The sequence below is a fragment of the Pongo abelii genome, chromosome 19 (genome assembly GCF_028885655.2).
Source record: "Pongo abelii isolate AG06213 chromosome 19, NHGRI_mPonAbe1-v2.0_pri, whole genome shotgun sequence".
NCBI classification, from domain to species: domain Eukaryota; kingdom Metazoa; phylum Chordata; class Mammalia; order Primates; family Hominidae; genus Pongo; species Pongo abelii.
This window is the reverse complement of record NC_072004.2, coordinates 77,224,434-78,316,113: the sequence shown is the minus strand read 5'-3', so window position 1 is coordinate 78,316,113 and position 1,091,680 is coordinate 77,224,434. Positions and strand designations below refer to the sequence as shown.

Here is a 1,091,680-nt window from a genome sequence, read left to right as displayed (position 1 = left end):
AGCATATGATTAAAAGGGCATCTCAAATTAATAGAAGTATAGAATATTTAATAATTCATACTGAGGGAAATGATTAACTATTCTGGGAAAAATTAAGTTAGTGTCTCCCATCAGAATTTTTACCACATACATTTCAGAACATTTTAAAGTAGTATAAAAACACACCACAGGCCGGGCACGGTGGCTCATGCCTGTAATCACAGCGCTTTGGGAGGCCGAGGCAGGCGGATCACGAGGTAGGGAGATCGAGACCACGGTGAAACCTCGTCTCTACTAAAAATACAAAAAATTAGCCGGGCGTGGTGGTGGGCGCCTATAGTCCCAGCTACTCAGGAGGCTGAGGCAGGAGAATGGCGTGAACCCGGGAGGCAGAGCTTGCAGTGAGCTGAGATCGCGCCACTGCACTGCACTCCAGCCTGGGTGACAGAGCGAGACTCCGTCTCAAAAAAAAAACAGGAAATACAGATTTAACCACATACAATTTTTATTTCTTCTTTTTTTTTTTTTTCTTTGAGACAGAGTCTCACTCTGTCGCCCAGGCTGGAGTGCAGTGGCACAATCTCGGCTCACTGCAACCTCCACCTCCTGGGTTCAAGCAGTTCTCCTGTCTCAACCTCCTGAGTACCTGGGACTACAGGCGCACACCACCACACCCGGCTAATTTTTGTATTTTTAGTAGAGACGAGGTTTTACCATATTGGTCAGTCTTGCCTCGAACTCCTGACCTCAGGTGATCCACCTGCCTCGGCCTCCCAAAGTGCTGGGATTACAGGCATGAGCCACTGCTCCCAGCCTAAAATTTTAACTTCTATCTTTCAAAAAATGACAACATTTAAAAGGCAATAATAAATTATACAAAAAAAGTGACAATTATGATAGAGAAAAAGTTAACAACCTTAATGTTTAAAGCATTTTTACAAATCAATGACAAAATCACTGAAGTCTCAATTTAAAAAGTGAGCAAAGGACACAAACAGACAAATTGTGGAATAAGAATACAAATGTTAATATTCATATTTTAAAGTACAAACTTACTGATAATTGATAATTGCAAATTAAAATACATGCTTTTAATTCAAATTTGATGGTTTAAATTTGGTTAAGATTTTACCAGGCAATATATGCATACTGGTATGCTTGTATATGGAATGGCAAAGTGTTAGAACTATTCTAGAAAGCTAGCTGGCAATGACTTCATCCAGTAATTCCACCCACAGAAATTAATCCTAAACAAATAATCAGAGTTTATTGCATAAAATCAAGCAAAAAATTAAAAATAATATAATGATCATAACTGGAAAAATAACTAAATATATGATGGCAGATTCAGTATATATATAGATGTATTAGATTTTTTTGAGACAGGTTCTTGCTGTGTCATCCAGGCTGGAGTGCAGTGGCGCAATCATGGCTCACTGCAGCCTCAACCTCCTGAGCTCAGGTGATCCTCCCACCTCAGCTTCCTGAGTAGCTGGGACTACAGGTACATGCCACCCTGCCCAGCTAAATTTTTAAAAATTTTTTGTAGAGATGAGGTCTCCCTATGCTACCCAGGCTGATCTTGAATTCCTAGGCTCAAGTGATCCTCCTGCCTTAGCCTCCCAAAGTGCTGGGATTACAGGCATGTATTCTCATACTGTTATAAAAATACTACCCGAGACTGGGTAATTTATTATAAGGAGAAGAGATTTAATTGACTCACAGTTCCACATGGCCGTGGAAGCCTCAGGAAACTTACAAGCATGGCGGAAGGGGATGGGGAGCAAGGACCTTCTTCACGTGACAGCAGGAGAGAGAAAAGTGAGGAGCAAAGAGGGAAGAGCCCCTTATAAAACCATCAGATCTCGTGAGAACTCATTCACTATCACAAGAAAAGCCTGGGGAAAACTGCCCCCATGATCCAATCACCTCCCGCCTGGTCCCTCACTCGACTTGTAGAGATTATGGAGATTACAATTTGAAATGAGATTTGAGGGGAGGACACCGAGTCAAACCATATCAAGGCATGAACCACCATGCCCAGCCTAAATATAATATTATATGGTTCTTAAAGTTATGCTTCCAAAGAAAATTTAATGATATAAAACTATTTCAATATAATAGAAAAGGTTTAAAAGGCAAGATACAAAATTACATACAATAGAATTTCAGAGGCTGGGTGCGGTGACTCAAGCCCATAATCCCAGTACTTTGGGAGGCTGAGGTGGGTGGCCCACCCCAGGTCAGGAGTTCAAGATCAGTCTGGCCAACATGGTGGAAGCCTGCCTCTACTAAAAATACAAAAATTAGCCGGACTTGGTGGTGGGCGCCTGTAATCCCAGCTACTTAGGAGGCTGAGACAGGAGAATCGCTTGAACCTGGGAGGCAGAGGTTGCAGTGAGCCGGGATCATGTCACTGCACTCCAGGCTGGGCGACAGAGCAAGACTCTGTCTCAAAAAAAAAAAAAAAAGAAAAGAATAACCAAAAAGAAGAATTTCAATTTCATACAAAGTAAAAATAAGCTAAAATATTAACAGTGATTTTCTCTGAATAGTGGGATTAGGATGATCTTAATTTTTTTCTTTAAAAATTTCCTGTTTATTCCAGTAAACATTAATTACATTTATAATGAGGATTAAAAAGCTTTTTCTTTTTTTTTAGTGAAATAGTATGAATTTAGTGAAATAGTGTTAGTCTGTTTGGGCTGCTATAACAAAAGATTGTAGATGAGGTAGCTTGTAAGCAACAGACCTTTATTTCTCACAGTTCTGGAGGCTGGGAAGTCTAAGATCAAAGTACTGGAAGATTCCCTGTCTGATGAAGCCCCACTTTCTCTAGACAGCTGTCTTCTCACTTTAACCTCACATGGCAGAAGGGATGGTGGGTTTCTCTGAGACCTCTTTTGTAAGGGCACTCATCCCACTCGTGAAGGGTCTTCCCTCATGACCTTATCACCTTCCAAAGGCTCCAACCCCCTAATTCCATTACCTTGGAGGTGAGGATTTCAATATATAAATTTGGAGGAAACATAAAAATTCAGATCATAGCAAAAAGGGTTCATGAAAACTCATTTTCTACCACTAACGCCAGCACAAAAATAGTGCTATTTCTTATGGAATCAATCAATTAAAAGGCATTTATTATGCCAACCACTGTGTTATATGCTACTAAGAGCAAAAAAAAAAAAAAAAAAAGTAAGTCCACATTCTCTGGCACCAATTAGCTAACAATCCAGATGAATAACATCTCTTGGGTCTCTATTTTATGTATGCATATTTGATGAGAACTACCCAAACAAGCAAGCCCCCAGAATCCCCCAGAAAATGAATTTGTCACTAATGTTATGGATGCCATAGTCTTGCTCCCATTATTGTAAATCTCAGAATTCTTATCTTAATCATCACTCCCTCCTGACTGTTAAGCCCCTGTTGTACCCTTCTCGTTTTTTTCTGTTGTTTGACATCAATTCTCTCTACTCCCTCCAGACAGCTCTCTAGCCACACTATTCCCAAATACGTACATATATATAATTATATGAGCAATCATCAAACTGTGAAGGGGCTGAGACTTCCTCATACTTGTAAGCAAGTTAGTCTGTTACAGTTTCAGGGATGCTGGCAGAGGACACAAGACTCCTGGGTTGGAGACAACAGACTTTATTACTCATGACACGTTAGCTTTCATGAGCTTAGTGATTGCATCAGTTCCTTTAGCATCTGAAGTCTCACAGGAGTAACACTGAGGGGTTCTGGTGGATGCTCTGCACAAAGTGGAGTTTCATCAAAGCTGAGGAGCCTTGAGCTTAGGGAACACAAATTTTCTGTAATGGGCTGCAAGCAAACCTACCCAACCTTTGTCCTGGAGGGAGACAGTATATTATTATACTCAACAGTAAACAAGTCTCCAGCAGGAGATTCAAACTCTATCTTCCAAGGCTCTTGACTATACAAATATCTTTGAAAAGACAGTCTGGGACAACTATCTGTGCCTCTGCTCACAAGACAGACAGAAACATGGGAGACCCACAGGGAATTATCTCACAGCACCTTTCCCAACATTTTTTGGTAACTTGCATTTTGATACAATTTTAAACTTACAGAAAAGTTGCAAGAATAATGCAAGGAACTCGCTTATACCCTTGTGTTTGCCAATTACATTTTGCCCCATTTGCTTCTCTCTCCTTCTTCCTCTTTCTCCCTTTCCTCCCTCTCTCTGACTGTATTTGTGCAATATGTCCTCACTATTAGATTCAGGTTCTGCATTTTTGGCAGAATGCCACTGAAGTGATGCTGTGCCCTTGTCAGTGCATTGTATCATGACACACATGATGGAGGTTTGTCCCAATGTTGGTGATGTTACATTTGATCACATGGTTATAGTGGTGTCTGCCCAGTTTCTCCACTGTAGAGTCATATTTTTCTCTTTGTAATTAATATGTAATTTATTAGGAGATATTTTGAGACTATGTAAATATGCTATTCCCCATCAAAAATTCACCCACAAGTTTTAACATCCATTGATGATTATCTAACTCCACCATTCCTTCTATACTATTGGTTGGCTTGCTACTATAAAGAAGAGCTTTCTCTTCTCCCTATTTATTTATTCCTTTATTTACATCAGTATCAACTCATAGAGCCTTATTTTATTGAATAGATTATAACCTATTAGTATTATTATTTATTATGATGCTCAAATTGTCCCATATTTGGCCACTGGGAGCTCTTTCAAGCACTCTCTGGTGTACAAGATGTTCCAGGCTCATTTGTATATTCCTTATTCAAGCCCTAGAGTCAGTCTTTTCTCCAGTGGTTGGTTCCTTTTGGTGGAAAATAGTATTTGGAAACGAAGATCTTAGCTCTAAATGTGCTCATGGCCTCTGGCATGTATTGTTTATAGGCTCTTACAGCAAACACACACGTGCTTGCACACGTATACATAAAATCATGAGTTCATATTGATGTTTCCAGTGTGAAATTCCGAACCAACACTGCAGGGTGCATCTTTTCCATATTAATTCTGCCCTCTATAGTGAGAAACCTGGATCCCATTATCCTGAATATCTTTACTCATTTACAATACATAGAAAAAAGTTTCAGAATTTCTGATCAGTACCACTGTGAAAAGCAAACCTTCAAAATTGTTTCTTTTATAAGGTAAAATTTATATGCAGTGAAATACACAAATCTTAACTACACAATTCAATGAGTTTTGAAAAATGTACACATCTATGAGATTTAGAACACTTCCATCATCTTGGAAAGTTCCAGTATGTCTCTTCCCAGTCCATCCTATTGCCTTTCAGATTACTACCTTCTCATTTTTGCACCATAGATTATTTGTGCATGTTTTAGAGTTTCACATAAATGGACCCATATAATATATAGTCTTTTGTGTCAGGCTTATGTGCCCAGAATGTGTGAAAGATGCATCCGTGGTTTTGCATATATCAGTAATTTGTTCCATTTTATTGTTCAGTGTTCTTCCATTGCATGAATATACCAAAGTATTAAAAACCCATTCTCCTATTGATGGATAATTGGACTGTGCTATGATTTCAATGTCCCGTTCAAAATTCATTTTGAAATGTAATTGCCATTGTGATGGTATTAAGAAGTGGGACTGTTAAGAGGTGATTAGGCCATGAGGGCAGAGGTTGGACATGATGGATTAATGCCATTATCTCAGGAGTAGGTTCGTTATCACAAGAGTGGGTTGCTACAAAAGTGAGTTTAGCCCTCTCTTGCTCGCTTGCTCTCTTTCCCTTCTGCTTTCTGCCATAGGATGATGGAGCACAAAGGCCCTTGTCAGATACTGGCACCATGCTCTGGGATTTCTCAGCCTCCAGAATCATGAGCCAAATAAATTTCTGTTCATAATCAATTACCCAGTCTCAGGTATTCTATTAGAGCAGCATAAAACAGACTAAGAGTCTGGTTCCAGCTCTTGGCTATTAGGAATAAAGCTGCTATAAATATCCTTGTGCAAGACTTTTGTGGACATACACTTTCATTTCTGTTGGGCAAATACCTAGGTGTGGAATTGGAAACTAAGGCCATAGGGCAGGTGCACGTTCAAATTTATGAGAAACTACTACTGTTTTCCAAAGTGGTTGTACCATTTCACACTTCTATCAATAATGTATGAGAGTTCAGTTGCTTCTGCAGGAGCAGAAAATCTCTACCCCTATCCTCTTAGGGTCCCTGTTGGGTCCGAGAATTAAACTGACTTAAGATGGATGAACAGGAGAAAGGCATACTAAAAGTTTTATGTGGCAGGCACAGGAGTCCTCAGAAAGAAACAAAGACCTGAGGAAGAAGTTAGAGTCAGTTACTTATCTACTGAATTGGACAATAGTTAGTTGTGAAGAAGCAACTAAATTATGTGGGGACGCTTAAATGATAAGTTATTTTGACAAGGTCTGTACAGAATTCTCTTGGTCTCTACTTCTTGTCCTTGAAGATAAGGTTGTTGCCTCTTCTTCTAGAATAGGGAGGGCATCTTCACATAGGAATTTCATCTTCTGCTTTTAAGAAACAGCATGAAGGTCAAAGTGATTTTTTTTTTTGCATCAGCTATTTTTCAAGTGCCTTTAGCTTAAATAGTTAATATGCCAGGGTAATATATTTTTAAGTCTTTCACTCCATATCCTTGCCAAAATTTTGTGTTTATAATTTTAGCCATCCTAGTAGTTGTGTAGAGATAGCCTGCTGTGGTTCTAATTTGTGTTTCCCTGATAATTAATGATGTTGAACACTTTAAAAAATATGCTTATGGCCATCTGGATGGCTTCCTTTTGGAAGTGTCTGTTCAAATCTTTTAAAGATTTTTTTTAAAAAACAGCTTTATTGAGATATAATTCAATTACCACACAATTCACCCATTTAAAGTGTACACTTCAATGGCTTTTGGTATATTCACAGAGTTGTACATCCATTGTTAGAATCAGCGTTGGAACATTTTCATCACTCCAAAAGAAACCCTGTACTCCATAGCCATTGCCCCACAAACACTTCATCATCCTTACCCCTAAGCAACCATAATTCTACTTTCTGTCTCTATATACTTGCCCATTCTGGACATTTCAAAAAATATAATCATACAGTATGTGGTCCTTTGTGGCTGGCTTCTTTCATTTAGCATAAAGTTTCCAAGGTTCATCCAGATTGTAATATGTATCAGCATTTAATTTCTTTCTTGCCAAATATTTAATTAAATGGATATTTTATTTATCCATTCATCAATGGAAATTTTGGTTTCCACTTGGTTTTATGAATAATGCTACTATTAATGTTCATGTACTCTTTTGTGTGTACATATGTTATCATTTCTCTGTGTATATACCTAGAGCAGAATTGCTGGATCGTATGATAACTCTGTTTAGTTGTTTGAGGAACTGAAAGATTGTTTTCCAAAGTGGCTGCACCATTTTACATTCCTACCAGCAGTGTACAAGCGTTCCGATTTCTCCACATCATTGCCAACTACCGACACTTGTTATTATGTCTTTTTTATTATAATCACCACCCGTCTGGTGGGTGTCAAGTGGCATCTTACTGTGATTTTGATTTGCATTTTTCTGATGGATGTTTCTTCCTTCAAATCTTTAGTCTATTTTTAAAAATTGGGTTGCTTGTCTTTCGATTAATGAGCTTCAGTTTCCTCATCTATAAATTGGTGGTAATAATAACTGTGTAGCAGGGTTGTTGTGAGGATTAAATGTAATTAAATGTTAGTGACTTGTGGTTAGGAATCAGGCTTTCACTCATTACCATGGCCAGGGATGTCGGTCTTCTTTCCTGCCTCCAGCCAACCTTAGTAGGGTTAGTGTGATCTCAAAAGGCATGAGGTTTGGCGTTAGATTCCAGGTAGGAATTTTGGCTTTACTACTTAAAAACTTGTAATCTCAGGCAAGTTATTTAATGTCTCTGAGCCTCAAAGGTAAGGATACCTTACCTCTACCACACTAGACTAATGTGCAGATTAAATCACATGGCTTCTGTTTAGTTCTTACCACATCAACTAGCAGATTGGAGATATTCAGTATAAACTGTTTTTGCTACAAATGTTTCTTATATATGAGCGACCTCAGAAACCATGAGTAAACAGGGGAATTGGTATAACGCAGATGTCATGTTGGTTCCTATGCACTTTTTTCCCCCAGCATGTAAATGTTTTGAAGCCAGGAGCCAGCTTTCTCACAAAACTACCTCTTTAATAAGAGGAAACCTTAGCACTCTATGAAGGCCTTAAGAAAAAGCTGAGAATACACACAGCTGCCTTCTTTAGCTGCAGGGACTGACTGATTTAGTGACTTGGGAACCACTATGTTGTTCTCTTGTCAAGCTTTCTGGAAAAACTGAGGGTGCTGTTGAAGAAACAGTGAAAACGTTTCTCTTTGTATTAGAAGGATGGGTTAGCGAAGAACACCGCTCTTTAAATCAAATGTTTAATTTTGATAAAACTGGTCCCTATTAGAAGCAAATGCCCTCCAGGGCCTATATCTCAAAGCAGCAGGAGGAGCCCTAGGGTTCAAGGCTGGGATGCAGTGTGCAAATGTTTGTGAAAGCTGAGGCTTACTGGGGTAATGTTTCATTAGTTTTGACATTGTTTTTGTGAGTGTTCCGGTTACAGTTGCATAGTTTTTTTGTTGTTGTTTTTGTTTTTTGTTTTGTTTTTGAGACAGGGCCTTGCTCTGTCGTCCAGGCTGAAGTGTAGTGGCGCAATCACAGCTCACTGCAGCTTCAACCTCCCCTGGCTCAAGCAATCTTCCTGTCTTAGCCTCCTGGGTAGCTGGGACTACAAGTGTGTGCCACCATGCCTGGCTAATTGTGTGTGTGTGTGTGTGTGTGTGTGTGTGTGTAGACAGGGTCTCACTATGTTGCCCAGGCTGGTCTTGAACTCCTGGGCCCAAGCAATCTTCTGGCCTCACCCTCCCAAGGTGCTGGGATTATAGGCGTAAGCCACTGCACCCAGCCAGGTGTTGAGTAGACTGTCCCAACCCTATTTTTTTTCCCACCAACCCTGTTATTTTGGGGCTTGTGGCCATTTTTAGACCATGGAAGCTTTTCAGTAACATACAGATGGTGTTATAGCGAGACATCTATATACATTCCATTTCTCTCTAATGTTTTTTACATACTGTAAAAAATCCAAGCGATCATTATGAGAGTATAATATGTAGATACAAGTAGAATAATGAAAACGATGGTTCACATTGATTGTGTACTCTTTCCACATGTTAACTCATTTGATTGTCACAGCAGTCCTCTGAACTAAAGGCTATTACACCCATTTTCTGAATGTGGAAACTGACATCTATCTGTAAGTAACATGAGTAAATTGAGCTTATGTAACACAGCCAAGGGCACACAGCTAGAAAGCGGTGGAGTGAGAATTAAAACCTGTGCTTTTTCTATGATTTAAATTCATACGTCATATTGTTTTGTCATTTAAAAAATATGAATGGGATTATACTTCCATTGTTTCTTTAATGTAACAGGGCTATGCCTTGGTAGAATGCCTAAGTAAAGGAAAGCTGTTAGTAATTCACAGCTATTTACATTTCATAAGTCTCATGTTTCATTCCAAGAAATCAGGCTCATCAATTGTTTGCATTCGGTAACATCTTAATTATACAAATAATTAGCCTTGAGACTAGACATGAACATGAAAGTATAATGAATAGTTTTGCTAATTGCTCTGTTCTGTTAAGGACAGTCATTGGTCTGTAGCATTAACAGTTCCCACATTCAGCTTACTAAATTTTCCTAACTTTCACTTTGGCAAAAGGTCTAAATTAGGGATAACAGATTTCCTCTCTCATGCCTTTTCTAACCCATTGATCATGACTGCTGGGAGCACTGTGTTGAGAAGCTCCTGGGGCCTTCTCTGTTGAGTCTGTGCCATTAGTGAGAGAGTACAGGTTGGCAGCAGATGAGCCAGGTATTTGCCAACTCTGGCCTGAATGTTGAGAAGAGAACTTACCCCAACCTCAGAAGTTTTGGCATCATATTTTCTGCTCCCTCTAACAATCCTACAAATATGCTGTGTTCTGTTGGTAAGGGGGGTGGGTACAAAAGTGAGACGTGGATTCTGTTTGAATAAAAAAGGCATAAATGGCCTTATACAAAGTAAAACATGTGAAGTGCCCTGACAGTAACAGATACCAGGACAGAAGGGATCAGAGGCGGCAAAGGATTATTTATAGGAACAGGAAGGCAGGGGCAGAGATGGGGCAGAGAATGAATCCAGGGCTCCTTTTGAGGTGGGTCTCAAAAGATAGACAGACATGGGGGTGGCAGTGAGGTGAAGTGAGCAGGGCTCAGCTTTTTTCCCATTTTTGGGCAGATGATGAATCACCTGCTGTAGCAAGAAAGAAGGAAATGTGCAACAGGAGCGTGTGCAAGGGAAGAGCTTAATGTGGCTGGAATGTCAGAAAATAAAGGAAGGAAAAGTTGAGAAACAAGGGCAGGCCCAGGCTGTGAAGGGCCTGGGAACACCAGATTAGGAATGTTCTAGAACAATGTTTCTAAAGGTGTGTCCACAGGATGTTCAGGGTTGTTATATAACAAAAGGATCCTGTTGGACCCTGGTGTTAACTACATTTGAGAAACATTAAATTAAAAACAATGAAACAGATTTCCATACCTCAGGAGTTGGCAGAGTGTTTAAAATGCATGCTGTACACATTCAGAGCTAATGTACACTGTGAATCCCCAAGAAGGACCTGTAGTTTGCAAAAATCCCAAACACAGTCATCACAGAAATGTTTTCCTTGGAGCACTCATGAGCTGAGCATTGTGCAGGAGCTTTATGAAGGTGATGGCCATCTACTGGTGTGAACCCACAACCAGCATTAGCTGCTAATGGACCAAATGACTGATCTAGGAACCTGTGTTATTGTTGCAGGAATAGGGAGAGAATCGTTTGCCCCAAAGAAAGCATCAAACCCTTTTTCCCTGTTTCCACCCTGGTTCATTATCATAAGGATCTGTCTTCAGCTGCTGACCCTGTGCTCCCTTTTCAGCCATGGCCAGTTGTCCTGCTCTTTCTCCAGAGCTCAGTTCCCACCCTGATAAAACCTTGCCTTCCTTTCAGGCTTCTAGTGGTGCCCTGTTTCGAATCTCCCATCTGTCATCCTGGCTCCCAGACGTGCTGCCTGATGCCCCTTGACCCCTCCCCAGCCCGCCTGGACTCCTTCTTCGCCACTGCTCTGACCTCCACATACTTTGAGTGCTTTTGGTCCTCCTGGTAAACCTCACAATGTCCCATCTCAAGCCACTCAGAACCCCAGTGTGACCGTGGCTCCAGCTCCTGCCACTTCTCCAGAGACAAAGGCACCTGTGTCTATCTTCTGAGAAGCTGGGCTCATACATGCCTGATAAACATCCTCCTGCCACATTTCCAGGTTGTGGTGGTTTCCAGGTGAGTTTCCATAAATCTGCTTGGGAGTGATGAGAAAGTTGCTTCTATATTTGACATGATTTAATTATCCCCTGTGGAAGGAAAAAATTTTAGCAATGACATGTTTAGAGCCGCACTTCCAAAGAGCTTCAGTCAACTGGGTAAAATTGGGTGGGATCACACAACAATTTAGGAGTGTAATCTCTAGGCTTTTAGATGTCTGTTCAACAAGAAGCCGACTGTGAGGCCAGGTGTGGTGGCTCACACCTGTAATCCCAGCACTTTGGGGGCCCGAGGCAGGTGGATCATTTGAGGTCAGAAGTTCAAGACCAGCCTGGCCAACATGGCGAAACCCCGTCTCTATTAAAAATACAGAAATTAGCTGGGCATGGTGGTGCACAGCTGTAATGACAGCTACTCCGGAGGGTGAGGCAGGAGAATCACTTGAACCCAGGAAGCAGAGGTTGCAGTGAGCCGAGATCGTGCCACTGCACTCCAGCCTGGACGACCAAGTGAGTGAGACTCTGTCTAAAAAAAACCGAAAAACAAAAAACAAACAAAAAAATACAGACAGAAGCCAACTGGTGAGGTGAAATGAGGTTGGGTGAGTGGGCACAACTTTGGCAGATAAACTTCAATGGGAAATAAGAGTGACAAGGAGAAAAAGTACAAACTATAGAGGACGAGCTGCTGCCACTATGAACCAACCATTGTGACCCAGGAAAGGGACTTGGACTCATCGCAGAGTGCTCAGGAAAGTGCTCTAGCACCCAAAGGCGAACCAAGTTTGGGAAATTGTTAGAAAGAATAAGGGGGCGGGGCAGGGGGGCTTTGTAGGGCAAGAAAACATCACCTTACCTTTGTTTCTTTTGTTTTGTTTTTTGAGACGGAGTCTTGTACTGTCGCCCAGGCTGGAGTGCAGTGGCACAATCTCGGCTCACTGCAACCTCTGCCTCCCGGGTTCAAGCAATTCTCCTGTCTCAGCCTCCCCAGTAGCTGGGACTACAGGTGCCTGCCACCACACTCGGCTGACCTTTGTTTCTAACACAGACTGGAATGTGCAGTTCTGGCTGACACATTTCAAGAAAGAAAGCAGGGAGTTCACAAAGCATTTCAAGTGACTAACGGGCTGGATGGGCTTCTGTATGAGGTCAGAGTAAAGGCTGGAGGTTGACAGGATACACTGCAGTTTCAAGAATTATGAAAAGTACAGATAATGTGAAAATAGACCAAACCCCAGCTTATTAGAATGAAGACGCTGCATGGTCTCACTTATATACGGAAGCTAAAAAAAGTTGATCTCACAGAAGTAAAAAGTAGAACAGAGAATACTAGAGGACAGGAAGGGGAGGAGGAAGGGAGGGGTAGGGAGAGATTTGATAAAGGATACAAAATCACAGCTAGATAGGAGGAGTAAGTTCTATTGTTCTACATCATTGTAAGATGGTATAGTTAACAATAATATATTATACAGTTTCAAATAGGGAGAGGGAGGATACTGAATGTTACCAACACAGAGAAATGATAAATGTTTGAGATTATGAATATGCTAATTACCCTGATCTGATCATTATACATCATGTGTATCAAAACATCACTAGCTACCCCATGAATATGAACAACTATTATTTGTCAATTTAAATAATTTTTTTAAAGAAGAGGTTTCTTGAGATTTTCTCAAGATTTCAAGCAAGTTAAAATTGGTTGCTAAATGTATGGAACTCATTACCCCCCAAGAGGTAGAATAGGCTAAAAACAGAAATAGCTTCAAAAATCACTTACATAACGTGATGGCTGGCACTAGCATATCATACTGAGGGAAATCTGTTTCCGATGGGATAAGGGAGGACAGTTCTTCCTAATACACAGCCCTTAGCCTCACTGTCAGCATCAGTGAAGATTTGGGGTTGGACGACGCACGACAGCTTTACTTAAAAAAAACCAAGCAGGCCAGGTGCAATGACTCACGCCTGTAATCCCAGCACTTTGGGAAGCCAAGGTGGGCAGATCACTTGAGGTCAGGAGTTTGAGACCAACCTGACCAACATGGTAAAACCCCGTCTCTACTAAAAATACAAAAAAAAGGCCGGGCACGGTGGCTCACGCCTGTAATCCCAGCACTTTGGGAGGGTGAGGAGGGAGGATCATGAGGGCAGGAGATCGAAACCGTCCTGGCTAACACGGTGAAACCCCATCTCTACTAAAAATACAAAAAATTAGCCAGGCGTGTGGCGGGCACCTGTAGTCCCAGCTACTCGGGAGGCTGAGGCAGGAGAATTGGTTGAACCCAGGAGGCAGAGGTTGAAGTGAGCAGAGATCACGCCACTGCACTCCAGCCTGGGTGACAGAGCGAGACTCCATCTCAAAAAAAAAAAAAAATTAGCCAGGCGTGGTGGCAGTCGCCTGTAATCCCAGCTACTCAGGAGGCTGAGGCAGGAGAATCGCTTGAACCCAGGAGGTGGAGGTTGCAGTGAGCTGAGACTGCACCACTGCACTCTAGCATGGCAACAGAGTGTGACTCTATCTCAAAAGAAAAAAAAAAGGAAGATTGTTTATATGAATATGTATGTTATCAGTTATCAGATGCCTACCTAATATTAGGCACCAGGCTAGGCACTTTTATATACATTATCTTTGATCTTTACATAGTACTAAACGATATAATAATAACCCCACTTCACAGATGAGAAAGTGAAGCTCAGCCAAGTCACTTGCTCGAGTTCACACACAGCCAGTAAATGAGGAGCTGGACTTGAAACCTGTGCCCAGGCTGGAGCGCAATGGCATGATCACGGCTCACTGCAGCCTGGACTTCCTGGGCTCAGGTGATTCTCCCACCTCAGCCTCCTAAGTTACTGGGACTACAGGTGTGTGCCACCACGCCCGGCTAATTTTTTGCATTTTCAGTAGAGTCGAGGTTTCGTCATGTTGCCCAGGCTGGTCTCAAACTCTTGGACTCAAGCAATCCACTTGCCTTGGCCTCCCAAAGTGCCGCATTCAACAGGCATGAGCCATCAGGCCTGGCCATGTGCATACTCTATTATTATTATTATTATTATTACTGAGACAGCGTCTTGCTCTGTCACCCAGGCTGGAGTGCAGTGGCACGATCTTGGCTCACTGCAACCTCCACCTCCCAGTTTCAAGTGATTCTGCTCCCTCAGCCTCCTGAGTAGCTGGGATTACAGGCATCTGCCACCACACCCAGCTAATTTTTGTATTTTTGGTACAGATGGGGTTTCGCCATGTTGGCCAGGCTGGTCTCGAACTCCTGACCTCAGGTGATCCACCCACCTATGCCTCCCAAAGTGCTGGGATTACAGGCATGAGCCACTGCACCTGGCCTGCATACTCTTGATCAATGCAATACTGCCTCTCATCTCACCTGTTTCTTGGGTTTTTCTGTCCCTCATGCCTAAATTTAGTCTAAGTCTACCAGCCAAAATTCCAAAAATGGTGCTTTTGTCCTTTGCTCGTTGCTGAATAAACAGACCTCAGTCATTTATAGGACCAGTACATTTGTTCATATTCCTCAAAAGTCCAAAGTACCCAGCAATAGAGAGGGGGAAGCTGGGTTCCTGAGGCTGAAACAAGAAGGAAAATGGGAGGAGCTAATATTGAGGGCCCAATAGGGATCGGGCATTTCACGCGTTCTGCCATGTAATTCTCATAATACTCACTTAGATTCCCATTCTAGAGTTGAGAAGACCGAGTCTCAGAGAGATTATGTGAAATACCTAAGAACCCATAGTGCACAGACAGCAGACCCAGAATGTGAAGCTGGATCTGTCTCATGCCAAAGTCCCTGGAAGCCAGGACAGAGCATTCCAACTCTGCTCTCCATCCTTCTAGGAAGGTCGGCTTACGAGTTCCTTCCATTGCCACAACTCCAAAGGGTGCTCTGCCCAACACTTTTGCTGGTAGGGGCCCAGGAGTTCCTTGCTATACAGAAATTTTGGTTGGAATGATATCTGTTGAATGGGTTTTGATCTGTCCCACCCTTTACCTTGTGAAAATTTTTCCTCGTCAGCTGTCATGCTAGCTTTTTTTTTAACAACACAGATATTCTGATTTCTCTAACTTGGGATTTCTCCACTTTGGGGTATTGACATCAGGGGCAAGATACTTCTCTGTTGTTGGGGGCCGCACTTTGCATTGTAGGATATTTAGCAACATCCCTGGGTCTCTGCCCACTAGACAGATATTGGTAACATCCCCCTCCCCCATCAGTTGTGACAACCAAAAATGTCTGCAGGCCTTGCCAAAGGTCACCTGGGGGGCAAAATCACCTTTAGTTTAAAACCACTGCTGTAACAGTAGGGGGGCTGCTGCATGATCTTTGTGCCCTTGTACCTAAAACTCAACAAGCCAATTCACCCCACCCCGGCCTCCCCAACCCCCTAAGGAATGGAAGCCGAGGAGAGATGACACCTGTGGGTGGAGTCTGGATTTTCTGGTTTGGGAAGGGATGTAACACACAGATTGCTGGCCCTGTACTTACTTGATGCCCCCACGAGACGTTAAAAATGTAGAGCTTTCCATGTGCAGATGGCTCGAGCTGCTTAATTACCAACCGAAAGCATGCTAACATTTTCCTCTCTCTCTCCTTGCCTAAAACAGCCCGCCAGGAGCAGCAGAGGCTTTAACAACAGGGAGCAGTTGCCCTTTCTGCATCCTTATCACACACTAATTATTTTATTCTAAAGAGACAAAGTAGAGAGAATGTAACATATGATTCTGATGACAAACACTTTCTTTAAAAAAAAAACTGTCGGCTTTTTCTAGTGACTAGAGCATAGGAGCTGGTTGCTAAGCAACTGGGAAACGGCAGACTCCTGTACTGGCCATGCTGGTTTCGGAAATGAGCCATAAAAGGAATTCCCCAGTGAGAAGGGATCCCATACCATTGCCTGGTTGCCATGGACACCATACATAAGTGATGGATCCTGGGTTACAGGCCCTGCTTAAGAAAAATATGTTGCCTCTGTTTAAGGCTTGAATGGTATGAGGATGGTATAGAAGCCCTCTTCCCCTGCATTATCCATGGGGGCATGTCCCGGTCCCTTCCCCATGGGCTTCCCCCAGAGAGGTCTGAATCTAAGTGGCGGAGACATTCCATCCAATTTCAGCTCTGCTTTTATTTAATGTGTTCCAGGCTTTGCTGGAGTTGGAAAGGAGTCTGCAATCTGGAAAGCAAATTTTTAAGCAAGAAAAGATGCTTCGGGTGGCAGACAGGCTGTCTGTCTATCATCCACCCCTGTTTGGGGGCCACACAGAGCCAAGATCAGGCACAAGGGCAACTCTCTATGTTCACGCGTTCTATTGGAGTTTTGCAAAACAAGAGAGATTAGCAGAGAAAAAGACAATAGCCGTGACTCCAAGATGAAATTGGCATGTCATGCAGAGCAAGGCACACAATAAGCCATTGCAATTCTGTCAGAAATTAGAAACAGACTTCAGATAATAGGAGTGAAAAATGTGAGGCAAATATAAAGATATGGAACTTAAAATACGAAGTACAGGTTTCACCAGGCTTCCTATGGGAAACAGAACAGGACAGATACGCCTTAACATCATTGACCCTATCCTATGAGTAGGACACTTGAGACACTAGACTCCAACCCTACGTGTCATGAGGATACGGGGGCCCAAAGAATGACAGTACTTTGCTCAAGGCCATAGAAGACAAAATGTTGCTGAATGGTGGTTCATAGAGGACAATTCTGCGTTTTATTTTATTTTTTATTTTTGGAGATGGAGTCTCACTCATGCTGTCACCTAGGCTGGAGTGCAGTGGCACAATCTCACCTCACTGCAACCTCTGCCTCCTGGGTTCAAGCGATTCTCCTGCCTCAGCCTCCCGAGTAGCTGCAATTACAGGTGCCTGCCACCACGCCCAGCTAATTTTTTGTATTTTTAGTAGAGACAGGGTTTCATCATATTGATCAGGCTGGTCTCGAACTCCTGACCTCATGATCCACCCACCTCAGCCTCCCAAGGTGCTGGGATTACAAATGTGAGCCACCGTGCCTGGCCCGATTCTGCCTTTTAAATATCACTACACAACAAATGACCCCAAAACTTAGCAGCTTAAAACAGCAAACATTTATTATCTCACAGTTTCTGTGGGTCGGGAATCCAGGTGCCTCTTAGCTAGGTGCCTCTGACTTGGGTGTCGGAAGGGCCACAGCATCCCAAGGCTCCTCTGGGCAGCCCTGTGCCTGTGGCTGCTGGTGGGCCTCAGATCCTCCCTGGCTGTTGGCTGGAGACTTCAGTTCCTTGCTCTGTTGCTCTCTCAGTCGGAGAGTTTACAACAACATGGCAGCTGGCTTTCCTCAGAGGCAAAAAGCAGCCAAGACAGAAACTGCAATCTTTTAAAATCTAAGCTAAAAGTGACATCCCATCATTTTTGCTATACTTGTCGAGTCACTAGGTGCAGCCCACACTGAAGGGGAGTGGATTCCATGGGGGCATGAGAACATGAAAGCCAGGAGGGGGGACCACATCAGTGGCCATCCCAGAAGCTGCCAGCTGCAGCAGGCAAGTGCACTTCCAGGATAAAAACCACGAAGGGAAGAGGTCAGGGATGGAGGTTGAGTTCCTTGGGCATGGAAGGTGGGAGAAGGCAGTGTATGGGGGCCTAGGAAGGGGCAGCTAAGGGATGCAAAAGGGAGAAGAGAAGGGAGGAAAGATAAATGTGAGAAGGAAATAGTAGCAGAGAAGAAAGAGAACCTGGTAGCGTGGGAACAGGAAAATGGCTGGGGGTGGAAATTGGGGAGTTGGGATGAAAGACATAAATTGTAAGAAAACAGAGGCAATAGGAAAGGGAATGAGAAATGAATAGGAGGTGTAAGAAGGTATAAAGACCAGTGAGAGGAGTAGGAATAGGGGGAGAAAGAGAGCCAGAAGCAAGAAGCAAAGAGCATAAGCAGACAGTGCAAGAGAATGGGGAGAAAATTGTTAGTGAGGGGCAAGCTGGGTGGAAAGTGATGATAGGAAAACTCTATAGGAGAGACGGAGAAATGCGAGCTATTTTAGGGCTGGGGGCGAAGGTGGCAACTGGATAAAAATGACAATAATAAGAAGGATTTTTTGAGTACTAAGAATTTCATGTGTTACCTCATTTAGTCTTCATCAGCAGCCAACACAAAACTAAAATAGTATTTTAGAGATGAAGACATTGAATTTTAAAAGGATTAAGTACCTGCCTGAGGCTGTGCAACCAGAATGTGGCTGCAGGTGTATGGAAGCAAGGCCAGGCATCTTCTTGCCAGGCAACCAGGCTCAACCCATAAAGTCAGGTTGGCCAAGACAAAGGGGACTGCACAGTGGGGCGGTTTACTCCCTTATCCTAACCATACATGGATGTCAGCTCCTGTCTCATCTGCCACACCCTGAACCCCTGAGTCCTAGCACAGATTAGGAAGGATAGATTCCTCACCTGTGGCAGCAAGCTCATCAGAGCATGAAGGCCAGGGTGAGTGCCTCAGTTTATCACATGGACCCACATATTAAAATATCTCTGCTATACCGTGTAATGGTTTCTTCATGTCTGCATTGCTCAGAGCCAGGAGGGCACTTGTTCTTCAAATCCCCTACAGTGCCTTGCACTGCCTTAAGCAGGTATTTAAAAAATAAAAAACTTTGTGAAACCAAACATTTGCTTCTACCAAATTCAATGAGAAATGCTGCTGCAGCGAAGTGGAAAAGTCTGGCTCTGTCCCCCAGGCTCAGTCCTTCAGTTGCTGTTGAACTCTCGGTAAATTATCTAACCACACTAGAATGCAATATTCTTACTAGTAAAACAAGTTGGCTAAATGATCTTTAAAGTTTTTTCTAGCTCTGAAATGTCACAAATTACATAGCCAGGGCAAGAATTAGAAGTCAAAATGGAAATGGTCAATGGATCTGATACGGATGCAGGCTACCATTTAGGCAGACCTGATATACAACTGTTCTGGGTTCCATGTTGCCCAGATGCCAATTCATTAATATGGATCTCAAGAGAGGTTCAGCTCAACTCTCTTGTGGCATCTGTGTGCAACAGAGACTCCATGAGCTTAATTTTCTTCATCACCAAGATCCCTTTCCGATGCTATGTTAGGAATCTAGAGAGACTTAAAAACTCTCAAAGCAATAGGAGCTCGAGTAGGGCATGATTGGTTCAGCTGCCAGAGTGCCATTAGGGATAAATAGAGCAGCGGGACTCACTGGGGACAAGAAGATCCAGAACTTCCAAGAGATGTTGATGGAATTAAGATAGCTGGATTGAATCACACTTTCAGTTGTGAGTGTGTTTGGAGGTGGTGCCTAGGAATAAAAGACACAGCTCAGAGTTATACCATCTGAGGGCGAGGGAGCTGGGGTATTTATATACCAACTCCCTCAGTCATTGGTTGAGGGCTGCTCAGGGGTGAGGGTGGGTGGTCATTTCTCAGCACTTCTGCCTTCTGCATGGGCAGAGACTACCAAAACTCAAGAAAGCTATCAGGGGAAGATATATAAGTGCTGGCAGTTGGAAGCCAATCCAGTATGTGCTGAAATGTAGAGGCTGAGAGGCTGTGGGCAGGACACCAGCAACATCTGCTGCACTTAGCTCCCTGGAGCACGTGAGAGGAAGCCGACTCTCTGTTGCTCCTGAGAATCACTACCAGCTTTTATTGGTAAATGTCTTCTACGTGCATTTTCTACAAACCAAAAAAGAAAGAAAGAAAGAAAGAAAAATCACTTTTAGAGACTTGTCATTAGGGAAATGAAGTATTTTCCCTCAAAAACAGGCATCACATACCCGCATTTGGCCCCTGCCCACTTGGGCACTTTACAGATGGTTTCCCTGCCACACCACAGTCCATGAGGTACCCAGGGATATGTAGACACTTTCAAAAAGCATCTAAGGGGCGAGCCTATGCCAAACATGAGAATCCACTGCTGGTGGTTTAAAGACCATATTGAAAATAAAGGCTGTACATGTTAGCATCTATATCCTCTATCCACTGAAAATGATGGGTGGAGACATTTTGAAAAGGCTTTTTATTAATCTATTTACTGTGGTCACTGGCTCCATTTCCTCATATTTCTACATAAAGAAATATTTTGAGGGAAAACACGTCACTTTTCTAATAAGTCTTTACAACCCTTTTTAGGTTTGCAGAAAATGCACATAGAAGACAACGTGTGTCTTATGCACAGTAAAATGCTGGTGGTGATTCTCAGGAGCAATGGAGAGCTGACTTCTTCTCACATGCTCCGGGGAGCTAAGGGTAGCAGATGTTGCTGGTGTCCTGGCCACAGCCTCCCAGCCTCTACATTTCAGCATATTCTGGCTTGGCTTCCAACTATCAGCACTTAACATCTCTGCCTGAGAGCTTTCTTGGGTTTTGGTAGTCCCTGCCCATGTAGAAGGCAGAAGTGCTGGGAAATGGCCACTCACTTCCACCCCTGAGCAGCCCTCGACTAATGACTGAAGGAGTTGGTATATAAATACCCCAGCTCCCTCACTCTTAGGTGGTATAACTCTGAGGTGTGTCTTCTATGCTGCCTCCCAGGGATCCTTGGCAGGATTTAGCCCCACTTACCCACAGTAGTAACCTACTTGATGTTGTATCTCTTATTGATGTCCTTCCCTTCCGTGTACCACTTCCTCACATCCCACTGGTGTTTCCTGACATTACTCGCAAGTAAACCATTTGCACTTAAACTCTTACCTCAGGGTGTGCTATGGGGGAACTCAAACTTCTACTAGGGCAATGGGAAGGAACAGAGAAAATAATTGTTATTTAAAGAAGGATTTATGTAAGCAATGTATTCCCATGGTGCATTTCAAAATTTATTTATAGCTCATTACCTTCCTTTACAAAAATGCTGCGGGATAGATTAGGTAAGAAGTGCTGCCAACTAAAGGCCAGTTAGAAATGAAGATAAAACGGCTGGGCGCAGTGGCTCACGCCTGTAATCCCAGCACTTTGGGAGGCCGGGGCGGGTGGATCATGAGGTCAGCAGATCGAGACCATCTCAGCTAACATGGTGAAACCCCGTCTCTACTAAAAATACAAAAAATTAGCCAGATGGGGTGGCAGGCGCCTATATCCCAGCTACTCGGGAAGCTGAGGCAGGAGAATGGGGTGAACCCAGGAGGTGGAGTTTGCAGTGAGCCGAGATTGCGCCACTGCACTCCAGCCTGGGTGACAGAGCGAGACTCTGTCTCAAAAAAAAAAAAAAAAAAAAAGAAAAGAAAGAAAGAAAGAAATGAAGATAAAACATCTCTGAAATGGTCACGAAGGCTACTAAGAACATTGGATTGATGTACAAAAATTCTGTTGACTTATGACTTCCCTTTGTTGTGAGCAATGCAACATACCTTTAGTAATAACCATTTGCAGCATCTCTTGAGACCCATGTCCATGTAGTCACCTGGAAATAACATATGACAGGGGACAGGGCCTCTTCAGAGCAGACGATGCTGTGGCTTGGTAGTGCCCACAGTGGATCGTCTGGTTGCCTCCAAGCAGCATCTGGCCCCAAGACTGCCCAAGTGCAGACGAATGGGGGATAGAGGAGCATAGATGTTGTAACTTGAAGGGCAACTGAAGAGGAAGCAGCTTACAGCATGTGGGCTCAATTTTCCCAGAAAAGCTTTATAATATAACTGTCAAAATTGACACTATGAACCCAAATTATAAGATAATTGCATTCGGTCCCAAATTCAACACAATAAAGGTTATTTGCTCTCATGCCTTAGCAACCATCTCATAGAGGAGAGAAAAATACCATACAAAAACAAAATGTAAACTCGCAAAGCAGTAATAAAACCAGCACACAACTATTCATTTCAAGTCTATTTTGAAAAGCCTTTGATAATACCAGTAATTCCCCGTAAAGCTTCTATTCTCTTGCCACAATTCCCTTCTGGAGATAGAAAAAGGTTTTGCTTTTCTACAGCCATTCCTTTTAGGGAGATAAAGTCTAAAGTCCACTTTATTTCCCAATTTTAATGTTTGTCATTCTTTAAAAAGAAAGAGAGAGAGAAAGAAATCCCTGATCACCTATATCCAGCTAAGCCTCCCATATAGGTAGGGCTTAGTGGCAATATTAACGTGAATCTTCCTTGTCTTGCACCACAAAATTCATTTAGTGGTCTTAACAAGGTGCTTAAGCTAGCCCGAGAGCCTTGTCCAAAAGATGCTGAAACATTCCACTAAAAAATAGAAAATTCAACCAACAGTCCACCCATTTCCAGATATTCTGATGCTTCATAGCACGCAGGCTGGGTGTTGGCCCTTGATGTCCTGGCTGAGCAGTTCCTCCAGGTGCCACTGGCAGGCCTACCCTACAACAGAGGCCATGAGGAAGGGGCTTGGGGTACCTTTGGTTGCAAGAACAGAAATCTACTTAGACAAGTTCAAGTATGAGGAGGATGGTGGACTCCAAGGAACCTCGTGGACTCCAAGGAAAAGCTGAGCGATCAGGCCTCAGGAAGAGTGGGAACCAGCAGCTGTCACTCTTGGGGAGGGATGTGGTAGAGAAAAGAGACAGAAACACCTAGAAGGGTGTGCATGCATGGGCAATGATTAGACTCTTTGATATAGGAAGACAAACAGGAAAATATAGAAGAGGAATAGAAGGTGGGGAAAGAAGTACGATAATAGGAATCAAAGAGACATAGAAGAGATGCATAACCTGAGGAGTCGTGGCATGTCATCACAATGGCTTCAGCCAGCAGTCAGCAGCTCACCAGTGCTAGGCATTGGCTGTCCCTGACGTAGAACCAACCTGCATAATACACAGAGGTTGCAAATACCAAGCCCTTCTGATTTACTCGAATTGGTCATTCTGGTTTACATGGAATTATGGACTATTTTCAAAAAGACAAAGTTGTATTGGTTGACAGGATGTGCATGGTCTCAATGAAGATCTTGATGAAAAAGTCTGGGTGACTTTTTATACTTCAGCTTTGACAGAAATAATTCATAATTGTATTTTGGGGGCTTGGATGTGGACATCAGTTTGTTTCACTAGGTTTATTTTTACATTTGTGGTAGACATTCTTTGTCCCAAGATATATGACTTAAACTTTAATAAACTCATTCTGAAATTCCACTTCAATTTTTATCTGAAATGTTTCTTCAGTATGCATGACTTTTGGCCAGGCGCGGTGGCTCACACCTGTAATCCCAGCACTTTGGGAGGCCAAGGCAGGTGGATCACTTGAGACCAGGAGTTCAAGACCAGCCTAGCCAATATGATAAAACCTCATCTCTACCAAAAGCACAAAAATTAGCCAGGCATGGTGGCAGGTGCCTGTAATCCCAGCTACTTGGGAGGCTGAGGCATGAGAATCACTTGAACCCAGGAGGCAGAGGTCACAGTGAGCTGAGATTGTGCCACTGCATTCCAGCCTGGGCAAGAGTGAGACTCCATCTCAAAAAAAAAAAAAAAAATATATATATATATATATATATATATAGATACACACACACACGTGTGTATCTATCTATACACACGTATATACGTATATACACATGTATATACGTATATACGTGTGTATATATATTTTAATATATGTCTATATATGTATACATATATGTATGATTTATACATATTCATACATATATATGTATGATTTTTGTTTTGTTTTGTTTTTCAAAGACAAAGTCTCATTCTGTTGCCAGGCTGGAGTGCAGAGGTGTTATCATGACTCACTGCAGCCTCAACCTCCTGGGCTCCAGCAATTCTCCTCCTTCAGTTCCCAAGTAGCTGGGACTACAGGTACATGCCACTATGCCCAGCTAATTAAAAAATTTTTTGTAGAGATGTGGTCTCACTGTATTAACTAGGCTGGTCTTGGACTCCTGAACTCAAATGATCCTCCCCACTTGACCTCCCAGAGCACTGGGATTATAGGTGTGAGCCACCATGCCCAGCCTGTATGATGTTAAAGGCACTCTGCTAAGCACTTAACATAGATACACAGTTGAATAAGACACAGCTCTGTCTTCATGGAGCTTGTAAATTGAAAGTGGAGGGGATGGGTGGAAGACAAATTAGACATAATAGACATATACATCAGTAACCGTAAAGCAATAAAGACTATTATCTATGTCAAAGCAGGCTGTTCTTGAACCTTTCCCACCTCTCTGAATGGAACCCTTGACTCCCTCCTCTTCCACATCCCCCCAGTCTCCTTCTATCTAAGTCCTGTCCTTTCCTCCTACCCATTCTATACCCTTACAGCCTCGTCAGATCCTTCTGTAGCAGGTGATCTCTTTGGAACCTCTCCAGTCTTTGTTCTCTCCAGTATGTTGGAAGTTATTACTAGAGACCGAATATACCTTCACAACACCCTGACTCTCCTAGCCCAGTGGAAATTGCTCAGGGAGATCCTGAACTGTGGGAATTTGCTGGAACTAATGGGCACCTGGCCTCCTTTTCCAGAGGGGGAAAGGTAACTCTGATGGGCTTTCCAACCTTTCATTCCCTCTCTTGCCTTCCTGTCCACAGCTGCCTCTCAAAATCCAGGTGGGGGACTGCCCCACACCACCCAGGTGTTGACAGGATCTCGTGTCTTTAGCACTTCCTCCAGCAGCCCTGTCTTGGGAGGGAGGCTGAGCCAGGTGACGGGAGATGCTCCGTGGCTGGCCACATGGGAGGGTGTGTTGTCCTAGAAACCCTGTCCCTGGAGGTAGATTTGGGTACAAAAGTTTCTGCCCCCATTCCCTCTGCCCTGATTCCAGGAGTGGCAGGGATTGAATCTCAGCATTTTCTAGTCTGCCTGTTATCAGTATCAATGCTTTCCCGTAACTCAAAGGTCCTCACCAGACACCTCTGGCCTGCAGCCCCAGTGCCATGGGGTAGTGATAAACCCTTATTGCCTTCAGCCTACAGACCCTGGCCAAAAGCTTCTGATTCTTATCAGAGGCTGAAGGACAGGTTTTACCAGAAGTTCCTATCCCCCAGATTGAAAAACAAGTTCATCCACTCCTTTACTCCACACGCTGGAGTTCTATCCTATTCTTGAGAAAAGGTCAAGCACCCCACCTCCACAATGACTCTGGAACTCACAGTGGGGTCCCAATGTGGATGCTGGTCTCTACAGTGATTTTTTTTTTTTTTTGTGAGACTGAATCTCACTCTGTCACCCAGGCTGGAGTGCAGTGGTGTGATCTCGGCTCACTGCAACCTCTGCCTCCTGGGTTCAAGCACCTAAAGTGATTCTGACCAGCTGTGACAGTGTGCCTGGGACTGAAGGGTTTCCTGGGACTTGAGATTTTCAGTGCTAAAAGTAGGAAAGCCCCAAGCAAACTGAGACGAGTTGATCCTACGACCTAGAACAGATCCCTGGACCTTGTAAACCAGTTACCCACCCTCCATGGGACCTACAGCTTTGCAAAAGCCTAAAAGGGGACAAAAAAACAGTGGGATCTGGAACAGCAGGCTGCAGCTGTCCTTTGCCTTATTCAGAACTTTTGCTGTGTTCAGAACTGTCGTGTGCACATAGGATAGTCTTTGCTCCCCTAAACTTGGATGGGAATGAGCGAGGAGGAACAGGAACCACTGGCATCCAAAAAGAGGCTGTGGCTGCATCTCTGGGCCGCGTTTTATTTTTCTGGAATCCTTAGTGGCACAGTATCTAAAGAGAGATCATGCATGTGCTCTGGGACCCTTAACTGTTTTAAAACCTCTATCTTGGCTGGGCGCAGTGGCTCATGCCGGTAATCCCAGCACTGTGGGAGGCCAAGGTGGGTGGATCACCTGAGGTCAGGAGTTCGAGACCAGCCTGGCCAACATGGTGAAACCCCATCTCTACTAAAAATACAAAATCAGCCAGGTGTGGTGGTGCATGCCTGTAATCTCAGCTACTTGGGAAGCTGAAGCAGGAGAATCGCTTGAACCTGGGAGGTGGAGGTTACAGTGAGCCGAGACCACGCCATTGCACTCCAGCCTGGGCAACAAGAGCGAAACTCCATCACAAAAAAACAAACAAACAAACACACAAAAAACCCTCTATCTCTATGTAGAGTGGCCCTAGAATATGCCCTGATTTGGATCAAATCATTGGGCTTGCCTCCTCTGGGGAGATGTGAGTTTCCTCTGTCTTAGAAGCCTCTGCTGTGTAAGTATCCACAGGATTTGTGGTCAAGAGATCTGATCTTTAATCTTTTTAAAGATCTCTGTGATTGATTCATGGAAAAACACTTAATTTCTCAGCTCTACAGCTGTAAAATTGATTGAACTAAGCTTTTGTGATTAAGATTTCTTCTGGCTTTGTGGTTCATCTCTTTCCCTCTACACACACACACACACACACACACACACACACACACACACACACACACACCATATTCCACTGTATTTCAGGCCATTAACTCTCAGTGCCATACCAAGCCATATTGGAACCTGAGGCCAAAAGAAAAAATTAGTAATGCGAGTCCTCTCTTTATTTAAAATGTTCACATTTTGTTCATCGTGGGTTTTTTTTTTTTTTTTGCATTAACTCAGATTTTTAAAATATTTCATTAAAATGTTCCTCTTAATCTCCAGACATAGAAAAAGACTCTGAAGTCCCTGGATATGGTGGCTGCCAACATTATGAAATACAGTGTGGTGAGCTGGAACACGAGGTCCTTGTTGACATTGAATTACTGAAGAAAACTCCCCTATCTCCGGCCACTATGCGGCCTGCAAAGCATAAAATATGTACTATCTGGCACTTTACAGAAAAAGTTTGCTAACCTCTTATGCCAAGCAATTCTGAGTCAAATTTCCTGTTACTTGCAACCATAAAAATTCTAAGTATTACACTCCCCTGAACTCTGGCAGCACCAAAGTACTTGATGATACTCAAAGAGGAAACGTATGATAAGGGCCCCAATCAATTTATTCATGCTGTTTCCTTGGCCCAAAATGCAACACCCTCCATGTGACTATACAGTTGCCCCTCAGTATCCAGCAGGCATTAGTTTCACAACCCCCCACAGATACCATAATCCACATATGCTCAAGTCCATTCTGTAAAATGGTATAGTACTCACATATAACCTATGCACGCCCTCCCATGTACTTTAAATCATCCTTAGGTCACTAAAGTATCTAATATGATGTAAATGCTATGTAAATAGTTGCTATACTGTACTGCTTTCTTATTTGTATTTTTTTTTTTAGATAGAGTCTCGCTCTTGTCGCCCAGGCTAGAGTACGATGGCGCAATCTCAACTCACTGCAACCTCTGCCTCCTAGGTTCAAGCAATTCTCCTGCCCCAGTTTCCTGAGTAGCTGAGATTACAGGTGCCCGCAACCATGCCTGGCTAATTTTTGTATTTTTAGTAGAGACGGGGCTTCACCATGTTGGCCAGGCTGGTCTTGACCTCCTGACCTCAGGTGATCCGCCTGCCTCGACCTCCCAAAGTGTTGGGATTACAGACGTGAGCCACTGTGCCTGGCCTTATTTGTATTATTTGTTCTTGTTGGGTTTTTTCCTGAATATTTTTGGTCTGCAGTACTGAACTTTTGGAGTCCCCTTAAGTTGTGTAGCTCATTGGCCTCACCCTAGTTCCAGCCCTGTTAACCTTCCTCTGCATCTGGGTGAGTTGCTTGATGACAGAAGGAGGGAAAACACAGACAGAAAGAAGAGACTAAATACCAGCCACTTTATAAGATCCCCTGGGGCTAGCCATAATGGTTATTTTATTTTATTTATTTATTTATTTATTTTTCTTTTGAGATGGAGTCTCGCTCTGTCACCAGGCTGGAGTGCAGTGGTGTGATCTCGGCTCACTGCAACCTCCGCCTCCCAGATTCAAGCAATTCCCCTGCCTCAGCCTCCTGAGTAGCTGGGCTTACAGGTGCCCGCCACTGCGCCCTGCTAATTTTTTTATTTTAGTAGAGACAAGTTTTCACCATGTTGGTCAGGGTGGTCTTGATTTCCTGACCTCGTGATCCACCCACCTCAGCCTCCCAAAGTGCTAGGATTACAAGTGTGAGCCACGGCGCCTGGCCCATAATGGTTATTTTATGAACAGCAACCTACCTATAATTTCTAGTTGCTTCTGTCATGTTTGTTTTGCTTCCCCAGGACTAAAAACTCTTTGGGTATGGGTATAGGGATCCTCACATCTGGTTTTTTCTCGTTTTTTTCTAATCCTACTCTCCACACACCAAGTGCCCAGCACAGAGCTGTGCACTAAATTACTAGAATGAAATGGCGGAGTGCACACTGAATTCCAGAGTTCACACCAACCCTTCTCTTGACCTTTCAGAAGACAACTATTTATCATTTAAAACATTGGTTTTTATTTGTTTATATTTTTAAATTTATTATTATTATTATTATTTTGGAGACAGAGTCTCACTGCGTCACCCAGGCTGGGGAGCAATGGTGTATCACAGCTCACTGCAGCCTCCACCTCCTGGGCTCGAGCAATCCTCCCATCTCAGCCTCCTGAGTAGCTGGAACTACAGGCATGCACCACCACATCTGGACAATTTTAAAAAGTTTTCCTAGGGACAAGGTCTCATTATATTCCCCAGGCTGGTCCCATACTCCTGGGCCCAAGTGATTCTCCCGCCTCAGCCTCCTAAAGTGCTAGGATTACAGGCGTGAGCCACTGTGCCTGGCCTTAAAACCTTGTTTTTGTTTGTTTTTTTGAGGTGGAGTCTCGCCCTCTCACCCAGGCTGGAGTGCAATGGGGCGATCTCAGCTCACTGCAACCTTCGCCTCCCAGGTTCAAGCGATTCTCCTGCCTCGGTCCCCTAAGCAGCTGGGATTACAGGTGTGCACCACCACACTCAGCTAATTTTTGTATTTTTTTAAAGTAGAGACAGGGTTTCACCATGTTGGCCAGGCTGGTCTCAAACTCCTGACCTCAAGTGATCCACCCACCTTGGCCTCCCAAAGTGCTGTGATTACAGGCATGAGCCGCTGTGCCCGGCCAAAACATTGTGGGTTTTTTTGTTTGTTTGTTTTTGTGACAGTCTCGCTCTGTCACCCAGGCTGGAGTTCAGTGGTGCAATCTCGGCTCACTGCAACCTCCGCCTCCTGGGTTCAAGCAATTCTCCTGCCTCAGCCTCCCGAGTAGCTGGGACTACAGGTATGCGCCACCATACCCAGCTAATTTTTGTATTATTAGTAGAGACGAGGTTTTACCATGTTGACCAGGCTGGTCTCCAACTCTGTGATCCACTTGCCTCAGCCTCCCAAAGTGCTGGGATTACAGGTGTGAGCCACCGCGCCTGGCCCAAAACGTTATTTTTTAAAGTTAAGAAAATAAAAACACAACCAGCTTGAAAACCAGAAAACAAAAAACAGTTATTTTGGTAAAATGTTACCAGACAATAAAAAAGAAATTCAGGTTTCATTTCTTGCGTTTTCCTCTCAGAGTCAAAAAGAGCAGGAAGAGTTAAGACTTAGACAAATGAGCCTCCTGGGACCCAGAAGATTTCAGAACCTCCCTACCCTGAGGAGGACCACATGCCAGACTCACCCATTCCTTGACCTAACAAACCAAAGGCTGTGGGCAACCTGCTGCCTTGCAGTGGGACCTGCAGGTCATCTTCAAATTGTACTAAGCTGTGCTCGGGAGGAGCAGAGGGCATGGAACTGAAGCATTCTTCCTGATAAGGCTGCATTAGAGGACATCACAAAAAAATGCGTTGCTTTCAACGAGTGCATTAATAAAGACATAGCTATGAAATGGATTTGTGCTGAAGCCCTTCCTGGCAAGCATTTATCAAATAAATAAGCAAGAATTGGTGTTCAGGGCCAGGCACAGTGTCTCATGCCTGTAATCCCAGCATTTTGGGAGTCCAAGGCAGGCGAATCACTCGAGGTCAGGAGTTTGAGACCAGCCTGGCCAACATGACAAAAATCTGTCTCTACTAAAAATACAAAAATTAGCTGGGTGCGATGGCACGCACCTGTAATCCCAGCTACTTGGGAGAATTGCTTAAACCCAGGAGGTGGAGGTGGCTCACTGCACTCCAGCCTGGGCGACAGAGTGAGACTCTGTCTTAAAATAAATAAATAAATAAATAAATAAATAAATAATTTAAAAAAAGAAAAGAACTGGTATTTGGGTGCTATAGTTCAGGAAAGACCCGGACAGGATTGTCTTCTTTGGCCACTAACTGGCTGTGTGCCCTTGGACAAATCATTCACCCTCTCTGTACTTCTTTTTCTTCATCTGTAAAAGAGGCTATGGATGAGATCACTGCTACAGTCTCTTCTACCTCTGATGTTACATAGAAGGTGCTGTATGAAAAGGGTGGGGGGAAGTTTTGTTTGCTGAACCTTCCCTCCTGCTGTCTTTGTGCCCTACTGGGCTTTTTTCGCAGAAAATGTCAAATTCTTAATCAGTAGGTTTCAAAACGTGAAGCCTCCAAAGCTTTACTGTACATCTGGGAAGAATGAAGTTTTACCTTTTAAAGCAGAGAAATGGAGTTTGCTTAGGATTCTAACTGAAGCAAGTCACACCCCCACAGAAATGAAATGGAAGCATGAAAGATTGTGAAAATCTGGGACTCTGCACAAGCAAAGAACAAGTACTGTGTTGGTATTTTTAAAAAAAGATTTTCATTTCATATGCAACACCTTTGTGCTTCCTTTATGTATTTCTCCCTCTCTTTTCCAGCTCTACAATGAGCTATTTTAAGACTATGTTTTCCTGCTATACAGTACTCCTGTTCAGATAGGCAATTTAATTGTCATCAGACTTTTTCTTAGTCTTTCAAGACCTTTTGTTATGGTGAAATAATTTTAGGCACACCAAGCACAAATCCATTAAATACTTTCCTTATTTCACTAATGAACTATTGTGGGTGGTGAAAATTAATTTTATTCCACTCACATATCTGTTAAATTTTTAAAGGTGAAAAATGAAGGCTGCAAATAACTGAAGTCGAATGAGAGACTCCTCTTAAAACATTGTCTGTTGTTTCATTTGTGCCGAGATGTGTCAAAAAAATCTAAAAAAATAGTTCACAAAATGAAAAGGGTTCAACATGTCCAATCTCAGGATTGAATATTGCAAAACTTTTTACGGGCTGGATATGCTTAGGAATTGAAAGTCCCCTCTGTTGATGGATTTGAAGAGAGTTTTCTGAGTGGGTGTGTTTAAGCTCATCCCCATGGGCAGATCAGATATTAGCACACTTGTTTAAAGCCTGGTAGTGATGATACGAAGGTCCTGGATTGACCTGCTATACAACTCAGCCATTGTTGCTCCACATCACGGCTCAGGCTCTAGCCCTAACACCTCTATGCCATTTTACTTTATTTTATTATTTTTATTTTTTTGAGACAGCGTCTTACTCTGTCACCAAGGCTGGAGTGCAGTGGAGCAATCTCAGCTCACTGCAACCTCTGCCTCCCGGGTTCAAGCGATTCTTGCACCTCAGCCTCCTGAGTAGCTGGTTTACAGGCATCTGCCACCATACCTATGTAGGTAATTTTTGTAGTTTTAGTAGAGACAGCGTTTCACCATGTTGGCCAGGCTGGTCTTGAACTCCTGACCTCAAATGATCCACCTGCCTTGGCCTCCCAAAGTGTTGGGATTACAGGCGTGAGGCACTGCGCCCAGCCTCTCTGCCATTTTAAACATTTCTATCAAAGGCCACAAAGGAGAAGGGCAGAGGATGTGGAGGGAGTCAGGCAAATCCTTCCCCAAAGCATGGAAAGGGTCTCCAAGCCCAGGTTGTACTAACTGAGGACCAGGAACGCCACTTTGACAAGCGGGGGCAATACATTACAATCACGACAGGTCAGACCCATTAACTCTGCTTGAAAGGTATTTGGAAAACAGAAATTATCTCCATCACATGGGGGAAGTTGAGGGAGGACGTGCCTTCAGAAAAAAAGGGCAACCACCTCAGCTCAAAAGACAAAGTTCTCTTCTGGGAGACAGACCCAGTGCCACAAGGCAAGAAGGGTCAGAGTCCTGTCCCTGAAGATAAATGTCTCCAGAACGAAGGAGGACCTTGATAAATGTGCAGTTGGAATAGACTGTTAAGTGCTTCCTTATTTATAATCTGTCCCTTTCAGAGCCAACTCAGATTCATGTCAGTGCCTTAGGTAGAAGCAGCAGCTTGCCGATTTTTCTTCAGTCAGATTTAATTCCAATTTCGGCTTCTAAATGTGTGCCACCTGCTCCAAGGGCTTCCATGAGCCTGCGCTTTAACCCTCTACTCTTTTTTCCTTTATCTCTTCTTCCTGACTCCTTTTGTCTTTTTTTTTTTTTTTTTAGATGGAGTCTCGCTCTGTCACCCAGGCTGGAGTGCAGTGGCACCATCTCAGCTCACTGTAACCTCTGCCTCCTGGGTTCAAGTGATCTTCCAGCCTCAGCCTCCCAAGTAGCTGGCCCCAACTCCATCAACTGGTCCTCCTGTTTTGGCCTCCCAAAGTTCTGGGATTACAGGCATGAGCCACCATGCACAGCTCTCCTTCTTTCTTTCTAAACCCAAATAGCAGGTTGCTGAGAAGGCACACTGAATAAGTAAAAAGAATCCAGTCTCAAATAAAACAGACCAAAAAAAAAAAATTCCCCAAATTCGTGTTTTGTGGCCCTGAAGTAATTACTAAAAAGAATCTGGTGGAGTTCACACTGATTCTGAGTTTAAGGTTTAACGACGTAACCAGTGACAGCTCAAAAAAATAAATGAATAAAAGGGGAATGATAAGGCAGTTGTCTTTTTTTTCAGTCTGTAAAACTAATTGTTTCATTGTGCTTCCATACACACACTCACACGTACAATCAATCTGATGCCTTCTTTTTTTATATTAAATGGCAGTGAGCCATGCAAGACTACAGAGAATTATAAGCAGAGACTGCCTTAAAAAAAAAACCTCCTCCAGTGACAGTAAATTGGATAAATGCTATTTTTAGATGAAATATATCTAACTGATGTCCAGATGTGATTCTACCACACGAAGAGAAAAACAAATCTATCTAAAGCGCTGAACTGTACTTGAAAACATTTTTTAAATTTTCTGGTAATAATGACTTATAATGGAAAGACTGAGAGGTTTGGAACTGACCAACAGCCTCTGCAGAGGGTCCCTCCGGAGCAACATCAGCACACATGGCTCCAATATGTAGATGATCCTGAGGTTTGCATTTCTGATTTAATTGTTACTAACTCTTGGGGATTGCAACTTGCAGTATATTTTCACATGAGCATAGGGAATAAAGCAGGAAGGTATTAGTCCATTCTCATACCGCTATAAAGAATGACCTGAGACTGGGTAATTTAGGAAGAGATTGAATTGACTCACAGTTCTGCAGGCTTAACAGGAAGTTTGACTGGAAGGCCTCAGGAAACTTACAATCGTGGTGGAAAGCGAAGGAGAAGCAAGCACCTTCTTTACAGGGTAGCAGAAGACAGAGCGAGCAAACGGGGAAGACTTTTAAACCATTAGATTTCATGAGAACTCACTCACTATCACGAGAACAGCCAGAGGGAATTCTGCCCCTCCTCCAATTTGACGTGAGATTTGGGTGGGGACACAAATCCAAACCATATCAAAGAAGAACGGGTATCATGACTTCTGTGCTAAGCCAGTGGGTTACAGAACTGATATGGTTCAGCTATGTCCCCACCCAGAATTGCATCTTCAATTGTAATCCTTATAATCCCCATCATCCTGTGTTGAGGGGGTGACCAGGTGGAGGTAATTGAATCATGGGGGCCGGTTCCTCCATGCTCTTCTCATGGTAGTGAGTGGGTTCTCATGAGACCTAGTGGTTTTACAAGGGGCTCTTCTCCCTTCGCTCAGCACTTCTACTTCCTGCCACCTTGTGAAGAAAGTGCCTTGCGTCCCCTTTGCCTTGTGCTGTGACTGTAAGTTTCCTGGGGCCTCCGCAGCCATTTGGAATTGTGAACCAATTAAACCTCTTTTTTTTTTTTTTTTTTTTAATAAATTACCCAGTCTCAGGCAGTTCTTACAGCAGTGTGAAAATGGACAAATACAAGAACTTTTATTTATTCATGTATTTTGAGACAGAGTCTTGCTCTGTCGCCCAGGCTGGAGTGCAGTGGTGCAATCTTGGCTCACTGCAACCTCTGCCTCCCAGGTTCAAGCAATTCTCCTGCCTCAGCCTCCTGAGTAGCTGGGACTACAGGTGCACGCCACCATGCCTGGCTAATTTTTGTATTTTTAGTAGAGACAGGGTTTCACCAAGAACTTTTAGATGGTGGATATTACCAGGTCATCTGCTTGTCTGAATGATACTGTTTCTGCTCCAGACATTCTTTGAAATCCTTCCACTCATTCACTCAACAAACATTGGTCAAGCACTTACAACTTTTCAAGTTCTCTTTTTGTGCTGAGCATAAAGTGATGAGCAGAACAAACACAGCCCCTGCCCTCATGCTTACAGTCTAGTGGAATTTCTTTTGGAGCCCAGTTTGCAAATTACAAAAGAAAATCCATTTTATTACTTTAGTGACACGAATAGTGGTGTTGTGTTTGATCACAGACTTAATCACTGAGCCCTTCCCTGAACAATGTCTGGCCATTTAAAAAAAGTCAATCCCTGAAATATAGTTACTGAAGATAATCAAAATATAATGTGATACAGGATCTAAGAGAAGAGTTGTGAAGAAATTATTGGGCAATTATATCCTCACCTAAATAAAGGCATGGCCTGTCGGAGTGACTGTTTCTGGAGTTTATGTTCCTACCTGGGAATAAGGATATCCCACCCAGGAATTGCAACCAGGTGGCAGGGAGGAAGCAGGGGTGAGAGGAGTGGCAGGGAACTAGATGGAACAAGCCCAATCCAAGTCCAGGCAGGTGATAAAAGCCCTCAGTAGAAGAGGGAATGGCACTCTTATGGGGAAGTGAGACCTCAAATGAGTGTAGCTTCAGAAGAGTTGAGCCCAGAAGGTTGGATAATCTTAGCCAAGCTATGTAAGAGAATCTATCCAAAAACCAGATGGAGAAGAGTGGGAACTAGGCCTGCAAGCTGGGCACCAAACCTCAAGAGAATGGAAACATCCAAGTTACCCAAAAGAACCTGTCTGTTAGCAACTGGATAGGTTAGCTAGCCTCTCCAAGGGCCAGGGAAAGAAGGGGCCAGGCCGCATGTCTTCATGGTGCCTTGAAGCCTTGGGCACTTCTGCTTTTAGTCGGAGTAGCCACAGCTACTTTATTTTTATTTTTATTTTTTTGAGACAGAGTCCAACTCTGTCCTCCAGGCTGGAGTGCAGTGGCACAATCTCAGCTCACTGCAGCCTCTACCTCCCAGGTTAAAGCGATTCTTCTGCCTTAGCCTCCTCAGTAGCTGGGATTACAGGCACGTGCCATCGCACCTGGCTAATTTTTGTATTTTTAGTAGAGACAGGTTTCCCCACGTTGGCCAGGCTGGTCTCGAACTCCTGACCTCAAGTGATCCCCCAGCCTTGGCCTCCCAAAGTGCCAGGATTACAGTCACGAGCCACCGCACCCAGCCGCCACCACTACTTTAAAATCTTCAAGACTACAGATGACATACTGTCTAGATGTCCCCTTCTTTGTCCCAAGAAGAGGATGAAGAAGGCAATTGATACCCATGTACTCATTATGGACAGTCAAAAAAGAGTTAAGCTAGAACAGGGACTAATGACTTTATTTGACATTATTTCATAATCATTTCTCAAATATCCAGTAGCCATTTGAAGATGCATGAATATGAAAAGGGATCTTTTCATATATACTCTTCTGTAGTTTAAATTGAGTTTTTGTTTTTTTGTTTTTTTTCAGCCCTAGAGATGATTTGCAGGTAGCCCTACAAACTCTTCTACTCTAAGTCATTCACAAATGGCCACCCTGGACAGAAGTTTCATTACAACCTGGAGTGTATAGGCATGAATAGAGGTGATCAAACTGATGAAAACATTGGGCTTGCAACACTGGGTTCACCCACATTCTATAACTGACAAGGCTAGCCGGAGCTCCTCAAGCTGCCGCATCAGGATAGTCTTTTAAACCTAGCAGGTTAGAAATATACTAACCATGTGGCTCCTCGAGGCCTTGGGTGCTCCTCCCTTGGGGAACTCTCTGGAATTACTCCCCAACACCTGGCTTTAGACCAGTGGTTTTCAAACCTGGGAATCCACAGAACTCTGGGGGTCCCTCAGGGTCCATGGAATGGCCTGGTGGGTGGGGCCCAGACTTCCCCCTCTGCATACATAACTGCTCCTTCTTTTATTTTGTTAAGTTGGTTTTCTATAAAAATCCATTCAAAAGTTTCTTTCATAAAACAAACAGGTCAGAGGAAGTTCTATTATACATGCATTTTTAAAGATTGGAAAGCACCGTTCTAGACCAGGAGTCAGCAGTCACTCTAGCCATATGTGGGATGATCAGGGTGAGACAGTGGAGTAAGCAAATTCCTCCCACGGCTTATTTAACACAAGGCATATAGACAAGAAAGAAGAAAACATGGGAAATAGGAAGGTGGAAAAAGAAAGTCAGAGAAAGAAAAGGATCAGTGGCTGCAGTCATGATTTGGGGGCCTTTCGCCCCAGAAAATGCACACATGCATCTAATATCATGCAACTGAATGATCTGAGAGAATCCATGGATGATGAGGAATCCTCTCCTCTAGGGGCCCAGGTTGGAAACCATGGGAAGGCATCCATTCGTCCACAGAAAAGAGCCCTATTTGCCCCATTAGTGACATAGAGCTCCGTGCCTATTGAAAAGGAAAAGTCTGACTTCTTGAATTTTTTTTTTTTTTTTTGAGACAGAGTCTCGCTCTGTCGCCAGGCTGGAGTGCAGTGGCGCAATCTCAGCTCACTGCAACCTCCGCCTCCCGGGTTCAAGCGATTCTCCTGCCTCAGCCTCCCGAGTAGCTGGGACTACAGGTGCAAGCCACCATGCCCAGCTAATTTTTGTATTTTTAGTGGAGACGGGGTTTCACTATGTTGGCCAGGATGGTCTCAATCTCTCGACCTTGTGATCTGCCTGCTGTCATGTTACTAGTTCCCCTTGAAAGCACAAACAATTCAGGCTTTTGCTGGAGACATTCAAAATCATCTGATTACTGGCCAGGCGTGGTGGCTCATGCCTGTAATCCCAGCACTTTGGGAGGCCAAGCACCAGGATCGCTTGAGGCCAGGAACCCGAGACCAGCCTGGCCAACATGTTGAAACACCGTCTCTACTAAAAATAGAAAAATTAGCTGGGCGTGGTGGTGTGTACCTGTAATCCCAGCTACTTAGGAGGCTGAGCGGGGAGAATCTCTTGAACCGGGGAGGCAGAGATTGCAGTGAGCCGAGATTGCGCCACTGCACTCCAGCCTGGGCAACAGAGCAAGACTCTGTCTCAAAAAAAAAAAAAAAATCTGGTCATTTTTGTGTTCCTAACTCCGAGCAAAGCCCTCCTGGTGTCATCCTGAAGCTTCTGACACACACTTATGTCTTGATTGTTGCTGACACTGACACTTGTGAGCAGCCTTCTATTTAGAATCTTAAGACTTAGTCATCTACCAGGTGTCTTAACCCTGGCATACTTGACCATTTCCCAAAATAACCACTGCCTTTCTGGCCATCCATCCTTTCAAGCACTAACAAAGTAGTGTTTAATGCCAGCACAGGCTTTTCCCTTTAAGTACCAGCCTCACAGATCTAGCAGCTTACCACATCACCAGTTATAGAATCCAAAGACTTAAGGCCAGGCATGGTAGCTCATGCCTGTAATCCTAGCATTTTGGGAAGGCCAAGGCAGGAAGATCGCTTGAGGCCAGGAGTTCAAGACCAGCCTGGGCAACATAGTGAAACCCTGTGTGTACAAAAATAAAAAAATTAGCTGCACTTGGTAGAGCACACCTGTAGTCCCAGCTACTTGGGAGGCTGAGGCAAAAGAATTGCTTGAGCCCAGGAGTTCGAGGCTGCAGTGAGCTATGATCTTGCCACTGCACTCCAGCCTGGGCAACAGAGCAAGACTGTCTCTAAAAACAAACAAAAAAATTGGGCCGGGTGCAATGGCTCATGCTTGTAATCCCAACACTTTGGGAGGCCAAGGCGGGTGGATCACAAGGTCAGGAGTTCGAGACCAGCCTGGCCAACATGGTAAAACCCTGTCTCTACTAAAATATGAAAATTAGCTGGGACCGGGCACGATGGCTCATGCCTGTAATCCCAGGACTTTGGGAGGCCAAGACAGGTGGATCATGAGGTCAGGAGATCAAGACAATCCTGGCTAACATGGTGAAACCCCATCTCTACTAAAAATACAAAAAATTAGCCGGGCGTGGTGGCACATGCCTGTAGTCCCAGCTACTCGGGAAGCTGAGGCAAGAGAATCGCTTGAACCCGGGAGGCAGAGGTTGCAGTGAGCTGAGATCGCGCCACTGCACTTTAGCCTGGGGGACAGAGCAAGACTCCATCTCAAAGAAAAAAGAAATAGCTGGGCATGGTGGCGGGCGCCTGTAATCCCAGCTACGCTGGAGGCTGAGGCAGGAGAATCGCTTGAAACCAGAAGGCAGAGGTTGCAATGAGCCGAGATCACGCCACTGCACTCCAGCCTGGGCAACAAGAGCGAAACTCTGTCTCAAAAAAACAAAAAATCAAAAACCCCAAAGACATGTTAAACTCAATATACCTGAAACTGGACTCTTCTTTCCTCCTGATCCATTCTTCTATCTGTCTATCTGCACTCACCACCATACACACAGTTGCTTCAGACAAAGTTCTCTGGGTTTTTTCCTTCTTTCTCCTTGACAGTTGCATCCAACAGGTGTTAGGTCTTAATGATTTCCACGTCCTTCATAGCTAAATGCTTTAGTTCAGGTCGTCTTCATCTGCCTTCCAGATTACTACAACAATTTGCTAATTGGCTTACCTAATTTCACTTTTAACCCTCCACCCTGGCCCTCGATTTGCTGCCCATAACCTATCAAAATTACAAATCTGACCTTGTAACAACTTCTACTTAAAATCCTTCAGTAGATGCCCTTTGCCTTCAAAATACAACCAAACTTCTTAGCGTGGGATTTAATGCTCATCATAAGCTGTCCTTGTGTCTCTCTACGCTTGCCCCAGGCCAACACCCGCAGCTCAGGCCCAGCACACCACGTGCTATGCCCCCCTTGGACCCCCTTCTTCTTTTTGTTGCCACCTCCTCATCTTTCAAAAATATATTGGATGTTTACACCAGCACTTCTTTAGTGCCCTTCACAGATACTATCTTTTTTTTTTTTTTTTTGAGACAGAGTCTCGCTCTGTCACCGAGGCTGGAGTGCAGTGGTGCAATCTTGGCTCTCTGCAACCTCCACCTCCTGGGTTCAAGCAATTCTCCTGCATCAGCCTCCCCAGTAACTGGGATTACAGGCACCCGCCACAACGCCTGGCTAATTTTTGTATTTTCAGTAGGGATGGGGTTTCATCATGTTGGCCAGGCTGGTCTCAAACTCCCGACCTTGGGTAATCCACCAGCCTCTGCCTCCCGAAGTGTTGGGATTACAGGCGTGAACCATCATGCCCAGCCACAGATATGATCAGTTCTAATTCTCCCAGCAATCCCGTAGGACTTGCAGAAGCTCATAAGTTTGCCCAAGTTCACACAGGGAGTGAGTAGCTAGACTCAAATTTGGGCTTGCCTAACATCAGTGCTTACATGCTTTCCATGAAGCTGAGACACCTCACTTTGGAACTTCACTCAGATGTCCTCCTCTGTCAGGGGCCTCCCCCGGCCCCGCATCTCACCTACTTATGTGGCATCCAGCCTGGAATTAACTCTAACAGCCTCGGGTACCACATGGCCGTGCAAGTGTCTGTCTGTATCTGTCACAGGCTGTGAGCAGGCAAACATCAGTCCTTTGAATTGTCTAAGTAAAACCTGTTCACAGATGTTAAAGTTCCAGTAATATATAAAGCTAGAAATAGACCTCTACCCGCCGGCCACCTTCTTAGAGTAACCAATGTTAACCCACTTCTTGTGTGACCTTCCAGAAATTTTTATGACTATGAAAGTAGAGGTACATATATCCTTTTACCCTCATGGATGGGCTTATTTTATACATACTTTCCTGCAACTTTTCCCCTTAAGATGGCATGTTAGATATTTTTCTGCGTGAACATATGTAAATCTACTTTTTTGCATAAAAAACCCATATATATTATTTTCACAACACATATACATGAAAAACTTACTGTTTTAAGATTAGAAAGTCAATCCGAGGCTGGGTGCGGTGGCTCACGCCTGTAATCCCAGCACTTTAGGAGGCTGAGATGGGAGGATCACTTGAGGTCAGGAGGCGGAGGTTGCAATGAGCCGAAATCATGCCACTGCACTCCAGCCTGGGTGACAGAGTGAGACCCTGTCTAAAAAAAAAAAAAGTCAATCTGGAAAAAATTTAGCTATATACTGTTTGTAAGAGAAACACCTAAAACATAATAACACGATGCAGAATGATTAAAAGTCAAGGGATTCATTGAATCAAATGAGAATATATGTCCCCCCGCCCCCACTCTCTCTCTCTCTCTGTGCATATTGAAGTAAATAAGTGGGGGAGAAGGGAAAGTTCTGCTTTACAGAAGAAAGCCAGCTGATAAATATAGAAGGAATGACAGATGTAGAAAATTGCCAACTTGGCAACCATGACGGTATTAAATGATTCAGGCAAGAATCATAAAGTCTTCCTAAAACTAGAGGGTAAAAATTTGAGGAGTAATGGGATATTTACAATTGTCTCAAAATATCACTCCACAAGAAAGATAATGAATTTATAATTGCAAAGAGACAAATAATTACTTTGCAATAAAGGTACTTGACAGCCACCACCTTAACTGAGTGATCTAAATGCCACAATGAATGGAAGCTGTCATCCGATATGATGTGTGGGGAAGGACACCGCGTTATTTCTGGGTATTTCTGTCAGAAGGCATAAGTGGAATCTCGTTGTGAAGAAACCTCAGACCAACCCAAATCGAGGAACGTTCTTCAAAATAACCAGCCAGACCCTTAAAAATGTCAAGTTAATGAAGGACGAGGAAAACACTGAGGAAGCATTTCAGATTAAAGGGAGAAGTGACAACAGTGCATGACCCACAATTCAGGACTTTCTTTTGCTATTAAGGATGCCACTGGGACAAAGCCCAGTGACCTTTCAAAATTACAAATCTGATCTTGTAACCATTTCTACTTAGAATCCTTCAATAGATGCCCTTTGCCTGCAAAATACAAACCAAACTCCTTAGCATGGAATCCAGCATTTCTCATCAGCTGTCCCACCTGTATGTTCTTCAGCATCTCTAAGAGATAGATTGTTTGTTGTTGTTTTGTTAACATTGGCATAATTTCATACCAGGCTGGATGTGGGAGCCACAGGAGACTCAGATGAAGCCTGTATAACAGCCGCCCCCACCATCTACGGTGTTAAGCCCATGCCTTTTTTTTTTTTTTTTTTTTTTTGAGACAGAGTCTTGCTCTGTTGCCCATGCTGGAGTGCAGTGGCACGATCTTGGCTCACTGCAAGCTCCGCCTGCCGGGTTCACACCATTCTCCTGCCTCAGCCTCCCCAGTAGCTGGGACCACAGGCACTGGCCACCACACCCAGCTAATTTTTTTGTATTTTTAGTAGGGACGAGGTTTCACCATGTTGGCCAGTTGGTCTCAAACTTCTGACATTGTGATCTGCCTGCCTTGGCCTCCCTAAGTGCTGGGATTACAGGTGTGAGCCACCACGCCTGACCCTGGGCCATGCCTTTTTGAGTGAGCCTCCCTACCGCTGGGAGAGTCCTTGCTGCAGACCAGCTGAAATCTGGACTCTAAGGATACAGGACATTTCCATCACCATAAGGATCCCCCATGTTACCCTCTTATGACCGTGTCTACTTCCCTCCCATTCCTCACTCCTTAACCCCTGGCAACCATGAGTCTATTTCTATAATTTTGTCATTTCAGGAATGTCATGTAAATAAAATTATACAGTAGATAGACTTCTGGGATTGACTTTATTATTCACTCAGCATAATCCTCTCAAGAGTCATCCAGGGGTGGTTGTGTTTATCAATCGTTCGTTCCTTTTTATTGCTCAGAAGTATTCTAGAAGGACCATCGTTTGTTTCACTGTTCACCTACTGAAGGACATCTGGGTGTCCAGTTTTTACTATAATGAATACAAGTAGGGTTAGCATTCATGTACAGGTTTTTGTGTGAATATACTCTTCATTTTGGGGAAATAAATGTCCAAGAGTGCAACTGCTGGATTGTATGGTAGTTGCATGTTTAATTTTTTTTTTTTTTTTTTTTTTTTTTTGAGATGGAGTCTCCCTCTGTTGCCCAGGCTGGAGTGCAGTGGTGCAATCTTAGCTTACTGCAAACTTCACCTTCCCGGTTCAAGCGATTCTCCTGCCTCAGCCTCTGGGGTAGCTGGGATTATAGGCATGTACCACCATACCCAGCTAATTTTTGTATTTTTAGTAGCGATGGGGTTTCACTGTGTTGGCCAGGCTGGTCTTGAACTCCTGACCTCAGGTGATCCACCAACCTCAGCCTCCCAAGGTGCTGGGATTACGGGCGTGAGCCACTATGCTTGGCTGCATGTTTAATTTTTTTTTTTTTTTTTTTTAATTTGAGACAGAGTCTCGCCTTGTTGCCCAGGCTGGAATGCAGCGGCACAATCTCAGCTCACTGCAACCTCTCCTCCCAGGTTCAAGGGATTCTCCTGCCTCAGCCTCCCGAGTAGCTGGGATTACAGGCATCTGCCACCATGCCCAGCTAATTTTTTTTGTATTTTTAGTAGAGATGAGGTTTTACCATGTTGGCCAGGCTGGTCTTAAACTCCTGACCTCTCAGGATCCACCCGCCTCAGCCTCCCAAAGTGCTGGGATTACAAGCGTGAGCCACCGTGCCCAGCCTGCATGTTTAATTTTTAAAGAAATTGGCAAACTGTTTTCCAGAGTGGCTGTACCATTTTACATTTCCACCAGCAATGTATGAGTGATCCAGCGTCCTTGCTAGCATCTGGTGTTTTCACTGTTTTGCATTTTAGCTACTCTGATAGGCATGTAGTGGTATCTCACTGTGGTCTTAATTTGCATTTCCCTAATGGCTAATGATATTAAACATCTTTTCATGTGTTTATTTGCCATCTGTATTATCTTCTTCATGTCTTTTCTCTACCTTCTAATTGGATTTTTGCTTTTTTTACTGTTGAGTTTTGAGAGTTCTTTATATATTCCAATACTAATCCTTTGTCAGATACGTAGCTTACAAATATTTTCTCTGCAGAAATATGCACATAACTTGTCTTTTTATCCTCTTTAAAAAAAAACTTTTATGTTAGGTTCGGGGGTACATGTGTAGGTTGGTTATATAGGTAAACTCATGTCACAGAGGCTTGTTGTACTGATTATTTTGTCACCCAGGTATTAAGCCTAGTACCTACAGTTATTTTTCTGCTCCTTCCCCTCCTCCCACCCTCCACCCTTCACCCTCAAGTAGACCCCAGTGTCTGTTGTTCCCATCTTTGTGTTCATAAGTTCTCATCATTTAGCTCCCCAACTTATAAGTGAGACCATGTGATATTTGGTTTTCCGTTCCTGCATTAGTTTGCTAAGGATAATAGCGCCCACCTCCATCCATGTTCCCGCAAAAGACATGATTTTGTTCTTTTTTACGGTGGTATAGTATTCCATGGTGTATATGTATCACATTTGCTGTATCCAATCTGTCATTGATGGGCATTTAGGTTGATTCCATGTATTTGCTATTTTGAATAGTGCCGCAATGAACATTCATATGCATGTGTCTTTTTTTTTTTCTTTTTTTTTTTTTTGAGACAGATTCTCGCTCTGTGGCCCAGGCTGGAGTGCAGTGGTGCGATCTCGGCTCGCTGCAACCTCTGCCTCCCAGGTTCACGCCATTCATCTGCCTCAGCCTCCCGAGTAGCTGGGACTACAGGCGCCCGCCACCACACCCAGGTAATTTTTTGTATTTTTAGTAGAGACGGGGTTTCACTGTGTTAGCCAGGATGGTCTCGATCTCCTGACCTCGTGATCTGCCCGCCTCGGCCTCCCAAAGTGCTAGGATCACAGGTGTAAGCCACTGCGCCTGTCCTCGCCTGTGTCTTTATGGTAGAATGATTTATATTTCTCTGGATATATACCCAGTAATGGGATTGTTGGGTTGAATGGTAGTTCTGCTTTTAGCTCTTTAAGGAATTGCCATACTGCTTTACACAATGGTTGAACTAACACTCTCACCAACAGTGTATGTGTTCCCTTTTCTCTCCAACCTCACCAGCATCTGTTACTTTTTGACTTTTTAATAATAGCCATTCTGACTGGTGTAAGATGGTATCTCATTTTGGTTTTGATTTGCATTTCTCTAACGATCAGCGATACTGAGCTTTTTTCATATGCTTGTTGGCTGCAGGTATGTCTTCTTTTGAACATTGTCTGTTCATATCCTTTGCCTACTTTTTAATGAGGTTGTTTTGTTCTTGTAAATTTGTTTAAATTCCTTATAGATGCTGGATATTGGACCTTTGTCAGATGCATGGATTGCAAATATCTTATCCCATTCTGTAGGTTGTCTGTTAACTCTGTTGATAGTTTCTTTTGCTGTGCAGAAGCTGTTAAGTTTAATTAGATCCCATTTGTCAAGTTCTGCTTTTGTTGTGATTGCTTTTGATGTCTTTGTCATGAAATCTTTGCCAGTTCCTATGTCCAGGATGGTATTGCCTAGGTAGTCTTCCAGGGTTTTTATAATTTTGGGTTTTACATTTAAGTCTTTAATTCATCTTAAAGTTGGATTAAAGACTTTGATTTTTGTACGTGGTATAAAGAAGGGGTTCAGCTTCAATCTTCTGCCTATGGCTAGCTAGTTATCCCAGCATCATTTATTGAATAGGGTGCTTTTATCCTCTTAATGAGGTCTTTTCAGAGAAAATTTTTTTATTTTGATGACATCAAGTATATCAATTTTTCCTCTTCTGGATCACATTTGTGGGTCAAATCTAAAATCTCTTTGCATAAGCTTAGATTCCAAATATTTTCTCCTATTTTTTCTAAACAATCTTATAGTTTTACATTTCCCATTTAAGTTCACAATCTTTTGAGTTAATTTTTGTATAAGATGTGTGAGTTAGGTCAATTTCCTTTTTTTTTTTTTCACCTATGAATATCCAGTTGCTCCAACACCATTTGTTGAAAAGACTATCTTTCCCGTATTGAACTGTTCTTACATCTTGGTCAAAAATCCACTGGACATATCTGTAGGGGTCTATTTCTAGATTCTTTAATCTATTACATTAATATATGTGTCTAATGTGTCTCTCTCTTCGCCAACACTACACAGTCTTGATTACTGTAGCTTCAGAGTAAGCCTTGAAATTGGGTAGACTGATTACTCCCCCATTACTCTTCTTATTCAAAATTGTTTTAGCTTTTCTTTTTAAAAATTTCTAATGATCACTTTTATTTAGAAGCCCTGCATCTCTTTGTTTTGATCAAAAGTCACATAGCCTTACATCAGCATATTTTTAAAAAATTCTACCTAAAAGATAGTTCTATTTTTAAAATAACAAATAAATATATAGTTAGCTTGGAGAGACCTGGGGTAACCAACGTGGTCTAACAACTTTCATGATTATTTCTCTGCAAATGCTCTGCTGCTGCCATCGGAGTCCGTATGCTTCCTCTTGCAGAGGCCAACAGTTCTTCAATCTCAGCATTTAATTTGTGTATTACCCATTCCATTGCTTCTCAGCCTTGCCATCAGTCCTTCAAGGTAACTGCTGAGGCTGACTCCTTTCACGGTGATCGTGGCTTCTTGAGTCAAAATAGTTTTTTTCTGTGTCCCGAGGATGTGGCTTTTCTGTAAGTCTCTCATCTACTGAAAACTTATTTGTAAATGAAATGTTAGTAGATTTAAGTTCCATTGTTTTCTCTACATGATCAACTACAGAATGTTCTTGTACATATGTTTTGGTTCTTGCTGCACCAATAAGAGACTTCACAATGGAAGCAGCCCCCTCTCTGTGCTGAGAAGGGATCCAGAGGGATCTATATGTCTGTCCAACACATCAACTCCAACCACACTCAGGCTCATAGAGTTAGGGTATTTCTGCATTGCAACTGTTGTAACAATTTCCCACAGGTGGTCAAAGACGTGTGCCAAAGTCCATAGCTTCATGGTGCTGGCAGCCTGTGGTGCTAGGGGACAATGAGGCAAAGAGGCTACACCTGCCCCTGACCCACCCCAAGAATCCCAGCCAGCCACACAGTGACAGGCACCGTTGAGCCTGATGCAAGGGATGTCCCAACGCACTGCCTCATGCCCTATCCCAGCCCAGGTTTTGCCCCTTAGCTTTTTGTTTGGACTTTCCATATAAACTCCAGAATAATCTTGTCTACAGCTACCAAAAGATCTTGCTGAGTTTTTAATGGGAATTACATTAAACCACTATATCCATCTGGGGAGAACTGATATCTTTACTATGTTGAGTCTCCAATCCATCAACGTGGACTATTATTCCCTTTATTTAGATCTTGTTATTTTTCATCACATTACATAGTTTACAGCATACATGTCCTGTACTTGTCTTGTTAGATTTACACCTATTTCATATTTTTGAGTGATTGTTAATATTACATTTTTAATTTAGATGTCCACGTGTTCATTGCCAGTTTGTAGAAATATAATTTTTTTCATATGTTCATCTCATGTCATGCAACCTTGTTGATCTCACTTATTGGTTCCATGAGATTTTTTTTTTTTTTTTTGGCAGATTCTTCTGGATTTTTGATGTGGTCAATTACATCATCTGCAAATGGGGATAGTTTTATTTCTTTCTTCCCAAACTGTATGCCATTTACTTTCTTTTCTTACCTTATTGCACTGGCTAGAACTTCCAGCACTATGTTCAATAAAAGTGATAAAAGCAGATGTCCTTTCCGTGTTCCCAACTTTAGGGGGAAAGCTTCAGTCTTTCATGATTAAGTAAAATGTTAGCTGTAGGCCTTAAATCTGTAGGTCTTAAATCTGTGATTTTATTTTTTGTTTTCTGTTTGTTCTATTTTTTCATATAGATGCTCTTTATCAAGTAAGGTGGTCTCTCTCTAATCCTGTTTTTCTGGGAGTTTTTTATCATGAATAACTGTTGAATTTTGTTAAATGCTTTTTCTGAATCTATTGATATTATTACGTGATCTTTCTTCTTTAGCCTGTTAATATAGTGGAGGTCATTGACTGATTTTTGAATGATGAACCAGCCTTGCATCCCTGAAAAAAACTCTGCTTAGTCTTAGTGTATGCATTTTTTACAATATAGCTGAATTCTACTTGCTAATATTTTATTAAGGAATTTTGTATCTATATTCACTAATGATTTTGGTCTGTAGCTTTCTTTTCTGTGTTGTCTTTGTCTGGTTTTGGTATTAAGGTAATATTGGCATTATAAAATGAATTGGGAAGTGCCCGCTCCTCTTGTATTTTCTGAAAGAGATAATGTAGAATTGGTTTAATTTTGAGACAGGGTCTTGCTCTGTTACCCAGGTTGGAGTGCAGTGGTGCGACCTTAGCTCACTGCAACCTCTGCCTCCCCAGTTCAGGTGATTCTTCTGTTTCAGCCTCCTGAGTAGCTGGGACCACAGGCTCATGCCACCATGCCCGGCTAATTTTATATATGTATATTTTGTAAAGATGTGGTTTTGCCATGTTGCCCAGGCTGTTCTTGAACTCTTGGGCTCAAGTGATCCGCCTGCCTCAGCCTTTCAAAGTGCTGGGAGTACAGGCATGAGCCACTGCACCCAGGCAAGAATTGGTTTACTAATTCCTTAAGTGTTTGGTAGAAATCTCCAGTGAAACAACTTGGGCCTGGAGATTTCTTTTTAGGGAGTTTTAAAATTATAAGTTCAATTTCTTTTTAGTTATAGGGTTACTCAAATTATCTATTTCCTATTTGATGAGTTGTGGTACTTTGTGTTTTTCCAGGAATTGGTCCATTTCATCTAGATTGTCATATTTATAATATTTAGAGTTGTTCGTAGTATTCCCTTATTATCCTTTTGATGTCTGCAGTGTCTATAACGATTTCACCTATTTCCTTCCTGATATTGACAATTTGTGTGTTTCTTTCTTACTTTGTCAGTCTTGCTAGAGGTTTGTCAATTTTATTGATCTTTTCAAAAAATCAGATCTTTGGTTAATTGATTTTTCCATTTGTGTGTGTGTTCAATGTCATTGATTTTTGTTCATTATTATTTTCTTCTCACTTTGGATTTATTTTGCTCATCTTTTACTATGTTCTTACAGGGGGATCATAGATTGATTTTGGACTTTTCCTCTTTTCTAACATATGCATTTAGTGCTACGTATTTCCTTCTCGGTATTACTTTGGCTGTGTCCCACAAATTTTGACACATGGTATGTTTATTTTCACCCAGTTCAATGTATTTTTTAATTTCCCTTGAGATCTCTTTTTTGACTCCTTTGTTATTTAGATGTGTGTTCTTTAGTTTGAAGATTTTCCTGTTATCTTTCTCCAATTTTAACTGGATATGCGTATGTCTCCTTTCAGTTCTATCAGTTTTACTTCATGTATTTTGCAGCTCTGTTGTTTGGTGCAAACACATTTAAGATTGCTATGTCTTTTTGGTAGATTGAGCCTTTTACATTATATAATGGCCCTCTCTGTCTCTGGAAATTTTCTTTGCTCTGAAGTCTGCTTTATCTGATATTAATACAGCCACCCCTGCTTTCTTTTGATTAATGTTTGCATGACATATTTTTCTATCCTTTTGCTTTTAACCTGCCTATATTGTTATATTTGAAGTGAGTTTCTCGTAGACAGTATACAGTTGGGCTGTGTTTTAAAATCCACTCTGCCAATCTCTCTCTTTTAAAGTTGACGTGCTTCTACCACTTACATTTAATGTAATTAAATGTTACATTTAAATGATATGTTAGGCCTTAAATCTCTGATTTTATTTTTCCTTTCTGTTTGTTCTATTTTTCATTCCTCTGTTTTCTTTCTTCTGACTTCCTGTGGGTTACTCATACTTCTGTTAAAATTTCATTTTGATTTATCTACAGCATTTTGGATAACTTTTGAAAAGCTTTGCATAGCTTTTTAGGTAGTGCTGTAGGTATTACATTATATATACATAACCCATTATAGTCTACTGGTGTCATTATTTTGCCAGTTTAAATGAAATATAGAAATTGTGTTTCCCTTTAAATCCTGTTGCCCTCCACTATTTATAATACAATTGTCTTAATATTTCCTCTGCATACTTTTAGAACCATATAAAACATGTCATTTTTACTTCAACTATTAAATATATTTTTAAAAAACTGAAAAATAGGCTGGGCACAGTGGCTCACGCCTGTAATCCCAGCACTGTGGGAGGCTGAGGCAGGCAGATCACTTGAGGTCAGGAGTTCGAGACCAGCCTGACCAACATGGTGAAACCCCATCTGTACTAAAAATACAAAAATTAGCCTGGCATGGTGGTGGGTGCCTGTAATCCCAGCTACTTGGGAGGCTGAGGCAGGGAGAATTGCTTGAATTCGGGAGGCAGAGGTTGCAGTGAGCCAAGATTGTGCCATTGCACTTCAGCCTGGGTGACAGAGCAAGACTCCATCTCAAAACAAAACAAAACAAAACAAAAACTGAAGAATAGAAGGAAAAACTATTGTGTTTACTCTCCCCCTTTTTTGCTTATTGTGTTCTTTCTGATGCTCCAAGTTTTCTTCTTTTATCACTTCCTTTTCTGATGCTCCAAATTTCCCTCTTCTGTTTTTTCATTTGTTTAGAGAACTTCCTTCAGCCATTCTTTTAGAGTAATTCTGCTGGTGAAAAATTTAGTTTTTCTTCATCTGAGAACATCTTGGTTTCCTTTTCATTTCTGAAGAATATTTTTACTAACTATAGGATTCTGGATTGACAGTTCTTTTCTTTCAGCGCTTGAAAAACACTGTACCACTTACTTATGGTCCCCATGGTTTCTGATAAGAAATCCACTGTCATTCAAATAGGTTTTTTCCCTGGGTGGTTGTTTTTTTTTTTTTTCCCCTGGCTGCTTTTAAGATTTTTCTCTTGGTCTCTGGGTTTCAGAAGTTTCATTATAATGTGTCTTGGTATAGATTTATTTGGCCTTTGTCTTCTTTGAGGTTTGCCCATCTTCTTGTCGCTTACCAAATTTGAGACGTTTTCAGCCATTATTCCTTTGGGTACTTTGTTGTTAAGATTGAGTAATTTTTATTATTCTATCTTCCTTTCACTGATTTTTTTCTCTGTTCCCTCTCTATCCTGGTATTATGTCCAACCACTGACTTTTTTATTTCAGTTATTGTGTTTAAGTTTTAAAATTTTCATTTGGTTCATCTTTATATATTATATTTGTTTCCTGAGGCTTTCTACTTTCTAATTTGTTTCAAGTGTGTTCAGAATTGCTTTTGAAGCATTTTTGTAATGGCTGCTTTGACATCTTTGTCATATAATTCTAATATCTCTGTCATCTTGACATTGGCATTTATTAATTGGCTTTTCTTCATTTCATTTGAGAACTTCCTGGCTCTTGGTATGATTAGTGATTTTCAGTTGAAACTTGGACATTTTTGGGCCAGGCACAGTGGCACATACCTGTAACTCCAGCACTTTGGGAGGCCGAGGCACACGTATCACCTGAGGTCGGGAGTTCGCAACCACCCTGACCACCATGGAGAAACCCCGTCTCTACTAAAAATACAAAAAATTAGCCAGGTGCGGTGATGCATACCTGTAATCCCAGCTGCTTGGGAAGCTGAGGTAGGAGAATCACTTGAACTCGGGAGGCGGAGGTTGCGGTGAGCCGAGATTGTATCAGCCTGGGCAACAATAGCAAAACTCCGCATCACCAAAAAATAATAATAATAAAATAAAATAAGAAACTTGGACATTTTTATAAGGCTATTAATTTTATGTTAATTCTGTATTTTAGCTGGCTTTTTTTTACATTACTCCAGCAGAGGAGGAAAGACACCATCCCATTACTGCCAGGTGGAGGTAGAAGACTAGGTTCACTCAGCCTCTGTTGGCATCTTAGTTACACTTCTCATTATGGCTGGGCAGATGTTGGCATTCTGGCTCCCCAGGTGGTTTCCACTGACACTGAGATGGGGGTTGCCTTATTACCACTGGATGATGGTAAAAGTCTAGACTCTCTGCTAGTCCTTCTCTGATACCACTGAGCAGGAATGAAGAGGAGCACTTCATTACTGCCTTTTGAGGGTGTTAGTGTAGGCTTCCCACATGGTCTCCACTGATACCATGGGGGCCAGGTGGAGAGTGGACTGATTATTGACTCTCTACTTGGCCTTCTCTGACACAACCCTGGTGGGTGAAGTGCCTCATTATAACCTCGTAAGGGTGGAATTGTAGGCTCCCCACTCAGCCTTTGTTGGCATGGGTGGGGGCCAAAGCATTTGCTGTGGTGTTTGGCTGAGTAGAGCAGCTATTGTCTGTATTAGTCTTCTCAGGCTGCTACAATAAAATATAGACTGGTGGCTTCAACAACAGACATTTATGTTTCCCAGTTTCGGAAGTTGGGGAGTCTAAGATCAAGGTGCTAACCAATTTGGTTCCTGGCAAGGGCTCTCTTTCTGGGTTGTAGATGATCAGCTTCTTACTGTGTCTTCACATGGCAGAGAGAATGATCTCTCTCCCCTCCTCTTTTTTTTTTTTTTTTTTCTTTTTTTTTTTGACAGGGTCTCATTCTGTCTCCCAGGCTGGAGTGCAGCGGGCCAAAATCTTGGCTCACTGTAACCTTCACCTCCTGTGTTCAAGCGATTCTCATGCCTCAACCTCACGAGTAGCTGGGATTACAGATGTGCACCACCACGCCCGGCTAATTTTTGTATTTTCTGGTAGAGATGGGGGTCTCACCATGTTGGCCAGGCTGGTCTTGAACTCCTGACCTCAAGTGATCTTCCCACCTCGGCCTCCCAAAGTGCTGGGATTAGAGATGTGCACCACTGCACCCAACCCCACCATTCTTCTTATAAAGCTGCTGATTCCATCATGAGGGCCTTATTCTCATTACTTCATCTAACCCTAATTATCTCCCAAAGGCCCCATCTCCAAATACAATTACACTGGGAGTTAAGGCTTCGACATGAATTTTGGGGAGACACAATGCAATCCATAGCAATGTTTGAAACTTTTCTATCTTGCTAGGCTGCCCCTTCCATGGTTCTTTGGCTAAAGACAGCAGGCTTTGGTTGGGCTTTTTTGACTACTCCTGTTGGCATTTCCAGGTTGCTACCTTTTTCAACTCCAAGTCTGGTGTGTATGAGTCAAAAATAAAAACAAAGTCACTGCAATGTTGTTCTTCAGGTCCTGCAATCCATAGACGTTCTGCCCTCCTTTTTTTCCCCACCTTTCAGAGTCTTCTCATGTTTGTTTAATATATAATATTCAGGGTTTTAGGTTGTACTTAATGGAAGGAATAGGGAAAAGTACATCTACCAGAAGGAAAGAAAATATGCTTTTTCTTTCTAGGAGAAAAAGGAAAAAGTTTGGGGTACTATATGTTTGTCTATATAGACAAATATATCATAAACCCATTACTAGGCATTATCTACCTATTATTTGCCATTAAGAGACATTTAGGGCCAGGCACAGTGGCTGACACCTGTAATCCCAGCACTTTAGGAGGCTGCGGCAGGAGGATTGCTTGAGCCCAGGAGTTCAAGACCAATCTGGGCAACATAGACTCTATCTCTACAAAAATTTTAAAGTTAGCTGGGTGTGGTGGTGCACGCCTGTCATCCCAGCTACTCAGGAGGCTGAAGTGGAAGTATCACTTGAGCCCAGGAGTTTGAGGCTGTAGTGAGCCATGATTATGCCACTGCACTCCAGAAAAAAAAAGAGAGAGACATTCATTGGCACATACACTGTACTTAATATATTTACACACAGACATACATACACGTACAAAGTATTTCTTTAAAAATAAAAATTATAGGCCGGGCGCAGTGGCTCTTGCCTGTAATCCCAGCACTTTGGGCAGCTGAGGCAGGCAGATCACGAGGTCAGGAGATTGAGACCATCCTGGCCAACCTAGTGAAACCCTGTCTCTCCTAAAAAAAAAAAAAAAAAAAAAAATTAGCTGGGCGTGGTGGTGTGTGCCTGTAATCCCAGCTACTCAGGAGGCTGAGGCAGGAGAATCATTTGAACCAAGGAGTCGAAGGTTGCAGTGAGCCGAGATTGCACCACTGCACTCCAGCCTGGCAACACAGTGAGACTCCGTCTCAAAAAATAACTAACTAAATAAATAAATAAAAATAAATGAAAATTATATTCTCTCAAAAATCACCAGGAAAAAATATGTAAACAAAATGGGCTCTTCCTAATGAATTAGAACACCAAGTTCAATGCATTATATATCTTATGTGTCTTCCAAACCCCTTTTTGCAGAAAAGTAAATTAACATTACACATTTGTAAAATTCAAATTTCTAATTCTAATTGATTTTACTGAGGCCTGAACTAAAGAGTAGTACAGGCTATCCTTGTTTGCTTTAGGCCAGTAGTTCTCAAAGTATGGTCCATGGGCCTTGATCGTATGTCCGCAAAATTAAAACTATTTTCACAATAATACTAAGATGTCTTTTGCCTTTCCTTTGTATTAAAATTTTGCACTGATGTTACACAAACAACGATGTGTTTGTTGTGATGTTACACAATTTGCACTGATATTACACAAACAACAATGTGATGTTACACAAACACTGATGTTTCAGCATGCATCAGGGCAGTGGCACCAAACAGTCGTAGTGTGAAAGATCCAGTGATTGAAGAAAATGGAAAGACAAGCCACATATTTTCTCTGCAGATCGGGAGAAAATATTTGCAAAACACTCATCTGATAAAGAAAAAAAATATAACAAGGCAGGAGGATTTCTTGGGGCCAGAACTTTGAGACCAGTCTGGGCAACACAGTAAGACTCATCTTTACTGAAAAATTTAAAAATAAAAATAAAATAAAAATTAGCAAGGCATGGTAGTGCACATCTATAGTCCTAGATACTCAGGAGGCTAAGGCAGAAGGATAGTTTGAGCCTAGGAGTTCACAGCTGCAGTGAGCTATGATTGCACCACTGCACTGCAGCCTGGGCAACAGAGACTGTCTCAAAAAAGAAAAGAAAAGAAAAACAATTAAAAAGCACACTTACCTGATAAAAGACCAGTATCCAATATAAACAAAGAACTCTTAAAACCTTAAAACTCAGCAGTACCAAACAACCGAATTTTAAAAATGGGCAGAGTTGAAAAGCTACCTCCCCCAAGAAAATATAGATGGTAGGCTGGACACGGTGGCTCACGCCTGTAATCCCAGCACTTTGGGAGGCCAAGGTGGGCGGATCACTTGAGGTCAGGAGTTCAAGACCAGCCTGGCCAACACGGTGAAACCCTGTCTGTACTAAAAATAAAAATTAGCCCTGTGTGGTGGCACGCACCTGTAGTCCCAGCTACTTGGGAGGCTGAGGCAGAAGAATCACTTGAACCTGGGAGGCGGAGGTTGCAGTGAGCTGAGATTGTGCCATTGCACTCCAGCCTAGGCAACAGAGTGAGACCCTGTCTCAAAAAAAAAAAAAAAGAAAGAAAAGAAAGAAAGAAAATATACACAGGGCAAATAAACATGAAAAGATGCTCAGCATCATATGTCACTGGAGAATCGCAAATTAAAACAACAATGAGATAATACTATACTCATATTAGAATGGCTAAAATCCAAAAAACTATTAATACCTAATGCTGGCAAAGATGTGGGGCAATAGAAACTCTCATTCATTGCTAGTGGGGATGCAAAATAGTGCAGCCACTTTTGAAGACAGTTTGGCAGTTTACATTTCTTATAAAGCTAAATGTATTCTTACCATCTGACCCAGCAATCATACTCCTAGGGATTTACCAAAAAGAGTTGAAAACTTAGCCCACGCGAAAATCTGCACACAAATGTTTATAGTAACTTTATTCATAATTGCCAAAACTAGAAGCAGCCAAGATATTTTTCAAAAGGTGAGTGAATAAACTGTAGTATATTCATACAGTGGAATAGTCAGTGATCAAAATTAATGAGCATTCAATCCACAAAAAGGAACATTAAATGCATATTGTTTAGTGAAAGAAGTCCATCTGAAAAGTCTATGTGTTGTATGATTCCAATTACAGCTGACCCCCCTGGAACAACACAGGGGGGTAGGTGTGCAGTTGAAAATCTGTGTATAACTTTTAAGTCCCCAATAACGTTAACTACTAATCGTCTAGTGTTGACCAGAAGCCCTACTGGTAACATAAGCAGTCAATTAACATGTATTTTCTATGATATATATATATCATAGAAAATACATGTTAATTGAAGCTAAGGCAGAAGGATTGCTTGAGCCCGGAAGGTTGAGGCTATAGTGAGACAAGACTGTACAACTGCACTCCAGCCTCAGCAACAGAGTTAGACCCTGTCTTTTAAAAAATAAGAAAAAAGAAAATCACAAGGAACAGAAAATATATTTACTATTTATTAAGTGGAACTGTATCATCACAAGGTTTTTATCCTTGGCCTAGAGGATAGTACATACCTGCAGTCCCAGCTACTCAGGAGGCTGAGGTGGAAGAATTCCTTGATCCCAGGGGTTTGAGGCTGCAGTGAGCTACGATCATGCCACTGCACTCCAGCCTGGGCAACATAGCAGGACTTCCACCTTTAAAAAAATGAATAAATAAAATAAAGGTCTTTATCCTTGTCTTCACATTGTGTAGGCTGAGAAGGAAGAGGAAGAAGAGGGTTGGTCTTACTGTCTCAAGGGTTGCAGGGGCAGAAGAGGTAGAGGAAGTAGGAGCGGTGACAGGAGAGGCAAGCACATTCGGTGTAACTTTCACTGAAAAAAATCTTGGCCAGGTGCAGTGGCTCACGCCTGTAATCCCAGCACTTTGGGAGGCCGAGACGGGCGGATCACCTGAGGTCAGGAGTTCAAGATCAGCCTGGCCAACATGGTGAAACCCCATCTCCACTAAAAATATTAGCTGGGCATGGTGGCATGCCTGTAGTTCCAGCTACTCGGGAGGCTGAGGCAGAAGAATCACTTGAACTCAGGATGCGGAGGTTGCAGTGAGCCAAGATCACGCCACTGCACTCCAGCCTGGAGACAGAGCGAGACTCCTCCTCAAAACAAAAAAAATCTCATGAAAGAGGACCTGTGCAGTTAAAACCCCTGCTGTTTAAAGGTCAAGTGTATATGATGTTCTAGAAAAGGCAACCTATAAAGATAGTCGAAAGATCAGTGGTTGCCAAGGGTTCAGGGGAAGAAGAGAAGGGCTGAATAGGAGGAGCACAGGGAGGGTTTAGGGCAGTAAAATTATTCTATATGTTACTATAATAGTGGACACATGTCATTATACATTTGTCCAAACCCATGGAACTGTATATCACAAATAATCCTAATGTAAACTATGAGCTTTAGTTTAATAATCATGTACAGTATTATTGATTCATCAATTGTTAACAAATGTGCCACATTAATGCAAGATGTTAATATAGGAAAATGTGACGAAAGGGGGCACGTAAGAACCCTCCAAATGGTCTCATTTTCTTTAAACCTAAAACTGCTCTACAAAAAAATAAAATCTATTAGTTAAAAAAAAAAAAAAAAGTCCACTGAAAGGGTTTTAATTTCCACATTGCAACTAACCTTTAAGAAACTACCAATTATTGCTGGGCATGGTGGCTCACACCCATAATCCCAGCACTTTGGATTGAGGCAGGTGGATCATCTGAGGTCTGGAGTTTGAGACCAGCCTGGCCAACATGGTGAAACCTTGCCTCTGCTTTAAAAAAGCATAAAAGAAAATAAAATAAGAAAGAAAGGAAAAAAAGAAAAATTAGCCAGGAGTGGTGGCGCATTCCTGTAATCCAGCTACTTGGGAGGCTGAGGCATAAGAATCACTTGAACCATTGCACTCCAGCTAGGGTGATAGAGGGAAACTCTGTCCAAAAAAAAAACAGAAAAAAAAAGAGAAATGTTTATTTTGGCTGGGAGTGGTGGCTCACACCAGTAATCCCAGCACTTTGGGAGGCTGAGGCAGGTGGACCACTTGAGGTCAGGAGTTCAAGACCAGCCTGGCCAACATGGCAAAACCCCATCTCTACTAAAAATACAAAATTTATCTGGGCGTGATGGTGCACATCTGTAGTCACAGCTACTCGGGAGGCTGAAGCAGGAGAATCACTTGAACCTGGGAGACGGAAGTTGCAGTGACCTGAGATCCTACCACTGTACTCCAGCCTAGGTGACAGAGCAAGACTTCATCTCAAAAGAAAAAAAAATCTACCACTTGTCAAGTTTTGGTCTAGGATCAAAGCAGAATATCCATAATTATTTGAAAAGGCTGTTAAAATATTCCCTTTTACAACTACATATCTGTGTAGGGGCAGGTTTTTTTCATATATTTCAACCAAAGCAACATATTACAGCAGACTGAAGAAGCAGATATGAGACTCCAGCTGTCTTCTAAAGTCAAACAGAATCCAAAACAATCACTCTCTTCTTATTAAACTTTTTTTTTGCTACAGAAAATAGTTATTTTTCATTAAAAATGGTATTTATGTTAGCATATAATGATTTATTGGTTTGGGGTTTTTTTGTTTGTTTGTTTGTTTTTTGAGACAGGTCTCACTCTGTCACTCAGGCCGGATCGCAGTGGTGTGATCACAGCTCACTGCAGCCTCGACCCCTCAAGCTCAGGTTTTCCTCCCACCTCAGCCTCCTGAGTAGTGGGACCACAGAGGCATGCCAAGACACCCGGCTAATTTTTTTTTTTGAGACCGAGTCTCACTCTGTCGCCCAGGCTGGAGTGCAGTGGCATGATCTCTGCTCACTGCAAGCTCCACCTCCCAGGTTCACGCCATTCTCCTGCCTCAGCCTCCTGAGTAGCTGGGACTACAGGCGCCCGCCACCACGCCCGGCTAATTTTTTGTATTTTTAGTAGAGACAGAGTTTCACCATGTTAGTCAGGATGGTCTCGATCTCCTGACCTCATGATCCACCCGCCTCGGCCTCCCAAAGTGCTGTGATTACAGGCGTGAACCACCGTGCCCGGCCAACACCTGACTAATTTTAAAAAATTTTTTGTAGAGACGAGATTTCGCCATGTTGCCCAGGCTGGTCTCAAATTCCTAGGCTCAAGTGATCCTCCCACCTCGGCCTCCTAAAGTGCTGGGATTACAGGAATGAGCCACCACCGTGCCTGGCCCTATTGTTATTTTTAAACAGATAAATAAATAAGCATTTTTAAATGTCTCAGTTCTAATTTCTTATGCAGTAAGTATTGATAACTATAATCACACAAACAAAAGCTCTTTGGGGTCTTCGAATAACGGTGTTCATGAGATGCAAAAGTTTGAGAATCACTGCCCTCAGCCTATGTGGTCTGCTTAAACTTTAATTTTTAGGCTATTTTCTGGACCTTTTAACAAGTGATATACTTATAGCAACTACCTCTAATAGTTACAGAGAAGCTGCCAATATTCAGAAAGTGGCCATCAGTGGTCTGGGTGTATGCAAAAAATATGTATGCTAAGCATATCTTTATTCAAGCATGAATTTGGAATTTGTTCAATTTTCATTCTCCCGTTATCTTCCTTTAAAATGAAACATTCCAAAGAATATAATAAAACATGAAGGTAAATAAAAAAACAGTGCAAGTCAAATTTATAGTGTGGGAACATAAGGCTTGCTATTACAGCTTTTAATGGCAGATAGTTTACAATAAACATTGGGCTTAGCCTGGTAGAAAATAGTCACAGACAGGAGGTAATTACTTGTCCATCTCCAAGCATCAGAAACTAGGGAGTCCCTCCAGTTGAATAACGCAGATCTGCCAACTGTCACTCATTTGGACTAACGCCTTTTTTGTTGTTTTAATTAAATTGGGGGGTAGCGGGGGAAGAACAGAAGATAAACCTCCCTCTGAATGCGCTAAAATTCCATGGATGGATAAATCCACGACCCATCCTTCTACACGGTCTTTATTAGTCTTGAGTAAATCACATAGACTCCCATAAATAGAGTCACTGAGGGAGCAGAATGTATATGTGCTGGAAAAGGCTGGGTGCCAGCAAATCTGAATGTTACAGTGAGAGTTCTAGAAACAGCGAGAGAAAAGCAGCTAGATCCCCATGCAGATAACCAGGATATAAATGGACCTTTCAATGAGCCTTGCATCATCACATATGAAGTAATAAATACACCCAAACAGAGATAAAAACAGGAAGAGCAAAATTATGCATAAATTCTGTCGTTAAGATATGTGGGCAGCATGGCCCAAAATAGAAACCAAGCAGCTTTCCAGAGACTTGAAGGTTTTAGATAAAATATAATCGCTGTAATTATCATTTAATCCTGTTCCCTCAAGCTTTTGTCAGAAACTGTTACCTGCCTCTGGTTATTTGGGGACAGTGGAGCTTCTCACAGAAATATACTTGAAACTGATTCTCACAAGCACACAATCTAAGTTTTTTACACGTAAAAAAAGGAACTGTGGCAAAAATCAAGGTTATGTATGTGTAGGGAGAATAACTAAAATATAAATGACATGCATATTTTCTGTTAATCTCTTAAATGCTTCACAAATAACTTACATTTATATTTGCTTTATAAATACTTCCAATTAAAGGGTAAATTAGCATCAACTCTTAAATCATTATCTAAGCATTCTGCTGTTATTATTAATACCTTAGATTAGTTCAGATCAAGGACTCTCACTCTATGTACTTATCCAAGGGTGTTTTCTTAAAATGAAGAATGTGGGTGAGAGTAATTTTGCTTTTTATTTGCAATATCATTTCATTGGCTAAGAGGTTGCCCCAGTGCTACAATGTAAGCTTCCGTCTCATTTTGCAGTGAATGAAAACATTTTTCCTTACATAGTTGTGTATAGCAGAACTAGTATCTATCCCATGGTGATGCTAGTAAGCCTGACTCACATCTTCAAAAAGAACTTTGAAATAAATTATATGGATCTTACGAACTGTAATAATCTTTAATTTCAACTTCATTATGAAAATTTATGGCTGGGAGTCGTGGAATTGTGCCCATACTTTGGGAAGCGGAGGTGGGTGGATCACTGGAGCCCAGGAGTTCGAAACCAGCCTGGGTAGCCTGGTGAAACCCTATCTTTAAAAAAAAAAAATACAAAAATTGGCCGGGTGTGGTGGTGCATGCCTGCAGTCTCAGCTACTCGGGAGCTGAGGTGGGAGGATCACCTGAGCTCGACTGGGGAGGTCGAGGCTGCAGAGAGCCATGATGGTGCCACTGTACTCCAGCCTGGGTGACAGAGTGAGACCCTGTCTCAAAAAAAAAAAAAAAAAAAAAAAATTTCATCACAAGTGCCACACCCAAAAGAAATAGTAAAGTGGAAAGTGAGAAAATGAGTAACATTTAAAAGGGGAACAGAGGTGGGACTTCTGAATTACTTTTCCTTCTGGTACCAATGTTCACTGTCATCAGTTTCACAATGTCTAAGGCAAGGTAAGGAAGGTTGAGTATCCCTTATCTGAAATGCTTGGGATCAGAAGTGTTTCGAATTTCAGATTTTTTTCAGATTTGGGAATATGTCTGTATACATAATGAGCTATCTTGAGAATGGAATTAAGTCTCAACACGAAATTCATTTATGTTTCATATACACCTTAGTCACATACCCTGAAGGTAATTTTATTCAATATTTTTAATGATTCTGTTCATGGAACAATGTTTTGACTGAACCCATCACATGAGGTCGAGTGTGGAACGTTCCCCTTGTGGTGTCATGTTGGCGCTCAAAAAGTTTTGGATTTTGGGCCGGGCGCGGTGGCTCACGCCTGTAATCCCAGCACTTTGGGAGGCCGAGGCGGGCGGATCACGAGGCCAGGAGATCAAGACCATCCTGGCTAACACGGTGAAAACCCCGTCTCTGCTAAAAATACAAAAAAATTAGCCGGGCGTGGTGGCGGGCTCCTGTAGTCCCAGCTACTCCAGAGGCTGAGGCAGGAGAATGGCGTGAACCTGGGAGGCGGAGCTTGCAGTGAGCTGAGATCGCGCCACAGCACTCCAGCCTGGGCGACAGAGCGAGACTCCGTCTCAAAAAAAGAAAAAAAAAAAGTTTCGGATTTTGAATTTTTGGATTAGGGATGCTCAACCTACATGATGGTATTAGGCCAACATTTTAGAAACCAGTAAAACTCAATATTGAATATGATGAAGTCATATTCCTTGGCGGTGTATGTCTGTAATCCCAGCTACTCGGGAGGCTGAAACGGGAGGATGGCTTGAGCCCAGGAGGTTAAGGCTATAGTGATCTGTGCGTCACTGCCCTTCAGCCTGGGCGACAGAATGAGACCATCTGGAAAAAAAAAAAAAAAAGTCTTGGACTTATCTAAAAGATGTACTCTGAAGCCTCACAAGCAGAATATAGCTCACGAGTGGGTTTTATTTGACTCTCACAGTGTTTTTCTAAAAATCAAACTAATTGCCAGCATTCACAAAACAGGGTTTTTCACAAAAACCAAAACAAACAAAAACCCGAATTTGCGACTTCTTTGAGAAACTGGAAGGACTGGACTTGCATTGCATCCTCCCCGCATGGCTAGGAGGAGCTTGGGCCAGAGCCCCTACCCAACCCACCTTACTCACATGCATTACCTGCTCCTCACTCAGATATATCTGAGTGTGAGACCCTGTTAATGGGTCACTCTGGCTTAGGCTGTGCATCAATGAGACTCATCAGACTCAAGTGTTTGCTTCTTTGGGGCCCATCCCTGTACCCACTAATTAAACTCTATATTCAGTATAGGGTGTCAGGTCCCAATTGGGTCTAAAATGGGAGGCATTTACAGCCATGGTCCCAGACCAGAATCACTTCAATGTTTTCAATGATCTGAAGATTTTCTTGGCAAGTAAGGGTTCAGAGAAGTTTGCTGAAGTTTTTGTCTAAGCTAGGTTAAGCAGAGGAATGTGTCTCAATTCAAAATGAGAGCAACTCTGGGGTTAAGCAAGAGAATGACCCACGATGAAGGTATTATGGAAATGTCCTCTGTGTGAGCTGGGTAGAGAAGAATATCTGGATTCCGGGCTTCACTCTGCCTCTAACAAGCTGTAAGATGAGTCACTGACCTCAGTTAGCCCCTGTCTCTTCACCTATAAGATGAAAGGGATGTTTCTGCATTTAGAGCCCAGCCCCTACATTAGAATCACCTAGCGGACGTCTAAAAATGTTGATACTTAGACCCCTCCCTAGGCCAATTGAATCTGATTCATTGCAATGAGGGTCCAGGACACAAGTTAACAAGATCTCCAAGGTCCCTTCCCATCCTGCACTTCTGTGGTCTCAGTGACTTGGGAGCAGATGCCAGAATAGCCATTAACTCTGTTAATTTCTCCTGTATGTCAGATTACCCCCAAAGAACATTCATTTCACACACACACACACACACACACACAAATGGAAGTGTGGTCATTGTTTTTCATTTTCTGTCTTTTTCTTCTTAATTTTTGAGACAGGGTTTCACTCTGTTGTCCAGGCTGGAGTATAGTGGTGCAGTCAGAGCTCACTGCAGCCTCACCCTCTCAGACTCAAGCCATCCTCCCGTCTCAGCCTCCCACGTAGCTGGAACCATCTCTACTAAAAGTACAAAAATTAGCTGAGCATGGTGGCACACACCTGTAATCCCAGCTATTTGGGAGGCTGAGGTAGGAGAATTGCTTTAGCCTGGGAGGCAGAGGTTGCAGTGAGCTGACATCGTGCCACTGCACTCCAGCCTGGGTGGCAAGACTCTGTCTCAAAAAAAAAAAAAAAAAATGTTGGCCGGGCATGGTGGCTCAAGCCTGTAATCCTAGCCCTTTGGGAGGCCGGGACAGGTGGATTGTCCGAGCTCAGGAGTTTGAGACCACTCTGGGCAACATGGTGAAACTCTGTCTCTACTAAAATACAAAAAATCAGCCGGGCGTGGTGGCGGGTGCCTGTAATCCCAGCTACTTGGGAGGCTGAGGTAGGAGAATTGCTTGAACCCAGGAGGTAGAGGTTGCAGTGAGCCAAGATCATGCCACTGCACTCCAACCTGGGTGACAGAGCAAGACTCCGTCTCCACTAAAAAAAAAAAAAAAAAGTTTTAATTAGCTGGGCAAGATGGCATGCACCTGTAGTCCAGAGGCTGAGGCAGGAGGACTGCTTGATCCTAGGAGTCCCAGACCAGCCTGGGAAACCTAGCGAGACCCCATCTCTACAATAAATAAAAATAAAAATAAATCACTGAGTGTGGTGGTGCACAGGCCTGTAGTCCCAACTATTCAAGAGGCTAAGGTGGGAGGATGGCTTGAGCGCAGGAGTTCAAGGTTGATTGAGCCATGATTGCATCACGGTACTCTAGCCTGAGCAATGAGTGAGGCTCTGACTCTAAAAATAAAAAATATTCATTACATGTTGAAACGACAATGTTTTAATTTAGTGGGTTTAGTAAAATATATTATTAAAATGAATTTCACCCATTTCTTTTTACTTTTCTAAATATTATTCGTAGGAAATTTGAAATTACTTATATGACTCATATTTCTATTAGATAGTGCTAAAAGGTGTCCACTTTCTGAAACTCTTTTTTTTTTTTTTTTTTTGAGACAGAGTCTCGCTCTGTCGCCCAGGCTGGAGTGCAGTGGCGCAATCTCGGCTCACCGCGAGCTCTGCTTCCTGGGTGATTCAAGTGATTCTCATGCCTTCCAAGTAGCTGGAATTACAGGTGAGCACCACCCCATGCCCAGCTAATTTTTGTATTTTTGATAGATACAGGGTGTCACCATGTTGGCCAGGCTGGCCTTGAACTCCCGACTTCAAGTGATCTGCTTGCCTCGGCCTCCCAAAGTGCTGGGGTTACAGGCATAAGCCACTGTGCCTGGCCTCTGAGTCTTTAATTGAAGACTGTAGTTTGTTGTTTGCTTGTTTGTTTTTTTAGACAGCTTCTCATAATGAACTAAGTTGAGGGTCTGAAAAACATCCAATTGCCAGTCTTTACTGCACAGGGCACTGACTGGAACTATACAAACCTGATGGTTGGGGAAACAAATGCGGTACTTTCTGTGAATATGACGTTTTTGTACTGAAATATGGTCCGTGGGAGAATCCTCGTGGAACGCTATGACTGGGAATGAGGTGGAGGTTCCTAGTCAGTTCCTCCTGCTTTCTATCTCACGTTAGAGGCAGAATTTCAATGTATGTGTCACACCAGTTCTGCCCTCATGCAGGAAACATACGAGTGGTAAACCATGAACCAAAATAGTGAGTGCATTTAAAAGAGACATTTAAACGTCCAGTCCCATTCACTGCAACTTTGTTTTGCTTTTGCTTTCTTTCTTGCTCTGTCACCCAGGCTAGAGTGTGTGGCACCATCTCAGCTTACTGCAACCTCCTGGGCTCAAGTGATTGTCCTGCCTCTGCCTCCCAAGTAGCTGGGATTACAGGCATGCGCCACCATTCCCAGCTAATTTCTGTATTTTTAGTAGAGATAGGGGGTTTCTCCATTTTGGCCAAGCTGGTCTTGAACTCCTGACCTCAAGTGATCCACCCGCCTTGACCTCCCAAAGTGCTGGGATTACAGGCGTGAGCCACCGTGCCTGGCCGCAACTTTGTTTTTCATGACTTGTCTCTCCCAGACTTCAAAGCAGTTGTTGCTGCAGTCTTGTGCTATTTCTAGCCAAAAGGTCTGAGACTAGCAGTTATCGGCCCTCGTCCTGCCTTAGCATATAGCCGCAATAGTGGGCAGGGAAGGGAAAACATGTAAGGCTGGGTGCTTGGAAGTAGGGCCAGCTTAAAGTACAGAAAAAGTGGGCAACCATCCAGAAAATGTGCACTCGGGTGTAGGAGCCTCCAACATGCTATGAAGCTCTCCTGCTGAGCTGGCGAAAGCTCTTTTAGCTTGAGGCTTCCAGGCACACGTGCCCAGGTGTACCCTGTATGAGCCATTTATACCATAGTGTGAATACTTTTCAGATCAATTTGATTCAATAAATATTGATTATGCGTAGCTGCCCTAAGCAGATTTTGAAAAGGCTGTTGGGAGCCTCCTTCCAGACAGGGAGGGAAAGGGCGCAGACAGGAAGGCTGGGAGAGCTGACAACAAACGTCATCTAGCTCAAGGTCTAGCCAGTGTTTGGTGCTGCTGAGAAATGCTTCCTCTCAGAGGGAACTGACGCACCAGCACGCACCACTGAATGGGGCCTCCAGCAATTCTTGGAGGCCTTTCACCATCTCTCACTGTGAGAACCTTCCTTTTCCTCTCCTTCATCTCCCCTGTGCACCCCCCCCACCACCCAGCCCCACACCTACCTCTACTGCTCTATTACTCTATGGCCTTGTTTACTTTCCTTCCTCCCCACTAGCACAAAGACCGAATATTATTCCTCTGTGAATGCACAGAACCTCGAACAGTACTTAGCACTTAAGTGCTTGATCAGCGTTTGATGAATGAATACATGATTTTGCCTTCCTATCTCATGCAGCACGGGGAGCCTAGCATCCCCACCACCGTGGCATTTGGGGTGAAGGAGGTTGCAAACACCTGCATCAAACTGTGCCTGCATTTTTCAACGCTGGACACAACATTTTGAAACAAAGTTGAAGGGGAAGAGGCATAGGACAGGTCAGGGCATGCGGTATTAGCACACCCGTTCATACGCTGCCAAAATGTTGCTCTACCCTTTCCCAAGCACCCCTGTTACTGTTTAACCCAACCTCAGTAGCTTTCTAAGAGAAAGACCATAATAATGACTTGATCTGCATTAAAATAAAGAGCAAAGTATGTCAAAACTTTTTCCCACAATCATAGGGCTATCACACTTTTTAACAAACTAAACCTCCACCATATCCCAGCATTCGTGATATACTGCAAGTAAGTGCCTGGCACTCAGAAAGCTCAAGGTTCCAGCAACAGTTGTGTGGCCTTGGATAAGGAACACAGGGAGACCCTTTGTCCTCTTGTTTCTTCAGTGTATTAAAGGGAGATAGTGGTATATTCAAAGGGCATGAAAAAAGCTTAACATGAGTCTGCATGGAGCTCTTTGAAATGCATGAAGGGCACTACAGTGGATAAATTCAACACTTGTCCTAGTGTTCACTCAGAACCCTTGCCCGGACATTTATAAAATCCCTCTGTGGACGTGTACACACACACACACACACACACACACACACACGCATGCACACACGCACATACACAAATATGTCTAAAAGTGCTTAATTGCTTTTAAAATTTTTAAGTAAATACATTGTAATGATTATAAGGCCTCTGTACAATGTATCTAAGGCAAGCCTGCCAGGATAAGAGCTATTTGAGACACTAAATCACATCATTGAAAGAATAGCAATGAGGCAATTGATGAAATATTGCATTAGCAGTGGCCTCTGGCCCCATGTGATGCCAACCAAATGCTTTCTCCTCTCTTTGTAATTTAATCATTTTTCAATTAAATTAATTTCTTAAAATCACTCAGATAAGCCGCCTGTATTAAACACACACACACACACACACACAACTTCAGGTGTAGGTGAAATAAAGGACACTCTGCAATCACAATCACTGTGTTGTGATTCTGCTCCATTCTGGAAATGAATGATATCCCGTTTCCTTTTTTCTATATCTGACGAGAATTTTGCATAACTTCTTCCTGCTACAGTGTGAAGTCAAAGACCCCCAAATACCCCCAAGACAGAGACCCAGTCACCACAATATAAAACTATGAAAGTACAGCCATGAGAGGCCCATAGCATGTTTGCTGGACAGACTGACTGGTTATTTTTAAAAGTTTACTTTAATACAAATGAACTGGCTGGGAAGGTGGCTTTGTAAAGGGAGCAACTCAGAAGAGTGCTAACAAGCCCGCCCCGCACGTCTGTGCTCAGGCTTGCTGGGAGAGCTTACTCCACACACATCCAGGAATTTGTTTGAGGACAGAGCGTGGTTAGGTCATGTTTTAAGAATGTTCTCTCATTATCCTGACTCAGAGGGCGCCGTGAGCCACAGAAGGGACGTTGCACAGTGATACCTTCTGTTCTGTCTGGTTTTCAAGAACCGCCTCACTGTACTGATGGCTGGAGACTGATGTCGCTCGAGGTTAACTCCTGCACGTCTTCTTTTTTACAGGGCTAGAGGAACAGCCCTTTTTCCTGTTGACATTTTTCAAACTTTGTAACCTAGGGGTTAGGCTTGTTAAGGGAGGGGAGGAGAGTGTCTAGGAGCAGTGACTGGAAACAGAGAAGAGACTACATGGAAGCAGAAGACAGAACCAATTCAAAAGTCTATAAAACCAGCCAAGAAATCTGTTCGGGAAAATGGAAACCTAAGCGCTGTGGTTTGGCAAGGAACTTTGACTCTTAATGAGAAAGGCAGAGAGAAGAGAAGGAGAAGAAGGATGGAGAGGGGAGGGGAAAGGAGAGAAGAGGAAGGAGAGGCGGAGATCAAAAGAGAAAGAAAAGAGAGGGGAGTAAAAGGAGCAAGACCCAGGATGCAACAAAGATACATCAGTAAGGGGCATTATGAGGATTGCATTGGAACAAGAGGCTGGAAATTAAAAATCAGGATATGAGGCCAGGTGGGGTGGCTCACGCCTGTAATCCCAGCACTTTGGGAGGCTGAGATGGGCGGATCACCTGAGGTCAGCAGCCTGACGAATATGATGAAACCCTGTCTCTACTAAAAATACAAAAATTAGCCAGGCATGGTGGCATGCACCTGTAATCCCAGCTACTTGGGAAGCTGAGGCAAGAGAATCACTTGAATCCTGGAGGTGGAGGTTGCAGTGAGCCAGATCGTGCCCATTGTACTCCAGCCTGGGCGACAAGAGCGAAACTCAGCATCAGAAAAAAAAAAAAAAAAAAAAAAATCAGGCTATGCTACTCAACATGGAACATCTGGTCATGTGTGTGTTCCGGAACTGGGGAAAATTTCTTTGATAATTCATATTTGATCATGTCTCATGCTGATGGACAAGCTCTTGCTTGAGTGACATTTTGACGTTTCATCAAAGGCTGTAGTAGGGATCACGAGGTCATAACTCCCAATTCTAGTGGGGAACTTTCTCTTTCTCATATGCTCCAGGCGATATGGCAGATGCACACACACGCATGCGCATATACATGTATGCACACACATACGCACAGAGGAATACACAGACACTTTAAAGCCATTCCATGGCTTTCCATTGTACTTAGAATAAAACCCAACTCCAATTCTCACAACCTCACCAGGCTTCCCTCACAATAGTCTTCCAGCCACACCTTAAGCTTTCTTGAATCCCCCGAGCTTTCTCTCACCTTACAATCATCTCAGTCCTGTTTTCTCCACCCCTGGAGGCTGGCTCCTCTTCATCCTTCAGGTCTCACACAGAGAGGTCATCTTTGACCATCTGTGTAAATAGGGTCTCCCTGCGCCTCCCAATATTCTCTGTTGTGGCACTCTATTAGTGTCCTGGCACTCATTAGCATTTGTCAGTCAGTGTATATTTATTTTTTAATTTTTTTAATTTTTAATTTTTGTGGGTACATAGTAGGTGTATATATTTATAGGGTACATGAAATGTTTTGAACAGGCATGCAATGTGTAATAATCACATCGTGGAGAATGGCATATCCAGCCCCTCGAGCATTTATCCCTTGTGTTACAAACAATCTAGTTATACTCTTTTAGTTATTTTTATTTATTTATTTATTTGAGACAGAGTCTTGCTCTGTCTCCCAGGCTGCAGTGCAGTGGCGTGATCTCAGCTCACTGCAAGCTCCGCCTCCCGGGTCATGCCATTCTCCTGCCTCAGCCTCCTGAGTAGCTGGGACTACTGGCGCCCGCCACCACGCCCAGCTAATTTTTTGTATTTTTAGTAGAGACGGGTTTTCACCATGTTAGCCAGGATGGTCTCGATCTCCTGACCTCGTGATCCACCCGCCTCGGCCTCCCAAAGCGCTGGGATTATAGGCATAAGCCACCACGCCCAGCCCTCTTTTAGTTATTTTTAAATGTACAATTAAGTTATTATTGACTATAGTCACCTTGTTGTGCTATCAGATGGTAGGTCTTATTCTTTCTATTTTTTGTACCCATTAACATGATCCTCCTTCCTTCCCCCCCCTCCCCACTATCCTTCCCAGCCTCTGGTAACCATCCTTCTACTCTTAATGTCCATGAGTTCAATTGTTTTGATTTTTAGATCCCACAAATATGTGAGAACATGCAATGTTTGTCTTTCTGTGCCTGGCTTATTTCACTTAACATGATCTCCAGTTCCATCCATGTTGCTGAAAATGACAGAACCTTATTCTTTTTTTATGGCTGAATAGCACTCCATTGTGTATATGTACCACATTTTCTTTATTTATTCATCTGTTGATAGACACTTAGATTGCTCCCAAATCTTAGCTATTGTCAGAGGCCTGGCACAGTGGCTCACACCTGTAATCCCAACACTTTGGGAGGCCGAGGCAGGTGGATCCCTAAAGGCCAGGAGTTCGAGACCAGCCTAGCCAACATGGTGAAACCCCGTGTCTACTAAAAATACAAAAATTAGCCAAGTGTGGTGGTGCGTGCCTGTAATCCTAGGTACTCAGGAGGCTAGGGCACGAGAATTGCTTGAACCCAGGAGGCAGAGGTTGCAGTGAGCCGAGATTGTGCCACTGCACTCCAGCCTGGCTGACGGAGTAAGGCTCTCTCACAAAACAAAGCGAAAAAAATCCTAGCTATTGTGAACAGTGGTGCAATAAACATGGGAGTGCACATATCTCTTCAATTTACTGATTTCCTTTCTTTTGGATATATACCCAGCAGTGGGATTGCTGGATCATATGTCCTATTTTTAGTTTTTTGAGGAATCTCCAAACTGTTCTCCACAGTGGTTATACTAATTTACATTCCCACCAAAGTGTATGGGGGTCCCCTTTTCTCTACTAAAAATACAAAATTAGGGGGGCATAGTGGGGCATGCCTGTAATCCCACCTACTTGGGAGGCTAAGGCAGAAGAATTGCTTGAACCCGGGAGGCAGAGTTTGCAGTGAGGTGAGATTGCACCATTGCACTCCAGCCTGGGCAACAGAGTGAGACTGTCTCAAAAAAAACAAACAAACAAAAACAAAAACAAAATGTCATGGAGTAGCGTCCACTTCCTGAAGGTTCAGAAGTTGCTCAGTGCTTACGTTCCTTTGCCCTCTTGATGAGATGGATTTTTTTTTTTTTTTGACTCGAGTGTTTATCTGTCCAGAAGCATATTTAATGCTCATGTGGGATTCTTGACACTGACATCGCTTTCTGAAGCCTGAGTCTTGCCCACAGCTCGATGATCAGTCCACAAATCAAACTCTTGGCCAAATATGCATAGCTCGAGTTTATCCAGAGTCCAAACAAATCAGATACTCCTTCTGGACAGAAGTCAAATTCTTCCTTTTGGTAAGAATTTTTCAGAAATGCAAAAAAGCAGTATGTTTTATGTTCTCAAAGTTCCTATAATCACATCCAATCTTGCATCAGATGCATCAACGGCCATAATGAAGGGTTTGAAAAGTCTGAAGCTTCCAAAACAGATAAATAAATCAAAGCCCATTTGAACTTTTGAGAAATATGTCAGTACTATAGGATCCAAAAACTTTAATGAGTTTTCCTCCTCTTTGTAAAACAGCACAATAGATCAGCTACAGTTACAAGTGAGGAAAACTCTAAGGGATCTCCCAGAGGACACGCTTTTTTAAAAAAATTGTATTAATTATAGGGAATTTGCCAGTCTCTAATGGAGTCTACTTTATTCTACCAAAGAATTGGATCTCAAATATCTGCCCTATGAAAGCCCAACAGACATTACTAAATTTCACACAGTTCATGGATGGCTGCAAGCCCTAAACTGGATACGCTCTCAGTTTCATGAAATTAGATGATCTCTAACAAAAATCAGAGATGAGATAATAAAATGTCACTTTCTGAAATTCAGCATTAAAAATAATCAATATAAAATTAACCACAAAGCTATCAGTAGCATTTTAAAGAAGTAACAGCTTTTATTTATTTATTATTATTATTTTTTGAGACAGAGTCTCACTCTGTCACCCAGGCTGGAGTGCAACGGCACAATCTCGGCTCACTGCCACCCCCACCTCCCGAATTCAAGCAATTCTCCCTGCCTCAGCCTCCCGAGTAGCTGAGACTATAGGCGCCCGCCACCACACCCAGCTAATTTTTGTATTTTTAGTAGAAACAGGGTTTCACCATGTTGGCCAGGCTGGCCTTGAACTCCTGAACTCAAATGATCCGCCCGCCTCGGCCTCCCAAAGTGCTGGGATTACAGGTGTGAGCCACTGTGCCCGGCCAAAGTAACAGCTTTTAGAGATGCTTTATAAATGCATGGGTGATGTACTTTAGGGTGTCTCATCTCAGCAAGGAGAATGAAATCTATGTACATGATGTAAGCAATAATGATAGCTACCATTTGTTGAGCAGCTACTGTGTCAAGCACAATGCCAGAAACTTTACATACACTATTTCATTAATCCTCATGACAATCCATTGAGAAGGCTCTGATTATTCCCATTTTTAACTACAGGGATCTCGAAATTCAAAGGGTGATGAGAATTGTTCGCTATGATACAATAAATCCCACTGCTAGGATTTTAACCCAGGTCTTCTCAACTCCAATCTATGCTGTTAATGGCATAAGAGAAATGGTCCCTTGAAGTTCAGCAAAACGGCAGTTACCTGAGAGAAAGATGTGGTAAAAGTCTCCAAAAACTTTGAGGTAAATAATCCAAATCAGTCATCCAGACTGAAATGTCCTTTGAGGGGAGGAAGGTCATTCCTTAAGGCCTCCTCAATCTGCTAGATGTATCCCTTAAGAACAGGCCGAGCGCAGTGGCTGACGCCTGTAATCCTAGCACTTTGGGAGGCGGAGGCGGGTGGATCACCTGAGGTCAGGAGTTCGAGACCAGCCTGGCCAACATGGTGAAACCCCATCTCTACTAAAAATACAAAAATTAGCCAGGCATGGTGGCAGGCACCTGTAATCCCAGCTACTCAGGAAGCTGAGGCAGGAGAATGGCTTGAACCTGGGGTTGGAGGTTGCAGTGAGCCGAGATGGCGCCATCGTACTCCAGCCTGGGCTAAAGAGCAAGAGGCTGTTTCGAAAAAAAAAAAAAAAAAAAAAAGGGACATTCAATTCCCTTTAATGTAATTTAATATTCACCAAACCTTTAGATCTTTAATTTGATCTCCTAGGAATGCCTTTCCACCAGGAGGAAGTACCTCAAGCACATGACCAGGGTCAGCCTGCCAGCTTTATTCTCTGAGATAAAATAATAACTTGGTCAGGTGGATAACAAATGGTCTCTTCTGAGTGGGGTTATTAAGAACCAATTTCTAAAGAGGTCAGTTCTGAATTAAATAAAGTGAGTTTTCTGATCCTACAAATCAAGGACCAAATCCTGGGTCTTCAATAACCTCCATCGGAATATGTACATATTTGTGTGTGTGTGTGTGTGTGTGTGTATGTGTACTAATTCTCCCAGTCTGTGAACATGGGATGTCTTTGGACATCTCACAGGACATCCCATGTTTATAGACTAGAAGAGTTAATATTGTGAAAATGATCATATTACCAAAAGTGATCTATAGAATCAATGCAATTGCTATCAAAACACCAATGACATTCTCACAGAAATAGAAAAAACAATACTAAAATTCATACGGAACTACAAAAGACCCCAATAGCCAAAGCAATCCTGTGCAAAAAGAACAAAGCTGGAGGCATCACACTACCTGACTTCAAAATATACTTCAAGGCTATAGTAACCAAAGCACATGGTACTGGCATAAAAAGAGACACATAGACCAACAGAATAGAACAGAAAACCCAGAAATAAATCTACGTATTTACAGCCAACTGATTTTCAACAAAGGTACCAAGAATATACATTGTGGAAAGGACAGTCTCTTCAATAAATGGTGCTAGAAAAACTGGTTACTTACATGCAGAAGAATGAAACTAGAGCCCTATCTCACACCATATACAAAAATAAACTCAAGATGGATTAAAGACTTAAGTCTAAGACCTGAAGCTGTGAAACTACTAGAAGAAAACATAGAGGAAACACTTGAAGCCATTGGTCTTGGCAAAGATTTTATGAATATACCTCAAAAGCACAGGCAACAAAAATAAGAATAGACAAATGGGATTATATCAAACTAAAAACGTTCTGTGCAGCAAAGGAAACAATCAGCAGGGTGAAGATACAACCTGAAGAATGAGAGAACCTGGGATGCGGCAGTTGGCAGTGAGCCAAGATCGCGCCATAACACTCCAGCCTGGGTGACAGACTCTGGCTCAAAAAAAATAAAAATAAAAATAAATAAAAATATTTAAATATTTATGGTTAACACTCGCATGCAATAAAATCTTAAGATACGCCTTATAAAGCAAAGCTACCAATTATTGAGTGCTATGTGCCAAGCAGATGTGAAATGCTTTGCTTGTCCTCTCTCATTTAATTCGCACAGCAATCTTTTGAGATAGATAGTATTATTTTAATAGATCTTGAAGTGGAAGGAGACAAATCTGGGTACAGGAAGTACCAAGGTGCTTTTCTTAGTAGTGGGCAACATCAAGTTACTGGAGATGGAAAGCCCTGTTTTTGAGCCCTGGTTCTGGTACTTACCGTATGTTCTGGTCATGTCCCTTACCTTCAACAAGGTGAGAACCTGGGCTTCAACTTCCTCCTCTGTTATTTTTATTTGAGGTGGGTCCTCATGCCCACAGAACAAGCTCCCTACCTATCATTTCACTAACAGAGGAGGAAGTTGAACCTGGGCTTCAACTTCCTCCTCTGTTATTTTTATTTGAGGTGGGTCCTCATGCCAACAGAACAAGCTCCCTACCTATCATTTCACTATTATAGTTTCAACCCAGTGTGCGCATCCAACCTTATTTTTTTTTATTTTTTTTTTTTGAGATGGAGTTTCTTGTCGCCCAGGCTGGAGTGCAACCTCCGCCTCCTGGGTTCAAGCAATTCTCCTGCCTCAGCTTCCTGAGTAGCTGGGATTACAGGTGCCCACCACCATGCCTGGCTAATTTTTATATTTTTAGTTGAGATGGGGTTTCACCATGTTGGCCAGGCTGGTCTCGAACTCCTGACCTCAGGTGATCCCCCGCCTCGGCCTCCCAAAGTGCTGGGATTACAAGCGTGAGCCACCATGCCTGGCCCAAAGCACATCCTTTTGAAAGGCAAAAACCATGAGGCAAGTTCTTAGGTTACATCCTTATCAGTTAATACTTCAATTATCAGTTAATGCTTTACTAAGGAATACTTGACAATCAGCTGAGAACAAGAACAGAATATGGATTGAGCCACTAGGGATGAAAAGATCCTAGGGGCTGCTGGAGGACCAGTGAAGCTCAGATGGGAAAGTGCCCAGTGGAAAGACTTCAGCTAAGTACATTTGTCTAGACTCTGCCCAGCTCAGGATATGTCTTTGAAGCTGGTGTGAAGGCAAGGAAAAATGTTCAGTGTGTAACACATAGTCCCATCTGGCTGAAATATGAGTGAAGAAGTGATGAAGGAGAAAAACCAAGAAAGGAAACGGTGGGGGAGGGCACAGGGAAAGTCATAGTGACGAGTTTGGACTTCATTCCACAGGCAGTGAGGAACCTTTCAGGGCTTTTTAAGCAGGGCCAGCAACATTAGACGTAGGCTGCTTATAGGATGGGGGAAATGGTGGAGATAGGGTGTGGAGGACAGGGGCCCAGGGTGTGGCCAGAAGGCCCTCAGAATAATCCATGGAGCCCAAAACTAGGTCATGGAGCCCAAAACTAGAGTGATGGTGATAAGAATAGAAAGAAGAAGAATGTGACGCTGCCAAGGACTTGGCACCAACTGAATGGGGGGAAGGGGAGGTGTTGAGAAGACGGTCAAACCACAGACACCTAGGGATTCCGGGCACTGATGAATGTTCCAAGAATTTCTATTCTTCCTTTACCTTACTCTCCACCCAATCAAAAATACCCTAACTTGACATCAGTTGACAAGTTGAGAGCCTAAATATGCAAAGTAAATAGGGGAGTCATCTTTGCCCATGAGAACCACAGACAGAAATCAACCTGGCAAGGCTGGGTAAGGTGGCTCACGCCTGTAATCCCAGCACTTTCGGAGGCCCAGGCGGGCGGATCACTTGAGGTCAGGAGTTCGAGACCAGCCTGGCCAACATGGAGAAACCCCGTCTCTACTAAAAAAAAAAATACAAAATCTAGCCGGGTGTGGTGGCGCATGCCTGTAATCCCAGCTACTCGGAAGGCTGAAGCACGAAAATCGCTTGAACCCGGGAGGCAGAGGTTGCAGTGAGCCAAGATCGCGCCACTGCACTGTTCCAGCCTGGGCTACAGAGCGAGACTCTGTCTAAAAAAAAAAAAGAAGAAAAGAAAAGAAAAAGAAAAAAAGAAAGAAAGAAAGAAATCAACCTGGCAGAGAGAAGGTGAGGGTAGTAGCGGTTCTGGTGCCCTTGCTCCAAAGCTGTGGGGCCTGGTCTAGGCCTCTAAGCACCTCTCTCCTTGGAAAGGGGGTGAAGACGACTGATTACGAAGAGGCCTGGGCTCTAGTCTCGGTTCTGCCACTGACTGGGTGCCTCGCTTCATCGCTTATTTCTTCTTTTTCATGTTGGACCAGAGCATTCCAGATGTCCTCTGCAGAGGTCGAACTCCAGGACTGCAGTATCTTTCCCTCTTCGCATGTACCGCTTTTCATATTCCCTGATTCCATTAAAAATATTTTCCTCTCTCGTTTTCTAATTTCATTTTTTATGAAGCACAGCACCCTTTCAGGGAAGGGAGCGGAGGCCTGGATATCTGGGTCTGGGCTTGGGCATCCAGACAAAGCCAACCGCCTCCTCCTTGGGCATCTCTTCTCTGCCCACCAGCGTGGCTCTGCCTCCCCGACTGCAGCCCGCCTCGTTCCCACGGCAACCGGCGGGCGCCCATGCCTGGCTTGGGACCCTGGGGCCACAGCCCCGCCCCGCCCCGCCCCCCGCCCCGCGCTCTCCGCAGCCGCACCTGGTCGCGCGGGGGCGGGGAGGCGCGGTTGCTAGGGAAACCGGAGGACGCTCGGTAGCCGCCCCCACCGCCTCCGCCCCAGGCAAGGCCGGCCGGCGCCGCGGAAAGCAGCCTCGGGGAAGGAGGAGAAAGAGGGGCAGGTGTAGGGAGGGAAGAAGCAAAAGGAGGAGGAGGAAGAGGAGCTCAGGGCCGTCGCCGCGCGATTAATGGGCGGCTCCTGCGCCCTGGACCTGCCCGTCCGCCCAGCCCCTCGACCCCTTTAGCCCCGGCAGGGGAGGAAGGGCAGACCCCCAGGTAACGGCCCCCTCGCCCCCGCCGCTCCGCTCCAGTTCTCCCAGGATGAGGGACAACCTTCCCTTTCGACTTCCAAGATTCTGGAGGGAAACCGGGCCTGACATCCGGTGGCCTGGCCGTCCCCTCCCCTCGGCTGACCCCAGCCCCAGCTATTTTCTGTCTCAAAGGGACAGGTTTGAGGGAGACCGTGAACCTTTGCTCACTGGCAGCCGCCCGCACCCACATTCTTTCCTGCAGACGCCCCTGGTCAGAAAAGGTATACACAGACCATGGCCCATTGGGCTTCTGAGTGCGAAATGGTGGATATTGGTTTTATTTTTGAGAAGGAGTCTCGCTCTGTCTCCCAGGTTGGAGTGCAGTGGTGCAGTCACGGCTCACTGCAGCCTCGACCTCCCAGGCTCAAGCGATCCTCCCGCCTCAGCCTCCCGGTGGTAGCTGGGACCACAGGCCAACACCATGGCTGGCTAATGTTTTAAATTATTTGTAAAGAAGGGGTCTCGTTATGTTTCCCTGGCTGGATATTGTTATTAATGATGGCACTGAATTGCTTGTCAAACCTGTGACGTTTCCTCCCCCGAAGTTTCCCAATTACACGTTGAGTTTCTCCTCTCTTCCGGGCTTGGTGGTCGAAATGTGACCACCTATCTCTCCTAGTTTCACAGTAAAATGAAGAGTCACCGCCAAAAACATAAGAAGGGGGTCCAAAAACATGGAGGGGGTCTGTTCCCCACCCTCCACCCCGCCCCCAACTCTTAAGCCAAATTGGCTGGAAGAGTTGAAAGATCTCCTTACCTTTCCCAACCAATTCCCCCTTTTTCTCTGCAGTCACGGTATTCTTAAATTGGGCCCAAGTCGTAAACTTTGTTGCTTATACTCAAGACATGTTTATAAGCTAAGACTTCAAAATGCAAAGTTTTTTTTTAGAGCTAAGATTTAAACAAATCCTATAATGTTTGACGTTACAAATTAATCAATTGGGGAAAAGGTTGAATAAGGTCTCCTGAAATCCTTCCCCAATCACCTAATTGTGGAAAGGGAGTAATTTTTGAGCCTGATTGTCCGGCATTAACAATAGCCATTTAGATTTTGTTTCAAAGCAACCTTCCGTCTAAGAAGGAGGTTAAATTGTTTACATTTTCCTTTATTGCTTAAAGGAATATTAACTTTAGTGATGTCTTTCTCCTATGAGAACATGGTAAGAAACCAATAAGATTTTGATTGTTAATAAGAATAGGCTCCTTCAAATCAGTTCTTTTGACAAATGTGGTCATAAAACAGAAGGGTGGTATGTATGCATGACTTTTTAGAGCACTGAAAAACATTCTGCAATCAAATTCTGTTCCCCTCAGTCAGGAACACTTGGTTGGAATTCACTGGAAAGTTACACTACAGAAGAATGTGTATGTCACAAAATTCTTAGAATATTCCCCATTAAAATTTCACAGATATGTAGAATTTTGAGGCCAAGAATTAACTTGCCCTTGCTTTCAGCAAGGCAGGACCCCCTCCTTCCTTCTCCACCTGCCTCCAACTCCCTCCTCCTTTCTCTCTCCCTACTTAATATGGCTTCTTATGTTGATTTCTAAAGCACAGATTTGGCACAAGACATTATCACCAGAAAGACTTAAAACAGAAGTGTGCGTAACCATGAGTGGATTTTAAATTAAGAAGCAGTTCAAAGGTGAGCGATAGAAGAGAATACAGAGTGCTATTTTAGAAACATGCGCCTTGCTCACATTTTATTATCACCCCCACCCCAACCCTCTGTGTTTGCTGGGGAAAAATTCTTGGCTTCAAGTGGCCATCTGGTTGAGTAGGCCCACAAAGCTGAGATCCATGAATTAAGCATTATCTCATGTACTTTTATTTCCATACTGTTATTTCTGTTTCTTGTTCATCCTGGTCAGTTTTTCAAACTGACTGAGTGCGGTATGAAGTTCAAGCAAACACAGAGAATGTTTGCTTAAACTGAGGTAACCCACCATCTTCTTGGTCTAACACTAATACCCTGTTTTCTTGGTTTCCGTAATATTTGTTTAATCTCATAAAGACTTGATGTATTTAAATAAAAAATTACATGTGGCACCACGATGTTTCTAAATATTGTAAAATACATGTAATAGAGAGTTTATGGGAAGGAAGAGAGACTTTTGTAGGCAATTTTATTTTTATTATTTTATTATTTATATTTTTTTATTTTTGAGGGGATGGAGTCTCCCTCTGTCGCCCAGGCTGGAGTGCAGTGGTGCGATCTTGGCTCACTGCAACCTCCGCCTTCCAGGTTCGAGTGATTCTCCTGTCTCAGCCTCCCAAGTAGCTGGGACTACAGGAGCGCACCACCACGCCCGGCAAATTTTTGTGTTTTTAGTAGAGATGGGGTTTGGCCATGTTGGCCAGGCCGATCTCGAACTCCTGACCTCAAGTGATCCACCCACCTCGGCCTCTGTAAGTGCTGGGATTACAGGCATTTTAAAGTCCTTTATTTGGTAGGTGATTGTGAAGTCAGAGGTAACTTAGCAAGTAATTCAAAGGGTGCTACTTCCTACCTATTTAGACAAAGTTATTTCATGCCTCTTGACTTAGAAGCCTCCTTAAATTAACCCTGCTCTAAAGCCGTGATAGATTAACCGGCTTTCTATATTAACTTTGGCAACCAAAATGTATCATCCAAGTGGACTCTGGGATGCTCCCCTTTAGTGACCATTAACATATTTTTATTATGAGTCTTTATGGTCTCTGCCTGATTAAGACTCAGACAGACTTCTCTTTCCCACAGTAGCAGCAGGAGCTTATCCTTCTGCCTGTTTTAACACCATCGTTTTCTGAAAAGAGTGCAAAGGTAACTTCATTCCATGCAGGTTCACATTCAGATGAAAAGCTAAAAGTGATCTTTTAAAACATAGTCCCATAAGTAATAATTAAAATGCTCAAGACAAAATGTAGGTTTTGTGTGTAGACTGGAAATACACATTGGATTGTAGTTTCAGATTCTGACTGTCAAAAGATCAACTTTCCATGCTCCAGAGAAAATAGCCCCCAAGAGACAAGCACAAGTTTTCCCCATTGTTCAAGGCCAGATGATAAACCGTGTGAGATTTCATAACTACCAGACCAGACGCTGGGTCACCATGAGTCAGGGGCAGCCTGACTCTGCCAATATCTACACAACTGAATAAACAGGAGGAGGGAGGGAATGCCGCAGAACGTATACACCTGAAGGTAGAGATGTCGCCTGTCCCATCCTGATGTATCCCCAGAGCCTAGCAGCCCTTGTCACACAGCAGTTGTAAAAAATGTGTATATGTGTGTGTGTAGAAATAAATGAAAGAGCTTCAGTAGAAAACAAGCAGGAATAGTGTAGGGGCTTTGATGACCCCATAGATGAGGGGTCGTTATTAACAGTGCTATTTTATCCCTTTGTGAGCTTAGATATCTTGGCCATAAATTTGGGCCATGCCAGTCAAAGCCAAACTTCTTGAAAGCATGATCTCCACGCCTTTGCCTCCCATTTACGCAACCTTCTGCAGCCCTCCCAGCCCCGTCACTCCACTGAATGCTCTCACCAAGGTTATTAATAGCCTTCTTTTTGAAACCCTCTCTTCTGGGCATCTCTGAAATGGCACCCACCTGGTTTCTTCCTGCCTTTCTGGCTTTTTCTTTTTTTTTTTTTTTTGCGTTTCTCTTCAGCGGCTTGTTCTCTAAATATTCGTGTTCTTCACGAGGTTTTGTCCTGTGTCCTCTTTCTCTTTTCGTTTCCATTCTTCCTTCAACTTCAGTTATCACAGAATCCCAGCAATGCCCAAATCTGTACCTCTCCGGTGAGCTGCAGAGCCCCGCGTCTGACAGCGCACTTGACATCTCCATTTGCCGCACCCCAGACACTTCCGACGCCATGCTGTCTCCTCACAAAGCAGCTCCTCCTGTGTTTTCTGAAGGGAATGCTGGCACCAACCCACTGGCTGCTCAAGCCAGTAACCTAGGCATCCCTGAGACTTCCACCCCTGGTCCATTCATATAATCGCAAGCCCTGATGACTTTCTGTCCTGAGCGTCTCTTTAATCCCTTGGTTAACAGTGTGTGCACTGGAGTGGGACTCTCTGGGTTCATATCCCAACTCTTCCACTCACTAGCTCTGTAACTTTAGGCAAGCTACTTCATCCCTTCGGCCCTCAGTTTCTTCACCTGCAAAATAGAGATCTAGTGCTGGCCTCACCGCGTTGTTGAGAAGATTGAATGAATTAATTGATGTAACTGCTTAGAACAAGGCCTATCCCTTCCAGAGGGTCGTTAAAGAGTAACTGTGGGCCCGGCGCAGTGGCTTATGCCTGTAATCCCAGCACTTTGGGAGGCCAAGGTGGGCAGATCACCTGAGGTCAGGAGCTCAAGATCAGTCTGGCCAATATGGTAAAACCCCGTCTCTACTAATAAAAAATTAGCCAGGTGTGGTGGCACGTGCCTGTAATCCCAGCTACTTGGGAGGCTGAAGCAGAATTGCTGGAACCTGGGAGGCGGAGGTTGTGGTGAGCTGAGATAGCCCCACTCCACTCCAGCCTGGGCAACAGAGCAGGACTCCATCTCAAAAAAGAAAAAAAAAAGGGTAGCTATGATCCCCTCTCCCTCCCCATTGTCCTCCTCCTCCTCCTCCTTTTTCTCTTCACTGTTGCTACCCAATGCTGGTTGCCATCTTATCACATCTAGATTACTATGAAATATTCCCAATGGTCTTCCCACTTCTGTTTTTTACTCTACCACCATCACCCCCACCCCATCCATTCTCATACTGCAACTGGAGGGATCTTTTTAAAATACAATTTTTTTTATATATATATACAGACAGGGTCTTGCTCTGTTGCCCAGGTTAGAGTGCAGTGGCATGACCATGGCTCATTGCAGCCTCTAACTCCTGGGCTCAAGCAATCCTCCCACCTCAGCCTCCTGAGTAGGTAGGACTATAGGCATGCATCACAATACCTGGCTAATTTTCAATTTTTTTAAATAGAAAAGGTCTTGCTATATTGCCAAGGCCGGTCTCAAACTCCTGGGCTCAAGTGATTCACCTCGGGAGGCATGAGCCACTGTACCCAGTGAGTTACAATCAAACCACTACACTCCAGCCTGGATGGCAGAGCAAGATCCTGTCTCTAAGAAAAAGAATTAACAAATAAATAAAAACACAAATTTAATCATTTACTCCCCAGATTGGAACCTTTCAGTAGTTTCCTATGACTCTTTGAATCCTGACCTTCAAGGCCCCATGGGAGCTGGCCCCTGCCTCCCCTGCAGCCCTTCTGGGGCTGTTCCTTCCTCATCTCTGCTCCAGCTGCACTGCTCCCCTCCCGTCTGCCTCATCTGCACCTGCCCCTTCATGCCTGAAGCCTCTGCACCTGCTGTCCTCTCTGTCCCACTTCTCAGCTAGCTCACTCTGTCAAACCCAGTGTCATTGCCTAAGGAAAACCTTGCCTGACCCCTCCAGACCAGGTTATGCCCTCCCGTAATAACATTCTCAAAGAGCCCCATAGTTCTGCTCCAAAGGGCCTATCATAGTTAGGATTCACTTGCTCAAAGTCAGTCTCGCACCCTGGATTATAAGCAACACAGGCCAGGCGCGGTGGCTCACATCTGTAATGCCAGCACTTCGGGAGGCTGAGTTGAGTGAATCACCTGAGGTCAGGAACTCGAGACCAGCCCGGCCGACATGATGAAACCCTGTCTCTACTAAAAATACAAAAATTAGCCAGGCATGGTGGCAGGTGCCTGTAATCCCAGCTACTAGGGAGGCTGAGGCAAGAGAATCGCTTGAACCCGGGAGGCAGAGGTTGCAGTGAGCTGAGACTGGCAATTGCACTCCAGCCTGAGCAATAAACACAAAACTCCGTCTCAAAAAAAAAGAAGAAAAAAAAAAAAAAGCAAAGGTGAGGGTCGTGTCTGCTTTGCTGCTTGCTATACTCCAGTGCCCAGCACAGTGCGTGGATGGGAATAAGGGTGCAATCATTGTTGCATAAATGAATTTAAGTAACCAGGGGCCTGTAACCTTGGTCACTGCTATTTAGCTAGGCTCTCAGGTTTTCCTTTTTGTCATGCTCTAGAACCGAATCAGGTGTCTGTCAATCTAACTCCCTCTGAGTAACCAGGACAGGATCACTGAAGTGCCTGATGAAGGTGGCTGCATTATTTATGCCTGGAACAGGAGGACTGTAAGGGCATTAACAGCAACACAAGAAGTCCCTTCAGCTTGAAAGGAGCATCTGTGCCTTTCAAATAAGGGAAATTAGATGAATACACAAATAAAAGCAATTAGATGAAAATAAATCCAAATACGGCATCACGACAAAGAACTCTATCACAGCACATTTGTTTATCTTTTCTGTGCAGGTCAGGGATTAGGAATCATGTTGCGTGACGCAAAGGACAGGCAGAAGTTCTTCAGCGATGTTCAGTATCTGCGGGACATGCAGCATAAGGTGGACTCTGAGTATCAGGTAACTACAGAAAGCAAGAATGGTCTTCTGCCTTCTCTTCCAGTATTTAGAGAGAATTCAGAATGCAGCATCAACGTATGACAAGCAGTAAAAGTTTTCTAAAATCCCAAACCCACCGATTAGGTATGTAACTAGCGAAAGCCACTTCACCTCTCTGTTTCCTCGTCTGTAAAAAAAAAACGGGGATAGCTGGGCACGGTGGCTCACGCCTGTAATCCCAGCACTTTGGGAGGCCGAGGCGGGCGGATCTTGAGGTCAGGAGATCGAGACCATCCTGGCTAACACAGTGAAACTGTGTCTATACCAAAAATACAAAAAATTAGCCAGGTGTGGTGGCACCGTAGTCCCAGCTACTCGGGAGGCTGAGGCAGGAGAATTGCTTGAACCTGGGAGGCAGAGGTTGCAGTAAGCAGAGATTGTGCCACTGCACTTTAGCCTGGGCAACACAGCGAGACTCTTCCGTCTCAAAAACAAACAAAAAAACAAGGATAATGGTCTTATCCACTTCTAGTATTATCATGAAAATGAAATGAAATAAACACTGTAAAAGTACTTCCCTCAGTGTTCGGCCTGGAGCCCTCGTCCACCAAGGGCTTAAATTTGACAAACCAACTGAGAAGGAAAGAAAACATGAAAGAGTTAACTGGGTCGCCCTACCATTCGTAAAATAACACGCCCTTCTGTTGTCATCCCCACCAGAAGAAAGGTGGTTTGCACATTTTACAATGAGCTAACTGCTGGTCCCCCTAGTTACAGTGTTTACATGCAAAACCAAAACACACAGGGAGCCTGAGGAATCCTGAGGTTGCAGTCACCCGGAGCTGGCATAGGACAAACTTGCCAGACTAGGTTGTGGGATCCTGGGAGCAGGTAGAAAGTGTCAGTCATCCCACCGGAGGTGGGACCTCAGCCCTCGCCAATCAGGAAGGCATGTCCTCAGCCTGGGCTGAGGATTGAAAAGCGCTCTTTCCCTGAGGAAAACACAGAACTGCTGTTATCAGGTTTTTCCCCTTCTTAGCAATTTCAAATATAACTAAAGCTCCCAGGTCACCAAGGAAACCAGACCTATCTCAGTAACCTGATTTCACCTGTATAATACAGCTTAGCTTTGGGGCTGGAAACAGAGTCAGCAATTTCCTCCCACAACGTGCCAACCCACGTATAAGAAGACTAGAAAATCGAGGGCATTTCTGCAAAATAAATAAGAACGTAAACATCCACACTGGTCGCCCTGGGAGTCTAACTGCTTTTCACAAAGATGCCTCTGCCACCCGGCTCCTGTTTGAAATTGTCTCCAGAACAGGCACATAGGAAAAAATCAGTCTTATAGTTTTATGGTCCGTGTTGAAGAAAATCACACAACTGTGTGGCTTTGAGCCATTGCCGTTTTATTTTCTAATCTCCATTGGGCTTTTAACACTGGCTTTTCATTCATTCATTCAGCCAATATCTATTTGGTGCCTACTATGTGCTGAACAAAGCCTCTGTTCTCCTGGAGTTCTTATTCTAGGATTAAGGGGGGAAAGGACTTACACAAGTAGAAATGTGTAAGGGAGTTTCAGTTACTGATAAATACAATGAGGAAAATAAAACAGGTTAAGGGGTTGGAGGCGGTGCTCCGTTAGAAGCAGGGGAGGTCTCTTTGAGGAAGTGACACTTGACCGTTGAGGTGAATTATGGGAAAGATCCCACCAGAGCTTCCCAATTGGAAGGAAAGCCAGTGCAAAGGCCCTGAGGCAGGAACCAGCCTGGATGAAACCAAAAGTAGCCAAAGGGACTGGAACACATGAACCCAGGGAAAGTGCCGAAGTGTCACACTGGGTCTCACAGAACATAGCTTGGCATTTAGGTTTTATTCTTTTTCTTTTCTTTTTTTTTTTTTTTTTTTTGAGACAGAGTTTTGCTTTTGTTGCCCAGGCTGGAGTGCAGTGGCACGATCTCGGCTCACCGCAACCTCTGCCTCCCGGGTTCAAGCGATTCTCCTGCTTCCACATCCCAAGTAGCTGGGATTCAGGCATGTGCCAACACACCTGGCTAATTTTGTATTTTTAGTAGAGACGGGGTTTCTCCATGTTGGTCAGGCTGGTCTCAAACTCCCGACCTCAGGTGATCCGCCCGCCTCGGCCTCCCAAAGTGCTGGGATCACATGCATAAGCCACCGTGCCTGGCCCAATTTTATTCTTATCACTGTGAGAATTATTGGATGGTTTAAGTGGGGGAATAGTATGATCTGATTTATGTTGTATTAAGGGTCGCTCTGGCTGCGGTTTGGGGAAAGGACTAGAAGGGGCAAGAGAAGAAGCAGGAAAACTTGTAAGGAAACTATGATAGAAATTCGGAGAGAGATTCTGGTGACTTGGCCCGGGGTGGTAGGAGTGGAGGTGGTGAGAAGTGGCCCGGCCCAGGAAATAGAAGCAGAACAGACATCTTGCTGATAGATGGAGAGGCGGAGTGAGGGAAAGAAAAGAATGAAGGATGACTCACGTCAACACATTTACTTGTCCATCAGCTCCCTCTGTTATCATCACGATTTTAAACCTTTTCACTCTTTTCAAACCTCCAACCTCCATAGTTTCAACAAAGAACCCCCTGCCCGGTTTCACACACTCACATGAAACAAAATGAAGACCCCAAGGCCGGCAGGTGAGAACCCACTCAGCCTCCTCCCATTCGCTCCAGGCTACACACCATCTAGTCCTCACATCTTGGAGGATGAAGTGACCCTCTTCCTGCTGGTATGCAGCCTGAGATCCTGATTTGAGGCCCTCTGCTCTCCAGCCCCTGCCATCCACAGGCCTCTCATTGGTAGCTTTGACATTTCCTTTCTTGTTGGTTCAGTCCAACGAACGTGCTTAAGTCTCTCCCATCTTAAGAACAAAAGAGCAAAGCTTTCTGTAGACATCGTGTCCTTCTCTAGCTGCAGCGCTGGCTTCTTCCTGCCTCATCCCAGATGTCCCCAAACAGCCAGCTCCATTTCTGTCTCTGCTTCCTGCCCTCCCATGGATTCCCTGGCCTGCTTCAGCCCGACCATCACCTGCCCTCCCCTCCCCTCCCCTCCCCTCCCTCCCCTCCCCTCCTCTCCCCTCCCCTGAAACTCTTCTGCTAATGTCAGTAACCAAATTCACCGGGCTTCTTCTCAGTCTTTATTTTCTGCAGTCTTAACTACCTTTGACATTATTACTCCTTTCTTCTCGAACATGACTCTTTGGCTTTCTTTCTTTTTTTTTTTTTTTTAATGTTTCCCAGGCTGGTCTCGAACTCCTGGCCTCAGGTGATCTTCCTGTCTCAGCCTCCCAAAGTGCTGGGATTATAGGCATGAGCCTCCACGCCCAGCCTCCTCTGGCTCTCTGACATCACACTGTCTTGATTTTCTTCCTGTTTCTCTCACATTTTTCTCCATTTTCTTTTCTATGTACTCTTCATCTCCCTGGATCTCGAATGTTAATTTCCCTAGGGTTCCGTTCTCAGCCCAATTTTTTTCTAGTTCACAAGGTCACTGTGACTCATCTCATCCTCTGCTATGGTTCAACCACACTTTATACTAAGACTTGTAATCCTGGGTCTCCCCAGAGCATCAGAGTCATATGTGTGTTTCCCAGTTGCCTGTGTCTACCTGGATGTCACACAGACATCTGAAATCAAATGTGTCCATGGTTGTACCCCCATGTCCATCCCCCTGCTGCCCCTCCTATGGTCTAAGCCTTCCCTGTCTCTTCCTCTCCCTCCTCATCCCCATCCCACCAGTTACCAAGTCCTGCCAAGTGTACCTAAGAACTCACGCACTTGTGCCTTCCTTATTACCCTGTTGCCACCCCATGGTTCCAACTTCCCTAATTTCTGTCCAAGACCATTATAATATCCTTATAACTGGCCTTCTAGCCTCCAGTCCTGCCATCTGTCAGACCGTTTCCTTGAAACCTATCTAAAATGTAAATGTGGCGATACCATTGGAATATAGGATACTCCTCTGTGCTTTCCCTCACTTAAAGGCAGGCCCAAGACTCAGAACCTAAGCAAAACCAACCTACACTTCACCACTTTGCCAACGTCTTCTTCCCCCTTCTTCACCTTGCTCCCCTGGGCAAAGGTGGTGAGGATCATAGTTTTAATTCAGAACTAAAGGGAATCTCTGTGCTCATACACATAGTAGCCGTTTTTAAAAACAACTTTACTGGCCAGGTGCGATGGCTCACGCCTGTAATCCCAGCACTTCGGGAGGCCAAGGCAGGCAGATCACAAGGTCAGGAGTTCAAGACCAGCCTGGCCAACATGGTGAAACCCCATCTCTACTAAAAATACAATTAGCTGGGCGTGGTGTCAGGTGCCTATAATCCTAGCTACTCAGGAGGCTGAGGTAGGAGAATCGCTTGAACCCGGGAGGCAGAGGTTACAGTGAGCCGAGATAGTGCCACTGCACTCCAGCCTGGGCAACAAGAGTGAAACTCGGTCTCAAAAAAAAAAAAAAATTATGTATCATAAAATTCAACCTGTTTTAAGTGTACAATTTAAAGACTTTTAGTAAATTTACCAAGTTTGCAGTCATAACTATCATAACTTTAGAATATTTCCACCACTCTAGTACTGCAGCACTCTTTTCATGCTTCCTGCACAGAGCTTATGAAACTGCATTGCAAATTGTCTTTTTTTCTCTCTCTTTTTTTTGAGACATGGTCTTGCTCTGTTGTCCAGGTGGGGGTGCAGTGGTTGCCCAGGTCGGGGTGCAGTGGTACAATCACAACTGACTGCAGCCTCAACCTCCCAGCCTCAAGTTATCCTCCCACCTCAGCCTCCTGAGTGGCTGGAACCACAAGCATGTGCTACCACACCCAGCTAAATTTTTTGTATTTTTATAGAGACACGGGGGTCTCACCATGTTGGCCAGGCTGGTATCGAACTCCTGGGCTCAAGTGATCCACCCACCTTGGCCTCTCAAAGTGCTGGGATTACAGGCGTGAGCCACCGCACCCGGCTGCACGTTGCCTTTTGTGTGACATCCTCTCAACCTGGACCACGACTTCTTAAGGGCAGGGGCTGAGTCTCCCTCTTCAATGTTGAACCAATTGCCTTGACATTCGTGAAAGCCTGTGTTGCCTAACTTGGCTACCAACTAAGCTTGTCAGACTTAGAGCCAGCTGACTTGTGACTATTCCTAAAAGTCAAATCCACTCTCATTGAGCATTTTCAAAACCACTTACCACAAGGTCTGCAAAAAATAAATTTGGTTGTCTTTAAGATGTTCTAAATATCATTGAAGTAAGTAAATGGCAACCCACAGTAACTACTTTGCAGGGAGCAGCAAATTTTTTTTGTTATATTATTAATCTACCCCTTGCCTTGTTCCAGAAAGAATTTAAAGTAGTGGTTTAAGAATCAATTGCATGATGTAGGCCGGGCGCAGTGGCTCATGCCTGTAATCCCAGCACTTTGGGAGGCAGAGGCGGGTAGATCATTTGAGGCCTGGAGTTTGAGATCAGCCTGGCTAAATGTCTCTACTAAAAATACAGAAATTAGCCGGGTGTGGTGGTGCTCACCCCTAATCCAGCTACTCGGGAGGGTGAGGCAGGAGAATAGCTTGAACTCAGGAGGCGGAGGTTGCATGATGTTAGTGACCCCTCAGTAACTCAGCTCATAGACAGCCCATGTGTATTTAGATAATTTGCTATGGTTAACTTTGTGGTGGGTGGGTATTGGCACTCTGGATCATCAATGAGTTTGGCCAGTTACTTCCTATGGAAATCCCAGCTTTCACTCCAGGTCCAGTGTGACCAGGGATTCCCCATTTCAGGGCATACAAATAGTGTAAGACGTAATAACTAGACACGAATCCCAAATCATATGCATTTGGCACGTGTCCCTTCCTGTACTCGACTCACCTTTAATGAACTGGCTCCAATTGAAGGCTTTAGAAACCTCTTGCGTAAACCATTCCTGCTACAGCCTAAAATATGCTAAGTGTTGGTACGCACCAAATTCTCAGTGCCTTTCCAGGTCTGTGTGCTAGCAGCAAGAGAGGAGGGCTAACCTCACCCTGAGTTATTTTGATACTACTCCTTTCAGTGGTTGGGTGGGACCCTTTTGAGAAAACAAGAGGAAATAAACATCTATTTGGCATATTGCATGCTATTTCAGAATCTGGTAACTAGTATATAATTATATGCCATCTCAGAATTTGGCTCTATTGCTTCAAGGATTTTCATGCTGCCTAGCTTTTTTTTTTTTTTTTTTTTTTTTTTTGATCAAATGTGTTTATGTAACTGGAGGCAGAATTTAGCCATTAATGTCCACTGGAAAGCTGAAGGCAAAGATTACACTTGGCATTTCAGAGTGATTTTCTATAATCTGTTAAATGTGTTCAAATTGGTTTCATTTCATGTCACTTATTCATCTTGATTCTTTCAAGTGCAAATCAACTAAATATCTCAATATACATGTGTTCAAGGACACGATAGGTGACTTTATAGCGGGTGGTGAGGGTTTGGAGTTGTCCACTCAGGGAGCCGGAATGGGGATAAATCAACTTTTCTTCCCTTAGGGACGTAGGTGAGGGATTCTCCTCCTGGCTCACCTTTGAGGTATGTGTTGCTCTACTCTTCACAGCCAAAACAGGAAAAAAAAACTAGCTGGAGGGGAATACCATCTCAAACTGTTTTTATGCCTTTGATTTCTTGACCTCTTAAAATTAATGAACTTTAATAATGTCACCGAGGACAATTAAAACACCAAACTCTGGGGTATGCAAGTCAGATCACAAGAACAACAACAAAAAGGAAGCAACTGAAGGAAGTGGCAACTCCCACTTCTCAAAGTTCGTCCTGAGATAGAGGAACAGATGCCATTCTGGCTGGAGATGTGAAGTCGGGTCGTGGTTCTGATGGCTTTATACCGGAATTATGCGGCTGGGACGTGTTCCTGGGGCACATGGCTTCTGAAGTCACATAATGACTGGAGGGATCAGATTGATAATGAAAAAAACAAAAGGAACTTTGAGCACAACTGTGGACTCAGAGAGCTGCAATGTCGAAGAGAAGCGGCTTCATTGTGACCCTGAATGACTGAGAGCAGGAGCTGCTCAGTTGGCTGGCTGGGGTTTAGGAAACAGACCTCTACTTACAGGGCAGAAAAACAAGGATGAACCTCAGGACTAGACAGAAAGATTCTCTCTTCTTCTGCGACCAGCATCAGAGTCATATGCTTTGGCAAAGGCTGACTTTAGAAATAGTTATAGAAGCAAACCAGGAAATGGGATTGAGAACAGCAATTAAAAGGCTGTGACAGCTGCTGATGGTGATGGAAGTGGCAGTGGTGGTGGAGGTGGCAGTGGTAATGGTGGGGAGGTGAGATGGGTGGTGGGGGTTTGGTGGTGATGTGGTGGTGGTGGTGGAGGTGGTGGTGGTGGTGGTGGTTGTGGTGATGGTGGTGATGTTTGTGGTGGTGGTGGTGGTGGAGGTGGTGGTGGTGGTGGTGATGGTTGTGGTGATGGTGATGTTTGTGGTGGTGGTGGTGATGGAGGTGGTGGTGGTGATTGTTTTGGTGGTGGTGATGGAGGTGGTGGTGGTGGTTGATGGAGGTGGTGGTGGCGGCGGTGGTTGTGGTGGTGGTGGAGGTGGTGGTGGTTATGGAGATGTGACGGAGGTGGTAGTGATGGTGGTGGTGGTGGCGATGATGGAGGTGGTGGTGGTGGTGATGGAGGTGGTGGTGTTGGTTGGTGGATGTAGTGGTGGTTGTGGTTGATAGAGGTGGTGGTGGTGGTGATGATGGAGGTGGTGGTTGATGGATGTGGTGGTGGTGGTTGATGGACGTGGTGGTGGTGATGGAGGTGGTTGTGGTGCTAGTGATGGAGGTGGTGGTGGTGATGGAGGTGTTGGTGGTGGTTGATGGAGGTGGTGGTGATGGTTGTGGTGGTTGTGATGGAGGTGCTGGTGGTGATGGTGGTCGTGGTTGATGGAGGTGGTGGTGGTGATGGAGGTGATGGTGGTGGTGGTAATGGTTGTGGTGGTGGTGATGGAGGTGGTGGTGGTTGATGGAGGTGATGGCGGTGGTGATGGTTGTGGTGGTGATGGAGGTGGTGGTGGCAGTGGAGGTGGTGGTGGTGATGGTGGTGGAGGTGGTGGTGGTGCTGGTGATGGAGGTGGTGGTGGTGGTTGATGGAGGTGGTGGTGGGTGGTGGTGATGGTGGTGGTGGTGATGGAGGTGGTGCTGGTGATGGAGGTGGTGGTTGATGAAGGTGGTGGTGGTGATGGTTGTGGTGGTGGTGATGGAGGTAGTGGTGGTGGTGGTGGTAATGGAGGTGGTGGTGGTGATGGAGGTAGTGGTGGTGGTGGTAATGATGGAGGTGGTGGTGGTGATGGAGGTGGTGGTGGTGGTGGTGATGGTTGTGGTGGTGGTGATGGTTGTGGTGGTGGTGATGGTTGTGGTGGTAGTTCATGGAGGTGGTGGTGGTGGGTGGTGATGGTTGTGGTGGTGATGGAGGTGGTGGTGGCGGTGGAGGTGGTGGTGACAGTTGTGGTGGTGATGGTTGTGGTGGTGGTGATGGAGGTGATGGAGGTGGTGGTGATGGTTGTGGTGGTGATGGAGGTGGTGGTGGTGCTGGTGGTGGTAATGGTTGTGGTGGTGATGGTTGTGGTGGTGATGGAGGTGATGGAGGTGGTGGTGATGGAGGTGGTGGTGGTGGTGGTGGTGGAGGTGGTGGTGATGGTGGAGGTGGTGGTGATGGTTGTGGTGGTGGTGATGGTTGTGGTGGTAGTTGATGGAGGTGGTGGTGGTGGGTGGTGATGGTTGTGGTGGTGATCGAGGTGGTGGTGGTGATGGAGGTGGTGGTGGTGGTGGTTGATGAAGGTGGTGGTGGTGATGGTTGTAGTGGTAGTGATGGAGGTGGTGGTGGTAGTGATGGAGGTGATGGTGGTGATGGTTGTGGTGGTAGTGATGGAGGTGATGGTGGTGGTGATGGAGGTAGTGGTGGTGATGATTGTGGTGGTGGTGGTGAGGGAGGTGGTGGTGGTGGTTGATGGTTGTGGTGGTGATGGTTGTGGTGGTGGTGATGGAGGCGGTGGTGGTTGATGGAGGCGGTGGTGGTGGGTGGTGATGGTTGTGGTGGTAATGGAGGTGGTGGTGGTGGTGGTGATGGAGGTGGTGGTGATGATGGAGGTGGTGGTGGTGGTGGAGATGGAGGTGGTGGTGGTGATGGAGGTGGTGGTGGTGGAGATGGAGGTGGTGGTGATGATGGAGGTGGTGGTGGTGGTGTTGGTGGAGGTGGTGGTGGTGATGCTGATGGAGGTGGTGGTGGTGATGGTGATGGAGGTGGTGGTGGTGGTGATGATGGAGGTGGTGGTGGTGGTGGTGGTGGAGGTGGTGGTGATGATGGAGGTGGTGGTGGTGATGGTGATGGAGGTGGTGGTGATGATGGAGGTGGTGGTGGTGGTGATGGAGGTGGTGGTGGTGATGGAGGTGGTGGTGGTGGTGGAGGTGGTGGTGGTGGTGGAGATGGAGGTGGTGGTGGAGATGGAGGTGGTGGTGGTGGTGGTGATGGAGGTGGTGGTGATGATGGAGGTGGTGATGGTGATGGAGGTGGTGGTGGTGATGGAGGTGGTGGTGGTGGTGGAGATGGAGGTGGTGGTGGTGATGGAGGTGGTGGTGGTGGTGGAGGTGGTGGTGGTGATGGTGATGGAGGTGGTGGTGATGATGGAGGTGGTGATGGTGATGGAGGTGGTGGTGGTGATGGAGGTGGTGGTGGTGGTGATGATGGAGGTGGTGGTGGTGGTGGAGGTGGTGGTGATGATGGAGGTGGTGGTGGTGATGGTGATGGAGGTGGTGGTGATGATGGAGGTGGTGGTGGTGGAGATGGAGGTGGTGGTGGTGATGGTGATGGAGGTGGTGGTGATGATGGAGGTGGTGCTGGTGGTGGAGATGGAGGTGGTGGTGATGTTGGAGGTGGTGGTGGTGGTGGTGATGGAGGTGGTGGTGGAGATGGTGGTGGTGGTGATGATGGAGGTGGTGGTGGTGGTGGAGGTGGTGGTGGTGATGGTGATGGAGGTGGTGGTGGTGATGATGGAGGTGGTGATGGTGATGGAGGTGGTGGTGGTGATGGAGGTGGTGGTGGTGGTGGTGATGGAGGTGGTGGTGGTGATGGAGGTGGTGGTGGTGGTGATGATGGAGGTGGTGGTGGTGGTGGTGGAGGTGGTGGTGATGATGGAGGTGGTGGTGGTGATGGTGATGGAGGTGGTGGTGATGATGGAGGTAGTGGTGGTGGTGGTGATGGAGGTGGTGGTGATGATGGAGGTGGTGGTGGTGGTGGTGGAGATGGAGATGGTGGTGGTGATGGTGATGGAGGTGGTGGTGATGATGGAGGTGGTGGTGGTGGTGGAGATGGAGGTGGTGGTGGTGGTGATGGAGGTGGTGGTGATGATGGTGGCGGTGGTGGTGGTGATGATGGAAATGGTAGTCGTGGTGGTGGTGGTGATGGTGATGGAGGTGGTGGTGATGGAGGTGGTGGTGGTGGTGATGGTGATGATGGTGGTGGTGATGATGGTGGTAGTGGTGGTGATGATGGAAATGGTAGTCATGGTGGTGGTGGTGATGGTGATGGAGGTGGTGGTGATGATGGTGGTGGTGGTGGAGATGGAGGTGGTGGTGGTGGTGATGGAGATGGTGATGGAAATGGTAGTCATGGAGGTGGTGGTGGTGATGATGGTGGTGGTGGTGATGGAGATGGTGGTGGTGGTGGTGATGGAGATGGTGGTGGTGATGGTGATGGAGGTGGTGGTGGTGGAGATGGAGGTGGTGGTGATGGTGGAGGTGGTGGTGGAGTTGGAGGTGGTGGTGGTGGTGGTGATGGAGATGGTGATGGAAATGGTAGTCATGGTGGTGGTGGTGATGGTGATGGTGGTGGTGGTGATGGTGATGGAGGTGGTGGTGGTGATGGTGATGGAGGTGGTGGTGATGGTGGTGGTGGTGGTGGTGATGATGGAAATGGTAGTCGTGCTGGTGGTGGTGATGGTGATGGAGGTGGTGGTGATGATGGTGGTGGTGATGATGGTGGTGGTGGTGATGGAGATGGAGGTGGTGGTGGTGATGGAGATGATGGTGGTGGTGGTGATGGAGATGGTGATGGAAATGGTAGTCGTGGTGGTGGTGGTGATGGTGATGGAGGTGGTGGTGATGGTGGTGGTGGTGGTGGTGGTGATGATGGAAATGGTAGTCGTGGTGGTGGTGGTGATAGTGATGGAGGTGGTGGTGATGATGGTGGTGGTGATGATGGTGGTGGTGGTGGTGGTGATGATGGAAATGGTAGTCATGGTGGTGGTGGTGATGGTGATGGAGGTGGTGGTGATGATGGTGGTGGTGGTGGAGATGGAGGTGGTGGTGGTGGTGATGGAGATGGTGATGGAAATGGTAGTCATGGAGGTGGTGGTGGTGATGATGGTGGTGGTGGTGATGGAGATGGTGGTGGTGGTGGTGATGGAGATGGTGGTGGTGATGGTGATGGAGGTGGTGGTGATGGAGGTGGTGGTGGTGGAGATGGAGGTGGTGGTGATGATGGAGGTGGTGGAGGTGGTGGTGGAGATGGAGGTGGTGGTGGTGGTGATGGAGATGGTGATGGAAATGGTAGTCGTGGTGGTGGTGGTGATGGTGGTGGTGGTGGTGGTGATGGAGGTGGTGGTGGTGGAGATGGAGGTGGTGGTGGAGATGGAGGTGGTGGTGGTGGTGATGGAGATGGTGATGGAAATGGTAGTCGTGGTGGTGGTGGTGATGGTGATGGAGGTGGTGGTGATGATGGTGGTGGTGATGATGGTGGTGGTGGTGGTGGTGATGATGGAAATGGTAGTCATGGTGGTGGTGGTGATGGTGATGGTGGTGGTAGGCACCTTTGATTGAACACTCCCCAAGGGCCAGCCATTATTAACATATCACCAACTGTATGCCTCATTGATGTTAACATATCAACAATCTGCAACCTCCTCTTACAGATGAGGAAAGCAAGAATCAATGGCATTATTCAGCTCGCCCAAGGTCACTATGTTAGAAAGTGGCAGAGCTGGGGATTGTCGTGTTTACCAGGATTGAGTTACAGTGAGTCACAAAACCCACGTCATCCCCACAGACATTGATGCACATTCTGCATTTTGCCCCCACAGTGGTACCTTCTGTACAGAAGGCAGCCCAACTACGTATGCTGTAGTCAGGGGGATGCACTAGGAGGGTGGGGGTCAACACCAATAGAGGAGGGAAGGAAAAAGCCCTGATCTCCCCAGAAGGAAGAAATAAAAAGTTACCCAAAGCCTTCAATTTCAAGACTGCCCTCGGCCAGTTTTGCCACATGATCAGAGACTTATTTATAGCCATCCGAATCCTGACACGTGCAATTGAAAGGGGAGAATGTTCTTAAAGTCCAGGATAAGGGAAGCCGCTGGTGGTTATGAATTACAAATCCATTCCTCTCCTGACCCATGGATTCCGTCCTCCCCTGCCCAGTCACCTTAGGCTCCCCCCGCCCACCCCGCACAAAACAACATCAACAGCTGACAAAAAATCATTTACAATTACAAATACAAAGAAAACCAGCCCTTGCAGGGAATAAGGCAAAGGTTCTTTCTGCTTCTACGACTGTAAGTCTGGATATTTGCTCTGCCCCTGTGTTCCTTCTCAGCAAAGCTATAACTTTGAGAGGATTAATGTTTGATTTACACAGAAAGATTGCTTGGCTCTGTCAAGATAAAAGTTTAAGTACCTGCCTTGCCACTGGTTTGTTCTGCTCCTCTGTAAGAAGAGGAACAAGGAACTAGAGGGAAAAAATTTTTTTTTCAACTTTGCAAACCAATCTATTCTTCCTCCCCTTTTGGTAAAGAAATATTTAAGTCGTATGCATTCTTGGAGAGAATTTTCAAAAAACACTCAGCCCACAAGAATTCTGTTCATCCCACAAAATCTGCCTTGGTCCTGGTGCATTTGCTAACACTGCCTCCTCCACTTTCAGCCCATCAGCATTTTCTTCTTTTGCCTTTAATACCAGTAGGTCAGGATGGCACAGACATCTGCCCCTTTCGGAAACAACACTCCACGCCAGTGCTCTTTCCAAACACAAGCTCCCATTTGAAGTCCTTGTAAAAGGATTGGAACAACAAAGGCACACGTTTAGCTGAACTTCGTTACACTCTCCAGCCAACTCCCTTTAGGGATTACCTGGGTTTCTCTATGATTGGGTGTTTTTTGTTTGTTTTGTTTAACTTATTTATTATGGTTACTGCCTAGTGTTCTTTGGTTTTTCTTGCTTAAATTATTAAACCAAACAGCGTCCAGTGTTTATTATGACGACTTACTATCTATGTGACATAGTTTTTGAAAAGAAGATTAACTGTGGGACAGGACGTTGTCCCTTCCCAAGCAAGTTGGAGTGAAGCTGCATCTTTCTCCCCAGAATCTAGGATTCTGCTTCCTGCAGGTGACCACTTGGCTGCTGTGATGAGCCCGGAGGCTAGGGTGTCACCTGCAATTCAGACATAAAGCACGGTGTGAATAACTGTCCCAATTCCAAGGAGTAAATGTTTTGTTAGTATCGGGTCATTTCTATTCTTAACCTTACAGCATAATGTTAGGCTTACTCATGGCGTGAAATTCTGGTAAGTCCTACTGCATCACGGAAGGAGATGCCTTTTCTAACAGAGGGCGTGAAACGTGCTGAAGAAATCTTTCCTTTCTCAACCCAGCCAGGAAGGGCAGTTGTCAGGCCTACTTTAGAAACAATATTGTTGGTCTTTACTTCAAATTCATTTTCTATGACAGTGGATAATTTGGCCCTGGCAAGGCAAAGTTGAATTGGGCTACTGGATCTGCAAGTATAGAAACATTCCAAAAAAGTTTTACTGGGCCGGGTGCGGTGGCTCATGCCTGTAATCTCAGCACTTTGGGAGGCTGAAGCAGGCCGATCACCTGAGGTCAGGAGTTCAAGACCAGCCTGGCCAACATGGCAAAACCCTGTCTCTACTGAAAATACAAAAATTGGCCGGGCATGGTGGCACGCTCCTGTAACCCCGGCTACTTGGGAGGCTGAGGCAGGAGAATCGCTTGAACCGGGGGGTGGAGGTTGCAGTGAGCCAAGATCGTGCCACTGCACTGCAGCCTGGGTGACAGAGCGAGACTCCATCTTGGGGGGAAAAAAACTGTTTTACTATTTTGAGGTATTTAAAATCAGTTGAAACTTCCCATAGTACATGACATCGTCGGGTTTGTTCAGTCCTAGTACTGCAGGAGAAATATTTTGGTACCAGATTTTATTTTAATTTTGTTAAGAAACATGGGGAATTATTTTCATTGGTAATTTTATTTTTCTTATTTTGCACTTAGGGATTGATATTTTCCTCCAAAGCAAAAATGCGATTCAACTAAAATTATTATTATTAATTTTTTGAGATAGAATCTTGCTCTGTCACCCAGGCTGGAATGCAGTGGCACTATCTTGGCTCACTGCAACCTCTGCCTCCCAGGTTTAAGCAATTCTCGTGCCTCAGCCTCCTGTGTAGCTGGGATTACAGGCATGTGCCACCACAACTAATTTTTATATTTTTAGTAGAAACAGGGTTTCACTATGTTGGCCAGGCTGGTCTTGAACTCCTGGCCTCAAGTGATCAACCCGCCTCGGCCTCCCAAAGTGCTGGGATTACAGGCATGAGCCACTGGGCACCTGGCCGGCTGCAATTCAGCTAAAATTAAATGCTGGATGCTGGGGGATTCAAAGATAAGAAGTTGTCCTTACTCTCAGGGTTCTCAATGATCAGCAGGAGAAACAGGCTCAAAACCACAAACAACTACCTACAATAGGAAAAAAATATGTATAATTCAAGCTTAAATTAATATACATTGCAACTCTGACAATTAATTCGGCCTGGAGAAGAGAAGGCAGAGGAAACTAAAGAGAAGGCCACAGCAGCAGGCTCTTTAGTAGATCAGCTGGTTTTGCCAAGAGAGCTTCTAACAGAGGAGATTCCAAGTGCAGGAAACAGCACGTGCTCTGACGTTAACAATTCTCATCCCGCAACTGGAGTGTCATCTCCAGGGTCACCGTATAGTGAAGTTAGGAAGAGGGAGGGGCCGTGAAGAGAATGACCAGAAAGAGAAATTCACAAGGTGTAACAGGTGCTGCCCTCCTTGAGAAGGCAACAGTTGGGTACATTCTTGACAAAATGCCTCTCAGTATGTTTATTGTTTGAATTTATTAAAGCAATGGCTATTACGTCTGACCTAGCGTTTTAAGCAAAGGGAAGAGTGATACCTGGTCTTTATACTTGGTGAGAGGTATTTGATGAACACCTGGAGATGCATATCATTTATTTCATGCTCCTCACCATTGGAGTTAAGCATAAAGTTACACAAGCTTGCCATGGTCCTAAGACAAACATTTTGTTGTTGTTGTTCTTCAGGCTTGTCTGAGACGACAGGAATATAGAAGAGACCCAAATGAGAAGAAACGCGATCAGTTTTGGGGGCAAGAGACAAGTTTTGAGAGATCCCGGTTTTCTAGCAGGTCATCTTCCAAACAGGTATGAAGAATTCTGGGAGACAGTCTCCTGGGGCTGCTGGTGGTAGTGGTGGTGGTGGTGGTGTGTGTGTGTGTGTGCGCGCATGTGTGTGTGTGTGATGTAGGAAAAAGCCAACTCAAAAAGGAGATGTTGCAGATTCCCAAAGGTCAGGGCAGGGAGAGCCATGGGTAGGAAGGAGCCCAGGGCTGGGAACTCCCTTCCTGGGGACACCATCCCTGTGGCTCCCAGCTCTGCAGTCTTCACGCCTCACTATGGTTGGGCCTCACTCTTCTTTCCTGTAGGTAAAGGTCCTGACACAGATGGTCTATGAGACACCATCCAGATAAGAAACGCTGCAACTCTATAAGAGTTGGAGGCACTGGGCCTTCTCAAGCACAGCATCATCTCTGTGGCATATGGTCTAACTTGATGCAAGGTTGGGCCTAGTTTTTATTTCTGATGAAGGAGGAGAGTAAAATGTGGTAATAACTGTATCATTTAATAATTGGCAATTGTTTAAATTTTTTGCCTAGATTGATATAGCAATATGATGATAAAATATTTTTGCTTAAAAATGATATAACAATATGATGATAATAATAGTATCATGATAATAATAATTAAGCAGTTACCATTATTTCAGTGCTTGCAACATTCCAGGCACTATGCAAAGCACTTTATACATATTAGTTTATTTAATTCTCATAAATGTATATATCTATCTCCTCTCCTTGTCTATCTATCTATCTATCTATCTATCTATCTATTTATCTATGTATCTATCCATCTTTGCCCCACTTTACAGATGAGAAAACTGGGCCTTAGAGAAGTTACAAAACTTTACCTAAGAGTTCACAGCCAGTGTGTGGTAGAGATTCCATTCTAGGCAGTCTGACCCCAGAGAAGGTGCTCTGAATTGCTGAGCTCTATGATCATATTTCATGTTTAAGATCTTATCTAATTTTACTTACCCTATGTAAGAGCTCAATACCACAAGCTGTATTCAACACTGATCGTTAGCATGGTGAATTGATTTAAGATGAGTAATATGCGTTTTATGAATTCCTATTTAATATTTTATGCCTGAAATATACTCTAGAGGAGAGACTCCTTCTTTCCTATCAATGGCATGGATCCTGAGATAGATCCTGAATACGTGATATCAATCAAGTTCTTGTTGAGATTTCTTTTTTAATCTAGGATGTTCACACTGTGGTTATTTAATGTTCAAAGGACACCTTAAAAACATCAGTGATTGATGTTTATAGATGTAGATGTATCCCTGGGAGAGAGATATGCTCTCTATTAAGGAATATAAAATCATACAATAAAATATTTCACTTAGAGTCTGAAGGTGAAAGAGACTATCTCACAATATTGGCAGCACCAAGAACACGTTGCCTGGATCTTTTCCTGTTAGTCAAAGACTAAATATAATGCCTGCTGCTGATTAAACTTAAGGAGTGAGATTAATCCAAAAATTAAATCTAGTTTGACTAGAACAACATATTTTTAGCATTAAGATAAATTCTCACATTTTTACACTCAGAAATAAGATCAAGGACAGATAAGAAAATATAATTTAAGTCCAACAGTAGCATGTAGCAGTCTTCCCAGATGGAATTGCTAAACAAGTGGGCAGCTGGGTTCCTCTGCAGGGAACTTTAATGCAGAGGCTCATGTGCATAGTCACGGCCATTTTATGTGCAATACTCATGCATTTGGGATATGCAGGATTTGAAGTTTTATGTTCCTTTTCACACTTAAGCTTATGGAACAAGCTGGTGTCAGATTCCTATAGTTTTCTTCTTCCTGCTATACAAATTATGCATTCTTTAAACCATCATTGCAAAACACTCAGACCACTTCTGAAAAAGGCCATGGTTGTATACATAAAAGTAATTATGTGAAATAACTTCTATAATACAGTTTATATGGATCTTATTTCCCAATAATTTTATTATTCACCCCACCCAACACAGCATTTTTTAAAATTATACTTTAAGTTCTAGGGTACATGTGCACAACTTGCAGGTTTGTTACATAGGTATACATGTGCCACGTTGGTTTGCTGCACCCATTAACTTGTCATCTACATTAGGTATTTCTCCCAATGCTATCCCTCCCCCAGCCCCCCACCCCATGACATGCCCCAGTGTGTGATGTTCCCCACCCTGGGTCCATGTGTTCTCATTGTTCAATTCCCACCTATGAGTGAGAACATGTGGTGTTCGGTTTTCTGTCCTTGTGATAGTTTGCTGAGAATGATGGTTTCCAGCTTCATCCATGTCCCTGCAAAGGACATGAACTCATCCTTATTTATGGCTGCATAGTATTCCATGGTATATATGTGCCACATTTTCTTAATCCAGTCTATCATTGATGGACATTTGGGTTGGTTCCAAGTCTTTGCTATTGTGGATAGTGCCACAATAAACATACGTGTGTATGTGTCTTTATAGTAGCATGATTTATAATCCTTTGGGTATATACCCAGTAATGGGATCACTGGGTCAAATGGTATTTCTAGTTCTAGATCCTTGAGGAATTGCCACACTATCTTCAGTTCAACAATGGTTGAACTAATTTACACTCTCACCAACAGTGTAAAATTGTTCCTATTTCTCCACTTCCTCTCTAGCATCTGTTGTTTCCTGACATTTTAACGATTGCCATTCTAACTGGTGTGAGATGGTATCTCGTTGTGGTTTTGATTTGCATTTCTCTGATGACCAGTGATGATGAGCATTTTTTCATGTGTCTGTTGGCTGCATCGATGTCTTCTTTTGAAAAGTGTCTGTTCATATCCTTTGTCCACTTTTTGATGGCGTTGTTTGTTTTTTTCTGGTAGATTTGTTTAAGTTCTTTGTAGATTCTGGATATTAGCCGTTTGTCAGATGGATAGATGCAAAAATTTTCTCCCATTCTGTAGGTTGCCTGTTCACTCTAATGGTAGTTTCTTTTGCTGTGCAGAAGCTCTTTAGTTTAATTAGATCCCATTTATCAATTTTGGCTTTAGTTGCCATTGCTTTTGGTGTTTTAGTCATGAAGTCCTCGCCCATGCCTATGTCCTGAATGGTATTGCCTAGATTTTCTTCTAGGATTTTTATGGTTTTAGGTCTAACATTTAAGTCTTTAATCCATCTTGAATTAATTTTTATATAAGGTGTAAGGAAGGGATTCAGTTTCAGCTTTCTACATATGGCTAGTCAGTTTCCCCAGCACCATTTATTAAATAGGGAATCGTTTCCCCATTTCTTGTTTTTGTCAAGTTTGTCAAAGATCAGATGGTTGTAGATGTGTGGTGTTATTTCTGAGGCCTCTTTTCTGTTCCATTGGTCTATATATCTGTTTTGGTACCAGTACCATGCTGTTTTGGTTACTGTAGCCTTGTAGTATAGTTTGAAGTCAGGTAGCGTGATGCCTCCAGCTTTGTTCTTTTTGCTTAGGATTGTCTTGGCAATGAGGGCTCCTTTTTGGTTCCATATGAACTTTAAAGGAGTTTTTTCCAATTCTGTGAAGAAAATCATTGGTAGCTTGATGGCGATGGCATTGAATCTATAAATTACCTTGGGCAGTATGGCCAATTTTCATGACATTGATTCTTCCTATCCATGAGTATGGAATGTTCTTCCATTTGTTTTTGTCCTCTTTTATTTCGTTGAGCAGTGGTTTGTAGTTCTCCTTGAAGATGTCCTTCACATCCCTTGTAAGTTGGATTCCTAGGTATTTTATTCTCTTTGTAGCAATTGTGAATGGGAGTTCACTCATGATTTGGCTCTCTGTTTGTCTGTTATTGGTGCATAGGAATGCTTGTGATTTTTGCACATCGATTTTGTATCCTGAGACTTTGCTGAAGTTGCTTATCAGCTCAAGGAGATTTTGGGCTGAGATGATGGGGTTTTCTAAATATACAATCATGTCATCTGCAAACAGGGACAGTTTGACTTCCTCTTTTCCTAACTGAATACCCTTTATTTCTTTCTCTTCCCTGATTGCCCTGGCCAGAACTTCCAACACTATGTTCAATAAGAGTGGTGAGAGAGGGCATCCCTGTCTTGTGCCAGTTTTCAAAGGGAATGCTTCCAGTTTTTGCCCATTCAGTATGATATTGGCTGTGGGTTTGTCACAGATAGCTCTTATGATTTTGAGAGATGTTCCATCAATACCTAGTTTATTGAGAGTTTTTAGCATGAAAGGCTGTTGAATTTTGTCAAAGGCCTTTTTTGCATCTATTGAGATAATCATGTGGTTTTTGTCGTTGGTTCTGTTTATGTGATGGATTATGTTTATTGATTTGCGTATGTTGAACCAGCCTTGCATCCCAGGGATAAAGCCCACTTGATCGTGGTGGATAAGCTTTTTGATGTGCTGCTGGATTCGGTTTGCCAGTATTTTATTGAGGATTTTCACATCGATGTTCATCAGGGATACTGGTATAAAATTCTCTTTTTTTGTCGTGTCTCTGCCAGGCTTTGGTATCAGGATGATGTTGGCCTCATAAAATGAGTTAGGGAGGATTCCCTCTTTTTCTATTGATTGGAATAGTTTCAGAAGGAATGGTACCAGCTCCTCTTTGTACCTCCGGTAGAATTTGGCTGTGAATCCATCTGGTCCTGGACTTTTTTTACTTGGTAGGCTATTAATTATTGCTTCAATTTCAGAGCCTGTTGGTCTATTCAGAGATTCAACTTATTCCTGGTTTAATCTTGGGAGGGTATATGTGTCAAGGAATTTATCCATTTCTTCTGGATTTTCTAGTTTATTTGCATAGAGGTGTTTATAGTATTCTCTGATGGTAGTTTGTATTTCTGTGGGATCGGTGGTGATATCCCCTTTATCATTTTTTATTGCATCTATTTGATTCTTCTCTCTTTTCCTCTTTATTAGTCTTGTTAGCAGTCTACCAATTTTGTTGATCTTTTCTGAAAAACAGCTCCCGGATTCATTGATTTTTTGAAGGGTTTTTTGTATGTCTATCTCCTTCAGTTCTGCTCTGATTTTAGTTATTTCTTGCCTTCTGCTAGCTTTTCAATTTGTTTGCTCTTCCTTCTCTAGTTCTTTTAATTGTGATGTTAGGGTGTTGATTTTAGATCTTTCCTGCTTTCTCTTGTGGGCATTTAGTGCTATAAATTTCCCTCTACACACTGCTTTAAATGTGTCCCAGAGATTCTGGTATGGTGTGTCTTTGTTCTCATTGGTTTCAAAGAGCATCTTTATTTCTGCCTTCATTTCGTTATTTACCCAGTAGTCATTCAGGAGCAGCCAATACAACTTTTTTTTAAGAAAAACATAGTAAAATGCAAAAAAAAAAAAAAAAAAAAAAAAAAAAAAACTGGCAATTTTTCCTCTAAAATACGAGGACAGGATATTTTATGTTTGCACTATGACACTGTCCCTCCGTGTGTCAGAGAACAAGAAACATTGCTTACGTAATCTCAGTTTTCTCCAGATAATGATATCCCAAGTGTTTGAGCCCTGATTGTACAAGTGTCATCAAGGCCTCATCTTCTCTACCAAGAAAAGTGACACAATCAAAATTTTCCACAGTGAAATTCACCTCTGCTTTGCTCTCTGCGTTACAGATATTCTTTGGGGGATACTGGAGGATCTGCCCCTGGACACAAAAGCAGAGGAAGGGCGGGGTGAGAGGAAGTGTCACTGAATGCATCATTCTTAACAGCCATTCAACTTGTGCTCTCATAACGTCCATCCTGCCTGGCTCAATCCTTTGGGTTTTTCTTGATATGAATGAAGCCAGAGATCTTTTATGAGACTCAAACCAGATCCAGGAAATCTTCAACCCCCAAAATCATGGATTGGTTTGGAGATTCCCCTCCCAGATTTGAACCCCTACCCCAATTTTTATTGAAATACAGTTGTTTGGCCGGGTGCGGTGGCTCACGCCTGTAATCCCAGCACTTTGGGAGGCCAAGGCCGGCTATCACAAGGTCAGGAGTTTGAGACCAGCCTGGCCAATATGGTGAAACCCCATCTCTACTAAAAATACAAAAATTAACTGGGCGTGGTGGCATGCGCCTGTAGTCCCAGCTACTTGGGAGGCTAAGGCAGAAGAATAGCTTGAACCTGGGAGGCGGAGGTTGCAGTGAGCCGAGATCGCACCACTGTACTCCACTCTGGGCAACAGAGCGAGACTCTGTCTCCAAAAAAAAAAAAAAAAAATACAGTTGTTTGCAAACCTTCAGAGTATAGGCTGGCCATCCTGAGGGAATGCAGAACTTATTCAACCTCTTCCCACAGGGTCCACAACTCCAGGGAGGTCCCGGAGCTAGTCTCTCAGGGGAAGCTGTGAATAAGAAGGCTGTCATGTCTCAAAAGAGAACCAAGGCCAAACAGATCCAGTGTCCAGAGCTCAGTGTATTGAATGTTGCATCAGGCACTAGAGTTGCAAAAGATTCTCGGTCAATCAGAAAGGGGCAGGAGAATGATATATAGCTCGGTGAGATGATGTAAACCCAAACAAAGCCTTCCTCCCTAGGTGGAAATATCCCAAGTCATTTCCTCCTAGAGACTGCAGCATCTGAAAACTCAAAATAGCGTTTGCCTCTGATTTGTAAAGGCAGGTTCCTTCTCTGATTGAGTGGCTATTATGAAAGCGAATTGCTTAATCCATGGAAATTTTTCCACCGTTCAGTCACTATGTGCTTCTTACCACTACCAAATTTTGACACTTATATTGCAATTTTCATCACTTGTTCATTCCTTAACCCAGACTCCAATTGTCACAATTCTGATGAGCCTGGAACGAACAAGGCATTTAACATCAAATAATGGCTTCAGTGTCAAGGTATCCTTCCAGACAACTGCCTTGAGATGGGCAGATCCCCAGACACACAGTTAACCTGCTGGCTGCTTCATCCTGGCATAACCTCCTCACCACAACCAGTGGTTCTAACTGCTGGTTATGCAGCAGTTGGATTTCATCTAAGTCCAAGATGAAGCAACACCTATCAAGCCTGTGCTGAGAGGTTCTTTAGAGTGGTACTTCCTAAATACATTTACGTTCGTGGCTTGGCATAGTAGAAAGCATTTATGAAGGGCCAGCTCTGCCTCTCATTACAGTGTGAATTCAGGCAAACCACTTGCAAGCACTTCAGTTTCCTATCAAGGAGATACTTATTATGCATATCTCGTGGGATCATTGTGAAAACGAGGGAGACTCCTAAGTGGCACACTGACATTACAGTACGTTATAAACTGCCTTGGTGTCCAAATATACTTGCAAGTGATGCTCCAACAGGTATTGGTGGAGGAGAAGGTTCTGAGGCTTCTAGGATCCCTCAGCCCAGTCCCAGGCCACATTTTGAAAAGCCAACCTAATACGACAACTTAATTTTAGACCCTTTTCATAGTTACATACAACCCTGTGAACTGTTTCATCAGATTGGAATTTAACAGGGAAATAAATAGTGGCTCTGCATAACCCACTAGAAAGTGGGTAATTTAGTAGACTAAAAAGCAAAGAGACTTCTGGATATAAAGAGAAAGCAACGCCCCTCCTTCCCGGGCACCCGCGAGGCAGCTGCTGGCCCAGAGGAGCTTGCTGTGATTGACGGAGGCACGGAAAGAATTTTGTCCCCGCGAACCTTCACAGAGAGGGGACAGGAGCCCCGATTTCCCCATAGAAGATGATGAAAATGATTAATTGGCCCAGGACATGGTGAGCCGCAAGCTTCTAGAATGCAACACCTCACGGGCCCTTCTCATCTTTCCAAGATCCTGTATCCTCACTGGAAAGGACGTCGTTCCAAATGCACAAGCCTCAAGGACTGAGGACACGTTCTCACTGCATTCACTTCATTGGGAAGGAAGGCAGAGATCACTGTCAGTTTTTTAAGTGCACCATTTGCTCTGCTAATAAAAATAAAATTCTAGTCCTTTCACTGTTGGCAAACGAGCAGCTAAATATTTAGATTCCAGGTCACCAGGACTCAAGGTTACATCGGAAGGAGGCGTACGCAGTGAACCTGATACCGAGAAGCAGCTGGCGGTGCCCCAGGCCTGGCCCAGTGTGCTGTTCACATCAATGAAGTCACTTGACTGTACCAGCAAGCAAGGTGCGCCTCCAGAGGAAGGCTGTTACCCAACGTAAACACTGTAATTGTTTTGTTCATGAGAATCCACACGAATTTTAGAGATTAACATAAAAAATAAAGTCTTTTCAAGTAGCCTGCAATGGCTTAAAAAGTCAGAATGTCCAGCCATGCGTGAGAGCAGCAAAGGTCTAAAACTGTGCCTTTCAATACAGTGGCCACTAGGCACGTGTGGCAATTAAACTTTAAGTTTAAATTAATTAAAATTAAATGTACTGTGTAGATCCCTAGTGACACTAGCCACATGTTACACACTCAAGAGCACGTCTGGTCAGTGGCTGCCATATTATTTTTTGTTTTTTGGTTTTTTTTTTTTTTTTTAGACCGAGTCTCGCTCTGTCACCCAGGCTGGAGTGCAGTGGTGAGATCTCAGCTCACTGCCACCTCCACCTCCCAGGTTCAAACAATTCTCCTGCCTCAGCCTCCCGCATAGCTGGGATTACAGGCACCTGCCACCACGCCCGGCTAGTTTTTGTATTTTTAGTAGAGACAGGGTCTCGCCATGTTGGCCAGGCTGGTTTTGAACTACTGACCTCAGGTGATCCACCCGCCTCGGCCTCCCAAAGTGCTGGGATTACGGGTATAAGCCGCTGCACTCGGCCACCCAGCTGCCATATTGGACCATGCAGACCTAGGACACTTCCGTCACTACAGAAAGTTCTATGGCTCAGCACATCTCCAGATTATGGTCAAGCTCAAAAGCAAAACAAGACCCCATGAGCCAGGGAGGGGTTTTGTTTCCCAGAATCCAGCCCTGCATAATCCATAGCACAATGCTTTGCATACTGCGGCTCCTAGCAAATATTAGCTCTCGGGTGACTCAGCTGTCCGTGGAGGCTGGCTCGATTTGCATTTTTTGTTTTTCTATGACCTGGGTATATCTGCATGACTCCTTTCATTCCCTATTGATTCATCCTATCGTGTCCATGAAACCTTCAGCTTCTCCACTTTCAAACGGCTCTTGGGGAGACGTCCTCCCATTAGTCTGTCAATGTCAACCCACTGACACCCTTCACGGTGTCATGAAAGCAGCCACGGCTTAGGATGTGGCATATGCGTTCCATGAGTCATGCTTTTAATTTTCTCTAATTTCTGCTTGCCCATTGTCAGATTCCTTGTGGGTCGGGCCTCTCTTCTTTCTGGCCCCAGGCCTGTGTGCTGATGAGGCAGGTCGCGCATGCACACGCTGGTTCTAGCTGCCAGGCGGCCCCACCCTGGGAGGCTGTGAGTCACCCTTAACACCTGGCGTGGTGTTCTTCACAGCCGCCCTCTTGACTCTAGCTCAGATTCTGCGCCCTCGAGGTGCACTGGGTAAGAACGCAGCTTTGCACACGGCATCTGGAGCCTGAAATGCACGTCATGTAGAGAGAGAATGTGCAGCCCACGGTTTGACAGGTGCGGATCTGTGGGAATTTTCCTTTGAGTTTGTTTTCCATTTTAGCTGTTGCTCTGTTCACCGTGGCAGGTCCCACAAGCCCCTCAGGCTCACGGTGCTGAATACATCATCATCTCCCCTCAAATTGCTTCCTCTTCCTGAAGTTCTTATTTCTGCCTAAGCCAGAATCCTGGAAATTATCTTAGACTCTGCCTCCTCTTTCTTCTGCTCCTCCTCCTACTTCCAGCAATCAAACACTGAAGCCTGTCTCCTCTCCTCTCCCTCGAATCTGTCCACTTTTACCTGCCTTTGTAGGGCCCTCTCTTTTCTTGTCTGGATTTTTTTTTTTTTTTTTTTTGCGACAGAGTCCTGTTCTCTCACCCAGGCTGGAGTGCAGTGGCGTGATCCTCACCCTCACGAGTAGCTGGGACTACAGGCGTGCGCCATGATGCCCGGCTAATTTTGTATTTTTAGTAAAGACAGAGTTTCACCATATTAGCCAGGCTGGTCTTGAACTCCTGACCTCAGGTGATCCACCCGCCTCAGCCTCCCAAAGTGCTGGGATTTGTCTGGATTATTGTCATTTCCCTAATGATTTTGTCTTTACCTTTCCCCTTACAGGCAGTCTTCCAGGCTGCTATAAGAGAGAGAGATAGATCCCCTCTAGGATCAAATTGGATCATAACATTCCTTTATTAAACATTCTTCAGTGGTTTCCCATTGTCTTTGGGATCAAATTCAGACACCTTTGCAAGGTACCCAAGGCCCTTGTGTGCCTGACCCCTGCCTACCTCCCGAGTTCATCTGACCAGCCTCTGTGCACCCTCAACTCTGAGGGCACCTCCTCTGAAAAAAGTTTCTGGAGCTTCTCCTGGGGGTCAAGTGGTTTTGCTCATCCTTTCTTTGTATTCTTAGAACACCCTCTGGGCTCATGCCCACCATGGGGTACATCTTTCTGTCTGCCTCCTTCCTTAGGCTGGGAGCTAGTCAAAAGAGGAGGCACTGTTTGTGGTTATATTTCCAATGCCTAGCACATAATAAGAGCCCCATGCATATTTGATGACTGACAGTTGTGATGCAGGGCAGGTGAGCCCCAACCTTGGGACTTAGCCCAGGAGGGTTGTTGGCTTTGCCCAGGAAAGTATTCAAGGGGGAGCCGGTGGTGTTAGGCAGCAATTTTTATTGAAGTGGTGGTGCACAGCAGCAGCAGACGGACTGCTCCTTGTGGAGTAGGACTACCCTATAGGCATTGTGCCCAGAGTGGCAGCTCAGGGTCATTCTCAAGTCATATTTATACCTACTTTTTTTTTTTTTTTTGAGATGGAGTCTCACTTTGTTACCCAGGCTGGAGTGCAGTGGCAGGATCTCGGCTCACTGCAAGTGATTCAGGTTCGAGTGATTCTCATGCCTCAGCCTCCCAAATATCTGGGATTACAGGCACCCACCAACATGCCTGGCTAATTTTTTGTATTTTTAGTAGAGATGGGGTTTCACCATGTTGCTCAGGCTGGCCTCAAACTCCTGAGCTCAGGTGATCTGCCCACCTTGGCCTCCCAAAGTGCTAGGATTACAGGCATGAGCCACTTCGCCCAGGCTATACCTACTTTTAATAGCATGCGGATTATGCAGAAATTTCTAGGAAAAGGGTGGTAACTTCTGGGTCGTTAGGTCATTGCCATGTAAAGGAGTGGTAACTCCCAGGTGTTGCCATGGCAGTGGTAAACTGACATGGCACATTGGTGGGCAAGTCTTATGGAAAGCTGCTTCCAGCCCATCCCCGTTTTATCTAGTCCTCAGTTTGGTCCATTGTCTGAGCTCCACCTCTTACCTTGATTGCAAGAATGTTTTAGGAGTGTGCACCTATCAAAAGTTGTAACCATATCGCCATAATAGCCAGAATAGGGATCATTACCCTGGGCAAGAGAAGAAAGGGGATAATGTGACTTGGAGTGGAGAATGCTCCGTGACCTGGCTGGAAATGATTGACGGGAGAATGGTTTGGTAAGGCTGCCAATCTGCAGTGGCCATTTGGGCTAGAAGATTAGTCCGTTATGATCAGACCCTCTTGAAACCCCGGAACAAGTGGTGACCAGAGTAGCCAGCTAAATAAAGCCTTCTTTTCCTGGCATACCACTCTACAGAGGGACAGATGGCTTCTTTAAAACACCAGGTTCCTTTGGTCACGGGTAGGCACGGATGCAAAGGCATAAGAATGGCAGGATTGCAGCTCTGAGTAGACGGAGGAAACTCAGAACAGCCTGAAGTTGACCCAGGACTCACTTGTACATTATAAGGGAGGTCATCTTGTTGTGGTTGAAGATTCCGCCAGATAACTCACCAGACTGAACTGGCTATTTCTTTTATGATTAGGTTATAGAGTAATTGGAATACTGGTGTGCAAACCCCTCTGTAGGCAGACCAGGGTGCTGGAGATCTTCAGCAGCATTAATGGAGCAAACAAGTACTAGCTATCTTGGGCAAAGCCAGCAGCGCTTAATTTCTCCTTCGTTTCTGTGCTTCGTCTGAGTTCCTCTAGGTAATTTTAAAATAGGGCATGACATTAAAATGGGAGAACTGTCCGTTTGAATTGCGAATGCTTCCAGAAAGTTGTCCTGCCTTTTTCGACACATAAGTAAGACAGCCTCGTCCTTGCACCAGGGTGATCCTGCCATGTGGCCGGGTTGGTAGAAGCACCAATTGTTATCCCAGCTCAGTGAATTGTTGGTGCAGAGGATTGGTGACCTCTGACCCAAAGGGTTCCCTGTGTTGATTGGTCTTAGCAGCTCAGACATTGTGTGAGAGGAGATTATAATAAAATGTCTTTTTTTCCTTTGTAAGTAGCGCTATGTGTTTGTTTACTACATTTTCTTTAAATTCTCTATTTTGAAAAATGTTTCCAGTTTTTAAAACCAAAGTACTTATTAAAAACCATTTAAAGGCCAGCGCAGTGACTCATGCCTATAATCCCAGCACTTTGGGAGGCTAAGTTGGGAAGATCACTTGAGCCCAGGAGTTCAAGACCAGTCTGGGCAACATAGCAAGACCTCATCACTACAAAAAATTTAAAAATTAGCCTGTAATTCCAGCTACTTGGAAGGCTGAGGTGGGAGGATCACTTGAGCCCAGGAGTTCAAGGCTGCAGTGAGCTATGATCACACCACTGCACTCAGCTATGATCACACCAGTGCACTCAGCTATGATCATACCACTGCACTCAGCTATGATCACACCACTGCACTCCAGCCTGGGAGACAGAATGAGATCCTGTCTCTAAATAAATAAATAAATAATTGAAAAGACGTTTAAAATTCAAATATCAAAATTTTAAAAATTTTAAATTGCGAGACAAAATTAGTCAGGTTCATACCTGCATTCCATATATTTTATAGCATACAGCATTTCATCCTAAAACTCTTTTATTTTGTTTTTATATTGCTTTATTCATTCAGAAATTATAATACAATTATTGTCAATTAAAAATAAAATAAAATTTTAAAAATTTAAAAATAAAAAATAAGGAAACTAAAGTCACTTGTGTACAAGACACCGTGTTGGGTAATGAATAAGCCACGCCCCCCCCCTCGGATGGCTGACAGTGTTGGTAAACTAAGGCATATACAAATGTCTGTAGTTCAAAACAGTGTCTGATGAGCATAATAAAAAGGCTATGGGGGCCGGGCTTCTGCCTGTAATCCCAGCACTTTGGGAGACCCAGGTAGGCTGATCACCTGAGGTCGGGAGTTCAAGACCAGCCTGGGCAACACGGTGAAACCCCGTCTCTACTAAAAATACAAAAATAAGCTGGGCATGGTGGTGGGTGCCTGTAATCCCAGCTACTCGGGAGGCTAAAGCAGGAGAATTGCCTGAACCCAAGAGGCAGAGGTTGCAGTGAATGGAGATCACACCATTGCACTCCAGCCTGGGCGAGAGAGCGAGACTTCATCTCAAAAAAAAAAAAGACCAGGGGGAGACCTGGGAAAGCTTCATAGAGGATGCAGTTTTTTTGTTTGTTTTTGTTTTTTCTTTTTTGTGGAGATGGGAGTCTTGCTCTGTTGCCCAGGCTAGAGTGCAGTGGCAAGATCTCAGCTCACTGCAACCTCCGCCTCCCAGGTTCAAGTGATTCTCTTGCCTCAGGCTCCCGAGTAGCTGGGATTACAGGCACAAGCTACCACACCCGGCTAATTTTTGTATTTTTAGTAGAGGCAGGATTTCACCATCTTGGCCAGGCTGGTCTTGAACTCCTGACCTCGTGACCCACCCACCTCAGCCTCCCAAAGTGCTGAGATTACAGGCGTGAGCCACCACGCCCAGTCTTTGAGGATGCAGATTTTTAAGCTGGATCTTAAGTCACCGACAAGATTTGGGAATCTGGAGGTGGGGCTGGGGAGCTGTGGTAGAGAGGACGTTACAGGAGGAAGGAAGACCCTGAGTCAAGGAGGGGCAGGTCTGGGAAATGGTGAGCGGTGCATCCTCCCTTCAGCGCAGGAAATGCACCTCAGACTCCTTCTCAGAGCTCCCTCCCCTCCCTGCCGCAGTGAAGCTGGCTTTTCCTTGAGGCTGTCCTACTCCCGCTGCTGCTCCAGACCACTGCCCACCAGGCTCTGGTGGAAACACCGTCCACCGAGGCTTGTGCTGTTTCATTCTACCATCCTCTCCCCTTTGTCATTCCTGCCACTGTTAGTCCCCTGGCAGTGCAGACTTTGGCAGGCAGTTCAGTCTCTGTTCCCACAACATCTCCTGATCTCCCGCCACAATCCTTGACTCCAGCATCCTCCAGGCTAAGCCAGCCACATCCTGGCATCTCAGATCTCGAGTTCCTCAAGTGCCCTCCTCCGTCCCACTCTGCCACCCCCATCCCCAATAGCACATCCCAGGTGGCGTCATCACCCAAAAGAATTTCATCTCCAAAATCGCTGGATCATCACAGGTCTCCAGACCTTCCGGCTCTGCTGTTTAACCATTTCCGCAGTGACACTTCCTCCACCTCTGGGGAACCTCTCGCCCGTGGATTCCTCTTTCTTTGCCCTGTGATTGTCCCCTCCACACTGTCGTGTCCTCCCTACACAGCCTAGGTCCTGTGCTTGATAATTCTTAATAATTCTCTTGTCCTTTTGTCTTCTTTTACACTTGTCTGGTGAAATCCCACCCATCCATCATCTTCTACCTCATATCCAGGCCACCAGCCACTGCTGGAGAAAAGTCACTCAACTTTCAAAAGTGATGCCGCTGAAAGTCCACAGCCTCTGGAATTCCTCAGTGCTGCCCCTCTTCTCTGCTCCACGCTGTCTTCCTCCTCAAACCGTCTTCCTTCTCCCTAATCTTCACACCCTCCTCTCTTCCACCTCACGCCATAGTGTCCCTCAGCTGGAAACTTCCTGAGCTTACTGTTACTCCAGCCCCTGTCTCCCACCATCACCGCCCTCTCCACCTGTGCCTGGGATCCCGTGAGCCTGGGGCTCATCCCTTTCCCATCTGGATCCCCTGCTCTGTGCCAGAGCCTTCCCATCCACATTTAATCGTGATCTGAGATCTCTCGGCAAAAAAGAACAGAACAGCCCTTCCTTATCCCACATCCCCCTCCACTTATTTCTTCCCCTTCACAGCCAAAGTTCTAAAAAGAATTATTTACACTGACTGACTCCATTTCCCCACCTCCTACTCACTCCTCAGCCCACTCCAATCTGGCTTCCATGCTCATCATTCCACAGAAATGGCTCTTCAGCAAATGACTTCCCCGTCTCTGCACGCAGCGGGTCTCTTTCTGTCCTCACTGTGCTTGACCTCACCGCGGCTGTCCATTTGCTTGGCCACCAGCCCCTCCTGGACACACTGTCCTTCTGAGCTTCTGCAAAGCCACCTGCTCCTCCTAGTTTCCCCTTGTCTCCAGGGGCGGTTTCTCATTCTCCACTTCTCATCCTCCTCCACCCAGGCTCTGAACCCTGGGATTCCTCCAGGCTGGGCTCTCTTCTCATCTCTTCCTTGATGTTCTATCTCATTTTTGTGCTGCAAACCTCTTTGGCCACATGGTGAACTCCCTAGATCTCCTTCTCAGAATAATATTTTCAAAAACATAAAATGAGATACATGGGCTTTCAAAGGAACCCACTTTTATTGAAATAGTCATCAAAATATTTTTAGAAAGTTGTGATTGAGTAATATACATGCTTCTTTATTAGCACATTAAATAACAAGCAATGGGTGTAAAGGGTATTTTGAGACATCTGTAACCAATTTAATGAGATGTGAAAATATCTGTGATTTCTAATGGTGACAAAGATCACAGGTCCTGCTAATGCTGCTGTGGCTTGTCGCCTGCATTCATAGATGAAAAATATGCTTAGATTTCATTAGAGGTTGGAGAAAATAAAGATGTAATTTTTTTCCCATGCAAGTGAATGCCCTGCCCCCAAGAAACTCTGCTTCTTGAACATTTTAGCAGCCAAAGTCAAGATGTCAACTGCCAATGACTCCCAGGCCTGCATTTCCCACCCAGACCTCACCTTGATCCCCAAATCAGAATATTCAGCTGTTTACTCACTGTCTCACTCAGGCGTTTCAAAAGACACCTCAAGCCCAACAGGCCCATGCTAGAGGTCCCAGTGTGGCCCTTCCTTCTTCTTTTTGTGCATTGTAATTAGTCCATTTTCACATTGCCGATAAAGACATACCCAAGACTGGGTAATTCATAAAGAAAAAGAGGTTTAATGGACTCACAGTTCCACATGGCTGGGGAGGCCTCACAATCATGGCAGAAGGCGAAAGGCACATCTTACATGACGACAGACAAAGAGAGAACTTGTGCAGGGAAACTCCCCTTTATAAAACCATCAGATCTCATGAGACTTATTCACTATCACAAGAACAACACAGGAAAGACCCACCCCCATGATTTAATTACCTCCCACCGGGTCCCTCCCATGACACATGGGAATTGTGGGAGCTACAATTCAAGATGAGATTTGGGTGGGGACAGAGCCAAACCATATTATGCATCAGAATCAGACATTTGCTCTCCATCTCCCCCTGCACTGAATTTGTCACCGAGTCGAATTTTCCATTTCACTTCCTCAATACCTTTGAATCCATCTGGATCATCTTGTCTGCCATCATCTCATTGAGTTACTGCAGTGGCCTCCTAACCTGTCTTCACACTCACACTCCTGCTCCCAGATCCCATTTTCTATAACACAGGTAGAGAGATATTGACAAGCAGGCTGGGGGTGGTGGCTTGTGCCTGTAATCCCAGCACTTTGGGAGGCTGAGGCGGGTGGATCACGAGGTCAGGAGATCGAGACCATCCTGGCTAACACGATGAAACCTCGTCTCTACTAAAAATACAAAAAATTAGCCAGGCATGGTGGCGGGCGCCTGTAGTCCCAGCTACTAGGCAGGCTGAGGCAGGAGAATCACTTGAACCTGGGAGGCAGAGGTTGCAGTGAGCCAAGATCATGCCATTGCACTCTAGCCTGGTAGACAGAGTAAGACTCTGTCTCAAAAAAAAAAAAAAAAAAAAAAAAAAGTCAAAATACAGACCAGGTGCAGTGGCTCACACCTGTAATCCCAGCACTTTGGGAGGCCAAGGCAGGTGGATGACCTGAGGTCAGGAGTTTGAGACCAGCCTGACCAACATAGTGAAACCCCGTCTCTACTAAAAATACAAAAATTAGCTAGGTGTGGTGGTGCACGCCTGTAATCCCAGCTACTCAGGAGGCTGAGGCATGAGAATCGTTTGAATCCAGCAGGCCAAGGTTTCAGTGAGTCGAGATCGTGCACTGCACTCCAGCCTGAGCGACAGAGCAAGACTCTGTCTCAAAAAAAAAAAAAAGTCAAAATACAATAGATGTTGGCAAGGCTATGGAGAATAGGGAACACTTACATACTGTTGCTGGGAATGTAAATTAGTTTGGCCACTGTGGAAAGCAGTTTAGAGATTTCTCTAATTACTTAAAACAAAGCTTCCATTCAACCCAACAATTCCATTACTGGGTATATACCCAGAGGAAAATAGATCATTATACCAAAAAGACACATGCATATGTATGTTTATTGCCATGCTGTTCACAATAGCAAAGACATGGAATCAATGTAGGTGCCTATCAATGGTGGATTGGATAAAGAAGATGTAGTACATATACACTATGGAATACTACACAGTCATAAAAAAGAAAGAAACCATGTTCTTTGGAGCAATATGGATGGAGCTGGAGGCCATAGTCCTAAGGGAATTAACGCAGGAACAAAAACCCAAATACTACACGTTCTCACTTATAAGTGGGAGCTAAATATTGAGCACACATGGATATAAACAAGGGAACAACAGATACTGTGGACTACTAAGTGCACTAAGGAGGGGAATGTGGATTGAAAAACTATCTATTGGGTACTATGCTCATGACCTGGTGCAATATACCCATGTAACAAACCTGCATATGTACCCCCTGTATCTAAAACAAACGTTGAAAAAATTTTTTAAAAGCCAACTTGAATGAACTGCCACTCACCATTTTTGGCACAATTTGAGGAACAAAAAAAATTGAATAAAACATATTCTTGAGAATGCAATGATAATAAAAAGAAAAAAGAGAAAGGAGAAGGGGAAGAAAATACTTCTTTAGAGAAGAATGCTAGCTAATAATTGTAAAAGGAATGTGGAATTAGGCTGGGCGCGGTGGCTGACGCCTACAATCCCAGCACTTTGGGAAGCCGAGGTGGGGAGATCACTTGAGCTCAGGAGTTCGAGACCAGCCTGCCTAACATGGTGAAACCCTGTCTCTACTAAAAATACAAAAATTAGCCAGGCATGGAGGCATGCACTTGTAGTACGTGCTACTCAGAAGATTGAGGCACAAGAATTGAACCTGCGGGGCGGAGGTTACAGTAAGCCGAAATCACGCCACTGTACTTCAGCCTAGGTGACAGAGCGAGACTGTCTCAAACAAACAAACAAACAAAGAAATGTAGGATTAGAAAATCATCAATTTTGCTACCCCAACGTAATTATCAATATAGGCAAAGCACATTGAAACATGCTAAAATCACTGGGTAAAATACTACTTAGGGACAGGCTATTCAATCAGTGCCAAAGAATCATCCCACAGATTACCTGCTAGTTACAAAGGGAAAAAATGTACCTTTACATTGGAGAAATCTGGTGGTCACCACCTTATCCTATAGATCAAACACAGCATTTACCAATGTTGGGACAACCTAACAAGGCACCTGCTGATAGGATATTATAAAGAAGGACACCACACCACCTATAAAATAATCACACCCAAAACAATTGAACTGAATTTTATTATGAGGAGCAATCAAATTTAGAACGTAAGACATTCTATGAGACAGCTGGCTGGATTGCTTCAAAATGGGAAAAATCATTAAAAAGCCAAAAAGACCAGAGAATTGTTCTAGATTAAAAGACTAAAGAGACATTGTGCCTTGACTGAATCATTGATCAAATGTATACCCAAAAAGACATCTTGGGGACAATTGGGTTGGAATCTGCTCTGCGTATTAGAAAATATGATGGAATGATCAAATTTTCTTAGGTAAAATAATGGTATTGTGGCATTGCAGGAGAATGTCTGTTTTGATAGGAGGTGCCCGTTGAAGTATTTAGGGGTAAAGTATCTTGAAGTGTGGTCACTTTGAAAATGTTCAGAAAAAGACTATATATAAAAAGAGAACGCAAATTGCCAAGGTAAAGAATAAAGGGTGTGATTTGTACTATTCTTTCAATTTCTCCGTAGATTTGAAACTTTTCAAAATAAAGTTGAAAACAGTTCTAGAAAGGTATCTATTGCTGCAATGTATTGTTAAGTAAAACAGTATACATGGTACAATTCTTTTTTTTTTTTTTTTTTGAGATGGAGTTTTGCCCTGTCGCCCAGACTGGAGTGCAATGGCATGATCTTGGCTCACTGCAACCTCTGCCTCCCAGGTTCAAGTGACCTCTGCCTCCCAGGTTCAAGCGATTCTCCTGCCTCAGCCTCCCAAGTAGCTGGGACTACAGGTGCCCATGCCACCATGCTCGGCTAATTTTTGGTATCTTTAGTAAAGACAGGCTTTCACCATGTTGGCCAGGCTGGTCTCGAACTCCTGACCTCATGAGCCACCCACCTCTGCTTCCCAAAGTACTGGGATTACAGGCATGAGCCACCGCACCTGGCCCATATGAATGGTACAATTCTAGGTTAGGGTAATGTTAGCTGCTGTAAAAAAGGGACCAAGAATGCAGTGGCTCAGTCAACAAGATAAAAGTGTATCTTTTGCACATGTGACAGTCCTGGTGAGATGTGCAGGTCAGCAGGCAGCACTTCTCAGACTTTCAGGGACTCAGGCTGATGCTGGTTCTGCCGTCTTCAACATGTGACTTTCAAAGTTGTTGCTCTCCGGCTCACAGGAAGGTGATAGGCAGAGGTGCAGGGCCAGAGATTTTCTCTGTGGAGGCTGCACACATTGCTTCTGCTCATACTCCCCTGGGTGAGACCTTTCTCCTGAGTTGCAGTGGGGCAAGTAGGTGCAGGGGCTGAACGATTCAGTTCAAGATGGGCAACCACACATCCCGACTTCAACTCTTAGCAATTTAGAAAGGATTTTGGTAGAAAGGTAGTAGTCTCCATCAGTCATTAAAAAGTGTCTAAAAGAATACAGGGCCAGGCATTACAGGTGGCTCACACCTGTAATCCCAGCACTTTGGGAGGCAGAGGCAGGCAGATCACTTGAGGTCAGGAGTTCAAGACGAGTCTGGCCAACATGGCGATACTCCATCTCTACTAAAAATACAAAAATTAGCCAGGCGTGGTGGTGCATGCCTCTAATCCCAGCTACTTGGGAGGCTGAGGCAGGAGAATCACTTGAACCTGGGAGATGGAGGTTGCAGTGAGCCGAGATCATGCCACTGCACTCCAGCCTGGGCGACAGAGCAAGACTCCATCTCAAAAAAAAAAAAAAAAAAAAATACAGACCAACCAATTCAAAGCTTTTATTTCAAGGTTAATTGGTTTTTGAATGTTTTAAATACCTTTATGCTTGTCTTTGTTTTTCCATTCTGAGCATGCATTTCTTTTGTAATAAAGAAAAGAATTATGCTTTACAAAAATAAACCATTGAAACCACAAAGAGATTATTTCACTGGCAAATTTGCAGGATGTTTTATTTTCTCTCTCTAAAAGAAATATATAGCTAAATCGTAAATACTACTTTAAGCATTCTTCTACTCAGAAACCTTCAGTGGGACCCCACTCTCTATCACATTTGCTTGAATCTCAGGGCTCCCCACAATCTGGCCCACACCCTCCTCCTCACCCCATGCTCAAGCCACCTGCCTGGCTGTCCTAGAATCACGCCTGCTCTTTTCACTCCATCCATCCTGCAGCTCATGTGCTGCCTCCAGCCTAGCCAGACCCCACCCATTCTTCAAGTCCCCGCACACACCACCACCTTCCCTTGACCTTTCACCTTTTCCCAGGGGTTTTCCATGACATTTAGAATGGGTGCAACACAACGTATCCCTTGATTAAACATTGTTTTCCATTTTGCTGGTAAGGCATTAATCTTACCTCTCTCATTGTCAGCTTATTTCTGTATCCTTCACAGAGCCTAGCACGGTGTTAAAGACATAATAGGTGCACATGATACATCTCAATTGACTTCCATGTTTAATGACCTGTTATTCTGAGTAGGAAGCATTTTCATCGATGATCTCCATTTGATGGCCAAGCGCCCTGGTGTTGCTCAGATGCTCCTCTCAGCTAAAAGAATATGAATTCAAATAAAGGATGAAGGGGAAACACATTGTAGCAAAACCATATCTGAAAGACACCTACATCAAGGGCAATCTCAGTGTGCTATTAAACACCGCATTTTAGCGTTCTTTTTTTCTTTTTTTTTTGAGACGGAGTTTTGCTCTTGTTGCCCAGGCTGGAATGCAATGGTGCTATCTCAGCTCACTGCAACCTCCACCTCCCAGGTACAAGTGATTCTCCTGCCTCAGCCTCCGGAGTAGCTGGGATTACAGGCATGCACCACCATGCTCGGCTAATTTTGTATTTTTAGTAGAGACAGGGTTTCTCCATGTTGGTCGGGCTGGTCTTGAACTCCCGACCTCAGGTGATCTGCCTGCCTCAGTCTCCCAAAGTGCTGGGATTACAGGCGTGAGCCACTGTGCCCGGCCCCAATTATTTATTTATTTATTTATTTTGAGACAGGGTCTTGCTCTGTCACCCAGGCTGGAGTGCAGTGGCACAATCACAGCTCACTGCAGCCTCAACCTCCCAGGCTTGGGCAATCCTCCCGCCTCAGCCTCCTGAGTAGCTGGGAATACAAGTGCACACCACCACGCCTGGCTAATTTTTTTTATTTTTTGCAGAGACAAGGTCTCACTATGTTGCCCAGGCTGGTCTCAAACTCCTGGGCTCAAGTGCCTCAGCCTCCCACCGTGCTGGGATTACAGGCATGAGCTGCCATGCCCGGCTGCATTCCAGTTTTTTAAATCTATCAATTTCCTGGCCACATACTGCTTCCTTTTCATCTTCACACCACACAGAACCCTGCTCCTGCTACAGCCAGATAATGCTATACACAGGTGTCACTAGTATTTGGAAGCGGGGGAAAATGTGTGGTCACCAACCATGTAAACTGAATGGTGATTTCTGCAGCACACAAAGGATTGCCTGGCATCATAAGAAGTACCTAGCACATCCTGCTTGCCACGTCAGTAACTTGCAGTGCGAAGTTTCACTCTGGCCATTCCATAGTGGGCTGAATAGTAATCGCAAAGCAAGTAGACCCACATGCGTCTCCTTCAGAGGGCACCCCCGTAGTGATGGAATGTTATGAAGACTTAAATCACCGAGGCCACTCTCCAGCCAGGGCCGCAGGCTGGGTCATTTCAACTTGTTGGACTGAAAATCCGAGAGAAGACTGTAGACAGGAGGGTGTTCTCTGTGGAACTCGATGGTAGACAGGTGCCTGTGATATTTAGGCAATCTGGCAGCCCAGCTGACTCCAAAAGGCATCTTTTTTTTTTTTTTTGAGACAGAGTCCTGCTCTGTTGCCCAGGCTGGAGTGCAGTGGCACAATCTCAGCTCACTACAACCTCCGCTTCCCAGGTTCAAGCAATTCTCGTGCCTCAGCTTCCCAAGTAGCTGGAATTACAGGCGCACGCCATTACGCCTGGCTAATTTTTTTTGTATTTTCAGTGGAGATTGGGCTTCACCATGTTGGCCAGGCTGGTCTCGAACTCCTGGCCTCAAGTGATCCGCCTGCCTTGGTCTCCCAAAGTGCTGGGACTACAAGCGTGAACCACAGCGCCCGGCCTCCAAAAAGCATCTTCAGGCAAAATGGAGACCGAGGGCATGTAGTGCCTAGTCTTACCCAGCTCCACCTGGCAGCCACGTCTTCAGATAGGGGAGACAGATGAGAGTTAGCAGCAGTTTGATTCAGGTGGGTGGTGCCTGAGTCCAGAAAGACCCAAAAGCCTACTGATCCTCATTCTTTATTGTCCGAAGCTTTATTGTCAGAAGTACAATTCTGGCACACTCAAAATTGTCTTGAACACACGGGAGGGATTTTGCTGCTGTAAGAGTTTTTTTCTAGACAAGAGAAAGTTTTGCCTGCTTTGTGCTACCACAGCACTTTGTGCAGAACATATTTTATATGTCATGACTACGTAAAGGTAACCGTCCTATCTAGAATGCTATTTATACAAGCTGCCCTCAGTTCCCTAAGGTGGTTTTTGTGTTTGAGGCACAATTTGAGTGTGGGCTTTGGGGACAGTGCTCTGAAGGTGGCACACACAGTCCCTTGATCGACCTTCCCACGTTGTCACTGTTTAAAGGTTGAGGTTCACTGCCTTGATCACACTCTTTTATAATCTCACGAGACCAAGTTCATTTCAAATGTACTCAACACAGTTTGGCGCCAGCTTGACACTACTCTTTGCCTTTTCCCTCCCATCCACAGCAAGCTGTGCCCTGCACTATATCATAGATCCACTCAGCTCAGCCTCCATCACGTGACTCACAGCAAAGATAGGTTCGGTACACATCAATCAGAATTCAGTAGCACCTCTCGGGGAGGGAAGGAAGTGGCATATCAGTTAAGAACCATTTTCCCGGTTCTTGGAAAGGAGCCATCAGGCAATAGTTGGAAAATAACTTGAAGTCTTTTCTGTCCCCAACTGCCTTAGTCTCCTTCCTCTTCGGGTCATCTCTGTTCACTGTCGCCTTATCATTTCAGACACCATATTGTTAGGTCCTAGTTGTTAAGAATCGAATCATTCTCACATTTCCGAGGAGATTCATCCCCCTTCCCAACCCATGCGTTTTCACCTTCCAGGACGTCTACTTGAACCATGATGTCATTACCTCACTGCCCAATGCTACTTACCCAGTTAAGTTCCTTCTCTCCTCAGTGTGGGCCTTTCTGTGAACTTTTGAAAGCGCCTAGCCCTGGGCAGAGTGATAACTCTACTTTATTAGGCATGAGGCCAGTAGAGCAAGTTCGGGATCTTTGGAAAACCTTAAGTACAAAAATGATGATTCTCAAGAAAATACTGATTTCGTCAACTTATTTTAGTTAACACGGCTTTGTTAGAACTTTCATCAAATTCTCAGTAGAGAATGTGAAGTATACTTAAGTGTCACATAGGTTGGGTTTTGTTTTATTTTTTTTGTTTGTTTTTAATGTCGTGGGCTTTGATTTTTAAAGATAGAGCTGGCTTTCGTCCCCCAAAGGAATAGCAGTGTGCTGTTGCCTCCACCTCCAAGTGACATTTCAACTTGGGGACACATGAGGAAGGAATGAAAATTGTAATTATTTTTCAAAATTACAAGAGGAAAAGATGCAATTTAAAAATCAACTTTAAAATTAAAATTTTAATTATTATTGTTTGATTATCTCTAATGTTGTCAAATATTTGCCATTAGAGCTTTACTGTCTGAAAAACCATTGCACGATATTTTCTTAAAACTAGATAAATTTCAACTGGCCATTTATAAGATTGTCATACTATCATAGATTATATTCCCTGGAGAAGAAACCAAGAGTCCGGTGTGGAACTAACCCACGACTCCATTCATACCACCCTTTTGGAATAGGCGAAATCCAATAGGATTTTTCATTGGGGACTTTGACTTTAGTTTCAGCCACAGGTAGTAAATGTTCAGTAGTTAGCTAGTTAATTTTATAAATGGCTGAACATGAATTAATGGCTGATTATAAAAGCCAATACTTGCATGGCACTTACTGGGTTACAGGTATATGGTGCTGTTCTAAGTGCTATGCGTACATATATATATTATGTAATCCTCACAAAACCACCAAAAGGTGGATACTATTGTTCACAAATGAAATCTGAGATCCAGAGAAATGAACTAACCCAATATCACACAATTACTATGTGCAAGAGCTGGGATTCACTCCCGTGGAGCTGGGCTCCAGGGCCTTAAATACCACACTTTAGTGCCAGGATGATTTACTACAACTTCTCCCACTCAAGGACGATCCTCCCTGCGTGATACGATGGGTTTTCATGAAAGAGGATAGGCCGGGCACGGTGGCTCACGCCTGTAATCCCAGCACTTTAGGAGGCCAAGGCGGGCGGCTTGCCTGAGCTCAGGTGTTCGAGACCAGCCTGGGCAACACGGTGAAACCCCGTCTCTACTAAAATACAAAAAAATTAGCCAGGCATGGTGGCATGCGCCTGTAGTCCCAGCTACTCAGGAGGCTGAGGCCGGAGAATTGCTTGAACCGGGGAGGTCGAGGTTGCAGTGAACCGAGATCACGCTACTGCACTCCAGCCTGGGTGACAGAGCAAGACTCTGTCTCCAAAAAAAGAAAGAAAGAAAGAGGATAGATGGAAATGGCTGAGAACATAAGAGGACAGAATGAAGACCAAAAGGTGGACGTGATTTATTTAAGATTTCTCAATGAGGCAAGCAGGAAAAAAGTCCATTAACACATTTGTAAGTATTAGACTTCTTGCCATTGTACCTTCAGTTTATAGCTGATAAAACACCAACTTCTAGCTGCAGTTTCTAGACTCTTAATGATTACTACCTAGAAATAAGGTTGATTGAACCAGAGAAGGATGTATTCACAATGTAGGCTCACAATCCCGCAGGTAACAGGATGGTTTAATTGGCCAAGCTTTCACCTCTTCAGTGCACTAAAGGCTTGAGGTTTAATGAATGGATGGAGGAAGGATAAACATGGCTTAACAGCTCAACCAATAAAGGTCTCCTCCCTATTCACCACAGCCTGGGGCAAGCCAAGAATTCCGGCCCTGGCTGGGGGTAATGGAAATGGATCTGCTAAGATGAGCTGAGCGGACACCTGCTGCTGCTGCTGACACAGGTGTTTGTCGTCCTCGCCTGGGGCATTTTTCCTGCCTTTCTACTGGCTGGAAAGAAAGGGCTGATTTGCAGGGCCCTGTGGGAGTTGACTTAACCCACTGCAGTGAGCTGATTGTGTTGGGCAGTTTGTGGAAGAAATTCTCTCCGCTATTCATTGATGCTCTTCTTGGGACCCAATTCCAGGACTGTGACTTCCAGGACCCAATTACAGTGACATTCTTAGGTGTCATACTTAAAATGTGCCCACATTTTCTTTTCTGAGAATAGAGAACCTATCTCATGTTCAGAAATGACCTAATGTTCCAGCCAGGCACGGTGGCTCACGCCTATAATCCCAGAACTTTGGGAGGCTGAGACGGGTTGATCACCTAAGGTTAGGAGTTCGAGACCAGCCTGGCCAACATAATGAAACCCCGTCACTACTAAAAATACAAAAATTAGCCGGGCATGATGGTGGGTGCCTGTAATCCCAGCTACTCGGGAGGCTGAGGCAGGAGAATTGCTTGAACCCGAGAGGCGGAGGTTGCAGTGAGCCAAGATGGCACCATTGCACTCCAGCCTGGGCAATAAGAGTGAAACTTTGTCTCAAAAAAAAAAAAAAGAAAGAAAAGGAAAAAAGAAATGACCTAATGTTTCATCTTTGACATTTCAGAGTTATTTGCAAGGATTTCAATTAAATAGCAAAATCGAAAAGGAAAGGGGAGAACAGTCAGTTTGTTGTGTCTTGTGCTTTTCTGGTCCCTTTATCTGAGGGTGGTCTGTTTTCTGAAATTGTGCAGAGAAACAAGAATTATTTGTTTGAAGGCTGTATCCAAACTCTAAATTTAAAAGCGTGATTCATCATCTTGGAGCATAATGATCTGTCCACCTGTAGATTTATGTAGACTTCTTTACAGAAGACTGACAAGTAGATGACTTTTTTAGAATTTAGTTTGTCTTACATCACACCCAATAATTCAAAGCTACTCAGAGTATTTTCCTGAGTCAGGAGCCTGTGAAATGAAAATGCCACAACTGACAGGGAGAACGGTGAGCAAGATCAATACAAATCGCAACAGTTGGGGAGGTACCAGGGATGTTAATTTAGCATTCTATGTCTGCAAAAGACCACATTTTCACAGGACTTTCCAACACTGGACTAATGTGCAATGGAGGAGAGAGCTTAGTGCCCCCCCACCCCCACCCCGACGACCCCCCAGGGTCAGGGAAGGGGGAACCTAGTGATTTATTTGTCGCGGAATGGATAGCCTAGCAAGTCATACCAACACCAGGACCTAAAGCCATCAGGCTGTACTTAAATCACCTTTAAGACCAGGTTTCTGATATTTATATTGTTTTCATCCTTTCTTTCGTGTGTGTAAGTGTGGCCAAGTATAAAGCTGTTCCATGCCTGGATAATTTTTATTGCGTCTGCATGGCTGTGTTGAGATATTCTGACACAGCAGGAATCATGATTTGTCCATGCATAGATTTATACTGACTTCTTTATAGAAGAGTGACAAGGAGGGGACTTTTTAAAAGATTAGTCTGTCTCGTGTTGCACCTAGTAACGCAGAGTATTGAAACTGAGGTCTAATTTAATCTGCCTCCGTCACACTATCTACATTTCCTTTTCATTGTCAAGTATATGATTAACATAAGGAACATTTTTTCTTCTAGCCTGTCTCCAAAGTAGTTCAAATAACAAACAATAAGAAGTTTAAAAGCACATGCGCTATTTATCGGTCATCAAATTACTTAAGGGTCAGAAATGCATTCTTTTCATAACATTCTACAAAACACACTCACAGAAAAATGCATTCTTTCATAATGTTCTACAAAACAGACTCATTAACTCTGCCATTATTTCTAAGTTGCTCCGCCCAGTCCATCTGAATCTCTCTGGTGAACGGGCGTGTTGACCTGGCAGAAGACTCTAGGATTATTGCTGGAGAGGGTCACTGCATTTGCCTCGTTTCTGTTTTCTCTGCCTAACAAAGTTGACCTACTTGGCCACTGATACTCGGACGTATTTCATTTTTGGTAGAGTTCTAGTGAGGAGGATGCTCTAACTGAACCAAGATCATCTACCAAGATATCTGCATTTAAGTGTGACTCCAAACTTCCAGCAATTGACCAAACATCAGTCAAGCAGAAACATAAAAGTACCATGACTGTAAGGAAAGCAGAGACAGCGGACCCCAGTGAACCCTCTCCAGGTGAGTGGCTGGCTTATTGAAATTCATCAGATCTAAAATCCCGGTATTAAAAATAACAACAAAAAGCCGAGCGCGGTGGCTCACGCGTGTAATCCCAGCACTTTGAGAGGCTGAGGCCCGTGGATCACTTGAGGTCAGGAGTTTGAGACCAGCCTGGCCAACATGGCGAAACCCTGTCTCTACTAAAAATACAAAAATTAACCAGGTGTGGTGACACACGCCTGTAATCCCAGCTATTTGGGAGGCTGAGGCAGGAGAATCGCTTGAACCCGGGAGGCGGAGGTTGCAGTGAGCCAAGATGGCACCACTGCACTCCAGCCTGGGCAACAGAGCAAGACTCCGCCTCAAAAATAAATAAATAAATAAGTATAACAACAACAATCAAATTGATGGTATTGGTTAAACCTAGTGTTTTCTGAATGGCTAATTCAGGTTTTGAAAGGCCAGTGATCCCATGCAAACAGTAACATTAATTTCAGAGTAGAATATAAGGTCAAGGAGGCATGAATTGTGCAATGTAACTTTCTCCACCGCCCGCATTTTCTGCCCAGTCATTTGTGTGGCTTCCGCCTAGAGCTGCTGCCTTTTCATCTTCTTCACCCTTCTTGGCGATAAAGGCATTTGGCTCCAGGTATCAAGTTTTATGGCTCAAGCAAGAGCATAAAGAGAAGCTTTCAAATACATCTGAATAGCATAATTTATAGCCAAGAGAGAAAGTAATAAAGTTTTCCTGTTCTGGGTTTGTCCTCTCTGAGAGAAAAGGTGCTTGACAAATCCTCCCTTTTGTGCAATTTGGAAAAATAGTCACTCTTTAGCTGCCTTAGAGCAAAGACCGGTCTTTTGCCTGGGGCAGAAGTGATTTAATAGTATCCAGAAAGGGGCTAAAATTCACTGAAAATTTAATGTCTCTCAGGGTCATCTCCATCAAAGACAACAGCTATAAGACAAACTTGATTCCTCCAGGAACTGAGGTTTAAGTTGGAGTAACTAGGCAGAAAGGTCTAAGTTGAGTGGAAAGGATCCAGGCTAACTGCTGAAGAATTCGTCAATAGTGTGCAATTCATTAAAATCCAAATCACAGCTACTTTCCAATCCTAAATAGCTTCTGCGGTGCAACCACCCATCCAGTTAAGTCTTCATGCATTTTTGGAACATGGCAGCTTTCACTCAGATTAACCACCCACATTTTATTGCTTTAACGAAGTCAAAACCAAATTGACTTCTGAAATGATGTCCTCTCAGGCAAAGCCCCAACTCTTGCTTCTTATTTAATCAGGGGAAAGTATCATCACAGTTAATTTCTCATTTTAAAGACTTTTGACAGGAATTAGGCTTTTAATTCAGCTGTTTAAGGTTGAAATAGAGCAGGTAAGGTCATTCCACCAATATTTCAAAGTACAAGTTGTAATTTATTGAATTGAGGATGTTTTTAATGGCAAAAGTTTGAATTTCAGGGTTTTTTTGTTTTTTGTTGTTGTTGTTTTTGTTTGTTTGTTTCTGTTGAGACGGAGTCTCGCTCTGTTGCCCAGGCTGGAGTGCAGTGGCACGATCTCAGCTCACTGCAACCTCCGCCTCCCCGGTTCAAGCGATTTCCGGGTAATTTTTGTATTTTTAGTAGAGACAGGGTTTCACCATGTTGGCCAGGCTGGTCTCGAACTCCTGATCTCAAGGATCCGCCTGCCTCTGTCTCCCAAAGTGCTAGGATTACAGGCGTGAGCCACCGCGCCTGGCCTGAATTTAAGTTTAAATAATGCAACTCCATTTATGCAATATAATTTTTAGCCCTCTTGCTAAAATCAGGTGGTGGTTTGTATAGTGTGCTTTGTCATCGTGGAGAAAAATTATTAAAAGGAACCATTTAGATCCACCCAATGCTTTAGTTTGTCTAATTAATACAGATGTACTTCAGACTGAGCAAACTCTGTATGGAACTTACAGCACTGACAAAAAGGAGGAATTAATTCACTTAACATTCTTTAAAACATCAAATTTGAAGAATTACCAGACAAAAACACCAGGTTTCAGTGACAGAGCCAAGTTGGCAGAAAGATATCTATTTCATCAAATGAGGGATATTACTTGTAGTAAAAGCCTCTACAAACCGCCAGCTTCATCACTGCGTTCTGGCCCTAGACCACATCCAAGACCCATGCAGCCATGACCAGGGCTGTGGCCTGGCTGTCCCCAGGCAGAGCAGTCCTGGTGATGGATGGCAGTTGCTGCAGAAGTGGGATCAGTTGTGCAGTAATCTGGCTAAAAACAAAGCATCGATGTGTTAAGATCCATCCATTTTACATGTGTAGACTCACCCTCTGGGCTCCCTAATTAGCATAGCGAAATGAGAAGTGAGACATGGCAAGGATTTTAGCTGAGTCTGTTCAGGAAAAGTTGAGCTCGGTGGCAGTCATGACAGTTTTCTGCTGTTACAGAAAAATAGGATTTGGTACCTGAATTAGCTGGACACGTTGATCCAATTCACTAGTTAAATTCACAGTTCCTTGCTTTTCTCTGTAGAGAGATATTTCTCTAAAGCATTTTGGGGGTGATACAAAGTTGGCAGTAAGTCATCAAAACTTCTTCCATGTCAGACCTGAGATTCCGTACGAAATTGAAGCATCAAACACAGTGAAATTCCTTTGCAACATCTGCCTAATAGGCTACAGAAGTAGAATCTGGTATAACTTCCTGTGTTATACCCGACTTTTACTGAAAAAAATAATATAGCTGGGGAACATGGCTCGACTCACTGCAAATCTATGTAATGATAATCCATGTCATCAAAAAAGGGTTTTTCTTTGTATGTAATCTGCCATCTAGAACCTCCAAAACAACTATTTAAAATATAAGAACTATCAATGCCCTCTACAAACAGATTTGTAACTGAGAAGGCATCAGATTGCTCTTCATCCTGTTAGAAGGAATTCACGCATTTAAATTAAGTTTGTATAGTCCATGAAACTGCTTCTGGATGAGTGACTTGTGGTGGTCCTTGCTCTCTCCATGCAGTGGCGCGTGCAGTTTATGGGCAAGTGTTTTGAAGTCAAAATGTTTGCATTTGCATCTGGGCCCCATTTATTTGCTGTCTACCTTTGGTCAAGTAAAGCATCTCTGTGCCTCAGTTTCCTCATCTGTGCAATGCGGAGAAACAGATCCTGCCTGCTGGGATTGCTGTGAGAACTCAACGATAAAACATACGTCCAGCCTTTAGGACAGTCCCCGCCGCTGTGGCCACTCAATTAATTATCGCATTATCATTCCTAGTACATGAGAGCAGCAGATAATGAGATGGGACTAGGAAACTTTGTTTTCTTTGTCTTAAGGTTGTCCTCCCAAAACATCTTTTTTTCTTTACAAAAATCAGAGTTATATTTTATTGATTGACTGATTGATTGATTATCGAGATGGGGTCTTACTGTGTTGCCTAGGCTGAAGTGTACTGGTGCAATCATAGGTCACTGCAACCTCAAACTCCTGGGCTCAAGTGATCCTCTGACCCCAGCCTCCCAAGTAGCTGTGACTACAGGCACACACCACTATGCCTGGCTAATTTTTTACTTTTTTTGTTTTTGTTTTGTTTTGTTGTTGTTGTTGTTGTTGTTGTTTTGAGACAGAGTGTCGCTCTTGTTGCCCAGGCCGGAGTGCAATGGCACGACCTCGGCTCACGGCAACCTCCGCCTCCCGGGTTCAAGCAATTCTCCTGCCTCAGCCTCCCGAGTAGCTGGGACTACAGACATGCGCCACCATGCCCAGCTAATTTTGTATTTTTAGTAGAGACAGGGTTTCTCCATGTTGGTCAGGCTGGTCTTGAACTCCCGACCTCAGGTGATCCACCCGCCTTGGCCTCCCAAAGTACTGGGGTTACAGGCATGAGCCACCGCACCTGGCCATTTTTTTACTTTTTATGGAGACGAGGTCTTGCTTTGTTGCCCAGGCTGGTCTTGAACTCCTGGGCTCAAGTGATCCTCCCGCCTTGGCCTCCCAAAGTGCTAGGATTACAGACCTGAGCCACAGCACCCAGCCCAGAGTTGTATTTTTTAGACTCTCTAACATAAATGCAAGTACAAATACTTTTACAACACTCTGAGTTTCAAAGCAAAATGCCAAATGGAAAAAGATGAAGAGTGAGACAGCATTCACCAAGCCAGAGATAGGCTTTATCTCCAGAAAGACGTGGAAAATTCAGACAGTGAGTCAAGACCTGGAGAAATCCCACATCATGAACGCTGGTGTAGGGTGAGGTATGAGCCTAGTGGAGTTACATGTTCTTAGTTACATGTTCAGAATTGTATATATACCCTTGAGACCCAGTACAGCTAGCAGGCCCAGCGAGTGCAGAGGTACAGGGACATTTGGGGAGCTGCAGTGGCCTCCAAGGCCTGCCTGCTCTCAAGACCTCTCCCAGCCCCACCCTGAGTTGGAGAGGAGCCGCCTCTCCTTTCCAGGACACGAAGGGGCATCCAGAGGCCACTGTGCTGTGGGATTCTGGCACCTGGAGTCCTAACGAGCTCCCTACCCTAGGGCCAGACGTGTGGGAAGCAAGCGTCCCCTCTCCTGCCCTCTGCTCTCACCTGGAGCTTGGGCATGGTCCTCTGAGTTATGTGCCAGGAAGATAGATCTGGATGGAGTCCTGTGAACCTGCTTCCAAAATCTTGCCCTTTAAAGCAAAGCCAAGTGTTCTGAAATTCTCCTCACTTATTACTGGGTGCAGTGGTAGTCATTACTGGGTTCAGATTTGCAGGAGTAACAAGACTTTTCAGCCATAGAGTGGATTATTGTGAGGACAGGTTCTTGTAAAACTAAGAAAAAGCAGTGCATTCAGATGTTAAGAGACAAACATCGAAAATAACTGTGGTCTCTTTTGGATTGGGAAATATTTATTTGAAGAGCAGCCTGAAAGAGAAATTTGAGGGCAAATCCTAAATCCTCATAATTCACCTTGCAAATAAATTCTTCTGAAGATTTTCTCTGAAAGGCCAAGATTAATGGTTTTCGCGGCAAGTCCAACTGGTGTCCAGGAACTTTCCAAGCTATCTGCCAAGTTAGAAAAAAACTAAACAATTTAAGTGGATACTCCCACTTTTTAATAGAGAATCATAATTATCAGCCCAGTTATGATACATGCTCTCAAGACGGGGGCTCAGGGTTGTCGCAGAGCCCAGAATGAAGTCTTGGCTCCAAATCCTGGTGCTATCACTTTATAACCCCATAAATGTGAGCGGGCAACTTCTCTGAACTCAGTTTCCTCATCAGTAGAATGGAATCCTTGCCAGTCTCACCAGGTGGATAGGTGGGTGGAAACCCTGGATGTAGACCAGGCTTTAGGCAAAGGTTAATCCCCAGGCCTTCCTCTGCTTATGAACCCTGCTCCCAGCACCGCCAACTACTCCAGGGCTAGTGTCTCCATAAGAACACTGCTTGACCAAAGACACTTGTATTTGAGATGTAAGAGTGGTTAGAATTTGGCCAGGCGCAGTGGCTCATGCCTGTAATCCCAGCACTTTGGGAGGCCGAGGCAAGCGGATCACTTGAGGTTGGGAGTTTGAAACCAGCCTGGCCAACGTGGCGAAACCCCTGTCTCTATTAAAAATACAAAAATTAGCTGGGTGTGGTGGCATATGCCTGTAATCCCAGCTACTCGGGAAGCTGAGGTACGAGAATCGCTTGAACCCGGGAGGAGGAGGTTGCAGTGAGCCGAGATTGTGCCACTGCACTCCAGCCTGGGCGACAGAGTGAAACCATGTCTCGACAACAACAACAACAAAAGTGGTTATAATTTGATTATTAAAAATTTTAACGATTGGATCATCAGTGAAGTCATCCGTTTATCCAGTACGTATGGGGATGTTAGCAAATACATTCAACTGTCCCCCACGTCCCAGGGTGTATGATACCAGGGCGAATTGGTGTACTCATCCATCGCTCATTCATTCAGCACTTCATTTATGCATGTTTACCTGCCGGGTAATGGGGAACCAGAATACAAAACACACGGGGCCTGCCTTCCAGGGCTCCCAGCCTGGTGGGTGAGCAGGATTCCAATAAGGGCAGATAGTACAATGCACACCCTGAGCAAGGTAAGTTCTAAGAGCTTGTGGGCAGGGCCAGGTGGAGTGAAAATCCTGAAGAACAGGGGTTTAACCAGGTGAAGAGGGCAAGAAAGATGTGCCTGGCAGCAGCTACTGAGTGTGCAAAGGAACGGAGGAGAGGGAGCAAGGAAGACAGAGACAGACAGACATCGAGGAACTACTAATAATCTAGGGCTTTTGCCCCAAGTGTCCCCAGGCAAGTAGCAGAAACCATCATCTGAGAGCTTCTTAGAAATGCAGAACCTCAGGCCCCAATCCAGACTGACTGGCTCAGAACCTGCATTGAAGAAGATCTCAGGGATATTCCTATGTACATTTGAGTTTCAGAAGTTCTGGTTTAGGGCCAGGCGTGGTGGCTCACGCCTGTAATCCCAGCGCTTTGGGAGGCCAAGGTGGGTGGATCACTTGAGGTCAGGAGTTCGAGACCAGCCTGGTCAACATGGTGAAACCCCATCTCTACTAAAAATACAAAAATTAGCCAGATGTGGTGGTGCGCACCTGTCATCCCATCTACTCGGGAGGCTGAGGCAGGAGAATCGCTTGAACCCAGAAGGCAGAGGTTGCAGTGAGCTGAGATCACACGACTGCACTCCACACTCCAGCCTGGGCGACAGAGCAAAACTCCATCTCAAAAAAGAGAGAGAGAGAGAGAAGCTCTGGTTTCTGGTTTAGGGTCAGGCTACAAATTAGGAAATATAAAGTTGAGGCCCCACAGGTAGGCAAGGATCAGGCCTCCAAGGGCCTTAAATGACATGCTGGAGGCGATGGGGCATCAGTCCTGGAAGGGCTCTACATAGGAAAGTGATGCAATCAGATTGGATTTTTAAAAGCTGACTCTGGCTGCAGCATGGAGAAGGGCCAGCTGAGAGTGTGACGGTGGCCAGACACAGCCAAGAGACCAGACAAGCAGCAGTTGCAGGGGACTGGGGGAGAAATGAGAAGGGCTTGAGCGGGAGCAAAAGCAGAGGGAAGAGGGCCAGATGCAGTGGTTCACACCTGTAAGGAATCCTAGCACTTTGGGAGGCTGAGATGGGAGGATTGTTTGAGGCCAGGAGTTCAAGACCAGCCTGGTCAACATAGCAAGACCCCATCTCTATTTAAAAAAAAAAAAAAGAAAAAGCAGAGGGAATAGGAAGAGGGAGTGAGCTTGAGGGCCATTTAAGAAGTAAAGCTGGCAGAACTTGGTGACTTGGATGTAGGGATAAGGAAGAAAGAGGAATCAAAGAGAACTCAGGAATCTGGCCCAGGAAACTAGGCCAGTGGAGGTTGCCTCTGCCAAGGCTGAGGAAGCAAGGAGACTGTGGGTCCCCTTTTGTGGTGTTGTCTTTGAGGTGCAGGCAGGGCAGCCAGGTGGCAATGCCAGGAAGCACCTGGGGACCCAGGTCTCCTGCCCAACAGGGTACTCCCCTTCCTACCAGAGCACTTGCTGGTAGGACCCAAGGGCCTGCAGTGAGTAAGAGGTGGCTGAAATGGCAAGAATGTCGCTCCTGAAAGAGTGGATGGAGTAAGAAGAGAGATGCTGGGGGAACTTTGGGAGGTAACAATGGTAAAGAGAAGAATGAGTGAAGACAGCTAGAGAGAGAAAAATTATCCCGAGAAATAGGAGCCATTCCAGAGGCCATTTAGGAAGAAAGAAGTGGATAATATTTACTCGAATCCTCTGTAGCATGGCACTAAGGACTGAGACCCCTCCACGATAGGTAATGGTTTTCTTTTCTTCTTCTTCTTTTTTTTTTTTTTTTTTGAGATGGAGTCTTGCTCTGTCACCCAGGCTGGAGTGCAATAGCCCAATCTCAGCTCACTGCAACCTCCGCCTCCCGGGTTCAAGCGATTCTCCTGCCTCAGCCTCCCGAATAGCTGAGACTACAGGCATGTGCCACCAGGCCCAGCTAATTTTGTATTTTTAGTAGAGATGGGGTTTCTCCCTGTTGGCCAGGCTGGTATCGAACTCCTGACCTCAAGTAATCCACCCACTTCGGTCTCCCAAAGTGCTGGGATTACAGGCGTGAGCCACCGTGCCCAGCCTTAGGTGATAGTTTTCAACTGGATGGCTACAACTGTGGATTTTAGACTTGGAACTGATTTTAGCTGCAGCATCTCCCAAGCTTTTCTGACAATAAAAATCACCAGGGAGGTTATTCATAAAAATAAAAATTCCTGCTTCCTGTCCCTGACCCACAGCATCAGAATCTCCAGTAAAGGGGCCTGCGAAACTATTTTTGAACAAGAACAACAGGTGATTCTCGTCACCAGGGTTTGGGCAGCTGTCTCGGAGCCTTGCTTTTCCAAACATTAACATTCATGAGAAACACCTGGGGCTCTTGAGCAACTACAGATTCTGATTCAGAAGGTCTGGGTGGGCTGAGATCCTGCATTGCTAAGAAGTCCCAGGTGACATCGATGTGGCTGGTCTGTGAACCACTTTTGAAGGAGCAAGGCTAGGAAAAACACCCGTCTCATTTTGCAGGTGAGGAAACAGGTTCTGGGCAGGCAAGCCGTTGATTCAAGGTGACCCAGCTGGTTAGTGGCAAAGCTGTGATTTGTCAGGCATGAGGGGGTAGCTCTGACTCATGACTCCATCGGGCACCTGTATTCTGCCTCCAGTGAGGTTAGCAGTTTGAGCGTGAGGTTAGTGAACAGACCACCAGCTTCAACGAGACATCTCTCTTGTTTACCTGCTTTTCATCCAGCTTGATTTTTCTCCCTTCCCATGATCCCGCCGGGATCGCTCTCCTTTCTTTCTCTTTTCCCAAGCTTCCCCTCCACAGCAGAAAGGCCAGATCAGGGCATGACTACAGCCTGCTAGCGGTGGCAGCTGGAGGATCGAGGGAGAGAGCCTTACCCAAGTGAGACCCTGCGGGGCGCCATCTGTTGCTACCAGCACAGCTCATTAGGCTGGCAGTGGGAGACGAGAAAGGCCCCAGAGCTTCCACAAGGCAGCCTCAGGACATTCTCCGGGATCTTACGGGGAAAAGAACTTCCCGACATCTGTCAGGGACGCTGGAGACTGTTGGCTGGAACAGGGTGTGATGCTGGTGCCACTTCCCTTGGTTAACTCCTCAGTGATGCTGAGATCTAGGCCAGGTGCCTCCTGGGCAGGAGCCAGGCCTGCTGCTTCTATGATATTGGAGAACAATTTTTGAGTTTGGATTCATTTGCAGACGTCTGTATGTCCTTCCCCCCACCACCAGTGCTGCTTCCTGACTGCTCTTTTTCTTTTGTGCAGGTGGCAGCAGCAAGCACCCCCTGTTCTGTGTTGAATACACCCCTTACTGCTCCGTCTTCGCTTTCTCCCCTGTCCTGCAGCCCGATACCAATTACTGCTGCCTCCTCCTGCCACTAGTGCCACCTGCCTCCCCAGTGGCCCAGGAACCTCCCCACTGTCCTCTCCCTCTGGTTACCGTTCCCTCCTTCACAAGCACCGCTTCCGCCTCCCCGGACCCCGTGCCCGAGTCCCCGGCCGCGCTGTGCTACTTCCCCATCTCCTGCCCCACTCCGGCTGAGACCCCTGTGCTGTGCCTTCAGGGCCCCAGAAGGCCCAGTAGGATTTACCTCTTGTGGTAAGTCACCCTTGCAAGGCATACAGCACAGCGGAGTCAGGGAGACGGGACTTCGGGCTTCTGGAAGGCAGGTGGACAGGAGAGGGGCCAGAGGCAACGTCAAGAACAATACCAGGTGGTGTGTTCGGGGGAGCAGGAAGACGAGACAGTGTGGCCACTGCACTGGGGCTCCACCTTCTAGCGCCAAAGGAGCGAGCGACCAATAAAATCCCATCCTCTCCAGAGACTCATTTGATTTCTTACCTCCTGTAGCTGGCACGCTGTGCAATGTCACCCCCAGAAACCAAACAGGCTCTCCTAATGCGTCTGATCATACCCTTGGCTATGTGAACGTGCACACGCCGAGGCCGCCCTGAGCGGTGGCACCGGGGGCAGGCCGTTCTGAAGGCACACACTGGAACCGAAACCCATTCAGAACCACTCGGAGGAGAGACAAATGAAAGGGCTCAGCCGATGTTTACATTCCCTTTCCTGCCTACTTATTAGGCATCACATTTCCTAAAATCAAAAATCCCACCCCTGAGTTCCAAAATAAAACATATTTATGGTACATAATTAAGCTTTAATTAAGATCTCCTCTGGGTATGTGAGACAACACACATTTCTCACACACTCAATAGGCAAATAGACTCGAACTATTATTTGTGACTGCACAGAAAGCTGCCTATTACCCCAAGGCAACATTGGCTCCTGCGATTAAGCTGTAATTCTTCCCAGGATCCAAAGAAAGCACATTTTTTTTTTTCAAAGAGTTGTCTCTCCAGTGGGATCTTGGCACCTCCTAGGCACCAGGGATCCCAGTCAAGGTAACGTGGGGCGGGATAAGGGTTCCGGAACTGTATTTCCCTTTTATGCTTCCTTTTCGACTTTGTCTATCAAGAACTACCTGTGGATGACAAGTGATGGGAGGAGCCAAATGTGAACAGTTGAATGGACTTGGTTCTCAGTTGTCAGGGTCTTGTACAAATATGAGATTTCTACCTTTTTTCCCCCTTTCCTGGTCAAATTAAGAACTATTCAGTCGACAATCACAGTTTCCCAGCATTGTCAAGAGAACACAGGCAGATGCCTTTCATCTAAACAGCTGTTTGGTTTCTTTAAAACTGGAGGCATCACCTTGCTCAGATCCTGGAAGTAGGGGGGTCCGTATGTTGTCCAAAGCAAACCAAAGTCTTCCCAAAATTCACTGATAAACAGGATATTGAGTTACCTGGCGGTGAAACTCCTGAACACAAACCCCTTCCTTTTCTGTAAGGCAAAGGGCTTGTCCTGCTACCTGAAAAGGCAGGTAATTTCATCGCCCAGTGTAAATAGGACTTGGTCTTCCTGCAGATTATGAATCCATGACATGGTGAAGACCCATCCTAGCCCCCAAAGATCTGAAATTTGATTCACTTTTCATGTGAGTGAAGTGATGGGAACTTGGTATACAAATTGAGGGTTTGAAACTCTTTTTCTAGACAATGTCATGCTCTTGCCCAGGCTGGAGTGCAGTGGTGCAAACACAGCTCACTGTAGTCTCGACCTCCTGGGGCTCAAATGGTCCTCTTGCCTCAGCCTCCCATGTAGCCGGGACCATAGGGATGTGCCAGCACACCCAGCTAATTTTTTTTATTTCTTTTTTTGTAGAGACAGGAGTCTCACTTTGTTGCCCAGGCTGGTCTCAAACTCCTGGGCTCAAGTGATATTCCTGCCTCGGCCTCCCAAAGTGTTGGGGTTACAGACATGAGCCACCATGCCAGGCTGAATGTTAGAATCTCTTTTTGTTTGTTTGTTTTTGAGATGGAGCCTCGCACTGTCGCGCGGCCTGGAAGCTGGAGTGCAGTGGTGTGATCTCGGCTCACTGCAACCTCAGCCTCCCAGGTACAAGCAATTGTCCTGCCTCAGCCTCCGTAGTAGCTGGGATTACAGGCGCATGCCACCATGCCCAACTAATATTTTGTATTTTTAGTAGAGACAGGGTTTCACTATTTTGTCCAGGCTGGTCTCGAACTCCTGACCTCATGATCCACCCACCTTGGCCTCCCAAAGTGCTGGGATTACAGGCATGAGCCACCGTGCCTGGACCTAGAAACTGTTAAACCCATGTACACACGAACTGTGCAATCTAGGTCACCTCATGTGTGACTGCACTTACAGAGAAGAGAAAATATTTTGGAGAGTTTTGTTTTCCATGGAACCAAAAGGGTATCACAGGGAAGAAGTCAGCAGTGCAGCCAAATTAGATTATAATAATCTTTAAGGTCATGAGGCAACATCTTGCTCATCTTTGTGAACCCTCAAATCATAGCATAGCAAAGGCACACAGGTATTTGTTGAACAAATCATAATATAAAGAGTTGCTATTTGCCTTTTGGATTTTATAAAAGAAGGATTGAGGGAGAGAATCAACAAGAACTACACCGGAATGAAGGCTACTGAATAAGTTATTCCCAGCCTGTGAAGTCTGCATAACAATGAGTTTCTGGTCAAATTCAGTTGTCTCATGGGAATGACTTCAGATTTCCCATTATTATTCTCAGTAGTAGTGGTGGTAGTCTTTATGGTAGAAGCAGCAGCTACCATTATTAGCACCTAATGTGCACCAGTTAGGCCATTTATGTACATTTTTGCTAAACTTCACAGTAACAAGATGGACCATTTTGCAGTTGCAGAAACTGAGGTTAAAGTTGCCAAAGGTCAGAGGATCCTGCCTGCACTAATAGCGGCGATTTCTTCACTGCCAGGCCTAGTAAAACAATCTCCAGTTGTTCAGCTTTATTATTTTAGTTTGCTGAGAACTTGATTAGAGGACACATGGTAATGGTTTTAGCAATCATTTAAGAGATCTGATGCTTTGAAGAAAGCAGTTTTTTTGAACAAGAAAACAAATTAAATAACCTTTTATCTTAAGCCATCTTGGGCGTTCTGCACAACAAAAAAATGTGTTCTAGTTTTGAAGTTCCCCTGTAGTTTGGGCTGAATGCATCTTCTCAAGCCTCACAAATCATACTAATATTTGTCCTGCACGACAAGGCAATTAATACTTGTCCTGCACAGCAGTATGAGGCAACGTGTAGACTGGCTGAGAGACAATCCTCATTCTTAAGGAGCGTGCAGGCTAGTTGGAGAGAAAAGACATACTCATTAAGCAATTTTAGAATATTTAAACGCTAAAGGCCTTTTTTTAAAAACCCTGAAAGTAAGGGTTTTTTCCAAAGCAGAGTCAGAGCCGACTTGGTGGAATAAACTGGAAACAGACATCGGAGGACCTTCTGGCTCGTGCAGTCTGGGGAAGAAAGGTCCCATGAGCAGAAGCATCCCTCCCTGTGAAGGTGAATGCAGTGGCGGGGCTCGGTGGCCTCTGGGCAGTGTAAAGTTCTGCTGCCTGGGGTGTGTGGGAAATTTGAATATTCTGCTGGGATTCCTGCTGGAAAGCAAAGTGAAATTCTTATCCTCAGGACCTTGGGGCCAGGTCCTGACCTTCTAGACTTGGCCTGAGCCCCACGCCTACACCTTCCCTGGCCCTTCTTCTGTTTCTTCCTCTTCTCTCCATGAGGTGGAAAACAGGAGGCAGGACTTCTGAGAACTGAGGGGGCTGAGGTCTCAGGTGATAAGGGAGAAGCCTCTGTGTTTGAGGAATGCAATTTTGGCAGTGGGAAAATGCTTCCCTCCTTCCCTCAGTGATGGATCCCTTAGTGTAAAACACCTGATCCCTCTCTCTCTCTCTTTCTGTCTCTCACTCTCTCACCTTCCTCCTCTCACCCCCTTTTTGATCAGTGAAATCATGTCTAATCACCATCCTACATCATCCCAAGACTATCTTCTCATTTTCCAGAGAACTTTCACTCTCTCCTTTCACACCTACAACTTCTCTGGGCTCCACCAACTTGCCCCAAGTTGCTCCGACACCACCAGCAGCTTCCCTCTTCTAGTAAGTTCCCTGTGGGGCATGATCCTCTCTGTCTTGGCATACAGGACCCACTGCCATGCCCTCCTGGGGCCCGTCAGAAGTAAAGTAGACCTAGTCATTGTATTAAATTAGGTTTCATGGGCTCCCAGAAAGAACTTTAATTCCCTTCCTGAATCTGGAGGAAAACTATTCACACGACTACAACTTACACTCTGGAACATGAATCCAGTTGCCTCATGTGCCAAAAAAGGCTGTGCTTTCTCACACACAAGTCGGGGGCCTTCCCTGGCTTTATCCCTATGTTACCAGCTGGCTACATCTATTTGTGAAATTTCTAAACTGTCTAAAGAAGATGAGCCAGACAAATGATCTTGGGGAATTTCATCCAGATATTCACGATATAACTGTGCCTTGTAAACCCAAGAACTTGTAGAGATGCATGGAATATACTAGAACTTTTCCTCCACATTAACGTGCACTGACGCTAAATACATGTGAAGAGGAAACTCAAAACTGTATCAATTAGCAACCCAATTCAAAATGTGGATTAAAAAGAAAATGTTCATTGGAAACTAGGTCCACAATAGCACCCCAGCTATTGTCTTCCTGTGAATATCATCCCAACACAGTGGAGGGTAGGGGACAGGAAAGAGAAAGGCATACAGTTCTCAGATGCTTGCAACGTTTCTGTACAGGCGTGTTTGCTAATCAACCTGAGGATATAAATATGCAGGTATTATACAAAATATGTTGTGATTCAAACCTGGATGAGCACTTGGGAGGCAGGGCCATTGCGTGGCCCAACTGTAGAAGGCTCTTGACAGTGTTGCCAACAGGCACATCCTGACACCTATGGATTGGAACCTAGAAACTTCTTAGCAAGGCCAGGCGCAGTGGCTCATGCCTGTAATCCCAGCACTTTGGGAGGCCGAGGTGAGTGGATCACTTGAGGTCAGGACTTTGAGACCAGCATGGCCAACATGGTGAAACCCTGTCTCTACTAAAAATATGAAAATTAGCTGGGCATGGTGACAGGCACCTATAATCCCAGCTACTCAGGAGGCTGAGGCAGGAGAATCGCTTGCACCTAGGAGGCAGAGATTGCAGTGATCCAAGATCATGCCACTGCACTCCACTCTAGGCAACAAGAGCAAGACTCCACCTTAAAAAAAAAAAAAAAAAAGACAAAACTTATTAGCGAAAGGAAAGATCCCACCCTTTGGCCTCTGCATCGCAGGTGTCATGGGTGCTTATGAAGGAGGCTTTTTTTTTTTTTTTTTTGAGATGGAGTCTCACTCTGTTGCACAGGCTGGAGTGCAGTGGCACCATCTCGGCTCACTGCAAGCTCTGCCTCCCAGGTTCAAGCAATTCTCCTGCCTCAGCCTCTGGGACTACAGGCATGCGCCACCATGCCCAGCTAATTTTTATATTTTTGTAGAGATGGGGTTTCACCACGTTGGCCAGGCTGGTCTCAAACTCCTGACCTCAGGTGATCCTATGAAGGAGGCATTATTATTTCCATATAGCAGTTAGGGAAACTGAGGCTTGGAGAAGTGAAGTGATTTTCCCAAGCTCACATGGTTACATGAAACCAGATTTCAAATCCAGCTCTTCTATGACCTCCTGGGTCCTTTCTCTTGACTGCCCTTCCACCTAACCCCACCCCCAAACATTGCTGGGCCCTTTGAACATTCTTTATATGGAAGACATTTTCCTGTAAACAAAATAATTATTGAAAAGATTTTGCATCTTTCAGCAGACCAAGCACCAATGGTTTTATTAAGAAAGAGGAAGCCAAACCTGAGGAGATTTACAGTCAGCCCAGAATCGCACAGCCCAAGAGTGTCTGGGGACAGAAGCAGACAGAAACCGCAGTGGCCCGAAAAGGTGCCGATTCCCAGGGGAGCAGGTAAAGACCCGGGGCTCCCGCACCTTTGTCCTTGGAGAGGAGGACTGATTTTTGCTGTTACCCGGTGAATTCTTTATGGTTTTTAGATACTTGTACTTTTAAGTAAATGAGGTGCATGTACCTTAAAATGAAACAGCTTTAAAAGCAAATTGTATGGTCCTAGGGCTTTTGGGGATTTTTTTCCTCCAAGAGAGGCTGGTGGGAAAGGGAGAAGGTGGGGTGGGGGTGTATCTTTTTCTCTCCCATAACTCCATGAGTGTGACTGGTTTTGAGTGGACACCAGCTGTACAGCTGCTCCAGAGGGCATTTGGGTGGTGGATGGCAGGGGTTGGGGAAGGCAGAGAAGCGGATCTGCGGCTCTGGGGCATGTCCCACCTGGCAGTTGTTCCCACTTAGTTTCTGGGATGGGCAGGGTGTGTGTCTGTGGGTGACAGGCTGCTCACCTCCCACAGAGATCTTCTCCCCTCTGACCCAGGGCACTCAACTCAGCGAGATCACAATGTGTGAGAAAAACACAATATTGGAACGAATCTATGCTTTATTCCCAAACACTGGTTTGGTGTATCACCCCCTTGGAACTCATGGAAAGCAACACCTCACAGTCAACCTGGCCATGGACCCATTCTTTCTCTTAGGAAACCACTGAGCATCACATTGTGTCATGATCAATGAACACAGTTGCCTTTGTTTTATTTTTTTATTGTGTTTATTTATTTTGGGGTAGTCTCCCTCTGTTGCCCAGGCTGGAATGCAGTGGCACCATCTCGACTCACTGCAACCTCCACCTCCCAGATTCAAGCAATTCACATGCCTCAGCCTCCCAAGTAGCTGGGACCACAGGCACGCACCACCATGCCTGGCTAATTTTTTGTATTTTGGTAGAGATGGGGTTTCACCATGTTGGCCAGGCTGGTCTCAGACTCCTGGCCTCAAGTGATCTGCTTGCCTTGGCCTCCCAAATTGCTGGGATTACAGGCGTGAGCCACGGCACCCGGCCTGCCTTTGTTTTTAAATGTGATATAGATGGTGGTGGACATATATAAATATTGAAGAACGTGTTAATATTTTGATGGCTTGGAATCTGCATATATGAATCTGCAGCAAGGAGATGTCCACAGGGGTCCCAGTGATCAATGCCTTCTGCCGGGAAGGGCATGAGCTTTAAGGCAGCCTTCAGCTCTAATGCCAGCTCTTCCTCCTAGCAATGGCATCTTGGGTGCTAAAGTAGCCACTCTGGGCAACAGTTCCTTTATCTTAAAATAAGGATAATGAAATCTACGTCATTGCATTGTTATAATAACTAAGAAAAATAATACACTGACCAGCACCCAGCACAGAATAAGTCCACACAGTGGGCACTGAACTCTCTATAGTTTCTCTCCTGCCAACAACCCTTAATGAACTGTTGAATATTATTTGAAAGGTGAGGTTCACCAGGCAGGATGGCTCACCCCTGTAATCCCAGCACTATAGGAGGCGGAGGTGGGAGGCTCACTTGAGTCCAGGAGTTTGAGACCAGCCTGGCCAACATGGTGAAACCCCATATCTCAAAAAAAAAAAAAAAAAAAAAAAAAACACCTCAGGACATCGAGGCTGCAGTGCACTGTGAACATGCCACTGCACTCCAACCTGGGCAATGGAGTGAGACACTTTCTCAAAAGAAAGAAAGAACAAAGAAAGAAAAAAGGAAGGAAGGAAGGAGAAAGGTGACCGTCTCCATGTGTGAAATGCTCCTGGACCCATGGATGGGACTCATACAATTCTGTCTGCACCCAGGAGTCATCGCCCATCATCCTGTGATCTGATGAGAATTCATCCTAAAGTTCCATTATACCCATGACTCCTTATCTCCCCAAATTATTTCCTCACGAGTCTCCGTTTAGCTTCTTTTCTCACATTCTAAAGTGGTTTGCACAAAATGGAGTAGGAGCCAGGTATTTGAATTGTATCAGTGAAAGAGTTGAAGCAAATGTGACAGAGATAATATGCAGAAAGCTCTCACAAATCAATAAGAAAAACACAAATACCTAATAGAAAAATAGAGAAGGAGGCTGGGCATGGTGGCTCACACCTGTAATCCCAGCACTTTGGGAGGCTGAGGTAGGCAGATCATTTGAGGTCAGGAGTTCAAGACCAGCCTGGCCAACACGGTGAAACCCTATCTCTACAGAAAATACAAAAATTAGCTGGGCGTGGTGGCGCATGCCTGTAATCCTAGCTACTCGGGAGGCTGAGGCAAGAGAATCGCTTGAACCTGGGAGGTGGAGGTTGCAGTGAGCCAAGACTGGGCCCACTGCATTCCAGCCTGAGTGACACAGTGAGACTCCATCTCAAAAAAAAAGAGAAAAAAAAAAAACAGTTTCCAGGCTGGGTGCGGTGGCTCATGCCTGTAATCCCAGCACTCTGGGAGGCCGAGGCAGGTGGATCACGAGGTCAGGAGATCGAGACCATCCTGGCTAACATGGTGAAACCCCACCTCTACTAAAAATACAAAAAAAAAAAAAAATTAGCCGGGCGCGGTGGCGGACGCCTGTAGTCCCAGCTACTCAGGAGGCTGAGGCAGGAGAATGGCATGAACCCAGGAGGTGGAGCTTGCAGTGAGCCGAGATAGCACCACTGTAGTCCAACCTGGGTGACAGAGTGAGACTCTGTCTCAAAAAAAAAAAAAAAAAAATGAAATACAGGTGGCTAATAAACATTTTTTAAAATTCATCTGAAGACAGTATAGGTCATATTTTTTAAAAAGTTCAACCTCAGAAGGTAATAAATGTAAATCTACATGACGTAAATTTGGCCTACCAATTTGACTAAGGTTTTAAAAATGATACGTAATACTAGTAGTGAAACTAACAATGAACATTCCTGGGCACTGTTGTGTCTATGCTACTGACATGGATTGCCGGTGACAGTTATGAGAGAGACGCTTTCATAGCCTACCTGTTGGGTCATTTGGTAGAAACTCTCTGGAAAGGAATTTGGTAACGTGTCAAAGCCTCTTAGAAAGTTCATACCTTTTGACCTAGCAATTTCACTCCCATGGATCTAGTCTAAGAAAATATATAGTCAAAAATGTATGAGCAAGGATATTTATCACATTGTAATCACTGACAGTCAAACCTCAAAACAACCTATATACCCAACAATAGGGGAAGAGTTAACAAATTATAATATATACCTTTATACTATAATTAATATCATGTTCTTAAAGAATAACTAATGGCATGGCATAATGCTCATAATAAGATATTTAATTTCTTCACTTCAGTTTTGTTTGTTAAAAAATATCTCTTGATAAGAGAGCCCTGGGTTATAAATTCAAATGCTTTCAGGGAGCAGGTGGTTATAGCAGAACAGATGCATAATGGGTTATGGAGCCTGTGGTAAGCTACAATATACATGTTCCACCTAAAGGTAATAAATTCATTGTTAAAATACTGAGCCATGGCCAGGCACGGTGGGTCATGCCTGTAATCCCAACACTTTGGGAGGCCAAGGCAGGAGGATTGCTTGAAGTCAGAGGTTCGAGACCAGACTGGGCAACAAAGTGAGACCCCATCTCTAGAAAAAAAATTTAAAATTAGCCAGGTGTGGTGGCATGCACCTGTAGTCCCAGCTACTCAGGAGGCTGAGGCAGGAGGATTGTTTGAGCCTACAACTGTACTCCAGCCTGGGTGACAGAGCAAGACCCTGTTTCTAAAATTAAAAAAAAAAGAAAGAAAGAAGAAAAGAAGCTGAGCCAAAGCACAACTGCAGGATGAAAACAGCCCTGGGGTCTTGAGTATGCAACCCACTCTGAATTCCAGAACAATAGCAATGATCAGCCAAGTTTTGGATTATGGGGGATTTTTATTTTATTCTTCATCCTCTTCTATAGTTTCCAAATTTTCTCCAATGATGATAAACCACTTTTATAACCAGAGGGAAAAAAGTTAAAAGTGTGTGGCTGTTGGAATGTAGGAAACTATTGGTCAAGCACACCAAGAAGTCGAGACCAAAGGCATAGTCTTAGGGCAGACAGATGCTTGTTCTGGTTTCATTCTGTTGCCCTAGAACTCCTGGAGATGGCAGGCACTTCACTCACAGCTGGAGCCCAGGGCCTCAGAGAAGCATTTGCAGCATCTGCAGGGCCTGGTCTATGAATAGCACATCCCTGGCATACCAATGTGCCTGTCTATTCCCAGCCCTAGAGCTCCTGAAATCTGCTCTCTATTTGATAGACATAAAAAAAATAGGGTTAAAATAGCATAAATCGAGAATGGCACAGTCTGCCACCTTTAGGGGAAACACACACACACACACACACACACACACACACACACACATGCTGCAGAGAAGCTCTGATTGAATTTTTAAAGAGGAAGACCATTGTGACAAGGCAGGGGTGAAGATGCATGTTTCTGGAATCCGCAGGAGCCGCAACACCGCGCATACCCTGGGACTTCTCCTGTCCCCCGGGCCAGCATCACCCCGTGGCAACTCAGTGGCCTCTATGAGATGAGATAATGGCTCCCGTTGAGCTTCCAGTTTCTGTTTTTCAAAAGCGGCCCTTGCTGATTCTTTTGCCCATTGGGTGTTTCTCCTCATGGGGATGGGTCATGTGCGTCTAGGGAATGACCGGAAGGTTCCAGTTCCAGAGCTGTGAACTCACCTGAGGCCCTCCAACAAATTCAAAACAAAAAGTCATCAGCCAGCCGGGCACAGTGGCTCACACTTGTAATCCCAGCACTTTGGGAGGCTGAGGCAGGCAGATCACTTGAGGTCGGGAGTTGGAGACCAGCCTGACCAACATGAAGAAACCGTGTCTCTACTAAAAATACAAAATTAGCTGGGCGTGGTGGTGCATGCCTGTAATCCCAGCTACTCGGGAGGCTGAGGCAGGAGAATTGCTTTAACCCAGGAGGCGGAAGTTTCTGTGAGCTGAGATCGCACCATTGCACTCCAGCCTGGGCAAAAAGAGTGAAACTCTGTCTCAAAAATAAATAAATAAATAAAAAGTCATCAGCCAGAGCCTGCACTGCCAACTCCTCTAGATCCCTTTTCTATTTTATGTATTTATGTAATTTATTTTTAAGACAGAGTCTCACTCTGTTGCCCAGGCTGGAGTGCAATGGTACGATCTGGGCTCTCTGCAACCTCTGCCTCCCAGGTTCAAGCGATTCTCCTGCCTCAGTCTCCCAAATAGCTGGGATTACAGGTACACACCACAGCGCCTGGCTAATTTTTGTATTTTTAGTAGAGATGGGGTTTCACCATGTTGTCCAGGCTGGTCTTGAACTCCTGACCTTAAGTGATCTGCCCACCTCGGCCTTTCAAAGTGCTGGGATTACAGGCATGAGCCACTGCCCCCAGCTCCCTTTTCTATTTTAAAAAATTATCAGGAGAATTCAGTTGCTTACGTAGAAGCATTTGTTCCCAAAATGGGGGTCGGCCCAGTATGAAGTGGCCTCGCCACCAGCTCCAGCGCTGTAGTTCCACAGCCAGATGCTCAAAGCATCCTTGAATTGCTGCTGCATCTCTAACTGGGGTTTATAAAACCCAGGAGGGGCCTGAGAGGAGAACTTAACTGATTTCTAGAAGAGCTGATGAGTCAAGATTCATACTGCGTTGCTGAGTGTCCCATGCAGTTAACAATAACAGAAGCTGCCCGAGTGTTAGGACATTAGAGACTCACACTGGTGCCCCCCTGTGAGGAGCCTCAATTAAAGTGAGCCAGCATTGACTTGGCCCTTGGCGGTGCCCGATGCTCTGAGGATTTGCATTTCACCAGCCCGAGCTGTTATCAACACAGACCTTCCAGGGCCCGTGGAGTCCCGTCCACTCTACAGGGTGAACCGCTTTAGAAATGGAATGATAAAAAGAGCAGCATCTCATCAGATCCCACACAATAGCAGAGAAGAGAACAAAGCGGGGGGAGGCCGATGTCAGGAGGGAATAAAGGTAAGTGGCATCAGAGAAGTACTGTCAGTTTCCTTCTCACATCGAGAGGGTAAAAGACCCTCAACAGCACATACACACCACAACGAATTCAATGGATTCTCATTTTCACAAGGAAATTGGAAGGCCAGCCAGTTTCTTAAGGGCTAACACAGGGTGGTGGTTAAGAACACAAACCCTAGTATCGAGCAGGCGTGGGTTCAAATGTTCATTCTGTCACTTACTGGAAATAGGATCTTGGGCTAGTTATGTGACTGCCCTAAGCCTTGGTACCCTCAAGTTATAATGTCGTATGATTGTGTTACCTATTTCACAGGGTTGTGAGGCTTAAGTGTGTGTGTGTGTGTGTGTGTGAGAGAGAGAGAGTGTTAGCATGCTTCTGGCCAGTTCAGTGATTCTGTGTAGGAATTCATAGTAGGGACTCTAGGGCAGCCAGAAGTTACAGAATTGACCTGGGGCTAGTGACAAAGAGAAAATAACGATGTCATGAGAGATTTATAATTTTTATTTTCACTAAATAGTAAACATGACCAAAATCCCTAGTGTGCCCGGGTGCCAGCTCCTATAGCTTTCCTCCTGATCTGCCAAGACATGTTGTACTTCTCTTAAGTTCTTGTAAAGCTGTGTGGGAGGCAGGGTGTCATAAATGTACGTTGAATGAATGTGGATGAGAAAGGGCTGGTGGTTTGTGTAGAAGTCATTCCCAGAGTGGTGGTTTTCCCTTTCAGTATGTATGGAACCAAAGCCAGTATTTAGTGCGAGGTTTGCCCATCATCAACCCTGACTGGCTGGGGCTGGGCCAGTCTTCCGGGAGCTTCTGCAGAAAGAATCTGTATCCTCAGGGTCACCCTGTTTCCCTAGGACCACAGGGGTACAAAGGAGAATACGGGGCAGTAAAATGAAGCCTGCTGGGCTCTGCTCCTCTTGTACCTCGAGCCATTTTGACCGTGCCTATTTTCTTCTCTAGGTCTTGTCTGTTGCATTTAAAGGGCAATTTTGCGCTTGGTGCTAGAGGCCTTTCATCCGTGGGCCCTTTTACTGGAATGATAAATGTGTCTTTTCTCAATGCAGATCAAGTAGTTCAACAAGAAGGCCTAATGTGTAACACTAAGCTGAAGAGGGCAAATCGAGAGAGAAGAAACTTGGTCCCATCATCACAGCCAATGACTGAGAACCCTCCTGATAGAGCCAAAAAAGGAGACCCAAGTGCTCCTTCCCAGAGTGGGCTGCATCCAGCCCTGTCCCAGGCCTTCCAAGGAACAAATAGTCCTCAAGTATTGAGTGAGTTCTCGGGGCCACCACTCACACCCACCACCGTAGGAGGGCCAAGAAGGGCATCATTTAGGTTCCGAGATAAAGACTTCTGTTCCATTTTGTCATTGAACAGCAGAAGAGAAAGCGATGACACTGAAGGGGAAACCCAGGTTGAAGAATGTCTGTGGGTTGGTATGCACTCACCCCGTTCTCCTTCCCATCACAAAAGAAGTAGATTTGGGGGGACATCGACCCCTCAGGCCAAAAATAAAAATTTTGAAGAAAATGCTGAAAATTGTAGAGGTCATTCTTCAGGAAGAAGTGAGCCCAGTCATGGCTCATTGAGAATAAGCAATGCAATGGAGCCAGCAACAGAGCGGCCTTCTGCTGGGCAAAGGTTGTCCCAAGACCCCGGGCTGCCTGATAGGGAATCTGCTATAGAGAAGGACAGAGGTGGCAGTGAAAATGCGAAAAAGAGCCCCCTTTCGTGGGACACCAAATCCGAGCCCAGACAAGAGGATGGTGTCAATGCGGAAAATGCATGGAGTGATTGTATTTCTATGGAACATAGGCCTGGCACCCATGATTCTGAAGGATACTGGCAAGACTATTTAAGCAGTTCTCAAAATTCTCTTGACTACTTTCTTTCTGGCAGACCAACATCTCCAAGATCATCAGTGAATTCATCCTATAACCCTCCTGCATCATTCATGCATTCTCCTCTGAGCGATGATATTCCAGTAGACTTGTCAATGTCATCGACTTCAGTTCACAGCTCAGACTCAGAGGGAAACTCAAGGTTTCATGTTTGCCAACCACTGTCTCCCATTAGAAATAGGAATCCATTTGCCAGTGCCGAAAACCATAATTATTTCCCGGTAAACAGTGCACATGAATTTGCTGTCAGGGAAGCAGAAGATACTACTTTAACAAGCCAGCCTCAGGGGGCTCCATTATATACAGATCTCTTACTAAATCCACAGGGCAATTTGTCCTTAGTGGATTCTTCCAGCTCCTCTCCATCAAGAATGAACTCAGAAGGCCATTTGCATGTGTCTGGGTCTCTGCAAGAAAATATACCATTTACTTTCTTTGCAGTGTCTCATTTCCCACATCAAAATGATAATGGGAGCAGGATGGCAGCCTCTGGTTTCATAGATGAAAAGGAAACCAGTAAGATAAAGGCAGACCCTGAGAAACTCAAGAAGTTGCAAGAAAGGTGAGGACTTTTCATAATTATATATTTTTTCCACTTCCCCAAGGCCGAAATTAGCATTGCTTTCATTAGAGAGCCATGGAAATTTTAAGTCATAAATGGGTCCTTCCTTGACAATTTAGTGGTTGCTTATTTTGAGAAAATTGTCTCTGTTTTGTTGCTCTTAAAACATACGTATTTATAAAGAAAAGTCTGGTGTTCCTGATCCATTTCTTCTGTATTTCCCGAAGTGTTTTTTTCCTTGAATACCACACCCTCAAGGTAAGTCTGCTGGGTATAAGGATCTCTGACTGCTTCACAGGGCTTGTTCTTCTCTCCAGCAACGAAGAACCAAGATTTTTTAGGAAAAGGTTGCTATCTCCCTAGAGAATGAACCATTCCGCACTTGAAGTTCGCAGCTCTCCCTTACGGGACTTACCCCAAATCCAACCAACAGTTCTAGAATTCGAAACTTGCGAACTAAAAGACCGTTCTTAGTTACCATAGTTACCTCGGTTCTCTGAAGGGCCACGCTGGGGTAACCACTGCTTCTATTTTATGTGCTCTTTTTCATGCAAGAGAGAGAGAGAAATAAGATCTTTTCTGAATTGCCCTTTTCTTTGATCTTTCCTTTTTTGTGAGATGATTTGGGGATATTTCACAGCTATGAAATGTGATACGTTGTAAAGCCATCATTAAACACCATGTCAGGATTCTACCATTTCATTTATGAGAGGTGTTTACCATGCACTGATCTTGGCTTACTGATCTGGAAATTGATTCTTGGAATCTGAGCCCTCTTTGTGTATAGTAGCATGACTCATGTGGGCTGTGAATTAGAAATGTAAAAACGAGAGGAAAATGGAACATAGAATGCATACATGTTCCTATTAATAAATATCGTTTATCCAACTCCAGTAATGAAGTAACTTTCTAGTTACTTTTCTTTTCTTTTCCACATTAAGCTACCAGAAGACTGACCCACGGTTAAGGGGCAAGAGACCTTACACCCACCAATCCTCACCTCCCCAGAAATACAGCTTCAGACCTACTTGTCAGAAGTCTGAATTTCTACCATCCCAAAGTGATGCCCTTGAGCTAAAAATAATTTCTTTGAAAATGCATTCACTTCCAGGCACGGTCTTGCATTAAACAGCTATTATTCATGTACCTATTAATAGTTTATCCAGACACTCTCTTTTTTCTGTATATAATAAACTTTATGCTTTTCTTATTATTTCAAATTTGTTCCTTTTGGGAAATATTAAAAATACAGACTTAAAAGAAAAATCACCTGTAACCCTATCATCCAAAGATAAACAGTTAAAAACATTGTTTCTACTCTTTTATCTTTGCATATAAATGCAATTTTTAGTGAGTATCTGTTGATATTGTTTTATAATATGCCTTAATTTAATATCTAATCCTATGTCTCAATCACACTTTTTAAAAATTTCACCTCAGTTATCTTAATACATATAAATTTTTAAAGCGCACACATCACACACAAACCCAGACATCCCTGTGCCCACTGTCCAGCTAACAGAACATTCCTTACACACTGGAGCCCTCCTGAGCCCCTCACCCACCCTATCTTCTCATCATCCCACCATCAGCTCCCCACACCCACCCTGGCCACTCCTGTATTGTGTTTATCATCCTTTTGCATTTCGTTGTGTTGTGTTTTGGGGTTTTTTGCTTTGAGCTTTTGCCATATGTTTATATGTTTTTTGTTTTTTTCTTGAGACAGAGTCTTACTCTGTCTCCCAGGCTGGAGCACAGTGGCGTGATCATGACTTACTGCAACCTCCACCTCTAGGGTTCAAGCAATTCTTGTGCCTCAGCCTCCCATGTAGCTGGGATTACAGGCCCGCACCACCAGGCCCAGCGAATTTTTGTATTTTTAAGTAGAGGCAGGGTTTCGCCATGTTGGCCAGGCTGGTCTCGAACTCTTGATCTCAAGCAATCCACCTGCCTTGGCCTCCCAAAATCCTGGGTTACAGGCATGAGCCACCGACCCAGCCAGTTTTTCTAAACAATATGTTGTGTATATTTATGAACTCTGAGGAAGTGTTTGACTCTGTAGAAATAGAATCTCTATTCTTCTGTGACTTGCTTTTTCCTCTTACATCCTTAGTGAGATGCATCCTTATTGATATATTTGGCTTTAGTTTATTCTTTTCACACTACAAAGTATTCTCTCATATGGATATACCACAGTTTAGCCATTCTGTCAGTGGACATTCGGGTCCTTTATTGTTTTCTGCAAATGGCGCTGCATGAACATTCTTGTAAATGTCTCCTGGCTCATGTGGAAGAGTTTTCTGGGATCTTGTCTAGGAGTGGAAGAGCTGGGCTGGTAGGCTGGTGGGCTGGTGGGCTGGTGGGCTGGTGGTGAACACATTTTCTACTGTACTAAATAATGCCAATTTAGTGTCAAACCAATCATGTCTAATGTTATACATCCTTGACAACATTCGTATTGATTGGCTTTTTAAATTTGCCAGTTTGATGGGAATAAAATGATGTTGTAGCTTGAGTTTGCATTTTCATGACTTAATGAAGTTAGGCATTTTATATGCGCTTTTAAATATTAAATGACCATTTGTGTTTTCCATTCTGTGAAATATTGATGTCTTTATTTTTTTGTAGAGATGGGGTCTCACTACGTTGCCCAGGCTGGTCTCAAACTTTTGGCCTCAAGCAATCCTCCCACCTCAGCATCCCAAAGTGCTAGGATTACAAGCATGAGCCACTTTGCCTAGCCAAATATCTATGTCTTTTGCTCATTTTTCTTTTAGAGTATTTGTATTTTATTTTAAAATACCTTTATATCTCTGGCCTATTAATTTAATCTTTCAACAGTTGTGTGTTGGAAATATCTTTTCCCAATTTGTAGTTTGTCTAGTTTGTCTTTATGATGTCTTTTTTTTTTTTTTTTTTTTGAGACTGAGTCTCACTCTATTGCCCAGGCTGAAGTGCAGTGGCGTGATCTTAGCTCACTGCAACTTCTGCCTCCCGGGTTCAAGTGATTCTCCTGCCTCATCCTCCCCAGTAGCTGGGATTACAAGTGTGCACCACCACGCCCAGCTAATTTTTGTATTTTTATTAGAGACTGGGTTTCACCAGTTTGGCCAGGCTTGTCTCGAACTCCTGACCTCAAGCGATCAGCCCGCCTCGTACCCTCAAAGTGCTGGAATTACAGGCGTGAACCACCGTGCCCGGCCCCATCTTCTTTTTTGGATTGCAATTTGTATCTTGTCTTGCTTAAGAAATTCTTCTCTTAACCTGATATCATTATGCTATTCTTCCTATTTTCTTGTAAAATCTCTAGCTTTATATTTAGGATTTAATGTGAAATGGATTTGGACTTAAATGTGAAGTGGTTCTTAATATGTGATGTGAAGTAGGCTTTATTTTTTCTCACTTATGAATATGAAATATCCGAGTGTTTGGGATAGTTCCCTGTTGATCTGCACAGCCACCTCTCCTTTGGAACATGCCTCAACAGGCCCCAGTTTCAGGGCTCTCTATTCTGTTCCACTGGTCTTTTGTTGTCCTTCCCTAATCTAACACCATTCCGTCTTAATGCCTGCAGCTTTCATAACTTTTGATATGTGATGATGTAAGCCTCCTTCCCTACTTTTTTAAAGAGTCTTTGACTGTATACTTAAGAATCCACTTGTTGGGATTTTTACTGGAATTGCATTTAATCTATAGAATATTCTGGGAGAATTGACATCTTTGCGATATTGACATTTTCTTTGATAAACATGCTATATCTCTCCTTTTGTTTGTGTCTTCTTTAATGTCTTTCAGTATAGTTTTGTGGTTTTCTTCATAAAAGTCATTTAATTTATCACTTGGTTATTTGTTGTTATTTGCTATTGAAACAATATTTTAAATTCTAATTTTAACTCTTTGTTGCTAAGATATAGAAATCCAAATGACTATATGTTTTCTCTGTATTTTTGCCAACATACAAAATAATTTCAACTGTGAAAAATATTAGTAGTTTGATTTCTTTCTTTCCAAACCCTATGCTTTTTAATCCTTTTCTGATCTTACAGTGTTACGTCAATTTTTTTGAGGGCTGCTTATATTAAATGTGTCTATTATGATTTGATCAGTCTCCTTTTTTAGCACATCCATAACTAATTACTTAGAAAAACTTCCTAAATGTGTAACTGCTGATGAAAGGAATGCAAAGTCTTAAGGTTCTTAATGTATATTGTCAAATTGTGCTTCAGGAAAGTTCTACACGTTAGCGATCTCACCACCACCTTATGAGGGTCCTCTTTCTCCACACCCTTTCCAGTTCCAGGAATTTCTATGCTTTTTAATGTTTGTCATTAGTAATTCTTGGCTGGGCACAGTGGCTCACTCCTGTAATCCCAGCACTTTGGGAGGCCAAAGTGGGTGAATCACTTGAGGTCAGGAGTTTGAGACTAGTGCCTGGCCACCGTGATGAAACCCCATCTCTACTAAAAATACAAAAATTAGCAGGGCATGGTGGTGCACACCAGTAGTCACAGCTATTTGGGAGGCTGAAGTGGGAGAATCTCTTGAACCCAGGAGGCAGAGGTTGCAGTGAGCTGAGATGGCCCTACTGGACTCCAACCTGGGCAACAGAGCATGACTCTATCTCAAAAAAAAAAAAAAAAAAAAAAAAGTAATTCTTTGTCAAATATTTTACAGATACTTTTTTACTTTTCCCATTTTATTTACTTTACATTTTATGTATATATTTTTGATGTAGTGGAATTTTAACATTACTTACAATCAAATCTGTCAGTATTTTCCTGTGTCGCTTTCGCATTTGGTGCCATGCTTAGAAACTCCAATGCTCACTCAAGCATCCATAATTATTTTTGTCTAGTATCATTATATTCTCCTTTCATATATCATAGTGGTTAGAAACATGGGCTTTGCTGTCTTATGGTTCTAGATTTCATTCCTGATTCTACCAACTATGACCTCTATGATTCTGGCAGGTTCCTTCACTGCTTTTTGTTGTTGTTGTTGTTGTTGTTGTTTTGAGATGGAGTCTCGCTCTGTTGCCCAGGCTGGAGTCAGTGGCACGATCCTGGCTCACTGCAAGCTCCACCTCCCAGGTTCAAGTGATTCTCCTGCCTCAGCCTCCCGAGTAGCTGGGATTACAGCTGCCCACCACCATGCACGGCTAATTTTTGTATTCTTAGTAGAAACAGGGTTTCCCCATATTGGGCAGGCTGGTCTCGAACTCCTGACCCTGTGATCTGCCTGCCTCAGCCTCCCAAAGTGCTGGGATTATAGGCATGAGTCACCACACCCAGCCAAGTTCCTTCATTTCTAAAAACCTGTTTCTCAATCCAGAAAATAGAAATAACAATATATACTCCTCAAAGAACAGTGAAAACTAAATGAGGTTTTAAACATTTGTGTGTGTCATAGACTATCTAGCATACAGTAAGCGCTTAATACATGGTAGCTATACCTAAATTCATATGGAATATATTTTGGTGTATGGTACTAGATGAGGTTTTAAGGTCTTTTTAAAAATGTTTTTTCTGTTAATGCACAATCACTCTATCCTTTCCTTACTAATTTGAAATGCTTTCTTTGGCATACACTATCCTTATCAGTCTGTTTTCGGACTTTCACTTCTGTTCTAGTAATCTGCCTGAAATGCTCCATCAATTATACAAATTTATTGTTGATTTATGGTTTTGCTTTTGTTTTTTGGTATTTTTTGTTTGTTTGTTTTTGAGACGAAGTCTCACTCTGTTGCCCAGGCTGGAGTGCAGTGGTGCGATCTCGGCTCACTGCAACCTCCACCACTCAGGTTCAAGCGATTCTCCCGCCTCAGCCTCCTGGGTAGCTGGGATTACAGGCAGGCGCCATCTCACCCGGCTAATTTTTGCATTTTTAGTAGAGACGGGGTTTCACCATGTTGGTCAGGCTGGTCTCGAACCCCTGACTTCATGATCTGCCCGCCTTGGCCTCCCAAAGTGCTGGGATTACAGGCATGAGCCACTGCACCCGGCTGATTTATGGTTTTTTAAAAATATTTGAGGGCTGAGCATGATGGCTCATGCCATTAACCCCAGTGCTTTGAGAGGCCAAGGTGGGAGGATCACCTGGGGCCAGGAGTTCAAGACCAGTCTGGACAACATGGCAATACCCTGTCTCTACAAAAAATATATATATTCTCTGGGTGTAATGACACATGTCTATAGTCCCAGCTACTCTAGAGGCTGAGGCAGGAGTATCCCTTGAGCCCAGAGGGTCGAGTCTACAGTGAGCTGTGATCACTGCACTCCAGCCTGGGTGACAAAGTGAGACCCTGTCTCTAAAAATATATATATATTTATACATTTATATTTGTATATTTATACATATATATACACACATAGATTAAATATATTTTTATTATACTTATATATAATAAATATATATCATCTATATGAAAATATATATATAATCTCTCTTTGTTACCCTCTTTTCAAAATTTTTGATTGCCCATCCTAATTTAATTACATTGTGATCTCAGAAAATATGAACAGTATTTTTTGTGCCCTAATACATATTCAATACTTATAAATATGCTATGGCATTAGAAAAGGTTGTACATTCTCTCTTCTCTCTTTGTTGGCATACATATATAAAACACATATGTTAAAATCCTTCAGGCCAGGCACAGTGGCTCACACCTATAATCCCAGCACTTTGAGAGGCCACGGTGGGCAGATTCCTTGAGCTCAGGAATTCAAGACCGGCCTGGGCAACATGGCAAAAACCCATCTCTACAAAAAAAAAAAAAAAATAGCCGGGGGTGGTGGCATGTGCCTGTGGTCCCAGCTACTTGAGAGGCTGAGGTGGGAGGATCACTTGAGCCCAGGAGGGGGCAGAGGCTGCAGTGAGCCAAGATCTTGCCACTGCACTCCGGCCTGGACAACAGAGTGAGACCCTGTCTCAAAAACAAACAAAAAACCCTTCATACTTTATTCTTTTCCACTGAGTTTGTCAATTTCTGAAAGACATTGATTAAAATCCCTCACTATGATTTGGATTTGCCCATTCTCCTTTGCATGTATAAGAATTTTGCTTTCATTTAGTGCATTAAAGCTCATGGCTGATCGCTTCTTGGTGGATCAATCAATATCTAGCTTTAGACTTTTAGCCTGTATTATATTTTGTCTATTACTATTGTTTCACCTGGAATTTTTTATTTCGTTAATCACATTTTTTTAAATCCCCAGAAATCCTCCTTATCTCTTGTTGTTCCTTTTACATAGCAGCTGCCAATATTCTCTGAATCCTCCTGAGAATTACCTCCTCCCTTCGTTAAACAATTCATTTCCTCTAGAGTCAGCTGACTTATTTTCCTTGTCCCCTCTCATTCATGCTGGTGGTTTCCACATGTGACAGGTGGCCCCCAGTTGTTTTATGAAGGAAGGAATGGGTGGTTTAGTAGAGAGAGGTGGCCAGCACGCTGTCCCCGGCAATTGTGTGCTTTTTCTCCTCTGAGATCAAGTTTCCTGAATGGGAGGTTTTGTGTAATTGAATGTCATTCATGAACTTTTTGAAAAACTTTGACCTGTGGCCAGGCACAGTGGCTTACTCCCCACAGTCCCAGTACTTTGGGAGGCTGAGGCAGGATTGCTTGAGGCCGAAACTTTGAAACCAGTCCTGGCAACAAAGGAGACCCTGTTTCTAAGAAAAAAAGAAAATTAAAATTAGCTGGGCGTGGTGGCATGCACCTGTGGTCACAGCTACTTGGGAGGCTGGGGTGGGAGGATCAACTGAGCACAGGAGCTCGAGGTTGCAGTGAGCTATGATTGCCACTGGGCGACAGAGTGAGACCTGTCTCTAACAAGACAAAAAACTTTGACCTTTATGGAGAGTTCCCTTTCTTTGGAATACAATGACAGAATGTTCCCCTGGGAGAGGCACTATGCCACCTGCTGCCTGCATCACAGGGTATCTGAAAGCGGGCAGCAGCTGGTCCCCTCGTGCTGAAGCAGTTCTTGAGCTCGTACCCTCATAATTGCCCCATCCCCTGCACTGGTGCAGCCCAAGCCTGGAATTTCCCTGGGTCTGCCCTTCCCTTCTCGATGCTTCTGTGAGAATGCCTTGGGTTGCCATTTCCTTTCCTCTCATCAATATCATCATATCTTCATCGACTTTCCAAGAATTCCTCATTATTTCTGGCCTGCTTGTTTTCCAGCACTATTGTGGATTCATTCTATTTAATTTTCTTTTTTTGTCTTTTAAGAGATTTTTGTGGGAAAGGAGACTGATGGGGGTGCTTAGCCTGCTATCTTGAGCTAATCCTAAAAGCAGTCTCAATTCTATAAAACAGTATGTACACAAGAGTAATACCAGAGGCTAGTACACCAAGCTATATATTTTTTTCTTTTTTTTTTGAGACAAGGTCTCGCTGTGTTGCCCAGGCTGGGCTTGAACTCCTGAGCTCAAGCCATCCTCCTGCCTCGGCTTCCCAAAGTGCTAGGATTACAGGTGTGAGCCACTGCACCCGGCCAGACTCAACTATTAACAAGGAGTTACGTTGGGGTAATGATTTTATGCTTGATTCTCCTTTTTTTTTTTTCTGTGCTTTTCTATCTCTTCTTCACTTTTATTTGTTAAAAAAAATTTTTTTGCAAAGTAAGGTAGCCAGTGGATCCCCACCTATACCTTTGAGAAGATGGAGGACCTTAAGTTAAGAGTCAGATATTTATCAACCATAACAAATTCACCATAAAGCACTTCGTCCTCCTGTTGAGATCAGTGATCTTCAGACCTGCATGAGCATCTTAACGTTCAGGTTCCTGGGCCCCAGAGACTGAACCAGAACCTCTAAGGGTGGAGCCCAGGAATCTGTTTGTAAAATCTCTACCGGTGAACCCTATGGTCATTTATTTTCTACTGGAAACCACTGATTTAGAGCACTTGTTTCCAAATGCAAATCCCATGTAGTTGCCTAAATTAAAAATCTTCTAGGCCAGGTGTGGTGGCTTACGCCTGTAATCCCAGCACTTTTGAGAGACCAAGGCAGGCGGATCACCTGAGGTCAAGGGTTCGAGACCAGCCTGGCCAACATGGTGAAACCCTATCTCTACTAAAAATACAAAAATTAGCCAGGTGTGGTGGTGCACGCCTATAATCCCAGCTACTCGGGAGGCTGAGGCAGGAGAATCGCTTGAATCCGGCAGAGGTTGCAGTGAGCTGAGATCGAGCCACTGCACTCCAGCCTGGGTGACAGAGCGAGACTCCATCTCAAAACAAACAACAACAACAAAAAATAATCTTCCACCACTTTTCTGCCTACCTTCTCAAACTTGCGAGATCTCCCTCTAGTTTATCTTCACCAGTTGGAGCACTCACTCCCATGTACACGTGTTCTTCCTGATTACTTACGAAAATATGGAAATTATGTTGAAAAGTATTGAAGTTTGAATGTTGAAAATGTCTTTAAGTTATTGAGAATGTCCATAATGGAAAACTGTAATTCTGCTTCTTTACACTGAGCCACCCTTTCATGGCGGAAAAAGTCTTTCAAGAAATTGAGCATATATTTCTCCATCCAGAGCAATGTCCATTTCTTCCTCTTTCGATTTTAGTCTCTAGCCAGTTTCCTTTCCTTGACCAGATGACCCCCAGTCCCGTGAGGACTCTAAAGAAAAGAAAATAGCCTTAGGCTTCTTAAAACCTCCCACCATGAACATCAACCAGCTATTCTTCACTCACCATTTATTAGACACAAATATCTTTACTTACATTTTCATTAGTTCTTATCTTCATCAGATTCCAGACGCTTACATTCTGGGATGCTGACATCATTTGTTGGCATGTGTGGTGTTATTCGGGAGCTTGTGTCCAGGTTTATTGGTTCATCATCCACCTAAACCAACATCTAGTAAGTGAACTCTGTGCGCAACACCTTGCCAGACACTAGATGTACTTTACAGTTTGCAGAACAGGTTCCTCATTGTCACGCGTAGCCAGCCTGGCCACAGCCCTAGGAAGTAGGTGGCGGTGGTGTTATCACCATGACCCTCATCGTACGGATGAGGAAACAAGGTCTTGGGAAGATTAAGGAACTTATCCAAGGTCACACAACTCACAAGTTTCAGAGGCTGGCCTCAAACCCAGGCCCCCTGACCACGAATCCTATGCACTCACCAGTATGCCACCCCCACCAACTTCCTGGCAGGGAGAGGGGCTCCTGGCCTTGACTGCAGTTTGGAAATGATTCTGTAGCCATTTCCCTGTACCTCTTGATTTATGTTGGCAGTGCTGGTCCTCCATGGCAGCTCACACATACCGACAATTGCAAAGAAGCCTGTTACAAGAATTTGTGCCTCAGCCAGGCCCAGTGGCTCACACCTGTAATCCCAGCACTTTGGGAGGCCAAGGCATGTGGATCACTTCAGCCCAGGAGTTCAAGACCAGTCTGGGCAACATAGTGAGACTCCATCTCTACAAAATAATTTTTTAAATAGCCAGGTGTGGTGGCATGCACCTGTAATCCCAGCTACTTGGGAGGCTGAAGTGGGAGGATCACCAGAGCCTGAGGAGGTTGAGGCTGCAGTGGGCCAAGATTGTACCACTGCACTCTGGCCTGGGCAACGGAGTGAGACTCTGTTTCAAAAAAAAAGAGAGAATTTGTGCCTGTGTTATCAAAAATCATCTCAGTAGGGACAGAGGGGGCAGTGGGTGAGTGCCAGGAGCCCTATTCCTTCTCTGTCAATGCTCTGGGAACTGGTATTTGTAGAAACTGCAAATGTGTAGCCTCCTGGTCACGAGGGCTTGTTTTCCATTTAGTCTCCTGGAGGAGGACTCTGAGGAGGAGGGAGACTTGTGTCGCATCTGTCAGATAGCCGGGGGTTCCCCAAGCAACCCCCTCCTGGAGCCTTGCGGCTGTGTGGGAAGCCTGCAGTTTGTTCATCAAGAGTGCCTGAAAAAGTGGCTGAAAGTGAAAATAACATCAGGTAGGTGGGGAAGGAAGTGCAGTGAACGTGCCACGACATGTAATTAACATGAGGCACCACGGTGTGGGCCCCGGAGCCTTGTCATCAGCTCACTCTCCTCCGCAGAACAGCGACTCAGGGACACGTTGGCTGAGCTCCGGATCCTTGCTCATAAAAGCTGTCTTTAAACTATGGGAGGGAGTTGGGGTTTTTTTGTTTGTTTTTGTTTTGGTTTGTTTTTTGTTTTTTGTTTTTTGTTTTTATCTGAGAGAAGACTCCTGGGAACAAATGCTATTGAATTCTACCTCTGCTTGAGGCCTGAGCAGAGATACTAAGATCGCCTCTCAGGAGGAAGGAAATAGAAGTGGGTCAGCGGTGGAAGCTCAGCAGACACACAGTAGCCGTGCCCAGCTAGCAGACACCCAGCAAAATACTTCAGAAGGTCCCTCATGAGAGACCCCCAGCACACACATCCTACTTCCTTTTATTTGGGGGTCACCTAAGAGACTAAACAAAGCTGCCTTTTAGCAATAGGGATAAGAGCGCTGATGTGATTGTCTAGAACCATATTAGATAAAGAAATTTCCATGTGCTGATTTTGTCAGCTCCCTAGCATCTTATAACTGGGTGTGCAGCGCCTTCTCAACTCCCTGAGCAGGTTATAACCTAAATACAACCACATCGGTAGGTCAGCTGTAGTTTTCTGGGCAGAGAACAGAAGGTTTCTTTAAAGCATGAACAGGAATGAGATCAACTTTAACAAAAAAACAAACAAAGAAACGCATGGAACATCAGTGCAAAGAGCAACTTGATCAGAAAATAGCTGCGACTTCTTTCAGACACACCTCTCTGAAAACATATCACCCCATAGCCAGATCCTATTTCTCCCCTCTTCCATATCCTTCTCCTTAGCCGTCACTATCCAGGCTGCAGGGAGACTTAGAGCTTTACCCTGTCCCCATGAGATGTTGCCACGCCCCCTCACCAAGGACAGCACACCATGGAATCAGAGAATGAACACGTGGGGTAATCATATTACTGTGTCATCCATGGAGCCCGTTTTATGCCACTTCCCTAGCATAAGAAATGTAAGTCCACTGATCAAGATGCTTAAATGCATATCCGTATAACGAGCAAAGTATTCAGTCCTTCAGAGAGGGAAGAAACAAGTGGATTTTGGTTGCTAACAACTCTGCCATGCAATCCTTTATCTTCCTAGAAATTTGGGCCCATTAAACATCTAACACAGAAAAAGTTACCCATGAAACATGTCATGAAAATGCTGCTATGCTCATAAATGTCAGTGCTTGTATGGGTGTGTTCAGTAGGATTCTATCGGAAGACTGATGGGACATTCGGTAGGCTAAAGCGTTACTGAATGATGCTAAAAAAAAAAAAAAAAAAAAAAAAGTCAAGCGAACAAAATGCAGATAAGGGATTACTTCCTGTTCATCCTTGCCCTTTGAAAGTCTCTATTATTTACTGTTTCTTTATATCCCCAGTGGGGAAATAGAATGGGGGTATGAAACTGCACAAGCCCTATTTTTACCGAATACATGCAGGTAACTAATAGGTCTTTTATTTTCTAATGCATAAAATAAACACCAGTACATCATTAGTCAAAAGCCGCAACTAAGGGGGAAAAACTGTCTGGCAGAATGTTTGCTTAGACATAACAGCCCAGTTCTGCATCCTCCACTTTTGCACTGGGGAATAGGATAAAAATGCTGATCTAGAATGCCTGTTTTTGTAAAAACAGCAACAAAGGAAGCCTTCTCATATTTCTTTTCCCAGATGAGTCTGAGCTCAGGCTGATGAGCTGGCCCTGGGTACTACTGTAACTAGTACCCACACCTGGCCCCTCCCTCCCTCACTGTTCTCAGGTGGGAATGTTACCTGGGCAGGAGTAAAGGCAGATTTTTAAGCCATTGGTCGAGAATAGCTTCTGCCATCTATTTTCGTCCTCACTAATTTATTTACCTGGACCTGTGTTGGGTCTACAAGAAAAAAAAGAAAAAGCTGAATATTCACTCTTTTTACAAACACCTGTGTTGCAGACTCTTAGCCTCTGTGCAGCAATTCCAAGTTTATGAACCATCGTGTTTAGATTTAAATAGAAAGCAAGATCTGCTATTTAAAAGTCATGGGAATTTCACTTCTATGAAGCTTGCATAATAGATGACTACAAAGGAAATTTTTCAGCTCTCAGATTCAAGGTCATTTTCTACAGAAGATGGCTGGCTTTAAAGGAAGGTCACTGAAGCTCAGAATTCATAACACACACAGGTTCACTCCCCAAATATCACCTGTCCAAAGTGCTAACACAAACAGATCCATGGTTATACGTACATATAATTCTTTATCCAATTTAAGGAGCAGATCTTGGTGCCGTGAAGACCTGTGAGATGTGTAAGCAAGGCCTGCTGGTTGACCTGGGTGACTTTAACATGATTGAGTTCTACCAGAAGCACCAGCAATCTCAGGTAAGAAATGTGGCCACTCTGCCTCCCCAGGTTAAAGTATGTTAGAGGGGCAGGGCGAGAAGACATTCTCTTTCCCTGATCTAAGAAATGTAGAAGGTCTCTGCTGGCAGGAGTCTGACAATATCCATTTAGCTTACTTCTCTGAGAAGACCTGCCACTAAATTAGGGTGTTAGAGAGTAGAAAAGCCTTTTTTTTTTTTTTTTTTTTTTTTGAGACAGAGTCTCACTCTGTCGCCCAGGAGGGAATGCAGTGGCACAATCTCACTGCAAACTCTGCCTCCCAGGTTCAAACAATCCTCCCCCCTCAGTCTCCTGAGTAGCTGGGATTACAGGCGTGTGCCACCACGCCCACCTAATTTTTGTATTTTTAGTAGAGATGGGGTGTCTCCATGTTGGCCAGCCTGGTCTCGAACTCCTGACCTCAAGTAATCTGTCTGCCTCCACCTCCCAGAGTGCTACGATTACAGGCGTGAGCCACTGCACCTGGCCGAGAGTCGGAAGTCTTATTTGTCCTGGGTTGAGTTTGCCCTGCTGTTGGGGACAAAAGTAAGAAGCTTCAGTGGGCAACTGGACACAGAAAAATACCAAAAAATTCTGGCAAGCTCCACACCCACGCTTGCAGAAGTAATTTAATAACAAGAGAAAAAAAAAATCAGGGTCTTGGAGGAAATGGTCCCTAATTTAAATATCAAGTAACCCTGGGATAAGAAGAAACTGCTTTACCTACGGCTAATAAACATGAGGTAAATGCCTACTGGCTGATCTTTAACACTTAGTGAATTAACTCTCCTAGGGTATTTGGACTGCATTTCTAATATTGTAAAAAAGTTAGTTACCCTCAGGTGGGAAGTTGATTTGTGCCTGAGATAACAGTTAATCACCCAATTCTCAGGCAAACAGTCTTCCATTTAGAACTATTAGGTTGGTGCAAAAGTAATTGCAGTTTTGCCACTTTCATTGGCAATATCCACAATTACTTTTGCACCAACCTAATACTATTTTGTTCAATATAGAAGTCACAAGCCACTTGTGGCTAATGAACAGGTGGCTTGTTCTAATCAACATATCCTGTAAGTGTCACATACACACCGAATTTCAAAGACACAGTACCAAAAAAAAAAAAAAAGGGTAATATATCACCTGATTTTAAACACCAAGTTTCAAAGACTTAGTACACTTTCCATTTCAGTATGTAAAGAGTTTGAAGTTGTCACTTCATTTTAACAACAAGTAAAAAGCTTTAAAAAGTGCAAAATCAACAACCCTTCTTAGATCCATAAGAGAAGTGAAGTCACAGAGCAAATCACTGCCCCTAAAATTGGAAAGACAGGCAGATAGAATCACTAATCCCAGCACTTTGGGAGACCAAGGTGGGCGGATCACTTGAGGTCAGGAGTTTGAGACCAGCGTGGCCAACACAGCAAAACCCCATCTCTACTAAAAATACAAAAATTAGCCGGGCGTGGTGGCACATGCCTGTAATCTCAGCTACTCAGGAGGGTGAGGCTTGAGAATCGCTTGAACCTGGGAGGCGGAGGTTGCAGTGAGCCGAGATCTCACCACTGCACTCTAGCCTGGGCAACAGTGAGACTCCATCTCAAAAAAAAAAAAAAAATCACAACTTAACGGAGCAGAGACTCCTGAGCAGAAAGCTCTGTGGAAACCAGTGCTGGACAAGTAACCTTAAGCTGTAATTAATGAACTGCTGGAGGCTCAGTGTAGACAAGTCTGAGAGTCAAAAATTCCAGGGGGACCCTGTCATAAGGGTATCTATCCCCACACTTTGGTGAGTTTTCTATCCAGGAGTGCAACCAGGTGCTTACAGTGAATAGCAGAGAAAAATTCCTTCATGCTTTCAGCAGGGGGAGGGGGAAAGTAACCATTTTGGTATAAGCCAGAGCTTTCTGTTCTTCCTAACAAAGTTTGCCCTCAGGAGAAACTATTTAACCAGAGCCTAACCTTTGGAGGTTTTATCAGAGTGCCATACCTAACTGGAAGAAGGGAAATACTCAACTCCAGCCCTCTCTAGCGATGTTGTCCCACCTAAGGTGGGAGGGGGAGGATAGAGAAACTGAGAAGCACTTGTGAAGTTCACAGTCCAGAGGCACAAGCTCACTCAGACTGGGACCTAGAGTCTCAAAGGACTGTAGAATACTTCCCCTCTCCCCACACCTCACCACCACATGGCTAACAACCCATTTATAGCAGTTCCTTTTACCCAGTACAACATGTCTGGCTACCAAGAAAAAATTACAAGACATACTCAAAGGTGAAAAGCACAGTTTGAAGAGACAGAAAAAACACCAGAACTAGACTCAGATATGGCAGGGATGTTGGAATTACCAGACCAGGAATGTAAAACACTATGATTAATACGCTAAGGACTCTAACAGGTAAAGTAGACAGCACTTAAGAACAGATGGGCAGTGTACACAGAGGAATGGAAATTCTAAGAAACAAAAAGAAATGATAGAGATGAAAAACACTAACAAATGAAGAATGCCTTTGATGGGCTTATTAGTAGACTGGATACAGCTGAGGAAAGAATCTTTGAGTTGAGCATATCCCAATAGAAACTGCCCAAAATGGAAAAACAAAGAGAACAAAGATTGGAAAAAAAGAAAAGAAAACAGAGCAGGATATCCAAGAACTTGTGAGACAACTATCCAGAAAGTGTAATAGACACATCATGGGAATACCCAGAAGGAGAATAAAGAGAGAAAGGAACAGAGAAATATTTGAAGCAATAATGACTGAGAATTTCCCCCAAATTAATGTCAAACACCAAGTCACATATCCAGAAAGTTCAGAGAACACCAAACAAGATAAATGCCAAAAGCAAAACAAAACAAAACAAAACAAACAAAAAAACCCACCACCATGACACATCATATTTAAAATGGAAAAAAAAAATCAAAGATAAAGAAAAAATCCTGTAAGAGGCCAAAGGGGAAGAACACCTTCCCTAAAGAGGAGTAAAGATAAGAATGACATCTGACTTCCCAGAAAGCATGCAAGCAAGAAGACAGAGAAACAAAATATTTAAAGTGTTAAGAGAAAAAACTGGCCAACCTAGATTTCTGTACCCTGCAAAATTATCCTTCAAGAGCAAAGGAGAAATAAAGATTTTCTCAGGCAAATATTTAATGCCAAAAAAATCAAAAAAAAGTAAAAATTACATACAGAAATAATCATTTGAAAATATTAGGTTAATAAATTATATTGTTTAATTTCACCAGTTTCTTTTTACTTCTTTAATGTGGCTACTAGAAATTTTAAAATTACATCTGTGATTTGTGTTTGTACCTCTGAGTGTCTTCTATCGGATGGGGCTGATCTAGAAGGTGATTTCCACTTTATAAGCAGTCAATAAATATTTCCCAGACCTTTTTTTGGCCAAAGTTTTGACAGCTAAGTCAAAATGATTTGTGTGAGTCTAGGCAATTCTGCAGTTTCCTTGTTTAAAATTTTAAGGGTGTAGACCAAAGAACAAAATATTGACAAGAATGAAGGATATTTGAAGAGTTCAGTGAATAAGGGCATAATGCCACAGCAGCATTACAGAGGTTAGGCATCAGGAGGTTAGAGAAAGAAAAGGAAAAAAGAGAAGGGAGAGCAGGGGAGGGGAGAGGAGAAGGACTTCCTGAGAAATAGTGTTTTGAGGCCTGAAGGTCTCACATCACTGCATCATAACCACCAGGCACTAAGATCTGAGACGATAAACAAAGCGACTCACATTCCTGGACGCTGAGCATGTGGGAGGCGAAATATTGAAAGAAACCAGAACCTCTCAGTGCCTGAGGTCAGGTGCCAGCCAGGGCGCCGACAGGTTCATCTCAAGAAATAGATCATTTTGGGCAATGGAGCCTGCCAAATCTCCTAAGGAGGATGTGTTCACATGAGGACGGGTTGCCCAGAATACTATCTATCAGAGCAATCTACTCACACCACAAACACCGTGCAGCCCAGGGGAATGCCTTGTCTAGAAGAGACCCCTTTTGGCCCTAAGCCTTTCCACATGGTTCTCCCCTTGCCAAGCTGCTGCCACCATCTAATGTCCTTTATCAATGGTATTTATAGAACTGACCCAACAGCAGCACATTTTTCCATTTGTACTAAGATGTTTGCACTCATGTAGTCTGAGGCCGCATGTCCCACTGAAAAGCCTACCAGCTTTGATTAAGATCTCAATCTAAACCCTACTCTCTTCCCCAGAGTGGCCCCGTGACCTTGAGGAGACTATGGCAATTCTCTGCACCTCAGTTCTCTTATCTGTAGAAGGTGAGAGATGTTAACTCACACCTCACAGGTCTGGATGTAGGAAAAGACTCGAGTATATTACCTCATAGACAGAGTGTGTGCAGAGGAGGCTCCTGCATGAGAATTGTCAGATTACAGCCGCAGAGACGCTCAGCTAACTTGGCACTCGGGAGAGAAAGCTAAGTGCACCAATGACTGGCCTAGAGTCCATCAGTGAACTAACAAACCAGCCCCACTGGGTCACATCCATATCCTTGGCCCCACCGCACCCTCCGCGTTGAGATAACTGGCTACAAGCACCTTCTAGAAAGAACTATGACAGTAATTGTAACAGCCGGGATCTGGGTGGGAAGAGATGGTGGCACACTCAACGGGGGCAAGTGAAGAACGCAGAAGCGGGGAGGGAAATGTGGGCAGCAAAAGAAAGCAGCAAGGAACCAGGAGGCATCCTGGGACCAGCAGTGTGGCCAAGGTCATGAGCGCTGTAGCTAAGGATCAGCCACCAGCAGCCTGTGGCCTTCAGCAGAAGACAGCAACCACTGTCACACCACACCCAGCAGAGAGGGATTGGGGAAGAGACACCCAGCTTCTCCCTCCTCCGCCCTCGGGTCTCCTGCCGGGGCCTCCCATGGGCCAAACCCAACAGGAAGCCAGAGGGCAAGGGAGCCCGGCTGGGGAAAGCCATGAGGCCGGCCCCTGGGCGGCAGAGCAGGAGGGGCGTGGATCTGCAGGGGAGACAGAAAGCATCCAGCACCGTCACTGCTCCACGTGGACGCAGGAATGATTTTAAATTCGTTTCAGTGAGAACTTCACAAGCCATCAGAGCCTTTTGGAAATGCCCGCATTATCATCCCAGGTGGCAACTAGGCCACCAGGCCCGCCCTGTGCGGAGAGCCGGGTCATAGCATGGGCAGCTGCTGTCTGGCGGCGGCTGAGGGCTCACACCTCACTGCAGTCCCGACTGTCCCCATGACCTGCTGGGAATTCATAGTGCCTGTCTGCTCACTGCCTGAGCGAAACCCTAGGCCCTAGGGAGCCTGACTTGGGCTAATTCTGAAGCTCGCCATAGATAAAGACTGAAGCAACTGTTGTTGAACACAAAGATATCTACGATGTCACTGAACCTCAGCTCGTCCCCGAGGCGTGGTGAGCCCACTGAGGGGACAAGCCCTGCTGAGGAGGCTGCCAGCCTGGCCGTGGAGGTGACGTGGACACCTGTGCCTTGTGGGCCTGGTCCCTTCCCCTCGCTCCCAAACCTGGCTCACCCAGGCCTCCTGGCCACCCTCCTGCTGCTTGTCCTTGGCAAATGGGTTCCTTTCTGGAGAAGTGGCACCACTTCTAGACGTGTACAAATCTACACATGTACCAAAAAAGGGGCAAAACCAAAAGAAACCTAGAACTGGCTTCAGCTCAGCCTGGTTCTCACTTGACCTCAAACTAACTGACTGGTGAACTGTTTTTCTTATATATTTTCTCACTTAGAATTTTTTTTTTTTTTTTGCTTTTGTTTAATTACAAAAACCATACAAAAATTCCTTATAATTTACCACCCAAAATGATAACTTATAACATTTAGCTGCAGGTCTTCTTTTTTTCTATTAAAATGGTGATACACAGGCCCAACCCAGGTCTAACCCCAGCTCTGGGATAGGGCCAGGGTCCCTCTTGGGTTCAAGGGATCCTCCTGCCTCAGCCTCCTAAGTAGCTGGGTCCACAGGTGTGTGCCACCACACCCTGCTTTTTTTTTTTTTGAGAGATGGGGTCTGTCTCACTTTGTTGCCCAGGCTGGTCTCAAAATCTTGGGCTCAAGTGATCTTCCCACCTTGGCCTCCCAAAGTGCTAGGATTACAGGTGTGAGCCACCACACTCAGCCAGTTTAACTAACTTTTCAAATACTTATTGAGCACCTGCTGCCTGTGAGATACTGTGCTGAAAATGCTGCCGTACCCAAGACCCGCAAGGGGCTACCGACCAGCAGCGAAGACTGCAGCCAGCAATTCCTGCAGGTGGAAGTCAAAACGAGGACCGTGCAGGCCGCTGCGGGAACAGCTGCGGGACTCCGACTTGCTCTCTGAACCAGAGAAGGCCTTTCTGAAGAAGAGATGTTGAACAGCGGAAGGAAAGAGAGGAGCGGGGCCTTCTGTCCACTGGGCCTTGGGAGTAAAGTCTGTGGCATCTGGGATGGACGCCTCCCCTGGGACCTGAGCACAGATCAGGGCGTGTCCTCTACATGCCCGGTCAGCACTGTCGGTGGCCTTTGAGGGTGTGGAGGGGCTCCCGTCAGAGCACGTTTTCCTACCTTAGTTCTGTACTTCTGGTGGGAGCAGGGCAGATGCTGCTCACAGGCGCTAACAGGGCACTGAACTCGGATTATTCTAGTATGAGCCCCAAGGTCAAGGTCTGTTACCAGGCCTCAAGCAGCTAGATTAGGAACTCCTACAAGCATCTGGAGAGGGGATCATTAGACAAGAGCAGCTGTGGGGTCCCAGGGACCTGGCGGTTTCATCTTAGGTCTGTCAGGGCCTGTGGCAGTACAGCCCTCCTTTCCCCTGACTCTTTTGGTAGTGCTGTGTGTGAGGCAAGCCTACATTTGCTCCTGTCAGCGTTGGCTGTCGCCTGGAAGCAGGTTGCTGGTTGGGCACTTGGTTTTGGGGTGGAGGGCAGAACTCCTGGATAGCAGCATGCAGCGAGCCAAACAACATTCCAGCTTCCAAAATGGATGAGGTGAAAACAGGTTTAAGGAAAGCTTAGGTCACAGGTTACACACTCAAATACCACAGACGCCAGGCAGACAACAAATGATGGTAATCTTCTACGTATCCTGCCATTGGGCATGGTGGCATTTGTGGCAAAATGGAAAGTGCTCTCCCCAACTAAAGATGGTCATGCTCTTCTTTTCTGCCTTCCTTCTTGCTTCCTTCCATCCAACCGGAGCACATCCATAGGCCAGATTCAGCTTAGCAGCTACCAAGTGCTCATCCTTAGTTTAGATCAGTGGTTCTCAAAAATGGGTGGTCCCCAAACCAGTAGCGTTAGCTAGCATCATCTGGGAACTTGTTAGAAGTACACATTCTTGGGCCCACTCCAATCCAGCTGAATCAGAAATGCAGGGAGGAAAGGAGGAGCAGTGAGGCCGGGTGCGGTGGCTCACACCTGTAATTGCAACACTTTGAAAGGCCAAGGTGGGTGGATCACTTGAGGTCAGGAGTTCAAGACCAGCCTGGCCAAATGTGGTGAAACCCTGTTTCTACTAAAAATACAAAAATTAGCTGGGAGTGGTGGCACACACCTGTAATCCCAGCTACTCGGGAGGTTGAGGCAGGAGAATCGCTTACACCTGGGAGGCGGAGGTTGCAGTGAGCCGAGATCACACCATTGCACTCCAGCCTGGGCAACAGAGTGAGACTCTGTCTCAAAAAAAAGAGGAGAAGGGGGAGGGGAGGGGAGGGGACTGCTTAGCTACTGTGTTTGAAAAGGCCTGCTCAGTATTTCTGATGCCTGTTAAACCTGGAGCCACTAGATTCAAAAGTTGTGACTGAATGGGTCAGTGTCTGATCCATTACAATTATGCATTTTTTTCTCGTTGCTTCATCTGGGTATATATTTATAAAGCATGCACAGTACATCAAGCACTGGGCCAGGCACTAGCAGTCAGGAGCAAACAAGACAGATGCAGGCCTTGCCTTCACAGATCTTAACGCCCAGACAATTTATCTGGAATCCTGTCTTTAAATCTTACCTCTTGTAGGATGCATTTGTTTTGTGAGATCCCATATATTAGCTCAGTTTACTATCACACTTTGAGGAAACAGGCAGAACAGAGGTTACTTCTCCTCCATTACAAATTGAGTCCCTTTGGCCCTGCACAGTTAAAACTCTGCCTAAAGTCACAGTGTCTGGTGGCCCTACACTGCCCACCTTAGCCGGCAGTGCTTTCCAGGTAAGGTGCACTCCAGGGGCCCCTGCTCACTGCATTGGAACACACCCCTGCCATCCTTGCTCTGCCACACAGGAGAGTCTCAGTGGGCCTCGGGCTGTCATTGCTCCGAAGCACAGGCCTGGCCTGGCTCCATCTCAGCCAAGGAGACATGTCCTCAGACACACGCAGCCACCTAATCACCCTTATACCTAGGAGCACTCTTGAATATATTTGAAGACTTGATAGAATGTTCAGCCAGGCTGTCAGCTTCTTTAAGTGGAATATATTGAGAATTTCCATCAGTAGCAGGTCTCTTGGCCTAAATGAATATTAGCAAAATGGAGAAAACAGCTGGCAGGTGGGCTGAGATCTCCGGAGCCCTTTTGCGCTGTTTCACATGCCTTCTCTTTTTTAATGTCCCCGCCCCCTCCTATTAATGCCACCCTCATTCCCTTCAGTCTGGCACACAAAGGGAACTCCATGTGGGAGTCAAAGTGTGATGTGATTGGGACAAGGAAGGAGTGGATGGGCGGTAGCTCCAGTAAGCCCTGCTCCAAAACCTCGTTCATTTGGCCCTGGCCAGCCAAGTGCGGTGGAACTCTTTGAGTTAACAAATCCCTCCCACTTGTAGCTCAGGAGTATAAAAGCTGATTTGGAGTTGACTATCACACGCCTGCTCTGATTGGTGGGCTGAGCCCCTTTGTCGAGCATCACCAGCTCTGCAAAGGGCGCACATAAAGGAACCGAGCCGGCGAGATTGATGGCGCCGTGTGACAGGTTCCCTCCCACAGACCAGAGAAGAGACACAATCTGCTAGAAGTGACTTTTCAAATTATCTGCAGAAAACATTAGTGGATATTCTCCCATCTGCATGCCTCTGGGCCTTATTGAGTCATAAAAAGCAAATGATTTCCCTGAATGCTTTGACAAACCTGATAGTTCCAAGCCATTTTCTAGCTGATTGATTTGTCATTATGCATCCCGGTGTCTCGAGCATAAAAGCTGGCTGGCAAAGAGCACTGGTGAGAGAACCACTGGCAGCTTTTGCAGGAGGAAGCCGGGGACGAGGTAAACAAATAAGGGCCAAGGCTTTGTTGGTGAGGAGGAGCTAAAAGCCAGGTGAGGAAGGCTTCTCAGAAAAGGTGGTTGGCGAGACAGTCGGAGGCAGGCACAGACTCATGGGGAGGGCAGGAGGGGGCAATTAAAACAGAAAAAGTGGCTAGGCAGGGCTCATGCCTGTAATCCCAGCAATTTGGGAGGCCAAGGCAGGTGGATTACCTGAGGTCAGGAGTTCAAGACCAGCCTGGCCAACATGATGAAACCCATCTCTACTAAAAATACAAAAATTAGCTGGGCATGGTGGTGCACACCTGTAATCCCAGCTACTCGGGAGGCTGAGGCAGGAGAATTGCTTGAACCTGGGAGGCAGAGGTTGCAGTGAGCTGAGATCACGCCATTGCACTCCAGCCTGGGCAAGACTGTGTCTGTCTCAAAAATAAAATAAAATAAATAAAACAGAAATAGTGAAAACAAGCAACTTGTTCTCTACTTACTCTAGGCCAAGGTCAGCAGAGCACAAAAAACATGACCAAAGGCTAAAAATAGGAGGCTAACTGCCAAGGACAGAGGACTGGGGCCTTCGAAGATGGATCTGTAGAATGGTGGAGAGGCCTGCAGCAGTGATCTCAGGGCCAGCTGTCACCAAGATCCAGAGTTGGCCCCGATTCAGAAGGAAGAGCATATCAATCCTTGCTCAACTTCTGTGCCTTTTCTGGCAGCTGCTTGGTCCTGGGAGAGGTGGGTTCTGTGCCAACCTCCTGAGCTGCCCTGGATCTAATGAGAACGGGAAGATGTGGCACCCGCGCTGCTGCAGGAAGAAGGCAGATGAGACACTGAGTGCTCACTGTGTCATTCATGCCCACGCTTCGTTATCCTGGGCTGAAAGAGTCACAGATGCAACCTTTCCCAAGGGTGACAGAAGGGGCTATGTCCTCTGCTGGGGACTCTAGTCCCCGGGGGCTGGGTGGCTTCGTGAGCACTGCCTGGCCCATCCCAAGACCCCCACTCAAGGGAAAGATGGGGACTGAAAGGGCCTTCCCCTCCTTCCCCTATAGAGGGATAGGAGTAGTTGTTACTAATACCACTGATTTATGGAGGGTCTGTGAAAGGTCTAGAGTGAGCACAGCCACTCTTGGCAGCAAAGCCCAAGTGCTGAGGACAGAGAAGCCCAAGTGCCACGGCCAGCCAGACCATCACATCCTCCCTGTGTAGTGCCTGTTCTGAGCACCAGCGAGAAAAAAAACACAGCTCACTCCTCAAGAAAAAGCGGAAACGTTAACAAGTGCAAACGGTGGTATGCAAGATCAAGACGAATGCTTAGGGACTGGGGAGTGAAGGAATGATGGGGGCAAATGAGGCTCCTCAGGAAGCCTTTCACGAAGGGACATCTGTGACTGCTGAGAACGTTATGGACAAGGCCTGGTGCATCTCTGTTGTAGCACTCGACGCATCCAGCTTGTACTGGAGCTGTTTACGGATGAAGTTCTCTCCCCCACACCAGGTGATGGGTTCCCAGCAGGCAGTTCTGAGGCTTTTTGCCCTGTGTTCCCCACAACATCCAGCTCAAGGCTTTGCATATGTAACTGCTCAATAAATGTGGAATGGGATCGAGCCTGGAAAATGGAACTTTCTCAGAGCATCCTCCACTAGATAGTAAAAAATCCCAGCGGAGTGGCTGCCCTGGCCTCTACCCGGGACCTCCTCCTGCTCTGTCTTCTGGTCCCCAAGAGCAGGCCTTGCCTTGGAGCTTGGGCTCTTGTCCCAGTGCTTGTCACCTCTTAGCCTTGTTACTCTGCATCCCACAATTTAGACCATGACTATTTTACAGACGAGCTGAAGAGCTTTCTTTTCCATTTGTAGGCACAAAATGAGCTGATGAATTCAGGCTTGTACCTGGTGCTGCTGCTTCACCTCTATGAGCAGAGGTTTGCAGAACTCATGAGGCTCAACCACAACCGGGTGGAAAGAGACAGGGTAAGTCTGGCTGTGACCCAGAGCTTTCCGGTGGCAGCCCTGAAAACCTTGCAGTGCTGTTTATTAGATGTTGCAAGCTGTTGAGGTCCTCATGGTTGCTTGGGAGGATATGAGACTGTCATTGTTAGGACTAAGATTTAGCAGCTGCTAAGTGTATACACGGTGACCCCCTGGCTGAAAAGTAAATGACGATCATATAATTGCTTATTATTAAACAGGAGTAGTAATTAAATGGTCATCAATGGTCATATAAGTGAGTGAGCCTCTAGGGATATTTGCCCCCCCAAAAATAGAGGATAGCAAGGATGCAGGGGCTGGTTGTGTATTATGTGTGGGCACCCAAACATGGAGGACCTGCGAAAAAGAGGAACCTGGCTGGGTGTGATGGCTCATGCCTATAATCCCAGCGCTTTGGGAGGCCGAGGCTAGAGGATCACTTGAGGCCAGGAATTTGAGACCAGCCTGGGCAACACAGCGAGACCCCATCTCTACAAAAATGAAGATTTAAAAAAAAAAGAAAGAAAGAAAAAGAGGAAGCATATCTACCTGTTGAAAGAGACAGGCTGCCAAGAAACCAAGATGATGATGGTGGCACCATTTGTCATTAGAGAAGACAATATGTTTACCAGGAGTGATCATCTGTGGCTGCCCTTCCTTCAGCAGAAGTGGGGCTCTCTAGGAGGCCCCATGGTGTGGAGGGAGAAGCCTAGTCCTCCTCCTAACTGGAGCCTGGCCTTAACAAAGTCAACACAAATGAGGGAGTTGGACAGGTCCACCTCTGCGGTGTCTTAGTACACGTGGTCATTGTCAAATCAGCACCTTGTGCCCCTAGGGACTTCCTTCTTTGTCAAATGCCTCTCTGCGCCTGGCCAGGCAGGGACATTATGAGGACAGGTTACCGCCCTTACCCCTAAGGTCATGCCAGGGGCTGGTCTGCTGGCAGTGTTTTGGATCCCAGGATACCTCTTGAGCCTTGGCTCTTGACCTCTGGCTTGTCTCTTGACCTCTGCTTGTGTCAGAAGGTCATGACTGGAAAGTGAGCCAGTGTGGCAGTAGACAAGCCACAGATGGTGCCACGAGGCAGTTTTAATGACACTGCCACCCCATCCTGTACACCCTTCCTTCTCTTTATTTTCTTCTCTCCTCTCTTCCTCTCTCTCTCACTTTCTCCCCAGTCACTTCACATGGGCAAGAGACACCTGCCATATGTAATTCCACATGTAATTCCTTACATGGCTGCAGACCCTGTAAGACCATGGGCTGTTTCCATCCATTTAGAACCATCCCTATTTAAAATGCCAGGGCTGGGAGTGGTGGCTCACGCCTGTAATCCTAGCACTTTGGGAGGTCGAGCTGGGCGGATCACTTGAGGTCAGGAATTTAAGACCAACCTGGCCAACAGGGTGAAACCCTGTCTCTACTAAAATTACAAAAAAATTAGCTGGGTGTGGTGGCACACGCCTGTAATTCCAGCAGGAATCGGGAGGTTGAGGCAGGAGAATCGCTTGAACCCAGAAGACAGAGGTTGCAGTGAGCTGACATTGTGCCACTGCACTCCAGCCTGGGTGACAGAATGAGACTCCGTCTCAAAAAAAAGCTGGGTTCAAACTGTTAGTCATAAGAAACCTAGATTTTTTTTTTTCTGACTTACATTCTCTCCTTAGACCCTGAGCTCTCAATTAAGAAAACAGGCTGGGGCTCTGCCAAGATATCTCCTCAAGAATCTCACCCTCCTTTTGACCCAGGCCTGTCCTTCCTAAACTCTTCCATGGTTTTAATGCTGACATAAATTTCTCAGAGAAATACATTTTTAAAAAAAGAAAAGTACTAGAAGCAGGAAATGATCCTTTGTTAACATTTCTGTAACCTTATTTTCATGATTCCACATCTTTTTAATGAACTTTTTATTGCACATTGAACTTCAAAGCATCCGGGGTTGATATAGGTTACAGATGGCCCCAAGAGCAGTGAGCCAATGCAAGCAACATTAGCCACCAGGCTTGCAAAGCAAACATGACAAATGACAAACAGTACAACCCAATGGATGAAGACCAAAGCCCTAAAGCACTGCCTCTAAAGAAACTTCCAGTAAATCTGTCCTGGACTAGGAAGAAGTTGCAAGGAGCAAGCTGGGAACCAGAGCAAAAAGCAGCAGGAGGGACCAGGGACACTCTTCTCTTACCACAAGCTCACATTGAATTGGAGAAACCCTGAAATTGATCTCACCCACTTAGACCACCGAGCAATAACAGGTACAGATAACCAGTTAAGAGGCACCCAGGCCAGGTGCCATTGATGCTGCAGGGAGGCTGACACTGCAGTGAGCCATGATTGTGCCACCGCACTCCAGCCTGGGTGACAGAGTGAGACCCTGTTTAAAAAAAAAAAACAAAAAAAAGGCACCCAAATGAAAGTAGGAAACCAACTGGCTCTTGTTAAATTCACACTTCTTGATTTGCATCTCAGTAATTTCTTGTAGAAAACACTCAGAATCTGATGGTAACATTTAGCAAAAGAGAGGCACTAAGTTAGGAGAGAAGCCCTCCTTCCCTCTCCTTTATCTACCAGAACTGGAGAACTCACTCACATTGTGTTTCTTGGTTGTGTCTCATGAGGAGACCCAGTGACGGATGCCTGTTTTTTTTTTGTTTTGTTTTTTTGTTTTATTTTTTTGAGACAAGAGTCTTGCTCTGTCACCCAGGCTGGAGTGCAGTGGCGCAGTCTCAGCTCACTGCAACCTCTGCCTCCCGGGTTCCAGTGATTCTCCTGCCTCAGCCTCCTGAGTAGCTGGGATTATCGATGTATTGTGCCCAGCTAATTTGTGTATTTTTAGTAGAGACGGGGTTTCGCCGTGTTGGTCAGGCTGGTCTCAAACTCCTGACCTCAGGTGATCCAAAGTGCTGGGATTACAGGTGTGAGCCCCCACGCCCAGCTGACAAATGCCTGTTAATGGTGGTGATCATTTCTTATCCATTCATGCACTGCCCTGTACCACGTGCGGAGATAAGGATCAGGGAAAGAAGCTACTAGACACTAGACATGACGCCCTGATGTCCCTTTCCGTAAAGAGCTTGTGAAGGAGTTGAAAGAGGAGACACATATTTATAAAACCAGGAAATAACTGGAAAGTAGCACCTGTGCAAGAGAACTAGTGGACCCAGTGAATTCCTAGAGGCTGTGAAATTGACAATATAAGCTCTTCCCTGGCTAGGGCTTCCTGGGGTTTCCTGCAATCCCATAAACAATTGGTCTCCTTAGTGAAGTTGTGAGCTATTTGAATGCAAAGCCAGGCCTTCTATGCCTGTCTCTTATGATGCTGGGCACACAGTGAGTCACATCTGACTGCTGACCATGTCCCTGGCACTATGGATGCCAGGAACACTGAGTGTTTACTGACGTCCCAAATGATTTTGCCAGATAAGGAAGTGGCCCGCATGGGTTGGGGGCACTTATTAACAACTTGGGCACAGGAACCTTTATCTCTTTTATATCTCACAGGCCTCCGGTGCCTAGAAAATGCCTAGTACCTAATAGGTGCTTAGTAACGTTCTGATGCACAGTCAACCACTGAATCAGAACCTACTTTTTCCAGGAGGCGAGTCCTGAGTTATGTTTTAGAGAAAGTTGATAGTACAAAATTTGCAGAGAGAACAATATTCTAGGTAAAGGAATACTTCCAAGTTCAACATATATTTATTTACTCAAAGATTTTCTGTCTCTTTTTCAGACAGGGTCTCACTGTTGCCCAGGCTGGAGTGCACTGGCGGGATGACAGCTCATTGCAGCCTTGAATGCCTGGGCTGGAGTGATCCTCCCGCCTCAGCCTCCTGGGGAGCTGGGATGCGTCCACCACTACGCCTGGCTAATTTTTTATTTTTTGTAGAGATGGGGTCTTGCTAGTTTACCCAGGCTGGTCTTGAATTCCTGGTCTCAGGAAATCCTCCCACCTCAGCCGCTATTCAAAGACTTTTTGCGAACCTACTACGTACTAGCCTCTAAACTAGATTCTAGGAATACAAAGATGATTAAGACACTCCTTTCCCAGAAGAGACTCAGAGTCTAAGGAGAGAACACACATGTAACCAAGAGTATCCACAAATGTGCCTGTGTTGTAACAGAAGGTTGGGTCAGACGTGGGGAACACAGAGCAGTCGGATGAAATGGGCGCTGGCATTCTCGCCCCTCCTTCCACTCCTCCTCTAGGACAGACCTCTAGCTGGGCTCTTTGCGGACACGTGCCAATGCTTCTGAGGCCTTGCTTTTCATCCAATCAGATTGTCCCTTTTGCAGTCAGTGTTCCCACTTCTTTGGGAGCCTGGTGGCAAACCGGCTTCATTATTGCTCTCACCAATGGATCCACCGTGGGGATGATGTTGACCCAGAATCCTGAAGGGTTTGGGCAAGGGTAGGTGCGATGGGAGAGAGTATTCCATGCAGAGGGAAATGGAAACGCAGAGAGGCATGGAAAGACCTGCATGTTTGGGGAAAGTCAGGGAGGTGTGTGGCCAGGGAGGGTAGAGAATGAGCCTAAGGTGCAGGCAGGGAGCGGGGCGGGAAGGGTTTGTGAGCGGCTCTGGAGGCCATGGAACGGTTTCCAGCCTGGGATTGGCAGGCCAGGAGATGTGGGTTTCGGGAGGAGAACTTGGGCAGCCACATTGGAGGGGAAAGAAACCAGCCGGGAGGCTGCTGCAATGGCACGGGGTAATAAGGGGGCCCGCGTGGGAGCATCAGACATGGGAAGGACAGGGGTGGGTCCGGGGTGAGGGACAGGCTGGCGGAAGCACTGAATGCTCGCCTCTGCAAGTGGCCTGCAGGAAGCTGGCCTTTCCGGCCGTCGGGGAGCATCTCCAGAGAAGACAGGACTCACCAGCCTCACTTTACCCCACCTTCAAGGTGAAGCTAAACGGCCTTGCCTTCCCTTTCCTTCCGCTTCAGCCCCCACACGGAGCACTCCATTTGTCAGGGCCTGGTCCCCCATCCCCCGTGTCCTGGCTTCCTCCCATCCCAGGTCTTGTCTCTATCTGATTATTACAGCGATCTCCTGGAGGGAGGACCCTCCTCTGTCTTCTGCCCCAGGTGTGCCGTTAATGGTGGAAAACTTCAGGCTAGGTGCAGGGGAAGGCAGCCCAGGGCCTGGCCAGAGGGGCAGGTAGGATCTAGAAGCTATTCTCAAATCCCCGTTGGTTCATTCACGTGTGAGACTGGATGGACTGTGGCTACCCCCGTCCCCATCCACATCATTTCTACAAAACCGAAAGCTCTTCCCTCCAAGGACCAGATCAACCCAAAATATGGTAAGCCCAGGTTTGGTTCACAGTTACAAAAACTTCCCACTCACCAAGATGCAGTTTCCTGATGGAACAAGAGTTGATGAGATAGATACGATCAGCTGGCACAAAATCTAGAGGCAGGTGGAGGTTATCTCAGGAACCCAGAGAAAACAGAGGCAGTGGCTAGCCCAGTCCTGATGCATAATTTACCAGGTAACCAGGACCTGCTACTCTAGATGAAATTCCATCCTTCCCCTGTCCTCCCTCTCCTTGGGCACAGAAATGGTCCCAGGGACTAAAGCTGCCTCCACACTGGCCAGGCAGTTGCCTCAGTAACAGTGTCCAGCACCCCTTGTTTTGTCCCCCAGCCTGTCACAAAGCCCCTCTTCTTCCTGGGGAAGAGCACCAGGCCCTCTGCACCGGAGCCCACATCCTTGCAGCCTGGCACAATGGGCTCCCACGGAGTACACAGTGTTTCTTATTGTGGCACAAAATGCCATAAAGTCAGAACAAAGAGCGAGCCCAGGGCCTTGATGGGTCTGCTGCTTCCTGCCGGGCAGAGAATACAAGCGATTGTTTCAAAGCCAGTGGTGAGGCAAGTGGCCAATTAGCACGGCCTTCACCCCCACAGCCTGTAAATGTGATTCGGACCATTAGAATGGGATTCTGCTATTCAGATCAATTGCTCAAAGGAAGCGAGTCTGTTCTCACTGCCAGATTTAGAAGCCCGAGACAGCAAAGGTGACCCAGGTTATGGCTGCAGCTCTCGTTAGGATGAGGCTGAGCCCTGCCAATGCTTAGCACTCACCCAGCCCTCAGCACCTCTGCCCATTTTCCTGCCCCTTTAAGGTGGTGTAAGGGATTCCTAGAACGTTCCTGCAACTAGGAGGTTATACATCTGTTCACAATTGTATTGGAAAAAACAATTCATTTCTCGTTGTCTTCTTTCTTGTAGTTGTCAAGAAATTACCCACAACCCAGAACAGAGGAAAATGAAAGTAGGTTTTGGGGGCCAGTCCTGCCATTTTGAGGGTGTTTGCTAAATTCCTCTTTTTCTGTAACTGTGTGGAACCTAGTGCCATGGAAGGAAGGAATGACCACCACCCAGAGGCAAAAATAACCCCACAAAGCTTGGGAAAGTCAGCCGCAGCAAACAATCAGGAAGGCGAGGCCAAGTCCACTGGATGCAGAGCAGATAAGAATTTTAATTCATCCTGAACGCAAGGAAAAGCGCCAACAAAGGGAAGAGGTTATCTTCCGGCATGAGATAAGATTTGTTCCTTTTCCTTGCTGGGATTCTCCAGCGTCCAGCACTTGGAGAGTTTGGGGGTTGGTTTTTTTACTGCCAGGATTCCTCTAGGAAAACCCTCCCCAAGCCCTGGCAGGGGCTGTCTGGCCCTTACCTGAAGGGACCACATTCACTCATAAGCTAGTGGCCTTGGTGGATTTTGGGTCTGCTGAATTCAGAGGTTGAACAAAGCAAACAGGTCTCCCGAGAAAGGGCCCTCAAAGCGGGCAACACGGCTCTCTGCAAACAGGTTCGAGGAAAGTCTTCTCCCTGTTCCTTTTTCCATTTAAAAAAAAAAAAAACCGACTGGAGAAAAACGTGCTTAATAAAGCAGGCGGGCTCGAAGTCAGACTCGGGAAGAACTTCATTAGGAGGCAGAATCAACACCGCAGTGAATCCAGGGGTGTGTGACAACTGGGTCCCCACAGATTCTTCTAAGGGAAAATTTCACAACTGCCTGTCCCAAAAGCCGTTAGAACAGTGGCTCCCACATGGGCTTTGCCATCAGAATCACCCGGGAACTCACCAAAAACTCGGATTCCTGGGCCCCGCCCAGAGATTCCGCTTCAGGCGATGGGGTGGGGCCCTGGAATCGTGTTCACACGGGACCCAGGTGATCCTGACACAGCCGACCGCGGGGGTGCTTTTGAGGACCCCCAGTAGTCCTGCCTGGAAGGCGCGAACCAGCTCAAAGCTGCTCGGGGTGGGGCCCAGATTACGACCCTAGAGAAGCCAATTTATTATTCCGGGCACGCAGCCCTGCGAAGCCGAACTGACCATTTTCAGAGACCCAGGGAGGGCCCTGCCTTCCGCTCACAAAAGGAGCCCGGGAGTCCCAGCCCGGGCGCAACCGCGGGATCCGGCCGATCCCAGCGCCCCCTCGCGCGGCCACCCCCGACCCCGGCCTCGCCCCCCCGGGCCTCCAGCCTCCGCAGCCGGGAAGGACGCTGCGAGGTCTTTAAAAGACCTTTGTGTCGCAGGCGCACGCCGCACCTCCGGGGAAAACGCCCTGCGTCTCGGCCCCGCGGCTGCCCGCCGCCCCCCGCCCCGCGCGTCCCAGGCTCGGCCTCGGCGAGGGCCTCCCGCTCCGGAAGGGGCGCGACGGGGAGCCCGGCCTGGTTGCTGCGGCCCCGCGCTCCGTCCAGCCGCGGCCGGGAGGACAGGGCAGCAGGGTCCCGGCGCCGCGCCCAGGCGCCCCCTCCCCAGCCCCGCCCCGGAGACGCCTCGCTCTACCCCGTCCGGGGAAACCTGCGGCGACCGGGCGCGCCCGCGTCGCTTCCGCTGGGCAGGGGCGACCCCTAGTGCCCAGGGCGGGCCGCGCCGAGCAGGACCGAGCCTTTCCCCGCACACCCTGGAGCCTGGGCTTGGGGCACCCTGGCCTTGAGCCCAGGCCCCAGGGAAGACCGACGTCTCCGGAGGGCAGAAGAACATCCCTAGGGTGGTGGTCCAAAAAGAGTCTCCACGGGAGGCAGGGAACCTGCCGCCCTTCCCTGCTGCTCCGAGGCAAATGGTCCCACAGAGGGAGCGACCCCTACTCATTTGTCATCCTTCCTCCGGGAACTGGGACCCGCTCGAGGATCCACCCCATCACCAACCCTCCCCCGCCTCTCTCGGCCCCAGGGTGGAGACAGCCTGTTCTCCCCTGGAGGCCCAGGCCATCTCCACCTGCCCCCAGCTCTGCACACACCCCAGACACGGGTGGGTACAGCCGAGGCCAAGAAGAACCCAGCACAGAGGGACCATCCTGGGGTGCTGACCAGTTGCAGCCTTGGCCTGGCTTCCCGCCAGAGCCATTCTCAAGACAAGAGCCAGGGTAGCCAGTGGCAGAGCCATGGGCACCCAGCCTCCCCCATAGGCCACACTCCCTTGGTCCCCTGGCATCCTGGCATGACTCGCCTCTTTGGCAGCACTTTGTTAAAATGAGTTGCCAGAGGTGAGTCACAGCTGTGACCTGCTGCCCTAGCTCGGTTCAGATACACAGGAGGAAAAGAGGCAAAACATCAGGGCACACAAGGTAGCACAGAGAGGTGCCAGCCTCTTAGTGGCTGTGTGGTGCCCATGCCAGCCTGCTGACCAGGCCCCCCTCCCTTGCACGTGAGAACCAAAGCCTCACACAAATGCCACAAGTGAAACCGAGGTTAGGGCAGCTGGGGAGAGTCCCTGGGTGTGCGCAGGAGCCAGCACCAGGACAGCTGTTTCCCAGTGGCACAAATAACTTCCCAGTGTCACCAAGACAAGGGGTGGGGGGGTCGGTGGCGGGGGCAATACCTCCTGCAGATATGCAAACAGATGAGGACGGGGCAGGAACAGGGGCAAGAACGGGGGCGGGCATGAGTGCCCTTGGCCAAAGGCTGGGCCAGAGCACCTCCCCACACACCCAGTCAAGGCTACTGCCTTTTGGAGAAAGCGCAGGATGGACGAGGGGATGGGGGCAGCTCAGGGGCTTGGGCTTCCTTGGGTAGAACTGAGAGGGTGAGAGGGCCCAGGTAGGATTGAGGGGATGTCAGTTGCTCCTGCTCCGTGCAACAGTTTCTTCCACAACAGGCAGAAACTTTCTTTTCTTTTTTCTTTTTCTTTTTTAATTTTTGTTTTTGAGATGGAGTCTTGCTCTGTCACCCAGGCTAAAGTACAGTGGCACAATCTCGGCTCACTGCAACCTCTGCCTCCCAAGTTCAAGCAATTCTCCTGCCTCAACCTCCTAAGCAGCTGGGATTACAGACACCCGCCACCACCCCTGGCTAATTTTTTGTATTTTAAGTAGAGACGGGGTTTTACTATGTTGGCCAGGCTGGTCTTGAACTCCTGACTTCAAGTGATTCGCTCGCCTCGGCCTTCCAAAGCGCTGGGATTACAGGCGTGAGCCACCACGCCTGGCTTAAACTGTTTCTAAATTGTCAGAGAGCATTCGCTCAAGCCAAGGGGGAAAGAAACATATTGAGACAAGAGTTTCCCCGAGGAATAAAGGAGACCACCCACCCCCACCAACTCCACCTCCTCCACTGGGACTGCACTGCGTCCCAGTGCCTCTTGCTCTCCCTCCCCCCTTCCTATCACTTGTCCCTCTACGTGCAGCCACTGATTTCTGAAAGACTCCTGAAACACCTGGGTCCGTTCCCCTTCCCTGCCAAATTAGGAAGCGGGGGTTCAAGTGGGGCCTTACTCTGAGAGGAAGCAATGGTCCCCGCAGCTATTCAGCCTGAAAACAAGTGCTACACCAGGCTATGTGGGGACGTGGAGATGACCAAGATGCTGTCTTTGGGGGAAGCTGGTGTGGCTGAAACCCCAATGGGTCAGTCTGTGGATTCCCTGGCCCCAGACTGCAGGTCTCTTTTCCCCACACTGTTCCAGGCACTGTGGCCATATGGGTGGCTGGGCCTCAGGGCTGGAGTGGGAGAAGATGAAGCAGCAGTGCCATGCCCCCTGTAACAGACCCACAGTCTGCTGCGGCCCTCCAGCCTGAAACATCTTCTTGCCTTCCAGATTCGGAGTTGGGAGATGGAAATGAAGGCAGCATTTCTCAAAGCCGGGTCGTCTAGCAAGGAAGCCAACCGTGGAGCTCGGTGGAGACCTCTCCCGCCAGCCTTTCTTTCTACGTCCCCAAGTGCCTCCCTCCCTCCTCCTCTTTACTGAAACTGAAACCAAAGCGTTCACAGTTAGATTTTCACCTTGTGCCACTCTCTTTTGGGATCTGGCTTGAGCATCTATGGGCAGCCACAGCGACCAGTCTAGTCCCAGACAGCACAGGTCAAGCAGCCTGGGACTGTGGAGCCCCTGGCAGCCTGGCCTGGTACTGCCCCCTTAGCCCAGAAGCCCAAGAGGACCCAGAAGCCCTGCCAGGTCCAGTGGCCTGGGGTCCCACCGCTGAGAGCGCCTGCCAAGCCTCACTCCACCTTGAATGGACTCGAGCCATGTATTCATTCAGTAAACTGACTTTATTCTCCCAGCTTCGTTCATGTTTATTTCACTTGCCTTGGTTGAGGCCGAGGGTCTCAAGCTGGAGGGAGAGGGAAGCACATCTCACAGCCCCCACCTCACCTCTACTCCCTTGCTCCCACCATCACTGCGGATGCTACATCCTGGGCCCCCATGGGCTGGGGCAGGCTGGATGGTGGCTGCCCCTGTAGGTACCCACTTAGGACCCAATTGGGGTGTGGACTCCACACTTTTTTTCCTGATTGCGTCTTAGGGCCCAAAGACCAAGTCAGGACTTGGGGTGGAAGGTCAGAGGGTTAGTGAAAAAATTGTGTGTGCATGAGTGTGTTTGAGTACGTGTGTGTGTGTGTGAGAGAGAGAGAGAGAGAGAGAGAGAGAAACAAAGTTAAGCCAAAAAATAATAAAAGGGCTGGACATGGTGACTCACACCTGTAATCCCAGCACTTTGGGAAGCCGAGGAGGATGGATCACTTGAGGTCAGGAATTGGAGGCCACCCTGGCCAACATGGCAAAACCCTGTTTCTACTAAAAATACCAAAAAAAAATTAGCTGGTCGTGGTGGTGAACACCTGTAGTCCCAGCTACTTGGGAGGCTGAGGCATGAGAATCACTTTAACCCGTGCAGTGAGCTGAGATCGCGCCACTGCACTCCAGCCTGGGCAACAAAGCGAGACTCTATCTCAAAAATAAATAAATAAAAATAAAAGGGCCAGGTATGGTGGCTCATGCCTATAATCTCAGCACTTTGGAAGGCCAAGGCAGGTAGACCGCTTGAGCCCAGAAGTTTGAAATCAGCCTGGGCCATAGCGAGACCCTGTCTCTACAAAAAAATTAAAAAATTAGCCACATGTAGTGGCATACCCTCGTGGGCCCAGCTACTCGGGAGGCTGAGGTAGGAGGATCACACGAGCCTAGCGGGTCAAAGTTGCAGTGAGCCATGATCGCACCACTGCACTGCAGCCTTGTAGACAGGGCTGCAAGACCCTGTCACAAATAATAATAATAATAAAAGATGGAGGGGACAAACTATGGTACATGCAAAAACGTTATGCTAAGTGAGAAAAGCCAGACACCAAACACTACATAGTATATGATTCATTTTATACAATTTCTAGAAAAGGCAAAACTGGAGAGACAGCAAGCAGATCAGTAGTTGCTGGGGGCTGGGAAAGGAGCAGGGATTGACTGCAAATAGGGTCCAGGGGACTTTTGGGGGTGAGTGAGGTGTTATAAAGCTGCTTTGTGGCAATATTTACACAACTGGATAAATTTGCTAAAGCTCATTGCCTCTGTAGATTTTCTAAAAAATGGAGGGAGGGACAGAAAAAGGGCGGAGAGAGGAGGACGGGAGAGAAAAATGAAATGAGGAGGCGGCACTTCTCCCCCCTGCCTTTAAGACTTCTCAGACCAGGAGAGGCCCCTGCTTCCCCAACCCACCCTCTCCTGGGGGGTCTCAAAGGATGAGATTTTGTGGCAAAGGGGTGCCCTGAGCTGAATTAAGGAGTCAATAGGGTTTTAGGAAGGCCAGGCTTGACTCACCTGAAAATCTGGTCCCACTCTTCTGATATGTTCCAGTTAAAGTGATGCAACTTTTGAAAACCAGTAGGTTCGCCGGGCACAGTGGCTCACGCCTGTAATCCCAGTACTGGGAGGCGGAGGCGGGTGGATCACCTGAGGTCGGGAGTTCAAGACCAGCCTGACCAACATGGCGAAAACCTAACTCTACTAAATACAAAAAGAATTAGCCAGGCATGGTGGCACATGCCTATAAACCTAGCTACTTGGGAGGCTGAGGCAAGAGAATTGCTTGAACCCAGGAGGCGGAGGTTGCAGTGAGCCGAGATTGCGCCACTGCACTCCAGCTTGGGCAACACAGGGAAACTCCGTCTCAAAAAAAAAAAAAAAGAAAGAAAACCAGTAGTAGGTTCAACCAGGCAGCCTAGACTCAAGATCAAAGTTAAGAGCCATTCGAGTTGAAAACATCTCCATGATCTAAATAAAATTTCTAAAACCTCAGGTTCCTCCACTCACAAACATGGCCTCAAGCTCTATGAGAAAATGAGCCTTTTGAACTGAACTTTAAGGTTGACTAAAGATTTGTCCAGGATCCAGTACTGAGGAATGTATAAGAAGGGACAGTGCACATCTAAAAATAAGTTTTGTAGAGAGCAGAATGGAATTTGAGGTGGAGTGTAAACATCCTGACAGCTCGAATCCACAGTAGGATGTGACAGTGTTTGAGGCAGCTGAGGAGACCATCACAGGTTTACATCAGAAAATCAGGTTTTTGAAAACTGTACTCTTTTTTTTTTTTTGAGATGGAGTCTCGCTCTGTCACCAGGCTGGAGTGCAGTGGCATGATCTCAGCTCACTACAACCTCTGTCTCCTGGGTTCAAGCGATTCTCATGCCTCAGCCACTCGAGTAGCTGGGATTACAGGCATTCGCCACCATACCCAGCTAATTTTTGTGTTTTTAGTAGAGACAGGGTTTCACCATGTTGGCCAGGATGGTCTTGATCTCCTGACCTCATGATCCGCCCGCCTCAGCCTCCCAAAGTGCTGGGATTACAGGCGTGAGCCACAGCGCCCGGCCAAAACTGTACTCTCTCTACAGAAAACTGTTTCAGGGATTTACCCAACCAGGAATGCTTCCCATGAGGTCCAGGGTGGGGTAGACATTGAGGAGCTGGTGACTACCCACACTATCAATCTGATTTCCTGGCAGGAGTCTGCCTGCCATATGGGGCTTTTCATGGCTTGAGATTCCAAGAGGACAGCCTCATTTATTAAAAGGCAGTGATGAGGCCAGGTGCGGTGGCTCACACCTATAATCCTAGCACTTTGGGAGGCCGAGGTGGGCGGATCACTTGAGGTTAGGAGTTCATGACCAGCCTGGCCAACATGGTCAAACCTGGTCTCTACTAAAATTAAAAAAATAATTAGCCAAGCCTGGTGGAGGCTGCCTGTAATCTCAGCTACTCAGGAGGCTGACGCAGGAGAATCGCTGAAGCCCGGGAGGCAGTGAGCGGAGATCGCGCCACTGCACTCCAGCCTGGGTGACAGAGCAAGACTCCGTCTCAGAAAAATAAAAAATAAAAATAAATAATGCTAAAATATAAAATAAAGCATCCCCAATAGTATAAATGTCAAATATGTCAACCGAGCCCCACTTTATTTCTATGCATTGTACCCCACAGCCCAGGAGACCCGGGTGTCCCTCCGCCACTGCTTTGGGAAGGGAGGCCATGGAGGCTCAGAAGGAAAGAGGTCATTCTTAGCCCTCAAGTCTCAAAATAGCCCTAAAACTCTCCAGAGATGAGAGGTTGGGACAAAGTTCTTTAGTCCCCAGGCCTCACTACAAGATCTCGAGGGGGCTCTGTGCAGCCCTGTTGCCCACCCCACAACACGTTTTCCAGTGCAGGGAGGAGAGGTGGCATGGCAAGTTCTTCACCTTTGTGCCTTAGATTTCTCATCTGTAAAAGGGGGACAGCAGCACCTACCTTATGTTGTATTGGGAAGATTGAGTTAATACGTCTTAAGCAGTTAGAACAGGGTGTGTACATAGTAAATAATACATATTTTGTTATTATCATTGTCACGGAGGAATAGTGGGTCAGAGGCAGTGTTCTGAGCCCCCTGCAGCCCCAGTATGAGGAAAGACACCATCCAAGGTTCCCCAAGTCCCTGAGGGAGATGCAGAAGGGCAGGACACCCCTGCATAAGCCAGCGGGGACATAAATGACCGGGAACCAGAAGTCCCTCCCCCAGCTGTGGAACCTGGACGGTCCATAGGACCTCAGAGGCATCTGGAAATATAGGCGAAAATCCCAACTGCACTAGAAAACATTAACTGACCAGGATTTCCCTGAAATGGCTATAACTAAAGCTCTGCCATCAGCCGACGCAAGGAGACAGTTAAGGTTTTGCACTCCTCACTGTGTGGCCTTGAACCTCAGCATCCCCAGCGTGTCCACCTCCAGCAGGAAAGGCCTGCCCACCGCTCCTCCTCCTCCCCTTTCTCCAGCACTGGCATCCTGCCTGCTTGTCTGGACAAGGAAGGATTGAAATCTGCCCCTCAAATGGTGCTGGTTCTGGTGGGCGTGAAGCCCTCAGTCTTTTCCCGGGGCCTCTTGGCAGTCCCAGCCCCTACGATAAAGAAAATCAGGCCTGTCCTGAACATTTCAGTACTTTCATCTGGTGCTGGTTTTTCACAGCCCCCTTCATTTCCCTGCTGTCCTTTCCCCGCCCGTCCCACCTCCTGCCTGCCCCCACTCCCGCCTGCCTTCCTCTGGGCCCTCCCTCAAGACACAATTATTTGCCTTGTGCCTGCAATGGACTCAAGCCCTGGTGCTCGAGGCGGCTTGGCCGGGCTCAGGCGGCTCCATTCCAGGAGAGCCATGTGGTGTGGCTGGCGGCTCCTCGCCCCTGCAGCCTCCCAGGGCTGCCCACTGGGCCAGGCCAGCTCTGCCAGCACACCTTCGAGGAGGCCATCTCTGGCGCGACAAGAAGAGGTTGAGAGAATGATATTCTCTGGAGAGCGGCAGCATTCTCCCGTTCATTTACGGATCCAGGTGGCCAGAGCGGGGCGGGTTAACCCTGCAAGTGAAGGCTGGGCCTAGCCTCTGGCATACAGTGCTTATTGCCCAGGCCCTCCAGGATAGGCTTGGGGGCATCTGCCACCCAGCAAAGAGCCTGGTATGTAGAGGAGGTGCTTGATGTATTGAAATGAAATGAGCAGAAAGGAAGGAGACTGCCACCAGGGCTATCCTGAGCCAGAGGGCGAGTGGCCGGCGCCCAGAGCCTGCCTCCTGCCCCTTCAGAGAGGTACAGGAGCGTCCCTTAGTCATCTCTGGGCAGGCTTAGAACGAGGTCTAGGGGTAGCCTCCAGGCACCCGTGACGCTGTGTGAAATGCTTGCAGGTGGGTGCAGGGCCCTGGGGAGACTCGTCACCTGAGCAAGGCAGAGAGACGTGAGGACAGCAGGCACCAGCCACTGACGAGGGCAGCTCTGGCCACTTGGGTCCTCCGTCCCTCCGCTGCTCCCTCCTACCCCTCAAGCTAGTGACCCTGACCTCACCCCTTGACCTTTCTTCTCTCCCAAGGTTAGAGTCACTAGCGTCTGGTGGGGGCCTTTCCCCCAATGTTTCTTGTGGTATTGTGTCTGGAGTTGGTTCCTTCCAGTGGGTTCGTGGTCTCACTGACCTCAAGAATGAAGCCGCGGACCTTCATGGTGAGTGTTACAGCTCTTTTTGCTTTTTTTTTTTTTGAGACGGAGTCTCGCTCTGTCGCCCAGGTGCAGTGGCGCGATCTTGGCTCACCACAAGCTCTGCCTCCTGGGTTCATGCCATTCTTCTGCCTCAGCCTCCTGAGTAGCTGGGACTACAGGTGCCTGCCACCATGCCTGGCTAATTTTTTGTATTTTTAGTAGAGACAGGGTTTCACCACGTTAGCCAGGATGGTCTTGATCTCCTAACCTCATGATCTGCCCGTCTCAGCCTCCCAAAGTGCTGGGATTACAGGCGTGAGCCACTGCACCCGGCCTAGTGTTACAGCTCTTAAAGGTGGCACGGACCCGAAGAGTGAGGAGCAGCAGTAAGATTTATTGTGAAGAGTGAAAGAACAAAGCTTCCACAGTACGGAAGAGGACCCGAGTGGGTTGCTGCTGGGGGTGGGGTGGGTGGGGAGGACACAGCTTTTATTCCCTTATTTGTCCCCGCCCATGTCCTGCTGATTGGTCCATTTTACAGAGTGCTGATTGGTCCATTTTACAAACCTCTAGCCAGCTACAGAGTGCTGATTAGTGCATTTTTACAGAGCACTGATTGGTGCATTTTACAAACCTCTAGCTAGCTACAGAGCACCGATTGGTGCATTTTTACAGAGCACTGATTGGTGCGTTTTACAAACCTCTTGTAAGACAGAAAAGTTCTCCAAGTCCCCACTCAACCCAGGAAGTCCAGCTGGCTTCACCTCTCACTGTGGCCAGGTGGCAGGGCATTTAACTCACAAAGGGAGCTGTTTGGGCTGCAGGGCCAGACAACAACTCACTCCAGGGAGAACCTCCCACGAGACTGGGACTCCCTCCCCTGAGTGATTAGGCGCCTTCCAAGGGTCCTGCTGTTGCTGGGGCTGCACAGAGAGGATTGCTGGAGGGGGTCCCCCTGGGCTCCGCCGTAGTCCTGGACTCAGGCCAGCAGCTCATGGGCTCTCCCTAGGGCTCCTGTCTCAGGAAACGGCACCCCATTCACCCTGCAGTCCAGGCGGGAAGCTTGGAGTGCTTCCTGACTCCCACTGCCTTTCCCCAGGCAGATCCCATCCCCAGCAAGGGCATCCGCCATTCCTTCAATCCAATCTGGCGTTCATTTGCTTTCACAAAGAAACACTGGAAAGACAGGAAACTGACAGGGCAGGAGGGTATAGGCTGGAGGGCGACGGGCAGGGGCAGGACTTGCGCAACATCTGTCTTGGGATATCATTTAGGTTTGAACTGCGTGACTGCATTGTCTATTCACAAAAGTGGAAACTTATTTTAAATATCATGAACAGGGCAAAACACACGCACACACACACGCACGCACACACACGCACACACGCGCGCGCGCACACACACTCACACACAGAATCTGACCACTGCTGCAGTCCTGATCCCAACAAACCACCGTCTTGTTGTGCCTGAATTATTACAAGAGCGTCCGCACCAGCCTTTCTGCTTTCACTCCCCCGTTTCCCATCCATTGTCTATTTCTCATCTCCTAGCCAGAATGATCTTGTTAAAAGGTCAGCCCGATTAGCCATTCCCACTGACTTCCCCTATCCTGAAAATAATGCTACATTCTACCTCGCCTGCCTGCTGGTTCCCTAAAGCACCACGGACGCCCCCCTAGCCCTGGCCCAGATATTTGCATTACTCACTCCCCCACCTCCTTCAGGCTGCAGTCGATCTCACTCCCTCTAGTGAGACCCTCCCCAGACACACAGGCCACATTAGCAGCTTCCCCCTGACTCGCCCGATTGGCGTTGGTTAACCTTCCTTTGCTGGCATCTCCAGCTCAAATACCGGCTGAATGGACAAGCAGGTGAGTAAAGGTCCTGCCATCCATTCTGCCTTCTGTGGTTTCAGAGCCCAGGCTCCCTAAGGACACATGTGAACTTTCAGGCTGTTAGAGGGCAGGTATGATGGCTGCCTTGGAAGGACGGTGATGTGGAGCCCCCACCCAGGGCCGGCCTGGACACATCAAGAGCTCCCCTGGAGCCGCAGCCCAGAAACGGCAGTAACGCCTAGCGCTTGCAGAGCCCAGAGACACTGTTCTAAGTGCTCTGCACAGATGAGCTCCCTTGATCCTCACATATCCTTAAAACAACCCTAGGAGGTGGGTCCGGTTCTCCCCACTGTGCATGTTGAGAGGTGTGCTAAGTTGCCCAAGCTTGCACGGCTGGCTGCTCAGCAGCAGATGGCCTGGCTCCTGACTTCTCACCCACATTCAAGCCCCCAGGAACAGAGAGAGGGAGGCGCAGGCCCAGAGGGGTGAGCTCCTAAAGAAGATCGGGGGTGAGAGTGTCCCCTAGAGGCCCAGAGACAGACGCAAAATCGCCAGCTGCAGAAAACATCTGTGGTGCAAGCTCCAAAACAACAGTTATCTCCGAAGGGACAGATGTGAAGAAGCAGGCTCACCACAGGACAAGGCAGAACCTTCTCTTTCAAGCCTCTTAAAGGTGTTTTATTTGTTTGCTTTTCTTTTTTCCTTTTTTTTAAAAAACAATAATGGCACATTTTAAAAATCAACTACAGAGAAAAGGCCATGTCTTCGAGTCCATGTTCACATTGTCCCACGCTGTCACACCAGGATGGGCCGCATACTTCGTCCTGGCTGGGACTGTGGCCTCTTAGAAGGGTACTGGGCCACTCCAGGGATCAGGTGCTGCTCCTCCTGGAGCCACTAGAGGGTGGGAACTCCGGGCCCTCCCAGACTCCTGCTCCTCTGGGGCCCCCAGGACTCTGGCAACCCCTCCCCTTGCTCCAAACCGGAGCCAGGAGCTGGAGATGTTAGGGAACTTATTTTGGTCCCCACAGGGGACTCTTCCAGGGGCAGAGCCCTCCCCCGCCCGGCAGGAGATGACACCCCAGCCCAGCCCAGCTCCCACCCTGGGAGGTTGGGGTGTCTCTCCCCAGTCTTGTCTCCAGCCCAGCAGACACCACACCTGTGCCCTGGTTTTCAGGCCCAACCCGCCTAGGCCCCTCCTGCCAGGCCCCACAGCCACCCCAGCAGCAGGCACAGGAGTGATGGATGCTCAGCCCCCTCAGCTGACCCTCACCAGGAACAAGAGGGCTCCCCAATCCCCAGGGCCCGGCTCAGAAGGAAGGGGTGGGAGAGAAGGGGCGAGAGGGAGCAGGGTGAGGGGCACAGAGCTGAGGCTGCCAGGTGGGAAAAGAGACGCAACAGATCTGCCCAAGGGGACAGGGGAGGCTCCTCAGGCTCTGCAAAGAAGGGGGTCCTGGGGCGCGGATCAACAGGCCTGGGCCGGGGGCTCTGGGGAGAAAGAGGCTCTCGTTCCCCCTCCCATCCTACCTCTGGTTACTGTGGGGGCACAGGCCCAGGTGACAAGACCTCAGGCCCCCCCAGAAAGGGAAACGCCACGCTGCACTCAGCTGGGTCTCAGCCCAGCCCTTGTGGGAGGGTGGCACCCCACCAGCCCAGGCCCCGCCCAGCTCCGGCTCCCAACAGCGACTCCCAAGGGCACCCTTCCATAGGCCAACTGGACAGGCAGCTGGTGGGGGGCCAGACTGACCCAGGGCCCCAGCTCCCCAGCTCCTCCCGCCCTGGCCCTGCCCACGCGCCTGGCTCTATTCTTGCTGCTCATTCATTTCCATGTCTGACACCAAGATGTTCTTCTCAGTGGCCTCAGTGGGGCTGGAGCTGCTGCGGCTGTAGCGGGCACCCTCAAAGGCCCCGCGCTCGATGCTCTGGCGCCTCCGGTAAAGGATGAGGGCCGCGGTCAGCAAGGCCAGGAGCAGCAGCACCGCCATCAGCACCACCACCAGGGCCGCCGGGTTCTCTGGAAGCGCTGCCAAGGCGAGTGGGTGTGAAAGGCCAAGTGGGTGTTAGGCTCAGCAGTGCTTCCTGCCTGCCCACCTGTGGGCATTGCCTTTCACTCACCTGATGGGGAGAAGCTGCTCTGCTCAGCTGTGGGCAAGAGGAGGGGGCCAGTTAATAATAGCAGCGATCATCGTAATAATCACTTAAGTAAACATACAAAGCACACAGACCTGGGCCGGGAGGTCTGGGGAGAAAGAGGCTCTAGTTCCCCCTCCCATCCTACCTCTGGTTACTGTGGGGGCACAGGCCCAAGTGACAAGACTTCAGGTTCCCCCAGAAAAGGAAAACGCCATGCTGCACTCAGCTAGGTCTCAGCCCAGCCCTCGTGGGAGGCCTGGGTGTCAGCCCCTTCCCTAACTCACCTCATCTTCACTAGCTTCACTAGCACTCTAGGAGGTCGGGACTTTTTTTTTTTTTTTTTTGGAGACAGGGTCTTGCTCTGTTACCCAGGCTGGAATGCAGTGGTGCGATCTCGGCTCACTGCAGCCTCCACCTCCACGGTTCAAGCAATTCACATGTCTCAGCCTCCCAAGTAGCTGGGACTACAGGCATGTGCTACCACGCCCTGCTAATTTTTGTACTTTTTGGTAGAGACGGGATTTCACCATGTTGGCCAGGCTGGTCTTGAACCCCTGACCTCAAGTGATCCGCCCACCTCAGCCTCCCAAAGTGCTGAGATTACAGGCATGAGCCACCACATCAGTCTGGGACTACTATTATTCCCATTTTACATATGAGGAAACTGAGGCCACAGACTCTGCCCAAGGTCACACCATTGATAAGTGACATGGCCAGGACTTGAACTCTGTCCATGCCCTTGACTACTACAAAGTGACGGGGGGTTGCTGATCCCCGAGCCTTGTGGTCTAGTTTGGATGATAAGTTTCAGGTCCGGTCCATCCCACAGACTAATTTATCCCGGGGGTCCCAGCTGCCCACAGTCCGGTCTGTTCAGGCCTTCCCATCGGCTGTGCCCCCTGCAGTTGTGTAGCAGCCCCCAGCCCCAGCCCAGGACCAGTGGCACGGGATGGAAGGAGGCTGAGCGTGGGCCTGCCTGGCACTCACCACGAGGAAGCTTGCAGACGACACCCATGGTGATGTTGGTGCAAGCGCCGGGGCGCCATAGCCCGCTGTTGCTCTGAATCCAGTAGCAGCTGTTGTGGCTCAGCATGCTGGGGCCCAAGCCCGGGGGCCCCCAGTTAGAGTAGTTCACAGCTGTGTTGTCCTGCCAGACCAGGGTGCCTCCTGCGGGAAAGAAGGCGCTGAGGGGGCAGGGACAAGGTGGGGCAGGAATAGGTGGAGGAGAGCAGGCGTGTTCTAGAATCGACTCCCCGTCCCCCGACAAGCCCCAGGGCAAGGCTCAGGGCAGAGCGGAGGGCAGCCCCTTACAGCCTGAGGCCTGATCTCCCCACCCCACACACAGGGCACCCACCTTTGGGGTTGAAGTTCATGCCCAGCCAGGCGCCCCGACTCTGGCCCTCATAGCTCTGCAGGTGCTCCCAGACAAACACATTCTCCATCTCATCCAGAATAGATAGGACTGCCCCGCCCGCTGGACGCAAAGAAGGCCCACGTAAGGGCGGATGGGTCTCTGGAGGGGAAGAGCCCCCCAGAGCTGCCCCAGCCCTCTTCTCTGCAGCCTGAGTAGAGGATGGTGTGGAGTCTGTGGATTCACGTGTGTGTGTGTGTGTGTGTGCACGTGTGCAAGTGCGTGGGGGGGCAGCATATGCACATATAGTGTCATGTATGGTCTCTGCATGTCAGAACATGAGGGCATCTTGGGTAAGTGCTGCCTATGGGTAGAGAGCAGTGTGGGGATGTACTCATGGATCTGAGTGCCCACGGGAGGAGGTGCCACCTGCCCGCCATGTGTGGGCTCTGGCCTGGTCACCCACCTCTCTGGCAGCGCTGTCGCGCCTCCTTGTGGCCCAGCAGCAGCTCCATGTGGAAAGAATAGCAGTGCTCCCGGAAGGGGATCCACGCGGAGTCTGCCAGTCCCTGAGGACAGCTGCCATGGTAGCTTATTCTTCGGGGAGGAGGGGGCCCTGTGGGGGTACAGGATTAAGAAGTGGCTCAGCACCCTCCCCAGGGCCACCGACACCTTGCCTACGCCCCCGCCCTGGCAGGTGGGCACTCACCACTGCTAACCCCGCACACAGCCCCCTGCAGCTTGGTGTCACAGCTGGTGGTGCGCCAGGCCCCGTCCACATCCACGTAGGTACAGCCCCCCGGCTGCTGCGGCTCCCCGTCCTGCCAGCCCACGTAGTTCAGCGGCTCCTCTGAGACCCAGGAGTACCGCCGAGAGCCCTGGGCATGGGCGGGCATGGCGTGGGAGGAAGGGAATAGTCAGGATAGGGTGCAGATAAGGCGGGGGTCAGGGAGGGGCAGGGAGGGGAACCTGGGCAAGGCTGGGGCCCAGGGCAAAAGCGTCGGGAGCCCACCTCCTCGCCAGCCAGCCCGATCCAGAGCGGCGTGCGCAGCCCTCGGGCAGCCTGCGTGAGGAAGGCCTGGGTGTAGGGGTCGGGCACGTAGGCCAGGCTGGCATTGCGGCTCTCACACAGCAGGAGGGCATCGTGCCAGCGCAGCGGCTTCTGAAGCAGCCGGAAGGTGCCGTTGAGGTAGGAGAGCTCAGTGCCCGGGGCGGGGGGCAGCGCTGCTGGGGACGGGCTCAGGGAGGCGTCTACAGGGAAGGGGTCAGGGTTCAGGCTGGGCTCTGCTTCCCTCACCCCGTTCCCAGGCACAAGGCCAGGAGAAGGCCGGACACCAGGCAAAGACCAGGTCTCCACCAGGCTCGGCGCTTGGCCCAGACCAAGGCTTGGTAGGTGTCAGCCCTGTTGTTATTAATAATATGTGTTTGCTAACAAATGCACAGGGAGGCGAGGGCCTTGACCTCCTCCTACCCGAGGAACCTGGGGCAGAGGCCACCTACGCATGGAGCTGGAGGTGTCTTGGACCTGGAACCTCAGGGTCCTTGACACCACACGTGCCAGCACTTCATGCAGCCCAGCGTCTAGCCCTCCGCGCCGATCCAATGAGCCCTCCATACCCCCAAATCTTCCTCCTGAGACCCGTGGGTGCTACGGCTTTTCCATCTTATTGGCACCTTGCCGTTCTGCCCATCTGCTTCCCAAGCAGAGCCCCGCTCTGCCAGGGACCATGATCCCTTCCTCCTGGCATGGTCCCAGCATCCAGCCCGGTGCCAGGGCCCTGCTGGGGTTTCCCAGGTGACTGGTGACACATACCCGTGCCCTTCTGGCAGATGAAGCCATGGGTCTCCTCCGTGCAGCTCCGATCGTCCCAGCGGCCAGTGAATTGGGCTGAGGGGCTGTGCAGGACCACCGCACAGCTGGTCTGCGGGGAGGGAGCTGCTCAGGGGAGCCCCAGCAGCTGCCTCCCTGTGCTACTGTCCCCAAAAGGCTGCAATGTGAGCAAAGAGGCTGGAAGAAGGGAGACCCCGGGGCAAGGAGAGATGCTGGGGCAAAGGCAGCCCCACAGGCTTAGGGCAGCGGGGTGTGGAGGGGAACAGGGAGGGCATCCTCACCGGTTTGTTGCCACTGGGAGCAGGGCTAGGGCCAGAGGGCTCCCCAGGTGCCCAGTTGGCATACATCAGAGGCTCCTGCTCCACCCACTGGAAGTCCCTCTGTGAGGCATGGAGGCCAATCCAAAGGTCAAAGGTCACATTGGGCAGGCTGGCTGTGATGAATGCTATGGTCCCCAGAAGACAGTTGTGAGTGACTCTGCTATAGCTATTTGGGGGGACAGTGTCAGAGGATACTGGGGGCTCCCCATAGGCTGGCCCTACCTTGCTCTAAGGGGTTTGTGATGGTGACCAGCTGGGCCTCTTGCTGTTCACAGGAGAACTGTGCCTCTGACCACTTCACCCGGCTCTGGGGGTCCTGGCCCTGGACCTGAAAACACTGTGGGGCAGAGGTGGGAATGTAATGGCCAGCCCCACCTCCCCATCCACAAACCCAGAAAGGCCGCTGTGTGCCCCTCAGCAACAGGTCCTGGGGGGCCTTTGAGGGCTGGGAGAGAACAGTATCTGAGAACCAGGACAGCTGGGTCTCCTTGGCGCAGCCTCCAGCACCTCCCAGCTTGGCACTGCAGATTCACACACACCTGCCCACACTCCAGGGGATCTTTAAATGGGAGGATTTCTTTGGGCCATCAAAGGCTATGACAACAGTGCTTAGGCCAAGCACTAGGAAGATGGGGACAAGGATCTATCTTGCTTTCTGCTAAACACCCTTCCGAGTGTTGTCTGACATCCATTATCTTGCCCTTTGAACTTACATGATCATCTCTAGGACACTTTTTTTTTTTTTTTTTTTGAGACGGAGTCTCGCTCTGTCTCCCAGGCTGGAGTGCAGTGGCGCCATCTCCGCTCACTGCAAGCTCCACCTCCTGGGTTCACACCATTCTCCTGCCTCAGCCTCCTGAGTAGCTGGGACTGCAGGCGCCCACCACCACACCTGGCTAATTTTTTGCATTTTTAGTAGAGTCGGGGTTTCATCGCGCCCAGCCCTAGGACACTTTTATCTCTATTGTTGAATGATCTATTAGCAGCAGCTTCTAACTCTGTAATTTTACATTTCTCTTTTCCCACTTTCATTAGCTCCATAAGGTTTCCAAACAAACAAACAAACAAAACCCCTGGGTAGGAAATCTCTCATCAAGTGAAGACTCTTTCTTAGGAAAATGAATATCTAATGATTTTCTGCTCAGAGGCAGTGTGATGGAAAAATAAAGGGTGTTGGCCAGGCACGGTGGCTCACACCTGTAATCCCAGCACTTTGGGAGGCCAAGGCGGGGTGGATCACCTGAGGTCGGGAGTTCGAGACCAGCCTGACCAACATGGAGAAACCCCGTCTCTACTAAAAACATAAAATTAGCCAGGCATGGTGGCACATGCCTGTAATCCCAGCTACTTGGGAGGCTGAAGCAGGAGAATCACTTGAACCTAGGAGGCGGAGGTTGCAGTGAGCTGAGATCACACCATTGCACTCCAGCCTGGGCAACAAGAGCGAAACTCTGTCTCAAAAAAAAAAAAAAAAAAAAAAAGAAAAGAAAAAAAAGAGAAAAGAAAGGGTGTAGGGAAGCTTTGGAGTCATAAAGACAGGGGTGGGATTCAGGTAAGGGGGAGGTGTCAGATTCCAGCTCTGACAACCTTATGGCCTCAACTTACTCTTCTGTAAAGTGGTAATACAAAGCCTGTCTTTGGCGATCATTTTAAGGATTAAAGACAACAGTATATGACACAGTAGGCACTTAACCAGTGAGAGCTGTGACTATTAATAATTAGCTCCAGCACCATCCTTACTGATGCAGATGGCAGATTTGGGGTAAAAAATTGTAAGCCCAGAAATAATGCAGATTTTTGGAGGTCTGTCACAAAGTTCAAGGATTTGGTTTCACAGAAGTAGTTTCAGAGCCATGCTGAGGCCCAACTTAAATAACGAGTAGAATTCATCATAAATTTGGAAGCAGCAAAGTCACACCAGTACCAGCAAGAAGTGACAGCTAAAGGGAGAGGGTATTCAGCTCAGTCCAGCCGACATTCAGGGCATCCCTGCCACGTGCAAGTGTATTAAGGGGTATGGCAGGTGCTAGTGGCTCTGCCCTCCAGGAGCTTAAAGCTAGTGGAAGAGGCTGTCCCACAAACCAGGGGTCCCCAGCCTCTTAGGAGGTGAGTAGCGGGGCGACGGGGCATTACAGCCCGAGCTCCACCTCCTGTCGGATCAGCAGGGGCATTAGATTCTTTTTTGTTGTTGTTGTTGTTGAGATGGAGTCTTGCTTTGTTGCCCAGGCTGGAGTGCAATGGCGCAATCTCGGCTCACTGCAACCTCCGCCTCCCAGGTTCAAGTTATTCTCCTGCCTCAGCCTCCCGAGTAGCTGGGATTACAGGTGCCCACCACCACACCTGGCTAGTTTTTGTATTTTTAGTAGAGACAGGGTTTCACCATGTTGGCCAGGCTGGTTTCAAACTCCTGACCTCAGGTAATCTGCCCAGCTAGGCCTCCCAAAGTGCTGGGATTATAGGCGTGAGCCACCGTGCCCAGCCAAGATTCTCATAGGAGTGCGAACCCTACCGTGAACTACACATGCGAGGGATCTAGGTTGCATGCTCCTTATGAGAATCTAATGCCTGATGATCTGAGGTGGAACAGTTTCATCCCAAAACCATCCCTCCCCTCCCCCAGTACGTGGAAAAGCTGTCTTCCAAGAAACCAGTCCCTGGTGCCAAAAAGGTTGGGGACAGCTGCCATAAATGCTTTACCTACATCCAAATGCTATACAGACACAAAGAAGGGCACAGAACTAGTAAAGCAAGATGTGTGAGGGCAGGCAGTGAAGGAGTGAACACCCTAGCATACTTCCAGAGCTTTCCACAGGCCAGGCACAGTGGCGCACACCTGTAATCCTTGCCCTTTGGAAGGCCAAGGCAGGAGGATCGCTTGAGCCCAGAAGTTCAAAACCAGCCTGGACAACATGGCAAAACCCCATCTCTACAAAAAAAATAGAAAAATTAGCTGGGCATGGTGGCATGAGCCTGGAGTGCCAGCTACTCAGGAGGCTGAGGCAGGAGGATCACTTAAGCCCAGGAGGTCGAGGCTGCAGTAAGTAAGCCATGATGGTACCACCATACTCCAGCAGTTTTTGAGACAGAGCAAGACCCTGTCTCAAAAACAAAAACAAACAGAACTTTCCACAGGGCAGGAGAGTAACTGGTATCTTGACAATGATGATTAAGAATGGGACCTATTACATATATAAAATATATTCTGTTTAAAAAGTGGGTGGAAAAAGAACAAGTTTTTGGAAAAACTTTATAACATGAGAGATGCTCAAAATATGATACAGAGAAAGAAGAGTTGGGTAGGAAATTATATTATTTAGTATGAGCTCAATTCCATGGAAAAAGGCAGGAAGGAGAATAACAGATATTGATAGCTGTGATCTCTGGAGAGTGTTGGATGAGTTTTGGTTTCTCTTCTGCATTTTCCAAAGTTTTAATAATATACATGCCTTAATTTTTTAAGGTAGAAGAGGTGTAATTTGTTTTTTTGTGGTTTTTGTTTTGTTTTGAGAGAGAGTCTGAATCTCTCACCCAGGCTGGAGTGCAGTGGTGCGATCTCGGCTCACTGCAACCTCTGCCTCCCAGGTTCAAGCGATTCTGCTGCCTCAGCCTCCCGAGTAGGTGAGATTACAGGCATCCACCACCATGCCCAGATAATTTTTTGTATTTTTAGTAGAGACAGGGTTTTGCGATGTTGCCCTGGTTGGTCTTGAACTCCTGACCTCAGGTGATCCACCTGCCTCGGCCTCCCCAAGTGCTGGGATTACAGGCATGAGCCACTGTGCCTGGCCGTGTAATGTTCTTTTGAATATTCTGAGGAGGGCAGGAGATCCATGACACTAAGAGGCTGGCTGCCTTCCTGTGTATGACAAGGATTTGTGGATTATATTATTCAGTGTTAACTAATCTAATCTTCACAACAGGTCTAAGTGTTCTTAAAATGTCCTTCAAAGAAGCCATGGCTTGAGATTAATACCAATGACCCTGGCACATAACAAGGAAAATGACAACCTTCTCTTCCTGGTATGAACTCTTTGTCAATCGCTAGGTAAAAACAATGAAGGACTAATCAGGTCTAATAAATCAGCCTGTGCATGGAAAAATAACGACTGTGGGGAAGAAACTCACACTATGGAGGGGGTGTTGTAAAAACGTGTTGAGAAATGCATCCGTAGTGATTAATGTCAGTGCCCCAAGCTTTCCTACCTGCACACTCAAAACACTTGGAAAAAGAATTTTCTAGAAGGGTCTTGCTACATTGCCCAGGCTGGTCTCGAACTCCTGGCTTCAAGTGATCCTCCCAGTGCTCAGCCTCCCAGCCTACTAGCCAATTTTTAAACAAAAATGTTTGTTTAATTGGTAGAAGGACTAAAAATGGGGAGCATTATTTAGAAATGACGGATGAACTTTTTTCACTTCAATCTGTCTTCGTGAGGCATATTTAATCTATAGCCACCATGAAATGCATGTTTTGAAATAACTTGGATTTTCAACATGTTAGACCTGTGAGTCATGAGTCATAAAGTGTCAGACTAAGATTTTTTAAAAACATGAAGTACATGTAATCACATTGCTCTTATTAAAATTATTTAGACAAATTTTGTTGAACAACCTTCAACTTTCATGAACTACGCAAAATATGGAACCCTTCAGGAATTTGCATAGCACCTTGTGCAGGGCCACGCTAATCTTCTCTGTATTGTTTCACTTTTCGTACATGTGCTGCCGAAGTGAGCATATTAAACAATAATTATTATAGTTGATCTTTTTTTTTTTTTTTTTGGAGAAAGGGTCTCACTCCATTGCCCAGGCTGGTATACAGTGGCATGACCACAGCTCACTGAAGCCTCTACCTCCTGGGTTCAGGGGATCTTCCCACTTCCTACCTCCTGGGTAGCTGGGACTACAGGTGTGCACCATCACACCTGGTTAATTTTTCTATTTTTTGTAGACAAGGGGTCTCTCCATGTTGCCCAGACTGGTCTCGAACTCCTGGGCTCAAGTCATCCTCCTGCCTCAGCCTCCCAAAGTGCTGGGATTATAGGTGTGAGCCACCTCTCCCAGACAATTAATCACTTTTGAGTGAGCACAAAAAAATGTTTTCATATCACCAGTTAAAAAAAAAAAAAGTTTTTTTTTGTTGTTGTTTTTTTTGTTTGTTTGTTTATTTTTTTGAGACGGAGTTTCGCTTTTGTTGCCCAGGCTGGAGTGTAATGGCACAATCTTGACTCACCGCAACTTCCGCCTCCAGGGTTCAAGCAATTCTCCTGCCTCATCCTCCCGAGTAGCTGGGATTACAGGCATGTGCCACCACACTCGGCTAATTTTGTATTTTTAGTAGAGATGGGGTTTCTCCATGTTGGCCAGGCTGGTCTCGAACTCCTGATCTCAGGTGATTCACCCGCCTCAGCCTCCCAAAGTGCTGGGATTACAGGCGTGACCCACCACGCCCAGCCAAAAAAAATGTTTTAAACTTAAAAGTATTTAAAAATCTTTAGCTAATGGTTTATACACTTTTGGTTTTATACATATTTTACTATATATAATATTAGTCATATTAGTACAGAAGTAGGTTTTATTTACACACACATGTTATACATATATAAGTTAAATGTACACACGCATAGTTTGGTTATGTAAGCTCAATATTTTGTTTTACTAATAGGAGTTCATTATCAAAATCTTTGGCAATCAGGCCAGGCGCGGTGGCTCACATCTGTAATCCCAGCACTTTAGGAGGCCAAGGCAGGTGATCACCTGCATTCAGGTGTTCGAGACTAGCCTGGCCAACATGGTGAAACCCCATCTCTACTAAAAATACAAAAATTAGCCAGGCGTGGTGGCAGGTGCCTGTAATCCCAGCTACTCGGGAGGCTGAGGCAGGAGAATTGGTTGAATCCGGGAGGCAGAGGTTGCAGTGAGCCGAGATCGCGCCACTGCACTCCAGCCTGGGTGACAAGAGTGAAACTCCTTCTCAAAAAAAAAAAAAAAATCTTTGGCAATCACTGATCTAGAAAACTCACCAAATTATTTGGACAACCTTGCTTCCCGGAGGACTGGAAGGTGCTACTACACTGAGTCATTTTCCAAGGAGTCTGGCCCTGGTACTGGGGCCAGGTGAAAGAGAAGTTGGTGGGTACAGGCAAGAGGCCATGAGTTTGGTGCTGCCAAAAGGCCAGGACTCCTGAGGCTCAGCCTTTTCCTGTTCACGTCCTGTCCCCTGACTCCCTTGGGTGCCCCCTTGCCATCTCCTACCTTGTTGAGGAACTGGATCCAGCCAGAGGGGCAGCCCCCCAGGGCTGTAGTTGGCAGGTCTGGGGGCTGCGTTTCTTTGGTGATGTTGCTGCGCTTGCAGATGTAGGGCAAGGCTGTCAGGCACCTCTGGTCCCCCCAGTCCTCTGCGGAAAGGGGAGGGGAGGGCAGTCACCCTCAGGGCAGAGCAGGGCAGGACATGGCTGGCAGCACACTCAGCCTCATGCCCTGAGAGGAGGCTGGGCAGAGGCTCAGGGCCTGTGTCCAGCTCCGAACTCAAGTCTTCTGGACCATGGAGACAGGCCCACCCCTCGCTGAGTCTAGCCTTTATTGGGTTGTGGGAACAAAGAGAATGAGAAGAGACTGATGACATCTGCCCAGGCTCGCCCAACATCAACCCCTCTGCACAGCTGACTGCGCACTCTGCCCCCAGCTTGCCCTCACCTCGGCTGGCTGTCATGTACACGCACTTCTTGTCCTTGCCGACAGGCCGAGGTTTGCCTGGTGCCCAGGAGATGAAGTTTATAATGGAACCATCTGTCCATCTGCAATGGCATGGAGCAGAGGTAACTCCAGCACCAGCCTCGGGCTGGGCCTCCACTGGATGCAGCAATGAAGGCTGCAAGAATGGGGGCAGGGAAGGGCCCAGGTTCTGGGGTTTAGTGGCTGTAGGCTGAGGAGTGGGGCTACTAAGCTCAGGGCAGTCAGAGACTCAAGGACCTGGTGCCTCTAGATAAGGCCCCAGCTGTCCCTGGACACTTGCTGCTCCAGAAAAGAAGCCTGAGGACTCCAGGGCAGGAAGCCCAAGGGCAAAGACAAGCTCAAATTCTGATTCCCAGGTGCTCCTGGTCCTCCCTGCCTCAAGCCCCCCCATTGCATGGTAAGTAGGCACCAAATACAAAGAGGCCCCCGATCATCATATGTTCTGCCCACTTCCCAAGAGAGTCTTAGTCCTGATGAATGACACCAGACATAACAGGAGCTGCCATTATTTAGTAACTGATGGGCTGGATGCTGCGTAAGAACTTCACATATGTTATTTCTAATCTTCACAAAAATCTTACCAGGCAGGCCTCATATTCCCATTTTCAGATGAGAAAACCAAGGCCCAGAAAGGTGAAGTCGCTTGCTCAAGGCCACACAGCCAGCAAGGGGCAGGGCTGGATTTAAATGCAAGTCTGTCTCTGTGCTCCGTGTGTGGACAGCCAGCCCCCTTCCACATCTGCTGCCTGCCTGGGTTCCTACCTGAAGCGCCCATCGCTCTCAGACGTGTGCAGGCCGATCCACCAGTGCTGCTCCTGGGCCCGGGAGAACTGGAGAAGCCAGGCAGGCAGGTGTGGGTAGGCAGCCCCCTGCCCTCATCCCGGGCCTGCCCTCCCCCAGCCTGCAGCCCCCTGCTCCATCCAATGCCCACCTTCTGCAGGTTGTGGCCCAGGAAGTCTAGCTCCTCCTGGCTGTGCACGGAGGTCAGCTCGGCCTGGAACCACGTGCAGATGCGCTGCGCCTGCGCCCACGTGGAGTGGTGCTCAAAGAACTTGTACTCGGCCTCCTGGAAGCGCAGCCATTCCCGTCGGCCTGCAGGAGCAGCGCGGGCGTGGGAGCGGCGGCCAGGCCGAGGTTGCACGCCAGGCCCCGGAGGCGGGCGCGGCAGGGCCGGGGCAGAGCCAGGCGGCAGGAGGCGAGCCTGCAGGCACACCGGACCCAAGCAGGCACCGCGCCAGGCCCCAGGCCCCAGGCTTGCCTCGCCTCCCAGACGGAAGCAAACGGGGCTGCGGCTGCCTCCATCCGAGCCAACCCCGTCCCCCTTCTCTCGACCGGAACTCCTCATCCCCTCCGTTTCATTCAGGCCTCTCGGGCCTTACCGCAGAGTTGACGCCCCCTCCCACGCGATGGGTAGCGGGATGGGCTGGGGGGGCCTCACCTTGAGGGCTGTCGTCGGGCTCCCGCACATCCGTACCTAGAGGGACAAGGACAAAGACGTTGTGGGGAAAGGAGACCCTCCCTGGAATTCCTGGCCCCGCCACCCTTCGCTCCATCCCGCGTCCCCCAGCGCCACTCCAGCCAACCTCTGGGGATCTTGCAGATCCAGTCCAGCTGTGTGTCGCACTGCATGGCCACCCACTGCAGGGAGGCCAGGTCCAGCACCGCACAGCCCCGGATGTCGTCGTCGTCGTGCCGGCTCCGGTCGAAATTGTGGTAAGAGAACTGGAGGAGGCGGGTGGAGGGAAGAGAAACGTGAGGCGCAAGGTGCAGGCCGCCCCCATGCCCAGAATAGGTGAACAAGAGGCCTGGCCTGAGCTGGGAATTCTCACCCGGGGCCGGGTGACCCCTCTCGGACCTGCTTTCCGGAAGCCGGCTCCGACCAGGGACCCGGCCCCCAAGAAAACCCGCCCACCTCCAGGCCCCGCCTCAAACAGGCCCCGCCCACCAAGCTCCCCTCCTCACTGTCCCAAGTACCCCAGGCCCGCTCACCCCTACGCCGTCGCTCCAGCGCCAACTCTGACCCCCTCTGGGATCCCGACGGTTCAGGCCGATCCAGAACCAGTGCTGCTCGTGAATCTCGGGTTCTGATTCACTTCAGCACAACCCAGGAGTGGGGACGGAAGAGATGGGAAGTGAGAGGGGCAGGGACCCAAACGTGCCCCCCCGTCCCTTGCAGCTGCGACCGGGGCAGCCCCCAAGGCCTGGGGCCTCTCCATCTGGGGTTCACATTGACCCATCGATACACCGTTGAGGTCACTTCGGTAAAGTTCTCCCCCCAGACAGAGCTGGAGAGAGCTGGACTAAGCTGTCCACTCAAGGGGCAGTGGCCCCTCCCCTTCGTTTGGGTTCCTTTTGGGTGGGGGTGCCCTGACCAGCAAGTTTGTGCAGGCTTTTACTTTACGGAGTTTAGGAAGTTCAGATGAGGAGGTGGCAGGGATCTACAGCTCTGGAGTTAAATAAACCTGGATTCAAGTATCCGTTCACCCATGAACTTGGGCAAATAACCTCTCTATCAACCCACAAGGGTCAGGGGTTAACAGCTACTCCATAGGGTTGTCGGGAGGCTTGAGTGAGGACTATATGTTTAGTACAGTGCCTGGTACGTGGTGAGAAGTGATGACCATGAGCTATTGTAATTATGAGTCAAATAATGTAATCTCAATGTTTGCTGAGAGGAGAGATCCCTTCAATTAAGCTATCAGGAAGCCTGGATCCGTCTGGATTTTCCCAGTGCTAGGGGATTCCAGGTGCTGATGCTCAGAGCCCAGGACAGAGGTGGTGGTTCAGAGGGATACCCATGGGCAAATCCTCACAGCTGTGGCCTTTCTCCTCCTATCTCTCAGGAAAAACTGTTGATTGAGGAGTGTGGGTCATTGTGGGATGGTGTAAGGTGAGGGGAAACACTTGCCAGGACCAGCGTGTGGGAGATTTTGCAATGGGGTGGGGGGTACATATGTAAGTTTGTGGGTCTGTTGGAACATTGCTGGGGGGATGATGGTGAGCAATACACAGTCTCCTATGAGTGCATGGATCACACCAGCGTGTTCTTCCAAGACGCCAGGGCACCATGGCTACTTGAGTGAGGACAAGATGGTCCTGGCACCAGCAGCAGGTGCAGGCCTCCCTGGGGTCACCCACATTCTGCCATCCCCGCCCTCACCCAACAAAACCAAGGGTCTGTCGGCCATGCCTGCTCCTACATGTGTGCAGGTGCCCTCCTACCACGCCTCAGCCCAGCTCAGTACCCGAAGATCTTGTTGAGCATGTTGGCCACAAAGTGCTCCTCCTCGTAGCTGGCCAGGCTCAGCAGCTGGGCCCCCAGCTCCTGGCAGGCCCCCTGGGCCTGGACCCAGCTCTTCTTGTCCTGCAGCCGCTCTGAGCTGAACACCTGCAGGGGCAGAGTCCAGCTGTCTAAGCTGTCCCCACTGGCCTACCCCTCAGGGGGCACCTACTGCCTTTCCTACCATGGCAGAGGAGGGGGCTGGAGCCTTACTGGACAGGGGGCTCAGGCTAGCTAAGGACAATCCTGTTCATCTGCAGATGACGTCCGGGGAGGGGAGCTGGCACAGTCACCTCCTGGAGAGTGCCCCTGAGCCCCATCCCCTGACCAGCAGGGAGATCTGGGCTCTAATCCCAGCAGAGCCACAGCTTAACGTGGGTAAGTCCCTTCTTCTCCCTAGACTTCAGTTTCTGTGCATAATAAAAGACTTTGGACTCTGCCAGTGGCTCCCAAACCTAGCGTGGTTAAAAATACAGATTACCAGGCCCAATCCAGACCTAATGAATCTAAATCTCCATTGTGACAGCCTAGATTTTTATTTTTATTTATTTATTTATTTTTGAGGCAGAGTCTTGCTCTGTCACCCAGGCTGGAGTGCAGTGGCGCGATCTCGGCTCACTGCAAGCTCCGCCTCCTGGGTTCATGCCATTCTCCTGCCTCAGCCTCCTGAGTAGCTGGGACAACAGGTGCCCACCACCACGCCTGGCTAATTTTTTGTATTTTAGTAGAGACGGGGTTTCACCATGTTAGCCAGGATGGTCTCAATCTCCTGACCTCGTGATCCACCCGCCTCAGCCTCCCAAAGTGCTGGGATTACAGGTGTGAGGCACCGCGCCCGGCCAAGATTTTATTTTTATCAGGTTCCCCAAGCAACTCTGAAGAACATCTAGGCTGGCCCCAACATTTGGGAACCTCTGAAATCAATGATCTGTGGTTCCCTCAATTCCTCAAATGATTATTGAGCACCAGGCCTCCAGATTCCATGGACAAGTCTCACCAGAAATCACCCGTCTGCAGCCTGGTGTGTCTCTGGATTGTGGCTGGTCCCACTGGGACCTCCACCCAAACTGTCTCTTTGCTCCTGTCCTCCCCCTGCCCCCAACCTGCCCACAGGCTGCCCTACCTTATAGCAATACCGGAGTTTGGGGTCCGAGGCCCAGCCCTGGGGACAGGAGCCAGTGAGGCTGGGCGTGGGATCTGGCCCAGGTAGCTCCGGCGTCACTGGAGTGCCCAGGCTCTGCCGGCAGATGTAGCGGGCCCGGAACGAGGTACAGTTCTTCACCTCCCACAGCCCCATGGCACTGCCAGTGGCCAGGGCCACGCAGCCCCCACGGCTGTACCCTGAAGGAGAGGGAAGGGAGACCCAGGCTCTGAGAAGGATTCATAGTCCAGTCCTCTCTCACATCCCAGCAGGGAACCAGCATGGCCCTCACACTGGGAACCAGCTTGGCCACCTCTTCAGAGACATGCTCTCTGGGGCTGGAGCCAGGAGGAAGAAGGGAATAGAGGCAGAGCCCTGGCTCTAGGTTCACCCACTGTAAGGGCTCAGGCGAGCTGCTTAACCTCACTGAGCCTGCTTCATCATCTACCTCATCAGGTTATTGAAAGGGTTAGAAAGATAGTGAATGTGAAATGGTAATAATAGTAATAACAAGCACTTGTATTGCGCTCAGTATTCTAAACACATTTTTTAAATGAGTCCAGATAGAGAAGAGATTATTTGTTTCTTTTTTGTGAGCTCAGATAGAGAAGTCATCTAGACACTTTACACACATTAACTCTTTACACATATTAGCACTTTACACATATTTAAGACTCATGTCATCCCTGTGAGGAAAGGATCATTATTCCCATTGGACAGATGAGAAAACTGAGACTCAGAGGATGCACAGCTAATAGATGGCAGAGTCAGGATCGGAGCCAGGCAGTTTGGTTTCAGAGCTTGTGCTCATAGCCACTACACCACAGTGCACCAATGATCTGTTTATGGGGAAGCCCTGGGGCTCGGTGCCGGCAGGGCCAGTCCACCCCCGCCTCCCTCCTCGCTTCACCAAGGCAAGTCAAAGAAGGGGCTCACCAGGCTGGTCCCGGTTCCAGTGGGTGTACATGACTTCATCCCCACTGAGCCAGCGGAAGGAGCCGGTGCTGTTGAGGTCCTGCAGGGCCGTCCAGAAGTACTCGCCCTCCCAGTTGTAGATGAGGCTGCTAACGAAGGCCTGTTCGAACCTTCAGGAGACGGACTGGTCAGGGCAGGGATCTTCCCGCTTCCCAATCCCCCAGCCACAGGCCAGACGCCCTACCGCGGGAGCTCAGGTGCTGCCCCCGACCGATAACTTGCTCAAGAAAGCAGGGACCCCTGGGAGCCCTGCAGCTGATTTATGGAACCCTCAGCTGCCCCTTCTACTCTCTGCACCCCTTGCCTTGCTGAGAAGAAAGTAGAGAAAATCAGACACAACCAAGGCCTCTCTTTCTCAAGTATCCAGCCTGCACCTGTGCCTGCCCGGGCCCTGCCCTACACTGGGGTCACTTAACAAGTGAGAGTCATTCTTCTGACAAGATTTTAAAATGCCCTGGAGCCTACTGAGGTTCAAAGGACTCCAGGTCCCTCTGGGCATGATGGCAGGATGCTACCGCATTTGCTGGAGGGACCACATTAGGCCCAGACATGGGCAAGGGCTAGTCAGGGCACCCGCCCCTGCTGTACCTGTTGGTGATGGTGACCAGCTGAGAGCCATGGTCGGTGCACAGGCGCCGGGCCTCACTGTAGGTCACTTGGTCCTCTCCCAGCCAGTAGCAGGATGGGCTGTGCCATGTCCAACCCTGGCTCAAGAGTGGACAGAAGAGTGGTGTCTGTAGGGAGGATGACTCTCCACCCTCACCCATAAATCCTGCGGTGGGAGATGCCATCAGGGACATCACTGAATGTGCTCAGGACGGAGGGGACTGGTTTGAGTCCTGGGCTGTGTTCTGCACCTCGTTTCTCCACACTCCCCCTCCACCATCACCCACAGCTGTGGAAGCTGGGGTGGAGGCCCAGCCCCAGCGTGGCTGATCGGCAGGCTGCCAGCAACCGGCCAGTGACCTGGCTCAGGAAGATGAATGGCCCTTCAGGCTCCTCTCTTGGGCATTTAAACCAAGAGACACAGTGGGGAAATTACTGTTGGCTGGGAAACCACAGCTAAAAGCTGGGGAGAGCTGCCAGGACGGAGAGGGGATGGGCAGTCCTCAGGGGCCTGGCAAAGCTGGAGTTGGCGCAGGATGCTCCTGGCCCAGGGATGGCAGGAGGGGCTCAGAGACAAGACCCTGGCAGGCGAGGCTGGCAGGAGCCAAGGCAGAAGAGAAGCAGATGTGGTATGTGTGGTGGGGGCCTCATCTGCTGGCAGGGGCTGTGCTAAGACCCCTGGTGATCCTGGGCTGTTAACCATGGACCCTCAACACTCCCCACAAAAATTCCAGGCTGGCCTTGGTGCCAGAGAAGTTGGTAAATTCTCTCTACTCCTCCCTTCACCTCTTCGCAGCCATGACACAGCCCCTGGGCCAGGCACTGTCCTTGCCAGTCCACAGACTCCGCGGCTGGGCTCTGCTCTCCCCGCTGCTTCCTCCCCCATGGGGCCATGCCTGTTAGTGTTTCCTGCTCATTTTCTGGGGGAGGCTTTGGGGTCCAGGTGGGTGTGGTAGGGGCTTAATCCAAAGGAAAACAGAGTGAGGAGCCAGCCTGGCTGCAAGGGGCTGCTGGGAGGGGCCAAGGGCCAAGCAGTGTCTTTTAGAAGCAAGCTCCCTGCACCCATCACAGCATTTGCACCCCTGCTCCACTTCCTGGAGGAGGGAGAGGGTCTGTCACCTCCTCACACCCTCAGTCACTCACCCCCTACTCACTTATACAGCTTTCATTCCTTGACCCCCCCCACCAACCTCCCTGAACATCCTCTAGAAGCCCACTGGGGCTGGGAACACGAGGGGGAAGGTGCAGCCCCACCCTGAGTGGCCTCACTCCTCCAGGGGAGACAGACCAGCACACGCCCTGTGTCAGACGGCAGAGGAGGGGGAAGGCAGGACTGGGGGTGCACAGGGGCCACACTTCACTTCGGCAGCCACTGCTCGACATGACTAGGCTGGACTCTGAGGGGGCACTCGGGGGTAGACCAGCCCCCACCTCCCTGTTCTCTGCTGTCTCGAGGAAGTGGCTTCCCCCATGGGGAGGGACTCAGGACTGGGCTGGGGGTGGGGAGCTCTGCTTCCTCCCAACAGCGCCCACCCGTCCCATCCCATCCAGTATCACTCCTTCAAGAAAGGAGCAGTTTAGAGAGGTCAGGGAAGGGGCTGCCAGCGAGAGGGCAATGCCATGCGAGGCAGCAGGAGTTCATCCACTCCTCCCTCCCCTGGTAGCCCCTCTGACTGGTGGCCCCACTCAGGGCAGCTCCAGAAACACCCTCACCTTCCGGCAGCCATGGTCCTCCTCGGCGGCCCCCTGGCTCAGCTGGCCTGCCTTCTTGCAGATGGATGGCAAGGACTGGTTACAGGGACTGTCATTCCAGCGGCCTTCCTAGGGACACAGGGTGAGGAAGAATCTCAACCCCCACCTCTCCATAAATTTCCCAAATCCTTCTTGGAATCTGGTTCCTAGAGCTGGCCCTGTCTCTGACTTGCTGTGTGATTCTGACATCTCTGTGTCCCAGCTGTGCAATGGGGAAAGCAGGATGAACCCATAAGCCTCACAGGGTGGATGAGAGCACAAATAGTTCACGTGCAAACGCCTTGAAACTTAACAAGCATTGTCTAAATGGGAAAGGCGTCCTGGCCCGGCGCAGTGGCTCACACCTGTAATCCCAGCATTTTGGGAGGCCGAGGTGGGTGGATCACTTGAGGTCAGGAGTTCAAGACCAGCCTGGCCAACATGGTGAAACCCCAACTCTACTGAAAATACAAAAAGTTAGCCAGTCGTGGTGGCGCATGCCTGTAATCCCAGCTACTTGGGAGGCTCAGGCAGGAGAATCGCTTGAACCTAGGAGGCAGAGGTTCCAGTGAGCCAAGATCGTGCCATTGCACTCCAGCCTGGGCGACAGAGTGAAACTCCGTCTCAAAGAAAAAAAAAAAAAGGAAAGGCATCCTTTTACATTATTGTAACTGATGGCAGGATAGACAGCTTGGATTCCCGAGGCATCTAGCTAGTGCCTGCAGGGCCGGAGTGAGCAGAGGCCAGTGTGCCCAGACCAGAATTTCAGCTGATGAAGCTGAGGAGCAATTTAGGCCTCGGCCCCTGCTTCTGTCTTCGCCCTCCCCAGTATCCACAGGCCCCCAGCCAGCAGTATGTCTGCCTCTAAGCTCCATCCTGAGGGCAGGCATGTCTGTGTATCCTAGCACCCAGAAAAATGCCTGGCACATGGTAGATACTCAATACATAATTGTTTTAAAATTCTTAAATAGCATCCCCTAAGGCAAATGACTGCCACTACAGTCCCCAGCATTGTTTGCAGTATGTGACAGCAGAACATCCTGTCTGTCCCTAGGAAGGGTGGTCTGTGTCCCTATGGCTTTCTCCTTTTTATTTTATTTTATTTTTTTGAGACAGGGTCTTGCTCTGTCACCCAGGCTAGAGTGCAGTGGTGCAATCTCAGCTCACTGCAGCCTCCGCCTTCCAGGTTCAAGCGATTCTCTTGCCTCAGCCTCTCGAGTAGCTGGGATTACAGGCATCTGCCACCATGCCTGGCTAATTTTTGTATTTTTAGTAGAGATGGGGTTTCACCATGTTGGCCAGGCTGGTCTCGAACTCCTGACCTCAAGTGATCCGCCTGCCTCAGCCTCCCAACGTGCTGGGATTATAGGCATGAGCCACCACACTCAGCTGGCTTTGTCCCTTTTTAAAGGGTCTTTCATCTCTGCTTGAAGCCCTCCATCAATTCCTTCACTTACACCACATCTAAGCCCAAACCATGGCAAATTGTCATAAAACCCAACAATCTCTTGAGATGACAGGACCCTGGACTGGGTAGAGCACTGGAGGCGAGGACTGGCAGAGTGCAGCCCTGCTTGCAAAGTGTCTGCACATAATGTGGGTTCTGATGCCACCTTCTGGCAGGGAAGGGCAGCTGGGAGGGGACCAAGAATGCACCAAGAATGCCTAAGGTTTCACGAGAATTAACTCCTCTCATCTCCCCAGTGACCCTCTAGTAACTTGCCCAAGGTGACTTGGCTAGTTGGAGGTGGAGGTGGAGGTGGAATTCAAGCCCCGGCAGTCTCTCATGTGGAAGGGAAGGCATTGGTGGGGAAGAGGGGGACTGCTGAGAGGTAAGAGGTTCCAGGCAGGTTCTGATAGTAACTAGGATGTCCTTCAGCTGGGGTGGCACCTGGAGGTTGGGGGTGTATTTTGTGGCCCTGTGATAGGGAGAGGGAGATCTCACCGGGCCCCAGATGGTGACACAGTCCTCCAGACTGTCCCGGAAGTTGTTGGGCTCAAAGGGGTGCCAGTGGGTGAAGCTCACAAGGCTCCCGTCAGACCACTCAAAATTCATCTGCAGTTTCAAATCGTTGAGGCCGATCCACAGCTCCTCCACCTCTGGGGGTGCAGCAGGAGAGGAGGGGAGAGAAAACATTGACAGGTCAGCCTCAGCCACCAGTAGGGAGGAAAGAACATTCTCTGAGGCTTCTGGACAGGATGGGTGGGGCAGTGGGAGGCCCTGCCCTCCACCCAGACACGTGGGCGGGCAGCTCCTCACCTTGCTTGATCTGCTTGGTGATGAATTCCAGCTCTGCCATGCTGTGGATGCTGACCAGGTCGCCACCGCCCCGTAGACATGCCTTCTTGGACTCCTGCCAGCTGCGCTTCTCCGCCTGCAGGCGGTAGCAGTGGCCCTGGAAGGGCTGCCAGCTCGGCTCGCACTCCACCTTCACATTGGCCCACCTGTCTGCAGAGACCCATGAGGCTGCTGCTCAGGGACTGAGCCGCCCAGTCTGGGCACCAACCCACTGGGCTGACGTCAACACAGGCGAGGCCTCCAAGTCACCTTCTCTCCAAACTCTCCCAGATCAATCCCGGTCCCCACCACAGCTCTTGGAAATGCTAAAAAAAAAATAAAACTTTACAGGGCTGCTGGAGCCCCGGGGCACAGACCTAAGTTGTGGTGGCAGATTCCACCCAGGACAGAACAGTTCCTCTGGCTGTGGCTCTCAGAATACGATGGGTGGGCCAGGCATGGTGGCTCAGGCCTGTAATCCCAGCACTTTGGAAGGCTAAGGCTGGAGGATTGCTTGAGCCCAGTAGTTCAAGAACAGACTGGGCAACAAAGGGAAGATCCCATCTCTATAAAAAATAAAAAATTAGCCAGGCATGGTGATGTGCGCCTGTGGTCCCGCTACTCAGGAGGCTGAGGTGGGAGGATCACTTGACCCGGGGAGGTCAAGGCTGCAGTGAGCCATGATTGCACCACTGCACTCCAGCCTGGGCGACACAGCAAGACCTTATCTCAATCAATGCATCAATCAATCAATCAATAAACAATGGGTAGAAAGTCAGGACAAACCAGCCTCATAAGCCTCAGTTTCTCCCTCTGTAAATGGGGTTTCCTGCTATGAGATTCAAGCTTGGCTTATGGCCACCCTGCCTAGTAAATGGAACCACTGTTATTCTCTCAAATAACATTTATGGAGCACCCACTCTGTGCAGGTCTGGGCAGCCCAGGAGTGAGAAAATTGGGAAACGGGACCTTGAGCCACTAATGGGGCCCAGGCAGGCCCACCAGGAATCCGAGGTCTTGGTGGGTGGGCAGCCGAGAACATTAGGAGGTGCTCAAAGTCACTACAGATCGGCCCCATCCCCCAGCTAGGACTCCTTCTCCCCTCCTAACCCTGAACCCCAGGGCTGAGAAATCCACCCGTCCCAGGCCCTCCCTTGCCCCGACTTCCGTGCCTTTCAGGTTCACCTTCTAGGGGTTGGGGTCCGAGGGCAGCTGAAGCAAACAAGCCCTTACTTGGTCTTGGCAAGAGAAAACAGGACTTCACCAAACCACCCACAGTGTCAGGCTCGGGCAGGATTCTGCCTAGCCGGGCAGGAAAGCGCGCTCCCACTAGAACACGGCCTCAGACTGGGATTCCAGTGGTCCAGCCACACCTGCTCCTGGAGACCCGGCAAAGCTGGGCGGGCTGAGAGCCCGATTGGGCTCGCTCTCTGGCTCAGGACCTGTCAATCATCTCTTGTTAGCCAATGAGCTAAGACCTGAAGCTGCCGCCCCAGACAAGCGGATTTTAGTGGCTGCTGAGACCCGAGGGGCCTCAAGGACCGGAAGGGAGCTTGGGAAATGTGGATGCTTTGGGGACACGACGGCACCTGCCTTCGAAATGACAGGACTTAAGTGATGAGACCGGGAAAGCAGAGCCCGCCTAGAATATGCCTCGTGCAGAGAGATATGGGCTGGGCAGAGGGGCAGAAATCCGAGGCCTTAGATCTGTCTGCAGGTCTGGGAAGACCCAGAGGACAGAGGACTTGGTGAGGGGCCACAGATAAGCTAGGCATGCCCACACCCGGGCCTCCCAGCGGGCCCCTTCCTTCAGAAAGCTGTTTCTGGGAGGGCTAGACTAGGGCCCAAGGCTCTCTCCAGCTAGAGGTGGGGGTGCCCTAGATCGGGCTGCTGACGTTTCAAGCTTCTGCTCCTGGCCCCTTAGGGAATGGGAGATAAAGCAGTGGTCAACAGTTCTGAATCAGGCCGGAGCCGTGGCTCACGCCTGTAATTCCAGAACTTTGAGAGGCCGAGGCGGGTGAATCACTTGAACACAGGAGTTCGAGACCAGCCTGGGCAACATGGTGAAACCCCATCTCTAAAAATACAAAAAAATTAGGCAGGCGTGGTGGCACACTCATGCCTATAATCCCAGCTACTCGGGAGGCTGGGGCATGAGAATCGCTTGAACCTGGGGATGAGAATTGCTTGAACCCGGGAGGCGGAGGTTGCAGTGAGCAGAGATTGTGCCACTGCACTCCAGCCTGGGCGACAGAGCGAGACTCTGTTTCAAAAAATAAATAAATAAAAATAAAAAGCCCGGGTGCGGTGGCTCACGCCTGTAATCCCAGCACTTTGGGAGGCCGAGGTGGGCAGATCACCTGAGGTCAGGAGTTCAAGACCAGCCTGGCCAACATGGTGAAACCCCATCTCTACTAAAAATACAAAAGTTAGCCGGGAAGTAGTGATGCCTGCCTGTAATCCCAGCTACTCAGGAGGCTGAGGCATGAGAATCGCTTGAGCCTAGGAGGCGGAGGTTGTGGTGAACCGAGATCGCACCACTACACTCCAGCCTGGGTGACAGAGTGAGACCCTGTCTCAAAAAAACAAAAAACAAACAAACAAACAACAACAAAAAAAAACAGTCCTGAGTCGATCATTGGCAAGACTTCCATGATCAGGAGCAGAAGTTTTGCTCTGTAAGCTCTTTACTGTCTGTGGTTAGTGTTGTGTGTGTGTGTGTGTGTGTGTGTGTGTGTTGCCATGTTTTCTTTGTAAAAGTCTCCTCACCACCCCACAGCTTCCCAGGCAACTGCACAGCCCCTCTAACCTACACCATAGTAAACATCCACAGCCAACTACAGAAAAACTCCTTTGTGCCAGGCCAGATCTCCAGCCTTCCTCACAACAACCTTGCAAGGGGGGTGGTTTTATTCTCCATTTGCAATGAGGACTCTGCACCCCAGAGACTAAGCTGCTTGCCCACGGCCACACAGCAGTAAGGGGCAGAATCCCTAAAGCAGGCCCTGTCCATTGCCCCAACTCCTCCATGAGGCCCCTACAGCTGTCTCTATGATCACAAACGAGAAGCAGACACTCCCTGGCTTAAACACCTACAAAGGCTCCCCACAGCCTACCTGGCCCCACCCAAACTTGGCCCAGCAGCCAAGACCCTGCAGAGACTGGCTGCAACCTGCCTTTTCTTCACCATGCCCTTTAAGCCAGGGCTTCCCAAACTGTACCTGCACATGAATCATCTGAGGATCTTGTTAAATGCAGGTTCTGATTCAATTACTCTGGGGCAGGCCTGACTGTGCATTTCTAACAAGCCCTCCGGGGATGCTGTGCTGCTGGTTGGAGGACCATACTTGAAGTGGTTAGAATCTATACTCCACCCTAACTGCAACAGGCACCATCCATTTTTTTCTTTTTCTTTCTTTTTTCTTTTTTTTTTAAATTTCATTTATTATTAATTTTTTATTTTTTTGAGGCAGGGTCTCGTCTCACTCTGTTGCCCAGGTTGGAGTGCAGTGGTGCAAGCAAGGCTCACTGCAGCCTCAACCTTGCAGGCTCAAGCAATCCTCCCACCTCGACCTCCTTAGTAGACAGGCGTGCATCACCACACTCAGCTAATTTTAAAAAAATATTTTGCAGAGACAGGGTCTCACTATGTTGCCCAGGCTGGTCTCGAACTACTGAGCTCAAGCAATCCTCCTGCCTTGGCCTCCCAAAGTGCTAGGATTATAGATGTGAGCCACGGTGCCCTGCCATCACTCACCACCCCTTAAAGCTGCAGTGTATTTCTAGGCCTCCACACCTTTGCATATGCTGTTCCCTCTGCCAGGAATGCCCTTCCCCCACACCTCTTTATATCTTTTAAACTTACACTCAATTTGAAAGGCCCAAATCAAATGTTATTTCCATAAACCCCTCCTTAACTCTCAGAAGCTGAATCAGTTTCTTCTCTATGCTCCTCTAACACTGATCCGTATTTCTATAATCACTTATGCCCTGGGATAGTCTAATTGTGCATTGAGATGTCTTTCACCTCCAGCAGACTGTGGTCTCTACGAGGGAACAGTGGGTATTGCCAGCATTTAACACAGATCTCAGCACATGTTCCCCAAATGAATTAATGACATATTCCAATTTGCTCAGACTTTAACTGAACAATGAAATAAGAGTCAGAGGATCAGAGTCCCCTTGTGCTGTGGTGGTAACCGGAGGAGAGGCTGGGCCTGCCACGGCTCTGTGGCTGTGTCCCTGGCCCTGGGAGCCCCGTCCCACCCTGCGGCACAGTCCCTGGCTCACCTGGAGGGGTGGGCTCGGCCGTGGGTTCTGGGACGGTGTCCCTGGCCGTGGGTTCTGGGACGGTGTCCCTGGCCCTGGGAGCCCCTCCCCACCCTGCGGCACAGTCCCTGGCTCACCTGGAGGGGTGGGCTCGGCCGTGGCATTGGGCTTCTTCTTGCACACGTAGGGCAGCGCGATGCTGCAGTCGCGGTTCTGCCAGCCGCCCGAGGACTCAGTGCGGATCACTCCACAGTTCTCCTCACTGGGGTTGTCCGGCTGGTCTGTGGGGAGGGCAGGGCGCCAGCACCCCGGGAGAGAGAAGCTCACACCGTGGCTCCCGGGGCCCTGCTCAGAACCTCCTACCTCCCTCTGCTCCCTCGGAAGCCTGAGGCAGTTCGGGAAACCTGGTGCTCAGCTCCAGCTCCGCTCCAGACCACGGGGTCCTCCGCGCTTTCTACCCTGGGTGCACATCGCCTTGAACCTTCTACCCAGTAACCAGTACCAGCCCCGCCCCGGCCTCCCCGGCTAGGCTTTTGGGTGCGCTGGTGCCCGCTGCCCACAGGGTGGCTGAAGAGGTGAGTGGAGGCTGGCACCCAGTCCATATGCACCAAGACCTGCGACCTGGGGCAGCGCCACCCTACATGGGCTAGGGGGGCGCAGTCTGGGGAGGGGGGTGGAGGTCTGTGCTTCCCCTACCCACACTGCCCCTCTGCAGGAGGACATGAGGAGAGGAGTCCATGGGAGGCCAAGAGCCCGCGGGGCCCCTAGGCTGCCCTGCGCCCCCAAACTTGTGCCTCACCACTCTCCCAGTTGAGATACTTGAGGGGCGAGTTGTCCGACCACTGCCAGCCTCCGCTCGTGTCCAAGTCATTCAAGCCGATCCACAGGGTGGAGCTGTACCCAGTGAGGAGGCCTGACAGCAAGGAGGGACACTGAACAGGGGACCCCCAGCCCCAGCCTCCCGCCCTCCCCATCGCCTTCTCCCCAACCCACAAGTTGAAAGGGCCCGGGCCCTCCAGAGGCACGAGCAGGCGTCAGGCCCCGGCTCACCGTTGATGTAGGTCTGCTCGTGGATCTCCGTGATGCTCAGCAGATCCGCACCCTGCTGCTCGCAGCTGGCCCAGGCCTCCCTCCACGACAGCGTGGACTGGAAGTTAAACTGGTAGCAGCTGTCAGTCAGCTGGTCCTTGTCCCAGAAGGTCTCGCAGTCGTTACCTGCCACCACGACAGCCCTCTCCTTCAGGCCCCCTCCGGGGTCCCTCGGGAGGGGAGTGCAGACCCTCCCCGACCAAAAGGCTGCACCAGGTAGGGGAGGGGGCAGTATCTCACCCTGGGCCCCAGGGCCCCTCAGCACCAGCCTCCCTCCAGGAACACTGCCCCCGCCCCTACAGCTCCAACCGCTCTCACTCTTGATGGGGCAGAAGCCCCAACGCTCGTCTTTGCCGTAGTCCTGGGTGGTGGCACACCACAGGTGACCGTCTTCGCGGCCCGTGCTGGTACAGCCGTGGAACCACTGGTTGTCATATTTGAAGGGGATGGTGCACGGCTTTCCGTGAGAGTTCCCCTGGATGGTGTAGACCTCTGCAGGGGGTGGACAGGGGCCAGGCGCTTGGCATCTGGACACCAGAGGCTGCCATGCCCCTCGACCCTCAGGAGAAATCCCCTAAAACCCAGGGTGCTGGGTGTTTGCAGGGATCAGCAGAAGGTGGGAGAGGCAATGGCACCCCATACTGGCTTTAAGGCTCCTTCTGCTGTTGAGTCAGCCCAGGAACCAGAGAGAGGTCTTGCTGCACACCTCATAGGGCTGGGAAGGGGCTCCCTAGTACCCCTAATCCCATCCAAACTCCAGCTGGGCGAAGGGGCCTCCAAGTCATCCACAGAGGGCTGAGCCCGATGGAATCTCTGCTCAGCTACCCAGCCCATGGGCTCTGTGTCCCCACAAAGTTCTATCTTGGAACTCCGGAGGTCTCCCAGGAAAGGCCCCCCCAGGAAGGGGCTGTCCACCACAGGAGGCCAGCCCCTCACATGGCGACTCTGGTCCCTGTTCACCACATGCAAGACAGGCATTAAGACAACATGGGGGCTACAGTGGGGTTTCACCTGGAGAGTGGGCCTGGGGGAAGGGCATTTTCATTTAATTTTATGTTATATACTTGTATACTATTTGAAGACTTTATAAGCATGTATTTTGCAATTTTTACAAAAGTAAATGCTTTGAAGTTAATTTTTCTTTTTTCTTTTTTTTTTTTTTTTCTTTTTTGAGACAGAGTCTTGCTCTGTCACCCAGGCTGCAGTGCAGTGGCGCAATCTCAGCTCACTGCAACCTCTGCCTCCTGGGTTCAAGTGATTCTCCTTCCTCAGCCTCCCAAGTAGCTGGGACTATGATGGGCATGCTCCACCACACCTGGCTAATTTTTGTATTTTTAGTAGAGATGGGGTTTTTCCATGTTGGCCAGGCTGGTCTTGAACTCCTGACCTCAAGTGATCCACCCACCTTGGCCTCCCAAAGTGCTGGGATTACAGGCGTGAGCCACCACATCTGGCCGGAAGTTAATTTTCTTAATTATTAAAAAATGCTTCCTATTATAATTAAACATGTGACTGCCAAGGGTCCACAGAGGCCAAAGGCCTTGTCACCGGGAATCTGTCCCTCATGGCTCCAGTCCCCTGGACATCAGGGACCCTACCCTCCCGCCTGCAAGCCACCCCTCACCATGGTAGGGCAGAGCACATAGGTCCTCCTCGCTGCCATAGATGCGCCACTGGCCACTGCGGGTCTGGTCACCACGCTCAAGGGTGCCAGGCTTGGATATGTTGCTGGTGCGGGCTCCCAGGAGCAAGGACAGCTGGTCACCCAGTGTACGACAATGCCAGCGAAGATTCAGTGCCTCCCGGTCACACTCGTACATGCCCAGGGAGGCCGTGGTGTTGGTGCCTGGCCAGCCTGTGCCCAGGCACTGCATGGTACCCAGGTTGAAGAGCCGGTTTCGGGAGACCCACTTCCAGCGCTGGGCAGGGAGACTGGTATTGCAAGCCGGGGTGACTCTGACCTGCCCACCCTGGGCCTCCAGGCAGCCCTGCAGTCCATGACTGAAGATGAGGAAGACGTTGGGTTCTGGAAGGGAAGGCAGGACACGAAGGCATCACAGGGGCTCTCCTGGTTGGCCCTTGATGACCAGTGTGGCTGACAGGCACCTACCATGTGCCCAGTGCAGGATGGTGAGCCTTCCCTCATACGTTAAATCACTCGGTCCTCACTACCAACCCTCTGAGGTGGAAATGAGTGGCAGTGCTAAGCCCTTGTGCCCAGATGAGGCAGAGGCCTGCAGGACCACCTCTGTTCTAGCCTCTGCTCACCAGGAGGGAGGACTCAGTCCTCTGTACCACCCTCAAAAGCAAACCCAACTCCACCTGGCACGTCACCTGTATACTTTTCTGAAGATTTTATGAGGAGCAGTGGAGGCATTTACACCACACACCACGTTGCAACCTCAATCTCAATCTCTATTACATGGCATGGTTTTTCTGCCAAAATTCTTCTTTGATCCGGAGGCATTGTGTCTCACCCTTCCCCCTGCCCCTTGCACTGGTTCCATCCTTTCCTTCTTCTAGGATCTTCCCAGACCACTCATTCCACCCCTGAACTATTTCACGCCTTAATTTTTACGCAGCAATTTAATTCTTTGGTTTCCGCAACCTTTCCTCTTTCCACCTATCTCCTCGCTGAGCAGGCACCCTCTGTAGAAGTCATTGGGGAAATCCATCCTGCCCCCCCCACCACAGTACACCCACTTTACAGAGTAAGAAATGAAGCATCAATGCATAGAGACAGAAAGCAAATTAATGGTTGCCTGTGGGTGACGAGAAAGGGGAGTGGCTGCTAAAGGGCATGGTGCTTCTTTTGGGGATATGATGAAAATGTTCTAAAATTAGAGTGTCACGATAGTTGCACAACTCTGAATAAACTAAATTCCAATTAAATATATGTTTTAAATGGGTAAATTCTATATGTGAGTTATGTTTCAGTGAAGAAAAAGAAAGGAAGGAGCAAGGGAGGGTAGGAAGGAGGAAAGAGAAAGAAAGGAAGAAACTAAGGAGGAAGGAAGGAGGGAGGGATGGATGGTAGGAAGGAGGGAATGAGGGAGGGAGGGAGGGAAGGAAGGTAAGAAAAGACAGAATCTTAGAGACATGAAGTGACCTACTCCCAGTGTCACATGCCCAGTAAGCAAACTCAGATCTCTGTGACATCCATCACCTTCCTCTTGTTCCCTGACTGCCACTTATGTACACAACACACATACAGAGTGCATCCAATCTCCAAAGAACTTTTGCATCCACTAGCCACTAGCTCCCCAGGATACTTTTCATGTCTTGAAATGATGAATCCGACTGCTGGTGTTTATTTTCTTTTCTTTTTTTTCTTTCTTTTTTTTTTTTTTTTTTTTTTGGAGACAGATTATTGCTCTTGTTGCCCAGGCTGGAGTGCAATGGCGCGATCTCAGCTCACTGCAACCTCTGCCTCCTGGGTTCAAGCAATTCTGCCTCAGCCTCCTGAGTAGCTGGGGTTACAGGCATGCACCACCACACCTGGCTAATTTTTTTGTATTTTTAGTAGAGACGAGATTTCTCCATGTTGGTCAGGGTGGTCTCAAACTCTCAACCTCGGGTGATCCGCCCACCTCAGTCTCCCAAAGTGCTGGGATTACAGGCATGAGCCACTGAGCCCGGCAGCTAGTGTTTCAATTCTAGCTCTGCCACTGAATATGGGACTTGGGTAAAGTGCTTCACCTCTCTATGCTGTTTCCTCATGTTAAGACTCTGGTAACGATGAAATGAGATAATACATGTAAAGCATTTGGAACAGGGTCTGGCACAGTAAGAAGACTATAAATCAGCATTATGCTACGTTATTGGTAAAGAAATTGGCTGAGGGTGGTGAAGCAATTTGATGACAAGAGTCATAAGATTGTTAAGGGAAGGAGCTGAAATGTGGACCTTGTCTCCTGGGTCCAAATCTCAAGTTCTCTCTCTTCCCCCATGCTGATCTCATCATCCTTCTACAGTCCATTCTCCAAAGACAGTCAGAATAATCTTTTTTTTTTTTTTTTTTTTTTTTTTTTTTTGAGACAGAGTCCTGCTGTGTCGCCCAGGCTAGAGTGCAGTGGCACAGTCTCGGCTCACTGCAACCTCTGCCTCCCAGGTTCAAGCAATTCTCCTGTCTCAGGTTCCTGAGCAGCTGGGACTACAGGCACACGCCACCATGCCCAGCTAATTTTTTTGTATTTTCAGTACAGACAGTGTTTCTCCATGTTGCCCAGTCTTGTCTCGAACTCCTGAGCTCAGGGAATCTGCCCTCCTCAGACTCCCAAAGTGCTAGGATTATAGGCATGAGCCACTGCACCTGGCCTAGATTAATCTTTTAAAGATATAAATCAGTCCTAGAAAAAATTTAAAAATATTATTGGAGTGTTGAAGGTCATAGACAACAGTGATGAATTCAATGGCATAAGAACTTTTTTCCCAAAAAAAGATTTTTTTCATGGCAACATATAATGCCATCAGCAAGGTCAAAATTCAAATAAATGACAAAAATATATGTACCTTATTAGAGGCAAACAGTTAAGTCCGCAATATTAAAAGAGCTTCTGGCTGGTCCAAAGGTGGTGAGTTATCTCAACTGACTGTTCATAGTCAGTTACAGACCAAACTGTTTGTTCTCCTCTTTCCTCCTTTCTGACTTTACTAGGAAAGAAAGAAAGGAAGGAAGGAAGGAAGGAAAGAAAAAGAAAGAAAGAGAGAAAAGAAAAGAATCAAGAGCTTCTACCAAAAAAATAGATACATGAAATTTAAGGAAAGTATCAACAATGCAGTAGAAAATGAAGAAGAGATATGCATAGAAAGCAAAAGAAGAAAATGCAATTGCCTCTTAAATATTTGAAATGACAGCCTCACTCATAGTAAAAGGGAAAAAAAAAAAAACCAACAACAGAAGGCAGGTAAGTCTTCCTCCTGCTTGAATTACTTCAAAGATGATTCATCATTCTTCAAATAAGATTCAGCCTCTTACTATGAGCCACAATTTAACATGATCTGGTCCTGTCTAACGGCCTGATCTCAAATCTTGTTACTCCACCTTGCTCAAGTCCCTTTGACCTCCTTGTTCTTCCTTGAACAAGCCTGGCTGTTTCCTGCCTCTGGGCCTATGCATTATTTCCTCTACCTGGCATTTCACATTTCAAACAACAAAAAAGGGTAACATCTTTAGAGAGATCCTCCTGGCCTCCCAATCTTAAAGTGACCACAGTTACTCTCTATCATATCACTTGATTATAATGCTCTTCAGGGCATTTATTATCTGATGTTTTTTACCATCTGGGTTGTCTGTGCATCTGCATCTATTGACTGTTTTTTCTTTTGATTATGGGTCATCTCCTGCTGCCTACTATCTGCTAATTTTTATTATATGCTGGACATTGTGGATAATGTCATAAGGAGTCTGGACTTTTTTGTTGTATACTGAATGTCAGGGGTGATATCTTAAAGGGAATCTGGATTTAAAAAAAATCTTCTTCTAAAGAATGCTGGATTTTGTTATGGCAGGCAGTTAAATTACCAGTGGATTATCTTGCTCCTGTGGAGGTTTGGTTTTAAGCTTTGCTAGGGTGGGGTTGTTTGAGTTTTGCCTTTAGTCTTCAGATGTGGCTCTTAACTTTGGATTTAATCATAAGGTGAGGCCCTTCTGGGATTTCAAAAGAAAACCTTAGGTGATTACTAAGCCCCTCAAACTTGGTGGAACTTAAATTTTAAACTCTGTTTCCTCAGCACCAGGTAGCAACTGAAACCTCTGCCTCCCAGCTGCTGTTTCTTGCTGGGCTGCTTAGAGCCCTACCCTGCAAATGCACAGTTTAGGAGTCACCAAGGATTTAAGGAGAATCTGTAGAAGGAATTTCTATGGCTCCTTCCTTTCCAGGATTTTCCCTCTCAATGTTAGCCTTTCTAGTGGCCCCAAGCTCTAAGCAGTAAAACTTTCTGTGTGAGCTCCTCAAACCAGGTAGTGTGCTCAGGGAAAAGCTGGTTAAATGTGCCAGGTTTACTTTTTACTTTCAAGGATTTTTTCGTCTCTACCTCTGTCTGGTTTTAATTGCTGTCCAGTGCCTTCAAATCACCATAATCACCATATTTTATATTTTTCCCTTAGTCTATAAGCATTCTTGGCCAGAGAGTTAGACTGACACAAGCTACTCTGCCACTTCCAGAACCAGAACTTGCTATCTGACACGCTCTTGTTTTCTGTCTTCTCCACCACTGTATCTCCAGCACCTACAGTTCTGCCTGACACACAGTAATGCTTAAATACTGAAGGATCAAATGAACGTATGCATGAATGAACAAATTTCATGCCTAGATAATAATCACAAACAACCAGCCTATCTTTCTGCTCCTTGTTCCAACAGCCAGATTACTTTTCCTAAAACATAGTGCCCACAGCTCCTGTCACTGATGCTCAAAACACCACCATGGGAGTGTAGGTTGGGGCAGGGACCCTGTCCCTCTGTCCTCTAACAGCACTTTGATGGGGTTCCTCTCTGGGCAGGACAAAGTGAGCTTCCTAAAGTACCCCTAGGACAACTGCCACAGCTAATCTCTGGGTCCCCTGCCTTGAACCTGCTCCTTCCCTCCTGCCAGGAACTGAATGTGTCAACCTCCAAAAATTCATGTGCTGAAATCTTTTTTTTTTTTTTTTTTTTGATACAGAGTCTCGCTCTGTTGCCCCAGCTGGAGTGCAGTGGCGCGATCTCTGCTCACTGCTGCAACCTCCGCCTCCCGGGTTCAAGCGATTCTTCTGCCTCAGCAGCCTCCCAAGTAGCTGGAACTACAGGCCTGCGTCACCATGCTCAGCTAATTTTTGTATTTTTCGTACAGACGCAGTTTCACCATGTTGGCCAGGCTGGTCTCAAACTCCTGACCTCAGGTGAGCCTCCCACCTTGGCCTCCCAGAGTACTGGGATTACAAGAGTGAGCCACCACGCCCGGCCTGTGTTGAAATCTTAACCCCCCAGGGTGATGGCATTAGGATGTGAGGCCTTTGGGAGGTGCTTAGGTCATTAGGGAAGAGCCTTCATGAATAGGATGACTGTCCTAATAAAGGACACCCCAGAGAGACCCTCCCCTATTCCACCATGTGAGGGTACAGTGAGAAGATAGCTGTCCACGAGGAAGTGGCCCTCACCAGACATGAATCGGCAGGGACCTTGATCTTAGACTTCTCAGCCCCCAAAGCCATGAGAAATACATTTCTATTGTTTACAAGCCATCTGTTTATGGTATTGTGTTATAACAGCCCAAACAGACTAGGTCATCTTTCAGCCACCCACCAGAAACCATAAACCAGCTCCAGGACTTGATCCATGCCTGCCCAAGCTTCCTTTAAGGAGTAGGTATCTGGTTCTCAGAAACTCTACTCCAGGCAGTAGTAACAGAAAATGGCCTTGGCAGGAGGTAGTCAAAGGGGCCTGGGGCCAGAAAAGGAAAAAAATTATTGCTTGTTTTGTAGATGTTTCTCAGAGATAGGACTGGAAAACGAAGCCCAAAACTTCACATGAGCCCACAACAGCCCAAGAGGACGTTATCTTCCTCTCCTCCCCAGCCAGAAAATCCACAAGTGTGCTAAATCAATGCCAGGTGGGCTGTAGCAGTTGTAGCAAACGGTGAATGAAGGGTCCGAAAGAGGTCCAGGTTAGTCGGGAGGGGCTACTCCCAGGGTCAGGCCAACCTCCCCTCACTTGACAGAGGACACTGAAGCCCAGAAAGGGGACGGGATTAGAATGTCCAACAGAAGTACCTTTCAGGCCTCAGTTTCCTCCTTTGTCACATGAGGTACAGCTTTGAGGCCCCCTCCTCCCGCTGACATCCTAGGCTCTGGGTTCAAATCCACCCAACTTTCTGCTAGGTACATGGCATGTTCCAGGCAATGCTGGGACCACGAGGAAACTCGCAGCACCGTCCCTCCCCTTGCAGGATTTGTAATCCAGTTAGAGGAGAAATGCCGGGCATAAGAGCAAACAAGCCTTTAAAATCCCAGGTGTCTGGGGGCGTTGCAAGGAGCTCTGTGCCTCCCAAGGGCCGAGCGACTCCGCTGGGCAGAGATCTGAAGACTGCAATGTGGAGGAGGCACTGAAGAACGCAGGTCACATTTTCTCATTTGGCAGCAAAAGAGGACAAAGGCAACCTCTTGCATTTTCTCATTTGGCAGCAAATGAGAAAAGGCTGAGGAATCAGAAAGCCAAGGAGAGGCGTGCAGGAGCTCTGCAAAGCAAAGGAGAGGCTGAGGGGGTATTCCTGTAGGTGGATCCGGGGGGACTCTGCCAAGCCGGGGTCAGGGGGTTCTTGAGAGCATTTTCCACCCGAAGTGGTCGGTGGGCCTGGGCCCTCACTGAAAAGAGGCTCTTTCTCCAAGGCCTAGTGGAGGGGGAGTGCACGCTCAGGCTGGGCTGGAACTGCTGGGGAAAGAGAAAAGGCATCCTGAGAGCTGGCTCTGTGTTCTTTGTACCCGTGCTTCATCAAGCACATACAAAGCGGGTAGAGGGAGCTCAGACTGCAGAGGCCTGATGCCCCCCACCCCCATCCAGAGAGCGCCCCTCCAGCTTCACCCACCCCCCCAGCCTCATCCATATGCATGGGAGCATCAGGTGTCAGTGCAGGGAGCAAAAGTGCCCCCCACAGAAGGTGCAGGGCCCCTCACAAGGATCTTGGGATTCTCTTCCCCAAGGACAAAGACCACTTTCCTGCATTTTGTAGGCAATCAACCCATGCCTAGCACAGTGCTATGCATCAAGCTGTGGCTCAATATGTTCTTATTGAGTAAATGAAGAAATGAATGAAGCTAGGCAGGGAGCTGTGCACTGAGCACTGGCTGGGTGTGATTCATTCATTTATTCATTCATTCATCCAACAATGATGTATTGAGAATTTCATAGATGCCAGCAGGGCATTAGGCACTGAGGGTATTGTGAACAATATAGACATGATCCCAGCCCTTATCACCATATGGTCTGGCAGGGCGCTGGGCTCTACAATGAAGACATGGCAACGACAACAATCTGTGACCTCACTGAGCTGCCTTTATCTTCCCAGGAAACTTCCCATCCCCTTCTTGTTCTCCTTGTATCATGTACCTCTGGCTATGTGGATGTGTGGGTGGGCACAAGGCTCACTCTTGAGCTGATGACAGTGTCTATCCCCTTGGCCACAGTGATGGGGCACATAACTCAAACAGGGCTGATCAGAGAACTCCCCTGGAACACATAAAGCTTTCTCTTTTTATTAAGATTGCTAGGCTGGGGCTGCCAATGGCCATGCTTCCTATGATGAGGGGATAATATATAAAGAAAAGCAGAGTGAAACGGGACAAAGAGATGGAAAGAGAAGAAGTGAGTCCTAGAGAGGCTGGACGTCCTGTCCCTGAATCCCTGAGGCTCTTTCCTCCATTCTGTGAAACACTCAGGATCATCTGCAGCCAGCTGGGCTCCTGCATTCCCTTTTTTAATGAGCTTGTCTGCATTGGGTTTCTGTCCCATTCTCCTTATTTCCTGGCAGGCTACTGCTCTAGGACCTCCTCTGACCTGTCAGACCAGCCTCTTCGGTCGGCTGCAGCACCAAGGTCATGTCAGAGGAGGTGCCTGGAGGCTGGACCCTCAGCCCATTCTCCTAATCATCCTTCTGGCTGCTCCCTCGGGGGCTTTCTTATCCCATACAGATGATAATCATTTATGAAGCACTGTTAGGGAAATTAAAAATGAACCAGATGCTGGGCACAGTGGCTTACGCCTGTAATCCCTGCACTTTGAAAGGCTAAGGTGGGAAGATCGTTTGAGCCCAGGAGTTCAAGAAAAGCCTAGGCAACATGGCGAGATCCCGTCTCTACAAAAAAAATTTAAAAATTAACCAGGTTGTAGGCTGGGCATGGTGGCTCACACCTGTAATCCCAGCACTTTGGGAGGCCGAGGCAGGTGAATCACGAGGTCAGGAGTTTGAGACCAGCCTGGCCAACATGGTGAAATTCCATCTCTACTAAAAGTACAAAAATTAGCGGGGCATGGTGGCGCGCACCTGTAGTCCCAACCACTCAGGAGGCTGAGGCAGGAGAATCGCTTGAACCCAGGAGGCGGGGGTTGCAGTGAGCTGAGATTGCACCACTGTACCCCAACCTGGCAACAGAGTGATGCTCCGTCTCAAAAAAAAAATTAGCCAGGTGTGGTGGCATGTGACTGTGGTCCCAGCTACTCGGGAGGCTGAGGCAGGAGGACTAACTGAGCCCGGGAGTCTGAGGCAGTAGTGAGCTATAATCACGCCACTGCATTCAGCCTAGGAATCAAAAGAAGACATGGCCTCTGCCCTCATGCGTTTATAATGAAGCTGGAGAGGCTGAACTCATGAAGCAATCCATGGAAAAGTTTAAGCCTGCACGGTTGGGGGTGAAGGTGATAGATAGAAATGAACTTTCCAGATAAATGAAGTGTGATAGAAATATTTCTTTCTTTTTTTTCTTTTTTTTTTTTTTTTTTTTAAAGAGACAGAGTTTCACTCTGTTGTCCAGGCTGGAGTGCAGTGGCATGATCATAGCTCACTGCAGCCTTGAATTCCTGGGCTCAAGTGATCCTCCCACCTAAGCCCCCAGAGTAGCTGGGACTATAAGCATGCACCCCACCATGCCCAGCTAATTGCTTTTTGTTTGTTTGTTTTGAGACGGAGTCTCGCTCTGTTGCTCGTGCTAGAGTGCAGTGGCGCAATCTCGGCTCACTGCAAGCTCCTCCTCCCAGGTTCACGCCATTCTCCTGCCTCAGCCTCTCGAGTAGCTGGGACTACAGGCGCCGGTCACCACGCCCGGCTAATTTTTTGTATTTTTAGTAGAGACGGGGTTTCACCGTGTTAGCCAGGATGGTCTCGATCTCCTGATCTCGTGATCCGCCCACCTCGGCCTCCCAAAGTGTGTGTTTGTTTTTGAGACGGAGTCTGCTCTGTCGCCCAGCCTGGAGCGCAGTGGCGCGATCTCCGCTCACTGCAGGCTCCACCCCCTGCAGGCTCCGCCCCCTGGGTTCACGCCATTCTCCTGCCTCAGCCTCTCGAGTAGCTGGGACTACAGGCGCCCGCCACCACGCCCGGCTAATTTTTTTGTATTTATAGTAGAGACGGGGTTTCACCGTGTTAGCCAGGATGGTCTCAATCTCCTGACCTTGTGATCCGCCCACCTCGGCCTCCCAAAGTGCTGAGATTACAGGCGAGAGCCACCGCACCCAGCCGCAGCTAATTGTTTTTACTTTTTGTAGAGAGGGGGTCTTGCTTTGTTGCCCAGGCTGATCTTGAACTCCTGGCCCCAACCTCCTGATCCTCCTACCTTGGCCTTCCAAAGTGCAGGGTTTCTAGGTGTGAGCCACCGTGTCTAGTTTGATAGGAATATTTCTGATGTAGTCCACACTTCTTGCTTCTCAGACATCCAGGTCATCACCTGGGAAACATGCCTGTGCTCATGGGCAACTGGGTTTTAAAGCAATTTGCCCTACATTGAGTAACCCATTTCCTCCCTCCTTGTTGATGGTCACTGAGGCCTCGTCTCCCGTCCTGTCTGCTTCAAGGCACACAATGCTTTGGTGAAGTCGCGAGGCTGAGTGCAAAGGCTTGACAACAGTTTGTGTCTCTGGAGCAAAACCCTCAGCTGTTTCTGCAGTTTCCCCGGACTCAGCCCATCCACAGAGGCAGCCAGAGGTCTGACCTCAGATAAGACGGCTGCTCCCCACAAGACATCACAGATGAAGGAGGCAGATGAGAAGTTAATTCTAGCATGGTGCCTGGCATGCAGCGGACTCTCAACAAATATGTGTTGAATGAGAGGCATGTCACATAAAACCCTGAAAGGCACAAGCAGAGACAAGGACAAGGAAGGCATTCCAAGGACAAGGAAGGTGGTCCAAGCTGCCGAACCGCAGAAGCAAAGGCTGCAGGCAAGAACACAGGGCCCAGCGACCACCTGGCTTAGCTCCTGGAAAGCTGGGGGCTGGAGGACAGCTGGCCAGCCCTGGAGGGGACTCAGTTCCATCCCTGAGGGCATGCCAGGGTGGCCTCCAGCCTCTGAGCCTCTCTCCCTTCACTGCCCCTCCCCAGGCCACGCAGAAGCGAGGGGTCATACCAGGGAGAGCCAGAGGCCGCCTGAAAGGGCCGCCAGCCAAGAGGAGCAGCTGTTTTCAATGAGCTGCTTAACCTCGAGGCCAGGCCTGGAAATGTCCCTGAGTCAGCAGAAGCTGCCAGCCCCACCCTGCTAAGAGGCCAACCCTGGGGACCCAGCACCCCACCCTGCACCACCCCTGGCTAGAGACTGTGTCCACGTACATGCATGCACATTAGATCCTGGGCTGGACGAGGCGGGCATCGCTTCCATGGAGGACGGGGCGTTACATGATATCGAAGCCCAATACCTTGCCCAGCTGTGCAACATCCTCACCGATATCCTGAACTATGGCGGGTTTCCCTCTACCGGCCACCTTCCCCTTTTCACATCCTCCTCCCTCCTCCCCAACAGCCCCTCCATCCCAGCCAGGCCAAACTGCTTTCCTCCCACAGCTTAAAGCGCTTGTGCCTAAAACCTACACACACAGTCCCAGTGTTGCGCTGTTGCTGTCACAAGCCACCCTTTGTAGAGCAGTGGCGGGCTTCCCCCACCAGTCATTTCCAGAGATGCTTTTCTCCCCACTTCAAATCTCTGTGTTGCAGACTGTGATATCCTGTGTTCTAGGAAGACATTAAATCACACTCTGGCAGGGAATGGGTGGAGAGGTGGGACTGTCCCTCCACCTACTAAACACAGGCGGTGGTGGGGAAGGCGACTGTCACCTTTCCCGCGGTTTTGCTGATCCCCCCAGACCCCGCCCCGGGGGTGGGGGCGGGGGTGGGGGTAATGCGGGCTGGGTGGAAGCTAGCCCCGCCCCTGGGGTTCTCTGGGAAGGCAAATCCTCACCCGCGCTGGCCTTCTCCTTCGCAGTGTCATGGTGTTTGATCTCATCCCCTGCTGGCTTTTGTCTTAGACCAAAGCATCACAGTATTTTCGGCCAGTCCTCCCCCAGGCCCCCCTTGCCGGAGGAACTGGAGAGCGGCCGCGCTACAGCAAGCAGCAATCGCTCTCGCCTCCAACCTCTGCTCCGGGCAGGGCCCGGCCCTTTCCTCCCACTGGCTCTTCCTCACCGGGGGTCACCAGGCCTGGATCCCCAGAGTCGGAGCATCCCTGGGGCGGGCACACCTTGACCCCTTTCTCCTCCAACCCAGTGCCCGGGATCTGGGGCTCCCAGATCCACCTGCTCTTGGAGTTCCGAGTCTTCTCTGCCTCTGCTCCCCGAGGGGCACCCCTGCCCCCGCCACCGTGTGCCCCTCCCTCCACGCAGCACCCCTCCCCCTGCCACCGTGCACCCCCCCAAGCGGCGCCACTTCTTCCGTCACCGTGCGCCCCCTCTCCACTGGGCGCCCCTCCCTCCACCGCCGTGCGCCCCTCCCTCCACCGCCGTGCGCCCCTCAATCTGTGGCGCTTCCCGCTCCTCCGCCTCCCGCCCAGCTAGACAAATGCCCTGTCTGCGTGGCCGCTGCCCCCGGCGCCGTCTGCGAGCCCGCAGCCAAAATAAACAGCCCAAGAGCCACTTCCTTCCCCCTGGGGGGAACTTTCACAACGACGGCTGGCTCCAGTCGCGGCAGGAAGTGGCTTTCTGGGCCAACGATCCAACCTCATTGACCAGGCCGCTGAGGGCAGAATTCGGGAATGAGACCCGGAGCGCGGGGCGGAGGCAGAGCCTCGCCGTGGCCACGCGATCCCTTGTGCCCTCGCGGGGACCCCATCGCCGACAGCGGCCACCACTCCATAAAGCAGGTCCGGAAGGCCTCTGCCGAGCCACACCTGTTCATTTCTCCGTGCGGGGGTGTCGTGCGCCTGTCCCTTCTTAAAATCATGGACAGGTTAGGACTCCACGCCTGGTTGATTGAGGACGAACCAGTGAGTGACTGACTGACTGTATTAGGAGACATCCACACGAATTTGGGGGAAAGCATTTTTTTAAAATGTAGTTTTGACCAAGTGTCTACAAGGTGTGTGGGGTGGGGAGTAACCGAAAGCAGAAATATTACAGGTGCCCCTCCGGTTCATTGAAGAGTCAACAGAAATGAAGAAAATCTTTGGGCCTTTCTGTAATTTACAATTTTCCATAGTGAAAATTTATGTTTTCTGACTTAAAAAAAAAAATTAGATACTCCCCCACAAACAAAAGAAATGTGTAGAGAAATGTATTCAACCAGAATGATTAGTTCATGAGAAACTGAGGTTTAAAATATTAACAGTCAGGCAGGGCACGGTGGCTCACGCCTTTAATTCCAGCATTTTGGGAGGCCGAGGCAGGTGGATCACTTAAGGCCAGGAGTTTGAGACCAGCCTGGCCAACATGGTGAAACTCCATCTCTAAGAAAAATACAAAAATTAGCCGGGTATGGTGGCGGGTGTGGTGGTGTATGCCTGAGGAGACTGAGGCAGGAGAATTGCTTGAACCCGGGAGGAGGAGGTTACAGTGAGCCCAGATCGCACCACTGCACTCTAGCCTGGAGGACAGAGTGAAACTCGTCTCCATAAAAAAGGAAAAAAAAATTAACATTCAATTCAATTTCTTGGTAATGGTCTTTCAAGTGACACTTGACAAAAAAGGTAGAGATTCCCAACAACCTGCACTGGAGGTTTTCACTGGCCAAGCGCCCACTGAGGACCCAGGCTCTGCCCTTGGCTTCTCCATGCCCTGGACCTTTGCCTGGCATGAGTCTGAGCTTGTGAAAGATGTTTGTCAGCCAGGCGCGGTGGCTCACGCCTGTAATCCCAGCACTTTGGGAGGCCGAGGTGGGCGGATCACAAGGTCAAGAGATAGAGACCATTCTGGTCAACATGGTGAAACCCTGTCTCTACTAAAAGCACAAAAATTAGCTGGGCGTGGTGGCGCTCGCCTGTAGTCCCAGCTACTTGGGAGGCTGAGGCAGAAGAATTGCTTGAACCCAGGAGGCACAGGTTGCAATGAGCCGAGATCGCGCTACTGCACTCTAGCCTGGCGACAGAGCGAGGCCGTGTCTCAAAAAAAAAAAAAAAAAAAAAAAAAAGATGTTTGTCAAATGACAGAATGACTGTGAACGGAGGGATCTTAGAATTCATCTTGCCCATCCTTTAGAATGGGAAAACTGAACACAGAAAGGTTAAGTGACTTGTCCAGGGATGTCCAAGGAACCCGGACCGTGGCCTTTGTATTAGGTCTAAACCTCATAAGAGTCCTAAACAGCACTGTGCCAGTATTTGCTTCTCTAGGCAAACCATATCATTTACGTCAATACCGACAGTGAAATGGCAAGTTAGTGATCATTACACCAGCACCACAAGCATGAACCAGGCCTGCCCCCGGCAAACTGGGACCTGTGGTCACCCTGCGCTTGTAAAAAGAGATACAAAGAATACCAGGCATTAACCATGCGCGTCCAGGCACCAGACAGTGGGTTCCAAGGCTTTTCGTTAATCCTTATGACAACCCTCAGATGTAGGTAAAATTCTGATCTGCACTCGACAGATAAGGAAACTGAGGGATTAAATAACTGAGAGATTAACATCTTGATAACACAGTTAATAAGGGGAAGAGCTGGGAAGCATGCCAGGCAGACTTATTCCAGAGCTGACTCCAGCTAGCCTCCATATTTTAGGTGATAGCCCACAGGCAAGTTGTGTTTGGCTTCAGGGTGTGTGAGAGAGATTACACATAAAAATGTGGATTTCCAGTCGAGGCAGCATGCCTGCAGGGTGCCAGCCACAAGAGCTGGTGCAGCTGCCCACCTGGGAGGGGTGTGGGCTTGCCAGTTTGCCACAGTCTCCACCCATCCCTTTTGTACCCCCACCATACACACACACTGAAGTGGAATGAGAGTGGCCATATAGTATCATGCTTGTACCCTTGTTTTTCTGAGTGGCAAAGCATTTTTCAGTATCCTGGTGTCTATTAAGAATGATGGCCAAGCATGGTGGCTCATGCCTGTGATCCCAGCATTTTGGGAGGCTGAGGCAGGCACATCACTTGAGGCCAAGAGTTCAAGGCCAGCCTGGCCAACATGGTGAGACACTGTCTCTACTAAAAATACAAAACTTAGCCGGGTGTGGTGGCGGGTGCCTGTAGTCCCAGATACTCAGGAGGCTGAGGCAGGAGAATCACTTGAACCCCAGAGGCGGAGGTTGCAGTGAGCAGAGATAGTGCCACTCCAACCTCGGCGACAGAGCGACACTCTTGTCTAAAAAAAAAAAAAAAAGAATGACAAGACGGCTGCATCTATTTTGGTGGGGTGGGGTCTGCTGCCCTGCAGACATGATTGATGTCAAATGACACTGTGACACGCTGCATAGTAGACATGAGACACATTTGAAACACAGCACAATATGACTGAGAAATGAAGGCACGTTTCCTAATGAGCTGTTGCTCCACACATTGGCAATTCCCTGCCCTCCTGACGTGGCAACATTCAAGGATCACTTGTTTGGTTCTAAAAGCAAGGCACGGCACTCTTTTTGAGACAGAGTCTCTCTCTGTCACCCAGGCTGGAATGCAATGATGAAATCTCGGCTCAGTGCAGCCTCCACCTCCCGGGTTCAAGGGATTCTCCTGCCTCAGCCACCCAGGTAGCTGGGATTACAGGCGCCCACCACCATGCCTGGCTAATTTTTGTATTTTTAGTAGAGACGGGGTTTCGCCATGTTGGCCAGGTTGGTCTTGAACTGCTGACCTCAGGTGATCCATCCACCTCAGCCTCCCAAGGTGCTGGGATTATAGGCACGAGCCACCGCACCCAAATGGCACTCTTTAAAGTCAAGTGAATTTAGAATCGTTCTTGCCTGGGAACCTTCAAGATCTCCCTTTAAAATTCTAGACAAAGATTAAACACTTGCCAACTTCTGTGATGACAGATCAGCCGGGCCTTGCCCCCACCTCCAGGAGGCACTATGGTGGAGGGCTTGGGAGGGCAGCTCTAGAATGTGGACCTACCCAGGTTCACACCTCTGCTTGGACCCTTGGGCCCTGGGATTGGCTGCCTCACTTCCGTGAGCCTCGATTTGGGAAGGACATGAATAAGACCTATCTCCTGGGTTTCTGGGAGGACAAAGGGAGAGAAGTCTTCCTGTCCCTCTGTACCTGGGGAGCACGGAGTAATGGAAGACCATTACTGCTTTTGATATTTAAGCAAGAGCCTCTGCCCAGTTTTGGGCAGCGAGCTCAAGAATCTGTTTGTGTTTCACAGCGGAGGGCCTGGGAACCAGGCTTAGCAGACACTGCAATCTGGATAAGAAGAAACGATAAGAGGAAATACGGCCAAGGACTCCAGTGTGTAAGCTGCTCTTCAGAAGAATTAAAAGAAAAATAAACCCACGGTCCAGATGCAAAGTCCTCCCCCGACCCCAATTCCCATGGGTGCCCAGTCCCTTGCAACCACCATTTGTTTCTGTCTTTGAACTCTGGACCCCTCCTCAGGTCTCCCAGGAGGGAGAGGCAAGGAGAAGAGGAGGATGTGTCAGGGAAAAGTAGGGGGCTCTCTGGAAGGGCCAGGGCAGGGCAGATAGGGTGTGCACTCTTTCAGCCACATTCCGGTTCTGCAGAAATAAACTCCAAGGGCAGCTGTAAAGGGAAAATGAGGTCACTCACAACGCAGCTGGAAGGGAAAGTGTGGAAAGAGGTGGGGCAGCGCCCACACCCCTTGGCCTGGCAGACACTGGGACAGGAGGAGTTGGCCTGGGACCCTCGCCGGGACCCTTGCGCAGTCACGCAACCTCCGCCTCCCGGGTTCAAGTGATTCTCCTGTCTCAGCCTCCTGAGTAGCTGGGATTATAGGCGTGTGCCATCACACTCAGCTTATTTTTGTATTTTTAGTAGAGATGGGGTTTCGCCGTGTTGGCCAGGCTGGTCTTGAACTCCTGACCTCAAGTGATCCGCCCGCCTGGGCCTCTCAAAGTGCTGGGATAGCAGGCGTGAGCCACTACGCCCGGCCTGTTCGTCCCTCTCTAATATCAATTAAAAATTAATGGGGTGGTGAAGAGAACTCAGGCTCTAGATTCAAAGCTGGGTTTGAGTCCTGGTTCCTGAGCGAGTCACTTGACCCCTCCACTCTCAGTGTCCTCCTCTGGTCAGTGGAGAAAACACTCCTCCTGTCCACTGCGTAGACCAACCCCTGAGCACTTAGCAGGTACCACTGAGCAGGTACCTTGTGCTGCCTACTGGGTAGCTGGCAGGGCTGGCTGAGATCATGGATGGGAAGGTCTCACCTCACGGCTCCTCACAAAAGGAGCTCATGGGAGTAGTAGCCCCAGTGGGGCAAACTTTTTGCTGGAAAAATTGGCAGCATCTATCAAAAACCTTCAAAAGAACGAACACTTTGACCCCAGAATTCATTTCCTAGGAATTTAACTTAAGGAAAGAATTAAGAATGTATACAAAGATTTAGCTACACAGCATTATTTACAATAGCAATGATGGGGGAACAACTAATGTCCAACAATATAGTGTTGACTAAGTAAATGGAAATATATTCATCTAATGGAATACTGTGCACACAACAGAAAAGTATAAAGGGTATTTAGGCACAGAAGTTCACATTCTGTTGCTGACTTTGTTTCTAAAGCAAAAATGGTGGGGCGTGGCAGCTCATGCTTGTAATCTCAGCACTTCGGGAGGCCAAGGCGGGTGGATCACCTGAGGTCAGGAATTCGAGACCAGCCTGACCAACATAGTGAAACCCCTTCTCAACTAAAATTACAAAAAATTAACCAGGCATGGTGGCATGCCCCTGTAATCCCAGCTACTCAGGAGGCTGAGGCAGGAGAATCACTTGAACCCAGGAGGCAGAGGTTGCAGTGAGCCGACATCACGCCACTGCACTCCAGCATGGGCGAACGAGCAAGACTCTGTCTCAAAAAAAAAAAAAGCAAAAATGAATATACAGTATAACTTCATTTTTATTTTCTTTTATATCAAGAAATGTCTAGAAAGACGCTTTTGCATTCTTGTTCTTAAAGTTGGGTGTCCAAATCGCCTGGTGAGCTTATTTACAATGCCGTCGTGCGGGCCCTAGAGCAGGTCTACTGAATTAGAATCTTGGAGTGATGGAATATCTAGATTGTAAACAAGAGTCCCAAGCAATTCTGGGGTACACCAGGGTTCCAGAACAACTGTACATACCCAGGTGTTAATAGTGGTTATGACTGACTTATGAGATAGCTGTTGATTTTTATTTTCTTCTCTTTGTATTTTCTACAATTAATGTATTTGGTAATTAAAAAGAGACAGAATATATGTGTGCATCTGTCCTTTGTTTCAAACTTAACCCTGTGGGACTTGAACTCATATATGCAGAGTTCGACACTAAACCCAGCACATTTGGAGAGGGTGAGTAAACCAAACAAGATCCTCCTGGGAGAGGGTCCAGATGGATGAGACCAACCACCCAATCCTGGTGCCAAGGAGCAGACACTGCTGACAACAAAGAAGTGGGTAGGTACCTTCAGAGGCATCAAGTTGACATAGGTCAAGCCACCTTTTCACCCTGACTGGGATCCACATAAGACTTCAGGTCTGAGCAAGGAGTCCAGCGTGCTACAATGCACACAGTGACACTTCTATCAGTGACAATGAGAACTGACCTGCCCAGCATGGTGGCATCACACCTATAAACCCAGCACTTTGGGGCTGAGGTGGGAAGACTGCTTGAGCCCAGGAGTTCAAGACCAGCCTGGGCAACATAATGAGACCCTGCCTCTTAAAAAAAGAGAGAGAGGGACAGAGAAATCACCTAAATGTCCAATAGGGGAAAGTTATGGTCCACTCACACAACAGAACCCTATGTAGCCAATAGAAGTGTTGGGCAGAAATACATTGATGACATATTGCTGAATGAAAGAAGAACATTATGAAACAACATGAAAACATCTCTATAAAGTTTTATACAGGGAAAGCTGGGTGCGGTGGCTCAAGCCTATAATCCCAGCACTTTGGGAAGCTGAGGCAGGTGGATTGCTTGAGCTCAGGAGTTTGAGATCAGCCTGGGCAACATGGCAAAACCCCATCTCTACATAAAATACAGAAAAAAAAAATTAGCTGCGGTTGGTGGTGCACACCTGTGGTCCTGCTTACTCAGGAGTCTGAGAAGGGAGGATTGCTTGAGCCCAGAAGATTGAGGCTGCAGTGAGCCAAGATCATGCCACTGCACTCCAGCCTGGGCAACAGAGCAAGACTCCATCTCAAAAAAAAATATGTATATAATATATATATACACACACACACACATATAATATATATATAATGTGTCTATATATATACAGACACACAATATGTATATTATATATATATAATATGTGTGTGTATATATATAACATATACATATATATATTTGAGATGAATGTATATAATGTTTCTAGAGGACCATGCAAAGGAACCAGACCTGGATCGTGTTCCTTGCTCCTGTGATCCTGTCTCTTAGCCTCTAGGCTCAATTTCTTTATTTCTGAAATGGAGGAATGAGAAGGTTTAAAATATGGGCTATACGGAAATATCTGATGCTGACCCTGGCTTACTTTATGTAAATGTAAATTTACTTATTTTATGTAAATTTACTATTAGTAAATGATAATGGGGTCTCCCATTTCTCATTTGTTGCACAAAAAACATTATATGGAAACATTATAGTTTTTTAAAAGAAGGAAGCCTTCCAAAGGCCAATTCCCTAACTTACTGGCACCCTTCTGAGTTGCATTCGAGTCACGTACCAGGTACTGTCATTTCATGTTTATAAAATTTTGTGTCCTGTTGTTTTTCGAAAAGCAAACATGTATGACAGCGTTTGAGCCCTCCACCCCCGCCCCTTCCGTGAACACTCGGCTAAGTCACAAAGATAAAGAGGAGAAAACTCGCGGTAGCGGGCTATTAATGGAGAGAGCACCAGGTGGTTCCCTGCAGACACAGAACCAGCTCCAGCTGGTGCCCCTTGAGAGACTCTCCTGCAGAATCTCGGAAGCTGACCCTCGCCCACCAGCGGGAAGGAACCCTATGCCCTCACCTAAGTCCCAAATGAGGATCTGCCTGCTGCGCTGAAAAACACCACCTCGCAGGGAGGCTCTGACTGGCTGTGAGGAGTCACATGCTCATCCTCTGACCAATTACAGGACAGTACTGAGAACAGGACGCCAGTGGAGCTGGGGTCACGTGACTGATCACAGGCAAAGAATGCCCGTTGCCACTCCATGGCCCAAGATACCAACATGTTTATTTTTTATTTTTATTTTTTGTAAAGATGGGGTCTTGCTATGTTGCCCAAGGTGGTCTTCAACTCCTGGCCTCCCAAAGTGCTGGGATTACAGGCGTGAGCCACGGCATCCAGCATCCAGACATGTTTTTTTTATTTTTCCAGATGGAGTCTTTCTCTGTTGCCCAGGGTGGAGTGCAATGGCGTGATCTCGGCCCACTGCAACCTCCATCTTCTGGGTTCAAGCAATTCTCCTGCCTCAGCCTCTTAAGTAGCCGGGATTACAGGTGCCCATCACCACACCTGGCTAATTTTTGTATTTTTAGTAAAGACAGGGTTTCACAACGTTGGCCAGGCTGGTCTCAAACTCCTGACCTCAAGTGATCCACTTACCTCAGCCTCCCAAAGTGCTGTGATTACAGACAGGAGTCACCACACCCAGCCTCCAGACATGTTTAAAACAGAAAAATTTCATCTACAATCACCCCTGTTAAATAATATATTATGTAGTAGATAGCATAGTACAGTCTTTTAATTTTGCTATGATTTTTCTACCAATTTTATCTATACATCCAAAATATTTCTATTCATATATATACACACACGTAATACACGTATATATACATAAATATACATGCACATATCCAAACGCAAACATTTTTGGATCTTTTTTCACTTAACATTTTGGCAAAGGGATTTTTCTGTGTCCTTAAAAATATTCGTAAAAATCATCTTAATGGCTGTATATTATTCCATGATATAATAATATCACGTTTCATTTCATCATTTCCTAGCTATTACTTTAACTTACAAATAGAATTTCCTAATTATAATATTATGTTGAATATATTATTATATCAATCTTTCCTGGCACTGTTGCGAGAGGTGAAATTGTTTTGCTAGTGATTTTAAACATTTTCCATTGGCTTATTAGACACTGGCATTTCCTCTTGTTGAACTCCGTTCAGATCTTTTATAGTCTTATCTATTTTGATCTTAGTTGCCTTAAAACTATTGCACATTCCTGCGTTTTTCTCATGGTTTTATATGAGCTAGCTGCCATGTTTGTTACAGATCCCTTCCCTGTTTGTTGTTCTTTTTAAATTTTATTTGAAACCCTCCCTGGTTGCTAAGTACCCTTCTCCTACACTAAAGGTAACCACTCTCCTGACTGCAAACAGCACAGATGAGTTGTGTCTTTTATTTTGGTTGTTTTTTTTTTTTTTTGACAGAGTTTCACTCTTTGTCACCCAGGCTGGAGTGCAATGGTGTAATCTCAGCTCACTGCAACCTCCACCTCCCGGTTTCAAGTGATTCTCTTGCCTCAGCTTCCTGAGTAGCTGAGATTACAGGCACCTGCCACCATGCCCAGCTAATTTTTGTATTTTTAGTAGAGACGGGGTTTCATCATGCTGGCCAGGCTGGTCTCGAACTCCTGACCTCAGGTGATCCACCTGCCTTGGCCTCCCAAAGTGCTGGGATTACAGGCGAGAGCAACCACACCCAGCTATTTTGGTGTTTTCTATACATTGGGTCACATGGTATGAAGTAGCGTCTGGCTCAGTTTGTGAACTCCATCCATGCTGTGGCATGCAACTGGAGCTTGTTCATTCTCATCACTGTCTAATATTCAATTTTGTGAAGCTGCCACAGTTCATCCATTCTATCGTTGATGGGCATTTGGGTGGTTTTCAGTTTGGCACTAGTTTTTAGTTTTTGGCTATTATGAATAATGCTACTATGAACAACTTTGCTTTTTTAAGACTATGGTTAAAATTCCTTAGGTTATCTACTAAATACAAAGGGGAGGCCAGGCATGGTGGTTCATGCATGTAATCTCAGCACTTTGGGAGGCTGAGGCATGTGGATCACTTGAGCTCAGGGGTTCACAACCAGCCTGGCCAACATGGTGAAACTCCATCTCTACTAAAAATACAAAAATTAGCCGGGCATGGTGTCAGGCACCTGTAATCCCAGCTACTTGGGAGGATGAGGCAGAATAATTGCTTGAACCTGGGAGGTGGAGGTTGCAGTGAGCCGAGATCATGCTGCTGCACTCCAGCCTGGGTGACAGAGTGAGACTTCATCTCAGAAAAAGGGAAAAGGGACCTTTTTAGTGGAGAGATCTGGTAGACACCAGCTGAAACATGGTCAAAGTTAGCGTAAGAGAAAAAATTGACACTGGTGTGACAAAATGGAAGGACACAACATCACCCATGAGTTCCCGTTCCAAAAACGTTTAATATGAATCCAGGAACGAGTAAACAATCAGACAAATTTAGACTGTGGGATGTTTTACAAAACAACTGGCCTGGGACCCTCAAAAATGCAATGCTGATAAAAGACAACAAGGCCAAGCAACTATTCTAGATTAAAGGAGATTAAAAAGACATGACACCTAATTGAATTCTGAATTTTAAAACAGCTATAAAGGACATTATTGGGACAAATGGAGAAATCCTAACATGGACTGCATATGAGAAAAAAAATTGCATCCGCTCTATTTCTTGGGTGTGATTAGATATTATGGTTACATAGTAGCATGTCTTTGTTTTTAATTGTTACATGTTGAAGTATTTAGGTGTGAAATATCATGTCTACAACTAACTTTCAAAGTTTCACCAAACAGACCCACCACACACACACACACACACACACACACACACACAGAGAGATAAGCAAATGTGGCAAAATGTTAACAACTGGTGCTTCTAGGTGAAGAGTATATGGGTGCCCACTGTATTATTTTTTCAGTTTTTCCAGTGGTTTGAGAAAGAGTATTGTACCATATGCAGTCCTCTGGGATCTTTTCCCCCATTCAACATTATGTCTCTAATATTCACCCATGTTGTTGCAAATAGCTGGGGTCCATTCATTCACCTCTGTGTTACATTTCATTGTGTCTACTCTATAATTTATCCGTATCTCTTTCCAAGTACATTTTTGTTTTCGCTAATATAAACAGTGCTTCCAAGCTCTTTGCAAACCATCAATGCCCTTACAGACTTAGATCCTTCAGGAATGAGGTTAAGTTTTTATGGGGTAATACCAGAATCCCCTTTTCTTGGGGACCAATATGCCTGCAAAGCTGCTTCCTGTTGAGTCCTTCCTATTCAGCCAGGCTAGTTTGTCTGCGAGTCATTCTCTCCACTGTCAGACAGGTTCCTGTTCCTAGGTCTAAGGTTTTAGAGCAGTTGATTGCCTCCATCTTTCTTTTTTCTTTTCTTTTTTTTTTTTTTTTTTTTTTTTTTTGAGACAGAGTTTCGGTCTGTTGCCCAGGCTGCAGTGCAATGGCGCCATCTCAGCTCACTGCAACCTCCACCTTCCGGATCCACCCACCTCGGCCTCCCAAAGTGCTGGGATTACAGGCATGAGCCATCGCACCCAGCCCATCTTTCTCTTAATGAACTTAAAAATTGCACCCACAGGCCAGGCATGGTGACTTATGCCTGTAACTTCAGCACTTTGAGAGGCTGAGGTGGATCACTTGAGGCCAGGAATTTGAGACCAGCCTGGGCAACAGAGCAAGACCTTGTTTCTATTAAAAAAAAAAAAAAAAAAAAAAAAAAAAAATTAGGCCGGGCGTGGTGGCTCACGCCTGTAATCCCAGCACTTTGGGAGGCTGAGGCTGAGGCTGAGGCGGGCAGATCACGAGGTCAGGAGATCGAGACCATCCTGGCTAACACGGTGAAACCCTGTCTCTACTAAAAAAAAAAAAAAAAAAAAAATTAGCCGGGCGTGGTGGCGGGCGCCTGTAGTCCCAGCTACTCGGGAGGCTGAGGCAGGAGAATGGCGTGAACCTGGGAGGTGGAGCTTGCAGTGAGCCGAGATCGTGCCACTGCACTCCAGCCTGGGCGACAGAGCGAGACTCCATCTAAAAAAAAAAAAAAAAAATTAAATATTAGCCAGTGGTGGTGGTGTGCTTGCATTCTCACCTACTGGGGAGGCTGAGGGGGAAAGATCACTTCAACCCAGGAGGTCGAGGCTGCAGTGAATCCCACCATTGCACTCCAGCTTGTGCAACAGAGCGAGACAGTGTCTGAAAAAAAAAAATATATAAAACCAAAAGTGCACCTGCAAATGAAATCAGTGTACGTTTGAGATTATTTATGGCACTCTGTATTGGGAAGGGACTGCTTTCAAAATGCAAGCCTCAGGAAAGGAGGAATCATGCCTAGCCTGCTCACCACGGTGTTGGCAGCACCAAATACCATGCGTGGAACGTTTTCAATGTTCAGGAAAGAAAACAAAAACAAAGACACCAGTTAACTGAATGAATGAACAAAGACACCAGTTAACTGAATGAATAAATGGACAGGTGAATGTCAGGTATGCATCTTGTTTCCAGTATGTGCATATTAAATGTTGTAAGATTGTCTCACGGTCCTCAGAACTTTCCTTGTAAGAATCAGCTGGCCAGGCGTGGTGGCTCACACCTATAATCCCAGCACTTTGGGAGGCCAAGGCAGGCAGATCACCTGAGGTCAGGAGTTCGAGACCAGCCTGACCAACATGAAGAAACCCCCGTCTCTACTAAAAATACAAAAAAAAAAAAAAAAAAAAAATAGCTGGGCATGGTGGCAGGTGCCTGTAATCCCAGCTACTCGGGAGGCTGAGGCAGAAGAATTGCTTGAACCCAGGAGGCAGAGGTTGCAGTGAGCCAAGATCAAGCCATTGTACTCCAGCCTGGGCAACAAGTGCAAAACTCTGTCTCAAAAAAAAAGAATCATTAGCCATATATTTGTCACTTAAAGTTACGTAAATCATCCATCATGTGGTTTCCAATTTGTTTTGCTACTAAAGGCTGTGGCTCAAGCCTGTAGTCCCAACAACTCAGGAGGCTTAGGCGGGAGCATTGCTTAAGCCCAGGAGTTTGAGGCTGTAGTGAACTATGATTGTGCCACTGCACTCCAGCCCGGGTGACAGAGTGAGACCCAGTCTCTTAAAAACAATTCTAAGAACATTTTTTTATCTTTGAGATTAATATCTTATAAATTACCAAAAGTAAAATTATGACATCAAAGGATAGGAAGTCTTACATATCCAGTTTCTTACATATTGTCCGAAAGACTGAATCCTGAAAAACAGAACCAATTTACAGTCTCCCAGTCAGATATATTGGCTTCTTCACAGCTCCGCCAATACTAGCTTTTCTGTTTTTGCTAGTTTAAGTAGTTAAAGAAAGCTAATTTCCTTCATTTCCAGTGATCCTTGCACTTTGTTTGTTTATTTATTTAAGACAAAGTCTCACTCTGTTGCCTAGGCTGGAGTGCAGTGGCACAATCTCGGCTCACCACAACCTCTGCCTCCTGGGTTCAAGTGATTCTCCTGCCTCAGCCCCCTCCCCCACCCGAGTAGCTGGGATTACAGGAGTGTGCCACCATTTTTGTATTTTTAGTAGAGATGAGGTTTCACCATGTTGGCCAGGATGGTCTCAAAACTCCTGACCTCAGGTGATCCGCCCGCCTCGGCCTCCCAAAGTGCTGGGATTACAGGCGTGAGCCACTGCGCCTGGCCATCCTCATAACATTTAAAAGTAAAAATTCCTTTTCCTATTAGTGTGTTTTTTCTGGTGTGTCTCACATTAATTTCTTATAACAGTTTAAATGCACTTCTGGAATTTTTTTCTAGTACATTGGACTTTTTTCTGTTTATTTTAATTTAAAACCATATGTTTTTCATGCCTGTGGCATCACGTAAAATTCTAGAAAGGTAACTCTCATTGCCCTTCTATTTAAAAAAAAAAAAAAAATTCTTTGGAACACTTGTCTTTTTTCATTTTCAACAAATATTTACTAAATAATACCAAATGCCAGCCTCATAGTTGCTCACGCCTGTAATCCCAACACCTTGGGAGGCTGGGACAGGAGGAGCCCTTGAGCCCAGGAGTTCGAGACCAGCTTAGGCAACATAGGAAGACCCCCCCCCACACTACTAAAAATAGGAGCAACAAAATAGAGTGGTGGCGCCGCCTGTCGTCCCAGCTACTTGGGAAGCTAAGGCAGAAGAATCGCTTGAGCCCAGGAGGTCAAGGCTCCCGTGAGTGCCACTGCACTCCAGCCTGGGCAACACAGCAAGACCCTGTTTCAAACAAACAAACGAACAAAAACAAATGCCACCGTGGCCAAGGTACTGTGCTGGAACCTGTGCAGTGACAAAAAGGCCCTGCTCTGGAGGTGTTTGAGGGACGACAGCAGTAAAATGCTAGAGCAGCCATGGAGAGAAAGGCTTCTTCCAGCTGGGGGCAATCAGAAGGTCACAGGTGTGAGTTGGGACTCAGAGACAGCCCCCTGGGAAGCTGGTACTCGTGGCAGGGAAAAAAGCCTGAGCAGAGTCTGGGTTGGGCAGTACTGGGAGCTATGGGAACGGTAAGAAGCTCAGCTTGACCTGCACAAGTGCTGAGGCCGGGAATTCTTTTTCTTTTTCTTTTTCTTTTTTTTTTTTTTGAGACAGAGTCTTGCTCTTTTACCCAGGCTGGAGTGCAATGGCATCATCTCAGCTCACTGCAACCTCCACCTCCAGGGTTCAAGTGATTCTCCTGCCTCAGCCTCCCGAGCTGCTGGGATTACAAGCATGTGCCACCACGCCCAGCTAATTTTTGTATTTTCAGGAGAGACAGGGTTTCACCATGTTGGCCAGACTAGTCTCGAACCCCTGACCTCAAGTGATCCACCCGCCTCAGCCTCCCAAAGTGCTGGGATTACAGGCATGCACTACCATACCTGGCTGATTTTTGTATTTTTAGTAGAGGCAGGGTTTCACCATTTTGTATTTTTGTATTTTTAGTAGAGACGGGGGTTTTACCTGGCCAGGCTGGTCTTGAACTCCTGACTTCAGGTGATCTGCCTGCCTTGGCCTCCCAAAGTGCTGGGATTACAGGCATGAGTCACCGCGCCTGGCGGAAATTCTAAATTCAGAAAGTTTACATTGATTCAAGCTGCCCCTTAGCAGCGCTAACCTGGCAGCAATGCCAGCTCTGGACTGAGGGTGGAGGGGAAGACCCTAACGGAGGAAATTGTGGATGTAAATTATACCACAAAGGCGGGGGGAAGAGAGTTTTCAAAAGTGTCCATCGGTCCAGGTGCAGTGGTTTGTGTCTGTAATCCCAGCACTTTGGGAGGCCAAGGCAGAAGAATCGCATGAGCCCAGAAGTTCAAGGCCAGGCGTGGGCAACATAGTGAGACTGTGTCTTTAATTAAAAAACAACAACAGGCCGGGTGCTGTGGCTCACGCCTATAATCCCAGCACTTTGGGAGGCCGAGGCGGGCAGATCATGAGGTCAGGAGGTTGGGACCATCCTGGCTAACACGGTGAAACCCCGTCTCTACTAAAAATACAAAAACAAAATTAGCCAGGCGTGGTGGCGGGCGCCTGTAATCCCAGCTACTCAGGAGGCTGAGGTAGGAGAATGGTGTGAACCCGGGAGGTGGAGTTTGCAGTGAGCCGAGATCACGCCGCTGCACTCCAGCCTGGACGACAGAGCAAGACTCCGTCTAACAAAACAAACAAACAAACAAACAAAACAACAAAAAACCCCAGAAAACAGTCCATCGTGCGGAAGCAATTTTGTTTTGTTTGAACCGAGTACATCGTAACAATGAAATATTGAGCACCGTTAATAAGAATGAGGCAGCTTTGTAGACGATTGTGGCAAGATCTCTAAGAATACATAAAATAAAAATTATTTTGCAGAAGAGTTTAAAATATGGGCCTATTTGGGTAAAAGGAGTATTTATGTGTATGCCTATGCATTAAAAAAATCAGAAGATTACCCAGTGAACTACTACTAATCTTCACTGGGGAATCTTGGTTGGGAAGATTACCCATAGAATCTACTAGTGGTAGACTGCGGACTGTGCTAGTGTGTGATCAATGGAGGGGAGTGGACTTCACATTTTTTTGCACTTACTTGTGTATGGTTTGAATGTTTTCCACTGAGCATGCATTTTTACTTTTTTTGTTTGAGACAGGGTCTCACTCTGTTGCCCAGGATGTGCAGTGGTGCAATCATAGCTCACTGCAGCCTCCAACTCCTGGGCTCAAGTAATCCTCCTGCCTCAGCCTCCTGAGTAGCTGAGACTACAGGCACGCACCACTGTGCCCAGCTAATTAAAAAAAAAAAAATTGTAGACATGGGGTCTTGTTAAGTTGCCCCAGCTGGTCTCAAACTCCTGGTCTCAAGCAGTCTCTCCTCCCGTGGCCTCCAAACGCACTGGGATAATAGGCATGAGCCACCATGCCTGGCCCATTCTTACAATTGAGGCTAATGAACAGCATGCATGCTGCAAGGTGAGGCCTAAGAAAGGTCACTTAATTTAGTAATTAGGGAGCCTCATTAGTATGACCCTTGGGAGGCAGTCCCTCAGACAGTAGGCTAAAGGCAACTAGAGGCAAAAAGGGGAGAGGTATGCCCAACCATCCCAGTGTTCCCTCGTCTGTCTTGGTTTTATTCCAGAGTCCCAGGAAGCTCCTTATCCTTCCCTAAGTGAAGGTTAAATAGAGAAGTGTAAGGATGATGAGGAAGGTGATAAAGAGGATGGTGATAAATTGAGGGGCTTTAGGGGGTAGGACCATTGAGGGTGGGATTTTTTTTCTTTGGTATTTCAATTTACTTTCAGAAAAACTATGATTACTTTTTGGCACTTACAGTAGTTAGCAAAGTGTCACGAAGCAGTAATGCCTCTGATTGAGGCTATTTCTGAAAAAAAAAAAAAAAAAGAAAAAAGAAAAATAATAGTGAAGTAACGGGTTTAGACCTGCTTCAATTAAAAAAAAACAAAACAATGGGGCTGGGCATGGTGGTGCAGTTCTGTAATCCCAGCACTTGGGAGGCCAAGGCGGGTGGATCGCCTGTGGTCAGGAGTTCAAGACCATTCTGGCCAACATGGTAAAACCCCGTCTCCACTAAAAATACAAAAATTAGCTGGGCGTGGTGGCACATGCCTGTAGTTCCAGCTACTCAGGAAGCTGAGGCAAGAGAATTGCCTGAACTTGGAAGGTGGAAGTTGTGGTGAGCCAAGATTGTGCCATTGCACTCCAGCCTGGGTGACAGAGGGAGACTCCGTCTTTAAAAAAAAAAAAAAAGTGTCAGAGGGGTTCGAACCAGAGCAACTCCATCTTTAATAGGGGCTGGGTAAAACGAGGCTGGGAACTCCTGGGCTGCATTCCCAAGAGGTTAGGCATTCTAAGCCACAGGATGACATAAGAGGTCAGCACAAGACACAGGTCACAAAGACCTTGCCGAAAAAACAGCACGCAGTATAGAAGCCACCCAAATCCCACCAAAACTAAGAGGTGACAAAAGTGATCTCTGGGCCAGGCGTGGTGGCTCACGCCTGTAATCCCAGCACTTTGGGAGGCTGAGGCAGGCAGATCATGAAGTCAGGAGTTCAAGGCCAGCCTGGTCAACATGGTAAAATCCCATCTCTACTAAAAGTACAAACATTAGCCACGTTTGGTGCCACGTGCCTATAGTCCCAGCTACTTGGGAGGCTGAGGCAGGAGAATTGCTTGAACCTGGGAGGCAGAGGTTGCAGTGAGCCAAGACCACGCCATTGCACTCCAGCCTGGGCAACAGAGTGAGACTCCATCTCAAAAAAAAAAAAAGTGACTTGTGGTCATTCTCACTGCCCATTTTTTATACACTAATTATAATGCATTGGCATGCTAAAAGATACTCCTATCAGCGCCATGACCCTTTACAAATGTCATGGCAACGTCAAGAAGTTACCTTATAGGGTCTAAAAAAGGGAAGACTCCCTCAGTTCCGAGAATTGCCTACCCCTTTCCCGGAAAACTCATGAATAATCCACCCCTTGTTTAGCATATCATCAACAAGTAACAATTGTATAAGCAGCTGAGCCGTCCGTGCTACTCCTCTGCCTATGGAGTAGCCATTCTTTATTCCTTTACTTTCCTATTAAGCCTGCTTTCACTTTTCCCTATGGATTCGCCTCAAATTCTTTCTTGCGTGAGCACCCTCTCTTGGGGTCTGGATTGGACCCCCTTTCTGGTGACAGTTGTAGTTAGGATTTTTTTTGTTTGTTTTGAGACAGGGTCTCACTCTGTCACCCAAGCTGGAATGCAATGATGCAATTGTGGCTCACTATAGCCTCAACCTCCTGTGCTCAACTAATCCTCCCATCTCAGCCTCCCCAGTAGGTGGGACTACAGGCATGAGCCAGGACACCTGGCTAATTTTTTTTTTTTTTTCTGTAGTGACTGGGTTTCGTCATGTTGCCCAAGCTGGTCTTGAACTCCTGGGCTCAAGCAATCTTCCCTCCTGGGCCCCCAAAAGTGCTGGGATTACAGGCATGGGCCACTGTGTCCAGCAGGATTTTGTATATTGAAGACTGTGTTTTATATTTGGGAACCTTGATAGTCATATTTTCTCTTTTTTTTTTTTGAGACAGAGTCCCGCTCTGTTGCCCAGGCTGCAGTGCAGTGGCGTGATCTTGGCTCACTGCAACCTCCGCCTCCTGGGTTCAAGCAATTCTCCTACCTCAGCCTCCTGAGTAGCTGGGATTACAGGCGCCCCCACATCATACCTGGCTAAGTTTTTGTATTTTTAGTAGAGATGGGGTTTCACCGTGTTAGCCAGGATGGTCTCGATCTCCTGACTTCATGATCCACCCGCCTCGGCCTCCCAAAGTGCTGGGATTACAGGCGTGAGCCAACTCACCCAGCCTTTCTCTTAATAATAAAAATAGCAATAATTTAGTATTGTTTGCTAAGAAATTATTCTGTGCCCAGTAGTGTACCAGGCACATATCTCATACGTTCATGATCTCATTTGTATGTAATTCTTATAATACCTCCACAAGAGGTATTGATTTTTCCCATGTTATAAATGAAGACACTTGAGCCTGCCTGAGGTCACATAGCTGGTGAGTGGCATCAATCCTGGTCCCACCGATTCTGTCCCTATTTACATTTCCAGAGGACTGAGGTGGGGAAACACTGCCAGCCATGCCCACAATCCTGCCTCATCTACAGGAAGGAGGGGCCACTGCTCAGCCTTGCACCCAGCTGCCTTCAGGGAAGGCTGGGGAAGGCTGAGGAAGGCTGGCTATAGTGTTCCCTACATGTGCCCTCCTTAGGTGATCCCTGGGAAGGAGATAAACAGAGAGGCCACCCATCCAATCTGGGATTTGTCACTGTGGGCCATGTCTGTGTGCTTGTCTCTCGTCACCCCAGGTCAGCCCAAGAGGCAGGGACCAGGCTCCCTCAGTGTCCTCCCCAGGATCCTTGAGTCTCGAAGGAAGGGTCACTGGAAGGTGGAAGAGGGGAGGGGAGGCACACCAGGCAAAGGGATCGAGCGTGGGCACAGGCCTGGAGGTGGAGAAGGCTGGGGCAGGACAAGAGACCAGAGGCATGGGGGGCTGGGGAAACTAGGAAGAAGTTGGTCCTTCTTCTAAAACAAAAACCAGAGCTGCGGAGGGCAGAAGGCACAGTCAGAGAAAGAGAAATCAGGAGGAGGGGGAGGCTGAGGGGAGCAGAGTGCAGGTGGAAGGGTCTGCGCTGTGAGAGTGCAGAGCCAAGAGGCTGGTGCGGGGGCGGGAGCGGGGAGGGAAGGGGGGACGAGGGGCCAGGGGGAACTGCAAGAAGGGAATCAACTGGTGGAACTCCACAAGTGGCCACAGTGTGCAGCTGAGGGGTCAACCCAATCTGTTTCCTAAAGGGCTGCAGCTGGCGGACCCCAGCAGTCCCCCAGTGTCACAGGTGCCACTGGACAGCCCTCATCCAGCTGCCGTTTACTGGTACAACCCCTAGCTGAGTAGTGACGGATCTGCAGGGCCCAGAGTGAGCTCCAGGAGCGCGTCACCACCCCACTGGCCCACCCCACCCAGATTCACAGGACCCAGGCGTGGGAAAGCGGCCCCCTCCCATCTCACGTAGGCCTAAACAGGAAGACACGCTTCCTATCAGCAGTGCTCAGGCCTTCCAAGTCCAGGGACCCCCACTGGAGACATGGTGGCGAGGTCTCAAATAAAGAACAGGCCATGGCCATCTCTGCTTCGGCTCTGCAGGGACTCAGTAGACACCCACTGAAGGAATGAATGAATGAATGAATGAACAACCATGTGAATCCTTGACCTCAGGGAAGCTGGAGTGCCAGGCTGGGGCACCTTGAGTCACTCACTTATCAATGCCTTCTTGGAGGGGGTCCCTCAGAGATCCTGAGGACACTGCAGGCGGCTCGGTCCAGGCCTCCTGGACCCACAAGGAAGTGGGCGACCCAAGCGCCCAGACCGCTGAGATGTGACAGAGGGCTGCTCGCTCCACCCACCTCCTCAGGAGTCCTCCCGGTGGGACACATTGAGAGGTGTCCTAGAGGGCTTGGAGTTATGGGGGCAGGGAGAACACATAAGGCAGAATTTCCCAGGCTTTCCTAACACACACACACTGACAATGCTTCATGCGATGGAAACGCTGTATGGTACTGGAGCGTTCAGGCTCCGTAACCACTCCTGGGTTCGAATCTCACTGGTACCACCTTCTAGTGGTGTGGTGGCACAGCCTTGAGTGACTCCCTTAACATCTTTAACATTTTCACGCCAGGTGTGTGCAAGGGTGACACCTGCTCAGAGATGGGAGGTGCCGAAGAGCTACTGCCAGCACAGGACCCAGCACGGCGCCCATCACATGCACAGCACAGCTGTGGGTGCCATCGCTCCATCCCTCCGGGGGTATGGATGGTGCAACAGGACTCCTCCTTGATGCTTAAACTGATGAGGAACTCAAATCAATATCTGCCTGAGAACTGCATGGCACTTCTGAAATCATCTCATTGAGCCAAGTCACGGGCCCTACGTGCATCAGAAAGCCAGGATTTCTCCGGTGTGAAAAATGGGGGCCAAAACCCGGGGTTCTTCCTCCCCTCCACGTACTCTCACCTTGCCCAGGTGAACCCAGAAGAGAGCCAGGATCCCAGCACTAGCCACAGCTCGGCTGGGCACCTCCTGGGCCCTGATGGCTCACGGAGAGCCAGAGGGTTGGAACAAGGAAAACTGAGTTTTGCGTAGGGGAACAGTAAGAAGTTTCTGAACCCCACGACTCAGCAGAAGCTGGGCCGGAAGTGTAGGGAGCTGGTCTGGCTGACTCTGGTCAGAGCCCCAAGTACCCCATGCCTCCCTCCCTGTCCTTTAGGCAGCACCGACCTTCCCCACAGGAAGATTTCCTGAGATCTCTTCACCCCATGACCTTGAGACTTGATCCCTGGAGCTCCGAGAAGCCCCTTTCCCAGCAACTATCCCCTCATTTCTCTGCTCGGAAACCTCCAAGAGTCCCCTGGGGTTCCCCACAGCCAGCGTGCAGGTCCCTTCCCCATTCTGGCCTCCCAGGCACCTCTTTCACTCAACCTTCTCCCCGGCCCAGCCAGCAAGCTTCCACATCATCCCCAGAAGAGCCCAGCCCGGCGGCCCCTTCCTGCCTCTCTCCAGAAGCCTAGGCCACCCTTTGGCCCACATGGTCTCTCCTGCCTCCAATCTCCAGACGGGAAGCATCCACACTCCAGCCTTTCACTTACTAAGTGTGTGACCAATGCAAATGATCAGACCCCTCTTAGCCTTCATTTCCTCAACTGCAAAAATGGTCCAACAATAACCATCTCCTTGGGTTGTTATCAGAATGAAACGGGAACTTGCACATGAAGCGTTTAGCGTGGCTCTGGGCAGGCAGGCAACCCACCAACGGCATCCCGCCCCCTATGCAGTTCACTGTTCCACGTTTCATTCTCCCACAAGATTTTCTTTTTCCAGAGGATGCATCTTATACTCTTCTCTACCTTCCCTCCTCCCCAAGAACTTGGCTCAAGGCTGAGCAAACTGCATGCTCCAGAAATGCAGTAATATGGCAACCAACAAAGAGGACTCCTTCCAGTGACAGGCTCCGTGGGCCACTCCACCAAGGTGGAGAAAAGATGGATTCCACCATCACGCACCAAGAAGGCACTGCCGCCTCGCTGCCCCCGCCCCGTGCTCTGGGCACACAGGGCTCCCCCCATGGTGGTCAGGAAACTGCCCACATGCAGCCCCTGCCCTGCCTGGCATAAGCCTCGCCCCCAGCAGCACTGACCTGCCACACCCTACCTCCCACACGCATTTCCTGGGGCTATTTGGTCCCTGGTGCTGGTGAATTCCTCCCAACGACAACGTAATTCACCAGGTACTAGGGGCTGCCAGCTCTTCGGGCAAGGAATTTGGCCCAGAGGCTCTGAACAGGCTTCCCAGGGGAGGGACCAGTGGAATTTGGCAGGGCAGGGGCAAGCGCACTCTGGGCAGAGGGCACAGTTCCGAGGGAAGGAACCTGCAGCAGCTCCATCCTCCTCCTGCTCAGCTGCTGCTGGAAGACCTCACATTGCCTGCCACCCAGATCCAAGCCTCCTCAGGGTGTGGTCAACGCAGTGCCAACGGCAAGGGGACCCTCTGAGGCTACTCATCCCTGGACACAGCCCCAGGGAGGGCCAGGCACAGAGACCAAGAAGAGAAGGGACACTCCAGGTGTCCTTGTCCTCCCTGACCGGGCCTCTCACCAGGCACTTCCAGCCCCCTCTATGAAAAGCTCCAGGGGGAAAGGCCGAGTCAGCACTCTGGCCACAACTCTCTCCCAGGGCCTGGCTTTAAAGTGTGCTCTGGAGCTCTGGGAATGGCTATCCTCCCCACCCCTCCCCACTGCCTGCCTCCTGAGGCCCTGCGCAGAGAGGGCCTGTGAGGCCGCCCTGCAGTGGGTTAGGGGGTTACCCGGCCTGGTTTGTGTCTGTCCCACATTCAATGCCAGGTGGGCCCAGAATTGCCCCGGGGGGCTCTGGTTGCTGTGAATGTGGGTCACCGTGGCCCCCACCTTTCCCATCTGGCAGATACGTGTCTTGGGCCTACGTCATGCCAGGCCAACCCAGCAAGCACGGGCCAGGCTGGAGGCCCTAGACTCTCCAGGGGGCTGTCTGGTCCTTGCACAAAACTGCAGACACTACACGGACTGTCCCCATCCCCCAATTAAACAGCCAGCAGGACCAAGCTGGGCCGGGCGATTCCCGCGTTCACTCCAGACACCCCCACCCCCACTCCCCCAGGAAGTGGATCTTTCCTTTCAACTCTCAGATTCTTGGCGAGGGATCTGTCTGTCCCCACACTTCACTGTTACCCCTGAATAAGGAGCAGGAAGAGAATGGCACAGTTTTGGGGTTTTCTGATTTTTGTTTTGTTTTCTGTTGGTTGGGTTTTAAAACCTTTAGCAGCTCTTTTGCCGCTCAAGATCTGCCCCCTCTGGAGGGCCACGAGTGTGCCCAGAGCTGCCCACGCTACGCAACATCACAGCACGGCGGCGCCCAGCCTGTCGCTGCGTCCCGGCGGCAGGAGCCTCCTCACAGGGCTGCTGAGCTCACGCGTGGCGGATGCCGCGCGCCACAAGCCTCCTTGAAGACTAAGTGTGGAAAAGAAAATATCAACGCCCACGAGATGCAGGGGGAAGGTGGGGGAAACGAACCCTCGCGGATATTTGGAAAGCCGTTCTAACGCATCAGTCCTGGGGCAGAGCGAGGAGACCGGGCCCAGGAACTCCCGGACAGAGAGCCCTGGCTCCCCAGGCGCGCCCTGCAGGTCCCCTGCCGAGGACGGGCCGGCGCCGGGTGGTCCGGGAGCGCCGTGCGCGGGGGTCCTCAAGAGCCCACCCGCTTCCTCCTAGGCTGCTGGAGTCCCCCGGGCTCCCCTCCCCCGCCGCCCGCCACATCTGGTTCCACTCAGGTCCTCCCCCACCTCTAGGCGCGCTCCTCCTCCCCTCTCCTCCCCCGCTTTCAGAAAAGCGGAGACGAGTTTTAAAAACCCAGTCACACACACACGCACACACGCTTCTGGAGAAAAGAGGGGGGGAAAGGAGGGAAAAGTCGAGAGCGACCCGCGCCCCGGCGCTCCCCCCGCCCGGGCCCTGAAGTTGGCCAAGTTGGCAGCGCCTTACCCGGGAGGGCGGCGTCCCCAGGGGCGCCGGGACGGCCGAGGTGCAGGCCCCCGAGGAGCAGGACGCAGCACAGCAGGTGACGAGGCCAGGGCGCGGGGGCCGGCCGGCCGGGCCCCATCCCCGAGCGCGGCGTTCAGTGGACGCGGGGACCGAGGGTGCACGGGCGCAACGCGCGGTGGCAGCCCCGAGGCTGGGCTGTGATGACCGCCCGCAAGGGGCTCGCGTCCTCCTCCGGGTCGGGACGAAGTGATGCCTCCCGGGGAGGAGGAGGGAGGAGGCAGCCCGGGCGGAGGGAGGGCGGAGGGAGGAGCGCAGAACCGAGGAGGAGGGTTCGAGGGGTAGAGGGGAAGGGAAGTGGGCAGCGTGGGAGGGGAAGGGGAGGAGGCGCGGGGCTGGGGCGAGAGCGTCGGGAGGGAGAGAAAGGGGTGGCGGAAAGGAGGACACGCCGGGTCCAGGAGGACCCCAGCGTGCGCCCTTTCTCTTGCTGCTCTGTTTCCCAGTCTCTCCCCGCCTTCCCTCTCTTCTGTCCCGGCCAGGAGCCCCAGACGCTGCGTCACAACTCCCCCGCTGGCGCGGGCGGGGAAGCAACTGCAAAACTTTCCGCAAACTTCACGGCGTGGTGGGACCTGGGCTACGAGGTCCGGCCAGCCCGGGGCGGGGGCGTGCGACTGACCCAGGTGGCCAGACCCGGGCCGTCAGCATCCGCCCCACCATACCGCCTCTTTCTGCGGACGTCTCCAGCAGCCCAGCATCCCCTACCTCCATGCCGAGGAGGACCCCTCCCCCGGTCTGGTGGGGAAGGGGCGGAGCCCAGGGCCTGGCCACCAGGGCGAAGATTGGGGGAGGGGGAGGCAGAGCCCTTGTTACGTGTGCGGAGCGCAACAATTCTTGCACGTCTTGTTTTAGCATTTTCGTGACCCCTGTGTCAGTGTCCCCGGTGCAGGAGTGTAGCACTTTTGCTAGTTGGGGCTGCATCCAGAAACCTGGGGAAAATCTGTCCACTGGACGTCCCAGAAGACCGGCATCCTCACTCCCACCAACTGGACTGCTGGCCGGTAGCAAAAGACCAACTGGAAATTTCATAAAAGGTTAGACAATCCACAGTTACTCAGTGTTACGCAACAGGTCTCTGCAGCACAGAGCACAAACTGGGGAGTCAGGATGCTGGAGTCCAGCCCTGCCTCTCTGCGGATTCCCTGCCTGACCTTGGGAAAGCCTCTTGGGGTCTCGGGACATAGGGCAGGACTGAGACGTTGAGACCCCAAGTGCAAAGAAGACATTTCTCCTACCACGAGTAATCAAAAACACTATGAAACTGTAATATGGGCCGGGAGCGGTGGCTCACGCCTGTAATCGCACTTTGGGAGGCCGAGGAGATTGAGCCCAGAAGTTGAAGACCAGCCTGGGCAATGTAGGCAGATCCCATCTCATTTTGTTAATATAAATTTTTAAAATAATAATAAAACTGTAATATAAATTTTATTGTTTCCTATCTTGTCCACCTTGGTATGTTTTTTGGAAATAAATTCAATTTTTTTCCTTTTTATTCCTCCTATCTTGGGTAAATGTTTCCCCAATTCTGCAATGGGGGTGTTGGGCCAGAAATGCTCACTCGTCTCTTCCCATCTCTGCCAGGCTGAGGCTCTTGGTAAACAGTCCAGTGGTAACAGAGCCTCGAAGCAAGCCCCCACTGAAATCCCCTAGAGGCCCCTGGAAAGGGTCCCATTAGCCATCCTTTGGTTAGCAGCCAGACCAACAAAGCCCCTGCACTCCACGGCTAGCTTCAGCAGGTCCGACAGGGCCAGGTCCCTTCTGGTGGCTGTGGCTCCACTGCCCCTTGGGACATGTCTTCTTGGTGTGGCATGTTCTGGGATCTCAGTCCTCTGCACACAACAGGCCATGCTGGAGCTGCCTCAGAGGTCTCCCTCTTGGCCTTCCCTCTTGCACAATCCTGTAATCTCCGAAAGATTTGAGGATTTGCCGGCTAAGCTGCTCTCTTGCTCTCAGAACACAGGATACTCTTTCTTCTGAAACAGGGTTGGATTCCCCCTTCTCCAGCAGCTTGAGTAGGTTTCGGCGTTTCCTGCTGCCGGTCTTCCCCACCCTCCTACTATCAGTGGCAGGACAGAAGCCCACTCCTTGACATCACCACTGCAGAGCATGGGGCCAGAGGGTCCACCACTTGCCGGCACCAGGTCCCGCCATGCCCGGCACACAGGAAGTGTGCTCTCATCTCTTCACCCACCGGTTCAACAAGCACCGACTGCTAGCCCTGTGCTAGCTGCTAGGGAGAGATGGGCAAACACAGTTGCAGCCCTAGAGGAGCCTCATTTAGTGGGGAAAATAAACGTTTTGCCATATTCCAGGCAAAGAAGACACAAGGGCTGAGGAGCACGAAAGTGTGCTGCTCTCACAGGGACAGACGTTGGTTCAAGCCTCTAAGGCCCGGTTCTAGTCTCTGTCAAGGGTGAGACTTCCTCCTCCAGTGTGACGTGGTTCCACACCGTGTTCTGCTGTCTGAGACTTCCTCCTCCAGTGCGACATGGTTCCACACTGTGTTCCACTGACTTCTGCTGATGTCTGCAGCTACCAACTGCTTTTGATCTTGACTTTGGGGCAGAAAGCAGGGACACATCTGGGAGATTCTCCCTGTGGAGAATCCAGGCCAGTTCCCTACTGCATAAAGATCCTGTGCAGGCTCAGTTGTCAACAGAACATGGTCACAGTCTGTAGGAGTGTTGGGTGTTGTGAGCAGCACGGGGCTTTCGAGGAACCCCTCATCAACACCCAGACTTTCATCTGCTTCCAAAGAAGGGCCAGCGTCCTCTGTGCCCACAGCCTCCTCACCATTCCTGTGCCACAGTTGAACAGCCGTTTATTGAGGGCCAGTATGTGCCAGGCATCAGGCTAGATGCTGGAGACTTAGTGAGGTCTCTGACTTGTCCAGGGGATTTTTCCCAAGATGGTATTTGCTATCGTGGAACTGAAACTGAGAATGGTTCTCGCCTAGACACTAACCGGCAGCCAGCAACAGGTACTGAGGGTGATATGGTTTGGATCTGTGTCCCTGCCCAAATCTCATGTCAAATTGTAATCCCCAGTGTTGGAGGTGGGCCCTGGTGGGAGGTGATTGGATCGTGGGGGTGGATTTCTCATGAATGGTTTAGCACCATCGTCTTGATGCTGTTCTCATGACAGTGAGTGAGTTCTCACGAGAACTGGTCATTTAAAAGTGTGCAGCACCTCTCCACTCTCTGTCTCTCGCTCCTGCTCCAGCCATGTGAACTGCTGCATCCCTTCCGCCATGATTGTAAGTTTCCTGAGGTCTCCCTAGAAGCTGAGCAGATGCCAGCATCATGCTTCCTGTACAACCTGTGGAACCATGAGCAAATTAAACCTCTTTTCTCTATAATTACCCAGTCTCAGATATTTCTTTTTTTTTTTTTTTGAGACCAAGTCTCACTCCGTTGCCCAGGCTGGAGTGCAGTGGTGCAATCTCGGCTCACTGCAACCTCCACCTCCTAGGTCCAAGCGATTCTCCTCCCTCAGCCTCCTGAGTAGCTGGGATTACAGGCACGTGCCACCACGCCCGGCTAATTTTTTTATTTTTAGTAGAGAGGGGTTTCACCATGTTAGCCAGGCTGGTCTCGAACTCCTGACCTCAGGTGATCCACCCGCTTCAGCCTCCTAAAGTGCTGGGATTACAGGCGTGAGCCACCATGCCCGGCCGGGTCTCAGGTATTTCTTTATAGCAATGAGAGAATGGTCTAATCCTGTATTAGCATTACCCATTAGTAGACCCCCTGTGGGTCTGCTAATTTCATCAAAACCAGTTTACACCAGGTGTGGCGGTTCAGGTCTTGTAATCCCAGCTCTTTGGGAGGCCAAGGTGGGAGGATCACTTGAGGCCAGGAGTTAACAATCAGCCTGGGCAACGTAGCAAGACCACATTTCTACAAAAATTGTTTAAATTAGCTGGGCGTGGTCATGGTGATATGCACCTGTAGTCCTAGCTACTTGGGAGGCTAAGACAGGGGAAGTACTTGAGCCCAGGGATTTGAGACTGGAGTGAGCTATAATCACCACTGGACTCCAGCCTGAGTGACAGAGCGAGATCTTGTCTTTAATCAATCAGTCAATCAAACAGTTTAGTGGAAGGAGTATAGACTTTGGAGCCAGAGAAACCTGAGTTCAAATCCTGGCTTTGCCATTTCCCAGCTTTGTGACCTGCAGCAAGTTATTAATGCTTTAACTCTGAGCTCACAATAATTCTTACTTGTAAATGGGGCAACTTGAGATGTTTCCTACCTTGGGAGTTAAACGTTAAGTGTAAAGCAATGGCATGGCCCCTGGATGAATGGGGATGTTCAGGGAATGTGGTCTCCTCCATTTCCCATCTTCCTTTGCCATTTGGACATCAGGGTCCTTACCCTTCACCCTGCCTGTCTCTCCCCTACCCTCCCACCCTACCCTCCCACCCTACCCTGCCCATGAAATCTGCACAGATCAGTTTTATCGGATTGTAACATTGAGTTTTACTTTGCCTGGGAAAACAATACAACATCCCTGCATTTTCTGAACATCTCCATATTTAATTGTGTACAAAAATGGTACCCTAAAGTGTAAAGTAATCTAATTAGAAGCATGCTCACTTTGGCTAATAAATGTGTGTCCATAAACAGCTCAGCATGGGGCAGTGGGGTGAGTCCAGGCCTGAGGAGTGGAGGTGAGTGGGAGTTCCAGCTCTGCCATTCACTAGCCACATGTCCTCGAGCAAGTCACTTCCCTTCCCTGAGTCTCAGGTGCCCTGTGAGGTGTAAGTTTTGGTGTCATTACTCACTGTGCTTAGGGATCCTCTGGCATTACTGTCCTCTTCTCTGGTTCTGTGGCTCAGCAGCTTCTCCAGCCAGAGGGTTCCCAGGGGAGCAGAGCACCCCAGCAGGCCAGGTCTACAACAGAAGCTTAGGAAAGGAGAACTCAAGACAGGGAGGGAAAATGCAACTGGATGGCTAGGTAGGGTAGGAGGCTATAAAGAAAGACTTGGGCCGGGCGCGGTGGCTCACGCCTGTCATCCCAGCACTTTGGGAGGCTGAGACGGGCGGATCACGAGGTCAGGAGTTTGAGACCAGCCTGGCCAATATGGTAGAACCCCTTCTCTACTAAAAATACAAAAATTAGCCGGGTGTGGTGGCGGGCACCTGTAGTCCCAACTACTCAGGAGGCTGAGGCAGAAGAATCACTTGAACCTGGGAGGCAGAAGTTGCAGTGAGCTGAGATTGAGCCACTGTATTCTAGCCTGGGTGACAGAGCGAGACTCCATCTCAAAAAAAAAAAAAAAAAAAAAAAAAAACTTGGCCAGTCCTTGCCTGAGGCAACTAGAAAAGAGGCAGTGACCCCAAAGGGTTCTGTATGACCTGCCCCACCCTGCACCTTCTCCAAGCCAGGGAAGAGGACTGGCCAAATGTGGGACTGGCCCAAGTGGGTCTCACCCTCTCTTCTCCCTGGCTCCTGCATCTCAAATCCCTGGGGCTCCACTCAGGCAATCCACTCCAAGTCCATCTGGCTACACCCTCGTCTACACCATCAAGGATCCTAGAGGGGACTGGGCTAAAGAGGGAAGGAAGACGGCAGGCTCAGGATTCACAAAGACCCACAGTTCAAGATCTAGTTCAACCTCTTCCAAGGGTAACTTAAAGGAACTGTTTTTTTCCCACACCCACATGACTGGGGAACTTTATGGCTGGTCTGTCTTCTCTTGACTGGTCCACCCCAGCCCTCCTCACCATTCATCCAGCCACAGTTACAACCTGACAAATATTCTGCCCACTTTCTCTAGGTTCTTTCCCATCTCCCTTCTGTGGAGAACACCTAGAAGGGCTCCCCGATCCCAGGAAAGCCTCTGAGTTTATATCCACTCACTTCCAACCCAAGGCCTGTATTAGAAGAGGAATCCTTAGGCCAGGCACGGTGTCTCACGCCTGTAATCCCAGTACCTTGGGAGGCTGAAGCAGGTAGATCACATGAGGTCAGGAGTTTGAGACCAGCCTGGCCAACATGGTGAAACACCATCTGTACTAAAAATACAAAAAATTAGCCAGGTGTGGTGGCGGATGCCTATAATCTCAGCTACTCAGGAGACTGAGGCAGGAGGATCGCTTGAACCCAGGAGGCGGAGGATGCAGTGAGCCGAGATGGTGCCATTGCACTCCAGCCTGGGCAACAAGAGCGAAACCCTGTCTAAAAAAGAAGAGGGATCCTTTAAAGGACCCCAAATTCCAGCCTTTTCTCTACCAAGGGCTAAGAGATAGTTACCTCACAGTGTCTTCCAGGAAGCAGGAAGTACAGATTTCCTCTCCATGAGCCTAGGAATCTGGACATCGACTCTCACTTGGAGGAACCACCGTGAAAACATTGTGAGCTGCCAGCGGGGCCCTGGAGTAAGCTCAAAGCGGGAGGGCTCAGGACTGCGAACCCCAGCTGCAGCAAGGGTCACAAAGCCAATGCCTCTCAGATCCTCGCTGGCTCCTGTCTCCACTGGGGAGGCTTGAGCGGGTCAGGAGCAAGCTGACTAAGGGGAGCTCAGAGAGGGACAGAGGTTGCCCTGAGGCACTGGAGTAAGGAAAAGAGGGCACCACAGAGCTGAGCTGAAGAACCAGTTGTGCATGAGTGAGATGGTCTCCAGAACTTTCTACTGCCCTCCCCAGCTGGGGAGGCGAGGAGGAAAGGGAGTCACTGAGATGGAGCAGGATGCCACTTAGGGCTCTGCTGAGCCTCCTAAGCATGGAAATAAAGGAAAAGTCTTGAGTCCCTTTTAAATGACATCCCAGGCACTTAGCTAGCCTTAAAAAGTCAATGAAGCCGGACACAGTGGCTCACACCTGTAATCCCAACACTTTGGAAGGCTGAGGTGGGGTGATTACTTGAGGCCAGGAGTTGGAGACCAGCCTGAGCAACCTAGTGAGACCTGGTCTCTACAAAAATAAAATAGCAATCTGATAAATGTGAAGCTAAGTAACTATCGTTTCACAAGCAAGTCACTCACAAGGTGTTTTGATTCCCCACAGAAACTAAAAGATAACATCTTAACATATCTTCTTATGATGTTTCCACAAACCTCCACCAGATGGAAAATGCCTCTATTACTATACAGACCTTAGATAAGGGGGAGCTGGGGACTGAACTCTGACCACTGTTCTTTGCCACGAGCCAGACCAGTGTATACCCTCCATGTATTTCTTGGTTTAAAATTTTGCCTGCAGCTTCTGCTATCCTGAAATGTAATCCCATCTTTAAAAACTCTTGCTTGTAAGCCACCAGGGAGTTCTGGTCTTTATTTTATTATTATTATTTTTTTGCGACAGAGTCTTGCACTGTTGCCCAGGCTGGAGTGCAACGGGGCAATCTGGGCTCACTGCAACCTCCACCTCCCAGGTTCAGGCAATTCTCCTGCCTCAGCCTCCCAAGTAGCTGGGATTACAGGCATGTGCCACCACACCCAGCTAATTTTTGTATTTTTAGTAGAGACGGGGTTTCATCATGTTGGCCAGGCTGGTCTTGAACTCTTGACCTCAGGTGATCCACCTGCCTCAGCCTCCCAAAGTGCTGGGATTCCAGGCATGAGCCACTACGCCCGGCCTTAGGGAGTTCAGGTCTTAAGCGCTAGCTGCCTGTTCTCCTTGCTAGGCACCAAACAATAAATATGCTTTTTCCCACTGCAAATCTCAGCATCAGTGCCTGATTTTACTGCGATGGGCAAGCAGACCCCAGTTCAATTCGGTAACAGTATCACCCTGACTACTCTACAAGGGCCTCCCCTGACCTGGAACCGCAATGCCTCTGAGCCTGTCCCTGCACTGAGGACGAGGCCGAGCCAGGAGTCCAGGCCTCCTCTGAGCCACAGCTGTGGTTGGGCTGGCAGCTCTGCATCTTCACGATGTCACCCGAGATCCTCCGTGACCTTTCCCTCTGTCTCCCCAACTCAAGAAGGACAGGCAGGGGGAGGTTTCCTCTAGTCTCAGTACTTGAGCCTTCTAAGCAAGGCCCGGTCCCTGCCAACAGCCTTCTGTGGCTCTCACTGATCCTGGCCCAGCGGAAGGCCAGGCTTTGCAGATGCAGAGCCTCCCCTGATCCATCCCTTCCAGCTGAGGCCTCTGGCGGAATAGAGCCTGGACCAGAACAGGAGCCAGGAGGCTTCATCCAGCTGGCCCACCACCTCCACCCTGTCCCAGGAGGCTGGCCCCACCTCCCTCAGCGGAGCAGCGAGTAGGAGACAGGGGCACATGGGAGGCACTGCAATGTTTTCCAGCTGTTTAGTGGGTGGTGACCAGCATTTTCAAAGTGCAGTAAAACACTAAATGTCACAGCGCGTGGCACATGAGTTAAGCCCTATGCTGGGGGATATGTTCTGGTTGAGATGTTAAGATGTTAGTCTGCTCACCTGACTGAGGAACTGCATCTGACACACTGCCCGGAGCTCCTCTTGGGTCTCACACCTAAGTTCCCTCACCCCACCTGTCTGGCTCTACTTCCCCTTCAGAGGCACCGGCGTTCAGCCGGCTTCCCGGCTTCCCGAGGGGCAGCTCATGCTGCAACAACACGATACGGCGTTTGGAGCAAGGGAGAGATGCACGAGGCGCTGTAACAGCCCAGAGGAAGGCCGGAGGTGATGCCTAAGCTGAGTTCTCCAAGATGCTCAGGCGGCCAAAGCGATGGAACGGCACTGGCAGAGGGCGGGATGTGTGAGATCATAGGGGCCCTTCAGCGACACACATTGTTTGTGAAGCTTCTAAGGACCCTTTGCTGCTATGCTCCCCTCCTCACCCTAGTGAACTCTGCTCCTCTGTCAAGGCCCAGTGCCCTCTCTCCATCCCCAGGGTCTCATCTCACTTTTACGCAACTCCCCACCTCCCAGCTCCCACTCAGCTTCTCAGCTGTAAGCTTCCTTAAGGCAGGAGCCAAGCTGAGGGGCCTTTTTATCACCCACAAATCCTGGCCCAGTGCATGAACAGAAGGGCCCAACAGGTGTCCGAGTGGATGCAGGAAGTTCATAGATGCAGCAGTTGTAGCTCAGAGTGGGAGTGCCTGGCTCAAGGCCACACAGCAAGTTGTGGAGTTGTGGTGTGAGCGCAGTCCTCACTCAGGGCTGTACTATGACCTTGTTCTACGATGCCAAAGCTGGGCACTTTTGTCCAGCTGATGTGGCAGAGAATGCCGGAGGAGGGGTATTGGTGTGAAGGTTGTGAGGAGGGTTGAGAGGGTCGCAGATGCAAAGGAGCAAGGCCTTCCTGGATGTGCTGCCCTGCTCTTAGGGCATGTGAGCCAGGCTGAAGGGCTCATGTCTGACACTATGACAAGCCAAGGCCCCCACTAGGGGGACATCTATGTCTTCTGGACATCTCTCCTGGGGCCACTGTGACATGGAAGTGGCCACCAGCCTCACCCTCTGTTTTATCCCACAACCCCTTTATGCCTTACAGCAACCTTAAGGAAGCCAAGGCAGAGGGTCCCATTCTCACTTACCCAATTAGGACACTCCGGAGCAGGAAGATGCAGTTTCTAGGGGCAGGATAGGCTTATGGCTTCCTAATCTATGAGCGTGACAGGAGCAGAGAGGGCTTAGGGAATAGGCAGCACTGACATTCTGCGAAGCTATGCCTCCATTTTCCCATCTAAGTTCACTTCCAGCCCAGGACTGCAGAGCCAGTCTGCTGCCCACACTGGCTGGGTCTCCAAGTAGATTTCTTCTGAGGGCCATAAGCCATGAGGCAGGGGAGGGACAAAGTGAAGGGAGTCTGGGGGAGGGGAGCCGAAGTGCAGCCCTTACCCACAGCAGCCTCTGCCCAAAAGATGGCACTCATAGAATCCACCTTACCCAATGTTCAAGCCTGTAGGCCCTTCCTCCCCAGTCACTCCTGCTCCACCCACTGCTCGTACCAAACCTCTCTAGGCCTAAGTTTCCACTCGTAAAATCAGAGAGTGGCTGGGCGTAGTGCCACAATGCCTGTAATCCCAGCAATTCAGAAGGCTGAGGTGGAAGGATCACTTGAGTCCAGGAGTTCAACACCAGCCTGGGCAACATAACAAGAGCCTGCCTCCACAACAAAAAAAAAAAGGAAAAGAAGAAAAAAACCCATCAAGTTGCCCCTACCTTGCATATGCCTAGGTTGTGAAGCAACACAGCCGAGAAACTTCTTTGCAAAGCACAAGTGCTAGAGCCCCTTCTCTCTGCTATTGACCTCTGCTCCCTCTCCAAGCAGCTTTCAGGGTGAAAAGCCTTGGATGGCACATGGGGAAGCCACCACAGCTGCAGGCTGCTTGCAAGGCTGAGGATAGCACAGCTCTCTAGCTGGGCACTTCCCTCCACACCCAGGAGTCAGTCAGTCAGTCAGCCAGCTGCTCTCTGACCCCCTCACCACGGGGTCTCCTGCCCAGCGCCTCACACATGTACACACACACCCCTTTGCTGACTCCAGCCTGTCTCACACCCCTGCTGGGCTCCCCCAGCACAATAGCCCTCTTGTATTCCCTGCCCCCACCAGGTCCCAGACCTGCTCCCAGGCCTGCCTGTTTTCCCAGCCTCTGGCAGGTTCCCCCTACCCAACCACAGAACTCAACAGCAACCTGAGTCCCTAGCCACTCCCTGCCCCTTTAACCCTCCTCCTCTTCCTGCGACCTCTTCTCTCCCAGCTTTCCAAAGAGCTGCAGTCCAGCCCTGGCCCTCCTCACCCCTCCCTCATCCAGTGGGCCAGGGTGGAGTCATAAGCAGACCCAGGTCTTGGCCAGCTCCTCCTGCAGCCCTGGACCCCTCAGGTGAAAGGAAAATGTTATAAATAGTTGTTTTATATTTTAAGAGAAGGCCAAGGGTGAGAAGCTTTGCCCGAAGGAGTGAATGTATTCAGTGTATTGTTAGGTACTTGTGCAAGGGATATGTTGTAGGGGCCCTCCAGGTGCTCCCCATAAAGGCAACTATGTATGACATCATATGCTGTCAGACAGCCGACAGTGTTGGAGTTTTTTCCCAATGTAGAAAATAATAGTCCTGTCTTCCAAGTGGGTGAGTTCAGAAGAGGCCTGATAGCCACCCTCTCTAATGACCCCACCCTTATTGCAGTAGTTGGCTGGCAGGAAGGGTGGCAGGACTGGTACCCTTCAGTGTTCATCCTGCCTGGGAGTCAGGTAGCCTACAGCGGTGTTCTCAAACTGGAGCCTGCATCAGCAACACCTGGAGGATGAAACAGCCTGTTAGGCCCCTCCCCTTCTGTTTCGGACGCAGTGGGAATGGGTGGGACCTGAGAGTATGCATTTCTATAAGCTCCCGGGTGATGCTGACGCTGCTGGACACCTTTGTCCATAGAGATGCTTCTCCCAGGTTCAGCCAAAAGCAGTTTTGGAGCCAGGGGAAGAGGAGATTGCTGACCTTGTAAGATAGAGGTTGATACTGAACCTCAAGCCAAAGGGGCAGTCTCTTCAAAGGTGTGCATGTGGTGAGGAGAAGGCTCTGAACCTCACACTAGTGAACTTGGGGTTCCACTACTAGATCTTGTGATCTTTTTTTAAGCTGCATTTTTTGATTCCCCTCTTATGAGCAAGCCAGGCACTTTACATATCTTATCTCTACTCCTTACTCCCACAGTGCAAAGAGATATCCCTGAAGCTTGCAGAGGTGGGGTCTAAACCCAAACCTAATTTTAAAGTCTAGGCTCTTAACCTTTCTGTGATTCTGCCTTAAGAAATGAGGCAGATAGCTTCGGCAATGAGAATGATGGAGGCAAGGAAATAGAACCCTTTTTTAGATAGCTGACATGTTCAGGTCTGCCACAGAAGTGGGGACATACAGCTCTTCCTGGTGAGTCTCCATCTAAAGCTGCCCATCTCACACTGCACGAGCCCAGTTCCTTCCCTCCTGGGCCCTTACTCCTGGATTGCTGACTCCTGGATTGCCAGGCCTTCCCTGTCCTGTTCACTGCTGTATTCCCACCAACAAGCATCATTCCTGGCACACTTGAAGATACTAAAGGTGTTGCATGAATCAACACATTCCCACGCCTGCAATGCCCCGAGACTCAGCCTGTTGCCAGGATTCTCCCCATCTACACCCTAGGTGGTCAGGTCCCTGTGTGAAGCTGGAGAACTAGAGTCAAATCAAGAGGCTGGGAAATTTACTTCTTAAAACTTATTTTAATATCCTTCTTCCCTCCCCTACCCCATTGGGAAAAGGCTAAAACAATCTGGATGGGTTTAATTACAAATTAATACATACTGTCATTGTGTAAAGTAAATCAACATTGTGGCAACAAGGGACTATTCTTGGAAAAAGTGAAACCCATATTAACAAAATATGTCATGGAAGAACCCCACTTAGTGATTTCACTGGCTGCTTGAAAGACAGTCAATGGAAAGGTCAATGTTCTGCATGTTCTCTGGGGCTTGTCCATGCCTCGGAAGAAGGTCTTGCCCAGACTCAGCCAAGCCTAGTTAGCTCCAAACAGGCCCTAGACCAAAAAAGCAAGGGAAGAGGGCATCCTTTCAATAGGATAAGGGTAGAAAGGGCAGACTGACAGATAAAATCCTGCAGCTTCACTTAAAAGCCCACGGGGAAAAAGAAGGCAGGAAGTTACTGGGAAGGCTTAAAGAAAGACGCAGCATTTTTTCAACGTTAAAAAAAAGTTAAAAACTTAAAAAACAAACAAATCAACTGCAAGATCATTGGAGAAGAAGAAAAAAGGAATAGAACTTCATTGTTTTCAGTGAGTTTGAACACGGTCTCGGCTTCATCCATGTCTTCATTGTGCAGACACCATCCTCTCAGCACTGTGCTCAACCTGTGAGACCCTTTGCTTAGCAGCTTGAAGGAAATGTTTTTTTAAAAAAGGTACTATACACACATACATAAATGCACACGTTTATATGTGCATGTGTATATACATATAAATTGCAATAAAGTAGTTTTAGAAAGCTGGGGGTACCAAGGCCTCTGGGGTTGACTTCCTTGCATTCAGAATTCCACAGGACGATACCTACCCATGAACTTCTCTCCAATTTGAAACACTCCATCTTCCCTTAAGATCGCCTGATACTGAGGAGACTGAGGCAGGTCCACAAAACAAACGAAGGTCCTAGAAAATGTGTCATCAGTGACACTGTTCACATGTGAAAGGAACACTAGAGTCATGAGTTATTTGAGAGCTCTCTACTCTTTCTGACTCCCCCTCCCTGCCCAGACAACTCGCAGGCCGGAATACTACATCTTTAAATATTTCTGGCTAAGCCCTCGCCACATATGTCAGTAACATTCCAAGCTGGCGACCACATGTTCAGGCTCTGGCTCCCTCCCTCTCTACTGAGGAGTGCTCTGCTGTTTCAAGGGCACGGTGGGGCCACCCATCTCCCATTTCAGCTCCATCTTCAGTTGATCATACATCTCAGAAACAACCAAATTAAAAAAGAAAATTGGTGCCAAAAGAATGTTCATATTTGAAACACCTATTTCTCCTTGTTTTTTTTTTTTTCTGAGACAGAGTCTCGTTCTGTCGCCTAGGCTGGAGTGCAGTGGTGCCATCTCGGCTCACTGCAACCTCTGCCTCCTGGGTTCCAGAAATTCTCCTGCCTCAGCCTCCCGGGTAGCTGGGACTAGAGGCACACGCCACCACGCCAGGCTAATTTTTGTATTTTTAGTAGAGATGGGGTTTCACCATGTTGACCAGACTGATCTCGAACTCCCGACCTCGTGATCCACCCACCTTGGCCTCCCAAAGTGCTGGGATTACAGGCGTGAGCCACCAGGCTCAGACTGAAATATCTATTTCTTTTCAGATTATTTTTAAAATTCCATTTGACGAATCTTTTAAAGTGAGCTAGACAAAGTGTGTGTGTACATGCACACACAGACACACACCACCACACACCCACAAAATTCAGAGGCTTGGGGGGAAGGTTGTTTGCTGCCAAAAGATCTAACAGAAGAAAGCTTATGTGCTGATCAAGTTTTAATAACGTGGTTAACAAGAAATGTACACCATTTAGCAAGCACACAAAGACTATGGGTAGGAACTACTGATCCCTGGAGTGTCTGGCTCCCAAGCCCATTTTCTGCCTACCTTTGGCATAGCTTCATAGTTACTACATTCAGAGAATCCAAGAGGACTGCATGGACAGATGAACCTTTATTTAAAAAAATAGCACTTCAAATAAATTAAAAGGGACAACCGTCAAGTGTTCAAATTGTGAAGAAATAGTTGAAAACCTAGAGAGACTCCAAGCTGCAGTCTTCTAACCTCATTCTTTGTCCAATGGCAAAAACCCACACATCTCAGTACTCCCACTCAATTTTTTCCCTACTGAGATGAGGGAAGCAATTGCAAACAGGAGACCAGACGGAGGAGAAAGCTGCGTCTGACTGGAATGAACATTGCCACGTACTTGCTAATACGGGTTTCACTTTATGACCAAATGTATTCTTTCAAAAATAAAAAAGGGGAGAGGGAAGCTGCATGTTTTTAAAAATTGAAATTATTTAGGGATAAAACACTAACTCTAGTGCCTTTAACGGGCAATAGCAACTTTTTTCCTCCGAAGTCAAACACCATCCCCAGCTGAGCCTTTGTGCTACAAGCTTTTCAGGAGATGTTACCTAAACTTTATTAAAAGAAAAGAACAAGTTTAAATATAGACACTGGACTAGCCCAGTCTGTATTTTCAAGTCCACATTCTTCATCTGAAGCACTGCATCAGGGACCCCCCTGAGTCTGCATGTTTTCAAGTTCACAGTACATGGAACCAGTTTTTCTTTTTAATTTTTTCCTCACTCAGAGCAGCCACACACAGTGGCCGTTGACGCTGGAACCTCGGGTGGGGCCTTTTCCTACGAGGCCTGGCCGGAGCTGCCCAAGGTTTCTCCTCAATGAGAATTGATGCTGTCATGCTCTATGGATGGGAAAAAAAGCAAGAAAATAAAAGCACCTGGTACAGGTTTCATCAGATCCATTCGGATTCGCTATGTTCCAAACCCGCTGCTGAATGCCATTTGTCCACTTTGTGTGTGTTGAACAGTTTGTGGCCTTGGAGTCGGTCTCAATTAGAAGAACTGTTATTGGACGCCCCAGAGGTTGATGCAATAGCAGCTCCAGCAGGGCTACTCGTAGAGACTGACTTTCGGATGTGAGGCAACAAGTAGGGATCACAGGCCAGCTGCTGGACATCAATGCGGTCCTCCTTTCGGTAGGCCAAGCATCGTCGAATAAACGCCTGCAAAGGAGAGTTTCTTGAAGACAGAGGCAGATAGTCTTGGCACCCCCGGACGGAACCCTAAGGCTCTCTATCGGCTGCCAGGGCCCAGAGCAAATATCAACTAAAGAGAAGGGGCCTTCCCCAGAAATCACCAGGCAAACCCAAAGAACACAAGGGAAGGAGAAGCACCAACAGCAGTACCTCTCTGCTGCCACCGACCCCTTCTCAGACAGAAAAGGCCGAGCCATTACTGAAGGGAGGAAAAAGGAAGCACGACTTCTAAATACTCCTGCCCCCAAAGCGCTAAGACCAACAGAAAAAAAAAAAAATCTCTTTTTGTCTTCGCTGGTTTGGATGGGAACAATCTAACTTCATGGTCCTCCATCTACAAACCATGGCCTCATGTGAACTTCCTGAGGAAGCGAAAATTCTGTCACCATATGAAGTGTCAGGAGACACACAACGACTAACACTATGATGTGTCACAGGTTATAAAATTATTTCCCTATGTCGTAAAGGGAAACCTGAAAAGGACTTGCATCTGCAATTAACACTGTAGACCCAAAAATGCAGTGAGTGGGGTTGCACACGAATTCCAGTTGACTACCAATATGGAGGATATGCAGTTTTAGTTTCTGTAAGTCTTAGCATAAAGGCCTTTATATAGATTATCTGTCTTTTCCTGCTTGCTTTCTTCCTATTTTTTAGCTAGTTCTGTTTAATCAGTTTCAATGTAACTATTTTAAATAAATTAATTTTAAAAAACCTAAAACGTCATTATTACAGAAACTCGGTATTTTACATGAGGGTGACAATGATGTGATGTTTCGGTACAGATAGGTTCACTGGCTCTCTCAAATGGACTGCTCTGGCGGGGGATGTCGATGCGGAGGCTGTGCATGGGTACAGCAGGCAGTATAAGGGAACTGTATTCTTTCATTTTGCTATGAGCCTAAAACTGCTCTAAAAAGCAAAGTTGATTTGAAACAAAATCTACAACATGAATCAAGCTACTGATTTTTTGGTTTTCCCCCATGTTTGATAAACAAATTAATAATACAATGCCGATCCTGGTTTTTCAAAATTAAAGACTTACAGGTACTGGCTTGGTTAAAGCATTTGGAAGATAAAAACAATTCATAGAAATGAACATAATGATCACTGGCCTTTAAAAATGAGCCTTTCTAGGTGAAAGACAAGGAATTGGGGTTAAACAGGTTATCTTGGCTTAAATACTGGTCATACTGTTTTTTAAAACTTTTTTTAGAGACAAGATCTTGTTCTGTCACCCAGGCTGGAATGCACAGGCATGATCATAGCTCACTGTAGCCTCAAATTCCTGGGCTCAAGTGATCCTCTACCTCAGCCTCCTAAGTAGCTAGGACCAAAGACGTGCCCCACCACATCCAGCTACTTTTAAAATATTTTGTAGAAATGGGTCTCACTATGTTTCCCAAGCTGGTCTCAAACTTGTGGTCTCAAGCAATCCTGCCACCTCATCTTCCCATAGGATTACAGGTGTGAGCCATGGCACTCAGCCAAGTAAACTTCATTTACCTTGAATTTTCTCTGTAGCTGCCAGTGTCAGCTCTTAAAACAGCAATCAACTCACATAGTTGCCCTGATTAAAACCTGCAACTGCCTTCCCTCACACTTACCCTCACCCTCCTGCCTCTCTTACCACCTTCCCATCTGCTCTGTGGACCTGCAAAAAGCTCATTCTCACATCTGAGCTTCTCTCTGCTAAAACGCTTTCCCCCGCAGATCTACGGCTCCTGCAAATCATGGCTCCCACCTTCATACCATTCAATATACTGCTCAAACTGTCACTTCATCTTTGAGGCCTTCCCTAACCATGCCATCAAAAAAGAGGTTTCCACCTCCTCATCCCCCTACTCTGATTTATTTCTTCATAACATGTGTCACCATCTGAAATGTATCCACTTTTTGTTTTATTGTTTTTCTTGTAAGTGCAATATAAACTCCTTAAGGGTAGAGAACTGGTCTGCAGAGTTCACTGCTACATATTCGGTTCCATCTCCACTATCCGGAACAGTGTCTTAGTGTTTCATAGGCATTCAATAAATATTTGTTGTGGGAGGACAGGAAGAGAAGAGGGTAGGATTTGGAGAAACAGGGACACAGGAGATAATGCATGGAAACATTTGGAGATACTTCTGTATTCTTCATAACAAGTTCATCTAACAGACTCTAAAGTTTTGGAGACATTTGTTCACCTATTTATTGAATAAACACGAAAATTTGACAAAAGTTATATAAAGAAATAGTCTTGAAAAACCTGACAGATTAGGAGAATGAAACATCTACCAGACAACGTATTCAAGTCCCTCAGTATCGACTCTGGGTGGCAGCTGTGGCATGGTTAGTGAGAGCAGCTAGCTAGAGAATCTGCCAAGGGTTAGGTGCTACCAGTCCTCTTAAACCTCACAACCACTCTTCTCTTTTTCTTTTTTTGAGACAGGGTCTCACTGTGTTGCTGAGGCTGGAGTGCAGTGGCTATTCATAGGTATGATCATAGCACATTACAGGTGCACAGCACTGCACCTAGCTACAAACACCTTTTAAGGAAGATGTTTTTGTCTCTGTTTTTATGGATAACGAAAAGCAGCTTAAAAGGTTTAACTTGCCTAAAGTTACACAGCTACTACTGAGTGCAGAGCTGACACCAAAATTAGGTTAACCAGGCTTCAAAGCTGAGCCTCTCTCCAGCTCTCCCAGGACAGTCAGGAAATCAGCATTTGCCTTAGGGATGTGTTATAGGACTTCTCCCTTGCAGATTTGATTTCTTGGTTATGCAGTACTTAAAACTTTTGAACAATGGGGACAGGGAGCCATCAGTCAGGAATTATAAACAACTGCTAAAGATGTTAATTCTTACCCTGTGACATGGCAGCTAAACCACTTGGAAAAGAGGCTCTCTCCTAACCTATGTCACATAAGTGCACTGTGAGGGAACAGCAGAGATCAAACACCGAAAAAAGAGATTAGACTTGTAACTGGCTGGGCACAGTGGCTCACACCTGTAATTCTAGCACTTTGGAGGCCGAGGCAGGCGGATGGCTTGAGCCTAGGAGTTCGAGATCAGCCTGGGCAACATGGCGAAACCCCTTGTCTACAAAAAATACAAAAAAATTGCCAGGAATGGTGGTGCACACCTGTAGTCCCAGATTCTTGGGAGGCAGAGGGGGGAGGATCACCTGAGCCTGGGGAGGTTGAGGCTGTGGTGAGCCGTGATAGTGCCACTGCACTCCAGACAGGGTGACAGAGTGAGACTCTGTCTCAAACCAACAACAACAAAAGACTTATAACTGCTCACTTTGACTTTAAAAATGCTAAATGACCACAGCACCCAGTAGGGCTGGCTACCACTCATCTAAGTAGAACTGGTTAATAAATAGAGATAAATAAAATAGCAAGGAAAAAGTAGGCTGGCTACTAGAATCTTGGTTTACAGATGTGGCAAGGATGAGTGATTATTTATAGCTTCCTTTTCACCACTTCCCATTCCATGTTTCCTTTGCCCCGCTGAGTTTTTTACGCCCTCACCAACTGCAACAGAATTTACTGCTTACCATTCACTTGACATTTAACCCTATAATGTTGATATGGTTTGGCTGTGTCCCCACTCAAATCTCATCTTGAATCGTAGTTCCCATAATCCCATGTCATGGGAGGGACCTGGTGGGAGGTAACTGAATCATGGGGGTGGTTACCTAAGTTTCCTAAGGTCTCCCCAGCCATGCTGAGCTGAGTCAATTAAACCTCTTTCCTTTATAAATTACCCAGTCTTGGGTATATCTTTATTAGCAGCATGAGAACAGACTAATACAAATGCCTTAGTAATCTTATATAATTTCTCCTACATGGGCATTAGCTCCCCAAATTAATCATAATCCCTGAATACAGATGAAGCTGGGTATCTTTCATGACATCCACACACCTGTTCTCCCTCAATTGGAGTCTGCTCTCCCTCCCCTTCTGACTCTAGGGAGCCTTTCCAGATTAAAACACCCACCTATCAACATTCCTTCTACTGGAACTGGGGATGGGATGGTCAGGGTGTCAGCAATGTTCTTCTGTCAAGTGTTCTTAGGAACATTAATTCATGCCTATCCTAATATTTTTATTAACTGCTGAATTTCACACTGAAGAATCCATCCACTATTACCCAAAAAAGTAATACAGAAAGCAAAGCAGTCGTTTCTGTTGGCCAATGGGTCAAACAAAACTTACCTTTGCTTCAGGTGTTACTACTGGCTTTGGCGGGAACTGCACTTCAGTAGCTTTAAGAATCGTATTCTCTTGTAGGATGTCTTGCTGAGACTGGTTATGGCCAAAAGGCTGTCACATAAAAACAAACAAATAAGGTGGGCCTCTGATGAAAATTAAAGAGAAAACAATTCAATACCACAGGGAAGGAAAAGGATAAGACATCTTCTAATTTGAATTGCTGCAAGGAACTCTGGAGACAATCCCCTCTAGTTCTCTCACTTTATAGATAAAGGGGGTGAGAGCTCAGAGTGTATGTAACTTGCTCACAGTTCAACTACCAGGTCAAAGCAGAGTGGGGACCAGAAGCAGCATCTCCTATATCCTAATGCTCTGCTAAGCTTTGATCACACCAGAGAAAAGGGAGATCTAGAGCAGGACCCAGCAACCTCACCTGCTCTGAGGGATACATGCGGCCCTAAGAAATACACACCTGTGCCTCACGCCAACTCAAGAAACAGAAAAAGAGAAGGAAAGGAAGTCAAAACCAAGAGGGGGAAGGACAGAGTGGGAAAAAGAAAGAGTTGGAGTTACTTAATGGCTTCATCTATGCCGAGCTGCCATTTCCTTTGTCTTTTTTTTTTTCTTTTTTTTTGAGACGGAGTCTCGCTCTGTCGCCCAGACTAGAGTACAGTGGCACGATCTCAGCTCAGTGAAAGCTCCACCTCCCAGGTTCATGCCATTCTCCTGCCTCAGCCTCCCGAGTAGCTGGGACTACAGGCACCCGTCACCATGCCTGGCTAATTTTGTTGTTGTTGTTGTTGTTTTGGTAATTTTGGTAGAGACGGGGTTTCACCATGTTACTCAGGATGGTCTCGATCTCCTGACCCCGTGATCCACCTGCCTCGGCCTCCCAAAGTGCTGGGATTACAGGTGTGAGCCACCACGCCCGGCCACCGAGCTGCCATTTTCTAATAAACTCTTAAAAACAAGTTCAACTCAAGTCTCTCTATACTGGTTCTACTGAGATCTCTCTCAAACAGTTATTTCTAGATAATTTCTACTACTGTTACCAGCAGCAATTCAACATTGTCAGGGAATGTAAATAATAATTAAGCCTACTACCTCTGAATAGTTTCCCTGTTTTAGAGAAGTGAGATAGAAAAAAAAAGAAAGAAAGACCAAGGAGAAGCTAAAGAAGAAGGTATAATCTGAATTAAGAGCCTGGTCTGGGGAATGTAATCAAAATATTAAGAATTCAAAGGAGACACAGAACTCCCATCTGGCTTATACCCACAGCCTACTGGGAAACACTGAAACATACAAACACACAAAAACAGCAACAGGAACATAAATACACAAATGGATCCTAATATATACATTTATAAGGCATGTTCACAAGGAAAAACAAATATGACAGTTCATTAGGTGTAGTGTACCACTTGTTGAAATATGTCACCTTGATCAGAGGTAACAATGAATACGTCCTGACACCATCTCCCCAGTATAGAAATATAAAGCACGCTTTCATTAATAATAGGTTCAACTACTGGGATGGCTGGCGATAAAGATTCTGGGGATATTTTGAGTTTTGGTTCTTGGGGCCCCCAGGTTCTTGGGAAGATTGTATACTTTAATAAATAAACGATTTTTGTAAATCCCTATACATACTATCAGAATAAATACATGTTCCAGATCTAATTGAGAACAGCAAAAGTGCATGTTTTTAACAGCCCAGCAGAACTCATTAGGTGCCCTAGGGTTGAGGATTTCTGCTTACGAATAAGCTTGTATTAAGTCTGTATTTTCTTTAAACCACTCCTTTCAGGATTCTATTTTGTATAACCCAACAATTAACTCCAAGAGACTAATCCATACCAAGGCACTGTGTGTGTGTGTGCCACCCAAGAAAGAGATTAAGCTTCTCCATCAACCTTCTAACTTACCTTCCTTCCATAAAGACACTGATAGAAGATCACACCCACTGACCACACATCAACTTTATTTGAGATCTTTGGTGGTTCTTTCCCAACCACAAAACACTCTGGTGGTAAATACCTGGGACAAAAAAGAAATATAAATTATTAGAATAATGATCATATAAGTTTAAGACATGTACAAAAAGACAAAATAAAATATCTTGTTGAAAATAGAAATATCTTTTTTTTTTTTTTTTTTTTTGAGACAGGGTCTTGCTCTGTCACCCAGGCTGAGTACAGTGGCGTGATCACGGCTCGCTACAGCCTCAACCTCCCGAGCTCAGGTGGTTCCCCCACCTCAGCCTCCTAAGTAGCTGGGATTAAAGGCAGGCACCACCATGCCTGGGTAGTTTTTTAAAAAAATTTGTAGCAGTGGGGTCTCACTGTGTTGCCCAGGCTAGTCTCAAACTCCTGGACTCAAGTGATCCTCCCACCTCGACCTCCTAAAGTGCTGGGATTATAGGTGTGACCCACCACACCTGGCCAAAATATATGAATTTTAACAGTCAACTTAGATCTATATGGAGAGTCAATGGAAAGACACTCTAGGCGGGGTGTGGTAATCCCAGCACTTTGGGAGGACAAGGCCAGCAGATCGCTTGAACTCAAGAATTCGAGACCAGCCTGGGCAGCATGGCGAAACCCTATCTCTACTAAAAATACAAAAATTAGCTGGGCCTGGTAGCACAGCCCTGTAGCTCCAGCTACTTGGGAAGCTGAGGTGGGAGGATCACCTGAGCCTGGGGGAGGTTGACTGCAGTGAGCCAAGATCATGTCATTGCACTCCAGCAACAGAGTTAGACCCCCATCTCAAAGTAAGAAAAGACACTCTAACTTAGGGAGGCAGTAATGTCCCTATAGGGCATCAAAATACAGTTCTCAATTTCCTAAGAGTGGTAAATATTCTCACTAGTCCCACTTCACTCATGATCTCGGCTCACTGCAACCTCTGCCTCCCAGGTTCAAGCGATTCTCCTGCCTCAGCCACCCAAGTAGCTGGGAATACAGGCATGTGCCACCACGCTGGGCTAATTTTTTGTATTTTTAGTAGAGATAGAGTTTCACCGTGTTAGCCAGGATGGTCTCGATTTCCTGACCTCGTGATCCACCCACCTCAGCCTCCCAAAGTGCTGGGATTACAGGCGTGAGCCACTGTACCCGGCCAGTTCTTGATTTTTTAATATACATAACTTAAATATGATCTTGGATAAGTATAACCTTAATTCTAAAATGACAATTTAAATGTATTTATAACTTTTTTATGGCAGTGGCAGGGAAGAATAGGAGTTGTTGAACTCATCCAAATGCAGAAAAATAAGTTAGCAAGATTTTTTTTTTTTTTTGAGACAGAGTGTCGCTCCATTGCCAGGCTGGAGTGTAGTGGTGCGACCTCAGCTCACTGCAACCTCCGAATAAATGGGATTACAGGCGTGCATCACCACGCCCAGCTAATTTTTTTATTTTTAGTATACACGGGGTTTCACCATGTTGGCCAGGACGGTCTCGATTTCTTGACCTCATGATCCGCCCGCCTTGGCCTCCCAAAGTGCTGCAATTACAGGCATGAGCCACCACACCTGGCTAGCAAGATTTTTAGAATATAAAAAGCCCTGTCACTTGATTGTACATGTCTGGCAAATCCCTTTCTAGGTCTCAGTTTCTCCACCTGTAAGTGAATGAAATTAATTCTTCATCCAAATAATACTGAAAATAATAAGCATTCTAACTTACTATCAAGGATTTTGAGAGGAGAGTAAAAGACAGCTCTATGATACTAAACTGTGCTAAAAATATATATATATAGTTGTATATTCCATCACAATCAAAATCCCCATACAAAAAAACAATTATTCTCAAGGCATAGTCTATGGGTCACTTCTTTAAAATAAGTATTCAGCCAGGCGTGGTGGCTCACGCCTATATTCCCAGCACTTTGGGAGGCCGAGGCGGGTGGATCATCTGACATCAGGAGTTCAAGACTAGCCTGGCCAACATGGTGAAACCCCGTCTCTACTAAAAATACAAAAAAATTAGCTGGGCATGGTGGCGGGTGCCTGCAAACCCAGCTACTTGGGAGGCTGAGGCAGAAGAATCGCTTGAACTCAGGAGGCGGAGGCTGCAGTGAGTTGAGATCACACCATTGCACTCCAGCCCGGGCAACAAGAGTGAAACTCCGTCTCAAATAAATAAATAAATAAATAAATAATAAATGAAGTATTCCACGTAGAAGAATTCTGTAACCAGTAAATACTGCAAATAGTTACTTATAATTTGTTATACCCTTCAGGATTATTTTTATCTGACATACTGAGGATAGTGATTACGACAGTATTTCTACCAATTTGGAGACTCTTCAAACCTTCATAGAAACCTGTAACACTTAATCTTCTCAGAAGCCCTGTCTTAAATTATTAAAAATCTCAACTATAATCTAAAGTAGAAAGAACAGTAAAATGACCCCCTAAGTAAGCACCATCCAGCTTCAAGAATTATCAACATGTGGCCAATCTCCACCATTTCTCCCAACAGACTACTTTGAAGCAAAATCCCTAGCATCGCATAATTTTTATTTAAATTCTAATCACTGAATTTTTGTAGGTAAGCAACTACAGCAGTAACTATTTTAAATGCGAAAAAACTGTGCCTTAAAAAAAAAAAAGATCAAACACAAAGCTCAAATCCAAATTCCAATGAATTTATATAGCAGAGGTATAGACCTGTTTCCAGAATTTTCAGCAGCAGATATTTTTGTATCACTTAGTGACAGGAACACTAGCCCACAATAACCACCACAGTGAATAAACATTGTAAATGTAGCTTCTATTTTAAATCTATAATTTCAAAGTTTTAATTTAGGGACTGACTTTTTACTACAGGTACCATTTCCACAAGCAGAAGGAGCAACAGAAACCGGGGCATTGTGTCCATGGTGTTACTGGCAGGCTTCACGATGAGCACAGGGCTGATGCTGTGTTGTGCACACCATGCCCCTCTGCTTCCTCCTCTACCTCTGATTCCCAGACAGTCAGTACTCTCTGCTAAGGCCTAGGACCCTCCAGTTCCAAAGATAAAGTGATTTGACCACCTTCCCTAGGGTACAAATAACATGTGTTGCCCCTCCGTTGGTGCTATAGAGCCTTCTCTTGCAACTCTAGAAGCAAATCCCTCATCCCATTAAGCCATGAAGAGAGACTTGCATTTGGACTAAAAAAAAAATTGGGGGCCATTCTTTATATACACCAATATGTGGCTTATGTGACCACCTCAAAATGGAAGAGGAAGCTTTATTAACACACTTTTACAACCACAGAGTTAAAGGCCTGAGTTTCAGGTATCTTTTATGGTTCTAATGGCCAAAGGTAATAGTACGCAGAAATAGAAGCATAAAACTGGCAGGCAGAGCTAGCTTGGGTGGGGGTGGCTAGGGGAAGACAGGTGACAAGAGATGTGAAGAAATGTGCCTCAAAAACTTTTAGATCATGGCTAACAGACATGGATAAACTTCTGGTAAATTGTAGTCACTTTTTCCTGTATAGATTTCATATGCGCTATAGTTATGTTTCATCCTGATCTTCGTAACTCCCTACAGTCCAACATCCTCAGGCAACTCTTGAGACAAATCCCTTATCCCATTAACCCATGAAGAGAGACCCCATTAACCCATAAAGAGAGACCTGTATTTGGACGGAAAGATTTTGGGGCCATTCTTTATATACACCACATGAGCAACCTTGTTCTCTACTGACTTGCAAGGCCAACTCTGTACAAAAACATACATTTCAAATACCTGGACATATGTAAGCTCTCCTTCTTAAGGGTTTTCAAGAAAGGAAAGAAAAATTAAGACAAATTAATGTAAATACCAAGAGTCAAACTGCTGAAAAGACAGTAATGATTTGGGGAGAAAGTCTGCTTTGGTTTATAGCATTTTTGCCTAGCAGATAGCATACAGCAATTAATTCATTATCAACACTTCAGCATAGCAGAGCCACATCTCTATAGCCAACCTGGCAGAGCTCCTGGATACCTACCAATAAGTACCAGCACCTTGTGATGTTAGCTCCATGCCATCCACTGAATTGTAGCTATCATCATCCATGATCTTCGAAAGACCAAAATCTGTAATTTTTATCTCTCCACACGCTGTACCATTTACTAAAAGAATATTACCTAAAAAATAAAAACCTTCATGAATAAGCAGAGACTTACTGATTAAGAGAAAAACCCAAAGTAATAGCAGATAAGAAGGCGACAACTGAACTCAAACTCTTGCAAAATCAAACATCCAAATCCTGGGAATCAAGCAATCTGGACTCTGGATAGTCAGGGAGAGTCCTCAGCATCTGCTGAAACTTCTATTTTCCAAGAATCACCTGCTTAATGTGCCAAAACCACCACTATGATGAGCTCTGGAAATAAAAATAACTGGCCAAAGTAAAATATCCTTGTTCACTTGGTCAAAACTGACGGGAAACTTTCATCTGAACTTTCAGTGAGGATCTCTAAACTACCCTGTTTAGAACAGCACTTGGGGTGTGGGGGAGGAATCAAAGAAAACATGTAAGGAAACCAAAGCTAGCACCACAGCACCGCCTACAGCTCCCATTGCAGGAAAGTGTTGAATTCAGTTATGGAAAATTCATTCACAAAATAGCCATCTTTTAAAAAATTTCTTCATCATAATTAATGTTTTAGTCATCTGAATTGTATTAGAACATTAGAGAATAGTCAATGAGACGCAATATGCATCTACCAGAAGAGTAAAGCAAAGTTTACAATTTTGCAACACCAGAAGGTAAATGTGGACCATCTTCCTAATGCCCAAGCTAAGCTGTTAGAGTTGTCTATAGAACTATGCAGATTTCTAAAACACAGCTGAAGATAACAATAAAAAATAGAGGTAAGGACTCTAGCTGCCCTGTACTCTTTGCTGATGAACATCAAAGCTAGATAATAACCATACAAAAAGATGAAAAATTCTGCTTGAAATTTATTGAAATGGGAGGCATATAAGTAAAAATAAGTTATTAATTTGGGGGCTCTTATCAAAGAGACCTGAAGCAGAGGGACTGTTATGTAGTAGGAGTCATGGGAAAAAAACAAAACTGAACTTGCTGGAACAGTTCTTTCTTAATGAGACTTACATCATGAACTGCCCTGGCTCCAAAGATAAAGGTATTGTTTCTCCAGAGTATTTAATCCAACACACCCTCCTAACCCAGTGCTGCTTGGCCAGGACTCTTTTTTCCCACACCTACCCAGGCAATCAAAAGTCAGATGTTATTAGCCTTTCTTGGCTGCTGTGAAATTCTCTAACTTTATCAAATTAAAAGTCACTTATAAGACCAAAGAAAACCCACTAATACTGTCTCCTAAAAGGTAGACATACCTGGTTTGAGGTCATAGTGTATGATGGGAGGTTTTATTTCATTTAAGTACTTTAAAGCATTCACAATCTGCATGATAATGGACCGGGCCTCTTTCTCCGACATTAATTTGTGCTGTTTCAGGTAGAAGTCCAGATCATTTCCCTCACAGTATTCTAATACTGTACAAAACCTAAAGACAAATAAACCAACATTTAACCATGGAATAAGAGCAAGCAGATTAAGACTACCTAAATCAGTCCCACGTGAAAACTTCAGGTCATCAGCTTCTCACTCCTTTCTTCTTTGTTCCTTAAAATACTCTTCAATTGTTTATTCAGTATTAGCTGAGGGGTTTCTAGTAAGAAACTGCTTATTCTCTTCAAGAGTTTCCACACCTTCAATGTTGGAATCTGTTGTGCTCAAGTTCACCCATGGCAGACCTCTTCTTGAGTCTAGACTATAAGAATACTGATAAGAACTATAATGTATTTAAGCTAGGTATCTTCTTGGAAGGGGCTCCTTTACACACCCATGCCACACATCCACGTCTAAACAACCAGAATGTGATCAAGTACACAATTCTCTCTTCTTTTTTTTGAGACTCCGTCTCACTCTGCTGCCTAGGTTGGAGTGCAGTGGCACAATTTCAGCTAGGTACACAATTCGTACTGCAAACATTTTACATAGCCCTGAGTGCTGGCAATGAGGAAGAATCTAGAGTCTGCCCACGTCCCAAAAACTGACTGCATGCTACATCTTCTGACAGCTTGGCACAATACTGCACTATAATTTCTCTTAAACACAAGGTGTAAAAGAGCTTGTAAAGTATAGTATCTATGGTTCTAACAAATGTATGTGGGTTCTCTTCCTTCCCTTATGTCAATATGTCATACAGACCCAAACATAAAACCATATGCCATTGGTGGCATCACAGGTCATGTGTCTATCTTCCAAGGCATTATACTCTGAAGTAAGGTGTCCTGAACTGTTGGAATATCCCTGAGGGATGAATACGTTTTGAAGTTTTCTAAGTTGTGACAATGTGGGTGTATCAGTCAGGGTTTAGCCTGGAAAAAAAAACCACCTGAACATTTAAAACAGAGAGACTTTAATTCAGGGAAGTGATCATACAGATGATGGAAGAGCTGAGAAGACAAACTGGTCAGTGAGGCACCCTAGAGATCATCTACAGCAGGAAGCCATTAGCACCCTCAGGCAAGCAGGCCAGAAGGGAGGAGATAGTGAAACCAGAACCCAGGGTCACCAGGGGAAACTAGAATTGCGGGGAGGGAGGGGAGGTGGAGACCCCCTCCCATTTCTGCCTTCCCATTGGCTGAAACCAGCAGAACACCAATGGACACATGGGCCTGATAAACACAGCCTACAAGGGCTAACCCCCCGAAGATACAGAGCAGCAAAAGGGCGAGGAACAGAACTGAGAGCAAACAGGCTCAGGACTAGCACTATGGGCCACTGAGCAATTTGAGGCCTTCATAAAGCACTGCAATTGAATATGGACACACATGGTCCTGTGGACTCCACAAACTTGAACAATATCTTACGTATCTTATGAAACATAGCAGGGCATGCTAGCACCCTATTTGAAAACAAATGTCTGCTGTAATCCCAGCAATTTGGGAGGCAGAGATGGGTGGATCACTTGAGGCCAGGAGTTTGAGACCAGCCTGGCCAACATAGTGAAACTCTGTCTCTACTAAAAATACAAAAAATTGGCCAGGTATGGTGGTGCATGCCTGTAATCCCAGCTACTTGGGAGGCTGAGGCAGGAGAATTGCTTGAACCCATGAGGTGGAGGTTGCAGTGAGCCAAGATCATGCCACTGCACTACTGCCTGGGCAACAGAGCAAGACTCCATCTCAAATAAAATAAAATTAAAAAAAGAAATGTCTGAAATTTATAGATTCCTCTGATCTGAGATTCTGAAATCTGAAATATAGACTCATGCTCAATGGAATGATTCTTTGACCCAAATGCAAGTTGAAAATAAAGCTTCACTTTCAGCTGGGCGTGGTGGCTCAAGCCTGTAATGCCAGGACTTTGGGAGGCCCAGGCGGGCGGATCACAAGGTCAGGAGTTCAAGACCAGCCTGCCCAGCATGGTGAAACCCTGTCTCTACTAAAAATACAAAAATTAGCCAGGCATGGTGGCGTGCATCTGTAATCCTAGCTACGTGGGAGGTAGAAGAATCGCTTGAACCTGGGAGGTGGAGGTTGCAGTGAGCCAAGATTGCACCACTGCACTCCAGCCTGGGCAACAGAGCAAGACTCCATCTCAAAAAAAAAAGGAAAACAACCCAAAAAAAAGAAAGAAAAGAAAAGAAAGCCTCACTTTTAATACACAAACAATTCTCAGAAGATGTTCTAAAAATCATGGTCTGACTTATTTTTGGTGAAAATTCATCATACATACAATAGGAAGAACAAAGTAATCAACTCAAGAATAGTATAGAACCAACTCAATTTCTCACATTAGTTAAAAGTGTGTATACAATTCAAAACAGCAGATAATTTGAGCCTGATATTTATCTTTGAAATAGTTCTTGAACTTAATAGTTCAGAGGGGGGGGGTCTACCTAGTATTCAAGAAATTTACTCAAAGCAAAACAGTAATGTCATGCCCTGCCCCTTGTTTCCCAATCCTGCCCTCTAACTAGATCTTTTTAAAAAAATTCCACTCCACGTGAAACACACATGGCTAAGCTCAGTGCCAGGGTTACCCAAATGAGAAGAAGAAATCCCTGAGAGAATGGCCCAGGTCATGTTTCCAAAGGGAATTATAATCCTCTTTGGGGTTATTTCTAAATGTGAGGCAGCTGTCTGCACAGCCATCTCTGAGACTGTTGGCTAGAACAGACCAAAACTCCTAGAATTACCCTGGGAGGCTGAGGGAACCTGAAGTCTAGACCTAGGGTATATTCTGATTCAGTTCAGACTTCTACAGAGAAACATTTCCAAATGCTGAGATATATCCAGCTAAACTGCTGGATAAACCCAGAGGCACAGGAGCTTACCTATACCAAGTAACAAAATATAGCAATGCCCACAATTATTAACTATCTCAGACAAGTTATTTAAACTTCTCTGGTCCTCAAAATCCACCTATAAAATGAAAAGGCTGGACTCTGAGATCCCTTCCTATTCTAATATCCTATAAGCCTATGAGCCTGTATTTCAACATGTAGCACTGAGCCTTATCTTCATTAGTGCCACATTTCTTATCTCAGTCTAGGATAAAATCACACGGCTAGTACTTTTTAAAAAGGTCTGTCAATGTTCATAAGAGTCTCTGGGGTGAGCAGAAACTCTTGAACAGTCTACACTCACTAGTGCATGTCAGTGGCATGCTGGCACCAACTCATGCCAGTTTCCAAGAGCTGACTTAAATTTTCAAGAATTTTGTGAGCTGGTTATCAAACCGTTATAAACAAAATGTGGTATATCCACACAATGAAATATTATTTTGCCATAAAAAGGAATGAAGTACTGACACATGCTACAAGGATGAAACTTGACAACACCATGCTAAGTGAAAGAAGCCAGTAATAAAAGTCCACATACTATATGATTCCATGCATATGAGAGTCCAGAATAGGAAATCTATAGAGATAAAACAGACAGATTAGGGCTAGGGCAGAGGGATGGAATGGTGGAATAGATGAATAGTAGTAAAAGGTATGATGGGGTTTCTTTTGAGGTGGTGAAAAAATTCTAAAATTGGCTCTGGTGGTTGCATGTATCTATGAATATGCTACAAACCACTAAACTGTATATTTTACATGTGTGAATCATACAGTATGTGAATTATAATTAAGATGTTTAAAAAAAACAAAAATAAACAGGTGGTACATCAAAATTAGACACAGGAGGAATATCTACACCACAGAAACTGGCAAACACTATAAATTAGCCCTGTCTCTCTTCATACCAAGCTGGCTGTTAAACATTTATTGGCACACAAGTGCACATGTCCTTTGGCCTAGAGGTTTCTTGCTGATCCAAATCTGAATTTATGTTTGATCATTTGTCCACAAATTAATATATTTGGTTCCCTCAGAGGGTATGTCCTGGACCCAGAGTTCAGCTCTATTCCATGAACAATCAGCATTGCAAGAAAATAATATAACTGTTAAGGTAAAACAGCACAGCACTTACGAGTCAGTATCCAGTGAAAAGTAATCATACAGCTTAACTATTCTGGGATGATCCAGTTCTTTATGAATCCGGTATTCCCTACATGCATGCCTGTAAACAAAAGGGAAAATTAACAAGAAGGTATATTGGCCTGCCTTTTAGAACTCTTCAAAGATCCTCCTAAATATTCAATCATTCTCTATTGTCTCCACATGTTAATTCCATTCAGGTCCATCTGGTCCCTCATCTGACTTTTCTCTTTGCTTATCCTATTTTCTCCACTGGAATCTACCAAGCCATTGAGAAAATAATAGGTGCTCTGGTTGGGCGCAGTGGCTCACGCCTGTAATCCCAGCACTTTAGGAGGCCGCGGCGGGTGGATCACGAGGTCAAGAGATGGAGACCATCCTGGTCAACATGGAGAAACCCTGTCTCTACTAAAAATACAAAACTTAGCTGGGCGTAGTGGTGCGCCACTGTGGTCCCAGCTACTCGGGAGGCTGAGGCAGGAGTCACTTGAACCCAGGAGTTGGAGGTTGCAGTGAGCTGAGTTCACGCCACTGCACTCCAGCCTGGCAACAGAGCGAGACTCCATCTCCAAAAATAAAATAAAATAAAATAAAATAAAATAAAATAAAATAAAATAAAATAAAATAAAATAAAATAACAGGTGCTCAAATATTTGTTAAGTGAATGGATGTCAACCCTTTTCATCCCTTTCAAGTTCATTCTATGATAATCACACCTCTTTTCCACTTATACTCAAGTATCATAGATTTTAAAATAACAAGGACGGTTATTCTCCCCCCTCCTCTAAAGCTGATACATCATATCTGTAAATGTATATATGCTGGGGTAACATCAAAGGGGTCATTTTTAGCATATAAACCCCTTAGGTTAAAGGATTATCTGTTATATAAATCAATTAGCAGTACTTTGTATTTTTTGTTTTTAAATCCTTCTTCTTACAAAAACAATTTAAGTGCTATTAGCTTTACTTTATTCTAATAAAATATGAAATGTCAAATTATGGAACCCCAGTTTTCTTAGAATGGCAAATCTGATACAGTCATCCACTGCATAACAACCCTTCGGTCAATGATGCTAAGCCACACATATGACAGGGGTCCCATAAGAGTATAACAGAGCTTCCCATGAACTGAGGAAGAAAAAAAAAAAAGTACAACAGAGCTGAAAAATTCCCATCACCTGGTGACCCAGCAGTCATGATGTCACCACACAATGCATTACTCGTGCTTGTGGTGATGCTGGTGTAAACAAACCTACTGTGCTGCCAGCCATATTAAAGTCTAGCACATACAATTATCTACAGTTATAACACCTGATAATGACAACAAACGAATACATTATTGGTTTATGTGTTTACTATACAGCAGGCCCTTAAATAACATCATTTTGTTATAATACTGATTAAAAAAAAAAAAAAAAGGCCAGGTACAGTAGCTTACGCCTGTAATCCCAGGACTTTGGGAGGCCAAGACGGGTGGATCACCTGAGATCGGTGGATCACCTGAGGTCAGGAGTTTGAGACCAGCTTGACCCAACATGGTGAAACCCCATCTCTACTAAAAATACAAAAATTAGCTGGCCGTGGTGGTGGCCACCTGTAATCCCCACTACTCAAGAGGCTGAAGCAGGAGAATCACTTGAACCTGGAAGGCGGAGGCTGCAGTGAGGCGAGACTGTGCCATGGCACCCTAGCCTGGGTGATAAAGTTAGACTCCGTCTCAAAAAAAAAAAATCAATTCCAGGTCGGCACCACTGTCCATGTGGAGTCTGTGTGTTCTTCCCCTATCTGCGTGGGTTTTCTCAGGTTATTCTGCTTTCCTCCCACATCCCAAAGGCACATGCTTTGGGTTCACTGGCATACTCACATGGTGTGTGTGTGTGTGTGTGTGTGCATGCAACCGCCCTGCAATGGGATGGCATCCTGTCTAGGGTGGCTCCCACCTTGCCCCTGAGCTGCTGATACAGGCTCTGGCCAACCTCAACCCTGAGTGGGGAATGAGTGGGTAAATGTTACCTTGTTTCTATTAATCTTTCTTAAATGTATATAAAGCTCATATATATTTCAACGTTTAGTATTAGAAGTGTTTTAGTCTTTATTTAGAAGCTGGGTAATGTTTTTGTGACCAGGAATATGCCACAGGAACTTAACTCTTGTTTATGTCAATTAGCCTATGGTAAAATTGGTTTTGTTACAGCTTGTTTCCCTTAAAGTTGCAGTTTCCAAGAACCTATCACTGCTATTAAGTGAGGGCTTACTGTACTGCACTTTTTTTGTTTGTTTCTGAGATGGAGTCTCACTCTGTTGCCAAGGCTGGAGTGCAGTGGCGTGATCACAGCTCACTGTGGCCTTTGCCTTCCGGGTTCAAGCGATTCTCCTGCCTCAGCCTCCAAACTAGCTGGGATTACAGGCATATCCCAGCACGCCCAGCTAATTTTTGTATTTTTAGTAGAGAGGAGGTTTCACCATGTGGCCAGGTTGATCTTGAACTCCTGACTTCAAGTGATCCGCCTGCCATGGCCTCCCAAAGTGCTGGGATTACAGGCATGAGCCACGACACCTGGCCTGCACTGTACTTTTTAATTATTTAAATTTTAGAGACCAGGGGCGGTGGCTAACGGCTGTAATCCCAGCACTTTGGGAGGCTGAGGCAGGCGGATCACTTGAGGTCAGGAGTTTGAGGCCAGCCTGGCCACCATGGAGAAACTGCGTCTCTACTAAATATACAAAAAGCAGCAGGGAGCGGTGGTGTGCACCCGTAATCCCAGCTACTTGGGAGGCTGGGGGCAGGAGAGACGCTTGAACCCAGGAGGCAGAGGCTGAAGTAAGCTGAGATAACACCACTGCACTCCAGCCTGAGCGACAGAGCGAGACTCCATCTCAAAAAAATAAAAAAAATTTTAGAGTGTACCACTTCCACTTATTAAAAAAAAAAAAAATTAACTATAAAACAGCCTCAGGCGGGTCCTTCAGGGGGTATCCCAGGAGAAGGCATTGTTATCATGGGGGTGAAAGCTTCATGCATGTTATTGTCCCTGAAGAGCTTCCAGTGGGACAAGATGGAGATGGAAGAAAGTGATATTGATGGTCCTGACGCTGTGCAAGCCTAGGCTAATGCCTTAGTTCTTAACAAAAAATGTTTAAAAATAAAAAAAAATTTTAACAGAAAAAAGCTTATAGAATAAGGATACAAGGAAAGAAAATACTTTCATACAACTGTACAATGTGATTTTTTTAAGCTAAGTGTTATTATGAGAGTCGAAAAGTTTTTAAAAAAAGGCAGTTTCTACAGCAAAAAGGTTACAGTAAGTGAAGGTTAATTTATACTTGAAGAAAAATTTTTTAATAAACGTAGTATAGCCTCTGTGTACAGTGTTTATAAAGTCTACAGCAGTGTACAACAGTATCCTAGACTCTGACTCACCCAGAGCAACTTCCAGTTTTGCAAATTCTATTAATGGTACAGGTGTACCATTTTTATACTGTATATTTACTGTACCTTTTCTTTGCTTAGATATGCTTAGATACACAATTAGTAACACAACTGCCTATAGCAGGGGTCCCCAACACAGTACAGGTCCGTGCCTTGTTAGGAACTGGGCCACACAGCAGGAGTTGAGCAGTGGGTGAGTGAGCGAAGCTTCATCTGTGTTTACAGCTGCTCCCCATAGCTTGCACGACCGCCTGAGCTCCACGTCCTGTCAGATCAGCAGTGGCATAGATTCTCATAGGAGTGCAAACCCTACTGTGAACTACGCACACCAGGGATCTAGATTGTGTGCTCCTTACGAGAACCTAATGCCTGATGATCTGTCACTGTCTCCCATGACCACCAGATGGGACCGTTCAACTGCAGGAAAGCAAGCTCAGGGCTCCCACTGATGCTACATTATGGTAAGCTGTGTAATTAATTCAGTATATACTACAATGTAATACTAATAGAAATAAAGTACACCAGAAATGTAATGTGCTTGAATCATCCTGAAACCATCTCCCCCTGACCCCGGTCCATGGAAAAACTGTCTTCCACAAAACCGGTCACTGGTGCCAAAAAGGTTGGAAACCACTGGCCTACAGTATTCAGTACAGTAACATGCTATACAGGTGTGTAGCCTAGGAGCAATGGGCTATACCATACAGCCTAGGTATGTAGTAGGCTATACCATCTAAGCTTACATTAAGTACACTCTGTGATGTTTGCACAACAACAAAATCACCTAACGATAAATTTCGCAAAATGTAGCCCCATTGTTAAGCAACATATGACTAATATGATTAGCATTTTTAAGGTACTTTTCTAGTTTAAAATCATTTCATAAGGAACAAAAGTATACTGTATAGTCTGACATATTCATATTCTGAATTTTAGAAGAACAGAATATGCTTACACAATATAATTACCAATACTATTTTAAGAATGTAGCTCTGGCCGGGCGCAGTGGCTCATGCCTGTAATCCCAGCACTTTGGGAGGCTGAGGTGGGCAGATCACCTGAAGTCGGGAGTTCAAGACCAGCCTGACCAACATGGAGAAACCCTGTCTCTACTAAAAAAAAATACAAAATTAGCCGGGGTGGTGGTGCATGCCTGTAATCCCAGCTACTCAAGAGGCTGAGGCAGAGGAATCACTTGAACCCAGGAGGCGGAGGCTATGGTGAGCTGAGATTGCCCCATTGCACTCCAGCCTGGGCAACAAGAGCGAAACTCCGTCTTGGAAAAAAAAAAAAGAAAATGTAGTTCTTATTTACAAAGACAGTAACTGATATTTTAAGTAATTCAGCACTATTTGGCTTAGGACATTTTGTTATAAGGCTAGTTGGAAAAGACACACTTTCCGTAGTACGGTAAAATGAAACTAAAAAACAGTGATGTTTCAGAAACTGGTAAACTCCAGTATACCAAACATACAAAGAAAGCACTCAACTAAAGAAAAGCTGAGGAAAAAATTAAGGGAAGTGGGGAAGGGGAGAAATAGGAATCTAAAAGTAATTACATATATTTTTCCCCAATGGAAACTATTGGGGCTTAGTTTTCAAGCTGCCACTTTTGGCCATTTTGCCTCCCCTGATGCTTCATTTCATCATCTTTACGTTTTTCCAAAAAACGACTTGCCAGCACTGAGGCAGAGTGGTGTTAGAACACACACTGCCCTGGGAACACAGAGGCCTGGCTCCTTGCTGTGGCTCTGTGGCTCCACCTCTCTGAGCTTCAGTTTCGGCATCACAGGACTGGATGTTTTGAAGTGAGCTTGCTGCAGACACTCAGCAAATGTAGCTTTGGCCTCCCCAACCCTCAATTCCAAAGTAGCTCCACACTTTTTTTTTTTTTTTTAAATTACATATATTTAACAGTACAGTTTTACACAGAGTGCTAAGAGCACTTTTCTTCATATTTTACAGAAGGGCTAGAAACATACAGATTTTCTTTTTCTTTTCTTTTTTTAAGACAGTCTTGCTCTGTCACCCAGGCTGGGGTGCAGTGGTGCCATCTTGGCTCACTGCAACCTCCGCCTCCTGGGTTCAAGCGATTCTTCTGCCTCAGCCTCCCAAGTAGGTGGGATTACAGGTGCATGCCACCATGCCCAGCTAATTTTGTATTTTTAGTAGAGACCGGGTTTCACCATATTGGCCAGGCTGGTCTCAAACTCCTGACCTCATGATCCACCCACCTCGGCCTCCCAAAGTGCTGGGATCACAGGTATGGACCACTATGCCCTGCCCAGATTTTCTATTAGTAATCATACAATAGCACATCACCAAATCTAGCTCCTAAATAGGATGCATTACAATTTGTTTAGAATTTAAAGGCTTAAGGGCAATAAGCAGGAGAGGAAAAAGTATGTACATTTTTATTTTACAAAACTGACTAAAAAATACATTCAAGAAACAGTAAAGAGAATTTAATACCATCTTGTTGGGTGTGGTGGCTCATGCCTGTAATCCCAGCACTTTGGCGGGCTGAAGTAGGAAGACTGCTTGAGCCCAGGAGTTAAAGACCAGCCTGGGCAACACAGTGAGACCCTATCTCAAAAAGAATTTAATATGATCTCATGTGCCCTGAAGGAGGTGGCACCTGATTAAGAGGGGTAATCGCTATGTCCAAATAATCTCCTACACGGAGCTTCTGCAACTGCAGAGTCACAGAATCATCAGTCCCCTTTCTGCCAGCACACTTGCATTTTTAAATACATCAAGATTCCTTGTAATATTGCATTTGATAAAATAAGGGTGCTGCTGTTTTTGTTTTTGAGACGGAGTCTCGCTCTGTCGCCCAGGCTGGAGTACATACAGTGGTGTGATCTTGGCTCACCACAACCTCTGCCTCCTGGGTTCAAGCAATTCTCCTTCCTCGGCTTCCCGAGTAGCTGGGACTACATGTGCCTGCCACCACGCCTGGCTAACTTTTTTTGTATTTTTAGTAGAGACGGGGTTTCACCATGTTGGTCAGGCTGGTCTTGAACTCCTGACCTCAGGCAATCCACCCACCTCCGCCTCCCAAAGTGCTGGGATTACAGGCGTGAGCCACCGTGCCCAGCCGGTGCTGCTGTTTTTTGTTTTTTTGTTTTTTTTTTAAAAAAAAAAAAAAAAGGTTAAAGGCCAGGCACGGTGGCTCACGCCTGTAATCCCAGCACTTTGGGAGGCTGAGGCGGGTGGATCACGAGGTCAGGAGATAGAGACCATCCTGGCTAACACGGTGAAACCCTGTCTCTACTAAAAATACAAAAAAGTTAGCCAGGCTTGGTGGCAGGCACATGTAGTCCCAGCTACTCGGGAGGCTGAGGCAGGAGAATGGCGTGAACCCGGGAGGTGGAGCTTGCAGTGAGTGGAGATCGCGCCACTGCACTCCAGTCTGGGCGACAAAGTGAGACTCTGTCTCAAAAAATCAAAAAACAAACAAAAAAAAAGTTTAAAAATCTAAGGACTAAACAGATCACTGTTCTAAGTTATTTTTCACTCTAGCATGCTATAAATGTATAGCGCTCTACCCTTTTGTTTTAACTTCTTGATTTTGTGCATTTTACAGCAGAAACCAATTTCTCTTGTTGAGGTACAGAAAACACAGGAAACAAAAGGCGGCAAAAATTTCAGAATCAAAATGTCATTCGAAGTCCTCGCCAATTAAGGAATTTGTAGAGTGTCGCCGAACCTGTGCCCAGCTCTAAAACTGCATCTCTTACTTCATCAGCAAGGCAATGACTGAGCCATGTTCAACTTTCAACTTACAATCCAAGAGATCCAGGCACTACAGAGACTTTAATGAGAAACTGGAAGAAACTCATCTACCAAAATGTCTTTTACTCTAAGTTAATATATATTTAGATTTTTCAAAATGCTTACTTTTATCTTTAAAAAATTAGAACAGAGTATCATACAAAAGCATACTAACTCCGATACAAATTACTTCTGCAAATAATTTTATGTGAAATTTTTCCTACTGTAGAATTTTTAATATGTAATAACATATTGAGGGAGTTAAAGCAGTCAGTCGTAATACTAAATTTTTAAAATAAAATTTTTTAATAAAATTTCTGTTTTTATAATATAAAAGTAAAATACAATCAGTTTACTTTTTGTTTGCTTATCGTAGCAGGAGGAGAGGAATGAAGTGACAGAACAAAATTCAAAATACAACAAAACAAACACCTTTTATTTTCTTTTGAAATCTGCCTTCTTTTTTACCAGAATAAATGTCTTGATTCCAGATGGGACTGGGAAGTCATCCCCATGAAAGGAAAAGCAATTAACAGACCTTACTAGCAGGGTTATAGCACTTTCATATTTTATATGTCACAACACTGAAGTGTACTACTTTTTAGTTTAATACTGAATTTTTAAAGCACTCATCAATGTCCGTTATGTGCTTGATGTAAGTCTCCTTTTAGTTCAAAGCAGTTAATGACATTTTGTCAATTTGCCATTTTCTATAGCCTGAAATGCATGAGTATGATTTCATATCACTTAGAAAGCCAATTCTTTCAAAAGAAAGGTGGAGGTACTTAAGAATTGTCTCCTCAGTGCTGCTTCCTGATTGGAAAACGAAACAAAACAACAAAAAAGAACTCCCCCCAGCTGTCCAAGCAAGAATGGAGGTCACAAGAACTCACACACCCTCTCCCCAAGGTGTCTGCCAAATGGGAAATGCCCCCTCCTCAGATGAGCTCAGGCACCATGATCCCCCCTCTGATGAGGAAACAGAGTAGAAAGGCACCAATGCCAGCCTGGAACTTGAATGGAAAGAACTTAGACAAATAGGACCATCCCCTTCACATGCTCTCTGATTCTGTCTGGTAGAGACATATGTGAGAAAACACCCAATCCATACCCACCATGCCTCAGAGTGCTTGCCAACTGTTTGAAGGAGGGACAAGGCCCGGCTTCCACTCCTCACTGTTTCAAAAGGCTAGATGAGCAGAACGCCCACCTGCAGTTGCTGTGGTATCCAACACTAGAGCTCTCTGCAAGGTCAGCCAGAAACCTGGATACTGAGACTAGGCAAAATACATACACGTCTCAGCACAGGAACTATGTTCTCGAGGTTAACCAAGGTTGGTCCCTACAGGGCATTTTTACAGAGAAGCATGTACTGGTCCAACACCCTTAGGCATTCTTAGGGTCTCAATACAGTAGGGGCATTGCTCATTTATAACTGGTCAGAACAACATGTGCTTTCCTTCTCTGAAGTGCTCCTGGCACTCACTACTGTGTGCCACTCATCCCTACATATCAAGTGACTGGAATGTTCTTATAATAATGTAACTGCTCCTCAGGAGCATCTGGACTGCAGCTGCCTGTCACCTAAGAAACACACGCAGGGTGCCACAGGTCATCCTTTCTCCCTCTGCTAAGCCCTGTTGCTCTTAATGTAGCAGGAACCTTCCCTTCTCCAGTGCTGAGCACCACTGCCCATCTGTCTAGAACAGGAAGAACTTCTGGGTCCCTGATGAACAAGAGGTATAGAGCAAGAGTTGCCTTGGACCAAGCCAGAAGCCAACTAAAGAGCTACTTCAAAGACCACTGTTTTTCCCCTTCCAAATTATTATTTATAAAACAAACAAACAAAAAACACCAAAAAAAACCAAGACTGCTTTTATAGAAAGGAGGTGTTTGTTTTGTCAAAAAAGCCTGTCCCCTCCTTTCAAGGGCAGGACTTGTCTGATTCAATACTTGTACCAACAACAAGGAAACAAAACTAAGCCCAGTGGGGAACCTAATAGCAAATTAAGTCTGCATAGCCTCTAAAGCAAATGAGCCACGAACTCCAATGTTCAGAAGCTTGGGGGGATATAGGCAAAACTTGACATTAGTGGAACAAAGCAATTCACAGCTGTGCATATAATAACAATTCATTTTAAAGAAGCCCTCCCTCTCTACCCCACACCCCAAGTACAGATGAAGGCTGCCACTAGTACTATTCTATAGAGAAGCAAGCACAGAAAGCAGGACCCTGAAGACCAAGAACTTTGAGATGGGCAAACTGTGACAGGGAGGAGAACATAGCACAGAGAGGCTGAACAAGTCAAACAGGTGCCACCAAGACACACCAGGTGCCCCCAGTCTCTTCTAGAAGGAAATGACTGAAGTAGCAGAAACAGCCCACCAGCAGCTCCCTAGGGTCTAGTTTCTATAGACAAGCAACGATGATTTTTTTTTTTTTTTTTTTTTTTTTTTAAGATGGAGTCTCACACTCGCACCGTCACCCAGGCTGCAGTGCAGTGACGTGATCTCGGCTCACTGCAAGATCTGCCTCCCAGGTTCATGCCATTCTGCTACCTCAGCCTCCCGAGTAGCGGGGACTACAGGTGCCTGCCACCACGCCCAACTAATTTTTTGTATTTTTAGTAGAGACAGGGTTTCACCGCGTTAGCCAGGATGGTCTTGATCTCCTGACTTCGTGATCTGCCTGCCTCAGCCTCCCAAAGTGCTGGGATTACAGGCGTGAGCCACCATGCCCGGCCAGCAACAATGATTTCTAAGGCTTTATTTACTACAGCTATTTCTAGCCACAAAGGAAGGGAAGGTTAAGAGTACCTAGGGCTTTGGATTAAGGAAAGTCTGGATTTAAATACCAGCTCAGCCACTTCCTGTTACTCCAATTCTGTAAGCATCGGTTTCCTCGTCATAACACTGAGAATGTATTTATTCTCTTAGGGCAGTTATGAAGATTACATAAAACAAAACCAACAACAATGCATGTAAAGCTTGTAGCATAATGCTCAAACTACAGGTATTATCTAATTTTAAAAAGTCAGACACTCAAGTATCACTTACTTGTGGTAATTCTCCTTTTTCTCATCTCTCCAGTTTTTATTTAACTGGTGAATTTTCACAGCTACGTATCTTTGCTCTGTTAGATCAAATGCCTATAAAGAGAATAAATTATATACTGGGTAAATGTTAAGAAAAGTTACAGGTAACTGATGTGAAGCTTTAATTTAACATATAACACAATCAAAGTCCAAAATACATTATTAAATACATCACATACTTATATCAGTGTTGCAACCATCTTCTTGAAACTTGTGATTAGATAATTTAGAAGTCTCCAGACACACTGGCACCAAGGGGTTTAGAACATAACACCAGGCCAACACCACAAACAGAAAGATAGCCCCTGCCTTCAGAATCATTTCCCAACCATTCTCTTTCTGGACACCATCTATTCCCGTCTGGGACCCGTCTCCCTTAGGTTGTCTCTTGTCCTTCAGTTGACACTGGGACTTTACAAGCTTCAAACATCCTGCCACTTCTGAAATTCCAGGGACACACACTGCCTGCCTCTTGGAGAAAATAACCCCTCACAATATACTTCTTTGGTATGATTGTTTACAAAATAACCCTGTAATTTGGCATACTGTTTATTAAAATAAAAAGAGAAACAAGAACAAAAAACAGCCCTGCCTTTAGTCCCATCTCTGTATGCTGGGTAAATGAAAAGTGGTTTTGTTGTTGTTGTTGTTGTTGTTTTTGAGACGGAGTCTTGCTCTGTCGCCCAGGCTGGAGTGCGATCTCGGCTCACTGCAACCTCTGTCTCTCGGGTTCAAGTGATTCTCCTGCCTCGGCTTCCTGAGTAGCTGGGATTACAGGCATGCACCATCAAGCCCGGCTAATTTTTGTATTTTTAGTAGAGATGGGGTTTCACCATGTTGGTCAGATTGGTCTCCTGACCTCAGGTGATCCGCCCGCCTCGGTCTCCCAAAGTGCTGGGATTACAGGCGTGAGCCACTGCGCCTGGCCGAAAAGCGGTTTCTAATCCCAAAAATGGCTGAAGTTAGTCACACCAAGTCACTTCTCCAGCACTGTCCAGAGGCAGGAACCGGCTTTCCCCAATGGGCACCACTGCCAGCAAGTCCTGCATCAGCTAGGTAGTCCTTGCTATAGCACAGTGAAAAAGGTAACATGGATTTTTGAGGAAGCTGGGTGTAAATCATAATTTGATAAAGTAATCTTTCAATTCAATTGAAGATTTCCCTCCACACAAAAGAATTTATTGCACAGCTCCTTTAGAATAGTTTTTCTTAGTTTGTAAAGTTTAGATTAAAAGCTTACTACTTCAGTTTCAACACTGTTATCACCCATCTGCTAATTTCCACAAACATACAAATAGATGAAGGCAACAAGTGCAGAAAACAGTCCATAAATAGGGTGATCACTACTTTACAGATCTATCTAAACCTAAGTTTCTCTGGGTAAGCACTGCATGTAGAGAGAGCTGCTTATAAAATAGAGAAACTTCCATCATTTATACCAAATTAAAACCAGTATGTTTAAAGTATAAAAACCACTCACTTCAGACGTAATATCTTATTTCACAAAAATTGCAATATTTTTTATTTTTATTTTTTTATCTAGACAGGGCCTCAATGTGTTTGCCAGGCTGTTTTTGAACTCCTGGCCTCAAGTAATCTTCCCACCTTGGCCTCTCAAAGTATTGGGTTAGAGGCAGTAGAGGCCATGCCCTGCCAAAAATGGAAACTTTTGAACTTCTTTTTTTAAAGAATCTTCAGTCCATCCACAATCATGAATACCATTATGGCTTCACAGTAGAAAACCATTTCAAATAATTTTTAAAAACATTAAACAAGCCGGGTGCGGTGGCTCGCACCTGTAATCCCAGCACTTTGGGAGGCTGAGGCAGGTGGATCATGAGGTTGGGAGATCGAGACCATCCTGACTAACATGGTGAAACCCTGTCTCTACTAAAAAATATACAAAAAATTAGCCGGGCATGGTGGCGGGCACCTGTAGTCCCAGCTACTCGGGAGGCTGAGGCAGGAGAATGGCGTAAACCCAGGAGGTGGAGGTTGCAGTGAGCCGAGATAGCGCCACTGCGCTCTCCAGCCTGGGTGACAGAGCGAGATTCCATATCAAAAAAAAAAAAAGAAAAAAGAAAAAAACATTAAATACCACCCAATTTATAAGAGCACCAATGCTATTTTCAAGCATAATTTTCTCTAACTACTACAGTGTACTTCTAAATCCAAGACACTGTCACCTACCACTGACTTAAGAAAGGATTTTGGAGAGTAGAGAACAGCAAAAGAAAAACTACATTAAATGCACACATCACTGTAAGAAATATTTAGATTTCAGAAATAAAATGTGTGGGGCTGAGCGTGGTGGCTCACACCTGTAATCCCAGCACTTTGGGAGGCCGAGGCGGGCAGATCACGAGGTCAGGAATTTGAGACCAGCCTGGCCAACGTAGTAAAACCCCATCTCTACTAAAAAAATACAAAAATTATCCGGGTGTGGGGGCGGGCGCCTGTAATCCCAGCTACTCGGGAGGCTGAGCCAGGAGAATCACTTGAACCTGGGAGGCAGAGGTTGCAGCAGTGAGCCGAGATCATGCCATTACACTACAGCCTGGACGACAGAGTGAGACTCCGTCTCAAGAGAAAAAGAAATAAAATGTTTGAAGAAATACATTAGGAAAAAATAGGATGATCAAATTACTAAAAGTAACTGGGAGGCACCAAGAACCAATTTTGATGATTTAAAATTATATACACTTCTAGGTATATATCCAAAAGAATTGAAAGCAGAGTCTCACAGAGATAACTGGACACCCAAATTCAAAACAGCACTATAGGCTGGGTGCGGTGGCACGTGCCTATAATCCCAGCACTTTGGGAGGCAGAGGTGGGCGGATCATTTGAGGTCAGGAGTTCGAGACTAGCCTGGCCGACACAGTGAAATCCCGTCTCTACTAAAAATACAAAAAAATTAGCTGGGCGTGGTGGTGCACACCTGTAATCCTAGCTACTGGAAGAGGCTGAGGCAGGAGAATCACTTGAACTGGGGAGATGGAGGTTGCAGTGAGCCGACATTGCACCACTGCACTCCAGCCTGGGCAACGGAGTGAGACTCTATCTCAAAACAAACAAACAAACAAAACAAAAACAAAAACAACAGCACTACACACAGTAGGCGAGAGATGGAAGCAACCCAAGAGTCCATCGACAGAGGAGGATAAACAAAATGTGGTACATACAATAAAATATTAAGTGACCTTAAAAAGGAAGGCAATCCTGTCACATGCTATAGCATAGATGAACCTTGAGGACATTATGCTAAGTAAAATAAGCTGATTATAAAAAGACGTAGTATGATTCCACTTCTGTAAGAAATCTAAAAATAGTCAAATTCGGAGTAACAGAATGTAAAATGGATCCAAGGACGAGGAAGAGGGGGAAAGGAAAGTTGGTTAATGGCTACACAGTTTCAGTTTTGGAAGATGAGAAAAAGTTTGAGATCTATTTCACAAAAGTGTGAATGTACTTTACTGAACTACACACTTAAAAATGGTTAAGATGGTAAATTTTATATCTATCTTTTTACAATAAAAAATTACAAAGAAAATAAACTAAGCATTGACTTAAGAATGAACATAAATAAAAATGAAGAAAGCAGAAAGAAGGAATGAAAGCAGACATTAATGAAATAGAAAACTAACCAAATAGTTTTGATCAACAAAAAAGTTGATTCTTAGGAAAAAAAATTAATAACAACACTGACTAATCTCTAGCCTATCAATCAAGAAACACAAAAATAAAAATTTTACAAGAACAGAGAAGTAACTAAGATGTGGAAAATATTTTTTAAAAATCTAGGCCAAGCATGGTGGCTGTAATCCTAGCACTTTGGAAGACTGAGGGGTGAAGATCACTTCAGGCTAGGAGTTTGAGACCAGCTTAGGCAGCACAGTGAAACCTTGTCTCTATTAAAAAAGAAAAAAAATCTAAATGAAATAGATTTCCTAGAAAAATTAAATTACCAAAACTGACTTAAGAAGGGAGAGAAAATCTGAATATATCAATAGTTGTAGAAGAAATTGAAAACACAGCCAAATGTTTTCCACTAACTCAACATCTCCCAGGTGATTTTTCTTTTCTTTCTTTGTAGAGGCATGGTCTTGCTATGTTGCCCAGGTTGGTTTCAAACTCCTGGGCTCAAGTGATCCTCCTGCCTCGGCTCCCAGAGTGCTGGGATTATACACATGAGCCACAGAGTCTGTCCTGCCCAAGAAATTTTTATGAGTCAACTCTAACAAACTTTCAAGGAGCCACAATTCCCAAGTGATGAAAAGGGTTCCAGAGCATGGAAAAAAAGAGACTTCACAACTCTATCTAAGGAGCTAGGATAATTATGACATCAAATTTTGACAAAGCTCCTTGCATATAAAAGGTGACTATGGGCCAATCCTATTTATAAACACAGATTAAAAAATACAAATAAGATACTAGAAGCCAGGTGCAGTGGCTCATGCCTGTAACCCCAACATTTTGGGAAGCCAAGGTGTGATTACTTGAGCCCAAGAGTTCGAGACCAGCCTGGGCAACGTGATGAAACCCTGTCACTATAAAAAAAAATACAAAAATTAGCCAGGTATGGTGGTACACACCTGTAATCCCAGCACTTTGGGAGTACACTTGAGCTCTGGAGTGGGAGGTTGCAGTGAGCCGAGACTGCACTGCTGCACTCTAGCCTGGGTGTCAGAGTGAGACAATGTCTCCAAAAAAAAAAAAAGATACTAGAATATCAAAACCAGTACAGTAGTGCACTAATCGTAATATAGTTCTGGAGATGAACAGTGATGTAGTGATGTCAGTTGCACAACACTGTGAAAGTACTTAATGCCACTGAAACATATACTTAATAAAATCACAGCTGGGTGCAGTGGCTCACACCTGTAATCTCAGCACCCTGGGAGGCCAAGGCAGGAGGATTGCTTGAGCCCATAAGTTTCAGACCTGCCTGGGCAATGTAGCAAGACCCCGTCTCTACAAAAAATTTAAAAATTAGTGCACTGGGCCTGTAGTCCCAGCTACTCAAGAGGTTGAGGCAGGAGGCTTGCTTGTGCCCAGCAGTTTGAGGCTGCAATGAACTATGATGGTGCTACCTCACTCCAGCCTGGGCAATAGAGCAAGACCCTATCTCTAAAATAAATAAATAAATAAAACCACAATTTAAAAAAAATTAAAATAAGAAAACAGCAGAACTAGTTTTACCATTTTTATTTGCAATGAAAACTATTTTACTAAAAAGATTTCTCATATATAAATTCATATGAGCATAACATAAATCCTAACAGTGAAAGCTGTACTTCTGAAAAGGACAGCTTTGCAACAAAGACTACTTAATAAACAATTCTGTACTTTACAGACAGGTGCCAGAAACATGTAGAAAAATTAAACCCACGTGTAATGGATCTGTAGCTATATTTAAAACGTACTGAATCCCTCATTTGGTAAAAATCAACCTGGAAGCTCAGCAGCCTGTACTTCGCTAGCCCAACTGAAGCACTCTAAGCCAAGACACTCTTTCAGACTGCCAGTGCTAGTAAATGATTATTAGAACACTTCCAAAACAAAAAGCAGGTTTTCCAATTAAAAAAAACCTATTCTTATTGGAAATAGGTCTGACACATCTATTCTATAAAAGAAAGATAGCACATACTTTTTTCTAACAAATATGTGTGAGGCAGAAAGTACAGAACCAGAATAAAAATCATCATAATTCCACGACCCAGTATATTTCCTTCTTGCTTTTTAAATCTATAATTATTTATTTTTCAAACTTGAAAATGGCAATACTGTATTCTGCTTGGTCACTTAGGTTTACTGAAAGCTGTTTTCCCAAAGATACAGGTTTTTAAAGTTTTTGAATTTCAACCAATGGATATCAACCTACAATTATCAGTATTCTTAATGTTCTCCAAGTTGGTAAGAGCCGATAATTTAACCCCCAGTCTTTGTATCCAGTTCCTTATACTTACCTTGTAAACTTCACTGAAACCTCCTCTACCCAAAAGATGTAACAACAAATATCTGTCATTTAGCGTTGGATGATCTTTAAATCTGTGGAAACAGGGAACATGTAACACCCTGAGATCATGGACTACAGTCTTCCATGCTTGAAAAATTCCCAGAATATCTAACATATTATACATATAATTATAGCTGCTGTTGGTAGTTTAACAATCAACATCAACATGGCAAATACTGAGTATAAAGTTACATAGTTCAAAGAGGCAGCGTAATTACAATGAACAGCACTAGCTATAGAGCCACAGGACTTGGGTGCTGGTCTCAGTGTAGCTACACTAGACCTTTCTTGCTTCTCTTCCTTTTTTCTGCCCTGCTATACAACGAGGGAGGGTAGATTAGAGATTTTTAGATTGTGCTATTTGGCTCCTCCAAACTATTGAAGGGCCACATGTTCCCACCATTTCAAAACTACATACAGTAAAATTCCAAGACACTTGCTATTTCCTTAAAAACAGATTTGATTTTAAAGTGAGTCACATGTTCTATGTGCATTCATTATTCTCTCTTTAAGACAGATATAACTGTGTTCCCCATATTAGACTCTACCTTGGGTAGTTTCTTAATAATATGATAAAGAAATGACAAGTTCTGGCAAAAACAAATTTAAAAATATTTTTACCTAGTTCCTGATCTTAAACAATCTCACTATTAATTCTGAAATTACTTTACATGGATTTTAAGAAAGTAGGATGCCTATCTGGAGAGACATTACTGCATGGTGGTTTACATGAAAAAGATCCAAGTTGAACTCTTTGGTCACATTATTTATGGGTCCTTGGGCAAGTTAATTTAATTTCTCTAAGCTTGTTTTCTGATTAATGTATTAAAGATGACTGGGTTATCCTGCGGATTAAATGAGAGCACTAAGGGCACTTAGGACCAAGCCTGATACACAGAGAGCTCTCAGGAAGTGGTATCTGCTGTTGTCTGCCACTTTAACAGAAAGACAGGTCCAAAGCTCATATAAGCCAAACAAAAATATACAAGCTATGGCTTTATGAAAAAATGTTTCAGGGTCCAAAAAATATGGGGAAAAAACAGATTACTTATAAAAACCCCTTTCTACTTTCAACCTACTTTTCCCAGTTTCAATTCATCTACAATTAATGTACTGAACTTAAGAGTCTTACTTAAAATCTCAACACCTGAATAGCCCTTAAAGGTCATTCAGAAACCGAGTGTCATCTCAACCCAATACTCTCCACAACACCACACTGTGACCCATCTTCCCTTTCTTAAGGCTCTGTAGGGAAATATGAATATGCAACATATCTCAACCATTTACAATTACAAAGCCATATCGTTTTAGTAATCTTTACTCACGTAAAAATGCTATATGTATACACATATATACTTAATATATAAATTTAATACAATTGTATATTTAAACCAAGGCAAATCATAATTTTGTTCACAAAATTGTATTAGATGCTACAAAAGAGCTAAATACACTATGGAATCATTTATCTAACTTATATTAAGCAAACACATTATTCTAGACCATTCAATTCATATCATAAAATGCTTAGCAATCTCCAACCCAATATGCCCCCAAGTAGCTTACTGTGAATTATCTTCATTATGTATCCTTTTTAGTTCCCTGATATGTAGATTTCTAACCCTTTCTAGTCTCTCCAGCTCTGCCTGGATCTCTGCTTCCTCCTAAAGCGAAAAGGAAAGAAATAGCACAAAATAGGGGGAACTTTACCTTTTCGGGATCTTATTTCAAAAACAATAGCAGACATTTATCTTATGAAAGGCTAAAGGAAGGTGCTTTGCACTGAAAGATTTCTTTTTAAGGGATAAGAATTTTAATCATAAAAATGAGCCCATAGAAAATAATAAAATTCAAACCATACAGAGGAGTTCAGTGAGAAAAGTGAAAGTTCTCTACCCTCCTCCTCCCTCCTCTCCATGCCCACTCCTGAGATGTAACCACTATTAAGTTTCTTACATAAGTTTTCAGGAATGTTTTGTGCATATACATTTAGACATGGAAACATTTTTTACAAAAATCAGGTTATCTATCTGGTTCTCATCTTTAAGTATGGATTACACTTGGTGACTTAAGTTCTACTTATTTTTATTTCTTATTTTTTGAGACGGAGTTTCGCTGTTGTCACCCAGGCTGGAGTGCAATGGCACAATCTCGGTTCACTGCAACCTCTGCCTGCCAGGTCCAAGTGATTCTCCTGCCTCAGCCTCCCGAGTAGCTGGGATTACAGGTACATGCCACCACGCCCAGCTAATTTTTTATATTTTTAGTAGAGTCAGGGTTTCACCATGCTGGGCAGGCTGGTCTTGAATTCCTGACCTCAGGTGATCCACCCACCTCAGCCTCCCAAAGTGCTGGCATTACAGGTGTAAGCCACCATCCCCAGCAAGTTCTACTTATTTAACAAGCTCTGAGAACCCAGTGGGAAAACAGCATGAAAACTAATACGTGAAATAAAAAACAAAAGCACACATACCAAAAGCAGTTCAGTAAATCTTTACTGACCATTATCACCCATAAACAGCGTCGACCAATGTACGAGCAATGCATGGGCTTCTGAATTTTAAGAGCTGAGCAATCTACATCTAAGATATCTCAGTGAACATCATCAATAACAAATTCTATGTTATGTGCCTTTGTGTTTGAATAAGGTTCACGTAAGACTTTCTCTTTTTAGCTAGTTTAGGCAAGGAATAAGAGCTGCTATGTGATTTAAAATATGACAGGAGTCTTCACATCAATTTCAAAACCATCTGCTCTTGTTATATATCGAAATTTTACTCCAAGGAAAACCACTTGGGAAGCCTTGTGATGTGTACAGAATTATCTGCTGATAGATCACTAGGGGGAAAAACACTTTCATTGGGTTCCTGGAATTGACTTGAAAATGCAAAGATAGGCCAGGCATGGTGGCTCACACCTGTAAACTGTAATCCCAGCACTTTGGGAGGCCGAGGCAGGCAGATCACTTGAGGTCAGGAGTTCGAGACCAGCCTAGCCAACATGGTGAGACTCCCGTCTCTACTAAAAATACAAAAATTAGCTGGGTGTGGTGGCATGTGCCTGTAATCCCAGCTAGTCAGGAGGCTGAGACACGAGAATCGCTTGAGCCCGGGAGGTGGAGGTTGCAGTGAGCCAAGATCGTGCCACTGCACTCCAGCCTGGGAGACAGAGTGAGACTCCATCTAAAAAAAAAAAAAAAAGAAGAAACAAAATGGAAAAATATGAGTTCTACCATTAGGCTACAAGACATGACAGTGAAAGCAGTCACTGAAGCTTTCTGCTGCTATGTGCAGCTACTATTACATTCACCCAAATGACCAAATAGCTTCAACCCCAAATTTAAACTAGGTATCACATTTTTTCCAGGGAGATTTTCTCATTATACTTACCTTTTTAAGATGACCTAATCTGAGTTTGAAGATTTCTTCTTGTTCATGGTATTCTGCTAACGTTAACCTGAAAAACAGTGGTAAAAGTTTCAGTAAACTACTAGAAATCATAGTTTGCCTATCTAAAGAGAAATGCTCAAATATACTATAAGACATATTCAGTTTCAGTCTCAGTTAAAATGACTGAAAGATGGGTTATCTTGTAGTCCTCTGACAAGAGAAAACTTCTGTGATTTACCAGATGTGATGTGAGGGAAGAACTTCAAAGCCAGAAGTCTAATTTGCAAAACATAAAAAAAAAAAAAAAGTGAGCCATATCTTTATATTATTTTTGAAATGAGTTTTGTGCCATATATTACTAAGATAAAAACTCATTCAGAGACAGCCAAAAATTCTCTAAAAATTTTTTAGAGGGCAAAACAATAAGCCAATGGATTTGATTATTCTTGTTAACACTTACACCTTGATACTGTAATAACAAAGAGAAAGATATAGCAGCAAATTAGAGTCTAGGATTTAGAGTCTGAGGACTAGGGTTCAAAGCACTACTAAGCTACTGGCCATGTGACCTTGGGCAAGCAACTTTAACCTTTTTAACTCAGTTTCCTGAAATGCAGCAAGTGATAATACCTATCTGAGAAAGCGTGACTATTAAATGACAACGTATAAAGAATATTGAAAATGCTATTTAAATCAACTCTCAAAGGGCTGACTTGATGGGTAGTCATGTGTTTCATGTTCCAACTACTCCAACAGCATCCTTATATCTTAAGAATGAACAAGTGGCCGGGCTTGGTGGCTCACTGTAATCCCAGTACTCTGGGAAGCTGAGCAGGAAGGACTTGGAGCCAGGAGTTTGAGACCAGCCTGGGCAACAAAGCAACACTCTGTCTCTGTGAAAAAAAGAAGAAAGAAGCTGGGCATGGTGGCACATGCCTGTAGTCCCAGCTACTCAGGAGGCTGAGATGGAAGGATTGCTTGAGCCCAGGAGGTTGAGGCTATAGTGAGCTATAATCATGTCACTGCACTCCAGCCCAAGCAACAGAGCAAGGCTCTGTCTCTTAAAAAAAAGAAAGGAAGGAAGGGAGGGAGGGAGGGAGGGAGGAAAGAAAGAAAAAGAAAGAAAGAAAGAAAGAAAGAAAGAAAGAAAGAAAGAAAGAAAGAAAGAAAGAAAATAAAAGAAAAAAAGATTAACAAGTGAGAATTATTTTTTCTTCCATCTCTACCTTCTTCGCATTCTAGAAGCATATACAGATATTTAATATTTTTAGATATCACTGTTTAGATATATTCTAAATAGCAGAAGAAAGGGGAAATATCTATCCTATCAACCAGAACAGAGCCTTTGAGGTCTAACTCAAGAAAAAATAGAAAGAAGAAGAAACTCACCCACTAGGGCTATCTCTTTACAGATGCAGAAATACCTGTGTCTATTACTCCATTCCACACCAGCAAAAAACAGAAAAATAAAAAATGACGGCTAAGAATTCTCTGTCTGAAACAGGTTCGGGGCCAAGAAAGGATAATATGGCTCACTCCAAGACCCCAGAGGCCTACTTCTGGCTTCTGGTCAAAGTAAGAGCCAAGTCACAGATACTCTAATTAAAAACTGGACTGAAAGCCTTCCAGATCGGATTTTACACAGGACTCCAGATGGCAACTGCTTACACACTACTAGCCTAGATTGCATTCTAATTATTGTTCTGTGGCAAAGAAACAACCTATGCCTTCTTTATCACTCCTAAGCCAATGGTTTTGTGCATTAGCATTAAATAATTTTCAAATAATACTACAGGGAAAGTCCCTTCACAAAATAAACACAGGCGTCATGAAAGAAAACACTAGTCTGACTAATTAGCCTGGACAATCTTTCAAATTTGAGCCCCTACTTGGACTTGCTGAAAGGAAAATACTTTATATTTAAGACTCAATACTCTTCCCCTCTTCTCATTCTCATTATTGCACTTGACTAGTCTTTAAAATCAAGGGAAAAAAAGACTCTAGTTTTGTAACATTTGGGCTGGGTGCGGTAGCTCGCACGTGTAATCCCAGCACTTTGGGAGGCCGAGGAGGGTGGATCGTTTGAGGTCAGGAGTTCAAGACCAGCCTGGCCAACATGGAGAAACTCCATCTCTACTAAAAATACAAAAACTAGCTGGGCATGGTAGTGCACACCTGTAGTCCTGGCTACTCAGGAGGCTGAGGCAGGAGAAACGCTTGAACCTGGAAGACAGGTTTCAGTGAGCCGAGATAGCACCACTGCACTCTGGCCTGGGCGACGGAGTGAGACTTCGTCTCAAAAAAAAAAAACAAAAAAAAAATTTGGAGTTATACGAATGAAGATGTTTTCCAAGTTCATTATGCACATTTTTATCGCTATACTTAATGTAATTATTAGTTTATTCGTCTGTTCATCTCACCTAAGTAAACTGTGGGCTCCTAAGGCTGGGGCTGTATCCTTTAGCTCTGTATTCCCAGAAGAGGGCCTAGCATAAAATAAGCATTTAACATAGACTTACTAAACGAATATCAAGGAAAAGACTTCCCAAAACATCAGATATGTATGGGGTGAGGATTGGTGTTAAGCCATCTTTCTCACTGGAATGAAAGAAGATGCATTTCTAGGATGCCACAGACTTTTAACAATAATGTAATACAAGTATTATTATACCTGAAGTGGATTATGTGTTGTTTTTGTGAATATGAAAACATAAAACAAATGACATATTAGTTGATAAGTTATATATCTTTTATCTGCAGCTATCTTTGGACATGAAACTTACTTTCAGTTAAACAGAAAGGAAGAAAAGAATGGAGAAGGCAGGCATTTGTGCTTAGAATTTTCTACTCCTTCTACACATGGTAGCTATGTAAATATTGTTGAATGACAGAGAAAAAGATGACTGTACTGCAGTTTAAGATACTGGTGTTTTCCTTAGATTCCCAGAACAGGAAACAATTCTAATGAGATCAAGTTGTGGCTTATTGGGACAATGTCCTTTTCTAACATAACAGCTTTCTGGGGGGCTTATCTTAAGTTTGTGACTATTAACTAAGTGCTCTTTTGACCAGTAAAGAGCATTCTTCAGTCTGAAATAACAGCCAGGTAACTCCCATAAGATGATACTAGTGTACCACAACCTGGAGCCACATGTAAGTAATAATATCATTTCAGTACAATGACGTCTTATTTGTTAACCAGGAGTGGCCAAAAGTCATGATGTCAAGTGACATTACTTTTCCTTCTCATTCAAAATGCCCTAAAGAAAGAGCAGGTTTAAGAAAATCAATTAATTTTATATGGCATTTATATGAGTTGAGCAAATCCATTAATGTAACTGAAAAGAAGGTTTAAACCTGAGTGACCTCAAGAATTTAAAACTATTGCCGGTGGCAATCAACATTTGTATTTGGGGGCAGGGTGTGGTGTCTCAGCGTTCACGTCAATAAAGAACATACGTTTCATTTTCAGCTCCATTGGTCTTGCTTTTCCGCTGTTTCTGCTCATTGGTTGCAGGAGGGGCCTGACCCATGGCAGGAGGTTTCCGCTTGGCTAACATTTTCCGTTGTCTTTCTATCTCTTCCCTCTGTGAATTTATCCTTTCCTGTTGCCTAGAGATATAAAAGACATTGTACAAAGAAAGAAAGTCGAAAGTTTTACCACAGCTATGGAACACACACAATTTGTCACTTGTGTATCCAATTTCAGAAAAAATAAGCCCCTTTAAGTCAAGTAGAGATTTGATTTTAACTTCAGATTGGAAGGGCCAAATAATTGCTGATAGATGTTTTCTGGGAATTAGTCTGTGCTTTAAGACACTAGTTATTACTATTTTCAGAGTGGACAGGAAGGAACATATCAAATTTCTATTGTGACCTTATTTTCTGACTTAGAAGGAACAATTTTCTGATTCCTTTTTAACAGCTAAGGAAACAATTCTCTGATCTGAACCCATTAAAAGTAAAAATCGTATTTTAAAAGTTGTAAAATGTTCCAAGTTCTTTTTTATTTTTCTTTGGATGAAAGCTTCTCAGTTTTATGTAAAAAGATACCAAGTTTGTAGGATGCTAAAGAAATTAAACAAGATTTTATTTTTAGACCTATCCTTTATTCTAGTCTAAGGGAGCCATTACTACTCTACACGTCAACCCCGCCCACTGATACAGTGACACCTAGATTAAGTTTTTAAAAGAAAAATACATTCAGAGAAAGCACAATGAAGTCTTCCAACTAGTAAGAACTCCTTAGGGAATAGTATACAAAATGAATTAGTATAAAATATATTTTACAACTGCAGTTAATCTAACACCATTATCATTAGAGTATTTCCTAATAAGATGTCACATTTTTCTATGATTAACTAGTTTACAAATTAGGGACCAATAAAAACTCCATTGTAAAAAAAACAAACACTTTCTCTCATGTATCCTATCACCTAACAGATATTAAAGTTTACAAACTTGGCATATAAAAACATACAAAACTGGAGATTAACCATCTAACAGGCTAGTCTTTAAGTCACCCATTATAATTGACAATCAAATGATAGCTCCCTTCTCCTTCTCCCTTTACCGTGCTTTTCCGCTCATTCTCTTTTGTGGAACCAACCTTCATTTTTGTGGAATAATAAATCTTTTTTTTTTTTTGAGACAGAGCCTCACTCTGTTGCCTAGGCTGGGATGCAGTGGCACGATCTCAGCTCACTGCAAGCTCCACCTCCCAAGTTTAAGTGATTCTTGTGCCTCGGCCTCCCTAATAGCTGGGATTACAGGTGTGCGCCACCATGACCAGTTAATTTTTGTATTGTTTTAGTAGAGACAGGGTTTCATCATGTTGGCTAGGCTGGTGTCAAACTCTTGACTTCAAGTGATCCACCCGCCTCAGCCTCCCAAAGTGCTGGGATTACAGGCATGAGCCACCGCGCCCGGCAAAATCTAATTTTTTAAAACCTACACTCAAATGGAAGCTGCTCTACCCTCTTCCCTGAACATTGCTGTCAGATCTTTTCCAGATTCAGTACAGTATCTTTCGTGGAAGAACGACAAGCAGAAAACCAAGATTACCCTAAGGTAGATACCCACAATACAGTTCATTGGAACGTATCTAGAAGGGCAATGCTGTATGCAAAATTAACCTAATCAGAGTATTACAAAGAAACAGCCAGTCACTTGATAATACTATGCCCTTGGCTTCAAGATGAGCCAGGTCACTGATTAGACATCAATCGAACAGCAAAATGAAAATGATAATTCAAGAGTTTTCTGTTTGCCTGAAAATTCTTTTTGATTATCATTAGCTAGACCTCCTCATCCCTACTCACAGAACATATATAAGGTTGGCTTTCCATATCCATGGATTCAACCAACTGCAGATTGAAAATACACGGAAAAAAAAAGATGGCTGCATCGATACTGAATATGTACAAACTTTTTTCCTTATTATTCCATAAACAATATAGTATGACAATTATTTACATAGCATTTACATTTATTAGGTATTATAGGTAATCCAGAGGTGATTTAAAGTATATGGGAGGATATGCATAGGCTATATGCAAATACTACAGATTTTATATCAGGGACTTGAGCATCCATGGATTTTGGTATCTGAGGAAGGTCCTGGAACCAATTCCCCACAAGCGACAACTATATATATAATTCATGGCTTGAAAGAAATCTGGGTTGAGACACAGAATCCTTAAGTAAAATCACAATTTTTCTTCTGGAGAAAACATTTACCTTAACTGAACATGAATTTCCCAATTAAAAAACTATTAAACATCTTTAGCTCATTTCTACCCTTTTCAGGGGCCATGAATGTAAGACACTCTGAACTCCCTACAGATAAACATACAATATACAGTTTAAACTATAAACTACAGGAGCTTAGTGGAGTGCCACAACATTTTGTCTTTGAAGATTAACAATGTTTTGCAAAATTGAGATTTTAGCAATCATCTTTATCAAACATAAAAATAATCTATTATTTTCAAGGACAATTCATATGTTTAATCTCTTCAGATTCACCAAGAAATGATCCCCACAGCCATCATATATATAAACCATAACACAAGGGACACAGATTCCAAAACACCTTTAGGGAAATCCTAAACTGCACATTCTGAGAACGAAAGTTTGAACATGAAAGCTGATGCACCAAAGATCAATGTTATGTATTTTAAGGATTCCCATATCGATTCTTGATGTTCTTGAAACTGTTTAGCTATTTACATCGAAGAAGAAAAGAATAAAGAGGGTCTATCAGTGGTACTTCATTTAGATTTATTTTGGGAGCACAAAGGCTGGATTATGTCAAACTGTAACTTCTCACAGAACAGGAATCATGTCTTAGCAATCCGTATATCCCCCAGCATGCATTAACAGTGCCTTTCACAGAGTTGATCCTTAAATATTTCTTGTATAGCATCAATTTTAGAGAGTGCTCGCCCTTCATCACCCATAGCAAGAGGCTATTTCTTCTATATTTTACAGAAGTATTGAGGACCCAATAAATCCATCTCACTCAAATCTAAATAACTGTATTTACCAAGCCACTGCCTGCAAAAGAGAAACAAGACAATCAATCTTCTGCACCATTATGGGTTGTGTCCCCCAAAAGATATGTTAAAGTCGTTAGTACCTCAGGATATGACCTTATTTGGAAATAGGATGAATAAAGATATTACTAGTGAAGATGAGGTCATACTGGACACGATAGGACCTTAATCCAATATGACCCGTATCCTTATGAGAAGAGGAGACACAGAGACGCACAGGGAGAACACCATGTGAAGAGGAGAGAGAATGGAGTTATACTGCCGAAGCCCAACACCTGGGGCTGCCACACTGCTGAAGAGGCAAAGAAAAGATGTTCCCTAGAGGTTTGAGGAAGTATGGTCCTGCCCCACCTTGATTTCAGACTTTCAGACTCCTGAAGTGTGAGAGAATACATTTCTGTTACTTTAAACCACCCAGTTTATGGTATTTGTTACAGCATCCCAGGAACTGAATGCGGGCACCTTCAGCAGCAAAACTACATTTTACACTTCACCCATACAAGTAACTAGTAGTAAAGGTATTTTAAAAAATGTGGCCGGGCGCGGTGGCTCACACCTGTAATCCCGGCACTTTGGGAGGCCAAGGCGGGCGGATCACTTAGTTTGAGACCAGCCTGGCCAATATGGTGAAACCTCGTCTCTACTAAAAATACAAAAATTAGCCGGGAGTGGTGGTGTGTGCCTATAGTCCCAGCTACTCAGGAGGTTGAGGCAGGAGAATTGCTTGAACCCAGGAGGCAGAGGTTGCAGTGAGCCAAGATCGCGCCACTGCACTCTAGCCTGGGCAACAGAGCAATACTCCATCTCAAAAAAAAAAAAAAAAAAAAAAAAAAAAAGGCACGTATTTCCAGTCATTATTTTAACAAAATTATTTTAAATAATCTGTTATCTATTTCATCTCTGAGAGGTCTGAAACTTCAAAACTTCAAACAACATGTCAATATCCCAGATGGGTTGTTTTTTTTTTTTTGGAGACGAAGTCTCACTCTGTCATCCAGGCTGGAGTGCAGTGGCGTGATCTCAGCTCACTGCAACTTCCACCTCCCGGGTTCAAGCAATTCCCCTGTCTCAGTCTCCCGGGTAGCTGGGACTATGGGTGCACACCACCATGCCTGGCTAATTTTTGTATTTTTAGTAGAGAAGGGGTTTCACCATGTTGGCCAGGCTGGTCTCAAACTCCTGACCTCAGGATATGCACCCACCTCGACCTCCCAAACTGCTGGGATTACAGGCATGAGCCACCACAACCAGCCCAGATGAGATTTTTAAAGATTCCCAGGATTGAATATATTCTGTATAAACTGGGAGCTGTGAAATGGTATACGATACCTAAAGAAGATCTAATGTTTATAAAATCAACAAAATGAGTGAATTTGTTATGGATCATATGACTGAGAATCAGATGGTTTGATGTAAATTGCTTTAAAACGAATACTGGTTGGGAGGACGAGGTGGGTGGATCACTTGAGGTCAGGAGTTCAAGACCAGCCTGGCCAACATGGCAAAACCCCGTCTCTACTAAAAATACAAAAATTCATCAGGCATAGTGGTGGGCACCTGTAATCCCAGCTACTGAGGAGGCTGAGGCAGGAGAATCACTTGAACTCGGGAGGCAGAGGTTGCAGTGAGCCGAGATCGTGCCATTGCACTGCAGCCTGGGCAACAGAGTGAGGCTCCATCTCAAAATAAAATAAATGAAATGGACACTGGAACTTGTTACACTTCAGAATAAATACCTGGACTAGCATTACAATGTTGTAAACTTTAATTTCTTCCTCTAGTTATATGCATCTTAAATGATCACAATTCTGTACACAGGTCAAATCCCATTACCTTTTTTTTTTTTTTTTTGAGACAGGGTCTCGCTCTGTCACCCAGCTTGGAGTGCAGTGGCACAATCTTGGCTCACTGCAACCTCTGCCTCCCATGTTCAAGCAATTCTCCTGCCTCAGCCTCCTGAGTAGCTGGGATTACAGGCATGTGTCACCATGCCCAACTAATTTTTGTATTTTTGGTAAAGACAGGGTTTCATCATTTTGGCCAGGCTGGTCTCAAACTCCTGGCCTCAAGTGATCCGCCCATCTCAGCCTCCCAAAGTGCTGGGATTACAGGTGTGAGCCACCACATCTGGCCAAATCCCATTACTTTAATTTTGTTTACTTCAACATAAACAAAGTCTTAGTAAAGAATTTTTATTGCCTTGCCATGGACTGTTTGAGACTTCTTTAAACAAAAAGTGGTATACTGAATAACATTAACATTTAGTATTTAACATTACTTTCTCAGAACTATAAAATAAGCTACTTTTTCAAAAGATTCAAACATACTGTGGAAAGCAAAAATTACTAAACTGGTCAAAAAATATTACAAATCTGATATAATTTTCCTATTAGACAATGAATCTTCTGTTTTAGGAAATTAAAGATCACTCAAAAAACGAACCAGTGAACAAAAATAACAACAACAACAACAAAAAAACAGTGCTAAGGGTCTTATTGAGGCTATACTTGATTATCTGATTCATTTTTTAAATGCCTTTAGGTTTGTCTCTTCCCATAAAACCTAGTAATATTGTTAGTGTTCAGCTACTTCACCCGCCAAATTACTTCACATGTCTTGGAGTTTCTCATGTGCAGAATTGTGACCTCTGAGGTTATTAGATATAGCCTTTTACAACTAAAGAATTTCAATTTCTAAACTGATGGAAATTAATTTATTAAAGCAAAATTTCAGGAACTAAAATACCTATAATTAATAGACATCAGCCAGAAACAGCTTCCCAAGAGGAGACATAGATTTCTGGCCATTTATATGACTTAAAACGGTAAAACAGTGCTATCTACCTACAGTGAAGAGTCCTACTTAGGGATTTCATTACATAGTCTCACTTCCTCTGATCTGATGGCTCTATAGCAAAGTCATCATTTTGTACTCTACCATGCAGATTTCCAGACCCTCGTGGGCATCAAGCTGCTTTTAGAGTAAGAGATAAAATATTGCTACTATAAGCAGTAAGTTTAACCACTTCTTTTTGTTTTGTTTTGTTATGAGACAGGATCTGGCTCTGTCGCCCAGGCTGGAGGACAGTGGTACAATTCTAGGCTCACTGCATCACTCACCTCTGCCTCCTGGGCTCAAGTCATCCTCCCACCTCAATCTCCCAAGTAGCTGGGACCACAGGTGTGTGCCACCACACCCAGCTAATTTTTGTATATTTTGTAGAGACAGGGTTTCATCATGTTGCCCAGGCTGGTCTCGAACTCCTGGGCTCAACTGATCCACCCGCTTCGGCCTCCCAAAGTGCTGGGATTACAGGCAAGAGCCACTGTGCCCAGCCAAAAGCACTTCTTAAAACTAATTACATCTCTATACAAACTCCCCATCTTTCCTGAATCAAAGTCTAAAAAGACTGGTATCTAAATAGTAGCCACTGACAGGGCTGCTCAGAGTGACTACCACTACTAGAAGTCAGTGTAGGCATTAGGTGGCTTTGGCCACTATGTGGATCTTAAGTTTTATCTTCTTCTGATTCCATTTTAACAAATCTGGAAACTGGATGGTATGTCACTTCCAGGACAACTTGCATGTCTTGGCCAGGATGTTATAAACAGGTATCATACCTCCATGTAACTGCTGTTTACACTGCCCTGATACCTCTGCTATCACCAGCCACCTATGCTTAAGAGCGCAGAGTGAATGCTGCTCTGAATGTCTGGTGCCAGCCTAAGAAAAGTCTGTGCTTTCCTTCAAAGGTATTCTTTGACTTGAAAGCCTCTTCACACACCAAAATATACATACATGAGGAATAATCATGAAGCAAAAACATGCTTAATCTAAGTTGGAGGTTAATGTTTCACACATAAAACAAGGACTACTAATGTCTAATTCAGAGGTTAGTTTTAACAAATATTATAAATAGCATCAATATTTGTATTTTCTTTCAGGCATAAGTTTCTTATTTGTTTCATTATTACTCAAAAGTAGTCACATGCTTTCCAATTCACACTCAACAAGCTATTTCAGCAAAAAAACACAGGAAGGAAAGGCAGTCTATAGAACCTTCCAACTCATCATGACCTAGAGATTAAAAAAAAAAAAGAAGATACACCAAAAGGTACTGCAATCTGAAGCTATCTATATACATTTAAAGATCTAAGCTATGGTAGCTAGTCACACAGTTGGAATTTGAGGATTTTAAATGTTAATTCCCTCGTTGGAATAAATACCTGAATGTTTCAAATCAAAAGTTATGACAAAGACAATAAATGTTCAAGATTCCAAGCTGCAGACAGGCACACACAGTGGGGCTGGTCACCACTGCCTTCCAGGAAGTGACTCTCTGATGACTGGACACTGTCTCCTTAAATAATCCCAGGAACATGTCCTATAAAGTTCTTCAGTGGTTTTATTCTGCTTTATACCTAAACTTATCTCAGGAAATTCTTTCTCAGGTCTTTTCACATTTCATTTTTCTGTGGATCCAGAATAAATGCTCAATAGACTCTTAATGAAAATTCATTATATAATTAGAAAGATAGAAAGTCAAACCCTAGGTTTTTCTTCCTTAGCTTCAGCAATTCTGATTCTTTTAAGTTTTAATGCAGAACTCATTCTTTTTTTTTTTTTTTTTGAGACGGAGTCTTGCTCTGTCGCCCAGGCTGGAGTTCAGTGGTACGATCTCGGCTCACTGTAACCTCCACCTCCCGGGTTCAATCAGTTCTCTGCCTCAGCCTCCCAAGTAGCTGGGATTACAGGCGCATGCCACCACGCCTGGCTAATTTTTGTATTTCTAGTAGAGACAGGGTCTCACCATGTTGGCCAGGCTGGTCTTGAACTCCTGACCTCATGATCCACCCACCTCAGCCTCCCAAAGTGCTGGGATTACAGGTGTGAGCCACCGCACCTGGCCTGAACTCATTCTTTATTTATTTTCTGGAACTTATTTTGTATTCCTGATTTTACTTGTGTCGTTTTTTTTTCAGGACTTCACCTCATTCGATACATTTCTTTCCACATGTGGTGACTAAAAAACTAACTAAAAAGATGACTACCAATACTAGGATTATTAATGACTACAATTACAGAAAACCTAAAAAATCCAAACAAACTTTTCAATTCTCCATTTAATCGTAACAATTCACTTACTTGATAAGATTCTGAAAAGCATAACCATCTGTCCACTGTTCAGTAAATGAGGCTCCGTGTCGGACAGTAGTAAAGTGGCCCAGTCTCAAGCGGTCTTGCATGCTCTTATCTCTACATGCCATCTTCTCTTGTTTTGACTTAGGGGAAACAGACAAAAAAAGGAATTCAATACCAATTAGCATGGATAAAGACACTTCTTAGAAACTAAAACATTTAACATTATCAGGAAACATACTGTTGAAAATCATACACCTTCTCAGAACAGTCAGTAATGACTCCTTGGATGACTAACTATTCCTATTCAAACAAAGTAGACAAGATAGAATAATGAAACAACCACAGGTTCTTCATAGGTAAAGCTTTCCCAATCTGCCTATGGGTGTGTGGGGTTTTTTTGTTTGTTTGTTTGGTTTTTTGTTTGTTTTGTTTTTTTAAGACAGAGTCTTGCTCTATCGCCCAGACTGGAGTGCAGAGTCATGATCTCGGCTCACTACAACCTCTTCTTCCCGGGTTCAAGCGATTCTCCTGCCTCAGTCTCCTGAATATCTGGGACTACAGGTGCGCGCCACCACGCCTGGATAATTTTTTTTTTTTTTTTTTTTGAAACGAAGTCTCACTCTGTTGCCCAAGCTGGAGTGCAGTGGTGGGATCTTGGCTCACTGCAACCTCCACCTCCCGGCTTCAAGCGATTCTCCTGCCTCAGCCTCCCAAGTAGCTGGGACTACAGGCACGTGTCACCATGCCCAGCTAATTTTTGTATTTTTAGTAGAGATGAGGTTTCACTGTGTTGACCAGGCTGGTCTTGAACTCCTGACCTCCTGATTTGCCCGCCTCGGCCTCCCAAAGTGCTAAGATTACAGGCGTGAGCCACCACACCCGGCCAATTTTTGTATTTTTTAGTAGAGACTGGTTTCGCCATGTTGGCCACACTGGTCTTGAATTCCTGGCCTCAAGTGATCAGCCCACCTCTGCCTCCCAAAGTGCTGAGATTACAGGCCTAAGCTACTGCACCCAGCCTGCCTACGTGTTTTTAATCTTAGAGTTCAGCATCTCACATTTGGGCCACATAATACCTAGCTCTTAAGCTGTTTCCCTATTTTCTGTTTCTTCTCTATCTAATATTTTCTAGAGAACTGCTGCCAATTCATCTTCTCAGAACACCACTTTGCACACTTCCAGTTTGATGTTCCAAATTTTCCATGGCTCTTTGCTACCAAACTTTGGATCCAGACAAGAAAAACTCCTCAATGCACTAGAAGATTATTATCTGCCTCCCTGCAGAATTCTTACTCCAGAATACCTTATATACTCCTGATTCTTGAGAACATCATTCATTGAACCCAAGTTTATTTAAAACCAATTATACGTCATGAACTGTAAGAATGTTCAGTATAGGACATAGAAAAAAACTGGTGTTCACAGCCTAGAGAGAGGGGGAGTTATAACCACTAAATATATTAATTGGTAATTCTAAGTACAAACTGCCGTAAAGAATTCAAAGGAAAAGAATAAAGTACTGTGAGAGATGATACCATGGGATAAATGTCCTTGAGATGTCCTGTCTATTTCAACCAACAGGCAATTTATAGCTGCAGTTTTCCATGCCCAGAACACATTTTTCCTCTTCTTTATAGCTTTCTCCAATTAGTCCCCTGCCATTGATTTATTTTAGTGAATTTCTTTTCTTTTCTTTTAAGAGACAGGGTCTCACTCTGTTGCCCAGGCTGGAGTGCAGCAGTGCAATCACAGCTTACTACAGCCTCCAACTCCTGGCTCCAGTGATCCTCCCACCTCAGCCTCCTGAGTAGCTAGGACTACAGGTGTGTGCCACCACACCCAGCTAATTCTAGTGAATTCTTAATACGTGCACTGCTTATCTGAATAGGTTTCCTTATATATGTGAATGTGTCTTATTTGCCCACCCTCATGTAGACTGTTACCCCTCTGATGGCAGGAACTGTGTCTTTTGTTTCTTAGATTCAAGCAAGCTGTTCTATTATGAGAAATTCATTCTTTTTCTATTACTGAGTAGTATTCCACTGTATGACAATATAATAATTTGTATCTACATTCACTTGTTAACAGACACCTAGGATGTTTCCACTTTTTGGCTATGAATAAAATTCCCATGAATATTCTCATACAAGTACTTTTATGGACATTTGCTTTCTTCTGTTTTTAAAAATAAAGATGGTCTCGCTGTGCTGCCCAGGCTAGTCTCAAACTTCTGGGTTCAAGTGACCCTCCTCCCTGAGCCTCTCAAAGTACTGGGATTACAGGCGTGAGTCACCATGCCCGGCCAACATTTGCTTTGGGTAAACGCCAGGAGAGGAACTGCTGGATCACAGGATTTAGTATGTATTTATCTCAAATAGAAAAACTGTCCAAAAACCTTCTGAAGTAGCCATAATATTTTACATTTCTATTGGTGTAAGAAATCAGGCTGCCCCTCATCTTCACCAACCCTTGGATCTGTCAGGTTTTTTTTATTTCTAGTCATTCTACTGGGTATGTAGTACTATCTCACAGTGGTTTTACCTTGAGTTTTCCTGATGGATAATGACATTGAACATCTTTTCATGCTTGCCATTTGCGTATTTTTATACACTTTTTTTGTAAACTATCTGTTCAAGTCTCTTGCTCATTTTTAATGAGCTGTCTTTTTATGATTAAGTTATAAGAGTTTTAAAATTTTTAAAGTATTCAAACTCTATGAAAGATAACATTGCACTCTATGATTGCATTTTCATTTGTGTGTTTTTTTGCTTGTTTTTTGTTTTGAGACAGTCTCATTCTACTACCTAGGCTGGAGTGAAATGGCATGATCTCAGGCTCACTGCAATCTCCGCCTCCCGGATTCAAGTGATTCTCGTGCCTCAGCCTCCAGAGTAGCTAAGATTACAGGCGCACACCCCGACACTCAGCCAATTTTTGTATTTTTAGTAGAGATGGGGTTTCACCATGTTGGCCAGGCTGATCTCGAACTCTTGACCTCAAGTGATCCACCCTCGTTGGCCTCCCAAAGTGCTGGGATTACAGGCGTGAGCCACCACACCCAGTCCATTTATGCTTCTTTATACTGCATCACGGTGTAGCAGATACTCAATGAATACTCCCTATTTAGAAAGTCAATAAGTAGATACTATAATTTCAGTTATTTTGGAAACAAATTTAAATTTTGTTATGTACTACTCCTAGCAAATAGAAAGTTGTTTTCCTGTGAGAACTCAGAGACAGCATTATGTTTACTTTTTGTAGTATGCTATTTAGGGTTTAGTACAACTGGCTGAATCTATGCTGATTTCAGGAAGTATTCTAAACTTCAAAGAAATTATCTGGATTAGCATATATTTTATTTTTTCTCACTCTCAGAAAAAATTTTAAAAAGTGGTTTCTTTTCTATAAAGTTGATTAATGAGTCAAAGAATGAAACAAAATTTCCCCCAGTATCTTCGGCCTCAATAAAATAATCCATTTCACTTTTACTGAAAGACAGTGTTCCCTGTCTTTTTAACAACATTCCAAAGATTTCAGGAAAATAAATCCCCAGTATATCTCAAACCTCCAGTTTGTTCTTGTAATATTGTCATTAGGAAGTACTGCCTTCTTAAAACTTCTAAGAAATAGGCCGGGCACAGTGGTGAGCGCCTGTAATCCCAGCACTTTGGGAGGCCGAGACGGGTGGATCACTTGAGGTCAGAAGTTCAAGACCAGCCTGGCCAACATGGCAAAACCCCGCAATTCCTCAGGGATCTTGAACTAGAAATACCATTTGACCTAGCAATCCCATTACTGGGTATATACCCAAAGGATTATAAATCATGCTGCTATAAAGACACATGCACATGTATGTTTATTATGGCACTATTCACAATAGCAAAGACTTGGAACCAATCCAAATGTCCAACAATGATAGACTGGATTAAGAAAATGTGGCACATATATACCATGGAATACTATGCAGCCATAAAAAATGATGAGTTCATGTCCTTTGTAGGGACATGAATGAAGCTGGAAACCATCATTTTCAGCAAACTATTGCAAGGACAAAAAAACCAAACACCGCATGTTCTCACTCATAGGTGGGAATTGAACAATGAGAACACATGGACACAGGAAGGGGAACATCACCGGGGCCTGTTGTGGGGTGGGGGGAGTGGGGAGGCATAGCACCCAACGTTAAATGACGAGTTGAGCACACCAACATGGCACATGTATACATATGTAACTAACCTGCATGTTGTGCACATGTACCCTAAAACTTAAAGTATAATTAAAAAAAAAAAAAAAAAAATTGGCTGGGCATGGTGGCGCATGCCTGTAAACCCAGCTACTCAGGAGGCTGAGGCAGGAGAATCGCTTGAATCTGGGAGGCGAAGGCTACAGTGCGCTGAGATCATGCCACTGCACTCCAGCCTGGACGAGACTCAGCCTCAAAAAAAACAAACTTCTAATAGTTACTAATACCTATTAACAGAGATAAGTGATAATTAACCAATGAATATAATAAAGAGGACATCAGCCAATTAAGTAATCATATACAGGTATATGACAACTTTAATTTTTTAATGCACAAAGCATTAATTATCACATTATTATATACATAAGTTATTCTAAATGCCATCTCTGAAACAAAAATGCAACTATTGTTAATGATTCTAATAGTAATTGGATACTCACTTCAATTGATAGAATGAATATAAGAATTTAGGAGAGCAATACCCCAAATAAACTCAACTAGGACAAGCTGTCTCTGTTCAATATCACATTCAAAGCAATGCACAGCAACAAAGCATATCCCAAATTAACACTCTGGATGCTTGGTCTGGTGTCCATGCAAGGAAAAAATTCTAATTGTCAAATCATGTTCCTAAAAAGCTCTACTTTTAAATATTTTCATCTCAAGTAAGGAATAAGAAGCCACACAATGACACACATTGAGTATCTTGGGATACAGAGTTTAGACCAACATTATTCACTGACCTTTTCTATAAGGAGTTTCTTGCTCATTGTCACACATCTATTTAATCGTTCCTTGTATTTCTCTAGCATCTTTTGCTGTTCATCAATCTGCCGTCTCAAATCACAGTTGGCCTTCAATGAGAAAAAAATTTTTAATTAGCTCCAAGGAAGAAGATTAATGGAAAAGCAGTTTCTAGGGAGAGAGAAAAAAATCATTTCTATATGTTGTTTTATCAAAAGCAAAATTAAAGTTCAAACAGGTAACAAGTAACTATGTCTTAGAAAAAGTAAATAATTCATTCCTTTATTCTCTCATAACATACCATCTATTTGTAAATGATAAATTGAATTACTAACTTGGGCATGTTTTTCTACTGATCATATCTTGCTCCTGCCAATAACCAGTTACAGCTACTCTTGTAATCACAAACACCTAAGCTATCACAAAATAATAATTTTAAAAATGTTAAAGCTGGGAATCGTGGCTCATGCATGCAATCCTAGCACTTTGGGAGGCCGAGGCGGGCAGATGACTTGAGGTCAGGAGTTCAAGACCAGCCTGGCCTGCGTGGCCAAACCCCATCTCTACTAAATATAAAAAAATTGGCCACGCGTGGTGGCGGGAGCCTGTAATTCCAGCTACTCGGGAGGCTGAGGCGGGAGAATCGCTTGAACCCAAAGGCGAGGGTTGCAATGAGCCAAGATCAAGCCACTGCACTCCAGCCTAGGTGACAGAGTGAGACTTCATCTAAAAAAAAAAATAATAAAAAATAAAAAATAAACTACAATGAATGTTTAAAATACAGAGTGATTAAGCACATACAAAAAAATTACTGAATTTTATGTTTGCTTTGTTATTTTTCTAGTCGTATTTAAGAAAGATAAATTTGCATAAATGTTCCTCACCAGAGAAGCCAGGCACGCCCATGCCCACAAAAGACAGAACAAACAAACAAGGTCCTGATTCAAGAATGCCAGAATGTAAACATACAGCTAATTTAGCTGTGGTCAGAAGCCTACAGTGTGGACTAAAAACTTAAAGCCTCCTGCAATAACAGAGAAGGAAAGAACCACTAGCCCAAGGACGAATTTGACTTGCAAGTCCTGAATTTATTCCTTTTGTGTTAAAAAAAAAAAAAAAAAAAAAAAGATCTCAGCTCTTCTAGCAAATAATGTTACCTCATAAAAGCTCACTTAAATTATGAAAAAGAAAAACCTGTTATGTGTTTCTAAAATACTAAAAAGCACAAACAGAAGATATCACACGATACTCAATTTTTGAGACTTTGTAGCTTCATTAAAAATTTTTATCATTTTTTCTTTTGTATAATATAGTATCATTTTTAAAGTAACCCATGAGAAACAGCTTCTGTCTCCAAATGTTTCTCCTCTCCCCATCAGCATAATTTCTTCCTGTTAGTTTTTGTACAGAACCATATTATCAAAGGCAGAGTGTAACTACATTTGGGTAAGCGTGACTACCAAATTCATACTAAAGAATCTACGAAGCAAAGATCATTTAATGTTTATGGAAAACCCAGCCTACCCATAAGGTGAGTGTTCCCTTGAAATCTATAATCAAATGTATGAAATCAATCAACCTCTTGGCAGTTATTTAAAATTTTAAGAATTCTAAGTTTTTGTGGCTTCTGACACTAATGTCTTTGAGGAGTTCATGTTTTAAAGTAACAGCTGGTGGCTGGTGCGTGTGGCTCATGCCTATAATCCCAGCACTCTGGGAGGCCGACACAGGAGCATTGCTTGAGCCCAGGAGTTCAAGACCAGCCTTGGCAACATGGCAAAACCTTGTCTCTATAAAATTTTGAAAATTAGCCATGTGTGGCAGCATGCGCCTCTGATGCCAGCTGTTCGGGAGGCTGAAGATTGCTTGAGCCTGGGAGGTCGAGGCTGCAGTGAGCTGTGATTGCACCACAGCACTCCAGCCTGGGAGACAGAGCAAGACACTGTGTCCTTTTTTTTAAATTAAAAAAAAGGAAAAAAAAAGCAGCTGGCTAGTAGCCCCCAATGCAGCCATACCCAACATCTTACTAAAATAGCAAAATTCAATGAATGACATCTGAAAGAATATACAAGGCATGTAGTCTTTCCCTCACTGTCAATCCTCTAGATCTTCCAGAAGCACAAGTTCTAATCAACCTAAAAACAAGGCAGCTGCCCTCTGTGTCTTCCTTTTTTATTTATCTACTCCTTTAGTACTGCTCTACATACAAATAAAGACTGCAACAGTCCGAAGACGACGGAGTAGAAGGGGCAATGGTGAGTGAAGGAAACATATTGCTTCTTAGAAAACATAAGCAAACATTTTTAAAAAACTCCTAAAGCAGTACCAAGTTAGGATTCAAGTTTTTCTCATACTCTGCCATCTCAATCTTAAAGAGTCAAATGATGGAGAAAGGCACGCCCACAATTCTTTCTCAGTACAGCAGAGTTTCTCTGTACAAAACCCTGACAGATACTGGAATTTGGCAAGGAGCTTTTTACACCCACAAACCATTTCATTATAAATCTTCGATGGCAATTCAACCAGCACCCAAATGAATAAAAACAGGAATAAAAGCAACTCCATCCAAGTATACATATCTGAACAATGAAAAATACAACACAGTGCTGAGACTACATATGGGTCTCCTCATTCAAAGATGGAGAAAAGGAAATAAAAATAACAATAGTAAATAAAAACAAGAACAAAAAAAATAGGCCCAAGGAATACAGAAAATCAGCTTCAAAACAATAAATGATCACCCATAGAAATCAAAAGAACATTTTAGAATACTTCTTGTCATATTTCATAAAATGCAAAAAGACATGATATCTAGGCAATAGGAACCAAAAACCCTAGAGAATATACAGGATGGGGTAAGAAAGCATATTAGATGAGGGAAAAAAGCAGGGAAATTTAAAATGTAAATAATAGGCCTGGCACGGTGGCTCACATTTGTTATCCCAGCACTTTGGGAAGCCAAGGTAGGAGGACTGCTTGAGCCCAAGAGTTCAAGACCAGCCTGGGCAACATAGTGAGACCCTGTTCCTACAAAAAATAAAAAAATTAGCCAAGCACAGTGGCACATGCCTGTAGTCCCAGCTATTCAGGAGGCTGAAGTGAGAGGACTGCTTGAGCCTGGGAGATGAAGGCTGCAGTGAGCCATGACGGTGCCACTGCACCCAGCCTGGGCGACAGCAGGACACTGTCTCAAAAAATAAAAATGTAAACAATAAAATCAAAATTCACATGAGCTGCAGTAAATGCTAGAAATATATGGAAGACAGTGTTTAATGAGATTCAGAAGAAAGGGGCAATCATATTAAAATGAGACATAACATGTTAGAAATAAAGGAGAGAAATCAGAGATTCAAGCTAAGAATCAAGAAGAAACCAATATAAAGAGGGATAAAAGCATAGTTAGACATAAGCACACATTTTCCAAATAAAAATATATAAACCCACATATAGCTACACCCTGGGGTAATATTTAACAAATTATGGTGTTTGCTGCTTTGGTCATGAACCTCTTTGAAATACTAAATGCTTGAAAAACTGAAGGAGAAACAGAGAGAGAGAATGTGTGTTATATTTGAGAGGCAGAACGAACAGAACAAGGGGTTATGACACAAAAATCCTGCACACAGTGTTGTCTTTTCATGGGAGGGCAAAAGAGAGAATTCTCAGGTCTGCAAGGCAGAGAAAATTTAACACCGACAAATCCTTGCTGAAAAATAATCACTTAAAAATGTACCACCATCAACAGATAAAACAAAAACTATAAACAAAAAAAATACTGTTGATAAGCTTTGAAATCAGTTGAATAAACAAGTCTAACAATGACTACAAATTTGGTCATAAAGCTGCCTCTGCCTATACTCTATAGATAAGAACTTAGTATCATATATAGCAGTAAAAACGGTAATTTAATAATAATAATATAGGCCGAGCGCAGTGACTCACGCCTGTAATCCCAGCACTTTGGCAGACCAAGGTAGGCTGATCACTGCAGGTCAGGAGTTCGAGACCAGCATGGCCAATATGGCAAAAACCCATCTCTATTAAAAATACAAAAATTAGCCAGGCATTTTGGTGCATGCCTGTAATCCCAGCTACTTGGGAGGCAGAGGCAGGAGAATCACTTGAACCTGGGTGACAAAGTGAGACTCTGTCTCAAAAAATTAATTAATTAATTAATTAATAATATAAACAGCCAAATGTAGTGGCACATGCCTATAGTACCAGCTACTTGGGAGACCGAGGTGGGAGGATTACATCAGGCGGGGATTGGGGAGGGCACAGCTTGCAAGACTGCGCCACCACACTCCAGCCTGGGTGACAGAGTGAGATCCTGTCTCAAAATAAATATATAAAATTAATAATAATAGCCGGTTGCGGTGGCTCACGCCTGTAATCCCAGCACTTTGGGAGGCCGAGGTGGGTGAATCACGAGGTCAGGGGTTCAAGACCAGCCTGACCAACATGGTGAAACCCCGCCTCTACTAAAAATACAAAAATTAGCTGGGCGTGGTGGCGGGCGCCTGTAATCCCAGCTACTCAGGAGGCTGAGGCAGGAGAATTGCTTGACCCTGGGAGGCGGAGGTTGCAGTGAGCCGAGATCACGCCACTGCACTTCAGCCTGGGCAACAGAGCAAGACTCTGTCTCAAAAAAAAAAAAAAAATTAATAATAATATAAACACACCAGACTTTACTAATAAAGGCCAGACTTAGTTTAGCTATGTGCTGAATTCCAGGTTTTATGTAAAAAGGAGTCAAAATACACTATTTTACCCTATGTTTTTATTAAGTACAGAAATATAATACAAGTAAAAAAATTTTGGAGGTCAGATCATCATAAGTAAAGTGACTTTTATAATCTGTATTATTAAACATATATTCAAACAAAATTGTACCCAAAGCCTAATAAGAAAGACTGACAAAGGCAAGGCTGCCGATCCCCACCTTGCTGTGTCACAGTAGCCCTGGAGGTTTCAGGACCCTAAAGAGTCAGATTAACTACCACATTAGCACAAATAAGGATCAAACCTATACCTTCTAAATCACTAGAGAAGAGAAAAATGCTAGCCAATGTTATTCATAAATTAGTAACATTTATGTATATATCCATTTGTGTGTGTGTGTGTATATATATACATATATACACACACATATCTACTTCAAACAGCTCAAAATTACTGAAAAAAAAAATGAGCCAAATGTTTAATCCCAATTAATGGAATTATGAGTGACATATTTTTCTGTATTTTGTAAAGAGCATGTATAATTTTTTTTTTTTTTTTGAGGCAGGGTCTTGCTCTGTTGTCCAGGCTGGAGCGCAGCAGCGTGAACTTGGCTCACTGCAGCCTAGAGGTCCTGGGCTCAAGCATCTTCCCACCTCAGGCTCCCAGTAGCTGGGACCACAGACACACCACCATGCCTGGCAAATTTTGTATTCTTTTATAGAAATGGGGTCTTGCTGTGTCATGCATGCTGGTCTCGAACCCCTGATCTCAAGCAACCCTCCGGCCTCAGCCTCCCAAAGTGGCAGGTATGGGCCACCATGCCCGGTCCTTTTTACTTTCTTATTTTTTTCTTGAGATGAAGTATCACTCTGTTGCCCAGGCTGGAATGCAGTGGCACAATCTCGGCTCACTGCAACCTCCACCTCCCAGGCTCAAGCGATTCTCCTGTCTCAGCCTCCCAAGTAGCTGGGACTACAGCCGCTTGCCACCACACCAGGATAATGTTTTATATTTTTTTAGTAGAGACAGGGTTTCTTTTCACCATGTTGGCCAGGGTGGTCTCAAACTCCTGACCTCAAGTCATCCACCTGCCTTGGCCTCCCAAAGTGCTGGGATTACAGGTGTGAACCACCATGTCCGGCCCTTTTTACTCTTCAAAAATTATGAGTCAGTCATGCCAAATTGCATATTCAAAATATACTGATAAAGTATTTTCTAGTGGTATCTATTTAATTCCAGATGAAGCATTTTAAAGGTTTCCTTTGTAAGCACAAAAAAGTTTGGGTGAGTAGGTTATAAAAGGTACAAAAAGCAAAATGGGCTAAAAAGTCCTTTGAAATAGCTTATAAAATTCAACAATATTAAAATAACTTCTCTGGAATGGGAAAACAACACTTTATACTTATTCCCACAGTTCTAGATGAAATGTAACACTCCACATATCTATTTCTCCAATATAAATTCAATCACTAAAATACTACAGTATAAGATTTCCAATTTAAAGGTAGTGTTTAAGATGCAGGAACCTGGTTCCTACTCAGATTCCCTCAATTAAAGAAAAATACCCAAATGTTTATTATTTCATTGTTATTTGGCTATAGCAATTACTTCTATGATATGTACATAATATAACATATGGTGCTTGCTATAAAATCTCTTACCACATTTTAATACTTACTCTTAATAAATCATCTATTCTTCCCTCCTTCTTCTCTAAGTCAGAATTCTTACTGTTTTCTAGTGCAGATATTTTTTCTATCGTGAGGTCGGACTACAGAGACAAAGGTAAAACAAATTTAGGATTAGTCTCAACATGTTATATGTCATCACACTCTTCTCATTACCTTTCTCGGGGGAAAAAAAAAGCACTTGCTCACACAAATGGTCTAGAATCACATGGCTTAAGAAATGAAATCTGCTTGTCTCATCTAATTCTTCAAGTCCTCTGCTGGGTTCCTTATGTCCCACTACACCTACGCTTCAAACACATGTTAATTCTGGAATGAAATGTATGACTTCTCACTACTGTGCACTGAACAATGTAGAAACACGTTACCCCAGAAATGAAACTAACTTTGAATAGAAAAGGATCTCACAGGAGACTTGACACAACTCTCTAAGGAACAAATGCGCCATCTGGTGGAAACACAGAGCAATTAGAAGGGAAGAGAAGAAGCTACCTGAGTGCTCAACTATCTAACTGAACCGTACAAGAGCTGGTGATTTAGATAAAATTCAAATGTGCTCCAGGGAGTTGTATACCTCTTGAGATTTAAGAAACTCTCCTAGATTGCCAATGATCCTGTCTTGAAGGTAATATATACAGTATCAAAAGAGGCTTTAAGAAAACCCAGTATACTCAAAACTACAAAATGGAAGCTATAGCCACCATCCTTTGCAGATACAATCCTCAAATGTTCAGAAGACTCCCTAAATTAAAGAGTTTCTGAACACAATTTAAGGAGTAAACCATGCTGGTATCTCACATCTGAGAGAAGTTTAGCCAGGTATAAATAAATAAGCACGAAAAGGAATACATTAACTACTTTCATAAATTAGGGAATTAACATTTATTGAAAGCCTACTATAAGTACACTACTAATAAACATTTTGTATACACTGTCTGAGATCATGAGAATCAACCACATTTTCACAGATGATTTGTACTAAGAAAAACTGAGGCCCAGGCCAGAATCTGAACTTAGGCCACAATGCCAGAATCTGAACTTAGAGGCCTTCAAAGTGTAGGTACTTTTCTTCTGTGGAATACTATAGGAAAAAAAAAAGAAAGTGTGCACTTTCCTTAACATCATGCTTTAGCATAAGCATTTCTGCTACAATACACCAGAAGAGTAAAGAAAAGCCTCAAAAAGTTAAAGCACCTTCCAAAGGACTTTACCCATAATGCAAGTTGTGAATATAATACACACAAATAACGAGGTGGTCAGAGAAATACAGAGAAGTCAGAGAAGAATGACAGACTACACAGATTAGCCCTTATTCCTACACAGCAGGTATGCCCCTCAATTGATTATCGATCACCAACCTACCTGGGTCTGTCTGTGCTGGATGGAGATCTGTTTTTGGGAGCTGCAGGAATGCTCTGTGTTGCCAGATCCCGTAGATGAGGGACTGTTTTGCTGAGCCTACAATAAAGGTGCATTACCAATCACAGGAAAGTTTGGCATCTTTTTCCACAAACACTTGTATTAATGCAAACAACTCCATAATTTGTATCTCCACAATACAAACCCCTTCTTATGAAAGTGAGAAGTCAGGGCCCACGTGGCCAGGAAGAAAATAAAACAATTCAAATATGAGACAAACGGCTGGACACGGTGGTTTATACCAAGTTCCTGTAAACAGGTTTAAAGTATCAAATGCTTACAAATGAATTTTCAAAATATGAAAATTAGAGAAAACGAAGTTATTCCTGTAATAACTTGCCTTTTTCACTTGTATTTTCATATGCTTTAGTCAGAAAAGGCTAGTGAAGCATCCAATGCACAGGGGATGCACGTAAAGGACTGTGAACCACTATTCAGAATAGTCTCCTAAACACACAAACATTATCCATGAACACACAGTGGTCTAAAATCCAGGTTGATTTCTAATACTGTCACTTGCTGACTGGGCATTCTAAGGCATTTTAAATTTATATGGTTTAGGTTCCATAATATAATTAACCTATTCAGGTTAATTATATTATATTCTCAATAGTACTTTTTTTTTTTTTTTTTTTTTGAGACGGAGTCTCGCTCTGTCACCCAGGCTGGAATGCAGTGGCGCGATCTGGGCTCACTGCAAGCTCTGCCTCCCGGGTTCATGCTATTCTCCTGCCTCAGCCTCCCGAGTAGCTGGGACTACAGACGCCCACCACTATGCCTGGCTAATTTTTTGTATGTTTAGCGGAGACGCGGTTTCACTGTGTTAGCCAGGATGGTCTTGATCTCCTGACCTCGTGATCCGCCCACCTCGGCCTCCCAAAGTGCTGGGATTACAGGCGTGAGCCACCACGCCTAGCCTAATAGTACTTTTTAAAACAAGGTAAAACTGCAGCTAACAAAGTATGACCCATCACAGACATAAGTAGAAAATATTCAATATTCTGAGAATCATGGAATAGTAAAAATACAGTACTACTATCTCATCAGAGAATACAGCATTTCCACATGTGAATTTCTTCTGATACTTTCTACATATTCTTTTGACTACTGTTCTTACTCATTAACATATTAACAATGGTATAACCACCATCTACTGAACAAGTTACTGTAACCTAAATGTTTCACTGTCATTGTCACAGGTTAATTCTTACAAAATCCTATAAGGAGGCTGGGTCAGGTGGCTCACCTGTAATTCTAGCACTTTGGGAGGCTGAATCAGGTGGATCACTTGAGGCCAGAATTCTGCTTGAGATCAGCCTGGCCAACATGGCAAAACCCCATCTTACTAAAAATACAAAAATTAGCTAGGCATGGTGGTGCACACCTGTAATCCCAGCTACTAAGGAGGCTGAGGCAGGAGAATTGCTTGAGCCTGGGAGGCGGAGGTTGCAGTGAGACGAGATCACACCACTGCACTCCAGCCTGGGTGACAGAGCAAGACTCCGTCCTATAAGGTGGTTGTAATTATTAGTTCCATTTTACAGATAAATAAAATAAAAATCAGAGATATTAACTACCTATATGGGTTCACAGAGCTAGTAGGTGTGGTGACCAGAATAACTGCTCTCAATGACCACAGCAGACTGTTACCACCAGCCTATGAGCAAACTAGCACTTCCTACACACGATTTCATTGAAGGCTCATAGCAGCCTTATCAGATAGGCAGCATTATTAATGCCATTTTAATGTATCTATTCAATGACTACTTATTAAGTACTCCCTATGTCTAAGCACTGTGCTAGGTGCTAGGTGCACATGGCCAAGAGAAACCACAGACCCAGTCCTTAGTCTGCCTTAATGAAGCTTACAATCCAAAAGAAGATTTACTAAACACTTGGTAAATATTTGTTGAAAGAAACTGTTGAATAAACAATCATATAATAAATACACAATCACAATTAGGATAAGTGCTAAAAGAGCATATAACAAGGCACATAACCTAATTTAGAGGGTCAGGGATAAATCTTTAAAAAGTTTATGATTTGAGGCTGAGCACAGTGGCTCATGCCTGTAATCCTAGCACTTTGGAAGGCCAAGGCGGGTGGATGACCTGAGGTCAGGAATTCAAGACCAGCCTGGCCAACATGGTGAAACCCCATCTCTACTGGAAATACAAAAAATTAGCCGGGCGCAGTGGTGCACGCCTGTAATCCCAGCTACTCGGGAGGCTGAGGCAGGAGAATCGCTTGAACCTGGGAGGCGGAGGTTGCAGTCACCCAAGATTGTGCCACTTCACTCCAGCCTGGGCAACAGAGCGAGACTTCGTCTCAAAAAAAAAAAAAAAAAAAGTTTATGATTTGAGGCTGGGTGTGGTGGCTCAGGCGTATAATCCCAGCACTTTGGGAGGCTGAGGCAGATGGATCAGCTAAGGTCAGAAGTTGAAGACCAGCCTGGCCAACATGGTGAAATCTCATCTCTACTAAAAAAAAAAAACAATATAAAACAAAAAAAATGAGCCGGGCATGGTGGTGGGCGCCTGTAATCCCAGCTACTCAGGAGGCTGGGGCAGGAGAATCACTTGAGCCCAGGAGGTGGAGGTTGCGATGAGCTGAGATCACACCACTGCACTCCAGCCTGGGTGACAGAGCAAGACTCCGTCTTGCGGTGGGGGTCTCGGGGGGAGCGCCAAGTCTATACAATTCCAAATAACTAAAAATGTTCTCTACTCTAGGATGCAGCAAATCCAATCTTTCCTTACTAATTAAGGGTCATCATTATGAACCTCAAGTATTATAATGCACTAGGATACAAGCATTCTTTCCTTCAGTTATCATTTGATTGCTTTTACAATCCTCTCCTTTTACAATGTGTTTCTATTTTTTTATTTTATTTTTTTACTTTTTTTTTTTTTTTGAGATGGAGTCTTGCTCAGGCTGGAGTGCAGTGGCACGATCTCAGCTCACTGCAAGCTCTGCCTCCCAGGTTCACGCCATTCTCCTGACTCAGCCTCCCGAGTAGCTGGGATTACAGGCACCCGCCACCACTCCCGGCTAATTTTTTGTATTTTTTTTTTTAGTAGAGACGGTGTTTTCACCGTGTTAGCCAGGATGGTCTTGATCTCGTGACCTCATGATCCGCCCACCTCAGCCTCCCAAAGTGCTGGGATTACAGGCGTGAGCCACTGCGCCCGGCCCTACAATGTGTTTCTATACAAATGACTGTCTGAACTATATTTATAATAAGAGCCAATAAGAATCAAATGATTAGACTGGGCGCAGTGGCTCACGCCTGTAATCCCAGCACTTTGGGAGGCCGAGGTGGGCGGATCATGAGGTCAGGAGTTCAAGACCAGCCTGGCCAACATGGTGAAACCCCGCCTCTACTAAACATACAAAAAAAAAAATCTGGGTGTGGGGGCGGGTACCTATAATCCCAGCTACTCGGGAGGCTGAGGCAGGAGAATTGCTTTAACCCAGGAGGCGGAGGTTGCAGTGAGCCGAGATCATGCCACCGCACTCCAGCCTGGGCGACAGAGCAAGAGTCCGTCTCAAAAATAAAAAATAAAAAAAATAATCAAATGATTAAAAGACACTTCTACAGATTTCTAGATATATGGTATATTGGTTTAAATATGCTTATATCTGATTCTAAGTTTTCTTCCAGCAAACTGAGGGTGTTAGAAAGTGATTTAGTGAGATATTTCTAAATTAAAGCTCACATAGGGCCGGGTGCAGTGGCTCATGCCTGTAATCCTGTCACTTTGGGAGGCCAGGGCAGGCAGATCACGAGGTCAGGAGTTCACGACCAGCCTGGCCAATATGGTGAAACCTCGTCTCTACTAAAAATATAAAAAATTAGCCAGGTGTGGTGGTGTGTGCCTGTAGTCCCAGCTACTTGGGAGGCTGAGGCAGAAGAATCGCTTGAACCTGGGAGGCAGAGGATGCAGTGAGTCGAGATCGTACCACTGCACTCCAGCCTGGGTGACAGAGTGAGACTCCAACTCAAAAAAAAATAAAAATAAAAAAGACACACATATATATATATGGCCCAATGATAAGTAAAATGCAAAAGTAAACCGAGGAAGTAGGCAGTTAGGAAGTTCAAAGTGTGTGCACTTAACTTCCGTGGAATACCATAAATAAAAAAACAGTGTGCGCACTTTCCTTTACACCATGCTGCAGTGTAAGCATTTCTGCTCCAATACACTAGAAGGGTAAAGAAAAGCCTCAAAAACTTAAAGCACGTTCCAAAGGACTTTAAATACTCATAATGCAAGTTCTGAATATAATACAAACAATGAGATACCAACAGAGAAATAGGGAAGACAAAGGGGAATCATAGACTATCTAAGGTTAGCATTTATTCCTATGCAGCAAATATGCGCCTCCACTGGTTATTGATCATCAGCCTACCCGGGTCTCTCTGTGCTGGATAGAGATCTGCTTTTGGGAGTTGTAGGAATGGCTCTGTGTTGCCAGATCCCATAGAAGAGGGATCTAAAAGGCCCTTTACAGATTTCTTGATATATGGTATATGGGTTTAAATATGCTTATTTCTGATTCTAAGTTGTCTTCCAGCAAACTAAGGGTGTTAGAAAGTGATTCGGTGTGATGTTTCCAAATTAAAGCTTTCTGTAAAAATACACATATAAATAGCTCATTGATAAGTAAAAATGCAAAAGTTAACTGAGGACGTAGGCAGTTAGGAAATTCCTCAGTTGGGAAGCAGAAAATCCTCATGAAAATGAAAACAATGCTTTCAAAAGGCAAAAGGTACTACACAATATAGGACTCTCATGTGACAATGCTCAGATCCGTTAGAGAAAAAAATGCTGTAACTGATCATTCATTCAACATTAAATGTGACCCTCTGTGCCTGGTCCTGTGTTAAAATCTAGAAATGCAAAACTGGAAAACAAAGAGAATATGTTACCAAAAAGAAAAAAAAAAAAAAAATCCATGCCAACAACCTATATTAATCACTCTAATCCCTCATTCCACTAAGCTAAATACATTTTCAAGACAACCCCAACAGCACAAAAGGAAAAATCCAAGATGAAAAAACAATACCTAATCATAAGAGTTAACAGATAATTCAATAAACAACTTTAAAAGTAAAGTATCAGTTTAGCACTTGATTTTCAATATTTTATAGTATGAAATGACAAACCGCTTTGGTTCATTTCATAAACTGAAACTCTGCATTTAGATAATTGTATTAAAGGTTCTTAAGATGAAAAAAATAAAACAGGTTCAGAGAGGATCAAAAGGATACTTACTGTAGCTACAAAAATTAAAAAAGTAAAGAACATGAATAATCAAATTGACAAAATAAGATTATCAAAGTTTAAAAATTTAATAGGTGGGTTAAATATCAAAATGGACACAGCTGAATACACAGCCAGTAACCTAAAAGACAATGTCAAGAAAATCTTCCAGAAGAGGCCGGGTGTGGTGTCTCATGTGTGTAATCCCAGCACTTTGGGAGGCCAAGGCAGGTGGATCACCTGAGGTCAGGAGTTCGAGACCAGCCTGGCCAACATGGTGAAACCCCGTCTCTACTAAAAATATTTTAAAAAATTAGCTGGGTGTGGTGGTATGTGCCTATAGTCCCAGCTACTCGGGAGGCTGAGGCAGAAGAATCGCTTGAACCTGGGTGGTAGAGGTTGCAGTGAGCCAAGATCACGCCACTGCACTCCAGCCTGGATGACAGGGCGAGACTCAGTCTCAAAAAAAAAAAAAAAAAAAAGAAAACAAAAGAAAATAAGAAAATCTCCCAGAAGATAAAACAAAAGGTTAAATGGAGCACAAAAGAAAAGAAACATGAATAGCACAGAGACCCTGAAACTATCTAATGGCTTTCTAGAGAAAAGAACAGAGGAAATGAAATAATCAAAGAAACAGTAAAACAAAATTTCTCTGAAATAAAAAACCCTTTTCATTATTTAAAAAAAAAAAACAAAACAATCAACAAACTCAGAATAGGGAACTTTCTCAGCCGGGTGCAGTGGCTCACGCCTATAACTGCAGTACTTTGGGAGGCCAAGGCGAGCTGATAGCTTGAGCTCAGGAGTTCCAGACCAGCCTGGCCAACATGGCAAAACCCTATCTCTACAAAAGAAATCAGGGCATGGTGTGGTGGCTCATGCCTGTCATCTCAGCATTCTGGGAGGCCAAGGCGGGCAGATCACTTGAGGTCAGGAGTTCAAGACCAGCCTGGCCAACATGGTGAAACTCCGTCTCTACTAAAGATACAAAAATTAGCCAGGCACAGTGGTGTGCGCCTGTAATCCCAGCTACTCAGAAGGCTGAGGCAGGAGAATTGCTTGAATCTGGGAAGCAGAGGTTGCACTGAACCGAGATCCATGCCACTGCACTCCAGCCTCAGTGACAAAGGAAGACTTTGCTCAACAAACAAACAAAAAATCAGCCGGGCGTGGTGGCACACACCTGTAGTCCCAGCTACTTGGGGAGGCTGAGGTGGGAGGATGGCTTGAGCCCAAGCAGTTGAGACTGTAGTGAGCCACAATCAGGCCACTGCACTCCAACAGCCTGGGTGACAAAATGAGACCCTGTCTTTAAAAAACAACAACAACAACAAAAAAAGAGAGGAACTTTCTTAACCTAAAAAATGACCACCTCTGAAAACATACAGTAAACATGATACTTTTTCTCTTTTTTTTTGAGACAGTCTCTCGCTCTGTCACCCAGGCTGGAGTGCAGTGGCACAATCTCAGCTCACTGCAATCTCCGTCTCCTGGGTTCAAGCAATTCTCCTGCCTCAGCCTCCCAAATAAGTGGGATTACAGGTGCACACCACCACGCCTGGCTAATGTAATATTTATTTTTAAAGACCTCATATTTTCCCTTAAAAATCATGAACAAGAAAGACAAGGGTGTCCCAGAAAAACTGGATGATACCTTTTTAACTTTAGCTAATATGTTTACACACAGAATTTTCTTTACAATTAACGTTTTAAAACTTGCTTAAACCTTTAAAACAATCCCAGCACTTTGGGAAGCTGAGGTGAGTGAATCACAAGATCAGGAGTTCGAGACCAGCCTGGTCAACATGGTGAAACCCCATCTCTACTAAAAATACAAAAAATTAGCTGGGCGTAGTGGCAGGCACCTATAATCCCAGCTACTCGGGAGGCTGAGGCAGGAGAATCGTTTGAACCTGGGAGGCGGAGGTTGCAGTGAGCTGAGATCGCACCACTGCACTCCAGCCTAGGTGAAAGAGCAAGACTCCATTATGATAGATCAACATACAAAAATCAATTGTATCTCTATACTCTAGCAATGAGCAATCTGAAAATAAAACTAAGAAAACTATTTCATTTGCAATAGCGTAAAAAGAATAAATACTTAGGAATAATTTTAACAAAAGAAATATAGGACTATATACTGCCAGTTGCAAAACATTGTTGAAAGAAATCAAAGGGTCCTAAATAGATATTTTGTGTTTGTGGTTTGAAAGACTTAATACTGTTAAAAAGGCAATACTTCTCAAATTGATCTACGGATTCAACACAATTGCTATCAAATCCTATCTGGTTTATTTATAGAAACTGAAAGGATGATCTTAAAAATCACAGGGAAATGCAACAGATCCCAAACAGCCAATACAATCTTGAAACCCAACAAAGTTGGAAGGCTCGCACTTCCCAATTTCAAGACTTATTACAAAGCTACAGTTATTCAGACAGTGTAGTCCTGGCATAAAGACAGGTGATATGGTTTTTTCTGTGTCCCCACCCAAATCTCATGTCGAATTGTACTCCTCATATGTCAGGGGAAGGGTCTGGTGGGAGCTGATTGGATCACGAGGGCATACTTCCCCCTTGCTGTTCTCATGATAGTGAGTGAGTTCTCACAAGATCTGATGGTTTAAAAGTGCATGGCACTTTCCCCTTCACTCTCTCACTCTCTTTCCTGAGAAGGTGCTTGCTTCTCCTTCACCTTCTCCCATGATTGTAAGTTTCCTGAGGCCTCCCAGTCATGCTTCCTGTTAAGCCTGCAGAACTATGAGTTAATTAAACCTCTTTCCTTCATAAATTACCCAGTCTCAGGTAGTTCTTTGTAGCAGTGTGAGAATGGGCTAATACAACAAACATATAGATGGAGCAGGATTTAGAGTCCATAAATAAACCTCTTGCTGTAAGTCAGTTCATTTTTTAAAATGGTGCCGACAGTTCAATGGTAAAAGCACAGTATTTTCAACAAATGGTGCTGGGACAATAGGATATACACATGCAAAAAAAGTGAAGTTGGAACTCCTTCCTCATACCACACACAAAAATTAACACAAGATGGAAAAAAGACCTAAATATAAGAGCTAAAAGTATAAAACACATAGAAGAAAATATAAGAGTAAATTTTCTTGACTTTAGGTTAGGTGAAGCCTTGGTTACAACACTAAAAGCATAAGCAACAAAAGAAAAAAACCAGATAAATTGAACTTTTCTCAAAATTAAAAACTTCTGTGCTTCACAGGACACTGTCAAGAAGTAAAGTGACCACCCACAGAATAGAAAACCTTCGCCAATCATATAGTTGACAAAGATCTAATATTCAGAATATATAAAGAATGCTTAGAACTTAACAATAAAGGCAACACTATTTAGAAATGGGTAAAGGATTTGAATAGTGATCTCTCCAAAGAAGATGCACAAAAGCCCAATTAGCAAATGAAAAAATGCTCAACATCACCAGTTTTTTGGGGAATGCAAATCAAAACCACAATGAGATGCCACTTTACACCCACTAGGATGGCTATAATGAAAAAGAGAGACAATAGCAAGTACTGGCAAGGACATGGAGAAATTGGAATGTACTGCTGCGGGGAATGTAAAATGGTGCAGCTGCTGTGGAAGAGTCTGGCAGTTCCTCAAAAACAGTTACCATATGACCTGGCAATTTCACTCCCCAGCATATATCCAAAAGAAACGAAAACGTATGTCTACACAAAGTCTTATACATGAATGTTCATACCAACATCATTCATAATAGCCAAGAAGTGGAAACAACCTAAATGTCCATCGACTGGTAAAAGGATAAAGCTGTGACCAACTGGCACCAAAAAAGAATGATTCTATTTACTGATGTACACCCATGAAAATCCATGAAGCCATGATAATCAAAGAAGAGAAAGCTATTTGTCACCATTTGGCACAGCTATCGAACAACTCCCTACTTTAAAAGTTAAAAAAAAATTTTAAAGCCTCATTAGTAATTAAAAGGAAAGAACTAAGCATTTAGCCTGTCTTTCTAGTAGAACTGTATGTCAGTGTAGAGCAACAGGCACACATGATGAGAAGAAAGTTCTGTTTTACAGATGCTAATAGGTATGTTATAATGCTAATTTCGCTATCTAGCAAAATGTTAACATGTTTTTTAAAAATGCCTATTTAACTATTTAGAGATAGGAGGTCAAGATTTCTGAATTGTATTTTAAAATACTTTGGCATAAAAAAAGCAAACTACCTTTTCAAAAAATCAAGTTTTGAAGAACATCTGCATAATGTTAAAAGACACAAGTTTTAAGGAAACAACAGACTTGCCATTAAGGGAAAAAAAGATCCAGTAGACCTTGACGACTAGAACTGTTTCAATCTAAACTAATTTTATGTCTCTCTTCTTTTCAGTGAGTCCAATAAAATCATTTCGTTTTGCAATGCCCAACAATGAAACAATCATAATATTGTAAATGTTCCTTGTTTTCAAGTCTTAGAATAATTTACAAAGCAGAAAAGACTCAATTGTAGTTAAAATAACAAACTAAATATCAAACACTCATAATGTAACAATAACTAAACAACTGAAAAAGAAAGAAAGACTGGATGAAAGTTATGTTAAATTTGTCTTTCATAATGAGGAGTAAATAGATCTTACTTAAAGTTGATTAAATAAGGCCAGGTACAGTGGCTCAAGACTGTAATCCCCGCACTTTGAGAGGCCAAGGCAGGAGGATGGTTCAAGACCAGCCTAGGCAACACAGTGGGACCCTGTCTCCACCAATAAATAAATAAATAAATAAATAAATAAATAAGATTAAATAAGGAACACATTATTTGACATTAAAATGGTAATCCTTAGAAAATCCAAAACACAAAGTGTTAACAGTAGTTATCTCTCTGAGAAATCCAAGGGAAGAATTTTACTCTTCTCCATCTCCTCAATTTCTTGCGGGTCATGTGCATGTTCTATTTTCATAATTTAGGAAACTATTTGCTTATGATTTTCCCTGACAACATTCTCATCAATAGAAGAGGAAATGACCTTTTTCTAATCCCTCTACATCTCCCTTCTTCCTGGATCTTTATGTATGTTGTAAAGTCATAAAGTTAAAAGTGAGAGGTCAGCTCAGATATCTTATTCTCTAGCCTGATATATATAGTCTTTGTACAAACAGATAGTCTTCATACTGGGAGCTAGTGTGGTGGTATAGAACGAGCACTAGACTGTAAGTCCAAATACTAATTTTTTTTTTCTTTGAGACTGAGTCTCACTTTGTCACCCAGGCTGGAGTGCAGTGGTGCAATCTCTAGTTGCAGCTACTGTGGTGCAATCTCTAGTTGCAGCTACTCTGGAAACTGAGGCAAGAGAATTGCTTGAACCCAGAAGTTCCAAGGCTATAGTACGCTATAATGCTATGATTGCGCCTGTGAATAGCCACCGTACCCCAGCCTGGGCAACATAGCGAGACCTCTCTCTTAAAAATAAAACTTCAAATTTCCTATGTTAAAACATAGAATTATGTAATAATTTTAAACATTTAAAAGATCAAATTCTTAATATTCTGCCACCTGCTATTTTTATCAACACATATTTAGAAATCTTTCATTGGTGTATATACAGCTACCTCACTTCTTTTGTCAGCTGTATATAGCATTCCACTGTACAAATGTATTACAATTCATTTAACCAGTCCCTCTATAAAGAATGCTTTTACTAACTCATGCAACATATAATTACACTGAGTGCCTATTAGAGCAGGTCCCGTTCTGGGCACTGGAGATACACAAGTGAACAAAGCAAAGTCCTTGACCTGATGGAGCTTACATTCCAGTGGGGGGAAGTCAGACAAAAGTCCATCATAGTATATCAGCTGGTGTAGACTAAGGAGAAAAACAACGCAGGGCCTAGGAGCTCAATAACAGGTGGGGTGGGTGGGGAGAAGTTGCTATTTTATAGTGTGGCCAGGGTAGGCCTCTCTAATAGGGTAAATATAAGCAGAAACCAGAGGGAACTGAGAGAGCGGGGCATGATGATATATGGGTGAAGAATGTTAGGGCAAAGGCAACAGTCAACGCAAAGGCCCCGAGGTGAGAGCATCACTGAGAGAGAGTATTTGAGAAAACAAGGTGGCTAGCGTGCATGGAATCTGATGAGAAAGGGAGATAGTAGTAAAACATGTCAGGGTGGAGGAAAACAAACCATGCAGGGCCACTTTAAGGACTTTTCGACAGGGGAGTGGCAGGACTGGACTTATGTTTCAACACAATCACTCTGCTTTGTTAAGAACAGATTAAAAGAAAACAAAGGTCAAAGCAATGGGTCCAGTTATCTCAGTGGGAGACAATGGTTTAAGTTGGAGTGGCAGTAGTGAAGAGAATTAGAAGTGGTAAAATTCTGAACATAGGCCAGATGCAGTGGCTCATGCCTGTAATCCCAGCACTTTGGGAGGCTAAGGCGGGTGGATCACCTGAGGTTAGGAGTTCAAGACCAGCCTGGCCAACATGGTGAAACCCTATCTCTACTAAAAATACAAAAATCAGCTGGGTATGGTGGTATGCGCCTGTAATCCCAGTTACTTGGGAGGCTGAGGCAGGAGAACCTGCTTGAACCTGGGAGGTGGAAGTTGCAGTGAGCCCAGATTGCACCACTGCACTCCAGCCTGGGTAACAAAGCAAGACTCTGTCTCAAAAAAAAAAAATCTGAACATATTTTGAAGGTAAAATCAATAAGCTTTACTGATAGATTTGGATTTGGCATATAATATAAAAAGAAGAGAAAGACAAGAATGACTCCAAGGATTTTAGCTGTAACAATTAGAAGGAGAAACGTTGACAGTTATTGAGATATAGGAGGCTGTGGAGGTCAGGCACAGTGGCCCACACCTAAAATCCCAGCACTTTGGGAGGCCAAACACACTAATACTCTGTCTCTATTAAAAAAAAAAAAAAAAAAAAAGAAAGAAAGAAAGAAGAAAGGAGAAAGAAGAAAGAAGAGGAAGAGGAGGAGAAGGAGGAGGAGGAGGAGGAGGAGAAAGATGGCTGTAGGAGAAATGGGTTTCGGGTGGGGAACAGAAGGAAGAGTTCAGTTTTGAACATTACATTTGATATGTTTGTTAGACATAAAAAGGAAATGACTGGAGGCAACTGACACAGGCCTGAAATTCAGGGCAGAGCTCTGGGGTAGACGCATAAACTTGGAAGTCCTCTGCACACAGGAGTTAAGTTTTAGTAACAAAGGAACTAGATGAGATTAAGAAGGCTGAGTGTGGTGGCTCCCGTCTGTAATCCCATAACTTTGGGGAGGCCGAGGCGGGAGGATCACTTGACGTCAGGAGTTTGAGACCAGCCTGGCCAACATGGCAATACTCTGTCTCTACTAAAAACAAAAATCAGCCAGGCATGGTAGCAGACGCCTGTACTCCAGGCTACTTGGGAGGCTGAGGTGGGGAAATCACTTGAGCCCAGGAGATGGAGGTTGGAGTGAGCTGAGATTGCATCACTGCACTCCAGCCTGGGCAACAGAGTGAGACCCTGTCTCAATCGAAAAAAAAAAAAAGAGGGAGATTAAGAAGAAAATGAAGGTAGATAAATGAGTCTGAAGACAGAGCCCTGCAACACTCTAATGTTCACAGATAGAGGATGTGAGGAAAACTCAAGAGTGGAAGCCAAGTGAAGACCGTATGCTTAGAGAAGAAAGAAGTGATCAACAGTCACTAATGAATTACATCAGATGAGTTCTGATGCGAAGGTCATATCCTCTGAAATACTGGACGGGAAACTGCTTCCAGATTTTTTGCAACGATAAACAATACCTCAATAAATATCTCTGTGTAATTTTATGGGAATGGAATTTCTGGACCCAAGGATATGTAAACTTAACATTGAGATACATTACCAAGTTGTCCACATGACTTCAACAATTTATAGACAGAATAAAACTGAATGTATCTCTAAACTATCACCTACACCAAGAACTATCAAGCTTATTAATCCTTGCCAATTTGCTAGATCAAAAATGTTATCTTGTTTTATTTTGCACTTCTCTATGGCCAAAATTGAGCGTTATTTCATGTTATTAGCCACTTGCCTTCTTTTCAAAAACAGTCTTTGCCTACTTTTCTAGGAATCTGCTTTCCTTTGCTGATTTACACTTGTATATTAATATTAACCCTTTTACTATTTTCTTTCCTTATACTGCTAAGCTTATATGCTGGCTGGTACTGCTGAGAAGCAAAGAGAAACAAAACTGTACCAGAGCATTTAGACTTTTGGTTTTCATACCGTTTCCATGTTCCTTCTTCATACATGATCATTTTGCTACTGGTCTCTGCCATCTCTTTCCACATGAGAACAGCGTGGCTACAGCATCTGCTACTCCTCTGATAATGGAGTGCGTCAGCTGATAGGACTGAGTAGGTGGTCCTTCACGTGCATCCACCACAAGCCTACATAACCATACTTTTTACAGAAGATGGAAAGGGGAACAAGTTCTTGCTGACCAAATCTTGTGTATTTAACTATGTGCTCATTACACGGTGGGCACTCAGTACGTATTTGTGGAGTAAACAAAGGGAACTCCTCTCAAGTGAAAAAGAGGTCATTTTAATGCCTTAAAAATGACCAAAAGACAAATAACTCCCTAATTATCCAAGGTTTTTCCTGGAAAAGTAAGATCCAAGATAAAGATTTAACAAAGGCCAGGCGCGGTGGCTCACGCCTGTAATCCCAGCACTTTGGGAGGCTGAGGCGGGCGGATCACGAGGTCAGGAGATCGAGACCATCCTGGCTAACATGGTGAAACTCCATCTCTAATAAAAATACAAAAAATTAGCCAGGCGTGGTGGCGGGTGCCTGTAGTCCCAGCTACTCGGGAGGCTGAGGCAGGAGAATGGCGTGAACCCAGGAGGCAGAGCTTGCAGTGAGCCGAGATCACGTCACTGCACTCCAGCCTGGGTGACAGAACCAGACTCCGTCTCAAAAAAAAAAAGAAAACAAAGATTTCACAAACATAAGTGTATGATAAACATTAACAATCTCGAAATGTGTGAATGACACACATACATTCTTTAGAACAATACTATAGCATACTGCATTCTCAAAGGAACTATTCCATACTGCTGTCAGTCCCTCTCACAATATTATATAGGTCAATTCTCCCATTTTTAAAGTATGTATATTTCCTTTGTTACCTGGGGATAGGACTGACTATTCTGTCTTCACACAAGAAGTTTCCCCATTCCTTTGATGATTAAAGATCAAAACACTTCTAACATTAAACACTGAAATAAAAGTGAGCTCTACATACATTTAAGTAAGATTAATAAAACAAGTAAGATAATGATTTATCTGTTTATTCCAGTACAGAGTGGTGAATAGCCAGAGCCTATCCCAGGCAGCTCAGGGTGCAAGCAGAAACCAGACCTGGACAGGAAGCCATTGTGTTGCATACACACACCCACACTCACTCAGACTGGGACTCGGTAGACACACCAATGAACCTAATGCACACATCTCTGGGACACAGGAGGAAACCAGAGTGCCCTAAGAAAACCCACACAGACATGGAGAAAACATGCAAACTCCACACAGACAGTGGCGTCAGCTCACAGTATCTAATTAACACTACCAGGAAACCATGTTGAATGAAATGACGTTATTCAAGGAGCGTTGTATCTCTTTCTTAAGGTAAAGCTATCCTAACTATAAGAAAACATTCCATATCATGCACAATAGTTTCCTGTCTGGTTAACTGTTTTATTATTTCTATTTCCTTTCCTTAAGACACCCACCATTTTCAGCACCTTTTTGAATACAGTTGGTGGAGTGTGGATTGAAGACTTATAGATACCATAGGGCAAATAAACACGAAACTTAGATTATAACTGGACAAAATGAACCAGTAAGAGGGACAAAATTTGGATGAGTGGTGACTTAGTTCTGAAAGATGCGCCTGAAAGTGGAATAGGAATAGGGCGACGGGGCTTTCTGTTACTTTGGCACCCTTGGCAACAAACAGGTGACCCAGTAGGGCCCAGAAACCGGGAAAAGTAACATTTGGTTCAAATTGTACTCATAGCGCCTTATGAAATGAGGTCAAACTTTCATAATACTCAAATTCTTGTTCTTCAAAGATAGAGAAAGAAGTAAGCTGAAAGGAGCGAACAGGTAGCCAAATATTCCTGAGAAAGGTTAAGTGTACCAACACTCTGAAGGGGTGAGAAAGCAAGTGTGTACGTAGCCCAAATTTACGCAGGGTAAATGACCAGTAACTTGCTGTGAGAATGCCTGCCTACGTACCAAAACTGTACTGACTTTAGTATTAACTTACACAGATGATGGCTGGAACTTGGAGAGTCTATTTTTAATTATATCCTGGTTACTAATGGAATTTGATCTGTATTTTCTTCTTTGTCAATCTAAGATTATGCTTTCCTTCCTTCCCATTGTGGGTTCAGGCTTTGACAAAGCAGTCTCCCTCAGGAGCCTGAACCAAGGGAGACTGGGAAAAACACAATATATTTAGAAGTGAAGTAGAATTAGACATGTTTGGGAATGATGATAAGAGGAGATCACATTTTGAAAAAAAAGTATTAGAAATGTCCTTATCTCTCTATCAAAATAATTAATCCAACTTCATCAAGGAGCACTAGGGCAATAGAAAGGATCTGAATTAACTTAGGTTTTGTACTCACCGAAACAAAAGTGAAGCAGAGGCCAGCTCCCCTTTGCGCCAGCTGCTCTGTGTCAAGCCGAGGTTTTGCTAGCATCACTGACATGAGGGTTGGCAGAGCAGACTGCTCCTCCGTTGCCTCCTTTGCAGCACTGCCATCTAAACCATAGAGGGGCTGTTCTACTCGTCGCTGGAAAACAGTAAAGAAACACACAAATGACATGAGAAAGATAATCTGATACTGCCCAAACATGCAATGGGTTAAAAACAGTTATCAGATATAAGACGAATGGTTTCTTTTAAAAGGCCTCTCTAAAAATAATTATGGAGAGCACACCAACATTATCATTGTATTATAACCTATCTAAAAATGTGACTATCTTACTCAAATTCTTTGACATTATATTTTAATGGTTCTATATTTATGAGAGTCTGAATTTACATGTTACTTTGTAGAATTCTACAAATCAACTTCATAATGCCCTCAATCCTACACAGGAAATATTATTTCTATCCTGTAGGTAAATGAAAATTAAGACATTGTCCCACGACTTTTTTTTCTTTTTTCTTTTCTTTTTTTTTTTTTTGAGATGGAGTTTCATTCTTGTTGCCCAGGCTGGAGTGCAGTGGAGAGTCTCTGCTCTCACTGCATGCAACCTCTGCCTCCTGGGTTCAAGCGATTCTCCTGTCTCAGCCTCCCAAGTAGCTGGGATTACAGGTGCCTGCCACCATGCCTGGCTAATTTTTTTGTATTTTTAGTAGAGACGGGGTTTCACCATGTTGGCCAGGCTGGTCTCGAACTCCTGACCTCAGGTGATCTGCCCGCCTCAGCCTCCCAAAGTGCTGGGATTACAGGCATGAGCCACCGTGCCTGGCCTGTCACGTGACTTTTTAGGTGAAGCTTATTTCACTCTCAATTCTATTCTCACTGTACTATATTTAGATGCAAAAATCTAAAATAAATGCAAGCAAAACAAGTTCCACAGTATACTAAAAGGATAATACACCACAGTTGCGCATAACTTACTCCAGAAACCTAAAAATGATTCAACATTAGCAAATCTACTAATGTAATTCATTACATTAAATTTAGGGAGGGATAAATTAAGATTCTTCCTGTTGGATACCAAAAAGGATACGCACACTGTTAGGCAACTCTTAAAAGACTGGAATTGGCAAGGCACGATGGCTCATGCCTGTAATCCCAGTACTTTGGGAGGCCAAGGCAGGCGGATCACTTGAGGTCAGGAGTTCAAGACCAGCCTGGCCAACGTGGTGAAACCCATCTCTACTAAAAATACAAAAATTATCCAGGCGTGGTGGTGGGCACCTGTAATCCAAGATACTCGGGAGGCTAAGGCAGGAGAATCACTTAAACCCAGGAGGCGTAAGTTGTAGTGAGCCCAGATTGCGCCACTGCACTCCAGCCTGGGTAACAGAGCGTGACTCTCTCTCAAAAAAAAAAAAAAAAAAAAAAAAAAAAAAGACTGGAATTATCCACTTTTAATGCAATGAAGAGTATGTTTTTCAAAAATTAAAATATCATAATTAATGGCGCTAAGACTGGAGACCCTTTCATTAAAGCTAGAAAACAAGACAAAAGTAACACATTCTCATGTTAAACGTTATTATGAAAGTTTTAGCCAATGTAAAAAAGAAAAAAATGACGTAAAAATATTAGAAATTAAAGATTTTTAGTGTCATTTTTGGATGATATAACCATTCACAAAGGAAACTAAGCAAATCAATGGAAAAATTACTATAACAATTAAAAGGAGTTCAATAAGATGGCCAAATACAAAATAAATACACTAAAATTGATAGCTTCCCCAACTGATTTTAATCAGAGCATGTAACAGAAGGAAAAGCAGATTCAAATTAGCAAACAAAAATCTGTAAAATACTTGAAAGCAAACTTAAGAAACATGCAGAACACCTATGAAGAAAAACTATACAGCTTCACAGATGAATATAAAAGATGATCTAAGTTAAACTGTAATATCATGTTCCTGGGTTCAGATTCTACAAACATCAAATTTCTCTAAAACCGAAGTTTAATGTTTTTAATTTTGTGTTTGGCCTTTTTCTCTTCCAAGGGATAGTCTTATGGTGGTATAGTGGTCATCTAGGTTCTCTCTCATGCTTTCTTTGGCAGTTGTTTTTGTAGAATTTCACAATAAATTCTAAGGTTCACTTAAAAAAATAATCATAATCAGCCACATAATTTTTCAGAAAAAGTATCAGGGAAACTTGACCAGATATTGAAACACACTACAATGTTACATTAACTAAAACAGTATCATACAGATACAGAAGCAGACAGATTGACCAGTGGCACAGAATACAGAATTCAGAAACAGATCTATATAATATAGATATATAAGTTGTGATTAATGTGCATTTCATATTAGCGGGAACTTATTAAAAAGATGGTAGGACGTTTGTGCAGATATTAGAAAAAAGGGAAAAGTAGATTCCTACCTTTTATCACATATAAAAAATTCCAAGAAGAAAAAATAAACAAATGCTTTTAGAATTTTCCAGTGGTAAAGGACTTTTTAAACATGACATTAAAAATATAAACCATGGGCGGGGCACAGTGGCTCATGCCTGTAATCCCAGCACTTTGGGAGGCCGCAATGGGCAAATCACTTGAAGTCAGGAGTTTGAGACCAGCCTGGTCAATGTGGCAAAACCCTGTCTCACTAAAAATACAAAAATTAGCTGGATATGGTGGCACATGCCTGTAGTCCCAGCTACTCGGGAAGCTGAGGCATGAGAATCACTTGAACCCGGGAGGCAGAGGCTGCAGTGAGCCAAGATCACAACACTGCACTCCAGCCTGGGCTACACAGCAAGACCCTGTCTCAAAAAAAAAAAATTACAGACACACACACCCCCCCATGTAGGAATACACCATATGGGAACATCTAAGAATAAGACAAATCCCATAAGTCATAAAGGAAAAACACTGATAAATTTAACTACTTCAACTTTTTTACATCTGAATGGTAAAGGTCAACAAAAAGTTGAAAGACAAGATTACGAACAAGCAAAAATATTTACAATATAACAAATTAATAATATAATTTATTAAATCTTAATAAATAATGCTTTACCTATAAGTAAAACAAAAACCAAAACACACAAGTATTTCAAAAGAGACATATGCAAAGGACCTGAACAAGCATTAAAAGAGAAATCCAAAAGGCCATTAAACATATGATGTTTAATATATATAACTAATGAACAAATGCAAGTTAAAACAAGGTATTTTTCTTTATGCCAAAGGTTACAATGACAAAATTCAGTATTAGCAGGGTGTGAAAAAACTGGTACTCTCAAATTGCTAATAACCTTCTAGCAATTTATGTGATGACATTTTTAAATGACCATATTCTGACCTGGGAATTACAATTAGGGGATTTATCTGGGAAAAATGCATAAGTTAATAAGTATGTATAAGGATGTTCATTACAGCACTGTTTATAGAATACAAATGCTTACAAGATACTGGTTAAATAAACTAATACAATGGAAATAAGAAAACCTATTATATAAACATACATGTATATCTCAAAAAGTCTAGAAATATTTGCCCACCATACTCTCTAATAACAGTTCTTTTGGAGGGAACTTTCTATTTGACCATTTCTGAATTGTTGAACTTTCATAATCCACATGAATAAAGGAAATAGTTTTCCTTAATCAGGAATAGTTATTTAACGTTTTCATGTCAAAAAAATAACAGTAAAATGATCCTGACAAAGAAATTAGTTTTTGAATCTATGAGTAGAGTCCTACCCCAGCAAATGTAACAGTTTAAACCCAGGCTCCAGAACACCTGTGATACCCACTGATGACAACATTCTCACTGCAAGGGAGAATGAGCTGCAACAGTAAAATTAAACCTTCTGCCATATATTCAATAAATACCTGCCAAGGATTGAAAGATTTAAAAACATTTCTGTAAATATCCTATGTAGGCTATAGCCTTTCCTGTTTGAACCAACCTCTCCCTTGGGGGGGAGGAGGGGAAACTATACAGATAGGATAAAATATGGGCAAACAACAACAACAACAAAAACATTAAAAGCACTGAAGAGTTGATAAAGAATTAGGGATCTGCCAGGGCAAAATCTAAGGGAAATTAGGAACATAAGACAGGTAAAAGAAGCACCAAAGCCACATATGGCCTAAGGGCACCTGCAGATCTTGAATTTCCATTTTCAGGGCAACATGGTATCAAGCAGATAGTCACAGACCAAAGCCCACCCAAGGGAGAGGGTTCAATAGGAAACCCTTCCCACTTCAAGCTGGTACCCCAAAGAGCTACCTACATTCTCAAGGAAAGGGTAAACCAGAAGAAAAATTACCCCCACCCTCAGATGGCTGCCAGGAAGTTGCCTTGGCAGTGTAAGAGTTGGGGGTCCTCTTGAGAAATGTTGACACAATCCAAATCAATATTTCCTAATAGTTGAAATAAGCAAACAAAATAAACTAAACAAAATATAAGCCATAAATTCACTGAAGTGGTATATAAAAGAGGTAAAATCTCTAGGTACTCGGAGGAAGCAAATAAAAATTGTCCCTGGAGTAACACATCTTCATTCATCCTAGATCTTGAAGAAACCCCCCCAAAAAATTCTTCAAGAACAATGAGGAGTACACAGTTACAAAAAACAAAGCATAAAAGAAAGCCATGAACAACAACTAAGAAAAACAAGAGACACCAGAAACAGATTCATAAAAGCTTCAGATGCTAGAATTATCAAACGGATTATAAAATAATTGTGTCTACCATATTTTAAAAAATAAAAGACAGGCTTGAAAATATCTGCAGGAAATGTAATTCTTTTTCTTCAAAAGGCAGTAACCAATTCAATAGGGCTAATAGCAAATTAGAAACAATAAAACAGGATCTGGGAACTGAAAGGCAAGAAGAAATTATCCATGATGGAGTATATAAAGGCAAGAAGAACAAAAATACAAAAAAAGAAGTCAAAAGCCATGGTAATAAAATTAGAAAGTATAATGTATGGTTAATTAGAATTTCATAAGAGAAGGAAAAAAAAGAACAAGTCAGAGATAATATTCAAAGAGACAATGGCTAATTATTCAGAACTGATTAAAGACACCAACCCACAAATTCCAGAAGTCCAAGAAATCACAAGCAAGAGAAATGAAATGACACATCATCATAAAACTACAGAACACCATAGCTAAAGACTTTTAAAGCAGCCAGGGGAAAAAAAGCAGATACCTTCAAAGAAACAACAGGCAAATGACATCTGATTTCTTAATAGTAACAATGGAGGGTTAGAACATGGTAATGAATTACTGCTCAATTGTGTTAAAAGAAAAAAAAAAGAAAGTGAACCTAAAAATATACACAGCCGAAAATATCTTTCAGGAATAAGAGCAAAATAAAGTTATTTCAGTAAACAAAAACCTAGAGAGTTAATCCCTAGCAGATATATTCTAGAAGAATACTAAAGGAATACTTAGGCAGAAGGAAAGTGACCCCAGGTGGAAGGTGTAGGATGCAAAAAGGAAAGAAGTACAAAGAGGTAAATATACAGATAAACCTAAACGAGTACTGATAGCACTGAACAATAATATTTTATAGACCAAAAAAAGGCAAAATAAAAACATACACCACTACCACCAAATCAGTAGCAGAGTAAACAGTGTTCTGGGGACATGATTTTATTTGGTAGAGGATGAAGATACAACTGACTTCAAATTTTGGTATGTGGTAATTTATTTTTAGTTTTTCTTTTCTGGCGGTTTTGAGACAGGGTCTCACTCTATGCTACAGGATGGAGCGCAGTGGTGTGATCATGGCTCGCTCCAGCCTCGACCTCCTAGGCTCAAGGAATCCTCTCGCCTCAGCCACCCGAGTAGCTGGGACTACAAGGTGCATGCCACCATGCCTGGCTAATTTTTAAATGTTGTTTTTTGTTTGTTTGTTTGTTTCTGAGACGGAGTCTCACACTGTCACCCAGGCTAGAGTGCAGTGGTGCGATCTCGGTTCACTGCAACCTCTGCCTCCCGGGTTCAAGAGATTCTCCTGCCTCAGCCTCCTGAGTGGCAGGGATTACAGGCACCTGCCACCAAGCCCAGCTAAGTTTTTGTATTTTTAGTAGAGACAGGGTTTCACCACGTTGGCCAGGCTGGTCTCGAACTCCTGACCTCATGATTTACCTGCCTCGTACAGACAGGGATCTCACTATATTGCTTAGGCTGGTCTCGAACTCCTGAGCTCAAGTAATCCTCCTACATGGGTCCCCACGTCTCCCAAAGAGCTAGGATTACAGGCGTGAGCCACCACGCCCGGCCATATGTGGTACTTTCTAAGAGAAACACCAAAGACAGCCTAGCTACTAGCAGAGGAGGAAAATAGAAAATGACTTAAAAAAAAAATTCAATCTAAACGAAAGCAAGAAATTAAAGAAAAAGGAACACAGAACAGGCAGGATAAATAAAAAACACATTAAACGATGATATATCTAAACTGAATGTAGTGGTAATTATATTGAATGTAAATAGGATAATAAAAAATTGTAGACTTAAGAGAAAAAAATCTAATTATATGGTATTTGCCAAAGATAGAAAACATAATAATGCAAAGTTGACAGTATTAAGAATGGAAATAGTTATACCTCACAATGGTTTGCATATATTAAATATCAGATAAACCACTTTTAAAGCAAAGGGCTTCAGCCAGGCTCGGGAGCTCACATCTGTAATCCCAATACTTTGGGAGGCCAAGGCAGGCAGATCACTTGAGGCCAGGAGTTCCAGACCAGCCTGGCCAACATGGAGAAAACCCAACTAAAAATACAAAAAGATTATCTAGGCATGGTGATGCATGCCTGTAATCCCAGGTATTTGGGAGGCTGAGGCACAAGAATCACTTGAACCAGGAGGCGGAGGTTGTAGTGAGCCGAGATCGTGCACTGAACTCCAGCCTGGGCAACAGAGTGAGAACCTGTCTCAAAAATTAAAATTAAAATTAAAAAATTAAGCAAAGAGCTTTAAAGAGACGAAGAGAGTCATAATACATAAAACAAAATTTAATATAAATATAAGAAGAAACAGACAACTTCCACAATCACAACATGAGATATGAATATACACACCGCTCTTAATAATTGATAGAACAGCCAAAAATAAAAATACCTAAGATTTAAACACTGAGTTTAGCTACTGGCAAAACTAAACTATTTTGTTTATGGATTCATACATGGATAGCTTAAACTACATGAAAACGAAAATGATTACCACAAAAACTAGCCAAGTGATCACTTCTAGGGTAGTGGGAGTTGTGATCAGGGAACAGCATGTAGGTTTCCAGCTGCTGGAAATAGTTTACCTCCCTATGTAACAATTATACAGAGTTAACTTTATAGTGATTTTCTGGGAGCTTTTTTGTGAAGGACCAGATAGAAATATTTTAGGTTTTGCAGGCCACATCAGTCTCTGTCATATATTGTTCGTTTTTAAAACCTTTTAAAAATCTAAAAATCATTCCAAGCTTGCCAGGCGTGGTGGCTCACGCCTGTAATTCCAGCACTTTGGGAGGCTGAGGCGGGTGGATTACTTGAAGTCAGGAGTTAGAGGCCAGCCTGGCCAACATGGCGAAACCTTGTCTCTACTAAAAACACAAAAATTAGCCAGGCGTGGTGGTGCACACCTGTAATCCCAGCTACTCAGGAGGCTGAGGCAGGAGAATCGCTTGAACCCGGGAGGCTGAGGTTGCAGTGAGCCAAGATTGCGCCACTGCACTCCAGCCTGGGGGATAGAGTGAGACTTTGTCTCCAAAAATAAAATAAATTAAAATGAAATAAATTTAAAAAAATAAAAATCATTCCTAGCTTGCCAGCTGTGACCTGTCTTTTGCCAACTCCTGCATGAAAACTTTCATGTTTTACATACTTTATGTTTTATATTTAACACAAGTTCAAAATAATCTTTTATAGGAAAAAAGGTGAAAATAATTTTTTATCCATCTATTCTTCCCTATCAGCACAATTTTGAACACCTATTGTGTCCCAAGCACTGTTTTGGATGCTGGAAACTGAAAATGAAATAAGACATTATTGCTTACATGTCAAGTGGGGGATATTGGTTTAAAAATTACACCTTTATGTAACAAGAGACAGCAGTAAACAAAGCAAAGCAAAATCCCCATTCTTATGAGATTAACATTCTAGGCTGGGCGCGGTGACTCATGCCTGTAATCCCAACACTTTGGGAGGCCGAGAAGGGCGGATCACGAGGTCAACAGATCGATACCATCCTGGCCAACATGGTGAAACCCCGTCTCTACTAAAAATACAAAAACTAGCTGGGCGTGGTGGCATGTGTCTGTAGTCCCAGCTACTCGGGAGGCTGAGGCAGGAGAATCGCTTGAAACTGGAAGGCAGAGGTTGCGGTGAACCAAGATCGCACCACTGCACTCCAGCCTGGGCAACAAAGGCGAAACTCTGTCTCAAAAAAAAAAAAAAAAAATCTAGTCGGAAGATGGGCAATTAACTAATTATATAGTTCAAAATTAAAATATATAAATTATTAAATGAAAATTAAACTTATAACACACCAGTGAAAATAAACGACCTACAAAATACACAATGAAATGGATAAACCTCACAAAAGTAACGTGCAACAAAAGGAGCTAGACGTAAGAGTATACACTGAATGTCTTTTACACAAGATACAAAAAAAAATTCATCTATGTTGTTAGAGGTCAGGCTAGTGGCTATCCACAGCGGCAGGGAGGGGGTTAGTAACTGAAAGGGAACTCAGGGGGACTTCTGCAGCACTGGTAATATTTCTTGTGCTTGTAGAGTTTGTGAAAATTCATGTGAACTGTAGACTTACAATGTGTACTCTTCTGTACGTATAAATATGAATCAACAAAAAAATTTAAATATATATTAAAATGTATGTACATGGGTGTGTCAGGTGCCAATAACTTAGAATTAAAATAAAGTACAGTTAGGAACAAACTGACAAGGTATGAGGGACTGTTATTTTAGAGAAGTTGGCTAAGGGAGACCGCTTGGCTAAGGTCATTTTTGAGCAACAACCTGATGAAGAGATTGCTGATATCTGAGAAAAGAATGTTCCTGGAAGAGGGAATAACAAGCACAAAGACCCTATGGCAAAAGCGTTTTTCACAGAGCTCAAGGAGGCCAGTGTGGCTGCAGTGGCATGAAGGAGAGGGAGAGTGGCTGCAGATGTCAGAATCAGGTGGACGATGGGGAGCACAGATCACGCAGGAGCTTTTAGGTCACATAAAGACTTCAGTCTAGAAGTGTTGAGCAGAGGAGTGCCGGGATGTATCTGAACATTTTAACAATGACTCGGGCTATTACATTAAGACTAGGTGAAACAACGGCAAAAACAAGGAGACTACTTTGAAAGCTAATGCAGTAAACTGGAAAAATAGAATAGTGGTCATATTCTAACACATTTTAAAGGAAAAACAGGATTTTCTGACCGATTACATTTCGGGCATGAGGCTGTGACCTGAAAAACCAGATGGTGTAACCTCTCATTTACCAGGACAACGCAGATTACAGGAAGAGCAGTTCAATGTTATTGTTATGGTAGGGAAGGGAAAGCAAGAGTTCCTTTTTGGACATACTCAAGCAGTACAAGTGGAAATGTCAAGTAGACAGCTGGATACATAATTATTGGGGAAACCAGACCTATGTGAAGGGCTAGCAAGTTCATTCATCTCAACGGCAGATGGATGTGGGTACTGATGCAAGGAGCTTGGCAAATCTGCAGTAGGAGCATGTGGAAATGCTCTTCTGATTGTTTCTATTTTCTCAGTAACATAAAAAAGGAAGGCCATCAGTTAGCAGAAGAATTGCTGGAGGTTTGCAGGAGATGACAAAAATAGGACATATTCATGGAGGAAAGGGAACTAAGTAGAAATACAGTAGGACCGGCAGGCAGTGAGAGGTACACATGAGGCCAGTGCTCATGACCAGATCAGTCAGTCACCTTGGTGTTTGTGTTTTCCTCCAACCATGCTGAGTTGCCTAGAGGCAGGCAAGGAAAAGGTGGAGGATTAAGCTTTGGTTCCTATTTTAACACCTCATCTATACTCAGATTTGCATGATGATGAGGCTCAGCCACATTCATATAGCTGGCAAAAATGTCTACAGATCATTGAGTTCATCTCTTTGGTCTTCAGGTAAGATTCAACCTAAACTGACACATGAGAGATGGGTGGTCACACCATTAAAAACCAAATGAAAAAGGCATTTCAGGAAGAAAAGAGTGATAGACAACACCGAGAAATTCTACAAAACGTATCTGTCCCAAATAGATAATCTGCAATCTCATTTAATATCTTTTAGACTTTAATTGGTTTGAAACTTAAGAAAAACAGAGACACAGGCCTCTTCAACAGTTAACTAACAAACCTCAACCTGCCCAAATTGGATCTATCATCAAACATTTCTAACATTTTAAACTATGGCCAAGGATGGTCTGACACAATGGCTAATGCCTGTAATCTCAACACTTTGGGAGGTGGAGGCAGGCAGACCACATGATCTCAGGAGTTTGAGACCAGCCTGGGCAATATGGTGAAACCACGCCTCTACAAAAAAATACAAAAATTAGCCGGGCGTAGTGGTACATGCCTGTAGTACGAGCTACTCAGGAAGCTGATTTGGGAGAATCACTTGAGCCTAGGAGGCAGAGGTTGCAGTGAGCCATGATCGTACCACTGCACTCTAGCCTGAGTGACAGAGCGAGACTGTCTCAAAAAAAAAAAAAATTTTATATATATATATATATGGCAAGGATGACACAGTAATAGCCAAAACTTCTTAGTTGTTTTCACAAATTTAACTTATGTTTTCATAAGTGCTTTAATAATTACAATAATCCTAATGAAGGTTTTTATGAGACAGTAGAGGGGGAGAAAGTACATTTTAAAATACTTTAACAATACAGAAGCCTAAATCGCTTAGGAAATGAGTACTATTACACAACTCTACCAAGGCAAAGAAAAACAACTTTCCTAAAAATCAGTGATCTAAAATAAAAACTTCTGTCCCAGAGACCCTGTCTCCCAAGATCCCAGAGGGAATACCTAAGGCATTAAGGGATAGAGCACACTCTTGAGTAAGAGGTCTTACACAGTATCAACAAATAATGAGAAGACACTGGAGCAAATAAACATAATCCTACGTTAGCTTATTCAGGAATTCTCAACCTCGGCACCACTGATATTTTGGACCAGGTAATTCTTTTTTGCAGGGAGGCTGTCCTAATATTACAGAATGTTTACCAGCATCCCTGACTTCTACCCAGTAGATGCCTATAGTGTCATCCCCATACCTCCAAGCAGTGACAACCAATAATGACTCCAGTTACTGATAAATGTCCCTGAGGGGCAAAACTGTCACCAACTGAGAACCATTAACTTAGGTATAATGTTTTTAAGACCTTCAGATCTCTCTTACAGGCTGGAAACATACCTATCACAAATCTGTATAGCATTAGTTTTTCTAGTACATTACTGAGTAAGCTCTGGAGATAACTCAATTATGCCAGAAGCTGGTCAAATTTTAAAATACAAATAAACCCTAAAGGAACATACAAATTTGGCAAGGGAAAAAACCTAATGTTTCAATTGGAATCAATTCTTTGATAGACTACTGAACTGTAGGATTAGAGGTAATTTATTATATAGAGATAATAGGATTGGCTCTTCTGAAAAAAGCTAATTTACTGATAACAGATTTGAATCAAAGTAAGGGATTCATAGGTAAAACTATGAACTTTTCTCCCTAATGCTTCATTCCCTGTGGGTAATTAATGAAAGAGAAACTTTGCTTGAGTGTTTCTGGGCATCTTGTCTCCTACAACAGGTGTCAAATTTCTCCAGGTGAATGCTTACCGGTAAGGGATTGGATAAGGAATGTTGCGGTGAGGATCGTGCAACTGGTGGAACACTTCTGCCAGGGCTGGTTCCTGGCCCGCTTCCCCCAGCAAACTGGCCAACAGGGAAAAACGGATATGAATAATTCAAAACAGTACTATGCTTCAGATAAGGAGAGTAAAAGATTAATACACAAACAGATCTTAATTATATGGCCCCTTTAAGTTAATACATCTTACTCTAGAGAGAAAATGCCACACAAGTCAAATTCTGCTAATTTTTAATGAGATTTTTAAGAAGGAGCTCCAGCAGAAATATACCAAGATATAAAGAAAACATGGCTAGAAAGCTGAAGATATACATGATTTTGAAAGGACATGAGAGAAGAATGTTTTCCCTTCTTGTCTCAAAATACACAAAGCAGAAATGCAGTGGTGCAGTGAATGTTAGTGTTTTTAGTAACCACTAACGATGGGTCAGGGAACTCACTACACGTTCCACTGGACTAAAGGGAGGAGGACAAAAGAAGAGTCCAAGTCATTCCACCTCAATCTTTGTAAGACACAAAACCTCATCTGGCCAAGAGAAAAATCACCTCATTTGTGAATTCTTATATCATCACAGACAAGACACATAATAAATTTAAATTTAGGAAGGCAGCAGCAATTTTCTCTTATTGAGAGATGGGGCAGCATTAACTGATGAAGATGGGGAGAAAGGGAAGAAGAGTACAGTAAAGGCAAAACATTACTTTCTTTCTTTCTTTTTTTTTTTTTGGAGACAGGGTCTCACTGTCACCCAGGCTGGAGTGCAGTAGATCATGGCTCACTGCAGCCTCGACTTCTCAGGCTCAAGTGATCCTCCCACCTCAGCCTCCCAAGTAGCCAGGACTGTAAGTGTGTGCCACCACACCTGGCTAATTTTTTCTGTTTTTTGTAGAGACGGGGTTTCCCCATGTTGCCCAGGTTGGTCTCGAAATCCTGGGTTCAAGCGATCCTCCCATCTCGGCCTCCCAAAGTGCTGGGATTACAAGCATAAGCCACCTCGCCTGGCCAAAATATTACTTTCTAAAGCCTCAAATGAACACAAAGATTTAGGTTTTTTTTTAAAAAATCACTATAGAGTTTTTTTGTTTTGTTTTGTTTTTTTGTTTGTTTTTTCAAAAAATGTAACTTACCTCAAAGTAATCACTAATTTTATGTCCCCTAGGAGTGCCTTTCCCTGAAAATGAAACCAAAGTAAATACAGTTTTTCCAATACACATATAAACCATCATTCACTAAAATGTACTATACATTCAGTAACTACATACATTGCTATAAACCCAAGTGTCAGCTTTACTTGTAACAAATGAGCCAAAATACCTTAGCCTAAGAGCAGACTATTTCCTCCATAAAATAAAGGACTGAACAAGCGGTGAAAGGAAGAATTTTTCACAGCTTTAAGATTCTGTAATTTTTCTTGTCACTTTAGGAGAATTTTGCTCCCAAAGACAAAATGAATTATCTGTAGATTTTAAAAGATAAGAAGGATGCAACAAGACTGGGCTTTCTATTCCTTAGAATGGGAGAAAAAAAAGCCAAGCCATTTTTTCTTTCTTTGATTATATAAAGATATTTGGCATTATAACCATCATGTTTACAGATTTATCCCAGTGGGTTCCAATATTCAACTAAACAACTGCCATGGAAGAGCAGTAGGCAGAAAGGACAGTAATGTAAATGAAGCACTTTCAGCTGGCTGTCATTAACAAATCACTGATCTAACAAAAGACAGAGTTAAAACTCTGACATAACCTCTTTTTTGTACAATATATGCTTGGTGTAAAGAAAAACCTGTGGTTAAGATTGTTAGCTTACAACAGGGAAAACAAAGAGTCCCCGAAGAACTAACACTGTTTTGTCAGGTGTATATCAAATGGCAAGTCTGTAATAAACAGTCTGATATTCCCTTAAGATACACAAACGTCCTTTATCAGGAATCCCTGTGTACAAACTAATTATTTAGTATGAGTTAGAAAATTCTATCTAAGTACATTAGAATTGAGTACTTTTGTTGATAAGAAATTATTACTACCTTGGCTAGTTTCATATGGTTCAGCTTTTCTTTTCCGATTTCGCTGGTCATTCTGCTTTTTCTCAGGAGTCTGTTAAATACCATATAAGTCACAATTAGCATTTTGGTAAATTTTTCACGTTAGGAAAAACAGCGAGTATACACAAAATATTGAATATATAAACAGATATAACTGGCCCAGACAAGTCCTGAATCACTGTCTTCCTCTTAAAACTGAGTATAACAAAGACTATTAGGGTCTAGAACCAAACCACCCACACAATTTTTGGCAAACTGTTTAAAATATCAGAGCTTGAGTTTATTCATCTGTAAATCAGAGGTGCTACAAAACTTTCATAAGATATTTAATAAAGCGCAAATGTAGGACAAATGTCTACCATATATTAAGTTCTCAGAAAACTGCTGTTACACTACTTCTACTTTAAATCCAATCTTTCTTCCAGAAAGGAGAGATCTGCAAAGTACAAAGTAGGTAGCTACAGACTTACACTTAGACCCATCTATAGGCAGCTAGGTTATATGCCAAATAAAAAAAAAAAAAATCTCATGCATGAGGGCTGTGAATAGTTAAGCAAATGAACAAAAAATCTTCGCCAGGCACTGCGGCTCATGTCTGTAATCCCAGCACTTTGGAGGCTGAGGTGGGAGGATGGCTTGAGTTCCAGACCAGCCTGGGCAACACAGCGAGGCCCGGCCTCTAAAAATATTTTTAAAAATTAGCCAGGCATGGTGGCACCTAGCTACTCAGGAGGCTGAGACAGGAGGACTGCTTGAGTTCAGGAGTGTCAGGTTACAACGAGCTATGATTGCACCACTGCACTCCGGCCTGCATGACAGAGCGAGGAGGCCATGTCTCGAAAAAAGTTGTAAAAATAAAATCAGTAAATCAATTTTATCTTCCATCTAAACAGGAACAATATTGCAAATTTCTATCCTTTACTGATGGCAACTATGCAAAAATTTTAAAACATGTAAGATCCATACATAATTATAATAAAAACCCGTGAGGGCCACATCATAACTGTACGTATGCAAAGAGCACACAACTCCAAGGGGAGCAATTTACACAGAGTCTAACAGCACCCAGGGAGTTAATTAAGCAGTGCTATCTTTTCTGTGAGATGGGGGTCTCACTCTGTCACCCAGGATGGAGTGCAGTGGTGCCATCACAGCTCACTGCAGCCTCATTCTCCCGGGTGCAAACGATCCTCCCACCTCCAAGTAGCTGGGGCCACAGGTGTGCACCACCACGCCCTGCTAAGTTTTTCTGTAGAAACGAGTTCTCACTATGTTGCCCAGGCTGGTCTCCAACTCCCAGCCTCAAGCAATCTGCCCGCCTCAGCCTCCCAAAGTGCTGGGATTATAGCCTTGAGCCACCAAACCTGGCTCAAAAGTACAAGTATGAAAAGTCCTGCCATGAACATAGCTTCTTACCTCTACTTCTTTATCACTCAAGGATCCGACGCTGCACAAGCTCTGGTTGGAAGACTCACTATTAAGTGGTCCCTGAAAGAAAAAAAAATCATAAATAAATTTTAATTTAAAAGGATAGCAAAACTGAAGAAGCAGCCTGATGATTTTTTTTTTTTTTTTTAGACAGAGTTTCACTGTTGTCATCCCGGCTGGAATGCAATGGCATGATCTCGGCTCACTGCAACCTCTGCCCCCTGGGTTCAAGTGATTCTCCCACCTCAGCCTCCCGAGTAGCTGGGATTACAGGTGCCCACCACCACGCCCGGCTGATTTTTGTATTTTTAGTAGAGATGGGGTTTCACCATGTTGGCCAGGCTGGTCTCGATCTCCTGACCTCAGGTGATCCGCCTGTCTCGACCTCCCAAAGTGCTGGGATTACAGTTGTGAGCCACCACGCCCATCCCTGAGGGCTCTCTTTATTCCTGGGAAGAATGCGACTTTAGCGTTTCTCATCCTGCCCTGACTTCTGTTGCTGAGGCTGTCTCAGGCAAGTACTCTCAGAGGCAGGGGCTCCCTTCTTCTGCTCAATCCCTGCTTGTGGAAAAGGGGCTCTTTCACAGGCATGACACACTGAGAATACTGGGAATCCAATGACCCTTTCTCCCAGCTCATCGGACAGTGGTTCCACAACAGGAGAAACAAGCCAAGAGGACCCCAGGCTGCTGACCTGACCCATACCCTCCTAGAGCTGGGGTAGCATTCACAGAAAAGCTTGCCATTTTCCCCACCTAGTCTAGCACTAGAACCCTGGCTCAGATACTTTGCCTAAGGGAAGAAGCAGGAACACAGAGTATCTCAAAGGACCTAACTTCACTTGCAAGAGTGTGACAAGTTTCAGTCTAAGGGTGTTCCCAAAAACAATAGGGGTTGTGGTACTAGGCAAGTGGAAAGAGGCTCCTGGATGTAATGAAGATACAGCCTAGACTGTAGACTGGCTAGTTTGTAGGAGAGACTCAGGGCATAAAACAGCCACAAGGAGCCTTCCTTTTATAACTAATGACTAGTTCAGCAAGGTTGTAGAACACAAGATTGATAGACAAAAATCCATTTTTTTATACTTGCAATGAACAATCTGAAAATGAAGAAAATAATTCCATACACAGTAGCATGAAGAGGAAGAAATAATTTTATATTATAAACAATAATAATTTATTATTGTTTCACCATGTTGGCCAGGCTGGTCTCGAACTCCTGACCTCAGGTGATCCACCCACCTCCGCCTCCCAAAGTGCTGGGATTAAAGATGTGAGCCACCACACCCGGCCCCAGCTGACTTCTTTGTAGAAACTGGTAGGCAAATTCTAACATGCATATGGAATTGCTAGGAACCAATCCTGAAAAAGTCGGAAGGCTCATACTTCATCACCTAAAAACAAAGCCACAGTAATCAAGACAGTATAGTACTACCATAAGGTTAGATCAATGGAATAGAATTGAGAGTCCAGGAATAAATCCATAATTGTGGTCAAATGATTTTTGACAAGGGTGCCAACACAATTCAATGAGGGAAAGAATAGTCTTTTCAGCAAATGGTGCCAGGAGTAGATAGCCACAGGCAAAACAATGAAGTTGGACCCTTCCTTCACATCAACATAAAAATTAACTCAAAACAGGCTGGGAGCAGTGGCTCACTCCTATAATCCCAGTACTCTGGGAGGCCAAGGTAGGTGGATCCCTTGAGCTCAGGAGTTAGAGACCAGCCTGGCCAACATGGTGAAACCCCATCTCTACCAAAAATACAAAAAATTAGCGAGGCATGGTGGTGTGCACCTGTGGTCCCAGCTACTTGGAGGCTGAGGTGGGCAGATCGCCTGAGCCCGAGAAGCAGAGGTTGCAGTCAGCCAAGATAGCGCCACTGCACATCGCACTCCAGCCTGGGTGACAGAGCCAAGACCTTGTCTCAAAACAAAACAGTTATGAGTAAAATAAAAACATGTTTATTACTTAATTTTAAAAGCAATTTTTCCTATTTTTATGTTACTGCTGATATACAGAAATTATTAATTTTCATGGTTTTTATTTAGCCAGTCATTTTACTGAATTGTTCTTCTTAATCATTTTCAGTCTTTTCCTTTCTTTCTTTTTTTTTTTTTTTTTTTTTTTGGAGATAGAGTCTCGCTCTGTAGCCCAGACGTGATATCAGCTCACTGCAACCCCTGCCTCCCAGATTCAAGCAATTCTCCCGCCTCAGCCTCCCATGTAGCTGGGATTACAAGCACACACCACCACGCCTGGCTAATTTTTTTGTATTTTTAGTAGAGAAGGGGTTTCACCATGTTGGCCATGCTGGTCTGGAACTCCTGCCTTCAAGTGATCCGCCCACCTCAGCCTCCCAAAGTGCTGGGATTATAGCCATGAGCCACTGCGCCCGGCCCAGTTTGTTCCTTTCCATTTAGTTGTCTAGGTATAAAATCACAGCATTTGTAAATAACAAGGTTTTATATGGTATTTTCATGGTAATATCTCTAAAGCTTTACCATTAAAAACTATATTAACCCATTTATGCCCAAGGTTGCAAATTTTTTCTGTGAAAAATCAGACCTTGGTGATGACCTTGAGCAGCAGGATATCAATAACTCCCACAAGCTTAGCAACCCAATAATGAAACACTAAGCATAAATGGGCTAAGACCCCAAACGGACAAAACAATCTTGAAAAAGAACTAAGTTGGAGGTCCCACACTTCCTGATTTCAAAACTTACTACATGCCAGGCGCAATGGCTCACGCCTGTAATCCCAGCACTTTGGAAGGTCGAGACAGGCGGATCACCTGAGGTCAGGAGTTCAAGACCAGCCTGGCCAACATGGTGAAACCCCATCTATACTAAAATTACAAAACATAGTTGGGCGAGGTGGTCCACACCAATAGTCCCAGCTAGTCGGGAGACTGAGGCAGGACAATTGCTTGAACCTGGGAGGTGAAGGTTGCAGTGAGCCGAGATTGCACCACTGCATTCCGGCCTGGGCAACAAAGTGAGACTCCGTCTCGAAAAATAATAATAATAATTAATTTTTAAAAATTACAAAGCTATAGTAATCAGAACATCGTGGTATTGGCATTAAAGACAGACATATATCAATGGAAAAGAATGGACAGCCAGAAGGAAATCCTCACATACATGGTCAAATGATTTTTGATAAGGTGCCAAGGCTATTCAATGGTGAAAGTCAATTTTTTCAAAACCTGGTGCTGGAGGCTGGCGCAGTGGCTCACGCCTGTAATCCCAGCAATTTGGGAGGATGCGGGCGGATCACTTGAGGTCAGGAGTTCGAGCCCAGTCTGGCCAATATGGTGAACCCAACCTCTACTAAAAACACAAAAATTAGCTGGGCATGGTGACACACGCCTGTAATCCCAGCTACTCCGGTGGCTGAGGCACGAGAATCACTTGAACCTGCAAGGTGGAGGTTGCAGTGAGCTGAGATTACTGCCAGTGCACTCCAGCCTGGACGACAGAGTGAGACTGTCTCAAAAAATGGTGCTGGAGAAACTGGATATGTAATGCAAATGAAATGAAAGTTGGACCATTACCACATGCAAAAATTAACTCAAAACACATCAAAGACCTAAACATAAGAACTAAAACTAGCTTTCCAGCCCCGGCCCCGGACCCTGCAGCCGCAGAGATGTTGATGCCTAAGAAGAACCGGATTGCCATTTATGAACTCCTTTTTAAGGAGGGTGTCATGGTGGCCAAGAAGGATGGCCACATGCCTAAGCACCCGGAGCTGGCAGACAAGAATGTGCCCAACCTTCATGTCATGAAGGCCATGCAGTCTCTCAAGTCCCGAGGCTACGTGAAGGAACACTTTGCCTGGAGACATTTCTACTGGTACCTTACCAATGAGGGTATCCAGTATCTCCATGATTACCTTCATGTGCCCCCGGAGATTGTGCCTGCCACCCTACGCCGTAGCCGTCCAGAGACTGGCAGTCCTCAGCCTAAAGGTCTGTAGGTAAGGAGTGCTGTGCTACCTGGTGCCGACAAGAAAGCCGAGGCTGGGGCTGGGTCAGCAACCGAATTCTAGTTTAGAGGCGGATTTGGTCGTGGACGTGGTCAGCCACCTCAGTAAAACTGGAGAGGATTCTTCTGCATTGAATAAACTTACAGCCAAAAAAAAAAAAAAAAAAAAAAGAACTAAAACTATAATCAACTCTTAGAAGAAAACAGGGAGAGCCGGGCGCGGTGACTCATGCCTGTAATCCCAGCACTTTGGGAGGCCGAGGTGAGCGGATCACCTGAGTTCAGGAGTTTGAGACCAGCCTGGCCAACATGATGAAACCCCATTTCTACTAAAACTATAAAAATTAGCTGGGCGTGGTGGTGGGCGCCTGTAATTCCAGCTACTCAGGAGGCTGAGGCAGAAGAATCACTTGAACCTGGGAGGAGGAGTTTGCAGTGAGCTGGAATCGTGCCACTGCACTCCAGCCTGGGCTACAGAGACTCCATCTCAAAAAAGAGAAAAAAAAAAAAAAAGAAGAAGAAGAAGAAAACAGGGAGAAAGTGTTACAGCGTTGAATTTAGCAATGATTTCTCGAATGTGACACCAAAAGCAGAGATAAAAACAGTAAAAATACATAAAATAGACATCAAAATTTAAAATCTGTGCATTAAACGACACAATCAACAGAATAAAAAGGAAACCCATGGAATGGGAGAAAATACTTGCAATTTATATATATGGTAAGGCATTAATAACCCAAATATATGAATAACTGCTACAACTCAACAACAACAAACAACCCAATGAAAACATGGGCAAAGGACTTGAACAGATATTTCTCCAAAGATATAAAAATGGCCAACGACCACATGAAAAGGTGCTCAAAATCACTAATTTTAGGAAACTGCAACTCACAAAAAGACACCGCCTCACATCCATTGAGGTGACCACTACCAAGAAAACAAAAAACCAACCAACCCTACAAAATAACAAGTATTGGTGAGGATCTGGAGTAACTGGAATACTTGTACACTGTTGATGGGAATGTAAAATGGTGTAGCCACTATGGAAAACTATGGCAGTTCCTCAAAAACAGAATTATCATGATACAACAATTCCATTTCTGGGAATATACCCAAAAGAGTTGAGAGCAGGGCGTCAAAGAGATAGCTGTGCAACCATGTTCATGGCAGTATTATTCACAATAGCCAAAAGGTGGAAGCAACTCAAATATCCACCAACAAATGAATGGATAAACAAAATGTGGTGTATACATGAAATTCTACATTCTACAACATGGATAAACCCTGAGAGCATTATGCTAAGTGAATAAGCCAGTCACAAGAAGACAAATACTTTGTGATTCCACTTAGATGAGGCACCTATAATAGTCAAATTCATAGAGTCAGAAAGTAGAATGGTAGCTGCCAGGGGTTGGGGAGGAAAGTGGATATGAGGAGTTGTTGAATGGGCATTTCAGTTTTCATTTTCCTAGGTAAAAAAAGTTCTGGAGATTGGATGCAAACAATATGAATGTATTTACTACTGAACTGTACACTTAAAAATGGTTAAGATGGTGGGCCAGGCACGGTGGCTCAGGGCTGGGCGCGGTGGCTCACACCTGTAATCCCAGCACTTTGGGAGGCTGAGGCAGGTGGATCACGTGAGGCCAGGAGTTTGAGAGAAGCCTGACCAACATGGCGAAACCCCATCTCTACTAAAAATACAAAAATTAGCCGGGTGTGGTGGCAGGCGCTTGTAATCCCAGCTTCTCAGGAGGCTGAGGCAGGAGAATGGTTTGAACCCGGGAGGCAGAGGTTGCATTGAGCCAAGATTGCGCCACTGCACTCCAGCCTGGGCAACAAGAGCAAAACTCCATCTCAAAAAAAAAAAAAAAAAAGGTTAAGATGGTAAATTTTATGTTATGTGTATTTTACCACAATTAAAAAGTTTTTGAAACTGTATTGTTTTTAAAATTACAAAGGAGGAATGACTATTGAGTTTATCCAATTTTTTTTTTTTTTTTTTAAATTATTATTGACTGGGCATGGTGGCTCACACTTGTAAGCCCAGAACTGCGGGCGGCTGAGGTGGTGGATCATTTGAGGTCAGGAGTTCCAGACTAGCCTGGCCAACATGGTGATACCCCCATATCTACTAAAAATACAAAAATTAGCCAGGCGTGGTAGCATACACCTGTAGTCCCAGCTACTTGGGAGGCTGAGAGGTGGAGGTTGCAATGAGCTGAGATCGCACCACTGCACACCAGCCTGGGCAACAGAGCGAGACTCCATCTCAAAAAAAAAAATTATTATTTATTTGCCGTGTTGTAAAGTAATAACAATAATAACTAACACTTACGTAGCACTTTTTTTAAACGCAATCCTCAAAAGCTCACATAATGTAGCACTTTACAGGCAAGACATTCTATATTAGCACATTTAATCATCACAGCTTATAAAAACAGACCCTTGGCCGGGCGCGGTAGGCTTACGCCTGTAATCCCAACACTTTGGGTGACTGAGGCGGGTGGATCACAAGGCCAGGAGTTCAAGACCAGCCTGGCCGAGATGGTGAAACTCTGTCTCTACTAAAAATACAAAAAATTAGCTGGACGTGGTGGCGGGTGCCTGTAATCCCAGCTACTCAGGAAGCTGAGGCAGAGAACTTCTTGAACCCGGGAGGCAGAGGTTGCAGTGAGCCAAGATCACACCACTGTACTCTAGCCTGGGTGACAGAGCGAGACTCCGTCCCAAAAACAAAACAAAACAAAAAAAACAGACCCACATAAATATATCCAACTGATTTTTTACAAAAGTATAAAAGCAATTTAATAGGGTTCACCCCTGTGATCCCAACACTTTCAGAGCATGAGGTGGGAGGATCGCTTGAGGATCACTTGAGCCCAGGAGTTTGAGACCAGCCTGGGCAACAAAGCGAGATCCCATCTGTACAAAAAAATGAAAAAGTTAGCCAGCCATAGTGGCACTGTCTGTAGTCCTAGCTCCTAGCTAATTAGAAGGCTCGGGGGGAGCTCAGGAGTGCAAGTGCAAGGTTACAGTGAATTATGATCACACCACTGCACTCCAGCCTGGGCAACAGAGTAAAACCCTGTCTCTTTTTAAAAAAAAAAAAAAAAAAAAAAAAAAAAGGCAATTTAATAAATTACATAAACTGAAAAAAGAGACTTTTACATAAATGCTACTGGAACAACTAGATGCATAGGCAAAACAAACAAACAAAACAAAAAAAACACCTTGCTTACACCTTATAAAACATTAACTCGGCCGGGTGCGGTGGCTCACGCCTGTAATCCCAGCACTTTGGGAGGCCGACGCAGGTGGATCACTTGAGGTCTGGTGTTCAAGACCAGCCTGGCCAACATTGTGAAACCCCGTCTCTACTAAAAATACAAAAAGTTAGCTGGGCATGGTAGCAGGTGCCTGTAATCCCAGCTACTTGGGAGGCTGAGGCAGGAGAATTGCTTGAACCTGGGAGGCAGAGGTTGCAGTGAGCTGAGATCGCACCATTGCACTCCAGCCCAGGCAACAAGAGCGAAACTTCGTCTCAAATAATAATAATAATAATAATAATAAATAAATAAATTTTTAAAAAAGAAAAAATAGATCAAGAACTTAAATGTAAAACATGAAACTGTTAGGAAAAAAGGGGAGAAAAATCTCTACAACTTAGAACTAAGCCAACAGTTCCTAGATTTGACACCAAAAGCTCTAATCTACAAAAGGAAACATTGATAAATGGAAACTCATCAAAAGTACAGAGTAAGACCCTATAAACAGGATGAGGAAACAAATTACTGACTGGAAGAAAATATTTTCAAGTCACACATCTACCAAAGAACTTGAGATTAGACTATCTAAAGAATTCCAATTAGAAAATTGGCAAAAAAATATGAACAGACATTTTACTAAAGAGGATGTAGGCCGGGGGCGGTGGCTCACCAGCACTTTGGGAGGCTGAGGCGGGCGGATTACCTGAGGTCGGGAGTTCGAGACCAACCTGACAGGACCCAACATGGAGAAACCCTGTCTGTACTGAAAAACACAAAATTAGCCGGGCGTGGTGGTGCATGCCTGTAATCCCAGCTACTCGGGAGGCTGAGGCAGGAGAATTGCTTGAACCCAGGAGGCAGAGGTTGCAGTAAGCCGAGACCATGCCACTTGTACTCCAGCCTGGGCAATAAGAGCGAAACTCCAACTCAAAAAAAAAAAAAAAAAAAAGGAGGGGTGATGTAAAGATGCTAATGAGCACAAGAAAAGATGTTCAACACATTAGCCTTTAGGGAAATAAAAGTTTAAACCACAATGAGATTTCATTACACACCTTTAAGAATGGTTAAAATAAAAAATAGCAACAACACTAAACGCTGTCAAGGATATAGAGAAACTGAATCACTTACATATATTGCTGGTGAGAATGTAAAAAGGTAAAGCCTTTTTTGACGGTTTCTTTTAAAACTAAAAATGCACTTAAAACTTATCATTTGACCTAGCAATTGTACTCTTGAACATTTATTCCAGAGAAAGAAAAACATGTTGGTGTAAAAACCTCTATAAGAATGTTCAGAGTAGCTTTGTTCATAATAGCCAAAAACTGGAAACAAACCAAATGTCCTCATGCAGGCAATGGTTAAGCAAAGTGTACTATATCCACACCATGGAACACTGCACAGCAATAAAAAGGAATGGCCTATTTATATATGCAAAATCTTGGAACTTCAAGGAAATTATGCCGAGTGAAAAAAAGCCAATCTCAAAAAGCTGTAGGCTGGGTGCGGTGGCTCACACCTGTAATCCTAGCACTTTGGGAGACCAAGGCAGGAAGATTGCTTGAACCCAGGAATTCAAGACCAGCCTGGCCAATATAGTGAGACCCTGTCTCTACAAAAAATTTAAAAATTAGCTAGCATGGTGGGGTGCACCTGTAGTCCCAGCTACTCTGGAGGCTGAGATGGGAGGATCACTTGAACCCAGGAGGCAGACGCTGCAGTGAGCTAAGATCGCACCACTGCATTCCAGCCTGAGTGACAGGGTGAGACTCTGTCTCAAAACAAAAGGTTGTGTACTTTGTGACTCCATTTATATATATTACATTCTTGAAATAATGAAATTATAGAGGAAAATAGATCTGTAGTTGTCAAGAATTAAGTTTTCAAGGGAGAGTGGGTAGGTGTGGCTACAAACGCGTAGCAGGAAAGAGCTTTGTGATGAAGCAGTTCTGCATCTTGACTGTAGTGGTTACAAGCTACACATGTGATAAAATTGCCTAGACATGTAATACACACACACAAATGATTCATGTATAACTTGAAATCTGAATTAGTCCTATGGATTGTACCAATGTCAATTTTTTGGTTTTAATAATGTACTAGAATTATACATGAGGAGAGATGCACGGTGCATGAACAGAACCTTCCCATACATTTTGTGCAACTTCCTGCCAATCTCTAATTACTCTGAAATAAAAAAGATTTTTCTAAAGTTTTTGGGGTTTCATGTATTACTTATTATTGTAAAGTAATAATAATGATAACCAACACTTAGGTAGCATTTGCTAGGGCCAGGTATATCAGGGCATTTAACCCTCATAACAACCTGTTATGAGCTGAACTGTGTCCTCCCAAAATTCCTATGTTGAAGCCCTAATCTCCAGTACTTTAGTGTATTTGGAGATAGAAGCGTAAATCCAATAAAACTGGTATTCTTATGAAAGGACATCAGGACAAAGAGTGAGAGAGAGCAAGTGAGCACGCACAGACATGTATGCACACAGAGGGACTACAATATGAGGCCACGGGAAGGAGGCAGACACCTGCAAGCCAAGGAGAAAGGCCTCAGAAGAAACCAAACCTGTTGACACCTTGCTATTGCACTTCTAGTCTTCAGAACTATAAGAAAATAAATTTCTGTTGTTTAAGCCACGCAGTCTGTGGTATCTGTCATGGTTGCCCTACCTTGCGAGGCAGCTGCTCTTATTACTCACTTATAGATGAGGAAAGCATAAGAGAAGATCAATAAACTCATTCAAGGTCACACAGTCATTAGGAAGCAAAGCCAAGATCTGAACCAAGGCTATCTGGTTCAAAAAAAAGTACTTCTCACCATTAAGCCATATGTAGTCTGTAGGTGCTGTTATGACAGAATGCCTGAGACTGGGTAATTTTTTTTTGAGACAGCGTCTCACTCTGTCACCCAGGCTGGAGTGCAGTGTTCCAATCCTGGCTCACTGCAGTCTTGACCTCTGTGCTCAAGCAATCCTCCTGCCTCAGCCTCCCAAGTAGCTGGGATTACAGGCACATGCCACCACGTCTGGCTAATTTTTGTGTTTTTGTAGAGACGGGGTTTCACCACTTTGCCCAGGCTGGTCTCAAACGGCTCAAGCAGTACACTCGCCTCCACCTCCCAAAGTGCTGGGATTACAGGCATGAGCCACTGCACCCAGCAGACTGAGTAATTTATGAAAAACAGAAATTTAATTTCTGACAGTTCTGGAGGCTGGGAAGTACAATACCAAGGCACCAGCAGGTTAGGTGTCTGGTGAGGGTCCAGGCTCTGCTTCCAAGATGGTGCCTTCAACACTGTGTCCTCCAGAGGGAAGGAATCCTACATCCTCACAAAGTAGAAGGCAGAAGGGCAAGAGGGAACGGACATTGTCCTCACATGGCAAGGTGTAAAAACAGACAAGGTTACGCCATCAAGCCTTTAAAAGGATACCTAGTCCCATTCATGAGAGGAGGAGCTCTCTTTACCTAATCACCTCTTAATACACTGGCGACACCTGAATTTTGGAAGGGACACATTCAAACCACAGCACTGACTCTAGATATATTACTGAGTTTTTAAACACTGAACTTGTTTGACATTCCTAGGATAAACTACTTGAAACAAAACAAAAGAATAATCTGCTGTGGCCATTTACTAGTATTTTTATTTTATTTTAAACATCTATACATTCATTTACTTTTTCACGTTTGTCATTTTGCTGTCAGAGTTGTTTACTTCTATCATATTATTCAACATGAGAAGTATCTGCTTCTTAAAAGGTTAGGAGAGACCAGGAGTGGTGGCTCACACCTATAATCTCAACAATTTGGGAGGCTGAGGAGGGAAGATTACTGGACCCCAAAGGTTCCAGACCAGCTTGGGCAGCATAGCAAGATCCCATCTCTACAAAAAATTTGAAAATTACCCGGGTGTGGTGGCCCATGCCTGTGATCCCAGCTACTTGGGAGGCTGAGGTAGGGGAACTGCCTGAGCCCAGGAGGTTGAGGCTGCAGTGAGCTATGTTTGTACCATTGCACTCTAGCCTGGGTGACAGAGCAAGACCCTGTCTCGAAAAATAAATAAATAAATAAAATAAAAGGTTAGGAGAAATCACCAACACCTAGAGAGGAGGAAGCAGTTTTATAATTGCCACAATTTTTTTCTTGGTTACAGGAGTCTATTCTGGTTTTGTTGTTGTTGTTGTTGAGATGGAGTTTCACTCTATTGCCCAGGCAGGAGTGCAGTGGTGCGATCTCGGCTCACTACAACCTCCACCTCCCGGGTTCAAGCGATTCTTGTGCCTCAGCCTCCCAAGTAGCTGGGATTACAAGCGCACACCACCACGACTGGCTAATTTTTTTATTTTCAGTAAAGACAAGGTTTTACCATGTTGCCCAGTCTGTTCTCAAACTCCTGACTTCAGGTGATCCGACTGCCCTTGGCCTCCCAAAGTGCTGCGATTACAGGCGTGAATCACCGCGCCTGGCCCCTATTCTGATTTTTATGTCTTATTTCGTCAGTATTAATTCCTAGTATCTTTGAAATTATTTATTCATTGAGACTTTCATATAACTAACAACATTCACTTCCAGTATTTTCTTTTTGTAAGTCCTCAGTACCTTTTGTTATATCCGATGTACTCTCCTTCATTTTGCCTTTTGTTTCCTAATTTTCCAACTCTTGATTATTTCCCATTCTTCTGTTTTGCAATGTATTTATTTCTTCTTGCATATTTATTGTTTTTTCCTCCTCTTTTCTAGTTTTCCTAAAACCATAAATTGAATGGTAAATTCATACTCTTGTACATTAAATGCTTCTTTGTCCACATTATTTAAGTTTAACTATGTGGCATTTTATCTTATTAGTAAAATAGTCGGTTACTCGTCATTTGCTATATAATAGCTATCTGGGAGAATGCTTACTAATATCCATATCACTTGGGAGGGAAAATTATCCTTTAAAAGAGCCACCCACAGACTCAAAAAAAAAAAAAAAAAAAACGAGGAAATTTTTTTAATTTACTAGTTTAAATTTGTTAATTTCACAAATTTAAACAAATTTAACTAGTCTGATTTGTTAAATCAAAACTAATTTTGATGAGATCTCTCCATAAAAGCTCTATTGTCTATGACAACATTTAAACTATCTCCCCTGTCTCCTGCTGATAATAATTTTCTACGTAAAAAAATCAAATGGACAGATTAGAAGATGAACAAGAGTCAAGTTTCTTGTTTTTAAAAGAGTACAGTTTGCAAAAATAAAACATGTTTCTAATATACTTAAAATGTACTTTTTTTCCTAGGGGGATCTTAAAAAATACTTTAGTTACAAGCCTAGAGAAAATTCTGTGGATAAATTATAAATCCATGAACACTGAGGTTAAGATGCAAATGTTGACTACCAGCCCTTTAGCACCACGAAGGAGGCTCATATAAACTAAGAAAAACTTGCAGAATAGAGGCCAAAGGTTAATCTTTCACTCCTGTAAAAGTTTAAATGTCAACATTTACTGAGTTTCTAAAGTTTTCATTTCCTCCTTAGACCAAATTGGCTGCTTAAAAGGGACTGAGAACAGAAGACAAAAGTTAAGCCTGCCTAGGTATAAAGAAGCATAGCTGCCAACAAAGTCAAACTACCCCATACTCCAGTAAAGAAGATAACACCATTTAAAAAAACTAAGGGTCTCTATGCTTTTTATTTTAGTCACTAGTAGTACTACCTTTTCACACCATACCAGAGTCAAAATAGCAATCAAAATAGTTTGACTCCCAGAGACCTTACAACATTCCTAGAAGTGAAACAGATGTGAAATCTGTTAAGTTCTTACTTGATGTGTATAAACAGAAGAGTTTCTAGGTCAAGTGAAAAAAAGTTTACCTTTTTTTTTTTTTTGAGACAGAGTTTTGCTCTTTTGCCCAGGCTGGAGTACAATGGCACGATCTTGGCTCACTGCAACCTCCGCCTCCTGGGTTCAAGCGATTCTCCTGCCTCAGCCTCCCTAAGTGCTAGGATTACAGATGTGACTCACCGCGCCCCGCCCAAAAAAAACCCCACTTTCAATAAGTGACAAAACACTGTAAATAAATGTGTTTACAGAATGATTATTTAAAGAACAATGACCCAAACTAGGTCTGTATGTATCAACATCTACCTGGTAGATCTCCAAAATCATCTGCTGAGTGGAAAATGAGCTATTACAGTTCTCATTATTATAAAAGTATGCAAACATTCTTTATATAACTGAAAATTAATCATTAAAGAAAAAACAAATCCTAAGAGAAAACAGTACAATTCCAATACACATAGAAGCACTAGCCATATGCAACTACTATATATTTCATTATGGGGCCTATAATCTATGTTTTTAGCTTTTTCTTTATGCTAAAAAGTTCTCTTTTATTGAGAACAAATTCAATATTTAAATTACAGACAGAAACTAGAAGCTCTGTACAAAATCCTGGAGCACATTCACAGTAAAGATAACAAAGAAATAGAAAAATGAGAACAAAAATATAACAATCAACATAATCTAGATTTAAAATACCCAAGAGGTATGTAACCTTGAAGAAAATTCAGTGACCAATAAGTTTAGTTTTGTGGCTGCTTCTGTTGTGAAGAGACTATTACTTCACATATGAGGAAAAAAAAGAAAAAAAATCCCACTGCCATCTCCAGTAGAAACTGTGTAACAAAACTCCTACTGGAACTGGCGTAAGATGATGCAGGAGTCAACATTCCAGTTCTAGTTCTTGACTGTGGCACAAGCGTTAACAAGTTTACTATAAAGAACTAAGCAGACGTCACTAATATGGCCTTCCTTCAAGGCCCAGAAGTTAAAATAGCAACTTTAAGTTCATATAACCAATGACTACCTCCTACATACACACACATCCTAGCACTGGTTCCAGGTTCTACCTATCTGTCTGGAGAAGACAGTTGGGAGAGCTTTCCATCAAGCCATGGCAATCTCATCTGTGACGTGCAAATTCCAAAAATTATACTACTAACCTATAATCACACGATGGCAGTACATTTGGTATAACCCACATATGACTCTCAGCTAGATAACTGTTACTTATGACTCTAAATTACATATTTCCAAGGTACAGGCTCATGGCTCAGAGTTAAACTAACTTACAATTTAAATAGACACTGACTTGGATTAAAGTGTATTGACTGGGTGCGGAGGCTTACACCTGTAATCCCAGCACTTCGGGAGGCCGAGGAAGGAGGATCACTTGAGCCCAGGAGTTTGAGACCAGCCTGAGCAGCATGGCAAAACTCCATCTCTACAAAAAAAATAATTAGCCAGGCATGATGGCATGCACCCGTAGTCCCGGCTACTAAGGAGGCTGAGGTAGGAAGATCAATTGAGCCCAAGAGATAGAGGTTGCAGTGAGCCTTGATCGCACCACTGCGCTCCAGCCTGGAATTGGTATAATAATAAGATGCAGGAGTCAACATTCCACCCAACATTCTGGGTGACATAGCAAGAATATGTCTCAAAAAAATTTGAAAACAAAGTGTATTAAAAGCATTTTTAAAATGGTGTCTCAAAAATAAAAACAAATAGAAAAAAAGAAGAAGAAAAAAACAACTGGTGTCTTGAGCTGCATGTGGCAGCTCATGCCTGTCTGTAATCCCAACACTTTGGGAGTCTAAGGTGGGAGGACCACTCAAGGCCAGGACTTCAAGACAGCTTGAGCAATGTGGTTAAGACCCGGTCTCTACTTAAAAAAAAAAAAAAAAAGCTGGGTATGGTAGTGCATGACTGTAGTCTTCACTTCTTGGAAGGCTGAGTTGTGAGGATCACTTAAGTCCAGGAGTTTGAGGCAGCAGTGAGCTATGACTGCACTACTGCACTTTAGTCTGGGCAAGAGAGCAAGATCCTGCCTCTAAAACAAAATTTTAAAATAAGAAATAAAACTGGCATTTTGACATATCAGCTGTGAGGTGCATCACAAGAAATCCTGACAGTGTTTTTTCTTGTGAGTGACGTACTTTTAAAATAAAATCACAGCCAGGCAGAGTGGCTCACACCTGTAATTCCAACACTCTGGGAGGCTGAGTCAAGTGGATCACTTGAGGTCAGGAGCTCGAGACCTGGGCAACACAGCAACACCCTGTCTCTACTAAGACTTCCAAAATTAGCCAGGCATGGTGGCGCACGCCTGTAGTCCCAGCTATTCAGGTGGCTAAGGAAGGAGAATCACTTGAACCTGCGAGGCGGAGGCTGCAGTAAGCCAAGATCACGCCACTATACTCCAGCCTGGGCGACAGAGTGAGACTCAGTCTCAAAATAATAAATAAATAAATAATAAAATAGACTCAAAATTAGCACTCTCTCTATATATATTTTTTTAAAGATAAGGTCTCACTCTGTTGCCCAGGCTCAGTGCAGTGGTGCCATCACAGCTCACTGGCAGCCTCAACCTCCCAGGCTCAAGCAATCCTCCCACCTCAGCCTCCCAAGTAGCTGAGACTACAAGTTCATGACGCCATGTCCGGCTTTTTTTAATTTAATTTTTTGGTAGAGGTGGGGTCCTACTATGTTGCCCTAGCTGGTCTCAAACTCCTGGGCTCTACAGATCCACCCACCTTGGCCTCCCAAAGTGCAGAGATTATAGGCATAAGCCACCATGCCCTGCCTAAAAAATTAATCTCATTTACTTGCATTTCCTCCTGACTAGGAACACATGGGATGGTCCAAGGGTATGATCAACAGAGAACAGCTGGTCCTGACAGTTTAAAGTCAAATGGGTGTGGGACTAAATCTCTGAACCACTGTATGAAACTGGGCAAATCACTGAAGTGCTATTAGCTCTTCTTGAAATCTGTGGATTTCAAGAGGAAAAACCACCTACCTTATGGATGTTTCAAGGATTAAATAAAACAGTACTATATGTTGGGGATGAGGGTAATACAGTGCCTGAAATATAGCTGGTGCTCAATGAAGATTATTAGTTACTTCTTTTCCCCTATATGGGAGTCCTGCATGGACCATCCTTAACATGAAATTTTAACCAACCAACCAGTTTCAACCACTCTATGAACTACCAAGCATGTATTACAACAAAATAACTTGCCACCCATAGGGGCCAAATTATTCAACAAGTCACAATATTTAAGATATAACTGGCCGAGCGTGGTGGCTCAAGCCTGTAATCCCAGCACTTTGGGAGGTCGAGGTGGGTGGATCACCTGAGGTCGGGAGTTCCAGACCAGCCTGACCAATATGGAGAAACCCCGTCTCTACTAAAAATACAAAAAAAAATTAGCTGGGGTGGTGGCACATGCCTGTAATCCCAGCTACTCGGGAGGCTGAGGCAGGAGAATCGCTTGAACCTGGGAGGGCGAGGCTGCAGTGAGCTGAGATCACGCCATTACACCCCAGCCTGGGCAACAAGTGGGAAACTCTGTCTCAAAAAAAAAAAAAAAAAGATATAACTAGGCCAGGTGCTGTGGCTCATGCCTGTAATCCCAGCACTTTGGGAGACTGGAGCGGGAGATCACATGAGACCAGGAGTTTAACAGCAGCCTGGCCAACATGGCAAAACCCCATCTCTCCTAATAACACAAAAATTAGCCAGGCATGGTGGCACACGTCCATAATCCCAGCAACTAGGGTGGCTGAGGCATGAGAATCACCTGAACCCAGGAGGCAGAGGTTGCAGTGGGCTGAGATCGTGCAACAGCACTCCAGCCTAAGTGACAGAGTGAGACCCTGTCTCAAAAAACAAAAACAAAAAAATTATAACTAAAAAGTAAAAGCTTTGAACCACTCATCTAAATAAAAAATGTTAAGCCAGGCCCGGTGTGGTGGCTCACACCTGTAATCCCAGCACTTTGGGAGGCCAAGGCGGACGGATCACAAGGTCAGGAGATCAAGACTAACATGGCTAACACAGTGAAACCCCGTCTCTACTAAAAACACAAAAATTAGCCAGGCGTGGCGGCGTGTGCCTGTAGTCCCAGCTGCTGGGGAGGCTGAGGCAGGAGAATGGCGTGAACCTGGGAGGCGGAGCTTGCCGTGAGCCAAGATTGCGCCACTACACTCCAGCCTGAGCGACAGAGCGAGACTCTGTCTCAAAAAAAAAAAAAAAAAAAAAAAAAATTATGCCAAAGCCAGAAACTGAGGCCCTACATTTATTTCTCCCTTCAATTTCCATTAGATTATAAATTGTATGAGGGCACGGGTCAATGTTTTTATTCACTACTATATCCCTAGCACAGTATCTACTACATAGATGTTTATAAAGACATGCTTATGAACAAATTAGTGTTCTTTAATCCTTTGCACCTGAATGCCTTCATCCATGAAACAAGAATATAAAATAATTTCTTCTGTTCTTGGGGAATGTTTTAACATTGCACATTATTTGATGCTATTATAAATGATTTGCCTTTTTTTTTTTTGCTTTTACTTCAACTGCCAATTGTTCATTGCTAGTATAAGAAACACAACTAAATCTTGCAAATTGATTTATATTCTAGCTAAACTTCAATTCTAGTAGCTTTTTTATAGCTTACTTAGGGCTTTCTATGTGTACAATCATGACATCTAAAGAATAAATAGTTTTACTTTGTAATCTGTAAGATTATTCCTTTTACTTGCCTTATTTCATTGGCTAGGACCTTTGGAACATGTTTAATAGAGGTTGCGAAAACAATTATCATTGACTTGTTTGGAGTATTATATAGAAAGCATTCACTCTTTTACCATAAGTATGATGTTACTTATATATTTTTCATAAATGCCTTTTATCAGATTAAAGAAGTTCCCTTCTATTCCTAGTTAGCTGAGAGCTTTTATCACAAATAGTGTTAAAAGTTTGTCAAATGCTTATTAGGTAACTATTACAAAGCCACTTAGCTTTTCTCCTTTATTCTATTAATATGGTGAATTACAATGAATTCTAATGCTAAATCCACTTTGCAACTGGGATAATCCAATTAGTTATGTTTTTATTCACTGCTAGATTCGATTTTCTAATATTTTGTTAATTATTTCTGTATATATATTGAGGGATACTGAGCTACAGTTTTCTTTTTTCCTAATGTGGTCTGGTTTGGTATCAAGGTAATGCTGGCCTCATAAATGTCTTGTGAAATTTGTTTAAAAAAAAAAAATTGGTATTTTTTTCCTTAAATGTCTGATAGAATTTAACAACAAAGTCATGTAGGTCTGGATTCTTCTTTTGAGGAAGACTTTGTTTGATTATGACAGTGATTGTGCCACTGCATTCCAGCCTCAACCTCCTGGGTTCAGGCAATCCTCTCACCTCAGTCTCTCAAGTAGCTGGGACTACAGGCGTGCACCACCACACCTGGTTAATTTTTATTTATTTATATTTTTTGTAGAGATGAGTCTCGCTATATTGCCCAGGCTGGTCTCAAACTCCTGGGCTCAAGTGATCCTCCTGCCTTAGCCTCCCAAAGTGCTGGGACTAGAGCCATGAGTCACTGTGCCTGGCCTTGTGGGAAGATTTTTAATCCAATTTCTGTAATAAATATGGGGTTATTCAGATTCTCATTCTTTCTTTTTTTTTTATTATTTGTTTTTTCTTCCAGTATTTTTGCATTTTAGTATTTTTGTATTTTGCTATATTAACCAGGCTGGTCTCAAACTCCTAGACTCAAGCAATCCGCCCACCTTGGCCAACCAGAGTGCTGGGATTACAGGAGTGAGCCACCTCACCCGGCCTTGTTTTCCACCTCATTTACTTTAGCTCTTCATTATTTCTCTTCTATTTAGATTTCTCTTTCTATTAGGGTAGAATGTTAGGTCACTGATTTTAGACCTTTCTTTTAAAGCTGAAGTTTCCTTCTAAAGCACTGTATTAGCTGTATCCCACAAATTTTGATATACTGTGTTTTCATTTTCATTTAATTACAAATATTTTCTTTTTTTTCTTTTGAGACAGCGTCTTGCTCTGTCACCCAGGCTGGAGTGCAGTGGCACGATCTTGGCTCACTGCAAGCTCCGCCTCCCAGGTTCACACCATTCTCCTGCCTCAGCCTCCCAAGTAGCTGGGACTACAGGCACCCGCCACCACGCCTGGCTAATTTTTTGTATATTTAGTAGAGATGGGGTTTCACCGTGTTAGCCAGGATGGTCTCGATCTCCTGACCTCGTGATCCGCCCACCTCAGCCTCCCAAAGTGCTGGGATTACAGGCGTGAGCCACCGTGCCCGGCCCACAAATATTTTCTAGTATCTCACAAATTTTGATATATTGTGTTTTCATTTTCATTTAGTTATGAATATTTTCTAATTTCCTTTGTGAATTCTTTGACCCAAAGGTTATTTTGAAGTATGTTATTTCACTTTCAAATATTTGGAGATTTTCCAGATATCTTTTTCATTTCTAATTTAATTCCATTGTAGTCAGAGTAGACACTACATGTCAATCCTTTTAAATTTGTTGAAATGTGTTTTGTAGCCCAGCACATGGTCTCTTTTGGTAAATGTTCCATGTGCACTTGAAAAGAATGTGGGCAGAGTGTTCTATAAATGTCAATTAAGTATAGTCCATTGAGGGTATTGTCCAAATCTTCTATAACCTTACTGATTTTTTGCCTGCTTGTTCTATCAGTTATTGAGGAAGAATGTTGCAATTTCCAAATGTAATTGTGGATTTGTCTATTTCTCCTTTCAACTGTCAGTTTTTGCTTCCACTCTGTTACTGGATGCATATACATTTAGGACCGCTGTGTCTTCTCAAAAAATTGATCCTTCTTTCGTGATGAATCATGCTTCATTACTCCTAGCAATATTTTTCTTGTTCTGAGGTCTCCTTTGTCTAATAAAAATCACTCCAGCTTTTTTATACTTAGTGTTTATACTTAGCTTTTTTATACTTAGTGATACTGTTTATACAGTATCTTTTTCCATTCTTTTAAATATAAAGACACAATTAGCCAGGTGTGGTAGTACACACTTGTAGTCTTCCCTACTTGGCAGGCTGAGGCGGGAGGATCACTTGAGCCCAGGAGTTTAAGGCTGCAGTGAACTATGATCATACCACTGCACTCCAGCTTGGGCAACATAGGGAGACCCTCATCTCTTTAAAAAATAAAATAATAATAACAAAGACCCGATCTAGAAAATTCATTGTAATAAAAGGTTTGCTAGTAAAAGCAGGATCCCATTATAGCAAATGGCATTCTAAAAAGTTCTGTAAGAATGGCCCATAATAAGAATTTTGTTCTAATCTTTTATTTTAGAAATAAATAAAACTTTGGAGAACTTGTTAAAATAAGTTTTTCACAACAAATAATTCTTTTTTTCTTTTTTTTTTTTTAGACTGAGTCTCGCTCTGTCGCCCAGGCTAGAGTGCAGTTGCACACGATCTCGGCTCAATGCAACCTCTGCCTCCCAGGTTCAAGCAATTCTCGTGCCTCAGCCTCCCGAGTAGCTGGGATTACAGGCACACGCCACCATGCCCGGCTAATTTTTTGTATTTTTAGTAGAGACAGGGTTTTACCATGTTGCCCAGGCTGGTCTCAAACTCCTGAGCTCAGGCAATCCGCCCACCTCGGCCTCCCAAAGTGCTAGGATTACAGGTGTGAGCCACCTTGCCTGGCAAAAAAATAATACTATACAACAAATGGCTCCTTGAGTTCTGGTCCAGAGTATGTAACAATTTTCTTTGTTTTCCTTACTGAGCACTATTAGTAAGTAAAAAATAGGCTGGGCACGGTGCCTAACACCTGTAATCCCAACACTCTGGGAGGCTGAGGCAGGCAAATCACTTGAACCCAGGGGTTCGAGACCAGGCTGGGCAATGTGGCAAAACACCGTCCTTTTTTTTTTTTTTTTTTTTTTGTGAGACGGAGTCTTACTTTGTCGCCCAGGCTGGAATGTAGAAGCTCAATCTCAGCTCACTGCACCTCCTGGGTTCAGGCGATTCTCCTGTCTCAGCCTCCCGATTAGCTGGGACTACAAGCGCACACCAACAAGCCCGGCTAATTTTTATGTTTTTAGTAGAGACAGGGTTTTGCCGTGGTCGCCAGGCTGGTCTCGAACTCCTGACCTCAGGTGATCCACCCGCCTCAGCCTCCCAAAGTGCTGGGATTACAGGCATGAGTCACCGCGCCTGGCCAACCTCGTCTTTACAAAAAATACAAAAATTAGCTGGGGACAGTGGCGCATGCCTGCGGTCCCAGCTACTCAGGGAGGCTGAGTTGGGAGGGTCTTGTTAGCCCTGGAGGTTGAGGCTGCAGAGAGCCATGACTGCGCCACTGCACTCCAGCCTGGGTGACAGAGAGAGACTGTGTCTCAAACAAACAAATAAACCAAAGAAATAGCTGAGCAAGAGCTGAGACCTTTTAACTTTTGCTCCAGTATCAAGCAAGACATACAGGTCTAACTCACTTTTCCCCACATAAAATATTCTAATCATCTCTAGAAAAATCCTCTTTCAAAATGAGCTACCAAATAATAATACAGTAAAAAAAGACAGGGCTTGGCTAGGCCTGGTGGCTCATGCCTGTAATCCCAGCACTTTGGGAGGCCAAGGCGGGTGGATAACCTGAGGTCAGGAGTTCGAGACCAGCCTGGCCAAAATGGTGAAACCCCACCTCTACTAAAAATACAAAAAATTAGCTGGGTGTGGTGGCGCACACCTGTAATCCCAGCTACTTGGGAGGCTGAGAAAGGAGAATCGCTTGAGCCCAGGAGGCAGAGGTTGCAGTGACCCGAGATTGTGCCACTGCGCTCCAGCCTGGGCGACAGAGCAAGACTTTGTCTCAAAAAAAAAAAAAAAAAAAAAAGACAGGGCTTTATACGACACTATCAACTATGTTTAAGTTAACTAAATCTTTTAACTTTCTTATTCATTACACGGTGCTACTGTTTTCTCTCCAAGACCTAAAAACTAGGAATTGTAACTATTGATAATATGTATATTACAAATTAATTCCAATATCCCAAAACCTGAAAGCCCTAAGGAATCTGTCATGGTGAATGAAATTTTCCTTGCAATAGTACTTGCAGAATTTAATGTAAGCCCTCATTTAAACCTATTTTACACACACAGAATTCAAAAGAAATATGGACATTATCAGGTATAAAGGTTTGTTCTTCATATCTTCAGTAAGTCCAAGAGGTAATAATGAGGATCTCTGAATTATTTTTCACCGACACAGTCTAGTTAAAATGTCAAATTGGGCTGGGCACGGTGGCTCACACCTGTAATCCCAGCATTTTGGGAGGCCAAGGTGGGTGGATCACCTGAGGTCAGGAGTTCGAGACCAGCCTGGCCAACATGGTAAAACCCCGTATCTACTAAAAATACAAAATATTAGCTGGGCATGGTGGCACGGGACTGTAACCCCAGCTACTTAGGAGGCTGAGGTAGGAGAATCACTTGATCCTGGGAGGTGAAGGTTGCAGTAAGCCTAGATCGTGCCACTGCACTCCAGCCTGGGCAACAAGGGCAAAACTCTGTCTCAGAAGAATATGATACAATACAAATGTCAGATTGGCTTGACTTTAGCTCAACTTTTATCAACTCCTAATAGATGAAAGGATTTCAACTCCCTGTAGTAAAACTTACCACAAACTATCTAAAGCTCTCATTAATAAAATTGGAGAAATAAAGTACTGCTTAATAAATTCAGTCTAATAATGGGGGAAAAAGCCTTTTAAAACATGGTCTCAAGAGTGGGAGGAATAACAGTAAAAGGTTGGGAATTAGATTTAGTCCAGTCTCTTCCACAATGACTCTCCACACAACATCTCTAATAATTATGTACATAGCTTCTGCTCAAATACTTTCTGTAAGAGAAAAATACTGTGTAGAGAAAAACAAAGCAGTGTGCTTAATTCAGGTCAACTAACTACAAGTCAGTGGTTTCTTTAACCTATTTTGAGTCACAGAATTTTTTTTTTTTTTTTTCTGAGACAGGGTCTCACTCTGTCACCCAGGCTGAAGTGTAGAAGTGCAAATACAACTCACTCTAGCCTTGACCTCGACCTCCAAGGCTCAGGTGATCCTCCCACTTCAGCCTCCCGGACAGATGCAGATGGGACTATAGGCACATGCCACCATGCCCGGCTAATTGTTTGTATTTTTTGTAGAGATGGGGTTTCACCACTTTGCCCAGGCTGGTCTCAAACTCCTAGGCTCAATGGTCCTCTTGCCTCGGCCACCCAAAGTGCTGGGCCTCGCCACTGTGCCTGGCCAAAGAACTTTTTTTTTTTTTTTTTGAGATGGAGTCTCGCTCTGTTGCCCAGGCTGGAGTGCAGTGGCGCGATCTTGGCTTACTGCAAGTTCTGCCTCCCGGGTTCACACCATTCTCCTGCCTCAGCCTCCCAAGCAGCTGGGACTCCAGGCGCCCGCCACCATGCCCAGCTAATTTTTTTTGTACTTTTAGTAGAGACGGGGTTTCACCATGTTAGCCAGGATGGTCTCAATCTCCTGACCTCGTGATCCACCTGCCTCGGCCTCCCAAAGTGCTGGGATTACAGGTATGAGCCACCGTGCCCAGCCCCAAAGAACTTTTTAAGAATGTAATAAAACCATGGACTCTTTCTAAAGAAAAATATACATCCATGTATATATACACACACACAAATATTTACCTATCATTTCACAGAGTTCAATGACCCTGATGCCTGTCCACCCCTTGCCATACTTGACTATGGGAGACAAATTCCTCCTCTCCATGGAGAAGAATGTGGCCATATCTACTAAAATCACAAATGCATATATCCTTGAAAAAAGCAATTCCACTTCTAGGGATTTATCCTGTGAACGTATCTGAATGTGTGTTAAATGACATTATGTACAAGATTATTCACTATAGCACTATTTATATCAACAAAACACTGCTGTCCATCTAAGTGTCCATCAACAGGAAACGGTTCAGCCATACAATGAAATACAAAGCAGCCTTGAAAAAAAGAACAAAGAAGCTCTATATGTATGAATGTAAAACAATTCCTGAAATATCTTAAGCACAAGAAGCAAAATGCACAATAGTTTATATAATATAGTTGCATTTTTTTTAAATGGAAGGGTTGAATATACATAAGTATTTGCAGATATGTCTCTCAAATATAAGAAACTTTGTAACAGTTGTCTCTAGGAAGGAAACCAGGTGGATAAGGGAGAAATGTAGAAGAGATGTTTCACTGTGTATCTGTGAAAGATTCTGAATTGTGTACTATATATTAACTAGTAAAAAATTTTAATTTTGGGGCCAGGCATGGTGGCTCACGCCTGTAATCATAGCACTTTTGAGAGGCAGAGGTGGGTGGATTGCCTGACCTCAGGAGTTCGAGACCAAAGCCTAGACAACACGGTGAAACCCCGTCTCTACTAAAAAACAAAAAAAAAATTAGCTGGGCATGGCGGCATGCGCCCATAATCCCAGCTACTCGGGAGGCTGAGACAGCAGACTCGCTTGAACCTGGGAGGCGGAGGTTGCAGTGAGCCGAGATCATGACATTGCACTCCAGCCTGGGTGACAGAGTAAGACTCCGTCTCCAAAAAATATATATATATATATAATTTTTAAAATTTTTTACCACATACCTAGACTTAAAGGAAACTAATCAAGATTAATTATTTAAAAACACGCCTCGGCCAGGCGTGGTGGCTCACGCGTGTAATCCCATCATTTTGGGAAGCTGAGGCGGGAGGATCACTTGAGCCTGGGAGGCGGAGGTTGCAGTGAACCAAGACTGCGCCACTGCACTCCAGCCTGGGTGACATAGTGAGACCCTATCTAAAAATAAAAATAAAAAATAAAAAATAAAAAAGGCCTCTGCCCTGGACTCTAAACTCTTTTGCTAAGCTTCAAAACCAAGCTATCCTGTACTAATCATTCTTTAATTTATTCCTAATAATATTGTATCAAAATTGTTCTGAGTTTTTTGTTTTTTGTTTTTTGTTTTTTGAGATGGAGTTTCCCTCCTGTTGCCCGGGCTAGACTGCAATGGTGTGATCGTGGCTCACCACCACCTCATGCCCGGCCATGAGGTTGTTTATCTACAGTAATTGTTTCCTTTTTTTTTTGGAGATAGGGTCTCGCTCTGTCACCCAGGCTGGAGCGCAGTGGTGCAATCTTGGCTCACAGCAACCTCCGCCTCCCAGGTTCAAGTGATCCTCCTGCCTCAGCCTCCCAAGTAGTTGAGGTTACAAGTGCCCACCACCATGCCCAGCTAATTTTTGTATTTTTTAGTAAAGACGGGGTTTCACCATGTTGGCCAGGCTGGTCTTAAACTCCTCACCTCCAGTGATTCACCTGCCTCAGTCTCCCAAAGTGCTAGGATGATAGGCATGAGCCACCATACCCAGCCAATCTACAGTAATCTTAATTCTGCTTTCTGAGCAATACACAATGAACAAGTTAATTATACTCCCTTATTCTGGGATCATAACACCTTCCCATCAGCATATCCATCCTCAGCTATGTGCCATAGGCATCTGAGTACCTGTTTGTCTGATTATAAATGCCTCAAGACTACACAACGTATCTGGGCCAGGCACAGTGGCTCACGCCTGTAATCTCAGCACTTTGGGAGGCCGAGGCAGGTGAATCACTTGAGACAGGTGGATAACCTGAAGTCAGGAGTTCGAGACCAGCCTGGGCAACATGGTGAAACCCCTTCTCTATCAAAAATATTGGCCAGGCACAGTGGCTCATGCCTGTAATCCCAACACTTTGAAAGGCCAAGGCAGGCAGATCCCTTGAGGTCAGGAGTTCGAGATCAGTCCAGCCAACAAGGTGAAACCCCATCTCTATTGAAAATACAAAAATCAGCCAGGTACAGTGATGCACGCCTGTAGCCCCAGCTACTCAGAAGGCTGAGGCACGAGAATCACTTGAACCTGGGAAGTGGTGGTTGCAGTGCGTCAAGATCATGCCACTGCACTCCAGCCTGGACAACAGAGCAAGACTCTGTCTCAAACAAACAAAAAAATTAGCTTGGGGTGGTAGTGCCGTGTCCCTGTAGTCCCATGTACCAGGAGGCTGAAGTGGGAGGATCACTTGAGCCTGGGAGGTCGAGACTGCAGTGAGCCATGATCGTGCCACTGCACTCCAGTCTAGGCAACAAAGACCTTGTCGCAAAAAAAAGAAAGTATACAGTACGTCTGGTTGATTTTTTAAAATTCCCCTAACAACCTAAATACAGTATAGATGTGATCAAGGTTGGCTGAACTCAACTGCTGCAAAATTTGGACACTAAGCTTTTGACACAGGCCAGGCACAGTGGCTCATGACTGTAATTCCAGTGCTTTGGGAGGCCGAGGCGGGCAGATCACCTGAGGTCAGGAGTTCAAGACCAGCCTGGCCAACATGGTGAAACCTTGTTTCTACTAAAAATACAAAAAGTAAGCCAGGCGCGGTGGCTTACGTCTACAATGTCAACACTTTGGGAGGCCAAGGCAGGCAGATCACTTGCAGTCAGAAGTTGTAGACCAGCCCAGCCAACATGGCAAAACCCTGTCTCTACTAAAATACAAAAAAATAGCCGGGCATGGTGGCGAGCATCTGTAGTCCCAGCTACTTGGGAGGCTGAGGCATGTGAATTGCTTGAACCCAGGAGGCGGAGGTTGCAATGACCTGAAATCAAGCCATTAGACTCCAGCCTGGGCGAAAGAGCGAGACTCCATCTCAAAAAAAAAAAAAAAAAAAAATCGATACAGCTATTATGTCTCTTTTCCTTCATCTTATCCAGACACAAGCAGGTCAAACGGCTTTTCAAAAGAAATTAACTGAGTATTTTGTGTTTTGTTCTAGCTGGTCAACTGTTACTATAATGGAGACTGGATAAGTTAGTTTGATGCTAGTAACTACTGCTAAATTTGAACATTAAATGTGGTTGCTCAAGTTAGTAACAGAAGACATCCTGAATTGGAGGATCCTGAGATCAGCTGTACCTTCAGATTATATTTTAATTCCACAATTAATCCTTAGTAGTCTTCTAGAGTCAGGTAGAACAGGAACTAAGTGATCAACAACTCTGGCAGCAGTTTATGTAATAAAAGTCACATATATACCTTTTGTAGAAGCAAAGTTATCAGTCATACAGATCACATCCATTACAAGGGATACCAGCACCTTGTTATCTTTATGTAGGCAACATTACCACTCTTCAAAGGACTGATTATAACACTATTTGGGGCCATACTCATTTTTGTTTTTTCTGAGATGGTCTCGTTCAGTCACCTAGGCTGGAGCGCAATGGCCATCTCGACTCACTGCTCCCTCCATTCCACGGGCTGAAGCAATCCAGTAATAAGCATCATCTTTTATTATGAAGACAATAAAATCTTGAGGTTGTGTTCACTTAATCTGGTTGCAGTTGGTCTTCTGGGAGGGAATAAACTAGGGCCATCAATAAAATTCCCTTTGCAGAAAAAATTTTCTTAAATTAAATAAAATTCAATACTCAATTTTAAAATAAAATTCTGGCTGGGCGTGGTGGCTCATGCTTGTAATCCCAGCACCTTGGGAGGCCAAGGCGGGTGGATCACTTGAGGTCAAGAGTTCAAGACCAGTCTGGCCAGCATGGTGAAACCCCGTCTCTACTAAAAATACAAAAATTAGCCGCGCATGGTGGTGGGCACCTGTAATCCCAGCTACTTGGAAGGCTGAGGCAGAAGAATCGCTTGAACCCAGGAGGCGGAGGTTGCAGTGGGCCGAGGTTGTGCCATTGCACTCCAGCCTGGGTGACAGAACAAGACTCCATGTCAAAAAAAAAAAAAAGGCTATCCTATGTAGCTTGCCAAATTACATGGTAGCTTAGTTCTTACTTACTGGGCCAATAATACTATTTGTAATAGTTGCAATTTGACTGTCATTACTAGTTCATCTGCATATGTTAACAGGATTTCTAAGACTTCTAAAGCTTTTGTAGAATGTGAATTAAAAGAACCACTATTTTCTAGCTGTCCCTTATTAATAAGGCCTGAGAGGAGGTCAACAAAAGAGTACAGTTTAATATGATCCAACAATTTAACTTCTGGGTCTGCAGCCACAAGAATTTAAAGCAGGGACTGCAAGACTACAGCCATTTTCATAGCAGCAGCATTTGTTTTTTCATAGCACTATTCACAATAGCCAAATGGTAAAAGTAACCCGAGGGTCCATCAACAGATGAATGAATAAACAAGATGTGGTATATGCATACAATGAAATATTACTTAGCCTTAAAAAGGAAGGAAATGAAATTTTGACATATACTACAACACAGATAAACCTTGAAGATACTATGCTAAGTGAAACAAGCCAGTCAAAAGGACAAATACTGCTATGATTTCATTCACATTAGTACCTACAGTAGTCAAATTCACAGAGATGGAAAAACAGAATGATAGTTACCAGGGGCTGGGGAGTTATTGGGAGGTTTTTTTGTTGTCGTTGTTTTGTTTTTTGAGACGGAGTCTTGCTCTGTCGACTAGACTGGAGTGCAGTGGCATGATCTCGGCTCACTGCAACCTCTGCCTCCCGGTTCAAGTGATTCTCTTGCATCAGCCTCCTAAGTAGCTGGAATTACAGGTGCCCACCAACACGCCCAGCTAATTTTTTTGTATTTTTAGTAGAGTTGGGGTTTCACTATGTTGGCCAGGCTGGTCTCAAACTCCTGATTTCGTGATCTGCCCACCTCGGCCTTCCAAAATAGTGAAATTATGGGCTTGAACCACTGCGCCTGGCCTGGGAGTTATTATTTAATGGGCATGGAGTTACGATTTGGGAAGATGAAAAAGTTCTGGGCCAGGCGCAGTGGCTCACGCCTGTAATCCCAGCATTTTGGGAGGCCAAGGTGGGTGGATCACCTGAGAGGTCAGGAGTTCAAGACCAGCCTGGCCAACATGGTGAAACCCCATCTCTACTAAAAGTACAAAAATTAGCCAGGCGAGGTGGCAGGTCCCTGTAATCCCAGCTACTCGGGAAGCTGAGGCAGGAGAATCGCTTGAACCTGGGAGGCGGAGATCGCAGTGAGCCAAGATCGTGCCACTGCACTCCAGCCTGGGCGACAGAGTAAGACTGAGTCTCAAAAAACAAAAAAAACAGTTTAATAATAAATCTCTTATCTCCCTCTTCTAGTTAGGACTAGAAAACAGACACCAGCCTTATTCTGAGAATATTTTTAGAAAAATGTTTCGGCTTTATTTTCCTCACTGCTGTCTTCAGAGTATACTTAATGGGCAAAACAAGGTACTTTTCTTGCTCCTATGGTATTTTTCTAATATCGTTATTTTATTGTATGCAACCCATGTTCCCAAAAGGCTATATATATACAAAATGAAGGAAAGAATTTTGGCAGATTTTATCCTATAGAACCTTTGTTCCTGAAGGTTTATATTTTAATACCACCACTCATTCTTTCACACTATTAATACTTAACTGGAATTTTTGGAATTTATTATCCTGTATCTCAAATCTGGCTTCCTCTTTTTGTGTAGTTCATCAAACATAAAATTCTTAAATTGGAAGTGCCCAGAGAATTGAAATGACTCCTAAGTTAACTAGAGCTAGCTAACTTCTTAGCAGATTCTAGTATCAAAGCTGTATTATTCCTACTCCAATACTTTGCAATATATGCAGTTTTTTAGAAAAAAGATATGTTAAGAGTAAGATGTGGGGGCCGGGTGTGGGGGCTCACGCCTGTAATCCCAGTGCTTTGGGAGGCCAAGACGGGTGGATCATGAGGTCAGGAGATCGAGACCATCCTGGCCAACATGGTGAAACCCCATCTCTACTAAAAATACAAAAATTAGCAGGGCATGGTGGTGGGCACCTATAGTCGCAGCTACTAGGGAGGCTGAGGCAGAATTGCTTGAACCTGGGAAGCGGAGCTTGCAGTGAGCCGAGATCACGCTACTGCACTCGTGCCTGGGGACAGAGCGAGACTCCGTCTCAAAAATAAATAAATAAATATATGAAGTACTTAGCTAACCATGGCCAACATACTAGGAAGTAGATTCCAAACTAATCCCATCACATCTAGTAGTAGCCAGGATCAAGTGAAACATACCACCAGGAGGAACCTAACAATTTAAGACCCAGACAAGGTAGAGAGGAAGAATAGAACTAAGTCAAATTAACCCTAGACCCAGGTATGAAATAAGAAACCACTGATAATATACCTTATTTGTTTTCCCTCTCATGGCCTTTCTTAAAAATAAAATTTTAAGATATCTTTCCATTTAATCTGAATTTAACTAAAAGTAAACAGAGAACAGGAAATAAATGACGTTAAAGGCCAAGAGTGATGACAACGCCAATGCCAACCACTTATAGACAGGAAGGAAGAAGGAAGCAGATGAGAAGTGAAAGTCACAAGGAGGTAAACTTTACAGTGACACAGGAGTTCACACACACTAAGTGTTAGTTTTATATTATTGACTGCAAAGCAATGAATTAAAGAATTACTTCTGTAAGAAGTCAAGAATCCAGAGACACAAGACCAGAACTCAAAAAAATCACTTCTGCTGGGTGCAATGGCACATGCCTGTTGTCTCAGCTACTTGGGAGGCTGAGGTGGGAGAATCACTTAGCCCAAGAGTTCGAGGCCAGCCTGGGGATGAAGTCCTGTCTCTAAAAGTTAAAATTTAAAAATAAAAAATGATTTCAATTTGAAGTCATTTGCAGATTAAATTCTAAAGAAAAATTTTTGAAATTAGGCCAGGCGTGGTGGATCACCTGAGGTCAGGAGTTTGAGACCAGCCCGGCCAACATGGTGAAATCCTGTCTATACTAAAAATACAAAAATTAGCTGGGTGCGGTGGCGCGTGCCTATAGTTCCAGCTACTTGGGAGGCTGAGGCAGGAGAATCGCTTGAACCCGGGAGGTGGAGGTTGCAGTGAGCCGAGATCATGCCATTGCACTCCAGCCTGGCGACAGAGCAAGACTCCATCTCAAAAAAAAAAAGAAAAAGAAAAAGAAAAATCTATGAAATTAACCTATAATTTAAGAGGCCTGGGAGTATAGGGAGAGAAGAAAGTCAAAGCCCAGGCCCTGCCCAATGAGGGGAGTGTGGGAAAGCCACCCCATACATTAGAAGACCCATGGGCTACACCCTCAGGATAAGAGTGACTCACCTCTTACAAAATTTCAACGTATAGGTTTATGTAGATTAGGCAAATCTAAAGAGAAAATTAATCAAGTGGAAGATAGGTCACAAGAAACTACCAAGTATTTAGATAAGAAAACAAAAAGACAAGCAATACAAGAGACAGGGTAAGAGGCAGAGAAAACACAATGAGAAGGTCTAGTATATGTTTAGCATGCCAGAGAAGACAGAATAAGACAGAAGCAATATATGACAAGATAACGGCTGAGAATATTCTATAACTGGCCGGGTGTGATGCCCACGCCTGTAATCCCAACACTTTTGGAGGCCAAGGCAGGTGGATCACTTGAGGTCAGGAGTTAAAGACCAGCCTGGCCAACATGGTGAAACCCATCTCTACTAAAAATACAAAAATTAGCCGGGCGTGGTGGTGGGCGCCTGTAATTCCAGCTACCCAGGAGGCTGACACAGGGAGAATTGCTTGAACCTTGAAGGCAGAGGTTGCAGTGAGATGAGATCGCGCCACCACACTCCAGCCTGGGCAAGTTGACTCCATCTCAAAAAAATAAAAATAAAAATAAATAAAGAGCCTAATGGAAGCCAGTAGACAACTGTGAACAATGGACTTTAGTTAATAACGTATCATCAATTGTAACAAAGACACTAATAATGCAAAATGTGAATAATGAGAAAGTAGGGTAAGGAAGTATATGGGAACTCTGTATTAGCTGCTCAATTTTCTATAAACCTAAAAGTGCTCTAGAAAATATACAGGCTGGGCATGGTAGCTCACACCTGTAATAATGCAAAATGTGAATAATGAGAAAGTAGGGTGAGGAAGTATATGGGAACTCTGTATTAGCTGCTCAATTTTCTATAAACCTAAAAGTGCTCTAGAAAATATACAGGCTGGGCATGGTAGCTCACACCTGTAATAATGCAAAATGTGAATAATGAGAAAGTAGGGTGAGGAAGTATATGGGAACTCTGTATTAGCTGCTCAATTTTCTATAAACCTAAAAGTGCTCTAGAAAATATACAGACTGGGCACGGTAGCTCACACCTGTAATCCCAGCACTTTGGGAGGCCAAGGCTGGCGGATCGCCTGAGGTTAGGAGTTCGAGATCAGCCTGGCCAACATGGTGAAACCCCATCTCTACTAAAAATACAAAAAAAGAAAAATTAGCCGGGCATGGTGGCATGTGCCTTTAGTCCCAGATACTCAGGAGGTTGAGGCAGGAGAATCACTTGAGCCCAGAAGGCAGAGGTTTCAGTGAGCCAAGATCGCACCACTGCACTCAAGCCTGGGTGACACAGTGAGACCATGTCTCAAAAAAAAAAAAAAAAATTTACATACACACACACACACACACACACACACATACAATTAAATACAGAACAGCAATAGCATGTGAATTGTGAGGGGAATAAATGGAGTTAAATCTTCAAGGTCACCAGTCTGGGCAACACGGCAAAACCAAGTTTCTACAAAAAATACAAAAATTTGCAAGATGCTGATGAGAGGCATTTTTTTTTTTTAATTTATAAAAAGAAAAATTACAAAAATTATTCAAGTGTGGTGGTGTGTGCCTGTAGGCCCAGCTACTCAGGAGGCTGAGGCGGGAGGAGCACCTGAGCCCAGGAGGTCAAGGCTGCAGTGAGCCATCATCATGCCACTTCACTCCAGCCTGGGTGACAGAGTGACACCCCATCTCAAAAAAAATTTTTAAATCTTCAAAAAAAAAAAATCTTCAAAAAAAAAAATCTTCAAGGCCCTTGTACTGACCAAGAGGAAGACAAAGGTATTAACATTAACCTTGATAAGTTAAAACTATGTGTTGTAATTTCTGTGGTAATAAAAGAACAGAAAGGGTGCAAGACTTCCAAACTAGAATTTCGAGTTATGAATAAAAACAGTCTGGATTAAGGCAGTAGCAATGGGGGCAGAAAAACACTTCAGAAATTTCAGAGAAAGAGGCACGTGTTGGTACTAGACTACATGTGAAATAAGGAGGGAATCAAATAAATACTAAAGTAAATTAATCCACAGTTTCTTAAAATGCATCAGTATAAGTATAGGCCATTTCTCAGCATTCATACTTATTGAGCATTGTCAGGCATGTAATTAAATGTAAGACATACAAACATTTTTAAAAAATGAAAGTGACTTTGGTATGTGAAAAAACTGACACTAGATATTCATAACTGAAAGCTTCTAATTGCTGCAATGAACTACATGAAAAGAAAGGTATCAGTTGGTTAAATACCTTTTCATAAGTCAATTTGATTATATAATGTGATGTATCAGACTTAAAAATTTATAAAAGATAGAAAAAGAGCTCCTTGGCCCGGGCACGGTGGCTCACGCCTGTAATCCCAGCACTTTGGAAGGCCAAGGCGGGTGGATCACCTGAGGTCAGGAGTTCGAGACCAGCCTTGCCAACATGGTAAAACCTCGTCTCTATTAAAAATACAAAAATTAGCTGGGCATGGTGGCGGGCACCTCCCAGCTACTTGGGAGGCTGAGGCAGGAGAATCGCTTGAACCTGGGAGGTGGAGATTGCTGTGAGCTGAGATCATGCCACTGCACTCCAGCCTGGGCGACAAGAGTGAAACTCTGTCTCCAAAAAAAAAAAAAAAAAAAAAGTGAGAACTTAAAAGATACTTGCCGCCGGGAGCAGTGGCTCACACCTGTAATCCCAGCACTTTGGGAGGCCAAGGTAGGCGGATCACTTGAGGTCGGAAGTTCAAGAACAGCCTGACCAACATGAAGAAACCCCATCTCTAACAAAAATACAAAATTAGCCGGGCATGTTAGCACATGCCTGTAATCCCAGCTACTTAGGAGGCTGAGGCAGGAGAATCACTTGAACCTGGGAGGCGGAGGTTGCGGTGAGCCGAGATCACGCCACTGCACTCCAGCCTGGGCAACAAGAGTGAAACTCCGTCTCAAAAAAAAAAAAAAAATACTTGCCAAGGATTTAAGTAAAGAATTCCTGCACATTAAAACAATATCATAAATTTTTACAGATATCTCCTTGCTGACTTACTTTTTTTTCTTTTTTTTTTTGAGACAGAGTCTCACTCTGTTGCCCATGCTGGAGTGCAGTGGCGCAATCTCAGCTCACTGCAACCTCTGCCTCCCAGGTTCAAGCAATTCTCCTGCCTCAGCCTCCTGAGCAGCTGGGACTACAGGCGCGTGCTGACTTATCTAGTCTTTCTAGGGCGGTTAACTTAGTTCTCTTGGAAACAATTCTTTCATTTCACAATCATATTTCTTTCTTTTTTTTTTTTTTTTTGAGACAGAGTCTCGCTCTGTCGCCCAGGCTGGAGTGCAGTGGCACGATCTTGGCTAACTGCAACCTCCGACTCCCTGGTTCAAGTGATTCTCCTGCCTTAGCCTCCTGAGTAGCTGGGATTACAGGCACATGCCACCACGCCCAGCTTATTTTTTGTATTTTTAGTAGATACGGGTTTCGTCATGTTGGCCAGGACGGTCTCGATCTCCTGCCCTCGTGATCTGCCCGCCTCGGCCTCTCAAAGTGCTGGGATTACAGGCGTAAGCCACTGCGCCCGGCCTGCAATCATATTTCATTGCTTTATACAATTGTGTATTAAATTGAATAATTACAACACAAGTGTAAGTTATTGTAAAATGATCATTGACATGGCTATAATTCAACTGGTGGGAGCAATGTGATAAGCATCAGTCAGTATGGCTTATAAAGAGAGAATGGAGAATGCCTATTAATCCAGTGAGTTGATTACGTACAGATTTGTTAACCATTATCCCTGTTATAAAAAATCTAAATTCACTTCTTATTGCTTTTGTTGTACTGTTGGAACAGTACCTGGCACATAGTATTATAAGTATTTGCTACTGTATTAGCATTGATATTCAACTAGGTACAAGAAACAATGCATGCAAGGGTGAAATTCTGCCTACTTTACATGGTCTCCAGAACCGCTGAGACTATCTGTACTTAAACTGTCAAAAAGGAAGCAGGGTGTGAAATATAAACTGCAACAGGTTGATTGAAAACATATGAATTCAAGATATAGTCAGTTTCACATTCCTAGAAGTAGATTATCCAGTGCTTACAGGAAGAGGTCTTAAAAAAGAGGTAGGACAGGCCAGGCGCAGTGGCTCATGCCTGTCATCACAGCAATTTGGGAGGCCGAGGCAGGCGGATCACGAGGTCAAGAGAGAGAGACCATCCTGGCCAACTAACATGGGGAAACCCTGTCTCTACTAAAAATATACAAATTAGCTGAGAATAGTGACACACGCCTGTAGTGCTAGCTACTTGGGGAGGCTGAGGCAAGAGAATCGCTTGAACCTGGGAGGCAGAGGCTGCAGTGAGCCGAGATCGCGCCACTGCACACCAGCCCGGGTGATAGAGCGAGACCCCGTCTCAAAAAAAAAAAAAAAAAGAAAAAGAGGTAGGACAGCTCACGTCAGGTCAACACGACATAAAGAACTAGCAGCCAGGTGCAGTGGCTCGCACCTGTAATCCCAGCACTTTGGGAGGCCAAGGCAGGCAGATCACGAGGTCAGGAGATCGAGACCATCCTGGCTAACACGGTGAAACCCCGTCTCTACTAAAAACACAAAAAATTAGCTGGGCGTGGTGGTGGGCACCTGTAGTCCCAGCTACTCGGGAGGCTGAGGCAGGAGAATGGTGTGAACCCGGGAGGTGGAGCTTGCAGTGAGTAGAGATTGCGCCACTGCACTCCAGCCTGGGCGACAGAGTGAGATTCCGTATCAAAAAAAAAAAACAGAAAACTACTAGGTTCACAACCCAGTTTAACCTTATCACCTCAAAACTGCTAAGACAATGGCTCCAGGTCCTCCTAAAAAGGGGCAGCTAGACTAGGGAGCCTAATATAGACTTTTGGGTGCACATTACACTACTTTCCCCTCATCAATTCATGACAGAAAACGTCAATCTTTTAAACAAAAACCAAATAGTGCATCCCAAAGCCCAAAATAAATGACTTTTGTTTTACCATTATTATGAAGTAAATATGCTGAGAAACTGAGTACCTACCTATAAACACACTATGCAAGAAAATTAAAAATTTGCACTATGCAAGAAAATTAGAAATAAAAAATTAAAAACCTAAATACAGGTAATGAGCAACTTAAATATAAGTAATAGATGTGGAGATTTGGCCACTTTGTTTTAGTCTAAGTAATGGAGTGTATATCTAATTTGCAGGTGGAAAAAACTCGAAAGTTATACAACAGAAGATTTACAACAACCAGAAAGTTCAAAGACTGTAGCTACTTGTAACACTCTTGTCCACTAGGAAAGAATCCACAGTGGCACTGACTTTCTTCCTTCTATGGACATCAAAAAGTACTGAAAAATGTTATGAATAGTTAGGAGAAATTCAAGAGACAGCACAAGAGGCTGAACCAGTCCCACTAGATGGCACCATCACAGGGAAGTCACTCTGCTCTCTCATTTGGAGCTGCAGGGGCTGACATCTTTTTTGATCTTTGAAAAACAAAGCTGTCATCAACACAGTGATATTCTTTTTTTGTTCTGTTTTGTTTTTTGAGACGGAGCCTTGCTCTGTCGCCCAGGCTGGAGTGCAGTGGCGCGATCTCGGCTCACTGCAAGCCCTGCCTCCCGGGCTCAGCCATTCTCCTGCCTCAGCCTCCCGGGTAGCTGGGACTACAGGCACCCGCCACCAAGCCCAGCTAATTTTTTGTATTTTTTAGTAGAGATAGGGTTTCACCATGTTAGCCAGGATGGTCTCGATCTCCTGACCTCATGATCTGCCTGCCTTAGCCTCCCAAAGTGCTGGGATTACAGGCGTGAGCCACCGTGCCTGGCCCTAACACGGTGATATTCTCATTGGGAAATAATGATCCAAAATGAGAATTCAAAGCCAGGGAGAGGAGTTTTTCCAAAAGCACCCTTTTCTCCCAGTATCATCATCTCCTCCACACCCCCATTTCAAATCAATAGTCTGAGAGGTATGATGTCTTACTGGTAAAAGAAGTAATACAAAGGCTGGGCGCGATGGCTCACACCTATAATCCCAGCACTTTGGGAGGCCGAGGCGGGTGGATCACCTGAGGTCAGGATTTCGAGACCAGCCTGGCCAACATGGTGAAACTCCATCTCTACTAAAAATACAAAAATTTAGCCGGGTGTGGTGGCACGTGCCTGTAATCCCAGCTACTTGGGAGGCTGAGGCACGAGAATTGCTTGAACCCAGGAGGCGAAGGTTGCAGTGAGCTGAGATCGTGCCATTGCACTCCAGCCTGGGCAACAGGAGTGAAACTCTGTCTCAAAAAAAAAAAAAAAAAAAAAGAAGTCATACAAAATGGAGATTTTCTTTTCCCAGCTCTGCAAACTACAGAATTAATTTTTTTCTTCAAGTTTCTTTGTTATGGAAAAAAAAAATACTCTCCTGCTAGTCCTCAAATAACAAATTCATTGTAATCAATATACTTACCATGACCGGAAATAGCAAAATAACATACGACTACTTAAGCCAGGCACAGTGGCTCACGCCTATAATCCCAGCACTTTGGGAGGCCGAGGCAGGCACATCACAAGGTCGGGAGTTCAAGATCAGCCTGGCCAATATGGTGAAACCCCATCTACTAAAAATACAAAAATTAGCTGGGCATGGTAGCAGGCGCCTGTAGTCCCAGCTACGCAGGAGGCTGAGGCAGGAGAATCGCTTGAACCCGGGAGGCAGAGATTGCAGTGGGCTGAGACTGTGCTACTGCACTCCAGCCTGGTCGACAGAGCAAAACTCTGTCTCAAAAAAAAAAAAAAAAAAACACTAATGGAATAAAAACAACTGGAAATAAAGCTGGGTGCAGTGGCTCATGCCTGTAATCCTAACACTCTGGGAGGCAGAGGCAGGTGGATCATTTGAGGTCAGGAGTTCAAGACCAGCCTGGCCAACATGGTAAAACTCCATCTCTACTAAAAATACAAAAATTAACAGGGTGGTAGTGGAGCACGCCTGTAATCCCAGCTATCTATAGGCTGAGGCAGGAGAATCGCTTGAGACTGGGAGGTGGATGTTGAGGTGAGCCAAGATCATGCCACTGCACTCCAGCCTAGGCTAGAGAGTGAGACCCTCTCAAAAACAAACAAAAAAACTGGAAATACGTAAATTTCTTTTTCTGTACAGAGAACTTATTTCTATGTTAAAGGTAGAATTTCCTATTAAACAGATAGGTTACTGTATTAAAGTTTTCTGATACCTTAGTTACATGACTTTAAGTTGGGTCTAGACAGCAACATGTTGAATGTCACTCATTCTTATCACTTACGCCCTACTCCATCAAAAGTATACTTGGATACAGCCATCACGAACCTAAAAACAGAACAACAACCCTAATCCAAAGATCAGTGAGCTTAAACTATGTAAAATTTGAATATAAACTTACTGACTTATGGGAGGCGGGGGTGGGGGGACCATTTAAACAGACAGATCTGGATATTAGCCTTATGCTCAATCTTCAAGTTAAAAAGACACATCAGAGGTCATTTAGAGATCAATTTAGTATTCAAATATATTGCTCACTTCTACTTGAAGCTACTTCACCTAGATCAGAGAGTTTACATTTGTAAATGTAACTTCAATCAATATACAACGTCCAGGAGCACAGCCACTCTAAAGTGCCACAAAAGTAAACTGTTTAAGTGGCCAAAGAAATTAAGAATATGTAACAAATCCTGTGTTCCCACAGCACCTTGTCACAGCTCTAATACAGATCTCATCACAGTATCATCTCTCTCTCCCCATACTGCAGATGTGGAGGTACTGTGCTCAAGCATCAGCCCTAACACCTTGCACAATGCCTAGCATACAGCAGGTGCTCAATATTTGTTGAATAAACAAAAACTATCAAGCTGGTTGGGCGTGGTGGCTCATGCCTGTAATCCTAGCACTTTGGAAGGCCAAGACCGGCAGATCACTTGAGGTCAGGAGTTCGAGACCCAGCCTGGCCAACATGGAGAAACCCTGTCTCCACTAAAAATAAAAAAAATTAGCCAGGCATGGTGGTGCATGCCTGTAATCCCAGCTACTCAGGATGCTGAGGCAAGAGAATCGCTTGAACCCAGGAGGCAGAGGTTGCAGTGAGCCGAGATCGTGCCACTGCACTCCAGCCTGGGCAACAGAGCAAGGCTCTATCTCAAAAAAAAAAAAACCCCTATCAAGCTATCCCAGCTCACCAAAACTGTGAGACCCATCAAAGAAGCCCATTTTTCCAACTAAACCTCAACACACCTTCTCCTTGGAGAAGCTACTAACTAAAGCACGAGATCAACACCCAGGTTACCATGAGACAGGATTTCTTGAAAAGCACAGAAAGAAATGTTGTATCACACTGGTTAAAGATCAAAAGCTCGGCCAGGCACAGTGGCTCCTGCCTGTGATCCCAGCACTTTGGGAGGCCGAGGCAGGTGGATCACCTGAGGTCAGGAGTTCGAGACCAGCCTGGCCAACATGGTGAAACCCCATCTCTACTAAAAATACAAAAATTAGCTGGGCGTGGTGGCGGGCACCTGTAATCCCAGCTACTCAGGAGGCTGAGGCAGGAGAATCATCACCTGAACCCAGGAGGTGGAGGCTGCAGTGAGCCGAGATCACACCATTGCACTCCAGCCTGGGCGACAAGAGGAAAACTCTGTCTCAAAAAAAAGGATTCAATAGCTCATACGTTCACACATCTCAAGCCCAAGTAATATGATCTTGGACCAATGAAGCTTTTAAATAAAATATCGTAAATATACTTTGCGTACTGTATTAAAATCAAACATTTTACACATCGTAAAATCATCCTACGAGAGCAGAGGGGTGGACCAGTGGGTATATAAACATGCATAGGAAACTATAACATTGCTTAACTTCATACGTGCCCGTTAATGGGGGCCTAATCTAATATTATACTCCTGCAACAAAAATAAAAACTAAGAAGGAAGAACGAGAAGAGCAACAAACCAGTCTGGGGGTGCAACCAGTAAAGAGTCTGCAGACTTCACAGAGGCCAATTTTTCAATACTCTACCATGTAACTACCTCCAAAGTCCAATGTAACAAAGCTATGTTATGCCTTGTAATTTTCTTTCTGAATGGCTGACAAGTTTTAACAAAATATGGCATAGAATCTATACACACATCCTGTTAGTTTCCTTGTAACAAGAACCATGAGAAACCTCTTCTATACCAGAAAGGAAGAAGAAACATCTATTCCCATATAGAACATTTTCTAATCTACTATGTTAAATGACTACTGGAATGACTAGTAGGATCTAAAAGTTCACTGAAATTAAGACCCAAATCTTCTCCCCTGCAAACTATCAGAAGGGCCTACCCAAATTGCTCTTAATCATTTAAAAAATGTGTTTAAATTAGAATATGAATAGTGTTCATTATCATCATCTTACTCACCTTACTAACACCTACTCCAGTAAACCTGGCCTCCAATAATTCCTGCCGTCGTGGGTCCAGGCTATGCAATTCTTCCATCATTTCTACTGAAAAAGAAAAAGTAGGCTGTGAAACCATAAACACTAAAATGTGATGAGGCAATTTTTTGTAGAACAAAACTCACAGTAATTATTTCACTGAAAGATCAAATGCAGGTAAATCTCAAGTAAATATAGCACACAAGTGGTAGACTACTATGTGCCTCATCAAACAGTAATATATTTAAAAGTTGTAAAGCAGCTCAGAAGTCCTCTTCTATGACAGCCACTTATTCTTCCCTAGTTCTGATTTGATTTTAACAGCAAAAATAAACCCCTCAAACCCTTCATATAATCTCTGTAAAAGTTGAGCACAGGGAAAAGAACAAAACAAGAACTAGCCTGCAAAAAGAAAATTCCTTCTATCAGCCTTCGAATCTAGCTAAGTATCTTCAGATATTTATCTCCCACTCAGGAAGTAGTCCTTAAACTAAAAATATGAATCATTGACAATAATTTCAAAAGAATATAGGATGAATCAGAAGCTACAAATAACTGCAAAAACACTATTATACAGCTCCTTTCTCCGAAGAGCTCACAGTAGCTCATGAGAAAAGGAATTAATTATTTTAAATTTAATAGAGTCCATGGTAAAACCATCCACCTCCAGTCACTCAGTAAATCAATATAGCTCCATAACAATCCCTTTAAAAATCTTTTTCTGACCACTCCCTGCAGTAGTTTTCTCTTGATTCTGGACATCTGCTTTTAGCCCTTCTTCCAAGCAGGGAGGGGCAGGAGGACACCATTTTTAAACTTCCATAACCAATTAATGCACAGGCTACTTTCAGCAAATATGTCCATCCTTTGCAAGAGACCAACTCCTACACGACCCATTGAAAACCTCTCTTTAATATTAACAGTGGAAAAGAAACATATATCATTACATAGAACCCCTTCGAACACATTAAATAGTTGGAATGGCTGGTGTGATTTTAAAGTTACTGAAAAGATGAATCGAACATTCTCCTCTGCAATCCAACAACTCTACAATCTCCAGTAACAACCCCCTTACAAGTCCTTCAGTTTCATTTCCCTTCCTGGATTGAGAGCCTGGGGCAAAGGGGAATGAAAAGGTGACAAATTAAAGTTTCACCCACACATGCAAGTGCAGGTTAGAGAGAGAATTAGGAAATTCTCAGAAAGGTTGAAATGCATCCTTATAAAAAGAAAAAGAAGGAAAAAAAGAGACTGGGAGAATGAGTTTCCCCCGTGGCCTTCCTCGCGTCTTGCCCTGCCCTAATCGAGGTCGGAATGGCAGAGGTTGCAGTCTCTCCCAAACCCCAAGGTCTCTCTCAACACTTCCCAAACCTCCATCCCCGGGCCCGGCCCGGAAAATGACGCCCCGGCGGTTATTCCGTTTAATGTCAACTCATGTTAAGGAAATAGCCACTCCGTCTAATTCCAGCGGGGCCTTAGACTGGGATCCTCCCTGCAGCCCACAGCCGGGAAGCAGGAGCGATGGGGCCTGGTCCCGGCGCCCCTCGCCGGCTCCAAACTTTCCCCAACTCCAGGCCCACCTGTCACGGAGGAAGGGAGGGCCGGCTCTCGGGGGCACCCGGGAGGCTGCCGAGGCCTCCAGCTACCGTGGGGCCCCCGTCTCTCCTCCGGCCGCCGACCCCAATCCCAGGCCGGAGCCGCCTGGGCCTCCCCCATCTTCTGCCCAGCCCCTCAGCGACCCGCAGCCCTCAGGGAGCCCCTCCCGCCTCAGCACCCAGGAGCTGCAGTCCGGAGCCGGCCCCGAGCTGGGCCCAGGTCGCAGGCTCCTCAGGCCAAAGGGGTCCCCGGGACGGTTAATGCCCCAGGCCTGGCGCCCTCCCCCGCCCAGGGCTCAGCCTCTCACCTGCCGCCGCCGCCGCCGCCGCTCCACGCTCCTCCCGGGAGGGGCCCCGACCCGACCCGGCTGCGGGCCGCTCCGCTCTCCCCCTGGGCAGGCCCGGGGCGGAGCCGGGGCCTCTCCTGAGTGCCGCAACCCCCCGCCCGGGCAGCCGCCGCCGGCGCCGGGCTCCACGAGAGGGCGGGCGGGGGAGGGGGGGCACGAAGGCCGCAGATCCCCGGGCTCGCGTACAGAGCCAGGCGCCCGACGCGGGCCCGGACCCGGGCGGCCGCGGGGGGCGCGGGACCGGCCTCCTGGCGCCGGACAAAGGCCAAGGGAGGCGCAGGAGGGCCCAGGCCGGGCCAGGAGGTGGGGGGCCCGCTCGGCTGGGGGCCACTCGGGTGCTGCGCGGAGGGCGGGGGGGTCGGAACCGCTGGTGCCCAGGACCCGCCTCCGGCCCCCTAATCCGGATCGGTTCGGTCCGGATTAGTAGTGATCGGTGTAAACACACTAGTGAAACCGCGTGTTTCCTCGCGAGATTTGCACGGCTGGGAGGCAGGGGGGGGTCCTGGGGGGGTGGGGGAAGCGCCGACAGTGGGGGAGGAGGGGGAGGGGACGAGGAAGGTGGGGGGGGGTCCCCGCTGCCCCGGCGCCCCGCCTCCTCCAATCAGCGGCCGCGCTGCCGGGCAGGGGTTAACCAGGGGACCCCGCGCGGGCGGAGGAGGCCGCGCCTCGCCGGACCGCTGAGGGCGGGCGACGGGCGGCGCCGGCTGACGGGCCGCGACGCGAGGGGAGATCGGGCGGCCCGGGGCGCCCTGCGACTGCCCGAGGCCGGAGGCCCGAAGGACCCGCCGCCGCCTTTGTGTCACTGGCCCCCGCCCCGCTGGACTGACTGGCCCGGGCCGGGGCGGTTGGGCCGGCGCTGAAGGGGCTTGGCCGCCCGGGTCCACCCGTTCCCGGATCCGCCTCGCCGGCCCCCGCGCCCGCCCAACCCCTGCCCAACCCCTCGGCTGCGCGAGTTTGGGTGAGAAGTGCGGCGGCTTTTCCCAGGGATGGAGTTTAGAAGACGCTAATCCTATGTGCGAGCGGCGGACCCCGCCCGGACTTCCCGGAGGCGCCCGGTTAGTGAGGCGACGGCGCCCACCCGCGTTCGCGGGCTCCCGGCCGCCACTCCCCGGAGCCGCCGGCCCGCCCTAGCCCCGCGCGTCGCCCCGGAGGGCGGGCTGCACTCCCTCCACGTACCTGGCTGGCAGAGCATCTCCAGGGACAAAAGGTGCCCTGGGATCAAAGCCGAGCCCCCGACCCCGCCGGGATGCTGCCCTCCGGCAGGAAGGGTGCTGCCCCCAAGGTACTCTCCCCGGGCACCCAGGGGGAGGTTCCATTTCAACCTCCGATGAAAAACACGGCCCTCCCGTGTACTTAGGAGGGTCTGGGGTAAGTGCCAAGATGGAGAAAACACGCCGGCCCCTCAGAGTATCTCCTGAAGAATGAGAACTATCTAGTGGGCAAGGAGGGCTTCCTGCATAGCAGAGGGCACCCCCTCTGATCCCCCAACGCCAGAGGAAAAAAATCACTCTTCACCGGCTCGCCTGAGCCAGGACAGGCTCCAGTGCAGCCACCCACCTTACAATTTTCCGCGGATGCTGCCTTGATCAGATATCTGAAGATGACTTTAAGGACTACAAGCAAATCTCAAGGGAAAAATTCAGACCTTGAACAAGAGCCTTGAACTTTTTCAGGGTTAAGACAAGTATTCCCCAGTGGAGTTTCTGCCCTTATTTCTTCGTTCTTCTCTTAATTCTTCCATATTTTAACAGAACACAGACCTGCCGAAACGACACAGGATGGCGCTTTGCTTTTTGTTAGTTCTCCAACCTTCCAAACCCTTGGGGCACATGCAAGCATTGTGGAAAAACTCCATTAAACCAAGAGTCATCTTACTCCAGATCCCAGACTGCTTGGGAAGTTGGACATGCGTATTCCCAAAGAGAAAAGTGTTGGAAGGAGACAGGAGAGCAGCTCGGGGGTTGGGCGTAGAGGGCAGGAAAAGAGGGCAAGATGGAGGACTACCACTCGAGGCCAGCCTCCACTGCCTGTTAGGGCGGTAGAACCTAAGAGCCGGTCCAAGGCAACACAAAAGATAGTGAGGCTAGGTCTTTAATTGCAGCCAACGATCAAGAAAGCAACTCCATCAAATGACACTGTCTTTTTAAAAATTTATTTTTTTTTGAGGCAGAGTCTCGCTCTGTCGCCCAGGCTGGAGTGCAGTGGTGCGATCTTGGCTCACTGCAACCTCTGCCACCCGGGTTCAAGCAGTTCTCCCTGCCTCAGCCTCCTGAGTAGCTGGGATTACAGGCACGCGCTACCAGGCCCTGCTAATTTTTTTTTTTTTTTTTGGTAGAGTCGAGGTTTTGCCGTGTTGGCCAGGTTGGTCTCGAATTCCTGACCTCAGGTGATCCGCCCACCTCAGCCTCCCAAAGTGCTGGGATTTCAAGCGTGAGCCACCGCGCCCGACCAAATGACACTGTCTTAAATGATTTAATGTCTTAAATCGGGAAAGGAGAGTAAGAGAAAGCACTCAACGGAGTCAGAGGTGTCTTGCAGCCTAGCTCTTTCCACAGACAAGCCACATGGGCCTATCATCTAACCTTTTCAAGCTTCTCCAACTGCTTCTGTGATGGAGAGATTTGGGCTAGAGGATCTTTTTATTTTATTTTATTTTATTTTGGTGACGGAGTCTCGCATTGTCACCCAGGCTGAAGTGCAGTGGCGCAATCTCAGCTCACTGCAACCTCTTTCTCCTGGGTTCACGCGATTCTCCTGCCTCAGCCTCCCAACTAGATGGGATTACAGGCGCACACCACCACACCCGGCTTATTTTTTGTGTTTTTAGTAAAGACGGGGTTTCACTATGTTGGCCAGACTGGTCTCGAACTCCTGACCTCGTGATCCGCCTACCTCGGCCTCCCAAAGTGCTGTGATTACAGGCATGAGCCACCGCGCCTGGCCTATGATCCCATTTTTTAAAGTAATTAGGCTGGGTGCGGTAGCTCACGCCTGTAATCCCAGCACTCTGGGAGGCCAAGGCGGGTGGATCACTTGAGGCCAGCAGTTCGAGACCAGCCTGGCCAACGCTGAAACCCTGTGTCTACTAAAAATACAAAAATTAGCTCGGCATAGTGGCACGTACCTGTACTTTCAGCTACTTGGGAGGTTGAGGCAGGAGAACTCGCTTGAACCCGGGAGGCGGAGGTTGCAGTGAGCCAAGATGGCACCACTGCACTCCATTCTGGGTGACAGAGTGAGACCCTGTCTCAAAAATAATAATAATAAAAGTAATTATTTAAGGCTGGGAGTGGTGGCTTACGCCTGTAATCACAGCACTTTGGGAGAGTGAGGCGGGTGGATCATGAGGTCAGGAGATGGAGACCATCCTGTCTCACGGTGAAACCCTGTCTCTACTGAAAATACAAAAAAATTTTCCAGGTGTGGTGGCGGGCGCCTGTAGTCCCAGCTAGTCGGGAGGCTGAGGCAGGAGAATCGCTTGAACCCAGGAGGCGGAGGTTGCAGTGAGCCGAGATCACACCACTGCACTCCAGTCTGGGTTTCAGAGCGAGACTCCGTCTCAAAACAAATAATTATTATTATTTAAAATAATCACTGGGCCTGGCGCAGTGGCTCACACCTGTAATCCTAGCACTTTGGGAGGCCAAGGCGGGCGGATCACGAGGTCAGGAGATTGAGATCCAGCCTGGCCAACATGGTGAAACCCCATCTCTACTAAAAATATTTTTTAAATTAGCTGGGCATGGTGGCGGGCACCTGTAATCCCCAGCTCCCTGGGAGACTGAGGCAGGAGAATCGCTTGAACCTGGGAGTCGAAGGTTGCAGTGAGCCGAGGTCGTGCCACTGCAACCCACCTGGCCAACAGAGCAAGACTCTGTCTCTAAAATAATAATAATTATTATTCTTGACAGGCCAGTGTAGAACAGGTGGGGCATCTGTGGTATGACAGAACTGGGTTCCAGTTCTGTCCCTTCACCTGTCCCAGGTTCCTCATCTGAAAACTGTGACCCAGTAAACCTAATTTCATGAGCAGCTTTCATTAAAATTGAAATAATGTTGGAAAATGCCTTGTAACCATGCTTGATATAGAGTAGTTACTTAGCCAGTTATTTCCTGTCTTCTTCCCATTCCTAACAAAATGGAAAAACGTTTGGTTGCTAGGAAAGAGCCCTAAGGGGATTTTGTTGTTGTTTGAGACAAAGTTTGGCTCTATCGCCCAGGATGGAGTGCAATGGCACAATCTCTGCTCACTGCAACCTCCGCCATAGACAGGAGCCAAGCATAGTGGTGTGCACCTGTCTGTAGTTCCAGCCTCTTAGGAGGCTGAGGCAGGAGGATTGCTTGAGGCCAGGAGTTTGAGTCTAGCTTGGGCAATATATTGAAACCTTGTCTCTTAAAAAAAAAGAAAAAAAAAAAGAGGCCAGGTGTAGTGGCTCACTCCTGTAATCCCAGCACATTGGGAGGCCGAGGCGGTGCATCACTTGACCCCAGGAGTTCGAGACCAGCCTGGGCAACATGCAAACTTCCGTCTTTTAGGCCGGGCGCGGTGGCTCACACTTGTAATACCACCACTTTGGTAGGCCGAGGCGGGCAGATCATGAGGTCAGGTGATCGAGACCATCCTGGCTAAGGTGAAACCCAGTCTCTACTAAAAATAAAAAATTAGCAGGGTGTCGTGGCTGGTGCCTGTAGTCCCGGCTACTTGGGAGGCTGAGGCAGGAGAAGGGCATGAACCCAGGAGGTGAAGCTTGCAGTAAGCCGAGATCGCACCACTGCACTCCAGCCCAGGCAACAGAGCTAGACACCCTCTCAAAAAAAAAAAAAAAAATTACGTCTTAAAAAAAAATACAGGTCCGGGCACGGTGGCTCATGCCTGTAATCCCATCACTTTGGGAGGCCGAGGCGGGCGAATCACGAGGTCAGGAGATCGAGAGCATCCTGGCTAACACAGTGAAACCCCGTCTCTACTAAAAATACAAAAAATTAGCCAGGCGTGGCAGGGTGCGCCTGTAGTCCCAGCTGCTGGGGAGGCTGAGGCAGGAGAATGGTGTGAACCCAGGAGGCAGAGCTTGCAGTGAGCCAATATCCCGCTACTGCACTCCAGCCTGGGTGACAGAGCGAGACTCAGTCTCAAAAAATAATAATTAACAACAACAAAAAATACAAAAGTTAGTTGCGCGTGTTGCCATATGCCTGTGGTCCCAGCCACTCTGCAGGCTGAGGTTGGGAGATCACTTGAGCCCAGAAGGTGGAGGTTGCAGTGAGCTGAGAACCCACCGTTGTACTCCAGCCTGCGTGTCAGTGAGATTCTGTCTCAAAAAAAAAAAAAGAAAAGAAAAAAAATCTAGCCTATGCTCCCTAGTATGGGAAATCTAGTCTAGTCATTTGGCAGAAACAGGCTTTGCAGGCCATATTGTCTCTGTCGTAACTACCAACTCTGCTAGTTAAAAGGGAAGTAGCCACAAACAATATCTGAATGATGGATTATGGCTGTGTTCCAATAAAACTTTATTTGCAAAAACAGGTTGCTGGTTGCAAGGTAGTTTTCCAACCTCTACGTGATTCTCAGACTTTAGATTGCATCATAATCACCTGGAGGGCTTGTTCAAACACAGATTGCTGGGCCCCACCCCCAAAATTTTTGATTCAGCAGCTCTGGGGTGGGGCTGATATTTGTATTTCTAACAACTTTCCAGGTGAGGCTGGCTGATGATGGTCTGTAAACCACTTTGAAAACCTCTGAAGCTTTTCTCAACTCCCTTCTTTGTGTACCTAAAACACTTTATCCCTACTGTAGATGTAGCATTTAGCGTGTTATATTAGTTTAGTGATTGGTGTGTGGGTCTCTGGGAGCCTTTCTGAATTACCTTCCTAGCCTAGTGCCTGACAATAGCAATTTGCTCCCCATTCATTGACTGAACTGAAACCGGAGGGTCATAGTTATCATCATTGTTCCAAGCCATAGATAGAAGATGAAGTCACCACCCCTGATCTCAGAGCTCATCAGAGTAGAGCTTGGGCTGGACCCTGCCCTTCTCTGCAGTGAGCAGTTTTCTCTGTGGAGCTCTGTGCAACCTGGAGCCAGCCCTGCCTGGGGTAAGAGGAAAAAGGACTCCTTCCCCCCAGCCCCACAGCCTGTACGCAAACACACCAGGAGACATGACCTGCTCAGAGGAGACCTGGAACCAAGGGAATAAAATGAGAGTGGGTTGGGGGCTTGGCTGTTTACGTTTGTTATTTTTTGCTTGTAAGTGGACAATTTGTGGTGTGGTGTGTGAATTTGGGGTCTTAAATCCAGATAGCTGTCTGCTGTGGACAGCCACTGTTTCTGAATTACAGGGCATTTCAAGTGACCTGTGGTCAGGATGTTTTCTCTCAGATCAGGCAAAATCAATTGGTCCTGATAACCAGGGGAGTTGTACTTTCCCTGTCTTGAGTAGAAGAAGCCACAGCTCCCGGGTCCACCTGCCTCTCCTGACTGCCCACCTCCTGGCTTTTTTTTTTCTTTTTTTTTTTTTTTGAGACGGGGTCTTGCTCCGTCGCCTAGGCTGGAGTGCAGTGGTGCGATCTCAGCTCACTGCAACCTGGGCCTCCCGGGTTCAAGAGATTCTCCTGCTTCAGCCTAGCGAGGAGCTGGGATTACAGACGCGCGCCACCTCGCCCAGCTAATTTTTTCATATTTTTAGTAGAGACAGGGTTTCACCGTGTTAGCCAGGATGCTCTGGATCTCCTGACCTCGTGATCCGCCCGCCTCGGCCTCCCAAAGTGCTGGGATTACAGGTGTGAGCCACCGCGCCCGGCCGGCCTCCTGGCTTTTATCCTGGGGGCACTGCAAGTAGAGCCAGGCGTGTGGCCCGTGCATCCTTCCCAGCCTCTTTCCTGCTGGGCGTGGAGGAGGAGGCACTGCCAGGAGCTCCCCACAGACAGGCGCTGCTTACTGATGGGTTGGCTGCAAACTGTAGGCATAACAGTTACCTTCCTCTTCACGACCCCCAGGCCTGACGAGGCTTACACAGGAATTTCTTTGATTTGTGAAGTCTTAAGACTATACCGCTGGGCACGGTGGCTCACGCCTGTAATCCCAGCACTTTGGGAGGCTGAGGCGCGCAGATCACGAGGTCAGGAGATCAAGACCATCCTGGCTAACACGGTGAAACCCCATCTCTACTAAAAACACAAAAAATTAGCCGGGCATGGTGGGGGGGCGCCTGTAGTCCCAGCTACTTGGGAGGCTGAGGCAGGAGAATGGCACGAACCCAGGAGGCAGAACTTGCAGTAAGCCAAAATCACACCACTGCACTCCAGCCTGGGCGACAGAGCGAGACTCTGTCTAAAAAAAAAAAAAAAAAAAAAAAGACTATACTAGCTAATCTTCCATGCCTCGCTCTTTCCACATTAATAGACAAAACCAGGAAAAAGGACTGCTCCCCCTCCCGCTCTTGATTGGGCTCCATAAGAACCGCCAAAAGGCCAGGCAGCATTTGCTACTCTTCTGGGGTTCACTTCTGCAAGGTGCGACCCTGCAACCTAGAGCACAGGGAAGTTAGGACAGCAAAGGAGCCGGGCTGAGCCGATGCTGGCTTAGAACTCTTTCTGTTACTCCCTGTTCCCGCCAGCTCGTTAGCCCAGCCTGCCAATCAGTTTTGCATCAATAAACTTTATGTTCTGAGCTTGGCCAGATGAATGAGAGGAGAGCAGCTAAAGACTGATCTCTGACCTTGGCACGTAAACAGCCTCCAGATTGGACTTGACAGTTAATAAAGGAAAGGCCCTGCAATTCTCTGATGCCTTTTTGCCTTAATTAGATTGAGCATTCAAAGGCTATGGGGAAATCTTCCATTTGAAGGGAAAGACCTCACAAGACAGGAAGTCACTTCACTCATTCATTCATTCAGACTGTCGATCATTCGGTCTACAGTCACTGGCATTTGTCAAATGCCCTATTACCTGTGCTCAGCACTATGCTAACTGCTTTTGAGTCGAGTGGCTGCAAGAATTCCAGAAGTCCATGCCGTGCTCTTCTGGAAGACTGCACAGCCAGGCAGTCAAGAGCACAAGCTTCAGTTTAACATATCTGAGCTCAAATCCTGATTCTGCCATGTGACTTTTGGCAAGTTATTTAAACTCTCTGCCTTTAGTTTCCTCTTGGAGTAAATAATACCAACCTCCACAGGTTGTCATCAAGGCCAAGTGAGACCATCTGTGTGAAGTGGGCAGCACAGAGCCTGGTGCTTGGCAGGTGCCTGGTGGCCATGAACATGACAGTGCCTGCACTTGGCTGAACTGTCAGGCCAAGAAGCCTCCCTTCCTTCCCTCTCTCTCCTCTCCCATTCCTGGCATGCTGCCAGTCATTGGGGAGCTGATGATGACTCACAATCCCTGCCCTCAGTGATATTATAAATCTATTGTTGGCCGAGCACTGTGGCACAACGCTTGTAATCCCAGCACTTTGGGAGGCTGAGGCAGAAGGATCACTTGAGGCCAGAAGTTTGAGACCAGCCTGGGCAACATACCAAGATCCCGTCTCTACCAAAAATTTAAAAATTAGCCAGGCATGGTGGTGTGCACCTGTAGTCCTAGCTACTTGGGAGTTGGGAGGCTAAGGCAGAAGGATTGTTTGAGCCTCACAGTTCAGGGTTACGGCCTGGGTGAAAGAGGGAGACCCTGTCCCTTTAAAAATAAAAATAAAAATAAACTATTGGCCAGGCACGGTGGCTCACACCTGTAATACCAGGACTTTAGGAGGCTGAGGCAGGTGGATCACTTGAGGCCTGGAGTTCAAGACCAGCCTGGCCAACAGGGTGAAACCCTGTCTCTACTAATAATACAAAAAATTAGCCAGGCGTGGTGGCACATGCCTATAACCCCAGCTACTCAGGAGGCTGAGGCAGGAGAATTGCTTGAACCTGGGAGGCAGAGGTTGCAGTGAGCCGAGATCGCACTGCTGTACTCTAGCATGGACGACAGTGGGAGACTCCCTCTCAAACATGCGCGCGCGTGCACACCCACACACACCCACCAAAAAACAGGACAGCCGGGCACAGTGGCTCATGCCTGTAATCCCAGCACTTTGGGAGGCCGAGATGGGCGGATCATGAGGTCAGGAGTTTGAGACCAGCCTGGCCAATATGGTGAAACCCCAACTCTACTAAAAATACAAAAATTAGCTGGGCATCATGGCACGTGCCAATAGTCCTAGCTACTTGGGAGGCTGAGGCAGAAAAATCGCTTGAACCTGGGAGGTGGGAGGTTGCAGTGAGTGGAGATCGTGCCACTGAACTCCAGCCTGGGCAACAGAGTGAGACTCAGTCTCAAAAAAAAAAAAAAAAAAGAAATCCCTGAACCCTTTCACGCTGTATTTGCTCGCACATACAGGTTTCTTCAGTGTTAACCGTGTTCATCACATTGATGTGCTGTTTCACTTCATGCTGTGTGATGTGAACTTCAGCCAGAGCAAGGAGAAAACAGTATATACTCTGAAAAGGACCCTGCACCGTGTTCACCCAAACAGCACCTTGTCATGCATCTCAGAGCCCTCAGCCTCTGGGCCACCTTCTCACTCCCCCAGGGGTGCTCTGAAGCCTTAAGCAGTCTGCTTTTCTTTTTCTTTTCTTTCTTTCTTTTTTTTTTAACAGAGTCTCGCTCTTGTTGCCCAGGCTGGAGTGCAGTGGTGCGATCTTGGCTCACTGCAACTTCTGCCTCCCGGGTTCAAGCGATTCTCCTGCCCCAGCCTCCTGAGTAGCTGGGATTACAAGCATGCACCACCACACCTGGCTAATTTTGTATTTTTAGTAGAGATGGGGTTTCTCCATGTTGGTCAGGCTGGTCTCCAACTCCCGACCTCAGGTGATCCACCTGCCTCAGCCTCCCAAAGTGCTGGGATTACAGGTGTGAGCCACCACACCTGTCTCTCTTTTTTTTCTTTTTTCTTTTTCTTTTCTTTTCTTTTTCTTTTTTTTTTTTTTTTTTTTGAGGATTCTTGCTCTGTCACCCAGACTGGAGTGCAGTGGCGAGATCTGGGCTCACTGCAACCTCCACCTCCCGGGTTCAAGCGATTGTCCTGCCTCAGCCCTCTATGAGTAGCTGAGACTACAGGTGCCCACCACCACACCCACCTAATTTTTTGTATTTTTAGTAAAGACGGGGTTTCACCGTGTTAGCCAGGATGGTCTCACTCTCCTAACCTCATGATGTGCCCGCCTTGGCCTCCCAAAGTGCTGGGATTATAGGCGTGAGCCACCATGCCTGGCCAGTAGCCTGCCTTTCACGTGCCCCTTTGTATTTATTGGTTTTTTTGTTTTTGTTTCTTGTTTTTTTTTTTGGAGACAGAGTCTCACTCTGTCGCTCAGGATGCTGGAGTGCAGTGGCACAATCTTGGCTCACTGCAGTCTCTGCCTCCCGGGTTCAAGCAATTCTCCTGCCTCGGCCTCCTGAGTAGCTGGGACTACAGGCACATGCCACCACACCCGGCTAATTTTTGTATTTTTATTAGATACAGGGTTTCGCCATATTGATCATGCTGGTCTCGAACTCCTAACCTCAGGTGATCTGCCCACCTCAACCTCCCCAAGTGCTGGGATTACAGGCATGAGCCACCATGCCTGGCCTTCTTGTATTTATTGGTTTTAATCCTCAATTAGAAACCTCTTAGGCAATTGTCTAGTTTTTACTAGCTATCCTTAATTCTTTTAAGTGAAATCAAGTTTATTAAGTAAGTAAAGGAATAAAAGAATGGCTACTCCACCAGGTGCACTGGCTCACACCGGTAATCCCAGCACTTTGGGAGGCCGAGGTGGGTAGATCACAAGGTCAGGAGTTCAAGACCAGCCTGGCCAAGATGGTGAAACCTCGTCTCTACTAAAAATACAAAAGTTAGCCAGACGTAGTGGTGGTGCATGCCTGTAATCCCAGCTACATGGGAGGCTGAGGCAGAGAATTGCTTGAACCTGGGAGGCGGAGGTTGCAGTGAGCCGAGATCACGCTATTGTACTCCAGCCTGGGTGACAAGTGCAAAACTCTGTCTCAAAAAAAAAAAAAAAAAAAAAGAAAAAGGAATGGCTACTCCATAGGCAGAGCAGCCGCTATCCTTAATTCTTAAATAACCCAGGCTCGTGCTGTTCAGTATATGCTTCCCATCACTTCCTAAAGGGACCATGAGTGTACAGGAGTTCAGAGCCCTTTGAGATCTCCTAGTTCAATCTCCTCATGTTACAGATGGAGAAACTGAGTCTCAGAGGTGTGGGGACTTAATCTTACCTCTTGCCTCCCTCCCTAAACCAATAAACAATCTTCACCCAGATCATCAACACAAATCCACAAATCCCACCAGTTTTTCCCTGCGGGAACCTCCCCATTGCCCTCCTGGCCCTTCTTAGCAGACAGCCTCATATCCTACGTAGAGGAGAGAGGGGAAGTCATCAGACAGGAACGCCCCCCACTAAGTTGCCCGTCTGACGTGTGGCCGCCCACACTGGGCAAAGGCCACCCTCCAGGCCCTCACTCTGGGCCATCTACCTGCTCCTCCAGGATTCTGCCCTGTACCTCTCACCCCTGGCTGACATCATTGCCTTCTCCTCCTCCCTTCCATGAGCATTGCTTTCAACACACACTCATGCTCCCATTCTTCAAAAAATTTATCAATTGTATGAAACTTTCTCTTGACCCTGCTAGTCACCCTTCCTTTTTGTAATTAAAATTAAAACAAATTTTTTTTGAGGCGGAGTCTCACTGTCGCCCAGGCTGGAGTGCAGTGGTGCGATCTTGGCTCACTACACGCTCTGCCTCCTGGGTTCACGCCATTCTCCTGCCTCAGCCTCCCAAGTAGCTGGGACTACAGGCGCCCGCCACCATGCCCAGCTAATTTTTTGTATTTTTAGTAGAGACAGGGTTTCACTGTGTTAGGATGGTCTCAATCTCCTGACCTCGTGATCTGCCTGCCTAGGCCTCTCAAACTGCTGGGATTACAGGTGTGAGCCAGTGCGCCTGGCCTCTTTTTTTTTTTTTTTTTTTTTTTTTAGACAGATTCTCGCTCTCTTGCCGAGGCTAGAGTGCAATGGTGCGATCCTGGCTCACTGCAACATCCACCTCCCGGGTTCAAGCTATTCTCCTGCCTCAGCCTCCCGAGTAGCTGGGATTACAGGCGCCTGCCACTACGCCCGGCTAATTTTTGTATTTTTATTAGAGACAGGGTTTTACCATGCTGGCCAGGCTGGTCTTAAACTCCCAACCTCAGGCGATCCGCCCGCCTCGGCCTCCCAAAGTGCTGGGATTATAGGCGTGAGCCACCGTGCCCGGCAAGCCCGGCTAATTTTTGTATTTTTAGTAGAGATGGGGTTTCACCATTTTGGCCAGGCTGGTCTTGAACTCTTGACCTCAAGTGATCTGCCGGCCTTGACCTTCCAAAGTGCTGGGATGACAGGCATGAGCCACTGCACCCAACTTAGTTTTTTTTTGGAGACAGGGTCTCACTCTATCATCTAGGCTGGAGTGCAATGACAAGATCCAGCTCACTGCAACCTCCGCCTCCTGTGTTCAAGCTACTCTCCTGCCTCAGCCTCCGGAGTAGCTGGGATTACAGGCAGGCGCCCGCCACCACACCCAGCTAATTTATTTATTTATTTATTTTTTTTTTAATTTTTTGAGACGGAGTTTTGCTCTTGTTGCCCAGGCTGGAGTGCAATGGCGCAATCTCAGCTCACTGCAACCTCCGCCTCCTAGGTTTCAAGTGATTCTCCTGCCTCAGCCTCCCACGTAGATGGGATTACAGGCATCAACCACCACACCCGGCTAATTTTTTGTATTTTTAGTAGAGACGAGGTTTCACCATATCAGCCAGGCTGGTCTTGAACTCCTGACCTCAGGTGATCCACCCGCCTCAGCCTCCCAAAGCGCTGGGATTACAAGAGTGAGCCACTGCACCTGGCTGCACCCAACTTTGTAAGGAAATAATTAAGCTGAAAGAGGAGTTGAAAAAATATTAAAATATTCTTCACCTAGATTTTTCCAATTAGCATTTTGCCATCTGTGCTTTCTCTGTGTATGGGGTATGTGTTTAATTTTTTGTTATTGTTAGAGCACTGGAAAGTTTCAAGTATCTACTCTTTCTGCCCTAAACACTACAATGTGTGTCTCCTACAGAGTTTCTCCCTTACCACACACCATTATCACACACAACAAATTCAGAGCTGCTATATTATCTAATACAGGCCAGGCATGGTGGCTCATACCTGTAATCCCAGCACTTTAGGAGGCTGAGGCTGGAGAATCACTTGAGCCCAGGAAGTTGAGGCTGCAGTGAGCTCCCTGCACTCCATCCTGCATGCCAGAGTGAGACCTTGTCTCAACAAAAAAACAAAAAAAAGTATTATCTAATATGGAGTGCATTTTCCAATTTCCCCATTTGCCCCCAAAATGTCCTATATAGCTATTTTTTTTAAGTATAAATATTTTTTATTTCAGAGATGGGGTCTTGCTCTGTCACCCAGGCTGGAATGCAGTGGTGCAACTGTAGCTCACCCACAGCCTCAACGTCCTGGGCTCAAGCCATCCTCCTGCCTCAGCCTCCGAGTAGCTGAGACTATACCCGGCTCGTAGCTGTTTTTTAATCCAGAGCCCAGGCAGGGATGAGGCCAGGCACTTCCTTCCCATCCCAATTTGACTTCCAGATCCCTCCCTCCACCCAGACGGCTCTGGCCAAGGTCAGGAGCCACTTGCATTACCAGATCTAAAGGATCCTTCTCGCTGGGCACGGTGGCTCATGCCTGTAATGCCAGCATTTTGGGAGGGCGGATCACCTGAGGTCAGGAGTTAGAGACCAGCCTGGCCAACATGGCGAAACCCCATCTCTACTAAAAATGCAAAAATTAACGGGGCATGGTGGGTGCCTGTAATCCCAGCTATTCAGGAGGCTGAAGTAGGAGAATTGCTTGAATCTGGGAGGTGGTGGTTGCAGTGGACTGAGATGACACCATTGCACTCCAGCCTGGGCCAACAACAGCGAAACTCTGTCTCAAAAAAAAAAAAAAAAAAGGATCCTTCTGTCTTGTCTTCATTCTCTGTCTTCAGCAGGGACTCAACAAGGGCCGTTTCCTCTGAGTTTCTCGGTCACAACACATTCCCATTTCCTCCCTAACTCAGAGATTTGTGGCTTCAAACACCAGTTGTGCACTGATGCCACCCACACTTCCAGCATCCAGGGGCGTCCAGCCCTGACCTGTCCCCCACTCCAGACTGATATGTTCCACTGCCTTCTCCACACTTCCATGTGGATGTGCCATGGGTACCTCAATGGGTCTGAACAGAAGTCTTCATGTCTTCCCTTCTTCCCCAGCTCAGGAGCAGAACAGCACGACCATCACCACCATTTATCCTTGATAACAGCCTTTCCTTTCCCCCTCCAGCCCCTCCACCCACAGGTCCTCTTGGACCCACCTGTCTCCATCCTCACCTACGTTGCTGAAGCCTGGTCCCCCATTCAGAGTCCGGAAGTATCCAGGGCCCTCCATGCGGCTCTCAGCTCTTGCCCCACCCCCACAGTATACTTTCCACAGTGCTGATCTCTTTAAAATGTAAATCAGATCTGGTCACTCCCTCCCTTAAAACCCTTTAATAACTGCTCATTGGAGTGAAAAAAAAATCTCAGCTCCCTCTGGCTTATAAGGCCCAGGCGGTCCAACCCTGCCTCTATCTCATCTCCAGCCTCCTCCACCATTCTTGCCGGGGACCCTCCGGGGCCTGCCTTTAGCTGCTTGAACGCGGATATTTTCCTGCCTGGGGGCTTTTATACTTGCTTTCACCCTGGCCTGCCATGCTGTCACCCTGGAATCTCCCGTGGCTGCCTCCCCTCCGCCTTCCTGACCTTCCAGAGCTCCCCAGTGCTCACTGTCCAGATCCTGCTGCCTGGAGCGGGCTGTCCTCTCCATCTGGGGTCCGGGGCAGGGGCTCTGACTGGCTCAGCTCAGGACACATGCATGGCCTTCTCCATTCACCTGGACAAGGGCGGGGGTAAGGGATCATCATTTGGTCTAGATTCATTCTCATAATATTCCTCATTATTATATGCATATTTTCTTCTGATTTTAAAATTAATTAAAACAATTTCCAGGGCCCCTAACGGTGTCATAGGCCTGATGGAGCAGCAGAACCTGCCTGAGGGTAAGGCTGAAGTTCCTGGGAAACCAGACGGCCTTACAGCCTCTTCACTGCTCTTTGAGATGGAAGAGAAGAAATGCAGATGAGTGCTTTCTGCTACAGATCTCATCTCTCCAGGCTAAAGTTGCCAAGGAACATGCCATCACTGTAACTGCTAAAAACACAACGTATAATGAAATGCATCTTCTACAAATGAATCTGTGAATACAGAATAGCCTACAGAGGTTGACAATTTGATTCTGTTCTCTGCAAGGCATTAGAATTTCACTATGGGGGCCACTAGGACTGCTGTATTAATTAATTATGTGTATTCTATTGTTTTTTGTTGTTTTTTTTTCAGATGGAGTCTCACTTTGTCGCCCAGGCTGGAGTGCAGTGGCTCTATCTCAGCTCACTGCAGCCTCCCAGGTTCAAGCGATTCTCCACCTTCAGCATCCCGAATAGTTGAGACTGTAGGCGCTCACCAGCACACCCAGCTAATTTTTGTGTGTGTGTGTTTTTTTTTTGTTTTTGATAGATGGAGTCTTGCTCTGCCGCCCAGGCTGGAGAGCAGTGGCATGATCTCGGCTCACTGCAAGCTCCGCCTCCCGGGTTCACGCCATTCTCCTGCCTCAGCCTCCCAAGTAGCTGGGACTACAGGCGCCTGCCACCATGCCTGGCTAATTTTGTGTATTTTTAGTAGAGACGGGGTTTCACCATGTTAGCCAGGATGGTCCCAATCTCCTGACCTCATGATCCACCTGCCTCAGCCTCCCAAAGTGCTGGGATTACAGACATGAGCCACCATCGCGCCCGGCCAATTTTTGTAATTTTTTAGTAGAGACGGGGTTTCACTGTATGTTGGCCAGGGTGGTCTCAAACTCCTGACCTCAGATGATCTGCCCGCCTCGGCCTCCCAAAGTGCTGGGATTACAGGTGTGAGCCACTGTGCCTGGCCTATTCTATTGTTTGTTTTGTTTGTTTTTGAGAGGGAGTCTTGCTGTGTTGCCAGGCTGGAGTGCAGTGGTACAATCTCGGCTCACTGCAACCTCCGCCTCCTGGGTTCCAGCGATTCTCCTGCCTCAGCCTCCCTAGTAGCTGGGATTACAGATGCGTACCACCATGCCCAGTTAATTTTTTGTATTTTTGGTAGAGATGGGGTTTCACCATGTTGGCCAGGCTGGTCTCGAACTCTTGACCTCAAGTGATCCACCCACCTCAGCCTCCCAAAGTGCTGGGATTGCAGGCGTGAGCCACCGTGCCTGGCCCTATTCTATTGTTTATACTCAATTTTCAGTTGAGGAAAACAGCATGAGAGAACTTTAACTTGGCCAAGATGGCAGAGAGAACAAATGGTGACTCCAGGGTTTCAACCCCAGCCCCTGCTCTTAGGGGTTGCTTTGGAGAGATTGGGTTTGAGGTGCCTGGGGCCCTGCTAGGGGAGAGATATGTCTAGGAGTTATTTAGATAAACTAGTTCAAGTCTCAAGAGAGATCCTTAGCTCGTGACATAGATTTGGGAATTATTCTTGTATTGGTAGCACTTAGAGATTCAAAGTGGATCAGCTCATTCACTCTTGCCATCTTGGGGGCCTAGAATTGTTTCCACATGTCTAAACCATCCTGATGCAGCCTCCTCCTCATGACAGGCTTGCTCCCCGGCTGGCTCTTTTGTCCTGCTCTTTCCCAGGAATGCGTGGCTTAGAAGGAACACTTAGGGAGCCCCTCCTTTCTGCAGGTTTTGAGGTCCATCTCCAGCCCTGCTGTTTCCTGCTGGATCAGGTGGCAAAACTTGTCTTTCCTCCCTTTGGTGCCTGACACTCTCAGGGACATGGCTTGTAGGTGACATTCTAAGCACTTGCCCACCCAATAAATATTTACTGAGCACCTTCATGTGCCAGGCAAATCTAGGTACTGAGGTTACAACTGTGAGCAAAATCGACCAGGTCCCCGGACCCAAGAGGCAAGCCCATAGTCTAGAGGCAGGAGGCAGAAGTGAGCAGGAACAAGGATGCTGCTAAGGAGTCATAAGAAATGCAACGCCGGGCACAGTGGCTCACGCCTGTAATCCCAGCACTTTCGGAGGCTGAGGCGGGTGGATCACCTGAGGTCAGGAGTTCAAGACCGGCCTGACCAACATGGTGAAACCCCATCTCTACTAAAAATACAAAAATTAGTCGGGCGTGGTGGCAGGCGCCTGTGATCCCGACTACTTGGGAGGCTAAGGCAGGAGAATCTTGAACCTGGGAGGCGGTTGCAGTGAGTCGAGATTGTGCCATTGCACTCCAGCCTGGGCAACAAAAGTGAAACTCCATCTTAAGGAAGAAAGGAAGGCAGGAAGGAAGGAAGGAAGGGAAGGAGGGAGGGAGGAGAGGAAGAAAGGGAAAAGAGGAAGGAAGGAAAAGAAAGAGAGAGGAGAAAGAAAAAGAAAGAAAGAGAGAGGGAGAGAGACAATCAAGACAGACAGACAAACCCTGGGACGGCGTGGGACCGAGGGGTCGTGGGAGGTCAGGGAAGGACTGTTAGATGGGCAAGGCCTGAGGGTATAGGATTGGCATGTCTAGAAGGCCTGCTTGAAGGTGCCCAGGGGTCGAGGAGAGTGGAGAGGGGCTTAGAAAGGGAGGAGGATCAGAAGGGAGGGGAATGTCCCCCCGGCATACTAAAAATGCAAACATTAGCCAAACATGGTGGCAGGTGCCTGTAATCCCAGCTACTCAGGAGGCTTAAGTAGGAGAATCGCTTGAACCCAGGAGGAGGAGGTTGCAGTGAACCAAGATTGTGCAGTGATCTCCGTCTAAAAAAAAAAAAAGTCAAGAGAGCTGGGCACAGTGGCTCACGGCTCACGCCTATAAGCCCAGCACTTTGGGAGGTCGAGGCGGGAGGATCACTAGAGCCCAGGACTCTGAGACCAGCCTGAGCAACATGGTGAGACTGCAGTCTCTTGTCTCTTAAAAAAATTAGACAGGCATGGTGGCACACACCTGTAATTCCAGTTACTTGGGAGGCTTAGGTGGGGAGGATTGCTTGAGCCCAGAAGTTCAAAATTAAAATTGCAGTGACCTATGACTGTGCCACTGCACCTCCAGTCTGGGTAACAGAGCCAGACTCTGTCAAAAGAAAGAAAGAAAAGAAAAGAAAGAAGGAAAGAAGGAAGGAAGGAAGAAAAAAAAAAGGCAAGAGCAGACAGCTCTTTGTGAAGGAGAGGAAAAAGGAGAAAGAAGGAGCAAGAAAGAGGCAGCAGCAGGACTGGCTGGGTTCTTTGCGAGACCCAATGTAAAATGAAAACGCTGGGCCCCTCGTTAAAGATAATTATTAATAATTCTTGGCTGGGTGTGGTGGCTCACACCTGTAATCCCAGCATTTTGGGAGGCCAAGGTGGGTGGAACCACTTGAGGTCAGGAGTTCAAGACCAGCCTGGCCAACATGGTGAAACCCCATCTCTACTAAAAATACAGAAATTAGGCTGGGTGTGGTGGCTCATGCCTGTAATCCCAGCACTTTGGGAGGCCAAGGCGGGTGGATCATGAGGTCAGGAGTCCGAGACCAGCCTGACCAACATGGTGAAACCCCATCTCTACTAAAAATACAAAACTTAGCCAGGCTTGGTGGCGGGCACCTGTAATCCCAGCTATTCTGGAGGCTGAGGCAGGAGAACAACTTGAACCCAGGAAGCAGAGGTTGCAGTGAGCCAAGATTCTGCCACTGCACTCCAGCCTGGGTGACAAAACAAGACTCTGTCTCAAAACAAAACAAAACAACAAAACAAAAATACAAAAATTAGCCAGGCGTGGTGGCAGGCACCTGTAGTCTCAGCTACTCGGGAGGCTGAGGCAGGAGAATTGCTTGAACCCAGGAGGCAGAGGTTGCAGTGAGCCCAGATCGCACTACTGCACTCCAGTCTGGGTGACAGAGCAACACTCTGTCTCAAAAAAAAAAAAAAAAAAAAAAATTTCCCAGCTCCCCCTTCACCCCAGGAGGACCTGGCCCATAGGGTAAAGATGGGGGATTTCAGTTTTCTATTTTGATGAAAATGTTGCAATTTGGACAGTGTTGCAACACAAACACAAATTATGTAGCCGATTGCATGGATTGTTGATAGTTCTTTTACTAAAATTTCTGATAGCTGCGGGGTTTTCTTCTCCTGGGGAGGTTTGGGGTGAGGGTGCCTTCTCCTCCAGCCGGCAGCAGGGTTAACATCTGAGCAGGTGTAACATTTTCCTGGACTGGCATCATTGGTTGGAGCCAAAAATGTCTAAACCCATATATTATGTCAGATATCATTTATATCAAACTACCTCTCCCTAATCTAAGGCTAATTACCTCACGATTAACACTGGTCATCTGACCTTGGTAAACCATTTACCCTTCCTGAACTTCGGATTTCCTCATGTGTAAAATGGAGATAATTACACTTATATTCACAGAGGCGATGTGAGGATTAAATATATGAAAAGCTATTTAAAGAGTCTTAAGGTCTAGACAAATGCCAGCTCGTGTTAGTGCAAACCTGCTCAGCAGTTGCTTCACTGGTGCGATGGGGCATCTCGGAACGGGACGGCTTGACAGAAACCTCCCTTGGTGCCATCCAATCTCTGGGCTCAGTTGTATTCTGAACAATCAACTTCTGATCTAAATTCAGTTTCTCAAGTAGCTGCCCTTCCTGGGGAGATCCCCTCAGCTTATCAGTTATGTTTCAGATTACAGATCAATAATCTTGCTTTAGGGGCACAATTAGTGGGGTGGGGAAAAATAAAGAAAAGCAAAATAATCTTGCTGTATAATCCAGACCCTTGTGGGCGGGGCTGACCTCATAGCTTTAACAGTTCCTAGATGAACTGAGAAGAATCCAGACCCTGCACATGAGGGTTGACTGGAAGCCGGCAATCATTCTGACTCATTTCTCAGTACCTAATGCACTTGGGTAGTACCCATTAAAATGTGCTAGGGCTGGGTGTGGTGGCTCAGGCCTGTAATCCAAGCACTTTGGGAGGCCAAGGCAGAAGGATCACTTGAGGCCAGGGGTTTGAGGCCAGCATGGCCAGCATGGCCAAACCCTGTCTCTACTAAAAGTACAAAAAAATTAGCCAAGTGTGATAGCGCATGCCTGTAATCCCAGCAACTAGGGAGGCTGAGGCACGAGAATTGCTTGAACCCAGGAGGTTGAGGCTGCAGTGAGCCGAGATTGCACCACTGCACTCCAGCCTGGGTGACAGAGTGAGACTCCGCCTGAAAAAAAAAAAAAATCTGCTTGAGGCAGATACATTCATTACAAGAGTGAGCAATGGTACCAAGCTTAAGATTCATGATGCAGCGTTCCCCACACTGGGTGGGTGGAGAATCCACCATGAGCCTCAGGCCTTTGCACTGGCTGTTCTTTCCACAGAGAAGATGTTCCATGAGAGATGTGACCTTCTCCAGGAGGCCTTCCTTGTCCCCACTCCCGACCTCAGAGTGTGCCTTTTCCCGGATCCCTGCCACCTCTCTATTTTCCCTAGCTTGCTTGGTTCTTCCTGGCACATGCCCACGTGTTAGAGGATTTATGGGTTTATTGTTGGAATCTCCCCATCCAAATTTGACAGCTCCAGGAAAGGTGTGACTGATGTGTTCACTCCTGTTTCCAGACCTAGTGCTCCAAGTCTTTGGCCCCAAAGGCATCCAGCTGGAACTTAAGATATTGTTTTGTTTTCATTGAATTTATCTTTAAAATACATTTTTATCTTTATTTATTTATTTTTAAATAGAGATAGGGCCTCACTATGTTGCCCAGGCTTGCTTCAAACTCGTCAAAGGGTTTAAGCCATCATGGGTTCAAGTGATCCTCACACCTCGGCCCCCCAAAGTGTTAGGATTACAGGGGTTAGCCACTGCACATGGCCCAAAAATACTTTCAATTCATGGCAACTAACACTTATTTTACCTTTATAGCAGTGATTTTTTAAAAATCCCTTAAAAATAAATTTAAGGCCGGGCGCAGTGGCTCATGCTTGTAATCCCAGCACTTTGGGAGGCTGAGGTGGGCAGATCACGAGATCAAGAGATTGAGACCATCCTGGCTAACATGGTGAAACCCCGTCTCTACTAAAAATACAAAAAATTAGCCAGGCGTGGTGGCACGCACCTGTAGTCCCAGGTACTCAAGAGGCTGAGGCAGGAGAATCACTTGAACTGGGAGGCGGAGGTTGCAGTGAGCCGAGATCGTGCTACTGCACTCCAGCCTGGATGACAGAGCAAGACTCCATCTCAAAAAATAATAATAAAAACAAATAAATAAACACATTTAAGTAAAAATATAAATTTTAAAAAAAATTTTTTGTTTTTTGAGATAGAGTTTCACTGTCACTCAGGCTGGAGTGCAGTGGCACAATCTCACTGCAACCTCCGCCTCCTGGGTTCAAGTGATTCTCCTGCCTCAGCCTCCTGAGTAGCTGGAACTACAGGCAAGCACCACCACCCCCAGCTGATTTTTGTATTTTTTTTTTTTTTTTTTTTTTAGTAGAGATGGGGTTTCACTATGTTGGCCAGGCTGGTCTGGCCTCAGGTGATATGCTTGCTTTGGCCTCCAAAGTGCTGGGATTACAGGTGTAAGCCACTGCACCTGGCCAAAAATATACATAATGTAAAAGGATTCAATAATGGTCTACTCGGATATCAATATTTGGGAAGATGAAATAAACTAGCTGAAGTCTAGGAAATCATGCTCTTACAGATGTCTTTTTGGGGATTCTGCCTGCCATTGTGGGAACTGCCTGCCTAGACACACACACACACGCACATGCTGCACACCCATTTTACAGAGACATCAAACCTGCGGAGCTTGGTTACAGCTGCCTCCCACAAGTGCACTAAGGAGCAGAGAAGTGGTCCTTAAAGAGGCTGCAGGAGTGAGGGTGACCACACACCTCCCAGGGTGGGGTCCAGGAGGCACCCCGTGCCCTTCTACTGTTGTTTTTTGTTTAAGCCACCTTGAGCTGTTGATATTTGCAACCTTGTATGATTTTTTTTTAAGTTAAATACAAACTGTGTATCTGGGGTGTCTGTGCAGTGGTGGGGGGCAGGGGGCAGGGCAGGAAGAAGCTATTCAGGCATTCAGTCCCCACTTACTGGGCACTGACCATGGGCCAGGGGCTTTGGTAGTCTGCTGTGTTTAGAATACAACGGTCCCCCAAGAAACTCATAATTTATGTATGTATGTATGTATGTATGTATGTATGTATTTGAGATGGAGTCTCACTCTTGTCACTCAGGCTGGAATGCAATGGCTTGATCTCGGCTCACTGTAACCTCCACCTTCCAGGTTGAAGCTATTCTCCTGCCTCAGTCTCCCGAATAGCTGGGATTACAGATGCGCACCACTATGCCCAGCTAATTTTTGTATTTTCGGTAGAGACGGGGTTTCACCGTGTTGTCCAGGCTGGTCTTGAACTCCTGACCTCAGGTGATCTGCCCACTTTGGACCCCCAAAGTACTGGGATTACAGGCGTGACCCACTGCGCCTGGCCTTTTTTATTTTTTATGTTTTGAGGCAGAGTTTTGCTCTTGTCACTCAGGCTGGAGTGCAATGGCAGGATCTCAGCTCATTGCAACCTCCACCTCCCGGGTTCAAGTGATTCTCTTGCCCCAGCTTCCCAAGTAGCTGGGATTACAGGCACTTACCACCACGCCTGGCTAATTTTCAGTAGAGACAGGGTTTCACCATGTTGGCCAGGCTGGTCTCGAATTCCTGACCTCAAGGGATCCACCTGTCTTGGCCTCCAAAGGGATTACAGGCATGAGCCACCGCACCCCATCAGAAACTCATAATTTAATGAGCTCGATTGAATGTCGGCCTTAATTGCCCACAAAATATTGAAGGGTAATGAGAAGCAAGGCTGAAGAAGGTGACGGGGGCTTGTCAGTAGCAGGGCTCTTCAGGGCCCTTGCCATTCTGCTCACCCTTGGAGGGTTTCTCAAGCGTGCCACTGCTGATAAATGTTCCTCCCTCCCTCCCTTCTTTCCTTCTTTTTTTTCTTTCCTTCTTCCCTTTCTCTCTCTTTTTTTTTTTTTTGAAGGAGTCTCACTCTGTCACCCAGGCTGAAGTGCAGTGGCGTGATCTCGGCTCACTGAAACCTCAGCCTCCTGGGTTCAAGCGATTCTCCTGCCTCGCCTCCCCCAATAGCTGGGATTACAGGCATGGGTCACCACACCTGGCTACTTTTCTTTTTCTTTCTTACCTTTCCTTCGTTCTCTCTCCCTCTCTCCTTCCTTCTTTCCTTTCTTTCTCTCTCTCTTTTCTTTTTTGAGACAGAGTCTTGCTGTGTCGCCCAGCAGTGGTGTGATCACAGCTCACTGAAGCCTTGAACTTCTGGGCTCAAGCGATCCTCTCACCTCAGCCACCTGAGTAGCTAGGACTACACGCAGGCACCACCACGCCTGGCTAACTTTTTATTTTTTTGTATGAACAGGATGCTGCTATGTTACCCAGGCTGGTCTTGAACTCCTGGGCTCAAGCGATCCTCCCATCTTGGCCTCCCAAAGTGCTGGGATTACAGGTGTGAGCCATCACACCTGGCTATAACATTAAATTTTAATGGCAAAATCCAAATTCAGAGAATGGAAGTAGAGAATGAATGAATGAAGGCAATGTGAGGCTCATCTGTGGGTAAAGATGCCAAGCTTGAGGCTGGAGTCAAGGCTACGGTGTCTCAGGGTCCCCAGTGGGGTATTAAATCGGACTGTGGTGATTTGTCCTGAAACCTGATCATGGAGTGTGTTTCACTGGCTACAGAGACAATGTCTAACCTTGAGCCAAGACACTTATTTAAATAAAATGAGGCAGTCATGATGCAGTGTTTCAGTGTTTTCACCTGGGAAATTCACCATGAGCACTTCTTCTACCTCTTAACCAGGGTTCCCAAATCACAACCTGTAGACCAAATTAGGAAGCACACACAAATCTGCAACGCATCAACGCAGCCAGGCTCTGAAAATAGCAGCTGCAGCCACAAACCAAAGAACAGGCCTTTGTGAACAGACTGAAAGAAACTGCTTGTCCTGAGCTCATCTTTTAAGCCACAGAGAGAACTCCTTACTCCTACTAAAGTATGTCTTTAAGCAAAGATAGGAATCAATTACATCCAAGTAGGATGTCTTAGCACGTTAGATTCTTCCCTTTCTCACTAAGTTTCCAAGGCCTAATTTTCCAACCAGAGCCCAAGAGAATATGAACTTATATGAAAAGAGGTGGCCGACCCATTGTACATAGGTTTGATAGCATTAACAGAGGCCAGGCTCTACATGAATCCTGCAAGACCAGGAGATGAATCCCTTTCACAGTGCAAAACCCACTTTCAGGGTGATCGCTGCCTTCAGGAACATGGTTTCACTCCAATAGCTCCAGTGCATCTGTCTCAAACTGTCTCTCATTTTTCAAACAACATTGAATTTATCTCCTCACCCTAATTAACACTACTTAGGAAGGTAAATCAGTTTCAGAAACACTTCTCCGTTAGATTCACATTGAAACCACACAACTTCCTGAGCAGCTTCACACCTGGAGCCACCTTCCAGCCCCACATAGCACCTTTCTTTTTTTTTTGAGATGGAGTCTTGCTCTGTCACCCAGGCTGGTGTGCAATCTCTGCTCACTGCAACCGCTGCCTCCCGGGTTCAAGCAATTCTCCTGCCTCAGCCTCCCCAGTAGCTGGGATTACAGGCTCCCGCCACCATGCCTGGCTAAATTTTTTTTATTTTTTATTTTTTAGTAGAGATGGGTTCTGCCATGTTGGCCAGGCTGGTCTCAAACTCCTGACCTCAGGTGATCCACCCGCCACGGCCTCCCAAAGTGCTGGGATTACAAGCGTGAGCCACCATGCCTGACCCACCATTCTTGCATTAAACATATTAAGAGACACCATTCAGAGCCAGACTGATAGTTGAGACAGTATTTATTTTTTAAGTGGCACTGAGGTCATATACTTTAATCCCTCCCAACACATGTAACAGTCCTCTGCCCATCATTGGCGATTCTGAGGATGAAACGTCATGCAAAGTCGCTTACAGGAGTCAAATTTGGCCCGAGAGATAAAAAGTCGCACTTAGCAGATGGCAGGGAATAAAAGGGAGCAGGGGCAGGAGAAGGCTCGTCTTTTTAATCTAAGCCCAAAGCCCAAACCAGGTGCCAGAAAGATAAAATAAAAACTGTGCCTATAGTTTTGAAATGCTCTAGGGATGCTGAAGGACAGTCTTTAGAGAATTATTTAAATTAATGTATCTATTCTTCATTTCAAAAGATGAATGAAATATCATCCCAGTGATTCAGTTTTTTCCAGTTTTAAGTAAATACGGTAATGGAAAAGATGGGAGCTCTCTTCCTCCCTTCATTCTTTGCTCCCACCTCTGAAAACCCATTAAGTGGGGCCAGTAGCGGTGGCTCATCCCAGCACTTTGGGAGGCCAAGGTGGGAGGATTGCTTGAGCTCAGGAGTTCAAGACCAGCCTGGGACACATGGTGAAACCCTGTCTCTACAAAAAATACAAAAATTAGGCTTGGTGGCACATGCCTGTAGTCCCATCTACTTGGGAGGCTGGGGTGGGAGAATCACCTGAGCCTGGGAGGTCGAGGCTGCAGTGAGCAGTGATCGTGCCACTGCACTCCAGCCTGGGTGAGCCTGTCTCAAAAACAACAACAAATAACCCCAAAAGAAACTCAAATACCCATGGGTCCATATTGAGACAAGTAAATCAGATATGAGAAAGCTTTTCTGTACAAAATACCAACTGATCAGTGTAGAAGGAATGGAAGGATCAGAAACCACTATTTGGCAACTATCATAGTTATTCAGCCAAAAAACAGCAATAGATACTGAAACTAGGGGGTAGAAGTTTGATGAGGAACAGGATATTTAGTCTCAAAGCACTTCCCTACAAAATACTTATTAACTTTACAGTGGCAGAACCCGACAGACAACACAGCTAAGTGACATCACCAATAATGGCGAAATTCATAATCATGTGTCGCCTGATACGATCCTACGGGAGGAATACAGCATCACCTCTGAATATTCCTGCCCAAAATGCAGAGCCTGAACCAAATCATGAAGAAACACCAACAAACCCAATTCGAGTTTACACAGTAGCCTCTTACCTTAAAATGCAAAGGTGCAAAAGCAAGCCTAAACTGCAGACTGAAGGAGACGGAGACACAACTAATAAATTCAACACAATTTTTTTTTTTTTTTGAGATGGAGTCTCACTCTGTTGCCCAGGCTGGAGTGCAATGGCTTGATCTTGGCTCACTGCAACCTCGGCCTCCGGGGTTCAAGCAATTCTCCTGCCTCAGCCTCCCAAGTAGCTGGGACTACAGGCGCATGCCACCACGCCCGGCTAATTTTTTGTATTTTTAGTAGAGATGGGGTTTCACCGCGTTATCCAGGATGGTCTCGATCTCCTGACCTTGTGATCCACCCACCTCGGCCTCCCAAAGTGCTGGAATTACAGGCATGAGCCACCGTGCCTGGCAATTCAATACAATTATTTATTTTTTACATTGTTTTAGTTTTTTATTTTGAGCCGGAGTCTCACTGTTGCCCAGGCTGGAGTGCAATGGCACGATCTCGGCTCACTGCAACCTCCGCCTCCCAGGTTCAAATGATTCTCTAGACTCAGCCTCCCAAATAGCTGGGATTACAGGCGCCCACCACCACGCCCAGCTAATTTTTGTATTTTTTTTTTTTTTTTTTTTGAGACGGAGTTTCACTCTTGTTGCCCAGGCTGGAGTGCAATGGCGCCATCTCGGCTCACTGCAACCTCCGCCTCCTAGACTCAAGTGATTCTCCTGCCGCAGCCTTCCAAGTAGATGGGGTTACAGGCATGCACCATCACACCTGGCTATTTTGTATTTTTAGTAGAAACGAGGTTTCTCCATGTTGGTCAGGCTGGTCTCGAACTCCCGACCTCAGGTGATCCACCTGCCCCGGTCTCTCAAAGTGCTGGGATTACAGGCGTGAGCCACTGTGCGTGGTCTGTATTGTTAGCAGAAATGGGGTTTCACTAAGTTGGCCAGGCTGGTCTCGAACTCCTAACCTCAAATGATCCGCCCACCTTGGCCTCCCAAAGTGCTGGGATTACAGGCGTGAGCCACCGCACCCGGCCTATTTTTAACATTTTTTAAAAAGTCAGGGTCTTGGCCAGGCGTGGTGGCTCACGCCTGTAATCCCAGCACTTTGGGAGGCCGAGGCAGGCAGATCACTTGAGGTTGGGAGTTCGAGATCAGCCTGACCAACATGGAGAAACCCTGTCTCTACTAAAAATACAAAAAATTAGCTGGGAATGGTGGTGCATGCCTGTAATTCCAGCTACTTGGGAGGCTGAGGCAGGAGAATCACTTAAACTTGGGAGGTGGAGGTTGCGGTGAGCCGAGATCGTGCCATTGTACTCCAGCCTGGGCAACAAGAGCTAAACTCTGTCTCAAAAAAAAAAAAAAAAAAAAAAAAAAAAAAAGTCAGGGTCTTGCTACATTACCCAGCCTGGTCTTGAGCTCCTGGCCTTAAGTCATCCTCCTGCCTTGGGCTCCCAAAATGCTAGGATTACAGGAGCCACTGTGCCCAGTCAACATAATCATGTTTTTATGTGACAAAGCTATTATTGGGACTACTGGGTAAACATGAATGGTTAGTGGCTGGCATTAATGTTTCCATGTATTCCTACTTGTGATGGATATATTTGGTAATATATTTGGTGATGTTGGGACATCAGAAAAAAATGGACTATTCTTGCAGTATTCCTACATAAATTTATTATTCCAAAATTTAGAAAAATATCAACAAGGTGAAAGCTAGGCATCTTTGTTTTTGAGATGCAGTTTCGCTCTTGTCGCCCAGGCTGGAGTGCAATGGCACCACCTCGGCTCACTGCAACCTCCACCTCCCAGGTTCAAGCAATTCTCCTACCTCAGCCTCCTGAGTAGCTGGGATTACAGGCACCCACAACCATGCCGGGCTGATTTTTTATTTTTTAGTGGAAATAGGGTTTCACTATGTTAGCCAGGCTGGACTGGAAATCCTGACCTCAAGTGATCTGCCCACCTTGGCCTCCGAAAGTGCTGGGATTATAGGCGTGAGCCGCCACACCTTGTCGAAAAGTCCTTACTTTCTAAAATTAAGGATATATCCTATAACTGCATGGATCAAGAGAGAAATATGTAAAAATAATTGAAAAAATGCAGAACATAAAAAAAAAGGATCTAACAATTAGCTAGGCATGATGGTGCCCACCTGCAGTCCTAGCTACTCAGGAGGCTGAGGCGGAGGGATGGCTTGAGCCAGAAGTTTGAGGTGATAATGAGCTATCACTGCACCACTGAACTCCAGCCTGGGCAACAAAGTGAGAGCCCTGTCTCCTAAAAAAAAAAAAAAAAAAAGCATGTAACACTGACAATGATCACATTCAGAAGTGAAGTGATGATGTGGTTAAAATTAAGAAGTTCTCTCAATTCCTTTTGTGTCAAACACTTAACGGTGCAGTAAAAAAAGATAATTTTGCAAAAAGTGAAAATTCTTTTCTTTTTTTTTTTTTTTTTGAGATGGAGTCTTCCTCTGTTGCCCAGGCTGGAATGCAGTGACATGATCTCGGCTCACTGCAACCTCCGCCTCCCAGGTTCAAACGATTCTCCTGCCTCAGCCTCCCGAGTAGCTGGGACTACAGGTGACTACAGGCGCATGCCACCATGCCCAGCTAATTTTTTTGGTATTTTTAGTGGAGACGAGGTTTCACCGTGTTAGCCAGGATGGTCTCGATCTCCTGACCCCGTGATCCGCCTGCCTCAGCCTCCCAAAGTGTTGGGATTACAGGCATGAGCTACCACACCCGGCCAAATTCTTTTAATTCTTTAGACACAGGTTAGAGGGGGAACAGTGCTTAAAATTCCATGGAACTAAGACTTTTTTTATTTTTATTTTTTTGAGACAGAGTCTTGCTTTGTTGCCCAGGCTGGAGTGCAGTAGCACAATCTCAGCTCACTGCAACCTCTGCCTCCTGGGTTCAAGCGATTCTCCTGCCTCAGCCTCCCAAGTAGCTGGATTACAGGCACCCACCAACACACCCAGCTAATTTTTGTATCTTTAGTAGAGACGGGGTTTCACCATGTTGGCCACGCTGGTCTTGAACTCCTGACCTCAGGTGATCCGCCTGCCTTGGCCTCCCAAAGTGCTGGGATTCCAGGCGTGAGCCACCGCGCCCGGCGGAACTAAGATTAAAGCGAAGACCACGATCAATTACTTAACAAGAACACCACATTTTGATGCTCTCTATAGGGTCATTTTTTTTGTCAGGAAAATATCTAATCTGATTCTTCCCAGCTTGCTTCCCCTACAACTTAATAAACCCTTCACTAACTTCTGTATGTATTAACTGCAATTGCCTAGCCCGGCATTTACACTCTCAAAAGATTTAACGCAATTACAGTCAAAAAACACTTGTCATATATAACACTTTTTCACATGGAAATAAATTGGTGGTTTAAGGTTTACAATTCCTTTGAATAAAATTTCAGTTATTAGTTACAAAATGCTAAAACAGATTGAGATCTCAAAGAAAGAACTTGAGAAAATTATGTTTTAAAGGACTTCACAAATATGAGGCATAATTGTTAGAATCCTGATACAAAGTAACTTTTCCTAGGTTTAAGGTTCAAGTCTGAATTCTTGAATTGTCCAACATCAACGAGACCTCATTTATATTCTTTTTATTTTTATTATTACTTTCAGATACAGGGTCTCTCACTATTTTGCCCAGGCTGGACTCCTGGGCTCAATGGATCCTCCCTGCCTCAGCCTCCTGAGTGGCTGGGATTACAGGCATGTACCACCATGCCTGGTGCTACAAATTTTTTTTTAAAAAAGCTCTGAAACACAACGGGCTTGCATCGTGTTGGCAGCAGGTGCCTCTCAGCTGGTGCTGGACAGAAGGGGCTTGCAGTATTTGCACTGAATCCAAACCCGGTACATTGTCAGTTGCTTCCCTCGGTTCACCTGCAGTCGGCGGTCCACCAGGTTCTGAACTTTTTCCAGTCCAGCAGTGGTGAAAAGCGTGTCCAGTTCCTCTAGTGTGGAAAATAAAAGATGTTTATGCATTTTCCCCTCAAGAAAAGGCATTTTTATTTACTAAGTCCTTGTTAAATGGGGCTCTGGGAAGTTGCTGTCGTGTTTTTCACATGGCCATTTGGTTATAAATGCAGTGGTGGCTTGGTAACAGCAAGTTCATGTTTAGGTAGGGGAAGCCACTGCGTATGGGCCGTGGTTTTTTCTTTTTTAAAAACCTTTGGTTTATATTTGGCCTTTAGGCTCTATGAACACCTTAAAACTTATGCAAAAATATCTACGTATGTCAAAGCAATTGTTTTAGGAAAGAGGTTTCATCATCTTAACCAAAGGCTCAAAGAAGGTGACCCTAAAAAGGGCCCAGGAACGGAAGGCCCAAGTGAAGGATGAAGGCTGTGGATGGGCCAGTTGCAGAGGAGAGCAGTTCCCGGCACCCCTAGAACCCAGGGTTCACCCTGACCTGGGCACACCAAAGCACAACCCCGTGTAGAGGGTGAGACAGGCTGGACTGGAGGTGAGCCTTGCAGAGTGGGCAGGCTTACCATTTTGGACAGTGGCAGACAGGGAGAGCAGAGCAGGACTGAAGGCATGGACAAGCCAGGGCTGCCTGGGGGCCCGAGTGGCTGGCTGCCGTGGGTAGCCTAGCCCAGGGTGGAGGAGGGTGTGAGTAGCGGGGAACCGCAGGAAACGGCCTGCCTAACAGGCAGGAGGGGTCAGATAGTTTTCCTTCTGAACGTGCCTTGAAGACCATCTCATCTGGTACTGGGGACTTTTAGCGTAAAAAGATGAGTGTTTCATACCTTGTGTGAAGAAGTAAACTCTGGTTCCATCACCTCTCACGTAGAAATTTCCAGATAGACACTGACCTGCAGAGTGATGTGTTAAAAATCAGAGACACTTTAAAGTGTCTCTTTGACTTGCATTGCTAAGGAATGTTAACTGAGAGGTCAGTTTGTTGGGTGGAGAGCACTCCTGCCTCAGTGCTTCGGGAAGAGCAGCTCAACGGGAGTAAGTCACAATGTCAGAAAACATGAGGTTCCTAAGCACCCCACTCCAAAACTCTAGAATTATTTGATGAAAACAACTTGTTCACTCTCCCAACCCTATTAAATTAACAGCACAAACTTTTTATTTATTTTTTTTGAGACGGAGTTTCGCTCTTGTTTCCTAGGCTGGGTGCAATGGCGTGACCTCAGATCACTGCAACCTCTGCCTCCCAGGTTCAAGTGATTCTCCTGCCTCAGCCTCCCAAGTAGCTGGGATTACAGGTTCCCACCACCACGCCCAGCTAATTTTTTGTATTTTTAGTAGAGACAGAGTTTCACCATGTTGGCTAGGCTGGTCTCAAACTCCTGACCTCAGGTGATCCACCCACCTTGGCCTCCCAAAGTGCTGGGATTAAAGGCGTGAGCCACCGTGCCTGGCCTATTTTTTTTTTTTTAATTAAGCAATATAGCTGAGTTTAAGGAAACTTGAGACAACCATTACCATTTTGGTGGTGACTGTCCTTTGCATGTCTCTTCACGTGTCTACAGAATCATAAATACAATTCAGATACTGTTTTGATCATGAACACGCTTTCCCTTCTGCTGCTAACCTCCCTGACCTTACCTCAGTTTACCAGCCTGGCACATACTTCTAGGCCTTCCCAAATGCCCAAATCATCACACGTGTATACTTATTTCCCTGCAGATACTGGTATACAGGGATGGAGTTTAAAATACTCCCTTGCACATTGCTCTCCTCTCACTAAATACAGAACAGAAATCCCTCCAAGTTCAGTGGTATGGGGTCCATCTCAGGTGACAAGCATGACATCTCCCTATCCAGAGGCATTCACTTTGTTTACAAAGTCTTGCTCCTGCATGTATTATGTGCTAGTTCTTGACTATATTCAAAAAAATGACTGGATTGAACAATAATTGGGTGCTTAAAAAAAGGCTGTAAGCCGGGAGCAGCGGCTCACACCTGTAATCCCAGGACTTTGGGAGGCCGAGGTGGGTGGATCACCTGAGGTCAGGAGTTCAAGACCAGCCTGACCAACATGGTGAAACCCTGTCTCTACTAAAAATTAGCCAGGCGTGGTGGCACATGCCTGTAGACTCGGCTACTCGGGAGGCTGAGGCAGGAGAATTGCTTGAACCCAAGAGACAGACGTTGCAGTGAGCCGAGATCGTGCCATTGCACTCCAGCCTGGGAGACAGAGCGAGACTCCATCTCAAAAAAAAAAAAAAAAAAAAAGGCTGTAACACTGGGCGCAGTGGCTCACACCTGTAATCCCAGCATTTTGGGAGGCCAAGGCGGGTGGACCCAGGAGGCAGAGGTTGCAGTGAGCCAAGATCGCGCCATTGCACTCCAGCCTGGGCAACAAGGGCAAAACTCCATGTGAAAAAAAAAAGGCTGTGACAATTTCTTTTTCTATTTTATTTCCTTGAAGTGTTGTTTACTGGCCATTTAGATATGTTCTTCTGTGAACTGACTAAATACTCCTCGCCTGTTTTTTGGGTGGGTCACTGATCTTTTCCTTATCAGTTTCATGACAGCTCCTTGAAGAGCAAAGATATTAAGTCTTTATCTATTATATGCACTGAAAATATTCCTTCTTACTCCATCATTTGCCTTTTACATTTTTAATGGCATCTTTTGTCATGCCACATTTAAAATTATTTATGTCTTTCAAATGTCTTTTTTTTTTTTGAGACAGAGTTTCACTCTTGTTGCCCAGGCTGGAGTGCAATGGTGCGATCTCGGCTCACTACAACCTCTGCCTCCTGGGTTCAAGCGATTCTCCTGCCTCAGCCTCCCGAGTAGCTGGGATTACAGGCATGTGCGACCATGCCCGGCTAATTTGTATTTTTAGTAGAGACAGGGTTTCTCCATGTTGGTTGGGCTGGTCTTGAACTCTTGACCTCAGGTGATCTGCCCGCCTCGGCCTCCCAAAGTGCTGGAATTACAGGCATGAGCCACTGCGCCCGGCTGTCTTTCAAATGTCTTTCTAATAAAAGCTCTTCTAAAGGTAGCTGTCTTGCTTAAAAAGACCTCAATATTTAGATTATACAAGCCTCTTCAGTTTTCTTAAAAAATATACTACTCTGTCACATATTAAATGGCTTTATATATGGAGTTCTAATTCTAGAGTTTCTATTCTGATGGCAGCACCATTTTTTGATTATAGTGGCCAAATACCTTTTTTTTTTTTTAAATTATACTTTAAGTTCTGGGGTACATGTGCAGAACATGCAGGTTTGTTACATATGTATACATGTGCCATGGAGATTCGCTGCACCTATCTACCCGTCATCTACATTAGGTATTTCTGCTAATGCTATCCCTCTCCCAGCACCCCGACCCCCAGACAGGCCCCAGTGTGTGATGCCCCCCGCCCCGTGTCCATATGTTCTCATTGTTCAACTCCCACTTATGAGTGAGAAAATGCGGTGTTTAGTTTTCTGTTCTTGTGTTAGTTTGCTGAGAATGATGATTTCCAGCTTCATCCATGTCCCCGCAAAGGACATGATCTCTAGTGGTTAGGATTCAGCACTCTCAAAATACCTTTTTTAAACCGAAGCTGAGCCATGTCATAGCGGCCGTAATCTCGCAGAAGCATCATCCCCCCAGGTTTCAGAAGCCTGCTCAGCCTGTTGATAGCTTTCTGCATCCTGTGGAGCAGCAGGGAATGACAGTCAATCAGGTCTCCTTAAAGACAGGGTTCTCTTTCCCTGTAGCATATCCCAAAAAGCCAGTGGACTTCCTTAACTGACACACCAAGTCTGAGATCTAAGTTCCTCTACTCTTCAGTTAGAACTGAAGGACGTTAGCTGCCTGCTCACAGCTGTGGCCTCGATCCACTGCCTTCAGCCTGAAGAGGCCCGAGGATAGCCCGCTTCTGCCATAAGAAAGTTCCCTGCTCCCGACCAGGTGTGGTGGCTCATGCTTGTAATACCACCACTTTGGGAGGCTGATGCAGGCAGATCACATGAGGTCAGGAGTTTGAGACCAGCCTGGCCAAAATGGTGAAACCCCATCTCTACTAAAAATACAAAAAGTAGCCAGCCATGGTGGCGTGCGCCTATAATCCCAGACACTCAGGAGGCTGAGGCAGGAGAACTTCTGGAACCTGGGAGGTGGAGGTTGCAGTGAGCCAAGATTGCACCACTGCCCTCTGGCCTGGGCGGCAGAGTAACTGAGACTCCGTCTCCAAAGAACAAACAAACAAACAAAAGTTCTCTGCTCTCCATCTGGCTCACTTCCCCACTGTCCTAGACAGCCATCTTTGCCCTGTGCTCCTGTGGCTGAGCCGAATCCTGAGCATCCAGTGGGTTCTGCTAGGTGACTTATCTGCCTGCACCATTAGACCTGAGCTCTTTCAATGTAGGGGCTGTATCTTTCTGTTTGTTAAATGAAGACTTGTCCTCAAGAACTTACAAGTTACATGGCAATACAATCAGTATGCAAATGAGTATAACAGACAGAGGGTTTTACACTTAGGTCTGCGCTTTCCATATGCAGTGTTCTTCAAAAGTCTTGGTGCAGGTTGAAGCTTTCATAACTTCAGAAGTCTAAATGCTACAAACTTCACCAAAAAAATTTCAAAGTCTATTTAAATTTTGCATAATGAATGTTTCCCACTTAAAAAAAAAACACAAAAAAACGGCTGAGGCAGGCAGATCACCTGAGATCAGGAGTTCGAGACCAGCCTGGCCAACATGGTGAAACCCTGTCTCCACTAAAAGTACAAAAAAATTAGCCAGGGATGGTGGCAGGCACCTGTAATCCCAGCTACTTGGGATGCTGAGGCAGGAGAATCGCTTGAACCCAGGAGGCGGAGATTGCAGTGAGCCAAGACCACAGCATGCACTTCAGCCTGGGCAACAAGAGCGAAATTCCGTCTCAGAAAACAAACAAACAAACAAAGAAAAAACAGCTGGGGTCCTGCTATGCTATGTTGCCCAGGCTGGACTCTTGGGCTCAAGTGATCCTCCTGCCTCAGTCTCCTAGGTAGCTGGGACTAAAAGTGTGTGCCACTGTGGCTGGCTTGAATTTTAAATTTTAATAATTTGTTTTAGTCCATGTCAATTTTTAAAAAGTCTGTAGCATTGAAACTTCTAAGGTCATAGGTTTTTTTTGAGACAGGGTCTCACTCTGTCACCCAGGCTGCAGGGCAGTGGTGTGATCATAGCTCACTTCACTGCAGCCTCAAACTCCTGGGCTTAAGCCATACTCCTGCCTCAGCCTTCTGAGTAGCTGGGACTACAGATATGCACCTGGATAATTTTTTTATTTTTATTTTTAGTAGAGATGGGGGTCTTGCTTTGTTGCCCAAGCTGGTCTTGAGCTCCTGGCTTCAAGCACTCCTCCCACCTCAGCCTCCCAAAGTGGTGGGATTATAGGCGTGAGCCACTGTGCCTGGTTAACCTCTGCAATTATTAAAGTTTAAAACCATGGTAGGCCTTTTGGGTTATCCTGCATATGCCTTTATTTCACACTCATCCTCTCAGGTTGGATGACTTCAGTACCCTTCTAGAGGAAATGTGGCCTTCTAGAGGAAGGTCAATCACTCAAAACTCCTATCCTGTGCAGCCAGCAAGGGGTCCTTGGACTCTGGGAGATAAACCAGGATCTCAATCACTGGTCCCTGCAGTCTCTAGTCATGTAATCTGGCTTCCTAACACCAGCTTACCTTGACCTTTAACACTAATTTACTTAATCATCTTTGCAGGACTCTGATGACACAGAATGAGGAGATGTTTGAAGTCTCTAATCTCATGATTTCATGGGTATAGTTTACCCTAACATGTGCCAACCCCCAGCCTGTCCAGACTCACTGCACTCTGGCAGTGACAAGGGTTTCCATGGAATTAGTCAATGGTGTCTGAATCTCTTAGCCACCATCTGACTCTGCTTCCTTGAGAAGGTAGTTTTGGTCAGGTGACCAAAACTCCTGACCTGGCTCATGCCTGTAATCCCAGCACTTTGGGATGCTGAGGTGGGTGGATAACTTGAGGTCAGGAGTTCAAGACCAGCCTGACCAACTGGTGAAACCCCGTCTCTACTAAAAATACAAAAAATATTAGCCAGGTTTGGTGGTGCTTGTCTGTAATCCCAGCTGCTCATGAGGCCGAGGCAGGAGAACCGCTTTAACCTGGGAGGCAGAGGTTGCAGTGAGCCGAGATCTCACCACTGCACTCCAGCCTGGGCAACAGAGTGAGACTCCATCTCAGAAAAAAAAAAAAAAAAAAAAAAAAAAAAGAAGGTAGTTTCATAGGACCACTGGTTACCTATGCATATGAAGTTTTAATGGTGTATTTTAGGATATAGCATTTGACTTTCCTTTAATCTGAATCTGATTTTATAGAATTCTGTATCACACTTTTCTAAAACACTGTAAGCATCAGAGAACACCTTAGTTAAGGTTCAATGTAAATTTCGTGTTGCTAATAAGGTTGTTTTATTTAAAGCATTTAAAAGGCCAATAGGCTGGGTGTGGTGGCTCACGCCTGTAATCCCAGCACTTTGGGAGGCCGTGGCAGGCGGATCATGAGGTCAGGAGTTCGAGACCAGCCTGGCCAACATGGTGAAACACCATCTCTACTAAAAAAAACATACAAAAATTAGCCAGGCATGGTGGCGTACACCTGTAATCCCAGCTGCTCGGGAGGCTGAGGCAGGAGAATTGGTTGAACCCGGGAGGTGGAGGTTGCAGTGAGCCAAGATCTCATCACTGCACCCCAGCCTGGGCAACAGAGCAAGACTCCGTCTTCAAAAAAAAGGCCAGCATGGTGGCTCACGCCTGTAATCTCAGCATTTTGCAAGGTTGAGGCAAGCAGATCACAAAGTCAGGAGTTTAAGACCAGCCTGGCCAACATGGTGAAACCCCGTATCTACTAAAAATACAAAAATTAGCTGGGCATGGTGGTGGGTGCCTGTAATCCCAGCTACTCGGGAGGTTGAGGCAGGAGAATTGTGTGAACTGGGGAGGCGGAGGTTGCAGTGAGCCTAGATCACGCCATTGCATTCCAGCCCGGGCAACAGGGCGAGACTCCGTCTCAAAAAAAAATAAAATAAAATAAAAAGCCAATAATGAGACATTACCTAAAAGCTGTGACAGTTCACAGTTCTAAAACGGCATGTGATGAGATTATCAATAGGAATTTCCCCACATACTCATTAGAGACTGATTTCCCATTCTTTCTCAATGTTAAGCCACAACAAGGAAATGAAGAACCAACTACTGCAGAAGATTCGAGGCCAGAACAGAAGTTGGACATCAAGACAAATTTAGGAAAATGGTTGAGATGCTCACATCACTACAAATGGTGTGGCTTCTTTGTGTCTATCAGAACATAAACAAAACTCTTTTTACTTCAAGCCCAACTCTAATGTCAAGGTCCCTTGCCAGGCTGGGCGTGGTGGCTCACACCTATAATCCCAGCACTTTGGGAGGCCAAGGTGGGAGGATCGCTTGAGCCCAGGAATTCAAGACCAGTCTGGGCAACATGGCAAAACCCCATCTCTGCTAAAAACACAAAAATTAGCCAGGACTGGTGGCATGTGCCTGTGGTCCCACCTACTTGGGAAGCTGAGGAGGGAGGATCATTTAAGCCCAAGAGATTAAGGCTGCAGTAAGCCATGATCGTGCCACTGCACTCCAGCCTGGGCTGACAGAGCAAGACCCTATCTTAAAAAAAAAAGGTCCCTCACCAAAGCTTTCTGTGACACTACTAGCCAAGGGACCCAAACTTACTTGTCTGGAACAATTGCTGAAAGAACAAATATGAGAATGATAATATCAAGACTGCCCTTGGGCACTGGGTAACTCTTCTCTTCATCACACAGGTCATGAACGAAGGCCAAACACCGAGAAGGATCATATTCTGAATTTGTCTGCAGACAGGTGGAAGAGACAAGTAAGTTAGAAAATATTAACATAGCCTAAAGAAAAGATTATCTTGTTTTAAATTTTAAATGTAACTGCTGCTACTTCACAAAGAGGGATATATTTCTTTTTTCTTTTTTTTCTTGAGGCAAAATCTCCCCATGTTGCTCAGGCTGGACTCAAACTCTTGGGTTCACGCGATAGGATCACTTGCCTCACCCTCCTGAGTAGGGAATATATTTCTAATCATTATATAGATTGATGAAAAAGTAATTGCAGTTTTTGCTATTGAAAGTAATGGCAAGGATGTGGTGGCTCATGCCTGTAATCCCAGAACTTTGGGAGGCCAAGGCGGGAGGATCACCTGAGGTCAGGAGTTCGAGACCAGCCTGACCAACATGGAGAAACCTCATCTCTACTAAAAATACAAAATTAGCTGGGTGTGGTGGCGCATGCCTATAATCCCAGCTACTCGGGAGGCTGAGGCAGGAGAATCGCTTGAACCCAGGAGGCAGAGGTTGCAGTGAGCCGAGATTGCACCATTGCACTCTAGCCTGGGCAATAAGAGTGAAACTCCGTCTAAAAAAAGAAAAAAAAAAAAAAAAGTATGGCAAAAACGACAATTACTTTTGCATCAATCTAATAGCATGTTATTTCAGGGAGGACTCAAAGAGTAAAGATCAGGAATACCTGAAGGGAGACAGTGAGGAATCTAATAGTTGCTTTTAAAATAGAACATTCCTGACTCCCCTACTTTTATTCTTTATTCTTGTGTACTTTCTGTACTTCTCATGCATGAAGTCAGATCTAAGAATTGGAAAATGATCATGAAAATGAGTGACCAACAGGGAAAAAAAAAAAAAACATTCGTAAGGAGAGAGACAGCACATACTTTAAATAAGCACGCGGTGGCTCACGCCTGTAATCCCAGCACTTTGGGAGGCCGAAGCAGGCAGATCATGAGGTCAGGAGATCGAGACCATCCTGGCTAACGTGGTGAAACCCTGTCTCCACTAAAAATACAAAAAATTAGCCGGGCATTGTGGCGGGCGCCTGTAGTCCCAGCTACTCGGGAGGCTGAGGCAGGAGAATGGCGTGAACCCGGGAGGCGGAGCTTGCAGTGAGCCGAGATCACACCACTGCACTCCAGCCTGGGCGACAGAGCGAGACTCCGTCTCAAAAACAAAAACAAACAAACAAACAAACCAAAAGCACGATCTGCTAGGCACAGTGGCTCATGCCTAGAATCCCAGCACCCTGGGAGGCTGAGGCAGGAGCATCACTTGAGCTCAGGAGTTTGAGACCAGCTAGGCAACGTAGTGAGACTTCATCTCTACAAAAAATAAAAAAAATGCCGGGTGCATGCCTGTAATCCTAGCACTTTGGGAGGTCGAGGTGGGTGGATTACCTGAGGTCAGGAGTTCAAAACCAGCCTGGCCAACATGGTGAAACCCCGTCTCTACTAAAAATACAAAAAATTAGCTGGGTGCAGTGGCACCCGCATGTAATCCCAGCTACTCTGGAGGCTGAGGCAGGAGAATCGCTTGAACCTGGGAGGCGGAGGTTGCAGCGAGCCGAGATCACGCCACTGCACTCTAGCCTGGGCGACAGAGCTAGACTCCGTCTCAAAAAAAAAAAAAAATTAGCCAGGTGTGGTGGCATGTGCCTGTAGCCCCAGTTACACAGGAGGTGGGAGAATCACTTGAGCCCAGGAGATCAAGGCTGCAGTGAGCTTGATTGTACCACTGCACTCCAGCCTGAGTGACTGACACCCTGTCTCAAAACAAACAACAAAGCACACAATCTAAAACAACTCCCAACTAGAAAATATTATACAAACCACAGAATTCTTCAGGAAAATCTATTTCTGTAGATGTAGAAAATTTACTTTGTTATCAAAAACTGAAGTAAAGATAGGCTTCAATATTCATTTGGTCTTTAACTGCATGAATAATTCTAAAAGCATGGCACTACCAATTCCTAATCTGCCCTAACAGCATTATACATAATTGTGACAGACACCCTTTTTTTTTTTTTTAAGACAGAGTCTTGTTCTGTTGCCCAGGCTGGAGTGGCGCGATCTCGGCTCACTGCAATCTCTGCTTCCCAGGTTCAAGCAATTCTCCTGCCTCAGCCTCCCCAGTAGCTGGGATTACAGGTGCACACCACCACGTCCTGCTAGTTCTTGTATTTTTTTTTTTTGAGATGGAGTTTTGCTCTTGTAGCCCAGGCTGGAGTGCAATGGCGTGATCTTGGCTCACTGCAACCTCTGCCTCCCAGGTTAAAGTGATTCTCCTGCCTCAGCCTCCCCAGTAGCTGGGACTACAGGCACCTACCACCATGCCTGGCTAATTTTTGTATTTTTAGTAGAGATGGGGTTTCACCATATTGGCCAGGTTGGTCTGGAACTCTTGACCTCAGATGATCTGCCCGTCTTAGCCTCCCAAAGTGCTGGGATTACAGGCATGAACCACTGTACCCAGCCTAGTTTTTGTGTTTTTTAAAGTAGAGACAGGGTTTCACCATGTTGGCCAGGCTGGTCTTGAACTCCTGACCTCAAGTGATCTGCCCACCACAGCCTCCCAAAGTGCTGGCTACCACGCCTGGCCAATTGTAACAGACACGTTTTTTTTTTTTTTTTCGAGATGGAGTCTTGCTCTGTCACCCAGGCTGGAGTGCAGTGACGCGATCTCAGCTCACTGCAACCTCCGCCTCCTGGGTTCAAGCAATTCTTCTGCTTCAGCCTCCCAAGTAGCTGGGACTACAGGTGCGTGCCACCACATCCAGCTAAATTTCATATTTTTAGTAGAGACGGGGTTTCACCATATTGGTCAGGCTGGTATTGAACTCCTGACCTCGTGATCCGCTGGCCTCGGCTTCCCAAAGTGCTGGGATGACAGGTGTGAGCCACTGTGCCCAGCCATAATAGATACATTTTAAGGCATCTACCCTCAATGTCTGTCTTCTCCAAATATGTGAGTTTGTTTCTCATTGGCCAAAGCTGATTCAAACAGGGCTGCTCTATTTAACAGCTAGGTTGTGTTAACTAGACTTTCCAGGGACTTCACAACTGGGACACAATCATTTTAGTGAGGCACCATGAACCCCTCAACAGGGTGAGCTTGTAACGGACTGGGAGGAGCAAGCACGTTGGGGCCACGTGCAAAACTAGGAAATACTGACTAGAGAAAGCTGGTATGCAAGCAGGGAAAAAACAAACGGGCCCCGGACAATGAGAGGTAAGATACCAGGAACTTGGGGCTGTACTTTGTGCCCTTAGGTTCTATGACATTCTACTTTATTGCTTTGAGTTTGTCTAGATGTTTCTGTTACTTGTAACTCAAAGAACCCCAATAGAATCATCTCATTGGGTTTGCCTGAGCCCAAAAGTTCAAGGCTACAGTGGGCTATGATTGTGTCACTCTACTTCAGCCTGGACAACAAAGTGAGACCCTGTCTCCAAAAAAAAAAAAAAAAAAAGAAGCCTGAAGATGTGACTGAATTGCTGCAATCTTGTTGCTGCTTCTTTTTTAGTCTTATTCTTTCTTTCTTTCAACCAGCATCCTTACCTATAAGGAGTTGCTTCTTAAGGTTGGGCAAAGAAAGTGGTTTATTGAGATCAAATCTACTCTGGTAAAGATGCTATGAACATTGTTTTGAAATGGCAAGAAAGGTTTTTTGTTTTGAAATGGCATCAAACTTAGTTGATAAAGCAGCAGCAGGGTTTGAGAGAATGGACTTCAATTTGAAAGAAGCTCTGCTGTGGGCAAAATCCTATCAGCATCACATGCTACAGAGAAATCTTTCATGAAAGGAAGAGCCAATTGATATGGTAAACTTCATTGTTACCTTATTTTAAGAAATTGCCAGTCACCTCAGCCCTTAGCAACCACCACCCCAGCCCTTGGCAATCACCACCCTGATCAGTCAGCAGCCATCAATATCAAGGCAAGACCCTCCACTAGCAAAGATTACAACTTGCTGAAGGTTTAGATGATTATTAACATGTTTTAGCAATAAACTATTTTTTTTTCTTTCTCTCTCTTTTTTTTTTTTTGAGATGGAGACTCACTCTGTTGCCCAGACTGGAGTGCAGTGGCACAATCTTGGCTCACTGCAACCTTTGCCTCCCCAGTTCAAGCGATTCTCCTGCTTCAGCCTTTTGAGTAGCTGGGACTACAGGTGCCCACCACCATGCCTGGATAATTTATTGTATTTTTCTTTAGCAGAGATGGGGTTTCATCATGTTGCCTAGGCCAGTCTTGAACTCCTGATCTCAAGTGATCTGTCTGCCTCGGCCTCCCAAAGTGTTGGGATGACAGGCGTTAAGCCATTGTGGCCGATGACCAATAACGTATTTTTATTTTTATTTTTTTGAGATGGAGTCTCGCTCTGTCTAGCTGGAGTGCAGTGGTGCGATCTCAGCTCACTGCAACCTCCGCCTCCTGAGTTCAAGTGTTTCTCTTGCCTCAGCCTTCTGAGTAGCTGAAATTACGGGTATGTGCCATTTTTTGTATTTTTAGCCCGGCTAATTTTTTTGTATTTTTAGTAGAGACGGGGTTTTACTTGGTCAGGCTGGTCTTGAACTCCTGACCTCGTGATTTGCCCGCCCCGGCCTACCAAAGTGCTGGGATTACAGGCATGAGTCACCGCACCGGCCTGCAATCGTATTTCATTAGTTTATGCAATTGTGTTTTAAATTTAATAATTACAACCCAAGTATAAGCTATCATTCGAGACCAGCCTGGGCAATGTGGTGAAACTCTTCCTTTCACTTGAACACACAGAGGACACTGCAGAGTATGAAGTGGCTTAATTGCAATATTGTGTCTTAGAGAACAAGGAGACCTGAGGAGAGGGAGAGAAATGGGGGAATGGCACGTTGGTGGAGCAGTCACAACACATGCATTTATTAAGTTGACCGTCTTACACAGATGTGATTTGTGGAACCCCAAACCAAGTACAACAGTAACATCACACACTATAACACACATAATAGTAAAAAAGTCTGAAATATTCTGAGAATCACCAAAGCATGACACACACTAAGTGAGCATATGGTGGTGGAGAAATGGCACTGGTAGGCTTGCTTGATGCAGGGTTGCCACAAACTTTCAATATATGAACAGATACGACATTTGTACAGTGTGATAAAGTGAACTGCAGTAAAACAAGGTATGCTTGTTATTAGTAAATCTTTTACTTTTAGACCATAAGAACACAGACCATATAAGAACACAGCCAGAGACCTTGATTTTTAGGAGAACCTTTTCCCTTTAATCAGTGGAAATTACCGATAGGTAATTTCCCATTGTACTCACCTGGACCAGTTCTATAGCTGTGGAAGAAAAATCACAGCAGTAAACAAAGAGTCCTGGGTCACTGAAATGGGCAGAAAAGACAGAACAATGAGACTACAAATCGAGCTATGTCTACTCTCATTCTTGTGTAGCAGAGTTAAAATATCAAATGGGAAAAACTATCATTCATTCAAATAAACTGTATCTATTAGTCACAACATATTTCATTTCAGTTAAAATCCTTTTTGAATTATATCCTTTTGGAGGCTCTGTGGACATAGCTAATATGAAGTTTATAAAACAACCAGTGAGTTTCAGATCAATGTCTTCTCTTTTTTCATCTACAGAAATCCTACTTTTCCCTCAAATGAAGCCTTGCTTGATAGCACCACAAGAATTCTTTTTTCTTCGCTGAGCTACCTTGGCACTTTCTCCACACCAGGAACACATCTGTACCTGTCTGTTGGCCCCCACCACATAGTGAGTGAGTGCTTTGACAGCGGCTATTACATCTTTCGCTTATTAGTTCACCAAACACTACTGAGAGCCCACTATGCATTGTGTATTATCTTAGATACTGAGGAGATAAAGATGAACAACACAAAATCCCTGTGCTTATTTTTCTTGGTATCCTCACTATCTAGCACAAGTCTCAGCACAAGGTAGCAACACAAAAAATGCTGATTTTAAAACCATCAAAATTGCTTCCAATTATGAAGCACATTATATATTTATTCTGAAGACATCAAAATACAAAACAATTTGTAATGCCAGAATTCTTTTTGTTACTACAGGTCTAAATAAAAATGGGAGAGGAAGAAGGCTGTATCCTTGTGTTTTAGAAACAACAGCCCAGAGCTCTTCTGCACTGTTGTGCTAATTATTTGAGTGAGACCCTGGGATTTTTGGGAGTATGCAATACCTCCAGCCTCTCAAAGGCATGGGCTCTGCTTCCTGCTGAACTATTGACCTTTGGAGCAGACAACTTCTGGGAGGTATAATCAAGACTAAAAACCTGGGGAACTGCAGCATTTGCTATGGTAATCACTAGCTACCTGTGGCTACTTAAATTAAAAATTCAGTTTCTCAATCCCATTAGATACATTTCACACGTGGCTAGTGACCACCATAAGGGAAAGTGAAGATGCAGAACATTTCCATCACTGCACAAAGTTCTATTCCACAGCACTGCTCCGAAAGCAGGGTCCATGCCTGTCCTGTTCTCGAATCAGCCAGGCAGCTGTATCTGCCGAGTACCCATTAAGGTCATGGGCTAAGTTCTATCAGACTCAGCTTCTGCTTTCTAAAAGACTCATTGCAGTCTTCGCCTCCTGGGTTCAAGTGATCCTCCCACCTCAGCCCCCCAAGTAGCTCGGATTACAGGTGCGCACCACCATGCCCAGCTAATTTTTGTATTTTTAGTAGAGACGGGGTTTCACCATGTTGGCCAGGCTAGTCTCAAACTCCTGACCTCAGGTGATCCACCTGTCTCAGCCTCCCAAGGTGCTGGAATTTCAGGGGTTAGCCACCGCGCCTGGCAAGCGTTGTTTTCTTCTTTATGCTTTTTTTTTTTTTTTTTTTGAGACACGAGGTCTCGGCTCTGTCACCCAGGCTGGTGTACAGTGGGGCAATCTCAGCTCACTGCAGCCTCTGCCTCCCAGGTTCAAGTGATTCTCCGGCCTCAGCCTCCTGAGTAGCTGGGACTACAGGTGCCCACCACCATGCCCTGTTAATTTTTGTATTTTTAGGAGAGACGGGGTTTCACCATGTTGGCCAGGTTGGTCTTGAACTCCTGACCTTAAGTAATCTGCCCACCTTGGCTTCCCAAAGTGTTCAAATTACAGGCATGAGCCATCGTGCCTGGTCTCTTTGTGCCTTTCTTTTTTTTTTGAGACGGAGTTTTGCTTTTGTCACCCAGGCTGGAGTGCAATGGCGTGGTCTCGGCTCACTGCAACTTCCACTTCCTGGGTCCAAGCCATTCTCCTGCCTTAGCTTCCTGAGTAGCTAGGATTACAGGTGCCCGCCACCATGCCTGGCTAATTTTTGTATTTTTAGTAGAGATGGGGTTTTGCCATGTTGGCCAGGCTGGGCTCGAACTCCTGACCTCAGGTGATCCGCCCACCTTGGCCTCTCAAAGTGCTGGGATTACAAGAGTGAGCCACCACGCCTGGCCTGTGCTTTTCTTTAAGTTTTCTACAGGTCATATAGTTATCCCTTGGTATCCAGCTCAAGTCTCCTACACAATGGTGTCGGGTGTAGCATTTGCATACAACCCACACACATCCTCCTGCATACATTAAATCATCTACAATGCCTAATATAAATGCTATGTAAACAGTTATATTTTTAAAAATTGTTGTATTATTTATTGATTTTTGAGACAGGGTCTTGCTCTGTCACCTGGAGTACAGTGGTGTGATCATGGCTTACTGCAGCCCCAACCAATCCTCTGGCCTCAGCCTCCAAAGTAGCTGAGACTACAGGTGCATGCCAGCATGCTTGGCTATTTTTTTTTTTTTTTTTTGAGATGGAGTCTCGCTCTGTTGCCCAGGCTGAAGTGCAGTGGCACGATCTCCGCTCACTGCAAGCTGCCTCCTGGGTTCACGCCATTCTCTTGCCTCAGCCTCCCAAGTAGCTGGGACTACAGGCGCCTGCCACCACACCCGGCTAATTTTTTTTTTTGTATTTTGAGTGGAGACGGGGTTTCACTGTGTTAGCCAGGATGGTCTCCATCTCCTGACCTCGTGATCTGCCCGTCTCGGCCTCCCAAAGTGCTGGGATTACAGGCATGAGCCACAGCGCCTGGCGGCTAATTTTTTTGTAGAGACAGGGTCTCACTATGTTGCTTAGGCTCGTCTTGAACTCCTGGGCTCAGGTGATCCTATCTCCTTGGCCTTCCAAAGTGCTGGGATTATAGGCATGGGCCGCTGCGCCTGGCCTATACTATTTATTTTCAATCCATGGTTGCTTGAATCCTCGGATGCAGAAAAGGTGAATATGAAAGGCTAAGAGTATTATTTCTAAAATCAGAGTCCTTAATTGGGCTCTGAGGATAGAACTGTATTTCAAAATAATCAGTTTTCTCTATTTTACTTCATATACTTAAAATTAGCCCAAGATAAATCTATATAGAGATTTGTGCATTTGTAGAGTAATGGTTGCTTAGGGCTAGAGATTGGGGGAAATTGGGAAATGGGGAGTGACTGCTAATGGGTATAGGGCTTCTTTTTGGGGTGATGAAAATGTCCTGAAGTTGACTGCAGTGATGGCTGCACAACTCTGTGAATTAACTTAAAACCACTGTATTACGGCCGGGTGTGGTGGCTCACACCTGTAATCCCAGCACTTTGGCAGGCCGAGGCAGGCAGATCACGAGGTCAGGAGTTCGAGACCAGCCTGGCCAACACAGTGAATCCCTGTTTCTTCTAAAAATACAAAAATTAGCTGGGCCTGGTGGTGGGCGCCTGTAATCCCAGCTACTTGGGAGGCTGAGGCAGGAGAATCGCTTGACACTGGGAGGCAGAGGTTGCAGTGAGCCAAGATCATGCCACTGCGCTCCAGCCCGGGCGACAGGGCAAGACGCCATCTCAAAAACAAAACAAAACAAAACACAACACCAACCAAACAGAAAAACCACTGTATTACACACTTTATATCTCAATAAAGCTGTTATATATAAAAAGAAAACAAATGAAAAATACAGTAGCCTGAGAAATGATCCAAAGGCTTTATCAGATACATTAAAAAAATATTAAGAACCCTGGCCTGGGCAACATGGCAAAACCCCGTTTCTACAAAAAACAAAAATTAGCAGGGGTGGTGGCACATGACTGTTGTCCCAGCTACTTGGGAGGCTGAGGTGGGAGGATCACCTGAACCCTGGAAGGTTGAAGCTACAGTGTGCTGTGATGGCACCACTGCATTCCAGCTTGGGTGACAGAAATCCTGTCTCAAAAAAAAAAAGGATCCAGGTAATAGGGTAACTCAAGAAACATAAAAAGGCTATAAAGACTGCAGAGTGGGCTGGGCATGGTGGCTCATGCCTGTAATCCCAGCACTTTGGGAGGCCGAGGTGGGTGGATCACCTGAGGTCAGGAGTTCGAGACCGGCCTGGCCAACATGGTGAAAGCTCATCTCTACTAAAAAGTACAAAAATTAGCCAGGTGCAGTGGCTCACACCTATAATCCCAGCACTTTGGGAGGCTGAGGCGGGTGGATCACCTGAAGTCGGGAGTTCGAGACCAGCCTGACCAACATGGAGAAACCCCGTCTCTACTAAAAATACAAAATTAGCTGGGTGTGGTGGTGCATGCTTGTAATCCCAACTACTTGGGAGACTGAGGCAGGAGAATCGCTTGATCCCAGGAGGCGGAGGTTGCAGTGAGCCGAGATTGCACCACTGAACTCCAGCCTGGGCAACAAGAGCAAAACTCCGTCTCAATCAACCAATCAATCAATCAATAATACAAAAATTAGCTGGGTGTGGTGGTGGGCACCTGTAATCCCAACTACTCGGGAGGCTGAGGCAGGATAATTGCTTGAACCCGGGAGGCAGAGGTTGCGGGGAGGCGGAGGTTGCGGCGAGCCGAGATCGAGTCACTGCACTCCAGCCTGGGCGACAGAGTGAGACTCTGTCTCAAAAAAGACTGCAGAGTGAGGCAGCTGGACGATAACAACTAGGGAAGTTTTCTAGATGCTTCTGATCTAGAATGTGAGGAAGGAAGGAAATAGTGTAGTAGAAACAAAGGATATTTTGGAAAGGTACGGAGTCAGGGGAAGACATGCAAGGTGTGACCAGTGCACTGAGAGATAAGAGGACTTACTTTATAGGGCACACTCTTGTAGAGGACTTTGAAAACTATGCCCGACAATTTAAACCTGATTCACAGGCAGTAGAAAACATGTCAATTCTAAGCCAAGGAATTACATGAACAAGTGGGTTCTAGCAAGATATTGAACACAGCAATCTTATTTAAATGGCATAAAGAGGCTGTGGCAAAGATGTCATCTACATTCAGTTTTACATTCATTGATGATATTGATGATTAATGGCCATAACTTGAAGCTAAGTCAATCTCCCATTTGAGGTGGGTTCCTCAGACTGTAACTTCAAGAGCAGAACAATCTCTTTTCTTCAGTGTTAGCTACCAGGACTTGCCATTTTCTTAGAAATTTCTGAGAACAAATTGTAGAAATATTTAAATGTATATTAGTAATGAGGCTAATGTTTTACTCAATCCTGTTAATGAATACTGTGGGCTAAATTGGCAAAGTATATATTATATGAAACCTTTGAGAAACAGTGGATTCCAGTAATGAATACAGAACTGGAATGTCATTTCCACAAGGGGTTTAAAAACAGCTATAGGGCCGGGAGCCATGGCTCACACCTGTAATCCCAGCACTTTGGGAGGCTGAGGTGGGTGGATCACTTGAGGTCAGGAGTTCAAGACCAGCCTAGCCGACATGGCGAAACCCCATCTCTACTAAAAATACAAAAATTAGCTGGGCATTGTGGCGCATGCCTGTAATCCCAGGTATTTGGGAGGCTGAGGCAGGAGAATCGCTTGAACCCAGGAGGCAGAGGTTGCAGTGAGCCAAGATTACGCCACTGCACTCCAGCCTGGGCAACAGAGCAAGACTCCGTCTCAAACAAAACAAAACAGGTATGGTATAATAAATATATCTGGTGTTGGTCTTTGTGGTTCTAGGCACAGAGTTCCAAAAACCTTAAGAATTTCCTCAGCAGGCTGGGCGCGGTGACTCACACGTATAATCCCAGCACTTTGGGAGGCCGAGGCAAGTGCATCACCTGAGGTCAGGAGTCTGACACCAGCCTGGCCAATGTGGTGAAACCGCGTCTCTACTAAAAATATAAAAATTAGCTGTGTGTGGTGGCATGCACCCTTAATCCCAGCTACTAGGGAGGCTGAGGCAGAATCACTTGAACTCAGAAGGTGGAGGTTGCAGTAAGTCAAGATCGTGCCACTGCACTCCAGCCTGGGTGATGAAGCAAGACTCTGTATCTTTTGTTATTCATAATGAACTCCCTCAGGACCACACTGAATTTATGTTAATGAGATGACCTGGGGTGGGGCCAACACTAGTAAGGGCAAACTGATTGGAACTTTCACTTCACCCACCAATGTCCTGAATAGAAACGCAGATTATGTTGTATGAAAACTATTTTCTTCTTCTCCTTTTAAAATTAATTTTCCCATGAGTTTGTGTCCTAGCTGTATAAAAACTCTTGAGGCTGGGAATGGTGACTTATGCATGTAATTCTAGCACTTTGGGAGGCTGAGGCAAGAGGATCACTTGAGCCCAGGAGTTTGAGACCAGTCTGGGCAACAAAGTGAGACCCTGTCTCTACAAAAAATAAACAAAAATTAGCTGGGTATGGTGGCATGTGTCTGTAGTCCCAGCTACTTGGGAGGCTGAGGTGAGAAGATTGCTTGAGCCTAGGAGTTTGAGCCTGCAGTGTGCTATGGGCACACAACTGTGCTCTAGTCGGGATGACAGAACAAGAGCTTGTCTCAAAACTAAAAAAAACCCCTTGATGAGCTTCCAGGCTGGTGAACACATCTGTGCGCTAGGAGGACACTGCACTGAGCTCCTCAGGGTCAAAGCTCCTGAGCGTGAGATCCTCTGAACCCCACTCTAATTACTTCTTCAGCTGGCTGTTAATCTGTATCCTTCATAACAAATACATAAATGTAAGTAAAGTGTTTCCCTGAGTTCTGTGAGCCATTCTAGGAAATTATTGAACTGGAGATAGGGCTCCCCTGATTTACAGCCTGTAGGGCAGAAACACGGAAGGCCAGATTCACAACTGGCATCTGAAGTAGGGGGCAGTCTTCTGGGACCGAACCCTTAACTTGTGGGATCTGATACCAACTCCAAGTAGACAGTGTCAGAACTGAATTGTAGGACACCCAGCTGTTGTTGAATTGGTCAGTGTTGGCAAAAACCCTGCACATTTGGTGTCAGAAGCATTCTGTTTAAGTACACAAAACCAGTGTGTTTTCATCAGAACAGGAGACATCTCCATGTATGTTAGCTTTCTCAACTCTGCCATGGGGGTGATGACAACTCAGCCACTGACTGTTCTTCAGAGATCATAAGAATGGAAAAGTTGAACACATTTGTTCCTTAGACGAAGGCACTAAACGTTAACACTAGCAAGTTTTAAGTCTAATTTTCCAAATGACAAAGATAATCAAATTAAAACAATCCATAAATGAACAATGTAGAAATCTGAATCTGACATAATCCATATTTTCCAATAACCATTATTGATAGTTTGATGCAGCAAGTTTTGAAAAAACCTTTACTTTTTTTTCTTGCTACATTGCCCTGGTTGGTCTCACACTCCTGGCCTCAAGCAATCCTGCTTTGGCCTCCCAAAGTGCTGGGATTACTGTCGTGAAGCAATGCGCCCAGCCAACCTTCACTTTTATCTTCTTTGCTATCATAAACTTTTACAACATACTTACTTGTTCGTTTGTAAAATTGGAAAGACTGTGTTTCCCACACCACAGCCAACCTGCAGACAGAAATGAACTATTAATCACAGAACTTTCCAGAGTTAATTCCCTAAAGCTAGAAAAGCTAGAAAAATAATCATCAACAAGAATCTGGCCTAATTGTATTAGGGAAGGTGTAGTGACCAGAGCTAAACAGTACCCATGACATTTGTTGATTTTGATGTTGACTTCAGGAACCCTTAAAAGACAAGAGCATGGGTTTTTATTAGCAGAAACGAGGTGGTCTAGAAAAAAGGGCAAGGATTGCTTTTATCTTTTGAGTTCTAGCAAATGGTCCTGTAGATGAAGTATTTTCTTACTGAGCTTATATTATTATTGTGAAAATATTTGTAATAGACTGTGCTGAAAAATGTATGAAAAGGGGACCTTGACAACCTTGTCCTAAACACAGTGCTGCGTGGTAATGAAGACAGCAACTATTTATTAAGGGCTTAACTATGTGCCAGATACTGTTCTTAGCCCTTTTACATACATTATCTCCATCCTCATAACTACAAGGTGCAGAGGCAGCAGTCTCACTGCTCAGAGAGGGTAAGGGAATTGTCTAAGGTCACACCATAGGACTCAATCCCAAGGCTAACCAGTTCCAGAACCAGCTTCCAGTAACGTGCGCAGTCCCCATTTATGAATTTACATTATACCAATCTAGACATTTTTCCAGGTCTAGACTCTGCAACACCACCCAAATGCAGAGGAAGAGAATTATCCCAGGCCTAAGAAACAGGCACCATCCTAACTACCCTCTCCATTCCTGTAACTGTATTAGAAGAGAAGCAACAATTTCTTCTGATCTGGGACTTTTTTCCAGTTATAGCATGATCATGTTGAGCTCTTTCACCTGTATGATGCAGTGGCACGTGACAGGTACAGCATGATGCTATTAATACAATTTTTGGAAGTGACATGCTATTCCCGTGTGATCTTTGTCCGTCATGACCACCAGATATCTGGCCTGCATTGAGGGCATTTTATCAGTCCAAAAATGGAGGTGATTCCAGGCTAATATAAGGGTCAAGTCTAGTCAGAATCATCCAATAGAAGTTACTTTTGTTGTCAGCCTCTCTATGCTACCTCATGTGCACAAATATAATAGCTTCACATATCCCACTACCAAGACAATAAAAGGTTACCTCCAGTATTCGGTAGGTGGCTGAAGATCCAGGAAACTCATCAGCACAAATTTCCAGGTCACTAATTTTCTGAGTTACATTCTCCTCCACAGGAAATGTCTGTGTTTTACGTTCAAGGCTCTTCTTCAAAGAACACTTGTGCTGTTCTTCCATTATTAAACCAGGTCCATCCTCATTGTTTCTACATTCAGGTACTTCACTCTTGTTCTCCAAGAACCAAGCCTTCAAATGATTTTGATTTTGGCTAGGTGCCAGCTCAGGGAATTCGGTAAAAAGCCAATGTCTATCCTTGAAAAACCCATTTTCGTGGATTTTGTAGAAGTCATTCCAGTATTTGTGGGCATTGATCTCATAATCAACTGTAAATATTTAAGAAAAAATTTTAAGAACCAGCTCTCAAATATTTTATTTATATCTAATGTCAATTATCCTGCTTTACCAAATGTCACTTTAATACTAAAAGTATCCTCAGGTAGAGCCACAGTCCCAGAACTGAAGGCATTTCTGTGGTCATTTAGTCCTGCCATCTGGCATTATACCTGAATGCCCCTATCCATCATTATAGGAGAGTCTAAGTTCTGTTTGAACAATCAACCAGAGAACTTACTATCTATCAAGTGTCCTCCTACATCTTTGGATGACTTTTTTTTTTTTTTTTTTTGAGACAGAGTCTCGTTCTGTCACCCAGGCTGGAGTGCAGGGGCGCAATCTTGGATCACTGCAAGCTCCACCTCCCGGGTTCATGCCATTCTCCTGTCTCATCCTACTGAGTAGCTGGGACTACAGGCGCCCGCCACCATGCCCAGCTAATTTTTTGTATTTTTTAGTAGAGACAGGGTTTCACCGTTGTTAGCCAGGATGATCTCGATCTCCTGACCTCGTGATCCACCCGCCTCGGCCTCCCAAAGTGCTGGTATTACAGGCATAAGTCATCGCGCCCAGCCAGATGACTTTTAACTATTAAAAAATCCCAGAAGTAGCCAGGTGCAGTGGCTTATGCCTGTAATCCCAGCACTTTGGGAGGCTGAGGTGGGCGGATCACGAGGTCAGGAGATTGAGACCATCTTGGCCAGCATGGTGAAACCCCGTCTGTACTAAAATACAAAAAATTAGCCAGGCGTGGTGGTGCACACCTGTAGTCCCAGCTACCCGGGAGGCTGAGGCAGGGGAATCGCTTGAACCAGGGAGGAGGAGATTGCAGTGAGCTGAGATCGTGCCACTGCGCTCTAGCCTGGTGACAGAGTGAGACTCCGTCTCCAAAAACAAAAACAAACAAACAAAAAAAGTATGGACAGTTTAAATGAAGACTGTTTTTAAGGTGATCATGACAGTCCCAGATTTCAGTTTACTGCTCTTGCCAATTCAGGGGGCCTTGACTAGTGTAGCAGAAAGAATAAAAACCTAACAAATTGAGCAGGACAGTGAGAATGGAAGTTGGAATCCACTAAGAAGTGTGTTAACAACTCACAACTCACCTGCTGAATCAACCAAGACTCCCTAAGAAACACGATTTTAGTTCCACTACTGCTACTACTGACTGCTTACCTCTGGGAAAAGCACTTAATGTCCTGTGGTCCAAGTGTCTTTAACTATAAAAAGAGAATATTGAACCACATGGTTTTCAAAATCCCTTTCAACTATTAACTTGCTTTGATCTAGTTGCTGTCAAACTATGCAGGGTGAATGTTTTGTAACTGGAATCTTTTTGTTGTACAGAACTCTTTCAGCGGGTACTAAATTTGTAGTCCTATCTTCAATTGTCTGGAACAATCAGTCCTAGTTTTACTATCTAGGGATATTTTGCAGTGAAATCATCCACCTCTCAAGCAGGGGCCTCCTTTTCTTTGGCCAGACTTATCTCCACTCTGCTGCATCCACCTTTCCTTGACTGAAGCCCTAAATTCTCATAACCATCATACAAGTAATAGACACACAGTCACCAGTCATTAGCCCCCCTCCCAACAATATTTAGAATCTAATCACTTAAATGAAGCTTCAATGGAAACATCTCATGGAAAATGCAAATCATGTAAAAAGTACAGGTTTTAAGATGATCGCGTGACCACACAGTTGTCATTGGCTAGCCATATCAACGTGGATCTACTCAACACAATTAAAGACAAAATTACCCTCCTCCAAAGTAAAACTATATATAAAAAAACCCTCTACGACTTAAGATTTTGTTACAATGCAGCCCTTTTCCGTCCTTGCTCATCCCCTCCCTGTCCCGCTCTACTCCTGACATCGGCATCAGGCCAGGAATAAAGGATCTGGGCGGCTGCGGTTCCCTGGCCTCTCCGGGAGGGCGCGTTCGGCAGTACGCTGGCTGTTGATACCAATGAGAGCCCATTTAAGCGCACCTTGTTTCTCCTGGCACACCCGCTGGATACTGTTCTCCTGGACTTTTCTCTCCGCCGCCGCGGCTTGCTCTTCCGACCACTCCACATTGTCCCTGAGAAAATCAAACGGGCAGCTTAGGGGCCTCACGTCCTGGCTGCAGGCAGGGTGAGTCGCTGGCCTAGGAGTTTCTCTCCCCTTGGAGAGTGCCTCGGGTAGGGCAGCTGCACTAGTGGCCGGCGGTCAAGGGCTTTTCGGAGTGCTCCGAGGCGGCGGGACAGAGGGCGAGCGACAGGCCGGGCGAGGGGGCAGGGTGATTACCAGGCATTGTGGTGGAAGACGCGCGCCGGATCCCTCAGGAACCGGCTTCCGAACTGCTGCCTCTTATCGGCGAGGACTGCAGGTGCACCTTCAGGGTAGGAGCCGGCCATGACACCGGAGCCGGAAACACTTTACTTTCCGTAACGCGAGAACTTCCTGCGGGCCACGCCCTCTTTCAGAAGACGCGGAGTCTGGGCGGGAAAAAGGGTGGCGGGACAGGGAGGCCATGGAGTCTGGTCCGGGTGGAGCTCGGGAGCTGTCGTTTGGGGCTGCCCCAGGGTTGGCGAAGGGCTCTCTAGGGAAGGGGACCAGGCAGGGGGAAATTCTCCCCGGAGGAGTCGTTTCTCATTGATGAGGTGCTGATGGACGTGCAGGTTAGGCAGAAAGTGGGGGACATTCCACTTGAGCCCCAGTTCAATGCTGGGATCCTCTTAACAGGTTCCCCAGCTTCCCTCAAGTTGTAAAACAGGAAAAATCTTGAATCATTATAAGAGTTGAGGCTACCTAGTTCCACTGTGGAGCCGATGTCCAGAACTGAAGAAGGTAGCAAGCAGCGGGAAGAAACAGGGCAATTTCCAGCTTCTATAGTCAGCTCTTCATAGTGTGGGTGTATATGTATACACAGTGTGTATATATATTTTGGTTGGGGTAGGGGGAGATGGAGATATGAAATTAGAGAACACGAGGCTTAGCAAATCAAATGGAATATCCAAGGACAAGTTTTTTTTTTTTTTATAACCTTCTAACCTTTTTGAATCATCCATATTATATTTATTATAATTATCCTTATTAGCACAATTAAGATTGTAATACACACAGTTTGTCATAGTAATACATTTCAGCCTTACATTTCTATTTCTAGATCTAATACAAATAGACTCTCAAAAGAATCTAGAAGAAAGTATGTTATAGACATAAGGTTATTTGAGAAGACTTCCAAGAGAAGCATGATGAATACCACTTGTAAAAAAAGGAAAGGGCAGAGACCAAACAAGGACCAGCCCAATACCTCTTGGACTTTATTTAATGTCATAATGTCAGAATAAAGGGAAAGATGAATTTTTTAAAAAAAGGAAAGGGTTAGTGCAGTGCTGGACATAGCACATTGGTAATTAGTACTTTTTTTTTTTTTTTTGAGATGGAGTCTTGCTCTGTTTCCCAGGCTGGAGTGCAGTGGCCGGATCTCAGCTCGTTATAACCTCCATGTCCTGGGCTCAGGTGATTCTCCTGCCTCAGCCTCCTGAGTAGCCAGGATTACAGGTGCACGCTACCACACTCAGCTAATTTTTGTATTTTTAGTAGAGATGGGGTTTCACCATGTTGCCTGGGCTGGTCCTGAACTCCTGACCTGAAATGATCTGCCCGCCTTGGTCTCCCAAAGTGTTGGGATTACAGGCTTGAGCCACCACGCCCAGCCAGTAATTGTTTATTCCATTGTAAATTCTTTCTGTAGGTAAAACTACGGGGAGCAATGAATGATTCTGTACTTTTTCCTCCAAAGAAATGGGAACAAGCTCTAAGCCTCTCTAATCAGGAAGAAAAATACACAAGTTAATCAAAAAGATAGCTTCATTTGAAGACAATATGCTTTTGCCATTCTTGTGGTCTTTGGAAACATTTTGAACACAAGTTCCATACCCAGAAACAAGTACAAGGAATTTTTATCTTTTCTCAAGGCCAGCTGTTTGCAGATATGGTGGTTGATTTACATTTATTTCTGGCATCTTGTTTTCTCATCTATGGGCTTTTATTCTCCCCTCACTAAAAGCTGTTAGTGTTCCCAATCAACAGTCCCACTGCATATTTTCTTGCAGACAGCTCATTGTCTTCACTTGAATTTACTATATTAGTTCCAATGGAGACATTTTAAATGTCAAACAGCTTTGGCCTTTTTTCTATGAAATGTGCTAAAGTATCCTAAACTTAATTTTATTTTTTATTTTATTTATTTATTTTTGAGATGGAGTCTTGCACTGTCTCCCAGGCTGGAGTGTAGTGGCGTGATCTCGGCTCACTGCAAGCTCCCTACTTCCCAGGTTCATGCCATTCTCCTGCCTCAGCCTCCCGAGTAGCTGGGACTACAGGCGCCCACCACCACGCCTGGCTAATTTTTTGTATTTTTAGTAGAGACGGGGTTTCACCGTGTTAGCCAGGATGGTCTCGATCTCCTGACCTCATGATCCGCCCACCTCGGCCTCCCAAAGTGCTGAGATTACAGGAGTGAGCCACCGCACCCGGCCTAAACTTAATTTTATACAATTATATTTGATTGGCCTGTAAAACCTATTTTTCGAAGCACCTAAAATAATTTTTCAGAAGTTTGACATGACTTCTCTGGTGTCAGACTTTATACTGGATTGTAGCTTCAGAAACGCCACGTTTCAGAGGAACTAAGGGTCCCTCTGGTGGTAAGTAAGGGGAACTCTTCTAGCTCAGTGGGTGGCATGGGTTTAACGCTTGTAAAGGTTAAAAACTCTCATTCTGGATTATTAGGTTGTTAGCCAAGGACAAGGGTAGTTAATTGTTTTGTTTGTTTGTTTGTTTGTTTGTTTTTTGAGACGAAGTCTTGCTCTGTCGCCCAGGCTGGAGTGCAGTGGCATGATCTCAGTTCACTGCAAGCTCCACCTCCCGGGCTCAAGCCAGTCTCCTGCTTCAGCCTTCTCAGTAGCTGAGATTACAGGCCACCGCCACCACACCCGGCTAATTTTTGTATTTTAGTAGAGATGGGTTTCACAATGTTGGCCAGGCTGGTCTTGAACTCCTGACCTCAAATGATCTGCCTGCCTCAGCCTCCCAAAGTGCTGGGATTACAGGCATGAGCCACCGCACCCGGCCTTTCTTCTCCTTTTTTTCTTTGAGATAGGGCATCACTCTGTCACGCAGGCTGGAGTACAGTGGCACGATCACAGCTCATTGCAACCTCTGCCTCCCAGGCTCAAGTGATTCTCCCACATCAGCCAACAGAGAAGCTGGGACTAGAGGTTTGTGCCACCATACCCAGATAATTTTTGCATTTTTTGTGGAGATAGCGTTTTGCCATGTTGCCCAGGTTGGCCTCGAACTCCTGGTCTTGAGCAATCCGTCTGCCTCGGCCTCCCCAAGTGCTGGGATTACAGACATGAGCCACTGCACCTGGCCTGTGTTTTCTTATTGCAAAATAAATTTTTTATTATAGAACATTTAGAAGATATCGATAAAACAAAAGAAAATACTTCTTCCCACCATTAATTTGACTCATTAACGCTTTGGCTTACATCATCCCAGTCCTTTCTTTCTAATTTAGTTATATAAGTGACTTTACATTAAAATAGTTTCAGAACAAAAGGCTTTGTGCTTTTTTTTTTTTTAAACAATTACATTCATCTGGCCGGGCGCGGTGGCTCACACCTGTAATCCCAGCACTTTGGGAGACCAAGGCGGGTGGATCACGAGGTCAGGAGTTCGAGACCAGCCAGATCAAGATGGTGAAACCCCCATCTCTACTAAAAATACAAAAATTAGGCCGGGTGTGGTGGCTCACGCCTGTAATCCCAGCACTTTGGGAGGCCGAGGTGGGCGGATCACGAGGTCAGGAGATTGAGACCATCCTGGCCAACATGGTGAAACCCCATCTCTACTAAAATACAAAAAATTAGCCAGGCGTGGTGGCATGCGCCTGTAGTCCCAGCTACTTAGGAGGCTGAGGCAGGAGAATCACTTGAACCTGGATGTTGGAGGTTGTAGTGAGCCGAGATTGTGTCACTGCACTTCAGCTTGGGTGACAGAGCGAGACTACTACTCACAAAAAAAAAAATAAAAATAAAAAATAAATAAATAATAAATAAATAAAATTAGCTGGGCACGGTGGTGGGTGCCTGTAATCCCAGCTACTTGGGAGGCTGAGGCAGGAGAATCGCTTGAACCCAGGAGGCGGAGGTTGCAGTGGGCTGAGATCGTGCCACTGCAGGCCAGCCTGGTGACAAAGCAAGACTCCGTCTCAAACAACAACAACAACAACAAGAAAACCCAATTACATTAATCCATTTTAAGTGTACAGTTCAATACATTTTCATAAAAATCTGTATTTGTGTAATCAGTGTCACAATCTAGTTTTAGAACAATGCCTTGAAGTTCTCCCATGCCACTTAGCAGTTGTAGTCTGCTTTTTAACTTAATAATAACTTGGGGACATTATTCTTTTGTTCGAAATATTCTTTTACAACATCACTTAATGTCCTTCTGGTATTGTTTCGTATAGCTATATCATGCTTTATTGGACATTTAGGCCACTTTAAGTTTCATACTATTAAAAATTTAACGGCTGGGTGCAGTGGCTCACACCTGTAATCCCAGCACTTTGGGAGGCCAAGGCAGGTGGATCACGACATCAGGAGTTCAAGACCATCCTGGCCAGCATAATAAACCCCGTCTCTACTAAAAATACAAAAATTAGCCAGGTATGGTGATACACACCTGTAGTCCCAGGTACTCGGGAGGGTGAGGCAGAAGAATCGCTTGAACCCTAGAGGCGGAGGTTGCAGTGAGCCGAGATCACGCCACTGCACTCCAGCCTGGGCGACAGAGTAAGACTCTGTCTCAAAAAAAAAAAAAAAAGAAAAAAATTCAACATGGTGTACATCTTTGTAATGAAATAATTTTGTACATTCATGATTATTTCTTTATGATTAATTTCTAGAAGACGAATTGCTGAGTCAATGGTTACAATTAGCTCCATCACTAAGCTCTGTGTGGTTAAGTCATTTTACTTGTTTGTCAACTGTTATATGTCCAGGTCCTAGAACTAGGTCTGGCACACAGTATGCAACTCAGTAGATAATTGATGAATGAATGGATGGGTGAGTACCCTCTTGCCATACCATATTTCAGCACAGAGATGCCAATTTACACTGTCATCAACAGTGTGTGACAATTTAATAGAAAGAATGTATTGCTGTACATTTTAGATTTTCCAGGACAGATCCTATTAAAAATATTCTGCCCTGTTATCTCACTGATGCAAGGAAATATTCCAGGAATTGTAACATTTTGGCATCCAAATTATATCTCCTAGATTCCCTGTTATACCCACAGCCATATGAAAAGTCTCTTGTCAAGTCATAAATCTTGTTTTTAGCTAGAAAATATGACTGCTTATCTATCTATAAGGTTAGTTCTTCTCTCCAACATTGTGTCTTTATAAATAATAACAGGTATATTTAGACTCCTTTGACTATTCGTGGTAACACTCACAAAATTACCTCAAGGCCATCTCAATAAACAGTTTTGGGGGCACTATCTTCATTGCTTTTTCCTGGCATTTTATAATTTTACAGCGGGGAGCAGTGACTCATGCCTGTTATCCCAGCACTTTGGGAGGCTGAGGTTGGCAGATCACCTGAGTTCAGGAGTTTGAGACTAGCCTGGGCAACATGGCGAAACCCCATCTCTACTAAAAATACAAAAATTAGCTAGGTGTGGTGGCACGCACCTGTAATCCCAGCTACTTGGGAGGCTGAGGCAGGTGAAATGCTTGAGCCTGGGGAGGTGGAGGTTGCAGCGAGCTGAGATCACGTTACTGCACTGCAGCCTGGGCAAGAGAGTGAGACTCTTGTCTCAATTTTTTTTTTCTTTTTACATTATGAGGCATTGTCCCCATCAATATTGGACATATCTTTTCCTTTTTCTGGGTCAAAATTTTTCTAGAATAGTGATTTAAAAAGCATTTGTTCTACATGTTGAATGTGATGTACTGGTTTGCACCCACACACCTGCAAACCAGCTTCTCGGACAACATTTACAAATAGTTGATCTCATCCCTTACATTTTTTTTCATCCCTTACATTTTTAGATCAGAATTGGCACAAGAAATAAAACACTTTGCCATCCTGACAGTAGATCAGAAGGTTAATATAGATTTAGTCTTGGTACATCCAGATTTCCTGAGTCCAAAAGTGGTCTGTCTCTCTGTGGGCAACCCTTGAGAACCACAGAAAAATACCCCAATGGGACTGGGCACAGTAGCTCATACTTGTAATAATAACACTTTGGGAGGCTGAGGTGGGATGATCACTTCAGCCCAGGAGTTTGAGACCAGCCAGAGCAACATAGGGAGTCCGTGTCTCTACAAAAATAAAAAATAATTAGCTGGGCATGGTGGCGCGCCCCTGTAGTTCCAGCTACGTGAGAGGCTGAGGTGGGAGGATTGCTTGAGCCCAGGAGGTTAAGGCTGCAGCGAGCCATGATTGTGTCACTGCATACCAGCCTGGGTGACAGAGTGAAACCCTGTCTCTAAACAAACACACACACACACACACAAAACAAACCAAAACAAAAAACCCAGTAATGGATGTACACACTTAAACATGATTGAAAGGGCAAATTTTATGTAATGTATATTTTACCATAATAAAAAATTATAATCCCCCAAACTTGTAATATAGTTATATATGTGCTTCTTTATTAAACGCATTAAAGAACAGCAACAATAAATACAATGGATGTGATCAGCTATTCATTTTGTTTGTTTTGTTTTGAGACAGAATCTTGCTCTGTCACCCAGGATGGAGTGCAGTGGCATAATCGCAATTTACACTCACCATAAACCCACTGCAACCTCCACCTCCCAGGTTCAAGCGATTCTCCCGCTTCAGCCTCCAGAGTAGCTGGGATTATAGGCGTGTGCCACCATGCCCGACTAATTTTTGTATTTTTAGTAGAGACAGGGTTTCACCATGTTGACCAGGCTGGTCTTGAACTCCTGACCTCAGGTGATCCGCCCGCCTCAGCCTCCCGAAGTGCTGGGATTACAGGCATGAGCCATCGCACCTGGCCGTGTTCAGCTATTTGTAAGAGCAATCTAAGTGTGCAGATGTGTAGCTAAGGAGCCTTGAGAATACCCAAATTTAATCAAGGTTCTTTAGGGCTTGCTGATCTTATTCCCTGAAACTGAAAGGTCATCCTCATCTGCTGTCTCTAGTCTCTTTCACAAACAATTTTTTTTTTTAAGAAAAGTTTTGTATATTTAAATGATAATCTTTCTTTTTTTTATTATACTTTAAGTTTTAGGGTACATGTGCACAATGTGCAGGTTAGTTACATACGTATACATGTGCCATGCTGGTGTGCTGCACCCATTAACTTGTCATTTAGCAATTGAAAACCTAACCCAGTTTACACTCACCATAAACTCAGAGGTTTATTGCTTGGAGGGCCCTTAGCTCAGGACAACTTTTCTCCTTCCTGATGAGGCTTAGGCAGTCTTAAGCCAGGTAGGGGCAGCAGATTGCAGCTGGTTGCTAGGGAACTAACAGCCCAGCATCTATTTACTAGTAAAGATTTAGGAAAGGGGGCCGGGCACAGTGGCTCACGCCTGTAATCCCAGCACTTTGGGAGGCCGAGGCGGGTGGATCATGAAGTCAGGAGATCGAGACCATCCTGGCCAACATGGTGATAACCCCATCTCTACTAAAAATACAAAAATTAGCTGGGTGTGGTGTGGTGGTGGGCGCCTGTAATCCCAGCTACTCGGGAGGCTGAGCCAGGAAAATGGCTTGAACCCAGGAGGTGGAGTTTACAGTAAGCCAAGATCATGCCACTGCACTCCAGCCTGGTGACAGAGGAAGACTCTGTCTCAAAAAAAAAAAAAAAAAAAAAAAGATTTAGGAAAGGGAAACCATTTTATGACTTAAACTTTTTTACTGGTCAGAATCCAAAAGATGTCAAAATTTCCAGCTTCTAAGAATGTACTTAGACAAAAGCAAGAAACAATAATTTTGACAACTGTGAAAAAGTAGTTTGTGATGAGCTGTTTAGAAAATGTAGAAATTTCATTGTTGAAATCCCTTTAAACCTTTCCGTTTTCTTTTTCTTCCTGGATCTGTGTCACATTCACTGGTATCTGATGAGGAAGAGGATCTGGAGTTATGGGAGGAATTTCTATTCACATAGGCATCATATAACCTTAAGTCCTTAGGAGAAAGTAATTCTTGGCAAACATTCCAGGACCATGTATAAGTAGAAAAGGTGTCATAAAAGGACTCATTTCCAGAGTCTATCCCAATCAAATCCCCTCGGATCTTCTGCCAGAGGTTTAGCATTTCTTTTCGGTGTTCAAGGGCAATTCCTAAATTATAGGTATCAGTAGCTCTCTTCACCTGCAGTGAGAGACCAGAAGTTTATTGTAGTTACCTTAAAGTAGCTTTGATTTGTGGACCACAATGATAGATACCCCAAGAGTTATGTCCCTGGGCTACTCGAAAGTCACTGAATCTATACATTGGGTGGTGCCTCGTGAGGACGTGAGCTAGGAGGTGATGGACAATCAAAATGTACTGCTTGGGAATAATGAGGTAATAAGAAATTTTATAAGGATATGAAAAATACAATGGACTAAAATAGGCTGAAGTATGGTATGGAGATAGGCTATGGATATAACAGGAGTGCCAATTCAGCCACTCAGTTCAGCCTAGGATAGGGAGAACTGACTGGGAGAAGATGATGAGCTGAGTAGGTCCTCAAGGATGTGATCAAATTGAGGGAGTAAGTGGTGAGGGGAAGGTGTTCCAGGGAGAGGGGACAGCATAAACAGCATAAACAGAGACCCCAAGGCAGTAAATATCCTGGAGGTGTGGTAGGAGGGTTCAGACACTTGGTATTGCTGGAGCGTCAGCTTTAAAGTGGGAGGAATAAATAATGACAAAGGACAGGCAGGCCCTTACACACTTAATCTTATAAGTCAGTAATCTCTGTGAGGCTAGCAAAAGCCTGTTCCTCAGTGAAAATCATGCTGTAGTGACCCACTGTTTCTAATGAAAGTGAAATAAATCCCTTAAGCAGAAAATAGAGTTGAAATTGCCATCATTGAGAGGGACGTCTTCACTTTTAAGCAGGACAGTGCCATGGTTGGCTCTTCATGTTGGATCATTAGCAGCTGTGTGGAGAATGGTTGGAGGATACCAGGTTGGAGACTGCCTCATCTAAGGCAGTGGTAATGGGGATGGAGTGAAGGGGACAGATTTGAAAAATGTGGGTTTTTTTTGTTTTTTTTTTTTGAGACGGTGTCTTGCCTTGTTGCCTAACCTGGACTGCAGTAGTGCGATCTTGGCTCATCGCAACCTCTGCCTCCTAGGTTCAAGGGATTCTCCTGCCTCAGCCTCCCGAGTAGCTGGGACTACAGGCGCCCACCACCATGCCTGGCTAATTTTTATATTTTTAGTAGAGACAGGGTTTCACCATGTTGGCCAGGCTGGTCTCAAACTCCTGACCTCAGGTGATTTGCCTGCCTTAGCTTCCCAAAGTGCTAGGATTACAGGTGTGAGCCACCATGCCCAGCCCTGAAAAATCTTTCAGAGAATGACAATCGGCCAGACTTGGGGATTAGCAGATGTGAGGAATGAGGAAAAAACCCGAGTTAAGGATAGCTCCTGGCCTTCTAGCTTCAGTGACTGAGTAGATGCTATCAACTGAGACACATACAATATACTCTCATAACAAACCTGCACATGTACCCCGTGGATCTAAAATAAAAGTTGACCTTATTTAAACACACACACACACAAAACAAACAAACAAACAAACAAACAAAAAACACCTGAGATACAGAATTCCCAGGGGAGAACCAGTTGGATGCAGAAGATGATGAGTTTTGTTTTGGACATGTTGAGTTTGTTATGTTATGTCAGTGAGATAGGACAGAAATAGAGGAAAGAAGTTAGGTTAGTGACAACTTTAACAGTAATCAGTACATAGGTGGCAGCTGAACCAAGGAGGATAGATTGAGATAACCCAAAGAATACTTGCCCTAGCTGTTCTTTACCTAATGCCAAGATTTCCAATGTATTAACACCAAACTATTGATCTTCTCAAGCTTCTTAGCCCTGGTGCAGCTGGTGCCCCAGGGCTAGAGGCCTCATGATGTAAGATTCTTTCACCATGAATCTCTGAGTACGCTACTCACTGTGACTGTTGGTTAACTACCTTAATTAGTTTGATATTTCTGGAATAACACAAATGAATGTCCCAGAAATAACAGTGAGTATAGCTGCACAGGTGAATAGCAGGATGAATCATAACACTTAACATTTGAATCCATTTGATTATAGAGAAAGAAATGGTGTTATTACAATGGGTAAACATGAGAAACAACCTTGTCTCATTTTAAAGACATAGAGCAGATAAAAATTCTCTTGGTTTTATGGTGTAGTATTGAAGTGGACAATATTTTTGTCAGTGATTTCTGGGAAGGAACTCAACAAGGAATACTCACATGTTGTTTAATAGCAGTTGCATCGGCCACTGTACAAGTCTGCTTTTTCTTGAGCATTTGATCAATGGTGAGGATGTTATTTGAATAACCTGAGGCAGGGTCCATACATTTTATATTTGCTGCCTTTATGCATATTTAAAAAAGGAGGTTAGTAATACATTTTAATTAGACATAATAAATAAGTATATTTTATTATAGAAGGATTTGTATATAATTTATAAGGTTATTGCCAAACCATTTGTTTGTTTGTTTAGACTTTTTTCTGGGTCCCTCAGGAGTGGCATTTGGCATACGTGCAAAAATATCTGTATATCCTAGATGGTGCCCTAGGACTGGAATTGCTAGGTCAAAAGGTGTGAGGTCTGTCCTTTTGGTAATTATTGCCAAATTTCCTCTGTAGAGGGTGAACCAATTTACAAACCTATCTGTAACTTAGGAGTATACCTATGTTTTTTCATCTTGGTCAACATAATATGAAAAGATAAATATCTGAGGAGAGTTTTAACTTGGATCTTTTATGAGGAATGAGGTTGAATATTTTTTCATGTTTCTGAGAACTGTTCATACCCTTTGCCAATTTTTATATAGGTTATTTTTTTCTGATGAATTTGAAGTTCTTTGAAGTTAGCCTTTTGTGTTATGAGTGGCAACTGTGATTTTTTTTTGGCCATATGGAGATTTTTGATCTTGAAGCAGTGGAATTAATATCTTTTTATTTAAAAATGCATTTGACTTTTGTATCACCGTTAGGGAGGCCTTCCCAGAGTTTATTTCAGTATGTTTAAGGTTTCTTTTCTTTTTCTTTGTCTCTGACCCTCCATTTATTCCTTTTGCATTTCATCCATTTGCAATTTGTATATGAAGTGTGAATCTCATTTTTTTCCTCAGATGCCTACTCAGTGCACTATTTGTTGAATAATTTATCATTTTCCTGTTGTGTTGAAATGCCACGTTTTCCTTAAGTTAAAATTCTCCACATAGCTCTATTTATTTTGGGACTTTCTATTTTCTTCCTTGGGTCTGTCTGTTAATATCTTAATATCATACTGTTTTAATGATTGAGACTTTTTTTTTTTTTTTTTGAGACAGAGTCATGAAAGTGGCTCATGCCTGTGATTCCAGCACTTTGGGAGGCTGAGGTGGGTGGATTGCTTGAGCCCAGGAGTTCAAGACCAGCCAACATGGCGAAACCCCATCTCTACTAAAAATACAAAAACTAGCTGGGCGTGGTGGCACGTGTCTGTAGTCCCAGCTACTAGAGAGGCTGAAGTGGGAGGATTGCTTGAGCCTGGGAGGCAGAGGTTGCAGTGAGCTGATATCACATCACTGCACTCCAGCCTGGGTGACAAAGTTGAGACCCTGTCTCAATAACAACAACAACAAAAACCCTTGGGGAAAATTTGAAAAATCACATTAAAGGTATAGACAAGCAAGAAAGAACAACACCCTTATAATGTCAAACATTCTTTTTTTTTTTTTTTTTTTAGACAGAGTCTCGCTGGAGTGCAGTGGTGGGATCTTGGCTCACTGCAACCTTCGCCTCCTGGGTTCAAGTGATTCTCCTGCCTCAGCCTCCCTAGTAGCTGGGATTACAGACACGTGCCACCACGCCTGGCTACATTTTGTATTTTTAGTAGAGACAGGGTTTCACCATGTTGACCAGGCTGGTCTCGAACTCCTGATCTCAGGTGATCCGCCTGCCTTGGCCTCCCAAAGTGCTGAGATTACAGGTGTGAGCCACCATGCCCGGCCTTGAAAGTATTTTTATTTACTCTCCCTCTTGAATGATAGCTTAGCTGGAAATACTTTTCTCTCCTCAATCTATAGATATTATTTGATTGTCTTCTGGCCTTTATTTTTGCGTGCATGAAGTCTCCTGTTAGTCTACTTTTTGTTCCTTTGTAAGTTATTTATTTTTTCTGTCTGGTTTCCTTCCTTCCTTCCCTCCCTCCCTCCCTCCCTCCCTCCCTCCCTTCCTCCCTTCCTCCCTTCCTCCCTTCCTTCCTTCCTTCCTTCCTTCCTTCCTTCCTCTCTTTCTCTTTCTCTTTCTTTCTTTCATTCGAGACAGAATGTTGCTTGGTGGCCCAGGCTGGAGTGCAGTGGTGCAGTCTCAGCTCACTGGAACCTCTGCCTTCTGGGTTCAAGAGATTCTCTTGCCTCAGCCTCCCAAGTAGCTGGGATTACAGGCATGTGCCATCATGCCCGACTAATTTTTGTATTTAGTACAGATGGGGTTTCATCATGTTGGCCAGGCTGGTCTTGAACTCCTGACCTCAGGTGATCCACTTGCCTTGGCCTCCCAAAGTGCTGGGATTACAGATGTGAGCCACTGTGCTTGGCCTCTGGTTGCTTTTGAAGTGTTTTCTTTGTCTTCATTTTCTACTGCAATGTTTCAAGTTGTATTTTCTTTTATATATGCTGCTCCAGGGTGTTTTCTTCAATTTAAGAATTCATATCTTTTATCAATTTAGAAAAATTCTCAGTCACTCCTAAAAATACTCAGTCATTACTAAACACTTTAATAATTTAAAACATGTTTTACAGTCTTTTAAAGATCTGCTATATCAAATTATGATACTCCTCTTGTTTACCTACTCACTTTTTTTGAGAGTAGATTATTTCCTTGTATGGCTTGTAATTTTTGTGAACCTATCTTTAAAAGAGATTTTAAAAGATTTTTGATATAAGCTGTGCAAACCTAGGATATGGATGTGTTTATGTTTGTGTCTGGCAGACCTCCCAAGGTAATACCAATCTAAAACCAGTTTTTAGGGTAATTTTACTGCTTGGAGATTTCATCCAATGTGGAAACTATAAATTCAGATTCTGAATCCATGCATCCTACAATCTTGAGTTTCAAATTCTTCACAGAATACTTTCTTCTCTATTCAGAGCTTTGAGCAGACCAAGCTTGGCTATGGACTGAGTTTCTTACCCCTCCTTTTACTGAGAGGGCAACCCTTACAGATTCTGGTTTCAATTCCAGTTGCTTACTTCCAGGGATCCACATCTCCTGACCCTGAATGGGCATCTAAACCCCAATCCCAACCCATCAGGGCCGAGATCTATAGGATCTACCTACCGCTTATTAACTTGTGAACTTGTTATTCTGGCTTTAGGTGCTCTCTCTCTCTCTCTTGCTTTCTGAAACATGGGGTTTTCCTTTCTTTTGAATACATTTTTGAATGTTTGTTATTTTATTTCGTCCAGTATTCATATATATATATGACTATATATGTGACTATATATGTGACTATATATATATGACTATATATATGACTATATATGTGAATATATATGACTATATATGTGAATATATATGAATATATGTGAATATATATGAATATATGTGAATATATATGAATATATATGTGAATATATATATGAATATATATGTGAATATATATATGAACATATATGAATATATATGTGAATATATATGAATATATATGTGAATATATATATGAATATATGTGAATATATATGTGAATATATATGTGAATATATGTGAATATATATGTGAATATATATATGAATATATGTGAATATATATGAATATATATGTGAATATATGTGTATATATGAATATGTATGTGAATATATATGAATATATATGTGAATATATATATGAATATATATGTGAATATATATATGAATATATGTGAATATATATATGAATATATATGTGAATATATGTGTATATATGAATATATATGTGAATATATGTGAATATATGTGTATATATGAATATATATGTGAATATATATGAATATATGTGAATATATATATGAATATATATGTGAATATATATGTGAATATATATGAATATATGTGACTATATATGTGAATATATGTGACTATATATGTGAATATATGTGAATATATATGTGACTATATATGTGACTATATATGTGAATATATATGTGAATATATGTGAATATATATGTGAATATATGTGAATATATATGTGAATATATGTATATGTGAATATATATGTGAATATATATGTGAATATATATGTGAATATATATGTGACTATATATGAATATATGTGAATATATATATATATTTTGTAGAGACATAATTTTACCATGCTGCCCAGGCTGGTCTCGAACTCCTCGTCTCAAGGAATCCACCTTCCTTGGCCTCCTAAAGTGTTGGGGTTACAGGCATGAGCTACCATACCCAGCCCTATCCAATATTTTAACGTGGTCTAGGGAGTCTATGTGTGGGGTCAAGTAGTGTTCATGTAACTCAGTTACTTTCTGAAACTTGAAAGTACCATTTCTTTCTTTTCTTTTTTGTAGAGACGGGGTTTCACCATGTTGCCCAGGTTGTTCTCAAACTCCTGAGCTCAAGTGATCCAGCCACCTCAGCCTCCCAAAGTGCTGGGATTATAGGCATGAGGCACTGTGCCCAGCCTATTTCTTGGTTCTAGTGAACATTTATTTTATTTTATTTTGAGTTGGAGTTTTGCTCTTATTGCCCAGGCTGGAGTGCAATGGTGCGATCTTGGCTCACCACAACCTCTGCCTCCCGGGTTCAAGCGATTCTCCTGCCTCAGCCTCCTGAGTAGCTGGGATTACAGGCATGTGCCACCACGCCCAGCTAATTTTGTATTTTTATTAGTAGAGATGGAGTTTCTCCATGTTGGTCAGGCTGGTCTCGAACTCTCGACCTCAGGTGATCCACCCGCTTTGGCCTCCCAAAGTGCTGGGATTACAGGCGTGAGCCACTGCGCCCAGCCTCTAATGAACGTTTAAAAATATACAATTATATTAGATTAGATGTAATATACTACATAGTATATTAGATATACTATATATGTATATAACTATAAACATATAGTTTAATAGAAATAGCATTAAATGTAGTATATTATAATATTTGTAAATATAGTACATATACAGTAGGTATAGATGTAAATATACATATATGCATGTAGTATAATAAATATAAATATGTAGTGTATTAGAGGTAATATAGTAGTAAATATGTAATAGATGGTAACGTGTTATGAAAAAAAATCAGGAAAGGGGGTAAGGTATTGGGGGTTGTGATTTTATTTGAATACATATATATATTTATTTGTTCAAAAATTTTTATTTTAAATTTATTTTTAATTAAAAAATTTATTTTTAGAGCTGGAGCCTCACTATGTTGCCCAGGCTAGAGTGCAGTGCATTCACAGGCATGATCATAGCACATTATATAGCCTTGAACTCCTGGGCTCAAGTGATCCTCTTCCCTCAGCCTCCTAATCAGCTGGGATTAGGGGTATGTACCATTGCACCCAGCTATTTAAATATTTATTTAAAAAATAATTTATTGGCCAAGTGTGGTGGCTCATGCCTGTAATTCCAGCACTTTGGGAGGCTGAGGTGGGCGGATCACCTGAGGTCAGGAGTTCGAGACCAGCCTGACCAACATGGTGAAACCCCGTCTTTACTAAGAATACAAAAATTAGCCGGGTGTGGTGGCGCATGCTTGTGGTCCAGCTATTTGGGAGGCTGAGGCAGGAGAATTGCTTGAAACTGGGAGGTGGAGGTTGTAGTGAGCCAAGATCACGCCACTGTATTCCAGCCTGGGCAACAGAGCAAGACTCTGACTCAAAAAAAAAAAATTATTAAAGTGAAAATTCATGTAACATAAAATGAACCATGTGAAGTGAACAATTCAGTGGCATTTAGTACAATGACAATGTGGGGATTGTTATTTTAATGGGGTTGTTAGAGAGGCCTCCTGAAGTGACATTTGAGACAAGACCTGAAAGAGGTAAGGGGAGAGCTATGATGCAGCTCTCTGAGGAACAACATTAGAGCAGAAGAAATAGCAAAGCCATAGACCATGAGGTGAGAGCACGTCTAGTCTGTAAGAGGAAGAGTAAAGAGGCCTTGAGGATGGATTGGAATGCACTGGACGGTGAGCAGTGGAAGATGAGATTGTTGGATAGGCAATGAGAGCCTAGATCAGTGATGGCCAATAATATTTTCCTCAATAATGGAAATTTTCTATATTTCTGTGTCATCCAGTATAGTAGCCATTAGCCACATATGGCTATTGAGCATTTGCAATGTGACTGGTGTGACTGAGGAACTGAATTTGTAATTTTATTTAATCTTAATTAATTGAAACTTAAACAGCTACTAGTGGCTACAATTATTGGAAGGCTCAGGTTTTGATTGTGTGGGACATTGTAAGTTATAAAAATTTTGGTTTTCATTCTGCGTGATATGAAAAGCCATTGGAGGGTTTCAATCTGATTTTAACAGAAACACTTTGGCTGCTGGGTTTAGAATCAATTGAAGGGGACAATAGTAGAAGCAAGGGGACCATTTAGGAAGCTATTGACATTATTTCTGCTGAGATTATTAGAGACAATCTAGCATATATTATGTTCTCAGGAAATAAAGTATTTGTATCACAGTATTCTTTCTTCCAAAAAATACTGAGTTACCTGTGGGCCAAATTCTATTTTAGATGATAGGGATACCTTAGTGAAAGAAATACAACCCTTGTGTACATGAATGTTATATTCTAGTTGGAGAGATTGACAATAAACAGATAAGCATCTGGGGTGGAGGAGTAGTTGAATGTTGGGACATAAGTTTAAAAGAGGATAAATGTCCTCTTATTTCCATCTTCTCAGTGATATTTGCCTGTGGGTGTTACTTCATTTGGAGAAAGACAAAGTCTGAACTTGAGGTCATTTGTGACAGTGATACCCCTCTAGGCCTCTTAAACTCTATGTGTGGAGGGGCCTTCTAGGAATTGTATAGTGATGTGAACAACACATGGACCTCTGGAACCCAGAGCTCCACAGGGTTGGCTGGCCTCCAGTTAAGTTTCCATTCTGTTTCTTAGGCCTAGAGGCCTTACCTGGGGTGAGGCCAGAGCCTCTTGAGAGTTTATCTAGAAACTTGGGCATAGTTGCTGGAGACCTTAAAACTTATGATGACAAAAGTATATCCTGGGAGGGGGGGCAAAAAGACTAGAGTCAACAGAACTTGAAGCAAGGCCAGAAGGTGCAGCTGGGACCATAAATGGGGATCTAGTCGAGGGCAGTATGGCCCCTCCATCACAGCACTGCCCCTTTGGGTTGCGGGCCTGGTCTTCTCATCTCATGGTGTTTGCCCAACCACAATCTAGAGTGGATGGAGGGTGTCCAGAGTGAAGCTTCTGGTCCCTGAGTGGTTGGGGGAGCAGTCAGAGATAGGATTGCAGAAACTTTTATTGTTATTATTCCTATATTCCCCATCCCCAACCCCAAAGCTGTATTTTTTAGTAAGTTTAACTATTTGTTGAAATTAAATGAAATGTTAATACCTGGACTTAAATTTAGGAACATGGTTATGGCATCTGGTTTGAAAATAATGACTAAAACTATTTGTTGTAAAAAGCATGTTATTAGTTCTGTTAAGTTAGTGCTTAAAAATCCAAGTATTTAACTAATGTGACATAATCTAAATCTCACCTGTGTTTTCCAGTCTCTTTTATGGAAAAAATAATCCTCAAAGAAATTCAAAGGCTCCTTTCTTCTTAGCATCTCTAATTTCTGCATGTCTTTGAATGGCTTTCCCATCACCACCCCATCCACATTAGGGAACAATGGAAAGATGGGTATTTTTGAATATGGGCTATCTGAACCGGAATTGCATCCTAAAAAGATAAAAACAAAAATGGTATCACAAACAATGTAAGAAGAAGTTCACATAAAAGACCAGCATGTGGTGCCTGTTTTGCTTTGTCTATTCTTCTCAGTGGCCATGGCCCTCATTCTTCACTCTCCTGCTCCCACCCCCCACCCATCCACAGACTCTAGGCTTCATCAGGTGTCTGAGGATTCAGTTACATCTACATTTGCTTTCAAATGACATCTATGTGACAGAGAGTGGTCACTCAGAATAGGCTGTGGTCCTGTTCTTACGGCATTTGGGCTCTAGTACTTCTTTCTGACCAGTCATATACAAATAAATCCTTTACAACAGTAGAGAGAGAACAAATGGCCCTTACTCTTGAGCTCTTCAAGAAATTTAAATAAATCCTTTTCTTTCATTATTGCAATCCGGGCAGCATTAGCAAAGGCAGCCATGCTTGAGCTCGGAGGTGTGCATATGTCTGGCTTAAGTGTCCTTTTTCCATAGCCCATAGTGTAGGGACTCCACAACATTCCTGGGCCAGTATGCTGGAATTTTCTTTGGAAATAGCTTTAAAAAAAAAAAGGTAATTCAGAAATGGATACAAAGAGATATAGGACAAAATTTTTTAAAAGTCAAGTTGCTAGTTACATATGCTGAAGAAACTTATTTTAAATCTAATTTGCATATTCATTCAATAATATTTGAGTGCCTATTTCTGTGATATTTATAGAATATTTACTGACACCTTCCACAGGCCATTTGACTATTTATATCTGTATTCCTTGGCTTTTGGTCTCCTTTTTTTCCCCAAGGCTTCCCAGAGTTTTTGTTTTTGTTTTTTTTTAGAGAGAGATGAGGTCTTGTTATGTTGCCAGGCTGGACTGGAACTCCTGGGCTCAAATTCTCCTCCCTCCTCAGCCTCCTGAGTAGCTGGGACTATAGGTACCTGCTATCATGTCCAGCTCTGACCTCCCTGTTTGGTTTAGAAAAATACTTACGAATTATGATCCTTGACAAACACTTAAGTGGTACCTGCTTGAATGCAAACATTAATTATTATTACTTTGTGTTAGGTTTAAAAATGCAACTTTTGTTTTAAATTAAAATAACTTCTCACTGCAGAGAATTTGGAAAACATAGAAAAGTATAAAAAAGAAAAGAAAATACTACCAGTAAGCTTATGATCTGGAGTAAATCACTATTGATTGCATTTCTTTCCTTTTTTTTTTTGGAGTGTATGTGTATGAACAGACTTAGAAGATGTGTTACTGGGTGTTTTAGGTTATACATTCTTTAAGAATAAGTACAGCTGGCAGGCTGTATATGATAAAGGACTCTGATCCATAGTATAAACATCTGACTACAAACATGCATGCCTCGAATATCAGTGACTGTGGTGGTAAGTGATCAGCTTCCTCCTTGCTGCCAGAACAGTGGACTTCTCTCTGCAGCTATGCTAGGAATCTGCTTACTGCTGCTGAGGTGGAAGGACTTGCTTCTCACTGCTTTGGTAGTGGAACCTCTCACATCTCAGTGTTCTGAGAAGAAGAGCATCACTCCATGCTGTCTCAGAGGACAAAGTGTAGGACCTTGCTTCTCACTAATACATAGGCTGATTTCTTCCTGTTACAGCAATGGGAGGCTTCACTACTCTCTGGGATGGTGACAGGCAACCTTTCCTTTCCTCTCAGGAAGAGGGAAAGGACTCATTCTAAATGTTGGGGCTGAAGCAGTGGTTGGTAGGAAATGTGCCTATGGTGCTCTGATTAGAGTCTGACTTATAATCAGATACTTTCTTCCCTAGCCTTGAACTCAACCATCCACAATGTCATCACTTGCCTATGAAAATGGCATAATGTAATTTGATTCCCACCAGGTCCTTCAAGCCTCAGTTTTTCTTTCCCTCAGAGTATTCTCTATATACCCTATGGCTCCGAGTGTGGTCTTCAGCACCACTGGGAAAATACAAATTGTGGGAAATACAAATTCTTGGCCCTGACTACACACCTATTAACTTAGCAATCCTGTAGCCTAGCAATGTGTTTTAACAATCACTCCAGCTGATTCTGACACAGTGCAAGTTTCAGAACTTTTGCTCTAGTCTATAGTTTCCTTTCTTCCTTGAAATTCTAATCTTTGCTTAACAATTTATGTCACATTATATTTTATAACTAATTGTTTCATGTATATTACATACCAAAACTAGTGGCTTGTGCTTGTATTTGCTGTCTTTATTATTATTATTATTATTTTTTGAGACGGAATTTTGTTCTTGTTGCCCAGGCTGGAGTGCAATGGCACGATCTTGGCTCACTGCAACCTCCACCTCCCGGGTTCAAGCAATTCTCCTGCCTCAGCTTCCCGAATAGCTGGGATTAAAGGCATGCGCCACCATGCCTGGCTAATTTTGTACTTTTAGTAGAGATGGAGTTTCTCCATGTTGGTCAGGCTGGTCTTGAACTCCCAACCTCAAGTGATCCATCCGCCTCGGCCTCCCAAAGTGCGGGATTACAGGCGTGAGCCACCGTGCCCAGCCTGCTATTTATTATTATTACTATTATTTTAGAGACAGAGTCTCACAGTCTCCCAGGCTGGAGTACAGGGGTGCAAGGCTCACTACAGCCTTGAACTCCTGGCCTCAAGCAGTCCTTCTGCCTCCACCTCCTGAGTAGCTGGGACCACAGGTGCAAGCCACCCTGCCTGGCTAATTTTTAAATTTTTTGTAGAGAGTTTCCCTACATTGCCCAGGCAGGTCTTGAACTTCTGGGCTCAAGTGATCCTCCTGCTTTGGGCTCCCAAAGCTTTGGGATTACAAGTATTTAACTAATGTGACATAATCTAAATCTCACCTGATTGGCATAGTGCACTATAGCCCAGAGCCCTTGGGGCTGAAGGGATCCTCCTGCCTCAGCCTCCCAAGTAGCTGGAACTACAGGCCTGCACCACCATTCCTGGCTGTGGTAATTTTTTATGACAGCCCTAGGAAACTGACTCACAAAGGGGGAAACTGTTTTAGGCAAATACCAGGAGGTGAGAGAGCATGGAGTATTTGAGGACCCGAGTTAAATGTAATCTAGGGTGTGAGAGAGGAAGTTACAAGAGATGAGGGCTGGGCACAGCTGCTCTCGCCTATAATCCCAGCACTTTGGGAGGCTGATGGGGGTGGATAACTTGAGGTCAGGAGCTCAAGACCAGCTCGAGCAACGTGGTGACACCCTGTCTTTACAAAAAAATACAAAGATTAGACAGGCATGGTAGTGCACGCTTGTAGTCCCAGCTACTCCAGGAAGCTGAAATGAGAGGATTGCTTGAGTCTGGGAGGTAGAGGCTGCAATGAGCCTTGATCGCACCACTGCACTCCAGCACTCTAGCCTGGGAGATAAGAGAGCAAGACTCTGTGGAGAGACAGAGAGAGATATATGAGACTGGAGGTTAAGCAAAGGATATATTATAAAGGACCTTTAAAATGTCACATTAAGTTATAACTTTTTCATAGGAAACATGAGAGATCACTGTAGGCTTTTTAGAAGGTAAGTGATGTGATGATATGATTAGATTTGTGCTTGGCATTGTAGGCCACTTAAATATTTTCTAATATATTCAGTTATGATCTGGCTGCAGTGTGGAAAGTGGATGGAGATGGCAAAAATGGAAACAGAGTGACAAGGCAGGATACTACAGTTAAGTCCAAGAAGATAGTGACTTACTTACACAAGGGTAGTTTCTGTGGGGATAGAGAGAAGTTCATGGCTTTCATGTTGAGGAGGTAAGATAGACAGGGCTTAGTGATTGGTTGGATGTAGGGAATGAGAGAGCAGTGACAACTGGGGATTATGCTGCGCCTTTGGCTCAGACAGTTGGGTAAATACACTGAGATGGCAAAACCATGCACTGAGATCTGAAACTCAAGTGGAAGAACTATAGAAGTATGTGTGGACACAGATATACAAACTACCATCAGAGAATACTATAAACACCTCTATGCAAATAAACTAGAAAATCTAGAAGAAATGGATAAATTCCTGGACACATACACCCTCCCAAGATGAAACTAGGAAGAAGTTGAATCCCTGACTAGACCAATAACAGGCTCTGAAATTGAGGCAATAATTAATAGCCTACCAACCAAAAAAAGTCCAGGACCAGATGGATTCACAGCCGAATTCTACCAGAGGTACAAAGAGGAGCTGGTACCATTCCTTCTGAAACTATTCCAATCAATAGAAAAAGAGGAAATCCTCCCTAACTCATCTTATGAGGCCAGCATCATCCTGATACCAAAGCCTGGCAGAGACACAACAAAAATAGAGAATTTTAGACCAATATCCCTGATGAACATTGATGCGAAAATCCTCAATAAAATACTGGCAAACCGAATCCAGCAGCACATCAAAAAGCTTATCCACCATGATCAAGTCGGCTTCATCCCTGGGATGCAAGGCTGGTTCAACATATGCAAATCAATAAACGTAACCCATCATATAAACAGAAACAAAGACAAAAACCACATGATGATCTCAACAGATGCAGAAAAGGCCTTCAACAAAATTCAACAGCCCTTCATGCTAAAAACTCTCAGTAAATTAGGTATTGATGGGACGTATTTCAAAATAATAAGAGCTATTTATGACAAACCCACAGCCAATATCATACTGAATGGGCAAAAACTGGAAGCATTCCCTTTGAAAACTGGCACAAGACAGGGATGCCCTCTCTCACCACTCCTATTCAACACAGTGTTGTAAGTTCTGGCCAGGGCAATCAGGCAGGAGAAAGAAATAAAGGGTATTCAATTAGGAAAAGAGACAGTCAAATTGTCCCTGTTTGGAGATGACATGATTGTATATTTAGAAAACCCCATCATCTCAGCCCAAAATCTCCTTAAGCTGATAAGCAACTTCAGCAAAGTCTCAGGATACAAAATCAATATGCAAAAATCACAAGCATTCCTATACACGAATAACAGACAAACACAGAGCCAAATCATGAGTGAACTCCCATTCACAATTGCTTCAAAGAGAATAAAATACCGAGGAATACAACTTGCAAGGGATGTGAAGGACATCTTCAAGGAGAATTACAAACCACTGCTCAACGAAATAAAAGAAGCCACAAACAAATGGAAGAACATTCCATACTCATGGATAGGAGGAATCAATATCATGAAAATGGCCATATTGCCCAAAGTAATTTATAGATTCAATGCCATCCCCATCAAGCTTCCAATGACTTTCTTTACAGAATTGGAAAAAACTACTTTAAAGTTCATGTGGGACCAAAAAAGAGCCCACATTGCCAAGACAATCCTAAGTAAAAAGAAAAAAGCTAGAGGCATCACGCTACCTGACTTCAAACTATATTACAAGGCTACAGTAACCAAAACAGAGATATAGACAAATGGAACAGAACAGAGCCCTCAGAAATAATACCACACATCTACAACCATCTGATCTTTGACAAACCTGACAAAAACAAGAAATGGGGAAAGGATTCCCTATTTAATAAATGGTGCTGGGAAAACTGGATAGCCATATGTAGAAAGCTGAAACTGGATTCCTTCCTTACACCTATACAAAAATTAATTCAAGATGGATTAAAGACTTAAATGTCAGACCTAAAACCATAAAAGCCCTAGAAGAAAACCTAGGCAATACCATTCAGGACATAGGCATGGGCAAGGACTTCATGTCTAAAACACCAAAAGCAATGGCAACAAAATCCAAAATTGACAAATGGGATCTAATTAAACTGAAGAGCTTCTGCACAGCAAAAGAAACTACCACCAGAGTGAACAGGCAACCTACAGTATGGGAGAAAATTTTTGCAATCTACCCGTCTGACAAAGGGCTAATATTCAGAATCTACAAAGAACTTAAACAAATTTACAAGAAAAAAATCAAACAACCTAATCAAAAAGTGAGTGAAGGATTATGAACAGACACTTCTCAAAAGAAGACATTTATGCAGCCAACAGACACATGAAAAAATGCTCATCATCACTGGTCATCAGAGAAATACAAATCAAAACCACAATGAGATACCATCTCACACCAGTTAGAATGGCAATCATTAAAAAGTCAGGAAACAACAGGTGCTGGAGAGGATGTGGAGAAATAGGAACACTTTTACACTGTTGGTAGGACTGTAAACTGGTTCAACCATTGTGGAAGACAGTGTGGCAATTCCTCAAGGATCTAGAACTAGAAATACCATTTGACCCAGCAATCCCATTACTGGGTATATACCCAAAGGACTATAAATTATGCTGCTATAAAGACACATGCACATGTATGTTTATTGTGGCACTATTCACAATAGCAAAGACTTGGAACCAACCCAAATGTCCATCAATGATAGACTGGATTAAGAAAATGTGGCACATATACACCATAGAATACTATGCAGCCATGAAAAAGGATGAGTTCATGTCCTTTGTAGGGACATGGATAAAGCTGGAAACCATCATTCTGAGCAAACTATCGCAAGGACAGAAAACCAAACACCGCATGTTCTCACTCATACGTAGGAATTGAACAATGAGAACACTTGGACACAGGGTGGGGAACATCACACACTGGGGCCTGTCGTAGGGTCAGTGGAGGAGGGAGGGATAGATAGCATTAGGAGATATACCTAATGTAAATGACGAGTTAATGGGTGCAGCACACCAACATGGCACATATATACATATGTAACAAACCTGCACGTTGTGCACATGTACCCTAGAACTTAAAGTATAATAAAAAAAAAGAAAAAAAAAGAAGTATGTGTGGACAAAGAGATAAATTAAGTTTTTACCTTTGGTTTGAGGTGGCTGTGGGGCTTACAAATGGAGATGCCCAGTAGGCAGATGGAAACCCTAGAAGGAAGATCTGGGCTGGAGATCCCAGTGTGATCTTCTCTGTGCCTCATTCTCCTTGCCTGTATACAAATGGAGGTAATAGGACCTACCTCACAGGTTTGATTTGGGGATTAAATGGAGGTCATTCAGCAAATAATTACTGAGCTCCTGGTGTATATCAAGCATTTTCCTATAATAGATACTGGGAAGATAGCAGTGAATAAAACACACAAAAAATAATTCCTGTTCTCATGGAACTTACATTCTAGCATGAGAATACAGATGATAAAATAAATAAGTAAATTTTATTGCATATTAAAAGGTGATGAATAGTATGAAGAAAAATAAAGCAGAGAAGTGGGGACAGGGAGTGGTAGGAGGGTTGCAGTTTTAAACAGGGTGGTTCGAGAAGGCTTTGCTGAGATGACATCTGAACAAAGACCCAAAGGTAGTGAGAGTGAGTTGAGTGAGTCATGGTCTATCCAGGGGAAAAGTATCCAGATAAAGGGAAAAGCAAGTGCAAAGGCCTTAAGGTGGGAGTGTGTTTGATGTACATGAGGAAGAGTAAGGAGGCCAGCATGGCTACAGCAGAGTAACAGAGACAAAGTCAAAGAGGTCAAAGGAGAATGCAGCGCACATAGAGGACCAATATGTCATTGTAAAGGCTTTGGCTTGGTGCCAGGCAGTGGCTCACGCCTGTAATCCTAGCACTTTGGGAGGCTGAGGTGAGCAGATCTCTTGAGCCCAGGAGTTTGAGACCAGCCTGGGCAACATAGTGAATACCTATCACCACAAAAAATAGAAAAATTAGCCAGGTGTGATGGTGCACACCTGTAATCCCAGCTATTTGGGAGGCTGAGATGGGAGGATCACTTAAGCCTGGGAGGTTGAGGCTTCAGTGAACCATCATGGTGCCACTGCAAGACCCTGCCTCAAAAAAGAAAAAAAAAAGACTTTGGCTTTTACTCTGAGGGAAATGGGAGGGTTTTGAAGGTTTTGAGCAGAGAAGTGATATGATCTGCAGCATTTGGAAGACTCATTTGGTACTGTAGGAGTCAAGGAGTCAGCTAGGCACAGGGAGTGTTGTGAGTAGGCTGTTCAGCAGGCAGAGCTGGGGAGCAGCAGTCAAAGGTGCAAGCAGGAAGACCAATTATTAGCCAGGGAAAAACTAATGTATGTAAAGTGCTTGCTCAGAGCTTTGCATTTAATACATATTCAATAAATGGTATCAACTATGTGAATACCTATCAAATTCTACCATTAACCAAATCAAGACCTGCTTTCTCAGGAAATTAAATAATTATCTTTGCCACTTATTTGACATTTATTTAACATATTTTGAATTATGTTACTTCTGCATATTTATTTAAATATCCACATATTTCTGACTTTTCTCTCCATTTATATATATATATGTGTGTGTGTGTGTGTGTGTATACATATATAATTATTATTTTTTCTTTCTTTCTTTTGAGACAGGGTCTCACTTTGTTACCCACGCTGGAGTGCAGTGGGGTGAACATGGCTCACTGTAGCCTTGACCCCCAGGCTCAAGCAATCCTCCTGCTTTAGCCCTTTAAGTAGCTGAGACAACAGGCATGTGCCACCATGGTGGCTAATTTTTTGTTTTTTTTGCATATAAAAATTTATCACTACAGTTTTTTTTTCTTTTTTTTTTGAGACTAAGTCTCACTCTGTTGTCCAGGCTGGAGTGCAGTGGTGCGATCTCAGCTCACTGCAACCTCTACCTCTCAGATTCAAGCGATTCTTGTGCCTTGGCCTCTTGAGTAGCTGGGATTACAGGTGCGCAGCACCCCACCCAGTTAATTTTTAAATTTTTAGTAGAGACGGGGTTTCACCATGTTGGCCAGGCTGGTCTCGAACTCCTGGCTTCAAGGAATCCACCTGCCTTGGCCTCCCAAAGTGCTGGAATTACAGACGTGAGCCACCACGCCTGACCCATCACTACAGTGTTTTCACCATTAAAGTTTATGATCTTGGTCTTTCCTTTGTGCCTTTGTATAGGGCCAAAAGAGAGACACTGGGCACTTTGACAACCTTGAAGCAGACTCCAGGAATATCACCTTTTTTTTTGAGATGGAGTCTCGCTCTCATTGCCCAGGCTGGAGTGCAGTGGCATGATCTCGGCTCACTGCAACCTCTGCCTCCCAGGTTCAAGCGATTCTCCTGCCTCAGCCTCCTGAGTAGCTGGGATTACAGGCACCCGCCACCATGCCTCGCTAATTTTTTTAAATTTTTAGTAGAGACGGGATTTCACCATGTTGGCCAGGCTGGTCTCGAACTCCTGACCTCATGATCCACCTGCCTTGGCCTCCCAAAGTGCTGGGATTACAACCATGAGCCACTGTGCTCGGCCCAGAATGACCTTTTTAACCAAATCCAGCAACAAGAACTTTATCGTTTTTCTCAATAAAGTTCAAGCAACCACCATTGGGTACAAAGGCTGTGATTTTCTTGCTATTCTTGATCAGCTGGATGCTGGCACACTTCCTGATGGCAGAATTTGGCTGTTTGGTTTCAACCCCTCCTTTTTCCAGCACAATTCCTTTTGCATGAGAAGCACCTCTCATGCAACCCTCAAAAGGGTTGGCCTTCAGGGCTGTGCCCAAATGGGCTTTCTTGTACTGTTTTTCATGCCACTTCTGGTCTCATCAGTGAGCGTGGAGCTTCATAGCAGCACGAAGTCCATGACACTTGCCTATCCTGCTGTCACCACGGGCCTGAGTGAAAGAGGTAATTTTTGTAGAGATGGGGTTTCACCAGGTTGCCCAGGCTGGTCTCAAACTCATGGACTCAAGTGATCCATGCACCTCAGCCTCTCAAAGTGTCTCCATTTATACGTTAAATACTATGTCTTAAACATTTTTAATCTCCTTAGGTATCAGGCACTAGCAAGATGACCAGATAAATAATAACCAGATAAGATAACCAGATAAATAACAGCCACACCACAATAACAATAAAAATGCCAACATCAGCTAACATTTCCTAAGCACTTACTGGGTATGAGAGGCAGTACAGGGAGACAGATAAGAGCATGAGTTCTGGAATCAGACTGTGCTAAAATATAGGTACCATTCCCTCTTGGGCAAGTTATTTAACTGACCTGTGCTGCAGTTTTTTCATCTGTAAAGTGGGAGTGATGATAGTATATACTCATTAGGGAGGTGAGGATTAAATTAGATAATATGTATGTTCTTTTTTAAAAAAAAATATTTTTATTTTATTTTTTTAGAGGAAGGTCTTACTCTGTTGCCCAGGTTGGAGTGTAGTGGCACAATCACAACTCACTGTAACCTCAAATGCCTGGGTTCAAATGAGCTTCTTGAATAGCTTGGACTACAGGTATTCGCCACCATGCCTAGTTAACTTTTTTAATTTTGTAGAGATGAGGGTCTTGCTATATTGCCCAGCTGGTATGGAGCTTCTGGCCTTAAGTCATCCTCCCATCTCAGCCCCCTGAGTAGCTGAGATTACAGGTGCGAGCCATGGTGCCTGGCTATAATTTTTTTTTAAACAAAGCTTCAATTTTATTTATTTTTATTTTTTATTTTTTTTTGAGATGAAGTCTCACCCTGTTGCCCAGGCTGGAGTGCAGTAGAGTGATCTCAGCTCACTGCAACCCTCCACATCCCAGGTTCAAGCTATTCTCCTGCCTCAGCCTCACGAGTAGCTGAGATTACAGGCACCTGCCACTACGCCCAGCTAATTTTTGTATTTTTAGTAGAGACGGGGTTTCACCATGTTGGCCAGGCTGGTCTCGAATTCCTGACCTTGTGATTCACCTGCCTCAGCCTCCCAAAGTGCTGGGATTACAGGCGTGGGCCACCGCGCCCAGCTGAAGCTTCAATTTTCAAGATAATATGTGTATGCTTAGTCTAGTTACTTCCACATGATAATAATAGCTAACATTTATTGAGCTCTTATAATGCGCCAAGCACTTCACATGTATTGTCACACATCAGCCCCACAATTGTCCTATAAGGTAGGTATTATTATTATCATTCCCTTTTTATAGATGAGGAAACTGAGATTGAGAAGTTAAACAATGTGTTGAATTTGTGTACCAACAGCAGGCTTTACTAAGTGTCTTTGAGTTGGAATGAAAAGTAGAATTTTGTGCATCCTCTATTCTACATCTGACAGAGATAGGAGAGTATAAAGAGACTACTTATTGAGGGGCAGAAGAATATTTTTACATTGTTCGTGGAATTCTATACTCTTAAGTCTCTCTAGGTGGGAGACTGGAATGCTTTGAAGGAGTATGAATTGAAAAGACTGATAATAGCAACATTTGTTTAAGATAATGATAAAAATAGATTGAGGTGATTTACTCTCAGCGCTACTTGCTGGAATAAATAATGCAGTTGGTGTGTGTTATTTATTTAAAGGATGAGAATTAAAGGTTTAAAGGATGAGAATGTTTCCTCATCCTTTATTCTCAAGTCTAATTCTGGCTCCGCTCTAGTCCAAAGGCTACTTTCGGAGGTCTGAATTTGCTGTACCTCATCTCTTGAGTCAGAGATTTTTGAGAGCCCCTGGTAGTTTTAGCATGAACAAGAGTGTCTTATATTCCAAACTGGATTTCTAAGCCCACCCAAAATTATTCCTGGAAAAGTCTTGTTCTGCTGGAATTCTTTGGCCTGAGATAGAGGAGGCTAAAATTTCTTGGTTGTCTTAGGTCCTCAGTGGGGCCCTTAGGTGGTCTGAGGTTAGCCTTGCAGTTTTAGAGCTGGGCAGGACTGTGGAGATGAGGGAATAAGGTCTCATGTTGTAGCACAAGGGCATTTGCCCAGATACCTTCTTCTCCTTAGTTTTGGACCAGACCCTGTGGAGTTGGATGTTAGTGAGAGCTGACTGCCATGTTAATATCTTCATAATGCTTCTGAGAAGGCTGTTTTTGCTCCTTTCCTTCTCACTTACCTTACTATTTCTATTATAGACTTTCTGGGTAGGGCTGAAGTCTCTACAAGCCTTGATAGGATTTCAAACAACAGGATTCCTGGGTTGCCAGCTAAATCTAAACAGGTCTCCTTTTCTGGAACTATGGAGGGAAAACAAAAGATAGATTTTTAAATACCTTCTGAAATAAGAAATTGACCACCTCTTTACTGATTATTTACAATAATAATATCAAGTCAGGAACTAGAGGTACAGTAAAACATTAAAAGTCTGTTCTATTTTGTAGAAAGGCCATTTTGGTTACTGAGCAGACAGAATAAAATGGAATGTTAAAAAATACTTTTAGTTCAATAACTTCTAAGAAAACGTAGTAATATTTTTAACACAAACATGAATTTTGTGTTAATGATTATTATCTGGTTCTAGGCAAAGATTCTACGCAAACTCCCATTACTATAATACTACTTGTAAGAAATAACTTCTCTTTATCCTAAGAACAGTTCATAGCTTATGAATGAATATATTTTCAAAACTGTATACAGTATTTGGAATTTGGAATGTTTATCCTAGAAAACATGAATAATGGTTAGCTTTTCCAAGGCAGCCTGTTAAACTTATAAACAAACCATGAGGGGATTAATGACAATATTTCAAGTACAACTACACATCATTTATAACCTTGGGGGAGAAATAATAGAAAAATTATTTTCTATTAGTTAGTGGAAGCACATGACACCTTAATGCTCTCTAACCTCCAGCAGACTCTCCAGCCCTAGCACTGAGGGTAGAGGCTTCATCAGTGTGGGGAAGGTATTTTTTCAAGAACAGTAAATTATCGACACCCTAGATTTACATGAGAGAGTGCATTTTTCTTTTTCTGAAACATAATTTTTTTTTAAATAAAAGGAATGCCTCCCAAAGTAGTGCATACACTTGGTAAAGAATTCAGACATTATAGGCTGGGCGTGGTGGCTCACGCCTGTAATCCCAGCACTTTGGGAGGCCGAGGTGGGTGGATCACGAGCTCAGGAGATCAAGACCATCCTGGCTAATACTGTGAAACCCCATCTCTACTAAAAATACAAAAAATTAGCCGGGCGTGGTGGCGGGTGCCTATAGTCCCAGCTACCGGGAGGCTGAGGCAGGAGAATGGCATGAACCTGGGGGGCGGAGCTTGCAGTGAGCTGAGATCGCGCCACTGCACTCCAGCCTGGGTGACAGAGCAAGACTCCGTCTCAAAAAAAAAAAAAAAAAAAAAAAGACAAAATAATTCAGACATTATAGAAGGCAGCCAAATTTTTCTACACCAGTCATTCTTTCAGTGTTCTCATTGGAGACCAAAGGGCAGTGTCTCTTGCAGCAGGCGTTTGGACAGTGCAAGTGCCTGCTTGATGTAGTTAACACTGTACCAACTTGTTTAGCAAATACTGTTCTGGAGAAGCAGTACAAAAGTAACTCACATCCCAGACTACACCTTCCTGACCTGTCTCCCAACTGGAAGCCTGTGAATGATGTTTGCTGTGCAGTGAGTTGTAGCTGCCCAACTGCCTTCTGTTCATAACGTCTCTACTCACCCACTGCCTTGAGGAAGAGATTCTTATCTGTTAGCACCTTGATAAAGTCTGAGAAGTTCACCTTCCCATCTCCTGCAACAAAAATCTGAGACTCAGGACAAGGATAAGATGTATTTTAATTATCAGAGTATATATTAAATATAAAAATTAAAACACTCTGGATGATTTAATATTAAAAACAGAGAATTTGAGGGCTGGAAATATGCTCAGGTGAGCCCTAGTCTTCTTGAAGTTGTCTTAGCACCATTACATGAGTCCTCCACAGCCCACAGAAGCAACGGTGGTTGTAAACATCCAGCCAGGAGCACCCAGCCATTGCAGTCTGTCCACCTGCTCCTTTCTCAGAGACTGGCCATGTTTGCAAGGAATCTGTCCCGTCTTCCCATGTTATAACCGCCCCTATTATTCCTATTATAACATCCCCAAGCTGTATTCCATTTCCTCTAAAACTGAAGGATGATGAGTATTATTAGAGGGGTATGTGTATGTTTCCATGAAATAATAGAAAATTTTGACACAGTTAGTAGAAGCAAGTGACACCTTAAGTGACATTGCATGACAGGTGGAACTGATGTTGATTGAATAGGGCACTAGCAGTTGGGTGGAGAGAGGGGAGAGGGGATAATATGCTGAATATGTTTTTCACACAGCATATCAGTTTGGCCTACTAATAATTCGGTCAGTATATTCACTAAAAACATTATCTGTGGCTGGGCATGGTGGCTCATGCCTGTAATCCCAGCACTTTGGGAGGCCGAGGCGGGCGGATCACGAGGTCAGGAGATGGAGACCATCCTGGCTAACACGGTGAAACCCTGTCTCTACTAAAAATACAAAAAATTAGCCAGGCGTGGTGGTGGGTGCCTGTAGTCCCAGCTACTCAGGAGGCTGAGGCAGGAGAATGGCATGAACCCAGGAGGCGGAGGTTGCAGTGAGCCGAGATTGCGCCACTGAACTCCAGCCTGGGCAACAGAGCAAGACTGTCTCAAAAAAAAACAACAACAACATTATCTGTATGCTTTAAAAATACCAACAAAAGTGCTGTGGCATTTAAAATTCAATATAGGTGGGACTTGATGGAAAAAGAAAGATTTGTTCTATTTTGATTCAAATAGAAACAAAAGGCTTGAATTCTCTTGGTAACATGTCATTATTAACATGGTTACTGCTTTTGTACATCAGGACAGATAACCTGAATTTGATACTGAAATCAGACAATCACTCTTAGCTTCCACACAGCGTTTTTCAAATAGTCCATTTTCTAGGATTAATTTGATTTCACAACTTGTACACATACCTCACTGATCTCCTTAAAGGGACATACATACATACACACACAGACACACACATATATGTGTGTGTCCCTTTAAGGCTATATATATGTGTGTGTGTGTATACATAGATATATGGATATATACATATATGTATATTTGTATATAGTATTCAAATATATAGTCTACAAACATATAATATACAAATATATATATATTTGTACTATATATATTTATATATTTAACATATACAAATATATATATATACACAAATATATATATATTTGGGGGGGCAAGTAAATAAGGTTTGTTTCTCATGTTTACACAGTCATTAAAAGAAAACTATATATTCACAAAAATCTTTTATGAGAAAAACAATGAGAAGCCAAAAGACTCACCATCAATATCAGCACATTTCAATTCATTATAGACATCATGCTTGGTTAGATTCATTCCCAGCTTAGCTACAGTGCACATCAGTCCATGGAAATCAATACAGCCAGTTTTGTCCTTGTAGAAGAAGTTGTAGGCATCTTGGAAAGCTGGGGAAATAGGATTAAGTTATTCAGGACAGTTGTTCAAGAAGAAGTACATACACTAATAGGACTAGGACAGACAATATAGTTGACTGGAGATCATGTTCTAAAAAAAGGATTGTGAAAAAAATGAGTGCTTAATAGACATTTCTTATAAAGGACAGTATCCTTCCATGGAACTTGAACTGGAATGAACTAACTGTTGCAAAACCAAGTGTTGGTAGGTAAGATGGCTTTCCAAAGATATCCCTTAACCTGTTAATATGCTATCTTACGTGGCAAAAGGGACTTTGCACATATAATTAAGATAGATTATTCTGGGCTCAATCTAATTACATGATCCCTTATATAGCTAGAAGCTGGAGAGACGTGGCAGAAATCAGAGAGGTTTAGAGCATGAGAAAGACCTGACCCACCATTGCTGATTTATCAGCCAGGAACTTCTCTGCTTGCTAAAGAGGCTGAGAAGCTCCTGGCTGATAAACAGCAAAGAAACTGGAATGTCAACCCTACAAGAGAAAAGAACAGAATTCTGCCAAAAATCTGAATGAGACTGGGAGCAGATTCTCCTCCAGGAGATCCTAGTGGATCACGAGGTCAGGAGATTGAGACCATCCTGGCTAAGGCCAGGCTGGCCAACACCTTAATTTCAGTCCTATAAGACACAGAGAAGAGAAACCAGCTGTACCCACCTGGACTTATGACTTATAGAACTGTGAGATAATAAATTTGTGTTGTTTTAAGCTGTTATGTTTGTGGCAATTTGTTACAGCAGCAATAGAAAACTAATTTGTCAAATTGGACCCAAATTACATATGTGTGTGTGTATGTTTTGTATGGATCCAAAGTTTTTCAAAGAAATAGTCAAGGCACTAACTGGAGCCAAAATTAGATATGTATTTTCTGAAATTAGTGAATGAGGAAATAAACCTGGAACAAATATATCCCAAATGACACCTGAATAAAACTTACTTCATATCACATTCAAGTCTCAGCATCTCTATGTATAAGAGTGATTAATCTCCTACAGAGATAATGATACCTGCTCTGTAAGTGTGTAATGTAAAAAGGTAACATCTTTCTCCTTGATAAAAGGTAGGCTTCTCTAGGGCTGGAACCAAACTATCTCTGACTTGTTTCTGTTTCTCCCACTATCTCTTGCATGTTAGTAGGCAGTCAACAAATATTGATTGCATGCTTTCCATGGACCAGGTATTGCTCCAAGTGCTTTGGATGTATTAGTGCACTAAATAGACAAAGATCTGTGCCTTCATATAAATGTAGTAAATAGGTAAACTAGATGCCATTTTAGAAGGTGGTATGTACCATGCAAAAAAGAAAAAGTAATTCTGGGTGGATGATTAGAAAGAAGAGAAATAGAATTCCTAGGCACTCCCACCTCCATGTCCACTTCCTGACCAGCACCTGTACCTGCATGATCGTCCTTTCTCTCTGCGCTGCAAATAAACTGTATGCTCTTACCCAGAGCCAATCCCTCCCTTGTGGATTGGAACTCATCCCCTCTCTCATATTCAAAGAATTTACTGAAGAAAGGGTCTCTTCTTAGGTAAGGGAAATACCATTTTTTCATTTTCTACTATATCAATCCTATTGTTGTATAAACTTTTGCTATTTCTCCCTTAAAAAGTACATTGTGACCCCATTTTCCCCTCCGGGTATTGCCACCTCTGCCATTTGTCTCTTCTTCCTATTGAAAATTTAGTCATTTATGGCCGGGCGTGGTGGCTCATGCCTGTAATCCCAGCACTTTGGGAGGCTGAGGTTGGTGGATCACGAGGTCAGGAGATCGAGATCATCCTGGCTAACACGGTGAAAACCTGTCTCTACTAAAAATACAAAAAATTAGCCGGGCGTGGTGGCGGGCGCCTGTAGTCCCAGCTACTCAGGAGGCTGAGGCAGGAGAATGGCGTGAACCTGGGAGGCGGAGCTTGCAGTGAGCCGAGATCGCAACACTGCACAGAAAAAAATAAAAATAAATAAAAATAAAAATAAAAAAATTAGTCATTTATTTCTATCAGTGTGGTTTCATGGATGTTTATTTTATACTTTGGGTTATAATCAATTCTATATTATTAATTTTTATTGCTCAAATAGAAAAAGTTGGTGGAAGGCAGAGTATATGGATACAGATGCTGGTAAGGAGGTAGACATGGAGGTGAGAGTCTACGGAAATTCTACTCTGATTGCTTCAGTTTTCTTCGGGAAAGTAAGGAGATCAATTGACAGTAAGGATGGGAGATGCTGGGGATCTTGAAGTATTCAATAAATATTTGTAGAATGAACAAATTAACCTCTCATAGGAAAGTTGTGAGGATTAAGCACTGTAACGAACACATTTTCTAGTTTCCACATTTGATGTTTTGATATCTGGGGCCTTGCTGGCCCTGGAGGGACTGCCCCTTTCAGGGCTGGTCAATTCCTAGAAATAGTAACTACTAGATTGTGAGTGTGTCTTTCCTCTGCAAACCATCCAATTCCATAGACCATATTCCAGAGACCATATCCTCAACCACCTGCCTTCTCCACCTCTTACAGTCAGAGCCACTACTTCCCTGCCCTAGTCATCCCAGGGCTAGGTACCAGACAACTGGGGACAGCCCTTACATGCCAGAGCCCACTGAAGTTGTTTAAACTAGCTAATCCCATACCTGCTTACCCTGCCTTGTCCATTCCTTTTTGCAGAAACCACAATAGAGTTTCTTGTCCACATGCTGCCCCTGCCCACTTCCTGACTGACCCTGGTGCTTCCTCTTGTGGCCCCACATGCTTGGCATGCTGTGCCCTGTTTCTAGGGATCTGTGAGTATGAAAAACTTCCTTTGTGGCCATCATTTCTGTGTCTGCATGTCTCACCATATCTGACTAAAATAGACCCCTTAAATTGAGCACCAAAGTATCTTAAGGCACTTTAGAAACCTTAAAGGTCTATAAAACCATAAGCTGTTATTATTAAGGCATTTAGCTCAGTTTTACAATGAAAAATGCCAATCTGATCATGACAATCCTTTGCGTTTTCCAAACCGAAATTCTCAGCAATAAAGGCTGATTGATTATAGAATGAACAAATTATCCTCTCATAGGAAAGTTGAGGATTAAGCACTGTAAAGAACACATTTTCTAGTTTCCATATTTGATGTTTTGCCATCTGGGGCCTTGCTGGCCCCTCTCAGGGCTGGTCAAGGTCGATTGATTCTTTGATTCATTTCTGTCTCCTGGGTCAATTTCTAAATTGGTTCTAAATTCAGTGGGGTAAAGCATCAGCCTCTCCAGAAACCAGACGCAACCCAAACACAGCCACACTTGACTTCTTTGAATTTTTCTAGTGCATCATGCTTTCCCTTTTCTCTGGCCTTTATAGATTCTGTTCTTTCTGCCTAGAACACTCCTCTCAGCGCTATTTGCCTGATTTACTCCTATGCGTCATTCAGCCTTTCTGAGACTCCCTTTCTTCCCTCACAAGACCATATTAGGAGGCTTTCCTTTAAGCTCCTATAACACTCCATACTTTTCCTATCATAACTTGTGTTATATCGTAATTTAAATGATTTATTCAGCAAGTTCATGGCTTTTTTTTTTTTTTTTCGAGACGGAGTCTCGCTTTGTCGCCCAGGCTGGTGTGCAGTGGCGCGATTTCGGCTTACTGCAACCTCCGCTTCCCGGGTTCAAGCAATTCTCCCTGCCTCAGCCTCCCAAATAGCTGGGATTACAGGTGCCCGCCACCACGCTCAGCTAATTTTTGTATTTTTAGTAGAGACAAGCTTTCACCATATTGGCCAAGCTGGTCTCGGACTCCTGACCTCAGGTGATCGGCCCAGCCTGCCTCAGCCTCCCAAAGTGCTGAGATTACAGGCGTGAGCCACTGTGCCTGGCAAGTTCATGGTTTAACAGCCTGTCTTCCCTATTAGACTTCCTATCAGGGCAGGGACCACGTCTGACTTGTTTTGTTGTTTCCCACGCCTAGTACATTTTTGGCATTAAATAAATATTTGTTGTTTGGATGAATAAACTTTAGCCAGTGTAGCTCATTTTATATTTTTTTCTTTGAGAAATCCTAGGACTGTAGCTGTGTTTGTGTTCTTTATTACTTGATTTATATTTGTTCTTTTGTTATTTTTGTTTTTTTTGTGTTTGTTCTTTTCCATACCCACAAGTTCTTCTTTGAATACAGTTATTTGACCAGCACTGCCTAAATTCTAGGGAGATGTCCCTTTAAAAGCAATTTCCCTCCTGTCCCACAAAAATGTAAGGTTTTTTTCCTTTCTCTCAAATGATGGTGGTGTAGACAACCCTTGAAATCTCAGATCTTTCTTAGAGAAGAAAGGATCAGACATATTAAGGAGCTGTTGTTTATGCTTCAATTTTGAGGATGATTCTCATTACCTGCCATTTGTGAAGCACTTAGCTTCTTTTCTTTGTGTTGTAATTGGCATTGAAGAGATCCTGGTAAGTCTCTATCCCTGAGGAAAGATATAAAAATATTTAGATTTACTACATATGTGAAACCAGCAGATATTAGTCCTATTCATCAGTTTCTGCTTACTGGAATGACTGTAGCATCTCAATGTATCCAGTCTACTATCCTAAGGGATCTTCTATTTAGGATAGCCAATAGCTACAGGATGAACAGTGAGAAAATGTTGGCCACTGAGATCCACCTCTGCCCTAAACTTGCCCATCACCCCTCCCTTAAAAAATTATAATTTCAGGCCAGCCATGGTGGCTCATACCTGTACTCCTAGCCCTTTGGGAGGTCAAGGCAAGAGGATCGCTTGAGCCCAGGAGTTCAAGACCAGCTTGGGCAAGGTAGCAAGACCCTGTCTCCACAAAACATAAAAAAGAATTAGCCAGGTGTGGTGGCACAGGCCTGTAGTCCTAGCCACTCAGGAGGCTGAGGTGGGAGGATTGCTTGTGCCTGGGAGGTCAAGACTGCAGTGAGTCATGATTGCACCACTATGCTTCAGCTTGGGTGACAGAGTGAGAACCTATCTCAAAAAAAAACAAACCCCAAAAAACCAGTTACGATTTCCCCCATTTTACAAAATAAGAAACAGAAGCTCAGAGCAATTAAATAATTTGTCTCAGGCTATACAGATAGTAAATGGAAGACCTGAGATTCAAACCCAGATTTGTCTGACTCCAAAAATCAAGGCCATAATGCTTTACACTATTCCTGTTGTTAGAAAGAGAAGTTGTTTCAATTTTCTTTTTTGCTGGCTCCAACTCTCAGCCTTGAGTTTCAAATTTTAAAACAGTATAAACATTGTTGTGGTGAATACCCTTACAGAGAAATCTTTGCATCTATGACTATTTTACAACTTTTTTTTTTTTTTACAACTTTTACAACTATTTTACAATAGTCAAATTGTATTTTTGCCAGCATATGTATGGGTATATAAGACAGAGAAATAAAGATAGAGAACACCTCTGAAAACTTGAAACCCTGGGTGACCTTTCATTTATTGAGGAAAGTAAAATCTGGAAAAGGCAGGAACGTATTAATACTTTCAAGATACTTTGTACAGATCTGAAGTAATTTATTAGTTTAAGAACACAAAAATATATCATGTAAAACTGAGTTTGCTTATAATATGATAAATAAAATTTAATTACATTTAAGTAAATGTGATTTAACTCCAAAATTTAATTATAATCAATTTTATAAATTTATTTAAAGTGCATTTAGTTTTGATACTTGTAAAACTAAAAGTTTTAAAAATATGAAATCTCATAGTTTTGTGGCTTTATAAGAAGCAGTTTAAAAAGTAAAACTAGGCCGGGCGCGGTGGCTCATGCCTGTAATCCCTGCACTTAGGGAGGCCAAGGTGGATGGATCACGAGGTCAGGAGATCGAGACCATCCTGGCTAACACGGTGAAACCCCGCCTCTACTAAAAATTAAAAAAAAAAAAAATTAGCCAGGGATGGTGGCGGGCGCCTGTAGTCCCAGCTACTTGGGAGGCTGAGGCAGAAGAATGACATGAACCCAGGAGGTGGAGCTTGCAGTGAGCAGAGATCACGTCACTGCACTCCAGTCTGGGTGACAGAGCAAGACTCTGTCTCAAAAGAAAAAAGTAAAACTAGAAGAAATAGTAAACATTGTAGTTAAACAAAAAATTATTATGGTTTATTAATTTAGTATCCCCTAAAGTACTTATTAGATTCAACTCATTTTCAAAGAGGGGCCTGGGAGAAAAGGAGGTGATAGTCTCAAAACTGTTCTTAACTTTTGAAAGTGGAATTTTATCTAACTTGTCTTATTTTCTCAGTTTTTACTAACATTGATTTCTTCTTCTGGTGCTTCCTCTTTATTATCTACTTGAATTTCTTCTCTTTCTCTTATTCTTTCAAGACAGAGTCTCCCTCTGCGGTCCAGGCTGGAGTGCAGTGGTGTGATCGTGGCTCACTGCAGCCTTGACCGCCCAGGCTCAAGGATCCTTCCACCTCAGTTTCCTGAGTAATTGGAACTATAGGTGCATGCCACCATACCCAGCTAATTTTTTATTTTTTGTAGAGACAAGATCTCCTTATGTTGCTCAGGCTGGTCTTGAACTCCTGGGCTCAAGTGTTCCTCCCCCCTCTACCTCCCAAAGTGTTGGGATTACAAGTGTGTGCCACTGTGCCCAACCTGTAATTTCTGAAGCTCAGGTTTGTCCTTATTCAGATAGGTTATTTTATATTTATTGTACAGATGTTCTTTGATTCACGATGGGGTTACACCCTTATAAACCCATCATAAGTTGAAAATATTGTAAATTGAAAATGCATTTAATTTGCCTAACCTACATAGCTTAGCCGAGCCTACCTTAAATGTGCTCAGAACAGTTACATTAGCCTACATGTGGGCAAAATCATCTAGCACAAAGCCTATTTTGTAATAAAGTGTTGAATGCCTCATGTAATTTATTGACTCCTGTACTGAAAGTGAAAAACAGAACGGTTGTATGAGTATTTGAAGTAGAGTTTCTACTAGATGCATATTGCTTTTGTACCACTATAAAGTCAAAAAATGGTAAGTTGAACCATTGTTAAGTTGGGGACCATCTGTATTTCTAAGTATAAACAAATTTCTTTTGCATGATGTAGAAGATGCAGTACATGGAGAAATACTATGTTCTCAAGAAGCAGGAGGAAAGGCAGTGTAAATATCTTTTATTTTTCTTTCGAGACAGGGTCTTGCTCTGTTGCCCAGGCTGAAGCACAGTGGTGCGATCTCAGCTCAACCTAACCTCTGCCTCCTAGGCTCGAGCAATCCTCCCACCTCAGCCCCCTGAGTAGCTGGGACTACAGGTGTGCACCACCACACCCAGCTAATTTTTGTATCTTTTTTGGTAGAGGCTGGTCTCAAATTCCTAGGCTCAAGTGATCCAGCCACCTCAGCCTCTCCAAGTGCTGGGATTACAGATGTGAGCCACCGTGCCAGGCCAGGCAATGTAAAGTTCTTATTACCTGTCTTTAAAAAGACACTCTTGGCACAATTTCAAACCTTATCTTGGATCAAACATTGGAGAAAGACTTTATTTTTCAAAGTTTCAAATGACTGAAGAACCTTACATTTGGAATGAACCCAATCCAGCCTCCCATCTAATGTAGAAATTCCCTTTACATGTAGTATTGTCTAGTCTTTGCTTAATTACTTTCAGTGACAAGGAACTCACTACCTCAAAAGATAGCTTGCATAGTCAAGGACACTAGAAAAGATACACTCAAAATAGAAAGTAAATGGATAATTGTGAAAGAGAAAAAAATGTTCTTCTTATGATCTGATAAAATATAAATCAGGCTCTCATTTTTGGTCATTAGTGGCTGTTTATTGAAATTTGTTGTTAGGTGACTGAGAAAAAGCCATTGTTAATGTCACAGGTAAATCTCTCTTCCCAATTTTAGCCCAGGGTCAGTCATGGCTAATTTACCAGCTTTCGTTTACCAGCTATATTTGAAATACAGACCTTCTTTCTACACTTTGACTTGGTTATGGGTTTAGGTCTTCTTTATGATCTTCTAAATTTTTTCTTCTTTAAACTGGCACTCAAAATATCTCCAGGTATAACTGATAACTCCTTGAGCCCCCTAGGGTATTTTGTATCCTAACATAAAAACAGCTTCTCCTTTGGGAGGACAGGAGAGAGAATTCTGCTCTTCCTATCAAAAAAGATGTATATCTTTTTCTTTTCATAAAAAATATTTCTCATCAATTCTGATGTTTTGTTTTATAACTAAACTTATATAATAAATATTTGAAGAGTATTTTAATTGTTTCATCAAAATCTTTATGAGCATTTAATATATTAATATTTTTTTTTGAGATGCAGTCTTGCTCTGTCACCAGGCTGGAGTGCAGTGGCATGATCTCAGCTCACTGCAACCCCTGTGCCCCAAGTTCAAGCAATTCTCCTGCCTCAGCCTCTCGAGTAGCTGGGACCACAGGCGCACACCACCACGCCTGGCTAATTTTTGTATTTTTAGTAGAGACGGAGTTTCACCATGTTGGCCAGGATGGTCTCGACCTCTTGACCTCATGATCCGCCCACCTCGGCCTCCCAAAGTGCTGAGATTACAGGTGTGAGCCACTGCGTCCGGCCAATAATCTTAATAATTTTCTTTTTTTAAGGGGCTTCCCGGTAAAGACCGGAAAACCTGCTAGACAAAATTCTAAAAGAGCTGTAACACTAATAATTCTTTATCATAATACATTTATCATCCTTAATACATTCATTACCTACCTTTTACTGTGGGAGATGGGTACTTTTGTTAGAGGATTCAGCTTAAGTTTTGGTTTAATTTCTGAAACTGCCATGTGGCCAGTGACTCTGTCTGGAATTCAGAATATACAATTAAGAAATCAGTTTACAGATTAATTCTTTATATTCTTTTGCAACTTTTTCAGCTCAAAGCCTGGAGTTTGAAAAGTCTAGGGCCTCAAGGAATGGTAATAGATGCAAACTCAAGTTAGAGGTATGCATAAAGTTGGAATGCCATGTGGAAAGGCCCCTTCGTTGTTCCCAGATTTCTAAGCAAAGTTGCTTGTCACTGCTCCCCCTTCAATTAGTGTCACTCTGATCCTATGTAAACATAAATGCTAAGTGAAATAAGCCAGACACAGAAAGACCAACGCTATATGATCTAACTAATATGTATAATCTAAAATAGTTAAACTCATAGAAGCAGAGAGTAGAATGGTGGTTGAGGAAGGAGATATGGGGAGATGTTGGTGATACAAAGTTTGAAGATGAATAAATTCTGAAGATCTAATGAACAGCATGGTGACTACAGGTAATAATACTACCGTACTGTATACCTGAAATTTGCTAAGAGATTAGATCCTAAGTGTTCTCACTACACACACACACACACACACACACGCACACACAAATAGTAACTAAGTGAAGTGATGAATATATTAATTAGATTGATTGTGGTGATTATTTAACAATGTATACATATATCAAATTATCAATGTATACATATATCAAATTATCACCTTAAATAATAAAAATGGTGCCATGTGACACAGATAATGAGCTTTCTGGAAATATATGGAAAAAGTTATTTAAAGATGCTATTTTATTATGAAATCAGTAGAGCATTTCAAGTCATAATTGACAAAGAATAAAATGTATTTGCCTACTTGTTTACATCTTAGATACCTGCCTAGTAGTAAGTAGATTTTCCCAGGGTTTCTTTTTGGGAGACTCATCCCTGCCCTGTCACTTCCTGGGAACCAACTGTTGTTTGTTTGTTTTTGTTTTTAGATGTGTAAAAAGGCTTTATTTGCAGGGGAGCAGGAATTTAATAAAAGAGACCAAATCCCATGTCATTGTCTGACTCTTTGGACACCTCCTCCTCCTCCTCATCTTCTCCTCTGCTGCAGCGGGGGTGGAACCAGCAGCAGGAGCTGCACAGCCTGGGGCAGCAGAGACAGCCACAGCCCCACTGGCAGGTACACTGGCAACCTTGCCAATACCCTGGGCAACGACGTCTTCAATGCTTTTTCCATTCAGCTCACTGATAACCTTGTTGAGCCGGTTGTCGTCCGCCTCGATGCCTATGCTGTCCAGGATCCTCTTGATATCTTTGGCTCTGACGGAGGTGTTGCCCCCAAGGGCAGCCAGCAGCAGGGAGGTGACTGAGTGCCCTGGGGGCGGGTGTCTACAGAGGCGGCGGCAAAGCCTCCATGCATGCGATCTTGGTGGAGTCAGGGAGGAAAAGCTCAGGTGGTCTTGGTTAACAGTAGGAATGGGGGTGGGATACAATGCAGTTCGGCTACCCTAGACCCTGGAAGGAACTCGTGAATTACCGTCGCCTTTCCACTTGGCATAGTTTGAGAAACAGGGCTTATGGACCAGAAGCTGGGTTGGTGGGGCTTCCCCCTCTGTTGTTCTTTGAACCAAGCCAAATGTCCAACAATGATAGACTGGATTAAGAAAATGTGGCACATATACACCATGGAATACTATGCAGCCATAAAAAATGATGAGTTCATGTCCTTTGTAGGCACATGGATGAAGCTGGAAACCATCATTCTCAGCAAACTATCGCAAGGACAAAAAACCAAACACTGCATGTTCTCACTCACAGGTGGGAATTGAACAATGAGAACGCATGGACAGAGGAAGGGGAACATCACACACTGGGGCCTGTTGTGGGGTGGGGGGAGGGGGGAGGGATAGCATTAGGAGATATACCTGATGTTAAATGATGAGTTGATGGGTGCAGCACACCAACATGGCACATGTGTACATATGTAACTAACCTGCACGTTGTGCACATGTACCCTAAAACTTAAAGTATAATAATAATAAAAAAATGTAGAGTGTATTTGATAGTTCACTGACAAGAAAACTAGGTTGCTGACTTAGGAATAATGGATAATTTAATACTATTCAACCATGAGGAAAAAAAGTCTCTGAATGTTTGGTTAGAATTTGATCCATTTTCCCAGGTCTTCACCTCAGAGCCCAGAAAGCAGTTGTTTCTAAACAACTCAATTACAAGTCCTCAAAATCTGAAAACCTACCACAGAGCTGGGAACTCCGGAATGGCTCAACAATTCAGGCACTTGAAAAGTGCTGTGAAATCATCCCCATACCTCAAAATAATCATTTCTTTAAAAAAATACCTTCAATTCTCATAGATAATAGATTTTTAAAAAAGGACTTAGCATAGAATCCTACAAAATCATGATATTTACCTACTTTTAAGCCGAGCTACCTACCACTTCTGAGCTTCAATCAGATCAGGAATCCAATAAAGGGTTTGTTCCATCACACAACTGTGACCTCATTCACTGCTCAGGCTCAAGCCCAGGGAGAGAATGACCCAGGAGCTCCTTCCAACCTTACAGCAAGTGTGTTTTCAGTGTGGTTCATTCAGCACCCTTGGTGTATATGAGGGTGCGATTTATAAAATCTGAACATTTTGACACTGTTGGGACTTCAGGGAAGGGGGAGAATTTTTGTTTCAAGTTCTATATTAATATATTTTCATGTTAATGTCTTCATCAGGCTGGGCGTGGTGGCTCATGTCTGTGATCCCAGCACTTTGGGGGGCCGAGGCGGGCAGATCACCTGAGGTCAGGAGTTTGAAACCAGCCTGTCCAAATGATGAAACCCTCATCTCTATTAAAAATACAAAAATTAGCTGGGTGTGGTGGCGCACACCTGTAATCCCAGCTACTCAGGAGGCTGAGGCAGGAGAATTGCTTGAACTCGGGAGGCAGAGGTTGCAGTGAACTGAGATCACGCCCCTGCACTCCAGCCTGGGCGACAGAGCGAGACTTTTGTCTCAAAAAAAAAAAAAGAGAAAGTCTTCATCAGTCAGTTGAAAGTTGTTCAATTAAAACATTTTACTCAGCTGCCTTCACTGAATGGTGATTAAGAATCATTTCATTAATTGTTTAAGCCTAGAAAGAGAGGCAAAAAAAAAAAAAAAACTCTCATAGGCTGTGTTTAGTATTATCGGGAAAAGTGCTCTCAAAAGAACAATTACAGAAAAGATTGTTTTAAGCAGAAACCAAGGTATTCATGATCTGACATGTCTCATGGCATTGTAAATACTCTAGCGCAGGAGTTAGGAGTGTCTTTAGTCTATCATGGCTAAGTACAGATATCTCTGGCACCCAAGGCTTAGCTAGTTATATAGTTGGGCCCCTAAAAGTGCTTCAGGTTTCACTTGCAGCAGTTCTAGAGGTTTCCTATTCCTGCTCAGGGGGATTTGTTCATTATGAGCATAATTTGACTTTAACCTAATCTTTTTAAGCTTGGTACACTGCCTCCCATTCTGGACAGGAACATACAAGGAAAGAAAGGGAAGGCTTAATTTATAAATTAATTCAACAATTATTTAGTAAGAGCCTACTATATTAAAGGCTACTTTAATATATAGATATTTCTTTCTATCTTTTTTTTTTTTTGGTGAGGTCTCACTATGTTGCCCAGGGTTGAGTGCAGTAGCAGGATCATGGTTCACTGCAGTCTCGACCTCCTGGGCTCAAGTGAGTCTTCCACTTCAGCCTCCCCAGTAGCCGGGACTACAAGGTGCAGGCCACCATGCCCAGCTAATTTTTTGTATTTTTGGTAGAGATGGGGTTTCACTATGTTGCCAAGGCTGGTCTCGAAATCCTGGCCCCCAGCAATCTCCTTGGCCTCCCAAAGTGCTGGGATTACAGGCGTGAGCTACCATGCCCAGCCTTATTGTTGTGTTACAGCATTCTTTATATATTTTGGAGACTAGATCGTTATCAATTACATAATTCACAAATACTTTTCCCTGTTCTGTGGGTTGTCTTTTTACTTTATTGATAATGTCCTTTCAGCCACAGAAGTTAGTCCTGGAATTTTAAAGCTGAAAGATAACTAATAGATCACCAACCTAATTCTGCCCCCAACCCACCACATTTTTTTTTATTATACTTTAAGTTCTGGGACACATGTGCAGAACGTGCAGATTTGTTACATAGGTATACACGTGCCATGGGGGTTTGCTGCACCCATCAACCTGTAATCTACATGAGGTATTTCTCCTAATGCTATCTCTCCCCTAGCCCCCCACCCCCCTATCCCCCAACAGGCCCCGGTGTGTGATGTTCCCCTCCCTGTGTCCATGCCCATTTCATTTTTTTAAAAAAGAGACAAGTTCCTTCTTTGTTAGCTGAGGCTGAAGTGCGGTGGTGCAGTGATGGCTCAATGCAGCCTCCAATTCCTGGGCTCAAGTGATCCTTCCACTCAGCCTCCCGAGTAGCTAGGACTACAGTAGGCAAGTGCCACTACATCTGATTAATTTCAAAATTTTTTATAGCGAGGGGGCCTCGCTGAATTTCCCAGGCTGGACTCATACTCCTGGCTTCAAGTGATCTTCCTGCCTCCGCCTCCCAAGGCTCTAGGATTACAGGTGTGAGCCAGTGCTCCAGGTCCTCACCCATTTTATTTTACTGCTAAGGACACTAAAGCCCAATGAACTGAATTAATTTCCTTAATGGCAGAGTCAGGAACACCTGCTTTGTAAATTGTACTGTGATACCAAATAGGCTACAGTGTTCTTAGAGGTTAAAAAAAATCACAAATGGAGCATTAGAAAAGAATATAAAATACCTGATAATCACATGTGATTCAGTGTGGTGTGGACTATAAATGTACAAGGAACTTAGAAAGACAGTTGGAGAGATAACGGTGTTCATTCACTTTATGGACAAGTAGATGGAGGATAGAAACTGACAAGACAATTAGGGAAAGTAACTAAGGTATTAAAAAATGTAAGTCAAAGTATTAAGCCCCATCTTTACAATGGCTTCACATCAGCTTTCACACTCACCTTTAATATCATTTGCAGTTTTCAACTTATGCAGAGTCACCATTCCTTTTGCTTAAAGACAAGATTAAGAATCAAAATTACATGAATTTCTGAAGTTATGGAAAGTAGACTAGGAGGGCATAATTTACCTTATTTTTTTCCCCAGATGAGTGAAAAAATTAAGAAAATGTCAAGGTTATATGGGATATCCATCTTCTTTCATATTGTTTCTTTTGGTGCCTTAATGTATTGCACTCCAAAAGCAAAAATTGAAAAGCACTATAGTGTCAGCATTGAAATCAAGACTATTCACTTATCATCTTTTAGGATGTAAAGAAGTGGAATGACTTTGAAAATCTGTTGATTCAGGAGGAAGACGATCTCTTACCCACTTCATTTTCACGAATGCTTTGTTTAGGAAGGTATTGACTAATTAGATACCCTTTAATGAGATAGATATTTCTTTCTAGTGAATTATCCTATCAAATATGTGGGTATAATTAACTAACTGCAAAATCTTCCTTCACCCCACCCTTTTCTATGGCCAGAACAACAATCAACCAAAACCTTAATAGTACAGATTTAACTCTTTTTCTTTTCTTTCCTCTAAAAATGTGGGGGTAGTTTTGTTTTCTAAGCATGAGGAGATTAATACTCAGGAAAAAAGTGTGGCTATAATAACTCAGTTTCCTATATTTGGTTTGGTTTGGCCTGGCCAGATAAACCAATCATGTATTATTTTAATATCAAAAAAGGTCCATGGCAGATGATGAAACATAGAAACATGGAAAATGTTTGGTGATCCCTTTAGGTTATAGAGGCTATATAAGGTAATATATAATGCAGAAAGCAATACATATAAAGAAGAAATATCTTTCCTATGGGGAAAGGATTAATTCTAATATAAAACACATAATCTATAGAATTCAGAAAAACCTACACCTATGAAGCACCTTTTCTTTCCCTGCCTCTGATCTGTCACTCTCTCTCTCTCTATTGCTTGGCTCTTCTCCCTTCCTGGATATTAGTTTGCTAGAGGCACCCTATGCCATTCTTAGATGCTGCACGTGGCAACATTCTGGTTGAGAATGTGACTTAGAAGATGACAAGAAGCAGACTTTATTTTTATATGGCGACTTTTTTTCTAAATGTATGTTAGACTTTCTCTGTGTCTCTAGTAAGTACAGTTTTAGAAATTCTCATGTGGAACCTTACAACCCCAGTGCCTCTGAAGGCCAGAGTGAAGTTCTGAATGTTCACCATCAAATAACAGAAATTTTAGCAGGTCTTGAAGTTGTTCATATATGAATGTTATTTCCACGTTGTCATGCTTAGGTAGCTGAAATTCACCTTTATTCTTTAGAAAGTAGAAGTGGTGAAATGGAAATGGGAGAAAAAGATATTTAAGTGTGAAAAATGCCATTGCCATTATGCCTATGTCTGTCATCTGAAATTTGAGTGTGAAGACTTAAATCACAGTAGTATATTTGAAGGCAAATGTGTCAATATGGCATTAAGAAATAAAATTTGTCCCTTAATACTTACATAAAGAAAACTTTCTTTAAGTTTTTTTAGGCAGAGTCTCGCTCTGTCACCCAGGCTGGAGTGCAGTGGTGCGATCTCGGCTCACTGGAACCTCTGCCTCCCAGGTTCAAGCGATTCTCCTGTCTCAGCCTCCCAAGTAGCTGGGAGTGTGCCACCAAGCCTGGCTAATTTTTGTATTTTTGTAGAGACGGGGTTTCACTACGTTGGCCAGGCTGGTCTCTAACCCCTGACCTCAAGTGATCCACATGCCTCGGCCTCCCAAAGTGCTGAGATTACAGGCGTGAGCCACCGTGCCCAGCCAAAGAAAACTTTATAAGTGAAAATGTAGTATTATTGAGTGAATCTTTGAAATAGAAACCAGTATTTGAAATTTCTAAAAATATGAAACATACTTTAAAACATCTAAATTTTCTTTAAGGCACTGTAGACTTCACAGAATAAAATATATTTCAGTGGCAGCAGGTGGATTGGGGCTTATGAAGTGAAGAAAATATGTGGGCGAGCTGGGTAGCCATGTGAAATGTATATGTTTGATAAAGAGACTGGAAGAAAAAGAAAGAATAGCACTAGAAAAACAAGGGGAAGCTGGAGCAAAAGAAAAAATATATTTTTAGAGATATGGAGAAGATAATAAAAGAGGAAAAAAGAAGAAGTGGAAGAGGAGAAAGAAGAATGATAGAAAAGTAAGCAAAGAGATCTGAAGTGTTGTGCCTTCCTGGCTTTATAAATGGTTAAGAGACAATTCTGATATGGGTGACTCGCCTATGTTACCTGGGGTTGTTAGTTTTACAGAACTGTTTGTTCTGAGTTGCCCAGATAGGAGGGATTATCTTAAGAATGACCTTGATACAGCCGCTTCGGTTAGTGAATCTTCAATTATCTGAAAGCAGGAGACTAGAACCTCTATCAGGTGTCAACAAGTATTTATTGAGCATATATTGTGTACTCAAAAACTAAGCTTTTGTGAGAGTGGGAACCTTGCTTTATCTTTTGTTCATTGCTAAACTTTCTTGAACAGTGTCTGGGTGCTCAAAAAATACTTATTGGTGAACATAGAACTTATACATGGCCATGGGAGATGGTTTCCAGTATCTCCAATTGGCAGCATGATTTTAAATGCTGGGGATAAAAACTACCAAGTGAACATTCCTGAAAGTTTTCTGGCACCAACAACAAAAGTAGCAATAGATGGGATAGATTGGACTTGTTAAAAGGTAGATTTTTTTCTTTTACAAATAAAATACAACAGGACTAACTTGGAAATATTAGGCATGGGTACCCAGAATTTAAATTTATTTTCTATTAAAATTCATTTTGTGGATACTTGCATAATATACCTTAAATTATTCTTATATCTTCCTTTTTTATTTCTTTTTACAGACAAGGTCTCACTCTATCATCGAGGCTGGAGTGCACTGGTGCAATCACAGTTCACTGCAGCTTCAACCTCCTGGGCTCAAGCAATTCTCCGACCTCAGCCTCCTGAGTAGCTGGAACTACAGGTGTATGCCACCACACATGGCTAATTTTTGTAATTTTGTGTAGAGATGGGGTTTTGTCATATTGCCCAGGCTGCTCTCCAACTCCTGGCCTCAAGCAATCTGCCTGTCTTGGCCTCCCAAATTGTTGGGATTACAGAAGTGAGCCACCATGCCCTGCAACATCCTCCTTTTTGAAACACAGTCAGGCTTGCAGAGACACAGCAAATTTCTTTTTTGTCGCACTTGTTAGGAATGCAGATGCAGAGAATAAATCAAGATTACTTAAAAATGAACTCAAGATTGAGGTTGTACGTGTGTGGGAAGAGGGCAGAGACAAGTTTTACCTTGCCTCTGTTGATCAATTTCACAGCATAATGTTCAAATCTCCCATTCATTTGGAACATGGCATTTTGGCAATAAGAAACTTATTTTAGAAATAATTAAATATAAGGTCGGCCTACAAGCAAAAAGTACTGAGATTATGTATTAAATTTCAGAGGCATCCAGAAAGGAACTTTAGATTATTAGCTATATTTATTTATTTATTTTTTGAGATGGAGTCTCTCTATGTTGCCTAGGCTGGAGTGTAATGGCACAATCTCGGCTCACTGCAACCTCCGCCTTCCAGGTTCAAGCGATTCTCCTGCCTCAGCCTCCTGAGTAGCTGGGACTACAGGCGCGCACCATGACGCCCAGTTAATTTTTGTATTTTTAGTAGAGATGAGGTTTCACCATGTTGGTCAGGCTGGTCTCAAACTCCTGACCTCAGGTGATCCACCCGCCTCGGCCTCCCAAAGTGCTGGGATTACAGGCATGAGCCACCGTGCCCAGCCTAGCTATATTTATAAAAAAGTAAGATTTTAATATGAGTAAGAAAAGGGAATGTAAATACATTGGACATGGATAAAAATGCACAGAAATTACGTACGCATAAGGAAAAAATTTGTGGTGATAAAATTATGGATTATCATTGGAGGACAGAATTAAGAATTATTAAAATTTCCTTTTTTCGTCTTTTCATTTGCTAAATATAGAAATTTTCTATAATGAACATATATTACTTTTATAACCAAGAAAACAAAGATAAAAATACACATATAGCATCAGATTACAATTTTATATTGTATAATAAATTTTCACTTACGTTTAAACTTCTTCAGGCCCTCCATTATTGAATTAACATTAATCTTTCCATTTCCTGTAAAACATTTTGGTTTAGATACAGAGGCAGTCACATAAAAATTCATAACAGTTGTGAAATTATTAAAAACAGTATAATAGGCTGAAATTCTTCCATGAGTTAGAAGAACTAGAAACATTGGTTTGCTTTGGAATTTGGATTCATTTTTCTGTCAGGTGAATATGATGGAAAAAAAAGATGAACTTTTGTTTTGGCTCTGTCTGGCTCTGTCCTTCAGGCTGGAGTGCACGGCGTGATTATGGCTCATTGCAACCTTGACCTCCCTGGCTCGAGCGATACTCTCACCTCAGCCTCCTGAGCAGCTGGGACTGCAGGTGTGTGCCACCACACCCAGCTCATTAAACAACTTTTTTTTTTTTTTTTTTGGTAGAGATGGGGGTCTCCCTATGTTGCCCAGGCTGGTCTTGAACTCCTGGCCTCAAGTGATCCTCATGCCTTGGCCTCCCAAAGTGTTGGGATTACAAGTGTGAGCCACTGTGCCTGGCAAGGATGAGTCTTTGAAAGAGATACTTATTTCTACTTTTTTTTTTTTTTTTTTTTTTGAGGCAGGTTCTCACTCTGTCACCCAGGCTGGAGTGCAGTGGCGCGATCTCAGCTCAGTGCAACCTCTGCCTCCTGGGTTCAAGTGATTCTCATGCCTCAGACTCCCAAGTAGCTGGGATCACAGGCATGTGCCATCATGCCCAGCTAATTTTTTTATTTTTAGTGAGATGGGGTTTCGCCAGGTTGGCCAGGCTGGTCTCGAACTCCTGGTCTCAAGCAATCCACCCACTTCAGCCTCCCAAAGTTCTGGGATTACAGGCTTAAGCCACTGTGCCCGGCCCTATCTCTGCTTTTTAAAAAGCAGTTCATCTTTTCTGTGCTTTAGGAAATTGTATTAATCAAAGGGACAAAAATAAGAAGGAACAAGGTATTTTGAGGGAACTGTGGGTAGTTCAGTTGGTTTGGAGCATGACATGTTGGAAGTAGTGGAGGAGAAAGCTGAGAAGTACATGGGGGCTATGTTGCAGTGGGTTTTGTTTGGACTTTTTTGGGAACATAGGAAAGAGTCATGAAGGCTTCTGACCATCGCTATGTAAAGATTGATCTGAAGGCAATCTGCCTTTTTAGAGGCAGGATAGAGAGAGATAAATGAAACTGAATATGTTGGAAAGGAATTATTAAAGGAGTAATTTTTGAAAAGAGAGTAGATGAGATCAAGAGTAGTGGATTAAGAAGGGTTGTAAAGAATCTCTTCAACTGGCTGGGTGCAGTAGCTCATGCCTGTAATTCCAGCACTTTGGGAGGCTGAGGCAGGTGTATCACTTGAACCCAGGAGTTGGAGACCAGCCTGGGCAACACGGTGGTACCCCGTCTCTACAAAAAATACAAAAATTAGCTGGGCATGGTGGTGTGTGCCTGTAGTCTCAGCTTCTTGGGAGGCTGAGGTAGGAGGACAGCTTGAACCCAGGAGATGGAGGTTGCAAGGTTGAGCCCAGGAGCTGATAACATGCCACTGCACTCCAGCCTGGGTGACAGAGCCAGACCCTGTCCCCAAAACAAAAAACAAAACCTCTTCAACTGAAGAGAGAAGAGGAAGAAAATATAGGCAAAAAGGAAGAAATGAAAAACTACAGAGAACAGAACATGGAGATATGTTTGCAATGGATTGGTTCAAATTTATTGCTATAAAACCATGATTTGAGAAACCTAATGGTTCAGTGTCTCATCTCCTACTTTCAGTTGAGCTTCATAGAGAAAGCGAAGTATGTCTCCTTTCTTCATCCTCGTATTCCTAATACCTAGTATAGGGCCTGACATATTCAGTGACCAATAAATATTTGTTGGTTGAATAAATCAATATACTCTTTTAAATTCAAGGCCAGGCCGAATAGAAACTCTCTGACAACATCACTGAAGCATTATAGTAAGAAACGCTATCCTCCGATGCACTTAGAACATCTTTTTTTGGGATATCAGAACAGAAAAGAAAGTGGTAGAAATAAAAAAGTATTTATATAGCACAAGGGCCAGTGAGTAAGCCATGTAAATAGACTCAATAAACAATAAAAAAATTTCAATAAACAAACAAACAACCCCAAATTCCCCCTCCTTCCCTTGTATCTCTTCCTAATACTTATTTTATTTTCTAGTTTCACTTGCTGTAATATTTTTCCTTATTTTTCAGGCTGGAATCATACCCTCAGGCACAACTTAGCATATTGGTTGTATTTGTGATTTAAAAAATGAAAGTCATGCACAATCTTTTTTTTTTTTTGAGACGGAGTATCACTCTGTCACCATGCTGGAGTGCAGTGGCGCAATCTTGGCTCACTGCAACCTCCCCCTCCCGGGTTCAAGTGATTCTCCTGCCTCAGCCTCCTGAGTAGCTGGGATTACAGACGTGCGCCACCAAGCCCGGCTAATTTTTTTTTATTTTTAGTAGAGACGGGGTTTCACCATGTTGGTCAGACTGGTCTCGACCTCCTGACCTCAGGTGATCCACCCGCCTCGGCCTCCCAAAGTGTTGGGATTATGGGTGTGAGCCACCGCGCCCAGCAAGTCAGGCACAATCTTAACATATCATGTCTTTTTTTCATCTTTTAGGTCTTTGATAGGCAAAAGGTGGCTCGTGCACCAGCATCATTGGCATCACCTGAGAGCTTGTTAGGAGGGCAGAATCTCAGGCTCTATCCTATTCTTGAACCAAAATCTGCTTTTTTCTTTCTTCTTATTTTAAGGAGACAGGGTCTTGCCCTGTTGCCCAGGCTGGAATGCAGCGGTGCAATCATAGCTCATTGCAATCTCGAATTCCTGGGCTCAAGTGATTGTCCTGCCTCAGCCTCCCAATTAGCTAAGGACTATAGGCATGTGCCATCACACCTGGATAATTAAAATTTTTTTTTTTTTTGTAGAGACAGGGTTTCAGTCTATTGTTCAGACTGATCTTGAGCTTTTGGCCTCAAGAGATCCTCTTGCCTCAGCCTTCCAAAGCACTGGAATTATAGGTGTGAGCCACCATGTCTGGCCCCCAAATCTGCATTTTAACAAGATGACCAAGTGATTCATATGCACATTTAAGTTTGGGAAGCTATGTTCTAGGTGTTACAAAGATAAGGATCATTTCTGAGGATGTTATGTACAGGATGACAAAAATACACTTCTTTTTTTTTTTTTTTTGAGACGGAGTTTTGCTCTTGTTGCCCAGGCTGGAGTGCAATGGCACAATCTCAGCTCACTGCAACCTCCCCGTCCTGGGTTCAAGTGATTCTCTTGCCTCAGCCTCCCGAGTAGCTGGGATTACAGGTGCCTGCCACCATGCCCAGTTAATTTTTTGTATTTTTAGTAAAGACAAGGTTCCACTGTGTTGATCAGGCTGGTCTCGAATTCCTGACCTCAGGTGATCCACCCGCCTTGGCATCTCAAAGTGCTGGGATTACAGGCGTGAGTCACCATGCCCAGCCCAAAAATACACTTCTAAGAAGGTAACATAATTATAAAACATACATCTCACCGTTAAATGTCAAATGAGGCATCAACTCCTTCATTTCTTCTTCTGTGAGCTCAATCCCTTCACTTGCTAGAAAGTTGTCTAAGTTCTGGACATCAATCACCTCTCCTTAGAAACGGTGAGAAATGAATTGCAGAAATATTACAGAATTATTTGCAAAGGACAAAGAACACTATCTGTGCTTATATACATTATCATCCAGAACAGGAGAATCAGAAACAAAAATCTTTAATTCTGATTGAAAGAACCAGAAAGTGGCTACAAAGAAGAAAGTAACCAGGGGTTAGGAATTGACTGGTGAGTTGTTGCAATCCACAGCACATTAAAATACATATAGGGACTTAGTTTTATGTAACAACATTACAGATGAATGTAACAGGGGAAAGATAGAATTCCATCACTCTAACACAGGAACCATTTTTAGTTTTTGATATTCCATTTTGGTCTTGGCAATAAGACTTTACTTTTACAATGTGGAAATCTAATATATGCACAATTCCATATTTTGCTTTTCCAACCTAAAATCATTCCTTCATAAACATGTTTCCAAGTTGCCATATAATCTTTACAGTTAGCATTTTAACATGTTATCCCATTAAACTGACATACCATGGTTTATGTAGTAATTCCTGTATGGTTAGATATTTCTAATCAGTTTCAATTTTCTCATGTTATGAGAATGAAAGTTCTTAGACAGAAAATTTTTCATTTTATTCAATAAAACTATTTTTAAAGGATAAATTTCTAAGACTGGGGTTAGTGGGGAAAAGGGCATGAATAGTTCTGTGGCTCTTGATATCTATTACTACTTTGAAGAACTGTTTTGCAGAAAATTTTGGAGACTAGTATGGGCACTAATATATAAATACAGATTATTGTTTACTCAACTTCAGCAGCATCCACAAAAATGGAACATACGTTATATGAAAAATCTGAACACTTACGAATAGAAAATATTCTTCTCCAACATTAATTGCAAATATTAAGATGTTACTTACAACATCTTTCCATTATAGCTTGCAACTCACCCTTGATGTAACTGACAGCATCCATTAAGTCATTCAGGTCAACTGCTGTCTCAACTGTAAGGCAAGGGAAGTATACCTTAGAGTCAGATGAACTGATGTTACTGAGACCCTCAACATTAATGCTGTATGAAGTTCTGAAGTTATGAAGATCATAAGAATTCAGTAATCTTTTTCTTTTTTTAATTTTTTTGAGGTGGAGTCTCACTCTGTTGCGTAGGCTAGAGTGCAGTGGTATGATCCCAGCTCACTGCAACCTCTGCCTCCCGGGTTCAAGTGATTCTCCTGCCCTAGCCTCCCGAGTAGCTGGGATTATAGGTGCACGTCAAGACGCCCAACTAATTTTTTGTATTTTTAGTAGAGATGGGGTTTCACCATGTTGGCAGGCTGGTCTTGAACTCCTGACCTCAAGTGATCCACCCACCTTGGCCTCCCAAAGTGCTGGGATTACAGGTGTGAGCCACCATGCCCAGCCAGAATTTACTAATCTTTAAATTTTTCCTTAGAATTTTATGGACTTATCCTCAGAGATAACAGTGTTATCTTAGAAACAAAGAAAGCTTTAATTGTGACAAATCTATCAAATTTTTTGTTTTTCTTTGCATTAGAGACCACCAGAGTGGTCTAAATTAAGAAGTGATTGATTACAGTTAAGCATAGGGAGAGGATAAACGACTCTGACCCTATGTACTTTTATTTAGTGAATTAATCGACAGCTATTTATGTATCACCTTCTAGGTGCCAGGCACTTGGATAGGCTTTGGGGATACAAAAGTAGGCAAGGTGACAGAGTTCTGGCTCTTAAGGAGTGTACAATGTAGTGAGAGAGACAGATAATAAACATATAAATAAAAAGGATAATTTGATGTACTGTTAAGATGCTATCAAAAATAAAATAGGGCAACATAATAAAGAGTAATAGAGGATGGGATTGATTTAGACAGGGAGGTCAGGAAAGGCCTCTCAGAGCAGGGTCTATTTGGGTTGAAGGCTGAATGATGAGAAATGAGTAGCCATGTGAAGAATTGGGGGAAGAGCATTCCTAGCAGAAGAACTGCATGTGCAATAGTCCTAAGGTGGGAATGAATTTGCCATGATCGAGAGTCAGAAGGTCAGTGTGACAGGGGCCAAATCATGCAGGGCTTGTAGGGCATGATGATGAAGTCTGAATTTTACTTTGATTGCAATGGAATGTCATTGGAGGCCTCAGAAAACTGGAGTAACTTGACCCGATTGCGGCTTTCAAAAGATCACTCTGGCTGGTGTGGATAGGATAAGGAAACTGGAGGAATGGAGACCAGACAGGAGCCTGTTTCACTGGCCCAGTAAAGAGATGACAGTGGCTTGGGCTGTGGTTGCAATAGTGGAGATGGTGACAAGTGATGGATTCAGGACGTATTTTTCAGTTTGAACCTAGATTTCTTTTTCAAAATTTTGTTTTCCCTTCTTTTCGCAGGTGTTGATGAACCTAGATTTAAATGTGGGATATGAAGGAAGGAGAAATCAGAGATGAAACCTAGTCTACCACCCCCAATCAACAGGGTGGATGGGATGCCTTTACTGACTTGGGGAGGACTTGAGATATTTTAGGAGAATTAACCAATAATTCCATTAAATTGGTGATGACTTTTAGAAATCCAAGTGGAGATACCAAATAACTAGTTTGATAATGCTATTGCTGACTTAGAAAAATTGAGCTAGAGATATAAATTTACTCTACCAGCTTAGAGAAGGTATCTGACCCAATGAGACTGAATGCAGTCTCCTAAGAGGAGAGTGTAGATAAAAAGACAGCCAAGGGTCTAACCCTGGGTCACTTCATTATTTAGAGATCTTGCAGGGGAGGAACAGTCAGAAAGAAAACCGAGAAGAAAATGTCAGTGAGGGAAGAAGAAAACCAGGTGAGTATGGGGCTTTAAAAGTCTAGAGAAAAACACATTTCTTTTTCTTTTTTTTGAGACAGGGTCTTGCTCTGTCACCCAGGCTGTAGTGAAGTGGCACACAATCACAGCTCATTGCAGCCTCCACCTCCCAGGCTCAGGTGATCCCCCTGCCTCAGCCTCCCGAGTAGCTGGGACTACAGGCACATGCCACCACAGCCGGATAGTTATTTTATTTTTTGTAGAGACAGGGTTTCACCATGTTGCTTAGGCTGGTCTCAAACTCCTGGGCTCAAGTGATCCACCTGCCTCGGCCTCCCGAAGTGCTGGGATTACAGGCATGGGCCACCGTGCCTGGCTGATAAATGTATTTTAATAAAAAGGGGGTGGCCACTTATGTCAAATGCTGCTAATATGTCAAGTAAAATAAGAACAAGGAATTGACTGTGAGCCTTGGCAAGAAGTAGATTATTGACAGTCTTGTTGAGAGCTCATTTGGTGCCATTGTGGAGATAAATACCTAATTGGAGAATGCTGAAGGGTGAATGGGAGGTGAGGATATGGAAACGATGAGTAATGACAACTTTTTGAGGCAACTCTGCTGTGCAGAGGAACCAAGAGATGATGTGGTAGCTAGGAGGGAGCAAATGTGAGAGAAAAGCATAGCTGCATGTCAAGGGAAATATAGATAGAGATACTTCAGAGAGGGAGAAATTGATGATGCAGGAAAGGGGAAATATTGCAGGAGTTAAGTTTTTGAGAAGGCAAGAGGAAATCGGATCCAGGGTGCAAGTGGAAAGGCTGGCCTATGAAAGGAGCATTCTTTCCCCTTTATAGCAAGACAAAAGGCAGGGCATGTGGGCATAGGTATATGTAGGTTCATAGAAACGGAGGTAGGAAAATGAGGTCTTTCTTCTCTAACTGCATCTATTGTCTCTATGAAGTTTGAGGTGAGATCATCAGTCGAGAGTTGAGGTGAGGAGACACTGGAAATTTGGACAGAGAAGGTGTGAAATTGTCTCTGAGAGTAAGAAAGTAAAGTTACTTGGAAAACATAGCAGGGACTTTTTTGGCAGTGTTAAGGGCTAACTTGAAGTTTCTGCTCATTATGTGAAGTGAGTTCTATTAGCATGGCTTTGTGATCTTCTCCAGCAATGTTAAGCTGTTCAGGGGTAAGCATGGAGTAAAAAGATGGCCAAGTTTTTGCCAAGGAAATTTGAAGTTCAGAGAGTTTGTGAGCTTATATGATGTTGAGGCAGTGAATCTAATTTAAGGAAGGGAGAAAATTAAGAGAGGTGGTGGTGGGGTTGTTGAATAATAAAATAATAGTAGGGTCAAAGGCATGAAGGTCTCCACATGGCTGGACTAGCTGGAGACGGAGTTCTATACTCTGTTCTGGTACAACATATGATTCAGTAGCACTGTTTCATCATATTCAATTGGTAAATGGAATAATGTCACAGTAATGTGAATGGTGTGTTGGTTCATACGTAATTTTTCCTAAATAAGAAGGGAATTCTTTTCTTCAGCAAGCAAGAAAAAAAATCTTAAGTTGGGGCTACAGCTGGAGCCCTTTCTGTTCCATATTTTAATAAAATTAAAAAATTAGTGCTTGTGATGCAGGAGGGGGAACCAGCTTCACTGGCTCAGAGCTTTACTTCCATCTACACTATTTCAGAATGGCAAGCCAGCTCTTTAACTCCTTTTTTGGTGTGTGTGTGTGTGTGTGTGTGTGTGTGTGTGTCTGTACGCATTTTTGATTTTTTTTTTTTTTTTTTTTGAGATGGAGTCTCACTCTGTCGCCCAGGCTGGAGTACAGTGGCGTGATCTTGGCTCATTGCAACCTCCGCCTCCTGGGTTCAAGTGATTCTCCTGCCTCAGCCTCCCGAGTAGCTAAGATTATAGGCACCCGCCACCACTAATTTGTTGTATTTTTAGTAAAGACAGGGTTTCACCATCTTGGCCAGGCTGGTCTTGAACTCCTGATCTTGTGATCCACCCACCTTGGCCTCCCAAAGTGCTGGGATTACAGGCATAAGCCACCGTGCCTGGCCCATTTTTAAATATCTTACAGCTGCTCTGTGCTATTTGCCTGGGCTGTACAAGTTTCCTTGTGCTTTTGGTACTGTTCTGGTTACAAGCTGGCATAGATTTTGAGTGTGCTTCCAGAATTTTCTCCATAAGCTCCGTTACTTTAGTGGGTAATTTTACAGAACAGGAGGTTTTTCAGGAATTCCTATGTGGTATTATGGCAAAAATGTCTGCATAGTAAATGAACTGGAAGGAAAAAGGTCAGAGAGTGAGTCTATGCAACAGAAATTTTGGAGGTGATGAAGTATTAGGGAAAGACAAATTCTAGGTCATTACTATGTGAGTGGTAATCAAGATGGAAGGGAGGAAAAAAATGACTGAAGTTAAAGATATCAAGGAACAAGAGGTCAGACTATTGGATGGGTGACCTGTATCAGGAGTTTTTAATCTGGGTCTATTGACCCTGTATTGCCAGAATTCAGGGAGGTCTTGAGCTGGAATGGGAGAAAAAGACTTTCTTTTTTCTTTTATGTTTTGAGACGGAGTCTTGCTCTGTCACCCAGGCTGGAGTGCAGTGGCGCCATCTCAGCTCACTGCAAGCTCCGCCTCCCGGGTTCACACCATTCCCCTGCCTCAGCCTCCTGAGTAGCTGGGACTACAGGCGCCCGCCACCACACCCGGCTGATTTTTTGTATATTTTTTAGTAGAGACGGGGTTTCACTGTGTTATCCAGGATGGTCTTGATCTCCTGACCTCGTGATCTGCCCACCTCAGCCTACCAAAGTGCTGGGATTACAGGCATGAGCCACCGTGCCTGGCATTTTTTTTTTTTTTTAAATAGAGATAGGGTCTTGCTATGTTGCCTGGGCTGATCTTGAACTCTTGGCCTCAAGTGATCCTCCCATCTTGGCCTCCCAAAGTGTTGGGATTACAGGTGTGAGCCGCAATGCTTGGCCAAAAGTGTGTCTTTCTTTTCACTAACCATTAACTTAAATTTATTGTTTTCTTCAATTATTAATGTAAGCAATAAACCTTAGAATAGTGGCAGAAGTTGTGACTTTGTCACTAATAGAAATCACTGACATTTTCAAATCATAATATAGTTGTTCCAAATATGTTGAAATGTTGCTCATGCTCATTATTACTTTATTTTTTATTTTATTTTTTTGAGATGGAGTGCAGTGGCGCGATCTTGGCTCACTGCAACCTCTGTCTCCTGGGTTCAAACAATTCTCCTGCTTCAGCCTCCCTAGTAGCTGGGATTACAGGTATGCACCACCATGTCCAGCTAATTTTTTTTGTATTTTTGGTAGAGACAGGGTTTCACCATGTTGGCCAGGCTGGTCTCAAACTCCTGTCCTCAAATGATCTGCCCTCCTTGGCCTCCCAAAGTGCTGGGATTACAGATGTGAGCCACCGCACCTGGCCCTCATCATTACTTTAAAATTATAAAAATAATTTTAACTCACTGTAATCCCAGCACTTTGGGAGGCTGAGGCAGGTGGATCACCTGAGGTCAGGAGTTCAAGACCAGTCTGGAGTTCAAGACCAGTCTGGACAACATGGTGAAACCCCATCTCTACTAAAAATACAAAATTAGCTGGGCATGGTGGTGTGCACCTGGAATCCCAGCTACCGGGGAGGCTGAGGCAGGAGAATCATTTGAACCCAGGAGGCGGTGGTTGCACTGAGCCAAGATTGTGCCATTGCACTCCAGCCTGGGTGACAGGGCAAGACTCTGTCTCAAAAAAAAAAAAAAATTGACCTGCTACTAGAAAGTGTTAAATGTTTTAATAAATACTAATAATTTATATTTTAATGTTTTGATAAATTATATTTTAATATAATTAGCTTCTTTGTAATCCTATTATTTTATTTTATACATTTTAAAACATTATACTCGGAAGTGGTCCATTCAGCAGATTTTCAAAGGGGTCATGGCACAAAGTCAAAAGCCCTTGATCTATATGAAAGATTTTGAAGAACAAGGACAGGAGTAGGAGAGAAGGAAGACAGTGATACCAATGCTATTTCTTATAGGATGTTTTAAATTGCATATTGTCTTATTTATTTATATAAAAGTAATAATAAATATGTATTGTTAGGAAATATTTTCATAACAGGAAAAATTGATTAATAGATTATAGAATTTCCTTTCTTTTTCATTCTGTTCTTTTTTATTATTATTATACTTTAAGTTCTAGGGTACCTGTGCACAACATGCAGGTTTGATATATAGGCATACATGTGCCATGTTGGTTTGCTGCACCCATCAACTCGTCATTTACATTAGGTATTTCTCCTAATGCTATCCCTCCCCCAGCCCTCCACCCCCCGACAGGCACTGGTGTGTGATGTTCCCCGCCCTGTGTCCAAGTGTTCTCATTGTTCAATTCCCACCTATGAGTAAGAACATGCAGTGTTTGGTTTTCTGTCCTTGTGACAGTTTGCTGAGAATGATGGTTTCCAGCTTCATCCGTGTCCCTGCAAAGGACATGAACTCATCCTTTTTTATGGCTGCATAGTATTCTATGGTGTATATGTGCCACATTTTCTTAATCCTGTCTATCATTGATGGACATTTGGGTTGGCTCCAAGTCTTTGCTATTGTGAATAGTGCCACAATAAACATACGTGTGCATGTGTCTTCATAGTAGCATGATTTATAATACTTTGGGTATATACCCAGTAATGGGATTACTGGGTCAAATGGTATTTCTAGTTCTAGATCCTTGAGGAATCGCCACACTGTCTTCCACAATGGCTGAACTAATTTACACTCCCACCAACAGTGTAAAAGCGTTCCTATTTCTCCATATCCTCTTCAGCATCTGTTGTTTCTTGACTTTTTAATGACTGCCATTCTAACTGGCGTGAGATGGCATCTCATTGTGGTTTTGATTTGCATTTCTCTGATGACCAGTGATGATGAGCATTTTTTCATGCGTCTGTCGGCTGGGCATTTTTTCATGCGTCTCTTTTGAGAAGTGTCTGTTCATATCCTTTGTCCACTTTTTGATGGGGTTATTTTTTTCTTGTAAATTTGTTTGAATTCTTTGTAGATTCTTATTAGCCCTTTGTCAGATGGGTAGATTGCAAAAATTTTCTCCCATTCTGTAGGTTGCCTGTTCACTCTGATGGTAGTTTCTTTTGCCATACAGAAGCTCTTTAGTTTAATTAGATCCCATTTGTCAATTTTGGATTTTGTTGCCATTGCTTTTGGTGTTTTAGTTATGAAGTCCTTGCCCATGCCTATGTCCTGAATGGTATTGCCTAGGTTTTCTTCTAGGGTTTTTATGGTTTTAGGTCTGACATTTAAGTCTTTAATCCATCTTGAATTAATTTTTGTATAAGGTATAAGGAAGGGATCCAGTTTCAGCTTTCTACATATGGCTATCCAGTTTTCCCAGCACCATTTATTACATAGGGAATCCTTTCCCCATTTCTTTTGTCAGATTTGTCAAAGATCAGATGGTTGTAGATATGTGGTGTTATTTCTGAGGCCTCTGTTCTGTTCCATTGGTCTATATATTCTGTTTTGGTACCAGTACTATGCTGTTTTGGTTACTGTAGCCTTGTAGTATAGTTTGAAGTCAGGTAGCGTGATGCCTCCAGCTTTGTCCTTTTTGCTTAGGATTGTCTTGGCAATGCGGGCTCTTTTTTGGTTCCATGTGAACTTTAAAGTCGTTTTTTCCAGTTCTGTGAAGAAAGTCATTGGAAGCTTGATTGGGATGGCATTGAGTCTATAAATTACTTTGGGCAGTATGGCCATTTTCATGATATTGATTCTTCCTATCAATGAGCATGGAATATTCTTCCATTTGTTTGTGTCCTCTTTTATCTTGAGGAGCAGTGGTTTGTAGTTCTCCTTGAAGAGGTCCTTCACATCCCTTTTAAATTGGATTCCTAGGTATTTTATTCCCTTTGTAGCAATTGTGAATGGGAGTTCACTCATGATTTGGCTCTGTGTTTGTCTGTTATTGGTGTATAGGAATGCTTGTGATTTTTGCACATTGATTTTGTATCCTGACACTGCTGAAGTTGCTTATCAGCTTAAGGAGATTTTGGGCTGAGATGATGGGGTGTTCTAAATATACAATCATGTCATCTGCAAACAGGGACAATTTGACTGCCTTATTTCCTAACTGAATACCCTTTATTTCTTTCTGTTGCCTGATTGCCCTGGCCAGAACTTCCAACACTATGTTGAATAGGAGTGGTGAGAGAGGGCATCCTTGTCTTCTGCCAGTTTTCAAAGGAATGCTTCCAGTTTTTGCCCATTCAGTATGATATTGGCTGTGGGTTTGTCATAAATATCTCATTATTTTGAGATACATTCCATTGATACCTAGTTTATTGAGAGTTTTTAGCATGATGGGCTGTTGAATTTTGTCGAAGGCCTTTTCTTAATCTATTGAGATAATCGTGGTTTTTGTCATTGGTTCTGTTTATGTGATGGATTACGTTTATTGATTTGTGTATGTTGAACCAGCTTTGCATCCCAGGGATGAAGCTGACTTGATCGTGTTGGATAAGCTTTTTGATGTGCTGCTGGATTCGGTTTGCCAGTATTTTATTGAGGATTTTCGCATCGATGTTCATCAGGGATATTGGTCTAAAATTCTCTTTTTTTGTTATGTGTCTGCCAGGCTTTGGTATCAAGATGATGTTGGCCTCATAAAATGAGTTAGGGAGGATTCCCTCTTTTTCTATTGATTGGAATAGTTTCAGAAGAATGGTACCAGCTCCTCTTTGTACCTCTGGTAGAATTCAGCTGTGCATCTGTCTGGTCCTGGACTTTTTTTGTTTGGTAGGCTATTAATTATTGCCTCAATTTCAGAGCCTGTTATTGGTCTATTCAGAGATTCAACTTCTTCCTGGTTTAGTCTTGGGAGGGTGTATGTGTCAAGGAATTTATCCATTTCTTCTAGATTTTCTAGTTCATTTGCATAGAGGTGTTTATAGTATTCTCTGATGGTAGTTTGTATTTCCGTGGAATTGGTGGTGATATCCCCTTTATCATTTTTTATTGCATCAATTTGATCCTTCTCTCTTTTCTTCTTTATTAGTCTTGCTAGCGGTCCATCAATTTTTTGATCAAAAAATCAGCTCCTGGATTCATTGATTTTTTGAAGGGTTTTTTTGTGTCTCTATCTCTTTCAATTCTGCTCTGATCTTAGTTATTTCTTGCCTTCTGCTAGCTTTTGAATTGTTCGCTGTTGCTTCTCTAGTTCTTTTAATTGTGATGTTAGGGTGTCAATTTTAGACCTTTCCTGCTTTCTCTTGTGGGCATTTAGTACTATAAATTTCCCTCTACACACTGCTTTAAATGTGTCCCAGAGATTCTGGTATGTTGTGTCTTTGGTTTCATTGGTTTCAAAGAACATCTTTATTTCTGCCTTCATTTCGTTATTTATCCAGTAGTCATTCAGGAGCAAGTTGTTCAGTTTCCATGTAGTTGGGTGGTTTTGAGTGAGTTTCTTAATCCTGAGTTCTAATTTGCTTGCATTATCGTGTGAGAGACAGTTTGTTGTGATTTCTGTTCTTTTACATTTGCTGAGGAGTGGTTTACTTCCAATTATGTGGTCAATTTTAGAATAAGTGCGATGAGGTGCTGAGAAGAATCTATATTCTGTTGATTTGGGGTGGAGAGTTCTGTAGATGTCTATTAGGTCTGCTTGGTGCAGAGCTGAGTTCAAGTCCTGGATATCCTTGTTAACCTTCTGTCTCATTGATCTGTCTAATGTTGACAGTGATGTGTTACAGTCTCCCATTATTATTGTGTGGGAGTCTAAGTCTCTTTGTAGGTCTCTAAGGACTTGCTTTATGAATCTGGGTGCTCCTGTATTGGGTGCATATATATTTAGGATAGTTAGCTCTTCTTGTTGAATTGATCTCTTTACCATTATGTAATGGCCTTGTCTCTTTTGATCTTTGTTGGTTTAAAGTCTGTTTTATCAGAGACTAGGATTGCAACCCCTGATTTTTTTTTTTTTTTTGCTTTCCATTTGCTTGGTAGATCTTCCTCCATCCCTTTATTTTGAGCCTATATGTATCTCTGCACCTGAGATGGGTCTCCTGAATACAAGACACTGATGGGTCTTGACTCTTTATTCAATTTGCCAGTCTGTGTCTTTTAATTGGGGTATTTAGCCCATTTACATTTAAGGTTAGTATTGTTACATGTGAATTTGATCCTGTCATTATGATGTTAGCTGGTTATTTTGCCTGTTAATTGATGCAGTTTCTTCCTATCATCGATGGTCTTTACAATTTGGCATGTTTTTGCAGTGGCTGGTACCGGTTGTTTCTTTCCATGTTTAGTGCTTCCTTCAGGAGCTCTTGTAAGGCAGGCCTGGTGGTGACAAAATCTCTCCACATTTGCTTGTCTGTAAAGGATTTTATTTCTCCTTCACTTATGAAGCTTAGTTTGGCTGGATATGAAATTCTGGGTTGAAAATTCTTTTCTTTAAGAATGTTGAATATTGGCCCCCACTCTCTTCTGGCTTGTAGGGTTTCCGCAGAGAGATCCGCTGTTAGTGTGATGGGCTTCCCTTTGTGGGTAACTCGACCTTTCTCTCTGGCTGTCCTTAACATTTTTTCCTTGATTTCCACCTTGGTGAGTCTGACAATTATGTGTCTTAGGGTTGCTCTTCTCGAGGAGTATCTTTGTGGTGTTCTCTGTATTTCCTGAATTTGAACGTTGGCCTGCCTTGCTAGGTTGGGGAAGTTCTCTTGGATAATATTCTCAAGGGTGTTTTCCAACTTGGTTCCATTCTCCCCGTCACTTTCAGGTACACCAATCAAACGTAGATTTGGTCTATTCATATAGTCCCATATTTCTTGGAGGCTTTGTTTGTTTCTTTTTACTCTTTGTTCTCTAACCTTGTCTTCTTACTTTATTTCATTAATTTCATCTTCAATCAGTGATACCTTTTCTTCCACTTGATCGAATCGGCTATTGAAGCTTGTGCATGCATCACAAAGTTCTTGTGCCATGGTTTTCAGCTCCATCAGGTCATTTATGGTCTTCTCTACACAGTTTATTCTAGTTAGCCATTTGTCTAACCTTTTTTCAAGGCTTTTAGCTTCCTTGAGATGGGTTTGAACATGCTCCTTTAGCTTGGAGAAGTTTGTTATTACTGACCTTCTGAAGCCTACTTCTGTCAATTTGTCAAAGTCATTCTCTGTCCAGCTTTGTTCTGTTGCTGGTGAGGAGCTGCGATCCTTTGGAGGAGAAGAGGTGCTCTGGTTTTTAGAATTTTCAGCTTTTCTGCTCTGGTTTCTCCCCATCTTTGGGGTTTTATCTACCTTTGGTCTTTGATGTTGGTGACCTACAGATGGGGTTTTGGTGTAGATGACCTTTTTGTTGATGTTGATGCTATTCCTCTCTGTTTGTTAGTTTTCCTTCTATCATTCAGGTCCCTCAGCTGCAGGTCTGTTGGAGCTTGCTGGAGGTCCACTCCAGACCCTGTTTGCCAGGGTATCACCAGCAGAGGCTGCAGAACAGCAAATATTGCAGAAAGCAAATATTGCTCCCTGATCCTTCCTCTGGAATCTTCATCCCAGAGGGGCACCCGCCCGTATGTGGTGTCTATTGGTCCCTACTGGGAGGTGTCTCCCAGTTAGGCTACACAGGGGTCAGGGACCCACTTGAGGAGGCAGTCTGTCCATTCTCAGAGCTCAAACACCATGCTGGGAGAGCCACTGCTCTCTTCAGAGCTGTCAGACGTAGACGTTTAAGTCTGCAGAAGTTGTCTGCTGCCTTTTGTTCAGCTATGCCCTGCCCACAGAGGTGGAGTCTAGAAGCAGTAGGCCTTGTTGACCTGTGGTGGGCTCTGCCCAGTTTGAGCTTCCTGGCCTACTCAAGCCTCAGCAATGGTGGACGCCCCTCCCCCAGCCAGGCTGCCACCTTGCAGTTCGATCTCAGACTGCTGCGCTAGCAGTGAGCAAGGCTTCGTAGGCATGGGACCTGCTGAGCCAGGCATGGGTGAGAATCTCCTTGTCTGCCAGTTGCTAAGACCTTGGGAAAAGTGCAGTATTTGGGCAGGAGTGTCCCATTTTTCCAGGTAGTCTGTCAAGGCTTCCTTTGGCTAGGAAAGGGAAATCCCCTGACCCCTTGCACTTCCCAGGTGAGGTGATGCCCTGCCCTGCTTCAGCTCACCCACTGTGGGCTGCACCCACTGTCCAACCAGTCCCAATGAGATGAACCAGGTACCTCAGGTGGAAATGCAGAAATCACCCATCTTCTGCATCGATCACACTGGGAGCTGCAGACTGGAGCTTTTCCTATTTGGCCATCTTGGAGCGCCTCTCCTTTCGTTCTGCTCTTTAACAACTTTTCTATCTTCTCCATCATCATCACCACCACACCACCATCCATCATCACTAACATTTACTGACTATCCTAGACTGCATTACATGCATTACATGTATTAATTTCAGAGCAAAAGTAATCATAGAGCATCATTTAGTTCAACTTGAAGATATTTTACATATGAGGAAACTAAGATTAAGTAGGGTTAAATTATTTGTCAGCAAGTCTGTGGCAAAACAGGGACCAGGACCCAGCACAAAGAAATAATGTATACTGCATGAGGAATGTAGGCTGGATTCACCAGGGAAAAGAGAAGACTTTTCCCCTTAGACACTGTCAGGTGACTTTTCAAAAAGTATATATAGCAGTGGCAACTCTCACCCCAAATTTATCAGTTAGTCCCTTTCCTCATATTTTCATAAGAACTAAATATTATCAATCTTGTTAAGTTTTGCCAGTCCAATGAATGAAGATAGTATTGTGTTTTATTTTGCATTTTCATGATTATTGGTGAGGTTAAACATCTTTTCATATGTTATTTGGGGATGTACATTGTATTTCCTCTTGTATGAATTACCTATTTGTATATCTGCCTATTTTTCTATTATCAGTATGTTTCTTATCAATGTACAAAGGCCTTTGCTACCTTAGGGATATTAGCTCTTTGGCTTGCAACTATTCATTTCTAATTTATCATTTGACTTTCAGGTTTATTAATTTTTCTCTTAAATGTTCTCTTCAATTCATTTTTCTTTCAGCTCCTTTAGTGTGTGGCATTCCCAGGCATGACTGAGGCTTCAAGTGGCATACCTGACATATCTTTTCAAAAGCATTTTTGAAGATGGTATTTCATCAAGAGTCAGAATTAAGTTTTTACATTTACTTCATTATGATGCTAAAAAGGCTAATTTCAGCAGTTCTAATGGAAGGGCTTAATGTTTCTCTGAAGAGCATAGAGATATTTGTAATACTCACCCTCAGTTGGTAGTTGGGTCATGAGTTCCTCAAGCTCCTCATCCTTGATTTTAGTACCCATGTTTTCCAAAAAAGTCTCCACTTTTTTTATTTTGACCCTTGGCCCTTAAGAAAGAAGGGCATGGAATAAGAATATGAGTGTTATTGTTTAAGAGTGAAAAATGTTAATCATGGTCATGCATCAGAAACCCCAACTGGAGGGTAAAGTACAAGAATACAAAGAAACTATTAACATATGTGTGTGTGTGTATATATCTCCTCAGAGTATGTGTGTATCTCCTTAGATTTAGATATGTCAGTTAAAAGTTGGAAAGAATTGAGAAAGATAACTGCTGAATTGTTAACAGTATTTACCTTTATGGGGAGGGGATTTGTGGAAGATAGGAGAACTTACATTTCTCTTTTTCTTTTAAAAACAGGGTTTTGCTTTGTAGCCCAGGATGGAACTGCAGCCTTGAACTCCTGGGCTCAAGCAATCCTTCTGCCTCAGCCTCCTAAGTAGGTAGTACTATAGGTATGTGTCACCATGCCCAGCTAATTTTAAAATGTTTTGTAGAGATGGGGTCCCACTATGTTGTCCAGTCTGGTCTTAAAATCCTGGCCTCAAGCGATCTGCCTGCCTTGGTCTCCCAAAGTGCTGAGATTACAGGCATGAGCCACTGCGCCAGACTGTATCAGTTTTTTTTTTAAGTGGTTAGAGTTGCATAGTTTTCTTGTATTATTTTAGTGTTCTAAAACATCTTTTTCTAATTAACAATTGAAATAATAATTACTTACACAGAGTTAGTATGGAAAGATAGGGTATTTCTCTTAATATTGATCCAGGGGGTTCTGCTTTGGTTTTCCCTGAGAGGTCAATAGAGAGGAGCAGGCAAGTCTAATGACTTATGGTTGAAACAACAACTAATTTACTTCCTATAGTGATATGATTCTTTAACTTATATCCCAAAAGGCCAATGCATCCAAAGAAGAATGGTAAGTTATGTCCTAGCAATGAATCAGTAAATTGGCAGGAAGCGAAGTTGGAACATTTAAAAGAAAATACCAAACATAGGAATTTTTTTACTTGCTCTTCCACCATGCTTCCTACTCACCGTTGAGGGCCTTCACACCTTTGAGCAATCTATTCTTATATACCTTTCCACTAGCTGTAAGATAAGACACAATTCAGAATACGGGTTAAATGACAGGAAGACTAACAAAATCAGCACAAAGACAACACAACATCCATAATTTCAGGGAAAAAAACCCCTTCCAATTTGCTTGGAAGTTTCTTCTCTGTTACTTTTAAGAATGAAACCAAAGATAAAGAGCACTTTCCCTGTTATAAATCTATCCATTGGTTGAATAAAATACAGTATTTCCCTGTTTCTGTCTTTTTCCTTCCTTTTCTTTCTTCCCTGGTTTCCTTCTCATTGGTCATGATGAGATTAGGCAGTGCTCCCAGGGGGACAGGATAATACAGCCTGGATGGTGGGACACCCCCAGTGAAAGATGTTGCTAGCTTTCAGTATTAAAATGTAAGCAACAAAAACTTGCAACAAGACTTTTTTTTTTTTTTTTGAGAGATGGAGTCTTGCTCTGTTGCCCAGGCTGAAGTGCAGTGGCATGATCTTGGCTCACTGCGACCTCCATCTCCCAGGTTCAAGCAATTCTTCTGCCTCAGCCTCCCGTGTAGCTGGGATTACAGGCATATGCCACCATGCCCGGATAATTTTTGTATTTTTAGCAGAGACGGAGTTTCACCATGTTGGCCAGGCTGTTCTCGAACTCCTGACCTCTTGATCCGCCCACCTTGGCCTCCCAAAGGGCTGGGAGCCACCTCGTCTGGCCAAGATGTCTTTTAGTGTGATAATTGTGTTTTCTAAAGGAGGTTTACTGGGCATATACACGTATAACTTAAGAAGTTTTCACACACAAGCCCCTAAATCCAAGTTTCAAAGGATGTGGTAAATACTCACTGTGAATTGGCAGAGTTTTCAGCAGCTTCTTGTGCTCCTCATCAGTGAGTACGAGCCCCATTTTCCTCAGCTCATTCCCCAGATTACTGACATTAACTTTTTCTCCTTTGGAAAGATGGGAATTGTTAACATATAAGAATTTTAGGAAGATAATAATGATTTCAAATTATGAAAAAAATTACCGGCCAGGAGCAGCGGCTCACGCCTGTAATCCCAGCACTCTGGGAAGCCGAAGTAGGTGGATCACCTGTGGTCAGGAGTTCAAGACCAGCCTGGCCAACATGGTGAAACCCCATCTCTACTAAAAATACAAAAATTAGCCTGGTGTGGTGGCAGGCACCTGTAATCCCAGCTACTCGGGAGGCTGAGGCAGGAGAATCGCTTGAACCCGGGAGGTGGAGGTTGCAGTGAGCCAAGATCGCACCATTGCACTCTAGCCTGGGCAACAAGAGTGAGACTCTGTTTCAGAAAAAAACAAACAAAAAACAAACAAACAAACAAACAAACAAACAAAAAAAAAACAAACCTCTACATAATATAAGTCTCTACAGGAAAAATCTCAAATCACAGAGTAAGATTATGAAACAAACATTTAACCGTTACATTTGTAGGGGTATCAATTTAGCATGTTAGTAATAGTCTGAAGAGAAAACTACTATTTAAATATATTTTTTATGAGACAGGTTTTTGCTCTGTCTCCCAGGCAGGAGTGCAGTGGTAATCATAGCTCACTGCAGCCTAAAACTCCTGGGCTCAGCTGCCTCAGCCTCCCAAGTAGCTGGGACTACAGGCACATGCCACCATGTCCACCTTTTTTTTTTTTTTTTTTTTTTTTTTTGTAGAGACATGGTATTGCTTTGTTGCCCCAGGCTGGTCTTGAACTCCTGGCCTCAAGTGATCCTCCTGCCTCAGCCTCTCAAAGTGCTGGGTTTACAGCCATAAGCCCACATGCCCAGCCAAAATCTTCTGTTTAAAAACATTTAAATTTTTTTCTCCATAGAGCATTAAGGTCTTAGTTAAAAATGAATGCCCTTCTCACCATGACTTCTGACTCACCTGTAAAAACTTTTGCTTCATCCATCACCACATTCACATCAACCATTTCATTTTCTGTAAGACAAGACAAGTCAGACATAGAGACCAAATCTTAGAAAACTGACATGAAAATTTAAGTTGTAATATAAAGGTTGGAATTCAGCTATTTCTCCTAATTTTCTCTAGTAACTCTTTTAACTCAAAGTGAAGAAGAAACAGAGGATAGAAAAAGATCAAGCTGTAAGTTTAAAGTGAACACCTACTTAATTAATACCACTTTCTATAAAGTATCAAATGGCTCAACATTGAGATGAAGCAAGTTTAATAGTAATCTCTTCTGTAGGCTTTTCTCTTCCTTCAGACCCATAAGGGGAGCATATTTTAATAGACATGATTGAATTTGAAACCTAGAAGTCACTTATGTACATAAACAGTGAACCTTTAAACCTTGAAGGAATGCTATCTTCTTAATCTCCAAATTTTGCTTATGTTCCCACCTCTACCCCTCAAGACTGTAATCTACTTGAGTGCAGAAATTATGCCTTAATTTTATTATACTACTGCGTTTAAATTTTCCACTCTCTAGTTCATTGTTTTGCATATAGTATGTGCTAGCTAAACAAATGAAAAAATTCAGTGGTATGGAAATAGTCACACTGTTGGATGAGAAAAAAAATTGTCATTAAGAAAATAAAGAATTCTAAAAAATACCTCATCAGTAACAATATTTTCCAGCAGGAAGCATTTTTGAGGACCCCTAGCCAAACATGTAGGGACAACATTACAATTAAAAAGTAATTTATGGTGACTTTTTTCATGATAGGAGGAAGGGCCAGACAAAATTATGGATAATTATCAATGTTGTTAAGCCCAGGGAGCGTGAGGTTTTAAACTACAAATTACGGCTGGGCAGGGTGGCTCATGCCTATAATCCCAGCACTTTGGGAGGGCAAGGCATGCAGATCACTTGAGGTCAGGAGTTTGAGACTAGCCTGGCCAACATGGGGAAACCTTGCTTCTATTAAAAATACAAAAATTAGGCCGGGTGAGGTGGCTCATGCCTATAATCCCAGCATTTTGGGAGGCCGAAGTGGGTGGATCACTTGAGGTCAGGAGTTGGAGACCAGCCTGGCCAACAAGGTGAAACAACACAATATTATATTGTATTCTAATTATTATAAACAATACAAATAATTATTTGTATTTTTAAATACAAAAAATTAGCCGTGCGTGGTGGCGGGTGCCTGTAATCCCAGCTACTTGGGAGGCTGAGGCAGAAGAATTGCTTGAAGCTGGGAGGCGGAGGTTGCAGTGAGCTGAGATTGCACCACTGCACTCCAGCCTAGGCAACAGAGGGAGACTTCATGTCAAAAACAAAAGAAAAAACAAAAAAAAAAACGAACCCACAAAAATTAGCTGGGTGTGGTAGTGCATGCCCGTAATCCCAGCTATTTGGGAAACTGAGGCATGAGACTCGCTTGAACCCGGGATGTGGAGGTTGCAGTGAGCCGAGACTACGCCACTGCACTCCAGCCTGGGTGACAGAGCAAGACTCAGTCTCAACAAAACAAAACAAAAAACTACAAATTAGGCCAAAACTGTTTTCTACGTTAGGGCCAGCTACAGGTGAAGGTAGCATGGAAGATGTCTGCTGATAGCAGTGGCCTACTTTAGTTACACCTGCCCATCGCTAGTTGAGAACAGAAACCCTGAATTAGGGGAGAAAAATTATTTATTTTGGGTTGGCATGTGCTGGCTCTGCTGAAAGATGTGCTGTCTGGCTCTCTGATGGAAGCTTGTTTTTCAAGGGGAAGAGCCATCTAATAAGGAAATCTTAGCCAGGGGCTCATTCCTTAGCAATTTCTTCCTAATGAATTATTCTAGCTTTGCCTCCGACAGTTTTGTCTAGTTAAAACGGTCTTACTGAGTTATTAATAAAACTTTGTCTTATTATAAAAAGGTTTACTTGGGAAGGAAGTAAGGGAGGGAGGTAGGAGAATGTATGAAGCAAGTATGGCAAAATAGTAGCATTTGTTAACTCTGGCCAGTGGGCACACAATGTTTGTTATATTATTCTCTGTTTTTAGGTATGTTTGAAATATTTCATAAGCTTTTCAAAGAGGTTAAAAAATAGGTTTACTTTCAGAAGCCTTTCTACAGAAGCCCTGCATTTCTCCTAGGTACAGTGGTATCTGAAACACTTACCATCAACTGGCAGATGGTTCAGTAGGTCCTCATATTCCTCTTTCCCAACTTCGATTTCCATATTATTTAGAAGAGTTTCCAGATTACTGACATTGACTTTTTTTCCTTAGGAATTAAGAGGATGGAATAAGAAAAACAAGTAATTTGAAGAAGTGGAAGATGCCAGCTTTTTTATTATTATTATTATTACTATTTTTGAGATGGAGTTTCACTCTTGTTGCCCAGGTTGGAATGGCGTGATCTCAGCTCACTGCAACCTCTGCCTCCCAGGTTCAAGTGATTCTCCTGCCTCAGCCTCCCAAGTAGCTGGGATTACAGGTGCATGCCACCACGCTCAGCTAATTTTTGTATTTTTAGTAGAGATGGGGTTTCACCATGTTGGCCAGGCTGGTCTCAAACTCTTGATCTCAGGTGATCTGCCCGCCTCAGCCTCCCAAAGTTTTGGGATTACAGGTGTGAGCCACTGCGCCCGGCCCAGAAGATGCTAGCTTTAAATATGGATTTATATTAAGTGGAGAGTGGAATAATATATTGGCCACTCAGTGTCAGAGTTGAGAAGAGAAAATGCTCCCTCAACATTGAGCTATAATTTTCAATTGAAGTAATATGGATGAAAAAGAATTAGACAAATTTGATAAATTGTGATAAAGATAACAAACCTAAATGAAAGCAGAATTTCTTTTCTTTCTTTTTTTTTTTTTTGAGATGGAGTTTCACTCTTGTTGCCCAGGCTGGAGTGCAATGGCGCGATCTTGGCTCACCGCAACCTCTGCCTCCCGGGTTCAAATGATTCTCCTGCCTCAGCCTCCCGAGTAGCTGGGATTACAGGCATGTGCCACCACGCCCGGCTAATTTCTGTGTTTTTAGTAGAGATGGGGTTGCTCCATGTTGGTCAGGCTGGCCTTGAACTCCCGACCTCAGATGATCCGCCCACCTTGGCCTCCCAAAGTGCTGGGATTACAGGCATGAGCCATGGCACCTGGCCCAGAATTTCTTTTTCTTTTTAAGATAGGATTTTTTTCTGTCGCCCATGCTGGAGTGCAGTGGCATGATCCTGGCTCCCTGCAGCCTCGACCTCCTGGGCTCAAGTGATCCTCCCACCTCAGTCTCCCAAGTAGCTGGGGCCACAAATGCATGCCAGCAGGCCAGCTAATTTTCTTATTTTTTGAAGAGATGGGGTCTCCCTAAGTTGCCCAGGCTGCTCTTGAACTCCTGGGTTCAAGTGATCCTCCTGCCTTGACCTCTTAAAGTGCTTAGATTACAGGTGTGAGCCATCATACATGCTGAAAGCAGAATTTCAAACTTGCTACAGTGACATATTACTAACAGTCACTTGCTCAAATATAATTATACCAAAGGAAGAATGGTAGGTTATGAGGCATACATTCAGAATCAGTAAACAGTGGAATAGCGAGATTCCAATCTGTGAGAAATTCAAAAAAGCAAATGTAAAGCCCAGTATATTTTAGCTGCTGTTTTCATATTCTTACCTTTGAGAGGCTTCACACTATCCAGTAATTTTTTCTTATACACCTTTCCATCTGTAAGATATGGTAAAATTCAAGTCAAAAAGAGGATAAGAAACTCTTTTTATAAGACATGATTCACCTAGAAATTTATTCTATTTCACCCTCAAATAATAACAAAAGATAAGAACTGCTCTCAGTGTGGTCTATCTGTCCCCTAGTTGAAACACATGCCAGTAGTTGATGTGCCCTACACACACACACACACACACACACACACACACACACACGTGCTGCTTCTGCTGCTTTTTTTTTGAGACAGAGTCTTGCTCTGTCACCCAGGCTGGAGTGCAGTGGTGCTATCTCAGCTCACGGTAACCTCCATCTCCCGATTCAAGTGATTCTCCTGCCTCAGCCTCCCAAGCAGCTGGGATTACAGGCATGGACCACCATGCCTGGCTAATTTTTGTATTTTTAGTAGAGACAGAGTTTCATCATGTTGGCCAGGCTGGTCTCGAACTTTTGGCCTCAAGTGATCCACCTGCCTTGGCCTCCCAAAGTGTTGGGATTACAGGCGTGAGCCACTGCGGCCAGCTGGTGCTGCTGCTTTTTTTTTTTTTTTTTTTTTTTTTAACTTTCTTCTTTTCTTGCACTTTGTCTTTCTCTCCTTTCCCTGACTATGCTCTAGGCCCATGAAGTGTTCCTATCTTTATCCCTAACGGAGGATCCTAAAGGGATGATATGAAAAATAGGTATCAACTTGAACAGTAATAAAAAACAATATTTAAATAAAATATTAAAAACTGTTTTTGTTTTCTGAACAAACTCCATAAACGGAGGTGAAATTCAATTAGAATAGAGAACAGAGGGCTTATGCACCACCCCACCTCAGGATCCATCCTATGGCAGGAGAATCTGTAGTACTGAAAAACCCCTCAGTGCCTAGCATTGTCTGTATAGTATACTACAGTGTCTGTAGTAGTGTAGTCCCTGATACAGTCCATCTGCATTCTCCTTCCTGCTCTCTCAGAACCAAACTCCTAAGTAGGCTGCAATTCTCATAACTGGCCCTTTGAGAGAACAATCTGGAGGAAATGCTAGACAAAATGAGTAACCACAGCTTTAAGAATATGTGGCATGGGCCAGGCATGGTGGCTCACGCCTGCAATCCCAGCACTTTGGGAGGCCGAGGCAGGTGGGTCACTTGAGGTCGGGAGTTCAAGACCAGCCTGGCCAACATGGTGAAACCCCGTCTCTACTAAAAATACAAAAATTAGCCATGTGTGGTGGTGGGCGCCTGTAATCCCAGTTACTCGGGAGGCTGAGGCAGGACAATCGCTTGAACCCGGGAGATGGAGGTTGCAGTGCGTGGAAATCGTGTCACTGCACTCCAGCCTGGGCGACAGAGTGAGATTCTGTCACACACACACACACACACACACACACACACAAACACACACAAAGAATATGAGGGATGAATTCAAATGGGTACTGAGCGTTTGCTGCCCAGGGTGCTATTTCTGCCTCAAGGGCACTATCCCCCTTGGCAATGTGCAGCCTTACTCTTGCCTGGGGAAAACTGGGGCAAAGAGCCATGGTAGGAAAGGATATCTACGTGGGGTCTCTAGAACCTGGCAGGAGGCACAGTTCTGAAGCGCAGGCTGACCTCTAGGGTCTTTATGGGTAGTTCTGTGCAAGTGCCCTGCAGGTGGAACTTTTGAGGGGCTGTTTGTGCTACTGACCAGGTGGGATACTGACAGTATAAGCACACAGTCCTGGAGGCCCCTGCTCTCAGGTGGTTTTCCCTTTTAATTGATGGATTGTGGGGAGATAGGAGGGCTAAAAGGGGAGGGACTGAGAATGTTGGGTGCATCAGGGGGCTACAGAAGAATTTAGCTGTGTAGCTATTACAATATTTAGCAGAGGCCTACTCACTGAATGCGAAAGAGAGAATTTTCTCATTTCCAAATTAAAACACAAGTGACAAGAATAGGGTTTCTTTCCTTTTTTTTTTTTTTTTTTTGAGATGGCATCTCACTGTTGCCCAGTATCTTGGCTCACTGCAACCTCTGCCTCCCGAGTTGAAGTGATTCTCATGCCTCAGCGTCCCGAGTAGGGGACTATAGGCACCTGTCACCACACCCCGCTTATTTTTTTGTATTTTTAGTAGAGACAGGGTTTGACCATTTTGGCCAGGCTGGTCTCAAACTCCTGACCTCAGCTGATCCACTCACCTCGGCCTCCCAAAGTGTTGGGATTACAGGTGTGAGCCAACATGCCCGGCCAAGAATAGGGTTTCTTACGTCAGAATTTCATTTTTTAGGGGGTGTAATGGTTAATACTGAGTGTCAACTTGATTGGATTGAAGGATGCAAAGTATTGATCCTGGGTGTGTCTGTGGGGGTATTGACAAAGGAGATTAACATTTGAGTCAGTGGGCTGGGAAAGGCAGACCCACCCTTAATCTGGGTGGGCACAAGCTAATCAGCTGCCAGCGTGGCTAGAATATAAAACAGGCAGAAAAATATGAAAAGACAAGACTGGCCTAGCCTCCTAGCCTACGTCTTTCTCTTGTGCTGGATGCTTCCTGCCCTTGTACATTGGACTTCAAGTTCTTCAGTTTGGGGACTTGGACTGGCTTTCCTTGCTCCTCAGCTTGCACATGGCCTATTGTGGGTCCTTGTGATCGTGTGAGTTAATACTCCTTAATAAATTTATCTATCTATCTATCTATCTATCTATCTATCTATCTATCTATCTATCTATTGTTCTATCTATTTATCTCTCCCACTAGTTCTGTCCCTCTAGAGAACCCTGACTAACACAGGGGGTTTCTCACAGTTCTTGTCCAGAAGCCTATGATACCACAGCTCCATGCACAAGCACCATGATGGTATGCTAAATACTCACCACAGACTGGCAGAGTTTTTAACAGCATTGAGTGTTCTTTTTCTGTTAGTTCGATCCCCATGTTTCTCAGCACATTTTTAAGGTTATCAGCTTCAGCCTTTTCTCCTTTGAATAGATGAGAATTGTTTCAGAAGACAATATTAAGAGATTTAATTATTCCAAGTTATAAAACAATATAATCCAGTACAGTACTATTTCTAACTGCACAGTGAGGTATAAATACATGAGTTGACTTCACTTACATAAAGTTATTTTGAGGTTCAGTACCTGAAAGCATTATTTAATCCAAATAAACAGATGACACTTCTATTCTGGGTATGAGCCAGGATAGCATGGAGTGGCATAACTGCTCAGTGACTTGTGACTTATGATGTGCTATGGCTTGAATGTTTGTGTCCCTTCCAAAATTCATGTTGAAACTTAACCCACAATGCAACAGTATTAACAGGTAGGGCCTTTAGGGGTGGTTAGGTCATACGGGTTCCTCGCTTGTGAACTGGATTAAGGCCCCTATAACAGAGGTCTCATACAACAATCAGCCCTTTTTTTTTTGCCTGTCTGCTCTTCCCCATGTGAGGACACAGTGTTTAAGGCATCATCTTGAAGCATAGAGCAACCCTCACCAGACATCAAATGTGTCTTGATCTTGGACTTCTCAGCCCATAGAACTTTGAGAAAGAAATTTCTATCATTTTTGAATCACCCAGTTTGTGATATTTTGTTATAGCAGCATGAATGGACTAAGACAGATGGTATATAGAATCTACGTAATTCTACCTGCAAGTAATATTTCTGTTTCTGCTTCATGGCCTGAATTATGGGACTAATTGTTCATAGTGATCACATTTCCTTTGTGAAAACTTCACACTGAAACTCATTGTGTTCACCAATATTTTGGTTCTTTAAACACTAGTGAAATGAATACATTATTGGCCTACACATTAGACAAGTTAATACCTCTTTTTGAGAGTACCCACACTTTTCCTAAATCTTTAATATTCCAAAATGTTGTCAACAAGACAAAATTATCAATAAATGGTAAAAGAGCAGAATAAATTTATCAATGATTCCCGGAAGGGGTAAACTACTGCTTTAAAAGGTAGTTATCTACAAAGCATTAAGATCTCAATTTTATTATGTCTTATACAAATTCCCACTGACCTGTGAAAGCTTTTGCTGCATCCATCAAGACATCCAGGTCAACCTTTTCATTTACTGTAAGAAAACTCAGAATTTAGATTCAGAGTTGAAGCTACTGAAAATTAAAAAATTGTATAAAATTCTTAAATTGAAATTTAGTGAACAGAATTACAGTATTTTTTAATGCATTATTCTAGAATTTTTATTATTTTTTCAATCCAAAGGAGCACATACCAGAGGAAAAAAGATTCAAGCTTTAAGTATATATTCATTCAACTTAAATGAATGCTTGTTTTTATTTTACAAACTGTTAGCTGTTAAAAATATTCAGAGCATTATGGTGAATGAAGTTTGTTTGTTTGAAGTTAGCACCATCCTATAGGTTAGCCCTCCTCCTTTCAGATCTAGTTCTCTTGCATTGAGTGCAAGGCTGAGATGTGTTAGAGCAAGTGTTCTCAGCATGTGGGCCATGGACCTCTATATTCACCCAATACCCTTTGCCATTTTCACTGTGTTGACATTTGTACTGATGGTGCAAAAGCAATGTTGGACAAAACTGCTGCATCTTTGCATGAATGAAGGCAGTGACAACTAAGAGTACTAGCAGTCACTGTGTCCTTCACTGTACATACTTGTAGTAAGTATGTACTACTTGTAAGTAGTAAGTAAGTATGTACTGTATGTCCTTGGCAAAGCAGCAAAAGTTATTAATTTTTATTAGATATTAACCCTTGAGTACATGAAACACTTTAGCTGCAATCTGAACTATGATGATTTCTTGAGGAAAAGAACTTGTATGATTGTCTGAGTTGCAAGAAAACTAGCTGCTTTTTCATGGGATACCTTTTTCACCACAGAAAATGACTAATGGACAAAATATAGTTTTTCAGAGTTGGATATCTGCCAGACACCTTCTTGAAAATGAACAAAGTAATCCCGTCATTTTAAGAAAAAAAAACCTAACAACAGATGCTTTAATGGTTGAGTTCAAGCTTTCAAAGAGCAATTTGAATTTTGGAAACCTTATTATCTGTACTGTGACTTGATAGTTTCCCAATACTTAAATATTATTTTAATAAGAATGATGGTGATATTAATAAATGTAGTTTTTCAAACAAGCCAGCATAATAACTAGCTAACACAATGACAGTATCAAATCCACACATATCAGTAATAATCTTGAATGTAAATGGGGTAAATGGCCCACTTAAAAGGCACGGAGTGGCAAGATGGACAAAAAAGCAAGATCCAATTGTATGCTGTCTTCAAGAGACCCATCTCACATGTAATGACACCCATAGGCTCAAAATAAAGGGATGGAGGAAAATCTTCCAAGCAAATGGAAATCAGGAAAAAGCAGGGGTTGCAATCCTAATTTCAGACAAAATGGACTTTAAATCAACAAAGATCAAAAAAGACAAAGAAGGGCATTACATAATGGTAAAGGGTTCAATTCAACAAGAAGACGTAACTATTCTAAATATATATGTACCCAACACAGGACTGTTCAGATTCATAAAGCAAATTCTTAGAGACCTACAAAGAGATTTAGATTCCCACACAATAATAGTGGGAGACTTCAACACTCCCCTGACAGTATTTGATCACTGAGGCAGAAAATTACCAAAGATATTCAGGACCTGAACTCAACATTGGACCAAATTGATCTGACAGACCTCTACAGAACTCTCTACCCCAAAACAACAGAATATACATTCTTCTCATTGCCACATGGCACATACTCTAAAATTGACCACATAATTGGACATAAAACAATCTTCAGGAAATAAAAAAAGAACTGAAATACCAAACACACTTTCAGACCACAGTGCAATAAAAATGGAGGTCAAGAATAAGAAAATCACTCAAGCCATGCAATTACACGGAAATTAAACAACATACTCCTGAATTACTTTTGCGTAAATAAAGAAATTAAGGCAGAAATCATAAGTTCTTTGAAACTAATGAGAACAAAGATACAACATACCAGAATCTCTACAATACAGCTAAGGCAGTATTAAGAGGGAAATTCATAGCACTAAACACCCACATCAGAAAGTTAGGATGATCTTAAATTAACAACTTAACACGACAACTGAAAGAATTAGAGAAGCAAGAGCAAATCAACCCCAAACCTAGCAGAAGACAAGAAATAACAAAAATCAGAGCTGTACTGAAGGAAATTGAGACTCTGAAAACCATTCAAAAGATCAGCAAAGCCAGAAGTTGGTTTTTTGAAAAAATTAAAAAGGCCACTAGCTAGACTAATAAAGAAGAGAAAAAAGATCCAAATAAACACAATAAGAAATGACAAAGGGGGTATTACTACTGACCCCACAGAAATAAAAATAAGCATCAGAAACTACAAACATGTCTACACACACAAACTAGAAAACCTAGAAGAGATGGATAAATTCCTGGACACATATACTTCCCAAAACTGAACCAGGAAGAAATTGATTCCCTGAACAGACAAATAATGAGCTCTGAAATTGAATCAGTAAATAGCCTACCAACCAAAAAAGCCCAGGACCAGATGAATTCACAGCTGAATTCTACCAGATGTACAAAGAAGAGCTGGTACAATTCCTACTGAAACTATTCCAAAAAATTGAGGCTGCATCTAGTCATCCATCTTGGAGGAGGAATTGATTCTGACTTTTTGATTATTTTAGGTTAATGGTCCTTAGTCCCCATTAGCCCATCTCCTAACTTCTGAGTGTCCTGGCATCCTCCCTATGGATCTCCCAATTCCTGCAGGTCACAGAAAACAGGGGCTGTGGCACAGTCACCTGGGCCTCCCTGAGTGGAGGGCATGGAGCAGTGAAGAGTGGAACTAAGCACAGTTTGTGGGTGCAAGGAGACAAAGGCCCTGCCAGATCCCTGAAGCCATATTGTTATTTTAAAATGAATTAATATATAAGTATTATTAAATGTGTTTTAGTTTCTAATATAATAAATATTAATATATACCCACATGAACAGCATGAAGAAGTTTAAAAAAAATTATTGATTGATTGATTGATTAATTTTTAACAGTGGTGTCTCTCTATGTTGCCCAGACTGGTCTCAAACTCCTGGGCTCAAGAAATCCTCCCATCTTGGCCTTCCAAAGTGGGAGGATTACAGACATGAGCCACTGTGCCCAGCCACATAAAGAATTTTTGAGACCAAAATGTTTGAGAACCCCTAGGTTAGAGAGTACATGCAATAATAGACAATACTCAGTTTGCTTGTTGTTTCCTCATCCAACTTCAGTGCATATTTATCATTTAGTCTAGAAGATCCTGATACCCTATGTTTCCTAGTTCTCTTGTATTTTCCCAAGACTGTAAGCTCCTCTGAGGGCAGACACCATATCTCTGCTGCCCCTGTAGCCCTAACCATTCTTAGTTTCTAGGAAATACATTACCCAGATATAGTATAAACATTTGCCAAGTAAATACAGCAGTATTATTACAATGCTGACATATTATTGGCATTCAATGAATATTTGTGGAATGAATCAATAAAAGAAAAAAATGTATTCAAAAATCAGGACCTTGATCCTTGAATAATGAAGTCTGCCTTAGTAAAAGATAATCTTTCTAGTCTATGGTGTTCCATGCTGTTATAAACTTGAAGCCAGCCCTTCATGCCAATCAAGATTCTTGGTGATCTGCTTCCTTACTAATGTTAGCTATCAAGCTCAGTTGAAGAAAGAATAGACTCCTCCCCTCCTTCTCCTCAGAGTCTTTTCAACTCAGCCCCAATACTATCACAGTCACGTTGTTTTTTTTTTTTTTTTTTTTTTAAAAAGATTGGTCTAAGCTGAAAAACTGTGAGTTCCCAAAGTGTGAGAGTGGGTAAAGTCTGCCTCCGAACACATGTCCCCTCTGGGGAACCTGAAAATCCAGATCACAGGAGAAAGATTTAACCTTACCTAGAGCTGAAATGGATTTAGGGAGCCAGGCAAAATATAAAAATAGAAGAAGCCGCAGGAAGAGCCCTGTAGGCACTTCTGGTCCCCAGCTTCAGCCCAAGGAAGCCATTCCTGGCCTTATCTCATAGGGGTTCTTGGGCAAGGCAGCCCAGTGGAACTGGGGAGGGGCCACAGGGTGAAGGAAGCTCCTAATTGAACTTTGCAGTAATTTCAACTGAGCATAAATTTTCCTGAGCAGAATCCAAAGGGGAGCAAATGGGAAGTATAGATAGGAGTGCAGAAACCACAGCTGATGGTGTGGGCAGGTGGGGAATGGCAAGGTCTGAGAGCCCTGCTTGCTTTCTCAGTGGGGAGGCTTATAGCCTAGGGCAAGATCTCAGCCCTGTTGCCACTGAGATCTAAAAGTTTGGAAAACATATTTGAGGGAATAATTGAGGAAAACTTCCCTGAACTTGCTAGAGATCCAGACATTCAAATACAAGAAGCTCAAAGAACACCTGGGAAATTTATTGCAAAAAGGTCATCACCTAGGCACAGTCATCAGGTTATCCAAAGTTAGGATGAAGGAAAGAATCTTAAGAGCTGTGAGGCAAAAACACCAGGTGATCTATAAAGGAAAACCTATCAGATTAACAGCAGATTTCTCAGCAGAAACCTATGAGCTAGAAGGAATTGAGGCCCTAGCTTTAGCCTCCTTAAAATATACTATCAGCCAAGAATTTTGTATGCAATGAAATTAAGCTCCAGAAATAAAGGAAAGATACAGTCTTTTTCAGACAAACAAATGCTTTGAGAATTCATCACTACCCAGCCAGCACTACAAGAACTGCTAAAAGGAGCTCTAAATCTTGAAACAAATCCTCAAAATACACCAAAATACACACCAAAATAGAACCTCCTTAAAGCATAAATCTCACAGGACCTATAAAACAATGACACAATAAAAACAAACAAACAAACAAAACCACACCTGGTATTCAGGCAAAAAAACAGCATGATGAACAGAATAGTACCACACATCTCAATACTAATGTTGCAAGTAAATGACCTAAATGCTCCGCTTAAAAGATACAGAATGGCTAAGAATTCATCAAACAAGTATCTGCTGCCTTCAGGAGACTCACTTAATACAAAAGGACTCACATAAACTTAAGGTAAGGGGTGGAAAAAGATATTCCATGCAAATGGATGCCAAAACAGAGCAGGAGTAGGTATGCTTGTATCACACTAAACAAACTTTAAAGCAACAGCAGTTAAAAAAGGCAAAGAGGGGCATTATATAATGATAAAAGGACTTGTCCAGGAAAATATCACAATCCTAAATATATATGCACCTAACACTGGAGTTCCCAAATTTATAAAACAATTACTAATAGACCTAAGAAATGAGACAGACAGCAACACAGTAATAATGGGGGACTTCAATACTCCACTGACAGCAGTAGACAGGTCATCAAGACAGAAAGTCAACAAAGAAACAATGGGTTTAAACTGTATCCTAGAACAAATGGACTTAACAGATATTTACAGAACATTCTACCCAACAACTGCAGAATATACATTCTATTCATCAGCATGTGGAACATTCTCCAAGTTGAACATATGATAGGGCATAAAACAAGTCTCAACAAATTTAAGGAAATTGAAATAATAGCCAAGTACTCTCTCACACCACAGTGGAATAAAATTGGAAATAAACTCTAAAAGGGGTTTGACGCAAATACATGGAAATTAAATAGCTTGTTCCTGAATGATTGTTGGGTTAACAATGAAATCAAGATGGAAATTAAAAACTTCTTTGAACTGAATGATAATAGTGATACAACCTATCAAAAGCTCTGGGATACAGAAAAGGCGGTGCTAACAGGAAAGTTCACAGCCTTAAGTGCCAACATCAAAAAGTCTGAAGGAGCGCAAATAGACAATCTAAGGACACACTTCAAGGAACTAGAGAAACAAGAACAAACCAAACCCAAACCCAGCAGAAGAAAAGAAATAACCAAGATCAGAGCAGAACTAAATGAAATTGAAACCAAAAAAATACAAAAGAATTATGAAACAAAAAGCTGGTTCTTTGAAAAGATAAATAAAATCGATAGACCATTAGTAAGATTAACCAAGAAAAGAAGAGAGAAGATCCAAATAAGCTCTATTAGAAACAAAATGGAGATATTACAACTGATACTACAGAAATACAAAAGATCATTCAAGGCTATTATGAACACCTTTACATGAATAAACTAGAAAACCTAGAGGAGATGGATAAATTTCTAGAAATACACAACCCTCTTAAATTAAGCCAGAGAGAAACAGAAACTCTAAACAGACCAATAACAAGCAGCAAGATTGAAATGATAATAAAAAATTGCCAAGAAAATAAAAGTCCAGGACCAGATGGATTCACAGCTGAATTCTATCAGAAATTCAAAGAAGAACTGGTACCAATCCTATTGACACCATTCCACAAGATAAAGAGGAATTCCTCCCTAAATCATTCTATGAAGCCGGTATCACCCTAATACAAAAACCAGGAAAAGACATAACCAAAAAAGAAAACTACAGGCCAGTATCCCTGATGAACACAGATGCAAAAATCTTTAACAAAATACTATATTAGCTAACCGAATCCAACAACATATCAAAAAGATAATCCACCATGATCAGGTGAATTTCATACCAGGGATGCAGTGATGGTTTAACATATGCAAGTCAGTAAATGTGGTACACCACATAAACAGAATTAAAAACAAAAATCACATCCTCATCTTAATAGATGCAGAAAAAGCATTTGACAAAATCCAGCATCCCTTTATGGTTAAAACTCTCAGCAAAATTGGCATACAAGGGACATACCTCAATGTAATAAAAGCCATCTATGACAAACCCACAGCCAACATAATACTAAATGGGGAAAAGTTGAAAGCATTCCCTCTGATAACTGAAACAAGATAAGGATGCCCATTTGCACCACTTCTGTTCAACATAGTACTGCAAGTCCTAGCCAGAGCAATCAGACAAGAGAAAGAAATAAAGGGCATCCAAATCAATAAGAAGGAAGTTAAACTGTTGCTGTTTGCTGATGACATGATTGTCTACCTAGAAAACCCTGAAGATTCCTCCAGAAAGCTCCTAGAACTGATAAAATAATTTAGCAGTTTCCAGATACAAAATTAATGTACATAAATCAGTAGCTCTCCTGTATACCAACAGTAACCAAGCTGAGAATCAAATCAAGAACTCAACCTCTTTTACAATAGCTGCAAAAAAAAAAAAATACTTAGGAATATACCTAACCAAGGAGGTGAAAGAACTCTACAAGGAAAACTACAAAACACTGCTGAAAGAAATTATAGACAACACAAACAAATGGAAACACATCCCATGCTCATGGATGGGTACATTCAATATTGTGAAAATGACCACATTGCCAAAAGCAATCTACAAATTCAATGCAATTCCGATCAAAATACCACCATCATTCTTCACAGAACTAGAAAAAACAATTCTAAAATTCATATGGAACAAAAAATGAGTCCACATAGCCAAAGCAAGAGTAAGCAAAAATAACAAATCTGGAGGCATCACATTACCTGATTTCAAACTATACTATAAGGCCATCGTCACCAAAACAGCATGGTACTGGTATAAAAATAGGCACGGAACAGAATAGAGAACCCAGAAAAAAGCCAAATACTTACAGCCAACAGATCTTCAATAAAACAAACAAAAACATAAAGAGGTCAGGCATGGTGGCTCACGCCTATAATCCCGGCACTTTGGGAGGCCAAGGTGGGCAGATCACTTGAGGCCAGGAGCCTGGCCAACATGGTGAAACCCCCTATCTACAAAAAAAAAATAAAACAAAAAAACAAAAAACATGAAGTGTGGAAAGGACACCCTATTCAACAAATGGTGCTGTGAAAATTGGCAAGCTACACGTGGGAGAATGAAACTGGGCCCTTATCTCTCACCTTTTCAAAAATCAACTCAAGATGAATCAAAGATTTAAATCTAAGACCCAAATCATAAAAATTCTAGAAGATGACATCAGAAAAACTCTTCTAGACATTGGCTTAGGGAAAGATGTTATGGCCAAGAACTCGAAAACAAATGCAATGAAAATAAAGATAAATAGATGTGACTTAATTAAAAAGCCTCTGCACAGCAAGAGAAATAATCAGCAGAGTAAACAGACAACTCACAGAGTGGGAGAAAATCTCTGCAAACTATGCATCCAACAAAGGACAAATATCCACAATCTACAGGGAACTCAAACAAATCAGCAAGAAAAAACAAATAATCCCATCAACAAGTGGGCAAAGGACATGCATAGACAATTTTCAAAAGAAGATATACAAGCAGCCAACAAATGTATGAAAAATGCTCAACATCACTAATGATCAGGGAAATGCAAATCAAAACCCCAATATGATACCACCTTACTCCTGCAAGAATGGCCATAATTAAAAAATCAAAAAATAATAGATGTTGGTGTGGATGTGGTAAAAAGGGAACACTTTTACACTGCTGGTGGGAATGTAAACTAGTATAACCACTATGGAAAACAGTATGGAAACTCCTTAAAGAACTAAAAGTAGATCTACCATTTGATCTAGCAATCCCACTACTGGGTATCTACTCAGAGGAAAAGAAGTCATTATATGAAAAAGACACATGAACATGCATGTTTATAGCAGCACAATTTGCAATTGCAAAAATATGGAACCAGCTTAAATGTCCATCAACCAATGAGTGGATAAAGACAATGTGGTATATATATAATTTCTATATATATACATATATATGTATATATATATATACAGTGTTCCATGGTGTGTGTATATATATATATACCACATTGGCTTTATATATATATATATATGCACACCATGGAACATTACTCTGCCATAAAAAGGATGAAATAATGGCATTCACAGCAACTTGGATGGGGTTGGAGACCATTATTCTAAGTGAAGTAACTCAGGAATGGAAAAATGAACATTGTATGTTCTCATTTATAAGTGGGAGCTAAGCTATAAGGATGCAAAGGCATAAGAATGACATAATGGACTCTGGGGACTCAAGGGGAAGGTTAGAAGTGGGGTGAGGGCCCCAAATCAACAGAATATACATTTTTTTCAGCACCACACCGCACCTATTCCAAAATTGACCACATACTTGGAAGTAAACCTCTCCTCAGAAAATGTAAAAGAACAGAAATGATAACAAACTGTCTCTCAGACCACAGTGCAATCAAACTAGAACTCAGGATTAAGAAACTCACTCAAAACCACTCAACTACATGGAAACTGAACAGCCTGCTCCTGAATGACTACTGGGTACATAACGAAATGAAGGCAGAAATAAAGACGTTCTTTGAAACCAATGAGAACAAAGACACAACATACCAGAATCTCTGGGACACATTCAAAGCAGTGTGTAGAGGGAAATTTATAGCACTAAATGCCCACAAGAGAAAGCAGGAAAGATCCAAAATTGACACTCTAACATCACAATTAAACGAACTAGAAAAGCAAGAGCAAACACATTCAAAAGCTAGCAGAAGGCAAGAAATAACTAAAATCAGAGCAGAACTGAAGGAAATACAGACACAAAAAACCCTTCAAAAAATTAATGAATCCAGGAGCTGGTTTTTTGAAAGGATCAACAAAATTGATAGATCGCTAGCAAGACTAATAAAGAAGAAAAGAGAGAAGAATCAAATAGATGCAATAAAAAATGATAAAGGGGATATCACCACCGATCCCACAGAAATACAAACCACCATCAGAGAATACTATAAACCTCTACACAAATAAACTAGAAAATCTAGAAGAAATGGATAAATTCCTTGACACATACATACACCCTCCCAAGACTAAACCAGGAAGAAGTTGAATCTCTGAATAGACCAATAACAGGCTCTAAAATTGTGGCAATAATCAATAGCTTACCAACCAAAAAGAGTCCAGGACCAGATGGATTCACAGCCGAATTCTACCAGAGGTGCAAGGAGGAGCTGGTACCATTCCTTCTGAAACTATTCCAATCAATAGAAAAAGAGGGAATCCTCCTTAACTCATTTTATGAGGCCAGCATCATCCTGATACCAAAGCCGGGCAGAGACACAACTAAAAAAGAGAATTTTAGACCAATATCCTTGATGAACATTGATGCAAAAATCCTCAATAAAATACTGGCAAACCGAATCCAGCAGCACATCAAAAAGCTTATCAAGTGGGCTTCATCTCTGGGATGCAAGGCTGGTTCAATATACACAAATGAATAAATGTAATCCAGCATATAAACAGAACCAAAGACAAAAACCACATGATTATCTCAATAGATGCAGAAAAGGCCTTTGACAAAATTCAGCAAACTTCATGCTAAAAACTCTCAATAAATTAGGTATTGATGGGACGTATCTCAAAATAATAAGAGCTATCTATGACAGACCCACAGCCAATATCATACTGAATGGGCAAAAACTGGAAGCATTCCCTTTGAAAACTGGCACAAGACAGGGATGCCCTCTCTCACCACTCCTATTCAACATAGTGTTGGAAGTTCTGGCCAGGGCAATCAGGCAGGAGAAGGAAATAAAGGGTATTCAATTAGGAAAAGAGGAAGTCAAATTGTCCCTGTTTGCAGACGACATGATTGTATATCTAGAAAACCCCATCGTCTCAGTCCAAAATCTCCTTAAGCTGATAAGCAACTTCAGCAAAGTCTCAGGATACAAAATCAATGTACAAAAATCACAAGCATTCTTATACACCAATAACAGACAAACAGAGAGCCAAATCATGAGTGAACTCCCATTCACAATTGCTTCAAAGAGAATAAAATACCTAGGAATCCAACTTACAAGGGATGTGAAGGACCTCTTCAAGGAGAACTACAAACCACTGCTCAAGGAAATAAAAGAGGATACAAATAAATGGAAGAACATTTCATGCTCATGGGTAGGAAGAATCAATATCGTGAAAATGGCCATACTGCCCAAGGTAATTTATAGATTCAATGCCATCCCCATCAAGCTACCAATGACTTTCTTCACAGAATTGGAAAAAACTACTTTAAAGTTCATGTGGAACCAAAAAAGAGCCCACATCGCCAAGTCAATCCTAAGCCAAAAGAACAAAGCTGGAGGCATCACGCTACCTGACTTCAAACTATACTACAAGGCTACAGTAACCAAAACAGCATGGTACTGGTACCAAAACAGAGATATAGATCAATGGAACAGAACAGAGCCCTCAGAAATAACGCCACATATCTACAACTATCTGATCTTTGACAAACCTGAGAAAAACAAGCAATGGGGAAAGGATTCCCTATTTAATAAATGGTGCTGGGAAAACTGGATAGCCATATGTAGAAAGCTGAAACTGGATCCCTTCCTTACACCTTATACAAAAATTAATTCAAGATGGATTAAAGACTTAAATGTTAGACCTAAAACCATAAAAACCCTAGAAGAAAACCTAGGCATTACCATCCAGGACATAGGCATGGGCAAGGACTTCATGTCTAAAACACCAAAAGCAAGGGCAACAAAAGCCAAAATTGACAAATGGGATCTAATTAAACTAAAGAGCTTCTGCACAGCAAAAGAAACTACCATCAGAGTGAACAGGCAACCTACAGAATGGGAGAAAATTTTCACAACCTACTCATCTGACAAAGAGCTATTATCCAGAATCTACAATGAACTCCACCAAATTTACAAGAAAAAAACAAACAACCCCATCAAAAAGTGGGCGAAGGACATGAACAGACACTTCTCAAAAGAAGACATTTATGCAGCCAAAAAACACATGAAAAAATGCTCATCATCACTGGCCATCAGAGAAATGCAAATCAAAACCACAATGAGATACCATCTCACACCAGTTAGAATGGCAATCATTAAAAAGTCAGGAAACAACAGGTGCTGGAGAGGATGTGGAGAAATAGGAACACTTTTACACTATTGGTAGGACTGTAAACTAGTTCAACCATTGTGGAAGTCAGTGTGGCGATTCCTCAGGGATCTAGAACTAGAAATACCATTTGACCCAGCCATCCCATTACTGGGTATAAACCGAAAGGACTATAAATCATGCTGCTATAAAGACACATGCACACGTATGTTTATTGCAGCACTATTCATAATAGCAAAGACTTGGAACCAACCCAAATGTCCAACAATGATAGACTGAATTAAGAAAATGTGGCACATATACACCATGGAATACTATGCAGCCATAAAAAATGATGAGTTCATGTCCTTTGTAGGGACATGGATGAAACTGGAAATCATCATTCTCAGTAAACTATTGCAAGGACAAAAAACCAAACACTGCATGTTCTCACTCATAGGTGGGAATTGAACAATGAGAACACATGGACACAGGAACGGGAACATCACACTCTGGGGATTGTTATGGGGTGGTGCGGGGAGGATAGCATTAGGAGATATACTTAATGCTAAATGACGAGTTAATGGGTGCAGCACACCAGCATGGCACATGTATACACATGTAACTAACCTGCACATTGTGCACATGTACCCTAAAACTTAAAGTATAATAATAATAAAATAAAAAATAAATAAAAAAAGTAAAATGTTTAAGAAAATTAACAAAGACAGAAATCTGTTTTTTGAAAATATACAATTTGTAAAAATCTTAGTAAGAGTTATCAAACAAAAATAAACTAAGGATTTGAGAGAAAAAAACCCAAAAAAACAAAAAACGACTAAACCCTAGAGACCAGAGATAAACTAAAGGAGAAAAAAGAAATATAATTACATTGGACAGTAATGTTATGAAGAGTTAATTAGGATTCAATGAGTCATAACTTATTTTGAAGATGTGGCATTTTAGAAAACTACCTAGCTTCATTCATAGTACCCTCAGACATTAAAGGTGTAATTGTCATTATCATTTTAATTGGTACTGTAATTTAATGGTTATACACGTGGTTGTTGTAAGGTCTTTTAAGCTGTTGGGATTTTAATATTTGACATGTAGCTTGAAAAATAATTATGACATTTCCCAGATTTGAGGTTGGCCTTTGCAGTTAATGAAAACACTGTGTTTTCAAAATGGTTATTATTGATAGTACAAATAATACAGCCTACAGAGCTGCCTTCATCTGTACCATAGTTCTTTTTCTTGGAGATCACTGGGATTATCTAATCAGACCAACACTGCCACCATATTTATGCAGTATGTAATGTATGGTAGATATATTGCAAAATACCAAAAGAAAAGCACTTGTAGTAGTTTCTACTTGGAAAACAGTATTGTTACTAAAAGTTATGGCAGAAATAATATTTGATTAACTGTAGGCCTTGATTGTCTTGATTGTAAATGCTAGGTACTATATTATGCACACAGCTTGAAATGTATGTGGCACAATGAATAAAAGCTTACTTTCCTAAAATAAAAAAAATAAAAAAAAGAAGTGGGGTGAGGGATAAGGCTACACATTGGGTGCAGTGTACATTGCTCGGGTAATGGGTGCACTAAAATCTCAGAAATTACCACTAAATAACTTATCCATGTAACCAAATACCACCTGTTCCCCCCAAACTATTGAAGTAATAAAAAAAATACAAAAATTCAAAAAAGGAGATTGGTCTATATCCTGATGGATATATCTTTTCATCTCTTCTTATCCTTTTTATTTTCTCTTACCCTCCCCTCATCTGTTATCTCTTTCTTCCTTATCCTACCCTTTTATTCCATTCTTTATCTCTCAAATATTCCTTTATTCTATCTTTCCATTCTTTTGGTGTTCTTGTCCTCATAGAGACACTCTGAGACACTGTTTTGACCTTGGTGATGATTCTCATGGTTTGATGTACCTTGTTTAAAGATGAATAACACTAATAACTAGGGAATGCATTTTCAATTGTCTGATACTGAGTGTCCTATAAGTACCTCAATTCAACTATATTTCAAAGATTTTTCTTCATTCTGCTTTCTCTGCTATCCTTCTCCCTGTTCTTAAAAATTATTTTTTGGCAGTCATAAAAACTTCTGGTGCACACTTTAGTATCTCCCTCCCTTTCACCCACCACATCAAATCAGTCTTCCCCATATATGTGTGGTTCCCAGGTAAGGCCCTTATCACCTGTACCTTATTAACAGTCTCTTAAATTGTATCTCTGTCCCCAGTTTTTCTCTCTCCAACATGTCTTTACTCTTTGCTTTCACAGTAGACTAGTCATTATCTACAGGATAAAGGTGTCTTAAATGCTCACCAGTCACTGGCAGGTGAGTCTTCAGGTCCTTGATTTCTTTTGCTTCGAGTCTGAACCCAGTGTTTTGTAGAACACTCGTTAGGTCATTGACATTAACCTGCCCTCCTTCATAGAAACAAGAAAAAGTAGATAAGGATGTCATAAAATGAAAAATGCATACTCTCAACCCCTACTCAGAAATGAAAGCAGAAAGAAGCTATTTACAGCAAGTCATGTGGGCGTCAGGAACAGAATATGCTTCCAAAATTAAACTTCTGGAAGAAGTTTATACTGGGGAGGAGAAGTAAAGAGTTTGGCATTTCTGATGAATTAGACAGAGATAACAACCAAATCATGTTATTCTGTCAAAAAGTAAGATCTGAAACTTGCTACAGTAATAATAAATTATTTCCCAAGTGTAACTGTACACAAAGGAGGACTCCAGTTAATGGGGAAAATTACTGAAAACTATTGGTGTAGTTTTGATCAAATCATTCTGAAATATAGGGATTTAAAAAGAGTTAATAAAGAGTCAATATATATTTCAGATAAGTTAAATAATTAAATGTAAAAAGTGAAATAATAGAAAAACAAAGAAAACTAAATATATGTGATTCTTCACACACTGGCTAGCTTGTAAAGGACTTAAAAGTCAATCACAGAAAAAATGACTGATAAAATTAAATACATAAACATGAAAAATGGCCATATATCAAAATACAACATAATGGATAAAAAGTAGATTTGTAGTTGCCTAGGTCTGAGAGAGTTGGGGGGTATAAGTAGTGACTGCTAATGGGTACTGAGTTTCCTTTTGCAGTGCTGAAATATTTTAAAGCTGATTGTGGTGATACTGCACAATTCTGTTAGTATACTAAATCCCATTGAATTATACACTTTAAGTAGGTTAATTGTTTGGTATATGAACTACATCCCAATAAAGCTGTTGTAAAAATACAATAAAATAAAATGCAGATAACGAATTCGGAAAATATTTATAATAGCTATGACAATGTGCTAATATTTAATCTATAAAGAGGTCATTCATATTAATGGAAACAACGTTTGGACTCCAATAGATTAAAAGATATAATGATATAAAAATATTTTCTTTTTGAAAAATTTTTTCCTTTTTCATCTATGTTTTTTAAATTTTTAAAAGTTTTTAAGTTTTTTTTTTTTGAGACGAAGTCTCGCTTTGTCACCCAAGCTGGAGTGCAGTGCTATGATCTCGGCTCACTGCAACCTCCTGGGTTCAAACGATTCTCCTGCCTCAGTCTCCCAAATAGCTGGGACTACAGGTGGGCACCACCATGCCTGGCTAATTTTTGTATTTTTAGTAGAGATGGGATTTCACCTTGTTGGCCAGGCTGCTCTCAAACTCCTGAACTTGTGATCCACCCACAGTGGCCTCCCAAAGTGCTGGGATTACAGGTGTGAGCCACCATGCCCAGCTTAAATTTTTTTCTTGCCCTGTCTTATGGTGCTGATCAAAATTTTCTATGAGTGATTTTATGTATATATTTTGTTCTCTATATATTATTTGTATATATTTTGTTCTCTATATATTATTTGTATATATTATTTGTTCTCTATATATTATGTATATATTTTGTTCTCTAAGTAGATTATAAACTCTTTGAAAGTAAGAACTACCAGCCGGGCATGGTGGCTCACATCTGTAATCCCAGCACTTTGGGAGGCTGAGGCGGATGGATCACCTGAGGTCGGGAGTTCAAGACCAGCCTGACCACCATGGAGAAACCCCGTCTCTACTAAAAATACAAAATTAGCCGGGTGTGGTGGCGCATGCCTGTAATCCCAGCTACTTGGGAGGCTGAGGCAGGAGAATCGCTTGAACCCAGGAGATGGAGGTTGCAGTGAGCTGAGATTGTGCCGTTGTACTCCAGCCTGGGCAACAAGAGTGAAACTCCATCTCAAAAAAAAAAAAAAAAAAAAGAAATTAAGAACTATCTTCTGCTTTTTGTAGCCCCTCCCCCACCACACTCCCAACACTATGCCAGTCAAATGTTTGATGAATGAAAAAATCCTCAAAATAAGCTTTCTTTTCCATTAAAGAGAAAACAACCGCTATCCTTGTGAGAATTCTCTGATTTAAATATAAAACAATTGATATGGTTTGGCTGTATCCCCACTCAAATCTCATCTTGAATTCCCACGTGTTGTGGGAGGTAATGAATCATGCGGGCAGGTCTTTCTCATGCTGTTCTTGTGATAGTGAATAAGACTCACAAGATCTGATGGTTTTATAACAGGGAGTTTCCTTGCACAAGCTCTCTCTCTTTGCCTGCCACCATCCACGTAAGGTGTGACTTGCTCCTCCTTGCCTTCCACCATGATTGTGAGGCCTCCCCAGCCATATGGAACTGTAAATCCATTAAACCTCTTTCTTTTCTAAATTGCCCAGTCTCAGATATGTCTTTATCAGCAGCATGAAAATGGACTAATACAACAATATAAAGCCCATTTAAAAATTGTTTTTATTTTAATATATTTTTTGAGACAGGGTCTGGCTCTGCCATCCAGTCTCACTGCAGCCTCAAACTCCTGGGCTCAAGTGATCCCCCTGTCTCAGCCTCCTGAGTAGCTGGGACCACAACTACATGTCACCAATATAAAAACATTTTCAACTTTATTGATAACAAAAAAATCAGAACAATAATTAGATTCAATTTTTTCATCAAATTAATTCAATTTTTTCATCCATCAAATGAACAAGAATAAAAAATATAAAAATAATATACTGTATTTAGGGCATGATGGTAATACTATGTATGGAGGTGCAAATTTCTGCTGGAAGAATATATCCAAAGAAAATGACTTTAAAGTTGGATCAAGATTTATGTATGAAGATCAGAGACATATAAGAGAAAAACACTAAATAAATGTTCAACAAGAGAACAATGATTAAGTAAATTATAATACAACTAGATGATATAGTTATTAAAATGATGTTTACTAAGAAATTTTAAATAACATGGTGAATTATTACACTAAAATTTTAGGATTAAATGCAGGATACGTAACATTTCTATTAAGAGTTTAATTAATAATACACATATATGCACAGGAAAAAGGTCAAAGATATCTGTAATAGAAAAGGTAATATTACTTGAAATTGTGGGTAATTACATTTTTTTCTGTATGCTACTATATATATTCCAGATTATTCTCAAATACCCAGCATCTAGTAGACACTTGAATGTTTGTTGAATAAAATGCATAATTTTCTGCTTATTTGTGTAATCAGAAAAAACCAATTAGAACAATCTCAAATATTATTTTCCTTATCCTTTTTCTCACTTACCTCTGAAGGATTTCACACCATCCAATAATTCTTTCTTAAACACCTTTTTATCTGCTGTAGGATAAAACATGATTAATAATGCTTTCAGAGATTCATAAAAATTAAAATATATACTTACAGGAAGGGAAAATTTAGAAATTTATTACAATTTAATCTCAATGAAATGAAAGATATTTGGAAAACTCAGTGTAGTGAACCTATCCACTGGATAGAATACAAACTATTGTTAGTGGTGCCCTATCGTGCTGAATTACACACAGCCTTTCCTTTCTTGTTTTCTCCTCTCTAATTTACCTTCATCTTTTCTTTCTTTACCTTTTCTACCCCTTCTGCTCTTACTTTTTTTCAGTTTATACCTTAAGTCTTATCTTTTTCCTAGGGGGACAAAAGAAATTGTCTTATGATAGGACTTCTGACTGAAGAGGTTCATGTTTCCTAAACCAATATAATAATAACAGGATTTTTAGAAATGCTAGGACTGGGCCTTTTAAAAAATATTTTTAATTGACACAATTGTTTCAAACATTAGAATTTCTAATACAAAACCTTAAAACCAACCTCTTTGAAATTTTCAAGAGTGTAAGGACTTGGGGAATCAGACATGGTCCCTGCTCTCTCAGGTTTTAGATAGTGCCACGCAGACGATGATCTTCAGTAAGTGTTGAATGAATATATTTTTAGACATCAGTGAAGCAGAACACATGTAAATGCTTACCAGAAACTGGCAGAGTTTTCAGCAGCTTTTTGTGCTCCTTATTTGTGATCTCTATTCCCATGTTTTCCAGAACATTTTTCACATCCCCAGCATGAATCTGCTCTCCTTTAGAGGAAGGGAAATAGTCGTAGGTAAGAATATAAGAATTATGTCATATTTTATATTATGACATTATAATTATGTATTAGTCCATTTTCATGCTGCTGATAGACATACCTGAGACTGGGAAGAAAAAGAGGTTTAATTGGACTTAACAGTTCCACATGGCTGGGGAGGCCTCAGAATCATGGCGGGAGGCGAAAGGCACTTTTTACATGGTGGCGGCAAGAGAAAATGAGGAAGAAGCAAAAGCAGAAACCCCCTGATAAACCCATCAGATCTCATGAGACTTACTCACTATCATGAGAATAGCATGGGAAAGACTGGCCCCCATGATTCAATTACCACCCTGTAATTCCCTCCCACAACATGTGGGAATTCTGAGAGACACAATTCAGGTTGAGATTTGGGTGGGGACACAGCCAAACTATATCAAATTATATACAACATTATATGTAATTATAATTAACATATTTTATGTAATTATGATTAACATATAACATTATAACTACATGTAACATTATATATCATATATATGTACCTGTGCTTGTATATATATAATTATATATAATGTGTGTGTGTGCATATATACATATATATATATATATATATATATGTAATCCTGAGCTGCTGGGGGAAGAGCAAAGCACAGTAAAAGCTTGTTTAGCTATTTATTTATTTATTTATTTACTATTTTGAGACAAGGTCTCACTCTGCCATCCTGGCTGGAGTGCAGTGGCATGATCATGGCTCACTGCAGCCTTGACCTCCTGGGCTTAAGCAAACCTCCCACCCCAGACCCTCGGAGTAGCTGGGACTACAGGCATGCAACAGCACATGGGGCTAATTTTTTGTACTTTTTGTAGAGATAGGGTCTCCCTGTGTTACCCAGGCTAGTCTTGAACTCCTGGCCTCAAGTGATCCGTCTGGCTCGGCCTCCCAAAGTGCTAGGGTTACAGGCATGAGCCACTGTACCAGGCCTTGTTTAGCTATCTAGAGTCAAGGAGGGGAGTCAGAAATTTTTCTTTTAACCTAAGTAAAATAAAATCTCTTACAATGATAACACAATATCATATAATAAGTAAAACAGAAATTGTATAATTTCTCAATAATTTGGGAGCTGTTTCATGGTTAATATAAATAATACCACAAGAATACCTCTACTTTTAATTTTCTTCTTCTTCTTTCTTCTTCTTTTTGGTCCTCCCTATCCCCTTCCCTCTTGTTCTTTTGCCTTAATTATGGGGTAAGTTAAAAATGACAATAAAATCTGACTCCTTGTAATATATTTCACCTTGAGTGAATTTACATTTATATAATTACATTGTAAACTTGGGAAGTCAGGGATCATGTCTTTCTCTCAAAATCTAGCATAATACCTGGCACATAGCCAGTGATCAACTAAATGTAGAATGAGTTAATTAATTGTTTGAACATCAACAAAGCAAAATACATTACTGATTGAAACTTCAGAGAGTTCATTCACTTGATCATTACTATTTACTATGTGAAGAAAACAAAATTTTTGAAGGGGTAAAACTGACATTGAAACTGCTCAATGTATAAACCATAATTAGGCCAGGTGTGGTGGCTCACGCCTGTAATCCCAGCACTTTGGGAAGCTGAGGTGGGCAGATCAATTGAGGTCAGGAGTTCAAGACCAGCCTGGCCAACATGGTGAAACCCTGGCTCTACAAAAATAGAAAAATTAGCTAGGTGTGGTGGCATGTGCCTGTAATTCCAGCTACTCAGGAGGCTGAGGCAGGAGAGTCACTTGAACCCTGGAAGTGGAGGTTGCAGTGAGCAGAGATCAGGCCTCTGCACTCCAGCCTGCGTGATGGAGTGACACTCTGTCTCAAAAAAAAAAAAAAATCATAATTAACAAGCAGGACTATGACTTTTTTGGCAAATATTATTGCAACATTTACTAAAATTGATCATGTTTTAAGACAAAAATTTAAATCTCAATAAATTACTCAAAGGCAAAAAGTATATTAGTCATATTCTAATTATAATTTAAAGTCAGCTAGGTGCAGTGACTCACACCTGTAATCCCAGCATTTTGGGAGGCCAAGGTGGGTGGATCACGAGGTCAAGAGATGAAGACCATCCTGGCCAACATGGTGAAACTCTGTCTGTATTAAAAATACAAAAATTAGCTGGGTGTGGTGGTGTGCTCCTGTAGTCCCAGCTACTTGGGAGGCTGAGGCAGGAGAATTGCTTGAACCTGGGAGATGGAGGTTGCAGTGAGCCGAGATTGCTCTGCAGTCCAGCCTGGTGACAGAGTGAGACTCTGTCTCAAAAAAAAAAAATAAATAAAAATAAATAAATAAATAAATAAAATAAAATAAAAATAAAAGAAGAAAAAATGTGAAATCAACCACAGAAAGAGATTTAAGAAATCCTCTCTACTTGGAAATTATAAATAAAATATTTTAAATAACTGCTGAGTTAAATAAGTTGAAACTGAGATCATAAACTACTTAGAAATTATGAACACAACTTCTGTTTCCAGCAAAACAATAGAGTAGGACATCCTACTTGCTACAAATATCTAAAATGGATTAAAAAATGACAAAATAATTGTAGATGGATGGCTGAGTTTGTCGGAAAGGAAGAAAAATTTTTGGTTTCAGGAAATAGAGAGGGTTTTAAGAGTCAAGTTGATATGTACTCAATTTTTTTTCTTTCTTTTTTTATTAACCTTTCCTATGGTGCCGAGAAAAATACTCAATTTGATGTGGAGATAACCCTAGTGGGTTATCTGACCAGATCTGGCAACAGCTTTGTTTTAATGCCCAAGCAGGAGCAGGGAGATAAGTTCTTGAGCACATGATAGGGACACAGATTTGAAACACTGCATATTTAAAGTCCATTAAAGAGACTGGGCACAGTGGCTCACATCTGTAATCCTCAGCACATTGGGAGGCTGAGGAAGGTGGATCACTTGAGGCCAGGAGTTCGAGACCAGCCTGGCCAACACTGAAACCCTGTCTCTACTAAAAATACAAAAAAAAAAAAAAAAATTATTTGGGTGTGGTGGCACATGCCTGTAATCCCAGCTACTTGGGTGGCTGAGACACAAGAGTCGCTTGAACTCAGGAGGTGGAGGCTGCAGTGAGCTGAGATCATGCCACTGCACTCCAGCCTGGGTGACACAATGAGACTCTGACTCAAATAAATAAATAAATTAAATTAAACCTATTAAAGAGAAAGAAAGGACATAGATAGAAGCATAAGAATAAAAAATTGAGGAAAAGAACAGGCTAGTGTGCAAAAGATGTAAAATGATATCTAGAAATAAAAAATTGTTATTGGCATTTTCAATAAACAGTGTGAGATAGAGTTGTAGAGAGAATTAGTGAACTGGAAGAGAGATTTGAGAAATTCTATAAAAAAGGAGAATGATATAAAAAGTGGAAAATATGGAAAAAAGATAGGAAAGACAGAATAAGAAAGTCCATCATATACATAATGGGAGTTTCCAAAAGTAAAAGAAAAAGAGAAGAGGCAATATTTGAAACATAAAGGCTAAGAATTTTCAAGAATTGATGAAAGGCATGAATTTTTAGTTTCAGGAATCACAAGTCTTGGGCAGAAAAAATGAAAAGAAGTGTATACTTGGAGATACTATAATGAAAACTTCAAAGATAGACATAATCTTAAAAGTTACAAGAGAAAAAGTAGCTATTAATAAATAATTAAGGCTGGGTGTGGTGGCTCACACCCGTAATCCTAGCACTTTGGGAGGTCAAGGTGGGTGGATCACTTGAGGTCAGGAGTTTGAGACCAGCCTGGCCATCATGGTGAAACTCCATCTATACTAAAAATACAAAAATTAGCCGGGCATGTGGCTCATGCCTGGACTCCCAGCTACTCAGGAGGCTGAGAAAGGAGAATTGCTTGAACCTAGGAGGCGGAGGTTGCAGTCAACTGGGATTGCGCCACTGCACTCCAGCCTGGGTGACAGAGCAAGACTCTGTCCCCCTCCAAAACAAACAAACAAACAAACAAACAAAAAACCCAATTAAGACAGCTTATTTTTTTAACAGCAGAGTCCAGAAAACAATCAATATATGAATACATATATATAGTGTGTGTATATATGTGTGTCTATGTGTGTGTGTGTGTGTGTGTGTGTGTGCACGCATGCACATGGTATATATTTTCTTTTCCCTCTTTCCATTTTTAATTTAAATATTAGTTTTGTTATATGTTAACTTTACAATTTAGGCTTTAGGTAACAGAATATTCAGATAGCACTGTAACTAAATTTGATAAGTAATTAACACAGCTCAGAGATAGTATGACTGTCTACCGGAGATGGACTGTTGGAACTTTGTTTCTCCTCATTCTGTGGAGAGGGTGAGAAAGAATATCTTCATTTATAGGAAGAATAGTTGCATCTTATTAGGTGGAAACAGAGTTTTTTTTTTTTGATAAATAGAAGTTCAAATATATGCAGAAGGATTGTAGCTGAGTAGCCAAAAGGGTACTCTTTCAGCTATTTAGTTATTCTCTCTCAGCTCCAATCCTACCGTTCTATACTTAGCTTTATGATGCTGAGCCTGAGACTTTGTAAACTATGTTTCTGGCTCCATGTTAAATTCTGCCAACGGAGAGTGCTAGAGGGAGTCTGAAAGGCTGGAAGATGCAGTTCCTTCCTGCAGTAGTGGCTGAATCCAGTTTTCAGTTTTTCAACCTTGTGGAACCAGCTTTATTATACTCTCTTCAGGGACAGACACCAGCATTAGTTTCTAGAGTTCTAAGATAAAATGACAATCTATAAGTCTAGATTCAGCCAAACTATGATTCAAAGATGAATCATGGCCAGGCGTGGTGGCTCACACCTGTAATCCCAGCACTTTGGGAGGCCGAGGTAGGTGGATCATGAGGTCAGGAGATCAAGACCATCTTGGCTAACACGGTGAAACACCGTCTCTACTAAAAATACAAAAAAATTAGCCAGGCGTGGTGGCGGGTGCCTGTAGTCCCAGCTACTTTGGAGGTTGAGGCAGGAGAATGGCATGAACCTGGGAGTCAGAGCTTGCAGTGAGCCGAGATGGCGCCACTGCACTCCAGCCTAGGTGACAGAGTGAGACTCTGTCTCAAAAAAAAAAAAAAAAAAAAGAATCATTAGTTTCCGGAGTTCTAAGATAAAAATGACAATCTACAAGTCTAGATTCAGCCAAACTATGATTCAAAGATGATTGTAAAATAAACATACTTTTAGACAAAGACTGGCTTTTGTTGATATCACTAAGAAGGATGAACCCCCAAAGGACTAGGAAGTTAAAAGCATCAGTAAGGAAAGCTTTACCTGTATTTACATCTTGCAGAAGATTGGCTTTAAGTTGCTCTGTTCTTGCTTTTAATATACTCACTTGACAAAATCCCACTGCTGGTTAAATGCAAGTCTCTACTACTCTGTGCCTACAGCCATGTAGCTAACTAGAACTAAAGTGAACTATGCTGACTGCCCTCACTTTACATTGATGATCATGAACCTCAAGTGGGTCTTTAATGCCCTGGGGCAATCATACTATACTTTGCTGGCTCCTTAATTTTCCTACTCTTCTTTATGACTACTTCACACTTTCCTTCCTCTTTTCAAACCACTGTTTCCTCTTCTTTCATTTGATCACTATTTCTTTCCTCTCTTTAATTAAAAAAAGAAGCCACCTCTTACCACCATTTTCACCACTTTACTTATGCCCTTATTCCACTTTGTTCTCTTTTGCAGTGAAACACCTTAGATATTCACAGTTTCTAAATCCTATTTCCCATTATTTCGGACTCATTCCACTTAGGCTTCTTCTCATCCTCACTACCTGAAGTTTCTCTTTGGATATCACCAGTGACCTCCATGTGGCTATATGCAATTGTCAATTCTCAGTTCTCATGTTAGTTGGCCTATCAGCAGCATTTGACTATTGATTTTCCCTCTTGTCTGGTAACTGTGGCAGATGCTATAGATGCCCTGCTCATATCCCCTCATATCAATGCATGCTTGTCCACTTTCAGTTACTAGTATCTCTTTATTTGAGGGATTTCTTCAGCTGCCAGAGTTCACTCTGCCTATGCTCAGATGGCTAGAAATGCCAGCAGAGTAATACTGCTTTCCCCTCCCTTAAGCAGTTTTTAACCAATGACTGATATGAGTTGGTGTGAAAATAACCTAGCTCTATTACCCCTCTCTTGAGGCCATGTCATTTACCAGATATTCCCCAGTGCGATTAAGCTCCAGTTACCTGCAATGGTAACTTGTTTGATAAACACTTTATTGGCTGCTTTTATCTATGTCTCACTTCTCTGCTCCCCTGAGCTCACTTCCCAAGCAAACTACCTGTATATGTAATCCTCGTTTCAAGGTTTGTTTTCTGGGGGCACCCAACTTAATTTAATATTCCTTATCTGGTTTTCAGGGCGCCTTATTATCTTGGTTTTCCACCTACATCACTAGCTACTCCTCACCTTCTTTGCTTTAGAACTTCTTAATATTGAAGTACTCCAGGTTTCATTCTTTAGTCCTCTTCTCTTCTTCACTTATACACACTCCTTGAGTGAATTCATTCAATCTCATGGCTTTAAATACCATCTATATGCCTATGATTTTCAATTTTATATTTTTACCCAAGATATATTTCTTGAATTTGAGTCTGTTTAGTAAGTTTGTACTTGACATCTGCATTTGGAGGTCTATTAGTTATCTCAAAATGTCCCAAATTGGATTCCTAATTTTCTTCCACCCAAACTTGTACTACTGGTAACTTTTCTCATCTCAGTTAATGGCAAGACTACCCTTTTAGTTAGTTGTTCAAGACAAAAATTTTAGAATCATTCTTGACTTCTCCTTTTATCTAGTACTTTGTATCTAATCCTCCAGAAAATTCTTTTGACTCTTTAAAATATATGTCCAGAATCCAGCCAATGCCTTCCACCCTGGTTGTGTCACCAGCATCCCTAACATTGATTACTCTAGAGGCTCTCAAAATGGTTTCCCTGTTTCCTCCCCTCCCCTCCCCTCTCCTCTTCTTTTTTTTTTTTTGAGATGGAGTCTTGCTCTGTCACCCAGGCTGGAGTGCAGTGGCACTATCTCGGCTCACTGCAAGCTCCGCCTCCCGGGTTCATGCCATTCTCCTGCCTCAGCCTCCCGAGTAGCTGGGACTACAGGCACCCACCACCACACCCAGCTAATTTTTTTGTATTTTTAGTAGAGACGGGGTTTCACCATGTTAGCCAGGATGGTCTCGATCTCCTGACCTCGTGAGCCACCCGCCTGGGCCTCCCAAAGTGCTAGGATTACAGGTGTGAGCCACTGCGCCCAGTCTCCTCTTCTTTTCTTTTGAGACAGAGTCTGCTCTGGAGTGCAGTGGTATGATCTTGGCTTACTGCAACCTCCACCTCCCAGGTTCAAGTGATTCTTGTGTAATCCTCTCTCATGTAGCTGGGATTACAGGCATGCACCACCACCCCCAGCTAACTTTTGCATTTTTAGTAGAGACAGGGTTTTACCATGTTGGCCAGGCTCGTCTTGAACTCCTGGCCTCAGGTGATCCACCCATCCCAGCCTTCCAAAGTGCTGGGATTTCAGGCATGAGCCACCGTGCCCGGCCAAATGGTTTCCCTATTTCTACTGTTGATTCCTTCCTCCCAGCCCACCCCCAGTCTATGCTCAAAACAAATCCGGAAAGATCTGATTAAAACATAGGTCAGATAATATTACACCTTGGTTTTAAACCCTACAATAGCTTTCTGTTTATCTCAGAAAATAAGCCCAAGTCCTTGCAGGGCTTTCAAAAATAAGTAATGCACCCATTACTTTTCTCTTCTCATCCCCCATTACTTTTTTTTGAGATTGGGTCTGGCTTTATCACCCAGGCTGGAGTGCAGTGGCCTGATCTCAGCTCACTGCAACCTCTGCTTCCCTGTTCAAGTGATTTTCCTGCCTCAGCCTCCTGAGTAGCTGGGACCACAGGCATGCACCACCACGCCTGGCTAATTTTTGTATTTTTAGTAGAGATGGGGTTTCACCACGTTGGCCAGGCTGGTCTCGAACTCCTGACCTCAGGTGATCTGCCCACCTTGGCCTCCCAAAATGCTGGGATTGCAGGTGTGAGCCACTGTGTCCAGTCTCCCTATTACTTTTTTACTTAGATACTCAGCTTCAGCTATACCGACCTTCTTGCTGTTCTTTGAAGATACCAGGCATGCTCCTGCCTTTGTCCTTGTCCCCTTTGCCTGCAACACTTTTTGTCTAGAAATCCCCACATGGTCAAAACCCTCACCTCTTTCAAGTGTTTGCTCAAATGTCACCTTCTCAAGAAGGCTTGATTATCTGTTTAAAAACACACCTGCCTCTTTCCCCAACACTCCCTACTCTCCCAATCTCCTTTATCTACTTTTCACTTATTTCCATAGCATAAATAACTTTCTAACATATTATATAATGTAATTATGTTTAATGTTTATTGTTTATTGCTTATTTCCCCTGCTAGAATCTAAGCTCCATGAGGCAGTGACCTTTGTACTATTTACTGATGTAGCCTATATGCCCAGAACAATGCCTGGCATGTGGTAAATACTCTATAAATAATTGTTAAATAAATGAGTGGAGGAAACATTATTGTGTTAAAAATATAGTTCCATATAAAACTTTAAGATCACACAATGTAGTATTTACCGTAACATCTCACTCACCTGTAACATTTTTAACTTCATCCATCATCACATTCAAATCAATCTTCCCATTATCTTTAAGATAAAAAAGCATCAAAAAGATTTATGGAAAAATGATATAAGGTCCTTAAATTTTGAAATAGAAACTCAAAAGTAAATTATTCAAAAACATTTCCCTAGAAGTTTATTTTTCCAAGTCCAATGCTCATGAATTTAATTAATATAGCTACCACTATTTATCCTATAAACAAACAAAATCTACATTTCACAATGCAAGAGTAAAGTTTAAAGCATTCTTCTTTCCTTCAGGACAATCAATATATTATCTAGTAAGTTAGTCTATTCAGGGGTTGGAAATTTGAGAATTAAAAAATTTTGTTTAAAAATGGTATTTCCATTTTTGTCAAAGCTGACTTTACCTTTAGGCTTAGGATGACTTTGGGACTAAGTTATCCACTAAAAGATGAGAGTGTTGGTATCCACGTCTGGTTGCTTTTAGGTTGCCAACGTAAGTATCATGTAGATATATCCAGTTAAAGTCCATTTGTGATGACAAAACTTTTATTTTGCCATGACCATTCTCAATTAAAATATATTTTCATAGACCATGTACTTAGTTTCTTTGATCAGTATTTCTCAAATTAAAGTCTGAAGTCACTGGAAGTCAGCGGATAAATTTTAAGCAGTTTGTAAGATTGCAAGTTTGAGAGACACTGGATTAGGAGGTTAAGCTAGTAGTTAAGAGATGTTATTACTCTTATAGGCAAGATTCAGTTTGGAACCTTACAGCTGCTGAAGGACACACTCATTTTCTATTTATGACTTGGTCAAGGGTGTCAATTCATCACTGCTCAAATATGTTCACACTGTTGTATTATTTGTAATATTCCTAAGACTATAAGTTTATCTGAGGACAAGATACCAAGAATCACTGCGTTCTTACTATCACCTAGGCATTAGTGTAATGGTTTGCACAAGATTGATGCTCCATAAATATTTAGTAAATTATAGTTACAGCAAAATGCAAACATATTATAAATAATGAATTAGTTTTAAAATTATTACATTCCAGATTCTTAGATACGGAATTTATCTTTGTTTGTTCTTTTAAAATACTTTTTTGATTATGACAATCTTTTTTTTTTTTTTTTTTTTTTTCGCACTGTTGCCCAGGCTGGAGTGCAATGGCATGATCTCGGCTCACTGCAACCTCTGCCTCCCAGGTTCAAGTGATTCTCCTACTTCAGCCTCCCGAGTAGCTGGGATTACAGGTGCCCGCCACCACGCCTGGCTAATTTTTTGCATTTTTAGTAGAGACGGGGTTTCACTATGTTGGCCAGGCTGGTCTTGAACTCCTGACCTCATGATCCACCCACCTTGGCCTCCCAAAGTGCTGGGATTACAGGTGTGAGCTACTGCACCCAGCGATTATGACAATCTTTTACCGGTATTTTTTTTTCTTTTTTTTGAGACAGGGACTCATTCTGTCGCCTAGGCTGGACAATCCACCTGCCTCACTCTTCCAAGTAGCTAGGACTATAGGCACATACCACCATCCCTGGAAAATTTTTTTATTTTTGAGATAGAGTCTCGCTCTGTTGTCCAGGCTGGAGTGAAGTGGCATGATCTTGGCTCACTGCAACCTCCACTTCCTGGGTTCAAGCAATTCTCCTGCCTCAGGCTCCTGAGTAGCTGGGATTATGGGTGTGTACCACCATATCCAGTTAATTTTTGTAATTTTAGTAGAGTTGGGGTTTCACTGTGTTGCCCGGGTTGATCTCGAACTCCTGGCCTCATGAGATCCACCTGCCTCAGCCTCCCAAAGTGCTAGGATTACAGGTGTGAGCCACTGCACCTGGCTGTTCCCGGATAATTAAAAGAAATAATTTTTAAAGGTGAGGTTTTGCTATGTTGCCCAGGCTGGTTTTGAACTTCTAGTCTCAAGAAATCCTCTCGCCTCAGCCTCCCAAAGTGCTGGGATTACAGAGGTGAGCCACTGTGCCTGGACTGGTATTATTTTATAGTTTTATAATACCTTATTATTAGTAGTAATATGGTTACCATTATAACTTTTAAATAGGACAAGGAAGATCCTTTTTTTGGATAAAAGTCTGCCTGTAAATAACATGCCACCATACTCTTCCCTTTCTCTGTCTCCAATTAGCTCCGCTGAGGCCCATTAGGTTCTGAAACAATATTCTATCCTATCTCAGATGATTAAACAGAGGTACAAGGTATTCTACAAGGATTATGTTAAGGGCCTCACACTTTAAATCACTGTGCTGGTGATGTTCCAAGATACTAGGACAACAGGGCAACCACAAGTATCTATGTTTATTGCACTGGTAGATTGAAAGAGCTATAGAAGGGATTTAAAAACAAAAGAAAAAGTCATGTTTTGAAAATTGCTTACTTATTAAGGCAAAGGTACCAAGGGCCTAGAACAGTGCCTGATGCATCACAGTTTTTAAAGTTGATGGACTGGAAGAATGAAAGGTACCACTGATTTAGAAAAGCACATACAGTATTCACCGACTTGGATTAATTATATATTTTTACAATTTCCTCCAGGGAACAGTAGTCCCCCAAAATTTCCTGATGAATTTTTCTCAGTTCCACTAGCATGAGACCATCTAAAATACACCAAGTTTAATTAATTTCATCTGTAACATTACTATATCCCTTTTAAAATTCGTTAATTCTATTAGCTCATGGAAGTATAACATCATGGTTAAGAGACAGTTTCTGGAGCCAGATTGCCTAGGTTCTTTTCCTGGTTCCATCATTTACTAGCTCTCTGCCTTTGGGCAAGTGACTTGACTTTTCTGTGCCCTAGTTTCCTTATATGTAGAATGGGGATAAAAGCAGAACCTACCTTTTAGGGTTGTTTGCAAGATTAAATAAGTTGATATGTGAAAGTACTTAGAATAGTGCCTTGCATGTGTCAGGACCACACAGTGTTGGTCATTGCCATTAACGATGGATTACCAGCAGGGATTAAAAGATTAATGTCCTGTGTATTCTTGTTAATTCTTGGCATTTCCTGTGGTGTTACATAGTGAGTTGACACTTGCCATTTATGTTGGCAGTATTCTTGGTGATTCGTCCCAAGCGGTAGCCATTGGGTTCAGTTTGGTAGCTATGGTGAAGGTCTTACTCTCTCATTTATTTTATATATATCCTATCTTCAATCATTCTAGCCCCTTCAATCATTCCAGCCCCACTACTAGCCTCATGTTCAAAGGTTTACTAAGGGGTATACTGATATTCAAAACTCTCACCATCAACTGGTAGGTGGTCGTTCAGTGTCCGGATTTCTTTCTCCTTGAGATCAATTCTTATGCTTTTCAAGAAAATTTCCTTCTTATCTGAAGACACTTTTGTTCCTTAAGAAATAAGGGGATGGATACAAGAAAATTTGTAATGATATAAAGAGTGGGTAATTCTAGCTCACACCTAGGCATCAATTCTATAAGCAGAAAGGGCAAAGAACAATTAAACTAGTCAAGTAAACATGGTTTTTGGTATGCAAGTAAGGAATTTCTAAATCCTGAGCTGTGGGATTCTGTTATTGCTTTTAGGAGAACTAAGACCAAAATCAACCTTTATAAGTGTGTCTGCACAATAGGATCTGAAACTTGCTAAAATAATGGAGAAAAATAAATAACTAAATAAAGTCTGTGGGTTTACTCCATCATAATCCCCTGGAAATATTTTTAAAATTTTTATATTTTTAATCGACAAATAATAATTGTGTATTTTAAAGGGTATGATGTGATGTTTTGATACATGTAAGCATTGTGGAATAATAAAATCAGTGTAATTAGCATATCTATCACCTCAAATATTAATCATTTCTTTGTGGTGAGAACATTCAAAATCCTTTCTTGTAGCTTGAAACACACAATACACTATTATTAATTATAGCAATCTTGTTCTACAATAGAACACCAGAACCTATTCCTCCTAACTATGACTTTATATCTGTTGACCAATATCTTCTGGGACACTTTTTTTCCACTTTTTCTGTTCATTTTATTCTTTATTTTATTTTATTTTTTAATATTATTATATTATTATTATTATACTTTAAGTTTTAGGGTGCATGTGCACAACGTGCAGGTTTGTTACATATGTATACATGTGCCATGCTGGTGTGCTGCACCAGTAACTCGTCATTTAGCATTAGGTATATCTCCTAATGCTATCCCTCCCCCTTCCCCCAACCCCACAACAGTCCCCGGTGTGTGATGTTCCCCTTCCTGGGTCCATGTGTTCTCATTGTTCAATTCCCACCTATGAGTGAGAACATGTGGTGTTTGGTTTTTTGTCCTTGTGATAGTTTGCTGAGAATGATGGTTTCCAGATTCATCCATGTCCCTACAAAGGACATGAACTCATCATTTGTTACGGCTGCATAGTATTCCATGATGTATATGTGCATATTTTCTTAATCCAGTCTATCGTTGTTGGACATTTAGGTTGGTTCCAAGTCTTTGCTATTGTGAATAGTGCCACAATAAACATACGTGTGCATGTGTCTTTATAGCAGCATGATTTATAGTCCTTTGGGTATATACCCAGTAATGGGATGGCTGGGTCAAATGGTATTTCTAGTTCTAGATCCCCGAGGAATCGCCACACTGACTTCCACAATGGTTGAACTAGTTTACAGTCCTACCAACAGTGTAAAAGTGTTCCTATTTCTCCACATCCTCTCCAGCACCTGCTGTTTCCTGACTTTTTAATGATTGCCATTCTAACTGGTGTGAAATGGTATCTCATTGTGGTTTTGATTTGCATTTCTCTGATGGCCAGTGATGGTGAGCATTTTTTCATGTGTTTTTTGGCTGCATAAATGTCTTCTTTTGAGAAGTGTCTGTTCATGTCCTTCACCCACTTTTTGATGGGGTTGTTTGTTTTTTTCTTGTAAAAAAAAATTTTTTTTTCTTGTAAATTTTCTTGTAAATTTCTTGGAGTTCATTGTAGATTCTGGATATTAGCCCTTTGTCAGATGACTAGGTTGCAAAAATTTTCTCCCATTCTGTAGGTTGCCTGTTCACTCTGATGGTAGTTTCCTTTGCTGTGCAGAAGCTCTTTAGTTTAATTAGATCCCATTTGTCAATTTTGGCTTTTGTTGCCATTGCTTTTGGTGTTTTAGACATGAAGTCCTTGCCCATGCCTATGTCCTGAATGGTATTGCCTAGGTTTTCTTCTAGGGTTTTTATGGTTTTAGGTCTAACGTTTAAGTCTTTAATCCATCTTGAATTAATTTTTGTATAAGGTGTAAGGAAGGGATCCAGTTTCAGCTTTCTACATATGGCTAGCCAGTTTTCCCAGCACCATTTATTAAATAGGGAATCCTTTCCCCATTGCTTGTTTTTCTCAGGTTTGTCAAAGATCAGATAGTTGTAGATATGCGGCGTTATTTCTGAGGGCTCTGTTCTGTTCCATTGATCTATATCTCTGTTTTGGTACCAGTACCATGCTGTTTTGGTTACTGTAGCCTTGTAGTATAGTGTGAAGTCAGGTAGTGTGATGCCTCCAGCTTTGTTCTTTTGGCTTAGGATTGACTTGGCGATGCGGGCTCTTTTTTGGTTCCACGTGAACTTTAAAGTAGTTTTTTCCAATTCTGTGAAGAAAGTCATTGGTAGCTTGATAGGGATGGCATTGAATCTATAAATTACCTTGGGCAGTATGGCCATTTTCATGATATTGATTCTTCCTACCCATGAGCATGGAATGTTCTTCCATTTATTTGCATCCTCTTTTATTTCCTTGAGCAGTGGTTTGTAGTTCTCCTTGAAGAGGTCCTTCACATCCCTTGTAAGTTGCATTCCTAGGTATTTTATTTTCTTTGAAGCAATTGTGAATGGGAGTTCACTCATGATTTGGCTCTCTGTTTGTCTGTTATTGGTGTATAAGAATGCTTGTGATTTTTGTACATTGATTTTGTATCCTGAGACTTTGCTGAAGTTGCTTATCAGCTTAAGGAGATTTTGGACTGAGACAATGGGGTTTTCTAGATATACAATCATGTCGTCTGCAAACAGGGACAATTTGACTTCCTCTTTTCCTAATTGAATACCCTTTATTTCCTTCTCCTGCCTGATTGCCCTGGCCAGAACTTCCAACACTATGTTGAATAGGAGTGGTGAGACAGGGCATCCCTGTCTTGTGCCCGTTTTCAAAGGAATGCTTCCAGTTTTTGCCCATTCAGTATGATATTGGCTGTGGGTTTGTCACAGATAGCTCTTATTATTTTGAGATACGTCCCATCAATACCTAATTTATTGAGAGTTTTTAGCATGAAGGTTGTTGAATTTTGTCAAAGGCCTTTTCTGCATCTATTGAGATAATCATGTGGTTTTTGTCTTTGGTTCTGTTTATATGCTGGATTACATTTATTGATTTGTGTATGTTGAACCAGCCTTGCATCCCAGGGATGAAGCCCACTTGATCATGGTGGATAAGCTTTTAGATGTGCTGCTGGATTCGGTTTGCCAGTATTTTATTAAGGATTTTTGCATCGATGTTCATCAAGGATATTGGTCTAAAATTCTCTTTTTTGGTTGTGTCTCCGCCAGGCTTTGGTATCAGGATGATGCTGGCCTCATAAAATGAGTTAGGGAGGATTCTCTCTTTTTCTATTGATTGGAATAGTTTCAGAAGGAATGGTACCAGCTCCTCTTTGTACCTCTAGTAGAATTCGGCTGTGAATCCATCTGGTCCTGGACTTTTTTTGGTTGGTAAGCTATTGATTATTGCCTCAATTTCAGATCCTGTTATGGGTCTATTCAGATTCAACTTCTTCCTGGTTTAGTCTTGGGAGGGTGTATGTGTCGAGGAATTTATCCATTTCTTCTAGATTTTCTAGTTTATTTGCGTAGAGGTGTTTATAGTATTCTCTGATGGTAGTTTGTATTTCTGTGGGATCGGTGGTGATATCCCCTTTATCATTTTTTTATTGCGTCTATTTGATTCTTCTCTCTTTTCTTCTTTATTAGTCTTGCTAGCGGTCTATCAATTTTGTTGATCTTTATTTTTTATTTTAAGTCCTGGGATACATGTGCAGAATGTGCAGGTTTGTTACATAGGTATACATGTGCCATGGTGGTTTGCTGCACCTGTTAACCCGTCATCTAGTTTTAAGCCCTGCATGCATTAGGTATTTGTCCTAACGCTCTCTCTCTCCTTGCCCCCAACCCCTTGACAGGCCCTGGTGTGTGATGTTCCCCTCCCTGTGTCTATGTATTCTCATTGTTCAACTCCCACTTATGAGGGAGAACATGGGGTGTTTGGTTTTCTGTTCCTCTGTTAGTTTGCTGAGCATGATGGTTTCCAGCTTCATCCATGTCCCTGCAAAGGACAAGAACTCATTTGTTTTTATGGCTGCATAGTATTCCATGGTGCCACATTTTCTTTATCCAGTCTATGACTGGTGGGTATTTGGGTAAATAATTTTGTTATTTACCCAGTAGTCATTCAGGAGCAGGCTGTTCAATTTCCATGTAGTTTTGCGGTTTTGAGTGAGTTTTTAAATCCTGAGTTCTAATTTGATTGTACTGTGGTCTGAGAGACTATTTGTTATGATTTCTGTTCATTTGCATTTGCTGAGGAGTGCTTCAGTTCCAATTATGTGGTCGATGTTAGAATAAGTGCTATGTGGCACTGAGAAGAATGTATATTCTGTTGATTTGGGGTGGAGTATTCTGTAGATGGCTATTAGGTCTGCTTGGTCTAGAGCTGAGTTCAAGTCCTGAATACCCTTGTTAATTTTCTGTCTCATTGATCTATCTAATATTGACACTGGGGTGTTAAAGTCTCCCACTATTATTGTGTGAGAGTCTAAGTCTCTTTGCACATCTCTAAGAACTTGTTTTATGAATCTGGGTGCTCCTGTATTGGGTGCATATATATTGAGGATAGTTAGCTCTTCTTGTTGCACTGATCCCTTTATCATTATGTAATGGCTTTCTTTGTCTTTTTTGATCTTTGTTGGTTTAAAGTCTGTTTTATCAGAGACTAGGATTGCAACCCCTGCTTTTTTTTTTTTTTGCTTTCCATTTGCTTGGTAAATATTCCTTCATCCCTTTATTTTGAGCCTATGTGTGTCTTTGCACATGAGATGGGTCTATTGAATACAGCACACTGATGGGTCTTGATGCTTTATCCAATTTGCCAATCTGTGTCTTTTCACTGGGGCATTTAGCCCATTTACATTTAAGGTTAATATTGTTATGTTTGAATTTGATCCTGTCATCATGATGCTACCTGTTCAATTTGCACATTAGTTGATGCAGTTTCTTCATAGTGTCATTGGTCTTTATATTTTGGTATGTTTTTGCAGTGGCTGATACCAGTTTTTCCCTTCCATATTTAGTGCTTTCTTCAGGAGCTCTTGTAAGACAGGCCTGGTGAGGAAGCAGAGCCCTCAGCATTTGCTTGTCTGGAAAGGATTTTATTTCTCCTTCACTTTATGAAGCTTTATGAAGCTTTGGCTGGATATGAAATTCTGGGTTGAAAATTCTTTTCTTTAAGAATGTTGAATATTGGCCCCCACTCTCTTCTGGCTTGTAGGATTTCTGCAGAGAGATCCACTGTTAGTCTGATGGGCTTCCCTTTGTAGGTAACCTGACCATTTTCTCTGGCTGTCCTTAACATTTTTTCCTTCATTTCAACCTTGGAGAATCTGATGATTATGTGTCTTGGGGTTGCTCTTCTTGAGGAGTATCTTAGTGGTGTTCTCTGTATTTCCTGAATTTGAATGTTGGCCTGTCTTGCTAGGTTGGGGAAGTTCTCCTGGATAATTTCCTGAAGTGTGTTTTCCAGTTTGTTTCCATTCTCCCCATCACTTTCAGGTACACCAATCAATCATAGGTTTGGTCTTTTCATATAGTCCCATGTTTCTTGGAGGCTGTGTTCATTCCTTTTCATTCTTTTTTTTTCTCTAATCTTGTCTTCACACCTTATTTCAGTAAGTTGATCTTCAATCTCTGATACCCTTTCTTCCACTTGATTGATTCGGCTATTGATACTTGTGTATGCTTCACGAAGTTCTTGTGCTGTGTTTTCCAGCTCCATCAGGTCATTTATGTTCCTCTCTAAACTGGTTATTCTAGTTACCAGTTCCTGTAACCTTCTTTCAAGGTTCTTTGCTTCCTTGCATTGGGTTAGAACATGCTCCTTTAGCTCAGAGGAGTTTGTTATTATCCACCTCCTGAAGCCTACTTCTGTCAATTTGTCAATATCGTTCTCCGTCCAGTTTTGTGCCCTTGCTGGAGAGCAGTTGTGATCATTTGGAGGAGAAGAGGCATTCTGGTTTTTGGAATGTTCAGCGCTTTTGTGCTGGTTTTTCCTCATCTTTGTGGATTTATCTACCTTTGATCTTTGAGGCTGATGACCTTTGGATAGGGTTTTTGTGTGCGGGTCCTTTATGCTGATGTTGATGTTGTTGCTTTCTGTTTGTTAGTTTTTCTTCTAACAGTCAGGCCCCTCTTCTGCAGGTCTGCTGAAGTTTGTTGGAGGTCCACTCCAGACCCTGTTTGCCTGGGTGTCACCAGTGAAGGCTGCAGAACAGCAAAGATTGCTCTCTGCTCCTTCCTCTGGAAGCTTCGTCCCAGAGGGGCACCGGCCTGATGCCAAATGGAGCTCTCTTGTATGAGGTGTCTGTCGACCCTTGTTGGGCGATTTCTCCCAGTCAGGAGGCACAGGGGTGAGGGACCCACTTGAGGAGGCAGTCTGTCCCTTACCAGAGTTGGTGCGCTGTGCTGGAAGAATCCCTCTTGTCGGGATCAGCTGCTCTCTTTAGAGCAAGCAGGCAGGAATGATTAAATCTGCTGAAGCTGTGGCCCACAGCTACCCCTTCCCCCAGGTGCTCTGTCCCAGGGAGATGGGAATTTTGTTTGTAGGCCCCTCACTGGGGCTGTTACCTTTCCTTCAGAGATGCCCTCCCAGTGAGGAGGTATCTAGAGAACCAGTCTGGCCACAGCTGCTTTGCCATGTCCAGCCCAGACCTCTCAGCCTTCTTAGCACTGTCAGGGAAAACCACCTACTAAAGCCTCAGTAATGGCAGATGCCCCTCCTGCTACCAAGCTCAATTGTCCCAGGTTGACTTCAGACTGCTGTGCTGGCAGTGGGAATTTCAAGCCAGTGGTTCTTAGCTTGCTGGGCTTCATGGGAGTGGGACACGCTGAGCAAGACCACTTGGCTCCCTGCCTTCACCCCCCTTTCCAGGGGAGTGAATGGTTCTGTCTCACAGGGTTCCAGGTGCTACTGGGGTACAAAAAAATACTCCTGCAGCTAGCTCAGTGTCTGCTCAAACAGTTGCCCAGTTTTGTGCTTGAAACCCAGGGCCCTGGTGGTGTAGGCACATGAGAGAATCTCCTGATCTGCAGATTGCAAAAACCGTGGGAAAAGTGTAGTAACCCAGTGGGGTAGCACGGTCCCTCACAGTTTCCCTTGGATGGGCGGAGGGAGGTCCCCAGCTCCTTGCACTTCCCAGGTGAAGCAATGCCCTACCCTGCTCTGCTTACCCTCTGTGGGTTGGACCCACTGCCCAACCAGTTCCAATGAGATGAACTAGGTACCTCAATTGGAAATGCAGAAATCACCCACCTTCTGCGATGGTCTCGCTGGGAGCTACAGACCAGAGCTTTTCCTATTGGGCCATCTTGGCCCCTCCTCCTCAAAACTTTTTAATAACATGTTTCTAGGTACTAGCTCTAGAAATCCAAGATCAATATGACAGAAAAAGGGCCTAGTGATCTGAATGCTAAGACAGTGTTTTTTTTTTTTCCTGGTGATTCTGATGCACAACTTTATTTGGGAACCACTGTTTTTGAGTCTACTGTAGTTAAACCATTTTAGTGATTGCAGTGTGCCTAAAGCATATAAGGATAAACAATGAATTAATAAACAGTTGGGACAGCAGGATTAATAATCTGAAAATTGTGAAATAGGAAGGGTTTTTGAAAACAACAGTAAAGCTTGAGGAACTCAGTTTTACCTGCCTTTTTATCTTACTTCTCACTCACCTTCAAGACCTCTCAATTCTTTCATCAATCTGTTCACAAATACCTTTCCTTTGGCTGTAAGACAGAGAAAAATCCAAGTCTCAGGCAGCAATGTAGATATTTAAAAAATAGTACAAAACATACATAATTTCAGAATATACATTTTAAAATATTTTATTACAGAAATTTATACTTTTTCATTTTCAAGAATAAAACTCAGGAATGGAAACAGTTCTCAATATGATGAAATCATTTTGTTGGTGGGACATGGAACATTCCTTACATAGAGAGTATTAGTCACAAAAGGTCATATGCTCGGTCTTCTTCAAAGAATCCTGTGATTTTGTTGTTGTTGTTGAGACAGCGTTTTGCTCTGTCTCCCAGGCTGGAGTGCAGTGATGGGATCTCAGCTCACTATAGACTCCACCTCCTGGGCTCAAGTGATTCTCCCACATCAGCCTTCCAAGTAGCTGGGACTACAGGTATGTGGAGTCATGCCTAGCTACTTTTTAAACTTTTTTTTTATAAAGACGGGGTCTCACTATGTTGCCCAGGTTGGTCTCAAACTCTTGAACTCAAGCGATCCTCTCACCTCAGCCTCCTAAAGTGCTGAGATTACAGGTGTGAGCCACCGCACCTGGCTTTACTATGATTTTTTAAATTTAAACTTTTTGAGACAGGGTCTTGCCCTGTCATCCAGGCTGGAATGCAGTGGTGTGATTACTGCTCAAAGCAGCCTTGACCTCCTGGGCCCCAGCAATCCTCCCACCTCAGCTTCCTGAGTAGCTGGGACCATGAGCATGTGCCACCACGCCTGGTTGTGTGATATTTTTAATGCTTACCATCAACTGGAAGATTATTCAGCAGTTGCATGCCTTTATCTTCTGTGAGCTTTATCCCCATATTTTCCAGAAAATTTTCCAGGTTCCTAGTATCAACCTTCTCACCTTTAAAAAGTAAAAAGTGAAAGTGGTTTAAAGTTTGAAAGTGGTATAAATGATTCTATATTAAGAAAAATGTTCATGTAGCATCATTTGCTGATTAAACATTAATGAAATAAATCGGCAAGAATGCCAGCTATTGCTCAGACATAATCTTCGAGCTGTTTTCTAAAACAATGATGGTGAAAATTAGGCTGTAAGCCATTAGATGCAAACGTTCACCAGTAAATAGGTAGAGTGAGAGAATGTATCAAAAACGGAAGCATTGCATTTAAAATAGAATTTTGTGCAAACATTGGAATCTTGATTTTGCAAAATTTTCTTAATTGCATGTTTTGCCACCATACAGGGCCTATCTCTAGGGGCTTCTATCTTAACCTGGTCTGGCTCTCTATCATGCCTCAGGGATTTGGTGAATCTGCTTTCCTCTTCTTGGTAGCTACAACACACAGTGCATTTCTTGTGCTTCCTTCCTTAAGGGTGGCTAGGAAGTCAGATGCAACCTCTCAAGCTCACCTTTTTTGTATGCCTCAGGAACACCAGCATGTAGAGATTTTTTATTCTTAGAACTTTAATGTAAAGTGCTAGAGGGAAACAGACAGGTGATAACCAAACTATCATAAACATGAATAAGACACAAAGCTAACAAGTTTCTTTGGTAACGAACTTAGTTTTACTTCCTGGTTATGAGAGTGGAAATCACCAGTTATCCTTGCCCCCTGCAACCATCTCCCAGTCTGCTCTTAGGATGACTGTGTACAATTTTCCTTCACCATGGCTCTTTTCTCTGCCTGAAGATGCAATTTCTTTCTTTATTGTTTGAGCATAACCTCAAGATTTTATTGTTTTCTTAATAAAACAAAAGATGAAGCTCAGAACTGAATCACTTGGCCCTTTTTTGTTTTAGCTCCTTCCAGTTCTCTTAACAGCCAGCATTCGCTGAGATCTGCAGTTGGACTCAATACACTCTTGTCTCAGCACAATCTTCTTTGTGGTTTTAGCCTTTTCTGGAAAATCAGCTTAGTTTGCCCATCATAGCCACTCTGCTTCCTGTCATAACACTGCTTTCCCTGGGCATACAGAGAATCCTTGCCCTTCTTGCACTGTGTCACTTTGTGGGATTGGTGCTTGCCATACTTCCTACAGAAAGTCCAGTGGGTTTTATGAATGTTCATCATGTTTACAGTAGCTCTCTTGGCAGGGAACAAAAGCTAAAGATGCAGTTAGGGCAGACAAATCAGATGTCCTAATCCTTTCCAATTCCAGCAAAAGAAAATTCTTGCTTTTAGTCCTCTGGAACAACAATGCAGTGTTTCCATTGAGAGGGGAATGTCTGGAGAGTTAGCCAGTCATCTGCACAAGTGCCTAGGAGGAAATGTGCACAAGGGTTGTTTTCCCCAAGATGCTTCGGAACTCTCTTCACCACTGGGGCTTCTAATATCCCCCTGTCACCAGCCAAAGGAATGACTCTTCAGACACAAAAGAGCAAGCTCCCAGTCTGCTAACTTGATCAGGCTTTTGACAAGACATGGGAGCTTCTGCCTCAAGGGCATTGGTCTAACCATACCTTTTATCCACATTGCTGTCATTTTTCAGAATGAAAACCCCTCCCAATTTTCTGCCCTCTCTAGTGTATTCTGTTTTATTACTTGATATTTTTCTTTCTATTGCTAGCTTCTTTTCAACCCTTCTCATAGAGTTGAAATAGAATATGAATTTCTCTGTATTTTTAGTCTCTTTACAGACTTTTAACCTTCCTTCTTAATTGAACTTTGCCTCTTCCTAATATAATTTTCTATTACTTGCTTTTATTTTTGAGATAAGACTGCTCATTTTTCTTTTTCTTTTCTTTTCTTTTTTTTTTTTTTTTTGAGATGGAGTCTCGCTCTGTTGCCAAGACTGCTCATTTTTCTATGTCCTAATTGTCTCAGGGCTTGGCATTCTTCTAGATTGCAACTGCTGCTTTTCAACCAAATCCAAACCTCTTCTCTTTTGAGATTTATGGAATTTGGCTTTCTTTTTATTGCCACCCACTGGCTTCTTGGTCACTTCAGGAGCTTGTCCTATGACCCACAGTCTTCTCCTGCATCCAAAACTCCTGGCATTATTATAAGGAATTCCAGCCTTTATATGGATAACTCATTCAATGACTTCGCCTCCAAATCTCTTGACCTTCTTATCCTCAATGACTATCTCTTATTTTTATTGCCACCCACTGGCTTCTTGGTCACTTTAGGAGCTGTCCCATGACCCATAGTCTTCTTCCTCCAAAACTCCTGGCATCATTATAAGGAATTCCAGCCTTTATTCAGATAACTCATTCAATGACTGGCCTCCAAATTTCTTGACCTTCTTATCCTCAATGACTATCTCTTAAATTCGACACTAGTTAACTCTCAAGGACACATTCTGGACTTTGTCATCACCTAGAAATGCTTTACCTCTAAAACCTTAAATTCTAACATGCTGACTTTTGGCCAATACCTTGTAATTCTTCCCTTTATTTTACTTCCTTACTTATACCACACGTGTTACATCTTTATAGAGAATTTCATTCCTCGTCTCTCGCTTTTCTATAAGTTCACAACCTCACTTCTTTCTGCATCCACACTAGAACACTTAATCATTTTCTTGGACTACACGGTTAAGTCTCTGTGCTTTCACTGTTTTGGTACATGAGCCTTAGAATCTCCTAATTTGGTCCAACTGAAGAATATCATATAATCATATGAAAGGTTGCCATTATGTTTTAATGGTATTTAACTATGGTTACCTCTTGGCACTTCTCAGCAATGCCTTCATGTATTCCTTATTAACTTTAGTTCATATTTTCTATCGAAGTCATACAAAATTAAATTAGTATAGCTTTTATGGAAAACAGCATGGAGATTTCTCAGGGAACTAAAACATGGAGCTGCCATTTGATCCAGCAGTTCCACTACTGGGTATATATCCAATGGGAAAAAAATCATTATATTAAAAGTATATCTTCACTCTTATGCTTATTGCAGCACTATAGCAGAGATGTGGAATCAATCTAAGTGTCCATCAATGGAGGACTGGATAGAAAGGATGGAGTATGTATATACCAAGGAATACTACTCAGACACCAAAACAATGATATGATGTCTTTTGCAGCAACATGGATGGAACTGGAGGCCATTATCCTCAGCAAAATAACTCAGAAACAGAGGGTTAAGTACTGCACGCTCTCACTTATAACTGGGAGCTAAACAATGAGTACACATGGACATACAGAGTGGAATAATGGACATTAAAGACTACAAAAGGTGGGAGGCTGTGGGAGCAAGGGTTGAAAAATTACCTATTGGGTACAATATTCACTGTTTGAGTGACGGGTATACTAAAAGCCCAGACTTCACAACGATGCAATATATACATGTAAGAAATCTGCACTTGTATCCCCTACATATATAAAACTAAAAACAAAAACAAGAAACAAAGTTATGTAAAATCACTGATACTCTTCTTGAAATTCCCTACCCCATCATTGTGTCCTTCCTGTTAGTAGATGATCCTGTTTTCTACTTTACAAAGAAAATGGAAACTTTTAGGTAAACTCCTTTGAATTTTACTCCCACATCTTACATAGATTCTCTATATCTGTGTCCTTCCTGACTTTAAGTCCGCTTGTCTTGGAAAAAGAGGTGGCTTCAGAATCTTTTTTTTTTTTGAGACAGAGTTTTGCTGTTGTTGCCCAGGCTGGAGTGCAATGGCACGATCTCGGCTCACTGCAACCTCTGCCTCATGGGTTCAAGCGATTCTCCCACCTCAGCCTCCCTAGGAGGTGGGATTACAGGCGCCCACCACCATGCCCAGCTAATTTTTTTTTGTATTTTTAGTAGAGATGGGGTTTCACTATGTTGGCCAGGCTGGTCTTGAACTCCTGACCTCAGGCGATCCACCCACCTTGGCCTCCCAAAGTGCTGGGATTACAGGCGTGAGCCACTGCGCCCGGCCCAGATTCTTATATATTCAATTGCGTACGGTTCAATTCTCTTTAGATGTCTCACAGGAACCCCAAATTCAATATGACCCAAAATGGTAACTCTACTTCTAAATCTTTTACTGAATTTCTTATTTTGGTGACTGTCACTATCACTCACCCAACTACCCAACTCAGAAACAAAGCAGTCATCCTTTACTCTTTCTTTTCTTCCAAACTCCATACCTGATCAGGAATCAAATCCTGTAATACTGTATCTGTAATATCTCTTATATATATCCCTTCCTCTCAAGTCTCATTGATAATGATTACCTCTGTCTTTTATTGTCTTTTGCCTGGACAGTGACAATTTGCTTCCTAACTGCTCTCCCTGACTCCTCTCTTGCACACACACCTTCATCCATTGATCCATTCTCTATATTGCTGAAGCAATCTTTCTTTCTTTTCTTTTCTTTTTTTTTTGGAGACAGGGTGTTGCTTTGTCACCCAGGCTGGATTACATGGTACAATTGTAGCTCACTGCAGCCTCAGCCTCCTGGGCTCAAGTGATCCTCCCACCTCAGTCCCCCAAGTAGCTGAGACTACAGGTATGTGCCACCACACCTGGTTAACTTTTTTTTTTTTTTGTAGAGATGCAGTTTCACCATTTTGCCCAGGCTGGTCTCAAACTCTCGAGCTCAGGCAATCCACCTGCCTCTGCCTCCCAAAGTGATGGATTACAGTCATGATCCATTGCACCTGGCAAATCTTTCTCATTTGCACATCTAATAACATAGTCTGTAGCTTAGAATCCTGGAATGACTCCACACTCCACAGAATAAAATTCACACTCCTTTATTTGGTAGTCAAGGCCCTCTATGATTTGTCCCCTGTGTTAGTTCCTGTTGTTGCTGTAACACTTTACCAAAAACTTGGTAGTTTAAAACAATACAGCTTTTTTCTCTTAATGGTTCTGGAGAGTGAAAGTCTGAAATCAGTTTTACTGGGCTAAAGTCAAGGTGTCAGCAGGGCTGGTTTCTTCAGGAGGCTCTGGCAGAGAATCTGTTCCCTTGCCTTCCACTTCTAGAGGCCACTTATATTCTTTGGCTCATATCCCTTCTTCCATCCTCAAAGCCCTCATTGCAGCATCTTGCGTCCATTGTCACACTGCCTTCTACTTTTTCTGTCATCAAGTCTCCCTCGTAAGGACAGTTGTAATTACATTTAAGGTATACTTAGATAAGGATAATCTCCCCATCTCAGGGTTCCTAATCATATCTCCAAAGTCACTTTTCCCATATAAGTTAACATTCACAGGTTCTGAGGATTACGACCTGAGTATTTTTGGGAGTCTACCACATCTCCTTCCCTGCTCTTTAAGTTTATTTCTTGCCAAACTCCTGATAGCATTTTATGATCCAGCTTATGCCAAATTATTTCTAGTTCCTTAAAGTTCCATACTGTTTCGTTTCTCATCTTGGTGCTGTTTATGCATTTTTTTTATTTTTACCAGTTGAGTCAATTGTCTTACATGGTTGCTGTTCATGGTACCCCATAACAATTACAGTAGTAACATCAAATATCATTGATCACAGATTACCATAATAGATATAACAAAAAAGTTTGCAAGACATGACACATGAGACATGAAATGAGGACATGCAATTGGAAAAATGACATTGATAGGCTTGCTCAATGCAGGGTTTTGCAAACCTTCAATTTGTAAAAATCACAGTATCTGTAAAATGCAATAAAGCAGAGCATAATAACATGAGGTATGTCTGTAACTGAATTTCTTATTATAGGTGTATTTAGACTTTTTTTCTTGGTTGGGCACAGTGGCCCACACCTGCAATCCCATCATTTTGGGAGGCTGAGGTCGGTGGATCACCGAGGTCAGGAGTTTGAAACCAGCCTGGCCAACACGGTGAAAGCCCATCTCTATTGAAAATACAAAAATTATGCTTTTTTCCCTCTATCAGAAACACTGTCTCCCTGACAAACATGGTTTCATTTTTTAAGGATCAGCTCATGTGTTGCCCACTCTACAAAACTATTTCTCAATTTCTTCTCCTGAGGTGCAAGTGACCATCTTGCCCCTTCTTTACCTTGCATAGGTTCTTTGCAATCCATAAAATTTTATTGCATTTACTTGTATGTATTTTTCCTGCCTTAACTACACAAGCTCCTGGAAGGTTGGGATATGATAGATGCTCAATAATGAGTTAATAAAAATCTAACCTACCTGTAAAAAGATATCCTTCATCCATCACCACATTCACATTAACTCTCCCCTCATCTATAAGACAAGACAGAATCATAATCATAAAGACAATAATAGAATAGAAGAAAGATGTAACAGTCATACATTGGCCAGGTGCACCTGTAATTCCAGCACTATGAGAGGCCAAGGTGGACGAATCATTTGAGGTCAGGAGTTTGAGACCAGCCTGGTCAACATGGTGAAACCACATCTCTACTAAAAATACAAAAATTTTTATATTTGTATAAAATATACGGGAGGCTGAGCAGGAGAATCGCTTGAACCCAGGAGGTGGAGGCTACAGTGAGCCAAGAACATGCACTGCACTCCAGCTTGGGAGGCAGAGTAAGACTCTGTCTCAAAAAAAAAAAAAAAAGTCATACCTCCAAGGAAAACACAAAATTCAGCAAATTTGTATGATTTAGTCTAGAATTTCATCCTTTTATTTTGATATTTATTTATTTATTTTGTGTCAGGGTCTCACTCTGTTGCCCAGGCTGGAGTGCAGTGGTGTGATCTTGGCTCACTGCAACCTCTGCCTCCTGGGTTCAAGTGATTCTCTTGCCTCAGCCTCACAGGTAGCTGGGATTACAGGTGCATGCCATCACGCCCAGCTAATTTTTATATTTTTGGTAGAGATGGGGTTTCACCATGTTGGCCAGGCTGGTCTCCAGCTCCTCACCTCAAGTGATCCACCTGCCTCAGCCTCCCAAAGTGCTGGGATTACAGGTATGAGCCACTGCGCCCGGCCTAGAATTTTATCCTTTTAAAACTCCAAATGGAAAATGTGGAAAGAAAAAGCTCTGATTATAAAAACAATACTTATTTCACACTTCTAATATCACTTTTTATTTTATTAAGATAGTTAACCTCATGTAGTAGAATGCTGGGCTGACACACTGAAGAAGTAGCCCTCTCTACTTTGATATCTGGAATAACTCTATTTTATTGATTATAATACTGTCAAGCAACTTAAAAAGGGAAAATGCTCCAATAGGGAAGATTTGACTTGGAGCATTACCAGTCCATATATCTGCAAAAAATCCCTCCCCTAAACCAAAAAACAACGCATTTTGTTTGTTTTTGTTTTGAGATGGAGTCTTGCTCTGTTATCCAGGCTAGAGTGCAGTGGCGCGGTATTAGCTCACTGCAACCTCCGCCTCCTGGGTTCAAGAGATTCTCCTGCCTCAGCCTCCCGAGTAGCTAGGATTACAGGCACCTGCCACTGTGCAATTTTTGTGTTTTTAGTAGAGACAGGGTTTCAACATCTTGGCCAGGCTGGTCTCGAATTCCTGACCTCATGATACACCTGCCTCAGTCTCCCAAAGTGCTGGGATTACAGGCGTGAGCCACCGTGCCCGGCCACCAATGTCTATTTCTTTTGTTTCTATCTCTTTTTTTTTTGGAGACGGAGTCTCGCTCTGTCGCCAAGGCTGGAGTGCAGTGGTGAGATCTCAGCTCACTGCAAGCTCCGCCTCCCAGGTTCATGCCATTTTCCTGCCTCAGCCTCCCAAGTAGCTGGGACTACAGGCACCCGCCACCATGCCTGGCTAATTTTTTGTATTTTTAGTAGAGACGGGGTTTCACCGTGTTAGCCAGGATGGTCTTGATCTCCTGACCTCGTGATCCGCCCGCCTCGGCCTCCCAAAGTGCTGGGATTACAGGCATGAGCCACCACGCCCAGCCACACCAATGCCTATTTCTACACTCAATCCACACTTAGCTCAGGCTGTCTGTCCTTCTTCTAATACCCACTTCAATATCAAGAATTTTTTTATCAATCTAACTGAACTTTAACAATATCTTTTAAATTTTGTTTTTAAACTTTATTTTGTATTTTTCTTTTTAAAACTTGTATAAATTTAAGGGGTACAATATTGTTATATGGATATATTGCCTTTTAAAGTGGGTCTTTAAAGACCCTTATAGGCCAGGCCCAATGGCTCATGCCTATAATGCCAGCACTTTTGGAGGCCAAGGCGGGTGGATCACCTGAGGTCAGGAGTTTGAGACCAGCCTGGTCAACATGGCGAAACCCTGTCTTTACTAAAAATATTAAAATTAGTCAGGTGAGGTGGTGGGCGCTGGTAGTCCCAGCTACTTGGGAGGCCCAGGCAGGAGAATCGCTTGAACCTGGGAGGAAGAGGTTGTGGTGAGCCAGTATCAGGCCATTGCACTCCAGCCTGGGCAACATGAGCAAAACTCCATCTAAAAAAAAAAAAAGAGTCTTATAGATGGTCAGTGCCTTGGAGGAAGATGTCTTATCCATTCTCATGTATTTTATTTTATTTATTTATTTTTGAGACAGAATCTGGCTCTGTCACCCAGGCTGGAGTTCAGTGGCACAATCTCGGTTCACCACAACCTCCGCCTCTTGGGGTTCAAGTGATTCTCCTGCCTCAGTTTCCTTAGTGGCTGGGACTACAGGCATGCACCACCATGCCTGGCTAATTTTCCATCCTAATGTATTTTAATTATTCCCACAGAAGACTTATGAATAGCCTGAGTGCTATTTATATGAATATTTCTAATGCTATTTCCTAAGAGCTCATTGACTTGAAAAGTAGTACTCAAAGAGATAGTTGACACTTCTACAACCAAAATCATCACGGCATTCCAGTAAAGTTTCAAGATACCTGGATAATGAATAAGAAAAAGTATTCACATCATTTTATAAGTAGATAAAAAATACTGGGAAATGATATATTTCCAATAATAAAAAAAATCCAATGGAAAATTCACTTTCTTCTGACCAGAGCAGAGCATAAATAGGTGGCATTGTGTTGAGATGAATGTATACTGATTTTTATTATCGCTACTAATAAAGCTAATTTTAAATGTTTACTATGTGCTAAGGCCTATATTAAGAAATTACAACAATTATGAAAGTAGATATTATTTTCTTTTTGACAGAAGGGAACTAAGATTCAGAGTGGTTAATTTGACCAATCTTGCACAGCCAAGAGTTGTCAGAGCTGAGATTCAAATCCCTGTCTGGCTAATTCCAATTCCAACTTCATTCCACAATGCCATATAATCAGTGGAACCAGTGGGATGAATCCCAGGTTTTTGTTATTTTTTCCCTAGAGGGTTATTATTTTGGAAAATTTTCTTTTTGGATACTTGTAGGTCTCATTATGATGAGGCCATGCTAATGTATGGTAGATGTGATTCATGTTAAGGGGAATTATTACTATTCCCCATCTTAAACTTGTCATTTTTCGTAGGTCAGAATTCACTGTAGATAAATTCTTCTTTTCTGTCTTTCTCTTACTACTATTTTCCTCCTTATTTTATTTGTTTACTTTCAAACTTTCCCTATCAGACATTTTCGCCCTTTATTTATTTGTTGTATTTTCCTTTTGGTCTACTAATAATCTCATCAGTGCTCTGACACATTGCTAAAGTTTTGCTAAATTTGTGGACTGCTAACTTCCTAGTTAAAGATAAATAAGATGAATTATTAGAGTATTCATTTCCAACCATCTCTTAATTCATATTTCTAAGTCAATGTCTTACAAGTATCTCAAACTCTACCTGTCCAAAACTGAAACTACTCTCCTGACATTTTAAACTGAACCTCTTCCTGAATTGGCTTATGACTGATGACTTACTCATTAAGATATCCCTTCCTAAAATTCTTTGACTTTTTCATACCTCTTGTGTAATCAGTCACCATGCCCTATTCGCTTTAAATTTTTATTTATTAGTTTTAATAAATAAATTTAAATTTTAAAATCTTTCCCAAATCACTCTGTTATCCATCACTAAGTTCACTTCCCTTGCCTAGGCTCTCACTGTCTCTTGTTGGATCATGGAAGTATCTCTCAAGTTCCAGTCTTTACTTCCAATAATGCTGTCTACATTGCCATCAGCACTGATTTTGCAAGAGAGAAATACTCTAGATATACCACTACCTACAGTATGAAGGCTAAAATTGAAGGGAGAAATAGACAATTGAAGTATAATAGTTGGAAACTTCAGTACCCCACTCTAAGTAACGGATAGAACAACCAAACAGGAAAATAAGTAGGATAAAGAAGACTTGAAGAATATTATCAACCATGGAACATTCACCAGGCTAGACCATATGCTAGGCCATAAAACAAGTCTCATTCAGTTTAAAATAACTGAAATCATGAAAGTATGTTTTCTGACCACAAAGGAATTAATTCTAAATCAACAGCAGAAGGAAATTTGGGAAATCCATAAACATTTAGAAATCAAACAACACATTTCTAAATAACCCATGGATCTAGAATAAATTACCTGGGAAATTAGAAAGTATTTTAAACTGAATGCAAATGAAAACACAAATATGGAAAATTTCAAAATGCAGCTAAAGCAGTGCTTAGAGGAAAATTTATACCTGCAAACACCTGTATTAGAAATGAAGAAAGGGTTGGGCATGGTAGCTCATATCTGTAATCCCAGTACTTTAGGAGGCTGAGGTGGGTGGATCACCTGAGGTCAGGAGTTCGAAACCAGCCTGACCAACATGGTGAAACCCCTTCTCTACTAAAAATACAAAAATTAGCCAGGCATGGTGGTGCATGCCTGAAGTCCCAGCTACTCAGGAGGCTGAGGCATGAGAATCGCTTGTACCCAGGAGGCGGAGGTTGCAGTGAGCCAAGGTGCCATTGCACTCTAGCCTGGGCAACAAGAGCAAAACTCTGTCAAAGAAAAAAAGAAGAAAAAGAAGGAGAAAGAAGGAGGAGGAGGAGGAGAGGACGAGAGGAGGAGAGGAGGAGGACGGGAAGGAGGAGGAGGAGGAGGAAGGATTTTAAGTTAAGAATTTAAGTTTTCACCATAAGAAGAACAAACTAAACCTAAGGTAAGCTGAGAGAAGAAAATAATGAGGATTAGAGCTGAAATCAATAAAATGGAAAACAGAAAATTGATAGGAAAAATTGATGTTGGCTTTTTGAAAAGATCAACAAAATTGGCAAATCTTTAGCTAGTCTGACTAAATAAAAAAGATACAGATCAAAATCATGAGAAAGGAAATCATTAAAAAGGAATATAAAGAAATACCATGAACAACTTCATGCCAACAAATAAGACAACTTAGATGAAATGGACAAATTTCTAGAAAGGCACACATTACTGAAAGGCTCAAAAGAATGATGAAAGCTAAACTACACAGCTTTCCAGTCTTGGCAATCTGCCTTTCCAGCCTTTTTTTTTTTCTTGCCGTGTCGTAACATGAAGAGTACATTCTACCCACAAGGAAATTCTTGCTGCTCTCCTAACAATTTTGTGACTTTGCATGCATTTATGCTTTTGTATGCATTATTTTCCTATCTGGAATGCCTTCATCTGGGAGAACTTCCACACATCTTCTGACAAGCCTTTCTCTGACTCCCTTCCTGGCAAACTTAGCTCTTTCCTCCTTTAGGATCTCACTGAATATATTTTTATATATTCACAACCACATAGCATTATGATGACTTGTCTGCATATAAGCTGTATTACTAGCCTATGAACTCCTAGAGGTCAGAGATCCTGTCATCTTCATTTTTGTATTCCTAATAGTTTATATATATTAGATGCTCAATAAAGTCTACTGCATGAATTGATTAATTCTTGAGGACTGGACTCTTACCTTTTTATATATTATTTATTTATGCATTTATTTATTTATTTTGGAGACAGGGTCTCACTCTGTTGCTCAGGCTGGAGTGCAGTTCTTTTTATTTTTTAATGCTTCTGCACAACTCTAAATATACTATCAGAAGTTCTCATATATGAATCCAAAGTTTTGCTTAAAGAGCAGCTCACCATCAATGGGCAGGTTGTTTTTCAGATCTTGGTATTCTTCTTCCTCAAGCTCAAAGCCCATATATTCTATGAAGGGTTCTAGCTTATCAACACTAAGCTTCACTCCTTAGAAAAAAGAGGACAGGAATGAGAAATGCAAACAATAATGATAAAGTGAAAAATACTAGGCATGTCCATGAGTTAACAGAGGGTGAACAATCAAAGAAACAATAAAGTTGTTTAGATGAAAAGAATTGCCATGTGAATCGGGAGCAGAACGTGCTCTCCCATTTTTGTCTAGAGGATCTGACTATAGCTTTCATGGGACATTTGTAAGGAAAAAACTGAAGAACTAGGGCAAGTCTGATGAAATGTGGCAAGAAACTGCCTTTATAATTCTATTTGTAAAATAGATTTTAAATGTAGTGATAGAATAAAAAATCATTTCCCCAAAGGCACTATGTTCAAAGTAGTAAATTACAAGACAAAAACACTTAGTAAACAGGTTAATTGTCAAACTTGTCATCACCCCAAATATATGTGGTTTTAAAAAAGTAAACGCAATCAGTTTTACCTGATTTCTCACTTACCTTTGAGAGACCTTATTCCATCCAGCAACTTATGCTTATACAACTTTCCAGCAGCTGTAAGATATTAAAGCACAGTACAGAAACTGATAGGGAGCCCTGATAAAATATTTTAAAAACCAGCAATTTCAGAAGAACAACTCTTATAATTTTACTTAAATCTTTTCGTGTTTGTGTTTATACCTGAAATAAGAATTAGACCAACAGGAGAAAGCTCTTAAGATAATAAATCTACCTACTTTTTCTTTTTTGACAATCAAAACAATTAGTGGTACCTTGCCATGACTTTCTTATATCTCTCTTTCTTTTCTTCTGATTTCTCCTTTTCTTCTGATTTCTCCTTTTCTACTCCGCTGCTTAAGATAATGCATATTGGTGTTCCCAAGTATAATGTTAGATATAGTTAGATTTAGCTCAGGTGATTCTTGAGCAAAAAACCTGATGATTATGACAAGATTTCTTTGAATGTTAGCATTGAGCCTTTCCATATATTTTTCACATGACATCAAATGGATGTTTTGCTTTGTGTTTTCATTGACAAGCCCATGACAATAAATTCTCCTTCAAGGTAATCAGTGAGACGTTGTCTGCTGCCGTGACAGGTTTTATATTTACATAAATTCATCTGTTCCCACATAGATGGTGAAGTAGCATGGATTTCTGGCTTCCTCTCCACAAATCAACCCTGGAGTAACTGAAGTTTGAGCAGAAATTTGGATTGTAGGAACCAAGAGAAAAGCCATAACAAAATTCTTGGGAAATGAAAAGCTGTATGTGTGTGTGTGTGTGTGTGTGTGTGTGTGTGTGTGTGTGTTTACAGCCTGGGGTAGAGGGCTAGCAGTGGCAGTTGAAGCAGCAATTAGGGAAACTTTTCTTTTTAAAAGATTTTTGCCTTTGCCTTTATGTACCATGAATCTAAGATTATCATTGCCTACTCCTTCACTATAGAAAGCAGCAACAAAAGGCTAGACCAATGGTCAGGTGTCTGGAAGGTAACATCAGGGCAGCACATAAACCCTTCATAAGTGAAGGACTAATGTAAAGAAGAGAAGACTGATAAGCTGCCCTCTGGTATTTTATCTTCCTGTAACTTTTATGGTTGGTGGATTGCCTTCTTTCAGTTCTACGTTTCTCTGTGGTTAAAGGTGAAATTGACTGTCACTGTTTGCTGATAATATGATCGTTTATCTTGAAAACCCTAAAGACTCTTCTAGAAAGCTCCAGAACTGATAAAAGAATTCAGCAAAGTTTCTGGATACAAGATTAATGTACACAAATCAGTAGCTCTTCTATACACTAACAGCAACCAAGCGGAGAATCAAATCAAGAACTCAACCCCTTTCACAACAGCTGCAAAATAAATAAATAAATAAAATACTTAGGAGTATACCTAACCAAGGAGATGAAAGATCTCTACAAGGAAAATTACAAAACACTGCTGAAAGAAATCATAGATGACACAAACAAATGGAAACACATCCCATGCTCATGGATTGGTAGAATCAATATTGTGAAAATGACCATACTGCCAAAAGCAATATAAAAATTCAATGCAATCCCCATCAAAATACCACCATCATTTGTCACAGAATTAGAAAAAACAATCCTAAAATTCATATGGAACCAAAAAAGAGCCCATATAGCCAAAGCAAGACTAAGCAAAAATAACAAATCTGGAGCCATCCACACTGCCTGATTTCAAACTATACTGTAAGTCCATACTCACCAAAACAGCATGGTACTGGTATAAAAATAGGCACATAGACCAATGGAACAGAATAGAGAACCCAGAAATAAACCCAAATACTTACAGCCAACTAATCTTCCACAAAGTAAACAAAAACATAAAGTGGGGAAAACCTCCCTTTTCTTTCTTTCTTTTTTTTTAAGATTCTATCCAGTTTATTCTCTCTCAATTTTAGAAAAACAGCTTTCACACTTTCCCTCAAATATTGAGCAATATAAAATCATTGTTCAATTTAACTTTAAATTAACTTTAACAATGACAACTTAAGGTACTGTGTTAGATGCAGTAAACCAAATCGAGTCTTAAAATATAAAAATTCTTGACAATCGAGTAGGAATGACACACTTTTTTTTTTCATTTAACATTTCAACCTAACCACGGAGATGTGGCGGATTTATGTTCCTTCCCTTTTGATTTTGTGTGTGTTCTGCAATTGCTTTAATCAACAGAAAACTACAGAATTGACTCTGTACCTGTTTCTGTGCCTAGGCCTTATGAAACTGACAGCTTCCACTATCTGTCTCGTGGAACAATTGCTCTTGAAAACCAGCCACTGTGCTATGAGGAAGACGAAGCAATCCTGAGGAGAAGCCCACATAGAGAAGAACTGGAGGTCCCAGACTGAAGCCCTGCTGAGTTCCCAGACAACATTCAGTACCAACTTGCCTTTTAAGAAAGTGAGCTATCATGTAAATGACTTCTCTGGATCCAGAAAAGCCTAGTTCTTGACCTACAAAATCATGAGCAAAATAAAATTGCTCTTTTAAGACAACCCACAGAGTGGGAGAAAATCTTCACAATCTACACATCTGATAAAGGGCTAATATCCAGAATCTACAACAAACTCAAACAAATCAGTAAGAAGAAAAACAATCCCATCAAAAAGTGGGCTAAGGACATGAATAGACAATTGTCAAAAGAAGATACACAGATGGCCAACAAACATATGAAAAATGCTCAGCATCACTAATGATTAGGGAAATGCAAATCAAAACCACAATATGATGCCACTTTACTCGTGCAAGAATGGCCATAAGAAAAAAATCCAAAAACAGTAGCTGTTGGCGTGGATGTGGTAAACAGAGAACACGTCTACACTGCTGGCGGGAATGTAAACTATTACAACCACTATGGAAAATGGTGTGGAGATTCCTTAAAGAACTAAAAGTAGAACTACTATTTGATCTAGCAGTCCCACTACTGGTATCAACCCAGAGGAAAAGAAGTCATTATATGAAAAAGATACCTGCACACACGTTTATGGCAGCACAGCTCGCAATTGCAAAAAAGTGGAACCAACCCAAATGCCCATCAATCAACAAGTGGTTACAGAAACTGTGGTATATTTATATGATGGAATACTATTCAGCCATAAAAAGGAATGAATTAATGGCATTTGCAGCAACCTGGATGAGACTGGAGACTATTATCCTAAGCCAAGTACCTCAGGAATGGAAAACCAAACATCGTTATGTTCTCATTGACATGTGGGAACTAAGCTATGAGGACACAAAGCCATAAAAATGATACAATGCACTTTAAGGACTTGGGGGAAGGGTGGAAAGGGGATGAGGGATAACAGACTATAAATAGGGTGCAGTGTATACTGCCCGGGTGATGGGTGCACCAAAATCTCACAAATCACCACTAATGATCTTACGCATGTAACCAAATACCACCTGTACCCCAATAACTTATGGGGAAAAAAAGGTGAAATTGACCAGAGGAGAGTGTCAGCTCAAGAAAATGATTAAAAATTCCTGGGTCTCTCTGCCCTGGGACTCATCTTCTTCTTTGATTAAATTGAGTCAAATTAATAAATTTCTTCACATATTGTGAATATCAATGTGTACTCTATACTATCTCAACATGAAATTATACATGGTTTCTCAACCATGCCTTGGTTGAGTATGCCTCTGTGCCTTTGTTAAGTTTTTCTTTTTAGTTCTTGCCATTTCCTACTGTTAAACTGTTCAGGCTCATTTGAAATAATATTCACTCTGTGAAGCCTAGAGTTTCCAGTCCTAGCTGGTCAATCTTCCCCATTTACTTACATGGCAGTATGTATTTATTAATATTATAGCACTTACCATAGTGCATGGAATTTTTTTGGCATGTGCTGTCTATCCATATATTGAATTCTTTTAGGACCTGGACATTGTCTTTTTTATTCTTTAAGACTCAGAGCCAAATATAATGTCTAGTACCTAATGGCAGCACATTAACTTTTAGTAAATGGATAGATAAATACCTCGTCATGAATTAAATGCTTACCATCAAGTGGCAAACTTTTCATCAACACCGAGTTTTCCTTCAGTTGCAGTCTTAACCCTATGCTTTTCAGAATATTTTCCAGGTCTTCATAGTTAATTTCTTCCCCTTAAAAAAGAAAATAATCAAAAAAGATCACATTTCAATAGTAATTATAAAATCAATTATGTCTGTGTAGCATCATCCTCAAATATAGGATAAAAAGCAACAGAAACATCAGTGTTGTCTAATTACACAGAATGAGAAGGGAGACTTCAGAAATGAAACTTCTTTCTGGTAGAAGAAAGCTCTTCAATGTTGGGAACAAGAAACAAACACAGCACACAGAGTTCACTAAATGATGTGGTATGAATAATTCTGCCAGCATGTAATATTTGCTCAATTGTTTCATTTGTGTCTGAATCATGAATTTATTCTTGGTAGCCATATTACCTGTATGTGTAATTTGCATTGCTATTTTGCTATCAAAGAATGAAATTATATTATTGAAAAACTCCAAAGAATATAGGACATGTTATTTAGGCATTACATTGTGGCCTTTTAAGTAAGATGTAGATAACAACTGATTATATTATAATAATTAATAACATTTAGTTTATAAAGCATGTCTCTTTAATTGTATATAAATTGCCAATAAAAACAGACACAATGTCAGGATTAATATGTTATGGACAAGATAACATAAAATACTTTCAAAATAATTTCTTTTGTTAAACATTTAGATGATTTTTATTGTCTTATCATCATTTCTTCTGACTCACCTAAAACTTCATCTACTTCATTCAGAAGTAAATCCAGTTTAACTCTTCTCTCATCTATAAGACAAGATACAATTTTGATATGGTCCTGCTATGGACTGACTGAATTATGTCCCCCATACAATGAATGATTCATATAATGAAGCCCTAACCCCTAATGTGACTGTGTTTAGAGATAGGGTCTTTAGAAGGTAACTAAGATTAAATAAAGTTATAAGGGTGAGTCTACGATCCAATATGATGGTGGCCTTATAAGATGAGGAAGAAAGAGATCTCTTTCATCCTCTCCATCATGTAAGGACATAGCAAGAAGGCAGCCATTTATAAGCCAGAAAGGGAGCCCTCCCAGAAACCAAATTGGCCAGCCCCTTGATCTTGGACTTCCTATCTCCAGAACTGTGAGAAAATAAATTTCTGTTGCTTAAGCCACTCAGTCTATAGTATTTTGTTATAGAAGCCCAAGCATACTAATATAGGTCCCAATTACATAAAATTCTTAAACTGTGAAGTAAAGTGCTAAGGATTTGGCAGTTGCCTAGAATTTTTTCTAATTGTACATATATTTAGAAAAAAGTGTATGTGTGTATATATATAGATAAAATACATAAGTATATATATACACACTTTTTATGTATAAAAAGAATATATATACATATACTTTCATACATATAAAACTACATATATACACATATATATACTCTTTGTGTGTGTGTGTATATTATATATATATATATATATATATATATATATATATATACACACTTCCTTTTTAGAAACAAGGTCTTGCTCTCTTGTCCAGGCTGGAGTATAGTGGCATGATCATGCCTCACTGCAGCCTCAACCTTCAGGGTTCAAGTGATCTTCCCATCTCAGTCTCCTGAGTGACTTGGACTACAGGCATGTACTATCATGCCTGGCTAATGTTTTACAAGTTTTTTTTTTTTTTTTTTTTACAGATAGGGTCTCCCTATGCTGCCCAGGCTGGTTTTGAACTCCTGGGCTCGAGTGATCCTCCTGCCTTGGCCTCCCAAAGTGCTGAGGTTACAGGTACAAGTCACCCCATTTAGCTCTAATTAGTTTATTTTTACTTTATATAAGTACAAATTGAGAAAGGAAAAAGTAATCTAAATATGATAAACACATTTATTCTGTTCAGTCAATTTGTCCTGTTTTTGTTACTTCCTCACTAGTGTGAAAGAGGAAAAAAAAGAAAAATTATTTTCATTGTTAAATTCATCAAATATTTGATGGTCTAGAAAAAAAAATTCTAAAATTCACATGGAACCAAAAAGGAGTCAAAGCAATCCTAAGCAAAATAAAACAAAAAATCAAGAAACAAAGAAAAACCCAAACTGGAGGCATTGTATTACCTGACTTCATATACTACAAGGCTACAGTAACTAAAACTGCACGGTACTGGTACAAAAACAGACACATAGACCAATGGGACAGAATAGAGAATCCAGAAATAAAGCCACACACCTGCAACCATTTGATCTTCAACAAAATTGACAAAAATAAGCAATGGGAAAAAAAACTCCCTATTCAAAAAATGGTGCTGGGATAACTGGCTATCCATATGCAGAAGAATGAAACAGGACCCCCTACCTATCACCATATACAAAAGTTAACTCAAAAGATGGATGAGAGACTTAAATGTAAGACCTCAAACTATAAAAATCTTACAGGAAAACTTAGGAATACCATTTCCGATATTGGCATTGGCAGGGAATTTATGGTTAAGTTCTTAAAAGCAATTGCAACAAAAACAAAAATTGACAAGTGGGACCTAATTAAACTAAAGAGCACACAGAAGCACCGCAAGAGAAACTATCAAGAGAGTAAACAGATAGCCTACAGAATGGAAGAAAATATTCACAAACTTTATATCTGACAAAGGTCTAATATCTAGAATCTATTAAGGAACTTAAAGAGCAAAAAATTATTACTCCACTTAAAAGTGGGCAAAGGACATGAACAGACACTTCTCAAAAGAAGACCTACAAGTGGCCAACAGACATGAAAAAAATGCTCATCATCACTAATCATTAGAGAACTGCTAATCAAAACCACAATAAGATACCATCTCACACCAGTCAGAATGGCTTTTCTTTTCTTTTTCTTTCTTTTTTTCTTTTTTTGAGACGGAGTCTCACTCTGTCGCCAAGGCTGGAGTGCAGTGGCGCGATCTGGGCTCACTGCGAGCTTTGCCTCCTGGGTTCACGCCATTCTCCTGCCTCAGCCTCCTGAGTAGCTGGGGACTACAGGTGCCTGCCACCATGCTCAGCTAATTTTTTGTATTTTTAGTAGAGATGGGGTTTCACTATGTTAGCCAGGATGGTCTTGATCTCCTGACCTCGTGATCTGCCCTCCTCAGCCTCCCAAAGTGCTGGGATTACAGGCATGAGCCACCGCGCCCGGCCCAGAATGGCTTTTCTTAAAAAGACAAAATATAACAGATGGTGGTGAGGCTGGGGAGAAAAGGGAACACTTACATGCTGCTGCTACTGCTGGTGAGAATGTAAATTGGTTCAGCCACTGTGGAGAGCAGTTTAGAGATTTCTCAGAGAACTGAGAGTTGAACTACCATCTGACCCAGCAATCCCACTACTGGGCATATACCCAAAGGAAAATAAGTCATTCTGCCAAAACGACACATGCAATTGTATGTTCATCGCAGCACTATTCACAACAGCAAAGACATGGAATCAACCTAGATGCCCATCAATTGTGGACTTGATAAAGAAAATATGGTACATATACACAATGGAATACTATGCAGCCATGTAAAAGAACAAAATCACATCCTTTGCAGCAACACAGATGCAGCTGGAAAGCATTATCCTAAGCAAACTAATACAGAAACAGAAAACCAAATACCATATGTTCTCACTTATAAGCGGAAGCTAAACCTTGGGTACTCATGGTCATAAAAATGGTAACAATAGACACTGAGGAATACAAGAGTGGGGAGGGTGGAAGTAGGGTAAGGATTGAAAAAAACCCTACCTATTGGGTACTATGATCACCACCTGGGGGACAGATTCATTCATACTCCAAACCTCAGTATCATACAATATACCTGTGTAATAAGCCTGCACATGTACCCTCTGATTCTAAAATGAAAGTTGGGGAAAAAAAGAGAAATCCAACAGGTAATATTTTGTAAGCACTGTAAAATGACAGTAAAAATGTCAGTGAAAGTGAAATCAACAAGGAATATCTAGCCACATACAAATTTTATTTAAAATCAATTTGAATAACAGTTCAAACTAAGAATATTTTACAAAAATCAGTGAAGTACTTAAGAGAAAGCCTTGTGATTGGAGTCAAAGGATTTGAATTTATCGAACTGCTACCAATACTAACTTAAGGTTATAGAAAAACATCAAATCTGGCCTTGTCCACTACTATTCACTAAAGTAAAAGGTTATTTCAAAAATATGTTCAAAACATAAAAATGCTTTTAAATATTAATAAAATAATTACATTCTAAAAAAAATATTTGTTGGGTGCATACTACATGCCAGGCTCTGTTTCAGTACTGGAGATACAATAGCAAACAACAGGAAGTCTCTGCTTCTGTGACAGCAATCACTAAGGTCAAAGCAACCACTGTGTTATGAACTATTTCAGATCCAGCAATAGAGCACTACATTAAAACATTGACACTTACTTGCTCCTACTTATTTCAAATATTTTAAATGGCTCTCTAGCTGTTTTTTATATCCCTTTGGTTTATTGCTGTACTTTTGTTTCTTTGGTTGTGTTTTTGAAACCCAGCCTTCATAGAACAGAGGCAAACTCTAGTAATATTTATTTCAAGACATCAGCTGGTCTCTCTGGAAATTTAGAGTGGGGCCATATCCCCATTTTAACAGGAGCTTTACACACTCTTGTTTGGCTCATGTGTTACACAGTTTTATGAAAAAAGGATTAGAGGTTGGGCAAGAAATAGAAGACCATGTTTTTGGCAAGTAGAAAGTCTTATGGTTTCAAGCATGATCAGATCATGTTAGATAAGCTTTGGTAAATCAGTACTTCTGGGATGCTTATCAAACTATTACATTATCGCAAGATGCTAAAGATGTTAAGATGCTCAAGATGCTAAGAGTTAAACAGAGTGCTTTGACGAGATCGTGTTGCTAAAGATCATGCAAAAAGGTAATAATTCCAAATAAATATATCAACATATATTTTCTTTTATTGTAAAGGCTATTTCAACAAAATTAACTGTAGTGGGATTGCTTATATAAAATGAAGATTCATGGGCTCCATCCTAGACCTACTTAATCACAATCTCAAGGGAGTGGGTGATTTCTATGCAATCTAAAGTTTAAGACCTATGAATTTATTAAATGTGATTGTTAGAAATGTTTTATACATTTTACAATAGTATACATAACTTTTAACAATTTCCACCACTTTTTTTTCTTTTTTCTGTTTATTTCTCTCTGAATTACTTCATAATTTTCTCCACCTTCTCCTCAAATATGCTTTTTCTGTTTACTTATACACTTGATCCCAACACTGGCCATGATCTTATTTTGTTTTTTTTTAGTATAGAAACTCTGGTAGCAGCAATATAAGGAAATATATATATATATACACACACACACACACACACACACACACACATACAATTGTGTGTATATATATAAATATACATATTTATATTTGAGAGAGGGTCTCACTCTGTCTCAAACAGTCATCCAGCAGGCTGGAACGCAGTGGCACCATCATGGCTCACTGCAGCCTTGACCTCCCCAGGCTCAGGTGATCCTCCCACCTCAGCTCCCCTAGTAGCTGAGACTACAGGCATCCACCACCACACCCGGCTCTTATTATTTTTTTTTTTCGTAGTATATTTTTTGGTAGAGATGGTGTTTCACCATGTTGCCCAGGCTGGTCTTGAGCTCCTGGGCTCAAGAAATCTGCCCATCTCCACCTCCCAAAGTGCTGGGATAACAGGTGTGAGGCACTGTACTGGGCCCAATTATTGATATTTTATCTCAGGTTAATAATAAGGGACACTATTTCTTCACTCTTTAGGATTGGGTCTCTATATGCTCTATATGCTTCTGGCTTTTTGCATGAAATTAATAAATATACTTGAGATGTTCTCATAGAAAAACAAAATTTTTCTCACAGGGCCCTGTATTTTTGAAATGCTCACCATCAATTGGTAAGTGTTCACACAGTTTCTCAATTTCTTCTTCCTCAAGTGGGATTCTCATGTTTTCAAGAGCATCATCTATTTTATTGACATTAACCTTTCCTCCTTAAAAAAGAGGGGGATAAGAATAAGAGAAATTTGTATTTATGCTAAAGAGAGAAAAATGCTTGCTTATTTCAGTCAATCAACACAGACAGGAAGCATCATAAAACCCTTGAAGCGAACAAAAGAATCAGTTGTGGAGTAGGAACAGAAAAATTTTCCCTCATCAGTGTTCCAGAAAACACTGTTACAGCAATTTCTAGGAGGAATTTACCCAGAAGAAAACGAGCAAGCAAGACTGATGAATTATAGCAAAGAGACAACAATCCAAAGATTTCTTAGCAGTAAGATTTGAAATTTGCTACAGTGACAAAATAGTGTAGGCTATTACCCCAAATGTGATTGTGTACAAGTAACAATGCCAGCTCATAATTTGAAGAATATATTAACATAATTAGTAATCTAATCATTGGGAAATAAGATAGGTTTTAGGAAAGTAAATGCAAAAGCTTGAAGAACTCAGTTTTATCTTTCCTAGCATGATTTTTACTCACCTCTGTAAGTCTTCACTCCATCCATCAACCTATTTTTATATACCCTTTTATAATCTGTAAAATAAGGGTCAATTTAATTCACAAGGAAGTGGAAATTCAGAAAGACATTAATGCTTAATTATTAGTAAATTTTAATAAATTTATCTTAATAATAATCCAAAGAAGGAAGTAAAGAAATTAATAAGTTTCTCAAGGTTAACTATATTCTGGTATTTGGTGTACTATTAGTGGAACTCTAACATGTTGATATAGATTTTTTTCTTTTCTTTTTTTTCGAGGTGCATCTTCCTTCCTTTCCACAATTCTTTTATCATCTTTTCCTATATTTAGCTTTAGTCTTGTTATAGCTGCTGAGTCTCACATTTAAAATTGTTTATCCCATAACAACAATACCCCAAAGAAGACATTACCTCCCAAATTAAGATATAAATGGTAAAGACGTATATTTTATACTAGAATTGGCTCTTCCTATGCTTAATTTTCTCTTAATTTTTAATAGGACTTTAAACAGTTATACTTCTAGAATTTTATGTGTACAACTCATAAATTCAAGATTCTTTGAAATTGACTGCAAGGTCTGAAATGCTTACCATCCAATGGCAGTATGTTCAGTAGATCCTGGTTTTCTTTATTTGTAAATTCAATACCTACATTTCCTAGATAAAGTTGTGTGTCACTGGCATTAATCTTACCACCTTAGAAAAAGATGGGAAACATGATAAGTGAATATTTTCACATACAATGATTCCAAATTTAGAAAATTATAATAAAACAGTAATATCTCAACTTGCAAGAGATGTAATTGCAGAAGAACAAGAACCCAGTGAGGATTATCTGACTGCAGAGCATCATAAGAAGGAGCTAAAAATAGAATATTTCCTTTAAGTCTGGTCAAAAGAATGCTTTTATTCATGCTCTAAAAACAATGGAAACAAGCTAGATACCTATAATAAAACAGACTTCTTTAAAAAAAAATGATACTCCTAAAAAAGTAGGCAATAAAAAAACTCATCAGTATTCTTAAAAAGAAGCATATCATCAATACTTTGGTGAAATAAGGCTTGTGTATCATTTATATAATACTGAGGCATTCCAAAAATAAATATATTAAAATAGTTTTACATTTAATAAGGGATCTTGATTTTATATCTTTTTGTTAGCATTTCTCACTCACCAGAAAATAAATTGGCTGCATTGATCACAGAATTCAATGAAATCTTTCCATTCTCTGAAATACAAAGCATAAATCAGGTATAAATAATTTTTTTATAGCTATTAGGAATGAGATAACTTTTTTCCTTAAAATTTTCTAAGTTATCATTGCTTTCAGAGAGAACATTTGTTGATTTTTCAGTGTTTTTCTTGTACTCAACTACCTTATAGAATTCGAAGACCATGTTTTAAATGCTAAATTGGATCTTAAATTCTTCTCCTAAATTGTCATTCTGACCTAAAAGATATCTGTCCAACTGCAGATGAATGGTCTCAAGTCAGAAATTGCTCACCCTCTATTTCAACTCCACTCTGACATTCATCTCATATTTGTTAAATAAAAACATGATCACCTCTATTTGTACATTACTTTTTTTCTGAACAATTCCAAACCTTTTTTACCTTCTCACTTGGTTTTGTCAGTCTCTGACCTTTTGTAACATCTATTTCAATATCTTACATTACTTTCTTCTGAAGTGTTTGTTTTTCTAATTAAATCTAAATCTACCAGTGTCCTTATTGGTTCTCTGAAAATATTGATATTAATAATCAGAAGTCATATTTTTATCCTTGAGGACTGTAACTCCACAAGTACTTCTTACTATTTATTTTCTTCTTCTTTTTTTAAGAGACAGACTCTTGCTGTTACCCAGTCTGGAGTGCAATGGTGCAGTCATAGCTCACTGCAACCTCGAACTTCTGGGCTCAAGCAATCCTCCTGCCTTGGCTTCCCAAAGTGTTGGGATTATAGGTGTGAGCTACTGCACCTGGCCTTCTTACTTTCTTTTATTTGAGATGGAGTCTCACTCTATCGCCCAGGCTGGAGTGCAGTGGCACAATCTGGGCTCACTGTGACCTCTGCCTTCCGGGTTCAAGTGATTCTCCTGCCTCAGCCTCCCAAGTAGCTGGGATTACAGGCCTGTGCCACTACATCTGGCTAATTTTTGTATTTTTAGTAGAGATGGGGTTTCACCATGTTGGCTAGGTTGGTCTCGAACTTCTGACCTCAGGTGATCTGCCTGCCTTGGCCTTTCAAAGTGCTGGGATCACAGGCGTGAGCCACCACGCCCAGCCCCAGCCTTCTTACTTTCTAAGTGAAATTGAATAAGCAAACTCTCAGAGGTTCTACAAGAGGATTTTAAAGATTCTTCAGAAAGAAAGTGATAAATGGTAAATGAAATACCATCAGTTTTCAAATGGTTCTGTAGATCTTTCATTTCTTCGTTTTCAAGTTTGTAGTTCATGTTTTCCAGAATGGTTTCTAGTTTATTTTCAAAGACCTTCCCTCCTTAAGAAAAAATATGTGCAATAAGAAAAATGTGAAATAATACATTAACCTTAAAAATTCTACTTAGGTATATGCCCTAAACTCCAGTGAGAGGGAGAAAAGCAAAGTCACAATGCAGATGTTCAGAGAGAACACAAAACCAAGGTGGCAGGGGATTGGGTACCGACATGAGGAAAAGAACAGCTCCTTATATGTGTTGCATGATACCCTGCTAACATTTTAAGTAGACATTTGAAACAAAGAGAACAAATATGGCTTATTATTCATTCTTCAACTATTATTCATTGTGGAGAAATATGTTAGAAACAACAGCCATAATAGCAGCCACTGAATTTGAAACCTACCATTATAACAGTAAATTGTCTGTACAAATTTAGTATTTATCTGAGCTTAAGCTATAAGTCATAAAAGGAAAGAAAAACATCAGTAAACTAACTGTTAAATATAACACAGTGAATCAACACCTCTCATCTGTGAAATGGTGATGATAAAAGTACCTACCTCATAGTATTTCTGTGAGAATTAAATAAATTAATATATGTAAAGTATTTGGAATAGTGCCTGGTACTCCACTCATTAGAAATTAGCTATTGCTATCATTAAGTAATTAAAAGGACTTTCAATTACAAATTTTTTTTCAACTTTTATTTTAGGTTCAGGGGTACATGTGCTGGTTTTTTACACAGGTAAATTGTGTGTTGCTGAGGTTTGTTGTACAAATGATCCCATCACCTAGGTATTTTTTACAGTACCTGACAGGCAGCTTTTCAACCCTTGACCCCTCCCAGCCTACCTCCTCTACCCCTCCTAATAGTCCCCAGTGCTGAGTGTCTATTATTCCCATCTTTATGTCCAGGTATAGTCAATGGTTAGCTCCTACTTATAAGCGATAACATGCAGTATTTTGTTTTCTGTCCCTGTGTTAATTTGCTTAGAACAATGGCTTCCAGCTACACCCATGTTGCTGCAAAGGGCATGGTTTTGTTCTTTTTTATGGATGCATAGTATTTTATGGTGTATATACACCATATTTTCTTTATCTAGTCCACCACTGATGAGGATTTAGGTTGATTCCATGTGTTTGGTATTGCAAATATGCTGTGATGAACATACAAGTGTATGTGTCTTTTTGGCAGAATGACTTGTTTTCCTTTGAGTATATACCCAGTAGTGGGATTGCTGGGTCAGATGGTAGTTTAACTCTCAGTTCTCTGAGAAATCTCCAAACTGCTCTCCACAGTGGCTGAACTAATTACATTTGTTCCCTTTTCTCCACAGCCTCATCAACATCTGTTTTTTTTTTTTTTTGGTCTTTTTAAGAAAAGCCATTCTGACTGGTGTGAGATGGTATCTTATTATGGTTTTGACTTACACTTCTCTAATGATTAGTGATGTTGAGCATTTTTTCATATGTTTGCCAGCTAAATTTATGTCTTCTTTTGAGAAGTATCTGTTTTTATCCTTTGCAAAGGGACTTTTGAAAAGGAAATACAAAGCTTAAGGATTTCAGTTTTACTTGACTTCTTATTACATGTATTACTCACCTTGGAAAGTCTTTAAGCGATCTAGTAACAGATTGCGATACACCTTTCCATCAGCTATAAGACAAGGCATAATTGATGTCATAGAGAAAGTGATACAGCAATTCATAACAAGAATACATAGACTATTATTTCATAAAGACAACAATCTTACATGATTTGCCTTATAGATTTAACCAGTTTCGCATCCTCACATCCTTCTCTTCCTTGGCTTTAAGAATAGAGTGAAGGAGTAAAGTTCTAAATTTATCCATCCTACTATGCTGAAACTATCTCTCTGCCTTGACCCTTTTTATCCTGTTATTATTACATGACTTCTCGTTTTTCTCCTTTTTCTTTATGCTTTAGGACTTCCAGACATTCCCAAGGTAATATATTAAATTAAAAATGTTTAATAAATTAAAAAATCTTTATTCATTTACAAAGTTTTCAAGCTCAGCCCCAATAAGTAAGCTCCATTACCATAATAGTCTTCATGAGAGCAAGGACTTTTGTCTTTAATCTCATTACCTAAAAAGTACTCAGTAAATATGTTGAATATAAATATAGGTGGAAAAAATGTTTAATGATTCCCACATCCCCCAACAATACTGTCACATAAACTAAGTTCCCCCAAGGCCAAACTGTATCAGAAATGCTCACAAGTAACTGGCAGAGTTTTTAGCAGCTTCCAGCGTTCTTTAGGTGTGAGTTCTATCCCTATGTTTTTCAAAATATCATCTACTTCATTAGCATTAATCTTGGTTCCTTTGAAAAGATGGAAAAGATGATGAAAAATCTGAGAGTGAGTGACAAATGATTTTAAACTATGAATGTCATCTAAGTTTAATTGCAGGCTTAAATAGTCAAAATGCTGAGTCAAAATTCTAAGGGGATGTCAGAAATAGAACTCAATCTCATAATTCTAGAGAGGAAAATACCTTTTGAATGCTTTAATAACAATGGGATAAATCAACACTCTGAAATGGGGCTTGTATAAAGGTCTATATCTATGACTACTGTATAAATGATTATGTAAATAATTATTTGAAGATAGGTAGCATCCATATTTGCCTATGTGGTAAGATGAAGTATTCCTAAAAAGAATTCTGACAATGTTTTGTTTCACCAATTATATGGTAATCTAGATTTCTGTCTGTTTAAACAATGGAAAAGTGATGTTCATTATTGAAAAAAATCCAGAAGATATAAGGTATTTTACCAAGACTTTATAATTTAGTAGTTTTGCTCAAAAAGTATATAACCAAAAACTATCCTGGGTTATTGGATAAAAGATACCATTAATATACTAAAAGGACTAACAAGTCAATGTCAGTATGATGGAAATAGAATATTTAAAAGTATAACAGAAAAAGTATTAGAATATAGCTATTTACAACAATTTTCCCTATAACTTTTTTCTTTTTTCTTTTCTTTTTTTTTTTTTTTTTTTTTTTTTGAGATGGAGTCTAGCTCTGTCACCCAGGCTGGAGTGCAGTGGTGAGATCTCGGCTCACTGTAACCTCTGTCTCCCAGGTTCCAGCGATTCTCCCACCTCACCCTCCCAAGTAGCTGGCATTACAGGCACACACCACCAGTCCTAGCTAATTTTTTGTATTTTTAGTAGAGTCGGGGTTTCACCATGTTGGCCAGGCTGTTCTGGAACTCTTGAGCTCAAGTGATCCATCTGCCTCGGTCTCCCCAAGTGCTGGAATTCCAGGTGTGAGCCACTGTGCCCGGCCTACCTATAGTTTTTCACTCACCTGTAAATGACTCTACATTTTCCATGACCTTATTCAGTTTAACCTTCTTTTCATCTGTAAGATAAGGTACAAGTGAGACGCAGCTATAATGACTCAGACCCAGAAAATATGCTATAAAGATCTTGCATTGTAAAATACAACACTAACATTCAGAAGTTTACCCTGATTTGTTCTATAAATGTGTTCATTTTCATGCCCAGATGATCATGGTAGTAAAGAATGAAGTTCCAAATATGATAACTATATAGCACAGAAGAAGAAATTAAAGTATATAAAATTCTATTCACAATGGTTCTAGGAAATTTTGAAAGCATTGCTTTGACTTCCTTTCCACTTGGCCTGTCCCACTTTAGAATCCAGGAATAACCCTATGTTTGACCACTTTATTATTACAGGATTTAAAATAAATATATTCTATAATATTGGTGTATTTACCTACCTAAAAGATCACAGCTGGCTACTTCTACATGCAACTGTTACTCAGCCCTTTCTCCATGCTTCCGACTCCCTGGCCACAAAGATTTCCAATCTTTGCTGACTCTCGTTTAATTTGTGTACTTACTGGTTGATAATTCTCATCTCAAGGGCCACATCACACAACTTCCTCAAAGAATCATTCCTATCATAGTCTGTGTGGCTCTGCTTACCTCTCTTATGTGAGACAGTACGATTTGGTAGAAAGGGCAAACCTTTGAAGTTATATAGATCTGAGTTCCCATCTTTACTCTTCCATTTAGCGGCCACATGGCCTCGGGCAAATCAATTAACCTTTGTGACTGATCTTCAATTTCCACATCAGATAAATTAGGACGATAATCTACTTTGCAGAGTTATTTTAAGGACTATTAACATATGTCAGGTACCAATTATTATTTTTGGTATATAGTAGGCAGTTAATACTTGATAATTATTGTCTGTGGCTATTTCAATCGAGGTGATTAGTTTATATTACCAGGAATATGACAGCATGAGAACAAGAGAAAGAGGACTGGCCAGTTTCCTATATTACCTACATAATTAGTATACAATTCTGTGTTCTTATTAATTAAATTAATATTATTTTGTGCAAATAGTCTTGCAAAATATGTGTTCAAGTGGGTAAGACTGACCTGATTTATATTAGCAAATATTTCTAGTAAAAAGACATATTAAATAAAGCAAGACTATTCATAAAATTCTGAATCTCTGTGCTTTGGATCAGAAAGAAGAGAGATAGCTGTGATACATTTTTATAGTGCAGTAAGGATCTTAGATAATTGGCTTTTAATTCAACATATCATTCACAATCTCAGACCCACACAATACACTATAATACTAAGGAAAGTCACTGTGTTGCTATCAGAGAGAAGGATGCATTTTCTATTTCTTTTTCATAGGATTTTAAAAACTAGGCTTTTTATATGATCAAAACAACATGCTTTAAAATGTTTGCTCACATTATTATCCCTTAGCTGGGGATAAGAGTTGGGGATCCCACAATTAAAAAGGTTCTCCCTGCTACAATTGGCAAACTAGCATCTATTCCTGCTTCATTTGGTAACAGTACTTTCCCTTTTTGGAAGGGTATACTGTCTTACCCTCTGGGAGCAATCTGTGGGCAATTAAAGTCCCTCCCTTATCCTGGCCACCAAATGGTAAGGCCTAAAAAGATCCAATCAAAAGAGAAAACCAAAGGTGGCTGTTGGTATTCTGGTCACCCACCAAATGGCCAGGATAAGGTAGGGACTTTCATTGCCATGCCCACAAATTGCTCAGAGAGTAAGATGGTATAGCCTCTCTCTTGAGACTCTGAATCTTGAAAAGCATGATGCAAGGGTGATTCATTTCTGCTTCACTGCCCTGACAAAACTGTTGATTAGTTCCTGCTACCTAGGATCTTTGATGCTGCCTTGATTTTGCCCTTTCTGATCCTGGTTTTTCATCTATTTCTTTGATTCTGTGAACCACTCCATGGCCTTGCAAAAATTTTCTTTTGTGCTTAAATTGGCCAGACTTAGTTTCTTTTGCCTGCAATCACAGGACCAGAATACTAAGAACCACTTTTGGTTTTCTCTTTTGATTGGGTCTTTTTAGGCCAAGCTGGCAAAACATTATTTTTCTTAGTGTCAGGGATAGGTTGAGGCTTCATGGAATCTGCATACTGATACCAGCAGGTTACTTAACTATACCAGCTGATCACCAATCTATAGAGAATAGGACTCATCAATAGGGAACTGTTTGCTCTAGATTCACTTGCAGTGGCTTGTGAATGCTGGCAATTTATCTCCTCCATTATCAGGTATGAAATGGAGAAGACTATGATTTAAAGTATTTTAAAGGGTGTGCTGGGTGCAGTGGGTCATGCGTGTAATCCCAGCACTTTAGGAGGCTGAGGCAGGCAGATCCCTTGAGCCCATGAGTTTTGAGACCAGCCTGGGCAAAATGACAGAAACCCATGTCTACAAAAAATACAAAAATTAGCTGGGCGTGGTGGTGCATGTCTGTAGCCCCAGCTACTCGGGAGGCTGAGGTGGGAGGACTGCTTGAGCCCAGGAGGTGAAGGCTGCAGTGAGCTGTGATTGTGCCACTGCACTCCAGCCTGGGCAACAGAGGCTGCCTAAATAAATAAATAAATAAAGTGTGGCTTTTTAATTGTGATGTTAGGGTGTCAATTTTAGATCTTTCCTGCTTTCTCTTGTAGGCATTTAGTGCTATAAATTTCCCTCTACACACTGCTTTAAATGTGTCCCAGAGATCCTGGTACATTGTATCCTTGTTCTCATTGGTTTCAAGGAACATCTTTATTTCTGCCTTCATTTCGTTACTTACTCAGTAGTCATTCAGGAGCAGGTTGTTCAGTTTCCATGTAGTTGTGCAGTTTTGAATGAGTTTCTTAATCCTGAGTTCTAATTTGATTGCACTGTGGTCTGAGAGACAGTTTGTTGTGATTTCTGTTCTTTTACATTTGCTGAGGAGTGCTTTACTTCAAATTATGCGGTCAATTTTAGAATAAGTGTGATGTAGTGCTGAGAAGAATGTATATTCTGTTGATTTGGGGTGGAGAGTTCTGTAGATGTCTATTAGGTCTGCTTGGTGCAGAGCTGAGTTTAAGTCCTGGATATCCTTGTTAACCTTCTGTCTCATTGATCTGTCTAATGTTGACAGTGAGGTGTTAAAGTCTCCCATTATTATTGTGTGGGAGTCTAAATCTCTTTTTAGGTCTCTCAGGACTTGCTTTATGAATCTGGGTGCTCCTGTATTGGGTGCATATATATTCAGGATAGTTAGCTCTTCTTGTTGAATTGATCCCTTTACCATTATGTAATGGCTTTCTTTGTCTCTTTTGATCTTTGTTGGTTTAAGGTCTGTTTTATCAGAGACTAAGACTGCAACCCCTGCTTTTTTTTTTGGCTTCCATTTGCTTGGTAGATCTTCCTCCATCCCTTTATTTTGAGCCTATGTGTGTCTCTGCATGTGAGATGGGTCACCTGAATACAGCACACCAGTGGGTCTTGACTCTTTATCCAATTTGCCAGTCTGTGTCTTTTAATTGGGGTATTTAGCCCATTTACATTTAAGGTTAATATTGCTATGTGTGAATTTGATCCTGTCAGTATGATGTTCGCTGGTTATTTTTCCCGTTAATTGATGCAGTTTCTTCATAGCATTGATGGTCTTTATAATTTGGCATGTTTTTGCAGTGGCTGGTACTGGTTGTTCCTCTCCATGTTTAGTGCTTCCTTCAGGAGCTCTTGTAAGGCAGGCCTGGTGGTGACAAAATCTCTCAGCATTTGCCTGTCTGTAAAGGATTTTATTTCTCCTTTGCTTATGAAGCTTAGTTTGGCTGGATATGAAATTCTGGGTTGAAAATTCTTTTAAGAATGTTGAATATTGGCCCCCACTCTCTTCTGGCTTGTAAGGTTTCTGCCAAGAGATCCGCTGTTAGTGTGATGGGGTTCCCTTTGTGGGTAACCTGACCTTTCTCTCTGGCTGCCCTTAACATTTTTTCCTTCATTTCCACCTTGGTGATCTGATAATTATGTGTCTTGGGGTTGCTCTTCTCGAGGAGTATCTTTGTGGTGTTCTCTGTATTTCCTGAATTTGAATGTTGGCCTGCCTTGCTAGGTTGGGGGAGTTCTCCTAGATAATACTCTGAAGAGTGTTTTCCAACTTGGTTCCATTCTCCTCGTCACTTTCAGGTACACCAATCAAAAACATAGATTTGGTCTTTTCACATAGTCCAATATTTCTTGGAGACTTTGTTTCTTTTCACTCTTTTTTTCTCTAAAGTTGTCTTCTCACTTTATTTCATTAATTTGATCTTCAATCACTGATCTCTGTTCTTCCACTTGATTGAATTGGCTATTGAAGCTTGTGCATGCATCACGAAGTTCTCGTGCCATGGTTTTCAGCTCCATCAGGTCATTTAAGGTCTTCTTACACTGTTTATTCTAGTTAGCGATTTGTCTAACCTTTTTTCAAAGTTTTTAGCTTCTTTGCCATGGGTTAGAACATGCTCCTTTAGCTTGGAGAAGTTTGTTATTACCGACTTTCTGAAGCCAACTTCTGTCAACTCGTCAAAGTCATTCTCCATCCTGCTTTCTTCCATTGCTGGCAAGGAGCTGCAAGCCTTTGGAGGAGAAGAGGCACTCTGGTTTTTGGAATTTTCAGCTTTTCTGCTCTGGTTTCTCCCCATCTTTGTGGTTTTATCTGCCTTTGGTCTTTGATGTTGGTGACCTACAGATGGGGTTTTGGTGAGGATGTCCTTTTTGTTGATGTTGATGCTATTCCTTTCTGTTTGTTAGTTCTCCTTCTAACAGTCAGGCCCTCAGCTGCAGGTCTGTTGGAGTTTGCTGGCGGTCCACTCCAGATCTTGTTTGCCTGGGTATCACCAGCGGAGGCTGCAGAACAGCAAATATTGCAGAACAGCAAATATTGCTGCCTGATCCTTCCTTTGGAAGCTTTATCCCAGAGGGGCACCTGCCTGTATGAGGTGTCTGTCGGGGCCCCTACTGGGAGGTGTCTCCAAGTTAGGCTACACAGGGGTCAGGGACCCTCTTGAGGAGGCAGTCTGTCTGTTCTCAGATCTCAAATGCCTTGCTAGGAGAACCACCGCTCTCTTCAGAGCTGTCAGACAGGGACATTTAGGTCTGCAGAAGTTTCTGCTGCCTTTTGTTTAGCTATGCCTTGCCCACAGAGATGGAGTCTATAGAGGCAGTAGGCTTGCTGAGCTGTGGTGGGTGGGCTCCACCCAGTTCAAGGTTCCTTGCCGCTTTGTTTACGTACTCAAGCCTCAGCAATGGTGGGTGCCCCTCCCCTGGCCAGGTTGCAGCCTCGCAGGTTGATTTCAGACTGCTGCGCTAGCAGTGAGCAAGGCTCTGTGGGCATGGGACCCGCAGAGCCAGGCATGGGAGAGAATCTCCCGGTCTGCCAGTTGCTAAGACCGTGGGAAAAAGCACAGTATTTGGGTGGGAGTGTCCCATTTTTCCAGGTACAGTCTGTCACAGCTTCCCTTGGCTAGGAAAGGGCAATGCCCTGACCCCTTGGGCTTCCCAGGTGAGGCGACGCCCTGCCCTGCTTTGGCTCACCCTCTGTGGGCTGCACCCACTGTCCAGCCAGTCCAATGAGATGAACCAGATACCTCAGTTGGAAATGCAGAAATCACCCGTCTTCTGTGTCGATCACGTTGGGAGCTGCAGACCAGAGCTGTTCCTATTTGGCCATCTTGGAATGGACTCCAAGTGTGGTCTTTCCTCGGGTCTGTCTCAAGTCTATGATCCTATCCCTCAGGAAGTAGTTCAACTTTGTCTTAATTGCTTATGGCATCAGCAAATAGCTTTAAGTAGTTTAAACCAGAGAAAGGAGTGTTCTTGGCCTTTTATTAAGCAATGTCTGTCATACATATATTTAAAAACAAATCTTTATTTATTTATTTATTTTATTATTATTATACTTTAAGTTTTAGGGTACATGTGCACAATGTGCAGGTTAGTTACATATGTATACATGTGCCATGCTGGTGCGCTGCACCCACTAACTCGTCATCTAGCATTAGGTATATCCCCCAATGCTATCCCTCCCCCCTCCCCCCACCCCACAACAGTCCCCAGAGTGTGATGTTCCCCTTCCTGTGTCCATGTGTTCTCATTGTTCAATTCCCATCTATGAGTGAGAATATGTGGTGTTTGGTTTTTTGTTCTTGCGATAGTTTACTGAGAATGATGAGTTCCAATTTCATTCATGTCCCTACAAAGGACATGAACTCATCATTTTTTATGGCTGCATAGTATTCCATGGTGTATATGTGCCACATTTTCTTAATCCAGTCTATTGTTGTTGGACATTTGGGTTGGTTCCAAGTCTTTGCTATTGTGAATAGTGCCACAATAAACATACGTGTGCATGTGTCTTTATAGCAGCATGATTTATAGTCCTTTGGGTACATAACCAGTAATGGGATGGCTGGGTCAAATGGTATTTCTAGTTCTAGATCCCCAAGGAATCGCCAAACTGACTTCCACAATGGTTGAACTAGTTTACAGTCCCACCAACAGTGTAAAAGTGTTCCTACTTCTCTACATCCTCTCCAGCACCTGTTGTTTCCTGATTTTTTAATGATTGCCATTCTAACTGGTGTGAGATGGTATCTCATTGTGGTTTTGATTTGCATTTCTCTGATGGCCAGTGATGGTGAGCATTTTTTCATGTGTCTGTTGGCTGCATAAATGTCTTCTTTTGAGAAGTGTCTGCTCATGTCCTTCGCCCACTTTTTGATGGGGTTGTTTGTTTTTTTCTTGCAAATTTGTTTGAGTTCATTGTAGATTCTGGATATTAGCCCTTTGTCAGATGACTAGGTTGTGAAAATTTTCTCCCATTTTGTAGGTTGCCTGTTCACTCTGATGGTAGTTTCTTTTGCTGTGCAGAAGCTCTTTAGTTTAATTAGATCCCATTTGTCAATTTTGGCTTTTGTTGCCATTGCTTTTGGTGTTTTAGACATGAAGTCCTTGCCCATGCCTATGTCCTGAATGGTAATGCCTAGGTTTTCTTCTAGGGTTTTTATGGTTTTAGGTCTAACATTTAAGTCTTTAATCCATCTTGAATTGATTTTTGTATAAGGTGTAAGGAAGGGATCCAGTTTCAGCTTTCTACATATGGCTATCCAGTTTTCCCAGCACCATTTATTAAATAGGGAATCCTTTTCCCATTGCTTGTTTTTCTCAGGTTTGTCAAAGATCAGATAGTTGTAGATATGCGGCATTATTTCTGAGGCCTCTGTTCTGTTCCATTGACCTACATCTCTGTTTGGTACCAGTACCATGCTGTTTTGGTTACTGTAGCCTTGTAGTATAATTTGAAGTCAGGTAGTGTGATGCCTCCAGCTTTGTTCTTTCGGCTTAGGATTGACTTGAAAAAAAGAGAATTTTAGACCAATATCCTTGACGAACATTGATGCAAAAATCCTCAATAAAATACTGGCAAACCGAATCCAGCAGCACATCAAAAAGCTCATCCACCATGATCAAGTGGGCTTCATCCCTGGGATGCAAGGCTGGTTCAATATACACAAATCAATAAATGTAATCCAGCATATAAACAGAACCAAAGACAAAAACCACATGATTATCTCAATAGATGCAGAAAAGAAAGGCCTTTGACAAAATTCAACAACCCTTCATGCTAAAAACTCTCAATAAATTAGGTATTGATGGGACGTATCTCAAAATAATAAGAGCTATCTGTGACAAACCCACAGCCAATATCATACTGAATGGGCAAAAATTGGAAGCATTCCCTTTGAAAACTGGCACAAGACAGGGATGCCCTCCCGTACCACTCCTATTCAACATAATGTTGGAAGTTCTGGCCAGGGCAATTAGGCAGGAGAAGGAAATAAAGGGTATTTAATTAGGAAAAGAGGAAGTCAAATTGTCCCTGTTTGCAGACGACATGATTGTATATCTAGAAAACCCCATTGTCTCAGCCCAAAATCTCCTTAAGCTGATAAGCAACTTCAGCAAAGTCTCAGGATACAAAATCAATGTACAAAAATCACAAGCATTCTTATACACCAATAACAGACAAACAGAGAGCCAAATCATGAGTGAACTCCCATTCCCAATTGCTTCAAAGAAAATAAAATACCTAGGAATCCAACTTACAAGGGATGTGAAGGACCTCTTCAAGGAGAACTACAAACCACTGCTCAATGAAATAAAAGAGGATACAAACAAATGGAAGAACATTCCATGCTCATGGGTAGGAAGAATCAATATCGTGAAAATGGCCAAACTGCCCAAGGTCATTTATAGATTCAATGCCATCCCCATCAAGCTACCAATGACTTTCTTCACAGAATTGGAAAAAACTACTTTAAAGTTCATATGGAACCAAAAAAGAGCCTGCATCGCCAAGTCAATCCTAAGCCAAAATCTTTATTTTTTCTCTTTAAAAATTATTTATTGCTTTAAAAGATATCAATTTAAGAGACATCCTGGTGGATGGTCAAAAGGCTAGATTCTTCTTCTTGAATTCATTCTTCTGCTCCATAGATTTAAGAATTTCCATAGTTTTAAGAATCTCTATAGATTTAATAATTCTTCCTGAATTCATTCTTCTGCTCTGAAGATTTAAGAAGTCTTGGCTGGTCAGGATGCCTCATGCCTGTAATACTAGCACTTTGGGAGGCAGAGGTGGGAGGATTGCCTGAGCTCAGGAGTTCGAGCCCAGCCTGAGCAACACGGCATAACCTCGTCTCTACTAAAGATACAAAAAATTATCCAGGCATGGTGGTGCATGCCTGTAATCCCAGCTACCTGGGAGGCTGAGGTAGGCAATTGCATGAACCAGGAGGTGGAGGTTGCAGTGAGCCAAGATCGTGCCACTGCCCTCTAGACTGGGCAACAGAACAGACTCTTGTCTCAAAAAAAAAAAAAAGAAATCCTGGTCCAGGTTTATGTTTTCCTCTCTTGTTGGCGTTTAATTCTATTCTACAAGGGGAGAATATACCAGCCATGCTGTCTGAGATTCCTAATAACACTCACTCTGTTGTTGGCTTCAGGGCTCAATTAGGAGACTACAGTAAAAGGTTAAACACCTACTTCCTGCTCTCTTTTATTTCCAGTAAGTCATATTTTCTTTCAGCCTTGCCTTGACTATATGTAGGAATAGATAGTTTTAGTTTTTACTTTTTATGTTTTTTTGAGACAGAGTTTTCACTCTTGTTGCCCAGGCTGGAGTGCAATGGCACGATCTTGGCTCACCACAACCTCAGCCTTCCAGGTTCAAGTGATTCTCCTGCCTCAGCCTCCAGAGTAGCTGAGATTACAGGCATGCACCACCATGCCTGGTTAATTTTGTATTCTTAGTAGAGGCGGGGTTTCACCATGTTAGGCTGGTCTCGAACTCCTGACCTCAGGTGATTCACCCACCTCGGCCTCCCAGAGTGCTGGGATTACAGGCATAAGCCACTGCTCCTGGCCAGAATAGATATTTTTATACTAAACTTCTAGAAAACTAGATAGGAATATGTAGCAATTATACACAGTCAGGTTTTCTTAATGTATTTAATTTATAAACTCTCTTTAGAACCTAATCTTAAAAATGAAACTCCATTAGCTCAAATAATCCTCATAACTATAAACAAATCTATTGCTTATATTGATATTGAGGCTTAATATTAGGACAGAATGGTATAAACTCTGTAGGAAAGCAGGAACACTTTTGAAATCTCTACCCAGCACTTCTTTTCTTTTCTTTTTTTTTTTTAAACTTTTATTTTAGTTTCAAGGGTACCTGTGCAGGTTGATTCTACAGTTAAGTTTTGTGTTGTGGGGGTCTGGTGTACATATTATTTTGTCATCCAGATAATAAGCATAGTACCGGATAGGCAGTTTCTTTTACCTTCACCCTCCTCCCCACCTCCACCCTCAGGTAGGCCCTAGTGTCTGTTGTTCTCTTCTTTGTGTCCACGTGCACTCAGTGTTTAGCTCCCACTTATAAATGAGAACATGTGGTGTTTGGTTTTCTGTTCCTGCATTAATTTGCTTAGGATAATGGCCTCCAGCTCCATACATGTCTGGCACTAATTTTCTGTTAGGGATTTATTAGTTATCTTAAAGCCAGGATGGTTAGGCATGTTGTCTTTTCTGTCACAATATGTTCCTTCCTTTAGTCTAGTTAGCCTTTATGGTGACTTAAGGGATTCCCTTTTTTCCTGATTGATTTGTAAATATCTTCCCTGACTTTGTCTTCCTTTGAAGTGTTCCTTTGTTTCATTCCTTTGTCTATTCTTAGGTCTGTCAATTTCCTCAATGGCATCAGAGTTTAGCCTTGAAGGCAGGACTCACTGTTTAGCAGATTACTGATATCCGATTTAAACATTCTAATCTGAGATAATAGATTTTTTTATACGAATACATTTTGAAATTTTATTAGAGGATCTCAGAGTTTCCTTGAAGGTACAATGACATGCTCACCAGTAGTTGGCAGGTGGTTCTGCAGGTATTGAATTTCCTCATCTTCCAGCTCATAACCCATGTTTTCCAGGATAGTACCAATTTTAGAGACACTGCACTTCCCACCTTAGGAAAGAAGGAAGTGATAAAAAATAGGAACTGATAGCTAAGAAAAATACTGGTTATATTCACTCACCAATAACAATCAAATAGAACAAATCCATTGCACAGTAATAATTTTTTTAAAAAACTGTTCAGGGCTACATAAAGCCTTACTATGGAAGCCAGGAATATATGTTTTGCCACTCTTGTTTCAGGGGATGCTTTCTATACTTTGCAAAAAAGGTGTATTTAGAAGAAAATTATATATTACATAATATATAATTTTATTATATACTAATTATATGTACTACTTTTATATATTATAAATTACATATGTATTTTTTTAAAATGAACTTGATGAATTATGTTAGATAAGAATTAGAGCTCTGGATAGCAAACAGAATTGAAAACTTTTTCAAAGTATAAATTATCACATTAAAAGTTGTATCTAAGACCTATAGGCTAATGTGACAATAAAATAGATAATTAATTATTATCTAATGATAAGGTCTTTTAATAGTTAAGGTAAAGCTTACAAGTCATAGTTTTACTTGCCTTATTGGGTTTTTTACTTACCAGGAAATGATTTTATATTATCAAGCAATATATTTTTATATATCTTTCCATCATCTGTAAAATAAGGCACAGTTAAGATTAAAGAAAAAATTACAGAGACAGTCAAAAAAAGAGTAGAAAGAACATAATTTTTGTTTTTGAGATGGAATCTCACTCTGTTGCCCAGGCTAGAGTGCAGTGGCGCAATCTCAGCTCACTACAACCTCTGCCTCCCAGGTTCAAGCGATTCTCCCACCTCAGCCTCCTGAGTAGCTGGGATTATAGGCATGCGTCACCATGCCCAGCTAATTTTTGTATTTTTAGTAGAGATAGGGTTTCGCCATGTTGGCCAGGCTGGTCTCGAACTCCTGACCTCAGGTGATCCGCCCACCTTGGCCTCCCAAAGTGCTGAGATTACAGGTGTGAGCCACCATACCCAGCCCCAATTTTTAAATGCAGAATTAAAAATGCTTAATTTGCATTCCTACATTTCCTACAGCCACACCTCTTCATAACTAAGTCCAAAAATAAGATGAGGATAAAATTCTTAATGTGGACAGTCCATTAATTCTTCTACACTGAAACAGATGTACCTTTTCCCCACTCTGAGTTTTCCCTTTTCCTTCTCTCTGCTATTAGCTAATTCAGCCTTCTTTTCTCTTTGGCCTCCTTAAGCTTTATTTAATCTCAGGGTAATGTTACTCTTAATGGCAGGACTCAGGTTTGAAGATATGACAGCCCCTCAAAACTAAACATTTAAATGTCAAATGCATAATATATTTACAACCAGAGGTTCATCTTTTTGTCTTTTTGTCTTTTTTTTTTTTTTGAGATGGAGTCTCACTGCATCATGCAGGCTGGAGTGCAGTGGTGCGATCTCGGCTCACTGCAACCTCCGCCTCTGTGGTTCAAGCAATTCTCCTGCCTCAGCCTCCTGAGTAGCTGGGATTACAGAAGTGCGCCACCATGCCTGGCTAATTTTTGTATTTTTTAGTAGGGATGGGGTTTCACCATGTTGGCCAGGCTGGTCTCAAACTCCCGGCCTCAGGTGATCTGCCCGCCTTGGCCTCCCAAAGTGCTGGGATTACCACCACACCCGGCATCTTTTTGTCTTTTTATAGGAAATCAGAGGGGCCCATTTTAATGATATTCTCACATTTAAGTCCATACTAGCACAGAAATATATATCATAGTAGTGCATAAAATACCTACCAGTAATTGGCAACATTTCCATCAGGTTCCAGAGTTCTCTTTTTGTGAGAACTATCCCCATGTCTCCCAGTACTTTTTGTATGTCCTTGGCTTGAATTTTTCCTCCTTGTAAAAGATGGGAATGGAGGGACGGGTGAGAATTGCCTACTGACTCAAAATGATGAAAAGTGTTTATGCTTGTATAGTATTATCTACAGCTTTCAGATGAAGAGCACTGGAAATGGAAATTATTTCTTAAAATCTAAATAAGATCCTTATTTATAATTCTCTTAATGACTTAGAGAACTTAACCCAGCTCATAGTAAGGGGATGTACAAGATGCTCAGTGATCTAAATATGTATAAGCTTTTATGTAATCTGAATCATATTACCATCAGGTGAAATCTGTGTTACATTTGCTTTGCCTGAATTATGAGATAGATGAGTCTCACTGACTACATTATTTGTATACCTGTCAAAGTTTTACCTTAACATTTACTGGGTTACAGTAGGTGCTTAGTAAGCATTTTGAATGCATGAATGAACACATGTGTTGCCTATTTAATCACAGTGAAATGCATCACAAAACCGAGGTTTCAGAGTATAAGACTGGTTATAGACGTGCAGCACCAAAAAGTTGTAGCTAAAACATAAATAATTCAGTGAAATCTTCATTATTAAACCCAAAATTTAATCATTAAAAAAGCAGAAGTTAATAAATCAATGATAGAATAAGAAAATACAATTTTAAATACATATGCGAAAGTGAAGTATTTGCATTTTGGTTTTATATCTTTTCACAAAATGTTTTGCTCACCTGTTAATTTATTTACTTCTTTTAGTAGTTTATGTAGATCAGTCATCCCAGAAGCTAAAAAACAATCCAAAAATGCAGACAGACATAATTGTGTGCTGATTCAAAAAGATTGTCAGAGCAAAGGAATCATTTTCTTTATGATTTGTTTTGAATTATAGCCTAATAACATACATAGATAAACATAAAATAGGGAAAATTACTCTACAAAAATGTTAACTATTAATTTCATCAATTATTCTCTCCTTCTCTCTTTTAAGATCTCAAACTTTATACACCGTGGAACATCTACCCCCTTGGGCATGGTCTCTTTACACTGTCTACTATCAAGTCCTAGGAACAATATGAAAACATTTCCATTTGGAACCTTAAACTATTTCCCCACTGAACACTGCCCCATACCAACATCCCCCTGTTGTACTTATTTTCTAGTAAATATGTTCATTATATACTCAAAGATATGTTCATTACATACTCAAAATAAAAATAAATAAAATAAAAGTGCTTTTAAATAAAGAGAATGTATCTACTTATTCTGTATCCCATCCAGACATCCTAACCCAGCAACTAGCATAAGACTTTACACATAGCAGTATTAAATACTTTAAATTAAATGGTGGATTGGAACATATTACAATGGCACAAGTAGTTCTCAAATCATCGTATTTTTTCAAAGTTGCAGATGCAGTATATTTTGGGGTGAGAAGAAAACTAGAAACTAGGCACATTATTGGTATTTTGGTATTTTCTTGCCATTAAAGGTTATTTTTATTTTTTATTTTTTTCCAGACAGAGTCTCACTCTGTTACGCAGGCTGGAGTGCAGTGGTGCGATCTTGGCTCACTGCAACCTCCGCCTCCCTGGCTCAAGCAATTCTTGTGCCTTAACCACCTAAGTAGCTGGGATTATAAGCTTGTACCACAACACCTGGCTAATTTTTATATTTTTAGCAGAAATGGGGTTTTGCCATGTTGGCCAGGCTGGTCTCGATCTCCTGGCCTCAGGTGATCTGCCTGCCTTGACCTCCCAAAGTGGTGGGATTACAGGCATGAGCCACTGTGCCTGGCCAAAAGGTTATGTTATTTATTATTATGCAATCCCATTCTTCTTTTGGGGTAGTTTCCATAACACATTTTCCATTCATTTAGTTAGCAGATTTGCACTTTGGGGACTCTAATTATATATAGAACAATGTATTACATAAAACTCCCATGGAGCACAGAAAGAAAACAATATGGAAAATAGTGAAGAGATGTTAAGGGCCACGGAGGACACAGCTATAAGGTTTACCTTACATTTAATCAGAGTTACAGAAGAAACAAACCCATGGAATAAAGACAATAATGGAAGAGATGATGGCTAATAATTTTTCAGATCTGATGAAAGACAACAATTGTCAGACTCAAAAAGCCCAGTGAATCCCAAGGAGGATAAATAAAAACAAATACTATCTTCCATAGTGAAACTTCAAAACCAAAGACAAATATCTTAAAAGCAGCAGCAGCAGCAGCAACAACAACAACAACAAAAAGATTACTCTCTCAGGAAAAATAAATAGATTCACAGTTGACTTTTCATCACTTCTCATCAGCAATATGAGAAAGCAGAAGATAGGGGAATGATATCTAAAATGTGCTAAAAGAAAATAACTGTCTACCTAGACTGCTAGGTCCAGAGAAAATATCTGTCAAAAACAAGAGCAAAACAAATATATTTTTAGACCAGAAAGAAAAAAGGAGTATTTGTCACTAGCAGATCCTAAATAAAGGAAATTATTTTAGGCAGAAGAAAAGTGACCCCAAAGGGAAGGCCTGAAGTACAAGAAAAAATGAAGGGCAAAAAACAGGTAAACATTTGGGTAAATCTGAATAAATGGTGACTTTATAAAACATTACTACTGATACAGGTTTGCTGAATTAAAACAAAACAAGATAGCATGAATGACATAAAGAAAACTAATATGGGGAAGGGGAAGGCGAAAAATAGAGTTAAAATGTTCTTAGGTCCTTCTATTATCTAGGAGAAAATGAATTTGGGGATGCAGTAACCTGCAAATTTATATTATTTTCTTTATCAAGGTCCACAATAGAAGTGGAGATCTGAATGACTGGGTTGATCAAAATTTGGGGGTTTTATACAGCAGGAATGACAGAGAGAGTAGTTTGACAATGAAAGAAGTTAGAAAACAGTTTGTATATTGAAAGGAGATGGAGAAACCCAGGAACTGGTATTTTTGATGAAGATGAGGTACATTTCTTGGGAATAAGAGAACTGGAAGGTTAAAAAAGAAGGTAAAATATTGCTGGTTATGATTTCTAAAGTAGAGGAGATGAGACCAAGGAAGGAATAATGTGAGCCAGTGCCAAAACACAGGAAGAAGGGATCAAGAAGTTGGTACATCACAAGGGTATAGAGAAATGTATAGCTGGATGAAAGGACCTTCAAATGCTATTATACTATGTACTCACAAAAATAAAAAATAAAAAAGTTACTAAAATTATGTAATTAATGTGAAATTAACGACCCTTCTCTGTGGTTAATAAGCTGTCTAGCTTCTCTCAACTATAGACTTATTTATAACTCACTCTAAGACATATACCATGTACCCTGAAATTAGTGAAAATACACTAAATTAAAATGTGTTCTTATGTTAGGACTGAGTTCTTCTCTAAGTTATAAAAGTCATATTAGCACCCAAACAGATCTAGCCTCAGGAATTCTCATTAAGCCTATAAATAAAATTTCCTCAAAAGGTCTAATACTGTCTGTGTTGCTCACCATCAACTGGTAGGTTTTGTGACAAATCTTTAAGTTCCTTATCTGGAAGTATGATTTTCATGTTTTCCAAAACGTTTTCCAGGTTACTAACATCAACCCTTCCACCTAAGGAAAGAATCAAGAATATGAGGGACATTTAATGACCTTTTGAACAAGAAAATTTTAATTAATCCCCATGCACTATAGCTATCAGCAAAAATATCAATGACCCAAATGTTCAAGTGCATAAAGGTGGACAAGATGGGATTAGAATTGTAACCTCTTGCCTGATCTTGAAAACCCTACAAATTACAGATTGATTCTCCGATGAATTACTATTGTGGAGACAAAGTGAAAACATCTTTCTGGTAGGAAGGGCCTAAATGCCCAGTTTAGTTCTTTTAGTTACTGAAATGCCCTGAACAACTGCCAATACTTCACTTCACATTTTCTATGTAGAACCAGATTTAAATCTGCTTTTCAGCTAAACTGGGCAAAAGCCAAACTTGGCAGCAAAATGAAAGACTATTTGGAAAATGCAGCTATATTTAAAAACAGCAGAGTAAATACAGAATTAATTATTATGAGAGATGGTAAGACCTATAAGAGAACAACCAGGCACAGTAATACAAATTTGAGGCAGGTGGATTCTCCTCATGCTTCTTACCGTTGAATGATTTCACACCATCTAGCAATCTATTTTCAGATATAGTTCCATCATCTGCAGGAAAAGGCAAAATTCACGGCACAGATAAAGTGATACAGAGACTTAGAAAACTGGTAAAAAGGTATCATTTCATAAAAATATTTCTAAATGATTTGCTTTAGGAATAATTTTGATTTTTGCTGTCCCATGAGTTTGAAACCACAGAATGGAGAAAACTCTCAGAGTGCTATGTCTGACTTAAAGTAATTATTTAATCATTTAATAGTGGCAAACAGCTTTAAAGGAATATGAACATGTCTTTTACTTTTCTACTATGACTATTCCTTCTTTCTTCTACTTTCCTATTCCTTCCATTTTCATATTTTTTCTTACATTTCTCAGCTCAACTTTTAGTTGTCAAGATGGAACCAAAAATAATAACAAAAATTTTTATATCCAATGGCAAGATTTCAAGAAAATAGAGTTGCTGACTCTCAAAGGCAGAACTTAATTATATTTTCCAAAGGAAGAACAAGGTCATGCTAAAATTTCTTACACAGCCATTTTTTAAATTTATTTTTTATTTTATTATTATTATTCTTTTGAGACGGAGTCTTGCTCTGTTGCCCCGGCTGGAGTGCAGTGGCACAATCTCTGCTCACTGCAAGCTCCTCCTCTCAGGTTCATGCCATTCTCCTGCCTCAGCCTCCCGAGTAGCTGGGACTACAGGCGCGTGCCACCACGCCTGGCTAATTTTTTGTATTTTTAGTAGAGATGGGGGGTTTCACCGTGTTAGCCAGGATGGTCTCGATTTCCCGACCTTGTGATCTGCTCACCTCGGCCTCCCAAAGTGCTGGGAGTAAAGGCGTGAGCCACCGAGCCTGGCCGCCATTTTTATTTTTTAAACTAGAATATCTAATAGGTATCTTTTTTTGTTTTTGTTAGGTTGTCTTAAGTACATGGGGCTAAACTTCTTCAAAAGATCCAGTAGTATTTGAAGTGCTCACCATCAATTTGCAGATTTTGTACCAGTTCCAAGTATTCTTTAGGCGTGAATTCTATTCCAAGGCCTTCGAGAATATTTTTTAGATTTTTCACACTAAGTTTTTCTCCTTCAAAAAACAGAAATGACAAATATAGTTGACAATATTAAGAACTATCTAAGTATTCAACAATATGAAAGAAAATTGTCTTTGTTTATACATTACCATCCCTAACAGCTGATAAAAAACAAAGGCATACCAAGACCTAATGAGTGGAGTAACTGTTAAAACTCATAAATGGGCCAGGAGCGTTGGCTCATGCCTGTAATCCCAGCACTTTGGGAGGCTGAGGTGGGTGGATCACCTGAGATCGGGAGTTTGAGACCAGCTTGACCAACATGGAGAAACCCCATCTCTACTAAAAATACAAAATTAGCTGGGCATGGTGGCACATGCCTGTAATCCTGACTACTCAGGAGGCTGAGGCAGGAGAATCGCTTGAATCTGGGAGGCAGAGGTTGCAGTGAGCTGAGATTGTGCCATTGCACTCCAGCTTGGGCAACAAGAGTGAAACTCCATCTCAAAAAACAAAACAAAGCAAAACGAACAAACAAAAAACTTCATAAATCAACCTATAAAAATTAGTAGGTTGTTGGGTGTGGTGGGTCACGCCTGTAATCCTAGCACTTTGGAAGGCTGAGGCAGGAGGATTCCCTGAGCCCAGGAGTTTGAGATCAGCCTGGGCAACACAGGGAGACTCTGTCTCTACACAAAATTTTTTTAAAAAAACCAAAAACTAGCTGAGCATGGTGGTGTGCATCTGTAGTCCCAGCTACTTGGGAGGCTGAGGTGGGAGGATCGCTTGAGGCTGGGAGGTAGGATGCAGTGAGCTGTGAATGCACCACTATTCTCCAGCCTGGGTGACAGAGTGAGACCCTGTCTCAAAAAAGAAAAAATTAGTAGTGTTTCTATACCCCAGCTTTGAACTATCTAAAAAAGAAATGAAGAAAATAATCCCATTTACAATAACAATAACATCAAAAATTTTTAAAATGGGAATAAATTTAACCAAGGATTTGAAAGATCTGTACACTGGAAGCTATAAAACATTGATGAAAGAAACTGAAGACACAAATACACGCAAAGATATCCTATGTTCATGAATTGGAAGAATCAATATTGTTAAAATGTTCATCCTATTCAAAGTGATCCATATATTCAATGCAATCCTTATAAAAATTTCAATGTCATTTTTCACAGAAATAGAAAAAACAATCCTAAATTTTACATGGAACCACAAAAAACCCCAAATAGCCAAAGCAATCTTGAACAAAAGAGAACAAGGCTAGAGGCATGACACTTGCTGATTTCAAAATACATTACAAAGCTATAGCAATGAATCTAGCATGGTACTGGCATAAAAAGACATACTGGACAGTGAAACAGGATAGAAAGTCCAGAAATAAACCCATGTATTTACAGTCAATTGATTTTCATCCAAGACACCATACAGTCTCTTCAATAAATGGTGCTGGGGAAACTGGATATCTCCGTGCAGAAGAAATAAATTAGATCCTTATCTCACCTACATACAAAAATCAACTCAAAATGGACTAAAGACTTAAACACAAGACCTGAAACTCTATAACTACTAGAAGAAAACATAGGAGAAAACTCCATGACTTTGGTCTGAGCAATGATTTTTTAGATATGATCCCAAAAGTATAGGCAACAAAAGCAAAAACAGACAAATGGGATTACATCAAATTTAAAAGCTTCTGCACAGCAAAGGCTTCCTTTGATGGGAGATTTTTTTATTACATATTCAATCTCCTTACTCTTTGTTGGTCTGTCAGATTTTCTATTTCTTCATGATTCAGTCTTAGTAGGTGTATGTTTCTAGAAATTTATCCATTTATTCTAGGTTGTCCAAATTGTTAGCATATAATTGTTCACAGTAGTATCATCCTATTATCCTTTGTATTTCTGGGTATCAGTTGTACCGTCTCCTCTTTTATTTCTGATTTTGTTTATTTGAGCCATCTCTCTTTTTTTCTTAGTCTAGCTAAAGGTTTGCCAATTTTGTTTATCTTTTCAAAAGAACAACTTTCAATTTTGTTTCTCTAGTCTCTATTTCATTTATTTCTGTTCTTATCTTTGTTATTTCCTTCCTCCCTCTGCTAAGTTTGGGCTTAATTTTCCCTCCTTCTGTAAGTAACCTATCATTCATTTACTGAATCTTGGCAATTATACATATCTTACCTCTAAATGTTTTATTTTTGAGAAATCAAGTGAAAAGCACAATAAGGCATCAAACCATACACCTGATAAGGAGCTAATATCTAAAATATATATGGAACTCAACTCAATAGCAAGAAAACAAATAACCCAATTAAAAAAATGATAAAAGGGCCTGAAAAGATATTCAAAAGAAGATATATGAATGGCCAGCAGATACATGAAAAAATACTCAACATTTCTAATAATCAGGAAAATGCAAATTAAAACCCCAGTGAGATATCTCCTTAAACCTCTTAGAATGGCTATTATCAAAAAGACAAAAGATACTGAGAATGTGAAGAATGGGGAATACTTGCACACTGTTGGTGGGAACATAGATTTAAAAAAGAAAACAGCATGGAGGTTCCTCGAAAAGATAAAAACTGAATTACCATATGATCCAGCGATCCCACTTCTGAGTATATATACAAAGGAAATGAAATAAAAATGTTGAAGAGATATCCACACTCCTATATTTATTGCAGCATTATGCATAATAACCAAGACACGGAATTAACTTAAGTGTGCATCAATGGATGAAGGGATAAAGACACTGTGGCATATATGCACGATGGAATACTGGACCACCTTTAAAAAGAAGGAAATCCTGCCATTTGCAATAACATGGATGAACCTGGAGGACATAATGTTAAGTGAAATAAGCCAGGCACAGAAAAACAAGTGCTATATGGTCTCACTTAGATGTGGAATCTAAAAAAGTAGAACTCATAGAAGCAGTTACCAGAGGCTGGAGTCAGGGGTATGTTGGTCAAAAGGTACAAGTTTCATTTAGACAAGAGGAATACGTTTTAGTGAACTATTGTACAGCACAGTGAAAACAGTTAACAAAAATGTATATTTCAAAATTGCTAGGGGTAAAAGAAACTATCAACAGAGTAAACAGACAACTTACAAAATGGGAGAAAATTTTTGCAAACTATGCATCTGACAAAGGTCTAATATCCAGCATCTATCAGGAATTTAAACACATTTACAACATAAAAACAACTCCATTAAAAAGTGGGCAAAGGTCATGAACAGATACGTCTCAAAAGAAGACATACATGTGGCCAACAAGCATGTGAAAAAAAGCTCAACATCTGATCATTAGAGAAATGCAAATCAAAACCACAATGAGATACCATCTCACACCAGTCAGAATGGCTATTACTAAAAAGTCAAAAAAAATACATGCTGGTGAAGTTGTGGAGAAAAAGGAACGCTTATACACTGTTGGTGGGAAAGTAAATTAGTTCAACCATTGTGAAAGACAGTGTGGTGGTTCCTCAAGGATCTAGAACCAGAAATACCATTTGACCCAGCAACCCCATTACTGGGCATATACCCAAAGGAATATAAATCATTTTACTATAAAGATACATGCACATGTAGGTTCGTTGCAGCACTATTCACAATAGCAAAGACATAGAATCAACCTAAATGCCCATCAATGATAGACTAAATAAAGAAAATGTGGTACATATACAACATGGAATACTATGCAGCCATAAAAAAGAACAAGATCATGTCCTTTGCAGGGACATGGATGGAGCTGGAGGCCATTATCCTTAGCAAACTAATGCAGGAACAGAAAACCAAAAGCCGCATATTCTCACTTATAAGTGGGAGCTAAATGATAAGAACACATGGACACACTGAGGGGAACAACACACACTGGGGCCTGGCAGTGGAGGGAGAGGATCAAGAAAAATAAGTAATGGATACTAGGCTTAATACCTGAGTGATGAAAAATTGGTACAACACATCTCTATGACACACATTTACCTATGTAACAAACCTGCACATCCTGCACATGTACCCCTGAACTTAAAGTTAAAAAAATTACTAAGGGTAGATTTTAAATATTCTCACCATAAAAAATGATAAGTAGGTGAGGTAATGACAATGTTAATTAGCTTGATAAAATAATTCCACAATGTATACATATATTAAAACATCACATTGTACCCTATAACTATATAATTATTATTTGTCATATAAAACACCAACTTAAGAAATTAGAAAAAGGACAATAGAACAAATCCAAAAGCTGTAGAAAATGAAAATAATACAAAGAAAGTAATAAATATGAAAATGAAGATACAATAGTGATAGAGAGGATTAAGAAAGTCAAAAGTAGGTTTTTAGTAAGGAGTAATAAAGCAGATAAATATTTGTCCAGGTTGAGTAAGGAAATAGAAGAGAGAAGATAGAAATAAATATTTTTATAAATGGAAAAAGGGGACTTATATCTAGCAGAAATTAAGAGAATACTATAATTTATGAATAAATTTGAAAACTTATACCAAAGTAACAAACATATAGAAGATATAACTTACCAAAACTAGCTCAAGAAAAACAAAAAATCTCCCAGAGGATCCTATTATCATTTAAGAAAAATAAATTGATAGTTAAAATCTTTCTACCTAAAAAACATAAGACCCAGATGGTTTTTCAGGTAAGTTCTATCAAACTTTTTCTTTTCTGAGACAGGGTTTTGCCCTGTCACTCAAGCTGGAATGCAGTGGTTGATCTTGGCTCACTACAACCTTGAACTGCTGGGCTCAAGTGATCCTCCTGCCTTGGCCTCCCAAGTAGCTGGGATTATAGGTCTGGGCTATGCCTGGCTAACTTTTAAATTTGTGGTAGAGTCAAGGTCTTGCTATGTTGCCTAGGCTAGTCTTGAACTCCTGGGCTCAAGTGATCCTTCCTTCTTGGTCTCCCGAAGTGCTGGGATTATAGGCATGAGCCACTGGTACCTGGCCCAAATCTTCAAGAAACAGATTATTCCAATCTATTTTTTTTTTTCGAGACAGGGTCTCACACTGTTGCCCAGACTGGAGTGCAGTGGTGCTCATTGTGGCTCACTCAAAATCCTGAGCTTAAACGATCCTCCTGCTTCAACCTCCTGAGTAGCAGGGACTACAGGTGTGGACCACCACCTCCAGCAAATTTTTAAAATATGTATATTTTTTGTAGAGATGGGGTCTCACTATATTGCCCATGCTGGTCATGGACTCCTTGAGCAATCCTCCTGCATTGGCCTCCCAAAGCACTAGAGTTACAGGTGTGAGCCACCATACCTGGCCAATTCTAATCTCATACAAACTCTTTCAGAAACTAATAAAGAGGAAATATTTCCCCAAGATGGATTATATATGGCCAATATAACCTTGATACCAAAGTACATGAAAATTATAGACCATGATAGTATACGAAAGAAAATTATAGAACTTTAGTCATGAAAATAGATTTAAAAATCTGAAACAAAACATTAGTAAGCCTAATCCAAAATTGATGCCTAAATTCAATATATCTTAGTAATGTAAGAGTGGTTTAAGTGAAAAAAATGTATGCATGCCATTTTCCACATCAAAAATTAAAGGAAAAACCATACAATCATCTCAACAAACAAATTATTTCAACAAATATTATTGATCAAGTACGCATTGTTCCAAATACTGGGGGTTACAGTAGTGAAAACAACAACAACAAAAAACAGGCAAAAACCTTGCCTTCATCTTCCAGCCAAAAGAGAACAGGAGAATTCCTTAACCTAATAAAAGGTGTCATCCAGAAACTTCAACAAACATTCTCAAAGATGAAATGTTAAGACATTTCCTTTAAAATCAGGAATGAAACAAGAATGCCTATGAACACTGTATTTAGCAGTATATATTGGAAGTCCTAGCTGTTGCAGTAAGGCAAAGAAAAACATATAAGTTAGAACAGTTGAAAAAGAAGAAATAGAAAGTCCCCATTTTTAGTAATCATTTACATAAAGAATCTATATGACATTATATAATCTATATAAATAATTTATGTATCCATGTGACACATAAAAATTTATGTATCTACATATAACACACAAAATTTATGTATCTACATATGATACATAATAATTTATGTTTCTAAAAGAATCCATCAGCACCTATGGGCAGATTGTTGAAATTAATGAGAGTTTTGCAAGGAGCTAGGTTTAAGATCAGTATAGAAAAATCAGTTGCATTTCCATACTTTAACCAAAAAAAGAAAACATAATTTTAAAAAACAGCATTTTTACTAGCAGAACATTAAGATACTTAGAAATGAAGCTAATAAGATTTTTTTTTTTTGAGACAGAGTTTCGCATTATTGCCCAGAACTAGAGTGCACTAGCACAGCCATAACTCTCTGCAACCTCAAACTCCTGGACTCAAGTGATCCTTCTGACTCAGCCTCCCAAAGTGCAGGGAAATGGGGAGGAGAGTAACCACGGGTTGATGCAATGATATTGGAAATATTCTAGTTATTTTGTTGATTATTGGATGCAGGGATATTAGCATGATGCTTATAAATATATATATATTGACTGAAAAGATGAGAAAAATAATTAAAGAATTAGAATTTAAATATTTACAATACGTTTTAACTTGCCTATAACTGCTTTCACATCATCCATCACCTTTTTCAGAGGAACATTTCCATTAGCTGTAATACAAAGCATAAAAAATTTGGACAATGACACAGAACTTAGAAAAATTATAAGCTACAGCCCAATGAAAGACTGTGTATTTTAATAAATTGTATTCATCTTAAACTTATATTTCCTGGTTTGAGTGCTTGATTCTTTATTAGTAAGAAGGACCAAGGTAGAGAGCCCATGTTCCTTAAACACAGGGTTTGACTATGGCAAATGTACTAAGCCCTTGGTTCTTGGGTTTTCAGATACTTTCTAATAAGCATAGTAAAAGATATCATTCATAAAAGATTTTTGTGTGTATGTGAACCTGACATCTAACACAGATACTGAGCTTCTATCTATTCTCAATATGCTTTCCTCTAATGTTTTCAGCTTCTGTATACATCTCAAAATTGTGGTGACATGTGGTTGTTAGATACTTGATGAAATATTAATGATGTTCTGCTGCTTCCTCTTGTAGATATTTTTCTCTCAATTGTTTCTGGCTCTCTTTGTTGTTTATATATTCATTTCCCCCCTTGCTCTCATGTCTGTTTCTCCCTACTATTCTCTGGCCTGATAACAGTTGTGAATATCCTCTCAGCATTGCTCATAGTTGAGCAGGATGATAATACATATGAATAAAAATGACAAAAGACAGGATTTCTTCTTATTTTCATACCAAGTTCTTCTCCATGATTCTTAGAAATATCTTAAGTGCCTCAAATCAATCTAGTTTTAGAAATTAATGTACATGATCCCAAGGTTTTAAGCTCTCCCCTAAAGGGCAAAATAGTTATTTACAATGCTCACCATCAACAGGTTGATTTTGTATCACACTTTGAAGTTCCTTATTTTTAAGCTTGATCCCCATGTTCCCCAGAATTGTTTTCAGGTTACTGATATCAACCTTTCCTCCTTAAGAAAGAGACAGAAATGTGATTAAAAAAAAAAACCTAATAAAGACAATATGAAAAATATTTTTCATGCCGATGAATTAGTTAAATTAACATTCAACAGGCCTGACTATTGCTGAGAGTTAATTGCAATGACCTAATTGGAAAATAGGTTGGCAATAACTATCACGATCCATTAAAATATTCAAAATATGGCCAGGTGTGGTAGCTCATGTGTATAATCCCAGCACTTTTGGAGGCTGAGGCGGGAGGATTGCTTGATCCCAGGAGTTCGAGACCAGCCTGGGCAACATAGTGAGGCCCCACCTCTATTACTTAAAAAGTTCATAAATCTTAGCCCAATAATTCCACTTTTGGGAATACAGATAAAGCTTGTGCCAAAAGAGGGGACAAGTGTTCATTATAGTCTTTGTTACAATAAGTTAAACAAATTCAAACTCCCAGAATTTAAATATCTAACAACAGGTATTGTTAAGTAAACCAATGTATTTTCAATGCACAGAAAATTATTTAGCTATAGCCATTAAGAAAGATGTTTGCCACAGGAAAAGAAATACTTTTTGAAAATAAGGTGGAGTTACATGATTATTTAACATATTTACTAAAGTCTTTATGCCCAGTAAAATAAACATAAAACAATGTAAATAATGCCTGCGATTCTTCCTGCCATTCCACAGACAGCAAGCACATAAGTAGAGTAAACCTCACATAGACAATATCAGTTTATTACTCTATCAGATGGACTAATTTCTCCTGTGCCTGTCATACTGTGAGCATCTTAACTCAGTGTGATTCCAGTATTAGACAAATTTTTGTATATCATGGCTCTTGACCAACTGCTTCCTCTAATTGCTCAACTATAGAAATCTATTCCATCATTGGATGAAAAAGTGACTATGTTGGAACTTATCAAGGCTAGTATATTGATAACTTTTATGTGATCTTCCAATAGGATTTCAGAGTAATTTTGACTATGTGGGATTTTTAATATTTTAACTACATAGGCTTCAAAATATTAAGAGTGGTTATGATTAGATAGTAGGACTATGAGTGTTATCAAAAAAAATTAGATATGGCTGGGCGTGGTGGCTCACATCTGTAATCCCAGCACTTTGGGAGGCAGAGGCAGGTGAATGACTCAAGGTCAGGAGTTTGAGACCAGCCTGGCCAACATGGTGAAACCCTGTCTCTACTAAAATTACAAATATTAGCCAAGCGTGGTGGTGGGTGCCTGTAATCTTAGCTACGCAGGAGGCTGAGGCAGGAGAATCGCTTGAACCTGGCAGGCGGAGGTTGTGGTGAGCTGAGACCATGCCATTGCACTCCAGCTTGGGCGACAAGAGTAAAGCTTTGTCTCAAAATAAATAAATAAATAAATAAGATTATTTACTGGGCATGTGACACTTTTTATATTGAATAATATCAGGGGAAATTCAGCCAGATATCGGGTGAAATTCACTCCTGATATTTCATGTAGGTTCTTTTCTATTTTCCCTAAGTGTCGGCCGGTCTGAAAAATAAAGAGACAGAGTACAAAAGAGAGAAATGTTAAAGCTGGGCGTCCGGGGGAGACATCACATGTCGGCAGGTTCCGTGATGCCCCGAGCCTTAAAACCAGCAAGTTTTTATTAGTGATTTTCAAAAGGGGAGGGAGTGTACAAATAGGGTGTGGGTCACAGAGATCACATGCTTCACGAGGTGATAAGATATCACAATGCAAATGGAGGCAGGGCGAGATCACAGGACCACAGGACTGGGGCGAAATTAAAATTGCTAATGAAGTTTAGGGCACGCATTGTCATTGATAACATCTTATCAGGAGACAGGGTTTGAGAGCAGACAACTGGTCTGACCAAAATTTATTAGGCGGGAATTTCCTCGTCCTAATAAGCCTGGGAGCGCTACAGGAGACTGGGGCTTATTTCATCCCTACAGCTTTAACCATAAAAGATGGCCGCCCCCACTCTGAAGTGGCCATTTTAGAGGCCTACCCTCAGGGACACATTCTCTTTCTCAGTGATGTTCCTTGCTGAGAAAACGAATTCAGCGATATTTCTCCCATTTGCTTTCGAAAGAAGAGAAATATGGCTCTGGTCCACCTGGCTCACCGGCGGTCAGAGTTTAAGGTTATCTCTCGTTCTCTGAACATTGCTGTTATCCTGTTCTTTTTTCAAGGTGCCCAGATTTCATATTGTTCAAACACACATGCTCTACAAACAATCTGTGCAGTTAACGCAATCATCACGGGGTCCTGAGGCGACATACATCCTCCTCAGCTTATGAAGATGATGGGATCAAGAGAGTAAAGTAAAGACAGGCATAGGAAATCACAAGGGTATTGACTGGGGAAGTGATAAGTGTCCATGAAATCTTCACATTTATGTTCAGAGATTGCAGTAAAGACAGGCGTAAGAAATTATAAAAGTAGTAATTTGGGGAACTAATAAATGTCCATGAAATCTTCACAATCCACGTTCTTCTGCCATGGCTTCAGCCGGTCCCTCCATTTGGGGTCCCTGACTTCCCACAACAGAATAAAATAAAAGAACACTAGCAATTCACAACTGAACATTATGATGGTTATTTTCAGCACTGTGAAGGCCACAACTTTAATTAGACCTATCTAAAATTAAACAGAAAGACGAAAGTGGAGATACTTAGGACTGTTTCCCTTGAATCTGATCCGGGGATCAAGCTTACGCAGCATACACACATAAAAGACTACAAGATCAATATACAATCGATAAATAGAAGAGGTGGCAGAAGAATCATGCCCTCATAACTAGGAATAAAGACAAAGATTGAGAATCTAATCTTATATGCTTTCTCATCACATTTATTACCCACCTTTGAAAGACTTCAAACCCGTTAGCAATCTATTCCGAAAAACTTTCTTGTCACCTGTAAAAAAGGCACAGTTCAGGACAGAGAATGGCTCACTAAGAGACTAAAAGGGGCAGACTTTTCGTTGTGAAACTGATCTTAGAAACTGACCCTCTTTCACCTTCAAATCATGATGAAGTTAAGCAACAAACAAAGCTTTCATTATGATATGGAGTGGTAATCTGGTGTAGAGGTCAAGAGCCTGCAATTAAATTCTTGCTCTGCAGACTGGCTTTGTGGCCTCAACCAAGTTACTTACTCTTTCTATGCCTCTGTTTCCACCACTGTAAGATGGAGATAATGTGTCATCATTGTGTGTGGTGAGGATAGTACATCACCACATCATTAGGACTTAATAAGTCTAGATGTTATTATTAATAAATCTACTTACTCTTTGACACTGAAGGTAACTGTTGGTTTATATATTACAGAACTGAAACTCCTCTCATCCTTTATTTCTATCACATTTTCATTCTGTTTACTTCCTCCTACACCTAAAGTTTGACATGTCAATGGCCTAATGGGTAGCAGCAGGGATTTGCTTAGTCCTTGGTGGCAAAGCTCTTGCTTGAAGGTTTTTATGACTTCCAAACTGGTATGACATATGGAAAATTTTAATTTTCCAGCAGCTGGTTTAAGAATTGTTTGCAGGGATACATAAGCAAAAGCTTATGTTGGGAAGATGTGGGGCCTTTGTGTTTAAGGGAAGAAAGAAACAACACTCCTAATAGAGAGGAGAGATAAATTTGGTATCCTCCCAGAGATTGGTAACAGAGGAAAGAATTTTTAGGGGTTTAGCTCTGTGAGAGATAAGGGTCGGGAAAAGGGAATCTCCATTGGCAATAGTTAGAAAAGTGATTCTGCGAAAGAACAGGAATTCTCATGAGGACTTTGGCAATGTTTACTGAGAGACAGCAGATATAAATCCTTTTCCTCCTTGCAAAATCATCAGTAACATCTTTCCTCCTCAACAATGGTTTTGTGGAAAAGGATTCTTTTGGGGGTTGAATTCTGTACCTGAGTTAGCACATAGTAACAGAAAGACTGTTCATATGGAAACAGCCGCAGGATGTGTGCAGGTAACATATGAACATGCATCACTTTCACATATAAATTTCAAGAGTAGAACCATAAAACTAAACTGCCTGGAGTTCACAGTAACATACAGTCAGCTCACCATCAACTGGTAGTAATTTTAGCAGTTCCACACATTCCTTATCATTTACTTCTATCCCCATGTCTCCAAGAACATTTTTCAGATCTCTGGCATCAACCTTTTCTCCTTTGAAAAGATGGTGTGTTAATAGGTGAAAAGTTTACAAATTAATAACTTTAAAAATAATTTTAAGTTCATACTAACCTATTTGAGTGATTTTTAAAATACTTATAATATTTTATATAGCATCGCTCTTAATTTGGAGTTAAAGAGCAAAGGCAAAATGGAACATGCAGATACAGTGTGACAACAGAAGTCAAGGTAAACCTGTTCGTATAATCTCAATATAATGAAGGCTCTCTTAATGTTGAGGATAATATACAAAATTAAATCTAGTTAACAAATTGGATTATCAATTGCCAACAGAATTCTGGCAAGAGATATTATATTGAATGATATAGCTGATCATTCATGAAACTACATGTATCTTGAGCTTTGCAAACTTTATCCTATTTATTATTGTGCTTGCCTGAAATTTAGCTATATACATTGAGCGAAAAACATATATAGGTGAAAAAATCTCTCCTCAGAACATTGGACTTTTTATCAAGACGATGTTATGTGGTTTATTTTTAAAAGTTTATCCAAGATCAGATTGATTTTATCAGGCAGAAATATTTTACAATAACTGGGTAAAATGACAAAATTAATATAACGACAGACTATTGGGGAAATAGCATCTAAAATATTAGGGTTTCAGTGTTATGGAAACTCACCTGCAGCAGCCCCCGACCCTCCTGATGGAACAGGAGTCAAGAGGCAAAGCCACTCTGGCTAATATTCTAGGGTTGTAGAATGTTATCCTGCCTTTCATAATCCATTTAACAAAGTAGAGGAAGGGGGGTTGGGGGAAGGAAGGGAGGAAAAGATGAATAAGTGAAACACAGGGGATGTTAAGGGCAGTGAAACTATTCTGTATGAAGCTGTAATGGTAGATACATATCTATATGCATTTGTCAAACCCCACAGAACTATGCAACACAAAGAGTGAAACTTAATGTAAACTATAGATTATAGTTAATAGTAATGTATGAATGTTGGTTTATTAATGGTAACATATGTACCACACTAATGCAAGATGTTAATAGCAGGGAGACTGTGTGTTTGGAATAAAGGGGAGTGGAAGGATGGGTATATGGAATTCTGTATACAATATGCTCAATTCTGTAAATCTAAAAGTGTGCTAAAATACAGTCTATTATCATAAAATATGATAATAATAATAATGCCACCCACTGAGAACCTGCCCTTCTTTAGTGCCTTGGAGTGCATTTTGCTGTCTCCCATTGGAGATACAGGATGCATTGTGACTGGGTCTACTTAGCTGATATGTGCATGCCAAATATTGGGGAAAACCCCATGCTAAAGAGTTCTGCTACAGCTGAGTGTCACAAAATACTAAGACCTCAATGGAAGAGAGAGTAAACCTCCTGGAAAAAAAAACTTACCTGTAAAATCTTTTATTCTCAGCATCACATTATTCAGATCAACCTTTTCATCAACTGTAAGACATGGAGAAGTCACAGAGCAACAGTAAGGCTATTCTTTCGGCTTTTGCCACCCATGACACCTGCCCCCAACTAGAATGTTGATATCATCTTGAGTTTTAGTTCCAGACTATGATATTACATTTTTGCATATGCAATACTTACTTAGATTTCAGAATAAGTTCTTTCCTTCACTACTTCCCCTGTATTCATTTTATTTTTATTAGAATACATCTTTTAGTAATTTGTTTAGAGAAAGTCCATGGCTAGTAAACTTCTGTGTTCTTGTTTGCCTGAAAATGTCTATTTTACTATAATCCTTGAATATTTGGTGTTCAAAGTTATTTTTCTCCATCACTTTGAAGATATTTTTCTATTTCTTTCCGAATCCAATGTTGGTAATATAAGATTCTTTATCATTTTGTGTGTAGTTTGTTTTTTCTCCTGTTAATGATTTATAAATTTCTCTTTGCCCCTGATATTGTGAAATTTTAGAGTATCTTTAGGAGTAGGTGGAAAAAAATTTTATCCTGCTCAACATTCAGTATTCCCTTTGATCTAGAATAAAAGGAAAGGATGAGGAGATGAATGATTTATATTGTTCATTTCCCCTTCTTTACTAATTTATCCCTAACAGTTGTTTCTACTTTCCTAGTAAGTTGAGAAGGAAAAAAGTTATTTATTCAATTTGCTTTACCCCAGGTCTGGGCACTTTAGTGTGAATTCTCTGGATTTTGCAGCTTACCAGTTTAGTTTCTGAAGAATGAGAAAGGTTTTGAGGAGGCTGCTCTGCTGTACTATTGTTTCCAGTGTAGAGTCTTTATTTCCTTGTCTGTCTCCATTTAACATTTATGGCATTAAATTGGTTCCCTTTTATTATTTGATTCATGTTGAATTTCCTTTGCTTATTTTTTTACTTTTAAAAATTCTGTTGTTCATTTTGTTAGGTATTAGAGGAAAAGAAAACTAGCCAGATTTTGCTTTTTTCATCAACTCAAGCTGGAGTCCTCTGGACCAGTTTACATAACATTAAAATGAAAATTCTCTGAAAATTTGATAGAACTTACTTTGAAAACCATTCGAGGCTATCACCTTTTGTTGGAGGGATGGGTAGTAGTGGATGAGTTTACAGGTAAAATTATTTGATAGTATTTTTCAACTATTATTGGTCTATCCATATTTTCATATCTTCTTGAACCAATATTGGCACTTTTTTTCCTCTGAAAAAATTTTCATTTTACTAACATATTTAAAATCTAACCTCATATTACATGTAGTATCCTATTATAATAGTAATATTAGGCTGACTATTCATAGTTACATCTCTTAACATTTCTAATGTCATTCCTATTCCAGATCTCTCTATTTCATGTTAATCTTTCTATTTCATAACAGCTGAATCATACATACTGGAAATCACCATTAATCAATTTTAATCATGCCTCATCACAGACAGTTTTCCTTTTCTCTCACATATTATGTAATGTTTCTTTTAAATCTTTCACATTCTATTTTTCTTCTTTTCTTCATTCTTTGACCTGAGAGTGGTCTGTTAGTATCCTCACCAATTTTCATTATCCATAATGGAATACATTTGCTGGACTTGAATTAAAGAGAGGAGATATGTTTTCATCTGACCTGAATTCTGCTCTAAGCTTTTAAAAATGCCCTATTGATGTCAATTAACCATTCTCATTGGTCTATGTATGCTCTCAAACCCAAGCTGTCTTAAATGTAATACATTTTTATCTATAATGCTTACCATCAACTGGTAGGTCTTTTGAAAAATCTTCAAGTTCTTTTTCTGAGAGCTCAATCCCCATATTTTCCAGAAATTTATCCAGGTTATTTATATCAACCTTTCCTCCTTAGAAGAGACAAAATATCATTAAAAAGAATACTAAGATATGAAAAAAAATCCTTCTTAATTCACATGTGTTATGGTTATCACTTTAATCATCAAGACATAAAGTTTAATCAGATCTAGTTAAGGGTACAAATAGGGTCACCACTAAAACTAGATGTAGAATCTCATCCTCTGACTATATCTTTTATTTATATTAACATAGTGCAAGTTTTATAGGATGCTGGATAATTTTCCAAAGAACTATGGCATAATATATCTAACACAGCCACAAATACTGGGAGGATGCATATATGGGATTTTAAATTTCATACAAATAAATTTGTATAAATTAAAACAGGAGAATATCTCAGATTTATCTGCTTTCTCACCATACTTTGCACTTACTTTTAATAGTCTTTATACCATCTAGCAACCTTTTTCGATACACCTTTCCTTCAGCTGCAAGAAAAGACACAATTCAGGTCAGAGAACAATAAAGGGAGACTTGCTAAACAATAAAAATGTGACAATTCTTTCCCTAATCCCATAATTTCAGAAAGAGGGAGTTTTAAATATTTTTCTCTGAAATTTACCTACTTTTCTCTCAATTAGTAACGAAGATTATTTGGAGACACTTTAATGAGGTAGATCTATTCACACTTACACAAAAGCAATAATTATTGGCTTAAACATTTTGAAACTTATATCCCATTTGATTTACCTTTATCTCTAACTTCTTTCCTTATACCTCTCTTACTTTTCCATTTTACATTCTCCCCCGTACTATCAGACTCATTAATGCAATCAGTGACAATAATACACGTCTTATTGGCATGAAGGAGTACAATAGCTACTGTTTATCATAATAAAAAGCAAATGAACCAGATTTATTTTCTGGCAAAAATCTAGTAATTCTAAAAGCTTTTAAAACTAGAAGTAGAATCTCAACCTCTGACTATATCTTTTGTTTGTATCAACATAGTGTGAGTTTAATAGGATGCTGGGTAATTTTTCAAAGAACTATGGCATAATATATCTAACATATTTATCATAACATATCTAACAATATTTATCATAACATAATATATCTAACATATTTATCATAACATAAATAGTGGGAAGATACATATATGGAATTTTAAACTGAATACAAATAAATTTGTGTAAATGAAAAATAGGAGAATATCTCAGATTTATCTGCTTTGTTACCATACTTTGAACTTAGAAAAAACTGGTAACAATTCTGTATCATTTTAGAAGAAAATCTCACAATCTCACAAGCACTCTGAAGCCCTTTGAAGGATACATACGTTTTAAATTCTTACCATCAAGCGGCAAAGTTTTTACTAAAGGCAAGTAGTCCTCATATGTGACCTCTATTTCCATGTCTTTTAGCGCATCTTCTAGGTCACTGACATCTACCTGTTCTCCTAGAAAACAGACAGAAATTGTGACAAAAACAAATTTGAGAAGAACACAAATACTGTTAACTAACAATATTTTCACTCATATACCATTATAATAATTTCAAAGGTACTTAAAGTCATGTATTGCACAACAAGCAAAAAGTTCAAATTTATAATCATCTTAATTATGTAAATAGGTAAAAATAAAACAAATAATAATTTGGTTCTTTTCTTACAGTATAGAAGTTTAACTATTTCTCTTGATATTTTAAAAATAATCATTATGTTAGAAGCAATAAAATGTGAGGCACATATATTTCATATTGAAAAGTACATAGATTACATAAATTATATTAATTATTAAGTAGTACAATGTCCATAAAATGCACATAATAAATGCTTGGTAGAGAATATATTGCAAAAATGGGGCCTCAGCCAGCATTACCTTTATAGCAAAGCCAGCCCAGGGCACTAGAGGAAAAGAAAATTATAGGCCAATATCTCTGATGAACATACATGTAAAAATCATAAACAAAATAGTAGTAAACCTAATTCAACATCACATTAAAAGGACCATTCACTATGATCAAGTGGGATTTATCCCTGGAGGCAAGGATGGTTCAACATATACAAATCAATAAATGTGATACACCACATTAACAGAATGAAGGAAAAAAAACATGTGATCATCTCAATAGATGCAGAAAAGGATTCAACAATATTCAACATCCTTTTATGATAAAAACTCAACAAATTGTATATAGAATAAATGTTCTTCAACACAATAAACTCCATATATGACAAACTCACAATTAACATCATGCTCAATGGTGAAAAAGTGAAACTTTCCCTCTAGGATCAGGAACAAGACCAGGAAGCCCACTTTTTTTTTTAAATTTTACTTTAAGTTCTGGGAAACGTGCAGAACATGCAGGTTTGTTACATAGGTATATATGTGCCATGGTGGTTTGCTGCACCTATCAACCCATCATCTAGGTTTTAAGCCCCAGATGCATTAGTTATTTGTCCTAATGCTCTCCCTCCCCTTGTCCCTCACCCCCTGACAGGCCCTGGTGTGTGATGTTCTCCTCCCTATGTCTATGTGTTCTCATTGGTCAACTCCCACTTATGACTGAGAACATGTGGTGTTTGGTTTTCTGTTCCTATGTTAGTTTGCTGAGAATTATGGTTTCCAGGGAAGCCCACTTTTAAGAGAAAGAAATAGAAGGCATTCACGTTGAAAATAAAAAGTTGATTGTTTGAAGATGACATGATCTTATGTAATGAAAACCCTAAAGACTCCAACAAAACACTTAGAACCAATAAACCAATTCAGTATGGCTGTAGGATACAATATCAACATAGAAAAATCAGTGGTGTTTCACCCCACTGTCAACATTAGACAGATCAACAAGACAGAAAGTTAACAAGGATACCCAGGAATTGAACTCAGCTCTGCACCAAGCAGACCTGATAGACATCTACAGAACTCTCCACCCCAAATCAACAGAATATACATTTTTTTCAGCACCACACCACACCTATTCCAAAATTGACCACATACTTGGAAGTAAAGCTCTCCTTAGCAAGTGTAAAAGAACAGAAATGATACCAAACTGTCTCTCAGACCACAGTGCAATCACACTAGAACTCAGGATTAAGAAACTCACTCAAAACCGCTCAACTACATGGAAACTGAACAACCTGCTCCTGAATGACTACTGGGTACATAACGAAATGAAGGCAGAAATAAAGATGTTCTTTGAAACCAACGAGAACAAAGACACAACATACCAGAATCTCTGGGACACATTCAAAGCAGTGTGTAGAGGGAAATTTATAGCACTAAACGCCCACAAGAGAAAGCAGGAAAGATCCAAAACTGACACTCTAACATCACAATTAAACAAACTAGAAAAGCAAGAGCAAACACATTCAAAAGCTAGCAGAAGGCAAGAAATAACTAAAATCAGAGCAGAACTGAAGGAAATAGAGACACAAAAAACCCTTCAAAAAATTAATGAATCCAGGAGCTGGTTTTTTGAAAGGATCAACAAAATTGATCGACCGCTAGCAAGACTAATAAAGAAGAAAAGAGAGAAGAATCAAATAGACGCAATAAAAAATGATAAAGGGGATATCACCACCGATCCCACAGAAATACAAACCACCATCAGAGAATATTATAAACCTCTACACAAATAAACTAGAAAATCTAGAAGAAATGGATAAATTCCTTGACACATACACCCTCCCAAGACTAAACCAGGAAGAAGTTGAATCTCTGAATAGACCAATAACAGGCTCTGAAATTGTGGCAATAATCAATAGCTTACCAACCAAAAAGAGTCCAGGACCAGATGGATTCACAGCCGAATTCTACCAGAGGTGCAAGGAGGAACTGGTACCATTCCTTCTGAAACTATTCCAATCAATAGAAAAAGAGGGAATCCTCCCTAACTCACTTTATGAGGCCAGCATCATCCTGATACCAAAGCCTGGCAGAGACACAACCAAAAAAGAGAATTTTAGACCAATATCCTTGATGAACATTGATGCAAAAATCCTCAATAAAATACTGGCAAACCGAATCCAGCAGCACATCAAAAAGCTTATCAAGTGGGCTTCATCCCTGGGATGCAAGGCTGGTTCAATATACACAAATGAATAAATGTAATCCAGCATATAAACAGAACCAAAGACAAAAACCACATGATTATCTCAATAGATGCAGAAAAGGCCTTTGACAAAATTCAACAACCTTCATGCTAAAAACTCTCAATAAATTAGGTATTGATGGGACGTATCTCAAAATAATAAGAGCTATCTACGACAAACCCACAGCCAATATCATACTGAATGGGCAAAAACTGGAAGCATTCCCTTTGAAAACTGGCACAAGACAGGGATGCCCTCCCGCACCACTCTATTCAACATAGTGTTGGAAGTTCTGGCCAGGGCAATCAGGCAGGAGAAGGAAATAAAGGGTATTCAATTAGGAAAAGAGGAAGTCAAATTGTCCCTGTTTGTAGATGACATGATTGTATATCTAGAAAACCCCATTGTCTCAGCCCAAAATCTCCTTAAGCTGATAAGCAACTTCAGCAAAGTCTCAGGATACAAAATCAATGTACAAAAATCACAAGCATTCTTATACACCAATAACAGACACACAGAGAGCCAAATCATGAGTGAACTCCCATTCACAATTGCTTCAAAGAGAATAAAATACCTAGGAATCCAACTTACAAGGGATGTGAAGGACCTCTTCAAGGAGGACTACAAACCACTGCTCAAGAAAATCAAAGAGGATACAAACAAATGGAAGAACATTCCATGCTCATGGGTAGGAAGAATCAATATCGTGAAAATGGCCATACTGCCCAAGGTAATTTACAGATTCAATGCCATCCCCATCAAGCTACCAATGACTTTCTTCACAGAATTGGAAAAAACTACTTTAAAGTTCATATGGAACCAAAAAAGAGCCCACATCGCCAAGTCAATGCTAAGCCAAAAGAACAAAGCTGGAGGCATCACGCTACCTGACTTCAAACTATACTACAAGGCTACAGTAACCAAAACAGCATGGTACTGGTACCAAAACAGAGATATAGATCAATGGAACAGAACAGAGGCCTCAGAAATAATGCCGCATATCTACAACTATCTGATCTTTGACAAACCTGAGAAAAACAAGTAATGGGGAAAGGATTCCCTATTTAATAAATGATGCTGGGAAAACTGGCTAGCCATATGAAACTGGATCCCTTCATTACACCTTATATAAAAATTAATTCAAGATGGATTAAAGACTTAAACGTTAGACCTAAAACCATAAAAACCCTAGAAGAAAACCTAGGCATTACCATTCAGGACATAGGCATGGGCAAGGACTTCATGTCTAAAACACCAAAAGCAATGGCAACAAAAGCCAAAATTGACAAATGGGAGCTAATTAAACTCAAGAGCTTCTGCACAGCAAAAGAAACTACCATCAGCATGAACAGGCAACCTACAAAATAGGAGAAAATTTTCACAACCTACTCATCTGACAAAGGGCTAATATCCAGAATCTACAATGAACTCTAACAAATTTAAAAGAAAAAAACAAACAACCCCATCAAAAAGTGGGCAAAGGATATGAACAGACACTTCTCAAAAGAAGACATTTATGCAGCCAAAAGACACAGGAAAAAATGTCATCATCACTGGTCATCAGAGAAATGCAGATCAAAACCACAATGAGATACCATCTCACACCACTTAGAATGGCGATCATTAAAAAGTCAGGAAACAACAGGTGCTGGAGAGGATGTGGAGAAATAGGAACACTTTTACACTGTTGGTGGGTCTGTAAACTAGTTCAACCATTGTGGAAGTCAGTGTGGCGATTCCTCAGGGATCTAGAACTAGAAATACCATTTGACCCAGCCATCCCATTACTGGATATATACCCAAAGGACTATAAATCATGCTGCTATAAAGACACATGCACACGTATGTTTATTGTGGCACTATTCACAATGGCAAAGACTTGGAACCAACCCAAATGTCCAACAACCATAGACTGGATTAAGAAAATGTGGCACATATACGCCATGGAATACTATGCAGCCATAAAAAATGATGAGTTCATGTCCTTTGTAGGGACATGGATGAAATTGGAAATCATCATTCTCAGCAAACTATCACAAGGACAAAAAATCAAACACCGCATGTTCTCACTCATGGATGGGGATTGAACAATGAGAACACATGGACACCGGAAGGGGAACATCACACTCTGGGGACTGTTGTGGGGTGGGGGGAGGGGGGAGGGATAGCATTAGGAGATATAACTAATGCTAAATGACGAGTTAATGGGTGCAGCACACCAGCATGGCACATGTATACATATGTAACTAACCTGCACATTGTGCACATGTACCCTAAAACTTAAAGTATAATAATAATAAAAAATAAAAAAAAAAAAAATAAAAAAAGACATAATGCTATTGCACACTTAGAAAAAAAAAGAAAAATCAGTGGTGTTTCTAATACAGTAACAATGAACTATCTGAAAAAGAAATCAAGAAAACAATCACATTTACAATTGCTACAAAAAAGCTTAGGAATAAATTTAATTAAAGAGGTGAAATATCTGTATCCTGAAAACTATAAAACATTGATGAAACAAATAAATGGAAAGATATCTTGTGTCCACAGATTAGAAGAATTAATATTGCTAATATGTTCATACTACTCAAAGTGATCTATAAATTCACAGGAAAAATAACTGATGAGTACTAGGCTTAATACCTGGGTGATGAAATAATCTGTACAACAAACTCCCATGACACAAGTTTACCTGCGTAACAAACTTGCACTTGTACCCCTGAACTTAAAAAAAGAAAAGTTTTAAAATGAGAATACATGCAATATCCAAAATAAATTAATTTTGACCATCAAAAAAAGTGATCTATAAATTCAATGCAATCCCTACCAAAATTCCAATGACATTTTTCACAAAAATAGAAAAAACAATTCTAAAATTAATATGGAAACACAAAAGATCCCAACTAGCCAAAGCAATCTTGAGCAAAAAGAACAAAGCCGAAGGCATCATACTACTGAATTTGGAAACCTACTACAAATCTATAGTAATCAAAACAGCATAGTACTGGCATAAAAACAGACACATCAAACAATGGAACAGAATAGAGGTCCAGAAATACATCCACACATTTATGGTCAATTTTGATGTTTAGACAAAGGTACTAAGAACACACAATGGGTAAAGGACAGTCTCTTCAATAAATGGTGTTAGGAAGACTGGATATCCACATGAAGAAGAATGACATTAGACCCTTATCTCACTCATTTATAAAAATCAACTCAAAATGGATGAAAGTTACAGTTTCAGAGAAAGAAATAGAAGGCATTCAAATTGGAAAGAAAAAGTTAAGTTGTCTGTTGGCAAATGACATGATCTTATATAAAGAAAACCCTAAAGACTCCAACAAAACACTATTAGAACCAATAAACCAATTCAGTATGGTTGCAGGATACAATATCAACATTAAAAAATCAGTGGTGTAAAACTACTAGAAACTGCAAAACTACTAGAAGAAGACATAGGGGAAACTCTCCATGACTTTGGTCTGGACAATGATATTCTTGGATAGGATCACAAAATCATAGGTAACCAAACCAAAAACAGATGAGTGGTATTGCATCAAACTAAAAAGCTTCTACACAGCAAAGGACACAATTAATAGAGTGAAGAGACAACCAACAGATTGGGAGAAAATATTTGCAAACCACACATCTGATAAAAGTTTAATATCCAAAATATATAAGGTACTCAAAGAACTTAATAGTAAGAAAAAACAACCTGATCAAAAAATGGGCAAGGGACCTGAATTGTTACTACTGGGTCTTCTTTTTCTGCTTTGTTAATGAATTGGATAGGGGACCTTCTTCCATCATATCCACAGAACCAGATCATAGGACAGCCTAAATAGAGTGGAGGGCAACGGCGCCCTAGCCTATGGAGGAGGCATGGCAGAGGAACTTGATATAACTTTAGTTGTGGATATTGTGATGACTTTCATCCTGTGCACTCAGATCCAGCTGTGTACGTATCAGGAGAAACAGTGGGTTCATTTCTCCTCCATTGTCTACTATGAGAATCTGTATAGCTACTGAAAATTAAAAAGTACTCGTATTTTTGTATTCCAAAAATAAAAGACTAATTGTTCCACAGTAATGGCAACAAGGAACCACCAGACTGGTTTTAAATCTGTTTAATCACTCAGTGACAAATTACCAAAAATAACACACTTCTGCAAGCCAACTGATCAGTCACAGCTTCTTACTTCTGAAAGTCAGCCACATGGGAGCAGTCATACTTCAATGAACACTTTTGTGAATACCAACCAATCAGTAACAGTTTTACCAGAGAAATCATGTTTCTACAGATGATGTCAACCTACCCATGCCTCTGAGTTTGCCCACCACTCAAATCTATACTTTCCCCAGATCTTATATAAGCATTCTGTTCTGCACAGTTGTGACTGTGTCTGACCAGCTTTGCTTTTTATTTCAGATAATAAAATAAATTAGTTGTGTCGGCCTTTAAAAATCCTGAAGGGTCCACTTATTTTGAAGATCTCCATCTGGCAGCATTCCATGGGGCTTGTTGGACCAACTGGGGTACTCACCAGGACTCTTATGTATAATTTCTATTTGTCCTTCACATTTGCTGTCATGTAAGTCAACAATTTGAGCTCTTACTGTGTTGTATTCAGTTCTTGTGGGCAAATTAATTTCGTTATCCCAGGATTTGTCTTTGTCCTTAGTGCTAGTTCTTTGTGTAATATAATTAGGCTTTTTGATTTGTAGTATATTTGGTAAATATTTTTGCTGTTAATCTGCCTATTCTTCCACTACTTGCTTTGCTTTTACTTTTGCTTCTCTACTGCAATAAAGTCATGCCTCAATTATTTTTGTTTTGTTCTTGTTGTCTTATTCCGTTGAGTGTGTAAGTGAAAATTTCACAATGGATGAAAATCACAGGCCCAATCCAAACTAGTCTTAAGGACTAATGGTTGTAGGTTTGTGGGACTAGCCATAAATTTTTGCAAAGGCAACTAGTCAAACTTAAACAAAAATTGAGAAAGCACCCACTATCTTTTTATCTGTGAAAGAAAATCAGTTGTAAAATTTTGTATTCCAGGGTTGAAGATTTTCAGGTTACTGATATACAGCTCTTCATAACATTTGCTTGGCTGATGAACTCAGTTGCCATGTATAAGCATACATATACTTTTGTGACTCTTTTGTGAATTTTCTTTTGGTAAACAGGGGGAGAATTGCCACATTGCTAATTCTTTATATTGTACTTGCATTCACACTTCCTCTTCTTCTCTCTCTCTTTTTTTTTTTTTTTTGAGATAGGGTCTTGCTCTGTCACCCAGGCTGGAGTGCGGTGGTGCTATCTCAGCTCACTGCAACCTCCGCCTTCCTGGCTGAAGAGATCCTCCCACCTCAGTGCCCTGCCCCGTGCCAGTAGCTGGGACCATAGGCATGTGCCACCATGCCCAGCTAATTTTTGTATATTTTGTAGAGGCGGTGTTTTGCCATGTTGCCCAGGATTCACACTTAGACATTTATATCTAAGCTAAAAGAAAACTTGAGTTTTAAAGGTAGACTTAAAGGATTGGTTAGACTAGTTTTCATTCATGCCTGACAAATGTTTGGCCATGATTCCAGAGTAACTTCCAGTCCCTTCTTATAATATTTTCAGTTTTGTTTGCCTCACAGCTGTTTGAGTTCTGCTTTTCAGAGTCTCAAATGCTTCTGTGCAGCCACTGTATCAACAGATAATTTAACAAATGATTCAGAGACAAAAACAGGATGAAATCATCCTGATTTGATACTGAGATGTCAGCTCATCTCAAGCAGAATCAGCAATAGTGGAGAAGGTCTGGACAATTCCTGATGGTTTCCCCTGTGGCTCTCATTGAGGGAGGACCAAAAGGTGGAATTAGGACTAAAAACATTCTCACATTATTAAGAAAAGTCTGCTATCATGGTTACATAGCAATATCAAATACTATTGATGCAGCTGCTTCCTCCCCTTCTTCTTTCTTTTCTCTCTCTCTCTCTTTTTTTTTTTTTTTTTTTTCATAGGGTCTTGCTCTGTCACCAAGCCATCCTCCCACCTTGGCCTCCCAAAGTACTGGGATTACAGGCGTGAGTCACCGTGCCTGGATGGCAGCAGCATCTTCTATTGCTAGATGAACAACAAAGACATGAGCACACTTGCTGTATTATGCAGAGTAAATGCCAGACTCAGAAATATAACTTATTTCTCTTATTTATAATAAAAGTCATTTCATCATAATGTAGGAGAAAATTACTACACATAATATGATGTTAATATAATTTCCCTGAAAATTATTATATTGATGATCCATATAAATGATTTTGTTTGCAGAAATGTCTCAGTTATTACCTCAATTCTGAAGTATCCTATATCTTGTGCCATGATCTAGTACCTCTATTGGTTGTAAAAGTGTAAGTGATCCAAAGCAGGTAAATAAAAACATTTAATTAATGAAAGGTTAAAATGCTGAAATTAATAAGAGAATGAAGGGATGGTAGGAAAGATCATGTAAAAAATTAATTTCTCACTTACCTAAAACAGCACTCAATTCTTTAATCAATTTATTTAGTTTGACTTTCTTTTCAGCTGTAAGACAAGGCAACATTTAGACACTGATAAAGCCAATCTCGGAAGAAAAGCCTAAAGCATTAAGTATTTAAATTATGAAGTAAAACCTAGATGAAGGCTATTCACCATATGTTGTCACTTTAACATTTATAATTCTTGGGCTTTAATAAATAGCTCTATTATCTGCAATAAGAACTAAGATTTCTTGGACCATAAAGTCTACCTTAGGTAAAATGTTTTCTCTAGTCTTTTGAATGCATTCTGGTTTTAATTCCCTATTTCTCTTGGAATGGATGATAACACATACTGGTATATATTGAAGGCCATTGTTTATGACATTACGTTATTTTCTATTACTGGACGACAATGAAAGAATCCCAGGAAAAGGAGCAATGAACAGCACAGTGTGTGGTGAACTAATGCTTTTAAATCTTGCTCAAGGGAAAAATGCCCCATAAGGAGGGAAAAGATGAGTCAAAAGAGGTTGAATGGAGTCAGAGTAACAGTTAACAGTTGGTTTCTGAGTTTAGACTGTCTGGATCTGGGAATAAGCAGTGAAAAAAGATAATCCTAGCTCTACGAAGTTTACATAAATGTGTTTTGTTCATGGCTGTATCCCTAAGACTGAAACAGGCTGAGACATGGGTGTTCAACAGATATCATGAATAAATAAATTAATTAAATGAGCCAATTGATAAAATGCTTAGCACTGTGCCTGGCATACTGTAAGACTCAATGTATATAAGCTATGAAGGATCATTGAAGAGTTTTAATTTGAGGAATAACAATGTCAGATTTTCACCTTAGCAAAATCATCCTGGCTAGTTTATACAGAGCAACTTGAAGGCAACAATATGATTATTAGACCAGTCAGGAGGCTTTTCTAGTAGTTTAAGCCAGAGATCATGAAGATCTGAATTAAGGTGAGAGTAGTCAAGATAGCCAAGAGATTTTTAAGAGGAAAAAAATGAGAGAGCATGAGATGCCAAAGATAAGTTGTGGATTATTGCATGGTAACTGTGGGTAAATAATGGTAACAGAATTTTTAAAAATTATGAGTTAGAGAGGTAATTCATGATTTTTGTTTTACCTTTTATTTGCTGAGTTTGGATTATCAGTGAAAAAGCTATGTCTGAATAGGGACGTGTTATTATAGGAGAATATTTCTTAATTTACCTCAATTTAACCAACCTGATGGTCTAAACTTGATTTTCCCTTTCTACTATGAATTCTCACATTCAGACTGATGCTGATGGCATGCCAAATTTTCACAGCTAGTAAGCTTCCATTTTAGTAATCCAGTGCATCTGTGTTATGGGTTAAGTTGTTGAGTTTGTTTCTAGACTTGTTTATAAATAGTTCTACTTTTTATTAAATTGATGATAATTCAATCATTATATAAACTGATGAACTATAAATGGAAAAGGGAGTTTTTCTCATAGAAAACACATTTGAATAATTTGGAATATTCTGGTGAAGGCAAATTGCTAAAAAAGTTCTGCTGAATTTGGTGTGAGTAAGATAACTGTAAAAAGATTGGAGAAATAACTAAAACCTAGATAGAGTCTGACTGAAATTTCTGGTCAACTTTTTTATTTTATTTTATTATTATTATTATTTTTTTAGACATGGTCTTGTTCTGTCACCTGAGCTGGAGTGGTGCAGTGCACAATCATGGCTCGCTGCAGCCTTGACTTACCAGGCTCAAGCGATTCTCCCTCCTGAGCCTCCTGAGTAGCTGGGACTACAGGTGCACGCCACCACGCTTGGCTAACTTTTGTATTTTTTTGTAGAGATGGGGTTTTGTCATGTTTCCCAGGCTGGCCTAGAACTACTGGGTTCAAGTGATCCACCCGCCTTGGCCTCCCTCTCAATGGTGGAGTTACAGGCGTAAGGCATGGCACCCTGCCTTCTGGTCAACTTAAAAGAAAAATACTTTATTGTTAAAAGAAACAGAAATTAGGAGTGTAGACAAATAAATACGTTTATGTAAGAAAATCCCCAAAGAGAATGCCTACATTAAATAAAAATGGCCTTGGGCCTATTTTTTTCTTTCAAGTAAAATGTTTAAGGTATGTATATATCATTTTATGATCCTTTATTTTAACTAGATTTTAAGATGATCTGACCAACTGCTTGTCTCAGTCATTCGAGATAAAAGGATTTTACTATCTTAGACTGAATCACATGGGATAAGTCTAGGTTTGAGATCAAAGATTTGAAATCTTAAACATACACAGGTAAGCGAAATCATCTAGAAGTGTGGTTGTGGAAAGAACAACAGACTGAGAATAGAACTGTTATATCACTATCATTTAAGCCAGTATTTTTCAAAAATTTTTATCCTAAGCTTCACTAAGAACTCTGAACACCCACCATGTCTCTTTCTCTCTCTCTCTCTCACACACACACACACACACACACGTCATAAAATTTCATGAAATAATATGTAGCCTGTGTGACATATGCTCTGATATTTTCTTTTCTCTTCTATACTATATCATTAAAAAATGCTCACTTAACCCACTAATTTGAGGGGAGGAATAGAAGGCCATAAACAATGAGCCTTAGGAAAGGCAGAGAAGAAAATTATGGAGAGCATGAATTAATAGCAGCAGAGAATGTAGAGAGTTGTAATAAAAGAAAAAAGTTTAATATTATTAAAGGCATCAGAGAGCTCAAGTTAGAAAAAGGTGAGTGGTGCACATTGGATTTGCCTACTAGGATGTTGCAGTCAGCTAAGTAAGAGTATTTTTTAATAGAATGGTGAATGTGGGAACCAGATACTTTGAGAGAAGAAAATATGAGGTGATCTCCTTTCCTTCTATTAATAAACCCTTCCCTTCCATTTTGAATGCTACCTCCTGATCATTTTCTGGCTTAAAAAAATCTTGGCTTCATTTTATGCAATGCTTAGTATCCATAGGGGGAAAACTGGATTTTAGATTAATTGAAGTGATTAAGAGAATCATTAGATTCTCTTAGATTAATTGAATTAATTTAGATAATTATTTCTCTTAGATTAATTAATTTAGATTACTTGAAATTATGAAGAGATTAAGAGAAATGATTTTTTTCCCTGACTTTAAGACTGAGCTCTTCTCTAAGCTTTTGAAAAGTCTTTGATATTTTGATGATCTGCTTCGAGAAATTCTCATTTTCAAGTTTAAAAGAATAAGTACCCCTTAAAAAGTACAGGGGTGATTACAGTGCTCACAGTCATCTGGTAGTCTTTCTGTTAGATCCATGAATTCCTCTTCCGTGATCTTTATCCCCATGCTTTCTAAAAGAGTGTCCAGCTTATTGACATCAACATTGCCTTCTAAGTAAGGAATAGAAAAGGAATATGGTAAAGCAGAATGATTCTAAAATTGGACTATGTATTCATGCTGCTGTATTATTTTTCTTCTTTATTGAGCATGTGTTTTATCACAATGAAAAAATATCATTTATTTCCTAGTATTATTGTTAAGATTTTAAGATAAACACCAAAAACTTGTTTTTTACAGCTAATGGAAGGATAAAAATTAGAACTGAATTCTTCAAATCTTATTGTGGGAACAAGCCTACAAAGCAAAAACATTCTTAAAGAAAGTTGAAAAGCTAGAGCTAATGATGACCATAATATTCCACAGAACAGGAGTTATTTTTGTTGCCTGTATTTGCAAACTATATGTCCTGCTTTTGACTGAAATCCTTATCTGACAGCCTTTACTCTTCACCTTTTGCTGTGTATTAAAAAATTTTTTCCTTTGGGGCTGAGTGAGGAAAAATCCAAGAAAGTTTGACACTTTCTGCCAGATCATAGTAAAATAAACACTTGGTAACTTGCAGATCTACTGAAGGAACCATAAATAATGACTCAGTTATATAGGAAAGGAAAATTTATATTTTAACAGTACAAATAAGGGTTTAAGACTAAGCCTTTTTATTGTGCTGCTTACTCACGCTCAAGAGACTTTATGCCTTTCATCAACCTTTTCTGATACACTTTTCCATCACCTATAAAAAACGGGACATTTTGGAAATAGAGTTACAAGATAGCACACATCTCTTAATTTCAGAAAGAACTTAAAATCTTTGCCCAAGGAACATTTCAAATGCAAGTAGATAATACACAGGAACAAAATGTTCACTCTCAGTAGTACCTGAGTAAAATGCAAATCATAACAATTATATGTACCTGCCCACTTTTCTGTATTGGGAATGTAGGGAAAATAACATTCCCTACTGCTGTTTGTGGGAATTCAAATTACGATAACTTTTCCAGAAAGAAATTTGACAGAATAAAATATCTTCCATTTTGCAACTTTACTTAAAGAAATCTAATCTTGACAAATTTTAGGATGTTTGCAAAGTTTTCTCCACAAGGCTGCCAAAGAAAATAAGGACATATATTCATAGACAGGAAACTGGAAATATACATCTCCAATTTTTTATATTTATTTATTTAATTTTGAGATGGAGTCTCACTCTGTCGCCCAGACTGCAATGCAGTGACACGATCTTGGCTCACTGCAACCTCCTCCTCCTGGGTTCAAGCAATTCTCCTGCCTCAGCCTCCTGAGTAGCTGGGACTACAGGCGCATGCCACCACGCCCGGCTAATTTTTTGTATTTTTAGTAGAGACAGGGTTTCACCATGTAAGCCAGGATGGTCTCAATCTCCTGATCTCGTGATCTGCCCACCTCGGCCTCCCAAAGTGCTGGGATTACAAGCGTGAGCCACCACACCAGGCCACACATCTCAAATTTTTGAGAGTAGTTATTATTTTGAGGTAGGAAATAGAAATGTTTTGATATTTTCTTATCTGCATTACCAAGGTTTTCTATGATGAATCACATTAATAGTTTGAAGACATAAGAATGATAAATTAATATATACATAAATTTTATCTATCTATTTATCTTTATCATCTATTCATCATCTAAAAAGTGCTGAAGGAAAATGCTCTAAAATATTAACTTTGATTATCTTTGGGTTATGAAATTAAAAACATTTTTTATTTTTCTGAATTTTTTGGTTTTATTTCACCTAATAATAAGTTAAGAAATGTAGCCTTTTCTCAATGTACAAAATTATCCACTTGTTGGTAAACTACATATTCTATTTTTCAGAAACACATGCAGCTACTTTATTTAGTTTCTTTCTATTGTCTCTCTACTCCTGTTTCTTTCCCCTCCTCTCTCTCTATTTTCTTGTCCCTTTTATTTTTCTTTTAATCTGTTTCTACAAATCTAGCTAATCAATAACCTGAAGATGTGAATAATGAATTTGAACTTTGATAGCAACTTACAGCTGAAAGGTTTGATGATTTTCAATTAAAATCTAAGTGATGAAATTTTTCTTTGTATTAGCATTAGCTTTTAACAATTTTTAAGGATTTTTAGTTTATTTTGGAATGTTTTTATATATCCACAAAACCAGGCTACCTAAAAAACCCAGTGGCATCCATAAGACTTACCATTAACTGGCAATGTTTTCAGCAAGTTCAAGTGTTCATTAGGCATGAGCTCAATCCCCAAGTTTCCTAAAACACTTTTAAGTTTATTTGTATCAACTTTGTCTCCTTTGAAAGAAAAAAAAGTTGTTCACACATGGCAATTTTAGGATATTATAATTACCAGGAATAATGAAAAAGCTGGACCATATAATGACATCTTTACTTATGCATTCTCACATATTCCTTTTTTTAAAAAATTTTACTTTAAGTTTCGGGATACAAGTGCAGAACACGTAAGTTTGTTACATAGGTATACGTGTGCCATGGTAGTTTGCTGCACCTATCAACCCATCATCTAGCCATTAAACCCTGCACGCATTAGCTATTTGTCCTAATGCTATCCCTCCCCTTGCCCCCCACCTCCTGACTGGCCCTGGTGTGTGTTGTTCCCCTCCCTGTGTTCCTGTGTTCTCATTGTTCAACTCCCACTTATAAGTGAGAACACAGAGTGTTTGGTTTTCTGGTCCTGTGTTAGTTTGCGGAGGATGATGGCTCCCAGCTTCATCCATGTCCCTGCAAAGGACATGGTCTCATTCATTTTTATGGCTGCATAGTATTCCATATTCTCACGTATTCTAATAGCGTTTAAGGATGAGTGAGATAGAACTTCCTTGATTCTTCATGAGAAGAGACAGCAGTCTCCTAAGCCTAATGTAAAGACATGCTAGCACTGAAGAAAATCCGATTGTACAGTCAGCCTATAATTTAGGGATATCTAGTCTTTTTTTGTTTTTAATGCTGAATCATGTGATTATTATTTAAAACAACCCAATCTACTGAATCCTTTAAAAATATTTATGTACTTATTTTCTGTGCCTATCTAGATGTTGACTGCTTAAACCGGAAGTTATTAACTCAAAAGCTCACAAGGGTCTGGAGGTAAAGGAAAGGAGTGAAATTGGCTTTGGTGAAGCAAAGAGCACATGCTTTATCCAAAGAGAAAAAACATCAGCAATTTTGTGAGTAAATGCAGATTCAGTGTTTCCAGACCTTATGAAAGTGGATAGCAGTTTGGATTCAACCATGGGTGGCCAATTTGTGACTGCTGATTAAAATACTGGTTCAGATCAGCATATTATTGTTAGAAATCACAGAAAATACAATTTATTACTCAAATATACCATTCATTTTCATGTCCAAGTCCTAAATAACCAAAGGGAGAACAGTTCTATATAAATATGTAAAATATCAGCACAAATACATTTAATATTGGGAAAGCACCATGCAAAATACAAATGAGTTAGAATTCAAGTAAAAATATTTTAGTAATGTCTTACCCGTAAAATATTTCATTTCATTCATCAACTTTTCCAGATCAACCTTACCATTAACTGTAAGACAAGGAATAAATTGCTCAGAAACATGACAATGAGATTATGAAAATGATGTTGCACAGAGGAGAATTTAGTATTTGTTTGCTTTAGAACATGTAACTTTTGCTACACCCTTCATAAGAAAGCTCAAATGATAATAAACACAATTATTTCCTAAATACAATTAATATTTCAGCAGCACTGAAGTTTTATGTTTTGGGGGAGAAAAGTGACTAATTCCTAGTTTCTGAAAAAAAGTAGTTTTTCTTCTAGCAGCAAAGTAATACTTACTTCATGTTGATGAAAAAAATCCAGCTATAACCCAGGAATCACAGAAGATTAAAAATGTAGTTATTTCATGAATTCAATAAACTTTTAACACAAAATACCAGTAGAGTGGCCAGAAAAGTATATCAATTTTTAATAGTCTTGCTAAGTCTATGGTGAGAAGAATTTTTTGATCCTTAATCTACATCTATTCAAGTATTCCTGGACACAAATAATTTCTGTGTCAACACCAGCTACATGTCAGGACAGCATGAAAATGTGTTTTTGTTCAACTGGACTATTATAGGTAATCAAGCCCATCACGGAAAAAGATAAGATCTTTGAAGGGGATTATTGCTCTTTCGGCTTTGTGTATGGTTTGCTATGGTGGGGAGTCAACTAAATCCTTTTGTCTTTTGATTGCCCAACTGGTTTTTAATGAAAAATTAAAAAAATTAATGGAAGGGCTCTCTGCCATAGGCTATTTAATTGGGGGATTTCCATTGAGAACTAGGCCCTCAAGGAGTTTTATTTCATTAAAATATTCTAAATGTATCTCAAATCATAAGGAATCTATTAGCAGGAATAAAAACATTCTGTGTATCAAGGAAAATTACATTTACCTGTAATTTTTTTTAACTTTTTTTAAAGTTCAGGGATACAGGTGCAGGTTTGTTATGTAGGTAAACGTGTCATGGGGGTTTGTTGTACAGATTATTTCATCACCCACGTATTAAGCCGAGGACCTGATAGTTATTTTTTCTGCTCCTCTCCCTCCTTCCAACTTCTACCCTCAGGTAGATCCCAGTGTCTGTTGTTCCCCTGTATATGCCCATGTGCTCTCATCATTTAGCTCCTACTTATAAATGAGAAGGTGCGGTATTTAGTTTTCTGTTCCCGTGTTAGTTTGCCAAGGATAGTGGCCTCCTGCTCCATCCATGTCCCTGCAAAGGACGTGATCACTTTTTTTTTAAATGGCTGCATCGTATTTCATGGTGTAGATGTACTACACGTAATATTCTTCTTTTGTGTTTACCGTAACCAACCGTAATCAAAGTTCTGAAAGGGATCTGCAAATATGGAGACCTGAATAGGAATCATTGTCTCTTTTACTACCACCTCCAAGCTGTTTGCCTTTTGGGAATCAAATGCTACTGTCTCTAGAGGCTGCTAGGCATATATCAAGCCTTAGGCTCTGATAGTATCCTGGAAGAAAGAATGGGCATGGGACTCTTTCCCCCATGGACTAGGAAAGCATCAGGAAAGTGTCAGAGCATGGGAATAGAACTAAGAAGCAGTAGACTTGGGGAAACACTTGGCACATAAAATCCTAAAGACCCTGATGAAGGCCAATAAAGGCCAGCATGAGGTGTTCCCGGTTCCTATGACTCCTAAAAAGCCAAGGAGTAAAATAGGTGGGCAGAAACGTTCATTCTCCTGAGGTGGTGAAAGTACAAAGATGTCAGAACAGAAGCTTCTTTCCACTCTTTAAGTTCAAAAATAGTCTGCCATGAAACGTGTAATATGAAATTTTACTTAAAGACTCTTGAAATATAAGAGAGATGATATAGGCCGGGGGCCATGGCTCACGCCTGTAATCCCAGCACTTTGAGAGACCGAGGCAGACAGATCACGAGGTCAGGAGATCAAGACCATCCTGGCTAACACGGTGAAACCCCGTCTCTACTAAAAATACAAAAAATGAGCCAGGCATGGTGGTGGGCGCCTGTACTCCCAGCTACTTGGGAGGCTGAGGCAGGAGAATGCCATGAACCTGGGGGGCGGAGCTTGCAGTGAGCCAAGATCGTGCCACTGCACTCCAGCCTGGGCGACAAAAAAAAAAAAAAAAAAAAAAAAAGAGATGATATAAGATAAATTCTAATAAAAGTAGTAAATTACCTCAGTAAAACTTGGGAGCTGATTGTTTGTTGGAGTTGGGAATGTATAGTTGGGGAAGTGAAGACATTCTAAAGCTCTCATGGTTGGAGGTAGAGGAAGTGGTAGGAGGAGTAAGAGTATTCTAGATATTAGTCTATTGAGATTGTGTGTGTGTGTGTATGTGGTGGGGTATGAGACAGAGAAAAAGTAAAATATCTGATGGGAAAGAGTATCTTGATGGAGAATAAAGCAGTATTTTTTTTGCCAGTATAGTAAAGTTACATGTACGTATGACAGTGAATGAGAGGAAAGGGAATGTAAGAATTAAAGAAATGAGAACCTCTTCTGGAACTTTAAAAATTATGAAGAAAACAAATATAATTAATGACAACTTGAATAAAGCAGTAATAATAAGCAGAAGAAAGAAAGAAAACAACAGTGGAAAATAAATAGTAAACATAAATTAAGTTGAAAGAAATAAAATTAAATATAGTCAGTATTATACCATGTCTGAACAAACAGGAATTTCTCCTTAAAAGGAAAAAATTGTCAGTTGGGTTTTTAATAACTCAGCTTTTTGAAGTCTCCAGGAAATACACTCCAACCAAATAATAAAGAAGATTGAAAACAAAAGCGTAGGCAAAAATATTCAAGGCAAATTCAAGCGAAAGGAAACCACTCTGGGCAATAGTAATGTCAAATGAAGTGGAATTTAAAGCATCAAATGAATGTAGATAAGAGGGACATCAAAGGTTAAAATTTATTAAGAATGATATAACAGTCACGAACCTGTAAATATCAAGTAAACATAAAGCAAAGAAAATTAGTAATGCAAGAAGAATTTTATAAAAACACAATTAAAGTAGGAGACCTCACCTCTCTTAAAATGGGAAGATTCAGTAGATAAAATATAAGTAAGGACATAAAGGAACTGAATAATACAATCAATATCCTTTATTTAATAATACATATATATGTATATATATATATATATAAAACTCTGAGTACATCCTCTAGAGGCTATATATTCTTTCTCATATGCCTACAGATTTATAAAAATTGATAAAGTACATGGTCATAATAAAAACGGTAAAAAACTAGAGATGTTTTTTAATACCTTATTGGATATGTTACCTGATCATAACTTCACAATTTATATGTAAAAAAATGAAAAAAAAGGAAATTAAGAAACATATTGCTAGATAATGTTTGCACTGATTACAAGCTACCTAGTAAAAAGTAATGACTAAGGTAACTCTTCATAATGAAACCAAAAGGACTGAGTGAAGCTGCATTCAGAAGAAAATGTATGGTTTAAACTTCATTATTAAAGCAGAAAGACAAAAAGGAACTAAGCATGCCACCCAAGGTAGGGGGTGGCAACCATAGAGGAAGAAACAAAAACCTATGAGATTGGAATTAATACAGGTAAAAATATAAATTAACAAAATAAAAAACAGTGAAAGACAGTGAAAATACAAATGAATACAAAAGCTAGTTATTTGAAAAACCAATAAAATATATTTTGTTCTGATGGGCTGATTAAGAGAAAAAGGAATCAAAGACATTTAAGAATAGGAAAAGAAAGAGAGCCATATCATTCAGGCTCTGGCAGGTAAATATATCTTTGAACGGAGCACTCAAGAATGAACTTATTTACAAAGGTATGGCCTGGATAAAGGGGAACCAAGAGATGATGAAAATCCAGATGGGGTTGGGGTACTGGGACAGAGGGAAGCCATTAGCCTTGTTCCTGGGTTTAAAAGTGAAAAGATTTAATGTGGCACATATACACCATGGAATACTATGCAGCCATAAAAAAGGATGAGTTCATGTCCTTTGCAGGGACATGGATGCAGCTGGAAACCATCATTCTCAGCAAACTAACACAAGAACAGAAAACCAAACACTGCATGCTCTCACTCGTAAGTGGGAGTTGAACGATGAGAACACAGGGAGGGGAACATCACATATCAGGGCCTGTCTGGGGATAGGGGGCTGGAGGAGGGACAGCATTAGGAGAAATACCTAATGTAGGTGATGGGTTGATGGGTGCAGCAAATCACCATGTCACATATATACCTATGTAACAAAACTGCACATTCTGCACATGTACCCCAGAACTTAAAGTATGAAAAAAAAAGTGAAAAGATTTAGAAGGGAGAAGTAAAACTTTCTCTATTTACAGATGACATGATAGTTTATGTAAAAAATCCTAAGGAGTTTACAAAACAACTATTAGAATTAATAATTTAGCAAGATCACAGAATATAAAGTTAATATACCAAAATCAGCTATTCTTTTTTTATATACTACCTGCCGGGTGAGGTATCAGAGCCCTGGTAATGAAAAGTGATTGGCTTGTGGGTAGTAAGAATAATTTATGGACCACAGTATAGCTTTGAAAAGGCAAGCGCTGCAGAAAAGTGCAGTGGGGCACGTCGGCAAGAGAGGAATGAGTGTGTCACGGTGGATTTTCCTTAGGGGTATTTATGGACCTTAAAGCGGGAGCTTAAGGGTAATTTGGATCATCTTAGCCACATACGTCATGATAAATAATTACATTTGTAGACATTTTGGTGCCTTGATGCCAGCAAGGTTTGCACAATGAGTTTCGACATGCACGCATTCCGGAGATGTATAGAAATTCTAGTTTCTTATACATTTTTGGAAAAAAAACCTGTTACCAGATGGTGGCTTTAGATAATAGGGAAGTCTAACTACTTCTAAATTCCTCTGATAAGGACTTTTGCCCCTGGAGGTCTGCTTGATGGCTATCAGGTGATCTCTGCTCTCCTCACTACCAAGAAATAATTTGAAAACAAAATTTCAAAAACTCCACTTCCAATAGCATTGGAAAACATTACATATTAGAAATAAATTTAACCAAAGATGTAAAAAGACTTTTACACTGAAAACTATAAAACATTGCTAAGAGAAATTAAATACCTAAATAAAGATAGCCCATTATTTATCAATTGGAAGACTCAATATCATCAAGATGTCAGTTCTTGCAAAATCAATCTATAGATTCACTGCAATCCCAGTATGCTTTTTTTTTGTGTGTAGAAATTGACAAATTGATTCTAAAATTATATGGAAAAAAAGAACGTAGAATATCTAAAGCAATCATGGGAAAAAGACAAGACTGGGCATATTCAGGGTGGCATGGCTGGAAAAAAAGAAGAGAAAGAAGAAAGAACAATGTTGGAGGATAAGAAGAATATTGAACTTACAAAGTCATTTGATTTTTCAAGGGAGATACCAAAACATTTTGATGGGGAAAGGAAATTCTTTTCAACAAATGATGTTGGAATAACTAGAAATCCATATAGAAAAGAGTGAACCTCAACTCATACATCACACCACACACAAATATTAAAGACAGATCAACTGACTTAATTGTAAAAGTTAAAAACTTAAAGCTTTTAGATGAAAACGTAGGAGAATATCTTTGTAACTTGGATTTCCTAGATAAGATACGGAAAGCAATAATTATAAAGAAAGAGAAACATCTAAGTAAGGTTTCATCAAAATTAACAACTTTTGCTTACCAAATAACACCATTAAGATAACGAAAAGGCAAACCATAGACTGAGAGAAAACATATCTGAGAAATGGCTAGTATCCAAGATAAATAAAGAATTCCTAGAACTCAATAAACAACCCTAAGTGGGCAAAAAAATTTGAACAGAAACATTACAAAGGAAGGTATATAACTTGCTATCAAACAGTTGAAAAAGTATCCAATATCATTAGTCATCAGGGAAATGTAAATTAACGCAATATTGAAATACCACCACACACTGACCTGAAGGACTAAAATCAAAAATATTGATAACACCAAATGTTGGTAAAGAGTGAAGCGAATAGAACTCTTAGACATTGTTGGTGGTAGTATAAAATGGTGCATCCACTTTGGAAAAATCTCTGGCAATTTCTTATAAAGCTAAAAATGCATCTACTTTATGATGCAGCATTTCCATACCTAGATATTTACCCAATAGAAAGAAAACACAAGTCCACATATAACTTGTGTAAGAATGTTCATAGCAGCTTTATTCATTATAGTAAAATACTAGTAAAAACATGCATCCAACAATAGAAGAGATAAACATGTTATAATATATTTGTACAATAGATTACTGCTCAGCAGTGAAAACAAATGAATTACTGATACAAGCAACAACATGGATGAATCTAAAAACAGTTATGCTTAGTAAAAGAAGTTTTGGCAGACCATATTTTCAAAAAATGGCTGAGATAGCCCATTCCACATCCTCTTCTTAAAACGCGACTGATGCGGCAGGGCACGGTGGCTCATACCTGTGCACTGTGGGAGGCTGAGGCCTGTGGATCTCTAGCGGTCAGGAGTTCGAGACTAGCCTGGCCAACATGGCGAAAACCCATCTCTACTAAAAATACAGAAAAGACTAGCTGGGTGTGGTGGTGTGTGCCTGTAGTCCCAGCTACTTGGGATGCTGAGGCATGAGAATTGCTGGAACCCGGGAGGAGGAGGCTGCAGTGAGCCAAGATCGCACACTGCACTCCAGCCTGGGTGACACAGCGAGACTGTCTAAAAAAAAAAAAAAAAGAAAAAGAAAAAGAAAACATTAACTGATACATCTCCCACCAAGAGCTTAGACTGAGTCGAGGCAGGGTTTTGCCATGGCTTTGACAATAACATTGGTGAAAATGATGCTATGTGACTTTTGAGGCTATATCACACAAAGGATCGTTTTCATCTGGCATTCTCTCTCTCTCTCTGTCAGAATGTTTCAATTTGGTACCCAACAACTGTGCTATACAGGGGCCCAAAATAGCTCATGCAGTGAGACCATATGGAGAACACACTTGGAGAGAAGCAGAGACTGCCTCCAGCCCCAATCCAATAACTATCATCAACTGCCAGACTTGGGTGAATGAGCTCATAGATGATTCCAAACCCTAACTTCTGAGTTTTCTAGCTGAGGTCCCAGACATCACTAATCAGAGATAACCCATTCTCACTATGTCCTGTCTGAATTCCTGACCTACAGAATCTGTAAGCATAACAAGTAGTTGCTTTATGCCACCAACTTTTGGAGTAATTATGTTGCAGCATTAGAAAACTGGAATACAGGCTTTATACAAAAGAGTACTTACTATATGAGCCATTTATATGTTTTGGGGTAGGTAAAATTAATTTACGGTAGAAAAAATTGGCGTATTGGTTGCTTCTAGGGTGGGGTGAGAACTGGGATGGAGCATGAAGGAAATTTCCGGAGTGACAGGAATGTTCTATATCTTGATGTTTGGGTTACACAGGTATACTCATATGTCAAAACTCAGCAATCATGCACTGTAGATGTATATCAGTAATTACATTAACTGTACTAAAAACTAACCAAAAGAGAAAAAAGAGAAAGATTGTCAGACTCAAAAAACGGAATCTAATTATATGCTGTGTACAAGACATACCCTTTAACAATGTGGGCACAGATAGACTGAAAATCAAAGGAGGGAAAAGATATACTATGAAAACAGAAAAAAGCTAGTAACACTGGTAATATGGACAAAGTAGTATTTAAGGCAAGAAGAATTACAAGAAGTAAAAAGGGACATTTTATAATGACAAATGCATCAACTTGAAAAAGAAAATATAATACTAAAATAGCTCAACCACACCTAAAGTAAAAGTACATGTGTACATTTAACTCATTATCTTTACAAAGTTCCCTATTTCATTTTTAACTTTTATTTGGAATGGCTGAATGATAACAATCACTACCTTTCTCAGATAATTGTTGGGGGTATTCCAGTTATAATCCATCACTGGCATTTCTCTTTTTTTCTCTCCCATTTATTTGTCTTTCTCTGTTAACTTTCTTTCATTATATTCTAGCACCGTCCACCAAATCCACAATTTTGCCAACTTAATTTTCCTCTTTCTGTGTATTTTCTGGCCTATTGGTGGCCCTGTTAACACTTTCATTTATTTTTAGTAATAGTTCAACAAATTCCTTACTTAAGGTTATAAAATAACATTACAAACCCAGGGCAGGATTAGGAATTAATAATAAGGTGGAGATTTTATTTTGGCCGGGGGTTTCAGAAATTCTGAAATTCTGCCTATAATAAATTACTACTTACCTGTAGGTCCCCAAGATAAATACAGTCCCAGGAAATGACTGATAATTTTTAGAGTCCAAATCTCTTGAGGTACATCTTCGCATAATATGAGCCAGTAGTGCTTTAAAAGATTCAGGCAGATGTGGACTATGGGTATAGTCTATTTCATTACTCTCAAACCTAAAACTGGGTCTCAAATTTTACCACTGTTACTTGGAAAAAGGTTAATACAACGTATACATGCCAGCATCAGGGGAAATGGAAACGGAGAGGAGCTGGTTTAAATTGTCCACCATAAACCTTTCTCCATAGGACCCATATGAAAGTGAGAGACAGATAGACAAACACTGATTCAGATGGGTGTCATGTACAGCAGGTCTACCTAGCCACAGTAAAAGGGAAAAAACCATAAAAGATTAAGTGCCCTTAAAAAAATAAATACTGATGTCACCTATTAGCAAATGTGGCCAAACGTGTGGATTGGAATTTGAGCAATACCTATCAATTCTCCCTACCTTACAGGGAATACAAAGAAAAGCTGAATATAAAAACAGAGAGAGAGAATGAATAATGATCATGAAATCTTTCTCCAAATACACATGCAACCAGCAAGAGATAGCATGTGTTCTTCCTTTGGACCCAAGTTTTTCCTCTAAGGTTTTCAGAATGCCTTCTTGATGCCAAATAAACACTTTTTTTTTTTTAAAGAGACAGAGTCTTGCTATGTTGCCCAGGCTGAAGTGCAGTGGCTATTCACAGGCACAAGCATAGCGCACTGCAGCCTTGAACTCCTGGCCTCAAGTGATCCTCCTGCCTCAGCCTCCAGTGTAGCTGGGACTACAGGTAAGCACCACTGAATCCAGGTCCAAATAACATTTTTAATGATTGTTATAAATAGGCTTATAAGACTAGTTCTTCTGTAGGGTTCAGTAATATCTAAAATTCTCACCATCAACTGGTAGGTTTTGTGTTAGATCTTCAAGTTCTTTTTCAGTGAGGTTTATGCCCATGTTTCCCAAAACCATGTCCACTTTGCTGGAGTCAATCTTCCCTCCTTATTAAAAGAGAGAGATATAAGCAAAAGTTAATGTCTCTAAAATGTGGGGAAAACTATCAATTTCTGAGGATTATGGTTAATATTTTCATACAAAAGACCAAATACTAATAAGACATTTACAGGTGTACAGAGTCAGTAACAGACTTAGAATTAGAGCTTGTTGTTTTAATAGCCATGATAAGCATACCCAGTATAAAGTTTTAAAGGTGACTGAATTACTTCTCGTAGAATTTCAGCAAGGTGACAATCCAATGTTTCTAATTCATTTTCTCTGGTTTTCATTGTATTTATTTTTACAATTAACTTCTAGTTATGTTAAGGGATGCTGGATTTTCCATTCCCATTTTCTTTTTTTCTAAAAAAATTTTAAAAATTTATTCTAAAAAAAAAAAAAAGGATACATATGCAGAAAGTGCAGGTTTGTTACATAGGTATACATGTGCCATGTTGCTTTGCTGCACCTATTGACCCATCCTCTAAGTTCCCTCCCCTGACCCCCATCCCCAATAAGCCCTGGTGTGTGTTGTTCCTCTCTCTGTGTCTATGTGTTCGCATGTTCAACTCCCACTTATAAGTGAGAACATGTGGTGTTTGGTTTTCTGTTCCTGTGTTAGTTTGCTGAGGATGATGGCTTCCAGCTTCATCTATGTCCCTGCAAAGGACATGATCTCATTCCTTTTTATGGCTGCACAGTATTCCATGGTGTATAAGTACTCCATTTTCTTTATCCAGTCTATCATTGATGGGCATTTAAGTTGGTTCCATGTCTTTGCTATTGCAAATAGTGCTGCAGTAAACATACGTGTGCATGTGTCTTTATGGTAGAATAACATATTCTTTTGGGTATATACTCAGTAATAGGGTTGCTGGGTCAAATGGTATTTCTGGTTCTAGATCCTTGAGGAATCGCCACACTGTCTTCCACAATGGTTGAACTAATGTACATTCCCACCAACAGTGTAAAAGCATTCCTATTTCTCCACAGCCTTGCCAGCATCTATTGTTTCCTGACTTTTTAATAATTGCCATTCTGACTGGCATGAGATGGTATCTCATTGTGGTTTTGATTTGCATTTCTCTGATGATCAGTGATGTTGAGCTTTTTTCATATGTTTGTTGGCTGCATAAATGTCTTCTTTTGAGAAGTGTCTGTTCACATACTTTGTCCACTTTTTGATGGGGTTGTTTTGTTCTTGTAAATTTGTTTAAGTTCCTTGTAAATTCTGGATATTAGACCTTTGTCAGAGGGTAGATTGCAAAAATTTTCTCCCATACTCTAGGTTGCCTGTTCACTTTGATGATAGTTTATTTTGCTGTGCAGAAGCTCTTTAGTTTAATTAGATCCCATTTGTCAATTTTGGCTTTTGTTCCAATTGCTTCTAATGTTTTTGTCATGAAGTCTTTGCCCATGCCTATGTCCTGATGGTATTGCCTAGGTTTTCTTCTAGGGTTTTTATGGTTTTGGGTTTTACATTTAAATCTTTAATCTATCTTGAGTTAATTTTTGTATACGGTGTAAGGAAGGGGTCCAGTTTCAGTTTTCTGCATATGGCTAGCCAGTTTCCCCAGCACCATTTATTGAATAGGGAATCCTTTCCCCATTGCTTTCTTTTGTCAGGTTTGTCGAAGATCAGATGGTTGTAGATGTGTGGTGTTATTTCTGAGGTCTCTGTTCTACTCCATTGGTCTATATGTCTGTTTTGGTACCAGTACCATGCTGTTTTGGTTACTGTAGCCTTGTAGCATAGTTTGAAGTCAGGTAGCGTGATGCCTCCGGCTTTGTTCTTTTTGCTTATGATTATCTTGGCTATACAGATTCTTCTTTGATTCTAAATGAAGTTTAAAATAGTTTTTTCTAATTCTGTGAAGAATGTCAATGGTAGTTTGATGGGAATAGCATTGAATCTGTAAACTACTTTGGGCAGTATGGCCATTTTCACAATATTGATTCTTCCTATCCATGAGGATGGAATGTTTTTCCATTTGTTTGTGTCCTCTCTTATTTTCTTGAGCAGTGGTTTGTAGTTCTCCTTGAAGAGGTCCTTCACGTCCCTTGTAAGTTGTATTCCTAGGTATTTTATTCTCTTTGTAGCGATTGTGAATGAGAGTCCATTCAAGATTTAGCTCTCTGCTTGTATATTGTTAGTGTAAAGGAATGCTTGTGATTTTTGCACATCGATTTTGTATCCTGAAACTTTGCTGTAGTTGCTTATCAGTTCAAAAAGTTTTTGGGTTGGGCTGATAGGGTTTTCTAAATATAAAATCATGTCATCTCCAAACAGAGACAGGTTGACTTCCTCTCTTCCTATTTGACTACTCTTTATTTTTTCCTCTTGCTTGACTGCCCTGGCCAGAACTTCCAATACTATGTTGACTAGGAGTGGTGAGAGAGGGCATCCTTGTGTTGTGCTGGTTTTCAAAGGGAATGCTTCCAGCTTTTGCCCATTCAATATGATATTGGCTGTGGGTTTGTCATAAATAGCTCTTATTATTTTGAGATATGTTCCATCAATACATAGTTTATTGAGAATTTTTAACATGAAGGGATGATGAATTTTTTTTTTTTTTTTTTTGAGACGGAGTCTCACTCTGTTGCCCAGGCTGGAGTGCAGTGGTGCGATCTCAGCTCACTGCAAGCCCCACCTCCTGGGTTCACGCCATTCTCCTGCCTCAGCCTCTCGAGTAGCTGGGACTACAGGCACCCACCACCACGCCTGGCTAATTTTTTGTATTTTTAGTAGAGACGAGGTTTCACCATGTTAGCCAGGATGGTCTCGATCTCCTGACCTCGTGATCCACCCGCCTCGGCCTCCCAAAGTGCTGGTAATACAGGCGTGAGCCACTGCGCCCAGCCGCAGGGATGTTGAATTTTATCAAAGGCCTTTTCTGCATCTATTGAGATAATCATGTGGTTTTTGTCTTTGGTTCTGTTTATGTGATGGATTATGTCGATTGATTTCTGTATGTTGAACTAGCCTTGCATCCCAGGGATGAAGCTGACTTGATCATGGTGCATAAGTTTTTTGATGTGCTGTGCTGCTGGATTTGGTTTGCCAGTTTTTTATTGAGGATTTTCGCATTGATGTTCATCAGGGATATTGGCCTGAAGTTTTCTTTTTTTGTTCTGTCTCTTCCCAGTTTTGGTATCTGGATGTTGCTGGCTTCATAAAATGAGTTAGGGAGGAGTTCCTCCTTTTCAATTGTTTGGAATAGTTTCAGAGGGAATGGTACCACCTCCTCTTTGTATTTCTGATAGAATTCAGCTGTGAATCCGTCTAGTCCTTGTTTTGGTTGGTAGGCTATTAATTACTTCCTCAATTTCAGAGCTTGTTATTGGTCTATGCAGAGATTCAACTTCTTCCTGGTTTAGTCTTGGGAGGGTGTATGCATCTAGGAATTTATCCATTTCTTCTATATTTTCTAGTTTATTTGTATAGAGGTGTTTATAGTATTCTCTGATGGCAGTTTGCATTTCTGTGGGGTCAGTGGTGATATTCTCTGCTAGCTAGCAGTCTATTTTGTTAATTTTTTCAAAAAACCAGCTCCTGGATTCGTTGATTTTTGGATGGTTTTTTGTGTGTCTATCTCCTTCAGTTCTTCTCTGGTCTTAGTTATTTCTTGTCTTCTGCTAGCTTTTGGATTACTTTGCTCTTGTCTCTCTAGCTCTTTTAATTGTTCTAGCTTTCTGATGTGGGCATTTAGTGCTATAAATTTCCCTCTTAACACTGCTTTAGCTGTGTCCTAGAGATTCTGGTACATTGTCTCTTTGTTCTCATTAGTTTCAAAGAACATCTTGATTTCTGCCTTAATTTAATTATTTACTCAGGAGTCATTCAGGAGTAGGTTGTTCAATTTCCAGGAAATTGTGTGGTTTTGAGTGAGTTTCTTAATTCTAAGTTCTAATTTGATTGCACTGTTGTCTGAGAGACTGTTATGATTTCCGTTCTTCTGCATTTGGTGAGGAGTGTTTTACCTGAAATTATGTGATCGATTTTAGAATAATTGCCATGTGGCACTGAGAAGAATGTATATTCTGTTGATTTGTGGTGGAGAGTTCTGCAGATGTCTATTAAGTCTGTTTGGTGCAGAGCTGAGTTCAAGTCCTGGATATCCTTGTTAATTTTCTGCCTCATTGATCTGTCTAATATTGACAGTGGGGTGTTAAATTCTCCCACTATTATTGTGTGGAAGTCTAAGTCTCTTTGTAGGTCTCTAAGAACTTGTTTAATGAATCTGGGTGCTCCTGTATTGGGTGCATATATATTTAGGAGAGTTAGCTCTTCTTTTTGCATTGATCCCTTTACCCTTATGTAATGCCCTTCTTTGTCTTTTTTATTTCTCCTTTGTCTTCTTTGTCTTTTTTATTTCTCCTCCACTTATGAAGGAGAAATTTTATATACAGAATTTTTATATACAGAATTTTATATACAGAATTTTTATATAGAGCTTAGTTTGGCTGTATATAAAATTCTGGGTTGAAAATTCTTTAAGAATTTTGAATATTGGCCCCCACTCTCTTCTGGCTTGTAGGGTTTCTGCACAGAGATCTGCTGTGAGTCTGATGGGCTTCCCTTTGTAGGTAACCTGACCTTTTTGTCTGGCTGCCCTTAACATTTTTTCCTCTGTTTTAACCTTGGAGAATCTGATGATTATGCATCTTGTGGTTGCTTTTCTTGAGGAATATGTTAGGGGTGTTCTTTGTATTTCCTGAATTTGAATGTTGGCCTGTCTTGCTAGGTTGGGGAAGTTCTCCTGGATAATATCCTGAAGTGTGTTTTCCAGCTTGTTTCCATTGTCTCTGTCTCCTTCTGGTATTCCAATCAATTGTAGGTTCAGTCTTTTTATGAAGTCCCCTATTACTTGGAGGCTTGGTTCATTCCTTTTCATTACTTTTTCTCTATTCTTTTCTGCATGTCTATTTCAGTGAGGTGGTCTTCAAACTCTGATATCCTTTCTTCTGCTTGGTTGATTCAGCTGTTGGTATTTGTGTATGCTTCAGGAAGTTCTTGTGCTGTGTTTTTCAGCTCCATCAGGTTGTTTATGTTCCTCTCTGAACTGATTATTCTAGTTAGCAATTCCTCTAACCATTTATCAAGGTTCTTAGCTTCTTTGCATTGGGTTAGAACATGCTCCTGTAACTCATTGTAGTTGTATTACCCATCTTCCAAAACTTACATCTGTCAGTTCATCCATCTGATCCTCCATCCAGTTCTGCACCCTTGATGGAGAGACACTGCAATCATTTGGAGGAGCAGAGGCACTCTGGCTTTTTGGGTTTTCAGCATTTTTTTTTGTTGATTCCTTCTCATCTTTGTTAGTTTTTCTTGTTTCAGTCTTTAAGATTGCTGATCCCTGGATGAGGTTTTTGTGAGAGCCTTTTTTGTTGTTGTTGATGCTGTTGTTGTCACTTTCTGCTTGATTTTCTTTCAGTAGTCACGTCCCTCTTCTGTAGGGCTGCTGGAGTTTGCTGGGGGTTCACTTCAGGCTCTATTAATCTGATTTACTCCTGTGCCTGGAGATGTAACTCAAAGAGGCTGGAGAACAGCAAAGATGAGTGCCTGCTCCTTCTTCTGGGACTTCTGATCTTAAGGGGCACCAACCTGATGCCAGTAGGATCGCTCCTGTATAGAGTGTCTGACAATTCCTGTTGGAGGGTCTCACCCAGTTGGGTAGCAAAGGCTGCAGGACTCATTTAATGAAGCACTTTGTCCTTTGGTGGAGAGGATGTGCTTCATTGGGGGGAAATCCACTCGTTTGTGCTGCCTGGATTCCTCAGAATTGCCAGGAGGACAGGCTAAGTCTGCTGGCCTGCAGAGACTGCGACTACCTCTCCCCCTAGGAGCTCAGGCCCAGGGAGATCCGAGTTCTGTCCCTGAGCCTCTCGCTGGAGTTATTGTAGATCCTGCAGGGAAGCCCCGCCCAATGAGGAAGGATGGGTCAGGATTTGGCCTGAAAAGGCACTCTGGCCACAGGCTGCCACAGCCGGTGTGTTGGGCTGTTGGGACAAGTCTTAGGACCAAGCCTTCCAGCCTCCCTGGTGCCAGAAGGGGAAAAGTACAGCCTGGAGCTATAGAAATGGGTGCCACCCTTCCCCCGCCCAGGGAGCTTAGCATGCTAGGCAGTTGCAAGTCCTTTGCTGCCCCTCCCACAAGGAATTCAAATGACTTAGACAATAGGCAGCCTCAGCTAATGCTGGTCATCCTCCCCACTGGGATTTCAGTAGGCGTAAGCAGATTCCAGTTGAGAGGCTGTAAGAAACTGTGCGTCCCAGGGGTTGGGACGCTAGGCCCCGGTGGCATGGGTTCACGAGTGGGATCTTCCAATCTGTGGGTTGCACAGTTCCGTGGAAACAGCAGAGTTCCATGGAAAAAGCTGGGTAGCAAGCTCACTCACTGCCTCCCTTGGCTGGGGGCAGGAGGTTCTCCTTCCCCATGTGGCTTGCAGGTGGACCACTGCACCACACTGTTCTTCCTTCTCTCCATTAGTCAAACTAGCCTTCTAGCCATTTTGATGAGAATCTGGATACCTTGGTTGCCGGTGAAGGATTTATATGTTTATTATGTTTTCTTTGGATGGGAGCCTCTGAACGCCGCTGCTTCTAATTGGCCATCTTGGCCCCGTCCCATAAATTTTTTTAATTTTAATTTTTGTGAGTACTTAGTAGGTGTGTATATTTATAGGGTACATGAGATGTTTTGATGCAGGCATGCAATGTATAATAATCACATTACGTAAAATGGGATATCCATCCCCTCAAACATTTATTCTTTGTCTTATAAGCAATCCAATTAACATTTTATTTAAGTTAAAAAAGTAATTTCCCTTTACTTTTTGCTGTGCAACCTTGGCTGTAATGATTTCTTCTGTCAAAATTTGGAAAATCCCAAGACAGCATGGGAATTCTGTCCGAGTTACATTATAAGAAGTGATCCCTTAAAGTAGAGGCTAATGTATAAAAGAAACAAAAGTATGTAATAATATACATGTTATGTGGTAGGATTCACAATTTAATCACAAGGAAATTATGTAAATGCCAAACATTATAATCTCAGATTAATCGGCATTTTATTAAGCATCTCCCTCACCTCTAAGAAACTTTATACCATCCAGCAATCTTTTCTGATAGACCTTTCCATCTGTAAGAAGAAGCACTGCTCAGATCATACAAGAGAAATGTGGGGCTTTACAGAAAATACAAAAACAATAATTTCAGAAGACATACTTTATGAACTGCCTTAGAAATTTTCTGACTTACTGAAAAACAATGAAATTACATAGGGTGTGGAGAACGTTATAACTTTATTAATATAGGCAGTTAATACTGACACTCTACCATGTTGAAACATATCCTTTCTTCTTATTATTTTGTGATATTTCCATTTTCCCCTATTAAATCACTCCATTCTCTTTCTTTTTCTCATTTATTCTGGCTTAAATTTTAGATCTTTCAGTAGAATCAAAAGTAATAAAAGATATAACTGAACCCTGATGACAGAAAACATGATGACACAATTGTTGATTCTCAAACTAAAAGTTGAATGGCACAAATAATCTTTTAAAATATAATGGGGTCATTTAAAATTATGTAACACGGGTCATAGATTATTTTTAAAGTAAAGTTAGATAATTTTAGAAGTTTTCACAGTTTAACAGTAAGCCTCCCTGGAAGATTACATTTTTATTTGAAATACTCACCATCAACTGGCAGATTATTTACCAGTTCTGTGAGTTCTTTATCCGTAAGCTCTATCCCCATGTTTCCTAGAATTGTTTTCATGTCATCAACATCAACTTCCTCTCCTTCAAACAGATAGAAATGGTAACACATGAGATTTTAAAGAACTACCTAATTATTCTAAATAATAATTACATTTTCTATTAATGCTAAATAAACATCTTTGATTAATCTGGAAAAAGTGAGATTACAGGCTTATTAATGAAATGTGGCATCATGTTTTGTTGCTGAAACATTGATAAGCCATAGTTAAGGTCTAGGAAACTGGACACAATCATTTCACTAAAAAATAGCTTAATTAATTAAAAAAAAAAGCAAAACTGGAGGCATCACATTACCTGACTTCAAACTATGCTATAAGACTACAGTAACCAAAACAGCATGGTACACATAGGAGAACAGACACATAGACCAATGGAACAGAATAGAGAACCCAGAAATAAAGCCACAGATCAACAGCCATCTGATCTTCAACAAAGCTGACAAAAACAAGCAATGGGGAAAGAAGGCCCTAGTCAATAAATGGTGCTTGGATAATTGGCTAGCCATTTATCAGAATGGTAGTTCTCAGAACAGGCTAGCCACATGCAGAAGAATGAAACTGCACCTTTACCTTTCACCATATATAAAAAGCAATTAGAAATGAATGAAATATTTAAATGTAAGACATCAGACTATAAGAATCCTACTTTGGGAGGCCAAGGCAGGAGGATCCTTTGAGCTCAGGAGGTCAAGACCATCCTGGGCAACATAGTGAAACCCTGTGGTGGTGTATGTTTGTAGTCTCAGCTCCTTGGGAGGCTAAAGGGGAGGACTGCTTGAGCCCAGAAGATTGAGGCTGTGGTGGGCTGTGACAGTGCCACTGCACTCCAGCTGCACTACAGCCTGGGCAACAGAGTAAGACTGTTTCAAGAAAAAAATCCCAAGCAGCAACAAAAAAAACCCTGTAAGCATTCTGGAAGAAGATCTAGGAAATGCCATTCCAGACATTGGTCTTGGAATATAATTTATGTCTCAAAAAGCAATTGTGACAAAAACAAAAATTGACAAATGGGACCTTATTAAACTAAAGAGCTTTTGCACTGTGAGAAAAACCATCAACAGAGTAAACAGCCTATAGAATGGGAGAAAATATTCACAAACTATGCATATGGCAAAGGTCTAATATCCAGAATCTATAAGTAACTTAAATCAACAGGCAAAAACAAATAATTCTATTCAAAAGTGGGCAAAAGACATTAACAGACACTTTTCAAAACAAGACATACATGCAGCCAACAAGCATATGAAAAAAATGCTCAGCATCACTAGTCATCAGAGAAATGCAAATCAAAGCCACAATGAGATATCATCTCACACCAGTCAGAATGGCCTTTATTAAAAAGTCAAAAACAACAGATGCTGGCGAGGTTGAGGAGAAAGGGGAATACTTACACACTTTTGGTCAGAATGTAAATTAGTTTGGCCACTGTGGAAAGCAGTTTGGAGATTTCTCAAAGAACTTAAAACAGAATTACCATGCAACCCAGCAATCCCATTACTGGGTATATATCCAGAAGAAAATAAATTGTTCTACCAAAAAGATACAGACACTCTTAGGTTCACCACAGAAAATACATGGAATCAACCTAGGTGCCCATCAGTGGTGGACTGATAAAGAAAATGTGTTACATACACACCACAGAATACTACGCAGCCATAAAAAGAATAAGATTGTGTCCTTTGCAGAAACATAGATAGAGTCAGAGGCCATTATCCTAAGCAAATTAATACAGGAACAGAAAACCAAATACTGTGTGTTCTCACTTATAAGTGAGGTAAACACTGGGTACACATGGACATAAAAATGTCAAAAATAGAACTAGGGACTACTAGAGGGGGTAATGAGGAGGGGGACATGGGTTGAAAAACTACCTATTGGGTACTATGCTCACCACAGGTGATGGGATCATTTGTGCCCCAAACCTCAGCATCTCACAATATGCCCATGTAACAAACCTGCACATACACCCCTTGAATCTAAAATAAAAGTTGAAATTATTTTAAAAAACAACTTAATTTTAAAAGACATTAAAATTAACAGGAACACATATCAAATATGTGTAAAGTATTGGAATCATATACATTTAGTATTTATATTTATTTTATAAATAACATTTATTTTTTATGTGATCAGCTAACAGTTGGTTAAATGTATGAAAAATATACTCTCAAGTGTTAGGGTTTCTATTGCTAATTTTCTGAGTATTCATGTCTGAAGATAATCATAAGGATGAATAAGAATGGACTTGGACCTCTAGTTTAATCAAAAGGCCTAACAAAACAAGTTAAAGGAACTGTCTGATATTCTTAGCCATAAATATATAATTCTTTTTTGTCCTTAAATGAAGTGTGTTTTCATTTGCTTTGAGCAGCCTTTTAAAACTAAGTATCACTCTTTTAAAATGTTTAATTTAAGAAAAGTAAAATCAGTTGACTGAAAAAAATCAGAATAATATATATTTGGTCACTTTCTCACTTGTAACAGCTTCTACTTTATTCATCAGTTTTTTCAGATCAACTTTCTTGTAGGCTGTAAGACAAAGTTTAATCAGAGAGAAGCAATAACATGAACTCTGAAAAAAAGACATATAGTACAGGAGGTTCTTTTCATTGACAATTTATTGTTGAATAGATAACCAATGAAAATAAATCCAGTTAAAATGAAGACCAAGATTTAATAGTAAATAATAAATAAAAATGATCTAAAAGGTTTGATTGGAGAATAAAAATGGAAATGATCAAAATAAGTTTATATGATCTTATATTTAAGGAAATTCAAATCATATTTATAACTATTCCATAATTTTTAGGATAAGCAATGAATAAATGCTAACTTCTAAAAGTGTGTTGTGGTACGATTTTCCGGCAAAATTATATCACTACCTACTACAACATCTTTGTTTTTTTTGAGACAGAGGCTGAGCTTGCAGGAGTAATTATGACTGTTTCAAAATTTTAAATGAGTTGCTGCCCAAGAGACATTTGAATAGCTGTCAGAGTCTTGCTCTGTTGCCCTCTGTTGCCCAGGCTGGAGTGCAGTGGCGTAATCTTGGCTCACTGCAACCTCTGCCTCCCCGGTTGAAGCAATTCTCCTGCCTCAGCCTCCTGAGCAGCTGGGATTACAGGCACGTGCCACCATACCAGGCTAATTTTTGTATTTTTAGTAGAGACGGGGTTTCTCCATGTTGGCCAAGCTGGTCTGGAACTCCTGACTCAAGTGATCCACCTGCCTCGGCCTCCTGAAGTGCTGGGATTACAGGCATGAGCCACCATGCCTGGCCAGCATCATTTTAAACTTTGAAACAAAACATATAGAAAGTAATTTTTGCAAAAGTGATTGACTTTTTTTTCTTGAGGATTCTTCTAACTCCTTTGAAGTCCAAATCATGCTACTTTAAATGGCCTTTCAAATCACTATTCATGTGGAATTTTCCTTCAATTATTAAATGGTCTAATTCTGTCGGGTCCATACTTTTAGTGGCCTTTGTGTCTGATTTGAGCAGTCTTCCAACTTTACTTTCACTTACTTAATGAAATTATGCATATTTTTCAATACATGTAAAGATTATTATCTTGTATTGTCATATGTTGATGCAACAGGCAGTGAATAGTGTTAAACAGTAAGGAATGTTTGATAGGGACTAATTATTTATGTGGTCAGTTTAGTAATCTCCTGAACCAAATGGTGGCTAAGAGCTCAGCTAAAATCCAATAGTTTTACATCATTGGTATCAATCTTAAATTAAGAAAACAAAATAAATCAAGATTAAAAAATTATAATATAAGATATACTTTGTATAATAAATTAAAAAATACAAAAGCATGCAGGGAAAAAGTAAATAATTCCTCTTTTTACCTCTTCTCATTTTTATTGCCACATTCCACCATTACTAATGGTTTGGCATATATCCTTCCAGACTTTTCTTATGCTTATAAACGTTTTATATATATATATATATATATATATACACACACACACACACACACAAACACACACATATGAATATATATAAATATATGTAATACTTTATATATAATACTAATATAACATAAATGGTTATATATAAACATATATAGTATACGCTCACCCTGTCTCCCAGGCTGGAGTGCAGTGGTGTGATCACAGCTTACTGCAGCCTCAACCACCCTGGGCTCAGATGATTCTCCCACCTCAGCCTCCCAAGTAGCAGGAGTTATAGGTGTGCACCCACCATGCCTGGCAATTTTTAAAATATTTTCTGTAGAGATGGGCTTTCATTATGTTGCCCAGGCAGGTCTCAAACTCCTAGGCTCAAGCGACCCACCTGCCTTGGCTTCCCAAATTGCTGGGACTACAGGTGTGAGTCACCATTCCTGGCCAAAAAGTATATATATTTTTAAAAATCAATAATATAGTATATACTTCTCTGTATCTTGTTTATTACAGTAACAAAAAGTAAAAAGAAAGCACCTCAATGTCTATTAGTAGAGGAATGAGTTCTGGCTGAACAAATTGGGTTATACCCTGGATTGGCATCATCAATATTATATGGATCAGCGACTAAAAACAGGTTGTAGATCCTACTTTTATAAAACAATAATTCCTCCCCTCCTTACTAGCAACCGTCCCCTATGATGCATAAAGCAAGTGATTACAGGTTTTAAAGGAATAAAAATGAAGAGCTTTGTTTGTTTTTTTGTGAGTTCTTCTGACAGCTATTCAAATGTCTCTCGGGCAGCAACTCATTTAAAATTTTGAAACAGTCATAATTAATCCTGCAAGCTCAGGTTTAAAATCACAGCATTTTCCAGGCTGGGGGTGGTGGCTCACCCCTGTAATCCCAGCACTTTGGGAGGCTGAGGTGGGTGGATCGTTTGAGGTTAGGAGTTCAAGACCAGCCTGGCCAATATGGTAAAACCCCATCTCTACAAAAACACAAAAATTAGCCGGGTGGTAGTGGCGCGTGCCTGTAATCTCAGCTCCTCGGGGGGCTGAGGAAGGAGAATCTCTTGATCCTGGGAGGCAGAGGTTGCAGTGAGCGGAGATCATGCCACTGCTCTCCAGTCTGGGTGACACAGTGAGACCTCATCTCAAAAAAATCAATCAATAAAAATAAATAAATAAATAAAAATAAAATCACAGTGTTTCCCATAATGCCCACCATTACTCAGGAGATCCTTTATCATATCAAGTTCCTTTTCTCTAAGCTTGACCTACATGACTTCCAAAACAGCATCCAGATTACTTACATTAACCTTCCCTTGTTGTGAACGTAAAAGAAAAGGGAGAAAAATGGAGTAACTCTAAAATATTAAGTATTTTTCTAAAATATTAAAAATACATTAATACATGTATGTTATTACCTTCAACCAACAGGTGTTACTTTTAAATGACTATTGCTAATATTTTCATGAAAAGAACAAAAGTGTAGTAGATTTGTTGATTTGCTCTACTCTCCAGAGGTTAAAAGCAGAGTTAAAATTAGAACTTGTTTCCTCAAACCTTAAACATACCTACCCATAGAAAGGTTATATGGTGCAGGGGTTAAGCAACCATAACTGGAGAACATTAATCTATCATTTCCACAAATAAGAGATTGTATATGTTTCCTAAACTCTCACTCTCAGATTTTCACCATTTCTGGTCAAATTTTGGAATAAATGCCAAACATTTTCCCTCATTCCCTTCTTCCCTCCCTTCCTATCTTCCTGGTTTTCCTTCTTTCTGTCTGTCTGCATGTCTTTCTTTTATTTATGTTTATAGGAATGTTTTTTCAAAGAAAGTTTGAAAATCATAAAGCAGTAGAGAATTTACTTCTAAGATGAAGTAAAGGCTATTACCAGGACAAATACAGATGTGTTACAATGAGCAAAATAAATATTATATTCTATTAATATAAATTTAACACTTGATTTTCATATACGTTCTCGTTGAGCTTACTCACTTTTATTATGCTTCACATCTTTCAGCAACGTGTTTAGAGACACCTTTCCATTAGCTGTAAGAAAAGGTGCAATTCAGATCTCTAGGAAATTAATAAGGGAGACTGACTAAAACATTACAAATTATAGGACTGCAGAAAGATACATTTTAATGATTTGGTTTTAAAATTAATCTATTTTATGGTCACACAATATTGACATTTAAGAATGGAAATATTCACCACAGTGACAAACCTATTCATTCTTTGGTATTAGAGACATTTATTAATCTATCGCTATTAGAGATATTTATTAATCTATCTATATATATCTAGATCTATTAATCTATCCAACATGGAACACTAAAACATGTATCAAAATACTTCTTTCTTCTTTTCTACTTTTGTTCTATTCCTCTCTTTTTCATTGCTCATATTGTAAACCTAATACTAATCTGAGGGAGTAATATTTGTCACCTAGACAACTATATGGCAACATAGAGATGACTCAAATTGTATTAGAAGAGGTAATGACAGAACTTCTTTTCAAGTCAAAAGTGCCTTTCTATTAACTTATGGCATTTTTTAGGTGAAATTATCCTATTAAAAGATTGGGAACTGCTTATACAGGCCCATTAAATCAAGTTCCCTGGAAGGCATGTGGCATTTACATGGCTTACCATCAATGGGCAATGTTTTTAGCAGTTGATTGTGCTCCTTATCTGTAAGCTCAATCCCCATGTTTTTTAAAATATTCTGTAGATCACCAGTATCAATCTTTTCTCCTTTTAAAAAGAGGAAACATTCATAAGTAAAATATTAAGGAACAATCTAATTATTTCAAGTTATCTAAAAGTATACTTGTGCTGCTATAGTCTTTAATACAAGAATGAAGAGGAGTGAGAATGTGAGATTTCTTGATAAAAATAGAGAAATGGTAAACTGAAAATAGAATTTTTCCCTTAATATTAGTAAAAGGGATATATTCTTAATACTAGGAATGACACCAGATAGCACAGAAGAAAATTTGGTCACATAATTATTAAGATTAGGATGATTGGTATAATAAGGTACACAAGAAAAGTATGAGTGGGGTCTGTTCCAAGATGGCCAAATAGGAACGGCTCCAGTCTGCAGCTCCCAGTGTGATCGATGCAGAAGATGGGTGATTTATGCATTTCCAACCTAGGTACCTGGTTCATCTCATTGGGACAGATTGGACACTGGGTGCAGCCCATGGAGGGTGAGCCAAAGCAGAGCTGGGCATCGCCTCACCTGGGAAGCACAAGGGGTTGAGGGATTTCCCTTTCCTAGCCAACGGAAGCCGTGACAGACTGTATCGGGAAAATTGGGACACTGCCACCTAAACACTGCGCTTTTCCAATGGTCTTAGCAAACGGCATGATAGGAGATTATATCCCATGCCTGGCTCAGTGGGACCCATGCCCAAGGAGCCTTGTTCATTGCTAGTCCGAGATTGAACTGCAAGGCAGCAAGCCTGGCTTGGGGAGGGGCGTTCGCCATTGCTGAGGCTTGAGTGGGTAAACAAAGCAGCCGGGAAGCTCAAACTAGGTGGAGCCCACTGAGGCTCAACTAGGCCCACCTACCTCTGTAGACTCCACCTCTGGGGGCAGGGCATGGCTGAACAAAAGGCAGCAGAAACTTCCAGACTTAAATGTCCCTGTCTGACAGCTCTGAAGAGAGCAGTTGTTCTCCCAGCACAATGTTTGAGCTCTGAGAATAGACAGACTGCCTCCTCAAGTGGGTCCCTGTCCCTCGTGTAGCCTAACTGGGAGACACCTCCCAGTAGGGACCAACAGACACCTCATACAGCTGGGTGCCCCTCTGAGACGAAGCTTCCAGAGGAAGGATCAAGCAGCAATATTTGCTTTCTGCAATATTTGCTGTTCTGCAGCCTCCGCTGGTGATATCCAAGCAAACAGGGTCTGGAGTGGACCTCCAGCAAACTCCAACAGACCTGCAGCTCAGGGACCTGACTGTTAGAAGGAAAACTAACAAACAGAAAGGAACAGCATCAACATCAACAAAAAGGACATCCACACTGAAACCCCATCTGTAGGTCACCATCATCAAAGACCAAAGGTAGATAAAACCACAAAGATGGGGAGAAACCAGAGCAGAAAAGCTGAAAATTCTAAAAACCAGAGCGCCCCTTCTCCTCCAAAGGTTCGCAGCTCCTCACCAGCAATGGAACAAAGCAGGATGGAGAATGACTTTGATGAGTTGACAGAAGTAGGCTTCAGAAAGTCGGTAATAACAAACTTCTCCGAGCTAAAGCAGGATGTTGGAACCCATCGCAAGGAAACTAAAAACCTTGAAAAAAGATGAGACGAATGGCTAACTACAATAAACAGTGTAGAGAAGACCTTAAATGACCTGATGGAGCTGAAAACCATGGCACGAGAACTACATGATGCATGCACAAGCTTCAGTAGCCAATTCGATCAAGTGGAAGAAAGGGTATCAGTGATTAAAGATCAAATTAATGAAATGAAGCGAGAAGAGAAGTTTAGAGAACAAAGAGTAAAAAGAAACAAACAAAGCCTCCAAGAAATATGGGACTATATGAAAAGACCAAATCTACGTTTGATTGGTGTACCTTAAAGTGACAAGGAGAATGGAACCTAGTTGGAAAACACTCTTCAGAATATTATCCAGGAGAACCTCCCCAACCTAGCAAGGTAGGCCAACATTCAAATTCAGGAAATACAGAGAACACCACTAAGATACTCCTCGAGAAGAGCAATCCCAAGACACATAATTGTCAGATTAACCAAGGTGGAGATGAAGGAAAAAATGTTAAAAGCAGCCAGAGAGAAAGGTCAGGTTACCCACAAAGGGAAGCCCATCACACTAACAGCGGATCTCTCAGCAGAAACTCTACAAGCCAGAAGAGAGTGGGGGACAATATTCAACATTCTTACAGAAAAGAATTTCAACCAAGAATTTCATATCCAGCCAAACCAAGCTTTGTAAGTGAAAGAGAAATGAAATCCTTTAGAGACAAGCAAATGTGGAGAGATTTTGTCACCACCAGGCCTGCCTTACAAGAGCTCCTGAAGGAAGCACTAAACATGGAAAAAAACAACCGATACCAGCTACTGCAAAAACATGCCAAATTGTAAAGACCATCAATGTTAGGAAGAAACTGCAGCAACTAATGGGCAAAATAACCAGAGAACATCATAATGACAGGATCAAATGCACACATAACAATATTAACCTTAAATGTAAATGGTCTAAATGCTCCAATTGAAAGACACAGACTGGCAAATTGGATAAAGAGTCAAGACCCATCAGTGTGCTGTATTCAGGAGACCTATCTGATGTGCAGAGACACACACAGGCTCAAAATAAAGGGATCGAGGAAGATCTGCCAAGCAAATGGAAAACAAAAAAAAGCAGGGGTGGCAATCCTAGCCTCTGATAAAACAGACTGTAAATCAATAAATATCAAAAGAGACAAACAAGGCCAATAAATAATGGTAAAGGGATCAATTCTACAAGAAGAGCTAACTATCCTAAATATATATGCACCCAATACGGGAGCACACAGATTCATAAAGCAAGTGCTGAGAGACCTAAAAAGAGACTTAGACTCCCACACAATAATAATGGGAGACTTTAACACCCCACTGTGAATATTTGACAGATCAATGAGACAGAACTGATAAGCAACTTTGGCCAAGTCTCAGCATACAAAATAAAAGTGCAAAAATCACAAGCATTCTTATACACCAATAACAGACAGCCAAATCATGAGTGAACTCCCATTCACAATTGCTTCAAAGAGAATAAAATACCTGGGAATCCAACTTACAAGGGATGTGAAGGACATCTTCAAGGAGAACTACAAACCACTGCTCAGCAAAATAGAAGAGGACACAAACAAATGGAAGAACATTCCATGCTCATGGACAGGAAGAATCAATGTTGTGAAAATGGCCATGCTGCCCAAGGTAATTTATAGATTCAATGCCACCCCATCAAGCTACCAAAGACTTTCTTCATGGAATTGGAAAAACCTACTTTAAAGTTCACAAGGAACCAAAAAAGAGCCTGCATTGCCAAGAAAATCCTAAGCAAAAGGAACAAAGCTGGAGGCATCATGCTACCTGACTTCAAGCTATACTACAAGGCCACAGTAACCAAGACAGCATGGTACTGGTACCAAAACAGAGACACAGACCAATGGAACAGAACAGAGGCCTCAGAAATAACACCACACCTCTACAACCATCTGATCTTTGACAAACCTGACAAAAGCAAGAAATGGGGAAAGGATTCCCTATTTAATAAATGGTGCTGGGAAAACTGGCTAGCCATATGTAGAAAGCTGAAACTGGATCCCTTCCTTACACCTTATGCAAAAATTAATTCGAGATGGATTAAAGACTTAAATGTTAGACCTAAAACCATAAAAACCCTAGAAGAAAAGCTAGGCAATACCATTCAGGACATAGGCATGGGCAAGGACTTCATGACTAAAACACCAAAAGCAATGGCAACAAAAGCCAAAATAGACAAATGGGGTCTAATTCAACTAAAGAGTTTCTGCACAGCAAAAGAAACCACCGTCAGAGTGAACGGGCAACCTACAGAATGGGAGAAAATTTTTGCAATCTACCCATCTGACAAAGGGCTAATATCTAGAACCTCCAAAGAGCTTAAACAAATTTACAAGGAAAAATCAACCCCATCAAAAAGTGGGCAAAGGATATGAACAGACGCTTTTCAAAAGAAGACATTTATGCAGCCAACAGACATGTGAAAAAAATGCTCATCATCACTGGTCATCACAGAAATGCAAATCAAAACCACAATGAGATAACATCTCACACCAGTTAGAATGGCGATCATTAAAAAGTCAGGAAACAACAGGTGCTGGAGAGGATATGGAGAAATAAGAACGCTTTTACACTGTTGGTGGGAGTGTAAACTAGTTCTACCATTGTGGAAGACAGTGTGGAGATTCCTCAAGGATCTAGAACTAGAAATACCATTTGACCCAGCAATCCCATTACTGGGTATGTACCCAAAGGATTATATATCATGCCACTATAAAGACACACGCACACGTGTTTATGTTCATTGCAGCACTATTCACAATAGCAAGGACTTGGAACCAACCCAAATGTCCATCAGTGATAGACTGGATTAAGAAAATGTGGCACATGCACACCATGGAGTACTATCCAGCCATAAAAAAAGATGAGTTCGTGTCCTTTGTAGCGACACAGATGAAGCTGGAAACCGTCATTCTAAGCAAACTATCGCAAGGACAGAAAACCAAACACCGCATGTCCTCACTCATAGGTGGGAAATGAACAATGAGAACACTTGGACACAGGGCGGGGAACATCACACCCCGGAGCCTGTCGTGATGCGGGGGGATGGGGGAGGGACAGCTTTAGGAGAAATACCTAATGTAAATGACGAGTTAATGGGTGCAGCAAACCAACACGGCACATGTATACATATGTAACAAATCTGCACGTTGTGCACATGTACCCTAGAACTTAAAGTATAATTTAAAAAAAGTCAAAAAAAAGAAAAGTATGACATATTTTATTTTTGTAAAACTATGTGGTTAGATGCTTGCAATGAACTGATTACTTTGATCCTTTTAATGCTTCACCCTGTTTTTACTGTGTCCATCTAGTTTTTTGGGTCTATAATTACTGGTGAAATCATTTGATTGGAAAAAAGTACTAAAGAATATAAGATGTTATCAAGAAATAGTTCTTTTCTTTTTACTGATAAAACACAGATAATGTTAATCTGTTAGTCAGTAAGTGCTGATATTTTATCAACATATTGAAAATATGTGAATTTATAAGCCACAAATAGGATATTAGAAAAATACTGTTAAAAATTTTAGTGTAAATCATTATTTATTGCAAATCATTTATAACAAATTCTTACCAGTTAAAGCTTTCACTTCATCCTCCAATGCTTTCAGAGTCACTTTATTATCAGCTATAACACAAATGCATAATTTGAAGCTCATAACACGTTATATCACAAGAACACTCTTCTGCCTCCTATGATTATAACACCTAGTAGCAGCACTTATGAAGTATACTGGGCATTGTGTTAAGCACTAGTCATTTGATAAATATTTACTCAGAATATGTTATGAAGATGAAGAAACAATTATAAATACTGAAAATAAACTTCTTTAGAAAATGTAAATTTGACTTTCTAACCCATAAAATAGCAAATCTTATACTTGATAATGGAAAGATGGAATTCAAAAGTGGCTTTTTCCTAGGGGTCAGCTTTCTTGTCCTCAGAATTTGGAAGGCTCTTGTATTGACCATGCCACTAGTACTCAGAATACTACATTCCCTACTTTGTTACTCCATTTGCATTATGACAAGTTCTTTTTTTCCCTTTCCTTCTAATGCTAAAGGTACATAAAACACAAAACTCAAAAATCAGTGGTATCTAGCATGCTCACCACCGACTGGCAGGCTTTGTGTCAGATCTTCAAGTTCTTTATCTGTGAGCTTGATTCCTATGTTGTCTAGAATGGTTTTCAGGTTTTTTATATCAACCTTCCCTAATCAGAAAGACACAGGCTGTGAGGAAAATGTAGAGACTCTAAAAAAAATAATTTATAAGTTTTTCTTTTTTTGAGACACATACTCACTGAGAATCTGAGAAAAGCTATGGATCTTATATTTCCACAAAGTACACATATGCATTTTTATAAACTGGCCATTAGGATTTAGGGGGATGTGCTAAAGCCCGTCCATGGACCTCATAAGTGTTCATGAAACCTAGCTTTAAAATATCTGTTCCACACTGAAGAAAGTTAATTCCTATGAATCATGAATCATGATTTTTTCAACACAAAGAGAAAAAATTCACTGAATCAATACACAGATGAAATTGACAATGGAATTAAAATTAGGATCCTTTTCTTTAAACCAATTAACTGATCAGTGGATGTAAACTTGGGGACAGTAATTAACATATTTTGACCAATACATAGGATTAAAAAGTAATCTCTCAATACTACTCCCAATAACGATGATGATAGCTAATATTTATTGGGAGCTTTTATTTTGGCACCAGGCATCATACCAAACATTTCATTTATATTTTGTCATTAATCTCAGACAGATATCAGATAACAGTTAACTAAATTCCTTATATAAACAGCTCATCTTTTCCCTGACTTTTCTGGCATGTAATTACATCTTCCTCACTAAGTTTACAAACTCTAAGAGAGTACGGGATACATTTCTAAACAATATGGTTGATTATCTGGTTAAAGAAAGATAAATCTGTTTTTAAAAAATCAAATGGAATCTATGTATTAGAGGGGTTGCAGGATTCACAATGAAATTATTAGTGAATGATGTAAAGGCCAAATGAGTACCTTATATTCATCTATCTTCTTATTACTTTTACTCACATTTAAGGTATTTCATACCACTCAGCACTATGTTTTTTTCCCAACATTTTATAATGAAAAGTGCCAAACATTCCGAAACATTGAAAGAATAGTACAACGAACCATCGCCACTTACATGAAATAACAGTTAACATTTTGCCATAGTTTACTTTTTCTCTCTCATACTGTCTTTCCATATGTACGTGTGAGTGTATACATAAATATGTTTTTCTTCCCTCAACCATTTGACTGTAAATGGTGGACATCGTAATTTATTATCCCTGAACACTGCAGCACACAATCACTCTTCTAAGAATAAGGATATTCTCTTATGCGACACTGTTGATAAATACATAGCATGGTCACACCTAAGAGAATTAACGATAATCCCTTAGTATCATCTTACATCTAGTTCATATTTTAAAATATTTTTCTTAATTGTCCCCCAAACATCTATGACAGCTGTTTCTGTCAAAGGTTCACATTGCATTTAGTTATTCTCTTTATCTCTTCAAATCTAAAAGTTGGCTGGGCGCAGTGGCTCACTCCTGTAATTCCAGCAGTTTGGTAGGCCGATGTGGGCAGATCACTTGAGGTCAGGAGTTCGAGACCAGCCTGGCCAACATAGTGGAACCCCCTCTCTACTAAAAATACAAAAATTAGCTAGTCATGGTGGTGCACACCTGTAATCTCAGCTACTTGGGAGGCTGAGGCAGAACAATCACTTGAACCCGGGAGGCAGAGGTTGCAGTGAGCCGAGATAGCACCACTGCACTGTAGCCTGGGCAATAGAGCGAGACTGTGTCGAAAAAAAAAAAAAAAAGTCTCCCCACTTTTCTTTTTTTTTATTTTAACATTGAACACCAACTTTTTTAAAAGACTAGGCCAGTTTTCTTGTAGAATGCCTCACATTCGGCATTTGTGTGATTTGTTTCTTTGTGGTATTATTTAACCTGCTTTTTATTCCTTATATTTCAAATAAACTAGAATCATTATGGAATTTTTTCCAATGATTGATAGTAAATTGGAGGAATTTATTTCTCTCTCTCTCCCTCCCTCCTTTCTTCTTTTCTTTTTTTTTTTTTTTTTTCTGAGACGGAGTCTCATTCTGTCACCCAGGCTGGAGTGCAGTGGTGTGAACCTGTGCCTCCTGGGTTCAAATGATTCTCCTGCCTCAGCCTCCCAAGTAGGTGGGACTACAGGCACCCACCACCGTGCCCGGCTAAATGTTTTCTTGTATTTTTAGTAGAGACGGGGTTTCACCGTGTTAGCCAGGATGGTCTTGATCTCCTGACCTCGTGATCTGCCCGCCTCGGCCTCCCAAAGTGCTGGGATTACAGGCGTGAGCCACCACGCCCGGCCTGAAATATTATAGTTTTTAAAAAGAAGGAAGCCTTCCAAAGGCCAGTTCCCTAACTTACTGGCACCCTTCTGAGTTGCATTCGGGTCACGTACCAGGTACCGTCATTTCGTGTTTATAGAATTTCGTATCCTGCTGTTTTTTGGAAAGCAAACGTGTATGACAGCGTTTGAGCCCTCCACCCCCGCCCCTTCTGTGAACCCTCAGCTAAGTCACAAAGAGAAAGAGGAGAAAACTCGCGGTAGGGGGCTATTAATGGAGAGAGCACCAGATGGTTGGTTCCCTGCAGACACAGAACCAGCTCCAGCTGGTGACCCTTGAGAGTCTCTCCCGCAGAATCTGCGAGGCTGACCCTCGCCCGCAAGCGGGGAGGAGTCCTATGCCCTCGCTTAAGTCCGAAACGAGGATCTGCGGGCTGTGCTGAAAAACTCCACTAGAGGGCCCCCTTACCCTCCCAGGGAGGCTCTGACTGGCTGTGAGGAGTCAAATGCTCATCCTGGGACCAATTACAGGACGGTACTGGGAACAGGACACAAGTGCTGCTGGGATCACGTGACTGATCACAGGCAAAAGATGCCCGCTGCCACTCCATGGCCCAAGATGTTTACTTTTTACTTTTATGTTTTGTAAAGATGGGGTCTTGTTATGTTGCCCAAAGTGGTCTTCAACTCCTGGCCTCCCAAAGTGCTGGAATTACAGGCGTGAGCCACGGCATCCAGCCTCCAGACATGCTTTTTTATTCCAGTCGGAGTCTGGCTCTGTTGCCTAGGGTGGCAACAGATCACGGAGTGCAGTGGCGTGATCTCAGCCCACTGCAACCTCCATCTTCTGGGTTCAAGCAATTCTCCTGCCTCAGCCTCTCGAGTAGCTGGGATTACAGGTGCCCATCACCACGCCTGGCTAATTTTTGTATTTTTAGTAGAGACGGGGTTTCACCATGTTGGCCAGGCTGGTCTCAAACTCCTGACCTCAAGTGATCCACTTACCTCGGTCTCCCAAAGTGCTGGGATTATAGACAGGAGTCACCACACCCAGCCTCCAGACATATTTAAAACAGAAAAATTTCATCTACAGTCACCCCTGTTAAATAATATATTATGTAGTATATATAGTAGTATATGTAGACAGAAGGTTAACAAGGACTTCCAGGACTTGAACTCAGCTCTGCACCAAGCAGACCTAATAGACATCTACAGAACTCTCCACCCCAAATCAACAGAACTAACATTCTTCTCAGCACCACATTGCACTTATTCCAAAACTGACCACATTGTTGGAAGTAAAGCAGTCCTCAGAAAATGTAAAAGAACAGAAATCACAACAAACTGTCTCTCAGACCACAGTGCAATCAAATTAGAACTCGAGACTAAGAAACTCACTCAAAACCGCACAACTACATGGAAACTGAACAACCTGCTCCTGAATGACTACTGGGTAAATAACGAAATGAAGGCAGAAATAAAGATGTTCTTTGAAACCAATGAGAACAAAGACACAAAGTACCAGAATCTCTGGGACACGTTTAAAGCAGTGTGTAGAGGGAAATTTATAGCACTAAATGCCCACAGGAGAAAGCAGGAAAGATCTAAAATCGACACCCTAACATCACAGTGAAAAGAACTAGAGAAGCAAGGGCAAACACGTTCAAAAGCTAGCAGAAGGCAAGAAATAACTAAGATGAGAGCAGAACTGAAGGAGACAGAGACACAAAAAAACCCTTCAAGAAATCAATGCATCCAGGAGCTGGTTTTTTGAAAAGATCAACAAAGTTAATAGATCGCTAGCAAGACTAATAAAGAAGAAAAGAGAGAAGAATCAAATAGATGCAATAAAAGATGATAAAGGGGATATCACCACCGATCCCACAGAAATACAAACTACCATCAGAGAACACTATAAACACCTCTACGCAAATAAACTAGAAAATCTAGGAGAAATGGATAAATTCCTGGACACATACACCCTCCCAAGACTAAATCAGGAAGAAGTTGAATCACTGCATAGACCAATAACAGGCTCTGAAATTGAGGCAATAATTAATAGCCTACCAACCAAAAAAAGTCCAGGACCAGACGGATTCACAGCCGAATTCTGCCAGAGGTACAAAGAGGAGCTGGTACCATTCCTTCTGAAACTCTTCCAATCAATAGAAAAAGAGGGAATCCTCCCTAACTCATTTTATGCGGCCAGCATCATCCTGATAGCAAAGCCTGGCGGAGACACAACAAAAAAGAGAATTTTAGACTAATATCCCTGATGAACACCGATGCGAAAATCCTCAATAAAATACTGGCAAACCGAATCCAGCAGCACATCAAAAAGCTTATCCACCAAGATCAAGTTGGCTTCATCCCTGGGAGGCAAGCCTGGTTCAACATACGCAAATCAATAAATGTAATCCATTACATAAACAGAACCAAAGGCAAAAACCACATGATTATCTAAATAGAGGGAGAAAAGGCCTTCAACAAAATTCGACAGCCCTTTGTGCTAAAAACTCTCAATAAACTAGGTATTGATAGAACGTATCTCAAAATAATACGAGCTATTTATGACAAACCCACAGCCGGTATCATATTGAATGGGCAAAAACTGGAAACATTCCCTTTGAAAAACTGGCACAAGACAGGGATGCCCTCTCTCACCACTCCTATTCAACGTAGTGTTGGAAGTTCTGGCCAGGACACTCAGGCAAGAGAAAGAAATAAAGGGTATTCGATTAGGAAAAGAGGCAGTCAAACTGTCCCTGTTTGCAGATGACATGACTGTATATTTAGAAAACCCCATCGTCTCAGCCCCAAATCTCCTTAGGCTGATAAGCAACTTCGGCCAAGTCTTAGGATACAAAATCAAAGTGCAAAAATCACAAGCATTCTTATACACCAATAACAGACAAACAGAGAGCCAAATCATGAGTGAACTCCCATTCACAATTGCTTCAAAGAGAATAAAATATCTGGGAATCCAACTTACAAGGGATGTGAAGGACATCTTCAAGGAGAACTACAAACCACTGCTCAACAAAATAAAAGAGGACACAAACAAATGGAAGAACATTCCATGCTCATGGATAGGAAGAATCAATGTCATGAAAATGGCCATGCTGCCCAAGGTAATTTATAGATTCAATGCCATCCCATCAAGTTACCAATGACTTTCTTCACGGAATTAGAAAAAACTACTTTAATGTTCATATGGAACCAAAAAAGAGCCCGCATTGCCAGGACAATGAAGCAAAAGGAACAAAGCTGGAGGCATCATGCTACCTGACTTCAAGCTATACTACAAGGCTACAGTAACCGAAACAGCATGGTACTGGTACCAAAACAGAGACATAGACCAATGGAACAGAACAGAGGCCTCAGAAATAACACCACACCTCTACAACCATCTGATCTTTGACAAACCTGACAAAAGCAAGAAATGGGGAAAGGATTCCCTATTTAATAAATGGTGCTGGGAAAACTGGCTAGCCATATGTAGAAAGCTGAAACTGGATCCCTTCCTTACACCTTATACAAAAACTAATTCAAGATGGATTAAAGACTTAAATGTTAGACCTAAAACCATAAAAACCCTAGAAGAAAAGCTAGGCAATACCATTCAGGACATAGGCATGGGCAAGGACTTCATGACTAAAACACCAAAAGCAATGGCAACAAAAGCCAAAATAGACAAATGGGGTCTAATTCAACTAAAGAGTTTCTGCACAGCAAAAGAAACCACCGTCAGAGTGAACGGGCAACCTACAGAATGGGAGAAAATTTTTGCAATCTACCCATCTGACAAAGGGCTAATATCTAGAACCTCCAAAGAGCTTAAACAAATTTACAAGGAAAAATCAACCCCATCAAAAAGTGGGCAAAGGATATGAACAGACGCTTTTCAAAAGAAGACATTTATGCAGCCAACAGACATGTGAAAAAAATGCTCATCATCACTGGTCATCAGAGAAATTCAATCAAAACCACAATGAGATACCATCTCACACCAGTTAGAATGGGGATCATTAAAAAGTCAGGAAACAACAGGTGCTGGAGAGGATATGGAGAAATAGGAATGCTTTTACACTGTTGGTGGGAGTGTAAACTAGTTCCACCATTGTGGAAGACAGTGTGGAGATTCCTCAAGGATCTAGAACTAGAAATACCATTTGACCCAGCAATCTCATTACTGAGTATCTACCCAAAGGATTATATATCATGCTACTATAAAGACACATGCACATGTGTTTATTGTGGCACTATTCACAATAGCAAAGACTTGGAACCAACCCAAATGTCCATCAGTGATAGACTGGATTAAGAAAATGTGGCACATGTACACCATGGAATACTATCTAGCCATAAAATAAAGATGTGTTCACATCCTTTGTAGCGACATGGATGAAGCTGGAAACTGTCATTCTGAGCAAACTATTGCAAGGACAGAAAATCAAACACCGCATGTTCTCACTCATAGGTGGGAATTGAACAATGAGAACACTTCGATACAGGGCAGGGAACATCACATCCTGGAGCCTGTCATGATCTTGGGGGATGGGGGAGGGATAGCATTAGGAGAAATATGTAATGTAAATGAGGAGCTGATTTATTTTTATTTGATTAGATTTAGTTCTAGCCACTTAAGCTTTCTAGAGGTGTACTGATTGGCTTGAAATCCCAGGGCATGCCTTTTTATGAGGCAATTGCTAATGTTCTATAACTTGCAATCAGAAACAGTTACTTAATTTATTTTTCACATCGTTGGGACAGTCTCTCTATTCATTCACTCATCAGATATTTAAGACTTGTAAAATAAGAGAAAGGTACTCTGCTAGACAACAGGAGTACAATGTTAAAAATAATCAGTATGGTCTCTGCTACCAAGAAATCTTAAACTTGTAATGGAGAGTAATATAAATGCTCATATGTATAATTCAATATGGTAAGTACAATGATGCAGACATATTTAGTATAGAACAAAAGATGAGGGAAGAAAGGATAGAATAGGCTTTCTGAAGAAAGTCAACTCTGAGTTGAAGCTGAGTTTTTAAAAAATAATATGAATTTTCAAATTACATGTGTGTAACTATGTTTGTGGCAATGTATCGGCTGAGGTGAGAGAAGATACACAATAAGATGCTATGCCATATGTGTTAGGTAACAAAGAATATTTATTCATTTGTGAAAGAAACTTTTAGAAGACTCTGCTAAATATCAGGCATCATACTAGATATTAAGAAGATATACAATGGATGCTAAAAATGGCATAGTCTGACATTAACTCTCATGGAAGGACAGACACGGCATAGATATTTGTTATGAAAGAAATGAAGGGAGAAATTTTTCTACCAGTTGAGTAAGGTGACATTCCTGCTACCAGTCTAGAGTGCTATTCATAACCAACATGGGGGTTCAGATGTTTCAGTGTGACTGCAGAGCAATGTGAGAGACAGGAGGTAATAAGAAAGGCTGGAAGTCAAGACCAAATGTAAGAGAGGCTTCTAGATTCCATGGTTGGACTAGAGAACTTGGATTTTTTTGATAGTCAATAGCAAATCACCAAAGGGATTCAAGCAGGAATATAAAGCATTTATATTTTAGATAAAGCATTCTGATAGCTCTAGAAAACACAGACTTAAAAGGAAATAACCTGTAGTTAGAGATGACTTCATTTGGCAATTCATGGAATACGGGCAGGGACGGGGTGTGAGGAGTAAAGGCTAATACAAAACATTCTAGCTTATGTGAATGGAAAACGATGGTTTAACCTACTAAGAGAGAAACCAGTATATGGCAGAAAATTATAAAATTAAATTTTAAAATACGGTGAAAGTAAGAAAGTATAATAGGATTTTTAAATGAATGTGTTTACATATACTTTTCATAAGAGAAGCCTAGAAAACTAACTATAGTAATACTCTGCATTTTAACTCCCAGTATTCCTTGTCAGCTGGAAAACCTAGGCAAATTTGGCACAGGGGCTGAACATGGGGTACTTTTTTTCTTTTTTGGAGACAGAGTCGCTCTGTTGCCCAGGCTGGAGTGCAGTGGCGTGATCTGGGCTCACTGCAACCTCCGCCTCCCGGTTTCAAGCAATTCTCCTGCCTCAGCCTCCTGAGTAGCTGGGATTACAGGCGCCCGCCACACCACTCGGCTGATTTTTGTATTTTTAGTAGAGACGGGGCTTCGCCATGTTGGCCAGGCTGGTCTCCTGACCTTGTGATCCACCCGCCTCGCCTCCCAAAGTGCTGGGATTACAGGCATGAGCCACCATGCCCGGCCTGAAAATGGGGTACTTTAAAAATAGATGAATAGTGGCTGCCTGAGTAGTTGACGAGAGGGTCTTCTGGATACCTTTTCCAATACTCTCCTGCCCTCAGGAAGCTCCAGCTCAGTATGTTCTTAGTTCTGGTAAAATAGTAGCAGTGTCAGAATATCAAATTAACATTAGGCACATCTCATCACAGTGACTCCCATATATTGAGGCTATGCCAAAGCCTCATGTTCAAGACCTTTGGAAACCATCTGTAATTTGACTCTGCAAATACAAAGTAGCTAAATTGATCTTGCCACCCGGCTAGCCCTTTTGGCCTAGAGAATGCGCTGATCTGTTCATAGTGGTCCTTTTGAAAAGGCAGAACATGAGCAGTGAGAGAGGTAAGAGGATTCATGTTGACCTTAGAAACTTCACCCAGAAGGTGAAGCTCATTTAAACTGGTATATTTTCCAGCAAAAGAAAGGAGAACAAGTAATTACATGGTTTCATTAAGCTACTTAATTTAGGCCCAATCAGATCTGCAGTTCTCTGGTCTGGGGTTAAGACTAGCAGCGTTGGATTATTTGTCTTTCCTGGCTAAGAAACAGTGTGCTTTCCCCCTGCCCCCAAGTTCTTGATATGCACCTTTTCTTTGACCAAAAAGACAGCTATCAGGTATTTACCCCACCCTCTAACACACCTTCAAACGAAGGTTCCTGATTGAGTCAATTTGCTGTGGAGGAAGTTAGCTGTTTAATATGAAAGCAGTCTAACTTCTAGTAGCCTAGAAAATTCTTGGAACTCAACGTGGAACTTTAAACATTTTGCAAAATTACATTTAGAGAAACCCAATTTTTCAAACTTTAAGAAATATACAAAGTATGACAAAATTATCTTCATAAGAACATGCTGCGTACTTGGCTAAGAAGCAAAACAATACAGGGAATAGTCAAAAGGGCTTCTCCAACTGTAGAGGTAACACAGTTTGTCTTAACCTGTTCTTTTCTGTACAGACTTAAAATTTCTAGTGGCTTTTATTTTTGTTTGTATTTTAATTTTCCTACAAAGTCCTTTCTGGAAGTTGCAGAATTATTAGCTTTGATGAGAACAACTTTTGTCATGGATTTGATTTATTAAACCAAAATTATACATATTAAAATTATATCACAAATTAAAAAAAAAGAAAGTATAATAGGAGTTTTGTATAGATTGATCTTATACTAAGGGGAGAAACAAGCTGGGAATCTGGAAGTCTTCAGCATAGACATAATATTGAAAATATTTCCCTTGGAAAATGTATAAAAATGAAATGAGTAATGGTAATTTAATACAACTGGCTGAGGAATGACTATTTAGTGAAGGTATCGCCTATTTTAAAATTTTCATTCTGCTCCACGTACATTTCCTAATTGTAGATTGGTCTTGACTATTTTCTAAGCAATGCAAAGAACACAGAAGGAAAGAAGCTAATGACTATGGATTTCTGAATCAAAGAGACATGCCCTATTCTTATTATGCTTTATTCTTTCATTTTTGAAAATGTAGATAGTTTCTATGGCAAATAAGCAGCTAGCTATCCACCAATATTCCTACTTCCTCCCACAATGTGGAACTGTAGATGGAAGAGAACATCCAGCCAGATACTACATTCTAACACCCTGCTGCTAAAGTGGAGCTCTCTGAACCTTTTCCAGGTCTGAGTGATGCCTGACCCATGAATCCTTTAATGCTCAAATGAATTCTGTTAACATCATTTTGTCTAAAGATTTTTTTCTTTTAACACCTTAAAAAATACATGCTTTGTCCATTAGGACAGGCTTCTAACTTATCTTAGCAAAATGCATGTTTTTGTATATGAAATATCACTAGTTCATATGTATTCCCTTATACAAGCCCACAGTGTCAATTCCTTTCTAAGCTCCATTGCTCTCTACAATTCTTACCACTAAGTGAAACATTTTCGGTCAGATCTTTAAGTTCCTTTTCTTTGAGTACAATCCCCAGGTTTCCCAGAATAGTGTCTAGGTTATTGACTTTAACCCTTCCTGCTTAGAAAAGAAACAAAGACTCATGATGACAAAAATTAATGATTTCAAAATATTGATATATTCAGGCATTGATTTTTACCTGATATGCCCTTTATTATAATAAAAATAAAGATAGATGTACTACTTATTTGTATTAGTGAATAGGCATGTGAGATAAGCTCAGCAAATCACCTATCATCATATTAAGAACAACTTAACAAAAATAATTCTGAAGTTGAAGCATTATTTGGGGAACTGTGACTATGTATTTAAAGTTTATATCTGCATTATTAAGTAATAATTATCTACAAAAAGAGGGCCCAAAAGAATACCAATGGTACAGTTGTCCCCATGGGGCTTCTGGGGATAATACTAGGCAGGTCTGTCTCCCGAGTAAAATCAAAACAATAGCTGAAAGTGATCATTTGAATTTCTGACTATCAAGGTTATACTTTATTGCCACATCTAAAAAGTAGATTTAAAATGGTAACAAATTGCTCTATGAGAGTATTATGGACAACACATTCACCACAAATGTTAACTGCCATTATTCTATGGGTCTGGAAGGAGGCCAAATGCCACCAGCAAGAGATTTCTCTCACCATGTACTAAAAAGCAGAACTTGTAACCATCCCTTTTTCCTCTTCTACTCCCTTCTCTTATTCTAAGGACTGATAGGTGAAAGAAGCAGCAAAAAAGCAGCTTGGCTACAATTCTACGTTTTTTTCTACTTTTTAAACTTGTTAACTTGCATTTGGGAAAGTACATATTATAGAACATAACTGGAAGAATCTTTATTCATGGAATAAAATTATAATAAAGAGCACTCTAAAATCCTTCATATAATAGGTCGCTATTGGGCAAATTTCCAGAAAACTGCCCTATCTTCTCTACACTATATTCTGTATGTAATTAGATTTCAAATGATTCTTTGAGGGTGCCATTTAGAAATATTCAAAAGAGAACAGACTCCTTGCAATAATATAACATGGGTAATTATATCAAAGTACCATGTAATGAATGTAATAAAATGACAGATCTAAATATAGACACATACACACCATTAAAACCTAGTGGTATAGACACATGTGTTGTTTTTTAGAAGACATTTATGTGAATCATGCTTCTTAGATACCTTTCATAGACTTCACACCATCCAACAATCTGTTCTGACATACCTTTCCAGCAGCTATAAGAAAAGGCACAATTTGCCTCACAAGGAAAAGAAAGTGGGTGGTCACACAGTTATTGTGCAAATGGATAATTCAAAGAGTTTAATGCTTGACCATTTTGGGGACCATCTAATAATTCCAAATAATAAAAAAATCATCATCTGTGCTGTACCATCTTCAATTTGAGGTAGTGAACAGATAGGAAGAGACCCATACAACTACACTGAATTATGGGAGAAATGCAAACAGAACATACTTCCATAATTTCATAAATAAGAAAATCCTCTCTTAGTATGAATTTGTGGGCATCTCATGCAGCAGAGCAGTAATCTTGCTATTAAGATTGGCCACCAAATTAGAATGGAAATCATAGAAATTTATAATTGTGGCAGGAGAAATTGATATTGTGGGGTATATTTTCAATTACATGTTTTTTCTCTTCACAATGTCACTAATATTTTGTTCCCTATTAAAGCTTCAGCTTGCTATTTGTTATGCCAGTCAAGATATGGGTTATCCGAATATTGGTAAAATAAATCATATTATTGATTTATTAAAAATATTTCCTCTATATTGCTTACTAAAATACAGAATTTTAATTGTATTGTTAAATTTAGATAGGGTAAAGTCCAACAGAATACTATAAGAAGCTGTATTTAATGAAAAAGTAATACAAGACAAAATATGACAATTTGAGTAAATCGGGAAAGCATCTAAAACATTAACACAGTTTTATAGTAACTTGTCACTCATCAGTGAAAGCTTTTAAAGCATCCATTAACTTTTTCATTTCAACCTTCTGATTAACTGTTAAGAAAACATGCAAATCATATGGACATGCCACTGACACTCATTAAAATACAAAATAAAAAGAAATCATATACTCTATAATTTTATCCTATTTATCCCTTTCATGAGTTAGAAGTTCCAGATTATGATTTCTAGGGTGTTGACTCATTGTCCTAAAGGAAATAAAATCTCTAACAGTCAAGGGTGTTATATAATAAAGTCACTTTTTTTCATGGGGTCTGCTTTATGACTCCTATGCCTTGGAAAACTTTCTACTGTTTACATCAAACACAAAGAATAGGACTTACAACTTGTGTGTATTGCATACTAATGTTTCAGTTTGGATTTTAGAAATAATCTCCTTATGTAATGAGTTGATATTCAGTAGTTTCTAACTTTTCCCTGAGGCAGAGTTTCTTACTCCGTTGTTACATCAGTAAAATAATAATCACTCCAGTGATTAATACGAGATATTTTGTAAAGTGAAAGCTTAATATTTATTTATAAAACCAAATTTTAAAAAACATTAAAATGAGGCTGGGTGCAGTGGCTCATGCCTGTAATCTCAGCACTCTGGGAGGCCGAGGCGGGTGGCTCACTTGAGGTGAGGAGTTTGAGACCAGCCTGGCCAACATGATGAAATCCTGACTATGCTAAAAAAATACAAAAATTAGCTGGGTGTGGTGGTGCATGCCTGTAGTCCCAGCTACTTGGGAGGCTGAGGCAGGAGAATTGCTTGAATCTGGGAGGCGGAGGTTGCAGTGAGCCGAGATTGCGCCACTGCACTCCAGCCTGGTCAACAGAGTGAAACTCCATCTCAAAATAAAAACAAAAATAAAAATAAAAATACGTTAAAATGAAAGTATGTTACACAGATAAAATTAACTCAGAAATTGAGGTTGTGTTAGAATCTCAGATACATTTTCTTTTATTGGATGAAAAACAACTAAGAAATGTTCTCTCTGTTCTTCATTTGCAAAACATATTCTTGATTGTTTGCCTAATTGTAAATGACAAATATTTAAACAGAAGTTCCATGTAATTGAGAAACTCTGTTAGTAAGACTATAATTGAAAAACATTTCCAATAACTGAAGTTTGTATTGATTATCTTATAAGTTACAGAAAGTGGCCAGAAGCAAGCATCAATTGGCCATGTTATAAAATCTAGGCTGAGAGGAATTTTTGTTCCTCATTTTCTTTTTTATTTAAAAAAATCAAGTAGGCCATTATTCATTTTTTTAGATTTGCTGAACTGTTGTGAATACACAGCAGCCTCCTCTTATGTGTGCTTTCACATTTTGTAGTTTCAGTTACCTGCGGTCAGTAGTGGTCTGAAAATATTAAATGAAAAATTCCAGAAATAAACAATTCATAAGTTTTAAATTGTACACCATTCTGAGTAGCACGGATGAAATCTTGCACCACCCTGCTCTGTCCTGCCTGGGATGTGAATAATCTCTTTGCTGAACATATTCAATGCTGTATATACTACCCACCCATCAGTCACTTAGTAATCACCTTGATTATCAGATCAACTGTCTCAGTATTACAGTGCTTGTATTCAAGTAACCCTTATTTTACTTAATGGCTCCAAAGTGCAAGATTAGTGATCTTGGGTATTTGGATATGCTAAAGTGAAGCTGTAAAATGTTTCCTTTAAGTGAAAAGGTAAAGTTCCAAACTTAATAAGGAAAGACAAAAATTTGTATGCTGAGGTTGCTCAGATCTGTAATACTGATGCATCTTCTATCTGTGAAATTGTAAAGGAAGAAAAAGAAATTTATGCTAGTTTTGTTGTCACACACCAAACTACAGAAGTATACATATGATTCTGTACTATCCATAGTTTGAGGCATCCACTGGGGTTTTTGGAACATATGTTGCATCATGGATAAGGGGAAACTACAGTAATTCACAAACCACATAATCTACCATTTTTTTTCCCCCAGACAACCTCGCTCTGTCGCTCTGTCATTTAGGCTGGAGTGCAGTGGTGAAATCACAGCTCACTGCAGCCTCAACCTCTCAGGCTCAAGCAATCTTCCTTCCTCAGCTTCCAGAGTAGCTGGGACGACAGATGCATGCCACCATGCCTAGATAAGTTTTAAAAAAATTTTTAGTACAGATAATTTTTTTAATGTTTAGTAGAGGTCTCACTATGTTGCCCAGGCTGGTCTCAAATTCTTCTCCAGCCTCAGCCTCCCAAAATGTTGGGATTACAAGCAAGAGCCACTGTGCTTGGACACTCATTTAAAGTGTACAATTGCATGTGGTGGTGTTTTTTTAAGCATATGCATAGAGCTAGGCGACTATCACCACAATCTAATTTAAGAACATTTCTATTACCTCAAACTTCATCTCCATTAGCCTATAGTAACCAGCCCCTAGTAGGGAATCTAATCCACTCTCTGTCTCAATTGATTTACCAATCCTGGATATTTCATATAAGCTGAATTGTACAATATGTGGTCAGTCCTGTCCACGTGTTCAGCTTTCCTTTGAATCCAAATTTAAAGGAGTTGCTGACATATGTTCATAAAATCACAAGAATATCACCTTATTTTCTTTCTGAGTTCATTTCTAAGTTTTTATAAATGTCTTCTTAATAGCAAACTTTTTCAGAGGTGATTATACAGATGTTGATATTCTCAGGTTATCTTCATCAGTTGAAAAATTTAAATGCTCACCATCAACAGGTAAGTTCTCTATCAAAGCTTCACTTTCCATTCCTGTGAGTTTCATCCCCATGTTTTTCAAGACAGTGTCTGGTTTAGTGACATCAATAATCCCTCCTGGGGAAAAAAGAGAGGAATATAAGCAAATTTGAATAACCATAAAATGTGACAAAGGCTATGAATTACTATGTATTATGGATATAAGTTTCACCAAGAAGACTAAGGTCCAATGAGGTATGTTCAGTTGTACAAAGACTGTCAGTAATAAAAGTAGAATTAAAATGTCTACTCTTGAGCTTTTTAGGGAAGAGGAGAATAAGTTTATATAATTCACTTTCAAAGGTTGCGGCATACCTACTAGACCATTTATATAAATGGCGAAGAAAAAAGTCACATACTGCCAAGAGTAGGGAAGTATTATTCTCGTTTCCTGAACTAAACAGTTTTCTCTTCTCTGAATAAATTTATCAAATAATTTTGAATAATTCCTCTCATTTTTTGTTAAATTACAAACTATTACAGGGATGAAACATTTTATGAAGATACCACTGACACCTTTGTATTCCATCCAGCTTCAGGAATAAACACTACTGATGTAGCAAAAATGTCCTGTGAAATCCTCTTCATCCTCAGCCCTATTATTCTCTCACATTTTTCTCATGTGAACCACTGTCTTAAATACAGTGTTTATAATTCCCATGCACATTGTACATGTATATGTGAAGTAGTTTTGCGTAACTTTAAAATTTATATATGTCATATAATAATGTGAATTTCCTTTGCCACTGGCATTTTTAATTCAATTTTCTTTGCTTTTTAAAAAAGATTTGCCCATGTTGAAACGTGAAGGTCTTCTTCATTCATTTGAACTACTGTTTATTATTCTACTATAATGTTATTCCAACATGAATTGATCCATTCTCCTGTAGATGAATATTTAGGTTGTTTCTGATTTTTTGCTATTACAAGAAAAGAAAAGGATGTTAATGAGCAATAAGAAATCATCTGAAGGTAGAAAACTCACTGGTAACAGTAAGTACACAGAAAAAGAGACTATTATAACAGTGTGACTGTGGTGTGTAAACTGTTCTTTTCTTAAGTAGAAAAACTAAACAATGACGAATCAAAAATGATAACTACAACTTTTCAAGACATAGTACAAAAAGATATAAATAGAAACAACAAAAGTTTAAAAGCAGGGGGATGAAGTTAAGGTGTAGTCTTTATTTGTTTTATTTTTGCTTGTTTGCTTATGTAAAAGTGTCAAGTAGTTATCAGGTTAAAATAATGGCTTATAAGATAGTATTTGCAAGCCTCATGGTAACCTCAAACAAAAAAAATCATACAATGAATACACAAAAAATAAAAAAACAAACTAAATCATATGACCACAAAAAATCACCTTTACTAAAAGGAAGATAAAAAGGAAAAAAAGAACAAAGAGAAGACCACAATACAGCCAGAAAACAACAAAATGGCAGGAGTAAGTCTTTACTTATCAATAATAACATTGAATATAAATGAACTAAACTCTCCAATCAAAACACCTACTGTCACTGAATGGACCCCCCTGCCGCCAAAAAAAGACTAATTGATTCTGTTGTCTACAAGAAATACACTTCACCTATAAAGACACACACAGACTGAAAATAAGGGATAGAAAAAGATATTCCATGCCAATAAGAAACCAAAATGAGCAGGAATGGCTATACTTATATCAGATAAAATAGATTTTAAGACTAAACTATAAGAAGAGACAAAGAAGGTCACTATATGATGATAAAGGGGTCAATTCAGCAGGAGGATATAATAATTTTAAATATATATGCACCCAACACTGGAGCACCCAGATGTACAAAGCAAATATTATTAGAGCTAAACAGAGGGATGGACTCCAATACAACAGTCGCTGGAGACTTCAACATCCCACTTTTAGCATTGGACAGATCTTTTAGACAGAAAATCAACAAAGAAACATCGGATTTAGTCTACATTATAAACCAAATGGATCTAATAGATATTTACAGAAAATTTCATCCAATAGCTGCAGAATATATTCTTTCCTCAGCACATGGATTATTCTCAAGGATAGACCATATGTTAGGTCACAAAAGAAGCCTTACAACATTCAAAAAATGGAAATAATAGCAAAGATCTGACAACAATGGAATAAAATTAGAAATTCGTAACAAGAAGAATTTTGGAAAATGTACAAATACATTGAAATTGAACAATATCCTTCTGAGTGACCATGGGTCAATGAAGAGATTAAGAAGAAAATTAAAAAATTTCCTGGCTGGGCGTAGTGGCTCATGCCTGTAATCCCAGCACTCTGGGAGGCCAAGGTGGGCAGATCAGCTGAGGTCGGGAGTTCGAGACCACCCTGACCAATGTGGAGAAACTCCATCTCTACTAAAATTACAAAAATCAGCTGGGTGTGATGGTGCATGTCTGTAATCCCAGCTACTTGGGAGGCTGAGGCAGGAGAATCCCTTGAGCCCAGGAGGCGGAGGTTGCGGTGAGCAGGGATCACGCCATTGCATTCCAGCCTGGGCAATGAGAAAAACTCCGTCTCAAAAAAAAAAAAAAAATCTTGAAAAAAAATGATAATGGAAACACAACATACCACAACCTATGGGGTATAGCAAAAGCAGTACTAAGAGTGAAGCTTATCACTATAAGTGCCACACCAAAAAAAGAAAAACTTCAAATAAATAACCTAACAACGCATCTTAAAGAGTTAGAAAAGCAAGAGCAAATCAAACCCAAAATTGGTAGAAGAAAAGAAAAAATAAATATTAGGGCAGAAATAAATGAAATTGAAATGAAGAAAATACAAAAGATCAATGAAACAAAAAGTTGGTTTTTTGAAAAGTTAAACATAATCAACAAACCTTTAGCAAGAGTAACTAAGAATAAAAGAGAAGAGAGCCAAATAAATAAAATCAGAGATGAAAAAGAAGACATGACAACTGATACCAAAGAGATCCAAAGGATCATTAGTGGCTACTATGAGCAACAATATCGTAATACATTGGAAAATCTAGAAGGAATAGACAAACTTCTAGACACATACAACCTACCAAGGTTGAACCACGAAGAAATCCAAAACCTGAACACATCAATAACAAGAAATGAGATCAAGCCATAATAAAAATTCTCCCAGCAAGGAAAATCCCAGGATCTGATGTCTTCACTGCTAAATTCTACCAAACATTTAAAGAACTAATACCAACCCTACTCAAACTATTCTGAAAAATAGAGAAGAAAATACATCCAAATTCATTCTACAAGGCCATCCAAATTCATTTTCCCTTCCTTCTCTCTTCTCTTCCTTCTTTCTTTCCCTTGTTCCCTCTCTCCTTCCTTTCCTCCTCCAAATTCATTCTACAAGGCCAGTATTACCCTGATATCAAAATCAGACAAAGACACATAAAAAAAGAAAACTACAGGCCAATATAGCTGATTAATACTGATGCAAAAATCCTCAACAACAACAAATATATATAACAAAATATTAGCAAACTAAATTCAACAATACACTAAAAAGATCATTTATCATGACCATGTGGGACTTTTCCCTGGGATGCAAGGATGGTTCAACATATGCAAATCAATTAATGTGATACATCCTAACAGCAGACTAAAGGACAAAAACCATAAGATCATTTCAGCTGATGCTGAAAAAACATTTGATAAAGTTCAAATCCCTTCATGATGAAAACCCTCAAAAAACTTGAGATAGAAGAAACATATCTTAACATAATAAAAGCCATATATGACAGATCCATAGCTAGTACAATGCTGAATGAGGAAAAACTGAAAGCCTTTCCTCTAAGATTCAGCCATGACGACAAACACGCCCACTTTCACCACTGTTATTCAGCACAGTACTAAAAGTCCTAGCTAGAGCAATTAGACAAGACAAATAAATAAAGGACATCCAAACTGCAAAGGAGAAAGTCAAATTATCTTGCTTGTGGATAATATGATCTTAGATTTGCAAAAACCTAAAGACTCCACCCAAAACTACTAGAAGTGATAAATTCAATAAAGCTGCAGGATACAAAATCAGTGTACAAAAGTCTGTAACATTTCTATATGCCAGCAATGAACAAGCTGAAAAAGAAATCCAAAAAGTAATCCCATTTACATCAGCCACACATAAAATTAAACACCTAGGAATTAATCAAAGAAGTGAAAGATCTCTATAATGAAAACTATGAGACAATGATGAAGGGAATTGAACAGGACAACAACAACAACAAAAAAATGGAAAATTATTCCATGTTCATGAATTGAAAGAATCAATAACAGTTAAAATGTCCATACTCCCCAAAGCCATCCACAGATTCAATTCAACAGAATTCCTGTTCAAATACCAATGATATTCTTCACAGAAATAGAAAAAACAATCCTAAAATTTATATGGAACCACAAAAGACCCAGAATAGCCAAAGCTATCCTAAGCAAAAAGAACAAAACGAGGAATCACATTACATGACTTCAAATTATACAGTAAGCAAAATGGCATGGTACCAGCATAGAAACAGACACAGAGACACATGGACTTTTTTTTTTTATTATTACTGATTCAATCTCCACATGTCATAGGCCTGTTGATATTTCTTCTTGAGTGATTTTAGGTAATTAGTGTTTCTAGGAATTTCATCTAGGTTATTATACTGTCGCCATACAATTGACATAATATGCTCTCATAAACCTTTTTATTTTTGTAAGCTTGGTGGTAATGACCCCACTTGCATTTCTGATTTTAGTTATTTGTATCTTTTCTCTTTTTTTCTTTGTCAGTCTGGTTAAAGGTTTGTCAATTTTGTTGATCTTTTCGAAGAATTCAGTTTTGGTTTCACTAATCTTGCTATTGTTTTTCTACAAAATGTCTAAGTGTTATCTATCTTCGCTTTAATCTTTATTTCCTTCCTTGTACCAGCATTGCTTTTAGTTTGGTATTCCTTTTCTAGTTTCTCAAAGTGCAATATTAGGTTATTGATTTGAGTTCTTTCGTCTTTTTTAATGTAGGCATTTACATCTATAAATTTCCCTCCGAGCACTGCCTTCACTGCATCCCACAGTTTAGTATGTTGTGTTTTCATTTTCATTCATCTCTAAGTATTTTTTAATTTTTTGTGCCTTGGTGGCAGTATATGGGGCCAACTCTGCAGGTGTGCAAAATGCAAGAACTGTGGGGGTGTGGCTACCTCCACCTAGATTTAAAGGATGTTCTGCAGAGCCTTGGGGAACAAGCAGAAAACTTCCATGGGGCGAAGCCACTGCAGAGAGCCCCCACTAAGGAAATGAATGCCCAGTGGAGCCATGGGGGCAGGACTGCCCTCCAAGACCACAGACCAGTGGAGCCACCAGTGTGTAACTCCAGCCTGGGAGAGGCACAGGTATGTGACTCCAACATGGGAGAGATGCTGTGTGGGCTGCGCCCAGCAAAGCCACGAACACAGGGCCACCTAGAAACTTTGGGGTCAAACCTCTGCCGCAGTATGTCTGGAAGGTGAGACACTGAATCAAATAAGATCATTCTCAAGCCTTAAGACTTAATGTTCTTTGACCTGTTGGGTTTTGAATTTACTTGGGACTAATTTCCCTCCTTCTCTACTTCCCTCTTTTCCATCTTTCTTTCCCTCCCTCCCTTCCTTCTCCCTTCCCTTCCTTCTTTCTTTCCCTCATTCCCTCTCTCCTTCCTTTCCTCCTTCCCTTCCTCTTTACCTCCTTCCTTTCCTCCTTCCCTTCCTCTTTCCCTCCTTCCCTCCCTCCTTCCCTCCTTCCCTCCCTCCTTCTCTCCCTCCCTTCTTCCTTCTTTACCTCCCTCCATCCCTCCCTCGCTCGCTCCTTCCTTCCTTCCTTCCTTCCTTCCTTCCTTCCTTATTTCTCCTCTTTAGAAGGGGAATATATATCCTATGCCTATTATATTTTGGAAGCACATAATTTGTTTGATTTCATAGGTTCATAGCCAGAGGAAAATTTTCCTAAGGATAAACTATACCTTGAGTCTCACCCATACCACCATACTTAGATGATATTTAGATGTGACTCTGTACTTTAGAGTTGGTGCTGGAACAAGTTAAGACTTTGGGGGCTATTGGGATGGGATGAATGTATTTTTGGGAGATCAGGAGTAGAATGCTATTGTCTGAATATTGGTGTCCCCTCAAAATTCATATGTTGAAACTTAACTCCGAAAGGGATGTTATTAAGATGTAGAATCTCTGGCAGGTGATTACATCATGAGGGCTCTGTCCCCCATGGGACAGGGATTAGTGCCCTTATGAAACATCTTGAAGGAGCAAGTTTGCCTCTTCTGCCCCTTCCACCATGCAAGGATACAGCCAGAATGTTCTATCTTTGAAGCAGAGAGCGAGCCCTCTCCAAACACCAAACCTGTCAACGCCTTGATCTTGGATTTCCTAGCCTCTGAAACTGTGAGAAATGAATTTCTATTGTTTATAAATCAGCCAGTTTTAGGTATTTTTGTTATAGCAACATGAATGGATTAACACACATACAGAGCATCGATCCCAATCTGAAGAAGGTCAAGGCAAAAGTTGTTCATGCCCCATCCATGATGATAACTTCTTACAAGTACCTGTAATTCTCTAGTTGTTTTCTCTAGCTATATAAGTATGCTTAGCCAGTTTGGGGCATATTAGAGGTGCCAGGGATTAAGTTTACTCAGGAGCATCACTCAACCATTGATTAGTGGGAAGTGGTCCTCCTTTATTTTTCTTTAAGTCCTTGGTCATAATTGTAATAGCTGCTTGAAAATCTTTGCGAAGTCCGACATCTGAGCTATATCTAACTATGTATCTGTTGATTCTTCTTTTTTCTTTATTTGACTATAATACTTTTCTGTTTCATATCTATCTAGTAATATTTATTGTATTTTGGATGTTGTGATTAATATCTCATAAGACTCTGGATTCTGTTCCATTCCTCTAAGGCATCTTGAATTTTATTCCAACAGGCAGTTCCATACAGGTGACCCTGAACTAGTGTAGGTTTGATTTTGCACATTGTAATAATTGATCTAAAGCAGTGCTGTCAAATAGACCTTTCTGTGATGATGGAAATGTCTACCTCTGCACTAATACAATAGGACTAGTCAGGTATGACTATTAAGCACTTGAAATACGGCTAGTGTGACTACAGAACTAATTTTCTAGTATTATTTAATTTAAATTCATTTAAATTTAAATGACTGCATATTGCTAATGGCTACCATATTGGACAGTGCAGATCTAGAATAATCCTTACTCCAGGATGTGGTATTTACTTCGGAGGTGTAGCCTTTCTGGTTTCTCAGCTACTTGTCCAAGGTGTTAATGAGGTTTCTTCACTCTAGCTGGACTGATGCGTCAACTAGCATTGCTTTACCTCTAGTGTCTTTGTTCCGCTCTCAGTCCTGTAGCAGCTACTTTCTAGTGTAGCATCACTTTGAGCATGTGCAGTCTAAACCTTGGCTCAGAAGTCAGAGCATCCCCCGCCTGACCCCATAGACTTCTGCCTCACTTCCTACACAGCCTTCTTCTCACTGGCACTATGCCCATCAGATTCCAGCCATTTCAACAGCCCTGAACTCTAATCTATAACTGCCTCGGCTCAGTGTGACCACTGTGTTCTGCTTGGGCTTTAGCTTCCTAAACTATAACTGGAAAATTGTCCTTAGGCTTACTTCATAATTTTTTCTTCTCTCACGGATCAGAGTCTCGCACTTTCTGTTGTGTCCAATCCTTGAAAACAGTAGCCTTGTATGTATTGTCCAGTTTAATAATTGTTTATGGCAGGAGAGCTAGTTATTTCATAATGATCCACAGGGAAGATCCTGGTAATGTTTTTTTTCAAAAGTTTTAATTTTGCTGAAACACACATCAATGCTCTATATATGTAAATTAAGTCTGTTAATTATATTCAATATTCAAATATTCTTGATAAATTTTGATTGCTTATTCTAGCAATTTCTGAAGGATATATGTTGTAATCTCTATGGTGAGGATTTATTTCTCCATTAAGTTTTGTAATTCTGTGCTTTATATATTTTGAAATTATATTATTATGAACATAAAAATTTAGAACTGGATTATCTTCCTCATGAATTAACTCCTTTATCATGCTGCAATATGCTGGCTTATCTTGCTATAATCTCTACCTAGCTTGGTATTAATTTAATTATACCAGCTTTATTTTCATTTGTGTTTGTATTATGTATCCATCCTTTTGCTTGCAACTTTTCTCTGTATTTATATTTAAGATGTGTCTCATGTAAGTAGTATATATTATTTTAAATCTAGACTCACAATCTTTTTGTTTTAATTTGAATATTTATCCCATTTACATTTAATATAATATTATATTTTAGTTAAATCAATATTTATTATTACTTTATTTGCCAACTTGTTATGCTTTCATTCTCTCTTTTTTAATTTACTTCTTCCTTTCTCTTGACTTATTTTTATTTTTCCATTATTCCCTCTATTACAGGGAAAATGGTGGCTCACGCCTGTAATCCCAGCACTTTGAGAGGCTAAGGTGGGCAGATTGCTGGAACCCAGGAGTTCAAGACCAGCCTGGGCAACATGGTGAAACTCTGTCTTTACAAAAAAATACAAAAATATTAGCCAAGTGTGGTGGTGTGCACTTGTAGTCCCAGCTACTTCAGAGGCTGAGGTGGGAGGATTGCTTTGAGTCCAGGAGGGCTCTTGGTTGCAGTGAGCTGAGCTCACACCACTGAACTCCAGCCTGGGCAACAGTAAAGAAAAAGACTCTATACTTTTACTTCCTCCCCATTACATTTTAGATTATTGATATTATGGTTTATACATTTTTGTATTGTGTGCCCATTAACAAATTATTATAGTTATAGTAATTTTTAATATGCTTATCTTTTAACTTTTATACTACTGTTGAAAGTGATTTATCTACCACCATTAGAATATTAGAAAATTCCAGATTTGTCTAAATATATTTACCTTTATTAGTGAGTTTTATACATTCATATGTTTTTATGTTGTTAATTAGCATTCTTACATTTTAGCTCGAAGAACTCCCTTAAGTATTTCTTGTAGGGAAATAAACTAGTAATAATAAGCTCCCTCAGCTTTTGTTTATACGGGAATGTGTTTCTGTCTCCTTCATTCCTGAAGGACAGCTTTGCCAGATACAGTATTCTTGGTTAGCATATTTTTTTCTCTCCATATTTTGAATATATAATCCCATTATTTTCTTGCCTACAAGATTTCTGCTGAGAAATCCATTGTCAGTCTTATAGAGGGTCCCTTGTATGTGATAATTCACTTTTCCTTTGATGCTTTCAAAATTCTTTTTCTTTGGCTTTTGACAATTTAATTATAATGTCTTGATGTAGGCCTCTTCAAATTCAACCTATTTGCTGACCATTAGGCTTCAGGAAGCCACTGGCTGGGCTCTCCGGTTGGGCATGGCCACCAGCAGAATGCAGTGCCATCACCAAGGTCAGCACACTGGTTACTGTGAACCATGTCCCCCTTTTTCTGTTCCTATGTGATCCCAGGTTGTCTAGCCCTGCCAATTCCCCCACTGTTCCCCATGAGGAAAGACAAAAATAGGCCCAACTAAAATTGCCCAGAACACTGGGGAAGCTTGATGTTCTCCTTAGGTCTCTTTTCTCACTAGAGAAACCACTGGCTTGGGGATCCCTTTTGGTGTGGTGCTGTACTACAACAAAATGAAACCTCTCCTCTCACCCTTCTGATATAGCTTTCCTCCATTTTTTATGTGCCAAGGGGGTGCTTTTTAGCCTCAGTCTCAGGTTCTGAGATTTTAACAAGGCATTCTTATCTGTGGATAGTTGATAATCAGTGTTTCTGTGAGGTGAACTAGAGCAGGGACCTCCTATTCTGCCATCTTGCTGATGTCACTCTCCCATATATTTAACATCTAACTACACGTTAGATGTTAATTGGTACATCAATAATACTGAAAAATGAAGCAATGATTTGATAAAGATATATTTTGGGGAATGAGCTTACCATAGGGCAATGGTGAAACAGTATGCAACCCATGGCAAAGTTATAACTAAATGGCATGCAAGTCATATGAACAAACATTTTTATACATAAGAGACAGTGTTCAGTAAAATGTTCCTATGGAATGCTGTTTTGTCTTATTGGACTGTGTCTAGCTTAATATATTCTATTTTAGTTCCTTTAAATTAGAGATTACTTTGTGATTTACCACACTTCAATTCTAATTCAATTTTTTCTTTAAGACAGGCAATTCTGTCCTCGATTCCAGAAATCTGATTCAAGAATTTGAAAATCCATGCATATAAATAAGTAGGGAAAATGTACATATCGGCTGAAACTCTGGTAGCTCTAGTTCCTCTGAAAACTGTTGATTTGACTAAGGCCCTAGCAACTTTCTCAGCTACTCTTGGTACACTAAGAATTGTTTACATTCGGCCCCATAAAGCCAAAGACTATGTCTATTTTTGCTTACCACTGTATCTCTGGCACTTAGCATAGCACCTGATATACAGTGCTTAGTAAAAAATTGTTAAATGAATGAGTGAATGAATGAAAAATTTAAAAGTACCAACTTTAGATTAATATATTAAGAGAAAAAAAATCATTCCCATAAAATAAGTACTACCAAAAATATCAGCCAAAATTCTCTTGAGGGTGGCAAAGCTATTAAGAATCCAAATTCTCCTGAGGATGCAAAGCTGTTAAGTTTCTCACCATTCACTGGTAGATTTGGGGTTAGATCATTAAGTTCCTCAGCTGTGAGTTTGAATGCCATGTTTCCGAGTATACTGTCAATGTCATGAACATTGACTTGCAACTCTATAAAAGAGGAAGACATGAAGAAATTGAAACAAAAGTCAAAATGTAATAAATACCAATTCTTATGTATCATGATTATCAATTTCATTACAAAGAAGAGCCCAGGGACAGTTAAGTATTTAAAGAGGGCCATTAATGAACTAAAATTAATCTATTCATTTACATCCAATATCCAAAATGAGCCCACATAAGTAGCATGTTGAAAGTTGATAAACCACTCAGGTTATTTATAGCAGAAGAATAGCAAAATTTTAAACAGTTTTTAACAAAGTATCCATACAAATAAGGTTCCGTTTGCTCACTGTCTTATTGGACTGCACTCTGTATCTCAAGATATATTAGCTTCTCTAAAATTTTGAGACCCAGGACTAAATTTTATTATTTCCGCAGGCAAAATTGAGCAAAATCTAAGATAGGTAGAATAACTTTAAAAATAAAACACAGGAAATTATTAAATCAATGTGAACGTGTGTATGTATTAAAATTAATTATGGAGATATATATGAGATTGATAGCAAAATGTCGTGGTGAGGATAAAACAAAAGCATAACACAAGTACCTCAATTAATCTGCTTTCTCAATTTGCATATCACTTACCTTTTATACCTTTCACACAATTCAGCAACCTATTCTTATATATTTTTCCATTAGCTGTAAGAAAATATGTAATTTACGTCATATGGAAAACAACTATATATGCAAAAGTAATACAAAAATCTCTAAGTTCAGAAATATAGACCATAAAATAATTTGCTCTTAAAATTTACTTAATATCTTCTAAAATAATAAAATTAAAATGTAGACAAAATTCTTAATATGGTAAATCTGTCAATTCTTTAGCATCTGAGAAAATTATTAATATCAACTAGGATAAAGCAAAAAAAAGTACACCTTTTCTGACTTTACTCTTTTTTTCTCCACAGCTCCTATACATCTATACATTTCTCCTCCTCCTCCTCCTCTCCCATATCCTCCTCCTATTTCCTATGGGTCTTAACTCAACACATCTCAATAGAATGAAAGATAACCATCAATATTAATTCCTTAGCCCTGATGACAAGATTTATGGTTATGTATATTTTATTAGACAATTTTTATATTCCTAAATATTAAAAATAGTTACCTATGAAATTATGAATGTTTTAAAATCCCTAATTTATAAACAATGTACAACAAACATAGGTTGTTGGATAATATAAATTTTGAGGATATATTCCTAACTATTTCAAGACTCTACTTATATGTGTAATGTGGAATAACTCCCTTGATGACTACACTAACTCGCCTGAAGACTACTACTATTTGAAATGCCCACCATCAATTGGAAGTAATTTCTCTAGCTCCAAGTGTTCTCTAGATGTGAGCTCTATCCCCATATTTTGCAGGACATTTTCCAGGTCATTGAAGTCAACTTCTCCTCCTTCAAAACAAAAAACATAGAGAAAAATAAAATTTAAAAAAAATTGTAATTCAGAATTATGAAAGCAGAATTAAGGCAAATAATGGTATTTGTTAAACAATAAGCAGTCAATTGCAGATACAGAGAATGAATAGCATTCCTTTGACCCTAGTAAAAGAAGTGTTCCCACAGTGATGGCTATAAAATAATATTGCACACAGTTATATAAAGCTTATGCCATTTAAAATTAGCATAATGGCAAAGACAATTGGTACAAATAAATGTGTTATCTAGGGTAGGCAATTAAACTAGAAATCAATAGTGAAGGATTACTAAGAAAACTCCCATATATTTGGAAATCAATAAGTGCATTTTTAAATAATTCATGTGTCAAAAAACAAATCAAACAAAGTTAAAATATATCTTGACAATGATAATATTACATATTAACAATATGTAATATTGTTAATATGGTAAAGATGTGCAGACAGGGCTATTTAGTCTTAAATGCATATGCTAAAAAAGATAAAAAGACCAATAATCTAAGATTCTATCTCAAAAAGTTAGAGAAAAAGGCCGGGTGTGGTAGCTCAACGCCTGTAATCCCAGCACTTTGGGAGGCTGAGGCGGGCGGATCACGAGGTCAGGAGATTGAGACCATCCTGGCTAACACGGTGAAACCCCGTCTCTACTAAAAATACAAAAAAAATTAGCCAGGCGTAGTGACAGGCGCCTATAGTCCTAGCTACTCAGGAGGCTGAGGCAGGAGAATGGCGTGAACCCAGGAGGCAGAGCTTGCAGGGAGCCGAGATCGCGCCAGTGCACTCCAGCCTGGGTGACAGAGTGAGACTCCCTCTCAAAAAAAAAAAAAAAAAAAAAAAAGTTAGAGAAAAATAGCAAATTAAACCTCCCAAAAGTAGAAGAAAATAAATAACAAAGACAAAAGCAGGAATTACAGAAACAAAAAACAAACCTTACATAGAGAGAATGAACACAGAAAAAAGTTGTGTTTTAGAAAGACTAACAAAGTTGATAGATACCTGTACTAAGATTGACAAAACAAAAAAATGGAGAAAACATAACCAATGACAAATGAGACCACTACAGTTCCTACAGATACCTAAAGGATAATAGGAGGATATTATAAACATTATGTAATTAGTTTGAATATTTAAAAAAGGTATAAAGTCCTAGAAAAACATAACTCAGCAATAATGCCATATATATAGATATAGATATATACCATTCACGATTACATACAAAATAAAAAAGACTTAGGAGTAAATCTAACAAAAAAGAAAAATCGAGTTGACCAAAATAAACTTAGTGATGAACGATTTTTAATGATGTGCCACCAACTTGAATTGGCTCATGACAACTGATTGTTAAATATTCAGGAGTTTTGTGAACTTGATTTTAAATTGTTTACTACCAGAAGTCAGCCATGGTGAGATAATTTACATCATGGAAGTTGAAAAATGCTACAAATCAAATGGTGGTGTTTTATAGCATACCATTTTACCAGCATACCATTTACTGAAAAACTCAAGATTATAAATATATCCATTCTCTATAAATTGATCTAGATTCATAGGCTGCGGCAAGATGGCTGAATAGGAAAAGCTCCAGCCTGCAGCTCCCAGCAAGACCAATGTAGAAGGCAGGTGATTTCTGCATTTCCAACTGAGGTACCTGGTTTATCTCACTGAGACTGGCTACACAGTGAGTGCAGCCTACGGAGGGCGAGCAGAAGCAGGGTGGGGCATCGAATCACCTGGGAAGTGCAAGGAGCTGGGGAACTCCCTCCCCTAGCCAAGGGACTGTGCCATGAGGGACTGTGCTACCCAGCCCAGATACTACACTTTTCCCATGGTTTTTGCAATCCATAGACCAGGAGGTTCCCTTGTGTGCCTACACCACCAGGGCCCTGGGTTTCAAGCACAGAACTGGGCGGCTGTTCAGGCAGACACTGAGCTAGCTGCAGGGGTTTTTTTCGTACTCCAGTGGTGCCTGGAACCCCAGCGAGACAGAACCATTCACTCCCCTGGAACAGGGGCTGAAGCCAGGGAGCCAAGTGGTCTTGTTCAGTGGGTACCACTCCCATGGAGCCCAGCAAGCTAAGAACCACTGGCTTGAAATTCTCACTGCCAGCACAGCAGTTTGAAGTCAGCCTGGGATGATCAAGCTTCGTGGGGGGAGGGGCGTCTGCCATTACTGAGGCTTGAGTAGGCAGTTTTCCCCTAACAGTGTTAACTCTGACTGTGCGGAACTCACTTTAGCACAGCAAAGCCCCTGGGGCCAGACTGCCTCTCTAGATTCCTCCTCACTTGGCAGGGCATATCTGAAAGAAAGGGAGCAGCCCTAGTTAGGGGCTTATAGATAAAACTCCCATCTCCCTGGGACAGAGCACCTGGGGGAAGGGGCAACTGTGGGCACAGCTTCAGCAGACTTAAATGTGCCTGCCTGTCGGCTCTAAAAAGAGCAGTGGATCTCCCAGGACAGCACTCGAGCTTGGCTAAGGGACAGACTGCCTTCTCAAATGGGCCCCTGACTCCTATGCCTCCTGACCGCGAGACACCTCCCAGCAGGGGTCGACAGACATCTCATACAGGAGAGCTCTGGCCAGCATCAGGCTGGCCCAGCCTCTCTGGGACGAAGCTTCCAGAGGAAGTAGCAGGCAGCAATGTCTGCACTGGTGATACCTAGCCAAACAGGGTCTGGAGTGGACCTCCAGCAAACTCCAGTAGACATGCAGAAGAGGAGCCTGACTCTTGGAAGCAAAACTAACAAACAGAAAGCAATGACATAAACATCAACAAAAAGGACACCCACAGGAAAACCCCATCCAAAAATCATCAGCATCAAAAATCAAAGGTAAATAAATCCACAAAGATGAGGAAAAACCAGCACAAAAATGCTGAAAATTCCAAAAACCAGAATGCCTCTTCTCCTCCAAATGATTGCAACTACTCTCAAGCAAGGGCACAAAACTGGACGGAGAATGAACTTGACGAATTGACAGAAGTAGGCTTCAGGAGGTAGGTAATAACAAACTCCTCCAAGCTAAAGGAGCATGTTCTAACCCAATGCAAGGAAGCTAAGAACCTTGATAAAAGGTTACAGGAACTGCTGACTAGAATAACCAGTTTAGAGAAGAACATAAATAAACTGATGGAGTTGAAAAACACAGCATGAGAACTTCTTGACGCATACACAAGTATCAATAGCCAAATCGATCAAACAGAAGAAACAATACTAGAGATTGAAGATCAACTTAATGAACTAAAGCAGAAGACAATACTAGAGAAAAAAGAATGAAAAGGGATGAACAAAGCCTCCAAGAAATATGGGACTATGTGAAAAGACCAAACCCACAATTGATTGGTGTACCTGAAAGTGAGTGATGGGAGAATGGAACCAAGTTGGAAAACACACTTCAGGATATTATCCAGGAGAACTTCCCCAACCTAGCAAGACAGGCCAAAATTCAAATTCAGGAAATACAAAGAACACCACTAAGATACTCTTTGAGAAGAGCAACCACAAGTCACATAATCGTCAGATTCTCCAAGGTTGAAATGAAGGAAAAAACGCTAAGGGCAGCCAGAGAGAAAGATCAGGTTACCTACAAAGGGAAGCCCATCAGACTAACAGTGGATCTCTCTGCAGAAACCCTACAAGCCAGAGGAGAGTGGGAGCCAATATTCAACATTCTTAAAGAAAAGAATTTTCAACCCAGAATTTCATATCCAGTCAAACTAAGCTTCATAAGTGAAGGAGAAATAAAATCCTTTACAGACATGCAAATGCAGAAGGAATTTGTCATCACCAGGCCTGCCTTACAAGAGCTCCTGAAGGAAGCACTAAATATGGAAAAGAAAAACCAGTACTGATGGGAGGTTCCAAGATGGCCAAATACGAAGAGCTCCAGTCTGCAGCTCCCAGCGTGCGTGGCGCAAAAGACGGGTGATTTCTGCATTTCCAACCTAGGTACCAGGTTCATCTCACTGGGGCTTGTCAGACAGTGGGTGCAGCCCATGGAGCAGGGCGGGGCATCGCCTCACCCAGGAAGCGCAAGGGGTCGGAGAATTCCCTTTCCTAGCAAAGAGATGCCATGACAGATGGTACGTGGAAAATTGGGGCACTCCCACCCTAATACTGCGCTTTTCCAATGGCCTTAGCAAACGGCACACAAGAAGATTATATCCCGCGCCTGGCTGGGAGGGTCCCCCGCCCACAGAGCCTTGCGCACTGCTAGCACAGCAGTCTGAGATCAAACTGCAAGGTAGCAGCAAGGCTGGGGGAGGGGCGTCCACCATTGCTGAGGCTTGAGTAGATAAACAAAGCAGCTGGGAAGCTCGAACTGGGTGAATCCCACCGCAGCTCAAGGAGGCCTGCCTGCCTCTGTAGACTCCACCTCTGGGGGCAGGGCATAGCTGAACAAAAGGCAGCAGAAACTTCTGCAGACTTAAACATACCTGTCTGACAGCTCTGAAGAGAGTAGTGGTTCTCCCAGCATGGAGTTTGAGATCTGAGAATGGACAGACTGCCTCCTCAAGTGGGTCCCTGACCCTCGAGTAGCCTAACTGGGAGACACCTCCCAGTAGGGGCCGACTGACACCTCATACAGTCTGGTGCCCCTCTGAGATGAAGCTTCCAGAGGAAGGATCAGGCAGCAACATCTGCTGTTCTGCAATATTTGCTGTTCTGCGGCCTCTGCTGGTGATACCCAGGCAAACAGGGTCTGGAGTGGACCTCCAGCAAACACCAACAGACCTGCAGCTGAGGGTCCTTACTGTCAGAAGGAAAACTAACAAACAGAAAGGACATCCACACCAAAGCCCCATCTGTACGTCACCATCATTAAAGACCAAAGGCAGATAAAACCACAAAGATGGGGAGAAACCAGAGCAGAAAAGCTGAAAATTCTAAAATTCAGAGCACCTCTTCTCCTCCAAAGGAACGCAGCTCCTCGCCAGCAATGGAACAAAGCTGGACAGAGAATGACTTTGACAAGTTGAGAGAAGAAGGCTTCAGACGATTGGTAATAACAAACTTCTCTGAGCTAAAGGAGGATATTCGAACCCATCGCAAAGAAGCTAAAAACCTTGAAAAAAGAGTAGATGAATGGCTAACTAGAATAAACAGTGTAGAGAAGTCCTTAAATGACCTGATGGAGCTGAAAACCATAGCACAAGAACTACGTGACACAGGCACAAGCTTCAGTAGCCGATTTGATCAAGTGGAAGAAAGAGTATCAGTGATTGAAGATCAAATGAATGAAAAGAAGCGAGAACAGAAGTTTAGAGAAAAAAGAGTAAAAAATGAAAAAAGCCTCCAAGAAATATGGGACTATGTGAAAAGACCAAATCTACATCTGATTAGTGTACCTGAAAGTGATGGGGACAATGGAACCAAGCTGGAAAACACTCTTCAGGATATTATCCAGGAGAACTTCCCCAACCTAGCCAGGCAGGCCAACATTCAAATTCAGGAAATACAGAGAATACCACAAAGATACTCCTCGAGAAGAGCAATCCCAATACACATAATTATCAGATTCACCAAAACTGAAATGAAGGAAAGAATGTTAAGGGCAGCCAGAGAGAAAGGTCGGGTTACCCACAAAGGGAAACCCATCAGACTAACAGCGGATCTCTCGGCAGAAACTCTACAAGCCAGAAGAGAGTGGGGGCCAATATTCAACATTGTTAAAGAATTTTCAACCCACAATTTCATATCCAGCCAAACTAAGCTTCATAAGTGAAAGAGAAATAAAATTCTCTACAAGCAAACAAATGCTGAGAGATTTTGTCACCATAGGGCCTGCCTTACAAGAGCTCCTGAAGGAAGCTCTAAACATGGAAAGGAACAACTGGTACCAGCCACTGCAAAAACATGCCAAATTGTAAAGACCATCAATGCTAGGAAGAAACTGCATCAACTAATGAGCAAAATAACCAGCTAACATCATAATGACAGGATCAAATGCACACATAACAATATTAACCTTAAATGTAAATGGGCTAAATGCTCCAATTAAAAGACAGAGACTGGCAAATTGGATAAAGAGTCAAGACTCAACAGTGTGCTCTATTCAGGAGACACATCTCATGTGCAGAGACACACATAGGCTCAAAATAAAGGGATGGAGGAAGATCTACCAAGCAAATCGAAAACAAAAAAAAGCAGGGGTTACAATCCTACTCTCTGCTAAAACAGACTTCAAATCAACAAAGATCAAAAGAGACAAATAAGGCCATTACACAGGGTAAAGGGATCAATACAACAAGAAGAGCTAACTATTCTAAATATATATGCACCCAATACAGGAGCACACAGATTCATAAAGCAAGTCCTGAGGGACTTAAAAACAGACTTAGACTCCCACATAATAACAATGGGAGACTTTAACACCCCACTGTCAACCTTAGACAGATCAATAAGACAGAAAGTTAACAAGGATATCCAGGAATTGAACTCAGCTCTGCACCAACTGGACCTAATAGACATCTACAGAAGTCTCCACCCCAAATCAACAGAATATACATTCTTCTCAGGACAACATCACAATTATTCCAAAATTGATCACATAGTTGGAAGTAAAGCACTCCTCAGAAAATGTAAAAGAACAGAAATCACAACAAACTGTCTCTCAGACCACAGTGCAATCAAACTAGAACTCAGGATTAAGAAACTCACTCAAAACTGCTCAACTATATGGAAACTGAACAGCCTGCTCCTGAATGACTACTGGGTATAAAACGAAGTGAAGGCAGAAATAAAGATGTTCTTTGAAACCAATGAGAACAAAGACACAACATACCAGAATCTCTGGGACACATTTAAAGCAGTGTGTAGAGGGAAATTTATAGCGCTAAAACCCACAAGAGAAAGCAGGAAAGATCTAAAATTGACACCCTAACATCGCAATTAAAAGAACTAGAGAAGCAAGAGCAAACACATTCAAAAGCTAGCAGAAGGGAAGAAATAACTAAGATCAGAGCAGAACTGAAGGAGATAAAAATCCCTTCAAAAAATCAATGAATCCAGCAGCTGGTTTTTTGAAAAGATCAACAAAACTGATAGACCAGTAATAAAGAAGAAAAGAGAGAAGAATGTAATAGATGCAATAAAAAATGATAAAGGCGATATCACCAATGACCCCACAGAAATACAAACTACGATCAGAGAATACTATAAACACCTCTACGCAAATAAACTAGAAAATCTAGAAGAAATGGATAAATTCCTGGACACATACACCCTTCCAAGACTAAACTAGGAAGAAGTTGAATTGCTGAATAGACCAATAACAGGTTCTGAAACTGAGGCAATAATTAAAAGCCTACCAACCAAAAAAAGTCCAGGACCAGAAGGATTCACAGCCAAATTCTACCAGAGGTACAAAGAGGAGCTGGTACCATTCCTTCTGAAATTCTTTCAATCAATAGAAAAAGAGGGAATTCTCCCTAATTCATTTTATGAGGCCAACATCATCCTGATACCAAAGCCTGGCAGAGACACAACAAATAAAGAGAATTTTAGACCAATATCCCTAACGAACATCAATGAGAAAATCCTCAATAAAATACTGGCAAACCGAATCCAGCAGCACGTCAAAAAGCTTATCCACCATGATCAAGTCAGCTTCATCCCTGGGATGCAAGGCTGGTTCAACATATGCAAATCAATCAACATAATCCATCATATAAACAGAACCAAAGACAAAAACCACATGATTATCTCAACAGATGCAGAAAAGGCCTTCGACCAAATTCAACAGCCCTTCAGGCTAAAAACTCTCAATAAATTAGGTATTGATGGAACATATCTCAAAATAATAAGAGCTATTCATCACAAACCCACAGCCAATATCATACTGAATGGGCAAAAACTGGAAGCACTCCCTTTGAAAACTGGCACAAGACAGGGATGCCCTGTCTCACCACTCCTATTCAACATAGTGTTGGAAGTTCTGGCCAGGGCAATCAGGCAAGAGAAAGAAATAAAGGGTGTTCAATTAGGAAATGACGAAGTCAAACTGTCCCTCTTTGCAGATGACATGATTGTATATTTAGAAAACCCCATCGTCTCAGCCCCAAATCTCCTTAAGCTGATAAGCAACTTTGGCCAAGTCTCAGGATACAAAATCAAAGTGCAAAAATCACAAGCATTCTTTATACACCAATAACAAACAAACAGAGAGCCAAATCATGAGTGAACTCCCATTCACAATTGCTTCAAAGAGAATAAAATACCTAGGAATACAACCTACAAGGGACGTGAAGGACCTCTTCAAGGAGAACTACAAATCACTGCTCAACAAAATAAAAGAGGACACAAACAAATGGAAGAAAATTCCATGCTCATGGATAGGAAGAATCAATATCGTGAAAATGGCCATACTGCCCAAGGTAATTTACAGATTCAATGCCATCCCCATCAAACCACCAATGACTTTCTTCACAGAATTGGAAAAAACTACTTTAAAGTTCATATGGAACCAAAAAAGAGCCCGCATTGCCAAGACAATCCTAAGCCAAAAGAACAAAGCTGGAGGCATCATGCTATGTGACTTCGAACTATACTACAAGGCTACAGTAACCAAAACAGCATGGTCCTGGTACCAAAACAGAGATATAGACCAATGGAACAGAATAGAGCCCTCGGAAATAATACCACACATCTACAACCATCTGATCTTTGACCAACCTGACAAAAACAAGAAATGAGGAAAGGATTCCCTATTTAATAAATGGTGCTGGGAAAACTGGCTAGCCATATGTAGAAAGCTGAACTGGATCTCTTCCTTACACCTTATACAAAAATTAATTCAAGATGGATTAAAGACTTAAATATTAGACCTAAAACCATAAAAATCCTATAAGAAAACCTAGGCAATAACTTTCAGGACATAGGCATGGGCAAGGACTTCATGACTGAAACACCAAAACCAACGGCAACAAAAGCCAAAATAGACAAATGGGATCTAATTAAACTAAAGAGCTTCTGCACAGCAAAAGAAACCACCACTAGAGTGAACAGGCAACCTACAGAAAGGGAGAAAATTTTTACAATCTACCCATCTGACAAATGGCTAATATCCAGAATCTACAAGGAACTTAAACAAATTTACAAGAAAAAATCAAACAACACCATCAAAAAGTGGGCAAAGAATATGAACAGACGCTTTTCAAAAGAAGACATTTATGCAGCCAACAGACACGTGAAAAAATGCTCATCATCACTGGTCATCAGAGAAATGCAAATCAAAACCACAATGAGATACCATCTCACACCAGCTAGAATGGCAATCATTAAAAAGTCAGGAAACAACAGGTGCTGGAGAGGATATGGAGAAATAGGAATGCTTTTACACTGTTGGTGGGAGTGTAAACTAGTTCCACCATTGTGGAAGACAGTGTGGCGATTCCTCAAGGATCTAGAACTAGAAATACATTTGACCCAGCAATCCCATTACTGGGTATATACCCAAAGGATTATATATCATGCTAGTATGAAGACACATGCACACATATGTGTATTGCGGCACTATTCACAATAGCAAAGACTTGGAACCAACCCAAATGTCCAACAATCATAGACTGGATTAAGAAAATGTGGCACATATACACCATGGAATACTATGCAGCCATAAAAAAAGATGAGTTCATGTCCTTTGTAGCAACATGGATGAAGCTGGAAACCATCATTCTGAGCAAACTATCTCAAGGACAGAAAACCAAACGCCACTATGTTCTCACTCATGGGTGAGAATTGAACAATGAGAACACTTGGACATGGGGCGGGGAAGATCACACACCAGGGCCTGTCATGGGGTAGGGAGAGGGGAGATGGATAGCATTAGGAGATACATCTAATGTAAATGATGAGTTAATGGGTGCAGCACACCAACATGGCACATGTATACATACATAACAAACCTGCACATTGTGCACATGTACCCTAGAACTTAAAGTATAATAATAATAATAATAATAATAATAAAAGAAAAACCAGTACCGCCTACTGCAAAAACATACCAAAATATAAAGACCCATGACACGATAAAGAAACTGTATCAACTAATCTGCAAATTGAACAGCTAGCATCATGATGACAGTATCAAATCCACCCATAACAATATTAACCTTAAATGTAAGTGGGCTAAATACCCCAATTAAAAGACACAGACTGGCATTTTAGATAAAAAGTCAAGACCCGTCAGTGTGCCATATTCAGGGGACTCATCTCACATGCAAAGACACACATAAGCTCAACATAAAGGGATGGAGGAGTTTACTAAGCAAATGGAAACATACTTTATACCAACAAAGTATAAACATACTTTATACCAACAAAGATCAAAAAACCACAAAGAAGGGCATTATATAATGGGAAAGGGATCAATGCAACAAGAAGAGCTAACTATCCTAAATATATATGCACCCAATACAGGAGCACCCAGATTCATAAAGCAAGTTCTTTGAGACCTACAAAGAGACTTAGACTCCCACACAATAACAGTAGGAGACTTTAACACCCCACTGTAGATATTAGACAGATCAAAAAGACAGAAAATTAAGAAGGATATATAGGACTTCAACTCATCTCTGGACCAAGTGGACCTAAAAGACATCTACAGAACTCTCCACCCCAAATAAACAGAATATGCATTCTTCTCAGCACCACATCACACTTATTCTAAAATTGATTGTATAATTGGAAGTAAAACACTCCTCAGCAAATGCAAAAGAATGGAAATCATAACAAACAGTCTCTCAGACCACAGTGCAATCAAATTATAACTCAAGATTAAGAAACTCACTCAAAATCAAACAACTACATGGAAACTGAACAACCTGCTCCTAAATGACTACTGGGTGAATAACAAAATGAAGGCAGAAATAAATAAGTTCACTGAAACCAATGAGAACAAAGACACAAAGTACCAGAATCTCTGGGACACAGCTAAAGCAGTGTGTAGAGGGAAATTTATAGCACTAAATGCCCACAACAGAAATTGGGAAAGATCTAAAATTGACACCCTAACATCACAATTAAAAGAATTAGAGAACCAAGAGCAAACAAATTCAAAAGCTAGCAGAAGATAAGAAATAACTAAGATCAGAGCAGAACTGAAGGAGATAGAGACATGAAAACCCCTTCAAAAAAATCAATGAATCCAGGAGCTGGTTTTTTGAAAAGATTAACAAAATAGATAGACCACTAGCCAGACTAATAAAGAAGAAAAGAGAGAAGAATCAAATAGACACAATAAAAAATGATAAAGGGGATATCACCAATGACCCCACAGAAATACAAACTACCATCAGAGAATACTATAAACACTGCTATGCAAATAAACTAGAAAGGAATGGCAATCATTAAAAAGTCAGGAAACAACAGGTGCTGGAGAGGATGTGGAGAAATAGGAACACTTTTACACTGTTGGTGGGAGTGTAAACTAGTTCCACCATTGTGGAAGACAGTGTGGAGATTCCTCAGGGATCTAGAACTAGAAATTCCATTTGACCCAGCCATCCCATTACTGGGTATATACCCAAAAGACTATAAATCATGCTGCTATAAAGACACATGCACACGTATGTTTATTGTGGCACTATTCACAATAGCAAAGACTTGGAACCAACCCAAATGTCCAACAATGATAGACTGGATTAAGAAAATGTGGCACATATACACCATGGAATACTATGCAGCCATAAAAAATGATGAGTTCATGTCCTTTGTAGGGACATGGATGAAATTGGAAATCATCATTCTCAGGAAACTATCGCAAGGACAAAAAACCAAATACTGCATATTCTCACTCATGGGTGGGAATTGAACAATGAGAACACATGGACACAGGAAGGGGAACATCACACTCTGGGGACTGTTGTGGGGTGGGGGGAGTGGGGAGGGATAGCATTAGGAGATATACCTAATGCTAAATGATGAGTTAATGGGTGCAGCACACCAGCATGGCACATGAATACATATGTAACTAACCTGCACATGGTGCACACGTACCCTAAAACTTAAAGTATAATAATAATAAAAAAATAAAAATAAAACAAAGAAAATGTAGAAGAAATGGATAAATTCCTGGACACATACACCCTCCCAAGACTAAATCAAGAAGAAGTCAAATCCCTGAATAGACCAATAACAAGTTCTGAAATTGAGGCAGTAATTAATAGCCTACCAACAAAAAAAAGCCCAGGACCAGATAAATTTGCAACCAAATTCTACCAGAGGTATGAAGAGGAGCTGGTACCATTCCTACTGAAACTATTCCAAACAATTGAAAAACACGGATTCCTCCCTAACTCACTTTATGAGGCCAGCATCATCCTGATACCAAAACCTGGCAGAGATACAACAAAAAAGGGAAATTTCAGGCCAATCTATGTGAAAATCCTCAATAAAATACTGGCAAACCGAATTCATCAGAACATCAAAAAGCTTATCCACCATGATCAAGTCAGCTTCATTCCTGGGATTCAAAGCTGGTTTAACATACACAAATCGATAAACGTAATCCATCACATAAACAGAACCAATGACAAAAAAACACATGATTATCTCAACAGATTCAGAAAAGGCCTTTGATAAAATTCAACACACCTTCTTGCTAAAAACACTCAATAAGCTAGGTATTGATGGAACATATCTCAAAATAATAAGAGCTATTTATGACAAACTCATAGCCAGTATCATAGTGAATGGGCAGACGCTGGAAGCATTCCCTTTTAAAACCGGCACAAGACAAGAATGCCCTCTCACCACTCCTATTCAACATAGTATTGGAAGTTCTGGCCAGGGCAATCAGGCAAGAGAAAGAAATAAAGGGTATTCAAATACCAAGAGAGGAAGTCAAATTGTCTCTGTTTGCTGATGACATGACTGTATATTTAGAAAACCCCATTGTCTCAGCCCCAAAACTCATTAAGCTGATAAGTAAATTTAGCAAAGTCTCAGGATTCAAAATCAATGTGCAAAAATCATAAGCATTCTTTTTTTTTTCGCTTATTTGCAGATTTTAATATCCTAACTACCAAAAAAAATGAAATGACAGGATTTTTAAAGAACCCAAATTAAGCATCTGTGCAATAAACTTAAAAATGTCACAAGTCCTCCACCAATGTATGTTGCATTTAAGCTGTAACCAAGCAGCCCAGTTAGAAACATTTTTATTGTCATAGGGAAAATGTGAATTGTGTTTTTACTTATTTATTTATTTATGATTATTATACTTTAGGTTTTAGGGTACATGTGCACAATGTGCAGGTCAGTTACATCTGTATACATTTGCCATGCTGCTGTGCTACACCCACTAACTCGTCATCTAGCATTAGGTATATCTCCCAATGCTATTCCTCCCCCCTCCCCCCACCCCACAACAGTCCCCAGAGTGTGATGTTCCCCTTCCTGTGTCCATGTGTTCTCATTGTTCAATTCCCACCTATGAGTGAGAATATGGGGTGTTTGGGTTTTTTGTTCTTGTGATAGTTTACTGAGAATGATGATTTCCAATTTCATCCATGTCCCTACAAAGGACATGAACTCATCATTTTTTATGGCTGCATAGTATTCCATGGTGTATATGTGCCACATTTTCTTAATCCAGTCTACCATTGTTGGACATTTGGGTTGGTTCCAAGTCTTTGCTATTGTGAATAGTGCCACAATAAACATACGTGTGCATGTGTCTTCATAGCAGCATGATTTATAGTCCTTTGGGTATATACCCAGTAATGGGATGGCTGGGTCAAATGGAATTTCTAGTTCTAGATCCCTGAGGAATCGCCACACTGACTTCCACAAGGGTTGAACTAGTTTACAGTCACACCAACAGTGTAAAAGTGTTCCTATTTCTCCACATCCTCTCCAGCACCTGTTGTATCCTGACTTCTTAATGATCGCCATTCTAACTGGTGTGAGATGGTATCTCATTGTGGTTTTGATTTGCATTTCTCTGATGGCCAGTGATGGTGAGCATTTTTTCCTGTGTTTTTTGGCTGCATAAATGTCTTCTTTTGAGAAGTGTCTGCTCATGTCCTTCGCCCACTTTTTGATGGGGTTGTTTGTTTTTTTCTTGTAAATTTGTTGGAGTTCATTGTAGATTCTGGATATTAGCCCTTTGTCAGATGAGTAGGTTGCGAAAATTTTCTCCCATTTTGTAGGTTGCCTGTTCACTCTGATGGTAGTTTCTTTTGCTGTGCAGAAGCTCTTGAGTTTAATTAGATCCCATTTGTCAATTTTGGCTTTTGTTGCCATTGCTTTTGGTGTTTTAGACATGAAGTCCTTGCCCATGCCTATGTCCTGAATGGTAATGCCTAGGTTTTCTTCTAGGGTTTTTATGGTTTTAGGTCTAACGTTTAAGTCTTTAATCCATCTTGAATTGATTTTTGCATAAGGTGTAAGGAAGGGATCCAGTTTCAGCTTTCTACATATGGCTAGCCAGTTTTCCCAGCACCATTTATTAAATAGGGAATCCTTTCCCCATTGCTTGTTTTTCTCAGGTTGGTCAAAGATCAGATAGTTGTAGATATGTGGCGTTATTTCTGAGGCCTCTGTTCTGTTCCATTGATCTATATCTCTGTTTTGGTACCAGTACCATGCTGTTTTGGTTACTGTAGCCTTGTAGTATAATTTGAAGTCAGGTAGTGTGATGCCTCCAGCTTTGTTCTTTTGGCTTAGGATTGACTTGGCGATGCGGGCTCTTTTTTTGTTCCATATGAACTTTAAAGTAGTTTTTTCCAATTCTGTGAAGAAAGTCATTGGTAGCTTGATGGGGATGGCATTGAATCTGTAAATTACCTTGGGCAGTATGGCCATTTTCACGATATTGATTCTTCCTACCCATGAGCATGGAATGTTCTTCCATTTGTTTGTATCCTCTTTTATTTCCTTGAGCAGTGGTTTGTAGTTCTCCTTGAAGAGGTCCTTCACATCCCTTGTAAGTTGGATTCCTAGGTATTTTATTCTCTTTGAAGCAATTGTGAATGGGAGTTCACTCATGATTTGGCTCTCTGTTTGTCTGTTATTGGTGTATAAGAATACTTGTGATTTTTGTACATTGATTTTGTATCCTGAGACTTTGCTGAAGTTGCTTATCAGCTTAAGGAGATTTTGGGCTGAGACAATGGGGTTTTCTAGATATACAATCATGTCGTCTGCAAACAGGGACAATTTGACTTCCTCTTTTCCTAATTCAATACCCTTTATTTCCTTCTCCTGTCTAATTGCCCTGGCCAGAACTTCCAACACTATGTTGAATAGGAGTGGTGAGAGAGGGCATCCCTGTCTTGTGCCAGTTTTCAAAGGGAATGCTTCCAGTTTTTGCCCATTCAGTATAATATTGGCTGTGGGTTTGTCATAGATAGCTCTTATTATTTTGAGATACGTCCCATCAATACCTAATTTATTGAGAGTTTTTAGCATGATGGTTGCTGAATTTTGTCAAAGGCCTTTTCTGCATCTATTGAGATAATCATGTGGTTTTTGTCTTTGTTTCTGTTTATATGCTGGATTACATTTATTGATTTGCGTATATTGAACCAGCCTTGCATCCCAGGGATGAAGCCCACTTGATCATGGTGGATAAGCTTTTTGATGTGCTGCTGGATTCAGTTTGCCAGTATTTTATTGAGGTTTTGTGCATCAATGTTCATCAAGGATATTGGTCTAAAATTCTCTTTTTTTGTTGTGTCTCTGCCAGGCTTTGGTATCAGGATGATGCTGGCCTCATAAAATGAGTTAGGTAGAATTCCCTCTTTTTCTATTGATTGGAATAGTTTCAGAAGGAATGGTACCAGTTCCTCCTTGTACCTCTTGTAGAATTAGGCTGTGAATCCATCCGGTCCTGGACTTTTTTTGGTTGGTAAACTATTGATTATTGCCACAATTTCAGCTCCTGTTATTGGTCTATTCAGAGATTCAACTTCTTCCTGGTTTAGTCTTGGGAAAGTGTATGTGTCGAGGAATTTATCCATTTCTTCTAGATTTTCTAGTTTATTTGCATAGAGGTGTTTGTAGTATTCTCTGATGGTAGTTTGTATTTCTGTGGGATCAGTGGTGATATCCTCTTTATCATTTTTTATTGCATCTATTTGATTCTTCTCTCTTTTTTTCTTTATTCATCTTGCTAGTGGTCTGTAAATTTTGTTGATCCTTTCATAAAACCAGCTCCTGGATTCATTTATTTTTTGAAGGGTTTTTTGTATCTCTATTTCCTTCAGTTCTGCTCTGATTTTAGTTATTTCTTGCCTTCTGCTAGCTTTTGAATGTGTTTGCTCTCGCTTTTCTAGTTCTTTTAATTGTTATGTTAGGGTGTCAATTTTGGATCTTTCCTGCTTTCTCTTGTGGGCATTTAGTGCTATAAATTTCCCTCTACACACTGCTTTGAATCCATCCCAGAGATTCTGGTATGTTGTGTCTTTGTTCTCGTTGGTTTCAAAGAACATCTTTATTTCTGCCTTCATTTTGTTATGTACCCAGTAGTCATGCAGGAGCAGGTTGTTCAGTTGCCATGTAGTTGAGCGGTTTTGAGTGAGATTCTTAATCCTGAGTTCTAGTTTGATTGCACTGTGATCTGAGAGATAGTTTGTTATAATTTCTGTTCTTTTACATTTTCTGAGGAGAGGTTTACTTCCAAGTATGTGGTCAATTTTGGAATAGGTGTGGCGTGGTGCTGAAAAAAATGTATATTCTGTTGATTTGGGGTGAAGAGTTCTGTAGATGTCTATTAGGTCCACTTGGTGCAGAGCTGAGTTCAATTCCTGGGTATCCTTGTTGACTCTGTCTTGTTGATCTGTCTAATGTTGACAGTGGGGTGTGAAAGTCTCCCATTATTAATGTGTGGGAGTCGAAGTCTCTTTGTAGGTCACTCAGGACTTGCTTCATGAATCTGGGTGCTCCTGTATTGGGTGCATATATATGTAGGATAGTTAGCTCTTCTTGTTGAATTGATCCCTTTACCATTATGTAATGTCCTTGTCTCTTTTGATCTTTGTTGGTTTAAAGTCTGTTTTATCAGAGACTAGGATTGCAACCCCTGCCTTTTTTTGTTTTCCATTTGCTTGGTAGATCTTCCTCCATCCTTTTATTTTGAGCCTATGTGTGTCTCTGCATGTGAGATGGGTTTCCTGAATACAGCACACTGATGGGTCTTGAGTCTTTATCCAATTTGCCAGTCTGCGTCTTTTAATTGGAGCATTTAGTCCATTTACATTTAAAGTTAATATTGTTATGTGTGAATTTGATCGTGTCATTATGATGTTAGCTGGCTATTTTGTTCGTTAGTTGATGCAGTCTCTTCCTAGTCTCGATGGTCTTTACATTTTGGCATGATTTTGCAGCGGCTGGTACTGGTTGTGCCTTTCCATGTTTAGCGCTTCCTTCAGGAGCTCTTTTAGGGCAGGCCTGGTAGTGACAAAATCTCTCAGCATTTGCTTGTCTGTAAAGTATTTTATTTCTCCTTCACTTATGAAGCTTAGTTTGGCTGGATATGAAATTCTGGGTTGAAAATTCTTTTCTTTAAGAATGTTGAATATTGGCCCCCACTCTCTTCTGGCTTGTAGGGTTTCTGCCGAGAGATCCGCTGTTAGTCTGGTGGGCTTCCCTTTGAGGGTAACCTGACCTTTCTCTCTGGCTGCCTTTAACATTTTTTCCTTCATTTCAACTTTGGTGAATCTGACAATTATGTGTCTTGGAGGTGCTCTTCTCGAGGAGTATCTTTGTGGCGTTCTCTGTATTTCCTGAATCTGAATGTTGGCCTGCCTTGCTAGATTGGGGAAGTTCTCCTGGATAATATCCTGCAGAGTGTTTTCCAACTTGGTTCCATTCTCCCCGTCACTTTCAGGTACACCAATCAGACGTAGATTTGGTCTTTTCACATAGTCCCACATTTCTTGGAGGCTTTGCTCGTTTCTTTTTATTCTTTTTTCTCTAAACTTCCCTTCTTGCTTCATTTCATTCATTTCATCTTCCAGGGCTGATACCCTTTCTTCCATTTGATCGCATCGGCTCCTGAGGCTTCTGCATTCTTCACATAGTTCTCGAGCCTTGGTTTTCAGCTCCATCAGCTCCTTTAAGCACTTCTCTGTATTGGTTATTCTAGTTATACATTCTTCTAAATTTTCTTCAAAGTTTTCAACTTCTTTGCCTTTGGTTTGAATATCCTCCCATAGCGCAGAGTAATTTGATCGTCTGAAGCCTTCTTCTCTCAGCTCATCAAAGTCATTCTCCATCCAGCTTTGTTCCGTTGCAGGTGAGGAACTGCGTTCCTTTGGAGAAGGAGAGGTGCTCTGCTTTTTAGAGTTTCCAGTTTTTCTGCTCTGTTTTTTCCCCATCTTTGTGGTTTTATCTACTTTTGGTCTTCGATGATGGTGATGTACAGATGGGTTTTTGGTGTGGATGTCCTTTCTGTTAGTTTTCCTTCTAACAGACAGGACCCTCAGCTGCAGGTCTGTTCGAGTATGCTGCCGGCCGTGTGAGGTGTCAGTCTGCCCCTGCTGGGGGGTGCCTCCCAGTTAGGCTGCTCGGGGGTCAGGGGTCAGGGACGCACTTGAGGAGGCAGTCTGCCCGTTCTCAGATCTCCAGCTGCGTGCTGAGAGAACCACTGCTCTCTTCAAAGCTGTCAGACAGGGACATTTAAGTCTGCAGAGGTTACTGCTGTCTTTTTGTCTGTGCCCTGCCCCCAGAGGTGGAGCCTACAGAGGCAGGCAGGCCTCCTTGAGCTGTGGTGGGCTCCACCCAGTTCGAGCTTCCTGGCTGCTTTGTTTACCTAAGCACGCCTGGGCAATGGCGGGCGCCCCTCCCCCAGCCTCGCTGCCGCCTTGCAGTTTGATCTCAGACTGCTGTGCTAGCAATCAGCGAGACTCTGTGGGCGTAGGACCCTTTGAGCCAGGTGCAGGATATTAATCTCCTGGTGTGTCATTTTTTAAGCCCGTCGGAAAAGCGCAGTATTTGGGTGGGAGTGACCCGATTTTCCAGGTGCCGTCTGTCACCCCTTTCTTTGACTAGGAAAGGGAACTGCCTGACCCCTTGCACTTCCCGAGTGAGGCAATGCCTCGCCTTTCTTTGGCTCGCGCACGGTGTGCGCACCCACTGACCTGCGCCCACTGTCTGGCACTCCCTAGTGAGATGAACCTGGTACCTCAGATGGAAATGCAGAAATCACCCGTCTTCTGCGTCGCTCACGCTGGGAGCTGTAGACCGGAGCTCTTCCTATTCGGCCATCTTGGCTCCTCCCCCCATAAGCATTCTTATACACCAATAATGGAGAGCCAAATCATGAGTGAACCCCCATTCACAATTGCTACAAAGAAAATAAAATACCTAGGAATACAACTTACAAGGGATGTGAAGGACCTTTTCAAGGAGAACTACCAATCACTGCTCAAGGAAATAAGAATGGACATAAATAAATGGAAAAACATTCCATGCTCATGGATAGGAAGAACCAATATTGTGAAAATGACCATATTGCCCAAAGTAATTTATAGATTCAATGCTATTCACAACAAGCTACTGTTGCTTTTCTTCACAGAACTACAGAAAACTATTTTAAATTTCATATGGAACTGAAAAAGAGCCCATATAGCCAAGACAATCCTAAGCAAAAAGAACAAAGCTAAAGGCATCATGCTACCTGACTTCAAACTATACTACAAGCCTACAGTAACCAAAACAGCATGGTACTTGTACCGAAACAGATATATAGACCAATGGAACAGAACAGAGGCCTCAGAAATAACACCACACATCTACAACCAAATGATCTTTGACAAACCTGATGAAAACAAGCAATAGGAAAAGGATTCCCTGTTTAATAAGTTGTGCTGTGAAAACTGGCTAGTCATGTGGAGAAAACTGAAACTGGACCCCTTCCTTACACTTTATAGAAAAATTAACTCAAGATGGATTAAAGAATTAAATGTAAATCCAAAAACCATAAAACCCTTGAAGAAAACATAGGCAATACCACTCAGGACATAGGCATGGGCAAAGACCTCATGACTAAAACACAAAAAGCAATTGCAACAAAAGCCAAAATTGACAAATGGGATCTAATTAAACTAAAGAGCTTCTGTACAGCTAAAGAAACTATCATCAGAGTGAACAGGCAACCTACAGAATGGGAGAAAATTTTTGCAATCTATGCATCTGACAAAAGTCTAATATACAGAATCTACAAGGAACTTAAACAAATTTACAATAAAAAAAATAAACAACTCCATCAAAATTTGGGCAAGGGTAGCCGGGTGCACTGGCAGGCACCTGTAATCTCAGCTACCTGGGAGGCTGAGGCAGGAGAATCACTCGAACCCAAGAGACGGAGGTTGCAGTGAGCCGAGATTGCGCCACTGCACTCTAGCCTGGTTGACAGAGCAAGACCCCATCTCAAAAAAAAAAGAAAAAATTTGACAAAGGACATGAACAAATACTTCTCAAAAGAAGACATTTATGCAGCCAACAAACATGAAAAAAAAGCTCATCATCACTGATCATTAGAGAAATGCAAATCAAAATCCCAGTGAGATACCATCTCATGCCAGCTAGAATGGTGATCATTCAAAAGTCAGCAAACAACAGATTCTGGAGAGGATGTAGAGAAACAGGAATGCTTTTACACTGTTGGTTGGAGTGTAAATTAGTTCAGCTATTGTGGAAGACAGGGTGGTGATTCCTCAACAATCTAGAACCAGAAATACCATTTGACCCAGCAATCCCATTACTGGGTATATACCCAGAGGATTATAAATCATTCTACTATGAAGACACGTCCACATGTATGTTTATTACAGTGCCATTCACAATAGCAAAGACTTGGAACCAACCCATACGCCCATCAATGATAGACTCGATCAAGAAAATGTGGCACATATACACTATGGAATACTATGCAGCTATAAAAAAGAATGAGTTCATGTCCTTTGCAGGGACACGGATGAAGCTGGAAACCAGCATTGTCAGCAAACTAACACAGAAACAAAGGCCAAACACCGCATGTTCTCACTCCTAAGTGGGAGTTGAACAGTGAGAACACATGGACACAGGGAGGGGAACATCATACACTGGGGCCTGTTGTGGGGTGGGGGTAAGGGGAAAGAGAGCATTAGGACAAATACCTAATGCATGCGGGGCTTAAAACCTAGATGATGGGTTGATGGGCGCAGGGCACGTGTATACCTAAGTAACAAACCTGCACATGTATCCCAGAACTTAAAGTTTAATAAATTGAAAAAAAAAATGACCTAGATTCAACAAAAACCCCAGCCGTAGGGGTGGATTAAAGTTTGATTGAAATGTATATGAAAATACAAAAGGCCAAGAACAGCCAGGGCAATCATAAAAAAGTAAAACAAATGTGAAGGATTTGCACTTCAGATATAAGATACATTGAATATATTAAGAGAGTGGTAGACTGGTGCAAAGACACACAAACAACAACAATAAAGTAACAGATTAAATAGTCCAGATATACAAACACATTTATGGTCTTTGATTTATGAATAAGATAGCCTTACACTGCAGTGAGAAAACTATATTCTTTTCAATAAATGGTGCTGAATATCCACTTAGAAAAAAACCAAATTGTCACCCTTATCCTACATCACGGATTGTAGATCTAAATGTGAAAGTAAAATAACAAAGGTCCTAAAAAGTGAAATAAGAAAATATTTCCATGGGCTTGGTGTATGCAAGGATTTCTCTTCTTTTATTTTAAGTTCAGGGGTACATGTGCCAGTTTGTTACTCAGGCAAACATGTGCCATGGTGGTTTGCTGCACAGATTATCCCTTCCCGAATATTCTACCATAAAAGAGAAGACTGATTAGACTACATGTAAAAATAGGAACTTTTTTCTGTAAAAAGTATAATTCAAGTGAAAAATCTAATACATATAGTGAGATATTTGCAATTTATAACCTACAATGGACTTGTATCTAGAATATATTAAAAAAATAAGTAAAAGACAGTAAGTTTAAAAAATCAAAAGTAAAAGACAGACATCCAAACAGACAAATAGGTAACAGACATTAAGAGGAACTTTACAAAAGAGATTATCCAAATAACTAAGATATGTAAAAAAGGTGCTCAACATCATTCATCATTAGGGAAATGCAAATTATAAACACAGTGGGATAGTAATACATGCTAACATGGAAAAGACAGTATCAAGTATCAGGCAAGGATATAAAGCAAAACTCTCATACACTGTTGGTTGAATTGTAAAATGGTACTACTACTTTGGAAAATTGAATGACAATATCCAATAAAGTATACATAATTCTATAACAAAGCAATCCAATTTCTATGTATGGCCACATAATCATGCACATATGTTCACCAAAAGGCATGTATAAAAATATCATTTGTAATTGGCCAAACTGGAAATGTCCTTCAGTAATAGAATTGACAAATATATTATAGTATACTTACACAATGGAATATTACACAGCAATGTATTCAAGCACAACAAACTAATTAAAATCATTCCCCATACCAAAATAGGTTCCCTACAGATTTCTACTTGATTACAGTTTATTAGTCTTTGTACTATATAGCAGTGAAAATGAGCAAACTACTGCTGCATGCAACAATATGAATCTGAGAATAGCATGTGACATAATGTTGAGTGAAAGAAATTAGACATAGAAGAATACAGATTGTATAGTTTCATTTATGTAAAGTTCAAAAACAGACAAAACTAGTAAATCTGTGGTCCTAGAATTCAGGATAGTAATTGCCTCCAAAAAGTAAGGAGGAAAAGTCTATGTAGTGGTATCAGGAGTCTTCTGGGTTATGGGTAATCTTTTATTTCACAATCCAGGTTATAGTTAAATGGGTATGTGTAGATGTTCATTTTGTGATAATTCTGAAGTTGGACACATATGATTATATAATATAATTATATATGTCAAACTTTAGTAAAATAATTATCATAGAAAATATGGCTTAAAATATTAGGATCTTAAATTCATAGTAACTTCTTACTAACCTGTAATAACTTGCACTGTATCCATCAATGATTTCAAATCAGTCTCCCCTTTAGCTGTAAGATAAAGTGAATTCAGGAAAAAATTATTTCTAAATAATAATCCAGAAACCAGCTAAAGTTTGTTATTATACATCATTACTTAGCTTCACTTTAATTGAATAACTCTTTTTTGTCATTTTTTTAACTTTTTAAATTCTGAGAAACAAAATAGTACGGTGCAGCACAATAGACAACCCCATATGTTCTCAAAGAAAAAAGTGAATAATAGATTTACATGTAGCAAGACAAGAACTTCCATTCCAAGAAGGCTAAAACATAATTGCTAATTGTATTATACTGTTTAAGCACAGTATTTAAAACTATTTCCCCACAATTTCATATATGCTCTTTTCCTATCCAATTTAAACACATAAATCAAAGTTGAAATTAACTCTTTCTACATGCCTATTTCAGATGTATAATTATATTTGAGGACTATGCTTATTACTAATATCGGCATTTAAGCTTCCATTTCCTCTTTATTTTTATATAGTAAAAGCAAAATTTAAGTATGTATGCATGCAGATGTATATGCACAATCATATATTAAAATAATAAGAGAAATATTGCTGTCCAGAAAAAGATGGCAACTACCAAATTGAAATGCCAGCTGCCAGACCATGTTACCATACAGTCATTTCAGCCAAGGTCCCAAGTTTGAATTCACAATACAAAGGACAATTTGAGGATGTTAATGTATGAATGTATAGGTTGTATGAGAGATAAACATATAAAAATTGATGACTATAATAAACTGCTATGGTTGAAGCCAAGGTCGAGGAACTAGAGCCCACCCTACGTGTCACTACCTGTTTATCTTCTTCCTGCATAGCAACACTTGAAACAATTCAATAAAAGATAGTCTTCAAGAGTTAATTCCATATTAGTAAGCTGGCCCTTGACCACTGGACCATAAAGTCTGGCTCGGTAAAGAATATGTTCTTACTGGGCTATTATGCTTTCTTATAAACGTGGTGAAAAATACCATCCATGCAAGTTAATTCTCTGAAGACCCTCAATTCTGATAATGCCACAGGTCTCTGGTGACAAAGACCATATGTTCATCTCTGGTCTATTCCTAACAGACTTTGATACAGCATGTCACTCAGAATTGCTGCAAATGATTACATTATACCAGGTGTAAATATTAGTGTCCTGACCAAAAGCAGTTCTTCATTTTCTTTAGGAATTATCTTGTCAATATCTATTCATTCACTTATTAATTATGTCATTCTCTCATTTACTCAGTAATTTGTCCATCTCTAATTTAACATTTGTGGAGTGCCTACTTATATGCCAAGTACTCTTCTAGGTATTGGAAGATAAATAATATACCCATCCCTACTTTAAGGCTCACATTAAACTGACAAGATAGGCAAATAAATATAAATACACAATTACAGTACAATGTGGCAAATATAATGAAAAATGTATGCACAGTTATTGTGGAAATACAGAAAAGAGGTATCTAATATAGTCTGGGTAGTTAAGAGACAACTTTCTGAAAAAAAAAAAAAAAAACGTGGCTTTCAATTCTGATAAGCAATGAGAAAGAGTTAGTCATATGAAGGGAAAGGAGAGGCCCTCTGAGTAATGGAGACATCATAAACAAAGCAAGGAAATGATAAAAAGCATGACGTAAAATACAAGTGATATAAAGTTATTTTATTCTATGATATAAAATGGAATAAAAGTGCAATATTATTGGAGGGTAAAATACTAGATTAGGTAAACAGGATCCAAATCATGAAGGAACTTGTTTTCCATATCAATGGACTTAAGACATTTTTTAGCACATGATTGTAAGCCACTAAACACTTTTAAATTGAGTCATGATGTGGTCAGATTTGCATCTCATATAGATCACTATGATGGCTATTTTGTAGAAGCCACTGTAATAGCTGAAACCAGGAAGGAAAGAACCTGAAATATGACAATGATAGAAGGAACAAAGAGATGTTAACAGATTTATATATGGAATTTTTTCAATGCTTTATTATGTAAATTTGCAAACATACAGCAAAGTTGAAAAAACTGTACAATGAACAGGCCTATCATCTAGATTCTACTATTAACATTTTAGTATACTTGCTTTGTCATATATCCAATCATCTATGTATGGTAGTTTGAGGTAAAACTGGCATGATAAAGTGATAGTCCAGATAGGAGGTGATAGGAAACAAGTGGTTATAAAAAATGAATCCCATGTATCTAGCTTATGTGACTAAATAGACAGTGATAGAACAAATGGGGCAGAGAATATAGGACTAGAAGGTAGCTTGGACAGGGAACAAATGAATTCAGTTTCAAATAGGTTAAAGGATGTCTCCTACGGAATATCTGAGTAGAAATGTCTAGCAGGCATTTAGATATACCAGTCTGCAGTGCAGGGGAGAGGTCTGTGTAAAAATACAGATTTGAAAGTCATCAGCATGTAGGTGATATGTAAAACCGTAGATATGAGTGAGATTTTCCAAAGAGAGGATGTAAAATGAAAATCAGAATGAGAAAATCCAGATTGTGGTAACGACACAGAAACTAGGGGAACAAAATTTCAAGGTCAGATTTATCATCAATATCAAAGACAGCAGAGAGCTCCAATAAGAAACAGAATGAATAATGTCTAATGCAATCGACAAATGGCAACTTATGGTGTCCTTAGAGAAGTTTCAGCAATGTTAGGGAGCTGAGTCAGAACACAAAAATGAATGGGAAATATGGAAAGAATACACATTAACCTTCTTTCAGTCCTTTCTTTTTCCACTCTTTTCTTTGGCTTTCTGAACATTCCCAGATGTGAAAAACAATCTTAGAATCAATCTAGTCAAATGCTTTGTATTCTATGTGGATTTAGAAAATGAAGACAGGCTTTGTTCTTGCTCTGAAACTGAATCTTTCTGAGATGTTGCAAGGTTTTTTATGATCACAAAATTAAACTGGTTTTAGAAATACTCATATATAAACCCTCGACCCACTTCTGAAGAATTTTTTTATATCTAAAATGAGTCACCATCAACTGGAAGGTTTCTTGTCAGTTCTCCAAGTTCTTCTTTGGTAAGTTCAATCCCCATGTTTCCTAGTACGTTGTCCAAGTCTCTGATATCTACTGTCTCTCCTTAGTAAAGAGAAAGAAATATGAAAATTCCCACTAATGCTGAAATGTTCCACCTTATATTTGCTTATGCATTAAAGATTTTGTTTTGCAGGTAGACTTAAGATCACTGGAACCTGTTTAAGTTTACACAGAGATTCAATATGGTTAGAATTAAGCTCAGTTCCCTTAAATCTTTTTAGAAGAATAAACATACTCACCATAAATTTTCAAAGGGAACAAAATTAGCTTCCAGTGTATTATTCTTATAATGAAAATAAGAATTTCTAGTGAAATGAGAAAATTACTATGGTTGGAATAAGAATACATGGGTTTGAATACTGTTTTCTACTATTTATTATCTACAGGAACTTATTCAAATAACCTAACTTCTTTGGTTTCCAGTTTTCTGTTGTATGAAATGAAGATGTTCCTACCTGTTTCACAGAGTTTCTGTGGGGATAAAGTTACATGTGAAAAAACCTAGAACTCTGTCAGCATAGAAAGTGCTTGATACACTTTAATAACTACTTCTGAGCCAAAGGTAGGCTCATTTACCTTTTTAACCCAAACTAGATTCATTGTCCACGCTAACCACAATCACTGAATGGCAATTCTCTTGCATTTTACAATTAACCTTTAAAAATAAACTCAGTCTCTTCTCTAGGAAAGTGTATCAAAATGTGTATAAATATGATCAATATAAATAAAACAAAAATAGACATTCTGCCAAGATAAGAAATAGTGTAAATTATGTTGGATCCATATGTTGGAGAGTAGCAGGATTCCTTATCAAGTGATTAGGAACTACGACAACAAAGAGGTAAATTGAGAGTGATTTGTTAACTCATCATCCATCTTACCATTGAAAGCTTTCAAACCAGATAAGATTTCATTCTGATACACCTTCTCAGACTTAGTTTATGTCTCTACTGTGAAATATACCTGATACACCTTCTCAGACTTAGTTTATGTCTCTACTGTGAAATATATCTGATCATCTATTTATGGTCATTACTGAGAAAAAACTTACTGTAAAAGACTAATATTTAGCTCAGAAGACAAATATTTAGCAAAGCAATATAACCGAATATATGTCCATCATTGTGATGATTCATGTCTTTCTTTTTTTTTAATTTTATTATTATTATACTTTAAGTTTTAGGGTACATGTGCACAACGTGCAGGTTTGTTACATATGTCTGTGTGTGCCATGTTGGTGTGCTGCACCCATTAACTCGTCATTTAGCATTATGTATATCTCCTAATGCTATCCCTCCCCCATCCCCCTGCCCCACAACAGTCCCCAGTGTGTGATGTTCCCCTTCCTGTGTCCATGTGTTCTCATTGTTCAGTTCCCATCTATGAGTGAGAACATGCAGTGTTTGGTTTTTTGTCCTTGCGACAGTTTGCTGAGAATGATGGTTTCCAGTTTCATCCATGCCCCTGCAAAGGACATGAACTCATCATTTTTTATGGCTGCATAGTATTCCATGGTGTATATGTAAACTAGTTCAACCATTGTGGAAGTCAGTGTGGCAATTCCTCAGGGATCTAGAACTAGAAATACCATTTGACCCAGCCATCCCATTACTGGGTATATACCCAAAGGATTATAAATCACGCTGCTATAAAGACATATGCACATGTTTGTTTATTGCAGCACTATTCACAATAGCAAAGACTTGGAACCAACCCAAATGTCCAACAACGACAGACTGATTCATGTCTTTCTTTGGGATGGAGGGTAATGCTCAAACAGTGTGCATCGCAAAAGACATTCTTCAATTTCCTACAATGGTAATAGTTCTTCACTAATAATGAGTAATGTCATTCATAGTAGTAACAATAGATTTCAGACCATGCTCTCCTATGCTACAGCTAAGTCAATACAAATGTTTCATAGCCTTTCCCCAAAGTTTGAAATTGACCAGTAATTCACACCTTTGACACTTAACTTATTTCCATAATGCTAGAGTTTTGCCTTTTTTTGACTTTTTTTTTTCTCACGCACCAGTTCCAGGAATCCAATCTAATGGGTGTGGATCTGTGAGCAGGTGCATACATACACACTCTTAAACTGATAATTCCCAAACCCTAATTGTTTGCAACCACTATGAGCCCACAAATAATGGAGATGGAAGTTTTGGGAAGGTAGAGGAGTGATAGAATGATCAATCTTTCCCTTTTCCCATCTCTTCTCAATTCAAGTCTGCTTGATTTGTTCTGGCATGTTATAATTACTTAATAACCTTGATTCCTGGCTTCTCCTGAATAAAAAAAAATTTAAGGATCTAGAAGTAGTTTGAAACTTCAGAATAAAGGCTGAAGCTCCCTCTTCTTATTTCTCAAAGGTCCGCACTAGGGAAAATAGGAGACAAGTGTAGAGTTGGTCAGTAACAGTCCACCACATTCCAGTAAGAAGACCCAACAGAAGGATAAACCACCACATCAGGCTTTTCTCCTGGAGTCAGTCACCAACACAAGCAACAGCACCAGAGAGACTGCATAACACCTGATCTGTGAAGTCTGTTGTAAGCTATCTATGATAGTGGCAAGACATCTTAAAAGAAAACAATTGCAGAAACCAGGCAGGCAGGGTACACTCAGTATATGCAGAAATAGAAACAGAGGATAAAGGTATCACATCTTTCAGGACAGATAATATTTACAAAGACAGAAGAGGGAAGAGGGCATCCCAGGTGGCACATATAGACTTTAAATCCTATACTTAATATGAAGATGAAGCTATTTGATGACAGTGATGGTGGGAGGAGAAAATCAATCCAATGTGGTGACAGGCTGTCATGTTATCAGCATATCAGGCCTTGGCAGGGTCCCAGGGGACAATTCTTTTATCCAGAGATTGCACACATGTGGACTCCACAAATAGCATCTCCCCTTATTAGCCTTCAAACTGGAAGCAGATGGGCAACAGGTATACCAGCCCTGCTGGAATTCATAATAAAAACTGGCAATCACAGAACCACAAAAGGCCAGAGCAACACCTACAGGCTGGCTGGGGCTCAGCTGGAAGAACTGGAATGGAACACTTGGGGGACTATCGAGCTTAAACACCAGGAAGGCTTGAGAGGAGGAGTACACAGGGACATCTGGAAGCAGGAAGTAAATATTTGACTTTAGAACTATTTCCCTATAGACTGGGATACCAAAAAAAGGGAACCAAGGTACAAATTCAGACCATAAGAAGCCTGGAAGAAGAAACAAGACAGGGACCAGTCAGTAGCAGCTGGGCATAAGCAAGAGGTACATCACATGGTAAGAAGTAAGAAACAGCTGCTGGTCCTGTGGTTGGGTGGGCAGCCAGGATGACAGGATAGAGAAGCACTCTCAGTTATGAATATCAGAAGGATGGTGAAGACAAGATATCATTACAATCTGGAATCTTAAACCATTATTTCCACCAACCAAAACAATGTGGTTATGGCACAATGTCTCCTTAACCTGTGAGTTCTGCACCAGCTTCATGGAATCCAAGAAACAGGTAAAATGCACCTAAGATGGTTTCATAAATTTTCATACTCTATTTTTCCATTTCTATAACATTCTTAGAGATGAAACTATAGTGGAGAACAGATCACTGGTTGACAGCCTAAATAGAAAAGTTTTAAATTAAAAAAAATAAGGCAAAATACAACTCACAGAGAAGAGAAATAAAATCCATAAAATAGTTTAAGTTTCATAAAGGAGCACTTTTCTGATTTGCCTTAAAAATTAGGAATATCTTATGAGGACGATGAAGAAAAAAAAAGAAAAAAATAGGAATATCTTCACTGGCTGGCCGTGGTGGCTCACATCTGTAATCCCAGCACTTTGGGAGGCCAAAGCAGGATGATAGCTTGGGCCCAGCAGTTCAAGATCTGCATGGGCAACATAGTAAGACCTTGTGTCTAAACAAAAAAAACAAAAAACAAAAAACAAAACAAAACAAAACAAAAAAAAAGAGAAAACAAAAAAGAAAAAAAAGAAAGAAAGAAAAGAAATATCTTCACTAAAATATGGAAGCTAGGCCAAAATCTTGTCACTCTTGAAGCAGTTGTTAGTGACACCCTGCTTGCTGAATATATGTACAGGTATAACATTTTAAATTATATCAATGTACTTTTCGTTCTCACATTTCCTTTCTTCCATGCAACCTTTCCCAAATCAGCCATAGAATTTACACCACTTCAAAAGAAAAAACTTGTTTTTAATGTTTAAAGGCTACTTTTACAAAGCAAAACTCCAAGGTCTGACACTTAGTGTTACTGTAAACTAGAGGACTGAGAGGCCAAAAATTACATAAGGGAAACTCCTTTCCTCCTTCTTTCTACCCCCTACTTGATAAGAAGAGAAAAGAAAAAGTCCACTTTACGGTTTAAGAAAGTGCAACTGGGAAGAGCAATGGTTACAGTAATATAGTTTTATCTAGTTATCATCTATCTATCTACCTACCTACTTATCACCTTTCATCTATTTCTCTTTTATCTATTTATCTCCATTTACTGAGAGGTTTAAGTGTTCTTGCAGCCTACTGCCCACCTTCCATCTCCACCCGAACTCCCCTCTCCAAGAGAAGGTAAGATAGAAGAAAAACTCCAGATATGCCAGTGGGATGAGGGTGGGGTATGAAAAAAGCAACAAGGACTTGTGTCATACTTTCTATTTGGAACTTTGTGAAGTTACCACCTCACTAAGTGTGCAGGCACTAGCATTCCATTGTCATGAAGGATAGATATTGTGGCATGGTATATGTAGGCAGACAAAGGGCTGAAAATATGCCACCCCTTAGTCTCCTTTGGTTTTTGTGTGATACGTGAGAAATTCAGATACTTCCATGTACTTCCAGTGAGGAATGTGAAAGGTATTTCAGAGATGAAAGCCAGTGGGTTTGCCATGGGATATCAAGTCAAAGGGCAAGATGATTCCTAACACAAGCTATTGGGGTCGACGGTCCAGTCTGGGTGCAGACAGAATACTTAACTGGGACTCAAAGGCCCCTATCACCAGTGAGTGCTGAGCCAAGTTAGTGAAGGAAGGATCACAGAATCTTGGCTTTGCTGGGAAAACAGATCGTGAATTTTTCAAGCAGTAGAATTCTGCAGGAGAGGTCAACAGGATCTATGGAATCCCATGAAATATGGGACATTGCTAAAGAGAGTATCAAGAACCCAGACAATAAGACAAGGTCTGGCTGCCCTCTTCTACCACCAGGAAGACATTCAAGCTTTCCCTTATACTGGGGTGCCTTTCTGAGGGGAAGTAAGGGAAATACTTGAAAACTGATAATTTCCCAAAATGAGCTGGGTCAGCCAAAAGAGACTAATTTTTTGCTTAAACCAGAAGAAACTGGATTACCGGTCAATTTGAATCCTACCTTCTCACCTTTCAACATCCCACCCACAGCCAGAATAGGATGGGGGACTGAGAGAGAAATGAGGTTAGAAAAAATAAAGAACACACCACATTTATTGTGTATCTCAGTTTGTTGTATGTCAAATTTGAATTTGCTACACACACATACCCATTCCTTTAATATTTTTTTTCTTTATGACTACTTCCCTATTTTCTTCCTCTGTACCTCTCAGACTTGTTTCCCTCTTTGTTTATACTTAGACTTTAGGCCTATAGGTAATTCTGGTATACCATTCGAAATTGTTTAATACTGATGGAAGAACCTGTAAGTGAATGGTTTGCTGCTATAAATATACTAAAAATTCAATCACAAAAGTTTTATTTTTCATTATAGTTATATTGAGCTAATGTTTTCCTCAACATATTTTATAAAATGTTAGTATGATGATATAGATATTTTATAAAATGTTAGTATGATGATATAGATCTGGAAATTTTCACACACAAGCCTCAAAACAAAGCTCCCTTGAAGGGAAATTCATCAGCTGAACATTTCCTTATCTGTGAGTTTAACAGACATACTCCCAGGAATATTTTGAAAGTCACTGGGATCAATTTTCTTTCCTGTGAAAGATTAGAAAAAGAGCCCAGAAAAACATTTAAGAATTATTTAATAATTGCAAAGATAAGCAAAATACCTAGCATGCTTGTATCACTCTAATTCAGTTATAGATGAAAATAGAGATATGAGCTATTTCCAATTAATTGCTATTAAAATAGTCATATTTTGGTAATCCTCTTATAATTCCAGGTCAGAAATATTATATATCAACAACCTAAAATTATTTACTAACAGGGAGTATCATTATTATTTTCTCTTGTATTATGAAGCTGGTTGTCTATATATAGATACAGTCTGAAGAAAAATTACATACATTTTATCCTGATATTTACCCTCTAAGCCTCTCGTCCTTCATTTATAAAATGAAGAATATAACAGTACCTATCTAACAGATATAACAGTAACAAATGAATTAATGCATGCAAAGCACTTGACACAGTGCCTGGTATACAGAAAGTGTCCACTACATAGTAGTCATTATTATTTTTATTATGCTGATTTAGGTTTCATATTTCTAAAGTATAACAAGCAAAGCATGCTATTGGTAATACCTCTAGAGAATGGAGGACTTCTGTCAAGAAACAGCACTATAATTTGATTTTGAGACACTGAAATTCAAAGTAGTTCATTAGAAAACATTTGTATAAGTTAATAAAGTGGCAGAAGTTACAAAGAAATGGTTACATATTCAAAATACCGTTGCAAAAAAAATTTTGTAAAGCATTAGTATCTCAGTTTTACATCAACTTCTTACCTGTAACAGGTATAGCTGCATGCACTAGTTTAATACATTTCACTTTCCCATCGGCTATAAAACAAAACAAATCACAGAGGCCACAGTGAGATTCAAAAACACAATGTGAAATTTTTTTTTTTTTTTTTTTTTTTTTTTTTTAGACGGAGTCTGGCCCTGTCTCCCAGGCTGGAGAGCAATGGTGTGATCTTGGCTCACTGCAACCTCTGGCTTCTGGGTTCAAGTGATTCTCCTGCCTCAGCCTCCCAAGTAGCTGGGACTATAGGCACGCGCCACCACGCCCAGCTAAGTTTTGTATTTTTAGTAGAGACGGGGTTTCATCATTTTGGCCAGGATGGTTTTGATCTCTTAACCTCGTGATCCGCCTGCCTCGGCCTTCCAAAGTGCTGGGATTACAGGCGTGAGCCACCGTGCCCGGCCTGTGAAATTCTTAACCGTGAGACAGAGCATAAGAAATCAACAATTTCCCACTATTTTCAGTATAACTGTATTTTTACAATCCCTCCCCACACCATAAGAACATGGAAAAAAATGAGCATTTGAAAAATGATACACATGCTTTTTTTTCATTAAAGTACTTTAGTGTTAAACTCTATTTATAGCATTAGAGCAAAAATTTTAAAATATTTTCCTCCATATCAAGCAGGTTCATTTGATCTCCTAACCTCTCTAATTTGTTCTCTTTCACTCAAGGAAGGAAAGAAAATGAAATCTAATGCATGTCTACCAAGCCACATATTGTGATAGATGCTTTCATACAATGCATCTATCTCATACTTCTATGAAGTTACTATGACTCCTTTTTTAAAAAACATACAAAGAAGTTGAGCCTCAGAAAAGTTAAGAACCTTGCCTAAATCACAAAGTTAGTATGAGATTGAAAACTGTATCTGTCAGATTCCTAAATCAACATTTGTTCCATTCCAAGTCAAGTAGGCTGCTGGGGCAGGATTTAAAAGGAGCACAATCACTTGCACCAACATTCTTAAAACTGACCATGGTCACACTTAGTCCTCAGTGAGCACCTTTGATAAGCTGATATTTCTAACCCCTAAATTACTTTCACTTATACTTTTTTGCCTATATATTTCTCTTCTCCCTTAATCTAATGCACCTTTAGAAACAAACACTAAGTTTTACATTTTTATAAATCTCATCTCCAGAGCCTAGCATGGGGTTTTGCTTCTTTGAATTTACTTCAAGCAACATAGAATATTCTAAAATATCATGAAGGTAGTGCTCAGTTCAGCAAAATGAAATGCTTACTTTTGGACTGAGTTCCCTTAACATGTGTCAGTGGTATTTGAAGAACTAAAAAAATAGAATTTTAAAAATGTGAAATCATAAGCCCACAATCCCAAATTATCCTTTAAGGGGGATAAGGGTGTCTATAATACTCATAATTACCTGGCCAATTGTATGACAGTTCTTCAAATTCCTTATCAGAGAAATTCATTTCCATTTTCTCTAGAATGGTGTCAAGGTTATCAATATCAACCTTTCCCTCTTGGAAAAGAGAAAGAACTATGAAAAAGGTATCATGACTCTACAACACCAAAACAATGTCCATATATTATCAATACTATGTCCAAAATCTATCCAAGTGGCAATGAGGTTTAATATCAGAATTAGAAATAAAATGTATTTCATTAGGCTTATGTTAAAGAAAATCCTATTCAGCAAGATTTCTAAAAGGAAGCTGACTCCAAACGTCAGCTCAAGTGTCACCCTCCTCTATCAGGCAGTCCCTAACTATCCCATCTAAAGTAACCCCGCCATCTTCCACTCTTGATCATGTTACTTTCTTTTTCTTTCATAGCACTAATAATTGCTTTATAAAATAATTATCTCATTTTTATTTATTAATTTCTCCCTCACTTTAGTGGGAATATGAGTTTCACGAAGGCAGGAACATTGCCTGATTCACCACTGTATTTCCTACACCTATAATACTAGAGAAGTACCTAGAATATAAGAGCACAGTAAATGTTAATTAACTGAATGAATTATAGCATCGAAGGCAAGGAATCTAATATTAAAACATTAGACAAATAAATGTTGCCCAGACTATCTAAAAAGGTAGTCTCCATTGCTGATAAAATCCTGAAGTCTCTATTTCACATTTTTGTTGCATAGACACAGAGGTTGTTTTTTTCCTTGCCTATCAAGATTGGAACTTCTTTCCAAAATACGAAACAGATTATCATGTGATATTAACTGATAAATATGTAAAATAATAACAAACCAATTAATATATGGTGGCAAGACTGACACTCTAATGACTAGGAAATGGTATAAGAATCAAAGCAAAAGGATCACAGTTACTGCCTTTTCATCTTACTTTTTTTTTTTTTCCCCCAGAGACGGAGTCTTGCTCCGTCACCCAGGCTGGAGTGCAGTAGGCGCGATCTTGGCTCATTGCAACCTCTGCCTCTCAGGTTCAAGCAAGTCTCTTACCTCGGCCTTCCAAATAGCTGGGATTACAGGTGCCTGCCACCAAGCCTGGCTAATTTTTGTATTTTAGTAGAGACGGGGTTTCACCATGTTGGCCAGGCTGGTTTCAAACTCCTGACCTCAAGTGATCCACCTGCCTAGGCCTCCCAAAGTGCTTGGATTACAGGTGTGAGCCACCGCGCCCGGCCTCTTCTTACTTTTAAGAGCCTCCATTACATCTATTTGCTTCATCTAACTTATTATTATTATATTTTTCTGCTGCAATAAAAGGCAAATATATAATGATTTATAAACACTGTGAAAGACTCCAACATTTCATAAATAAATTTAGAAAGTTAAAATTTCTTTTAGAATTCTGCATGACAGTCTTTCCAAATGAAATGAAAGTAGGACATTTAGAATACTTTCCATTTGGTAATATGACAATTAATAACTCATATCCATTCTTAATCTTTCTCTACTCCTACCTACTCCTGCCATCCTATCCTAACTATTTAGGAGCAAATCATAGACATCATATCAAATCATCTGTAAATATTTCAATATGTATGAATAAAATATAAGAGCACTGTAAAAATATTACTAAATCATTATCATGCTAAAATTGTTAACAAGTATTCCTTAAATTATCAAGTATCTAGTTTGTGTTCATATTTCTCTGTCTTAATTTTATATGAGTTTGTTCAAATAATGATCCTAATAAAGTCTGTTATCTGTAATTGCAAATGCTATTACATCTTTTAGGTCTCTTTAAAAATTTTTTTTTAGCTTTTACACTGATATAAAGACGTTTGTTCAATTCATACAAATAATTTTTCAGATCTATACAGTAAGCCTGAGCTGAGGGGAAAAAGAAATCCTTACACTGATAGCAAAATACCTTTGCTATCATAAGTCATCTGCAATCACTTACTAGGGAAAAAATTCCATAATCACATATCATACAAACACTTTTTTATGCTATTGGTATTCACTTTTCTAAACTGAGCAAAACAATGAAACCTTTTACTTTTTTATGGATTTCAATTTTCACATATATTAATTTTTCTTCCAACCTTGATCCAGCTCATTACCTACAGGAATGAGATAAGGAGTGAGAAAAAGATCCTTGAATTTTCTCATTTTCCTCCTTTTTCCTTGAAGTAAACCAAGAATTCATTAAAAATTTTTATGCTGCATTTTCTTTTTCTTTATTTTTAAAATTTATTTCAACTTTTATTTCAGATACGGGGGTACATGTGCAGATTTGTTACATGGGAATATTGTATGATGCTGAGGTTTGGGGTATGGATCCCATCATTTAAATTTTTATAAATCAGAACCATAACAAAAGACTCAATGGAGTAAATAAACAAATAGGTATTCAAATGTCAGTAATTTAATAGGCCCTAATACAGCTTTAAGATAATTTCACTTTAACATGGAAGTGTTAGAACAGAAAAGAAGTTTCCCAAGAGGCACTCATTTTTAAAATAAATTGTGGCTTAAATTATTACTGTATAGGGGGAGGAGCCAAGATGGCCGAATAGGAACAGCTCCGGTCTACAGCTCCCAGCGCGAGCGACGCAGAAGACGGGTGATTTCTGCATTTCCATCTGAGCTTTGAGGAGAGCAGTGGTTCTCCCAGCACGCAACTGGAGATCTGAGAACGGGCTGACTGCCTCCTCAAGTGGGTCCCTGACCCCTGACCCCCGAGCAGCCTAACTGGGAGGCACCCCCCAGCAGGGGCAGACTGATACCTCACACGGCCGGCCAGGTACTCCAACAGACCTGCAGCTGAGGGTCCTGTCTGTTAGAAGGAAAACTAACAGAAAGGACATCCACACCAAAAGCCCATCTGTACATCACCATCATCAAAGACCAAAAGTAGATAAAACCACAAAGATGGGGAAAAAACAGAGCAGAAAAACTGGAAACTCTAAAAAGCAGAGTACCTCTCCTTCTCCAAAGGAACGCAGTTCCTCACCAGCAATGGAACAAAGCTGGATGGAGAATGACTTTGACGAGCTGAGAGAAGGCTTCAGACGATCAAATTACTCCGAGCTACGGGAGGATATTCAAACCAAAGGCAAAGAAGTTGAAAACTTTGAAAAAAATTTAGAAGAATGTATAACTAGAATAACCAATACAGAGAAGTGCTTAAAGGAGCTGATGGAGCTGAAAACCAAGGCTCGAGAACTCCATGAAGAATGCAGAAGCCTCAGGAGCCGATGCGATCAAATGGAAGAAAGGGTATCAGCCCTGGAAGATGAAATGAATGAAATGAAGCGAGAACGGAAGTTTAGAGAAAAAAGAATAAAAAGAAACGAGCAAAGCCTCCAAGAAATGTGGGACTATGTGAAAAGACCAAATCTACGTCTGATTGGTGTACCTGAAAGTGACGGGGAGAATGGAAACAAGTTGGAAAACACTCTGCAGGATATTATCCAGGAGAACTTCCCCAATCTAGCAAGGCAGGCCAACATTCAGATTCAGGAAATACAGAGAACACCACAAAGATACTCCTCGAGAAGAGCAACTCCAAGACACATAAATTGTCAGATTCACCAAAGTTGAAATGAAGGAAAAAGTGTTAAGGGCAGCCAGAGAGAAAGGTCGGGTTACCATCAAAGGGAAGCCCATCAGACTAACAGCGGATCTCTCGGCAGAAACCCTACAAGCCAGAAGAGAGTGGGGGCCTATATTCAACATTCTTAAAGAAAAGAATTTTCAACCCAGAATTTCATATCCTGCCAAACTAAGCTTCATAAGTGAAGGAGAAATAAAATACTTTACAGACAAGCAAATGCTGAGAGATTTTGTCACCACCAGGCCTACCCTAAAAGAGCTCCTGAAGGAAGCGCTAAACATGGAAAGGCACAACCGGTACCAGCCACTGCAAAATCATACCTAAATGTAAAGACCATCGAGACTAGGAAGAGACTGCATCAACTAACGAGCAAAATAACCAGCTAACATCATAATGACAGGATCAGATTCACACATAACAATATTAACTTTAAATGTAAATGGACTAAATGCTCCAATTAAAAGACACAGACTGGCAAACTGGATAAAGACTCAAGACCCATCAGTGTGCTGTATTCAGGAAACCCATCTCACGGGCAGAGAAACACATAGGCTCAAAATAAAAGGATGGAGGAAGATCTACCAAGCAAATGGAAAACAAAAAAAGGCAGGGGTTGCAATCCTAGTCTCTGATAAAACAGACTTTAAACCAACAAAGACCAAAAGAGACAAAGAAGGCCATTACATAATGGTAAAGGGATTAATTCAACAAGAAGAGCTAACTATCCTAAATATATATGCACCCAATACAGGAGCACCCAGATTCATAAAGCAAGTCCTGACTGACCTACAAAGAGACTTAGACTCCCACACATTAATAATGGGAGACTTTAACACCCCACTGTCAACATTAGACAGATCAACGAAACAGAAAATCAACAAGGATACCCAGGAATTGAACTCAGCTCTGCACCAAGCGGACCTAATAGACATCTACAGAACTCTCCACCCCAAATCAACAGAATATACATTTTTTTCAGCACCACACCACACCTATTCCAAAATTGACCATATACTTGGAAGTAAACCTCTCCTCAGAAAATGTAAAAGAACAGAAATTATAACAAACTATCTCTCAGATCACAGTGCAATCAAGCTAGAACTCAGGATTAAGAATCTCACTCAAAACAGCTCAACTACATGGAAACTGAACAACCTGCTCCTGAATGACTACTGGGTACATAACGAAATGAAGGCAGAAATAAAGATGTTCTTTGAAACCAACGAGAACCAAGACACAACATACCAGAATCTCTGGGATGCATTCAAAGCAGTGTGTAGAGGGAAATTTATAGCACTAAATGCCCACAAGAGAAAGCAGGAAAGATCCAAAATTGACACCCTAACATCACAATTAAAAGAACTAGAAAAGCAAGAGCAAACACATTCAAAAGCTAGCAGAAGGCAAGAAATAACTAAAATCAGAGCAGAACTGAAGGAAATAGAGACACAAAAAACCCTTCAAAAAATAAATGAATCCAGGAGCTGGTTTTTTGAAAGGAGCAACAAAATTGATAGACTGCTAGCATGATTAATAAAGAAAAAAAGAGAGAAGAATCAAATAGATGCAATAAAAAATGATAAAGGGGATATCACCACCGATCCCACAGAAATACAAACTACCATCAGAGAATATTACAAACACCTCTACGCAAATAAACTGGAAAATCTAGAAGAAATGGATAAATTCCTCAACACATACACCCTCCCAAGACTAAACCAGGAAGAAGTTGAATCTCTGAATAGACCAATAACAGGAGCTGAAATTGTGGCAATAATCAATAGCTTACCAACCAAAAAAAGTCCAGGACCAGATGGGTTCACAGCCGAATTCTACCAGAGGTACAAGGAGGAGCTGGTACCATTCCTTCTGAAACTATTCCAATCAATAGAAAAAGAGGGAATCCTCCCTAACTCATTTTATGAGGCCAGCATCATCCTGATACCAAAGCCTGGCAGAGACACAACCAAAAAAGAGAATTTTAGACCAATATCCTTGATGAACATTGATGCAAAAATCCTCAATAAAATACTGGCAAACAGAATCCAGCAGCACATCAAAAAGCTTATCCACCATGATCAAGTGGGCTTCATCCCTGGGATGCAAGGCTGGTTTCAATATATGCAAATCAATAAATGTAATCCAGCATATAAACAGAACCAAAGTCAAAAACCACATGATTATCTCAATAGATGCAGAAAAGGCCTTTGACAAAATTCAACAACCCTTCATGCTAAAAACTCTCAATAAATTAGGTATTGATGGGTCATATCTCAAAATAATGAGAGGTATTTATGACAAACCCACAGCCAATATCATACTGAATGGGCAAAAACTGGAAGCATTCCCTTTGAAAACTGGCACAAGACAGGGATGCCCTCTCTCACCACTCCTATTCAACATAGTGTTGGAAGTTCTGGCCAGGGCAATCAGGCAGGAGAAGGAAATAAAGGGTATTCAATTAGGAAAAGAGGAAGTCAAATTGTCCCTGTTTGCAGATGACATGATAGTATATCTAGAAAACCCCATTGTCTCAGCCCAAAATCTCCTTAAGCTGATAAGCAACTTCAGCAAAGTCTCAGGATACAAAATCAATGTACAAAAATCACAAGCATTCTTATACACCAATAACAGACAAACAGAGAGCCAAATCATGAGTGAACTCCCATTCACAATTGCTTCAAAGAGAATAAAATACCTAGGAATCCAACTTACAAGGGATGTGAAGGACCTCTTCAAAGAGAACTACAAACCACTGCTCAAGGAAATAAAAGAGGATACAAACAAATGGAAGAACATTCCATGCTCATGGGTAGGAAGAATCAATATCATGAAAATGGCCATCCTTCCCAAGGTAATTTACAGATTCAATGCCATCCCCATCAAGTTACCAATGACTTTCTTCACAGAATTGGAAAAAACTACTTTAAAGTTCATATGGAACCAAAAAAGAGCCCGCATCGCCAAGTCAATCCTAAGCCAAAAGAACAAAGCTGGAGGCATCACGCTACCTGACTTCAAACTATACTACAAGGCTACAGTAACCAAAACAGCATGGTACTGGTACCAAAACAGAGATATAGATCAATGGAACAGAACAGAGCCGTCAGAAATAATGCGACATATCTACAACTATCTGATCTTTGACAAACCTGACAAAAACAAGAAATGGGGAAAGGATTCCCTATTTAATAAATGGTGCTGGGAAAACTGGATAGCCATATGTAGAAAGCTGAAACTGGATCCCTTCCTTACACCTTATACAAAAATCAATTCAAGATGGATTAAAGACTTAAATGTTAGACCTAAAACCATAAAAACCCTAGAAGAAAACCTAGGCAATACCATTCAGAACATAGGCATGGGCAAGGACTTCATGTCTAAAACACCAAAAGCAACGGCAACAAAAGCCAAAATTGACAAATGGGATCTAATTAAACTAAAGAGCTTCTGCACAGCAAAGGAAACTACCATCAGAGTGAACAGGCAGCCTACAAAATGGGAGAAAATTTTCGCAACTTACTCATCTGACAAAGGGCTAATATCCAGAATCTACAATGAACTCCAACAAATTTACAAGAAAAAAACAAACAACCCCATGAAAAAGTGGGCGAAGGACATGAACAGACACTTCTCAAAAGAAGACATTTATGCAGCCAAAAAACACAGGAAAAAATGCTCACCATCACTGGCCATCAGAGAAATGCAAATCAAAACCACAATGAGATACCATCTCACACCAGTTAGAATGGCGATCATTAAGAAGTCAGGAAACAACAGGTGCTGGAGAGGATGTGGAGAAATAGGAACACTTTTACACTGTTGGTGGGACTGTAAACTAGTTCAACCCTTGTGGAAGTCAGTGTGGCGATTCCTCAGGGATCTAGAACTAGAAATTCCATTTGACCCAGCCATCCCATTACTGGGTATATACCCAAAGGACTATAAATCATGCTGCTATAAAGACACATGCACACGTATGTTTATTGCGGCATTATTCACAATAGCAAAGACTTGGAACCAACCCAAATGTCCAACAATGATAGACTGGATTAAGAAAATGTGGCACATCTACACCATGGAATACTATGCAGCCATAAAAAATGATGAGTTCACGTCCTTTGTAGGGACATGGATGAAATTGGAAATCATCATTCTCAGTAAACTATCGCAAGAACAAAAAAGCAAATACCGCATATTCTCACTCATAGGTGGGAATTGAACAATGAGAACACATGGACACAGGAAGGGGAACATCACACTTCGGGGACTGTTGTGGGGTGGGGGGAGGGGGGAGAAAAAAATAAACAAACAAATAAATAAATAAATAAATAAATAATTACTGTATAGATTATATCAGGCAAAGGCAGAAAGAATTTTTCCTCATTTCATGAAGCACTGCAAATCATCTACCATCTTGATCAACTGTGTTTATTGAAAGTTTTCTTAACATTAGACATTTTTATGGGAGTAAAATAATTAGCAAATAATCATTTAATTTCTTCTCTCCTCCTAGTCTAGCCACATAAACCAGCCGTAAAGGATGATACAGATTTCAGCTCTAATTTGTAAAATATTCCAAGAGCTGCCACACTCCCAAAAACTAGAGAAAACTGCCACCCACAAATAAACTATCAAGGTAAATGTAAATACAGTGTGGCTCTAATTTTCTTTCATACAATCCCAGACAACCCCAAATAACTATAAATGCCTTATTTTAAAAAAAAGTAATTTTAAAACCTTCAAAAGTACTTAAAATATTTAAATGTAGAGCTCTCAAATTTCCTTCAATCAGGCCAGAAATCATCACAAAAATGATGATCACAGTTATAAATGGAATGAGTGAAATGTTCAAGTTTAGGACAACCAAAAAGCCCTATGTAACTTTTTAAATATAATCATTTACTCAAATATACTGTAAATGGGAATGGTGATAACACAGGGAGCATAGCTTGCAGGTGAAGTTTCTAGAAATTCATGAAAACAATGCCATTCCATATTACAGATACAAAAGGAAAAACAGTTCTAATAGAGTTAAGAGTACTCTGGTCATCTTTGTTCATTTAGTCATGCAAAGTGTTAACTATTTTCATTTCCCATGACACAAGATAGTCCATAGGAGGAGCTAGTGGATATTGTCCATTATGAAGGGATGATGGAAACTGGACCAAGGCTTAACAGCAGAAAGACCACGTGGAGCTTCCAGAACCCTGTGGCTACTTGAGATGCCACTCAGGTCCCTTTTAATTTATAGGTCCTGACTCTATCTCATTTTTCTCTGCACTTTTTTTTTGTTGAAAACACTATGTTGTTAGCTCCTTAGAGTTTCCCATAACCTGGATTTTGATTATTACACCCCCATGATGTGGTTTAACATATTCCTCTGTGCTCTATTTTTTTCTGTGAATCGATGGGAAGATATAGAGGCTTGACCAGATACAGGGTTGATTGTCTGGAAAAAAATACCTCATAGCTGGTATTTTGTATTTTCATCAGAAAACAATGTCTAGTTTTCTTTATTTTTGGGTGATAGTAGTGATCACTGATAATTATAGACTAGACCCATTAAATTATTAGGTGTTGCAAAATCCCCATATTCAATTTCAATCATTCCTTTTTTTGTTAAGCTGCAATACATTTATAAGATAAACTTCCTCTTCGGTTATTTGGTTACTATACATTACAGTTTGTATAGAAAGCGCTCATTTCCCTCTATTCACCAGTCTCAAAATAATTTGTTTCCTAGAATCTTCCAGTGATGATTTGTGATGATTTTGTTAGTTGTGTGTTTTGTTGTTTCACTTGAGTATCATTAAAAAACTCATGGATTTAAAGATTTGTTTCAAATTACCACAATTATTCTTACTGATTATCAAATTGTGCTATCTTTGGCCAGAGGGAACCCATTCAAGTCAGAGTTTGAGTCCTTTTAGTAGTACTGGATAGGTTCATTGCTTTCTGGCATTATAAAATATTCCAGGCTCTTCTTGTACATTTTCTTTGGCATACCTGGGATCAGCCATTTCTCCAAAAAGCCATTCTTACAGAAGGTAGCTAGTCAGACATGAGCAGAGCAGGAGACACTCTGGCTCTGCCCACCCCTATACACCAGGAATGTCAGGTGACCATCAGGTGCTGGTCAGGTGGTTGTTAACTCTCTCTCTGAAAATATAATCTGTCACAGCCAGCACCAGGAAAAGGTAGTCTCTCAATAAACAGAAACACCTAAAACTGGTGATCAGAAGCTTCCCAATAAGATCTCAGGAGTTGGGTGAGTGGGCTCAAGCATGTGCATTAAGAAGCAAAATGACAGAGTTTAACTGGTATATGACCTTCTAGGGACATTCAGCTGGTAAGGGAAGAACACCTCAAGTGAACAAGGCATACAACTCCAGTAAACACACTGTGCATGCTCTCCTTGCAAGCGCTAGTAGGCCATTGTGCATGTGGACAGCCCACCCCCAGGGAAAAATCAGGGTAGAAGGGATGCAAGACTCTGGAATTATGTCAACATATAAAACCCCATGTCAAAAGGTCAAACTGTGCACTTGTCTTTCAAGTCGCCCGCTTTGCCCTCTTCCAAGTGTACCTTCCTTTCTTTTGTTCCTGTGGTAAAGCTTTTTAATAAACTTTCACTCCTACTCTAAAACTTGCCTCAGTCTCTCTTTCTGCCTTATGCCCCTCAGTCAAATTCTTTCTTCTGAGGAGGCAAGAACTGAGGTTGCTGCAGGCCTGTACTGATTCACTGTTGCTAACACACTTTGATGCCACGTCTTGGATACGTTCTGCCGATAACACCATGCTTCCTTTTAAAGAAGGGACATTTGGGTTGGTTCCAAGTCATCATAGATGGGAACTGAACGATGAAAACACATGGACACAGGAAGGGGAACATCACACTCTGGGGACTGTTGTGGGGTGGGGGGAGGGGGGAGGGATAGCATTAGGAGATACACCTAATGCTAAATGATGAATTAATGGGTGCAGCACACCAGCATGGCACATGTATACATATGTAACTAACCTGCACATTGTGCACATGTACCCTAAAACTTAAAGTATGATAAAAAATAAAAAATTAAAAAATTAAAAAATTAAAAAATAAAAAAAATAAAGAAGGGAGATACAGAATTTGGAGACTGCAATCTGGGTTTTAGGGGCTGTGTTGTAATAAAAATGTATTTTGTCTTGGTCCTCAGTTCCTGTCGCAGAGTGATGAGAGTGTCTTTGTTATTTATAAGGAACCCCTTTAGATCATACTTGAGTTATGCTAATGAAGTAACTCATGGCATGGATCCCTGGATAGCTTGGGCAAGAGGAGGTTGGTTACAAGAAAACCAACCATGTGATTAGAGAGTTTAAATTTTCAGCCCCACCCCCATGCCCTGACCTCTGGAGAAGAGAAAGGGACTAGAGATTGAGTTCAATCATATGACCAATGATTTAATGAGTCATGCCTATATAATGAAACCCGAGATAAAAACTCTGAAACAAGAAGGCTTGGAGAACTGCTGGGTTGGTAAATAATATTAATGTGCTAGGAGGATGGCATGCTTAAAGAAGGCACAGAAGCTCTGTCCACACCCACCTTGCCACTCTATGTATCTCTTCATCTAGCTGTTCATGTGTATCCTTTATAATAAACCAGTAATCTTAAGTATAGTGTTTTCCTGAGTTCTGTGACTTGTTCTAGTAAATTTGTGAACCCAAGCAGGGGTTGGATGTAGGAATCCCTGAATTTTTAAACTGGTTGGTCAGCAGTGTGGATGGCCCACTGACTTATGGCTGGCATCTAAAGTAAAAGTAGTCTCGTGGTATTAAGCATTTTAAACTGTGGGGCCCATGCTAACTCTAGGTAGTCAGTGTCAGAACTCAATTGAATTGTAGGACACTCAGTGTCAGAGAGTTGGTCATTGGAATGACACAGGGGTGCTCTTCAATAAAAGGCTAGTTAGTAATTGGTTCCAGGCCTTTTCCATGGACATAATTAGGAAATATGCATTTTTAAGATAAATTACATCATGAATTCATAGTAATATATTCACAATCCAGGGTGTTTTAAAGGAAATCTCATTTCTCTAAATTAATATTTCCTTTCTCCTATGCCAAAAGTCACCATTCTCAACAATACCAACATAATGACTCATTTGCTTTATCCCACAGTATATACACAAGAGTCTCAGAATAATGCCACAAAAGCTAACAATAATAAGCTCATTGTTGAAAATATTTTCAGGGTTATTGTCATCATTCTTTGCAGATATTTTTGTCCTTTGATATTCTATTCAGGGGTGCACAGTCAAATTCGTATTTTTTATAAAATTGTTTGAAGTAGTTCCTTTCTATGTTTTAAGCTACCAAATCAATATAAAGTTAGGTTCATCTGATTTTGCTTTCAATTTTTAGAAACTGCTTTTTAAAAAATTGCTAAATAATTATGTAAAATATTTACAAAAATCCAAAGTTAAATATTTATTCAAAATAGGAGGCTGGGCACGGTGGCTCACGCCTGTAACCCCAACACTTTGGGAGGCCAAGGCGAGCAGATCACTTGAGGTCAGGAGTTCGTGGACAGCATGGGCAACATGGTGAGACCCCGTCCTCGCTAAAAATACAAAAATTAGCTGGACATGGTGGCAGGCGCCTGTAATCCCAGCTACTCAGGAGGCTGAGGCAGGGGAATTGCTTGAACCCAGGAGGTGGAGGTTGCAGTGAGCCAAGATTGTGCCACTGCATTCCAGCCTGGGCGACAAGAGGGAGACTCTGTCTCAAAAAAAAAAAAAAAAAAAAAAAGAAAGATACATTTTTTAAGTGTATCCTCTTTTCCAGTTTTATTCACCTTGTTCACCTTGTTCCTTCCCATCCCTGAGAGTAACTATTTAAAAACTGTGTATCTGATACTTCCATTTCTCTTTTTAAATAAACTTTGTTGAGGCATAATTTACATATGATAAACCACAATTTTAAGTGTTCGGTGTGGTAAGTTTTGACAAATACATAAACTCATGTAAACAACACTAAAATTATGATATAAAACATTTCCATCACCCCCCAAAAGTTCCCTTTCTATGCTGTCGGTCCCTCTAAAACATAAATCTAAACAATCACTGATGTATTTTCTGGTATTATGTTTGCTTGTCCTTGAATTTCATAAAAAGTATCATGTAGTCAGTATTATTTTGTGTCTGTCTTCTTTTACTCAGCATAATGTTTTTGAAATTCATCCAGAATGTTGCCTGTTATCAGTAAATCATTCATTTATATTGCTGAGTAATATTCTGTTGTATGAATACTATACTTTGTTGATCCCTTTGCAGGTAGATGGACATTAGGATTATTTCTAATTTTTAACTCTTACGAATAAAGCTATGAGCATTCATGGACAAATATTTTTGAGAACATTTATATTTCTTTCTTTTGGAAAAATATATAGGAGTGAGAATGCTGAGTTTTATGGTAAGTTTATGTTCGGTTTCTTAAGAAATTACCATGCTAATCTCCACAGTGATTAGAAGACCCTCTAGCAATTATATGAGTTTCAATTGCTCCACATCACTACCAACACTGGGTACTGTTGATCTTTTTATTTTTAGCTTTTCTAGTGGATGAATAGTGATATCTATTTATGTTTTAAATTGCATTTCCCTGAGAGAAATAGGAATGCTTTTCTACTGTTGGTGAGAATGTAAATTAGTTCAACCATTGTGAAAATGGTGTGGTGATTCCTCAAAGATCTAGAACCAGAAATACCATTTGACCCAGCAATCTGGTTACTGGGTATGTACCCAAAGGAATAGAAATAATTCTGTTACAAAGATACATGCATGAGTATGTCCATTGCAGCACTATTCACAATAGCAAAGACATGGAATCAACCCAAATGCCCATCAATGATAGAGTGGATAAAGAAGATGTGGTACATATACACCATAGAATATTATGCAGCCATAAAAAGGAATTAGACCATGTCCTTTGCAGGGACATGGATGGAGCTGGAAGCCATTATCCTTAGCAAACTAATGCAGGAACAGAAAATCAAACACCGCATGTTCTCACTTATAAGTGGTAGCTGAACGATGAGACACATGGACACATTGGGGGAACAACATACACTGGGACCTGCCACTGGGGGTAAGGGGAAGAGCATCAGGAAGAATAGCTAATGGATGCTGGCCTTAATACCTAGGTGATATGTTGAGCTGTGCAGCAAACCACCATGGCACACGTTACTTATGTAACAAACCTGCACATCCTGCACGTGAACCCCGCAATTTAAAATAAAAGTTGAAGAAAAAAAAAGAATCAGAACACACCTATGAGTGATCTTCAGCCTGCCCCATTTCTGGTCCAAGAACTGTTGAAACTCTGATTGCCTAACCTCCTCCTGGCCTTCTTCTCCATTTCTTAGTATCTTACTTTCAGGCCTTCTCTTTCCTTCTATGTCTACTCATTTACCTTCTTATTTTCCTTTATCTGTTTTTCTTTTCCTAAGTTAAGTCACTCATAGTAGAGTCACTCTCAGATATTGTGTAAGCCTGCCAATAACACCAAAGAATTGTAAGAGAAGACAATATTTTAACATATTTAAGAGTTAACCTTTCTGAATACATTTCAAAGCTGCAATATGGCAAAATGGGTATTGTTTAACTAATTCTCATAGATAAGATATGCTCCTCTAAAAATATCAGCAATGCCAGAAATGTTTACCATCAACTGGTAAGTGTTCTTGTAGATTCCAAAATTCCTTATTTGTGAGCTCCACTCCTAACGTCTCCTGAATATTGTTAGGCTTTTTAGCATTAACCTTGTCTCCTTAAGAAAGATGAGACAAATTAGAGGGAAAAAAATCTGTTTATCTATGTGCACACATATACATAACATAATATCTGAGATAAAAGTACTCTGTGCATGTTGTGCTTTTAAGCAAACTTGCATGATTAAGTTTGTTTTAAAATACATATAAATAAATAGCAAAATTAGCAACAGAACCTGATACCATTAGTCCTTGTTCAAGGATCAAAATTATACCTCTGACAACCAGTGTAAGCCAAATTTTTTTTTTTTTTTTTTTTTTTTTTCAGTGATTTTTTTTTTTTTTTTTTATTATTATACTTTAGGTTTTATGGTACATGTGCGCAATGTGCAGGTAAGTTACATATGTATACATGTGCCATGCTGGTGCGCTGCACCCACCAACCCGTCATCTAGCATTAGGTATATCTCCCAATGCTATCCCTCCCCCCTCCCCCCACCCCACAACAGTCCCCAGAGTGTGATGTTCCCCTTCCTGTGTCCATGTGTTCTCATTGTTCAATTCCCACCTATGAGTGAGAATATGCGGTGTTTGGTTTTTTGTTCTTGCGATAGTTTACTGAGAATGATGATTTCCAATTTCATCCATGTCCCTACAAAGGACGTGAACTCATCATTTTTTATGGCTGCATAGTATTCCATGGTGTAGATGTGCCACATTTTCTTAATCCAGTCTATCATTGTTGGACATTTGGGTTGGTTCCAAGTCTTTGCTATTGTGAATAATGCCGCAATAAACATACGTGTGCATGTGTCTTTATAGCAGCATGATTTATAGTCCTTTGGGTATATACCCAGTAATGGGATGGCTGGGTCGAATGGAATTTCTAGTTCTAGATCCCTGAGGAATCGCCACACTGACTTCCACAAGGGTTGAACTAGTTTACAGTCCCACCAACAGTGTAAAAGTGTTCCTATTTCTCCACATCCTCTCCAGCACCTGTTGTTTCCTGACTTTTTAATGATTGCCATTCTAACTGGTGTGAGATGGTATCTCATTGTGGTTTTGATTTGCATTTCTCTGATGGCCAGTGACGGTGAGCATTTTTTCATGTGTTTTTTGGCTGCATAAATGTCTTCTTTTGAGAAGTGTCTGTTCATGTCCTTCGCCCACTTTTTGATGGGGTTGTTTGTTTGTTTCTTGTAAATTTGTTGGAGTTCATTGTAGATTCTGGATATTAGCCCTTTGTCAGATGAGTAGGTTGCGAAAATTTTCTCCCATTTTGTAGGTTGCCTGTTCACTCTGATGGTGGTTTCTTTTGCTGTGCAGAAGCTCTTGAGTTTAATTAGATCCCATTTGTCAATTTTGGCTTTTGTTGCCATTGCTTTTGGTGTTTTAGACATGAAGTCCTTGCCCATGCCTATGTCCTGAATGGTAATGCCTAGGTTTTCTTCTAGGGTTTTTATGGTTTTAGGTCTAACATTTAAGTCTTTAATCCATCTTGAATTGATTTTTGTATAAGGTGTAAGGAAGGGATCCAGTTTCAGCTTTCTACATATGGCTATCCAGTTTTCCCAGCACCATTTATTAAATAGGGAATCCTTTCCCCATTTCTTGTTTTTGTCAGGTTTGTCAAAGATCAGATACTTGTAGATATGTGGCATTATTTCTGACGGCTCTGTTCTGTTCCATTGATCTATATCTCTGTTTTGGTACCAGTACCATGCTGTTTTGGTTACTGTAGCCTTGTAGTATAGTTTGAAGTCAGGTAGTGTGATGCCTCCAGCTTTGTTCTTTTGGCTTAGGATTGACTTGGCGATGCGGGCTCTTTTTTGGTTCCATATGAACTTTAAAGTAGTTTTTTCCAATTCTGTGAAGAAAGTCATTGGTAGCTTGATGGGGATGGCATTGAATCTGTAAATTACCTTGGGAAGGATGGCCATTTTCATGATATTGATTCTTCCTACCCATGAGCATGGAATGTTCTTCCATTTGTTTGTATCCTCTTTTATTTCCTTGAGCAGTGGTTTGTAGTTCTCCTTGAAGAGGTCTTTCACATCCCTTGTAAGTTGGATTCCTAGGTATTTTATTCTCTTTGAAGCAATTGTGAATGGGAGTTCACTCATGATTTGGCTCTCTGTTTGTCTGTTATTGATGTATAAGAATGCTTGTGATTTTTGCACATTGATTTTGTATCCTGAGACTTTGCTGAAGTTGCTTATCAGCTTAAGGAGATTTTGGGCTGAGACAATGGGGTTTTCTAGATATACTATCATGTCATCTGCAAACAGGGACAATTTGACTTCCTCTTTTCCTAATTGAATACCCTTGATTTCCTTCTCCTGCCTAATTGCCCTGGCCAGAACTTCCAACACTATGTTGAATAGAAGTGGTGAGAGAGGGCATCCCTGTCTTGTGCCAGTTTTCAAAGGGAATGCTTCCAGTTTTTGCCCATTCAGTATGATATTGGCTGTGGGTTTGTCATAAATAGCTCTTATTATTTTGAGATACGTCCCATCAATTCCTAATTTATTGAGAGTTTTTAGCATGAAGGGTTGTTGAATTTTGTCAAAGGCCTTTTCTGCATCTATTGAGATAATCATGTGGTTTTTGTCTTTCGTTCTGTTTATATGCTGGATTACATTTATTGATTTGCGTATATTGAACCAGCCTTGCATCCCAGGGATGAAGCCCACTTGATCATGGTGGATAAGCTTTTTGATGTGCTGCTGGATTCTGTTTGCCAGTATTTTATTGAGGATTTTTGCATCAATGTTCATCAAGGATATTGGTCTAAAATTCTCTTTTTTTGTTGTGTCTCTGCCAGGCTTTGGTATCAGGATGATGCTGGCCTCATAAAATGAGTTAGGGAGGATTCCCTCTTTTTCTATTGATTGGAATAGTTTCAGAAGGAATGGTACCAGCTCCTCCTTGTACCTCTGGTAGAATTCGGCTGTGAATCCATCTGGACCTGGACTTTTTTTGGTTGGTAAGCTATTGATTATTGCCACAATTTCAGCTCCTGTTATTGGTCTATTCAGAGATTCAACTTCTTCCTGGTTTAGTCTTGGGAGGGTGTATGTGTCGAGGAATTTATCCATTACTTCTAGATTTTCTAGTTTATTTGCATAGAGGTGTTTGTAATATTCTCTGATGGTAGTTTGTATTTCTGTGGGATCGGTAGTGATATCCCCTTTATCATTTTTTATTGCATCTATTTGATTCTTCTCTCTTTTTTTCTTTATTAATCTTGCTAGCGGTCTATCAATTTTGTTGATCCTTTCAAAAAACCAGCTCCTGGATTCATTTATTTTTTGAAGGGTTTTTTGTGTCTCTATTTCCTTCAGTTCTGCTCTGATTTTAGTTATTTCTTGCCTTCTGCTAGCTTTTGAATGTGTTTGCTCTTGCTTTTCTAGTTCTTTTAATTGTGATGTTAGGGTGTCAATTTTGGATCTTTCCTGCTTTCTCTTGTGGGCATTTAGTGCTATAAATTTCCCTCTACACACTGCTTTGAATGCATCCCAGAGATTCTGGTATGTTGTGTCTTGGTTCTCGTTGGTTTCAAAGAACATCTTTATTTCTGCCTTCATTTCGTTATGTACCCAGTAGTCATTCAGGAGCAGGTTGTTCAGTTTCCACGTAGTTGAGCGGTTTTGAGTGAGATTCTTAATCCTGAGTTCTAGCTTGATTGCACTGTGATCTGAGAGACAGTTTGTTACAATTTCTGTTCTTTTACATTTATTGAGGAGAGCTTTACTTCCAAGTATATGGTCAATTTTGGAATAGGTGTGGTGTGGTGCTGAAAAAAATGTATATTCTGTTGATTTGGGGTGGAGAGTTCTGTAGATGTCTATTAGGTCCGCTTGGTGCAGAGCTGAGTTCAATTCCTGGGTATCCTTGTTGACTTTCTGTCTCGTTGATCTGTCTAATGTTGATAGTGGGGTGTTAAAGTCTCCCATTATTAATGTGTGGGAGTCTAAGTCTCTTTGTAGGTCACTCAGGACTTGCTTTATGAATCTGGGTGCTCCTGTATTGGGTGCATATATATTTAGGATAGTTAGCTCTTCTTGTTGAATTAATCCCTTTACCATTATGTAATGGCCTTCTTTGTCTCTTTTGATCTTTGTTGGTTTAAAGTCTGTTTTATCAGAGACTAGGATTGCAACCCCTGCCTTTTTTTGTTTTCCATTTGCTTGGTAGATCTTCCTCCATCCTTTTATTTTGAGCCTATGTGTGTCTCTGCACGTGAGATGGGTTTCCTGAATACAGCACACTGATGGATCTTGAGTCTTTATCCAGTTTGCCAGTCTGTGTCTTTTAATTGGAGCATTTAGTCCATTTACATTTAAAGTTAATATTGTTATGTGTGAATTTGATCCTGTCATTATGATGTTAGCTGGATATTTTGCTCGTTAGTTGATGCAGTCTCTTCCTAGTCTCGATGTTCTTTACATTTAGGTATGATTTTGCAGTGGCTGGTACCGGTTGTGCCTTTCCATGTTTAGCGCTTCCTTCAGGAGCTCTTTTAGGGCAGGCCTGGTGGTGACAAAATCTCTCAGCATTTGCTTGTCTGTAAAGTATTTTATTTCTCCTTCACTTATGAAGCTTAGTTTGGCAGGATATGAAATTCTGGGTTGAAAATTCTTTTCTTTAAGAATGTTGAATATTGGCCCCCACTCTCTTCTGGCTTGTAGGGTTTCTGCCGAGAGATCCGCTGTTAGTCTGATGGGCTTCCCTTTGATGGTAACCCGACCTTTCTCTCTGGCTGCCCTTAACATTTTTTCCTTCATTTCAACTTTGGTGAATCTGACAATTATGTGTCTTGGAGTTGCTCTTCTCGAGGAGTATCTTTGTGGCGTTCTCTGTATTTCCTGAATCTGAATGTTGGCCTGCCTTGCTAGATTGGGGAAGTTCTCCTGGATAATATCCTGCAGAGTGTTTTCCAACTTGTTTCCATTCTCCCCGTCACTTTCAGGTACACCAATCAGACGTAGATTTGGTCTTTTCACATAGTCCCACATTTCTTGGAGGCTTTGCTCGTTTCTTTTTATTCTTTTTTCTCTAAACTTCCCTTCTTGCTTCATTTCATTCATTTCATCTTCCAGGGCTGATACCCTTTCTTCCATTTGATCGCATCGGCTCCTGAGGCTTCTGCATTCTTCATGTAGTTCTCGAGCCTTGGTTTTCAGCTCCATCAGCTCCTTTAAGCACTTCTCTGTATTGGTTATTCTAGTTATACATTCTTCTAAATTTTTTTCAAAGTTTTCAACTTCTTTGCCTTTGGTTTGAATATCCTCCCGTAGCTCGGAGTAATTTGATCGTCTGAAGCCTTCTTCTCTCAGCTCGTCAAAGTCATTCTCCGTCCAGCTTTGTTCCGTTGCTGGTGAGGAACTGCGTTCCTTTGGAGGAGGAGAGGTACTCTGGTTTTTAGAGTTTCCAGTTTTTCTGCTCTGTTTTTTCCCCATCTTTGTGGTTTTATCTACTTTTGGTCTTTGATGATGGTGATGTACAGATGGGTTTTTGGTGTGGATGTCCTTTCTGTTAGTTTTCCTTCTAACAGACAGAACCCTCAGCTGCAGGTCTGTTGGAGTACCTGGCCGGCCGTGTGAGGTGTCAGTCTGCCCCTGCTGGGGGGTGCCTCCCAGTTAGGCTGCTCGGGGGTCAGGGGTCAGGGACCCACTTGAGGAGGCAGTCAGCCCGTTCTCAGATCTCCAGCTGCGTGCTGGGAGAACCACTGCTCTCCTCACAGCTGTCAGACAGGGACATTTAAGTCTGCAGAGGTTACTGCTGTCTTTTTGTTTGTCTGTGTCCTGCCCCCAGAGGTGGAGCCTACAGAGGCAGGCAGGCCTCCTTGAGCTGTGGTGGGCTCCACCCAGTTCAAGCTTCCAGGCTGCTTTGTTTACCTAAGCGAGCCTGGGCAATGGCGGGCGCCCCTCCCCCAGCCTCGCTGCCGACTTGCAGTTTGATCTCAGACTGCTGTGCTAGCAATCAGCGAGACTCCGTGGGCGTAGGACCCTCTGAGCCAGGTGCGGGCTATACTCTCCTGGGGCACCGTTTCCTAAGCCCGTCGGAAAAGCACAGTATTCGGGTGGGAGTGGCCCGATTTTCCAGGTGCCGTCTGTCACCCCTGGAAGGGGAACTCCCTGACCCCTTGCGCTTCCCGAGTGAGGCAATGCCTCGCCCCTGCTTCGGCTGGCGCACGGTGTGCTCACCGACTGACCTGCGCCCACTGTCTGGCACTCCCTAGTGAGATGAACACGGTACCTCAGATGGAAATGCAGAAATCACCCGTCTTCTGCGTCGCTCGCGCTGGGAGCTGTAGACCGGAGCTGTTCCTATTCGGCCATCTTGGCTCCTCCCCCCGCCAAATTTTTTTAATGTGAAGTTGGTAATTGTCTACCACTAAATTTCACCAGTAGATAACAATTCAATTATTTTGGCCACTACTTACTATCTACACCAGAAGTAGTATTTGTTCCTTTCTACTTCCTCCAATCCTTCTAGATTTCTACTTATGTATTTAGTTACTAAAGTAACTTAAATACTGCCAATTTATAACAGCAATACTTCCGTGCAGGTCAAAAACATGACCACTTTAAGAAAGCCAGAGTAAATTACATTATTTAGAAAAAATATATAAAGAGATCATAGAAGTTGTTCAGCGTTACAGTAGTACAGTGATTCTTTGTTCATGAAACAAACTCAGTATCAGTGGATACAAATTATCAATCAATAAAATGATTACCATTTTTTTACTCATTAAATAATATAAACCCTAAAAATCAAAACCAAGAATTTCAGTGCAAAATATAAAAAAGAATGAAAAGAAAGGTACCAAAATATAGATGTTGGTAATCTTTGTCTTTCATTGTAAACTAGGGGTGATTTTTTGCCTTCTTTATGCTTCCTTTGTTTTCTACAAGCTTTGTGTATTATGAACATGTATTCTCGTAATCAAGGACAAACATTTAATAGCTTTATTAAAATACTATTGTGAAGGCTAAAGATTTTAATTTTATGTCTTATTACTCACCTTTAAGAGTCTTTATAATATCCATCAATTTAAGTTGAGTTATCTTCCCATCAGCTATGAGAACAGATACAAGGTTTTAAACAAAAGCAATAATAATATGGGAAGTCAAAAAGCACTATAACTCAAAATTATGAAAATTAGTATAAATAGCAAATCTTTTAAAATTTATTTTTTAGTCGACAAAAATTATATATATTTATGGTGTGTAACATGTTTGATATAAGCATACATTGTGGAATGGCTAAATCAAACTATTTAACTTATGCATTGTCTCACATACTTATCATTTTTTTGGAGTGTGAACACAAAGTCTACTCTTTTAGTAGTTTTCAAGCATATAATACATGGTTATTAACTACAGTCACCATGATGAACAATAGATGTCTTGAACTTATTCCTCATGTCTAACTGAAATCTCGCATCTTTGGACCAATAACCTTCTATTTCCTGCACCCACCAGCCTCTGATAATCACTGTTTTACTCTGTTTCTATGAGTCTGACTTTTTAAAATTCCACATATAAGTGCAATCAAGTGGTATCTGTCTTCCTGTGACTAGCTTATTTCACTAATATAATGTCCTCCAGGATCATCTACATTATAGCAAATAACAGAATTTCCTTCTTTTAAAAGTCTGAATAGCATTCCACTGTGCATATATATCACTGATTTCATTATATATATATATATATATATATATATATATATATATATATATATATATCCAGGAGTGGAATTTTTTGATCATATGGGAGTTCTATTTTTAATGTTTTGGGCAATCTCCACACTGATTGCCTTAATGCCTATATTATTTTACATTCCCACCAACAGTGTGCAAGAGTTCCCCTTTATCCACATCCTTGCCAATACTTACCTTTTGCCTTTCTAGTAATAGCCATTCTAACAGGTGTGAGGTGACATCGCATTGTGATTTTAATTTTAATTTCCCTGATGATTAGTGATGTTGAGCATTTTTTCATATATCTGTTCCCCATTTGTATGTCTTCTTTTGAGAAATCTATCCATCAGGTCCTTAGCTCCTTTGCCCATTTTTAATTTTTTTTGTATTCTTATTATTGTGTTGTTTGAGTTCCTTTTTATTTTGGATATTAACCCCTTATCAGATGTATGGTTTATAAGTATACTTGTCAATTCCAAAGTTTGTCTCTTCACTCTGTTCCTTATTTTCTTTGCTGTGTAGAAGCTTTTCACTTTGATGTAATATTATTTATCTATTTTCACTTTTGTTGCCTGTACTTTTGGGTTCATATATGAAAAATCATTGCCCAAATAAATATCATGGAGCTGTTCCCTATGTTTCTTCTGGAAGTTCTACAGTTTCAGGCCTTATGTTTAAGTCTTTAACCCATTTTGTATTGATTTTTTTATGTTGTGTGAATTAGGGCTGCTATAGTTTGAATGTCCTCTCCGAAACTCATGCTGAAATGTAAGTACCAATTTCACAGTATTGGGAGGTGGAGCCTTTAAGCAGTTATTAGGTTATGAGGGCTCTAACTTCCTGAACAGATTAATGCCCTTATTAAGGGAGTGGATAATTATCATAGGAGAGGGCTCCTGATAAAAAGATGAGTTCGGCCCAATTTCCTCTCTCTGTCTTGAGTGCTCACTTCTGCTTTCTGCCTTCCAACATGGGATGACCCTCTCCAGATGCCAGTGCCATGCTCTTGAACCTTCCAGCCGCCATACCATGAAACAAATAAATATCTTCTCTTTATAAACTACCCAGTCTGTGGTATTCTGTTATAGCAGCAGAAAACAGACTACATTAAAGGTCTAATTTCATTTCAGCTTTTCCAACACCATTTATTGAAGAAACTGTCTTTTCCCTATTATATGTTCTTAGCCTCTGTCTAAAATTAAATAACCATAAATCCATGAATTTATTTCTTGTCTCTCTATTCTGTTCCATTAGTCTATGTGTCTGTTTTGGGGTCAATACCATGCTGTTTTGATTATTATAGCTTTGTAGTAGATTTTCAAATTTGGTAGTGTGATGCCTCCAGCTTTGTTCTTTTTGTTCAGGATTGCATGACTATTCAGTCTTATAGTTCCATATAAAATTTAGGATTGTTTTTTCCATTTATGTAAAAAGGTAACTGGAATTTGGATAGTAACTCCATTGAACACATTGCTTAGAACACATTGATTAGAATACATTGCATAGAACACATTGCTTTGAGTAGAATGGGCATTTTATCATTTTGTCATTATCAATTCTTCTAATCCATGAACAAGGAATATCCATGAATGTGATATCACTCCACTTATTTGTGTCTTTAGTTTCTTTCATCAATGTTTTATACTTTTCAGTACACGGATCTTATACTTCCTTGGCTAAATCGATTCCTAAATATTTCCTTGACTGTTTTTTTGCAGATAATTCATTGTTAGTGTATATGTTGAGTGTGACTTTACTGAATTCATTTTTTATTTCTAACAGTTTTTTTGGTAGAAAGTTTGGAATTTTCTATATGTAAGATCATGCCATCTGCAAACAGACTATTTAACTTCTTTCTTTCCAATTTGGATGCTTTTTCTTTCTTTCTCTTGCCTGACTGATTTGGCTAGGACTTCCAGTACTATGCTGACTAGAAGTGGCAAGAGTCAGCATTCTTCTCTGGTTGCTGCTGTTAAGAGGAAAAGCTTTCAACTTTTCAGGTAAATATGTTGTTAGCTATGGGTTTGTCATATATGGTCTTTATTGTGTTGATGTACAATCCTTTTGTACCTAATTTGTTGAGAGTTTTATCATAAAAGAATGTTGAATTTTGTTGAATGCCTTTCCTGCTGCTATTGCGATTATAATATGGTTTCTGTCCTTCATTCTGTTAATGTGATATATCACATTTATGGATTTGCATATTTGGAACCATCCTTGAATCCCTGAGATAAACCCTAATTGATCATGGTGAATGATCCCTTTAATGTGCTGTTGAATTCAGTTCACTAACATTTTGTTGAGGACTTTTGTATCTGTACTTATCAGGGATATTGAACTGTAATTTTCTTTTCTTATAAAGTTCTAACCGGATTTGGTATCAAGGTAATCCTGGCCTCATTAAATATGTTTGGAAGTATTCCCTTCACCGTAATTTTTTGGAAGAGTTCGAAAAGGACCTGTGTTAATTCTTTCTTAATTGTCTGGCAGAATTGAGGAGTGAAATCATCAGATCCTGGGCTTTCCCTTGATGGAGGCTTTTCTTTACTGATTGAACCTTCTTACCCATTATTGATCCTTTCAGATTTTCTGTATCTTTGTGATTCAGTCCTTATAGGCTCTATCTGTCTATAGCTTTATCCATTTCTTCTACATCATCCAATTTGTTGATGTATAAATGTTTGTAGCAGTCTCATGATCCTTTGTATTTCTGTGCTGTCAGTTGTGATGTCTCCTTTTTCATTTCTGATTTTATTTATTGGGTCTTCTCTTTTTTCTTAGTTTAGCTAAAGAGGTTTTCAATTTTGTCTATGTTTTTACAAATCAAATTATTAGATTCTTTGACTCTTTTTACTGTTTTCTAGTCCTATTTCATTTATTTCTACTCTTATCTTTATTATTTTCTTCCTTCTACAGGATGCCTCATTTTATTGTGCTCATCTTACTGCACTTTGCAGATACTGTGTTTTTTACAAATTGAAGGTTTGTAGCAACCCTGTGTCAGGCAAGTCTACCAGTGCCACTTTTCCAAAGCCATGCTCTCATTTCACATTTCTGTGTCACCATTTTGATAATTCTCACAATATTTCAAACATTTTCATTATTATTATATTTGTTGTAATTTGTGATCAGTGATCTTTGATATTACTAGTGTAATTGTTTTGGGGTGCCATCGAGCATGCACATACAAGATGCAGAATTTAATCAATATATGTTTTTGTGGCTTCTGACTGCTCCACGTACAGGCCATTCCCCCATCTCTCTCCCTCTCCTTGGGACACTCTGTTCTCTGATATGCAACAATATTGATGATACCCCTATAAATGGCCTCTAAATGTTCAAGTGAAAGGAAGAGTTTCACATTTCTCACTTTAAATCAAAAGCTAGAAATGATTAAGCTTAATGAAGAAAGCATATCAAAAGCCAAAATAAACTGACAGCTATGACCCGTGTGCTAAACAGCCAATTTGTAAATGCAAAGGAAAAATTCTTCAAGGAATTAAAAAGTGCTACTCTAGTGAACACACAAAGAAAGAGAAACAGCCTTATTACTGATATGGAGAAAGTTTTAGTGGTCTGGATAGAAGATCAAAGCAACACAACATGTCCTGAACCCAAAACCTGAAGCCATCTCCATAACATAAAAGTGCAAGGTGAAGCAGCAAGTGTGCTAAAGAAGCTGTAGCAAGTTATCTAGAAAATCTGGCTGAGATAATTGATGAAAGTGGCTCCACTAAACAACAGATTTTCAATGGAGATGAAACAGCCTATTGAAAGAAGGTGCCATCTAGGACTTTCATAGCTAGAGAGGTGAAGTTAATGCCTGGGATCAAATCGTCAAAAACAAGCTGACTCTCTTGTTAGGGGCTAATGCAACTAGTAACTTTAAGTTGAAGTCATTCATTAATTTAATTAAACATTCTGAAAATCCTAGGGCCCTTAAGATACTACTAGCACAGGATAAATCTACTCTGCCTGTGCTCAATAAATGGAACAACAAAGCCTGGATGACAGCATACTGTTTGCAGCATGATTTACTAAAAATTTTAAGCCCACTATTGTGACCCAGTGCTCAAAAAAAAATACTTTTTGCAAAATATTACTGATCACTGACAATGCAGATAGTAACCCAAGAACTCTGAAGGAGAAGTACAAGGAGATGAATCTTGTTTCCATGCCTGCTAACACAATATCCATTCTGCAGCCCATGGACCAAGGAATAATTTTGACTTTCAAGTCTTATTATTTAACAAATACATTTTGTAAGGCTGTAGCTGCCATAGATGGATCCTCTGATGGATCTGGACAATGTAAATTGAAAGCCTTCTGGAAAGGATTCACCACTCCAGATGCCATGACGAACATTTGTGACTCATGGGTAGAGGTCAAAATGTCAACATTCACAGGAATTTGGAAAATGTTGACTCCAACCTTCATGATAACTTTAAGAAATCATTTGGAGGAAGTACCTGTGGATATGGTAGAAATAGCAAGAGAACTAGAATTAGAAGTGGAGCCTGAAAATGTGACTGAATTGCTGCAATTTCATGATATAACTTCAATGGATGAGAAATTGCTTCTTATGGGTGTGCAAAGAAAGTGGTTTCCTGAGATGGAATCTACTCCTGATAAAGACACTGTGATGCTTATTTGGTTTTTACTCCCAATGTCTTGTCACAGATGACAACCTCAGTAGATGTCTGTCTGTCTAAATGAATATTTATCTTATAAGAATAAAGGGAGGATTCAGGGGATCATGGTAGATGGGAAGCAGTTTTAGATTGCAGCTCCGGACAGAGCAGCATGCAGAGACTTGCACTATGAATTTTAGTTCCAGATCAACTGCAAGAACAAACCAGCAATCCCAAGAGAAAGTGGACTCCTCCTGCAGGACCCAGGAGACACCCCTAATACTGTGAGTGCCCCAACCGCGGAAGTGGGAAAGGGAGAACCTCTTCTCCCAAACACACTCCCCCACTGGAGAAACTGAAGGTCTGTTTGTGGGAGAAGTTTCTGACTTTACCTGGAGCTAAGTCAAGCTGGAGAGCTGAGTGAAATACGGGGGTAGAGGAAGCAGCAGAAAGGCCCTGGGAGCTTGGTGGGTCCCCAAGCAGCCCATTCCTGCCTGACATCACAGGGATCCATTGGAAAGGTGGCCAGAGGACCACGGGGTAAAACTACACGGAGAGAAGGAATTATCTAGCTGAATTTTGTAACAATTTGAGGGGGCAAGAAGCCTCCTGGCCAGAACTCGGGAGAAGGCACGAATCAGGTGTGCAGACTTCACAGGTAGGGGAAGAACTAAAACCCTTTTCTCTTGCAGCTGGGAGGCAGATAGCCTTGGGCAAATTTTCAAACCTGTCTCGCCCTCCACTTGGAGACAGGCAGGGCTATTGTGCAGGAGGGTAGGCACAGTGGGAGTGAGACCAGCCCTTTAGTTTGCATGGGAGCTGGGTGAGGCCTGCGACTGCCAGCTTTCTCCCACTTCCCTGACAACCTGCATGACTCAGCAGAGGCAGCCATAATCCCCCTAGGTACACAACCCCAGGGACCTGGGAATCTCCACCCACATCTCCTACAGCAGCCGCAGCAAGACCTGCCCAAGGAGAGTCTGAGCTCAGACATGCCTAGCCCCATCCCTACTAATGGCCCCTCCCTATCCACCCTAGCAGTGGAAGGCAAAGGGCATATAATCTTGGGATTTCTAGGGCCCCCGCCCACCGCCGGTACCTCTCCACACTATGACAGCTTATGCTCTCTTGAAAGCACCACTTCCTGGCAGGAGGGCAACCAGCACAAAAATAGAACATTAAATGACCAAAGCTAAGGACCCTCATGGAGTCCACTGCACCCTCCACTACATCTACTGGAACAGGCACTGGTATCCATAGCTGAGAGACCCATAGACAGTTCACATCACAGGACTCTGTGCAGACAACCCCCATTACCAGCCTGGAGCTGGGTAGACTGGCTGGGTGGCTAGACCCAGAAGAGAGACAACAATCACTGCAGCTCAGCTCACAGGAAGCCACATCCATAGTAAGGAAGGAGACCACCCCTCATATTGTCTTATGTCCAATTTCTGCCTCCAAAGAAAGAAGAAGTAAAAACTAAAAGGCAGAAATGAAATCCACAGGCAGACAGCCCAGCGCCACACCTTGGGCCTGGTAGTTAAAGATCAACCCCTGACCTAACTGGTTATGTTATCTATTGATTCCAGACATTGTATGGAAAAGCACTGTAAAAATCCCTGTCCTGTTCTGTTCTGTTCTGATTACCAGTTCATGCAGCCCCCAGTCACATACCCCCTGCTTGCTCAATTGATCATGACCCTCTCACGCGGACCCCCTTAGAGTTGTGAGCCCTTAAAAAGGACAGGAATTGCTCACTCGGGGAGCTCGGCTCTTGAGACAGGAGTCTTACTGATGCTCCCGGCAGAATAAACCCCTTCCTTCTTTAACTCAGTGTCTAAGGGGTTTTGTCTGTGGCTCTTCCTGCTACGTTTCTTGGTTCCCTGACTGGGAAGTGAGGTGATTGGCAGATGGTTGAGGCAGCTCCTTAGGTGGCTTAAGCCTGCCCTGTGGAACATCCCTGTGGGGGACTTCAACCAGCCCGAGCAACGCAGATCCTGAGAGCGCTCCCGGGTAGGCAGTTGCCCCGGTGGGATGCCTCATCAGAGCAGTGTGTGGCAGGCCCCCGTGGAGGATCAACGCAGTGGCTGAACATTGGGAAGGAAGTGGCACTTGGAGTCTGGGCATCTAAAACTTGGTAAGACTGGTCTTTGGAACTTGCTCACTCCGTCTGAGTGGATGCGTGTCCTGATTACCCACGGCATGCCTTTATCAGCACTTTGGTTTTGGTTTTGGTTTTGACTTGGTTTGAATTGCTTGACAGGACCGGTGTTGGGAACTTGCCCACTGCATTTGAGTGGAAGCGTGGCCTGATCACCCATGGCATGCCTTTATCGGCACTTTGGTTTTGGTTTTGTTTTTGACTTGGTTTGAATTGCTTGACAGGCACATGTGCCTGCACAAGTGTGGCATGGATTTGACCCCAAGGCCATGTTTGAAAATGGTTCCCAGTGCTGGGAGAATTTAAAATTCTTATAATAAAAATTAGAGTAATAACAGGAACCTGCTTACTGATCCCTTATTTACTACCTGTACTCATTCAAATGGTAAAAGGTTTCATCGATACTCTAGTTCACCAGAATGCCTCAGCACAAGTGTACTACCTGAATCACTATCGATCTGTCATGCAGGAAGACATAGGTAGTAAGGATGAAGGTGAGAATTCCCACTAATAAAATGAGTGAGAGCCTCAAAGGTGGGGAATAAGGGAGGAGACCACCCCTCATATTGTCTTATGCCCAATTTCTGCCTCCAAAGAAAGAAGAAGTAAAAACTAAAAGGCAGAAATGAAATCCACAGGCAGACAGCCCGGTGCCAGGCCCTGGGCCTGGTAGTTAAGGATCAACCCCTGACCTAACTGGTTATGTTATCTATAGATTACAGACATTGTATGGAAAAGCATTGTAAAAATCCCTGTCCTGTTCTGTTCTGTTCTGATTACCAGTGCATGCAGCCCCCAGTCACAGACCCACTGCTTGGCAGCCAATCACAACCCTCTCACACAGACCCCCTTAGAGTTGTGAGCCCTTAAAAAGGACAGGAATTGCTCACTCGGGGAGCTTAGCTCTTGAGACAGGAGTCTTGCCAATGCTCCTGGACGAATAAACCCCTTTCTTCTTTAACTCGGTGTCTGAGGGGTTTTGTCGGTGGCTCTTCCTGCTACAATAGAAAAACGGGGAGAGTACTACATCAAGGGAACACCTCATGGGACAAAAGAATCTGAACAACAGCCTTCAGCCCTAGACCTTCCCTCTGACAGAGCCTACCCAAATGAGAAGGAACCAGAACAACAACCCTGGTAATATGACAAAAGAAGGCTCTTCAACACCCCTAAAAAAATCACACTAGTTCACCAGCAATGGATCCAAACCAAGAAGAAATCCCTGATTTACCTGAAAAATAATTCAAGAGGTTAGTTATTAAGCTAATCAGGGAGGGACCAGAGAAAGGTGAAGCCCAATGCAAGGAAATCCAAAATATGATACAAGAAATGAAGGGAGAAATATTCAAGGAAATAGATAGCTTAAAGAAAAAAACAGTAAAAAATTCAGGAAATTTTGGACATGCTTTTAGAAATGCAAAATGCTCTGGAAAGTCTCAGCAAGTCTCAGCAATAGAATTGAACAAGTAGAAGAAAGAAATTCAGAGCTCGAAGATGAGGTCTTCGAATTAACCCAATCCAACAAAGACAAAGAAAAAAGAATAAGAAAATATGAACAAAGCCTCCAAGAAGTCTGAGATTATGTTAAACAACCAAATGTAAGAATAATCAGTGTACCTGAGGAAGAAGAGAATTCTAAAAGCCTGGAAAACATATTTGGGGGAATAATCGAGGAAAACTTCCCCAGCCTTGCAAGAGACCTAGACAGCCAAATATAAGAAGCATAAAGAACACCTGGGAAAATCATCACAAAAAGATCTTTGCCTAGGCACATTGTCATCAGGTTATCCAAAGTTAAGACAAAGGATAGATTCTTAAGAGCTATGAGACAAAAGCACCAGGTAACCTATAAAGGAAAATTTATCAGATTAACAGCAGATTTCTCAGCAGAAACCCTACAAACTAGAAGGGATTGGGGACCCATCTTCAGCCTCCTCAAACAAAACAATTATCAGCCAAGAATTCTGTATCCAGTGAAACTAAGCATCATATATGAAGGAAAGATACAATCATTTTCAGACAAACAAATGCTGAGAGAATTCGCCATTACCAAACCACCACTACAAGAACTGCTAAAAGGAGCTGTAAATCTTAAAACAAATCTTGAAAAAAGCATCATCAAAACAGAACCTCTTTAAAGCACAAATCACACAGGACCTATAACACAAAAATACAAGTTAAAAAGCAAAAACAAAAAACAAAAAACACAAAGTACACAAGCAACAAGGAGCATGATGAAAGCAATGGTACCTCATGTTTCAATATTAACATTGAACGTAAATGGCCTAAATGCTCCACTTAAAAGATACAGAACCACAGAATGGATAAGAACTCACCAACCAAATATCTGCTGCCTTCAGAAGACTCACTAACACGTAATGACTCACATAAAAGCAAAGGGGTGGAAAAAGACATTTCATGCAAATGGACACCAAAAGCGAGCAGGGGTAGCTATTTTTATATCAGACAAAACAAACTTGAAAGCAACAGTGGTTAAAAGAGATAAAGAGGGACAGTATACAATGGTAAAAGGTCTTGTCCAACAAGAAAATATCACAATCCTAAACATATATGCACCTAACACTGGAGCTCCCAAATTTATAAAACAATTACTAATAGACCTAAGAAATGAGATAGACAGCAACACAATAATAGTGGAGGACTTCAGTACTCCACTGACAGCACTAGAGAAGTCATCAAGATAGAAAATCAATAAAGAAACAATAAATTGACACTATATCTTGGAAAAAATGGACTTAACAGATATATAAAGAACACTTCATAAAGAACAACCGTGGAATACACATTCTATTCAACAGTGCATGGAACTTTCTCCAAGATGGATCATATAATAGGCCATAACATGAGCCTCAATAAATTTAAGAAAATTGAAATTATATCAAGCACTCTCTCAGACCACAGTGGAATAAAACTGGAAATCAACTCCAAAAGGGACCTTCAAAATCATGAAAATACATGGAAATTAAATAACCTGCTCCTAAATGACCACTGGGTCAAAAACAAAATTGAGATGAAAATTTAAAAATTCTTAGAACTGAATGACAGTAATGACCCAAGCTATCAAAACCTCTGGGATACAGCAAAGGTGGTGCTAAGAGGAAAGCTCACAGCCCTAAACGCCTACATCAAAAGACTGAAAGAGCACAAACTGGCACTCTAAGGTCACACCTCAAGGAACTAGAGAAGCAAGGACAAACCAAACCCAAACCCAGCAGAAGAAAGGAAATAACCAAAATCAGACCAGAACTAAATGAAATTGAAACAAAAAAAAAAAAAGATAAATGAAACACAAGGCTGGTTCTTTGAAAAGATAAATAAAATTGACAGACCATTGGCAAGATTAACCAAGAAAAGGAGAGAGAAAATCCAAATAACCTCACTAAGAAATGAAACAGGAGATATTAAAATTGACACCACTGAAATACAAAAGATCATTCAAGGCTACTATGAACACCTTTATGCACATAAACTAGAAAACCTAGAAGAGGCAATGGATAAATTCCTGGAAAAATACAACCCTCCTAGCTTAAATCAGGAAGAATTAAATACCCTGAACACACCAATAACAAGCTGCAAGATTGAAACGGTAATTTAAAAATTAACAACAAAAAAAAGTCCAGGACCAGACGATTCACAGCAGAATTCTACCAGACATTGAAAGAATTGGTACCAATACTTTTGACACTATTCCACAAGATAAAGAAAGAAGGAAACCTCACTAATTCATTCTACAAAGCCAGCATCACCCTAATACCAAAACCAGGAAAGAATATAACCAAAAAAGAAAACTACAGACCGATATCCTCGATCAACATAGATGCTAAAATCCTTAACAAAATACTAGCTAAGTGAATCCAACAACATATCAAAAGATAATCCACCATGATCAGGTGAGTTTCATACCGGGGATGCAGGGATAGCTTAACATATGCAAGTCAATAAATGTGATACACCACATAAACAAAATTTAAAACAAAAATCACATGATCATCTCAAGTGCACGTGTGTGTGTGTGTGTGTGTGTGTGTGTGTGTTTCTACGTTTAAATTTTTTTTTAACAAGCTGCCCAGTTCATTTTGATCACTGACTTGGAAGTGTATGGTAGGAGAGAGAGAGAAATGAGGTTGACATACAGTTAAGAGAAGATCGATAAGAGTCTTCCTTGTTCCTTTTCTGAGCAAAAGTGTATGAAATTTACCCTGAAGACTTTTTAAAGTCTAAAGGACAAAAGATGATGTCACTCTCAAACAAGAAAATCTTCAATGGCTCCCTCAACACTATTATTTGTAGGATAGAATTCCTGTATAATACTGCCTTGCCCACTTTTGTAGAAGCAGCTCTTTTTTTTTAAACCACCTCATCAGATTTAACCACTTACAGTTACCTGAGAGTAACCATTATTTCCTTCCTTCTACTTTCCCCCCTTCCATCATTCCTCAAATATTTATTGTTTATTTACTCTCAATAATTGTGGCACTTTTAACACTTTACTTTCCAATTGTCTTTATATATTTCCCCCTCACCACAAATGAACTATACAATTCCTTGATGGCAGGAACAGGTTTGATTCATCAGGTCCTCGATAAGTATTTGTTAAATGAATAAATGAGCAAATGAGCAAGAATTAGACCTATTTCTTTCTCATTAAAAACTGATATAGCTGAGATATGTGGCCCCACTCAAATCTCATGTCGAATTGTAATCCCCAGTGTTGGAGGTGGGGCCTGGTGGGAAGTGATTGGATCATGGGGTTCGATTTTCATGCATGGCTTACCACCATCCCCTTCATGCTCTTCTTGTGATAGTGAGTTCGTTTTCGGCAGATCTGGTTGTTTAAAAGTGCGTAGCACCTCCCCAACCCCTTGCTCCTGCTTCAGCCATGTGACATGCCTGCTTCCCCTTCACCTTCTGCCATAATTATAAGTTTCCTGAGACCTCCCCAGACATTGAGCAGGTTATGCTTTCTGTACGTCCTATGGAACTGTAAACCAATTAAACCTCTTTTATTTATAAATCACCCACTCTCAGGTATTTCTTTATAACAATGCAAGAATGGACTAATACAAAGACTAGTGCATAGCTATAATCTTCCACCACTCTATTGAAGCAATAACTCATCAACTTTTTTTACGTCTATATTCTGACACTGATAATTCAATATATAGGAAGAAAAATAATATTTATTTTAGACATTATATATACTATTTCATGTATTCTTGGAATAATATTGTGAAGTAAACATAGTCTCTACTAGATAGTAAGCATTGTGTCAATGAAAGCTACCTTTATTACTATGACAGTTTAACCTAAGTAAATTAGAATTTCATGACACTGCTTTAGGTTGTTCTTAAAAACTTGTAAAATGGAACTTAAACTTATTGTTTCTCTTTTCATTCCTCATCTTCGCCTCCCTCACCTCCATTCCCCAAATTTCTTCTTTTGCCTGCCTATGTTTCAGCCTTCCAATGACCTTAATGATGTTTCTGAGACTATATAGTTTAGTCAGTGTCATTTAGGGTCCCAATACTTTCTGTATGACAATCTTAATATTCATTTAAAATCTGAATGTCCATTTCAAAAAAAATCATAACAGTAATAATAAACATACATACACAAACATATCCCCTTCTTTAGTACTGGATATTTCTGTTTACTTTTATAGTAATTCAAAGTGCAGTATCAGTATTTCTTATAATTAAACCCAAAGCCCTCTTTGAAAGGCACCAAAATAATTGAAATACTCACCACTGGTTGGGAGATGATTTACTAGCTCTGTATATTCCTCATATGTAACCTCAATCCCCATATCTTTCAGGAAATTGTCCAGGTTACAGATCTCAATTTTTTCTTTGAAGATACAGAAAAGTACATAACAAGAAATTACGATTTTTCTAATGATTTTGAAGTATGAAAACATGGTGCTTTACTATCATTAAGAACAACAAACAGTGAGAATTGTTTATTAGAATAAGAAGAATTAGAAATCATTCCCTTCATTATGCTTCAGTATGTGAGGATAAATGAATGGCTGAAGACACAGTAAAAATTGTTGGGCATTATATGATAACATAGACAATCGATCCATACAAATTTTACTTGAAAGCAGTGGCTTAATTTGAGACTAACTTCATATATTAGTTACCGTTGTTGACTATATTCACCTGATCACAATAACTATTTCACATGTTGATTTTTCCATAGATATTTAGGTTGTAACCAAGTTTGCATTAGCAATATAAAAAAATTTTCATTGTCAGTATCTTCAAATTCTATCGTCTTAGCAAAAACAAACAAACAAAAAAGATTTCTGCCAAAACACAGATGAACACATAAAAGAACAGGAGTTTTTCTTCCCATGAAAAATGTTCTCATAAGTAACCCTAAAGGCTGGCAATGAAGACACGTTTTTCTCCTTTTCTTGCCAAGACCCCTTTAAAACAATTGAAATGATTAAAATAAGGGGAAAAGGTAATAAACTCATAATAAATTCAAAGAGAATAAATATGGAAGGGGAGATGTGAGCATAAGTAGAAGAGAAGTTTGTATTTATGAAAGCACAGTATGTTCATTTATTTATTCATTCATTAAACATTTGATTGTTTAATGTCTTCTGTGTACCAGGCACTATCCTACGTGCTATGGATAAGGCAGTAAACAAAACAGAAATTCTCTGTCTCAAGTAGTTTATATACTACTTTGGGGAGACATATAACAAAGAAGTAAACAAGTAGATACAAATTGATAAAACAGAGTGGAGGAAACCACAGTCTAGACTATTCAAAGGAGGAGGATCTAGGTAGATAGAAGTAAAGATGGGAAGAAAGCCAATTTGCCCAGAAAAAAAAAAAAAAGAAAAGCTCAATGCTCAGTTTTGGCAGGTACTAAGTTTAAAATTAAGAAGGCAGGAAGAAGGGAAAATTTGAAAATAAAGAGATTAAATGAAAGTCTGCCTATGGAACATTTGTACCAGCCAGTCTCAACCTCCCCTTCTCCAAAATCCCTGAGTCACAGAAGAACAGGCAGTTTAGCATTTACTCCTTGACCAAAATACTGGAGAACTCTCCAGCAACAGAATGAAAACCACTGCCGTTAAGGTGGATTTTTGTGACTGAGAATAAAGCCCAACTAATCCTGCCATTTAAAGGGCCTCTGAGCTAATTGTTGCCTCTTTACCTGCTCTCTCTGAAGCAAAGCTTGCCAGACAACACATTTCATTCATTTCATTCATACACAGGGCTTTTACTCATGCTGGAGACCTAAGAGCTCAACCAATTCACAAATACAAAAAGAAGACAAACTCTTATTGGCCACCAGGTACGATCTATTCAGTCTCTCATTCTTAACTATATAAATAGATGATTAAGGAAAGGAAAGATAATTTAAACCAACAAAGATCTCTAATATGCTAAAAGAGATTCTGGAATATAGTATACTCATAATGCATGAATGTGAGACTATGTGAAGTGAATAAAAAGGAGGCACCCTTACAAGTTAAAAACTATTAGTAAGAACTTCAAGATTCTGGAAAAAAATTAAAAGATTGCCAAACTTAAAAAAAAACAGGTCTTCAGAGAGACACAAGCACCTTCAAGTTTAGAAAGCCCATAGAGTTCTAAGCAAAATCTATGAAAAAGATCTACAACTGAACTCATCATTGTAAAATTTCAGATTTCCAAGATAAGGAGAAAAGTCTTGCCTCAAAGAGAAAAGAAATAACAATCAGGCCAGGCGTGGCAGCTCACGCCTGTAATCCCAGCACTTTGGGAGGCCGAGGTGGGCAGATTACCTGAGGTCAGTAGTTCGAGACCAGCCTGGCCAACATGGTGAAACCCCATCTCTATTAAAAATACAAAAATTAGCCTGGCGTGGTGGCAGGTACCTGTAATCCCAGCTACTTGGGAGGCCGAGGCAGGAGAATCGCTTGACCCTGTGAGGCAGAGGTTGCAGTGAGCCGAGATCCCGCCACTGCACTCCAGCATGGGCAACAAGAGCGAAACTCCGTTTCAAAAAAAAAAAAAAAAAGAAAAAGAAAATGAACAGATCTTAGGTTGTTATTAAACTTCTCATCAGCTACAAGGGATTCTTATAAATAATGATTCACGTTTTTTAAAATTCTGAAGGAAAATAATTTTGAACCTAGAATTATATTAATTATATTCCCAAATAAACTATCATTATAGACAATATAATGGAATAGAATCCATTATACGGAATGAGTAAGAAGCTGGAAGATGTTACTAATGTGGCCAAGAGCTCATTGGTTCCATCATTTGACAAGAAAAAAAGAAAAAGAAACCCCAGTAGAAATTCCAGGAAAAAAATTTATAGTCTACATATGAACAAAACTTAAACTAAAATATGACATAACACTGAGGTATTGATACTGATAAAAAGGAAGAACCCAGGACATCAGGACATTCTCCTTTGGGTAGCACAGATTTCATAACCCTAAAAGAAGTGACTACATTACTAGCCCACTAATAAACTTGGAAACTTTAAGAGTATACATATACACACATCTTAGATATATACATATAATTACATATACATATATATATATCTCTGTAGATATATACATATAATTACATATACATACACACATTATCTGTAGATATAGACATAATTTTATGTATACATATACTTTAAAATTATACATATACATTTAAAAATTATATATGTTTTATATATCTGTAGATATATACATATAATTATATAACCTTAACAATGAAAGAGTAAAACCAACAGGTTTATGGAAATTGAAGTTAAAGAGGATTAAAGGTATTAATATCCTTTGATTCTATAGTAGAGAGTCAAGAGATACTGTCAAAAGGATATGGAAGAAGAAAGAGAGGCTAGTGTTTATTATTTAAAGTTACAAATTCAATGAACAGAAGAAGTGAAACTAATCTTTTAAGTATAACAACTTGAGAAAGGGAAGGGATGTGGAAGCTATGTCAGGAGTGAAATCATCATCATCAGTAGCAGGGAGTCAATAGCTAACATCTAGAGCTGCAGATCTTAGAGTGTTGTCTGCAGACCCTCAGGAATTGCCAAGATCCTTTCAGGGGACCCACAAAGTCAAAGCTATTTTCATAATAGTAATTAGACATTATTTGCCTTTTCCATTGTGTTGACATTTGTACTGACAATACAAAAGCAAAAGTGTGTAAAACTGATGGCATCTGATAACAAATCAAGGCAGAAGCACCAAAGCAGTACTGGTAGTCATTATATTCTTCACTGCCATTCATTTGTGGTAAAATAATAAATAATAAAAACCAATTTTACTTAAGAATACCTTGATAATTATATGTCTTTTGAGTATTTTGTATGATAAAATAAAGAGAGTACTTCTACATACAGAACAAAAAGAGCGTTCTTGGGCAAAAGCATGCTGTGATTAAGTTGTGAGCTGAACTAGCTGCTTTCTTCATGGACAACATTTTTACCTGAAAGAATGACAGGGAAACTATACTTATTCAGACATTGATATGTCTTGAAAATGAGTAAAGGAAGTAATGGAAGACATCTTGAAAATGAGTAAAGCAAACCCATCAGACTTCAAGGAAAACAACTGAAAATGTTTGTTGTCGATGACAAAATTCAAGTTTTTAAATGAAAATAATTTTGGAGAACTCACATTTGCCATCATGAGCCTGAGAACTTCTCAAAGGTTAAAGACCTTTCTTAAAAGACTAGTGGTTATACAGATGAATGTGATCTCCTTAAATACATAGTGAAATGTGTGAGCATTTGGAAGCTCTATAAAACTCAATGATCCAGTATAATTATGCACCACACGATGATGTCTGGATCAATGATGAACTGCATATTCTATAGTAGTCCCATACAATTATAATACTGTATTTTTACTATACCTTTTTTATGTTTAGATACACAAATACCCATGTGTGTTACAATCGCCTATAGTATTCAGTACAGTGGCAAGCTGTACGGGTTTGTAGCCTGTGAGCAGATAGTCTCCAAGTAAAAGGTTACATCATACTAGATTTATCTGTGTAAGTAAAGTCGTGATGTTCTCATGATGACAAAATTGCACAATAACAAAATTACATAACAGTGAATTTTTCAGAATGTAGCCCCATCATTAAGCGATTCATGACTATATTTCCAAATAAAATAATTATAAAAAATAATTCTACAAGTATTTTTAAAAATCTGGTTAATGAGCAAAATAGCCAAGTCGATTTTAACATAAAGTATAAAAAGTTCACTAATAGGTTTTTGGAGTCTACATTGCAATTAACCTTTAAGAAATTGCCACTAGTTGAGTTTCGGTGTAATCTCAAAGAAGAATATTCACCATTATCTGAAAAGGCAATTCTCTCTTTTTCAACTATACACTTGTGTGAGGCCAGATTTTCATGATATACTAACCAAAACAACCTATCACAACAGCTTAAACAGAAGCAGATGTGAGACTCCAATTAGACATTAAAGTGATTGACAAAAATGCAAAATAATGCTCCTTTTCTCACTAAATTTTTTGAAAAAATTATTTTTAATGAAAGTATGAAATTTATGTAAACATGTAATTGGTTTACTAATATTATTTTAAACAAACTATTAAATAAATGTTTTAAAATTTTCTGAGTTCTAATATGGTAAATATCAACAGATATTACTCACATAAACTAAAGCTCTTTGGGATCCTCAATAATTTTTAAGAATGAAAGAGTCTGAACACCAAAAGGTCTGAAAGTCACTACTGTAAATAAATCAATATATAATACTATAAGCATATTATTTAAATCTATAGAAGTGAGTAAAAGAACCAAAACCAGAAGCATTCAGAAGTGGTTTTATCAAGGGAAGTGTGACTGGAGGTGGGAAAAGATAGAATAAGGATTTGTTTCATTTTATTTTTAGCCTTTCTGTTTTAATCATTTTTAGTAAATGGTAAAAATAACCTATTAATAAAATACAATGATAAACAAAAATGGAGAAAAATATAGAAAGGCGCATACTGCTTTTATCAATCTTCACGTGGCAATTTTTTGCTCACCTTTAAGCGTCTTCACAACCCCTGTCAACGTATTCATATCCATATCTTCATCAGCTATAAGGTAAAATAAATTCACATATATAAGCATTGATACTCAAAAAAAACTCATATTTGGTAATTTTTACCATTTCCTCTAGAATTTCCTCACCTGTTGTTTTTACTTCCTCATCTCTATAACAGAGAAAATAACACTATCTACCTCACAGGCTTTGAGTAAGCATTAAAAGAGACAGAAGAAGTACTTAGACTTATGCCTGGCACATTGTATATGCAAAAAAAAAGCCATTAGTGTTTTTATTTTTAAAAGTAATACAAGCAGAGTCTATATCTATTCTTCTGATATAAAAAAGAGTCATATCATATATCTTTTTTCATTTGAATATAACACTGATATATTTATAACATCTTTTTAAAATATAAAATCTATTTTATTAAATTTCCTATCTAATCTCTACATGTAATATATAACCTGGGGGCTTGTTACAGTGGCCTGGAGAAAAGTTTTTCATGGAGAGTAGCCAAACAAATATTCCTAAATATATGGAGAGAAGAAACTCTATAATCAATGTTTCTGCTTTCACATTTGGTAAGGTCCATAAAAAGAAGTTAGGGGAGATATGATTTTAATTAGCAAACAGTTACAAGTAATGGCAGCATGACCTGATGCAACCCTCTGGCCCCCATATGTATGTCAGATAATTATCTGTGTGGAAGAAAACAATAAATACCAATTGTACAGTAAAAGAATATGCAAATACAATTTACATGCACATACATATAATCTTTGAAACTATAATTATTCTCATAAGACCAAGAGAGTAAGAATCAATGATAAGATTCTTTGGTAACATGCTGTCAAACAGACTCTACCTTAGGTAATGTGACTGCTGCAAATAAGTCATGCAATTTCTGATTATTTGCTAGAAGACTAGGAGGTTTTTTTGAAGTTTCTTAGCCGACTGTGATTTAATTCAAGATGGATTAAAGACTTAAATGTTACACCTAAAACCATAAAAACCCTAGAAGAAAACCTAGGCATTACCATTCAGGACATAGGCATGGGCAAGGACTTCATGTCTAAAACACCAAAAGCAATGGCAACAAAAGCCAAAATTGACAAATGGGAGCTAATTAAACTAAAGAGCTTCTGCACAGCAAAAGAAACTACCATCAGAGTGAACAGGCAACCTACAGGTTGGGAGAAAATTTTTGCAATCTACTTATCTGACAAAGGGCTAATATCCAGAATCTACAATGAACTCCAACTAATTTACAAGAAAAAAACAAAAAACCCCATCAAAAAGTGGATGGATATGAACAGACACTTCTCAAAAGAAGACATTTATGCAGCCAACAGACACATGAAAAAATGCTTATCATCACTGGTCATCAGAGAAATGCAAATCAAAACTACAATGAGATACCATCTCACACCAGTTAGAATGGCGATCATTAAAAAGTCAGGAAACAACAGGTGCTGGAGAGGATGTGGAGAAATAGGAACACTTTTAAACTGTTGCTGGGACTGTAAACTAGTTCAACCATTGTGGAAGACAGTGTGGTGATTCCTCAAGGATCTAGAACTAGAAATACCATTTGACCCAGCCATCCCATTACTGGGATATACCCAGAGGATTATAAATCATGCTGCTATAAAGACACATTCACATGTATGTTTATTGCGGCACTATTCACAATAGCAAAGACTTGGAACCAACCCAAATGTCCATCAATGATAGACTGGATTAAGAAAATGTGGCATATATACATCATGGAATACTATGAAGCCATAAAAAAGGATGAGTTCATATCCTTTGTGGGGACATGGATGAAGCTGGAAACCATCATTCTCAGCAAACCATCACAAGGACAAAAAACCAAACACCGCATGTTCTCACTCATAGGTGGGAATTGATCATTGAGAACACTTGGTCACAGGAAGGGGAACATCACACACCGGGGCCTGTCATGGGGTGGGAGGATGGGGGAGGGATAGCATTAGGAGAGATACCTAATGTAAATGAAGAGTTAATGGGTGCAGCACACCAACATGGCACATGTATACATATGTAACAAGCCTGCACGTTGTGCACATGTACCCTAGAACTTGAAGTATAATAATAAAATAAGTAAATAAATAAAAGAATAGAAAAAAAATTTTTGTTCTGTGAATTAAGGAAAGTTAATAATTTTTAAAACTTTTTATTTAAATTTTTGTGGGTAAATAGTAGGTATATATATTTATGAGTTACATGATACATTTTGATACAGGTATGCAATGTATAACAATCATATCATGTAAAATGGGGTATCCATCCCCTCAAACTTTTATCTTTTGTGTTACAAACAATCCAATCATACTCTTTTAATTATTTTAAAATGTACAATTAAATTATTGTTGACTGTAGTCACCCTGTTGTACTATCAAATACAAGGTCTTATTCATTCTTTCTAACTACTTTTTTTTAAACCATTAACCATTCCCATCTCCTGAACACCCTCCCATTACCCTTTCCAGCCTCTGGTAACCATCCTTCTACCCTCTATCTCCATGAGTTCAATTATTTTGATTTTTAGATCCCACAAATAAGTGAGAACATGCAATGTTTGTCTTCCTCTGCCTGGCCTATTTCACTTAGCATAATGACCTCCAGTTCCATTCATATTGTTGTAAATGACAGGATCTCATTCTTTTTTATGACTGAACAGTACTCCATTGTGTATAAGTACCACATTTCCGTTACCCATTCACCTGCTGATGAGCACTTAGGTTGCTTTAAGGAAAGTTAATACTTTTTTAATATAAAATAATACCTACCCATAATACTTGATTATCTTTAAAGCATGTACACATATCACACATAGTTGGGTTTAGAATGATAATCCCCAAACCAATTGGCAGTACTTTTCCAGACTGGTCATAGATTGACAATTTCTGTTGAGACCACAACAAAGGGGATGCTGACTACTAAGCTAAAGACTTAAATATAAGCAGTGGATATATAATAAGAGAATTGTGGTTATAAGAGAAGTGTCTTTGTTTAGGAACGCCTTTCTTTAGTATTTAGCACAACCAATTTGCAAGTGATCAGTGAAAATAAACCAAAACATAAAACAAAAGTAAAAATATTTCTGTAACAATTTCTACTGGAATTCTGTACATCAGGAATTACAGGGCTCACTGGAGATGGCCTGTCTCTACTCTGTAGGGTTGGCTGGACTTGCTCAGATGGATGTATTTGGGTTTGAGGGCTTTATCTTTTTTTTCTTTTTATTATGATTATGATTATGATTATTATTATTATACTTTAGGCTCTATGGTACATGTGTGCAACGTGCAGGTAAGTTACATATGTATACATGTGCCATGCTGGTGCGCTGCACCCACCAACTTGTCATCTAGCATTAGGTATATCTCCCAATGCTATCCCTCCCCCCTCCCTCCACCCCACAACAGTCCCTGAAGTGTGATGTTCCCCTTCCTGTGTCCCTGTGTTCTCATTGTTCAATTCCCACCTATGAGTGAGAATATGCAGTGTTCGGTTTTTTGTTCTTGTGATAGTTTACTGAGAATGATGATTTCCAATTTCATCCATGTCCCTACAAAGGACATGAACTCATCATTTTTTATGGCTGCATAGTATTCCATGGTGTATATGTGCCACATTTTCTTCATCCAGTCTATCATTGCTGGACATTTGGGTTGGTTCCAAGTCTTTGCTATTGTGAATAATGCTGCAATAAACATACGTGTGCATGTGTCTTTATAGCAGCATGATTTATAGTCCTTTAGGTATATATCCAGTAATGGGATGGCTGGGTCCAATGGAATTTCTAGTTCTAGATCCCTGAGGAATCGCCACACTGACTTCCACAAGGGTTGAACTAGTTTACAGTCCCACCAACAGTGTAAAACTGTTCCTATTTCTCCACATCCTCTCCAGCACCTGTTGTTTCCTGACTTTTGAATGATTGCCATTCTAACTGGTGTGAGATGGTATCTCATTGTGGTTTTGATTTTCATTTCTCTGATGGCCAGTGATGGTGAGCATTTTTTCATGTGTTTTTTGGCTGCATAAATGTCTTCTTTTGAGAAGTGTCTGTTCATGTCCTTCGCCCACTTTTTGATGGGGTTGTTTTTTCTTGTAAATTAGTTGGAGTTCATTGTAGATTCTGGATATTAGCCCTTTGTCAGATGAGTAGGTTGCGAAAATTTTCTCCCATTTTGTAGGTTGCCTGTTCACGCTGATGGTAGTTTCCTTTGCTGTGCAGAAGCTCTTTAGTTTAATTAGATCTCATTTGTCAATTTTGGCTTTTGTTGCCATTGCTTTTGGTGTTTTAGACACGAAGTCCTTGCCCATGCCTATGTCCTGAATGGTAATGCCTAGGTTTTCTTCTAGGGTTTTTATGGTTTTAGGTCTAACATTTAAGGCTTTAATCCATCTTGAATTGATTTTTGTATAAGGTGTAAGGAAGGGATCCAGTTTCAGCTTTCTACATACGGCTAGCCAGTTTTCCCAGCACCATTTATTAAATAGGGAATCCTTTCCCCATTGCTTCTTTTTCTCAGGTTTGTCAAAGATCAGATAGTTGTAGATATGTGGCATTATTTCTGACGGCTCTGTTCTGTTCCATTGATCTATATCTCTGTTTTGGTACCAGTACCATGCTGTTTTGGTTACTGTAGCCTTGTAGTATAGTTTGAAGTCAGGTAGTGTGATGCCTCCAGCTTTGTTCTTTTGGCTTAGGATTGACTTGGCGATGCGGGCTCTTTTTTGGTTCCATATGAACTTTAAAGTAGTTTTTTCCAATTCTGTGAAGAAAGTCATTGGTAACTTGATGGGGATGGCATTGAATCTGTAAATTACCTTGGGAAGGATGGCCATTTTCATGATATTGATTATTCCTACACATGAGCATGGAATGTTCTTCCATTTGTTTGTATCCTCTTTTATTTCCTTGAGCAGTGGTTTGTAGTTCTCCTTGAAGAGGTCCTTCACATCCCTTGTAAGTTGGATTCCTAGGTATTTTATTCTCTTTGAAGCAATTGTGAATGGGAGTTCACTCATGATTTGGCTCTCTGTGTGTCTGTTATTGATGTATAAGAATGCTTGTGATTTTTGTACATTGATTTTGTATCCTGAGACTTTGCTGAAGTTGCTTATCAGCTTAAGGAGATTTTGGGCTGAGACAATGGGGTTTTCTAGATATACTATCATGTCATCTGCAAACAGGGACAATTTGACTTCCTCTTTTCCTAATTGAATACCCTTTATTTCCTTCTCTTGCCTAATTGCCCTGGCCAGAACTTCCAACACTATGTTGAATAGAAGTGGTGAGAGAGGGCATCCCTGTCTTGTGCCAGTTTTCAAAGGGAATGCTTCCAGTTTTTGCCCATTCAGTATGATATTGGCTGTGGGTTTGTCATAGATAGCTCTTATTATTTTGAGATACATCCCATCAATACCTAATTTATTGAGAGTTTTTAGCATGAAGGGTTGTTGAATTTTGTCAAAGGCCTTTTCTGCATCTATTGAGATAATCATGTGGTTTTTGTCTTTGGTTCTGTTTATATGCTGGATTACATTTATTGATTTGCGTATATTGAACCAGCCTTGCATCCCAGGGATGAAGCCCACTTGATCATGGTGGATAAGCTTTTTGATGTGCTGCTGGATTCTGTTTGCCAGTATTTTATTGAGGATTTTTGCATCAATGTTCATCAAGGATATTGGTCTAAAATTCTCTTTTTTGGTTGTGTCTCTGCCAGGCTTTGGTATCAGGATGATGCTGGCCTCATAAAATGAGTTAGGGAGGATTCCCTCTTTTTCTATTGATTGGAATAGTTTCAGAAGGAATGGTACCAGCTCCTCCTTGTACCTCTGGTAGAATTCGGCTGTGAACCCATCTGGTCCTGGACTTTTTTTGGTTGGTAAGCTATTGATTATTGCCACAATTTCAGCTCCTGTTATTGGTCTATTCAGAGATTCAACTTCTTCCTGGTTTATTCTTGGGAAGGTGTATGTGTTGAGGAATTTATCCATTTCTTCTAGATTTTCTAGTTTATTTGCATAGAGGTGTTTGTAATATTCTCTGATGGTAGTTTGTATTTCTGTGGGATCGGTGGTGATATCCCCTTTATTATTTTTTATTGCATCTATTTGATTCTTCTCTCTTTTTTTCTTTATTAATCTTGCTAGCAGTCTATCAATTTTGTTGATCCTTTCAAAAAACCAGCTCCTGGATTCATTTATTTTTTGAAGGGTTTTTTGTGTCTCTATTTCCTTCAGTTCTGCTCTGATTTTAGTTATTTCTTGCCTTCTGCTAGCTTTTGAATGTGTTTGCTCTTGCTTTTCTAGTTCTTTTAATTGTGATGTTAGGGTGTCAATTTTGGATCTTTCCTGCTTTCTCTTGTGGGCATTTAGTGCTATAAATTTCCCTCTACACACTGCTTTGAATGCATCCCAGAGATTCTGGTATGTTGTGTCTTGGTTCTCGTTGGTTTCAAAGAACATCTTTATTTCTGCCTTCATTTCGTTATGTACCCAGTAGTCATTCAGGAGCAGGTTGTTCAGTTTCCACGTAGTTGAGCGGTTTTGAGTGATATTCTTAATCCTGAGTTCTAGCTTGATTGCACTGTGATCTGAGAGATAGTTTGTTATAATTTGTGTTCTTTTACATTTATTGAGGAGAGCTTTACTTCCAAGTACATGGTCAATTTTGGAATAGGTGTGGTGTTGGTGTTGAAAAAAATGTATATTCTGTTGATTTGGGGTGGAGAGTTCTGTAGATGTCTATTAGGTCCGCTTGGTGCAGAGCTGAGTTCAATTCCTGGGTATCCTTGTTGACTTTCTGTCTCGTTGATCTGTCTAATGTTGACAGTGGGGTGTTAAAGTCTCCCATTATTAATGGGAGTCGAAGTCGCTTTGTAGGTCACTCAGGACTTGCTTTATGAATCTGGGTGCTCCTGTATTGGGTGCATATATATTTAGGATAGTTAGCTCTTCTTGTTGAATTAATCCCTTTACCATTATGTAATGGCCTTCTTTGTCTCTTTTGATCTTTGTTGGTTTAAAGTCTGTTTTATCAGAGACTAGGATTGCAACCCCTGCCTTTTTTTGTTTTCCATTTGCTTGGTAGATCTTCCTCCATCCTTTTATTTTGAGCCTATGTGTGTCTCTGCATGTGAGATGGGTTTCCTGAATACAGCACACTGATGTGTCTTGAGTCTTTATCCAATTTGCCAGTCTGTGTCTTTTAATTGGAGCATTTAGTCCACTTACATTTAAAGTTAATATTGTTATGTGTGAATCTGATCCTGTCATTATGATGTCAGCTGGTTATTTTGCTCGTTAGTTGATGCAGTCTCTTCCTAGTCTCGATGGTCTTTACATTTCGGTATGATTTTGCAGTGGCTGGTACCGGTTGTGCCTTTCTATGTTTAGCGCTTCCTTCAGGAGCTCTTTTAGGGCAGGCCTGGTGGTGACAAAATCTCTCAGCATTTGCTTGTCTGTAAAGTATTTTATTTCTCCTTCACTTATGAAGCTTAGTTTGGCAGGATATGAAATTCTGGGTTGAAAATTCTTTTCTTTAAGAATGTTGAATATTGGCCCCCACTCTCTTCTGGCTTGTAGGGTTTCTGCCGAGAGATCCGCTGTTAGTCTGATGGGCTTCTCTTTGATGGTAAACCGACCTTTCTCTCTGGCTGCCCTTAACATTTTTTTCCTTCATTTCAACTTTGGTGAATCTGACAATTATGTGTCTTGGAGTTGCTCTTCTCGAGGAGTATCTTTGTGGCATTCTCTGTATTTCCTGAATCTGAATGTTGGCCTGCCTTGCTAGATTGGGGAAGTTCTCTTGGATAATATCCTGCAGAGTGTTTTCCAAGTTGGTTCCATTCTCCCCGTCACTTTCAGGTACACCAATCAGACGTAGATTTGGTCTTTTCACATAGTCCCACATTTCTTGGAGGCTTTGCTCGTTTCTTTTTATTCTTTTTTCTCTAAACTTCCCTTCTTGCTTCATTTCATTCACTTCATCTTCCAGGGCTGATACCCTTTCTTCCATTTGATCGCATCGGCTCCTGAGGCTTCTGCATTCTTCACGTAGTTCTCGAGCCTTGGTTTTCAGCTCCATCAGCTCCTTTAAGCACTTCTCTGTATTGGTTATTCTAGTTATACATTCTTCTAAATTTTTTTCAAAGTTTTCAACTTCTTTGCCTTTGGTTTGAATATCCTCCCGTAGCTCGGAGTAATTTGATCGTCTGCAGCCTTCTTCTCTCAGCTCGTCAAAGTCATTCTCCATCCAGCTTTGTTCCATTGCTGGTGAGGAACTGCGTTCCTTTGGAGGAGGAGAGGTACTCTGCTTTTTAGAGTTTCCAGTTTTTCTGCTCTGTTTTTTCCCCATCTTTGTGGTTTTATCTACTTTTGGTCTTTGATGATGGTGATGTACAGATGGGTTTTTGGTGTGGATGTCCTTTCTGTTAGTTTTCCTTCTAACAGACAGGACCCTCAGCTGCAGGTCTGTTGGAGTACCTGGCCGGCCGTGTGAGGTGTCAGTCTGCCCCTGCTGGGGAGTGCCTCCCAGTTAGGCTGCTCGGGGGTCAGGGGTCAGGGACCCACTTGAGGAGGCAGTCAGCCCGTTCTCAGATCTCCAGCTGCGTGCTGGGGGAACCACTGCTCTCCTCAAAGCTGTCACACAGGGACATTTAAGTCTGCAGAGGTTACTGCTGTCTTTTTGTTTGTCTTTGCCCTGCCCCCAGAGGTGGAGCCTACAGAGGCAGGCAGGCCTCCTTGAGCTGTAGTGGGCTCCACCCAGTTCAAGCTTCCAGGCTGCTTTGTTTACCTAAGCGAGCCTGGGCAATGGCGGGCGCCCCTCCCCCAGCCTCGCTGCTGACTTGCTGTTTGATCTCAGACTGCTGTGCTAGCAATCAGTGAGACTCCGTGGGCGTAGGACCCTCTGAGCCAGGTGCGGGCTATACTCTCCTGGGGCACCGTTTCCTAAGCCCGTCGGAAAAGCACAGAATTCAGGTGGGAGTGGCCCGATTTTCCAGGTGCCGTCTGTCACCCCTGGAAAGGGAACTCCCTGACCCCTTGCGCTTCCCGAGTGAGGCAATGCCTCGCCCCTGCTTCGGCTGGCGCTCGGTGCACTCACCCACTGACCTGCGCGCAGTGTCTGGCACTCCCTAGTGAGATGAACACGGTACCTCAGATGGAAATGCAGAAATCACTCGTCTTCTGTGTCGCTCGCGCTGGGAGCTGTAGATTGGAGCTGTTCCTATTCGGCCATTTTGGCTCCTCCCCTCTTTGAGGGCTTTAATTCACCCTCCCTCACACATCTAGCTTTTCATCTAGGATAACCAGAATACTGGGGCCTCTATTCTTGTGATCTTTCATCCTTTAAGGCTTCTGTCCCCTTGTGGTTGTAAAATCCTACAAGGTTTCTCCTTCTCCATGTGGCCTTTCTATCACAATAGTTGGAATTATTTAATGCAGCTCAGGAATCCAATAATGAAAGCAGAAGTTTACAGGCCTGTTAAGGTCTAGACTTAGAAGACCTAGGATGTGTATAAGTACCACATTTCCATTACCCATTCACCTGTTGATGAGCACTTAGGTTGCTTTAAGGAAAGTTGATACTTTTTTAATGTAAAAACCCAGATTCAAAGGATAGGGAGATATTCTACCTCTTAATGAGTAGAATGGTAAAATAAAATTATAAAGAATTGGGAAGAATCATTATAGTCAGTCATGAAAATAATCTATCATGTATAGATATATAGACAGCAAAAAAGAAAATGTGGCCAAATTTGGAAAAATTATTATAGTCAGTCTTGAAAATAATCTATCACGTACAGATATATAGACAGCAATAAAGAAAATGTGGCCAAATACTAACATTTGTGAATATGGATGTTGGGTAAACAGACGTTTATTGTATTATTTCCGCAAATTTTCTGCAGGTTTAAAATATTTGAAAATAAAATCTGAGAGGACACTGCAGATTTTTCTCCATGCATCACCTCCAGGTTCTCATGACAGAAAGATTGGGGCATGGCACAGGATCAGAAAGTGCCTTCCGCAGTGAAGCCAGACTGGAGGAGAGGAGTAACTGCCATCATGTGAAAGACACAAGGCCTGCATGGGCCCTTCTTTCATAAGGCTCAAAAACTGTATGCTGCTGGGGAGGCGCAACAAATTCTGTCACTCTCAGGGCACAAATCACTAAACAAACTGGGGGTTGGTTGGGGGGAAATAGTTAATTTAAAAACTCTCCCCCTGAGAGGGAAGTAGGATACCATCTTGGGATAGGATCCTACACCAATACCAAGTAAAGATTTCCAACTGGGACAAGAAGCTGCCTCCCACACAAGGCCCACTACAATGCAATGCAGGGTTTGGCTGCCACAGAGAGGAGGCATACAATAAAAAGAAACATTAAAGGCAGCTAAAGAAAAAGAACATATTACATATAGAGGAAAAATATTGCAGCACACTTCTCAATAAAGGCTGTGCAAGATAGAATATTTTGAAGTTATATCTTTAAAATATTAGAATACTAGGAAAATGGAGATGTTGTTGACCCAGAATTCTATACGAAGTGAAAACACCTTCCAAAATGAAGGAAAAATATCTTTTAACCCTATGGAGAGACCCACATGGCAAGGATCCCCAGGGGGACTTAAGTTGCTAATAGCAACAAGTATGTAAGTGAGTAATCTTGGAAGTGAATCCTCCAACCTCAGTGAAACCTTCAGATGACTGCAACCCTAGCCTACACCTTAACTGCAGCCTCATTAGAGATCCTAAGCCAGAACCACCCCTTATTGCCACTCCCATATTCTTGATCCACTGAAGCTGTGGGCAAATAAGTGGTTCTCATTTTAAGCCATTAAGTTTTGGGGGTGATTTGTTATACATAAATAAGTAATTAATACTTATTAAATAGGTAACATAGGCCATAAAATAAACTTCAACAAATTCAAAAGAATACAAATTATACAGAGTATGATCTCTGACCAGAACAAAATTAAATCAGAAATCAATAACAGAAAAATATCTCAAAACTACACAAATGTTTGGAAATTCAATAACACACTAAATAACCCATAAGTCAAAGTGGAAATCATAAGAATAATTAGAAAATATTTTGAATTGAATGATAACAAAAATACAATAAAATTGTAGGACACATTTAAGTAGTGCTGAAAGAAAAAGCGGGTGGTATTTATGGTTATACTAGAAAGAAAGATATCAAGACAGTGACCTAATCTACTTGACAAAACTAGAAAAAGAACAATATTAACCTAAAGCAAGAACAAAGAAGGAAATAAAGAACAGAAGTTGGTAAAATTGAAAATACAAGACTGACAGAATAAATCAAGGAAACTAAAAGCTGGTTTTAAAAAATAAATAAAATTGGTAACATGATCAAAAAATAACAGAGAACACATAAATAACCAATAATCAGGAATAAAAGAGGGGAAAATAACTACGGATTCTGCAGGCAATAAATAGGTAATAAGCAAGTATTATGAGCAACTTTATATCCATAAAGGTCCTACCTAAAAAAAAAAACAAATTTCTTGAAACACAAATTATCAAGGATCTCTAAAAAAGAAATGGGCCAAATATTCATGTATCTATTAAAGCAATTCAATGAATACTTAAAACCTTCCAATCAAGAAAATTCCAGGAGAAGAAGGCTTCAATGACAAATTCAATCAAACATTTAAGGAAAAAATAACACCAACCCTACACAAGCTCTTCCAGAAAACAGGAAAGGAAGGGACATTTTCCAATTCTTTCTATAAGAGCAATATTACCCTAACACTATAACCACACAAAGATAGTATAAGAAAAAAAGGTACAATCTGACCAAATTCAATGGCTTATGCCTGTAGTCCCAGCTACTCATGAGGCTGAGGCAGGAAGATAACTTGAGTCTAGGAGGTTGAGCCTGCAGTGAGTCACGATTATGCCACTGCACTCCAGCCTCGGCAACTGTCTCAAAAACAGAAAACAAACAAGCAAACAAAAACAAAATAAAAACCCTATAATCTAAAATTCTTCATGAACTTAGGTATAAATATCCTCAAAAATATTTGCAAATTGAATCAAGCAATATATTTAAGAGATAATACATTATGACCAAATGAGAGTTATCCTAGGAGTGCAAAATAGGTTTAATATTAGAAAGTCAAATAATGTAATTTACTATATTAACTAAATAAGGAAAAAAAACTGATGGATGCAGATAAAGCATTTCACAGAATTGAGTATCCATACATGATAACTCTCAGGAAACTAGGAATTAAATAAAATTCTTTCAACCTTCAATAAAGGGCATTGACAAACACATAACATCATACTGAATGGTGAAAAACTGATTTCTTTCCCCCTAAAAGTGGGAACAAGGGAAGGATATCCAGTTTCATCACTCCTATTCAACACTGTGCTGGAGGTCCTAGACAGTACAATAAGGCAAGGAAAACAAAGGGCATGTGGATGTGGATTAGGGAAAAAAAAGAAATAAACCAGTCTCTATTCATAGAGACATACATATTTTCAAAGAAAATTCTAAAAATTCTTCCAAAAAAGGTAAAACTAACAGGTGAATTTACAGGCCAATCTATAAAAATCTATGATGTTTTTATATACTAGCAATAAATAATTTGAAATTGAAAGATTTTTGAATTGTCATTTACAATAGTACCAACAATCATGAAATACTTAAGTATAAATCAAGCAAAACATGTATGAGATCTGTGTGCTATCAGCACCATAGGAAATGTAAGAAAACCATACACATACATAAAAATCTGTGTGCTAAAGCCGGGCACAATGGCTCATGCCTGTAATCCCAGCACTTTGGGAGGCCAAGGCGGGTGGATCACGAGGTCAGGAGTTCAAGACCATCCTGGCCAATCTGATGAAGCCCTGTCTCTACTAAAAATACAAAAATTAGCAGGGAGTGGTGGCGCATGCCTGAGGTCCCAGCTATTCAGGAGGCTGAGGCAGAAGAATCGCTTGAACCCGTGAGGTGGATGTTGCAGTGAGCCGAGATCAGGCCACTGCATTCCAGCCTGGTGACAGAGTGAGACACCGTCTCAAAAAAATAAAAAAAAATAAAATAAAATCTGTGTGCTAAATACTATAAAACACTGATGAGATAAATCAAAGATAAATAAATGAAGACATATACCTTGTCACAGATTAGAAGATTCAATATTGTTAAACTGTCAATTTTCCCAAACTGATTGATTACATGCAATGCTAATAAAAATCTTAGCAGAAATTTTTGGTAGAAATTGACAAGCTGATTCTAAAATTTATATGGAAAAGCAAAAAAATAAAAAATACAATAGTCAAAACAATTTTGCAAAAAAAAGAACAAAGTTGGTAGACTGGCAGTACATAACTTCAAGACTCATGATAAAAATACATTAAAGGAACACACAAAAATCAATGGAACTGAATAGATCATCCAGAAATAAAGCCACATACATATAAGTCAACTGGTTTTCTACAGAAGGGCAAAGGCAATTCAATGGTAAAGAATAATCCATTCAACAAATGGTGCTGGTTCAATTGAATATCCATTATGTTTTATAAAAAGAACTTCAACCCATGTATTATAACATATGTAAAAACTAGGTCAAAATGATCACAGATCTAAATGTAAAATTTTAAACTATAAAACTTCTAGAACTGTGCTGCCCTATAGGGTAACTGCTAGCTACATGCAGCTGTTGAACATTTGAAATGTGTATTGTCTGAAGTGAGGTGTGTCATAACAGTAAAATATCCAACAGACTTCAAAAACTTAGTATGAAAAAAGGAAAGTAAGATATTTCATTAATAAGTTTTTATACTGATTGCAAGTTTAAATGATAATCTTTAGGATATTTTTATTTAAAATCTATTTTTAAATAACTTTTTACCTCTTTCAAGTTTTATTAATGTAGCTATTAGAAAACCTAAAATTACATATGAGGATTGCATTATATATCTATTGGACAGCACTGGTCTAGAAGAAAACATAGTAGAAAATTTTTGCAACTTTGGGTTAGGTAAAGATTTCTTAGATACAGCACAAAAGCACTATCTACAAAAAAAAGTTTCCAAAAACACTGGTAAGAAAACGAAAAGATAAGTAACAGACTGAGAAGAAATGTTTACAAAGTGCCTATCAAATAAAAAACTTGTATTTACAATACATAAAGTGTTCTCAAGAGTCAATAATCAGAAAACAATAAAAAAGTAGGCAAAATATTTGAGTTGACGCTTCAGAAAACACAATATGCTTATGGCAATTAAGAACCTGTTGTTCAACATTACTTTCCCATAGGGAAATACAAGTTAAAGCCACAATGAAATACCAATACATACATACAATGATAGTTAAAAAAAAAAAAAAATAGCTGACACTACCTAGTGCTAGAAAGTCTGCACAGCAACTGAAACGCTTATATTGGAGATGGTACAGCCACTTTGAAATAAAACAATGGCAGTTTTTTCTAGTCACTACAAACATTCAAACTATAAGTTATAGTTTGAATGTATGAATGTTTGTAGGGACTATAATCACCAAAAACTCGAGCAATCTAAATGTTTAATATCAGGAGAAAGGATAAACAAATGTTGATAAACTCATACAATGGAATACTATTTAGCAAAAAGGGCAGGGAACTGATACATTCAACGCCACTGATGAATCTCAAACCTTATTGAGTAAAGGAGCCATACACAAAAGATTACATATGTAAGATTATACTGTATAATTCCATTTACAGAAAGTTCTATAACAGGCAAAACTAATCAATGGTGATAAGAATGTGGTAGAAATGTGTGGTTTGTCTCAGGGGAGGAATAAGTAACTAATTGGCAAGGAGCATAAGGGAATTCTCTGGGAAGGGGTGTGTGTGTGTGTGTGTGTATATATATGTATCCCAATTGCAGTGTGGGTTTTTGATGATTGTCAAAACTCATCACTCGTATCTATGAATATTGTTTTCCTTTATTCTGTAGCTGTGATTTACTTTCAAATGATAGAAAAGCAAAGAAACTTGGAGACTCCATTCCTGACTAGATATATTATTCAATTCTGTTATTTACTCTTATTCACAACACTTCTCCACAATCCCCTTGGAAAATAAAGACTGGTTAATTTCAAAGTGTCTCAGGGGTGTGTTATGCTGTATTTAGAATTATCTTTCTCCCAGTTGTTGCAAATAATATTCCTTAAATATTTATTGAATGAAAAAAAAGCTCATCATATTATAACCGTAATCTGTGGTTTTATTGCATGTACCTCAATTTTAAAAATTGAAAACAGTTGGGGCAAAAATATAGGTGTCTATAGTCATTAAAGGTTTTTGAACAGCAGGGTAGCACATTAAAAGCTGTGCTTTAGGGAGAATAATCTGGCAGCAGGGTGAATCAGGTACTAATGCCTAAGAAGTTTACTATTGCTTAGCCTGTCAAATAATAAGTAGCAGGACTTTTGTAATGGTATAAAAATAATTTTTAAAAATATTTAGCCTAGACAATTCAAATAAGTATAGAATCAGAAACTTCCACAGAAAAGTCTCCAAAATCATAAGCTTAATAGTATCTGACACCCATAATGAGCTATTTTAAAGACTCACCAGTAGCTGACAGGTGGTCTAGTAGATATTGTTGTTCTTCTTCTGTAAGTTTTATATCCATGTTTTTCAAAATAGCATCCACATTACTGACATCAATCTTCCCTCCTTTAGGAAACAAGTGTATTGATGGGAATAAGGAAAATATCAAATCTACAATAGCATGAAGTTTACATGTTATAAGTCCTACTTACTGTTTGAAATAATGAAAGAAAATTATCCCTTGGTCTTCATTGTACTTTAGAACACAAATCCTTAACTTTATAAAAATGAATAAAACATCTCCATCAAGTAATTAATTAATATGGCAATGCAGAAACCAAACTGAGTAATTATAATCAATAAAGGCCTTGAAAAGTTGAGTTGGAAGGCTTGATTTTACTTGAATTACCAACTTTAAAATCTCTATTTATTAAATTAAAACAATTATTCAAGGTATGACTTTTCATGAATACCTAAAATTTTGTGATTTTTATACTTGTCAAGATTATTACAAAATCTAAAAATAATAAAATGGCATGTTGTCTCAAAAGCATAGTATTACTAAATATTTTTTCAGATGTAGATGTAGCCAGAAGAAATCTCAGGTAATAAGAAATAGGCATATAATAACAACATAACATGGAAGGGAAACTATTAAACTAGTTGTCTAAGAAATAAAATGGATATTTTAAAATAAATGTATTGTCTCTATGTTTACTGAATGAACTATATTTTAAAAAATATACAAAAAGAATGTTGCCACAGATAGTACTATAAGTTTTAGAAGTTCATTTTACTTATTCATATGTTTAGCTCATAGTGTCTAGCACTGCCTAGTTATTCAGTAAATATTTGTTTAATTAATTAACAAACTTTTAACTCACCTATGGGTATGCTATCTTTTATTCCTTTCTTCTTCTTCTTCACTTTATTATCAGCTGCAAAATAAAGAACTAATTATATCAAAATTATAGTAAGTTTTATCAAACCATTAATGTTAAACATAGCAATTCTGGGATGTTGTATATAACAACCTATAACCTCATTTAATTAAAAATAAGTATAAGGCATAGGAAAAAAGAAGGCTTTCAAGAATCATTAATGAAGATTCTTGTTTCTGAGATTTAATGAATCAATCACAAAATAAGGCACCTTTGAAATATGTAACAGACCAAAAAACAGTATTCAAGTTTTGTAATGTCTTTCAGAACTCAACATGAGTTCCTTTTTAGATGATGGAGGGAAAACACTTCATCTCATCTATTCATTCTGCTAATGTAAGGAGATAGGGATATGGTACTTTTTCCTCTTATTATCTAACAAAAATAAACTTTTGAGTAATCCATTTTAGTGAGCTTTCTCTTCTAATTTGTGTGTACCAACCAAGAAAAATGTGCTTTTAGTCCATTAGGAACCCTAGAAGTCAGCAAGACTCATAGACTTTTTTGAGAAACCATAGCAAGGAGAAAGTAGAGGAGAAATGCAAGCACTGATATCTAAGAAGAAAGGTCTCTGACAGCCACCAAATTTTCCACAGCCCCAGCATGGCATGCAAGAATAGCAAAATATTTTCCATGACACAGTGAAGGGAACAGAGGCTGTTGAGAGTCAAAAGCCCCAAAGCAGCCTGGCAGTCAAGCTAAGAGTGCAAAGTAACCAGTGCAAGTGCATGAAAGATATAATGCCAGATTAAAATTCAGGTTATTCAGTTAATGCCAATATGAAAGGATAATGATAAATGAGGATCAGAACAGATGTATTATCATAAAAATATCTGAACAGTGGGCACCTCCTTTTCCCCATGCACCTCCATGTAAGTCTCCCAAAACATAAATGCAAACCTCTGGAGAAGGGAAAAATGAGAACTTCTTAATTTAACTTATAAAAATGCTGATTAGAACATAATTTATACCAGTAGTTAAGATCACTCAAAACACAAACTCACATGTGCAAAAACTTTAATATTCTTAATTCAACCAAGATAAGATAGAAAAATAAAAAGTCAAGATTTTGTACTCATGAGTTTATGAACTAAGAAAATTGCATGCTGTAAAATTTATATAATTGTTATACCCACTATACTGTAGGATCTATTACATCAGGAACTGTCTTATTTATCTTTGTATTCCCAATGCCTAGTACAGTGACCGCCCACAATAAACACACAGTAAATTTTTATTGATTGACTGAAAGAACGAATAAACTGATTAATTTACATAGCACATATTTAATAAATATGTATTCATAAGCATTATCAATTCCCTGATCACTATATAGAGAATACATTTTCATAAACAACATTAAATACAGTGTAAATGCCAACTCAAATGTTTACATCAGTGTTTCTTAACTGGGCAATTTTGCCTCCTAGGAAACATTTGGCAATTTCTGGAGACATTTTTGGTTGTCACAATTATGGAGCGCTACTGGAATCTAATGGATAGAGGACAGAGATGCTGCTAAACATGCTGCAATGCACAGTACAGCTCCCCACAACAAAGAATTATCTAATCCAAAATATCAATGGTGCCAAGGTTGAGAAACCTTGATCTAAATTTCTTTTGTCTTTGTATAATCTAACAAGTCAGGCACATAGTGTTTTTGTTTCATAGCTAGGCACAAAATACAACAGTGCTTCTGATGAACTACCACAACTATAAATTGAGTAAAAAAAATCCTCTTGAATTGCCTGGAGATATCTCATTTAATCCATGGCTTAACTAAATTCCAGCTCTACCACTTAGCAGCTAATAAATCAATACTCATATAGCTACAAATCATCTAACTGTATGATTACTGATTTATTTATTGGTAAATGGACATAACAAAATCTAGTTCAAATGATTATTGTGAGAAATGGATAAGACAGTATATGTAAAATGCTTTGCACAGTGATTGGAAGTAGTAAACATTCTATATGATGGCTACCATCATAATGTTAAATATTTGTAAATCTAAATCTCAGGTCAGACAACTCTTCTAAGCTACAGATCTATCTATCCAATGAACTACTGGACATTGTTTGAAGGGAAACATCATTGCCTTATCTTCAAATCCCCACAGAGGGAAATAATTTTAATTGAATAATAATAGCAAGATTCCGTTCCAAGATGGCTGAATAGGAACAGCTCCGGTCTGCAGCTCCCAGCATGATTGATGCAGAAGACGGGTGATTTCTACATTTCCAACCGAGGTACCTGGTTCATCTCACTGGGACTGGTTGGACAGTGGGTGCAGCCCACGGAGGGTGAGCCAGAGCAGGGCGGGGCATCGCCTCACCCGGGAAGTGCAAGGGGTCGGGGGATTTCCCTTTCCTAGCCAAAGGAAGCCATGACAGATGGTACCTGGAAAAACGGGACACTCCTACCCAAATACTGCGCGTTTCCAACGGTCTTAGGAAATGGCACACCAGGAGATTATATCCTGTGTCTGGCTCAGCAGCTCCCACACCCACCGAGCCTTGCTTACTGCTAGTGCAGCAGCCTGGCAGGGGGAGGGGCATCCACCATTGCTAAGGCTTGAGTAGGTAAACAAAGCAGCTGGGGAAGCTGGAACTGGGCAGAGCCCACTGCAGCTCAGCAAGGCTGGCTGCCTCTGTAGTCTCCACCTCTCAGGGCAGGGCATAGCTGAACAAAACGCAGCAGAAACTTCTGCAGACTTAAAAGTCCCTGTCTGACAGCTCTGAAGACAGTGGTGGTTCTCCCAGCCCAGTGTTTGAGCTCGGAGAATGGACAGACTGCCTCCTCAAGTGGGTCCCTGACCCCTGTGTAGCCTAATTGGGAGACACCTCCCAGTAGGGGCCGACTGACACCCCAAATAGCCTGGTGTCCCTCTGAGACAAAGCTTTCAGAGGAAGGATCAGGCAGCAATATTTGTTGTTCTGCAATATTTGCTGTTTTGCAGCCTCCGCTGGTGATATCCAAGCAAACAGGGTCTGGAGTAGACCTCCGGCAAACTCCAACAAACCCTGCAGCTGAGGGACCTGACTATTAGAAGGAAAACTAACAAACAGAAAGGAATAGAATCAACATCAACAAAAAGATATCCACACCAAAACCCCATCTGTAGGTCATCAACATCAAAGACCAAAGGTAGACAAAACCACAAAGATGGGGAGAAACCAGAGCAGAAAAGCTGAAAATTCTAAAAACCAGAGCACCTCTTCTCCTCCAAAGGATTGCAGCTCCTCACCAGCAATGGAACAAAGCTGGATGGAGAATGACTTTGATGACCTGACACAAGTAGGCTTCAGAAGATCAGTAATAACAACCTTCTCTGAGTTAAAGGAGGATGTTCAAACCCATTGCAAGAAAGCTACAAACCTTGAAAAAAGATTAGACGAATGGCTAACCAGAATAAACAGTGTAGAGAAGACCTTAAATGACCTGATGGAGCTGAAAACCATGGCACGAGAACTACGTGACACATGCAAAAGCTTCAATAGCCAATTCGATCAAGTGGAAGAAAAGGTATCAGTGATTGAAGAACAAGTTAATGAAATAAAGCAAGAAGAGAAGTTTAGAGAAAAAAGTAAAAAAAAAAAAAAAAAAAAAAACCAAAACGAATAGAGCCTCCAAGAAATATGGGACTATGTGAAAAGACCAAATCTACGTTTGATTGGTGTACCTGTAAGTGATGGGGAGAATGGAACCAAGTTGCAAAACACCCTTCAGGATATTATCTAGGAGAACTTCCCCAACCTAGCAAGGCAGGCCAACATTCAAATTCAGGAAACACAGAGAACACCACAAAGATACTCCTTGATAAGAGCAACCCCAAGACACATAATCATCAGATTCACCAAGGTTAAAATGAAGGAAAAAATGTTAAGGGCAGCCAGGGAGAAAGGTCAGGTTACCCACAAAGGGAAGTCCTTCAGAATAACAGCGGATCTCTCAACAGAAATTCTACAAGCCAGAAGAGAGTGGGGGCCAATATTCAAAATTCTTAAAGAAAAGAATTTTCAACCCAGAATTTCATATCCAGCCACACAAAGCTTCATAAGTGAAGGAGAAATAAAATACTTTACAGACAAGCAAATGCTGAGAGATTCTGTCACCACCAGGCCTGCCTTACAAGAGCTCCTGAAGGAAACACTAAACATGGAAAGGAACAACCAGTACCAGCCACTGAAAAAACATGCCAAATTGTAAAGACCATTGATGCTAGGAAGAAACTGCATCAACTAATGGGCAAATTAACCAGCTAACATCATAAGGACAGGATCAAATTCACACATAACAATATTAACCTTAAATGTAAATGGGTTAAATGCCCCAATTAAAAGACACAGACTGGCAAATTGGATAAGAGTCAAGACCCATCAGTGTGCTATATTCAGAAGACCCATCTCATGTGCAGAGACACATATAGGCTTAAAATAAAGGGATCGAGGAAGATCTACCAAGCAAATGGAAAGAAAAAAAAAGGAGGGGTTGCAATCCTAATCTCTGATAAAACAGACTTTAAACCAACAAAGATCAAAAGAGACAAAGAAGGTCATTACATAATGGTAAAGGGATCAATTCAGCAAGAAGAGCTAACTATCCTAAATATATATGCAACCAATACAGGAGCACACAGATTCATAGAGCAAGTCCTGAGAGACCTACCAAAAGACTTAGACCCCACACCATAATAATGGGAGACTTTAACACCCCACTGTCAACATTAGGCAGATCAACGAGACACAAAGTTAACAAAGATATCCAGGATTTGAACTCAGCTCTGCACCAAGAGACCTAATAGACATCTACAGAACTCTCCACCCCAAATCAACAGAATATACATTCTTCTAAGCACCAAATCACACTTACTCCAAAATTGACCACATAGTTGGAAGTAAAGCACTCCTCAGCAAATGTAAAAGAACAGAAATCACAAAAAACTGTCTCTCAGACCACAGTGCAATCACATTAGAACTCAGAATTAAGAAACTCACTCAAAACTGCACAACTACATGGAAACTCAACAACCTGCTCCTAAATGACTACTGAGTAAATAACGAAATGAAGGCAGAAATAAAGATGTTCTTTGAAACCAATGAGAACAAAGACACAACGTACCAGAATCTCTGGGACACATTTAAAGCAGTGTGTAGAGGGAAATTTATAGCACTAAATGCCCACATGAGAAAGCAGGAAAGATCTAAAATCGACACCCTGATATAACAATTAAAAGAACTAGAGAAGCAAGAGCAAACACATTCAAAAGCTAGAAGAAGGCAAGAAACAACTAAGATCAGAGCAGAACTGAAGGAGACAGAGACACAAAAAAAAAACCCCTTCAAAAAATCAATGAATCCAGGAGCTGGTTTTTTGAAAAGATCAACAAAATTGATAGACCACTAGGAAGACTAATAAAGAAGAAGAGAGAGAAGAACAAATAGATGCAATAAAAAATGATAAAGGGGATATCACCACTGATCACACAGAAATACAAACTACAATCAGAGAATACTGTAAACACCGCTACATAAATAAACTAGAAAATCTAGAAGAAATGGATAAATTCCTCAACACATACACCCTCCCAAGACTAAACCAGGAAGAAGTTGAACCCCTGAATAGACCAATAACAGGCTCTGAAATTGAGGCAATAATTGATAGCCTACCAACAAAAAAAGACCAGGACCAGACGGATTCACAGCCGAATTCTACCAGAGGTACAAAGAGAAGCTGTTACCATCCCTTCTGAAACTATTCCAATCAATAGAAAAAGAGGGAATCCTCCCTAACTCATTTTATGAGGCCAACATCATCCTGATACCAAAGCCAGGCGGAGACAGAACAAATAAAGAGAATTTTAGACCAATATCCCTGATGAACATCGATGCAAAAATCCTCAATAAAATATTGGCAAACCGAATCCAGCAGCACATCAAAAAGCTTATCCACCACGATCAAGTTGGCTTCATCCCTGGGATGCAAGGCTGGTTCAACATAGGCAAATCAATAAACGTAATCCATCACATAAACAGAACCAAAGGCAAAAACCACATGATTATCTCAATAGATGCAGAAAAGGCCTTCGACAAAATTCAACAGCTCTTCATGCTAAAAACTCTCAATAAACTAGGTATTGATGGAACATAGCTCAAAATAATAAGTGCTATTTACGACAAACCCACAGCTAATATCATACTCAATGGGTGAAAACTGGAAGTATTCCCTTTGAAAACTGGCACAAGACAGGGATGCCCTCTCTCACCACTCCTATTCAACATAGTGTTGGAAGTTCTGGCCAGGGCAATCAGGCCAGAGAAAGAAATAAAGGGTATTCAATTAGGAAAAGAAGAAGTCAAATTATCCCTGTTTGCAGATGACATGGTTGTATACTTAGAAAACTCCATCGTCTCAGCCCAAAATCTCCTTAAGCTGATAAGCAACTTCAGCAAAGTCTCAGGATGCAAAATCAATGTGCAAAAATCACAAGCACTCCTAAACACTAATAACAGACAGACAGAGAGCCAAATCATGAGTGAACTCCCATTCACAATTACTACAAAGAGAATAAAATACCTAGGAATACAACTTACAAGGGATGAGAAGGACCTCTTCAAGGAGAACTACAAACCACTGCTCAACAAAATAAAAGAGGACACAAACAAATGGAAGAACATTCCATGCTCATGGATAGGAAGGATCAATGTCATGAAAATGGCCATACTGCCCAAGGTAATTTATAGATTCAATGCCATCTCCATCAAGCTACCAATGACTTTCTTCACAGAATTGGAAAAAACTACTTTAAAGTCCATATGGAACCAAAAAAAAGCCCACATTGCCAAGACAATCATAAGCAAAAAGAACAAAGCTGGAGGCATCACACTACCTGACTTCAAACTATACTATAAGGCTGCAGTAACCAAAACAGCATGGCACTCATACTAAAACATATATGTAGAACAATGGAACAGAAGAGAGGGCTCAGAAATAACGCCACACATCTACAACCATCTGATCTTTGACAAACCTGACAAAAACAAGAAATGGGGAAAGGATTCCCTGTTTAACAAATGGTGCTGGGAAAACTGGCTAGCCATATGTAGAAAGCTGAAACTCGATCCCTTCCTTACACCTTATACAAAAATTAATTCAAGATGGACTAAAGACTTAAATGTTAGACGTAAAACCATAAAAACCCTAGAAGAAAACCTAGGCAATACCATTCAGGACATTGGCATGGGCAAGGACTTCATGACTAAAACACCAAAAGCAATGGCAACAAAAGCCAAAATTTGCAAATAGGATCTAATTAAACTAAAGAGCTTCTGCACAGCAAAAGAAACTACCATCAGAGTGAACAGGCAACCTAAAGAATGGGAGAAAATTTTTGCAATCTACCCATCTGACAAAGAGCTAATATCCAGAATCTAGAAAGAACTTGAACAAAATTACAAGAAAAAAATCAAACAACCCCATCAAAAATTGGGCAAAGGATATGAACAGACACTTTTCAAAAGAAGACATTTATGCAGCCAACAGACACATGAAAAAATGCTCATCATCACTGGTCACCAGAGAAATGCAAATCAAAACCGCAATGAGATACCATCTCACACCAGTTAGAATGGCGATCATTAAAAAGTCAGGAAACAACAGGTGCTGGAGGTTATGCGGAAAAATAGGAATGCTTTTACACTGTTGGTGGGAGTGTAAACTCATTCAACCATGGAAGACAGTGTGGCGATTCCTCAAGGATCTAGAACTAGAAATACTATTTGACCCAGTGATCCCATTACTGGGTATACACCCAAAGGATTATAAATCATGCTACTATAAAGACACATTCACATGTATGTTTATTGTGGCACTATTCACAATAGCAAAGACTTGGAACCAACCCAAATGTCCATCAACGATAGACTGGATTAAGAAAATGTGGCACATATACACCATGGAATACTATGAAGCCATAAAAAAGGATGAGTTCACGTCCTTTGCAGGGACATGGATGCAGCTAGAAACCATCATTGTGAGCAAACTATCACAAGGACAGAAAACCAAACACTGCATGTTCTCACTCATAGGTGAGAATTGAACAATGAGAACACTTGGACACAGGGTGGGGAACATCACACCCCAGGGCCTGTCATGCGGTGGGGGGCAGGGGGTGGGATAGCATTAGGAGAAATACCTAATGTAAATGACAAGTTAATGGGTGCAGCAAACCAACATGGCACATGTATACCTATGTAACAAACCTGCACGTTTTGCATATGTACCCTAGAACTTAAAGTATAATAAAAAATTTTTTTAATTATTTTACCCAGTGGTAAAGAAAAGGGGACTACTTCTTCTACTCTCTGTCCTCACCTCCCCAACCCTCACTCAACACTGTCTTTGGTCTAATTTTTTCCAATTCATTTCCCACATGGCTACCAGAGTGAGTGATTACACTAAAGCACAAATTTGATTACCTTGGGATCCTTAAAAATTATTCAGTAATCTTTGTATACTGACATGGAAGCATGTTCATGATATAATGATGAATATAAAAAGCATTTTATATTAAAATTAGAGAACAAAGCACTTAAGCATGAAAATAAACAATGAGAGTAATGAATTATAGCTCACTGAATTCAATCCATGAGTCTATACTGATGTAAACAAATGCATAAATGAGGAACAGAAAGTCTTTCCTTGCATTATACTGATATAGGTGAGAAGGAAAAAGCTTTCTCTTAAAGTAGAATGTCAATTAATAAATATAAAAGAAATAATGGAGTTAGAAAATCAGCCTTTCAATAAAACACCTAGGAATACAGCTAACCAGCGACATGAAAGATCTTTATGAAGAGAACTACAAAACACTGCTCAAAGAAATCAGAGATAACACAAACAAATGAAAAAAACATTCCATGCTCATAAATGGGAAGAATCAATAGTGTTAAAATGGCCAAACTGCCCAAAGCAATTTACAGATTCAATGCTATTCCTATCAAACTACCAATGACATTCTTCACAGAATTAGAAAAAAAATTCTAAAATTCGTATGGAGCCAAAAATGGCCTGAGTAGTCAATGCAATACTAAGCAAAAAAAGAACGAAGCAGGAGGCATCATACTACCTGACTTCAAACTAAACTACAGAGCTAAAGTAACCAAAACAGGATGATACGGGTTCAAAAACAGACACATAGACCAACAGAATGGTATAGAGAGCTCAGAAATAAGGCCCCAAACCTACAACCATCTGATCTTTGACAAAGCTCACAAAAACAAGCAATGGAAAATGACTCCCTATTCAATAAATGGTGCTCGGATAACTGGCTAGCCATATGCAAAAGATTGAAACTGGACCCCTTCCTTATACCATTTACAAAAATCAACTCAAAATGGATTAAAAACTTACATTAAATTTAAAACCCAAAACTATAAGCAACCCTGGAAGACAATCTCGGAAACCATTCTGGACATAGGAATGGGCAAAGATTTCATGATGAAGACTCCAAAAGCAATTGCAACAAAAGTAAACATTGACAAATGGGATCTAATTAAACTAAACAGCTTCTGAACAGCAAAAGAAACTGTAAACAGAGTAAACAGGCAACCTAAAGAATGGAAAAAAAATTTTGCAAACTATGCATCTGAAAAAGTTCCAATATCCAGCATCTATAAGGAACTTAAGCAAATTGACAAGGGAAAAAACCCATTAAAAAGTGGGCAAAGGACATGAACAGCCATATTTAAAAAGAAGATACATATGGTCAGCAATAATATTAATAAAATCTCAATATTACTGATATGGTTTTGCTATGTCCCCACCCATCATCTTGAATTTCCACATGTTGAGGGAGGGACCCAGTGGGAGGTAACTGAACCATGGAGGCAGGTCTTTCCCATGCTGTTCTTATGATAGTAAGTCTCATACGATCTGATAGTTTTATAAGGGAGAGTTTCCCTGCACAAGCTCTTTGCCTGCCGCCATTCACGTAAGATGTGACTTGCTCCTCCTTGCCTTCCGCCATGATTGTGAGGCCTCTCCAGCCATGTGGAACTGTAAGTCCATTAAACCAGTTTCTTTTGTAAATTGCTCAGTCTTGGGTATGTCTTTTATTTATTTTTGTTTTCTATTTTTTTTTTTTTTGAGACAGAGTCTTGCTCTGTCACCCAGGCTGGAGTGCAGTGGCACAATCTCAGCTCACTGCAACCTCTACCTCCTGAGTTCAAGCGATTGTTCTGCCTCAGCTTCCTGAGTAGCTGGGACTATAGATGCACGCCACCACGTCTGGTTAATTTTTGTATTTTCAATAAAGACAGTGTTTCACTATATTGGCCCGGCTGGTCTCAAACTCCTGACCTTGTGATCTTCCCACCTCGCCCTCCCAAAGTGCTAGGATTACAGGTGTGAGCCACCACGCCTGGCCAGTCTTGAGTATGTCTTTGTCAACAGCATGAAATCAAACTAATACAGTAAATTGGTACCAGTAGAGTGGGGCACTGCTGAAAAGATGCCTGAAAATGTGGAAGGCACTTTGGAACTGGGTAACAGGCAGAGGTTGGAACAGTTTGGAGGGCTCAGAAGACTGTAAAATGTGGGAAAGTTTGGAACTTCCTAGAGACTTGTTGAATGGCTTTGACCAAAATGGTGATAATGATATGGACAATGAAATCCAGGCTGAGGTGGTCTCAGATGGAAATGAGGAACTTGTTGAGAACTGGAGTAAAGGTGACTCTTGCTACGTTTTAGCAAAGAGATTGGTGGCATTTTGCCCCTACCTTAGAGATTTGTGGAACTTTGAACTTGAGGGAGATGATTTAGGGTATCCAGCATAAGAAATTTCTAAGCAGCAAAGCATTCAAGAGGTAACTTGGGTGCTGTTAAAAGCATTCAGTTTTAAAAGGAAAGCAGAGCATAAAAGTTTGGAAAATTTGCAGCTTGACAATGTGATAGAAAAGAAAATCCACTTTCTGGGGAGAAATTCAAGCTGGCTGCAGAAATCTGCATATGTAACAAGGAGATGAATGTCAAACCCCAAGACAATGGGGAATATGTCTCCAGGGCATGTCATAGGTCTTCATGGCAAGCCACTCCCATCACGGGGCCAAGAGGCATAGGAGAAAAAAATGATTTCATAGGCCAGGCCCAGAGCCCCCCTGCTGTGTGCAGCCTAGGACTTGGTGCCCTGCATCCCAGCCACTCAGGATAGAAAATCAATGTACAAAAGCCAGTAGCATTCCTACACACCAACAACATCCAAGCTGAGAGCCAAATCAAGAATGCAATCCAATTTACAATAGGCACAAAAAAAATAAAATACCTAGGACTACAGCTAACAAAGGAGGTGAAAGACCTCCACAATGAGAACTACAAAACACTGCTCAAATAACAATTTAGTTAAATTAGAGCAATTTGCAAATAGCCTAATTCTAAGTGCTGGTTCAGTCATTTTTTAACTATTATTATTTTTACCTTCATAAGATCCTTTAGTGAAAGAAAATTGCAATCAAGATTCTAGGGCTCACATACTCTAAAATTAACCACACAATTAGGCATAAAACAACCCTGAGCAAATACAAAAAAAAGAAATCATAACAACCACACTCTCAGACCACAGTGCAATACAAATAGAAATCAACACTAAGAAAATCACTCACAACCATAAAATAAATGGAAATTAAACAACCTTCTTTTGAATGATTTGTGGGTAAATAATGAAATTAAGGCAGAAATCAAGAAATTCTTTGAAATTAATAAAAAACATACAACATACCAGAATCTCTGGGACAAGGGCACAGCAGTGTTAAAAGGGAAGCTGACAGCACTAAACGCCCAAATCAAAAAGTTAGAAAGATCTCAAATTAATAAACTGACATCACATCCAAAGGAACTAGAGAAACAAGAGCAAACAAATCCCAAAACTAGAAGAAAAGAAATAACCAAAATCAGAGCTGAACTGAAGAAAATTGAGATGTGACAAACCATACAAAATATCAATAAATGCAGGAGATGATTCTTTGAAATAATTAATAAGATAGATAGAACACTAGCTGGACTAATAAAGAAAAAGAGAAGATTCAAATAAACACAATCAGAAATGACAAAGGGGATGTTACCATTAATGCCGTGGAAATACAAAGAACCCTCAGAGACTATTATAAACACCTAGAAAACCTAGAATAAATGGATAAATACCTGGAAACATACAACCTCCAAAGATTGAACCAGGAAGAGACTGAGTCCCTGAACACACAAATAATGAGTTCCTAGATTGAATTAGTAATTAAAAAAAACCCTACCAGTTAGAAAAAGTCCAGGACCAGATAGGTTCACAGTAGAATTTTATCAGATACATAAGGAAGAGCTGGTACTAATCCTACTGAAACTACTCCAAAAAATTGAGGAGGACAAACTACTTCCTAACTTATTCTATGGAGCAAGCAACATCCTGATACCAAAACCTGGCAGAGACAACAACAACAACAACAAAAGCTCAAGCCAATATCCTTGCTATTCCTATCAAACTACCAACGACGTTCCTCACAGAAGTAGAAAACACTGTTTTAAAAGTCATATGGAACCAAAATAGAGCTCGAATAGTCAAGACAATCCTAAGTAAAAAGAACAAAGCTGGAAGCATCACATTACCTGGCTTCAAACTATACAGAACAAAGAGAGAGACTCTGTTTGTTTGGGAGAAAGTAAGAGAACAGAATAAGAGTCTATCTGGTAAACCAAAGAATTGTCCCAAATCTTATCTAAGACCATCAGGGCTCTACAAGTCTGCAAGAATCACAACATTACTGGGCTTGTGATGCTCCCTAAAGCAGATACAGCTTAAATCACAACAATCAAGTCCTTTTAAATATCCGGAAGGCCTTCCCAAGAAGGACAGGTACAAACAAGCCCAGACAGTGAAGACTACAGTAAATACCTAACTCTTCAATGCCCAGACACTGGACAACATCTACTAGCATCAACAACATTCAGAATAACATGACCTCACCAAATGAATAAGCCACCAAGGACCAATGCTGGAGAAACAGAGATATGTGACATTTCAGACACAGAATTCAAAATAGCTGTGTTGAGGAAACTAAAAGAAATTTAATATAATGCAGAGAAGGAATTCTGAATTCTAATAGATAAATTTAACAAAGACACTGAAATAGTTAAAAACAATTGGGCAGAAATTCTGCAGCTGAAAAATGCAATTGGCATACAGAAGAATACATCAGTCTTTTTCATAGCTGAATCAATCAAGCAGAAAAAGAATTAGTGAGCTTGAAGATGGTCTATTTGAAAGCATACAGTCAGAGGAGACAAAAGAAAAAAGAATAAAAAACAATGAAACATGCCTACAAGATCTAGATAATAGCTTCAAAAGGACAAATCTATGAGTAATTGGCCTTAAAGAGACAATAGAGAAAAAGATAGGGGTAGAAAGTCTATTCAAAGGGATAATAACAGAGAACTTTCCAAACATAAAGAAAGATATCAATATCCAAGTACAAGAATGTTCTAGAACACCAAGCAGATTTAACCCTTGTGGCTATTACTTCACTACTTCAAGTCATTTAATCAAACTTCCAAAGGTCAAGGATAAAGAAAGAATCCTTAAAGCCACAAGAAAAAAAGAAACAACATGCAATGGAGCCCCAATATGTTTGGCAGTAGACTTTTCAGTAGAAACCTTACAGGCCAGGAGAGAGTGGCATGACATATTTACAGTGCTAAAAGAAAAAAAGTTTTACCCTAGAATAGTATATCAAGTAAAAATATTCTTCAAACACAAAGAAAAAATAAAGACCTTCCTAGACAAACAAAGCTGAGAGATTTTGTCAATACCAGACCTGTCCTACATGAAAAGCTAAAGGGAGTACTTCAATCAGAAAGAAAAGGACATTACTGAGCAATAAGTAATCACACGAAGGTACAAAACCTCACTGGTAATAGTAAATACACAGAGAAACACAGAATATTATAACACTGCAACTGTGGTGTGTAAACTACCCTTACCCTAAGGAGAAAGACAAAACAATGATTCAATCAAAAATAATAACAGCAGTAACTTTTCAAGACATAAACAGCACAATAAGATATAAATAGAAAAAAACAACACATTAAAAAGGGGGATGAAGTGAAGGCATACTTTCTAAAATTAGTTTTCTTTTTCTTTATTTGTTTATTTAGGCAAACAGTGTTGTTATCAGTTTAAAACACTGTGCTATAAGATAGTATTTGCAAGCCTCATGGTAACCTCAAACCAAAAAACAAACAATGCATACACAAAAAATTAAAAGCAAGAAACTAAATCATATCACCAGAGAAAACCACCTTCACTAAAAGAAGACAGGAAGAAAAGAAAGAAGATAAAAAACACAAAACAACCAGGAAACAAGTAACAAAATGGCAGGAGTAAGTCCTTACTTATCAATAATAACATTGAATGTAAATAGACTAAACTCTTCAATCAAGACACAGAATGGCTGAATTGATGAAGAAACAAGACCTACTGATCTGCTACCTACAAGAAACACATTTCACCTATAAAGATACACATAGACTAAAAATAAAGGGGTGGAAAAAAGATATTCCATGTCAATGGAAACCCAAAAAGAGCAGGACTTGCCAGACTTACACCAGAATAAGTAGATTTCAAGACAAAAGCTATAAGAACAGGCAAAGTAGGTCACTATATAATTATAAATGGGTCAAGTCAGTAAGAAGATATAACAATTTTAAATACATATGCACCCAGCACTGGAGCACCCAGATGTATAAAGCAAATGTTATTAGAGCTAAACAGAGAAATGGACTCCAATACGATAGTAGTTGGAGACTTCAACACCCTACTTTCAGCACTGGACAAATCTTTCAGACAGAAAATTAACAAAGAAGCATCAGACTTAATCTGCACTATAGACCAAAAGAATCTAATAGATATTTACAGAACATTTCACCCAATGGCTGCAGAATACACATTCTTTTCCTCAGCATATGGATCATTCTCAAGGTTAGACCATACGGTAGGTCACAAAATAAGTCTTAAAACACTAAAAAAAAAATTGAAAGCTGAGTGCAGTGGCTCACACCTGTAATCCCATCACTTTGGGAGGCCGAGGCAGGTGGATCACTTGAGGTCAGGAGCTCAAGACCAGCCTGACCAACATGGCGAAATCCCATCTCTACTAAAAATACAAAAAATTAGCTGGGCATAGTGGCGGGTGCCTGTAATCCCAGCTACTTGGGATGCTGAGGCAGGAGAATCACTGGAACCTGGGAGACGGAGGTTGCAGTGAGCTGAGATCACACCATTGCATTCCAGCCTGGGAGACAGAGTGAAACTCCGGCTCAAAAAAAAAATTTGAAAAATATCCAATGGCTTCTCTGATAGCAATGGAATAAAACTAGAAATTAATAACAACAGAAATTCTGGAAAAAATATAAATACATGGAAATTAAACAGTATGCTCCTACATGACTAGTGGGTCAATGAAGGCATTAAGAAGAAAATTTAAAAATTTCTTGAAACCAATGATAAAGGAAACACAACATACCACAACCTATGGGATATAGCAAAAGCAGCCCTAAGATGGAAGTTAATAGCCTTAAGTACCTACATGAGAAAAGACAAAAAGACTTCAAATAAACAATCTAACAAAGTATCTTAAAGAACTAGAGAAGCCAGAGAAAAACAGACCTCAAAATAGTAGAAGAAAAGAAATAATAAAGATCAGAGCAGAAGCAAATGAAATTAAAATAAAGAAAAAATACAAAAGATCAATGAAAAAAAAGTTGGTATTTTGAAAAGTTAAACAAAACTGACAACCTTTATCCAGACTAAGAAAAAAACAGAAGACACAAACAAAATCAGAAAAGAAAGAGGAGACATTACAATTTATGCTGCAGAAATTCAAAGGATCATTAGAGGCTACTATGACCAACTATATGTCAATAAATTGGAAAGCTGAGAAGAAATGAATAAATTTCTAGGCACATAATATCTACCAAAATTGAACCAGGAAGAACTCAAAAATCTGAAGAGATCATTAACATGTAACAAGACTGAAGACCTAACAAAAAGTCTCCCAGCAAAGAAAAGCCCAGAATCTGATGGCTTCACTGCTGAATTCTACCAAACATTTACAGAAGAAATAATGCCAATCCTACTCAAACTATTCTGAAAAATAGAGGATGAGGGAATACTTCCAAACTCATTCTACAAGGCCAGAATTACCCTGATACCAAAACCAGACAAAAACACATAAAAAAAAAAAAAAGAAAACTATAAGCCAGTATCTCTGATGATTGTTGATGCAAAAATCCTCAACAAAATACTAGCAAACTGAATTCAACAATACATTAGAAAGATCATTCATCATGACCAAGTGGGATTGATTCCTGGGATGCAAGAATGGTCCAACATATGCAACTCAATTAATGTGATTCATCATAACAGAATGAAGGATAAAAACCATCTGATCATTTCAATTGATGCTGAAAAAGCATTTGATAAAATTCAACATTCCTTCACGATAAAAATCCTAAAAAACCTTGATATAGAAGGAACATATTTCAACACAATACCAGCCATATACAAGAGACCCACAGTTAGTATCATACTGAATGGAGAAAAACTGAAAGCTTTTCCTTTAAGATCTAGTACATGACAAAGATGCCTATTGTCATCACTATATTCAGCATAGTACTGGAAGTCTTAGCTACAGCAATCAGATGAAAGAAATAAACGGCATCCAAACTGGGAAGAAGTCAAATTATCCTTGTTTGCAGATAATATGATCTTATATTTGGAAAAACCTAAAGACTCCACCAAAAAACTATTAGAATTGATAAATTCAGTAAAGTCACAGGATACAAAACTAACATACAAAATACGGCAGCATTTCTATATATCAACAGTGAATGACGTGAAAAAGAAATAAAAAATGTAATCCCATTTACAATAGCCACACATAAAATTTAATACCTAGGAATTAACCAAAGATGTGATAAATCTCTATAATAAAAACTATAAAACATTGATGAAAAAAATTACAGAGGACACCAAAAACTGAAAAGATACTTCATCTTCATGAATTAGAAGAATCAATATTGTTAAAATGTCTATACTACCCAAAGGAATCTACAGATTCAATGCAATCTCTATCAAAATGCCAATGATATTCATCACAGAAATAGAAAAAAAAATTCTAAAATTTATATGGAACCACAAATACCCAGAATAGCCAAAGAGCTAATCTAAGCAAAAAGAACAAACCTGGAAGAAACACAATACCTGATTTCAAATTATACTACAGAGCTATAGTAACCAAAACAGAATGGTATTGGCATGAAAATGAACACATAGACCAATGGAGCAGAAAAGAGAACCCAGAAACAAACCTTCACAGCTACCGTGAACTCACTTTTGACAAAGGTGCCAAGAACATACACTGAGGTAAAGACAGTCTCTTCAATAAATGGTGCTGAGAAAATTGGATATCTATACGCAGAAGAATAAAACTAGGCCCCTATCTCTTGCCATATACAAAAATCAAATCAAAATGGATTGAAGACTTAAATCTAAGACTTCAAACTATCAAGCTACTACAAGAAAACAGTGGGAAAAATCTCCAGGACATTCATATGGGCAAAATGTTCTTGAGCAAATCCCACAAGCACAGGAAATCAAAGTAAAAATGGACAAATGGGATCACATCAAGTTTAAAAGCTTCTGCATAGAAATGAAACAATCAACAAAGTGAAAAGACAATCCATAGAACAGGAGAAAATATTTGCAAACTATCCCTCTGACAAGAGATTAATAACCAGAATATATAAGGAGTTTCCTAACAACTCTATAGGAAAAAATCAAATAATCCAATCAAAAAATGGGCAAAAGATTCAAATAGACATTTCTCAAAGAAGATATACAAACAGCAAACAGGCATATGAAAAAGTGCTCAACATCATTGATCATCACAGAAATGCAAATCAAAACTACAATGAGTTATCATCTTACCCCAACTAAAATGGCTTATATTTAAAAGACAAGAAATAACAAAGGCTGGCAAAAAGGGAACCCTTGTACACTGTTGGTGGGAATGTAAATTAGTACAACCACTAGAAGAACAGTTGGGAGATTCCTTAAAAAACTAAAAATTGAGCTACCATACGATCTAGCAATCCCACTAATGGGTATATACCCAAAAGAAAGGAAATCAGTATATTGAAGAGATATCTGCACTCCCATGTTTGTTGCAGCACTGTCCACAATATCTAACATTTGGAAGCAACCTAAGTGTCCATCAACAGATGAATAGATAAAGAAAATGTGGTACTTACACACATGGAGTATTATTCAGCTGTTAAAAAGAATGAGGTCCTGTCATTTGCAATAACATAGATGGAGCTGGAGGTCATTATGTTAAGTGAAATAAGCCAGGCACATAAAGACAAACATCACATGTTCTTGTTTATTTGTGGGATCTAAAATTATAACAATTGAACTCATGGACATAGAAAGTAGAAAGATGGTTACCAGAGGCTGGGTGGGGTAGTGGGAGGGTTGAAGGTAAGGATGGCTAATGGCTACCAAAAAATTGAATGAATAAGACCTACTACTTGATAGCAAAACAGGGTGACTAAAGTCAATAATAACTTAATTGTATACATTTTAAAATATTGTTTGTAACACAAAGATAAATGCTTGAGGATACCCCATTTTCCATGATGTGATTATTTCACATTGCCTGCCTGTATTGAAACATCTCATGTACCCCATAAACATATACACCTACTATGTACCAACAAAAAATAAATATTAAAAAATTAAAAATAAATAAAAAGTGGGAAAATGACATGAACAGATACTTTTCAAAAGAAGACATTTATGCAGCCAACAAGCATATGAAAAAATGCTCAACATCACTAATCATTAGAGAAATGCAAATCAAAGCCACAGTGAGATACTATCTCATACCAGTCAGAATGACTATTATTAAGAAGTAAAAAAATAACAGATGCTGGCAAGGTTGTGTAGAAAAGGGAACGCTTACACACTGCCAATGGGAATGTAAACTAGTTTAATCACTGTGGGAAGCAGTTTGGTGATTTCTCAAAGAACCTAAAACAGAATTAACATTTGACCCAGCAATCTCATGATTGGGTAGATACCCAAAGAAATATAATTGTTCTACCATAAGGACATATGCATGTGTGTGTTCATCGCAGCACTATTCACAATAGCAAAGACACGGAATCAACCTAAATGCCCCTCAGTGGTAGACTGGGGCATATATTCTTACTTATAAGTGGAAGATAAACATTGAGTACATATGGATGCAAAGAAAGAAATGACAGTTACCAGGGCCTACTTGGGGGTGGAGGATTGGAGGAGGTTGAGGATTGAAAACTATCTATCAGGTACTATGCTTATTACATGGGAGATGAAATAATTTGTACACCAACCCCTATGACACATAATTTACCTACATAGCAAAACTGCACATGTACCTCTGAACCTAAAAGTTAAGAAAAGATGGTGAATACCAAAATACATAAATAAATAAATAAATAAAATTTTAAAAAAAGACTCTGTTACTTAGACTAGGCAGAAGAGATAACTATTTTTCCCTAAAGATTATAGTCTTGTCTTTTCCTTTTCTTCTTCTTTTTTTTTTTTTTGAGACAGGCTCTCACTGTCACCCAGGCTAGAGTGCAGTGGCATGATTTCAGCTCACTGCAACCTCCACCTCCCAGTTTCAAGTGATTCTCGTGCCTCAGCCTCCAGAGTAACTGGGACTACAGGCACACACCACCATGCCTGGCTAATTTTTGTATTTTTTTTTTTTAGTACAGACAGGGTTCCACCATGTTGGCCAGGCTGGTCTCAAATGACTCGGCCTCCCAAAGTGCTGGGATTACAGGTGTGAGCCACTGCGCCCAGCCTAGATTATAGTCTTTTCTAGTTGTGCTACCCATTAGACATGTAAAGGCATTAGAAAATGATGCTAGTGTTAAATAAGTTTAAAACCACCTCAAAAGCCTATCTGGGGTTTTTCCAAGAGATCTACAGCACATGTCATTATATATCTCTATTCAACTGAAAATTCTTACTTTCAGGAAGAGATGAAAATCCTGAATTGACCAAATTGTTCATGAACTCTTGTAAATTCACTGTCCCATCCTCTGAAAGAAAAATGCAAGCCAGAGGACATGGAAAAAGTAAATAATCACATATAAGAAACAGGCAACTATAATATAATTGCTATATTGAGAAATAATTTACAAATATGGCTTTGAAACTGAGATATATATTCAGTCAAAAAGACAGGTGCATACGTATCATTCAGACACACATACATATACTCATCCTCTATAGATTTTCCACTGCATGCTGCTACCGAAGATTACTAGACCACAGATGGCAATAACTAGAACCCAGATGAACAGTAGGTACAAGAAAGCCTTGGATAATCTATGAAGCAGAAAAGCCTCTTAAGAATTCTTGAAACATTCAAACAGATTCATGTTAGCTAAGATAAAGGATACCTAGAAATACATTAAATACTCACCCCTGGGAGCCACATTCTTCAGTGCTCTTTGAATCACATCTTGGGGTAATGGAACTCCTACATTTTTCAACATGAAGTCTAGGTCATCAGGGTTTGCCACATTTTTCTTAATGGAGGCCAGAACTTTCAAGGAGCCTTCTGTTTCTATTTGGAAAAAAAAAACACAATACAAAAATTTTTTTAAACACTCAAATATTATTAGTAGATCCTGAATGATAGTAATAACCACTGCTACTACTGCCTATTGAGTACTGTCTTGAGCTTGCTAGACACAAGCAAGCTCATCTCAGAGATTATATGTATCATCTCATTTAATCCCACAAAAGCTCTGTGAAGTCAGTACCCATATTTCCCTTAAGAGATAAGAAAAGCTAGCCTTAGACAGGCTATTCTGTCCAAGAACCCATAGATGCTAAATGTGAAATCAAGTCTGAAGTCCAGGGTATCTGATGTTATAGCCAGAATGTTTAACCATGATGTTAACCAAGTCATTGCAGATATTTAAATCTGAGATTTAAGAATGATTACATAAAAAGAAAACTCAGAATATCCGCTTAGTCTCTTCTCTATCATATCAGAGGCTGAGAATTTGATTAAAAATACGACAACTAACCATAAATTAATTTTTTGCCTAAAATTGGATAAATGGTCATCATTTAATATGACTGTCATCAATGAATTTTTTTCATTTAGCAGATCACTTGCATGCATCAACACATATACACAAAAATGTTCCCCAAATAATGGAAAGCTTGGCACTAATATATAACTATCAAAAAAACGTAATATTTAATTTGGAAAGTACCATGGATAAATTATTCTTCCAAGTAAAAAAAATGTTAAGCATTATATTATGATGAACATCATTATATCAAAAACATTTACCCTGTATGAATTTAAACTTATGAACCACATATCTAGGAGAGTCTTATAGGTCTCAATTACAAAACCAAGGATTAAAGAAAAACTATTTCATCTATTGAAAACACTTACCATTTTGCCATCCTAAACAACTTCATTTTGTAGCTCCCTAAATTGGGTCTTTTGAATTCAGTTTGGTTTCAATTTAGAAAACATTTAGAACGAGTTTAGAAAACACTAAGCATTTAAACTCTTCTCAAAAATACTGGCTGCTCCAAGGAGACTCAGGGAATCCAAAATAGTTGTGAATTTACTAATTAAATTAGCCTAAACTTTGAAGAGACCCAGAAGTTCCACAGATTTTTTTTTTATGTTGAGGATGCCAGTTAATTAAATATATTAAAAACAGATTACATACAATCCCTTATGGCTTGGTAGTGGAGTAGTGGAAGAATACCATAAAGAAAGTGTATATGTTTCAACATGTTCCTATATGTTTCTAAATGTTTCAACAGTGAATTGTCTCATGATACAATCTCATTTTAACAAAGAGATAATAGGATAGAGAAAAAGAAGGAACACTGATCTTATTCCCACAGAATTTTGGTAAAATAGCAGATATTTCCAACTGATAGCAGTCATCTTGGATCACAAACTTGGACACTAGGATGAATCATCTAGATAAATTTTGTCTACTCTTTTTGAGTGATGAACAAATATACTATAATTCTAGAAAACATCAGTTGAGAAAACATCAGGACTAGAATCCCCTATTGATTCTTTAGCCAATGTACATTTATTTATGTCTGTGTGCATATTTACACATTTAGGCATACACACACACATGTCTTTCTTTACAGCATTAGAAAACTGCATAAATGAATATAATTAACACCAAACAATTCCATTCAAACTTTTTATTGTTAAAAATTGTCACTCACTTGAACCTTCAGTAAAATATGGCGTTTGCATCAACTGACTCAGGCAATCTTTTAAGTTCACTTTCCCCTCTTCTGAAAATGGAACATAAAGGGATGAATAACATTTCGTCAAAAGATACCAAGCAATGGTGTTAGAAGATATCCATGCCTACTTAATCTTTAAGACTAAAATGTTTTCTAACTCTGATTCTGCTATACAAATCTCAGAATAGCTATGAAAAGGAATATGATTATGATGACTTTTGTGGTCATTTTTGTTGTAGTGTCAATGAGCATTTTTTTGATTTTACACACACCTTAACCAATTGGGACAACTGTTTTGGTATGTTTCCTCTCCCATTTTGTATTATCTTCATTTTTCAGTATCACAAGTACTATAAGTGTCTATATTTTCATGGAAGACAATTTATCCACCAGAAAATAAGTCTTATAAACCAAATTCAACCATAATATCTAAAGAAGACTATGCTTATGAGCAAACATATATTAGTAAAGGAAGTGTGCAATCTTTGGCTTTCTATCAGGCATATGCTTGGGACTTAAGAAGAAAAAGAACATCCCAAGGCTCTGCATGTAAACTAAACATTCCATTGGCAGGATTCTAAAAACTCCAGCATAGCCCTTTGAGAATTCTAAGGAAACCCAACTGGTTGTGTACATCAGCACACTAAGGATTAGGTCTTTGTTTCATGGGCTTGAGACAGCTTCACAGCTTCTGACAAATAGTATAGAGAGAAGAAGATTATATTTTCCTAGGATACTCAATATGAAGATAATCCAGAACAAATTGTCATTCAGCCCTAAAAGGGAAAATTTAGTGTTGCTGAACTCATTACATTTGATTCCTAATCACTTAAGCTCTTTGGATTATGAGTGAAAATAAACACAAGCTTTTTGTGTTTAATAAAAGACTCAGAAGTGTTACAGCTCTTTTAGAATATGTCTAGCAGGCTTTCTGGTTTTTGCCAGAAAGTCCTTTAAAAAAATTTTTTTTAAATAAAGAAATGACTCAGAAGAGAAAATACATACTATCAACAGAAACGGATCCAAGCACCTCCTGTAATTCTTCCTCTGGAAAATAAATCCCCAGGCCTTTCAGTATAGAATTTACATCATCAGCATCAAGTTTTTCATTGGTGACTTTGTCTAAGGCCTGTGCAAGTTTGTTAACCTCTATCGAGAGAAAATAGAAAATATTTTCAGTTTAGCTACAGTCATGTTGTAAATAATAAACTTAAACTACAGCTCAAAAAATTAGTATAGATACCTGACATCGTTAATTAAAAGATGATATAGCACAGTGCAATTCACCTTAAATACTCAGGAGAGGAATCATTCAAAACTTCATCATCCAAAAAAAAATCCTTGATAACATTTTTGGTATGTGCCCTTACAGCATTTTTATATTTTAGTGGTATTTAATTAAAACTCTTAATGGCAAGTTTTGTTTTACTTAGCAAGGTATCCTGACCATTTTCCCTTTCAACATACTATTCTACCAGCACCATTTTAAATGACTGCATAGTATTCCACTGCATGAATATATCCTTTCTAAATCAAAATTTAATTGTTATCATAAGTGGAATCCTGATGATAAATTTTCTTAAACAGGCATCTCTTCACTAATGGTTTTTTCTTAACATAAATTTCCAAAGTTAAATGGGGTGCACAGTTTCTAGGCCTTTGAGATGCATTGCCAAATAATGAAATAAAGTAGTCATTTTACCACATCCTTTCTAACTTCAACTTTTTCTTTCTTCCTATTTTTCTGAAAGAGCTTCTAAATGATAATGCCAATCCTCTCCTCCAATACGTCCCCCTCAAAAAACACACTCCTTTTGGAATTGAATTACATGTATAAATTAATTTTGAGAAGTGACTTTAGAAAAATATGTGAAATCCATCAATAAAATATTTCTCCATTTATTCATATCATCTTTTTCAGCTATCAGCTCTATGACAATGACTTTCAAATGTTTCTATCACTGAGCTCATCCAAATTTTAGTTCACATTTCTAATTGTTCCCTCTACCTACCTAAATGTTAACTCTTCCTTCAAAGCCTTCCTCCATTTTTTCCTAAAACTCTCACCTTCACCTGAACTCCTAAAATAATAAATGTGTAACCACTCATTTGATCTTTTGGTATATTAGTTATATTTTTATGTGAATGGCTTATTTTTCCAGCTGGACTTTAATATCCTCATGGTCTACTTCCATACCATGCATATTTGCATTAAATATATGTATACTAATTATAATTATATTAACGTGATTATGGTATAAGACCAATTTTTCAACTAAACTAGTAAGCTAAAATATAGTAAAATAATAATAATAATAATAATCCCTGAACTTGGGGTCTGACATTTTTTGTGGGATCCTGGGTAAGGTACAGTCTCTTTGTTTTTTTTTTGTTGTTGTTTTTTAAGACAGTCTTGCTCTGTCACCCAGGCTGGAGTACAGTGGCGCAATCTCTGCTCACTGCAATCTCCGCCTCCCAGGTTCAAGCGATTCTTCTGCCTCAGCCTCCCAAGTAGCAGGGACTACAGGCGCATGCCACCACACCTGGATAATATTTTGTATTTTTAGTAGAGAAGGGGTTTCACCATGTTAGCCAGGATGGTCTCAATCTCCTGACCTCGTGATCCACCTGCCTCAGCCTCCCTAAGCTTCACTTTTCTCATTCTTGATTATAAGAAACCTACTTAACACTGTAGTTAAAAGAATAAACTGTGTGAAACAAATTATATGAAAGTGTTTGGTAAAACACCAAACACTATACAAATGTATTATTATTTGCCAACAAAATAATATATTATTTGAAACCAAACAAAATAAAACACATCTTTAGGAGATTATAATGTAATACTATAGACATTTTTGCCCTGAAATGCTTTTTAGACTAAAATAAGAGTTGGAGAAGAGTTTTGGTAATTCTATAAATCATTAGGCTATTAACTTATTGTTAAGTGAATTAGAGATTTTCAAAAGTATACTCAAAAGTTAGGGAGATATTTCACAGAGGGCAGCCATCACATGATGCCATGAAACGTTTCTTGGTGCCACAGTCAAGAAGACAACAGCAACTGGGATGAATCACTGATCCCAGTAAGTTAACGTACATATTTCCATATGAAAAATTCATGGGGCAGCTGCCAAGATGGCTGAATAGAAACAGCTCTGCTCTGTGGCTCCCACCAAGAAAGATGAAAATGGAGAATGAATTCTGCATCTTCAATGGAAGTACCAAGGTTCTGTCATTGGTACTGAATAGGTGGTCGGTGCAACCCATGGGGAGTGAGGAAAAGTAGGTGGAGGGAGGGCCCACGTGGGAGCTTCACAGGGCAAAAGGAGTTCCCTTCCCCAGCCAAGGAAGTGAGGGATTGTGCTATCCCTCCCTGAAAACCATGCTTTTCCCACAGATCCTTGCAACCGCAAATCAGGAGATCCCCTCATGAACTCATGCCACAAGGGACTTCAGTCCCAAGCACAGAGCTGTGCAGACTCACAGTGGCTGCTCAGGCAGCAGGCACTGAGACACAAGAGTTTTTGCATACTCCAGCTCTGGGAACTCTGGTGAGGCAGGAGATCTGTCCACTTCCATGGGAAGGGGGCTGAAGCTGGAGAGCCAAATGGCCTCACTTAGTGGGCTCCACTCCCATGGAACCCCACAAGCTAAACCCCACTGGCTTGGAATCCCCACCAGCCAGTACAGCAGGCTGGAGACCACCTAAGAACATCAAGTTCTGGGGTGGGAGAGGAGCGACCACCATCACTGCAGTGCCAGTTGGCCATTTTTCCCTGCCACTGGTGCCAGCGAGACTGGGCAGTTTGGATGGGAGCAATTCCCCACCACGTAGCACAGGAGCTGGATCAATTCGTGGCCAGACTGCTTCTTTATGTGGGACCCCAATCCACTCCTCCTCACCAGGCGGGGCCTCCCTATAGGAATTTCAGCATCCCCAGCCAGGGGATGAGAGGAGCCCCCAGGAGGAGGGGAAGCTGCAGTATTATGCATCAATGGTCTTAGTATTTTCTGCCTACTGGCTCTAGAGAGTCAGGGCAGCCTGAACAAGGGAGATTCCCCCCAGTGCAGCACACCTACTCCACCAAGGGGTAGCCAGACTGCTTATTTAAGCAGGTGCCTGATCCTGTTCCCCCTGGCTGGGTGAGACCTCCCAACAGGAGTCTCCAGACACCTCATACAGGAGAGTTTCAGCTGGAATTGGTTAGGTGCCCCTCTGGGACAGAGCTCCCAAAGGAAGAAGCAGGCTGCCATCATTGCTGTTCTGCAGCCTCCACTGGTGATACCTCCAGGGGCAGGAGGGACCCAGGCAAACAGGGTCTGGAGTGGACTCCCAGCAAACCACAGCAGCCCTATGGAAGAGGGGCCTGACTGCTAAAAGAAAAACAAACAGAAAGTAACAACAACAACAACAACATCAATGAAAAAGACCCCACAAAAACCCCAACCAAAGGTCAGCATCCTCAAAGACCAAAGGTAGATAAACCCATGAAGATGAGAAAGAATCAATGCAAAAAGGCTGAAAACTCAAATAGCCAGAGTGCTTCTTCTCCTCCAAATGACCACAACACATCTCAAATGAGGGCACAGAACTGGGCTGAGGCTGAGATGGATGAATTGACAGAAGTGGGCTTCAGAAGATGGGTAATAACAAACTTTGCTGAGATAAAGGAGTATTTTCTAACTCAATGCAAAGAAGCTAAGAACCATGATAAAACACTACAGGAGCCGTTAACCAGAATAACCAGTTGAGAGAGAAACATAAATGACCTGATCAAGCTGAAAAACACAACGTGAGAACTTCACAATGCAAACACAAATATAGACCAGGTGGAAGAAAGATAGCAGAGCTTGAAGACTATCTTGCTGAAATAGGGCCGGCAGACAAGATTAGAGAAAAAAGAAAGGAGTGAACAAAACCTCCGAGAACTATGGGATTATGTTGAAAGACTGAAGCTATGACTGATTGAAGTACCTGAAAGAGACAGGGAGAACAGAACCAACTTGGAAAACACACTTCAGGATATCATCCAGGAGAATATCCCCAACCTAGCAAGGCAGGCCAATATTCAAGTTTATGAAATCCAGAGAACCCCAGTAAGATACTCCATGAGAAGATCAACCCCAACACACATAATCATCAGATTCTCCGAGGTTAAAATGAAGGAAAAAATGTTAAGGGCAGTCAGAGGGAAAGGCTAGGTCATCTATAAAGGGAAGCCCATCAAACGAACAGAAGACCTTTCACTGGAAACCCTATAAGCCAGAAGAGATTGGGGGACAATATTCAACATTCTTAAAGAAAGGAATTTCCAGCATAGAATTTCACATCTGACTAAACTAAGCTTCATAAGCGAAGGAAAAATAAAATCTCTTTCAGACAAGCAAATGCAGAGGAAGGCCTGCCTTGCAAAAGCTCCTGAAGCACACACTAAATATGGAAAGGAGAAAACTGTTACCAGCCACTACAAAAACACACTGAAGTACACAGACGAGCGACACTACAAAGCAATTACATAAAAAAGTCTGTAAAATAACGAGCTAGTATAATGATGACAGAATCAAATTAACCTTAACAATATTAACCTGAAATGTAAATGGACTAAATGACCCAATTAAAAGACACAGAATGGGAAGCTGGATAAAGAGTCAAGATCCATCAGTGTGCTGTATTCAAGAGACCCATCTCACATGCAAAGACACAAATAGACTCAGAATAAAAGGGTAGAGGAAAAATTACCAAGCAAAAGGAAAAAAGAAAAAAGCAAGGGTTGCAATCTAAGTTTCTGACAAAACAGACTTTAAGCCAACAAAGATAAAAAAAGACAAAGAAGGGTAGTACATAATGGTAAAGGGTTCAATTCAACAAGAAGAGCTAACTATCCTAAATATATATGTACCAAATAAAGGAACACCCACATTCATAAAAGAAGATCTTTTTTCTTTTTCTTTCTTTTTTATTTTATTTTATTTTATTATTATTATACTTTAAATTTTAGGGTACATGTGCACAATGTGCAGGTTAGTTACATATGTATACATGTGCCACGCTGGTGTGCTGCACCCATTAACTCGTCATTTAGCATTAGGTATACCTCCTAATGCTATCCCTTCCCCAACCTCCCACCCCACAACAGTCCTCAGAGTGTGATGTTCCCCTTCCTGTGTCCATGTGTTCTCATTGTTCAATTCCCCCCTATGAGTGAGAATATGCGGTATTTGCTTTTTTGTTCTTGCGATAGTTTACTGAGAATGATGAGTTCCAATTTCATCCATGTCCCTACAAAGGACATGAACTCATCATTTTTTATGGCTGCATAGTATTCCATGGTGTATATGTGCCACGTTTTCTTAATCCAGTCTATCACTGTTGGACATTTGGGTTGGTTCCAAGTCTTTGCTATTGTGAATAGTGCCGCAATAAACATACGTGTGCATGTGTCTTTATAGAAGCATGATTTATAGTCTTTTGGGTATATACCCAGTAATGGGATGGCTGGGTCAAATGGTATTTCTAGTTCTAACTCCCCGAGGAATTGCCACACCGACTTCCACAATGGTTGAACTAGCTTACAGTCCCACCAACAGTGTAAAAGTGTTCCTATTTCTCCACATCCTCTCCAGCACCTGTTGTTTCCTGACTTTTTAATGATTGCCATTTTAACTGGTGTGAGATGGTATCTCATTGTGGTTTTGATTTTCATTTCTCTGATGGCCAGTGATGGTGAGCATTTTTTCATGTGTCTTTTGGCTGCATAAATGTCTTCTTTTGAGAAGTGTCTGCTCATGTCCTTCGCCCACTTTTTGATGGGGTTGTTTGTTTTTTTCTTGTAAATTTGTTGGAGTTCATTGTAGATTCTGGATATTAGCCCTTTGTCAGATGACTAGGTTGTGAAAATTTTCTCCCATTTTGTAGGTTGCCTGTTCACTCTGATGGTAGTTTCTTTTGCTGTGCAGAAGCTCTTTAGTTTAATTAGCTCCCATTTGTCAATTTTGGCTTTTGTTGCCATTGCTTTTGGTGTTTTAGGCATGAAGTACTTGCCCATGCCTATGTCCTGAATGGTAATGCCTAGGTTTTCTTCTAGGGTTTTTATGGTTTTAGGTCTAACATTTAAGTCTTTAATCCATCTTGAATTGATTTTTGTATAAGGTGTAAGGAAGGGATCCAGTTTCAGCTTTCTACGTATGGCTAGCCAGTTTTCCCAGCACCATTCATTAAATAGGGAATCCTTTCCCCATTGCTTCTTTTTCTCAGGTTTGTCAAAGATCAGATAGTTGTAGATATGTGGCGTTATTTCTGAGGGCTCTGTTCTGTTCCATTGATCTATATCTCTGTTTTGGTACCAGTACCATGCTGTTTTGGTTACTGTAGCCTTGTAATATAGTTTGAAGTCAGGTAGTGTGATGCCTCCAGCTTTGTTCTTTTGGCTTAGGATTGACTTGGTGATGCGGGCTCTTTTTTGGTTCCATATGAACTTTAAAGTAGTTTTTTCTAATTCTGTGAAGAAAGTCATTGGTAGCTTGATGAGGATGGCGTTGAATCTGTAAATTACCTTGGGCAGTATGGCCATTTTCACGATATTGATTCTTCCTACCTATGAGCATGGAATGTTCTTCCATTTCTTTGTGTCCTCTTTTATTTCCTTGAGCAGTGGTTTGTAGTTCTCCTTGAAGGGGTCCTTCACATCCCTTGTAAGTTGTATTCCTAGGTATTTTATTCTCTTTGAAGCAATTGGGAATGAGAGTTCACTCATGATTTGGCTCTCTGTTTCTCTGTTATTGGTGTATAAGAATGCTTGTGATTTTTGCACTTTGATTTTGTATCCTGAGACTTGGCCAAAGTTGCTTATCAGCTTAAGGAGATATGGGGCTGAGATGATGGGATTTTCTAAATATACAATCATGTCATCTGCAAAGAGGGACAGTTTGAGTTCGTCATTTCCTAATTGAACACCTTTTATTTCTTTCTCTTGCCTGATTGCCCTGGCCAGAACTTCCAACACTACGTTGAATAGGAGTGGTGAGACAGGGCATCCCTGTCTTGTGCCAGTTTTCAAAGGGAATGCTTCTAGTTTTTTCCCATTCAGTATGATATTGGCTGTGGGTTTGTCATAGATAGCTCTTATTATTTTGAGATACGTCCCATCAATACCTAATTTATTGAGAGTTTTTAGCACGAAGGGTTGTTGAATTTTGTCAAAGGCCTTTTCTGCATCTATTGAGATAATCATGTGGTTTTTGTCTTCGGTTCTGTTTATATGCTGGATTATATTTATTCATTTGCATATATTGAACCAGCCTTGCATCCCAGGGATGAAGCCCACTTGATCATGGTGGATACGCTTTTTGATGTGCTGCTGGATTCTGTTTGCCAGTATTTTATTGAGGATTTTTGCATCAATGTTCATCAAGGATATTGGTCTAAAATTCTCTTTTTTGGTTGTGTCTCTGCCCGGCTTTGGTATCAGGATGATGCTGGCCTCATAAAATGAGTTAGGGAGGATTCCCTCTTTTTCTATTGATTGGAATAGTTTCAGAAGGAATGATACCAGTTCCTCCTTGTACCTCTGGTAGAATTCGGCTGTGAATCCATCTGGTACTGGACTCTTTTAGGTTGGTAAGCTATTGATTAGTGCCACAATTTCAGAGCCTGTTATTGGTCTATTCAGAGATTCAACTTCATCCTGGTTTAGTCTTGGGAGGGTGTATGTGTCAAGCAATTTATCCATTTCTTCTAGATTTTCTAGTTTATTTGCGGAGAGGTGTTTGTTGTATTCTCTGATGGTAGTTTGTATTTCTGTGGGATCGGTGGTGACATCCCCTCTATCATTTTTTATTGCGTCTATTTGATTCTTCTCTCTTTTCTTCTTTATTAGTCTTGCTAGCAGTCTATCAATTTTGTTGATCCTTTCAAAAAACCAGCTCCTGGATTCCTTAATTTTTTGAAGAGTTTTTTTGTATCTCTATTTCCTTCAGTTCTGCTCTGATTTTAGTTATTTCTTGCCTTCTGCTAGCTTTTGAATGTGTTTGCTCTCGCTTTTCTAGTTCTTTTAATTGTGATGTTAGGGTGTCAATTTTGGATCTTTCCTGCTTTCTCTTTTTTTTTTCTTTTATTATTATTATTATTATTATTATTATTATACTTTAGGTTTTATGGTACATGTGCCCAATGTGCAGGTAAGTTACATATGTATACATGTGCCATGCTGGTGCGCTGCACCCACCAACTCGTCATCTAGCATTAGGTATATCTCCCAATGCTATCCCTCCCCCCTCCCCCCAACCCACAACAGTCCCCGAAGTGTGATGTTCCCCTTCCTGTGTCCATGTGTTCTCATTGTTCAATTCCCACCTATGAGTGAGAATATGCAGTGTTTGGTTTTTTGTTCTTGCGATAGTTTACTGAGAATGATGATTTCCAATTTCATCCATGTCCCTACAAAGGACATGAACTCATCATTTTTTATGGCTGCATAGTATTCCATGGTGTATATGTGCCACATTTTCTTAATCCAGTCTATCATTGTTGGACATTTGGGTTGGTTCCAAGTCTTTGCTATTGTGAATAATGCGGCAATAAACATACTCGTGCATGTGTCTTTATAGCAGCATGATTTATAGTCCTTTGGGTATATACCCAGTAATGGGATGGCTGGGTCGAATGGAATTTCTAGTTCTAGATCCCTGAGGAATCGCCACACTGACTTCCACAAGGGTTGAACTAGTTTACAGTCACACCAACAGTGTAAAAGTGTTCCTATTTCTCCACATCCTCTCCAGCACCTGTTGTTTCCTGACTTTTTAATGATTGCCATTCTAACTGGTGTGAGATGGTATCTCATTGTGGTTTTGATTTGCATTTCTCTGATGGCCAGTGATGGTGAGCATTTTTTCATGTGTTTTTTGGCTGCATAAATGTCTTCTTTTGAGAAGTGTCTGCTCATGTCCTTCGCCCACTTTTTGATGGGGTTGTTTGTTTTTTTCTTGTAAATTTGCTGCAGTTCATTGTAGATTCTGGATATTAGCCCTTTGTCAGATGAGTAGGTTGCGAAAATTTTCTCCCATTTTGTAGGTTGCCTGTTCACTCTGATGGTAGTTTCTTTTGCTGTGCAGAAGCTCTTGAGTTTAATTAGATCCCATTTGTCAATTTTGGCTTTTGTGGCCATTGCTTTTGGTGTTTTAGACATGAAGTCCTTGCCCATGCCTATGTTCTGAATGGTATTGCCTAGGTTTTCTTCTAGGGTTTTTATGGTTTTAGGTCTAACATTTAAGTCTTTAATCCATCTTGAATTGATTTTTGTATAAGGTGTAAGGAAGGGATCCAGTTTCAGCTTTCTACATACGGCTAGCCAGTTTTCCCAGCACCATTTACTAAATAGGGAATCCTTTCCCCATTTCTTGTTTTTCTCAGGTTTGTCAAAGATCAGATGGTTGTAGATATGTGGCATTATTTCTGACGGCTCTGTTCTGTTCCATTGATCTATATCTCTGTTTTGGTACCAGTACCATGCTGTTTTGGTTACTGTAGCCTTGTAGTATAGCTTGAAGTCAGGTAGCGTGATGCCTCCAGCTTTGTTCTTTTGGCTTAGGATTGACTTGCGATGCGGGCTCTTTTTTGGTTCCATATGAACTTTAAAGTAGTTTTTTCCAATTCTGTGAAGAAAGTTATTGGTAGCTTGATGGGGATGGCATTGAATCTGTAAATTACCTTGGGAAGGATGGCCATTTTCATGATATTGATTCTTCCTACCCATGAGCATGGAATGTTCTTCCATTTGTTTGTATCCTCTTTTATTTCCTTGAGCAGTGGTTTGTAGTTCTCCTTGAAGAGGTCTTTCACATCCCTTGTAAGTTGGATTCCTAGGTATTTTATTCGCTTTGAAGCAATTCTGAATGGGAGTTCACTCATGATTTGGCTCTCTGTTTGTCTGTTATTGACGTATAAGAATGCTTGTGATTTTTGCACATTGATTTTGTATCCTGAGACTTTGCTGAAGTTGCTTATCAGCTTAAGGAGATTTTGGGCTGAGACAATGGGGTTTTCCAGATATACTATCATGTCATCTGCAAACAGGGACAATTTGACTTCCTCTTTTCCTAATTGAATACCCTTGATTTCCTTCTCCTGCCTAATTGCCCTGGCCAGAACTTCCAACACTATGTTGAATAGAAGTGGCGAGAGAGGGCATCCCTGTCTTGTGCCAGTTTTCAAAGGGAATGCTTCCAGTTTTTGCCCATTCAGTATGATATTGGCTGTGGGTTTGTCATAAATAGCTCTTATTATTTTGAGATATGTCCCATCAATACCTAATTTATTGAGAGTTTTTAGCACGAAGGTTGCTGAATTTTGTCAAAGGCCTTTTCTGCATCTATTGAGATAATCATGTGGTTTTTGTCTTTGGTTCTGTTTATATGCTGGATTACATTTATTGATTTGCGTATACTGAACCAGCCTTGCATCCCAGGGATGAAGCCCACTTGATCATGGTGGATAAGCTTTTTGATGTGCTGCTGGATTCAGTTTGCCAGTATTTTATTGAGGATTTTTGCATCAATGTTCATCAAGGATATTGGTCTAAAATTCTCTTTTTTTGTTGTGTCTCTGCCAGGCTTTGGTATCAGGATGATGCTGGCCTCATAAAATGAGTTAGGGAGGATTCCCTCCTTTTCTATTGATTGGAATAGTTTCAGAAGGAATGGTACCAGCTCCTCCTTGTACCTCTGGTAGAATTCGGCTGTGAACCCATCTGGTCCTGGACTTTTTTTGGTTGGTAAGCTATTGATTATTGCCACAATTTCAGCTCCTGTTATTGGTCTATTCAGAGATTCAACTTCTTCTTGGTTTAGTCTTGGGAGGGTGTATGTGTTGAGGAATTTATCCATTTCTTCTAGATTTTCTAGTTTATTTGCATAGAGGTGTTTGTAATAGTCTCTGATGGTAGTTTGTATTTCTGTGGGATCGGTGGTGATATCCCCTTTATCATTTTTTATTGCATCTATTTGATTCTTCTCTCTTTTTTTCTTTATTAATCTTGCTAGCGGTCTATCAATTTTGTTGATCCTTTCAAAAAACCAGCTCCTGGATTCATTTATTTTTTGAAGGGTTTTTTGTGTCTCTATTTCCTTCAGTTCTGCTCTGATTTTAGTTATTTCTTGCCTTCTGCTAGCTTTTGAATGTGTTTGCTCTTGCTTTTCTAGTTCTTTTAATTGTGATGTTAGGGTGTCAATTTTGAATCTTTCCTGCTTTCTCTTGTGGGCATTTAGTGCTATAAATTTCCCTCTACACACTGCTTTGAATGCATCCCAGAGATTCTGGTATGTAGTGTCTTGGTTCTCGTTGGTTTCAAAGAACATCTTTATTTCTGCCTTCATTTCGTTATGTACCCAGTAGTCATTCAGGAGCAGGTTGTTCAGTTTCCACGTAGTTGAGCGGTTTTGAGTGAGATTCTTAATCCTGAGTTCTAGCTTGATTGCACTGTGATCTGAGAGACAGTTTGTTACAATTTCTGTTCTTTTACATTTATTGAGGAGAGCTTTACTTCCAAGTATATGGTCAATTTTGGAATAGGTGTGGTGTGGTGCTGAAAAAAATGTATATTCTGTTGATTTGGGGTGGAGAGTTCTGTAGATGTCTATTAGGTCCACTTGGTGCAGAGCTGAGTTCAATTCCTGGGTATCCTTGTTGACTTTCTGTCTCTTTGATCTGTCTAATGTTGACAGTGGGGTGTTAAAGTCTCCCATTATTAATGTGTGGGAGTCTAAGTCTCTTTGTAGGTCACTCAGGACTTGCTTTATGAATCTGGGTGCTCCTGTATTGGGTGCATATATATTTAGGATAGTTAGCTCTTCTCGTTGAATTAATCCCTTTACCATTATGTAATGGCCTTCTTTGTCTCTTTTGATCTTTGTTGGTTTAAAGTCTGTTTTATCAGAGACTAGGATTGCAACCCCTGCCTTTTTTTGTTTTCCATTTGCTTGGTAGATCTTCCTCCATCCTTTTATTTTGAGCCTATGTGTGTCTCTGCACATGAGATGGGTTTCCTGAATACAGCACACTGATGGGTGTTGAGTCTTTATCCAATTTGCCAGTCTGTGTCTTTTAATTGGAGCATTTAGTCCATTTACATTTAAAGTTAATATTGTTATGTGTGAATCTGATCCTGTCATTATGATGTTAGCTAGATATTTTGCTCGTTAGTTGATGCAGTCTCTTCCTAGTCTCAATGGTCTTTACATTTCGGTATGATTTTGCAGTGGCTGGTACTGGTTGTGCCTTTCCATGTTTAGCGCTTCCTTCAAGAGCTCTTTTAGGGCAGGCCTGGTGGTGACAAAATCTCTCAGCATTTGCTTGTCTGTAAAGTATTTTATTTCTCCTTCACTTATGAAGCTTAGTTTGGCTGGATATGAAATTCTGGGTTGAAAATTCTTTTCTTTAAGAATGTTGAATATTGGCCCCCACTCTCTTCTGGCTTGTAGGGTTTCTGCCGAGAGATCCGCTGTTAGTCTGACGGGCTTCCCTTTGATGGTAACCCGTCCTTTCTCTCTGGCTGCCCTTAACATTTTTTCCTTCATTTCAACTTTGGTGAATCTGACAATTATGTGTCTTGGAGTTGGTCTTCTCGAGGAGTATCTTTGTGGCGTTCTCTGTATTTCCTGAATCTGAATGTTGGCCTGCCTTGCTAGATTGGGGAAGTTCTCCTGGATAATATCCTGCAGAGTATTTTCCAACTTGTTTCCATTCTCCCCATCACTTTCAGGTACACCAATCAGACGTAGATTTGGTCTTTTCACATAGTTCCACATTTCTTGGAGGCTTTGCTCGTTTCTTTTTATTCTTTTTTCTCTAAACTTCCCTTCTCGCTTCATTTCATTCATTTCATCTTCCAGGGCTGATACCCTTTCTTCCATTTGATCGCATCGGCTCCTGAGGCTTCTGCATTCTTCACGTAGTTCTCGAGCCTTGGTTTTCAGCTCCATCAGCTCCTTTAAGCACTTCTCTGTATTGGTTATTCTAGTTATACATTCTTCTAAATTTTTTTCAAAGTTTTCAACTTCTTTGCCTTTGGTTTGAATATCCTCCCGTAGCTTGGAGTAATTTGATCGTCTGAAGCCTTCTTCTCTCAGCTCGTCAAAGTCATTCTCCGTCCCGCTTTGTTCCGTTGCTGGTGAGGAACTGCATTCCTTTGGAGGAGGAGAGGTACTCTGCTTTTTAGAGTTTCCAGTTTTTCTGCTCTGTTTTTTCCCCATCTTTGTGGTTTTATCTACTTTTGATCTTTGATGATGGTGATGTACAGATGGGTTTTTGGTGTGGATGTCCTTTCTGTTAGTTTTCCTTCTAATAGACAGAACCCTCAGCTGCAGGTCTGTTGGAGTACCTGGCCGGCCGTGTGAGGTATCAGTCTGCCCCTGCTGGGGGGTGCCTCCCAGTTAGGCTGCTCGGGGGTCAGGGGTCAGGGACCCACTTGAGGAGGCAGTCAGCCCGTTCTCAGATCTCCAGCTGCGTGCTGGGAGAACCACTGCTCTCCTCACAGCTGTCACACAGGGACATTTAAGTCTGCAGAGGTTACTGCTGTCTTTTTGTTTGTCTGTGCCCTGCCCCCAGAGGTGGAGCCTACACAGGCAGGCAGGCCTCCTTGAGCTGTGGTGGGCTCCACCCAGTTCAAGCTTCCAGGCTGCTTTGTTTACCTAAGCGAGCCTGGGCAATGGCGGGCGCCCCTCCCCCAGCCTGGCTGCCGACTTGCTGTTTGATCTCAGACTGCTGTGCTAGCAATCAGCGAGACTCCGTGGGCGTAGGACCCTCTGAGCCAGGTGCGGGCTATACTCTCCTGGGGCACCGTTTCCTAAGCCCGTCGGAAAAGCACAGTATTCGGGTGGGAGTGGCCCGATTTTCCAGGTGCCGTCTGTCACCCCTGGAAGGGGAACTCCCTGACCCCTTGCGCTTCCCGAGTGAGGCAATGCCTCACCCCTGCTTCGGCTGGCGCACGGTGCGCTCACCCACTGACCTGCGCCCACTGTCTGGCACTCCCTAGTGAGATGAACACGGTACCTCAGATGGAAATGCAGAAATCACCCGTCTTCTGCGTGGCTCGCGCTGGGAGCTGTAGACCGGTGCTGTTCCTATTCGGCCATCTTGGCTCCTCCCCCTCCTGCTTTCTCTTGTGGGCATTTAGTGCTATAAATTTCCCTCTACACACTGCTTTGAATGTGTCCCAGAGATTCTGGTATGTTGTGTCTTTGTTCTCGTTGGTTTCAAAGAACATCTTTATTTCTGCCTTCATTTCGTTATGTACCCAGTAGTCATTCAGGAGCAGTTTGTTCAGTTTCCATGTAGTTGAGTGGTTTTGAGTGAGTTTCTTAATCCTGAGTTCTAGTTTGATTGCACTGTGGTCTGAGAGACAGTTTGTTATCATTTCTGTTCTTTTACATTTGCTGAGGAGAGCTTTACTTCCAACTATGTGGTCAATTTTGGAATAGGTGTGGTGAGGTGGTGAAAAAAATGTATATTGTTGATTTGGGGTGGAGAGTTCTGTAGATGTCTATTAGGTCTATTTGGTGCAGAGCTGAGTTCAATTCCTGGGTATCCTTATTAACTGTCTGTCTTGTTGATCTGTCTAATGTTGACAGTGGGGTGTTAAAGTCTCCCATTATTATTGTGTGGGAGTCTAAGTCTCTTTGTAGGTCACTCAGGACTTGCTTAATGAAACCGGGTGCTCCTGTATTGGGTGCATATATATTTAGGATAGTTAGCTCTTCTTGTTGAATTGATCCCTTTACCATTATGTAATGGCCTTGTTTGTCTCCTTTGATCTTTGTTGGTTTAAAGTCTGTTTTATCAGAGACTAGGATTGCAACCCCTGCCTTTTTTTTGTTTTCCATTTGCTTGGTAGATCTTCCTCCATCCTTTCATTTTGAGCCTATGTGTGTCTCTGCACATGAGATGGGTTTCCTGAATACAGCACACTGGTGGGTCTTGACTCTTTTTCCCATTTGCCAGTCTGTGTCTTTTAATTGGAGCATTTAGTCCATTTACATTCAAAGTTAATATTGTTATGTGTGAATTTGGTCCTGTCATTTTGATGTTAGCTAGTTATTTTGCTCGTTAGTTGATGCAGTTTCTTCCTAGCCTCGATGGTCTTTACAATTTGGCATGATTTTGCAGTGGCTGGTACTGGTTGTTCCTTTCCATGTTTAGTGCTTCGTTCAGGAGCTCTTTTAGGGCAGGCCTGGTAGTGACAAAATCTCTCAGCATTTGCTTGTCTGTAAAGTATTTTATTTCTCCTTCACTTATGAAGCTTAGTTTGGCTGGATATGAAATTCTGGGTTGAAAATTCTTTTCTTTAAGAATGTTGAATATTGGCCCCCACTCTCTTCTGGCTTGTAGAGTTTCTGCCGAGAGATCCGCTGTTAGTCTGACGGGCTTCCCTTTGTGGGTAACCTGACCTTTCTCTCTGGCTGCCCTTAACATTTTTTTTTCTTCTTTGAGGATATTTTATTTTATTTTATTTTATTTTTATTTCATTTATTATTATGATTATTATTATTATACTTTAGGTTTTATGGTACATGTGCGCAATGTGCAAGTAAGTTACATATGTATACATGTGCCATGCTGGTGCGCTGCACCCACTAACTCGTCATCTAGCATTAGGTATATCTCCCAATGCTATCCCTCCCCCCTCCCCACACCCAACAACAGTCCCCGAAGTGTGATGTTTCCCTTCCTGTGTCCATGTGTTCTCATTGTTCAATTGCCACCTATGAGTGAGAATATGCGGTGTTTGGTTTTTTGTTCTTGCGATAGTTTACTGAGAATGATGATTTCCAATTTCATCCATGTCCCTACAAAGGACATGAACTCATCATTTTTTATGGCTGCATAGTATTCCATGGTGTATATGTGCCACATTTTCTTAATCCAGTCTATCATTGTTGGACATTTGGGTTGGTTCCAAGTCTTTGCTATTGTGAATAATGCCGCAATAAACATACGTGTGCATGTGTCTTTATAGCAGCATGATTTATAGTCCTTTGGGTATATACCCAGTAATGGGATGGCTGGGTTGAATGGAATTTCTAGTTCTAGATCCCTGAGGAATCGCCACACTGACTTCCACAAGGGTTGAACTAGTTTATAGCTGGGAAAACTGGCTAGCCATATGCAGAAAGCTGAAACTGGATCCCTTCCTTACACCTTATACAAAAATCAATTCAAGATGGATTAAAGACTTAAATGTTAGACCTAAAACCATAAAAACCCTAGAAGAAAACCTAGGTATTACCATTCAGGACATAGGCATGGGCAAGGACTTCATGTCTAAAACACCAAAAGCAATGGCCACAAAAGCCAAAATTGACAAATGGGATCTAATTAAACTCAAGAGCTTCTGCACAGCAAAAGAAACTACCATCAGAGTGAACAGGCAACCTACAAAATGGGAGAAAATTTTCGCAACCTACTCATCTGACAGAGGGCTAATATCCAGAATCTACAATGAACTCCAACAAATTTACAAGAAAAAAACAAACAACCCCATCAAAAAGTGGGCAAAGGACATGAACAGACACTTCTCAAAAGAAGACATTTATGCAGCCAAAAAACACATGAAAAAATGCTCACCATCACTGGCCATCAGAGAAATGCAAATCAAAACCACAATGAGATACCATCTCACACCAGTTAGAATGGCAATCATTAAAAAGTCAGGAAACAACAGGTGCTGGAGAGGATGTGGAGAAATAGGAACACTTTTACACTGTTGGTGGGACTGCTCTTAACATTTTTTCCTTCATTTCAACTTTGGTGAATCTGACAATTATGTGTCTTGGAGTTGCTCTTCTCGAGGAGTATCTCTGTGGCGTTCTCTGTATTTCCTGACTCTGAATGCTGGCCTGCCTTGCTAGATTGGGGAAGTTCTCCTGGATAATATCCTGCAGAGTGTTTTCCAACTTGGTTCCATTCTCCCCGTCACTTTCAGGTACACCAATCAGACGTAGATTTGGTCTTTTCACGTAGTCCCATATTTCTTGGAGGGTTTGTTCATTTCTTTTTATTCTTTTTTCTCTAAGCTTCCCTTCTCGCTTCATTTCATTCATTTCATCTTCCATTAGAGACTTACAAAGAGACTTAGACTCCCACACAATAACAATGGGAGACTTTAACACCCCACTGTCAATATTAGATCATTGAGACAGAAAATTAACAAAGATATTCAGGATGTGAATTCAGCTTTGGATCAAGTGGACCTGATAGATAGCTAAAGAACTCTCCACACAAAAACTACAGAATATATATTCTTCTCAGCACCACATGCTACTTACTCTAAAATTGATCACATAATTGGAAGTAAATCATTCCTCAGCAAATGTAAAAGAACTGAAATCATAATATACAGTCTCTCAGACCACAGCACAATCAAATTAGAACTCAAGATTAAGAAACTCACTCAAAACCACACCACTACATGGAAATTGAACAACCTGCTCCTGAATGACTCCTGGGTAAATAATGAAATTAAGGCAGAAATCAAGAAGTTCTTTGAAACCAATGAGAACAAAGAGACAATGTGCCAGAATCTCTGGGATGCAGCTAATGCACTGTTAGGAGGGAAATTTATAGCACTAAATGCCCACATCAAAATGCTAGAAAGATCTCAAATCAACACCCTAACATCACAATCAAAAGTACTAGAGAACCAAGAGCAAACAAACTCCAAAGTTAGCAGAAGACAAGAAAAAAACCAAGCTCAGAGTGGAACTGAAGGAGATAGAGACATGAAAAACCCTTTAAAAAAATCAATGAATCCAGGTGCTGGTGTTTTGAAAAATAAAATAAAATAAATAGACCTCTAGCTAGACTAATAAAGAAGAAAAGAGAGCAGAATCAAATAGATACAATAAAAAATGATAAAGGGAATATCACCATTGACCCCACAGAAATACAAACAACCATCAGGGAATACTATAAACACTCCTATGCAAATAAACTAGAAAGTCTATAAGAAATTGATAAATTCCCAGGAATTTATCCACATACACCCTTCCAAGACTGAACCAAGAAGAAGCTGAATCCCTGAATAGATCAATAACAAATTCAAATCAAAACCACATTGAGATATCATCTCACACCAGTCAGAATGATGATTATTAAAATGTAAAGAGAAAACAGATGCTGGCAAGGTTGCGGAGAAATACGAATGCTTTTACACTGATGGTAGGAATGTAAATTAGTTCAACCATTGTGGAAGATGGTGTGGTGATTCCTCAAAGATCTAGAACCAGAAATACCATTTGACCCAGCAATCCTGTTACTGGGTGTATACCCAAAGGAATATAAATAATTCTATTACAAAGATACATGCATACATATGTTCACTGCAGCACTATTCACAAAAGCAAAGACATGGAATCAACCCAAATGCCCATCAATGGCACACTGGATAAAGAAAATGTGGTACATATATACCATGGAATACTATGCAGCCATAAAAAGTAACAAGATCATGTCCTTTGCAAGGACATGGATGCAGCTGGAGGCCATTATCATCATCAAACCAACACAAGAACAGAAATCCACCGCACATTCCCACTTTTAAGTGGTAGCTGAATGATGAGAACATGTGGACACAGGGAGAACACCACCACAAACTGGGGCCTGTCTATGGGTGAAGTGCGGGGGAGGAAGAGCATTAGGAAAAATAGCTAATGCATGCTGGGCTTAACACCTAGGTGACAGGTTGATAGGTGCAGCAAACTACCATGGCACAGGTTTACCTATGTAACAAACCTGCACATCCTGCATGTGTACCGTGGAAATTAAAATACAAATTTTTTTTTTTTTGAAAGACAGAATCTTGCTCTGTCGCCCAGGCTGGAGTGCAGTGGTGCAATCTCAGCTCACTGAAACCTCCACCTCCAGGGTTCAAGCAATTCTCCTGCCTCAGCCTCCTGAGTAGCTGCGATTACAGGTGCCCACCACCACACCCAGCTAATTTTTGTATTTTTAGTAGAGGCGGGGTTTCACCATGTTGGCCAGGCTGGTCTCAAACTCCTGACCTAAAATGACTCACTCATCTTGGCCTCCCAAAGTGCTGGGATTACAGGCGTGAGCCACCATGCCCAGCTCACAAATAAATATTTTTTGGAAAAAGAACATATGATTATCCAGACCTAAAAACTAAAAAAAAAAAAAATTTGCATATTCTCTATGCAACTATTAAAAAACTAAGAAACCCCTTTGTGCCCTGATATAAACAAATATCCAAAATATATTGTTAAATGAAAAATATCAAGGACACAGACATATGTATATACATTATACTTGTATTTGTGTAAAATTAATATGGAGGAAAAAATGCATATTCATATTTACTTCAATGTTAATAAAAATCTCCAAATGCAGCTGGGTGCAGTGGCTCACACCTGTAATCCCAGCAATTTGGGAGGCTAAGGCTGGCAGATTGTTTGAGCCCAGGAGTTTGAGACCAGCCTGGGCAACATGGCAAAACCCCATCTCTACAAAAAATAAAAACATTAGCTGGGCATGGTGCTGCATACTTGTAGTTACAATTACTCAGGAGTCTGAGGCAGGAGGATCACTTGAGGGCAGGAGATTGACACTGCAGTGAGCTATGATCACACCACTGCACTCCAGCCTGGAAGACAGAGAAAGACCATTCCCCCCACCCACCCCCCAAAAAAATCTCCAAATGCTCCCTACATAACAAATGGTTATGAACTAACTACATTGGTTAGTTATTGGGAGAACTAACTACAACAGTTAGTTATTGGGAGAAAGAGGTAGGAATTGGATAGTTAGACACCAGATCAGAGGGAGATTTTAACTGTAGATCTTTACATACTTCCTAATTTATGATCTGTGTAAATGTATTATCAAATCAGATATTTTTAACTTATTAAAACATTTTAAAGGCAGATATTTTGGCATCCTTTTAAGAAAACATATTGTTTTCAATTATGAACTAATAACTAATGTTAAAAACTAGACTTAAATGAACATAGGACTCTCACCTTCATGTGAACTCTTAAAATACCAAATGTGTACCACTCATCTGATCTTATAACATATTAGTTACATTTTTATGGAAGTGGCCCATCACTTTCAACAATTATGGTAAACATTTTCTATATTCTCAAGGTGTATAAAACTTCCTAATTATTCTCACCTCTAAAATCTTGTAAACGCCTATTGCTTTTCAATGCTAAAAGGGCACTCTTTAGGGAAGTGTCTCCCTTTTCTGTAAAGAGAAAAAACAGAACAAAGATATATTAATAGATTCAAGAAACATAAAAGACTTACATAGTGAGCTAACTTGGTTCACTTTTTATCCCCTTAAAGAATCTTAATGATTTTCTACCCTGTACACTTTTGCCCAAAGTGCTGTCTACTCTCCACCTATCCAAATCCTATTCATAACAAAACTAGCTCATAAGTAAAAGACTTCCCTTGATCCTGTATTTCTTTCTAACTATTGCTCTACCCCTTTCCTTTCCTTCACAACCTAATTTCTGGGAAAAAAAATGTTTCTATTCATGATATCCTCACTCACTATCTCAAACTACTGCTATTCTGGCTTTCACCTCCACTGAGATCATTCTCACAAGTTCACCAGTTAACTATTTATTGCCTAATAATAAGCCCTTTTAACTTTTTCTCTTATTTAACTCTTCAAATTCTTTTCCTTTGTTTTGTTGCTACAGCTTTCTCTTGGTTTCCTTCCTACCATTCTGGTTATTTCTTCTTCTTCTTCTTCTTTTTTTTTTTTTTTTGAGATGGAGTCTTGCTCTGTTGCCCAGTCTGGAGTGCAGTCATGTGTTCTCGGCTCACTGCAACCTCCACCTCCGGGGTTCAAGCCATTCTCCTGCCTCAGCGTCCTGAGTAGCTGGGATTACAGGTGTGCGCCACCATGCCCAGCTAATTTTTGTATTTTTGGTAGAGATGGGGTTTCACCATGTTGGCCAGGCTGTTCTCAAACTCCTGACCTCAAATGATCCACCCACCTTGGCCTCCCAAAGTGCTGGGATTACAGACGTGAGCCACCATGCCTGGCCTCTTTCTTCTTAATGTCCTTTATAAACTACTGTTTCTCTATCATTGCTTAAATATCAGCATGCCTCATTTCTCTCTCCTTGGCCCTCTTCTCAATATACTCTATAAATTTTTCCTAAACTCTCCTGTAACTATGAACTGTATGTTAATGATTCCCAAGATTATGTAATCTTCTAAATCCTTTGTTGTCATTTCAACAATGTTCCCAGTATCTTCACCAGGTGTAGATTCCATCTCAGGAAACCACTTTCTTTGCACATCAGTAAGAAGCAACTCCTTATCCTTTAAAGTTTTATCATGAGATTGCAGCAATTCAGTCGCGTCTTCGGGATCCACTTCTAGTTTTAGCTCTCTTGCTATTTCCACCACATATGCAGGCACTTCCTCCAATGAATTCTTAAAGTTATCATGAAGGTTAGAGACAACATCTTCCAAATTCCTGTTAATGTTGACATTTTGACTTCCTCCCATGAATCACAAATGTTCTTAATGGCTCTAGAATGAAGGGTCCCTTCTAGAAAGTTTTTATTTTACTTTGCCCAGATCCATCGGAGGAATCATTATCTATGGCAGTTACAGCCTTATAAAATGAATTTCTTAAATAATAAGACTTGAAAGTCAAAATTGCTTCTTGGTCCATGGGCTGCAGAATAGATGTTGTGTTAGCAGGCATGAAAACAACATTCATCTCCTTGTACATCTCCATCAGAGCTCTTGGGTGACTAGCTGCACTATTAATAAGCAGCAATATTTTGAAAGCAGTATTTTTCCTGGCAGTAAGTCACAACAGTGGACTTAAATTTTTCAGTAAATCATGCTGCAAATAATGTGCTGTCATCCAGGCTTTGTAATTCCATTTATAGAGCAGAAGCAGAGTAGATTTCGCCTGTGCTAGTAGTATCTTAAGAGCCCTAGGATTTTCATAATGGTTAATGAAGTTAATGAATAACTTCAACTTAAAGTCACTAGATATTAGCCCCTAACAAGACAGTCAGCCTGCCTTTGAAGCTTTGACCCCTTCTCAGCTCTATTTATGAAAGTCCTAGATGGCACCTTCTTTCAATAGAAAGCTGTTTCATCTCCATTGAAAATCCGTTGTTTAGTGGAGCCACCTTCGTCAATTATCTCAGCTAGATCTTCTAGATAGCTTGCTGCAGCTTCTTTAGCAGCACTTGCTGCTTCATCTTGCAGTTTTATGTTATACAGATGGCTTTTTTCCCTAAACCTCATGAACAAATCTCTGCTAGTTTCAAACTTTTAGCCTGCAGCTTCCTCACCTCTCTCAACCTTCATGAAATTCAAGAGGGTTAGGGCCTTGTTCTTGGTAAGGTTTTGGTTTCAAGAAATGTTGTGGCTGGTTTGATCTTCTATCCAAACCACTAAAACTTTTTCAATATCAGCAATAAGGCTGTTTCTCTTTCTTGTCATTTTTAGCTCTTTTGATTTACTTCATAAACTTTTTCTTTGCCTTCAAAAGTTGGCTAACTATTCAGCACAGGAGGCCTGATTTTCAGCCTAGCTCAGCTTTCGACATGCCTTCCTCACTAAGCTTAATCATTTCTAACTTAATCATTGCTCGCTTTTATACGTGAGTAATGTGCAACTCTTCCTTTCATGTGAATATTTAGAGGCCATTGTAGAGTTATTAATTGGCTGGATTTCAATATTGTTGTGTCTCAAGGAATGGGGGGCCCAAGGAGAGGGATAGAGAATAGGGGAATGGCTGTCCAGTGTAACAGTCAGAATACACAGTTTATCAACTAAGTTTGCCATCTTATATGGGTGCAGCTCATGGTACCCCCCAAAATTACAACAGTAATATCAAAGATCATTGATCACAAGTCATCATAATATATAAATAATTAAAAATTGTCAGAATTACCAAAATGTGACAGAAACATGAAGTGATCACATAGTGTTAGAAAAATGGTGCCAACAGACTTGGTTTTTTTTTTTTTAATAATTTGTTTTATTAATAACAGAATTATTTACAAAGACAAAAATTAAAGATTTTAAGATCTCTAGTTCTCACCCTAAACCAGTGAGGCAGATTCTCACACATTAACATGGTGGGATTTTCTTTTTTTTTTTTTTTAATTATTATTATTATACTTTAGGTTTTATGGTACATGTGTGCAATGCGCAGGTTAGTTACATATGTATACATGTGCCATGCTGGTGCGCTGCACCCACTAACTCGTCATCTAGCATTAGGTATATCTCCCAATGCTATCCCTCCCCCCTCCCCCCACCCCACAACAGATACAGGGTTGCTATAAACCTTCAATTTGTAAAAAACATAATATCTGCAAAGTACAATAAAGCAAAGTGCAATAAAATGAGGTATGCTTGTATTTCAAAACTCAATTCCAACATAATTTTCTCCAGGAAGCCTCTTCTTATTACCTTATCCAGTTAGGTTCATGCATATTGTATATGTTTCCATAACACTCTATGTTTATCTCTATCATAGTATTTAACTATTGGTATCCTCATTGTTTGTATCTCAGTAGTCCGTAAACTCTTGAGAAATTCTTTACATATTTAATTTCTAGCAAGCAATAGGTGCTAAGTAAACTCTGAATGAATGAAACAGCTCTTCTCTGAACTCTTATTCAACTCAGTATCATCACTGTTTCTCTAGCAAGTATTCAAGAACTTCCACATAACACCGTACAATTCGCTAAACTTTTATCTCATATATATTATATACCTTTTTGTTGTATTTTTATTCATATTTTATATTTATACTTTGTCTCACTAACTAGACTAAAAGTTTTCTAAATGTGAATATTTATATTTCTTTGAATACATTATGTATTACATAACTCCTGACAAATAACAGGCACTCACGATCAGGTCTGTCACATATAACCATGTAGGCTGGGTTGTGCAACACTAAGGGGTATTGTTCATGCAGACATAATGTGCTCCTGAAGTTATGGCCTGCAGTGACCCCAGTCAATATAACTGATTAAGCAATTCCAAATCCATTTAATAACATAAAAAAGAAAATACTTTTCAGAAGTGACTTTAAATTAATTTTTAAAAGTGCACACAATAACTGCCAAATTTGAAAACTATATATTCTTTTCTCTGAAATCTCTGAGGATTTATACTCAACTTCATGTCATAACTGCCTCAGGTAGAGGGGGGAAAGTCCTTCTTTAGTCTCTTCCTGTCTAATAGCAGTTTCACATTAGCACAACCTCAGAGAATTACAATAGTCCCCACTTATCTGCAGTTTTACTTTCCTCTGTTTCAGTTACCCACAGTCAAGCACAGTCTGAAATATTAAATGGAAAATTTCAGAAATAAACAATTTATAATTTTTAAATTGCACACTCTTCTGAGTAGTGTGATAAAATCCCACACCATTCCACCATACCAATCTGTCCAGCCCTGGAACTGAATCATTTGTCTAATGTATCCACGTTGTATACACTACCTGCCTGTTAGTCACTTAGTAGTCATCCTGGTTATCAGATCAACTGTTGCAGTGCTGAAGTGCTTACATTCAAGTAACCCTTATTTTACTTAATAACGGTTCCAAAGTACAAGAGTAGTGATGCTAGTATATTGTTATATTGTTCTCCTTTATTGTTAATCTCTTACTGTGCTTAATCTATAAATTAAACTTTATCATAGGTATGTGCATATAGGAAAAAATATGGTATATAGAGGATTTGGTGCTATCCATGGTCTCAGGCATCCAGTGGAGGTCTTAAAGCATATCCCATGTAGATAAGGGAGGGCTACTGTACGTACTGCACTGCACCTTTTCTGATTTCTATAGTAAGTGCTAAAAACAAACATACTCTGATGGAATCAACACAGGATACTTGATGGGGCTATAAAGTAACGGCTTTAAAAACATCTTATTAACCTTATTCAAATATTTTCTATCAAGATAAATTACAGAATGTCTTTTCCATTAAAAGAATAAAGAAAAAAATTTTTAAGGAGTAATGAATGGAAAATAAGAAAGGGGAATTTTAAAATTACTGTCACTTTCTTAGAAAAATCAACTTATAGTGATTATATATACCATCAGTGTCAAGTGTTTTCACTAACATCTGATGTTCTTCAGGCTTTAAAGAAATATTGAGGTCCTCAAATGCATTTTTCAAGTCACTAACTTGAACTCTGTCACAGTTCATCAAGTTGACAGTACTGAGGGCAGTGTCTATATCTGAAAGCAAATGGAGATTCTGTAAGTTATTTAATACTGTTTGGAAATAATGTTTCTACTTTCTAAAGTTCTGAACAATGTACTTACAATTTTAGACTACTTTCCAAACATATATCTCAATTAATATTATCTCTATGATTCCAAAATTAATAAATACTAGCCCCAAATTCCTTTATTCCAAATATTTCCCGGAAATGATCAGTTTTTTTGTCTCAATATCAAAAACTTCAGTTCACTGAGTTTTTAAAAATTTAACTGAATAAAATTATCAATTTTTTTAAAAAATAAAAATACCACCATTATTGTATCTCTGAGGGATATGTTTAATTTTCTATCAATGAGAGAGACTTTAGGGCTCATCTCTGCCTGTATGGAACTGCCCAAATTTCAGGGGGTAAAAATCTTAATCCTAAATTTTCTTCTACTTACATACTTTGATGTCCCATTCATTTTTTTGCTTCTTCCTCACAACTTTTACTCTCCTATTAAAAGTCCTCCCAAAAGTGTGGGTGTATTAAGGTTTTAGGAATATATTGTGCCTAAATCTTTACCCTAAATGTTAAAACCAGTCTTTAGTTTTTAACCTAAAAGATAGCTATTTACAAGACTCAAATGCCATAAAATCTATAGAAAAAGTGTGATCTAAAGAGTTTCAAGGTTACAGGAAATAGATGTAAGGGTTCTTCTGCGAAGACAATAAAAATGCTAGAAGTGTTTTCAAGCTCAAGCACTCTGGATTCCTCCTTGGTCTTATCTAAGACACTATGAGTTTTCTTCTCTTTTTTAGGAGTATAGCCATGCCTCAAGTACTTTAAAAAGGAGTTATACACAAACTTACTCCCAAATAACTCCTGGATGAACAGCGAAATTAAGGCAGAAATCAAAAACTTCTTGGAAAATAATGAAAATGGGGACACAACTTAACAAAATCTCTGGGATGGAGCCAAAGCAGTGTTAAAAGCAAGTTTATAGCTCTAAATACCTTCATCAAGAAGTTAGAAAGATCTCAAATTAATAACCCAACTTTGCACCTAAAGGAACTAGAAAAATAATCCTAAAGCTAGCAGAAAGAAACAAAAGAACTTAATGAAATAGAGATGTAAAAATCCATACAAAATATCAATGAAACCAAGAGTTGGTTCTTCAAAAAAAAATAAGATTGATAGACTGCTAGCTAGATTAACAAAGAAAAAGAGAAGATCCAAATGAGCACAATCAGAAACGATAAAGGTGATATTACAACTGATCCCACAGAAATACAAAAGATCCTCAGAGACTACTGTGAACAATTCTATGTCCACAAATGGAAAACTTAGAAGAAATGGATAGATTCCTGGAAGCACACAATCTCCCAAGATTGAATTAGAAAGGGATTAGAAACTTGAATAGATTAATATCAACTTTTGAAATTGAGTCAGTAATAAAGAACCTACCAACAACGACAACAAAAAAGCTCTGGACCAGATGGATTCACAGCCAAATACTACCAGACATATAAAGAAAACTTCAGGCCAATATCCCTGATGAACACAGAAACAAAATTCCTTAATAAAATATCAGTAAACCAAATCTAGCAGTATATCAAAAAGTTAATACACCATGATCAAGTAGGTTTTATTCTTGGGATGCAAGGCTGGTTCACAATAAAAAATTGTGATTCACCACATAAACAGAACTAAAAGCCAAAAGCCATATGATCAACTCAATATATACAGAAAAAGCTTTTGATAAAATCGTACATCCCTTCATGATAAAAAAAAAAAAAAAAAAAAAAGGAAAACCCTCAGTGGACTAGGCATCCAAGGAATATACCTTTAAGTAATAAGAGCTGTCTATGACAACCCTCAGCCAAGATCATATTGAATGTACAAAAGCTCAGACCATTCCCCCTGTGAACTGGAACAAGGTAGAGATGCCCATTCTCATTGCTCCTATTCAACAAAGTACTGGAAGTCCTAGACAGAGCAATTAGGCAAGAGAAAGAAACAAATGTCATCCAAATAAGAAATGAAGAAGTCAAACTATCTCTCTGTTGACAATATGCTTCTATCTCTAGAATATCCAAAGACTCCCAAAAAGATCCTAGAACTGATAAATGACTTTACTAAAGTTTCAGAATACAAAATCAATGTACAAACATCAGTAGCATTTCTATGCACCAACAACATCCATACTGAGATTAAAATCAATAACACAATTCCATTTAAAACAGCCAGAAAGAAAGTAAAATACTAGGAAATACAGCTAACCAAGGAAGTGAAAGATCTCCACAAGAGAACTATAAAACACTGCTGATAAGAGAGTACACAAACATATGGAAAAACATTCCATGCTTGTGGATTGGAAGAATCAATGTTGTAAAAATGGCCATACTGCTCAAAGAAATTTACGGATTCAGCATTATTCCTGTCAAACTACCAATATTGTTCTTCAGAGAATTAGAAATAAACTATGCTAAAATTCATATGGAACCAAAAAAGAGCCCAAATAGCCAAAGCAATACTAAGCAAGAAGGACAAAGCTGGTGGCATCACATTGCTTGACTTCAAACTATACTATAAAGCCACAGTAACCAAGACATCTTGGTACCGGTAATAGACAGATACATAGACCATTGGAACAGAATAGAAAACTCAGAAATAAAGTTGAACACCTGTAACCATCTGGTCTTCGACAAGGCTAACAAAAACAAGCAATGGGAAAAGGACTCCCTATTCAATAAATGGTGCTGGGATAATAGCAAGCCATATGCAGAAGATTGAATCTGGACTCCTACCTTTAACAATATACAAAAATTAAAACAGATCAAATATTTAAATGTAAGACCTCACACTATAAAAATCCTGGAAGATAATCTGGGTAACACCATTCTCAACATAGGCCTTGGCAAAGAATTTTTGGTTGAGACTTCAAAAACAATTGCAACAAAGACAAAAATAGACAAGTGGGACCTAATTAAACTAAACAGCTGCTGCACAGCAAAGGAAACTATTGAGAGCAAACAGATAACCCACAGAATGGAAGAAGATAGTCACAAATTATGCATCCAACAAAGGCCTAATATCCCAAATCTATAACGAACTTAAACCAACAAGAAAAAAAAAAGCTCATTAAAAAATAGGCAGAGAATATGAACAGACACTTCTCAAAAGGAGACATACAAGTGTTCAACAAACATAAGAAAAACTGCTCAGCATCACTTATCATCAGATAAATGCAAATCAAAACCACAATGAGATACCATCTCACACCGGTCAGAATGGCTATTATTAAAAAGTCAAAAAAACAACAGATGCTAGCGAGTCTGCAGAGAAAAGGAAATGTTTATACAGTGTTGGTGGGAATGTAAATTAGTCCAGCCACTGTGGAATGCAGTCTGAAGATTGTTTCTCAAAGAACTTAAAACAGAGCTACTGGCCAGGCATGGTGGCTCAAGCCTGTTATGCCACCACTTTGGGAGGCCGAGGCAGGTGGATCACCTGAGGTCAGGAGTTTGAAACCAGCCTGGCCAACATGGTGAAACCCTGTCTCTACTAAAAATACAAAAATTAGCCAGGCGTGGTGGTGCATGCCTGTAATCCCAGCTACTCAGGAGGCTGAGGCAGGAGAATCGCTTGAACCCAGGAGGCGGAGGTTGCAGTGAGCTGAGATCGCGCCATTGCACTACAGCCTGGGTGACAAGAGGGAAACTCCACCTCAAAAATAAACAAACAAACAAAATCCCCCCAAAAACAGAGCTACCATTCAACCCAGCAATCCCATTACTGGGTATATACCCAAAGAAAAATAAAGTATACCAAAAGACACATGCACTCCTATGGTCATCACTGACCTATTCACAATAGCAAAGACATGGAATCAACCTAAGTGCCCATCCATGCTGAAGTGATTAAGAAAACATGGTACATATACACCATAGAACACTATGCAGCCATAAAAAGCAATGAAATCACATCCTTTGCAGCAACATGGATGGAACTGGAGGCCATAATCCTAAGCAAATTGACACAGGAATAGAAAACCAAATACCACACATTCTCACATATAAGTGGGACCTAAACATTCAGCACACATGGATATAAATATGGGAACAATAGACACTGCAGACTACTAGAATGTGGGGGTGGATGGGTTAAAAAACTACCTATCTGGTACTCTGTTCACTATATGGGTGACAGGATCCATACCCCAAACCTCAGCATCATACAATATTCCCATGTAACAAACCTGCACATGTACTGCCTATATCTAAAATAAATGTTGAAATTTAAAAAATTTAAAAATATATTAGTTATACAAATCATTATACACTCAAGATCACTGCTCATAACATAAATCTCTAATTTATAAAACTTTGTTAAATTTAAAAGAGGCAGAGTATAAGTGCACAAAAAGTTACAGAATTAACTTATTAGATAAGTATTATTTTCCAGCAAGCCAGATAGTTCTCTCCATCTCCACATGTAGTTCTGCAGTAAACCTAGCCCTTTTAGAATGTTTTAGACTCATGCCACAAATTCAGGTTAAGACTACTCTAGTCCTCCCAATTATCCCAAAGAGTTCTGACATACAAGATCACTTTCTCGTTCCTAACTGAAATAAAGAGAGAAAAGGAAAGGAAAAATCCTTCAGCAACAGCTAAAATGTATATGGAGATAATATTCTTTGTTAACAAGAATAACAATTCTTTGTTAGCAACACTCGTTAATCCTTTAGAATAGCAAAGGTTAAAAATGGTTTGAAATGAATTTAAACTGCTTTCATTTATAGTTATACTGTTTTCTTGAAACTATCTGTGAATTTAACTTAAGGATTATAAATTAATCCTTAATTTAAGGATTATAACTACTTAATAAAACTAGAATATTTTCCCTAAAAGCATATACACAGTTAAACTATGATATTAATTCAAAAGGCAGTGTACAATTCAGAAAGAAAAAGGTAAAATTAAAAAGCACAGTATTTAGCAACCATGGCCTTTACTAAATTGTTGCAGTGAAGTATTACTAAAAATTTCTGAAGACTACACACTTTCTAAAGTGGAACACTGGATTACTTGTGAAACTCAAACAACAATATTCCAAAATGTCTATTAAAAATACATTTGTGCTTTATAAAAATAAACATAGTTGACTATTTTATTAACCTCAGAATATAACAATGAACTGAAAAATACTTGCCAGCTCAAACCAAAATTAATTTGATGACTCATATCTCTAGGATAAGGCTGGTTTAATGTAATGAATTTTTATGACCTACACAAACCTTTTAAATAATTTGCACCAATCTCCACAACCAAAGTCTTTAAAAGAAAACATATATGGTAGAATTTTTTAACTTTTTATTTATGAATAATAAATTATACCCTGCCTACTTCTAAGTAATGAATAAATTTAACAGGATCAATGCAAAGGACTAAGCTGTCAAGTTTTTAAAAAAATCCTAATTCATGAGCCTACTGATTTTTCCAATAAACCCCAGCAGGCTTGTAGAAATTTACAAATTGAATATAAAATTTATATGACACTGTAAAAGACCTAAAATAGCCAAAAACAACTTTTTTTTTGAGGCGGAGTCTCGCTCTGTCACCAGGCTGGAATGCAGTGGCACCATCTCGGCTCACTGCAACCTCTGACACCCTGGTCCAAGCTATTCTCCTGCTTCAGCCTCCCAAGTAGCTGGAATTACAGGCACGCACCACCATGTCCAGCTAATTTTTGTACTTGTAGTAGAGACGGGGTTTCAACATGTTGGCCAGGATGATCTCCATCTCCTGACCTCATGATCTGCCGGCCTCAGCCTCCCAAAGTGCTGGGATTACAGGCATGAGCCACCATGCCCAGGCCCAAAGCAACTTTTAAAAGGTAGAACAAAGTTGAAGGGCTAACATTATCTGATTGATTTTAATATTTGTTATGAAACTACAATAATCAAGACAATGTAATATTAGTGTAAAGATAGACAAAAAAACAATGGAACAGAATAGAGAATCCATAAATATACATTTATGAAACATTCTATATATATAAACATTCCACTTATATATAATATTCTATACACATAGTATTCTGTAAAAGTACAAAGGCAATTCAGTGGAGAAAGTATAGTCTTCTCAACAACAGAACAATTACATAACCATATGTTAAAAAAACTCCATACTTTACCCCACATACAAAAATTAACTTGAATTATACATCAAAAATGTAAACCAAAAACTATAACTTTAGAATAAAACATATGATTTAAAAAAACTTGCAAACTTGGGTAAGAACAAGCTTTCTTACACAGGACACCAAAAGCATGGTCCATAAAAGAAAAAAATTGGCTAATTAGACTTCATCAAAATTAAAATTAACCCTCTTTTAAAGACACTTAAGAAAATGAAGAGACAAAAGATTGGAAGAAAATATTTGCTAAGCATGTATCTGGTAAAAGACTTGTATCCAGAATACATAAAGGAATATGAAAACAGGCAACAGAGACTGACCCCATCTCTAAAAAATATATGTGTGTATATATATTTACATGTATATATATATATATATATGAAAACAAACAAGCCAACTTAAAAAGATGAACGAAGTTATAACAGACACCTCACCAAAGAATATACACATGACAAATAAGTATATGAGAAAATGCTCAACATAATTAGTCATTAAGAAAATGCAAAGTAGAACCACAATGAGATACTACTATATACTTCTTAGAATGGTTAAAATTTGAAAGACTGAATATACCAAGTATTGGCAAGATCTTGGAGGAACTGAAACTCTCATACACTGCTCTTGGGAATGTAAAATGGTAAAACCAGTTTAGAAAATAGCTCGGCATACTCTTAAAAAGTAAAACATGCATCTACTACATGATTCTGTGAGCATACCCCTTGGTAATCGCCCAAAGAAATGAAAGCATATGTTCATACAACAACTGGTATGTGAGTGTTTACAGAAGCTGTGTTTGTAATAGGTAAAATCTGGAAAAAACCTAATTTACCTGTATCACCAGGAAAATAAACTGTGGCATATCTATAAAGTGGAATACTATTTTGCAAAAAAATAATGAACTACTGATGCACACTATAACATGGATGCATTTCAAAATAATTATGCTGAGTGAAAGAAGCCAGCAAAAAAGAGCACATCCATTTACATAAAATTACCGGAAATGCAAAAACAAATTTCTAGTGAAAGAAAGCATATCAGTGGTTACCTCAGAATGTGGGAAATGTGGAGAACAGCAAGATAGATTATAAAGGGTATAAGAGGGTTTTAGGTGTAAGGGATATATTTATTATCTTGATTGTGATGATGGTTGCATAGGTGCATGCATATGTCTACACTTAATCAAAATATGTCCTTTAAAATATAAAATTATACAGTTTTACATCAATTATACCTCATAATGCTGTTTTAAAAACAATAACAAGAGGCAATGAAAACTATCTAAATATCTAAAATAAAATATTGATTGACCCACCTTCAAATACAGAAGTTGGCTTACTTGTGTTCAAATTCTCCAAAATTTTCTTGAGACTTACATTACTATTTTCTAAAAAGTAAGGTACAAAGATTATGAAATGGCAAAGTGTCAATGCTAATAATCATTAAATAACCATGACAAAGGATAGGGATGGGAAATTTCTGTAATTTCTAGAAATTAGCAGGATAAAAATCAATTAATTTAAAATAGTTTTACCCACAATCGATTTTCTCAAAATAAGAAATTCTAACTAAAGGAATTTACTTGGCTTAAATAATTAAATTTTGATGCATATATTTTATAGTTTTGATGCTAAATAGAGGATGGCTCTTAAAAATATTTCCAGTAGAAAAATCTATGAATTTTAATTAGCTCTCAATGTGCCTATGTTCTCATTATATTTCTAAGACCCAGTTTACCTCTCACATGTAAGAATGGCTTTTACCAAAAAGACAAAAGATAACAAGCGTAGGCAAGGAAGTGGTGAAAAGGGAACTCTTGTACAGTTATGGTGGGAATGTAAATTAGTACCACCATTATGAAAAACAGTATGGAAGTTCCTTAAAAAACTAAAAACAGAACCCCCATGTGATCCAGAAATTTCACTTCCAAGTATATATCCAAAGGAAATGAAATCAGCATGTCAAAGAGATATCTGCACTCCCATGTTCACTGCAGCACTACTCACAATAGCCAAGACAAAGAGTCAACCTAAGTGCCCATTCAACTACAAATGAATAGATTTTTAAAAATGTGATGTCTATCTATATGTTATAAATATATATGCACAATAGAATACTATTCAGCCTTTTAAAAACGAAGGAAATCCTGTCATTTGCAACAACATGGATGAACCTGGAGGACACTATGCTTGGTGAAACAAACCAGGCACAGAAAGACAAATACTGCATGATTTCACCTATATGTGGAATCTAAAAAAGTTGAAGTAATGGAAGTAGGAAGACGATGGTGATTACTGGCGATTGCAAATCTGAGAGGAGAAATTTGTTAAGAGAAACAAAATTTCAGTTAGACAAGAGGAATAAGTTCTGGAGATCTATTTTAGTGCAAGGTGACTATGGTTCATAATGTATTGTATACTTAAAAACAGATAAAAGCCTACATTTTAAATGCTATCACAAAATATTATAAGGATTTAAGGTGATGGATATGTTAATTAGCTTGATTTAATCATCCACAGTGTATATAGATTTTGAAACATCACATTGTACTCCATAAATATATATTTTTCACTTGCCAATTAAAAACTAAACATTTTTGGACTGAGCATGGTGGCTCACACCTGTAATCCCATCACTTTGGGAGGCTAAGGTGGGTGGATAGCTTGAGTTCAGGAGTTTGAGACCAGCCTGGGCAACATGGCGAAACTCTGTCTCTGCAAAAAATACACATTAGCCAGGTGTGGCGGCTACTTGGTGGGCTGAGGCAGGAGGATGGCTTGAGCCCAGGAAACCAAGGCTGCAGTGAGCCGTTATCACGCCACTGCACTCTAGCCTGGGAGACAGACAGACACTATCTCAAAATAAATAAAAGTAAAAAATAAACACTTTTGCTGATCAAAAAATAAAATATACATATACACAACAGCTATCCCAAGTACATAGGAAAACTAGGACTTCATTAAGCTCAAAATAGATTGCTCTTTCAAAAAGGATTCACCATCAACAGATGCTTGTCTCAAGATCTTTTGGAACGTCTTGTTGCTTACTGGAATTCCGGCACTCAAGAGTTTGGAGCTCAGTTCATTTACAGGCATTGTATCATTTCTGATACTATCAAGAGTTCTAATCTCTTCAAATAAATCTGTAAATACAGGAAGAATAGAAAACAGATAATGACGTTGGGGCAAAACCCCTTTTAAGATATAACATCCACAGCCTGCTGTAGAAGACATTCTCAGTTAAAGAGCTTTTAAAACATACCTATGGGCTTTGTTGTTAGAAGTCAGTTAAATAATAAAAAATGTTCAACATACCCCTAGCCAGGTAAAAGTTGAGTTTCTGCAAATTTTTTTGTAAAGTCCACTTTTTTCAGTAACTATTATCCCTGAAAGTGTTTCTGCTACATGCTCTGGTCTTTCACAGACTGCAAAGCTTTTCAAGAACAGGTAGGTAGGTGGTAGCTCTTAGAATGAGGCCGAGAAGCACAAATAGAAGCCAAATAGTTGGGGAAAGGAAAACACTAAAAAATATAGGTTTGCTACAGACTGAAAAACAGTCATACACTACCTTAACATTAGAGAGTGTTTATCTCTTACCAGTCTACCAACTAATTTTAAGAACACTAGATCTTTCTTGTACTTTCCTTAATTAACTTGCTTCACTATAGGTGAGGAAAATAAGCATGTGGCTATTAATAAAGGTGAGAGAAAATTGTACTAGATTAATGAGAAGGATGCATACTTTTACAATAAAGCATAATACTGAGACAAATTATTTGCTTTAAGGAAGCATATTCTAGGTATGTAATTCTAAATAATTCATTATACTCAAAGCATAAATTGAATATGATAAGGAATAAGAAAGCAGATTACAACATTTCAAATAAAGCAAAGAAAACTTAGGAAAGTGTTGAAAATACAGAGTGAAACAAACTATATTTTAGAAAAGATAGGATACCATAAAATGACCTAAGAAACTGCTTTCTAATTTTTATTCTTTTACTATACTTACTGTTGAATGGTGTGGATGGTTTAGGTGAATTAGTGAAAACATCAACTACATCTTTTAAGATCACTTTTCCTTCTGAAAGGTTAAGAAATAAAGTAGGATTTAAATAAAGCAGATTTTAAATTCATTAAGGTGGGGTCTGGTATTATTTTAATATTTCATCCAGCTTTCAAACCCTAGTGATCATAATGCATAGTAAGAAATACTTCTATATTGTGAGCACAGACACAAACAAAAATACAAGTTTTATAAAGCAATACTCACCCTTATTGTAGGTGATACACTCTAATATCTTCTAACAAATTTCAAGTTATTCCATTTCATTTTTTAAATACTATTCAAGACCTATTATATTTATTTCACAACTGACCCACAGTTTTAAAAATGATAAACAGGTTATATAGCACAAATATATATACACAGTAATTTTCATTACAGCATATAAATACTTATAAAGAGTGTAAGAGAATGTGTAAGACTACCCCCTGAAGAGATGTTTTACCCAGCAAAAACAGCAAAGGAAGAGACCAGAAAAAGAAAGAGAAGACATACTTTTCCTTTGCCAAAAAAAAAAAAAAAAAAAAAAAAAATCTGGTGACAAAGAGGAAAAATCCAATTTTTTCTTACTATCATTACTCCTAATTGACATTGAAACAACCAACAAACAAAAAACTATATGCAAAAGTAAATATATAAAATGAAGACTCCCTTTTCCAAGCAAGTAAAAATCCTTAGGAAACCTAATAGTCAAGTGTCAATTTCTTCTGAATTATCCATAACATTACACATAAATATTTCTTGTTCTTTCGAATAACAGGGTTCAGGACACGCTATCCCAAAATATAACACTGTGACAGAATTGGATATTTAAGCTGAAGGAATCTGAGAAATATCGGGTGCAAGAAGAACCCTGTGATCTCCCTTGTCTCCCCTGAAGCAGGTCATGATATCCTCATATGAGAGGTGCTCTTCCTATAAAAAAAAAATGAGTATCCTTATCTCCGAAGATGGAGGGATGCTGAGAGGAATCAAAACAAACAGGCCATGCTACCCTTAGCTACACTTAGCTCATAGCCACTCTTGTCTTCTATTACATTTTCTATGACTTTCCACTCTTCATCAAACCTAGCGTAAAAACATCCAGATTTAATCACTTCTTCAGGTTTTCATTTTCTAATGAGGGTTCCATGTCACATAAAACTTACACCAAATAAACTTGTATGCTTTTATCTTATTAATCTGTCTTTTGTTACAGAGCCTAAGCCAAAAACCTGAAGGACAGAAGGAAAATATTTCTTCTCTATGCTTAACTGGAGACTGCTTCAAAGATTATAAACTATTAGCCCACAGATTGAATACAGTATGAGACTTAGTGATTTTCATTGGCCTAGAGAGTGTCATAGTAGTTATTTTTAAATTTGAATTTCATTATCTTTACATGGGATATATACTCTCGAGTTACTCCACAATTCTCATCACTTCATCTTATGCTAACCTATTTTATTAATTTGTATTTCATGCCTGACTGCTAGACATTTGAGTTAGATGCCCTTGGCCTGGTTCAAATATTATCCTTCTCTGGAAGCCTACTGTAATTTATTTAAAATGTCACTATTAGAACTATAACACTGTACCTCTTGGATTGGCAGGCTAATTTGACCCATCTTTCTCCTCTCTCCTATTCTAAGCAATTAGCTTGACCTTAAGTAGTATTTTCTCACTCCTCTGATTTTTGTAAACTTAATGTTTTTGTAGAGACTGCTTTTGCAAAAGCCTAAACCCCTTGAAGAAAATATAGCAAATGCCTAAAGAGAGAGATTTTGAAAACTGAAAGGAAGGATTTCTTCTGAAAAGAGAGAGACAGAGAGAGATCTGATGAGAAATAATGAGAATTTCTCTATGAGAGCATCCATTCCCCAACTCTACCCACCCTCAAGGTGCAGGACTGCCATTGCCTTTATCAACTGAATGTCAGTAGAAACACAATGAAAGGGAGTTTAAAAGCTCTTCCTCCTTGCCCCATTGCCCTTTCCCAAATTATAGTGCAACACTGGATTGGGAGGGAGTCCCAGTAAATAACCTGCCAGCCCTCAGGGTCAGAGTTAATTCAACTAAAAGAAAATAAAGTGACTGCAATTTCTGGTACCATAGCAGCTAGACATCTGGATTAACCCTCCTACTGAAGATGACAAAAATTCTAAATAAAATATTATTTATAAAAAATCTTAACTGCTTCAATTTGCTGCCAAGAAAGTAAGAAATTCCCAGGCCAAAAAAATTGATGAAGAGCTCTAACCCAAAGCACTGTATCTACTTTTTCAGGCAAAGAGTGTTTGCCAAAGACAAAGCAAAAACAAATGGAATGAATTTTAGTTTGTATTTTCAAAGGCTCTGACAAAACCTAGGTTCCTCCCAAACTGCATATTTATACTCCTTTAACTTATAAAACTGCTTACCTAGAATTCAATACCCATAAAAAATAATAATAAAGAAAGGTTCCTCCTTTAGAGGTAATTTGACTCTTCTCTCTGGCTACCTTTAAGGTTCTGTTTCTTTTGGGGTATGGGGCAGGTTCATCCTGATATATCTTTGCATGGATTTCCTTTTATTCTATGTGGAATTCACTGGACTTCTTGAATTGGTAGGTTAGGGTCTCTCTCAATTCTGGAAATTTCTAAGCTACTGCCCCTCAAATATTTTCTCTGCTACCACTCTATCCTCTCTTCTCCCCTGTATTGATGTATATTTTTTATACCTCTTCATTCTATCTTCTATGCCTCTTAACCTATTTCCTATATAATTTGTCTGGCTGCATTGTGTATAACTTCTTCAAACTATCTTGCAGTTCATATTTCTCTCTATGCCTATGTTTAATCTGTTAATATTCTTGTCCACTAATTAATTTTGATTATATTTTAAATTTCTAGAAGTTGTCCCTTTTTTCATATCTGTGCATTCTTTATAGGCTTTAGGTTCCCTTAGATATTTTCAAGCTTCTCTTTTATTTCTTTGGAAGAATACAGAAGAATATGACTATAGAAAGAATGAAATTTTAAAAATGGAAGATACGTACACCAGAAAAATATTACCTTAGGCTAGATTGGCATCAGACAAAATATACTTTAAGGCAAAAGCCTTACTGACGATGAAAATTCAACTTACAACAGGGGAAAAAACAGTTTTAATCTCTTTAGGAATCTATAACAAGTTTAAATTTAAATACATCTAGTAACAAAGACAAAATATATAGAGCAAAAAATTGACAGAACTACAAGGAGAAATAAACAAATAAACTATCATTACTGAAGATTTTTAATAAACCTTTCAATAAATGACAGGACAAATAGACAAAAAATCAGTAAGGACATAGAAGATTTGAAAACATGATTAATAAATGACCAAATATAAAGGACTGACTCAACAACTGTAGAATTTCTTTTGAAACTCATAACATTTTCCAAAAAATGATCATGTTGTGATCCATAAAGCAAGTCTAAATATATTTTAAATAACTAAAATCATATAAAATATGCATTTTAAATAACTGAAATTACAGAAAATATGTTCACTTACTGCAATATAATTAATCAAGAAATTTAAAACAAAAAACACTCCCAAATTTGGAAATGAAGAAACCTTCTAGAAGAAATAATTATAAAAGTAAGAAAAATAATTTTAACTAATCAATAATTTAAAAACTACATATCAATACCTGGGGCCACGTAGCTAAAAAAGCATATATAGAAGAAAATACATATGCTTAAAATCTTACATTAGGGAAGAAAAAGGGACTAAAATTTCATGAGCTAAGCATCCATCTCAAGAAGTTAGAAAAAGAGTAACAAAATAAACATAAAAATTATAGAGAAGAAAATGATAAAGATAAAAACATAAGTGAAATGAATAATAAACATATAGTAAAGAGGATCCAAAAGTTGACTTAATTATTGAAATGTACAAACCATGAGCATAAATTATCTTAAAAACAGAAAAAAGATAAAAATGAGCAAGACAAGGAATGAGATGGGAATATTACTGCAAATGCCACAAATATTACAAAAATGTCAAGATCTTATTATTAAAAACCATAGAGTGACTAGCCTAGCCAACATGGCAAAACCCTGTCTCTACTAAAAATTAAAAAATTAGCCGAGCATGGTGGCACACGCCTGTAATCCCAGCTACTCGGGAGGCTAAGGCACGAGAATCACTTGAGCCTGGGAGGCAGAGGTTGCAATGGGTCAAGATCATGCCACTGCACTCCAGCCTAGGCAACAGAGCAAAACTCTGTCTCAAAAACAAACAAAAAGTATCGTATTAGAGGGATAAATTTTTCAGATGAAGAAGTCAAAGTCTTAGGAAAAAACCAACTTACCCAAATTGACTCACGAATAAACAGAAAACCTAAATAATCCTACAATATGAAAGATGATGAATCAGTAATCAAAAACCTACCCAAAAGAAAATGTCAAGGCTCAAATGGCTTGTTCTGTGAATTCCACTAGACCCAAAGGTAATATGCAATCTCAATGCTATAGAAACTATTCAGAGATTGGGGGTGGCTGGCAAGATGGCCACTGAAATTATTTCAAACAATAGAAAAAGAAGGACTCCTCCCTAACTCATTTTATGAGGCCAGCATCATCCTGATACCAAAACCTGGCAGAGACATAACAAAAAAAGAAAATTTCAGGCCAATATCCCTGATGAACATCAACGCAAAACTCCTCAATAAAATACTGGCAAACTGAATCCAGTAGTATATCAAAAAGCTTATCCACCATGATCAAGTCAGCTTCATCCCTGGGATGCCAGGTTGGTTCAACATACACAAATCAATAAATGTAATCCATCACATAAACAGAAACAATAACAAAAACCACGATTGTCTCAATAAATGCAGAAAAGGCCTTCGACAAAATTCAACACCCCTTCATGCTAAAAACACTCATTAAACTAGGTATTGAGGGAACATATCTCAAAATAATAACAGCTATTTATGACAAACCCACAGCCAGTATCATACTGAATGGGAAAAAATTGGAAGCATTCCCTTTGAATACTGGCACAAGAAAAGGACGCCCTCTCTCACCACTCTTATTCAACATAGTATTGGAAGTTCTGGCCACAGCAATCAGGCAAGAGAAAGAAATAAATGGTATGCAAATAGGAAGAGAGGAAGTCCAAATGTCTCTGTTTGCAGATGACATGATTGTATATTTAGAAAACCCCATTGTCTCAGCCCCAAATCTTCTTAAGCTGATAAACAACTTCAGCAAAGTCTCAGGATACAAAATCAATGTGCAAAAATCACAAGCATTCCTCTATACACCAATAATACACAAACAGAGAGCCAAATCATGAGTGAACTCCCATTCACAATTGCTACAAAGAGAATAAAATACCTAGGAATACAACTTACAAGGGATGTGAAGGACCTCTTCAAGGAGAACTACAAACCACTGCTCAAGGAAATAGGAGAGGACACAAACAAATGGAAAGACATTCCATGCTCATGAAGAATCAATATCGTGAAAATGGCCATACTGCCCAAAGTAATTTATAGATTCAATGCTATCTCCATCAAGCTGCCAATGACTTTCTTCAAAGAATTAGAAAAAACTACTTTACATTTCATATGGAACCGAAAAAGAGCCCATATAGCCAAGAAAATCCTAAGCAAAATGAACAAAGCTAGAGGCATCACACTACCTGACTTCAAACTATACTACAAGGCTATGGTAACCAAAACAGCATGGTACTGGTACCAAAACAGATATATAGACCAATGGAACAGAACAGAGGTCTCAGAAAAAACACCACACATCTACAACCATCTAATCTTTGACAAACCTGACAAAAACAAGAAATGGGGAAAGGATTCCCTATTTAATAAATGGTGTTGGGAAAACTGGCTAGCCGTATGTAGAAAGCTGAAACTGGATCCCTTCCTTAACACCTTATACAAAAACTAACTCAAGATGGATTAAAGACTTAAATGTAAGACCTAAAACCATAAAAACCCTAGAAGAAATCTTAGGCACTACCATTCAGGACATAGACATGGGCAAAGACTTCATGACTAAAATACCAAGAGCAATGGCAACAAAGTCCAAAATAGACAAATGGGACCTAATTAAACTAAAGAGCTTCTGCACAGCAAAAGAAACTATCATCAGAGTGAACAGGCAACCTACAGAATGTGAGAAAAATTTTGCAATCTATCTGTCTGACAAACAGCTAATATCCAGAGTCTGCAAGGAACTTAAACAAATTTACAAGGAAAAAACAAAAAATGCCATCAAAAAGTGGGTGAAGGATATGAACAGACACTTCTCAAAAGACCACATTTATGCAGCCAACAAACATGAAAAAAAGCTCATCATCACTGGTCATTAGAGAAATGCAAATCAAAACCACAATGAGATACCATCTCATGCCAGTTAGAATGGCGATCATTAAAAAGTCAGGAAAGAACAGATGTTGGAGAGGATGTGGAGAAATAGGAACACTTTTACACTGTTGGTGGGAATATAAATTAGTTCCACCATTGTGGAAGACAGTGTGGTGATTCCTCAAGGATCTAAAACCAGAAATACCATTTGACCCAGCAATCCCATTACTGGGTATATACCCAGAGGATTATAAATCATTTACTACAAAAACACATGCACACGTATGTTTATTGCAGCACTATTCACAATAGCAAAGACTTGGAACTAACCCAAATGCCCATCAATGATAGACTGGATAAAGAAAATGTGGCACATATACACCATGGAATACTACGCAGCCATAACAAAGAAAGAGTTCCTGTCCTTTGCAGGGACATGGATGAAGCTGGAAACTATCATCCTCAGCACAGGAACAGAAAACCAACACCACATGTTCTCACTCATAAGTGGGAGTTGAACAATGAGAGCACATGGACACAGAGAGGGGAACATCACACACTGGGGCCTGTTGGGGGAAGGGGGGCTAGGGGAAGGATAGCACTAGGAGAAATACCTAATGTAGATGACAGGTTGATGGGTGCAGCAAACCACCATGGCATGTGTATACCTATGTAACAAAGCTGCACGTTCCACATGTGTATCCCAAAACTTAAAATATAATTTAAAAATAAACTATTCAAAGATTTAGGCAAAGAAAAAATACTTTACAAATTGTGAAGATAATGTGACATCAAAGCCTGACAATGCTAATGAAAACAAAGAACATTATAAGTTAACCTCACAGATAAATAAAGATGTATAAATCCTTAACAAAATATTAGAAAAATGAACCCACCAATATGTAAAAAGGATAATACATCATGACTAAAATGAGTTTATTCCAAAAATTCAGGTTGCATTTAATATAAAAAATCACTAATGCACCACATTAACCAATTAAAAGAGAAAACTCATATGACCTATCTTAATAGATGCATAAAAATTGTTGAAAAATTTTGTAATAAAACAAACAAATATAAATGTAATCATTTTTAAAACAGGATTAAAAGGCAATTTCCTTAGCCTGGTGAATGGTATTTATGGAAAACCCACAGGAAACACTTGGTTTTGTACTTACTGAAATGCTTAAAGTATTCCTTTGAGATCAGAAATAAAAGAAAGATGCCCATTGTTGCTATTTTTAGCTAAGATTATTTTGGAGGTCCTAGTCCCAGTACAGAAAGATAAAGAAAAACAAAAACATAAAAGAAGTGCACATTTTGAAAATTAACTTTAAGAAATATCATATGGCCATGAAATAGAAAACACAGTACTATAAACATATATGTTCTCAGCAGAAACCTTATACGCCAGAAGAGATTGGAGTCCTATCTTTAGCCTCCTTAAATAGAATAACAGTCATCCATGAATTTTGTATCCAGCAAAACTGTTTCATAACTGAAGCAGAAATAAAGTATTTTTCAGACAAACAAATGCTGAGGGAATTTGTCACTATCAGACCAGGCTTACAGGAAATGCTAAAAGGAGTTCTAAATCTTGAAATAAAAGGTTGATATGCACCAGAATAGAACTTCTTTAAAGCACAGAACTTACCAGGCCTGTAAAACAATAATCCAATGAAATAAACAAATTATCTAGGTAACAATCAACAGGATGACTGGAACAGTACCTCACATCTCAATATTAACATTGAACATAAATGCCCTAAATGCTCCACTTAAAAGACAGATTGGTAGAATGGATAAAAAAATCACAAACCAAATATCTGCTGTCTTCAAGAGACTCAGCCAACATGTAAGGATTCATATAAACTCAAGGTAAAGATGTGGAAAAGATATTCCACAAAAAGGGAAACTAAACATGAGCAAAAGTAGCTCTTCTTATATCAGATAAAACAGATTTTAAAGCAACAACAGTAAAAAAAAAAAAAAAAAAAAAGACAATGTCATTATATAATGATAAAAGGATCAATCCAACAAGAAGATATTACAACCCTAAATATACATCCACCTAACTCTGGAGCTCCCAGATTCATAAAATGATTAATACTAGACCTAAGAAATGAGATAAACAGCAACAGAATATGGGACTTCAACACTCCACTGACAGCACTAGACAGATCATCAAGGTAGAAAGTCAACAAGAAACACCGGACCTAAACTGCACTTTAGAGCAGATGGACTTCACAGATATTTACAGAACATTCTACCCAAGAACTACAGAATATACATTCTTCTCATCAGCACATGGAACATTCTCCAAGACACACCATATGATAGGCTACAAAACAAATCTCAATAAATTTTTTTAAATAAAAATAATATCAGTATCTTCTCAGGCCACAGTGGAATAAAACTAGAAATCAATTCCAAAAGGAACCCTCAAAACTATGCAAACACATGGAAATTAAACAATGTCCTCTTGAATGATTTGGCGGTTAGCAATGAAATCAAGATGGAAATTAAATAATTCTTTGAAATTAATGATATTAGTAACACAAGTTATCAAAGCCTCTGGGATATAGCAAAAGCAGTGCTAACAGGAAAGTTTATAGCACCAAATGACTACATCAAAAAGTCTGAAAAAAATCACAAATTCAACCACCTAACATCACACCTCACAGCATTAGAGAAACAAGAACAAACCAAACCCAAAGCTAGCAGCCAAAAAGAAATAATAAAGATCAGAGTAGAACTAAATGACATTGAAACGAAAAAAATACAAAAAAGATTAATGAAACAAAAGTTGGTTCTTTGGAAAGATAAACAAAATTGATAGACTATTAGCTAGATTAACCAAGAAGACAGATTCAACCAAGCTCAATTAGAAATGAAAATGGAGACATTACAACCAACACCACAGACATACAAAAGATCATTCGAGACTACTATGAACACTTCCATGCACACAAACTAGAAAATCCAAAGGAAATGCATAAATTTCTGGAAACATACAACACTCCTACATTAAATCAGAAAGAAATAGAAATCCTGGACAGACCAATAACATGCAGTGAGATTGAACTGGTAATTAAAAAATTGCCAACAAAAAAAGTCCAGGGATTCACAGCTGAATGCTACCAGACATTCAAAGAATTGGTACCAATCTTACTGAAACTATTCCATAAAATTAAGAGAGAGAATCCTTCCAAACTCATTCTGTGAATACAGTATCACCCTAATATCAAAACCAGGAAAGGACATAACAAAAAAAAAAAACTACAGACCAATATCCCTGATAAGCATAGATGCAAAAATCCTCAACAAAATACTAGCAAACCAAGTCCAACAGCACATCAAAAAGATAATATACACAATCAAGTTGATTTAAGCCCAGGGATGCAGGGATGGTTTAACATACAGAAGTCAATAAATATGATACATCACATAAACAGCATTAAAAACAAAAATCATATGGTTATCTCAATAGGTGCAGAAAAAGCATTTGATAAAATCCAGCATCCTGGCTGGGCATGGTGGCTCATGCCTGTAATCCCAGCACTTTGGGAGGCCTAGGTGGGTGGATCAGGAGGTCAGGAGATAGAGACCATCTTGGTTAACAAGGTGAAACCCCATCTCTACTAAAAATAAGCCGGGCGTGGTGGCACGTGCCTGTAGTCCCAGCTACTCAGGAGGCTGAGGCAGGAGAATCGCTTGAACCTGGGAGGTGGAAGTTTCAGTAAGCCGAGATTGCGCCACTGAACTCCAGCCTGGGTGACAGAGCGAGACTCTGCCAAAAAAAAAAAAAAAAATCTAGCATCCTTTCCTGATAGAAATGCTATCATAAACTAGCATACATTCAATCCAAAAAAACTAGGCATCAAAGGGACATACCTCAAAATAATAAAAGCCATGTATGGCAAACCCACAGCCAACATCATATTGAATGAGGAAAAGTTGAAAGCATTCCTCCTGAGAACTGGAGCAAGATAAGGATGCCTACTTTCACCACTTCTATTTAACATAGTATTGGAAGTCCTAGCCAGAGCAATCAGGCAAGAGAAAGGAATAAAGGGCATCCATATTAGAAAAGAGGAAGTCAAACTATCACTGTCCACCAATGATATGATCATATACCTCAAAAACCATAAAGACTCCTCAAAAAGACTCCTAGTTTGATAAATAAATTTAGTAAAGTCACAGGTGACATAATCAGTGTACATAAATCAGTAGCACTGCTGTAAACTAACAGCAATCAACTGAAAATCAAATCAAGAACACGATCCCATTTCTAATAGCTGCAAAATAAAATAAAATACTAGGAATATACCTACACAACAAAGTGAAAGTTGTCTATAAGGAGAACTCCAAAACCTTGCTGAAAGAAATACAGACAACACAAACAAATGGAAAAACATCCCATGCTTATGGATTTGGAGAATCAATATTGTGAAATGACCATACTGCCCAAAACAATCTACAGATTCCATGCAATTGCTATCAAAATACCAACATTATTTTTCACCTAATTAGAAAAATAAATTCTAAAATTCATATGGAACCTAAAAAGAGCCTGAATAGCCAAAGCAATCCTAAACAAAAAGAATAAATCTGGAGGCATCATATTACCTGACTTCAAATTATACTCCAAGGTTATAGTTACTAAAACAGAATGGTACTGATTTTTTTTTTAAAAAAAGTAGATATATACACAAATGGAACAGAATAAAGAACTCAGAAATAAAGCCAAATACTTACAATCATCTGATCTTTGACAAAGCATACAAAAACATAAATTAGGGAAAGGGCAGCCTATTTATTTATTTATTTATTTATTTACTTATTTTTATTTTTTTATTATTATTATTGTACTTTAGGTTTTATGGTACGTGTGCGCAAAGTGCAGGTAAGTTACATATGTATACATGTGCCATGCTGGTGCACTGCACCCACTAACTCGTCATCTAGCATTAGGTATATCTCCCAATGCTATCCCTCCCGCCTCCCTCCACCCCACAACAGTCCCCGAAGTATGATGTTCCCCTTCCTGTGTCCATGTGTTCTCATTGTTCAATTCCCACCTATGAGTGAGAATATGCAGTGTTTGGTTTTTTGTTCTTGCGATAGTTTACTAAGAATGATGATTTCCAATTTCATCCATGTCCCTACAAAGGACATGAACTCATCACTTTTTATGGCTGCATAGTATTCCATGGTGTATATGTGCCACATTTTCTTCATCCAGTCTATCATTGCTGGACATTTGGGTTGGTTCCAAGTCTTTGCTATTGTGAATAATGCCGCAATAAACATACGTGTGCATGTGTCTTTATAGCAGCATGATTTATAGTCTTTTGGGTATATACCCAGTAATGGGATGGCTGGGTCGAATGGAATTTCTAGTTCTAGATCCCTGAGGAATCGCCACACTGACTTCCACAAGGGTTGAACTAGTTTACAGTCCCACCAACAGTGTAAAAGTGTTCCTATTTCTCCACATCCTCTCCAGCACCTGTTGTTTCCTGACTTTTTAATGATTGCCATTCTAACTGGTGTGAGATGGTATCTCATTGTGGTTTTGATTTGCATTTCTCTGATGGCCAGTGATGGTGAGCATTTTTTCATGTGTTTTTTGGCTGCATAAATGTCTTCTTTTGAGAAGTGTCTGTTCATGTCCTTTGCCCACTTTTTGACGGGGTTGTTTGTTTTTTTCTTGTAAATTTGTTGGAGTTCATTGTAGATTCTGGATATTAGCCCTTTGTCAGATGAGTAGGTTGCGAAAATTTTCTCCCATTTTGTAGGTTGCCTGTTCACTCTGATGGTAGTTTCTTTTGCTGTGCAGAAGCTCTTGAGTTTAATTAGATCCCATTTGTCAATTTTGGCTTTTGTTGCCATTGCTTTTGGTGTTTTAGACATGAAGTCCTTGCCCATGCCTATGTCCTGAATGGTAATGCCTAGGTTTTCTTCTAGGGTTTTTATGGTTTTAGGTCTAACATTTAAGTCTTTAATCCATCTTGAATTGATTTTTGTATAAGGTGTAAGGAAGGGATCCAGTTTCAGCTTTCTACATACGGCTAGCCAGTTTTCCCAGCACCATTTATTAAATAGGGAATCCTTTCCCCATTTCTTGTTTTTCTCAGGTTTGTCAAAGATCAGATACTTGTAGATATGTGGCATTATTTCTGACGGCTCTGTTCTGTTCCATTGATCTATATCTCTGTTTTGGTACCAGTACCATGCTGTTTTGGTTACTGTAGCCTTGTAGTATAGTTTGAAGTCAGGTAGTGTGATGCCTCCAGCTTTGTTCTTTTGGCTTAGGATTGACTTGGCGATGCAGACTCTTTTTTGGTTCCATATGAACTTTAAAGTAGTTTTTTCCAATTCTGTGAAGAAAGTCATTGGTAGCTTGATGGGGATGGCATTGAATCTGTAAATTACCTTGGGCAGTATGGCCATTTTCACGATATTGATTCTTCCTACCCATGAGCATGGAATGTTCTTCCATTTGTTTGTATCCTCTTTTATTTCCTTGAGCAGTGGTTTGTAGTTCTCCTTGAAGAGGTCCTTCACATCCCTTGTAAGTTGGATTCCTAGGTATTTTATTCTCTTTGAAGCAATTGTGAATGGGAGTTCACCATGATTTGGCTCTCTGTTTGTCTGTTATTGGTGTATAAGAATGCTTGTGATTTTTGTACATTGATTTTGTATCCTGAGACTTTGCTGAAGTTGCTTATCAGCTTAAGGAGATTTTGGGCTGAGACAATGGGGTTTTCTAGATATACAATCATGTCATCTGCAAACAGGGACAATTTGACTTCCTCTTTTCCTAATTGAATACTCTTGATTCCCTTCTCCTGACTAATTGCCCTGGCCAGAACTTCCAACACTATGTTGAATAGAAGTGGTGAGAGAGGGCATCCCTGTCTTGTGCCAGTTTTCAAAGGGAATGCTTCCAGTTTTTGCCCATTCAGTATGATATTGGCTGTGGGTTTGTCATAGATAGCTCTTATTATTTTCAGATACGTCCCATCAATACCTAATTTATTGAGAGTTTTTAGCAGGAAGGGTTGTTGAATTTTGTCAAAGGCCTTTTCTGCATCTATTGAGATAATCATGTGGTTTTTGTCTTTGGTTCTGTTTATATGCTGGATTACATTTATTCATTTGCATATATTGAACCAGCCTTGCATCCCAGGGATGAAGCCCACTTGATCATGGTGGATAAGCTTTTTGATGTGCTGCTGGATTCTGTTTGCCAGTATTTTATTGAGGATTTTTGCATCAATGTTCATCAAGGATATTGGTCTAAAATTCTCTTTTTTGGTTGTGTCTCTGCCCGGCTTTGGTATCAGGATGATGCTGGCTGCATAAAATGAGTTAGGGAGGATTCCCTCTTTTTCTATTGATTGGAATAGTTTCAGAAGGAATGGTACCAGCTCCTCCTTGTACCTCTGGTAGAATTCGGCTGTGAACCCATCTGGTCCTGGACTTTTTTTGGTTGGTAAGCTATTGATTACTGCCACAATTTCAGCTCCTGTTATTGGTCTATTCAGAGATTCAACTTCTTCCTGGTATAGTCTTGGGAAGGTGTATGTGTTGAGGAATTTATCCATTTCTTCTAGATTTTCTAGTTTATTTGCGTAGAGGTGTTTGTAATATTCTCTGATGGTAGTTTGTATTTCTGTGGGATCGGTGGTGATATCCCCTTTGTCATTTTTTATTGCATCTATTTGATTCTTCTCTCTTTTTTTCTTTATTAATCTTGCTAGCGGTCTATCAATTTTGTTGATCCTTTCAAAAAACCAGCTCCTGGATTCATTTATTTTTTGAAGGGTTTTTTGTGTCTCTATTTCCTTCAGTTCTGCTCTGATTTTAGTTATTTCTTGCCTTCTGCTAGCTTTTGAATGTGTTTGCTCTTGCTTTTCTAGTTCTTTTAATTGTGATGTTAGGGTGTCAATTTTGGATCTTTCCTGCCTTCTCTTGTGGGCATTTAGTGCTATAAATTTCCCTCTACACACTGCTTTGAATGTGTCCCAGAGATTCTGGTATGTTGTGTCTTGGTTCTCGTTGGTTTCAAAGAACATCTTTATTTCTGCCTTCATTTCGTTATGTACGCAGTAGTCATTCAGGAGCAGGTTGTTCAGTTTCCACGTAGTTGAGCGGTTTTGAGTGAGATTCTTAATCCTGAGTTCTAGTGTGATTGCACTGTGATCTGAGAGATAGTTTGTTATAATTTCTGTTCTTTTACATTTATTGAGGAGAGCTTTACTTCCAAGTATATGGTCAATTTTGGAATAGGTGTGGTGTGGTGCTGAAAAAAATGTATATTCTGTTGATTTGGGGTGGAGAGTTCTGTAGATGTCTATTAGGTCTGCTTGGTGCAGAGCTGAGTTCAATTCCTGGGTATCCTTGTTGACTTTCTGTCTCGTTGATCTGTCTAATGTTGACAGTGGGGTGTTAAAGTCTCCCATTATTAATGTGTGGGAGTCTAAGTCGCTTGTAGGTCACTCAGGACTTGCTTTATGAATCTGGGTGCTCCTGTATTGGGTGCATATATATTTAGGATAGTTAGCTCTTCTTGTTGAATTAATCCCTTTACCATTATGTAATGGCCTTCTTTGTCTCTTTTGATCTTTGTTGGTTTAAAGTCTGTTTTATCAGAGACTAGGATTGCAACCCCTGCCTTTTTTTGTTTTCCATTTGCTTGGTAGATCTTCCTCCATCCTTTTATTTTGAGCCTATGTGTGTGTCTGTACATGAGATGGGTTTCCTGAATACAGCACACTGATGGGTCTTGAGTCTTTATCCAGTTTGCCAGTCTGTGTCTTTTAATTGGAGCATTTAGTCCATTTACATTCAAAGTTAATATTGTTATGTGTGAATTTGATCCTGTCATTATGATGTTAGCTGGTTATTTTGCTCGTTAGTTGATGCAGTCTCTTCCTAGTCTCGATGGTCTTTACATTTTGGCCTGATTTTGCAGTGGCTGGTGCCGGTTGTGCCTTTCCATGTTTAGCGCTTCGTTCAGGAGCTCTTTTAGGGCAGGCCTGGTGGTGACAAAATCTCTCAGCATTTGCTTGTCTGTAAAGTATTTTATTTCTCCTTCACTTATGAAGCTTAGTTTGGCTGGATATGAAATTCTGGGTTGAAAATTCTTTTCTTTAAGAATGTTGAATATTGGCCCCCACTCTCTTCTGGCTTGTAGGGTTTCTGCCAAGAGATCCGCTGTTAGTCTGATGGGCTTCCCTTTGATGGTAACCCGACCTTTCTCTCTGGCTGCCCTTAACATTTTTTCCTTCATTTCAACTTTGGTGAATCTGACAATTATGTGTCTTGGAGTTGGTCTTCTCGAGGAGTATCTTTGTGGCGTTCTCTGTATTTCCTGAATCTGAATGTTGGCCTGCCTTGCTAGATTGGGGAATTTCTCCTGGATAATATCCTGCAGAGTGTTTTCCAACTTGTTTCCATTCTCCCCGTCACTTTCAGGTACACCAATCAGACGTAGATTTGGTCTTTTCACATAGTTCCACATTTCTTGGAGGCTTTGCTCGTTTCTTTTTATTCTTTTTTCTCTAAACTTCCCTTCTCACTTCATTTCATCATTTCATCTTCCAGGGTTGATACCCTTTCTTCCATTTGATCGCATCGGCTCCTGAGGCTTCTGCATTCTTCACGTAGTTCTCGAGCCTTGGTTTTCAGCTCCATCAGCTCCTTTAAGCACTTCTCTGTATTGGTTATTCTAGTTATACATTCTTCTAAATTTTTTTCAAAGTTTTCAACTTCTTTGCCTTTGTTTTGAATATCCTCCCGTAGCTCGGAGTAATTTGATCATCTGAAGCCTTCTTCTCTCAGCTCGTCAAAGTCATTCTCCGTCCAGCTTTGTTCCGTTGCTGGTGAGGAACTGCGTTCCTTTGGAGGAGGAGAGGTACTCTGCTTTTTAGAGTTTCCAGTTTTTCTGCTCTGTTTTTTCCCCATCTTTGTGGTTTTATCTACTTTTCGTCTTTGATGATGGTGATGTACAGATGGGTTTTTGGTGTGGATGTCCTTTCTGTTAGTTTTCCTTCTAACAGACAGGACCCTCAGCTGCAGGTCTGTTGGAGTACCTGGCCGGCCGTGTGAGGTGTCAGTCTGCCCCTGCTGGGGGGTGCCTCCCAGTTAGGCTGCTCGGGGGTCAGGGGTCAGGGACCCACTTGAGGAGGCAGTCTGCCCGTTCTCAGATCTCCAGCTGCGTGCTGGGAGAACCACTGCTCTCCTCAAAGCTGTCAGACAGGGACATTTAGGGCAGCCTATTTAATAAATGGTAGTAGGAAAACTGGATAGCCACATCTCTCTCCTTATTTCTCACCTTATACAAAAATCACCTTATATAAAAATATCTCACCTTATAGAAAAATCAATTCAAGATGGATCAAAGACTTAAATCTAAGATCTGAAACCATCACGATTCTAGAAGAAAACCTAGGAAAAACCCTTCTGGACATTGGCCTTGGCAAAGAATTTATGACTATGACCCCAATAACAAATGCAACAAAAACAAGAATAAATGAGTGGGACCTAATTAAACTAAAAACCTTCTGCACAGCAAAAGAAATAATCAATACAGTAAATAGACAACCAATAATATAGAAGGAACTATTTGCAAACTATACATCTGACAAAGGACTAATATCCAGAATCTACAAGGAACTCAAACAAGTCAGCAAGAAAAAAACTACATAATACAATTAGAAAGTGGGCAAATGACATGAGCAGATATTTCTTAAAAGAATATATATGAATAACCAACAAACATATGAAAAAATGCTCAACATTACTAATGACCAAGGAAATGCAAATTAAAACCATGATGAGATACCATGTTACCTCTGCCAGAATAGTCATTATTAAAAAGTCCAAAAACAATAGATGTTGGCATGGATATGGTGAAAAGGGAAGGTTTATACACCGTTGGTGGGAATATACATTAGTACAACCTTTATGGAAAACAATATAAAGATTTCTTAAAGAACTAAAAGTAGATTTACCATTTGATCCAGCAATCTCACTACTGAGTACCCAAAGGAAAAAAAGTAATTATATCTAAAAGACACCTTCACATGTATGTTTACTGCAGCACAATGCATAATGGCAAAGATATGGAACCAACCTAAGTGCCCATCAACCAATGAGTGAATAAAGAAAATGTACTACATATATACAATGGAATACTACTCAGCCATAAAAAGGAATAAAATAATGTCTTTTACAACACCTACGACAGAGTTGGAGGCCATTATTCTAAGTGAAGTAACTCAGGAATGGAAAACCAAATACAGCATGTTTGCACTTACAAGTGGCAGCTAAGCTATGGGTATGCAAAGACATACAGAGTGGTATAATGGACTTTGGAGACTCAAAAAGGGGAGGTGTGAGAAGGGTGAGGAATAGAAAATTACATATTGGGTACAATGTACACTACTCAGGTGACAGTTACACTAAAATCTCAGACTTCACCACTACACAATTCATCCATATAACCAAAAATCACTTGTACCCTGAAAACTATTAAAATAAAAGTTTTTAATTAACTAGAAATATACAAGTTCTCCCAAATTGAACTATATATTCAAAACTCCCAAAGGATTTTGACAATCTGTTCCCAAAATTTATATAGACAAGGAAAGGTTAAAGAACAGCCAATACATACTTGAAGAACAACAAAACGGGAGCATTGGGGGCCTCACCTACCATATAAAAGGTTGATTTTAAAACTATAGTAAATATGTGGTACTGATAGAAGGACAGAAAAATAGGCCAATGTAAGGAACTATCCATATACAGATACTTGATAAAGACAGAAGTGATATTATTGGTCAATAAGGAGAGTTTTCTCAATAAATGATATAGAAATAATAAAATTGGGCCCCTATTTATCATCATAATAAAAATTACATCTGGATAGATCAAAGACACAAAAATGAAATGCAAAACTATAACACTTTTAGAAGATAACAGAAGAATCTCTTCATGGTCTCAGGATAGGGACAGGATTTCTCAAATATGACAAAGTTTACTACCCGTAAGGTAAATACTGATACATTTGAGTACATGCATATTAAGAAATAATGTACACCAAAAGATACCATAAAAAGTTAAAAAACAAACCACAGAGTGAGAGACAATATTGGCAAAGCACAGTGCTAAAGACCAGTATCCAGAATATATAAAGAACCTCTATAAATCAAAATTTTAAAAATGAAATCCCTCTCACCAAAAAAATGAGCAGAAGTAATGGGGCATTTATTAGATAGTAAATTGAAATAGATGAACTGTAAACTAGTTCAACCCTTGTGGAAGTCAGTGTGGCGATTCCTCAGGGATCTAGAACTAGAAATTCCATTCGACCCAGCCATCCCATTACTGGGTATATACCCAAAGGACTATAAATCATGCTGCTATAAAGACACATGCACACGTATGTTTATTGCGGCATTATTCACAATAGCAAAGACTTGGAACCAACCCAAATGTCCAACAATGATAGACTGGATTAAGAAAATGTGGCACATATACACCATGGAATACTATGCAGCCATAAAAAATGATGAGTTCACGTCCTTTGTAGGGACATGGATGAAATTGGAAATCATCATTCTCAGTAAACTATCGCAAGAACAAAAAACCAAACACCGCATATTCTCACTCATAGGTGGCAATTGAACAATGAGAACACATGGACACAGGAAGGGGAACATCACACTTCGGGGACTGTTGTGGGGTGGGGGGAGGGGGGAGGGATAGCATTGGGAGATATACCTAATGCTAGATGACGAGTTGGTGGGTGCAGCGCACCAGCATGGCACATGTATACATATGTAACTTACCTGCATGTTGCGCACATGTACCATAAAACCTAAAGTATAATAATAATAATAATAATAATAATAATAAAAGAAAAAAAAAAAAAGCAAAAAAAAAAAAAAAAAGAAAACATCTGAAAGGTGCTCGATCTTATTAGTAATCAAAGAATTTTAAGTAAAAACCAAAATTATGTATTTTTACTTTCCCACCAGAAAAAGAGTTAAAAAAAAATCTAACAATACCAAGTGTTGGTTAATATATGGAACCACAGGAATTCTTTCCCATTATTGGTAGGGGTATAAACCTTATACCTACTTTGTAAATGTTTGGCATTACTTTGTAAAGTAAAACATGAAAATACTCTAAGACCCAGTAGTTCTCCTAGAAATATACTCAAAGAAGCTCTTGGACATGCATATCAAGAGATAAATATGATATTCTTCTTCGTAACAGCATAGCAAAAACTGAAATCTAGCCTAAGTTCATCAACAATAGGGCAGATTTGTCTTAAAATTGTGGTTTGCTCATGAAATGGAAAACTATACAACAGTAAAAAGGAATGAACCACAGCTACAATGCACCCGTCTGGATAAATTTCACAATACTGAGCTAAAAGCAAACCATAAAAAATATATACAGTATTATTCCATTTATGTAAAGTACAAAAAGCAAAACTCCACTATGTATTTTTTAGGGATATGAACATAGTAAACTATTAAAAAAAAAGCAAGGAAATGGTTAGAACCATGCAATGGATGCCTTCTAGACATTCCAGAAGTCATTTGCTGAATCTCACTGCTGTGTTTACACTCCATCTAGTCTAAAAATTATGCTAATCCAACAATAGTAGGGTGACTAAGGTTATGTTCTTAACCTAACCACAGAACCCAAAAGTCTGTGGAACTCTGTATATAAGAAGTATCTTCTCTCTAGAGTACCGGGTTGGGGAAAAGGAAGAGTAGGGCTCTACCATATGTATTATTTGGCCTTTATACTCCAATATATGAACATCTGGTTTTAAAACATGAATAACAAGATTATGTCTGTCTTATCCAAATAAAGAACATCCATACACTTTCCAAAAGGGTTGTAACAATTCACAATGAGCAATATGTGAACATACTAGTTCCATAATAACCTTTTTAAGTATACAGTATTACTATCACTTTTTAAAAATTTAGCCTGTGCGAACATGTGTACTCTAAACAGGAGAGCTGAGAAGTAATGGAAGTACTCACCATCTGTTGCACAGTTTGATAAGACCTTAAATTCTTCTTCATTTAAAGGTTTCTCCAGGCTCTTCAAAGTGGATAAAAGGTCTTCAATTTCAACTTTCCCATCACAGACACTATTAATAATGTTCCATGCATCTTCTATTTCTATGTGTGTATATATACGTATTAATGAGAAAGTGTCACAGTACTTACTCTAACCATATAAGCACATAACAACCCGATTTGTGTGAAATATATTCACTTTGTAGGATATCCAATCCTTTTTGCCTCTGAAATATCTTCTAAATGGAAAGCTCTACAAAATGTATAGGTTAAATGTTTATATGAGAAAACAAGAAACAAATATTTTTAAAGTGTTCAACTCAAAAAACTAAACAACAACAAAACAGAAAAATGATCGCAATTAAAACGGTGCCATAAATTATTTTTTAATTTAAAAAGTAGCCCTTGCTCTTCTTATCTACATGTTTGGAAAGAATGACAGTGCTATTGATGAGATGTCCATAAACTGATGTTTTATTAACTTAATTTTAAGTGTTATTCAAATACTTTTAAATCTCTGTATCCATACTTTTCACTATCTTCTTATTTATGCCATATCTATTTATTTTCCTTCATCATAATTCCTAAAGAGTTCTTTATTTTATTAGTCTTTTTCAAGACCCAACTTTTGGTTAAATGAATAATTTGTTTTTGTGTGTATGTTCTATTTCAGTTACTCCTACTTTCAACTTGATTAGTTTCTAACCACTGCTTTTTGTGGGGACTGTTTTGCTGTTGTAGTTTATGCTGCTGTTTAGCTTCATGAGTTTAAAAATTAAGATAATTTTCATCATTTCTCATTTTCTAATAAAAGCATTTAAAGGTATAACATTTCCTGTAAGACTGTTTTGGTCATACTTTACATGTTTTGACATGTAGTGCTCTCATTCTCATCCATTTCTAAACAGTGTTTAATTTCAGACTTTATTCTTTAACCAAATAATTATTTAGTGGAGCATCTGCTTTTTTTGCTTTTTTAAAATCTGCTTTTAATCTTCAGATCAAAATGTTTTCCACATTCCTTCATAAATAATTTTAATATATTACTACATGGTGGTCAGAATACGTGATCTGAACAACTTCTGATTTTCAGAATTCATTGACATTTTTCTTGTGACTTAAATATATCATATATTTGTGTGAATATTTCATAGGAATTTGAAAATGTGTATTCAATGTTTTTGGAATATGAAATGCTATATGTTTCTTAAATCAGGCTTATTGTCATTTAAATCTCAAATTCTTTCTATCTTTATCTCTGTGTATAAATATATACACTCTGTTTAATCTTATCTAACTTATCAATTTAATTTTTTCATATTAGTGAAGAGTTCTAGTATACATAATTGAGTTGATCATACTCTTGGATTCATGGTGTTTTGTCATCACTTATCTTCAAAGGGCCTCTGCTTGTTTTATTATTTTTCTCCTTTAACTACTATCTCCAGTTTTATTCCTTCATAAGTAGCAACTCCAGTGTATTTAATATATTTCTATTCAATCTATCTCATCTAGTTACTTAAATTTATGTGTTTACCTGGAAAAATATACTGTTGTCTAATGTGTACTCGTATAAATCAGTTCACATAAAGCATTTTGAACTATAAGTTTATTCTATTCCTTCCCTTTCTTCACTGAACCACATATTACTGAAATATATCTATGGTACAACTAGTTTATTGTTTCTGATTTACTGTATGTAGAGGCCACATTTTATTGAACCATTCCCTTAGTAATGGACAACTAAGTTACATTCATCTCTTTTCTCTCTCAAATAATGTTGCAATGAGCATCCTTACACATGTCTGTAACAAGAAACTTTCTCTGGGCTAATTACTTAAGAACTGAATTGTCAGTCTGCCCCTGCGGGGGGGTGCCTCCCAGTTAGGCTGCTCGGGGGTCAGGGGTCAGGGACCCACTTGAGGAGGCAGTCTGCCCGTTCTCAGATCTCCAGCTGCGTGCTGGGTGATGGGAACGCATATATTTAATTTCGCTAAGTGCTGCTAGACTACTGTTCTGAGTGGCAATACTGTTTTACCTACCCGCCAGCTATTCATCAGTATTCCTAATGGTGTCTTCATATACATATGAGCCAGTTGTGTTTCTCCTTTTGTATACTGCCTTCTTATATCCTTAACTCATTTTTCCAATGGGTTTTTATTTATCTATTGCTTATTTGTAGAATTTCTTTATATATATTTGAAGTATTAATCTTTTGTTAGCTCTAAAAGTTGCAATTGTCTTCTTTCACTCTGTTACATATCTGGTCATTTCTTTAGAGTCCTTCATTGAAAAGAAATCTTTAATTTTAATATAATCAAATCTTTTTCTACCCTATGATTGTGATTTTAGAAGTCTCATTTAAGAAATCCTTTGCAACCACAAAGCACAATATTTTCTCCAATAATTTCCTCCACCAGCTTTGTAGTTTTACTTTCAGATTCACATTAACATCTATTTAATTTATTTGAAGATTATTTTTGTGTATGGCATAAAGTATGAATTCAATTTTATTTTCCTCCACAAAGTGTGGCAATTTCCCAAACAAGGTATTAAATAACACATCTTTTCCCCCATTGATTGACGATATCTCTATCATATGCCAAGTTCTCATATACATGAGTCTCTGCAGGTACTATATTGTGATGCATTCGTCTATTTGTAACACTGTTACAATAGCATTTTAATATGTCCTTCTATTTGGTATGGTAAGGCAACTTCCCCATCATTATTGCTTTTCAAAGAGTCTGTCTTTCAAATAAATACCATAATTATTTTCTCAAAGTTCCCACCAAAATTTTCCTGGAATATTGATTGAAATTGCATTCAAATTAAAGACTAATTTAGAGATAATACACTTAAGACCCATTCAAAACCCCAGTCTTAAGATTCCAATTTGCAATTTCAGTATTTGTGTTCCAAGGTTGTTTTAATGTCTCATTGTGCTGAAACTTCAAAATAGACTTTAAAAAGCTGAGTTAAGCACTTAGCTAAAGTTTTTGACAAAGAGCAAGGGAGTAAGCCCAAATATATAAGAAGAAATAAAGAAGAAAGATAAGAAAAGAGCAAATGACACTAGAGGTGTTTAAAGAAACCAAAACCAGATTACTTTAATAATAAGATAGGCAAACCTTGGACAAAACTGATAAAGAAAAAATGCACCCATTAACTCGTCATTTAGCATTAGGTGTATCTCCTAATGCTATCCCTCCCCCCTCCCCCCATCCCACAACAGTCTCCAGAGTGTGATGTTCTCCTTCCTGTGTCCATGTGTTCTCATTGTTCAATTCCCATCTATGAGTGAGAACATGCGGTGTTTGGTTTTTTGTCCTTGCGATAGTTTCCTGAGAATGATGATTTCCAATTTCATCCATGTCCCTACGAAGGACATGAACTCATCATTTTTTATGGCTGCCTAGTATTCCATGGTATATATATGCCACATTTTCTTAATCTAGTCTATCATTGCAGCACACCAGCATGGCACATGTATACATATGTAACTAACCTGCACATTGTGCACATGTACCCTAAAACTTAAAGTATAATAATAATAATAATAACAATAAAGAACACAAGCGAGTGACAGCGCACAAGCTATTAAGTGGCCACAAAAATGGAGAAAATATTAAAAATATGTGAATCTAAAAAAAATGTAAAAATGTTTATGATCTATGGTGAATGGGAGAAAGCAGAGTATAAAATTGTATGTAAAGTATAATACAAATTATATAATAAGAGAAACACAATATATGTATTTAAAAGCCAGGAAGTTATACATCAAAATGTTGACATTGTTGTCTCTGGATTACTATTTTCTCCTTTGTAAGTTTCTCAGTTTTCTACATTTCTCTGCAATAAACAGCTATTTTGTAATACAAAACAATTAGCATATAAAAAAGTAAAAGAAAAAATGCAACTTAACAGAATCTATGAAAAGTGAGAAACACAGATAACAATTTTTTAAGTAATTAATGATATTATGAAAAATATGTATCCACAAATTTGAAAACCTAGGGTTTTAAATATATATACTTCTATATTGTTTAAATGACAAAATGAAAAAGGGGCCTTGGCAGAGTTTTTTTAAAAGTTAAATACATGGCCAAGCATGGTGGCTCATGCCTGTAATCCCAGCACTTTGGGAGGCAGAGGCAGGCAGACCATTTGAGGCCAGGAGTTTGAGACCAGCCTGGCCAACGTGGTGAAATCCCATCTCTACTAAAAAATATAAAAAGCTAGCCAGGTACACACCTGTAATCCTGGCTACTCGGGAGGCTGAGGCAGGAGAACTGCCTGAACCCAGGAGGTGTAGGTTGCAGTGAGCCAAGATCATGCCACTGCACTCCAGCCTGGGTGAGACTCTGTCTCAAAAAAAAAAAAAAGTTAAACACACACACACACACACACATACACACACACATGAATACACACACAACTACACATACCAATCTAGAGACATGAAGTTTCTGTTCACATTCCATCAAACTTCATACTTACTTTGGCATTCAGTAAATTCATCAGTGTTGGCCAATTCTCTGATAAAATCCTTAAAATGCACCACTTCATCTTAAAAAAAAAGGAAGTAACAATTTAGATATTGTTGTTAAAATGATCATTTTCATGTTTTATAAAACATGAAAATAAAGTGGAGGAATAAATTATCTTGTGTTGTATCCAATATGCACATCAGATCCAAAATAAAAGCGGCCAGACATATAACTTTGAAAATAAGTTCCTTCAATACAAATTCATCAATTAAAAGATAGATAATTTCCTTGGGCATTTAAAGTTTCTTCTGACATACTCTAACTTTGTTAAAGTGAAATAATTACTCACCATTAGGATTAGTATTATCCAAAGTTTTCTGTATTTTATCATCTGTCAGATAGATTCCCATGGCATTTAAATTTTTCTGGAGACCAGAAATGGCTGTAACATCATTTTTGTGAATGATGTTGTTGTAAAATTTATCTTCTGGGAAGAGATAATCACTTCAGTTAGAAAGAAATTTTCATGTTTCTCCTTTATATTTTAAAGATAGGTGGTTAAAATTTCCCAACATATGAAATTACACTTAAGAAAAATGACAGTATTATTTATTTGTATTTATTTATGTCCTTCTCTGTTGCCAAAATAAGTTAACTGACAAGAAACAGACGCCAAAAAAATACAAATGTAAGTGAAAAAATTTGGGGAAAGCAAGAGAGCAATAAAAATAAGATAAAAAAGAGCAATAGACAAAATATATTTCATAAGGTCATAGACACAAATTTTCCAACAATACCACATTTGTATACATTGAACAAAGCCTTCAAAGTAAATAAAGCAAAAACTGACATAATTAAAGGGAGGAATAAATGATTCTACAGTGAGAACTGGGGATTTTAACACCTTGCTATCAGTAACTAATAGAACAAGTAGAATAAAAAACAGTAAGAATTAGAAGACCAGACCAAATTAGCAAACATTGTAACCTAACTGATATTTACAGAATGCTACCCAACAAGTGCAGAATGCACATTGTTTCAGGTACACATGCAACATTCACTTACATAGACCATAACCAGGGCTATAAATAAATCTTAATTAATTTAAGAATTTAAATCATGCAAAATATATTCTCTGGCCAAATGTATTAAATTAGAAATCAGGCTTAGCACAGTGGCTCACAACTACAATCCCAACACTTGGGGAGGCCAAGGCAGGAGAAATGCTTGAGCCCAGGAGCTCAAGACCAGCCTGGAACACAAAATGAGACCCCATCTCTACAGAAAAAATGTTTAAAATTAGCCAGGCATAATGGTGTGTGCCTGTAGTCCCAGTTACTTGCAAGGCTAAGGCAAGAGGTTGCTTGAGCACAAGAGTTGGAGGCTGCAGTGAGCCATGATCATGCCATCTGCACTCCAGCCTGAGCAACAAGCAAGACCCTCTCCCTAAAACAAATAAATTAATTAGAAATCAATAATAATTAAGATATCTAGAAAATGTCCCAATATTTGGAAATTAAAGACTACATTTCTAAATAACCTATACTTCAAAGAAAAAAATCATTAGGTAAATTAGAAAATATTTTAGTAAATGATAAAGCACAACATAACAACGTTTGTGAGATGCAATGAAAGACATATTAGGGGAAAATTTGCAGTTTTAAATGTTAGAAAAGAATAAAAATCAGTTATCTAAGCTTCTATCTTAACAAGCTAGCAAAGAAGGGTAAATGAAGCCCAAAGTAAACAAAGACCAAATGATAGTAAAAATAAAAATATAAACCAACGAAAAAGAAAAACAAAAGAGAAAAGTTAACAAAAATTAACAAAATCACCATTTGTGTAAAATTATTAATAAATTTAATAACCCCCTAGCAAGACTGGTTACAAACAAAAAAGAGAAAACAGAAATTACAAACATCAGGAATGAAAAATAAGACATCACACTATAGACATTAAAAGGATAATAAGGGGATATTATGAACAATTTCATGACAATAAACCTGACAAATTACATAAAATAAACAAATTTTGACAAGACACAGTTCCACTTATAGAAAGTATATTTCTTCTTTATGATACTTACAGAAAGATATAGTGACAACTACAGAAAGATTTAGAAGAAGGAGGCTCTGAACAGCTATATATCCATTGAATAAATAGAGCTCCACATTTTAAACCTTCAGGAATAGATGGTGAATTCTACCAAACATTTAATGAAAACAATAATCCTAATCATAATCATAAACTGATATGGTTTGGCTGTGTCCCCACCCAAATCTCACCTTGAATTGTAATAATCCTCAAGTGTCAAGGGCGGGGCCGGTGGAGGTAATCGAATCATGGGGGCAGTGTCCCCATAAGTGAATAAGTCTCACGAGATCTAATGGTTTTATAAATGGGAGTTCCCCTGCACAAGCCCTCTTGCCTGCCGCCATGTAAGAGGTGACTTTCCTCCTCATTTGCCTTCCACCATGATTGTGAGGCTTCCCCAGCCATATGGAACTGTGAGTCAGTTAAACCTCTTTCTTTTATAAGTTACCCAGTCTCAGGTATTTCTTTATTAGCAGCATTAGAACCGACTAATGCACAAACTCAACCAGAAATAAAAGAGGGAGGGAAGACTTCCCAACTCATTTTATGCAGCATAACCCTAACAAAAAAATCTGGAAAAGACACTAAAAGAAAACTATAGACCAATATCCCTCATAAACATACACTCAAAAATCTTTAATAAAATATTAGAAAATCAATAAGGTTAAGAGCTCTGTTGTATAACATGGTGACTACAGTTAATAACAATGTATAATATTTTTGAAAATTGCTAAGAGAAAAGATTTTGTGTTCTCATCACAAAAATAGGTATGTGAGGTAAAACATGTTAATTAATTCAATTTAGCCATTCCACAATGTATGTACATATTTTGAATCATTCAATACACAGTACATACAATTTGTATTTGTCTATTTAAAAATTAAAGGGTGACTATAGTTAATAATGTATTGAATGTTCTCACTACAAAGAAATGATAAATGTTTGAGCTGATGGTGCGAAAGGAAAATAAATCTCGGTATCCCAAAATCACTAAGCCAAAGGGAAAAGTCAAGCTGGGAACTGTGTCAGGAAAACCTACCTCCCATTCTATTCCTAAAGGAGATAGAAACAGAGATAAAAAATAAAATAAAATAAAATAAAATAAGAAGCTACATACCTCCCTCACAGTTTGCCCGTAAGGAAATTCCCCGCTTCAAATTGTCTTCCCCCCGCCCTTCTGGCCAATGTACATCTTACATGTATTGATTGATATTTCATGTCTCCCTAAAATGTGTAAAACCGAGCTGTGCCCCAACCACCTTGGGCACATGTGTCAGGACCTCCTAAGTCTGTGTCATGGGCACACCCTTAACCTTGGCAAAAATAAACTTTCTAAATTAATTGAATCCTGTTTCTGATATTTGGGGTTCACAATGGGTTGCTAATTACACTGATTTGATTATTATACAATGTATAAATGAAAGTACAATTATGTATCAATTTAAAAATTTTTTAAAACACTTCTAATGTGTAGATTAACTTCTTGATTTATATTTAAATATGAATCTTCAGCAAAATAGCAAAAGTAACCATCTTGATTTAATGTCCTAGTATTTTCTTCCCAAAAATGAATTGTATAACCTTAGGTGAGGACAATAAAATCAGTTAAACTGTAAGTTTAGGACAGATCTGAGGGATAATTTTGCACAGCAGCTTTACTAATGGTACATTGTTGATTCAACAAAATGTTGGTTACACATATACACACACACACACACACACACCACTTAGTGGGAAACAAACAGCCAAAGGGATCAGTACCTCAACTTTGGGGGTCCTCAAATAAAGCTTTATTTGGAATTTGTAATACTGCAACCAGAACCAATCAGAATCCATTTTTTCTAGGGAGGGTTGGTAGTATAAATGAGAGTATAAACAGAGTAAATTCAAGGTATATGCATGCAATGACTGCCAAACTCAAACCACTTCATATTTAATCATTTACATGATATTCCACAAAAGGGAAAACTATAGGGACAAAGAATGAATCAGTAGTTGCCAGGGGTTCAGGGTAGAGGAAGAAATGGATTACCAAAAGGGCATAAGAGATTTCTGCGGGATAATATAGTCTATATGTTGTGTATAGTTAAGGGTTACATTACATTATTTTTAAGAATCCAAAGAACTGTATACCTAAAAAGAGTGAATTTTGCTATATGTACATTATACCTCAAAAAGCATGAATGTTTAAAAAATGTGATCAAGAGAGTCACTGAAGATACATGAGAACATAACAGATAGTGATAAAAATTCTACTGGATTTATCAAAAGTTTTAAAAATTATTTTCTAATAATTTCAGAAGTCAAATATGCATACTGAATAATATATAATCTAGTAATTTTCTAGCACTACCAAGTAAGACTACCTAAAATTTTGAGTTTGGGTTAAGCTTAGCAATATTTGCCTTAGAATTCAAACAGAAGTTATGTAATCTTGTGTTGTTTTATATTCATATTGTATTGCTTCTTACTTACCTGTGCTTTAACTATCGAATACTGTATTGTTTTTAACATGTAAACCACTGCTTGCCTTTCTAGATCTGGGCAATAAGTACATATTAAATAAAACTTACCTGTAGCTTTAGGAATTGTCAATATATCAGATAATTTAGTCATAAATTCTTGAATGGTAACCTTACCACTTTCTGTAAGGCAAAGCATAATTTAATTAAAAGAAAGAATTACTGTTTCGGAATTAAATAATATAGCTGAAGCTAATAGTCAAATTATAACAGAAGTTAAAAGCTTGAGAGTAAGGCTGGGCTATTTCTTCTCCCTTACCTCTTGCATGCATATGATTATCAATTTCTGCTCATTCTATTTCCAAATACTTCTTGAATTTACTGCTGCATTAACTAATACCTTTATTATTACAATAGCATCTTTAAACACCTGTGCCACCAGTCTCATCTTCTATTTATTTTCCACAGTATGTCAAGGGATGTATTCCTCTTTAAAAAAATTGATTATTCCCATGCATAAAACCCTTCAGTAGCTCCTAATTGCCTACAAAACTACAGAATAAATATAATACTGAGGAGGTGAGGGAGGGAAATTATAGACCAATATTACTCATACATGTGTTAAAGTATAAGTAAAATACTACTCATAGGATTCGGCAGTACAACAATGAAAAAAAAAATTCAAGATACTTTCAGAACATACATTCTCGTTGAGAGTGATACTGCTCTCAAGGGGTAAAACTGGTTCTTAGGAGAAAAAAAATCTCAGATATTACAATAGTTTGTGGCCATAGTACTTAAACAGATATATGGTTTATCTGTGGTATTAAATTTTCATGGGGGTGGGGGATAATTAGGAACTAAAATGTCTATAAAGGCTTCTTATGTGAGCGAGAGAAAAAAGGTTAGAAACACTGCTTTAGTATGACAGTAGACATGTAAATTTAATCTCTCCACATGGTCTCCAAAAATCCATACAAATTAACAAGTAAGGCAAGTAAAATAACCTATAGTCCACGCCTACAGTGTAACTAAGAGGCAGAATATTAAACATTTGTATTTGCATATAAGTCAGGAAATAAAAATCTAGGACCAGCGCAGTCAGCTTCAGAGCCTACACCAAAGAGGAAACTCAGGCCAGACATGGTGGCTCATGTCTGTAATCTCAGCACTTTGGGAGGCTGAGATGCGCAGATCACTTTAAGGTCAGGAGTTCCAAACCAGCCAGGCCAACATGGTGAAACCCCGTCTCTACTGAAAATACAAAAATTAGCCAGGTGTGGTGGCAGGAGCCTGTAATCCCAGCTACTCAGGAGGCTGAGGCAGAAGAATTGCTTGCACCTTCAAGGCAGAGTTTGCAGTGAGCCAAGAATGTGCCACTGCACTCCAGCCTGAGCGACAGAGCAAGAATCTGTCTTAAAAAAAAAACAAAAACAAAAACAAAAAAAACAAAGAGGAAACTCAAGTGGCAATTTCATACAAGAATAAGGAAATATCTTTATAATACAGAACATGGATAATATCAATGAGAGTTCACTCATAAGAAGAGAGTCCCCTTGCTGTGTAGGGAAATACTAAGAACAAGTCAGAGAGCTGATGGATGAACGCCTTAACCTCTGGGGAGATAAAAGAAAGAAGCTTGGAAATACAGGAGGCCAAAGACAGCAGTCTTGAGATGGTATATGAGGGAAGCAGAAAATTAATATTAGAACCTGGGTACAGGACAGATTCTGAAAGTGAATAGTATTACATAAAGCTTGGTAGGAAAACCGCACTAGTTCACCAGTAATGGATCCAAACCAAGAAGATATCCCTGATTTACCTGAAAAAGAGTTCAGGAAGTTAGTTATTAAGCTAATCAGGGAGGGACCAGAGAAAGGCAAAGCCCAGTGCAAGGAAATCCAAAATATGATACAAGAAGTGAAGGGAGAAATAGTCAAGGGACTAGCTTAAAGAAAAAACCATCAAAAATTCAGGAAATTTTGGACATCCTATTATAAATGCAAAATGCTCCGGAAAGTCTCAGTAACAGAGCTGAACAAGTAGAAGAAAGAAATCCAGAGCTCGAAGATAAGGTCTTCTAATTAACTCAATCCAACAAAGACAAAAAAAAAAGAATAAGAATATATGAAGAAAGCCTCCAAGAATTCTGTGATTATGTTAAACAACCAAATCTAAGAATAGTCGGTGTACCTGAGGAAGAAGAGAATTCTAAAAGCCTGGAAAACACATTTGGGGGAATAATCAAGGAAAATTTCCCTGGCCTTGCTAGAGACCTAGATATCCAAATACAAGAAGCACAAAGAACACCTGGGAAATTCATAGCAAAACAATCTTTGCCTAGGCACATTGTCATCAGGTTATCCAAAGTTAAGATGAAGGAAAGACTCGTAAGAGCTGTGAGACAGAAGCACCAGGTAACCTGTAAACGAAAACCTATCTGATTAACAGCAGATTTCTCAGCAGAAACCCTACAAGGTAGAAGGGATTAGGGCCCTATCTTCAGCCTCCTCAAACAAAACAATTATCAGCCAAGAATTTTATATCCAGTGAAACTAAGCATCATATATGAAGGAAAGATACAGTCTTTTTCAGACAAATGAAAAAGAGAATTCGTCATTACCAAACCACCACTACAAAAACTGCTAAAAGGAGCTGTAAATCTTGAAACAAATCCTGGAAACACATCAAAACAGAACATTTTTAAGCACAAATTACACAGGACCTATAAAACAAAAATACAAGTTAAAAAGCAAAAACAAAAAACAAAAAACCAAAGTACACAGACAACAAAGAACACAATGAATGTAACCATACCTCACATTTCAATACTAACATTGAATGTCAAAGGCCTAAATGCTCCACTTAAAAGATACAGAACTGCAGAATGGGTAAGAACTCACCAACCAACCATCTGCTGCCTTCAGAAGACTCACCTAACACATAAGGACTCAAATAAACTTAAAGTAAAGGGGTGGAAAAAGGCATTTCATGCAAATGGACACCAAAAGTGAGCAGGGGTAGCTATTCTTATATCAGACAAGCAAACTTTAAAGCAACAGCAGTTAAAAGAGACAAAGAAGGACATTATACAATGGTAAAGGCCTTGTCCAACAGGAAAATATCACAATTCTAAACATATATGTGCCTAACACTGGAGCTCCCAAATTTACAAAACAATTACTAACAGACCTAAGAAATGAGGTGGAGAGCAACACAATAATAGTGGGGGACTTCAATACTCCACTGACAGCACTAGACAGTTCATCAAGATAGAAAGTCAACAAAGAAACAATGGACTTAAACTATACCTTGGAACAAATGGACTTAACAGATGTATGCAGAACATTTCATTCAACAACTGCAGAAGACACATTCTATTCACAGCTCATGGAATTTTCTCCAAGATAGACCATATGATAGGCCATAAAGTGAGCCTCAATAAATTTAAGAAAATTGAAATTATATCAAGCACTCTCTCTGGCCACAATGGAATAAAACTGGAAATCAACTCCAAAAGTGAACTTCAAAACCATGCAAATACATGAAAATTTAAATAACCTGCTCCTCAATGAGCATTGGGTCAAAAATGAAATCAAGATGGAAATTTTAAAATTCTTTGAACTGAATGACCATAATGACACAACCTATCAAAACCTGTGGGATACAGCAAAGGCAGTGCTAAGAGGAAAGTTCATAGCCTTAAACGCCTACATCAAAAAGACTGAAAGAGCACAAACTGACACTCTAAGGTCACACCTCAAGGAACTAGAGAAGCAAGAACAAACCAAACCCAAACCCAGCAGAAGAAAGGAAATAACCAAGATCAGACCAGAACTAAATGAAATGGAAACAAACAAAAAAAAATACAAAAGATAAATGAAACAAAAAGCTGGTTCTTTAAAAAGATAAATAAAATTGATAGACCACTGGTGAGATTAACTAAGAAGAGAGAAAATCCAAATAACCCCACCAAGAAACAAAACAGGAGATATTACAACTGACACCACTGAAATACAAAAGATCATTCAGGGCTACTATGAACACTCTTGCGCACATAAATCAGAAAACCTAGAAGGCATGGATAAATTCCTGGAAAAATACAACTCTCTTAGCTTAAATCAGGAAGAATTAGGTATTGTGAACAGACCAATAACAAGCAGCAAGATTGAAATGGTAATTAAAAATTACCAACAAAAAAAGTCCAGGACCAGATGATTCACAGCAGAATTCTACTAGACATTCAAAGAAGAATTGGTACCAATCCTTCTGACACTATTCCACAAGACAGAGAAAGAAGGAACCCTCCCTAATTCATTCTATGAAGCCAGCATCACTCTAATACCAAAACCAAGAAAGGACATAACCGAAAAAGAAAACTATGGACTGATACCCTTGATCAATGTAGACGCTAAAATCCTTAACAAAATACTAGCTAACCGAATCCAACGACATATCAAAAAGATAATCCACCATGATCAAGTGGGTTTCATACCAGGGACGCAGGGATAGTTTAACATATGCAAGTCAATAAATGTGATACACCACATAAACAGAATTAAAAACAAAAATAACATGACCATGCAGAAAAAGCATTTGACAAATCCAGCATCTTTTTATGATTAAAACCCTCAGCAAAACAGGCATACAAGGGACATACCTTAATGTAATAAACGCCATCTATGACAAACCCACAGCCGACATAATACTGAATGGCAAAAAGTTGAAAGCGTTCCCTCTGAGAACTGGAACAAGACAAGGATGCCCACTCTCACCACTCCTCTTCAACATAGTACTGGAAGTCCTAGCCAGGGTAATATGGCAAGAGAAAGAAAGGCATCCAAACTGGTAAAGAGGAAGTCGAACGGTCACTATTTGCAGATGATATGATTGTTTACCTCAAAAACCCTAAGGACTCCTCTTGAAGGTTCCTAGAACTGATAAAAGAATCAGCAAAGCTTCCAGATACAAGATTACTGTACACAAATCAGTAGTTCTTCTATACACCAACAGTGACCAAGTGGAGAACCAAATCAAGAACTCAACCCCTTTTACAATAGCTGCAAAACAAAAACAAAAACAAAAACAAAAAAAACTTAGGAATATACTGAACCAAGGAGTCAAAAGACCTACTTTTAGTTTTTTAAGGAATCTCCATGTTGTTTTCCATAGTGGTTTTATTAGTTTACACTCCCACCAGCAGCGTAAAAGTGTTCCCTTTTCACCATATCCATGCTGACATCTATTTAATTATGGCCATTCTTGTAGGAGTAAGGTGGTATCTCATTGTGGTTTTAATTTGCAATTCCCTGACAAATAGTGATGTTGTGCATTTTTTTCATATGTTTGTTGGCCATTTGTATATCTTCTTTTGAGAACTCTCTATTCATATCCTTTGCCCACTTTTTGATGGTTTTGTTTTTTTCTTCCTGACTTGAGTTCTTTGTAGATTCTTGATATTAGCCCTTTGTCAGATGTAGAGTTTGTAAATATTTTCTCTCATTCTGTGGGTTGTCTGTTTGCTGATTATTTCTTTTGCTTTGCAGAAACTTTTTAGTTTAATTAAGTCCCATCTATTTATTTCTGTTTTGGTTGCATTTGCTTTTGGGTTCTTGGTCATGAACTCTTTGCCTAAGCCAATGTCTAGAAGAGTTTTCCTAATGTTATATTCTATAATTTTTATGGTTTCAAATCTTCGATTTAAGTCTTTGATCCATCTTGAGTTGATTTTGTATAAGGTGAGTGATGAGGATACAGTTTCGTGTTTCTACATGTGATTTGCCAATTATCCCCACATCATTTGTTGAATAAGATGTCCTTTCTCTACTTCATGCTTTTGTTTGTTTTGTCAAAGATCAGTTGGCTGTATCTGGCTTTAATTCTGGGTTCTCTATTCTGTCCCATTGGTCTACATGCCTATTTTTATACCAGTACCATGCTGTTTTGATAACTATTGCCTTGCAGTATAGTTTGAAGTCAGGTAATGTGACGCTCCAGATTTGTTCTTTTTGCTTAGCCTTGCTTTGGCTATGCAGGCTCTTTTTTAGTTTCATATGAATTTTAGGACTTTTTTCTAGTTCTGTGAAGAATGATCATGGTACTTTGATGGGAATTGCAGTGAATCTGTAGATTGCTTTTGGCAGTACGGTAATTTTCACAGCATTGATTCCACACATCCATGACCATTTGTTTGTGTCACTGATGATCTCTTTCAGCAGTGTTTTGTAGTTTTTCCTTGTAGAGATCTTTCACCTCCTTGGTTCAGTATACTCCTAAGTATTTATTTATTTATTTTTTGTAGCTGTTGTGAAGGGGATTGAGTTCTTGTTTTGAGTTTTGTAGCTGTTGTGAAGGGGATTGAGTTCAATTCTCAGCTTGGTCATTGTTGGTGTATAGCAGTGCTACTAATTTGTGTACACTGATTTTGTATCCTGAAACTCTACTGAATTCATTTATCAGATCTAGGATCTTTTTGGATGAATCTTGAGGGTTTTCTGGGTATACAATCATATCATCGATGAAAAGTGACAGTTTGCCTTTCTCTTTACTGATTTGGATGCCCTTTATTTTTTTCTCTTGTCTGATTGCTCTGGATCACAACAGACAGCAATTTTTAAACTGTGATATTTGACAAAGTTTTGACATTTGTAAACACAAATAAACAATAATCACAATAAAATAATGAACATACTTATCACACCCAAAAGGATTTTATATCATTTTGTCATATTTGTTTTGCTATCGTCTAAGAAATTGAGTAATTTTTAAAGTAAAAACTCCAAGAGAAAAGGAAATATGGAACAGGTGGCTGAAATAGAAAGTACTAGTAAAATGGTAGATTTAAACCCAAATACTTTAGTAATCTCATAAGTGTAAGTTAACTACATGGTTTAATTAAAAGACATATTACTAATTAATTAATGGGAGTGAAGGAATAAATCATCCCTGCTGAAGAATTTCAAATAATTTTAAAATGTAGGAGGAATGAGGGAAGTAGAAAATCAACATTAGAACAACACAGTAATAATTGCTACAGGCTAGCAATTCATCTGCCAATGAATGCTAAAATTAGTGGGAGAAACTTAGAGGAGAAACAGAATACTTGCACAGTCTCAAAGTATCTCCTCCAAAATATTTATTAATTACTGTGGTTATTTTAACACACATCCACAAATTCTTTGATACTCCTCCCTCCAGAAGAATAGCTTAATTTTCTTCTTCTTGAGCATGGGGCTAAACTTTAAGACTTGCATCTAACAAAAACTGTGAAAAAAGGAAAAACAGTCACTTTACGATGAAAAAATATGGCAGACACCACTTCAAGTGATCAAGGTTAATATCACCAGTAACAAATCATGTTAATATAATGCATTATATGTTGCAATAAAAAGGGCACTTTACCTTTGGGATATTCGTCCCAAAAGCCCATAACCCCAGGCTAATCATGAGATAAACCCAAACTAAGGGTTTATACAAAATATCTGACCAATACTCTTCCAAAGTGTCATGCTCACTAAATAGAAGGAAAGACTGAGAAACTGTCATAGACTAGATAGAGAAGGCTAATAAGACATGACAGCTAAATGCAACATGGTATCCCAGACTAGATCCTGGGACATTAAAGCACATTAGTGAAAACGAGTGAAATCCAAATATATTCTGTAGTTTAATGAATGGTACTGTCCCCATATTTATATCTTTGTTTTAATAAATGTTACATGGTTACGTATGATGCTAACATTAGGGGAAGCTGGGTAGGGTACACAGGAACTCTGTACTATCTTTAAAACTCTTCTGTAAATGTAAACATTTCAAATAAAACATTTTTTAAGACACTAACAGGCTGGCAAAGCCATGTACTATTCATGAGATACATCTAAAATATAAGGATACAGAAAGAAGGAAAGTAAAATGACAAAAAAGATATGTTATCCCTAAAAAAAAAAGATAGCCAATGTTGCTATACTAATATCAAGGTAGATGTTAAGAAAAAAGCATTATTAAAAACAAATATGAATACTTTATAATGAAATGTTCTATTAATTTGGATGATATATCTGTTTTTTTGAGACAGGGTCTCACTTTGTCACCCAGGCTGGAATGAAGTGGTACGAACACAGCTCACTGCAGCCTCAACCTCCTAGGCTCAAGCAATTCTTGCCTCAACCCCCCAAGTACTTGAGACTACAGGCTCATGCTATCACACCGAGCTAATTTATTTATTTATTTTTTATTTTTGAGATGGAGTCTCGCTCAGTCGCCCATACTGGAGTGCAGTGGTGCGATCTCAGCTCACTGCAAGCTCCACCTCCTGGGTTCATACCATTCTCCTGCCTCAGCCTCCCAAGTAGCTGGGTCTACAGGTGCCCGCCACCATGCCTGGCTAATTTTTTGTATTTTTAGTAGAGACGGGGTTTAACTGTGTTAGCCAGGATGGTCTTGATCTCCTGACCTCGTGATCCACCTGCCTCGGCCTCCCAGAGTGCTGGGATTACAGGCATGAGCCACCGCACCTGGCCCACACTGAGCTAATTTTTGTAGTTTTTGTAGAGACACGGTTTCACCATCATGCCCAGGCTGGTCTCAAACTCTTGAGCTCAAGTGATCCGCCTGCCTCAGCCTTCCAAAGTGCCGAGATTACCGGCATGAAACACAATGCCCAGCCTTAATTCTAAGTCAGTATGTTAACAACATGGGCTAAAACTATAGACAGCAAACACTGACAGAATTAAAAAGAGAAGTAGACAAACACATAATCATTGTATAAAATTGTAGAAGATTTTAGAACAACTGTTTCAGTAACTATTGAACAAAGAAATAAAACATCAGTAAGAATACAAAAAAATTTGAATTTGACAATAAATCTGATCTAATATGTAGAACACTCTCACCCAACCCAACTGCAGACTATATATTCTTCTCAATCACATAAAATATTTACTAAAATTATCATAGTCAATAAATCAAGCCTCAACAAACTTCAAAAGACTAACATCAGAGTATGTTCATTGACTGCAATGCAATTAAACTAGAAATTAATAATGTAATGACTACAAAACCTCAAATTTTTGGAAATTAAGAAACATACCTCTAAAACCATGAGTTTAAGAAGAAACAACAACAGAAATCAGAAAAATTTTGACCTGAACAATAATTAAAATACTATATATCAAAACTTGTAGGATGTAGTTAAATGAGTATTTTGAGGAAAATTTGCTGTGAGATATGTATTACAAACAAAAAAAATCCTTAAAACTATTGAGCTAAATATTCATCACTAGAAATTGGGATATATTCACCCTAGGGAAGATGACTGAAAAAAGGAAAAAAAAGTTAAAAAAAAAAAACAAAGAAATAATAAATGTTAGGATATAGGCGGAAGGAGATTAAAAAAGGGGTTGGTTAATGGGTACAAAATACAGTTAGAAGCAATAAGATCTGGTGTTCAGTAGCACAATACAGTGACTATAGTTAATAATTTATTTTATATTTCAAAATAACAAAGAGTGAAATTGGAATGTTTCTAACACAAAGAACTGATAATGCTTGAGGTGACAGATAACCCAACTATCCTGATTTGATCATTATATATTGTATACTTGTATCAAAATATCACACATACCCCATAAATGTGTATAACAATTATTTATCCATAAAAGTTAAAAATAAAAGAATTGTAATAAGTTAGCATATAGTAATCACTTATCAGCCTTTTGGCTAAGATCAAGTGTAGACATTACAGTAAAGATAAAAGCAAAAATAATAAAGAGGAAATAAATTTTTAAAAGGGTCAATCAAGATAAAGGTTGAATTTTTTAAAAGATTAATAAAATTGAAAACTGTGGAGTTCAATCGAGGGCAAAAAAAAAGAAGTTACAATCCACTAATTTTGAGAATTAAAATGAGGATAGCATTACAGCTATGTCAGATGTCAAAAAGAGAACAACTTTATTCAATACATTTGAAAAGGCAGATCTAATGAACAAATTCCTCTAAACACATAGCTTGCCAAAACTAACAAGAAAATAGAGGAAGATGGCCGAATAGGAACAGCTCCGGTCTACAGCTCCCAGCGTGAGCAACACAGAAGACGGGTGATTTCTGCATTTCCATCTGAGCTTTGAAGAGAGCAGTGGTTTTCCCAGCACACAGCTGGAGATCTGAGAATGGGCAGACTGCCTCCTCAAGTGGGTCCCTGACCCCTGACCACAGAGCAGCCTAACTGGGAGGCATCCCCCAGTACGGGCAGACTGACACCTCACACGGCCGGGTACTCCTCTGAGAGAAAAATTCCAGAGGAACGATCAGACAGCAGCATTTGTGGTTCTCAAAAATCCGCTGTTCTGCAGCCACCGCTGCTGATACCCAGGCAACAGGATCTGGAGTGGACCTCTAGCAAACTCCAACAGACCTGCAGCTGAGGGTCCTGTCTGTTAGAAGGAAAAGTAACAAACAGAAAGGACATCCACACCAAAAACCCATCTGTACATCACCATCATCAAAGACGAAAAGTAGATAAAACCACAAAGATGGGGAAAAAACAGAGCAGAAAAACTGGAAACTCTAAAAAGCAGAGCGCCTCTCCTCCTCCAAAGGAATGCAGTTCCTCACCAGCAACGGAACAAAGCTGGACGGAGAACGACTTTGACAAGTTGAGAGAAGAAGGCTTCAGACGATCAAACTACTCTGAGCTACAGGACGAAATTCAAACCAAAGGCAAAGAAGTTAAAAACTTTGAAAAAAATTTAGACAAATGTATAACTAGAATAACCAATACAGAGAAGTGCTTAAAGGAGCTGATGGAGCTAAAAGCCAAGGCTTGAGAACTACGTGAAGAATGCAGAAGCCTCAGGAGCTGATGCGATCAACTGGAAGAAACGGTATCAGTGATGGAAGATGAAATGAATGAAATGAAGCGAGAAGGGAAGTTTAGAGAAAAAAGAATAAAAAGAAATGAACAAAGCCTCCAAGAAATATGGGACTATGTGAAACGACCAAATCTACATCTGATTGGTGTACCTGAAAGTGACAGGGAGAATGGAACCAAGTTGGAAAACACTCTGCAGGATATTATCCAGGAGAACTTCCCCAATCTAGCAAGGCAGGCCAACATTCAGATTCAGGAAATACAGAGAACGCCACAGAGAAGACCAACTCCAAGACACATAATTGTCAGATTCACCAAAGTTGAAATGAAGGAAAAAATGTTAAGGGCAGCCAGAGAGAAAGGTCGGCTTACCCACAAAGGGAAGCCCATCAGACTAACAGTGGATCTCTCGGCAGAAACTCTACAAGCCAGAAGAGAGTGGGGGCCAATATTCAACATTCTTAAAGAAAAGAATTTTCTTTTCCAGCCAAACTAAGCTTCATAAGTGAAGGAGAAATAAAATACTTTACAAACAAGCAAATGCTGAGAGATTTTGTCACCACCAGGCCTACCCTAAAAGAGCTCCTGAACGAAGCACTAAACATGGAAAGGAACAACCAGTACCAGCCACTGCAAAATCATGCCAAATTGTAAAGACCATCGAGGCTAGGAAGAAACTGCATCAACTAACGAGCAAAATAACTAGCTAACATCAAAATGACAGGACCAAATTCACACATAACAATATTAACTTTGAATGTAAATGGACTAAATGCTCCAATTAAAAGACACAGACTGGCAAATGGGAAAAAGAGTCAAGACCCACCAGTGCGCTGTATTCAGGAAACCCATCGCACGTGCAGAGACACACATAGGCTCAAAATAAAAGGATGGAGGAAGATCTACCAAGCAAATGGAAAACAAAAAAAGGCAGGGGTTGCAATCCTAGTCTCTGATAAAACAGACTTTAAACCAACAAAGATCAAAAGAGACAAAGGCCATTACATAATGGTAAAGGGATCAATTCAACAAGAAGAGCTAACTTTCCTAAATATATATGCACCCAATACAGGAGCACCCAGATTCATAAAGCAAGACCTGAGTGACCTACGAAGAGACTTAGACTCCCACACAATAATAATGGGAGACTTTAACACCCCACTGTTAACATTAGACAGATCAATGAGACAGAAAGTTAACAAGGATACCCAGGAATTGAACTCAGCTCTGCACCAAGCGGACCTAATAGACATCTACAGAACTCTCCACCCCAAATCAACAGAATATACATTTTTTTCAGCACCACACCACATCTATTCCAAAATTGACCACATACTTGGAAGTAAAGCTCTCCTCAGAAAATGTAAAAGAACAGAAATTATAACAAACTGTCTCTCAGACCACAGTGCAATCACACTAGAACTCAGGATTAAGAAACTCACTCAAAACCGCTCAACTACATGGAAACTGAACAACCTGCTCCTGAATGACTACTGGGTACATAACGAAATGAAGGCAGAAATAAAGATGTTCTTTGAAACCAACGAGAACCAAGACACAACATACCAGAATCTCTGGGACACATTCAAAGCAGTGTGTAGAGGGAAATTTATAGCACTAAATGCCCACAAGAGAAAGCAAGAAAGATCCAAAATTGACACCTTAACATCACAATTAAAAGAACTAGAAAAGGAAGAGCAAACATATTCAAAAGCCAGCAGAACGCAAGAAATAACTAAAATCAGAGCAGAATTGAAGGAAATAGAGACACAAAAAACCCTTCAAAAAATTAATAAACCCAGGAGCTGGTTTTTTGAAAGGATCAACAAAACTGATAGACCGCTAGCGAGACTAATAAAGAAGAAAAGAGAGAAGAATCAAATAGACGCAATAAAAAATGATAAAGGGGATGTCACCACCGATCCCACAGAAATACAAACTACCATCAGAGAATACTACAAACACCTCTACGCAAATAAACTAGAAAATCTAGAAGAAATGGATAAATTCCTCGACACATACACCCTCCCAAGACTAAACCAGGAAGAAGTTGAATCTCTGAAAAGACCAATAACAGGCTCTGAAATTGTGGCACTAATCAATAGTTTACCAACCAAAAAGAGTCCAGGACCAGATGGATTCACAGCCGAATTCTACCAGAGGTACAAGGAGGAACTGGTACCATTCCTTCTGAAACTATTCCAATCAATAGAAAAAGAGGGAATCCTCCCTAACTCATTTTATGCGGCCAGCATCATCCTGATACCAAAGCCGGGCAGAGACACAACTAAAAAAGAGAATTTTAGACCAATATCCCTGATGAACATTGATGCAAAAATCCTCAATAAAATACTGGCAAACCAAATCCAGCAGCACATCAAAAAGCTTATCCACCATGATCAAGTGGGCTTCATCCCTGGGATGCAACGCTGGTTCAATATACGCAAATCAATAAATGTAATCCAGCATATAAACAGAACCAAAGACAAAAACCACATGATTATCTCAATAGATGCAGAAAAGGCCTTTGACAAAATTCAACAATGCTTCATGCTAAAAACTCTCAATAAATTAGGTATTGATGGGACGTATCTCAAAATAATAAGAGCTATCTATGACAAACCCACAGCCAATATCATACTGAATGGGAAAAACTGGAAGCATTCCCTTTGAAAACTGGCACAAGACAGGGATGCCCTCTCTCAACACTCCTATTCAACATAGTGTTGGAAGTTCTGGCCAGGGCAATTAGGCAGGAGAAGGAAATCAAGGGTATTCAATTAGGAAAAGAGGAAGTCAAATTGTCCCTGTTTGCAGATGACATGATTGTATATCTAGAAAACCCCATTGTCTCAGCCCAAAATCTCCTTAAGCTGATAAGCAACTTCAGCAAAGTCTCAGGATGCAAAATCAATGTGCAAAAATCACAAGCATTCTTATACACCAATAACAGAGAAACAGAGAGCCAAATCATGAGTGAACTCCCATTCCCAATTGTTTCAAAGAGAATAAAATACCTAGGAATCCAACTTACAAGGGATGTGAAGGACCTCTTCAAGGAGAACTACAAACCACTGCTCAAGGAAATAAAAGAGGATACAAACAAATGGAAGAACATTCCATGCTCATGGGTAGGAAGAATCAATATCGTGAAAATGGCCATACTGCCCAAGGTAATTTATAGATTCAATGCCATCCCCATCAAGCTACCAATGACTTTCTTCACAGAATTGGAAAAAACTACTTTAAAGTTCATATGGAACCAAAAAAGAGCCCGCATCGCCAAGTCAATCCTAAGCCAAAAGAACAAAGCTGGAGGCATCACACTACCTGACTTCAAATTATACTACAAGGCTACAGTAACCAAAACAGCATGGTACTGGTACCAAAACAGAGATATAGATCAATGGAACAGAACAGAGCCCCCTGAAATAATGCCACATACCTACAACTACCTGATCTTTGACAAACCTGAGAAAAAGAAGCAATGGGGAAAGGATTCCCTATTTAATAAATGGTGCTGGGAAAACTGGATAGCCATATGTAGAAAGCTGAAACTGGATCCCTTCCTTACACCTTATACAAAAATTAATTCAACATGGATTAAAGACTTAAATGTTAGTCCTAAAACCATAAAAACCCTAGAAGAAAACCTAGGCATTACCATTCAGGACATAGGCATGGGCAAGGACTTCATAACTAAAACACCAAAAGCAATGGCAACAAAAGCCAAAATTGACAAATGGGATCTAATTAAACTCAAGAGCTTCTGCACAGCAAAAGAAACTACCATCAGAGTGAACAGGCAACCTACAAAATGGGAGAAAATTTTCACAACCTACTCATCTGACAAAGGGCTAATATCCAAAATCTACAATGAACTCCAACAAATTTACAAGAAAAAAACAAACAACCCCATCAAAAAGTGGGCGAAGGACATGAGCAGACACTTCTCAAAAGAAGACACTTATGCAGCCAAAAAACAAAGGAAAAAATGCTCACCATCACTGGCCATCAGAGAAATGCAAATCAAAACCACAATGAGATACCATCTCACACCAGTTAGAATGGCAATCATTAAGAAGTCAGGAAACAACAGGTGCTGGAGAGGATGTGGAGAAATAGGAACAGTTTTACACTGTTGGTGGGACTGTAAACTAGTTCAACCATTGTGGAAGTCAGTGTGGCGATTCCTCGGGGAGCTCAAACTAGAAATACCATTTGACCCAGCCATCCCATTACTGGGTATATACCCAAAAGACTATAAATCATGCTCCTATAAAGACACATGCACAGGTATGTTTATTGCGGCATTATTCACAATAGCAAAGACTTGGAACCAACCCAAATGTCCAACAATGATAGACTGGATTAAGAAAATGTGGCACATATACACCATGGAATACTATGCAGCCATAAAAAATGATGAGTTCATGTCCTTTGTAGGGACATGGATGAAATTGGAAATCATCATTCTCAGTAAACTATCACAAGGACAAAAAACCAAATACCACATGTTCTCACTCATAGGTGGGAATTGAACAATGAGAACACATGGACACAGGAAGGGGAACATCACACTCTGGGGACTCTTATGGGGTGGGGGGAGGGGGGAGGGATAGCATTAGGAGATATACCTAATGCTAGATGACGAGTAAATGGGTGCAGCACACCAGCATGACACATGTATACATATGTAACTAACCTGCACATTGTGCACATGTACCCTAAAACTTAAAGTATAATAATAAAAAAAAGAAGTATTTCCTAATTAGCACATATAAATCTACCTCATTTTAAGAAAAATTGCTTAGCATTTCATCTAAGTAATGCATCTCAGTATGTTTTACCAACTTCTCACTGATGGTCATTAATTTCTTCCTGTACTTATGCCTCTAATACATAGATAGAAAGATAGAAATAAAGCAAGATAGACAGACATAGATAGATATAGATATAGATATATAAATATGTAAATATACATCTAAATATGTATATATATATACACACACACACACACACACACGGTTGTCTGAAGGAAGGGTGACTTCTAATGAGTAGAATTTTTACTGGGTCAAAGATTTTTATTTTTAATTTTGATGTATATTACCAAATCTTCCAAAGTGATTGTCATAATTTTTGCTTATAATAACAGTGCCTCAAGGTGTCTACTTTTCTTTAATTACATTCACAAAATAAACCTTTGCTAAGATTAAAAAAAAAAAAAGAAAATAGAATACCTTGTTAATCCTATTCATTTACAGACATTAAATAAATAATCCAAAGCCTTTCACAAAAAGAACTCTTGGCCCACATGGCTTCACCTATGAATTCTACTCAACATTCAAGGAAGAAAAAAGTCTCTTTTAAAAAACAAAAAAAAAATTCTCCCCAACTCATTTTAAGAACCATAATGGATAATATTCAGCTATACCTGTCATTAAAATAGTAAAATTATTTTTTATATTTATAAATATCTGCTGCCCTGAGCCACCACTATGTGCAACACCCCCTGGTATCCCTGGATATCACCATAATTTACCTTCCAAAAACCAAAAGGGCCTCCAGGACCCTGTTTTACTCTATGGATGGCATTCTGATTGACCACTGCCCATGTCAGTCAGTTCACAAAATAATCTCACCTCCTAGGTACCATCAGTGGACTCACACAGGGATAAGATGAGCTCTGACTTCCCCATTTGTTTGGCCCCATGAAGCTCAGGGTTGGCACACCTGTAGGGGCAGTACCAGTGTCCAGGAGTCATCCCACCTCAGCTTCCACAGGATACCCTCCATCCCTGCGTGTCCTATCCACAGACCTTCCACCACTCTGGTAGAGGATGGTCCTTATAAGATAGACGCATTGAACTACTAACCATGTTCAGGTACATGTCTTAACATTACAGTAAGCATAGCATTAGCTGTATGAAGGTCCTTGTCCATCAATAATGTCTTGAGGTCAGAGACATCAACTAGATCATTCTGGAGAATTTGGGTAGTAGCTAAGAGTATCTGTGTAGCTGCAAAAGGAGAGCAAAAGCAAATGTTTCAACAGCAGAAATAGAGCATATGTTTTTAGTTATCACTTAATAGCCTCAGGTTGCATAAGATACGAAGATCTGATTCTAGAATTTTACATGGAACTATTTGTATAGTTTTAAAAACCAGAGTGTATTATAATAGCTAACAGTCACAGGGCACTTGCTAAGTGCTAGACACTGTTTTAAGCAATCTCACTTTACCAAATTACAAATGTCCTTATAATAATCCCAAAACAGGCATTTTCATCCCTGATTTTTAGATGAAAACACTGAGGTTAGCAAGATTAAGTGATTTACTAAATAATACATTGGCAGCAAGTGGTAGGGACAGGATTTAAGTACAGACCCTATAGTTCCAAAGCCCATCCTCTTAACCACTGTGCCTTTCAAGTAGAAACATATAGGTAGTCAACCTTTATCCCTTGAGCCACATATTACTTCACATGTGGCCCTGAAATCATTGTGAAGCATTACTAATAAGCTTTAAATCAAAATTATCTTTCATTATTTAACTTAAAGTTATGTTACCTTAAAATGATTAAACTGATGAATAACCTATACATATAATTTTTTTCTAAGAAATTCACTGGATATTAATATTGTGAAAAATAATTACTTCAGCCCTTTGTTGACATGGGTAGCTTCTTCTTCCAGTTCTTAGTCAAACTGGCCCCAGTTGAGAATGTTGTATAAATAAAATAATTTATAGGTGAAACAGAAGGTATAGCTTGCTGGATGTAAGAGGACAAACCACGCTCCAATGTGATCCAACAATAATACTATCTTCCATTTATAAGGCAACTACCTTATATCTATCTATTTTGTTTCTAAACAAAATTTTTTTATCTGAAATATCTGAATGTAAATAGCCAACAAAATGTCCCCTCACCATTAACTATATTATTGTGCTTTTTCTCCAATGAGAACATTCTCTTACATAATAACAATATAATCATAAAAATTAGGAAATTATTACATTGATATAATGTAATAATGTCATCTAATTCTCACACCCATTCACATTCTGCTATTTGTCCTGGTAATACCATTTTTAGCAAAATGATACATATTTTGTGAATGCTATAAAGAAGGCACCAAGATTAACTTTTTAATAAATGAATATTCAATTGAAATAACGTCATTTATTTAAAAGGCCATCCTTTCCTTGCTCCATTGAAGTGGTACCTTTGTTGTAAAGGAGATGGGCATATTATGTGTAGATCTCTTTCTGGACTCTGTATTCTACTCTATTGGTTTTTGTATCAATACCACACTGTCTTAATTACGGTAACTTTGTTATGATAACATGATAAGCACTATGTTAGAGACTTAACATTTAATACCTGGCCAAATAATCAAAGACGATAAAGGTAAAATATGGATATTGGGAAGCATTCAAAGACTCAAAAATTATATCTCCCATGCTGTTTTACTTTGGAACCTAATGCAAAATGTGCTTCAGTAAAATAAACGAGTAAATCATGACAGGGATTCAGGAAACATGTGAGCCATAGAACACTACTAAAGAGAAATCCTGGGATGACAGCTGTTTAGCGGGTGTAGGGGAGAAACAATCCAAATCAGAGCATCTAAAGTACATAAAACTGTGTTTGAGTATTTTGAAAATGTTAATATTCAAACATGTTTTATTATGATTTCAAAAATCATACTCAATGTTTGACTAACATTTCAAACATGGCTGTGTCAGAAATGTTAAAAGTCCGAGAAGTGAAATTACCTATGCAACATCATACAACCGATCGTAGGAAAAAAAAAATCCAGGTACCTAAAATATGACTACAATGTTGTTTTTCATATACACACACCACCAATTTGCAACCCTTTTTTAAAGCTTTTAAACATTTTTTTTATTTCTAAACAATCTCAAATTCTCAGAAAAGTTGCGAGTACCATACAAAAATTTTTTGTCTGAAACATGGGAAAAAGTAATAGGTCTATTGGAAAACATGTAAGTTTTTTTAAAAGATAATTGTTAATTCCAGAAGAAAGGAGAGGGGAGAGATTGCACATGCAAAGAGACATGGAGGTAATGGGATGACTACTGACTCATCAATGAGCTAATTTGGATAGTCATAATACTACTAATTAAACACTGACTACTGATTTAACCAAAACCTGTGATATAATTACATTTTCACACACTTGAGTCTATAACTTTGTAATCTACCTAATATAGAGGCATGGTCTCAATTCTTACAACTTCTATAGAAGCATTATTAGCCTTATATCCTTTGGAGCATTAAGGTTCTCTTCTTTAAAAAAAGGAATTAACACTATGAAGATTGGATCCTAAAGAAGCTAGCACACAAAATGGACCCAACTATGCCATTTGAATGAAAAGGATTCCAATGCCTGGATATAAAAGCAAAATGTGTTTCAAATTCCACTGATATTCTAAAGAAGAAAAGGATAATAAAAAAAACTTACATTATTTTTCCAGTATCACCCAGACAGTAATTACTATGGTAACCTATGCCATATAACAAAGTTATTTGCCAATTGTGTTCTAATTCTGAGCCTACTCAATTTTTCAACATGTAATATATAGGAGGCATAAAATTCAATTTACAGCACTGTATTTTGGAAAAGGAAGTCTATCGATTTAATAAAAACGTGATATATTTACATTTTGCATCTCTTGACTTTGTAACTTTTTAATCAGTAGCTACTACAGGGAAATGCTCTTACTTAATTCTTACAACTATCATATGATATAGGCATTACTATCCTTATTTTGAAGAAAAGAAAACTGAGAATAAGAGAATATATCTAATTTTCCAGGGCCAGTAATTTCTATAGTAATCCACATTATATAATAAGGTTATTTATCCATTAAGTTCTTATGATAGTAAACTATACAACTTTTTAAAATGTGAAATATTTAAGGCAAAAAATTCAATTTGCATCACTGAACTCAGAGACTTTTGAGACCAAACCACTCATGTGGAAAACGAATCTAAAATCCAAAGAAGTGAAATTACCTAACAAAATCCAGGTACCTAAAATTTAACTACAATGTTATTTTCCACATATGCATCGCCAATTGGCAACCCTTTTAAAAAAATTCTTTAACTTTTTTTTATTTTTTTCTGTATAAAAGAGAAAAGTTTATTTTTAATACAAATACAAAATTTATTTCCATAGAAAGCAAAATTTACAAGTTAAATATAAAGATTAAAATAGTGTTTGAAAAGCTCACTATAGTGCTAACAAACTAAATGAAAATAAGGCTATTTTGCATTTGAAACTGAAATACCTCTTAAAATAATTTGATCCCCAGTGTTTGCTCTTTTTGAAGTTAACTGACTTACTCTTAAAAAGGATGGCTGCCAAGATGGAAAGTCTTACTGGGTTTTCATGTTCACCTATTCTTTGGACATAACTATGAATTTTGTATACAATGCATTTCATGAAAAGTTATGGCTCCCCCAGATTTCCCACAAGTGTGATCTTGAAGCCCTAAACATTTATCCATGTGAGCTTCAAAACAGAGCCTTAACAGTTATTCAAGTAGCAGTACTTAAAGATATAATTCTTGAAGCAGTTTCAATGGTTTCTGATCCAAATAATCAGTTTCTGAACATTACTACTTCACGTAATAGAGTCCATCTTCAGTTTCTTCTCACTTTCTCTTTCCCTTTTGGGTTTCCTTTTTGTGGCCTGAGGCCACCAGTTCTTTGGGTACTATCAACATACTTCCATCATGGGTACACTGAAGAGCATAGTGGTTTGGATTGACTGGCCTACCTTGGTCATCTCTTAATCTACTAAAAATATCATGATAAAGGTCATGCAGTTTCTGTTTCATTATGTTAATAGCTTTGATACATTGTGCTCGCTCTAAGAGTTTCCTTCTTTGCTTGCAAGTTACATACATCATCTTCTAGATTCAAAATTATGTCCAATTTGCGTTTACGATAGTTCTGCGCAGCAACTTTATTTTTCCCTCTTCGTCTGATATCACGGATAAGTGAGACTTGTAGGTCTGTCAGATAGTACCTACTTAACATGCTATTGAAAGAATCAACAGGCATGCCGACAATTTCATCTACAGAAAAAAGGGATATGCAAAGCTTTAGCACGCCGTTCATCACGGCTCAAGTTTCTGTGTCTTCAAGGTACCTACTCCTTATCTTCTGTGACTTCCCAGGCCACGAAAAAGGTTCAGAAGTAGATTCTGGTGCACTTGCTGCAAGTGGTAAGTGTGGTTATGAAATATGTGTTGAAATGTAAGATGCCCATGGAAACCAGAATCATTCTGATCCAAGTGACAAAGCTTACTGGGTTCTGGGTAGTAGCCACCTACAGCACCTTCTAAGTCATGATGGGAACTTAGATTCATGGTCAGTACAATAACCTATAGCACCTTCATCACACACAGAGTGAGAGGAATTAGACTTGATGACAGAGGTACTATTGTGACTTGAATCTAAAGAAAGGTCAGAATCAGAATCTGGTTATCAAAAAGCTGAGAAACATCGATTGGATCAAAGTCGTCTTCTGTGGCCAATGACATTAAGTTTATCTCATCAAATATATTTACGTCAAGGTCATACAGTAGGTCTTGGCTTGTTGGATTCCGCATAAGATTGTCAACCGGTGAAAGAAATCCTGTCAAATTAGTTCCAGGAAGGGTTTGCTCAGGATTGGTGGTATGAGAATTTAACTGCAGAAATGGTTCTTGTGACTGTGAAGTCCTTGCTATTGGATCTCTTCTAAATGTATAGTTGGGACAAAGCAAGATGGCCTCATGAAGATTCACATCCTGACTTATAGCCTGGCTGAAGTTTACGTGATAATGTGCTGAAGAATTCATGCCATCACTGATACTGCCTGGAAGAGGAATATCTCTCAATGAGATGCCCTCCGTGAATTTTCAGGCTGTGATGAAAGCAACAGGAATAAGTCTTCCAGAGAGAAATAAGTATCTGTCCCATTCAGATGTCTCTCATTTCTAGATTCAGTGGTCTTTTCTGCCTCCCAATCAGGTTCCTCTGCTATTTTGTTTTCATCATCATTATTCTGCTGAAGTGAGTTCTCCTTCTGGGCTGACACCCTTTCTTCATTTTCCTCACGCTGGGAACTATGATCCACAGCTTCGTGCTCTTTTCTTAGTACCTCGTTCTCCTCGCTCGCACATCCGCCAGCGTCCGGCACCTGAGCCGTCGGTTCCGCGGGTGCCTTCTCCTCTTCCCCGGCGTCCAAGGGGCCACTCTGAGCCGCTCGGGAGTCACCGCAGCCCCCCTGCACAGCCTGGCTGCCGCCGTCCACGCTGGCGCCGGCTCCTGCGGTGGACGAGGCGGCGGCGGCGCCGAGCAGCCCGTGGGCCTAGTCCGCGCTCCTGGCAGCCACGCTGTGCACCAGCCACGCATCCACCCGGGTGAGAGGGATGAAGGGGACCCCGAGCGCGCACCTCCCGGAGCAGCGGGCCCTCGGGCGGCGCGGCAGAGTCCAGCTCCCGGCCCTTGGGGTGCAACTGGCCCGCGCGCCCCCTCCCTCCCGAGGCCGAGAAGGGGCTGAGCGCGTAGACGGAGCTGGCCGGGCTGCCCAGGAACAGCAGCTCGTCCCGGAGCAGGGTGGGCGGCGGCAGTAGCAGGTAAAGGTCTAGGTCTACCCGGAACCCAGCCAAGCTCAGCAGGAGGGTGAGGTGCAGGAGGGTGAGGTGCAGGAGGCCGCCGCCGGCCGACCACCACCGCTTCAGGTACTTCACCGCCGCCACGCGCCCGGGAACGCCCCTGGCGGCGCCCGCGGGTCCCGGCGCCCCAGCCGCCGGGGTGACACTTCGTGCGGACCCCGCGCGCCGCCCGCACCTACCTGGAACCCAGAGAAGCGAAACACAATGGACCGGGGCGCGCGGCGGCCGTCGCGGTTTCCCAGGACCGGGCACAAAGGCGTTCCCTCGGCAGCCGGCACCGTGCCTGGCACGGCCGGGGATCGGGAGACGCGAAAGAGGAGCCCCCTGCGCGCCAAGCCCGTTCGCCCGGCCGCCCGCAGCCCGGCGCGGTGGCCAAGCTCCGCCCCGGGCCGCGGGCGCAGCCGACGGGAACACGCCCCCTCAACTTTTTTATTTTTAAACAATCTCAAACCCTCAGAAAAATTGCAAGTACAGTACAAAATTTTTTTATCTGAAATATCTTACTGTAAATAGCCAACAAAATGCCCCTTCACCATTAACTATATTATTGTGTATTTTCTCCAATGAGAACGTTCTCTTACATAATAACAATACAATCATAAAAATTAGGAAATTATTACATTGATACAATGTAATAATGTCATCTAATTCTCAAACCCATTCACATTCTGCTATTTGTCCTGGTAATATCATTTTAAGCAAAATGATACATATTTTGTGAATGCTATAAAGAAGGCACCAAGATTAACTTTTTAATAAATGAATATTCAATTGAAATAACATCATTTATTTAAAAGGCCATCCTTTCCTTGCTCCATTGCAGTGGTACCTTTATTGTAACTTTATAACTTTGTTACAAATCTTGATGTAAAGTAACGTGAGTTTTACAACTTTGTCTTCTTCAACTTTGCCCTGGCTATTTTGGCCCTTTGCATTTATTCTCATATTTAAAATCAGATTGTCAGTTTGTATAAAATTATGCTAGACTTTTGATTGGGATTGCATATAGCTCAAATTGGTGAGAACTAAAAGCATATTGAAACTACAAAACATAATATATCTCTCCATTTATTTAGGTTTTTCTTTAAATTTTGTCAAAATTGTTTTGTAGTTTTCTGTTTAAAAATTATAAACTTGTTTCACTAGTTACTCCTAAATATTTGCTTTTTTGTACCATTGCAAATCATATCTTTATTTTCATTTTATAATTGTTTGTGGCAAAATACAGAAATACAATTTTTGAACATAGAATTGTAATTTTAAATTGATCATGTGTCAAGCAGCTCTGATAAATTTGCTCATTAACTGAAATACAATAATATAATAACCAGTGTATAGATTCATATTTTTTCTACCTATTAATTATATTGTCAATGAGTAATGGAAATTCTATTTCTTCCCTTTTAATCCTTATCTTTCTTATTCTGTTTTGCCTGTGATACTGGCTAGGACTTCCAGTACACTGTTGAACAGAAGTGATGATAGTAGACATTCTTGTCTCATTCCTAATCTCTGTGAGCAAGAATTTAAAATTTTCCTTTAAACATGATTGTTGTAGGTTTCTGTAAGTACCCCTTAACATGAAAGGGTGTTGAATTTGATCAAATATGTTTTCTACATCTATTAAGATGATTTTTCTTCCTCCTTTATTTTGTAATATGAAGAATTACATTTTTATTTTTGTTAATACTAATATTGCACTCCTAAAAATAATTCAACTTGTGATATATCTTTCCTTTTTATATATCACTAGATTTCATTTGATCCTATTTTATTAAAGCTTTTCCCGTTTGTGGTCATGATGGGGACTGAATTATAATTTGGTGCCCATGTAAGGTTTTTACATGAAGATTACATAGGCCTCATAAAATAGGTTGGAAATGTTCTTCCTGCTTCTAAACTCTGAGTTTATATAAGAGTGATACTATATCCTTCTTAAATTTTAAAATAACTTACCAATGAAGCCATCTGAACCTGGAGTTACTCTTCAGATTTTCTAATTATTCTTCAGCTACTTTTGTTAAGTTGAGTTTTTCAAGGAATTCATTCTTTTCATTAAAATTTTCAAATGCATTGGTATAAAAGTATAAGATCCTCTTAGTATCTTTTTTATGTCTGTGTACTCTGTAGTGATGTCCCTTTTTTCATTCCTGATATTGGTAACGTTTCTTATATGTAGATCTCTTGGTAGTGAACTTTCTGTTTTTTCTTAAAATATTATTTCATTTTTAAAAGATACTTTAATATAGAATACAATGTTCACAGCCTTTTAAAAAAGTTTAGTATTCAATGTTATTCCATTGTCTCTGGCATTCATCAGAGATGGACCACAGCATTCTGAAAGACAGGTGCATTTCACCAGCAGTGTAACTCCTGAACAGTAATAACCAATAAACTATTGACTCATGAACTAAGCTAGGCTCCTTCAATGATAATTTTGTAAACATTTTTTGTAAAGAAAGCTACAAATATTTATTATTATTATTATTATCATCATCATTATTTAGAGATGGGATCTCGCTCTGTTACACAGGCTGGAGTGCGGCCCCGTGATCACAGCTCACTGTGGCCTTGAACTCCTGGGCTCAAGCAATCCTCCTGTCTTCCTGAGTAGCTGGGACTACAGTCATGTGCCATCACACCTGGCTTATTTTTAAAATTTTTGTAGGGACAGGGTCTTGCCATGTTGCCCAGGCTGGTCTCAAATTCCTGGCCTCAAACGATCCTCCCCCCATGGCCTCCCAAAGTGCTTATAGGCATAAGCCACCACACCCAGCCATCAGTATTTTTTTGCTCCTTAGAAAATAATGTATAACTTTTCACTGGTGGCTTTTAAGATTTTCTTTTTGTAGTTGGTTTTCAGCCATTTTACTCTCATGTTCTTAAATGTGGTTTTCTTTGTGTTTATCCTATGGCCCCACAAATGCTGACAGGCTTGGTTACTGCCCATTGCCCTTAAACAGTTGTGGTGATTGCTTATGTTGCTTAACTTTTACTAGATTTTATAGTTATTCTATAAAATACAAGCTACTTCATCATATACAGATAGAACCAGGTGAACCAGCTTTACGGGTAATTCTAGTTACCCTGCTCTGGTTAAAAATTACTGTTTAGGTTATTACTTTAAACAAAGTTATAGCAATCAAAAGTATGTGATATTGATATAAGGATAGAATAAATATAAAAGAAATAGAATTGAGAGTCCAGAAATAAACCCATACATCTATGATCAATTGATTTTCTCTAAGGGTACCAAAATCATTCAGTGGAGAAAGAACAATGTTTTCAAAAACTGATGTTAGGACAACTGAATATCTGGACCAAAAAAGATAAAAATGGACTGTCATCTCACACCACATACAAAAATTAACTCTAATTATTAAGGATTCAAATAAAAGAGCTAAAACTAGAAGAAAACTTTGGTGTAAACCTTCAGGAGTTCGGATTATCTTTATGACATCAAAAGAAGCAACAAAATAAAATATAAATTGAACTTTACCAAATTCAAAATCATTTATGCTTCAAAGGACATCAGAAAAGAAAAAAGACAACTAACAAAATGTGAAAAAATATTTGCAATTATCTACCTGATAAAGGTCTAATGTCCAGAATATATGAATAACTCTTACAACTCAACAATAAAAAGCCTGATTTTAAAATGGGCAAAGCATTTGAATATACATGTCTCCAGAAAATCATTGAGGAGAAAGTATGTATCCCAGAACAAGTTTTTAATGCAGACAAAAGTGCCCTATTCTGGAAAATAATGCCAAAAAGGACATTTATTAGTAGGGAAAAGAAGCAAGCACCAGGATTTAAGAAGGGTAAGCTAGCTCTAATCTTTTGTGCAAATGCAGTTAGGTTTAAAATCAGGACTGCCCTTATCCATAAAGCTGCTAACCCTCAAGCCTTGAAGGGAAAAGATAAACTCCTGCTGCCATCTTTAGATTGTATAACAAGAAGGTTTGGAAAACCAGAATTCTTTTTCTAGATTGGTTCCATCAATGCTTTGTCCCTGAAGCAAGGAAGAGACTGCCTTTTAAAGTTCTTTTGAGATTGGACAATGCCTCTGGCCACCCAAACTCTATGAATTCAATACCAAAGGCATTGAAGTGGTCTACTTGGCTCCAAATATATCAGCCTTTACATTAGGGGGTCATAACAACCTTTAAAGGCTCATTACACATGGTACTCTATGGAAAGAATTGTCAACACTGTGGAAGAAAACCTTGACAGAGAGAACATGAAAGGCTTCAGTAGGATGCCACATCAAGCCCCAAACAATAAACTCCTGCTGGAGAAAGCTGTGTCCAGATGTTGTGCATGACTGCACAGGACTTATAACAGAGCTAAACAAGGAGATCATGAAAGAGATTGTGGAAATGGCGAGAAAAAAAATGGTGAAGGGTGAAAAGTTTCAAGATATGACTATTGGGAGAAATTCAAGAGTTAATATACATCACACCAGAGGAATTAACTGAAGATGACCTGATAGGGATGAATGCTTCCAAACCAGTGCCAGATGATAAGGAAGAAGACATAGAAGAAGCAATGCAAGGAAACAAATTGACATTAGACAATCTGGTAGAAGAGTTCCAATTATTCATGACTGCTTTGACTTATTTTATGACATGGACCCTTCTATGATATGGACACTGAAACTAAAGCAAACAGTGAAAGACTGGTATCATAGAGAAACATTCTTAGAGAAATGAAAAGCCAATAATGTCAGATAAGAAATTATGATGTATTTCCATAAAGTTAAACCAAGTGTCCTTGCCTCTTCTGCCTCCTCTTCCACCGCCTCCACCTCTTCCATCTCTCCCACTCCTGAGATAGCAAACCAACTCCTCTTCCTACTCAACTTGAAGATGATGAGGATGAGATGATGATCCACTTACACTTAATGAAGAATCAACATATTCTGTCTTCCTTATGATTTTATTAACAATATTTTCTTTTCTCTAGCCGTGTTATTGTAAGAAACAGTATTATATAAATATGCCGTAAAGATATGTGTTAATCAATCATTTATGTTATTGATAAGGCTTCCACTCAACAGTAGACTATTAGTAATTAAGTTTCGGGGGAGTCTGAAATTATACATGAATTTTTGACAGTGTAGCCACTTGTTTTCCAGCCAGTCTCTTGAAGCAAAAGTATCCACTTACCCTTGGACTTTTGGAAATGTGGACTTTCTTTCATTTCATTAAGCAATCTTTTAAATCCAACTCCATATTATCTAGAAGGTGCCCCTAACTCCCACATTGTTCAAGAGTCAATTGTACTAATTCATGCTATAATATAAATGAACTTTGAAAACACATGCTATCAGCATGGATGTAGCTGGGGGCCATTATCCTAAGTGCATTAACACAGAAACAGAAAACCAAATACTGCATGCTCTCACTTGTAAGTGTGAGCTAAACATTGGGTACTCATGAACAGAAAGATGGCAACAATTGAAAGTGGGGACTACCAGAGGAGGGGAGGGGGAGAAGGGGAAAGGGTTGTAAAACTAACTATTGCATACTATCCTCAGTACCTGGGTGATGGGATCATTCATATCCCAAACTTTAGCATCACACAATATACCCAGGTAACAAGCCTGCACATGTACCCCCTGAATCTAAAATAAAAGTTGAAAAAAAGAGGAAGAAAGCATATGCTGTATAAAAGAAGACACAAAAAAATACAATATGATTACATTTATATGAAATGTTCAAAATAGGCAAATTCATACAGACAGAAAGTAGATTCATCGTTGTCAGTAGTTGGAGAGAGGTGGGAATGGAGAATAACTGCTAACAGGTACAGAGTTTCTTTCAGCGTCATGAAAATGTTTTGGAATTAGAAAGTGGTGATGCTTGCACAACTTTCTGAATATACTAAAAATCACTGAATGGTACACTTTAAAAGGGTGAAATTTATGGTATATGAATTATGTCTCAATTTTAAAAGCTACATCTGATTAAAAATACTATAAGGCATCCAATTTTAGAGATATTAAAATGTAAAAAATGTGATACAAAGACATTTGTTTCACCAAAGCATTTAGAAATACGCCATTGATAAGGGTATCTGCATCCATGAAGAGTTCTTTGGTAGGTGTTCTCTGCAGACTTGGGAGATAGGAAAATACGTTGGTGTTGAAATGGTCTCCCTAATTTCAAAAAGAATAAGACGAACCTCTGGGACAGAGGCCAAGCAAGTCTTTAAATAGCTGGGACAAAATGATGTGGTTAGGCAACATAGACAGTGTGGTATTAAGAATAATACAGGGATTGATACTGTGGGGATTTAGAAGGACTGATTAACTGAAGTTAGGATTTCTATAACTGAAATAGATGGGCAGTCCAGTTGTGTACATCTGAAAACTCCAGAGGCATGACTTAAGATGTCACAAAAACTGGTGGTCCCTCATCCAATTCCACACATGATTTAATTCATAGATCCAGAAGTCATTGAAGAAAAACCTAACTACCTTTGAGAAAGGACCTTGCACATATTAATCTTTTTAACCTTACCTTTTTTTCCCCCTCATTATATCTTTGCCCAATTTTCTTCACTTATTTTTATATTATTATATTATTTATACTATACATCATAAGTGGCTTGAAATCCTTTTTAAAATTAGAGAGACTAAAAATTAAAAACTTGAAATCCAGATAGTCATTTTTAAATGTCATTTTTAAATATTTATTTTCTAGCCATTCTCTTGAACAAGAAGTATTCACTTACCCTTGGACTTTTGGAAATGTGGACTTTCTTTCATTTTCATTAAGAAATCTTTTAAATCCACCTCCATATTATCTGGAAGGTCAAAGTAAAAAATGCTGACATTAAAAACCTGATACTGAATTGGCACATGAAATAAAGACCAATTTACAATAGTTAGCTAAAATTTCACTCTAGCTCACTTTTCTGTCTCAAATGATTGAAACTATTTCAACAGAACTTTTAACACTTTTTAAAACCACCCAGTGAATAGTTAATAATATTACTAGCAAACAATAGCTAACATTTTTGAGTTCCTTATATATATACTAGGCACCCTTTTATGGTGTTTTACATATATTAAATCATGTAATCTTCATAATAATTCTATAATTCATAATAATACTCTTCGCATGCCTATTTTTTTTTTTTTTTTTGAGATGAAGTCTCGCTCTGTTGCCCAGGCTGGAGTGCAGTGGCGCGATCTCTGCTCACTGCAAGCTCCGCCTCCCAGGTTCTGCATGCCTATTTTTGAAAGATGAAAGCAAATGGAAATTAAATAACTTGTCCAGGTCACAAAGTCAGGAAATGTTAGAGGTTGTATTTGAATTGATGCAGTCTAAGGCCAGAGGAGACAATGTTATTAGAATACACACATACATGCACATGTACGTGTACACACACACACACGCACACGCACACACACACACATACACAGTCACAAGTGAAGTAAGGTGCAATAATGTGACACAGCAGACAATCTAGGGCTATAATTATATTAAGGAGACTTTGAGTTTAAACAAAATGGCAGACTTGGGTAGCACAGAAACCATCCCACTACAAACCCCTAGAGATGCTCTATGACATATACCATTCCATGGATGTGTGACTGAGTCATATGAAGGAAATAACAAAAAGTTAACTGGGAACTGAGATCCAGAATGTTAAGCATTGAGTGCTAACACCAAAACTATCTTTAGGATAGAGACGAGACCCAGAAATGGCTAGGTGCTTGATTTAAATGCTCATACAGAGTCATAAAAAAAGATTTGAGCCCATAAAAATAAGAGTAGGAACTTAGATATCAAATAAAACTGAAATGCTTAAAGAGTTTCAATCCTGGTTTTTTAAAAAAGAAATTAAAATATTATATTTATTGACTCAAATAAACAAGGAGGCCTAAATCTTCCCAATTCTGAGACACAGTGGGAAAAAAAAAAAATCTCTTGTGAGAAATTGAAGGCCCAGCATGCATCTCATGTGGGTGTGAAGTCTAAATTTATACCACTCTGATGATGTGAGAAAACTGAGGTCAAAACATAAAAATTGATCTAGGTGAATAACAATCTGGGGAACCTGGCAAAATCAATAACTAAACTGTACTGGAGAGGTATTCTTAAACCTAGGACTCACAGGATTCCCAGACACAAATTGGTTAAAATAAGCCCAAAATAAAAGTTCACCAAAAACCAACAGAACTCAGCAGCTTCTAGAAGTATTCCCAAATGATTTGGCTTCCTAAAAGTAAATGTGTATAGGAAAGGAGATCAAGTACATATTACATGAAGTCAAAGACAGAAAACAAAGGTAAATATGGACTACTTGAAAACAATCACTAAAACTAAATAACTTATTTTTAAATGTAGTGAGCCCACCCATATTTTATTTGGTTAAAAATCAAAATGGAGCAAGTACTGTAAAAAAAAAAAAAAAATGAAAGTGGATCTCCTCTGAAAAAGATTGCATATCAAAATATGCTGCTGTTGTCATGTTTTTATTTTATTATACAATTTATGGTATTTTTCCACCCATGCTTATAAGTAATGAATGGTAATTAAATAAGCACATATAGTATCCATATAAGTATGAATAGATATATTCAATAAATATTTAAATTAGTAGAGTGGTTTGGCTCTAATTTGTATCAACCTAAGCCTCCAACAGAAAAATGACTCCCATTAGCATCTTATCCTTATAGGTACACTCTAAGACTATTTTTCATAAGTAGAAAAAAAATGAAAAAATCTCAGGCCAAAAAAATGCTCACCACTGACATTACAACAGTTAAGGGCTTCTTTGAAGTCCTCCTCAGTTAAATTAACATTCAAACATTTCAAGGCATGCTCCAAATCAGGTATACCAATCTTGCCATTATCAACATGTGACAAGATGTTAGCAGCTTCTTTAATCTCTACAAAGATAAATGTACACAAGATATTATGGTGTAAAAAACATTCGAAATAATTTGTCCAAAATCTACCATAGGTAAACCTCAAATTAAATATTTATCTGAATCAAAATATCTCCAAAGGAAACACAATATTTTCTATTTGTAACTGATGGCCCACTTCCCTCAAGCAGCACTTGAAACGAAAAAACATTATGGCAAAGAGAATAATATGATGGGCTACTGACATGTATTATAATAAGACTTTGTCTTCATTCATTCAACCATTAAAAACTGAATGAGCTACATGCCTCCCTGTACATGTAGATCTAAAGATTTCTACCACCTGATGATGTAAACAAAGGCTAAAATTTGAGATTGAAGCTCTTGATCCCTAGGGCCTCAGATAGTTCATACTGTGCTTTTGTGTGAATTGGGAAAAGGCACCTCCTCTCTATGCATTAGTTACAAAAAAGGGTACCTTTCACTAGGCAACTGCAATCCAGCACAGAGGTTCAAGGCTTGGAGTATGAACTGCATTTCAGCCTCCACTTATGCTCTCTCAACAGGCACCTTTGTGCAAAGCACAACTCATATAATCAAATGAGGCAGTCCTGTTGATCTCACACCAATTTAAAATATAAAACATAACCATTATGTGCTTTTTAATTTTTCTGGTTTTTGTCTGTTTGTTTTTGTTTTTGTTTTTGAGATGGAGTCTCACTCTGTCACCCAGGCTGGAGTGCAGTGCTGCCATCTCAGCTCACTGCAAACTCTGCTTCCTGGTTCATGCCATTCTCCTGCCTCAGCCTCCCAAGTAGCTGGGATTACAGGCGTGTGCCACCATACATGGCGAATTTTTTCTATATTTTTAGTAGAGACAGGGTTTCGCCATGTTGGCCAGACTGGTCTTGAACTCCTGAGCTCAAGTGATCCACCGGCCTCAGCCTCCCAAAGTGCTGAGATTACAGGCGTGAGACACCAAACCCAACCTAATTTTTCATCTGTACCATTTCTCAATCAGTTTCTCCCTCAACCCCCAAATGAAGTTGTCTATGTTTCCATATGCTGAAAATTGTTGCATTACACCAGGAGATCTAAGCCTTCATGGAGATCACTTGGAAAGAACACCATAATATCATCTTAGACCTACATTCATTCTACTAACAGTTATTTTACAGCTTCTAAGATCAACAATAAAATATTCAGTCCCTCGTATCAAAGAGTTTCCAGTAAATTCCTTGATAAGGGAGACTAAATCTGTCATATCTATAAACAAAATTATAATATATCATATAGTAAGTGATATGAGAAAAATACACACACAAAATTATGGAAGCACTGAGAAGGTTCACCTAACCTAGATTTAAAAAGTGATGAACTCTGGGAAGGAAGTCTTATGGCATGAGAAATGACATTTGAACTGAGTTTGGGGGGGAAATGTCAGTTTGTCTGTCAGGGAATGTATCCAAAGGAAACAGTATACGCAAATAAATGCAAAAGCAAATAGAGCCAATTTAAATTGTGCTAAGTAGTATGACTACAGAATAAATACAAATGCAGAAATGATAAAGGGTGAGTCTGAAGAAATAAGAAGACAGATCTATTCAGTCATTCATTCAATAAATATTCATGATTATGAGTTAACAACAAAAGATTTGGAACAACAGCATAGTAAATATTACATAAGTATCAGATGTTAATATTAGTTAACCTTAAGAGTGTAATTAAAGAGCCAGGACTCTGCTAGGTCCTGGAGATATGATGGTAAGCAAAGTGGAGACATATTCCTTGGCCCAGTGATACCAGGCAAGTGGGAGGAAGAGATATTAATCAAATAATTGAAAACAGAAATGGATATTTATAATATGAAATAAGTGCTATGAAATGGACAGAATTTAATAAGAGCATATAACAAAGGAAACAAAAAATTCTGACCTATACTAGCCGCTGATGATAGGCTTTTCTATAATTGACTCATGGAGTCAAAAGAGATTATTCTCCAGCTTTCAGACTTAATGTTTTCTCTTTTTGGTTTCGGACTTACTTGGGACCAGTTATCCCTTTCTTCTCACTCATTTCTCCCTCTTGGAATGGATATGTCTATCCTATGCCTGTGTGTTTTGGAAGCATGTAACTTGCTAACTTCACAGGCTTACTGCTGGAGGAGAATTTGCCTCAAGAAGAATTGTGCCTTGAGTCTCACCCATCTGATTAAGACGAGACTGGAATTTGGACTTTTGAGTTGACACGGGAACAAGTTAAGAGTTTTGGGGCTACCAAGATGGAATGAGTGTATTTTGCACATGAAAAGGGCATGAATTTTGAGGGCCAGGGATGGAATGCTGTGGTTTGATTGTGTCCCCCAAAGTTTATGTGCTGAAAACTTAATCCCCAATGCAACAGTGTTGACAGGTCAGGCCTAATAAGAGGTGACTAAGTCACAAAGGCTCTGCCCTCATGAATAGATTAATGTCAGTGATTTAGTTATTGCAAGAGTGGGCTTATTATGAAAGTAAGTTCAGTCTCCTCTTGCTCTCTTGCTCTCTCAAACTTTCTTGCCCTTCTGCCTTCTGCCATAGTATGACACAGCAATAAGGCCCTCACTAGATGTGGGCCTCTTGACCTTGGATTTCCCAGCCTCTAGAACCGTAAGAAATGAATCTCTCTCCTCGTTTTTTTTTTTTTTAATATACAAATTACCCAGTCTGTGGTATTCTGTTACAGCAACACAAAACGGATTACAACAGTAGGCAAAGAGGATCAGGGAAGAATATTCCAGGGAATAGAATATGCAAAAGTCTTGTAGTGGGAGGAAAGGGGAGTATCTAAGGAACTAAAGTAAAGCCAATTTAGTTGAAGTACAGAAAGCAAGGATAACGGTACAAAATAATGCTAGAAAGATAGGGCATGGAGGATTTTAATTTTTATCCTAATAACAACAGGAAATGTTTGAAGAGTTATAAATAGGGGGAGGTAACATGATCAGATTACTATTGTGGAAAAATAGTAATCTGGCTGAAGTGGGCAGGAAAGATGAGAAATACATCGGTATTTGGCAATTATTCTAAAAAATATCTCTTATTATTGAAAATTTTCTCATATACAAAGTTCTTACTCACCGTTTACCTTTGGTAATTTTAGATTTGAAGACTCTTTCCTAAAATCTGCAAATTTAGAGAGAGACATTACACAATGAGGAATGGCATCCTGATCTTACCCTGTTTGAAAGGAAACCAATGGATAGATTGAATACTTCTTTTCCCACTAACATTTATCATTGATAACCATTCCCTTCTTCTCAAAAGTTGTTCCCTGGCTCCCAAAATATCCATTTTCTCCTCATTCTTTGCTTACTTCTTGGGCTCCTTCATGGTTATCTTCCACCAACTCCTTAAATGTGGCAGTTTCTAATGTCACAGATGCTTCCTTTCTCCCTAAGGGGAGAAGTTAATCCCCAGCCGGTCTATTCAATAAAATCCTTAATTATTAGTCTAAATTGTCCTTTTGATCTCTTACCTACCTATCTACTATCTAGTCCTAGAATTTTTCCTAAGAACAAGTTACAGTTATACCCATTCACTCCACATACTTCCTACAGAGATGCAAGTTGGTGCAGAGATCTGAGGAACAAACCATAGAAATAAAATCTGTCCATTTGCATAGATGGACTCTATTGTAGAGTTTAGAATAACTCACAGCTAGCCCAGGTATTACCTTGAAACAAACAGAGGTTAGAATACACATAAATTATATTTGCCTTAATTTGTACTTTTGTTTTAAGCAGGATAAACAAAACAAATAACCTATAAAAAGTACTTTTAAAATAATAGGTTTGGGCAATTTTATATGATAACTCTAAACAAGATTGCTGAACCTAGGCACTATTAATATTTTTGGCCAGATAATTATTGGGGGGGCAAGGGTATTATCCTGTAAACTGTAGGATGTTTAGCAGCAACCCTTGCCTCTATTCACTAGATGCCAGTAGTCCTCTCCCATCAGTTGTGATAACCAACACTGTCTCTAGATATTGCCAAATATTCCCTGGTGTGAGGTGGGGGACAATGGGGGATTTGATTATACTTTTTATTTTGTATTTATTTATTTATTTGAGATGGAGTCTTGCTCTGTTGCCCAGACTAGAGTGCAATGACACGATCTTGGCTCACTGTAACCTCCGCCTCCTGGGTTCAAGCATTCTCGTGCCTCAGCCTCCCAAGTAGCTGCAACTACAGGCACGGGCCACCATGCCAAGCTAATTTTTGTATTTTTTTAGTAGAGACAGGATTTTACCATGTTGGTCAGATTGCTCTCAAACTCCTGACCTCAGGTGATCTGCCCGCCTTGGCCTCCCAAAGTGCTAGGAGTATAGGTATGAGCCACTGCCCCCAGCCTGATTACATTTTTTAGCTGAAGCTAAATTTAAAGGCAGGAAATGGCTTTCTAAATATGGGGTAAACTCCATCTCAGTACATCCAAGCTGAGGGTATATAGATGGATCAGGTAAATTCTTTGTAAATAAAGTAAACAACAACTCAACACTTACAATTGGCTACAGAAATAAACATTAATTTTTCAACAATACCTTGTACTTCTCAAAGGGCCTTTCATCCAAAAACAGAAAGCTACAAAACCATTAAGACCTCTCTAAAACACATAAAAGGAAAAGGATTAACTTCAAAATAAAATTATTCTTCAAAGCCATGCAACAAATATATAAATACTCTGAGACCAATTTTACAATCCAGGTCATCAGATCACCCAGGAATTTGATACTGTAATGACTAAATCTCTGTGGGCACATATAACATATAGACCTGAATATGGTCTACAGTAAAGTGTCCAACAAGTTTATGGTGTGATTTAGGGGCCAAGTATTAAGACTTAAATAATACTTGGTAAAATCCTTGGATAAAAATTTAGAAGAACAGTAATATCAAACATTTGGACCAGAAAGCCCACGGCTGACCTCCCTAAATTAAAAAACAAAAAACAAACAAAAAACAAAAAACTAAATAAAATTCAGAAGAAATGTTTTATACAAGCTGCCGGTTGTCTGTCAAATCAACTCACCCTCAACAAAGGAGTCATCCATTACTTCTTGAAGTATGTCATCAGTAAAAGAAAGCCTATCAGTTTTTTCAAGTACATCTGGATTTTTGTCTTTGTCAAACTGACAATTTTCTTTCATGGAGTCCAATGTATTGATAGTCTCATTCAATGCTACAAACAGAGAATACACATACAACATGTAATTCAGTCCATGGATCTAAGTTGTTTGAGCATAACAATAAAATTGATGGCCTCTTTGAGATCTACACTGTCGAATAAGGCAGTCACCAGTCACATGTGGCCATTTAAATATTTAGAGTGGTCCATTCTCCACTCCGATAATTTTCTATAACCCTACTTCAATAGTTTTCTCCACTCCAATAGCTTTCTATTTGTAGCTCTAATAGTTACAAATAACCCTTTTCTTTATTCTTAAAATTGATTTGTTAAATATCTGGGTTTGAGGTGAGCTATTCTGCTACAGACAAAAAAAAGTATGCTAAAGTTTCCCTAGTTATTCTGTTAATAAGCGCACCATTTCAGTACAGTCCCCTTCATTCCTCATAACTCTTCCTAAATGCCAATTTTTCTCTTTCCTTCCCTGCATCCCTTGTTCCTGTCAGCTAACTTCACCCATTTTAGAGAATCATCATAGCCTCTTATGTTTAGCACAGTAACAAACATTTGGACTAAGAAGACCATGACTGACCTCCCTTGATTTAAAAAAATGTTAAAAGCTCACATTTCCAAAGTATATTTCTAAAAAGGCATCTCTCAGGATTTTGTTCTATGATATAGTCATTTGTCATTGGTAAGAAGTTTCAAAAACAGGTCAGTGAAGAAGAGTTGAAGGGATATTTGAGTCTAGAGAGAAGATTCATTTAGTGGGAAGGAAAGAGAACATGTGAGTTATCTTGACATTTCTGGAAGGCTATTAATGGGAGGAAGAGTCCAAATGTTAAATATGGTTCCAGGAAATTTCCACCAAATATGTGGAATAATGTTCTAGTTCTATAGCTGTCGAAAATTATAGAATGAGCTACTTCAAAAAGTCATAAGGACTTCCAAGACAAAGAGTGAAATGAGTGAATGTACCTTACCTAGCCTATCCCTGCAACCAACTAATTTTGATTTTGATTGTTAAATAGTAAATATAAAAGTTGAGGGAATTCTGTCTCTAATGAACTAGGGAACTATCAAACCGTCTATTACAGACCTCATTCTCTGACCACAATAAATACAACTAGACATAAACAACAAACTTAAAGCAACAATGACATTTAAATTGCTTTGAAATTTGGCCGGGCGCGGTGGTTCATGCCTGTAATCCTAGCACTTTGGGAGGCCGAGGCGGGCGGATCACAAGGTCAGGAGTTCAAGACCAGCATGACCAACATGGTGAAACACCATCTCTACTAAAAATACAAAAATTAGCCAGGCATGGTGGTGTGCGCCTGTAATCCCAGCTACTCAGGAGGCTGAGGCAGGAGAATTGCTTGAAACCAGGAGGCGGAGGTTGCAGTGAGCCAAGATTGCTCCACTGCACTCCAGCCGAGGCGACAGAATGAGACTCCGTCTCAATAAATAAATTAAATAAATGCATAAATAAATAAATTGCTTTGAAATTTAAAGTTTCCTCCTAAATAACTCTCAGATCAAGGAGAAAATCAAAATGCAACTGGAAATATTTATAAAATAACCATAATACTAGCCTAACAAGTCAAAGACTGTTAGATACACCAAAGTTTCACTAAAATGAAAATTGACTGCCTCAAACATGTTTATTACCCAGTAAGAAAAAAAATAAAGTAAATAATTTAAACAAGAAATTAGAAAAACTATTAAATGAGCATAAGGGAACAATATAAAGGAGTTACTAAAGATAAAATCAGAAATTAATTTTTAAACTATAAATAGAAACACTAAAGATAAACCCAAGAGCTAGTACTTTAAAAACAGAGATAATAGAACATTCAGTAGCAAAGAAAAAAGTTATATATATACATATATATATAAATTTAAGAATGAGAAAATAACCATATATACAAAAAAATAAAAAGAATTAGAAGTGCATAGGGCTGTCCTAATAGTCTAAGTCATTTTAACCTCAATACAATTTAAAATTTCCTAGAAGAATCAAATTACCAAACTGACAAAATGAAACAAAAGATGGCAAAAAACAATCCACCAAAGACAAAGTCAAAAAATCAAAAATAAACTAGAAAAAAACCTGAAATGGGTAAGACAAAGTATTAATGCTCCTATCAGAATTTTTAATAAATAATACCCCCTGTTGATAAAAGTGTGAATTTCCACAAACCTTTAGGAGGGTAATTAGGCAGTAGCTTGTTAACATTTTACATCTAAAAATACTTTGGCCCAGCAAGTCCACTTCTAAGGAATTTGCCCTACAGAAAAACTGTGTGCAATGTGCACAAAGATATATGTACAAGGATACTCACCAAATATTTGTAATAGTAAAGGCAAAAACCTAAATGTTTATTAAAAGTATTGTGGACAAAATTACAGTTCATTCCTCTAGTATAACATTATGCAGTCTTTTAAAAGAATGAGGTAGGTTTACATAATATAGTGGAACACAGAATTATATCTAAGATATACTGTCATATATTGCACTCAAGTTGTGCAATATTATGGACAGATGTAAAGAAGAAAGCCTAAAAGGATATTTACCAAACCTTCATAGGGATATTTCTGAAGGGTAACATTAATGTTATAAGAGACTTGCACTTTATACTTCTTACATTCCTGGTCATTTAAGTTTTTTACAGCATTAAAAATAACTATTCATTCATATAATAAAGGTGTCTTATTTTAACTATTGGAAAAGATCATAATCTTGTTATTTTTCCAATCTCCAATCACAAATGTACAATTCTTAAATTTCAAAATAAAATGTAGGAAGTTCCCCGTAACTGAAAGTGTTCAAGTACACATGAAGCAAATATTTGGCACAGATACTATAAAGAAGATTTAAACACCAAATTTAGGGTTTTACTAGGTGAACTTTGAATAAGTTCTGTATCATTGCCTTCTAACAGTTTTACCATAAAGCTCTTACCAATATAATTGGAAAATTTCTGAGTGTCCCTCAAAGCCCTCATACAGTCTTTAATGTTCACCATGTTATCTTCTGCAAGGAAAAGAGAGAGATGACAAACAAGAACCCCTAGACAAAGTAATACTTGAAGGCTAGTATCAAAATCAGCATATGACTTACATATTTCTTGAACATTTTATTTACAAGGTACTTTTAGATTCATTTTCATCCATTAAGCCTCGCAATAACCCTACAATGTTGTAGGTATACTAGTTCTGATTCTACCTATAATGGGAACTGAAGTACAAAGAAAGCCCCAGTAACTCTGACCAGTAATTTGGTCAAAGGTGGCAAAGCTAGGATTTCTATTCACAGAACTTGAATTCCTAAGATGTTCTTCATTCGCTAAATCAAGATAGCAATGAGGACAGAGTATTCTAACAAGCCCACTTCCACAAAATCTAGACCCACTTGTATAGAAGTATTCTCATAACTGCAAAAGAGGAAATTAAGAGGAAAGGCTCCGTTTCAAAGATTACATTTATAGTAACATAAGCAAATACCTATAGACCTTGCACATCTTCTTTACTTATACAAAAAAAAAAAAAAAAACCTGAGAGTAATATTTAAAATGCTTACCAGAAACAAAATCTGATTGAAGAATTTTCTCTACCTCTTCTTTAGGTGACTTAATCCCAATATTTCTTAGAAAGTCTTCCAAGTTCTTCCCAGCTATCATGTCACCTTCAAGCAAATCAGCAGCTAAGACAACTTCCTGTAACTCTATAAATAGAAAAAAAGTTAATTGATAAAAAGCAGTAGCCATCACTCAAGACATTTGTTAGTGGAAATCCATAGTTTATCATTGTATCCTGAACTGAGGAATAAGAAATCTCAGAGAGAAATTCTCCCCTCATAGAATTCTATGGCCAGCAGCACAATGTGCAAAGAGTTCTCTTGATCTATCACATTTCTCTGGTGTGTTTATAAAATTTGCACAACCAAAATCACTCATATAGCTGAATTTTTCACTGCAATTATACAAAGTAATTATTTTGCTGTGGACCTCTAATGGTATCAAATAAAATTAACTCATCAGATATAGGTGAAATAACTTTCAGAATTATGAAAAATGTAAAATATGCGACAAGATTTACAAGAGCTCATTCAGTTTTCCTTTTCAATTCCACCAGGACCCAATTGTACCCTAGTGTCTGGAATCTTGCTTTATTTCCAGCACTGGTTAAGTCAAACCAACATTCAAAGTCTGGCTCCAGGATTTGTAACCTGGAACTGTGCAACTGTGAGCAAATTATTACTACTTAACGTCTCTTTCGTCTAAAATGGGATAATACTATTATCTACCTCACAAGGTTGATGTGGAGAGTAAATATAATAATGTATAAAAAGTACTTAAGATAGCATTAGACATATAATAATGCCTCAATAAATGTCATATTTATAGAATAAAATTAGTTTTATTATTATTATTAAAGTCAACAGAAATCACAGTTTAAGCCTTATGTCCTGCCTCACTTTCTATTCCTCTAACATCACTGGGATGCAACTACAGATGGCAATCTGAGCTTTGCTGACACCCAGAAAACCTGTATCAGCTCTGCTTTCTTGCCTTAGCACTTGATTTCCTTTAAAAACAGTTTCTTTGCACAACCACCTTGAGTAGAGTCTGCTCATCCTCCCATGCTCCACATACTATAAGACCAGGAAGCAGAATAGTATTGTCCTGTCTTTCTGCTGCTGCTATCAGGCCATTTTAGTTCCACCTTCAATCAAACCTTATCCCTCTCCCTTGAGGCTCAGGCCTGTTATTCAACTATGCCACTCTCCTGACAACAGTATTGATTACTGTCTGATCACTCCTTCACATTCTCTGAGGATTTTGGCACTTTGATCATAATCCTCCTTCTACCTCTCATCCCAATATCATCCAATGACAATAAGGATGAGCCTGGCCTCAGAGCACTTTGACCCCTTAACTTCAAAAGGCCTTTATTTCCTTTCCAAAATCATCCACACCAATGGCTACCCTTAATCCTTATCATTACCTAGAATTGTCTATTCCACCTCTAAAATCTTAAATTGCAAGGTCAGACACTGACCATATTCCCTTAAAATTACATGTGTAGATACTGAAAGAAGACATAGAACTTCATACTATGCCTATTCTCTTGGCTCCTCCAAGTTCTTTAACAAATAGTCTAGACAGAGTAAACCAGCTTTATCAGTTAGTAATGAAGGATACATTCTGAAAGCCAAGTTCCTATATGCCAGCCAATGTTTAATCAAAACCAAGTTTCATCTGCGTATAAACATATCAATGCCAACATGTTAACCAGAAATTAGGTGAACACACAGCATTAAAAACAAAAACAAAAACAAGTCCTTTCAATAGAAGTAAATCTAACCATTATAAATAATTCAGTACTTACCTTCTAACCTGGCGGCATCACGCATATTCCTTACTACTTTTGCAAATTCTTCAAATTGTACTTTGTCACCTTCTGTGAGAAAATACACTTTTAATAGACCAACCTCATTAAGCAAAAGTCAGATCCAATAAAGCAACCTATAAACATGTAAACCATTTGATGCACTCATAAGAATCATATTTCCTTTTCATATTTTTGAATAACCAAAGGATTAATTTTATGGGATTAATAAATATTAAGACTATAGAAGTCAGGCTGATGGCTGGGCATGGTGGCTCACGCCTGTAATCCCAGCACTTTGGGAGGCTGAGGTGGGTGGACCATGAGGTCAGGAGTTCAAGACCATCCTGACCAATATGGTGAAACCCCATCTCTACTAAAAAATACAAAAATTAGCCGGGTGTGGTGGCATGCGCCTGTAGTCCCAGCTACTTGGGAGGCTGAGGCAGCAGAATTGTTTGAACTGGGGAGGTGGAGGTTGCTGTGAGCCAAGATCTCACCACTGCACTCCAGCCTGGGCGACAGAGCAAGACGCCATCTCAAAAAAAAAAAAAAAAAAAAAAAAGTCAGGCTGAGTTCTTAATTTCAATCAATCAATGGAAACAATATAATCCATATTCCCAAAATATAAAACCAAGACATATTCCTAGACAAAATTAAGAGACATACCTCAGTCTTAGTTTTGTCTTTCAATTGTTTGAAGATAAAAATTCTACACCAGAAAACTTTAAAGACTTCTTTCAGTGCCTGATAGGCCTATGACTACAATTTCTGATATGTGTTTACACCCATTTCTTACACAGTACACAAGTACTAGATTACAAAGTTAAAGTGATGAACACAGGAAACAGAAGCAGCTTTGTTTTCCCAGCCAGGAACAAGGAAGCTTAGGATTTAGAAATATTATAGTTTATTATCATAGACTAGAACAAAGCACAACAAGCAAAATGTGTCACCAGCAGATAAAAGCCTGAACAGGGCTTAAGTATATAGCTACAATTAACAATGTCTCACCTTCTATCTACCTTAGCTTTAAATTAACACTTGAACTTTTAGGAACTATTCTCTAGAGTAAAAATGCATGTCTTTATTGCAGTATTTTTGCTGCTTCTGTCATTTAGTAGAGTCCTATATATCACTAACTGTAAAGGCTCTGTCCCTGAATCTGTGTTCTTTCTCTGATGGGAGAGACGGTAGAGAAGGATAGAAGTGTTCGTACATTCCATTCCTCATGCTTCTTTTATACTTTTATAACACTCAGGATGGCCTTCCACTAGCTTCACATCAATCAACAAGGTTACATAATCAAATATTCTAAGACCAAGTTATATAAAGACGTTCTTAATTAAGTGTCTTCAATTTACAGTAGCTTAAAGATCAGCTTAAAGTAGGCAACAGGTACTGTAACTCAGTCACCTAAATGGAGTCCCCTCTGAATCTAGTTCTTGGTATGTATAATCAAGTAGAACTAAATCACAGCTACTTAGAATTCTGGGAGGAAGGGAAGGGAAGGAGAGGGGAGGGGAGGAGAAGGGAGGGAAGTGAAGGAGGGAGGGAGAGCGGGAAGGGAAGGGAAGGGAGGGAGAGAGGCAAGGAGGCAAAGGAAGAAAGGAAGCAGGGAGCCATCTGAGGTCAATAGGTACTGATAACACTAACAAAATTTACAGCTAGCTTTGGACCTGTTTACCAAGGGACCCAAACCTGTAAGCATGACCTGTGATCTCATTTGATCCTTAGGTTCATATAACTTGCTGAAATAGAATAGCAACTACCAATATTAGGAAAGATTTCCTGGATATCTTTAAATAAATCCTGTGAAAAGACATGTGGATGGACAGAGCTGCTGTCAAGAATTTGTAGCTCAATTATTCTTTGCTAAACCACCAAAACAGGGTTAATCACAGCTGATGCCAGGTTGCAAAGTTAGAGCCTGAAACAAAGATTCAGATCTGGCTTCAGTGGATATTGCATAAAAAATCATGAAGATAAGTTCAGAGTCTTGCTGCCAAGCCGAAAAGAAAACAAAGTTATTAAGCTAATTTCAAACACATCAGATATCAGAGTCAGGAGAAACAGAGAATATCAGTTTAAGTTTAAAAAGCTAAAACAAATAAAGCTAGAGAAACCACCAGCAGAGAAAAGAGATTGTCCCAGGCCTTAAATGCCTCACAACACCTATTAATGATTTCCTCTAATTCTTAGCCTATGGATTCAATGTCTCACATTCACCTTGACCATTTTCCATACCATCTTACATATTTTTGCTCAACACCAACTTTCTTCACTCAGGTCTTTCAGAAGAAACAAGAGAGCTCATAAGCTACATAACTAGATATTTGGGAAGCATTTCTGAATATGCCAAATGATAAATTACCTTTTCTATTTTTCAATGCTTTTTTGTAATCATCATAAAATTATTTTTAAATTTTAAATATATTTTAAAATATTAAGGAGTCAATATGGAATAACACCAATAACCAAGAACTCACTCTTCAATTTCACTAGAGAGAATCTGAATCAGTTGTTTTTCAGGTTTTTTTTCTTTTTAACATAACCTGGTCAAAATAATACCTAGATCAATAATTTTAAGTTCTTTCTTATATTTCTAAGGTCTTATGGAACAGTTTCAGCAGTTCACTTGGTCATTTCTCCCACTTTGGTCAGAGAAGCTCAACTTTAATATTTTATATATTAGGATACTGTATAAGATTTAATTTGGAAAAAAAGCATTCTGCTTTAACAATATCAAATATAAACAAAAATAACAAATCTCAAAATTTTGCAAACCACTGCATTAAAATAAGAACTAAGTACCTTTGTACTAAGTGCACAATGTTAAAAGAAGAAATGATATGACAAATGGCGTATAGTTTTCAATATCATGTGTATATTTAGGCTTAAATTGTAAAATCTACATTTTATATACTGTCTTTTGCTTCATAAGTACAGAATAATAAACACAGGCCTGGTGCGGTAGCTCATGCCTGTAATCCCAGCACTTAGGGAGGCCAAGGCCAGCAGATCACCTGAACTCAGGAGTTTAAGACCAGCCTGGACAACATGACAAAACCCCGTCTCTACAAAAAATTAGCCAGGCACAGTGCTGTGCACCTGTAGTCCCAGCTACTTGGGAGGCTGAGGCAGCAGAATCGCTTGAACCGCGAGGCAGAGGTTGCAGTGAGCCGAGATTGTGCCACTGCACTCCAGGCTGGGTGACAAAGCAAGACCCTGTCCCCTCCAAAGAAAGAATAATAAACACAATATATGAGTTTTTATTACCATAAAAAAATACTTTTCTAGTTATTTTCATATCTCATAAAATAATACTTTGTTGGTCTGGTTCAAATTAATGCTATCCATTACTTTCTGTGGTACATGTTGCCTATAAATTCCATTAACTTTAACAAAAGAACCTGAAGCACTGCCACAGAGAAAAAGGGAAGAAAATCTATATTATTGGGTAGAAATTAGCCTTCTTTTTTTCATCAACCCTTTTCACCTCAAATCTTCCAATAAACAAAATAATCAATACATTTAAAGCCCAAAACTGCTAGCCTCAACTAAACGGAAGCTTAATGGATGAAAAGGATAATAAATGATTACAGAAAAAGACAGTTATTTGACAAAGACCCCTGACAGCATGCTCATGTTACTAACTAGTTCTGTATAAACATTCCACATAAAAGAATATAAACGTACTAGGCACGTTTTTAACTTCTAGGCACTAAGACTATGACAGAGTAGAAATGTCTACCTGTAACCTGTGTACTCTCCTTCCTGCATGTAGAATATCAGCAGTAAATGATGGAGACTTACTTTACATTTTTTGGTCTACAGTCTTTGTTATACAATACTTTTTTGAACTTTGTTTTTGTTTGCTTTTTTTTTTAACTTGCTAAATAGAGGTGGTAGCTATCAGCAGGTGTGTTTTTCTACCAAATTAAATAAAAGCCTATTTCAACAAAACAGTATGAATATTCCAAGTACTGTTATTACAAAATTTGAATAGATCTCTTAACATTTCCTAATCATGCCCTCTGTGTTCATTGGGATATGCCATTTTCCAGTAACACACCACACAACTTGAAGGTACTCAATGCATATTTGATTAATTTAGAGCAATAATAAATTACACAATAATATTTTTATATTGAATAGACAAACAATCTGAACTTTCTTTATACAGTATTTCCTAAATGCATATGTTGGCATTTCAATCATATTGGAACACTCCGTCTCGCCAAGTACAAGATACAACGACAAGAGTTGACAGAAAATAAAGTAATATCTTGGTATACTTTTTAATTTTAGTATTTGTAACACTCACCATCAACTGTCACTAGTTTCAATGCAGCTAGAAATTCATCCTTTTTTAAATTACTGTTCAAACTAGACAGAGTATTCCACAGGTCAGAAACACTCATCGTCTCCTTTCTGAGATTGTCGAGTGTTTCAATAGCATCAGGCAATACTAAAGGGTAGAAAAAACACAAGTTTTACGAATGCTTATGCAAGAAGTTAATACAGTAAACTGTCATCTGGAATAGACAAAAATTAAGGTTTTTATGGTTTAAAAGAATAATAAATGTAGCATAAATGAATTGCCAACTTTCAAATACGAAAACATAATAAAATATTTAGCCTCAAATATAATGTATTTTTGAGGATCTTGAAATATTTTAAGAACTTACAGTGCCCCAACCCTGAATAAACATTATAAATAATAATTTTTATTGAATTTAGATTTTTAAAAGTGTGAATTCAGAAACATTTTCAATTGATAATACAATTAAGTAGCTTTTGTTCTATATCTCTCCCTAAAATTCTCCCCTGGTTCCTACTTCCTCTTCAATCTACCACTGTAGACAACAAAAAGAAAGACTATTTCAATGCAAAATCACTGGAGCATCTTAAACAAAGGAGTGCAATTATCTTACTACAAATTTGTAAAAAGTCACTGTGCTGCTATATACAGAATGGATTCTCAGGAAGATTAGACAGTTAGGAAGAGCCAGCAGATATTAGTGACCAAGATTTTGTTTATAACCTGTACAATCTTCTCAGATATGTGATTTTCTCCAGAAATGCTGTCAGACACAAGAAGGAAGGTAATTGGCCTCATTCAGAGTTGAGAGTTTTGCCAGATAGGTGCAACAAAAGTACAGGGAGGCAAGACAGTCTAGGGTATTAGGTATATATAGATAAGATAATTTAAACTAAATAAGGAAGAAAAGTGAAAACAGGAGGAGACTGATGGATTAGGAGAAAGCGGAGGGGTAAAGGGATATAAGGTTCCAATGAGGTATATGGAACCAATAAAGAAGACATGCTCTGAGCAGTCTAATGAAGAAAAAAGAAAAAGAAGTAAACATAAACATGCAATATTAACAATGAGATATAAAATACAATGAAAGAGATAGATTAGGTAATATACTATATAACTCTGTGCTAATAAAATTTTAATCTCCATAAAACTGAATTTCCTAGGAAAAATGAAGTAACTGACAATCTCTTTCTCTGTATGATGTACCCCTGTATAGGAGACAAATTAAATCTTATATTGTAAGGTAAAAAGAGCTGCTACTTAAAATCTACTGTTACCTAACATGTAAGAACAAAATGATACAATGTTACTTTCAGCCCCAATTTTTAGAATGCATACTAACTTCACTCCATTAAAAATATACATATGTGACCTTACACTTCTTTATGGTGAACTTCTGAGTGGCAAGACTATCTTTTCCATATTACCACACTTACAGCTTAACATAAAGCCTAGTACATATTAATGGTTCATAAATGTTACTGAATACATCGGAAGATAGAAAGAAATGGGGACAGATGTAACCAGAAATTCTCATATTAGTAGGCACTAGATGGCATCATTTTTCCTAAGTTGAAAGACATTTTAAATCTTTTCCCCCAAAACGAATGCTATACATGGTTCTAGCCCTCTATAAGTGCGCTAATGAAAAATAAAATTATGATAGCTTTTAATTCACTTGCATATAGAAGACATTCTAGAATTAGGGGTCATTAGAGGAGATTAAAGCCAAATATAGCAGCAGGAAGCCAGGCATTTATTTGTCGGATGACCTGCAGGATAACCAGCTCTATAAGAGACTAAAAGAGTGTTTACGTTCTTCTAAAATCTGTCGAACCATTTGGTCCACAAAAAGCAGAAGACATGATATTCTTACGTACATAATTTTTCAGAGAAGCATTCTGTGTTGCTCATCATAGTATCAATGAATTCTTTAAAATTCACTTTTTTTGTTTCTACAGGAAAAAGAAACACATTTTTTCGGTATCTTTAAGTATTAAATTATTATGAAAAATACTGAATTATATAAAATAAGTTATATATTCAGAAATATATAATTATATCCATCAGGTAATACTAACCAATAAAAATATATGGGTATAAACGGGAAAAGCAAATCAATTTACAGTAGAGAAGTAAACACTGAAAAACACCAAGAAAACGGGTCAAAATTCTTCCAGTTCCTCTCAAGCATACATAATATTTTTAACTTTTATTTTTATTTTTATTTATTTATTTATTTATTTTTGAGACAGAGTCTCACTCTGTCGCCCACGCTAGAGTGCAGTGGTGCAATCTCAGCTCACTGCAAGCTCCACCTCCCAGGTTCAAGTGATTCTCCCACATCAGCCTCCCAAGCAGCTGGGATTACAAGCACATCACCATGCCCAGTTAATTTTCGTATTTTTAGTAGAGACGGGGTTTCCATTATATGAATACACAATGGTGTATACCACAATTTATGTATACATTCTGTGGATGAATATCATGCTGCTTTCTTTCTCCTTTTTTTGCCATTAAGATCAGTGCTGCCGTGTACATTCTTGAACATGCTTCCTGGTACTTAAGTCCAAGAGATTTTCCAGGATTTATAGCTAAGAATAGTATTTCTAAACCATGGGGTATGCAAACTTTACAAGATACTACATATTATTTTCCAAAGTGGTTTTACCACTTTCACCATATTTACCAATACTTAGAATAACATATTTCTTAATTTTTCCCAATTTTAGTGGATATAAAAATGTATGTCATGAGCCAGGCATGGTGGCTTGTGCCTGTAGTCCCAGCTACTCAGGAAGATGAGGTGGGAGGATTGCTTGAGCCCAGGAGTTTGAGGCCAAAAGATCCCTCTTTTTTTTTTTTTTTAAGTATCTCATTATGACCTAAACTTTGCACTTCCCTAATTACTAAGGATGTTGAGAATCTTTTCATGTGATTATTAGCAACTTGTGTCTTCATGTGGAAAACTTTTATAATTTCTGTTGAGTTGTTAGTTTGTAAAAGTTGCCTATATATTCTCTACGATAATCATCACTGTTGTAAGTGTTGCAAATAACCAATGTGTGGCTTGTATTTCATTCTCTTTATTGTATCTTTTAACAAAGAGAAGTTCTTAATGTATTCAAATTTATCAATCTTTTCTAGTTTTTTATTTCATATCTTAAAAAATCCTACGTCAGAAAATTTTTCTACTATTTGTTTTCTAAAACTTAGTTTTCACACCTGGAAATTATTGAATATGGAGTGAGACAGGCATCTAACTCCATTCTTTCCATTTGAATAAGTAATTATTTCAGTACCATTTATTAAATGGTCCTTCTTTCCCCAGTTATCCACCACTTTATCATATATGTTGCCAAGTATGTTTGTGGGTATGTTTGGAAGTTCCTTATCTTGTCCTATTGGTAAGTTTCTCTATCCCTGTGCTATTTTCACACTCTTTTAGTCACTATGGCTTTATAAGGAGTGTTGATATCCAGGAGAGCAAGTTCCTCCCAACCCCCACCCCCCAACACACACACACATCTCCACAAATGTTCTTCTTAAAGAGTGCTTTAGCTATTCTTAGCCTTTGGTCATTCATATAAATATTAGAATTAGCTTACAAAAAAGTCAGGGTTTTATTAGAATTGCTTTGAATAAATAAGTTAATTAGAGAATTGACAGTCTTGGGTCTCTGAATCTACAGACATGGGATACATTCTTATTTATCTAGATTTTAATGTCTTCACAAAGTCTTATTTTCTCTATACAGGTGTCATACAACTTAGACATATTCCTTTTTTTATTTTTTGTTATGGAAAACGTTAAATATACACAAAATAGAATAGTGTAATATGTTCATATACTATCTCTAGCGTCAACAATTATCAACTCATAGACAATATTATTTCACCTATAACCCCAGTCTCCTGTCGAGCCACTCTCACTCTTTCCCTTTAGAAGAGCTGCTGCTAGGTTATATGGGCACACATACTCAAAAATGGTATACCTTTATTGTGAATTGTAGGTTTTGACATAATAATGAATCCCTATTTGCCCCAATTTAATGCCTTTTGTCCTGACTTCTACCTTGTCAGACAGCAATACCACAAATTCTGCTTTCTTTTTGTTTGCATTTTTGCCTAGGAAAAAAATCTTAAAAAGACTACTTAAAAAATAAATAAATACAGTTTTTTTTTAATTAAAAAGACTATTAATACTGGTTATTCCTAAATAACAGGCTTTTGAGTGTTTTCTTGTACTTTTGAGTATTTCCATACTTTTTGTATTAGTTTAATTTTAACTTTTTATAATAAAAAAATTAGTCATTTTTCTAAGGAAAAAAATAACAAATTGACCCTCCTTCCAGATGTGTCAATGCAGTTTGCCTGAAAATATATCACTCACCACCAGCTTCAGTCAATTCTGTGATCTTCTTAAATTCTGGCTTAGAAAGGTAAATACCAAAATTTTGAAGACAAGTATTTAGATCCTCATAATCCACATTTTTATCTTTAATTTTATCAATGGCTTTAATGACACCAGGCAACACTAAAAATGAAGGAGTATGCTAATAAGTATTAAATATAAGTCAAAAATAAAACACCATTAAGATGAATTTTAGTTCTAACACTAAATTAACAAAAATATAAATCACTTCAGCAGTGTTATATACTAAAAGCATATCTAGAATCTTTAATTAAAAAAAGTAAGTATCAAAATCAAAGTCAAAAATATATTATTCTAGGCCACACACAGTAGCTCACACCTGTAATTCAAACACTTTGAGAGGCCAATGTGGAAGAATCACTTGAGGCCAGGGATTTGAAAGCAGCTTGGGCAACAAAGCAAGACCCCTGTCTCCACAAAAAAATAAAAAATTAGCTGGGCATAGTGGTGTGCACCTGTATTCCTAGCTACTGGGGAGGCTGAGGTGGGAGAATTGCTTGAGCCCAGAAGATGAAACCTGAGGTGAGCTATGATAGTACCACTGTGCTTCAACCTGGGCAACAGAGCAAGACCATCTCAAAAAATATATGACAGATAGATAGATAGATAGATAGATAGATAGATAGACAGACATACACATATATATTATTCTACTATACTATAGTCTCTGAACCTAAGGAAGCACCAATTTAATTGCACTGATAGTACCACAACTAAAATACATAGGAACAAAACATTATATAATTTCTCCATTTAATTCAACAATTTAAAATTCTTTGTACTCGCTTCCCAGTAGCAGAAATACAAGCAGAAAATTTTCAATCCAAAATGATAAACTTGGATAATTTTGTGGCAATACATGGCTCAGTCTTTGGTAAATTCACCTTAGTTTATCTTTCTAAATATACATATTATTACTTAGGAATAACTATTCTACATCTCTTCTTATAGTAACTTGGAATTTACACTTCATAAATTTGGTCAGTATTTTCTCCACAAAATTTAAACTGATAAATTTTTACTGCAATTAAAGCATTCTTAAAGGAAATTACTTACAAATATACTGAACTCTTAAGAAGGTTGGCTAACTGGAATTCATCTGGTTTAATCAGAAAATGTCAAAGTAGAGGTGGCACCTTAAATCACTTGAAGAAAAAGATGAAAAAACACAGAGAGAGAGAGAGAAAGTGTGTGTGTGTGTGTGTGTGTGTGTGTATGAAAAAAACAGAGGTTGTGTGTGTATATGTGTATATTGTGTGTGAATATTGTTTGTGTATATTGTGTTTGTATATTCTACCCCTCTCTCAATAAGTTTTATAATATACAAACACACACAATATACACACATACACACATATACACACACAAACTCTAGAACAGATTAAACTCAAATAGGTTTTCTCTAATTGATTAGGATAGGTAAAGTAAGAAGCTGGGCAGCAGAGGGCATTAAAGCCATTACCAGGTATAAACTTTAAGTAGTCACTGGAAATCATTATGGCTTTCTAAACAAACAAGTGATGATCAAACTGATGTCTGAACTTGATGATTCTTAAAATGATTATTTTAAAGATGATTCTTTTAAAGAAGATGTGTAAATAGTACAGCAAGATACATGTCCCTATCTTGTGAAAGAAATTTTTAAGTGAACAAAATTCCCATTTAAAATTAAAAGCTCTTTTTTAATTTTACAGGTAGAAACAGCAAGTCACCTTAAGCAAATCTGAGATAAAATCATTTGCAGCCACCATAGGGGGAGAATAACAGAAACATTTTTCTTTCATCAGCTTCTATACATCCAACACCACATGGAAATCTGGGGAAAGGGTGGACCATTTATACAAAAAGCCCAGGTAAAAGAAGAGAATGGGTTTACAACTACTATTCTTGAGATTCAAAGTTAGCATAATCTGTCAAAGAGGGATAGGGTAAAAAAAAAAAAAAAAAAAAAAAAAAAAAAAAAAAAAAATGAAATGAGGGGCCTGGTCACTGTATTGAGTCGGCAAGGGGAAAGATGGTTCTAAATTCATGAGGTGGCTGATAAGAACTCTACTCTCACCTAACCCTCTAAGACTTGGGGTTGTGTCCTGTAAAGTGGCTGCTGAGTGAATATAAAGAGCTGTACCTTTGAGAATCTTGTTTAGTTTGTCATGGGGCTTTCTTGCTTGAACTCAGACAATGCTTCCTTGATGCAGGTCCATATAAAGAGCTATACGCTTGGGAGTACAGTGGCTCACACCTGCCATCTCAGCATTTTCAGAGCCCAAGGCGGGGAATTGCTTGATACCAGGAGTTCAAGACCAGCCTGAGCAACACAGGCAGACACATCTCTACAAAAGATTATTTTTAAAAATTAGCTGGGCTGAGTGGCATGTGCCTGTGGTCCCAGCTACTTGGGAAGCTGAGGTGGAAGGATTATTTGAGCCCAAGAGGTCTAGGCTGCAGTGCGCAGTGATTCAGCCATTGCACTCCAGCCTAGGTGACAGAGCAAGACCCAGTCTCAAAAAAAAGATTATGAATGGCTAGTAAGCATGTGAAAATATGCTTGACATCATTACTCATTAAGGAAATGCAAAACTAAAACCACAGTGAAATACCATTTCACACCTATTATAATAGTTATAATAAAAAAAAATCAAGTGTTGACAAGACGTGAAGAAACTAGAATCCTCATACATTGTTGGTGAAAAATGAAAATATTATAAACACTTTGGAAAACAGTTTTGACAGTTTAAGAGTTAAACATAAATTCACCATATAGACTAAAATTCTTCTCTTAGGAATCTCCCCAAGAGAAATAAAAGTGTATGTCCAGAGGAAGACATGTATACAAATGTTAATTTCAGTATTATTCATAACAGCCCCAAACTGGAAATAATCAAATGTCCATGAGCCAATGGGCCACCAACAAAGTAAAGAATATCCATACAATATAATATAGATTTATTTAGCCTTAAAAGGGGAGGAACTACCGATACATACTACATAAATTAACCTTAGAAACCAGAAGTGTGATGTCACCAAAATGGCAGAGCAGAAGCAATCTGGCTTCATTCTCCCCTACTGAAAACCGAAAACAAATATCCAGTGCCAAGATTAACACCAGTAATATCCCAGAATTCACATCTGAAGCTGAAATGACTCCTGGGGGCACAGAGAAGTGAAAATCTCCAAGCAGATGGTAAGAGAAAAGGACTTCTATATCCACAACACCCCTCCCCCAACCTGCCAGATACCATGAGGAAAAGTCCCCCTGAAATCTTCATTTCTACAGTGGAAAAAGTGAGACCATGTTAGTCAGCCAGCTTCCCCACCATCTTGGGTTCCTTTACAGGAAAACCATTCCTGAATCAACCCAAAGGAAGTATTATGAGTGCCTATAGGCAATAAACCCCCTGAGGGCAGCTAGAAACTAAAACGGAGGTGGGACCAGCAACCCCAGGCCACAAAATTCTGCTCTTTATCTCAGCCAAAGGAGACACCAAATCAGAGTGGCTGTTCAGCAGTACCACACTGTAGGAAGGCACATGCCATGGCTCCACTCAGCATGAACCTATAGACAGCCTTCCCACACAGCTAGAGTATCCCTTTTGAGATCTCCCCATTTGAGACATGCAGGACTCTGAACAGTTGTGAAGCCAAGGCAAATCTGGGTTTAAAATACAATCTAGTGCCAAAAAGATGCAGTGATCTAGGGTTAAGGGGACTCAACAGGCAAAGTGCAAAAATCCTCTAAGCATATATACCCTGGGAAGACCAAAACAAACTAGACAGCAAAGACTGGAATAAATAACTAATGGTTCAATGACAAGATATAGACACATGTCCACAAGGAAGAACAGCAAACTAGGAACCATGACCTCCTCAGATGGACAGAGTAAAGAACTAGTAACTGACCTTAATAAGACAGCAATGTGTGAGCTCTCAGATCAAGAATCCAAAATAGTGGTTTTAAGGAAATCTCATCAAAGACTGTAGAAAGAGACAAAGAAGGTCACCAAGTAATAATGAAGGGGCTGATCCAGTAAGAGGATATAACAATTATAAATATATACGTACACAACAACAGAGGACCCAAATATATAAAGCAAACGTTAATAGACCTAAAGGGAGAGAGAGACTGCAATGCAATCCTAGTAGAGGACTTCAACACACCATTCTCAGTAATGGACAGATGATCCAGAAAGAAAATCAGCAAAGAAACATCAAAGTTAAACTACACTCTAGACCAAATGAACCTGACATTTGCAGAACATTTCATCCAACTGCTGCAAATACACATTATTCTCATCAGCACATCGAACATTCTCCAGGATAGGCCACATGTCAGGCCATAAAAGAAGTCTCAACAAATTTTAAAAAGTCAAAATCATATGAAGTACTTTTCTGATCCCGATATAATAAAACTAAAAATCAATAACTAAGGAATTTTAGAAACTATGCAAACACTGAGACTGCTGGCAAGATGGCCGAATAGGAACAGCTCTGGTCTGCAGCTCCCAGCAAGACCAACACAGAAGGCTGGTGATTTCTGCATTTCCAACTGACGTACCCTGCTCATCTCATTGGGACTGGTTAGGCAGTGGGTGCAGCCCATGGAGGGCGAGCAGAAGCAGGGTTGGGCATTGCCTCACCCAGGAAGTGCAAGGAGCAGGCGGCGGCGGGGAGGGGGTGAGGGAGTGGGGGGGCTCCCTCCCCTAGCCAAGGGAAGCCTTGAGAGACTGTGCTATCTGGGCCAGATACTATGCTTTCCCCACGGTTTTTGCAATCCACAGACCAGGAGATTCCTTCGTGTGCCTATACCACCAGGGCCCTGGGTTTCAAGCATAAAACTGGGCAGCTGTTTGGGCTGACACCGAGCTAGCTGCAGGAGTTTTTTTTTTTTTTGTACCCCAGAGGCACCTGGAATCCCAGTGAGACAGAACTGTTCACTCCCCTGGAAAGGGGCTGAAGCCGGGGAGCCAAGTGGTCTCGCTCAGCAGGACCCACTCCCATGGAGCCCAGCAAGCTAAGAACCACTGGGTTAAAATTCTCGCTGCCAGCACAGCAGTCTGAAGTCGAACTAGGATGATCAAGCTTGGTGTGGGGAAGGGCGTCTGCCATTACTGAGGCTTGTTTTCCCCTGACAGCGCTAAAAAAGCCTGGAAGTTCAGACTGGGTGGAGCTCAACACAGTGTGGCAAAGCGGCTGCAGCCAGACTGCCTCTCTAGATTCCTCTTCACTGGGAAGGGCATCTCTGAAAGAAAGGCACCAGCCCCAGTCAAGGGGTTATAGATAAAACTCCCATCTCACTGGAACAGAGTACCTGGGGGAAGGGCCGGCTGTGGGCACAACTTCAGCAGACTTAAACGTTCCTGCCTGCTGGCTCTGAAGAGAGCAGCGGATCCTGACAAACAGGGCTCTCCCAGCACGGCGCTTGAGCTCTGCTAAGGGACAGACTGCCTCCTCAACTGGGTCCCTGACCTCCATACCTCCTGACGGGGACAGACCTCCCAACAGGGGTTGTCAGACACCTCATGCAGGAGAGCTCCAGCTGGCATCAGCCCGGTGCCCCTCTGGGACAAAGCTTCCAGAAGAAGGAGCAACAGCAATCTTTGCTGTTATGCAGCCTACACTAGTAATACCCAGGCAAATAAGGTCTGGAATGGACCTCCAGCAAACTGCAGCAGACCTGCAGAAGACGGGCATGACTGTTAGAAGAAAAAGTAACAGAAAGCAGTAACATCATCAACAAAAGGAACCCCCCTACACAAACCCCATCCAAAGATCAAAGGTAGATAAATCCATAAAGATGAGGAAAAACCAGCACAAAAACGCTGAAAATTCCAAAAACCGCAATGCCTCTTCTCCTCCAAATGATTGCAACTCCTCTCCAGCAAGGGCACAAAACTAGACAGAGAATGAGTTTGATGATTTGACAGACGTAGGCTTCAGAAGGTGGGTAATAACAGACTCCTCTGAGCTAAAGGAGCATGTTCTAACCCAATGCAAAGAAGCTAAGAACCCCGACAAAAGGTTACAGGAACTGCTAACAGAACAACCAATTTAGAGAAGAACATAAATGACCTGATGGGGCTGAAAAACACAGCACAAGAACTTCATGAAGCACACACAAGTATCAATAGCTGAATCAATCAAGCTGAAGAAAGGATATCAGAGATTGAAGATCAACTTACTGAAATAAGACGTTAAGACAAGATTAGAGAAAAAAGATTGAAAAGGAATGAATGAAGCCTCCAAGAAATATGGGACTATGTGAAAAGACCAAACCTACGATTGATTAGGGTCCCTGAAAGTGACAGGGAAGAATGGAACCAAATTGGAAAACACACTTCAGGATATTATCTGGGAGAACTTCCCCAACCTAGCAAGACAGAGCAACATTCAAATTCAGGAAATACAGAGAATACCACTAAGATACTCCTTGAGAAGAGCAACCCTAAGGCACAAAATCATCAGACTCTCCACGGTTGAAATGGAGGAATAAAAGTTGGCCAGGCATGGTGGCTCACGCCTGTAATCCTAGCACTTTGGGAGGCCGAGGCGGGCAGATCACGAGGTCAGGAGATCAAGACCATCCTGGCTAACACGGTGAAACCCCATCTCTACTAAAAAAATACAAAAAATTGGCTGGGCGTGGTGGTGGGTGCCTGTAGTCCCAGCTATGTGGGAGGCTGAGGCAGGAGAATGGTGTGAACCCGGGAGGCGGAGCTTGCGGTGAGCGGAGATGTGCCACTGCACTCCAGCCTGGGTGACAGAGCAAGACTCCGTCTCAATAAAAAAAAAAAAAAGTTAAGGGCAGCCAGAGAGAGAGGTCAGGTTACCTACAAAGGGAAGCCCATCAGACTAACAGCAGATCTCTCTGCAGAAAACCTACAAGCCAGAAGAGAGTGGGGGCCAATATTCAACATTCTTAAAGAAAAGAATTTTCTAACCGGAATTTCATATCCAGCCAAACTAAGTTTTATAAGTGAAGGAGAAATAAAATCCTTACATACAAGCAAATGCTGAGGGATTTTGTCAACACCAGGCCTGCCTTGAAAGAGGTCCTGAAGGAAGCACTAAATATCAAGAAAGGAAAAACTTTCTTAATATAAGAAAAACTTTCTTAATACCAGCCACTGCAAAAAAAAAAAAAAAAAAAACACTCGTATATAAAGACCAATCACACTATGAAGAAACTGCATCAACTAATGTTCAAAATAACCAGCTAGCATCATGATGACAGGATGAAATTAACATAGAACAATATTAACCTTAAATGTAAATGGGCTAAATGCCCCAATTGAAAGACACAGACTGGCAAATTAAATGTATTCAGGAGACCCATCTCACATGCAAAGACACACATAGGCTCAAAATAAAGGGATGGGGAACTATTTACCAAGCAGATGGAAAGCAAAAAAAAAAAAAAAAAAAAAAAAACAAACACAGGGGTTGCAATCCTAGTCTGTGATAAAACAGCCTTTAAACCAACAAAGATCAAAAAAGACAAAGAAGGGATCAATGCAACAAGAAGAGCTAACTATCCTAAATATACATGCACCCAATGCAGGAGCACCCGGATTCATAAAACAAGTTCTTTGAGACGTACAAAGATACTTAGACTCCCACACAATGAAAGTGAGAGACTTTAACACCCCACTATCAATAGTAGACAGCTCAAGGAGACAAAAAATTAATAAGGATATTCAGGACTTGAACTCAGCTCTAGATCAAGCAGACCTAATAGACACCTACAGAACTCTCCACCCCCAATCAACAGAATATACATTCTTCTCAGCACTACATCACACTTATTCTAAAATTGACCACATAATTGGAAGCAAAATACTCCTCAGCAAATGCAAAAGAATGGAAATCATAACAGTCTCTCAGGCCACAGTGCAATCAAATTAGAACTCAGGATTAAGAAACTCACTCAAAACCAAACAGCTACATGGAAACTGAACAACCTGCTCCTGAATGACTACTGGGTAAATAATGAAATGAAGGCAGAAATAAATAAGTTACTTGAAACCAATGAGAACAAAGACACAATGTACCAGAATCTCTGGGACGCAGCTAAAGCAGTGTTTAGAGGGAAATTTATAGCACTAAATGCCCACAGGAGAAGGCAGGAAAGATCTAAAATCGACACCCTAACATCACAATTAAAAGAACTAGAGAAGCAAGAGCAAACAAATTCAAATGCTATCAGAAGACAAGAAATAACTAAGATCAGAGAAAAATGGAAAGAGATAGAGACATGAAGAGTACTTCAAAAAATCAATGAATCTAGAAGCTGGTTTTTTGAAATTATTAACAAAATAGACTGCTAGCAAGACTAATAAAGAAGAAAAGAGAAAAGAATCAAATAGACACAATAAAAAATGATAAAGGGGATACCAGCACTGACCCCATAGAAATACAAACTACCATCAGAGAATACTATAAGCACCTCTACACAAATAAACTAGAAAATCTAGAAGAAATGGATAAATTCCTGGACACATACACCCTCCCAAGACTAAACCAGGAAGAACTCGAATCTCTGAATAGATCAATAACAAGTTCTGAAATCGAGGCAGTAATTAATAACCTACCAACCAAAAAAAGCCCAGGACCAGATGGATTCAGAGTTAAATTCTACCAGAGGTACAAGGAGGGGCTGGTAGCATTCCTGCTGAAACTATTCCAAACAATAGAAAAAGGGGGACTCTGCTGTAAATCATTTTATGAGGCCACCATCACCCTGATACCAAAACCAGTCAGAGACAAAACAAAAAAAGAAAATTTGAGGCTAATATTTCTTATGAACATCGATGTGAAAATCCTCAATAAAATACTGGCAAACTGAATCCAGCCACACATCAAAAAGCTTATCATCACATAAACAAAACCAATGACAAAAACATGATTATCTCAACAGATGCAGAAAAGGCCTTCAATAAAATTAAGCACCTCTTCATGCTAAAAACTCTCAATAAACTAGGTATTGATGGAACACATATCAAAATAATAAGAGCTATTTATGACAAACCCATAGCCAATATCATACTGAATGGGCAAAAGCTGGAAGCATTCCCTTTGACAACCAGCACAAGACAAGGATGCCCTCTCTCACCACTCCTATTCAACATAGTATTGGAAATTCTCCCCACAGCAATCAGGCAAGAGAAAGAAATAAAGTGTATTCACATAGGAAGAGAGGAAGTCCAATTGTCTCTGTTTGCAGATGACATGATTGTATATTTAGAAAACCCCATCATCTCAGCCCAAAATCTCCTTAAGCTGATAAACAACTTCAGCAAGGTCTCAGGATACAAAATCAATGTGCAAAAATCACAAGCATTCCTATACATCGAAAACAGGCAAGCAGAGAGCCAAATCATGAGTGAACTCCCATTTACAACTGCTACAAAGAGAATAAAATACCTAGGAATACAACTTACAAGGGATGTGAAGGACCTCTTCAAGGAGAACTGCAAACCACTGCTCAAGAAAATAAGAGAGGACACAAACAAATGGAAAAAAATCCATGCTCATGGATAGGAATGATCAATATCATGAAAATGGCCATCTTGCCCAAAGTAATTTATAGATTCAATGCCATCCCATCAAGCCACCAATGACTTTCTTCACAAAATTGGAAAAAACTACTTTAAATTTCATATGGAACCAAAAAAGAGCCTGTATAGCCAAGACAATCCCAAGCAAAAAGAAGAAAGCTAGAGGTATCATGCTACCTGACTTCAAACTATACTAAAAGGCTACAGTAATCAAAACAGTAAACAGCATGGTACTGGTACCAGAACAGATATATAGACCAATGGAACAGAACAGAGGTCTCAAATAGCACCACACAGCTACAACCATCTGATCTCTGGCAAACCTGACAGAAACAAGCAATGGGGAAATGATTCCCTATTTAATAAATGGTGTTGGGAAAACTGGCTACCCATATGCAGAAAACTGAAATTGGAACCCTTCCTTACACCTAATAGAAAATATAACTCAAGATGGATTAAATACTTAAATGTAAGATCTAAAACCATAAAAACCCTAGAAGAAAACCTAGGCAATACCATTCAGGACATAGGCATGGGCAAAGACTTTATGACTAAAACACCAAAAGCGATGGCAACAAAAGCCAAAATTGACAAATGGGATCTAATTAAACTAAAGAACTTCTGCACGCAAAAGACACTATCATCAGAGTGAACAGGAAACCTACAAAATGGGAGAAAATTTTTGCAACCTATCCATCTGACAAAGGGCTGATATCTAGAATCTACAAAGCACTTAAACAAATTTACAAGAAAAAAAAACCCCATCAAAAACTGGGTGAAGGATATGAACAGACGCTTCTCAAAAGAAGACATTTAACTTTGGGAGGCTGATGTGGGTGGGTCACAAGGTCAGGAGATCAAGACTATCCTGGCAAATATGGTGAAAACCTGTCTCTACTAAAAATACAAAAAATTAGCCGGGCATGGTGGCACGCACCTGTAGTCCCAGCTACTCAGGAGGCTGAGGCAGGAAAATCACTTGAACCCAGGAGGCAAAGGTTGCAGTGAGCCAAGACCGCGCCACTGCACTCCAGCCTGGGTGACAGAGCGAGACTTTGTCTCCAAAAAAAAAAAAAAAAAGAAGAAGAAATTTATGCGGCCAACAAACATGAAAAAGAAAGCTCATCATCACTGGTCATTAGAGAAATGCAAATCAAAACCACAATGAGATACCATCTCATGCCAGTTAGAATGGCGATCATTAAAAAGTCAGGAAACAACAGATGCTGGAGAGGATGTAGAGAAATAGGAACGCTTTTACACTGTTGGTGGGAATGTAAATTAATTCAACCATTGTGGAAGAAGTGTGGTGATTCCTCAAGGATTTAGAACCAGAAATACCATTTGACCCAACAATCCCATTACTGGGTATATACCCAAAGGATTATAAATCATTCTGCTATAAAGACACATGCACACGTATGTTTATTGCAGTGCTGTTTACAATAGCAAAGACTTGGAACCAACCCAAATGCCCATCAATGATAGACTGGATAAAGAAAATGTGGCACATATACACCATGGAATACTATGCAGCCATAACAAAGAATGAGTTCCTGTCCTTTGCAGGGACATGGATGAAGCTGGAAACCATCATCCTCAGCAATAACGCAAGAACAGAAAACCAAACACCACATGTTCTCACTCATAAGTGGGAGTTGAACAATGAGAACACATGGACACAGGGAGGGGAACATCACACACTGGGACCTGTCGGGGGTGGGGGGCTAGTGGGGGGATAGCATTAGGAGAAATACCTAATGTAGATGATGGGTTGAAGGGTTCAGCAAACCACCATAGCATGTGTATACCTATGTAACAAACCTGCACGTTCTGCACATGTATCCCAGAACTTAAAGTATAATAAAATAGTCTATTTCCTTACAAACTGATCATAAAGGAACACTTTTTAAAAGAAATTGACTTGCTAATATTGTCTTCAATAAATCCAGACACTTCACCACTTACATCCATCAGAAATGACAAATGATAATGTAGCTTTTAACATAAGTCTCTTCATATAAGTATAAAAGGCAATCTCTTGCTTTGGACTAATTTTTCCTTATCTGGGGAATTTTTTTGGAAACAGACAAAAAGCTTATTTTTCTTTTTTAGCATATGTATAAACAGAACAAAATAAAAACAGCAAGCCTTAATATCTTTCATTTCTCATTTTAATCTTCCTAAAAAATATTTAATCATTTGTATAAAAATATTGCAAGCAAAAAAAGGGTATTGTGGTAATAGTTCTACAACTCAATAAATTTAATAAAAATCAGTGGATGAGTGAATTTTATGTACATAAATTATACCTTGATAAAGCTGTTTTTAAAAGTTCTAAATCAAAGGTGAACCAAACCAGTATTTCATTCAAACAAGTCCATGGAAAAAAAAAAAAAACCATATCATCCATCAATTCCTAACCAATGTTGCTAATTACCTATTTGATCTCCACATTATCATTATTACCACACATTTATGGCTCACTTTTCAGTTTGCAAAATTCACGTGACAACTCTGTGAGGTAAACAAGTTAGCTGTTATTACTCTGATATAGCAAGTTTTTAAAAACTGGCAACTGACTTGCCTAAGAGTCACAGGACTATTAAGTATCCACCCAAAAGCAAGCCCAGTTCTGTTGAACCTAATTCTTCTCAACACACTGCTCTTCCCTCTAAATCATTTTAAAACAAATTTCCTACCTACCATTGCATTCAGGAAAACTTCGCTCCTTGGCGAGAGCACTTATAAAGTCATCTAACTCCACCATTCCATTCTCTGTTTTTAAAAAGAATTTAGATTATACATTCTGGTGTATTTTTGCATAAAGGTAAATTTACATTTTAACACAACTATTTTTAAACTTTACTTGATCCTTCATTTCATCATCTTATTTCTCCTTCATATCATGTCTCATAATTCTTTCTAGATTAAGTCAGTTCATTTGAACAATTATTGAGAGCATATTAGTGCCAAGAACCATGCTAGGCACTGAGAATACAAAAATAAGAAAGACACAGTCCCTGCTTTCTCAATATCTATTACATGCAAAGGACTGAGTGAGATACTAATTTCTTAAGAGATCTAGGAAAAAAGAAAGATGTCCATATAGATAGACCATGAGAGAGTTAAGGAGTCTATTTCATACCATCTTGAAAACCCACTCAATATACTATCCATTAAGACACCTTAACAATACTAACCAGCCCTGATAAAACCAAGTATCCCCATCTCTATCTCCCTAGTATCCATGTGGTCCAATGTTTTACCTATTTTTAGATATAAACCCTCACAGTGATCATGTCAATCCTGATAGGCAGCAAAAAGGGCTCAATAATTTTAGTGCCGCCCACTCTTTATATAATTTTTAATTGAATCTTCTTTCAGCTTTGCCTTAGCTAAAAAATTGTGCCCAGATTCTGAGGATTCACTTCTAATGTTATTCTCAAATCAGTCTTTCCCCAAAATGTCACCTCTTTCCTCTCCTCAACTGAACTTCTGTTGTGGAAAATTCTTAGTTACTGATAAAAATAACTTCCCTAGTATAAAAACCCCTCCTAGAAACTTAAACTCTGCCTTTAACTTAGGCTAGTGACTGGGATATGCCACTCAACATCTAAATGTTAACTGCTAAGCATACCTGGCTCTAAATTCCCCCATATTTTGTAATCTCCAATTATTAATCTTTGGATCCTTGGGCTATTTGTGCAGATATTTCTATACCCCTTAGATATTGTGGTCTTACCGTCTGAACCTCGCTACAACTGGATCAGTCTCCCCAGCACCACTCTACTATTAATAGGCACAGCTAGGGATAGTGATGAAGAGCTTTACTGAAATGATCTGGAAATATGAAAGGCTCCAAACCAATCCATTTGGTCAGAACTTAAAGGAATTTTTTTTTACTATTTTCCATTTTTATATCTAAATTTTCTTTAGAATGACCCATTCTGTCCCATTCCTAATTTCTGATTGAGAGGAATTCCTCCAATATTTAATACTATCCCATAAAAATATCTAACTTTCTCAGAAACTTCAGTGTTATCAGTCTCTCACCATTTCTACTAGTGTCTGTCACAATCTTCTGGAATTCTTCATCTAATAAATTAATTCCTGTTGAAGGCAAAATAGACTGAAGTTCTTCTGCTGCAATGTAATTTTCTTGAAGTTTACTGATAGCTTCACAGAAGTTTTCTAAATACACAAAATGTAGAGAACTATTAGGCAACAGAATTTATGTCAAAAGCAATAATTAATACTCAAAATCTTTAGAAATTAGAGAACAATTTTATCTATTTTATATTACCTTATAGATTTTATAGGACTGCTTTTCTCTCCATATCTCTGTTCTATATTATATTATATTTAATCTTTCTCTTATAGCTCAAACACAGAACTGTCCTAACATTCTATAAACATTTATAATCTACTTGTTTGGGGGAACAGCCTGTTCCAGTGGCCCAGCCAATGCTGCTTACTTCTGATTAAAATAAAATTAATGGGGCCAGGTATGGTGGCTCCTGCCTGTAATCACAGCACTTCAGGAGGCCAAGACAGGTAGGTCATTGGAGGTCAAGAGTTTGAGACCTGCCTGGCCAACATGGTGAAACTCTGTCTCTACTAAAAATACAAAAATTAGCTGGGTGTGATGGCGCATGTGTGTAGTCCCAGCTACTCAAGAGGCTGAGGTGGAAGGATCACTTGAACCCAGGAGGCAGAGGTTGCAGTGCACTGAGATCGCACCACTGCACTCCAGCCTGAGTGTGTATGTGTGTGTTTGTATGTGTGTGTGTAAAATTAATGAGTCCAAGAAATAAAAACACCGAAGTGTTTTGTTTAAATTGAAGAATTCCAAGCAAAAATGTAGAGTTCTTCACCCTCCCATGAATTTACTCCACCATGTTTTCAGTTCATAACCTTCAAAAAATAAAATCTTAGAAGCAAATACACGTAGACGTCATGTGCTTCTTATTGATGCACTGAGATGGGTACAATATCACTTCTGAGGTAATCTGACCAAAAATACATAACCTGAATTTATTTGTGAAGGAATAAAAGAAAAATCCAAAATGAAGAGTATTATACAAGACAACTAGTCAATACTCTTCAAAAGTGTCAAGGTCATGAAAAATTGAGGAAGCATCCCAGACTGAAGGAGACTAAGGAAAAGTGACAGCTAAATGTAATGGGTGATTCTGGATTAGATCCTGGAATTGAAAAAGAACATTCACGGAACAACTGACAAAATTTGAATAAGGTCTGTAGATCAGTAACAGTATTGCATCAGTGTTAATTTCCTGGTTTAGATCATGTCCTAATGGAAATGTTTGTACTATTTTTGTGACTCTTAAGAATGTGAAATTATTTAAAAATGAAAAGTTATAATTTTTTCATGTAAATCACACAGGCAGTCATATTCCATAAAAGTCCAATTACCATCAATTTGTTTCAGGAAGTTATGCCAGATAAACTATTTCATACTTCTCTATATTCAGAACATTAAGTATGGCTGTGGTAGGTGACATCATTTTATTTTAGTGACACGAGAAAGGTAGATATCACTTTCTTCTGACAGCCTCTTCTACCCATGTCTGTCTGCTGTTTCATTATTCCTTTAACCCAAAGTTTTAATTCTTTTGAAATAAAAATAACTCTCAGAAATTCAAATGAGGCACAAAGTAGCAGCAGTGCATTGGTAAAGGAATCAGAATCAGGATGATAATCACTGTGCCTCCTTAATAGATCACATTCCTTTTTTCCATTGAGCTATTTGAATTATGCACTAATGTATGAATCACAAAATTTTCACTAAACAATCATTTTATCTATTACATTAAATACTAAATATGATATGAAAGTCAGTAAGTTTTTAAAAGAGAATAAATATGACTTAAGTAACTTCAGCAGAGGACTACAGGAAGAAATCTTTAATTGGGTTCCACACACACTACTTCTATGATGAAAGTAATACAAAGAGAGAAAACATATTGGTTGGGAAACCATTGCTCATCTTTGAGAAAAATCATAAAGACTTGGAGACCTAGATATATAGTATTATTTTTTCCTGATATTCTCCTTCCGTAAGAGATAATACCTGAAGTACTATGAATATTATATATTTAAATTACAGCACTCTAAGCAAAAATTTCACATAGATTTCCTACTTGTTTAAATGTTTAATAAATTACAAAATAAACATTTCCAAAAGAAGCCAGGCCTTCTACTTTCTAGGAAATATTAATGACTGCAATTAATCACTGAATAAGTTTCTCAGGAAAAGTTAAGCTCCTCCCTAAAGAGGGCATCTGGAAAGGAATTATCATCAAAATCACAATATTATATCCATTAGTCTATGTGTCAGAAGTGGCAGGCCGGACATGGTGGCTCATGCCTGTAATCGCAGATCCTTGGGAGGCCAAGACGGGAGCACTACTTGGGGCCAGGAGTTCAAGACCAGCCTTGGGAACATTATGGGACCCCGTCTCTATGAAAAAAAAAAAAAGTTAGCTGGGTGTGGTGGCATGTGCCTATGCTCCCAGCTACATGAGAGGCTGAGGAGGTGGGAGGATCACTTGAACACAAAAGGTCGAGGCTGCAGTGAGCTAGGATCACACCACTACAATCCAGCCTGGTTGACAGAGTAAGATTCTGACTCAAAAAATAAATAATAAATAAACATACAATTCAGTGGCATTAATCACATTTACAAAGTTGTACCACCATCACTACTGTAAGTTTCCAGAATTTTTGCATAGGCATGGTGGTTCAAGCATGTAATCCCAGCACTTTGGGAGGCCAATGCAGGAGGATTGCTTGAGGCCAGGGGTTTGAGACCAGCCTGGGCAATTATTTATCTCTATAAATAATTTAAAAATTAAAAAAAAAAAGAAGTGGTGGTTACCCAGGGTGTTAACAATTGAAATGCTTACAACTATCTAATAATTGATTCATTCTGTTCATTTCTGTGATGACTGAAGAACTCAAGAACCTAGATTTTTACTTACTCAGAGTATTAATTGCAGTTTTTTCCGTAGACGAAACCTGTTTTAGGAGACTGGAATGCTTTCTTACAGCTGGCTTCTGAAGTTTTGGGATACTAGAAATATCACTTTTATCCAGAGACTTACTGAGGCTTGTACTACTCTTCAAGCTTTGTGGTTTAGACTTTGAGTCATGAATTTCACCCTTCTCTGAATGTTTTTTAAAGTTTATGCCATTCTTTGAATATGGTTCTTGGACTCCTACATTACTGCTGCCGACCCCACCCAGAAATTTTCTTATTTGCCAAGTATTTTTTGGTCTTTTAGATTCAAGGTCATCATTCTCCATAATTTTGCTATAATATTTGTTGCTTTTTTTATTTAACTTTTTGGATATTGAAGGTTCAGGGAGTTTGGAAGACAAACTGTTTTTCTTCTTATATTTTAGATAGCATCCTGCTATACTTGATAACTTTCTGTCTGAAGTAATTTCATCCAAAGGTGATCCTTCTGTAATTGCTAAATAAGAGAAATATACAATTATTTCATTTACCTATATAATTTGCAATACATTTCAAAAATAACTAAGTCCCCATGAAAACTATTCAAGAAATTATCAGTTGCTTAAACATATAAAACAAACCAAAAAAATTAAAGAACTGACAGTCAAAAGATTGGACTATTAACTAGGTCAAATATAATGTGCTGCCTTAATATATTTACATATTCCCATCCAAAGCTATTTAAAGTTACACTAAAACTAAAATGATAGCCTAATGAAGTATATGGTTCTCATTCCCCACTCCTTCCCAATTGACAAAGATAATAGATTAATAAGCTAATACAGATAGAAATTCCTTACTTATAAAAGTGCAGAACTATGAGGAAAGGGGAGATTTTATTTATAAAATTAGAACTTAAGTAATTACTCTCCTAAATATTCTTGGTATTTGTGGAGGAAAAAATAACTTCATATATAAAACAACATGTTTAGAAAAATATTAACACAATGCCCCAAACTGGGACTTCATTTACAAAATTTATCTGATGTTTCAGAATCTTATCTTACATTTTAATAACACATTTTAAAGTATTTCAAATGTTATAATATTTGATCCTCAAAACAACTCTATGAGACTGTCAAGCAGCAGCAGTATAATCTCAACTATGAATAAATTTTGCCTAGAGGAAATAAAAAAGTTTCTTATCTTAGACTCTATGAGAATAAACAATTGAAAATAATTAAATGAAAATATTTTAATATTAAAATCTGAAAATACTTAAAGATGGTGCTATATATGTATCTCTAAGTGCACTATGTATCAGATAAATAGGTTAGTGAGCAGGTAAAAATATAATCTTTGACACTTCTGATTTAGGCTTTTGGACCACACCAAACAGCCTGCCCAGAATCTCTGATTCTGACTGATTAAGGGCTTTCCCAGTCCTTCAAATGCAGAGACATCAACATAAGACAACAAGAAACATGAAAAATCAAGGAGATATAATACTACCAAAAGAGCACAATAATCTCCTGATAGCTGACCCCAAAGAAATGAAGATACAGAAACTTCCTGACAGAATTCAAACTAATTGTCTAGAGAAAGTTCAGGGAATAAAATTAATGACATACAGAGAAAAAAATTCAATGAAATCAGGAAAATAATAAATGACCAAAAATAGAATTTTACAGACACTGAAATTACACAAAAGAAAATAAATAAACAAAAATCAAGAGCTGAAAAGTGTAATGAAAGAAATGGAAAATACAATAGAGAACATCAACAACATAACTGATCAAGCACAAGAATGAATCTGTGAACATGACAAGTTATTTGAAAATATATAGTCTGCAGTGAATAAAATAAAAAGAATGAAAAATAATGGGGAAAGCTTACAGGATTTATAGGACAGCATCCAAAGAGAAAACAGTCAAGTTATAAGAGTTTATGAAGGAGAAGAGAAAGACAAGAGTAGAAAACTCACATAAAGAAGAACAGAAAACAATCCAAATTTGGGCAAATATATAAATATCCAGGTATAGGAAGGCCAAATGCCTCCAATGAGATGAATTCAAACAAGACTACACCAAGACATATTATAATCAAACTGTCAAATATCAAGAACAAGAGGGAGATTCTGAAAATAGCAAAAGTAAATAACATATACGTTCCAATAAGGAGAGCAAATTTCTCAGCAGACACCTTATAGGTCCATAGAGAATGGACTATATATTCAGAGTACTGAAGGAAATAAACTGCCAACCAATAATACTGTACCTAGAAAACCTGTCCTTCAAAAATGAAGATAAAGACTTTCCCAGACAAAAGCTGAAAGAGTTCATCCCCTATATTTGTCTTACATGAAATGTCAAAAAGAGTTCTTCAAGCCAAAAGAAAAGGATGCTGTTTAGTAACACAAAAAATAAATGTGTAAAACTCACTGGTAAAATAAGTACACAGTCAAAGTCAGAATACACTAATACTACAATGGTGGTGTGCACTTCACTTACATAGTATGAAGGTTAAAAATAATAAAAGCTACAATGATTTGTTAAGGGAAACAATATAAAAATCTGTAAATTGTGACATCAAAAATTATAAATGCAGAAGGAGAGATGAGGTAAAAGCATAGTTTGTTTATGCAAGCAAAGCTAACTTGCTATCAGCTTAAAATTGCCTGTCATAACTACAAGATACTTTGTAAGCTTCAGAGTAGCCACAAATCAAAAACCTACAGTAAATACACAAAAGATAAAAAGTAAAAAAGTAAATAGAGAAAAATCAGTCACAAAAGAAGAGAAAAATAAGGAAACAAAGGATCTATGAAACAAGCAGAAAACAATTAACAAAATGGCAGTAGTAAAATCCTCCCATATCAATAAATACCTTGAATGTAAATGAATTAAAATCTCCAAAGAAAAGACATAAAGTGCCATGTGGAACTGTGAATCAATTAAATATCTTTCCTTTATAAATTACCCAGTCTCGGGTATGTCTTTATTAGCAGCATGAGAAAAGACTAATACAGCAACCAAAACAATATGTATAAAAATAGACACAGAGGCCGTGCACAGTGGCTCACACCTGTAATCCCAGCACTTTGGGAGGCTGAGGCAGGTGGATCACCTGAGGTCAGAAGTTCAAGACCAGCCTGACCAATATGTTGAAACCCCATCTCTACTAAAAATATAAAAATTAGCCGGGCATGGTCATGCATGCCTGTAATCCCAGCTACTCAAGAGGCTGAGGCAGGAGAATCGCTTAACCCAGGATGCAGAGGTTGCAGTGAGCTGAGATCACGCCACTGCACTCCAGCCTGGGTGACAGAGCATGACTCCGTCTCAAAAAAAATGGACACAGAGACCAATGGAACAGAATAAAGAACCCAGAAATAAAGTCACATATTTACACCCAACTGATCAACTGTTGGTTTACACCCAACAAAGCAACAAAGCCAACAAAGCAGTCAAGAATATACACTGAGGAGAGGATACCCTCTTCAATAAATGGTGATGGGAAAAGTGGATAACCATACGCAGAAGAATGAAACTAAACCCCTATTGCTCATCATATACAAAAAACAACTCAAGCTGGATTAAAGACTTAAACATAAGACCTGAAACTAAAAAACTGTTTGATGATAACATAGGGAGAAGTCTACATGACATTGGTCTAGGCAAAGATTTTATGACTAAGATCTCAAAAGCACCAGCAACAAAAACAAAAATAGACAAATGAGACTATATTAAACTAAAAAGCTTCTGCACAGCCAAAGAAATAACAGATTGAAAAGACAACATCTTGAATGGGAGAAAATATTTGCAAACTATTCATCTGAAAAGGGATTAATATCCAGAATTTATAAGGAATTCAAACAACAGTAAAAAAAAAAAAAAAAAAAAAAAAACCATTAAAAACTGGGCAAAGAGCCAGATGCAGTGGCTCACGCCTGTAATCTCAGCACTTTGGGAGGCTGAGGCAGGTGGATCACCTGAGGTCAGGAATTCAAGACCAGCCTGACCAACATGGTGAAACCCTCTCTCTACTAAAAATACAAAACTAGCTGGGCGTGGTGGCATATGCCTGTAATCCCAGCTACTTGGGAGGCTGAGGCAGGAGAATCACTTGAGCCCAGGAGCAGAGGTTGCAGTGAGCCAAGATCGCGCCACTGCACTCCAGCCTGGGCAACAAGAGCAAAACTCTGCCTCAAAAAAAAAACAAACAACAACAACAAAAAAAAACTGGGCAAAGAATATGCATAAACATTTCTAAAAAGAGGACATGTAAATAGCATTTTGAGTATTATATTTTATCTCCCTGATTTAACAGGGTAAATTATTCAGAGAAGGTTTTCAAAACCCTTTATAAAATAAAACTTATAAAAAAAAATAAAAAATAAATAAAACTTATAAATTAAGATTTAATGTAAAGACTTTAATTATAAACAAAACTTGTCATAGCAACAAGAGCTCACTTACAAACATCCTCATACCGTTCCTGTAGCTCATTCAAAGTAAATACAATATCCCCAATATCCACCATGTGGTTACCTGTAATAGAATAAGTTCAAATACTGTATTTACTTTTGAACATAGATATATCTGCCATCCTATTCTAATATGAAAACAACACACAATGTGTGGCAAGTAGGAACAAAGAGCCAACTATTACGAGTTTTGAATAAAATCTGAAATCATGAATTAATAACTCAGTACGCACCCAACGTAAGAGTAAGACCATGGTCTTTTCTCCTTAATAAAAGAGTTTTTCATCAAAAGAAATAGTCATGTTTTAAGCTCTTATGCTAATCAGGATATTTTTTCATTTTACATGTTTTTTAGAGTTTATTACAGGTATTTATTTACTCTTTTGACTTCATTTCTAGATTGTGAACTCCTCAAGAACAGAGGATGTGTTTTTCCTTTGTTTCCCCAATGCCTCGCAAAGTACCTACTTCTTATCACTAAAAATTATTTTTGGCTGAACAAAATATACAGAAGGTGATAAAAAACAATGCAATGTCTACATAGTGAATAGCAAACAACGATTTACTTTGTACCTTCTCTGTGTCCAACACTCTTATAACTTCCTACTATTCCTGACCCTGCCTAAGACCATTTTACTTCTTGGATAATGCATGACTGAGGATGTGTTCAGATGCAGTCACCTTGAATAATGTCATTTCAATTGTGCACAGAGGTAGAAAATGCTTTGCCCAATAGTTCTTGCCCCCACATATTTGATTTTGCTTGCCATCCAAGATGAAAAAGACCGAAAATTTACTTATCTATAATAGTGATGGTTTTTTCTTCAGTCTATTCATAAGAAATCAACTGTTCAATAATATGCATAAGTGAAAACTCTGAGAGGAAGAAGCAAATTTTTATTGTTTTCCAGAAACAGGAAGATAACTTTTATTTTACTGTCCAATTATTTCATTTAAAAAGTTGAATGTTTGATAAAATAAACTTTTGGTACCATAGAAACCTTTCAGCATCTACAATGACATATTATTACTATGCACAACTTCAAATGCCTCCAGCTCCAAGTAAAGTGATGTTGAACATCCTGACTATAGTTCAGCTGTAGGAAATTTCTTGCATTGCCAATGGTTTCCTTGCCTTGGAAAAAAATACACAATTGAAAAATATAAATAAGACCTTCAATGAGTTAGGAATCATAAAAATGCTATCTGAAGTTCAGTCATCTAGATCTTGGGAAGTTTGCAGTAGCTCTAAGAGTTCAACAAGCAAAATAAAACCCTGTGAATATTTAAACTTCAGCCATCCAGGAGGTCCTGTAGGTTCACAGTTGGTCTATTAAAAACAAAAGCTATTCCTATTGTGGTAGAACTTGGTATCAGGTTCATATACCATTTTTCACCAGCTCATGAACTCCATTCTCATCGATGATTAAAGGTGCATGGAATTCTATATCTGCCACATAACTTTCTATTCCTTCCTCAGCATTAGAGATAAGAGGAGAGATTTCACACTGGATTGGTACATCATTGGCATCCTTTAAGTGGGAAATTACTGGAAGATGATAGCCATTTTCATCTATAAAGTGACCCCTGCATTGAGAACCCAGCAATAATGAAAGTGTGCCTTGCAGTAGTAGAGTTGTCTTTCCCATTCTGACTGTCAGCATTCTTTAGTGTGGAAAAGTCATCTTCCCATAATACTTCATAAACCACAAACTTCTTTGTGAACTAGAAGATGTCAAAGACAAATTTTTCCATACTTATTCCACTGGGTTTATCTGGCTTAATTAAGTGCTGTTGGGTATCCACATAAGGAATCTTCTTTTGAGCCACATGGTGCTGCAACTGAGGTTCATAAACATTGACAACATCTCTCAGAAATGGTACAGTGAATAAATGGTTGGCAGTATTCCCCACACTGAACAGCAGTCATCCATCTGAGCTTCATTTCTGAGCTGTTGCCAGGGAAATATCACTATATTCTACCACCTGGTAAAGTCCATCCACTCGGCAAACCACTCCAACCAGTTCGGTAGGGTTTGTTTTCTCTACCACCTTTGCTCCACAGTCTGCTCCTTTCTGAATGCAAAATCCAATGAACTGTGAGTCTGCCACTTTTACTAATACGCTGTCGACACAACAGACATGAATGCTCCAAATGCCTCTTTGCTCCATATCCTCCACAATATGCCAGGCTGCAAGAGCCTGATAAAGACCACCATTCTCATCTGGAGCCACAGACACTTTGTTCTTCTCTTCCAAAATAATTTGCCCATCAAAACTCATGGCAGGGAGCATTCCTTACTGAAAAAAAGATTATATTTTCTATTTTTTTTAAACCAAAGTACTTGTGCTTGGTGAAGAACTCCTTTGTAGATTCTGCTGTTCTGCCACTGATCATTATATGGAATAATGCATTTGTTGCCATAATATTTTTCAGCTAACTGTTGTAGCTTCAGGATATGCTCTGCTTGAATCTGAAAAAGTGTCTTATGGGATGGCAAACCAACATCATACATCCCCTTTGGATATGCAACGAGTCTAGTCCCCTGCCCACCAGCTAGAAGAACTGTGACTTTGTTCTGAGAAATCTGGAAAACTTTGCTTTCCCAGGCCTGGAGCTGATCTAGCTTCCCTGCAGCACTGCCCAGTACCTCTCAAGGGACAGGTTCCATTCACGCATCCACCTTTTCTTGATGAGAGGACTGGTTAAATCCTTCAATGGCCTTTTGGTAAAAGAAGTTCAGTTCCTGAAAGTTGATGGCCTGGAGCTCTGCATAAAGTTCTACCTGTCGGGCTTCTTCAAGCTCATTCCAGAAACGTAGTGGGTGTTCTTGCTCAGCTTTGGACAACCTGAGTTTGAGGTCATTAGTGTTCATAATGCTCTGATAGCCAAGCTTTGTGAAAATAGGGGTGCAATGCATGTATCTACAAAGCTTCCTCGGTGGGACCACAGCTTCACCTGGCTCCTTCTGTGCCGGCGTCCTACATCCCCTCCAAATATATACCCTCATCCTGGGCCATGGCGGCGGGGCGGGGCAAGCCGGGACCAGGGCCAAGGGGAGTGGCCCAGCCACCCTGCCCCTCTTGCCGCCACGAGAAGCAAATATGTAAATCAAAGAATAGTATCATTTTGGTGTTGGGTCCACCTGATTCACTCTGATTCTCTGAAAATTGGTAAACTATGTATTTCAGGTGCAGGCCTTTAAATCACTGCAAAGCAAGTACTATGTGTTTGAATCAATCAAAGAAATACTAGACAAAATTGGTGCTAAATTGCCTTCTGATTAGAGATTGCTTCCTACATTCTGGTTTCTTATTTCCTTGGTATTTATCCTCATTCTGGTTCTGATTATAGTTCTAACACTTCCCATAACCTCCCCAGTAACTGGCACTTATGGTAGATTGATTCCATGTCCCATGTTCTTAGATCATGGCTTAAGTCCTAAGACAACTCAAAGCTTCAACCCTCAAGCTCTTGAATCTGATCACTGAAAAGTATTCTGTTAGACCATACATGTATTAATCCAGTGGAAAAGGCCATCTTGCTTTTACCTGCTCTTCATTTAGAAACTCCTTTCTCTGAACAGAAGTCCAATGTCAACTAATAAGACTATGGTAGTCAACCATGTTCACAGATTCATTAGCTCTTGCTCAGATTTATTCCTTGCATCTATGCAATATAAACACCTATTACGAAACTCCCAAACAAATATTACCTACTTAAATAGTCCCTAGTGGCCAAAGACGCATTCCAGAATCTGAAATGACTATTTTGGTCCCTATCTAACTTAGCAAAACCTTAAAGAATGATTCCTGGTTGAAACTAAGGCAATCAATATGGTCATAGGTATCATTTATTTCCTAAGGGGAGCTCAAAACAGCCTCCTACTCTAAGGTATACAATTCTGGAGGAAATTCATCCTGGAAAACGCAACTACCTACTGTGAGAGGAAAAAAATGATCCTAATTATTAAGGTCATATATGCAAGGCAACATTACTCTGAAGGTGCTAAGTGACCATTAACAGTACATTTCTGTAATCTTCAGGTAGCTCCACAATATCGAAAGCCTTCTCTAGCAAAAACTGCACTAGTCACAACTTCCCACCCAGTTCAATTTCCAGATCTCTAACCTCCATGAGAGAAAAAAAAAAAAAACTGCTATACCAATACACTATTTCAGAAACCAAAATACCTGACCCTCTAAGAACTGCCATCAGCTGATTTTCCATATGGCACTTCTTGCCATATCTTAATAAAGCAAATCCTCCTTGGACTTTCTTGAAAATTTCAGGGGGCTAATTCCTTCTCTCTCATTGCAAACATCTATAAAGATGAACATATTATCTACCTATCATCTCCAACAATACACCAAATGCAAAAATAAGATGCTGGAACAGTATGCAGCCATAAGAAATGATGAGTTCATGTCCTTTGTAGGGACATGGATGAAATTGGAAATCATCATTCTCAGTAAACTATCGCAAGAACAAAAAACCAAACACCGCATATTCTCACTCATAGGTGGGAATTGAACAATGAGAACACATGGACACAGGAAGGGGAACATCACACTTCAGGGACTGTTGTGGGTTGGGGGGAGGGGGGAGGGATAACATTGGGAGATATACCTAATGCTAGATGACGAGTTGGTGGGTGCAGTGCACCAGCATGGCACATGTATACATATGTAACTTACTGCACATTGGGCACATGTACCATAAAACCTAAAGTATAATAATAATAATAATAATAATAATTACAATAAAAGAAAAAAATAAATAAATAAATAAATAAAATAGAATAAAATAAAAAATTTATTCTAGAAAAAAAAAAAAAAAAAAAAAAAAAAAAGATGCTGGAACAGTACCTGCAGTGCTATGTCTTCTTTTAGCAGGACTGTGTTATATTATTCCTTACTGCAAAATTCTGCTACAGAAAAATTAACATCTCCTACCTGGGTGACCCAAAATTTTTGGCATCCTGGGGTTAATGTTTCCTTTAATATTAAAATAGCTCAGACCCCAGAGCATATACTAACATAAATCAATACCTTGACCAAAATTTGAGGATTCCTGAGTCACTTGTGCTCTTTTTATTTTTGCTTTGTTTCTCTATTCCCATGGACTCTTGATCTCACTCACATTACTACAGGTGCAATCCTCTTTCTGCCCCAAGCAGATCAAACATAGAACCTATAGGTCTTTATCCTTGAAATCTCCCCACCAACGATACTAATACAAGTCTATTGTATATTACCAACTTTTACTGGTAATTTGCAATTGATGGGAGTAAGGGAGTTCTTAAGAAGCACAGCAAGCAACTACATACTATAGTCCTAAAGTTCTATGGTTACTCTACCCTCACTCACTCTTAGGTTCTATCCATCTTCTTCCTTCACTACTGAGCCACTACTATATTTCAAATTCCTGTTGCTTTCTTATGTACAGTACTTTATCTTATCTTTTTGCTCAATCTAGGTGTTTCCCAGTATGTTTTAACTCTCATAATCTAACATATCTATTAAGATTATTTTCCTGGTCAAAAGATAAGGACCTTCCTTATGAGGAATTTTGTCTCAAACTGCAGCCAGCTTATTCATATGATAAAATGAAGAACATTTTGTTCTTTCTGATTGGAAGATGTAGCATGAGGAATCAGAATTATTCATTCATTCAACAAGTATTTGTTGAGCGGTTAATAAGTGCCATAAGCACCATGCTAGGTACTGAAGATACAATATTAAGCTAAAGCAGACATGATATCTGCTCACCTGATGCTCAGTCTTATTTGAAATATCAATGTCAATCAAACAAAAATACAAATTTCAATTATGAATAGTGTTATGAGAGTGTATAATATGAGAATCTGACCTACTCAGAGAGGTCTGGGAAAACATCCCTGAGGAAAAAACAGTTGAGTTTGGATCTAAAGTATAAGTAGGAATTACCTAAGGGGAGTAAAAGGTTCAAGGAAGAGAAATGAACACATGCAACAGCTATTTGGCAAGAAGGGGCATGGTATATAGTTGAAACTCTAAAAAGGCACAGAGAGCAAGGAAGAATACGGTCTCAGATAAAGCTGAAGATCTGGGTAAAAGCCAGAACACACAAGGCCCTGTAAACCACACTAAAAGAGTTATTTATCCCAAGAAGTATTATTAGATTTTATGTGAGGAGAATAACATGATCAGACCTGTATTTGAACGAAGATCATTATGGCTGCAGTATAAAGGAACATAAGAGTGGACAGGGGTATACTTGTTAGGATGAACTGCAATGGTCCTGAGGAAAGGTTATGTGAACTTGGACTAAGATAGGGAGATAAAGAGAAATAGATCACGTCTGTAATCCCAGCACTTTGGGAGGCCAAGGCAGGTGGATCACGAGGTCAGGAGATCGAGACCATCCTGGCCAACATGGTGAAACCCTGTCTCTACTAAAAATACAAAAATTAGCTGGCACGTGCCTGTAATCCCAGCTACTCGGAGGCTGAGGCAGGAGAACCGCTTGAACCAGGGAGTCGGAGGTTGCAGTGAGCCGAGATCACACCACTGCACTACAGTCTGGCGACAGAGCGGAGTAAAAAAAAGAGAGAGAGATAGAAAGACTTAACAGATATCTATCTTATATATAGAAAAAAGGAGAAAAGTTTTTAAAAAGATGTATCTAAGACTTTAACTAAGGGAACTATTGCATGAGGAATACAGAAGTAGAGTTGCCAAGGATGACTCTCAGGTTTCTGCCTCACCCCTCTTCTGTCTGTTCTAGGTGCCAAGCACTGTGATAAATGTTTATATTTAATTCCTATAACAATTCTATAAAATTAGTATCATTTGTCCAATACACCTCCCCAAATAAAGCAGGAGACCTAGAGACCCAGGCCAGAACTCTATAAGCCAAAAAGCAAGGTACTGCAGCTGTTTCAGATATGATTTCTGTTGTTCCTGGTAGGGCATGCCCTAAAGGCTTAAGATTAGTCTTTAAAATCCCCATTTTACATTTTCATACCCCATCATATCCTTCCACTCATGCCTCACCCCAGAGCCCACCATACCTGACTTCCTAAGAGAACTCCATGTGGCCTGATTCTATCTCCAGACCACATATCAGCAACCAAAAGCCCACTACAAAACCACTATTAATAAATGACAAAAACTAGTGGAAGCCCACTCAAAAAGATGTCATGTCTGATTATTTTTCTGCCATATTTACACAAACTGTTCCTTTGGCTTAAGATGTTTTTCTCACTCTTTGCTACCACCTTCAACTACTTAATTCATACTGATCCTTCAAGATTTAGCTCAGACATCAGCCCCTCTGATAATCTTTCCCTAAGGCTTCCAGTATGTATTAGTAGCCTATGTACACTCTATTATAGTATTTGCCATGGAGCATTTTAATTTTCCGTTTACGTGACTCTTCCCACACTTGAACATGAGCTCCCTCAAAAAAAAAAAAAAAAAAAAAAAAGAAGTGTGTTTTATTCATCTTTGCATCACCTAGCACAGTTCCAGGCATAGTAGATATTAAATGACTATCTGATTCATTAAGTGAATGAATCAGGCTGGGCCCAGTGGCTCATGCCTGTAATTCCAGCTACTCAGCAGGCTGAGGCAGGAGGATCACTTGCGGCCAGAAGTTTGAGACCAGCCTAGGAAACATAGCAAGACCTCATCTCTACAAAATAAAAATTAGCCTGGCATGATGGTGCACACCTATAGTCCTAGCTATTCAGGAAGATGAGGTGGGAGGATTATTGAGCCTAGGAGGTCAAGATTACAGCAAGCTATGATCACAACACTGCACTACAGCCTGGGCAACAGAGTGAGACACTGTCTCTAAAAATAATAAAATAATTGTAGGGTCCAGCCCCACAGGGTCGGTGGGTTTTCTCCCCGTGTGTGGAGACGAGAGAGTGTAGAAATAGAGACACAAGACAAAGAGATAAAAGAAAAGACAGCTGGGCCCGGGGTACCACTACCACCAAGATGCGGAGACCGGTAGTGGCCCCGAATGCCAGGCTGCGCTGATATTTATTGGATACAAAACAAAGGGGCAGGGTAAGGAGTGTGAGCCATCTCCATTGATAGGTAAGGTCACGTGGGTCACATGTCCACTGGACAGGGGACCCTTCCCTGCCTGGCAGCTGAGGCAGAGAGAGACAGAGACAGACAGACAGCTTACGCCATTATTTCTGCTTTTAGTACTTTCACTAATTTGCTACTGCTATCTAAAAGGCAGAGCCAGGTGTACAGGATGGAACATGAAGGCGGGCTAGGAGCATGACCACTGAAGCACAACATCACAGGGAGACAGTTAGGCCTCCAGATAACTGTGGGCAGGCCTGACATCAGTCAGGCCCTCCGTCAGGCCCTCCACAAGAGGTGGAGGAGTAGAGTCTTCTCTAAACTCCCCCAGGGAAAGGGAGACTGCCTTTCCCAGTCTGTTAAGTAGCGGGTGTTTTTCCTTGACACTGACGCTACCGCTAGACCACGATCCGCTTGGCAACGGGCATCTTCCCAGATACTGGCATTGCCGCTAGACCAAGGATCCCTCTGGTGGCCCTGTCCAGGCATAACAGAAGGCTCACACTCCTGTCTTCTGGTCACTTCTCACTATGTCCCCTCAGCTCCTATCTCTGTATGGCCTGGTTTTTCCTAGGTTATGATTGTAGAGCGAGGATTATTATAATATTGAAATAAAGAGTAATTGCTACAAACTAATGATTAATGATATTCATATATAATCATATCTAAGATCTATATCTAGTATAACTATACTTATTTTATATATTTTATTATACTGGAACAGCTCGTGCCCTCAGTATCTTGCCTCGGCACCTGGGTGGCTTGCCGCCCACAATAATAAAACAAATGAATCAATCAATTAATCACTAATTATGATAGGACATCCTCTGGTTACAAGTAAACATGTAATACAAAACACCTGCTAAATATTTTTATCATGTTTAAAGCAATCCACATTGTGCAGAGAGTAACTGAAGGGCATAGCAAAGTTGTTTAATCAAAGCTACATAATAAAATTGAGAATTCAGGAAATTTAGGTCTTCTAACTTATGGAGTCCATGCTCTTGATACTACAAGAAACTACTTCTCCACAAAGACCAGAAATGACTTGGAAAAGAGATATAAGGCTGAATTTTTTAAAATTCATTTTATTCTTTAACCAAACATACCAAACTATAACAATTTTAGAAACCTCTCATTTAATTTTTCTAGACTATTTCTTACTATAGACACCAGTAAACAGTGTCAATGGCAAAAGGTAAGAATCAAGAGAAAAAAGGAGAAGCAAAGGACAGATCACAAAACTGATATCTGGAAAAAATGTATAAACATATGCACATATATATATTGACATATATATCTCAATGCAAATAACTCACTGTCAATATAGGTATGTTTTATCACTTCTTCTAAAATTTCAGGGTTTATAGGGATACCCATGCTATCCAAAACAGCAAACACTTCATCAGTTGAAACTCGACCACCTTTTATCCTACAGAAAGTCTTCAAGGCATCCTGGAATGCTGCAAAAAACAAATTATTATACCATGAGAATCAACAGCTTTTCTTGGAAAAGGAGCTGATTTTGTGTCAATAGCCTAACTAAGGGAAAATAACCTTGTATAAGCACAGGGTTTTATAAATATTTATCTACAAGTAAACCACTGTTATAAAATAACTTTATAATAGTGGTTAAAACATTGGTCTTTTATTTCTCCATAGGAATTTCATATTCTTATGTCAACAATCTTAGCATATAAAATGAATTGAAAAGAACCTAGTCAGAAGGAAATATTCAGCATGGCCCTGACTAGCAAACCAAATCTGGGGGTCCCCAAGACATCTGCTTCTGAATGTTAGATTCTATAATTTTAAAACAATTTAACTAAAATAAATTAAACACCAAATCACTTTATCATTTTCTAAAATTTTTAGAGTCACATCAGAGAGCTCAGTATATTTTTAATTTTAAAAAGAAAATATTCAGATAAATTATAATTTTCCACAAAAAAACTTCCTTAAAAATTAAACAGATTGAAAGCCATGTCCAACTGCTAAATTTATATTCTTCCTGACCACTACACCCCTTAATTAGCATTGACAAAAAAAACACACAATTCCCATTATCAATTTCAGACGGAAAATCATTTATAGTCAGACTAGATTTTCTTGAAATCATCATATAATAAACTAATGATTACTAAGTTCTTTGATAAGCACAGTCAAGGAGGAAAAACTGGGCATTATTTGTTCATTCGATTAGTCTTTTTTTTAATTAATTAATTTTCTTTTTTAAAGACAGGGTATCTCTCTGTAGCCCAGGCTGGAATGCAATTACACGATCTCGGCTTACTGCAACCTCTGCCTCCCCAGCTCAAGTGATTCTCCCACCTCAGCCTGTTGAGTAGCTGGGACTACAGACACGTACCACTATGCCCCGCTAATTTCTTTGTATTTTTGTAGAGATGGATTTTTGCCATGTTGCCCAGGCTGGTCTCGAACTCCTGGGCTTAAGTGATCCACCCGCCCTGGCCTCCCAAAGTGCTGGGACTACAGGCGTGAGCCACCATGCCTGGTCTCAACTAGTCATTATTGATCAAGTGAACAAAAATAGCAGAGGAAGGGACCTCCAGAAACCCTCTCCTCCATAAAAGCAATGAGAACTCTGGCAAAAATTATCAGAACCAACTTGTTTCAAAACTCTGAAAATAAGCCAACGGCTTGCAGCTATCCGAGGAATTTCTTCAAGAAAAATGACTGAGTCTCAATAAGAACAGTGAGCTTTGTGGCATTTAAACTTGCCCTATTCCCACCTACCCATCTCCAGGTTCCCTGGAGCATTGAAAACCAGTACTCCACAATCATGATGAATATGTATGTGTGTACTATTGAGGTGAGAAAGGCCTCTTTAAGCACAACTCAAAACCAGAAGACATAAAGAAAAAATAATAAATTTTGTGATAAAATGTAACAGTCCCATTCCAAAAATCAAAGACACCATTTCAAAATTAAAAGAGAAACAATGGACTAGAAGAAAACATTTGTAACATACATAATAAAGGATCAATAGCCAGAATATGAAAACTCCTACAAATCAATGAGATGAACAACCCAGTTTTTTAAATGAAAAGTATATGTGAAAAGGCAATTCATAGAAAAAATATACAAATGACCAGTAATTATATTAAAAGATTACTAATTTCATAATTGAGAAATATAATTAAACAAGATAGATCCTGCAAAACAAGGTGGCAAAATTTCTTTTTCTCTTAAGAAAAAGATATTTGCATTTTTCCCTTTTATTTTTCTCTAGGGAGTCTCTTGATTTCTAACTGTATGCTCGATCTTTTTACTAGTTTCTATGAGACCTAGGTCCTTTGCTTCCACTCTGCCTAGTAATTGATAACTCACTTTGCCTTGACAAAACATAAATTATATGTATGTATGTGCATATAAAAAGAATTCTCAGGTCAGTATTAACCTGTAGCAATCTTGGGTTAAAGAAGGTCTTTCACATCTTTATACACATATATTGCTTGGATATTTTATTAAAACAATATATTCAAGAATTATATGTGTTCTTTTAAAAGGAACAAAAGAAACCTGAGAGTTCTTGATTAGTCTCAGAACACTGTCCACAAACAGAAAATAAGGTCAAAATAGGAAACCAGGACTTGAAAAATCAAGGAATATAGGGAAGTAAATAAGCTAGTCTAAGTTGTGATTCAAAAAGTGGTCTCTACATGCTGCTCTGTCTGTCCGAGTGAAAGTTGCAAGTTAGTCCTGCCTCCTATCCATCATTTTTCCCTATTGTCTGGAACTCAACTTACATTTTTTTCTGACTTCAGATTTTTATGTGTGTTTGGACTCCTATGTACTGACCACAGATACATACATATAATTTATGTTTTCTAGCAGGGCACAGTGGCTCACGCCTGTAATCCCAGCACTTTGGGAGGCCACGGCAGGTGGATCACCTGAGGTTAGGAGTTCGAGACCAGCCTGGCCAACATGGTGAAATCCCACTTCTATGAAAAATACAAAAATTAGCCGGGCGTGGTAGTGTGCGCTTGTAATCCCAGCTACTCAGGAGGCTGAGGCAGGAGAATTGCTTGAACCAGGGAGGCAGAGGTTGCAGTGAGCGAGATCGCACCATTGCACTCCAGCCTGGGCAACAAGAGTGAAATTACTTCCCAAAAAAATGGTAATTTATGCTTTGTCAAGGCAAAATGAATTATCAAAACATCAAAATAGGAAACCAAGACTTGAAAAATCAAGAAATATAGGAAAGTAAATAAGCTATTCTAAGTTATGATTTAAAAAGTAGTCAGTTAGTAGACACTCGCATTGTGAACTTTTGCTCCAAGAACTACTGCAGGAACATATCAGAAAAGCCAAGAGAATCCACAGACCCCTTGAAGGAGGTGGATGCCCTTGCAGGCTCTGTGGGATGGGCAAGTAACTGTGAGTCGGCTTGCTTTCTCAGTGGGGAGGCTTGTAGCCTGGGGCAAGTTCTCATCCCTGCTCACGCCTGCATGGAAATAAACTCGGTGCTACAGGTGAAGTGCAGTGGGAGTGAAACCAGTCTTTCAGACTGTGGGCTGCGTGGAAGCTGAGTGAGGCCTATCGCTGCTGGCTTTCCCCCACTTCCCTGGCGACCTGTCAGGCAGCAGAGGCAGCCATAATCCTCCCAGGAACATAACTCCATTGGCCTGAGAACCACACCTTCACCCTGACAGCAGCTGCAGCAAGGCCCACCCAAACAGAGTTTGAGCTCAGACATGCCTAACCTGTCCCACCTGATGATCTTTCTCTACCAATCCTGGTAGTAGAAGACAAAGAACATAATCTCTTGAGAGCTCTATGGCCCTGCCCACCACCTGACCCTAGGGCAAGCTTGTAATCTCCCTATACTACTGCAGCTGATGTGCTCTTGAAAGTGCCACCTCCTGGCTGGAGGCCAACCAACACAAAACCAGCACACTAAACAAAAATACAACCAAGGGCCCCAATACAGTCCACTTCACTCCCCTGCTACCTCCATTGGTGCAGGTGCTGGTATTCACGGCTGAGAGACCTGAAGATGGAACACATCACAGGACTCTTTGCAGACACTCTCCAGCACCAGCCTGGAGCCTGGTAGCTCCACTGGGTGGCTAGATCCAAAAGAGAAATAACAATCACTGCAGTTTGGCTCTCAGGAAGCCACTTGTCCAGGAAGCCCTATGTCTCAGGAAGCCCCTAGGGGAAGGAGAAAAGCACCAAATCAAGGGAGCACCCTGAGGAACAAAAGAATCTGAATAGCAGCCCTTGAGTCCCAGAGCTTCCCTCTGACATAGTCTACCCAAATGAGAAGGAACCAGAAAAACAATTCTGGTAATATGACAAAACAACGTTCTTTTACATCTCCAGAAGATCACACTCAAAAGCTTAGCAGCAATGGATCCAAATCAAGATGAAATCTCTGAATTGCCAGAAAAATAATTCAGAAGGTCAATTATTAGGCTAATCAAGGAGGCACCAGAGAAAGGTGAAGTCTAACTTAAAGAAATCAAAAAAAAAAAAAAAAAAGATACAGGATATGTATGGGAAAATCTCCAGTGAAATAACATAAATAAAAAACAATCATAACTTCTGGAAATGAAGGACACACTTAGAGAAACACAAAATGTGCTGGAAAGTCTCAGTAATAGAATCAAATAAGTAGAAGAAAAAACTTCAGAGCATGAAGACAAGGCTTTCTAATTAACCCAAGACAACAAAAACAAAGAAGAAAGAATTTTTTAAAATGAACAGGCCGGGTGCAGTGGCTCACACCTGTAATCCCAGCACTTTGGGAGGCTGAGGCAGGCGGATCATGAGGTCACGTGATCGAGGCCATCCTGGCCAACTTGGTGAAACCCAGTCTCTACTAAAAATACAAAAATTAGCTGGGTTTGGTGGTGCGCAACTGTAGTCCCAGCTACTTGGGAGGCTGAGGTAGGAGAATCACTTGAACCTGGGAGGCAGAGGTTGCAGTAAGCCGAGATCGCGTCACTGCACTCCAGCCTGGTGACAGAGCGAGACTCTGCCTCAAAAAAAAAAAAAAAAAATGAACAAAGCCTCCAGGAAGTTTGGGATTACGTTAAATGACCAAGCCTAAGAATAATTGGTGTTTCCAAAGCAGAAGAGAAATCTAAAAGTCTGTTAAAACATATTTGAGGGAATAATTGAGAGAAACTTCCCCAGCCTTGTGAGAGATCTAGACATCCAAATACAAAAAGCTCAAAGAACACCTGAGAAATTCATTGCAAAAAGATCATTGCCTTGGCACATAGTCATCAGGTTATCTAAAGTCAAGATGAAGGAAAGAATCTTAAGAGCTGTGTGGCAAAAGCATCAGGTAACCTATAAAGGAAAACCTATCAGATTAACAGCAGATTTCTCAGCAGAAACCCTACAAGCTAGAAAGGATTGGGTCCTATCTTTAGCCTCCTTAAACAAAACAATTACCAGCCAAGAATTTTGTATCCAGTGAAACTGAGCTTCATAAATGAAGGAAAAATACAGTCTTTTTTCAAACAAATGCTGAGAGAATTTGCCATTACCAAACCGGCACTACTGACTGCTAAAAGAACTGCTAAAAGGAGCTCTAAATCTTGAAACAAATCCTCAAAATACACCAAAATAGAATCTCCTTAAAGCATAAATTTCACAGGACCTATAAAACAATAACACAAGAAAAAAACCCAAGATATTCTGTCAACAAATAGCACAATGAATAGAATGGTACCTCACATCTCAATACTAACATTGAATGTAAATGATCTAAATGCTCCACTTAAAAGACAGAGAATGGCAGAATGGATAAGAATTCACCAACCAAGTATCTGCTCTCTTCAAGAGACTCACTTGACACTTAAGGACTCACTCACATAAACCTAAGGTAAAGGGGTGGAAAAAGATACAACATGCAAATGGACACCAAAAGCAAGCAGGAGTAGCTATTCTTATATCAGACAAAACAAACTTAAAGCAACAGCAGTTTAAAAATGCAAAGAGGGAAATTATATAATAATAGGACTAGTCCAACAGGAAAATATCATAATCCTAAATATATATGCACCTAACACTGGAGCTCCCAAATTTATAAAACAGTTACTACTAGACCTAAGAAATGAGATAGACAGCAACAGTAGTAGGGGGCTTCAATACTCAACTGACTGCATTAGACAGGTCATCAAGACAGAAAGTCAACAAAAAAACAATGGACTTAAACTATACTCTAAAAAAAATTGATCTAACAGAAATTTACAGAACATTCTACCCAATAAATGCAGACTGTGAATTCTATTCATCAGCACATGGAACATCCTCCAAGATAGACCATATGGTAGGCCACAAAACAAGCCTCAACAAATTTAAGAAAATTAAAATTACAGCAAGTACTCTTGCTACAGTGAAATAAACTGGAAATCAACTCCAAAAGGAACCCTCAAAACCATGCAAATACAGGGAAATTAAATAATCTGCTCCTGAATAATCACTGGGTCAACAATGAAATCAAGATGGAAATTTAAAAATTCTTTGAACTGAACAATAATAGTGACACAATCTATCAAAACCTCTGGGATACAGCAAAAGCAGTATTAAAAGGAAAGTTAATAGCATAAAATGTCTACATCAAAAAGTCTGAAAGAGCACAAATTGGCAATCTAAGGTCACACCTCAAGGTACTAGAGAACAAGAACAAACCAAACCCAAACCCAGCAGAAGAAAAGAAATAACCAAGATCAGAGAAGAATTACATGCAACTGAAACAAGAAAAAAAATATAAGTCAAAAACCAAGCAGATAAAAGAGAACCAGGAAAATCCTAATGCCATGGAGTCTATCAAAATGCCAAAAAGAAAAAGCAAGCCAAGCATCATATCTATATTGTTCACTGCTGCATATATAGGCATATTAATGTTTATTACATAAATGAGTAAGTAAGTATTGAAGAGTTTTTATTGCCTTTTACTTGCTAATCCAGTTCTATAAAGACTATCACATTCACATATCCTTGATTCTAACAAAATAAAATCTGGGCCAGGTGCAGTGGCTCATGCCTGTAATTCCAACACTTTGGGACCAAGGCAGGCGGATCACTTGAGGTCAGGAGTTCGAAATCAGCCTGGCCAACATGGTAAAACCCCATCTCTACTAAAAATATAAAAATTTAGCCAGGCATGGTGGTGCACGCCTGTAGTCCCAGTTACTTGGGAGGCTGAGGCAGGAGAATCCCTCGAACCTGGGAGGCAGAGGTTGCAGTGAGCCAAGACTGTGCCACTGCACTCCAGCCTGCATGACAGAGCAAGACTCCATCTCAAAAAATAAATAAATAATAAATAAGTAAATATACAATCTGATTCACTATAAAAGGAACATACCTCAAAATAATAAAGGCCATATATGACAAACCCACAGCCAACATCCTGCTGAATGGGGAAATGTTTAAAGCATTCCCCCTAAGAACCGAAACAAAACAAGGATGCCTACTTTCACCACTCCTATTGAATATATTACTGGAAGCCTTAGCCAGAGCAATAAGGCAAGAGAAAAAAAGTAAGAGGCATCCAAGTTGGAAAAGAGGAAGTCAAATTATGTCTGTTTGCTGATGATATAATCTTATACTGAGAAAACCCTAAAGACTCCTCCCAAAAAACTCTTAGATTTGATAAATAAATTTGTTAATGTTTAAGTAGATAAAATCAACATACAAAAATTGGTGGCATTTCTATACACTAGTATCAAGCTGAGAACCAATCAAAAAGGCAATGCCATTTAGCTTAGCTACAAAAAACAAAGTACCTAGGAATACATTTAACCAAAGAGGTGAAAGATCTCTACAAGGAAAACTACAAAACAGTGATGAAATAAACTATAGAGAACACAAACAAATGGAAAAACATCCCATGCTCATGGATCAAAAACTTAATATCATTAAAATGACCATACTGCCCAAAGCAATCTACAGATTCAGTGCAATCTCTATCAAAATACCAATGTCTTTTTTCACAGAAGTAGAAAAAATAATCTTAAAATTTACACGGAACTAAAGGAGCCCAAACAGCCAAAGTAATCCTAAACAAAAGAACAAAGCCGGAGACATCACATTACCTGACATCAAATTATACTATAACAGTAACCAAAACAGCATGGTAGTGCTATAAAAGTAGAAACATAAATCAGTGGAACAGAAAACAGAACTCAGAAATGAAGCTTCATATCTATAGCCACCTGATCTTTGACAAAGTTGACAAAAACATACACTGGTGAAAGGACGCTCTTTTCAATAAATGGTAAAGGGAAAATTGGATTGCCATTCGCAGAAGAATGAAACTGGACCCCTGTCTCCCACGATATACAAAATCAACTCAAGATGGATCTAAATTTAAATGTAATACTTGAAGCTTTAAGAATACTAGACGAGGCCAGGTGCGGTGGCTCACGCCTGTAATCCTAGCACTTTGGGAGGCCAAGGCGGGGGGATCATGAGGTCAGGAGATCGAGACCATCCTGGCTAACACGGTGAAACCCCGTCTCCACTAAAAATACAAAAAAATTAGCCAGACGTGGTGGCAGGCACCTGTAGTCCCAGCTACTTGGGAGGCTGAGGCAGGATAATGGTGTGAATCCAGGAGGCAGAGCTTGCAGTGAGCCAAGATCGCACCACTGCACTCCAGCCTGGGCAACAGAGCGAGACTCCATCTAAAAAAAAAAAAAAGAATACTACATGAAAACCCAAGGAAAACTCTTACTGATATTGGTCTAGGCAAAGAATTAATGACTAAGAACTCGAAAGCACAAGCAACAACAACAAAAAAAGACAAATGAGACAACTAAACTAAAAAGCTTCTGCACAGCAAAAGAAATAATCAACAGAATGAACAGACAACTTGAAGAATAGGAGAAAATATTTGCAAACTATGCATCCAACAAGGACTGATATCCAGAATGTACAAAGAACTCAAACAGATCAAAGACAACAAAAGCAATAAATAATCCTGCTAAAAAGTGGGCAAACGATATGAATAGACATTTTTCAAAAGAAGACATACAAATGGCCAAACGAGCATTATGAAAAAATGGAAAGCAGTGTGGAGATTTCTCAAAGAACTAAAAACAGAACTACTGTATGATCCAACAATTCCACTACTAGGTATATATACCCAAAGGAAAAGAAACCATTATCTCAAAAAGATACCTGCACTCATATGTTTATCACAGCACAATCCACAATAGCAAAGATGTAAAATCAACCTAAGTGTCCATCAATGGATGACTGGATAAGGAAAATGTGGTATACACACACACACACACACACACACACAGTGGAATACTAGTCAGCCACAGAAAAGAATGAAATAACATATTTTACAGCAACATGGATGAAACTATTATCTATCTGACTTTGTGTTTCTGACTTGTTTCACTTAAGATAATGAAAGCCATTTATAGGTAGGAGCCAAATTTATAGGTGGGAGCCAAATGTGTACACATGGACATAGAGCATGAAATAATAGTTACTGGAGACTTGGAAGTGTGGGAAGGGGGTGAAGGATGAAAAATTACTTAATAAGTACAATATATAACTATTCAAATAATGGTTACACTAAAAGCCAGACTTTACCAGGATGCAATATATCTATGTAACAAAACTGCATTTGCACCCCTTAAATTTCTACAAATAAAAAATAAAAATATATAATTCCAAGGACCGAGCATAAGAACTTGATATCGCCTAATGGAGGAATAGAAGAATTGCTAACATCAGGTCATGAACACCACAGATTTCATGCTTTTGGAGGTACTGTTTCTACCATTAATACGAATACCCTTTCCAACCACTTTATTTATAATGTATAGGTAATGTAAACTAAAGGTTACTAGGAGACCCATAAGTATCTGAAATTTTTAGGAAGAGATACAAACAAGACTCCTGGCAAAAGGAAGAAAGTACTGTTAAGGATGAAGAACAAAACAGATGTGAGATTTCAACAGAAAAAAAACACACACACACACAAACAAAGGCGTGGGAGTAAGAATTATATTGGCATGTATGGAGATTTATGACTAACTGGAGTATGCGGTTCTTGCCTGGGAAAGGTTCTGTGATAAAGGGAAGAGTGGTGAACAAAATTATGAAGGGGTGAGGAGGCTAAGCATGAGAGTTTGGCCTCTATAGACTCATTTGATAATAGGAAGAGCATCTAAATTCTTGAGCAGGAAAATGACATGGTGAAAATAGTATTTTAAGAGAATTAGTCTAGCAGTTAATGTGCAGGAAAAACTAGAGATTAGAGATAGAATGTTTGAATACTGGGGGCAGTATGAGCCAGGTTTTGTAATGCCTTTTATGACAAAATTCACTCCTCATTTTTCTCAGCCTACATTAGTGGGAGATTTGTAAAATATAAATTAATTCATATATTAAATATCACCCCTCCCAACCCCAAAATCAGTTACAAAAGTATTATCTTCTATACTTTTGAAGAAGTCTTTTTTACCTGGATTCTGAGAGACCAAATAAGAAACATCAGCCACAGCTTTAAGGAAATTTGAAAAATCCAGCATTCCATTAACTATAAAAATGGTTCCAAAACAGAAGGGAAAAAAACTCCATCAGCAAACATTATTAGCAAACTCACTAAGAACATAAGATAAAAGTGGCAACTAAAAATGTAAATAGAATTAACTAATGACATTAGAATACTATTATCTATACACAGAGCAGTCGACATTATATATAGAATGTAAAAAGAATATTTACCAGAAAAAAATTTACATATTGTAATTAGGTAGTAAATAGTGTTCCAGCAGTAATAAGAATGCTATGGGACTAGTACTGTAGATACTGCAGTGCTCTTTGCTCAAGACTAATTTTTATATTTGTAGTTCTTCAAGATTCTTCAAGTTAAATAACTATGAATTCATCTTCTCCTGTCATTAAATAAATGAGCCCAACTTAGACAGGGTTTATTTACATCAGTGATGTTATCTATGTCACAAAGAAAACAAGTATAAATCTATATTTCAATTTAATGTCTGAGCAGAAATATCCTATAGAGGAATACTTCAGTGCCTCCAATTGTCTGTAGAGGAAGACAAGGCTTGGTTGTTCTCACTTCCATACCACAGAAGCACTTTCTTCAATACTGAAAAGTCTGTCAAGTTGTCTGTCTCCACTTGTTCAATGTAACAACTTGAGAGTGGGTTCTCCTTTCTTTCAAAAACAGTGAAACATCTGTCCAAATTTTAATGAACTACTTTGACTTGTTTTCTGATATTGTTGTGACTTTGGGTTGGCAAAGATCTTTTAGATAAGATATCAAAAGCAATTCATGAAAGAAAAAATTGCAGACTGGACTTCATCAAAAGTATGAACTTTTCCTTTTCTAAAAACATTCTTAAGAGAATAAAAAGACAAGCAACAGAATGGAATAAAATATCTACGAATCACATATCCAATAAAGGACTTATATTCAGAATATAAAAAGAATCTCAAAATACAATAATAAGAACACAATTTTTCAATGGGCAAAAAATATACAAATGGCAAACAAGCACATGAAAAGATATTCAACATTATTTAATCATTCAGGAAATGCAAATTAAAACCACAATCAGACAATAACCGTATATCTATTAGAACAACCATAATTTTTAAAGGCTGATCAATTCAAGGGTGGCAAGAGCAAACAAAAAAAAGCAGTATACAACAATATGAATAAATCTTAGTCATATAATATTAAGTGAAAAAAACAAAAGATTATATACATCATGAAAAACTGTTTACTAAAGTTTTTTAAACAACTAAAATTTTTGAACTATTTTACAAAAATACCTATCCATAACAATAATACTATTTAAACAGAAAAATAAGAGAATAATGAATATAGGATTCAAGATAATTCTTACCTCAGGTTGGGGAAAACAGAATAATAGGTTGCTTAGGAAAGTTTACAGTTAGATGTAAATTATTGACAAGGTCCTACTTTTTATTTTGGGTGGTTGGGTCAAGTATTTATTACATTATTTAAATTACATAACTAAATAAGATTAAACCATGCATGGAACAATAATGAGAATATGCCATAATCCAGCCTAGTAATTAATCAATCCAATTACATAAACCTGAGGCCAACTTTCAGTATCATTATTGTAAGTAATGTTCTTGTAACATGTAAAAATGTTTCGTAACATATAATATGACCAAAAATGATGTTTTTATAATATATTTTAAGGTTTAGCTTTCCTATCATTTGTAATTAATCTGACAAACATAACATATTTATGATTGCAGACCCCTAAACTAATACTGAAAAGATAAAACTTACCATCAATATCAACAGTCTTTAGTGCCTGTCGCATTTCTAAATCACTTATAGAAATTCTCAAGATGCAAAGGATCACTGGAAGATCATTCACATAAATCTTACCACTTCGAATTTTACTAAAAATTTTACAGGCTTTATGAAGTGCTGCACACACATAACAAAACATTTAGTTAATTAATCAAAAAGAATAATTATCCTTATTCCCCCCACTATCTCGCAAAAAAATAATAATCACTAAAAGAAAGGGGAGCCAATCTGTGTTTTCAGCCTTTCAAACTTCTTTCTTTTTTACCCCACCCTCTTCAATCTTTTAATATTCAAATCTTTCAACCTGTTTCCTAAAGAACTTCCAGAAACTGTCAGAAAAATCACACAAGGGCACATAGGCAAAGGCTTCCACAACTTGCCCTGGGAATGGTAAATTTTTCCTCTGTGTTCCCATAGCACTTACTATGTATCTCAGTGAAAGCCCTTGGTATTATGATTGCTTGCATGTCAATATCCCTCACTAAACTGTCAGCTTCTACGGAGCAAGATAATTCATTCTTCTGTTTCCGGTGCCTAATTAAGAAACCCTCAAAAAAATGTCTATTGAACTGAATTTTTTGGTTCAGTGGATACTACACTTTATTTTCAGAAAAGAGGCAATTGATGATAGTGCTGTTTTTGTTTATCTTTTTAGAGCCAGAGTTTCTCTGTTGCCCAGGCTGGAATGCAGTAGTGCGATCATGGCTCACTGCAGTCTCAAACTCCTGTCTCGAAATCCTAGGCTTAAACAATCCTCTTACTTCAGCCTCTCCAGCAGCTAGGACTACAGCTGTGTGCCAACATGCCCAACTAATTTTTTGTTTTTATTATTTTTTGTAGAGATGGGATCTCACTATATTGCCCAGGCTGGTCTTGAACTCCTGGTCTCAAATGATCCTCCCACATTGGCCTTCCGAAGTGCTGGGAATACAGGCATGAGCCACCTCACCTAGCCCTAACAGTGATAAATACAAAATAATGACTAAACAGTTGATAATAATGGCTTTAATAAAATTTGTTTTAGTAGAATTTTGGAGGTGGAAGCCAGATTTCCATGAAATGGGAAGTGAGAAAATTCAGCAACTAATGAAAACAACTCCTTCAAAAGGCTTCTCTGAAACATATTGAGTGTAAAATTAGCAAAGCATAGACCTTGAGAAAGCAGAAGAAAATCAAGAAATGAAAGGATTAGTCTGGTGAAAGGGCACCTTTTCCAATGAGACAAGTTGAAAGGATATGAATGTTGTTTGTAGGTAAGAATATCAGGGAGTTTAGGAAGCTTCCCAACAGCCCTTACTAACTCTCTATGAAAAAGCAAAGCCACATGATCCAGTAATCCCACTTCTGGGTATTTATCCAAAAGAATTAAAATCAGGATTTTGAAGGGACAGTAGCACTCCCCTGTTCACTGCAGTACTATTCACAATAGCCAACCTATGGAAAACAATCTAAATATCTGTGGAAACAACCTAAATGTCAGATAAATGGGGTGGAAAAGTACCTTATATACATATGATAGAATATCATTCAGCCTTTAAAAAGAAGAAAATCCTGTAATATGTAATAACATGAATGAATCTGAAGGACATTATGCTAAGTGAAATAAGCCAGTTACAGAAGGACAAATACTACAGAATTCCAATTACCTAAAGCATCTAAAATAGTCTAACTTACAGAACAAAGAATAGAATTGTAGTTGCCAGGAGCAGGGGGTATGAGGAAATAGTGAGTTGCTAATCGGTGAGTATAAAATTTCAGTTACACAAGATGAATAAGTTCTATAGAAATACTGTACAATATTGTGCCTATAGATAAGAATAACTTACATTTTTAAAATCTGTTAAGAGGGTAGATCTCATGTTAAATATTCTTACCGCAATAAAATTTGTTTCAAAAGAAATAGGGGAGAAAAGATTCAGTTTCACAGATTTCAGACTAGCAAGTTTTAATTTTATTTTAATTAAGGAAAACATTTTTAAATGTTTAAAGTTGGATAGGTGACATAATTGAGTATTTGAGGAGAGTAGTGAAGGTTTGGAATAGATACCAAAGGAAACAGGAGAGATCACACCAAAACTTAAAGGGAATACCAACTGGTGCTAAGGGCAGCTGAGGTTGTAAATCATACAATCATAGTGGCACCAAATGGAGAGGTCAAGGAAATAAAATTCTAAATAAAAAGAGCTGGAAGTATAAGAGATTGTGAGTGAAGAATAAGACATTAAAATCTGAGATTTTCACATAATGACAATGTGTAATTTGTGGCCATCAGTGTTGGTCAGGGGAATCAAGGCAAAATAATTGGTTTTGAAAGTGTGAAGCTCCAGAAGTATGAGTCACCCATTTGGACACTAAGATACACAATATGACAACCAGAGTTAAGGTAAAAGGAAAACTATGCGAAATTATTCCATAAGTATAAAGGAGAAGCCCAAGATACGGGAGAGGTCAATGTCATGAAGGAGTGAAGGGTAGTATAAGCCTTAATATTAAGATACCAAAGACTAAATTCCAGTGATATCAGTGATTCCAGCACTTACTAATTTATCCATGGGATGTAATATGCAGACATTTTTCCAAAAAATACATTTGGACTAGTATAAGCTACATATTATATTTTCCCTATCTTACCAATACAACCAAAGATATTTATGGATTAAACTATCTACTTTTGCTTCCTCACAGCCCTCAGCATTTGCCATATCATGTATTATCAGTTGATACCATAAGCCATTAGGAGTAGATGAAGAGGCACTAACTGCTGAAACAACTCCTAAAAAGCACATAATCAGGAAATGTATTCAAGAAATTTTAGAACCTCTTATTACCACTTAATTCTTTTGAGTGTAAATATCCATGGGTTACTTCATCATATAATGTCATGTAGAGGTTAGACAGCATTTCCTTTTCCCTGTCAAAGAAACAGCCATATTAGAAAGTGGCAATGAAAATATGCAAATTCCATTTTAAAATATTAGCAAACTTACCAATAGTCTGAGATTCATAAGAACCTTTCTTGGAGAACTGTCCAAGTTATGGAAAATTCCATATTCTTCACCTCAGAAGTCCCACCTTATTTCTTTTTGAGATATTTTTCTATAAAGCAGAATTTACCCTAGTCTGCAAATAGTGCCCATGACCCACTATCCTTCGACTGTGGTCCAATTTTTCCTATTCTTAATCCAAGTCACAGCAAATTTTTAAGAAAGTTATTATAATAAAGCAAACAAGAACATCTTTAAACAGCCAAAGAATCTCAGATTCCATCACCTATCAGGAAAAATGTCTGGAAAAGATGATTTATCTAATACTATAACATGTAAATAACTGAAATCATATAATGTTAGTGTTGGAAGACATCTTAAGAGTCCATTTAGTACAAGATCCTTATACAGATGTGGAAAGTGATGCCCAGAGATGTAAATTTTACAAAAGTCTAAGCATGTGAGGTCAATCAGGACTCAAATCTAAGTCTTCCAACTCCATATACAGCGCTCTTATCTCTACACAATCCTAACAGCATAGTTAGCATAAACTACTTGATATTCTTTATGTGGAAGGGATAAATGATTCTGGAGAGAAACACCCAAGTCTGAATCCAACATTTAAAAAATAGAGTACAAGGATTTAAATACCGAGTAATTGCAGAAGATGTACAAAGAGGTGATGAAGTCTTGTGAACGCTGTACTGATTCGACAACTTGCATAAAGAGTTTTCTTTCCTTGTCACCTTCTCCTTTGACAGCTTCAGAAAAGGAGGGATAATCTAGAGCCAAATGCAAGTATGTTGGTACCTGAGGTGACACTGGTAATTCAGCATTCTTGGATGATAAAACTCTTATAAGATAATTAATCGTACCTTGACTCCTCATTAATTATGCTTCTGGTGTAAAATTGCCTTTTGTAATTAAATTACATTTAATATAAAATAAAATTTTAATAAACTATGCAATGTTTTTTTGCAAAGCCATGGTTTTCTTAAGTATGCAGTTAATCATGTCATTAATATTTGGTAAATATATAGTAATGGATTTTACAAAGCAGGGAAAACCTATGGTATAGAGAGAACAAAAAGACTCAGCCACCAGACTCTAGGCTGCATATAAAGGCTTTGACTTAAGTGCAATGTGGAGAATCAACACAGTTATTCAAATGATACAGGTAATTTTGTTTTTGATTATCCCTATCATTGAGTAAATTATCCACTTAAGATTGCATGTATAAACATGATTCCAAAAAGGCAAGCATTAGGTGGATAGGAAAGTAGCACTTTAGAAAAATGAGAATTCTAATTACAGGTGTCTTCAATTTTACGTGGAACCCTGAGCGTTGAGTTTTAATGACCAGGCAGGATGTGGAAAAAAGACTCTCACGTTACACAAGATTGACAGGAATTGGTACTGAGATGCCACACAGAACCAAAATCTTCAAAAGAAAATGTTTTCAGCAAGAGTGGGGAAGGAAAAAACTTTATCCCCCAATGAAAAAGTATGATTAAAACATGTCTCTATCCCAGCTCCAGGTTAGAAAAAAAGAAAGACTATTCCTCCTGATTAGTCATAATCATAACTCTACATACATGAGTTTGGAACTCAAATCTACACTAAATATATGCGCCAGGGAAACAGAAACCAAAAAATTCATTTAAAATGACCTCAGATTTGTAACACTTCTGAAGTGCATGGCAAAGACAAAAGCAAATTTTCTTTTTAAAAATTCTCTTGAAGAAGGGCAAACTGAAGATTCCCACAGATTTAGATCAACTATATATGAAAGAATGTACAAAATATATATAACACCCAAAGAACAAGTTAACATGAGTGAGAATCAGACAAAACAACAAACACAACATTTAGATCCCCCAAGAATTTCATATAGTGAATTGATCAGATACCAATCTTGAAATAACTATAGAATATGAGCAAAAAACATGACACAGGGTATATTTTAAGAACCATCAAATAAAATTTCTGGAGGTAAAAAACAGAATCACTGAAATTAAAATCTCAGAGGAAAGGTTAAACTGTAGATTAGATTCAGCTAGATAAAGAATAAGTGAACTAGAAAGTAGATGGGGAGAAATTACCAAGAACAAAATAGAGAGACAGAATAGACAAAAAATATGAAGCAATGTTAAAGAATATAGAAAATAGGATGACAAAATCTAATACACATCTAATAGAAGATACAAAGGGACAGTAAAGAGATTGAAAGGGAAAATATTCTAAAAGATAATATACTAGAATTTTCCAGAATTGAAGAAAGGCATGCATTCTCAGATTTAAGAAGCACAGCAAATACTAAGACAGAGGGGAAAAAAGGAAATATACCTTTAAGTGAGAGGTGACAGCGTGCTGGCAGTCCTCACAGCCCTTGCTCGCTCTCGGCGCCTCCTCTGCCTGGGCTCCCACTTTGGCGGCACTTGAGGAGCGCTTCAGCCCACTGTGCACTGTGGGAGCCCGTTTCTGGGCTGGCCAAGGCCAGAGCCGGCTCCCTCAGCTTGCAGGGAGGTGTGGAGGGAGAGGCGCAAGTGGGAAACGGGGCTGCGCCGGCGCTTGCAGGCCAGCTGGAGTTGCGGGTGGGCATGGGCTTGGTGGGCCCTGCACTCAGAGCAGCCGGCTGGCCCTGCCAGCCCTGGGCAATGAGGGGCTTAGCACCCGGGCCAGTGGCTGCGGAGGGTGTACTGGGTCCCCCAGCAGTGCCGGCCCACCGGCGCTGCACTCGATTTCTCACCAGGCCTTAGCTGCCTTCCTGTGGGGCAGGGTTCGGGACCTGCAGCCCACCATGCCTGAGCCTCCCACCCCCTCCTTGGGCTCCTGTGCAGCCCGAGCCTCCTCGACGAGCGCCACCCCCTGCTCCATGGCGCCCAGTCCCATCGACCACCCAAGGGCTGAGGAGTACAGGTGCACAGCGCAGGACTGGCAGGCAGCTCCACCTGCAGCCCCAGTGTGGGATCCACTGGGGGAAGCCAATTGGGCTCCTGAGTCTGGTGAGGCCTTGGAGAACCTTTATATCTAGCTCGGGGATTGTAAATACACCAATCGGCACTCTGTATCTAGCTCAAGGTTTGTAAACACACCAATCAGCACCCTGTGTCTAGCTCAGGGTTTGTGAATGCACCAATCGACACTCTGTATCTAGCTACTCTGGCGGGGCCTTAGAGAACCTTCGTGTCAACACTCTGTATCTAGCTAATCTGGTGGGGAGGTGGAGAACCTTTGTATCTAGCTTAGGGATTGTAAACGCACCAATCAGTGCCCTGTCAAAACAGACCACTTGGCTCTACCAATCAGCAGGATGTGGATGGGGCCAGATAAGAGAATAAAAGCAGGCTGCACGAGCCAGCAGTGGCAACCAGCTCGGGTCCCCTTCCACCCTGTGGAAGCTTTGTTCTTTCGCTCTTTGCAATAAATCTTGCTACTGCTCACTCTTTGGGTCCACACTGCTTTTATGAGCTGTAACACTCACTGCTGAGGTCTGCAGCTTCACTCCTGAAGCCAGCAAGACCACGAGCCCACCGGGAGGAACGAACAACTCCAGACGCACCACCTTAAGAGCTGCAACACTCACCGCGAAGGTCTGCAGCTTCACTCCTGAGCCAGCGAGACCACGAACCCACCAGAAGGAAGAAACTCTGAACACATCCAAACATCAGAAGGAACTCCAGACGCACCACCTTAACAGCTGTAACACTCACTGCGAGGGTCCACGGCTTCATTCTTGAAGTCAGTGAGACCAAGAACCCACCAATTCCGGACACATAAGTATATCATAGTGACTGACTACACAAAAAGATATTCCATGTTCTAATATCTGAAACCTGTGAATGTCACCTTATTTGGAGAAAATGTCTTTGCAGATGTAATCAAGATCTTGAAATGAAATATACAATGACAGACGTGCTTGTAAGAGAAAGGAAGAAGGAGATGAGATACAGACACAGGAAAAAAGGCCATGTGAAGACTCATGGGAAGATGGAGGCAGAGATTGGAGTTATGCTGCCACAAACCAAAGAACACCTAGGGTTCCTGTTAAAAAAGCAAAAATGTTAGCAGAGAGCACAGCAAAAAAGACAAAAAATAAGTTTAATAGGGAAAAACCACAAATTTTTCATAAATTCCTGAAAAGATTCCTTGTTCTATTTTTTTTTAAGGAGAAGGAAAAGGAGAATTAAGAACAGAAGAGGAGGAGCAAGAGCAGGTAGTAATATTTAAGACTGTGACATTTCAACACTTGGACTAAAAAATATAAGGGAATGTTTGAGGGCTAAGGAAAACGCTTGAAGGTAAAAGAAAAATTTCCAAATCTTTATTTACCTCAGTTCTTTTACTGTGCTGTTGTACTTGTAAACTCTTTCTCCCAACTTTTTTTTCTCCTGAAAAATCAGAGGACTTTTCTTCTCCACAAAGGATTATTGATGTTTCAAATCTAAATGACACAGAAATTGGAATCATTCTTGAATTTCTCTTTGCTTTTTCTTATTCTTTTCAACTTTTAATTATGGAAATTTTCAAACATATACAAAAGTATACAGAATCCCATCAACCAGTTTCAACAGTGGTCAATCCTATTCCATCTGTATCCCATCCCTGTTCCCATCCCTTATTATTTTTAAAATAAATCACAGTATATTATTTCCATCTGTAAAGATTTTAATAGAAATCTCTACAAGGTGTCTTTTTTTGTAGAGATTGGGCTGGGTGCGGAGGTGCACACCTGTAATCCCAGAACTTTGAGAGGCCAAGGTGGGCAGATTGCTTGAGGTCAGAAGTTCAAGACCAGCCTGGCAAACATGGTGAAACCCCATCTCTACTAAAAATACCAAAAAAATAGACAGACGTGGTGACACATGCCTGTAGTCCCAGCTACTCAGGAGGCTGAGGCACAAGAATCGCTTGAACCTGGGAAGTGAACTGAGATTGAGCCACTGCACTCCAGCCTGGGTGACACAGCAAGACTCCATCTCAAAAACAAAACAAAACAAAACAAAAAACACTAAAAATTAACAATTTCTTAATATCATCAAATATACAGGCACCATTCACATTTCCAGTTGTCTCGTAAATGTCATAAAATTTTTTAACATTTTGCATCAGGACTCAATAAAATCCTAGCATCATAATTGACTGAAATGTCTTTTTAACTTCTTTTCATCTATAAGTTCTCCTTCTATACCTTTTATTATCATTATAATTATTATTACTAGGTCATTTGTCCTATAGATTTTCCACAGTCAGGATTTTGCTGATTATATCACCATGGTTGTAGGATTCTAGAAGCTTGAACATATTAACATTCAATAGTTGAGGGAGATGCAAAACCACTCTCTAGGTGGTGACATTATTCCATCAGGAAGCGCATAATGTCCAATTGGCTATTTGTGGTATTAGCAGCTACTTATACATAATAACTAGATCCAGTAAATCATGAGGGACTGGCTGGGCATGGTAGCTCATGCCTGTAATTACAGCACTTTGGGAAGCCAAGGTGGGCAAATCACCTGAGGTTGGGAGTTCAAGACTAGCCTGGACAATATGATGAAACCCTGTCTCTACTAAAAAAAAAAAAAAAAAAAAATTAGCCTGGTGTGGTGGTGCACGCCTGTAGTTCCAGCTACTCAGGAGTCTGAGGCAGGAGAACTGCTTGAACTTGGGAAGCAGAGGTTGCGAGCCAAGATCGCACCATTGCACTCCAGCCTGGGTGACAGGGCAAGACTCTGTCTCAAAAATAAATAAATAAAAATAAAAATAATAAATCATGAGAGACTGAAAAGTGGTTATATTATAAATCTATCATTCCTTCAATCATTAGCTAGAATATTTCTTTTTTGTATGTGTAGAGATGGGATCTTGCTAAGTTGCCCAGACTGGAGTACAGTGACTATTCACAGGTGTGATTATAATACACACTACAGTTTCAGACTCCCAGGCTCAAGTGATTGTCCCACCTCAGCCTCCTGAGTACTGAATTATAGGCACACACCACCATGCCTGGCTGCTAGAATATTTCTACAAATAGAAACTTTCTCTCATGTACTACTGGGTTGCCTAGTGGTATAGTTCATATAGAAAGGCAAGATATAGACAGATTGAACTGATTTTTAAAAAAAAAAGAACAAGAAAGAAAGAAAGGTAAGATAATTACTCTATTGTTTTCCTCTATTTACCACTTTTCATAACAAAGACTTGGCTCACTTGTAACCTCTAAAAATGACAAAATAATTTTATACCATTTTGAACACACAGACTTAAATATATTTGATGCAGTTTAATTCCCTGAAATTATTATACTTATTGATGCTCTAATTTTCTCATCTTTTATAGGAAAAGGTGGGAGCCTCTTCGAGTGGGCTCTTGAGTCCTTTTGATGAATCCCTGATAGCAGTCTTTTTTATTAATAGTTTCCTTATCTCCGGAAGACAAGAAGTTCCAGGCTTACTGTACATTTCCTCTCACAGACATGCAATCAGCATTTCTCTAAAAAGCCTTTTAATAAGAAATGGTATTTCAAGATTAAAGTTTGGGCACTAGAAGCTGAACTTCTTTTTAATCAACATTCTTCTTTCTTATTGTTTGGTTTTCTCTTATTTCTCCTTTTTCCTCTTCTTATTGGACTGTCAAAAACCTTTTTTTTTTTTTGAGATGGAGTCTCACTCTGTTGCCCAGGCTAAAAGCACAGTGGTACGATCTCAAGACCTTTCATAACACAAACATTCCATAAACCAGGGGTCCCCAAACTCTGGCCCGTGACCCAAAACTGGTCCGCACAGTAGGAGGTAAGTGGCTGGAGAGTAAGCCTTACCACCTGAGCTCCACCTCCTGTCAGATCAGCGGCAGCATTAGATTCTCACAGGGGCACAAACCCTACTGTGAACTGTGCATGCGAGAGATCTAGGATTTGCCTCCTTATGAGAAACTAATGCCTGATGATCTTCTGAGGTGGAACAGTTTCATCCAGAAACTACCCCTGCCTCCTCCCCATCCCCTCGTCCGTGGAAAAATTATCTCCCATTAAATTGGTCCCTAGTGCCAAAAAGTCTGGAGACCACTGCCATAAACTACACAACAATAAGATAAAATGTAATTATGAATTACATTTGAATTAAATTTTAGAAGAGAAGACACATACTCTTAGAAAGTGCTTCAAGTAATCCAGGGTAGACTTAAATTTCAACAACAACCCATCAGGACAGTGACCAACTAGACTATATCTACAACAGCTTCAGGTGAACTCAGCCCTAAGCAAAACTGTGACATAAAAAAAATATTATAATTCATGCCACTCCCTTTCTTTAGCAAGTACCTTGGCCTTTTTTTCCAATTTTATTTATTTATTTTATTTTAAATTGATAGACAAAATTATATGTATTTATTGTTTCTTAAATTTATTTTTAATTGACAAATAAAATTGTATGTATTTATGGTGTACCCTGCTCTTTTTTTCTGACTTATTTCTCCAAGAAAAAGTATCTTGCTTTTTTGACACACTATCCCTTTAAATCCAATCTCCCAAATTCATACCCTGTGAACCCCATACTTTGCTCTTCACTTCCCTGAAGCTGCCATATGATTAGATCCCTCTGCAGTCCTTCAGTCTCAAAGCAAGGACTTTCAACTATTTTGCCTATGACCCACAGTCAAAAGTACATTTTCTATTGAGGTACAATATACATATACAGAGAGAAGAGGTGCAATAGAAAGCAAGGGAGAGAGAGGAGGAGGAAAAAGCACTCTAATGTTTTCAATTCTATTCTAACTTATTTATTAAAAAAAAAAAAACTAGTAGTAAACCAGCTGCAGTGGCTCTCACCTGTAATCCCAGCACTTTGGGAGGCCAAAGTGGGAGGACTGCTCCAGGCCAGGAGTTCAAGACCAGCCTGGGCAATATAGTGAGACCTCACCTCTCCAAAAAATTTAAAAATTAGCCAGGCGTGGTGGTGCACACCTGTAATCCTAGCTAATCAGGAGTCTGGAGCAGGAGAATCCCTTAAGCCCAGGAGTTCCAGGCTGTGATGAGCTACGATCATGCCACTGCACTCCAGCCAGGGTGGCAGAGTAAACTCCTGCCTCAAGAAAGAAAGAAAGAAAAAAAAAAACTAGTAGTGACCTCCTAAACTGATTTCATGACCCATTAATGAGTCACAACCTGCAGTTTACTGGTGCTTTATATCCCCCATATATCCTTATTGAAGTTGAGCCTTCTTATTTCTAGTATAATCATGACTTCCACTCCATTACATGACTTTTGATCTTTCATCTTTTTTCAAAACATGATAAAGAAAATAAATTTTTAATCTGATGAATGCAAGGCCTCTTTAAATTATCAGGCCCAAAGAGGCATTAAAATGAGATAGCAGTCACTGTCTCACATGCCCTTGAGCTAAGCAATTATTTCAAAGTTGCCTATTATGTGGACTCTAGACTGTCACCAAGTAGCCACAAATTAACCTAACAATGCCATACACTGGATACTATAACTCATAACGCTACAGTTCAGCCATATATAGCCAATCACTAATCAATGTTATTTCTGTAAGCCAGTAAGAATTCCTGAAAAACAACTTTTGTAATCAACCCATCTCCTGATTGGTTCCTTTTTTCTTTAAAATATTGAACCTCTCCTTTGTTCTCTAGAGTACCTCCCAGTGTTTCCCAGGCTGCAGTCCTCAACCTGGGCCTAAACAAACTCTCTACTTATATTAATTTTGCCTCAGTTTCCTTATTTAGGTAAACAAAAGTATAAGTGTATTTTTTAATTATGAGCTACTTCACACATTTCATAGAATAAGGATGATTTGGTATAAATAATGAATAAGTAAAAACATTTGTCCTGTACCCCATTTTTAAATTTTTTTTGTTTTTATATATTTAGAGGGTACAAGTGCAGATTTCTTTCCTACATGCACATAGGCATTGTGGTGAGTTTAGGCTTTCAGTGTACCCATCACCAAATTCAACCCTCACCCCTCCTCCTACCTTTTGTAGTCCCAATGTCTATTATTCTACTCTGTATGTCCATGTGTAGCCATTGTTTAGCTCCCACTTACAAGGGAAAACATGCACTGTACCCCATTCTTTTGAGGCATGTGCTTCCCACAGTGCTAACCTATCTTGAAGAAAGCTAATGGAAGAAGGTAAAAGGAGGCTCCCACGACCTTCCTTTTCTTCCTAGGTAACAAGCTTTATTGTAGTCTTCTAGAAATAATTGCTTCATCTTTTGCCATCTAACAAACAGGAGTAGTGGTGAAAATGTTAGATTAAATAAAAGTGAAATACAGATTTCTGGAAGGTAGAGGAGATTTTTATTTAGGTACCTCTCCAATCACAATGTGTAGGTAATTTCCAGTTTCACCAACAGGTAAGATGAGCATTTAGTTAAAGATAAAGTGACATAAGCTCTGAATATTTTCCCAGAGGCTTTTAGATTTTTTTTTTATTTTTTAGTCATTTTATAAATAATAAATACAGATTGAGTATTTCTCCTACATGCATTTAAAATGCTAGAACTTCTATGACTAACAAAAGGCAACCAGGCAATGCAGTATACAAGGAAGAACTGCTAAAAGATTCAAATAGCTTGGCCGGGCGCAGTGGCTCACGCCTGTAATCCCAGCACTTCGGGAGGCTCAGGCAGGCAGATCATGAGGTCAGGAGTTCAAGACCAGCCTAGCCAATATGGTGAAATCTCGTCTCTACTAAAAATACAAAAAAAAAAAAAAAAAAAACTGGCCAGGTGCGGTGGCTCACGCCTGTAATCCCCACACTTTGGGAGGCAGAAGCGGGCAGATCATGAGGTCAGGAGATCGAGACCATCATGGCTAACATGGTGAAACCCCGTCTCTACTAAAAGTACAAAAAATTAGCCAGGCATGGTGGTGGTGGCCTATAATCCCAGCTACTCGGGAGGCTGAGGCAGGAGAATGGCTTGAACCCGGGAGGCAGAGCTTGCAGTGAGCCAAGATCGTGCCACTGCACTCCAGCCTGGGCAACACAGCGAGACTCCGTTTCAGAAAAAAAAAAAATAGACGAGTGTGATGATGGCGCACGCCTGTAGTCCCAGCTACTTGGGAGGCTGAAGCAGAAGAATCACTTGAACCCAGAAGGTGGAGGTTGCAGTGAGCCATGGCTGCGCCACTCACTGCACTCCAGCCTGGGTGACACAGTGAGACTCCATCTCAAAAAAAAAAAAAGAAAAACTATTCAAATATCTTAATTTCATGGAAGGCACAAAGCCAAGCCTAGAGGAAAGAACCTTCTGTTTCCTTCTTAAATTCTCTTTAAGACAAACTTAACAGACATATGGATAATTGTTCTCCTCTAACTAGAATCCTATGATTCCAGTTAGCTTATAGCTTCCTTATAGGCTTCCACATGTGATATAGTTTGACTTTGTGTCCCTACCTAAATCTCATGTTGAATTGTAATCCCCAGTATTGGGGGAGAGACCTGGTAGGAAGTGATTGGATCATGGGGGCAGATTTCCCACTTGTTGTTCTCATGATACTGAGTGAGTTCTCATGAGATCTGTTTGTTTAAAAGTATGTGGCACTTCCCTCTTCACTCTCTCTCCTGCTGGCCTTGTGAAGATATGCTTGCTCCCCATTCCCCTTCCACCAGGATTCTAAGTTTCCTGAGGCTTCCCCAGCCTCACTTCCTGCAAAGTCTGCAGAACCATGAGCAATTAAACCTCTTTTCTTTATAAATTACGTAGTCTCAAGTAGTTCTTTATAACAATGTGAGAACCGACTTAGACAACATGGAAGCCTATAGACTTCCACATGGCTGTGAGAGAAGTCAGAAAAAATGTAAGAACAGCTATTTAGGAGTTAAAATTATGCTACTGAAAGAATGACCACAAATATGCATGATCCTATACACATGGTACATTATGAGAACACATAAGCCACAGCTACATTTTGGCACTGTTAACTTGCAAAAGTATAATTCAATAAAGTAAGTTCAGAGTTTTTAACTTACATTTTTTTATATTCTGGGCTCAAACTCCTAATTTCTGGTGAAATTTTCTTCTCTATTGTTTTAGAAAACTTGATGTATTTCTTGTGGTTAATAGTTCCTGATGGCAAGTCAGTTGCAAAAGAATTAGAGCCATCATCTAATAAGTCAATATTTTCCTCTGCCTGGGGAATATAAGAGCCACAATCAAGCATGTCCTCTTTGCACATACATATTAAATATGACATTCTGGGTCAATCATTCATTTTAGACCGATATTCTTTCTCAAATAGTGCTACCAAAGAGAATTTTGTTGAAAAAGGTTTTACTCACTAATGTATTATTTTTCCAGATTCAGTACATACTCTAAATAACTCCAATTATCCTTAGTGCATTATACAGCTATAAAATGAACATTATTTATGAACATGTCTAACAGTTATTACATCTAGCACTTTTTCTTTTTTTGAGACAGGGTCTCTTTTTGTTGCCTAGGGTGGAGTCCGGTGGTGCAATCATGGCTCACTGCAGCCTTGACCTCCCAGGCTCAAGCAATTCTCCCACCTCAGCCTCCTGAGAAGCAGAGACCACAGACATGCACTATCACACCTGGCTAATTTTTTATTATTTGTAGAGACGAGGTCTCTCTACATTGCCAAGGCTGGTCTCGAACTTCTGAGCTCAAGCAGTCCTCCCACCTCAGCCTCCCAAAGTGCTAGGATTATAGGCATGAGCTACCTCTCCCAGCCTGGATCTAGCTCTTAAGGCATCAAGGTACAAAAGTTTATCATACTCTTTGCCAAGCAAGGTACAAAAGTTTATCATACTCTTTGCACAGCAGTATTTTTATTATAAAAATTAACTCGATTTTAGATACAAACCAAAGCCATGATCCATGAAAGAAATAATCGATAAGTTAAACTTCATTTAAATTAAAAGCTTCTGCTCTGTGAAAGACACCATATCAAGACAATGAAAGGACAAGTCACAGACTGGGAGAAAATGTTTTCAAAAGACATATCTCATAAAGAACTGTTATCCAAAATATACAAAGAACTCTTAAAACATAATAAAAAAGAAATCAATTTTAAAATGAGCTAAAGACTTGAACAGACACCTCACCAAAGAAGATATACAGAAACATGGTAAATAATGATACGAAAAGAGGCTCAACATTATACTGGGATTAGGGAACTGCAAATTAAAAGGAAATACCATTACATACCTGTTAGAATGATGAAATTTTAACCAAAAAAAATATAAAACTTTGATAAAAGAAACTGAAGAAGACATAAATAAATGAGAAAATAGCCCAAATTCATGGATTCAAAAAATTAATATTGTTTAAATGTCCATACTTTCCAATGTTATCTACAGATTCAATGTAATTCCTCTCAAAATCCTGATGTCATTTTTCACAGAAATAAAAAAATCCTAACATTCATATGGAAACAGAAAACACCCCATATAGCCAAAGCAATCTTAAGCAAAAAGAGCAAAGTTGGAGGCATCACACTTCCTAATTTCAAAACAGGTGATAAAGCTATAGTAATCAAAACAGAACGTTACTGGCATAAAAACAGACACACAAATCAATAGGACAGGATAGAAAGCCTAGAAATTTTCCAAATATTTACAGTCAGCTGATTTTCAACAAAGGTGCCAAGTACACACAATGGGGAAAGAACAGTCTCTTCAATAAACGGCATTGGGAAAACTGGATATCCTTTTGCAGAAAAATGAAATTGGGACATTATCTCACACCATATACAAAAATCAATTTAAAATGCATTAAAGATTTAAACACAAGACCTAAACTTTTAAAGTTACAAGAAGATAGGGGAAAAGCTCTACCACATCGGTCTGGGGAATGATTTGTTGGATAAGACTCTATAAGCACAGGCAACAAAAGCAAAAATGGAAAATGGGATTATATGAAACTAAAAAGCTTCTGTACAGCAAGGGAAACAATCAACAGGGGAGAAACAACCCACAGAAGGGGAGAAAATATTTGCAAACCTTACATCTGTTAAGGCGATAAAGGATTTATACCCAAATTACATAAGGAACTCAACTCAAGCAAGAAAACAAACTATCCAATTAAAAAATGTGTGAAGGATCTGAACAGACATTCTCAAAAGAAGACATACGAATGGCCTATAGGTTTGTGAAAAAATGCTCAATATCACTAATTATTAGGGAAATGCAAAATAAAACTGCAATGAGATATCATCTCACACTATTCTGATATTCTGTTAGCTATTCTGTTAGAATAGCTATTATCAAAAAGACAAAGGATAACAAGTGTTGGCAAGGATGTGGAGAAAAGGGAACATCTGCACACTGTTGGTATGAATGTTAGTACAGCCATTCTAGAAAACAGTATGGAGGTTCCTCAAAAACTAAAAACAGAATTACCATGTGATCCAGCAATCCCACTTCTGGGTATATATCCAAAGGAATTGAAATTAATATGTTGAAGAGATATCTGCACTCCCATATTCATTTCAGCATTATTCACAATAGCCAAGATATAAAAGTAATCTAAGTGTCCATCAACAAATGAATACATAAAGAAAATGTGGTGAACATATACAAATGAATACTATACAGCCTTTAAAAAGAAGGAAACTCTGTCATTCACCATAACATGGATAGAACTGGAAGACATTATGCTAAGTAAAATAAGCCAGGCACAGAAAGACAAACACTGTATGATCTCACTTACATGTGAAATCTAAAAATGTTGTTCTCATAGAAACAGGGAATAGAAAGATGGTTATCAGAGGCTGGGGGGTGGAGAGGTTTGGGGGAGGAAGAGGGATGGGGAATGGGAAGACATTGATCAAAGGGTACAGAGTTTCAGTTAGACTGGAGGAACAAGTTTTAGTGATCTAATGCATTGGTGAACATTGTTAGTAAATAATATATACTTCAAAATCACTAAAATATTTTTTATGTTCTTACCACAAAAAAATAAGTTGGTAATGATTATGTTAATAGCTAGATTAAATATTTCTATAATGTACACATAGATCAAAATACTGCATTATGCCCCAAAAATACACACAATTATTATTTGTCAATCTAAAATAATAATAAAAAACTCAATTAAGAAAAAAGAATGGCAATAATCCAAAACCCTGACAACAACAAATGCTGGCAAGGATGTGAAGCAAGAACTCTCATCATTGCTGATGGGAATGCAAAATGGTACAACCACTTTGGAAGACAGTTTGGCAGTTTCTTACAAAATTAAACATACTTTTACCATACAATCCAACTATTGCACTTGTTGGTATTTACTCAAACAAGTTGAAACTTTATTTCCACATAAAAACCTACAATTGGATGTTTATAGCAGCTGTACTCATAATTGCCAAAACTTGAAAGCAATCAAGATGTCCTTCAGTAATTAATAAATAAACTGTGTTAAATGTAGAGAATGGGATATTATTTAGTGCTACAAAGAAGTGAGCTATCCAGCCTTGAAAATACATTTAAAAACTTTAAATGCACATTAAGTGAAAAAAGCCCGACCTGAATGGCTCCATATTGTATAACTCCAACTATATAACATTCTGGAAAAGGCAAAACTATGGAGACAGTAAAAAATCAGTGTTTGCCAGGGGATGGGGGAAGGAGAAGTAAATAGCTAGAGCACAGAGGATTTTAGGGCAATGTGATTATGCTGTATGATACTATAATGATGACTATATGTCATAATACATTGGTTCAAACTCATAGAATGGACAACAAACGTGAACTCTAATGTAAACTATGGACTTTGAGTGATAATGATGTGCCAATGTTGGTTCACCAATTACAACAAATGTACCACTCTGGTACAGGATGTTGATAGCAGGGTAAGCTGTGCATGTATAGGGGCAGTAGGTATACGGTAACTCTGTATTTTCTGCTCATTTTTTTTATGAACCTAAAACTGCTCTAAAAAAAAAGTCTACATATTTAAGACCTGAAACCATAAAAATTCTAGAAGACTACCTAGGAAAAACTCTTTTGGACACTGGCTTAGGCGAAGAATTTATGACTATGACCCCAAAAGCAAATGCAACAAAAACAAAAATAAATAAATGAGACCTAATTAAATTCAGAAGCTCTTGCACAGCAAAAATAATAATCAACACAGTAAACAGACAACCAACAGAATGGGAGAAAATATTTGCAAACTATACATCCAACAAAGGACTAATAACCAGAATTTACAAGGAATTCAAACAAATCAGCAGCCAAAAAAAAAAGTACTCCCATTAAAAAGTGGGAAAATAACATGAACAGATATTTCTCAAAAGAAGATATACAAATGGTCAACAAATATATGAAAAATGCTCAACATCACCTATCACCAGGGAAATGCAAATTAAAACCACAATAAGATATCACCTTACCCCAGCCAGAATGACCATTATTAAAAAGTCAAAAAACAATAAATGTTGGTGCAGATGGGATGATGTAAATTAGTATAATTTCCACAGAAAACAGTATGGAGATTTCTCAAAGAAATAAAGGTAGATCTATCACTCAATCCTGCAATCCCACTACTGGGTATCTACCCAAAGGGAAAAAAAAGTTATTATATCAAAAAAAAAAACCTACACATATATGTTTATCTCAACACAATTCACAATACCAAAGGTATGGAACCAACCTAAGTGCCCATCAACTGATGAGAGGTTAAAGAAAATGTGGTATATATACTACGGAATACTACTCATCCATAAAAAAGAACAAAATAATGTCTTTTGCAGCAACTTGGATGAAACTGGAGGCCATTATCCTAAGTGAAGTAACTCAGGAACAAAAAAACCAAATACCGCATATTCTCATTTACAAATGGGAGCTAAGCTATGGATCCAAAAAGGCATATAGAGTGCTAGAGATTCAGAAGTGGAGACGGGGCAGGGAAGTGAAGGATGAAAAACTACCTGTTGGGTACAATGTATACTATTCAGGTAACAGGTACACTGAAAGCCCAGACTTCACCACTGTATAATTCAGCCATGTAACCAAAAACCACTTGTACCCCTGAAGCTATTGAAATAAAAAATATTAAATAAATAAATATCTTTCTCTACAAAAAATAAAATAACAAAAAACAAAGCCTATATTTTAAAAAAAAAGAAGCTATATTGCTTCTAAGTAGACACCTCTCCCCACGCCCCCCCAAAAAGAAACAGAGTTTAGTGACAATAAACATGTTTAGAAAAAGAAGAATGCAGTTGGAAATATTCTATCCTGAAATTTGGCTGTTTGCTTAAGACAACTGGCGGCATCCAGTCGATCAAAGGTGCATTAGTCCTGAGTCTTTGAACCCAAAGGTGACCCTGAAGATTACACAGACAATTTATAAAGATTACCAAGGAAGTTTAGAGAGAATCTCTATTTCCACAGGATGGAAATTAACAGAACGATTTCAGTGACTTTTAGAATCTGCATCATTTGTCTTATAACAAAGGCATACCTTTAAATTGTTTCAAAAAGGCAATTCGATTTGCTGCCTTGATGAGATGTGTATTACAAATGATGAAAGGATTCCTAAAGAGATTGAAAAAAATGACTCAAAATAGAAAGCTGAGGGGGAAAGGGGGTAGGAAATCTAAAAAGACAGAAAAATCTGTTACCAAAGGCCAAGTGAATGAAAACAAAGAGTAGAAGCTTTTGACACAGAAGAAGAAAAGAATCTCAGAAACACTGTAGGAAAAGGTGAGTCATCTGGGAAGTATAAATTATACAGTCTAAGGAAAACAAACTGGTATGATACTTTAATATTAATTTTTAAGAATTCATCTTCAAAATCAGTTTATAAGGGCAAAATCAACAAAGTAGTAGGTATAAAAAGGTAAACTTTAAATATATATGATATAAAGTACATATCTCAGCACTTTTCAAGAGTCTCTGAGATTATCTTTCAGACTATAGTATAGGTACATGTTTTACACAGTAGCGTCAGATCTGTTAAAAGGATAAATTTAAAAGATTAGGACTCTCAATTGACAATGCTGAATTTCACTTGAGCCTTAAACTCCCAGAAAACAGCGAGGGTTAAAGGAATCCCCCCACCCTTTTGTGTTCTGGAAAATGGCTTACTACAAACCACCCCTCCCCATATGACTTAGGTAAGACTCTGGAATGCCCCCCTTGTTTACTTATGACAATGCCAGACACACCCCCTCAAAATTCCCTTTCTTTTTGTCATAAATTATTAGCTGAATTGTTTTATCCCCAGTGATAATCAGAATAAAATAGACTGACTTCATGATGAAATACTCTCCAGTCTATTTATCTAATCGTTCTACTATTTCATCCCATTTCCCCACACCTGGTTCTTTCCAGCGTCTCTCTATAAAAGAAAACTTCTGCCCAACCCTTGAGACACCTGCAGATCTTACGGTCACAGCATTCTTTCCATTGCAATAGTCCTCCTCCTCTTCCAATTTCAGTAGTCCCTTTTTTCCCTTGCAATAATTATTTTGAATAAAGTCTCTGCTTACTAAGTCCAGATTTGTTTTTATTTGAAAAAATTTGTCTTATTTGACACAATACTAGCAAAAAAAGGCGGAGGCATCTAAAAAGACAGAAGGCCATAAAACTCTGAAGTACAGATAAGAGGGCTAAAGAAATTTGATGTCCTCTACATTATTTTTTGGTTATACTCTCACATCATTAATTACATTATCTACAACCTCTCATGTAAGTTTAACCCTTTTGATCTCCACAAAAATTATCCAGGTCTGTATCCCACCAAAATACTCTCATCATACACCACAGAAGATCTCTCAGTATTATATGGGTTGTTGGGATAGGAGTTCAATACATGTTCACTAAAATGACTCAAAAGTCATCTCAGTTACTCAGCCAGGTTCCTTATAACTATTACTCTATGAATTTGCTTACTGATTATGAATATGAGGTAATGTAAACTAATTTTAAAAAGAAGAAAGAAGAAATCTTTAGAAACTGTTTTAAATAAATACCTGGCAGAATAAATGTACTTTAGTTTCCATCTTTCTGTTTAGAGGTAAATTCTGTCCTTAAGGACTCCAGGCTTTGATGAACAAGTATGAATGAGCAATAATACAAAAGGATTTCCTGCCAAAAAAAGAGAAAGAAAAAATCATATGCTTGTTTAGGACACTTAAGCAATTATATTTACCTACCTGAAGTTATCTCTTCAATGTAACACTGACTTGGGGTATGATACACAACATTTCACCAACACAGATATGTGGGCAAACACTTGAAAAAGCAGTTAGTAGACTATAAATCACAGATCATCCAATTCCTTAACTTTACCTTTTGTGGTATGAGAAATCCAGTTTCAAATGGCATACAAAGCTGAGAAATCCAATTACATCTGTTTATTTAAATAAACCCTGAGAAGCAGAACTGCTAAGACCGTAGTAATCACTCATGTTACTGAATGCTTACTGTGTGCTAAATATTATGATAAAGACTTGAAGGAATCAAGTTTCCCAAGATCACACAGCCAGCAAATAGTAGAGACAGAATTTGAATTCAGACAATTTAACTCCAAGCCTGTGGTCTTCAGTCCCATAGAACATTGCCTCTCAAAACAATGCTACTGCAAATAAAAGATGGTGTAGGCTGGGCGCAGTGGTTCACGTCTGTAATCCCAGCACTATGGGAGGCCAAGGTGGGCAGATCACGAGGTCAAGAGATTGAGACCATCCTGGCCAATATGGTGAAACCCCGTCTCTAATAAAAATACAAATCAATTAGTTGGACGTGGTGGCATGTGCCTATAATCCCAGATACTCAGGAGGCTGAGGCAGAATCGCTTGAATCTGGGAGGTGGAGATTGCAGTCAGCCAAGATTGCACCACTGCACTCCAGCCTGGGATATAAAGCGAGACTGTCTCAAAAAAAAAAAAAAAAAAAAAATGTCAGGTATGATGACTCACACCTGTAATCCCAGCACTTTAAGAGGCCAAGGCACGTGGATCACGAGGTCGGGAGTTCAAGACGAGCCTGGCAAAGATGATGAAACCCCGTCTCTACTAAAAATACAAAAATTAGCCGAGTGTGGTGGCACGCGTCTACAATCCCAGCTACTCAGGAGGCTGAGGCAAAGAACTGCTTGAACCCAGGAGGCAGAGGTTGCAGTGGGCCAAGATCGCGCCACTGCACTCCAACCTGGGTGCAAGACTGTATCAAAAAAAAAAAAAGAAAAGAAAAGAAAAGAAAGAAAGAAAAGATGGTGTAGCCTCACTTCAAACCAAAGACTTTCACATTATGCAAATGTGATAACCAACACTTAGAAATTCCTCAAATTTTCACATTTTCAACTCACATCTGAGTTACATTTGATGAGCTATTTATCACAGTGCTAGTAGCTATATTACATTACATTGCTAGTTATAATCATCAGTCTTTTTCTTGTAAAGTTTAACTGCAAGTATTAATATTCTAATGAAGACAGAGTACTTAAAATCATTTTTATTTATTTCTGACATATGTTAATAGTCATTATTTTTCAAAGTGATATGTCCAACATTCCTGGAAATCAAAATATGTTAAAATAAAATAGAACCACATTGAAAATACCCATCTCAGAAAATATTAGAAATCTATGCAGGTCTCCCCAGTAACCCATCCTATGTAATCTCTTCTAGATCTTCTCCAACCAGTTCAATATTTACCTCTAAACTACTGTGCATAGCACTTACTGCCTTCACTATTCTTGTCTTCACTATTTAACTGACATTAATCATTTGCCTTGTATTTGTATTTTTCATATGTATAGCTCCTATACCAACTATAGCCTAAATTTATAAAGAACTGGGACTGGTAACTTATCATTCTTAAAATTATTTCTCACAGTATCAAATACAATGGTATATATATAATGAAGGAAAGAGTAGAGGAAAGGAGGAATGGTATGCAGGGAGGGGAAAAGAGAGGGAGAGAGAGATGAATGAACAAATTCCCTTCCTACTAAGCTACTCACCAAGAGTTCTTAAATCATCAAAGTGCTTAATTAAGCAGAGTTGACACGTTTTGAACAAAGCTTGAAAGGAACAATCGTTCTGTAATTTATTGACCAGATTATCAAAAAGTTGGCAGGTCTTAATTTGCTGGATGAGTCAGGTACCGCATAAGCCTCTCCAAACTTAAAAGAAAAAATTAACTTAGAAAGTCTATTCCCTGTAACTCTGACAAAATAATTGTTTCTCAACTATTTCAATCCTATCTTCTATCGGTGAACTTGCAGGAACAAATCAAGAGAAATGGAGGGAGTCGTATCCCTTTTCTCCAGTCATCTATCCATTCACCTTTCTATCCATGAATTCAACGTATATGTCTGCATGCTTAGTATGCACTAGGTTCTCTCCCAGGCTCTAGGGATATACCAATGATATATATAAAATCTGCCCTCATAAAGCTTACATTCTAGTCAGGGAGTGAAATGATAAAATAGAAAAATAAAACATATCATATGTTACCTGCAATAAGTACAAAAAAAAAGTAAAGCAGGGAGGGGAATATGAAATGTAGTATTAGGGGAAGAGATGCAGGGAACAGAATGGGTGGCCAAGGAAGACCTTACTGAGAGGGGACTTTTGAGTACAGACCTGCAGGAACTGAAGTAGGGAGCTGATTAATATCTTAGGGAAGAGCATTTCAGCCAGAAAGAAAAGTAAGTACAAAAGCCCCGAGGCAAGAAGAATGTTCAAGGAATAGTGGGAAGGCCCCAGGAGGCTGAAGCAGGAGAGATTAGAGAGGCTAAGTGAAAGTGGCAGATCATGGAGGATCCCTAGATGACAGTAAGAACTGTGGCTTGTACTCTGAAGGAGTGACAAGCATTGGAAGAGTTCTGAGGAGAAGGATTACATAATCTGAAGTTCTTTCTGAAAGGATCACTCTGGTTACTGTGAGGAGGGAAATCAGGTAGGTCTGGGTTCCTGAATGCCAAGTGAAGAAAGTACTTCAAGAGTGAGCAATCAGGCTGTGCATGGTGGCTTATGCAGGTAATCCCAACACTTTGATGTGGGGGTGGGGTGGGGTTCTAAGCACGAGGGCCACTTAAGGCCAGGAGTTCGAGACCAGCCTGGGCAACAGTGAAACTCCCACCTCTACAGAATTTTTTTTTTAATTAGCTGGACATGGCGACCTTAGTCCCAGCTACTCCAAAGACTGAGCCAGGAGGATCTTTTGAGCCCAGGAGTTTGAAGCTGCAGTGGGCTATGATTGCACCACTGCACTCCAGCCTGGGCGACAGAGTGAGACCTTGTCTCAAAAAAAAAATTAAAAAAAAAAAGTCGGGGGGTAGGGGGCTAAGATCAGTACTGAATAGTTCGCTAGGTTTCACAACACGGAGGACACTGACAACCTTGAAAGGAGCCATCTGGGTGGGGTGGTAAGGAGACAATGTCCTCAGAGTGAGTACAAGAGAGAACGGGGTAGAGAAATTGAACCCAGCCAGTTGGGTAGGCTCTTTCAAGGAGTTATGTTGTTAAGAGAAATAAGGTAGTCGCTGAGAGGAAAATGGGGCTGTGAGGGTTTAAGATGAGAAAAACAAAGGCGTCTTCACTGAAGCATGACTCTGTAAGACATCCTTTCACAAAATACCTTCCTCTTTCCTCTCATGCCACATTTCCCTCACAAGCCGCCCGACTCGCTCGCTTTTCTCTCGCCAGAGAGACGAAAACGTCATTAATACCAACTGCATACACAACTCCATTGCAGCTACTGCCATTCATGAACGTTCAAACTTTCGTCACCCTGTTTTCATATTTGCGTAACAAACGTGGCGTGAACGAACCTCCACCTCTTCCAAGAACCCACGCTGAGGAGGCTTCCCATAGACCCTGCTCTTATGAAGCCAATGACTTCTACAGGAAGAAAGAGGACCTGTGAGCTAGCAAGTGAACGACCCGCAGGATGGAAATGAGTGCCCTAATAGAGGTCTCCGCCTCCCGCTGAAGGAGCAGGGAAGTGACCCCACCCCCGCGACAGCCAGCCTTCTACAACAACCACCATTTCTGAGGAACCACCTGATCAGTCCCAGTCACCCTTCACTCTGCCCCTTTGTCCCACTCGGTCCCCTCATTGTTCCTTTCTGGAACCTTCCTTCACCCAGCCCCACCACTGTTCTTCCTCCCTCGCACCCTACTGCATTCTCCACCCTCCACCTCGAAGGCTCCCCTCCCAATTCCTCAGCGTGTCTCAACTCCCTTCCCCACCTCTGTCCCCCAAGGGTCCCACTACCGGCCCGAGCCGCCCTCCCTTCCTCTTGGCTCGAGGCCCCTGCGCTCTCTGCGGTCAGCCCCTGCGGCCCCTCGGGCGGCGCTGCTCTAGCTCTGCAGCCTTCCCAGGCTCCCGCGCAGCGCGGCCCCGCCCCCGCGGTCACCTGACCGAGCCCAACGCTCCGCCCACCGAGCGCCCCGAGCGGAGCGGGCCCAGGGCCCTCTCCGCCGTCGAGCTGGTGCTGCCACGGCCACCGCCACCGCCCAGGGGCTCAGGAGCCGTGGGGAGCGGCTGAACTCAACACCGCCTCCGCGCTGACTGGAAGGCGCTGCGGCCGCGCCGGCCTGCCCCACCTCATAAGGGCCTGTGACCTCACGAGGCAAGCCGCCGGGCGCTGCTTTCGAGCGGCGGGGGCTCCTGTCCGTGCGCTTTCCTCCCGCAACCCCGGCCTGGATTCCGCCCTCCGTCCTTGCCACCCGCTCGCCACTCTTCCCTAATCGCTGTTCATCCTCCGGTGCGCTGTCCCGCCATGGTCTGACCCCACTTCAATCTTATCTTCGGTCCATCCTTTGAACACCCCGACCCCCGACCCCTTTCTTCCAAAACATTCCATCCTTCTTGGCTTCTGCTACTCAATAATGGACGGCAGCTCGAAGGCCATATGTCCCACGGCTTTGCTGAAATTTGTCTCGGGTTGCCTTTCAGGAGACTGTGGTTTCCTTTTGAAAGAGATACTTTGATTGGTTTGGTTTTCTTCTGTGTGTTTGTTTTTCCTATGTATTTATTGTATGCAGTTGGGCAAAATACTTACGCTCTCTGAGTCTCGATTTTCTCATTCTTCCAGGGTTGTGGGAATTCAAAAATATATACGTAGTGCTCAATAAATGTTACAATATTTAATCCCTTCCGTGATACTACTGTGTTCATTTACATCTTAAACCTTGCTTTGTAGACATTCTTTAATATTTTATTTTGATTTTTATTATTAAATATATATACAAATCATAATTGTAAATATTTAATGGGGTACAATGTGATATTTTAATATATGTATACAATGTGGAACGACTAAGTCAAGCTTAACATATCTATCACCTCATTTAACGTTTTTTATGGTGAGACATTTGAAATTTACTCTTGGCAGTTTTGAGATATACGATATATTATTATTAGCTATAGTCACCACACTATGCAATAGATCTCAGAAACTTGTTGCTTTTGTCTGACTGAACCTTGTACCCTTTGAACAGCATCTCCCCATCCTGCATCTCCTACCCGCCCCGTCCCTTCCCAGCCTCTAGCCACTATTCTACTATCTACTTCTATGAGTTTGACTTTTTAAGATTCCACATATAAGTGAGATCATGTGGTATGTGTCTTTCTGTGCCTGGCTTTTTTCACTTAGTATGTCCTCCAAGTTCATTCATGTTGTCACAAATGACAGAAATTCTTTTTTAAGGCTGAACAGTATCCATTGTATATGTTTACTACATTTTCTTTATCCATTCATCCATCGATGGACACAGGTTGATTCCATTATCTCAGCGATTGTGCATAATGCTGAAATGAACATGGAAGTGCAAATAAGTCTTTGATATACTGATTTCAGTTACTCAGTATATGCCCAGAAATAGCATCGCTGGATCATATGGTAGTTCTATTTTTAATTTTTTGGGAAACCTCCATATAGTTTTCCATAATGGCTGTAATAACACCAACAGTGTAAAAGTTTTCTCCACATCCTCACCAACACATTTTTTCATTATTTTGATAATAGTCATTCTTTTTTTTTTTTTTTTGAGATGGAATCACTCTGTTGCCCAGGCTGGAGTGCAGTGGTGCAATCTCAAATCACTGCAACCTCCATTCCTGGGTTCAAGCGATCTTCCTGCCTCAGCCTCCCAAGTAGCTGGGATTACAAGCATGTGCCTCCACACTTTGCTAATTTCTGTATTTTTAGTAGAGATGGCGTTTCACCATGTTGGCCAGGCTGGTCTCAAACTGCTGACCCTCAAGTCAATGCCCACCTCAGCCTCCCAAAGTACTGAGATTACAGGTGGGAGTCACCACACCCAGCTTAATAGCCATGCTAACAGGTATGAGGTGATATTGTAATTTTATTTTGCATTTCCCTAATAATAGTGATTTTTTTTTCACAAACCTGTTGGCCATTTGTATGTCTTTTACGAATGGCTGTGTCAGGCAGGGCATGGTGGCTCACACCCATAATCTCAGCACTTTGGGAGGCCAAGATGGGAGGACCACTTGAGCCCAAGAGTCTGAGACCAGCCTGGGCAACATAGTGAGGCCTCATCTCTACAAAAAAAATTTAAAAAAGAAGTCTGTTCAGATTATTTGCCTATTTTTAAAATCAGGTTATTTGCTTTCTTGCTACTGAGTTTCTTGTATATCTTGGATTTTAACCCCTTGTCAGATGTATAATTAGTAAATATTTTCTCCCATTCAGTGGGTTGTCTCTTCACTCTGTTAACTGTTTCCTTTGATGTCTAGAAGTTTTTAGTTTCATGTAATCCCATGTGTTTATTTTTTGTTTTCTCGCCTGTGTTTTTGAGGTCATGTCCAAAACAGTGCCCAGACCAATGTAGTGGAGCTTTCCCCCTGTTTTCTTCTAGTGGCTTTCTTCTATTTTTTCTTCTAGTAGCTTTCCCCCTATGTTTTCTTCTAGTAGTTCCAGTCTTACATGTAAGTCTTTAATCCATTTTGACTTTTGTGTACAGTGTGAGATAAGTGTCCAATTTCATTTTTCCACACATGGATATGCGGTTTCCCAACAGTTTTTATCAAAGAGATTCCTTTCCCCATTGAGTGTTCTTGGCTCCTTATCAAAATTCAATTGTCTGTAAATTCTGGACTCTCTGGTATGTACTATTGGACAATGTATCTGTTTTTATGGAATACCATGCTGTTTTGATTACTGTAACTTTGTCGTTTATTTTAAAGTCAGGTACTGTGATGCCTTCAGCTTTGTTTTTTTTTATTTTTGAGGTGGAGTCTGGCTCTGTCTCTCAGGCTGGAGTGGAGTGGCACAATCTCGGCTCACTGCAACCTCCGCCTCTTGGGTTCAAGTGATTTTCCTGCCTCAGCCTCCCGAGTAGCTGGGACTAGGGGCGTGCACCACCACGCCTGGCTAATTTTTTTGTATTATTAGTAGAGACGGGGTTTTTTTACCATGTTGGCCAGGCTGGTCTTGAATTCCTGACCTCATGATCTGCCCGCCTCGGCCTCCCAAAGTACTGGGATTACAGGCATGAGCCACCGCACCTGGCCCAGCTTTGTTCTTTTTGCTCAAGATTGCTTTGGTTATTTGGGATCTTTTACGGTTCCATATGAATTTTAGGATTTTTTTATTTCCATGAAAAATAACTCTGGAATTTTGATAGGAATTGCATTGAATCTATAGATCACTTTGAGTAGCATGGGCATTTTAATTATATTAATTATTGCAATCCAAGAACACGGGATGTCTTTTCGTTTATTTGTGTTTTTTCCAATTCTTTCCTCAGTGTTTTTTAGTTTTTAGTATAAAGATCTTTCATTTTCTTGGTTAAATTTACATGTTTTTGTTTCAGTTTTGGTTTTAGCTAATGTAAGTAGAATTATTTTCTTAATTTCTTTTTTGGATTTGTTGTTGGCATCTAGAAATGCTGCTGATTTTTGTGGGTTGACTGTGTACAGCAATTTTACTGACTTTATTAGTTCTAACAGTTTTTTTGGTGGAATCTTTTGAGTTTTCTATATATAAGATCATATTATCAACAAAGAGAAAATTCCAATGCTTCCTTTCCTATTAAGATGCCTTTTATTTCTCTTGCTTAATTATTCTGACTAGAACTTCCAGTGCTATGTTGAAAAAAAAAAAAAAAAGCAGTAAGAGTGGGCATCCTTTTCTTGTTCCTGATCTTAAAGGGAATGCCTTCAACTTTTCACTGTTGAGAATGTTAGCTGTAGGCTTGTCATATATGACCTTTATTGTGTTGAGGTACGTTCCTTCTATACCTAATTTGTTGAGAATTTTCATCATGAAAGGATGTTCAATTTCGTCAAATGCTTTTTATGTATCTATTGAAATTATCATATGATTTTTGTTTATGTGGTGTATCACATTTATAGATTCCCATATGTTGAACCATACTTGCATCCCAGGGATAAATCCCACTAGATCATGGTGAATTATTCTTTGAATGTATTGTTGAAGTCAGTATGCTAGTATTTTGTTGAGGATTTTTGTATCTATACTCATTAGGGATATGACCTGTAATTCTTTAGTGCTTTTTAAATGTATATAGTTTATCTCCCCAAAGATTCTGAAATATCTGAGTGCTGAGACCATGTCTTTTATTTTTGTAAATACCCCTCAATCCACCCTCCATCCCCCGCTTTCCCACTCCCCACGCCTGTTGTGTTTAAGGATGGTACCTCAGAGTACTGTTCAATCAGGCAAAAGACTCTAAAGATTTTAAGAGTGGCTGGGTGCAGTGGCTCACGCCTGTAATCCCAACACTTTGAGAGGCCGAGGCGGGTGGATCACCTGAGGTCAGGAGTTGGAGACCAGCCTGGCCAACATGGTGAAATCTCATCTCTACAAAAATACAAAAAAATTAGCCGAGCGTGGTAGCAGGTGCCTGTAATATTCCAGCTACTCGGGAGGCTGAGGCTGGAGAATTGCTTGAACCCGGGAGGCGGAGATTGCGGTGACCCAAGATCTCGCCACTGCACTCCAGCCTGGGTGACAGAGTAAGACTCCGTCTCAGAAAAAAGATTTTAAGAGTATGGCTCACAGGTCCTCTCATTCAAACAATAGGACTTCTAAGAAACTTAAGGTCTTTGTCCTTCAGCAGAAGCCCAAGGTAGAAAAAGACATATCTCAAAGGTATTTGCTGCCATGGCTTTTGTCTCCTGGACTAAAACCCAGTAAGATTCACAGTAGATTCAAAAATTGTTTTAAGAGAATTGTATTGTCAGAAATACTGTCAGCTTGAGCTGAAAAAGGGTACAAAAAGGAAAGGGGCCTTTGGACCCTTTCTACAAACACATTTCTACAAACAGGAAGCAGGCTAAGAAAACTATTTAGGTCCAAACACATCTCCCTTTCACACAAAAAAGGATGACTTAGAGGATAAAACCAAGAGCCCAGAGGGTGGAACCGAAAGCCATAGGGAGTTATTCCCAGGCTTTGAATGTAGAACTGCAAACCTGTACTCAAATGGATTTCAGAATTACTATGAACCAGTGACTTCCGTGCACCTTGTTTTCCACGTGTTGGAACAGGAGTGTCTATAGCAGTTATCTCCCTGCCCCTGCTGTTTTAAATTGGTTGCTGTGGGGAAAGGAGCATATGACCTTTTTCTTTTTGTTCGCAGAACTTCAGATTGAAAGGCATGTACTTGAGTAGCTGCATTTAAGGAATTACACCCAAGAAGTCTCATCTTCCCTGGACTTAAGTAGAGGATAAAATTCTGAACTTTGAACTGATGCTATAATGGGATAAGACTCTGGGGCCTTAGAAGGGGTAAGTTTATTTTGCATGTGGGAGAACTATAAATAATTTGTGACCAGAGGGTGGCCTGAGGTAGTCTTAAAATATGTCCACAAACACTTTGATATTTGTATTCATTTCCTATGCTGTGGTAACAAATTACCACAAACTTAGTGGCTTAAATAGCACAAATTTATTATCCCAAATTTCTGGAGGCCAGAAGTACAAAATGAGCCCTACAGTGTTAAAATCAAAGGCTGCATTTCTTATTGAGGCTGTGGAGGAGAATCCATTCTTTGCCTTTTCCAACTTCTATGGGCTGTATACATTCCTTGACTTATGGCCATATCAGTCTGACCCACTTCCATTCACTCTCACTCTGGCCCTCCTAACTCCCTCTCCTTTTTTTTTTTTTTTTTTTGAGACAGAGTATTACTCTGTCATTCAGGCTGGAGTTCTGTGGCACAATCTCGGCTCACTGTAACCTTTGCCTCCTGGGTTCAAGCGATTCTCATGCCTTGGCCTCACAAGTAGTTGGGATTACAGGTGGGTGCCACCACGCCCAACTAATTTTTTTGTATTTTTAGTAGAGACAGGGTTTCGCCATGTTGGCCAGGCTGGTCTCAAACTCATGGCCTTAAGTGATCCAACTACCTCAGCCTCCCAAAGTCCTGGGATTACAGGCATGAGCCACTAAGCCCAGCCCTGACCCCCTCTTGTAAGGACACTTGCGATTACATTGAGCCTCCCCAGATAACCCAGGATGATTGCCTCATCTAAAGATCATTAATTATGTCAACAAAGTTGTCTGTTCCACGTAAGGTAACATATTCACAGGTTCTGGAGATGGGGATGTGGCTGTCTTTGGGGGGCAATGATTCTGTACACAATGCTCCTCCCTTCAAGAGGTGGCATCTATTTCCCTCCTCTTGAATGTTGGCTGGATTTAGTGAGCTACTTCTAATGAATAGTGTATGGCAGAAATTATGGTGTGACACTTACAAAACTAAGTCATAAAAAAACTTGTGGCTTCCTCCCTGTTCTCTCTTGGATTACTCCCTCTGGGAAAAACTAGCTGACATGTCATGCAGACACTCAAGCAGTCCTATAGAGATGTCCAAGTGGTGAGGAACTAAGGCCTATTGCCAATAGCCAGCATGGAATTGATGCCTCCTGCCAACAGCCATGTGAGTAAGCCATCTTAGAAAAGGATTCTCCAGCCCTTTTTAGCCTTCAACCGACTACAGCCCTGGCCAACAGTTTGACTCCAACCTCATGAGAGTCTCTGAGCCAGAACCACCCAGCTAAGCCATTCCTAAATTCCTGACCACAGAAACAGCAAGATAATGTTTGTTGTTTTAAGCTACTAAACTGTGGAGCAATTTCTTATGCAGCAACAGATAACTAATACAATCCCCACTCGGTGCGGTGGCATGCACCTGTAGTCCCAGCTACTTGGGGAGGTTGAGGTGGGAGGATTGCTTCAACCCAGCAGTTCGAGTCCAACTTGGGCAACATAGCAAGACCTTACCTCCTTAAAAAAAATTCAAAAATAAATAAAATAATACAATCCCTAAGGTCACATATTGAGCTATGAGGACTACTTAACTTCTAGGTATTAACTCTGCATTCCCACCTGCAAGATGAAGGAAATGGAGAAAAGTATGTTCCTTCCCTTAAACAGCATTTACTGGAAGTTGCATACACCTCTTTCATTTACATCTCATTGTCTATGAGATGGACATGGCACATGTAGCTACAAGATTTTTGCATGCTCTTTGTATCTAGCAACTTTACTAAATTTGCTTATTAGTAATAAAAGAATAATATTTATTCTGGGCAACCATGTGCCCAACTAAACAGCAGAAGTTCTAATATTATGTGAGAAGGAGAACACATACTGGGCACAATCAGCAATCTCTGTCACAATGGTGAGTGTAAGGGTCAGGAAAGGCAAAGTCCAGCACACACCCATCAACATTTTTTTCCAATTTCTTAACGAAGTATTTCCATTGGCCACCAAAGTGATATTTACACATCATCACTGTGATCTCTCCAAAGAATCAAGCCAATTCTGTATGAGTCACTGGAAAATCCAATTACTATACTAAAATGAAATCAATTGTAAAACTTTTTCCTTACAAGTTCTTATTGGGGACACTGCTAAAGAATAATTTAAAATGGACATTTTGTTTAAAGCCTCCTACATTTTCTAAATGGTGCTTTCTGTGAGCGATCTTTGATGTGTCAGAAAATACATAGCCGATGAAAGCGTTTCCTTTATGCAAGGAGTTGGAGGGGCTTCATTATAACATTAGCAGCCTCAAGGAAGGCAGTCATGTTCCTGACCTCTTCATTTTCTTTTCACATACAAACCATTCTTAGGTAGCCACATTAAGTAGATTTTTAAATTTTTATGTAATGATATACTTAACCCTAATCACAAGCTTCTAAGACTGCCTCCTTGCATGTTTTAATCAAACTAAAACAAATTAGGAATATATACTTCCATAAATATATTGTATTATAAAACCAATTAGAAATGATTTTTAAATGGCTTATTTGCAGAGCATACGTTATGGTTCCATTATATCATTGTGAAAATTGAGTAATTCCCAGGCAATCTGCTTGTAATTGGTCCCAGTGGTCATTAGATGGCTCTGTTACTGTAGAATTTGGACTACCGAAGCCAAGAGTTAAAGGATTACAAGTGTGGCTTGACATATAGCTTTTCATCTCATTTTACTTAAGATCCTCTATTTTCATCCAGACATTTAGTCAGCAGTTACCAAGACGTAAATAAAACATAGTGAATCTCCCAAGATTTCACCATAAAAGTTCTCAGTCTATGTTCACGTAATCTCTTAATGATGTCATGTATTGTATTATGCTCAAAAAATGTACATTATGATAGGAATTTAAGACTCAGGCCAGGCACTGTAGCTCACACTTGTAATTCCAGTACTTTGGGAGGTAAAGGTGGAAGGATTGCTTGAGCCCAGGAGTTTGAGACCAGCCTGGGCAATATAGTGAGACCTCATCTCTACAAAAAAATATGTTTTTAATTAGCCAAGTATGGTGGCATGTGCCTGTAGTCCCAACGCTTTGGAAGGCCAAGGCAGGAGAATCCCTTGAGCTTGGGAGGTCAAGGCTGCAGTGGCCATGATGATGCCACTGCACTCTGGCAACAAAATGAGACCCTGTCTGCAAAAAAAAAAAAAAAAAAAAGGACTTAAAGACAAATATTATGTTATCAGTGTTCTGTAAGGTACTTCAGTCCCACACTGTTGGTGCTCAATAAATTTTAAACAGCCAAAAGTAAAGTAAAAAATTCTAAGTATTATTCTAGCATCCCATAGGATGATGTTAATAATTAAGATTTTGATCCCATCTCCTGTGAATAAATTCTGTAAGAATATTTCCTTACTTGTGTCTTGGTACACATAAAAAGTATCCTGTTAGTTTTTCCCCAGGATTCTATTCTTTCAGTTTTTCATGGGAATTTGTGGTCATGAGTGAAACCAAAACACCCAAGATCATTTAACCTGGAAAACAGGTCAAAGTAGATTTTCATTTTGTGTGGGTGGATATTTCAGCTTCTGAGTATGTCAGGCAAGGTTTGCTATTAACTGTATATAGTAACTGAGCTGCCTTACTATAAAGTTCTTTCTAGGCGAGAAAGCTAAATATGTGACTCCTTAAATCAGTTGTTCTTAACCTTGAGCATGAATTAGAATCAGCAGGGAGCCTTCTTAAAACAGATCATGGGTCCCCACTCCCAGATTTTCTGATTCAGCAGCTGTGGGGTGGGGCCTGTCAATTTTCATTTCTAATGAGTTTCCAGCTGATATTGATGTTGCTGGTCTTGGGACCATACTTTGACACCCACTGCCTTAAATAAAATTTAGGCATTTAAATGGTCCTGTAAATAATTTGCCATTAAGCTGTTATTTTATCCATTTATGCTTCCTACAAACAAAATCTAGGCTACACTTGCAGTCTGATCTTTTGAGGTTGCACAAGTTCCTAAATAATACCCAATTAAAAAAAAAACTCAAACTCTTAGAACAGTAATAACCTACTCATTTAAAAAATATTAAATCTGCAGAGGGCCAGGCCTGGTGGCTCACACCTATAATTCCAGCACTTTGGGAAGCTGAGGCCAGTGGATCAGTTGAGGTCAGGTGTTCGTGACCAGCCTGGCCAACATAGTGAAACCCTGTCTCTACTAAAAATACAAAAATTAGCCGGATGTGGTGATGCACACCTGTAATCCCAGCTACTTGGGAGGCTGAGGCAGGAGAATCGCTTGAGCCCCGGAGGCAGATGTTGCAGTGAGCAGGGATCACACCACTGCACTCCAGCCTGGGCAACAGAGCGAGACTCCATCTCAAAAATAAATACATAAAAATACAAAAATTTGCCAGGCATGGTGGTGGGCGCCTGTAATCCCAGCCACTCGGGAGGCTGAGGCAGGAGAATCTCTTGAGCCCAGGAGGCAGAAGATGCAGTGAGCCGAGATCACGCTCACTGCATTCCAGCCTGGGCAACAGAGCAAGACTCCATCTCAAAAAAAAAAAAAAAAATCTAAAGAGAAGCTCTGGATTCTGAAGCTAGCTTCAGTACCCATAGTAGTCATCATTCTGTTACATTTGGAAACATGCTTGTTCTAAAATAATCATTTCTGAGTCAATTACACCTATTCTTTTCATCCAAAGGAAACAGAAATAACAACACAGGAAGCACTGGGCAGCTTTAGGCCAATTCTTTTTGGAAAGTACATTTAATTTACTGTTGCACGAACCCAAACAAAGAAGGTGGTTAGGAAGCCAGGAAGGCACTTAAGAAACTTCAACCACAGCCGGGCGCGGTGCCTCACGCCTGTAATCCCAGCACTTTGGGAGGCCGAGGCGGACAGATCACGAGATCAGGAGATCGAGACCATCCTGGTTAACACCGTGAAACCCCGTCTCTACTAAAAATACAGAAAGAAATTAGCCGGGCATGGTGGCAGGCGCCTGTAGTCCCAGCTACACGGGAGGCTGAGGCAGGAGAATGGCATGAACCCGGGAGGCGGAGCTTGCAGTGAGCCGAGATCGCGCCACTGCACTCCAGCCTGGGCGATAGAGCAAGACTCTGTCTCAAAAAAAAAAAAGAAAAGAAAAGAAATTTCAACCAGGAAAACTTAACAACAAAAAGAGGCCTTTGGACCCCCACGTTAAAATCACGGATGACTGGCCGGGCATGGTGGCTCACGCCTGTAATCCCAGCACTTTGGGAGGCGGCGGAGGGCGGATCACCTGAGGTCAGGAGTTTGAGACCAGCCTGGCCAACATGGTGAAACCCCGTCTCTACTAAAAATACAAAAATTAGCCCGGTGTGGTGTCAGGTGCCTGTAATCCCAGCTACTGGGGAGGCTGAGGCAGGAGAATGGCTTGAACCCGAAAGGCAGAGGTTGCAGTGAGCTGAGATCTTGCCATTGCATTCCAGCCTGGGCGACAAGAGTGAGGCTTCATCTCAAATTAAAAATAGTAACAATAATAATAATGATAATAATGGATGACCTGGGAATATCAGAGAAGTAAAGAACTGACTCCTAATATGGCAACTTGTCAGGAATATTCAGTTTCCCATTATTGTCCACAGACCTTGAGACTGGACATAAATTTTCTCCAAAAGAGCTAGACACAATCCCTTTGTGCCGTGTTATCTGATGCCAGAACACTGTTTAGCTGTTCACCCCACAGGCCAAAACTGCTATTTGCTACCTCATGAATGCAGCTACAGGTTATCCCCACATATTGACAAATAGTATTGGTCTTCAAGACCTGTGAACTTCATTCCAGTAGCTCAGACAAGATTCCTGATTTGATTCACCCGTTAAATACATTTTCTTCCCCCTTTGATACAGTTTCTTCATATAAAACATCTTATCTAAAGAAAATATCCCATTAACACTCTCATGGACTCTGTCTTAGTAACTGAAGATTATAATTACAGGCATGAGCCACCACACCTGTCTTAGTAGCTGAAGGTTATAATTATAGGCGTGAGCCGCCACACCTGTTCCCTGCCACTATTTCTAAGGACTTCTTGGATCCATGACTATCCCTCCCCGTCCCCTATTTATCCCTCTACCATATTCCCATTCCCTACAGTAAGGAGTAATCCATGGGTGAGACAGGGCTCAGTCATTGCCCCATATCTAATTCCAAGGCTTATTCTCAATGTTAACACAATAATACAGAATAGATATTTCAGCTACTTATGGATTCCTCTTCCCTAATATGTGGATGCAAATGTGTGCAAAGTGAAGAAAGAAATAATAACTAAATGAAGCTTAAGTGCTACATCGGGAGAGATGTAACTACTAACAAATGTTGGAAAAGGGGTTTGGAGAGAGGATAGAATGAGACTTTCATTGAGAAAGGTGATATGGAATGACATCTGCTCTTGCCAAAGCCAGGTCTCTCAGATCTCCCAACTAAAAACACAAACAGTATCAATATCCCACAGAATCTTAACCGCACATTTGATGCCACAGTAAGTCCCAGAATCTTAGAATGTTGATACTGAAAGAGACCTTCAAGACTGGCTGCTAAAAACCCATCATTTCTCAAACTAGAAAACAGCCTTAAGAAGAAGAAAGTGACTTGCCTTAATTAGAGTCAAAGATTATTTAGCTGTAACACTGAGGCCAGAACTCCAGTTTTCTGTTCATGGAACAACTGTTGATAAGTCTTTCTTTTTTTCTTGGGCATTTGGTGGTGGCTTTTAATGTTGGATATATGTTAATACCAATGGAGCCACTGCTTTTCTGGGACAAAAGAATAGTCCCTCTTCCTCAGGAAAGGTCCAATGTGTCCATACATCTATCCCCATAGCTTTCTATCATGAGAGCCCCTCACAGATCCAGCCACTGGCCAGTGACTTGCTGTGAATGATGCCAAGTGGGAGTGTCTGTACCCTGCCCAAGTCTGAGTGGTTTCCTATGCTCTCCTTCTTTGCCATCATATAAATTTACAAATATAACGCAAGCATGTTTATATACATGTTCTTTTAAGTTAAGAAAACCTCATCATGAGAAAAATAAAATAAAATTGCACTGTGGTCTCTCAGACTAAAGACTCAGTTAAAATGAGGTTGTCCAACCCATAGAAGAACAGGCCACACATGCTGATACAACTGACCCATCATTCCATCCTGGCACTTATTCCCAGCCAACTCATGGGAATAATTCCTTCACAAGGCAGCCAAGAGGTAGAAGGTGAATACAATCAGCCCCATGGATGGATACAGCACACCAAGGCACAGGGCCAGGTATGTGGAGGTGCTATGGATGAGGGACAGGAGGCCGGAAGCGTAGGGTCAGACCTCTGGCTCTACAATAGCACTCTCTCCCTTTGAGGAAAAGCATTTGGTCATGAGAGACATCCCCAGCTCATAGCAAATGTCTACAGCAGTGAGGGTGTGGAATTAGGAGGTGAAGAGATGGTGCTGGCCTAAGGGTGACACACTTCTTCTAAACAAACCTCCAGAGTAGAGCTGCCAATAAGGCAAATCTGAAGGGTTGTGATTATGAACTGGGAGATGCTGGTACATCCCCCAGGCCATGAATGACCCGAGTGGCCCAGACATCCTCACTCCCAACAGGTCAAAGAATTAGCTTGCAAGGACTTCCCTTGCGAGAGAACCATAGCTGAGTTGAGGGGATGGCAAAAGGCACAGGCAGCTCTGATAGTTCAGCTCTCCCTGACTCCTCCTTCGGCCTGAGGGAGGGGAAAGGAGGCAGAGGTACAGATGATCCGGGCTGCCAAGCCCAGCAGTTCCTACCATAGCTGCTGAGAGTCAGGCCTGAGAACCATAAACTTATGAACTCAGGGTAGAGCCAAGGCTTGGCATCCCTTCCTCTGGAATGAGGGCCTCAGCCCTGCCCTTCTCTTCAGGGACAATGGCCTGATGAGGAAAGCTGGCTTCTCACTGAGGTAATGAAGAACACCTGCTCAGCTCCATAGTCACCCTAAAGCTAAGCAGGAAGAATCCCTGCAGGAGGCATTCTGGGACAAAGGCTAAGGAGCTCAGCTTATCAGGACACATCACAATTTTAAATTACACACTCCCACACACATACACACACAGACCCACACACACACACACAGACCCACACTTCCACATACTGACATTCTCCCAACCCATCCCACAAATCCCTCCCCACAAATACTGTCCTCTGTAAACATGATGGCAGAGATTCCTGCAATCGTGGCACAGGCTGATAATGATCTGAGGATGACTGCTTATCATTAAGTGCCCCGGTACGTGATATTGGTGAAGGTAGATGTGGCCTCTTTATACAGTGGGTTGTTGGCCTGTGGAGGAAACAGAAAAGCATCTTACAGTGACTTCCTCAGTCCTTCCCTACCCTTAATGTTTCAAATTCATCTCAGAAGTTTTCCCAAGGCACCGTTCTCTGGAATACACCATCAATGAAACAGAATAACGTTCATTTTGCTCACACTTTAGTTCTTGGCATGGGAATTGATAGGAAATAACAGGAGGAGATGAGGTAGAATGCCATCCTGCCACCATTTCTTTTTTTTTTTTTTTCAGACAGGGTCTTATTTTGTTGCCCAGGCTGGAGTGCAGTGGCACAATCTCGGCTAACTGAAGCCTCCACCTCCCCTGACTCAAGACATCCTCCCACCTCAGCCTCCCAAGTAGCTGGGACTACAGGCACACACCACCATGTCTGGCTAATTTTTGCATTTTTTTGTAGAGATGGGGTTTCATCATGTTGCCCAGGCTGGTCTCAAACTCCTGAGCTCAAGTGATCCCCCTGCCTCAGCCTTCCAAAGTGCTGGAATTACAGGCATGAGCCACCACACCTGTTCCCTGCCACTATTTCTAAGGAGCTAAATTCAGCCTATCACTCTTCAGTGATCCCACAGCATTCAGGGATAGAACCTCTCCTATTTCACCCCTGTGTCCCCCTCTCTTTTGCCCTTCTCCTATTTTCCATTCCCTGTGACAGTGATAGGAGATGTGGACAAGGGACAGAAATGTATCAGGTGGAATTCAGAACACAGAGGAAAGCTTTTGCTCAAATAATTATTAATTTGTTTTCATCTAATCTGGCCAAGCACTAACCATGGCCAGCCATGGTCGTTTATGCCTATAATCCCAGCACTTTTAGGGGCCAAGGAAGGAAGATCACTTGAGCCCAGGAGTTCTAGACTAGCCTGGGTAACAGAGTGAGACCTTGGGAAAAAAATACAAAAATTAGCTGGCTCGGTGATGTGTGCCTGTAGTCCTGGCTACTTGGGAGGGTGAGGTGGGAGGATCACTTGAGCCCAGGAGATCGAGGCTGCATTGAGCCATGATGGCACCACTGCCCTCCAGCATGGGTGACAGAGCGAGACCCTGTCTCAAAAAAAGAAGGAAGGAGGGAAGGGAAGGGAAAGAAAAGGACAGGAGGGGAGGAAGGGAAGGGGAGGGGAGGAAAGGTAAAAGGAAGGGGAGGGGAGGAAAGGTAAAAGGAAGGGGAGGGGACGAGAGGGGAGGGAAGGGGAGAGGAGGGGAGAGAAAGAGAAAGCACTATCCACAAACTGTCATGTTATCAGGAAAAAGTAAGACCCTCACTAGGTTTCCCAAACTATTTTCCAACAGAAAGTAACAAATCCTATAAGGTCTAGTAGTCCTTAATGGTAGCTTCAAGAAACACATTCTTGGCCAGGTGCAGTGGCTCATGCCTGGAATCCTAGCACTTTGGGAGGCCGAGGTGGGTGATCACGAGGTCAGGCGTTCAAGACCAGCCTGGCCAACATGGTGAAACCCCGTCTCTACTAAAAATACAAAAAAATAGCTGGGCGCAGTGGCTGGCGCCTGTAATCCCAGTTACTTGGGAGGCTGAGGCAGGAGAATTGCTTGAACCCGGGAGGCCGAGGTTGCAATGACCCAAGATCCCTGCACTCAAGCCTAGGTGACACAGCAAGACTCTGTCTCCAAAAAAAAAAGAGAAACATTCCTGTGGGCCTCATAGGTACAGGATGTTCCACACTGTTCTAACGGAAACATCTCAGTTTCTTGGGACCCTTGAGTATAAAGCTCTGGGGTCAACATCAAATGGGAACAAACTTGCAGCCTAACTCTGGACATTTGGGGAGTCAAATAGCCATTTGGAGGGTCCAGGAAAAAAGTTGAAATGTGAAAGAAGAGCCAAAAGAGAATAGAGTAAGATTAAGTATACAGAAAGTTCTCAGTAAATGCTTATTTAATTGGAATAAATCAGGATAAAAGAGTGGAGTCTGATTTGGAAGTAACCTTTTATTTTATTTATTTATTTTTTTTTTTTTTTTGAGACCGAGTCCTGCTCTGTCACCCAGAGCAGGGTGCAATCTCAGCTCACTACAACCTCTACCTACTGGGTTCAAGCAATCCTCCTGCTTCAGCCTCCCGAATAGCTGGGATTACAGGCATGCACCACCACACCTGGCTAATTTTTATATTATTAATAGAGACGGGGTTTCACCATGTTGCCCAGGCTGGTCTCGAACTCCTGAGCTCAAGTGATCTGCCCACCTTGGCCTCTCAAAGTGCTGGGATTACAGGCACGAGCCACCAGGCCCGGCCTGGAAGTAACCTTTTATTTGAGAAAGAAGAGAATGAGGTGGAATGACATCCTGCCACTATTTCTAAGCACCTGAAGGAAGCTGAAGGACAAGGGGCTAGTGAGACCATCTCTCCCAGTTTCCAGAACAGAGGATAACGGAAAGACGATGGTACTGGCTGAACATGACCACCCAAAGCATCTGCTGCTTCCACTTAAGGGTCTCAGACCAATGACTTTTTAGAAAATGCCCAGCCATGTCTCTTACTGTGTCCCATTTTGCTCTGGCGCGTTCTTCCTCAAATTTAGCGAACTCTTTTCGGTCGTGGATGGTGATGAGGAGCTTCCAGATGAGCAGAGCGGCAAGGCCGATGAGCAGAATGGCCCCCATCACTGAGAGCAGGACCACCAGGATGTCAGGGCCCTTGGGACACTCTGTGAGGAAGAAGCACAGAGCAGGGTGGTTGTGAATGAAGCAGGAGTCACTTGAACTGGCTATGAATAAGGTGTTCTTGACAAAGTAAATAAGATCCTTGAAGGAAATAGGACAGTTTTCAAAAATTAATTTTTTTAAGGAGACAATCATTAGGACAGCAATAATCTGTGCTGAGTGGCTCAAATCAGAAGTCTAGACTTGGTAACCCCTAGACAGAACCCAGCCACACCTTTGTGTGGGGGTTCACCCAAGTGTTTATTTTAAAAATTAAACACAAAGAAGAGAACAACAGACACTGGGACCTACTTGAGGGTGGACGCGGGGAGGAGGTGGGGATCGAAAAACTACCTATGAGTCACTATGCTTATTACCTGGGTGATGAAATAATAGGTACACCAGACCCCCATGACTCACAATTTATCTACAGAACAAACCCACACATGTACCCCTAAAGCAAAAATAAAAGTTTTTTAAAAATTTAAAAATAAAAAGCCAGGTGTGGTGGCTCACACCTGTAATCCCAGCACTTTGGGAGGCCAAGGTGGGCAGAGCACCTGAGGTCAGGAGTTTGAGACCAGCCTGGCCAACATGGTGAAACCCCATCTCTACTAAAACTACAAAAATTAGCCTAGCATGGTGGCGAGCACCTGTAATCCCAGCTACTTGGGAGGCTGAAGCACAGAATCACTTGAACCTGGGAGGTAGAGGTTGCAGTGAACCGAGATCACACCATTGCACTCCAGCCTGGGTAACAGAGCAAAACTCCATTCCAAAAAAAAAATAAGAAGTAAAAAATTGATTTTATTGGCAATATTGAATAATCAGGAGATTCTCCCCCTAAAATTTCATATTAGTCTCTTTAAAAAGAAAATCCAGGCCAGGCACAGTGGCTCATGCCTATAATGCCAGCACTTGGGAGGCCGAGGCAGGAGGATAGCTTGAGTCCAGAAGTTCAAGACCAGCCTGGGCAACATAGTGAGGCCCTACCTCTACAAAATAGTTTTTTTTAGTTAGCCAGGCATTGTGGCATATGCCTGTAGTCCCAGTTACTCAGGAGGCTGAGGTGGGAGGATCGTTTGAGCCTGGGAGGTCAAGGTCATAGTAAGCCATGATCGTGCCACTGCTCTCCAGCCTGGATGACAGAGGGAGAGACTATCTCAAAAGAAAGAAAGAGAGAAATACAGAAAGAGAGAGATTCCTATATTCCTGCAGGGCAGCAGCTAGCTAGAGCTGAGGAGGAGCTGCTCCTTTTAGTTGGAACGCATGTTTTCTAGTTTACCAGAATCCCCACCACTCTCCCTTGTCTCTCCTAGAGGAAGGCAGTGTGACTTGTTGGTGTGTCTGTGCTCCTGTGGACATTAGAGCCAGACTCCCTGGGTTTGAATCCTGACTTATCACTTAACTTTTATACATGATCTTTGGAAAATTACTTAACCTTTCTGAATGTCTGTTTCCTGTTTCTCCATCTTTAAAATGAAGATAGTAATAGCACTGACTTTAAAAGAAACTTGTTATGAGGAATAATTAAATTAAATATATCTTAAAAACTCAGAACAATGCCTGGCACACAGTAAGTGCTCAGTAAATATCAGCTACCGTTGTAACTGATCTTCTTACACCCAGCTGTTTTCACTAACTTATTTGCTTCCTTAGCCACTGTAAGTATTTGTGTCTGTTACCCTGGTTCAGATGTTTACATTCCTGAGGGCTGTGAACCTAATGACATTTTTTGCACTCTTAGAGACCAGGACCTGCCAGCCAAGACAATATTTTGGGTTCTTTCCCAAAATACTTAGTCATCTAAAATCATAACCCTATTGAAAGCTGACTTCCTGTTCAACCCCAGTCAACAACTAAAACAGAGGCATGTCACCCCTCTGGGGGTCAGGCTGAGTATACTCTGCAGAGCTCTGCTTCCCACAAATGTCAGGTATCTAATAGGTGATCTTATTCCAGTAACCTCAAGTGTTATGAAACCAGGTGTTTATATATGAGGGTGCTAATGAGCCTGGAGAGGAAGTCACACCCACTTTCCACACTGTCTCCCACCTTCTTCTCCAAACATATACCCAATGCTCACCACACACACCACAAAAACAACCACCACCATAACTCAAGCTGGCTATCTCCCAACCCGCCAAATTACAACCTGTCTATAATTAAATGAGTGCCTGGAGAGAGGCTGTGAGGTTCCAGTGTTCAAGTTCCCAAGAGTGAAGGGCCCCAGTTCTGGGAAAAACAATTATGGATTCTCTGGAAGATTTGGGTAGGGCTGACCCTCAATTATCAAAGTAAAATCTCTTTAATTCTGCACATTAGTAAGGGCAGGGCAGGTGGGGTGCCAGGAGGTCTTTAGGGGAAAACAATCTGTTAACCATGTGTCCTGAAAGGAGTTTGGGGTGGGTTTCCTGGAAGCAGAAGGCAAGATCAGGCGACCTCTGGAGAGCCCTTCCGGCCACAGCGGTGGACCAATGGCAAATGACCCAAGGTCAGAGAAGTCTGGGTAGGGTTGGCAGATTCAGCAAACAAGAACACAGGATGCTTGGCCAGGTGCAGTGGCTCACACCTGGAATCCCAGCACTTCAGGAGGCCAAGGCAGCCAGATCATTTGAAGTCAGGAGTTCAAGACCAGCCTGGCCAACATGGTGAAACACTGTCTCTACTAAAAATACAAAAGTTAGTCAGGTGTGGTGGTGGGCGCCTGTAATCCCAGCTACTCGGGAGGCTGAGGTAGGAGAATTGCTTGAACCCGGGAGGCAGAGATTGCAGGGAGCCAAGATCACGCCGGTGTACTCCGCCCTGGGCAACAGAGCAAGACTCTGTCTCAAAACAAAAACAAAAACAAAAACGAAACAAACAAAAAAAGCAGGAAGCCAAGACAAATTTGAATTTCAGATAAATGATTATTTTTTACTATCATTGTGTACCAAATACTGCATGGGACCTAGTGTATTTTATTTGGTGACCCCATCTGGGAGTGATAAGAGCCCAGCTCAAGAGCCCATTCCATGTGGTTAAATTCCATTTGGCCAATGCCAAAACTTTTGGCAGTATTGTCTTTACTGCCCTATAGTGGCTTAGGCCTTCAAAGAGAGCATCTGCAAGAGCATGAGTTGGGGAAGAGAAAGAGAATGATCTCCCCCATTGTCTGAGGCCCCAGCTGCAACATTCTACTCAAAGCCAGGAAATGATTGGAGTTGGAAGATGAGCAGGGAGGCAGAGCCTAGAATTCCAGAGCAACAACATAGGAAATGTTGGCCCTGTGTGTTGGCTCACACCTGTAATCCCAACACTTTGGGGGGCTGAGGCAGGGGGATCACTTGAGTCCCGGAGTTTGAGACTAGCCAGGGCAACATAGTGAGACTTCATCTCTATAAAAAAATTAAAATTAAAAAGTAGCCAGGTGTGGTAGTGTACATCTGTAGTCCCAGGGAGGCTGGGATGGGAGGATTGTGTGAGCTGAAGAGGTTGAGACTGCAGTGAGCCAAGGTCGCACCACTGCACTCCAACCTGGGCAACAAAATGAGACCCTATCTCAAAAAAAAAAAGATAGGAAACTTGGGTCTATGGATCTGGGGTCTGTTCTCCTAATGTGGAGGAAGTGAATACTACTGGCTGTGAATACTCAAAAATGTTTTCTAATAATTCATCTTAATCTGTTGTTTAAGGAGAACAAAGGCCATAAAGGTGTTAAAGGGAAGCAAGCAATCGACAGCATTGGATGGTGACAAACCTGTGGCTGGTCTGTGTATGATGGGATGGATTCCTCCTGCTCCCAGAAGGCACTGTCCTTTCAGTGTTCAGGGCAGCCTTGCCTTAGTGCCTCAAACCCATCCCTACATCTTGCGGTAAACTTGGAAAGGTAACACCTCTAACCATCAGGCCTTCCTCTGAAACACAGTCAAGTTGCTCTTGGCAACCATCTCAATTTTAATAGTGCAGATGCCATGTGCTGTAAAGTCCTAAAATTTAAATTCTTTATTTCTTGACATTGCCTCAAAAAAATGCATGATATATTTTGTCCATTAATGAGATCTATATCTATCTTCTTCTCCTTACCTGCTTTCTGATTTTCCTGTCTCCTCAATTAACAAGTCACTTTCTTGATAATATTTGTGTTTATAAATGCCCTTCACCCAGATGACAGTCCCTAACTTATCGTTTTTTTTGTTGTTGTTGTTGTTTGTTTGTTTTTTTGAGACAGAGTCTCACGCTGTTGCCCAAGCTGGAGTGCAGTGGCGCGATCTCAGCTCACTGCAACCTCCGCCTCCCAGGTTCAAGTGAGTCTCCTGCCTCAGCCTCCCAAGGAGCTGGAATTACAGGAATGCACCATCATGCCCGGCTAATGTTTTTGTATTTTTAGTAGAGACAGAGTTTCACCATGTTGGCAAGGCCGGTATTGAACTCCTGACCTCAGACGATCCACCCACTTCGGGCTTCCAAACTGCTGGGATTACAGGTGTGAGCCACCACACCTGGCCCCTAACTTATCACTTGCAGGCTTAACCTGTTTTGCTTAACAGCTTCAATGAGTAGATTCCTGCCTAACATGGTTCTCCCTCTCCCTCCTGGGGCAGGGCCGGGAGCCCTCAGGGTTCACTCACCTGGCTCTTCTACCACATACAGGATGGACTTTCCACTAGAATCTTCATAGTACTGGAATCTGACGACACAGTCATCCTCATTCTTATAGGTACAATTCACTGCATCCTTGCCAGTGTCCTCTGGGAGTAGGGAAAATGGAGGAATAAAAAGTGAGACAACTACTGGAAGATGGGGCCACTCCAAACCCCTATCACAGGACTTCTGGGAAGGTATGTGACAGGAAACCCTGTGCCTCATGTGCACGATGCCTAGATTCAAGGTGGCTGTTGTGTCTGGCAGTTGCCACTCACTGACCCTCACTGATGTATTTGGTACTGCACAGGCCCTTTTTGGTTCCTAATCCTTCCTCTGAAAGGGACATGATATAACAGTATTACACAATTTAATTCAAATCCTGGCTTCACTACCTACCCGTTGTGTGATCTTGGGTAAGTTACCTGACCTCATCAAGTCTTTCTTCATCTATAAAAAGAAAATGATACCCCCACCTCACAAGGTCGGTAAACTAAACAGCATAAAGTGAACAGTGCCTAACATATAGTAGGTGTACTCTTCCCTCTCTTTCCTTTCTCTGCTTGCTTAGTGATTCTTAATAGTTTGCTTATGCAGCTGTTCTATTTCTTCCATTTCTGTTTCTGATCCAGTATACCTCCCCAGAGCTATCCTCTCTTCTCTGACTCCCACCATGTTTTGTAGACTTCATCTCTTTTAATTCTAAAGTCTGTTATTCTGCCGAAGATACTAGGGGTTACCCTCCACTAGCTGCACTATGCCCCATACTGATGAAACCAGATGAGTAAAACTGACACATGATGAAATTAAGCAAATGTACCCAGGTCACACAGCAAATGAGTGATGAAGCAGAACAAGAACAGGAGTCTCAAAGCACATCCTGCAGACTTGAACTCAACAACCCTTCAGAAAACCAGTGGTATTATAATACAGGGAAAAGAGTATGGATTTCAGGATCTAGTTCTTATCTTAATTTGCCATTCCCTTGCTTGGGCCAGTTACTTAACTTTCCTGAGACTCAAAATGAAGATAATAATAGTACTGTAGTTCTACTTCACTAGGCTATTGACAGAAAAATAAGATAATGTATATAAAAGATACTTTATAACTTTTACAAGCTATAAAATTCCCTACAAATAAGCATTTATTTTAATATGCTTATTTCCATACTCTTTTCCCTGTACTATAATACCACAGGTAGAGGGGAGGTGGAGGTACAGAACTACTTATCAATTAACTTGTAATACCCATCTAGTGTAGATGGTAAAAATAACTCAACATCTCAGCAGCCTCTCCTCTCTGAACTAATCATAGCAAGCCTAATCTCCTCCAGAGGAAAAACTGTTTCTTCAAACTCAATCCCCAAATCGCTAACCTCACCCAAGCCCTACTTCTGATATTAGCCAAAAGGCCCAGAGAACTGACTCTTTTCCATAACATGCCCACCAGGAAGCTGACTGGCTGGCTGTGTCTTACTGTGGCTCTCTCTGAAATGTGTTTCTGCCTTCATGGGAGATTGCTATCTATGGAGAGATTGCCATCTCTCTAGTACTACCCAATGCCTCGCTGGCCCACATAACTATGTCAGATGTGACAACAGCAGCAAAGATCATCTCCTTTTAAGTTAAGATGAAGTACAGAGAATACTTCAAGAATAATTGCAGGCAAGATTTTTTTTCTCCTCATTGTTTGTATTTCTGTCTGTCTTATTTCAAAAGGGGCTCCAGAGAGGCAGAAGGACTTCAGATAAAGCTTTTGGTTGCCTATCCATAAGGTTGAAGGTTTCCCTCCAAACTGCAAAGCTTTAAGCAAAATCTTGGGCACTGCATAACACGTTTAGTTAAGTGAACTTGGTAAATGCTTACTAGCCTACTGAGCTAAGATGATGACTATCACAGGCAACCACTTCCCAGCTCTGTGCCTCAGTTTTTTCATCTGTAAAATGGGATACATTCTCTTCCCTTCCTTAGGGAGGCACTTGCTCCCTTTGCTTTGCAGGCTCTTGCTGAGTCTGTGGGCTCTGGGAAGCAGAAGTGGTGGATGGCTGCACACACTAGTAAGAGAGGAGGACGACTCTCAGAGACACCAGCTCACATCAAGTGTCTGTTGTTCCTCAAGCCTGCACAACATTCCCTGAGGTAGGAGTGACGCTTCCATTTTACAGATGGGAGTTGGATAGGTTCTGGGATTGAATTAGAAACATTTAGAACCTGGGTGTGTGCAACTCTAAGATGTGCTGAACTTACTAAGCTCTTTCACTGACTCAATCTCATCACGGCAGTAACGGTTGCAGGTATTTTCGTCATGTAGGGCTCCCCGATCAAACTTCTTACACTCCACACATTCTCTGAAGGAGAGAGGACACGGTGATTAAGGCAAAGAAGGAGCAAGCCTAAGTGTATCCCAGTCCAGCTCTGATCTCCATGCATTCAGAAAGCTGCTCCACCTCCATTAAAACACACACACACACACACACACACGCCTGTAAGACAATCCTGGGGACCTGAATGGCAAGTGTGGAGTTCAGGGGTGGGAGTGTCCCCCTCACCTGTAGGCAGCACCTGGCAGCCAGAAGCCTCCCAGGTCCTTCATTAAACTTCCCGTCCCATCCAGGGCTGTGCCAGGATGGTGAACCCTATGCCATTTCTGAGAACTATAAAGTCAGAACCAGTCCTGTCATTTGGGGGCCCAGTGCAAAATGAAAATGTCAGCTCCCTTGTTCAAAGATTACTAAGAATGTCAAGACAGTGATGACAGAGCATTAAAACAAGCATGAGGCCCTTGTAGGCACAGGGCCCTATACAGCTGCATAGTTTGCACACTCTTAAATCTGGCCCTGCTTAAAGTGGTACGCAGAATGGCAGTGCCATGGACTTGGGCTGATGGGGCTTCCTCTGTCCCCTAAAGTGGGAAGTTTGTAGTAGTTTCACAGAGTGTCCTCCATAATTCCAGCCCTCACATCTCCCACTGAGTCAGAACATTAGCACTGGATCGTTCCTCAGACTGGTTTAGCCTTCCTCCCAGCTCAGAGGGACTCAGGATGTCACCCTAGGAGAGGACATTCTCCAATTGAAGTCCACCTCGTTCAACTTTGGCTCCTTCACAGTCAGCTCTATTCCAACTTGCCCAAAGCCTTTGGCAAAAGGAGAGATAGCCATCTGGCTGGAGTGGACTCCTCTCCCTAAGGCTCTGGTGAGCAAGAAACACACCTGGAGAGCTGGGGATTCTAGTCAGGGGATCCTCTCCTACCTCCCAGCCTCCCGGCTCTCTCCAGACTCCACACTCACTTCTTAAAGGTGCAGGCATCTGGGCAGGTGGGGCACTTCTCACAGGTGTCCCCATAGGAGCCTGGCTGGATACAGACACAGCTGCCACATTCACACTTGCCGCGGCCGCTGCACAGCAGCCCATTGCTGGACATGCAGGTGTCAGTACGTGTGGTACAGTTGCAGTAGTAGCCGGTCCAGTCAGAGTCACACAGGCAGTCCCCACAGCTGCACTGGCCATGGCCTGAAAACACACAGCCCAGGAAGGTGGACCAGCTGGCAAGAGCTCCACTCCCATGGCAGCAGGCTACACACAACCATCCTGCTCTCCCAACCACACAGATAATGATCCTCCAGGTTGGCAGGGAATTGGCTCACCACCCAGGGAAGTCCTACCCAGCAGGGACAAACAGTTTTCTAGGGGTCCCAAGGTATGGCAGGACTTGCTCGGAGCCACCGTACAGCAAAAGATTCTGAGGAACTAAGTCTCCTGGGCCTCTTGCCCTCTCTCTTGCCCTTTTCTGAATACCTCTCCCTTCTGAGAAAGGCAAGAGAAAGGGTAGGAGGCTTAGGAGACTTAGTTCCTTCTAGTGTAAGAACTAGAAGCAAGCTCTTTAGCCCTGAGGGCTGACACAGCACAAAGCCACAGCCCTGAACCTACACAGGGCACTCAGTAGCCTTGACGGTGTGACTTGATGATGGCAAAAGGCCTCACAGGCCCCAAAACTCTCTCCCTTTGACCTGACACAGGGCTGCTCACCTCTCCTACCTGATCTGAGAAGCCTACTACCATTGTCGTCATTGTGGCCACCCAGTTGGGTTAGACAACAACATAGGGTCCAGTTTGGCAGAGCTGGTCCCGTCCCACTAACAAAGCAGCCACCACTTCCATCTCTCAAATCGGCTAGGTGTTACCTTGCAGAATGAGAAGCAGGGTTCTGAGGGCACATACACAAGACAGGAAAATTGTAGCATGGGGAAAGAAGGAAAGGAGAGATCCAGGGCATGGGGTTATTCCAAATGCAGAGAGGGAAAGTGCACACAGAGCACCCTGAATGTATGGGTGGATGGGGCGGGGCATCCAAGGGGCAGAGGGACGGCACTGAGAGCCCATGGAGTTGGCCAACGGAGCCAAGTAAGCAGAGAGAACAAATATCCCCTACCTCCCAGACTGCCGAGGGCCGGTGCAGTTAAACAAATCCCATGAATGCCACAGAGAAAAGAAGTCAGAAAATAAGAGAAATTAAATGAAAAAAAGAGAGATTTTCCTAAGGTGAACAGCAGTAGAGACAATCACTAGTAATGACCTCACGTAGCCCGATGGCTTCCCCCATGCCCCTGTTGACTCATCCTGGTTCCTGCCTCTGCACTCAACAGTTGGAGAAATGTTTGCCACAATTAAACATTTTTAATTAATTAATTATTTAAAGTTACAGGCACAGTTCAAGTTCACCAACACAACCTGTCTTTCTTGACCTGGTTCCCTTCTCAATCTGACCTCATCATATCATATCTGGGAGTGCAGTGGAACAGACTTGGAAAGCATTTAGAGAAGAGAACGTGTATCTATTTTCCAAACCAACCAAGGAGGCATTTAATGTGTGTCAAGCACTGTGCCAAGTTCTTTTTCTTTTTATTTATTTGCTTTTTTTTTTTTTTTTGAGACAGGGTCCCGCCCTATCACCCAGGCTACAGTGCAGTGGTGCAATCATTGCTCACTGTAACTTCAAACTCCTGGGCTCAAGTGATCTTCCCACCTTAGCCTCCTGAGTAGCTGGGACTACAGGCATGTGCCACCGCAGCTGGCTAATTATTTTTGTTTTTGTACAGACGGGAGTCTTGTTATATTGCCTAGGCTTGTGGGCTTGTGCCAAGTTCTTTTTTTTTTTTTTTTTTTTTTTTTTTTGAGAGTCTCACTGTCACCCAGGCTGGAGTGCAGTGGCGCCATCTTGACTCACTGTAACCTCCACCTCCCATGTTCAAGTGATTCTCCTGCCTTAGCCTCCCAAGTAGCTAGGACTACAGGCATGCACCACCATGCCCGGCTAATGTTTGTATTTTTAGTAGAGATGGGGTCTCACCATGTTGGCCAGCCTGGCCTTGAACTCCTGACCTCAGGTGATCCATGTGCCTTGCCCTCCAAAAGAGCTGTGATTACAGGCCCGGCCAGCTGGTCCACCACGCCCAGCCGCAAGTTCTTTAGTATGTTATCGTTTTCATTTCTTATAACAACCCTTTGAGGTCAGAGAGGTTAAGTGACTTTCCCAAGGCCATATGCCTTATAAATGGCAGGGTCAGGACTCAAACTGAAGTCACTGTGACTTCAGATCCCAAGTGCTTAGCGTCTATGCAGTGTCGTAAGCAATGCTTTTCCCTATTTATACTAATATGGTCTTTCCAGAAGATGTCTCTAACTTACAGAGAAAATGGCCTTAACCAGTAGAAGATGGAGCCAATTTTAATGGAATATTCTTCAAATTGACCAGTGGAGGAAGAAAAGAGACCAAAGTAGTAAGAAAGAAGTTATGGAAAGTCCAGTAACTAGGCTTGATCTCAATGAGAAATTTCAAGGAGGGAACATTTTAGGAGTCAAATGTTCTAAACTATTTAAGCGAAGGGTGGATGGGCCTCACTGTAGACATTTCCATGCCCTGTCCTCAGCCTGGTCCTGTCTCCAGATAATTAAGTCATCTGCCCTTCTCCAGGTGATTGTCAGTTCCTCTGTGGCCAGGATTCTCTTTGTAAAATGTGATTTCTCAACCTTGGTACTTTTCAATATTTGGGGCCAGATAATTTTTTGTTGTGGAGGACTGTCCTGTACCTTAGGATGTTTAGCAGCATCCTTGAGCTCTACCCTCTAGACATCAGTAGCACCTTTCCAGTTGTAACAATCAAAAATATCACCAGACATTGCCAAATGTGCCCTGGGAGACAAAATAGCTCCTTCCTCCCAGTTCAGAACCACTGTTTTAAAGTATCAGTCAACTTGATCATGCCACTCACCTGCTTAAAAACCTTCAAAGGCTAAGCGTGGTGGCTCATGGCTGTAATCTCAACACTCTGGGAGGCCGAGGCAGGTTGATCACTTGAGCCCAGGAGTTCAAGACTAGCCTGGGCAACATAGCGAGATCCCATCTGTATACATTTTTAAAAAATTATCCGGGCATGATGGCAAGAGCCTGTAGTCCTAGCTACTTGGGAGACTAAGGCAGAAGGATCACTTGAGCCCAGGAGTTCAAGGCTGCAGTGAGCCATGATCATGCCACTGCACTATGGGCTGGGCATGGAAAGAAATGTCTGCTTCCCAGGAAGGATGGGGAACATAACCCAAGCTGCCCCAGCTGCCAAGTATATCTGGAAAGTAGAGATGTTGGGCTGCCAGAAGGGTGGGGAAAGCAGAAAGGCTGTGTCCCGAGGCTAGGTTCCCTAGAAGTACAGCTTGGATGAGAACTTATTTAAGGGACTCACTGAGGAAGTAGAGAGGAGGGAGGGAAACAGGACATGGCAAGAGGCAGAGCTGGCAGGAATGTGGTCTCAGCCAGATGCCCTCCAGCCTGATCCTACGTGAATGGCACCACAAAGCCAGGCCCACCCTGAGGCGAAGAGTCTAGCCTTGAGTAACCCCATCTCCATCAGTCATTGGCCAACATCTATGGGCAAGACAGCTCCTGTCAGCCAAGGGCAGTTCTCCACAGAAGGGGCAGCTGTGAGCTGCTATTGGCCAACCTCACAGCAGCTGGGGGAGGAGTGCACCAGCCAGCAGTGCTGCCCCCCCGCCCGCCCCCCAGCCTTTCCCTACACCCTGCATTTGGCCACGGCTCCTGGATGGGAAAGACCGACACCACAGGGGCCTGGCAGCACTCAGAGGCCTCCGCCTCCTCAGAAACTCTTGTCCCATAGTGTTTCCTTTGTGAGGCTAAACAAAGTGATCTTTGACAAGATGGGCCAGCCAGGGAGTGAGGTTGGGAGTGGAAGTGACAGGTCAGAGCCAGCAGGCTGATCCCAAGCCTTGGTAGGGTTAGCCCTTAAAAGGAAGCCACAGTGTGGTAATGTCACAGGACTGGTGCCCTTCCAGCAAAAGGGAGGCTGAGCCTGGGTTCATCGGAAAGTCAGAGGAGTAAAGTAAGAAATGAAGAGTGGAAGAGGAGAAAGGGAGGCAAGCCAGAAAAGGGAGGGAGGAACAGGTGCTTAAGGTCATTGGGAACATGAGCCCCACAGCTAGACCTTCTGGGCTGATGCTCGCTCCACTCATCTCCGTCCTGAGCCTGCCCTTCCTCTGAAATCCATCAGACATCCCACCTCCTCCAAGAAACCACCCAGGCCTCCCCTGTCCCCAGTCAGTCTCACTCCAATGGACTCTATAACATTCGCTGAGCACCCCACACTTCCTGGATCTGTCAGATTCAACCTCATGTTGGGAATTATCCTTGGTTAACTGTCTTATTCACGCCTCTCTATCCTACTCCACGACAGCACAGAATCTGGCTCACGAGGGTGCCTGACTGATCTGTGGCTGTGGCAAGTGGAAAACTCCCTTGAGGATGATGCACTTCTTGATGTTTGAGGCAGGAATGTTGATCATGAGCAACCATGAAGACCAGGCCCAAAGTAGGGAGGGGACAACGGGGATGGCCAGGGAACCAGCCGCCATGCTTACAGGCCATGGGCTAGGGAAATGGCCGAGTCACAGCACACCTGCCTCCTGAGCCCCTGCTTGTGGCAAAGAATGGAGCATAGAGCCAGCAGCTCTGGCAAGGGGCAATGGTGAGTGGGGCTTTAAGCTTGGAGAGATCAGGGATCACGCATGACCTCTTGTTCACTCATATGGACCAAATGATGGCACAGAGCAAGTGCTCAATGATGTGCGCCCCTGAGCATCTGTCACTGGAGGATGTGATGATGGCACCACGGGGTCTAGACCTGAGGCTGGGTGGGCATCTGACACCCTAGCAAGGCGTGGTAGAGGGAGGCGGCAATGGCTGCCCTGGTTCCCTCATGGATTAGACTGGAATGCACTGAGAAGTAGCTGTTCTTGCACTGGTGAGAGGCAGGAACCGGGGCTTCTGACCCAGTCAGCTTTGTTTTGTGGCTTTAGTGGGGCAGCAGCCAAAAGAAACATGCTCTGGCTGGGATCCTGCCGCAGTGCCTCACACCAGACCAGGAACCATCAGGCCATGGAGGAGGACTGGGGGTGCCCCCATGGTCCAGCCATATTCCTCTCCTGGGACCACCCTCTCTCCCTCAGTCCCCAACCTTCTTCCCAGGGGTCTCCCACTTCAAACTTACCCATTTCCTTTGGTACTTTGAATTAGATGTAAATACTTTAAATAGTAAAATGAAGTGAAACTCCTGCCTCACCCCCTAATTCAAATGGTTGTTGTTTGTGTGCTTTCATCTGTGTGTATCTGATCTCTTGCTCTCCCCTAATCGTTCTGATGACACTTCCTTCCAAACTCTCTCTAAAATTTTGACAGCTTGAGTAAAGGAAACAATGTTGTAGATAATTAAAAAAGCAGTCATTTTTATGTTACTGGCATGCTTTAGAATGACACAGATCGACCTTTCTAAGTGAGCTTTTTTAAAGGCTGATATCAGTATCAAAGTGAGTATCTGCATGGATTAGCTCAACTGATTAGAGCCCCAATGCTGGCCGGGCGCAGTGGCTCACGCCTATAATCCCAGCACTTTGGGAGGCCAAGGCGGGAGGATCACGAGGTCAAGAGATCGAGACCATCTTGGCCAATGTGGTGAAACTGCATCTCTACTAAAAATACAAAAATTAGCTGGGCATGGTGGCACATGCCTACAGTCCCAACTACTTGGGAGGCTGAGGCAGGAGAATTGCTTGAACTGGGAGGCAGAAGTTGCAGTGAGCCAATATCGCGCCACTGCACTCCAGCCTGGCGATCGAGCAAGACTCCGTCTCAAAAAAAAAGAACCCCAATGCCAATGAAGCCAATCTGAGTCAAGGGTCATCCCCAGAAAACAATTATAATCTCTCTGTTTGGCCACACAATACACCCATAACCCAGTCCCAACCAACTTGTAAGTGTCTGTCGCAAGAGGGATTAAGCCACAGTGATTATGGCCCAGTAAAAACCCATCCTCAGTGCCCCAGGAACAACTCAGACTATTTGCCCTCTGAGAGTGTTGTCAATATGTCTGCGGATAAAGACTACATTAACATTAGTTCAACTTCTAGCTGGGGAAGTACCCCAGGAGTGGTTCTTGGGGCAAGGAGAAACTAGTTTGAGATTATCAGTGGGCCTCAAGGTTTTACTGAATTTTGCAATGAGAAGGACAACTCAGCACCGTGCTGAGTAGAAGGACTTAAAATCATAATCCCCAATCTGTCAGCAGGGACTCTCTGTGGCAGTGCTATCCCAGAGAACTTTCTGTCACATTGAAATGTTCTAGATCTGTGCTGTCCAATATAGCAGCCACTAGCTACATGTGGCCACTGATTAGCTGAACAACTGAATTTTTAGTTTTTCAATTTTGGTTAATTTAAATAGCCACATGTGGCTAAAGGCTACCATATTGGATAGCAAAGATCTAGAATCCAAAAAATAACAGTAGTACCAATAGTAGTAACAGTGATTAACAAAATAGTGCTAACATTAACAAGAGCATTACACCATTTTCCAGACATTGTTCAAGCACACTCCAATGTCTTGCATATATACTACTATTTTCCAGGTCCCTTGTGATACAAAGATAAACTCATGTAAAATTATTACTAACCTTACTACATATTCTGACATGTGTTTTCTAAGTTTATAAATACTAAAAATTTAATTGCCATCTATCAGTAACTTTTTTTTTAACCTGAAAAGGGGATTGGTCCTTATACTCAAAAAGATTAGGAACCACTGATTTACACCTCTGCCTGCAAAGACCCATCTCAGGCCTTCACCTATGTTTCCAGCGGTTGCAGGTATATGAGGGGGTGTGGGTTCCAGGACAGGGGACCCTGCAGTTCTCCTCACCTGAGCACATCTCCCCCTTGTAGCGGACACAGGAGAAGTCATCACACTCGCAGTACTTGCCCGTGATCTTGCCAAAGTCACTGCTGTGGCAGACACACTGACCACAGAGGCACTCGCCCCGCTGGCTGCAGACGGGCTGACCCTCCCGGGGGCTGCACTCGTCCTGCTGGGAAGGGCGATAGTCCTCCTCTGAGCACTCACACTGGGATCCCAGCCAGCCAGGCCCACAACGGCATACCCCACACTCAAAGGTCCCATTGCCATTGTTGCAGCGATGGCTATTAGGTTCAGCTTGGGCCTGGCAGGCACAGTCACAATCAAAGGTGACCTGGACGATCAGGCTGTCCTTGAAGCCCACGGGCTTGATGGTAAAGGACTTCTCCTTCTCCTGGGGACAGCCTCGCACTTTGGCCTCAATGCTGAAGCTCACCTGGATGGAAAGCAAGATTGTATTTAGACACAGTTGGGCCCAGTTAACACTCCAGCTCTGGAGGAAAAAAGAAGTTGTTCCCTGCCCTGCCAAGGAATACCCAAATTGGGTGTCTTATGCTTTTGCAATCTGGAGTTCCTCAGCCTTCCCTCTATGAAGGTCTGCAAAGCAAAAACACAAGCACTAGAATAGTATCGTTGTGACATATCTAGCTGGATGCAGAGACATGGTTTACAGTTAATAAATAATAAAAGGCTGTTTTTTCACTCCACATATGAAATAGACCAGCTCAAACTGAACAGAACCTGTGATCATATAAACACCCTGCTCTGGCCTGATTACAATTATCAGCAAGCTGGACTGATTATAATTATCAGCAAGATGCACAAAGCACTATTTTGCACCACACAATCCCACATGGTGGTCAATCATAAGCTCAGGATCTACTTCAGTTTCCACACATTTCATAGCTTATGCAATAAAGCATGTTTCAGGACAATATTTCTAACATGGGATGTTTGCACGAGTGCCTGAGAGATAGATAGATCAATAGAAAGGATCAGTGTATCCAAAGATCTATTTTCTTCCCCTCCTTCCTCCCCTCCCACCAACCCCTCTCCCCTTAGGCAGAAGCGGAGGAGAAACGACCAATAAGGAAAGTCGTGGAGAGACTGGAGTGATGAAATGAACATCTGGTTTCAAAAATTTTTTTTTGAAAACAGGTATTTTTTGCCTGTTCCATTTGCTGCTAAATCCTCAGCAGCTAGAACAATGCCTGATACATTGTCAGTGCTCAATAAATATTTATAGATGATGTTGTCATTTTACATTTTAGATTTTACTTTCTTGTGTCATTTTACAAAAGAAAGGTATTAATTACCTTGGGAAGGCTGGAGACTGGTGAGGGACTGAAGGTAAAGAAATATTTTCCTTTGCAATCAACTGTGCGTACACAAAGGTAACCAAATTGTAAGTTTTTTAAATTCCTGAGAGTGAAGTTCACGTAACAGAAATGGCTTATGCAACAGAAGCCTCAAAGGAAAAGATTGGTGGATCCATTACATCTAACTTGGAATGACTTTCAGGAAACGTATTTTTCTTGCCCATATTTTTTTCTGGTGGAAGAGGGCCATTTTTAGTCACTACAAAAGGAAGAAAGGGGTTTGGGTGCCCACAGGGCTCCAGGACAAAGGCCCTGCCCAGCCCACCTCACCGTGTCTCCAATCTTGAGTCCCATACAAGACTTGAGGCCAGGGATGACCTCATTGTTGAGGCAGGTGGCATTGAAGGATAGAGACAACTCTTCAGGGAGGTCACGCACTTCCAGCTCGACTTTAGAGCGGATTTTCTGAGCAGAAAGGGGCACAAGAAGACAAGAAATTGAACTGAAAGGAAACGGGAAATGGCAAGAGCCAGTTCCATCCCAAGCCAAATCTGCCAAGTAGTTCTGGACTCACCCCAGCAGTGCCAGAGGCCAAGGTTTGACCTGGAAGCTGCCAGAGCACCCCTAGGACTCTGTTTCCTGCTCTGTTTCCTGCGCAGGAACCTGCTCCCTCTTTCCATCTCCACTTGCGTCTAGGTGAGTCTGGGTAAAATGTACCAGCTACACACTCCTGCAGGCCTCACAGATGTTGCAAAAGGGGAGTGCCAATACTGGTCACCTTGGAAAGTGGCATTTTCTACCTAATGTTTCATCAACCTCACCTTCCCCATGTCTCAGCTCTCTCTTTTCCCTGTTATTGGAGCCCAGTTTTCCCTCACTCTGCCCCCACAATTCCAGGGCTCTGCTCCTTCTCCATCTAATCACCATCCCCATCCCCATCCCCTTTCTTTCTTTCTTTCTTTCTTTCTTTCTGGGCTACTTCCTTCTCAGAAGGCTGCATCCCTTCTAGAGGGGCCATTGCCTGGGCTCTGGGAGCACACAGAGAAGGCAGTAAGACCGTGTGGTAGACTGGCAACTGGGACTCACAAATCTGAACCCTGCTGTGTAAGCCAAATGAGGTGGACTCTCCGCGGGACTATTCCCAGCACAAGACACTTACCCCATAAGCATCGACAATGAGCTGGAGGACATTGCTGGAATCCATGGACAGAACCCCGACTGTGGTCCCTGGGATGAGCTCACTATAGTTCTAGAAAGGAAAACAAAGATGTCCAGAGCTTACCGAAGGAAGGTGGTGGTCTCCAAAAGCCCTCCCCAAATCCCACTGAGAGTCCTGAGATGAAGATTGGAGGAAGGTACAGGATATTTCAATTGTCACTGCCAGGAATATATCTAGCAGTTTTTCAGCCCTGAGCAAAAGTAGAGGAAACCTCTCACACCCCTCACCACCTCCTCTCCACCACCACAAACACCAACACATACCTAGTAAGTTCAAGATTGCAGGAAAAAGGCCTAGAGTGCAATCTTTAGCTCCTGGCGAGTGGATTAGGGGAGAGTCTTTCCTGGTTGGGGACTATGGCCAATGCTAGCACAGGCTGGCTACCTGGGGCTCCCACCATCACAGGGCCCACTCCAGGAAGCCCGAAGGCACAGTCACCTGATAGAGATTGACTACATTTTCAGTCACTGCAAAGATCAAATTGATGTTTTTCTGGGATAGCTTCTCAGTCATCAGCCCCAAAGAGGGATAATCCTAGGAAAATGAAGGATGTAGAGGTTAATGAAGTCTCTTGTACATCCCTAGGGTCTAAACCTTAGACCTTATCTTGCTTGGGCTGTGGCTTAGAGTACGGTGGTGCTTAAACCGTTTCACTTCATGCTGAAAGTGAGACAAGAGCCTGGGCAACATAGCAAGACCCCATTTCTACAAAAAAAATTTTTTTAATTTGCCAGATGTGGTGGTAAGTGCCTATAGTCCTAGCTACTGGGGAGGCTAAGGCAGGAGGATTGCTTCAGCCCAGGAGTTGGAGGTTACAGTGAGCTATGATTGCACCACTGCACTCCAGCCTGGGCAGCAGAGCAAGACTCTGCCTCTTAAAAAAAAAAAAAAAAAAGCGGGTGACAGTGAGACAAGAAGGGTAAGTAGCACAGAAGTCTACTTGTGAACTCCAGGGATAGATGAAGAGGTACAGGCCAGTGGTGTCAAAACTGAGCACCTCTTTCTTCCTGCTTGAATTTAATGCACTAATACTATGGAGCTGCTTCCGTGCACAAGGCACTGGGTTAGGCGTCTGTTTTGGAACTACTGACAAATGCCTTGGTCTGGCCCTCATGATCCTCCACCGTGTGGTCTCAGTCTTTCTTTCCAAACATTGCTCATCTCTCTCCCTCTTCCACTCAGCAGTGATCTGGCCCACTGTCTCCCACCTGGAGTGGCCTTCTTGTTGGTAATCCTCCTCCTTTCTTAGGGCCTAGCTTAGCCCCCACCTTCTTCAGGAGACTTCCTTGGCCATCCCAGCTCATGATGAGCTTTCCTCCCTTGGATACGTATAGCCACATTGGCTGTGCCACACCAATTTAGCACTAATCATGCATCTTGTGTTACTGTAAATATATATATATCCTTTCTCCTCAACTAGACCAAAAACTCCCTAAGGATAGAACCATACATAGTCTTGTTACCTCCCTCAGCCCCTGGCCCAGTGCCTTGCATAGATTAGGTGTCACAGGTTGCTGACTCATTTTCTGGTAGTGCTTGACTTGGATATGGCTGACACCAATGAACTCAAGGACACTGTGGGAGTGGGGTGGTGAATCGTGAACATGTCCATGGGATCCTAGACCTTGCAGGGAGCTCATTAGAGCCTCAGCTCAGTCTCCTGCCTTTACACAGGTATACCTTTAAGTCACCTAGATGAGGAAGTTGCTATATTGTCCTTAGGAGACGAAGAGTTCACACCTGCCTCAGATACTGAGAGCATTACTGCACATTTCTCTTATGGCTTATAGTAATTTCTCCTGATTCAATTTAAATATTTTCCCCTTGTTTAACCTTCTATGGCCATATAAAACAACTTATAAGAAGTTTTCTTATGTATAAGCTAAATCATCCTTTAGCCTTCTTTCTTTCAAGCTAAATGACTCTGGCCCTTTAATCTTTCCTCGTAGGACCTGTTCACTATGCCTTTTATGTTCTTTCCCCTCTTTCTCTCTCTCTCTCTCTCTTTCTAAGAGAAGGGGTCTCCACTAGGAGCAATGGCTCACGCCTGTCATCCCAGCACTTTGGGAGGCTTAAGAGGGCAGATTGCTTAAGCCAAGGAGTTCGAGACCAGCCTGAGCAACATAGCAAGACCCTGTTTTCAAAAATTAGCTGGGCACGGTAGTGCATGCCTGTGGTCCCAGCTATTCAGGAGACTGAGGTGGTGAAGGCTTGTGAGCCAAGACTGCACTACTGCACTCCAGCTGGGCAACACAGCAAGACTCTGTATCAAAAAAAAAAAAAAAAAAAAAAGCAGGGGTGGTTCTTTCTCTGTCACTCAGGCTGGAGTGTAGTGGCAAGATCACAGCTCACTGCAGCCTCAGACTACTGGGCTCAAGAGATCTTTCTGCCTCAGCCCCACAAGTAGCTGGGACCACAGGCACAAGCCACCACACTCAATGAATTTTTGCATTTTTTTGTAGAGGCAGGGTCTCACTATATTTCCCAAGCTGATTTCAAACTCCTGGACTCAAGTGATCCTCCCACCTCAGCTTCCCAAAGTGCTGAGATTACAGGCATGAGCCATCATATGCCTGGCCAATCTTTCTCTCTTTTTTTTTCCTCTGTCTTCTTCCAATAACCACAAGTTAGTATGGTATTCCAAGAAAGGGCTAATTAGAGTGGAGAGGAAGACCTGCTTTCCAGCTGGGTTGTAAAAATCCTTTGGGTCCATTCTGGATCCCATGATGCTGCTGCTATGCTGGTGACAGTGAAGGCAGTGATAACACCACAATCAGGGACATCTCTAATGGTTATATAGGTTGTATGCTGGATGACGGTGTCCAGTTGGTAAGGAATAGGGGCAAGCTGAAACCGAGCCCTGCACCCTGCCCAGAAGGAGGGGCTGCCATTTTCATATTCACACAGACTCTGCCTGGGTTAGGGCAACCCTCACCATCATGAATAGAAACCATAGGTGGTGCCAGAGATCTCACCATGGTAGTGGAGGCAGAGTAATGATTGTCACTACCAACATGACACTGCCCATCATTGGGCTGGACAATGCCTGCCAGCCTTCCGTCCAGTGCTATATGAGTCTTGGCATCAGTGGTAAACACCAGCAAGTGGGATGCGTCATTCCTCCAGCCAATCTTTTCCTGTTAAAAGAAAACAAAAAACAAAGGCAGAGGAGACAAAACAAATTCAGCCATGTCACTGGTAGAGAACAGAGACCCAAGGTGCTCCCTGGCTAAAGGGCTGGACAGCTTGTTTTTCTTCAAAACAAGGGTCTCAGTCCCAGTCCTTGGAACCGAAGCTGAAGCTTTCCAGTTCAGGGGTTTCATTCTCTTCAGAGAACAGTCTCATAGCTGATTAGTTCAAGCAGCTGAATGAGATCTTCTTAAACTCCAAACTTAACTCTTCTAATGACAGTCAACTTGCTCATCTAGAAACTGACGTGCATCCACAGAGCTGATCTGGGCTAGAAGAAATCTCATCTGAACATCTGCCTACTTTGCTGAGGTTAAGTTAACTCAGCCTTAACTCTGAAGTAACTCTGAAGGTGGGAAGATGCTCTCCCCTGCGAACATCTGAGACCACTGAGGTTCAAAGAAATGTCAGCTCAGGCCAGGGAGTGGATCTAAGCCGAGGCTGAATATCAGGAGCAACTTACTACTCATAACTGCAGGAAGCCCTGCTTAGTTCTCATCTCATTTTACACCAGAAATCCCCAGAGTTCAGCCACTTCCTTCCCCATTTTGATCTATGCCAACCACACCTGGCACTCCAAGTCCTCCAAACTCACATCACAGACTGTAGCCTGCATGATAGCATCAAAGCCACCCTCTGGGGCATCTCGGTTCCGTGACACACTCTGCTTCTTCACTTCCTCATTGAAGCGGGTCACCTGGTCAGTGAGCGTCAGCACGTGTTTGTAGCCAAACATGGGCAAGCAGGTGGTCTTCATACTGGGGAGGGATGGGAGATAATTTAAGCAGACACCTTGATGGAAAAGGCAGCATGGGAATTGGGAGGAAAGAGAGGGGACAAATATAGATAGTGGTATGCCCAGGCCGGTTCCATACAACCACAGTTACCCAGACAGTTCAGACTCCAAAATCCTCAAATTACCTGAGGCTCCCCATCAACCTTACCCCCATCCAGCTAACCTAGAGGATAAGAGATTGAGCTGGAAACAAGACTCCCTGAGCTTAGATCCCAGCTGCCCTCTTTGCTAGTCATGGGACCTTTGGCAAGCCTCTCAATCCAACCTATGAAAGTGGGGCCAGGATAGCACATATCCCAGAAGAGTTGTGAGACTTAAGTAAGTTCATACACACAAAGCACTTAGACCAGAGCGAGGCTCGAGTTGCTGTTACTATCACCTTATACTTAACACTTTCCTAAAGTAACAATAAAGCAAAATCCATCAGTAAGTTAAGGTCCCTGAACCATCAATAAATTGACAGATCATGCAAGACAGGAGCATTTCTGCCCCCAGCCAAAATAGTGTGTTTAATTAATAGCTGATGTCTTGCCTGGGAACCTTACAATCCAGATAGAAGGTTGAATGCCACATCATATAACTTCAAAACTTTTTTTTTTAAGAGACAGTTGTGCTCTATTGCCCAGGTTGGAGTGCAGTGGCACAATCATGGCTCACCGCAGCCTCAACCTCCCAGGCTCAATCAATCCTCCCACCTCAGCCTCCCTGTAGTCCTGGGGACTTCAGGCATGCGCCATCACACACAGCTAATTTTTTTGTAATTTTTGTAGAAATGGGGGTCTCACTATGTTGCCTAGGCTGAACTCAAACTCCTAGGCTCAAGTGATCCTCCCACCTTGGCCTCCCAAAGTGCTGGGATTACAGAAGTGAGCCACCCCACCAGGCCATAACTTTGAAAACTAAAAAGTAAATTCACACCTTTTCAGGCTCAGCAACCAGCATTGTAAGTTATTCTAATACATGGATTTGCACAGTCTCCACTGATTAAATAAATAAGCCATTCAGTTTTAAGCCAAAGTGTCAAACAGAGGCACAAGTTATCCATTTACAGACTATGAAAGTGTTCAACAAATGTCATTTCCACTCTTTTATATTCCTTAGCACTTCATTTCTTCCGTTTTCACCCTGAAGGATGCATAGCCTTGATGAAGACAATAACGCCAACAATGGAATCGATCCTTCTGTAATCATAATTTCTCGGTTTACTTATCCATAAATTTCTTTCTACTTTTGACCTCATTTCCCTCCCGTTCTCTCTTGCCTCCTATTTATTTGTTACCAAGACTAAGAAACTGATGAATTTTCTTTCTAGGTTCTCCAAACAGCCTTAGGCTCCATTGACACAACACTCCAGATCCACAAGCTAGCCCATTTGCCAGACAGGGAGACCAAGGTAGAGAGGAGCTATAGTCTGGCCAGAAGACAGCCAACAAAGTGACCCTAGAGCTAGAAATAGGAACCAGTACTTGGACCTTCCTGGGGCAAAGGATGCTGTCCTGGCATCTGGAGGAGGGACTTACTCATAGCAGGGGTTTTCGAGGGCCTCTGGTGGGGAGATATACATGTATGGTGACACAGGCTTGTCCACAAATGCCCCGAAGCCAATCCGCAGGTTACTGGTGAGCTTTCGCATCTGGGTGGCCAGCTTGGTACCCAGGTTCTGGATGCTCCACAGATCATCCTTCATGGAGTAAGACAGGTCCATCAAGTAGTAGATGTCCACAGGGTAATCCTCCACCTGCCGCACTTGGATGGAGAAATTCTTCGAATCATCTGGAAGGCAGAAAGATGTTAGTTTTTATCTTCTTCTCCCACCAAGATTGAATAAGCAGATTTGGATAAAGTTGGGACTAAGAAATTACATGATCAAAGCAAACCAGAAAGCCCTGGTCCCTTTTCCTCTTCCTTTGCAATTCTATTACTCTTCTAATCTCTTGACCCTCCTATTTTTAACCTCTCCTTTTCCATTCTAAAATTGTCCACTTTCTCTAAATCCCAGGGGATTTCTAACACTGTGAGTTCCACGGGTCTATCACTGTGAGTCACAGAGATTTTGATAGTTACTACACTTCAGACTCTGTAAAAGACAGAAATTGCACTCTACCCTTCTCTGAATCCCATTGCATCCAACACATGCCTTGATAGTAGGTAAATCCTTCTTGACTTAGTTGGAAAGTCAAAATCAATGCTTCAAAACTTCTGTCTTTAGTCTAACCCTTCCTCCCTCTAAAGGTCTTGTGTACCTATTGTGTCTGCCCCCATTCCCCTGTCCCAATCCCCCATGAAAGGGGGGCTTACAAGTTGCTTTCTTGTTCTATATCTCATTTGCACCTCAACACAAAAGCTCTAAGCTAGGTAAAACAGGCACTTGGGTAAAGAAGAAACAAATGTTTTTTGAGCACCTACTATGTCAGAAGGGTTGAGTAACTTGTCCAAGGTCAAATAGCTAATATATGATACAGTCAAGATTCAACTCAGATCTTCTGACTCAAGTCCTAATGTCTCGTATTTTCTTCCATTCTCTTGCCCACACCTCCCCCCTCATCCTTGTCTTCCCACACCATTTCCATTCTGAGCTACTTCCCCAAGACTTCCTCCTCAGACCTCCACCTTGTGCTCTATGCCCACCTGCTTCAGGTCTCTCTCCGAAAAGGGTCCCATCCCTACCTGGCCGGAGCCGGAGTGCAATCCTCTGGGGACTGACTTGAGTGACCTGGGAGCTGTCTCCAGAGCCCTTGTTGCTGAGGGGCCTGTCCTCTAGTACTCGGGCCTCACTCACTGGGAACTCGATGGATTCCAGGGCACAGTTATCCTTCAGCAGATTCTCCTTCAGGTCACAGCGAGGTGAGCCCAGAGGCAGGGCCTGTAAGACAGGAGCCCAAAGAGAAGTCCAGCAATCAGAGCTATGGTGACTCTCTGCCTCCTGCAGGCCCTAACACTTCCCAATAGCTAAGAGTTTACCCTGTACATTGGAGCATAAACAAATTGTTGTGGTCTTTCCTGGGATAATCCCTTAGGACCACTGTACAGAAAGGAGAAATTGATACTTTGGGAGGCCAAGGCAGGAGGATTGCTTGAGGCCAAGAGTTCAAGACCAGCCTAGGCAACGTAGCTAGACCCCGTCTCTACCAAAAAAAAAAGGAAAAAGAAAAGAGAAATTGATATATCAAGAAGGCCTATTCATGGAGTTGTAGCTAGAAGGAGAGCCTGTACAGTAAGATGCCTGGTAGACCAGCATTTTTTAACTGTGGAATACCACACACTTGTGGGTCCCAAAATCAATTCAGCAGGTGTCAACCATCATTTTGTTAAATAAAATACAATAGAATAGAATAGAAAATATGAAAGTGTACAAATAGTCAAAGTGTTGTTTTGTGAAACTCTTATATTGTTGGAGGAGAGTGGGGAATAACACGTATAATAAATAACTATACCCAGTACAATGTGTTTCTTTCTGTAGGTCAGAGTCAAAACAGTTTGGAAGCTACTGTGTTTAACACGGGCTAGACTGTGAGATCCATGAAGTCAGGGACTGTGTGTGTCTTGGCCCCTCTCATTTCCCAGCATCCGACCTAGGACTTACCACAAACGTGATAGGGAAAGGCAGTGTAAGGAGGCAGGAGAGAGTCAGGGCTAAGAGCACAGGAGTAAATCTCAGCATTGCACTTACGACTGCTTACTAAGGCAAGTCACCTAATTCCTCCAAGCCTAGTTTCCTCAGCTGTAACACGAACATAATAACAGTCCCTCCTTCAGTACTTAAGAGCAATCAAAATCATAGAATCAAAAAGTAGAATAGTAGTTTCCAGGGACTGGGAGGAATAGAGAATTACTGTTTGATGGGTACAGAGTTTTAGTTTTACAAGATGAAAAGAGTTAAGGAGATAGATGGTTGTGATGGGTTTCATGACATTATGAATATACTTCATGCCACTGAACTGTATGCTTAAAAATGGTTAAGATGGGCCAGGCACAGTTGCTTACACCTGTAATCCTAGCACTTTTGGAGGCCGAGGTGGGCAGATCACCTGAGGTCAGGAGTTCAAGACCAGCCTGCCCAACCTAGTGAAACCCCATCTCTACTGAAAATACAAAAATTAGCCAGGTGTCGTGGTGTGCACCTGTAGTCCCAGCTACTTGGGAGACTGAGGCAGGAGAATCGCTTAAACCTGGGAGGTGGAGGTTGCAGCAAGCCGAGATCGTGCCACTCCACTCCAGCCTGGGTGACAGAGCAAGACTTGATCTCACAAAACAAAACAAAATGGTTAAGATGGTAAATTCTATGTTATGTGTATTTTCCCACAATAAAAGTTACTTAAAATAATAGTAATTATGGTACCTCCCTCACAGGGATGTCACACAGGCTAAATAAGACAATCCACATAAAATGCATTGGACAGTGCCTGGCACAGAGGAAGTCCTCAGCAAATGTAAGCTATTACTATGAGATGCTTGACAAGTACTTCCTGGATAAGCTAATTATGAATAAACTCCACAAACTTGGGAACATGGGAAAATACCATGATGCCAGGCACCTAACCAGAGCCCATCCTATCACTTCAGCTTCCTCCTTCACCCTGGACAAAGAACAAATTGAGTACCCTTCTAAAAACCCACGGCCCCCTGGGGCTCTGTGTACTTAAACCTGAGTATTGAATGGGGACCACGCCACCCTGGAAAGAACACTGAAAATTAGGAAAGAGGATCAATCCTAGGCCCGCCACTGAGTAGTCATGTGACCTCAGATATATCATTTTGTGTCCTCACCTGTTCAACAAGGCCGTTAGATGACACAGTGTTTTCAGTCCCTTTCAGCTCTGATATTCAGCCAATTTAGCCAACACTGTGTGGGTGCATGTCTATGAGGGCTCCTTGCCAGGTTGAGGGGACCAGCCAGGAAGCTGGAAAACCCCTCCTGGGACCTATTTCACAATGTCTAGGACTTCGGGCTCTCCCCAACCCCACCCCTACCCACATCCCCAACAAGCACTTCCAAATGTCTACTGGATAATCCACACCAATATCCCAGAACAACTAGTATTGACATTTATTGAGCACTTACTGTATGTCAGGCACTGTGGTGAGCACTTTACATGGATTATTGCAATCTGCCTGACAGTTCCATAATGCTGGAACTATTATTATGTTACAAGGGAGAAACCTAAGGTTTGGAGGCTTCACAAATGAGGAACCCCATCTTACAGGTAAGGAATCTGAGGCTTGGATAAGTTAAGGAATTTGCTCAAAGTTGCAGAGCTAGGAAGTGGTAGAACTGAGAGGCCAGCTAGATTGTCTGACTGTAATTATCCTCATAAAATAAGCTTTACTACATTCCGTATAGAGTGAGAGTCAAGGCAGGGAAAAGGAAGAGTGTGGAAGGAACAGTCCTAGGAGGAGCCACAACAGAGAGTGCCCCAGGTAGAGAACAGGATGCAAGGTGGGCATGTGCGAGGGATGGAGAAGGATGGATGACACCTGCCTCCTCAGCCCCCTCAAGCAACCTGGCAGCCATAATGCCAGAAGAGGGACTGGGCCACAAGGAGCTATTCATACTCAAAAGCCCTGTAACCCGCCGGGTGCGATGACTCATGCCTGTAATCCCAGCACTGTGGGAGGCCGACACGGGTGGATAACTTGAGCTCAGGAGTTCCAGACCACCCTGGGACACAGGGCGAAACCCCGTCTCTACTAAAAATACAAAAATTATCTGGGCATGGTAGTGCACACCTGGAATCTCAGCTACTTGGGAGGCTGAAGTGGGAGGATCACTTGAGCCAGGGAGGCGGAGGTTACAGTGAGCCAAGATCACACCACTGCACTCCGGTCTGGGTGACAGAGTGAGACCCCATCTCAAAACAAAAACAAAAACAGAAAACCCTGTAACCCAAAACCTTTCCCAATGCTTAAAGTCTCTCTCCCTCTCCAATCCGATCCCCCTTTCATGGGCTGAAGCCTTCCCCACATGGATGGGGACACGAGCAACATCAACAGCATGAGAACTACCATGGCCCAGGCAAGAAGTAAGTAGTTTCTGGAAGCCAGCAGCTTCTTTCTTTCTCTCTCAGCTTCACAGGTATGCAGGCAGGGAACCGGCCTCAGCGATGGAAATCAATGAATAAGACTTAACCTTCCTAGTGGCAAATACTCCAACAGGGCCATCATCGACCTTCCACAACTCTGAGGAAGATGAAAGTCTTCCCTGCACCCAGCTCTGGCTGAGGACGGAATGACCTGGGGAGAACTTGGGCACTTCAGGTTTTGTGCCCAGACTCCTCCTGTTGTCCCTGCCCACCTCTCCCACCCCTTCCTCCCCTGGAAGCAGTCTTTTTCTTGCCCAAAAAAGCCCCAATCCTATCTCTGATTCCAGCTGCCCACAAAGCCCCAGGGAGAAAACCTTCCCAAAAAGGCAGTGGATACATCAGAATGCAGTGAGGAGTGGATCCTTTCCAGGACCAAGACAGATGCTGAAGAAGACAGCAGGGACCGGAGCCCAGCAAACTGGATGAGAGCAGCAAGGCCATCATGCATCTTCAGGCTCCATCAGCAGAGGGAGAGAATGCATTAGACGGGCGTTTCCTGACTCCTATTTTCTAATGTGGTAGTCCTAATGAGAAGAGGGTTTGAAGCGCTAAGATGTGCTGACAGTCCTAATGGTTTGTTATGAGTTTCCTTAGAAAAATTAAACACTGAAAAACAAAACTGCCTCCCTCCCTCCGTTTGTGGTTGCTGACATCAGAGGTCAGGAATATAACAGGACTGCTCGTGAGCCAAGCTCTCCACGAGAGCCCTCTGTTCCAGAAGAGCACCAAGGCAGTGACCTCAACATACTTGGGCAACATTCCCTTTCTTGGTAACCCAGGCTGAGAAGGTAGAAGGAATGTCTCCAGGTTATGCAGGAAGAAAGCTAGAAGGCAGAGGGGTGGATATTAAAGTTACAGTTCCCAGGGAAACCGGATGTTACACAAAAAGGGCAAAAATAGCCAAGACCCAGGGGAAGGGCCTTGAGCACGGAGGTGGGAGGTTCCAGGCGGCGCCCTGCGAGCTGGCTGAATTACCTCCCTCTCCTGGGAGGGTGACACACGCTCTTGGTACCATTCTCCATTAATCCCATTTTGGAAATTGGGAAAGTACAACATGAATAGTTGTCATTATCCTGCCTATTTCACAGGGTTGGTCAGGAAGTAAAAGAAGACTGTGAATGTGAAATGCTTTCAAAATATAAAAATCTCAACATAAGTTAACTATACTGAAATCCATTAGGGCAGAGGTCCCCAACCTTTTAGGCACCAGGGACTGGTTTCATGGAAGACAATTTTTCCATGGACAGGGAGGTGGGGATGGTTTCAGAATGAAACTGTTCCACCCCAGATCATCAGGCATTAGTTTGATCCTCATAAGGAGTGAACAACCTAGATCCCTCCCATGCCCAGTTCACAGTAGGGTTTGAGCTCCTGTGAGAATCTAATGCCACCACAGATCTGACAGAAGGTGGAGCTCAGGCAGTAATGGTCACTCACCCGCTGCTGACCTCCTGCTGTGCAGCCCAGTTCCTAACAGGCCATGGACTAGGAATTTGAGCCCCTGCTTTAGGACATAGTATAAACGAATAAATGCAAATATAAAGTGACTTTTTTTTTTTTTAGATGGAGTTTCGCTCTTGTTGCCCAGGCTGGAGTAGTGCAATGGCACGATCTTGGCTCACTGCAACCTCCACCTCCCGGGTTCAAGCAATTCTCCTGCCTCAGCCTCCCTAGTAGCTGGGGTTACAGGCCTCCACCACCACGCCCAGCTAATTTTGTATTTTTAGTAGAGACGGGGTTTCGCCATGTTGGTCAGGCTGGTTTCAAACTCCTGACCTCAAGTGATCTGCCCACCTTGGCCCTGCTGGGATTACAGGAGTGAGCCACCACACCCGGCAGGTGACTCTTTTTTACAGTTACCACAATAACTACTATTATTTCATACTCTTTTCTTGGAGAGTGAGAGTCAATATGCCCCAGTACTTTTTTTACCCCAGAGCACCACCAAAACATCTCCCATCCATTGCTGTCTTGATTAACTCATCTGGTGAGGACAAGAAATCACTTGAACATGCAAAGAGAAAAGAATGAAGAGGGCAGAAAGGAGGAGGGGAGGAACATGAAGCATTTTTGTTTATAGTTGTTGGTATTCACATTTCATTGTTTACAAGAAGAGGAGCACTCTTAATATTATACTTCCTTTTACAACAATAAGTTGGAGCAAAACTCTCAAGATGAACATTTGTCCTCCAGATTAAAAATAAATACAAAGAAGACAAGTCAGAATAAAATTATGTTTGTGATTATAAAGAAATGTAAATCATGGCCTATATCTTGCTCCTGCAGTTGCAGAGAAGAAAATGAGAAGGAAATCCTATTAGAGTCTTCCTCTACTTTGCTAGACTCAAACTCCCTCTTCCTCTGTCACCCTTGGTTGTCAGGTTAAGTGGGAAGCTGGCCCACCTTCCAGGGTGTACTCAGGCTTATATAAGAATTCCTAGTATTTCCCTCCACTGTAGGGTTGCCAAATTTAGCAAATATTTGGGACAAACTTTTACTAAAAATTATTTTTAATTCAAATTTAAGTGGATGTTCTGTAGTCTAGATGTATTTTTTAGCGACAGGATCTCCCTGTGTTACCCAGGCTGGAGTGCAGTGGCTATTAGCAGACATGATCATGGTGCACTATTGCCTCAAACTCCTGGGCTCAGAGGATTCCCCCACTCCAGCCTCCTGAGTAGCTGGGACTACAGGCACCAGGCTGGATGTTCTGTATTTATCTGGCAACCTTAACTCCACCTCCATCCACCTTGACCCCAACCCCAGTGGCCCTTCAATCAGCAATGTTTGCCAAACTTGTTATCATAAAAACCCATTCTGATGTAACAGACCCAGGGTCCATCCTGGGAAGCTTTATTTTTAACAAGCACCCCAGGCAATTCTCAACACCAAATGAGTTTGGGAGGTTCTAGACTCCAGCATGTCACCGCTGAGACTAAGACTACGAGTTAAGTCTCTGTATAAAGCCGGCCTCTTTGCTAGATTTACAGACCAGAGAGAGCACATCACCCCAACCCGTGTCAGTATCCAACCCTCCAAGAACACACCCTATGCAGATGGGCCCAAAACTCCGTGCTCATCCACGTTGGCTATGTTTTCCTCTCACCCAGCCAAACTCTCACTATACACACCCAAGAACTCCGGTCCTCTAGGACCAAGAGGAAAGCCCAGCCCAACCAGTTGTTTTTCCAGGCACTGCCAGCTTGCCTGGAACAGCCAACTCAGGGGAGGAAGAAGAACAGAGGGCTCTCCGGGGTTTGATTATTCAACAAATTACGTAAAAAATGGACCAGACAGTTCACCTTTGGTTTTTTGAAGTCAATGTCCAAGGCATTTTCAGCAGTTAAACTTGGCCTATCCAGGGGAAGCCCTGCTCCTCTCAAGAACAAAATAGCATTTATGTTTAGGTTACAGTCCAGGATTCCCACCTCCCATCCCTCCCCGGTCACCACATTCTGTCCCATACTGGGCTCCTCCACCCTTCCTTCTCTCCCTCCTCCCTCTTGCTGAGGGATAGTTGTAGTCCTTCACTAACCTCGGCCCCGCCTCCTTTCATGTTTATATGCCATTCTCCCAGGGAATATCTTACTGGGCTTTCTACCTCCCTCCATTTGTTTCCTTCGGTCCTAGCTGTGCCCATTTCCTCACTGACTGCACCCCTCATTCCTAGGCTGGTCCTACGTCATGCTCTGATCTACCCTGCACCTTTTCCTCTGCCCTCCCCAGGCCTGCCCCAGGGGACAAGGAGCGCAACTGTCACCCATAAATATTCAACATTTGTATCTTTGAAATCTGGTTACGTGACCTAAGGGCTTTGTCTGGTCAGGCCCCAGCCCACCTCAGCTGCATGGCTAGTCCCTATACAGATCAAGAGGGATGAAAAATGGGGGATAGGGAGCAGGACAGACCCTCCAAGAAGGTTTTCTTTTTCCCCAGATTCTCTGGGCCAGAGATACCTGCATTTTCTCTTGCTTTGGATTGGAAAGGAGAGAAGGAGGAAAAGGGGGAAGCACCCTTTGAGTGACACTAGGGCTTCTGTCCTGACCTTCCTCTGCTCCTGAAGGCTTTCGGCTACCCAAAGCCCCCTCCCCATTCAGCTGTCCCTTCTTCCAGCATTCAGTTGCAGAATTACAACTTCCTGGTAAAAGAAGCTTTAGTAATATCACCATGGGAGGAAGGAGGACATAGTGAATAAGGAGGGAGGAGGCTACATCACACTGAGTAGCCCGCTCAGCCCAGAGGGGAGGAGAACCTGCGGGGGTGGAGGAGAAGTTCTCATCCATGCCTCCCTTACACCCCTTCCCTAGCCCCAGGGAATGTTTCATTTGCTAAATGAAGTCAATGTGGCCCAGATGTTGGGCAGCTGCCTCTGGAAGCAGTTCCCGTGCTGATAGGCAAAGAGGCCAAAGCAACGTGCGGAGCTGGCCTCTGCTGCTCTGGCAGCCCTCCTGGCCGGTGATAAACACAGCCTCCCAGCTCCCGCCCCTCCCCCCCAGCCAGCCAGGGAGGTTGCCTTTTTAGGAAACTCAGCAGATCTGGAAAAGAAGCAGACAGAGAGACTGAGGGCTGGATTGGAGCGGTCATAAAACTGGAGAGGGCTGGGACTTGCTGTGGGACAGAGAGGAAGCCTCAGGTAGCTGAGCCGCAGCCAGGCCAGGAACTCAGGTAACCACCTGCTGGCCAGGCCAGTGACTCAGCCTCAGACTCTATAATCACCGAATCTCTTCAACCACATTCATCTCCCACCCCCACCTCATCAGCTCTTGCCAGCTCCAAATTTCCAACCCAGCCACAAACATAGCCATTCCCTCAGACACACTCATTCCCTAGGGCCCCAGACACAACAAACCCTCTGCCTAGACACAACTAACCCTTTCCTGTCCCCCTTCCGTCCTCACCAAGTAGGCCCAGCTCCTTTCCTCAACACCTGTGAGAAGGAAGGAAAGAAGAAGAGAAAGAAAAATGTAAAGCCATGGGGCCCAATCGTCAAAGAGAAGGGAAGAGAAAAGATCTTCTGACTAAACATCCCCACACACAAGCACAAGATTCCTCTTCTATTTGCCTTTTTAACCTCTAGGAAAAAGAAGTAAGCCTGCACCCCCTCCCAACCCCATCCGTACCTATACCCCTTGCTGCCTCTCCCTTTGAGACCTGACGCCCTGCTTCCCTGGGATATTCCACCCCAAGAAATGCAAGCAAAGGGCTGGGCATGGTGGCTCACACATGAAATCCCAGCACACTGGGAGGCCAAGGTGGGAGGATCTCTTGAGTCTAGTTTGAGACCAGCCTGGGCAACATAGAGAGACCCTGTCTCTACTAAAAAATTTAAAATAAACTATTTTTCTTAGGAAAAAAAGCAAGCAAAGTGTGAGAAAGGGCAGCAGTGGTTACAGAGAGGACAGGAGGTCGAGCCAAACTGGCAAGGGCCAGGGGCTATATGGTAGACTCGGGTTAGTATTCCTAGCAACATCCCCATGACAGCTCCTCACCATGCATCAATGGGAAAAATTCATCAAAGTTTTGCTTAGAAGGGACAAGGGGCATGTGTATTCAAGAGGGAGGTGATAACTTCATGGGTCTGTTTCTGCACAAAAGCAGCTTAGTCTAGAGAAGAAACAAGGTCTGGTATCTGCTCCTTACCTCATCAGAGCACCAGGCACACATGGGGCTCACAGCCAGGCACTGATGGCAGGAGCTCACACCTCGCGTGGTACAGATGTTGGGCCCTGCAACAGACAGACAAAGGCATTAGCACCAGATTTGGCTCAGTGAAGGTACTTGCCTGCCTCATCCTTCCCAACTTGCCCAATGTGCAGGTTTACAGCCCTCAGGTGCACACAAACACAACCTAATCATACCACAGACGTCTACCAAATACAGGTTATTGGTAAGGAAGAAGGAGGAGGAGGTAAATGAGGAGAAACTCATCACCGCTCTCAACTGATGAGGCCACAGTGGTAACAAGTGATAGGGCAAGGCTGAGCCATGGACCCAAGTCTCAGATCATAACTGATGGAAAGGCTTTCATTAACAACTGGTTTGACACCTACCTTGTGCAAATGAAAAGATCTCTGGAGCCCAGAAAAATGGCAATGTATCCCCTCTTCAGTCATTCTAGTGATATGCACAGCCACTACACAGGGGATCCAAGGCCCAGATGCACTAACATTAACACACAGCCTAAATACAGTGGGGGCGTGGAGGGTGAGGTGACTTTGGTGGCAGTGTCCCACTGGCTGGCAAAAGAAAAGCAAATCTGAAATCTTCTCAAGCTTCTCCATGCATATATCTTGGAATCCAACCATAAAATGCTCTAGGAGGAAGTGCAGAAGTGTTAGAAAAGGCTGACTGATACACACAGAAAGAACATGGAATTTTAGAGTTGGAAGGTTTGTGCTTCAATTCTGAATGTTCTTCCTGCTAACTACTTCATCACCTTGGGCAACTCAACTGGCCTCTATGGGATGACAGTATCTGTCTCTCAGGATTTGTACAAGAATTCAGTGAGGTAAGGGGAAGCATTTGGTACACTATAAGGTGCTATTCAAATGTGAACAGTCCTCATACTGTCCAAGGACAGAGCAAAGACTAGGAGGAGGAGCAGGAACAACCAGGAGAACCAAAATCACCTTGAGAAGCTCAGCCAGGAAGCCAAACCCAGGCATCTGCTTAGACAGAAGCCACTGTCCTCTCTAATTGCCTAGCTCAGCATTCCTGCTCCAGCCAGGTGAACCCTTCTTCCTGCAGTGCCTTAAGGAGGTTTTTTCCAATATAAGGAGCAGAATGTGAGGGATCTGTTCCTCCCCATGACCCAGTTACCCTGACAGCTCCTTCATGCAGTTTTCCAAAGGGACCTCTTTGCCCCCAGCTGGTAAGACCAGCGAACCTATTTTGGAGAAATCAGCCTGACCATTGCGATGTTTTCCCAGTGTCCCCAAAACTTCTCATTTAGCTGTCTCCATTCATTTTATTACAGTGTGACTGAATTCCCTACTTCCCAACACCTGGACAAAAACACACTCAGAAAATGAGTGTATACACACAAAACAATATTGTAAAGAAAAATTATGGCCGGGCATGGTGGCTCATGCCTGTAACCCCCTACTTTGGGAGGACAAGGCAGGCGGATCACTTGAGTTCAGGAGTTTGAGACCAGCCTGGCCAACATGGTGAAACTCTGTCTCTGCTAAAAAATACAAAAATTAGCCGGGCATGGTGGTGTACGCCTGTAATCCCAGCTACTCAGGAGGTTGAGGCAGGAGAATCACTTGAACCAGGGAGGCAGAGGTTGCAGTTAGCTGAGATCATGCCACTGCACTCCAGCCTGGGTGACAGAGTGAGACTCCATCTCAGAAAAGAAAAGAAAAGAAAGAAAGGAAGGAAGGAAGGAAGGAAGGAAGGAAGGAAGATTATATAAAATTTGGAAACAGGCAAAGAAAATACAAATGTCCTTTCAATGTAATGCAGAGTGTTGCCTAGCTGACCCACCATGCTTAGGGATTATCTGATTTTCTAAGAGTATTTACCTATTATTTGGCTTCTATTAATAAGGATATTTTACAATACTGTAAGAGTAGATGTTGACCTATCGAAAACCATAAAAATGGAAATGATCACCATTGCACTCCAACCCCGGGCAACAGTGCGAGACTCTGTCTCAAAAAAAAAAAAAAAAAAAAAAAAAAAAAAAAAAAAAAAAGGAAATGATTCTTGATGAGAACAATGTATATTATTCTTTAAAAAAAAAAAAACATGGCCAAGCGCAGTGGCTCACACCTGTAATCCCAGCACTTTGGGAGGCCGAGGCGGGCGGATCACACGGTCAGGAGATCAAGACTGTCCTGGCTAACACAGTGAAACCCCATCTCTACTAAAATACAAAAAATGAGCCGGGCATGGTGATGCGTGCCTGTAGTCCCAGCTACTCGGGAGGCTGAGGCAGGAGAACGGCATGAACTCAGGAGGCGGAGCTTGCAGTGAGCCAAGATAGTGTCACTGCACTCCAGCCTGGGCAAGAGCAAGACTACATTTCAAAAAAAAAAAAAAAATAGCCCAGGTGAGGTGGCTCATGCCTGTAATCCCAGCACTTTGGGAGGCCGAGGCAGGTAGATCACCTGAGGTCAGGAGTTCAAGACCAGCCTGACCAACATGGTGAAACCCCGTCTCTATTAAAAATACAAAAAATTAGCTGGGCATTGGGGTGGGCACCTGTGATCCCAGCTACTTGGGAGGCTACTCAGGAAGGGCAGGAGAATCACTTGAATCCAGGAGGCAGAAGTTGCAGTGAGCCGATAGCACGCCACTGCACTTCGCCTGGGCGACAAGAGTGAGACTCTGTCTCAAAATAAATAAATAAATAAGGGTTTGCTGTTTAAGCCACCCAGTTTATGGCATTTTGTTATAGCTGCTAGAACTGGCTAAGACAACATTTTAATCTAATCATGATCATATTGTGGTGTACAAGGTAAATTATTTAGATAAGAGAACAATGTATATTATTCTTATCCAACAATACCAATGATTTCTGTCTGGTAGAAAAGGTTACCCCCCACAGGTTAAGGTTTATTGCCTTGTAGAATATTAACCAATTTTGAATCTATTCACTAATTCATTTCAGCATTCCTTTGACTGATCAACTATAAATCTTCCTTCTTTGAAATTCCTTTTGAACTACTCCTAATGTCTTACTGGTTCTTTAATTACTAAAGTTGAATAAAATCTTTTACACATATGTCCTTCATATTTGTGTAGAAATCATACTTTTAACTCTGTGAAAATTATATATACTTTAACAGTACCCATTTCAGGACCTTACTTGGGGGCCAGGAGGTCTAACAGAGTGGGTACACACAATGAGTAGACTGTCATCCTAATCGAGTCACCCACTAATAGTGTGGCCATGGGTGAATCATTTAACTCCTCTCAGCCTCCATTTCTTCAATTCTAATATTCCTACCACATCATCATAATTTATGTGTCTGCCTTAACAACACTGCCACCCAACAGATTTAAGTCCCTTGAGACCTGCTCTGCCCCCTGCCCAGCTCAGCTCCAGTTCTTACTCAGTGGAGATGCTCAGTAAATATGCATTGGGGCAAAATGAAAGGTAGGGGAATAGATGAAGTTTTGCTTTGCTTTTTTAAGCAACTGAGCTCATTTCTCAAAATTATGCAAAGAATTCCAATATAAAACATGTAAATTGGCTACAACAGTTCCTCATGCAATTTAAACTTTCACTGTTCTCCCAAAAACCCTAGATTATATGTGGAATCCTTGAAGCACCTCCTGGAAGCCCCAGGTTTCCTCAGAGCCTTGAGTCCATCTAACTTCAAAGGCCTTGCCCAGCTTTAAAATTCTACAAGTGGGATGCCATTATGAGCCCATGAGTAACCTCTGGGGCTTCACTCTCCGACCTGACTACAACTTCAGAATGTAAGTGTGAGGCCCGTGAGTGGGAATGATGACACTGGTTCCAAGCTTGGCCTTAAAGCATCAAGGTCACCTCTGAGATGGCGCAGCCCTGAGCGATGCAATGTCTTTAATGAAAGAAAAGTAGCTGCTAGTTTCAGGATTCTTGAATGTTCACGATGAACAATGCAACCCAAGACTTCTCCTTGCATGAGCTGCCTGGACATCTCTTAGCCTATAATTGCTCTCTTCCCAGGCAAATGTGGACATAGCCTCTCTTTTTCCCCTATCAGAAGACTTCTGAGAGGAGCACAGCCTGAACTATTTTAAGTATCTCCCTCCCTTTCTGGAGTTTCCATGGGAATTGGCATGCAAAGGGGTAATTCTGGACATAAATGTCATTGATATTCACAAGAGAGAGAAGCCCAAGGAGACACCAAGAAGGGTTAGAAGAGGGAAGAGGACCATGGGAGGTATGGGCACTCCTATGGTTTAGCTGTGTCTCCACCCAAATCTCATCTTGAATTGTAGTACCCATAATCCCCACAGGTCATGAGAGGGACCCAGTGGGAGGTAATAGAATCATGGGGATGATTACCCTCATGTTGCTGTTCTCCTAATAGTAAGTTCTCACAAGATCTGATGGTTTAATAAAAGGCTTTTCTCCGTTTTGCTCAGCACTTCTCCATCCTGCCTCCACGTGAAGAAGGATGTGTTTGCTTCCCCTTCCACCATGATTGTAAATTTCCTGAGGCCTTCTCAGCCATGCTAAACTGTGAGTCAGCTAAACCTCTTTCTTTTATAAATTACCTGGTCTTGGGTATGTCTTTATTAGCAGTGTGAGAACAGATTATTACAGTAAATTGGCAATGGTAGAGTGGAGTGCTGCTATAAGGATTCCAAAAATGTGGAAGTGACTTTGGAACTGAGTAACAGGCAGAAATTGAAACAGTTTGGAGGGCTCAGAAGAAGACAGGAAAATATGGGAAAGTTTGGAGCTTCCTAGAAGCTTGGAGGGCTCAGAATATAGGAAGATGTGGTAAAGTTTGGACTTCCTAGAGACTTGTTGAATGACTTTGACCAAAATGCTGACAGTGATATGGACAATGAAGTCCAGGCTGAGGTGGTCTCAGAAGGAGATGAGGAACTTATTGGGAACTGGAGTGAAGGTCATGCTTCCTAGGCTTTAGCAAAGAGACTGGCAGCATTTTGCCCCTGCCCTGGAGCTCTGTGGAATATTGAACATGAGAGAGATGATTTATGGTACCTGTCAGAAGAAATTTCTAAGCAGCAAAGCATTCAAGAGGAAGCAGAGCATAAAGGTTTGGAAAATTTGCAGCCTGATGATGTGATAGAAAAGAAAAACCCATTTTCTGTGGAGAAATTCAAGCCAGCTGCAGAAATAAGTAACGAGGAGCTGAATGTTAATTACCAAGACAATGGGAAAAATGTCTCCAGGGCATGTCAGAGATCTTCATGGTAGCCCCTCTCATCACAGGCACGGAGGCCTAGGAGGAAAAAATGGTTTTCTTGGCAAGGCCCAGGGCCTCCCTGCTATGTGCAGCCTAGGAACTTGGTGACCTGCATCCCAGCCACTCTAGCCATGGCTAAAAGTGACCAACGTAGAGCTTGGGCCATGGTTTCAGAGGATGCAAGCCCCAAGCCTTGGCAGCTTCCATGTGGTGTTGAGCCTACAGGTGCACAGAAGTCAAGAAATGAAGTTTGGGAACCACTGCCTAGATTTCAGAGGATGTATGGAAACACCTGGATGTCCAGGCAGAAGTTTGCTACAGGGCGGGGCCCTCATGGAGAGCCTCTGCTAGGGGAATGCACAAGGGAAATATGGGTTGAGGCCCCCACATAGAGCCCCCGACTTGGGCACTGCCTAGTGGAGCTGTGAGAAGAGGGCCAACATCCTCCAGACCCCAGAATGGTAGATAAATTGACAGCCTGCACCATGTGCCTGGAAAAGCCGCAGACATTCAACGCCAGCCCGTGAAAGTGGCTGGGAGAGAGGCTGTACCCTGCAAAGCCACAAGGGTGGAGCTGCCCAAGGCCATGGGAGCCCACCTCTTGCATCAATATGACCTGGGTGTGAGACATGGAGTCAAAGGACATCATTTTGGAGCTTTAAGATTTGACTGTCCTGCTGGATTTCAGACTTGTGTGGGGCCAGTAGCCTCTTTGTTTTGGCCAATTTCTCCCATTTGGAATGGCTGTATTTACCCAATGCCTGTACTCCCATTGTATCTAGGAAGTAACTAATTTCCTTTCAATTTTACAGTCTCATAGGCAGAAGGGACTTGCCTTGTCTCAGATGAGACTTTGGACTTGGACTTTCGGGTTAATCCTGGAATAAGTTAAGATTTGAAGGAACTGTTGGGAAGTCATGATTTTGTTTTGAAATGTGAGGACATGAGATTTGGGAGGGGCTAGGGGTGAAATGATATGGTTTGGCAGTGTGCCCCATCCCCCAAATCTCCTCTTGAATTGTAGTTCCCATAATCCCCATGTGTTGTGGGAGGGACCTGATGGGAGGTAATTGAATCATGGGGGCAGTTACCTCCATGCAGCTGTTCTCATGATAGTAAGTGAGTTCTCATGAGATCTGATGGTTTTATAAGGGGCTTTTCTCCATTTTGCTTGGCACTTATCCTTCCTGCCACCATGTGAAGAAGGACGTGTTTGCTTCCCCTTCCACAATGATTGTAAGTTTCCTGAGGCCTCCCCAGCCATGTTGAACTGTGAGTCAATTAAACCTCTTTCATTTATAAACTACCAAATCTTGGGTATGTTTTTATAAGCAGCATGAAAATGAACTAATACAGACACTGTCAGATTACTTTTTAGGACTTTTCCCAGTCTATTCATTTAACCATCCATTCATTCTCAAATTAGCATTTCCCTATGAGTCCTTGACTTGTAGCCACAATAGAAAGCTTTGCAAGATACAAAATAAATAACAGCAGGTCCCTCCCAGTGAACTAATGGTCCCTGACCCTAGAGGATAAAATGAAGTGCTGGGATTTGTTCTTTAGGAAATCATGCCTGCAGAGTCATGGTTACCCTGTCCCTTTATCCACTCTTTTTAATGAATCACAGGTTGATTTTATGAGAACCAGTGAACCCCCCATGATACCCCCAACCAAGTCCTGCTACCCAGGCAGGTTCCCTGGAATGCAGTGGTTAAAAGTGACTGACTCATCAGAAGTCTCTGCACTGAGCCCATGCTGATTCAATGAGTTGTTGTTCGGAGCCCACCCCTCCCTCCTGAACATGTGGAAGGAGTTTGGGCCTCTGTTTCCAGTCATTCATAAAGTCTATGTTCCTGCTCATTCTCTGGGGCCCAGACTCATTCCTGCTAAAGTGGGAATCTTCACCATAATGTCACTTAAAGAACAAACAACTCCTACCTCCTACCACCCCTTTCCTCTGACAGGTTAGCCAGAGCCAGGGACAAGGTGGATTGGCCCCAGTCTTCACAGGGTGGTTGTAAGGATGAAATAAACCAAACCTTGTAAAACTCTAAGCACAACAGCTGGAACACAGAAAGTACTCAATAAATGCTGCTGCTGCTGCTGCTGCTGCTGTAATTTATATTGGTTTTGTTGTTGTTTTTATCCTGAGTCTCAAATTGTTTAGGGCAGGTGAATACCTTTTTTTTCCTTGATGACATCATTCTAGGGGACACTAGACATGACGTTAAGTATGCCCTGAGCAGAAGGAGTCGTGGGAGTGCAGAGCCAGAAAGTATCACACCAGGGTAAAATGTTTACTTGTCAGATCTGGCTTCTAAATGGGGTTAGGAATATTAGTCTTCGAAAATTCAGGCTCATGCCTGTAATCCCAGCATTCCGGGAGGCCAAGGCAGGAAGACTGCTTGAGCCCAGTAGTTGGCAACTAGTCTGGGCAACATAGTGAGACCCCCATCTCTATGAAAATTTTTTTAAAAATTGGCTGGGCATGGTAGCATGCACCAGTAGTCCCAGCTACTCAGGAGGCTGAGGCAGCAAAATCAGCTGGACCTGGGAGGTTGAGGCTGCAGTGAGCTGCGATCGTGCCACTGCACTCCAGCCTGGGCAACAAAGTGAGACCCTGCCTCAAAAAAGTTTTTTGAAAATAAAAATTTTAATCCAATCAAGACCAGCCAAGAAGTTTGCCTGGAAAGTAGAAATAGAAGGCTGTGGCTTGGCACATCAGCTTGAATCACAGAAGCAGAAGAGAGACAAAGGGTGGGAAAAATGGAGGAACAAAGGAAACAAGGGAGGGAATTGGATCCAGTGCAAGTCATAATGCGTCAATGGGGGCTATTTTGAGGACATGTTGTCCAATAAGACAGGATGCTGGACTGTAGGAACAGGCCACCCTAATGAGGACAGGGACTACAGGAGAGGGCTAAGTCACAGTGAGAGGTGTTTTATCGAGAAGGGAGGATGTTCCACTAACACTATGGACATCTATCACTCTGCCAGAAAGGAGTTCTAATCTGGGTCCCCAGCCCTGCCACTGACCTTTGACTGGTCACTTCCCAATTAGATCCATGGGGACAGTGGGTGACTCACATGGTGCCTCATTGTAGTCACCTGGCCGTGTGACTCATGAAAAAACAAAACATCTCATGCTTACTGTCCTACATAGGCACAAGTGGTTTCCCTAGAGCAAGTTGCCAAGAAAGTTTATTTTAATTTTGGTCCTTCCTTAAATATAGCATCAGCTAAGTAACCCAAGGAAGGAGAAGGAGACAGGGAGGTGGAGTTTAAGGTAACACACACCTCTGTGCTCTGAGCAAAAAGCTCCAGTAAGCATCACCCAAAGCTGTAGAGAACCTAGGCAACCATATTTCATCAAATCTAACACTATGGATATAGTATATATCCTGATTTCAGAGATTTAAAACTGTTTTTAAGTATATCAGAGCCAGTTAAATATGGTATTTAACATTGGAAAACATTTGTGTATAACTTGCCTCCACCAATATTAAAATGTGTTATAAGTTGACTTATGTCCCCAAAAAAGATATGTTGAAGTCCTTACCCCAGTGCCCATGACCATGACCTTACAGAGAAATCAGGTCTTTGCAGATGTAATCAATTGATGTCATTAGGGTGAGCCCTAATCCAACATGACTGATGTCCTTATGAGAAGAGGAAAACACCACACGAAGAGAGAGACATATAGAGAGAATGCCACATGAGGCAGAGATTGGAGTGATACAGCCAGAAACTAAGGAACACCAAGGATTGCCAGCCAACACCAGAAGCAAGGAAGAAGGAAAGATTCTACCCAGAGTCTCAGAGGGACCATGGGCCTGCTGACACCTTAATTTCAGATTTCTAGCTTCCAACAAGAATAAATTTCTGTTGTTTTATGCCACCCAGTTTGTGGTGCTTTGTTACAACAGCCCTAACAAACTAATACAAAATGGATTTGCATCTCCATCATGTATATGGCATGATTTTGAAGAACATTGCCATGAAATACTTTGCATGATTGAAAAAAAGCCAGCATGAAATGATATTTTTGTTGCATTTAATCCACGTATGGATAAGGTTTGAAAAATGGTTACTTTAGCTGTACCTTTTTCTACCTATATATATCAATGGTGTCAGCATTCATTGATTCATTCATTCATTTACTCAACAAATATTCATTGAGCATCTACCTGTGCCAGGCACTCTCCTAGGCACTGGAGACACACTGATAAACTAAACAAAGCCCCTGCTCTTGTGAAGCTTACATTTTAGTGAGGAAGACGGTAACAAAAAATATACAACAAAAATGCACAATTTCAAACAGTGGCAAATGCTGTAGGAAGATAAAGCAGGATAAAGGAATAACAAGCAATAAGGGGAAGGACTCTCCTTTAGAGCATGTGATCAGAAAAGGTCTCTCTGTGGAGCTGACATTTCAAAATGACGTTAAAGAGTGAATCATGGGAAGATCTAAGGCACAGACATTCCAGAAAGAACCCAAGACAAGATCTGGATGGACATCAGCCTGTTAAAGAAATAGCAGGTGGAGAGAAAGGAGAAGAGAGAAGCACAGAGGAAGTTAGAGGAGCAGTTAGGGACCAGAACACTGGGAAGCTATAGGCCATAGTAGAGAGTGTGGCTTTTTTCTCCACATAGTGGGAAGCCACTGGAGGAATCTGAGCAGAGGTGAGCAAAAAAAGATCATCCTGGCTGCTGAGTGCAAGACAGAAAGAAGGGAAGCAAAAAGGAAAGAGACTTATTATTCAATTAGAAATGTACTAAAATAATCCAGGCAACAGATGGCAGTGGATTTGGACAGTAGCGGAGCCAATGATGTGGTCAGACTCTAGATACGTTCCATCTAAAGACTTGCTGATGGATGGCTCATAGGCCATGAGGGTGTGAACAAATGTGAACCTGAAAGAGCCAATCCTTCAAGATAGATCCGGAGTGGCTAAGTGGGCCTAAATTTTAAATAGAGCAAAGCTGCCATTTGCTGACTAGAGGTCACAACCCACTTTGAGTTCCCTGAAAATCAACACCTCTGTTCAACTTTGGGACCTCCAGAGCTAACCTAAAATAACCAGTCAGGGCTCTGCTGCCTTGACCAATCAGGCCTCAGTTGTTTCAACCAAACAGAACTAAGCAAGTTGGAATTGTTCATTTGCATAAGTGGACCTCATCAGGATCCTAGGCAGGAACTTTCATTATAAATCCCCAATTCTGACACCAACAGCTAAGTTTCCCCAGTTTCCAAACTGTTCATTGGAATAAAGTCTTTCCTCCCAATTCCTTTTCAGAGAACTTTTGTTCACAAGGGAAAAACAGGAAAGATTTTTGTCTGAGCAAGTGGATTCCCTGTAGACAAAGTTCAAATGTCTTGACCACTGGCCATATCCTTTCATTGACCCTTCACGCTGTAAGAAAATAAAGCAGGATAGGCCAGGCATGGTGGCTCACACTGTAATCTCAGCACTTTGGGAGGCCACGGCAGGTAGATCACCTGAGGTCAGGAGTTCAAGACCAGCCTGGCCAACATAGCGAAATCCAGTCTTTACTAAAACTACAAAAATTAGCTGGGCATGGTGGCGCGCACCTGTAATCCCAGCTACTTGGGAGGCTGAGGCAGGAGAATTGCTTGAACACGGGAGGCGGAGTTTGCAGTGAGCCAAGATCATGCCACTGCACTCCAACCTGTGTGATGGAGTGAGACTCTGTCTCAAAGGGAAAAAAAGGGTGGTGGGGGGCGGGGAATAGCAAGCAATGAGGGAAAGAGTCTCCTTTAGAGCATGTGGCCAGGAAAGGTCTCTCTGTGGAGCTGACACTTCAAGATGATGTTAATGGGAAGATCTAGGGCAGGTCCTGTCCTTGTAAATGAAGCCAAATTATGTCTGGTTATCATAATTAACCAACGAGGTTAATTAGGTCGCCATGTGCTAAAGACTGCATAAAGCCCATCCCGGGACAGAGTCCTGTCTTCTCCAAGGTTGTGGTCTAAAATTAACACCCAGCTCCTGAGAAATGTGGTAAGGCAGGAGCAGTAAAACAACAGATACGGTGGATACGGCAGAAAAAGCATGCAAAGGCAGCAGGAAACCTCACGTCTAAAGCCATCTTTGCCCTTCCTCTAGCCGTATGACCTCAAGCACATCCCTTCATGCCTCTTTGAGTCTATGTCACATTCATAGTCAAGAAGTTATAACTGCTCTGTAGTATTTAACGGGTCTAACCAGCCACATCGGCCAAGCACCGGAGACTCCAAACAGCTGCTTCCTTTCCCCAGTGCTCCCGAGTTGTTAGGATTAAATGACATAACACATATGAAAGAAACCTCTATAGCGGATGCTCAATAAATGTTCATTTCCTTCCCCCTTACTTTCACTCTGGTCACTTCCTACACCAGGAATCCCCATCCCCTCGCCTCCACCTCAGGGTCAGACATGAAAGGGCCCTTTGTCTCTGACAGGATATAGTGAAGAAATCACTCTGGGCAGGAGACAAGAGCCCCCAGGGAGAGACCCAACCAATGCCACTGAGCCCGTTGTATGATCTTGGACACGTCACTTCACTTCTCAGGAACTCCCTTTTTGCTTTTTTGTAAAACAAACAGGTGTCAAATTAGATGATCTTCAAGGTGCTGCCAGTCCTGGAAGTATCCACTCTTCCAGCCAGAAAGCATCAATAGGGGGACTCATACCCTAGAAAGCCTAGCAACCCAAGGCATGAGAACCCTCAACCAATGCACAAGTGGCCATTTCTTCCTGATGGCCTGATATTTGACTTAAATGCTGCATCTCAAGAGTTCTCGAAAATTTTATTAGCATCGACCCCACCTCTAATCTGACTCATTCAGTATACAGAAGAAGCAGGTCTGTACCAAGCTGTCCGAGGCTCAGCCCAGGGGTGCCCTATTGGTGACCTCCTTGGCATCCTGCTGTCCAGTTCTGCAGCCTTCCTCCCCCAGCTCATGTGTTATGGGTGTGGACAGCAGGCCGCGGTGCTATCACCAGTCCTTACTGCCAGCCTGTCTTGGTAGGAAAGCAAACTGGTTCAACCGTTTTGGAGGACAAATTGACAACACCTACTAAAATTTAAATTTAAAATATGCATGCCCTTTGACCCACCAACTTTCATTCAAGAAATTAAGTCTGTAGAAACACTTGAACAAAGGTGCATAATAAATGAATAAGGATATCCCCTGCAGCTTTATTTGTAGTAGCAAATAATTGGGAATGATCCCAATGTCTGCCAACAGAATTGGTTAAGTAAATTCTGATATATCCATATAACGAACAGTATGCCTTATGGCTAGAATTATAGCTCTCGGGATAAATAATGGAAAGCCATAAACTGACATAAAAAGAGCCTAGAGTATATTATTAAGAGACAATGGGCCAGGTGCAGTGGCTTATGCGTGTAATCCCAGCACTTTGGGAGGCCGAGGCGGGTGGATCACCTGAGGTCAGGAGTTCAAGACCAGCCTGGCCAACATGGCCAAACCCTGTCTCTACCAAAAACACAAAAATTAGCTGGGTGTGGTGGCAAATGCCTGTGATCCCAGCTACTCCAGAACCTGAGGCAGGAGAATTGCTTGAACCCAGGAGGTAGAGGTTGCAGTGAGCCGGGATCGCGCAACTGCACACCGGCCTGGGCGACAGAATGAGACTCCGTCTCAAAAAAAAAAAAGACAATGATCCTATTATTGATTATCCTATTTGAGAAGTAACAATAATGATAAATAATTATATATGTTGACAAATACATAGAAAAAACTCTGCAGTAACTATCAACAGTGGTTATCTTTAAGGACAAGACTACAAGGAACTGGTACATGTACTTTCTGCATTATATTTCGGAGCTGCCTTTTTTTTAAATAATAAGCTTAATTACTTTTATAAGCTAAAAGAAAATTAAAGCTAATTTGAAATGTCCTCTGTTCTGCCTCCCTGTCGACAATTGCATTTATTTAAATGTAGGCTCCCCAGAGTCTGCTGGGCTTTCTACAAACTGCACCTTCAGCATCAAAACCTCTTGGAACAGCAAACTCAGCAGGAACACAAGAATGAGCTTTGGGGTATGGTTTGCATGAGGAGATGCTGGTCAAGGGATATAAATTTTCAGTTAGGCAAGAGGAGTAAGTTCAAGAGATCCACTGTACAACATGGTGACTATAGTTAATAACCATATGTCATCTACCTGAAAATTGCTGAGAGGAGATTTTTAAGTGTTCTCACCACAAATAAATGATAAGTATGTATGTGAGGTAATGCATATGTTATTTAACTTCATTTAACCATTCCACAATGCGTACATATTTCAAGACATCATGTTGTACATCATAAATATATATAATTTTTATTTGTCGATTTTAAACAATATTAATAATAAAAGAGAATGAAAAAAGAAAAGGAATAAACTTTGTCAGGCCCCCTCTCACAACCTTCAAGAACTCCCCAGGGCAGCATGGTCTGTTCTCAACTTGTGGAAGTTCCCGAAAGGAAACCCCACCCTCCCCTCCACTGGGGATTGGTCAAACATGCTCCTTGCAGGCGGCTCCAGCAAAGCCTCAATCTGGAGTTCAACACGTGCGATGGCTAAAGTTGGGGTTTGGAGCCATCAGTGGATCTCATAGACCCAGGTTTCTCTATCCAAAAATTCCATTAGCAAAGAGATGTAGGGTTGACTACAGGGACTTTTTAAGTGGCTACCGAATATGTCTTTTGCCAAACTTCTGGAGCTCTCTTCTAGTGCAAAGTTTTTTCAAGCTTGATTTTAACAGCAGGATCTTCTTTTTTTCCCAAAGAAATCCTTACATGAAATCCAAATTGTTAATTAGTTAGAGGAGTTCCAGTTGAAGGTGGTGGGGAGGGGCAGGAGTAAATTGAAGTATCTCCCTTCATCTTCTCTGTCCCACTTTGCAGCCCCTGGGACACCAAGAGACTGAGGCCTAAAGGTAAAGTGACTTGTTCAAAGTCACCCAGCAAGCTGATGAAAAAGCCTACAGAACTGTGAATTGAATGTAGTTTTCTTAATTCCAGATACATTGTTCTTTCCACACTGAGCTTTTTTCTATGTGAAAGGAAGTACTATATATCATGATTTTAAGTAAAGGAATACACACACACACAAACACACACACACACACACAAATAATCATAAATGCAAGGGGAAATGTCTCAACAGAACACACCACCTGATTAATATGAACATTATAGGGGAATAGAATTAGAAGGGAACCAGCAATTTTAACGACTGACAATGATCCTATGTGGATGAACCTATTTGAGAAATAACAATATTTGTTTTGTTTTGTTCTGTTTTTTGAGACAGTTTCGCTCTTGTTGCTCAGGCTGGAGTGCAATGGCGCGATCTCAGCTCACTGCAACCTCTGCCTCCTGGGTCCAAGCGATTCTCCTGCCTCAGCCTCCCGAGTAGCTGGGATTACAGGTGCACGCCACCACGCCCAGCTAATTTTGTATTTTTAGTAGAGACGGGGTTTCTCCATGTTGGCCAGGCTGGTCTCAAACTCCAGACCTCAGGTGATCTGCCCACCTCGGCCTCCCAAAGTGCTGGGATTACAGGCATGAGCCACCGCGCCCAGCCGAGAAATAACAATATTTGTTATTTTGACTTTTTTAAAATGAGTATCACCTCGTTCTTTCTCTCTTTCTCTCCTTGAATATTTAAACATCTTCACTAACTGAACTATGAAATTGAACTAACTCAACTATAAAACCGAGAGAGGGGGGTGAGTAAATAGTCTTTTCATGGGAACATGACAGAAAAACAGAAATAAGACATCTAGTGTTAGATCTAGTGTTAGAATTTGTCTAGCAAGCTTTCTGGTTTTGACCAAAAAGCCACCCACCCACCCACCCCCCAAAAAAAAGGAAAAAAAAAAAGTCGAGTGGGTTGTTTTTTCAGAGATGCTACCAAAAATGTAAAAAGGTGGAATAGCCCCCAGGTTTACCTAACAACTTCTGACTCCAAGCATCATGACATACAATATTTGGCCACAAAATATCTGTTACTCCTATGAGCAAGAATAATAAGTGTTGGTTGCTACAAAATCCTCTCTAATATCCCGAAGTCTTTAACTACTTAGCACATGGAAAATCTAATGGCTTATATATAGCCAAATACATCTATCCAATTAGAAAATTTAGAAGCTGAAATCTGGGTAGCACCTCCAAGGTTTAATGGATCCAGTCCCACTGCTTTCAGGGTAACTGTTCCAACACGGAGGATGATGGAGTTGAGGATGGCCTCAGACAACGTCTTAGAGTTACTGATAGATGCAGCATCATAGATGAACCCCAAATGTATTGTGCTAAGTGAAAGAAGCCAGACTGAAAGTCTACACACTGCATGATTTCATTTATATGACATTTTGTAAAACATAGAACTGCAGGGACAGGAAATGGATCAGTGGTTGCAACGGACAAGGGTTGAGGGTAGGGTATCGATTACAAAAGAGCTGGGGACACCTGGCACAGTAGCTCATGCCTGTAATCCCAACACTTTGGGAGGCTGAGGTGGGCAGATTGCCTGAGCGCAGAAGTTCGAGACCAGCCTGGGCAATATGGTGAGACCCTGCCTCTGTAAAGAAAAAGAAGAAAAAAAAAGAGCTTGGGGGAACTTTGGGGGATGATGGAAATATTCTGTATCTTGATGATGGCAATGGTTACTTGACTGTATGCATTTGTCAAAATTCATAGAACTGCATGCACTAAAAAGGGTGAATTTTACTGTACATAAATTATACCTGAATTATCTAACCAAAAAAAAAAAAAAAAAGAGTGTTTTTGGTGAGACTGTGTGCATGGACAGAAAGGCAGATGCTATCACTTTTTTGCTGGAGAGTCTCACGTTTCAATAAATGCCAGCAGTTCCCACACGGGGAATAGGCAGTTCCCGTAAACAGAGTCATTTCCCTGCTCCCAGCTTCATTTCCACTAGTGGCCTGAGCTCCATCAGGCACAATGAAGGTCCCACTCAGGAAGGGCCAAGGTTCAGGAAGAAGGAGAAGAGGCGAGGGGGTGGAGCAGCAGGCCCACTCTGTAGGCAGCAGAGAGGGCTGGGTAAAACGAAGCGGTTCATCCCTGAACTTGCTCAGTCACTCCCTCGGTTAATTATCTGCCTGCTGATTCATGAGTTGTGGTTCCTGTGGGCATGCTTCCTGGAGATTTCTGCCAACAAGGGAAGAAGGGTTCTTGGGACTGGGAGGGGATGATAACCAGAGATCCCAAGTAGGGTGGGGAGCTTTAGAGGAGAAATTTTGATCAGGAAATTCTAAAGTCATAGCCAGACTCCCCCTCCTCACTGTGGTGTGCTTGCCCCATCTTATGGTCTTCCCAGGAGACCTCTGTCACTCCTCACCTTTGCCCTCACACCCACACGTCCAAGGGGGAGAAAGGAGAATGTTGCCCTTCTAATGGCTCCTCCCAGGAGGGAAAAAAAGGCAGACACTTTACAGAGGATCCATTGAGTTTTTCACACTCTCAGATCACAGGTCTAAATGGTGCAACACTGCAGCAGCCCAAATGCCCAAAGAATTCATGATCTTGGCTATGTTTTAATACCCTCCAGATTATCCAAACGGAGTACTTGAGGATCTTACATGAATGAGTGCAAATATTCAAATATTGTGTTTCTTAAAGGGAGGCACATCATCTACAGATGCCTTTTCATAGCATTCCATAGATATTTATTTTGCTGCCTATGTGCCAGGCAGTGGGCATACAGTATTGAACAAAATAGACATGACCCTCTCCTCATGGAACTTGAAATCTTATAGATCCTTTTATCTTCCTCTTTTTTCAGATACAGGGCTTGAAGTTTTCTCATGGGTAAAGCAAATGTATAAGCCTTTTTCCTTCTTGGCTTCTTCTGTGGATTCTTGCCGGGTTAGAGTAGCTAAGATATGCCAAGCTAGCAATGAGGAACGAGTTAAAATAAGAGGGACCCCCCCTCACATATGTGCGGGGAAAGAGACCCCATCAGTTTCATTCTGGAAGCCTACATAGCGCATATGCATGAAGCAGTAACAGCGTTTGCCTCCAATACATGGTAGATAGCATGGATAGGAAGAATAATGACAATAGTAGTTGTCATTTATTAAACACTTATTTTGTGCCTCTGTTTCATTTAATCAGCATAATCATAGGCATTGTTTCCTCTGCCTTACAAATGAGGAAACTGAGGACTCAAGAGATTAGGTAACTTATTTAAGGCCACACAACCTACAGGAGACAAAGTCAAGAATCAAACCCACATCTTACTGGCTTTAAACCATAGCTCTCCCTTTCCGAAGCCAACAAGCCTTCCTGCTGTGTTTCTCCAGGACCTTAGGATTCCTGCAGAGGGCTTCAATTGGAGAGCTTCTAGGATATAAACTCCAGAAGAGAAATAAGCACCTCAGCTTAGACCTAAATAGGTCAGAACAAAAACCTAAACACGAGGAAGACACAAAACCCATACTTGCTGGGTGAAGCTAAAAAGATCATCTTTGTACATAAAATAAAAAACTTGATGCTATCCTCAATCAACCTCTCTTCTCCCCAAAGCAGACTCCACTACTCTGGGCAACCTCTCTGTGCCACTCAGCTCTTTCTGTGCCCCTTCAACCCTTGGAGTCCCAACACAACTCTCCTACTCTCATCCCACCATCTGCTTCCCCAGGGATCTGATGACCCTGCCACCAACACTGGGATGGCAGATATAAATATAGTAGAAATTGCTTTGTGGGGTTGGGGGTGGGGTATTACTCTGGAAGTCTGACTTTAGAGCCCCTGCCCTTAAACACTACTGTACGCTGCTTCTCAGACAGAGTGTGGGGCTAGCTAAGCACAACCCATCACCATTTCTGGAATCACCCCGTCACAAGATTAATCTGTGAACAGATTGCCTAAGGATTTTTTTTAATTTTTAGTAGAGATTAGGTCTCACTATGTTGCCCAAGCTGGTCTCAAACTCCTGTGCTCAAGCAATCCTTCTACCTCCACTTCCCAAAGTGCTGGGATTACAGGCATGAGCCACCGTGCCTGACCAGATATCTTAAAGGATCTTTTAATGCAAACTTAGGTATGTCAATGCAGTGGAATCCAATACACTCCAAAGTGAATTTAGAAGACTGTGAATGTGAAAATTTTTTAATGACAGCAAAAATTGTTGTAAGTGCATGGAAGCAAGCATCTCATCCTGGACATGGCAAGGATACCCTTTTTTTTTTTTTTTTTTTTTTGACTGAGTTGACCTGGTGGATTTCTCCATTCCCGGCATCAATAGCCAGCAGCATCTGACCCAAGGCTCCACATGTCCCAGGGCAGAATGCTGGAGATTCCTATTTCTGTGTCATAGTCATCAGACTGCTCACTGCACGCTAACACTATCAGCTGATCTGTTTTAGTCCCTGTCACATAGGAAATGCAGCAATAACCACTGCAATATTCCTCTATATATCAACTGTAATCCCTCCTTCAAGATATCCTTGGCCGGGTGCGGTGGCTCACGCCTGTAATCCCAGCACTTTGGGAGGCCAAGGCAGGCTGATCACGGGGTCAAGAGATCGAGATCATCCTGGCCAACATGGGGAAATCCCGTCTCTACTAAAAATACAAAAATTAGTAGGGTGTGGTGGCGCGTGCCTGTAATCCCAGCTACTCAGGAGGCTGAGGCAGGAGAATCGCTTGGACCCAGGAGGCAGAGGTTGCAGTGAGCCGAGATCGCGCCACTGCACTCCAGCCTGGCGACAGCGAGAGTCCATCTCAAAAAAAAAAAAAAAAAAAAAAAAAAAAAAAAAAAAAAAGATATCCTTGCCCTGTCCAGGATGAGTTATACGTCTATACATACACAGAAGAGTCTTGAAGGGAATCACTAAAGTATTTTCGAATAGTTTATCTTTCAAGTGAACTTATCAACAAATCTTCCCTTTTAAAAATAAATCCTGGTCAGGTGCGGTGGCTCACGCCTGTATTCCCAGCACTTTGAGAGGCTGAGGTGGGCGGATCACTTGAAGCCAGGAGCTCGAGACCAGCCTGGCCAACATGGTGAAACCCCGTCTCTACTAAAAATACAAAAATTAGCCGGCCGTAGTGGCAGGCGCCTGTAATCCCAGCTACTCGGGAGACTGAGCCAGAAGAATCGCTTAAACCCAGGAGGCAGAAGTTGCAGTGAGCCGAGAACCCACCACTGCACTCCAGCCTGGGCGACAGAGCGAGACTCCGTCTCAAATAAATAAATAAATAAATAAATAAATAAATAAATAATAAAATAAAATAACAAATCCCTTCTGCAGTGTGTAGGTTGTTTTACGAGTACTACAGTTTTTATTAAAAATACTTACATGCACTCTTGTGTCATCCTCTGAGGCAGAGGCGGCTCCAGCAGACCAGGAGCCAGGGTTTCTCTCCACCCCAGGCAAAATCACCAAGGACTCAGAGAGGACCACGGGCAGCAACCCCGGGCTGTGCCCGCTGCATCCCTCCACCTGTGTTCCCAGCACCAAAGAGGCCGAATGCCAATTGCCCTGACGGCTGACGGTGTGAGCAGCAGCCAGAGACAAAGCCAAGGATCCCACCGGCCCAAGGGAGCCTTTTCACGGCTCCCCGAATACACTAGAGATTTTTCGGGTACAGGGTCTGCCCTGGGAGCAGAGGCACCGCTGCCACCTGGGGACACTGGAGGAGGCAAAGCAATCCTGCTCCAAAACAATCCCGCAGGAAGCCAAGTTGAAGGAAAAAAAAAAGAAAGAAAGAAGGAAAAGAAAAAACCGTCTGGAGAAAGCGTAACAGGAGAAAATGGAAATGTGGGGAAAGTGGCAAACCCGCGCGCGCGCACGCTCTCACCCAGGAAGCCAAAGCGGCATCCCTCTGCCAAAGCGCGGGAACAACCCCCGGAAGCCCCACCTCGCCTTGGCTCCTGGGCCAGTCGTCCTTGGCCCGACCAGGACCACCCGCGACGCGCTCAGCCCGGGCTGATCCGCGGGGCTCAGAGATGCGCCCACCTCACCGTGCGCGCCGCGGCGGCCGAGAAGGCGCTCAGGCTGGCTGATGGCTTCGGCGTCCCGGAGGACCCGCTCCCAGGCACCAGGCATCTCTCAGCCCCGCCACCGCCGGGCCAGGAAGGTCCCCAGCTCCCGGCTCCGAACGCGCCAGCCAGGACCTGCGCATTCCCAGTGCACACGCGCGGGACCAGCCCTCAGGGTTTCCCGGCTCCAAGTCCGCAACTTAACCGCGGCGCAGATCCTGGGGCAGCTGCGACGCTGCCGAGCCGGAGCCTCACTCACCTCCGACGCCAACGCCCGCCAGCGCCCCCAGCGCCAGCACAGTCGCCCAGAGCGGCCGGGGCCGCGGCCGCGCTCGCATCTCGTCCGCCTCCCGCGGCGCTCCGCCCGCCCCACAGTGGGCGCCGCCGCCCGCGGCCGCTTTTCCCGCAGCGGGAGGGGAGGGGACGCGGTGGGTGGGACGCAACGGGGCGGGCCGCGGACTCGCGCTTCCTCTCCTCGGGCTTCTCCAGACACTGCGACTGAGAGGGAGCGCTGGGAAACTGCTGCTCCTCTCCCGCCGCCTCCCTCGTCTCGCCCACGAGGACCCGCCTGCCAGCCCGGTCGTCAGCGCATTCTGGTCCCGGGGGTCCGCGACTGGGCACTTGGTGTGCTCAGAAAGGCCAGGAGCCTGTGGCCCCTCTCCTGGACCCTTCCAGTCCCGCCTCCTGGGAGACCTTGTTTCGCTGGATTCTTGGGACACATTCACCCACTATCTCGAGTTTCATTCATTCACACTTTAATTCATTTGATTGGCAAACATCTGTTGAATGCCTTCTCTGAACCGGTTCAGTCCTTTATTATTCACTAATTTTTTTCTTGCCTTGGTTTGGTTTTCCGGTAGACTACCTACCTGTTGAGGGCAAGACCACATCCCAAGCTTGTGTAAGCAGTGATAGGTCCATGAAGAGCCTTGCCCTACAAACACTGGCTTGCACCTAGCCGGTGTCTGAAAACGTTTCAGAACACAGTCAGCATATTGCCTCCAAATTCACACTCACAGGCTTTGGGACTTTATCTATTTTCCTCAAAGGCCTCCTGCCTAACTCCCCCAACCTGTGGCCCCTTAACTCCCACCCCAATCTTTCTTTGAGGCCCTGGATCTTCCCCAGACTTAAAATCTCTGGAAGCTCAGAGGCAAAATACTATGGCTGTGAGCAAAAGGCCACCAGGAAATAGCTGGGGTAGTGCAGCCTGCCTCAATGGGTAGTCCTCATGGTGATAAAAACAAGGCCTGAGGCATCAGTTCCCCTTTAGGGCTTTCAGAGTGGCCCTGGGCTTCCCTACGCAGCTTGCCCACCCTCTTCTGAGACTCACAAGATGCCAGACAACTGGCCCTGACCCATCTCTCCAGCCTATCTCCCACCCTAGTCCAAGAAGATACTTGTCATTCCCAAATGCTCCATGCCTTCCTATCTGACTGATTTTCCTTCCTTTTTCCACTTGGAAAATTCCACTTATCTTTCAAAACATCTCAGATGCCATCTTTTTCCATGTAATTTTTTTCTGACAATCCTCCACCTCCTGCCCCACCCTCCCAAACACTAGGACCTTAATAGTAACACACATCAGCAGAAGCGTCACCAGCAATTTGCAAGGGGAAGAGCCAGCTCTGCAGAGGGTAGTTGGGCCCTCTGACCTGGGCTTTCAGGCTGAAGCTCCATCTACCTCCCCTGGCTGCAGAGGGCCTCTAGGCCAGAAACATTTTAACAGCAGTGTCGATGCCCTGGAGCAAAGTTCAGGTCACATGGCCTGGTTACATCTCTGCCTAAATATTTGCTTATCTGCTCCATTCCCATATATATAAAACCAATCTCCAGCCACTTAGGTGTCTCCTCAGCCTATCCCTGCTGGCAGCAACCACTTGGGGTGGGCACTGGCCTCAGCAAATATGCTAAGTCCACAACCCTAGCCCAAGCCCTAGCAAACATGACATAATTGTGCAAGTGAGTCCATCCTGCACTCCCAGCTCCAGGGAAGGCAAAGGAGCTAGTCCATTTACATTTAGTATAGTAATTGATGGTTGTGTTTACATTTACTATCTTGTTATTCATTCTATCTTTTTGGCTGGTTTCTCTGTTTCTCTTTTTCTGCTTTCTTTTGGGGTAATTTTTTTTTCTCTACTGGCTTCCTAGCTACACCTCGTTTGTGTGTGTGTGTGTGTGTGTATGTGCGTGTGTTTGTTCTAGGTATTACAATATTCCTCCTTAACTTACCATACAGTAGCCTATGTTGAATTAATATTGAACAATTCTATGTAAATTGTAAGAACCTGTAAACTAAAAATAAAATTCTAAGCCCCCCCCACAACTGTCTGAACTAACCCTTCCTCTCAGCCAAGGGCATTTCAAAGTTAATCTGAAAAACTAGTTCACACCATGATGTGAAGCGGGTCTGGGGAAGGTGGGAGGTTGAATATGCCTCATGGCTGACCAGCATTAGCATCAACACAAAGACCTTAAGGCTGATAAAATAGACTCTATAAGTCTGATAAGAAACATTAACAATCTATTCTGTCTGAAGCCTTTGGCTTCATCTGCATGATAAAACTTTGGTCTCCACAACCCTTTATCCTAACTCATTCCTTTCTGTTGATTCTAGGTCTTTAGATAATAACTCTTACAACAAATTGCCAATCAAAAACTCTTTGAATCTGTCTCTGACCTGGAAGTCCCTGTGTCAGATGTCCCGCCTTTCTGGACTGAACCAATGTTCAATGTACATGTATTGATTGATGTCTTTTGTCTCACTAAAATGTATAAAACCGAGCTGTAGCCCGACCACCTTGGGCACGTGTCTTCAGGACCTCCTGAGGCTGTGTCATGGGCATGTGCTTAACCTTGGCCAAATAAACTTCTAAATTGATTGAGACTTGTCTCTTTAAGTACATTAAAGATGGTCTGCTGTTTGCTGTCTCCATCATCTCTGGTGAGAAGTCTGCCATCCTTTATATTCCTGTTTCTCTTTCTTCTCCTCCTGGATTTTTTTCCCTAACTTTTTATTTTGAAATCATTAATACTTACAGAAGAGTTACAAAATACTAAAGAGAGTTTTCTTATGTCCTTCACCCAGCTTCCCCTAATGTTCACATCTTACATTTCTACATCATAATTATCAAACACAGGAAATTAACATCGTTATAATACTATCAATTAATCTAGCTACAGAATTTGAATTTTACCATTTTTTTCCCACTAATGTTCTTTTTCTGGTCCAGGATCTAATCCATTGTATTTAGTCATCATATCTCCTTAGTTGGCCTCAATCTGTGACATTTTCTCAGTCTTTCTCATTCATCACTTTGACACTTTTGAAAAGTCTAGGCCAGCCGGGTGTGGTAGCTAATGCCTATAATGCCAGCACTTTGGGAGTCCAAGGCAGGTGGATCACTTGAGATCAGGAGTTCAAGACCAGCCTGGCCAAGATGGCAAAACGCTATCCCTACTAAAAATACAAAAAAAAGGTCCAGGCATGGTGGCTCACACCTGTAATCCCAGCACTTTGGGAGGCCAAGATGGGCAGATCACCCGAGGTCAGGAGTTTGAGGTCAGCCTGGCCAACATGGTGAAACCCTATCTCTACCAAAAATACAAAAAATTAGCCAGGAATCATGGCAGGCACTTGTAATCCCAGCTACTTGGGAGGCTGAGACAGGAGAATTGCTTGAACCTGGGAGGCACAGTTGCAGTGAGCCAAGATCACACCACTGCACTCCAGCCTCGGCGACACAGCAAGACTCCGTCATACACACACACGGACACAAATTAGCTGGGCATGGTGGTATGTGCCTGTAATCCCAGCTACTCGGGAGGCTGAGGCAGGAGAATCACTTGAACCTGGGAGGCAGAGGTTGCTGTGAGCCGAGATTGCACCGCTGCACTCCAGCCTGGGTGACAGAGGAAGACTCCATCTCAAAAAGAAAAAAAAAAGAAAAGAAAAGTCTAGGCCAGTTTTTTGTAGTATTATGTTTATTTGGGGCTTGTCTGTTGTTTTCTCATTTTGGACAATAATACCACAAAAATGATGCTGTGCCTTCTCAGTACATCATATCAAGGAGTATATGATATTGATATGGCTTATTACTTTGATCACATTGTTAAGGTGGTGTCTGCCAGGTTTATTCACTATAAAGCTACCATTTCTGTGAATGACAGGGCCTTAGCAGATGGATAATAAAAAGTAAAAAAATACAAAAAAAAAGCTACCATTTTTCTCTTTGTAATCAATACATATTTAATGGGAGGATACTTTAATTTTATGCAAATATCATAATGGTTTCATAATTTCATCCACCAATTTTATCATCCATTGATGATTCTTAACTGCAACAATTATTACTGTGGCATTTGATTCATAGTGATTTTCTATTTTCTTTTTTCTTATACAGTTATTAATTAACATTCAACAGTAAAGAAGAGCTGTCCCTTCTCTTCCACTTTAAAATTTGTTTATTTATGTCAGTATAAACTCACGAATATTTATTTTATTGCAGGACTGATAATCCAGTACTATCATTATTATGCTGCTCAAATTGTCCCAGGTTTTTCTCTAGCTACTCTATTCAACATCATCTAGATATCATCCATCTATTTGGAGACAATTTCCAAATCCTTTCTAAGATTTATGTTCTCTAGGTGATATGACCCCAATTTTTCTAACTTTATTTTATTTTATTTCATTTCATTTCATTTTTGACACAGGATCTTGCTCTGTTGCCCAGGCTAGAGTGCAGTGACATGATCATAGCTGATTGTAGCCTTGAACTGCTGGGCTCAAGCAATCCTCCCACTCCAACCTCCTGAGTATCTAGGACTATAGGCACACACCACCATATCCAGATAATTTTTAAATTCTTTGTAGAGACAGAGTCTTCCTATGTTGCCCAGGCTTGTCTCAAACTCCTGGCCTCAAGTCATCCTCCTGCCTTGGCCTTCTAAAGTCCTGGGATTACAGGCATGAGACACTATGCCTAGCCTTCTCTAGTTACTTTTAAGTTCTTTATCTTTTGTTTTTTTTTTTTTTTTTTTTGAGATGGAGTCTCGCTCTGTCACCCAGGCTGGAGTACAGTGGTGCAATTTCTGCTCACTGCAACCTCTGCCTCCCAGGTTCAAGCAATTCTCCTGCCTCAGCCTCCCAAGTAGCTGGGATTACAGGCACCCGCTGCCACGCCCAGCTAATTTTTGTATTTTCAGTACAGACGGGGTTTCGCCGTGTTGGCCAGGCTGGTCTCAAACTCCTGACCTCAGGTGACCCACCCACCTTGGCCTCCCAAAGTGCTGGGATTACAGGCATGTACCACCATGCCCAGCTCTTTCTTTATCTTTGGTTTTTCAGCAGCTTAACTAAAAGGTGATTAGGTGCTGTTTTCTTTTATTTATCTAGCTTACAGTTTGGTGTGATTTATGGATATATAAGTGGTCTACTTTTCCTCACATGTAGGTTATTTTTAGCCATTATTTCCCAAAAATACTATTTTCTACACATTTTCTCTCTCCTTACCTGCTGAAACTCCAATTACACATATTTTAGACTACCTGATTTTATTCCACAAACCACTGAGGTTTAGGTCTTTTTTTAATTACTTTTTCTGTCTTTCAGATTAAATAGTCTATTGACATCTCTTAAGTTTCTCAATCCTTTCTTTTGCAGTCTCTAATATTCTGTGATGCCTATCCAGGAGAATTTTCATTTCAGACATTACACTTGTAAGTTCTAGAATTTCCATTAGTTCTCTTCTATACTGGCAATTTATCTGTTGATATTCCCCCATCTCTTCAACCATTATGCCTATATTTTTCTTTAAGTCCTTAAACATATTTACAGCAGTTGTTTTAAAATTCTAGTTTGCTAATTCCAGTTCATCTCAAGGTTTGTTTCTATTGATTTCCTTTTTCAGGAAAAATTATAGGTCCCTATGCACCTATAATCCCAGTTACTCAGGAGGCTGAAGTGGGAGGATCACTTGAGGCCAGGAGTTTGAGACCAGCCTGAACAACATAGCAAGACCCCATCTCTTAAACAGCCTGAACAACATAGCAAGATGCCATTTCTTTTAAAAAAAAGTAACAAAAAAAATTATGCGTCCCATTTTCCTTCTTCTTGACATGCCTAGTAATATTAGGTTTTATAGTGAAACATTGTGGACTACTGATTTTGAGTTTATGTTGTCTTTTCTTGAAGAGTATTGAGTTTTGTCCTATTAAGCAGTTAGGCCAAGTATGGTGGCTTCTGCCTGCAATCCTAGCAGTTTTGGAGGCCAAGGAAGAAGAATCATTTAAGCCCAGGAGGTTGAGGTTGCAGTGAGCTATGATCATGCCACTGAACTCCGGCCTAAGTGACAGAGAGGGACCCTGTCTCTAAAAATAAATGAATAAATAAATAATCTGTTAAATTAGTACCAGATTGTCTTGATCTAGTTGGGCTTAGTTTTATTCTTCATCAGAAATGGCCTTTTTAAATTTTATCCTTGGTCTTAAAGTGTGGTTTCTTGTTATTGTTATTGTTGTTGTTGTTGTTGTTCATTGTTTCTAACTTATAATTTTAGCCAAAAGAATATTCTTACATAGAAAATATGTGGATCCAGAATCTATTTCTTTCATCAAATGTCATTTCAAGTTAACTCTAACTTTTAATATAATTTATTTTTTTTAGAGCAGCTTTAGATTCACAGCGAAATTTAGTGGAAAGCACAGAGTTCCCATATACCCCCCTGCCCCACACATGGAGAGCAACCCCCATCATCCATCCCCCACCAGAGTGGTACATTTGCTACAACTGATGAAGCTACATTGACATATCATTATCAACCAACATTCACAGTTTACATGAAGTTCACTCTTGATGTTATACATTTTATGGGTTTGGACAATTTTTTTTTTTTTTTTTTTTTGAGACAGAATCTCGCTGTGTCGCCCAGGCTGGAGTGCAGTGGCACCATCTCGGCTCACTGCAACCTCTGCTTCCCGGGCTCAAGCAATTCTCCTGCCTCAGCCTCCCAAGTGTCTGGGATTACAGGCACCCACTGCCATGCCCAGCTAATTTTTGTATTTTTAGTGGAGACGGGGTTGCACCACGTTGGCCAGGATGGTTTCAAACTCCTGACCTCAGCTGATCTGCCCGCCTTGGCCTCCCAAAATGCTGAGATTACAGACGTGAGCCACCGTACCCGGCCGGACAAATTTATGAGTACGTGTGTCTACCATTATAGTATTATAGTCCCCTAGAATCGTTTCACTGCCCTAAAACTTCTCTGTGCTCTAAATATTTATCCCTCCTTCCCTCCAATCCCTGGAAACGACTGATCTTTCTACCATCTGCAAGGTTTTTCTTTCTCCAGATTCTCGTAGAGTTGGAGTCATATAGTGTATAGTCCTTTCAGGCTGGCTTCTTTCACTTAGTAACATGTACTTAAGGTTCCTCCCTGTCTTTTTATGGCTCGATAGCTCATTTCTGTTTAGCACTGAATAATACCCCATTGTCTGGAGGTACTACAGTTTATTTATCCGTTCACCTACTAAAGGATATCTTGCTTCCAAGTTTTGGCAATTATGAATAAAGCTGCTATAAACACTATGTGCAGATTTTTGTGTGGACACCAGTGTTCCGGATTTTGACCATTCTAACAGGCGTGTAGTAGTATTTTATTATTGTTTTACTTCGTATTTCTCTGATGATATATGATGTAGAGCATTTTTCATAGGCTTATTTGCTTCTTGTATACCTTCAAGGTGTGTTTTTTTACTATTGAACGTGGTCCTTCCTCCTAAGACATGGATTTTCTGGAGTATAATCTGAGGACCCAAGTTGCTCAATGAGATTTATTCACTCTGGCTAAGCCAAAACTCCAACATCCGCAAGCCATGTACAGCCTCTAGTGCCCTGTTCAGCTCTCAGCTGCTCTCTGAAAAACCTTAGGGAGTCTCACCCTGTGTATATCAGCCCATCCCTCATCCAAAGACCATGCAGAACACCCATGCAAACTTCTGGGAGCACCTCTGTGTTCAGTTCCTTCCTCTCTAAAAGCCTTCCTTGCAAATTACATCTTCCTCAGCAGCCCTGAATTCTAATCTACATCTCTTCTGCCCAATGAGACCAACATGTACTTCTTGGGCTTCTGGATTGCAGTGCAATCCAGAAAATGTCCCAGTGCAGAAAGCTGGGCAGATATAGGGTTCACCTCATGTGTTTTCTCTTCCTTCAAGGATTACAATTCTGCTCTGCCTATTGCTCTGTTTCTAAAAGGAGTTCTTTAAATATTTTTTCAAAATGTTTTGTTGTTTCCTGTGGGAGAGCAAGTCCCATACTAGTCACTTTGCC

General features: G+C 41.5%; 6 protein-coding genes, 4 non-coding genes and 5 pseudogenes across 36 annotated transcripts; 4 read left to right on the top strand and 11 right to left on the bottom strand.

The window, feature by feature from the left end:
• Positions 1-45,903: 45,903 nt before the first annotated feature.
• Positions 45,904-46,499, bottom strand: LOC100451915 (PRELI domain containing protein 3B-like; annotated as a pseudogene).
• A 29,892-nt stretch (positions 46,500-76,391) lies between these two features.
• On the top strand, positions 76,392-185,735 carry MARCHF10 (membrane associated ring-CH-type finger 10). Of its 11 annotated transcripts, XM_054537236.2 has the most exons (13): positions 76,397-76,721; positions 78,315-78,402; positions 83,094-83,200; positions 98,611-98,730; positions 126,583-126,754; positions 139,601-139,714; positions 142,049-142,201; positions 149,207-150,608; positions 161,394-161,560; positions 163,913-164,022; positions 175,121-175,234; positions 181,460-181,502; positions 185,273-185,735. In XM_054537236.2, exons 3-13 carry the CDS (start codon positions 83,111-83,113, stop codon positions 185,326-185,328), a joined length of 2,541 nt encoding a protein of 846 aa, XP_054393211.2. In that variant the 5' UTR covers positions 76,397-76,721; positions 78,315-78,402; positions 83,094-83,110; the 3' UTR covers positions 185,329-185,735. The 11 variants fall into 11 exon arrangements, with proteins under 11 accessions (XP_054393203.2, XP_054393202.2, XP_054393211.2 ...); XM_054537231.2 differs by lacking the exon at positions 139,601-139,714 and having other exon boundaries at positions 76,406-76,721; XM_054537230.2 differs by lacking the exon at positions 139,601-139,714 and having other exon boundaries at positions 76,406-76,721; positions 78,310-78,402.
• A 7,681-nt stretch (positions 185,736-193,416) lies between these two features.
• Positions 193,417-258,214, bottom strand: MRC2 (mannose receptor C type 2). The gene is made up of 30 exons (XM_054537226.2): positions 257,690-258,214; positions 222,126-222,527; positions 220,820-220,993; positions 220,463-220,627; positions 220,212-220,325; positions 219,550-219,693; positions 215,126-215,314; positions 214,811-214,965; positions 212,848-212,955; positions 211,117-211,232; positions 210,490-210,638; positions 209,536-209,753; positions 208,378-208,520; positions 207,122-207,224; positions 206,716-206,854; positions 206,571-206,606; positions 206,064-206,224; positions 205,895-205,962; positions 205,094-205,194; positions 204,653-204,795; positions 198,623-198,737; positions 198,362-198,525; positions 198,063-198,171; positions 197,262-197,500; positions 196,959-197,127; positions 196,716-196,865; positions 196,253-196,372; positions 195,886-196,065; positions 194,881-194,907; positions 193,417-194,788 (listed from the first exon to the last, which is right to left on the bottom strand). The coding sequence occupies exons 1-30, from the start codon at positions 257,805-257,807 to the stop codon at positions 194,568-194,570; spliced, it is 4,440 nt and encodes a 1,479-aa protein (XP_054393201.1). The 5' UTR covers positions 257,808-258,214; the 3' UTR covers positions 193,417-194,567.
• On the bottom strand, positions 203,031-203,135 carry LOC112129754 (U6 spliceosomal RNA). Its single transcript, XR_002912110.2, has one exon. It is a non-coding gene; the product is annotated as a U6 spliceosomal RNA (small nuclear RNA).
• Positions 258,215-271,832: 13,618 nt separating the features above from the next.
• Positions 271,833-407,387, bottom strand: TLK2 (tousled like kinase 2). Of its 14 annotated transcripts, none has more exons than XM_054537219.2 (23): positions 406,888-407,387; positions 404,968-405,053; positions 364,233-364,304; positions 362,799-362,868; positions 361,900-361,943; positions 360,741-360,836; positions 348,831-348,998; positions 332,843-332,938; positions 331,471-331,563; positions 325,070-325,180; positions 320,087-320,223; positions 311,844-311,996; positions 310,805-310,870; positions 308,385-308,451; positions 306,562-306,659; positions 304,946-305,027; positions 298,939-299,030; positions 288,665-288,754; positions 284,513-284,682; positions 283,155-283,293; positions 279,091-279,202; positions 277,169-277,276; positions 271,833-272,932 (listed from the first exon to the last, which is right to left on the bottom strand). In XM_054537219.2, exons 2-23 carry the CDS (start codon positions 405,046-405,048, stop codon positions 272,759-272,761), a joined length of 2,319 nt encoding a protein of 772 aa, XP_054393194.1. In that variant the 5' UTR covers positions 405,049-405,053; positions 406,888-407,387; the 3' UTR covers positions 271,833-272,758. The 14 variants fall into 14 exon arrangements, with proteins under 14 accessions (XP_054393194.1, XP_054393195.1, XP_054393200.1 ...); XM_054537220.2 differs by having other exon boundaries at positions 404,968-405,050; XM_054537225.2 differs by lacking the exon at positions 360,741-360,836 and adding an exon at positions 376,120-376,265 and having other exon boundaries at positions 406,888-407,036.
• On the top strand, positions 367,878-368,345 carry LOC112129634 (small ribosomal subunit protein eS10-like; annotated as a pseudogene).
• Positions 407,388-436,760: 29,373 nt separating the features above from the next.
• METTL2A (methyltransferase 2A, tRNA N3-cytidine) lies at positions 436,761-461,785 on the bottom strand. The gene is made up of 9 exons (XM_002834319.6): positions 461,639-461,785; positions 461,341-461,432; positions 458,981-459,339; positions 457,800-457,849; positions 450,325-450,385; positions 444,872-445,011; positions 440,680-440,786; positions 437,928-437,993; positions 436,761-437,129 (listed from the first exon to the last, which is right to left on the bottom strand). Exons 1-9 carry the CDS (start codon positions 461,746-461,748, stop codon positions 436,975-436,977), a joined length of 1,140 nt encoding a protein of 379 aa, XP_002834365.2. The 5' UTR covers positions 461,749-461,785; the 3' UTR covers positions 436,761-436,974.
• Positions 461,786-469,387: 7,602 nt separating this feature from the next.
• Positions 469,388-1,013,807, bottom strand: LOC100445724 (EF-hand calcium-binding domain-containing protein 3). 3 transcript variants are annotated; one of them, XM_063718854.1, is made up of 122 exons: positions 1,013,600-1,013,807; positions 1,013,012-1,013,081; positions 1,011,197-1,011,358; positions 1,009,203-1,009,317; positions 1,002,232-1,002,392; positions 995,572-995,683; positions 991,891-992,021; positions 991,084-991,166; positions 988,229-988,372; positions 986,399-986,473; positions 976,248-976,391; positions 966,833-966,904; positions 962,377-962,871; positions 959,429-959,566; positions 958,079-958,150; positions 945,780-945,923; positions 943,268-943,342; positions 941,391-941,534; positions 937,064-937,135; positions 935,253-935,396; positions 934,635-934,706; positions 931,574-931,723; positions 929,620-929,664; positions 926,378-926,521; positions 924,355-924,426; positions 911,793-911,936; positions 895,161-895,232; positions 890,842-890,979; positions 890,503-890,571; positions 885,964-886,104; positions 865,495-865,566; positions 864,482-864,625; positions 862,799-862,870; positions 855,176-855,319; positions 850,244-850,315; positions 830,064-830,207; positions 829,035-829,106; positions 827,233-827,376; positions 826,775-826,846; positions 806,594-806,647; positions 805,731-805,835; positions 790,082-790,135; positions 784,801-784,902; positions 771,565-771,618; positions 764,486-764,590; positions 750,163-750,261; positions 748,756-748,809; positions 741,944-742,048; positions 738,895-738,948; positions 715,792-715,896; positions 715,074-715,127; positions 714,372-714,476; positions 703,639-703,743; positions 688,420-688,521; positions 687,882-687,935; positions 682,616-682,720; positions 681,960-682,013; positions 678,512-678,565; positions 675,954-676,058; positions 675,344-675,394; positions 668,151-668,255; positions 658,910-658,963; positions 657,594-657,698; positions 656,078-656,131; positions 655,347-655,451; positions 652,094-652,147; positions 642,829-642,933; positions 641,909-641,962; positions 641,420-641,524; positions 639,619-639,672; positions 638,132-638,236; positions 636,919-636,972; positions 633,968-634,072; positions 633,130-633,183; positions 626,458-626,562; positions 625,472-625,525; positions 624,826-624,930; positions 622,051-622,104; positions 621,255-621,359; positions 620,064-620,117; positions 619,407-619,511; positions 608,953-609,006; positions 607,853-607,957; positions 607,214-607,267; positions 605,565-605,669; positions 604,344-604,397; positions 603,760-603,864; positions 603,170-603,223; positions 602,574-602,678; positions 597,401-597,454; positions 596,643-596,747; positions 592,625-592,678; positions 592,056-592,160; positions 586,257-586,310; positions 579,967-580,071; positions 579,146-579,199; positions 571,391-571,495; positions 568,131-568,184; positions 559,332-559,436; positions 558,617-558,670; positions 555,310-555,414; positions 541,154-541,207; positions 539,993-540,097; positions 537,107-537,157; positions 535,617-535,721; positions 533,433-533,486; positions 532,377-532,481; positions 531,510-531,563; positions 530,416-530,520; positions 517,216-517,269; positions 516,191-516,295; positions 512,641-512,694; positions 508,492-508,542; positions 503,406-503,496; positions 499,067-499,143; positions 494,529-494,672; positions 492,860-492,931; positions 491,307-491,427; positions 479,895-480,088; positions 479,356-479,540; positions 471,882-472,004; positions 469,388-469,770 (listed from the first exon to the last, which is right to left on the bottom strand). In XM_063718854.1, the coding sequence occupies exons 4-122, from the start codon at positions 1,009,230-1,009,232 to the stop codon at positions 469,444-469,446; spliced, it is 11,415 nt and encodes a 3,804-aa protein (XP_063574924.1). In that variant the 5' UTR covers positions 1,009,233-1,009,317; positions 1,011,197-1,011,358; positions 1,013,012-1,013,081; positions 1,013,600-1,013,807; the 3' UTR covers positions 469,388-469,443. The 3 variants fall into 3 exon arrangements, with proteins under 3 accessions (XP_063574924.1, XP_009234914.1, XP_054393187.1); XM_009236639.4 differs by lacking the exons at positions 508,492-508,542; positions 512,641-512,694; positions 516,191-516,295; ... (108 more) ...; positions 1,013,012-1,013,081; positions 1,013,600-1,013,807 and adding an exon at positions 505,874-505,910; XM_054537212.2 differs by lacking the exons at positions 508,492-508,542; positions 512,641-512,694; positions 516,191-516,295; ... (108 more) ...; positions 1,013,012-1,013,081; positions 1,013,600-1,013,807 and adding an exon at positions 505,700-505,850.
• LOC112129766 (U7 small nuclear RNA) lies at positions 503,292-503,354 on the bottom strand. The gene has a single exon (XR_002912119.1). It is a non-coding gene; the product is annotated as a U7 small nuclear RNA (small nuclear RNA).
• LOC100448207 (large ribosomal subunit protein P2-like) lies at positions 504,360-505,000 on the bottom strand (annotated as a pseudogene).
• LOC112129767 (U7 small nuclear RNA) lies at positions 829,951-830,012 on the top strand. Its single transcript, XR_002912120.1, has one exon. It is a non-coding gene; the product is annotated as a U7 small nuclear RNA (small nuclear RNA).
• On the bottom strand, positions 915,047-922,818 carry LOC103889605 (nuclear factor erythroid 2-related factor 3-like; annotated as a pseudogene).
• Positions 967,972-969,749, bottom strand: LOC103889603 (UDP-N-acetylhexosamine pyrophosphorylase-like; annotated as a pseudogene).
• A 9,876-nt stretch (positions 1,013,808-1,023,683) lies between the features above and the next one.
• ITGB3 (integrin subunit beta 3) lies at positions 1,023,684-1,083,835 on the bottom strand. Of its 2 annotated transcripts, XM_002834317.6 has the most exons (15): positions 1,083,608-1,083,835; positions 1,063,082-1,063,167; positions 1,054,029-1,054,224; positions 1,052,882-1,053,134; positions 1,051,161-1,051,323; positions 1,050,352-1,050,513; positions 1,047,815-1,047,910; positions 1,047,317-1,047,406; positions 1,046,488-1,046,622; positions 1,044,845-1,045,274; positions 1,037,877-1,038,099; positions 1,036,836-1,036,936; positions 1,034,577-1,034,696; positions 1,029,805-1,029,971; positions 1,023,684-1,027,299 (listed from the first exon to the last, which is right to left on the bottom strand). In XM_002834317.6, exons 1-15 carry the CDS (start codon positions 1,083,684-1,083,686, stop codon positions 1,027,234-1,027,236), a joined length of 2,367 nt encoding a protein of 788 aa, XP_002834363.4. In that variant the 5' UTR covers positions 1,083,687-1,083,835; the 3' UTR covers positions 1,023,684-1,027,233. The 2 variants fall into 2 exon arrangements, with proteins under 2 accessions (XP_002834363.4, XP_063574926.1); XM_063718856.1 differs by lacking the exon at positions 1,023,684-1,027,299 and having other exon boundaries at positions 1,029,239-1,029,971.
• LOC112129776 (U7 small nuclear RNA) lies at positions 1,078,124-1,078,186 on the top strand. The gene has a single exon (XR_002912129.1). It is a non-coding gene; the product is annotated as a U7 small nuclear RNA (small nuclear RNA).
• Positions 1,083,836-1,091,680: the final 7,845 nt, after the last annotated feature.

Excerpts from the sequence above, each read along its gene's own strand:
- MARCHF10 (XM_054537236.2), top strand. The coding sequence starts at position 83,111 with ATGTTGCGTGACGCAAAGGACAGGCAGAAGTTCTTCAGCGATGTTCAG. Across the intron at positions 164,023-175,120 it reads AGAAGCACCAGCAATCTCAG|GCACAAAATGAGCTGATGAA; the intron begins GTAAGAAATGTG and ends TTCCATTTGTAG. Across the intron at positions 181,503-185,272 it reads CAGAACAGAGGAAAATGAAA|ATTCGGAGTTGGGAGATGGA; the intron begins GTAGGTTTTGGG and ends CTTGCCTTCCAG.
- MRC2 (XM_054537226.2), bottom strand. The coding sequence starts at position 257,807 with ATGGGGCCCGGCCGGCCGGCCCCCGCGCCCTGGCCTCGTCACCTGCTG. Across the intron at positions 220,326-220,462 it reads CGAGCAGACCTACATCAACG|GCCTCCTCACTGGGTACAGC; the intron begins GTGAGCCGGGGC and ends CCTTGCTGTCAG. Across the intron at positions 207,225-208,377 it reads ATGCTCAACAAGATCTTCGG|TGAATCAGAACCCGAGATTC; the intron begins GTACTGAGCTGG and ends GTTGTGCTGAAG.
- TLK2 (XM_054537214.2), bottom strand. The coding sequence starts at position 406,700 with ATGGGGGAGGCCCAGGCGGCTCCGGCCTGGGATTGGGGTCGGCGGCCG. Across the intron at positions 306,660-308,384 it reads GATTAGGTCATCTTAAAAAG|GAGGAAGCAGAGATCCAGGC; the intron begins GTAAGTATAATG and ends TTTTCGCTTTAG. Across the intron at positions 299,031-304,945 it reads GTTTCAGTGAAGTTTACAAG|GCATTTGATCTAACAGAGCA; the intron begins GTAAGTATAAGG and ends TTCTCTTTATAG.
- METTL2A (XM_002834319.6), bottom strand. The coding sequence starts at position 461,748 with ATGGCCGGCTCCTACCCTGAAGGTGCACCTGCAGTCCTCGCCGATAAG. Across the intron at positions 450,386-457,799 it reads CCAATTTTACAAACGAACAA|TGACCCAGGACTCTTTGTTT; the intron begins GTAAGTATGTTG and ends TGCCCATTTCAG. Across the intron at positions 437,994-440,679 it reads TCAGCTTCGGTTTAAAAAAG|GTCAGTGTCTATCTGGAAAT; the intron begins GTATTTTGAGAG and ends ATCACTCTGCAG.
- LOC100445724 (XM_063718854.1), bottom strand. The coding sequence starts at position 1,009,232 with ATGGAAACTAAAGTACATTTATTCTGCCAG. Across the intron at positions 657,699-658,909 it reads TGAAATGAAATATTTTACGG|GAGACAAAGTTGATACAAAT; the intron begins GTAAGACATTAC and ends TTTCTTTCAAAG. Across the intron at positions 479,541-479,894 it reads ATTTCTTGAAGAGCTCAAGA|GATGCAATTCCGGTTCAGAT; the intron begins GTAAGGGCCATT and ends TTATCTTTTTAG.
- ITGB3 (XM_063718856.1), bottom strand. The coding sequence starts at position 1,083,686 with ATGCGAGCGCGGCCGCGGCCCCGGCCGCTCTGGGCGACTGTGCTGGCG. Across the intron at positions 1,054,225-1,063,081 it reads GTGCCTGGTGCTCTGATGAG|GCCCTGCCTCTGGGCTCACC; the intron begins GTAAGGAGCAGA and ends CCTGTCTTACAG. Across the intron at positions 1,051,324-1,052,881 it reads CTCGAAAACCCCTGCTATGA|TATGAAGACCACCTGCTTGC; the intron begins GTAAGTCCCTCC and ends ATCCCTCCCCAG.